Here is a 1111609-nt window from a genome sequence, read left to right as displayed (position 1 = left end):
ATTACTTCTAATGTAGGTAATATACAAATCCAACTTACGTACCTAACAATTTTTAAACAAAAATATATAAAGGTAGTTAAGTATTTTGTCCATTTTTTGGAAGTCACGTTTACATAAGTGCGTTAGCTACTCATACTCAGGTACCAATGAAAAAGAAACGCTTTATCAAGATCATGACGAGGTATTTACTTATGTAATTAACAATCCCGAATTTATCCGATTCTCGTGACCAACTCTTGAATTGGAAGATTCAAAATCATGTTCAATACCAGCACGGTTACATTCGATAGTATATTCGTGTGCTGTTCGAAATGTCAATTTCCATATAAATCCAACCGGCCACACAGTAGATACCCGATGATATTGATAAAGTACCTATATATAAAATGTTGAGAAGTTTTAAGCAAAGGCAGCAATGACATACCTAATTAAGCAATTATCTAGTAAAAGGTTGCAATCCGGAAATACACATTAGTTACATATACATATGCAGATAAAATGTTGCATGTATAAGAAAATGAAAGACTCGCATTCCTTCAAAAAATCCTATCAAATGAGAGTTGTACTTTTTATGTACATAAATATATTTCTTGTAAATATCGTTATCACTATTCATTATTGCTAGGTTTCCATAACATCTTATTAATCTGATAAATACGATAACTGAAAAACTTCAACAAGTCATTATTTTACTTAGGTAGGTAGGTAGGTAAGTAAGTAGGTTAGTAAGTAGGTTAGTAGGTAGGTAGGTTAGGACTAGTACCTGAAATAAAACCCGACACTTAGGTAGTCAACTTAATATCTAGGTTTTATTTCTGGTGGCTTTTCTTTAATTGTAAGCATTTAAGGAAGACATTAAATATTTAAGTACATATTGTATAGAAAGTAGGGATACATATTCAGAAAAACATTTCGACTTGACAAACAACACTACAGTACTAAATAGTCGTTGTTAAAATCTATATAAAATAATTATAAATGTAACAAACTCCTAATTAGGTAAATATTTAGATTGTAGTAAACAATCAGCTTTTGAACAAATAATTCACTTTCGCCACGTGTCGATTACTCGCCTTATAACAAATTCGTTATGAAACACATTAGTTCTGTAAAATTCAATTTGTTGAAAATATTCTAAGTCTATTATATAAAAAAAAACAAATAGGTAATGCTTTTAAGGGCAGCAAGCCCTCATAAACGAATATCCTAAATATATCGTTATAAGGTTATTATTCCTGTTAATGCCACATAACATTAGTAGTAAGAATCCCTAAGGAATTCATGAACCTACTTACAATAAAGTGGAATTAATTTTCCTAAGTCACTTCAATTTTGTAAAGAATGTGTTGTAAGTTTTAAGTAACACCACGTAAGTCTTGACGTACAGCGGCATGGTTTGTTGCAGAGAAGATTAAATACATTTGGTATATAAACATGGCTGGATCAAAATATCTACAAAGAAATTAATTTAAACAATGAAATCTTCGGAACATTGCTAATTGGTTCACTATAGTTTAAATAAAACTAATTATTGATGGGTACTACAACAAATTATCTACAAAAACCAGTAACAACTAACAATTTTTAAACAAATAATGATTCAGAACAATTGAACCATGCCATGAGATGTCTTCATGAAAATATAAATAAAGCACATGTTTACACAACCTACATAGTATATTCTATTATATTATTCGACGGTAAAACAATGTTATTAATAATCCATTCATTATGTTAGTAACTTTGAACATTTTCTAAATCTGCAAAATAGTCTATGGTGACAAAAGTCATAACGTAACCGCTATAAAATATACAGATACATTATATTATAATTTGTTATTTTTTTGTATATTTTCAACATCTCCGTTATAGGTATATATTCAATTACTATTTATTTCTATATATATATATATATCTAGTACTTAATTAGGTAATAATTGAGTCTAACCCATCAAGTAAGTAAGTACCAAACAATGATCACTATCTAGGTAAGTACCTAAGTATATTAGTGATTTACTATTTGGTACATACCTTACATTTGCCATACTCATTTCCGAATTGTGGGTACATTTGTAGACGGAGCGCAAGCGACTGCAAGCTTCTGGGTACGTATTCTCACTATGTATGCATGTATGTGGGTAGATAGGTTATCACTCCACCTTAATATTGGTCAGGCCATTCTTCAACCCTAACTACACATGTAACACATGATGTCTTGTTTTGTTTATACACATTTTTATTGTATTACATATTAATTAAGTACGTTTTTTATACAATAATCTCTTATTCTGTGCAACATTAAGCGCTCCGTTAAGATTTTGAGGGTTTACAAATACAAAATTAATGAAGTAATAAAATAATTTCATCATTAATTACATATTTTAATTATAAGTAACAATATTACACATAGTAGGTACTTAACTGTTGACAGCAATGCGTTTAAGCTGCAATAATAAGTACCTACCTACATTTGGTGAAAAGTAATTTAGTCATGAGGTGTTAAATGGGCACCAATATGGAATTACGTTTTATTTAGTTGTAGGTAGATTATTTACCTTACAAACCGAATGCAAAATTATAGGGAGTGTCACCTATAAATATGCCCAGCAATCACTGATATCTCGCCAGCTACTTAAGTAGCTAAGTACAATGCAATACTACATAAATCATATATTATTATGATCAATCAACAGCAGTATCTTATAGAATTTGTTAGGTAACAACATCCGATTTAATAAAACCTTTAACCTTTCCACAACTAAGACACCTTTGCGTTTGCTTGACTATTCATACACGTAGGTAGGTAGGTACCCACATAGGTAGGCGACAAGTTATAATAATACTAAGTAATGTTTTAAGTTTTATACAACATGCCAACAATTGTATATCTAGATAACTATTATGATACTCTGTGACTAAACAATTTATAAAAATATGAAATATCTCTATGTTTAATAAAAATATAAAGGGGATGGAACTTTGTGACTTAATCACATAACCCGTTGTTACTTATTTTAAAGTTACGGCGCTTTGGCAAATTCGTAGGTAGTATAGATATACATTGATATACTTGACAAACAAAATTACTAAGTAGATACATAATTATGTTGTACCTAATGTAGTAAGAATGTAGTGCTCCGAAAACACTATAAGGCTGTAGGTATTGAGGTAGACCATGTATTTGTGACCTCAGCCCATTAATTATTTGCATACCAATTCGACATTACGCCGTTACTTAAATAAAATAAGAAGTTATTTGACCAATAACCACTTCCGACCCCTTTTAGCTTTTGTAACCGTAGGTAACCGTCGACGGGTTGGAGCGGCGTTAGGTGATGAGTAAGTAGTATCCATAGGTTCATAACAATTGCCCATAATATATATACCATTCCTACACGGCATCCGCGCCTCGTCATCCCGTCAATGACTACCACACGGTTTTGGGCAGATCATCACATACTATCATTTTACCGGTAAGCCAGGGCAATGACTTCATTGAACGAACGCCTTTCGGTAAATGAACCAATTACGTACATTTGCTAGTAATAATACAAATTTGTTGATTTACAATGTTTGATCACAAAGGTATCTTCTGCACAAGCTGCGCTAGTTATTCCACGATTTCCTGATAACCATTGCAATTATAAAATAAAAAGGTGACCGATGTAAATCGTTTACAAAAATGGTCACAAATTAAAAGTACCTCGTGGACTTGTCGTTAATATTATCGTTTCGTTTAGACTGTGTAGAATGTTATGGATATAAAAACGTCTAGGATATATCAAATAACTCTATTACCTATGTACCTTATTAGATACCTACAACAATGTACGATGAATTCGTTCATTTACTAAAGAGATTTCACGTTGATTTAGACTTTTTGTTTATATTTATTGCTTTCATATTATATAAGTATGTTAAAGATTGTCAAAGTGAGTCCTTATTCGTTCCGTCATTGAAACCTTTACCCTAGAATGTAGTCATCTTCATACATTTTTCTAAAGAAATTGACGAAACATTCTATACTTTAATGTGTTTACCAAATTATTTCCCTTTACTTTTATAACACTAATGAAACAATTATGATCGCCTGAGCAAATTCCGGCCTTCGGGTATATAAGTTACTAAATTATCCTACATCACCCTACTTAAGTAGAATTTTCAAAATCTGCAGCATATAAAATACTCTAGCATTGTTATTTGCAAGGTGTAGGAACATGACAACCTATCAGAACCTAATAAGGTTCAATAGCAAATATACCTACATATCTCATGACGACATTATTTGAGGTACTTAGTCACAGAATAATACATTCGTCAGCTTCTATGGCTATTTAAATATATTTGGTCATATTTATTGCTTTATCGTTGTATTTTTTTTCTATGGCGCTATAACCATTTCTAAGACGCTTTGTCAGTGACATAATTCACGCCATGATACATGACATCTCGTCACTTAATGAAATTAGAATTTATAATTACATATTATTTACATTTTAACAGGCCAGTACTTAGGCAAGACAAAAACATTTACATTGTTACCAACTCATCATAAAATAGATTCACAGCTTGTTCAGCAGCCTGCGCAGACGTCGCTCCAGGATGCTATCCGCTGCAACTTTATTAATGTACTGACGAAGGTATTCTTACCGTGACCTTACATGTCGGTACTTGCAGCCAGCAATCGGCAAAGCTAACCAGAATCAGGCGCTTCAATAAATAAAATGTTAATGTTAGTATAACCTAGTTCATTTTAGTCTAGTTAGAACACCATCATAACGCACATATGGATACGGGCAAGACAAGTCATTAGTTTCTATGTGAAAGAGAATTTTCTAGTGATTGAATATAAATGTTAAGTAATCGGTCACTTAGTTATACATACGTGGATTATTATATTAATATTTAAACCCGCAGTTATCTAAAAGTAACAATAAAATGGTGATGGATAGATTTTATTAACACAACAGTATGGTTAAATGGGTTACAACAACACAAGTTCTGTGCTTAGCTTAATAAAAATCTCACAATTAGTATTAAGTCTCTTATGAATTTTCCATTATTGCAACTTAGGACGATATGTTTTAGGATTAAACAATAACAATTGAAAATAATTATCATACTATAGATCTACATTGTAGCACATTTCAAATTTCACAACAAAAATAAAAAGCGAAACAACACGACACGGACGAAAGTATGTATGGATAATAATATAATATTTCGTTAAACATATAAACATACGTATTCCCTTAACAAAATATGGAGTGATGGGAAACTAAACATTGGGTTAGGTTAGCCCAACCTGCTGTAACAATAGCGCTCATCATATTAGAATGCTATCTTTTTCTAGCAGGCAGAACGAGAAAGAGAAAAGGATTGGCAGTGATCTGTAACTTTATCGCAATACGTAACGCCAGACGCTACGTTACTTGCGACATTTGTAATCTTGATAAATAATATCCTACTATTTTTTTTATATTTGGATTGAGTTTCAGTCTTTCTTATTTTATTTGCTAGGTAAAGATAGCTGCCTCATCTATTATAACATATGACAGCAACGGAACAGGCTTTTGCACAACACATAATATATAAAATATTTTTTAAATTATTGAAATACTGTATATTATTTACTAAAATATGCAACTTTTGTAGATTGGTGTTATTCACCACCATGGGTAACCTTCATGTTATGGGTTTATATTTTAAATTAAATTCCTTCCAATATATAGGTATGTATATCTATTATATAAAAATAAGTCGGGTTTTCCTTCCTGACGCTATAACTCCAGATCGCACGAACCGATTTCCACGGTTTTGCATTCGATGGAAAGGTAACGGGTTCCGTGATGTTTATAGCAAAGAAAATAAAATAAAAAAAAAAAACAAGAAAAGAGCAGGTGGCGAAACGAAGTTCGCTGGGTTTGCTAGTATATTTATAAAATTGTAAATATTTTCTTGTATATTTAGTACATTACCACTATGTTATGTTGAAGTTCAGATATATTAAATGAGTTATTGCTTTTGTTTTACTCTGTGGTGTTCTTTTGTAGGAATACTCAGTAAAGATTAGCTTTTTTTTAAAAGTTTATTTACATAACATACATAGTAACTGACAAGAGTAGCTAATAAGTAATAAAAAAACTCAGCAGCGGAGACAGTTAAGTGAACGTTACTATAAAGGACGGAGAGCGGAGCGTGCCATCCAAGACAAAGGCGAACGAATCGCTTTCGCCCGCACTACTCGCTGCGCAACTCGGACCAAACCAACTGAATTCACGAAAATTTGAGACAAATACCACTGCTTACTGAGTCACAGCTAACTATTTAAATTAAAACTAAATAAAAATATCCATTAAATCAAAAGTCACATGGTATAAGAAAGTATAATGTAACTTGCAGTTTTGAAAAATAATATTTAAAACATAATTAAGAAATTAAAACTTACTGAATATTAATAAAGGAAATAAAATAAATGAAATTGAAAATAATTAAAATCAGAGAAATCATGCACGTAAAGAAACTGTTACTCTTCTCAATTTACAATAAGGCAAATTTAATAATGCATCTTTAATGAAACTTTGAACTGATTCAAGTGAAATCAAATTCCTAATAATGTAAATAGCCATGATTCTAAGTATCGGGTAAGGGTTAAATCATTATGTATTTATTAACGATAATTGAGTTGGAATCAACGTTGTATTGTGAACAAATCTAGAATCTGTTTGCAGCGGCGGATTCCACCAGAGAACCAAATACCCAAAGGCCTTTATGTTCAACAAGACACTAACAATGTGACTGGGGATCCGGCGCCGGCGCTGTAATACTCCGTTACTGCGCCTGACATCTGTGCAAGCACAACGCTTAACTTTATCTATACAAGTATTTACCAAGCTTTGTTAATACAACAGTATTAACGACATAATAAGTACTTTTTATACAAGATAAGTGTGGTGCTCACACTAAATTATCATATTACCTACATTTACCTATCTGTTTGCAGTGACGGATCATACGGCAGACTATAACAACCCACATGTCATAAATTGATTTACAAAAATAAAGTTACTTTTTAACAGAACACCAACAACCTGGCGTTTGGGAATCGTTCATTATAAATCCGCTACTGCATTCAGCCTTTTCAACGCCAAAAACAAACAATTATTAACTATAGAATTATATGATTTAAGTAAATAATTAGATTCATATATTAACTATTAGGTTCATTGTCAAAAACAGTTAACAGTTAACTTATAAACAGGAGTACGTGTACATATTTCTCTAAACAGTGACTTCACTAATACGACTAAGCTATAACCCAAAGAAAGCATGCAAAAGTAACTAAGTATAGTAGACCAGAATATACAGTTAATTTAGTAAAATGGTGAAGCATTCAGACGAGTCAAGAATAAAAGTAGGCGAGTATCGCAAAAAATTCATAACATGCGGACTGTTGATTGCGTCAGAGATAATATTCTCTGTTGTCAAGATTGACATTATACAATAGATTTAAAAAATAAAATAATATAATCAGAGTAGGATAAAAGTTTACGACGTCAATTGTAATCTATAAATATATTAAAATCAGTAAAAACATTTAAATAAAATATTAATGAATATTAAAGATATTGCAATCTTGAGAACAGAGAAATGCACACAGAATGCTAAGATCATGAAAATAAAAACATTGAAAATCTGACAATTATGAACATAATTAAAATATTTCAATAGTAAAATAATGATTACATTGTACCATGGAAATTACACCCATAGAAAATAAACCTGAAAAAATTTCCTAAATTTATATTAGGTACAATACCGAATCATGCATAAAATTTTGAAGCAAATTTAATTTAAAATCTTGATAAATAACTATTCGCGTTAAAAAATATTATACAACTTTTTTCTAGCTTCTGTTAGGTTAAGCGTTATCATTAGAATAATAATATAATCTATGAGTTCCATTTAGGATGATTCTAATATATAAAAATATAGAAGACGTTGAATGGAGACGATGCCTCGGGCGTTGCCGCGATCAGCACGGGTGCGATCACCGGCGCGAACAACGGCGGCATCGCAACCGCCGGGTAGGGCGCTCGTCAGTCCTCGCTGCATGAGTCCTCGTTGTCGGCCTCCTTGATGTTCGTAAAGAACGAGGTCAACGCCTTCATCATTACACCTGAAAACCCCAACAAATACGTTAAATAGTTCTGTCTAAATAATATTTTGTACAAGACAAAATATTTTAACAGTTATTACCTTTTCCTTCTGGTTCCTTTTCAGATTCTTCCCACGCAATAAACCCATCTAGTGAAATTATATATTGTTCATGTAGATATTGGAATATCTCTAAAGTTAAGCCTGCAAAAAAGGTTAGGTTGTAAAACGCTATTAAATCTATTATTTAAAAAAAATACATGTGAAGTTATTAGGTCAGATGTAAGTCAAGGAAACAAATTGAATTACCTAAAAGGTACTTAGGGAAAAGATTAAGGTCTACAAATTCATTCCTTAAATAAGGATACACAATTTTTGTTACCAACTGTAAATGTACTGATGCCTAACATTGTGACTTTTGGAAATATCTAGTTTTATTAGTTTATTATTACCTTGTGGGTGTTCTAGCCTTCTAATAAGCTGCTGTATACCAAATAAACAGCTTGCTTCTCTTGACTGTTTTGTTTCACCGAAGTCATGTATCAGACTTGCATATTTATTCATGCGATCTTGGTTGAAGTGTGGTACATCGCGTCCTTCAGCACCGAAAAGTGCATGTTCACATATTGCTTGGATCAATGCTCGCATAAACCAATCTTCATTAGTATTACTGCTGAGTTTATCCTGCAGAATTAAAACTGGTTAATTATAGTATTTGCTCTGTAGCATGGTGCGGGTGACAGTTGCCTGTATGACGTTGACGTCTCTCAGTACCACATGATTAGGCATGGACATTAGATAACACTTTTTTTTATCGCTGTCAATACTCACAGCTTACATTTAATTCTCTTTAATTTTTTAATTAAATGTGTGTGTTATTTAGTAGTGCAATGTATGTAACTACGTGTATACTTGTCAATATACAGATACAGATTCAGATGAACCTGACTTAGATTTGAGTTCTGACGAATAAAATGTAAATATCTTTCCATACCAACTTTTAAAAAAATCTTATTATGTTGCATTGTTTCATCAATATAAATAAGTTTTTTAAAAATTAAAATTGAACCACGCACGATATTATCGTACGATATTTACGCTATCCATCGCAGCAGTACATCTCATCACTAAACACGTCTATGGCGTTACGTTATAGGCATAACACTTTACTTTATTTTCCATTCCATTCGATTTTATTTGAAGACTACAACATTCTGGTTGGTTTTAATTTAATTTATTACAGTTACGAATGATTTAACATAATACGAATGTGGTACAGCTAAAATACTAAAGCATAATTTTTAAATCGCAGCAACTTTCAAGAGTGATACGAAATGTTATAGAAACTGTCACCTGCACCATGCTACAGTGCAAAGAGTATAGATACATTACTGGCTACAATAGTTGCATTTGTAAGTACATGATACTTTCATTTATTTTTATAAATGACGTGAGTTTTATTTTTTACCTGAATCCATCCTTTTATACATTCACAACTCTCATCAGCATTCATGAGTTGTATCAATTTGGCTTGAGTCTGAGCTGGTGTCATGATATTTTTCGCTTCTTCGCTAACCTTCGTGTCTCCTTCCAAAAATTCGAATTTATTATCTTCCAACCACTTCGTCACCTGAACATAACAACAAATTTAAAAAACACACTCACGAAACCTTGTTCAATTTTATTGTTATGTAATAATCATAATATATATTTTTTTTAATTTATACGGACCTGTTTTTCATCCATCCATTGTTTTACTTGAAGTCCTGATTCATGCCATTTGCTTTTAACAAAGGAAGGTCCCATACTTTCTATGAGCTCTCTAAGGACTGCTTTCAAAAATAGAGGCCCATGATTAGCAGAAATGATCACTTCACAAAACCTAAATATCTGTACAAATGTGATATGCTGAAAATAAATATGTAATGTTATTACCACAATTTTTTATTCAAAGCTATGAACTAATATTCCATCAAATGTCGGTGTAACCACATCTGTAACTTACCTTCTTTTCGATTTGTGGCGCAATGATTCTTCCTAAATTCTCATACAACATTGGAATATCTATGAACAAATCAGGCGCAAATTCTAGTATTTCTTTGAGGCCAGCCACAAAATTATCAGCAGTTATCGTATTTGAAGTCACCAAATTGAGCAATGCTTTTGATATAAGTGCAATCTCCTTTGCTGGCCTGAAAGAAGAATAGTATTATTAATATATTTATTGATGGTTCCAAATGTGCATCTGTTAATTAAAATAAATAATAAACGTTTATTTACTTTTCTACAGCGATTTGGAGTATTTCGTTAACCACAGCAGCGTGATATTTAGGTTCGTAAAGCTGCTTGACATCAGCAACCATTTCAACTTCATCAGAATTAATGATACAAAGATCTATCATAGATTTGATAGATTTTTTCTTAGCCTCAGGCAGAGGCTCTTGAGGAATTGGAGCTGGAGCGGGCGCTGGAGCTGGCGTATCGTTTACTACTGGCGGAGTGGTTGGTGCGGCACTCGTACTTCGAGTGCCAGAGTTAGAGCGTGCGACGCCCACCGACCCAGAACGGCTGCTACTTCCACTCGCTGCTTTAAAATACATTTTTATTGAATCATTCACGCATATAAGTAATACATATAAATCAATAATATTAGTTACAACACTTACTGAAGTCACCTCTGGAGTTAAATGTAGACCTTTCGATAGAGGCCCCTTTGGAGAAATTAGGAGTCATATCCCGATTACCTAAAAAATATACAAATATGTACATATTCCATTATGTAGATTACCTTTAAATTTTTAAAATAATAACCGCCTAATTGTTTCTTGCCATTGATCATAAGTCGATATTCTATCCTGCTCCTAACATAAAACAACAGTTTTAAATATGGGCTTGATCTACAAAGATAAAATTAGTTTAGGATTAATACTCTATACTCAGCAAAAAAAGAAACATTACTTTGCTAAATAGTGTTAATTTAAAATAATAATTGTATGTAGCATTACATAATTTTGACATTATTTGACGCAGAACTGATGACCACTGGCCAACCACCTAATATGGTTAAATTGGTAAATTTAGTTTTGAGCCATTTTCGATTGCCATTAAGGGGCCGATTCATCGTACTTCGATAAGTAAAAGACAACAACATCATAACTAGTACATACCTCTCAATGATGTAGGATCAGTTTGTACATTTTCTAGAACGCTGTACATATTTTTGCTTATACTGATCATTGGAGTACTACTCGCCTGGGCAGTATTCTTTGTACCTGATCCATGATGCCAAGCTGAATTTTGCGGAGCTAATTTAATATTATGCAAATTCTAAAACAAAACATAAACATTATTGTACATACATACTCCAATCTTTCGAATTATGTTTTATTAATCACATGGGACATAACACAAAAGAGAGTTAAAAGCAGTATAAAACTAAATAAAAGAATGATGTGCAATTTGTATGGAGCATTAAATCAAAACCGGAGTTTGTACATATTGTTTTTCCAAATAATACTTTGAGTAATTCATTCTGTATCTGTAAATTTTCAGGTGATTCATAACATAAAGTTTAATTCCAGTTACTGAAAGGTATACATGTCAGGTATGGTCCATACAGAAGCTTTTAATCCAAGCATTTATTTAAATTATGAATCCTTAAATATGTACTTTTAAAATTTTATTTTTGTAAGTTGAATTGTCCATTCTTATAGGTCAGTGCTCATAAAACAAAATTACATTTTTATTCATTGATATTATGATATATGCAATATTCCTATTTTTTTTTAAGATTAATAAATAGTGTTGATACACAATATGGTCTTAATTTCTTCAATACAAGCATTGAGATTTAATTTCAACTAGAATTTAGTGATAGGCCAACTAAAACTGCAATGCCATAATGACATACATCATTATTTGCTTGAATACTAATATTTAAATATATTAGGTAAATATAACTCACCTTTTGTGTCACAGCTTTAAGTTTACTGGTGTCAACAGTGTAAGTATTTCTAGTTTTCCAATTATTATCTATGAATGAATTATTGGAGTTCTGTCTACGGCTGTCGCCTCGCTTGCCACGGCCACCTTCGTCACGTCGGAATCCACCAATAGGGCTAGCATTCATTAGCTAAAAACAAAGGCACATTTTTAATTTCAATACAATATATTATGAATAATGTAGAATTGCTGTATCCCATAGAACATAACTTGTTGAAGTAAAATTAAAAGAGTATTAAGGTACAATGACACACTATTCCATTATACAAAATATACCGGTGATATTACCTATATAGTTATCATGTGATAGAATTTAAACACTAACTTAAAACTCCAATCGACACCCCTCCTGGTGTGAAATTGACAATAACATCTAATTATTAAGTTTTGAGAAAAATTACAGTATTGATCATCAGCACAATAATCACATTCTAGAAAGTGATTGAGCATAATCAACATGAATATTCTATTCTTCTTTAAATTATAATATACTAGCGGACCCGACAGCCGTTGTCCTGACAACACGTCTTTAATTTGAACATTTGTCGGATCCAATGTAAAACATTCCAAAATCAACAACTACTAATAAATTAGAAACTAATCAAAAAGACATTGTCCAGCGGACAAAATTGTGAATCTAAACCATTCTCAGATCCCCTTGAACACACAAAAAATTTCGTCAAAATCGGTCCAGTCGTTTAAGAGAAGTTTAGTGACATACACACTTACAGAAGAATTATATATATGTTACGGTAAGAGTGAATAATTGAAAATTATTAATAATTATGTACTATTATTAATAATTACCGAAACTCGAGGTTAAAGTGATAAATTAATCACATTTGTCGGTTACTATTAATAATTTTACCCTAGTAGTGATAAATGTAATAAGTGGCCAAGATGTTATTTTTATTTCAATTTAATCGGCAATATATTGTACATGCACAACAAATATTTGTTGAATTCTATGATAATACTTTTAAAATATTTATTTGTTGAATTTATAGGTGTTACAGAAGATTTACAGGCAAACCAAATATGATTGTCGATGATTGCTTCTAGGATTCATGTTGATTTTGTTATTGAAAAAAAAAAATATTTTTGTTACAATTTTATGTACTACGAAAGACTTTCTTGCATAAGTTTGATGGTAGATTTGATTTTTAAGGAATTTTATTGTTAATTTTGTGATAAATGTGCCTTTTTTGGCGAGGCGAGAAGGAGTGTCAGTCTCTTACTGACTAAAACTACGTAGTTGGTAGGTAAACCCCCGGTAAAACTGCCTACTCCGGTTCTCGAATCCGAAGTTTTGTTTAATCTTCGGCCGTAGATTTTATTGATTTACTTACTAATAGAAATACTTGAAATTACGTTTTATTTTTAATTTCATGTCAAAACTTGTTTATTTATCTTCATTTCATTCGTTTATTTTTGTTCACGAAAAATCTCAATAAATAGAATTGTAGTATGCAATCTGCGAAGTTTCGAACGAAACTTCGTTTTTCGTTGAATTAGAGTAGGCCCCCAGACATCAGCCCTACTGGGCCCCATCTTGGTCAAAAAACAATGGGTTTATATTTATTTTATTACTTTCACCAATATGTATCGTGAATTATTAATAATCACTACAAAAAGTAATAAATTTCGACCGATTATTCACATTTACCAAATCATGTGATTATTATTAATAATTATGTAAAATTATTAATAATTTTCAATTAATCAGATTTACCGTAACATATACAACGTGTAACAAAAAGGGGGTATACATATCAAGTGCACGGTTTCTAGATAACATAACAAACGATACGGGAAGGGTTTTTTAAACTCATGTTTTCACGGTTAGTCCAGTCATTTGGTAGTTTTACCTGGAAAGTTTTCCGGGAGTTTTGAAAATTGGTGAATTTATAGATTTGGGTATGCTCTTTTCGAATTTCAACTTTGCCACCTTGTACAACCGCCGCTCGCGCCGCCATATTGAAAAAATGGCGGCTAAAAATGGTTTTTTATTAATATCTCCGTTCCGACGCATTTTACGAAAAAATATTTATCTACAAAATTAAACTAGAAAAAATTTCCTACAATTTATGTATTGATAACTTTTTCATAAAATCAATAGTTTTTGGCGTACGAGCGCCGCAAAGTATTATTCATCTGCAACACCACGCGTACAAACTATGTGTGTTGTGCAGCAATGACTGTCGCAACCGAGGGCTGGGCTCGCTGTCATTGCAGAGGTAAGTCCCCTGTTTGAGGAGTGGCTAGAGAGGCGCCATGGCGTCCTCACCTACCGCCTGACGCAGGTGCTTACCGGACACAGGAGTTTCGGTAGGATCCTGTTTTTGATTGGGCGGGAGGAAACGCCCGGGTGTCATCACTGCGAAGACCGCCCGGAGGACACAGTGGAACATATAACATAACACATATAACATCAGAAGCAGGAACCTACCGAAACTCTCGTGTTTGTACAACACACATTGTTTGTGCACGGTTTTTTATTAATATCTCCGTTCCGACGCATTTTACGAAAAAATATTTATTTACAAAATTAAACTAGAAAAAATTTCCTACAATTTATGTATTGATAACTTTTTCATAAAATCAATAGTTTTTGGCGTACGAGTGCCGCAAAGTATTATTCATCTGCACCACCACGTGTACAAACAATGTGTTTTTTTTAAATGTATCAATTCTTAAAAACTAATTATGATATCTCGTTCAAACCAATTTTCTTTGAAAGTTTCCATTAAAATCTACAGCATATATTTTTTTTTAGTTTTCTTACTCACTTATTTTAAAAGTTAGAGGGCAGGACACATTCGATAGACCTCATTTTTCCACTTTGGAAGTGTCTATCTTTCAAACAATTGATTTTGACGAAAAATGGTTTTAGGAACCATGACGTATTTTTAATGGCCTATCCATAGACAACAATCACGGATAGGTTAGACGAAAAAAAAATTTTTTTAAGAGGTGCAGTGACCGCGCGCTCTCCGCCCTCTATCTCGGAAACGGTGCACCGTATAAAAAAAAGTTTAGACAAAAGTTGTAGAGAATTTTGTATTCTACAATATTGGTATTAAATGCAAATACCAAAAACCTATAGGAAATGAGATATTTCCAAAAAAGCGCAAAAAAACGTTTTTTGGGACCTTTGGACCTTAAAATTTAATAGTTGCTTACACCCTACCATATGTAGGTTTTGAGGCAATTTTCAGGCAGTCAATATACAAGTATATACAAAATTACAGCTGGGTATCTCAAATTCCGAGGTGAAATCCTAATTTGACTGGACTAATAATACTTTGCGGCACTCGTACGCCAAAAACTATTGATTTTATGAAAAAGTTATCAATACATAAATTGTAGGAAATTTTTCTAGTTTAATTTTGTAGATAAATATTTTTTCGTGAAATGCGTCGGAACGGAGATATTAATAAAAAACCGTTTTTAGGCGCCATTTTTTCAATATGGCGGCGCAAGCGGCGGGTGTACGAGGTGGCAAAGTTGAAATTCGAAAAGAGCATACCCAAATCTATAAATTCACCAATTTTCAAAACTCCCGGAAAACATTCCAGGTAACCCCCTTTTTATCTACCAAATGACTGGACTAGGTACCAAGTTATGAAGTTTTGAAATCGCGCCGGCGCGTTATACAAAATTAGGTAGACAGGTACTAGGCCATTAGATTGACAGAAGAAATGTTTCGTAATATTAGCGAGTGAACCCTGTAGTGTTTTGACACGTTTGTATGATTTGCAACCACGAACTATGCGATACCAAGTATTTGGTACTAATTTTTTTTAAACGTATTTTAAGCTGAAACTTTGTGTAGAGATTCTATTCAACCTTTATTCATCAGGGCTTCTTGATGTATATGGGTGTTTTGTTACACGTTGTATACTAGCGGACCCGACAGACGTTGTCCTGTCTACACATCTTTAATTTGAAAATTTTAAACTTTTTTTAATAAGCTAATACATTCTGGACCATTTTGATGAAAATGATTATTCAAATGTTATGACAATATCTAACGTCATAATATTTGACACTGCGATGGTAGCGCCGTCTGTCGGATCCAATGTAAAACATTCCAAAATCAACAACTACTAATAAATTAAAAATTAATTATAAACATTGTCCAGCGGACAAAATTTTGAATCTAAACCATTCTCATATCCCCTTGAACACACACAAAAAATTTCATCAAAATCGGTCCAGTCGTTTAATAGAAGTTCAGTGACATACACACTCACAGAAGAATTATATATATAAAGATAAAGAAAAGATGTATTGTTTTCGTTAGCAATATCACAATAGCAAATCAAATTATATTTTACACATATTATGCGAATCTCACAGTAACGGCAGCATGCGTATCTAATTACATGCGTGCCAGCAACTAGTGCTCGTCATGGAAGTGCATGGTGTAAGCAAAACATGCATGAAGAAATGTACGAGTATTCTACAATACATAGGTATGATTATAATTTCATGCGACAAACGCATTGTGATGGAAAAATTAATACAATGTTATTGATCTATGTTAAATTTATGTCAATTGTGCTGGCCTGGAGATTAGGACCTTCTAGCATTAGAGTGCATGTTCGAAATCTTCCAAGTATTAATATCACATGGTGATCCATCATAAGGAAACGAAAAGTGTAATATTATAAAACAGTTTTAACTGCACACTTGGCACAGTGCAACATGTGGAGGGATCCATCCCTGCACACAAATTGTTGTCCCAGGTCTAAGTGTCATCGTTTTTGTGAAATTGAATGTTTGTACTTTGAAAATGCACCGACTGGAGAAAATCCTATAGTATGAAGCAATTTTTTTATAAAATCAGAGAATTATAAGTTTGACCTTATCCACTTTGAGCGAGTTTGGTAATTATTGATTATTCTTTATCCGTTATGTGATTCGTGCCTAACAGTAGGACAGTTACAGTTGATGATGATAATTTTCATTTATTTATAAACTTATGTATAATTAAATATTTTTTTAATTACCTCAATGTGACGTTGTTGTTGTTCAGCTTCTTTTTGAATTTGATCCATCATTTTGGGCTGTGAATCAATAACTGTCTTGGCTACCCATTTACGGTCTCTCAGTTCAATAACATCTTGAAGCATAAACCTGATACAAAACAATTGTTTAGTAAAAATAAGATCACAATGTCTTCTGCCCTGTTCTGTCCTATCTTATCATTTTCTGTACTGACAATTCATTTATATAAAGGAAGTCAGAACAATGACCTTTTTAACTTACCTGACACGGCTGCTTATTTTGTTGGACTTGCGATCGACAATCTCCTTCATTTTCTTGAAAATGTTATCAAGTTGAGTGTTAGGTTCACTCTCTACTTGTTCCCCGATAGTAGTAAGCAGTTTACAGAGACATTCAAGCTTCTCTTCTTCAACTTTATCAATTAAATATTTCATACAATAGTCCATAATTTTTGATGTCAACATTTTCAATTTGTATAATTCACCTGCAACAAACAATAATAGGGATTGTAGTTCTGATAATTGAACACTTATTTTTAACTTTGGTTTTATATCATTTATTTAATTGCACAATATTTAATTTCGCAGTCATAAATTAAAAGTAAACAATAAGTAAAGTGTCGCATTCGCTAAATTCATTAGCAATTTTTCACATTATGTATAATTTTATTTAATTTAACAAATTGTTACTGAGGCAGGTATGTCATTCGCTAAACATATTTCACACGCTACACTACGCAACTCGACGCACGCGTGTTTGTTACCCAACAAATTATGTAGCTCGGCCAATCACGTCATTACATCTTAAAAATTGTTAGCAAGACGCGCGACGGTTCGTCGGGTGGCGCTGCATTGCAGTAGTGTTTCCAGTTTAAAATTAGCTGTGCTACTTTCCTTATTACTTCAAGTTTTAAAGCTTATTTACATCTTATATATAAAAATGCAGTAGAATGTCGCTTTGTCAAACATTTTATTATGGATATAATATAATTTACAAACGGTTATCAGATATATTCTTCCACAAGAGGATTATTCGTTTTTGAAATTCTCAGTAATATGCTACACATATGGAAATTTTTATTCTTTAAGCCAAAATGTAAGTGTATGGTTACATAATAAAAAAAATAAACAAGTTTTATTTTGTACCAGATATTGCCTGACACATTAAAATTTAAAGTAAAAAAATATATTCGCAGTCATAGAAATGAATTACTTAAAATTCCTTGGAATATCATAAAATAATGACAAACAAAATTAAAATAAGTCCTTCAAATTCGCCTATTGCAATCCCGCGAAGCTTGTACTTTACTAACTACTATAAATGTTTATCTAAATCTAATAAATAATAAGAAAAAAGCACACTTACCAATAAATCTTACATTTCCCACAGACCTCATCCTTACGCGTCTATTTTCTTCATCAATCATAAGTTGCAATTCCTTTTTCTTGAGCTAAAATCAAACAAATATTATAAGCATACTGCAACACAAGAAAATATATAAGCTAACCTAATAATTATGAACTTACAGGATCAGAACAAGCAGCAAGTTCACTTTCCAGTTTCAAGATCTGCTCATCAACTTTATGGGTCTCAAATTGATTTTGACATTTATTGATAATGAGAGCTCTGAAATTGACACACTTGTTGTCAGGCATTGTGGGATTATCTGCAGGAACCTATAAAATAATAAGAAATAAATTAATTAACTGACTTCATAGCAGAACTTTTAAATAGTCATTACTGCTATATTATACCTTCAAAACAGACAACTTGTGACACATGGCAGCGTATGCCTCAGAAAAGTTAGGCTCATCAATGGCTTTCTCAAAGACCAAGTCAATCACACCTTCCAAACGCTTCTGGTTGTTAATTTCCAATGTTTTGACTCTCTCCAAAAGAGTGTCAAACTTCTGTGGTGTCAATTTGTTCAATATGCCCCTGAATTTTTTGTACAGTTCCTGAAATAAGAATAAATTTATAAAGAAACCTTTAGTAGTTTAAAACATGTAGCAGATTCCAAATTTATGTGGTAAAGTTTAGCTACATTCATAACAACTTGAATGAGAAAAGAGTGTGGTAGCACTACCACACTCTAAACTTAATAACAGATAATAAACCTTATATTATCTGTTATTAAGTTTATTAAAAATTGTTTCAAAAAATGAGAATCGGCAATTCTTATATCTATGAATTAGAAAAATGTGTTTACTTGTGTTCTGTACTCTTCTTCATTTATCTGATCTTTACGGAATCTAGTAGGTTTCCACGCAGAGTCTACTTCATTAAGCTTCACCTCCTCTCGTAACGACAGTGAGACATGAATAACAGGTTTATGGGAGCTGTTGCTGTTTGGATTTGGAGGAAGTTTGACACTTCCTTTACCTGCATAAAATTAAAAAGATTAATATTTCTGAGCTAAGAGTGTTCATAATTATGTTTTAATTAATCATGCTTAATGTTACCAGATGGAGTAGCATTCCTGGAATCTTTCTTAGTTTCCCGAGGAGCATTACTCCTGGAACCCATACCAGAATTCTTGGCAAATGGAGGAAATAGAGAATCATTCATAGGCCTTGACATCGGTGTAAATGGTTGTGGTTCTTGCATTGGAGTGGTCTAAAAAAGAGCAAGATTGATAAATCTTAAGTCAACACGAATTTAGCAAGTTATTACATAATAAATAAACATAATCAAGAAATTACCCTGATGACATTACAATGTTCCAATAAAGGAACATTCGGCTTATTCTTTGAAAGTGGATCATCTTTTATTTGCTTCAGCAAATCAATGTCATAGCACTTTTTGCCAGCTGTGTTAAGTGGAGACCATTGATCTGAAAAAGATAAACAGAATTATAGATACCTATAGTAAAATACGAAAAAGATGTCTAAATTTAATAAACTTGACAAACCTTCATTATATTTGTATTTAGGCACAAAAATTTGTGGTGCCGGTGGTTCATCCTTTGTAGGTTCTTCTGGCACAGGTGTGGGCTCAGCCACTTCTTCATCAGGCTGGATATTATCTTTTTCTACATTAACTACTTTATCAGTCTCATTTTTACCATTTTCATATGACTCGACTTCTTTAACATTTGACTCATTATTCGCCATTTTATTGTTAGATTTCTTATTGTTGTTCTTGGTATTCTTCAATCCCTTCTCATTTTTGTTTATATCCTCTCTAACAGTTTCAGCTTTAGTTGTCTCTGTTGTGTTTCCATTGGCAGTATCTGGATCTAACACAAAGAAAAACATATTAAGTAACAGGTGAAATTATGAATGCCACGATGATTATTATCAAAAAATTATATAATTATTAAGATTCTTAAATACACATACATATAATTGCATAAAAATACATAAATATAATACTGGGGATAGCTCAGGATTATAATAATGGTAAAAAATAACTATTTTGTGCCAGACTTTTAAAGACATTGAAAAAAAAACAGGTTCCTTATGATAATGATGAAATGAAGTCAAACCAATCAAGCTACTCTGGAAATACCATAACATGAAGTTAAACTACTGATGATGCTTAATTTTTTAGAACTGAGTATTATCAGATAAAAAAACACTTCCGTTTATCTCACTTATCTCTTGAATACTGAACAATTGCAAGATAAAATATAAAAAAATCACATTGTCTATTACATATTGATGCCTTCTGGCCAAAAGAGGGTAACATTTTTGCGAAATTGTGTAGTACACATCAATTGATGGAAAAAAATCACTGATTCCAAATATGTATACAACTCAAAATCGTAAAAAATGTTGCTTAGCATATATTGGCCGGAAGGCATCGATATCTTTCACGTTTGACAAAGAAATTTGAATATGGTAATAATACTGCAATTTGCATTTTAAATATAGATTGATGAAATCAAATGCAACTACTTAAATCAGATGCTGATGACACAAAGATATAAATGAACAAACCTGTAGTCTTATTATTAAGGTTAATATCTTTCATTTTAAAATCAGATTGATTAGTGCGCAGAACACTAGATATACTCTGTGTTAATTTAGCTTGAGCTTCTATCGCACTTGATCCTTCTTTAAGTTCCGGTGCCTTTGAAAACTGTTCTTTAGCAACTTTTTCTATACTAGCAGATAACAATTGTGTGGCAGTAGGAGGACTTTCAACAATAGGTTCACTCTTGACAAGTTCAACATTTGATGCTATGGCAGCAGTAGTTTCAGCCTCAAGGGCTGGTGAAATCTGCTTTATTGCTAGTTTCTTTGCAGCCTCCACACCTAATCCTTGATTACTTTGACTAGTTGGAAGAATGATAGCTTCTGCCAAGCTATCAACTGAACTAATCACTGTAAAAAATAAAAGTAGAATGCATTAATATTAAAGTAATTCCACACTAACTTAGCAGGTTAGGAACCTAAACTTCTGCTACAGGAATGTTACATATTGCAGCATTTGTCATTTGACTAATATGTTAATTGCTCTCTTTAGGATTTAAGTGTAATTTTCTAAGCATTCAAAAATAATTATCTGTTGCTTTTGAACCAGTTTCGTAAATCAAGGCTACCTATTTCCGAGAAGTTGAGCACCAGACAAGACGTTGTACGGTAAAATTACAGATAGAAGGATGTAACGAACACGGTACACATCACATAAAATATGGAGTGACAATCGAATTTGTCCGGTTGCTAATATGTCGGAAAGCAGTAATTTTTAAGACTTTCGACTGTACGGTTGATATAAACCATAATTAACAGCAACACGTATTTAATACAGCACTTTAGAAGTTGATTTTTAATCTATCCTATCACTTTTTATGAACCAAGTTCGTGGTCTATAAATAGAGACGTGAGATATTTCCACGTGGGAGTTCTTGCATAGTACCTGAATATCAGACTTTATGTGGCACTGATACCTAAATTATATCACAGCATAATAATCCGATAAATGTACTAATTATTCTTCACACAATTAAAATAAGATACGATAATGTAACAATATGGTAAAAGAAAGTCTATTCAAAAGGTCACTCAAGGATCTAGAGTATTGTCCGACTTTTAAACACTTTGCACAACACTTTACTTATGGTTAAAACTTAAATAAATTATTATTAAAATTAAATATGTCAAATTGTTAAAATTGATTGGTAAAAAGATATGAATAAAAAAGTCAAAAATATTTAAAACGCTGCCATGCTCAAAGTGACTGTAAGGTAAAAGCCGCCATCTTGGATCGTTCCATGCGGACAGGCGGTCCCGATGTTGCTAGTGCTGTGCGCAAGTACTCGATTAATCGACTCAAAAACTTTTAACGCAAATATTACTAAAAATTTACTTCACACGAAAAAAATATTGTAATAAAAATAATTGTTTTTATTAATTAGTTTATCGATTAACTATGCTTTTATATTGCTATTTAAAATTTACTTTTCCACATATTTTAAGTTTTTGTCTAATTAAAATGAAATAAATCTCGTATCATTCAATAAAAATTGCTCAAGCTGTGCAAAATAGATTTGGATAATCTACTTTTGTATTTAGTCGATTATGTTACGACATATACATTTTGACTAAAGTATACTTGTCACACTGTCGTGACAGTGTGCCCAGTATACAAGGTAATGAAAATTTCAATTAAGGTATCGACTTTATTGAATATATTATATTCGACTCTTAAAATATATATTAATATTAATATTATTAAGAGTTCATTGTGTTTATCTATAAAACACATAAAAATGTTAACGTAACTTTAAAGGACGCTCTCCAATAATTTATTAGAACTAGAGAAAACCTGGGGGTACCTGCCCAGCATTAAAGATCACAAAGAAATATGCCAAAGCAAAAAGATTCACAGATTTAGGTCATATTTGGGCCAAATAGTTTTCATAGTGTTAGTTTCCTAATTACGTTTCGGTATCGCATTATGGGGAAACTAAATGTGTCGCCTGTGCACGAATTTACATTGACCAACAAAATATTTAGTATAAATATCACAAATCTATATTACTTAGAAAAAAATCACCAAAGATACGTGAAAAATGAAATTTCGAAATTCCTAACACTCAAAAAATATCGCAATTTTTACTATACACTCACTCACTCATCAAAAACCTAGACCACTTCCAATGGTCGTATTGACTTGAAATTTGGCATGGAGGTAGGTCTTTAGGTCAAGGTAAAAGAAAAAATCTGAAAATGGCCAAGTGTGAGTCGGTTTAAAAAATAATGAAGGTGTAAATTCATACCCCTAATGAACAAAAATTTATCTATATCTTCCAATGGTCGTACCGACCTAAAATTCGTTACGAAGGTTTGTATTTAGTCAAAGTAAAGTAAAATAAGAAAAAAAGAAAATAAACCTTACTAAAATAAGTTTAGTAGGTTTATAACAAAGTGTGTGAAAACTTGCCAAGTTTGTTTTACTTTCTATGTACAAGTTTTCACACACTTTTGTCACCAAGTTTTCACGCAATGAGTCAAGTATATAATTTTCTATTAAAACTTGCCAAGTTTTATCATTTTTAACTGACGTCTGTGTATGGAACTTGGTACTTATTAAGATCTCACTTCTTTTATAGGCGAAGCATTCCAATATTATCGAACTTGGCAGCCTTTCACATTTATGTTTTGGGTGGGATACCTATATACCTACAGATACCGAAAAAAAATCTAGTGCAAGCGGAAGAAGATAAGAGATAAAGCCCACTAACAACATTAGCTCATGAGATTGTCGCTAATGGCTGGCACACACGTAACGATATATCGTAGCGATTTCAGACTGTGCAGATAAATCGAACGTCCCTAGTGTCTCCACACGCCTCCGATATCGGTGTCGATGGGCAGTTCTCCGCAGAATCTCACGGAAGAAACACGCATTATGGAAGATGATGACGCGCTCGCAATATTAGGCCTGGTTATGTGTTTAAAGAAAAAAAAAGGCGCGGAGTGTGTGGTTTAAAGACTGGCTCATGAAAAGGAAGCGATTTTCTCATACCAACTTATTAAAGGAGTTGAAATTTGCTCCGAAAGATCGGCATAATTACTTGAGGATGAATGAAGAAACATACTTTAATCTACTGGCTTTAGTTACTCCACTAATAAAGAAATTTTTAATTTTTTTTTTTTGTTGCGATCGTGGTAATCCTTAGATTAGGTCATCCAAAGGCAAGTTTCGCTTCTGTAGCTCTCTATAAACTCTTGAAGTTGTTCGCGGGGACCTCTTTCTTCTTCCGACATGTTTCCCAAGAGCGCCGCACGTACGTGCGCACACAAGCGAGTTCCGCGAAGTACTGCCGAAATCGCATCGATCGCCATCCACACGCGGCAATAAAACTGCGCAAACGCAATCGACAACGATTTATTTAATGAAAATTGCAACTACCCCCGATCAACGATAATCTGCAACGATTTGTCATACACACGATCGATAAATCTGCGCAAATCGGTCTGCACAGATTAATCGCTACGATATATCGTTACGTGTGTACGAGCCATAAGTGGGATGTAGACTCAGTTATCACCGACCATCGACACGACATCCGACTAGCGATGATGATGACTGGATACCTACTGTTATTTTTAGGTAGGTATTTAAAAATATAATTACACAAATTAATAGAAAATTACTACAGAAATCAATAACAATAAAAGCTATTCTTTTTCTTACCCACATTTTGGCATACGTTACGTCACATAGGAAAAAAATATACTCCACAAGTACACGGCTGATAATTGATAAATACATTTAATATTACTGCAGTACAATGTACCATGGGTTAAGATGAGAGGTTGCTCTTATTATAAAAAAAAAAATGTGACGGCCAAGGAATTAATTATCAAGAAAATTAATCAGTTTACTATAGTTTTCTTTGTAGCTCGTATTAATAAAATTATTAGGTGTCGTGGTCAAGGTTATGGCGTTTACTCCTCAAGTGTGAGAATGTGGGTTGAAAACCCGGCTTGGAAGTAACAATGTGATTTTCTGAGTGATTATAGATCTACTAACTACTGACTATCTAAGTGATTACAAATAATTTCTAGTAACTTGTGGTAATTAAATTAATTCTCATTCTTTCTCCATGTAAGAACAGATTTTTTCTCCACAGTGAGACAATTACAGGCTGTTGGTTATGAAACTAATCAAATCATGGTAATTCAATACCATTAAAATAACTAACCACAGAAATAGTTTTACTAAATATCATAACTAGTAGTCTGCCCCAGCTTCGGTCGGGTGCTATTTATCGATGTTTCCGAAGCTGTGATCCATTTTTATTTATATGGATGGACAGAAGATAGATACATAATAAAGTAGTATTTGGTAAGTGGCAAGTTTTGTACACGATTGTGACAGAGGAAGTCGCATTTTCCACGTGAAATACTTAGTACATTTAAAAAAATCGCGTGTATAAATTGAGTACATCATCAAATCATTGAAAGGGTGAGTATTTGATAAAGGGGACTCAATTTATTTTTTAATGAGGATATTACCCAGTTTCCATTCAAAATGTCAAACATTAAACAATGAGGATGGATCATCTATATTCTATAGTTTATGTTTTATTTAGGAAACTGTAACTACTGGTTCGATTTGAAATTTATTATTGGATTTTGGTATTGGATAGTTCATTTTTTCGAATTTTAGTATTGGATAGTTTATTTTTTCGAAAAAGCTATAAGATAAAATATCTCGCTAAGATCAATAGGAACTGAGCAGCGGGTGTAGCCGCGCCGGGGTAGATGATCAAGTAGATAAGGAGAGAAATCAAATTTGGATAAACGATTTAATCAAATTCAATACTTTTTCAAAATGTTAAGAAGGACTAATATATTATGTTAAGTTTGTATTGAGATAACCAGTTGTGAAGTGAAATTTAAGCATCAATAGCATACTTATTTCTTTTAAATCAGCTAGAAAAATATCAAAAATAAGCATGGACGTAATATAGCATCAGCATTACCAATGAATGTGTAATTATCTTTCTAAATATTTGTATATCTATATAAAGGTGGAAAAAAAAAATTTTTTTTTGACCAAATACTAGACCTAGTACTGGCACTTAATTGCAAATTTTCGGCATAGCATTTTAATTATACAATAAAATAGATCATTATAATATTATTACATAAAATATTACATATGTTACATAATTAATATATATAAAAAATAAATAATCCAAAGGAGTTACAATGACGTGAAAATGTTTTTTCTTGCTATATGGAATATTCTAGTTCAGACCACAAAATACCATAAAAGCATTGGCCTTGAACAAAGTTATTACTAACCGGCGATGAAAGTGCCGGGAGTACTAGGTCTTATTAACGAAATGGATATATATTAATAATTTAGATTAGATTTAGAGGTCATGCATGTAAAAAATAATTTCACTTACCTAAAGGTGGTGTCGGACCATTCAGCTTATTAGATGCAGACGCAGCCTCTTTTTCTTGAGACTCCCGCTCTTTCACTTTTTCTTTGTCTTCAGATTTGACTCTTTCCCTGGGTTCTCTTATTCTTTGAGGCTGTGGAGCGGGTGTAGAAATAGGAACGGGCGTTGGTGGTTCACTAGCAGTTGCGGTTTGCGTTGAAGCAGGCACGGGTGTGACGGTAGACGTAATCACTGTCGAGCTCGAAATTGGTGCTACTGTTGCAATTGGTACTTGAATAATGTTTTCTTGTGGCTTTTCATGATCTTCATGTTGAGGCACATTTTTGCTTGGTTTAAATGGTTTACTTGGTGGTAAATTCTTATTCGTATCTAGAACTACAGGTTGAACTAAGGGTTCACTATTCTTTTGTAGTTGCTTAATATTCATAGGCATTTTAGGCACTATAACAGGACTGTCTGATATTGCTGATACTATTGGAGTATCATTGGATTCTCCGGCAACATCAGGTCCTAAATGTTTATTTTCGTTAACAGTTAATGTTTCAGACTTTACAATGTTATTATTTAATGAATTTACTGCAATTGGCTGGCTTTGGACAGAACTTGGTGTAGATGCGGCAGGTACATCCACATTATTTGTTACATAAGTCGATTTAATAGAGTTATCACAAGAAGGTTGATTGGCCACTTCCTTGACCATTCTATTAAATTCTTCGGGGATACTGTGTGTTGGCTCCTGGACAAAAAAAAATGTTGTTTACAAACAAATGAAATTACAAATGTTCTGTTCAACATTTGTAACATATTATGTGACTGAAGTAGATTTCATTTCATACCATATTAATAAAGATAAATTGTGTACTATTAGACAACGATTAATTAAGATTAAAGTTTTTACTTGTGATATCTTTTGACAAGTGAGATTGATGATGACAATATAATCTACCTACCCATTGTATACTGTTATAAAAGTAAAATCTGCGTTCATTCAAAGTAAATACGAAAATCCTCAAAGGAATGTAAAACTTTTCTGCTTACGCACTCCTACCAAAATACATACATATATAACCTAAATTTTATTTATTTATAGCCTTTTTATTCTGACATGACCAAATCCATTTGAAGCTATCACTGTGTTCTTTCTTGACTTCTGCTTTTGCTTAGGTTTAATTATTTAATTGGTTATAAGTTCACAATGATCGTGTTCTATTATGAGTAGCATTATCTTACCTAATCTAGGAGACAAACCTAGACCATTTAGAATCTACAATGTGTTAGGGGTGGGACTTCTAACCCGTTAAGGCTGAGTATTACATCTAATTTTATCGACAAAAAATAAATAATACGCTGTGTTGAACCCCCAATTGAAAATATTGAAATATATCGATTTTTTCGGTAAAAAATATTCAGAAATGATTTTTTTTCTCACCAAAACATTATCAAACATATGAAAAAAGGAATGAATTAGTTAGCCAAGGTTATTAGCTACCGTTTGTCTTTTTTTTTTGTTGCTACGACGCATACAATCTTTGATATCACAAAAAGTAAATAGCCATAATTTTTAGGGGGAGGGGGTTCAAACCCCATATTATATTTTTCGGCGATAAAATTAGATGTAATACTCAGCCTTAACGGGTTAGAAGTCTCACCCCTGTCACATTGTATATTGACAAGTAGTCAGCGAATTAAATAATATTTATAATGACAGCTACAGATTTATACTTACGGGTTGAGGGGTGTGGCGATCGTTAGCTTCGTTGCTTATATAATTACTGTCGTTAGTATACAAATCAGAGAATATATCTTGTTCTGAAAATAAAATTATAATAAGTAGATATACGATGTTTGATCAAGCACTGAAAGTCGGAAACTGTCAATCCTACTTACTTGTTTTGGGGTCTATGATTGGAACCCTATGACTTCTTTTTGGAGCAGATGAGCGTATACCTAAGAGAAAGGTAGAAATTAAGTACAAGGCCAGTATAATATATTTTCGTGTCTAAATGTAACAGTTAGTCAAGTAATTTGAAAAGATTAGTAATTACTATCTATGCAAAAGAGGTATTGTATGTGGTTATTTGGAATCACCTACATCAGACAACTCAATTTAACTACTTATTGAGTTAATTAAATACATAGATTAGTTTAACACAAAATATTATTAAAGTATAACATGACTTGAAGATTTAAAGATTTACCAGAATAAATAGATATGGGCGATTGGGTGCATGTAATAAATACATGTTTAATGATTTTTTGGTAATGCACTCTTTACATTTTAACTATAAATATAATGCCCAAAAATGTATGGTATGCCGCAAAAGCCAGAATCGATTAAAATAATTTATTTAAGGCAAGGTAGCATATACACAGTATATCACAAATGAAATCTTTGTTTTTCATGAAGCCATCACCAAGTAATAAAAAAACGTGACCAGTTAATCATGGCCGCGCTTCGTATATTTCCGTAGATTTCAACAGTTTATATGCCAGTCAGTTTATATATATAGTATTTTGACAAAATCACATCATAATATGATGATGTATGTACAATGGAACATTTTAAAGATTTAGGGGTTCGCTAATAACTTTCTTAAATGTAATTCCTTATCTGTAATCTTCATCTCTTTCATTAGTATCACACACAGTAACAAAACAATAAGTTAGTTATTCACGCAACCTGCTATACAAAACAGTATGATTTTTTAATCGACTCTGGGTATTTTTGGACATTCTCCTTTGCGTGGAAGTGAAATTCAGTGAGTAAATCTTTTGTGATGTTATTTAACATAGGTAGTACTAATAATATTATAACTAAGTACTTTTTTAACTTTCATGAAATCCAATTAGTTAACATTGTCTACAATTAGTTTCATCCCTGCAGATAATACGGGACGCCCACGTGGGAGGAAAAATTACAAATTACTACATGAAAAAGCAGTTAGTTGTACATTGTAGGGACGTCGCTGTATTTCAAATTCATTGTTTTTTGTTTCGATATTAATTATATTCATGCAACAGTCTTACCGTAAAAGTACGATATAATAGTAAAACTTATTTAGAACTTTTCAAAAAATTATCTGTCTCAAGTATTTCATGCAGAACAAACGTCGGAGACGATTAATAACAGGGGTTAATGGTATTTAATCATGCTCAATTCTTGTTGCTTTAAAACTATGAATGTTAGTGTTAAATAATAGTGTATAAATGAAATAGGTTAACCTAATTTGAAATTTGAATCGTAACTTCAACTACAACATTCGGTATTTTTAATTTGATTGCTTCTTAAAATATATGATATGAATTTTAAATTATCTAAAATCGAAATATTATATTATAAAGTGCGAGTAACCTTTATCGAGTATATTTCTTGTAATTGATCGTGTTTCTAGAGGACCAAGACGACACAATTACTTAAAACTTGAAATGTGTTTTTCTAGACTAGAGCAGTGAATAATTAAGAGTTCTTAGGGCGATACAAAATAAGACGGCACATATATTATGATAAAGCTAGATGGTAAATTTAACACGTTATGACAAAAGCGAGTGTTATAGTCATAAATGAACCTTAATCAGTTCGCCCTTAAACCCATAGTCGTCGAAATAAATGTTATTAATAATAGAAGTCAATGATTACCAGGCATAGTTTGGTGCATGAGTGTAGAAGCTTGTGGGTGAGGAAGCGTGGCAGTGGGCGCAGTGGGGGTTGCAGGTGTACCCTGTGGTCCCACCAAAGTTGTGGGATTACTTCTACCACCTGGAGCACTCGCTTGTAAATTTGGCGTTGGCAGCTGCGGATTGTTCGACGTATAAAAATCTGTGGGTATAAACAAAAACAAATATTAATATTTTAAAAATAAAAAAAAGTTATCAGAAAATATGTTCTTAGTCAATTTACTCAGTATTTAATAGTATAAAGTTTCTTTGTCATACAAGATAGCAGGAAAATGAATTTGTATTGAACAAGATAATTATGAATGTACGTGTTTGTGGGAAGAGTAGGGGTTTGCATGCAAACACCAACTAATTTATTAAATCAAGCTCCTGGTCTTATCGGAGTTTTGGAAGAAAGCATCAACATAATTTAAGAACTTTAATCTATTGACAAAAATGATGTGTAATATCTACGAGGTGAGTCCTCGTTACACACAGTAGTAGTATTTTAAACTCAACGATAAGTGTGCAAGTTACATCAAATTAGTTTCTCGATATTATCATACTTTAGAATAAAACTTATCAAAAGTATTGCTTGATATGTATCGGTTACTTCATTAGATGTTTTCTGAATTTATGCAAATACATCACAAAACTGTAAAATCAGTAAGGGCATGCAAATTGGAGATAGAAATGGCGATACAAAATAAACTAGCTGGTTTTTCAATATCAAAGTATGTTAAGCAAGCAATGGCATGGTGTTAATATCATACTCTTTTAATGAAATTAATGACTAGTTTACTGCCATTCTTTCGTGCATAGTAGTTTTACCCTTACCCATAATATTGCAATTCCAAACACGCACTAAACAGTACACGTTGTGTGTACAAGATACTACATAAAATAAAAACATTTAAACTGATCTACATACATGGAGGAGTGTGACTCGGTGGTGTATTATAGTTAATATATCCCATATACGGGTAGTACCTGTAAACAAAAAAAGGGCATTAAGCATCATTATAGGTCACGTCATAGTGGCCCAGAGGTCATAGTGTCATAGCCTAAGGACTATGAGAGCGAAACGAGAACGCATTTGGCGCTCTCATTGGCCGACTCCAATAAATCAAACAATCAGAGCGGCGAACTAGCTTTCGTTTCGATCTCACTAAACGTAAAACAAACTCATACTAAGCCCTCTGATAAGTATTTTTCCAAGTTTGTTGTTATTTACTTTCCATGCTTATTTGTATAAGCTTTATTAGAAAAATTAAGTCCTCAGTAAACTTGTTATTATAAATTTAGTTATAATTGAGAACTAAATTCGATTACAAATAAAAGTTGATTGTAAATTATGGCATTTATTATACTTATATTAGCCCTTTTTGACAACTGTTAGTAACGCTAGCAATTTAATATGCATATAAAATAGTATGTGGTATATAAATAAAATATGGGATAAGATACCTGCAGTTAAACATTAGGCCTTCCCCAATGACTTCCCAAATTGACTGGTTGGATACTATCTATAAAACTCTTAACTCTATAAAACTGTAGGACACTTACCCCGGTGTACTCGATCTAGGCTGCTGGAAAGTTTGCATTCCCATTGGCGAAGGTTGAAATAATAACGTTGGATACATAACAGGCGGTGATGCAGTGGCAGCAGCGTTAGGGATGTAGGGCTGTTGTTGTCTGTTGAAACAAATACAATTTTCCTTATTATAGAACATTAGAATTCAGTAGTATTTAGCTTTATGTACTATAATTTTGCACAGCACGTCGGAAACAAAAAAGGTGTTGGGTTCGATATAAGTTATTATGCAGTGCAAACTGGTACATGTGAAATTACTAATTCAAGCAAAGGTCGCCGTTATCAATGATTATACTTATCGTTAAGCCTTAAGAAAAACTAATTACGACAACTAGAAAAACTAATAGGGTAGATGACTAATTTGTGTTTCTGTCCGTCTTGTAGATTATTTTAAAACATTAGAGACGTATTTTTTATTTTCTTACGGAAACAAATACTTTTGAGGATACGTGTCTTATATGTTTTAATTACCTACATGATGGACCAGACTTTTTAATTTTCATACCACGTCATCATCTCTATTAGGTGCTTAAATACACTCAATTATCGTTAATTTCACAATTTTTTAATGAAGTATTCAAATAAGAACCTAACCTAGAGCAAGATCATTTATGCTTGATTTAACTATGGGACTCGCTTCCGAAACATTAGTTTCGTAAAGTACCATCTACTATCCCATGATTTTGTTTTTCGGCCTAATATCTCTATTTATGTGTAGCGTGATGATTTATGACCTTCCTCAATAAATGGATTATGCAACATAAAAAATATCCCAATATGAACCAGTAACTACGGGAGATTTTATCGTGTTTAACTAAACCAATATTAGTACAGATAACACAGTGTTTAGGTACCTCGTTGTTGTTTATTATAATATTACTAGCGACCCGCCCCAGCTTCGCATGGGTGCAATGGTGATATATTATACCTGTATTATACATAAAAACCTTCCTCATGAGTTACTCTATCTATTAAAAAAAACCGCATCAAAATCCGTTGCGTAGTTTTAAAGATTTAAGCGTTCATAGGGACATACAACATGACAGAAAAAGCGACTTTGTTTTATACTATGTAGTGAAGGTTCAAACATTTTAAATAGGCAGTGCGAGTTTAGGATGCTAAACGGTACGACGCAAGTAAGCAATGATTGATTATCTACTCGTTTACGGAATAATACATCAGCTGAGACTGTTTCCCTTCTTGCTTCTAGCAGCGAGCTTTAATGGCTTGGGATTTATTATTTTGGTTTTAGCGATCTAAAGAATTTAAACTGTTTGATAGTGTTTATTACGGAAGTGGAATTCTTTTGGGTATTTTTCATAGAAGCAAAATCGTAAGAAAGTCACGTTTTGTATGATTTTCGTAAGAAAGTCATACAAAATGAATTAAATAAGAACAAATTGTCTAACGTAACCTAAATATTTACTCTGCTCTAACGTAACCTACATAATTATGATTTGCATCTTAAGTTGAGATTGTAGACCGAAATGGTCGCGTTATCCTCGCGTTATGGGCGATAGTTAGTTAGTGCCTGAGGAGGGTCGTTCTCTCACACGCTCTGTACCCATAGTGAAATCAGTCAGAAATTATTAATATTAGAGTGCGATGTAGGAAGACGGTTGATTATGGATCTTCCAAAAGTCATTGAAATCTAAACAGATTTTTTTGTTATATCTGTTTTATAGTTATTTCATATTTATGATCGCCTTTCATATAGGTTACGAATTTTAATACTAATATTTCATTTTATCAGCATCTCTCTAATTCAGAACGGACCATGTGACCAGTACATAAACACCTATTTTTGTTAATAGTATAACTTACTGTATTACAATAGAAATAGACAAAGGTTATTAGCGATTAATATAATTATTGACGGCGTTGGTCCTTCTAGTATCAATATCTCGATGAACTTGTGGAAAGGTATAGCATACCTGTCATAAATATATTACAAATAAAATAAATCAACGAATATACCAAAAATACTTATAAGTTATAAATATGACTCGTTTAATATGCAATTCAACTTGTCGTAACAACTTCATTTGTATCGGAGTAAAATACAGTAAAAACATAAGTACCTTGGATGGGTGTTGGGCCTCGTGCCATGTTGCGCTGTTCTATACGGGTAGTTGGCAAACGACGGTCGAGTCGGCGTTGTTTGATTCTGTGAAACGTAACTATGGCCAGCCTGAAAATAAATTTAAAGAAAAGTTACAAGAAATATTTATGTGAACCACATGCATAAATAAAGAATCGGTATAACGGAACTAGCTAAGCATTCACCCACTGTAAGGTCAGAGGTAGTTAGATTGCTCTCCCAACGTAACGCGATCAAGAGACGCACGTTACGCCAATTGATCTCCGTAAAGTGTAGTGTAGGCACACATTTGAATTCTACATAATCTGTTGACAGTCAATGCACTCCACTGTCAGGGGATCGTCTGTTAAATGAATTAAACTGCATCTTTGACAATAAATTTCCTGTTTGTAACACCGCTGTTGATTGTGATGTACCAAAATAACAAATTCCGGGCCATCCGGGTCTAAGTAGTTAATAAAAGGATAGCAATTATTTACCATGGTTGTTTTAGACATGTCCTGCTGTGGTGCCGGCGGTGCCGATGGCTGCGGTGTTGGCTGGACTCTCAGCGAAGCCTGCGCCGAGGGCTGCGCGCCACCGGATGAGCTCGGCATATAACCGGCTCCGGCGGCGCCTGATGGGTGGTAACATTCCACCGGTCCTGTAAATATAATATTCGTTTAAAATTAAACAGTTAATAATTAATTATTTTTTTTTAAGTTTCGGTATTTTATTGTTCCTTCTTCTATCTAACTCACTGTGTGGTGTTGACGCCCGTGGATAACTGTACAGCGCTAAGGAATTATTGTAATTGCTTCTGACTTATTTTGTAACTCAATTTAAAAATGAATTAAAGGGCCTGTTATCCCTACATATAATATGCGAAAGACTGAATCTTATTTAAAAAATGCACCTAGTGAAGTAAAAAAAAATTATGATCGCCAACGAAACAATAGCTCAATAGCTCATAAAATAGATCGATACTAGAGATTAACTAAACAATAAAATTTCGTCTAGAAATGGAAAAAGTGCTTGAAACAAATATTAAAGTTAAAATTCCGGATTAAAAACAGAACTATTTTATAAGTACAAGGGTTGTTAGTATTCACTTACTGGTTTGAGTTAACAGTCGGTAATGATGCGAAGGCAGCATGCAATTAGAGTTGGAATACCGAGAAGACGATTGTTCATGTTTGTTAGAGTTAGAGTTAGTATGCTGCGGTACAAACTGCAGTGAAACATTGTTCAAGGGTTGCAAATTGATTTGATTCGCATTGATGTGCTGTGCCACTGCCGATTGTGGCATATTCAATGATGTTTGTAAACTTTGCGCCACATCAATCGCACTCTGTTGTGACTGATTTCCATGGTTAACACACGCATGTGACAATGTATTTAGAGAACTATTTGTTCCTCTTAGTGCAACCATTTTAATTTCATGATATAAATCTTTTAGAAATTGAATAAGCCAAATGTTGAACCATTCCCAAAACAATGGAGACACAATCATCGGCATAAGGCAATCTATACTTAATTAAAGTACCATGTCGTAATACGCCGACACGAGGTGTCAGTTCGATGTATTAATGCATGTAAGACAACCGCGTTCTGTCGGTGTTGTTATGATAACTTATAAATTACGCCAGCTTTTGCCACAACAATATTAATCACTGCACCAATTTCGAGGAATTTTTATTAGTTATATAGGCACAACGCATATTAAAATATTATTCAATGCAGTCCGCATTCACAATTTAAATAGTAATTTAATGCAGCATAGAGAAAATCGATAAGCAAACGGCGCGCTACATGCTACATCGCTTTACACTAGCACTTAAATATGCGTCAACGTGACACTTTCATGTTAAATTCTATGATTTTCACGTAATTTGTATAATCGAAAATATGATTTAACTTATTTAAACGTCTTTACTAATATGTGTAGTATTCAATGTCGCAAAATCGTCTGATGCGATATGCCACCAATGAACATTTTTATTAAGTGTATCACGAAACAGCGAAAGAAAGAGACAGTCTCTACATCCACTGCTAAAAATTTTGGGGCGTTCCCTAGCGCCCCTAGTTACCCCCGTAATATGTACTGTGTCAAGTTAGCGACAAAATGGATCAGACGACGTCCATTGCAGCTCATATTAATAGCGCGACGACGGCCCGCGCGTTTGTAAAAGGTCTACAGCAGTAATGGACTACAAACTAAAATATCGTATATATTTCTGCTTGTGTGTGAAAGAGACGTCACAGTCGTGTAGGGGAGTGATTGTATTTTAGGGTGGCAGGGTTGCTACTCCAAAAATGTTCGAACTAGTGAGGTGCTTTCGAGAATCGCCAAACATCTAAAGCGAGTAATCTTTGAAAAGTCGAATGCTAGTCTAATATTAAGATTGTGTAGTAAGATGTAGTTTAAGGTGTGATCTTAGTAAGAACTTAGAATAGTATTTTTAGTAAGTGATATAATTAATACAAAGCAATCGATTATTTATTGCTTTCCAGAAATAATTTTAAGCCAATTTAGTAGCTAGGTGTCCTACCCTAAGTACATACTTACCGACGACGTACACATACCTTACCTCTATTGAAGATTTAGGTGATTCTGCCTTACTCTGTATGGTTATGTTTTGCACGACTTATCTATGTGTAGTTATTTGTCAGAGTCTGCCTCCAACAAATACCTAGATGTAGTTAAATGAAAACATGATGAGAGTGACGGTAATGGTGAACGATGAAAAACGTAATCTATCTAGGATCTAGGACGTATTTAATAGAATCATGGAATAATTAAACATGCACTAATTATGAAACTTTGGTAAATACTATACTACCCTGTTGCCAACGTTTGAAACTTTGCAACACTTTGTAACCACTTAGCCAATCCGCATAACCATTCGACTGTCATACATTTTTGTAACTAACTTTCTTTATGAAATAGGGGGAAAACGAGCAATATCCCATTTCAATCGTGAGAAGTATAAAATTTTCGATTTAGGAATTCATGATAGTATTATGGTATATACCTGGGATAATGCACGTTGTAAAGCAAGTGGGTTTCAACACTATATTTAGGGGCCACTTGTATCTACCGAAAAGTGGGGTTAGAAATCGACCTACTCTACTAATAATTTCCATGCGAATCCTTATAGAAATTGATGATACAAACTATAAGACGTTTCTCGTTTTATTTCCAGACCTACACTTTGGTATCAGAAATATCTCACAATACTTATGCAACACAGTTACTAAGGGATCGATGCCTAATGTCAGATCAGAATCAGAACAGTGCCTTTTACAGTAAATTTTGACGATACATAATGAATAATGTGACAATTTATTTAAGTGTGGTTGTAAGAGACGTTTATTTTTCACATATTTTTGGTGATAAGAGAATAAAGGATGTCTTTTTTAAGGGGGTAAAATCATCTAATGACTTCTCCCGCCCCGTTCCTACTACTGCCTTTCGAGCCGGAGCCTTGATAACCTGTTAGGTCGTCCACAGCTCCGGGTCGGACATCAGTCCAACTGGGACCTATATGTGGTGGTCTGATGGCTCTTGGAGGTGAGCGCAGAACAGGACTCGCTGTGAGCTACCCGTGCTAGCCGTTTGCAGACTCGTTCTTATGGTGGCCGAAAATCATCTCGCATTCGTGCCTGGAGTGTTTCTCGAGACGGCTGAGGCGTGAGAACGTAATTAGATCACGCGCCCCCTCTACTCCTTATCTAGCGTGAATGCTTCGTAGAAGGAGGAGACGGCATCCCAATCTCCATCGTTCGGCATAATGGGCCGGGCGCGAGGGGTCGCCGTCACCGATCACATCCCTGAGGACACGTCGTATACTGTGTCCTCCGGATGGTCCTCGTTGTGACGACCCGAGCGTTTCGCTCCAGCGACGTGTCACTGATATAGCGATGAGGCTATTTATACCCCGAAGTTGCAGGGCGTAAGCCCTCTTGTATAAGGGGTAGTGCGATAACTCCTGATATCTTTCACGGCCATCTCCTTTTGCGACATATATAATATACTCTTAATAGGCGAAATTCGGTCAATATTTCAAACGATAATATTAATAGTACTAGAATGAAATTCATTAAAAAGGAAGAGAATCCAAAGGTCAGGACAATAGAAAGCGAAAAAATATTAGGTACCTTCTACATTTTTTACAGTTTGTAAGGTACTATATGATAATTAGGGTTGAAATGGATGAGCACTAAAACAAATGCTATTTTACAAACAAATTAAACTTGATTTCGCATTTCACAAATCGCCAGGCTGATTTTGCGGATATGAAAATGAAAATTGTTCACAATACTCGTCGAGGGAAACGCTATCATACTAATATAGTGACTTGTCATTAAAGCATAATTTTGCAGGGGTTTGTAGCACAAGTAATTTTGTCTAAGAAACTATAAGTGGATATTAATATAGTTATTGAAATATGTATTTGTAAAACATATTTTACTTCGCGCTATGTATTTTGAAACAGTCCTGTAGGTATCTCAAAATAAATTATCAACATTAAACTGTTAATCAGTCAATCAATTTCATATGATTAATAAAAGTGCCCATACTTTACCTAAATCGTGAAATCTTAAGGGAATGATGAAAATTCGTTTACTATTTCGCTACCTAGCTGCATTGTGTCTAGGGAAATCTGCGTCATCTAGATTTAATTCTTGAAATGCACAAGGCCTCTTATCGATACTTTTGTGTTAAAGAATCATAATGGCATTGTTTCTAAAATAACATTATAATTGTATGATTATGTAGATTTTGTAAGTCAGCATGATTTCGCAAGTCATTTTTCTAAGAACCACCTACTTCTTAGTCTCTATAGCAATAATTTTGGAAATGAGTACAACAACCCAGAGCAAATGGGGATGGATTAGCCACACATTCCGAAGGGATTCCGTCCTTATACACGAGCAAGCCTTTGGACCAAAGGTAGGTATTGCTAAAGGATCTGGAATGGAAACCATAGCCGTTCTCGGTAAACCAAACGTCGTACCATACTGGCAGAAATTACGGGTACCCATCGGTGTGACGTGAAGCGAGACGATAGGGTAAGCTCAAGACCGGTCGAGATTGAACACGTTGCAAACCACACTGTACTACGTACTTAGTTACCATAATTTTGTTAGATATATAGCACTATTCTATACTGAACTATTAGTGACAATATTTAGGACAGTCCCCAACGACACATTTCATGTTAACTATTGAATATTACTATAATAATGAGTGAAAAGAAATTAGAAAAGTATTTCATTTAACTTTTTAAGTTTTTACCGACTTCAAAAAAGGATGAGGTTAAACGACTTCTAACCTATCAGTGGGTGGATCTGGATAACCTATTAGTACTAATAATAGTAAATTTTTATGTTTCTACCCTTCGTTTTGTTTTTAGTTTTTGATTTTTTTGAAGTCGGTATTTTATACGCATTTTTTTTATAATCTAACAATGATATAATTTGTACACAAGAATCATGATTTTTCAATACTGCTAGTCATATACCAGTCGTATTTTAATGGTTTCAACTCAGTTATACCTAATCAGCTCTGACATTTCTTCCCAGGATGTATAAAAATACAATAGTATTTCTTTACAGTTTTCGAGTCTCTGAAGACTGTGACGGTATATTGTTTTACTTACCTGCTGTAAGAATTCAACTCGCCGCTGGGGCTAGTAAATAAAAAATATACCGCATTTGACTTAGCTGTTGCCAATGTTTCAGCTGTTAAGGAATTCATCACAAGAATACTACTTATTTTTAAAATAATGGCATTATTATGATGTTCCTTTAAGTCTTTCAAACCAAATAAATATTCTCCAATAATAATTTTGTGTTTTAAAATTACAATTTTGAAAATAAAAATAAATTCAAATTAATGGGGAGTTGTATAACCGTGCCAATTGTGCCCTAATTGATGCCAAAATCTAACTACTAGAAAAAAAATTAAAAGTGATGTTGATTAAAAAACGCAGAATGGCGTAATTTAATAAGTGTATTGCAAAATTCATCACATTACAATCCCAATGTTGTGCAAAGAAATCGCATTGTTCGATAACACAAGCATCTTTCATTGTATACATTTTAATAATGATTGTTTTAAGTATAATACAATTTTAATACATTGTATAATGGACTATGACTACATAATATCTTGTTAAAGTAACAAAATTTAAATTTCTTACTTAGCCAAACTTAAATTCCATAAATCCCTAAGAGTAAAATCTTATCATTATTGAACAGCATAAATTTTATTTTAACACATAGCTGTTATACATATTCTAGTAGTTAGTAGACATTTATAAATGGCTTCTTTATTTGGCACGTAACTTTATCGGTGTACATTTTTATCTAATTTGAACAAATTCTAACAAATTAATACAAACATGAATATGTATAAAATACATCTGAATATAACGAGTTATTATTATCTACTAATAACTATACAGATGCAACCAAAATTGATGTCTAATACACTATTAAGAAAAATGAATGTAGCGTCCTGAACATTTATTACTGTGTAAGTCGAGTATTTTTGTAATTAAAAAAAAACGTAAGAAGTTCATTTGTTAATTTCAAGACTTTAATCTTTAAAGTAAAAAATATCCAGGACCTATTTACACATTGTAAATTGTAATATTATTTTACTAGATACACCAACATTATTTTCAATGCATATGAATTTCAAAGAGTGGTATCTTAAAAGTTCAGCTTAAAAAACTATTTCTAAAAATGTTATATACTAAGACTTAATAATGAATAATATAATTAATGACGCTTGGATACATTATTTGATATACAATACACAATACATTTGCATGGAATTCTAACTAAACAGTAAAAATATCACAATCAACAGGCTTGGCCGTGTAATGAAACAAACATTACTTTATAATATTAATTAGGGAAATATCTGCAGCAGTTATACAATACAGTTGATATTTACAATACATATTATATAACTCAGCTATTTACTCCTTTTGACAGTTAATATTTATTAAATGTTAAATATCTTGTCGACCCAAGACTCCTTGCTTACGCTTGCACCAATTTCATCAACAAGAGTTGTCAGTGATAATAACCAGATATTGACGAGACAGAACTATTATAGGTAGTCAATGTTGGTTCTTATTTATTAAAATTGAATCTTATTATAATACACCTCTACAATATAATATAGTTGTAGTACAAAGTGTAAAGATATTTGGGTAAGGCATTGTGAATTAATTTCTTATGACTGTAGACAATATTTTGATAAATGTTTAGAGATAAGTCAATACGAAACCTATTTTGTATCTAAAGTCGCTGTCAGTATAAAATAGGTCGGTCCTGCGCTGTGGATCCGGACAGCAGTCCACCATTATTGACCTATGAATCGGACCCCGTTCAGATACAACCAGGGATTTACTTCTTATAGATAGAGAAAATTATTTTTACATAATACTAACAATTTACAATAATTATTAGTAACACCGTCACGTTTAGAATTAAGACGTTTTAATAGTGCCAATTCGCCAGAACAGCAGTCTATTGATACGACTATTAATGCAAAAGAGAGACTTTTCACAAGTTTAGATTAAGCAAATCTATTTCTTGTTAGAAATTTTATCAATTTGTTTACAAATTTTACTCAGTGTTGGTTGTATTTACTTGATGAAAATGTATAAAAATGCATGTTTACTTTACGTACGTTGGTAGGTAGGTGTAGGTACGGTACGTTTACGTCAAAAACTAAAAAAACAAATCTTTATCCCAATTTCTTATCAATCTTAATTACAATGAAATAAAAAATTCAGAAGAATCTTCCAACAGAAAGGATTATTTATGGATATGTTATTTATTTAAGGAGTATTACCCATTGTATACCAAAGGAACACAATGTATACGGCATTTTTTTTTATTTGGCAAATTATATTAGACGAGAGATATCCCTATGATGTTTGACTCTCATTAATTTACAAAAAGTATTCCGCCATGCGCATGTAGTATTTTGCGTTAGCTGGAATTGTTTAAAATAAAAATACTTTGTAGAGAACTAAGTAGGTACTTTGTAGCTACAGTCAGTGGTACCATGCCACAATGATAAGAGAAAAGAGAGCGGTTGTGAATAAAAAAAAATAAAAAATAATAAACAAACAAACGCCAGCAAGTACAAACAGTCTAAGCTCTTTTAGTATTTTGCATTCCATATAAAATATCGTAGGCGGTATTCAGCTAAAGGAAAATATAAATAAGCGAATAGTGAAACATCTGCACGTTATCGAGTTTTTATCATAAGGAAATCTCTCGTATTTGCTGCTGTTTGGAATGTGATAAACGGTACTAATTTTATGAGCTCGCAAATGCAATTTTAGAGCGTCCGTAGAAAGCTATCAATATAATACTAATCAATAAGTAAGAAAATGAACTAAAAGGGCATCTGCCAAAAATGTTCGAAACCTGACGCAAGAAGAAAAGTACCTATCTAAGACTTTAGGAATGTGGCATCTCTTATTACCATCTCGCATTTGGTGGTTAACATTTTAGATGAAGTAATTTTGATTTTGTGCTGAATTATTATTTTTTTCCCTAAGAGGAACTGGGCTGAACATGTCTGCCGCATGTCGGACGGTGGGCAAAACTCACTACTGAGTGGAGTCCTGTGGCCAGTGAGTGGAGTGGAGCGGCTGGCCCAGAAGGAAGGCCTTTGTCCTGCAGTGGGACGACCATGGCTGACAATAAATAATATTTTTTTTTGTTGCTTATTTTAATGTTTTTTAGGGGATCGATAAACAAATACATTTCCACTGCGTCGGTTTGGAGTCCCTTTTCTTGGAGATTTGACATACGTCTTTTGGTAATAACTTGTTACTAAAACGATATGGTTGATATTAAAATAAGATGCACTATTATTTCGTAACAGCTATTATTCAATCAATGAAATCAAGGTATTTGCTACCTCACTTCAATATGAAGTTATCTACATCTATAATTAATGTTCTAATCAGCTAACTATGGACGCCCTTATCGAATCATTTCGTAGACGCGCATCAGCACTCTAAGATAGTATAAATAAACAAGCTTTCCGTTTTTGGTGCCCAATATTTGATGTGCATTTCTACAGCTACATACTTTAAATAAAGCATGTTGAATAGTGTTACGACCAGTATCTACTAAAATGTACGTATATAAATATAATATGCATTAAAAAAAGGAAAAACATAAGCGATACTACATACTAATCGAACAATTACATAGTTTTAATAATGTTTGAAAATGATAAAGTAATTAAGTTAACCTATTTAAGCCATTATGTAATTGTTTTCGTGATTAAATCAACTATTAGACTTTTCGTAGCTATAAACAATAAAAATAATAACTAAAAATTCAGCCAAATAAGAACTAGAAAAATCGTCTTAATTACAGAATAAAGTAATATAACGTTAAGTAATTGTAACTTTCTAGTATACAATGGCTAAGCTTTACTAAATACCCATGCAGGTTTTTTTGCCGACCGGGAATTGTCAATGGCAACGGTACTGTAACGTATTTTGGGGACTACCTGCGTCCGGTCGCTGCAGCGTTATTGTACGTTAAACTACCTACCGTAGCGATATGCATCGTGGAACCAAGCTTTTGAAAAAGTAATTGCCTATTTCCGATTCTATGCGGAATGCAGCGGTCTAAAGCAGCAACAAAGTGCTTCTTAAAAGCAAGCCCATTGTTCGTTACCGATGTCAAAAGTTGTTTGACATCGAGTTTTAATAAAAAAATATAATTAACATGTTTTATTGCCTATTCAATTTTATAATTGGATGTAGGTAAACTCAGTGTCACGTGCTACATGCATCAGTGGTGCCAAAAATACGTATTCCAAGTAAACAAAGCATGCAACATGAAACTAAGGTTATAGTATTAAATGTAAAAAATACCACGTGGATGCCAGTTGCTCATGATATGGCTATTACACAAACAGACACAATTAACCGACCACTTACATTTTTCGTTGCCTTGTTTATTTACTTAGTTATTACTTACTTATTGTTCATTTCGAACAGTCTTTTTTACCAATATTATCCACTATCTTTTGGGATTTAGTCATTAATTATTTTCTGTTCTGTTTTATTAGTTATTGAGTATGGCGTATTTAGAGTTCCTAGAATTATTTAATTGTTTTTAATCATGAAAATAGCGGCAGCTAATATTAGAATTCTGGATTGATTAAAGCCGACAGACTGGGATACTTAGTATTTCTGAAAAGTACAATGAGTAGTACTTAGCATTTCATACGGTATGCTATCTGTATCCTATGGTGGAAATGGGTTTACTACTTTGTTGCTAGCGACACATGGAAATCGCATCTACAGCGTTTTTGAAACTTAATCGAGTTTTAATGTGAGAAACTTATGAATGGCTGTCCATAAAACTACGAAAAAAAAGTAGCTTTAGGGTTTTACATCCCCAGTTCGTCTCCAATAAATACTTCGAGTACACTGTAAAACTAAAGTTAACTTTACTAGAGAAATCATGGACTATAGAGAAAAAGATCCTATTGTTATTAGCTGAGAGCACAATAGCGTCAACAGGTTTAGATAAATGTTAACATGTTTCCAGGTGCAATTTATCAGATTATTATAGATCTCAACAGTGAGATACTGAAGAGGGAATGATTTTGCGAAAAAAATAAGTGTCGTGAAGAACGTACGGATTTCTCCAACAATTCGTTAAAAAGTCAAAGGGATAATATTATACCTATTAAATCAACAGCAACAAAAAACAGGGTACACGGTTAATTGTGCCTGGGGCAGCAGTTATTGTGACGTTAGTTATTCCACTCATTAGCCCTTTAAAAGTGTGACTGGCACACTACTGGATTCTGAAAACAAAAAAGAACAAGTTCTGCATTTTTGATAACACAACAGAACATCATGCCTTTCATTTTCCAAAGGTCAAAGCTGAGTATAAGATGAACACCTGTATATCACAAATACATTTTCTTCTGTGATTGATTTAGATAATTTATAAATGACCTTCACTTACATATTATCCTGACTCCTGACCCAGAACAACAATTTGTGGGACATACAAAATATTGTTTTGTGTGGCAAATCCGCGACATGTAGGTTGCAGTCGATCTGCCAGACACTGCGCCTTATGAGCAGTTTATTGCATCCGTTATAAGTCCCATGTAATTTACGACAAACCAACTGATTTACATCAGGTTCTTGCATCCACTCGAAAAGTTAATCATTTCTGATAACAGAAACAATAACAATATGAATGAACTTTATACCAAAAAAAAATTACTTGTCAATGGACAACACATGTCAAGAAATAGAGAACTTTAAGAGTATAACTAAAACATTCATGTATTTCTTTTCATCTCTGATTTCTTTTATAAACACATATCAACTCATACAAACATGCTGGTTAAAAAACCCTACTTCTGGGCCAGGAGTACAAAAATTAAATTAAAAAGTAGAATTTCAGACATTTTCAATCAATCCCTGCAAATACTTCATATCTTTAACAATTAACAATAACAATTTACCAAATTCAGTACATTAAAAAATATAAAGTAGAATGGTAACTATTAATAACAATGAAGCCAAAATGAAGCAAAATAAAGTACATCAACCATCATTATAATAAAAGGGAAAATATTGTTAATGTAAAAGTTTATGTTTCTTACTCAATCATGTCAAAACATATGAAACGAACAGGACGAAATTTCGAATAGAGGTAGATAAATTCTTCTATTCATAATCTCAAATAACACATAGGCTTTATCCCACTGAAATGGGGTGAAGTCACTGGCAGAAGCTAGTAAAATTATTTTGAAACTACTTTATTTCTTTTCAAAACTATAAAAATGAGTCCTCATTCCACCTATCTGCCTTGTCAATATGTTATAAATTTAAGAATTATCAACTTGACTTATAGACTGCTTAATGACCATAATACATGTTACCTATAACAAATAGATCTTGGGATCACTTAGTAACAAAAATGATTGGGACAGTAACAATAAGGTAGGCACTAGCAGTCAGTATCTCTAATGTACTGTTTTGGATTAAGATTGGTTATAAATTTTGGCAGAGATGTTGTGGCAATAATAATAACAGAAAATCTAACTTGTGAATATAATGTAGGGCCTAATGTCAATTGTGACCTAATTATGAGGAAGTAAGGGAGCCATAGAAGTATTATAAAAAGTAACCTTATATAATATTTAAGATAAGGCACAACAAGCAATACATAATAGCAAATGAAAAGATAAAACCTAAATGAAAGAAAAATTATGCACAACATTTACCAAAACAAAAATGCTTATTAAAACCTCCAATAATACATAGCATAAAATTAACAACTAAATACATTTAGTTTTGTTACATTAATTACTTACGTTTTATAAACATTTTTGTGTTGAAAATGTTACCTCCACCGCAATTTTGAAAACTATGGATGCCAGATAATGAATAGGATAGTTCAGGTGTTATTTTTGTTAATAGTGAAATGATTCTTGCTTCGCAAATTTGAATTAACTGTAAATATATAAAGTATTAAAACAAGTTATAAATTTTATTGAAGAACAAAAAAACAAAACAAGCTGCTGATTGGTAAGTCATGAAAGTATCACAAATACTTGTATTTACAAACATCATAAACTGAGAATTAAATTGTGATTATATGTTTACAAATATCAACATTATCAACACACTTTCAGTTGAATTACAGAATCCAGTTTTTGTATATTCTTGGAGAAGAAAAATCTTAACTTCCAAATGAAGAAAGCAGTTCAAATCTCCATTCAACAGCTTTATTTTGTAACCATTATAAACATGAGCAAAGTGACTACTTTAAACAAGTTTTAGAACACAGAAAGTAGTCTCACTTCGCATAAAGATAAATAAATACATTCGCTTTGCTACAAATTAGTTATGAAAGAGGTTTAAAAGTTACTTTTCAAAAAGTTAAACAAATTTTGAACTGCAGCTGACTTGTAATCTTCACTTACATGTGACTCTATTGTCCACTGATGTTTTAAGAATATGCATGTAAAGAATAAAAAATAATTATAACACAATTGCTCAAGTGTCACAAACAATGGTTACTACAAGTCATGTTGCAGCAAAACAAATAAAGCTTGCCTGAATGCAATATAAACTACCTGTAAGTTGTTTCTTCTCTAGATTGGACATGACTGCTGCCACAACAATATTCAACTCACAGGAAATTTACATGGGTGGCAATAATAACAACATTTGTAATTATTCGCAATTGCGGCTCTTCTGACTGCTGAAGTGGCATTTATTACGTAAATAAAATGATACAAACTTTATTAAACACGTTTTAAAAAAAGGATACGATCCGGGTCCTCGCTGACTCGGCGCCAACGGCACCTGATTCCCGTTGCTACTCATATTCTTGGCAGCATAGGTATCGGGACACGTACACCACTCAAGGTGGCACGTAAAATCGCCCTAACCGATTGTAGGACACATCCGGCACATAGGTAGAGTATTATAGACGTCAGTTGACAAGTCACACGTTTTAATTTATACCCTTTGAAACTAACGTTTCTTGAATATACATTGTACACCACTTGTAAAATCACAAAATGTTCCTGGTTAATGCTATTGGCATCACTAGGATAGATAGAGCCCCAGTCACTAAACAAACGACAGTACAAAATGGCGGATGTTAACCAATAAACAAACGTGACTGTCACTGATGTACTAAAAAATATTGCTAATCACTTAATTTCAGCGTTGGTACCGAATTTTAATTCGTTTAAATAAAGATAAAAAATGTAAAAATATTTCTTTTCAATATGAATATTAACACGTATTTTTTTAAATCTTGAAAACTGTCATCCGATCGTTCACGTCTACTCACGTCACGCATGCAATATTTCGTTAGCATGTCATTTTTTTTCAATCTAGTGATGACAATAACTAGGCATCAACATAGCATAGTGTTGGACAAATGTACAAATGATATATTTAGTAGATTAATTGGTCACGAGACTTGCAAAAATATCTACAAACTTATTTCACAAGAGTAGGACATCAGTATTTACACCTTTTTATTATAATTATTTAATAAGATAATTATTTAATCTACATAATAATATATTTTTTTATGTACTTATAATTAAAGAATGTTACTAAAGAGCATGCATTTTTTTTCTTACGACCATAAATCACTTTAGTATAGTTGATAAATACATTGATTGGTGATTGGGAAAGTTACCTATTATTAACTATAAATAATTTGTAAGTATAAGAAAAAATTTTATTTATTTCACGCACAAGGGCGTATAATTGAAATTACAGATGGCAGCACTTCCTGCTTCTTTAGGCCAGGTTGAAGCTTATTTCACACGATCGTATAAGTTTAACCAAATTCTACGAGATTGTAAAAAAAATAGGAAAGATATTATGTACGGTACTGATATTATTTTTCTTTCTAAAGTATTTAACTAAATAACGGTTAGAAGCATACTCGCAGGTCGTGGCGCATCGCCTCACGTGCGTCGCCAAATGCTTGCATTCGATTGGTTACCACAGCGCCACGACACGCCATGGTATTATATTTCTGCTTTAATACTTCCTAACTCGAGCAACAGTTGGAGGAGTCATATGCGATTACAATGTCCCCGTACGATTTAAGTACCGACCTACGTTTAGCACGTAGGTACTTAGGCACTTACGTATGTATACTTATTATTATCAGCAGTCACCTGTGTTGTGACATTTTTTCTGTCCTTGCCTTTTAAGTTATACTAATTAGCAGAAGATAGTTGGCTGTCAGCGACTTCGCCCGTGTTTCTGTGCGAGACAAAGTAGCCTATGTTATTCCAGATTTTATTCTACCAATGTTCCAAACGTGCCGATTCGTTCAACTATTTTGACGTGATCATTTTTTTGGAACGTCTATGAAATCTCCATCTTAGGAGGTTGGGGCAGTACTGGGTAATCAGTACGAGATACATTATTTCGCGTTACGGATTGAATAAATGTGGATTTTTCATTAGCACTAGCAAACGCGGTATGGGCCCATTGTCCACATAGCTGACAGGCGGTGTGATTGTTTATTGTAAGTAGGTAATTGTTTTGCTTATTTGCATGTTTCAGTTTAGTTTCTACAGACTAATTACTGCCCCTCAATCTTTTCTTTTATGTTGAAACGATTTATTGTATCTAAAACTAAATAGAATCATTGATAAATGAACAGATAATTTCAAAACAAACAAGAATACCTATCCCAACGTGGCCCATGGATATTCTATCGTAGATTTTTAATAGTGAACAAAAAAAGTATACGAACTGTATCGTTAGCATGAGCGATTCTGTTTAAACTAGATCAACAAGTACATATCTAATGTTGCTAGGAAAACATTAGAAAACTATGTTGTATATAATTGTATCTAAACATTCATATTTTTTACTAGCAACCCGCCCCGGCTTCGCACGGGTGCAATGCTCATATTAAAATAAATACACTACAGAAAAGCTGTGAACGTTGTATATAAAACATAGCGGCCCGCTCTGGCTTGGCACGGATATAACATAATAATTATAGGCTATGTCACGCACTGAAAAAAAATATTAAAATCGATCCAGTAGTTTTGATTTACTGGCCGTAGCCGAGCCCATGGCCCGCACGCGTTAAATTTGAGTAAAACAACTCCCATTTCTCTATACCTACCATGAAGAGATATTATATAGTTACTTATTATTTATTTATTTATCTTACTTGTTTATTATATTTTTAAATATTTAATTAGAAAAAAAAAACATTTAAAAATATAAAAAGCAGTAGCCCACCAGTAACGATAGAAATCCAAGTTACCGTAGATCAGGGCTCAAGAGAGAGGAATTTCCGGACAAAACGCGCCGTGTCTAGAAGTACTACTTTCTGCATCAGGCTCTTGGCTCAACCATCTAACGTTAGCCTAGTCAGGTGTTGGTCGAGGCTTTTGGCTATGAGGCCATTGGCAGATACGACTATCGGCACAATGATTGCTGAATCTACATCCCACAAGTCGACAACCTCATGAGCTAAATGAACTAAATCAAGATATATACTGGCTTTATCTTTTTTAGCTTTCACGAGTTTCTCGTCCCTCGAACCCTTCAGCAAAGTGCTTAGAGGATTCAGCGCTAAGCAAAACCACAATGGACTCAAACTAGTCACCTGTAATCACCCTGGAATATACCACGCTCTATCCTAATGGGTTCATCGTTCTCACAAATTTGTTGACATCCTGGACAGCGACGAACTGTTCTCCAATGTCTCATACATGACACCAGGAAGGCACGCAGAGCTGTATCAACTTTGTACAGCTCCAGTACCTTAATGAGCCATGTATCTATGTGCCACGGAGTCGTAGGCCTTCTTATAATCTATCCAGCATGTGGACAAATTCTTGTGAGATCTACGAACCTATTGGCAAATGGACATGTCAATGAGGAGAAGCTCCTTAGTACCACACCCATTCCTACTATTATTACCTGTACTAATATTATAAAGAGGTTTGATTTTTTTGTTTGTTTGAAGCGAATAGGCTCCGAAACTACTGGACCGATTTAAAAAATGTTTTACCATTGGCAAGCTACACTATTCCCGAGTAACATAAGCTACAATTTATTAAAAAAAAATTTGGGATACTCACTATAACTTGAATAATCTAACCCAAGGTGTAAAAAACTAAACAAAAAACTTCCTTCAATCGCGTGCGCTGCGAAAACTATTAACGATTTAACAAAGTGACAAAGTGACCTAAAATTTTTCAGGACACATCACTATCTATAAAAATGTCGCGACAGCCTGTCTCTGTCTCTTAAGTATAGTTATTTCACAATAAGTGTCCTTTTATTAAAAAAATATATATATTTAAATACCATCGCTAGAAAAGGCCCTTTATTCGTACCTGGCTATTGATCCTAATCAAAATAAATAAATAAGTATTTAAGACTTCTTCAATAGGTACCTTCTTATCACCTTTTAAATGATTCGATTCGGATATTTCATTCAAATGATATCACGAGTTTAAATACTTAATAGGAAAAACTTCGCTCGGCGAAGTGGTACGGGAAAGCAAAAGTAAACATAAACAATTTACTTATATAAAAAAAAAATAAGAAAAAATATTCACTAAAAGAAATATTATCTTACATTTTTGTTTGCAATTAATGTTTTTTTTCATGTAATGGGATATCAACCGGCGATTATCCCTGTATGCACTATGGAAGTACACCAAAGGACAATCACCGGTTGATGCAGGATTATTGTGCAATATGGAAAAAGCTAATGGACTGGTAAATATGATAACTATGGAATACTATGGCCCCTGCCCCTGACCAATATTGAAACACAGGCAGGGGGTGACTAGCAAACTCAATTAATGGGCCCCCGGAAACGGCCGCTAGCATGTAGCGACAAAGGGGCAACATTCGTACATACAACATACCTACATACGAGGAAGGAGAGGCATCCTACGGGCCATGGTTATTAGAGCAATCCCGGAAGTACGGTCAAGACCCCTACCTGCTTCTTACTGGGATATATGCTTCCTCCGAGTGGAGTTAAAGGCAGCTCCACTCTCGCGAATCTCCACTCAATCCAACCGATTAAGGCAAGAATGAGGTAGGAGAGGCCACTCCGGTTAGTCGCAGGTACTAACCGGAGTTAAAAAATAGGGCCTCTCCCAGGAGTCAGGTCCGTCGGGTCGCCTTGCAGACATATTTTCTTTTATTATAATATTTTATCATTAAGTATGCCCGTCGTCAGCCTGTGCGAAGCCGGGATGGGCTGCTAGTTGATTAATTGAATTTACTTAGATACCTACATGACATCTCATTAATTTGTTTCTTATACATTAATATAAATTTCTTTAAAAAAATACATAACTATATAAGATATGTTTAGTAGTAAGTGTTACTCTGAAGTGTTATTTTAGATTATTTGTTGCTTAATTTAGTCTAAGGTTAAAAAAATGTCAATACACTATTGCATTAGGTAGGTGTTCCTGTAATGATAGTAGTATTTTGTAGTAATAAATAAATATCGGTAATAATTTAAAGTTGTTTAATGGAATAATATGAACAAAATACATAGCTATTTTGAAAATCACAAACCGTTCAAGCTTTTAAAACAAAAAGTAGTATTTTTATGTACTTTACTCAAAAATTTAAGATTGTATGTTATCCATAGAATCATAAATATCCGCCTAATCAATGCATACACATAGGTCATAAAAATTAATTACCTGTAACCCATATTGAGAACTGTTTCTTTAAGTATGTATGTAGGTATATGATACCTAAGTACCTAGTTATAGCTTCGTCAACTTATACGTCATAGGTATGTAAAGTATGTAATGTACCTATATAATTTTTATGTGTTTAGGTGTTTATCACTTTCTGTACGGTAAAGATGGCTAAAGATACTCAATTTAGAACCAATTTCTTTCGACTCATGGTGGTATTTTAAAGAATCATGGAGGGATAAACTGAAATCTCTCCTTGTATCGCTAAAAAATAACAATGTTAACAATTCATGATTCGAATTAATGAATATTAGTAAGATTAATGAAAAATAAAATTGTATAAGACTTACCTTTTTGCCAGAGAGACACCATTGCCGGGATTATCGTCGGGTCATACGTGGGACAGTACAGCAAATATTCAGATAACAATTGATTCTGTACGATATCTTCATTATACGAGTCGTTAGAGACTGAGAGACTGGACAAACTAAATGAGAGATCAACATCAACTTGCGGGCTAGGACTCTGCCTACTAAAGTCTGAATAAAAGGCTAACGTGGGACTCGACACTGAACTTTGCACAGGACTGTAACCCGAATCATCGTTTCCCGTTTCGAAGTTTGAATTGGTGTAAAACGATTTATCCATATTTAATAATTAAGTAAATAAAATTTTAAACAGAAATGTTAATAAATTTTGGTCAAATCTTTCAAAACCACTACAGTCACTGACTGATCCAACACTAAAGAAAATAAAAGGTAGACGAATGAAAGATGTTTTACAAAATGTATGCTCAAAAATTATGTTCCGAATGAAAAGTAACACAAATCAACCCAATTAAGGTATTCAGAAATTAACTAGTACCGCCATAATCACTAAGAAATTATGGTATCAATCTTATTTGTAAGTAATTTATTTTTCATTTCTTAATAATGATTAAATATTTCATTACTGTAAATCCATTTTTATATTAAAGCTAATATATAAGTACATATAAAGAAATATCCCACAAAAATTACTCGTAATATTTTGAATCGGACTCAAATAACAAACTAATCGCCATCTATTATCATATCACAGCACTAAGTAGATATTTAAGCACATACTGAAGAAACAATATTAATCAATAGGTATCTGTTTATGTACCTGCATAAGTAATTTATTTATCTTTGACACTCTTTGATTGCCAAATTATTTAGATATACAATTAATTTTAAATGTAACTAGGTAGGTACCTACCTAAAGCAAATTAAAATTACAACGTATCATCTATTTTTTACGAACTATCCTAGGTGAATATTTTATAAAATATTTGTATCATCTACAGTTAGGAATGTCATACCCGACATGGCGGTAGGTATCCAAATCGGATAGGCTATATAATTTGTGGTATCTCAAACGAAACATCGCCGGTGTTTACAACAAGAGCATTGCTGGCTATTTGGGGGTTTGGAATTTAGTGATGGTTGGGGAATCGGGGATTTAGAAGATTGGGAAGGTAATTGGGTCTCTGGTAAACTCACTCACACAACGAAACAACGCAAACGTTGTTCCACGTCGGTTTTCTGTGAGACCGTAGTACCTATCACCCCGGTCTATTCATTTATGCCGAAGCATGGCTTTCCTATACTTACTTAAATATAGTTCTCTACTATTAGTTCTACTAGTTACCACACTTAATTATAGACCGCCAAATGACATGATCCTGGCTTACCTATCTGTAATCTGTAGTAAGTAGATACTCTTTCGCTTTATCAGCAATCTCTTCATTGTCCATCTATGCTGGTCGATAAAACAAAACTCAATAAAACAACCAAAAAATTATTTAAACACTAAATTATTTATTTTATGTAATTATTAAAATATAAGTAAAGGGAACACATTAGATAGGTATTAGAATATCTATAGATTATTTAATTAATTCAAACGGTTTAAAATACTTAAATATTATTATCATTGATCACAGATATTTAGATGTGGGATAATCCTCACTCATTTCATTTCGCACTGGTAAAACTAAAAATAGGAATGTTTAAATTTAAATCATCAAAACTTATATCGATTCGGTAATTAACTTTAGTTTGGACACTTCATTTATGAGATGCTTAAGTAATTAGTTTATACTTAGTAAATATCTACAACATTCCTACAATCGTAAATATAAACTATGGTAAAAGTAGTCACATTGTACAATTAGTAGGGATTTTTGTACAAATACTAGATATACTATAATTTTGAAGTATCATCCTCGAATGTTGGATTCGTAGCACCTTTCATTTCACGCATTTTAGACACATCTTGCGAGGCTTTCCTCTGCAAAGAAATAATAAATAAATTATAATAAAACTTCAAAGAAAATACAAGAAATTACAAGTTTAAAGAAGTTGTAGATACTCCGTACCCATGTATTATTTGATATCATATTAAGCATTGCTTTACTAACGATACCTGATGAGAAAATAAAGATTTTCTATTTATTTCACGTGATATGATTTTCACAAAATACGTTAAAACTTAGAAATAGGTAAGCAATGCCTTTTTGTCGCACCTTCTTTGTCAATGCCATTAGTATCGAAAGTTAAAGTCAAATAATTGATTTCAACTAATATACCTATGGCACTTTTAAAACGTAAAAATCGAATGAATCTAATGGAAGACGACGTAAATTAAAAAAAGTGGACTGAATGATATTTACCCGAGATCGATAAACTTGATTATTAAGTTTGGATCTCCCAGCGTAATGGTTTTCAATGTCATTTAACTTTTTACCCTCAGTCTCAGGTAAAATGAAGTAGAACACGATGACTCCAACAAAACTGAAATTAGAATACGTCAAATCAAAACTATATACATTTGTCTACATATAATAAAACTGTAGAAGTGTTAATTGTGTGTATAGAAAATAAAAAAAATAATATGAGTTGTTGTGTGGGTGTGGGTATAATTTTCCCTGGGTTCCCGTACTCATACCCGAATACCTGGACTAGAATGCTACCAGAAGTCATCCCTCCACGCAGACGCAGTTGCAGGCAAAAGCAAGTAGGTAACATAAGATTCATATATTCTTTTCTGTGGGTGGACTTCATTAAACCTACCAGTTTGTTTGACACAACCTACAGATACCTATGTAATTATTATTAACGTCGTATTAGTGTGACGATAAGCTAAATATTTTTACTTTAACATTAATGAACACACTAGTACTAGAGCTCAACTGTTTATCTTCTAACACCCATCAACTAAACAAAATAGATAGACAAAAACGAGGGCGTAACAAGTTTTATAAGAGTTAAGAGTCCTTACCATACGATTCCGTAAAAGCCGTAAGTGCCCCATATTGATAAAGTGTCCACCATGCTAATGTATAACTTGTTTGTTAAGAAGCCGAACAAATAGCCAATAGCGCTGGATACTCCAGCACCACCCGAACGTGTTTTGGCACTGAAAACCTAAAGAAAACACAATGTTAGCATAGTTTTTATCAATATTATATACACACTTACCTTATGATTTCGTAACTTATATCCTATAAAATGACATCGCACTTTTTTCCGCACGATATAGTTCCTAAGAAACAAAGCCGTTTATAAGTGTTTAAAGAAACTATACTAAATTTCCTGTAAAGGGAAACTAGAGATGAACATTACATCTAATTCCTACTGCCCAAACATCGGAAAGGATTTCAAACCCATTTTTTGATTAAGAATATCGGAAACAAAACGAAAAGCCTAAGCCTAAATCTAATGTATGAATAAATCTGGGCGAGCTCATTCAAAAAAATATTTAGTAGGAGTACATTATCAGGACTTACTTCTCCAATTAGAATCCAAGGGAGCAACCTTAAGCCAGTATGTGCAAGAAGAGCCAATAACATCAGCAGCGTCATAGGTATCCAAGAGTACGGGTTCCTCTGAAATCATATAATATTTGATTGTTGAGACGATGACAACCGACGGTTATATATAATCGAACATTATAACCACAAGTTGAATTAAGGGTAGGTTAAATCTCAGTTACACAATGCCACAAATAATCAGTGGACTTTTTTTCAATATGGTGACTGTGACTTTTATCGTACAGATATCGTGTTCAGAAGAATTTCATGTCAGTTTCACCCCAAACTAGAAGATTACAAAAGGTATCTTGACTTCAAGTCATCTGACAGACAGTACTGACGTTGAACATCTGAAAATAGATTTTAATTGAAACAAATAATTACCGGTTCTTCTAGCATTTCATTTGACGTATTGTTAATCGCAGTCAAAGTAGCATTACTTGATTGCAATGCTTCTGTAAAACCATTCTGGAAAAACATACAGTTAACTTAGTCAAACATAAAGTAATATACCAAAAAAAGATTAAAGTCAGTCTCGATTAAAATTCAAATAAATTTCTCCATGCATTGTTTAGTTTTTTTTTTAATATTTCAGGACAGAAAACTTTTTCACCGTGGTCCCGTATTAATATAATTTTAACTATGTAGTCAAACATGGTAGGTAGTATGTACATTTTGTTAACCGAGCAGAAATAGTATTAGGCAAGTTTCATAACCCACTTAAGATGTTTAGATATAAGTTAGTTACACATCGTTCCTTACAGTTTTGATGTATATGTCGTAGATAGCAACCAGTATGCAACAAATTCCTGCTCCACTAGTGGAGAAAAGTGTGAGAGGTCGCTTGCCGGTGTAGTGTACCAACAAGACACAGGTTCCTGCCCCCACTATCTGCAGCACTCCAAGGATCAACGTTGCGTAGTACTTGTCAATAGGCGCCTTCAGCATTTGGAATATTGACACTGCGTATGTCTGTAATACAGTAAAATTCCTTTTTAGTATTTTGTTGTTAGTCTTTTCTGTCGCTTTATACGAATGACTATATGTATAGAAGTCAATTAATAATAGGCAGGTAAGTTGTGGAAAATGGGAAAATGGTATATGTCTATGATGGAAAATATACAAAATATCGCGTATTAGTTGACCAAGCATGTGACCACTCGACTGATAGGATTAAAAAAAAATATGTTACCTGCAATGTGGTCATGCCACTAAAGTTACCAACGAAGAACGTGAAAGAAACAAGGAAAAACGGCAACATAAAACTCTTTCTCATATAATAGGACATTTTTTCGGACATTGTTTCTTCCACATCAGTTAAATCTGAAAAACAAAACAAAATACACATGAACAATATTACGTAACATTATGTACTAAAGAATTACTTGATAGAGAGATAAAAATGCTTGTAAATATTAGAAAAAGAAGAGTATGATAACCTTTTTTCTCCCTTTTGAACAACACCTGTATGTCACGGAGTTCGTTTTCCACTGCAGCAGGAGTCGTCCAACCACGGAGCCATTGTAAGCTCTGAAATACCAATAAAATTATCTAGACCAACTAAATTTCGCAATTAGAATGTTTTGGGTCTTTGGTATTTGTAGGTCCCAAATGGTTTACCAAGGTGAACCTTTTAATGCCCCCGTCATTAAATTGTCTTTTGTAATGGCATACAAACATTTTACTAAGTAATAAAAACAGGTAAGAATTTCGAATGAATATATTATGTTCTTGCAATATTAAATGTACCAATCAGGTCTAATGCAAAAAGGGAACTATGTATCTTCAGTGCCGGCGTTAGGGGGGGCGACATGGGCCGATGGCCCAGGGCGACAAAGTCTGGGGGGCGCCAATAAAATGGAAAACTACTACTAACACTTGATATTGCTTCCCTCAAGTGGGCGCCACAATATTTTCGCCCAGGGTGGCCCTTACGCCGGCACTGTGTATCTTTAAAATTATGAAAATGTTATGTGATTGGTACGAGTATAATAGTACCCACCTTCCTAGCATCATCGTGACGCTTCTTAGACACCAGCCAATGCGGAGACTCCGGCACGAAACAAAGGGCAATAATTGCCGTTACCTGGAAATAAAATTAAAAATAATTATATTGTTAAAAGCATATTATATTATAGGTCCGCTGTTACGATAAAACTGAGGTTCGGTAACGTTCACACAGAAGTTAATTTATTGTATTGTATAACAAGTGTACCATTAAATATCATTTGTTTCTGAAAAAAACACTTACTTAGTCTCGAATATATGTACCTATAAAATAGTATAAGGACTATTTATGATCATGGGCATTTCTTGGGAGTTTTTTAATCGAAACCTCGTTATAGGTTACAAAAAAATCACAGAGGAATGAACAGAATTATACTTTTTTAGGGACAAGCCCGCCTCAACCTCCCGATACGCTACAGCTCCTGTAAGCCAGGATCTGCAGTAGATACAACCATGAAAACACCGGAACACTAAAATTCGTCGCGTTTCAGGAGCATGAATTCTCTTCATCCGAGTCTTGGAGTCCGCAACGAAATAAATCAGAGGGAATATATGAGGAAATCATTTTAAAAAATATATAGTATAAACAGTATAACACTATACACAATGAACATTTCAATTATGTATTTCCTTACTCCTTGCGCACACCGTCTTCTCTGCTGATGCAAGCATAGGTATCACCCAAAGGTCAGCCTGGTAGATAATGCCTACGGAATGCCGTATGTATCCATCCATAGCCATATACATACATGAAGCTTAAGTAAGTAATATGTATGTATGTAGGTAGCATAATAAAAAACCAGTATTGGCTAACCATTGGTTTGAAACCTGGTTTCAAGAAGGAATAAAACCTGCAGATACGTCTTAATTTTTAGGCCCTTATAAATCATTAGCTTTTGTAAATCATAAGGACTTACTTAATAATTTAAGTACGTCTCACATCTGTAGATACAATGATATAATATTGTATTTAGATACAAATACATTTACGCTTCGGTCAAATGCTGTCGTAGTAGATCCGGAGCATCAATGAGTAAATAGTTTTAATTAATAGTGCTTAACTAAACGAAGGTTACTATGTGAAATCTTACTAATATTATACATGTTTGTGAGTTTGTGTATATGTTTGTTACTCAATCACGACAAAACGCTAGACGTCAAATGGACCCTCTTTTGCAGACAGAGGTAGATCTGGAATAACACATTTCGTACTTTTTAGTTTACAGAACCGCGGGCTCAACCGCTGACAGAAACTGGTAAACAAATAGAATCCAATCTGTTTTTTAACGACAAATGAAATAATTGAGATATTAGAAAAATGCTAAAGATTACAAATTGTAATTTGACTAGTCACTGTATATCTAACAACTCAATGAAGGGTTTTATACCTAAAACCCTTACCTGTACCTTACCAGGTACAATACTTTCAACTCGCATAAATAGAGAAAGCTTTAGAAAGTTGTTTGCATATAAATGTATTGGTTCTTTTCCATTAAATTGAGACCGTGTTTGGCTGTAGGTAGTGACATATTGATGATGTTGACATGTTTAATGTAATCGTTCATCTGTTTTGTACCTTTGTACATGCAATAATGTGTAAACTAGCTATTACTCGTATGTGATGATTGATGATGATGATGATGTGATGATTATCTGTAAACTAGCTAATCTATACTAATATTATAAAGCTGAAGAGTTTGTTTGTTTGATTGTTTGTTTGAACGCGCTAATCTCAGGAACTACGGGTCCGATTTGAATAATTCTTTTTGTGTTGGATAGCGCATTTATCGAGGAAGGCTATAAATCATTACGCTACGATCAATAGGAACCGAGCAGAGCGGGTGAAACCGCGCGGAAGTAGCTAGTGTTATTATGTGTTTGCTAGAGCATAGCTGTTTAGCTCTCCTGCTTTGCTTGGTGATAGATACATCCAATTCAGCAGAGAATATGCTCATGAAGCAGTGATGACGTAGGAATATCTACCACGTGATAATAGTGTGTGATCGTTGTGAGTCCTATGAGTAAACCCTCATTTAGACTTTATTCATTCGCGATTCCATAGTCAGTTTTGAGTAAATAGACGTCTTCTAGTAAGATAGGTTAATCTTGCATCTTTTAATATATGTGTTATATACGTATCTCAATGGGTTGGTGTACAGCCCTATTAATATTGTGCCTATATGATTACTTTAGCATGAGGTAGAAAAGTACATACAAAGTAATTTCCTAGTCTAGTGTTAACCTCGCGGTGCAATGGCATGGAAGTCACGGATGCGGAACGATTCATTCATTGAATACCCACGCTATTTGGAAAATTATTAATGTATGACCATTGCCATAACATTGTTCTAAGTATTGTAACGTTGTTATTATTGCTACACACTGTGGGAATCCATAATTTATTGCTTTTCAATGTTAAGTTATTATTATCTTAACTGTCAGTAACACAATCTTCGATAGACTTCATTTGTAAATGTGGTACCTAAACGTAAAGGTATTTACTACAAAACAGGGCTTGATATTATTAATTTATTCTTATAAATAAAGAAAATCTACTTAGTGAAACTCTATATCTTTTTCACAAATAAGACCTACTTTGATTATGATTAGGTATAATTTAATGACTCTTGTGTGAGTCTTAATGAATATTCCACATAAATTATTATCCGTGATGATCACGAAGGAACTCGTTAAAAAATATCATATATTCTTTACAAACAGTCAAGTTTATATAAATATAATTAAATCCATTTTATCTAAGAAGACATGGTATTTATTTAAACGTACCGTGAATGCGATGTTGACTAAAGCCACAGTTCTCCAGTACATGAATATGCCGAAGAGGAACTGTGTGAAGACTCCCAGGATGATGCACAGAGAGCTGGTGGCCGTGAGGGCGCCGCGGAGGTGCGGCTGTGTGATCTCTGCTACATACGTCAGCACCTGGAAATAGACAGCATTTTAGTGATTAATTGTAATTTACGGCTGGACATGGTGGCCAGTCTTTGATTTCTGGTAAGTATTGCTGAGATTTTTCAGTAACGAAGCCTAAAATGCCGCAGGTATATGAATAGGTATGTTACTTTAGTTTTGAGACATATGGGACTCATAAATTTACTAGTGAAAAGTCGATTTCAGATACTTTTAATACAATTATTGTTCCATACCTGAGCTATTAACCGTGTCTACCATATCAGGCTGATTGCGTTTAATTAATTGGAATGACGTAAATTAAATAATTCAATATATTGCAATTGCAATATATCGCCATAAAGTGAAATTTACATGATCCAAGAATACTTTAGTCTCCATATATGCTGTTTATCTAGTTTCGTTTGGCTAATTTTAACGGTTAATTTTACCTTTTACTTGGCAATCTATGAAACTCGCGCGTAACGATGTTATTCTTATCAGGAGACGGTGAAATTAAAAACACTATTGGTAATGATTATTAAAACATGTGTAGTTTGATAATAACGGAAAAATTGGTTCGAAATTGTTACTGGGCCAGTTACGGAAGGTTTTCAGAAACATACAATACTCTACGACTAGATAGTATTAGTTAATAAAGAAGAGTTAAACAGACTGCTGTCTAACTGGCAGAGCAGAATACATTTTACAACATTCCGACACCTTCCGTGGGCCGATAGATTTTTCCATATGATGGGCAGAAGTAGCCTTTCATAACTATGAACCTTGTAAACAGTGACCTTCGACACGCTGTTATCTTTTGTAAGAAATACCCATAGTCTGAACTATGACATCATATAGTTATATAAGAGATTTAACGTGTATAACAGTTACATTATAACCTATTTGCAAAAATAAATATCATTTATGAAACTGCTGGCAGTGCAACGTCATGCAATTACGTGCAATTCATTTCCGGACCGATTTTGATCAGCACTTAGTATGTTTTACTACGTAGTGCAATTACCGACCCTTTATACGTAAACAAGACCATTAATTACCTATATTAAGTTCTGCTCTTCACAAGTTCAAGCTTACAGGAAGACAATGCCGACACTGAGATAAAGTTGTTCGAGATGTTACATTTACTACGTCATTACATGCATTCCAGTAATCAGTTTGTACTGTTTAATTAATATATTTGATAAACGTCGCGAGAGAGCGCCTCATAATAATTATAATTACAAGAAATATTTTAAGTACATCGACCCTATTGTTTTTACATGATTAATTAATCATCACAGACAGCTCTACAAAGAAGAGTGGAAGGAGGATAGGAAGGACTTTACTCTGCAGTGGGACGACCATGGCTGAAAATAAATAAATAATGAATTAATACTTACTGGTGCTTCAAGTAAGCCTCCCGCTAGACCGGTAATGAAGAGGGCACCGTATAAATGTCCTGTACTTGTTGCAAAATGAAACATTAGCCAAGCTATGCAGAAGGGCACGTTGACCATCTGCATAGCCTTCCGACGCCCGATTGGTGACGTCACTACACCCGATAGTGCACATCCTAAAGGCACTATGATAAGATTAATGGAACCTGCAAGAAAAGAATTCCGTATAAACAAACACAGTAAATGACATAACTTTTCTCACTGCCAATGCCTTACGAGGGGGGGAAAGCATCCAATGACTTCTCCCACCTTTGTATGCCAGGAATTTGTCTTGCAACACATTTTTCAGCTCCTTGTACGTCCAAAATACGAGCAAACTGCTATTAGTAGGCTTGTAGGTTGTACAAATTAATATAGTCTAAATCGTTACATAAATATTATTATGCCAGTCACCGCGTCAACTACTCGCCTCTTATCTCATGTGCAAACAAACCGAGTTATAAATTAACTTTCGTTTTAAGTGTTTGATTACCTTTATCAGGTTTTCTTTTATGCATACTTTTGTTTAAGACATTTAAGGCTATTCAGGTCCACATTTCTATTTATTTACCTTAACGACTTTACTGTCTGCTATAAGCCTGATACAAACGAATATAAACCTTGATTTTAGGTGTCCTCGCTATAAACATAATTTACCGTGTAACAACAACAAAACCAATGTTTCGTCGAAATGATGATCTCAGAGACAGATTTGATGATCTTCAGAGACGTAGGTACAATCAAACGTTTATCAAACATACTATATGACGTTCATACACGCAGAACATACCACGTTAAAACTAAACAAAAATAGCCACAAGTACAAGACTACCATATTTTAGTAACTCTTCTTCGCACACTTCGGTTAAGTGTAATGGCAACATAGAACAAGGCTTTTGTTAGGCTTGACAAACTCATTATTATGCAATAAACCCCATGAATAGTGATGATGTCAATGTTCTTGCTTAATTGGTCGAGAGAAGTGTGTAATATATTCATTGTATGTACATAACTTTACTTCAAATGCTACATATTATACTTACTGATCCATGAAATTTCTGACTTATTCAAATGTAGAACTTCGCCTTCTTTGGGATCCAGAACGGCTGGCATGAGAATAGTGGAGAATCCGAGCGTCATTCCATATCCTAGAATAATTGATGAATTTTAGATTTGTATTTAGAAGGGGACTTTCATGTGCTGTTATTAATGATAATAGGACTTTTTTGTTATCTGCCAACTGTTGTGTGAGCCATATTCAGATTGCTTGGAACTGACTAGGCATTTGTTGAAGCATTCCATCGAATACATAGCTCCTGCTTTAATAACAGCATTAATTATTTTCTCTCATTCTGTTGCAATATTTGACACCGCAGGTAATGTCATCATCCGATTTTAATAGGAAAAAATAAGTACACGGAATAGCAGAAACAAAGAAAAGGGGAAAATAAATTACTCCATGAAGGGTCAGAGGAATTTCATCTTACGTAGATCCAAACAAAAAGTGGTATTACCTCTTCATTTACATGATCGACAACTTGTGATAACACCTCCGGTTTTGCAGACTGCCAGAAAGAATTACTTTCAAGCTGGCAATCAGGCAGATGATTTATAAATATTGAATTACAGATACTCAATTCATTACCTGACGAAATCCTTGAACGTCACCTGCTCACAAGGTTAAATCGTTACGCCAAATACAATTGGTTTGATAAAAACACTTGTTAAATGGTGTTTGGTGGTTATCTCGCATAAAAATTATGAGCAGCAATGAAATGTAATTCTAAGAACTGTATTGACTTCATGTTAATATAGATGTGCGATGGATATGTTTCCCAAATCCACTATAAAGTTATATTTATGGTTATATTATTCGGATAAAAATCAAATCTATAATATAAAAAAGAATCGCTGAATGTTGTTGCTAAGCACAAATCTCTAGAACAGCTGAATCTATTTCGCTAATTCTTTTTTGTTAGGTTTTTTCTTGTTGGAAGGTTGTTACGTAAGACAAAAATTAACAAATATGCGTATAAAAGTTCGCGGGCTCAGCTAGTTTATAATGAAAATAATAATTTCTATGAAATGCCATGCAATAAAATTAAAAAATTGCATTTAATTTTAATGCCTTTTGAATCAACTTAGTTTCTTATTCATGTCAATGAATATTTGTGCTGATAAATAAATACTTGTAATGGGTTTTCAAAGATAGATTGATATATTGCGTAGCTGTTCCGCATAAGTACCTACCTAAAAGTACCAAGTTCTTCGCGCTGACGGCCAAGAACTGTGGCAAGGCAGTCCGAAAGTTTTTGCTGTACGAGTAGTCGTCTGGCGTCAGACCTCCATCGCCAAACACCATGGCTTTGTCACCCGACATCTGAAACAGAGAACACATTGAAATATGATGACAGAAGTCATTTGAAATGTCATAAGTTCGGAACAAAATTATTTTCAGCGTAGAGCAGTATATATCACTGATATATACTGCTCTACGCTGAAAATAATTTTATAGACTGGTATATCATTTATCACAAATAATTTTCTGCGGGGACATAAACATAAACTAGTTAAATTATCATGATAAATTTGTAATATCTTACGAAAATCTATTATCTGAACATGGATTCGTAAAATGCATTAATGATATCATACAATTTCCTCCTTGTGATGACAAGAGAGGAAATTGTATCTGGAAAGTTAGTTCAATCTTGTCTAGATCATATTTATATTCGAGCAAATAACGCCGTCTTGCATTCAGCAGTAATAAAGTAAAAAAGTGGAGACGCGCGCCGTCGGCAAGCGATGCTCAATCGCCATCGTCACCGCGGCCAGGCGTGACCTCTAAGGCCAGCCGTACACGGACTGCTTCAAGCAGTGCGGCTGCGCGATGAACTATAGCCATTCATTCGCTGCCGTACAAACGACTGCTCGAGCAGTCGTGACCGCTTCAAGCCGTCAACTGCATGATGAAATTCCATCGTGCCGTCGACCGCTCGCGAGCAGCTGCGTGGCATACACCGACTGCTCGAGCCGTTGACTGCGCTAGAGCAGTCGACAGCTCTCCGACTTCCCTCCCCCCGCACTTTGCGGCCTCGCGGCGTCTGCTGAAAAAATCAAAAGAAAATCAACTGCTCGAGCAGTTGAGTACACGCTATCCAACTGCTCGAGCAGTCAACAACGGACGGCTCAAGCAGTCGACGCTGACCGCTCGAGCGGTCCGTGTATGTTGCTCAGCCGCTAACTGCTCGAGCAGTCCGTGTACGGCCGCTCTAAGCGGGTCCTCGATAATAATAAAGTTCGCGAGAAATTATTAAGTACTGATTTTGACCATCTTATGACGTTAGAATGTCCTATTGCACTGTATAAAGCATTTAAACAAATATTTGTGGATATATATAATGACTGCTACGTAAATAAACGTATATCAAACAGTCAAAGGAATAACAAAAAATGGATTGATAACAAATTGAAGTGTATGATAAAAGAAAAGGACAGGTTATTTGAGATATGGAGCAATGAGCCTAAGAATATGTTAAAGAGACTTTAATTATACCAAATTTAGAAATAAGTGTCAAAAAGCTATTCTAAAAAGAAAAAATATTTACGATAAAAATAGTATATTAGAGTGTAATAAAACATAAAAAAATATGGGAAAGGATAAATACCATGATAGGAAACAGCAAACCATCGGTCGATGAATTAATTTTATCACACATGAACGGACAAAGCAGCATTATAGATATAAGTAATAATTTTGCGTCTACCTTCAATAGAGAAATAGATGATATAAAACATAAGTGTCATGAGATTTGGTTAGACAGGCAAACTTATGTAAAAGCTACGGACTTGTCCATGAGGTGGCAACCAGTAAGCCCTAAATACGTCAAATACATAATTACAAACATGAATTCAAATAAATCACCAGGAAGCGATCTTGTGCGAATCTTGTGTGTGAGCCCCATTCTAGCTAAACTAATAAACCTAACTGTCAAGAACTACAAATTTCATAACAAGCTTAAAGAGGCAATAGTCCGCCCAATTCATAAAAAAGGTGATCGCAAAAATGTTTCAAATTACAGACCTATTTCCATCTTATCTAGTATAGATAAAATCACCGAAAAGTGTATGTCAATCAATTAAGTTTAACATATTAACATTGAGACTCAGCGACCCCACAGTCAAACCATTACAACGGTTTAGTATATTAAAATGTAATCTGTATGGAAATGGAATAAATAAATAATAATAAAATAATATGCCACATCTCACTACAGTCGTCGTCGCTACAGCAGGTCTACATACATGTGTAAGAAAGTAGAATAAGTATTATAGCCTAATTATTAAGGGGTGCATCCGTGCATGCCTATACATATAAACACTATAAAAATAGTCTTACAAAATTAAATATCATAAGCAGCTCATAAAATGAAATGAATTCCTACAAAACATATTTTTTATACTTCACATTATTAACAAGTAATCAGATGTCATATTAAACCAAATTTATAAAACTACGTACTTAGCCCTAATTTAGACTAAGATACGGTGAAATACTACAGTCGTAGTTCGTAACGTGGTGCATGTAGAGCCTAGCGCGTAGAGCCTAGCTCGTAGAGCATAGCGCGTAGAGCGTAGCACGTAGGGCGTAGCGCGTAGAGCGTAGCGCGTAGAGCGTAGCGCGTAGAGCGTAGCGCGTAGAGCGTAGCGCGTAGCGCGTAGAGCGTAGCGCGTAGAGCGTAAAGCGTAGGGCGTAGAGCGTACCACGTAGAGAATAGCGCGTAGGGCGTAGCGCGTAGAGTATAGTGCGTAGCGCATAGTTTGTAATTTGGTGTGCGTATTTCGTAGTGTTTCGAAACTAGTAGAGCTTTTCTCTATTAAAATACGTGAATAAACAGTGATTTTTAGTTAATTTTGCCGTTATTTACATCATAAGTGTGCAAATCATGAACTCAACTGGCGAGTCAGTTGCACAATTGGTGGGAGTTTACTTTAATAGTGATTAATAGCGGGAACATATTGGTATATATATATATGTATAAGATACGTTATTTAAGGGCAGGCGTGCTCCATCATAGGCCACATCATAGCTTACCACCCGTATTGTCCATAGGTAGGGTTAGAAACTTTTAAACGTTAGTTTTTCATAATGCAAGCTATATTTACGAATTGAAAACATTCTATAAAAACATATTCTTTGGGTTTTATAATTCAGATTTGGATTCACCGCACCCGGCAGGTTTCGACCTACCCCTACGTTTGTGGTAGGTCTGACCACGTCAACGGCCCTGGGAGGCTGCTTCCCTTCATCAAGTGGCGCGCGTGGAACATTACGTTAACGCCTACAGACCAGAAGCCTTCTAATGTAACCTATCCGAATCAGAATGGTTTTGTAATAACGGTAATAAGGTACTTCCGAAATTCACGGGTGTCTAGATTTTTTTACATTTGACACAAAATGTTATCTAATGGTGTATTTCTTGCAATATGTTCAGTTTGCGTGGTCTTAGGAGTGAAACATGGTTTTCTCCTTCTTTACCGTCCGATTGAAGTTACTTATGACTGCGCCTTCTCTGGACGGCTGCGATATGATCTATCATACGGCATGGGAATGTCAGACACTATTACTTTGGTACGTCGAACACACTTATTAAAACTTCCTTACCAGTTCTACCTTTACCAGTTCGCCTTCTATATGTTACTTCCTCATTGGCTGACCGTTATCTGATGCAAGGCATGTAATATGCGAGTTGCACAATTTGACAAGCTTTTTAATTTATTTTTGCAATGAACTTTTTGTAATGTTTATTTGAAATTAAGTAATATGTAAATCCATATTGAAGAGATCTAGCTTCAATATTCAAGCGAAACAACACTATTCGAAGGCTCTTTTGTTTCAAACTAATTAATGCTCTTCTATAGTTCTGTCACAACAAACAATATTCTGGTGACTAGTATCAGACAATTAAAAGAAAAACTTCTTTTGTCTGTTCGGTCACATAAAGTATTTCTTCTAAACAGTTGACTCGAATAAATATGCGCATGACTATAATAACTAGGTATTACATAATATTAGGTATAGGAGTATATACACTAGCCCATTATCAATGCCAATGATTGAGTACATTATGAAATTATGTCAGTAGAATAATTATTGACAACGACTTGTAGGTAATAAATAAATATTATTATATTAACTGTAAAGTGGCGATAAAAACAATATTTATGGTTCATTATTTGCATTCTTCTCAACTTCTTTTAATAAAACTTTCCCCTTTGTTGTAAGTTATTATGCAAGAGATAATAAAATGGGAATATAAAATAAATAATGCTCTGCATCTTGATAGAACAATTTAAAGAATTGTGACACATAAGAATCGCCAAAATTGATAACTACAATTATTGAGGTAAAACCCACAAACCATAGTTTATCAATGATTGTTTTGTAATCATGGACAAGCGCAGAGCAAAAGGTGTAGGTACACCGGGCACAACAAAATTCTAAAATACTTCTCGTCACTTTTGGTTGTAAAAGCGTCAAATATATTTTCGTTGTTGTATTCAAATGGGTTTGTACGCGTATCCAATCGTCCATTACCATTTATCCATTTTCATTACCATTTTACCACATTGTACGATAGGTACTTGAACTATACATGGTTTTAGAATTTTACCGATATCGATCGATCGTAACTCGATCGTACTCTAAATTTTATAATTTTAAAATTATGTTAAAGTTCTGAATATCAACCATTATTATTATTATTATTTATATTGATACCTACAAACACAATACAACTGGTTCTTGCGTAACTATTACATAACTAGATTGAATAAATTTCTCAAATTTTATCCCGTTGTCAAATAGAATTCTCAATTATTAATAGCACAGAATAAGAAAAAGTTCTGGTGGTAAAAGCCATCATACGATAGGTATCAGCACATGTCATACTCAACTAACGAAATAGAGGATTAGTGGACCAATACTTTGAAGCTTATATCATTGTACATATTTACATGATACAAATCCACATGAGGAGCCATCAGCCTTATCAGACAATAGTGTACAATTAATCATCTTATTTGCAGGTGTTTCGCACACTGTATGAGACCGACTACGCGTGCAACATAGACATTGTGGTGGAAGGATACGATGACACATTCCTCGTGGTGGTGATCAAGTTCCCTACAAGCATCGCCCTCAACTGCCGTGCTAACACAGACGCCTTTCATGTTATGAAAAAAAATAAATGCTTTCGCCTCTGTGATTTAGTTGCCACCAACGATTTACTCTCTGAATATTTCGTTATTACAGTTAAAGGAAGGATTCGTTTTAAATTTCGAAGTAATAGCAGCATCAACTCCGATATAAATGTAAGTTATATTCTTTGTTATAGGTATACCCAATTGGTAAACTGAACTGGTAGATTAGATAGACCTTCTTCGTTTGAACCTACGGGTGTTTTTCTACCAGAGATGTCCTATGTATGTAGCTATGCTACGAAGATGCAATAGCTAAGCTATGCAACTAATTGAACGTTGCTACTCACAGTAAGCTGTGTAGCTGTACGAGGAAGATGCGCAGCATAAGTAAGCAAAAAACTTAGCGGAAAAGCACCGTAATTCTTAAGCCAGTTTTAGACTACCGACTATTATCACATAGACTTATAGTTAAAACTCGGCTGTTTGTATAATAGTGATATAAAGCATAGCTAATGTTAGTGGAGTGCTTCTTCGGTAATATTCTTTGTAACAGGATTCTTTCTATCCCACTTTGGCCACGTTATACCTAAATAAACGTAAAATCTTAATCTTAAAATCTCAGCGACATCAAAGAACAAGTTTATGTTGTTGTATCTTGTTGCGCCACCTTCATATAAACCCGATAAACTTATATGACAGATAGTGCATACAAATTACGTTCTTGATTCAAAGTTATCTGATACATAGCGGTAATCCAGACATTGTGAAATAAATCCTTAGTCTGACAAGTGACAAAACTTAGTAAACACGATATCGACCTAAACCTAATCGTGTAAGCAATGACCTCAAATATCAAAACCGGATTTGAGAAGATGCTACTTGATTTCCTAAGAAACTACGTAAAAAAAACTCAATAACATGTAGGTACTTCAATATCAAAAAACTAAACAGTAAAAAAATTGTAATGGTAATTAATCATATAATGCAAGTACATAAGTATTATTAATTGGTAGGTTGGAAGAAGTAAATAATGTAAGGAGGTCTTTAATTACCTATCTATGTACCTATACTAAGGTCTGTGATTAGATAAACCGTTTACAAACAAATTGTCATTAAGTTATGGTTTGTAATGTACTGGTGCACCGATTTTCGCCCATTAATTGATCCAGTAATCCACCTATTAAAAGTTTAGACTGTGAACTTCAAACTAAAGTTTAGAGTTACTAAACTATACGAGAACTAAAGTTATGGTAACCGCTTCGAATTGACCACCCCTTGTTACATTATAATCTATATACCTAATCGAAATTATTTCTTGTATGTAAAACAAAATATTAACCAGTTTATTTCTACGTTGCTTTAAATATTGCACAACGGTTCCTAAAAATACGCCTAAACTGGTTTTAAACGGCCATTATCACGAACAACTAAAATTATTGCATAATCAAAGTAGGTAGGTATACCTACTAAGTTATCTATTAGGAATAAAGAAAGTGATGATAACGACTAATCGTTTAGAAACTGAGATGTTAAGTTGTTATGTTGTGATGTTATCTTAATTTGAATTGTTTAAAATGCTTCAACGCCTAATGTTTAAGTAAAAGTTAAGTGTTTAGTACACTTAACTTTAAATAAATAAATCAAATTATTATTTGTCGAAAATCAAACGAAGAAAGGAGGTTAAAGTTACGTAGTTAAAGTTCATTTATACTTAACGCGGAAGCGTGATATATATGTAAGTTAAATTATTTACTAAAACCCATTCACTACCAGCTATATGAATAGACATACGAGTTCTAAAACTTATACTCACACAGTAAACATCAAAATGTCAGACAGTTGTAAAAAGGTCGTATAATAATTTTCTGATTTAGTTTATGTAAGAAATCTGTGATATTTTTTTTAAAGACTGCATTCTTGGCATTGCTTGATTTTGGCAAGCCCACCTCCACCTCCCATACCGCTGCAACTCCTGTAAGTCAGGATCTACAGTAGATACTATCATGAAAACACGTTGTAGTCAAACATTGTAACAAGATATTATTAGAGAAAAAGAAATGGAAAACGATAGTTTCCATTCCCTCGGTAAATTTAATGCGGGAGACAGAATGATTTAAAGCGTCGGCATAGCTTATTTATCAATGGGTTAAACGCATGCAGCATGTGCAAACGTCATCTCTATCATTAGCACGCTTCGTGCGTAGCCTAACTGTTGCATCCTACTTCAACACACTATTGCAATTTAACTGCGATCAGATAAAACAGGTTTTTCTCACGATAAAGTAGTCAATCATGTAGTGATTATGTTTAAATACCAATAAACAATGTAAGGATTCTTATCCGCCAGAGATGTGTTATGTAGTTATGCTACGAAAATATAATAGCTTAGCTGTGAAAATATGTGACCGTTTTCACTGATATTAAACTATGTAGCTGTGCGAGTAAGATGTACTTTAAAGATGCGCCGCCGCAATTTAGGTGTGCGAGGAAGACGCGCAGCTCGATCTCGATTTTTATTATACCCTGGTAGGTAGGTAGGTAGGTACCCTGGATTATTTTAACATAAACCTCTTTCTTTTTAGCACATAATAAAACCGGTTTATTTTCTTAACGCTGGTTAGTTACTCATATGAAAGTGATATAAGTCTTTCCCACCATTTTTTATACCAAAGGTTGTACATAATAATCTAAATTACAAAAAATATGTCTATAATAAAAAAGAAATTAGGAACGATATACAGTTATGCTTAAAGAACCAGTCCTGTTCTAGTTACTGTAGGTATATAACTACATAATATGTAAAATATAAACACTGTATTAAACTTTAGCTTTGGTGTTTTGTATTTTTATTCTAAGGCACATACGTAGATATTACAAGAAAATTACATATAACGTGTTAATACACATAACGAAGCACTTTTCTGAAATACCTAGTAGGGGAGGTAGGGGAGGGATGGGCAGTCGGGAGACATGGGCACCCCCCTTTTATTCTGATCCTGTCATAGGTTTTTCTTTTTTCTTAATTTGGTAGTTTACTTTACCGTCTGGCAAAACTGTTCATCCATAGAATATCTGTTATTTCCGTCAGTTGTCAAATACAAACACATTTGAAGATTATGCGCTCGTAAAAGTAAATATTTTGTTGTGGATTCGGATCGTAATACAGAAAAATGTAACGAAAGGTATGTGTATTTTTTATTATATATCTATTGTATATTTACTAACTAATAAATTAAACTAAAATTTACGTTTCAATTCCTATACAAAAAAAAAATGCCGGTAAATTGTGTTGAAAATGTGTACAGAGGGAGCAATGGGCAGTCGGATGTGAGGGAGGTTTGGGCATGTCCAATGCTCTCTTCTTTATATTGCGTACAGGAGGTCTTTTGAAAATTATAATTACCTGGTTTAATTACACTATTTGAACTATTTTTAATTACAGAAAGATGCCGTTTTAATTCAAAAAGAAAGGTTTGCGACCAGAAATTCCGAAAGATTTGATATTACGAGCCATAGAAGGGTATTAAAAGGATCATTAATTTCCCTTTAAAAAGTAAAAAATAATAAAAGAAACTTAATCTTAAAGTACCTAAGAATGTACTAATAATTCTAAAAAAATACGTCGCGTTGGAGGGGGACCGCTCCTAATTATTTCTTACTTCTCTACAATTTTTTCATAAGTATCATATGCTTGGTGTTAACAGTTAAAGTAAATTGATGTTTAAGTACTTAACTATAACGCAGAAAATAGAAATATACTATGGAAATATAGCAGCGCGGGCGGCGGTGTGCAGTCCGTATTCATGCGGTCCCCCAACGCGACGTATTTTTTTAGAATTATTAGTACATTCTTAGGTACTTTAAGATTAAGTTTCTTTTATTATTTTTTACTTTTTAAAGGGAAATTAAGTTTTTGTGTCGGGGGTTTTTTAAATTTTTAATTTAATTTTTTATTTCATACTTTTTATAGGTAGGTTAGGTTAAGTTAGGCTTAGTATGTTACATATACTTACTATAATTTCAATTCTTGTTAAGGTAAAGATTACATTCAAGGTCAAGCTCGTTCGCTTTGATTTTTTTTTACTTATTAATTACTAGTTTTTGTTTCTATAAGTAGGCTAAAGATTACATTGGTGCAGGTTTTATATTTTGGTATTTTATAAAAAAATTAATTTTATTTTTAATATTTTAATTTTTTTATTTAATTTTTTATTTTTGTTAATACGATAAAATGATATCTTTCAATATTTTCTATCAGTGCGGTTTCATTTGAGACCCCATCCCAGTATATTTGCAGACCTTCGGTGAATCTCCCGCGTACGTTACTTTCACCGCCCATAACTTTAAAACGGCTCAACCGATTTTCATCAAACATGTCTAAGAACACTCGCACATAAGTCCCCTTTAATAGGAAAAAAACTAAATTGAAATCACTGCATCCGTTCGACAGTTACGATGCCACAGACAGACAGACAGACAGACAGACAGACAGACAGACAGACACGTCAAACTTATAACACCCCTCTTTTTGCGTCGGGGGTTAAAAAATAATAACGACAGATGATAAATATAAATATAAGCCTTTATGGGTTATAACTAATTTAAGATAAGTCGTGATATATTTTTTGTTGTTATTACGTTTATTTTTGGAGTCTATTATAAATGTTAAGTGTTTTACAGGCCATGCCCGAGCCTCCCACAGGGTGTGCCCATGTCTCCCTACCATAGGGAGCCTTGGGCACTTTTGACTTAATTTTTTAATTACCTCCTAATTAGGAGACTGATTATTATTATAAGAAAGTTCTTTATAAGATATCTAGCCAAAAGTATGGAACAATAGGAAGTGGCAATAAATGTAGATTATCTACAAAATGTGATGTTTTATGCATTAAATTGTGAAAAAGTGCCCATCCCTCCCCTACCTCCCTTATGTTTTACATTAGAAACTATTATACAATATGTTTACTAGTAAAGTTGTTGTTTTAATAGATATTTTATTACAACTGTCTATTCACAATTTCATACACGTAACGTGTTATTCAACTTATTACGAAAACCTCGTCAATGTATCGAGAGAGACAGTCATGAGTCAAAAAAAGTATTCATTATTGGCCAATAGTACCGAAAGTTATTGTGTAAAGAAAAAAAATAAACTTGCTTTTTGCAAACCATACCAATAAAAAAAAATTAAGTCATCTACTATACACAGAGATGTGGTCAATTGAATAAGCACAATTAGGTACCGAGTGCAATGTCTCATGTTCAATCGACGAGCAGAGTTGTAGTACTTTATATTTTTTTTGTATAAAATGTTATCCTATACAATACGTATGTACATTGTACGTACATTCTATACATTACACTTGCAATAACTTCGCCACTTATGTTTACGAACTTAGGTACATAATTCGATATTATGTGGTCAACTTCTGTCAGTAAGTCTCCTCAGTAAAACTTAAATTGTAAGAAATTGTAATGACCCACATCATTCAAAGTGATATCATCAATCGTATTACAAAAAATAATAATTATGTATTAGTAACATACAGGGTGTAAGCGGAACGCTCCCAAACGTCGCAAACAGGTGATGGTAAAAAACGTGTATTATTTTAAAAAATAAAGAAATCAATGTTTATTTTAAGTAATAATAGTTGTAATCTAATGCTGAATGTTAATATAGCATGAATAATACTAACACAAAAACGATTAAAATTATAAAAACATAAACAATTTGTGGCGTTTTTCGGGAGCGTTCCGCTTACACCCTGTATAAGGGATAGAAGAAACCCTTAATAATGTTACTGATTGCAGGCTGATCTATACCAAGTGACGGCAACCTCTGCCCGCGCGCAGCCTCCAACTAAATGCAGCCCACGGAACGAAACACTCTGCGTAATAGACACACAGGAGTTCTGCTTCACTAACGGTGTTGTTTGCGATGGCATTAAAAACTGCGGCGTTTCTGATTGGTAACAATGTGTCTCATCTCATCTATTACCTAACATAAAACGACATTGGAACTCGCAATGTCCCTCAGTGATCTGACACCTGACACCATTTCCCGATGTTTGCGTACTAGATACCTTTATGCACACCAATTGGGCTATTATTCAATCTTGTCTTGAACTGTGTCAAAGCTATTACGCTTTGTAATAGCGTTCTTTCGGAAAGTACATATATCGCTAGCCGTCGAGAGTACCAAAGCAGACAGGGCCCGGTGTTAAAATTAGGGTCATCTTTGATGATGGATTTATTATTTGTCTTAGAGCTATAAATATCACTAAGTCACAGGCTCAGTAATAAACCTTTAATTAGTGGCAAAGAAAATAATATCATAACATGCGTAGGAGACATTGCGTAGTTGCTACGTAAATGACGCGTAGAAAAGTACGAAAACGTTCAGTAGTCGCTACGCAATCCATGATGATTACTCGCTTTTCATAAGTACACACATACTTCTTAGTAGAAAAGCTGCCTTTTTTCTTCGCTCTTTGTTGGCCACGCATGTCTGTTGCCCGATTACGGGGCATTTCATTTGTAAATTAATTTATAAAACACTTTATTTGCTAGGTTTGATGAACGTAAATCTGAATGTAGTCTACCAGTTGAATACCTGGGCCATGCGCCTGTCATTGCTGTGATTGGGGCGATAGTCTGCGCGCTCCTGGCTGGTGGGCACATCCTTATAAGATGCCTTCCACCCCTTGCCAATTCCTTCTTCATATTTAATGCGAATGAGGACAACCGACTTTGCATCGACCCTGTGTTCGTAAGTCCAGAGAAGGCATCATTTGAAGTGGGTCGAAACAGGAGAGCGTCCCTAATTCCGGTACGATTGCTTTGATAAAATATCATTTTAACTCCATAGTACATATAAACATTATTAATATTGTGTTACAATATGAAGCCGTAATTCTTTTGAAAAACACACTCAATCCAATCAAAGTGTCGGTTGGCGTAATGATTTGGCAACCGACGGCTTAGTAACCCAAACACTAATCGTTGGTTTAATTCCCACCAGTTGTCTGATTAACTGCTAATGTCTGGACAAAGACACTCAGTATCTTTTCTTTATTACAGACGTTCTCCAGTTCATCATCCAGCTCCCAATCGGAAATATTAGATGTTCAGGATAGTTCTCTTACCAGACAGCAAGGGGCTCCTGATCAAAATAAAACGCATTTATACCCGTCGGTCTCATCGATAAAAGTGAGTCAAATTATTAGGGAATTTTGTAAGACGATTTTTAATTCATTACTGCCGTACCTTCAAACTATTGGTTCATAATAATAATTGTCTAAAATACTATACTGGCACATGTATTGACTAGCTTTCCTTTAAGGTAAGCGTCCACAGGCCCGCATCGTACGCATGGCATACATTCTGTATGATATCATCAGTACGCATCGCATGTAGGCATTGCTGATGATGCGGTGCGTCCGATGCGAATTAGTGAACGCAGTTGTATGAGTTTCTATACAAGACAAACTAAAATCCGTTGCGTGCGATGCGGGCTTGTGGACGCTTACCTTTATAGTTCACTTCAGTCCCCACAAGTATGTGTATCTACTATGGTATCATAATAAAATGATTGCCCATCACTTATCGAATCCCTAACTAAGAATCGATTCAAGGATGAAATAAGTATTTTATGACAAAGCACTCTACGTAATTTATAACAGTACTTGCATCAAATTCATTACTATCTTAGCATGTAATGTATTTGATCTACTTGCTTACCTTATTCCAATTGTAAACGGTAACTATATTGCCATGAAGTTATATTAAAAGAAAAAGACTTGTATTAAAGGAAAAATATGGTTACTTTTTGTAGTTCTGTTTTGTAGGGACTGCTTACTTAATTACCACAATCAATATCATTGCTATAATCTTTAAATCAATAGCTAGAACGGTTGGTTGAGCCTGACATCGGATACCTGTTACATGTTACATTTTACATCAATACATTAACGACATAGGTACACTATGTAGCTATATAATAAGTAGTTAAAATTTACAACAAAACACACTGATCTTTTTCTGAAATAAACTTTATTCTTATTCAATTAAAGATGAAAGTGCGAAAAACATGGATTTGTAAAAATGATTTATTATTTTTAGAATCTGACCAAATATATCGCCTAAGTTGTCTGATTATCTGTACAATTTATCTAATAACTTAATTATCTAAAATGAAACTTGATCTGTAGGTATACTCGTATTATAAATAGGTTGGTAAGTAAACCCCTACGCCCCTACCAATCCTTTCATGCCGCACAAAGATGTTACATTGTTTAGCAGACGCATAACAAATTACCAGCCTTTTGTTAGTGGTGGCAAATAAGACCATACAATAACCTACATACATATTTATCTCCCTATATATTCCTTTGTTTAATTATAAAACAAACGTATCTTTTATGACGTCCCTACATACGGTTGCTAGCAGCACTTCACCTGGTCATAGTATGATGGCTTTATTATTTTATGATTTTCAAATATACTTTCAGTTAATATAACGTTTACATTGTATTAAATGAAGCTGTCTCTTATTAAAACGTTTTATTGTTCAGTTAGAACTCACGTGTTGATTATTTTACACATTTTCATGCTATTTGACATTAACACACGTGCATCGAAGAAAGAATTTTAAAATCGAGATATAGAATATTTATTCAAAGATTTTATCTATTTGAATTAGATAAGGTTCAACCAAAAAATAAAGCATTAAATTTTGCTCCTACAATGTCTGAAATTCGTCCTTTTTAACGCGTTTTCATTAGATCAATCTGCGACCCGCAATGCACTATGAATTAAAATCTAAGAATCTGAATTACACACATTTCTGATTGTTGTATTACTATGACACTTGTTACGAGTATACACAAGCTGATTAGATGACCATACAACATTGTACTTTGATGAAGAAATAAGCAGGTGACAGTTAGAAACTTAGAACCTTAGGCTACCTATTGAATTTGGGCCCATTAGATTGATATTGAGAAATCAATATAATATGTACTGATGATGAAGTAAATTTATGTATTTACAGGAACCAAAACTACATGCTAGTCGGTCGAGTACAATGAAATCGATGACTGCAAGGCTTCAAAAAACGATACGTTCTGTTACTGGCCGAAGGAAGATCATAAGAGCTTCGTTAACCGGACCAGAGGCTGGAAATGAAAATGCATGAAATTTGTCATTACCTACGACTAATAAACTCATTTCATTATTAAGACTAGGTATATTTGTTTTATATCATTTATGCACGAAAGTTTAACATACATGCTATTTTCGTAAACTTTAACTGGGTGACTCAATTGTTCAAAAAATTACTCAGTTTTCCTAACCTTACTTAAAATAAGAATAACTCTGCTTATTTTTTTTTCACCTATGTTCACTTTTAACCTTTGCTGTCCTATTGGAACTTAGGAGTCGTCTTTTGTTTCATATCTAAACATGTTTACGTCTCATCTACATTCTAATAATAATGGTTAGACACAATAATATTAGTGTAAAAATTACTTACAAGGGTATTAAATTACCTAGTGGTTAATGTTTGGGTTACGTAGGCGATGGTGGCGGGTAGGCCATGTTAGAACTTTGGAAGTTCTATGTTCTCCGTGCTGAGACTTTACAAAAATCGGAAAATAATTTCTGGGAATCATAGCGAAAGCCCAGTGCTGAACAGTCGCACTCGCAACTATTCAAATGCCTCATAGTAAAGATGCTGTAAAAGTATATCAATTTGTCCGTAAGTTAAAGAGAACCTAATGTTTTCTTTCCTGCTCTGCTTTCCTTTTAGGGTACGACGAGGCTGGCAGGATCATGTTTGATTAAAAGCCTCGAAATTTAAGATAAAAAAAAACTATTACACTACACCTGTCTATGATTCAGGTCATTGACTCAACCACTGTCTTCTTCTTATCATACCATAGCAATTTTTTTTAGATAATAACGCAGACTATTTTATCTTCCTATTGCTTTAGGATTGGGACAAAATTACTATACCGTACTTATGTTTTAAGCAGCCGCTAATAATGGCTGTACCTATTTAACTGAAATTCAGTACAAATATGGTTTAGATCCGGAAACTGACATAGTTTTTTTGGCTAAAACCTTATACAATGTGATAGGGGTGGGACTTCTAACCCGTTAAGGCTGGGTACTACATCTAATTTTATCGACAAAAAAAATAATATGGGGGCTTGAACCCCTAATTGAAAATATTGAAAATTAGTGATTTTTTCGGTAAAAATAATTCACAAATGATTTTTTTCTCACCAAAACATTATCAAACATATGAAAAAAGTAATTAATTAGTTAGCCAAGGTTATTAGCTACCGTTTGTCGTTTTTTTTGTTTCTACGACGCATACAACCTCTGATATCAAAAAAAGTAAAAAAAATATTAATATAGCCATAATTTTTAGAGGGAGGGGATTCGACCCCTTCGACCCCCGACTTTTGTCGATAAAATTAGATATAGAACTCAGCCCTAACGGGTTAGAAGTCTCACCTCTATCACATTGTATATTGGAACGGACACTAGGCGTAGAAGATCTATTGTATTGTTAGCCCTGTGAGACTGTTTCCCACAGGGACTGTTTTTTGTTTATTTTTTTTTTGTTTGTTTAATGTTTTACTTTTTTTCCACGGTACTAAACCACGGAAATAAATTAAATTCAACTTGGCTACTGAATTGATTTTGCTACAGCTAGCTGTGGAATATAACTTGGAAAAACTAATTCAAAAACCTAAATTCATTACTCCATGCGGACGTAGTCGCGGGGAAACCTAGTGTAATTTATTAACTGCCAATAATTTTATAAATCAAGTTAAACGACATTCCAATTGTCTGAGGATTGTCACTACTGTTAGGTTCTTTTAAGAATTAAAAGTACATTGTAATTATAATATTACAGAGCGACAGGGCTCCATCACGTTCAGAGCGACAACTGTATACCAAGGTAGCCAGAGGTTCTATTCTACTAATATCATAAGAGTGTAAAACATTAAATTAATCGAGAAGTAATAAAATATATACATTATTTTATGATATTAGGTATTACTTATTAATTTTACTTAATTAAATATTTATTAAAGAAAAATGGGCGCACCAGTTCTTATTCCAATTGTAGGCACTTATTATACTTATATTTTTTCCGTAAAACATAAGCAAGGACGTAGGCCGTTTCTTCATTTTAGTTACTGGGAACCTTAAGGAAAACAGATGTGACATTCTACGATGTTCAAATCAATGTTTCTATGACCATGACCTTGTTCATTATGTACCGTAGTCTTAATTTTATAACAAACGAACACCAAACGAAGCTAATTACGACGCGCATGAATGAAATTCCTGTCGATAACACGTTAAATTGCAATACATTGGAACCTTTCTTAACTCTTCTAAGTGATTCAAACTAATAAGCGATAACATTCAATGAAATGGCACTTAATGATTGTTAGAAATTAATTTCTAATCCCACATAGGAATCGAAAGATTGACACGAATAATGTGGGACATTACAAAATTCGCTATATCCGTTTCTAGTTTTGTTCATTAACCTCTACTGCTGATTAAAAAAATACTTAGACATATTTTCCTAAAAATTGCTAAAAATGTAATCATTAAGTTTAGTTACATACATAGGTATTTATTAATTATCTGTAGTGTGTTTACAAACACCTTTATGATGTTCGCGGACCGCTTGCCGTTTGAAATAAAAACATAACGACTTCTAAGACTCAAGTACCTGCTCAATAATAAACTCGCATTAAATACAAGATTAATAAAATCGAAATTCTACGAAACTACAGAGGTCGACAAGGTAAGTGTACTCCGTTTTTTAACATAAATGTCATGTGTGCCAGGCGTGCTAGCCATCGATATAGAAAACCATGAATGGTGCAGAAATTTAAGGTATCTACATAATAATTTGAACGACCGAAACAACTGATACTTGCATAATTATGTAGTATCTATAACAGGTATTGATTATTTCAAAAACTATTTCTGTTTGAAGGCTTTGAAAGGAGACAAAGTTCGCAATATGTGCAAAGCAGCGAGGGCGCAAAGCAGGAAATACAAATATAAACATTGTTTCTAAGAGGTTGACACTTACTTGTACGATTGATTGTTGACGTTTGCCGTACTGAGGAGCCTTTTACAATTGGCAGCGGAGTGCGCTGCAACACTCGCGAGTTGTTGACACTATACTGAGCTTGTGTCCGCGTGGAGCGGCAGCTACTTACCACCACTATCGTGTCAAGGCACCTCTCGCTGCACTCCAGTGAGAGGCACCAGTACGTGTACTTTGCGTACTCAAGCCCATCTCAACAGCCATATTTTTTCTGACCTCATATCATATAGGTGAGATGGTGGTCAAGCGTGAACCTATAGTTAATAAAAAAAATATAGGTACTGATAACAAAAATGTTGGATGCGGATATTGTAACATCACGTGGAATCAATTGAGGTCGCTATTTATTAATACCCGCTTTTGCAAGGTGTTAAACTGACGTCCACTTTAAAGATAGGCCTCCACCCGATTCCCCACGGTCAACTACTTGCATCCAGCATCAATTATAATAAAGTACCTAGATATTTAAAATAATGTGTATTATTAAATATGTGTAGTAACTTCACTAGGATACTTAAGAAAGAGATTGAACTTAACTTAATAAATTATTACTTAAATACTTACTTATGCTGATAATGCATCACAATTTTATCATATTTAAGTTGAACTGATACATACTTAGGTACGTTCTATACCAAATTCTTATACAATCAATTATTGTAATCAAGCTAAACCTGTTTGTAAATAATATAAAATTGAGCTACTAGAGATATTTTTTTACACATGGGGCTTAGGTATGTTACATCCACATCACCGTTCGTTATATTCGGCTGATAGTCGCAGTGACAGGCAGTGGACCGTGGACAGGATACCCCATTTTACCAGTTATATTACGTGTTCCAAGTTAACAATACACAACCTTCTATCTATAAATATTTACTAACTGTTCATAGTTTTTATAAAAGTTAACTTTCTTTGACTTTGAATTCATTATACCTACCTATGTATTACCGTGGTATTACCTTTAATGTGATGAATAAAAGATTTAACGTCATCGCTACTTTGTTTTTTTATGGAAAACGCGGAAACGAGCAGTCGTAGGTATCACCTGATAGTAAGCAATTGCCGTAGCCCATGGACACTTGAAATAGAGGCGTTACAAGTGCGTTGCCGGCCTTTTGGGGGTTAGGAATTTAAGGGTTGTTGGGGAATCGGGGATTGGAACGATTGGGAAGGGGGGAATTGGGCCTCCGGTAACCTCACTCACACAACGAAACACAACGCAAGCGTTGTTTCACGTCGGGTTTCGGTGAAGTCGCGGTATCACTCCGGTCGAGCTAGCAGCTAGCCCATTCGTGCCGAAGCATGGCTCTCCCACACTTGTTGTTCTTGTTTAAAGAAACAAATGCGTCTAATAAAATCTTATGTAACAAAGTCAACTACTTAGGTACCTAAATCCATATGCTTATTAACATAACGCCTGCTAAACCAAATGGGAAGACGAAGTCATAGCGCAGCTACATTTCAACAGTCGACAGTTATGTACATGTTTATGTAAAAACCAAAAACCTAAATAATTTTATGAAACAGTCACACTTACTACTAATGACTGAATAGTTCGATAAAAATGATGAATATATTTAGTCATCAATTAGTTAACGTTTTAATTTTCCGTAATTCGTAATCGGAAAATTGCAAATGCTGGTAAATACCTATAAATACCTAGACCACAGAATATTTCCTACACTCTAGAGCTCGATAATTTACCTATACCGACTTTTAACCTTCAAAAAGAAGCAAAGTGCCATATACTGGGCACAATTCCAGACTCCGTGCTATACTACGAAATTTTCGAAAAGCCCAGTAATATTCTGCCCGACCCGGGAATCTAACCCCAGACCCCTTGGCGACCACTCGACCAACGACGCAGAAAGAGGCATTTTTAGAGTGAATATTTTTTAGTAAGAAGTTTTTTTTTTCAAATATCTTCTATACTTATAATAAATCTGTAGAGAGGTCAATTCTGTACATGAAACATATTTCCAAAATAACTATCAGCGGGTGATTAGTGATCGATACTGACGCCAAAAATGCAATCAGAAAATTTTTTGTCTGTCTGTCTGTCTGTATGTTCTTTATAGAAACAAAAACCACTCGACAGATTTCAACGAAACTTGGTACAATTGTTCTTCATACTCCTGGGCAGGTTATAGTATACTTTTCATCACGCTACGATCAATGGGAGCAGAGCAGTGAAGGGAAATGTTGGGAAAACAGGAGAACTTACTCCATTTTTTAAGCTTCCGTCGCGTGTACAGCCTTAATGGTTAAAGCAACACAGAATTCATGTACGACGAAAATGTTCTCCTTAAAATTGTTTAAAAAATATTCCACAACAGCAAATGTCTATCTTTTATGGTTGACTCACAATAACACGTATAACTCCCGATAGCTTAGCAGTCTGGAGCTTTCTGATTATATTTGTCTACTCTTACGTTTATAACACTCTCATTCATTTATTCATTCATTCATTCATTCATATTATAAGAAATCTGTAGAAGGGTCAATTCTGGACATTGAAAATATTGAAAGAATAAATAGCAGGGGGTGTTACTGGATCCATACCAAACCCAAATTTGTGATTAAAAAATTTTTTGTCTGTCTGTCTGTATGTTCAGGCATCACGTGAAAACTAACAGTTTGATTTCGATAAAACTTGGTATAATTATTCAATAATCTCCAAAATTATTATTTTATTTAAACTATTCTTTGTATTTGAAATTATAAAAATAATTTTTTCTTTAATATTAATAATAAATTCATTATTTATATTATTTATTAATAATCCAATATCAATAGGATTATTAATTTTAATACACCTTATTATCCTAGGCATAAAATATAATACTCTTTATTCTGGAAAAATACGTAGAAAAAAAACTTTATTTTTCAGTTTTATTCTACAGAACGCAACTCAACAGCAGTAACTCAATCGAGGGATCTCCTTAATTATTATGGGCCTAGCCGTATTTGGGTCTAATAGATATTTATAAGATGTCTTTGTCAGAGTTATTTAAAATGGAGTAATAAAACTTCCACGCGAAAACCGACCTCCGCGCGGACGGAGTCGCGGGCGGATGCTAGTTATTAATATTTATGTAACCACATACACGTGCTAGTCACCTTAGAGATAACTTTCTTGAGATTAAAATGATGAAATGCATATCTATCTACTTATGTCTTTTGAAGTCGACGTATTTGGCTGATAGCCCAACTGGCATTGCTTAAAACACATTGCATATTGATATAAGTGGATACGCACTTATAGATATAAAGTGTAATCTTTAAAGCTATGGACTAAATAGATTCGTAAATTCATGGGCACCCGTCCATCAAACCATATCAATGAAATTGTAAATGAAGTGCCATTGTATGTACCTAAGTACACATGTACAAATTGTACAATAGCCTACGCGTGTTGAAAAGAATCTTTGAAAAGTCTGTTTTTTCTGTTATCAAATTATTGGATTAATTGACTGCGTACCTTACTATAGTTTTTAACGTTGACTTCTCATCTGATTAGTAACCTCTGCAAATACCTATAGGTATACTAAAATGCTGGATTCATACACGTTTCCGGGATAAAAATTGGCTATGTTATTCTCGATGATTTATAAGTAGGTATCTATATGTGACCTAGATATTTGTAGCTCCAATTCCAATCCGTTCAGTAGATAGCTACTTACTTACTTTTTGTGCTAAAGAGTAACCAACTTCGGTAACATCCATACCAATATTTGCAAAATTAAATTATATATTTTGTTGGAAGGTACCTACACCGGCTGTAGAGAGTATGCACTAGGTAATGTGTAATGTCCTGTGAAACGTCTGTATTTTAATTAGAGGAAGATAGATTGCGCTGACAGTACCCACTTATAGTTTTCAGTTTATCATTAGACTTTCCTACTGCTACTGCTACTACTAAGCATTTAATAATACAAGAACTTGCTTGATCCGAGGACGCTCGATCTTCGCGAGCAAACCACTCAACTAGGCTGCAGTTGCAGAAAATTCAAAAAATCAGAATTTCATAAAGTGTATACTTAAACTTCTATTCTGTGATGACACCCTAACAGAGGTTCTTTCTACAAGGGGTGACATTATCTGCATCTATTAAATAGCTATCGAGTAACAAACTAATCCAATAAAATTGATTATTTTTACTTAAAGGTAATTAGGTAGTCATTTCGTTATATTATTAGGTAAGTACCGACATACCCAGTTTAATATTAAAATAGTAGAATATAGGCACTTAGGTAGGTGTAGACTTACCCTGCTCTTATGTAGGTCGTATGTCGTGTAGATGATCTGATGACTTCCAGATGGACCATTTGGAAATAACCCGTACCTACCTAGCGGGTCTCTGTGATCTTAACCCTTCAACTATCTCCACTACACACAATTGACGTGATTTGTTAAATCACGTTAATTCGTCTTGGAATTACGTTGTCAATATAATCGGTCGAAAAATTCACATTATCTACTAGTTACCTAGGTATATTTTACAGATTTCTTCTCTTTGCACTTAGAGACGCACTTTGTTCAACGCCTAAAAGGACGAATAGTTTAAACTATAAGTAGGTACCTATCTACGTATTCCTCTGTAACATGATAGCCAGTTGACCGCAGCTTGAAGCCATATCGGTACCTACAGCTCCAAAGTAAAGCATTGTCTCATAGAATCGCTCATAGCAATTTGAGCAACATTGTCTGTCTACTCATGATTTCGCTTGCAGCTTTCGTCGCTGATTTTCAACATGATCTTCGCTGATTTTCAACATGATGATAACAAATAGCGTGCAAAGTGCTGTCTAGTGCATACAAGGTTATAACGTATGATTTGAGTACACTAGAAGAATTTTTAGTAAGTACAAATAAATTCATCGAAACGGAGTTTCGTTGAAAAATCTTTTTTTGTGTCGAATTTAAGAAATAATTTGCAAAGTGCTATACCATTTTATAATCCTTATTAAATGCGTCAACTTTGGTGAAATTTGCCACTACTAGCGCCATACATAATTTATTCAATACAGTCACTTAAAGTAAGATGAACATTTTATTCAGAGTACATAAACGTAAACATTGTTAGTTTTAGAGTAACCAATTACACTAAAACTAACAATGTTTTCCAATCTAAAGCAGTTGGCTAAGAATTTATGATTCCATATTACTGGAGCACTATTCAGGATAATGTAAGTTAGACTGCAGACGAAAAAATAAAGATTTGTAGCAACAAGAGTCAAAAGACTGGCACAGGGTGTACTTTTTCGTGGATAACACATAAGTCACTGTAATTTAAAAACTGTAGGACTTAGATTTTTTTTTATATTTTTCTGATAACATTTGAAACCTTGCCGATCATCTGGTGCCTGTTGGACATCGACTTCAGGGACACCCTGTATATATAAGTACTTATAGCCTATAATATAGGCTATAGCCTATAGGCATATATAGGCACTATAGGCTATAAGTACCTATAAGTATAGGCTATAAGCGCAGTGATCAATACCTAGGTATATATCACTGCGCTCCGTAATAATTTAACAACATCTTTTATTTATTATAAATAGATACTTAGCAAAAGCATATAACAAACATATTATATAATTACGTTATAAACCAGGGTGGAAATTTTGTCCGATGTGAGCACAAAATGGCTCAATGTCAAAAATCTTATTTTCGTCTAGTTACACGTGACGCCATCTAGCGACCGAACTAGTAATTATTATGTCTTGTGGTCAATACGGCAACTTCCTTTATCTCTGTTTAGCAGATGTTTTATATATTCTTGTGGATTAAATATACAAGAAATAATCCTGAGGCTTAAAAAAATTGGTAATGTTAAGTATAATATCTAGTTTGTTAGACATAATCAGATGGAGTTAGACATAGATTTAATTGGCTCTGTGTTACCTTTTTTGCAACCCCTCTCCCTTGATGAAGTACTTAATCTACATACTCCTAGGGATATTACTAATAATGTTAAGAAAATAAAATCTAGATTAACTTTTTGTAGTGTTCTGTGTTTGTTCTGGCATTATTAAATCAAATCAAACAGACATCTAATTAATTCAAAGAATATTTCAGTATCTTAATAAACAGTATTGTATTTCGATTAGACCAACTAAGACAGAACAGGCTAAGGAACTAAGGCAGCTTAAACTAAAACTGATACCACTTGCTGAGCTGGTGCTGTTAATAAATAAATATTATTGGACATCCTCAGCATCCCCTTTCCTGAAAAATATAATTTGATAGTGAATACTGGTGAGAAACATGATGATTATGTCTCAAGGATAACAATAAAAGGTACTCGCGCAAATATACTGCTGCATTTAGAAGACTTGCTTCTGTGCCCTAGACAATATCAAATGCAATTGGGAGTACTCATGATAATTTATTTGATGAAATCCCTACCCTTAAGGATACTGATTAACCAGGACAATAAATAAGAAGGCAATGGAATGGAAGCATGAATAACAAGGTCCATTGCAAATTACAATATGTTGCTATCAATGATAGGAGATAAAAAAGATTTGTGATAGGCTATATCTATCTTTTTAACTGTTGATTTTCAACAGACTAATAAGAGCAAAAGGTTTTTCAACTGACTATATTTTTATTACACCTTTTTTATGAATTAAGCCGATAATCGAGCAGACGTATTACCTGATGGTAAGCAATCGCCGCTGCCCATAGACACTTGAAACACCAGAGGCATTACAAGTGCATTGCCAGCTTTTTGGGAGTTAGGAATTTAAGGGTTGTTGTTTGGGAATCGGGGATGGGGAAGATTGGGAAGGGGGGAATTGGGCCTCCGGTAACCTCACTCACACAACGAAACACAACGCAAGCGTTGTTTCACGTCGGTTTTCTGTGAGGCCGTGGTATCACTCCGGTCGAACCGGCCCATTCATGCCGAAGCATGGCTCTCCCACACTTTTTGTAATACCTCTTATAGTAAACAATTGAAGAAGTTAATTGGAAAACATTATCATCATAAGAATAAGTAATTTCATTAATATTATATGTATTCTTCTTTAACCACAGGTCCACAGACACATTACAGTATGGATGCATTGAGTGGGGCTCTGGATGACCCAGTGGACTGGGCTGTTAGTGGTTTCAGAGAAGACAATAGCACAGTGACTACATGCTGCAATGCAACTTGCACAGTGAGGGAGATGCATGTCTTCCTAAGGATGTGCCATACCAAGTGTCACACCATGGGTTCAGGGCAGGTCTAGTAGAGGACCCGGTGCCCTTTACAGACGCAGGGGGTGGCCGCCAGATTGATTTAGTGAAGTAAAAATTGCACACCCTTTGTCTAGTCTAGTCCAGAAAGCTAGGCGAATTTAGAAGGTTTCCAACCATAGTCAAAAACAAAGTCCAAGACACATAATGATTTGTAAATAGACCACCCACCATTGATTGCTAATAGTTGTATTTTCAATTCATATATGCAGTTATAAAAGTGTTATTTTAATAAAGGAACAACAATAAACTTCTGTGTTTTCTTCCCTATGCTTCAACTACATAGGTTGTCCTAATATTGTGGATATGCAGAACCATACTTGTAGGTAGCATCGAAATCTGCAAGAAAAACAATTTATTAACACTCACATTTTTGGTATTGTTAGGTAATAGCTACATTGCAACAAACTTTTAAACAAAATTATATAAAACATTATCTTTTAGTGTAAATATTCAACTAAATATTATAAACACCTCTGACAGAGGTGTAAATCAGAAGATATTATAAGAGGAAAACAAAAAAACTATAGTTCCCACTTCCGTCGGTGAATTTAATGCGGGAGACAGAATGAAGGCACAGAAGAGATGTCAAGCAAGCACTACGGAATGTTGAATCAGAACTGTGTCCGATTCCTATGTGTGAGCTGTTATACTTGCTTCGAATAGGTAATAGGTTTGGCAAAACACGGACAGATTTGCTATAGATTCATGTTCACCGGTTATGATGGTAGATCTCTAGGTTTAATTATAAGAATTCATACTTGAGATGGAACTGGTGGAGATAGTGAGCTATGTACCTACCAGTAAATACACATTCATAAGCCATTATATTTACATCATACTTTAATGCAATAAGTTTAAAAAAGAAATATTACTCAGAAAATAATAAGAAAAGACACTCAAGTGTCGATTCTATTGATGTTGTTGATGTTGACAGCTTGACAGATGACAGTCAAAACATAACTTGACGTAATCACGTAACGCTTCACATAAATGTATCGAATAGAAATCGATCTGAAATCTATAACCCAAAATACATTTCTAACAAATACAAAATGAAATATTGTGAATTGCCATTAAAAGTTCAATAAAATTTTATCGATTTGTTGCGTCTCCTTACTTACCTTGAAATAACAAAAAAATGTTGGAATATTATTTTATTTATTTATATAAGACTGCTATTATACTATTAAAAAAGTCGATATCTATAATAGTGCTGCCACCTCCTACACAGCTTAACAACAAAACCGAAAGAGGACTGTTTTTATAGTTTCGCCCGTAAGATGACGCTAGTTTAGCATTTTCAGTCACTCGGATTAGTGGCAAAGCCTCTATAGTTAGATTAGTCCATTACGCAGACAATTTTATGCACAGAAATTATGGGTACCTACATACACCTTTTTTTCCTCAGGAAGGCAAATTTGCTTTCCGAGGCACGGGAGACTAATAATATTCATTTAACATAAAATCCATTTACATCCACTTTTTGCTCGTCGTTGCTTGGGTGGCCTCTCAAGATGCATGTTTGAAACCTAGCAAGTACCAATATGACTTTTTCAGAGTTAGATAGGTGCACCTACCTATTTTCTAAGCACATTTAGAGTACAATGAAGGAAAATACTGTGAAGAACCCAGGGCTTAACTATAATTATTACTAGGTAATCTAACTATCTTGAAATCGCCAACGGTGGGTGTTCAAGGGTGATGATAAATGATCAAACATTGGGTGACAACAGAGACCTTTGTTCAACAGTTGACACCTTAAAAGCTGTTGATGATTGATCCGCGAAACGTTAAACATCAGCCAGTCACCCAGCTACTGTGTCAACCGTACCTGCAGTTTACAGTCCGTCAATAGCATATTTTGATGTACCTACTACATTAGACCCGGTCTCCACTTCCTACTGAAGACAAGAGTAAAGTTTTTGAGGTTTAATAGAACCTACTGCTTTAACTTTAATACCTATTTTAAATCTAGAAACATCATTATTGAAGGAAAATATTACGTTCTCGATTTCTCGTAGACTTCATTACATACTGCAGTTGAGCTGGTACTGGCTAGCAACAAAATTACTATCTATATAGCATTGGCATTATTCGAGTAGGTAGGTAGTTGCGATATAGTTAAAGTTGTATTGAGCGAAACGTAATCAAGTATGTGTAAGGCCCGACGCTCATTATCGGCATCGGCACGACTGAGGATTTTAGGTGGCAAATAGCAATAGGTATACATTAACATAATGACAATAAAGTTGAAATTTCCATTATATAAATGGTCGTAATAACAAAAATACCGCTTCGGTATGCTTGAAGCTGCTGTATCGGCGGCCTTAATAATGCTTGGGATGCTTCGGCATCCTTCGGTACGCCACCGCGAGGAGACGCCGAGGACGGTGCGGCATGCAAAAGGGCGCCTCGTCATCCCTAAGAACTTTGCAGCATGCCAAAGCATAGTTTCCGACAGTGTGCGTTTGCATGTAGGATGCCGAAGGATCCTGTGCCGATGCCAATAAATGGGCGCCGACCCTAAAGGAATCTACAAATGTTATTTCTGAAAATCAAAACTGTATCGTACGACACTTACGATATTACCTTATTAAGGAAATGAAAAAAAGATAATTTATGTTAATAAATAAAAATAATTAATTACGATTAAAATATAGACATGTTTAACATAGTATACCTACACAAGACAGATAGATAGCTACCTACCTAATAAATATTACCGCGTCCTCATCTACCGCCTGATGCAGGTGCTTGCCGGACATAGGAGCTTTGGTAGGTTCCTGTTTCTGATAGGGCAGGAGGAAGCACCCGTGTGTCATCACTGCGAGGACCGCCAGGACACGCGTCCGTCTCTGGTTCAGGCCATGGTGCAGAGCGAGAGGCACTGGGATGCCATTCGCGTCCATGCGTGCCTCAAAGAGCCACCAAACCACCACCGATGAGGCCCAGTAGCCGTAGTAGGCTGATGCCTGATCTGACTACCTTACCTGGCACTAGCTACCGGGACTCCGGCTCAAAGAGCAGGAGTGGGAACGGGGGTGTTTTATTCAGTAAGAGTCTGACACTTCCTCTCGCCGCACCCTAGCCAGCCAGAAAATCTACATGGGAGTCACATAGTCACATCACCAAATACCTCCATTGTATCTACATAATAACTGAGTACCTATCACATTTTACGAGAGCATTAAGGTTTATTACGGAATTGATCACCTTCAGGTAAGTAGGCAAGTACCTGAATATGTATGTGGAGGCAGCAAATGCAACGGGCTCCGCGCCCAACATCTGCGCCCAAATTAACAAAACACCGACTTCAAAACCCATAAACTAAAAATAAAACCTTAACAAAAAAAGAACTGTTATTCATTATAGGTACCCACCAGCGCTGTGACTTGCAACCTTAATCAGATCATCTGATTATAATTTGCTATTGGACAACATTTTTGGATTAATACCTATCAAAATAAATTTTTTTTTTTAAATCCTGGTGGCCTGGAAACTACTTACACCGGCGATGCAATGGTGCTGAACATCTGAACCTTTAAATAGAACACAAATTGGTGTCATCCCGTCAGTGAGTGGAACAATTTATTCAATTGGATGCACTTTGTTATTGCCTTGAATTGAATCAACCAGGCCTCTTGCAATGTGAATCAGTGTTCTAAAAACTTCTCATGTTCCAGTACAGTATCTGCTCGAAAATGTCTGTCTGCCTTTAGAATACTTCCACCGACTGCCGAGACGACGAGACGTTACAGCACGATTTTTTCAACATTTACAGTGTGCTTTTGATGTAAACCCTAAGATTTATCAAGTTAATGGTGGTAAAACTTGAAATCTCATAATTCCTCGGCATTTAACCGATAAGAGATAGGAAATCTTAGGTTTCACTGGAAATCCTTAGAATTTACCGTAATTCGTGCTTTTACAGCAACATATATGTATCTAGATGGACTAGGTCATCAGGTCACGCAAAACCTTAAAAAAAGCAGTGAACTTATTACTACAATGCACTTTCCGTCAATTAGTGTCCTTCAAAATAAAAGGACGTAGGTAAACAAAAAAGGACATTGTAAAAACGGTAACATTCATCATAAAATTATACCGAAATTATAAAAAAAATTTAAATAGTAATAAACATATCACTTATCTATCGAGAAGTAATTACTTAATTTTATTGGTTTTCAACCAAACAAATTGCCGCCATATTTTAAGTGTTAACACAGTGCGAACTCTTTTTTCTTTTCCTATTCTTACTAAAGTACTACAATCTTTTAGACGAAAAAAAAATGAAAAAAATATTGACAACCCTATTTGCCCCACCCCCAGTCGAACATAGAAAAAAAATTAGGTCAGTCAGCTTCTAAACTTCTAATGCTTGAAGAAATACGTTCTTTAGGTCAGAAGGTATCGATTTATTGAACGCAAAGTGTCTGCTTGGAAAGTTACTAACACATAAGTAGGTAGATACTTCATAAAGCTACCTTGAACACAAGGCAATGATAAATCAATAAGTGTAATTTATTAAAGCACATTGACGTTATATTTATTCTAAAGTAGAACAGCTCATAGTTTATCGATTTAATAAATCTTATTTTATTATAAGTATTTCCTATAGATAATTTGGTAGGTACAGACACATAGGGTGCTACCAATGCACGAAAATATTGATGTTTCCCTACCATTGTAGTGACACTTTGACGAGATCCTATGATCTCCATCTCTTGATATAAGATCAACGGATGAATTATAAGCAGTTGTTATTTTTATTGTTTTAATTTTAAAATCGATCAAACGAAAAATTATGAATCAGTCAGTCATGAAAAAAGAATTAGCGAAATTGGTTCAGATATTCGAGATTTGCGCTTTGCAACACATTTAGCGATTCACTTTCATATTATAGCAAGATGGTATAATATTTTGAACCACATTTTGTGAACACAAATTATTACATTGGATAAAAGGTATAAGCAAGAAAAAAAAAATATTCACACTGGTAAAAAGAAGTTTTTATTTCTGAGAGTGTTGTTTACAGTACCTACTAGAAATTTAATTACAAATTAATAATTAAAACATACATTCATATAAATTTATAGTAAAATAATCATCATTCTTTTAAAATACACAAATTAATTGGGGCGTAGGAACCTGCATATTATTAATTTTTTTTAAACCATAAATTGCACAATTAAAATCTTGGATATCCAAAACTTGTATAAGTTATTAGTTAAAAAATACAATTCACATTCATTTTGTAGGAACAACCAATAAAACTCATAAAACAATACATTATTTAGAATAATCAAAATATCACATTTTTGATCTATGATACTATGCAGTTCCATTTAAATCCTCCCCTAACATTACATATCAATCAATGAAGATGACAAAAGTGCAGACTTTCTTAAGTTGTAAATAGCTTCTGCAACAACAATAAAACAAAACACTCTTCAGTTGTACAGACAAGACAAAGTTGTGATGGATATGTGGCACAGCTAGAATTAATATGCACTACTAAGGGGTGTGCCACACTGTGCAGCTGCCGGGTGTTTAGGCCTGGCTCTCATTGGTAGTGGTCTCAATGGTAGTACCAGCAGGCTTGGTGGTAGATTTCGGCTTGGCCTGTTGCTGTTGCGTTGGCGACGCAGCGGTGGCTGGGGCCTCTGCCTCCTGACCATTTTGACGTGGTGCTTGGTTAGGCTGACCACCAGCTTGGGGCTGGCCCTGTCCTTGGCCCGGTTGGAAGTTGCGTGGACGAGCGCGACGGTATCCTCCGCGATTCATGGGCCCTGGACCGCCACCACGGCGTCCACCACGGAAGTTGCGGCGGAAGTAGCTGTAAAATTGTTTCATTGTAATAAATCGCAAATTAAATACATATGTACTTACATGTCCAGTTTACATCAACAATTTTGCTATTAATTTACTCATTGCTTGTTCTGCCACTAACCTGCGCTGTGGTGGTGCTCCGCCTCCCTCCTGACCTTCATCCCCCTGTGCACCCCCCTGGTTGGTCGGGGGCCCACGACGTCCCATTCCACCTCTACGTGGAGCGCCTTCCCCGCCACGTCCGCCACCTTGACGGGGGTAATATCTGAAAATTGTCTTTACTTAAAAAAGCAATTCTTTAAAGTAGGTAATAGATGTGCAAATTAATAATAATCATTGACTTACTGGCGATGGAAGCCGCGGCGTTTGTCAGCTGCATAGGGCGAGCCCTTTACCGGCTCACCACCGGGACCAGTTACTCCGGCTGCTTCATAGCCTTTCTCCCCGGCAACCACGGCAAACTCCACCGCCTCCCCGTCGCCGACCGAGCGCACAGCCTTGCGAGGGTTGTTCCGGGCGATTGCAGTTTGATGCACAAACACATCCTCCTTGGTGTCATTCCTAACAAAAAATAACATACCAGTTTCAGAAATCAAGCTAAAAGAAACATTTTTAATTTCAAAGCCTAGATTTGGAGTAACACAAACCTGTTGATGAAACCATATCCACTCTTGACATTAAACCATTTGACGGTTCCCGAAACTTTCTCAGCTGAAAAAAAAAGAGCATTTCATTTCAACAATTATTATTATGATCTATGCAACTACATCTCTATTACTTATTGTAAAGGGAGACTCATCGGCGTATGTCCACTCTATAGGTGTATAACTTTGTAAATTAATTGATAAGATGCATTGGCATAATATCAAGCACCAATGTAAGTTAAATATTTCTTTCTTCAGCAGATTCTGTTACAACAACAAGAGGAATAACACTCAATAAAATGTTGTTGTTTATTTCTTGTATTTTAGTACATATTAGAATGAACCAAACTTCAATGGCTTCCAACTATGACGTTTATAAATTGAATTGCTTTTTAATTTAAAATTAATTATCCCAAAGCACCCTATGATAACATATAATGCATTATGATCATTATTGTACCATTGTCAACTAACATGTAATGATACTAAGTTATAAATTGTATAACTATCTAATATAGACAAAGTTCCGATTACAAAATAGATTTCGGAGTGAAAATAAAAATAATTCAGCAACTCTCTCTATATTACATATAAGAAATTAAAGCTGTTTTGTTAGATTACTCTAATGCAAGTGATATTTTTTTGTATATGTACCTGTATTATCTACTTGCATTACTAAGATGCATTAGAAGACTAATTCATATCTTTGTCCCATAGGTAAAGGTCAGTGTTTCTGGTTACAGACAACACTGCCTTATTTAGTTAGTTTAGTAGTGTTACTATTTAGGTAATGAGACAAACGTGCGCTTTGTAATGTGCACCGTTGGACGCAATAAGAAATATTTATATAGACATATGAATAAGTAAATACTCTTCAAAACTACCTTATAAATGCACGGTAGACTAATTCGTACTAATTACTTTATCAATCAATGGTGATTTGATGAAGTACATTTATTTAATCATTACGCACATTCGCAACTAAATGATATGAAAAGAAAATACTAGAGCAAAGCATAAATGGTTACATAGAAACAACAACCAGACAAAAAAAGCGTGGTTGAAACATTAATTCCATACAAAATGGCTCCGGCCCGGTCCAGGACGCCACGCCGCCCTCCATTCCGTGGCGAAGGCGATATTATTGATTCGTTGATCGTAACTCAGATAGGTAGGTATACCGTACTAGCGGGGTCAACACACGATCAATAACGCCGCCGACTAGAATGTCTATTTACGTTTACCTACAGAAAATCCTCCCAAAAATGTTTATTTATAGCGCTCCAGTTTCATATTTAGGCATAATGCATAGGTAATTTCCTTAAAATATACAAGATTCAACAATTTATTAAACATGTGCTTTTGGTGAATTTGATGCCGGGGCACGCAAAAACTAAGATGGCGTAGCGACACTTACCAATGACCTGCTTTTGTTTAGCCGCTTTAGCTTGTTGCGGTTGCTGTGGGGGTTGTTGCTCTTGTTGCTGCTGCTGTTGGGGCTGCGGCTGCGGCGCCTTTTCGGTATCAGCCATGGTGTAATTGGCGAACGGCGATGGTGGCTAGATGGTAAATTCCTCCACGACCTCTCCTCGATGTTCACCGGTCTTAGTCGTCGTTACAATTGACTATCTGTGAAGTCAGGTTAGAGTTGAGAAAACATATTTTTTATCGATAATGTCAATAGGTTTTATGTTACACTATGCAAAGCTCATAGATAAAAAATGTATACAAATAATAATTAATTTTTTATAGTAATAAAATAAGTTGCAAAAAATAATAATAACGGGAAATACGAACAAACTGTTTTTACAAGCGTTTTTAATGATAAACAAAAATTGTAGTGCGTGATATTGCAACATTATTATTAAATATCATCACCATTATTACTGCGAGTTTGCTCATTTTTTTCAATAACCGTGTATAAATGTAGATATTCGTATTGTAGGATTGGCATTTCTGATGGAAACTGTATAGATGGATGTATAGATTGGATAATACAATATTATAAAATTACTACGATTTTGTTGTAGGACGATTATAATTCTAGTTTCTTATTAATTGATGTTAATTCGTCATTTTGAATAGAATTTTCAACTAAGGTGAATTTGAAACATAAATAAATGCTCAATGAAGTTCTTTTATTATTAATATATAATCATTCAATCATAATTAAAATAGAAAATGCGTATTGTGTGATTGTATAAAAATAAAAGAAAAAATGTTTATCGACATGTCTCTCTTATCGATATGTTATCCGCTCTAATACCATTATTGCCAGCTTACAAAACTGTTGAAAAATATTACCATAAAAATGCTACGAACACCATAGACAAGTTAAGTACTTGGCCTACAAGGTGTAAATATTTTCATTAAATTTTAAAATTCATAATTATTAAGGGTATATTTGGTGGTATTTAAATATTATACATTATTTTGTGCTAATAGCTATGATAAATATGCTTCAATGATCCTCATTCTATGTAAGGTGTTAGGTTAGGTTATATATAGATTGACAAAAAATGTTTTTATTAGATTCAATAATGTTTGTATAATAATGCAAAATAATATTTTTTTAATGTGAAGAATAGTTAAAATAACGTCATGAAGCTTATGAAATTGTGGATTGAAATTTTATGAATTGTAGTGTGGCCAGGAGATAATTACTGTCTATGGTAGGCTATGGCTAATACAAGGCACTTGTATTTTTTGACAGATAGATACTAAGTATTTATTCGTTTTAATCTAGCATTTATAAAAAACCGGATAAATATCCAGTATTTCGCCAAATCGTCTCGCCTATCTCTAGATACAAGTCATGCTGTTCAGTTTCAACTTTTCAAGGGCAATGGTGGCAATATTCGCACGCACCTCGATTCGATATTCAGCTAAATATTTTATTAAAAGAGAAAAACCTATTCTATCTATACCTACTTATATTTATACTTATACTAGCTGTTACCCGCGACATCTATAAAGCGATAATTAGGTACTTGTGGTGGAAATTGGGCTTTTTGAATTAGTCTTTTCCTAGGATTATGAGTATTGTTTGTTTGGACACGCTAATTTTCGGAACTAATGATCGTAAGAAAAAAATGCATAGAAATTTTGCCAAGGCAAAACAATAACAAGCTTTATTGTGGTCGAATGTTAATGTAGATAGGTTACTTAATTAGAGTTTTTGCTATATGAATAATACTTATTAGTTTGTTCTTTTAACCATTATTTATTAAGTCAAGGCCAGTATAACCAAGTAATACATGCATCCGTAGGTCGATTGTAGATAGTTTATTAAACATAAGTATATGAGTATAAAATGTCTACATAATAGAATTTTATGAGACGCCTGACATTTTTGTATCCGCAACGTTACACAGAACAACACAATGTCACTATTATCCAGGCTGTACTAGACGCTAGAGTCACTAGACTGTAATAAATGTAGAGTAACATATTAGTTAGACCATAAATAACTAGCTTCTGCCCGCGACTTCGTACGTGCAATCCTGTTTAACCCATAGGATTTTTGGGAAATCCTTGAATAAAAAGTACCTATCCTGTATCCGTCTCCTGGTTCTAAGCTGCCTCCTCACTAATTTTCAGCCAAATCTATTGACCTGTGATATGGTGCGAAACACAGATCTACTTAAGACACAATGTGTTTTCTATTGTTTTATATAGATACTTATGCAATAAGAGGTTAAGTCGTTCTTGAGTTGTACCTAAATAGCGTAACTAACGCGACATTCTTTTTATATAATTAAGCACTTATACCAGACAGTGTAAGTAGATAGAGATAAACCAGGGGCTCCGGCTCAAAGGGCAGGAGTCGGAATGGGGTGTTTGTAGTCAGTAAGAGTCTGACACTCCCTCTCGCCTCAACCAAAGCGGAAGAAGCCATTGGATGTTTTTTCCGCCTTAAAAAAGCAAGATTATTTAATGATTAGGTGCTAGGTCTATGGTCCTCATAATACAATCAAACAAAATAAGTTAGGTAACAGTTTACTCACCCACCCTTTTTTAAAATCACTGAGCTTAGGTATTTGGCAATCAGTACAGACATATATAGTTTAAAACTTGAAAAATTACATAGGTATACAATCCCACGGGGCAGAAACAATGCGGGTAAAACCTCGGGACTCTTTCTTGTTTAAAATGTTTTCTTTTTGTAAAATATGTTTCATTAAATAATCATCTCAGTGAAGATCGTTCCGTATACCGAGATCTTAGGCTATCACATAAATATAATTTAACATGAATATACTATTTAACTATTTACTACCCAAATTCTATCAAAAGTAATTATAAAATGCGAATGAAGTCGTGGGCAAAAGCAAGTATTTGTCTGTAGATAAACCATTATACACTGCGTGGCTCTAGTCACTAGATAATTTGATTCTGGAAGTAAATAGGCAATCAATTAGTAGGTACCAACAAGGAGTGAAACACATTTTCTCCCTTAGATTGAATGAACACATTCGTTTTATTTTAAATGATATTTTCAAATATACTACATCTATCACTTAGGACTTAAACAATCATAAACATTCAGAAGCGAAAATGATTAATTGAAATTCTGAAGTTTAATAGATTTGCATAAAAGATTCATAAAGTTTGACGAATTTTCCTCTACCATTTGATTGCACATTGAAAGTGCATCAATAGCGACATTCAATTCTCCATCAGAGTGTTGAATGAAACGAGCAGGAATTTGTATACTTCCAAACGAAAAATAAAGGCGTCCATGTAATTCAAATAGACCCGACTGTACTATTTTATCATCAACGTTTGAATCAATAAAGATAGGTTTCGATGTAGATACTTTCATTTCTGGTTTTATTTCCATTGTCGTACTATCAGTAGTGGTTGTAAAGTCAGAGTTAGTTATTATATCTTCGAATCCATCCACAGCACTAAATAAGGTACCATTTGATAGTTCTTTGGTTAATATTCTTGGTATTTTCATCTCTTCATCTGTAATTTTCGTGCGATTCGTTTCAATTTCTGTAATCATCTTTTCAGTATCGTTTTTCAGCACATGTACTACATTGATATTCTCGGTTAGGTTCGAGGTATAACCTATATCTGTGCTAGTGTTTATTGTTTCAGTTGAGTTTTTGTAGATAGTTTCAGTTGAGTTTTCGGAGATAGTTTCAGTATAATGGGTTATGGTGTACACATCAGTTGTATTTATAGTATCCATATAGCTTGTATGGGCCATATCATCATTCATATTAAAGCCATAACTGTCATCCTCATACGTTTGCAGAAAATCTTGTGAAAGAGGTTGTTTTATCTCATAAATGCTTTCTTTTATAAGGCTAGCAGTGTGATTACATTTATTCTGAATCTCCGTGAGTTGTTGGTAATCAACTTTGCTATTGATATCAATACTTTTTGAAAATATATAAATATATAGATTTATACATTCTGATAAGTTTTTTTCTGCAGCATGAAAGTTCATGAACATTGTCTTCAGGTTTTCTAATTGCAAAATGTTGCTGATTCCTGTGGTGTTCAGATCTAAGTCTAGATATACATACAGAGGGAGTTCTCTTGCCTTTTCAATGTCATATTCAGCTGTTCTTTGATTCTCATAACTTTCTGTGGCATTATGCGTACTTGGTTTTGAGTGAAAGTTGATGTTGAAGCTTAACATGCTTAATGTCTGATCATCAAAATGTGTCTTCGGAAAAGAATTTGGTTCCATCGGCTCGTAGTATATTCCACTATCTTTGATAGGCGTCGTTAATGTCGTTGGAAGACTACTAGGCGTATTGTAGAGAGAACAATCGCAGTTAGATATACCGCCGGTTTTGTTATGTGATCTGAAATGAAAATTTTAAGGTTTATTACGATGATGTACGACGATACACTTTTCTTATAAACATCTGAAGTATTGTAACAGCAAATACCTATCTAATTATAAACAATACAAACAGTTTAGATTGAATTAAAATAAGCTATGAAACAATTATTTGGCACATTTTACTGATTTTATAGATTGGGATTAGGGAAAAGAAGTTTAATAAGTATATTATAATATGCAAACTAGGTAGAGCACACTTACGATTTACAGTATTGAAGACAATCTTGCGGTAGTCCTAAAACGATTGTTATTAGTGTTACTACGATGATCATGTTCGCCGTGGTCATCATGATTATGGAAACTACAGGTGTGAAGTTCCACAAACTCATTAAATGTGTTAACCACGGCAGTTGTCGAACCGTGCCCGTGGCTACGCGATCCGTCACGACATTAACCAGACATTACAACGATATTTTTAATTAAAAGCATAAATCATGGCTCAGCACTCCACACTGTCTTCAGTCAGTGTCGCAAGATATGCTCCACAATTAGGTTCGAGGAACTCTTTGTTGCAATCGAAAAGTCATTGTAATGTTACTTATTGTTTTAATTAAGTATCTACTTAGCTATAATACTTACAAGTATGTTTTGCCCATAACCTCGCTCGCGTGAATAGATATTTTTAAGGTTCTAAAAAAAAATGGCTTCAGATGCTTATCAGCTATGCAACAAAACCAACTATTCAAATCCGTCTATTACTTCCAGAGATTAACGTGTGCAAACAGACAAACTTTCAACAATTTTTTTTCTAATATTTTCTCTCTTTTTCCTTATCAGATAAACTTATTACTGTTTTATTATTATGTATAGAAGATAGATTAGGTCCTTGTATAGAGAAGAGGCCTTTGGTTATGGTTAGCAGTGTGCAAGCTTAGATTGGCGGAAAAATCATACCTAAAAAAGTTATCCTGATAATTACGCAGATCACAAAAACGTCATCTGATTGCCCACTTTATTATACAAGGTTTTTTATGGAATAGGTGGCAAACGAGCAGACGAGTCAGTCACCTGATAGTAAGCGATCAGCGCCGCCCACTGACACCCGGTTACAACTTTAAGAGATGACTTTTTATCTTTTTTTGCTTATTCTGCGTGACGTAATACAACGTCATTTTTATAGAAGTAATTCAAAGGCCGATAACTTGAGGGTCAATTTTGGGTATGGGGTAGATATGGGGTTCCTTAGTCAAATAGGTAAGAAATTATGAAAACTATCATATCTTAAAGGATTTAGATTCGCTTAACCTGTACCTAACCCTGTATACATTGAATAATGTCGGCGATACTATAAGCAATTCATTATTACATATCACAACTAGGAATTTCGGGTACGTGGTACCAGTTTAATTCTTAAATATACAATATAATATGTATATGTAGGTGTAGGTAAGGAAGTCGTTGAAGTCAGGGAAGACGGTGGTACAGAGGTCACGTGCTGCTGTGCAACTTGCACAATGAGGCTCACGGAAGATAGACGTCTCCTTTGGGATGTGCCGAAACAGACGTTGCACCGTGACAGCTCCAGAGCACGTTTATTAAGTTTACTGAGGGTGGCCACCGGGGTGGTTTTAGTGAGGTAAAAATCCCATACTCCTTAGCCTTTATCCCAAAAAACTAGTAGAAAGGTAGGCGCCTTTTGAAGGTTTCTCCCGTCATCAGTGATCAAAAACAAAGGTAAGTAAATCGTAAATGATTAACTGAAATAATTAAGTTTATTTTTACGACTTGTGACGGCTATAGTTGGAGTCTAAATTACTTATTTTAAAATAATTTATTAATGCCTAAATAATCAATTATCCTCACATGGGTAGAGTTGCCAGTGTAAGTACTTAAACAGCGACATGATATTGCTTAGCTGAAGGCTGAAAACAATGTTTTCTGCCATTTTAACGTAAACTTATCTATATGTCTACATCGAGCAGTTGTGATAGTGGAACCCAACGAGAGTCTAGAGGTATTTATTTGTTTATACTTCCTTCTTACTTACCAATATTATAAATGGGAAAGTTTGTGTGTATGTTTGGTACTCAATCACATCAAAACGGCTGAACAGGAGTGAAATGGAATGACACATAGACTTTTTGTCCCATTGTAGGTAATGCTGCGAAACTGCTGCGCTGCCAGAAGCTATATAGTACTTATACAAAGCTGAAGCGTTGATTTGTTTCAAACGGCTAATCCCCAAAACTCCTGGTTCGAATGGGATAATTATTTTTGTGTTAGATAGTACCTAATTTATAACTTTTAAGTAATCTGAGAAAGTTTGCTCCATTCATACCATGATTTTGCTGTCACAACAGCTAAAGTAGTTGAATACAAATCATGGAAGAATGAAATGAAACATAAGGTAAGTAGGTACTTATTAATTGGAACTCTTGCCATCATTTGGTATTGCAATAAATGTATAAAAAATAAGATTTATTGCAAATTCACAATTCGGTAAGCTCTTCATTGAACTATGGCCCCGTTATCGCAAGATAATAAGATTAAAAAATATACAAACGAGTTAATTACGCAAATTACCTGATAAGTCAATAATTTTAAGGTCCGTATAATGTAAGTACATTAGTTACGGCTGATCATACAAAAATAGGTAAATTTGCCTGGCCTGGCCTTGGTGGGATACTCCAGCGCTCGTTATTTCCGCTGTAAGTAATTACATAAATGTATGATATTTCAAATTTGCCACTGATAACATGGGCCATACTTGGAACGAAAAAGCCGAGCGGTTTGTCATAGGTACTTAGCGCCAAATCTTTTTGACATTATAATGTGGTCCTGGTCTGTTCCCATTGATCTTAGAGTGGTGTTTTCTAGCTTTTATCTCTGTTTGAAAGACATAGAAATGTTGATACCTTCGCCACTGAACGAACATAGTCAGACAACTTTCAGGTTTCTACAGTGTGTCTAGACTATTTTATCCATTTTGGTTTGTAGTCAACAATGAGCCGCTACTACAACTGGAAGGAAGTTACCTTTAGGTTCAAATCCATGGCTCGGCTCGACCTTTATAATATCAGGATTATTTTCCAATCATTAGAGTAATCTGGCTGTATTAAAGCTACGTGCCTCATTCTTGACACTTTCAGGAATTAGATGATCAATCCTGTACAATGTCATGTAGGTATGATGCAATTGTTTTTTAAACCATTATCATGATTATGAAAGAAGCACAAATTAGTGTCATCGAAATTAAGTGTAGATGTCCATGCTACAGGCTACATGTCTATTGTACATATGTTTGAAAACGTTAAATGTGTGTAATGAATCATTACATAAATACAAGTGATTCATTTTACAAGTACCTACTTACATTCCAAAAAATTCTAGAAATGACTTGCAAATAATCCAGTTAAACTATTGTTAGTTTTTAAATAAGTGTTTTATTTTACTTACACAGCAATACATTATTTATTAGGTAAATCCAATTAAATCTGATAAATCGAGAATTTACGAAGTCGTTTTAAATGTAAAGGGGTTTTTAACCTCTTGAACTGCAAATAAAGGACCATCTAATAAAATAAAGGGTAACGTTGGATAGGTTGTATTATGATTATGGAATTGTGTAAGTAAAAGGAGCTGTGACAGGTTAGACTGTTAGAGTCTGTTTTTTTCCTTATAATAATAATATAGCAACTACCTACTATTAACATACCTATACATAAGTACTTAAGAATTTGTGAAAGAAAATAAATTTATTTTAAATGTAATTATGTATCACGGTAGCATCTATGTGCCTCAACTACAAGAAAAAAATTATGTACTCTAGTTGTACCTATGGGTGTAGATACAATGTACATGTATATATACAACCTATGTATAGTTAGGTGTCTGCCTATTTATGCATACTTTATATGCGTAAAATAATTGTTTTGTAAACGACAGAGTCTACTTACTATTCCAGTTTTATGTATTTGCCATTTTGTAAGAACGAGTTTCGTATTTGTAAAGAAAAAAAAAATGAGAAGTGCTAAGTTGGTGTAGAAAAATAACTATGTAATACCTAAATAGGTAGGTATATAGTTAGTTGACATTATTCACAGAACAGTGCATAAACAACTACTTTAATATTAGGTTAAAGGAGCCTCCATTCACAAGTTTATGGCGCAAATAAAATCATACTGACAAAATTGTTTTGTAAAAAAGGAATGTTACTGCGAATACTTTCTCGAAAGGTCGACACAATAGCTAGGTAAGCAGGTAGGTATCTATTATAATTTAAAATAGATTACGTATTAAAATTTATGCAACAACACAAGCACAGACCAACGCACTCAACCTTGTTGAAGGTCATTGCCAATTTACTCACGATATGAGTACCTATCGTACCTATCGTACATATATTCTAGTATATTATGTAACATCGGTATGATAGTATTTTTAGTGCTTATTGCAACAGGTAAAAGTGGTTAACGTTCATTGGAAGGTACTTACAGAGACTATACCTGATAATTGTTTATCAATCATAATTTGTTGCCCTCATAGGTTACTAGGCAGCTAGGTATCAACTGATTATTTGAATTTAAAATGTCAATCCAATTTATGACATTCTAGATAAGTAGAGCAGACACATATTTTTCTTGTATGTACTCGTACGCATATTAATTTTCCATTAATCTGCAGGGTTAGAATGTCCTTGTTCTTAATTATAAACGTCATGACATGAATCAGACATGATGATCTGAGTATTCTGTTTTTTTTTTTAAGTTGTGCAATTCACATAGAATACTCTCGGCTTCCGATGGCCATTATATCGCAATCAGGCCATAAAATATCGCAGTTCAATGGTTAAAACAATAAAAATTAGCTCTTTTTGGTTAGATAACAATGTCAATGTTAGGTTAAAATATTGCCACCAAATAATAATAAATGTTATTGTATACTCGTTTAATGAATGTAAAACATAGTAATTAACAGTGACATTAGGGTAATTAATCGACTTTTATCTATAAACTACTAACATTTTCTGACATCGCACCACTTCTTCGCTTGGAACAAACAGACTTTAGCATGCCACGTTTATAAAATTATATTATAGCTTACCATACCGTATGTACATTTTCTTTATCGTAAGTATCTCTTAGCAAAGTGATTGCAGCAGGCATGGTCAGGAGAAGATGCAAGCTCATAATCGGCTGCTTTCTATAGATTTTACTTATTTTGAATGGTATTTTGATTGGAAAAGTCCAAGGTAATGTTGACCTACCGACTGCCTCTGATGCTGCTTTTATATACCATCAACTTCCTCCTGTTATAGCATTGAAATATCTTCTCGACTTGTTATACATACATACTAAATTGAGTGAGAATTCTTAATACAGCGTAGGGCGAAATGGACGGTTGGAAACGTGCAGGTTTTTGAAGCCTGAATCAAGGTTTTCGCATCTCCAAAGTCAGGAATCTGACAGTTTTTCATTTAATCCTGAAAGAAATTGTTGAAAATTAAAAAATAAACACCTGTAATGTCTGTATCGTGTGATCTATCTCAGTATCTGAGGTTGTTTCATCTTATTTTCTTTAGCCTACCGTGATTCTTATGGCGATAAGCATCGCTCACACAATTGTTTTAGATAATTATGAATAAATATACCTAAGTACTAGCTTCTGTGTACCGGCTTAAAATCTATCCCATGTATAATTTTATTTCAATCTATTTTTTTTTTTTTTTTTTTAAACTTTGCCCCACACTAGGATTTTCTCCTGTGTCGTGGGTGCGTTTACAAACATACAAGTTCACATACACATGACACCCAGACCCGAAACAACAATTTGTGGATCACACAAAGAGTTGCTCCGTGCGGGAATCGAACCCGCTACCCGTTGCACGGCAGCCAGGTGCCCAGCCACCACACTAACCGTGCAGTCCATCTGTCCTATACAGTGCCGGTGTAAGGACCACTGATACCCCGGGCGAAAATATTGTGGCGCCCTCTTGAGGGAAGCAATATCAAGTGTTAGTTTTATGCGGATCCCATCGGTGGCGGCATCGGCGCCCCCCAGAATTTGTCGCCCTGGGCCATCGGCCCATCACGCCCCTCCCCCTAACGCCGGCACTGGTCCTATAGTTTTAATGTCCAGTAGTTTTACATAAAAACAGTAGACAACATAAAACAGGTACCTAGGAACCAGGAACATCGCAATTAAAAGTGTATTTAAATAATTGTTAAGAATTTTATGACAAAAAACTTACGTTACACAATAAATAAATGACGAATGTCATAATGACTGTGTGAATTAATTTCTTGATTGTGATGAAGTTACCAGATGTTGTGGGCTCTAACTACAGTATCTACACATACGCACCTACCTATTATGCTATTACGCACTTGGTTTATTGCAGGTACACCTCATTGTACCTAGACACAACACACATACAGAATTTATGTATTTAGGAGGAATATCGGTCGTGTGACGGATAAGAAAAGTCGAGATCGACAGGTACAACATACCTAGTTACTTTTTTAAAAAAGTCTCGCCTCACGCCAGAATTTTAGTCTGTTTTGTCGATTTTTGTAATCAAGGTTAGGTAAGGTAGGTTGGACCTAGACACATTTTCGGAACTGCGGACTACCTAGCGGGTTTATCGAGGCTTCGGCTCAAAAAGCAGGAGTAGGAACGGGGTGGTTTTCACCCAAGGCGGGAGAAGCCATTGGATGATTTTCCCCCTTAAAAAACCTAGACACGCTACACAATAGCGCTTTTTCTAATAACTTCAAGACTTTTATCGAATCAATCTTATGAACTTGCGATCACTCAACAAACAGCCAACATGACGGCACTTTGACTACCTGAATCATTAGTCTAATTAAGTATTTAGCAATTAAGAGAGTTCGTAGTTTATTATTTAGAGAGTACGATGGTGACTGTTGCCCATAATATCGCGGTGGTTTTAATTAACTTAATGGATGTATAGTGACGTAAATAACTAGTTAGTTCATAAATAATAGTCAATGCTAGACATCAGCAACTGGTACTTATATTGATTAAGTAACTAGTTATTCTACTGTATTGTTTTAATAAATACTAGCTCGTGTTCTATCTAGAACTAACTTAACCTACCTACTGCCGATACCTAATTCAATAATTTGATAGCACTGCTTTTCAGTGTCCGACCATTAGCTATTCATCTATCGGTCATCATCACCCTGGTATCGGTCACCATCACTTGTAATTAAAATTGTAGTAAAGGTGAAGGGTTGTAGATGCAGGTCGCATCTAACCAGCCGAACTGGGACGAAGAGCTGCGACTCCTGTAAGCCAGGATCTACAGTAGCTACTACCATGAAAACCGGAACACTCAAGTCCGCCACGTCCCAGGGATATGTATGATACCTACGTATCTAATAGATGTCAGATGCATACATTTTTAGTGGGGATTTTTTAATAGATATCGCATTTAAATCTTGCTTTCATTGCTAGATCGTAGCCTACCCGCCACCTGGAACCTGGTATTAAGTATTGTATTATTTTATGTGCGGAAACATAACTATGATTGCTTTGTTGTGTGAGTGATTGCTTGAATTGTGTAGCTTACTGCGAAATATTGCATCTATACAGGTAGATTTCTCTTATAAAAAATATGAAGGCCTTTGGTTTGTTATGATCCTCTCATAAGACTGAGGAACCAAATAATATGTAATTCATTACCTGTACACGATGACCACATGTCTCGAACGTAGTTGGCGGCAAACCTACTTGTGCCAGTCACTCGTAATCTAACCGATTAAGAGAACATTATTATTATTTTTAGTATAGAGCACTGTAGTCACCATCTGGCTTGGTGTCTATATTACGATGTCTACTTATCATTAATTTGTAGGCACCAAAACTTGTCTGTAGACTTGCAACTGCGTATAAAAATATTTGGGCCTAGAGCAACGGTTCGAAAACCCCTGGCGGTAACACACACACACACACACACACAACTTCACGCCTTTTATCCCCGAAGGGGTAGGCAGAGGTGCACATTACGGCACGTAATGCCGCTATACAATGTACACCCACTTTTCACCATTTTGTGTTAAAGTCCCATGTAATAGGTGGTGAGCCTAATGCCATATCCTGGACACAATTCCAATTTTTTTCGAAAATCTGAAAAATTCTCTCGGCCAACGAGGCAGTCAATTAAAATTTGAAAATCCAATTCCAATCCGTATTTAATGACGTTGAATATTGTAGATTGTAGTAAAGAGGAGTAATTAAACAAGTCAGACCGGTTAAACGCAGTTGTGGAAGTTAGCCATACTTATTATAAATAGGAGCAACTAATTTTTCGTATTTCTGTGGGACCAAATACTTTTATACTTTATGAAGTTTATAATGGAACAACTTCCTTCTAAGAATATGTCTGGTAGTAACGATAATTAGAGTGCCCGGTGGTCGATCTTAATAAAGCATCATTAAAGGAGTTCATGTTCAATTATCGATTGATATATCAGACTAAGAGGTCGGTCACGTTCCTTGCCCACTAGCAATCTTTATTACCACTGAAAGGACCAATATAAGAAAGTACTGACGGGAAAACAGTTTTTTACAAAGTTATATCATCTTACAGATTGCAAGTAAAACTACAAACTGTAAATTACCTACAGGTTCGTGTGGCAAAAATGTGACGAATCTAATGCAAATATTGTCAAAATATTGTACCTAAGTTTCGAATCGTCTTGTCCGTGTGGAAAAAACACGATATACATTTTTCACGATGTGGTAAAGTGATGTCATCGTTTAGTATTCATTTAGTATTAATAACCGACGTTTTTTTGTGTTGTTTTGATCCAGTCTCGAGTAATAAGGTTTTGTCAATGGATAACGCTCTGTAGTTCTAGCAATGGCATTGAAACTGCATAAAAAATAAAGTTATCAAGTTAAATGCCGTATATTTCTGTAAAAGTAGGGCATTGCAAATACACAAGTATGTATGTATGTGTGTGTGTAAGTGTGTATGGTGTCATGAGCCATTACCAATACTAAGGTCAGTGACTTTATTAGCTGGTTTGTCCACCTGACCAACTCACAGTCCGCTTACTGCTTACAACTTCGTGGTGTAGTTAGTTGCTCGTTATTCATACGCTTGTGTTGTGTCAATTAATTATGTTTAAAAAGGAAGCTCTGACGAAATGTACATTTTAATTAATATGAACAGTTCTATGATGGCTGGAATTATTTTATACTACTTATGGTAATTGATTTCTTGTAGAAGTTTCGCTCATCCGAAATGCAGCAGATAGTAAAATTATAATATATAGTGACTCCACTGTTAATGAGTTGCCTTGCTCGTGTGTTTGGAGCCCGTGTTTGATAGCGGTTTTAGAACCATAAAATGAAAGGTCTGCATTTATTTCTCCTCTCTTTCTAAGTTGATTTCTTGCACTTTTGCTCACTTATCTAACAATGTTATATTTATATTCGTACAATAATATCTTAAGTGTGGGAGAGCCATGCTCCCTCACACAAAACTTCATAGAAAACCGACTTGAAACAACATTAGCGTTGTTTCGCTGTGTTTGTGAGGTTACTGGAGGCCCAATACCAAACCCCTGCCACTCTTACCAATCCCCGATTCCCCAACAACCCTTAAATTAACCCCCAAAAGGGCAGAATTTATAACGCCTCTGGTAAGTGTCCATTTGCGGCGGCGATTGCTTACCATCCGTCTGATAGTTTACCGGCTTATAGGTACATACCATAAAAAACTAACTTACTCTTTCCTTCCTTTTGAAAAACTAAAACATTTTAAATATTCTGACATCAGTACCGGGGGCACGCCGGCGTCGGGGTCTATTTGCATAATAAGCAGACAATACTTGATCGTATGATACCTACACTTGACTTATTACTTAACCTTGTAAAGCGATGGAATTGCGTCTGCGCAATACTGCTCAGTTCAGAGCCTGAACTGCACCCTCCTAATAAGACAATATTGACAAGAAACTGATATTAGAAAAAAAGCAAAACTTACTAAAATAAAGTGAACCAAGTAGGTATCATATTAAATCTTAAGATACTATTTTCAAGGTTAAAAAGTGCATCTTGTAGCAAAGTAGCGCCACGCTTCGCTTATGTATTTATTTATATTTTACTCATTTAGGTGACTACGTATATATTTTGATACGTAGTATGTTGGTTCATAATTATGTACTCGCTACGTTATCGCTAGTCATTTACAATGAACAATGTACTTAATTATCAGACTTCAACAGTCGACTGTGCCTGTTACTTGTTTTAGATTCATTCAAAAATGCAAGTTTAGATACTACTATCTAACTACCGCGCGGTTTTAACCGCTCTGCTCAGCTCCATTTAATCGTAGCGTGACGTTTTATATAGCCTAAAACCTTCCTCACTAAATGCACTATTCGAAACAAAAATATGTAAGCAATACAGTAGTTTAGGCATAAAGTAGAGACAGAGACGTGAGTTACTTTTCGTATTCATATATTTTTTCACCCACTGCTCAACTCCTAGTAGTCATAGCATGGTGTTTTATGGCCCAGAGTCTTCCTCCATAAATGCCCTATCCAACACATAAAGAATTATTCAAATCGGACCACCGGTTCCGGATTTTAGCGTGTTGACACAAACAAACTTTTCAGCTTTATATATTACTAGCAACCCGTGCAATGGTGATATACAATGTGATAGGTGTGGGACTTCTAACCCGTTAAGGCTGAGTACTACATCTAATTTTATCGACAAAAAATATAATATGGGGGGTTGAACATCTAATTGAAAATACATATTGAAAAATAGTGATTTTTTCGGTAAAAATAATTCACAAATGATTTTTTTTCTCACCAAAACATTATCAAACATATGAAAAAAGTAATTAATTAGTTAGCCAAGGTTATTAGCTACCGTTTGTCGTTTTTTTTTTGTTTCTACGACGCATACAACCTTTGATATCAAGAAAAGTAAAAAAAATATTAAAATAGCCATAACTTTTAGGGGGAGGGGATTCGACCCCTTCGACCCCCGACTTTTGTCGATAAAATTAGATGTAGAACTCAGCCTTAACGGGTTAGAAGTCTCGCCCCTTTTTTTTTTTTTTTTTTTTTTTTTTTTTTTTTTTTTTTTTTTTTGATGACGGGGGAAACCTTCAAAAGGCGCCTAGCTTTTTGGGGAGAAAGACTAGGGAGTGTGGGATTTTTACCTCACTAAAACCACCCCGGTGGCCACCCTCAACACCTGTATGGGGCACCGGGTCCTCTTAATAGACTTGCTCCGGAGCCCCATGGTGCAACGCCTGTTACGGCACATCCCTAGGGAGAAGTCTCGCCCCTATCACATTGTATATTATGCATGTATTATACATATAACCAAACAAACTTGAATCACTCTTTCTATTATAAAAACTGCATCAAAATTCGTTGCGTAGTTTTAAAGAATTAAGAATACAAAGGGACATAGGGACAGAGAAAGCGACTGGGAAGTCAAAATAAGTAGGCAGTTATCTAAAATCATTAGGTAGATATAGGTATCCACCTAGTTAATAAAGGTCTGGACCACCAATAAAAAAATACCTTAAAAGGCAAATAAATTTTACTCCTAAGTAATAATAACAATAAAAGTTACATTTGTGAAAAAGTATCTTTGCATGCCTGGCCTAACTTTATCATTGAGATAAAACTCGCCCAGTGGTACCACATGTTGTATGTGGTACCAAGTAAAGTATCTGAGTAAGTAGGTACCCACTTTATCAATTGTTGCAACTCACACATATAGATGTCAATAATTCGTATTTACTGCGTTGATAGGTGACGGTCTGTCTGTGTGCGTACCTACTTACTTGCAGTCGTATCGAGAATCCAGAATGTCAGTATCTTTTTATTAAGTGACAATATGTAATGTTTGATATTTATCTTGGGGGTTAAACTCTACGAGATACTATGTAATATTTGTCTTGTCTTTATCCTTTTTCATTCAGAAAACATTTTAATTTTACAGCTCTTTCAAAAACTTTTTTCTTTCTGTATAACGTTTTCTGGTTTCTTTTTCCGGTGCCTCATTGTTAAATACTCAAACGTCACTCAATTTTATGACGCGCTCAAGAATAGTACTATCGCTACAAATTCTTTGAAAATTACAGAGATAGCACGATATTTAAGCACAACTTCATTATTTCTAACTAACTAATTTACGAACTTGCATCCTTAAAATCTTGAATTTATTTGTTCATGGTCGTCACGTGGAACTATCTTGTTATTTAAACAGTATCTTAATTCCACTGGCAACAAAGTAATAAGAATATTTTAGCAACGCACATAAGCTCAGTTTCGTTATCACATCGGACGATTATAGCGAATGTATTTCTGTTACAAGTTACAACTGACAATATCAAATGTATTGTTTTTAAACATGAAAAGCCAATTACTGAAGCTAGATTAAATTATTATATAATTGATTCGCAGTTCATTCGCAGTATATCGTTTAAAGCCATGGATTTTCCTTTATTATGTTACTGAGATAGATTAACTTAGTTCAATACAAGGCGCTGAAGATAAACCTTTACTTTTTTACGAAAGAATGAACTGATATACAGCTCTTGAGGCTCTAACGTCCTTTTAACATCATTATCACATTTGCGAGAAGCCGGTAGGGCCGCCTGCACTCGTCTAAATATCGAGTTAACTGATGTGCTAACACTGCTAACTGATATGACAACAAGCTCTACTAACCGACATGTCTCAAACCATACCATTCATGTAACTTCCTGTAATTAGAGGAACAGGTACGAAGTTAAGAAACTGGAAAAATACACTTTCCTGGCTCGTAGGGCGTAGCAATAACGCCATACCAAACTAGTCAGCCAAAACTTTGCTGTTATGAAAGTAGGTATACCTTGATTTAGTAAAATGTTATGCCATCTACAACGCATTAGTCCTCAATCCACAATAAAAATAACCAACTTTATTAGTAGATAATAGTAGATAGATACTCACAATCATATCAAAGCCATTTACTTTATTAAGTATCATAATCAATGCTCATGTGAAGAATGTACCTACTGGTAGATAGCCTAATGATAAAAATTATGTTTTTTCTTACGTCTGAAGATAAAAAAGATAACTTTTTGACTTAATAAAAATAGTTTATAGATATATGAAGGTCGTCGTTCATTCATTTGCTGAAGAAAATCACCATAATAACAATGCACGGTACACTGAAATTATTGGCTTGCACGCACAGTAATGCTTGCACACGGTACAGGTGTGCCGAGTGAGTGCGCACGACTCGCGCGCAGCATGGACGTCGTGTCATTTCCATCAAAACTGCGTTCATACGTAATCAGTTTCATGTTTGTAATTTGTAGCGACCACGCCCACCATACTGCGTGAGATTTGGTCTAATCAAACAAATAAATATAAAGCGGTTACAAGTAGATTATTTTTGTTAATAATTATTTGTAGTTCTTATGCCCTTGGATTTTATCTTCCAGGGCCAGGGGGGCAATTTAATGAAGTTGCTATTGGTGCTGTATATTTATTTGTTATAGGTGTTTTAGCGGATACCGGGATACTAAACTTACCTTAATACAGTTAATAGATTTTATACAATTTACTTGCATAAAGGGTCAATTTAACGTAAAAAGTGAAAGAGATCTCTGATTTAGAAATATGTACAATGTTTATCTCAGAGTTCAATAATAAACTGAATTTTAAAGTTTTAATGTAGGTATCTATAAACAACTCGGAGAGAATAGACAGTTGGCACCTAATAACCAAGTAGACAGGTACACTCTGAACGTCATTTCTTCTGTGGAAAAAGCGTAATGCCATATTGAATAATGTAGGTACCTACCCACAAACATTTTTAATTTCAATGTTAAATAAGTTAAAATATAAACAATCATATTTGTTATCGTTATTTCGCGTGATTTCGTCTCATTTTATTACTGACGTCAATGATACTTTGGCATTATTGTTTAGAAAGACTGGCGTTATTATTATTAATTATGACATATGGGAGTGATACATGAGCTCTACCGAACACACTAACAAATAAGCTCCCTGTATGTCAACAAGCCTTGAAAAGGAGTATGACTGGGATCAAAAGAAAGGTCAAAGTAAGGAGTACCAGCACCTATCATGAGGTGAACTAATCTCAGGACATCACTCTCAAAGTGAGGTGACAAAAATGGAAACTGCAGGCCACATGATCAGGGGAAGGGATAAGTGGAGTAAAATGGTTATACAATGGTACCCTTGGAATGGAAAGAGAAAGAAAGACGGACCACAAAAAAGGTGGAGTGACGACCTCAGACAAGTCGCGGGTATTACTTGGGGTAGAGTGACCATAGAGAGGCTAAAATGGAGAGAAGTGGAGAAAGAGCGCCGTGATAGCTTAAAATAGATTTTTTCAGGTCCGAATAAAAAAGGCCATAAATAAATGAAATAAACATATATCATATATAATATATATATAGAGAACCGCACGGTCAATCATCAAGCACAGCTTCGAAACCAGTGCAAGTGACGAGAATTTCGAATTTCACTATAATACTCTCAAGTACATATATAATATTTTGTTTTACCCGTAGGACTGCGCTGGCCAACCCCAGCTGCCCAGCACGGACTCAATTCTTTGTTGCGTTTGCGAATTTTGCGATCACACTAAAAATCTGCATAACTGGCAAAACAAATACCTACCGTAACGTAACTTATCAACTTAATAATTATATTTCGTTTTGTAACAATAACTCATTAAAGTGGACTTGTATTGTTCTAGCCAAAGATAAATTTTCTAATAGATTTCGATCATGGCGGTCAATCTGTCTAACTAGACTAGCCAACTACGTAGGAGATATTATAATGCACAAGTGTGTGCGCAAACACAGGTATGTACATACACTCACCGTTCCCTTACTCTATAAACCCGATGGGACGGCAGACCGACACGACCGGAGAGAAGTCAGGCGCAGGACCAATGGCTTTACGTGTTTTCCGAGCCGAACCACGGGGTTGAAACACCGCCGATCTTCCTGACTCCGGGCAGTCGGGAGTCAGGAAGTCAGTCAGGACCATTACTAAATGATCATCATACTCAGAAAATGCATTATTTCTTTTTTTTACCGGGAGCCGAACCCTCAACACAATGCACAGTAGCAGGTCACTCAACCCTTGCCCCAACCCTGCAGTCAAAGATAGTACATTATACAGGCTACAATGTTTATAAAGTGTGACAATATTATTAGTGAAGGAATAGAAAGGAAGGCTAGGAATGCTGAAGTGGCTGACCATGCTTCCGTGAAAGATAGGTGAAGGTTTTTAAAGGTGGGGGGGGGACTGTTCTATGACTTCTCCCGCCTTCTTCGAGGCGAGAGGGAGTATCAGTCTCTTACTCATTTCGTCTCTCTGGCTCCGCAGAGCCCCGACTACCTGTCAGATCTTCGGCGGCTCCGTATCGGGCATCAGCCCTATTGGACCCCAAAAGTTACGCAGGTAACAGTACCTACCGGTGAGTAGGTACATGTACTCCACCAAAAGATTCCCTAGTCGAATAAATATGATATTTTAAAATAGTACCTACTCCCAAACCAAAAAAACTAGCCAAGTCACGATGAAGCTGCTTGTTTAACTCTAAAAAATAATAAAATCTAGTCAGTGTTGTGTCAAGTCAAAGGTTCCTCACATATATTTTATTATTTCAGTTCATCTTATAAGACTGGCATTTGAACACTATTTAGATTTAACAGCCAAGTCACACAATATTAATTAATTATAATAATAAAGAAATCGCAATAAGGAACCTTTAACTTGGCACAGCTTTGTCTAGATTTCATTACATTACTAGACTAGAGGGTTCTTCATCAGACAGATAGACAGACCTTCGATTTTTGACATCAAATGAAACCACCCAAAATGGCCCACCAAGTTGAATATTTTTTGTAAAGGCGGTAGGTATGTCGATATCTCTAATAGTTTAATGGGCTCTTGTGTTTTCTAACCAGGGTCACCAAAACGCGAATCCTGATCTTCGATTACGCTAGTTTTTTATAGTTTCTCCTTTATGAAGCCATTAACGATTTCTATTAATTATTAGTTACTACTTTTATTTTGATGGCCATTAAAAAGGTTAATTTCGGAACTAAATGGCCTACATACTCGAACATTTTGGATTTTATGTATGTGATTATGGCTTACTGAATGACGAAAATTTCTGCGTCTTATCTGAAGCTTCTTAAATAGGGGCCTGAAAATGCGGCGAAATGGTTCTAGTAAAGGACGGTACGGCAGTGTTTGCTTCGCGCTCGTCTTGGCAGTGGCACTACCGTGCTCCCAGAAATAGACAAATGGTACATTGTATGCACTTACCAATATAATTATCTATTATTATCTATATATATAAAAATCTATTGCTGTTCCTTTGTCTCGCTAAAACTCGAGAACGGCTGGACCGATTTGGCAAATTTTGGTCTTGAATTATTTGTAGAAGTCCAGGGAAGGTTTAAAAGGTGAGAAAATATCAAATAATTGACGGAAACACCCTAAAAACTGCCCTTTCATTTATCCCATACAAACGTTTTCTAACTAATACGTAGAGTCAATTTGAGCTTTATTGCTATTGGATAAAGTTCATTGTTGGATAAATGCTATTCGATACTAAAAAACAAATGCTATTGAATAAGTGTGCGTTGGAGACTTGGAGCACAGAATCCCTACTAATATTATAAATGCGAAAGTAACTCTGTCTGTCTGTAATTACGCTTTCAAGCCTAAACCGGTGAACCGATTTTGATGGAATTTAGTACTGAGATAGAATAAACCTTGATACTTTTTATTGCAAAAAAATAGCGGAGAATGGGTAAAAATAAGGGATAAATGGTCATATGGAAATTCGTCATTTTAAAAGCTGTAACAGTAAAACTTTGTATTTAGATACTTAATGAGGAACGAAAGAACATGGGCTACTTTTTATTGCAAAAAAATAGGGGAGAGTGGGTAAAAATAGGGGATGAATGGTCATATGGAAATTCGTCATTTTTAAAGCTGTAACAGTGAAATTTTGTATTTAGACACTTAATGAGGAGCGAAAGAACATAGGCTACTTTTTAATAAAAAGGGTAGAAGGCGTAGTATGTTTGATAGAGGAGATTAATGTTTGCTTGAAAATTCGTCATTTTCGTTAATACGTTGCCTGTGGCTTCACTTGCGTTCGATTCTTATTTAAATACACATATACTTATTTAAATTGCCAATATCCCTACTACCATACTAATGTTATGAATGCGAAAGTAATCCTGTTTGTGTTGAGGTTACGCTTGCACGTATGTTTTTTTTTTGGAATATAACAACGAACCAATGTATTTTTTATTGATAGGCAAAATATAGGAAATTAAAGGATAATAATATAGATAACCTTGGCTTTTCATCATGATTATAAAATGATGAATGGCGGTCGTGGTTTCTTTGGAATACATATCTTTAAAAATGCTAACAGTAACATATTCTCAAGTAATTCACATTTTAGATGACATACGGCAGCATTTTGACCACTAACACCACTACGCGGACGAAGTCGCGGGCAAAAGCTAAATTCGATAAATTTTCATTTGTACATGTCAAATATTTGTTGTTTCTAAATTCAAATTCTGTAAATAATGATTGACATTTATGCATAAACTATGAAAAGGGTGAATAAACCTTTTCTCTGTATTTTTTTAATCTATTGAAAATGTTGAAAAGTGCATTAAGCATTAATAGAAATTCCTCAAATATTAATTATGCGTGTGTTCAGAAATAATGACAAATTATCAACAGTTACGCGTGTGTTCAGAAATTTATTTTGTGTAAATTAAAGTTTCTATTTACGTTTTCGAACAAACGATGCTCTTTCAATATAGTCTATTGGTGTGAATGACATTGACATTCGTATTGCGCGTTTTTTAAAATATGCAAAATTAAATGTATATTTTTCAATATTTCTGAGAGATTATCTTAATATTTCTTCGAATTTTAAAGACTAAGAAGATTTTTATTTGCTAATAAGTGTTTGTTAATCAAGGTAAGTTCACATCTTCATTATTGATTTTTAGTAACTTTTGGTGACTACACAATACTACAATTTGGTATACAGAAAATGTATGAGAGCTTTTTATTTTCAGTTGGAATTTCGTTTTTAACAATGCTACCAACCAGACGTACAAGCTTAGGCCGCAGAACTCGAAATACGGCAAGTCAAAGAAATATAAAAGCAAATCAAACTGATGAGCATCGCGAAGCGCGAAATGAACTTAAACTGAATCGATATCAAGATAGAAATGTTGTGTTTAATCCCCACAAAGCTGCATTCAGTTATAATGTGGCAATTGATTACAGTTCAGAGCAAATTGTTGCTATTGGACTAATGAACATTGTGTGTCCACATTGGGATTGAAATTAAAAAATTAAGCCTCTGGATTGTGTTGCGCCAGCGGCCAAGTCAAATTGACGCCATTGGTACCGCCACCAGATCCACTACATTCATTGGTTCATTTTTTGACTCATATCCAGCAGTACAATAATTGCTTTCAAATGACATCATTTGGGGCAACAAAAGTTATACGAGACAATTTTTTGCCTACTTTTAGCAAGTAAGTATAATGGCAAACGTTTTTTTTTTAGTTTAGTTTTTTTTTTGTAGCTGGTGCAAAATATGTCGAGTCAGTGATGTGTTTATTTTGTAAACAATAAATCAAATTACTAATAATAGTCTATAATCCGAAGACTTAATCAGCAACATTTATAACATGTTGTATTTTATAGTGGCATGAGCAAGATGTTCTTGGTAAAGCCTGCTACCTAAAGCTGCCGTGGAAGGCTGTTTAATGTCGAGGTTAAAAGTAGTTTTAATTTGAAATGATGTAAAGTATTGTGGCAGTATTTTGCGAGCTACATGGTGGTACAATTTGCTATACAATTGCCTGTATACATATTTATATTCTTGCAGATTCAGGGATTCAAATATATCATCAAACAGGTTCCTTATTGCCAGTGCCTGTTGAAGACTATACATTTTTGCAAATATATTTTATGGACAATTCAGCAAGAGAAGTCGATCAGCGTTGCGCACACAACAACTCAGTAAAGAGATCCATTGTGATAAACAAGTTCAAACATTTTTCCTTCAACACAATGAATTAGTTGCATTAGACCGATGCATTAGACATTCACAAATGCATTAGACCGCATGCCATCAGATAATCACAAAATTGTCATCAGAGCCGATAAGGCGCCTGCAGGACAGTGAAATGATTGAATCCTATGAAATAAACACTATTATGAAAATATATTTTGATTTTTTTTTTAATTAGTAAATTCCTTTTCAGGTATAGTGAGATCAGGAAATTATGGATTCATTTTTATATGGAGGATATTTATAGATTCCAATTCAAATTGAATAGGGACTCATACATAACTCAGCTATACAAAATAAAGTAGAGCATCATTGCTACGCGAAAGCGGTACGAAGTTCGCTGGGTCAGCTAGTTCCTAATAATAATAAACAATCCATGGCGAGTTCCTTCGTTCCAATCAATTTAAGTAACAGGAGGCAGCTGGTTATCGAATATTTATATAGGTATTTTATTATAATTAAAATAATAAAATTTCCTTAATAGTTATCTACCTACCTACTCTATTGTGTAATGTGGATAATTATAACTTGGCAAATATTTTTGGTGTTTTTTATTTAATTTTATTATCTGTGGCTAAAAAAGTACAACACTTTCCTTCAATCCTTCAGTCACTGCCTAAATCAGATTCAGTCATCATGACATTTGTGAATGAGAAATGAATGCTTTTCTTACATTTTTTAATTTGAGCCTTGTAGTTTTCTTCGTGTAATATAATTTTACTTTGCAAGTATTGTTATATAATCACAAATTCCTCGGACACGAAAACTAAATCTTGCGTATAAGAATAAATCGTACAATAAGAAGAAAGTTCTAATTCCAAGGACAAAGACTTATCATTTTTCTTTTGTTTTTATTAGATCAATAATTAAGTGCTTAGGAGTTGGGAGATAATAATCCACATGCTGATAGTTACATACCTACGTATATGATACATCGGTCACCGGTCGCACTTGTTTGGCATGATAGTTGTTTATCGCTGGAAATTCTATATAAGAGGAACGTAAGTTGCCCAAGCGGTATTTGTGTTCACGGTACGCGTCCAGTGCGCCGCTCCGCTTTGTTGACAACACACGCCTAAAACCTAACCAAAATGGCTTCAAGAGACCCCGCTTCTGACCAGCTTGTAAACTACAAGAAGAACCTTAAAGTAAGTTCACATTATTACTTCTAAAAAGTGACGAAATTAGTTTTAGTGATTTGATTCATATCAAGTAATGTGTTTCGTATACGCGGTATGTGTTTATTCTTGGCAACTTGTGAGCAAAATCGACGAATGTACCTACTTTAAAATAATGAATATTAACTAAGTTTGAGTTTGTATATAAGTATAGCTATTTGCATTTAACATTTCACTGTGTAATGCTGAGCATTGTGTGTTTATTAGTGATTACTTTAGTCCACGTCATTATTAATTTGATCTTTGTACTTGCCTTGACTTGATATGACATAAGTATCAAGTTTTGTGTTACATTATTTAAGTTTAAACTTATCAAAACTCTACTGAGATGCATGAACCAGTAATTATCATACTTAGTTTTTACTGATATATATTTTATACATTCTTGTTGTTTACTGAAGTGCTGGGTGTCAAAAATCTAGTTATACTTTTACTTAATGAATGAATTTGTGGCAATGACTTTATCTAGAACATGTTAATGTAATCTCAATATATAAACCTCTTGGTCACCTTGCAATGCAATGGCCAATGCGAATTAACATATTACTTAATACTCAGTACATGTATGACAATTTATTCTAGTAATATAAGGATTGAGTGTATAAATGTTGTTCTTATTGTGTTCTTAAAGAATTTTATCTTTAATGTTTCAGGATTCACCTGGCTACATAACCACCAAAGCTGGAGCACCTGTTGGAGTCAAAACTGCCGTTCAAACTGTTGGAAAGAATGGACCTACTCTCCTACAGGATGTCAACTTCCTGGATGAGATTTCTGCCTTCGACAGGGAACGCATTCCAGAGCGTGTTGTGCATGCTAAGGGAGCTGGTGCATTTGGATACTTTGAAGTAACCCATGACATCACAAAGTACTGTGCTGCTAAAATCTTCGAATCAGTTGGAAAGACAACTCCCATGGCTGTTAGATTCTCCACTGTTGGTGGTGAAAGTGGCTCTGCTGATACTGTCCGTGATCCCCGTGGATTTGCTGTTAAATTCTACACAGATGATGGTAACTGGGACCTTGTTGGCAACAACACTCCTATTTTCTTCATAAGAGATGCTTCTTTGTTCCCTAGTTTCATCCATACCCAGAAGAGGAACCCTGCCACTCACTTAAAGGATCCTGACATGTTTTGGGATTTCATCACTTTGAGGCCAGAAACTACACACCAAGTGCTCTATTTGTTCGGTGACCGTGGTATTCCAGATGGTTACAGGCACATGAACGGCTATGGTTCCCACACCTTCAAGATGGTTAATGCTCAAGGAGTGGCACACTGGGTGAAATTCCATTACAAGACCAACCAGGGCATTAAGAACTTGCCTGTTGAGAAGGCAGCAGAACTGGCATCTTCAGACCCTGATTACTCTATCAGAGACTTATACAATGCCATTGCTAAAGGTGAATTCCCATCCTGGACTATGTACATTCAGGTCATGACCATGGCTCAAGCAGAAAGCTGCAAATTCAATCCATTTGACATGACTAAGATCTGGCCCCACTCTGAGTACCCATTGATTCCTGTTGGCAAAATGGTCTTGAACAGGAACCCTAAGAACTATTTTGCTGAAGTTGAACAGATTGCATTCAGTCCTGCCAATATGGTTCCTGGTATTGAGCCATCTCCTGACAAGATGTTGCAGGGTCGTTTATTCTCATACAGTGACACTCACCGCCATCGTCTGGGAGCTAACTTTTTACAAATCCCTGTCAACTGCCCCTTCCGTGTGTCTGTCTCCAACTACCAGCGTGATGGACCCCAAAGCATCAACAACCAGGAAGGTTGCCCCAACTATTTCCCCAATTCATTCTCGGGTCCACAAGAGTGCCCCAGAGCGCAGCGTCTGCAGCCTAGATACAATGTTAGTGGTGATGTTGACAGATACGACAGTGGTCAGACCGAGGACAACTTCTCTCAAGCCACAATTCTGTACAAGCAGGTGTTCGACGATGCCCAGAAGCAACGCGCGGTCGACAACATTGTTGGCAATTTGAAGGATGCTGCAGGCTTCATTCAAGAGAGAGCCATCAAGATCTTTACTCAGGTTCATCCTGATTTGGGAAGCAAAATCGCTGCTGGTTTGGCTCCATTCAAGAAATACCATGCTAATTTGTAATTAAATATGTGGTACTAATGGGTGCTATTTTATATTAGGTGCCTATGACAAGATCACTTTATTGTCTTGTGGGTCAACTTGGGTCATAATATAATATATACAATTACATTTTATATTACTATATAAGATGATTTACATTGAAACTGCATAATAAAATTGTTGTACTGATTACATAATATTGTTATATTGTTATTAATAAACCATTTTTTTTTTGTAAATATTAAAGTCACGTTTGTTTTATTTTATCTGTCATAATTTAGTCAACCAAACTCGTGACCCCGGATTGTGAATAATGATAATCTTATCACTTGGGGGTTATCTGTTGAAAATTTACGATTAAGAAGTTTTGTGTTCATGTTACAAGTTAGGCATTTTTTATTATGAAGTTTATAATAATTTGCTCATACAGACTGCTGATGTTTATGGTATGGTAAACTGATGAAGTAAAGGCAAAGCACCTAAAATCTATTGAAATTGGAGAAAAGCTCAGTTGATACTTTAATGAACTACAGTTTCCTAATTACTTAGCATTTTGGGTTATGGCTTATCATTATTGTTATATCTATATAGGTACATATAATATTATCTAATCTAAATAATTACAGGTATATAGTTACCTCCTATCTATCATATATGATTATTTGTGGACTAGTGATATAGTGACAGGCTCAGAAGGTTGTTAGCTAAAAACATGTCAATAATTTTGACATGTGTAATTTTAACAAAGTAATGTGGTATATTATGTAGATATACGAACGCTCGTACCTACGAGCCTAGTCGTATCTACATAGTAGAAATGAACATCTGCCCTCATAGACACGACTACAGGAGAGTATTAGTAGTAGTAACTTAGTACCTACTTACTATTACTTACCTACATATTATTGAGGAACAAAATATATATAAACAGTCCTACCTACTTGCTTAATACCTACAAACTTACGTTCAATGAAAACATATGCTAATTTACTTAACCTTTGCTGGAGCTCGTGAAACAGCTATTATTTGTAGATAACGAGTTTCATAATCTTACTAATAGGTACCTAATATATAACATATACAAAAGTAGCGACTAGTGATAAAATTTATCGTTACTGTTACTACTTAGCTAATACCTATCTGTTATCTACCTCCTCCTCATGAAGATACCTACCTATATGAAAGAAAGTCAAAAATAACAAATACCTAGCAGTTAACCGCTACTCATCAATTTATTACTGTATTTTGTATTATATTATGTACATTCGGTAATCTCAAGTTTTACCTTAGAATTAGTTGCAGTATATCTGTTATCAACGAATCAAAGTAGTAGTAACGAGATTATATTAGAAATTATAAGTAAAATCTAATGTGGAAATAAAACTAGCTAACCTTTAGTGAGCCTACCTCTGTAAGTCTACAATATAAGTCCTAATTTTATACTTAAGTTCCGGCGAAACACTAGCACGTAGCAGCGTTTTCCTGCAGTTAACCATGGACTCAACTACACCTTATTTAAAATGCACGGTTTAGACGTTTTATTATGAGCCATAATAGACTTGAACTCAAAAATCTATTCAATGTTTTAATTACTTTTTTGTTACACTTACTCACGCATTACTCTTTGTACGCACGCATGTTCCATTGTTGACCAAGGTGTGGTTTGTTAAATACCTATTGGAAGACTCGTTAGTACAGTCCACGGTTTGCTTACCTTATTTTGAGTGAGGGGACAAAACATCCAATGGTGGAGGGAGCGTCATACTCTTAGTAACTAAAAACCACCCTATTTTTTCCCCTGCTTCTAGCCGGAGCCCCGGCTGATGCGCATAGCGTGTCGCCGTACGCAAGTGTCTAGTTCTAGTCGAGGAGCGAGCTACCCTTGCTCGCTGTCCACAAATTCTGTGGACAGCGAGCATTCTGGTGCCGTGCGTGCTCATATCCCCGAGGACACGGCTGTGGTCAATCCATGCATTGCACACCGCCACTGTGTCTTTCTTCGCAGTGACGATGCCTGGGAGTTTCCTCCTTCCAAATTCGAATCCTTCCGTGTCCGGTAAGGGTTTGCAAGCCTACGAGATTAATCAAGAGGTGTGGCTAAATGGCTGCTACGCGCTACGTACTATCGGCTACGGTGTACAGGCTACGAAATACACGCTGCATACTACTGGCTACGTGCTACAAACATCGAGCTACGGGCTTCGCCCTACGTCCTACCGGTTACGATTTACGCTCAGGTACTACGGGCTACGTGTTACAAATTACGAGCGCATTGTATGTGTTAAAATTAGGGGATGGGCTAGGCCATACGCTCCGCAGGGATCCCGGCTCCCGATCATATTCTCAAGCTTCAGATGGGAAACCCCAGGGGAAAAGAAAGTGCGGCCGGCCGCAAAAACCTATCCTTGTAACCTACCTAACCACCAATAGTGATGGTAGAAGCGGCGAACTTTGGAATGACGTGGAGCGAGGTGCGTATGTGGAACAAGCGATCGAGATAGATGGCATCTGTGAACGTTCCCTGCGCTATCTATAGAACAGCCGTACATGAGAGCTCTTAGTCCCAAAGGTCGTCTTGTCAACACTTTCCTGGAAAATGTTTTTTTTAAATGTATTTTACTCGCAATATAGTGTCTTTTAATATCTTCAAAAGAGTAAGTAAAGGACCATGTAATTTTTCGCCTGTTCTGTGATAATTTAAATTTTTATATGTACGAGTATAGATATGATAGGGGTAACCAAAACGGATCATCTAATGGTAAGAGCGCCTGCAGCAGAAGAAGAATTGCGAATGCGTAGCCTCTAATAAACTTAAGTCATTACCATACAATAGGCACAGTTCTTGTATGATTTTTACGAGAAATTAAGTAGATGATACATTGTGAGGGTTTCAGGCTCGCTCACAAACCCACAATACGAGACCACTTTTTTGACAAGTTGGATTTATAGTCATTCGAACCTGGCAATTTATAGTACTACAATCTACGTAGGTAGACATTCTACATGATGTCTTAGTGTAGGCTATAAGCAAGTTTTCACAATCGGCTCAGACTCGGTACGTTTTACATTACAATTGAAAAAAAGAAACACAGAGCAGTAAAACGTTACGCCTATTGTTTCATGTATGTAGCCAATTCCTACCTAGCTACATATAATATTATGTTACCTAGGTACAGGTAGGACGACGTGTACAAAACTATAGTATTCTAACTTTCCATATAGGTACTAATGTTCCGAATTTCAGGTATTTACCAAAGTGGAGGGAGAGACCAAATAGGTTTAATATTTACTACATACCTGTTACAAAAACGTTGAACTAACGACCTATAATATCTAATGAGGCGATGGAAACCACTCTTAAATGAGGTAATAATGTTAATGGCACTCAGTCGGCTCAAAATGTAGCTACACTTCTTTATAGCGTTCTGCCCGATTGTAACCGAAGCAAATCCTTTCTATTTAAGACGAATGGTTTCGAAAAATATACCTTTATTCAGCATACCACTGCTCCGGTGCGGAACAGGAGTTGGAATGGGGTTCACTCCATCTCGCTTAATCAAGGGTAGGAGGATTTATTACATTTAAAAGCTAGGACTTAATCTTTTGAAAAAAGGGTTTCTCTTTAGTCTTCCATACGACAACCTACGACTTGCATCCAAATATCCATAAATATATGAATTTACTTTAATTCCTTTTTCGTTCAAGTATGTTAATAAATTGAAGCTGAAAGGACCTAGCATTCGCGTAAACGGTGAGTCTATCTCTCATTTCCTGGTTCGTCGACGAAATTGGAGTCATGGTAGAATGGCTGGAAGAGATCTGGCGTTTAAGTTCCGAATGATCATGAAAAAGGTGAAAGTCATGTAGAAATCCCCTACCCGATATTAAGTTGTAGGCATCCTCGAAATTGTCAACGAATATGTGTAACAGGTAGTGTTCTAGCATGCTAGGTCTAATTTTTAGTATGAGGTCGAATAGGTATATACATTATTTTCCATTATTTGCAATTTGCGGTTACGGAGCTATAATATAAATATCTAAAGAGCCATCTAGAGAGTCATCACATATGTATTGTCTCTTGGCAGATACGATTGATAACTTCAGAACAGATTGTGACCATCTTTCCGCTTGCCGAGCATGACTATTATTACAAAATCACATTAGATTGTTCTAGATATTACTTTCTACTACTGTTAGTGTATCAAAGAAGTTTTCTTTTATTTTTAGTGGTTTGGAGATTGTAAACTTGAAGGATCAAGATCGATGTACACGAGCATTAATTTCTCGTTTTAAACATGAAAAAGTATTCAGTGTTCGGTAATTTTTACACAGGAATTGGATGAGTCTTATTTCTTAAACTTTTGTCTATGGACGTTCTTTCTGAAAATAAATGACTTGAAATGACTTTTGTGTACGTTGACGGTACATAATTACGATGTTTTGAGCTAATTTTTATAGATTTTTTTAATTATTTTTAATTTAATTTATAATGCTCTACAATTTTGTATACATTGTTTTTATGTATACTTCTAACTGTATTATCTGAAACCAATGTGATTTGTTTAAAAATTATATTCAGTATCGGGATACGTCATTGTCGGCTCCGGGGCCTGAACAAGCCTACTGAAGTAAAGGTATTATTTAATTTTAATTCAATTTGATATTTCACAGAGTCTAGGTTTTAAGTGTTTGCTGTATTTGCAGTCTTAAATAATAACGGTAATAGACTAATTCGGATCCACTCTCACACGTAGGTACCTTTCTTGCTGACATTGCCTCCATGTCACTGTACCTGTAATGATTTTAAAGATTAAATAAAGCAGGGCTAGAATATACCTAAACACAGTATAAGTTAGTGAAGAATGCGTGTATCTATTTGTGCATTTTGTATCGCCTGTAGGTACAAAACATGGAGAGTGCGCTGAAGAATCGTTTGGACTAATTCCTGCCGCATCTGATCGACATCGTCCCGTACGATAGCTGTTCCATCTCTATTATTTAAATGGATATAGCAGTCCACAAATGTCTACTTAGCTACTTACCACAACAGAACTGTGGAACGATCTTCAAATCGTGAAGAAAAAAAGTTTACCTACCCCTTTTTAGAGGTCTTTGAAACATACCATTAACTTATAAATGCACTACTTTCAGTAAAAAAGATTTATAATGCAAGTTTGTTGAAACACACGTCACGAAATAAATTGGTTCGTAGAATCGTGGCCTAAATTGTTTATCATCAGTTTATTATGGTCATAAATTTTGTTATTTTAAATTAATTGACAAATTAATTATCCTATTGATTAGTCACGCCAGTACCTATAAGGTACTTATTCGAATATTTATATTCTCCCCTTCCAATTCGTTTTATTCACCTACTTATTTAAGGTCATTTAAGAGCAAACAGCACGCAAATCTCAAGTTTGATTTTCGGTAAAAACAACTCATATTTTGTACCAACATTTAAAATACTTCTTCAGATTATTTATGCCCATTTTCACCAACTTCTCATAAAGAAACCCTTAAGATAGATACCCTTAAGATAGAGATTACTTAACCACATTTTTGTTTTCACCAACCTATAAGGGACACTTAACAGTACAAGTAAGGGGTTAGTTTAGGAGCTAGGTACCTAAGTCACGTCATGTGACTCTTACTGAAGTGACAGATTAGGGGTGATTGTTCTGCGGATTGCCTTGCGGGTTACCGGGGCTTCAGCTCAAAAAGCAGGAGTAGGAAAGGTTCTTAGTCAATAAGACTCTGACTCTCCCTACCACCTCACCCAAGATGAGAGAAGTCATTGAATGATTTTCCATCCTTAAAAATGGTGATTGGTTAAATCGGCCATCTTTGTGAAAAATCCTTTATGTCTTGATTAAAGTTGATTTTATGTAGATGAGGTTCATATTCACTTATTTGCACTTTTATTAAACATGTACACTGTAGACTCTTGAGTCTAATGAAGCTGCCGAGGCAAATAACTAATAACCAGTAAGCTGACCAGCAAACGACTTGTAGGTCGTTCTGACCTAAAGGTGAATGTTATCTTGGTTTCAGGATGATATGTAGACGCTGTCAGCGGTCTCTCAGGAGCGGCGAAGGTCTCAAATGTGGGATTTGTGAATCTTGTTTCCATATGAGATGTGTCAGTGATTCTGTGAAAGACCATCGCGAGAGCGGAGATAGAGGTTACCAATGGAAGTGTTCTCTCTGTCAGAACTACGTGAGCACACATGCCAGCGGCTCAGATTTAAGCAGTAAAGAGAAGGATCACGCTGGGTTAATGGCGGCTGTTAGTGCCATAAGCGAAAAGTTTGAACTTGTGAATAAAATTCAACTGCCGAAATTAAACAGCGAACTAGCACAGATTAAAAGTGTCGCAGATCGGATTGTCCAACAGAATGACGACATACTACGGAAAATAAATGAAATTGAAGAGAAAAGAAAGAACGAAAAACATTATTGTACGACGAATACAAGATACAGAAGAAGGAATATTAGCCTAACACCTAAACCTAGTCCACAAGCGGAAACTAAGGAAGAAATACCACTATCAATCACAGAAAAAAATGTGAGGTATAGAACGCGGAGACGGTCGTATCTGTTGCACAGAATATTTATCATATTAAACAGAAAAATGAAGAGAACTCAGCCTTCTAAAAAGTAACAGGTTCAGTGAGCGTTCCAATAAAAATATCTTCCGATTCTCTGTTTTTATTTAAATAAGAAAATAGGCAGGTTATATTATAGGGCTTATATTATTTGTAGCAGAAGTATTAGATTCTTTGTTACACATAATTTATACAGATAACACAAAAGAAAACAAACAACATAATTATGTTGTACCATGAGCGGCCTTATTGCCTAGAGCAATCTTTTCTAGGCAACCTTTACTTGATAGATATCGATCTTAAACCAAACTTTGGATTAAGATCGGTTATTGATTTCGGCCGTTAGAATAATTATACGTAAAGGTCTAAGTTTTGATCTCTGATTAACACAGATTTGAGCCTTATGTATCAGTAAACACGCCTGGGGTAGAGCCTAGTTAAGCTCCATTTTCTATCTGATTAGTAACTTTTATAAGAATCAGGTAAAGTTATAAATTATAATAAGTATTAGGTACAGACATGAATACGAAACCAATTGCGATCGTCTTATTGACCTAAACTGAGAGTGAAACCTTAGCGTGTACCTATTGTGTTGTGATTATACTCCATTGTGGGAACCGATACTTTCAATAAGTACTTAATATTCACTTGATTTTACCTACCTACCTTTATTTTGCATGATGTATTCTATCTTCAGATATTTTCTGTTTGAATTGGTTTCCTCATTAGCAATTCCGTCATTAGAAATATTAACTGCATTAGGTAATTCAGGGGTTACTTTGATTTTGTATTATTTTATGAATAAGATGCCATGCACTTACGCAAACCCATTGGACCATTTTGGATAATTATTGGGGCAGTGGGGCTGTGAACCAACCTGTGAACCAACCTTTGTTTTCAAGGGCTAAGTCTAAGGTCATCATTATTGGATTACAAACTCGCTGAAGGTAAGCACAGCGTGGAGATTAATACCTAATGTTATTTCATATTAACTTGAGCTGGCGCAAACATAATTAGTTCCTGAAGGATTATTGCGTCCATAAATATTTATGTTATTTATTTTAATATGGTCCATCGATTGATTAACAAAAGATTCTTGATTTACCGATGTCGATAAAATCTGTAGACCTGGGGCCTTAGTCTGCTATTACAATCGTGTCAGAATGATCGATCATTGGTTTCAAAATTGTCGATTTTGACAAGTTTGGTAGTCTACTAATATAATGGCGTCATTATGACTTTCCAATGATCTGCCACTGACACTCCATTGAAAGAAGTGGCATAGAATGGTAATCTTGTACACAATGACAGATGATAGGCTGACTTATGCGGTAATCTGCTAAAATTTTGACAGATCTTTTTATCAGTGACCTACCATTGGAACACCATTGTGCAGACATTGGTTAATTAACGGTTAATTAGGTATCTCGGTATCAAAAACTTTGCTTTAAATCGTTTAACTTTAACTTTACTTTTTAATTTTACTTTTATACAGGGTGTCCCTGAAATCGACGTCCAACAGGCACCAGACAATCGGCAAGGATCCAACTGTTATTAGAAAAATATAAAAAAAATTCTAAGTCCTTTAGTTTTTAAATTACAGTGACTTATTTATTATCCACGAAAAAGTACACCCTGTGCCAGTCTTTTGACTCTTGTTGCCACAAATCTTTATTTTTTCGTCTGTAGTCTTCCTTACATTATCCTGAGTAGTGCTCCAGTATTATGGAATCATAAATTCTTAGTCAACTGCTTTAGATTGGAAAACATTGTCAGTTTTAGAGTAACCAAATACTCTGAATAAAATTTTCACCTTACTTTAAGTGACTGTACTGAATAATTTATGTATGGCGCTAGTAGTGGCAAATTTCACCAAAGTTGGCGCATTTAATAAGGATTATAAAATGGTATAGCACTTTGCACATTATTTTTTAAATTCGGCACAAAAAAAGATTTTTCAAGGAAACTCCGTTTCGATGAATTTATTTGACCTTACTAAAATTTCTTCCTGTGTACTCAAATCATACGTTACAACCTCGTATGCACTAGACAAAACTTTGCACGCGATTTGTTATCATCATGTTGAAAATCAGCGAGGATCTCTTGTCAAACAACACTGTCTGTCTACTCATGATTTCGCTTGCAGCATTCGTCGGCAAAATTATCGCTAGAGGAACTAATGTTGTGTAGTTTGTTTCACTAAATAATATTGAATGATTGCAATATGATGTTCAAAGTACATCAAACACATTATCAAATGTGTAGTAAAATCAAAAGGACCGGACGCGGCAGATTCATGTACACTATCGACGCGGTAGTGGTATGGTGTACGTACATGAGCCCTTAGGCACAATTGCGCGACATATCCCCATCAAAAAAAAAAAAAAAGAAATGGGTGAATCCTCCGATTAAGTTACGCGTCATGCCTTGTAATCAAATGCGGTATGAAGCATCAAATATTATTACGAGAAAGAAATAAATAGTTTATTTGCACCATTACAAGAAATTTCAGGTAAAGCAAAAAATTATTTAAAAATTAAATAATCAACACGGTGTAAAAAAGCCAGTGCTCAGCTAAAATGCCGTAGCCCGAGTACGATGGCTCCAGATGCACAACACCAGTTCGTCTAGCCATAATTTTGCCGACTAATGCAAGCGAAATCACGGGTAGACAGACAATGTTGTTTGACAAGAGATCTTCGCTGATTTTCAACACGATGATAACAAATCGCGTGCAAAGTTTTGTCTAGTGCATACGAGGTTATAACGTATGCTTTGAGTAAACTAGAAGAAATTTTAGTAAGTTCAAATAAATTCATCGAAACGGAGTTTCGTTGAAAAATCTTTTTTTGTGCCGAATTTAAGAAATAATGTGCAAAGTGCTATACCATTTTATAATCCTTATTAAATGCGCCAACTTTGGTGAAATTTGCCACTACTAGCGCCATACATAAATTATTCAGTACAGTCACTTAAAGTAAGGTGAAAATTTTATTCAGAGTATTTGGTTACTCTAAAACTGACAATGTTTTCCAATCTAAAGCAGTTGGCTAAGAATTTATGATTCCATAATACTGGAGCACTACTCAGGATAATGTAAGGAAGACTACAGACGAAAAAATAAAGATTTGTGGCAACAAGAGTCAAAAGACTGGCACAGGGTGTACTTTTTCGTGGAGAACACATAAGTCACTGTAATTTAAAAACTGTAGGACTTAGATTTTTTTTTATATTTTTCTTATAACAGTTGGAACCTAGCCGATCATCTGGTGCCTGTTGGACGTCGACTTCAGGGACACCCTGTATACATTGTAGAACTAAAAAAAAATCAAAAATTATAATAATGATACAATTATCATTTTATAACACACACACAACTTCACGCCTTTTATCCCCGAAGGGGTAGGCAGAGGTGCACATTACGGCACCTAATGCCGCTATACAATGTACACCATTCCACCATCATTTTATAATGCATCCCTAATTATACGAGAAATCTGAATTTTAAGTAAGTATTTTGAGGTTGTGTCGCCTTTGGTTATATATGTATTTACGATACTACTATCGTTCAATCCTTGATACTGAACTCTTTAATTTCATTAGCTACTCTCTGTTACCCACGCAATTAGTTAACTGCTTCGACCCCCTTTTCCCTAAGATTGTTTTACGTAATAAATAAACGGCTCCATACCATCATCGTCATACTCATCATGAATCATATCAGCCGCATAAGACGTTCACTGCTGAACATAGGCCTCCCTTAAGTATTTTCATACCATGCTCGGGAAATAGGTGTATTAATAGCCGTACATAGCTTGTTCTTTATATAGACTAGGTAAATACTAAATAGGTGTTAAATATTAATTAGTTATTTTTAAGATTAAAGAAAAAGACTGATCTTGTTTTAAATTAATTTATTTTATTATAATTATATTTATTTTACTAAAATACCAAGCCACCGTCATTACATGGGGGCAATTCGTACTTCCTCCGTGGGCGCAATATTATCCCATTCTTTGGTTAATTCTCTGCTTAAAAAGTTAATACAAGGACGTTGTATACGGCTTGAATCAGCTCGTGTGCACCAGATACCATGTTAATGAATGATGCTGAAAATTCTTTCAACAAAAGGTAAACAACAATCTAGGAGTCCGATTCTCAATTAATCACAACAATAACAAACACCTGAAAGCTACGTTAAATCTTCTCTCTTACAAACACTGTTACGATACCAATGAAAGATAATTCAACACCACATTAAAGCATTTGATAATATTTTTATCGCAAAAAATTAAGTATTTTTCCTAAATACTGAGATGACAGAAATGCTCATGATGACAATATTGACAACTAGAGCTAGGATCTTCTTCCAGCGAACCAAAAAGGTTGATACTTATTTTAAATCGGAATATACAATTGATATACATAATATTGGTATATACGAACTTTTTACTACTTCAGATTACTCATAACACTAATTATATAACATGTAAAATAAAATATATGTAAAATCTGGCATGAATAAATTTTCAAATATAGTGGTAGTTTTTCGAAAATAATTTCTACCACACTGGTTTTATATAATGGCAATACGACAATGTCATTCTACTACAATTCAATTACGAGACCATTGACTGATCAATGATCGACCATTGTGAATTAACAGATTACGAACTTTCAGCAAAATGACAATGGGATCGTGTCGGAATGACACAATTTTTGAAAATAGCAGACTTGAGGCCCTGTCGATCGAAAGAATGTGAGCAATGAGCATAACGTAAAATTAATTCTAAAGTATTCTAAAAGAGATTGAGGATTAAACCAAAGAACAGACCAACAGATCAGTTTCTAAATTTTAGTACAAAATAAGCTGATGTGAGTAAGGTAGAATGTATGATGAAAGTAAGCAAGCCAATATTTGTAATATTTTTTTTTAAGGATTTCATTTGACTCCTACTCATACAGTGCAGCAGTATAATATCATTAGATTTTTTGCTATGTATAAGTAACAGGCGCTTCAACATTCAGTAAACGTAGACCGGTACTAAATATTACCAACTAAACTAAGTATTACTTTCTTATGCATATTCTATGGTACATGGTGCATCAACTGATTTACGGTTTATGTACCAGTGCACGTATCTGTTATTTGGATTGTGTTATATTGTGAAACCCCACACGATCATCGTCATCGAGCGAAGACGTGCACTGCTGGACAAAGACCTCGTGCTTTTTGACCTCAAATTCGATAACAAATATGTTTATTAATTTTGGGCGTTCACTTTTGGACTCAGTTTTATCAGAAGCATTTAACTACGTTGGACGCAAGCGTCTTGCTAGGTTTCTTGCTTTGAGTTCGACTTCACTAACCAACATGTCAGAATTGATCCAATTGTCTCTGTTTATTCCTAAGATCAGGATTGTACCTCATTGTGAGTTGAGAGCTCTTAAGAGTTCTCTAACCTAATTTGTAATATTTAATTACAAAGCGTAAAGTTTCCAGCGGTTTGTGGACCTATTAATCATCAAGACAACACATCAAGATTTATAAACTAAATGTTCCGATTGAAGACCTTGCACAAAATGATAATTTAGTCCCTGGTGAGGTATTTTCTTGAATAATATTTTTTCTAAATACTTACCTAGTTATTAAACTCATCATATCTGTAGATATTGCGCATAGATCATAAAATTTACGTTAGGGACGTCATATATTCCGCAGAATGCAATAACATCTTAGTAATAAACCTTTACCGTAGGTAGAGTTTATCAGGAAAACATTGAGTTCATTTATGTTGGTTGGCTGTATTGAACTACATAAACAACGACAGAGTAGGACCTATAACAGAACCTATAGAGTAAGTAGGAAAAACCACATTGTAACATAATCCAGTGTAAGTGTAAGTTCATTTGCTTAGAATCATAAGAAACGCTATTGGTACAATAAAAACCTGAGGCTCACCGTCGTTTGTTATCATTTCGTGTTTGCTTTCGAAGCGGCACGATCATCTGCATGCGGTCACGTCAAACCGGTTTCATTTATTAGACTACTTTAGAAAAATGTTTAAGCCTATTGTGATATTCGTTGCTTTAAATTTTCTCCTTACCATTTATGTAAGTGATGTGAAGAGCGAGAAACAGCCAGTTGTACGGACCCCGCTAGGTGAAGTAGCTGGGTACTACATGCAAACTAGGGGAGGGAGGCAAATAGCAGCATTTACAGCTATCCCCTTCGCAGCCCCTCCTGTCGGAGACTTAAGATTTAAGGTAAGTACATAAATAGTAATACAGTTACTTAAATTTATTATTTCATATTTTAATGATATTTGCAAAATGCAAAGGTATATCTGATAACCTATTATTTACTTTATAATAAGTATTACCTACGTTTTATTATTATCTGATAAATGTGTTAGCACAGATGAATGTTGATAAAGCCTATTTATTATGATTTGTTATTTTCATGGTGGTAATTACATAATTTTCTTCAGAGACCTATTTTTCGTTATTAGTTAGATTAAGGTCTCAATATCGCAAAGACTGTTTAAGTTTTGGTTAACCTGAAAGTATTTTGTATCGTGGAAACGTCAAATTATCCGTTAGTTTTTGTAACTTTTTCTAGACATTTACACTTTGCTGCGCCACACAGTTTTTGCTCCCTGACCTCTAAGTAGTAAAGTTTCCTTAGTTTGGTATCCTAAAGAAGTTTTAGAAATTTCAGTTAGCTACGCCTTGAGGCGTCTAAATATTGTTCCAGTTTAGGTACTCAAAGATATTACATGCAAACAATCGTATCATTCATTTTGTAGTCATCATTATTAAATTAGGTACTAATTGACGATCCTAATATGTATTTGTCAACATAATATTATTATATTCATTAGTAATGTATTTTTAAATACTATGTTTCTACATTGTTTATTTGGAACTATTCCCACCAAGAAGAATAAATGATGAAATTCTTATTTCTTCTTTGTATATTTTTCTATGTGCATAATGTAAAAATAATGACATGTAGTTATAGTACCAACTAGATAAGATTCATTATGTTATTTTAATCGGATTAGAACTTTTAATTTGTTTGTCGTATGTTTCGTAACAATCTTTTCAAGTTGATATCACTTGGTAGAGATACCATGATTAAAAAACTATGTGCCTATGTGGGAAGGTACTTCGAAAACCTGTTTTACATATAAAAACGCAACAAACAATCAGTCAAAGGATTATTCAAGCATACTGTTGCCGATTTTTAGATATTATTTGAATTATTAATCAAGGTAACTCATTGGAATTAGCATTAACATAAGTATAAGTATCTACTTATTACTATTACTATACATATTAATATGGCAATGTAAAGAGAAATAGTATTTTATACGTTACCCCCTACAATTTCTCATACACATGATATCCAAACTCAAACTTGGAACTACAATTTGAGGATCACACAAAGACTTGTTGCGGGAATTGAACCCACGACACGTTGTACGGCAGCCAGTGCCAGCCATACAAGCAAATATAAAAGGTAATTATAAAATTATAAATAATATAATATGTAATACTTTACAGATTCATGAAGTAGCAACAGGAAATGTACCTATTATTTATATTCGTTATAAGTTAGTATAATTATCTATATATTAATACGTGATGCAAAAACTTTGGACCGCTTTTTACGAAAATTGCACGGACGTAGGAGCATAAAATTTGGTACACTTATAGTTTATGTGTAGGAGAAGTGCAGTATGCTAATATTTTTCAAAAATAATGCTTATAAAGTACATTAAATCAATAAATAAAACATTACACACACATGCATAGTATCTGATCGTATTTGACAAAACGTCAAAATCGATAGACATTGCGATGATATTGACGTCTCATATGAATAGAGTTTTATAAAAGAGTTTGTTTGAGTTTGAGTTAAATAAAAATTATCCTTGAACGTATGTTAAGTGGTATTGTAAATTAAATCGTAGGTATATGGTTGAATTTCAACCACTAGGCGACCACTAGTATTTTTAGATATGTTTATAACATATGACACTTAAAGTCAGTGGCGTGGCATGGCCTAATATTTTAGACGTGGGCAGGTTGCATCACCGTGGCCCCGTCGCATTCTTTAAAAAAAAACGCCGCTGCTTAGCTGTCGAGGCCCTGTTTTCGTGGGGGCTCCTCTTTAAGCGCGAAGCAGTAGGTTAAGGCTCCGCCGTTATTATAATTATATTAACATAACATTTTAATAGACAAAAAAAAAACCGGTATTTATCTAAATTTTTTGCATCAACAATATGTTTCAATTTCAAAATGAGACTATATTTGGTCATGTTTTAAAGTTGTACCTATCTATATGTTTTTAAACAAAAAAATATTACGAAATGTCGGAGACTCGCTAAACGTGAGAATAGATGTGTTCAGGAGTAGGTAGTTCTAAGTACGGCTCTACTGGAGTTATACCACGGCCTCACAGAAAACCGTGAAACAACGCTTGCGTTGTGTTTCGTAGTGTTACTGAGGTTACTGGAGGCCCACTTACCACTTACTAGCTAGATGCAGTGTCAGTCCGCAGGGTGTCAGAGGGTACGAAGAGTGACACGAAAAGTTGAAGATGCTGTGATTGAAAGCGATAAGATATTAATTGCTTTTAATTCTAACATGTTAATAGCGGCAAAGAAGAAATTAAAGAAAGACATTTCTTTGGTTTTCCACTCATGGGAAATGCTTAATTGTGGGAAAACGCTTTGTTCTCTCGTTACTTATAATATGTGTTTCTTACACATAAACAGCTTTAGATACAAGATACAATTATATGATAAAGTAAGCACATGTTTTTCGAGGATACGTACTTACCTATTTGTAAGGACAAGTAACAAAAAAAATATAAAAAAAAAAAACGATACGGAATGAGATTGAGATCTGTTTTGAGATATTACGTACCTATCGATAAAGAATTTTATATTAGGTAGTAAAATTAAGAATTTCAGTTAGTAAGTGAAATTCTTGCTACAACATCATGCCTTTTACCCTCGAAGGGGTAGGTAGAGGTGCACAATAAGGCACGTAGGTAATGCTATTGTACAATGTACTCCCACTTTTCACCATTTGTGTTATTAGTCCCGTGTCATAGGGGGTGAGCCTAGCCTATTGCTTATATTATACCGGGTACAATTCCAGACTCCGTTCTACTACTAAGAAATTTACGAAAAGCCGAAAAAAAGCCCAGTAATACTTTGCCCGACACGGAAATCAAATTCGACACCCCTTGCCCGGCTATCATAATTGGGACCACTCTACTAACGAGGCAGTCATGAAATTCTTAATTACCGTTAGAAATTAAGAAATTCAGTATACCTTCGTTACTACCGATAGTTAACTTGATAGAAAACAATTTATTACTTAACGCATGCAATGTACAACTTGAGTGGTTGAATATAAGAGCATGCTATGTCATGAGAATACCAAGAAAGTGGGAGACTAAGCACCTGAGCAGACGAGGAAGTTTTGTCCGACTGACTAGTGCCAACTGCATCATGCCTATTCACAAAATTAATAACCTAACCTAATCCAAAACATCTGGGTGATGGGTCAATCAAAGTTTTGAACATACATAACTTCGTATAACTTTAACTTAAACACATATTTTTTTAGATTAGCTAACAATTTCAAACAATGCTTGCGGAGTTAGCCCATAATTGTAATACTTTCCTGGCTTTATAATCGTTTTGTTTTTAAATGTATTAGCATATACAATTGTTGGTTGGCCAGCAATAATAAATAACTATTACCTACGTCAAAAAATTATTATATGTATAAACACATATACCATGTTAAGCAGTAGACCCTTCGATGGCATTTCTAACAATCTTACAATTGTGACAACAGGTTTTGAACTGTGATGAGTCGTGTGCTTAGTAACTAACTATTGCAAGAATTTGTTAAGTAACCTACGAATAATAATTTTATTGAGTGGTTTACCACTAGGTCTATACGATACTCTTTTATGTTTGTTTACGAGAATGTTGTTTAACCATACCTATTGTGGGCAAGTTTCTTAATCTAAGGTATTATGTCTTTGTTATCGGGGCTTTGGCTCAAAACAGGAGAAGGAATGGGGTGGTTTTTAGTCAGTAAGAGTCTGATACTAACTCAAGGCGAGAGAAGTCATTGGAAGATTTACCCCTTTCATAAAAAAAGTTCATTAAATACAACCAACATTGGAAAGGGGGTTTCATTGATAATTTTTAATTCTTTAAACAGGCCCCAGTTCCTGTAGAACCATGGCAAGGAACCTTAGATGCGACCAAAGAGAGCCCTGTCTGCGTTCAGAGGAACCCGTACACCCGGCAGGAAGAAATCGTCGGCCAAGAGGATTGTTTGTATCTTAACATCTATACACCAATAACGGACAATGTACGTATAAATTGTACCTAGCTTTTTTTTCTAATCTTACATATGTGAGGTGGTATGTAGAGGATTATCCTTCTACCGAAATAAAACGAAGTTTTACTACACTGACATTTCTTTGCCATTCATATTTTGGTTAAGCCAGTTAGTCTAGTCAAATCGTAGTCGCTAACTTAGCGACTATGGTTTTAAATAGTGATGAGTTGACTGATCCCACCGTCATTTCAAACGTTGGCAGGATGTGGGCGAGAAAAAGAAATTGTTACCAGTCATGGTGTTCTTACACGGAGGTGGGTGGATGTGTGGAAGCGGCACCACTGAAATGTACGGACCGCAGTTTCTTCTGGATAGAGATGTCGTATTTGTCGCGACCAACTACAGATTGGGTTAGTAGGAAGTGTATTTATATCGCAAAATAAAATTCTTCTAATATTTCGTATAATTCACACAAGTAAGTACAAGTGATTTCAATTTAAGTAAACTTTCAGGTCCACTAGGGTTTCTCTCTACTCAAGACGAGCACTGTCCTGGCAATAATGGCCTTAAGGATCAGCAAGAGGCTTTGAGGTTTTTGCAAAAGACTGTAGAGAGTTTTGGTGGTGACCCGAACTCCGTCACAATCTTCGGAGAGAGTGCTGGAGGGGCGAGCGTGCACTACCATATGATATCAGAGACCAGTGCAGGTAAATATTTTACTGTGATCACCGAGTATAATGAGGCATTACTTCGTACAGGCCATAAATCCCTAATTAGGGGGTAATTTTAATTGGAATAAATCATTGCTGATTTGGTGAAGTAAATTACAAATGTTACAGATAAACCATAAATCTAAACGTAATATGTGCTTATTACGTTATATTACTTATATTTACTTGGTCTTTCAGAGATTGTGTTATTGTATGCAATTGTCACATGCACAGAGAATCATATTCGTTATCAAGTATCTAATCTATAATTTATGTTCAGAGTTACTACTTACAGGATAATGTTTGTTGAACAGATTACGTATGTAGTCTAAGGGCCTGTTTCACGATGTCTTGATAGCAGCTACGCCCCAGATAAATTTGAATTAAGAAAGCAATTTGTATGAACTATCTGTCATAATTTATGTATAAGTGTGTGTGTAGGTTCTTACATATATAGAGGTGGTGAAACAGGCGCTAAGTCTTTCTCAGTCAGTATACTACTTATGTACATAAGCTTGGATTGCTGATATCGACAGAGGTCAAAGAACTTAACACTATTGTGGTTAAATGGAAAGTTCGAATTGAAAGTGTTTCCAATAGAGGGGACAACATGCAGTAAGATTGTTACTATGTATTACTAATGTGATAATAAGTGAACCCTGTAACTCATGACATGGCCCTTTAACCTAAATTTTAGTAAAACCAACAAAATTAAAATACAAATATTTTGGAATGAAGTAGAAAGCTTTTTACTTAATTTTTTTTTATATTGTTCAGTATACAGAATTGGAATTAATATTTTATGATATGTAGGTGCATGTATAGGTAACCTCAAATTACTACAGTATTTCTCTAATTTGTGGTCTCAAATACCAATGTATTCAAATATTTTTTTGTTTCAGGACTATTTCATAAAGGAATATCAGAGTCAGGTACGGCTCTAGTGCCGTGGGCCGAAGCCCCGCCTGGAGAGGCCCTCCGAAACGCATTCCTCCTGGCAAAGTTTCTGGACTGTCCTCAGGCACCTTCTGCTAAAATGATCGAATGTCTTCGAACTAAGGACAGCTATGATATCATCGGCACGGAATTCAGTTTTTACGTACGTCCCAGTATTAAATGAAACTAAAACATTAACTACTTATATGACTAATAAAAAACGATTTTACATTTCTTAAGTTAATAATATTATGCAAATGAATATTGGCAAAATAATTTTGTATCGTTACTACTACGCTCTTAGTTCAATTCAATTAATTCTGCAATCAACTTATACTTTAATGAAGCAGTTTACCCTGGGCTGATGCAAACACATTTTAATGTAATATGTAACCTATATTTCAGAAATGGGATTATGAACCAATGACTCCATTCAAAGCTGTGGTGGAACCAAACCTTCCTGGGGCATTCTTGACGAGGAGCCCTCGTAAGATACCAAACGTGCCTGCAGTTCCTTGGATGACTGGCCTTACCAAAGACGAAGGCTGCTTGAAATCAGTTTGTAAGATTTCCTATGATCTTCTAATTCTATTTGTAAACATTAAAAAAACAAAGTAATGTTTGATACTATTTTAATGAACCATGCTAAACATTACGCTTCAAGTTGTTTATTGTGTTGTAAGTAGGTAAATTTTGAAGTGGATATTATAAAGAAAGTATTGTGCTTTAAGGGATAACAGCGTTTGAGAGCAGATATCAGGAGTTTATGTCGGGTTTCGAGACCATTGCTCCAGTCACATTTTACTACGAAAACTCGCCGTATGCCGAAGAAATAACTCAGGAAATCCGCAATAAATATTTTAAGGAAAATGATTTACAGGCTACGCAACAAGGAATTCTTAATGTAAGTAATCTCCCTGTAAAACTCAAGCACTAGTTACTTTCCAGGATGACACATCTTACGAATAACTTAGTTTAACGATAGTGCTTATTTCAATCATTTGTTCATTGTCGTCGACACACAATCCTTGCACTTAATAAAACCTGTCAATTGATCTCGTTTTTGAGTGTCAAATGATATACAGTCCTCCTCGAATGCCAAAACTTGCTTCGACGTTGTTTTCGCCAGTCGCGTCATAAGTCTATTGCCATTGAAATAAATGATAAGAGACTATTATGCCCTCATCAGGCACAATGCAGACTGAAAGTTTCCGAAAAACTACAAATAGTTTTGAATGAAATCCCTTGTTCTGTGGACAATGTTGCAACCACATACACATCTCCTGAAATTCTAATGTACTTGATAAGTACTTTTTATGTAGTATGTACGTACTTGTCACAACCTGTTGTTAGTTAGTATTGATTGATACGCACGTCATGGCCTGTGTCTTCCGTAATTGATATAAATATTTTATAAGGTTAGAATACAAATATGCAATAGGCATGCATTATTAATAGCCATCTTCATATTTAAGCCACTTTTTCCACAAGAAATTTTATGGAAGTAACATTTTATTTTCAGATTTATACAGATTCATATTTCGCTTACCCAGCCATAGAAGCTATAGAGTTAGTATTCAACTACACAAAGAATCCTGTGTACCTTTACGAACTGACATACCGAAGTGCCAACAGCTTCTCACAAATATTTGGTGACCCGAAAGGAAATTATGGTAAGTTGTTATCCCTACGATACTTTAGATTTGATTAGTCTCCTTTTTTATTATTTGTTATTATTAAACATGTCTTTTATTTCATTAGGTGTATGCCACGCTGATGATCTAATGCATCTGTTCCCTATCGGGTTCCTTACAAATCCCATTTCACCTGAAGATCTTAAGATGAGTGAAACCATCGTGACTCTATGGACCAATTTTGCAACCACGGGGTAAGTTGATCAGCATTTGACTTGTTTTGTAAAATAGTACAATTCTATACAAATTATTTGTTAAATAGTGACTGTCACAGAATGAACAATTGCGGATTGAAACTCCAAAAAAAATATTTTTTGTTTAAAGTTTCATAACATAAAACTTTCAGAAATCCTAACAAACCTGTACCCGTGCCATTCAAGTGGGAAACTGCTACTTCTGGAAGTAAAATGGAGTACCTTGAACTGGGACTCAAGCCTCAGATGAAGAAAGATCTGGCGCCCCGATCACGCTTCTGGGGCACGTTACCATTGTGGCAAAATATGCGCAGTCGCAGATATAAGGATGAGCTGTAAATATAAATAATAAAATGAATGTAAAGTAAGTAGTAAGTATACTTTGTACCTAATTGTTTAAATAAATCTTACTTACAAGTAATAATCCAACGATATTTACATTCCTCACAAAAGCTTGTTTTTATTCTGATTTATTTCCTAAGTGTCTGGATGTATGTCAATTCGATACGTTCTGGGTCTGAGTTTATTTCCGCATTGAAGTAGAGTTATTTCCGAAGTTACATATTTTCGCGTTCCACCAAGAACTGAAGTTATGATAAATTTTTGTTTCTTTCATAAGATTTTCATCGTTGGCCATGGCACAGAATTTGCAATATTCGTTAGAGTCTGGATTTTCAAATCTCCGACCAAAACTGTAGTATTTCCGCCATCTGAAGAATCTATAATAGATTTCGCGGTTTTCTATAATATCGAACATTTCTTTGGCTAAATTATAGGGTCCTAATTGTTTGGCATTTAAATACGAACCCGGTGGTAAAAATCTGAAATGAAACAGGAATTATTACACCTACTTGTTTTTACAACTACGTGTAGTATGTGTTCGTACAATAAAAAAAGGACTCTACATAAATACTCACCTCGAATAATCAGCTCCACCATAAACAATGGGCACGGCGTAGTGGTTAAGGGCGAGTAAAACTTTTTCCGTGACATAATCCTCACTTATAGCATTTTCAAAAGCTAAAAAGAAATAGTACTTTTTTTCCACTTCGTCTAAACATTTATTCATGATCTCTTTCGGACACTGAAAAGTTCCACAAGCTCCGTATACATCAATTTTTAAATTAAAGTCACCCAAATATGTTTGAAGTACATTCACATACTCTTCTCTTTCACTTATTGTATTACAATTAGACACGAACCAAGCAGCCGCTTTGCTTTTAGTCGCTAGTTTTTGTTTCAAGTCCATGTCAATGGGGGCCATATCGTCCAAACTCATCCAATCCACTTCCAGACTTGGTCCAACAATGTGGTTACTTGAATTCGTTACCACAATGTATCCCCAAATAGCGTCAGAATTTAGTTTATAAGTCCAAGTCCAATTAAAAAAGTGATTCCAATCGTCTGTGCAAATGGGATAATTATCAGCTGCTTCAATATTAGCGTATACATATTTTTGATGAAATGATCGTACTCTCGGCAAGTCTCCAATATCTAGTTGTGGCCCATTGAAAGCGACAATGTCATATTCAGTTAAATCCCGCAGTAGCTCCTTGTTACTTGTTACATAGCAGTTAGTATAACCACATTTTCCTTTAGTAAAAATGCTGTTTCCTTCCCCGAAATAAACGAAGGGATGTAAACTAGGATCTGTCCAAAGCAAAATATATTTGGTTGTTGTTTTCGGTGCGACATTTTTGAAAGTTTCTGTTGTTTCGTTGGGAGGACGTATGGTTGTAACTCGTGGTATTTCTACTTCTGTTTTCTTGAGATAACTAGTATTATATAAATATAATAACGCGAATATTAACGTCACAGTTATTAAACAGTATACTGTTCTAATTTTGATGCACTTGTGATTGACGTGCATTCTGAAAATCTGCGAAAATACAAATGCTACTCGTTGTTTGTGTGTAGGTATATTGAACGTCGCGCTGCTGTCTTGTTTACATTTTTGTGGTTATTTTACTACAGGAATGCAAACATACAGGGCAGTATCGCGCAAACATGGTCATTTTCTAAACGGTTTTTAAACTGAAATAACCATCTCACATTCTTGACATTATCCCGTATTCGTTTTAACACGCGAATAAAATTGTTTTCTTGTTTGGTGTCATTTTTAGAGGGTAGTAAAAACGATGAACTTGAAAATTCATGCAGCGGCCATCTCGGATTTACCTGATGACAGCACCATCGATTTTACCACCCTCGAAAACCACGAAAACAACACCCATGACGACTATGTTGATAATTTTTTGTAGTCGCCATCTAGGCGTAATATTTTATTTAATATAATTCATTATTCTAGATCATTCATTGTAAATTAGAGAGAGAGAATTAGATTCCAAAGAGGCTAAACATGGCCTGTCATAATATTGTAGAACGTTTCGCATTGTCAATCCGGCTAATCGTTCAACCGCCGTATACCAAACCAGCCCTGCTTTTCTAAATGGCGAGCCGTAACCGTAATGTAATACGGCGGAGTATACAATCGGCCTAGCAATGATTATCAACACTATGATGATGGTGTTAATGAACTTATACATTCCTATACATACATACTTAGTATAAATTAATATTTTTACGTAGGTAGATATTTATCATAATACTCCTGCGAGGACGAATACAATACACATAAGACAAATGTTAATCTTCTAATAAATATTTCATTGATTTAAATCCCGGCACGGAATTATCTATTGTTTAAGCACCAGTGCCGGTGCGGCGCCGAGGCGTCAACGTGCCCAAAAATATAAATTATTTTGTGCCCAAATTCATCAAATGAGCACTTTATAACTTGATCACGTACTTTGTGATACTATTGGCCTCAATGCCGTTTATTTACGTATAACTTGTGGACAACTTAGTCCTCACTCTCCTTAATTTAAATAGGTGTATAACCATGGAATACAAGGTTCTGTATTACATGTATATAACTAACGTTAGTGGTCAATCAGATAAGAATAATAAAATTAATACCCAATCACAACATTTAAAATACGAATAAGTAAGTATTGATTTTAAGACTTTTACCAATAGGCTTTCACCTATTAGGTGATCTTTCGATTTAGGTATATTATGTCAATTTGTAATTCTCAAGTCTACAGAATGATTCACCACTTCTTTCACTACCTTCCTGTAAGTTCCTAACACTGCCTGATAAGCTTTTTTGGCTGATAGTTCACACAAATTAATTTCTATAATCAAAATCTGGTATAGGTACACAGAAATTGCGTCCTTAGAAAATTGCATTGGGCTTGACTTTAGCTTGACTTTAACATACAGAATGGCTGCCGCGATATACCCGTTTTCTTATATCCTCCGGGTTTCAATCTATTAGTAGGTATGACAAATTCCTTATTCTTTACGTACAGTTTATTTATATTTTCTTGGGTCTTCCTCTTCCTTCCCATCCATCTACGTTTAAACTCAGAACTCGTGTCATACATTATATTTTTTACATGACAGAGTAAATTAAATGTCAAGGATTTCTTATTCTGAGAGTCACCATCATATAACATACATAGGTATGTGTACGTTAGGATGTTTTTATATTTGATGATTTTAACAATCTATTCTACCAACCAAACCCTTTTGTTTCATATCTATAACAGAGTTAGGGGTAAAAATTAAATTAAGAATATTGAATGGTGTTGAAAATTAAGAGTTGGCTAAATAAAATCTTAATAACGTTCCGATTCTTGGTACTTACCAATTGGATAGAGGTCATTATTATTTTACATTTTATTTTCCTATTTAGGAAATGTTTTCTAAGTTTCCTATTTAGGAAATGTTCCTTGATTTTCTTATAAATATCTGTAATATGATTTATTTGAGACGTTTCTACGATTATAGTACTTTCGTACCTTTTTCCTAGGAATTGAATAACAATGATGGATTATTACTCACATTTCTGTTAACATATACAAATTAATAACTTTATATCAAACCATAGATTGATAAGCCAAGCAAATATAATTTAAAGTAATCATGTCCTAAGGTAGATATTAAGCCATATTTTGGTATCGTCGTTAGAGGAAATGAAACGGATAAAACCTGTTATGTTTTTACTTAAACCTTAATTTATTTTTAGACATTTTTTAATTCGTGTATCGCCAAGGTCAAATCGGTATCGTGCACGTCATTCAGATTTGATAAGTGTACATAATTATGTGTTTGTATGATCACCATTGTTAAGGTTAACCACTTTGGTACTCTGCTGATGCTTTGATATTGAAGTTCTGACAACATTCTAGCCGAATAAAATGTAGCCTATGTGTTATTTCAGATCATAATCTACCTTTGTTCCTTTATCCCGATGCCTTCAGTCATTTTGACTGCACGGTTGGTGTACTACCTTGTAACACTATTAGTATTTTTACGCGTCACCACTGCCCAACAGCTCGCCATTAGCTGCCTTGCAGACCTGGGGCCTTAGTCTGCTATTACAATTGTGTCAGAATGGTCGATCACTGAGCAGTGCGAGAGGGATGGAGCTATACAACCTACATAGCTATAGCAGACTAAGGCCCCTGTTAGTATTATTTTTAATAAATCATAAATGTACCGAATTAACACTTCTACAGCTTTATTATATGTATAGATATACACATATAGATATAGATAGTTACTGTATTATTGGGGTTCTCAATAACGACTGTAAACATAAAGTAAGTTATAGTTATCGTAATCGTTGGTTGGGTAGTTACGGTCTCTCGGTAGGCATATTAAATTTTTATTGTTAATTTTTAATGGCCATGTCAAATGCATTCTTGTTCTATCTTGATTAAATTATTCTTTGAAATCCTACTAATAATATAAATGTGAAAGTTTGTGTATTTGTTTGTTACTCGGTCACGTCAAAACGGCTGAGGGGATCGAGATAAAATTTGGAATAAGTTTGATTATGCATTGGAATAACACATAGGTCACTTTTTTATCTCACAATAACGCGTGCTAAGCCGCGGGCAGAAGCTAGTCCATTTTGGATTAGTCATAAAGTTAAGTTACATTATGACTAATCATAATACATTATGACATACCATATTATTAATGCTAATTTGCTAAATATTTTAACAACTCAGCGCATTGCCGGTTAATTCGGCTTTGGCCACATAACATACGTCCTTATTATCAGCAGTCAGGGAACTATTAAGGAATGGAATTCAGACTGACTATTTTATACCTATTGGGAGTATTGGGACCACCTGTTGGTGAACAGAGTTTACCATTAAGATGTATATGTCTCTAAACAACGACCACCCACTGACGGATTTTGGTAATGTTATAATTTGCTTTGCATTATTAATATTGTTTTCCATATTATTATAAAACATCAATTATAAAACATCAGCCGCAGATAGATTTGTTAACCGGGGATAACGGTGCTTTTGACGTTCATCCCCTCATCAGTTCAGTTCAAAGGCTACTAAGTAGCCTTTTGCAGCAAGCAGGCAGGTCGAGTAGGGTTTTCACCAAGTAGCTGCTACTTGGTGAAAATCCCACTCGACCTGCTGTCCCGGTATCAGTTGTTCTTCCCGACTGGAGTTGGAGTTCTGAACTGGAGTTGGGAAAAACGGTACGCCTAACGTGGCTTTGTCTTCTTGTAGCCTTTTGTTCATCCATGATGAGTCTTGTATGGGCAAACTCTTTCATTAGTTGCTTACCTTACTAATCATCCAACGACATAATAAAACAAAGTTATAATAGTAAAGCTTTAATTGCAAGGAAATGGCAGCATATTAAATAGGGTGTAAATGCTAAAACCACGATAATTTGATTCCACAACTCAAAAAAGAGATATATAAGGGGAGCCTAAGGTGGTTGGTGTGATTGGTGGTAGGTTTCACCCCCACACTCTGACGGAATTGTCCCAGGAGCAACTAGCCAGTGCCACTCCGTTGGGCGACATCGAGATGGAAGTGACACGGTTCTCGTGGCCATGGAGAGTGCCTGAAATAAAGATATTTGAGATTTGAGAATATATTTTATATAAGTACTGATATGATCTATACGTAAAACACGGCTTTTGATACAAGATGGTAAGTAAATAATTATAAAATCGGGTCTGCTCCTTACAATTAGCAATTTGATATTTATCGATTTACTTTTTATTGTATCTAATAGTTTATAATTACCAGTGTGATTAACTTTTAGGGTGTCCCAGGAATGCACGTCGTTGTCGTCAGAGCCGGCGAGCAAGTATCTGCCGCTAAGCGATAAACCTGAAATGAGTATGGAGATTTATCAACAAATCATGACTAAAAAAAACTAACATTTATGAGTACTTGTTATTCGAAATAACTTGTGAGATTGAAAACCTTGTAGGTGGTTAGGAGCCCAGATGTCTATTTAAAAAAGGTATAACCAAGAATGTATCATTATCATTACACAATTTTAATAATTATAATATGTATATACTTTTATATAAATAAATTATACTTTTAAGTGTGGGAGAGCCATGCTTTCAAAACGAATGTGGGCCGGCTTGACCACGGCCTCACTGAAAACCGACGTGAAACAACGCTTGCGTTGTGTTTTGTTGTGTAGGTGAGGTTACCGGAAGCCCAATTACCCCTTCCCAATCCCCGATGCCCTAACAACCCTTAAATTCCTTACTCCTAAAAGGCCGGCAACGCACTTGTAACGCTTCTGGTGTTTCGGATGTCCATGGGCGGCGGCGATTGTTTACCAACAGGTGATACGTTTGCTCGTTTACAGGCTTATAAGTATCACAAAGTAAACTTCTGTGTGGAAGAAGTATTAGTTAATTTTCTTATACGAATGCCCCTATAATGAAATATTTTAAATTATGTAATTAGCATGTGTTGTACAATTATCCTAGCTTCTTAAGTGTGTTCTAATGCTTTGCCACGATACACCTATGCGATTGTAATTATTTTACCTATTTATACATTGACTGTGAAATTACCTTCTATAGGTATGAATCAACGATAAGCTTCTTCATATTTTTTAAATTTACCCCGCCTAAGCGCTTCTGCTAATCGTATAATGATGTTATTCATAACCTTTTGATGAACCTAATAAGGAATCTCTTAGTCCTACTTATAAAAGTCTGTTGCATATTTATAAATTAGATTTTTGTTATGTAATTTCTGTGTACCGACACGTGAGAGAGCGTACCTATTTTTGTTAATAACTTTTTGCCCTTTCCTAATTACTATACCTACCTACAATAGTAAGTAATAAAAAAGCCTGAAAAATCATCAAAGTCAGTAGAGAAGTAAAAAAAATAGTTTGTAATTATCTAGGTTTCTTCTACAGAAGTAAAGATGTCTTACTTTTTAAACCGTCAAAGGTGGTCTACCGTTAACATTACGTTTCTAGAAGAACCAGAGATAAATGAACTTGGAAGTAGGGCTAGGAAAGGAACAGCATTATAGCAGTAGAGACAAATGTACCACAGCTGGTAAATCCGCTGGCGCCTGGCGGGGTGTAGTGTCCGAGCTGCTGGTCACTGCGAATATCAAACAGCCGAGCTGTCTTGTCTTCCGATGCCGTTGCGAACGCGTGCCCGCTGTTGTGGTACTGCGAACATTATATGCACAGATTATAAGTAATATTATCCTCATCATCATCAGCGGCGATACATTGATGGCATAAGTATCCACACAATTATGAAGCTGCTGTAGGTTGATTTTCGGTATAAATGATACTTATTAATTTAAATTAAACCTATTCTACACAACAGCTATTATAACATTAATTGGGTCCTTGTACTCACACACACGCTGTTGACATCTGCATCATGGCCGAAGAAAGTTTGTTTCGCTTTCTCGTCTCGAATGTCCCACAGTTTGCAGGTCTTGTCAACGGAACCAGTCACATATGTCTTCATGTCTGTTCCAAATAATAATTTTATTATCAACTAATTATTACTCACTGTTTCGTTTGTGTGAAATAGGTTAAGTATGTCCTTTTCCATCCATGTATGTACAAGCAAGCAAAATTTCAAGCAGTCTTCTTCTTTAAAGGTAGTAATAACACATATTTAAAGAAGTAGGTAACAAAGTTTCTATATAGTTTAAAATATTGATTGGAATAAGTAGCAATAAACTGTTTAATTGCTTCATCTAATTTAATAACATGACACAATGATACGTTAGTTTAATGTAATAAACAAAATAAAAATAAATAAGGATTTGCCCACCTGGTGCTAGTGAAATAGTGACGACGTCACCTGCGTGGGCATCGAATTCCATCTCGCGCTTACCGACTTCCAAATCCCAAACGCATCTGTAATTACAGTAGATACTTATGTAGGTACTTCGAGATGAGTAAAGGTAATTCTAGGGTTACATTGATTTTTGAATTACTGAAGAAAGTATATAAATAAGTGAAGAATAATACTTTACATCTTCATATCTCCGGAGCCGGTAAGAATGTGGGTATCATCCAGGAAGCGGCAGCTGCTGAGGAAGCCTTCATAGCCGGCCAGCTCACGCACCATCTTCGCTGCACCGGTGGAGTCGCGGTTGTTCACATCGTACACCGTACACATATTGTCCATTCCCCCGCATGCTGGAACATAATACGCATTATCATAATCATCATCACTATCAGTGAAAGCCTCAGAGGACAGTATCACACTTATCTTAAAGATCAAAGGAAAGCATAAATCGATATCTTAGATTACCTGCAGAACCGCACCGTTATTTTTACATACCACTCCACAATCAATAACTCCCTAAGTCAAGTGTGTATTTGCTTTTACTTCAAAAAGCGACTAATAAAGACATAAAGTAACTTTTTTGAATTTAATAGGTACCGTACGTTAGCGAATCCGCGCTGCTAGATCTTTAAGCATTTAGAAAATGGCGTTGGATCCTATGCAATGCCTAGAGTATAGGTGATGACAGTAGAATACTCGTATATACCAACTATGACCAATTGACCAACCCACCTTGAGCAAGCGTGGTCATTAATGCAAACCAAACCGAACCCTTTTTTATGACAAGAGGCATTTGTTCAGTAATGGTCACTTATTGGAGTGATTACCTCGTGGAGAGGCGTATGGCTGCAGAAAATAAACAACCGTGGGAGGCATTAGAATCCGTTTTCACCGGCCTTCATACTCGTCGTTGCTGTCATGGTGATTATAGGTTTTTTTCGTTTCAATCTTCAAATGACTGAGTTGCCAACGCATCGTCGCACCCAGGTTCTAGCTGTAGGCGCGTGATACGGAGCAAGGGTGCGAAAGGCATTCGCTGGGAGATGACAAACTGGACAAAGCTGACATGTATAGTTTTTGTTGTGCCACACTTGCCCAGGACCAACAACAGCGGAGAAGAATGGAAGAGGTCTACGTCTAAATGTGGATATAGAAAAGTTAGTTTATAGATGAATGTATGGAAGCAAATTCACAAAACTACTATATTTATGATAGGCTAATTACAGAGTGACTGTTTAAATTATGCGCTGATCATGAAGAGTATATTGTAGATACATAGGATAGATTATGTTTTTATATACTTTCTTGAACATCGGAATCGAACCCAGAATCTACTCTGTTCACAGCAGCTTTATTACACTTATGAGCTCTCGTTGAACAAAATAGTAGCCACCACAGAATAAAGAAATTGGTGGTTCGGTAAAAAGTATCGGAACATTTCTCAACCGATGTGGCAGCCACTAATTAGGTCGTGCATACCAATGTATTAAATCTTTTTTGATACGGTTGTGCCTTACCGACAAAGTTTCCAGACGGGGCAAAAGCGACGCTCATGACCCAAGCTGAACGCAGTGGTATCACTTGCACCTTGTTGCCACTCCAGGTGTCCCAAATGATCAGTTTCCCGTCGAGCGAACCAGTGACGCAGTGCCTGTGCGTGACAGTTCGATCAGTATCCTCGCAAACTAAACGTTGTATCTTCGAAATATAGTAGGTAGATATAATATATCTGTAGCATATTTCTTAATCTTTGCAGAATAAAATAGCTACACTTTTACGTTTATAGTATTGCTAACGTAATACCATAAACTAGGCCTGGATGTGTCAATGATATTTTGAGTGACTAGTGTATACGACGAAAGGACGACGTAATTATTAGCTAACGATATTAATAATAGCTTGAAAATAAGTCGGAATTTTGTCAGGGGGTTCGCAAAAGACTCATCCTAATAGCAATAGAATCAACAATAGTATGTGATGTGTAGATATCTAATGTGACGAGTATGCAAGTGTAGCAATATCCTCCATTTTATTCCTGCTTGTACATATGTTTTTTTAAAAGAAAAACGTTGCTTTTCTGTAGCCTTTTCTTCTGTGTCTAACATACAATTTCATATGAAAATGACACCCAGACTCAAAATGACAATTTGGGGATACAGTAAAGAGTTGCTAAAACATGAAAATGTCACCAACGAAAACATCAGACAGTCAGTTGCAGAAAACTGTCTTTAAAATCGACATTAGTTAATCCGTCATTATCGCTAATATTCCATTAAATTTAAAGACGTTGCACAAAACTGTTGCGGGTCCCTTTAATGGGACTTTCAGTCAGTTGCAGGAACGATCATTAAATTTTTAAAGTGACTTTAAATATTAATGAAGCTTTAAAGTGTTGCACAAAGAAGTATTTCTATCTCATTTTAATGCCGGATTAACTTTAATTAAAGAAACGTCAAATCGGGACTTTAGCCTATTTTTTACGTTGCACAAAACGTCATTAGCGCTAAAGGAGCATTAAATTGACAGTTTGGGGTTATAATTTTTAATGCCTAGTAAAACATCCATTAAACTTGTTATTAAACTCTGAATTCTTTTGTAAATAGTGCTAGTAATATTTTTTTACTTTATTACAGTATTATTTTGTCCCTTTCATCTTTATCCGCTCCTTCCACGACGACGTCGTGTAATTCCAGATAGGATAAATTTATTTGAAAAACATGACAGAGAAGAGTTTCGTGTGAGATACAGGATTTCTAAAGCTTTACACATTTGCGAGATACTCAATTTACAAACAAACTCGAAGAAATAGAGCCATCGATGGCCTCACATAGTTATTGATATGTTTGAGATTCTTCGCTACTGGATCTGCCGAAGATCAGCTTCCTGCCAAACATAGGCCTTCCTTAGTGTTAACAACCACTAGCAACACCAGACAGATATAATGTAGGATGTAATTATAATATAATAGTATTTAATTACTGAGTACTATTCATAGGAATAAATATATTAAACCTTTTTCGTCATTTCATATTAAACCTTTTTCGTCATTTCATAGACTACATAAACTGTTTAAAATAAATGTTAGCTGACATGGAACGTCAAATGATATATTTAAAAACCGGCCAAGTGCGAGTCGGACTCGCCCATGAAGGGTTCCGTAACAGCAAGTAGATGACATATTATAAAAGTTACAAAATAACTTGGTTTTACATAGTGTTTGTATGAACGACAAAATTATATTTACGGTTTTTGATATCTCGTTCAAACCAATTTTCGTTGTTAGTTTCTATTGAAATCTACACCATATATTTTTTTTTGTTTTTTCACTCTCTTATTTTAAAAGTTGGGGGGGGGGGCACTCATTTTTCCTCTTTGGAAGCGTCTAACTTTCAAACGGTTGATTTTGACGAAAAATGGTTTTGGGAACCTTTTGGATGGATAAAGTAATGTCTTTAAAAAAGACATATCCATAGACACCCATCACGGGTATGTTAGCTGAAAAAAAATTTTTTTGAATCAGTTCCATGTATGGATGTAAAAACCCTTTAATTTTTAAATTTAATAATTTTTATTCAAAATTCGAATAGCGGTTATCGAAATACATCAACCTACAGAGTTTCAACTATGTAGGCCCAACAGTTTCGGAAATAAATGGCTGTGACATACGGACGGACAGACAGACAGACAAACATGACGAATCTATAAGGGTTCCGTTTTTTGCCATTGGCTACGGAACCCTAAAAATGGCGGAAAATAATTAATTCGAATATTGGTCGATGAGACGGATTATTGGTTTATAATAGTTCTGTAAAAATAAATTGTAATTCCTGAAATGTTATGAATTTCATTTAATCTTCTCGCATCTTGAAATAACATTCGGTATTTCCATATCATGCTAGGGGAATAGGTGTATTAATAGATGTATATACCTTGTATATTTTTAAGAATAAATAAAACGACTAATCTTGTTTTAAATTAATTTATTTTATTAGATATTTATTTTACTAAAATACCATACCGTCATTACATGGGGGCAATTCGTACTTCCTCTGTGGGTGCAATATTATACCATTCTTTGGTTAATTCTTTGCTTAAAAAGTTAGTACAAGGGCGATGCATACTGCCTGAACCAGCCTGTATTGCACCAGATACCATGGTTAATGAATAATGCTGAAAATTCTTTCTACAAAAGGAAAACTCGAGACGAGTCCAATTCTCAATTAATCACAACAATAACAAACACCTGGAAGCTACGTTAAATCTTCTCTCTTACAAACGCTGTTACGATAAAAATGAAAGATAATTCAACACCACATTAAAGCAATTGATAATATGTATTTTTATCGTAAAAAATTGGATTTTTCCTAAATACAGAGATGACAGAAACGCTCATGATGTCAATATTGACAACTAGGGCTGGCGATCTAGGAATTTCTTCCCGCGAACCAAAAAGGTTGATACCTATTTTAAATCGGAACACATAATTGAATCGGTCAGTGAATTAGAATAAGATTTGATATTTATATGTATTCCACTATTAAGATACTACAAAAAACATTTAATAGTAGCTAATTAAAATAACACATATACCTAATCTATTAAATATAGAGATATTTAATCAAATACAAAATATAGATATAGGTATTACGTAAAAAATGTGATTAGCTCTGGAAAAACTCATAACTAAGTCTTAGTTTACAAGTAACTAAGTAGTAACAAATGGTATTGTATTGATTTTTATAGTGTCCTTTAACTACATGAAATAAATCGAGTCACGATCGATAAATCGTTATTTTAAAAAATCGGTTTCTTTCGAAGCGGGATTCGCATCCTTCCATCCTTAATGACAATTTACATTCAATCAGTTCCACAGAGTATACAAATACTACGTAATCAGTTCATTCAAAATATGTGTTTTAAATTGCAACACTTTTTAATGTCGTCTTTAGTTAAAGTCCCATTAAAGGGACCCGCAACAGTTTTGTGCAACGTCTTTAAATTTAATGGAATATTAGCGATAATGACGGATTAACTAATGTCGATTTTAAAGACAGTTTTCTGCAACTGACTGTTTAACTAAAGATGACATTAAAAAGTGTTGCAAGTTAAAACACATATTTTGAATGAACTGATTACGTAGTATTTGTATACTCTGTGGAACTGATTGAATGCAAATTGTCATTAAGGATGGAAGGATGCGAATCCCGCTTCGAAAGAAACCGATTTTTTAAAATAACGATTTATCGATCGTGACTCGATTTATTTCATGTAGTTAAAGGACGCTATAAAAATCAATACAATACCATTTGTTACTACTTAGTTACTTGTAAACTAAGACTTAGTTATGAGTTTTTCCAGAGCTAATCACATTTTTTACGTAATACCTATCTATATTTTGTATTTGATTAAATATCTCTATATTTAATAGATTAGGCATATGTGTTATTTTAATTAGCTACTATTTAATGTATTTTGTAGTGTCTTAATAGTGAAATACATATAAATATCTAATTTTCTTCTAATTCCCTGAACCGATTCAATTATGTGTTCCGATTTAAAATAGGTATCAACCTTTTTGGTTCGCGGAAATAAAATCCTAGATGACCATTGACCAGCCCTAGTTGTCAATAATGTCATCATGAGCATTTCTGTCATCTCTGTATTTAGGAAAAATCCTATTTTTTTACGATAAAAATATTATTAATTGCTTTAATGTGGTGTTGAATTATCTTTCATTGGTATCGTAACAGCGTTTGTAAGAGAGAAGAATTAACGTGGCTTCCAGGTGTTTGTTATTGTTGTGATTAATTGAGAATTGGACTCGTCTCGAGTTTTCCTTTTGTAGAAAGAATTTTCAGTATTATTCATTAACCATGGTATCTGATGCAACACAGGCTGGTTCAGGCAGTATGCATCGCCCTTTTACTAACTTTTTAAGCAAAGAATTAACCAAAGAATGGTATAATATTGCACCCACAGAGGCTTGGTATTTTAGTAAAATAAATATATAATAAAATAAATTAATTTAAAACAAGATAAGTCGTTTTATTTATTCTTAAAAATAACTACTTAATAGTTAACACTTCTTTAGCATTTACCCAGTCTCTATAAAGAACAAGGTATATACATCTATTAATACACCTATTCTCCGAGCATGATATGGAAATACCTAAGGAAGGCCTATGTTTGGCAGGAAGCTGATCTTCGGTAGATCCAGTAGCGAAGAATCACAAACATCTATATGACGAAAATTGCGCGGACGTAAGAGCATAAAATTTGGTACACTTATAGTTTATGTGTAGGAGAAGTGCAGAACGCTAATATTTTTCATAAATAATGCTTATAAAGTACATTCATAATCAATAAATAAATAAATCAATAAATAAAACATTACACACACTACCATGCATAGTAGGGGAAGGTAGGGTAATTGAGAACGGCGGGTAATTGGGAACACGTTGATAAGTCCCACTTCCCCTCCCCGTATCCCGTCTCGCGGCCATTCGAGGTATGCTTCCCCTGCCCCTAAGTGCGCAAGCGACAGTGGAAACTGGAGGATGCACGCATCTTGACACGGTGAGTAAAAATGTTTTTATTGCATTTTTGTTATAAATTTTGTGTTTTCATACATTAGATGCAAATGTCATATTTTTGAGTACAATGACACCATATTTCGTAAGTTTATTTCATGGATAATCCGTTTTAAAATTTTACGTGAATCCTATAGGATTCACTTTTAATGCTATCGAAGGTCGCGACCATTTTTATTCAAATTATCGACTGCCGGTAATTAGGAACGGTGGGTGGCGGGTAATTGGGAACGTTCATATTTACAATTTGTTTTTATATTTTTATTACAATACTTACAATTTTTTTTAGATGAGGCGAGACGTTGATGCAGCCAGACTGAACCAGACACCATCAGTTCAAATATCAGATTCACATGACCACGATAAAGCTTTGGGCACATGTGCAATGTACTTCCAGAGAGACCAGCAAAAGTTACGTGTGTGATTTAATATATGATAATAATATGTGATTTAATATATAATATGTGATATGTGTCATGAAATGAAAAAATATTTTTTCCGTTATAAGCAGACAGATAAATAATGTTTTTAAGTTTTAATAAAAGTTGATTCCTTTTTTAAGAGAAAATACTGTTTTTTGCCTTTTAAGTTAAGTGTTCCTAATTCCCCCACCTTCCCCTATCGTATTTGACAAAACGTCAAATTGACAGACATTGCGATGATATTCTTTTTCTTATGTCTCATATGAAAAGAGGTTTCTCATTGAAGGAGGTTAATATAATGAAGAGGTTTGGTTATTCATGATGCGCCGGAATATATTCATTTGAATTTTACAAAACGAATAGCAATTCGTTAAATAAAAATTATCCTTGAACGTATGTTAAATGGTATTGTAAATTAAATCGTATATGGTCGAATTTCGACCACTAGGCGGCCACTAGTATCAATAACTATGTGAGGCCATCAATAGCTTTATTTCTTCGAGTTTCAGTTTCTAAATTGAGTATCTCGCAAATGCGTAAAGCTTTAGAAATCCTGTATCTCACACGAAACTCTTCTCCGTCATGTTTTTCAAATAAATTTATCCTATCTGGTACACGACGTCGTCGTGGAAGTAGCGAATAAAGATGATAGGCTTGAAAGGGACATTATAAATAATACTGTAATAAAGTAAAAAAATATTACTAGCACTATTTACAAAAGAATTGAGAGTTTAATAACAAGTTTAATGGATGTTTGACTAGGCATTAAAAATTATAACCCCAAACTGTCAATTTAATGCTCCTTTAGCGCTAATGACGTTTTGTGCAACGTAAAAAATAGGCTAAAGTCCCGATTTGACGTTTCTTTAATTAAAGTTAATCCGGCATTAAAATGAGATAGAAATACTTCTTTGTGCAACACTTTAAAGCTTCATTAATATTTAAAGTCACTTTAAAAATTTAATGATCGTTCCTGCAACTGACTGAGAATCGTGTTAACCTAGTACAAGAATACTAACCGACGAGTAACTCACGTCTATATGCGTATATTTTCGGAGAAACACTATAAATGCGACTATGCGTCAAAGTTTCCCATAGCAAGCCGAGGGATACAATCGCGGCGTATATTTATGTTTTCGCTTAGCTCCAGAACGAGACGAAACATTTTGTAAATTGGAGAAAATAGCGTTAAATATAAAATAATACTTACCTAAAATAAAGTCATAATAATTACAGGCAATTTTTACCGACAACTTATATATTTTTGAGGAATTAATTGAACTTAAATGAAGAAATAAAGTACACCCAGCTAATAAAATTGTGTTATCTTATTATAGGAGTTTGAAACATATTTTTGAATTAAACTCACCTCGAGTCGCCGCTGTAGTGCACCGAATTGACCTTATTGATATGTCCTTTCAGAACTTTTTTCGTCACAAACCTTATCTTGCTCACATCCCCTAGGTCCCCGCATTTTTCAGCAAGTTTTGCGTCAGCTAATTTTTCTTGTTCAGCCTGCAAATAAACTTTAACTTTATAATAACAATCTTTCCAAAATAGAATATGATTACAAAATGTATAAGTAAGTACTCGAAACCGAATATTTTGTTTATACCACTATTTATTTACCATTAGAAACCAATACCTTAACTTTGGCGATCAAGTCAGTTAGCTCCTTCTTCAGGGCTGTGGTCTCCGGGTCTTCCTTCGGCATGGTTTCCGCTGTGCACAACTAAGAAACAGTGACACCACCGCGTACTCCCACGACTGGTATGAGCCGCAAACAGTACCGTGCTCCTATCTTTAATCTCATTTGCGTAAATTGGATTTCAATTTACTACTCCACCGAAGCTTTATATGTGCTAGCTAATGTGCTGCTTACCACAATTTATTATGTCAGGTACTGTTTAAATAAATAGGGCGATAACAATTAATAGTTTTAAAGACGTAAGTATAAAGGGATGAAAATCTACACGTAAGAAATAATATTCACCAATTTCATTTGTATACCTACTTAAACAATAAATCTATTTATCTTCTTATTATATCTACCTCAAGGACTTACATAGTGACCTATCAATGCACAACCCAAACCACTGGACGGATCAGGCTGAAATTTGGTATGCAGGTAGACATTATGACGTAGGCAACTAGGCATCCGCCTGGAAAGTATATGAATAGGGGATGAAAGTTTGTATGAAACTGACAATATTACACCGGCTGTAAATTGTATAAAACAAAATCGCTTAACACGTTCTGTACTTTATGTATGCTGTCTTTTAAACTACGCAACGGATTTTGATGACGTTTTTTCCATAGATTGAGTTATTCAAGAGGAAGGTTTTAACATACCTACTTATGTATCATTAACGCGTGTGAATCCACTGACAAAGGCTAGTATTAGTAAGTACCTATATCATATTCGCAAATCTACGCGGACTGACCTGGACCGGGATTGTAAGTACCTACTCTATGAAAGGCGTACATTTAGAAATCAATATCGTACAGTACACTGGGGAGCAAAAAAAAACCACTAGCGTTTTTATCATTTTAAAGAACCGTCTATAACCTGTTAAAAGTTGTTCGATTTGTAACAACATTTTAAAATTGACTTTCATACGACATACCAACCAATTTATAAAATACATCTATCAGAAAACATTAATCAAGAAATGAAAAAGAAAAAGCGCTCCGATTCTTTACTCCCAAGTGTATAAGTATATAACATAGGAACTAAACACATATAAAAGCAATTTGCTTCAGATAATTTGTTGCTATTTCGCTATGTAAGGCGTAATTTGATGCTGTTAGGTCGCGTTTACTTAATATTATAACGGCATTTTTTTCATCTAGTGCAAATGTGAAAAAACGTGCTAAAGGACAAGTAATAGACAATAGACATGTACAAAACATAGTCCAAATCTTTATAATATTTTAGGCCAGTAAGACTACCTAAGTACCTATTATAATGTGAGAAAATTACAAAGACAACATAACCCTAGGTATACTACTAATTTCAGAAAAAAACAATTCGATCCAATTGTTTTATTTTTCATTTATATTTTAGCCGTGGTGGTCCCACTGCAGGGCAAAGGCCTACCTACCCTCCTTCCACTCCTCTCTGTGCAGAACTTGTGGCCAATCCTTTTCATAAGCATCGAGTTCATCCCGTCATCTTCTACTGGGCCTGTCACGACGTCTATTGACGTTGAGTGGGCTCCACTCGAGAGTTTTGCCCACCAATCGTCCAACATGTGACCAGCCCAGTTCCACTTTAGGCTTTTTGACCAAAGTCAGCGATTTTTTTTTGTACCTACTTATAAAAGATTTTCTTATTTACAATAGAAATTAATAACCTAATTAAACCCCAAATCTGTAAACAGCTAAAATTCAAATATAAAAGGATAAAGATTAAGGAAACTAAAACGATTTAGGCGTCAAAAGAACCCTCCTCTTCACCGTCATCAAAAAACATTGCCGAAAGTTTGGCCTTATTAACCTTCTGGCCGAAGAAATAAACAAAACAAACATTAATAACACATTAGATAGTTTTATTGAGATTCAGTTCAAAAATGTTGAGTGGCAATGCGGCCAGTCTTCTGAGAACGTTCCCCAGTGACAGCGATGCGGACGAGTACTTCGACGCCTAACGAGAATTTTTAGTTTTATTTTTTTCTTTATTTTAGTTTTAAGTTAGTTTTTATTCCTTTTTTTAGATATTTTTAGTTCAAAACTTACCTATATCCATTACATATATTAATTACTCTGATTGCGCTGTTACTCGGAACGGAAGGTTCCATCAAAATGTCATCAAAATGTCTATCAATATTATTTCAAGTTTCGAATGGAATAGGTAAGTTCATAGACCTACAAAGTAAAGATCAAACAATTTCTTAAAATGTTGTGATTCTATTATATTATTTAAACATGATCTGTTACTTGATGCAAGTGAAGCGAGACGCTATTCCAGTACAGTTAACTTTCACTTCATTGTTCCGCTTCTTTTTTGGTCAAATTTTAACTTTGATACAACCACTAAGCGTCAAAAAATGGACACTTCGGCACGATTTACAGTAATGTAACGAAGTAGGTAGATAGTTGTACCTACGTGTCTCCAATCCACGATTTCAACTGATATACAAGATTAAGAACAAGGTATTCTTTAGCAATTTACCGATCCCGGAATCAAGGTAAGACGTAAGTGGAGCCACCGGGTTCCAGGCCAGCTCGAAGCAGTAGTAGGAACGGGGTGGTTTCTAGTCAGTAAGACCCTTCTCGCCTCACCCTAAGCGGAAGATGTCATAAGTCATTGGGTGATTTACAACTGTAACAAAAGACGTACCTATATACTGTAGGTAGCTTCTTCTCCTGGAGCTGTGGTTACCTAGCAAACCTGCTAGCCATAGCCAAGGAACCACTTGGCTATGGCTCGAAGAGCAGGAGTAGAAGGCGTAGATAAAGGGTAGTTTTTAGTCAGTAACTGCCGTACTCAGAGTCATTTAATGGTTACTTAACCTAGTCCTTAGCAATTGTTTTCGATACAAAATCGCTACTAAGGAATAGTTTAAGTAATCATTAAATGTCTCTGAGTGCGGCACTAAGAGTTTGATACTCTCTTTTGTCAATTACTTAATTGGATGATTTTCCCCCTTAAAAAATATAGGTAGGTACTACTAAGTCAAAGTCAAAGTCAAAGCATTTATTTCAATTAATCCTAAATAAGGCACTTTTGAAACGTCAAATTGAATTGTCCGTCAGTCTGTCTGTCAGTGAAGCTAGGCGCTCGTTCCAAAGTGTACCTACTACCTACAGTCTATAGTGTACAATGTACATTCAGTTCCATTTACTGAAAACAAATACAAATACTTAGGTATGTTTAACTACTGCTTACCAAAGTTACTAATCTATCTACAATAATCTAAGTAGGGCAAGTGACCCGGTTGTGGCCACCGACCCCTTTGTGGCCATTTGGACCTTCAAATATTTATAACTAAGGCATGGACAAATAAATTACTCTGTTATGTATATTTTATACAGTATTTAAAATATTGAATATTGGAGACACTGATACCGTTGGCAGCTTTGATGTGTCAAACTTCACTTCGATGCAACAAGTCATTCTTTTTAGTTGAGGGTGAAATTGTTAAGATCTTAACAAAAAAGCTAAGGCGAGCGGGTGAGGATTTGGTTTTTATTTTTTAAATCTTTGCTTATTGTCTAAGTGAAACTAAAGTTATTTTGTCGCCATATGTTTCTGAAGTGCGGTTATTAGAAGGTGGCCACTAATGGAGACAAAATTATGAATTTCTCCATCTTTGGCCACATGGCTGGCCAAAACTAATGTACATAGACACCCGACTTCTTCCCCTTTATTTTATCGTGGCTTTTTTTCCTTGGCTTTACATATCAACAAATACATATTTTTCATTTTCAGAGATGCAATAAATTGCCTTCACACAAAGGGGAGGTCAGTTTACTTTGCAGCTTTTACCAACGTCATATAAATGTTGATATTCTTATTTGTAAGTTAAATTCAAGTGAAGTAATATTATTTCATATTTTCTAAATAAAAACCATTGTTTGTAAAATGTCAAATTTAATAAATAAATTTTGATTACTTTTATTGTATTTTTTGATGGCCAGAACTGGCACACGACCGTGGCCACAAATGGCACGAATCTGGCCAAAAATGGCACAAACTCCCTTTTTTTTTCTTTCTTATACAGTTATTTTTCTATTGGACGTTCTTTAAAAAAAGGGTTTTCTTAGGCAAGGTTAATACATGTTAAATGACTTTTTACAAGAAATATGTTCGTGATAACTAAAACTATAAGTTAAGAAAGCCTCAAAGTCGACAAAATTCTTAAAGTGGCCACAACCGGGTCACTTACGATACACCGACATTCTTAATGTTTAGCAAACTGCGTCTTCTCTTCCCTTAACTAAAAAAGAGATTCGATCGTACGATTAAATCAGTAAATAAGAAATGAAACTAAAAAAATAACCAAACAATTTAAAAACATACGAGTATCACCTATACGGCCTTATATTTAGACCGACTTATTTTTATTTTAATGTACGTCTTGTAGATTATTAAAAAAACATTAAACACAAATACATTCTACAATACGATATATTGTTTTTGAAATATCGCGTGACGTCACATTTAGAAATATTTTATACGTAGACGAGACGCAATGACGTTATGTAGGTAGTAACTTAGTAAGTATTGTTTTCTTAATTTTCTTATACCACATAATAATAAAATACGTGTCCAATATTTTTCATTACCTAATTGACGGGCTAAGTTGATTTTTAATTTTCATACCCCGTCTTCAACCCTACTGTATTGTATTGTATAGGTTATGCATAGGTATATACCTAAACATTAATTTAAAGTTGGGGTCAACACGGCGATCATCACCATACTTACCTCCATGTAGCTATGCACGAAATAAGATTAGCTTCCTTAATAATAAAAATCTTGAATTGGAACAGGCTTTTTTGAACGTGAAACCATTTTATATGATCTTATTTAAATCGTTGTGACTATGCCGGTTCGAAGTATCTGCTTAGTACCTAATGTTGCGGTGATACAGTTACTTTATGTTTTCTTTTCGACGTGGTCCGCCACTTTCATTTCACGGTTTAATAAGTTTTTCTGAAAGCAATAAAAATAGAAGACAGCTCTCACCTTCCCGTTGTAATCAATTTGATAGGTTCCATTGGCGATGTGATTGCAGTCGCTCGTTGGGAGCTTTAAGGAAAACATGGTTCACAAACGTCGCAGTTTTCCTTTTAAATGTTGCTGGTTTTTAGCAATATTCATTGCTCTCAGACAGGGAACTTTATCGCAAGAATTTTGCGAAAAAAATTCACAAGACGAAAACTGCAAAGAACACTTCCTGTATTCTAAAGGTACTTATAATTAACATTTTATATTTCTTTTTTTTTGTTCTCATTTTATTGAAACATTCTGCCTTGCGATGATATTAACATGTGTGTAATTTGTGCAGTACTTCCATAAACCGGTATTATATAAATGTTGCATCATTTTGAGTTTTGGTTTTGTGATCACTCAGATCACTGATGAATGTCCGTACGAGTATTAAATTAATTAATGGGAATGCAAGGGCTTGAATCGAACCAAAACTCAAAGCTGACCTTATATTTCTTTATTACCATCGATATTATAATAATTACCCAATACAATACTTTATTAATAATAAAATATTGTATTGAGTAATAGTGTTACGATGACTTTCTTGTTTTAAGGTTTTTTCATTTTCATATTAGGTATAAAGAAACGCAGTCGGGTTTTTTAGTTTTTTTAATTAAGTACCTTTTTTATTTATCATTTTCTTTTTTTTAATCCCGTGCGAATAATTATATTTCTAAGTATTATCGCCTAATCTAGGTATTTATTTTGTAATATAATAATTACCTATGTAATCGGTGTATGGATGTATAATTGTAGACTGATGCTATCTACCTACTGCTCTCTCTACCCCCGTGATTACTTGCACAAATATTGCAATGTTTGTATATTGATAATCAAATAAATATTACTTACAAGTTACAAGTAATCTAAGTACTAATGTAAATCCCCGCACCTACCGAAGTTTACTCAATCTACCAGACCAGACCAAACTAACAAGAAATTATCAAGGTGTGACTCAGCGGCAGCGGTTAGTCCCCTTGATTTCTGCGATGTTTTGAAAAACACTGACCGAGAATAAATATATCTGATTTGCCTTATAATATCATAGCTATTATTGTAAGGTCAATGTAATAAAACTGGGGTAAAAATATATCTAGCGGCTAGCAGTACCTAAGTAAAGTACGTAGGTACCTATTTCCCCATAATCTCTGACGCCACTCACAATACATCAGATACCTACCTACATAGGTAAATGTCTACCTAGGTAGGTATAATTTGTACCTTTTATCAATCTTTATTATTTGCATTTGAAATAATGTTTCTATAAAAATTAATTCAAAGAGCAAAAATTTTATGTGAGTAATTTTTTTTATTAAAATCCGGTAGTTAGTTTGTCAAAAATAAATTATTTCAATTTTTCAGTACAATTTATTACTTATAAAATAATAAGCACTTCAGAAATAAAAATTATGTCACAGCTCTTTCGTTACTTAGGGGCACGGTAGTGCCCCCGCCAAGTCATGCGCGAAGCAAACACTGCCATACTATCCATTACCATTTTGTCACATTTTCAGGCCTCAGGAAGGTATATATTTTGAGAACCTCTGGATAAGAACGCAGACATTTTCGTCATCCAGTAAACCGTAATCACATACTTAAATCTCATTTAGTTCCAAGACGTAAACAAAGTTTCGCATTCATGACACATTCTCACTCATGAGCATTAAAATAGAACTAGTAGGTACTTCCCATAAACCGTGAGTTGAAAATTAGATAAAGGGAAAACTATAAAAACTAGTTTGACTAGGATAATCGAAGGGCCCAATAAACTATTTATTAGAGATATCGACGTATCTACCACTTTTACAAAAAATATTTAACTTGATGGGCCAGTCATATAATATTACTATCATGATAAAGTTTTGATTATAAATATGTCTATATAGAGCTTCATTATAATATATATGGAACTAGCAAACCTGGCGAACTCCGTTTCGCCACCATGTCTTTTTTCCTAATTTTTTTTTGCTATAAACCTCACGGAACTCGAGACCTTTCCAACAAATGCAAAACCATGGAAATCGGTTCGTGCGTTCTGGAGTTATAGCGTCAGGAAGGAAAACCCGACTTATTTTTATATAATAAAGAATAAAAACAATTACAAAAATGGCGTTTCAAAATTTCTTGCATGTGTGCGTACGACTTGTGGTTTACACCAGAAACAACGTAAATTTTTCTATTACATTTATTTCTCCCATAAATATTTGCATGTTACATGTTCCACACCACTGAAATAAAGTAAAAAAAAAGTAAAAAAACAATCACTTTGCATTTGTTTTAAAAATATTTTTTATTGGACACTGCATTGATATTTATATTTTTGCATGAACTAATTTATTTTCAACATCAAAACAACAATTAACGTTATTGACATTATTTCTAATTAAATATTTCAACCCTTTCCATCAAAAATATAACTATCAAAGTAACTTTCGAATTTCGAAAATCATTTTATTTATTTATTTATTCTTATGGCACTCCAACGACTCATTCACAATTCATCTTTTTTAAAACATTGTATCTTATTATCCAGCCAGAGTGAGCTTGTCACTTACAGGTATACACAGCACTTACATGTTTCAAGTTTACAAGTTAAATTTTATTATAATAGGTACAAAAAATTAAATTAAAAATTTAAAAAACCCCCGACACAAAAACTTAATTTCCCTTTAAAAAGTAAAAAATAATAAAAGAAAACTAATCTTAAAGTACCTAAGAATGTACTAATAATTCTAAAAAAAAAATACATCGCGTTGGGGGACCGCTCCTAATTATTTCTTACTTATCTACGATTTTTTCATAAGTATCACATGCTTGGTGTTAACATTAAAGTAAATTGATGTTTAAGTACTTAACTATAAGGCAGAAATTAGAAATATAGCGACGGGGGCGGGGGCGGCGGTGTACAGTCCGTATTCATGCGGTCCCCCAACGCGACGTATTTTTTTTTTAGAATTATTAGTACATTCTTAGGTACTTTAAGATTAGTTTTCTTTTATTATTTTTTACTTTTTAAAGGGAAATTAAGTTTTTGTGTCGGGGGTTTTTTAAATTTTTAATTTAATTTTTTATTTTATACTTTTTATAGGTAGGTTAGGTTAAGTTAGGCTTAGTATATTAATATACTTACTATAATTTCAATTCTTGTCAAGGTAAAGATTACAATCAAGGTCAAGTTCGTTGATTTTTTTTTTTTACTTATTAATTACTAGTTTTTATTTCTATAAGTAGCCTAAAGATTACATTGGTGCAGGTTTTATAGTTTTGTATTTTATAAAATATTTAATTTAATTTTAAATTTTTTTATTATTTTTTTTTAATTTTTAATTTATTTTTTTATTTTTCTTAATACGAAAAAATGATATCTTTCAATATTTTCTTTCAATGCGGTTTCATTTGAGACCCCATCCCAGTATATTTGCAGACCTTCGGTTAATCTCCCGCTTACGTTACTTTCACCACCCATAACTTTAAAACGGCTTAACCGATTTTCATCAAACATGTCTAAGAACACTCGCAGATAAGTCCCCTTTAATACGAAAAAAACCAAATTGAAATCACTGCATCCGTTCGGGAGTTATGGTGCCACAGACAGACAGACAGACAGACAGACAGACAGACAGACAGACACGTCAAACTTATAACACCCCTCTTTTTGCGTCGGGGGTTAAAAAAAGATAAAAAGCAAAGACAAAAAAAAATATTATGTGTGAAAATCGAATATTTTATTCAGGTCAGTTAGAATAAATAATACCTACATTTAAAGCGTAGGTAAGTGTAAATCCAATAAATAATAAAAATATTTTTTTTCCTCATAAAATAGCGATGCTAAAAGGGTAAAATGAAAAAAAAATTGGCAACATTGATAATAAAATATGGCGGCAATTTCTTTGGTCAAAATAAAATGATTACCTATACCTACATAATTTTTAATTCTTCTCGAAAGATAAGTAAGTGACATGTTTGTTTACTACTTTTCATCATTATTTTTATGAAGCATGTTAGTTAAGTACTATTTTTATAAGTACTTTTTTTGTTTACGTATTTATTTTGTACTGTATGTAATAATTTTATTAACGGGTACTCAACTAATTGACGGGAAGGTGCATTGCAGTGAACAGCTTACTGCAAATCCACATAAACAAGCAGCCCCAATATCGAGACTTGGCAAATATTTTACATAATGTTTTTGGTACGAAATAACTTTTTAGCATTTGATTATTTGTCTATAATATATGGAACCTCACCATACAATTACAACTTATAGAAATAACAAAAATGGCGTTGCCAAATTTCATGCATGTGTGTAACTCAACGCGCCGAGCGTGCCCCCCGCTCGCCTCTGGCTTCACTCTCCAGAACGAACGACGGGGTATCTAAGACACAATAAAAAGAATATTTACACAATACAGAGGTTGTGTATTTTTTATTCTTTAAATAATTAATTTAAAATCTTACTATCAATATTATTTAAACTTGAAATCAAGTGTGACTCTATAAGAACGAACACACGACACGAACCACGATTCTCACGAAGTTCAAGTTGGTTATTGTTATTGTCGTCAACTGGACTAGGTACTTGTCGGTCGTCGTAGTTCTGTCATTGATCATTGTCCGTAGTTCAGTGCATGTGTAATATGAATTTGATGTACTCGCTTGGTGTGCAAATTGTTATGTATGATATTTAGATAATAAACTGATAGCATCATTGTAATATAAAACCATATGCTTGTGTCAAATGATCTCATACGAGGGCCGAGCGTCGTGAGCTCGGGACGGTCGGTGTAGTGCAAGTTATCTCAGTTTCAATAGTAGGTACCTACTAAAGCTTATCGCTTCGGAACCGGGAACTCATATCTGGAACAAGAGGAACGTTAAACGAGTGTTTATTTAGCCGCATTTTGTTTTACGACTAGTATTTTAGGCGCATGTCGACGGAAGCAGTGAACTCACACTAGTCGTCATGCACCGAACTGAGAGACTAGTAATGTTCTTGCAAGCTTTAAGTTTTCTATTACTTCTTAATTGCCTGGTTGAAGGACGAGGTAAGCAAGAGATAATTAAATTAATCGAAGTGTTAGTAGAATAAGGCTAGCGAATTTAATGGCTGAGCTTTTTCGGGAATTAAGATTTTGCTATTTCTCGATTGTTACTACTTTTATCTAATTCTAATTAGGTATATTTGCTCTGCGTTTATTTCTAATTGATAATGATTTGTCTTTGGCTGAGTTGGTAAATGTTACTGTTCTGGAAATGTTCCAGAATAATATGTGACTCACACTTGGAAGTAATTAAATAATTCCAGAAACCTAATAAATTTTGAGTTTTATTATGCCTCGCAGATTTTGATATAAGATAAATATCAGGTTATTGTTTAAATTAAAACCCACCAATTTCCTGTTATTGTACATTTAATTTATGTTATTGCAGGTTTTGTTACATTATTACGCATTGTGTCACCTACAGAAAATAATTCTTTTTATCCTTGTTGCAGATGATGTACAAGTTTTAACTGTTGCCACTGATGAAAATCATGGGTTGGAGAGATTCCTCAGGTCAGCTAAAGTGTATGGAATTGATGTTGAAGTGCTTGGCAAAGGTACAAAATGGACTGGAGGTGACATGAATCTACCTGGAGGAGGGCAAAAGATTAATTTGCTCAAAGAAAAGTTGACGGAGTTATCAAAGTCAGGAAAAAAAGAAAAAATTATACTATTCACTGACAGGTCAGTGCATTCAAAATTAGGTATTACATTACTTGAATGTGTAATTTCATGAGTTACATTTCTAACTGTCTTCATTTTATTTCAGCTATGATGTGTTATTCTTAGCAAGTATTGACGATATACTGAAAAAGTTCCAGTCATTCCCTGACACGCGGGTATTATTTGCTGCAGAACAATTTTGCTGGCCAGATACTAAACTGGCATCACAATATCCAAACATAGAGGTTGCAAATCCTTACCTAAACTCTGGTGGATTTATAGGTAATATAGTGGCTAAAGATATAAGTTTTTTTTTTCCATTCCAGGATTACAGATAAGTTGTACAATGATGAAATTAGAGCAAATAACTATGTAAAATGTGTTGTTTTGAGATTGTTAGTCATTATAGTTTTATTTTAATTCCATCTCATTAAATAATAATAATAAATATTATACAATTTTTGAGGCTTGGTTAAAAACTAATCTGTGTAGCAACAATGGCTGTATAATGTTCTTTTGTTAATATTTAACACAATGCTCTTCTCATAATAATGGTTGTGTACAAGAGGTTATCAAAATATTTATATGCATTCTTAATTCTCTGCAGGTTACTTGCCTGAGATACTTGAAATAGTGAATTATAAACCGGTCAGTGACAAAGATGATGACCAGCTGTATTACACAAAAATTTATTTGGACAAGAATTTAAGGGAATCTCTCAAGATAAAGTTGGACCACAATTCTGCTATATTTCAAAATTTGAATGGAGCTTTGTGTAAGTATAATATTTACAGAATAATTAGCATCCACCACCAGCAAGTACGCCCACATTCCCATTGGATAAAAAGTAGCCTATGTGCCATTCCAGACCATAACATACCCATGCTCCAAATCTCATTCCATTGTGTTGTAATTGAGTAACAAACAGACACAAATTCACAAGCTTTTACATTTCCAATATTACAATGAAACATGTTAGGAATTTAGAAGTTCCACAAACAAGTGACAAGCGGTCTTCAACCAATGAACTTTAATTTGTATTATAATAATTTTACAAACATGCAAACTTTTACTCTTTTATTGATATTAAATTTATTCTTTCACTTTCAGCTGATGTTCAATTGAAATCCAATACAAGTACAGAAATATGGCCATACATAGAGAATGTTGTTACCAAACAGCGACCACTTATAGTTCATGGAAATGGTCCATCTAAGCTGACTTTAAATCATTTTGGTAACTATTTAGCCAAAGCGTGGTCTTCTACAGAGGGCTGTGCTATGTGTAATGAAAAAAGAATAGAACTCAAGGTAAAAATAACATAACTATAACCTATTTATCATTGGTATATAAGTATAAGTTTTAGTTATATAAAAATTACATTTATTTACCAAATTATAATTTGATTTAGGACGATAAGCTGCCTACAGTGATGATGGCAGTATTTATAGAACAAGCAACACCATTTCTGGAAGAATTCTTAGATCAAGTTCTGACGACTGATTATCCAAAGGACAAAATTCATTTATTGCTGAGAAATAATGTGGAATATCATGAGACTGAAGTTGATGATTTCTTCCAAGCTCATGCCAAGGAGTATGCTACTGCTAAACGTATCAAACCCAGTGATTTCATCTCTGAATCAGAAGCTAGGAATATTGCCAAGTAAGTGTCTGGTACTTTGCTAGCTTTATATTTGTTATGATCACCCATACACAATATTGATTAAGAAAGAAATATGACAGACCAACCACACAGTTTCCTGTGCATGGTTGGCCTGTCATAGTGACTTGGCAATCTCGTTATTAGTATGGAGTACTGATTAGTGTTATGTGGAGGTCAATATCACTGCTCCTTAGGCCATGGAATTTACACATTATGTAAACTTTGTTTTCTAATATGTACTCTGTTTACTCCATTCAGGGAATAAGAAGTCTGATAATATGATATGTAAAAAAATTGCGAGAGAGATTTTGTGTGAGGTGAAAGTGTTAGGTTTAAATTGGTATCTCGAAGATATTTGTTTTATTTCAGTTTGTTTGTATTCACAGGGACCGTTGCATAAACAGTGCATGCGACTATTTGTTCTCAATAGACAGTTTGTCCCGTTTGGAAGCAAACACGTTGCGTCATCTATTATCTTCGGGTTATGACGTCATCGCCCCGTTGCTAGTGCGGCCTGGACTCGCGTGGTCCAACTTTTGGGGTGCTGTGAACTCCGCTGGGTTCTACGCTAGATCTTCCGACTACATGGACATTGTCTACCAAAACATCAAGTAAGTATTCCAAGCGCTCGCTAATTACTAACAGAGTTTAAAATTAAAACATCTGCCTTATTGGTCAATAGGTTATCCACGACACCCTAGTAAGGGGGTCGGAGTTCATTGTTCCATTCCTGAGTTGGGCAAATTGATTTTCGGAAATTCTTAATAACCTGGGATCTGGAGTAAGTCCAATCAATCATCGCCTTTCTATTAGGCTACTTATAATTAAACTGGTGAAAACTGAGTTATATTTGATAACGACATGTCCATACCTTTGCTTACCTCTTTAGGGCTTAAAAGGCTTGAAGGTATAATATGTTTTGTGATAATATGGACAAATAAAAATCATCTGTGTTAAAGTTTATTAGACAAAAACTTTAAATACTTACATAAATATAATGGTAGAATAAATAGTTACCTGTCTTTAGTATAGGTTTGTGAATGTAAAAGTAATATAATAACTTAAATTACGCCTATAATAGTCATAAAATAAATTTAAAACACCTTGAAATAAAGAACATTAAATTTATACAAATTAAAATGTCAATTTTATGTTAACCTATTTAGGGCCAGTTTAAGTATGTTTGGATAGCTGTAATTTTCCAGAAAAATATGAATTAAGTAATGTAATTTATATGAACTTTTGACACATTTATAAATTGATCGACTACTTATAATATGGAGATGGTGAAACAAGCTTTTAATCTTACAAAAAGTGGTTTAATGAATTATGGTTAATAGAATAATAACTCAGTCGAAGGCAATGGAAAAGTCTGTCTTGAAGGAGCGCCTATCAATGGAGTACATGTTGTCTGCTGTACACTCGTACACGCCCGCATCCATTTGAGTGGCAGGGTCAATTTCAATCTTCGATTTCACACGGTCATCACCAATAGGCCACTCGTGGATCTAGACAATGATATAAACGAACACTTATTAATTTAGTAGCAACACCTTTACGTAAGGCACGTTTAGTAATCGCCAGAAACTCTACGCAATTGCTGCAAATGCTTTTTCTTGTTCCAAAAACTCCGATGAAAGCAATAAATCCACTAATATCTCTTAATTTAAACAGTGTAAAATTGTACCTACTCAATCAATATTGTCAGTACATGACTATAAAATTGAACTCAATGCGACCTATATAACGAATCCATTACATTCTCCAATTGAACGTTTTTGCCTCGTGTCTCAAATAAATTTTAATGCTCTAAATAGGACAATGGCCAGTGTATGAGATTTAATCAACACGGTACAGCGTTACCAAGCGGTTCATTTGTTATAGAAATTATATTTGTTGCTGTCACGTAGACCTCAATAAACTATCTATGCGGAAAAAAACAAGGCGCGTTGCGATAAACTTTTATCTAAGTAGGTACAATGAGCCTTTGTTTTTTTGTTGCAGAGTAGTGTACGATAATTAAACATTCTTTGAAATATTTTTTTAAAGTAACAGCTATAAATTCGCCAGGATTTATACTGAAATTAACTGGCTTGCAATCGAAATTAGAGTATCTAATCATTACCATCAAGCTCGAAGTAAGTCGTGCATAGCGAAATATATTAATTTTACACTCAATATAATATTATTAGAAATATAGCAGTCGCTTTGCTGATTAGAATTGTGTAGTTTGTGTACTCACATGTAAGTAATGATGGGCAAATATTTCCACTCCATCTTTAAACCATGTAATATGCGGTCGAGGTGAACCTTTGGCGATACACAGGAATGCAATTTTGTGTCCCAATACATACTCAAGGTCAAAATGTGACGCAAGTAAAATTTTGGCACCCTGAAAAATTTGGTAATTGAATATTATATTCATTAAAGTTCATATTTTGTATTATTTTGTAATTACAAGCTTAAAACTCACGTCGTTATTATTATAATATTGATCGGATTCGGGGTCCCTGTACTTTCCGGTGATGGGTAATCCGATTTGCACCTGGAAAATTAATTTGTATTTAAAAGCGCGTAGATATTGCGGCGGAGCATTACCGTAGCTTGAACTTTTTAGAAAAATGTGTAATTGAAATTATAAATTAAAGTTCGCACATCTTCGTTTCGCCGTCCTGGCAGTAAGCGGGTTGGTGGCCAAACGCAAACTTAACGACGTTAAAAAAAGTTTCCGTGTAGTATGTTTGTAGCTTCTTGCTCCATTTTTATTTTGAGAGCTTGCAAATTGTAGGTGCCTGATTTACCTTGGATTTTGTTCTGCTTCTGGTGCGCCCACGTCGCGCGTCGGTCGAACATATCCAAAATGAGTATAGTAGGAGTAAGCACAAATAGAAATTAGCTTTCATGACTAACATTTGCGCGGTCAGGTGTAAATGACACAGTTAAAATAAAGTTGAAAGACACGTGAGTATCCTAGTATGTCTTGCGCGGGACTCTGAGTGCAACTGGTGGTGTCGGTGATTCCTGTTGCGCCAATCTTTCAATTGGCTAATGACGAGGTGCTAGCAGGAGGGCCCTTGTCTCCCCTATGTGACATACGGTACTCGTCACTTCCTTTCGCATTTCGTACGACGATACTTTAAATGATATTAATAAATTCAAACATAGGTCACGATAAGGCGTGCCCTCAAAATTTCATACATCTAAGAGATGTTTTTTATAACTTGTCAATATGTTAAAATAGCAATCATTATAGGCACTTCTTTAATACAATCAAATCGGGTTATCGTAACGAGTTCAACTTTATGGAATTATGTTATTTAACTATTAAATGTATACTGTTTTATCAATGTAGACTTATGTAGATAAATGACAAGTATCCGTTAATTGATTACAGAGGCGTGTGGAACGTGCCATTCATCACGAACTGTTACCTAGCCAAGATGTCGCTGTTCAGACTGCCTGCTACGAAGACTGTTACTTACACTAGAGAAGGAATTGATCCCGATATGGCATTTTGCGCTAGTCTAAGAGAAGTTGTAAGTGAAATTATCCATTGCGAAATGTCAATACCCAAAATATACCTGGGGCCTATAAAAGTGATATACTCAACACAGAGTTTTATTTTCAGGGTGTGTACATGTACGTTAGCAATGAATTAGATTTTGGACATTTGGTTAACCCAGAGACGTACGATATAAGCCGCACCAACCCAGATATGTATCAGCTTTTTGATAATAAAATGGAATGGACTACACGCTATTTACACGAAGAATATCATCTCAACTTCGATGAAGAAAGAAAGCATTTAATGGTTTGTATTGTTATAGTTATAAATGATATTAATTGCTTTCCTTTATGTATTTCTTAAACACCTAAAAATTTTGTTGTGATAACTTAATGAAACATGTATACTTCTACGTAAATCGTGTTGGTTACAGCCGTGTCCCGACGTTTACTGGTTCCCACTGATGTCCAAAAGGTTCTGTTCAGAATGGATTGAAATTATGGAGGCATTTGGGCAATGGAGTGATGGATCCAACAATGTAAATAAATTGTGTTTCATACATAGTTACAATGAGTTACAGTATTTTGTACCTTTTTTGATACGTTAGAACCACTATTGATTTATAATTTCTCTTCCATGCAGGATAAACGTCTTGAGAGTGGATATGAAGCAGTACCCACTCGCGACATCCATATGAATCAAGTTGGCTTGGAGAGACACTGGCTTCACATTCTGAAGGAATATGTGCGGCCACTTCAAGAGATGGTCTTTACCGGATATTATCACAATGTAATTTTTTTTTAATATTTTCTATAGTTATATAAGTTTTTAAACTGACATGGTTACTAACACTAGTATTATTACCATGTTTATTTGTGTTTATGAGTTTCTCATATGTTTTAACTATATTTTGATGTTTTGCAGCCCCCGGTATCGGTAATGAACTTCGTCGTGCGCTACAGACCAGATGAGCAGCCTTCTCTTCGTCCACACCACGACTCCTCTACATACACTATCAATTTAGCACTTAACACACCCAGTAAGTTTGTTTATTATGTGCGCATTTAAATTATACAATTCAATTAGATGTAACTAATGAAGAATCAGATATTGTCTCGTTGATTGAGTAGGTATTTGCTAGTGCCAGTATTGAGCTTATCAGGATCGTTTCTGTTTCAGAATAGTGTGGTATTTTGTCCTATATAAAGCAACCAGCTCTCTTTTCTTACCATTGATCACTGTTACATTGCTGGAAATTGGGGAATAAAATATTTTTTACAGATTTGTAGTCAGTGTGTCCTTTTTGTATTTCCTGACAAAGGCGTGAGTTAATGTATGTATGTGAATTTTCAGATGTTGACTTCGAAGGTGGCGGCTGCCGTTTCATTCGGTACAACTGTTCGGTGCGCGACACTAAACTTGGATGGCTGTTGATGCACCCTGGCCGCCTGACGCATTACCACGAGGGCTTGCTCGTTACCAAGGGCACAAGATACATTATGATTTCTTTTGTTGACCCGTGAACTACAGCTAGGAATTCATTGAATTTGAATAAATAATCAACTGTCAACGATTCGAGTTAATAGTATCTAAGTTAAAAGTAGTATGTTACTTCGGAAGATGTATTCAGATAATTTACTTACTCTAATATTTTTGTGAGATTAATTCGTACAAATACATTAAAGAAAACATATAAAATGCATTACTTATATGCATAGAATCTCATAATGTAAATACGATTTCCTTTTTTTACTGGTTGTCTTTTTTATGATTTTATTGATTTTGTATACTAATGTTTATTTTTTATATTGTATTGTTATGTATCATGCAAATAGAATTTTGCCGATAGTATTAATGCAACAACAAACAATATAAACCAAAGATTCATAGTGTAAGTGCAAATATTAACGTCAAACTATGAATGATACAAAATGCAAGTAAATTTATATACTTATATTTTGGGTAATTTTATTAATCAAGCCATTAACGTAACCAACCCAAAAGGCTGGTAAAGTCCTTGTGTTGCGGATATCCATGTGCGCCGTCGATAGGTTACCATCAGGTGATCCGTGTGCTCGTTTGCTGCTCTATATCACATATAAAATAATAAAAAAATCTAATTCAAAATAACTACATACGGTTAATACGGTACCTATTATAAAAAAGAAAAAAATATTGGATCTGGTTGCAAACATGGAGTAAGAAGGTATAGTCTTTACGCATAGAATTCTAGACGAGGCTGGTTTGATTGTAAACTTTAAGGTTTTTTTTTGAAGTTGAATCTATGATTTCAAAATGTCATCAATATGTCATTCGTAGGTACAGCGTAAATATTTTATAGTTTTTAAATATTTATCTTATCATCTAAAAAGTTAAGAAAAGTCGTGAAAGTATAATATGTGATGGCCAATATAAACTGCAGATCCGTATGACGCTGATGTGGTACTTCTGCCAGATCTCTGGGCAGTTTCAGTTGAAATATATCCATCCAAGGGCATCTTTATATTCTTGTATTGTATGTGTATTATTTGTGTACTTATCTATTTATTCATATTAAAATGAGTCTTTGTTTGCTTGGTCATAGCAAATACGTGCGAATATTAAATAAGATTTAGCTAATTCCTATTATTTTTGTTGTTTGGTTATGGCTACAGCTCGTATACAACTCGCTGGTCATATACTCGTATACAACAAGATTAATCGATCTGGTGGCAGCAACGGTTGAACTATGAAGTAGTACTGTTTTACCAGGTGTTGTTTTAAGTCTTGCTTATATTATAACATATATTATACGTAAATATAAAAATAATATTATATATATATATTTGAAAAAAACAATCTATACTGTGGTGGCCCTTATTGTCGTTATACAGAAAAAAAATGGCCGTGATGGCTGTGCAGGAATACACTAATAATAATAACCATGTACATACTCGGAACGTGTTCCTAACAGGGAATGGCGTAGACAAAAAGCACGACAAAGGTTCTCTCGATTCATTTGATTACGATAGAGTGGATTAATCGTATAATTATGATAATCATATACTCTGAGACTCAATTCGTCGACACTCATACAAGACATGATGCACATCCTCTAAAACACCACACATAGTTGGGCGATTCGATCCTGCGCATCAAGAATCTGTAACTATTAAGCGGCATATGTCCGGATCTGAGCCTTAAAGTTGTGACAATTTGGTGTCTATTCATTCCGCCCTCACTTAACCAGAGAGCACGAGGAAGCGTCGATTGTATTGATATTTTTAATCTTTACTTTGTTTAGTTAGAGTACGTTAGTATTCCTTAGCTTCGCCAAGGGATACATAGTTTAATCTCCTTCACACATTTTTCTAAAATTTCTAAATATTAATTAATACCAATTAAAAAGTAGAATATTTAAAAAAGAATTCTACTGCTAACAATTTTCATTAATTATTTGTGCCAGTGTTTTCCCGGTATTACTTATTATTATTTTTTTATATGTGTTCAAAGAAAGTTTGTCAATTAGACGTGTCCTGTGTCCGCTAAAGCAGGGTACTGAAACAACCTGATTGTAAACTCCACACAAGAGGCCGGTGTGATTCGCGCACGACATCATTGAGTATTATTTAATTATGGGTAGTATCACTCTAGTACTATAATTATATTATCTTTCCCTGATTGACGGAAACAATTACCTACGTCTTTTCTAGTGAACCAATTTGCGACGTATTTTATTACTTGTGATAAAATGGACAAATCCTCTTTATATGTAAGTGTAAAGAAGTTCTTTAAATTAGGCACGTTTTCTTTAATATCATAATAAGTATATTGAATTGAAAATAAAAATTGACGCGCTGCGCCTATAGATAAGAATGGCCAACATCCCCACCATCCCATCCCTTAAAAAACTATCTGTGAAGCCATTTCCTCTTGCATCTCTCCACACTGTACTGAAAAATTCACAGTATCTCTTTGCATCATCGTGGTTTCTCCAAACACTGTCGAAGATTGTGAGTAGGAAGAATATCCTACACATTGGTCGTACTCGTATCGGTAAAATCCGTTTTGATATCTTATCTAAACTTGTTTGTTGTTCATGAGCGTTTAGTCCACTTTCGGACCCTCGGGCCCCTAAAAATAGATTTGCTCATTGGTGTCAACTCGGACCCTAAACATAGTCCACTCTTGGCCCCCGGGGGCTGAAAGTGGATTTTCATAGAACAGACATAGAAACCGTGTCCACTCTCGTCCCTTAGTTAGATAACAAAAATGTGGTACAGTCGACTACAAAAGTTTTCAAGTCACTTTTGGCACTATTACTTGGGTATAAATACACAGTAGATTTTATTATTTTACTTTCCCTCTCTAATATCGTCACAGTTCTATTGCATATAACTCTGTTAACACAGCGCCAATATGATGTCCCGTTTTTAAACTTTTTCTTGATATGATATTGGGAGATGTCGGAATGAACTCGATGCCTATGAAAAGGCTCTTGGCCACAGAAAGCTCTACGGAGAGACGAGTGGAAGGAGGGAGGGAGGCTTTTGCCCTAAATGCTGGTTGTCGTTTATATTTCTAACATTATGCTATTTTCTCTTCGTTTAATTTGGTTTGGATGGCTAAGGTTTGGTTGATTAGCAACTTAGGACCGGCACCCACTGCCGGCATGGCACGGTAGGGCATCCCGCGGTGTGCTGAGGCATTCCGTGGCATCCCGTGGCGTGCCGTGGCATGCTGTGGCATCCTACTGAAAGCCCAGCCACTCTGGCATCGATCAGATTTGCTTTCCGCGTATTCGAAGTTGGTTGTGTCGCATACAGGACATTTGTTGTGTCGTTATAGTTGACTGGGATTTAGTATTAATAGCACTTCTAGTGTTTGGACTAAGGCTTTGCAAGCCGCAGTCATGTGTAGGATGGTCTCCGATGTTCATTGGCAGCGTCTGCAGGAGTCGTTATAGAATTTCTGACAGTTGGCTGTATCAATGACCTCGTCATTTCTCTCACGTGATTTTAATTTTCAATCAATGACATTAGACGTTATTTCACTAAAGTTGTAAAGATTATCGGCCTTACTTATAAAAATCCACTAATCAACAGCTAAGCAACTAATTAACTAATAACTCATTAACTCCTTAATTATCAATTAACTATTTCTTACTAATAAACACTGCTTATACGTCACTTAACTAAGCAATGGTTAATTAACGTTTTAGTCTCTTCTCTTAAATTTGAAGGCATTTTAATATAAATGGAACTTTTCGAAGCCAATGCAATAGCAACTCTTTTAGCAGTTCTTGATAAAGTCTTTTGGCTCATGCCATGAATTTCCGCACAGTCTTCTTGAATCTCATGGCGGCCCCAGTATCTTATAGCTGCCATTACTTGCAACTCCACAGGTATACTGCCGCCCCGGCTATCCATGGACAAGTCGTTTCTTAAGATATTTATAATTTTTACCATATTTCCTTTACTGAATCTGTAGCGATGCTTGAAGTCGCTTTCACTCAATTCCTCCATTGGATTCGATCTTGAATTATATATTTTTACTCTTCTTCTTGAACCAATTAATAAATTTCTTATTTCTTCTATCTCGTCACGGTATGTGCGTAATTCATTATCGTCGTCAAATATATCCATTTTTTAATATTCATCTACTTCACTTTCCTAAGTAGCGGAACAAAGCCCAGCAAACAGAACACAATTCAATGCGAAGTTTGCATGTGGTGTTATTGTTGAGATATTATACCACAGCTGTGACTTTTACGAATTTCGGACGCCATTTTGGTAATTAAGGTATTTAAACAAGGGTCCGACACTGATTAAATTGACAGCTATTTAAGCAGTCGCTAAGACATTAGTTAGCGCTAATCATCGTTTATGAGTTAAAATATTTTTTAATAGGTAGTTTAACTGTGTCTTAACTTTAGTGATCGTTTATAAGTAAGGCCGTATGTTTTTTAACTTTGCCTTTCATGATTTTTTATTGTAAAAAAGAGTTCTGAAATATATATTATTTTAAATTAATTCTTCTTCTCATTCGTATCAATCTTGACAGAGTGGTTGTGGTCAATATGTAGTGTCTGTGGGTTGTGTGGCAGATGTTGCTCGCTTCACGAAGTCCCGCCATCGCTCCCTGTTGGTGGTCAATCTGGTGCAGTCGTGCACGTGCACGTTCAATTTATTAGATGGTCTAAAAAGCTTAAATCATAAACCCTTTCGTTTAAGAAAGAGTTCACCTCACCGCAGCCACGCGTTCGACGTTTTAATGTTTATATGAGGTTGCTACAGGTCAAGGCAACGGATGTCTCTCTTTCGTGAAGAGATTTATGTACCCAAGCTGCGATCTTTTCTGCTTTACTAGTTATTAACTCGTTTGCTTGTGAGTTAGTGGAGTGTGCATTTCATCAATGTGTGATACTGATTACTCTTATCTCTAATGAGGTGTGGTCTCCGCTTGTAATTTGAGTGGCTATTTATTTTAGGGACGCCTGGACAGGGGGCTTCTTCTTCGTCTTAGCCAGAGTAGGATGTCAGGATGCGACGCCTGGATGTGGATGAAATCGGATACGTCAGTCGTGACAGTTTGGCTTTCTTCAGCGAGTTCCCCAAAATCTGCCGATGCCATTTTTCTGATGTATTTCTCTATCGTCATAGTGTGTGATGACGCAAAATACGATTGGGGAAAGTGTGTGTGATTAAGATGGATGATTAGGATAGCTGTTGGGACCATGCAATAGCTATACGCCAGGTTGGGGTCAGTGCTCTTAGCAGCTTCCCATCTATCGTAAAGAGCCACAGCCTGGTCAAGCACCGCGGGTATCTCGAGAGCCCTGCAATGCGATTATATAAACAAGACAGTGACGGGTATTCCCACACTACTTTAATTTGGGATATTTTCGCACCCTTTGCCCCTGTCATGTCCGGGAATTTTCATGCTTACCGGACATGGGAGTATAGGTGGACGGTAGGTGTGGACGCCGTCGCGTCTCTTAAGCCTCTTCTCAAAGAGTTCTTGAGAATTCTTCTTCATAATTTGAATCACTCGTAGAATGGTTGAATACTCAAAATGTTGCATGCTTCTCCATTGAAGTTTGCCTTGAGGGGATGTAATTTCAGTACCAATGAAATGTTTTAATTATTATATATTAACTCCTCAAAACTCTCATAATTTCCTTCGGTAAAATAATGGTCCGAGATCCCAGAGCTGTCAGACATATCTTATTTTTACAAGCATTTAACCTTCGGCTTACAGTAGTCTTGTATGTACTTTTTAATGCCTTAATGTTTGTAAAGCTTGCCGAGTGACACCTGCGCAGGTACAGGTGAGAAAGGTAACTAAAAATTAGACTCACTTAACGTAAATTTTTATGTCTGATTTTTATATATGTTTTGTAGAATATAATTACTTTGAAATCATATTAAAAAAATCAGACACTTTCCATGGACCAAAACTTTTATCAGACGGCTTAAAGCCTTAAAAAATAGTGCGCCTTACAAAATTGTAATAGCAATATATGGTGCCCCTGTAATGCAAAACAGTAGTACAAATCATCATAGTTTTACCAGATAATTTGCACGAACGTGATTACCATCGTGAATGTTACAAATGTGCTACTGCTTTGCCGAAAAGATATTTCTCTCCAACCTCACATATATTGCTATTACAATTTTGTAAGGCACACTATTTTTTAGAGCTTTAAAGCGTCTGATAAAAGTTTTGGTCCATGGAAAATGTCAGATTTTTTTTAATATGATTTCAGGGTAATATTCTACAAAACATATATAAAAATCAGACATAAAAAATTAAGTTAAGTGAGTCTAATTTTTAGTTACCTTTCTCACCTGGTACCTGCGCAGGTGTCACTCGGCAAGCTTTACAAACATTAAGGCATTAAAAAGTATATACAAGACTACTGTAAGCCGAAGGTTAAATGCTTGTAAAAATAAGATATGTCTGACAGCTCTGGGATCTCGCTCTATAAGGTTCTTTACCTCCTTGTGCTCTGTCCTTAAAATCTTGAAATAATTACTCTAACAACTGCAATCTCGTTTCTATATACTGTCGTTTAATTCGTTCTTTTGGCGTTTTTTTTATAATTATTTTGCGCTTTAATCAAATTATCGAACAATAAGTTGTTCGTTAATTTGATTTATCTTGTAATGTTCAAGTTCCTTCATTGTCAGTAACAAATCGCACCACGCTCCCAACAAACTTGTTTTAGGTGACGACTTCTCATAAAATAAATATTTTATTATATTCAACATATATTCAACATATATTAAAACTACAAATGTATGTACGTGGCGTAATCAATTTCATTTAGTTATTTATCTAAAACATTACATTTATATTTACAGGCACACCTAATACGATAAATGCAGTATAAAACTTAAAAAAAACCATAACATTTACAATTACTAGGACTCATTATTTACCACAATATGTTACCCTTGTGAACTCGTTGAGTGGACATTAAAATAGATCTATTCTGTCTGCTATTACATTTAATGTGCGCAACACACGCGTCAGTGGTGCCTTCTGCAAGAGTTTCGCGCATGCACACGGTACCACCAACAGCCGCGGCTACTTCCTATTCCACACGTACTCGTCGGGAAGACTCAGCCTTAATTCTTCCAGTAGCGACGGATTGTGCGTTTTACCTCTCAACACCTTAAAAAGATAAGTAAGTAGCTAGAGCTACTTCACCCCTCACCTCCAGTTTGTAACATCCTACTATTCCCGGTACAAATAGCATTGGGAATATTAGTGGATACCCTGGGTATACACCATACAACTTTAAAAATACAAATCTAGCTAACTTATTCGGTATACGTTCTATCATTAGTTTATTTTTGTTCTCATGGACTCCAGCGTTGCACTCCAGGTGGTTATATTTTGACGATTACAACTTTTACTATTTTTAAGATCGTAATATCACAAAAATGGTGGGTCGTATCGTATGAAAAAAATATTAATCGGTTTTTGTAGATAAATTTATGATCTACAATTTTGTCCTGAAAACCTATTTTTTTTACCTTTGACTTGAGTAATTTTTTTCATGCAATGCAATGATTGGTAACTTCTAAATTATATTTATAATTGTATTTTGAACAACTTAACTGATTTTCAGCTTGTAATGACTTTGTTGTATCACGCAGATTGACCGAACTACATAAATAATATACAACAGTATATTATACTGTTGTAAATTGTTTTGTCAGTGATAATTGTTATGTTCCAGTACAGTTTGAAATTTTCGTTCTCTAACGCTGGTTGTAATTTGTATTTCTAATATGCTGTTTTCTCTTTGATTAATTTGGTTTGGTGGATTATTGCAGTATGTTATTAAGTACCTACGGTGTGTAACTGCTCCCAAGCCGCGAAAGAGTTCTGTCGAGTTACAAAACGAACACAATTCCATAAATTAAGAACTTTTCACTACTTCTATACTATCTTTAATAGAAAAGATAATATAAACTATCTTTTCAGAAAACTGGTGTTGATTTTTTAAATTTGGATATGGTTTCCCATAAAGCCTGCTAAGGACACGAAAAAGAATTTTGTAGTGGAGTAGTGTTAAAGGGGGATAAGGATACACTATGGGATTTGTGATATCATTTGTCGTATTCATAATCCACGTTCACCTTAAAAAAACATGGTCGAGAGCATATAGAATATCTTACCAGGCTCCCTAGAGATTGATAGGCACGCCCAGCATTTCCTGACTTGACGGCTGCATCATCGGAATGCATGTATATATAAAGTCCCAAAAAATACTATCGTGGAGAGGTCTCTCCTTCTCGGGTTTGACCCGGTGAAAATGAGCATCGCGTCCCGCGACCCGCAGGAAAAACGGTGCTCATTGCCCCCTACTAATTATTACCCGACTGCGCCAGAAGGAGGGTTATGTTTTTCGAGTGTATGTATGTATGTATGTATGTATGTATGTATGTATGTATGTATGTATAATTGTTTGGCACGCTCTGCAGCCTAAACGGCTTGATGGATTTTGACTTGAGAGGTGTCGTTAGATTTGTATTTACTGTGAGAGTGACACTGGATATATCAAAATAATAAAAAAACAAAATGGCGGATTTTTGGCGCCAAATTCGAATATTTCTCACTCTCTAACCTAAACTACTTGATGGATTTTGACTTGAGAGGTGTCGTCAGATTCGTATTTACTGTGAGAGTGACACTGGATATATCAAAATAATAAAAAAACAAAATGGCGGATTTTTGGCGCTGGCGTTCATTTTAATATTATAAAGAAACGCAGTCGGGTTTTTTAGTTTTTTAAATTACCTTTTTTTATTATCATAGATTGTTCAAGGCAAAATGACTGTTTAAAAACAGGCCCGGTAGATGTAAGGTTGGAATTTGAATGTTCGGCACGCTCCAGGCGCGCCAGCGACGCCACACGTACACTAGTCCCGCTATTCCCACGGTGCCGACGACGATGTATATCAGCGTGTAGTGGTGTATATCATGAACAGAAATGCCTTCAGCTATAGCAGCATTTTCTTTCAAGAAGTTAATTTGCTGACCAAGTTCTGCCAAATCCATTCGATCCTGGTCAGATATTGACTCATCCATGGATCTCATATGCGGGATCGTAATGTTGATAATATGATTTATCGGTGGTATTAGTGGAGTGTAAACATTAGATTTAATTTTCATTTGGCTAAACTGTTGTCTGTGCGCAATCAAAGTAAATGCTTGCGTTTTAATCATACACCCATTGTCTATAGCAACAAGACCGGCACCGGTCAGCTGATGACTGGCAACTTGATCCTCGCACATTATACGTAGAGAGCATTGATTGCAACAAAAATAAATGTAGTTGTTGATTGTGTTACTTTCAAACCAACGATCTTTGCAGGGCGAGATCCTTGTCTCACACTCAAGCTCTTCGGTCTGACAGAAATCTAAATCGCCATTTAGATGATAAATAGGTGTCTGAATATGACACAAATAAGCATCTAGTATCAGACATGATGTCAATGTTTTCTCTGTCATAATAAAGTAGGTATCCTTCTTCAAATTTATGGCCACATAGTCTGATATTGGTTGAATGCTAACCATGTCAGTTCCTTTGACTTGAGGTATAGAAAATATCTTGAATATCTCGAAGGTGTCTCTGCTGATAAGAGGAAGCCTGATTTCAAAGATGAGGTACTCTTCCAGCATCCTGGCCTTTACTTTGAGAAGCTTATATATTTTCTTTAAATCCATTTGTACATTATCTACAGGCAATGACACGTCTTTAGGGAGCTGACTAGCTATGGTACTCAGCTGATCTTGCAATTGAATGGGAGTCAAAAGGTGTGGATTAAACTGACCATGAAAAATGTCAGTGATAGTATCCAACAGTGTGCTTTGTAATGACTTCAAGGTATGTAGCATGTTGCTTGCTATAATAGCTCCGACAGTTAGCTCGTTTACGATAGACATGTTTTGTGTTTCAGATTGAAGTTGGTTTAACGCCTTATCGATTGAAAATATATGTTGGGAAACCATTTTATGTTGCTTCATCATAGTTTGCTCTGTTCGTTTGAGAAGATTATATTCAACCTCAATAATTGATGTTTGGTTTTTCCAGTAGGAGGCAATATGACGTTGGTTGTCGCGTAGTAACATTATGTCCTTGCGATATTGATCGGCGAATCTCGCATCTAATACCCCGAAGAGGCTATTCGCAAGATATCCGACACCGTCGATAAGACCGCGCCGCTGTCTAGCGCGCTGGTCGTTCACGTGCTGACCGAGCAACATCTGGTTGTAGTACTCAAGTTCACTGAAGCCTTGAACCAGCTGTAGTAATATGATATCACAGTTCATCCTATTACGTATTGTTTTGCATGGTTGTTCTAAGGACTTCGTGTATTTGTTGAGAGCTGTTATGCCTTCCCAATACGGTTGCATATCGTAATAGATAATGAGCTTCCATTCATCCCGTATGATTTTCAAGTTAGATAATTTATCGAAATAAAGACTCTGATTAGATCTAAATCTTGTTGATTGGAAATCGCAGTGTCCACCTGTTACGATTGCCATAAAAAATAATAAAGACGTAAATAATGTAGTTATTCTAACTCTTTTCGATTTCCTTTGAAGGTTTGTTTTTTCGCTGTTGGTTTTTAATTCGTCCTGGGCGTTTTCAGACGAGTTTGATAGAGTTTCGTTTACCGGTAACATTGATATTTTGGTAATTGGTCTTTTAAGAATTCCGTTCTTCGTTTTTAAGCTAACAACGCGAACGAATCCATCTGCTCCGGGATGTAGATCGACGACTCTACCCATCGACCATTTTCCAGGAGGTAAATTGTCATCGTGCAAAATGACCACGTCATTTAAGTTTATATTTTCACGAGACTGTCTCCATTTGCTTCTTGTTGTTAGTTGTGTTAGGTAATCAGAGCGCCATCTTTTCCAGATATCAGCGAAAATTCTCTGAGTTAGCTGCCACCTAGTCCTCAAGTCCCTTTCTGTCTCAACTAGGGTAAGTACTGAACCGCCAGTCAAAAAGTGAGATGGAGTGAGGTAATCTAAGCTCTCCGGATCTTCAGTGAGAGGACATAAAGGTCTAGAGTTGAGGCATGCTTCGATTTGCGCGAGGACTGTTGACATCTCTTCAAAAGTCAACTTTTGCTCTCCGACAACTCTTCTAAAATGATGTTTAAAACTTTTGACGGCGGATTCCCAGAGGCCGCCTGCGGAGGGCCAGATAGGTGCATTAAAATGCCACTTGATCTCCATATCTGTTAGTTCAGCCAAAAGTTCCTTGTTAAATAATTGTAGCAGTTCCTGGTATTCCTGTTGGATTTGTTTGTTGGCTCCGATAAAGTTTCGTCCATTGTCACTATAAATGTGACTCGGAGTACCTCTACGTGCTGCCATTCTCCTTAATGCTGCGATGAACGACGAGGTGCTTAAATCGGAAGCTAGCTCTAAATGTACTGCTTTGGTAGACATGCAGACGAAAACAGCCACGTTTCTGGGGCAAAAATGGGCATGGTTCTTTATGAATGAAAATGAAATAGTCAATTTCAATGTCATGAATGTGTAGTGTGTGGGTGTGCTCGTGAGTGCAGGGAGACAAGTGAAACGACCAGTAGTTGGAAGCCGACTGGCTATCGTATATTACAACTCTATATCATGCATACATGTTACACTAGGTATATAAAACGTACTGACGTAACTGTATAGACCCCACAGTATTCCCCCCTTTTTTTAAATTTTATTCGCAACTTTTAATTACAATTCAAATACGGTTGTTTTACTCGCTCACTATTAGAGAGAAAGTTTAACATTGTAGTCCTTCTAGCCTCAGCTGGTGTCGGGGTGGACTCTAGATTGACTGCCTCTGGGTTCATGAACAATAAGGAGTAATTTTTGTAATCTGATAGGAATGGACTAGAGATACGTGCAATTATCTTGTTAACTGTCATGTCGGCTGACTTCAGGAATAATTTTAGGGATGCTATATCAAACGACAATTGATCGGGAGCTCCTTTAATTAAAACAGAAGGATAAAGGACTACCGGGTATCCTCCTAGAGTTCTGGGGGTTAGACATAAGCCTAATAGAACCTCAGTAGGTTGTAGTTGGTTGGGAGGGGACAAGATGGCAGGTGCATGAAGTTTTTTCTTCTGATTATTTGCGGCTGCAACAGTGAAAGTCCTATTTCTATCCAAAGACTGGTGGAATGGGTTCTTCTGAAGGTAAGGTCTTCTAATATTACATTGAAACAAACCTATCAACTCAAATAGGTAAAGAAAGAACAAAATTTGCGTGAAATTATCTGCAGCTACTGCAGAATATAGATTCGCGGCTAGTGAGGACAGACTAGATTCTATTGTTGGGTAATCCTCATTACAACATCTAAACATCCTACATGACTTCTTCCAGGATGTGGTAAGTGAAACTCCTCCTTTAATGGGGTATTTTCCGTATAGGTAAAAATCCTTAGAAATCCATGTTTCCTCTAATTTCAATGGAGGGCCAATTAAGGATAATTTATCCTTCAGTGATTGGAGAAAGTCATTCACTTGTTTGAGGGCGTATTCCTCTGGAATGTTGGGGTCAAATGTTAATAATAACATCTGGTTATCCCCTTGCCCCATTATGGACATATTAAAGATATACTTCTCAGCAACTAATCTGATTAATATTACGGTCCATAGGGTCCATCCTTTTTGCCTCAAACCCTCTATCCCTCCTAGGTGATGTCTCCAACACCCGATGTCTGTCTTGAATCCATCATTAACAATTGTAGGAAGATAAGATCCATCTATTAGATACAGGAAGGAATTATAGAACATCTCATGAGTTCGAGCGAAACAATTATCCAGACCAAACATTGTGTCAATTGTATGATAGAATGGCTGGGTATCGGGGGCTCTCATGTTAGTATTCCATTTAGAGAAGTCCAAACTTACCATGAACTTATTCTTCCTCTCTGTATTAAATGCATATCTCTTCTTCTCCAACACCAATTCATCGTCAGTCATAGTAATCTCCGGGAAGTACGGAAAAAGGTGCTCAGCTAGAAGTTTCTCAGTAATTACCACGTATGACCGTTTCACTAAAGTTAATAACCCAAATAGTCTTGCTTTTAACTTCCCTTCTCTCTCCTTCTCATGAACACCTACACAAATTTCTTCTGGGGGAAACCCAGAGACATCTATATCTTTTAGAAATTCTTGTGGATCAGAGATATCTGAGGAGAGAAAATTGAGTAACAAGGACCTAGCTAAAGAATTTCCAATACTCTTGTTCCTGTAAATCTCATTTAAGAGATCGGGGAAACCGAGTGATATTGATTTGTCATCGATGAATTCTATCAGGTCAAACTTAGGGTCTATGGGAAAGATGTTTTTAAACTCTATTAAAGATAAGTGGGATCTTCTATACTGTTTAGACTTAAAGGGGAACTGTAACCTTTTCTCATAATGCACTCTGATTATGTTGTGTTTTGGTAACCGTGACACGTCCAGCTCAGGCCACTCCTTGTGCCTGTTCAGGTACCTTTTTATAAATTCCTCTTTGAATTTATTATTTATTTCTTGGGCCTGATGTGATAAATAAAGTCTAGGAGTTGTTCCCAGTTCCTTAAGTGCAATTGTTCCTAACAGAGGGTCCAGGGTGGGGTGACCCCAGATACGGTATAGTCCGTATAATTGGGTAAATGCATTTAGATTGCGATCAAAGACAGAATCCAATAACTGTTCTCGGACCCTAAGCTGAGGATGCAATTTCAAGTCAGAGGCCTTCTTTTCCAGATCTTTGACAATCTCCTGTCGAAATTTTGAATTTCTCCATGACCCCCCCTCGTAATTTCCCACCAACCGGGATGTGCACGAAGACTCTAAAGTATAAACCAAGTCGTATCCCTGATTTCCAGATCAGAAGGTTGCGTGTTCAGATCACGTCGGGGTCACCACTGTAGTGTGTGGGTGTGCTCGTGAGTGCAGGGAGACAAGTGAAACGACCAGTAGTTGGAAGCCGACTGGCTATCGTATATTACAACTCTATATCATGCATACATGTTACACTAGGTATATAAAACGTGCTGACGTAACTGTATAGACCCCACAGTATTCCCCCCTTTTTTTAAATTTTATTCGCAACTTTTAATTACAATTCAAATACGGTTGTTTTACTCGCTCACTATTAGAGAGAAAGTTTAACATTGTAGTCCTTCTAGCCTCAGCTGGTGTCGGGGTGGACTCTAGATTGACTGCCTCTGGGTTCATGAACAATAAGGAGTAATTTTTGTAATCTGATAGGAATGGACTAGAGATACGTGCAATTATCTTGTTAACTGTCATGTCGGCTGACTTCAGGAATAATTTTAGGGATGCTATATCAAACGACAATTGATCGGGAGCTCCTTTAATTAAAACAGAAGGATAAAGGACTACCGGGTATCCTCCTAGAGTTCTGGGGGTTAGACATAAGCCTAATAGAACCTCAGTAGGTTGTAGTTGGTTGGGAGGGGACAAGATGGCAGGTGCATGAAGTTTTTTCTTCTGATTATTTGCGGCTGCAACAGTGAAAGTCCTATTTCTATCCAAAGACTGGTGGAATGGGTTCTTCTGAAGGTAAGGTCTTCTAATATTACATTGAAACAAACCTATCAACTCAAATAGGTAAAGAAAGAACAAAATTTGCGTGAAATTATCTGCAGCTACTGCAGAATATAGATTCGCGGCTAGTGAGGACAGACTAGATTCTATTGTTGGGTAATCCTCATTACAACATCTAAACATCCTACATGACTTCTTCCAGGATGTGGTAAGTGAAACTCCTCCTTTAATGGGGTATTTTCCGTATAGGTAAAAATCCTTAGAAATCCATGTTTCCTCTAATTTCAATGGAGGGCCAATTAAGGATAATTTATCCTTCAGTGATTGGAGAAAGTCATTCACTTGTTTGAGGGCGTATTCCTCTGGAATGTTGGGGTCAAATGTTAATAATAACATCTGGTTATCCCCTTGCCCCATTATGGACATATTAAAGATATACTTCTCAGCAACTAATCTGATTAATATTACGGTCCATAGGGTCCATCCTTTTTGCCTCAAACCCTCTATCCCTCCTAGGTGATGTCTCCAACACCCGATGTCTGTCTTGAATCCATCATTAACAATTGTAGGAAGATAAGATCCATCTATTAGATACAGGAAGGAATTATAGAACATCTCATGAGTTCGAGCGAAACAATTATCCAGACCAAACATTGTGTCAATTGTATGATAGAATGGCTGGGTATCGGGGGCTCTCATGTTAGTATTCCATTTAGAGAAGTCCAAACTTACCATGAACTTATTCTTCCTCTCTGTATTAAATGCATATCTCTTCTTCTCCAACACCAATTCATCGTCAGTCATAGTAATCTCCGGGAAGTACGGAAAAAGGTGCTCAGCTAGAAGTTTCTCAGTAATTACCACGTATGACCGTTTCACTAAAGTTAATAACCCAAATAGTCTTGCTTTTAACTTCCCTTCTCTCTCCTTCTCATGAACACCTACACAAATTTCTTCTGGGGGAAACCCAGAGACATCTATATCTTTTAGAAATTCTTGTGGATCAGAGATATCTGAGGAGAGAAAATTGAGTAACAAGGACCTAGCTAAAGAATTTCCAATACTCTTGTTCCTGTAAATCTCATTTAAGAGATCGGGGAAACCGAGTGATATTGATTTGTCATCGATGAATTCTATCAGGTCAAACTTAGGGTCTATGGGAAAGATGTTTTTAAACTCTATTAAAGATAAGTGGGATCTTCTATACTGTTTAGACTTAAAGGGGAACTGTAACCTTTTCTCATAATGCACTCTGATTATGTTGTGTTTTGGTAACCGTGACACGTCCAGCTCAGGCCACTCCTTGTGCCTGTTCAGGTACCTTTTTATAAATTCCTCTTTGAATTTATTATTTATTTCTTGGGCCTGATGTGATAAATAAAGTCTAGGAGTTGTTCCCAGTTCCTTAAGTGCAATTGTTCCTAACAGAGGGTCCAGGGTGGGGTGACCCCAGATACGGTATAGTCCGTATAATTGGGTAAATGCATTTAGATTGCGATCAAAGACAGAATCCAATAACTGTTCTCGGACCCTAAGCTGAGGATGCAATTTCAAGTCAGAGGCCTTCTTTTCCAGATCTTTGACAATCTCCTGTCGAAATTTTGAATTTCTCCATGACCCCCCCTCGTAATTTCCCACCAACCGGGATGTGCACGAAGACTCTAAAGTATAAACCAAGTCGTATCCCTGATTTCCAGATCAGAAGGTTGCGTGTTCAGATCACGTCGGGGTCACCACTGTAGTGTGTGGGTGTGCTCGTGAGTGCAGGGAGACAAGTGAAACGACCAGTAGTTGGAAGCCGACTGGCTATCGTATATTACAACTCTATATCATGCATACATGTTACACTAGGTATATAAAACGTGCTGACGTAACTGTATAGACCCCACAGTATTCCCCCCTTTTTTTAAATTTTATTCGCAACTTTTAATTACAATTCAAATACGGTTGTTTTACTCGCTCACTATTAGAGAGAAAGTTTAACATTGTAGTCCTTCTAGACTCAGCTGGTGTCGGGGTGGACTCTAGATTGACTGCCTCTGGGTTCATGAACAATAAGGAGTAATTTTTGTAATCTGATAGGAATGGACTAGAGATACGTGCAATTATCTTGTTAACTGTCATGTCGGCTGACTTCAGGAATAATTTTAGGGATGCTATATCAAACGACAATTGATCGGGAGCTCCTTTAATTAAAACAGAAGGATAAAGGACTACCGGGTATCCTCCTAGAGTTCTGGGGGTTAGACATAAGCCTAATAGAACCTCAGTAGGTTGTAGTTGGTTGGGAGGGGACAAGATGGCAGGTGCATGAAGTTTTTTCTTCTGATTATTTGCGGCTGCAACAGTGAAAGTCCTATTTCTATCCAAAGACTGGTGGAATGGGTTCTTCTGAAGGTAAGGTCTTCTAATATTACATTGAAACAAACCTATCAACTCAAATAGGTAAAGAAAGAACAAAATTTGCGTGAAATTATCTGCAGCTACTGCAGAATATAGATTCGCGGCTAGTGAGGACAGACTAGATTCTATTGTTGGGTAATCCTCATTACAACATCTAAACATCCTACATGACTTCTTCCAGGATGTGGTAAGTGAAACTCCTCCTTTAATGGGGTATTTTCCGTATAGGTAAAAATCCTTAGAAATCCATGTTTCCTCTAATTTCAATGGAGGGCCAATTAAGGATAATTTATCCTTCAGTGATTGGAGAAAGTCATTCACTTGTTTGAGGGCGTATTCCTCTGGAATGTTGGGGTCAAATGTTAATAATAACATCTGGTTATCCCCTTGCCCCATTATGGACATATTAAAGATATACTTCTCAGCAACTAATCTGATTAATATTACGGTCCATAGGGTCCATCCTTTTTGCCTCAAACCCTCTATCCCTCCTAGGTGATGTCTCCAACACCCGATGTCTGTCTTGAATCCATCATTAACAATTGTAGGAAGATAAGATCCATCTATTAGATACAGGAAGGAATTATAGAACATCTCATGAGTTCGAGCGAAACAATTATCCAGACCAAACATTGTGTCAATTGTATGATAGAATGGCTGGGTATCGGGGGCTCTCATGTTAGTATTCCATTTAGAGAAGTCCAAACTTACCATGAACTTATTCTTCCTCTCTGTATTAAATGCATATCTCTTCTTCTCCAACACCAATTCATCGTCAGTCATAGTAATCTCCGGGAAGTACGGAAAAAGGTGCTCAGCTAGAAGTTTCTCAGTAATTACCACGTATGACCGTTTCACTAAAGTTAATAACCCAAATAGTCTTGCTTTTAACTTCCCTTCTCTCTCCTTCTCATGAACACCTACACAAATTTCTTCTGGGGGAAACCCAGAGACATCTATATCTTTTAGAAATTCTTGTGGATCAGAGATATCTGAGGAGAGAAAATTGAGTAACAAGGACCTAGCTAAAGAATTTCCAATACTCTTGTTCCTGTAAATCTCATTTAAGAGATCGGGGAAACCGAGTGATATTGATTTGTCATCGATGAATTCTATCAGGTCAAACTTAGGGTCTATGGGAAAGATGTTTTTAAACTCTATTAAAGATAAGTGGGATCTTCTATACTGTTTAGACTTAAAGGGGAACTGTAACCTTTTCTCATAATGCACTCTGATTATGTTGTGTTTTGGTAACCGTGACACGTCCAGCTCAGGCCACTCCTTGTGCCTGTTCAGGTACCTTTTTATAAATTCCTCTTTGAATTTATTATTTATTTCTTGGGCCTGATGTGATAAATAAAGTCTAGGAGTTGTTCCCAGTTCCTTAAGTGCAATTGTTCCTAACAGAGGGTCCAGGGTGGGGTGACCCCAGATACGGTATAGTCCGTATAATTGGGTAAATGCATTTAGATTGCGATCAAAGACAGAATCCAATAACTGTTCTCGGACCCTAAGCTGAGGATGCAATTTCAAGTCAGAGGCCTTCTTTTCCAGATCTTTGACAATCTCCTGTCGAAATTTTGAATTTCTCCATGACCCCCCCTCGTAATTTCCCACCAACCGGGATGTGCACGAAGACTCTAAAGTATAAACCAAGTCGTATCCCTGATTTCCAGATCAGAAGGTTGCGTGTTCAGATCACGTCGGGGTCACCACTGTAGTGTGTGGGTGTGCTCGTGAGTGCAGGGAGACAAGTGAAACGACCAGTAGTTGGAAGCCGACTGGCTATCGTATATTACAACTCTATATCATGCATACATGTTACACTAGGTATATAAAACGTGCTGACGTAACTGTATAGACCCCACAGTATTCCCCCCTTTTTTTAAATTTTATTCGCAACTTTTAATTACAATTCAAATACGGTTGTTTTACTCGCTCACTATTAGAGAGAAAGTTTAACATTGTAGTCCTTCTAGACTCAGCTGGTGTCGGGGTGGACTCTAGATTGACTGCCTCTGGGTTCATGAACAATAAGGAGTAATTTTTGTAATCTGATAGGAATGGACTAGAGATACGTGCAATTATCTTGTTAACTGTCATGTCGGCTGACTTCAGGAATAATTTTAGGGATGCTATATCAAACGACAATTGATCGGGAGCTCCTTTAATTAAAACAGAAGGATAAAGGACTACCGGGTATCCTCCTAGAGTTCTGGGGGTTAGACATAAGCCTAATAGAACCTCAGTAGGTTGTAGTTGGTTGGGAGGGGACAAGATGGCAGGTGCATGAAGTTTTTTCTTCTGATTATTTGCGGCTGCAACAGTGAAAGTCCTATTTCTATCCAAAGACTGGTGGAATGGGTTCTTCTGAAGGTAAGGTCTTCTAATATTACATTGAAACAAACCTATCAACTCAAATAGGTAAAGAAAGAACAAAATTTGCGTGAAATTATCTGCAGCTACTGCAGAATATAGATTCGCGGCTAGTGAGGACAGACTAGATTCTATTGTTGGGTAATCCTCATTACAACATCTAAACATCCTACATGACTTCTTCCAGGATGTGGTAAGTGAAACTCCTCCTTTAATGGGGTATTTTCCGTATAGGTAAAAATCCTTAGAAATCCATGTTTCCTCTAATTTCAATGGAGGGCCAATTAAGGATAATTTATCCTTCAGTGATTGGAGAAAGTCATTCACTTGTTTGAGGGCGTATTCCTCTGGAATGTTGGGGTCAAATGTTAATAATAACATCTGGTTATCCCCTTGCCCCATTATGGACATATTAAAGATATACTTCTCAGCAACTAATCTGATTAATATTACGGTCCATAGGGTCCATCCTTTTTGCCTCAAACCCTCTATCCCTCCTAGGTGATGTCTCCAACACCCGATGTCTGTCTTGAATCCATCATTAACAATTGTAGGAAGATAAGATCCATCTATTAGATACAGGAAGGAATTATAGAACATCTCATGAGTTCGAGCGAAACAATTATCCAGACCAAACATTGTGTCAATTGTATGATAGAATGGCTGGGTATCGGGGGCTCTCATGTTAGTATTCCATTTAGAGAAGTCCAAACTTACCATGAACTTATTCTTCCTCTCTGTATTAAATGCATATCTCTTCTTCTCCAACACCAATTCATCGTCAGTCATAGTAATCTCCGGGAAGTACGGAAAAAGGTGCTCAGCTAGAAGTTTCTCAGTAATTACCACGTATGACCGTTTCACTAAAGTTAATAACCCAAATAGTCTTGCTTTTAACTTCCCTTCTCTCTCCTTCTCATGAACACCTACACAAATTTCTTCTGGGGGAAACCCAGAGACATCTATATCTTTTAGAAATTCTTGTGGATCAGAGATATCTGAGGAGAGAAAATTGAGTAACAAGGACCTAGCTAAAGAATTTCCAATACTCTTGTTCCTGTAAATCTCATTTAAGAGATCGGGGAAACCGAGTGATATTGATTTGTCATCGATGAATTCTATCAGGTCAAACTTAGGGTCTATGGGAAAGATGTTTTTAAACTCTATTAAAGATAAGTGGGATCTTCTATACTGTTTAGACTTAAAGGGGAACTGTAACCTTTTCTCATAATGCACTCTGATTATGTTGTGTTTTGGTAACCGTGACACGTCCAGCTCAGGCCACTCCTTGTGCCTGTTCAGGTACCTTTTTATAAATTCCTCTTTGAATTTATTATTTATTTCTTGGGCCTGATGTGATAAATAAAGTCTAGGAGTTGTTCCCAGTTCCTTAAGTGCAATTGTTCCTAACAGAGGGTCCAGGGTGGGGTGACCCCAGATACGGTATAGTCCGTATAATTGGGTAAATGCATTTAGATTGCGATCAAAGACAGAATCCAATAACTGTTCTCGGACCCTAAGCTGAGGATGCAATTTCAAGTCAGAGGCCTTCTTTTCCAGATCTTTGACAATCTCCTGTCGAAATTTTGAATTTCTCCATGACCCCCCCTCGTAATTTCCCACCAACCGGGATGTGCACGAAGACTCTAAAGTATAAACCAAGTCGTATCCCTGATTTCCAGATCAGAAGGTTGCGTGTTCAGATCACGTCGGGGTCACCACTGTAGTGTGTGGGTGTGCTCGTGAGTGCAGGGAGACAAGTGAAACGACCAGTAGTTGGAAGCCGACTGGCTATCGTATATTACAACTCTATATCATGCATACATGTTACACTAGGTATATAAAACGTGCTGACGTAACTGTATAGACCCCACAGTATTCCCCCCTTTTTTTAAATTTTATTCGCAACTTTTAATTACAATTCAAATACGGTTGTTTTACTCGCTCACTATTAGAGAGAAAGTTTAACATTGTAGTCCTTCTAGACTCAGCTGGTGTCGGGGTGGACTCTAGATTGACTGCCTCTGGGTTCATGAACAATAAGGAGTAATTTTTGTAATCTGATAGGAATGGACTAGAGATACGTGCAATTATCTTGTTAACTGTCATGTCGGCTGACTTCAGGAATAATTTTAGGGATGCTATATCAAACGACAATTGATCGGGAGCTCCTTTAATTAAAACAGAAGGATAAAGGACTACCGGGTATCCTCCTAGAGTTCTGGGGGTTAGACATAAGCCTAATAGAACCTCAGTAGGTTGTAGTTGGTTGGGAGGGGACAAGATGGCAGGTGCATGAAGTTTTTTCTTCTGATTATTTGCGGCTGCAACAGTGAAAGTCCTATTTCTATCCAAAGACTGGTGGAATGGGTTCTTCTGAAGGTAAGGTCTTCTAATATTACATTGAAACAAACCTATCAACTCAAATAGGTAAAGAAAGAACAAAATTTGCGTGAAATTATCTGCAGCTACTGCAGAATATAGATTCGCGGCTAGTGAGGACAGACTAGATTCTATTGTTGGGTAATCCTCATTACAACATCTAAACATCCTACATGACTTCTTCCAGGATGTGGTAAGTGAAACTCCTCCTTTAATGGGGTATTTTCCGTATAGGTAAAAATCCTTAGAAATCCATGTTTCCTCTAATTTCAATGGAGGGCCAATTAAGGATAATTTATCCTTCAGTGATTGGAGAAAGTCATTCACTTGTTTGAGGGCGTATTCCTCTGGAATGTTGGGGTCAAATGTTAATAATAACATCTGGTTATCCCCTTGCCCCATTATGGACATATTAAAGATATACTTCTCAGCAACTAATCTGATTAATATTACGGTCCATAGGGTCCATCCTTTTTGCCTCAAACCCTCTATCCCTCCTAGGTGATGTCTCCAACACCCGATGTCTGTCTTGAATCCATCATTAACAATTGTAGGAAGATAAGATCCATCTATTAGATACAGGAAGGAATTATAGAACATCTCATGAGTTCGAGCGAAACAATTATCCAGACCAAACATTGTGTCAATTGTATGATAGAATGGCTGGGTATCGGGGGCTCTCATGTTAGTATTCCATTTAGAGAAGTCCAAACTTACCATGAACTTATTCTTCCTCTCTGTATTAAATGCATATCTCTTCTTCTCCAACACCAATTCATCGTCAGTCATAGTAATCTCCGGGAAGTACGGAAAAAGGTGCTCAGCTAGAAGTTTCTCAGTAATTACCACGTATGACCGTTTCACTAAAGTTAATAACCCAAATAGTCTTGCTTTTAACTTCCCTTCTCTCTCCTTCTCATGAACACCTACACAAATTTCTTCTGGGGGAAACCCAGAGACATCTATATCTTTTAGAAATTCTTGTGGATCAGAGATATCTGAGGAGAGAAAATTGAGTAACAAGGACCTAGCTAAAGAATTTCCAATACTCTTGTTCCTGTAAATCTCATTTAAGAGATCGGGGAAACCGAGTGATATTGATTTGTCATCGATGAATTCTATCAGGTCAAACTTAGGGTCTATGGGAAAGATGTTTTTAAACTCTATTAAAGATAAGTGGGATCTTCTATACTGTTTAGACTTAAAGGGGAACTGTAACCTTTTCTCATAATGCACTCTGATTATGTTGTGTTTTGGTAACCGTGACACGTCCAGCTCAGGCCACTCCTTGTGCCTGTTCAGGTACCTTTTTATAAATTCCTCTTTGAATTTATTATTTATTTCTTGGGCCTGATGTGATAAATAAAGTCTAGGAGTTGTTCCCAGTTCCTTAAGTGCAATTGTTCCTAACAGAGGGTCCAGGGTGGGGTGACCCCAGATACGGTATAGTCCGTATAATTGGGTAAATGCATTTAGATTGCGATCAAAGACAGAATCCAATAACTGTTCTCGGACCCTAAGCTGAGGATGCAATTTCAAGTCAGAGGCCTTCTTTTCCAGATCTTTGACAATCTCCTGTCGAAATTTTGAATTTCTCCATGACCCCCCCTCGTAATTTCCCACCAACCGGGATGTGCACGAAGACTCTAAAGTATAAACCAAGTCGTATCCCTGATTTCCAGATCAGAAGGTTGCGTGTTCAGATCACGTCGGGGTCACCACTGTAGTGTGTGGGTGTGCTCGTGAGTGCAGGGAGACAAGTGAAACGACCAGTAGTTGGAAGCCGACTGGCTATCGTATATTACAACTCTATATCATGCATACATGTTACACTAGGTATATAAAACGTGCTGACGTAACTGTATAGACCCCACAGTATTCCCCCCTTTTTTTAAATTTTATTCGCAACTTTTAATTACAATTCAAATACGGTTGTTTTACTCGCTCACTATTAGAGAGAAAGTTTAACATTGTAGTCCTTCTAGACTCAGCTGGTGTCGGGGTGGACTCTAGATTGACTGCCTCTGGGTTCATGAACAATAAGGAGTAATTTTTGTAATCTGATAGGAATGGACTAGAGATACGTGCAATTATCTTGTTAACTGTCATGTCGGCTGACTTCAGGAATAATTTTAGGGATGCTATATCAAACGACAATTGATCGGGAGCTCCTTTAATTAAAACAGAAGGATAAAGGACTACCGGGTATCCTCCTAGAGTTCTGGGGGTTAGACATAAGCCTAATAGAACCTCAGTAGGTTGTAGTTGGTTGGGAGGGGACAAGATGGCAGGTGCATGAAGTTTTTTCTTCTGATTATTTGCGGCTGCAACAGTGAAAGTCCTATTTCTATCCAAAGACTGGTGGAATGGGTTCTTCTGAAGGTAAGGTCTTCTAATATTACATTGAAACAAACCTATCAACTCAAATAGGTAAAGAAAGAACAAAATTTGCGTGAAATTATCTGCAGCTACTGCAGAATATAGATTCGCGGCTAGTGAGGACAGACTAGATTCTATTGTTGGGTAATCCTCATTACAACATCTAAACATCCTACATGACTTCTTCCAGGATGTGGTAAGTGAAACTCCTCCTTTAATGGGGTATTTTCCGTATAGGTAAAAATCCTTAGAAATCCATGTTTCCTCTAATTTCAATGGAGGGCCAATTAAGGATAATTTATCCTTCAGTGATTGGAGAAAGTCATTCACTTGTTTGAGGGCGTATTCCTCTGGAATGTTGGGGTCAAATGTTAATAATAACATCTGGTTATCCCCTTGCCCCATTATGGACATATTAAAGATATACTTCTCAGCAACTAATCTGATTAATATTACGGTCCATAGGGTCCATCCTTTTTGCCTCAAACCCTCTATCCCTCCTAGGTGATGTCTCCAACACCCGATGTCTGTCTTGAATCCATCATTAACAATTGTAGGAAGATAAGATCCATCTATTAGATACAGGAAGGAATTATAGAACATCTCATGAGTTCGAGCGAAACAATTATCCAGACCAAACATTGTGTCAATTGTATGATAGAATGGCTGGGTATCGGGGGCTCTCATGTTAGTATTCCATTTAGAGAAGTCCAAACTTACCATGAACTTATTCTTCCTCTCTGTATTAAATGCATATCTCTTCTTCTCCAACACCAATTCATCGTCAGTCATAGTAATCTCCGGGAAGTACGGAAAAAGGTGCTCAGCTAGAAGTTTCTCAGTAATTACCACGTATGACCGTTTCACTAAAGTTAATAACCCAAATAGTCTTGCTTTTAACTTCCCTTCTCTCTCCTTCTCATGAACACCTACACAAATTTCTTCTGGGGGAAACCCAGAGACATCTATATCTTTTAGAAATTCTTGTGGATCAGAGATATCTGAGGAGAGAAAATTGAGTAACAAGGACCTAGCTAAAGAATTTCCAATACTCTTGTTCCTGTAAATCTCATTTAAGAGATCGGGGAAACCGAGTGATATTGATTTGTCATCGATGAATTCTATCAGGTCAAACTTAGGGTCTATGGGAAAGATGTTTTTAAACTCTATTAAAGATAAGTGGGATCTTCTATACTGTTTAGACTTAAAGGGGAACTGTAACCTTTTCTCATAATGCACTCTGATTATGTTGTGTTTTGGTAACCGTGACACGTCCAGCTCAGGCCACTCCTTGTGCCTGTTCAGGTACCTTTTTATAAATTCCTCTTTGAATTTATTATTTATTTCTTGGGCCTGATGTGATAAATAAAGTCTAGGAGTTGTTCCCAGTTCCTTAAGTGCAATTGTTCCTAACAGAGGGTCCAGGGTGGGGTGACCCCAGATACGGTATAGTCCGTATAATTGGGTAAATGCATTTAGATTGCGATCAAAGACAGAATCCAATAACTGTTCTCGGACCCTAAGCTGAGGATGCAATTTCAAGTCAGAGGCCTTCTTTTCCAGATCTTTGACAATCTCCTGTCGAAATTTTGAATTTCTCCATGACCCCCCCTCGTAATTTCCCACCAACCGGGATGTGCACGAAGACTCTAAAGTATAAACCAAGTCGTATCCCTGATTTCCAGATCAGAAGGTTGCGTGTTCAGATCACGTCGGGGTCACCACTGTAGTGTGTGGGTGTGCTCGTGAGTGCAGGGAGACAAGTGAAACGACCAGTAGTTGGAAGCCGACTGGCTATCGTATATTACAACTCTATATCATGCATACATGTTACACTAGGTATATAAAACGTGCTGACGTAACTGTATAGACCCCACAGTATTCCCCCCTTTTTTTAAATTTTATTCGCAACTTTTAATTACAATTCAAATACGGTTGTTTTACTCGCTCACTATTAGAGAGAAAGTTTAACATTGTAGTCCTTCTAGACTCAGCTGGTGTCGGGGTGGACTCTAGATTGACTGCCTCTGGGTTCATGAACAATAAGGAGTAATTTTTGTAATCTGATAGGAATGGACTAGAGATACGTGCAATTATCTTGTTAACTGTCATGTCGGCTGACTTCAGGAATAATTTTAGGGATGCTATATCAAACGACAATTGATCGGGAGCTCCTTTAATTAAAACAGAAGGATAAAGGACTACCGGGTATCCTCCTAGAGTTCTGGGGGTTAGACATAAGCCTAATAGAACCTCAGTAGGTTGTAGTTGGTTGGGAGGGGACAAGATGGCAGGTGCATGAAGTTTTTTCTTCTGATTATTTGCGGCTGCAACAGTGAAAGTCCTATTTCTATCCAAAGACTGGTGGAATGGGTTCTTCTGAAGGTAAGGTCTTCTAATATTACATTGAAACAAACCTATCAACTCAAATAGGTAAAGAAAGAACAAAATTTGCGTGAAATTATCTGCAGCTACTGCAGAATATAGATTCGCGGCTAGTGAGGACAGACTAGATTCTATTGTTGGGTAATCCTCATTACAACATCTAAACATCCTACATGACTTCTTCCAGGATGTGGTAAGTGAAACTCCTCCTTTAATGGGGTATTTTCCGTATAGGTAAAAATCCTTAGAAATCCATGTTTCCTCTAATTTCAATGGAGGGCCAATTAAGGATAATTTATCCTTCAGTGATTGGAGAAAGTCATTCACTTGTTTGAGGGCGTATTCCTCTGGAATGTTGGGGTCAAATGTTAATAATAACATCTGGTTATCCCCTTGCCCCATTATGGACATATTAAAGATATACTTCTCAGCAACTAATCTGATTAATATTACGGTCCATAGGGTCCATCCTTTTTGCCTCAAACCCTCTATCCCTCCTAGGTGATGTCTCCAACACCCGATGTCTGTCTTGAATCCATCATTAACAATTGTAGGAAGATAAGATCCATCTATTAGATACAGGAAGGAATTATAGAACATCTCATGAGTTCGAGCGAAACAATTATCCAGACCAAACATTGTGTCAATTGTATGATAGAATGGCTGGGTATCGGGGGCTCTCATGTTAGTATTCCATTTAGAGAAGTCCAAACTTACCATGAACTTATTCTTCCTCTCTGTATTAAATGCATATCTCTTCTTCTCCAACACCAATTCATCGTCAGTCATAGTAATCTCCGGGAAGTACGGAAAAAGGTGCTCAGCTAGAAGTTTCTCAGTAATTACCACGTATGACCGTTTCACTAAAGTTAATAACCCAAATAGTCTTGCTTTTAACTTCCCTTCTCTCTCCTTCTCATGAACACCTACACAAATTTCTTCTGGGGAAACCCAGAGACATCTATATCTTTTAGAAATTCTTGTGGATCAGAGATATCTGAGGAGAGAAAATTGAGTAACAAGGACCTAGCTAAAGAATTTCCAATACTCTTGTTCCTGTAAATCTCATTTAAGAGATCGGGGAAACCGAGTGATATTGATTTGTCATCGATGAATTCTATCAGGTCAAACTTAGGGTCTATGGGAAAGATGTTTTTAAACTCTATTAAAGATAAGTGGGATCTTCTATACTGTTTAGACTTAAAGGGGAACTGTAACCTTTTCTCATAATGCACTCTGATTATGTTGTGTTTTGGTAACCGTGACACGTCCAGCTCAGGCCACTCCTTGTGCCTGTTCAGGTACCTTTTTATAAATTCCTCTTTGAATTTATTATTTATTTCTTGGGCCTGATGTGATAAATAAAGTCTAGGAGTTGTTCCCAGTTCCTTAAGTGCAATTGTTCCTAACAGAGGGTCCAGGGTGGGGTGACCCCAGATACGGTATAGTCCGTATAATTGGGTAAATGCATTTAGATTGCGATCAAAGACAGAATCCAATAACTGTTCTCGGACCCTAAGCTGAGGATGCAATTTCAAGTCAGAGGCCTTCTTTTCCAGATCTTTGACAATCTCCTGTCGAAATTTTGAATTTCTCCATGACCCCCCCTCGTAATTTCCCACCAACCGGGATGTGCACGAAGACTCTAAAGTATAAACCAAGTCGTATCCCTGATTTCCAGATCAGAAGGTTGCGTGTTCAGATCACGTCGGGGTCACCACTGTAGTGTGTGGGTGTGCTCGTGAGTGCAGGGAGACAAGTGAAACGACCAGTAGTTGGAAGCCGACTGGCTATCGTATATTACAACTCTATATCATGCATACATGTTACACTAGGTATATAAAACGTGCTGACGTAACTGTATAGACCCCACAGTATTCCCCCCTTTTTTTAAATTTTATTCGCAACTTTTAATTACAATTCAAATACGGTTGTTTTACTCGCTCACTATTAGAGAGAAAGTTTAACATTGTAGTCCTTCTAGACTCAGCTGGTGTCGGGGTGGACTCTAGATTGACTGCCTCTGGGTTCATGAACAATAAGGAGTAATTTTTGTAATCTGATAGGAATGGACTAGAGATACGTGCAATTATCTTGTTAACTGTCATGTCGGCTGACTTCAGGAATAATTTTAGGGATGCTATATCAAACGACAATTGATCGGGAGCTCCTTTAATTAAAACAGAAGGATAAAGGACTACCGGGTATCCTCCTAGAGTTCTGGGGGTTAGACATAAGCCTAATAGAACCTCAGTAGGTTGTAGTTGGTTGGGAGGGGACAAGATGGCAGGTGCATGAAGTTTTTTCTTCTGATTATTTGCGGCTGCAACAGTGAAAGTCCTATTTCTATCCAAAGACTGGTGGAATGGGTTCTTCTGAAGGTAAGGTCTTCTAATATTACATTGAAACAAACCTATCAACTCAAATAGGTAAAGAAAGAACAAAATTTGCGTGAAATTATCTGCAGCTACTGCAGAATATAGATTCGCGGCTAGTGAGGACAGACTAGATTCTATTGTTGGGTAATCCTCATTACAACATCTAAACATCCTACATGACTTCTTCCAGGATGTGGTAAGTGAAACTCCTCCTTTAATGGGGTATTTTCCGTATAGGTAAAAATCCTTAGAAATCCATGTTTCCTCTAATTTCAATGGAGGGCCAATTAAGGATAATTTATCCTTCAGTGATTGGAGAAAGTCATTCACTTGTTTGAGGGCGTATTCCTCTGGAATGTTGGGGTCAAATGTTAATAATAACATCTGGTTATCCCCTTGCCCCATTATGGACATATTAAAGATATACTTCTCAGCAACTAATCTGATTAATATTACGGTCCATAGGGTCCATCCTTTTTGCCTCAAACCCTCTATCCCTCCTAGGTGATGTCTCCAACACCCGATGTCTGTCTTGAATCCATCATTAACAATTGTAGGAAGATAAGATCCATCTATTAGATACAGGAAGGAATTATAGAACATCTCATGAGTTCGAGCGAAACAATTATCCAGACCAAACATTGTGTCAATTGTATGATAGAATGGCTGGGTATCGGGGGCTCTCATGTTAGTATTCCATTTAGAGAAGTCCAAACTTACCATGAACTTATTCTTCCTCTCTGTATTAAATGCATATCTCTTCTTCTCCAACACCAATTCATCGTCAGTCATAGTAATCTCCGGGAAGTACGGAAAAAGGTGCTCAGCTAGAAGTTTCTCAGTAATTACCACGTATGACCGTTTCACTAAAGTTAATAACCCAAATAGTCTTGCTTTTAACTTCCCTTCTCTCTCCTTCTCATGAACACCTACACAAATTTCTTCTGGGGAAACCCAGAGACATCTATATCTTTTAGAAATTCTTGTGGATCAGAGATATCTGAGGAGAGAAAATTGAGTAACAAGGACCTAGCTAAAGAATTTCCAATACTCTTGTTCCTGTAAATCTCATTTAAGAGATCGGGGAAACCGAGTGATATTGATTTGTCATCGATGAATTCTATCAGGTCAAACTTAGGGTCTATGGGAAAGATGTTTTTAAACTCTATTAAAGATAAGTGGGATCTTCTATACTGTTTAGACTTAAAGGGGAACTGTAACCTTTTCTCATAATGCACTCTGATTATGTTGTGTTTTGGTAACCGTGACACGTCCAGCTCAGGCCACTCCTTGTGCCTGTTCAGGTACCTTTTTATAAATTCCTCTTTGAATTTATTATTTATTTCTTGGGCCTGATGTGATAAATAAAGTCTAGGAGTTGTTCCCAGTTCCTTAAGTGCAATTGTTCCTAACAGAGGGTCCAGGGTGGGGTGACCCCAGATACGGTATAGTCCGTATAATTGGGTAAATGCATTTAGATTGCGATCAAAGACAGAATCCAATAACTGTTCTCGGACCCTAAGCTGAGGATGCAATTTCAAGTCAGAGGCCTTCTTTTCCAGATCTTTGACAATCTCCTGTCGAAATTTTGAATTTCTCCATGACCCCCCCTCGTAATTTCCCACCAACCGGGATGTGCACGAAGACTCTAAAGTATAAACCAAGTCGTATCCCTGATTTCCAGATCAGAAGGTTGCGTGTTCAGATCACGTCGGGGTCACCACTGTAGTGTGTGGGTGTGCTCGTGAGTGCAGGGAGACAAGTGAAACGACCAGTAGTTGGAAGCCGACTGGCTATCGTATATTACAACTCTATATCATGCATACATGTTACACTAGGTATATAAAACGTGCTGACGTAACTGTATAGACCCCACAGTATTCCCCCCTTTTTTTAAATTTTATTCGCAACTTTTAATTACAATTCAAATACGGTTGTTTTACTCGCTCACTATTAGAGAGAAAGTTTAACATTGTAGTCCTTCTAGCCTCAGCTGGTGTCGGGGTGGACTCTAGATTGACTGCCTCTGGGTTCATGAACAATAAGGAGTAATTTTTGTAATCTGATAGGAATGGACTAGAGATACGTGCAATTATCTTGTTAACTGTCATGTCGGCTGACTTCAGGAATAATTTTAGGGATGCTATATCAAACGACAATTGATCGGGAGCTCCTTTAATTAAAACAGAAGGATAAAGGACTACCGGGTATCCTCCTAGAGTTCTGGGGGTTAGACATAAGCCTAATAGAACCTCAGTAGGTTGTAGTTGGTTGGGAGGGGACAAGATGGCAGGTGCATGAAGTTTTTCTTCTGATTATTTGCGGCTGCAACAGTGAAAGTCCTATTTCTATCCAAAGACTGGTGGAATGGGTTCTTCTGAAGGTAAGGTCTTCTAATATTACATTGAAACAAACCTATCAACTCAAATAGGTAAAGAAAGAACAAAATTTGCGTGAAATTATCTGCAGCTACTGCAGAATATAGATTCGCGGCTAGTGAGGACAGACTAGATTCTATTGTTGGGTAATCCTCATTACAACATCTAAACATCCTACATGACTTCTTCCAGGATGTGGTAAGTGAAACTCCTCCTTTAATGGGGTATTTTCCGTATAGGTAAAAATCCTTAGAAATCCATGTTTCCTCTAATTTCAATGGAGGGCCAATTAAGGATAATTTATCCTTCAGTGATTGGAGAAAGTCATTCACTTGTTTGAGGGCGTATTCCTCTGGAATGTTGGGGTCAAATGTTAATAATAACATCTGGTTATCCCCTTGCCCCATTATGGACATATTAAAGATATACTTCTCAGCAACTAATCTGATTAATATTACGGTCCATAGGGTCCATCCTTTTTGCCTCAAACCCTCTATCCCTCCTAGGTGATGTCTCCAACACCCGATGTCTGTCTTGAATCCATCATTAACAATTGTAGGAAGATAAGATCCATCTCCTGGAAGAAGTCATGTAGGATGTTTAGATGTTGTAATGAGGATTACCCAACAATAGAATCTAGTCTGTCCTCACTAGCCGCGAATCTATATTCTGCAGTAGCTGCAGATAATTTCACGCAAATTTTGTTCTTTCTTTACCTATTTGAGTTGATAGGTTTGTTTCAATGTAATATTAGAAGACCTTACCTTCAGAAGAACCCATTCCACCAGTCTTTGGATAGAAATAGGACTTTCACTGTTGCAGCCGCAAATAATCAGAAGAAAAAACTTCATGCACCTGCCATCTTGTCCCCTCCCAACCAACTACAACCTACTGAGGTTCTATTAGGCTTATGTCTAACCCCCAGAACTCTAGGAGGATACCCGGTAGTCCTTTATCCTTCTGTTTTAATTAAAGGAGCTCCCGATCAATTGTCGTTTGATATAGCATCCCTAAAATTATTCCTGAAGTCAGCCGACATGACAGTTAACAAGATAATTGCACGTATCTCTAGTCCATTCCTATCAGATTACAAAAATTACTCCTTATTGTTCATGAACCCAGAGGCAGTCAATCTAGAGTCCACCCCGACACCAGCTGAGGCTAGAAGGACTACAATGTTAAACTTTCTCTCTAATAGTGAGCGAGTAAAACAACCGTATTTGAATTGTAATTAAAAGTTGCGAATAAAATTTAAAAAAAGGGGGGAATACTGTGGGGTCTATACAGTTACGTCAGCACGTTTTATATACCTAGTGTAACATGTATGCATGATATAGAGTTGTAATATACGATAGCCAGTCGGCTTCCAACTACTGGTCGTTTCACTTGTCTCCCTGCACTCACGAGCACACCCACACACTACAGTGGTGACCCCGACGTGATCTGAACACGCAACCTTCTGATCTGGAAATCAGGGATACGACTTGGTTTATACTTTAGAGTCTTCGTGCACATCCCGGTTGGTGGGAAATTACGAGGGGGGGTCATGGAGAAATTCAAAATTTCGACAGGAGATTGTCAAAGATCTGGAAAAGAAGGCCTCTGACTTGAAATTGCATCCTCAGCTTAGGGTCCGAGAACAGTTATTGGATTCTGTCTTTGATCGCAATCTAAATGCATTTACCCAATTATACGGACTATACCGTATCTGGGGTCACCCCACCCTGGACCCTCTGTTAGGAACAATTGCACTTAAGGAACTGGGAACAACTCCTAGACTTTATTTATCACATCAGGCCCAAGAAATAAATAATAAATTCAAAGAGGAATTTATAAAAAGGTACCTGAACAGGCACAAGGAGTGGCCTGAGCTGGACGTGTCACGGTTACCAAAACACAACATAATCAGAGTGCATTATGAGAAAAGGTTACAGTTCCCCTTTAAGTCTAAACAGTATAGAAGATCCCACTTATCTTTAATAGAGTTTAAAAACATCTTTCCCATAGACCCTAAGTTTGACCTGATAGAATTCATCGATGACAAATCAATATCACTCGGTTTCCCCGATCTCTTAAATGAGATTTACAGGAACAAGAGTATTGGAAATTCTTTAGCTAGGTCCTTGTTACTCAATTTTCTCTCCTCAGATATCTCTGATCCACAAGAATTTCTAAAAGATATAGATGTCTCTGGGTTTCCCCAGAAGAAATTTGTGTAGGTGTTCATGAGAAGGAGAGAGAAGGGAAGTTAAAAGCAAGACTATTTGGGTTATTAACTTTAGTGAAACGGTCATACGTGGTAATTACTGAGAAACTTCTAGCTGAGCACCTTTTTCCGTACTTCCCGGAGATTACTATGACTGACGATGAATTGGTGTTGGAGAAGAAGAGATATGCATTTAATACAGAGAGGAAGAATAAGTTCATGGTAAGTTTAGACTTCTCTAAATGGAATACTAACATGAGAGCCCCCGATACCCAGCCATTCTATCATACAATTGACACAATGTTTGGTCTGGATAATTGTTTCGCTCGAACTCATGAGATGTTCTATAATTCCTTCCTGTATCTGACACTGTACCAGGAATTAATTGCAGTGAAAATAATAATGCTCGTGTAAGTGTTCAGTACCTAGTGAAAGACTATTGTGATGATATTATGGATGAAATTGTATATGTGATAGGTAAAATAGTAAAAAAAATTAGCTTGTCTAATCAACAGTGAATCTTATTTCGACAGGAGTGTTAAGCTGCTTATTACTTATTGTTGAATATAATATGTTGCAAAATTTCAAATCTCCTTTTATTTACCTTTCAGTAAACAATATATTTATATGGTATATTTTTAATTAATTTATAAATAAAAACAACAAAGTACTTTATAATATTTATTTGGCATACAAGTATACATGTTATCAAAACAGTGTGTGTACATTCACATAATAGTAGATTATGATATACATAATAATTAAATACGAATTCTTATTAAAGTATTGTGCCATAGTGCCCCCAAGGCACAGTTTCAAAACTATTTTTTATCATTTGTCTTTTATTGTCATCTCTGTTAAGAATTAACTTATTCAATTTTTGCGTAAAAATGCAATGATTTTTTGATCGTATAATATACATATCATCTCTTAAATTTTCATTATATTTTAAAGCTCTTTTATATTTTTCAATATCCAATTTTTTTGTTACCGGCTTTGTAACCCCTTTTGCCTTTTTAACGGTTTTTTTCTCTGACTGTATACAATATAATTTAGCACGTAAACCAACAAATTCTGAGATCACATCTCCTCCCATTTCGTCTTTGAAATAACCCGGTAATTGCATGTTAGCGTTTGGCATACTATATATATTATTTTCTACGAAATTGCTTGTATCAAAATACATAATATTATTTTTCATGTCAGCGTAAAAGTCATCAGTTTTTATGTGATAAAGAAGACTATCAGTGTCCGTATAACACAGTTTTATGTTATCTTCATAGATCTTTTTCATAACAGAATAATGAAAATTATATAAATGTGTTTTAGATATTTCGAGTATAGAAAATCCAATATAAATGGGACGATCTAAAATTACTTTTGTTTTATTTAACTGAATAGCCACCAAATTTTTGTCTAAAATTGTCAAGTCTTTAAAGTTTGGGGCACTTATATATTTTTCCGCCCCATGTAATTTGTTAGTTGTATTTAATTTATCTTTCCATAACTGAACTAGTCGAACATCAAGTTGTTTGCGCTTGTTTTCAATCGTTTTCCCAAAAATAGAGTTGTTTTGTTTTTTGAAAAAGTCTCTTTCAAAATCTGACTTAGCTTTTTGTCTTAGAGATGTATTTAATGAAATATATGGCTCTAAAAAATTATCTTGGAAGAATGTTAGTATTCTGTGTATTTTAAGTAATATTAAACCATTTTTTAAACACTCTTGTAAATGTAAATAATGGATTACAAAACGATGTTTGTTATGCAGATTTGCTATTAATTTTTTACATTGACTTTGTAAAGGCGAAAACTTTTCAGCTGCAAAAGGCAAATCTGAATGGGAATTATGAATGCTAGGTGGATAATATAAGTCTACTTCAAGAATATAACCTTGTTTGCTCTTTTTAGATACATTTGTGGGGTCTATGTGTGTAAAAATGATATAACTTGGCAAGTTTTAACAGAAAATTATATACTTGACTCATTGCGTTTAGTAGGTTTATAACAAAGTGTGTGAAAACTTGCCAACTTGTTATATCATTTTTAACTGAGGTCTGTGTATGGAACTTGGTACTTATTTAGATCTCACTTCTTTTATAGGCGAAGCATTCCAATATTATCGAACTTGGCAGCCTTTCACATTTATGTTTTGGGTGGGATATTATTTACCCCTTTCCCCTAGGGCGAGCGCGTGTGCGAGGGAGATAGGGAATAATTTTATGACCTCAGTCATACTTCGTACTGCCGGCTAGGTACCACGCACATATTATATCGTAATGTAAGTGCTAGTATATCTGTGTGTATAATTTGATCTATTACAAACAAAATGTCGGCTCACGGCTTATAACACCCCGTGTGCCGCCATTTTGTTTCCGCTTTAACACGCATCTTATGTCTTACATGGAATGAGTAAATTACATTATACAATGTGTTTGGAGAACGGTGTCGACGCATCGTCATCAATTTTATTGAACATAAAGCATAAACAAAACTCCTTTCATGAAAAAAAAATCCTGTCTGTCAAAATAGATGGACTTGAATTCACGCGCAATTCAAATTTCGAACGCTTGCAAATTACGTCGACTGCTCGACACGTAACTCGACACGTAACACAAAATTAGCTTATAATATGTAATTGAATAATTGATAAATAATTGTAAACTAATAATTGATACTTATTACTATTACTACGTACTTACGATACTTATTACTATTACTACGTCTTATTATTATCGAAGAAGATTTTACTTCATCTCCAAACATAAGTTGGACCTTCAACGCCGGATGCAATAGAAGAAATCGTTGCGACCAGCATAAATCGGACGCACGAACGACGCCATCAGCGAGGACATCTACGGAGCCACGGCACCAGCATAAAAAGGTCTGGCCAATAATTCTTCTCAATCCTTAGCTCTTTCCTTTATAGAGTGCTTCATTTGTGTTAATATTGTGTGACATCTTAGTGTGTTATTCTCGTTAAATAATTAAAAATGCGTAAATTTCTTTTGTTCGTCGCTACTCTCAACTTACAAATATAACATTATCCTTTGTTAATCTTAACTATAAAATAACCGTTTCCACTGCCTTCCACAAACTACAAAATGACCACAAAATAAAGTCGTATCAGTAGTGAGGCGTTAATTAAAGATTTGAATAAAGGAAGAGGTGTTGTTCGCGGTAAATTTAAACTATTCATGAAATATAATATAATAATACTTAGTAGAAATAACGACTATTACTGAAACCGTAAAAATTGAATTTCAAACGCGTTTACAAAAGGTAGATTTATTACTAGAGCAATTTACAGAAATTCAGGACGAAATAGACTTAAAAATACCTGATAGTCAAGCAGAAAAGGAACTATCTGAGAGGGAATATTTATTATACTCATACCTATGAGTTTATAAGCACAGTTAGGTGACACATTTATATTATCTACGTATTTATTAATCTTTTTTAACTTTATAGGGTCAACATGTCATAGTCAGATCCTACAACTTCACATGGCCAAGTTGGATTTAATTATATTTCATCCAAAAGAGGTAGAACGCTGCTTATGCGTGGCGGCTACAAATACGACAAAAAAAGGAACAATAAAGATGGTTCAGTAGTTTGGCGGTGTGTACGAAGACTTACATGTAAGGCATTGTTAATTATTACTAGTGCCAGTGTCATAAAAAGGGAAGACAGACATGATTGTGAGCCAGACTTTGTTTCAAGAGAATTCGAGACACATTTTGACAACTGTCAAAAAAGAATTGTGTCTGATGTGACGACGCCTATACCATGCATATTTAGAGATACTGTTGGAGTTCTTAACCCGGCGTCATTGAGGTTGGGTCAAAATTACCCGTCCTATTTAAAATTTCAAATATTTTTGTAAGTGCGCGTGCGACGCTGCCGTTTCGTACAGTAGCTGGAGTCAATGGTGTGTTCTAAACGTTTTTGATGAGAAATCAGTACGGCGGCGAGCGAGCTGGGAGTTAGACGCGTTACATTTTCAAAAAGGTAATTTTGACCCATCCTCACAGCTAATGTTACTATTTTGTGTCATTTTCAATTAATCATTTTTGGTCACTAAATCACTTTTTTCTTTGCATTTTGCTTTATATGCTTTATATTTGTCATAAGGTAATTATTTTAAGTTGAAATGGATCGAGAGGAGATAGAAAACCGGCGCATTATGTAAATTTTAGAGGAATCGGACTCGGAGGAAGACTTTTTAGGTGATGAGGAAGAAGGTGAAGAAAGCGATCATGTTAGTCTTCACAAAAACCTCCTGCAAAAGTACCCAATGTTCGCAAACGGTGTCAAGTCTGTCCTGCCAAAAAAGATAGAAAAACGAATCACACATGTCAAGCTTGCCTCAAATATATTTGTCCTGAACACATCATATCTTTTTGCAGTGACTGCATCTATAAAGAACATTCTAATTAGTTTTTTTTTTTAAGTTTAATAGAAAGATATGAGGCTGCGGCTTATAAAAATACCATTAGTAACCAAAAAGAGTGATTATTATAATAAGAATAAGAATAAACATTGGAGATCTCATTTTTGTTCCTTTTTTTGATAGTTTATGTAAAAGTTGATTAAACCTTATTAAACATTTCTTAAATATTATTTTCTCTTTTTATTTTCAATAACTAAATAGCCTTATGATTGGATAATAACATAGTTTTTGAATGTACTCCATAACTATGGCAATATCCCAATTTTAATATACGGGTCATGTTGACCCACCTCAACGCTCATGTATCTTTTTCCTACCACAATGACGCCGGGTTAAAGACTCTGGATTAAATTTAGTTAAGGGAATACCGATGTTTAAAAATGTTAAAGACAAATTTTATAGAAAAATAAATAGGGTAAATCAGGCAATCGTGCCCCACAATTCGGAGAATTCAAATAACAGACAGTATTATGTAAAATATCTTTATTAAAGTAATTAGTCTTATTCTTTGGCTCAATTTGCACAACAAAAACTAAAAAAATCTTCTTAAACGTAATTAAAACCACTGTGATCAACATTTATTTAAAGTCTAGGGTGGGGCACATTACCCTGATACATCAGTCATTCGTGCCCCAGTAAAACCTCTTATTTTCTTGTCTTTTTCCTTTCCTTTTTCCTTTATTTTTTCCTCCACACTTGTTACATTTCTTCGAAAGGTTTGAACGGTCTTCATGAAACCATCCAAAACACTGCAGACACTGAATCCAGTCAGTTTTCTTCTTAATATGGTAGTAAGACTCGAGACACTACACAAGTGTTATCGTTTTTACTGGAACATTCTTCACTAGGTTCACTGAGCCGTAATTCTTCACTTTCTAATAAGGAAGATGAGAATAACACATTCTTCTTAGGTTTTGATGGTCAATGTCAAGTTATTCTTCTGGGTCTTCTTTTTTTAAAAAAAAGTTAAGGCTCGTCGCTCACTTTAAACATTCGAGACGTTTAATTTGAGCGACGAGCCTCAATTCATTTTCGTAACCTAATTCAGATGGTCCTGGACCTATGTTCTGCTTGCATATCCAGCCTTTTATGATGTGTCTACGTAAGGTTCGTGAAGGAATTTCGTACGTAAAAAAAAACGGCTAGCCTCATTCACTACCATTTTCTTGCTGGTGACATCTTCTATTGCCCTAATCATGTTTTCTTCCGTCCATTTTCTTGAATCTGCAGCCTATTCTTCTCCCATTTCCTGATATATATATAAAAAAATATTAGAAGTACCTTAAAAAATACAAAATAAATAAAAAAAAATGATACACATAGGGCACATTATCCGGCACAAATCAGGGCACATTAGCCAAAATGTCGGGTAATGTGCCCCACTTGTTATTGATTCAAAGTTTTGCCTAAAACGGAACGTAATTGTAGGTATACAAAACTTCAATGTGGTTAGCTATAGGATAAAACTTTAAAAACGGAAGAAAATGCGAAACAAATACTTTGACTTAATGTTAGAACAGATACAAAATAAATTCAAACTGTCATACTTACTTTTTAGTCACTTTTTCCCACTTAAAACTAAAAAAAACTAGCACTGTGTTGTTTACATCGCCGCCATTCTATTGTCACGGAACAGTTCGGGTCGAATTAGCGCCAAATTCAAAATGCATTTATGAGTTTTACGACTGGGGCGCGTTACCGACTGGGGCACGTTTGCCTGGTTTACCCTAAATCATTAGGAGTTACAAAAGTGTGTTTTAAAAATCTGAAAGAAGTTATAGTCCCAGAAAAATTTAACCTTTTTAATTGCCGATTACAAATCAAATAACGACAGAATTTTAATATTTGCTAACCAAGCTTGCAGGGGCATATTGGAAAACAATAGTTTTGACATATTATGTGATGGAACATTTAAATTTTGCGTTAAGCCTTTTTATCAACTATACTCTTTGCACGTAGATTTTGGAAGTACAAATAAATATACTAATATTGCACCGGTAATTTTTGCATTACTGCCAAATAAAACAAGAAAAACTTATGAGATCATGTTTCAATTAATAAAAAGCCAATTACCGAACTGGAACCCTAAATCATTTATATTGGATTATGAAGTGGCTGCAATGCAAGCAATAACAAACATCTTATCGCGAAAATGAGCATCGCGTCCCGCGACCCGCAGGAAAAACGGTGCTCATTGCCCCCTACTAATTATTAATTTATAACTCTTCTCCTTCCTCTTCTACTGACTTCTTGAGTATTGATACTGTTTGTGTGTTGTTCTGAATTTTGTGTGGATGTAGATTGAATGCCAGGTGTGGAATGTGAGTTTTGTGTGATAGTTGATTGAGTGGTGTGTGGTGTCTGTGTTTGGGATGACTGTAGTTGATCGGTTTCTGGAATGTTTGTGACGAAGACTGTGTCCCCTAGTACTTTGCTAAGAATGATTGTTGTGTGAATGGCGGCTTGTTTTTGTAGTATTGTAGTGTCTATTGATGATTCTAGTTTGTCTGTGTATCTGCTGAGACTTTTGGCTACTACTCCTGTGGCTCCAATAACTATTGGAATAACGTGCGTTTCCGTATTCCAAAGGCGTCTAATCTCAGTCTTTAAAAGGTGGTATTTACTCAATTTCTCTATTTCTTTTGCTCCTATGTTGTAGTCGGTTGGTACTGTAATGTCAATGAGATATGTGGTGTTGGTTGTTTTATTTGTGTATATATACTATGTCCGGTCTATTGTGTGCTACTGTGACGTCTGTGTGAATTGGGATTTCCCACATTATTTTGGCTGTTCCGTTTTCAACTACTTTGGGTTGGGTGAGAGTCTCTTTCCACCAAAGTTTATTAACGTCCATGCCATGCTTTCGAGCGAGACACCAGTAGACGTACTGGACAAGATTATTATGTCGTTTGACATAATAGGTTCCTGCCAGTTTTTCGCAGCCAGATATTATATGCTGCGCGGTTTCGTCCTTGACAGCGCACAGTCGGCACTTGCCGTCTACTGGCTCTTTGAGGATGTCGCGTTGGTGTTGTCGCGTCATTACCGCTTGGTCCTGTATCGCAAACACGGACGATTCTATTGATGGAGAGACCTGCTGTTTTTTAATCCACCTAAATGACTGAACTATATCTATATTCTCTTGTCCTAAAACTTTTTTTGCAAACTGTCCGTGAAGTGGTTTATTGTGCCATCTGCTAATCTGTTTTCCAATTATTGCATCTTTAATTTCCTTATCTGTATGTCTTTCGTCTGTTGCTAACTCTAGTTCCGATTCTATTTCTTCTGCTTCTTTAATTATTGAGTATTTATCTTTATTTACATCATGTTGAACTATTGTTTTTATTAAGTGATCCTGCTCTATTCTAAGATATTGTTTATACTTTAATATTTGTGTTTTATATATATTTTCTACATTTAGTAACCCCCTACCTCCATACATAACCGGTAAGTATAGTCGCTCTACATCTGCTTTTTGTTGGTGTGCTTTATTCATTGCAAGTAGCTTTCTGGTTTTTGTATCTATTTTCTTAAGATCACTTAGTTTGTAATTAATAATACCAATTGAATATAAAAGAATCGGAATAGCGTAAGTATTTATACCCTTTATAATATTGCGTGAATTCAAGTGCGAGTTCAGTAGTTTTTTAACTCTTTTGAAATATTCTTTGGAAACCTGTTGTCTGATGGTACTATGATCTATCTTTCCTGATTCGCTTACACCTAAATACTTGTATGTACTTCCTTGTCCTAGTTCGCTGAATTGCTCACCGCTAAGCAGAACGTGTCCCTCCCCAGTAGTGCTACTCCGATGTCCTAAATTTAAATGTAGTACGTTGCATTTATTTAGTCCAAATTTCATACCTACGTCTATTGTAAATATTTCCAAGCTATCTAACAAAATCTTTAAATTACTTCTATTGTTTGCATATATTTTTAGGTCATCCATGTACAGCAGATGGTTAATGTTATATAACTGTCTCTAAGCTTGTAACCTTTAAATCTGTAACTTGTTTAATATATGGAAAACTGGATTGATGGCAAGGCAGAACAGCAGAGGTGACAAAGAGTCACCCTGAAATATACCGCGTTTGATGGAAATCGGCTCAGTAGTGAGTGACTCGTGGGTACCTTTGGCTGTCATGATGACTCTCCAAGATGGCATAGTCATCTCTAAGAAACGCTTGATCATGGGCGGGCACTTATAGATATCAAGGATTTTAAGAAGCCATTCGTGGGACACACTGTCGAAGGCTTTTTGATAATCTATCCACGCCATGCTCAAGTTTTTCTGCGATGGATGTGCATCCTCCAATATGGCCTTATTGACCATGATATGGTCCTTACAGCCTCGGGCACCACGTCTGCATCCCCGCTGTTCTGCTGCCATTATGTTGTTGCTGCTGCAGTGGTTGTATAAAACGTTAGCCAAAACGGAAGTTAATAATTTGTACATACTGGGCAAACACGCAATTGGTCTCCAGTTTTTCGGGTTTTCGGTGTCAGCATTTTTGGGAATAAGTATTACCTGACCTGTTGTAAACCATTCCTCTAGATTTTCAAATCCCTGAACTATATTTGTGAACAATTTGGCAATGTATTTATGTGTGCTTGTTAAATATTTCAAGTAATAGTTTTGAATTTTATCTATTCCCGGTGTTTTCCAGTTGTGTAGTTTTTTAATTGCAAATTTAATTTCGTCTATTGTTATCTCTTCCGGTTCTATTGTATTCACTTCTGACATTGATTCTTCTATTTCTTTTATCCAAATAGCATCTGTGTTATATTTAATAGGGTTTGATAAGATGGATTTCCAAAACTACTCTACGTTTTCTTTACTAGGTATTTTAATTTCCTGCGTTTCTTTTTGGTTTCCTAAGCTACTATATAGTTTATGTTCATTTTCTTTAAATAGTTTGTTTTGTTCTCTCTTACTATTTGCATCTTCGTACCTTTTAATTCTACCTGCTAATGCTTTTATTTTCTGCTTTAACATTTCTGCTATATTTTTATGATCGTTTTCGCTTTGTATATTGTATTTATTTTACAAGTACTCCCTACTTCTGTCCATTCTACGTGACCTAACTCCTCTTTCGATTTCTATTAATCTAGCTAACTCTTTCCTAAACTTGTCTATCTTTTTTTGAATTCGTATTTTCCAGTTTGGGTCCCTTTTCGGTTTTATTGTATTACTTGGTTTATATGCTGCTTGGTTATTATTGATTATTAGGGTTTTAGCGGCTGCATAAATTATATCGTTTATTTCTCTTAGTGTAGTGTTAATCTCTAAAAGGTTCGGTAAGTATTTATTTATTTTGTGGCAGTTTTCAAAGAAATATTTGTTAAAATTCGCTTTAGGTAGTAGTTTTCTGTCTGCTATAGGTGTTTCTCTTACCTCGGATAGTGTGTTTAAAAAACTTAATATTATTGGGTCCCTGTTTTCACTGTCTAATATGTTTTGTGTGGCCTGGATTATTGTTTGAACTTCATCTGGTGTGTATGGTTGCGCGTGAGTGTCTTGTGTGTTATGTAGTGTGTCTGAGTTAAAGTTATTAATTGATTCAGTGTTTTCAGCCACCTCTACTATTCCTTCTGCTGATTGCTTTATTCGGTTGAGTAGTTCTTGTGAAAGCATATTGTTTTTTATTATTGTGCGTGCTTGTGTAGATAGTGAGTAACCATTAAATCTATTAACTTTAGGGTTGTGCGGGTTTCTCTCAATGTATATACGCTGCAATCTATTGATATATCCTGATCCTGCTGAACGCGCTTTATAGTAACAAAACATAAGTTCTTTCATTTCCTCATCACTCCATCGTCTTCTTCTGTCATCGCTTACTATCTCCAAGTTATTCGGTTGTGGGTCAGGTGTGTGGTGTTGTTGTATGTTAATATCAGTGTGTTCCGTGTGCTGTGAAGTATGTGTAGAGTGAGTAATACTGGGTGAATTATGGGTGCTGTGAGTTTCTTCTGGGTGTAGTGTGGGTTCTTCTGCTCTACTTTTTATTGCATTAAGTATTTCTGTGGGTATTGTTTTCCGGGCTATTATACTCCTTGCCTGTGTTGATAAAGTGTTCCCAGTAAATGTGAATGCTTTGGGGTTATTGGGGTTTCTACTTCTGAACAACGTTTCTAATCGTTTGATGTATTCGGATCCTAACGCTCTTGCGCGATAGAAACAAAATATGAGTTCTTCAAGTTTGCGTTTGACCACTTTCTGCGGGTATCTTCATTTAATGTTAACGTGGTCGAGTGGGATGTACCGGCAGAGCTAGTTGGAGATACTTCTCCGCTCCGCAAAGCATCATCCTCAGAATGGTCGGCTGTAACATTTGGGGCGCCCCTTCCTACTCCCACCCCGACTCCCGCCCGCCTGCTCAGCGGAGAGTCGCTGGCTAGCCCTACTACACGCCCGTCACCAGCACCAGACGTGTCCCGGCGATAGCCCCCGGGAAGCGGCCTTAAACGTTTATTCCTTTTTTGACTCTCCATTTTTGTTTGGGTTGCCAGAGCCCCGTTGGTCACCCGCAAAAGTTATTTCGTTTGCGAATGTCCGCCACTCACGTGAGCGTAGATGGTCAGCTCGGACGTGGGGTTGAAAAATATATATAAAAAATTGTTATTATAATATTTTATTTACACCGACTTACAAATAAAACAAAGAATAAGTGTGTGTAAGTGAGGGACGACTATTTCTCGTCGGCCGGGGAGAGGCCGTCCACTGACGGACTAGCCAGGGGCCAAAAGGCTTTGGGACGACCGAGTTAATCGAGTATCTGTGTAAACAGTTGCATGTACCCTGACCACAGAAGAACTGTAGTGTTGTAGATTGCCTAGGAATGTTACGGATATGCGGGGTGGCTGTTGCAATGCCCTATTTGTAACGAGTATTCTATTTACCTATAAGATAAAAATGTGCTTTTTGGTTTAACTACTATTCTATATATCTTCCTATTTCGCTCATTTTTCGTACATTGTCAGCCATGATGATAGCCATATGTGATTTAAATTAAGTCATATGTTTTTGCTCCATACGGTATTTCCATCTGTTAAATAAGTCAGATATTTTTTTTGATACGGGAAATTTAGGCCCTGCTTCTCACACCTTGGGTGGGGCAAGAGTGTCAGATATTTTCTGACTTAATACTGACCTTATTATATATTTCTTTTATTACAATACTATTTTATTATAATGGCAATAACATCGGGAAAATTAATTAGACTTAAAATACAATGCTGAAATTAACTACCACAAGGGTACTGAAGTTTGAAAATAATTTATTAAAGAATATATTGAAATCAAATGATGCTACATCAATTAATATTTATCTATCCACAGAAATGTTGGTAAACCCACCTCCTTCCGTCTCCAAATTTTAATATACTATTTTATACCATAATAATAATCAATATTTATATGTGGATTCGGCTATCGTTGTGCCGATAGTCGTGTCGGCCACCGGATTAATACCCAACAGGCTCTATAACCACCTTAGGGGGCTGGGGTTGGGCGGATGGATCAAGGGCCTGATGCAGTAGGCAGTACACCTCGAAACGGAACGTATTGTGAGGAAGTTTCTGCCTCTGGAGCCCTAACCACCGGTAGCTTGAACCATGCTCCCGCTACTGGTCGGCTCCTATTTTAATATTTTTAAATATTTTATTATGTATTTTGTAAGAAGTATTTAAAAATGTAATTTTTGAGGATTTTAAATAAATATATGTAATCAATATTTTAATTATCTCCAAAAATCTCTAAACTCTTTAGTATATGTGTATTACTTTTATGCTATAAACTAATATATGAGAGAATTCAAAATTTTTACTACTTATTTGCTTTTGTTTTTTAAATCTATGTATTTGCACACAATTTATTACTATCTCCACTACGAAAGGCCGCAAGTCCACACGTTCTGATTATTAAATCGATGTCGCGGCCCGGCAGCTTGAATTAATTATTAACTTACTTTTTTATGGGCTAGAGCCGCAGCGATTCGATGAATCACTTCATGGTAAGCTTTCGGCGCCGCTTTAAATACGCTTACAACTAGAGGATTTGAAAGTATGTTGACGGTCTTTGGAGAGAGGAAATAATAGTTGCAGTCATAAGGCGAAACAACGCAAGAACACCGGAGTCCGAGTCTTCCATGGCATGATGTTATCTTAACAAAATGTACATTATACTGTGTGCAGTTAGTAAATAAAAGGTTTTACTGCCATCTATTGGTAACCTCGCAAACGACAATGAAAACAAGCAGTTTTAAAAGTGTACAGGAAAATTTATCAGTGACAGAATTTGACGAATTACATAAGTCTGAAGACACAATTGCATGATGTGAATTATGTTATTGTTAAACAATTTACAAAAAAATATTATTTTATGTGGTGCAAATAATTAGTACCTATATGTTAATTTTAAAAGTATAATAGTCAATAAAAAATTTTTGATTCGTGAAATAACGTGATTAGTATATTCAGTGTTAATTTACGTAATGGAGTAATATCTGATTCAAATGACTAATAATATAATGAGTATTATTATTTATGAGTTACACACTTTACACAATAGCGCTGCGGCGGTGGCAACTCGTACTATAAGAGGGGCGACGTGGTGGCGGAATCGATCCGCCCCGCCCGACTACCTCTAGGGCGCACTTCACTCCAATAGTTCCAAACCTTGCTCACTTCATGGCAACCACCTTATGTATGAAACGTAGTATCTATACGCTTTTATTGTTTAGCCACCCCCATTAACAAAACCTGATATCTACCGCTTGGCGGCATTAAAGGTCACTAGTCGAAAAGCATAGGCAACGTTGTATTCAGGCCATGTTTTAGTAGATGTTAATCAATTCATTTTCCTGAATTGAAACTTAGTGTTACATATAAGTTAAATGTCAAGAAGCGCGCTACGAGACATTATAAGTGCGAATCGTGAACGTTTGTTGTGATCGACTGGATGGTTGCGGTAAATTTAAATTTGTTTCTGGATGATTTGGAACGATTTGTGGTAGAGCCTGCAAAGATAAGACGCCGTCTTTCTTAGTTGAGTGCTTCTGTGGAATGACATACTGTAGTGCAAGATATACGTACCTAAAACAAAACTAACATAGTGCATTAACTTTTATTATTATTCGTTTGGTTGGCGGAATAAAGCTTCATCACGTTTCGACACAGCAAATTACGTTATTCTAACCATTTTCCTTCGCGTGGCTCGCCATTAAATATCAGAGGACAGTCAGTAAAGGCAGCGTCATTGAGTCGAATCGAAGCTTCCCCGAGGCTGGCTGCAGGATCGGAGTGCGTCCGAAACGTGGGCGGCGCACCCGGCGGCGCCGCCGGTGGCGTCCGCCCTGGGTACGGGTATGAGGCGCTTTCGGCGGCGAGTGACGGCAGTGAAGGTGAACTCGACGAAGCACCCGAGTACGCCGCTTTTGAAATGGAACTCTCAGGTGGTGGCGAGTCTGTAGAAGGACCATCTTCCCGGGGTTCAACCAAAGTCAATTTTCCACCTGAAGTCGAGCTAGAGAGGCGGCCTACGGTCTCGGCAGTGGCAACCGCAGCCTATCATAGGAGTCGCGGAAGATCTATGAGTGCCTGGAGCGATATTAGCCGATCCAGTATACGCTTTGAGGAAAGGTCAGTGCAAACAGTTTAGTATTTCCCATGCTTTACACGGCAGTAAAACTGATTATTTGATTTTAACAATATTCAATTAGTATTCTAGGAATGTAAGTTAGGAGTAGGTTGCACAAAATGCTATGCTGTCATCTATTCACCTATTTGTTTTAACATGCGACAGAGGGAAGTGCGGGAACTGAAGGGCTGTATAGAGAGTAGTAATAGATAGGTTCACATGCTTCTTGAAATTAAAATTTATTATCGTTGGGACAAGTTACTCTACATTCACTCACCAAATTTTACATATTAAACAAAATCAGAGAAGCACCTTTAGCATCATTCTTGACGCATTAAGTTTCGGGCCCATTTTGACATGCGCGAAGCAGGCCCTACTTTTAACTGTGAATTCAGATCGAAAAGAGCTTTCGTGCAATAAATGGCTCCTTGACTTTGATACTTGTATACAAATTAAAATCATCGTGAGATAAACTTTTAAAAGCCTACTTAAAATATTCGACTTTTAGTTAATTATATAAATATGACGATCACGAACCTTCTAATTCAATTATTCATACGTTTCAATAAAAAATAGTCCATATTATGATAAGTAGTTAAAAGAAAATTACAGGATACATTATAAAATGGAAAATACATACGGCACACAAAATGTATGCCTTTATGAGAGTAAATAATCACAATTATACATAACACATACATAATACTTTTATAAATAATTATAATACCAGATATTAAAGTACTTAAATACCTTCGAATTTGAATATCTACCTAAATACATAAAGACATACACACATAAAGAAACCGCAACGCTGAGTTCGGGCGCTGAAACGAGAAGAATAGGTCAAGGTCAACCACGACAATTCTATCGTCAATTTTGGGATGCGCAGTGAGATCTCTCTTCGATATACATACATACCGACATACTTCCTTATACATTAGCACATACAGCCCTGTACATTTGGCGGACAGTGTTTAGGAATTCAAGTAGTGCGTTGTGCTTGGAACTGGTGGAGGATGAAAAAGATGAATAGGCAATTAATTTCTAATTACCAATAACCATTATTTACCATTGACCCACGTTCCAATTAATTGTTGACTCAGGCGATTGTTTGATCCTAATAGATCAGGTCGGTAATATCGGTCAGGTTATAACACTCCTAGAGGCGTGAAACTTTCTTGCTCGTCCTCAAAGTTGTCGGACGGCTCGATAGCATAACATTTTTGCGGTGATGGCTATACTTAGAGTTAACACGTTGGGGGACTTCACTTTATCCTCGTACAGGCGTGATTCTTCTCGCCTTGTTAAAAAAAGACAATGATTTGGTTTTTGGATGTCTAGTCACCTGCCTAACAAAATTGGTTGTCGGTTTTTTAACCTGTCTTGGTGATGTTGGAGAAGCGGACGTGAGTCGGGTGTTTCAGTTTCAGTATAATTTATACTACATATTATTTACGCTAAAGCTTATTTGGTGATCATCTGTTCAACATTAAAATGTTTTAAACATTTAGTTCCTATCTTACCAACTCAATTAAGTTTCTGTGCAGTTTCTACTGAAACATTTTGACACATTTCAAATGGGAGAAACTGGGCGAAACTTAATCGGCGGTGGTGAAGCAGCAAAGAGTGAGGGTTATCTAGCAAAACTTTAAAGATTTGTATTTACTTTTCAAGTAACATTTGATTTATATTATGGAATTTTGCAGAGACGTGTCCTGTTGTCTGACTAATAACTGTTTTTTGTTTCCACTTTGTGCTTTAGGACTTTCTGCTGTCCTGGGTGCATAAGAACACAGCTTTTATATACACACACCGCAAACAAACCCGGAATAAATAATAATAAAAAAATAGCAAAATACACAGACACAGATTATCAATAGAGATCAAAACTCAGTGGAACGTTACCCACACCAAAACTGTCCCAATAATTTTATCTACCACGGGAGTAATCCCTAAAACCCTCCACAATAGTCTGAACCAGTTAAATATTAGTCCGTCAACCTACCTTCTTCTTCAAAAAGCAGTAATCCTAAATACTTGTCGTCTAACCCGAAAATTCCTCAATACATAGAAAAACATTATATTTCATTTACAGCACTTGGCTTTGGCCCGTGCTTTTTAGAACCCCACAAGATGGGAGAAAACATAAAAGTTTAAAGAAATAATAATAAAAATAAACCACTTATACTGTATTAGAATTAGAACGCAGTAATTATAAAAATAACTAAAAGCGCTCTTCGCAAATGATATTTACAAGTAGGTACCTGGGTATGTCAGAAGGATTAGGCATTAATGGACCGGACATGAAGCAATCGTTACAGGAACGCTACTTTGGCCGCCTGAATAAGGTACTGAAAAGTTCATTATCAGGCGGAAATAAGATACGAGCCTTTAACGGTTCGGTCATGCCGGTCCTTGTGTATTCTTTTGGCATACTCAAGTGGACTCAGACTGAACTTGATACCCTGGATAGGCGAGTCCGGACACTGCTGCCTTTCACACTGTAAAGTGTGCAACCTTAGGGAATATTTCCTGAAAGTAAACGAGGAAATGCATCAAAAAGTAGCAGCAGTGGACAATGGACTCACTCCACTATCCTTAGCAAAAGAGATCTGGCGCAACCCTGTGGTATTGAGTGTCAATGACCAAGAAGTAAGGAGGTATGGCATAGCAAGGAGCTCCACCGACGCTTCTTCCGTGCCCTTGCTGGGCCTAGTGTAGATTTCCTGGCGTCCGTATCTTGGCTACGATTCAGTAATCTCTTTGGAGAAACTGAAGGATTTGTTTGTGTAATTATGGACGAATAAGGATAACCCTTACGAATAACTACCGGAAATATATTATTAAGGATAGGACTGTTAACATATTTTGGGTATGTCATAGTCCTGGTGAATCCATAAGACATATAATTTCTGGTTGTGGTCGTTTGGCTAATAGTCAATATTTGCATTGACATAATCAGATGGCCAAGATTATCTATCAGCCACTTGCTTTGTACTATCGACTTGTCATACTACAAGTATGTGCCCAGTTCTTGAAAACGGCCATATCACATTGTACTGGGATCGGTCGATCATCACTGACAGGACTATTGTAGCCAATAAACCTCATATAGTGGTTGTAGACCGACAAGCGCACCGCACGATGATAGTCCGTCATACCTCATTACGAGAACCTCGTGAAAGCTGAGAAAGATAAACAAATAAAATATCTTGATTTGGCTCACGAGGTTGTCGACATGTGGAATCTGGATTCGGCTATCATTGAGCCGATAGACGTTTCGGCCAAGGGGTTGATCCCTAAAAGCTTCGACATCCATCTTAGGAGGCTGGCGTTAGGCGGGTGGATCAAGAGCCTGATACAGAAGGCAGTTCTCCTGGGAACGGCACGTATTGTGTGTAGGTTCTGTCTCTGAAGCCCTAATCACCGGTAGCTTGGACAATGCTCCCGCTACTGGTCGGCTTCTATTTTTAAATATTATTTTATTTTGAAATTTATAAGTAATATTTAATAATGTTTTTTTATAGATTTTTTTTATGTTAGGAATAATAATAATATAACTATTACTAGTCGATTACTATTTTAAAATATTTTTTTATTTTAAATCCATTTGCGATGTTTTTATGGAGAGGACCAAGAAAGAAAGATTTAAATGAGGTCAAATTTATAATTTTATCCGGATTTACGAATGGCACTGCAAATATTTACCTTGATTCAAATTCAAAAGCTGGAAATAAATTATCGGTGGAAGTGTAACACAGAAAACTGTTCATGCTTGCAACTGGACTGATATATCAGACATTTTATGCTGACATTTGTGAATGTGTAGTAAAATCAAGTAGTGCTCTCGTGGTTTAAAAAAACTGAGCTCAGTGTTTGATAAATATTTTCTACTATTCGTATTTCATTAATTGGTAACGTATACCATATAAATTACAATTTAATTGCCTTTAAATTGAGGGTATTTGTCAAAAAAATTATATCTTTTATTAAAGTTGCAGACCACAACACTAGACCGACCGACTAATAGACCTTTATACAACTTTTATTTATTTAGATCTGTCGGTTTATGTTGCTTTTTGCACAATCGATGGCTATCCCTGTATGTACAATGGAAATGAACCCAAGGACCTGGTTAGTGCAGATTATTGTAGATGATAGAAAAAAGGTAGGATTATGGATGGGTAGCTATGGACTAGTTACTTCACTACGGTTTTCAGAAAAGTATTTGTTATACTTGGTGCTTCCAAGTTTTTAGTCTATTAAGCGACTGAAAAAGAAATATTTGAAGTATTTTTTAACGTAATTTATTGAAAGTTTTATAGAACCATGTTTTAAGCTATTGTGCGCACTACGAGACCCACAATGGACAGTCGTACCTAATATAGATTCTCTTGCAAAGATTTTAATTTTTGATCTTTGTTGTATTAGGTCCTGTAACTTTCTCATTAAAATTAGCTTTTATTGATTTAGTTAGGTGATTTGTGACATTTGATTTGTATAATTAAAGACACGTAACTGAAAACCCAGTTTTACAATCCTGAAATAAATGAAATGTATGTATTTTTGCCCGGCGTCTTAAGATAATGTGGCGATTTCGTCACGCACCCGGGTTAACTGCGCAAACGAAGCGAATAAATTCACGCCATGTTAAACATTGCTGAAAAGCATTTTTATTGTAGATGTTTAGCTTATTATTCAATGTCAAAACTTTACAACCCCTATCTTAACTGTTCAAGAAGGATTCAGACTACGGAATATAAAGCCAACCTCACCATTCAATATCCACGCAATATGGATGCAATGGACGCTAGTGTTGCAACTCAAGAGTACGAAATTTCACAATATATATGTAGATCGATCGGCATTGGATTCAAGAGCAAAAAACCCCAGAATCGATTCAGTAGTAACTTTTCTTTATTGTGTGATCGTACTGAAGACCTTATAGCAATCACTGTGTTGTCAATGGATAGGTCTCTTAATTAGGACAAAACTATGGCGGCTGGTCCGAAATCCACGAAAAGCTTTCAATGTGTTCCTTCGAATACTGGACTGGAGCCTTGGTCCCGGTCTGTCGCTTGTCTGATATTCTTTGTATTAAACTTCTAAATGCCTTGTCGCGGGGATTTCTAATGATACGAAGATAACGCCAGTTTGTCAAACCGTACTCAATTTCTAGTTCAACCTATGTATGTATGTAGTAAAGCGCGCCCATGTAAGACTGCAGCTGGGTTTGACTGCCGGGTTGAACAATGTACCCATAGTTTGACTTTTGGGAATTCGCAGTTGCCCCGAGTGGAGTGTGATGTGTAGTGTATAAGTAAATGGCGATACCTGGTTTATACATATTATATGTGCACCCCTTTCTATCAACCCTTTTGGGAAATATACATGAAGCTTGAAGATATATTGTTATGAACGTGTAATGTACCTTATAACCCAAATCCGTGGTATGAAAACTATTTTATTTCTAAAAGATTGTGTGCAGTTTAATTTTGTTGTAGGTACATTTATATACTTGTCAAAAAGGGGATAAGTATACCTAAAACTATTTTTAGCCGCCCATTTCTCCTAGATCGCGGCACGTACGAGGTGGCAAAATGTAAATTTGAAAAGAGCACATCAATATCTATAAAAGTAATAATTTTCAACACTACAGGCAAACATTCCGACCAAACTATCAAATAACTGAACATATTCTATATAAAAATTATATACATATTAACTAAATTCGAATAGTAATATCATCATTTATCACATTTAGACATTGATTTCGATGATGCTCTCAATGCAGTATTTATTTATACATACTATAGCCTATAAATACGTTATATGGTCGCTTGAATGTCCAAGACATTCGGTTCACTGAATATTACCCAATTATTATCAGAGAAGCAATCTAAGGCATTTATCAACACTTGAAGTAGTTTGATTCAGGAACTTCAAATTATGGAAGGGTAAATAATTTACACTAAATAATGTAGGATACTAGATGTCGTCCGTGACTATGCTCGCGTGGAAGTTCATTATCTTTTTACTCCCAAAATTTCTGAAACACATATTTATTTGTTTTATATATGTAATTACAAACGTACTTTTTTACAGTTATTTTATTTTTCACAACTCGAAAATCGACTCCATTGCTAGGACGTCAAAAGTTATACTTTGACTCACTTGTTTTAATTACTAGAAGATTCCATTATCGACTATGACGACAGCCTATGTCACACAAAGTCGACGGTGTGTAGAAATAGATCCGTCACCTTGAGGTCGTGCACAACGAGATAATATAATTATATAAGCCTGAACGAAAGTTTCTTCTTAATAGCTCTCTCCTACATCTCTTCTACAGAGTCATCCGTGTGTTACTTGTCCTGTACTGAGGCGATATGATATATGTACAAGGTGCAGATTTGGAATTTAATCCAAATTCTGGAGTGTGTTGTAGAATATTTAGTGTCTGAGACTTGACTGTCTTTTCACGATTTTTCTTAGTATTTTGTTTTCTTTTCTTTAGTCCTGTTCTGACAAAAACGAACAACAGAAGTAGTTACCCATTTTGTTGCAACAGTTGCCAAGTTTGGCGTGTCCATATATTTTGGTGAAACATTTTTATTTATATTCCTACATAGATAACAATTTGAATTGTACCAACGATCAGTTGCGAGTCAAATGTATACGGAAATTAATTTTCTTCTAGTGACAATAAATTTATGGTGGCTGTTATTGAAAGTTAGACAGATTTATGTGAAGCACCTACACTTTACCTTGCTTTTTGATAAGCCTCGTGCAAAAATAGGTATGTTTTACATTGCGTGATATTTCAAACCCTCTGTAAAATTAACACGAAAAGACCGATAATATACTGCTCGGGCAGTATTCACTCTTGAAAGCATGGTCACTAAACCTATTATTTTTAATTCAAATTAAATTTTATTAAATACAAAAGGAGCTCTCGGCAGCCTGTGGAGAAACATATCTATCCCGGCAATCATCTTCAGGTAATTAATGTCGGTCAACCAGTTTCCTACTAGAGCAATGAGTGCATCAGGCTTGGGGATGTCCTCCAAGATACCAACAGCCTGGGGCATGATCCTGTAGGATACCTGGCCTTGGTAATTGGTGTCGAAAATACAACCCATTCTGTAGATACTACAAAACATGACCAGCAGCCCGACATCTGAGTCGAATTTTTCACCCCCCTTTGTAGCAGATGTTCTCTGACTGTCACTGTGAAAAGGTCCCACACTGTTACATCCTCATCCGTGTTTGCTATGTGGACCTCGAATGACCTCCAGACTGCCTGGTTGGTCATCTTTATATCCTTCAGATATAAATAAGCAAACTCTTTCCCTGCATCCAAGTCTGGTACGGAAGCCCTAAAACTGTTTACAAATGCTTCTCGTGCTGCCTCTAAGGACTTGTAAATGGATTTTATTATCAGCTGAGGCTTCTCTTTCTTTACTTGGTGAAGAACATAGATGGATATTAATACTCTAAGCCTGAGGAAGCGGCTTGAACTGTAATGCCCTGTTTATTCTTGATGAACTTGAGGTAAGACATCTTGATGATTTAATGATTGCTTTTTCAGTATCAAATTTCCTTCAGTTTCAACTGTAAAAATCGGCCAAGTGCGAGTCGGACTCGCCCATGAAGGGTTCCGTAACAGCAAATAAATGACATAATATAAAAGTTGTAAAATAACTTGACTATGAACGACAAAGTTATATTTGCGGATTTTGAAAATGTTTTATTTCTTAAAAACTAATAATGATATTCTTGGTCAAACCAATTTTCGTTGATAGTTTCCATTGAAATCTACAGCATATATTTTTTTCAGTTTTCTCACTCTCTTATTTTAAAAGTTAGAGGGGGGGGGACACTCATTTTTCCACTTTGGAAGCGTCTACTTTCAAACGATTTGCTTTTGACGAAAAGTGGTTTTAGAAACCTTAATGTCTTTTTTAAAGACCTATCCATAGACACCCATCACGGATATGTTAGCAGAAAAAAAAATTTTTTAATCACTTCTATGTATGGAGTGTCCCCTTTAATTTTTTAATTTATATTTTTTTTATTCAAAATTCCAATAGCGGTTACCGAAATTCATCATCCTACAAAGTTTCAACTATATAGGCCCAACAGTTTCGGAAATAAATAGCTGTGACATACGGACGAACAGACAGACAGACATAACGAATCTATAAGTGTTCCGTTTTTTGCCATTTGGCTACGGAACCTTAAAAATCACTAATCAATTATTCGGGATTGACATAAAAGCCATTTGGTCCGTCTGTTGTGTGGCAAATCAGTCACCCTAAATTGTCGTGTACAAACTTCATGTTCACTTTATTGGTATCCGCGGTGATTTGTTGTTTAAAGAAAGTAAGAGCCCTTAAGTCAAGTCAACAAATGTTTACCGTGCTATATATACGTACTGTAGCGTAGCTTTATATATTAAGTAATAATTTACATTGTAAAACATTTTAATTACCGTAAAATGGGGTGAATAGGGATTTAGAGGTGAATAGGGACAGAAGAGGGGTGAATAGGTATAGGGAAATTCTTCATAGTGTCTATTCACCCCTCTTCTGTTCCTATTCACCTCTCGAACCCTATTCACCCCATTTTTTTGTAATCAAAGTCAAAGTCAAAGCATTTTTTTCAATTAATCCTAAATAAGGCACTTTTGAAACGTCAAATCAGACTCATTAGTCGATGTCTTATACTAAATTCCGCTCCTGGCCACGACATGTCAATGCTGGCCACTCGTTTCAGTGTGTCAAATTCGAATTTATGAATGTATAGGTATTTGAAAATTCCTAGCATGCTGCAGCTGCAGTACAATAATATATTCTATACACATACGTATAACAAATCTATAGAAGTGGAAATGTTCTACATTGAAAATAAAACGGTAGAGAGTGTTACTAGATACACTGAACCCAGTACCGTATATTGTCTGCCTGTGTGTTTTTTATGGCATAATCCGGTAAACGAGCAGGCAGATCACCTGATGGTAAGCAATCGCTGCCGCCCCTTTGCATCCAAAACATCAGAGACGATACAATGGCGTTGCCGGTTTTTTGGGGGTTAGGAATTACCTAAATCGTTGTTGGGGAATCGATGATTAGGAAGATTAGGAATTGTGCTCTCGGTAATCTCACTCACATGAAATGTTCAAGTATCACGCAAACACTGCTGATCCGATTACCAAGAAACTTAGGATAATTATTGTTTAATATCCTGGACATCACACTAGATACTTTTTATTCCAAAAAAGTATATATATAAGTATACACTAAGGAACAAACTAAATCGTGCGGCTTGATCCCTAAACGCGATTACTGCACCAAACGCAAATAATATATTTGTCGAATGTTAGGTTACCCGCAGTGGATCTTACGCCGTAACTGTAGGGCTGATGGTTGAAATTAGCGTGAACCGCTCGCGGTACACGCATGGCGCGGGACGCAGAGCTGGGATCTTACTAGTATTATAACTGCGAATGTTTGTACCTATGTCTTAATCATGTCAAAATAGCTAAACGACGAAGGGATGAAATTTGATTAGAGGTAGATTATGGTCTGTAATAACACATAGGATACTTTTTATCTAACGGGACTGCGGTCGAAGCCGCTGGCAGAGGCTAGTATATTATAAAATTACTAATACAAAACTACCTTCGTAAACAAGATTATGAATATATTGCTTGATTAATTCACGTAACCAGTTATACTTCAGGCAGTGAAATACCGAATATATATTGCAAAGGATCCGAGAGGATCAGAGTACGTATAGGTTAGCTGGCATGGTCGCGGGGGTGCGCGTAGAGAGCGCGGAGCGGGAGGTAGTCGTGCAGAGGGCGGCCGGCCAGTATCTCGCTGGCGACGCCGACTCAAATCACATTTAGTGTTATAAGCAGAGTGATACGCGCGGCGGCCACGTCAAGTTCGCGTGCTCGTGCCGTGTCGTAGACGCGTGTAAACATTGTGCGCGTTTCGCGTTACCTTGTTTTATCCTGTATAACAGCAGTGAATATTTTTACAATTAAACAAAAATGAAACGTTGTTAGCCTGTCTCGGAAATTTAGCTATTTACCTTTATTTTATATTTATAAACTATTCGCTTCCTTATTTCACTCTTATTCCTAAATTAATTTTCGAAGGTAGCATTGACCCAATCACTTAAACATTTCGATTAGTTCGTTGGAGAGTAGCGGTAATGGAATTAGGAGACGATATATTTTATATATATGGACGCAGCGGGTTTGTATTTTTCTATTTCGTCGCACAGATAGATAACAGCAACTTTCAACAAAGAACGAATTTAACTCAAACATTTGGTATTTAAACGTAGCTTTCATATATCTTACAAACAATCACGACATAACGCATGATGAATATAATAATGTTAATTTCTCATATGCGCTTGGAAATTTTATTTTACTTTGGAAGTCAACTAGAACAGCTCGCTACCGGCAAAAATAGACAATTGTGAAGGGACAAAACACCCAAGACACTAGCACTCATATCTCTTCACTTTTCATTTCTGTTCGCTCCACAGTCTGAAATACAGTCTTGTATATACACTCATATATTATAATGTTAGGCTTTGTTGTAAAGTACCTATACAGATATAGAAATTTAGCATTACGCATTTTTATAATATTAGTCATTTGCGTCACATTACCTGTAATAACACTTTATTTCAATTTTTTCATATTGTAAAGCAATCGCATGTAGTGCTTTCTTATAAGAATATAATTATAAAGTAATATTCTTAATTTTAACGATTTCCTAAAAATTTATTTACTATAATTTTAATCTAGTCTAGTAAGATAGGAGCGATTGTTTAGCAATAATGATAATGGATTTTTCCATGTTGCATGACAGATTATTAATTTATAATATTTATAATAATTAAATAAAAGTTTATCAATTCTTTACGGTCTAAACATTTTTCTTCAGTTTCTAGTTTTCAATTATTACAAAGTACAAATTTTGAGGTTTACGGAAATTTGATATTAAGACACATTTACAAACAATCAAAAGAAAAATTACGTTTTTAACATAAATTGATTCATGATTATTTTGTAAATGCGGCATACTAGCAATTCAATGAAAGTTTGTTTTCTGGTTTTGGCACCAAGAAATACCAGATACCATATATGCATCAACTACTTCTGCCAGTTTAGAGTAGTGTGGAAACTTGAGAAATTGATATACTACACGATTGATTAAAAAAGTGGTAAATATCAAAGATATCAATATCTTAGCTATATTGTTTTGATTGTTGTTTAAATATTTTGCACGTTGGTTTATTGAATTGGGATCCTTTTGACGACATTCGCTTTTACCTTTGAATATCGACTTCCTAATCAGTTGAAACTTTTAAAATAATATTATTACCACATATACTAAGAGTCTAATGGGATCTAACGGTGTACTTGATTACTACTGGTTGATCTAAGTGGCAATGTCTAGCTCTAACTGTAAGCATATTTCAATGTGGTCTTACTTTACTAAAAGAAACTACCGAACATGATTCATTTTTAATGAAAGCCTTAATAGAAATCTCCTAACTTTGGAGGAACAGCAAAGTAGATCCTGCAAGTTCGTACTCGTATAAATGTGTCACCAACAGTGTGATTATTTTGCCAATCAGTAAAAGCTCTTCTGTCGAGCGAATACCACTAATACGCTTGACAGAAGTACTTAGTTTGCACTTGTTTCCTAGTATTTGTTGAGTAGTTGATATTAACTTTTTGCTAATGATAGTTGTTTCTAAGTTATGAGTGTCTGTTGTACAAGCTTATACAGGATGCCTGGAGCATGGACCGACAATTTTTCTAGGGCTTTGAGAGGTTGGAGTTGGAGAGTTGTTAGTTATATAACGTCATAATTGATACGGTTTGTTGCATATGGTTTTTTATTGAAATTAAAAATATACCTAAAATGTTTACTCAACAGAGCTTTTTTGTTTGAAGGTGTTACCGCCATACACAGAGTCATTATTTTAATGTTTACTTAACCTAGTCCTTAGCAATTGTTTTCCATACAAAATCGTTATCAAGGAATAGTTTAAGTAATCATTAAATGTCTATGAGTGCGGCAGTAAGAGTTCCAAAATTAAATTTGAATTCTGAATGAAATCTATTGAAATACAAATGGAATCATCTTGAGTATATTTTTAATTGCAATAAAAAAATCAGGTGTAACCAATCGTGACATTTGGGACGTTAGGTTTATGGGTAAAAGGTAGATAATGACGTCCCAAATCTCTGTAAAAATATGTCAGTCCATGCGCCAAACACCCTGTATTTAGCTTGCAGGTGGAAGTCTGGCACCACAAACATAACGTATTTTATTTAACTTCAAATTTCAGACGAAATCTGATGAGTATTTACTAAAGAGGATTGATGATCGATGTTGCCAAGTTTTACTTTCGGTCTGAAAGCAATTTTCAGTTGTGAGATTGAAAGTTTTATTAACTTAATTTTTATTTGCTTTAACAGATGTACCCACGTAAAAAAACATTTCGTGTAGTTAAAAAAGTAAATAAAGGGACAATAATAAATTTATTCATTTTTACTTAAAAGTTTTCTATATCTAGGAAGTCTAGAAAACTTGAATGTAAATAATATTTCATCGTGCGAATAATTCCCAAATTCCCCCGATGTCTGTCATTTATTTTGAGATTCAGGAATCCATTAGGAAACAAGTTTATATTAGCACACATATTTCTTTTTCAAAGCAAATTATACTTATTGTGAGATTATAATGTATCAAACATTATAATCTCACAATAAGTATAATTTAGGCGAGGGGGGGGGGGATCAATGAAAATTTTCCGCCTTGCGATAAAAAAGGTATAAAATCGATTCTGCTATTTGATATGAAGTTGAGACCGTGGGATTAAAAACGCCCAAACAAGGACTACAAATTGCTCAAGCAATATCAAAAACTTAACGAGGCATATACATACCGTCGGTGAAGAAAATTCTTAAGGAGAAGAAGATTTGTTATAATAATCTTATTGTTGATTAAGTGTTCTGTGAAACAATAAACCGTAAGCAGCTTACATATGAACTACAAATAAATATTTCTACCTCGTCTTCAAAAGAAAGTAAAGATACAGAACGCTGCACGACTTGACGCTAATGAGAGATAAGGTCGAGAGCTGTCGTCCACTGTCTTAGCTGGAATATCTAGCTAGACGCGTGTAGCCCGTGACAACAATTTTTGTAGAACAAAAAAAATCTGCTAGTCTGTAACGCCATTTCAAAATCTACGAGAAATTAATAGTGCGATCATTTGGTCGAAAAAATCGGGGTTACTCGGAATGATTCCCGGGAGTCTTATATATTGTTATGTGCTCTTTCCGCATTTCTATTTTATGGCCTCGTATGTGCGAAGCGTATCTTGGAAATATAAAATTAAATTAGACACAATTTCCTACATTTTCTGTTCAGACAACTTTTTTTGTATAAAACGTATGGTAGAGCAAATCACGTCAGCTGTAGGCATAGCGCATATGTGATGCGATACATACTTTTGTACTGCATATTGTAAAATTGACAATGAGACGTCACAGCCGTTATTTAAATACGAAAAGATTTATGATCAGTCATCACAAGCCGTTTGGTTTGCGCACGTTATAATTTTTATATTTAATTTTAGACTATTGAGTCTTCATGGTTTAACTTCATGGTGAAATCCATTAACATTATATCTGAACATTGTTATTGCCATTACCCAGACCGAGTAAATCTTGCCGACCAGTTTCGTCTAAGAAAAGATCAGGAATTAGGATTCATAAATTATGTACCTTCAAACTGCTACGCCATTTCCAAATGAAATGTAAAATAAAACCACCCTGCGGTTGGCTGGTAGAGAATGCCATTCGGCATTAAGCCCGCCTATGTTTCTTCTTGTACATAAAGTGTTATAAATAAATAAATGTAGGTCATGAACACCGAAAATATTCAACACCAAACATTGCATTAACTGATATAAACCTAAGCCGCACTATGATATAAACCGTGGTAAAAAATTGATGTAAAACAAAGTTAAACTCACGTGTTGAAAAACTTGCGGTTAAAATATCATATCATGGATATTTTTTTTGTGAAATACACGAAAGAAACTGTTTCAAGATTTGTATTTTATAAAGAACTTGGTAGGTAGACGCAGGGTTAAAGCCGTGGTGCGCGTGTCTTGAGCGGTTCGCGGTTACAGTGTTTTCAGAAAAATCGTGCTGCGGCCTGGGTGGCAATCATAATTTGATCTCCATTGTCACTGAGATTTACTGCGGCAAACAAAATCATATTAAATAAATATTAGGTATGACCATTACGCTAAAGCGATTAACCTGAAGCCAGATGACAAGTGAAGTTTTGTTTAAAACGATAGCAGTGTCTGTTATGCGGTTCAGAGACTTGAGGTAGAGCGACACATCTCACTGAAATATAATGTCGATTTTCTTCTTCCGATTCCACAATCTACAACGTGCCGAGGAAAACCGAAAGAAGCACTACAGAAACACGAAAACTAGACGAAACATGAACTCAGACGTGCTTACAGCCCCATCACGACTGCTTGAGCGACCACTCAGCGAACCGGTCGACAGCCTCGATGAAATCGCCCTACAGATACCCAGGTTTATAGCTATTGTTATAATTTCGTTTTAGCTTTGTGTATATGGGCCCCAGTGTGCTTATTCCTTGTTCTTACTGCCCCAGTTTTAAACGTTTGTTTCAATATAACTATTATGGACATATATTCCAATTTGACTCTTATTTAGTATTAAACGAAGTTTTAAAGTGTTATTTTATATACTTATTGTTGTTATTTTATGTATTTTACTTGTTTTAGACCAAAAAATAGGGCAAACCCAAGCCTGTTTTTAACCACGTGTCGCGTTTAATTGAGAACGAGACACCCTGTAGATATAACAATACTATTTGTAAGCAGACCAAAAAATACATCGTACTACTACATAATATACTTCTGTTACCTTGTTACTAATATAATGAATGCAGGACTTTTAAAGTCACACGCAAAACTTAATGTGCATATCGGAACTTATAGTATTATAACTTTCTATATTTTGAAACAAAACCTATAATTGTAATGTTTTTTTTTTAATTATGTTTAAAAAAATGGCCGCATCATCGCTTACCACCAAACGAAATAGTGGCCAAAATCGACCTATCTAGTATAAAACAAATACTTCTAATATCTTTATTAATACTCGTACGCTATCACATTTATTCATTGAATCGGTTTAATTACTATTAATTAGTAATTTACAATTATCAATCAGTAAATAGTGCTATCAAAATTGTAATTGTCCAAGTATCCAGTACTTTACTTGTGTTTTCAATAATCGGATCCGAATAAACGATCCTACATAAGATTTTCAATTGTATTTGTATTTGCTTAAACAAATTAAGCCTTACCAATTACTTCTTTGTCGATGAAATTGGATTCTCAAAATATATTATTATATGATAACATTCTAGATACGTTCAGTTTATAGGTATTAAAAAGCCCACCACGCATTTGATTTAAATTATCCTTAGGTTTCTCATTTTCAAGAATGTTAAAGTAGGTATTACAATAATATATAAAACTTAAGCGTTCTTTAAGTAGCACCTAACACTAAGTGCATGTTTTACCTAGCTGTTTAAGATATGGGGTCTTTGGCACATGGATCGACATTGTTTTTTCAGGGATTTGGGAGGTAACTAGCTAACTTTTACTCATAAACCTCATTTGTTGAATTAAAGAACATCTTTAGCGATTTTTTATTTTTAGAAAATAAAAACATATGTTATCAAGCCTGGCTTTTGGGAATAAGATAGCTAATAATCTCCCAAATCCCTGAAAAAATTGTGTCAGTCTATGCGCCAAAGACCCTGTATCCAATGTAATACACAAAATGTCCCGGCAAAATGCCAGCGGAGGTCTGTAGTTAGTAGATACTAATAAACCGTCTCTTCTCTATATTTTCTCAAGAACTGCATAATATCGCTTAACATATTTAGAGATCAATCGATAAGTATCAGTGTACTACAAGCCTTCGCTGGTGCTTTTTACTTAGAACACATTGTAAACTAGCATAAAATTAACGTGTAAAGCCTATACCAGGTTCCTCTTCAGTGTAACTTCCCTCCATGTTGCTTGATAGTATTACTATTTTAATAGCAAATTAGATATGTACGTACATAAGCATGATTATTGAAATACCAATGTTACCTCCACGGCAAATAGTAATCATATTTTTTTAAGGATTTTTGGTAACATATATTTACATTACATGTGTTGCAGAACAATTTATATAACGAAAACTCAAAAACATACCGCCAGCAAGGAATAATTATAATACTTCCAAAAATAGGTGCGGTGACGCTCTTTTATCTGATAGTGCCCAATCGCTTATTTCAACATGTGCCGAACATACTGACATTTTACTGGTATTTTCGCTAGAAAATACCTAAATCAAAATGTGTCATTTTGGACAAAGTCTGGCTATTACCGGCCACTTTTGATAATTTTCACTTATTCGAACAAGATGATAACATTACGGCTTTTAATCCCAGAAGGTGTAGGCAGAAATACGTCAATGTTGACACCCACGTTTCACATTTCAAGACACGAGTTCTAAGAACCTAATATTTGAACACTTCCTTGGCTCCTAAGATGAAACGAACGGGACGCTATACTAAAGCGGCTCCTACCAAACCAAAGGGGGTCAAACGCCTTTTGGTGGAGGTTGTATTCGAGGATCGTGCGGACCATGGCTCTCTACGAAGCCACGACCACTCTACAAGGTGTAGGCACTGAATACATCCCAGAGTGTCATGACCATACGGATGTTCTGTGGGTATCGCACGATCTCCGGGGAGGCAGTGAACCTCCTCACCGGATTACCGCCGTGGGATGTAACGCCGGAAACTGTACACGTTTTATGTACCACATCATATTACACAGAGTTGCAAAGGAAGATATTAATAAAAATGTTGGTGTTGCTACAACTAATACTACTATTGATATTTATAATATGCCCCGTGTCCCATAAACACTATCTATATATTAATACGTGATGCAAAAACTTTGGACCGCTTTTTACGAAAATTGCGCGGACGTAGGAGCATAAAATTTGGTACACTTATAGTTTATGTGTAGGAGAAGTGCAGGACGCTAATATTTTTCAAAAATAATGCTTATAAAGTACATTAAATCAATAAATAAAACATTACACACACATGCATAGTATCTGATCGTATTTGACAAAACGTCAAAATCTATAGACATTGCGATGATATTCTAACGTCTCATATGAAAAGAGTTTTATAAAAGAGTTTGTTTGAGTTAAATAAAAATTATCCTTGAACGTATGTTAAGTGGTATTGTAAATTAAATCGTATATGGTTGAATTTCGACCACTAGGCGACCACTAGTATATATAAACAATTGCTAGTCCATCACAATTTATAATTAAGCTGTTAACAACTTTATTGGCACGTACTTAGTAAATATTTCATACATTCCTTAAACGAAGCTTCCAAATGGAATATTTTTATTTATAAAATATGAAGCGTTTCTGCGGGAATATGGATGAACCCGAGGGAACTAGTTCGTACGTTGGCTACGTGTCGATCAATTATAATAGCATTGGATTAGCGTCGCTTCTGCTATATTGAAGAAAACATATCCTTAGACATAGGTAATACCTCAATAATAATATTAATACATAAGTTAACGTCACATCTTTCAATCCCCGAAAAACCAAAGATTTCAATGTTGTTCATTGCTTGAATGAATAAATCAAAGAACGAAATGGAACCGTTTGTGCTCGAATCTGACTTGCAATTAGCCTCTTTTTATACTCTTACTCATACTGACTGACTGTAGTGTTCAGATTACAGTTTATCAAAGTACCGTATTTAATATGTTAGAAATTTGTATTCTTTGGACATCTGTCAGATACGCGCGGTCAGTTATAGATAGTATAAGGGAACTTTTATTTTTTGCCGGAGACAATATTCGATATTCAAGAGTGAATATTTAAAGATGACCACACCGATGTCCCGCATCCCTAATAGATAAGGACGTTTGGGTGAAATATCTTCGTACTTGTACATACCTCTACTTAAATTATTTTATCTCAGGATCTCAACGTTCCAAGAAAGGTGTAAGGCAATTGGACCGAGTAATTAAATCATAATCGATCTCTTTTTTGTTAGGAATGTGCCCCATCCCAAGAGAATGTGAAGACTGCCGTCCATAACATTCATTCATTCTAAAAGGGGAGTTTATAATGTCATACTTATGTTCTGGCATTACTTTAAATTATGATTATTAAAATGTAATAAAAAAAAATCGTAATTAAATACTCCATTAACTTTAAGAAGCCATTGAACATCTATCTAACGGATTTTATTAATTATACGGAATCGATTTAGTTCCATATGCATAACGATAGCAAGTCAAGCAACAAAAGTCGACTATGTCCTACAAAATCAAAGGAGCGCACAATAAAAAGCATACGTCAATTATATTTATTAAAAACGAAATCCAGGAAAGAAATCTATGCATGGACGAATTGCCCCAGGCCATTGTGATTTCCTTTTCATCGTTTTACGTTTCGAATACTCAGTAAAAATATTTTACTATCTTTATTTCCAAACGTTTGAAATGGCAAATAACGCACGAAAAATAAGAATGAAGCGCTCGGGATGCCTTTTGTATTAAAAAATGCTCCACCTATCATCTAAAAGTTAATGAATACCTTAGTTTCTGGAACCGTCTAAAGTTTATTTATTTTTATGTATGGATGTATACATGCACTTTATTTAAAAAAAGAATGGTTACTAACAGCAACTTTGTCATGCTTGCATTAACAAAAACATATAAATTCATTAAGTGCCATCTACCAACCATACCCGGAACAACGTGGAGGAGGACTAAGGGGGGAGGCCTTTGTTCAACAATGGATATCTTCCGGCTGATGATATGATACCTAGAACAAAAAATTATAAATCGCATAAAGATTTGTACAGTAGCTAACCAACCATCTACCGCGTATATGAAAAGGAATACCGGTAGATTTTTTTTGTTGAAGTAGAAATTTATAGAATGGAAGGTTTACAAGATTCTGTCAAGGTGTAAAAACCGCACAGTACAGACAGAGAACATACATCGTTTCGTCTCTCAGATCGTTTTTGTGTAGAGGGCGTGTCGTAAATAGTGAACCAGACTTATGGGATTGTTATAACAGGTATTTGAGATGTAACATATCGATATTTTATCCCAGGACTGGTCCTGAATGCACCAAAATGTTATGCCAATGTTTGTGACATATTTTTTGATAACACACATCAATAATGTCATGCCGATCACTTGTTTGTCAGAAGTCGAGTAACCTATCATTAAATGTCAACAAGGTCGTTTCACAAGTTTGTAGTAGTTAAGTACACAGCTTAACATACACAACACTCTGATCTTTGATAATACTTACAAGCACTTTCTAATTATGAATAAATTAGACGATCTACAGTTTTACAGGACCAATTAGAATATGTGCAGTGTTGTATTTTGTGTGAAATAGTAATCAGAAAAACAATAGATTTATACATTGGTTTGACTTACGTAAAATATTTATTTTTCAAGTCAAAGAAACTGAAACAGGTTTCTAGAAGTAAATAATATTATTGATACACAATAGTAAGACAGAGGCAAGTCTTTGTTTATTTGCCGTCGTTACGTAGGTTATTGTATAGTTGATGGCTAGTGGTTGTGGGGGTGCATTGGTCGGTGGTCGGGTACGAGTGTGACGCGGTGGTGGACAGTGGTTGGCGGGCTAAGGCGTACCGCCCGCCGCCACCTCGCGCCGCTCGCCAGCCCGGCAGTCTGTCGAGCGCGGTCCCGCGTTGCGGTGCCTTCTGCCGCCCAACAAACTCACATTCACTCTTCTCCAACAACAAAGTAAACTTGCACGCACTTTACACTTCATTAATCATCACAGACGACATTACATACATACATACGTATATTCCGGTCTTCGTAATCATATCAAACAAACATTTCGTTCAATATGAGAATTTAAAATATTAATAACGTGTTACTTTCAAACTAAATGAACTTTGGCTGTAGTTAAGCTCTGTGAAAATAATTTATGTGTGCTGTTTTGCGAAATATGATTAACCGAATTTAGTTTTTATATATAACTTAAAGTACTATTTAACTACTATTTCGATCCTTATTCAATTATTCGAAATAATTAAAAAAATCTTATTCTAAATAATTTAATACTATGTCAAATGTACACCGTGTTTAAAATGTTAGCATTTTGTTGTTTTCATAGAGGTGTCGTGTATATTTACTTTGAAGCTTTTAAGTAAATTAGCATCTAATTGAATATAACTAAATTACAGCGTCGCGAAACATGCGATCAAATGTGGGTTAATTTCATAATTATGTTGCATGTTTACAAGTGTAGAATTTGGGGAGAATAATTGTTAAAATTGTTGTATGAAAATTCAATTGAATTGAAAAAGTAAAAAAGGGTTTTGAAATCATTTTAGAAACAAATATTTTTCTTTTTGTTTTGTTTACTCAATAGAACTTCAGACAACTCTCTAATTATTTTGGGTTCATTACCCACAACTACTTATCATAAAGTAGTCGGTGTTAAACGAACTTATTACTTCTAACAGTGACAGTAAAACAACCGAGTTGCTATGACAACCGCAGAGCAATAAGCATTTTTATTTGTTGTTAATCGTGAGAACTTCAACGATGGCAGCCGTCAGCAGATATAGCTCATACAACTGCTTGACTGGCTGGGATAGCTATGATAAGATTCCGAGGTAATTATTTATATCAATTAATATTATATTTCGCTTTTATATGATAATTTTATAAAAATGTAAGTATCTATAATAAGAATCGCTTAATGCAAATCTCGGGAATAGCTGAACCGATTTCGTTGCTTCCTTTTTGTTGGTTTTGTTATTGTTAGAAGGTTCTTATATAGAAAAGAAACAATTTCAAGGCGAAACAAAGTTCGCGGGGTCCGCTAGTAATTAATAAACTTACAATACATTGTACATTATTCTAGTCAGCGTGACAGTAATAACGAGCATACAATATATTATAAAAACAAAGCACGCATTGATTGACTATTATCAGGACCGTAGTTAGCTATATTAATATTATTAGGTATCAAATGTGGGAGGTAGATTGGTCTGGCTACTTCTGGTATGATCTATGGCGGTACCACCGTGCACTGGAACTAAGCGTTATACTAGCCTGTCTGGGGTTATATTGGCACTTAACGGTACTAAACCAATGCACTATTTTCATTGTCACTAACTTATTGTCGCCATTTGAGTTTAAATAGCAAAGAACAAGGTAAGGCAAATCATTTATTCAAATAAGAAATAAAAATGGGTCGAGAATCGATCCCTGCGCCAACATCCATCTTAACAATAGACTCGGCAGAAATCTTTCTGTTCACCTCAATTTTCTGAACCCTGTTACCCAAGTACGAGGTAAGAAGTTCCAGAGAGGCTCCTTGCATTCCATAATGGTATACCCACTTAACTTCGGAGGACTGTCAAAGTGCATGTTTGTGTAAGTTTATGACAAGATGACACCTATACATGCAATGTCAATATTTGGTAGACCGTGTACGCGACTGAACTAAGCCTGAACTTTATCGAACAAAATGGCACATGTGCGATACGATTCATAATTGAATGCATTACATTTGTCTAGACAACAAATACTTTTGGTTTTAAATGATATCGTTTGTTGTTTGACAGATAGTCGTAAAACGACTTATAGAAAAGGAAAAAAGTATAGGAAAGTAGTATGGACCCAATGGAAAGCAAAGAAAACAAAAATATATGGTTTTAAATAAAGTACCCGCTTGACGTAGCGGAATAATTAGTGTAAATTATGCAATTTATTTGTATACCTGTCAAAGTAATTACATTTTTATGTAAATGTTGTTCCAATTACCAGGTAATCTCTCGCGTAGGATAACCGTATTTTATTAGAATTGTAATGTATATCACATGTTTCCGTCAACCGACATTGCGTGCGAAATACGCGACAATTCGGCGTCCTGCCATCAGACCACCACAGATGAGGCCCAGTAGAACTGATGCTTGATCTGGAGCTATGGTTTATTGGGGTTGTTGTAAGAGTCTGAAACTCCCTCTGAGAGAAGTCATTGGATGATATTCCCCTCTTAAACTTCTTTTTCGGCGTTTAATAATCAAATTTTATTAAAATTAAAAGTTTTAGACTTATAGAATAAGTCTAAAGATATCGCCTAAGTATTTAGGTTCATGGCTACCGGACAAGCAGCCTGCTTGTTTTGGCTGGTCTTAGAAAATCTTGCGTGCTTGTTATGATAATTCTATCTGGTTTCATGCGACAGAACCAAATTGTATAAAAGTGAATCAAGAACATTGCGACTGCTTTTTAGAAAATGATTACTTAAAACCAGTAGGATTTATAGGTGGCTTGGAAGATTACCGATCTTTCCATCCTTTCTTTGTTGAGTAAGTATTCAGAAAACTGCCAATTCCTTGTATCTCTCGAAACCATTTGTAAAAATGACATGCGTATTCTCTTCTGTTTAACGAACGCATCCGCGCAGCTGCTATTTTTTTGTCGTTTATTTTCAGACTTTGGTATGACTTTGCTTTACTCCGTCCTTCTATATTACACCAAATAAGACATTCGGATTTCACTCTTGCATCACTTTACTTGCTCCGATTTTCTAATTTTGAAATCCAGCAATACTTTTTTATGAACGGATTATTGCAAGCAATACTGTATTATCGTGTTTATTATTAAATATAGTGATATATATTTTGATTGGTTAACAGATCAGTGCACTCTGTATTTTCACTCTATTTACTTACCTGTTTATACCTGCTTGCTTGGTAGCTATGGAAGTAAATACGTAGGCCGTACCTTATAGACCTATTGTATATGTTTTAAAGTTTTATTTGTAGTAACATTATCATTTGATTGATTAAAAAATGAGTGAAATATGGTAAATATTTTTTTAATTAATTTAAGAAATCTATGAACAAAATTTGATAGACAATACATGCTTAGACATGTTTGTGTATGTATATAATTTTATATAAATTTGTTTTATTCGGTTATCACATGGGTGAAGGTCGATCTTAATTCAGATCTCGTTCCAAAACGTATGTGGGCCCAAACAATATGACGGATGATCCTTTAATATCAGAAATACAACACTATTTATGTAACATTATTTTTAATAATATAATATATATCTTAAGCTGAAGGCTACGAATTAATCCGAAAATTGTTGTTCAAATGGAATCGATAATTACGAATCAACAAACAGCATATTTAACGCTGTTTTTGAGAATTCTGAGTGCTTTATTAACGTTGTATCAATCAATACAGTAATAAAATCGTCAGTATTTTCTACGCCTTTTTAATTAATTAACTCGATATTCGACAGAATTACGGAAAACAGAGAAAGGACTGTAAACATGTTTGTACACTGTAAACATGTATTTTTATTATACTACTATTCCTTTATTGTCTTTTATAGTAAGGTGAACGAATCTGTATTTAGTTAGGAATATTTGTGTACTAAAGTATTATACAGGATAACGTAAGAAAAAATACAAATATACAAGTAAATGTTACTAAGAAAAGGAGCTAAAAAGCTGTCACGGTTTTACTTTTTGCGAATAATACACAAATCAATGTAATCTGTAAACTACATGACTTCATTTTTTATATATTTTTGATAATTTTTCTTGACGACGTCAACTACAGGGACACTCTATGTAGACTATGATTATTTTTTGAAGGGTAAGCACTCCACACCTTCCGCTTCTTCGTTGCGTTGTTTTGCCGTTTGTCAGATAAATTAATGGTGCATGTCATAAAAAAAATATGGACAATGACGTTGCGACGACGCAACGGACAAGTGTGGCCGAGTCCTAACATAAGACATTCCGCGTTAAATAGAATAAATGACAAATATGAACATGAAAAATAAAAAAAATAATCTGTAAATTATGAAAATAAATTACTTCGGCGCATCGGTCACCTGTGGTATTCCCATTTGAATCACAAATGAGGTCAGGCTTGGTCTAAAAGCATGTACACATCGATCCCAACGAATTATTAAATACTCGCCGTACACAACCAGTGTAACCTGGACGTGCAATTTAAGAACTCAGCATTACTTTAGCTCGCAATTTTGGAGCTTTCGAGTGTTCAAGTGAACAAAATTACACGATTTCGCTAACTATGTAATGCAGCCTATGTAATATGATGGGAGCAAGAGAATTGTTCATGTTTTTTTCTTTTGTTACGCCAACAATACCAATAGAAATATACATGGTTACAAATTAAGTCGACCTTAGATCCTTTTGAGTTATATCTTTTATTCATTTTATTCGTAATACTTCTACAATGCTACGCCAGCCTCATCGTCACTCTATTACATATAAAATATTCAATCTGTATATATAAAACTCTTCCTTTAATAAGTGACTGACTGACTGTCAGACAACACACAGCCAAAACTACTGGACCTAGTGGGTGGAATTCCACCATTATTTGGCATCGTAAATCCAAAATTAAACATGATATTATTATAGTTTTGTTTCATCATTAGCTTTGTCGGTACGGTTTTAGATTTGTAAAATAATAAACCACTAAAAAATTCTAAGCCGTCAAAGCCTTCGTTTACTTGGCAATTTTAGCGCAAATTAGAGTGCAAATAAATTACAAAACAACCGTAAAATCTCCAAAACAAAATCCGTACCGACAGAGTTCGATTACTAATGAGTTTAATTAACTTTATTTATAGGTAATTGAAGCAGTAGTTTGAGCGCTAAAAGCGCGGTTTGCCAGCGTTCGTATGTACCATGTATCATTTTATTGTATTACCGAGACCAAACCATTTTACTTCGAGATAAAAACAATATAAATTTTGGTTGTTTCTACATTGTCCGACTAACAATGCCAACCAAAAAACATATGGGTAGGTTGCACGAATTCCCAAACTGTCAGAATATAAATAAATAATTATTAGTCGAAAGGCGAAACAAAGCCTGTCATGAACTTTACACTAAAAAGGACTTTTATCCCTTTAATAATGTTATGTAAAAAACCTAGTAAGAAGTTTAAGGATAACTATTTATACACTATGCGGCTGCAAGGGGCAGTTCCTAATAGAATACAATCTCAATATAGGTTTACAAAGAAAGTACAATAGGGGACAGTTTGATCAGATATTTAACTTATTTATGACAACGATTACTACGGGGTCGATAGGTCACGGCAGTATGAGCATTAAGCGATATGAGGAGAAATCCCTCGACTCGCAGCAAAAAATATGTTTAGAAACACTTGGTTTTCAATTAAGAAAGGTCGGTGAAGACGGATCAGTTTCTCATTATTAATATAACATAGCAATAGCTCAAAGTAACATTCAGCGCATCAAGCAGCAGATCCACCGTGTGCTTTGTTATGATTTAAGTATTGCATTATTGATGTATAAGTAATGTAAATGGTAATGATAATACCTATGATATGCTTAAGTCTTCATACTATGAATAGTTAATAATCTAATTTATTAAATAAATTGTAACAGCATGCATTACTTCAAGACATAAAATGATTAAAAACATGTATTTAAATTTGTTTCAGAGTCCGAGTGGAGTATTACGTAAACGAGAACACTTTCAAAGAAAGACTGCAACTATATTTTATAAAAAATCAACGATCGAGTAAGTATGTCAAGGCGTTAATAAATTGCTGTCATTACTGTGAGGTTTCTTCGAATAGATTACTAGGCATCATTTCCTTTAATATACCTACATTAAACTTTTAAACTCTTCATAAATTATTATGAGCGGATTGATTGATTTACCGCCATAAATTAGGTATTTATTTTAGATTACATTTTTTAAAGATGAAAAAGGAGTGTACGATTGCACAATACATATTATATACGCAAGTATCATATTTTTTGTGGGAAGACGATATGTTTATTGATTTTGTGTATATTATTGAAAAAAATATTGAATATTGCAACACTTTTGAAATGGTAAGACACTTCACATCCGTGAAATGTATATTGTCAGAAAATATTTACACAAAATGAAATCAGAATGAACTAGAATAGTGTAGAAAAGACACCTGCTATCGTTCTCGGTGATCAAAGAATAAATATGCTTCAATGTCGACCATAACTACATATAAAAAGAAAGTGGTATTAAATTGGCATACATTACCATGTTGGATTAAATGAATAGCTGTTAATATTTAGTTTTGTTTTAGTCAAAGGAGATAAAGTTAAGCTGGCATTCAGTTTAGTAACATGAACAACAAATAATTATTTTGGTTATTGACTCTATAACATAAATAAATGTAGACACTCTTATTGGAACACAATAAATAAAACTCGTGAAACTGAACATATGGCTGTAGCAGAGTCATATTAACTGATTTTTAAATGAAAGTTTCTCGGAAATTGTCAGAAGCTATTAAGGGTACCTGAGTAATCGTGGTAGCACTACTATAATATTTATGCGAACCCTGAACATATTTAGCCACAATGATAGAGAAGGCTAGAAACTGTCCTGCTTTATTTTAGACTTGATTATTGTATACTTGATCGATTTTACTTAATGCTCAATCTTTGCATCAATAATCCAGCTTAATAATGCAGTAAGGCTTTCGTCAAACCAAGATATAGTCGATATTTAATTTCGGTTTTCATTGATTGGTGCCATCGTTCTGCTAAACCATTACTCAAGGATGGTAAGGGGTATTTTAGCTATTACAAAGTTCTAAATCAAATTGACGTCCCAAATTAGTTTATTTTCGGCCATCCTAGTTCTAGGTGCATCATCGTCGTCCTCATCGGATTCCAGTACTGGATAAGCTTACCAGGTAACCTAGTGCAGTTAATTTTGTTCTGGTCGGATTTACCCCAGCTCTGCAGTAGCCATCTTTTTTATATCTATCACAGTTACAGAAATATCAGATGCTGACAGGCAAATCTGGAAATTTTCACTTATCTAAAATATTATATTTGGCGTATCTTGTTACCGCAAAGTCAATCAATCAAATCAATATAATAAGACTGACTCAATTCCTAATGACTGTTGGGGTTTCTACTGTACATTAATTGTTGGTTCATCAAGAACTACTGCACTTTATGAAAATAGGACAAAATAGGACTTTATGAAAGCAACTATGAACTGCACAGCATTCAAAGAAGAAAATTCCTGCATTAATTTGATCCGTCCCTGTCTTGTGCACATTCAGCAACCTGTCCATGATTTTCACTAGTAGATCGCTCCTACTATTATTATCCTGTGGAATAATCCTATTGCTAGGCTGGGATGGGTCTCCAAAATTGGCCACAATACCCATCAGGTTTTGGCATGTTAATGCAGCTTGACAGCGCTTTGTGAACGCAGCAATGTCTTGTCCGCATGTTGATGCCAGTATTGTTCATGTGAAACAACAAGAGTCTTTTTGTGATCTCGGTCTAGTTTTAGAAAAGAAAATCTTTTAATTTTGTTGAGACAGTTAAAGTTATCTGTGAGAGAGCACAAAAAGAGCTGGACTGGTAGGGCTATATTAAGCGCAGTACAGCAGAAGTTTCTTTAAGATCAACGTATAGCTTTAATCTTCTTGTGAAAATGGTCCCGGGGTTACTTCCAATTCGCCTTTAGGTGCAGCGACAAATTACGTACGACTGTTACGTACTATGCGAGGTCTAAAATTTCCGCAAGCTTTGTAGCACAACGTGATCGAAGCAAAATTGCTAGATTATTTAAGCCACAAACGGACATTTGGAACGAACCTCTGAATGGTAATGTTGAGAGCAAACTTATATCAAACCGACAGTTATGTGTTGGTATCGGTATACTCTCGCTATAGCTTTTTTATATTTATAAATTTGAGACATTTTGTAGTTTAAACCAATTCGTTCCTTAGATATCCATTCTGAAACATGGAGGGACGGTACCCAAGCGCCGGCTACTGAATAAAAAAAAAGTTATTTTAAAACCTCTATTTCGAACATAGATAGTTGATAGATTTCATTCTAGTATAGTGATAAATGTTTAAATACTTTATTTTAAACATGATTATGATTTTGATTTTTTTACGTTTTTATACCACGTATTCTTAAAAATGTTATTCTTGTTATGTTATCTAATATCACTTTCTTAATGCAGTTTTTTCAAAAAAGCAATACCATTTATCTTAATGATGTATGTACTGTTGTGAAAATAGTCTTAACTTTTTAGACTTTGATATATTGCGTATAAGCATTAAGATTTATTAAAATCAGTAGTTTCCATGATTCTTGATTTAAAAGTGTGTATGAAAACATGTGCCACGTAAAAGCAATTATTTAAATGAATGTAGAAATATTAGTACAGAACAACATAGAGATTTAGTCTATAAATAAATCTATATGAAAAGAAAGTCATGTTAGTTACACTATTTATAACTCACGAACTAAGTACTAAATCAATTTGGCTGAAAATTGGTGGGGAGGTAGCTTAGAATCAGGAAAGGGACATAGGATTCCTTTTTACCAAGTAGTAGGATTACTTTTTGTCCAAGGATAAAAAGTATCCATATACATATATATTCGTTCAGGAACGGGAAAAACGGGTTTGCGCGTACTAAGTCAGTAGCTAATATTGTAATAAAGATTATTTTTTTAAATTAGACCGTAATAATTATTTTGGTAAACATAAATTATAATTTATCACGTTTCCTGCTCTGTCAGAGCAATGGACATTGCTATTTTCCATTTCTTTGTTTCAGGTTTACGCATTAGAATAGCTAACTTATTTTTCAAACTTTTGACCTGCGTGTTGTATATATGCCGAGTTTGCGCTGATGGCGATCCCATTACCGCTTCCTGGTAAGTACATTTTATAAGTTAAGGGGAAACTTTACCGTGTATCATTGAAAATAATTAGTTTGAAACTAAGTTGCCGACATTAACAGAATAAAAAGTACATTGGATATACGAGTCCAAGCTGAAACCTCTTGAATAACTTTACTTGCACTTTTTGTTTGTTAGTTCAGTGGCCGTTGATGTATGTATAATTATGAGCTCGAACGTTTCTTAATTCCTTTTTTCAAAAATTAAATGTGTTACTGATTTGACCATCTGTTAAGACGGCCTAGCTGAACTTCATATAGACTGTTTTCAGTACATTCACATGTGTAGTAAATATTATTACATATGCACACAAATCTTTTAAGCTTTTCCACTGCCAATACCATAATCGGATTGCATGTGCATATTTAATACTTGTAAACCTCATGAAGGTAACCTACATTGAAAATGTAAGATAATGAATTATTCAGTCGCTGTGTTCGCTGAGAGTAGTTTGTGAATTTTAGGAACAACATTTAATACATTTATTAATTAATAAAGAACCTGATAAATATGGCTTGATTACTAAATTTAATAGTATCATAATGCAGGTTTGAAACGAAGTCAAAGTAAAATGGCATTAAAAATTACTAATGACTTACTACAGATATCTAATCTAATCTGAAACAAACGCCACTCGCAAGTGTTCACGTTCGTGCACTATGTAGACATTTAATATAATTATCTTCTTTACAGTTACGGCTGCAGGCCTGGGAATAAGACTGAATTCGAATATTCGGCTAACTTGACGGAAGAGGAATTTCAGGAGCACCCGATTATTAATTGGGACGGAATAATATGGGTCAATAGGCCCCTGTATTTGTGGGTTGTGCAAGTCATATTAGCTATGATATCTTTTACCGAAGCCATACTACTCGCTTATTTAGGCTACAAGGTAAATTAATTGTGTCATCAACTAAATTGAAATTACCTTATGGGACCATCTATCAATGACGTCACACCTTTAGGGAGACTTGACTGGAAAGTTGGGTCGTGCTTCCGTCTCTTGTAAATGAGAAACTCATAATTCTAAATAACTTTGTGTATAAATGAATTTCGTTTTTATATTATCTGTTTGTCATAATGCCGGCAATTATTAAGCTTTCGCTCTTCATATAAATAAAATTTTCTTGTTTTCAGGGTAATATCTGGCAACAAGTCCTGTCGTTTCACTTCATCTTAGAAATGGTGAATACGATACCATTTGCATTAACGGTAAGATTCATCGAGTCACTTACCAATTTTTTTTTATAACGACGGCTACTGTACAATACTTTCTACCAATTAGAAGTTTCATATGGTATACGGCGTGAGCCATGGTGTTGCCGTATACCGGGCATACATCCAGATCCTGGTCTATTACTGATAATATTCAAAACCGAAAAATACCCTGTAATCTGTAAATCCTTTGTCCGAATCGGAAATCAAACCCAAAACCCCTTGCCCAGAATTCATACTTGCGACCACTCTAGCAACGAGGCAGTTTTTAATAGCAATAAACATTAAAAGTGAAACACTGAAAACAAACGAACATTAAAAACACATTATTGAATGAACACAATAAAATGCATTCGTTCATGAAAAAATAAACGCGAGAAGGATTATGTTATTATTTTGTCATCTGACTGGTACACTACCTATAGTTAATAAACAATGAAAAAGTTTGTAAATATATTTCTTCGGGAAGTACTTACTGTCCTACCAAGGCTGTACAGAATTTACGTATCGCTTTTAAAACTACTCGGACATTTTATGGTGTAGTAAATAATGAACAATAACTTAAGTTGGACACTGTTGCATGTTACGGCTTTATGAGCATACATAATGTTTGCATATTTTTAATTATTAGGACTATTTTAACATTTTCGCTGTAATCTTCACTGTACAGACGGCGACCATTAAAGTCGCGTTATCACTTCCATCAAATCGTACATTCAAAAGCATGTTTATCCAGTTAACGTTATATCAATGAAAAATATGGGTTTGAAAACTAATTAGAACAAAGACAAACTGGTTGTAATTAAGTGACCTATTACGCTTATCTTGATCGTCTTTCCAGATTCTACAACTGAGTTGTGTAATTTAAGCATGGGAGCACTTAAAAAGCTCAGATGAACCCTATAGTTTTTGTATCCAAAATTGCCTTACCATTAAGAGAGGCATATATGTTTTCTGTGTGGACCTGGCAGGTGCCAGAAGGAGTATATCACTTGATTCCCCAATTGAGTATCCTCGCTACTGAACCTGGTGTTCTCATATCTTTCAAGCAATTTACTATTTCCTTAACCATTGGTAGCATCTGTTAAATATTCAGCAGAGCGGTGGATAATTTTGTATGACATTTATGTTCCATGACTAAGAGTAATGCTTGTGTCAATAGACTTTTTACTACCTTTGTTCTTTCTGGAGCCAAAGTGATCATTGTAATAGAGGGATATGAAGATTTATTAAACCATACTGTAAAATGCTTTGAGCGGAATCGCGAGTGTTGCCTTTCCAAGATACAGCTTTACCAGTGACACAAACATAATTATGTCACGTAATCCTTAACGCTGTAAACGCGTTACGTAATCTAACTAGGTGTAGAACACTTTAAGTTCAAATCGATTTTACGCAATTTGTCACTATCTAAAACCAATTTGCTGTTATGATTATGTACATCTGATTCCAAAGGAGAAATGCTATTGGACCCGCAACGAAAGGGGAATACTTTATATGTGCCAAAGAAGTAACAGGCTTCCAATAGGAAAATGGGACACTTCTATTTGTAAATTTGTTATCTATAACGATCTAACTCTAGTCTAAGAAAAACAATTTCCCAGAAAAACAAGTTTAAGACTAGCTAACTCATCCAGTCAATGTAAACGGGGATTCAGGCCATTCTATGTTTCATTTCTGAAGGTCGTAGAAGAAATTTTCTATTTCATGGGCTGGGTTATCATGTAAAAGGTCTTTCGTTAATTACGCACCGTTCATGTAGGCATCTATATATGTGTTGGTGTTAATGACAAGCACACGAATCTTTTTACGTGAAGGTGACGTTGGATCTTTTACATTTACATAGAAACGGTTTTAGCCAGAAACTTGCACTATTTCGGTTGTCCAACCCCGTGACAAAAATAAATTAATCTGTTTTCAGTTGCCGTTTCCACCGCTCAGAAATCTGTTCATACCAGTATTTTTAAACTGCTGGCTGGCAAAAAGATCTCTCGAGAACATGTTTGTAAGTACATAGTTGTTTACTATTTGTATTACTGCTTTGTATCAATGCTTGGTATTATTGTTGATTTAGTCATCAGGAGCCTTTAACAAGAAGTGAATCATAACCAATATTATTTATAGTCCATTGCATAACTCAATTATGCTGCTGTCACGATCGGCGTGATCGAGAATAAAATTGGGTTCGTTTCACAATAACATCACACCTTTTAATCCCTGCCGGATTACGTTGCGGTGCACATACGCAATGTAGGATTACGTAGTCAAAAAACTGAAAAAGCTCCAATAGTTTGCACATATAGGCATTTGAAACCACTCGACAGTATCCTTTCATATACTTGAATAAGTATTCAAGGACGTTCAAAAAAGGCGGACGTTTTGTCACTTAGAAATAGTTAAAGCACCAAAATGGCGGCGGGGTATTTGTTTACGCGTGCAAAACGGGTTACAATACATAAGACAATTGCCGTTTTAAAATAATCTATATATTAATACGTGATGCAAAAACTTTGGACCGCTTTTTACGAAAATTGCGCGGACGTAGGAGCATAAAATTTGGTACACTTATAGTTTATGTGTAGGAAAAGTGCAAAACGCTAATATTTTTCAAAAATAATGCTTATAAAGTACATTAAATCAATAAATAAAACATTACACACACATGCATAGTATCTGATCGTATTTGACAAAACGTCAAAATCGATAGACATTGCGATGATATTGACGTCTCATATGAATAGAGTTTTATAAAAGAGTTTGTTTGAGTTTGAGTTAAATAAAAATTATCCTGGAACGTATGTTAAGTGGTATTGTAAATTAAATCGTATATGGTTGAATTTCAACCACTAGGCGACCACTAGTAGGAATAAATACACCAAATTCAAAAATGAAAAAGATAGTTTTGCATTGTTATGTGATTTGTACAAATAAATTTGTTATTAGTTTATTTCCCTTAAATCTGTCCAATATGAGCAAAAATTAGAAATAAGCTTGATCTTAATAAATTGACACATTTTATTTGGTGATAGTCTTGCAAATATGTATATGATACGGTAAATTTAATACATTTTACAACGTATTTAGTTTTTCTTTTTATATAATTTTTTTCCATACCCTGGTGGCTCTTGTTATCTTTTATTGTACGATTTAGCTTCAATTGCTCTTTTGTTCGACATCGTAAATTCAGCTTACATTGTTCTCTCATAATATTGTTCCGCGGCTACTACGTTTGCCTATTAACTATTTAAAATACAAATATTGTATGACAAGGGCACAGACCACGAATGCGTGGAGTGCTAATATGAGTATTTAAAAAACACTTCTCCGTCGTTTTTCGCAATAAATAGTTGCCTATGTTCTTCCTCAAGGTCAATTCTATCTCTATATAATTTCATTAAAATTGGTTCAATGAATTAGACATGAGAGGGTAACAGACTGAACAAACAAACAGAGTTACTTTCACATTTATATTATTAGAAGCGATGTATATTCCTACTACAAAATATTTAACCAAATTCAGGGTTAATGAAAATGTTTTCCTTGCAACACCGATCATATGAAGGGTAATGATAGGCGACTTTGTGTTAGTCTTGTAAGTCTGGCGTACTACGAGAGCTTCAGTCGTGTTCTAAGAGACTTCGCCCGCATTTTTCAACGGCATTGTACTTACTACAAAATTGCGTAAAAACTTTGTTCTTTTGTTACAGAACGACCTCCACAGAGCTATGCAAAAGTCCCAATCCGCGTTATCACAACAATTAATGATATTATGCGTCACATTATTATGTCTGGTCTTTACAAGGTAAGTAAAAAATACTAAGCATTTTTTGTCTTACAGGTAAGAAATATAGTAGGCACGATTTATTTTACTGGTGCGATAATTAGATACATTTTCAGTTTCAGTACGTCATTATTGTTACACAGGACTATTTTAGAAACGCTGTCAGACCCGGGTTTTCGTAGTACGAGATCACGGACCGAGTGTACTCGTACATGTCACCTCTTTATGAATTTACACGGATCCGGAACTACATACAGTAGTATTCCTATTGTGTGTAAGCTAATACATGCTTACGTAACTAATTATGTTAGACCTTAGGCTAAACCAAAGAAGACACCTTCTCTCATTCTACAGGATACTTAAATCTGAAATTAACCACTTGATAGACGGTAATCTAGGCACTATAGAAAATATATTATCGTACCAAGCAACGATTAAATAATTTTCGAGTTATTGAATATTGTGTTAATTTAAACTGAATGTAAAATATTGTAGGTATATTTGTACATCTTAGTACCTGTATTGTTTACTGCAGTTTGTTGTTTTGTTTTGTGTATAATTTATTTCACATTTAATTCTTTTGTTTTTAATGTATTTATGTACACTATTTTTGTCATATAGGTAATTACATCTGATCACACAGCTGTGGCTATGACGGGTTTTAAACTACTATAATATAGAGACAAATCCCTAAGGAGAGCAAAAGAGATGGGCAATCCAATTTCATGCCTATTGTTAAATTCCTGAGATTTTATTCGATTTCATATACCTACGTCCTTTTTGTAGGGTTATATTGTTTCTTACAGTTTTAATAGATGAAAACAGATTTATAACTTTTCATTGCTTAAAATACAAACATGTCGTATTTATAGACTGGGGTAATATCATTGAAATATTACTTGTTTAATAAGTTTGTAGTAAACCTAACAATTAGCTAACTCAATTTAATCGGATATATAGGTACCTATATCTATTCAGGATCAGGAACAATGTATATATCGCAGGATTTTTTGAGATCCCGCCGCAAACATACGGCAGTTAAAAAAGTTATATTTTATATAACTATATCGAAGGCAAAATAGTTAATGTTATCTTTGCCACACTTGAAGTCATAGATTAGGCTAGGTTAGGTTAGTTTTTGATTTGGCTAGGTTAGTTTTTGACCTTCTAAAACGCCGCGGTCTTGGCAAAGAATGCATTCGCCAATGACGCATTGTGGACAGTACGCCTTTTTTGAAGATTTACCAAATTGTTTCTTCCACTTATAAATTTCTTATTTGTTAACTTTTCAGTGTCTGCGGGATCCAACATTTTCAACGAGCCGGGCATCGTCACCTCAATCTGTTTCAAGCCACGTACTTCGTAGTAGTTACCTTTTCGACGGTGGGCTACGGCGACTTCGTGCCTGATATATGGCCCTCACAACTTTTTATGGTTATCATGATCGGAGTGGCGCTTGTTGTGCTACCTACACAGGTAAAAAAAAAATACCGTGTGGCACTCGGAGACTGCCGCGGTAAAGCTAATGCATAGCATTTTTTATCAACTTATGCAATTACAATTATATATTTATTTTATTTATGCAGTATTTTTATTCTTTGTTTTTTTTTTCTTTGATATTAATTCAAGTTACACTTTGAGCGTGGTGACCGACAAAAAATCTTTTTTTTTTCTTTTATTAAATACATGAAATGTTAATATTGTTCAAAATATTTTTATTATCTTTCAATACATGTCGGTTCTTTAGGAATATTTAGCATTGAAACTATAGGTTTATGGTAACTGAAATAAGAAATATAAGTATGAGACTTGATATCTTCTAACTATCTAGAAAATACCGCGTCCATGGTGGTTCATGTTTTGTTGTGAATTCTTGTTTATTCATTTACAAATTTAATTTTTCGAAAGAAAACTTGTCAACCGCTATTATTTTTTATCAGCCAAGTTGATGTTGAAATCGCCAACCAAGATAAGTGGAAATTTATTATCATTTGTACCTTGTACCATTTGTATTTTCGACCCTCTCTTTAGTGTACTCCAGTAAAAGGCGATAAATAAAATGCTCAACCTCGACTAATTTTGGATTTGGAGAAATGTAAATTGCTATTTTAACATTTTAATTCGGCAACATTATATACAGGAATACATGTATTTAGGTTTTAATTTTGTTTACATAGGTTTTTCGATTTTATAATGGACTTTATTACAAGTTAGTATTACTAAGGTATCTGGAACATGTGGGTTGATCAATTGGATTGGTGCCTGAAATAGTATTTCATGTACCTTGATGATGTCTCTTATGCCTATAAGATTCACACGGAACCTGGGCAGGTTCCGTGTGAATCTCGGGTCTACAATTTCAGGCAGTAGGTGAGTTAGGTAAAATGATTGTAATTTTTGTTTCACTTTCTGTTCCCAAAGGTCATCTTTTTCTATTAAATCTATCTTTAATTTAACTTTTTCTCCAGACCGTACTGCAAACAAGCATTCTTTCCGTCTTGTATATGGAGTTGGCCCTGGATTTGTGTTGTGATTCGTGTTTATTTTTAGGCACCCTTTTTTGTCTTTTTCCCAAAAATTTACAGTTTTTAGAGTTTCGTAGCCAAATGGCAAAAAACGGAACCCTTATAGATTCGTCATGTCTGTCTGTCTGTCTGTCTGTCTGTCCGTCCGTCCGAATGTCACAGCCATTTATTTCCGAAACTGTTGGGCCTACGTAGTTGAAACTTTGTATTTGTTTACAATCTTTTTGTATCGAGAAAACTTTTTAAAAACGTGTTTTGAATATAACAGGGTTCCTAGAAATATGTTCAAGATGAACATATAGTTTTTCCGCCTTCAAAAACTGTATAGATTTAGCAAAAAAAAAAAATGTTTGAGACAAGCCAATTTTGCCTTTGTCAGCGTCTTAATACTAAACACTAATCTTGAAATGATTATTTTTAATTCATTAGTAAAACGATTGAAAATCAAGTAGAGTAATTTAACATAATTACGAAATAACTAAAGTTAATCAAACAAAACGGAAACCTGTATATAAAATAAACTCGTATTAGTTACACTATTTATTCAAATACGGCTAATTCGATTTGGCTGAAAATTATTATTGTAGGTTATAACGATAGGAAGACGGGCATAGGAGACTCTTTGTCCAAAACTATCCCGAAAATCCTACGCGACTTTTTAGTGGTAGCTAAGAAGTGGTAAATTAGATGGATTTTATATTTTTAGCCATTATTAATCCATTTCGGAGAAAACTAGAAATCTAGAGAAGGCACCTCATCACTTTTGTTTAAGTTAAAACTGTGACTTTCAATCTCTTTTAGCCGCATGTGTAAAAGAAATCAGAATTTTATCTTTAGTCTGTACATTAATGTATTAAAATAAGATACTTACCGAACCTATTGTTTGTATGAACTATGTTAGGAGCACAATAATAAGCTTTTGAAGGGATCCCTAAATGTTAAAACGTCATTACTTGACTGATCTCATAATCCTCATTCATTTCTATTTTCAGTTTGAGCAGCTGGCATTCACGTGGATGGAAAGGCAAAAACTTGGTGGCTCATATTCATCACATCGTGCACAATCGGAAAAACACGTCGTCGTATGCTCTACTACTTTGCATGCCGATACTATAATGGATTTCCTGAACGAATTCTATGCTCATCCCTTATTACAAGACTACTATGTAGTACTGTTATCTCCTATGGAGTTAGACACTACTATGAGAATGATATTACAGGTAAAGTTATTATTTTGAAAATGGTATATCATATCTATAATTTAAAAATACTCGTAACTTAATGAAATAAACATTTTTATTACCATTGTAAACAAAATTCCTACACGAAACGGCCTTGGTTTTTTTTGTATACGTCGCTGTCTGTACATGGTAAATATATTTAAAAATTCAATATGGCGAGGGCTTGCTTGTACCCAAGAGATCACATAACAATGCTATTATATTTCGATGTTTATCTGTATGTTGGATTTTTTCACTTGCATGTTTATAGGCTTTTTTGTTGAAAGTAGATGTTCGAATTCCCTGTCTCCAAACAAGTCATCAAAAAAGTTCATGACAATTCACGTGTAAATTTCTGTTTTGTAAACTGTTGATTCTTTTAATCTTTCTCGAAGTTCAATTATGTTTTCCGCAGGTTTAAATTAAATGTTTCTTTAACAACTTTCTAATAAAAAAACAACTTATGGATTTAAATCCGATGAGCTAGCTGGCCACGAGATAGTACCAGACCACCCTATCCATCTGCCTGAAATTCTCTTACTGAGCAGCTATAATGTGCTGGGCAGCCATTCTGCTAAAACCACATCTCGCTCAAAAGACTCAGTGGCACGTTTTCTAATAAATTAACCTCTCGCCTGTTGGTATATAAGACACATTAGAAAACACATTGTGTCTCGCGTAGGTCTACATATCAAGGATTAAGCATATGATGTTGTAAAAATCTAAGCAAACAATATTGCAACTTCTAGCAACTTAAAAGCCCAATAACCCTTGAAAATTCCTGTCCTCATTTTAATCTTAAAACGATATTAAGATCGATTTTTTGATACTTAGTTCAGCAACATTGCTATAAGTGGTGCAACTGATTTTAATGCGGTTATCAGAAAAGTAGAGATTTTTATACTTTAATAATAAATATTATTCCTTCCACTTTAGTTATTATAAAATTACAATTTCAACTGAAGTTCAACGTGGATATCTTTTTATATTACAGGTACCAATTTGGGCACAAAGAGTTATTTATATCCAGGGATCGTGCTTAAAAGATACAGATTTAATAAGAGCTCGTATGAATGAGGCTGAAGCATGTTTTATTCTCGCTGCTAGAAATTATGCCGACAAAACAGCGGCAGATGAACACACTATTTTAAGGTACAACTATATCATTAAATATTATATTAATTTTTCTCTTTAAACACACTTTTAGTGGTTTACCAATGTAGTACGTAGTACACGCGTGTGCTGTGTTAATTTATCTACCATTGGTTTGCATCAGGGGTAAAAAGAACATGACGCTGATTACAGATCATGGGCTGTTAAAGATTTTGCTCCAGCTGTGCCGCAATATGTGCAGATCTTCAGACCTGAAAATAAATTGCACGTCAAGTTTGCTGAATTTGTGGTTTGTGAAGATGAATTTAAATATGCTCTGTTAGCAAACAATTGCACCTGTCCAGGAGCTTCGACACTAGTAACCCTTTTACTTCATACCAGTCGCGGGCAGTAAGTGTTACGTGTTACTATTCAAATAAAATATGAAACAATATGTCATTAAGCTATATAAATATTTAAAATACTACTAAATTTTTTTTTAATTTTAGCCAAACATTATTTTATTACATAAACCTTGAATTACAGGGAAGGTCAGCAGTCGCCTGAAGAATGGCATCGATTATACGGAAAATGCTCTGGAAACGAAATTTACCATATTGTTTTGGGTGATAGCCGGTTTTTTGGCGAGTACGAAGGAAAAAGTTTTACCTACGCTAGTTTTCACTCGCACAGAAAGTATGCTCATACTAATTACTTAAAGCATTTTTCAAGATTCACAAGTACTAATGTGGTTTGTATTGTTTGTAAAGGTACGGAGTTGCTCTAGTTGGAGTACGTCCAGCAGAACTACCTGAATTCTATGAAGAAACGATTCTGTTGAATCCTGGTCCTCGTCATATTATGAAGAATAGTGACACCTGTTATTACATGAGCATCACAAAAGAAGAAAATTCTGCTTTTGTCGTTGCTGATAAACAATCAGAACAGAAACCGACAATACCAAAAGACCAAACCGCATGTAGTCTACTTTCTAATGAGAAGAAACCAGGTGACGCAGAGGAGGTTTCTGACCAGCAGAAAAAACCAGACGGTAGTAGCGTCGCTCAATACGACCTTCCACAAGTGATTCTCCAAGCTCCCGCGAGTTCCACACCAAAAGCATCGCCATCACGCATCAACCAAGCTAATACTGTATCATCCGCTAATTTTACTGTCACTGGCTGTGAGTGTCACAGTTGGTAAAACACAGAAGTAGGCCGAATGCATACATTCCTCCTTGTCATCTAACAAAAATGCATTCGTCCTACTTAATTGTTTGATTTGCTTATTGCTCGTTGTCTTTATCAATAAGTTATTAGTTCAGATAAATAGATCTGTTTATTTCGTTAAAGACAAATAGCAAACTCACTCATTCCGAAAGTACTATGATAACGAGGCAAATAGTAGGTTCCTAATTAAGTTAAACTTGTATTAAAATCATAGAACCTAAATACATAACATCCTTGTTATCTTGTGTACGGATTCACAATATGAACAATGTAGGATATCCACAAAAGAGTCTGTGGCTTGAGTGTGCTTCGTGTAAAGTTAAAATACTTCGTGAATACAATAAGTAGTTTTGAATTTGGATTTATGAAAAACTTTAAAAAACTATTTTAAAATGCATGTCTGTTTTTGTGGTAATATTATGTTCAGTAGTTGGTTGGGTACACAAGTGGGTTTTGGATTTTATTCAACTACTACACTGTCACCGGGTGCATGTTTGTTGGTTTCAAATAACATATTTTAAAATGTGGTGTCTTAAACAGTGTGACTGCTATTTCATCAAATAAACAATTATGGGGTCTACAAGTCAGAATAAAAGAGATTATATGGAAAAAAATAAGATATTTTCGTGACTGTATATCCCGTCGACGCAGAACATAACCAATTTCACACTAAAATACAGTCCCAGGTCGTACTATTTCATGAACTTGTGTTGATTCGAGTTCCGTATCTGGAAAGGAAAAACTGAACCTTTACAGGGGATATCTTTGTTGTCCATTCGTCCGTCTGTAAAGACCTTTTTTTCAAGGAACGCGTAGAACGTCAAGCTGAAGTTATATAAAATCGGGTCTGCTATCCCTAGGAGCTTTGAAAAGTTAATCTTCTGACTTCTAGAATCTTGAGTCTTATAGAATAAATTCTAAAAATCTTTTTGGTTACGTCACATATTTTTATTTGTTTCTACGGAACCCTCGGTGCACGAGTCCGATTCGTACTTGGCCGATTTTAGTGTATGTATTTTTCAAATCTTGGAAAGAAATATAATGCCTAATTAAAATGAATATAGTGAAATATTAATATTTTGCTGAGTAATTGAAATAAATTGATATTTTACTTTTCAAATGAACAAAAATTAGAGTTGAATAATCAAATTTTTTAGAGTTGTTATATCTATAAATTCGTTCTGCAGTTCCCTAAAAACTATTTAGATGTTTTGCAGAAAATGACAACCTTTATATTAGTTTATTTGCTGTTGATTGCGTATTTAAGTTTTATTAAGACTCCGCCTTAGGGCTTACATTTACGACGACAGCAGCCGGCGTTGTGAGAGCGCAGTGTGCTGCGTACATGTAAAGTTGCAGTTTACATCTTATTTTTTGTCCACAATAAATTAAACTTGAAGCAGGAATTAAACACGATATCATTGTTGATATTTCATCGATTTTTAAGCTAACATTTTTGTCATAATCAAGACCAATGGCTTAATTAAAATATTCTTTGTGCCACAGAGGTAAAACACCACCACCACATTGCTCAACTCCGGATTATTAATAGATTTATTAGCTAACATAGATACTTCAAATGTTACTGATTTTTATAAGTAGCTATTACATAAAAGTAAAAGGTTATACTACCAAATACAAAAATTAAAATGCTAGAAACAGTGGACTCACGTTTCCATTTATTATATCAATCAATAAATATTTTTTATTTCGTCATCTGCTGATATTCATTCACTGTTGAACAAAGGCCCTTTGATCGACCACTAACGAATATTTTCCCCGTTAAATGATATAAACCTAAGGTATGCCATTAGTGTGGGGATGCTTGGTACTATACTTAGCTATCGTTTATTAATTTCTATATCATTTCATTTTATGGAATACAATCAAGCACGGTCTTTAATGGCAAACTTGGAAGGAAACTACATGCTAATGTATAAACACATTCTATACATAGACAAAGCCCGCAAACTTAATCTTGCACTATCACATCACTACACTGCCCACTACGAACATTCATGCATCTGGTATATTTATTTATCGATGTTTTATTTTCTGTTATATTTGAAACTAGAAGATTCAATGTGTAATATTTACGATGTACACAAATTGTAGATTCAATTAATTAAATAAAAATAATATTGAAGAATAATATCCGGGAGCTTCATAAAACAAAACAGCTAATTTCTCTTTTGAATTAAATTGTAAATATACTATTAAAACTAACATCATACATGTTGAATGTTCTTTATCTATGCAGCGAAGTATGGCGAAGGCACGTCGGCGGGTGATTCCAGAACTTGCTCAAAAGATTCTCCTGGAACAGACAGTGCCACAGACAGTCATCTGTTGTTGCCTAAGCCTGACAACAACTTCCTAAGCCCCGACGCCTTAAATTATCGAAGAGGTGAGAATACACTCAACGATCGTTCACTAAAAAAATAAAATAAAAATGCAATTCAATTTTTATAAAATGATAAAAATATCATTTAGTTATGTCTTAATTATTTATTGTCATTTATTAACTGTATTATGGTTGTGATGTAATAATCTACATAATATAATACATTTATGCATGTATGTTTTCTCTTCCAGGAAGTCGACGGCCATCAATATTACCTGTACCTGATATGGTAACCAGCAACTTAAATATTGCCTCTGATAATCAAGACGAAGAAGTTGAGGCTGATGAAAGTGAAGATGAATTGGAGGATGATGTACCGTGGCGATCGCCATCAGAAAAGATAGCGTACGCATATATAATTATTAATCGCCATAATTTGCATCCACATGCACGCAAGATCAATTTAAATAAAATCACAATCTAGTTACAATTAAAATACTTTTTTAATTTTAATTACTTAGCAAGATTGTTTACTTATTTTTATTACATTTGTATTGTATTTTTTAATTTTTCAATGTCGTTGACTGGATCATGTTCCTGTTAACGACGACATTGTATTATTTTTTCATTGTTTTAGCGTTTACATTCACTCCTGTAGATAGCCGATCTGGATCACTCAAGCTGCATGAGTACTAACCGCACAGTACGTACCATCATAGTCTCATATACATACACGTCAGCTTTGTTTTTTATTATCCTTAATAGATTCGTCTTTCTAAACATATTTTTGCTTATTAGCAGCCTCAATATAGCCCAAAAAGAAACGATGCATATGAAATAACATTTTGAATCGTATTTTAATAATATGTCATTACTATGTAGATACGGACGTTTGACTGTTTGAATAAATATAATGTCTATAAATATGTACATATAATAAAACTTACGACCAATAAACCCACCAGTCATACATGCAAAGTTAAGTACTTCAAGTAAAACATTATATTAAAAAAAGTGTTTTTTCATTTGCATCATTGTGAGAATGAATGAATTAGTTGACACCATATTTTATTTTCTTATTTATCTGCTCTAACCACAAGCACCATCAGCCTTAATAATAAAATGATTAAATTAGCTATCTGTTTTAAATATACAGATATTTTTAAAATTATTCTTGTTGCAATTGTGTGCATTGTGTATCTGTATAATCCCTGAGCGTAAAAACCCAACCGCACGGCCCGTACCCCTGTCTCCAGTGATGACGTCACCACCAGCAGCTTCTCTTCATTGGCAGCCAGTGACATCGCGCACAGCGCCTGGCGCAACGACTATATGAGGTACGTTTATAGTAAGTTATGATTAATCAGTCGCAAACGAAGCATACAAAAACAAATCCTGTGTCAAAGTACGAGCGCAATGGTAAAGTCTAACCATCTTTAAATGACTTATTTGAGTACAATGCCTGAATATAACTTTTTACAACGTATGCCTGAAACAGTGCAGTGTTAAATTTGTATCCTATGTCAAGACACTATGGTCTTAATAACGACATTGAGTAACGTTCATTCAATCTACGTTCGGCCTAGTCATTCAATCAAATAGCAGATTTTTCTACAAGACTTCGACGCGCTATGGAAAGGGCCAACTTTGGAGTTTCTTTGTGAGTTCGATTAAAAAAAGAGGCGATCCAGAAATGAACAAAAGTCAACAACATATCCCAGTGGATAAGCTACTTTTCATTTATAGTGTATTATCGAGACATACTGGTATTGTAATTGTAACATCGAATATAATCCAATACAAATTTAAGAAAACATCCTAGCCGGTAGGTTTTTTGAATATCTTGGATATGTAAATAGAAAACACTGTTACTAACAAAACACACTCGATTAAACAAAATTGAGTTTAACTGTAAAAGAAATATCCTAAGAAAGGCCTTTTAAAAATTACTCCTTTGTCAATGGTCAGTTTTGATCTGAACTTTTTTTAGAAAGAGAACTAAAAGGTGTTCGACTAAAGGTAGGTTCATTAATTAGAAATGTGCCGATTATGTGTGATTATTGTGTGATTTCGGAATTATAAATAGTTGTTTTAAATTGCTGTCGCTGAGAGACAAATAAAAAAATACATGTATAATTTATTGATATATACAGGAAGATCTTCTAGTACTGGTAATTTTTTTCAAGTCAGGTTAGCTTATTCATTAAGTTCGTTTTTGAAAGAAAGAAGTATTTAATTGTGATATTTATTAATTTTCTCGATTATATATCCGCTCTACGTAGTATTTTTTTTTAAAATTTTGTTTGTGTTTGTTTTAAATGAGTTGCGGCGGAAGCGACGCGACGGCCGACGTCGTTACCATAGCATGCGCCTACACACGGCGCAGTGGAGTACAGTAGTGTCAACTTTTTATAGATAATATTTTGACGTAGGATATCTCAATATTTCTGTACTCAGCGACACTAAAAGATAAAACACGTATACATATATTAAAATTATTTTCGCCAAAGATGACAACATTAATATACATAAAACAACTAATTTAGTACTATTTACCATCTTATTAGCTTAATAGGCTAATCGGCACACGTCTAAAATAAAATAAAATTGTTTATTTCTTAATTTTTTTTTTTAATTTTTTTCGTCCTTAATATATCACATATGAATATTTTGAATATAAGATAAACGTTGAGTCCAATAAATACTTGTGATCTTAAAAACTATCTTTCACATACTGTTTGGCGAAAGAACAATACAAATCACATATCTTTAGTAGTAGTACCTGTTTGTCCAAACGAACAAGAAGAATCTTCTTAGAAATTGAGCCTGACACGACTGACTGAATGACATCAAATGGCACAAGTTACAAAAGAGCAATGGTGATGTTGGTAACAGTTGCCCTAAAGGACCACGTACCACCATAAAATAGGCAACATGTCCAGACTGACGGACTGACTGATTTATCATCGCTGAGTCCAAATATCAGGTTAAAATTTAGTGTTCCGGTTATTGACGTATAAAACTATTAAATACGTCTTTTATGACTTTTTTATTTTGTTTCTTAAGTAGGTGTGAAAGGAGATTTTAAAGTTTCATTGTTTTTGATATGCACAACACTAGACATAATGTTTAGGCTAATGATTTCAAATAAATAAACACGTTTTTCAGTTTTGGCAATTTTATTCAACAAGAGATCAAATACGGTTCAAAACTTTGTAGGATTTGCATTATCTTTGGGGTAAAATGTCTAGAAACGCAAAGTGCTAAAAAAGGAGTTGACCATTTGTAGGTTAGTCATAAAGTCTGTAAATCACGCGAGCGAAGCCGCGGGCATCAGTTAATTTAAAATAAAGATAGAAATGTGATATTATAAGAACGAAGTTGATTTAAATTTCATCACACTTGCGTTTTGTCAGGTACTACAAAGATGCTGTCATAGGCCACTGGTTTAAGTATCTTATAATACCCTATGTTATCCTTAGAATATTCATATTTTATCATGGACTAATAAATACATTCTCAAGTCTAATCTAAAAGTGATAATATTCACAAAACACTCGTTCCGAAAGAAGGACTTTTAGAAAACAAACCTTAGGACTTTTTAAGGTAGAAAACAATTCCTTCTCTCGGAATGAGTGTTTATTTTGTCTTTTATACTAAATGCATGTGTGATGTCAGACCTAGATACTTTCCAATTCTCCAGTGACATACAAATTAGTAAATTTCGGCACATGTCCCTATACTATAACTCTGAGCATGTTAATTTCGTGAATTTGATGTTTAATGTTAGATTTAATAACACTTATATATAGAATTAAACACAGTCCAGTTATGATAATATGATATAAAAATATGTATAATATTTTTATTAGATGTGATGTACCTTTAATTTGTAAGTATACATAACAACTTTAACTTTCACAACTTTTAGTAATTTTTAATATTATATTTCTTAAAAGCTTTGCTTCGCCTTATTGAATGATAAAAACTTTATTCTTAAATTAAAATAGATGCTAATGTAGCCGCAAATAACCACAATGATATGAGATATTTCAGAATTGTGAAAGGATTCCCGCCAGTATCACCATTCATTGGAGTGAGCCCAACTTTATGTTATCTACTGAAGGAGAAGAAGTCATTATGCTGTCTACAATTAGCACAAGTCTGTGAACATTGTGCTTACAGAAATGCTAAAGAGTACCAATGGCAGAATAAAACAATCATCCTTGCTGCTGATTACGCATCAAATGGAATATACAACTTCATTATACCCCTGCGGGCCCACTTTAGGTCTAAGACCTCTCTAAACCCTATTATTTTACTGTTAGAACGCAGACCAGACATAGCATTTTTAGATGCAATATCTTACTTCCCGTTAGTATATTGGATGTTGGGTAGCATTGATTGGTAAGTGCGGGTGATACTTATTTTATTACTATTTTGTATCTTAATAACTGTGAGAGTTATTTATTCATTTTGTTCGATTTTAGCTTGGATGACCTGTTGCGTGCTGGCATCACATTGGCTGAAAACGTAGTCGTTGTCAATAAAGAATTATCCAATTCCGCGGAAGAAGATAGTCTGGCAGACTGTAATACAATAGTTGCTGTACAAACTATGTTCAAGTAATGGTTTTCAATAATTTAATGACGCTACGCCCTTGCGAATTCTGTCAGAACGGTGTCTATATTTCTATTAGCCATTAGCTTAATTTAAAATATAGTCTTGATCGTGAACTGTTTTGCGCTGCGAATTAATTCACTACTTTATAATTCTGTGAGAGAAAATTTGGTGGCAATTAGCAATATGCTTTCTTTTTTTTCAGGTTTTTTCCATCAATAAAGTCAATCACAGAACTATCACAATCGTCAAATATGAGATTTATGCAATTTCGTGCACATGATAAATATGCTTTACATCTTTCGAAAATGGAAAAGGTAAATACTAGGATCATATTTTTGTCGTAACTGCGAAAATTTTGGACATTTTTGATCTTATAAATATTTTATTATAAACTAAATACTCAGTAGTTTAAAATCCTTTCATAGATATTATTAGCTAAAACTACTACATTCGCATTCAATGGTTTTTCAATATTTTTTGTTGCTTGCTCCTTTTCGTGGACCATCAAAAGTTATTATAAAATGAAATAAACTCTTAATTAATAATCACAATTTATTACTCTGTTTCAGCGAGAGAAGGAGCGTGGTTCGCATATATCTTACATGTTCCGTCTGCCGTTTGCCGCAGGCTCTGTGTTCTCGGCATCAATGCTAGACACGTTACTGTATCAAGCATTTGTAAAGGATTATGTGATTACCTTTGTGCGATTATTATTGGGAGTAGATCAAGCTCCAGGATCAGGATTTCTCACTTCAGTAAGTCTTGAAAAATTCTCTACACCGATATGGCTGTGCTCCATATACTAACGGGCTTGCGATTTTCTTAATTGTTGTTAACTCCGTGTGTTGTTTCACTGAAACGGCGAATATTGCGACAAGCCAATAGCACTTTAATTGATTCTGTTACATTACTAATTGAAATCGCTCAGGCTTTTATATATTTAACTTGGACTTCTAACAGATGAAAATCTCAAAAGAAGACATGTGGATACGAACATATGGTCGGTTATATCAAAAATTATGTTCAACTACATGCGAAATTCCGATTGGAATATATCGCACTCAGGATACGACATTAGCCGATGCATCTCACCACGTGAGTATGTCGCCAAGGACCCCATCAAAGTGGTTTTGGTCACGCCTCGCGAGAATGCGACCATCGCGTGCATCGGTGAGTCGGTTAACTCCCTACTCTCAAATATTTATCTCCTTAAATACAGTCCTTTACTGCAGTTTACGCCTGAACGCTATTAATCCATCACACACCATTTCAAAACTTACAAATATCTAATAATAATAATAGTACATCACAAAATTGCATCTCAGTAGTCCGAGTCTATGGACTGTATTTCGGGTATATTTTTTAAATCTTATTTTTCTTTTTAACGCGTCAACGCTACACTTTTTTTCCATTTTTGTAACCTATCTACATATACATTCTGAGCCTTACACTTGTGGAGTGTCTGTAATTAGTAGCAATTTTTATATAACTTCTACCTTTCACGCGATACTTGTACCTATTGTCTAATGGACTACACGTGCTTCAATTTTATGATTTTTACGCAAACTGCTACGGCCGGATGGGTTAGGTTGTCTCAGTTTGGCTTATTGGACACAGTATAATGAAATGCATCATGTGTCACATGACAAGCAACCTGAAGGGTACTAGCAAACTAAAACAATATCACTATGGAACTCGATGATCGCAATCCCGCCTATATGTTATACTTGTAGTTTGTGTTTTGCATGATACTATAGAATACTAGAACTTGTGAGGAAGATAAGTAAATCAATATAGTTTTCCTAGACTGGTACATATTAAATATAGCTAATATTGGTGTAATTTTATTGAATAGTGCGTATTTTAAGCAACAAGTCGATCGCTGCATGTCCTCACTAACATTACCAGTAAATAGGCTCTAATCCCATAATTATCTTCTTAAAGCAGTGATAACGAAGGAAACACTAGCGCAATTGCTTAGCTTAATGCATGCTTCTAGTTTAAAGGAGTAGATACCATACTATAGGTAATTCATGTCTCATTATTTCAAAATACTAGCTAGGACAGTAAAACAGTTCATAACAATGCTTAGTGCAGTCACGAAAACGATAACAGAGGAATAAAACTTATGAAAAATTAATGTCGATTGGAAAAAATTAACGATGTGTTGTTAAGCTAGAAAAAGTATTGGAAAACAGTGACACGATAGTTGCAGCAGGAGGAAGGCGAAGGCGGTGGATTTTCTACTTGTGGGCGCCGGGAGGCAGCAAGCTGCCTCAGTGGCTGCTACGGGGAACGCACGCCGGCGGTAAGGTCAATACCAGAGACCTTTCACATGGACCTTTTAAATGAATTTGCTAAATAGGAGACCCGGTCGAAATCGTTACACAAAAGACGTAACGAGGGCTTCTAATAATATATTGTACCTAATAATGTCACTAAAGATACATCAACGACAAAATTATTATTATAAGTTTAGATATAACTACATATTTTTAACATTCAAGGAAAGTACTTAATCTTAATGATGTAGGTACCTTAACGATTTCAAATCGTATTTATAACTGAACATGTGTACACTGTGATATTACACGGAGTTAAAATATACAGGGTGTCCCTGAAATCGACGTCCAACGGGTACCAGATGATCGGTAAGGTTCCAAATGTTATCAGAAAAATATAAAAAAAATTCTAAGTCCTACAGTTTTTAAATTACAGTGACTTATGTGTTATCCACGAAAAAGTACACCCTGTGCCAGTCTTTTGACTCTTGTTGCTACAAATCTTTATTTTTTCGTCTGCAGTCTTCCTTACATTATCCTGAATAGTGCTCCAGTAATACGGAATCATAAATTCTTAGCCAACTGCTTTAGATTGGAAAACATTGTTAGTTTTAGAGGAACCAAATACTCTGAATAAAATTTTCACCTTACTTTAAGTGACTGTACTGAATAAATTATGTATGGCGCTAATAGTGGCAAATTTCACCAAAGTTGGCGCATTTAATAAGGATTCTAAAATGGTATAGCACTTTGCACATTATTTCTTAAATTTGACACAAAAAAAGATTTTTCAACGAAACTCGGTTTCGATGAATTTATTTGAACTTACTAATATTTCTTCTAGTGTACTCAAATCATACGTTATAACCTCGTATGCACTAGACAACACTTTGCACGCGATTTGTTATCATCATGTTGATAATCAGCGAGGATCTCTTGTCAAACAATATTGTCTATCTACTCATGATTTCGCTTGCAGCTTTCGTTAGCAATATTAATAGACTTACTAGAGGAACTGATGTTGTGTATCATGTTTCACTAAATAATATTCAATGATTGCAATATGATGTTCATAGTGCATCAAACACATTATCAAATGTGTAGTAAAATCAAAAGGAACGGACGCGGCAGATTCATGTACACAGCATATCGACGCGGTAGTGGTATGGTGTACATGAGCCCTTATGCACAATTAAACGTCATATCCCCATCAAAAAAAAAAAAAAAGAAATGGGTGAATCCTCCGATTAAGTTACGTGTCCATGCCTTGTGATCAAATGCGGGATGAAGCATCAAATATTCTTTAGTTTGTCGAGAAAGAGTTATTTGCACCGTTGCAAGGAATTGCAGGTAAAGCAAAAAACAATTTAAAAAATAAATAATCACCACGGCGCAAAAAAGCCAGTGCTCAGCTAAAATGCCGAAGCCCGGGTACGATGGCTCGAGATGCACAACACCAGTTCTTCTAGCGAAAATATTGCCGACGAATGCTGCACGCGAAATCACGGGTAAACAGACAATGTTGTTTGACAAGAGATCCTCGCTGATTTTCAACATGATGATAACAAATAGCGTGCAAAGTGTTGTCTAGTGCATACGAGGTTATAACGTATGATTTGAGTACACTAGAAGAATTTTTAGTAAGTTCAAATAAATTCATCGAAACGGAGTTTCGTTGAAAAATCTTTTTTTGTGTCGAATTTAAGAAATAATGTGCAAAGTGCTATACCATTTTAGAATCCTTATTAAATGCGCCAACTTTGGTGAAATTTGCCACTATTAGCGCCATACATAATTTATTCAGTACAGTCACTTAAAGTAAGGTGAAAATTTTATTCAGAGTATTTGGTTCCTCTAAAACTAACAATGTTTTCCAATCTAAAGCAGTTGGCTAAGAATTTATGATTCCGTATTACTGGAGCACTATTCAGGATAATGTAAGGAAGACTGCAGACGAAAAAATAAAGATTTGTAGCAACAAGAGTCAAAAGACTGGCACAGGGTGTACTTTTTCGTGGATAACACATAAGTCACTGTAATGTAAAAACTGTAGGACTTAGAATTTTTTTTATATCTTTCTGATAACATTTGGAACCTTGCCGATCATCTGGTGCCTGTTGGACGTCGACTTCAGGGACACCCTGTATAGTAATTTCACATGAGGTACAACTTCACTGACACCTCTACCATCTAGTTATACTTAATTTTTCGTGGTGTCTACTGTAGTATTACTACAGACAGAACTTACGCAAAATGATGAGAAACAAATTCCCGAAAATACTCTGACATTTGGGACGCGGATAGTTAAGTATTTTTTTGATATATAGAAGTTTTTATCTTTTATTCTATGTGAAAGGACTCTGTTCTGAAATTGGTTTGCTGAAATTCAATTTTATAAACGGCCAAATTAAAGGATGGTGGACATGATACAAATGGCGTCGTGATTCCTGGTTTTAAGCAAAAAATTATTAGGATTTTTTATCGAATTTTCATATTTATCTTCTATATAAAATCAATCGCTAAACGAAAATCTCGAGAACAGTTATACCGATTTCGATAAATCTATTTGATAATAAATGAGTTTGTTATTGTTGGGAGAAGGAACGGTTCTTATGTAAGAAAACTTAATAAAGATGCGCAGTAAAATTTTCTAGGCGAAACTAAATTTGCGGGATATGCTAGTTTCGTATATAAATAATATGCTGTAACCTGAACACATAATAGGTATTATTATATTAATTGAATTGTCTTATTATGATAACTAACGACCATATTGTCTTAAAATTAAAACTAATTATTGGGTTTGCACAAGAGTTAATAATTATAATATTGGCGTTATAATTATCTAATAAAGAAACAACGCCACTTGGGCCGTAGTCCATTATAAAATGCGATTCGATCACTTTAATTAACACGTTTTTATTAGATTGACCAACACCGTGAAATTTACGTCGTTTACTTCCCGCGGCAAAACAACTGCCACAAGGAGTACTTTCGATGCATAAAGTAAAATAAAAAAAACAACTAACTTTTTTTAATTAAAAAAATATCCGGCTTATGCACTTGAAACACTACTTATATGTAACAGCTCTGAAGGTACGATTGGCATCGCACGTGCCGTCTAGCGAGAGATATGTGCCTCTTCAAGAATTACAAGGTGTGGTGTTTTGATAATGTACTATGAGTTCATAGGGTGTGTAACAATTGATATAATAACACAATGTTTAACGTTTACTTGACATAATTTCATTTAGTATTGTGGCCATCTTGCGAATCTAGAAATAAAAATAAACTTAAATATTAACTCATTTTTACGTAAGCTGGATATGTCTGACTAGAACAGAAGATTAGGTATATCGACCTACAGATATGCCACGCTGTGAAAGGATCAAATAAAAAAAATGTTCATAACTTTTGAATCGTTGCTAATAATATTTACAGGACTTAAAAGGTTGGAAATGAATTTAAGTACGTTCCTTGATTTGACCGTCACAGGGTCATTCGCTTTAGGTAAATATAGGTGTGACTGTTGAGTATAAAATAATCTCTGCATTAGATTACATAACATTATGGAATAATTAAGACAAATCAGTCAAAGCATGCAAATTAATTAAAATTCACCGTCATTGATCAATAGACTTTTAGATAAATCATTCCTAGAATCATGACCCGCGTAGCCATACTGCTTGCACTTATAAAAATAATAATTTAATTTTTAATAGTTTAAAATAGAAATAGTATGAGAAGAAATATCTTCTGCAGTTTTTAAGTATTTAGTCGGTCATCTAAGTCAAGCTTTCTGTTCACGTCAGCCATATACCTACATAACAAATAAAAGCGATGTTTTAAACGAAATAGTAAATAGTGACTTTTAGTATTTCACTTAATATTAATAATCACAATAGTTATATTTAGTGTTAGTTGTAATTATCTCGAGTGTATCTCTCGAAGAATATTTTAATATGATAGTCACAGAGAATATAAATGTCTTCTATTGTTATAAGTGAATAAGAATATAAATATCTTCTATTCTTAATCAATAAAATATATAATAATAGTGTAAAAAATAAATAAAGAAAGTGTGTATGTAATAAATAAATGATTTCTATAGAATTTGTTTTAAACAACTGCGGTGGGTCATAATTCTAAAATTATGTAAGATAATACTTGAGAGTATACCATCATCAATCAGCTAAACTATGAGGCCATATTAGGTCAGACTAATATTATATATTAGTGCATCAAATTAGAGCTTACTACTTTTACGTGATTAGTATGTGTTATCGGATCCGTACTTCGTGTATTGGACCCCAATATATTATACTTGATTGTAATTTTACAAGGTTCTCGAAAGCATAAATATTTTTTGTCTTAATAGAATTTCTTTTTTACCCAACACAAATGTTATGAAGCTTAAACTAAGAACGCAAACATTATTTGGTTGTCATGTCTAGTAATTAAATTAATTATAATTAAATACAATAATATATTGAACGTCTTAAGAAAGATAATATCGATATCCTTTATTTTAACACATTAAATTGCCTGCGCATACATTTTACTTATTTTAAGCCTGACTCCAAGTAGTTGGAGCAACAGTGTAGAAATAATTATTTACATGCTGATTACTACTGATTTCAATCGTATTCTTATCACTATACCCGAAGTATTGTTTCACCCATAGAGCGTGCAAAACAAAAGCAGTTCATGCATGTTTGTCTTTACGCACAGGCACCAACAATAATGTGTATGTTATTGTATATAAACCCAACGATACTCTCACGTAACATGGAATGTATGAAATTTCTATTGAAATCATATTATATTATTGTTGATGACGATTTATTGAGATAATGTCTAAAAAGGTAAATGAGCGCTATATAATATGTTTTGCTTTCACAGTATTCTACAAGCCTAGCGGATGAAGCACGAGACAATCATGCTCAACAAATCGAAAGGGCTGAAATAGCCAATCTAGTAAGATCTAGAATGGAGTCGTTGAACTTAACAGGTATCGACTATGATGATGTTAGTGAAAAGAGGAACAGTCTATCCTACGTTATTATAAATCCAAGCTGTGATCTCAACTTGCAAGAGGGCGACATTATGTACGTAAATTCACACATGAAACCAAGGACCTTGAAAAATGGTGGACTTAGTCTCTTGATACATTGCGGACAACCTAGCGGGTTTATCGGGGATCCAGCTCAAAGGGCAGAAGTAGGAACAGGGTAGTTTTTTATCAGTAACAGTCTGACACCTTGGGATCAGTCATTGGATGATTACGAAAAGTCACAACCACTGAGCCACCCAGAAGACGTCACACTTACAAGCAGACAACACATATTGACACAATAAGATACCAGTTATAGTCAGTCGTCTGTCATTACACTTCTTACATAGTGTTGCAAGTTTATAAATTCGAATGAATTGGGTAAATACTTCGTAGTAGGTACAGATTTAAATTAATGTATAATAATTTTCCGCTGCAAATAGCAATGTCGCTCAGCCTAGTCGCTGTGCGTAACCCATTACACCCGCACACGTAAACACATCACAGTCATTTTTGTACTTCAATCATTTCTAATTGACATTATGTCCGCCTTTTTTCAACGTCCTTGCATGAAACTAACTTTCTACATATTAAAAATTGCTTTTTAACAATAAATATTTTCTTCTCTTTTAGATACTTAGTCCGCCCGTCACCTTTCTCTGCACAAAAGACGTTTGAACGCCACAATAGCCGCCGCAAGTCAAATATCAGCTTTTGTTCACAAGCATTAATCCAAGCTCAGGGAGTTTCGAGCAGAAGAGGATCAACTATCGGGGCAAGCTTTGTACCACCACGAGCGCCTCCGCTATCAACTACTAAAGCCAATTCATTATCCCTGCCCGATAGCCCCACAATTATCACAGATTTTCGTGGCAGATCTAACTCACTTCGGGTCGTTGATGATATACTGTTAAGAAGATCTAACTCACTACGGCAAGGGTTGAGTGGCGTAGGATCTCGCCGCCGCAAGAGTAGTCTCGAAGAAATTGGTATATCTCATTTCAATTCATTATTGCAACACCAACAACAACAGCAGCAACAGAATGCCTTCAAAATAGCTTTAAATGGCAGTATTGGTCTAGAAGTAACGCCACCAGAAGAACATCCGCTAGAGCGTCTGCCCGGTCCCAGTATACCACTCGGTGGATACCAAGAGGTGGCAGCTGCTTTACCGTCTTCATCTCTGGGTCCCTCGCTCCCAAGTGTCACTCCTACCCCAGATCCCCAACATTTGCAAGGGACTATTGTATGATACCACCTAATGTGGGGACGACGACTGAGTTCCGTTATTAGAAACAAGTGGACGTAGATATATTAGCCCGGTAAAATAAAATGGTATTTCTCCTGTAGCTGATACCGGCTTAGTAATAAAGTTCACTGTGCGGGACTAAACTCGTTCCGTAGCGTCCCTACCTTCTAAATAATTATCACTTGTGTACATGTTTAAGTACAGACTTAGTGATTAGACTGGTGGTGAAAGAGCTGTGTAATTTAAGCGGGATCAATTAGTTACTAGGTACTGGGGATTTATTATGTCAGCACATCGCTGCCGGTGTATATCAGAAGTTGTAGTGTTTTATTTGAAATTGTAAATTAAACTTAAAATAAACTTTACAAAATGTTAATTATTGTAAATATATTTATATAGAAATCTATTTAACTTAAATAATGAATATAATCACATAGGGTTCATTTTTCTAGATTTATTGACCAAATTAATATAAACTTGGGTTTGAAAATAGATTCCGTACTTTAATTATGCATAATCTGCAGATTAGATTTATCTAAATAGATTTCAAATATCACCCTAAACAGAATCAGATAATAAAGAACTTACATGTATTCATTTGTCTTGTTATTTATCTATATCTACTATACTATAATTAACTAGTGGTCGCCTAGTGGTTGAAATTCAACCATATACAATACCATTTAACATACGTTCAAGGATATTTTTTATTTAACTCAAACTCAAACAAACTCTTTTATAAAACTCTATTCATATGAGACGTCAATATCATCGCAATGTCTATCGATTTTGACGTTTTGTCAAATACGATCAGATACTATGCATGTGTGTGTAATGTTTTATTTATTGATTTAATGTACTTTATAAGCATTATTTTTGAAAAATATTAGCGTTTCGCACTTCTCCTACACATAAACTATAAGTGTACCAAATTTTATGCTCCTACGTCCGCGCAATTTTCGTAAAAAGCGGTCCAAAGTTTTTGCATCACGTATTAATATATAGATTATGTATTTTTAACTAATCCTATATCCTACTACTAATATTATAAATGTTTGCCTGGCTGAAGGGATCGGGATAAAATTTGGAATGCGGACGAAGCCGCAGGTAGAAGCTAGTAATACTATTAGGATGAAAAGTTTGTTTGATCGGATATACTCACTTCCAGAACCTGTGTTAGATACTTAACATAGGTTCGAAGAAAGGTATAGATAGACTATAAAACATCAAGCTACTTACGACCAAGAGGCATTAAGCAGCGGGTCAAATTGCGCGGGCGCAGTTGCAGTCATCATAAATGGAATAAAACTATGGAATTCTAATGTTCTTGTTAGCTTTTTTTAGATCCTGTTTTCGTTGTAGTTTTTTTAATAAGAGGTTGTATTTGCGTTTGTAATTTGGTTTTATCTTTTATGGAAAAGAAATATAACGAGCACAGCACAAATTATCTGATATGCGTTCAGCGCCGCATGTTAATGTTATTGATCTTAAACCCTGACAAGCCTGATATTTATTATATTTCTAAATGCAACACAAAGAAGTCTACTCAGCCATAATTCACAATCTATTTCCTAACCTTCTATAGCCAAGGAAGTCGGCTTAAAAAGCATTATCTGTAGACATTGAGCCAAAGTAGGTAAATTTCAGTGGGCCCAATCTTTACCTATATATATTCCGTTTTGTGTTCTGGATGTGCATACCTATGTACATATTACAATACTGTTGGTATTTTTTTATCAAATCTTTCTAACCACGTGTATCATCCAAATTATTTAGATTATAATTTAATTTGGCTATGGGCTACGTAGTTGTTATATTTGTTACTGAACTGTTTATGGTTGGAAGGATTCTACGGGGATGAGGTAATATTTTAATACTATGAAGTGTTAAAATTTATATTAATTATCGAAGGGATAGACAGAGGAGTACATAAAAAATGCAATGTTATACCTAGTCTTTTCGCCAGTTATGTTATGAGTGCCATGTTATTGGGGACAAGTCTTTACCATAATTTTATTTTTTGGGTGGTGCCACTCAAATTTTGTATGATCTACGACACGTTACACCCGTGATCTAATTCTGTGTACATTAGCCTCATAATTTTATAATTATCGTCTTCAGTTATGTACTATGAAGAAAGCTACCGTACGAATAAGAATAGAAATTAATGAGCGAAGTTAAGTAGTTAACCGCCACGAATAATTTGGTAGAGATTCAAGCTGGGTATATACTACCTAGGTACTGAGATTTCAAGAATGGAACGCAAATCCTGCTACCAACGAAGTAGTTTCAAGTAAAAATTCCTAAACGTTGACTAGGTAACTGATTACTAAAATTGTTAGCACACATTTGAGAATGTCTAACACCAAATACGTTTAGTGTTTTCAAAACAATTTCCTTCAGCCGGAATTTGTTTTCTTCATAACAATATTGGGTAGATCAAGGTATCATTTCACAACTGAAGCGGACTCAGAATTGAAACCATCATCGTCGAAAATGGATTATTCGTTTTTCAAGAAACACCAAGTGAAAATGATGTTCATTTACGTAACGCTCATAAATATACCAATAGCACAAGTAAGTATTTTCACAACAATAATTTCCATCATCTTAGTTTATATTTTAGTCAATCTCGTCCAAAATTTTTCGAATTTGTAATTTTTACTAGCTAATAGTAATCGTACATTTTTCTTGGGATTTTTGTTCTTGAACATTGACACCTTTGTTAATTTTGAAACCAAACGAACTTTTAATGGTCAAACACAGGTATTGCCTTAAATAGCGTGGATCAAACTGGGCACGGGAGATCGTTCCCAAATCTTTTTTGCCTCGAAGAACTTATGATCATTTTGTTTATTCAGCGTGTTTCGAAAGTGTTCAAAGGAGGCTCATAAACAAGAAACTGGGGATTATCAATTCTATTTTTAGATGTTGTTTAAGAGTACCTAGAAGTAGCGGCGGCAGTGCTGTGGTGGCGTCGTATACACAGTATTGTACTAAGGAGTATATTATCACAAATTCTAGATTTGCTCACAAGTATCACATGAAATGGTTCATGGTTTGATCAATCAATTAAATCTGATCATTAGATCGTCTATATTTCATAATTTAGTAATGGACGTTTAGCCAAATCGTAAAAATATGTTTATTTCACTTTTCTGGTTGTAAAATAATCAAGGAAGACTTTTTGGTGTCCTCATTTCCCCTAGGGATTATTATTTATGTAGGCACTCGACTGGTTGGGATAAGTTAGAACTGTGACCTTAAACGTCGAAAATGCTACATTAATTATGGCTGTTTTAAATCCCTTAACTATGAGTTACTTAACTAACACTTTACTTCCTAGGTTCACTCATAGGTTGGTGAAATTTAAAAGGTCGTTAAGCGTCACCAATATCTGATTAGAGGTTCTTTAAAATTTATAAAAGATTAATATTTATTTATTTAGTATAAAAATAGCTTATAAATATGCGGTTAAAAAAAATTAGAACCACCACTTAAATTGCATCACAGTAAATAAAAAATATTTAAATCTTGGTGGGAAAGATGTTGACTTGAAGTAGGTGGGATATAATTTGTGTCAAGATAAAATAAAATCAAAACTCGAAAAAAAAGAGTGAGATATTTTTGTAATAACTATCCCACAAAAACATTTCATGTTAAATGTTGCCAAGACGAGAACGGAAAGAGTTTAAAAGATTGAATAGACTTTAAAGCTCAAGCAAAAAGTCCGTGCGGCCGACTCGCCAGTTACGTCCACGGTTTGGACACCTACGAGATTATAGCGGGAAATCTCTGCTACGCACTACGAACTACGCAGTACGAGCTATGGCTGTAGTATTTCCCCGTAACTTGAGTGTAAAATTAGGGCTTATCGATTTAGGGCTGGGCATGTAGTGTTACATACTTGGCTCCACACTAGATCTGATTATTACTTTTTGACAGTGCGAGCTATATGGTCTCGTCTTGGCAACATTTAACATAAAACGTTTTTATGGGATTTCATTCTTTTTGTAGGTTGCTTATGATAGAAAGAAAAAACGAGCGGCAAATACGAGTAATTTTTTGTCGCTCAATTTTTCTTTTTCTCCCATTTTTTTGGGTATATTTCTTGTGCATCTGAGATGCCTTTTTTATGGTCCATTCTCTATCTTTGCCTTTACTTTTCGTTGGCTTACTGTTTACAATAAGCGATAGTTCAGGGCGATACTTGGCTCTTAGACGATATTCAACTATCGCAGTCTGTTGTGCCTTATTACTACTGAAATCTATATTTATAAGGTGAACACCTTGTAAACTAGTCACTCTAGAGAGAGCTACATAAGCCTGCCCACAAGAGAATGTGGATGACCCGATATCAATGAGAGCATTATTTAAACTTAGCCCTTGACTTTTATGAATCGTGATAGCATACGCGACACATATTGGGAACTGTTCTCGGTGAACGAATGCTCTATTGATAATTTCAAATTTAGATTTTACAGGTGCTAGTTCGTGTCTTAAACCGTTATTAAAAATTATAATAACTCTTCTTGCTTTATTTTTGTCGTTCAAATAACATTCTACTTTATCAACAATTTCTATAGCACCATTTACAAGACCCAAAGAAACATCTATATTTCGTTTCAACATTACTTTCACTCCTCTTTTAATAACTATAGCTTTTTCTAAACCTGCTGTCATAGAAGCATCTTCCTCATACTTTTCTATCGACTCGCGAGCCTTTTTACATCTCAGAGATCGACATATCGACACTATCTGTGGTTTTAAGTGTAATTTCCGGATTAGGATTAGCTTGCAGCATGGCATCATTTAGTTGCTGAGCCATATTTCTAGTTGGCAGCAAACAAACTGTATCTGCAGAAAGGTGACTAAGAAAGTTGTAGTACTAAGAAATTCAGCTATTTCGTGTAGGTAATCTACATTCGTTAGAACCTGATTTTAGTGTAATTAAACGTTGTGATAATATGCGGCGGTCTTCTTCGGTAATGATTCCTATTCTAATCCTTAGAAGCATTTCAACGAATTTCATATCATTTAACTGCCGCATGTTTGTGTTAACTCCTGTTATTATTGTGCACTCTATTATGAAAATTTTCAGTGATTTTACCAGCAAACGCGTGCCATGGGTCAGATTTCTTAATAAAATAACAGGACAAAAACCTACTTTCAACACCATTTTGTATGGAGGGAGTCCAGACGAGTTCAAAGAGCTTAGAAATTCTGTCGAAAAATGAACAGGTCCTTCCAAATCGAGAACAGTATCGTATCAGTATCAGTATATTTTCGTCAGCGCATCAATCTTTGAAAAAAACAATTTATTTACCTTATCTACTTGTTTGTGTGTGACAGAATCGCTTTTTCTTTAAACCAAGATATTTTCTTACAATTTATGCTATCAATGTCAGGATAGACATTGTTAACTAACTCTTGGATGTTGTTTATCAAAACACAAAGGTTTTCCAGGTTAATCCTTCCCTCACTTTGTGTTAACTCTCCATTGCCAAGTTTTTCAGCATCTCTGGAAATCGTCATCAACAGGCAATTGTTCTCACGTGAACATAACGAAACCCTCATATTAATTTTAAGCTCTAATTTATTGACATTCGATTTTTATTGAATCTTATCTTATCTTACTTTATGTACTTATAATTACTATAAACCCGATTTAAAAAATGTTTTATACGTATTAAAAATAACATTAGAATAGATCATCAACATTAGAATAATATCATTTATATTTTAAAACTGTCATACAATTATTTATCGTAACTTATAATTACTGATACGATGTCGCGCTGAAAAGCATGTTTTTATTAAGTACATATGTTATTTCCGTCGCTAGAGAGCTCCGATAATAAACGCGTTCGATCGCTGTAAAATTCAAAGTGCTACAGGGAAAATCGCGGTGTCTGTCGCGCTATTTATAGGCCGCGGACGTAGAGCGCTTGCGCGGTACTGGCCGACCGCCGCACCAGTGTTTCGTCCTGAACATGCTAGCTAGACAAAATTATTTATTGATGTTTTTTATCATACGGCTTCAATGTGACGTTTTATTGCGTAATTCGTCCAAAACACTCAAATAAAAGGCGATTAGTAGGTAACTAGGGGCAGGGGTACGATTTTTAAGAAAACGAAGATTACCAGACAAGTTGTGTAATTAAGACACGTAAATATAAATGCAATGGTATAAAACAACACATAATATGATTCAATTACTGATATCATAGCTACTAATTGCACAGTGGGACCTCATTAGGTACCTAATTTGCTCCAGTTAAAATTGTAATTAGTAAATAGTAATTAAGAAAATCAGTATAATAATAACCTACAACAGTCTAAGATGGGATATAATAAATTCTAAGACTTAAACATTTAAACCTGTAATATCCAGGTTTTGGTTTATATGTTACAGCCAAAGTAATAAATCTTGATATTATAAATACTGTCTAGCAATTATATATAACATCTACTCAATTTAGATAAAGTGATAAATGTCACAAAATTAATCACATTAACTAGCAATTTTATATACCATCTTCGAAGACTTGGATAATGTAATAAAACGAGCAGCATGCAAGCATAGATGAAGCATGCAGCAGGCAGGGTTTCTGTTTTAGGGAACAGAGAGTAAAGTTCCCTAAGAAAAGGAGGATCCTCCGACCAGGCGAGGTGATCAGCCTGGCGGGCTTTCTGCCCAGCTGTTGTTCGTTGAGATTTTCTATCTGTGTTAATTCGCATGTAAACTTCATATGTGCGATGCAGGATATTTGTGACGTCATCCGTTGGTTTGCTCGTCGATAGTCTATGTGCGATTTCTGTCATCTGTCACTTGTTACTTGTCAATGTGTCGCCACATCACTCCCCCCCAAGACCGGAGGTCGATCCTGTTGAGACGGCTGTCGATGCTTGAGATGAGCGGTGCCAGAGCCAGTGAAGAATGTCCCTAGTTCCAGTGAGTCGGAACTGTGCCGCTGAATGCCCAGTGAGTCGGGTGAGCGGTGCAGGGTCCCACGGTGAGTCGGGGAATAGATGCTGCGAGGGTAGGTGCGTAGTGGCTGGCGTCTGCGTTGACGGGAGGAAGACGCGAAGATGCGCAGGCGATTTCTGTCATCTGTCACTTGTTACTTGTCAATGTGTCGCCACACTGTCATGGCTCCGGCGCTGCGGGCTTCCGGCGGCCCCACGCATACTAATCGTCGCAGACGGCTTTCGCTCACCACCGCGGCTTCGGCTTGTTGGCCGGCTTCGCCGGCCAGGCTCAGCCACGGTGGCTCGCTAGAAGCCTCCTGCTCCTCAGCCCGCGGGCCGCCTCGCTCCTACGCGCCTACGCGATTTTAAATTACACTCTAGGGGTAGGACAAACAAGACTACGTGGAGTCGCTTTTGTAGCAATTCGGTTCTGTCACTGAGTTCTGTTGCACAGCATACAATTTTTTTAACCGACATTATTATTTAATTGTTACAGAAACTATAGCAAATAAGTTTGATCGGAATTATGTATAGGGCACTACTAGTTCACCACCACCATTTCCTACATAAGTCATTAGGTCTACTAACGTTATACGAATCAAATTTATGCCAAAACAAATTAGTCTTTGATCTTAAAGATAAATTTTTATTCTTACAAGTTATTCTTACAAGTAAGGGTCTTGTGAACTTTAAGTTACACATGCATTATTACTTTGACTAATTTGGACTCCCTATTATTAATAATGTCCAGATAAAGTGATTAATTTATTACATTGTCTAGTGAATTTGGCGCTTTTTTATAATGACCAGTCATTATGAATAATTGCTATTTAATCACTATGACTGTAACATATACACTATTAAACCCATTTCCAACTTAAACCTATCTTGGAAGTGAAGTAATCATTCAGGTCTTCAATAGTTTTAGTAGGACGACCCGGAGTAGATGTTGAGGGTTTGGGGTGGTGGACAATCACGTTACACTTGAAATCTTCTGCCCAGTAAGTAGAATGATTTACCAAGAAGGGTTCATGATTGCCTCCGGAACTTTTCTTTTTTTCAGCAAAGGAGGATGCAAATTCTGGCCCCACCTTCCAATAACTATGTTTGTTATATATCATTGGATAGATAATTTTGAGCTGAATAAAAGTAATAATGGCGCCAAATTCCAAATCTTAATCCGTTCAGAGTAATTCTTTTTAAAACATGGTAGTTTTATCAGTAGGCAATATTGCAATATCAAAATTTTGCAACGTTTTGTAAATAGTGGGGAAAACCTATAATCAAAATAAAAAGTACATACCTTCAGCTACAAAATCCATCACAGTTTTTTTTTCACAAGCATAAAACTTACTAGCATATTATAATGTTTCTCGTTAGAAGCGAAATTGCAACTAATTAACCCTTTACACCTTATTTGTATAACAGCCCGAATTAGCTCATCAGTTATTGAAATGTGTGCAAAACAATTCTTAGAACCGGGATAGTGGAGATTGGCTACGTATTTAGATAGTTCTGGAAATTTGTTAGTTACTTTTGCCTAGCTAGCATGTTCCGGATGAAACACTGTGCGCCCCGGCCGGCCAGCACCGCGCATGCGCTCTACGTCCAGCAATTTTAAATCTGTCATATCTTGGAAATTATTCATTTAAATCTTGTGCTGTAAACCACCATACAAATCTATATTAAATCAACAATGTATTTAAGCTATTATTTATATAATTAGATAAGGATAAAATGCTGTATCTATTGGTTAAAACAGCTTCGAAAATTAGCCGTCTAAGAATAATCTAATAATGTTATTGTGGGATATCTATAAGAGATAGACATAATATACCATAGCGGAGTTTTCTGTAGACCTTTTCAATGTGTACAAATAATGAGTACATTATTTTATGATTGTGATTGATAAATCTCGTAGGGTTCGTAGGTTTCATTGTTCAGCCTGCGTGTTCAATGTAAGCGGAAAACATTGACAATTGACGACATCACATTAGAAACCTCAAAAATAACAATATTTCTCCATTATGTAATATTACTATACTATAGTTATTATATATATAAACCTTCTTCTTGAATCCCTCTATCTAATAAAACCCCGCATCAAAATCAGTTGCGTAGTTTTAGTGTGTGATGCCTTCGCCAAAAATCCCCGGTTTAAAACTTTTTCATTTGATGTGGTCCAAATTCGTAGAATTAGAAGACTTCAATGTAATGCTGGAATGTTTTAAATTATCGAAATCAAATAAAATTTTATCATTTTTATCATTTTAGTGCACAATTCCTGGCACGTTTTTCTGGAAGCCGAGGTTGGGTCTCGACTTAGCTATGCCTACAACCGGTAAGATAATGTGGTTAAATTTTTACTAATATGCTGTTAAATATAAATCCCTCTCATTTCTATTATACATGATTTCATACCGCAAAAGTTTTGATGAAACGAAAGAGATATGCGAGAATCATATCATTTTGTTTGTTTGTCTCTGGTTACCCGTAGACGTAAGCAAGATAATGATAATAAATTATAATATGTTTATGCGTAGTATTATTTCACACCTTCCTACACATTGTTACTAGTAAAGTATATTTAAATCCAAAGTAATAAACTTGAAGGAACTTTTGATAACTGGACAATTTCTTATCTTTTTCAGAAAGCAGTGTCGAAATAAACTGGCCTTCGAAAGATAACATAGAAAAAGGTCTTGTAACGCTAGTTGACGGGTATCAAGCTGGGCTTTCTGTGATCAGTGTAGCTGCTGGTGCATCCAGTTCAAGTTCAGATTCACAAATGGATATGAAGTCTTCGTATTTCCACACAAACATGTATAGATGGGCGTTAAGATATATCAGTCTGTAAGTATATACTTATATTAAAATGTATCATAAATTCATAAATTGATATTTAGTTTCCAACTAATCGGTTAAACTAACAACAAATTATACTTATTATATTTATTAGAGCACAATTTATTTACAGTATTAATTTACCTTTTTGTTACCCAAACATATTTTTTTTTATTCCATATTCGGATTTTCGTATCTTATACAAGATATAATTCTCTTGTTTATTCTCAATTTCAAATGAATTCGGGCACTAAATAAAATAAAACCATTTTTCTTTATTTAGAATTCCTTTTTGGCTCGGGGGTAACGAGGAGAACTTCTGTAAGACTCACCAAGTGTGGCACCGGCGATTTCACTTTATGGACGAATTTATACCAACTTGGTTGAAATCTGTTTTTTTCTACGTGAAGGCAGAAGATTGGAAACAAGAAGAGATAGATTACAAAAGATTCAAAAAATACGCTGAGCCAGCATTTGGCAAACATTACAGATATCCATCGAAAAGTTTTAGAGATTTCAAATCACAATATACTGTCGAAACTGTCGACAAAGGGGTTTCCAGATCGGCCTCAGTATAATGTTGATACTACATTTCGCGATACAAGACGACAACTATCGTACTTTTTATCTATAAGTACTGAAAAGTTGTTTGTTTGTTTAAACACGCTAATATCCGGAACTAGTGTGTCTAATTTGAATACTTCTTTTTGTATTGGCAAATACACTAAATTATTGAGGAAGACATTGGCTATAAAACATCAGGCACTCACGCGTGCATAGTGGCAGAGCAGCGGGTGAAACTGCGCGGGAGTAGCTAGTCTTCGATAAAACTGGCCAACGTTGTATTACACTTAAAATATTAAAGTAAATGTAAATTAACCACTCATTTTTTATTCTCGCCATTTACCAGTAGAGACAGTAATCAAAACAGAAAATATTTTGCTGTGAATGCCAAAAGGTTGAAAAAAACATAATTTCAAACATTCTACAAAATCGAACCAATTATTAAAATCCCTACGCTAAGCATTCATCAGTTAAGTAACTTGAAAAAAAATATATATATATAAGGGTGTGTATAATATTGTAGTTTTATACATTTACTTCGATTTCTTATATTACAATATAGCAAAATTGTAACTTTTGTTTTGTGTTCTTGAGTATGTCATTAATTTTATGAATTTACCGACGAATTATATTGTTTACCAATATAAAATGTTAATTTAATTTCAATCATTTCGTCTACCATACTTACCACTCACCAAACTGGTGACCCCCTGAAGATCAAGAATGGATACGGATATCGGATGATGGCTACGGATAATGGATACGGATATCTCCTCTACGGTCTCGCAGACTTAGACTTAGCCTTCCCAGGTCTGCCCCGGATGTTCTAATCAGAGAAATTGCCGAGATTCGGATTAAAATTCGAGAGCTTAGGGCGCGCAGGACCCGGAGGACACGGTGGAACATACGCTTGCGGTCTGCCCTGCGTGGGCTGAGCACCGCCGTGTCCTCAGGGATGTGGTCGGCGACGGCGCCCTCTCGCGTCCGGCACTGATACAAGCCATGGTGCGGAGCGAGGGGGACTGGGGTGCCGTCTCCTCCTTCTGCGAAGCAGTCATGCTAGCTAAGGAGGAGGCGGGGCGCGTGAGAGAACGAACCTCTTCACGCCCCAGCCGTCGCGAGAGACACTCCGGGCGTCGGGGATTGCGCGACGATCTCCGGCCACCGTAAGTGCGGGTCTGCGGACGACGAGCAAGGGTAGCTCGCCGCCCGACCAGAACCAGACCCGTGCGTGCGGCGCGTCGCGTTCTGCGCGCGCCTCAAAGAGCCATCAGACCACCACAGATGGGGCCCAGTAGGGCTGATGCCTAATCCGGAGCTGCGGACAACCTAGGGGGTTTACCGGGGCTCCGGCTCGACGGGCAGGAGTAGGAACGGGGTGGTTTTTAGTCAGTAAGAGTCTGACACTCCCTCTCGCCTCGCCCAAGGCGGGAGAAGTCATTGGATGATTTTCCACCCTAAAAAAAAAAAAAAAAAAAAAAAGGGCGCGCAGGAATAGCTATGAAGTCCGATTCACGTTTGACACAAGGAAGTTCTCGCTTTAGTACCATGGCAAATTTGGAATAAGAATATGAAAAGCATAATAAAATTATAATCAGAAACCTGTCAACCCCGAGGACATTCCTAAAACCGTCACCGCAACAACATTTGGCCTATTTAAATTTGGTCTTAGGAATGCGGGCCAAACCTTTGTAAGGTTCGTAGACGAAATAACGAGGGGATGATTTTGTATATTGTTACATGGACGATTTATTCTCGTATTTTCTAGAAATCCTGAAGTACATGAGGATCACTTAATACAAGTTTTCAATAGGCTGAAGGAACATGGCATGTTGTTGAACACTTCAAACTGCGTCTGCTAAGAAAGCCTGGCCAACGCTGCTCTTCTAGTTCATACGGACTGCTCAGCTCAAAGCTTGCGTTTCGACAGATTCCTGCGATACAGCTATCGGCGCAGTCTTACAATAATACAATAATGAAGCATGGCAGCTCTTAGGTTTGTTTTCAAGGAAATTGAGTCCGTCACAGGTGAAATACTCACTATCCCATCAAAAACATCCTGTAAAAAACCCAAGTCTCGCAGCTCAGTCTTTCTACCGTCAAAAGTTGTGAGATCCATGTAATACCAAGTCGGTTAATCTATTTAGTGTCTACTTGAAGGACCTTCTGTCTTAAGTTATTACATAAGTTATTATCATGCCAATATTAAAAATATTTAACGTTTTAAACAAATAGATCGACTTGGACATCGCTTGATTTGATTATTAGTATGTATCACACTACACAGCACGACGGGCCAGCGACCAACAGGAACGAGAGTTTCAATCGCGTGAGGCGCGAGAGACTAAAGAATCTAATATAATATTGTAATATTCATTTTGTTTTCATGCGATGTCCAAGTCGATCTATTTGTTTAAAACGTTAAATATTTTTAATATTGGCATGATAATAACTTATGTAATAACTTAAGACAGAAGGTCCTTCAAGTAGACACTAAATAGATTAACCGACTTGGTATTACATGGATCTCACAACTTTTGACGGTAGAAAGACTGAGCTGCGAGACTTGGGTTTTTACAGGATGTTTTTGATGGGATCTCACTTCTTTTTGTAGAGCCTTTCTTTTTGATACCATCTACTTCTAACGAATTTTGTTAAAGGTTTTATATATAACAGATTTAAATTATAATATATTGTTTTATTAGATTTTCGTACTTCAAGACATGTCCAATCATGTGTTTTTCATTACGTCGACCATTTTACAAGTAATAATGTTGTTCAGTTTCATGGGCTAAACACACCCTTACCCACCCTATACCCCCTCCCTTGCCTCATATGGTAGGTACCTATCTACACCTATTAAATTTATAACCACCACCAACCACCAACTGCATAAATAACTTTGTAATCCCATATATTTATATGGGATTACAAAGTTATTGATGCAGTTGGTGTATTTGGAAAACTGGACCGAAATTACAAAATATTTAAGTTTTCCCATGATTAAGACACTAAACTCTATATGTATTCCAAATATGAAGCTTCTAAGTCTGCTAGAAGTGCCTTGGACTTTTGATGATCGGTGAGTCAGTGAGTGACAAAATGTAGAAACTTTAACAAGTTGTCATTCTTAAACTACTGGTTCAAATTGACTGAAATTTTAAATATTCCGTGTTTATACAATGCCGGATTAGTTACTGAAGATTCAGGTTTCTTGCTTTATCCACAACCGAATTATAGGGGGTCGAAAAAGGCCCGAATTGCTTCGAGAAAAGGATGGTACGGCCGTGCCGCTTTTTTTTTGCTCGACTTGGCGGGGGCACTGCCGTGCCCCCAGATATTATAGGAAACTTCGAGCGATTTACGAGACCATTAATTTATTATTTTAAGCACATGCTAGAAGCTCTTCATTTTATAGTTTATACAAGTTAAAACCTTTTAAAAATAAATTCTTAACAGCTTAATGAAAATTACGTAAAAAGTAGCCACTTCTCACACCATTTCATTTCAAGTAAAATGTAAAAATGTCTGTAATACGTTTCCATCGCTTTCATTAATCTTTAAAATATTTGTTCTACAGTATATAATGTAGTCCACTTGGCAACCTTAATCTTATGGTACTATTACTATTTTTCTATCTGTAATTGAATTTCAAACATGGATTTTTGAGCAGCTAGATGGACTAAACACCGGTACGTGGCAACGTGCTGATCATCGTTAGTATAGCAAATCGATTGTATTACTGTATCTTCTATTGGACGGAAATGTAATAAGACCCAACTAACAATTATCCACATTTGAGTGGGTCACTTCGAAACTAATTAATTCGTTTTGGTTAGCAGACACGCATTTCCAAGATTGGGTGATCGTGTTCAATAATGAATTATCGTGTTGTTTGTGTATTGATACTAGAATATTTATATTTGGTAAATAATAGTATCCTCAATAAAAACGTGAATTTGTTTTAAATATTGATAATAATTTATGGTTTCTCAAATTTTAGATTACTGTTCTCTTTGGTGAAAATCCTCCTGGCACCAAAGTGCAAGTGAGTTTCTTGCTTTAATTCTTTCATTAATAAATACGTCTTCGGATGCTTGAATCCTTCTAACGCTGACATCGCACAAAGTCCTACTTGTAGAATACTGCACTGTGACCGATGCTTGCGGCGCCAACGCCGACGTATAGTTCCCACTTTCGCTCGGCTCAGTTCTAGTTCAAGTCGACTTAAATAAGAGATAGTTTTCATCATTCCTGGCTGATTCAAATCAGCCTTGGTACCGTGGTCAGTCCTTTAGTCAACTAAAGGACTGACCACGGTACTGGTCCACCTCTTCTGATCCATTTATTAGGATAAGTATCGAATCATTCTCTGGCAATTCTTCTGAACTACGTGGGTCACCCACCGTGTTGAAACCACATGTCACGAATGCTGAGAAGACAAGTACCTAAGACAATTTTTTTTTTTCAGTATGCTTCAATAAACTGTACAGCCAAGGTAGTATTTTCAAATATTAAAAAGATTTAAAATGAATGCTGTAAAGTGATTTTCCTTTGTAAAGGAATAAACTGATATAATAATTCTAAGATGTAATATCCTATTCTTTCTGTACCTACTTATTACTTAAGTTATATTCTCTATTATTTATTTTATATTAGTTTGTTTGGTTTTATATGTTATTTTTGTTTTCTATACGTGCATTGTTTAAGTCTAATAGGGTAGTAAATTCTTGTCTTCGTGTACCTATAACGTTCGGGAAATAATGCATGCTGTGTTTAACTTTAAAAGTTGTACAATAATTTAAGACAAACTTATCATAATTGAATAAATTATATGTTTAGAAACATTGTAACCCCTACTGATGGACTTAGGTAAATAAATATAACATTCCAAAAAAAAAACATTAATTATAAAGGTTTTTTTTTATATTGGCGTAACGCCGAGAAGTATGTATATTTATTTCCTTTTTTTATATTTGTTTTAGTGCAAAGGAACTAAGTGTCATGCAAACGTAAGCTCTAAGAACCTTTTGCTAATATTAGGAGAAGCATACTGTACTCATAAGATTTTATTTTGTATTTTCACATGTAGCTTACTCACATCAATAACACTTTAAACATATTATAGGTTTTGAGTATTATGTAATCAAACTAAAGATTTTTCAGAAGTTTTCAGACAACTGTATATGGCAATAGGCTAACCCCTAATATATGGGACAACACAAATGGTGAAGAGTGGGAACGCTGTACATTGTACAGTGGCATTAAGTGCCGTAAAGTGCAGGTGCACCTCAGCCCACCCCTTCGGCGATAAAAGGCGTGACGTTTGGTTGTTGAGACGACTATCTCACATTCCAAAATCCTTGCCTAATTACCCTTATTTTTTCAGCCTATTTATTAGAAAAAAAACATAGAATCAGATATCACAGAAACTCAGAAGTCTTTATAATTTTTGAGTACTAAGACTGTTTTAAGTAAATAAGCTGATTTTTAGATAAAAATGACGCTTTTATTCTAGTGTTCGGGTATGATGGCATCTGCTGCGGTAAGAATAATTATTTTTAATAATAAATAAGTACCTGGTTGACCGAGCTTCGCTCCGTAGCGATTTTTGAAAATTATATTTAGTATGAATTGCATACTGAAGAAATATGTAATTTATACGATTAGAAACGCGTTCCTCAGGGAAATGCAATGCACCACAATGAATACACAAAATTTCGAATGGTTCTAAGGCGTGATATTGCACAGCTGTAGAAACAGCACATTTGTATGTCGGTAAATTATTATTAAGCGCTAAAGCCCTACGACGTCTTTCGTCTCGATGTCGTTCTTCTAATCGGTGGTCCCGTTGTTCATCGTTTTCAGCGGCCAAACGTTGTGAGGCACGCTACCGTAAATCTTGTAGACGTTGTTCCCGTTGTTCGTCAATTTCAGCAGCTAAACGCTATGAGGCACGCTCTCGTGAATACTCTAAATCATAAGATCTTTTTGCTCGTATAATATTAGTCAAGTTTGCAAACATCTTACTTTAGCAGCACGTGTGGGACAAGCGGAATCCTGATTATTTTCATAATTGTTTTCTTGAAATAATTCAACACTGTATGAAGTTTGAGAAACACCTATGGGACAAGCGAATATTTGATTATTTTCATGAACGTTTTCTAGAAATGAGTCCGAAGATACTATGCGCGAAGTTTGAGAAATCTTACCCGTTTGTTGAGACGCGTCTCCTTCAAGGTGTTCTTGAGACGAGTCGCGATGTGAAGTTAGATTGTTTAAAAGCGTTCTTTTCAAAGACCTTTTAGGCATTTTCAAGTAAACGCGTGAGTTAAAACGACACATTTGTTATAAATAATCAATAATTGAAGTAAACAATTGATTTTTTTGGTCTAGCCTCAAATCAAACACTTCTTCTTTCCTTTCTTTCTTTTCTTCTATTCATGGTTATGAAGAAAATGTATTATTAACTTATCTTAGGAACCGAGCTTTTCTTGGACCTGGAACCTAAATAAATCGATTTTTTGACCCGAAAAACCCCTAATCTGTAACTTTCAAGAAAATCGTTGGAGCCGTTTCCGAGATCTTGATTCTATATATACATATATACATACAAGAATTGCTCGTTTAAAGGTATTAGATAATATAATATTTATTTGCTCAAAAACATGGTATACAAGGATCTTCCTCCTCCCTCCCAATTTAAATGGGATTTACATGTTATGCTTAATCTATAAGCATGCAAATATTTAATATTGCCACAGAAATGTGAGTTTGTATCTATGTTATAATACCAAATACTGGCTAATTAAAAAACTAAAACTTATAATCCTAAGGACTATAAAAATTATATTGATTGAGCCATTTATATATTTCTTTTTTAATAGACATGCTTTAAGGCACTTAAGCTCAGTAGGTAGTTTATTATAGTGTGTTCAAGGGGATCTGAGAATGGTTTAGATCTACAATGTTTTGTTAATTATTTTTTAATTTATTAGTAGTTGTTCAATTTGTACTTTTACCACGGATCCCAATGATTCCTTCAGATTCGACTATACCATTCAAACGTTTACAATTTCCAATCCGCTTAACATATGCTATGACTTTAAATAAGTCACAAGGCCAAACAATGACAATTTGTGGCTTAGATTTAGAAAACCCATGTTTTTCTCACGGCCAATTACATGTTGCGTGTTCCAGAGTTGGAAAACCATCGAATTTATTTATTTATTAGCTTCCGCACGCGACTCCGTCCGCGCGGATGTCGGTCTTTGCGTGGATGGTTTATTTCTCCATTTCGAGTAACTCTGACAATGACATCTTATAAATATCTATTGGACCCAAATACGGTTAGGCCAATAATAATTAAGGATAATTAGATAATCTTAACTATTGAGCTACTGTTGTTGAGCTCGCGTTCTGTAGTAAGTATATTTTTCATAATCATTCCGACCTTGCTAAGTAGCATATAGCAGTAAATTACTGACAGTGACGAAAAGTTTGCAAAAAGTGATCGTGACAATGCGACAGAAAGTTAATTGAGAGCTTCAGCATACACAACATTGTTAGTGAGCTCGTCCGGAATATGAACATGAAGGTTTCTTGGACTGCTCACACGGGAAAGAGCTACGTAAAGTTGGCCGTGTGAGAAACAACTCGCGGTAAGATCTACGCCAGCAACTGCTAGGGTCTGACCTTGAGCCTTATTTATTGTCATGCCGTAACATAAAGCTACAGGAAACTGTATTCTCTTAAATTGAAATGGAAAATTGTCGGGAATCAATGGTATTCGAGGGATTAAAACACTTTCCCCGGCACCACAACCCGTTAAAATTTTAGCTTCAATTACGTTAGGTTGTAAATTAACGACCTTCAATCGAGTGCCGTTGCAAAGTTTCGGAGGACTTAAATTACGAAGAAGAATAATAGGAACGCAGATTTTTAACTTAATTATATGTGAAGGAAGTCCAGAAACATTTAACGAATTTAACAATTCTTTGAGGTAATTAGTGGGCTCTTCTTGATCCATCATTCTATTAATAGAGATATACTATCGACTTTCTCCTTGAATATGTGACAGTATTTCATTATTTATTACAGATGCTTGGTCATTGCGAGGAGTTAGAATGGATCTTTTGCATAACCAAGTATTGTGCTGATGCGCAACGCTGCTTAAGTCTCCGTACACCGCAAATATTAGCTGTTGCACCGACGAAACAGTACAACACAAGTCATCATTTAAACATTTGGATAAGTTGTTCGATCCCTCGCCTATTTTTAATAATAAATTTGAAAATTGTTGTGCATGTGGGTCATCTCTGAGACTTACCCGCATATTTGTTGTTAAATGCAGGGATATAATATATAATATGTTCATCAGCTCGTGTTCCTCGTGGTATCACCGGTAGAATTTGTATTAAGTCGCCACAAAAAAGAACAGTTATACCAGCCATGGGTTGGTCTATGTGCCTGATGTCCCTCAGAGTCCTGTCCACTGCTTCTATGGCTTTTTTGTGAGCCATAGTGCACTCGTCCCAGATGATTAAACTACACTCCCGAATAACCTGCACTTTGTCACTGTTTCTAGTAATACCACATACTGGATTTTCCGTGCGGTCAAGGTCTATTGGTATTTTCAACATCGTATGTGCTGTTTTGCCTCCTGGTAATAAAGTCGCTGCTATACCCGAGGAATCAACGGCAAGTGCAATTTTGTTTTGATTCCTTAAGTCGGCTAATATTAATTTAGTGAGAAACGTCTTCCCAGTTCCACCAGGTGCATAGAGAAATAAAATTTGTCCCAAATTATTGTTTACACTATGGCAGACACGGTCAAATACCTGTTTTTGTTCAGGTGTCATACTTGGTACTCCGTTTTCTAAGGTTTCCAATGGTTCTGCAGCATTATAATTAAGTTCTGCAGCGTATTCTCTGTTAATTCGTTCGTTAGCTATAGTAGGAGTAGGCAAACCATATTCTGATAAAGTATTATCTCCGACAGCAATTAATTCATTTTTTTGAATAGCTAACAAACACTGATTTATAGCTAAATCACGGCAATTATCATTTATTTCAGTATCTTGATCACGTGAGATGTTCCTGAAAAAGTCCTCACAGAGTTGCTCTTTATATTTTTCCCATAACTGCGCAGCGTTAGACAAAGCACAAAAAGTCAAAAAAACAACTAACAGATTTCGCAAACGATGTGGATTATTACTGACGCATAATTCTGCTAAAGCATCGTCCCAATGCTGATCATTTTCGAGTAAGTGTCGAGCTTGGCAAGCTGCTTGGTAAGAAGGATATAAAATATCATCAACTTTTCGTAAGTCAGTAAATGATGTTGGTCCACACACTGTATGTAATAATAGGCGCAAATAAAAACATTCAAAATTGTTTGGATGTACAGTGTAAACTCTTCCTATTACATGTTCCTTGTAAACTCCAGGTGTGCCATCTACTGGGGAGCCTCGACGACGACGGTTAAATATTCCACGTTGTTTATCGTATGTGTAATATGCGGGAATCTCATCATAGAGTAAAGTTTTGGCAAAGCTATCAGTGCCACACAATTCAAAAAATGCTAGAAGAGTTGTCCGATTTCTGTTTAACCTATTTTTATATCGACTTAGTGAACTAGTAGCTTTATTTCTTTTAATTTTACCAATAACAGCTTCATCGAAGTTTAGCCAAATCCGTAACGGCCGTTTTTCAGTAGTTTTTTTGTTAATAGCAAAATCAATAGCTGTCAATACTCCAGTAGAACTGTTAGTTAGACCATCAGCAGTATCTATGTTAATTGTTAACATATATTTTGCCCCTACCTTCAATATTAAACTTTTAGGAAGTCCATATGTTTGTTGAGTTGACAACCTAGAAACAGTTTCTAAGGGCGGCCGTACACAGTACATAGTCTGCAAGCCCTCTCGCCTCACACAAAGCGGGAGAAGACATTGAATAATATTCCCCCTTAAAAAAAAGGATTCTATTAAATAATCCTTTTGTAATAACTATCGTTAGTAGGCATTTTCTGATTTTCAACTTTAAATACAAAAACATATATATTATACTAGCTGACTCCTTACTCCACTTTAAGGCATTACAAAAAGTACATCCTACGCCCATATCGCCTATCACAGAAGACGATCTATAATCAATGGTGAGGTTATAAGCAAACCCACTTTTATATTTGTCGGACCACGCCACCGAATTAGTAGATGGATCTTCTATGAGAACATCTAAGTCATTAAGACTATGTCGAAATCTGTCTGCAGTAAGACGGGCCGCTGTTCATCCGTTTCAAGAGACCGAATATTTTCAATTCTTAATCTTTCATTAGACAAAGTTATTAATCGTTCCTGTCTCAAAAAATTGTAATATTCGCGTCCCAACTCTAGTCGTTGTTCATGCTTATATTCATCTTGAAGAGATCGAATAATATGATGGTGCACCCTATCATTTGTCAAATGGTTTTCATATTGTAAAAGTTTCAGATTCTCGAGATAAAATATGCCGTTCGCGATCAGCTGTAAGCCGTAATTCCCTCTCAGTAAAGGTTTCGGACTCGCGAGATAAAATATGCCGTTCGCGATCAGCTGTAAGCCGTAATTCCCTCTCAGTGAAGGTTTCGGACTCGCGAGATAAAATATGCCGTTCGCGATCAGCTGTAAGCCGTAATTCCCTCTCAGTGAAGGATTCGGACTCGCGAGATAATGTATGCCGTACGCGGTCAGCTGTGAGCCGCAATCCTCGTTGTGAAGCAGTTTCAGCTTCGCGGGATAACATATGTTGTTCTCGGTCAATGGTAAGGCTCAGCTCTCTTTTAGCTGCTAATCGCATTTCTCTCTCTGGAGAGGTTTCATTGGCTCGAGAAGTTGAGGCACTAACTCTCATAGAGTTTAATCGATGTGCTCTTTCTTCTGCCGATTTGCCGAAAACTAACGACTATAATTAATAATACCTATACCTATAATTAATAAAAGTACCTACGCTTTTACCTACTTAATATAAACTACTAACTAACTAACTACTACTAACCTATTACTACTTCACCTAAAAAGAAATAAAATTTAAACTAATAATAATTTGCAATTTTAACGAATATAATACACTACTAAAATAACTAATACCTACTTTATAAAATAACAACAAAAGAAAACTAAATAAACTAAATTTATTTAAAGACTATGTCGCGCTGATACACAATATTGTTTGTCAATAAGGTCGAATGCTCGGGACGTCTACTCGCATCAACAGCCAAATATTGTATGAAGTTCGTATTTGGATCCGCCGCCTTTTTATACCTACCGGGGCTAGCCGCGCCGAGCGCGGTGACTGTTACACAAAAATAATCCTTATTGCATGATTCAGTATTCACGCACGATGGCTTTTTAGCGTAATTCATGTATATCTTTTGTGTTTCTGTACCGATTTTTATGTTTTTTTTTTTTTATTTAATATGTAATAATATTAACATTTTTTTAATTAGGGATGAATTAGATTGTTATAACTTATAACAATGTCTACTCTTACTTATAACTTATAAGTAAGAGTAGACAAATATAATCAGAAAGCTCCGAACTGCTAAGCTATCGGGAGTTATACGTGTTATTGTGAGTCAACCATAAGAGCTATCTCTTATGGTTGACTCACATTTGCTGTCGTGGAATATTTTTTAAACAATTTTAAGGAGAACATTTCCGTCATACATGATTTCTGTGTAGCTTAAACCATTAAGGCTGCACACGCGACGGAAGCTTAAAAAATGGAGTAAGTTCTCCTGTTTTCCCAACATTTCCCTTCACTGCTCTGCTCCTATTGATCGTAGCGTGATGAAAAGTATACAATATCCTGCCCAGGAGTATGAAGAACAATTGTACCAAGTTTCGTTGAAATCTGTCGAGTGGTTTTTGTTTCTATAAAGAACATACAGACAGACAAGACAGACAAAAAATTTTCTGATTGCATTTTTGGCGTCAGTATCGATCACTAATCACCCGCTGATAGTTATTTTGGAAATATATTTCATGTACAGAATTGACCTCTCTACAGATTTACGAGGGTCGTTTGAAAAGTCCGTGCAAAAATTAAAACTACTTATTTTTTTGGGGTAAACCGTTTTTAGTTTTTAAGATAGTCTCCTTTTAGGCTTATACACTTCGTCCAACGCTGCTCTAGTTTGTTGATCTCTTCCGAATACTAGGATTTGTACAAGTCTGAAAAATAGCCGTTTGTTTCTGCAATCACCTCCTCGTTTGGATAAAATCTTTTACCCGCCAGCCATTTCTTCATATTGGGGAACAAACAGTAGTCCGAGGAAGCCAAGTCTACAAAATAGGGGGAATAAGAAACGAGTTGGAACCCTATCTATATATAAATACGTGATGCAAAAACTTTGAACCGCTTTTTACGAAAATTGCGCCAACGTAGGAGCATAAAATTTGGTACACTTATAGTTTATGTGTAGGAGAAGTACAGAACGCTAATATTTTTCAAAAATAATGCTTATAAAGTACATTAAATCAATAAATAAAACATTACACACATATGCATAGTATCTGATCGTATTTGACAAAACGTCAAAATCGATAGACATTGCGATGATATTCTCACGTCTCATATGAAAAGAGTTTTATAAAAGAGTTTGTTTAAGTTTGAGTTAAATAAAAATTATCCTTGAACGTATGTTAAGTGGTATTGTAAATTAAATCGTATATGGTTGAATTTCGACCACTAGACGACCACTAGTTTCCATTAATTTTGCGACCACAACTGCTGAGGTGTGAGTGGGTGCGTTGTCGTGATGGAAAAGGACTTTTTGTGGGCCAATCGTGTGCGTTTTTCTTGCAGCTCGGTTTCCAAACGGTCCAATAACGATGAATAATATGCACCTGTAATAGTTTTACCCTTTTTCAGATAGTCGATGAGGATTATGCCTTGCGAATCCCAAAACACAGTCGCCATAACTTTTCGGCCGAAGGACCGGTTTACACCTCTTTTGGCGCAGATTCCCCCTTGCTAACCCATTGTTTAGATTGTTTTTTGGTCTCAGGAGTGTAGTATGTAACATCTACAGTGACGAAACGACGCCTAAAGTCCTGCGGTTTCTTCTAGAACAGTTGCAAACTGTCCTTGCAACACTTCACACGATTTCGTTTTTGGTTAAGCGTGAGCAATCGCGGCACCCATCTTGCGGATAGCTTTTTCATATCCAAATGTTGATGCAAAATATTATGTACCCGTTCATTCGAGATGCCCACAGCACTAGCAATCTCACGCACCTTCACTCTTCTGTCATCCATCACCATATCATGGATTTTATCAATGATTTCTGAAGCGGTAACCTCAACAGGGCGTCCAGAACGTTCAGCGTCATTTGTACCCATATGGCCACTCCGAAAATTTTTAAACCACTTATAAACTGTTCTAATCGAAGGTGCAGAGTCACCATAATGTTTATCAAGCTTTTCTTTAGCCTCCTGTGCGTTTTGTCTTTAAAAAAATAGTGTTTAGTCGAACGAATTTTCCTTGGTCTTGCTTTACGTCTTATAAATCCTAGATTGTCTTGCAATGGCCACCAGTTACCAATCATTTCATCTATGTGGTTTTGAGAACAGTTACTATCTGGACTGTTATTTGGTTCTGTTGCTGATATACTTGTACGACGTTTAGAATAATAAAAATAGGCTGCAAAATAAGCTAAACTAATGTTTTCTAAAGCGACAGGTCGTTTGGCGTAATAATCGATGAAACTATTTTGGAAAATGTCAGATGAATCTTTATTCATAATTCTAATTTCTTGCATACTCTTTAAAATATGTACTCTTTCTTGGGGTAAACTAGTGTTTAAATATATTTCTGCTTCACTAGCTCGTGACAATGGCAGACCTGATATACAATATATCGCTTCCTGTGCAGAAATTTCACTGGCGTTTAGAAATACGTTAGAAATACTACGCAAAGACTCCTTTACACTATTTTTTCCTTTTTTAACCTCTTCTACAGCATCTCGAAGCAAACGTGACATTCCTTTGTCCGCTTTATTTATATAATCTACAATATACACTGCACAAGAAATGGATCTAAGATGTACTGACATCCATGTTTGCCTGATGTAACTCTAAGATTTTCTTGGAAAATGAATTAATATAAACATCTTTTGGAGACCGCTTCAAAAATACTTTCGGCCTTTTCAAAGTACTTCTAATAGCTAAAATGTAATCGTCATATGTAACATTACAAACGTGTAAAAACTCTTCAAATGTTTTTATTTCTTTGTAGGATTAATTGTATATTCTTAGCAAAATCTTTAACTCTTTTATAACAAGCGTCATCTTTTGGGAGTTCCACTAATTCTACGGTACAATCCATAGAAAAAAATGGAATATCGAAGCGACATGGTCTGTCAGGTTTAGATCTGCACGTGTGGGTGTGTTTGTGTGTCTGAAGTTGAAGAAGGTCATCTATTATCTCGCTACTATCACAGGATACAATTTCATCTACAAATTTAACTACATTTTGAACAGTATCTGAATTTCCTGGTACAAAAATCGGAGCATTTTCAAGCCATAACATTATGTGTGCATGGGGCGAACCTCTGTGTTGAAATTCTATTCTATAATAAAAATGGCTAATTCTGTATTTACCAAAAGGTCCTTCAGGACAAGACCAGGTTTTGCGAATTTCTCTCAATTTGGTTTCAAAATATGATGCACATATAAACAGATCAGATTGAATTAAGCGCGCCTTCGTTTCATATGTGATTCTTTTAGCATCGGATTCAGTAATTTTTTCACCATCGACAATTTCTTTTATTATTATTAAAAGTTCAGTCCACTTGGTCTCTGCAGCAGATAGAGTCACAAAAAACAAAGGCACTCCGAATTGTCATTCCTAAGACTTTCTTTTTCTCGGCTTCCCAATGAGATGGGGAATTTCTTACACCCCGAAGAACACGATATCCGTCGTCGTGTTGGACTAAATTATCTATATAATTAGCTTCCAAAATATTACACGCCAGAACAGGTGCGCCTTTGACAGTTTTTTTTCGTAGGCATGTGGATATACTATTCTTTACTGTAATCATTTGTTGTTTTTTAGAGCAGTAAACAGGTAGTCTGGTCGCACTGCTCGACGGTTATATCGAGATATTTCCGATTTTATTACTTCTGCATGAGTCAACTTAATTTTAAAGTCACGTTTAATCCCACAATGGACTTTAATTAACGCTAATTCCTTTAAATTTTTATCAAATAGTAACGATATGGGGACGTGACCTTCGCCAGGAGCCATTACTATTACGTCTTGGTTGTCATCTAATAGAGTCTCGGTACCTCCCGGATTAACTGTTTGTTCTTCCTCTCCGTCTGCAACACCTCCATCACACGTACAGTCTATATTATCGTCAACGTCTTCAACATCCCAAGATTCATTTAAGTTTATTGCATTTTCCTTAAACAAGTCACAATTCACCAAGTACTGTGCGGCTCGACGAACGTATTCAGGTCGAATTTGTTCTTTGCGCCCATGCCTATAGTATAATTTTCGTCGTAATTCTATAGTAATTACATTATCATCATTTGTTGATCGAGGTAGTGAACTAACGATATTATTGATTTGTACGGGCACTTTTATAACGTTTCCTACAAGTCCGTATTGGAAACCTAACACTTGACCTTTTCGAACAATTTTAAAAACACATGACGAGGGCTTACTAGCCTCTCTTCCATTGGCGTTAGTTGTTTTAGTACGTCAGGAATATCTGGAAAATCTAGGCCATTCACAATAGCAAATCGTGGAACACCGCCTTGAGTGATATATTTTGCACAGGTACCACAGAATTCTCCAAATATTTTACTGGTTAAGTTTGGTAACTTGAATGTACTCGTAGCGAATTCCTCCCCAAACTTATTAGTAATGACTTGTTTGGAAAATTTTCTAATTGAATTTATATGCCACAATCTTCCACAACAAATACAGGGATGAGTAAAACCTTCTTTGATGTTTTTGTAATATTTTGTAGCAGTTTTTTTTCCCAGGATGCCTTATTATATGCCCGAATTTCCTGTCGTGATAAGGTATCACGAGCTTGCTCAATTAGTCTGTATTGTACAGTTTCTCGAACACTTCACCGAGCCTGAGTGTCACGCTCTTGCTCCACCTGCCTGTACTCAGGATCGAGTCGCGCAAGTTGGTGGGCTTGAGTGTCACGCTCTTGCTCCTTGCAATGAAGGTGTAAATTCATACCCCTAAGGAGGTCAAAGTAAAGTAAAAATCTGAAATCGGCCAAGTGTGAGTCACTTTCGAAAATAAAATAATAAAATTGTTTTCGGAAATGCCTGAAAACACTGTTTGTTTGTTCGCGACTAAAAACATGTGCAATCAATTTAACGATGCAATGTTAAGAAGTATACCTACAACAACCAGAAATAAAATTAAATGCCATAGATGAAATAGACTGCCCGCGTTACCTAAACAAGCGAGCTAGGGAAGCCTTGAAGAAAAATGAAGATGATTCTTCATTAACAGCCGGGGTAGAACATGTCATCACTATCAAGATAGGGGCGCGTATAATGCTACGTAAGAATATAGACGTCAGCAAAGGCCTCGTCAACGGATCGATTGGAGTAATTGAAAAAATACTTTGCGACGTCGAGAGCGACAATAAGGCAAGAAAAATTCGAATTAAATTCAACCATAATTTAACTTACGAACTAGAGCGTGTAAATACTAAGTTTTAGATATTGAATAATGCATATGTACGCAGGGAACAATTCCCTATTTGTCTAGCATACGCAATCACTATCCACAAATCTCAAGGCCTTAGTCTTGACAGCGCCTTGCTTGATATAGGATCATCAATATATTCAGCAAAGGACAGGCCTATGTAGCCCTGTCCCGAGTGAAAACTATTAATGGGTTACATCTTATAAACCTAGATCCTAGCCAAATTAAAGCTCAAGAAAGTTCTATTATAGAATATAACCGGCTACGTACATTATACCGCCCTGACTTGGCAAGCTTATCAGTAAATAGAAAACGTGTAAAAAAAAACAAGATATTGAATGGGAAATGCGCTCTAGCGTGTCAGTCGTACAAGACAGCATACAAAATGACAAAACAAAAAATTTCCTTTGCCACGCAAACGTAGAAAAATTTAATAAAAAAAACTAGTCCATTTCTTTGTAAGAAGCATAGTCCATATTCAAAAATCTGAACATTAGTATAAATGAGACATTTTCTTAACTAACTTAATCATAAGAAAAAAGAAAATAAACCTTACAAAAATAAATGAAATCCCACCCAAAACATAAATGTGAAAGGCTGCCAAGTTCGAAAATATTGGAATGCTTCGCCTATAAAAGAAGTGAGATCTAAATAAGTATAAACAAATGATGGAATTGTCCATGTTGTTCTCTTAATTGCAAAATTGGATGAACCCAAAATTTTCTCTTTTGACGTCGTCGCCGTTGTTTCCGCCTGAGCAGAAGCAGCAAAAGCAGTGCTTCCTCGTCAGAATCCATGACTCGACTGTGGTAGAAAATCAACTGCTCGAGCAGTTGGGTAGCATAGCTCGAGCGGTCAACAACCGACATCGACAGCTCAAGCAGTCGACACCGACCGCTCGAGCGGTCCGTGTATTTCGCTCAGCCGCTAACTGCTCGAGCTGTCCGTGTACGGCCGCCCTTAGTGTTGTTACATTTCTTTAACTTAACTCTTTTATATTTGTTTTTAATTTTAACGACTCTTTACCTTTATGCTTCACTATACACCATGTTCGCAGTAGTATTTGTAGAAGCCATTAAAACATATTGGTTTTTAGGAGATTCTACTCGAGAAAGGGGTTGCCCTTTATGTTGTTTTTGACATGAGAAAAGCACTCTTTTCTGAGATCGATGCCTACCATTGAAAAAGTTTGACCCTGGGATTTATTTATTTTAAGGGCAAACGATACCTAATGGGAAACTGAAATATTTTAAAGGAAATAGGTAAATCTGTCGGTATCATCGGGATCCGCGGAATGTGAGCGAGCTGTCCAGCCGCCGGGCCGCTGATGATAACAGGGCCGATGATGATGACAGGGCCGGTGCTCGTAACGGTTTGTCTCTATTTCCAGCAAGGCGCTGTGAACTTTCGGCGCTAGATTGTCGTTGCGACGATCTTACACACTTTTATTATGGTGGTACACACCTTTATTATCTATACTTCTATACTAATAATATACCCCACCCGGAGACATATCTGAGAATCTGATAGATAAGGACTGTGCCCTGATTTCTGTCAAGCTGTTTGTAATACTGATAATCTATCAGGTGTATCTTAAACCAAACAGTCCTTAAAAGGGGACAATTGAAAATCAGACTTCTAAACAGGGTTTCTGATAACGTGTTATACATATACAATCAAGTTAAGTTATGGTATGGCGTGACAAAAACTCGCCAATCGTACCCAACTAAGTTCTGACATGACCAAATCGTTCTGCATCTCCCTGATGGTCTTTTTCATGAAGTCAGTGAAAACCCAGTCTCTTGCCGCCATGAATTTGGTCAATCCATCCTTTTCAGTGTCAGAACTTTGGCCCGCAATGACAATTGGATCCCCTGTCGGGGTAAACTGCAGTTGTTGGGTGTAGTTTCTCTAATGGATGTCGGCAACTAAGAACACATTAGCTACATTTCCTGCTATCCCGTATTCAAGTGTCATTCTAGCATTCCTTGACCTCTCTAAGCCCATGATGGCCCCAAATGCTTGTACAAAAAACTTAATTTCCCTTTAAAAAGTAAAAAATAATAAAAGAAACTTAATCTTAAAGTACCTAAGAATGTACTAATAATTCTAAAAAAAAAATACGTCGCGTTGGGGGACCGCTCCTAATTATTTCTTACTTATCTACGATTTGTTCATAAGTATCACATGCTTGGTGTTAACATTAAAGTAAATTGATGTTTAAGTACTTAACTATAACGCAGAAAATAGAAATATAGCGCGGGCGGCGCGGCGGTGTGCAGTCCGTAAGAATGCGGTCCCCCAACGTGACGTATTTTTTTTAAGAATTATTAGTACATTCTTAGGTACTTTAAGATTAAGTTTCTTTTATTATTTTTTAAGGGAAATTAAGTTTTCATGTCGGGGGTTTTTTAAATTTTATTTTTTTTTTTATTTTATACTTTTTATAGGTAGGTTAGGTTAAATTAGGCTTAGTATATTACATATACTTACTATAATTTCGATTCTTGTTAAGGTAAAAATTACATCTAAGGTCAAGCTCGTTCGCTTTTTATTTTTTGACTTATTAATTACTAGTTTTTGTTTCTATAAGTAGGCTAAAGATTACATTGGTGCAAGATGTTTTGTTTATAATAAAACGTTAAATTAAAAATTTTTTGAGACCCCATCCCAGTATATTTGCAGACCTTCGGCTGATTTCCCCACTTTCACCGCCCATAACTTTAAAACGGCTCAACCGATTTTCATCAAACATGTCTAACAACACTCGCACATAAGTCCCCTTTCATACGAAAAAAACTAAATTGAAATCACTGCATCCGTTCGGGAGTTATGATGCCACAGACAGACAGACAGACAGACAGACAGACAGACAGACACGCCAAACTTATAACACCCTTCTTTTTGCGTCGGGGGTTAAAAAGAAATATGAAGAATTTATCATAGTCGAGTATGCTGACTTTTTTACGAGACCCATGTCGGATTGATATGGGAAATAGGAACTACTTTCTCCGGCTACTTCCCCGACTTTAGACATCCGGATTAAATCATCGGCTATGGGGGCGATGGGCCTACTAAGGCTGCTAATGTATCCGGGCGGGGTATATTATTATAACCTCTCTATTATATGACGTGTACAAGTAGTCCAAGTACATCAAGATATATTTTTAAACTTGTATTAATATTACTTTTGCATAATAGGCTAGTATCGACTTGTGAGTGCGACATGCTTCAGAGGGAGTGCACAGAGTAACCTGAAAATTTATGGGGGGGAAGCTTAGAATCAGAACACTGACACAAGATACTTTTTATCCAAAGAATCTTGACTGAGTTGTATTCTGTATACACATTTAGTTATACACATTTAATTTGTTTTATTTGAAATGAGTAAACAACTGCAGTTTATACATTTCAGGCCGTTGGCTTCAATTCAACTTCAATTGTAAGTATAAACTACATAAACCTCGTATGGTTCAAAATATGGTAGTAGTAAAACGGCCAAACCATGCATTTCGCGAAAGCAATAGACCAGGAACTTAGACTTGGTGCTGTGGCGATTATATTCGGATTTACTATTTAGACACGGAGCTATGTAGGTTGTATAGCTCCTTCCCTCTTGCACTGCTCAATGATCGACCATTTTGCAGCAATTATAATAGCAGACTAAGGCCCCTGATAGTACGCGCCGCCATACCTTATTCAGTACAGGTGGCCATAATGTAATAGTGTCAGTCAGTTCAAGTTAAAAAATATATTTTTTCAGACGGTTGGGGATTTGTCCACAGTGGAGGTAAGCGTAAACAACGCAGTTAATTCGATTAGACCAAAAAAAGATTGTTTAAAATCTGATAGCAATGTACTAGATTAAAAAGGCCCAAGAGGAAAAGCCAGACACCAAAAATTCGTCATCATCATGCCTATAACTGGCCCTCTAATGAGCATAGGCGTCTTCTCACATGAAACAGGAGTGAGCATCAGCTACTAAACTTGCAGAGTGATTGATTTCAATATTATAATGTAAACTTAGTCTATATTTGATTATAATTATCGTGATAGGAAAAACGTACATTTTGATTATTGTTTTTTTTTTTCATCATAGTGCTATGGACCATTCTGCACAGCTGCCGTATGTTATATTAAATGTCTGTCTATCTGTATGTGTTCATAAAACAAATGTTATTTTCATTCTAAAATCGTAGCACCCCGAGAATTTTTTAAGTTTTTGAAATATTCATATTTTCGACAAACTTTTATCACTAATACTCGTAAATGTCATACCGAATATGTTTATCTGTTATGGAGTAAAATGGAATTCAATCCAAATGGCGCTACATATTAACAGTCTTACTAATAAAAATATATTAAACAATTGTTTAACGTATAATTACTTATTCAATAGGTAAGATGCGAATAGCTACATATACAGTACTTTACTAATAAACAGTGTATAGGCCTAGTATAAATATTTAATTAATATGTCACTAACTACTGGTAACATTTTGGGAAGTGTTTCGAAACCTTATCTATATATTAATACGTGATGCAAAAACTTTGGACCTCTTTTTACGATAATTGCGTGGACGTAGGAGCATAAAATTTGGTACACTTATAGTTTATGTGTAGGAAAAGTGCAGAACGCTAATATTTTTCAAAAATAATGCTTATAAAGTACATTAAATCAATAAATAAAACATTACACACACATGCATAGTATCTGATCGTATTTGACAAAACGTCAAAATCTATAGACATTGCGATGATATTCTCACGTCTCATATGAAAAGAGTTTTATAAAAGGGTTTGAGTTAAATAAAAATTATCCTTCAACGTACGTTAAGTGGCATTGTAAATTAAATCATATCTGGTGGAATTTCGGCCTCTAGGCGACCACTAGTAACGTTAAATGCGCCACACATTTCTATTTTTCTTTCATATTTACATGATTTTATCTACCAATGACTAGAAAATGAGCTTCGTCTAAGAAATTTAGAACAACAAAATATTTTACTAGAAACTCAAATAAACTCTCAGTAAAAACTTGGTCTTCTATTTTAAGGAAATATTTGTTAAAAATGTGTTCTTATAAATAATGCCTTGCTATTTGTCCAGTAGTATTGTCTGCCGCCTGTCTCTGATGTTGATGAAGTGGGGGTTGATTGCCAGGTTCTAACATTTGAAGAATTTCCGCATTTTCTCCCATTTTCATTGCAATATTGTGCAGTACAGCAACAACAACTAAGTAAGTTTTTGCATCCTCCAAAGAGACACAAAATCCTTGCAACAAAACCGGAACTGATGCTTCCGTACTCCGAAGCACCTTTCTAAGGGTTCCTGGTAAGGATATGGGCTTTGTTATATTTTTCTTCCTTCACATTATTGGGATTTTGTACAGGTGTAAAACCTCTGTCGCATACGTGATTCTCTAAATATTCATGAGTCACAGACAACTTGCACATTAATTGAGGATACTCCCTTTCTATTGGTATAATATTGTGTATTGTCTCGCACTTTTTTGTACTGAGTCCTGTAAAGGACGCACTTTTTTGTACTGAGCCAGTACAATGTCCCACTTCTAATGAGGCGAGCTGTACCGACACGCCGAGCTTCAGTACCTACAGTAAATGTTCCTCGAGATATTTATCTACTTCGATAATACCCCTGCAGTCTGATTTGTGTTTTTCATTATTATTAATACCCACTTGTTCATCAAATTCATCCCAAATGCTTCGTTTGAGCTTTGATTTGGTGTGGTAACGAACATGACGGCTCTGCAAGATCTGTGTGACCCCTAATAATTTCAATTCGTCCGACCATGGCTTTTAAATTAGTGCACGCTCTTTCATAAGCATACTTATTCTTAAATCCGTATTTTTTGAACCAAGGATCTTAAATTGTGCTCTTGGCAAAAATACGATTTTCCCCAATAACTGAAAGTTGAAAATGTTTACGCGGTAAGTTGTGGAGTTGTTAACATCAACCGGTAATACTATACAATTCAATACAATCCCTGAAAATCTTGAGGTAATTTCATAAAAGCATTTGAGTCTTTCGCAGAACACAGTCTGGATATGATGAAGATAAAAATTTAAGGCAATTCTTCTTAAGTGCGTTTGATATGCGTATAACTTGGAATAAAAAAAATCACAATAAAAATAGGATATTACAACTAAAATATAATAAATATTTACAATATTATTATACCTCTGAAATTGTTACAATCTTTTCGGAGCTCATCTCTTCAGTAACGTCTTTGAAGAGGCTAAGAATGTGTATTACAGATTCTAGGACCTCGATGTCTTCGGGTATCATGTTCTCAGTTTCCGGATAGTCTATCGCAATTGTGGACATAACGCTGCTTCTAACATTGTGCAGTACAACAATAGCAACTAAGTTTTTGCATTCCTCAAAGAGACACTAAATCCTTGCAACAAACACCGGAACCGCTGCTTCCATATTCCGAAGCACCTTTCTAAGGGTTCCTGGTAAGGATATGGGCTTTGTTATATCTTTCTTCCTTCACATTGTTGGGATTTTGTACAGGTGTAAACAAATAGCTAGTTAGCCCATAACCTGCCTTCGAGTTTGTATATAGCTCGCAGCTATACAAACTTGAAGTTCTGCAGAGAAGTCGCCACCCTTCTTTGTTATATGTCTTCTCGGATCAAATCCACTACTTCTCTGACATAGGTACCTCTTAGTACCACCACTGAATTAAAATACGAGATGAGACACGACAAGAAGCAGTTATTATTATTTGTTGATTATATAAACTCTAAACAAGCTCATCCGACTGGATTGTATAAAATGGCATACACTTATGCAACTGTTATAATAGGTCTGAAAATCCCTATACATCGTTTATTAGTAATGAATAAGCTATAACGCGTATATAGGATGCATACTTAATGTTTATTAGTAAGACTGTTCATATGTAGTGGTGTAGTGAAATGTCTAATTATTTTTCATACACAACTAAGAGATTTAGCAGATATTTGTTCAAAATACAGGCAATTTTTCACTAATGCTAAGAAAAACTATTTTTAGTGCGACGGTATGACAAACGTCTGTATGTCAAAAGTAAGTAATAAAGTACATAATATATTAAAAAGAAAAAGAAAATATTTTTCTGTAGAATGGGACTAAAATCTAGACTGTATATACACTCAACGGCACGGAATCTTGGCCAAGCGCGTATTCTGTTTTTAATTGTTTCCAATGAATGTTTCTATTCATAATAGAGGTATAAATGTTTAGCAATTGTTCAAAAGGGTAATTTATTATGTTTGAGTTACACCACGTATTACCAAAATAACAACTTTATTGATTTTAGTGTATCGGACGCAGTTGTGAAACACTTGTAAGTACTTTATTATTCTCCTCAGCATGAGCTCTAGATTTTTCTTACAGATAACGTTTACAACTGTTCAAAATATTGTTTGCAGTGTCGTTCTACTGCCTGCCTCACATTTGTAAGTATGTACCTACAAATGTATATATGTATGTATACTAATACAAATCATTGCCTATCTGTCTGAAATTCAACCTGCATATTTGCTGCATATTCTCTTTATTGTGCAAGCAGGCACTAAGAAAGAACTTTAAAAATTGCATCCTTCAAGAGTCAAAATGAGGGATGATAATATGTATGAAATTTCATCATTTTAAAAGTTAAATAAATACGCGTTTCAAGAACTTTGCATGTATTTTCTTAATTATCCCTCGTTCTAATACATATATCCCTCATAAAGCGTTGATTTGAACCCATGTTTGTTAACCCAATTAATTATATTAACATAGAAAAAAAGTCCCTTGTTTCAAGTGTTCTACAATTGTAACCCTGAACCAATCTCCAATTTCCATCCAATATTTGAGTGCTTATGCGGTCAAGTTCAGAAATGCTTAACGCCTTGTCGACAACCATCTCCCCCGAAGTGTTGAAACTAGCAAATAAAGCATTTAGATTAAAGGCATAATATGAGATGACCATTTTGTTCATAGCTGTTTTCTCAACATTTAGGATTTTTACTTTTTTATCTGTATTACTTGGTTCCATGTTTGGAGATGGTTGTAGATCTCTACTGGAGATGAAATATGCCATCCATTTGTGGAATCCAATCATAAATTGAGTTTTGCAGAAAACTGAATTAACTATATTCTCTTCCCCGTGAATCTGGTGATCCCTATCCCTAACTCTCGCATCACTTGACACCTGGATAATATGAAATATGTCATTTTGTCCTATTTCTGTTCCTTTAACTGCCGAGGGAAGTATTTAATCTTTCCTGTTGAAGGATTAACAACGTTGTAACTTTGACCTCAATAAAAAATTTTTTTTCAATCTCAATGATATCCAAATTACTATTTACGTTTTCTATTCCATGTTTCATTTTCTATTCCAATTATTCTAAACCTCAGTTTGGTTTGGGATTCCTTCTATCATGATAAATCCATAAACTAAACACCTCAACAGACATTCGCTCTTGCTCAATAAGATGTCTTCTTCCACCACAATAGCTAATGATATCATAATTATCATCATCTGAACAAATCCAGGAATCCAGATATCCAGGACTAGCAAAATTTCTAGTAGGTATTGGTAGTCCTGGAAAATTGGAATTTTATCCTGTCATATTTTCTTTCAAAGTGTGTTCAATAATAAATATTTACTATCATTTTAGGGAATGGGGACCGTTGCAACCTCCAGTGTAAGTACCCCAACATGAATTTTAAGTCAAAATATATAAATCAATCTATTATCTCAAAAAAGTTGTGTAAACAACGTACTGAAGTTTTGGTTGTGATTCATTGTTATGTTAAATCTTTTAACAACACATTTTGGCTCCTTACACGGCGAAAATAAAGAAATTATGGTAAAGTACTTTGTATCTGGTAAACACGAGTACGACATACTGCGAAAGATGATAGACAACGTAGAATACATAAAATTTTCAACAAAATTGTACGGTTTCAAAGTTACACCACGTTTCCGGAAATATCTAAATCACTCTGGAAATAAATAGCACAATCTGAGATTAAATAAAATTGATGTCGTAGTAACGTTTTTACTTCGAATTATTCATAACTTATATTTGCCTTCACCGTATGCCATTGCAGGAAACTCATTAGCACTAGACTCACTCAACTCAATCTTACCTTAATAGGGTGCCTCGACAAGTAGGAGACTCGGGGAAAGATACTGGTCTACAAGCTTTTAACCTTTTGAATGCCAGAGCAAAAACGCATGAACTTGCCCTCAACGCCAGGCCACAAATTCACCGCAAATACCTACGAAAAAAATAGGGATTCCAAAACTTCATCGATAATCAATTTTATTTTCATTTTCGTCTTTAATTTCGAAATATAATGTCCTTATAACATTGAAATTTAATTCAACATTACATTTCTTTCTATTAAAGTAATAGTTATACACTATTTACAGACTTGTATAATACCGTAATAACAGATATGAGACTACAATATATTTAAATATAATAACTGTAGGTACAACACTATTCTTGATCTGCTGTCTTCATATTATAGTGACCATGGCGTGGACGGCCCGCCATTTTAATAACTACTTCGCTTCCGAAATAAGGATGTGGCAACGTAATATCTCGTTTATCGATGTTCTAGTACAATATTATTTTATAATAAATGAAACACGTTTTTTAAATCAGATTTATAATTCCGAATGTAACAGGTACTTAAAAATATATGATTGAAATAGGTTAAGAAGGTTAATAAAAACTATGAAAAAATAGAAAATTTTAATAAAATGTTATACAGTATGCTTAATATTTATATATAAACCTGGCATAAAAAGTAACAAATCAAAACAATTAACGATTATATTAGGTATCACAATTACCAATCAGTCTTATACTAATAAATCTTTTGAATAATAGAACAAAATGATACAAAATCTACAATGCAACCTGCATTCTGATCATCTAATAGTAAGCCATGTGTTATCAGGCATAAAAAAGTAACAAATTAAAACAATTAACCATTATATATAATTATCACAGTTACCAATCAGTCCTATACTAATAAATCTTTAGAATAATAGAACAACATTTTACAAAATCTGCATTGTATTATCTTATCATCTAATAGTAAGCCATATGTAAATAAAATCTAATAAAAAAATTCAAGTTACAATAGAAAAATCAGTATCACAGAGACATTAAAATCAATATAAATCTAAATATATTACACAGAGTGGTACTTTTGGAAACACGGCGCAGCACATAAATATACGTTACAAACGTTACATTTAAAACGTGTATTTTTTCTTTGTTTTAAAAGTGCGCATTGCCTGCATCTTTGATATTTTCCCATACGACTCGGCATATGATCCTTTGCATTACTGGGTAATATACGAAGAGGATTACTACTGCTAGTTGTAGCTAACATGGAGCCTTCTATAATACTACCACTGTGGTACCTCTCAATCAATTGCCGAATCACGCTCAATTGAAAATCGGCAAATTTCAATTTTGGCATATCTTTTAAATGCCGGTAACAATAAAATGCATTTAATAGATGCATATCTAATAAATGGAAAAATAACTTTTTATACCATTTGACTGTTTTGCGGATACACTGCATTGATGATAATAGCATATCTGCGGTATCAACACTGCCCATGTTTTTTGAGTAGTCCACTACAGCTTTTGGCTTTATTACAGGCAATCCCGTATTTCGATGTATTCGCGATGATAATTCCATAGAATTATCATGGATGGTGGATAACATAAAAATATATTTTTTGTCTTTAAATTTAACGGCCATCAGTGGACCAGAATATTGCACTTCCATTTCATTCAATTCTAGAGGAAAGTTATTAGTTAGTGAATTATTCGCTTGTTTTCTGTGAAAAATGCGAATCTGCAGAAATGAGAAACATCTCATTTCTGCAGATTCGCATTTTTTCGGATTCGCATTTCTTCAGATTCGCATCTCTTCAATTTCTCATTTCTTCTGTATCTCAATCAATCAGAATACAGTTACAATAAAAAAACAAATAGATATGGTAAAAACAAAACATTTAAATATTACAGAAGACGTATCAGTACACCTCTACCTGCGTTTTCAGGGAATACAAAACAATAACAGAAAACATAAGATATTTTACAACCGAGATAATAATGTTATACACTCAGGAATGGCTATGTCACCTGATACACATTTCTGAATAATTTCTTTTTGCTCCTGATCTTTTTTAGAAGGCTTTGTAGGTTTAGATTGGTTCCTTTTTATTATTCTAAAATCTTGGAATTAAAGTTAGTTATTCTATATTCCAGAGGAAAGTTTCGAATAGATATTTGATTTGAAATAATGATATTATCCAACATGCGCTACATCACTGGCGGTCACGCAGTTATGACTCTGGCGTGTGAGGACATTCTTTTTTCAGAGTTTATTTCTTTCTTTTTAACGTAAAATTTCTCAATATTTATAATGCAATTTAATTAGTTTTATGGAAATAAATAAATTTTGGACCTTTTATTTTACAGGTATATAAATAAATAGGCATTAAAGTAATGTTTAAATAGTTTATTTCGTGTTTTAATGTACCGCTGTTTTTGTCACATATTTGTGTCGTTGGCGCTCAGGGACAGTTTTCGCTTGTCACGTATTTGTGACCCTGGCGCTCAAAAGGTTAAAGCTTTAGCAAGGCAAAGACCAGTATCTTTAACTTAAATTTCATTTGCATCGCGTCTGCATTGCTACACACGCGCGTCTGTGTCGCTACAAACGCGCGTCGCCGGTGCGTTTTTCTCCTGCAGAGCAATTTGTTATCGTTTGTATCGATACAAACGCGCGGCACTAGCGCGTGTCTATCGAAACACGCGCGTTTGCATCGCGTCTGTTTCGCTACACAAGCGCGTCAGGTGTCTACAGGGTGCGTCTAACTTGCGTGCGTATCGCATCTGTAACGCTACAAATGCGAGTCGACGGCGCGTTTAAAAAACGTGGTGTGCATAGGCCCTAAGTCGTACGTCGAAAATCGAAATCAATGTGTCGTTCTGTCCGGTTTTAAGTCCGAGCAAAAAAATGTAACTTCAGGAGTCCCACAAGGATCCCATTTAGGTCCTTTGTTATTTACATTATATATTAATGATTTAAATAAATATATTTCACACTCTGACATTCTGTTGTACGCAGATGATACAAAAATATTTAGGGTTATTCGTGAGGACAGGGACTGTGAGTTGTTACAGCAAGATTTAAATCATTTTGAAAAGTTCTGCGATGATAATAATCTGTTTTTGAATCTTGATAAATGTTACCTTATAACATTTTCTAGAAAACGTAACGTTCATAGAGCTTTTTTCTACAATTTTAACTAAAAGGCATAGGAATTGTTTCGGTTAACCTAAATACATTTTTTGTTTTTTAGAAATGATGTCTAACATTGGGCAAGTTCAGTGTTTCGTCCCACGACCGTTTCGTCCCAATGGGACAAAACGCAGAATTTAAAAAATGATTTTATTTTCGTTCAGTGATTCGTCCCATTGATTATTTTTTTACGAAAACCAATATTTTTGTACAGTCGACAACACAATCTTAGTTACATAAATAATCAAGGACTCAATAAAACTAAATCTAGTTGTGTAATAATTATATATTATTCGGAATAAAATCAACTAAGATGGCTTATAAAAGTTTAATATTCATACATATACAATGTGATAGGGGCGAGACTTCTAACCCGTTAAGGCTGAATTCTACATCAAATTTTATCGACAAAAGTCGGGGGTCGAAGGGGTCGAATCCCCTCCCCCTAAAAGTTATGGCTATTTTAATATTTTTTTTACTTTTTTTGATATCAAAGGTTGTATGCGTCGTAGAAACAAAAAAAAATACGACAAACGGTAGCTAATAACCTTGGCTAACTAATTCATTACTTTTTTCATAAGTTTGATAATGTTTTGGTGAGAAAAAAAATCATTTGTGAATTATTTCGTCCGAAAAAATCACTATTTTTCAATATTTTCAATTAGGGGTTCAACCCCTATATTATTTTTTTTGTCGATAAAATTAGATGTAGTACTCAGCCTTAACGGGTTAGAAGTCCCACGCCTATCACATTGTATACTATTTTACTGAACAATTAAACATTTTTATATCCTACTTGGCATGAAATCACAGTTATAATTACATATTGAAATCAGGTAATTTTTAATATGCTTTCTATTTAAAGTCAATTTAGTTATACCTAAATCCTTGGCTTTACTCCATAAACTTTTGGAAAAATGGAAATAACATCCATTGATTGGGGTTTCAGGAAAGATGTTTGTTATTGCTTTAGTGGAGTGCCTGGAGCATTCAAAACCGTAAAACCTCGGATTAGAGTTACAGTGAATGAATTAATATGATCGATGTGGGATATTGTTTTTTAAACTATAAATTGCAATGTTTACCCAAAATTTTTTTGTGCACTCCATTTTTTTATTGTTTAAACAAATTATTATAAAAAATTTTTGTTTGACCATATATTTTCACTTTAAACAGTATTTTTTTTTATTTATATGTTAAATCTTACCTGAGTAGACATATAGGAACATTTTTCAAAGATACCTGTGTATAAAAATAGCAGTATCTCGAACAGGTAGAAATACGTGGAGGGGAGAGCGGAGCGACAGCTGCTATGTACAATGGAATTTCTTGGCCAGTTTAATTATAAATGAAACGCACTTTATTGTGTACATTGAAAAAAATACGGTAATTAATTATGACTAATAATAAGAAAAAAAAATATTTGTACAAAATCTGTTTATTTAAATATATTACATGGTTGTCGACATCAAATATTTTCTTCTACTTCATCTATCTGTATAATAGGTGAAGTATTGGAACAACTATTTCCGCTGCACTGTAAACATGATACACTGCAGTATAAACTACACTCGCGCGCAACCAAATCGACTCAACCTACATGTGCGCATTCGAAGATGTTTTCTTAAAAATATACTGAATTGCTTTTAAAAACCGATATACCATTAGAAAGCTTACAACTTCAGCTTTATATTGGTACCATTATTATAAAAATTGTATCAGTACTTTTTAAAATATTTAACTTAATTCAGCGGACTAGAGTATTTGCTCACTACGACTCCAACAAGTTATAACACTAACTATCCCTATAAAACCTCCACATTAAGGTTAACTTTATCTGAGGCTTATCGAAAGTTGATCGTACAGATCTCCGCAAAAACGCTTCATTTTATTTCCAAAAATTTTGGATACGACACCAGAAGAAGCCGCTCAAGTCGTTGCTCTACTGGAACAAGGACTAAGTCAGCGAAGAGTTGCTGCTCATCTGAGTTTGAGCCAATCTGCAGTATCAAGAGGGTACAGGTAGTATCAAGATACTAGTGCCTTCAATCGAAGACCAAGAATAAGCCGCCACCGGTCCACCTCGGAGAGAGACGACAGTTTTATTATTTCAACTTCACTACGAAATCGTCACTTAACCGGTGTCGATGTTCAACAGGAACTCAGAAGAGTTCGAAGAGTGGCTGTCAGCGAGTGGACAGTACGGAGATGGTTGAAGGAAGCCAACCTCACCCCTAAACGGCCTACCACAGGCCCGAAATTGACGACCCGCCATCGGCAAGCGCGCATTCAATTTGCCCGAGAACACCTGGCCAGTTCGCCCGGCGTTCCGTACGACTACCGTGCAGACACATTCTGCATTCGGCAGTTAATAAGACTGGCCTCCATTGTTCTATGCTCCAATCGAGGTGTTCTCGGGCAAATTGAATGCACGCTTGCCGATGGCGGGTCGTCAATTTCGGGCCTGTGGTAGGCCGTTTAGGGGTGAGGTTGGCTTCCTTCAACCATCTCCGTACTGTCCACTCGCTGACAGCCACTCTTCGAACTCTTCTGAGTTCCTGTTGAACATCGACACCGGTTAAGTGACGATTTCGTAGTGAAGTTGAAATAATAAAACTGTCGTCTCTCTCCGAGGTGGACCGGTGGCGGCTTATTCTTGGTCTCCGATTGAAGGCACTAGTATCTAGACACACGGCAGTGTGTCCGCCAAGTTCGAGCAAAAAACCGACACACCGGCCGTGGGTTATATTACACGAACCATTTCGGGCCAAGTTCGACCCACCTATAACTCAAAATCTATTTTATCTACGCATATGAAATTTCTAGTATCTGTCGAGATCTACTTACTTATCTAAAATACAAAATTTCATTGATGTACCTATTGTGGGTCTTGAGATATTGACGTCAGAAAATCGCTATTTTTACTATACACTCACTGACTGACTGACTCACTCACTCACTCACTCACTCATCAAAAACCTATACCACTTCCAATGGTCGTATTGACTTGAAATTTGGCATGGAGGTAGGTCTTTAGGTCAAGATAAAAGAAAAAATCTGAAAATGGCCAAGTGTGAGTCGGTTTTAAAAATATTGAAGGTGTAAATTCATACCCCTAAGGAACTAAAACAAAAAATTTATCTATATCTTCCAATGGTCGTACCGACCTAAAATTCGTTACGAAGGTTTGTATTTAGTCAAAGTAAAGTAAAATAAGAAAAAAGAAAATAAACCTTACAAAAATAAATGAAATCCCACCCAAAACATAAATGTGAAAGGCTGCCAAGTTCGATAGTATTGGAATGCTTCGCCTATAAAAGAAGTGAGATCTAAATAAGTACCAAGTTCCATACACAGACCTCAGTTAAAAATGATATAACTTGGCAAGTTTTAGTAGAAAATTATATACTTGACTCATTGCGTTTAGTAGGTTTATAAAAAAGTGTGTGAAAACTTGCCAACTTGTTATATCATTTTTAACTGAGGTCTGTGTATGGAACTTGGTACTTATTTAGATCTCACTTCTTTTATAGGCGAAGCATTCCAATACTATCGAACTTGGCAGCCTTTCACATTTATGTTTTGGGTGGGATCTTGATACTACCTGTACCCTCTTGATACTGCAGATTGGCTCAAACTCAGATGAGCAGCAACTCTTCGCTGACTTAGTCCTTGTTCCAGTAGAGCAACGACTTGAGCGGCTTCTTCTGGTGTCGTATAAAAAAATTTTTGGAAATAAAATGAAGCGTTTTTGCGGAGATCTGTACGATCAACTTTCGATAAGCCACAGATAAAGTTAACCTTAAGGTGGAGGTTTTATAGGGGTAGTTTGTGTTATAACTTGTTGGAGTCGTAGTGAGCAAATACTCTAGTCCGCTGAATTAAGTTAAATATTTTAAAAAGTACTGATACAGTTTTTATAATAATGGTACCAATATGTATAAAGCTGAAGTTGTAAGCTTTCTAATGGTATATCGGTTTTTAAAAGCAATTCAGTATATTTTTAAGAAAACATCTTCGAATGCGCACATGTAGGTTGAGTCGATTTGGTTGCGCGCGAGTGTAGTTTATACTGCAGTGTATCATGTTTACAGTGCAGCGGAAATAGTTGTTCCAATACTTCACCTATTATACAGATAGATGAAGTAGAAGAAAATATTTGACGTAGACAACCATGTAATATATTTAAATAAACAGATTTTGTACAAATATTTTTTTTTCTTTTCATTAGTCATAATTAATTACCGTATTTTTTTCAATGTACACAATAAAGTGCGTTTCATTTATAATTAAACTGGCCAAGAAGTTCCATTGTACATAGCAGCTGTCGCTCCGCTCTCCCCTCCACGTATTTCTACCTGTTCGAGATACTGCTATTTTTATACACAGGTATCTTTGAAAAATGTTCCTATATGTCTACTCAGGTAAGATATAACATATAAATAAAAAAAAATACTGTTTAAAGTGAAAATATATGGTCAAACAAAAATCTTTTATAATAATTTGTTTAAACAATAAAAAAATGGAGTGCACAAAAAAATTTTGGGTAAACATTGCAAATTATAGTTTAAAAAACAATATCCCACATCGATCATATTAATTCATTCACTGTAACTCTAGTCCGAGGTGAAAACCCCCAGGCGCTCCACTACTTGCATTGCAGCCACTTCATAATCCAATATAAATGATTTAGGGTTCCAGTTCGTTAATTGGCTTTTTAATAATTGAAACATGATCTCATAAGTTTTTCTTGTTTTATTTGGCAGTAATGCAAAAATTACCGGTGCAATATTTGTATATTTATTTGTACTTCCAAAATCTACGTGCAAAGAGTTATAGTTGATAAAAAGGGTTAACGCAAAATTTAAATGTTCCATCACATAATATGTCAAAACTATTGTTTTCCAATATGCCCCTGCAAGCTTGGTTAGCAAATATTAAAATTCTGTCGTTATTTGATCTGTAATCGGCAATTAAAAAGGTGTTAAATTTTTCTGGGACTATAACTTCTTTCAGATTTTTAAAACACACTTTTGTAATTAATAATTTATCTCCTAATGATTTATTTCTTTTTCTATAAAATTTGTCTTTAACATTTTTAAACATCGGTATTCCCTTAACTAAATTTAATCCAGAGTCTTTAAGAACTCCAACAGTATCTCTAAATATGCATGGTACCTGCGTCGTCACATCAGACACAATTCTTTTTTGACAGTTGTAAAAATGTGTGTCGAATTCTCTTGAAACAAAGTCTGGCTCACAATCATGTCTGTCTTTCCTCTTTATGACACTGGCACTAGTAATAATTAACAATGCCTTACATGTAAGTCTTCGTACACACCGCCAAACTACTGAACCATCTTTATTGTTCCTTTTTTTGTCGTATTTGTAGCCGCCACGCATAAGCAGCGTTTTACCTCTTTTGGATGAAATATAATTAAATCCAACTTGGCCATGTGAAGTTGTAGGATCTGACTGTGACATGTTGACCCTATCAAGTTAAAAAAGATTAATAAATACGCAGATAATATAAATGTCTTGCACCTAACTGTGCTTATAAACTCATAGGTATGAGTATAATAAATATTCCCTCTCAGATAGTTCCTTTTCTGCTTGACTATCAGGTATTTTTAAGTCTATTTCGTCCTGAATTTCTGTAAATTGTTCTAGTAATAAATCTACCTTTTGTAAACGCGTTTGAAATTCAATTTTTACGGTTTCAGTAATGGTCGTTATTTCTACCAAATATTATTATATTATATAACACAATATTAACACAAATGAAGCACTCTATAAAGGAAAGGGCTAAGGATTGAGAAGAATGATTGGCCAGACCTTTTTATACTGGTGCCGTGGCTCCGTAGATGTCCTCGCTGATGGCGTCGTTCGTGCGTCCGATTTATGCTGGTCGCAACGATTTCTTCTATTGCATCCGGCGTTGAAGGTCCAACTTATGTTTGGAGATGAATAAAAATCTTCTTCGATAGTAATAAGACGTAGTAATAGTAACTAGTGGTCGCCTAGTGGTCGAAATTCAACCATATACGATTTAATTTATTTAACTCAAACTCAAACAAACTCTTTTATAAAACTCTTTTCATATGAGACGTGAGAATATCATCGCAATGTCTATCGATTTTGACGTTTTGTCAAATAAGATCAGATACTATGCATGTGTGTGTAATGTTTTATTTATTGATTTAATGTACTTTATAAGCATTATTTTTGAAAAATATTAGCGTTCTGCACTTTTCCTACACATAAACTATAAGTGTACCAAATTTTATGTTCCTACGTCCGCGCAATTTTCGTAAAAAGCGGTCCAAAGTTTTTGCATCACGTATTAATTTATAGATAAGTATCGTAAGTACGTAGTAATAGTAATAAGTATCAATTATTAGTTTACAATTATTTATCAATTATTCAATTACATATTATTAGCTAATTTTGACAATATAATATCGTGTGTACGCGTGTCGAGCAGTCGATCTAATTTGCAAGCGTTCGAAATTTGAATTGCGCGTGAATTCAAGTCCATCTATTTTGACAGCCAGGATTTTTTTTTCATGAAAGGAGTTTTGTTTATGCTTTATGTTCAATAAAATTGATGACGATGCGTCGACACCGTTCTCCAAACACATTGTATAATGTAATTTACTCATTCCATGTAAGACATAAGATGCGTGTTAAAGCGGAAACAAAATGACGGCTCACGGGGTGTTATAAGCCGTGAGCCGACATTTGATTCGTTTGTTTGTAATAGATCAAATTATACACACAGATATGCTAGCACTTACATTACGATGAAATATGTGCGTGGTACCTAGCCGGCAGTACGAAGTATGACTGAGGTCATAAAATTATTCCCTATCTCCCTCGCACACGCGCTCGCCCTAGGGGAGAGGGGTAAATGATATAAGGTAAGCTAACCAAATAAGGCCTACCTTATTTTTATTACCGCCTAGCTCGTAGGTTTAAAATTACAATGGGCTGATAATTTCAAAATCTTATATGTATTTATTAAACTTTGTAATAATGGAATCAAAATGGCTTTAGAAACAAAAATTACAATTTTGTAAACACAAATAACTAAAGTGTCACTTTGGCCTTATTGGGAACCCTATGTCTTATTAAGGCCTCAATAAAAACTAGTAAGTATTCAACTTCTTAATTATAACAAAACTTTGTCAATGCTTATAATAAATGTAATGAGATCTTATTAATTAATTTTGGTCATTATACACCAGGCTAAACGAGTTTCTCATCATGTAATACCCAAGTAACATCTTTGAAGTCATCGGTACCCCAGCATCAGTCAAACGAATGAGAATAACTTCTTGTTCTGTAGCCAATTTAGCGATCGACCTAGCTTTCGTGTAAGTGGAAACCACTCTTTAGATGGTGCGTACTTCTTTGGAAGTTATATGTGGCTGCAGCAGCCTACCGGGTAAAACAGGGTGCATAAAATTCGAAGGGTGAATAGATACTATGAAGAATTTCCCGATATCCATTCACCCCTTTTCTGTATCTATTCACCCCGTTTACCCCTTTCTACCATTTTAACAGCGTTTTCCATCTTTTGCAAAATCCATTGGCTTTCTTTTTGACAGAAGCTGGTGATCCGTTTTCTATGAAATTACTGAAAAACAACTATGCCGTAATAAGGCCTACACGTTTTTTTTGTAGGCTTTATTAGGGCATGGCACATAGGTAAACAAAACAACGATTATATGAAATACACCGATATTATAGCTATTTCACTAATGTGAGGAGATGGCTAAATGTATAATTGTCATACAGACAAAACACGGTACGTCCTATACTGATAAATATAAAAATACTAACAGTTTACGCTACTCGAATTTTATAAAAACTAAAGTGCGCTTCACGTCGTGATTGTTTTCGTCTGTAGGTTCCAACATAATCGCGGCACGGGTTGCTTGTTGTGCTCAAATTAGTTAAGTAATGTGCATGCACACTTCTACAAACTTTGGCGACCATTTGACATCGGGAAGAGGGAAATTTTCAAAATAGGCTTTATTGAGGCATAGGCCTTATTTGGTTAGGTTACTATATATTTTTTACAAAACTAGATTTAGTTTTATCGAGTCTTTAATTATTTATGTAACTAAGATTGTGTTATCGACTGTAAAATATTGGTTTTCGTAAAAAAATAATCAATGGGAGGAATCACTGAACGAAAATAAAATCATTTTTTAAATTCTGCGTTTTGTCCCATTGGGACGAAACGGTCGTGGGACGAAACACTGAACTTGCCTAACATTGCTTATCTATGATGAAACTCCAATTTGGTTAATCCAGACACAGTTGATTCTTCTGATTCCGATGTACACCCAAATAGAGATGGTGTATCCATAGAAGTTTCTTGTAAAGATTGTACTTCCAGAGTCACAACACTTGTAGTTTTTCTTGCTTTATAATTAGTGCTCTTGTCTATCATCCTAACTTCACACTGGGTTGAAACATCAATCTAAAGGAGAGCAAATAAATTTAATGTTTCTTTTTTGCTACTTAATATGTACATTTAAATTGTACATTTAAAACCGAAACAAACTGACATGACATTTATATTTGACAGTTGTAGGATCTACTCAAAACTTTAAAAAAATTATGAACAATTTATTAAGCATTTAATTCAATTTATTTAGCAGATAGGCTATAACTTATTTTCGAAAATGGAACACCTGATGCAGAACCGCAACAGACCAGCTAAACTATAACAGATATAAAAATGGTGTCATAGCAAAAATTGTTCCACGTTATGAGCATTTTCTGCTGACCAAATCGAATATCTGGAACACCTGATGTAGAACTCCAAGAGCCTAGCTAAACTATTCCGACATCCACGTGGGCGAAGCCCCTAGCCGTATATAGCCGCTAGCCGCTAGTATATTACTAAAATACACACCGTATAAATTCCTAATTTTTTTTTCAAGGAATTGATGCTGGTGAATGAAAGCCATCTGATTTGAATACATATTTGGCGCTGTGTCTGAATTATTGCTCATTATATCAATTTCATTTATTGTATCTTGATACGTTTTTATATTCCGCCTTTCTACCGCACAGTTTATTGGTTTCCAAGTATCATAAGAACTGACTTTGTTTTCTTGGCCAATACAAAACTCCACTATTCTCCCATTGATGCAGTACACATGTCAATACAATGTCACCATTTTCAATTGTCTGAACAATTTTGAAAGGCATTTTTTATTCTTATAATTTGAAAATCCGGCATCGATACGACTTTTAGTTTTGCCAAAAAAAAATATCGAAAGTCTCCCTATATCCGGGTCCGAAAAATCACAAGTATGTAAATATAAAATAAAATATACAATTATTTAAAAAAATAAAAATAAAGTTAAGTTGGCACTCAAAACAAGAAACATTCTGTCCATTTTTGGAATATGTAATGTTAATAGATTATGAAATAATCATTGTTTTTTTTGTATTTCTTTTGTATTTTTTATTTCAAGTTTAACGCCATATTAGATTGAGATATTTATATAGTATACTCTTCATATGTTAATCTATCAACATACAAAAAAAATCACAATCTAATTCCGCGTTATTCAAAAGTTATTGGATTTTTTTTATTTTGTTTAGGGTTGTCACCTCCGAATATCCGAATTTATATTTCTTTTTATCGGCGGTTAAGACGCATGTCAGTAAAAGTATTATGGTTCTTCGCTTACATTCGGAACAACTAAATTTTCGTCATCTTCATAGTATGGAGTATTGTCTACACTGACATTCACAGGTTTCAGTAAACTAATCGCTAATGCCGGCAGTGGATTTTTTTTTGCTTGTTGTTTTCGTTTATTTAATGTATAGTCGGAAATGACCGGGTCTGACGATTCTAATGCTCTGTGAAACAAATCGGATATTGTGGCTTCACGACTGATTTTCCGAGTATGATGCTCTCTATCAAATCACCAGAACTTATTCCGTGATTCTGATGCCTGTTCAGATAACATTCCGACGGGTAGTACTGACGACTCAATAATTTTAGCACCATGAACTAAAATCTTATGTACCGTGACTGTCATAGGATGCCACGCATATTTCTCTACGTATTTATATGCAAATTTTTTACAGTATGAGGAGAGAATAACCCCGTAAACTAATAAACTGTCATCTACAACTGGTGTCGAAAATGCCATGTCAATGTTGTTGAATTGCTTGGAAGTCAAATGACAATATAGGCAGCGAAGCTGAGATGTTGTATTTAAAAGCGTATTTATATCTTGCCGTCTATAGCAGCACAAACCAATTGACAATTTATCTTTATTTTGTGGCCTTTAGATGTTTCCAAATGAAAGGGAGTGAGGTTATCTATTTGTTCCTGTATGGTTTGTTTTTCGTATACAACCAATTCGCTGGATTCCTTTTTATACTGAATATGAATTGGTCTACAGAAACGATATGACTGTGGCGAAGGGTTCATCCATAATATATCCAGTTGTATGCAGATGATACAAAAATATTTAGGGTTATTCGTGAAAGTGGGGACTGTGAGCTGCTACAGCAAGATTTAAATAATTTTGAAATGTTCTGCAATGATAAGATTTTGTTTTTAAATCTTGATAAATGTTACGTTATAACGTTTTCTAGAAAACGTAACGTTCATAGAGCTTTTTTCCACAATTTCATCTAAAAGCCATAGGAATTGTTTCGGTAAACCTAAATACATTTTTGGTTTTTTAGCAATGATGTCTAACATTGCTTTTCTATGATGGAACTCTAATTTGGTTAATTCAGACACAGTTGATTCTTCTGTTTCCGATGTACACCCAAATAGAGATGGTGTATCCACAGAAGTTTCTTGTAAAGATTGTACTTCCAGTGTCACAACACTAGCAGTTTTTCTTGCTTTATAATTAGTGCTCTTGTCTATCATCCTAACTTCACACTGGGTTGAAACATCAATCTAAAAGGAGAGCAAATGAATATAATGTTTATTTTTTGCTACTTAATATGTACATTTAAAACCGAAACAAACTGACATGACATTTATATTTGACAGTTGTAGGATCTACTCAAAACTTTAAAAATTTATGAACAATTTATTAAGCATTTAATTCAATTTATTTAGCAGATAGGCTATAACTTATTTTCGAAAATGGAACACCTGATGCAGAACCGCAACAGACCAGCTAAACTATAACAGATATAAAAATGGTGTCATAGCAAAAATTGTTCCACGTTATGAGCATTTTCTGCTGACCAAATCGAATATCTGGAACACCTGATGTAGAACTCCAAGAGCCTAGCTAAACTATTCCGACATCCACGTGGGCGAAGCCCCTAGCCGTATATAGCCGCTAGCCGCTAGTATATTACTAAAATACACACCGTATAAATTCCTAATTTTTTTTTCAAGGAATTGATGCTGGTGAGTGAAAGCCATCTGATTTGAATACATATTTGGCGCTGTGTCTGAATTATTGCTCATTATATCAATTTCATTTATTGTATCTTGATACGTTTTTATATTCCGCCTTTCTACCGCACAGTTTATTGGTTTCCAAGTATCATAAGAACTGACTTTGTTTCCTTGGCCAATACAAAACTCCACTATTCTCCCATTGATGTGGTACACATGTCAATACAATGTTACCGTTTTCAATTGTCTGAACAATTTTGAAAGGCATTTTTTTACTCTTATAAACTGTATAAAAATGGTATTAGCTTAACATTGCGTAACATGTGGTGTTACTGTCCTGAAAGCAGCTTCAATGCGCTCTCTCATTTGCACCACTGTATCACACGGCGTTGTATACAAAATGATTTTTATGTACCCCCACAAAAAAAACCTAGAGGCGTTCGGTCTGGGGATCGCAGAGACCAAGCTACGTGTCTGCTACTACACCCGATCCACTGACGAAAGCGCATATCGAGGTGATCCTGAACATCTCGTGCGTAGTGTGCTAGTGCGCTGTCGTGTTGGAATATCGGATTATTATCCATTACAAGATTGGCGTAACCTTTAACGGATAACTCTGTGAGCGCATCATCCAAACCATTTCTTAGAAAGTTCAAATAATTTTGACCGTTTAAACTATGCGGCAAAAAATTGGTCCTCTGACAACATCTCCCACGATACCAGCCCACACGTTTAATCGCCATTGGTGTTGAAATGACAATTTCGTCGAAGCATGAGGGTTAGCGTGAGACCAAGTATGGTCATTGTGGATGTTGCTGATCCCCGCCCTCGTGAATGATGCTTCATCTGTCCACAGCACCCGTGAGCCAAAATCTGGCGAAGCTTCTACCTGATCGCAGTGCCACTCGCAAAAGGTCATGCGAAAAAGAAGAAAAAAATCTGCAGGTGTCAGCTCCTGAGTACGGCGGAAGTGGTACGGGTGCTGACCGTCATTATGCAACACTGTTGTAAGATGTCACTGTTGTCTATCTTTTATGGTTGACTCACAATAACACGTATAACTCCCTATAGCTTAGCAGTTCGAAGCTTTCTGATTATATTTGTCTACTCTTACGTCACTCTCATTGATCCCTAATTAAAAAATGTTAGCATTATTACCTATTTAATAAAAATCTAATAAGCCATCGTGCGTGAATACTGAATCATGCAATAAGGATTATTTTTGTGTAACAGTCGCCGCGCTCGGTGCGGCTAGCGGTGGTTCATATATATATATATATAACGAGATATATGTTATATATGTTATTAAAATGTTCTTGGGATTGCACTTTACAACATTATTCAGTAGTCAGAATAAGTTTTCCTTTGGTGTAGTCGTGGATTGGTATCTTCACCAATCTTTATTAATGTATCGGAAAATTGACGATCATCCGGGTTATTTCCAGTTCTCACTCGCATGTTTATAGTCAAATACACCGATTGTATATCACGCCACAAATAAGAGCTTTTCAGGCAAGCTCTAACCTCATCAGCTCGGGTTCCGGTACCGGTAAGGTTTGTCGGAAATCACCTCAAAATAAAACCGTGATACCGCCCATTGGTTGATCATTTTGTCTTATATCCCTTAAAGTCTACCGCTTCTACTCCTTTTCGTTGGGCATCGTACATTCATCCCATATGATTAAATTACAGTCACGTAATACCTTAGCTTTGTCGCTATTTCTTGAAATACTACAGGTTGGACTTTCCGTGCGATCTAAATCAATTGGTATTTTAAACATAGTGTGAGCAAATTTACCTCCTGGTAACAATGTTACAGCTATACCTGATGAAGCCACGGCAAGAGCAATTTTACGCTGATTTCGATCATATACCCTCTCAACATAACGTGATCGTGACAATGCGACAGAAAGTTAATTGAGATTAAAGCATACACAACATTGTTAGTAAGCTCGTCCGGAATATGAACATGAAGATTTCTTGGACTGCTCACACGTAAAACAGCTACGAGGGTGGGTCAAAAAGTTCGCGGAATATAGGGGAAAAATTAAGAATTTAAACACAAAATATTTTTTCCTATTCAATATTCTCCTTTTATTCTAATACATTTATCTGATCGGTGAATTAATTTATTAATACCCTCGAAAAAAATAATTTGTCTTCGTCGTCAAAATATGTCGAAATTGCGGTTTTCACGTCTTCATCGCTGGAAAATTTCTTCCCTCAAAGCTTTTTCAATTTTGTAAACAGATAATAATAGCACGGGGCTAAATGTGGGCTATAGGGAGGATGTTCTAAGGTTTCAAAGTCCACTCTTTGTACAGCAGCCATCACAACTTGTGCCTTGTGCACGGGTGCATTGTCGTGCAAAAGGAGCACCCCTTTGAACAATTTTTCCCTCCTTTTTTCCCTCATAGCATGTCGCAGTCGATCCAGCAATGTAACGTAGTAGGCTCCAGTTATGTTGACACCCTTTTCCTTGTAGTCAATAAGAAGGATTCTCTCTGTATCCCAGAAAGTAGTGGCCATTAGTTTTCCAGCCGATGAAAATACTTTGAATTTCTTAGGGGATGGTGTGCCCTTTTTGTACCACTGCATCGAGTCGTGTTTGGACTCAAGCTCATAATGATGAACCCAAGTTTTATCTCCAGTCATAATCCGGCCTAAAACTTCGTCCTTGTTTTCACCACACGTAGCCAAAAACTCGCGACAACACTCAACTCGCCGCTGCTTTTGGTGTGCCGTGAGCATTCTCGGCACCCAGCTTGCGCATACCTTTCACATGCCAATATGGTCATGTAGAATGTTCAAAATGGTTATAGCTGATAGTCCGATCATTTTTGCAACCTGTCTCGTCTTCAAACGAGCTTTTCGTTATCTTCCAATATATTTATATTTTCTTTATCTTCCAATATATTTTTTTCTAGATTTTCGACAATTTCCACCGTGGTCAACTCGACAGGGCGTCCTGGCCTGGGATCGTCTACAATCGGATCCCTGACTTGCTTGAAGACGTTGTGCCAGTTGTAAATCATGGTTTTACAAGGGCAAGCCTGTCCCCATAAACAGAAAACATCTCTTTCCAAAAGTTTGATGTTTTTTAAAAACGAGCAAAGGTTGATGAATTATCTGACCAACTCGCCTTTCTTATAACTTCAATGTTGATCCCTCTCTCCGAGGCTTTTGAAGTAGATGCATGTCTAGTGCTATGAGGTGTGAATTTATTAATATCTATTCCACTATTACATAGTATTTGTTTTATCCACCTGCTATAGTAGTTGTGGAGGCAGCATGATAAGGTTTTCTTAAAGAAATAATTAATGACTTACAGTCTTTTAAAAAAGAAAAAAGAAGAAGAAAGAAAGTCTTTCCTTATGTTTTAGTCATATCTAAATATTCTAAGAGAGTAGTCCCAGAGCAAATATACTTATTTTCTCTAAAAAATGGTATTATTAAATAAGGTTGAGGTCTGTTGGGAGCAGATGTTTTAATTAACTCCGGAATCTTTATATTAATGTTATCCTCATTTTTATCTATGTTATCTATGTTGATGAGAGATAAGGTTTGGATCCTGTGTGCGAGCCAACAGCCAACAGAGTGACTAACTTCTTGGTCAATAGTTCTAAACTGAGAGTATTATTGGAGTGTAAATTAGATAATAAGTATTTTAATACAACACTGGGATCCCACATATCATCATATTTAGGTTTCTTTGGTCTTAATTTAAATATGCCCCTAAAAAACTATATACTAATTCTAGTTCGGCTTCAATATTTTGAGAAATGATCAAATAGCCTTTATAATTTCCGTTATTTCTAATTAAAGCGGTTGTTTTGTGATTCTCTAAGATTTTAGTGTAAAGCCAGCCATATTCTATGCCTTGACATGCCGACACAAGGAGGCCAAGTTGGGCAAAATCATAAATCCTGCACTGCATATATGTTTAATTCTTAAGGTATCAATTTTATCTTTAATGAAATCTACCTTTTTATATAGTAGTGATACTGAGAATTGTCTAAAATTTAGAATAAATCGTAAATGTTGTAAGCACTGTGAAGGGTAAAGATTGCTTTTCTTAATGTTAACAATAAATCCCAAGTTTTCAAGAAAATTTCTTGTAACAGTAATGTTGTGTAGACATTTTTCATATGTGCAAGACAAATAATATCATCCAAATAGATTGTGGATAACAAGCCTAAAGATCTCAAATAACCAACAACTGGCTTCATGATCTTTGTAAAGACATAACCTATCCTTTTTCTTAACTGAAATCAAATAATATGCATTCTTTAGGTCGATTCTACTCATGAAGCAACAAGGGTGCATGAGATTAATAGCAGTTCTTAGATCTTCTAGTTTTAAATGACAAGTATTAACATAATTATTAAGCTCTTTGACGTTAAGTATGAATCTCCAAGTACCACCTGACTTGGGATGTAAAAATATACTAGAAATGAACTGGTCTTTTACAGGAATGCATGGTACAACTGCACCTAATTGTAGTAATTTCTCAATTTCCCCCTCTCTGCCAATTAACTCTTCAATATCCGCTGAAAGAGCATTGTTATCAGTTATGTAATCAGTCTCAAAATTATACTCTTGTAGGAGCCTTGAAGGCGCCATTTGATGTAGCCTAGGTACCTATTACGGAAAACTTACCCGAGTGGCGTCAGCAATTGCGTTTTCTCGCCCGGTCCTCCAACTCGCCCGTTCCATCCTGCTTCAGGGAGGGTAATACGCGTCCTATTCTTCTTCTTATTTATTATTATATTTATTCTTCTAATCTTTTACGGCTCTTCTTGCCCATATTGGTAGACAATTCTCCAAAATATGCGAGAAAATTCTTGAGCTAGTGTAACGGTTCGTGAACAAAAAAGTACAATGAATTTGCTAGCGGAAGAAACAGCGACCATAGAGTAAAAATATTATTATTTTCCTTTTTCATAGATTTGTTCATCTTTAAACATTTAGATGGTACGATGTACGAAAGTAGTACGACTACATAGTATAATTGAGCGAGGATGATGCTACCTATACAATAATCATCATTGCTTTAATCGGTTTCTTCATCGGTTTCTTGAACTAATTTTATTTTTCTATTACAAGCTAAAGGCATGTGAAACATTTCTGCAGAGGTAGATGGTACTGGATTATTATAATCAATAGATGATTCTGGGCTCATTTCAAGTTTTTTGTCATTACACGGATTAAGCGATAAATCGTGAGTCTATTTTGTACAATTTAAAATATTATAGGGAACTATATCGTCGGCCTAATTCGCTAACCTGCCAAATCCATTTTGGCGTAGTTTACAAGAGAGAGTAAAAACTGTATAATATTTTATTCTTTTTATAAAACAAGATTCTGAAAATCCCGGTTTCTGTAATGATTCTAGACATTTTCAGGGGCCGAAACAAGTTCTATGGTCGAAAATACTGATTTTACTGACCAAAAATTCAAAAATACTGACCAAATACTGACCATTTCCAAACCGTTTTTCGGGTGAATGGTGTGAAATAAAAAGCTTATTTTCAGTTATTGGCCTCCACCATCCCCATAGCCAACCAGCACCGCCTTTTTATTGTGTTAAAAAGCTTTTTTTATTGTTAGTAATTGTTATTGTATTACAAGTGAGTCATGCGCATTCGTGCAAAATTATACATATAGTGAACACTAAAATCAAATGACTATGAGAAAGAAAAAAAGTACAGAGAAGTTCCATTAAAATAAACATAACATTTAAAATTAAGTTTTCTTAAAGAAGTTTGTTATAAGTGCTTTTTTCTTCTTATCTACAATTTTTTGTATTTTTTCTTCCTCTTGTATTTGTTCTTCTTCTTCTTTTCTCTCCTTTACTACAGTTTCTAGCAGAGATTTTGCCATATTTACGGAAACCATGTCTTTTTCTTTGATTCCGCCCTTCAACATGGCATTTGCATTTTTAATTAATCTGGAAATAATAATTAATTACATTGCGAAATCGTGCATAGAAATAAACACAAACAAACCAATTAGAAACAATCACAAAGCGTGCTATATCTACCTGTCAATTGTCTCCCTCTTAATTTTTTCTTCTTCTCTTATTTTTTTTAGCGTTGTCTCACCTTCTTCAATAATCGTCTTAGTTTCTTCGTACTTTCTCTTAAGTTCTTTTTTTTCTCTATCAAGTTCCTCATTTCTTTTCTTTTCGAGCTTCTTTATTTCTTCTTTTTGCTTCTGTTCTTCACAATATGTTTTATATCTTATATATGCCGTTCTGGCTAATTTCATCAATTCAGGTGTTAAAGGGACTAAATGAATCTTGTTTTCGTACATGTTTTTTAGTGCCGATTTAACTGTCAAATGCGCATCAAGGGTCCTCTGACACATGTTAGCCCTTTCTGGTGTTAAAATTCTACCCGAACATGAAAAGCCCCTTTCCACATCTGCATTGCCATGCGACAGTGCTAATGCGGCCTTTACAATGTGCTCCAGGTTGGGGAACATTTTTTCTCCGTTATCAAAGGTCCTTTTAAAAATATTGCCCCAGTAAGTTTCAATCCTTTGTTCTTCTTGATTTCCTTTTTGATGTTGCATCAACAAAAGACATTCGTTTGTTAGTGCCGTTTCTTCAAACGCAACCGGCAAAGTGTTTGCAATTTTTAAAAAGTCTTTATGACACGTTTCTGAATTTTGTTTTTTAGGGTTCAATATTGCCAAGTATTTTATTAAAGAATAATCCATTGACGTTTTTGTTAGCAGATGTTTGCAAGCGGCGACGTAATGATTTTTTACTTTGTGTAAAAATGTTACTCTATCACGTTCTTGAGCGGTCTCCAATAATTCTCTGATTGAATCTTCTAGCACAATATCTTGAAGAGGAACGTAATATTTTTCATTTAGACCTTCAACTGACGTAGGCGCGCTTTTTACACAAAACCGATTAAAAATGGTTCTCACGAGTTTCTTTAATTCTTCATGAATCATGTGAACCAATGGCTCTTCACGCTGGAAGAAACCAGTGACTTTCACGAACATCTTTACACTGGACACTACAAACATTATTTCTGCTTTTGCTAGCTTTTGATTGATGAAGTTATAGATGTTTTTAAAGTTTTGGGATGTATTAGTCTGTTTTTTAGGTAGATGTTTAGTGAAATACTCAATTATTGCAGGCCATTGCTCTAAAACGCGTTCAGCAGCAGGCCCCATAGTGAGCCAACGTGAAGAAACGTGCTTAATGAAGCGATGGTTTGGCAAATTTAACTTGTCTTGAATAATTTCATATTCTTCCCAGCGAGCAGGCCAACCATCGAAAAAGTTGTGAATTTGAAATATAAAGTCAGATACGCTTTCACCAAACTCCATCAAAGCCTTAAGAAAGGCATTGTGTACAGTGTGAATGTTACATGTTCCTATATCAGCTAATTTCCGTCTGCCTAACAGAATTAAAGAATCGTTCATCAATCTTGTAACCGCTTTATTCACATTGGGCCCGTCACAGCCTAGCATCAGAAGCCTTTTGCGGGATAGTTGAGCGTTGTCCATTGCTTCATTCAGCTTAGAATAGTTTCTAAATGTGTCGTTATTATCATTTCTTTAATCGGAGACCAATATTTTATGGCCACCTGAAGCTCCTTTTTTGATGCTGCATTGCAGGTTTCATCGAAACATAGCGAAAAATAGGAGTCTTTGTAGTCCTTCATCATTTCTTGCCTAAAATATGGAGCTATAGCATCACAAATTAAATATCTTGCTTTGGTAGTAGACATAGAAAAATCTGATGGTAGTGAATTTGGAAACATAGCTGAAAATAGTTCCTTTATAGAATCGCAAGAGGGCTCTATTGGAAAATCAGAGACCACCATTTTCATAGCCCACAAAATTTCTGCTCTTGTGGCCCCATCTTTGACACTATATAATTGTACACAACTTCTTTGGCTATTTTCAGGTTTAGAAGTACTTGGTTGTTCTTCGATGGGTTTTTCATTGGGTCGCAAACTTGTCATATGCAATTGAGATGCTGTCAACTTTACTTTACACTGTTCCTTGTGTTTTTGTGTTGATGCGTGTTGTTCGATAGCTTCAAAGCCCCAAGCAATCGAAAACTTTTTAAGACACACAAAACAAAAATAACCTGTATCACTGTCCTCTTTTTTTCCCCACTCACACACAATATGTCCATTTTTATCTTTTTTTTAAGCCAGTCTTCATTAAATTTGCACTTACCCATAATTACTTGTTTTGATATGTATAGAGATAGAGTCTATTATTTTGTTAGTGATAAATTAAAGCACAAACACAGGCAAGGTACACACATTAACAAATCACCAGTATGAAGCTGTAACAAACATGCATGAGTTAAATTACACAAAATTAGAACAAAGAAATACTGATTTAAAAAAAATTTTTTTTTTTTAAGTCAGCTGCAATATATACTATGTAGATCATCCACATACACTTGGAACAAAAAAATTTGTGCCCAGTGTATATAGAGCATGCAAAGTGCAAAGCAGCCCTCAGATATCATCAGTCATCACTGGGCAAATCGAAAAATACTGACAATACTGACCGATTTTCAAAAATACTGACTTTTACTGACCAGGTCCAAAAATACTGACTTTTACTGACTTTACTGACCTGTTTCGGCCCCTGCATTTTGTTAATTTTAATTGCAGAATAACTAAGACACAGTTCAGAAAAACAATAAAAATAATTACTTAGCAGGTTTTCGTTGCATAGTTTTATAGGAGTTGAGGAGCATAGTTTGAGGATATAGCAGTTTTACTCTTATATGAACATGAAATGAGAGTATTTTTTGTTGAGGTTTATAAAATATAATCAAATAAATTTAATCAATTTGTATCAAAATTTTTATTAATATACCAAATAACAGTACAATCGGTCTTGAAACAATCTAGAACAAGGATTAGACTTTTTAAACTATAGATTTGTTTATAAAAAATATGATCGCACAAACACCATTTCAAATGTTGTAAGTATTCTTAACTAATTAAATTACACACTCGTATTATAATAACAGTCTTCAATTATCTTACCATTAAAGTCACAGTCATATAAATCAGTCTTAAATTTAGGAACAGCTTAGTAATTTCAAATTATTCTTAAAACAAAACAATCACATTCTTTAAACAAAAAATAAACTTCTAAAATAAAATCTTAATCAAAAATAATCTTCTAAACTCTTTAACTCGAGTATGGGACAACAAAGAATAATTAATAAAAATAACCTACTCATGAGGCAAATCATCATAATATTTATGATAGTCAGAAGGAAGAATCTTTTTAATTTCCTGCAAATCCTCAAACTTTCGCAGAGTAATTTTACGTCGATTTTGATGCAATTGGGTTAAATCAATACTCTCACAAGGATGACATCGTGCAGACTTTCTCTGTGGCAAAGGTTGCCATTCATCTTGATACGAAGTTTTATAGAGAATGGATCCATTGCTTTCATAACGTAGAGCTCGAATGTCAGTCACTTTGGGGTCCCCTTTGGATCTTCCTGGTCTAATATTTTTGTAAAATTGTATTTTGTCAAATTTTTTTAAGTAGGTATGATCCAAATATTTGACAATGTAAGGGGCTGGTGATCTTCGGGCATGTTTTGCAATAGATATGTATTCAGCTAGTACGTTTATGATTTTATCTTTAAGGTGACGTTCTATAGTGGAGTGCATAGAATCCACCTCCATCTGGGTGTGACCCACTTCTAAAAATTTTTGTTCAATTGTTAAATTTTTGTGCCGTGTGTCGTGAACGACAATATTTAAAAGAGCATTGGATAAAATGCTGTTCCTGTTTTGATAAGTGCACCCATCACTGTAAATCTTCCCTCGCTTGTTTCACTTTCTTAATATGTTCTTGGTGCTCTTCTTCTGTAACTTTTCCTACTTTGTAACTAGCGCATTTTTCGCACTGATCTTTTTTCGGTCTAAACAATGCAAAGTTTTTGGCTTCAAATTCATTTGAAAACGAAGTTATGGAAAGTGATTTTATATTTCTTTCTTTACATCAATCGTTGACGTAAAATTGATAAAGGCTTTCTTTCGATTCCCATTCTGGCAACAAATACAACTTCTGAGATGTTGCTCGACAATAGTGAGATTCCATTACAGGAAGAGCATCCAGAAATTGAGTAAGTAATTGTTTCGACTGTGAAACCACCGGTTCAGATGATTCTTTGAGACGTCTTAACATACTAGGAGGCCGCATTAAGAAGTCCTTCTTCCAATGTTGCACGGTCCACCTTCCTAGATCTAAAGTGTTCAAGAACATCGTTCGACACACTTTCACCCTTTCGTTTTTAACTTTTAAATGATAAACAAATGTATTAGCTCTCTTTGTTATTTCTTTGGTTTTTCGGTTTCGTGGTCGCCCTGTCGCAATAGTGGTTACCCATTCGTTGACGAAAGCTTTTTTTTCACCCCAAGTATAATTCCAAAACTGTTTAAAAATATCCTTTCTTGCATCTTCGTCTATGCTTTCACATTTTAAAGTACTGTACTTTTTAATTTTGCAGTTGCATCTTGGTTTGATTGAACGAGGGTCTTTTGGTTTCATATAATTGTAGCAGTCTTCTTTTTTCTCTCTTCCAAAGTAACTTTTACCACATTCTTCACATTCCATTTTATTAACTTGAAAACGTTTCTTACGTGTATTACTTTTTTTTATTTCAACAAGTGAGTCTGTGTAAGATTCAGAGTAACTTTCGGAAAATTAAAAAATGTCTTCAAGTGTATAGTATTAACATACGCTCGAGCTCGACGTAACTACTGTCACCGTAAGTTCTTCGTGGTTGGGTTCCGGTGACGGCGAGGCGGAGCTGAGCGGTAAGTCCGGGGATGGTGGGTGTGCGTTCCGTCTTCTTGCTCGCGTCAACATTGATTTGTATAAATTTTCACTTGTATAATATATTCATCAAAAAAATTTTTGGTTTCTTCTGTCAAACTGGTTGTCATTGTGTAGATTTTTATTTCTTCTCAAATTGTATATATTTTTATTGTAAAAGGTTTTGATATGATTTGATTTTTCACTATTTTCATTTTTTGAGGATTTACTGTAAATATGGATGTACAAATCGGCTTCAACAAAATATTATAAAAACAGTGTAAAATTTATATGTTGACATTTTTGGTGTTGCAAGCTAAGTTAAAAAAAGTTAAATAATCATTTATTATTAATTTTCTAAAAAAAGCAGATTGGTGACTTTACCGTGGTCATATTAGATTTTAGTAATCTATTCTTGCGATTTAAAGTAGCCTACATGGTAATTAGTCTAGTTTACCATAGGTATGATTTACTATACAGGGTGTCCCTGAAGTCGACGTCCAACGGGTACTAGATGATCAGCAAGGTTCCAAATGATATCAGAAAAATATAAAAAAAATTCTATGTCCTACAGTTTTTAAATTACAGTGACTTATGTGTTATCCACGAAAAAGTACACCTGTGCCAGTCTTTTGACTCTTGTTGCTACAAATCTTTATTTTTTCGTCTGCAGTCTTCCTTACATTATCCTGAATAGTGATCCAGTAATATGGAATCATAAATTCTTAGCCAACTGCTTTAGATTGGAAAACATTGTTAGTTTTAGAGGAACCAAATACTCTGAATAAAATTTTCACCTTACTTTAAGTGACTGTACTGAATAAATTATGTATGGCGCTAGTAGTGGCAAATTTCACCAAAGTTGGCGCATTTAATAAGGATTATAAAATGGTATAGCACTTTGCACATTATTTCTTAAATTCGACACATAAAAAGATTTTTCAACGAAACTCCGTTTCGATGAATTTATTTGAACTTACTAAAAATTCTTCTAGTGTACTCAAATCATATGTTATAACCTCGTATGCACTAGACAACACTTTGCACGCGATTTTTTATCATCATGTTGAAAATCAGTGAGGATCTCTTGTCAAACAACATTGTCTGTCTACTCATGATTTCGCTTGCAGCATTCGTCGGCAATATTACTAGACTTACTAGAGGAACTGATGTTGTGTATCATGTTTCACTAAATAATATTGAATGATTGCAATATGATATTCATAGTGCATCAAACACATTATCAAATGTGTAGTAAAATCAAAAGGAACGGACGCGGCAGATTCATGTACACAGCATATCGACGCGGTAGTGGTATGGTGTACATGAGTCCTTAAGCACAATTACTCGTCATATCCCCATAAAATAAAAAAAAAAAATCTAAAGCAGTTGGCTAAGAATTTATGATGCCATATTACTGGAGCACTATTCAGGATAATGTAAGGAAGACTGCAGACGAAAAAATAAAGATTTGTAGCAACAAGAGTCAAAAGACTGGCACAGGGTGTACTTTTTCGTGGATAACACATAAGTCACTGTAATTTAAAAACTGTAGGACTTAGAATTTTTTTTATATTTTTCTGATAACATTTGGAACCTTGCCGCTCATCTGGTGCCTGTTGGACGTCGACTTCAGGGACACCCTGTATAAAATGAGCTGGATGATGGTAAACTGCACTACAATAGTAACAATATTCATGATAATTACAGGTAATTGTAGAATTACTTAGGATGGTATTTTTGGAAAGTAAGTGTTAATTGTAAGACACAGAAAGTAAAATAAAAGCATTTGTAAATAAATATTTGTTTAAGTTTGAAATGGAGAAACAATAAAAAACAAAATGTTATTCGAAATACTTTTATTGAAAAACTATACTAAATTGTATGTATTCTGTATTTTTATATTCTTATTACTAGAACCGGGTTATTCACTGTCTTATTCATCAGGTTTCGGAAGAGCGTCTCTTGTAGTTTCCGAATAAGGAAGATTAGCATAAAAGCTATGGTACATTTTTGGTATCTGTAGGTCTGTGCATAGCTCCATTAGATTTTGTTTCCTTATTAAAGATATTTTAAACCTTTCTGTATATGCAGGTATCGGGTAGGCAATAAATTTGCCTCTTCTTTTTTTTAATAATCTATAAATTATTCATTTTTATCGAAACTTTTTTTCATAAATATAGTACTAGGCATTTCTTTACGATAATGTAACGGCACGGCATCATTTATTCCACATTTATCTGTTGGCTTGCTAGCTTGCTATTAAATTGGTTAGTCATACCAATATCTTTAAAATGGGTCTACCTTTATTAGTAGAATTTTTTTGGTCATAATTTTATTTTGCATAACAACGCATGGCAGAAACTTCATTTCGCAGAAAATCATTTGGTATACCATCATTTGCAATACATTAAAAACGCATAATTTTGTAAGTCAAAATCATCTTTAGGCATAAATTGATACGCATAATAATTGAAAGGTAGAACCATCATATTGCAGAATGTTCACTGTCAGAATCGTCTTTTGGCATAAATTTCATAACCATAATAATTAAAAAGTAGAACCATCATATCTCAGAATGTTCACAGTTAGAATCGTCTTTTGGCATACTTTTAATATCCATAATAATTGAAAGACTCATCTATCACGCAAGCATGCAGCATGCAAGCAGGCTTGCAACAAGCAAGCAAACAAGCAAGCAAACAAGCAAGCAAGCAAGCAGCAAGCAAGCAAGCATGCAAGCAAGCATGCAGCATGCAGCATGCAAGCAAACATGCAGCATGCAAGCAAGCATGCAGCATGCAAGCAAGCATGCAGCATGCAACCAAGCATGCAGCAAGCAAACAGCATGCAAGCAAGCATGGTTTCCGTCACGGCTCCGGCGCTGCGGGGCTCCGGCGGCCCCACGCGCGCTAATCGTCGCAGACGGCTTTCGCTCACCACCGCAGCTTCGGCTTGTTGGCCGGCTTGGCCGGCCAGCCTCAGCCGCGGCGGCTCGCTCATAGCCGCCTGCTCCTCAGCCCGCGGGCCGCCTCGCCCCTCCGCGCCTACGCGATTTTAAATTGCACTCTAGGGGTAGGGCAGACAAGACTACGTGCAGTCGGTTTTGCAGCGATTCGGTTCTGTCACTTTACTAACTTTTATTCTACCATCTTCATAATATGCCAAGTGAAATTATACCAAACAATCGTCGCTCTAAATAAACGTTATGTGAAACAAAATTATGCAAAATTAAACTTTGCCAAACGTAATTATGCCAAATAAAATTCTACCATATAAACATTCGGCAAAACAATAATTATATTAAACAATTTTTATGCCATATGCATATTCGTTTAAAGAAGATTCTGCCAGGTGTGTTATGCCAAACAAATTTCGGAGCATTAAAATTCTGCCAGATAGAGGGAACCCCTTTAAAATGGTTGTGCTGTAGTGACGTAACGGAATATGGTCGCGGTTTAGATCTAGCCAGCCGAAAACTGTTTGAGTCCAACCATCTGTTATTTAAATTTTGGACTGGATAGAGCCAACACTCCATGTGCGTATGGCCGCTTTCAAAAAACTTATGATCAATAAATAACCTGCAAACTAGCATGTTCATTAATTTAGTATGTCTCACGAAAGTTACAATAAAACTAGCATGTTGTTGAAGATTTAATAAGCACATGGAGCTTAATGATATTTTTTTGCTTACCTCCACAATTATCCGACATCATTCTAACGTGTTTTTATGTTATGATGTGCCATAAATATACGTATGAATGCAGGTTGATATTTCAATACTACCACGCTTCCCTTCCGTCTCATCCCACATATGTATAACATTCTACATTTGGATTGCCCAAATTGTAGACGGTTAAATAGTACACCGCTAACTTACGCACATAAAAAAGCCCAGCTGCTCCCTTGGGTGTATTGTGTACAACTTCCAAATCAAAATTAAAGGATGTGGTATCGGAGAAGGTGTGTTGATTTTCCGAATCCCTCCCATCGCTTTGGAAGGGTTAATCCCATCGGATTAACCCTTCCAATTATTTATTTATAAGATATAGCGACCCGCCCCGGCTTCGCACGGGTGCAATGCTGATATACTAAATACGCTACAGAAAAACTGTGAACGTTGTTTATAAAAAAACATAGCGGTCCGCTCCGGCTTTGCACGGGTTTAAAATATGTAACTCACTGAAAAAATGATAAAATCAATCCAGTAGATTTGATTTATTCATTTACTGCCCGTAGCCCGCACGCGTTTTTGGAGTACTTAAAACAATTCCCCTTTCCTTATCTTTGGAATATCTTTTATACACAATATTTTCACTTTTTTTTACATTTTTACTTTTTTTTACATTTTTACAATTTTTTAACATTTTTACTTTTTTTTACATTTTTACCTATTTATTTTACAACAATAATTAATATATTACAGAATATCTTTATATACAACGTTCACAGCTTTCTTTCCGCAATTTTTAAATCTGTACATCTTCAAAAATATTGATTTAAATCAGATGCTGTAAAAGGCCAAATAGATCTATATTAAATCAACAATGTATTTAAGGTATTTAATTGGATAAGGATTAATGCTGTATTGGTTAAAATCGCTTCGAATATTAGTCATTATTTGTCGTAAAAAGTAAATGACAAAAAAATGTTATTGTGGGATATCCATAAGAGATAGACATATACCATCGCGGAGTTTTCTGTAGACCTTTTCATTGTGTACAATACTTAGTACATTATTTTGATAAATCTCGTAGGATTCAGCCTGCGTTTGCAATGTAAGCGGAAAAAATGTAATTATTTGCGACATCACATTAGAAACCTCAAAAATAACAGTATTTGTCCACTATTTAATGGATGATATTATACATAAAAACCTTCCTCATGAGTTACTCTATCTATTAAAAAAAACCGCATCAAAATCCGTTGCGTAGTTTTAAAGATTTAAGCGTTCATAGGGACATACAACATGACACATGACAGAAAAAGCGACTTTGTTTTATACTATGTAGTGAAGTTATTGGAGGAGTGAGTTCCAAGATACATGCTTTTATAGATGTAGGAGGAATCCCATCAATGCCACAACTGTGTTTGTTAGGAAGGTATTGAATAATTTCAATTATCTTACTTTCTGTTACTGATTCTAGAAACATATAATAATCAATAGGTATAATCACTGCATGGTCGTTATTCAGTTATATGGTGTTGTCTTGCCCCTTTCGCGAGCCTACGGAAGCAAAATATTACAAACCCGTTTACGATAGTGTAGGGGCAGTCTGTAATATTGTAGTTTATGTTTATTTTTAGATTTTCCATTAGAGATTATAATATAAGCCTGGCAGTGACAAACGGTGAAGGAAAATACTGTGAGGAAATCTGTCAAACTTAAGGTCAAAAAATAGTAGTGAGAAGCAAGTCTATTCAGGTATAGGCTGTTGATGTAACGTTAACCGTAACATTACTCGTTCTTTCTTTTTGCAGTCATCAAGTTAACTACAACCTTATTATGTCTCTACAACGAAATTCTATGAGTTGTGGAACAATACTCAAATATATTTATGAAATTACTGTGTACTTTTAGGGATTTAGTTATATGGGAGTATTGTTCCACAGTTGCCATTTTATGAAATAGGATTTAATCACGCCCTTTTTTTTAGTGTGTAGGCCATAGATGTTTTGCAAATGTAAGTAATTTAATTTTACTTAAGAAAATTAAATGTAAACAAGGAAATTATTTTAAAATAAAATATTTAGGTTACTCTTTAACTGGACTGTATTTATACAAAAGTTAATGTAATGGGTTAGGAATAGTTTTAAGACAAACATTTATTAATATAAGTGTTACAGTGTACAGGTGAAGGTTGCATATCGCTGGTAAGTAGACACTATTTTTTGTAGTAACATGTAGTTTGTCAGCATAAAGTGCCTAAAAAATTGAAAATCGCTAAACAAGTAGTGAAAAAACATATTTTCGGTGAATTTTTCGGCGCAATACTATAATATGTATAAGGAACGAAAATATTTGCTGAAGCTTCAGTTAACAAATAAAGTGGACAGCGTTATGTAATAACGAATTAAGCGACAAAATTGAAAAATATGAGTTTTGAATGCAGATCGATTCCAAACATTATTAGCTATGTATTTAGCTAATTTTGATTTCAAAATTCAATCCTAGTGCCTTGTAATAAGGGGTGAATTAAGCGACATGTCAAAATTTGTTAGAAGTTTTGCACACATTAGTTACGTAATAAAGTATTATGCGCCTAAGTTACTATTACAGAATACACAAACAGGATTATAAAAATGCATAAACGAATTATATCCACAAAAGTTGGAGATAATCCGTTTCAATTTATTTATTAAAATCGCAATATCGAACTAACCGCCTAAAGTGGCAGTTAATTCGTTAATACATATTATTATTTTCGCGCTGTTTCACTCGATTAAGAATTAAGCGCCAACTTTTGGCTTTTGATTCGTTATTACAATTTACAAAACGGTCAACGTAATTTGGCGAGTCTGAACACCAAATATTGCTTGTCTCGCTCGCACTCGCCCAGTCTTTATGTTTCTAACAATTATTGTAATGAATGTAACTATTATTAAGATCCGACCTACCCACCTATTTGTTGAAAATAATCTTGGAATACCTTCTGTAGATATTAAATTAAATACTACAATAAAATTGTACAGCAATTTTAAAAAAATGTAATAATTGCTACCAATTCAATGTACTACTTGAAATCTTATTCGTATTAACTATAAAACTTATGTCATCTAATTAGTGAAGATTGCATGTAGATCATAGTTATAAGTATATTGTTAAATTGTCAGACGTGACACAACTTAAACCCATAAGGGTTTCAGTGTCTTATTAAGTGTTTTTATATGTATGCTTATATTTAAATAAAAATAAAAAAAAAAAAAAACATAGGCTTTGCGAACTTTAGCGCAGGTACATTCGTGAAGAAAACTATTACTGCATTTTTTTTATAAATGTAATGTAATAATAAAAATTCACTAATACAGTGACGAAATACAAATAAAACAAAACAACAAAACAATACAAACTGAAAACTAAACAAAAAACCTAAACAAAAACTTAACAATAAAAATTAACAACCGTAATAACGAAATACGAAAAGTTTTGCATTCGACTGCACTCAAGACAGAGATAGCGACACGAACACCACACCGATGCTAATTTGTGACAGAGACATACTACCTAGTATTGCCGAATAAGCATGAAGCTTGCCGAAGTAACCAAAAAGGGATGTCCAGTAGGCGCGCATGAGGGTGTTGTATAATCGATTTTCTTAAAATCAATTGAAATCATCATATCACACCAAAATATATTAATTTTCAATGTTATATTGATTATTTAAATTTTCTTAAACAGTTATTACTCAAATAGTCGTTAATGATAATTATTGATATTCAAGTAAATCATAATTTTCAATTGAGTAAATACTTTCTTTTAATTTTATTGTCGAAATATCGTTTATTAATGACAAAATTAAATATATTTGTAAATCTTATTTAGTTTAATATATCATATAAAAAAAACAATAAACCCTAAATAAAAATATCGATTGCGATATTTGATCGATAAAGGGTCTATTGTATTTAGACATGGTCAATCTCTAGTCTAGTTCGCTGCCCCCCGCACGTCGCCTCATGCCACCATTTGGTTCTAAATAAGACTTACTGCGCAGCCTTCTGCGCAAGTTCAAACTCGCCGAGGTAGTCGAGGGGTCAGAAAGTCGGGTCCGCTCTGCGCAAACATATTTTATCTTCAAATCTAGACATAAAAGTCAAAAAGCTAGTCCTTTGGTCAGATTCATGTGGAGGCCAAAACCGCAAGTTGACCTTATTACTATTTGCAATACTCGAAGATAGATTTATGGTTCCTGGTCATAGCTTCTTAGAAAATGACAGTGATTTTAGTGATATAGAATCAGCCTTAAAATCCCGCACACGACTTTATGCTCCACAAGACTACATGGACGTAATGACTAATTGTCGCAAGAGAAACAAGTTGACAGCCATTAAAATGGAAAAAAATGGTTTTGTCGGAGTTTCTAAAATATTGAAGCAAATTGTAAACAGAAAAAAAGATGTAAATGGAAAAAATGTGAGCTGGTTAAAAACTAAAGAAATAAACATTTAAAAGGATAAACCTGGTCGGATATTTCTTTCAACCACTCATGGTGGTTCACCTCAGGAAGTCGATCTTAACAAAAGACCAAAAAGAGGTACACAAAATACCTTATTAAATTTTTCAAATCTTTATGAGCAACTTTGGCCAGAAGGAAAGCTAATTTCACAAGCCAAGTTGGATGATATAAAATCTCTACTTCACCTTATTCCATTTGATGCCAGAGAATACTACGAAAATTTAATAGGATCTCAAGATTTAGAAGATGTTGAAGGTTTTAACAGATCTATCGTACTCATTTTGAGAGTAAGTAGTCAACTCGGACCACATGCCTACGGCCCATTTGGGACGAGTTGGGGAAATTAAAAATAAATTAAGTTTTTAGTGGTCAACTCGTCCCACTATATTTTTTGTATGGATTTTCAAACTTTATCAATGTTTGGTACAGTTAGCAACACAAGATTAAAAACATTTTTTTATAGTTTTTTTCTTTACTTTCGTTTTGTTCATAGAATATTTTATATTAAAAAATCCTGAAGAAGTAAGAACCTCTTTTTTTTAGTGTCGGTTAAATAATTTATTACCAAAATTTTTTTTAGCAATCATGTGTTAACCAAAATTACTAAGAATAGTAAACATGTGTGGCTTAAACTATGGTCATGGCGGTCACTTATGAAGTAAATGATAACATAGATAGAATGAAGTTCCTAGAAAATCTTTTGTTTTCAACAAAGTAATAGAACTTTAACTAACCCTTTTGCTACTGACTGTACCTTATCTCATTGTGGTAGTGACGTGGGACGAGTTGACCACTAAAAAAATATTTTATTTTTAATTTCCCCAACTCGTCCCAAATGGGCCGTAGGTATGTGGTCCGAGTTGACTACTTACTCGATTTTGATATAGAAGACGAAGATTCGTTTTTAGATTTTTTTTATGTTGAAAAGGGGTCTTTTTAAGTTTTGAAACTGACATGTTTAGGGACCACGTGAGTTTCCGATATTTCGGCACTGTTGCAAGCGCTATGATTACGGATGAACTGAAATAGAAAAACATGGTAAATATCCCGTTTCGAGTTCTAATACTTGGGTCTTTTTAGTTTATTACAAGATGTTCTTTAGTTTCTTACAAGATGTTTATTTTGAACTCTATCAAGAAGTTGAATGATTACGAGATATCACCTATTATTATTAGTTTTATTTTAAATAGAGATTGAAAACCGATTGTAAGAGTTTTAGTTTTGATGTTTGATAAAGAATAACGAGACAAGAACATATGTTGTTGTTTATAGTATTTGACCAAATTTTTATAACTTTTGTTTAATTTGAGAAATTTGCATTAAAGTATTTGGATTTAATCTTATACTGCACTTTATTTTACCCGAAATAAATCGTAATAAAAATCAAACGACAATAATGTCGTATATTACGTTATTGAGAAATTTAATTAACTTGATATATAGCTATAATACATTAACGAATTAAGCGGGAAAATGGCTCAAAAATATATTATATTCTGCACTGTAATATATTTTGCATTAATCTAAACGTTATATACATCTCCATTTACAGTAATAAAATCATACACATAAAATAAATAATGAGCTTACAGCGACAATTTTAACTTTAAAATCTTTGAAGCTCACTTTCTCAAATTCGCTCTAGTGTCGCTTAATCTATTATTACATAACACTCTTCAAGTAAAAAGCACCTTTTAAAGTGATTAGGCGTGGTGTTATTGATTTAGATATTATTTTATTAATATTTGTTGTGTTGTTACAATCATTCTTTTTTAATACATATACGAAAAAATACCGAATTTAATTTTAATTAAAATATTTTTTACTTTAGTGTGAAGGGACAAGCTGTGCGTCTGAGGTAAAAACAATCACAAACACAAGCTATTCTTTTAGACCTGCCAACGTTTCCAAATATTTTTAGTGATAGCCAGGCAAAACCCAATTCTCACTGACAGAGCGTAGCACGTCTGGAATATGTATAGTAAAATCTGCATACAATCACACCGAACGTAATTGACAAACACGTCATAATAAGCGGACGACATACATGGCATGTCACTACAACGTAACAAGAGAAGTCTGTGATCCAACTTTTGAACAAAGAAACGTTATATGAAAACTTAGTTGTGTAATTGCTCTTATATTAGGCGGTTAGTCAGTAATTCAGTATAAACGGAGTCATAGTAAAGGGAATACACTGTAATAATAGCTAACTGATTACCTTGCAGTGTCATGCAATAAGGTGCCAAGCTCATGTAAGTATGTTAACATTATAGTACCACATACACAACAGCGGAGACAGTTTTATCTCGTAAAGAACGTCTCAATGCTGTCCACATAAAATGAGCGCAACAGTCGATTGTCCGCTAATTTCAAGTAGTCTCGCATCGGTCCCGTCAGCGAATTGTATAAATATTATCACGCCAAGAACGTGAAAAAAGAATGGAAAGATTTTATTAATTAAATTACTTTTTGTTTATTTCATGACTGAATAAAGAAAATTTTAGTCTTAATACTTCACGTAACTGTCAAAATATATTACGGCATTTATTAGCTCCTTAAAGTTCTTTCTTATTTTAGTCGCACAACAAAATTACTCTTTTTCTGTTATAATGGTGTCGATATCGGGCAACTTCGTGACGTACTTAATTGTCGTGTACTATGTGTCTCTCCGATGTCTTCAACTGTAGAGGAATTCATTTGCCGATATACTGGATTCAAGTAGAATTGAGATGAGAAGCCTATGGAAAGTTCTGTTGATCCACGGATTATCAAAGAACAACAATTAAGACACACTTCGCACCAAAAGCAACATATTTTTGAGCAACAAAAGACCTTGGGGGCAGCTATTACCGGTATAGACAAAACACTCAGCAAAATTATTAAGGAAGACAGTAACAATATTGAATTCGTTACGACACTTAGCGATACGGCTAGATTATAGTGTCATCATTTTCATGATAATTTTATAATACGCCGCTCTCTTATTTTACTAAGTCTCAATAAGGATATGAAAGACTTATTAGAACAAACACAAATCTCGGAATACTTATTTGGAGACAAACTTCAAGACAAGGTAAATGCTATTAAAGCAGTTAAGAAATGCAGACATTAATTAAAAACCACTCAGTCTGCTATACCATCTAAGAAGTATTTATACTACCGGGGCCTACCAAGTCAACAAACTCCAAGTGTGAGTGTGCAGAAACCCAAGCTGAAACCGACCACACAAGCGAGAGCAACCACACGTACAAGGTGAAGAAGAACCAACGATACTCACGTCGCCAAGACCAGGATTGTCACTAATACAGGTACTAACTAGTACAATACTTTGTGTTTAGTTCTAAATTGTATTACTACACCATGTTTTGTTGTTTTGTCGGTAGAGACGCTATTATACTCGTAACTATAGACTATTAAATTCTCTTTATTTACTAACTATATCAATGTTCTACGTTTATGATATCAGCGAAATTTATCTGGAGGCACGGCAGTGCCCCCGCCAGGTCGAGCAAAAAAAAGCTGCACGGCCGTACCATCTTTTTCTCGAAGCCATTCAGGCCAATTTCGACCGCCGGAAATCTTAAATTAAATGAAAATTGAAGAGATTAATGGAAAGGAGTTCAAACAATGGAAGGGCTCAGTCGTATAATGTACCTTTCGCAAAACGCACCTCCAACGTAAAACGTACCTTTCTCATATTGTACCTTTCTCACAATGCACTTTCTCACAATGCACCCTTCTCACAATGTCACCTTTTTCTACAGTCTCTTCGACAGTCAGTGGTCTCTTTTTCTTAAAAAAAAAGGAACGTCAAGCAGAAGTCGTATTGAGCGGAAAAGATGACATTAAATATAGTGATGTGTTTGTTTTCTATGCTTAATTGAATTACAAAGTGGATTAATAAATTAAAACAATGGAAATCAATCAGTTTTACTACATATCAGAAAGGAAAATGTACATTTATTTGTGGTATGCACAGATATAATAAACATAAAACTAATAAATCTGGAGTACCCTGTGGCGGTGTGTGAGTAGACAAAATTGTCTTGCTTCGATATCACTCGACCAAAAGAGGACAATTATTATGACTAAGAAAACTAAACATACATGTGAAACGAATGATATTAAAAATACGATTTATGAACATGTTGCATATTTATGTGTATAAGTTACGTTAATAAATTGTTCCCTGGTGGGTTAAATCATCTGTGATTTGACTAATGGCATCGTTTCCTAGTTTCGACAAAACCAAGTCAAACTTTGAAGCGTCTCCTAATTCCTGAGGTGCCAATACCGCTTCAGTCCCACTCCACGTGCCAAAAATGTTTCAAATTACAGACCTATTTCCATCTTATCTAGTATAGATAAAATCACAGAAAAGTGTATAGTCAATCAATTAAGTAACTACCTACAAATAAATAACATTATTAACGAGTGTCAACACGGTTTTTTAAAAGGGAAAAGTACAAATACATTGCTAACAAAATGCACTCATACCGTGTGAAGGTGGAGGATACATTTAGTGACAGAGTTGAGGTGCCGAGTGGAGTGGCACATGGCTCTGGATGTGGACCAATCTGTTACCTTATGCATGTTAACAGCTTGTACCGAGTGCTACAGCATTATTCAGCTTATATGTTTGAAGATGACCTGTGCATACTTCGCTCTGGAACTAACATAGATGATACTTGCCAGCTAGTTCAACAAGATATTGACGCTGTTGTTAAATGGTCGCATGACAATGGCATAAATTAAAACGCCAGTAAAACTAAATTAATGCTAATTCATTCGCCATACTTGCCACCTCATGGTATGATTCCACCATTATTTACCCATGATTATACATGTCATCATAATAAGTTACTGGACTGTAAATGTACACCTATTGAAAGAATAGACTGTGTAACCTACCTGGGCATGAAAATAGATGAAAACTTTTCCTGGTCACAACATGTAGACTATATTTCTGGTAAATTAAAAATATTATTAAGTAAAATGTACCACCTAATCTTTAAAGTTCCTATTAATATTTTAAGATGTATTTATATGTCGTTAGTTGATTCTATTATGGGCTATGCTTTTGGGAGCTAACATTCAAAACTAACTTAGATAAATTGGAAGCTCTTGAAATTAGATTTTTAAAACTACTTGTCACTAAAAAAACTAAAAGCCACTGTAAAGGAGATTACAAAAAAATATTTAAAATATGTAAAATTTTGCCGATTACTTTAAAAGATAAATATCTTTTATTAGTTAACCACCATGGAACCCAAGAGCATACCCTAACTTATGTGAACAACACTAATAACTAAAGATCTATGGCTGCTGGTAGATTAAATGTACCCAGAGTCACCAATTACTTTGGACTTATTCGTCAACTCGGCCGCAATAAACTCGACCGCGCGGTCGAGTTGGGAAGATTTAAATCTACCTATTATTTCATTGTGCATCTCGACCATAGGAACATTCACTATGCGGTCGAGTCTACCCGGCTAATTTTTGTGATTTTTTTTTTATTCGTCATCTCGACCGAGTACGAAATGTACATTTGAGTAGAAAATGTTTAAGGCATATCATGGAAAGATTTATTTTGTTAGGCCGATTAAAATTCGTGCTGTGCTAACACAAACATCGTAGATGTTTCATTAGAACTACCCTTTAGTTTTGTAAAATGTAGCATTTTAATCATGACCTTACATATATCCTGAATAGTTAAAATAGTTTTGTCTCTCTGTGGAAAGAAATGAACCTAATACTCAACTGAGCAATGCCTGATTAAAAAACATCTTTTTATCTGTCCTTAATTCTAATTTTAAGTTATTTTATATTAAATAATATACCCAGAAGAACAAAAATTTAATTAGAAACGAAACACTTTTGTATGCCACTGTACAATAATGCCTCATATTTTCAATGTCGGTCGAGTTGACGAATAAAAGATACGAATAAATAGCTTCATCAACTCGACCACGTGGTTCGGCCGAGATGCATAATAAAAAAATTATTTATTTTTGAATTTCCCGACTCGACCTCGCGGCCGAGTTGACGAATAAGTCTTACTTTGGTGACAGGACACTAAACAAGAGAATACCTTACCTATTGAACAATCTGCCGGCAAACATAAGGAGTGAAACAAAAACAAATAGATTTAAACGCAAATTAAAATTATATTACTTGGACACGTTAAGTTTTTAGAAATGTTTAACATAGTTACATAAGTTAAACCTAAGCAAGTGTGTTACAACATTTAAAGTTTTGTACTTAAATACCTATATTTATTTAGAAACTTAAGAGATTCAGCAACCCCACAGTCAAACCATTACAACGGTTATGTGGGGCTTAGTCTATAATAATGTTACCTGTGTGGAAATGAAATAAATAAAACTCTCGGCTAATGTGTGCAAAATTCAGAAATTCGCGAAGCCACGGTAATCGACGCAATCGCTATATTGCAAAGTGTATAAGTTTGAGGGACATTGTATTTATCTTTTAAAAATTTGCAAAATTTAAAAAATAAGAGAGGAATATTGTAGCTTCACTTATGGTGTTATCTTCAAACTCTTTGGTTGTTACGGCACTAGCCACTCGAGTGTTGACACGTTTGTCAGTTTTCTCCTTTTGTTTTTTCTAATAATTTTGTCCTAATCTGAAATAGTTAGTAAATTGTGTATTTTTTTTTTCAATGAACAATATATCACTAATTTTACAGTACTGTCAACGGATCTTGGCAGGTCTGAAGTTAGGCTTTGCGAACTTTCGCGCAGGTATGTTCGTGAAGAAAAGTATTACTGCAATATAATTTTTTATAAACCTAATGTACTAATAAAAATTCCCTAACATAAAATCGTCGACCCCTTGGGTACCATGTGAGGTACTTGGCATAGGTTCATCATCGCTATAATCGTCGCTCTCACTTTCAGACTTACTTTCCGAATCTGAAGCTATATTGATGATTATTTGTTCTGTCCATTCGTCAATAATGTGATCACTCTTTCTATATTCGTCTTCGATCTCTTGTACTTTTCTGCACAAAACTTTCCATTCTTCCGGACCCATTAAATTAACTTTTTCTTGTATGAGCTCCATTGTCCGGGTCACATTCCAGTCGACGTTTTTAGAGGCCACATGCCCTGTAATTGCAGCCCACGCCATCTCAATGGGGCTTAAATCGGGATGATACGGGGGTAAACGCAGGACATCATGGTTGTGTTTTTTAAACATTTCATCTATAATACATTTTCGATGTACGTCTTTGTTTTTTTTTTTATTAAGTCATAAAGTTGAGGTTTACTCATTTCTTTTTCATAAGGTATACCCTTGTCTTCTAACCACGATTGCATTTTTGCGTTCTTGTCATTGGATGTAGGGGCATGATTCATGAGTTTGTTATGGTACGGAGCATTATCGATGACCACCACCGAGTTAGGACTCAAATTTGGAATCAGTTGGGTCCGTAACCATGTCTCATAATTTTCGAAATTCATATCATCGTGGTAGTCTTCAGTTTTAGTTCCCGATTTAAAGATGAGTAGGGCGTTCGGAATAAACCCTGCTTCCGATCCAGCGTGCACCATAACTATCCGCTGACCTTTGGATATCCGGCGCTTTAGTCCTTGAGCGGAACCATCTGACCACGCCTTACTTTTTGTATGCGACGAGTGAACATATGATCCATCGGTAAAAACAATTGGTCGCCCTTCATCCCTGAATTTTATTATTGACAAGCTGTGCCCGCGACTTCAAGGCTTCTCTATACACTATGTTAGCGGTGGAATTACCCGGAGCATATACAAAAAGGTTGTTTGGGTTGCTAACACGTGATAGAGAAACATGTAATTGGCCGTGTGAGAAACAATCAAAAGTAAGGTCTACACCCGCAACGGATGTCTGGCCTTGGGCTTTATTAATAGTCATAGCGTATCAGAGGTTTACAGGAAACTGCACACGTTTGAAAGTAAATGGAAAATTATTGGGGATAAAAGGTATCCTGGGAATGAAAACAACATCACCGGAGCCGCAACCTGTTAAGATTTCGGCTTCAATGACATTTCGTTGGAGATTTGTCACTCTCAACCGAGTTCCGTTACATAGTTTAGGTGGGCTTAAATTTCTGAGTAGAATGATTGGTACTCCAACTTTTAAATAAATTTTGTGTGCTGGAAGACCTGGTGTATTTAGAGAGTCTAAAAATTCTACTAGATAGTGAGTGGCATCTCCTTCTTCCAAAGCCGTGTTAATTGATAAATATTCCCTACTTTCTCCAGAAACATGTACTAATATTTGAGAATTTATTGCTGCTGCTTGGTCTTTGCGAGGTGCCAAAATAGCTCGTTGGCATAGCCAAGCAGCGTCATGGTTCGAGATCTCTGATGGATCTCCGTATACAGAGGAAATGAGTTCCTGCTGTGAGGCAACAGGAGAACACAGGCTTTCGACTAAAGTTACTTTACCTCCTTCTTGAGTCGGGTATGTGCCGTTACCAATTTGAAGTAGTACATTTGAGAAAACCTGCGCGTTTGCGACACCTCCCAAATATGCTCGCATATTAAAGCTCAAATTAGTTATTATGACACTACGCCATAAAATAGAGCTCTTTAAACAGGCACCTATTTCATCGGCCCTCGTTCCTCTGGGTATTATAGGGAGTGTCTGCCTGAAGTCTCCACAGAATAGCACCGTTAAACCTCCCATCGGTCGGTCATTTTGTCTTATGTCTCGCAACGTTCTATCTACAGCTTCCACAGCTTTACGATTTGCCATCGTACACTCGTCCCAAACGATAAGGGCGCAATCGCGTAAAACCTTTGCTTTATCACTATTGCGAGACACGTTGCAAACAGGGTTTTCTGTGCGGTCCAAGTCGATTGGTATTTTAAATGTTGTATGTGCAGTTTTTCCTCCTGGTAATAAAGTGGCAGCTATTCCTGAGGAGGCGACGGCAAGGGCAATTTTGTTTTGGCTCCTTATTTGAGCCAAGATAACTTTAGTGAGGAAAGTTTTACCTGTTCCACCAGGTGCATCTAAAAACAGCATTTCTCTTAATGAATGTTCTACACTACAGCATACTCTATCAAAGATTTGACGTTGTTCTGACGTCAAATTTGAACAGCCATTTCGCAATATTTCTGCTAACTCTTCGGGGTTGTCATTTATTTCAGATGTATACTCCCTATTAATTCGTTCCCCACCAACTGTCGGAGTCGGCAAGCCGTATTGACTGAGGGGGTTCCCTCCTATACTTGTAACTATATCTTGTATAGCCAGCAAAGACCTATTATGGCAGCTTTCACGTACTTGGTCAGAAGTTTCACTATTTATATTTTGCTGTCTCAAAAAATCTTCGGCAAACGCGTCTTTATATTTTTGCCACAACTGCCCAGCGTCCGATTGGCCACAAAATGTCAACAAAATGGCAAATAAATGGCGCAAACGATGTGGACTATCACTGACGCATGCTTCGGCTAAAGCATCATCCCAATGCTGATAGCCATCTAATAAATGCCGTGCGCGGCAAGCAGCTTGAAATGTGGGATTTTCCAAATCGTCCACTTTGCGGAGCTCAGCAAAAGAAGTAGGTCCTCGCACTGTGTGAAGAAGAAGGCGTAAATAATAACACTCTGCATTATTTGGGTGCACCGTGTATAATCTTCCAATCACGTGTTCTTTAAAAATTCCGCTCTCGCCTTCTACAGCAGTTCCACATCTCCTGCGATTAAAAACACCTTGCTGCTTGTTATAAGTATAATAATGTGGCACTTCATTGTACAACAGAGACTTAGCGAAATTGTCTCTTTCGCAAAGGCGAAAGAATGCTAGCAAGGTGGTTTGTCTTGGGCTGTTCATTCTTTCTGCCACATTTTTTGGCTGAAAGTAAACACGCTGCCCGCCTTCCAGGTGCACGTCAAGATGGATGACTGGCGGATACCTTTCATGAATAGGGAAACTCAAAATGTGCCAAACTGCCTCCGAAGAGCTTATGTATCGGCCAGATTGATACCTTGTCACTTCATCAAATTGGTTGTTATTTCTCAGTGCTATCATAGCTTGATCACTACCTTTATTAACATATTTACATATATATTTTATATATTCGACGCTATTACAAATTTCAACATTTTTGTGTGCTTGAAAAGCTTTTGACAAAACTGGAGAATACGGTACCACCCAACTATTATCTAGAATTATTTCTTGTCCACGGAATCTGATAGTAGCCGTGAAACCACCTTGTGACGGTGATCTTCGCCGGTATTGCGGATACCCATTTTCCCCAGCCATAGTTAGTTCTTTAAGTGCTCTGGGGTATTTTTTTGAGCATTGACCATCTTTCATGCACGGTGATTCCCTGTTTAAGACACCACATGGCCCGTGAACCATATGTGTTTTTATTATATCATGCAAAATCGGATCTGCATTATAGTCCGGAAATTCTGCACTTATGACACTGTCTATAGCATCGGGACGGATTTTTTCTTCCAGCCACAGAAGAATGTGCGCGTGGGGTAAACCACGCTTTTGCCACTCGACGCTATACATAAAACAAAGAGTTGAACCGAAAACTTTCTCCTTTGTAAGTAGATTAATCAAGACTTTGAGTTTTAAATGAAAAATCCTAGCAATAATGTCATGTCTGTCGTATGATGCCTGTCCTGTGAGAAGTGTCTGGCAAATCTCCGTCCACTTTGGATTTGTTGTAAATGTTATAAAAAGGTCCGGCCGGCCGTATTTACGGACGTAACAAAAAGCATCTTGCGTTCGTTCGTGCATATACCGCGGACCGCCTCACAGTGATTCATCCTGAACATGCTAGCTAGACAAAAGTCACTTCCAAATTTCCAAGAACTTACTATTGAAATATGAAGCCAATATCCCCAGTATCCCAGATCTAAGAATTGTTTTGCACACATTTCAATCACTAATGAGCTAATAAGGGCTGTTATACAAATAAGGTGTAAGTAAAGTGTTAACTAGTGGCAATTTCGCTTCTAACGAGAAACATCATATCGTAGTGAATTTTATACTTGTGAAAAAAAACTGTGATGGATTTTGTAGCTGAAGGTATGTACTTTTTATTTTGATACTTAAAGTACCTATAGTTTTTCTCTGCTATTTACAAAACGTGCAATGTTGCAAAATTTTGATATTTTTTCGTCGTTTTTAAAGTTTAATGGACCAGAAACTATCTCTCCCCTTTTTCCCCCGGGTTGATTTTCTATATATCATAGCTATATCTATTAGCTTTTGATTTTTAGTAGTCATAAAATTCACAAAAAATTACAACTATGTTTTTTATTGGATTTTCTAGACATCGAAGTAACAATTCCAAACATTGAGTTTTTGGAAGAATGGTGTAAACACCCAAAATAATATCGTACCAGTGCATTATATCAATATATAAGGGACAGACACGGACCATAGAGTATCAGCGATGATTCTATGAAAGAGTTAAGGAACCATATCAGCAGAAATTCTTCAAAATTTGCTGAAAAATGGAAGAGTTCTGGAGGCAATCATGAACGCTTCTTGTTCAACCATTCTACTTATTTGGCAGAAGATTTCTAGCGTAAAGTGACTGCCCACCCCAAACCATGAACATCCACTCCGGGTCATCCTACTAAAACCTTTGATGACCTGAGTGATTACTTCACATAAGCTTGAAGTTAAAAAATGAAACCTTTGAGATGAAAATGACAAAGCAAATGTAAAACAGCGTTCAGCTCCTATCCAAGATAGGTTTAAGTCGGAAATGGGTTTAATAGTCGATAAACCAAAACCTGGATTCGGGAATACTAATGATGGAAATACTTCTGATCGTTTTCTTGGGTATCCTGAACTAGCTTCAGATATTTTTTAGGTTTAAATGTTTTTCTAATGTTTAAGTTTTAGAATTAATTATAATTATTAGGGATATAATTAAATATTATATATAGACATATTTTTTATAGATATAAGTAAACATGAGTAGTTCTAGTCTGAATGGTAGTTCTGTCTATAATATTGAAGATACTTCTTCAGAACAATATAGTGCTGTAGTATAAGGAAAAGGACTGTGAAATGTAAAATGTACTTTAAATATTATTTACTAATTACAATTTTAAGAATGTAAGTACTTTAACCCTTTAACGGTTATAAGGATCTAGATGAGATAGAAAGATTTGGTTTCAGGTCGAAAAATAAAATTGCAAATAGAAATTTTGTTCCTTTTTTATTGGTTTTTATTGGTGGGAAAAATATTCCCTCTAACTGCAAAAGGGTTAAGGCAATTTGATACAACTTAGGTATCTAATGAGGCCCCATTGTGCAATTAGTAGCTATGATATTAGTAATTGAACCATAATATATGTTGTTACCCCTTTTATATTATTGAATTTATATTTACGTGTCCTAATTACACACTTTATTTGGTAATCTTTGTATTCTTAAAAATCGTACCCCTACCCCCTACCCCTAGTTACCTACCTATCCCCTTTTATTTGGGTGTTTTGCACAAATTATGCAATAAAACGTCAAATGAAAGCCGTATAAGACAAAAAACATCAATAAATAATTTTGTCCAGCTAGCATGTTCTGGATGAATCACTGTGCGCCTGTGAAACTGGATGGCAAAATAACCAATCGACCCAAGTCTTCGACGTTATTATCTGATTGCATGGCGTCCCGCAAGTGCACGTATTCTTCAGCGCGTAACCGTCGCTGGTTAGTGCGAATATACACTAAACGTTCAGTTTCATTTTTTGCGTACATGTCCACAATAAATTGGCTGAACAAACCACGAAAACGTTGCAAATATACAAAACTGTTTTGCCTTATTTGTAAAAGGTAAGAATAGTACTGTTGAGCAGATATTTTTTTTGATAATTAGTGACTCTCGTAGTAGGATTCACTTGGTACAGCCCAAAATTGTACCCATCTTCACCATGACAATAAATTAGTGGATATTGCAGGGCGTCGTAAGCTCGGTGGGTTTCCAAAATGCGTTGAAGGCGATCGTCGCGTGTACGCAACACGATATCACGCCTCTCACACTCCTGGTCGACTAAAACAACTGCAACTTCATCTGCGACGGGTGCATTGTGTCTTCCACGGTGTTCACCCACAGGACGTCTATCGGCACTTATAACAATTTTGAAATCATTGCTGCCTTGTGGAATTGACTCCAATGCAGCTTTGAATTCACGAACGTACTGGTTAACGTGATGCAGCAATTCTTGAAGTTGAGCCAAAAGCTGAGCATTGAGCTGGGGAAAATTGTGATTTCTAACATTAAGCTGTTGCGTGTAATCGGATACAAAATAAATTTGGGCTCATTTTCTGGCAGCAAAGATCCAATAAGGTGATAAACTTGACCTTGTACTTTGAAGGTTGGCATGAACGGTCCTTCCGTTATTTGTTTTGCCCCAAAGGAAGTCATTTGGAAAACACAGTTATATAAATGAATATTATCCAAAAAATGTTTCGACTGGGGATGATCGCCATTAAGGAGACTTTTAAGTAAGTGTGGTGGATCTTGGAAATTTGGAAGAACAATTTTTCCATTTGAGCAGCACATTCCGTCTGTCTCTTTCCTCCATTTCAAAGCATGACAAAAATTACAAATTTCTCTCATGTCACCCACGGAAGTAAAGCCAGCATAATTAATTCTAGACGAATAAGTGAACCCTGATTTTTCCCTATTGTCCCAAGGTAATAAAATATTTGCATCGTCATATTCCATGGACTCATCAGCTTCGCTATTTGTTTCTCTATTCATATGGTATCGAGCTCGTTCCATTTCTAGGCGAGATTGACGTTGTTCTGCTGTTTCTGCTCGTCTTAGTTCATCTATTCTTTCCCTTTCAGATGCAAGATAACTTTCATTGTTTCTTTGTACACCTGCATAGTTATGTCTAGCTATTTGTAATCGTTCTTCTCTTTGGGAGAGAGATTCAGACTCGCGCGAGAGAGCGTGATGCTCTCGATCAGATAACAGACGTGCTTGGCGTTCCTCGATACTCTCTTGAGAACGCAAAGTCGCGGTCCGAGTTCTTTGCGAACTTAAGCGAGACCCTCCGCTATACAACGATTAAACACGGTCAGGATCGAATTTCCATATTTCGGATTTTGTCGCGCAAAGATACTCAGAGCATAGCTCTCTCCATCGCGCGCTGGGCGACTCTGAGCCTTTCTAAAAGGCCAGCAGTTAGGGACCATGTCTCGGTATCGTATGTCATCACTGGCAACACACACTGGTTGTACATCCTGGTCTTCAGACACTGCGGAATTTTTGACGAGAATACTTCATGTAACTTCCCAAACGCTGCCCATCCGAGTTGGATTCTTCGGGCGACCTCTTTCTCGAAGTTGGACCTACCTAGCTGGATGATCTGACCCAGGTATGTATAGTGGTCTACAACTTCGAGTATATCGTTCCCAACGATAACAGGTATAGGTGCAACATGGACATTTGACATGATTTTCGTCTTGTCCATGTTCATTTTAAGACCCACCTGTTGGAAAACGGTATTGAGGTCGCTGACCATGGTGTTCTTCTTAGGTCTTCCAGCGACTCTGCCATTACGACTATAAGCTGTGGAAAAATCAAGGATTTATTTCAAAGAGAACATAAGAAAGCATACTAAAGGAAAAAAATAATAATAGCAGTTTGCGAGAGTTCATTGCTAATGAAATTAGCCTCGGACATTGTATAGAGAAATTATCGTATTAGTGATACGCATAGTTTACAAAATTTCGAAAAGTTTGATTTTTTGGTTATAAATCGTTTATTTTTACCTTATTGCTGAGATTTAAGTTATTTGGATTTTTCGTTATTAATAAATATTTTCTCCATAAATATATAATTCTTAATAACAATATATTTGAATGTACTCATATTTTATAACAACACTAATTTTTCACAGTAAAACAGTAACTACTTGTAATTAATTTAGGTAAATTGCTTATTATTCTAATTTACCAGTATAAAAAACGATTCTTATACATAGAAGTATTTTTGTTCGATTTAACCACGATATTATTACATATAGCTGCTAGCGAAACCGGCGAAACCAAAGAACAGACAATGTTCCTATACACAAATATTTGTTTGTCTATTTGGCCGAAATGACCACATTAATATTAACTATGCGACGACTCATCCGAACTTGCGGATGATTCTATGTCATTATGACGTAGCATATGTGAAAAAAAAAATTTTTTTTAAATGTCTTACTCAAACACATAATTAAAATTAAACTTTACTAGAGAAAGTTTATTTTACCCCCTAAACTGTGCAACATTCGATTCACCTGGCAGATGCTTCTGCTTACCCAAACCGCCTGTATTTTTTTATTCCATAATTATCAATAAATAAACTAAGTTATACATTAAATTTTTGAGCTTACAGAAATAAGTTTATTTACCTTATTTATTTTACATTTTAAAACACAAAAGGGCTGATGACGTGCAGGACTGATGCCTGCCAGGTCATTATAATTGGCCTTGGTGTATCATCACTCCACAAATTTCTAGCCTTACAGAAAGACCGTTAGTCGCGGTGGTTCAGTAGCTCTCCACCTATAAGAAATCAACAATGGCCAGTCTGCCTAGTAATACACGTACATATTAGTCGCATACAATCTACCTACAACTGATATTATTTTAATTTCAAGTGTGCTGGTGCTGATTGCGATTCAAGGGTAAGTACAACAAAGTATAGCCGTCTATTTATTTATGAAAAGATCTAATAACATTCAAAACCATTGCAACACTAAATTCCTTAGGTTTTTTCACAAATAGCAATCAAAAATATATTTTTATCAAACATTATCATATTCTCTCCACTTTACCACACCATAAAACAAAAGTATGAAAAGACCTATGAGACTTTATAAGCCAGAGGTGATATATTTACCACCTACAAAAAAGTTGTTTGTCTTTCGAGTTATCAAAAAATTTAAAGATTAGTCTGTGAATCTCGAGAAGTAAAAGTTGCGGTTGCGGATATTCTACTTCTTGGTGGACGCAAGTTTGGCAAACTCTTTCATTTTATATTCCCTAACATCGAAAGTAGAAAAGCTTACCAACTTAGAATTTTGGTTGGCTATTTCAAGAGGTTTGATTGGTGACTATAGCAGCAGAAAAAGATCAAGCTTGCCTACATACTCTGCAAGAAATCACGCATAGCATGCCCATAGGTTTATCAAAAAAGTTTAAATGCTGTACCTGAAGAACTGCAAAAGTAAACGTAGGTGATCATATGCCGGCAGAATCCAACTCTGCTTACTTACCGACGCTGTAAATTGCAGCACAAAGGCACAAAAGATAAGCGCAGCAAATTAAAATGCAGTAAGCGTAATGCCCCTTTTTTCTCTATTGTCCTCTTACGCTTGTTTTGCACAATTTCACAGATATTAATGTCACCAATTTGACTTGCATGTTTATGGGCAGTGGGAATAGTTTTACCACACACACACACACACAACGTCGCGCCTTTTATCCCCAAAGGGGTAGGCAGAGGTGCACATTACGGCACGTAATGCCACTATGCAATGTACACCCACTTTTCACCATTTGTGTTATAAGTCCCATGTAATAGGGGGTGAGCCTATTGCCATATCCCGGGCACGATTCCGGACTCCGTGCTACTACCGAGAAATTTTCGAATTCGTTTGCCCGACCCGGGAATCGAACCCGAGACCCCTAGTTCGGCAGTCGCACTTGCAACCACTCGACCAACGAGGCAGTTTTACCACTTATTTTCCAAAACTTTCAAATTAAATAATGTTTTTCTTTTAAGTTTTTTTTTTTTTTGTTATTTAGATAATAACATGCCAAAAGTATATTTTTCCTCTGAATACTTCTGCCTTATAAAGGGTAAAGAAATTTGGGCATATAACCAATTTTTTTCTAAACTTCAAATTTTTTCTAAATAAGTACTCAATTTCACTCCTGGTCTATCATATGGTCAAGTCATCGTCGAGATTTAGAACACCCTGGTATATAAATGGCAGGCAGTGCCGCCGTTAAGACATCTAGGTTTTTACCTGTCCACTTCATCCAGTTCCAAAAATGTATGTTGAAAACAGTTAGTACACTTGGATCCAAGCATCTTGGAGATAGACGACAGTACTAACCCAACTTGTGTTTTTCAGTGTACTGGACGACTTTGTAAACAAACCTCGTCATGAATGGAAAATAATGATGAAGAATAGCCTTAATGAAATGAATTAATGAAATGATTTATGCATTTGACGTATTTTTTATTTTATATTAATGGTTTTTTTTACAATATATAATAATAATGAATATAAATAAAATACAGATATTCCTTATCTATAAACATTATTTCCCAGGCATTATTATTAAAGTCCTGGGGTCGCAGGGGCCGAAATCGCTCTTGAAAGAAAACATATTTTATTAAATTAATATATATCATAATTTAGCATATTTATTTGTTAAAATATTTTTTTTCTTATCTCACACTATGTCCAATAGTAAGCAATGTGTGAAAAATAATATTATAAATACGAGAGTAACTCACGTCTGTCTCTTCTCTACGCCAAAACTACTGTACCGGTTTGGATACATATATAATTGACTACCCCGTAAATCCCCCAGTAACAGAAACAACGACGTTAAAATCCCGGGACTATTCTTGAAGTAACGAATTTACGCTTAGGAATGGTAGCGACGGTGACGACACGCGCCCGGCTCTGGTTTAAGTTATGGTGCGAAGGGAAATTGGATGCCGTCTCCCCTTTCTGCGAAGCAGTCGTGCTAGCTAAGGAGGAAGCGGAGCGCGCGAGGGAACGATCCTTCTCACGCCCCAGCCACCGCAGGAGATACTCCGAGCGTCGGGGATCGCACCACTATCTCCGGCCACCGTTAGTGTAAGGGTAGTTTACCACCCGGAGCTGGACCAGAACCAGACCCGTGTGTGCGACGCGTGACCCAAAGAGCCACCAGAACACCATATGTGGGGCGTAGTAAAGCTGATGTCCGATCCGGAACTGCAGACAACGTAACGGGTTACCAGGGCCCTGGTTAAAAGCAGAACCTACGAACCTAGTTCTTACGAACGGGGTGGTTTTTAGTCAGTACGATTTTGACACTCCCTCTCGCCTCATCCAAAGCGAGAGAGGTTATTGAATGAATTCATCCTTCAAAAAAAAACTTCGTACGCTTCGCGCCCGTCCTTTTTTATGGAATAAGCCCTTAAACGAGCAGAGGGATCACCTGATGGTAAGCAATCGCCGCCACGCATGGACACTTGAAACACCAGAGGCGTTACAATTAATCCTAAATTAATCACTTTTGGGAAGATTGGGAAGGGGGTAATTGGGCCTCCGGTAACCTCACTCACACAACGAAACACAACGCAAGCATTGTTCCACGTCGGTTTTCTGTGAGGCCGGCGGTAAAAAACGCACTTATAACGGAAATCCAGCTGGCCAAGAACCAGGCCCGCGGAGGTTATGCTGGAGACTCTGGACAGATACCCGTGGGGACATAACGACGATGCCGACGCACCGGAAATGACCGAAGCAGAACTGAGTGGCGACGCGCCGCATGGGCGCCAAGGACACCGCCGTGGGTCCTGGCCTCGGAGATTTTCAGGCCTCGACTAATTGTTCTATTCAGCGCATGTTTGCAGAGGGTCAGTTCCCACTATCATGGAAGACGGTCCTTGCGAAGAAGCCGGGTCGCCCTGTAGACTCTTCGTACGCGTACCGGGCCATTGTGCTGCTCGACAAGTTGGGAAAACTATTCGGAAGAATAATTTCGACCCGCCTTGTCGCGTACTTGATGGGAAGGGAAGGGCCGGACCTCGCAGATGGCCAGTTCAGCTTTCGGAGGGACCTCACGATATGGACTGTGTCCAGGGCCAAGGGGTAAGTTCGTCGTGGCGGTCTCAAGTCATCATCGTCTTAGAAGATCATGGCCATTCAAATCGGATATCGCACGATCTCGAGGTAGGCAGCCAACCTCCTTGCCGGATTACCACCGTGGGATTTGTACGCGGACAAATACTCTAAAAGTATTGGTATGGAAGTTAGGTCAATAGTGTTAGATGGGCTGATGCTGTCTATGCAGTATGGGATGGAGTGCAGGGTGAGGCAAGGAGGGTTGTGTTCGCCTATTTATATCTTATTCGACCTATATGGATGATCTGATTGGCACGCTTAGCAGAATGCGTGTCGGATGTCATATTGATGGCGTTTGCGTTTGCGTTAATAACGTAAAGCTACGCAGATGACAAGGTGTCGCTGACCGCGTCAGTCTGTTGGCATATCATCATTGAAATCTGTAAACAATAAACGAAAGAACATGGTCTTGCATACAATGTGAAGAAAATCGTGGTCTTTGCGGCCAGGGGTAAGTAACTATACCGGCAGTACGGTTGTAAGGAGTGTGCCTTGTAAGGGTGGAACAACTTAAATATTTTGATTACCTATCAAATACTGGCCTCAGGGATGATGAAGATATTGACCAGTATAATAAGTGACTGCGCTAGTAGTGGCAAATTTCATCAAAATTGGCCCTTTTAATGAGGATTCTAAAATGGTATATGTACCACTTTATTTCTTAAATTCGACACAAAAAATATTTTTTCCAACAAAACTATTTTTGGGTTGACTAAAATTTATTCTAGTACACCCCTCGCCGACCAGCAGCCCGAGAAACCGCGCGAGGGTAGCTATTTAAAATATAGGTACATAAGCAATGAAATGAATACTGCATTTTTTTAATAGATTTAATGTCACTACTATTAATGATACAGATAATACTTTATAGATAGATAATATTATGTAGTGTACTAGTTACATAATATTTCATATATTATAATGATTATTTTCAGCTGAAGAAGGCATAGTGTAGACAAATTTAAAACTTGTGAAAACAGTACTTAGGAATAAAAATACATAATTCATAATTAATAATATACATATTTTTTATAAATATGGCAACAGAGCAGAGAGGATTGGTACATTTTAATAAAATTAGTTATAAAATCATCAACCATCCGTTGGAGTACGCCTCGCCAAAGTTAATGAAGTGACTTATAGATGACAACAACAAACATAAAAAATAATAATGGTAAACGTAGTACGTGTAGTACAACAAGTCACATATTATTTCATAATACTTATGATAATTAATAAAATATAGCTTCAATTTCATTATAGATAAATAAATAAAAAATATATAAATACAAAAACGACTATATTCAGTTATCCTGTTTCGATTTTCCTGCAACGAAAAGATTTATAAATACTTCAGTTATAATATTAAAATTGAAACCACGCGTCGTCACCGAGGATCAGCGAGGTAAATAAAATATAATGCGTTTATTTACAACAAGAGTTTCTTATTTCATGTGCAATTCAGTAGTAATTATTGTGTGAGTATGCAATTTTACGAGATACATAATTATGATTACTTCCATTTTACATCAGTACATTGATAGACATAAAAGACAAATGGATACAGAACTTCAAATGTTCGGTTTTACTTATTACATAAAATCTTACCCTTTATTTACACAGATTGAATTAGACAAAGGTGCACTTAAATTTTACGTGACATTTATTCTGTACCTGTTGTATATAAGAATCCAGTGTCCTAAGGTGCGATACAGTGCCATGTGTGAGCTCTATTACCATTCAGCGGTATCTGACTCCATAATAAAAAAAAATTAAAGAATAGCTCAAAATCTTTGTCCCTCTCGGGAACCCCAACCCCAGGAGATTTCCTTGACAGTCACGTCGATTGTTCCCCTTACATATATTTTTATGCAGATGCATATTTTTCAAACAGCTAACAGACGTTGCAAATTTCTTTCATGCCTCTATCAGATAAGTGATGAGATCACAACAATATTATGATCTTGAAATCACCAATTAAAGTAGTTTAAATAACTATAAATTATCAATTATTGATTAGTTTTGTATTATTGCGAATTCATACATACATAAACCATATGGTTATTGGCGCATAGCAGTCGTGGAATCCCGAGCATTACCTACCCACTTCGTTCAAGGCGTCTTTAGTTTCCTTCACAAAATATACTTCATACATCTGGGGACAAGCGAAGCAGATAATAGTACGCCGACCCTTCTCCCGAGAATATCTCAAATATGTACTGGCATTATGTACTTCTCTTAAGATAGTGCAAGCCTGCTTTACTTCTCAGATCCTTTTTACAAACCTTTCCATTCTCTCGACATTTCCAAACCACCTGCTAAGCATAGCTTTCTTGATTTTCATCACGACACCATCTTTTATACCGAAAGTTTTCTTATCAAGTCTATCAAACAAGGTGTTCGCCTTGTATCCCGTATTTACTTCTCAAAAAAAGTACTCTCATATAAATTAGTGTTGGCACTAGAATACCTTTGTCTTGAAAAACTATTCTCAGACGCACCTTATCTTGACCAAATAAGAAAACCGATACTTCCATTTTTTTACATAACTTTCATTCCATTCACCTTGTACAATCCATTTACAATCTGTTCCTCAGATGATATGAATAAAACTTGATCATCTGGATACAGAAATCAGATATAGGAAACCCATTCAACATCAGCCTACCTACATTATCTTTAATATCTGTCCATTTACAGATTGAACAGCCATGCCACTGACAATTATTGTTATAATACATATGGTGACAGAACTACATTTATTGAGTATTAGGATTTATAGCCTGAACTGTGTAAGCCAAAGACTGTACATTAGATGGTGTTTCAGCAGGGGGCGCAGGAAAGTGACCATGAGCTCGTCTGTGGTTTTGTAATGCTGTACCCTGCAAAGAAAGAGGTTCTTGTTCATGTTTTCAATTACGTATGTGGTGTAAACAAGTCTACTATGGCAATAGCAAAAATTGACGACTGTTAAACAATGATGCATGATACATCTAAGAAACATTCAGAAATAAATAAAGTGTTTTTATCAGGTGTCTTAAGTTATTTTAGTCACTTTCATTTAATTATGCAATAGATCCTACTCTTAAAAATTAAGAGATAAGTATTAAGAAAATATGTAAGAATAGGGATGATGAAAATAAACTTATAAAGTCCTTGTTACGATACAATATTTGATTTGAAATATCGTATGACTTGACGTCATCGTTGAGTATAAACCACATTAGTTTAGCTCATTTATTTTAATCTAACTAATGGTTAAATATATAATTTTATAAACAGATATTCTATTCATCGTCCCTATTTTTACCGTTTATTTCTCAATTGCTGTAATATGAATGAACGATACGAAACCTGAATGAATCTGTCACCGCAGACTTCGCAGATGTAGGGTCGATCTCCCGTGTGTCGACGTATGTGCAAGTTGAGATCGTTACTCTGTGAGAATGCCTTTTCGCAATAAGTGCATTTGTATGGCCTTTGGCCAGTATGCACACGCATGTGACGAGACAACTTGTTGCTGCGCGAAAAACCTTAAAACATAATTAAACCTTAATTAGTTTATTAATGTGACAGAAAAATATAAATAATGTTATAATTAATATTTATTATAAACAATCTATGAGGTCAACACTATGAGACACATACAGGGTGTCCCTGAAATCGACGTCCAACGGGCACTAGATGATCAGCAAGGTTCCAACTGTTATCAGAAAAATATAAAAAAAACAATCTAAGTCCTACAGTTTTTAAATTACAGTGACTTATGTGTTATCCACGAAAAAGTACACCCTGCACATTATTTCTTAATGTTGAAAATCAGCGAGGATCTCAAGCGAAATCACGGGTAAACAGACAATGTTGTTTGACAAGAGATCCTCGCTGATTTTCAACATGATGATAACAAATAGCGTGCAAAGTGCTGTCTAGTGCATACGAGGTTATAACGTATGATTTGAGTACACTAGAAGAATTTTTAGTAAGTTCAGATAAATTCATCGAAACGGAGTTTCATTGAAAAATCTTTTTTTGTGTCGAATTTAAGAAATAATGTGCAAAGTGCTATACCATTTTATAATAAGTGCTATACCTTATTAAATGCGCCAACTTTGGTGAAATTTGCCACTACTAGCGCCATACATAATTTATTCAGTACACTCACTTAAAGTAAGGTGAACATTTTATTCAGAGTATTTGGTTCCTCTAAAACTAACAATGTTTTCCAATCTAAAGCAGTTGGCTAAGAATTTATGATTCCATATTACTGGAGCACTATTCAACATAATGTAAGGAAGACTGCAGGCGAAAAAATAAAGATTTGTAGCAACAAGAGTCAAAAGACTGGCACAGGGTGTACTTTTTCGTGGATAACACATAAGCCACTGTAATTTAAAAACTGTAGGACTTAGATTTTTTTATATTTTTCTGATAACATTTGGAACCTTGCCGATCATCTGGTGCCTGTTGGACGTCGATTTCAGGGACATCCTGTATATGATGACATGATACAATCTATGAGGTCAGCTGCCATGTACGGAAAGGTAAATAAGATCGGTTGTTGTTTATAACCGATTCCTAAACCGAGTTAACCCTTTTTTCCTTTAGCTTTCACTAAGGGTCCAAAAATGTATGGAGCCGTAATGATGTTAACGTAGTAATGAAATAATATTATAAGTACACTCGATTTTTTTATTTTTTACGTGATCTTCCCAGGGCCTTTATTACAGGTTATAGCGGTACATCGACTGTCACATGTCAAACTTAAACTCTTAGATTGTGTTGACTATAATATAATGTAATATTATAAAGCTAAAGATTTTGTTTGTGTAATTGAGCGCGCTAATATTCGGAACTACTACATACATAACACCCACTTTCACCAGGTATGTCGCGAGTTCCCTTTATAGGGAATCCATTGCCATATTTACAGTACTGTACCTCTACTACGAGTCTGCAATACATTTATCGAAAACGAAACGGAGCGCGTTCGGCGTTTCGATTTGATTGTTCATTCGAGCCGACCAATCAAAGCGCCAAACGCGCTTCCGTTTCGTTTTCATTAAACATAAAGCAATCTCGTACTAAGGGAGTACCCTTATTCAGTAAAATACAACATCACACTTCTTGTTATTACCAAAAATTAATTTAAGCATTACAAAACGTAACTAAACATGAAACCAATATTAAAATTTTCACGTAGCGTTCAAAAAAAGCGACGCAATAATGCACGTCAAATAAATATATTTACCTTTGCCACAAACACGACAGACACAAGGTTTCTCTCCCGTATGAGACCTTCTATGGCATTGAAGATCAGAAGATCTTGGAAATCCTGTAAATTATTTATAAAATATAACTAAGAACATTTCTATTTTACTCAAATACACAGAGGTATACAGTTATTTATTGAAAGCTAACCTTTGCCACAGAAATCACATTTGTAGGGCTTCTCTCCGGTATGTCGTCGCATATGCACAATTAAATTTGAAGAATTCGAGAAACTGCGGCCACAGTAAAGGCATAAACAGTTATTTGTTGATTTCTTATCACGGTGCAGGTCATGCACTCGTTTGTGAGAGCTGAAATATGAAAACAAGTTGTGTCAAAAATAAAATTTCAATACCAAATTTCCTCCAAAGTGCCTCTTTGATACAATCTGTACGAAGGTGAGAATCAATTAGAGTTATTTTATCAACTGCTGTATGTGTGTGATATGTCATTTATATACCATATAAGAATAAACAGACTTACCGTAAGTTGTCTCTCCGGTGGAACTTCTTTTCACAGACATCACATTCAAAGTAGTTTTCAATTGGCATGTGTATTTTAGTATGCTTTACAAGTAATTCTCTCCTAAAACAAACGTAATTGAAATCAATGTTTTTTTAAATCATATCCATATTAATTTTCCATTTAAAGTTAAGGGCATCGAATAAAACAAAAAAAAAAATATAAAATCTCAGAAACTTACTTGGTAAAGCTTCTTTTGCAGGTATCACATTGATATTGGCTTTCATCGCGTTTGGTTTTTGAGTCTATAAATTTCACTGACACACTTTGGCCCTCATGATATCTTAGTATATGTTTATTTAAAGATATTTGATACGCAAACTTCAAGCCACACGTGGTACACTTATGTTTTCTTTCAATTTGTTTACAAATGCTTCTATGTCGCGCAGCAGAGCGTAACGTTGCAAATACCTGAAAATATAATATTACTCGTATATACTTTTTACATGAAACTGACAAAAATATCAGGGTTAACCTCTTATTTTGTGACAACTGTAATAGAGATAAAGATTGTAGAGATTTCTGGAAAAACTTCGCCCCCCATTTACCTTTCAAATATAGAATACTACACAGGGAAAAATAGAAAAAATATTTACCTTGGTACACAGATTGCAGCGATGGGATAGTTCAGGGTGTTCAGCATCGCGATGGTTAATGAGATCCGCTTCTGATTGCAGTATGCAGTTGCACGCACTACATACTAGAAGTAAGTTGAAATTCTCCTGAAAATCACTCGCTCGTTAATAACCAAATCTCCAAATGTTGTTACATTAATGAAATTAAAGAATTTTTCGGTTTTTTAAAAACCCGACAAGTTAAAAATAGCATATTAATGGAATGCTGAAGATTGGTAACATGCCATGGGGCATGCATGGTAAACTCGCACACTAACTTACTGGAGCAGACTAAGTTTTCTCCTCTAAAGAGAGCTCATTACCTTACACTGGTAACAATTTCAAATCCCATGTTTTACAGTTCACTACTACCTGCTACATTTTTATTGACTCACATAATATAAGAATACTACAGTTGACACAATCTAAGAGGTCAAGTCTGACATTTGCCAAGTCAAGCTTGTTCGCTTTTATTTTTTTTACTTATTAATTACTAGTTAATTAAGTATAAAAAGATTACATTGGTGCAGGTCTTTTTGTTAATTCTTTTTGTAGTAATAATTTTAAACATTAGGTAATTTCATAATTACCACGTAGGCAGTAGTATACTCGTACATAGAAGATTTTTCATTGCAATAATTACTTGGTAATATTGATTGAGTTTTTATTTAAAGGTCAAATATTTGTTTTTTGTCTTATTTAAAATCTTGTTTACGCTTCAAAATGGGTCTGGGAAGAAAAACTAAAAAAGCTGAAAATGAAAGCAAAAGGCGCAAACTACCTCAGCCTGAGGAGAATACTCCTGAAAGGAATGATTTTTTGCTGTCACAAGCTGCGCGAAAGGCGCAATTACGCGCTGAAGAAAGTCCAACACAGAGACAGCGCCGATTACATAGAGATGCAGAGAGTAAGGCTTTTCATAGATCAAGAGAAACTAAGACTGCACGTAGTATCCGTCAAACAAAGGATGCCATTTATAGCAGTACTTCACGATCTAATGAGTCTCAAGAGCAACGTGCCTCCAGATTATTCAGAGATGCGCAGTCTACTGCTGAGTCACGTGCAAATGAGACTCCAGACCAACGTGCCTCCAGATTATTCAGAGATGCGCAGTCTACTGCTGAGTCACGTGCAAATGATACTCCAGACCAACGTGCCTCCAGATTAGCCAGAGATGCGCAGTCTACTGCTGAGTCACGTGCAAATGAGACTCCAGACCAACGTGCTTCCAGATTATTCAGAGATGCGCAGTCTACTGCTGAGTCACGTGCAAATGAGACTCCAGACCAACGTGCCTCCAGATTATTCAGAGATGCGCAGTCTACTGCTGAGTCACGTGCAAATGAGACTCCAGACCAACGTGCCTCCAGATTATTCAGAGATGCGCAGTCTACTGCTGAGTCACGTGCAAATGATACTCCAGACCAACGTGCCTCCAGATTATTCAGAGATGCGCAGTCTACTGCTGAGTCACGTGCAAATGATACTCCAGACCAACGTGCCTCCAGATTATTCAGAGATGCGCAGTCTACTGCTGAGTCACGTGCAAATGAGACTCCAGACCAACGTGCCTCCAGATTATTCAGAGATGCGCAGTCTACTGCTGAGTCACGTGCAAATGAGACTCCAGACCAACGTGCCTCCAGATTATTCAGAGATGCGCAGTCTACTGCTGAGTCACGTGCAAATGAGACTCCAGACCAACGTGCCTCCAGATTAGCCAGAGATGCGCAGTCTACTGCTGAGTCACGTGCAAATGAGACTCCAGACCAACGTGCCTCCAGATTATTCAGAGATGCGCAGTCTACTGCTGAGTCACGTGCAAATGAGACTCCAGACCAACGTGCCTCCAGATTAGCCAGAGATGCGCAGTCTGCTGCTGAGTCACGTGCAAATGAGACTCCAGACCAACGTGCCTCCAGATTATTCAGAGATGCGCAGTCTACTGCTGAGTCACGTGCAAATGAGACTCCAGACCAACGTGCCTCCAGATTAGCCAGAGATGCGCAGTCTACTGCTGAGTCACGTGCAAATGAGACTCCAGACCAACGTGCCTCCAGATTATTCAGAGATGCGCAGTCTACTGCTGAGTCACGTGCAAATGAGACTCCAGACCAACGTGCTTCCAGGCTCTCTAAAGATGCAGCAGCTACAGCTCAATCTAGGGCCAAACTTAGACTTGATTTTAATGACTCAATTCAGACATTTGCCGATAAAATTTGTTTCGTATGTAAAAAAAAATGTTATCCTAAGCAAGTCCAAACAGTTACGTTAAGTAATTTACCAGAAAACATACTGCCAGATGAGTTACTAACTAATAACGACGTTATAGTTAGCTGTCACCGATGTGCCACAATGCTTCGCAGGGGAAGAACACCTACGCAAGCTTACTGGAATGGCATGTCATTAGACGAAATTCCCCCTGAAATAAAGATTTTGTCCGATGTGGAAATACGTTTATTAAATAGGAAACTTAGTGGTCGATATGGACAGCATGGTTTTCATGGGCAAGCTGTACTTTTCGGTCAGGATATTGAAGAAATTGCTGAGCAACTTCCACTTCGAATGAGTAGTGCTGGCCTAGTAATTGTTTGTGAGCAATTAGAGTCAGTTCAAAGATTACGTCGCTTTTCTGTGAATATTCAGAGCGAGCTGCACTAGATTGGCTTATTTCAAATAATCCTTTATACGGAAATGTCACGGTAAACTTTAATGATGATAATTACGATATTCATGTTCACCATAACGACATAGCACTAGAAGAAAACGCGAATGAAACTAATAGCGATTGTTTCCAAGATATAGGCAATGAACGACGTATATTACGAGGTTCATTTCATCAAAGCCATAGTAAATTTAACGATTATTCTAGAGGAAAGCAGTGTACCGCAAACGCAGCTGTAGCTATTGCCGTTTCAAAAATTAAACGAACTGACACTTGGACTTCAGATATGATTGATTCAATCCTGATTTCCGGTGATCATTTATACACAAGTAGTATACGATCTCGGAGGGCACCACTTTGGCCGAAGCTAATATAGAATATTTACGTGTACATGAGTTACAGGTAAATTTTGAAATATTAAATCATTCATGTTTATTACAAATACACGATGAAACTTTTTCTATTTGCGGGCATTTAAATATAAATATTGACGGTTTTCCAAATCTAAAGAATGGCTTAATGGATTTCTTCACGGAATCTTGTGATGGTCACGGAGCTATTATTACTTGTAATGGCATATCGGTCGCAATTTGGAAACATGATAATTTATATTACTTGTTTGACTCCCATTCAAGGGGGCCAAAAGGTCGTGTAGCTCAGAATGGAGCGGCTTGCCTAATATCTTTTACCGATATAACGGCCTTGTGGACGGTTTTAAAATCAAATATACCTAAATCACAGGGAAATAGAGTGGAGAGTGACCAATATAATATTAAAAAAATTACCCCTGATGTACATTCATTGATTCAAAATGTAAATGTGATGATGGCTATAAGAAATACTCACCATACAACACAATCACCCAATGACTTGAACAATGACAATATTGTTATTACCTCGTCAGTTTTACGTGTCATAGATGTACTTATTCCTGAATTATCTACTGTAATTGCTAACGATAATTGTAGTCAACTACCAGTTCATCAGCTACGAAGAAAACCCGAGCCGCCCTTACAAATAACAAGAGAAAGAAGAGCAGAAGAACTATCTTGGTTCCACTTATTTCCTTATGGTAGAAATGGGTTACAGGAAAATCGACCTCATCCGATTACACCCTTGGACTACTGTCAAGCTAGGATAATGGCAGCTGATACACGATTTCAAAGAAATGACTATCTTTTTACGCATTATCGGTAATGGAGTTCTATAGAGCTAAGCAAAACGTTGGAGTCGTTTTAAGAATGCGCCAGGGAGAAAATCGACCAGACAATTTAGTAGAAAATATTCATCTAAATATGCGGAATATGCGGGGCTCAAATGCTTATTGGCAAAGTGCATGTTTAAATCTCATTGCAATGGTAAAAAACTTGGGTGCTCCTACATGGTTCCTTACACTGAGTTGCAACGACCTTAATTGGGACGATATACTGAGATCACTACTAATTGCTGCGGGAAGACCCGATGAAAATCCTAATGATTTAAGTTTCAATGACAAACAAAAGTTGGTAGATGAACATCCCGTGACTTTAAGTCGTCAATTTATGATTCGTGTGAATGCTTTTATGAGATTGTTAAAGAACGACGATCAAATGGTAGGAAAGCTAACAGATTTCTGGTGGAGGATTGAGTTTCAAAACCGTGGAAGTCCCCATTTGCACATGCTGTGTTGAATAGAAAATGCACCTTTTGATACTCGTGAAGGTAGATCTCTGATCAATGAGATCGTATCATGTTCTTTAAGTAATGAAGATGATGAATTAAATGAAATTGTTAAACGGGTGCAAATACACTCGCATTCATCAACCTGCTACAAAAATAGACAAGACCATCACTGTAGATTTAACTTTCCAAGACCAGTTAGCGATCAGACAGTTTTATTAGGACCTGATGAGACTTTGCAAAATAATGGACGATTCTGCATTTTGCGACGAAATTCTGATGAACAGTATATAAATAATTATAATGCGCAGATATTAAAACTATGGAAAGGTAATATGAACATCCAACCCTGTGGAAATGTAACAGCTGTATCTTACTATATAGCCAAATACACATCAAAGCCTCAGGATGTAGGTCAAGCTGTGAAAGACGCCGTTAATAAAGTCAGAGCCTGTCATGGAGACATCGGTCGCCAATTGTTTGCTGTTTCTATGGCATTATTAAATCATCGCAGAGTGTCGGCATGTGAATGTGCATATAGATTATGCCATTTGAAATTGAGAGATAGTTCTCGAAAAGTTATTTTTGTCAACACATGTCGACCTCACGAGCGTTACCGAATTTTGAGATATGACAGTAATGAAGGTCAAACATATCAAAATATATTCGACAGGTATATTCAAAGGCCGACTAATCGGGAGAATTTTAGTTTGGCGGAATTTGCTATAAATTACGAACCTACAAGTCGAGCTGTTAACGACGAAGAAGATGGTGATTTGGAAGCGTATGCAGGAATAGAAGACGACGAAATCTCTCGAACGACTATCCGACTTTTAAATGGAAATGTTATGAAAAAACGAAGAAAGCCTGCTATTCTTAGGACTCGACATTACACGCAAATGGGAGACAGAGAAGGCTATTTATATAACTATCTGGTTGCCCATGTACCTTTTAGAGATGAATCTGATTTGTTAACAGGTTACGAAACATGTGAAGAAGCTTTTATGGCCCAACGACATAGGTTAAGTCCATTTCACGGAGATACTGTTGAGCAATTTCAACACATTGAACGTGAGCTCCAGCAAGTTATCGGCCAAGTATTAGCATTAGCCGAACCTCATTCCAATGACGAAGAATTCGGTCCAGTAAATCACGACGTAGGAGCGGTCGTTGATGGATATGATCCAAGAATGGCTGACGTTGATATCGAAGTGGAAGAAGTTGAAGATACATGTCAATATAACAGATGAAGAGTTTCACTCCATGGTAGCCAGCATGAACGTAGAACAAAAAAAAATATTCGACGAAGTTACAAAACGTATTCGCATGGAAGTAACTGATCAACCAACCACAAATGCTCCCTTAAAATTATTTGTGACGGGAGGAGCTGGCAGCGGCAAATCGTTTGTACTTAAAACTTTAGTTCAACATATCCGCCGCTGTTATGCTCCCACAGTAGATCAATTGTTGCATGCAAGTTTTGTTGAAATTACCGCACCTACTGGTGTGGCAGCACGGCTTGTCAACGGGAAAACTCTCCATAGTGCGTTTTCTTTGGGAATCGAGAAAGGTCGAGCCACAGTATACAGACAATTGACAGGACAGCGTCTGGAGGATATGCGGAGAAAATGGCGTCATATCCGATGGCTTGTGATAGACGAAATATCGATGGTGTCTTATGAAGTTTTACGAAGTATTCATCTACGTTTACAAGAATTAAAAAAATCTCAAGAAATTTTTGGTGGACTTAATATTTTAGTTTTTGGAGATATTATGCAATTGCCACCTGTTAAGGGCAGCTGGTGCTTTAAGCAACCAAGTATCAATTACTAGACCTCAGTTTTGCAATTCTGCTAAAGATGATTTGTCATGTGGGTTATTAAAAAGTTTTCTTTGGTCGAGGTCACAAATTGCTACACCATCCAAGGTTTTCACTCTACTTAAGGCTACATAGGCTCGCATACATAAGTCCCCTTTAATACGAAAAAAACTAAATTGAAATCACTGCATCCGTTCGGGAGTTATGATGCCACAGACAGACAGACAGAAACGTTAAACTTATAACACCCCTCTTTTTGCGTCGGGGGTTAAAAATCTAATCCATAATAATAATTCATTGTAATCAAAAAATGTAATCAGCAAGTAAGGTAAATAAATAAATGAAAGATTCATTGTAATAGAATTTGTACAGTTGTATTATGAAATATATAATGATAAAATATCAAAATCGATCGATTTTTAATATAGTGGATAATGGTTTGGATCTTTGAAAAACCTTTTTGTCTTCATGTCATTGATTCTTCAATGTTCTAAGCAAACTCACGCTATTTCGGTAGTTTTTGAGATGGTAATAAACAACAACCGATGTTATTTACCTCTCCCCATGTGGCAGCTATCAGAGTTGACCTCTTAGATTGTATCGACTATAATAACAATAATCTACTTATCAATTCAATACATACCACATCGACGTTTGGTTCCAAAATTTGTCGTAGTGTCATTTCTAATGGTACTTTTTCCTTAATTTCATTCTGCTCGCCTTTGTTACTTTCCTGAAAAATAATTGGTTAGATATTAATACCAAGATTCAAGTAGGTGTTATAAATATGCATAATATTTCCAACCACTGGTCCGGTAGAACCACAATCCTATTAGTATTTTCCTCGAATCGGCAATCGAACCCGAAACACCTTACTCGGCAGCAGCGGCACTTGCGATTACTCAACCAACAAACATTGTTGACGACCTTATACATAATATATTAAGGTCATACTCAAAAAGTGAACATTTAAAAATATAAATAATAAAACTGCACAAATTGGTACGGTTATATTTACTTAAAGTTAAATAATAATACTCTTACAATAATATCACTAGAGATCATTCTTGGATTTGTCGACCCCATTATTTACATTTATTTTATAAAACCTTGTAGGAACTTACATTTTCGCTGTCTTCTTTTTCATCAACACAAACATGAAGATCAAAGTTTTCCTTATTAAGGTATGTTTTCTTGCATAGTCCACAACGCAAAACTTTTGTATCTATAACAATCATATCACAAAGGATTAAAACATTACTTTCCTGCGCAATCGCAATCACTTGCGAACGTTATGTATTAATCTATACTGATATAATAATATAAAGCTAAAGTGTTCGTTTGTTCGTTTGAACATGCTAATCTCAGGAACTACTAGTTCGATTTGAGAAATTCGTGTTGGATAGTCCATTTATCGAAGAAGAACAATATTGGGAGATGTGATGTTGCTAACTACGAGTCAGACTTTGAGTATGTTATCATACGTAGTTGAGGCAATTGGAGCATCAGTGACTAGAACCTTATTGAATATTAACCACTACCCGCGAAAATAAAATTAACATTTGACAGTTTTTAATATGGAACAATAGTCAAATATCAACATTTTTCCTCATTATTTACATGGTTCCTTATTCTTTTAGTCTCTCATTCTCTAATTCTCTTACTATCTTGCTATCTGAAGTGTCACGTCATTTTAGCACGGCACTAAACTACAACTACTACACTAACAATTAACCACTGCGATCCAGTTTGAGAAATCACTATTTAGTGGAGCGCCTGGGGGTTTTCACCTCGGATTAGAGTTACAGTGAATGAATTAATATGATCGATGTGGGATATTGTTTTTTAAACTATAAATTGCAATGTTTACCCAAAAATTTTTTGTGCACTCCATTTTTTTATTGTTTAAACAAATTATTATAAAAAATTAATGTTTGACCATATATTTTCACTTTAAACAGTATTTTTTTATTTATATGTTAAATATTACCTGAGTAGACATATAGGAACATTTTTCAAAGATACCTGTGTATAAAAATAGCAGTATCTCGAACAGGTAGAAAAACGTGGAGGGGAGAGCGGAGCGACAGCTGCTATGTACAATGGAACTTCTTGGCCAGTTTAATTATAAATGAAACGCACTCTATTGTGTACATTGAAAAAAATACGGTAATTAATTATGACTAATGAAAAGAAAAAAAAATATTTGTACAAAATCTGTCTATTTAAATATATTACACGGTTGTCTACATCAAATTTTTTCTTCTACTTCATCTATCTGTATAATAGGTGAAGTATTGGAACAACTATTTCCGCTGCACTGTAAACATGATATACTGCGGTATAAACTACACTCGCGAGCAACCAAATCGACTCAACCTACATGTGCGCATTCGAAGATGTTTTCTTAAAAATATACTGAATTGTTTTTAAAAACCGATATACCATTAGAAAGCTTACAACTTCAGCTTTATATTGGTACCATTATTATAAAAATTGTATCAGTACTTTTTAAAATATTTAACTTAATTCAGCGGATTAGAGTATTTGCTCACTACGACTCCAACAAGTTATAACACAAACTACCCCTATAAAACCTCCACATTAAGGTTAACTTTATCTGTGGCTTATCAAAGTTGATCGTACACATCTCCGCAAAAACGCTTCATTTTATTTCCAAAAATTTTGGATACGACACACCAGAAGAAGCCGCTCAAGTCGTTGCTCTACTGGAACAAGGACTAAATCAGCGAAGAGTTGCTGCTCATCTGAGTTTGAGCCAATCTGCAGTATCAAGAGGGTACAGGTAGTATCAAGATACTAGTGCCTTCAATCGAAGACCAAGAATAAGCCGCCATCGGTCCACCTCGGAGAGTTCTCGGGCAAATTGAATGCGCGCTTGCCGATGGCGGGTCGTCAATTTCGGGCCTGTGGTAGGCCGTTTAGGGGTGAGATTGGCTTCCTTCAACCATCTCCGTACTGTCCACTCGCTGACAGCCACTCTTCGAACTCTTCTGAGTTCCTGTTGAACATCGACACCGGTTAAGTGACGATTTCGTAGTGAAGTTGAAATAATAAAACGGTCGTCTCTCTCCGAGGTGGACCGATGGCGGCTTATTCTTGGTCTTCGATTGAAGGCACTAGTATCTTGATACTACCTGTACCCTCTTGATACTGCAGATTGGCTCAAACTCAGATGAGCAGCAACTCTTCGCTGATTTAGTCCTTGTTCCAGTAGAGCAACGACTTGAGCGGCTTCTTCTGGTGTGTCGTATCCAAAATTTTTGGAAATAAAATGAAGCGTTTTTGCGGAGATGTGTACGATCAACTTTGATAAGCCTCAGATAAAGTTAACCTTAATGTGGAGGTTTTATAGGGGTAGTTTGTGTTATAACTTGTTGGAGTCGTAGTGAGCAAATACTCTAATCCGCTGAATTAAGTTAAATATTTTAAAAAGTACTGATACAATTTATATAATAATGGTACCAATATAAAGCTGAAGTTGTAAGCTTTCTAATGGTATATCGGTTTTTAAAAACAATTCAGTATATTTTTAAGAAAACATCTTCGAATGCGCACATGTAGGTTGAGTCGATTTGGTTGCTCGCGAGTGTAGTTTATACCGCAGTGTATCATGTTTACAGTGCAGCGGAAATAGTTGTTCCAATACTTCACCTATTATACAGATAGATGAAGTAGAAGAAAAAATTTGATGTAGACAACCGTGTAATATATTTAAATAGACAGATTTTGTACAAATATATTTTTTTTTTCATTAGTCATAATTAATTACCGTATTTTTTTCAATGTACACAATAGAGTGCGTTTCATTTATAATTAAACTGGCCAAGAAGTTCCATTGTACATAGCAGCTGTCGCTCCGCTCTCCCCTCCACGTTTTTCTACCTGTTCGAGATACTGCTATTTTTATACACAGGTATCTTTGAAAAATGTTCCTATATGTCTACTCAGGTAATATTTAACATATAAATAAAAAAAATACCGTTCAAAGTGAAAATATATGGTCAAACATTAATTTTTTATAATAATTTGTTTAAACAATGAAAAAATGGAGTGCACAAAAAAATGTTGGGTAAACATTGCAATTTATAGTTTAAAAAACAATATCCCACATCGATCATATTAATTCATTCACTGTAACTCTAATCCGAGGTTTTACGGTTTTGAATGCTCCAGGCACTCCACTAATTGGAATAGTCTTGAAATAATAAAACGAAATAATTGATTAGATTAAAGTGTATTGTCACACAGTTTGGCAAAAGGAATCTAGTTCTTATATAATAAAACATCACACTATGTTCAATAGGAGCCGAGCAGCGGGTGAAACTGGGAAAGAGTAGCTAGTTTATAATTAAACTCAATGATAATGTCTCATTACCAACTGATTGGCTAATGCTGGTGTTAAATATAGGTACTAAACTACTAACCTTTATGAGATATTACGTGAGATCCTAATTCTTCTTTGGTTTCAAAATGCTCTTTGCAGAATGCACATTCAATTTTTTTCGCAGGCATTGATGTTATACAAAATCCATTTTCAGATAATTTGTTAAGAATAGTCTGAAATACAACAATAAAACTATATTGATTACATGTTGTATGAGGGCACATTACATTGTGTTTGTGTAGTGACAGTCTGAATAATGTTTTTGAAATGTTCAAGTAATGTATGACTAACACTTTGGTTTTATATATTATCTTGTCTCTTTTAAGCTTTCCAACTGGCTGAATTTACGTTTTCGAAAGGCCAAAATCAATTTTACACAGACAGATTAGAAATGATTCTAGGATTTAGACATGGATTACTTATTTACTTCACACATTGCCTGAACGCCTTTACTGGTAACAAATATAACATACCAAACGCTACACATTCTAGTTAAAATAAAATATGATTGTTGCAACAATAAAAAATATTCTGGACATTTTACTAATATTGTAGGTATACCTATGTATGCTTACAGAATCGTACAACTTGTACATACAGTTTTTTTTTTAACTCACGGTTGTTTTTGAAAGTAGCCCAGTTTTAAACAATTAGTAACATTTTTATGAAAATGAGGTTAAGGAACAATATACCCCAGTTGTGACAAAAATCGAAAAGACATGTACGATGGCTTAGTCATGATCTTACGAGGATTACCTTATTAGAAAAATAATGTTGTAATTTTAGCATCGTAGTATGCTAGAACGTAGAGTAATTATATGTTCAACTTGGTTACAATCATCATAATTATTTTACTGATTAAGCAGAGAAAGACCATGTTGCCTACGAAAGTAATCAAACAATAAGTTTTACGTATGAAACTATTTTAAAAAGGTATTAATTGTGTTTTTCAAATAGTATTCCAAAATTATTGCGAAAATTTGGCTTTACTAAACGATATGCTTAAGGCATTAGAAGTAAATAGAAACTTACACTTGTCAATACCTTCTTTGGCCGGCCTCTCTTTTTTGGTCCCATTAGATCAGCATGACTTTCCCACATGTGTTTTGTTAAGTTTCCAGCGCCATTATAGCATGTACCACAGAGAGGGCAGTAGGTCCGATTAGTCTCATCACACTCCACTAAAATGACAGAACATTAATAGATAAACAAATTAAATCAAATAGTCCATTGAAATGTTACAATTTGAGGGCCGAATAATGCATTTCTTAGAGGACGCAATTTTATTTTTTGATCATGTAGGGGGGGTCAATAGAAGCTTAACTTGAAGTTTGTGGGGTCGTCACCCTTGTCCCCCGGCCACCATCTTGGAAAAAGGGATGGAAACACTTTTTTTGCTATATCTCGGAAACTATGCATCGTAATAAAATTTTTAAAATCATAATTTGTAGAAAATTATTTTGCCTACAAATATGTGTATATACCTTTTTGCCCTAAATTAACAATTAAAGAAGTTATAAGTAAAAAAGTAAAAAATTTTTAATAAAATTTTCTTTTATGCTCTATAACTTTTTTTTACATTTTATAAATAAATGACTTCAGACCAATCTTGTAGAATATTTTTCGAGAAAAATTTTTCCCTACAACTGTTTTCAATTTCATTCATTAGAAACTCAGTTACAGCGCTCCGAAGTTAACCGGGTTCGTCAAATTAGTCCAGTCAAACAAGCTTAAATTAGGTAAGAATCTCGGAATGCGAGATGACCAGCTGTAAGTTTGTATATACTTGTATATTGATCCCCTAAAACTTGTCTCCAAACCATGGTATATATGGTAGGGTGTAAGCAACTCTTAAAATTCAGGGTCAAAGGTCCCAAAAATCGTTTTTTTGCGGTTTTTTGGAAATAACTCATTTCCTATGAGTTTTTGGTATTTGTATTCATTATCAATATTGTAGAATACAAAATTCTCTACAACTTTTGTCTAAATTTTTTTTTATTTGGTGAACTGTTGTCTAGTTAGAGGGCGGAGAACGCACGGTCAATTTTCCACTTTGGAAGCGTCTATCTTTCAAACAATTGAATTTGACGAAAAATGGTTTGAGAAACTATAACGTCTTTTTTAATGTCCTATCCATAACCAACCATCACGGATAGGTTAGCTGAAAAAAAAAAATGTCTGATGTGATTCAGTGACCGCGCGTTCTTCGCCCTCTATCTCGAAAACGGTTCACCGTATAAAAAAAAACTTAGTCAAATTTGTAGAGGATTTTGTATTCTACAATATTAATAATGAATACAAATACCAAAAACCCAAAGGAAATGAGATATTTCCAAAAAACCGCAAAAAGACGATTTTTGGGACCATTGACCCTGAATTTTAAGAGTTGCTTACACCCTACCATATATACCATGGTTTGGAGACAAGTTTTAGGGGATCAATATACAAGTATATACAAACTTACAGCTGGTCATCTCGCATTCCGAGATTCTTACCTAATTTAAGCTTGTTTGACTGGACTAATTTGACGAACCCGGTTAACTTCGGAGCGCTGTAACTGAGTTTCTAATGAATGAAATTGAAAACAGTTGTAGGGAAAAATTTTTCTCGAAAAATATTCTACAAGATTGGTCTGAAGCCATTTATTTATAAAGTGTTTAAAAAAAGTTATAGAGCAAAAGAGAAAATTTTATTAAAAAAATTTCACTTTTTTACTTATAACTTCTTTAATTGTTAATTTAGGGCAAAAAGGTATATAAACATATTTGTAGGCAAAATAATTTTCTACAAATTATGATTTTAAAAATTTTATTACGATGCATAGTTTCCGAGATATAGCAAAAAAAGTGTTTCCATCCCTTTTTCCAAGATGGCGGCCGGGGGACAAGGGTGGCGACCCCACAAACTTCAAGTTAAGCTTCTATTGACACCCCCTACATGATCAAAAAATAAAATTGCGTCCTCTAAAAAATGTAAAGCTCATGTAACATTTCAATGGACTAAAACCTTTGTAAACTCATCTTAAACGAATATGACCCACCATCATCAATGGCAATTGTTTGCAATAGTATCAGTGTTTTAGTGTACTAACTTAAATTGCTAAAATATACAAAATATATACATATATTCACCTTTGATACAGATTTTTTCATGATCTTTTAATTTGTCAAGTGAGTCGAAGTCAGCCAGGCAACTTTTGCAAACAAAGCGTAATTTTAGATCAGGAACTTCAATTTCTGTTTTAACAGTATCTGAAAAAAGATAAAGAAGCAACTTGGCAAAATATTTCTTGACCATATACCTCGTCTTTACGGGATTTCGTCGAGTTTCCAGTTTCGATAAAATAAAAAGTCATCCAGTATAACATATAAAACTAATAAAGAGCTGTAATAGCTAGTCTACAGTAATAACGCACCAAGCTCACATAAATCCGGACCACTATCAAGAGTGTTGAAATTATTATCATCAAAATCATCAACCTCATGTAAATCATGTGACAAATCTTCAGTTTTCACCCCTGACATATCAGTCTGTAAGAAAAAAGTTATATTATATTTACAACCAAGAGGAGTATTTATTGCTTAGGAAAGTAATGGCCCTATGAGCTGAGTCAGTAGGGGTAAAGAAGGCTACTATTTTCGGTGAACATAATTATGATGATATGATTAAAGAAACTGAAAAAATTCAGGTGCATTATTAACCAACATACTAGTCTCACTACATGAATCAATGTGTCTTATCACATTCACATCTCAAGCTGGACAGTATACATAATTCCCAGATTAATTCATTACTTTGGCCATATCTTTGCAGTTTCTAGTTTTTAATCGAGGAATGGCAATAAGAAATATCAATCATTCTTATCTTGCATCTCTAATTGTGTTGGACTAGTACAAAATTTTAATGAAAAATACTTACATGGTTTGTTTTTTTGGTTACTGTGTAGGTCTCTTTCTTTTCTTTCTTAATAAATCCTCTAAGAGACAAATTAGACTCTTCAGACTTTTTCTTAAAATCAAATGCAATTGTAGCCTTTTCTTTGCACTCCAAGCATATTGTTGAAGGTAAACCATCATTTCTGCTTATCTAGTTGTTAAAATGAAAATATATGAGCCATTATAAAACCATGATTCAGCATTTTCAATGTAATGTGACATACCAAGCCTCAGGTTACATTCTACCAATCACATTACATTACAAGTACATATGCTTTAGCAGATACAATATCTGTTCAGCTAATTTAATCTATACTAATATTATAAAGCTGAAGAGTTTGTTTGTTTGTTTGTTTGTTTGAACACGCTAATCTCCGGAACTACTGGTCCGAATTGGATAATTCTTTTTGTGTTGGATAGTGCATTTATCGAGGAAGGCTATAGGCTATAAAACATCACGCTATGACCAATAGGAGCCAAGCAGAGCGGGTGAAACCGCGCGGAAGTAGCTAGTATCTAATAATAATCATTGTACATATAACATAGCTGATGGCTCCATATAATTTCTCACCCATTATGTATCAAGGATTGGGTTTCTATATATTTGATAGTAGCAAAAGCAGATTTCAAGAAGAGATACATATACATAGCTAAGTCATCATTTGATAAGAGATACACCATAATTTGGAAAATATATCTTACAAAAAATATATATATCATTTGTTGGAGAAAAATCACTGATTGGTAATATGTATTTAACCCAATAAGCCAAAAAAAATCGCTCTGCTCAATTAGGCTTTCAACTGTTTAAATATATAACTATCAATTAATGATATTTTATTAATTAACTTTATAATAATTGATCAGCAGTGGCATTATGTTTAAATAATATTTACGCTAGCACATGAAGTGGCCCGTTGAAGCAATCTTGGACTACTATCAATGTATTGAAGTGGCTAGGCAAAACACTAAATGTAATACTAGTCAGAAAATTATGCATTCAGGTCTCCCCATATTTAGGAAAATATTACAATGGAAATGTAACAACTGTTTGTAATTTACATTTAGGTACCTACGAGTGAAACACTAACCATGTTACCAAAAAGGTAAACAGATAGTTGGGGTTAGGGGCCCCTACACATATTTGTGTTTTTCGGTTTACTAGCAATACCTATAGGAGAAAACAGATGGATTATCATATCCTCCCGTTTAGTTTACACGTACCAAGAACATTATTTTATGCATACATAAGTATATAGAAGACCTACATTGGTTTGTGAATACAGCAGCACTTTTATACCTTTCTCTGTAAATATGAAAGTAGCGATAGTACTATCTAAATATACCTCGCACGAGCAGGTTTAGCATATCGATTTATACGCAATTTGCAATTGCAGTGAGTATTTTATAGTAAAATTTACCTTAAGTCCAGTTGTTGTAGTAACTATGTAATCTAAAGTTGTAGTAGTTCCAGTAAGTTCATCAAATAGCGACAATAATTGATTATCCTTAGACAAACATGTTCTACACAATTCTTCTTGTTTTATTTCTGTTCTATGATTATTAAAGGAAGCCATTTTCAAATAACTTCAATTCAAACAATAAAGCCATCGAGCGATTGCGAATTTAGTGGAGTCCTGTAGACCAAAGAGAAAACAGAAAAGTAAACTGATGTTCTGTCTGTTCTGGCTGACTGACCACAGAATACAAATATCCCGTTTTGCCGCCTACAATGATCATAGACATTTTTAGTAGGTATGTAGTTGTCAACCATTCTGCCAAAACGTCAAATTACAGCTTGCTTAAAATTATTAAAAAGACAGGTTCATGAAAATAATTGCGGGCACCACAGTAGTTCACATAGCCTCTACAGTGCGACAAGAGAAACATTGATACTAGTGAAATATTTGAATGAATGAACATGAATTACCGATAGCATTTTTATATAGAGAATCTTAAATCAAGAAAACATAGAGTTTTATTAGATCTTCATTATATAACTTGCCAAATTGATGTCGATCCAACCGAACCCAAGTTAGATGTCGTTCAAATAAATGTAGATGTTCTTACAAAATAATTATATTTATTAATAATTATTGCTAACACCGGTAAAATCATATCAAAATCAAATCATTGATTTTAATTAGACCAATATTAGGCACTTTTGAACATCAAACAAATTATTAAGCGACCACTTGAAGTTATCTCAAAATTGGAAACTCCGTTTTCTTTTTAATCTATATTTAAAGACGAAATGCACAATGTCGAAACATTCTATTATTTTTCAAACTTTAAACCATTTTAAATAACAGATATCAAAATTTTCCAGATTACGAGTGAATCTAACAAGTATCAAAAGCGCGTGGTCGCATTAAATGTGCAATGTAAATTTTGTAAACAATCTTTATTTTAAGAATTAAAGTTATTTATTAGGTCCTTAAAAAAGTTGTAGTTCTATCTATCCTGTTGCCCAAATGGTCTTCGGGAAGCAGCATCGGCACAGCCTAATGATTAAGTACCCTCTATGTAGTATTCTGTACTATGTGCCTAATGGATGACATCTGTCTACGAATGACATTTGTCGAAATGACATTATTGACAAATTGTCAAATGATATCGTGAAAGCGAATCCGCCCGCCACAAATATTTTTATAACTATAATACAGTGATGGACCGTCTGTGTTAGAGAAGCGTAGTCGTTATCTTTCAATAAACAAAATATTGTTTAATTTACCTGCGATACAATAATTTTATGATCTCATAAGCATTCAATTGTAGCATCAGTGCGTAATTAATATTTTAAATCGTTTTGCTGCTGTATCGATAAGTTACAACCATGTAAGTAGTAAACAAGAAGAAATGTTATGTATATTATAAAATTATTGATTTGTATGAACATTGAGTGAAAGCTTTTTGATAATGATTTATGTGTAATCAATATTTTAAACATCATTGTAACATTTTAACAGTTAATGTTTTTGTAATTATTTAATTCTATAAATTAATTGCCTCGCGAAATATGCGTAATCTCGCAAAAATATATTTTCTCTGACAATGCTGGTCCAAATTATAATGCCCTATTGCGAAATATATAAATAATTGGTATGGATATGCATTTTAGTTCAACTATTCATCCACAATGTTCCATTGCTAAGTGGTCCATCTAGAATTACAAACTTAAATTTATACCTCACAATAAAAATATAAAATAAAAGTTTGTATTTTGATTTGTCTTGCTAGCTTACTAAGTCTTGAACACTAGTACATTACTGAATACTGAACATCACCCACTTTTATGATAATTGTACTCCTAATCCTATACAACAGTTATGGTGTCAGGGTAAATATATCAAAAGAGGTGGAAATCAAAAGATTACCTTAAAATTATTCACTGCATTTTAACTATAAGTAAACAATTCTTCACAATGACACCAAAAATTGTAATGGAGGAGAATTTAAATAAATAATTTATGCTTCGAGAAGAGGCTTCCCAGAGGTCTGTGGCAGATTAATTGGCAGCAGATTAATAGTCTGTTGATGTGAAATAAGTTTCAAAACAGGGCATTGACATATCTATATTATGGACTTTTCTAGATTTGAACAGATTTGGTTGCTAAGAATATGCAGAGTAAAAATTACCTTATGTCATGCAGCATTAGTGCAACTGGGTTTAATGCCCATGGTTAAGTCTAGTTAATACCAAGACAATTGGCGAAGAGCCACAGCTTCATAGATATCCTACCTACTTGCATGAAGTGTTTTGCTTTAAGCTTCCTTGTGCAAACTGCTAAGGAATAGAATTCTTTGCCAGGGTTTGTGTTACCTAAAGGGCATATATAATGTGGGTATCTTCAAGAACCGAATGAATAAGTTGCTTATGGGCAGACATGCTGTATCATTTATCAAATTTCATCAAATTAGTTTCAGAGTGATTGACGGAAAAAATCTTTCACATTTTATAATATTAGTGTGATACCTGTTACTTGTTCCATTTTAATGAAGTTGGTAGGAACCACCAGGATGTGAGGGGTAAAGATAGTTGGTAAATTTTACCTCTAGTGTGTTTAAAAAATGTCTTTTAAAAATATTTTAATGCTTTTCCACTGGAACTCAGGGAATCTCTTGTCTAAATATAAATCTGTCTGCTTCTGTCTGTCTGCTTGTGGGTTCTATGCTATTAAGCATAGTTAACTAAGGAACTAATTACTCTTCTTAGTGTTAATGTGACATTTACTACCTACAAATTAACCTATAACTTGCACTTCTTGAGTCAAATATATTAAGATTCTGAAGTTAAATTAGATCAGAAGTCAGAGTTAGGTTAAGTCAGAAGTATTAGGGTTCTTTTGCAATGTTTCAGAAGCGATAATAGGTCGTTATGTGTAATAATTAGGGATGAGTATGAGCAAAGATGCTTGTAGTAGGTAGTCGTCGCGAGACACTCTATTCGTCGGTGATCGCGAGACGATCTCCGGCCAAGTGCCGCCGTCGGCGAGACGGTCTCCGTGCGGGTCTGCGGAAGGCGAGCAACGATTGCTCGCTGCCCAACCTGAACCAGACCCGTGCGTGCATCGCGTCGCGTTTCGCTAACCAGTCCGCAGGTTACCGCGGCTCCGACTCGAAAAGCAGCAGTAGGGAAGCCGGCGAAGGTGGAAGAAGTCATTGGATAATTTTCACCCCTCAAAAAAAAGATGTAGGTAGAAATGAGTACTGGTGCCAATACACTACAATGGGGCTCTCCTGCTTTAATAGATAATATAGATATTGTGTTTATTAAAATAGGTATCCCTTCCTTCAATATCCGCTACAAAATGACGCTAGCATAGGAAATATATCTGCGCTTGAATAGGAATGCTAGAAGATAGATTATTTCGATACATGAAGATTCTAATTCTATTAACGATGTCAAGAAGTAGTAAAGTTTTCTCTGAAAACTAGAAAATCTTAATCTGCTCGAAAAAACCCTTCAAAACCTTCTCATTCAAGTCACACTCTTATAAATCACGTTCTGAACGGCAGATTTTTTAGATATACTCCATTTATTGCCTCCCGTATGTAATCAACCTTTCTCTTAAACTGACGAAACTGAGTAGATTTTGTTTCCCTTCCTTACCTAGATCACGTACTTGGTCAATCATTCAATAAGTAGGATATAACATAATGCTTATACATATTTCGTCGATCTCACACCCTCTGCAGAAATCCTTTCCTGGGCTCACACAAGCACAACTGACAATCATGTCCATAAATTCTTGAGATACAGATACAAAAGAATATTATCCCTATCCGTGATCCCCATCATGTGCTACTCAAAGTTTCCCTCGAATATGTTTAACATTAGCTGTTTTCGCGAAATCTTTCAGATGGAAACACGATCCTTTGGTAAAACTGTAAAATAAAAATATTTGAACATTATTTGTTACAGTACCTGCGTAAGATAATTACTGTAATAATTTGAGTATAAAAATAATCTACCAAAAGTAAATAATTTTGCATAAAAAGTCCCGAGTCTGGTCAAAATAGACATTTCAATTAACCAAACGTCTGACGGAACTGAATTTAAACAGTTTTTTTTGTCGTGTACATCAATGATAACAACCTGTGAAAAAGCCCCCATAAATCCCATGTGCTTCAAAAAGAACTTAATAATTTTAGGTTTTTTAAATTCATTTTCAAAATGGCAAATTTTGTAAAAAAAAGGATCGAGCCATCGCACGCATTATTTAAAAATTATTCCATTAAAATCCGTCGCGAAGTTTTAAATATCTAAGGTCAGACAGCGAAAGGCGGCATTGTGTCAAAAAAAGATGATATAGCACACAAAAAATATCTCAAATATGTTTTTAAATTATATTTATTTTCTAATTCATATTTCTTTTCACCATTCCTAAGATATTGCTATCCTCAAAGCAGACAAGTTCTACGTGATATGCACGCGAATACGACTTTACCCACGTGTCGTTACGACAAACTCCATCGTTAATAAAACCCCAGAAAGACGGATGGCACTCCTTGCCCCTGAATGAAATTCTTTAAAAACAAACCTTCTAATCCTAAAACAATACATAGGTACCTATAAATAGCATTTGTTGGCATAATTATCACGTGAAAGTTTCACATCTTCAATTTTGAGTATGTAGGTACAGCGATATCTCGGGAAAGATGAATCTTAAGGTGTTAAAATGTAACGTTTTACATTTGACCTTGAATAATTTTTTTGGGACTTTTCACGTGTAGTTTCTATTAGTGTACCTATTAAGCAAAACTCTCTCAAACTTTATGGAATGATATACAGGGTGACTTTGAATTCGACGTATTCCTCTCGGGAGGTGATAATACAACTAATTTCCTACAAAATTAGCCCTGAGGTCCTTTGGCGGAAAGTGGCTAGTTTCTGAGATATTCAACATTTTTGATTTTGGTAAAAAAAACCCAAATTGAGTACAAAAACATCAATAAATAAAAAAATACTGGTTGGATTTTTGTAGTTTTAGTTTTAATCAGTTGCCAATACATCAGTTATCATTTATAAATACTAACAATGGTAGAAATATCATTCATTTTAAAATAGCAAGTAATTATTTAACCAAATTTTGTTTTGTGTCACTAATTTGGTCGATAGAAAACTGGATTTATTTCAAAAAAAATATATGACACTAAGCGTATAAACTATTAGAAAAACTTCCTTGGTTTATTAGCTACCCAGAAACGTAAAAGTATTTACAAAATTTTCAAAAACAAATGAATTAATTGATGATAAATTAAAAAAAAAAAAAACTTCATGTAAAAATCAACCAGCGTTGATTTTTACATGAAGTCCCTTGTTTATACAGACGGAATTGGCCGTGTATCGAAATTCTTCACCGAAACATATTTGATGATAATGACAAAAAAAGCCGCATATTCAGTCCAAGAGTGACCGTCCTAGAGATAAAGAAGCGTGTTCGGGCATGTATTCGTTATAGGGGAGATCACTTTGAAAATAAATTTTGCAAATTAAGATGTTTTTGAAATTGCCCTTTTCTCTTTACACTCTACTTTATCATCAATTAATTCATTTGTTTTTGAAAATTTTGTAAATATTTTTACGTTTCTGGGTAGCTAATAAACCAAGGAAGTTTTTCTAATAGTTTATACGCTTAGTGTCATATACTTTTTTTGGAATAAATCCAGTTTTCTATCGACCAAATTAGTGACACAAAACAAAATTTGGTAAGAAATTACTTGCTATTTTAAAATGAATGATATTTCTACCATTGTTAGTATTTATAAATGATAACTGATGTATTGGCAACTGATTAAAACTAAAACTACAAAAATCCAACCAGTATTTTTTTATTTATTGATGTTTTTGTACTCAATTCGGGATTTTTTTACTAAAATCAAAAATGTTGAATATCTCAGAAACTAGCCACTTTCCGCCAAAGGACCTCAGGGCTAATTTTGTAGGAAATTAGTTGTATTATCACCTCCCGAGAGGAATACGTCGAATTCAAAGTCACCCTGTATAACCCGTTTTAATGATTTGTCTAATTTGACTGGGCTATACGTCGTAGGTATAATACGATGTTGTGTAAGTATTAAATTAGTGCAGAACCGTCGCGTCGATGCTTGTGATGTTTTTGTATTATAAAACAACCTCCCATCTCAACCATATCACTCATAACAGGCCCAGGTTACTGAGACGGTAAAGAGTGAAAGTGAGGTAGACACCCGTTGCTGTCAACTTTCACTAGAAGTTTGAATCAACGAATAATACACGTACCTATATGTATAAACATATTCGTATTCGTAAGACTTGAACGTATTAATGTTTTTGTTGTTTTTGTATACTAATAGGTATTCCTATTTACTAAAACTGTGCTGGTAAAATATTTACATACGAGGTTGCAATCTTTCGTGGTTTGCTTTGTTTACTGTACTTATTAATAATTTTTCCCAGACTTTGGAGATGACTCTGCGCCAAGAGTCCCCACCACCACTGGCATCGCCTCTGCTACACGATGCAGTGCCTGGAGAGAGTTCGCCGCCCCTTGCTGACGAACACTTCGATGTTAGTTACGCCATTCCTTAAAACTTTTATAATTTCTAACACAAAAATATGTGAAATATATAACACATCACGGAATATTACACAATTAAATTAAATTGAAATCTCATGATCGTGTGACCAAGTGCTTCGTTTGGAAACATTAAATTTAAAATATATAATTTATTTCTATTTCTTTTAAGAAAATATTTTAATTTATTTTCAACAACGTTTTGAACTGTTTCAGGATGAATTTGAAGATGCAACAGACGAATTACCAGAAAAGTACGTACTTATTTCTTTTTATTTGCTGTAAACATTAAATGCTCATGTAATTTCAAAAATTCTATAATACTATAATTGTATCTAAACGTCTTATTGTTGCAGCACTACCCCGGACTTGCACACAGCATTTAATGACTGTGAGGTGGCGATACGCAAATTCTTTAATAACGACTTAACCGGTGCCATGACTATTATGAAGCCATGGTGAGTGAAACAAACACACCCACATAACAAATGTTCACGACTGTCTTCTATTGAGGTAGACAGACACAATGGTATACCAAACGGCACGATTCTGGCGTACTTACGTCTTTCACAAATGATAATCTTTTCGTGTTTTCGTGCATGCTCCTCAGTTAATATCTTAGCGATACTTAATTACTAATGTACTTTATGCTTGGTGAGACAAGTTAGGTCTTTTAGGTTACATTATCAACCTGTGAATGGTAATGGTAAAAATCTCAATTTATTAGTTCTCGCTGAGTCTGATCGTGCCGTCTGGCCTATTACCATATCCACAAGACACAAGTATTTTACTCTTTCCTCTCTGTACAAGTCAAAACACCAGTGTCTTTTTTGTGTCCAGGCAACGCACCTCTGTGTACCACAGCCTTGGTGCCGCTATATTCGAATTCATACCTGCTATGTTGACGTTCGACTCATCACAAATCAACAATGCTTTATCGGCACTCAAAATAGCGATTGCCATCTGTCACGAACAAAGGAAAAACTACACCTTTGTAGAAAGCATCGGCACGATCATTAAAAAGGTAGGTCAATGTTTATTATTATTATACTACATCCCCTTCATGTGACGTCATGGTAGTAGGAGTTGGTACTACAGGTCAATTGCAATATTTGTGCTGTGGAGTCCTTTAATAAGGTAATTTCTTTGCAAAGTACCTAGTTATAAATATAAAAAGCAGGTGACCTGTTAATCTTATACCTATGACTGGACAAGAGTCATAATAATATCGATTAAATCATTTGGTATACTTACCAAATTGGTTGTAAAGGTTGTCCTGTTCCTTTTATACTTACAAGCTAATTTATGTTGAAACCTTAACCTGTATGCCCGGGTCCACACTTTACTAATACAATTAACGGTAATACTTACACCAAGTAATTAGATTAGGGATATTTTACGTATCTAATGTTACAAACATTATTATTAGTGATTTAATTGAATATTTGATGTTGTTATATGTTCAACTTAATAACTTGGAAAGTTTAATCTATACAAAGCTGAAGACTTGGTTTGTTTGAACGCTCTTATCTCCGGAACTACTAACTGGTCCGATTTGAATAATTCTTAAACAACACACTATCACCAATAAGAGCTGAGCAGAGCGGGTGAGCGCGGGAGTAGCTAGTATTATATAAGTACTAAGCAGATACCTATTATACAGAATAACCAATGATTAAAGTATAATAATTATAGTAGTTATTCTATGCAAAGACACAGACGTTTATGTCAATGACCTGCAATAAAGTAAGCATGCTTATAGAATGTAAACCGCATTTTTTTGCAGCCTAATTACGCAACATACACCGATATGGAAGCTCATGCTGAACTGTGTTATGCAGAAACGTTAATGCTTCAGGCAGCCATGACTATAATGGAAGGAGAAGATCTTACAGGATTTATTAAAGGAACCATCAAGATTAAAAATTGTTACAACAGCTATCGGTAATTTTCTTCCCTAACGTATTATCATCAGATTCAAAAACTCACATATAGGTAATAAGAGATCGTCTTTTGATGTACATTAATACTTAATAGGTACGTTTTCTTAAGTTTGATCCAATTATAAGATCCCATGGCCTATACAATTTTCGTGTGTTACAGGGAATGCTCTAAGATATTGGAGAAGAAGCAATGGGAGACCGAGGAATCGAAGATCCAGTTCCAAAGTGGTGTGCGGCTGGGAGTCGCCACGTTTAACGTGATGATCTCCTTGCTGCCACCAAAAATAATAAGCGTGTTGGAGTTCGTGGGCTTCTCTGGAAATAAGGTGAGATATCTTGAGTCACTACGTGTTGTACTTCTCTGGTGATACATTAGCAAAACGTGATTTAAGTCTACTTTTATTGGTCGATATTAATATTACACACGTGCTATAATACCGTGGCTAAAATATTTCACTATGTGTGTAGGTAGGTAATCTATCGATATCTAACATTGATGTCCTTGTGAGTCGCAGCTTTTTTTTAACGACATTCTATTCTGATTTGAATACAAGTTCAGAGCCAACCAATATGTTAGTGCCGAAAGATAAATTATTTTGCATTAAATTAAATTGCAGATACAACCAAGTGGTCATTTGTATACAACCTTGTTGTATATTTCTAAATTATGTATATTGTTTTGTTTTACCGATATCTTCCACTAGAGGTTTTCTGATATAATATTTACATACATTCATTTTAATTGTTTCGAACTATGAATGTTATAGGTACGCGTACGCTACCAGATAGACCCCGAAATGAAGGATTTCTAAACAAGCACAGTTTCATATTTACCTAAAAATAATCATCCTATTTAAATCCACATTATAGGTAAAGTAATATGGTATGTGAAAAAAATTATGGAACCACATATCAAAGAAAAGATGTCTATTTGTCAGTACAGTCAGTGTATGAAAAAATCTAATAATTGTAAATTGTAATTCACTGCATGGTTCGCGCGGTGTTTGGGCTACCGGCAAAGTGCGGGAGAGCTTCGGCATAGCTGGCTTTGTTTCGCCATGTGAGTGAGGTTACCGGAGACCCAATCGGAGGAGGGTGTCCTCCTAAATCCTCAAATTCCTAACCCCCAACACACTTCTAATTCACACCTTCAATTCACACCTCTGGTGTCCATGGGTGGCGCCGATTGCTTATCATTATATTGGTGATCCGCCATCACCAGCTCCTTTTCTGGTGACTTTGCCTATCGGTAAGATCGGGTTTCTTTAACCCTAGGGGCTAGCTTTGACCCAAATAATTCTATAACTAGAATAAAGCTTAAATTACTTTTAGACCATTGAGGTCTAAAAGTTTGGGTCAAAGTAGGGTCAATGAAACCCGATCTTACGGTATCTACATGACTAGTTTGTACCGAACACAATCTATTTTACTTTGTATTTTTAACTGCGACGAAACACAAATGTTTTGACAATTGAGATGGCTAGGTCAACGCGCCAGATAACTAACCACATACTTCGGAATTTCACAAAATATACTTATTTGGACTCCACTTTCAAAATATATATTTAATGCTAATAGTAATAAAAACTTTCTTACTACGTAACAATCTATTCTTAATTAAACGACTGACTTCTTAATTGGCTATTTTTCTTGTAAAGGAATATATAGAAGCGGTTTGAAGAGATGTTAGACAGTTTAGACTGTAGGTACCTACTAGAACAAAATGTGTGATTAATAATAATTCTGCTAAGTACGTCATTCGGTACCTCGTTTGCAACTACGGGCAGAATTATATGATTAGCTGTAATCCGTATGTATTTAGCCTCTGACAGCAAGTAATGATTTCCTATATGATTAAAGGCAACAGGGTATTATGAATCAGTACCTACTAGCTCAGTTACGTAAATGCATGTATAATGTTCCAAGTCGCATGGCCTCGACAAATAGCGTCTCGCGTTGCAGTCGAATTACCAAAAAAAAAAACATAATGAGTTCTAAAACTTGTGGATATGAATAGATTTTTAAACCTTATATTTTCGTAAATTTTATTTCTTCTGACTTATTTAGTCTACCTTCTGATTTTCAATTGACTATTGTTAAGAATAAGGCCCTCTATAATTTGATTGGTAAGCATTTTCATGCCAAGTCCTAAAGTATGCCCGTATTGTTCCCAGCAAAGTGCGTGTGAAAAAAAACCACACATTATTCAAATATTGCCAGTAACATTTAGAAACTTGGCATTTGACATAATTAGTATTCAGAAACAAACAGGATCAGTGATACATCTACACAATATTATAATATAAATAAAATATGCGTGTATAAAGTGGTAGGTGAATGAAACTGGTTTGTAACGTTTCAGAGTCTTGGGCTTGCTGAGCTCGAGGCTGGCTCGCGCGCCCCGGGAATGCGATCGGTGTTGTGCGACCTGACGCTGCTTGGGTACCACTTGGTGATTTGCCACTTCATTGGTGCCATCGGGGACCTGCCCGTCTGTGAGCGAATACTACACAAGCAGTTAAAGGTTATTACTTTTGATCTAAGATTACACGTCCCATAAATTAATTAACCCGTAACCCATTTAATTTATCAAAGCAAAGTTTTGATATTATATTAAAATCTTAATCAGATTTCTCTTGTCTGTTCTTTGTTGGAAGTTTTTAATACATATTTGCTTAGTACTTAAAAAAAAAAAAATAATCGGAATATAGGTGAAATCATGTGTCACTATCTGTAGTATGTAGCATTTTATTGGAGAAGAACGTGAAACCATAATATTAATCAAAAACTTTAATTTTAGGTGTTCCCGGAGAGCGTGTGGTTCCTCATGTTCAAAGGTCGTATCGAGCTGATACGCGGACAATTCGATACTGCGATTGACACTTACAATCGCGCTATCACTAGTCAAAGGGATTGGAGACAATTCCACCATGTCTGCTTCTGGGAGATCATGTGGGTGAACAGGTGAGCTACAGAAATTATTACTGTCACTATGTAATTAGAAGTAATAACCGACTCGGTATCTATTGTAGGTAGGTACCACATAAATAAGAGCTAGGCGAGTTCGAAACCAAAGGTTTAATGTTAATGTAGTGGTATAAGAAATAAGTCATTTGATTTAAACTGTTCATCTTATGCACATGGATGACTTATTTTGGTAGCTGTCGGCATTAGTGTTTGGTGACGTGTTGGTAATGTGTTTTTAATTGATTAGTTTGAAGATGGAGTGGCGCGAGTCGGCACTGTACGCCAGCAGGCTGTTAGAAGAGAGTACTTGGTCAAGGACTATATATTCATACTCAAAGGCAGCCATGTTGCTGCAATTAGATGACATCACTGTCGCCGAGAAGAAGCAGTGTGCTGAACTGATGCGGTAAGTAAACCGGACCCAGTTTAAAAATGTTAGTTTTTAATCTTACTTTAATCCACAATTGACTGCATCGTTGGTCGAGTTACCGCAATAGTCATTTTCTTTTTTGATAAATTATTGTTGGGTGTTTCGACTTTCAAGGATTAGTAGCACAGAGTCTAAAATTATAAAACAAGCAGGTACGTAATGTATACGCTAATAGTGGGCAGACAGCTTCCAACCGGCCAATCTGAAACTCATTTGGGGGGGGCATATTGTACCACTGTAGGCTTGCTATTTGTGGCAATGTGCTAACGTACATTCGAACTCAATGCTGCGTTTTACTTCACTTAATGGAGCTAATTTAGCGTGAGGTCTGTTTGTCTAATCATTGTAGCTGTCAAAAATTGTATGTATCAAACAGGACTATCATATTAGGACAAACAGGAATTCAACTTAGATTAGCGCAATCTGATGAGTAGAAAACCGGTAGCATTCAATGTTTGCCAAGCCAAGGTTAATAGAAATTTTCCCACAATTATTTAAACATTAGTAAATATTCGCGTTGAGTTAGGTTTTGTGTTTCTATGCAGGTCTGCGAGTTACTACAAACAACGTATCGCGGGCAAGTCCCTGCCGATGGAGAAGTTTGTAATAAAGCGAGGCGCGCGCTTCCAGGCGCAAGGCGGCCGCCTCCTGCTGCCCGCCATCGAGCTGCTCTGTCTCTGGAACATGTTCCAGATCCTCGCCAAGAACGAGAGAGATGCACAGAACGTCCTCAAGGTATGTCACGGCCATACTTGTTGAAACTCGTTACTCTTTATCTTCAGTGAGTACATAGAGACGATTCCTCGCTCAAAAATTTATGATTTCCACTTGATACCGTTAATTGGTGTATTTTAAAACAAGTTATCATAATTCTTCTAGCTAAATAAAATAAGTTTGATTATAATATGAACACTATAGCGTCGCAGTTTGATCATTTTTCACAAGAAATTAGACTATTTTTGAAGAGCACTCATTTTGTAAGAAATATTTGATGTTAATGCAAAATGTATTGTGTTTCACAGTTAATAGAGTCTACTATCGAGCGCGTTGAGAACGAGAATCGCGAGTGGATGGCTGGCTATGAAGCGGATAACCGTGCGTTGCTGCGCTTCCTGAAAGGATGTTGCCTGGCCGCCATGAACCTGCCACGCTTAGCTCTCGACACCTTCGACGCAGTCTTCCAGTTAGTACTCATTACATATACCATTTACTACCCCATGTAAACTCCCATACTTCTTACCTTAATAAACTTAGTCTTGATCCTTGAATCTCCAACCTGCTTGCCAAGCCTAGAGATTATGACATAACTCCTCATTTGAAGAGGAGACCTGTAGTCCACCAGAGGACTCGCACACGGCTTGTTAAGAATGTTGTTGATGTGCACATTGAACCCCAGATCTACCCCATATTTCTGCAAGGCACACAAAAGCTCAACAATTCTACTCCAGTACAACATTATAGGGATCGCAAAAAAGTTATTAGGCTGATTTTTAAAAAGACTGTATGAAATTAGTGTATGTACATGAATAACTCTACCTAATTCCGACCTCTGGTCATAACAGGTAATATCAAGTAAAATTAATACATTCATGATTCTATTAGCTTCCTTCCTCTATCCTGATATTCCTATTCCTTCATACTCTTCCTTATTCATACAAGACGGATAAAAACTACGGCGACAGCTTTTTTCTTCTATTACGTAATACGTAGTTAATTTAATTGTATTTTATTACTACAGCTTCAAGAATGACATAAAGGAAGATACCTTCTTGCTCCCTTACACCTTGTCTGAGATGGCCATGTGTCACTACCAGCTCGGAGATAGAGACCGCGCTCTACAAATGTTACAGGAAACCAGGTTTGTTATTCTCCTTCAACTATTGTCTTCATAAAATAAGAGGTCAACTCGGACATTTGTCAGTCTATGTACCGCCATAGCTTGTGGGAAACGTCCTGGATAAATCAATACTACGTTATTCATACACTTTCATAAAGAATATAACTTTATAAGCATTAGATTGATCTTTATGCGAGATGCATTTAAATAGACGAATTATTCAGCAAATAAAATTCTAAAAGGCCGTCATTATATTTTTAAATTTGCAGCTGTCAGATTTTATATTGAAACCGTAAATAGGGAAAAAAATACTGCCTCTTTGGTCGAATGGCCGCAAGTGCGACTGCCGGACAAGGGGTCTCGGGTTTAATTCTCGGGGTGGGCTAAGTATCAGTGGGCGTTTTCGGGTTTTCGAAAAAATTCTCAGTAGTAGCACGGAGTCTGCAATTGTGCATTAAATGGGACTTACAACACAAATGGTGAAAAGTGAGTGTATCTTGTATAACGGAATTTCGTGCCGTAATGTGCACCTATGCCTACTGCTTCGGGGATAAAAAGGCGTGATATTGACGTTGACGTAGAGAAAAATAAATAAATTAACAAACTAACAGTCACGTACCTTGTCAGACGTAGAGTCATTAAGTCCTAATTGCTAATCAAATTATGATGTGACTAAAGTACATAATTATGTACAGAGTTAGTAACTAACTACTTTATGTTCCGTGACAAAAGTACAAAAGTTAAATTACGACAAAAACTAATAGAAAATACAAATAATGTTTCAAGTAGTTGTCGTTTCTATTACCTTGTTGTGAAGCGGGAAAACGGTTAATGGCGTCTGAGATTCTTACTTCACTGAAACCAACTTTGCAGTCAGCGCCCATTTAGTACTTATTAGTAGCTGCGGACTACCTAACGGGTTTACCGGGGCTCCGGCTCGAAAAGCTGGAGTTGGAACGGAGTAGTTTTTAGTCGGTAGAGTCTGACACGCCCTTTCGCCTCGCCCAAGGCGGGAGAAGTAATCGGATGATGTTCACCCCTCAAAAAAAATTGTACTTATTTGTATAATATTTATCTGTTGCTTAATCTACATTCATATTTTTTTATGTTTACTTGCAGAAAAAAGTACTCGGGCTATTCGTTGGAATCTCGTCTACATTTCCGCCTGCATTCGAAACTAGATTATATAAAAAATGGCAGCCATGGAGCGAGTACCGCTCGGAGTGGAAGTTCTTCCTAAACCACCCAGGATTGGATCACCCATATATTATTGTAGCATAATTACTGCTTTCGTATAAAACCATATGAATCTCTTGCATCCGTCTACAACTTATTATTGTCTTTGTTTGTTATATACTCCATTTAATATTTACTAAGTAATTTATACCATAGAATGCATATTCGTATTCATATTAAATCTGATCTGTATAATCTATTATATAAAAATAAGTCGGGTTTTCCTTCCTGACGCTATAACTCCAGAACGCAAGAACCGATTTCCATGGTTTTGCATTCATTGGAAAGGTCTCGGGCTCCGTAAGGTTTATAGCAAAGAAAATTCTGGAAAAATTCCAAGAGAAAAGCGGGAACACTGGGAAAATTATTGGTGGCGAAACGGAGTTCGCCGGGTTTGCTAGTTATGCATATAATTCTATTGTTTTTATATAAAATGTAAATTATTTTCTCATTTATGATAGTTACTTTGTCTTCTCGACGTATATTGATGTGTTTATTTATTAAGTATACATTTTAAGGACTAACCGGTGGAATTATACACTATACAATATAGTAGAAAGCATTTAGATAGTAGTAAATTACTTCCATAAGTCTAGTCTCAAAGTACAAGCTTAAATAACAATTGTATGGAAACTATTTGCATATCAAGGACAGAACTCAATAATCGCTGACACATGTAAAATCTCATTTATTCATTAGTTAATTAATCACATTGTGTTAAAAACGGATATGATTTTTTCATAACGTTTTAGTTGATTAAAATTTTAATATTAATAAATTAGCTAAATCTCTAAGAGTAAATTTAAAATCTAAAATGTAACCACGGGGTTATGGTTTCTCTTTCTTGATAACGTCTATAAAAAGGAAACCTACCTACCCACATTTGAAAAATGTCGTAGAATTGCAAGATATGTTTTGTGGTACAATTTAATTGGCCACACGATGACAGTCTGAATAGTCATTCAATTTTTTATAACCAAGTATAGTATAGTAGTGTTTTTGTTACTTATATATTGTGTTTTATTTTATTGTTTTATTTGTGTTTTGTTATTATTTATTGACTGCATCGTTAGTCGCGTTTCAACACCGGATCGGTAATTATATTGAGTAGTAAAATATTCCACTACTTATTATGTTATTATTTGTAACTGACATAAGCGACTGAACTGTATCCACATCTCTATTGCAATCATGTTGTGTAATCGTAGAGAGCTAATTAATTTGTCACGACATTAAATAAAATACGCTCTCTATTATATTAGTGATAATTATTTTGCATAGTACAAAGGTGATTTGTTCAAAACTTTGAATCTGCAATCTCATTATAATCTCGTGTCCTTCACAGGGAACACCTTTCCGGTGAGAAGATTATGTTAAGTTATAAATTAATTAATTGGCAGCTAAATATTTTTTGTAATTGATTTTGCTAAGTAACGTTAATTCTCACATTCATGTACTTAATGAAGCCTTCATATCGTTTTCCATGGTAAAAGTATGTGACAATGTGACGAATAGCGTTGAAACAGCCAGTTTTAGGAACAATTGAAATAAATGTTTGTATGGGCTGTGAACTGTGATCGACATTAATGCAAACTGGTACTAAAAATAACCACGAGATTCGACATACAATGGAGGTACAAATACTCCCTAAGCACGATAAGCATCATTGGTATTCGATAGGTATATGACGTATAGTTGTATGCCAGGTCATACATAGGTCAGGATCGCGTTATGTATTTGCGCTTTATTTTTGTTGTTTATTAATGTTTTTTGTTGAATTAAAGGTGTGATAATATTAAAGTGGTGATAGTAAATAAGTGTTACAATTTAATTATGTATTTAAGGTATATATTTTTTATAAAACTAACTATTAAAAAATCTTAAACACATGAAGTCTTCGTGCTTCTTGTTACCACGAAATATAAATCGTGCTGGTACGGTGAAATATTGACGTGTAGTTCTTGCCTTGATTAATGACAAATTGTATCAAACACCATGCTCAATCGCACTGTCTTAGGGCCTATTTCACAATGTCTGGATAGCCGCTATGTCCTACATATATTTGAATTAAGGACATATTTTGTATGAACTATCTGCCACAGGTTTTTGGGTACTTATATGATGGTGGTGAAACAGGCGCTTAATCTGCTTTACACGCTTGTAATCTGTTAGATATGCCTAACTAAATATTTTATTATATCAACAATTTCCATGTAATTTATGTATGTAAACAAAATAGTAATCAAAATGTTACCATTATTTTAATCATCATAGTAATGTGACATATCCACAGAAACGGTATGTTGTGTGTTTAATTACCTACAATAAAATACTATTAAACCGACTTCGAAAAAATAAGAAGTCTTTAAACTAAATCTAAACAATAATCGAATTAATCGTAATTTAATATTTTCCTTAAAATAAATACAAAAATAGTAGTAACTGTAAACTTAGTACAAATCAATACAAAATATTGTTTTATTCAAAGTGCTTCTAAACAGGCAATATTACCTATTATGCTATATTTGACTTCAACGCAGTAACCATTGCAGATAATTATATCCTGTATATCCAAACAATAATATTTATTTTTATAAAATTTAACTAATATTTGCGTTACCCATTTATGGGCAAAGTGCGCCATAATGAAACAGCAATTATTGTAGAAAATTAGTACCTGTATAGAAGCATATTACAGTATACCATTTTATCTATTGATGTCTGTGAAATTAGATTAGTTTAGATTTCTACATAGTAATTTAAATTATTCAACCGCACAGCAATCACATAAAAATACAACCGTGATTGAAAACTAATACCAACTTGTACCAATAGATGGCGTTACTGAGTCAAATTTAACTAACCAAGAAAGACGCCGCGCCAGCAAGATGTCGCATGTGACATTACTCGTACTTTTATAAGTATTTGGTAATTTAAATCATTATTCGGAGACCGTAATATTTCTATCTAAAGGTTCCAAAATCGATATTGTATAATCTGTCTTTTTGAAAATATTAATGTCAATAAAGATTTGAAATAATTTGATGTTGTTTCTTTTTTTTTTTGAAATGCTTGCGTTTCGGTAACTTTGAACCTACTTCTTAATCCCAAAATTACTTACGAGTCCACGCAATATGTCTTCTACTTCCCCTATACATAATTACCTACACGTTCTTAACGCGCGAAAAAACTCCAAAGTACTTACTTATTCTATCCTAACCTATCCGCCTACCATGTCGGGCTGTCATAATTATCTTCTGCGTTTTCAACTTAGGTACCGTGTCTCGTTAATCAAGCAGCCTAATAATCAAATGATTTACAAAGTCAATCCTACGCTACGTTTTACTTTGCACACTATTCTTATATTTGGCTCAAAAAATTCAACGAAACTCCGTTTTAATCAATTTATTTGTACTTACCAAAATTTCTTCTAACCTATCCAAAGCATACCTACCTTATAACCTCGTATCCACTAGGCAACACTTCGCACGCGACATGTTATCATCATATTGTTAGCCAGAACTACGTTATAAATCAGCGAGGATCTCTTGTTAAACAACATCGTCTGAATACGCATAAGTTCGCTCGCAGCATTCGTCGGCAATATTGTCGCAAGAGGAACAAGTGTTGTGCTTCATGTCTCACTGAAGCCATTTGATGCTCAATACCATGTTGCATGGCAATGTGTAGTAAAATCAGTAGTAAATAATGTGTAAAGTGGTGTAACATTTTAGAATCCTTAAAGGCATTAAATAATGCGTCAACTTTTGTGAAAGTTGCCACTACTAGCACAGTATTTTTTTTTTTTTTCAGTAGGGTCATTAATATATTAATATAAATGAAATTGCCAAACTAGACAATTTCATTCAGAGTACCTACTTGGTTCGTCAATAAATTACATCCTTTACCAAACTAAAACCGTTGGCTCATAATTTATCATTCCATATTACTGAAGCACTATTCAGGATAACGTAAGCAAAAATGTAGACGAAAAAATAAATATTTGTAGCAGCAGGAGTCAAAAGACTGTCCCTGCGACAGTCTTTGGACAGTCTTTTGACTCTTGCTGTGTGTTTCGTGGATAACACAAATCACTGTAATTTAAAAAATATTATTAAGAATGTTTTATTTTATATTTTCCTGATAGCTGTTGGAACTAGCTGTTTACCTGGTGTCACTTGGAGGTCGACTTCAGAGACACCTGTATATCTATTATAAATAAATTAAATGGTGTGTCGAAATACTTACAAGAAATTTTCTGGTAGTAGTTCAGTTGGTTCAATAACGACAGAGATAATTATTATTAAACTCTTTGAGCCAGCGCCAGAAAATAAATTGCCACGTAGCAAAATTTGAAACCAAATTCATCTCCCATCTTATTTTTTTTTTTTTTTGGTAATTTTACATTGGACTCATTAGCAAAAAGCCGGCCTGCAGGCCGCACACTTGATTAATCCACCGCTGAAGCACTGAATGAACGTAGCAAGCAGTACCTTACCTGCTTAGTGGTAATCAAAATGATGTGCCTACCCTGGAATAAAACATACTTGTGTTTAGTACTAGTTTACTTAGTGTTTTCTGGTTGGCCGGCTCGAATAAACCAAACAATCAGAGCGCCGACCACGCTCTCGTTTCGATTACTTTAAACGTAAAACAAACTCGTGGTAAGGCTACAGATCTATTAATTTGGTACAGTTACTTGCAGATGTAGTGCTTAAATAATAAAGCAACTACTCTACTACACCAAAATAGTCAAAACAAATCAAAATTCAGACACAAAACGTCAGAAAAGGAGACAATTGGCAAAAAAAACAAGTAGTATGCAAGCTATAGTCACAGTAGGCTATAAAAAAGAAAAACAAATCTTCAAAAAGCTATAAGTACCTTCCCGTCAAACTAATGAAAAGTGTTCGTTTTGAAAGTGGAAATCTCAGTTAACAGTCGGAGACTGATTTTCAGCTCGCTTGTTTTCTTCATCTCGGGTACCCCAGGTATAATTTAGCCGACATTGTTCTGAAAAATATTGTTTCACCTCTTTTCGAATGACCTTTGTAACGAAATGCATGGCCGTCGTGTTAAAAAGCTAAAATGATTTTAGTTCGAATTTTATATTGACGTCAATCAGATTTGTACATTACAAATGAAGACAAAAGAAAACCGACTAGCCGTTGGTGTCGGACGTGACTGTCGTAATATTGCGACTTGTGATCGGATTCGTAAAATAATTCCTTAGAATACCAATTACAAAAAGAAAAATGAGTGAGCCAATGAAATCCGTTTCTGCTATGAACAAATTGTACATAGGAAACTTGCCAATAGAAGCCGATGAAGCTGCTGTAAGACAGCTATTCGCTGAGCAAAATCTGACTGTTGCCGATATCTCTGTGAAGAGAGGTGGTTATGCCTTTGTCAACTTTCCTGATCAATCAGCTGCTGATCGGGCCATAGATAAGCTGCAAGGTAATTGAATACGTACCTTACCGAAGTTAAACTCTTATATTACCACAAATCTTAGTTAACAGCCAATTTTTGTATTGGTGGGGCATACATTATATTTGTTTTCTAACTAGTCAGATTGTAATATAGTAATCAATCAATTAATGAATAAATATATAACTATATTACATACCTACTTACCAGTCCCATAGTTTGGTATGTAGTGCGTACTAAGTATGTGCGTAGTTAAACTGCTTCAAACATTTTTTTTCTTTCAATCGCATCACCTAATTGTATACTTTTCTTATTTCAGGTTACTCGTATTGTGGTGTGTCACTGATCGTGGAACCGTCGGTGGCTAATAAGAAACTGTAAGTAGTGCACTTTCACATAAAACCATATGGTTGTTAATTTAGAACCAAACCAAGCAATAATCTATTTTCCACATAAGCAAGTCAAATCTACTGAAAGTAGCTTTCTCGAATGATCTTTCCCGAATGATCTTTCCCCCGTAAAGTATAGCGCCGTTGTTTACATGATACTGGATCCTCGACGCATTGTTCACTCGGAAACAATGGTTAATAAATTCGAGACAAATCAAACTTTCTAATATTTTCCAGATTTGTCAAGGACGGTTTTTTGATATCGATCACAGGTAGATTATGAGCGTAGCGTATCTATGTGTAGTATTTGTCAAATACCTACACAGTTGGCATAGGGATGGCGAAACATTTTTAATTACATAATAATTAAAAAAACTGTAGGATATACTCGTTTTCTTTTTTACCCCATCAATATCTTCACGAAGGTATATTGTTTTCAGTTAGCGTGACGTTATTTTATCTATATGTTACGGTAAGAGTGAATAATTGAAAATTATTAATAATTATCTATTATTAATAATTACCAGAACTCGAGGTTAAAGTGATAAATTAATCACATTTGTCGGTTATTATTAATAATTTTACCCCAGTAGTGATAAATGTAATAAGTGGCCATTTTTATTTCAATTTAAACGGCAATATATTTTACTTGCATAACAAATATTTGTTGAATTCTATGATAATACTTTAAAATTTTTAATTTGTTGCATTTATAGGTGCTACGGAAGATAACAGGCAAACCAAATATGATTGTTGATGATTGCTTTAAGGATTCATGTTGATTTTGTTAATGAAACAATAATAGGGATGATGACTGGGTCAAAAATGTTTGTTTGTTTTGTTATCTTTTTAAAAAACTTTGCCCCACATCAGGATTTTCTCCTGTGTCGTGGGAGCGTTTACAAACATACAATTTCACATGCACATGACACCCAAAATTATACTTTTCAATACAATAAAATATTGAAAAATATTCACACTCTGACTCATAAATTTGATGAACTACTTAATTTTCGATTTTTTCTAGCTACATTTCTAGAAATAGGTCTGCTATTTGACGTAAAAATCTGATGACGTCATAATAGAGTATTTCATACAAAGTTCATAGAAAATATCGTTTTTGACGTTTCGAAAAAAGTATTGAATTTGACTAGTAGGAATCTAACCTATTTTTTACCACGAAAGACTTTCTTGCATAAGTTTGGTGGTAGATTTGATTTTTAAAAGGATTTTATTGTTAATTTTGTTATAAATGTTACGGTAATAGTGAATAATTGAAAATTATTAATAATTATCTATGATTATTAATAATTACCGAAACTCGAGGTAAAAGTGATAAATTAATCACATTTGTCGGTTATTATTAATAATTTTACCCCAGTAGTGATAAATGTAATAAGTGGCCAAGATGTTATTTATATTTCAATTTAAACGGCAATATATTGTACTTGCACAACAAATATTTGTTGAATTCTATGATAATACTTTTAAAATTTTAATTTGTTACATTAATAGGTGCTACAGAAGATTTAAAGGCAAACCAAATATGATTGTTGGTGATTTAAGATTCGTGTTGATTTTGTTAATGAAACAATAATTGTTTAATTTATTTTTTGTTATAATTTTATGTCCCACGTAAGATTTTCATGCATAAGTTTGATGGTAGATTAAATTTTTAAAAGAATTTTATCTTTAGTTTTGTGATAAATGTTTTTGGCGAGGCGAGAGGGTGTGTCAGAATTTTACTGACTAAAAACCATCCCGTTCCTACTCCTGCTTTTCGAGCCTTGCCTTGGTAAATCCGCTAGGTAGTCCGCATTCCGCAACTTTTCGATTTAAGCTACTTATTATTTTCTAATTTTAGCACTATTTGTGCACTATTTTAGTACTACGTACTCATGCTGAAATCTTTAAATTACAAAACTTAAGGGTATAATTTTCATAGTTCAGAATGAGTGAATTTGTTGTCCTTTCGTTTTAAAGCAAGTACAAGTAACCTTGTTTGTGTGATTTCTAATTAATATAATCGTGTTACTGTGTTTAATATTATAAATAAATACCGTCTGATCAAAAAACATTGGGTTTATGTTTATTTTATTACTTTCACCAATATGTGTCGTGAATTATTAATAATTACCACTAAAAGTAATAAATTTCGATCGATTATTCACATTTACCAAAACGTGTGATTATTATTAATAATTTTGTAAAATTATTAATAATTTTCAATTAATCAGATTTACCGTAACATATGTACATAGAAATTCTTACCCATACCTATACCTGAATAACAAAATCTAGACGACGATTTGCAGAGATGTATTTTTAATTATAAATGGAACCTGTCAGGTGTACTCAATCCTCTTGCATTTTTTAGAGTCGTACCCACTCTCCAGAGCGCGAGTACCACTCAACTGAAGGAAAGCAATATTGACGCTCTCCCTGGCGTTTGGAGGTAAGTGAACTTTCATATTTCTGCGGTAAAACCCATTAAATACAGGTCGTAGAAAAAGAAACTACAATATGTCTTCTTTTGATGCAACAAGGGGTAGCCCTGTGCCGTATACCGGTTCGCGAGAAGCGAGAACATTAGGGCGTTCCTTAGGTACTTGTTTTGGTGATGTCGTTATTATGCGATATACATATCAAAGACTACGAACTCTCATACATATCATACAATAGCATAAAACTGTTTAATATCAATTCAAATAATTTTATATTAATATTACATGCAAACCGTGAAACTCATATGAGTAACTGTATGCAAAAACGTATAAATTAAAAATCCATTATATTATTTGGATATTATAGAATTACTTAGTACCAATATTTTTCTAAACTTGAATAATATTATGAGTTCATATTTTCCACTTATACTGCTACATAGGTAGAGGTTCGTATTGAAAATAAAATTGTTTCATAATCCCGACTATCTGTTTGACTTCAGAAGAGCACTGTACTAGCATCGTGATAGCTACTGACTGGTACTTCAGCGTAAACTTATTGCAAGCAATAAATTGAATGTTATTGCACTTTGAAGTGAATGTTGAACTGTTGACTCAATGAAAATGTAGTAAGCAAACGATTACATGAAACAAACACCATAGTCATTTTCTTACTAATCGTTTGTATAAGTATCGAAGTCCGAGTTTAGACTGTTAAGCCGATATATCAGTGTCACCCCACATTGTTTTGTTTGGTAGTTTTAAGTCGGTCCCAGACTTGGGTTGCCACCGTAATGATATAAACAGTATTACAGTTTTGTTGACTTTAAAATACTCTTGTGCAGCTATAGCGACATAGTTGTACATTATTGGTGCGCCCGTCATGCAGGCGGAGTATAGGGAGACCGTAGCACCCGAGGGCCCTTTTAATGCTTGAAAAGAATAAGTGTATTTATATCTAGTTCGATTTTTTTCTCTTCGTAGTATCGATTCATGCGAATGCCATCCAACCAGCACCAACTGGCACTACCAGAGTGGTACCACGATCGCACAGAAAACGAGCGTGAAACGTTCGCCTTGTGAACAGTAGGAAGGGATTGTTCACCTGAGTGATATCACCCCGGTGAACAAAATGGAATACCGGAGGGAACTGATGTATGAAACTAAACAGTTTCGGCCACTTATTTTATTATATATTCTACTATACAGACGTATCTACTGAAATTGCTTATTACTGTATATTTTACCGGCCCAACTCGATTTCAGGACAAACTAGTTTGGCCTAGGCTAAACTAGTCCAAGGGGACGGAAACTATTTCTGCCCGCAGGGTATAAAGTATTGAAGCAACCTAATAAATGACATAACGGTTGTAACTATACTTCGCTCACTATAGCTTCCGTCACACCGTTCTACCCTATCCGTCTACTACCATGTAGGGTTATCCCTATCTTCTGCTTTGAACTACTTTTACTCGTACTTAGGCTAAACTAGTTTATCGTGAACGCGATAACTTTTGTTTCCTACTGTCTAAAATGCTATTTTTTAAATTTCTGCCAAAATATCAGTGAAAATATATTAAAATTGAAATATTTACATTTCGGATAAAGTGCGGTCTAAATTTTGTCCAATGACAGACTGGTGATAAACCAGGTGCTCCATGTGGTCGTCTGCCTAAAAAAATATCAATGGGACAGCATTGGCCAAAAGCTACAGAACGATTAGATATTTAATTATTTATCACTGGATGTGGAATTATAATTAGATATGGTAGTACTTCAGCGTTCACGTTCACATTTATATTTCATACAAGGAGGTATGGGAGCTAGCAGGTGTTCTGTGTATTTAAGCAGCTGGTCTCAATCAGCCCACCAATTTAGAACTTCTGGATAAAGAATTAAAGAGGTACATCGATTTTGTTTAATTTTGAAAGCTTATTTTGTAATTTATTCTTACGGACGTGGCCTAGTTAGGAAATAATGTTAGTTGTAGTCAGCTTTTCAGAGTAGAAATCAGCAGTGTTCCTTATATCCATTATCCCTTATAATTTATTAAGGCACTGCGTGAAAATTAGAGTTCGCAAGTCCAGTTGCCGAAAATATTAAATTAGATCGATTGAAATTTTATCTGTCTTGAGAATAAAATGTATTGAATCGATAATCGGGTCCCCGTAGCAGCATGCGATGATGTGATTTAGTGCTCAGGTAACGAGTAGGAGTAGTATTACAACATTTGAAACATTTTGCACTTGATCTTGGTCCACTCATATCGACATCTCAGGTGTCGGTTCCCACTAAAACGTACATAAAGAAATTACTTAATTTATAAGTACATTACAGTTGTACCTTTACAAAAACATTAAGTTACATATGTTTTATAAAATGTTAAGGGATTATAACTTTCTCACAGACTCACATTCTCAAATATCTGTGTGTTTTATTATTTCGTCCTGTTTCATTTGCCAACTCACAAGTATCAAATTCTAAGCAAATGTCGCTCGCCCTTATTCACGGGACTCTTCTCAGCACTCCCCTATAAAATTCGTTAAACATCAAAGAACAAGCAACCAGTTCTGTATGAACGTTAGCGTTATATAATATAATATCCTATTTTAATATAATTCTATTGGAGTAAGCTTAGCGTTTTATATCTGAACCGGTCAAAACTCGACGGATTTAAGTGATTTGTTTTTTTTTTAGCCGGGCCCTTAGTTTGGTAGACATAACCGTCATTCTACAAAACATGGTTTCGCCTTTAGATCGGTAGAAACATGTTCGTCTATATATCTTGTTAAACATGGAGGTACTTAGGTTGGTGTCTTTGTTTGGATCTCCGAGTAACACGAGCCGGTGGACACACCCACGCCTGTGTTGTTTCCAGGCACATTTTATCAGCCTTGTTAGACCTTCTGCCGACATTTGAACAGATAATTTTCTCCCGGTAACAAACAACTGGGAAACAATTATATTCATCTACTTTAGCGCCTACTGATCACATAAAACACGTCCAAGGTGTCCAAACGTTCATTTAAGGCGATAATTAAAAACAATTTAGTCTATGGGGGCAATCTGTGCAATAACCATCCTGCATTGAGACTCTTGAGAGTTTCGAAGGGGGTACCAAGGCCATATTATTCCTATCGGAGTTGAGGTTAATTTTATATTTATTTGCATGAGTAATCTTATTTTGAGTTGCGTGCTCAACGATTGTACGTATGAAATTGTCATATTACTACTACTCAATTCCAATTTATAGCACATTTATTTTATGTACTTACGTGATTTTAGTTGGGTATTGACTATTTAATCTTATATGACTCTAACCTAGACTTTTTCCAATTCCTCAAGTTTATAATTTACTTTATAGTAATAATCTCTGGATCGGTCTATTTTTAGACTATAAATTTTTAGATTATGGATTGAAATTAGTTACTTGAAGCATTAACAGATAACTGTTCTACGTAATCTGAATAACTTTATAGAATGTAGGGTTTAATGTCAATTTATTACTTAGTTGATTTACAACGTTTATTTGTAAACTGCCAAAAATAACTTGGTAAAACAAATCCACACTGAATTAAAATTAAATTGATGTAGGTAGAGTATAATAAGAAGCGGGCTTCTGTGTCGGCAGTTCGGCACGCATGAGGTAGTAGAATTGTCGCCCTTATCTCAATACGTGATCGGCAATCTTAGTGAAAGTGGGCTTTTATTGCGCCGAGTTGAATCAATCAAATGATATGTAAAGAGGCAAGGAAGGCAACCGGTATAAAAGCTCGAGTACCTACCCACAATACATTCCACAGCTACTGCTTATCACTTGATATGGGGCTTTGTGCTCGATTATGATTTTATGGCTCTTACTGTACAATTGCACGTGCCAGCCACAAGCTTTTTTTTTAATCTGTGCCATTATTTAATTTAATGTAAACAGTATCGAAGTAAAGACAAGTAGGGACAGCGTAAGTCTGTTCAAGTAATATTCGACCACATGTCATCACACGGCCCACTGCCCCGACAGCCCGCATTATTGTTCTGTCGAAGCTTTGGCTTTACTATGCGTAGCTGTACGTAGGTTACCCCAGCTTGGACGCGGAGGTAGGAAACGCTCAACAAGTAGTGTTCACTTTATGAACGATGATGGCATGACGATAGTCGCAATTGTCATTGTGGAATAAAAAAGTTATTTTTGCTGGATACAATGTTACAATACGAACTTAAATACAACAGTTCGTCAATTTGTACTTTATAGAAGTTAGCCGGCGATGTAGGGACTTACTTATCTAGGTATGTAGGTTACTATTTCTGTTCTAAGTTGGCATGAAGCAAGCGAGGGGACGAAAACAATGAAAGTGACAGGGTAGTGAAGGAAAAAGCGGAAAAAGTGTAGGTGTAGGACGTAGGTAGCCCGGCGCGGCGCGGCACGTGTCCGCCGGGTGTGACCCTCCGAGGAGCGCCCACGTGCCTCCGCGCGGATCGATAAAGATTCGCGCACGCGCCGACTCTCCCGCCATTCAGCCGCCAACCGGCCAGGACCTACCGAAACGTCCCCTGAAATACAGCATCCATAAATTACGCACATTTCTAGAGAAACACCTCTGATATCATTACTAAATATACCTACGTACTTACCTAGTATCAGAGAACGGTCATAGTTGTTACTAATTTCATTCCTTTGAAGTTTACTGTTTCAATGAACTTCCCAGGTCACGAATACTTAGCTCGCATGACAACGGGGTTAACGTTAGAAAAATAGGTGCTACCCCCAGGCGATGTTGGGGATGTTCTACTTTATGGAAAGAATTACAGATACTAATAGGTTAATGGATCTTGTTAAGCTCTATTTTATTTTAATGAAAATGATTGATCTTTGCTAACTTACTAAGTAACGACTAAGTGGCTTCTAAGTTTTACTTAGCTCCTATAGTTTTACTTAGCTCCTGTAGTTTTAGGTAGGACACCATATTTTTAATTAGTGCGTAAATCAATGTCGGGTCGGTACCCAATTACTTCTTTATGACAATCAAATAACTAATTAAATCTGTAGAGCTTCTGGCTATTTACCTTTACCCGCTTACAAAGATGTGATGGGCAGTTTGGGCGCCTACCTGTGTATGAAGGCTACATATTTTTATACCAGATTTTATTATTATTTTACAAGTAGGGAGTACCATGCTCCGTCACAAAAGGGCCGGCTCAATCGGAGTGATACCACGGCCTCACCGAAAATCGGCTTGAAACAACGCTTGCGTTATGTTTCGTCTAGTGAGTGAGGATACCGGTCCTATCCTTAGATCCCCTGTCCCCAATTCCCAAATACCCAATCACATGCAATTGATGACGGGTGTGGGTAAATAGCGGGCTATGTAGCGATGGCGCGCGGTGATGTCAAACGCATAGAGACGCGGTTGGACGTGTCAATGTTGATCTAGCGGTAGAGCGCGCGATTCAAGCGCTTCGCCAGGTAAGTTGAAACGGTTTAAACTTTTAGCCTAGACTAACGCCTGGCCTGGGGCCTGGCGGGCAGCGTGTACACAAACCCGCGAGGTCCGCCGCCCACCGGGCCCGCACCCGCGACCTCAGCCTGAACAAGCACAAAGTGCTCGTACACGCTAACATACGAGTATGACATATATTATGACAAATAACAAACATACGCATGTATGTCTAGAGTAGGGAATGCAATTGCTAGATTGGGGCTCAAACGAGATCTCGCGAGATTATGAAATAGTTACAATCTAAAATGCAATCGCATGATTGGCAGTTTGGTATCTTCTTTATTGCAAATTATCATATAAATTATTTATATGACTTTAAAAAAAAAGGAATAATATATTTTTCCTAAAGTTATCCGGATGTACTTAAAATGTATATAATAATATATACATTTTAAGTACTTTATTACTTCTATTTTGACGAACACAAATAAATAAATATAAATTAATTACAAATGAAAGAAACAACAGAACTAGTCTTGTCTTCTAATATCAAACAAAAATCTTATTAAAGCAATCGAGATCAGAAATCCTTATAAAACGAAACTTCTAGGTACTTCTACGGAAAACAATTTTATGAAAAACTTTGTCAATAATTGTTTGAAGATAACGTCGTTTTTTTAATTACGTTATTGTCAATTGTTGCGAGGACAACGTACTTTTTTTAATTTTTAGTTTTTTGATGGTGTTCTCAATTCATATAGCTACTTAAATTCCAACCACATAAACTGGAAGTAAGTGATTTCGCCTCTGTTTTACTAGAGGCCACTAATGAATCGCATAAAGTCTAGTCCCATCCGTCTATTGCCTGATCCCATTCATAATCTACTTAAAATATGACAGCCTCTGTGGAACCACAGCTTATACCACGTCCCCAGATGTAAGTACCTATCGCTCTGAGGTTTTAACATTTTAGGACTAGCCCCTACCCCGCCTTCTCATACATTGTTTCTGGTGAGGTGGAGTGCTAAAATTCACCAAAATTCTCCATCCACTAACAAACTAAATAATAGTAATCTAGAGTTATAATTAAGTATGTTCTACAAATTAATACGTATCATTCTAAAGTTCGTCAAAGTTTTCAGACTCAATCCTAGCGGTGTTTAACTAATCTTTTCGAGGTTGACCTATGATAGGTCAATAACATCTCAATCGTTTCTCAGAAATGAACTGATTAAGAATATCATACGGAATTTGGAAATCCCCCAATTTTTCCCTGCTGTATATCACAGAATTAGTACGTAGGCAACAGCAGGTAGTGTAGAATAGGGATAAACATGATTGATCTAGTTTACGTCCTTGTATCTCGGGGTCATATTTGTAGGACAAGGAAAGCTACAGCAAAGCACAAAAGAATAATTCTCTACTTGATGGAAACAATGTATGAGAAGGTGGGGTAGGGGCTAGTCCTGAAAGGTTAACACATCTGAGAGCGATATAGGGGCGTTGCTCACAGAAGTAGGTTACCTAGATGTCGAAGCGACTCTATGTATATTTACGTAGTGTTCAAGGAATACTTAAAGACTAGGAAAGAAAAGCGTAGATGCGACGACTCGTTCATCAGACATCTAAAAATTACAAATTTACATTATAAGCTCTTTGTTTTGTAGTGTACTCTCTTAGAAAGCACTTGCATTTTAATATTAGTTTCTTATGACGAACGATCTCCAGAAATGTAGCCTTTGTAGGCACGTCTCTGTCTCTGTCTCCTAACGGTCGTCGATGCCTGTCATGTCGGTTATATTCGATAATACCAATTTTTTGTACTGTTCCTAGGATGTTCTATAGCACATGAAATTTTAGCATTCTTCACCCATTAATTTTCGACTGCCCGTACACTATCAATCACTCATACTCCACTATTGGAGGAGTTGTAGGTACATTGATGAGCAGAGTAATTTTTTCACGTGGTTATAAGAAAATTGGAAGTCCCTATATCATAATTTAATTCAAATAAGTTGGTTGAGTGGCAGCAGCGTTACAGGCGTGCCTACCGACCGCGGGGCTAACAGTCTAGCCACATACACGCGCAATATCCGTGCTCAGTTAGAAACTTCAGGACGTGTTCTAGTGTAAAATAACTTCGGCGTTACCATCCACTGAATGTATGAGACATTGTTGAATAATGTTTGTACATAATGGCAACAAAATATTTTTCTAGTGGTATCGCAAAATTTCGATTAATCAAAATACAAGTACGAGTAGGTAACAATTGATCTATACATTATGAAGTGTAGTAAGCGAAGTACCTGAAATGTAACGTTAATTAAACATAAGTACATGAACATTGCAAGTTAAGAGTATACATAATTAAGTTTTTTATATGTACCTACTATTGTTACCTGTATCTCTAAGGGCCCGAATTCCAACCCTTAACTAACAAGTTTGCATAAGTAAGTACATACAAGTTTTAACTTAATGCGTTAAATATTTACAAGTAATAAGTCCGACCTCGAAATAGATATGACAGGTGAATGCTGGAGTAATGATGCATCCAACAGTAAAGTTTGTATGGCAACATTTAGAATACAGTAACACGAAACCAGAACCACATTGTGCAAGTTTTGCGGCCACTTGTTGCTGTTCATCGCGTTTGTACGCCGACAATTACACAAATGAACTGTACGGAACTTCGGCCAACAACGTGAATGCGTGCAGCAATGAATTTCGGAATAACAAAGGGTGGGTAACTTTTTGTTGTTCAGGGTGGCTCAGGTAATAGCGGAGGACATCTGTGACAATTGCAGTCGGTTTAGTTATTATGTTAACTACTTTTCAAAGTTACTCAAATTTGAAATGGCAACTTTACGGTCCAACTATCTTTGTTACCCCGACCCGGTTAACTGGAAAATTGTTTTGAATGCCCATTGTTTTTGGCATGAATATGAAGTTGATTAATAAAACTGAAAGAGGGCCGAGATCGTGTCAATTCTACGTATTATTACTTATTTTATGGTACAATCAATACTCAATCAAGATTGTTTACAAGCGAGGGAGTAGTTCCTGGAATAACAAGGCTTCTTGACGAGCTGAGCGAGGGCGTTACAGACCACCCCCCCTTCCCTGCTAGTGCCTACATCTAACAACCATATCGATTTATTGCGATTGCTACTAGTAATGCTTCTTATATATTTCTACTAAACTATGCAGTTTTACTTTAGTCAAGTTGCAGTATCCATATTCCACGGAATAGCATTAGAAGATAACCTAATTTCGGGAGTCTATGAGACTCGGACAATCGGAAGCGATCGGGACATATGCGAACATTTTTATACGTGCTGTAGATGTGAGATGTTTTAGCGGGAGCTTTGTAAACTGTTTTTTGGAAATGTTATCGTTATTAAATGGAATGCCGTTCCAGTTAGTTAAACCTATTTATTATGAATTCTATGAAAGCACGATGTCTACAATGCTTTAATGTTTAATTAAAATAAAAGTAGCACGAGCTTTTTAATAAAGAAAGCACTACAAAATAAATTCATCTAAAAGTTGTGTACTCCCGGCACTTCTGTAATAGAGGCGAAAATTTGTTTCATGTCGAATAACTCAATAAGTGTGTTTGAAATCGTTCGCGAAATTTCTTTGACTACGTGGAGGGTAAATAACAAAATAAGGAAAATTGAATGACGAAAACAATATTATCAAACAAATTCTAATTTTATTTTAAGATCCATACTCGCTCTCTTGGAATATCTTCACTTGAGCCGATATAATTTTACTAATTTTGGCTACTATAAAAATAATGAAACAGCCTTTTTAATGTAAGCCTTTTTAATGGGACCCATCAATGGACTTAAAAAAGAAATTCTCGAGATTCATTCATAGCATCGATCATTAATAAGTATTTGTTAATGATCGAAGACTCATAGACGGAAAGCTTGGATATTTAATTTTAACTTTGGTAAAATATTACGTAGTCGTCGTATTGGTATCGCGCATGGAATACAGAACAAGTTTCTGTGTTTCGTGGAATCACGTATATTATTATCTGTCTAATAGTTGAAGTGGTCTAAACCACATATCACACTTGTCGCAAGGTACGGAGCCGCAGTAGGTCAACCAAAACATTATTGGGATTTTCCTTGCTATGTTTATGCCTTTTACGTTCTATCGCTGAGAACGATTCTGTAACAATGTAGGATGAGAACTGGGTAGCTATGTTCTTACAAAGTATAACAAATCAATAAATATAGTAAACGTTCAACACAATACGACATTTTAGCAACTAATCATAAAGATGAAACGCAGCTTTGTGTTGTGAAATAACAATAATGCCAAGATGGCAACATATGGCCTACCGTCATAAAGGTGTACGATCGGTACTTAATAGAAATTGAAAAATGTAAACACGCTCAAAATACAGGAAAGATTTTCATTAACTACACTCGCGAGCAACCAAATCGACTCAACCTACATGTGCGCATTCGTAGATGTTTTCTTAAAAAAATACTGAATTGTTTTTAAAAACCGATATACCATTAGAAAGCTTACAACTTCAGCTTTATATTGGTACCATTATTATAAAAATTGTATCAGCACTTTTTAAAATATTTAACTTAATTCAGCGGACAAGAGTATTTGCTCACTACGACACCAACAAGTTATAATACAAACTACCCCTCTAAAACGTCCACATTAAGGTTAACTTTATCTGTGGCTTATCGAAAGTTGATCGTACACATCTCCGCAACAACGCTTCATTTTATTTCCAAAAATTATGGATACGACACCAGAAGAAGCCGCTCAAGTCGTTGCTCTACTGGAACAAGGACTTAGTCAGCGAAGAGTTGCTGCTCCGCTGAGTTTGAGCCGATCTGCAGTATCAAGAGTGCACAGAAGGTATCAAGATACTGGTGCCTTCAATCGAGGACCAAGAATAAGCCGCCACCGGTCCACCTCGGAGAGAGACGACCGTTTTATTATTTCAATTTCACTACGAAATCGTCACTTGACCGGTGTCGATGTTCAACAGGAACTCAGAAGAGTTCGAAGAGTGGCTGTCAGCGAGTGGACAGTACGAAGACGGTTGAAGGAAGCCAACCTCACCCCTAAACGGCCTGCCACAGGCCTGAAATTGACGACACGCCACCGGCAAGCGCGCCTTCAATTTGCCCGAGAACAACTCGATTGGAGCATGGACCAATGGAGGCCAGTCTTATTTACTGACGAATGCAGAATGTGTCTACACGGTAGTCGTCCCACAAGTGTTCAATTGGATTCATGTCCGGGTTATGCGCTGGCCAGTCCATTGTCCGAATTCCGCTGGCCAGTTCATTGTTACATCGAGTTGTTCTCGGGCAAATTGAAGGCGCGTTTGCCGGTGGCGTGTCGTCAATTTCAGGCCTGTGGCAGGCCGTTTAGAGGTGAGGTTGGCTTCCTTCAACCGTCTTCGTACTGTCCACTCGCTGACAGCCACTTTTCGAACTCTTCTGAGTTCCTATTGAACATCGACACCGGTCAAGTGACGATTTCGTAGTGAAATTGAAATAATAAAACGGTCGTCTCTCCCCGTGGTGGACCGGTGGCGGCTTATTCTTGGTCTTCGATTGAAGGCACCAGTATCTTGATACCTTCTGTGCACTCTTGATACTGCAGATCGGCTCAAACTCAGCGGAGCAGCAACTCTTCGCTGACTAAGTCCTTGTTCCAGTAGAGCAACGACTTGAGCGGCTTCTTCTGGTGTCGTATCCATAATTTTTGGAAATAAAATGAAGCGTTGTTGCGGAGATGTGTACGATCAACTTTCGATAAGCCACAGATAAAGTTAACCTTAATGTGGACGTTTTAGAGGGGTAGTTTGTATTATAACTTGTTGGTGTCGTAGTGAGCAAATACTCTTGTCCGCTGAATTAAGTTAAATATTTTAAAAAGTGCTGATACAATTTTTATAATAATGGTACCAATATAAAGCTGAAGTTGTAAGCTTTCTAATGGTATTATCGGTTTTTAAAAACAATTCAGTATTTTTTTAAGAAAACATCTACGAATGCGCACATGTAGGTTGAGTCGATTTGGTTGCTCGCGAGTGTATAAGAAGAAAGCCGCATTTAGCTAACGTGGGACGCAATAGTTGGTCGAAGGCATAAAATATTTGCTTAGGACATCACAAGTTAGTCCAGTTATGCAGACACGTGGTCTCGTGGTTATGACCACCCGCGCCTGCAACGAAAAGCCGTAGTCAAACAAAGAGGCAACATGTATTAATTTGTTACTGTTAGGGCTGATTATTCCAACGCCATTCTTCGATATTAAAACCTGTCAAATGTTATTCCGTTAATTGAAAAATCTGCCTTTAAATCGGGGGTGTATTTCACTATTTCTATTGATGTATTATCTAAATATTGGGCCTTGATTCAAAGTCAAAGTATTTCTGGGGGGGGGGGGGCGCACACATTATTTCTCACATTTTTTTTTATACTTGTGTGTACTAAGCGAGACAAAGACCTACGAGTTTGTTTCGGCGTTTCTTCCCAGTCCGTTAGGAAATGCCGGCCTCATCTAGACTTTTATGAAAAATCTTGACGTGTAAAAATATTATGCTTTGTAGCCTTTTTGCAAAAATTAATTGTTTTTCAGATTTGGCTAGGCTATGCAGAGCTTTTTGGAGTTGGACGGTAGAGTTGCAAACTCTCTAAATACCAATGGAGACAATTCGATTATTTTCTAAAACTAATGTATAGTTTTAGAAAAGAATCGAATTGTCTCCATTTTTGTATTTTTTATAAAATGATGCTATACGTAATTCTTCGCCCGCCCGGCTTGTGATTCCCGTTTAAGATTTTATAATTGACTAGCTACTCCCGCTCGGTTTCACCCGATGCTCGGCTCCTATTGATCGTAACCAGATGTTTTATAGCCTAGGTAAGTATAGCCTTCGTTGGTAAATGCTCTATCCAATAGAAAAATAATTATTCAAATCGGACCGTAGTTCCGGATCCGGAGCGCGTTCAAACAATCAAACTCTTCAGCTTGAAGTATTAGTATAGATGTTACGGTAAGAGTGAATAATTGAAAATTATTAATAATTAGCTAACCCGGCGAACTCCGTTTCGCCATCAATGGTTTTCCCTGTTTTCTGGCTTTTTTTCAAAAAACCTGAATATTCTTTGCTATAAACCTCATGGAGCCCGAGACCTTTCCAATGAAAGCAAAACCATGGAAATCGGTTCGTTCGTTCTGGAGTTATAGCGTCAGGAAGGAAAACCCGACTTATTTTTATATAATAGATTATCTTAATAACTAGCTTCCGCCCGCGACTCGGTCCGCGCAGATGTCGGTCTTCGCGTGGAAATTTTATTTCTTCATTTTGAGTAACTCTGACAATGACATTTTATAAAATATCTATTGGACCCAAATACGGCCAGACCCATAATAGTTAAGGAGATCCCTCTATTGAGCTACTGCTGTTGAGCTCGCGTTCTGTAGAATAAAACTGAAAAATAAAGATTTTTTTCTACGTATTTTTCAAGGATAAAACGTATCCTATTTTATGCCCAGGATAGTAAGGTATAATTACCTATACCAAGTTTCATCGAAATCGAACCGTGTCGTACAGACAGCCAGACAAAAAAAAATCTCATATTTGGGTTTAGTATCGATCCAGTAACACCCCCTGCTATTTATTCTTTCAATATTTTCAATGTACAGAATTGACCCTTCTACAGATTTATTCTAATATGAATGAATGAATGAATGAATGTGTTATAAACGTAAGAGTATAGACAAATATAATCAGAAAGCTCCGAACTGCTAAGCTATCGCGAGTTATACATGTTATTGTGAGTCAACCATAAGAGATAGACATTTGCTGTCGTGGAATATTTTTTAAACAATTTTAAGGAGAACATTTCCGTCATACATTATTTCTGTGCAACCATTAAGGCTGCACACACGACGGAAGCTTAATAAATGGAGTAAGTTCTCCTGTTTTTCCAACATTTCCCCTCACTGCTCGGCTCACATTGATCGTAGCGTGATGAAAAGTATTCTATTTTATCCCCAGGATAATAAGGTATAATTATACCAAGTTTCATCGAAATCGAACCGTTAGTTTTCACGTGATGCCTGAACATACAGACAGACAGAGAGACAGACAAAAATTTTTTTAATCACATATTTGGGATTGGTATCGATCCAGTGACAACCCCTGCTATTTATTTTTTCATTATTTTCAATGTACCTACAGAATTGACCCTTCTACAGATTTATTATATGTATAGATTACTCGAGGTAAAAGTAATAAATTAATCACATTTGTCGGTTATTATTAATAATTTTACCATAGTAGTGATAAATGTAATAAGTGGCCAAGATGTGTTATTTTTATTTCAATTTAAACGGCAATATATTGTACTTGCACACAAATATTTGTTGAATTCTATGATAATACTTTTAAAATTTCAATTTGTTGCATTTATAGGTGCTACAGAAGATTTACAGGCAAACCAAATATGATTGTTGATGATTGTAAAATCAACACGAATTTTAGGATTCGTATTGATTTTATTAATAAAACAATAATTGTTTGATTTTATTTTTGTTTCATATTTATGTACCACAAAAGACTTTTTTGCATAAGTTTGATGGTAGATTTGATTTTTAAAATAATTTTTACGTTAATTTTTGGCGAGGCGAGAGGGAGTGTCAGACTTTTACTGACTAAAAACCACCTCGTTCCTACTCTTGCTTTTCGAGCTGAAGCCCCGGTAAACCCGCTAGGTAGTCCGCAGCTCCGGATCAGGCATCAGCCCTAGTGGCCCCATCTGTGGCGGTCTGATGGCTCTTTGAAGCGCGCGCAGAACGCGACGCGCCGCACGCGCACGGGTCTGGTTCTGGTCGGGCGGCGAGCTACCCTTGCTCGCCGTCCGCAGACCCGCACTTACAATAGTCGAAGTACGTCCCGCGATCCCCGACGCCCGGAGAGCCCATATAAATGTGCCCTGGATGAGCACTATTCAATATTCTAATTCAGAATATGTGAATTTGTTGTCCTTTCGTTTTAAAGCAAGTACAAGTAGCCTTGTTTGTGTGATTTCTAATTAATATAATCGTAAGACTGTGTTTAATATTATAAATAAATACCTGCTGGTCAGAAAACATTGGGTTTATATTTATTTTATTACTTTCACCAATATGTGTCGTGAATTATTAATAATTACTAGTAAAAGTAATAAATTTCGATCGATTATTCACATTTACCAAAACAAGCGATTATTATTAACAATTTTGTATAATTTTAAGTAATAGTTTTCAATTAATCAGATTTACCGTAACATAGATATAGATTAGACTGTTCATTTGAGTACTTCGGTAAGTTCGAGAAACGTCGAGAAACTTGGCCCCAGCAGCTCAAGTTAAGTCTTGTACATTACCTACCCAGTAACCTACCTTTGAATAGAGTATTGCGTTGCATTCATATTTTTGTTATCTTTCTTGTTTGAGTACATAGTGTATTGTATTCTGTGACTGAACAATTTATAATCTCAATTCTCAACCCTTGGCATCCTTGGTCGGATGGACCTATACTTGATAGTTTTGAAAAATGTCTTTTAAAAGCCTAAGTTTTGTCTTATCGAGTTTTCTTTAAATTATAAAAAAAAACTATTTTGGTAGATCGATTTAGGTGCTGTGCTCTTCCTAACTAATTAGGTAGGTAGTAGGTAAACCAAATGACTATATTATTGTGTAGGTACCTAGGTATATACCTCTTTTCGTATAGCTGTTCTGCTATCACTCTCATATATAGTTCAACTGATTTGAAACAATTTAGGTAAAGGTATGACGTAGGTATGGACAGCATCTGAAACCTAGTAAGTACCTACCTAGGTGTCTATTTCATACACAACATCGGTAGGTACCTACCAAACTAATATTGCTTGCTGTGTTACTTAGTGCAGACGCCGCGCCCCACACTTTAGTTTTGTCTTGTTGCATAGTTTAAATAGGTAAAGTATGGAACGCATGGCGGCGGCGGTACCCGGGTACCGGTATAATACCCATAGTCCAAACAGCTCACCACGTGCGCCTTGGCGGCAACGACGTTGCCGTGGAGACGCGCAGGCGGGGCGCGGGCGTCGGAGCCCCTCTGTCTCCGCCCGCTAGCGGTGGCCCCTCACCTCACCGCGCCCGTTCCGATCGCCCGCCCGTCGAACGCACCGACCGGCGACCGACCGAACGAACGGAACTCCGCTCAGTACTCGCTACACGCGCGCACCGGTTTATTCCGTGTGCCCATTTTTCATACCGTAAACGCCGCTCGCTCGAGGCCCGAATTCCCATCGCCGATACCGAACTATTTAACATCGCAACATGGACGGTGACATGTCCCAAGATGCTTCCGGTGACACTTCACCGATTTATGAAGATAGGTAAGATTTAGTTTAAGATGTTATTCTTATTGGCGAAATATGGATACTTATAGGTACGCTGCTGGCCCTGTTCTGATGCATACCCATCAACAGGTAGGTAGACTCAGTAGGTATTTATACTTTCGACCTTAGAAAGTATTCAAGATGCCTTAGTACTGAAATAACTACCTTAAGCTGCTATTTATTTGACTATTATGATAAAAACCCACGTACCTATCTAATTGATTAATCTCGTCCTAATCTGATTAGAATCTTAAAAGATTCGTAAGTAAGTATTAGATCTATCTTTCGCCAATTTTAAAACTCTTGCATAAAATTAATACCTAATAAGTACGTTATTATAATAACTAGTAATAAGTTCATGATAATCCTTAAGTTAGTATGCGATACTTTGGTATTTTCAATATTATTAAACTAAGCACCTATAACAACTTGTTGTAGAGCATTTAATATTAAGTAGGTAAATACTTTGGTAGGTAACTAACTTACTAAGAGACAAATCTCAAGTTCTCAACAATTTCTCTGCTGAGTAGGCAAATAAGTATCCCTTATTAAGTAGGCACCTACGTCATCGGTGGATTCGGTAGCGCGGTACTTTACTAATTACTACTACTAACAGTATTCTGTGCTACTACTTACTAGTAAAGTATTTGAAAGTAAATAAATGTCTACTTTAGGATGGTCTTAGGTGGGCCGGTCGTAGCTAATTAGCGCGGTATTCGTAGACTATAGGTACTACTTATTTAAAAAAATAATAATAATGGCACTAGGCGATCTTGTCTCTAAAAGACAGTCATTGAGATTGGTCATTATTAAGTACTCAAACTTATATTTTATTGAAACCATAACTAGGATTGTTAACTGCCGCAGTCTGGCCCCAAATAAAGTAATATAATAAACTTCCAAAAAGCGACTTCAACCGCTTTGGAGTCGGTTAATAATAAAGTTGGGTAGTAAACTAAAACCTAAGCTCCCAACGAGAGCGCGTCCGGCACTCTCATTGGTTGATTCGTTCGCGCCAGCCAACCAGAGCGCCGAACGCGCTCTTTTAGTTTTTGTTCAACGTAAAGCAAACTCGAACTAACTGCCACACTCAGAGACATTTAATGATTACCTAAACTATTCCTTAGTAACGATTTTGTATCGAAAAGAATTGCTAAGGACTGGGTTAAGTAACCATTAAATGATTCTGAGTGCGGCGGTAAGACTTTCTGTATGTATAGGTAAAGTATATTTAATTTTGCCGTGTCTCGCTATTAGCTGTACCGATTTTGATGAGGTTATCAGAAAAGCGTTTCTTACACTTAGGAGCTGTACACCCAATTACTGTTGCTGACCATAGACCTATTATAATTAGGTAGGGTAGGGTACAGTGAGACGGGATAAAGGCTAAGTTTGTCAAATCTATACAATTTAATTGTAGTTTTTAATTTTTATAGGTTTTATATTATTTTATTGTCCTCCTCCCCACCCTCCAAGTTTTGTCATCAAACAAAGCTAAGAGCACTCGATAGTCGATAGTCTCGATATGCTCTAGTCTCTCAATGTGCTCTTTCAGCGTGCTTTTAATTTAAAACCCCATTTGAGCATATTTCCAGACATTCAGTTATTTTTTCGAACTAAACGAATCGTAAGGTGTGTAGGCTCTATAGACCTACGATTTAACTGTCTACAGTTAAATTCTATTTTCAGTTTTGACTGCACAGTTAAAATTGAAGCTATGTAACCTGCATTATATTTAATTAAGAATTTTGTGTTTTGGTCAACCAACTATTAGGTTATTAATTTTTGAAACTCTCTGACAAAGAGTTCATTCACGGACACTAAAAGGTACCTTACTTTACTTACCTTAGTTAGCGAAAAAAGTCATGAGATGTCTAATAAAAATGCGTAATATGTTGTTTCCCTTGTAAGCTCGGTTTCGATTTAGCAATACTTTTCAGCCGTATCACTCTTGATAGCAGCTCCGCCATCTTTCCCAACTAGCCAAGTGCTATCGTTAATCACGCGTTATCAAAACTATACAATAATAGTCTCGTATTATTCTATTATAGATCCCGTCCCCATCGATTGTAGCATTTTAAGACCTCAACATTTTATTGTATGGCAGTAAAACCGAAATTTGTCAGAAGTTAGAAGAAATTTATCAACTTGAATAGAATTCGTTATAATTGTATCCCACAAAAACATTTCATGTTAAATGTTACCAAGACGAGACCATATAGCTCGCACTGTCAAAAAGTAATCAGATCTAGTGTGGAGCCAAGTTTGTATGCATGCAAACCGTGGACATAAATAGCGAGTCGGCCGCATTCAATTTCATTTCTTTTTGTAGGTTATAATTATGTTTCCCTATTTCAGATTCTACTTTTTTTAGCCCCCTCAACTCAACATGATCCCGTAATAAACAGAATTCTTCAACGTACTGTTATTTGTGAGATACAGGGGTGAGGGAGGGAAAGTTGGGAGAGGAGGGGGGTTTTCTGATTTTTTTCGTATACACTGCAGCACTTTTTATACGACGTTATCAAAAGATGTACCTCTCCGCCGCCGCATTAAGACCTCTACCGTCAAAATTTGCGGAAGTCTGAAACAAACTTTCACCCCCTAGTTTAAGGGGTTGGGGGGTAATAGTTCCAAGTTTTAGGATTTTTTTGTTGTTAGGGTACTAATACTAGCTTACATACCAAATTTCAGCTTTCTAGGACTTCAGGAAGTACCTTAAGAATTTTGTTGATCATCAGTGAGTGAGTGAGTGAGTGAGTGAGTGACGAAATCGGGGTATTTTAGATATCAATAAAATCTAAAGTATAAGAGCTATGCAATTGAAACTTTAGAGGTTTATTAAGTCTACCACTGACATCACATCCCGAAAATTTTGTTTATCTGGTATTACCCAATCTCAAGTTATGAAGGTTCAAAAATACGATGAACCGCTTCGAGAAAAGGTAGGTAGTGCCCTTGCGCTTCGCTTGGCTCGTCTTGGCGGGGGCACTCCCGTGCCCCCAGATTGCCAGTAATCTTTTTAGCATCGTGCGGTGTCCCACAGGGTTCGGTATTAGGACCTAGCTTGTAAAACATCAAGTACGATTTGACGCTGAGGATGTACCTCTCGCCTACCTACCAACACTCTGGCCACGAGACATGTCCTCCGAATATTTTTGTTAAAACCCAACATTACTTTTATTTAGGTATAATTTTTTCCGATCTAAGAACCCCAGACCTCTTACTCAGTAGTTGCATTTGTCGACATTAAATCCACGAGATAACTCTAATATTTTAAAATAATGCTAAACGGTAATTGATTTTAAAAAATGCCCAATTCCGGTATCATTAAGTCAATTTAATGTAATATACATATATATCTTTGTATATTATTTATAATTCTTCTGTAAGTGTGTATGTCACTGAACTTCTAAACGACTGGACCGATTTTGATGAATTTTTTTGTGTGTGTTCAAGGGGATCTGAGAATGGTTTAGATTCACAATTTTGTCTGCTGGACAATGTTTTTTTAATTAATCAGACGTATAGACTGGACAACGTCTGTCGGGTCCGCTAGTTATAATATAAATTTCAGTTTTGCTGTCACACAATAACATTATAAAATCATCCGATTGGGAAATGTCACACCCACGGTGTGTAATTCCAAACCTTAATCTACCCCTATTCCAAAATTCATCCCAATCTCTTCAGCCGTTTTGACGTGTTTACGTAACAAACATACACAGAAACTTACAATCTATCGCATTTATAATAGCGGTTCAATCTAATTTCGACTATCGGCCCTACAATTACAGTGCAAAGTCCACTGCGGATAACCTAACATTCGAGAAACATAATTTGCGTTTGGTAGAGTATCCAGTGTGATGCCCAGAATATTAAATTATAGGTACCAAGTTTTAACGAAATCGGACCGTTATTTTTTGCGTGATGCGTGAACATACAGACAGACAGACAAAAACATTTTGATTCATATTTTTGGTTTCTTTTCGCTTCTACCTAGTAACACACCTTACTATTTATTGTTTTAATATTTTCAACGTGCAGAATTAACATTTCTACAGTTTTATTATACGGTGTAGATGGAATGGATGTACGAATGTATTTGTTTTTTGCAAGGGATCTACCACGTGGCAGGTCATGAGATGAGCGAAAATCACGTACGAAGTTTTGTATAAACAACAAATCTGGGAATATGATTGCAGTAGGTACCTACTGTTTATCGGATAATTTCATAACAATATTAGCTTTAACATTTTTTTTCCTATTTGTCACATACAATATGATACTAAATGAGCGTGAACCGCCACGCACTTGACCAGTTTCAAATTCTTTGGTAAAAAAAACATGATCAGTGGACACTGATCAGTCAGTTGAAGCAGTTTTATTCATTTACACGCCATGCTGTTGTTACTATAAGACAGGTTTGTAAAGCACGGGAGGCGACAGTTCGCTGACGGCACGTGCTTTACATTCTTAATGTTATACGATTCTTTCCTTACGAAGTCATATTATTTCCAAAAAGTCCAAGACGGAAATAAAAAATATGCATGCGACAAATTGAATTGAATTTCAATTCGCAACAGTATTATAAAGGTAAATTGTCTACAACGACGTATTATCGTTTCCTATGCGTTATGAGTGTAAGGACATTGCCCTCGGTGGGAGCGAGCAATAGGTGCGGGACGTAATCCAGCCAGTGAGCACTATTCGTGTTGGTTTTGTGCCCGGCCACATCAAGTCACATTCCTCCTTCAATTATTTCGCCCCTTTGACATAATAATATAATGATGTGAACTTTTGAACATAAAATCACTTGGGCTACTTGTAGTGCCTCACGAAATTTGAAAAAAAAACTCTTCCTTTTTTAATTCGGTTAAAAACTATTTAATTAGGTAAGTCTACTAATCAACTGCGCCAAAAACGTTTGTTGGAATCGTAAACAACTTGAAACTTTGCCAAATAAGTACGCAGATAGTATACAGGCTGTAGGTCTGGGTAGGTAGGTCAGACACAAGCTACCAAAAAAAACACTTTAGTAACTTTGTTTTAAAGGTCATAAACACACACTAAACAGGATTAAAATTTTATTTTATCATGATTTAATCGTTTATATGACCTATTTTATTTAGGTATTATGTTAGTTATATTCCATAATTTATTAGGACACTGGGAACCGCTTAAAACTCTATCAGCGTCACTTGATATAGTAATCCAAGTGCAACTTAAGCTAAATAAAGCAAGGTAAAGACTTAGGTTGCACTTTTTACGACCTTATATAAGAGGGCTTTTCGAGAATTTTCTTCAAATAAAACAGGAAAGATTTTTTGTACTGATCAGGTATCCTAACCGTATATCTACTTAAAATAGGTATGCTATTTAATATGTCCTTTCTCTCAAACAATAACATTGTTTATGTGGAGAATTTTTTGTCAATCGGTAACCATCTGCCCTATGGGTCCAAGTCCAGACTTACCGAACGGCCTGGTTTTAGTCAGAAATGTCTAACACACCCGGGAGCAATTATGGGATGATTGACCCCCTTAAAAAATAAATAGACAAGCGACTGGTTCTATTTGCGACCGCAGTAGAGTCAATAGTGCATCGTGAGGATGGGCCACGATGACCTAGTTAATAACAGGGCTACAAATCGATATTATCAGTTAAGGGAAATTAATTAATACATCTTATTGAGTAAATTAGCAGCTGACCCAGCGAAGTCTTGACCGTCTCAGAAATTAAAAGTTCAATAAATGAGCGTCTCTCATCTTATTTGTCCCTAGTCAATTATCTTATAATAATAACTAGCAAACCTGGCAATCCCCGTCTTGCCACCAATGATTTTCCCTGTTTTCTGGCATTTTTCTTCAATTTTTCCTGTTTTTTTTTTGCTATAAACCTCATGGAGCCCGAGACCTTTCCAACGAATGCAAAACCGTGGAAATCGGTTCGTGCATTCTGGAGTTATAGCGTCAGGAAGGAAAACCCGACTTATTTTTATATAATAGACTAGCAAACCCGACGAACTCCGTTTCGCCACCAATGATTTTCCCTTTTTTCTGGCTTTTCTCTTCAATTTTTCCTGTTTTTTTTTTTGCTATAAACCTCATGGAGCCCGAGACCTTTCCAACGACTGCAAAACCTTGGAAATCGGTTAGTGCGTTCTGGAGTTATAGCGTCAGGAAGGAAAACCCGACTTATTTTTATATAATAGATAATAATTAATCAATATAGTTGAATTGAGTTAAATCATAGAACCTGAAAAAAGACACGAAAGCGTGCGCGTGAGCTTGATAGAATTTAAATAAGGTAAAACTAAAAACAAAACGAGGTACGGGGTGGTGGAATGAGGAAAATATCAGCTAAAGGAATGGCTGATAAACGTAGGGGGTATAAAAGATAATAGGAAAAATGTTGTAGCGCCGAGTCCATGTAACTTTGGACAAGAGCAGGCCGATGAAGAAGGACGATATCCGCTTTGCGGTACTATAGTTGTCCGGAAACGAGATGTTACGCGGGGATACTATCATCAAGTAGAACACGTAATATTATTATAGTAATCTGCATTTCCTGATGAAATGTGATTCGCAATATTGTTTGCCAGAATCTTGCACCGTGTATATTTATTGTATCACATAGGTTTGCTAGTACTATGGAACCTGGGAAAATTACCCGTAGCACCCATCCGGTAGCCCGTAGTACCACGGCAACGAACGTCCTTGGTGCTCCGCTGTCCTGCCACGACATTCTCAAAGTTTAATGTAATGTTAGATTGCAACGCAAAAAATATTGTTTGTTTTAGTTCATAATTCAAACAGGATGCTGGACCTACCCTACTACGGCTCAGATTGATTTTTGAATAAAACATACGAATCATGGCATGTCTACTTTGCATTTTGTTGTGATGCTAACTGAATTTTGAAAAACAGGGATCGGCGAATTAGTGTAAATGTATGCACATAGTTGAACATGATCGTTTAAGGAAGATGTAGTTTGTTGACCTATTTTCGTAGGCACCTACCAAGTGAGTCGTTTTAGCATTTCTAATCAGATTTGTGTAGGTACGGTTTCTCAATGACCAACACGGAAACCAATCCTTTATCCCATTCTATTCATGTGCTGCTTGCAAAATAATATTTATGATGTAAATATGTGAGGTATTCTAAGTAGGTATGGCAGTCATTGAACTATTATACTACTGTTTATAAGATTATGTTCAGCGTCATTGTATCTATCACATCACAAGAGAATCGATCAGTTTTTTACAACCATGTGGAATTTTCAACTTTAGTAAGTTGATTTTTCGACAATTGCCCGCAAAAGATCGTAAAATATTACGAGATCTACATTCTATGCACATAATATAAGATCTCTAGCAATGGCAACAGGTATCACGTACTTTTTTGACCAAGTCGGTTTATTAAGGTTTTACTTGAATGGAAAAATGAAAAAATATGCGTAGAAATAAACTGCGTTATAAACACATTGCAACAGAGCATGTTCTCGGTGAGTGCCGAGTGGGGGATCCGTTAACAAGCATCACATGGGGTCAGTAAATGGAGATAATATTGTTTGATTGCATCACAACTGGCATGTTGAACAAAAATGGATGTGTTCAGAGGACCACACATTCTTCGCCTGTGTAATTTTAATTATATTAAATTGTCAGCGACAATAATGTTAATTTTACTAAACAAATATTCGGTATCTTTAATACCGATGTACTTACTTACATAGATACTAGCACACCCTACGAAATTTGTTTCGCTTTGAACAATTTTCTGCGCATATAATATGATATTTTTTTTAATAACAACCTTCTACTAACACTATAACACACCCAACAAAATTAGCGAAATCAGTTCAATTGGTTTTTATATCATAGAATACATACTTAGGTATTACTAGCATTGCAATTTTTAGACAAGTTGCATCTCTACATTTACTGCTACAATTCTGCATATTTGAACAGGCGCATATGCATCCTTTCTATTTCCGCATAATCTGCCAGTTTCATCTCCGCTCGAATTCTGACCGATCCAACACGTCATTGCTTCAATTGAAAACACTTGCTGCGTTTTTATTAAGTAGCAAACACATTATTGTGTTTCCTACAATATGATTTTATTCAACCCGACGTAAAGTACATAACTTGAAATGTTGTAAAGTACATAAGTCTGATTTGCCATCGTATTTACATATATTATATTGTGTAAACCCAAATAGTCCTAAGTATCATTGATTTTAGCAAATAATATGCATATTGGGCTTTAATGGCATTAAAAAGGGGAAGGGAGGGCTATTTGTGAGGGGAGACACCCCAAATATTTAACAACTGTTGCGCAGGGTAAATCTTTTTGAATTCAAGATGAAAATTATATATCAGCTAGATCGATACATCAGGCATAACAGGTTATAACTATTCATGAAAACAATTTTATTGAAATAACGGTTGGTCTTTTCTTTATACGGTTCTTCTATACCTAAATGGTAATCAATTACCTTTATTTTCTTCCAGAGGCTTATTTTACATACATACGATTACATAACTTCCCATGGGGGTAGGCAATGGACATCCAATTTCTACGACTTTTACATACCTCCTTGGCTTCTTTAACAGTCTTTTCACGCATGCTCGTCGTTTAATTTCGGGTCAAATCTTATATTGTGGTTGTTTTTAACGAGCTTCGCTGTACATTTTTCCTGGGTTGTTTATTTAAAAATATTTCATGACTCGTTTCTCCTATTAGGTAAATTATGGTCAGCATTTCTAAACAATTACCTAATCATTATTTTGTAGTTACTTACTACTAAGCTAAGCTATAGTAAGTAGTAACTAAGTAGTATACTAGTAGTATACTTGTAGTAGTATACTTGGTATGAGTACCCTTTCTAGTTTCTTGAGGGGTGAAAATCATCCAATGTTTTCTCTCACCTTGGGAGAGGCGTGAAAAAATCCTGCTTCGAGTCAGAGCCCCGGTAACCTGCTAGTCGCCGTGTCATCAGGGAAGTGATTACCTGAAGAGTGAAGACACGGCGGTGCTTAGCCCATGCAGAGCGCACCGTCCGTCATCGAATGCTCACCATTTCCTCCGGGTGGTCCTCGTAACGATGCAACAAGTACTTGCCGAAACTTCCGTGTCTGAACCCAAACCTATACGTGTCTGTTTATAACATGGAACAAACCACATTGTAGGACCTTACATATAAATTAGTTCAAAACTGAAACTGAAATTAATAGGTAACTAAATTAAAGTAATTAAGTAATTAATTTCAATTAAAGTACACGCCCAATAACATGTTCAAATAGGTGCGCAATAAATGGGAGCTGTGTATGACTCGTGTACTTGTAGTACAAAGTTGTACGTTTTTGTGCGGTTCCCATAAATCACACTCTTACAAATAAAGGGTTCAACGAGTTTATAAAATGCATCGTCGAGAAAGTTGAAGCTCGCTTGCAGAAAGTCGCTCGCTGCGAAGAAAGGGGCTGTGTGGCGCATGGCGCGTGTTGGGCGCGTGGACTTGTCCGAGTTATGAATCAACCAAGACACTACACCTGCTGCCTCACTGATTTGCCTATTTTCATATCTTTACTGGAAATCTGACACCAGACTTCACCATAAATCCACTTTTTTGACTGTCAATATAAAGTTATTGCCATTATGCGGAAGTCATGCGCATTATGTATATATTATTATAGATACGCGAATAACATTTTTTTAGTTAAACCTAATAATACAAAAAAAATAATCATTACTAAAATTAATAATTTAATTTGGTTAGGTTATTATATGCGCATAAGTGCATGCTGTGCTTTTCTTTAAGTGATGAGACGCTTAGACGTAAGTTATTAATGTACAAATTATAATGTAATAGCGTACTTATTGTTGAAAAGCCTAAAATAAATAAATACAGTAGGTGTGGGTATCGTCTAAAACAAGGCGTCACTTTACTAAAATAAATCCCTATATTACTAATGATTGCGCTCTAATTGATTGCTGTGATAATTGACTAGATAAAGGCTCAGATAGATGTCCTTCGAAAAAGAATGGCAACCCATTGGTTTTTATTGTTTTTATGGTAATTTTATCAAATACTGGTTTAGTTGAAACCGGAAGGAAGACCCGAACTGAATAAGCTCAACGGTCGTGAAAAGAACTTTTTATGGAACTCGGACTACACTAACGACGGGGGTAGTCCGTTGTGAACTTGTAGTGTGTTTGCAGCACTGGTTTGATAAAATATTTAATACGAAATTTACGTAACTTCATAGGTGAACCATTACAACAATATGTGAACTATTACTTAAAAATAGGGACAAAATAAACATGTCAATAATATAGTAGTCGCTCACGCAATCCATCAAGACCTATGGTCTTGGCCCATTCTAAACCCTAAACGTATTTGGCTTGTCCCTACATATCGTACAATATAGTTACCAAATCAGTGCACTGTCCAACCGTTCTCAAGTTTTTGCAAGAGAAACAAACAGCAAGTCGTTTTTATTTAATGATATTATAGTAATAATGAACATACTCGCATTGAAATGGTTATGGAGACAGGAGTGTACCTAATATTACTTATACATAGTATGGAATGGGGCGCCTGTCGCGGTAGCCATAACTCGGTTCGTGTGCGGGCGCGCCGGCTCAGGTGTCGGCAATCGTTGTGATTGGCTTCATGACTCTTGTGTTACCAACTAAATTATCCATACATACTTACCAACTGCTTCTTGAAACTAATTCGTCATCAACTATATCTGTGGAAAACGAGATGACCAATTTGTATTCCCTTAGCTAATATTTTTGTACTGTACCTGACTACCTATTTGATTATTCGAGCATAATGTTTAAGTACTTTCAATTTAAAAACTAGCGTAACAAGTCCTATACAATCCAAATTTGTTTTGATAAATCTATCCATTAGATAGTTTAAAACAAAATTTGGATAGCATTTAACTAAAAACTTAGTTTAAAATCATCACCGCTGATTTATTGGCAATATGTAAATTTGGCGAGCATAATTATTGGCCATTAACTAAAATAGCAGCAACTACATTCGGCCTGCACTAGCAATTTTTGCTTGGTTACATTTTCAGGTTTTCAGAGATTTGAAGAGCTGAAAATTAAGCTCCCAAGATAATATTTAACGAATGTAATCTTCGCCAGGCGCGTCCGGCTCGCCCTTGGCCGGATTAAAATTTCTTCTAGCTGTCTTTCGATCAGTTGGTTGGTGGATTGCAATGATCACTGAAACCGTAGCACGGCACCCATAGACTAGCATAAAGTGATATAAAGGATATTTCATAAGCTTCGAAGTTCTTTAGTGATTCGAAGTTTCTCCAGAGCGTTACCACCACTGTAATTTGTAGTTCATATGGCGTTACGATATAACTGAACTTTAAATTAATTGAAGTACGTAGTCTAGACGCTCATTTCCTTTCCACGTTCGTTGACTCTTTCGACAAATGTAGGTATCGTAAACTAGCATTTAGCGCGCTGTGCTCAGTTTGCTTTCTTTTGTTAAGGTTTTTGTTAAGGTTTTGATAGCAAGCGCGACTTGCCGTATTGACTTTATATTTCTATGAAAAAATCTGAGAAGCAATCGTTAATCGCGCATCATTACTCCGGAATGCAACCATTGAGAGCAGGCCATAGATATAATTTTAATATTTCTGTAGAGCAGGCAAACTTGTTTCAGCTGCGCCAAACTTTGAATATGTACGCTGGTCATTTCTAAACTCATTATTCCATAAACTCTGTAACTCAGTGTCCCTACGAGCAGACAGACCGCGGCCAGTAAATTCATTGAATACTTACCAAACTACAAAAAAGAAAAGTACATCTACAAATTACCAGATTTTGCGATCTTTTTGAAAAAGGCTGTAACGTCCAGTAATGGCCAGAATTAAGTACCAATCTCAATCCAAATTTTGTAATCTCGGCCAGTAGTCTGTCCCTTATAGACCCTACACCGGATAAAAATTTAAATAACATCAGGATATGACAACGGAGATGTGACATATCATAAACCATGAGTATGCTGCATCACTGGTTCGCCCGCCTCTTTAAAACCTTTCGAACAGAAACATAAACTTGACTCCATGACTTCATTCTTTAGAAGGCCTGCACGCGGGTCACCTTTTCTTCGTTATGGTCCATTCCAGCCACCCATTTAGCTTAGTTACTCATCACTCTTATTGCTATTCAGCCGCTGCTCGGCTCTTTTTTTTTGATGGGGGAAAGTCATCCAGTGTCTTCTCTCGCCTTAGGTGAGGCGAGAGGGAGTGTCAGACTCTTACTGACTAAAAACGACCCCGTTCCTACTCCTGTCTTTCGAACCGGAGCTCCGGTAAACCCGCTAGGTAGTCCGCAACTCCGGATCAGGCATCACCCCTACTGGGCCCCATCTGTGGTGGTCTGATGACTCTTTGAGGCGCGCGACGGAACGCGACGCGCCGCAAGCACGGGTCTGGTTCTGGTCAGGCGGCGAGCTACCCTTGCTCGCCGTCCGCAGGCCAGCACTTACGGTGGCCGGAGATCGTCGCGCTATCCCCGACGCCCTGAGTGTCTCTCGCGACGGCTGGGGCGTGAGGAGGTTTGTTCTCTCACGCGCCCCGCCTCCTCCTTAGCAAGCATGACTGCTTCGCAAAAGGAGGAGACGGCATCCCCCTCGATCCGCACCATGGTATGAACCAATGCCGGACGCGAGAGGTCACCGTCGCCGACCACATCCCTGAGGACACGGCGGTGCTCAGCCCACGCAGGGCAAACCGCCACCGTATGCTCCACCGTGTCCTCCGGGCGCTGCTCGGCTCTAGCGTGATGTTACAATGTAGTGCAATGTTGTCCAACACAATTTGAACCAAAGTTCCGGAGATTATTGTACTCATACAAACAGCTTCAGCTTTACATTAGTATACACGAAACAGGCGCTTCATCATAATTAAATCGATAAAAAATACAAATGCTTTCTAGTAAAAGTATATATTAGGTACTAATATTACTTTGTTTAACATAATTATTTGTCGTGTACTTACGATTTTTTTTTTTGTATTTCGATGTTTAAAAATAAATATACTTCTTAAATCAGCTCGCTGATGGTTGTGAATGAAAAAAAAAACTTCGTACATATGTCATGGAAAATAATTATTATGCATAGTGACTATGGTCGTATCGTGACCTATTTTCATCCACAATGAGTAATTTATATAAAAGCTTAATATAAAAGTTATACCTACTTTATATAACACATCAGATATACTAGGCATATTGACAATAAAAATCGGATAATTTAAATCATCAACGTTGTTGAGAGGGTAGGGTGCGTTTATCTATATTTGCCCACAGTGGCAACTATCTAGTAAGTAGTAGTAAGCAGGCACTAATCACATGCAGTATCATTCAAACACCTTTTTCAAAATATTTTTGTAAAGATGTGCAGCGGGACTCCAACATTAAAAACTTCGTATCCATCATGGCAACATTTGACGCGCGACACGCAGCACATGGCGCCAAATACGCGCAACCTGCAGCGTTGTCTGACCACAGAACCCACCAGTAGTAGTGTAATTTGTCTTTGTTTCCGGTAGTTGTTTCGCCTTTTAGAAGAATTGCAATGCATCATATTATACAAACCATGCAGTTCTAATAATATCTTCAGTGCCATTTACGTTTCTTTTTTCAAGACATCTGTTACGTTCCTTCCCGTGTAAATTATTGTCGGAGGTTTATGCTCATCTTTCGCAAGTATGCCTTATTTTATCAATTGAACTCCTTACATTTCGGAGACGAGCACGACGAATAATTTAGTTATTAGTCATTAATAAAAGCGTAGGTATCGAGTTAAGCCGCCTGGTCGCCCGCATGGTTATATGATAGATGTGATATTCAGGGCCTTTGACAAATTTACCAAAATGATGAAAGAAAACACGCGCAAAAACTGCGATGCGACACGGAAGGTGGTAGATAAATCAGATTCCCATGCATCATGCACAGCAAAAAGGCGAGCGAGCTAAGGACTTGAGTATCACGAGTCTAGTGAAAAAGAGCTTACAGAGCGGCATTTGTATCACCGAAAACTAAAACCAAAAGCACTAGTGACTAGAACTACAAAATGTTGTACAATTTAGATTTAAACGGAAAGTTTGAATCCTTTACTCGTGTAGAGATACAATGTGCAACAGTCTATTAACTTCACTTTAGTTTAGAATGTCACACAGATAATTGTTATCGTTCACAAAACTTATCAAGTTTGTTTGCTAACAAGTTTAGCCATTATCGTTTAAATCATTTCAAATTAGGAAATAGTCCGGTTATAGATAAGTTTACTTTCGCCCCTTCCCATAGAACTAAATTGAACTAGATTCCCATCAATCAATCGATTTGAAAATAAACTATGATAAGTGTATAATTATCACTTGTTTCGTGTCTCGGACATCAGTTTCTGCATTTGAATTTTCTGCAGATGAATGAACACTTTTCAACATACAATTTTAATGATAGGCACTAATAGACAGTGATCTTCTTAACATTCCTATTTGCTACCAATTTTCAGCTTAGCAAAATTATTAACATTTTTGTCCAAATTGACTGAACTAAAAAAAGCAGGATGAATTAAACTAAATTAAACAAACATTAATTAATTAATAGCAACATTAATTTAACTAAACATTTCTAGAGAGTAAGTAAGTAAACATACATACAAAGTAATTAGCTACTTTTCTAATGAGGTTCATAGGAAAGTTGAAGTTTGAAAAGAGTACGGTACCTACGTGCATCCTGCTAATTAATTAATAAACCTTGTTACGTAATATTTTTTTTCAAAGTGAAACCTCCCTTTCAAAGGACATGGCTTCCAGGAAATATATTAATTTAATTTTCTCGTTTGCTGGGCTTTTTTAGTACGTAATATGTTCTATGTAATGAAGTAGTGCTTTATGAAATAAGTTTTCAATTTATAATAAACTCTAAGCTGCCCATGTTACGAGAAAAACGTATGTAATATCCGTTCAGCGCGGAGATTGACCTAATTATTATTATTATTGATTATTATAGACGGTAACAAGTTGAATTTATCTAGATCTCAACATTCTGCCACATTTTCCCGCTACGGTTCCTACCTAGTTAGCGTTTCCTAAACACAACATTAACTTGATATAATTATGAGCACTGTTAAAAGCTTTAAATATTTTTAGGTTGGTATTTATCTAGGTGCATATTATTTCATTCTCTTTAAGGCCTATGCAGATCACGACATGGTACGGAATTGTGCCGTTAGTCAGTGCATACTAGTCGCTAAGATTCCGTGGCATTCCAGCGCCTTGTCGTGGCATGCCGCGCCACTCAGGAGCTGCAGGCGTACTGCCTGCTGCCTGCAGCTCCTGCTGCACCTTAGTCTTCATTTGACTTCCTTCGCCGCTTCTCTATCCCGGCCGCCTCTCCCCGTGCTATGTATCAACAAGCGCCGAAGTCCTTGGCATGCCGTTGCCTACCACGATGGCATGCCGTTGCCTACCACGAGCAAAAAGGACAGTTGGACCCACCTCTCAATAAGATTAATTTACAAGACAAACATTCCAAAAGTCATTGTTCACTTATTCCATTAAGGCAGTTCAAAAACTAACCTCGGCATGCATACACATTTAGGGCACTAACCATGGAAATCTACTCGTATGCGTGATTCGTATTCCAATACTAAATAGAAAGAGCATCTATAAAAAGATAATATAAAAATCTTACAAAATATTCAAAGATAATGAATACCTTAGACATAACTTTAGGACATCGTATCTCCGAAAGTACATTTGTACATACTTATTATATGAGTAACAATGCATGTAATGTATGAGTATGTAATGCATTACTAACTACATAGTATATTACTAACTATTATTACAAAAACCCCGTTCTATATGGTATATCACACGTTACTTTTGAGGGGTGGGCCCAGACTCCATACATTTGTTACGCACTTCTCTTTACATCTTCTCCTCCCGTTCTGCGTAGGTCTTTAAACCTTTTCTCTACCTACTGCATTGCTGCCAGTTGATCGGTTGAAGTTCTCAGCAAAATATTATTGTGCAATTGTAGGAGCCCTCGGGACACAATGGCTCGGATCTGTTAATAAACGCAATTGAAGAGCTGCGAAGGATCTGAATTGAAAAGGATCCATATGAAACCAAATGGAGCCAAGTGTCCATGGACCATTATCGTACATGAACTGGAGAACTGCACAAATATAATTCAGAGAGTGATAGTAGGAATATCGTGAGCACAATTCAAACGCAATCATTGAAGTTTTTTTCTATTTTACAGTAGCAGGGCTTCTCTTTCTATTTTAATATAATCACATTAGACATTATAAATTATTCAACGGCATTCTTTTATTATCGAATTCTAATTGATTATTTCATTATGATAGTGATAACATTTCGGAAATATGGGAAGATTTTTATATTGCAATAGTCCCTATTTTATTTAATATTAACGATATCCTCTGAGAGTACTAAGCGTTCTATACAACATCTACACATTGAGTAACCTTAAACCAAAATGGTTATAGGGTTGGTCCCCGCACTTTTAATTTAGACATGAGCTTCTCTTCTAGTCCGTTAATCTAGATAATCTACCTGTAGCCTGTAGCGTCCTTTCTTTGGCCTCTCGCCCACTTTTTGTACCAATGCAGTAGCGATTTGCGATTCTCTCGCGCATTTGCATAGGTACAGTCAAGTGCAGATAAAAGTTACAAGGGTTGGCAGAGATGCTATGGCGATTTAGTGAATGCGCGACAGCATCGCTACAAGTTGTAGTGGGTCTTATTCTTCATGCGCCTCAAAGGGTGGTAGATTATCGTTGCAAGACATTTATTAGTTCAGTATATCTTCTCTACAGGAATCCAGAATCTTTACTTGATCTTACTTCCCATTTAATTGAATTATTGTAATCTCAAAATGAATTTGGTACCTATTCCAACTTGGTACTAATTCTGACAGGTTTTTAGAAGAATGGACTCCACAGTGATATTTATTCACTTTTTTTGGTAAGGTTTTAGTGTATTACCATTACCTCGTAACTTTATAACAATGAACAGTTCGTTTTAGTCACTAGTACAGCGCTAAGAGGCGGGGTGGTTGCATATGCAGCGTAGGGGCGAGGGGTGTGGCCGGCGTGCTATTGGTTCGAGCCCGCTGATTGTTGCATAACGTACAAGGGTATAACCTGTATAGATCATCAAGGTCGACTATTGAGGAACGATAGTTTGCTCTAGCTAACATTCATGTTGTTCCTTAGAACCAGATCCGGTTTCAAGACACCTAAGTTCAAGGTGCTCCAATCAGTTTCTTGAAATATTAATAGGCGCGAAACATTATCAAGTGCAAAATATTTACGATTTTTACCCAGGTAACAAACCGGGTACCTAACCTATCTATCTGTAAATTTACTTACTTGGCTAGATTTCGACTGTCCCAACTTTCGATTTCACCGACATAAATACTTGGGTATATTCTCGTTTTGCTAATTCAAGGTCATTTTTGACGACGATTGGACTGACTAGACTGTCAAGCGAGAAAAAGCAACTTTATATTAGGTAATTTTTCGTGATGTTTTGCGCTTCTAAACCTAGACTGGACATGGTCATGGTTTTGCGGACCTTTGCGTGTGTTTACGCAATTTGGTATGCAGAACAAGCAAGAGCTCCGTAATGAAAAATATACATATTCTCCTTTGAGATTAAAGAAACAAGGTATCGCCCTACCCATAAGGACTATATTTCACCAGGACACCACGGTAGCGCGACCGGTCCCGCTACCAAAAAAATGTATTTAACTCTATATAGAGTTACTCACCTGGTGTCCGCTCGGTTGAGCAACCAAACTGGCGGCGTGATCACATCGGATGCCAGTACTTAGAGGTCGCAGTGTGGTGTTGGTAGCTTACGGACACAATGGTGTCCTGGTGATAAATAAATATCGGAAACGCACTTGCACGAACGCACGATGCTCCGAGTGTTCATGGGCGGCGGCGATTGCTTACCTTCAGTTTATCCGTCTCGTCGTTGTACCGGCTTATCTCCATAAAAAAAAACATAATGCTGCTTAGGGTTAGAGCCAGTTAAGGCAAACAACCGTTGGTAGCGAGATACAATGAACTTGCCTAAAACCCGATACCCGATCGTCAATTAATTCGTAATTCAGAGGGGTCTACACTGAATGCCATCTTTAACGTTCTTAACGATCATTTGGTATTATTACTTGGCATGTTTCAAATGTGTCAATACAATATCTGATAAATAATAAAGAAATGTTAGTGGGTAATGATTTAACGTAAACGTCATATATACTAGTTAATTGTTTATTTAGTTAAATGATTTTAAATGAACTTTAAATTACCTAGTTCTTTTGTTCTTCCTAAACTGAAAGTTTTGGTACCTCTCCTCTCCCCCACCCGTCACCCTCTCTCCTGTTCTCTCTATCTCTGGAATATAATATGCCATTTTAATATTATTTGGATAAGTACTAATTACTACAAGTAGAACAGTCGTGGTACATAATGTATATTGTGTATGAGTATCCTGAATCGTGGATGTTGGAGGTCAAATTAACGCCCGCGGCCTAAGCAGCTGGTGTAGTCCCGAGCCGACACAATGGGAACGTCAAGAGTATGTTGTAATGTGTATTTTGGACATGAGGGGTTGTCTCCCCAAACGAACGCCGACGCGACGGGGCGCACAGCTGCCGTCAACGTTAGAACAGCGTTAGATCCCCAATGGTAACACGCTTGAAATATTAATTGTACCTATATTGAAAATGCTCTTGGATGGTAACTCAATGGATTAAAATTCGATCACAATTTTGCAGATTTTGTTATCTGCTCAATCTTTGTTCGAAGAATTAAAATAGAAATATAACATTAGCTATTATTTAGTAAAACATTCTACTAAAACTTAAGTACACTAGACCTCCAGATATTCCTCTCGTTTAGCAGCTAGCACATGCACTTAAGTCACTGGACGTGAGGATTGATGGACCAGTTTAAATCATCGCTATCTTCGGCATGCTTCGATATATTTTTGGCTCCCATTTCTTTTATACTAAATATTTTGAGACTTTTACTTTTACTTCGTATGAGGAAATAAAAACCATTTTATTTATTTTATTTAGTAAGTAATATTCAATAAAATATAAACCTTTGTTGTGAGGATTGAGGGACCACATTTAATATTTTTTATCTTAAATGCTTTGTGGTCCCGTTATTTAGGAATTATTTTTACAAATTCTTTACTAAATATCTGTATTCACAAAACCTTCTTTCCGAGATCTGGCTGATCGGGTGTGAGAACTGCGTCACACATTTCATGGGTCGTACTTTTGAATACTCACTTAATATATTTTTTTGACATAGGTATTCCCAGATTCATTCTACAGTTGTTTTTATACTAGGTACCTAGTACTAAATCCTTGGATCTTAATTGTAAGAATAGGTACCGAGTTTGGTCCCTCAGTTCACGTACACATTATTATTATAACCTCTAGGTGCTTAGGTACTTACCTAGATACTACGTTGGCTCGGCGACCACCAGCGACATCCAAACAAATGTATGTTGGCGTTCAATACGACTTACGAAATAGGTTTTAGGTATCGCCATTTTTACGGTTTTTTGCAATTCTCGCCATTAAGGTAGGTAGGTACTGGCTGGAAGCTTCCTCAAGTCAAGCCTACCTCTACAATATCTTTATAGCGGTGCCTTGATCGACCCAATGGACGGCGTCCGTCCGGCTGTCCAGCAGGATGAATTGTATGAAATGAAATGATTTTTTTACAGAAAAAAAAACATTTCATTTCATTTATAATGCTATTTCAATTCATCAACGAGGAACCTAGGTCTCTGTAGGCAGGTAGTAAATAGTATAAATATGTGAAAGACTCAAAATGCATGAGTCTGTAATGACAATTAAGCATCTACCTAATTAGGTACATATAATTTCTTAAAATAACGTATCAGGTAGAAAGGAAGGTACTTACACACCGTAACCTATAACCTATTTGCTTACTTACCTAGCATCTTACCTACTTAAATCTAAAATTACTTACATATTAAATACTTAGAGACTTAAATATATGTACCTATAAGTATTGTATATAAGTACCCTAAGCTTCTCCGTGTAGCGTTAAATAATAATCGTCGTGAGTATTAAGGTAGGTACGTTAGTAAGTAAAATAATGATTCATACAATGACGTACCTATATATAGTAGGTATTGTATGTATAGGTAGGTATAGCGTCGGTTTAGTGCAAGCGTTCTGGATTGAGCTCGTTGTGTTGTTTAGTGGGCTCGTTCTCGTCGCTCGTACGCACGCATCGGGTATACAACGTCGTCCCACATAAAAAATCGGTCGATACGTTGTTAAAATTTCAAAACCGAAGTTAACTTTATAATCAAGTTTCATTATTAATTTGATTCATCGTTATAGCGGTCTGCTGAATTTTTACTTACATTATCGATTTTTTTTAATATACAGATGTAAATAATAGATTTGGCTACTCAATCAATCGTTGATTTGGTAGGTACGCGTTGTGGAGTATCACTTGGGGCTTACTTTAGCAACTCAGTGCCTTAACCCTCGTATAAGGGCAGGGTAAGCTATTTGAAGGGCGTTTTCTCCTTGGAGCTACGTCTCGTCTACTTGTAATTTTAAGGTGAAGCGGGACACGAGGCGGGCGACGCCTGTACCAGACGAAGTAGGCGGTGTCGGGCGACCGCCCTCCGCGGGCCCCGGCCGAGCGCTGTGGAAAACGCATGGGCGCGGGGCGCCGTCACACGGACCCAGTAACAAATATACTTCACGAACCTGTTATCGCTCTTAGTGATTGACCATCAATTTCATGTTGTCGATATTATTCAAAATAAATTTACGTAAAATGTAGACACCACCCTGTTATTCATAATTTCCAAAAGAAGAATGATACGTAAAAGCACAAATCAATTAACTAAATACCAAATTAGGTATTATTTAAAAAAAATAACTTTGGACTTTAATACTAATAACCTACGTCTTTTTATCGTTTTTAAAATATGAATTCGTGAAAAAGAGAATTGAATGGTTTCGTATTATTCACAATAACATAGTTTATTATAATTTTTAAGTTTGATCTTAATGCTTATAATAATTGTTGTACCTGCTGACATATTTTGCTGACTTATTTAGAATTGAATGGTTTCGTATTATTCACAATAACATAGTTTATTATAATACTTAAGTTTGATCTTAATGCTTATAATTGTTGTACCTGCTGACATATTTTGTTATTAATTAATATTTTTTACTTTGTTTTCCTTTTCTCTTGACCTATGCGTGTAGCAGGTTTGATGAAACTTTAAATCCTTTTTGAGACAGTATAATTTATGCATACCAATAATTTTGATTTTATATTTACTTGTAATTAATTTAATAAATAAATTTATTAATTGCATTTAATAAATAAAAATAACAATTTCAAATACCTAAGCAACATTATTAGTTGCTGTTACACTCGATATAACTTTAAGATCGATACTTGCGCTTCACTAAGGTGTGGCGTTCTCTCCCCGCGGGCCCCGGGCTCAGCCACGCCCAGCGCGCGCATTCTCAAACAAAATCCGCAGAAAATGTTGTGCGAAGAATCGAGTAGAGTCTGCGTCGTTCGTTTCGTTCAGTCACGCACGTCACATCAGTTAGGCAGCTCAGTTGAGTAGTGATCTCGATAGCCGACGAACCGTACGCACGGCGCACACGTGCCACTCGCGCCCATCCCTTCTCCGCACCGCACTTCCCGAGCGATTTCGCCGCTCGCTCGGTGACGCCACCGTACGTCGCTACTCCACCGACACCGCTTGTGCTCGGTGTCGTTCCGTACGGAGCTTTGCTATATCATACTATATTATGTAATACGAAAATAAACAGCTCAAAGCAACCACGTGTGCGCGCCGGCCGGCTTACATACAAATTCGTTAAAAAAATATCGTCATTCACGCTTCGAAATAAGCCACCAGTCTTAAAAGACCATTCCAATTTTAACCAGTATTTAAAAATCGTTATTACCGCGGTAAAGGAAACCATAAAAAAGTGAAAATGTCTAATTCTGTGGAACAACAATTTAGCGAGCTTAGTTTGTCACAAGAGGACCATGATCAATATGAACCAGAAGATCACCAAGACCAAAGGTTAGTACAAGTGTTTTCACAAAATATTTAATATCGAAATGTAAGCCATTTTAATTGTTTAAAGACGCAAATATAAAATTCGAAATAAGTATATTTTAAATAGTGAATAGATTTTTGAAATAAACTTAAAATAAGTTAGCATTACTTAATACTGTTTATCACTATGCTTCACAAAGAGAAAACAGCAATACCCGCCTCGTTACATGTCTGTCTATCCTACTGTGAAGAATAAATGAAGGTTAATACCTAATCTAGGTAATTTATTTGTTATGGATGCGGTCTTACTGGTTTATTTTTTGCATAGGACAAAAATATGTATCAAACTGAAAGTACTCAATAATTATATTATTGTACGTTATCAATTTGTTAAATTAAATAAATACTTACTTATTTTATCTTTACTTAATTATATACAAATTATTATTTCCATGAATTTGCGATTTAAATCTTCTTCGAACAATATAAGTTGGTACCTACCTAGTTACATAAAAGAAAAAACCAAGAATTAAGATGTGACGCGAAGCAAAGTATTTTTTCGTAATACGTAGATAGTTAGATACCTACCAAATTCTACAGAGCGGACTGGTTGATTCGTAAGCGGGAGACGTAAGTTCGCGGGTCGACTAGTTTTCAATTTATATATTACCTTGTAAATAGGTATATTGACGCACGTTTATTGTACAACAGTATACTTACATACTTAGGTAGGCAGATGTGCGCGTCTGCGCGTCTTCACCTCGCTTGATTTTTGTTCAACTTAACACTTCACTAAAAGTACCGTAGTAGTATTACCTACCTATATTGATTACGTAGGAACCTTAATACAACAATTAAAATTCGTTATCTGTTGACTCTAATGCGTTACAATCCAAACACATAATTATTATTTATTTTAGAGGTATTTGTCATAGTTGTAATAAGTTGAACAGCATAAATAAATAGGTAATTTATAAAATATTACATATCTGAATATTGTACATAATATAGTCGAGCATATTTCATATTATGTACTTATATTTTGTAAGATAAGAAAATTATTGTTACCTACTGCAAGGTTTTATTAAAGACAAGTTGACAAATCTTAATGACGCTATACTTGTCTACATAGGTATTTCATACCTTATTGTTATCATAGAACTACCTACCTAGGTAGAAAAAAGAGAAACTATGTATCTAAAAAATTCTAAATGTAAAAAAGGCGTTGGTCTTGCATTAGCGTTGTCACTGATCTTGGTCAATGGGTCGTTATAGGGGCAGATTTTAAATAGTCGGTTAACGCATTGTACAAATACTCTATAACGCTTTGTACTATCCAACATTCTAAGAGAGGCCACCACAAGTAGTTAATTTAATTGAATCCGTCCGCCCCTAGTCACTAACCGAATTTAGTCATTAATCACTGAGAGGCAAATATGTATGTAAAAAGGTTTTTGTGTGCCCAACTCCACAAGGATGTTAGGGAATAAAAAGCTTTTTAGGACTAGGAGATAGGAGAAATTAAGAATTTTTAGGGTTCTGTACCCCATGCGTTAAATTGATACACGTTTTTATCTATATTCAATACACAAGGATTTACACGTCTAAGCTTGGCTGTCGTATAGACAATAATTGTGTGGTATCTACACCAATTCCTCAGCCCGGTTAAAATAGACTAAAAAACAGGGATTACAATCATTTCCAAGTGGTAGGATTATTCAAAACGCCATCATAAGCGATATGTAAAACGTCGTTATCGATCTGACCTAAGGAAAAACGTTACTCAAAGGTCACTAAAACGGGATTTTGTGTTTAGTTAGTTAGTTAGGTAGGAGTACTTCCAAAGTTTCTTTTACTTTCCTTAAAAAGGAATTCATGGCAACTACTGAACCTATTTTATTACCACTATATGCGCATGAGTACCAAGTTGGTACTCATCTTCATGGTCTTAAATGCTAGTTAACGTTAAGTTAACTTTCGTTAACGCTATCGTACCGGATTTCACTTAAATAGTGAGTTCCAGTATTTTAAGGCATAGTCCCTGCTCCTGTTAGGTTTGCAGGATTAAAACTATTGTCCTCTTTTAAGCCTCATACTACAGTCATCTTGACTCCTCATCCTAACGGCGCTATACTATAGCTCCAAATACTTAGTTCATGTGATATGTTACAATTTTTTTATTGACTTTACTTTCATAAATCTGCCGGAGCCGGATAATTTATTAGAATATTAACTATTTGTTGAGGCTTTCAATCCGTGAACAAAGCTACGGAAACGTAAAAAACTGAACTTAATAGTGGTTCTGTTATATCTGATTGCCCTGCTTCCATAACCAACCAATCAGAGGGCTGAACGCAGTAACGTTAACGTATCTTGTTAACGGTAAACGTAAAACAAACTCTTGCTAAGCCCTCTAAGCACCGAATGCAGTAACGTTTCGATCTAGTTAAACGTAAAACAAACCCGTCAAAGCCCTCTGCTCATACGAGCACGGAAATGAGTACCCCTAGACTTAGCTTTTCGACAGTAAGTAAGGTCGGGCAATAAATAGTATGTATGCCTTCATCCTCACAAAATGTCCGGAACCACTAACTTAAAATACTTAAGGTTAGTGTAATGACTTGTAATGTTTGTTTTTTGTTCGTAACACGACCATTGGTTAGAAAAGTTTATCTATCATTATTATTCACTTATTCAGAAAACAAACAAACTAAAGATCTACTGTTTACTCAAAAAAAAATAAGATAGAACCCTATTACTCGTGCTAAAGAGACTCCATGAAGACATCCCCAAAAGTTCACATTACACACTGGCGGCAGCGACCAAGCGCGCGGCTAGCCAAACCGAACCAAACCGTAGTTGGCCGCATTTTCAATTTAATATGCAACCGCGATCCAACCGCTATGGCAACCAAGTCAGGCGATAGGCACTGCCTTGGCGGTCGACCGCTAGTACGCAAGAGAGCTTTGTCTATCTGTCACCAGAACACATCTCATGAATCATAATACCTTTTCGTTTCTGTTGCCGAAATTAATTAACTAATAATTAATTAATTGTTAATTAATTATTAATTACTAAAATCAATACGATAAATATTTCAGGACACTCATGAAACAAACGTGATTTTAGTTCTCGACATTAATAACTGCAACAGGTTGTCGCGGTCATTTGAAATATTCAGTAGACTTTGTTTTGAAAAATCTAAATCTTTAAGTCTGTGACGTGGTAATTTACGTTGGCCAACGTGAAAATGCACGTCACGACGCCGCAATGTGTCATGTCACCGTGCTTGTAAAATAACCGACTAACACGTAAGTCCCGTATTAATTGGGTGGAAATGCCCAAAAACGAAAAACAATTCCGTGGAATAGCATATAACCGCACCGTTCCACGTTGATGACGTCCGCGTTGTCGTGACGTGACGTGACGTAAAGTGAAGATGTAGACAGGCCTATCATGATTGTGCCGCACCGAACTGCCGCACAAACATTAGTCGGCTTTTGTCGCGCATGTTTGGAGACACCTTAAGAATAAGAAAAGGAATTGTTAATGAGAAATACTTCCAAAATGTGTGAACTTGGGCACACAGTATATCTTGCTATGTTACATGCCGAGTACTCTCTCAGTTCTTTACTCTCTAGGAGTAACAAAGCCATGTTGGGCAGAAATGGAACTGCTCGACCGGAGTAATACCACAGCCTTACAGGAAACCGGCGTGAAATATTTCAGCAGTAGTCACGGACCGTTGACGATATATTCAAGAGGGGGATTACCATTATAACCAACTGGTACAGAGCCTCTGGTGATCGTCTGATTCGTACTTGCTGATTCTCAGGGTTTTACCCAAAAAGTGAAACGAGATTCTTTAACTAAGACTTTGTCATATCTGTAGAAACTTGTCAAAGAGCCGTTTACCTTCCTGAGAGCTTATACTCGGAATTTGTTTAGCAAGGATAGGTAATAACGAATGAAGAATGAGACCATCATTCCCAGATCAAAAAGTTAGGTAACCTACTCTATGCCTTTGTTCGATTTTATCCATACTTCTAGGGACACCTGTGTTACCTGTATGTATGGCCTATTCCATGGCACTCGTAACATGGTGCTTTAACATGCTCGTGGTAGAAATTGCACATGTGTGTAGTGTAGTGTACCTCTGACTTCCTCTTCGGGTTTGGGGATTAAAAACACGTGAATTTCTAATCAAATTTTTAAGCAAATTGAGAATAAAACAAATACTTAAACAACAACTTTTACAACTTTTTAAACATAATAGATACATTATAGACCTAGTGGTATCTATGTACCACCACAGATGGGACCGAGTAGGGCTGATGCTTGATCCGGAGCTGCGGACTACCTAGCGGGTTTACCGGGGCTCCGGCTCGAAAAGCAGGAGAAAAGAGTCTGACACTCCCTCTCGCCTCGCCCAAGGTGGGAGAAGTCATTGGATGATTTCCCCCTCAAAAAAAAGTGGTATCTATGTAAGGAATGTAATCAATAGACCAAGAAGTAGAAATGAGTAACACTTAAAAAAAAAAATAAACCAATTATACTTAAAACGGAGAAATGCTTTGTTTTCTTTGAGCTTAACCTCTGAAACTTTAATGTGGGTTGGTCGTGCTTAATACGAGTAGGTATGCTATGTATGCACAAGTCGGCGCAGTTGTTGCGGTGGACTTTGCACCTGCCGGCAGGTGGTTCAGCCCTTTCCAGCGCCACGTGCCGCTGCCGCACTGTTCAGATTACCTACCAACTGTTCGTTTTTACGAAATTTTTGTTTGAAATAAAATACTGATTGTTTTCGTTTATTTTCCTACTATTCCTACATTATTCGGTAAATATTTATGTACCTAGTTTTTTTAATATATTACAATAGTTTACCACTCTAATTTTTTAAAATAATCGGATTAAGGTACCTAGATTAGTAAATAGTATGTCTGGAAATGGGATATGGGATAGTAAGCCTCGTGGACAAAACTAGTTAGTTCTTACCCACCTAGGTATTAAATAAATTATTCATTTTGAGTTGATATTTGTTACAATAATTAGGCAGTGTGTTTACTTGTTTAGTTGGAAATCAGTTGCCATTATTGAGCCAAGTCTGGTGGATGACCTGCTGCCTTGCCTCTGCTATCTTGATCATATTAGTGCTTGGTCATGATCTGCTGAGGGTCGAAGAAGAAACAATTGAAATGTCCTTGCAAAGTAACTTCTGCATATTCCTAATATGCAAAGAATGCAATTTTAAGAAAGTAATTTGTGTAGTGGTGTAGGTGTTTTGATGGACTGATATAAGGATAGGAGTTTTACTAGTGTTGTTTTTTATTCACAGTTTGTTGTCATAGTAACTTCCATTTCATTAAAATTAAATGATAATTATAAAGTTATCATTTGAGTTAATTGAAGTATGAATTTTAAGTTTAAATGATAGTGGATTAGTGAATGGCATAGATTGTTTTTATCAGAATGCGGGCGGGTGGAGGGCGGTACGGCATTCAGTCGTTTTGCATTGCAAGTCCGTCCTGAGCCCGCGTCGCGTCCGTCCGCTATACTGTCGCTACTCAGCCCGGTTCGAGTCGGTTCACTCATTCTTCAGTCACACGGCAACACTCGCAGTTGCGCCACAGTTCATGTACGAATTGGCTTGGTTCATCACTCCTTCCGGTCGTTTTGTACATTAAATATACTTCATGTACTAGAAATTGTAGTACACTTTGTTGTTTTAAATTTGATTTGTAATCGTGGTGGAAGTAGTGAAATTGAAAGCGTTGGTACGCAACCACTTCAAGCGCGGTGCTGTGTTAAGTTTGACATCTTTCCTATGGAATACAGAATGGCGAAATATCGCAGGTATGTTAAGTTTTGTAGAATATCTTGTCCAAAGGAATACGCCCACATTAACACAAGAACGCTGCTGGAGTCGTTTTGTTGCGATAGCTAATGTAAGAGACAGAATTTTGGAATTCCTTTATTACTTACTGACATAGATTTCCAAAATGCAGTAAAAGCTTTATGATGCATCAATAAATTCGATGCACATGAACACGTGGTGCGTAAAGAAAATGGCGGCGCGCAGAGCTGCCGCCCCGCCGGTATTACGGCTTGTCGCGGCGCGTTCATGAATCACTGATACCGAACGTGCCGGCATCGCCAGCCTTCGTCATGCTATGATATGGGTTTATTGATAGGAACTTGCATATGTATAATACATGATTTCAACAATCTATTAAAAACCAACCAGTGGGTGTTTGGTTAAAATTAGTATTTAACGGTAAAATGGGGTGAATAGAAAATCAGGGGGTAAAATAGAAAAAAAAAATTATTAGGATTATTAGTTTGTTTTCATGTTTTTGGTTTTAATAGAGCAATTTTGGTTTTAATAATGAATTAATAAAAAATATTAAAATGGTGTAAACAGTTCTAAATTGAACACTAAACACAACAAAATGTTGTTCCTATTCACCCCTGATTTGTTTCTATTCACCCCGTTTTACGGTATTGTTACTATACAATACAACAATTATACAATCACTACGTTACATATGTCTGGTAGTAAAATAGTAATGAAGTGTGAGCGAAGGATTTTCCATAACGTACGGCATATTATATTATAGGTACATAATTTATATTATAACCCAGCCAGTATTCATATACCGAGAAGTATATCTGTGGCTTAGATCATACAATGATAAGTGCATATTATTGCTCAATTCGACTTTTTTAATACAGGTACTACAGGTTGTAGTGCTGTACTATAAAAAAAACAATAAGAATAAATAGGTCAAGTTAACAACTAAGTACTTGATAGGGACCAGGTTTACACTTAGTAATAATTGCAAAAGAAACATCGTAAGCCGTTATAAGACAATTACAAATACATGCAATATACAATATACAATATATTGTAACAAATATAACCTGTATTTATAGTATATTCTAACCTGAATAGACAAATAGCTATGTGAATAAATAGTATACCAAGTTTATGCAAACTTGTAGGTATACATACATACTCGGTAATGCGCTTATGCAGCAGCAGATGCAACAATCCTATTAAATATTGTGGTTACTACATAAATACATGAGATATTCAAGTGAATTTGAACCAATTACGTGCTATCAAACAGGTTTAGACGACACCCCAGAATATTGAGCCGCCTTTTTGGACGAACGACTGAACTTGCTAAGAAACTAGTTAGACTGCTCTGAAATTGTTGACTCGTTCTGGTTACGCCTGTTAAAATTGCAATGCATTGATTTGGTTAATTCGAGGTGGCTAATGCTATTGTTGTACGCTATTTCCTGTTGAAATACTCTCCGTACGGACAACTACGATATGAATATTTTATCTTAAAATATTTTTTTAATAACCAGAATTTATGTAGTCATTAATATCTGGCCCTAAATTGTGTTATCTAATAATTACATGCATTTTAAAACGGGCCGTCTCGACCGGAGTACACGGTCTTACCGAAACTCGGCGTGAAACCACGCTATTATGTTGTATTTCATCGTGTGAGGTTGGCTTGTAAAAGTGTAGATGTATGTCATGAACATCACTTACCCAAAACCTTACCGTTATTGTTAAGTTATTCTTAAGTTATTGAACTATTTTTTATCTATGAAATTGAAGTCCATAAAATAACGAAATATCTACAAAGCTAAATAAAATGGGTTACCTACAGTCTTAGAAGATTCGCAATAAGTATACATTATAGTGGGGCTACACACGTGTGTCGAACAGTTGTAACTGTATTAAAAGAATACATTTTTCGATTGAAAAAGGGTTTCGTTTTTTAGAATTTGATCAAAACAAAGGGGAAACATATTCAATTTAAAAAGTAGAGTATTCGAGAAATTCTTCTTCCCTTAAAAAATGTAAAAAATTAAGAGGAACAAAGGTGTGTACACTAAAGTGTTTTAGTTTTATTTAGTATCTATAGCTTTACCTATTCTATACTTCACATAGTACATAGGATACCATATTATATTATTTATTACACCTTTTCCTTTCATGGAACCGCAGGTCCCGGGCTTCCTTAAAATTTAGTCGAAATTGGTATGGAGCCTTCCCCAATTTTCAAGGTAGAAAGCTACAAATCGCTATGCGGACTACTTGTGACTAACAAAATAATCGTGTGTATTTTTTCTGTAATCTTCTCAATCTCATTTGCACACTACACACATTACGATTTAGCTATGCAGTGTAAAGGTACAAACGAATACTTTTAATATGAATATTTTAATTTACTCTGCCATTGACTTTTTTTTCCAAAAGACTTTTCCTAAATCGCGATAAACGCATTTATTGACTTAAAACTAGTACGTAATAATAAAAAATGCATCGTTTTCCTATCTTCAGATCGCCCGAAATATATTTTTTCATGTATTTTGGGCATACATATTTTATTCTTTCCAGGAAGTTTCATTCGATATTTTAGCTTTTGCTAGCGGCTGCGCCCGAGTTCCCATCGAATAAAAAGTAGGAACCTGTAACCCAAGTGAGCTTACACCCTGTCTGTATACCAAATTTCATCAAAATCCGTTGAGTAGTTTCAGCGTGATTGACGGATAAACATCCAAACAAATAAACAAACTTTCACGTTTATAATATTAAATGTCACGCATTGCATAACATTCTTCTCACAGTTTTGCACTCTTTTAAAGTTGTGTAATTATGTTATATGTTATGAGGAATTAGGAGTGTTATTGAAATACGTTATTATTAAATTAAACCTTATAATGCGTCTAACTGCCACACACTTTATGATTACTTTAGACATTTTATGATTACTTGAAACTATTATTCCTTAGTAACGATTTTGTATCGAAAGCAATTGCTAAGTACTAGGTTAAGTATTCATTAAATGACAGAATAATAAATAATAAAATAATAATAAAGAATCAGTCATTAGTCATCATAGCCTCAAGGTTTAGGTTCTGAGATCCAAAATTTTGGAAGTACCGATGTAGCTTTTCCAATAGTTTCGCGTCGCGTTCGCTTAAGAACTGAATGCTAAAACTGTAAGCGTGGTGATTACTGGTCATTTCAAGTTTGATGTGAGCATTGTTGAGAAGACGTCTTTACCCAGCACTAAAATCTCTGACCTCTTAAAATTGCATGCTTGCATTGTATAATCTTATTCGAGTACATCTTTTGTATGATATTTTCGATTTGGTACTCATTAGTTATGCTGTTGAGACGAGTATAGTCTATTTAAGGTGCACTTCTCAGCTGAAAGCGTACTTCTTATGGTTGTAATAAGAAAGATTACTTCAAAAGAATTTTTACCCACCTATGATGGTATAAGGATGATTTTTCTTTGCACACGGCAACTTGTCCGCAAAAACATAAATAAATGGTACGTATTCTCATACCCAGTAGTGACTAATTACGCGAGCCTAGAGTTACTAGGTACGAAAAGCTCACGGCTCATGTCGCCCTGTCATGTCCCATGCAAATTCCGAAATGGCAGGAATCATAAAAGGTAATCATCAATGTCATAATATAAAATCATAAACCAATTACACACATCCGCAGTAAAATGTAAAAATGAATTCAACTAGCAGTAGTACCAATATTGTTGTGACATTCGATGACGTACAGTGATAAATAATATATGTACTGTAATCTGTTGTCAATAGGTTGTTGACCCCGAGTGTGGTAACGTGCGAGACGGAGAAGTTGAGACGAGTGAGATATAATATAATTTCGTTATAAGGATATTCACAGTTACATTATACATTAAATATATATCGAAACTAATAATCTATGATATATTCTATGTACACCATTATTACCTCACTTTAGGTAGTATGTACTGAAGAGGAAATAGATGCGCGGAGATATTGATTTACGAGAGTGCAATGACCCTAAGAAAACCAATATGGACGTGTCTTACTAAACACAGAAACGAATAGATATTACTCATCTTTGTTTTCTTTTAAATAATTTAAAATATAATATTTATACCGTTTTATACATATTATTAATACGTAGGTAATTATAAAAATAGTACTCATTGGTAATTAAATTAATAAATTACTGCATTTGTTAAAACACTAATTGCATCTACTTTGTATTTTATGCATTGCAAATAATGTATTTGTTTATCTGGTAAAGCAACGACCGCTTTATTTCTGTTGATCAATAATGAAACTATAACAAAGCAAATCACAAATCGTCAGTTGTGGGCTCTGTGGTATTTATATTTATAGGTGTATTTAAGTGTGGTTAGTAGGTAGGTATAGGTAGGTACGTTCAGTATGAGGGGTCATGCATTGAGCGAGTGCAATGGAACGGAGTTGTGAATGGCTTGCGGGTAGTGGGGAGATTCGGGGAGAGGTCGCGCGGGGGGCACCGGGCGGCTGCCGGCGTCGGGCCGCTGCGCCGCGGGCGTAGTGACGAGGGCGCGGATGATGTCATCTCCGGAGCTCCGCCATTTTGTAGCCAATGATATCCGATCTAATGAAATGTTTGCAAATTGTATTTTACTATTTATTTGGATGCTATTCTGCCACTAACATTTGTACCCACCAATATTTCCAACATCGAACTTGAATGTGTTGGTGTATGCTGTAATCTCTGCATCCTTTTTTGTTTTATCTCAACCTGTAGCATGAGATTACTTTTGGTAGGGCTTAGTGCAATAATTCTGTAATCGTCAGATCGGTAACGGACAGAGTGCGTTGAGTCAGACTGAAAACGTGAAACACCTGTCGTGGGACGGTTATGAGTCGTACGTAGTGGCGTAGCGTTCCATTACGTACCCTGTCGACCTTTTCCTGCTCGGCCTCTTGCGATGAACTACATGAACAATATGACATACTCGTAATGCTTCCTTGTCAGCATTGTTATTGACTTACGAAAGCGGATAAATTGACTTATTTGTTCTGTTCTGTTTTTAAAAACGTTGCCCCACATTAGGATTTTCTCCTGTGTCGTGGGTGCGTTTACAAACATACAATTTCACATGCACGTGACACCCAGATCCGAAACAACAATTTGTGGATCACACAAAGAGTTGCTCGGTGCGGGAATCGAACCCGCTACACGTGGCACGGCAGCCAGTTGCCCAGCCACCGCGCCAACCGTGCAGTCAAAAAATTTTTTTTGTAAATATGTCAAGCCTAATATTTTGTACTTTAAGATCTACTCTATTCCTAAGTTATTGTATCGCAATTGTACTAGCGTCATGATAATTTTACTATTGGAAAAAACATAACCCTTCCTTGGCAGTCGGGTAAAAAGTAAACCAGTGAGATTGAAACTTTTCAGATGATAGCGATAAAACATTAAAACGTGTGAAACTCTATCATGCGAAATTAATCGATTTGAATTTGAAGTATTTATAGGTGCTAGTTAATAATAGATATACTTAAACATAAAATAAATAAAACATTGTTGTATACAATGTGATAGGGGTGAGACTTCTAACCCGTTAAGGGTGAGTACTACATCTAATTGTATCGACAAAAAAAAATATAGGGGGGTGAACCCCCTCCCCCTAAAAATTATGGCTATTTTAATATTTTTTTCAGTTTATGTGATATCAAAGGTTGTATGCGTCGTAGAAACAAAAGAAAAACGACAAACGGTAGCTAATAACCTTGGCTAACTAATTCATTGCTTTTTTCATATGTTTGATAATATTTTTGTGAGAAAAAAAATCATTTCTGAATATTATTACCGAAAACTCGCTATTTTTCAATATTTTTAATTGGGGTTTCAACCCCCCATATTATTTTTTTCGTCGATAAAATTAGATGTAGTACTCAGCCTTAACGGGTAGAAGTCCCACCCCTATCACATTGTATAAGTGGTTAAGTGAATATATCGCTTCTCGCAGCCGGTCATCAAAAGTTCTCATCAGTGGGCTACCTCTACATATCCGCTTCGACAACATCGAACCGCTGCTCTCACAGTATGGCAACGTACAACACTGCGACAAAGCCAACTCGCGCGATGCCAACACCCAAGCGGTGTTCATCACTTTCGAGACTCCGGAGCAGGCGCAGCAGTGAGTATTGTCCTTGACGGTTGAGCTGCGTTGTGTGCACCGTCTGCTTCGATTACTACATTCTTCTTCGCATAACTTTCGACGTTCGCATGTCTTGTATCTATTGCGTTAACATTCTGCTTTATTGCTGTCCACCTTTCCTCGGTAGATTAGAAGTACATAATAATAATTAGAACGCGACAGCGTGTGTAAAATCACAAAGGGCACTGCTTATGGTTTGTGTTTTCATTTTACAATTTGTTTTTAAAGACACTGGGCATAAATGTTGGTCTAAACGTAGCCAAAGATGTACCGAGGGGTCGTATGCCTAGTAATTTCCTGTGTGCGCGTACGTGTACCTTGTGAGTACATAGAGTGCAGCATATTTATGTACTGACCATAATGATGTTTATAAAGATAAAGCAATGATTTATTTATAAATATCGAAAAATATTAAACCTATAATCACGCTGTACCATTATAGAAAAACTAAATCTCGGACAGTATTTGATGCCCGTCTTGTTTGAATTGTACCATTTCCTAAGTTACTGTTAAATACCTTGGTCATTATTTGTTCCTTTTTTACTTATGGTTTTAAAAAAAAGATGTCTTAGAACACGCGTGGGTTGGTTGTGAGTGTTTTTGTGTTTTGCTTGTTCTCTGGTGGGCGTAAAGTATTTTTTTGACGTGTTTGTAAAAATTGTTTCAGAGCCATCAATGGTTTGAATGGATGCGAGTTAGAGGGCAGTCGGATGAAGGTAGAGGCAGCTGAGCAAAACACCCGTGGCGTCAGGCGCGGACGCCCTGGTGGCGGCCGCGGCGGCGGCGGTGCCACCGGTGGCGGCTCGCGACCCACCGACTTCCCATTGCGGCTCCTCGTCCAGAGCGACATGGTCGGCGCCATCATCGGCCGCCAGGGCAGCACCATCCGCCTCATTACACAACAGAGCCGTGCACGCGTTGATGTCCACCGCAAGGACAACGTTGGTTCTCTTGAGAAAGCTATTACCATATATGGTAATCCTGAGAACTGCACTAATGCATGCAAAAGAATATTGGAAGTCATGCAACAGGAAGCCAACAACACCAACAAGGGGTAAGATATTATTAGCAAAAATTACTACACATCTAATTATTGCTTACTAGGGGTTTGCTCCTACTAGCACCACAAAACAACATTCGCACAACTACATCATAAAAGATTTAATTGATGATGAAATTAAATTAAATTTGTGGATATAATAATTTGATTTATGACGATAATAATAAAATATTTTTTTTTTTCAGTGAGATTAGCCTCAAAATTTTGGCTCACAATAACCTAATCGGCCGTATTATTGGCAAAGGCGGTAACACTATTAAAAGAATCATGCAAGAAACTGATACGAAGATTACCGTCTCCTCCATCAATGATATCAACAGTTTCAATTTGGAGCGCATCATCACAGTTAAGGGCACTATTGAAAATATGGCTAAAGCGGAATCGCAGATTTCAGCCAAGCTTCGCCAGAGCTACGAAAGTGATTTGCAGGTATTTACTACATCATAATCGTCATAATAACACAATAGTCCACCGAAAATGTCTGTGACTGTTTCGAAGTCGAACCTTATTAAATAGCTTATCATAAGAATATGTATGTAATTTGTTAATAGTTAATTTAATTAATCTTCACATTTTCGTTTTAGATGCTGGCACCGCAAAGCATTATGTTCCCAGGGCTGCACCCCATGGCCATGATGTCCACCGGACGTGGATTCTGCGGCGCTCCTCCACCATTCCCGCCTCCAATATACGCTCCTCTGCCGGGCCAGGGCGGGGCACAGCAGGGAGCTGGCGACTCACAGGTACTACACTTGATCATTGATCGACTTATAACAATCTCGATTCACTTGTTTAACTGATTTTAACTATTATAGACAAAATAAAATGATATAGTAATAGTAACATTGTGTTTAAGATCGGGACATTACTATAAAAATTTAATAAACTGGATTATTACATCGACGTTTTTGTTTAACAGGAAACAACTTACTTGTACATCCCAAACAATGCCGTGGGCGCCATCATCGGTACGAAGGGCCTGCACATTCGTAACATCATAAGATTCAGCAACGCATCTGTGAAGATAGCTCCTCTGGAGCAAGACAAGCAAGGCGAGAACCAAAGCAATCCCCAACAGGAGCGTAAGGTCACCATTGTTGGCAGCCCTGAGGCTCAATGGAAGGTGTGTACATTAACCCTTGAATATTTATTTTTAAGTGATGTTTTCAGACCCCAGAGGTCCACTGTCTACCATGTTTGGCATTATTTTTACAGGCTCAGTATCTCATCTTCGAGAAGATGCGAGAAGAAGGTTTCATGTCAGGCTCTGATGACGTGCGGCTTACAGTGGAGATAGTGGTGGCTTCATCCCAGGTCGGCCGTATCATCGGCAAAGGCGGGCAAAACGTACGGGAGCTGCAACGCGTAACAGGATCGCTAATTAAGCTTCCCGAACAACCACAGCAGCAGCAGGGCGGCGGGCAGCAACAGGATCACGATACAACAGTGCATATCGTCGGCCCCTTCTACAGCGTGCAGGTACGAATACAAAATAAGCCACGACGACACGGCACAATAGTGTTAAAATGCTGCATAATTTAGCCGTTTACGAGATGCTCGTGTGATAACATCATTCTATTATTTGGTGCTACAATAGTCAAAAACGATAACGGAAATGTTAGTTATTACTTCGATACATTTTTGAATGACTTAATAAAACACCAAAAAAGCAATGGGAGTCACAGTGTCAGGAAAACACAAATGCAAGCAGTGATATGGTTTCAAATGAGATTGCTGTCATAGTGAGGATTCAGGGGACGTTTTTGTATTACATTTTATTATTCTATTATTATACGTTACCGCCTCGAACACATGTTACCGCCATCGTAATAAAGAACTCTTCATAAATACTAGCTGAGAAGTAATTATTAAATGTTTTTGAGTACGGCTGTTAGATTCGCTTCGAGTAGGTGAAGGAAATTACTTTTATTTAATTCAGTTTTCGGCACATGTGTTGTACTCGTTTAAACAGTAAAACTATCCGATAAGGTACAAGAACGGAATTGTCTCACCAATCTAATAAATTAATCCGGACATTATTCCTAGTAGCTTATTACATACTAGTATAATATTTGGTCAAGAAGTTAATACTAAAATTTTAATAAAGCCAAATAGTATTTTAAACAATTAAATGACCAGCTTCACATCCAAGATTTATATTGGGATGAAATCATAAAAAATACTACATAGTAAAATAATTTTCAGATTATTTATTCAATTCACTATATCACAGAAACGTATTTGCGCACTATAAGTAGCTGTATACTATTACTATAGTGGCCTTATCTAATTTGGAAAACATTAATCTTAACTAGAGTATGATGACATCAAGTTACTAGAGAAGTCTTTACAGTAAAATAGTTGTTAAATAATATAGATTAAATATTTAAATAAAATTATGTATAAAACAGCTTCATTATTTTTTGTTGCTGTATTGAACAATTCAATTCGTTAAATTCGTCGCTCTTATGAAATAATAAATTATTTATTAAATACAAAACAATAATCGCAGCCCAAAGTCATCAATTTGTGAATTACCAAATAGAGATCGATTTAAAAAATATATTTATTTGAAATAATCGATTTTAAATTTATAATCTTACAATGACATAATTACTATGAAGATACACCAAACATTGCAGCATTCTAACACTAATTTCTACATTGTTCTTGCATTATGTAATTTTACGGCATTATTAATTGTTAATTCTGTTGTTTTGTTCATAAGTTTGATCATTGTTATGAATTGCCTCTGCGAAATTGTAAATCGGTGGTATAAAATGTGTGGTGCTATAAATTAACTGTATACATGTAGTTACAAGTCCAAAGAAAATCGTTCCTATTCGTTACGTAATATTTATTTATGAAGACATAAGGTGACGCGAAACATGCATTGAAAATGTCAATAAGATAAGTATAATGTTTTACTAAATTGCTGGCGCCATGCGAACTAGTTCACAATGCATTTGAATTTAATTACACAACTCACTGTGGCATAATAAGATATTTACGTTTTGTAGCGGTCACCTGACGCGGGATGAGAGTCATAATCGAGTCACTGCCTGTATAAGGATACAATCCTCAGTGTGAGCCTATGAAATGGCACCACACCAGCCATGGCAAGTTATTTTATGCCTTTGATGCTAAAACATAGGTGAGTTATCCCAGTATTCACGTAAATAAACAGAGTATACTTAATTATTTTATAAGCGAATGTTGTGAGTGACAATAAAATTTATTATAATATATTAAAAACTCTTTAATTTATTGCTACGCCTAATTCATATTGGACTATGTAACTACATGTATAGTTTATTAACATTTTAAACTATATTGCACCAGGTACGATTTATTTTATAAAAAATGTATCATGTTACGTAATGTAAGGAACATGTACAGGTACCACATCATCATCATTGATAATAAAAAATAGTAAACTGTACCAATAACTAAAAGGTTTTTTAAATCAATTATGTATGATTTTTATCTGTTCTGTATGTAATTGCGTGGGATTTATAATTAAGAAAAGAAAGAAAGTTGGTGAAAGCTCTGCGATAATTGTTTTGCAATGCCAATTTTGCTAAGGTTACCGTGTTATTTAATTGACTATTGTGATTTGTTAAATATTGTAATATGGTAAATATTGTAATAGGTACATGTATTTTGAAATTGTATGCTTAATGCTTGCTTGTGTATGTTATCAGTCGGCGCAGCGACGCATTCGTGCAATGGTTGCGCAGGCGAGCGCACCGGGCCGCCGCCGCGCTGCCCAACCGCCGCCTCCCGTGCAGCAGTAAACTGCCTCCCACATGTTCGAGATCCCCGCGCGCCCTCAAGCACCTCTTCACCCTCAAGCCCTCGCAACACCCCGTCAGCTCGGGCAGCCTAGGCCGCCTGCGGTCGCAGTCACCCAATGCTAGCGTCGTCGCAATGATGCGCTCCATCCACTAAACTGGCTTCATATATGCACATAAGTGTTACACAAAGGATAGACGCTGTCGTAAGTAACGCTTCACTTGAATTTAGTGCAGGCAGGCTGTCGAGTTGACAATATAGTGTCCAAATGTTGTTGTTGACATAATTCTATTATTGTAGTGTAAATCTATTGATAAATCCATATTTTATTCCGGGAATTATCTATGTTGATGATTGAATTTGAATATATATTATACATATATAATATTATTCATATACACTATTTTTTAAATAATAATGTGATTGTTATGTTTTCATACCATGTTATTCTGCTACATTGTAAAGAGTTGTCATAGATTGCAATAGTTAGATTATGTTCTGTATACTGTTTACAAATGTTAATAACAATATCTATAATAATAATAATATCACGCCGTTCTCTATACAAACTTGAAGTGCAAATAATGTTTTTGTTATAAAATAATAGTCTAATCTGTTAATCACCGTACTATACTGTTAAATGTAATTTTTAAAGGGTGTGTGGGAAAACCTAACTATGAACGGAAATTACACGACGTTGCTTTAAAGAGGAGGCTCATTGGATAAACGGCTTTGCAAAGTATATTGTAAGAATATTTCTTGAAACGATACACGGAGTTTCTGCATGCTGCTGAGATTGTGTCGTACAATGGTTTCTATTGAACTGATGTGAGTGTTGGGTGATAAGTAACTAATCCAAAGAGTGAACGCCGATCGTGTGTCGAATCGGTCTGACGTAGTAACGAGCCTTGACTTGACTAAGCGCGGCATGGCCGGGAAACGCCCCGCGATTCGCTAGCGTCCCGCGCCTGGCGTCTGCGCCACCGCTCCTATCGTCTATGATATGGAGGCGATGATCTACCTAATATGATGGACAAATATTTTTGATATAATAGTAATTGTTGGAGAGTAAGGAGTAAACTTATGAGTTTTAATTTGTAAGTAACATTTGTTGATCGTTTTCTTTGTAATTTTGTCTTTGTTAGCTTTATAGTGTTTTCTTGTATTGAAAATGTAATACAGAGGTTTGGACATTGAACGATACCGTAGCGTTTAATGGTGCGAGTGTTAACGTCGCGTCCGTCGTATTGTTCGGTTCTATCGTGATATGTTTTATTATTCAATTGTACGATTTGCGTTATCATTGTGCCAAGTGAGATAATTTAAACTATGAGAGATTAAGATTAAGTGAATAATATCAAAATTAATGAAAAGCTTAGATATTTATATGTATAATGTGATAATATATGGAAGTTTTGGCAAAAATGTCACTAAGAATGTACTACATTCTTATTTCCATTTTCTCATTTTTTAGGTTAGATTATAATAAATTATAAATTGTAAGTCGTGAGGAGTTGGTGTAGGCTGAGCCACGATCGGTTGTCGCGTGTGCTCCTCACCTACTCCACTCCTCGCCAGCTGATGTCCCGATACTTCAACACTTGTCTCTAAAAACATCTGGTTACGTCTATTCCGTGTCCCAAATGCATCAAAATAATTTTCAATTCATTAATGTTGGATGGCGTAATAATATTCTTGTTTGCACTTATTGTTTTAGTGCTGAATGTAAAGGGTACAATATGCATGCTTACTTCATACTTATGTTACCCCAGACGGATTACCTAATAATTGAAATGTGATACTTAAATAAAGTTAAAGGTACTGGTTTGTAACGACGACGATCTAATTCATGTCTTACCTTCTCCTATTCCATTATAATTAAAATCAGTTACTATTATTAGGTAATTAATCTAGTAACATATGTATTTTACTGTCAGAATTTAGCTGAATTGTTTTCAGCTATTTCATCTTCCGATAGTATATTGACAATCCATTCATATTTACATTGATTTGATGATTATAGTAACTGTAACTACATATACATACCGGTAAATTCATATTGCGTAGATTAGTCAGTTCGCTATCGGAAGATAAGTCTTTTTTTATTTGTCTTCATATCAGTAATGGTTTTGTACTGATGATTACGTGATTGTGATCAACTGTTTTGCGAATCAGTACAACCTTATTATAATGTAGTAATTTAGTAATCTTGATTTGTTTGATGTTTGAATTGAATAAATTTTTTGTGGTAAATATTAAAATTTTCTGACAAGACCCTGCTACACATTTGGTGATAGTAAAACATATTTCTTTGCAATTTTGTATTGCTTCCACATATTATTATTAAAAAAATAATCTCACATTTGGCAAATAACTCCTTATATAGACAGACGAAAAACAACGTGCTATAGGTGCTTAATATTCAACGATAAACTTAAGATACCAGTTTAAAGGTACGAGCCGTGAGCCGTGAATAAAAACAATTGTCGCCGTTATAATTTTATGATTTACGTACTTGATATAATAAATAGTTCACAAAGCTATAGTTAATCTATGTAGAAGAATGATATATGCTGCCATGTTACATAAATGTAAATAAGCCTCCATAAATAAGTCACTGTTAATTATTGAAGCAGAGTTTGTTGTTATATTTCACTTATACACATTATATTTACAATACATATTTAAGAAAAAGTAAACTAATCGTAAATTTATAACGGCTTATTTTTAATATGACAAATCCGTCTATTATGATTAACGGTACACTATGTAGTACGAGAATAGTACCCGCAAGAGTTTTAAGTACGTGAGTTCCTTTACACGCTACGGATAAGTAATGTTTGTTCTGTGGAGAACAAACGTTAAACAATATGTAAATAACTTATGACATAGAAAACGGACTTCATTTTTACAAACATATCAGGAAGAATAACTGCCTATGATCAGAGAGCAGTGAGAGTCCACTTACTGACATACATGCCGAGACTTACTATTGGTGTTGCGGAACGCGATTGCGACGCAACCAATGCGAATGGTTTATTGTTCGGCCATAATTTAACAAAATGAATGGTTTAGTGATTAAATGTCGTGCGATGGGCAGCTTACTCGTCGCTAACTTTGTTACTCTCCACAATACCTGTATCACTTAAACTTAATGCCAGGAATTAGTGTGTAAAGTACCAATTGATACTATTATTACAATACCTTATGAGTTTTCTAGGGCTCTGAATTTATAAAAACTGAATATGAATGTTTGATACTAGAAGTGAACGATTTTTACGCTATGGCGTATCGTCAGGATGATAAGTCCTTAATATAATCGGCAAATAATTTTACATTCCATATTTCACGAAATAACACCTATTGCTGAAAGATCGACCACCTGCAATTGCGTATTTTAGAGAATTTACTAAATTATAATATAATTTCGCATTGAATGTTATTACTTATATACGGTACGAGTGAAAAATATATGTGTAGATGTATGCAAGCTAATTATTGTTTCGCTAAAGAAAATTGTATGCATTATCGATATTTGAATGTCTTGAATTAATGTTAGAATTCATATTGGTGTAACATTTCCACTCGTTAGTAGATTAACAATATTTTTTCTTGACAAGAAAGAAATTGGCTTGTATTATGTGTTCAATATCGGTCGACTACCTGAGTATTTGGTCGATCGACTATTGTTCGACACACAGACAGCCAGATTCCGCTTGCATCGGCTATCAGAATGGAATATAATATACGGTTACTTTCACTGCGACAGGAAGAGTGTACATATAGGCATGTTGTTTATTCCTTCCAAATGAAAGCAAGAGAGGGTACATTATGATTTGTAATGTTAGGATGCAGAAATAGTTTTAGTTGATTATTATTGTATCGTTGCGAAGTAGTTTAAGTTGATGTAGGCGCGGGTGGCGCGCGGCCACGAGACTGAACTACACCCCTGCCGTCGCGCCCTCGCGCCCATTACTTACATATTGTCATTGTCGCTATTATCATTCTTGTTTGATGGTTCTACTGTTATTTACATTACATTATAATTCTTTCTCGTGTGTGTAACAACTATTTTGTGTATTTACGTGTGAAAGGATCGATTTCATTTTATGGAAACCTCGAGCGCACATTGCATTTTTTTTTTCAATTACTTGTTAATTTTATTTAGTGGGGAAATGGAGCACTCCTTCTGTTGTTCGTATGTTACATCCCCTCCAGTGTATGCTATTGAAGTTTACCGAGTCTATAGTAATAGTGTTTATGTATGTCGTATGTATTTATGTACCTTGCTGGAGCATGTATATCAGTGTGTAGTGTGGTCGCGTGGCGGCCGGGCGGGTGTAGGAACACGTCGTACCGGGCTGGTGGCGGTACCGCCCGGCCAGACTCGTTTCGTGTCGTCGCGTCTCGTCCCGCCCGCCATGTGATAAATATTATTATTATAAAATAAAATAACGGGCGTACATACGCGATCTCATGAGGCGGGACCCACAGCATGCGATATTTTTGTTTAGAATAGGGAAGCTGTTGTTGTTGCTTCTCAAATGAATGTATCAAGGTCCAATATTCATTGATTGATATATTGTTTTTTTTTTTCACTACTCTTGCAGGATAAATTGACATACATAGTCCAACCGCATTTTCTTTAAATTACTGTTATTTTTAGAACCATTTTATAATTGGTATAAGTTCTGAAACTAATAACTACCTCAATATTACTAAATGAATATGATAATTATCTTTGTGCATGTTTTTGGGAACTGAATTTAAAAGAAATACGAAAATTCAATATAGTATAAGATTGCTATTTTAAACATAGTAACAGAAAGTTGTCAAAATTAGGTTTCTTAACGTAATAAAACTGGTGAAATTTGAAATTGTTTTTCTTTCAATTTTAGTTTTTAGTACCTATCCTAAAATCCAATCCCCAGAGACGTTTAGTCGTAGCGGCGCAGCTCTTACTCTTATGGTGCTCCCACACAGCGGTTATATAACGTTATACAACAATGTGTAACAATAACATTTGTGTTTAAACAAATTATAACCGTGGTTGTAGAGTATGTTATATGCTGTTATAAATGTTACACAATGTTGTATAACGTTATATAACTGCTGTGTGGGAGCACCAGTACGCAGCATTTACATGAAATGGATTAACGGCGCATTCCAATAAACTACCGATCGGTAAATTTGCTTACGAGCCGTAGAATTTTGACACATTTTGTATGGAGCTTATGTCAAAATTCTACGGCTCGTAAGCAAATTTACCGATCGGTAGTTTATTGGAATGCGCCGTTAGCAAAGAAACGAAAGCATATCGAAGCCCCATACGTCCTCTATATATTAATACGTGATGAAAAAACTTTGGACCCCTTTTTACGAAAATTGCGCGGACGTAGGAGCATAAAATTTGGTACACTTATAGTTTATGAGTAGGAGAAGTGCAGAACGCTAATATTTTTCAAAAATAATGCTTATAAAGTACATTACACACACTACCATGCATTGACATTGCGATGATATTCTCACGTCTCATATGAATAGTTTTCCTGTTCATGATGCGCCGGAATATAATGATTTGAATTTTACAAAACTAATAGCAATTCGTTATATAAAAATTATCCTTGAACGTATTGTAGTATTGTAAATTCAGTCGTATATGGTCGAATTTCCCTACCACCACTAACTACCACTAATCCTAATAAATACACTACAGAGTACCTAGGTACATATCTATCGTAGAATGCGCGGGGCAGTGAATGCGAAGTTTGTATGTGTTTGTTAGTTATATACATCTTGGCATGTCATTGGCTGAAGGAGGCTGGATGAAATTTGGAACAGGAATACCGTAAAACGGGTCGAATAGATACAGAAGTGGGGTTCACCCCATTCCTGTCTATTCACCCCGTTTACACTATGGTATGGAATAATGCATGCATGAAACTGTGCTGGCGCAAGTATTGTGAACTTTTCAAGTTACGTGTACCATTTAATATTTCGGACTCCATCACACCAGTGACGTGAAGGATAACATCATGAGAAAACCTGAGCTTATAATTTCTTATTTTTTTATTTATTTAATGTAATCTCCAATCCGCGTAGCGCCTTGAGACTGGTCTTATAGCTACGCTGTTAGACACGTCGTTGAGCAGCGCCGCTGTTAGCAGCGCGCGTTTTGCTGTAAAACGAGATTAGTATCGCGCGTTTGCTTCTGTATACAACAGCGCGCGTTTACTCAACAGCACTGCTCAAGCGTGTGATTATAAAACGCAACTACTACCCCAAACAAATCCTAACGCGCGCGTTTCAGCCGCGCTGTCGAAAACGTAGGTAGGTACGTAGCTATAAAACCAGCCTGAAAAAGCGTGCCTTGAACAACTTTCTTCGTGTAAGCCTATACTGCTGAATAGAGGCAAGAGGCCCATATAGGCTGTTGGTGTGATGATAACGTGAAGGACCCTCTCCCATGCCTCACCTAGGGCGAGAGGAGTTACTACGCTCGCGTCTGTTTCTGGTTGAGTGCGGCGAGTTGCCTTTCTCCCATGAATTTCAGTTATTGACGATGATGTATCTCATGGTTTATGATAATCCTGTATAGATGACAGGTTTATAGCTTTAGACTTAAATTAGATATCCTCATAATGTTGTATCAATTAAAATATGTAAAAACTGAAAATAACATTTATTTAACATATAGGGTTAGTCGGGTAAAAATGACAAAATGCGTTGTTTTCTGAGAGAGGTATAGGAAGCCTAGAGCTATGTGGTAAAAATATTTTCAAGGAAGATCGAAACATATTTGTAGTTTGTTTTTCAGACCTAAGTTGCGAGCTTTCTTTGTTAGTTATTCCTTTACTTTTTGTTAGATCTGGCGGATCAGTTGCTCCTGCTCTTAAATAACTTCTTGATTCGACTTGATTGTATTTTATGTCTTCTGGAACATTTTTTGCTTCCTCGCCATTTTTTGATTTGACTTGATATGTTTTTGATTCGGTTTGTGTTTCAGTTGCTGTGTTATTTAAGTTTTTGCTATTTTTTGATTTGACTGGATTATTTTTTGCTTTGAGTCTTGTTTCAGTTGATGTGCTATTTAAGATTTTGCCATTTTTTGATTTAACTTTATCGCTTTTTGCTTCGTGGCGTGTTTCAGTTGTAACATCATTTAAGTGTTTGCCATTTTTTGGGTCGTGTCTTGTTTCACTTGTATTATTAAAGTTCTTGCCATTTTTTGATTTGACTTGATCATTTTTTGTTTCGTTTCGTGTTACAGTTTTTGTTTTATTTAAGATTCCGCCTTGTCTTCGACTATTTTCTAAAAAATATTATAACAACTTATATTGATAATATTTATTAATTTCAGTAGGTATAATTACCTAATTACCGACCATTTATGATACAAAAGAAATAAGGCTTAGGTTATACCTCTATATAAGAAGGGAATAAAATATAAAGATAATAATAAATTAGGCACCTAGTTAATTTACGAGAAACTAGGTTTGGGAAATCAATGATGAGTGTTACAAAGGCAAGAGAATTGCAATTTATGTCTAACCACATTTTTGTTTTATAAAATAAGCAGGTTTGTAGTAGGTAGTAGTTTTGGCGCAAGAGGACTGCAAAGTACATTTCAATGAGCATTTAAAAAAAAAATTGTTATGGGCTTGTGGCACCGACCTCTAAACTCTCAGTGGGTAGAATAAATGAATAATAGATACCTACCTATTTTTGTGGTTTAGGTATAGTTCTTTATTTTTTTTTAACTTGGTCTACAATTAGTTACCTAACGTAAGTAGGCACTTAAATAATATTGCCATTGTTGTTGAAAAAGTAAAAACACTGTCTGTTTATTCCTAACAGACGAAACACTTACCAAATGCAGGCATCATTCGTCGGTTGAATCCTGAAACATTATTGTAAAAATCTGCTAAAATTTGCTGTTTGTGGCAAAATAGATTATTTTTAAACGCACTGATATTATTATCGCGCCCACATCTGACAAATGAACCTTTACATTTATTTGGGACTTGAACCTGGCACTCGAATTCTTAGCACTTGGTATACAGGGTATCTCTGAAGTCGACGTCCAAATGGCACCAGGTGATCGGCGAGGTTGCGTGAAGTGATACGAGGACTTGATACCTTTGGGTATACTAGAATAAATATTATTGAGTCCAAATAAATTGTTCGAAACCCTGTTTTGTTGAAAATATATTTTTGGTATATCGTTCTGTAAATGCGCCAACTTGCGCCAAAATGCGTGTTTGCAATTTATTTTCAATAAGTACAGCCACTTCAAGAACAGTGAAAATTTTATCGACAATACTTAGTTTGTCATAAAATAGAATTCTTATCCAAACAATAGTAGTTGCCTCAGAATTTATTATTCTATATTCCTGAAGCACTATTCAGGCTTAGTAGCGTAAGCAAAAATACGGATAATAAAGATTTGTAGCAACTAGTCATTTTCGAGGATAAAACAAATCCTTGTAATATAAAAACTAATGATTTAATAATTTTTTATACTTCTCTGATAACTGTTGAAACCTTGCCTATCACATTGTGACATTGGCCATGGTGATATTTGGACGTCGACTTCTGGGACATACTGTGTTAATATTTGTGCACATCATTACATTGTACCTAATATGCACTCTGCCCCAAAAGTCTGCATGCTGGTCGGTACATAGGCGTAGCCAGGGGGGGTTTTGGGGATTCAAACCCTCCCCCCCGCGAAAAATGCGTAGGTACCTAAACATTACAGAGCGTTATTTTTCTAGTTAGCATAGTACATCCCCTGTTTGGCAAAGGTGTCTATGACTACCTATGAATCTGTTTATTACATATTACATAAATTGTTTTTTTTCTCATGTATGAAGGAAGCTTTGGTATTTTGTATTTTTACATTTAATGGGTCGACTTTCTTGAAGCCCCGATACTAAAACCTGGCTACGCCTATGTGTCGGCATATCAGGCAACGAAATCGGTTACCATTTCGCAATCCCACTCATCAACCCTCTTTTGAGACATTACAGTCTCACAAACGCATTGCACAAATTATTGGAAATATTGGAAATATGTGTAATAAGTTATTGTTTTCTATTATTTGTCCACTGCTTAATAAAGGCCTCTTCCTTAGCCCTCCACGCCTGACGACATTTACTGTATTTCAATGGCGTCCCGCGCCAATCGTCAAGCTACTAGCAGTAGGTACTGGCAGTAAGCGGGTTGGTGGCCAAACGTTAAAAAAGGGTACCTACATTTAGGTGTATACCTACCTACCTTTATACGGAGAAATTCATCAAATGACTGCTCCCGCTTTGACTAAGACGGGAGAGAGAGTATAATGGCTATGACTGGTTTAAAACCGCCCATTTCTTACTCCTGCTTTGCCCCGGTAACCCATCAGGTTGTCCGCAGCTCTGGGTATGCAGATGTATCTACCACAGATTTTTTGTCACTTAGGCAAAGCAGGGACCTTTAGTTTTTAATTATGAATATACGTATACGTATAACGATATAAATTAAAAAAAGCAGATGCGGAGAAACCTACCCATTACTGGAGCGCTGACTGGCGGCGTGCTAGTGGCGGTCGTGGAGTTGCTATCGTCGGAGCGCAGGCCACACGTACTGTTAGCATCGTCGATATAATTTGGGGTAACTTCATCTTGGCCGATACCGGTCGTCCGCAAAATTTTCCCAAAATCTTTTTATTACAAAACATTTAAAACAATAATTACATACCTAATAACTAATTCAATATAAAGTTTACAGAAAGTATAACATAGAAAGGTAAGCACCTGATTTAAGCAGTTTTATTAAAAACAAAGCTTGCTTGATACTAGCTTCGTCATCTTCAACGTTTTCGTTACTTCCAGCGATCTTCTCTATATTAAAACTTATTACTATAACCAAAATATCTAATAAACACAGTAATTTTATACTCAACAACATTATATGATCATTTCTTTACCCGCCCTAAAAATTAGAACGATGTTTATAAAGGTAGAATTGCTTTATAATAAAATTTTGCGATATGATTTTCGTAAGACCATTTCAATTTTGCAAGTGAACGTGTGCATTAAAAGCGAAATAGTATAAAAATAAATTATTCTAACGAAAATACATAAAAACGTTTTATTTTGTGTCGTTTCAAGGATGTAGACGTAATAAGTAATATTAAAAACAAAATTGAAATCAGATATACCGTAGCCGAAGCTGATATAATGTTTACAAGAATCACAAGTATTCATAAATGCCTTCACGAAGTTGGTGAATTTAAAATGTTTCTTTACGAATGATGAGACATAATTTTTGAGATAGAATCATTGAACAATTTTCTGTGATGTGATACTTTTGTGTAAAAAGTAATCTCAGCTCGCTCGCTGCTTCTTATGACTTAATACTTATGGTTCTAATTGGCCGTCTTGCCAAAAGTTACTGATTACGTTAAACGGTGACTGCAGTTCCGCTACTTCTGACGATTTACCGTTGACACCCTGTCGAAGAGAACAAGAAAAGTTCAGCCAAAGCATTCCAATCATACAGTGGAGAACCAATGTAAATATACATAGGTAATGCTTAAAATCGAAGCTTAAAATAAGTATTCATATAGCATTAGCTAACCAGACAAGAATAATAGGGTAGAAGATAGGGTTTGAAAATAAAAAATCTAAATAGTCGGTCAGTTCGATAATTAAAATAATAGACACTCAATCGTTTTTATTTCGTTATACTTATAAGGTTATGAAACGGAGTTAAATACCCTACAAAATTAAGTAAATCATGATGTATAAGATATTTGAAATGAATGTATCATTGAAAGTATTTAATTTTGTAGGAAAACAAAGAAAATATATGTGTCTAATGTTTTAAAAAATCCGCCAGAGCGTCATTAACCTTTCGTGTGCCCGTATATAAGACAACAATAGAAAACACATTGTGTCTCGCGTGGATCCACGTTCTAAACATACGAAGGGTTAAACAGAATTATGATACTTATTATAATTATCATGTCCTATTGTTATCTTGTGTCAGTGAGCACTGTCAGTGATAGGAACATATTAGGTATAGTTAATAGTTAATTTTACTTATTAAAAGGACCTCCCTCAAAAACCCTTAATATGCTGTTGAAACCTTGATGACGTCAAATCCTAGGCACATACAAAAGATGCCGTTCTTCCTAGGTGGACATGACCGATGCACTACATAAATGCGGAAGACCTCGGCAACAACCGAAAAGCGTTATAATATGTAGTTACATCTGCACGCATATCTTATAAGAACCGTTGAAATTTTTAAAAACTACACATTAAAACAATTCGTGAATGTTGAATTTTAAGTTACAATAGGGTAGATGACTATTTTTCATTTTAATGTCCGTCTTGTAAATTAATACAAAATATTAGTCACGTATTTTTATTTTTTTGCGGAAATAAATACTTTTATCGATTTGAAATACCGTGTGACGTCACTTCTAGGTACCTTTTGTACGTAGAAAAGACGTATTTGCTCCCACTCCTAAACTTTGATTCGTTTTATCTACTGTTACCTTACGTGACAAAATAAAAAAAATACATATCTAACATTTTTTCATTACCTAACTGACGGACTAAAATAGATCTTTAATATTTGTAGCCCGTCCTCATCATTATTGAACAGGTAATAGTTCGAATTTATCTATACATAATGAATCCTAAACTTAACGCGTCGATTTCATAAGCAAGTCATACTACAACACTCCTGACGGTAGACGTACAATATTAGTTGGGTGACATTTACCGAGCTGAGTGGCACAACTGGCACCTCACTTCGTCCTGGAAATGGGTCATGGAATCAGTGACCTGTTTGCTATAAGGGGAGTGTTAGAGTGCGATGGAGTGTGAAATACGCAATACTTAGATACTTAGGTACATGGTAAACTTCCATATATCTCAGAATTTAATAAGCAATACGAGAGAGAAGGATTTATCTACATACTTATATCAACTGGTACACGTACTATATACATACACGTTAGGTTTTGCACGACGGTTTTGCCGTTACATGCAAAACCGTGCAGGCATAACTGACTTACATTGTGCTGACAACTGTACCGTTTTTTCCCTCATACACGCAAGGATTTGCATGCACAGTTTTACATGAAAGGACATATCAGACCCACGTCATTGTCATAACCCTGGCTACGATAACTATGAATGTGTAAATTTTAGTATGTTTTTAAAATAAGGAAAGAAGAAAAGAAGGTAGACAGAAAAAATCGATTAGAAGCTACTATAATTACGTTAAATTAGATAAGTGGGTACATTTTTAATACTCAGATATCCAGTTAAGTAGGTGTCTACTCACTTTGATTTGGCGTCTTGTAGCAAATCCGTTTTTCCGAAAAGCCACTAGTGTTACTGGTCTTGGTCGTCTTTCAAATGGTTCGAAGTAATCCTATAAGAAAAAATATCCCGGTGTAAAACCGAATGAAAATAATCTTAACCTCTTGTATGCTGGTATATGAGACACAATAAAAAACTCATTGTGTCTGGCGTCGATCTGCGTCCCCGGCATACTACGGGTTGCAGCAAGCTAAAAGTCCCACATCGCTTGAACTAGCATGAATCAAAACAGATTTTTTGTATGAAAACCTGACGACGGTATCGGAGACGTACCTTACTAAATGAAGGGTCAAACCCTAGTGACAGTGTTTTAGCAAGTTTCGTCAGCGAATGTGGTGACTTGAGTAATATCTTATATCTTGCGTTGTTGTCCACCAATTCGTGTGGTGCCTGAAAAATCATAAAATGAAATCTCGTTTTCAATATTGCCCAGTCCTGTAGAAGATTTACTTGCTAAGTAACAAGATATCCTGTTGTTGGGTACTTGTGACGCTTAGCTCGTTACGTCTTCTGCATCGTCGGTGTCATTCACTTAGCCTACTTTTCTCGGTGACGTAAGGCTAGGTACTTAGTTCGCAGCTTCCTGTTATAAATGTAGTTCACATGCGAAAGAATATCTTAAAATCAAACGATTGTCAACCATAAACTATTTGTAACAAAAATTAAAATGTAATACGTGTGTTTTCGTCGCTGTGTGTAGCAACTTGTATGCTACTGATTACCGCTGAAGTTACTAAGGGAGTAGGTAGGTACATACTCTACTTATATGTGTCATTGGCTGATTGGTCCACAGAGATCTATGCTTCGACGTGTCCGCCGTCGTCAACACCTCACTAATCGGTGTTTTAAACGTAGTCTTTGTTTGCATGTCTTTTGGCGGTTCTTGTGTAGCTGAGGAAAAATAAACTTCTTCAGAAGTGTTTTGTTTTGCTACTGATTAGGTAGGTAAGTTAAGTACCTACACGTGTGGTGTGGCCGGCCTGGTTAATAAATTGCTCTCACAACACATTATACAGTCCACTGCTGGATTATAAGCCTAGGCTTCCTTTACAAAAGAAGTTGTTATAATCTCACCGCCTCGCAGGGGGGTTTGAATTGCTATCTCCATTCAAGTTCAAAGTGTCGGGTTTTCTAGTTCCAGAGAGAACAGTTGCCAGTTCTCTGTTAAACATGTGGTCGATATTCAATACTCGCGAGAAGAATAAAGGTGATAAGTTGACGATAGTAACTGCTCTGCCGTTCTCACGAATTAGATGAAAAATCCTTACTTTGTATTTTCTATACTATACTACACTATACTTACCTACTTTGCAATTCAATAAAGTCAACGGGTTTCCATTCGACCGCCCACCAAATACCTACCTTGATAAACATAAGTAGTAGTTTGAGAAGTTCTCAATCTAGTATTAAATAAATACTTTGACAAGATAAACACAGTGTTAGAGGGTTGATATAGTAAAGAAGTAATATTTCTGTGCGGTCATTTTTCCAGTATTTATTTATAGCTATGTAAGAAAACTCTGTCATGCGCATTTAACTTCATTAGCTGTCCCCCGATGTCATATCATCCGGGTATCCTCTTTCTATCACAGTGTAATATGGGCTCAGCCCTATGGGACTGCCTGACGCCTGACCTATATTCCACAATTCTTTAATCTCGATTTTAATATCGTGCTCTCATAACGTTGTAAACTTCAGCATAGTCATCGCTAAACTGTTGGTACCTAAGAAGACGAGAACGCCTATAAAACACTGCGGTTAAAATGGAATGTTCTAGACACAGCCAGGCAACTAACTAGGTACTTAATTTAATGGACAATGTACCTACTTCATTTCTCATACCCACATAGGGGATAGGGTGGACTACAAGGATTTTTGGAAATGATTTCTAAATATAACAAATTCTAGTTATGCAGCTAAGTACTTACATTCACATGCTGTAAAATGTGCCAAAATAAGCGGAACAGACAACGTTATTAAAATGTACATTTTATTAAGTAACTGTTAATAATTATGTTCTAGAACAACCATGCTAACCTCACTGAATTACGGATGGTACTGACAATGAGCCGTCATATCTCTTTCTGGTTGGAATTCCATGAAAAATATGTTTACTTCAGCTTGTAAACATTCGATGTTACGCTGGAACGCGCGGCGTATAAAGACTATTCCTCGAACACACATTGTCCCTTTGTTATTATCTGAACATACAGATCATGTTGATCAAGAAGCAAAACATGATCGCTTACCATCAGGTATAATTCTTCAGCTCGTTTGCCCCATATTCCATAAAAAATAACATACTTAGTGTATTTTATATTAACAACAATGAAAACTAAAGATATAAGAATAGGTAAGTAGTTTAGTCGACCTCACGCAGGTCGTCTGTCATATTGTAGAAAGCGACATGACAAGGGGCGCGTGCACAGGGCCTCCGCTGCTCTTCTCGTTCTCCGGGCGCGCACCGGCCCGCCACGCACAGCCGGTACCGCGTGATGGTGCCAGGGCCACACGTCACTGAACAGTCTCCCCATTTACTCCATCGACTCCAAATTTTCCGATTCATTAATGTTTTATCGTCTTCACACGAAACTGTTTGGACCAAAATATCTCAGTCAAACCGGGCACTACTTAAATACACAAGTTTCCTCGATGGGCGGAACGTTAGGGGTGGTTTCCGATATGAATATGCAAGGGGTGGGTCACTACTGCATAGAGCGCACCCCGCTACCCCCGAAATGGTCAATACCTACTCGCCTCCTCCATTTGCAACAAAACTGACGTGATTGGTTGCCAGGAATCATCGAATCATCGCTCACGTATTGGCAAATACACAGCTACCTACATTCGAATATAGGTAGCTCAGATACATGATGATACTATCTATTGGGCGAAAGGCGAGGACACTTGTAATTATAATTTACATACATAATTACAAGTTGAGCAGTAAAAAACCAAAAGATACAGAAAATAGTGCGTAATATTTTTTTTAGTAAGTACGTACAAAATTAAAGCAATCCTACCCGACATGATATGAAGCGATACTGATTGGTATGATACCACACGGTCTCATAAAAAACATGTTTTGCGGCGGCATCGTCGTTTGTGAATAAAGTTACTAGTTAGAATCGACAATAAACCTAATGGGTTGATACAAAAAAAATATATATTTATGTAGGTACTTACACATGACACTTTTTTTTTTTTTTTTGAGGGGGGAAAATCATCCAATGACTTTTCTCGCCTTGGGTGAGGCGAGAGGGAGTGTCAGACTCTTACTGACTAAAAACCACCCCGTTCCTTCTCCTGCTTTTCGAGCCGGAGCCCCGGTAAACCCGCTAGGTAGTCCGCAGCTCCGGGTCAGGCATCAGCCCTATTGGGCCCCATCTGTGGTGGTCTGATGGCTCTTTGAGGCGCGCGCGGAACGCGACGCGCCGCACGCACGGGTCTGGTTCTGTTCGGGCGGTGAGCTACCCTTGCTCGCCGTCCGCAGGCCCGCACTTACGGTGGCCGGAGATCGTCTCGGGATCCCCTACGCCCGGAGTGTCTTTCGCGACGGCTGGGGCGTGAGGAGGTTTGTTCTCTCACGCGCCCCGCCTCCTCCTTAGCTAGCATGACTGCTTCACAGAAGGAGGAGACGGCATCCCAGTCCCTCTCGCTCCGCACCATGGCCTGGACCAGTGCCGGGCGCGAGAGGTCGCCGTCGCCGACCACATCCCTGAGGACTTGGCGGTGCTCAGCCCACGCAGGGCACACCGCCACTGTATGTTCTACTGTGTCCTCCGGGCGGTCCTCGCAGTGATGACACCCGGGCGTTTCCTCCCGCCCAATAAGGAACAGGAACCTACCGAAACTCCCATGTCCGGTAAGCACCTGCGTTAGGCGGTAGGTGAGGACGCCGTGGCGCCTCTCTAGCCACTCCTCAAAGAGGGGACTTACCGCTGCGATGACAGCGAGCCCAGCCCTCGGTTGCGACAGTCATTGCTGCCATTCCGCCATGAGATCGCGCCGGAGCTCGTCCCGCCACGCACTGATCTGGCGCGGCAGTGGAGTTTCGCTCCGGCGACACGCGTCGGCGCGCAAACTGAAGACGCGCGCAAGCACCTTCGCCTCCAAATCCCACGGCGGTAATCCGGCAAGGAGGTTCGCCGCCTCTCCGGAGATCGTGCGATATCCACGAATCACCCGGATGGCCATGACCCTCTGAGACGTGAGCAGCGCCCGAGCTGGCCGCCGCATCAGGTTCGGCGCCCACACAGGGGCGCCGTAGAGGGCCATGGACCGCACGATCCCCGCGTACAACCTCCGGCAGGAGGCATTTGGCCCCCCGAGGTTTGGCAGGAGCCGCTTAAGCGCAGCCCCCGTCCGCTCCAACTTAGGAGCCAAACGTCGGAAGTGTTCCACGAAGTTCCATCGACTGTCGAGGACGAGTCCTAGATACTTCATCGTCGTCTCGACGCCGATGGAAACTCCTCCCGCCGTTATTTGGGACCCACCTGGAGGTGGCGCGTTCCCGCGGCCATGAAAGCACATGGCTTGGACTTGTGGAGCGCCACCTCGAGTCCCAATTGCCGGATCCTGTCAACAACTGTTGCAACCGCTCTCGCCATTAAGTTGGCCGCCGCCTGGTGCGACCTCCCGTGCGCTAATACAAGCGTATCGTCGGCGTAACATATTACGCCGACGCCGTTCGGGAGGTCGGTGCGCAGCACCCAGTCGTAACCGATATCCCACAGGAGCGGTCCCAAAACCGAACCCTGTGGAACACCGCGCGACATCTCTCGCCGTTTCCATTCGCCCTGGTGACCGGGGTATATGACATACCTGTCTGTCAGGTAGGCCTCGATTATATACACATGACACTTAGATCCTGAACAACAGAAAGAGTTCTTCCGTGCGGGCATCGAACCCGCAACACGTTACACAGCAACCAGTAGCTGCGTCAACCGTGACTAATACCACCTTATACCTACCTTGTACAGGGGTGATAAGATAATTTAGATAACAACAATAAATATTATTTAGGTATATCGATATTCCGTTTTGCTTTTCCCCAAAAATATTGATTCTGAGCGACAATAAAATCCTTGACGTGAAGGTATCAGCCAAATTAGTTATATAAGAGGTACCTAAAATTTTTACATAGTATGTAAAAATACATATTATTTAGGTAGGTATTACCTAAATGATATTATGTTAATGCCTTAGTGGGAGTTACATTGTATAGTTTGTACACTTACGTCTACCTCTTCAGAGATTAAAAAACTTCATATTAGATGTTTTAAACAGGGCAGTTAGTTATAATGCTATGTTTAAAACATCCTACCTACATTTCTTTATAAAAAACTAGCAGTTACCCGCGGCTTCGTCCGCGGGTAACTGCTGCGTCAATAATAACTTGTGGCAGAATTTGGGCTTTTGAAATTATTAGTTTTTTTTTGCTAAGTATAAACCTCACGTAGCCCGATACCTTTCCAACGAATGCAAAACCGTGAAAATCGGTTCTTGCGTTCTGGAGTTATAGCGTCAGGATGGAAAACCCGATTTATTGTTATATTATAGAATAAAGATTAAAACCTACCTAAATACAACAAAGAAATAAGAAACGCGATGGGATGCCAACCTGAATCATACTCCGAATCGTCAGGTTCCAACACTTGTTTGTTAACTTTCTGCGAATACTGGACAGTCACCGGAGTTTGTTTTATTTGCATAGCTTTATTTTTATGTTGTTCTTCTCTAACCAGATCAATTAGTTCAACAGGACTCAACAACAGTTTGTCTTCCTTTCTTATTCTATGAGCATATACAACACTGATGGCAATAGTTATCAAAAACAATATTTTCATTGTATATGCGAATAAACTGAAACAAGGAACCTGCACAAGCCATGTACAACAAAACGACATTGTTTGACATTTTATGACAACTACCAGTCTCGTGTGATCGAGGCACAGAGTACATTATACATACTGAGGCAAAGAGTATCTATACAATATAATAAATCTGTAGAAGGGTCAATTCTGTACATTGAAGATATTGAAAAAATAAATAGCAGGGGGTGTTACTGGATCGATACCAAACCCAAATAAGTGATTAAAAAATTTTTTGTCTGTCTGTCTGTATGTTCAGGCATCACGTGAAAACTAACGGTTCGATTTCGATGAAACTTGGCATAAAATAGGATACATTTTATCCTAGAAAAATACGTAAAAAAAAATCTATGTTTCAGTTTTATTCTACAGAATGCGAGCTCAACAGCAGTAGCTCAATAGAGGAATCTCCTTAATTATTATGGGCCGTATTTGTCAGAGTTACTCAAAATGGAGAAATAAAATTTCCACGCGAAGACCGACATCCGCGCGGACGGAGTCGCGGGCGGAAGCTAGTAATAAATATAGGAGAAAAATCATCACGGAACTCATACGTTGGTACATACGGAGAAGACAATTTATACCCGGCGCGGCGCGAACCATGGCATGATTTATCGTAAGTTCGCGCAATGTGAATTGTCTCATTTTTTACTCATTTTTACTTAATCCTAAAACTTCCTTGAAATGTGGACATTTTTACAAACATGATTTAAAGATTACCACTACTAAATGAAGGAAATAACCATAAAATAATGTCTTCTTTTAGGGTAGATGAATATTTATTTTAATGTCTGTCTTGCAGGTTACCGTACTTTAAAACATTAGACACGTATTGTATATTTTTTTACAGAAACAAATACTTTCGAACATAAGTACATCGATTTGAAAAATATCGCATAATGTCACTTCTAGGTTCATTTTTTATGACGTATCACTCTTTATACGTTGATTCGTTTTATCTAAGTGTTGTTGTACCTTATATGATAAAATAAAAAAATACATCTAATATTTTTTCATTACCTTACGGACGTACTAAATAGGTTTTGAATTTTCATACTCCGTCATCATCCCTATTAGAGTTGTGTGGCAATAGGCTAGTTTCCTACTAGTCAAATTCAATACTTTTTTCGAAACGTCAAAAACGATATTTTCTATGAATTTTGTATGAAATAGTGCGTTATGACGTCATAAGTTTTTACGTCGAATAGCAACTTATTTCTAGAAATTTAGCTAGAAAAAATCGAAAATTAAGTAGTTCATCAAATTTATGAACGAGAGTGTGGTTATTTTTCAGTATTTTATTGTATTGAAAAGTTGTAATAATTTATTTTTGACCGAGGATACTACCCATTTGCATATGATGTTTAGGGTTACGTATTAACCTACCTACAAGGCTAGGAGTCAACACGGGGCTCTCGCACATGAAGTGTGCTATTACCTATCAACTACAATTTTAGTGAGTACCTGACTCGTTAGGTCAGTACATGTAGGTATATTGAAATAAAAGACAAATTATTTTCGTATCATTTATTCGAGATATTTCTTTGGTTACACCTTATACATTATCTTTACTACAGATACTGAATCTTAAAAAAATATATACATATGAATTGAGATCTATTCTCCTTATTAAAGATATTTAAACAGATTTAAAAATGATCAACTCATTGTATATTTTAATACGTTGGATTATAAACAGTAAAAATAAGTGCTTGTGAACATTTATTTTGTTGACATTCATGGGTAGGTTTCACGCATACACTCGTAGAATTACTTAGACTAAGGTACGCAAGGTAATGACAGGTACGATATTAAGGGACCAATGGGTGAGAAAATAATTTATTTCGACAACATTTAGATATCACTTTATCATTAAGATGAGGTACCTTTTAATTAGGTTTCGTGAACACATAATTATAAATACAAGAAAGGTTTCATATCCACACACACGCAACAATAAACTTCTCTCGTGCCACAACTAGTTGCTGGTATAGCAATAATCAAAAATGTATAATTACAGCTAGGTAATACATGGACAAATACAACACAATGGAACTCCACGCGACTAATGTCGATATAACTTTACTATCGATCTCTATCATTGACTACCTATCCTCCATCTATATGTCTATTGCTATCTATTGTTCTCTTTATATGAGTAAATGAGGTTTACTTGCCTTTGTGGTTTTGTAACGAATTTAAATATTACAAACTATATATTATATTGTATATATCTTCATAAATCTTATCACAATCGGTTATGTATGACGATTATCACCTATTTGTAAACCGCGTAGCAGGGGGCGTTTGATATTGCATTTATTTTATTGTCAATGCTTTTAGTAATTTAATGCTTATTGTAAGTATTCCATTTATTGCGAGGCCGCATTTTTACAGTACAATGTCTTGGCTCGTTATTGGCGAAAATACACAATTAATGGAATAATTACAACCACCTCAAAGAACGGTAAGTATAGCAGACAGATTTAGTATAAACGTGAAGGGACACTAATAACAAACTGTAACCTTGTCTTATAATAATTTTTACATGTATTAGGCCCAGATGTGAGTTTTAATATTACCGAAGTGTTGAGTCCAGATAGACCGTCTACGCAAGCGAGAGAAGTATTTTAGCTCATCAGAGATCATATTAAAATGTAGTTTAGTGTATAATTTTCGTTTGTGCAAGATGAAGAGTGCAGATATAGTGAATGTTAATAATTACATTGTATGCTTTGAAAGCACGATAGATAAACGTTGACGATATTGGTACATACAAATTTTAAATTATTAACTACGTTAGCCATCATTACAATTATTTACATAGGGCATGTTATCCCATTTTGTATATTCAGACTTTTGAGTAACGTCTTTTAATTTTGTTGGTATTGATTAGAATATTTAACAATTTTACTATCCAAAATTTTGTTTTACATTAGCATTAACATTGAGAAATTAGGTAATAAGCATAAGCATGACATTTAATGTTACCTATGGTGTATTACGCCAAATTGAATGCCAAAGAATCAAATATGAATTGATTAAACACCACGTAATTTATAGATATTCGATTTTTAAGTTAATACTAGTGTTCGATTAATTTATATTTTATTGTGTGGCATTTGATTTTGCTTATTTTAATATACACCAACGAATAAGGTAAGGTAAAGTTAGAGGTCGATTTGATTTGGTTTACTTATAAACTATTGAAGTGCACAATAGATAGTGTCAAGAAAGTTATAAATTACATTTACTAGATAGCATTTAGCCATATAACATAAGAATCTTTCAGTCTATCTAAATCCACTAGCACTAGAAATCACGTGACTAGATTTGGTTAACAGATTTATGTGTGATGAAGTCTAAGATTTTTTATATAACTATCGACTACTCAGGTCACAGTGGTAACTAACTAAACTACATAATACAAAACCTAAGGATTCTCATTAATACGGGACCGGACAAAGTAACCAGTTAACACGTTAATGTAGCCATATTTATTTAGCTCTCATCTTAAAACGGTACCACACCCATTGTTTGACTAGAAAACCGTATTCATCGTTACTGCTTACTGCCCGATCCCCTATTATATAAAACGAACTACAAAACGTGAAATCATTAGCTACATAAAACAACAATTAATGTATAAGTTAATTTAGTACATTTACTTTATCTGATTCATTTGTTTACTTATATTAACGAACACTATACTTGAGTTAGCTAAGACATAACAAAATATTTACGCTTATAAAATATAGTAAGACAATAACAATTGTTATATTATGTAATGTACATATATTAACGAATTAATAAAAACGTGCTTACATATTACACATTGATAAAGGATGTTTAAGTGGGTACGGTAGTTATTTAAGGCAACCTATTGGGTAGGGAAGTTATCAGTCAAACTGTTATTGCAGGTTAGTAAATACTACTTACTTAAGGCGAAAAACTTCGTACTGATTCCTATGTTGTGACTGTCGATACAACATACTAAGTGACCAGTTAGTACCGACCAATGTGAACCCATGCCAGGTTTGATGGGCTCATATTCACTAATATTCCATTTTTATAAAGATCAAATTTTCTGAAAAAGTTAAGTTGAAATAGTAAGAAACTACTAAGTATATTTAATTTGTAGTAACTTTAAATGGTTAAATAAGAGGGTGTTGAACAGGATTGTGTTTCTGTTCTTGACTATTATTATTTTATCCTAACCTAGTAAAAATATTGTATGTGTTTCATTCGTCCTGTTATTACAAAATAGGTATATTTGTTTGAATTAATAATAATAATAAAAAAGCCTCATCTTAAGTTCGGCTGATAAAATGCGAGTGTTCTATGTAAATGTGTAGTAAACGTTGGTCTTAACTATCAATTGGCCGTATGTAATATTGCGATACTTAGTAACATATTATGTATCTTATAAATATAGTAAATAAATCGTCTTCTAAAGCGTATAATTTGCAAGTACATCTATTAAATATACGTGAGTAAAGTCGAGTAGTTTGTGACCTGTTTCTAGCGCTTACATTAACACTAGACCCCCTATTTCTTATAAATATCTCTTTTATTACTTCCATATGCCTTCTCTTTTTCACAAATATCCCTTGTATTGTTATAAATAGATATTTCTTGTGAAGTACATCGGTACTAGTTGCAACATCTTTCCTTCATGTAGTACATAGTACCATGTTATACCTGCATTGGACAAAATTAGTAACATCAAGATTTTATATCAATCCTAATAGAATATTTCGAGAGATATAATAATATATATCAGGTAACTAGTGCATAATATGAAACGGGTCACTCTACATCAGACCGTAAACACGTCATTATTTAAATAATGGTGTTGAATATTCCTTATGTTCCCTTACATTAGGAGCGTTGCCGATAAATAACTTCTAACTGGTATTTGTATATTGTCTTTGTATAATAATATATTAATATCTATAAAATAACTTTGCTAAGCGACTTTGTTTTATTGCTATCTTATTGAACTATGTAATTGTATTTTAGAATGTGTTCTAACTAGCCATAACTAAATACAGGCAGTCATGTCCATGTTTGTTACGTGTATTTTTATGTCTACCCTTGGTTTTTATTTAATTATTTAATTAATGCGTATACCCACACGAAAATGATATTTAGTAGTTTATGCGTAATGAAACATGTTTTATGCACATTACTATAAAATTACCCACGCATGTATATTGTAGAAAGTGTATATGAGATGTGTCGATGTGTTGTCTGTATACCAATTAATGTTGCTCCGTGCAAAACATTGTATTTTGGGCGAGATTTATTTATAATGCCATCATACCAATATTTTTTATTTTTCATAGGTAGGTTTCAGAAAGCGCCTAAAACCTAATTTTCATCACACATAATATGTTTGTGAAGATCACACTTACAAGCAAAATTAACTATATCTTCACAGGTATACACAGAATATAATTCACGGGTTTGTCAACCAAGACACAATCGCTACATTATTTCAATACAAACTGTATTTTGTAAAATGTACAGACTGCCTGTATTTTCCTTTCAAAACAACCTGACCTACGCAAACTATAGCATGTACCTACACATCCCAGAGGAAACCTTCACTACAATCACATCTATTTAGCTATAATAGGTCATAGAACTTATGTTTTCAAGCCCTACAGGTCCCATATTAGTAGCTACAGATCATTGTAGGCAGACACCACGACTGAAAGTTCTCTCGTGCAAAACACTATCTCATTGCCTTAGTCGCGTAATCTTGTTACAACATATATTGTACCTTCCGTTTCTAGTTACAAATAAATTAATGAGATCAAACATGTAGGTAGGTACATATCAGTGCTATAATTCTGTAGTACCTACCTTATATTAGTATTATCTAAAGACATGTATTATGTCAATAATTCACCGCGTTCATCTCATTTTAAAGGCGACAAACGAAACTAATTTAAACAGAAATTTGAACCAAGCGAAGTAAACCTATTAAATAATATTAATAAGTTTGCTAATGTTCATAATGAACAAATTCAATAATTTACATATTTAAAACTGAATATTTGAACTAAATTTTATTAAGATTTTAGAATAATTTTAATTCGACAATTAAGTAGATTTCGTTTTAAGGCAATAACAATGTTATTGGAGTAATTTTACTCGACTAAGACAAGTTGAATGCATCATGTAACAGTGTGTATCGCCAGCATTTCAAATTACGCTTTTCTTCACCGTCTGTCGAATAATATGCAACGCAAGCACACAAACACTAACAGCTGCTCGGGTACATAAATTTAACGCTCAAAACAACCCTACGATATGCGTTTAACATCTCTTTTTCTAATAAAATCACATAATAAAATATCTTAATCTATTTGCGAAGCCCTGTTCGTAATAATATTCTATTAAGCAAAAATATATGTAATTATTTAATTTAAGGCTTTTCGTCTTTATCAAGGAACCACTCAATGTTCGAACCAAATTAATCTAGACATTATTTTCTTTTAACAAAAATATACATAATATTACACTTTACTGGGAAAATACTGCTCTTCTCTACAATAAACAAAATTTCGTTACTTGTACGTAGGTGCTACATTGTTTTATAGATTTTTGCAGCGGTTTTATGAACGATTCCATGGATAAACGATTAAAAGTAACAAGAGTATATGAATATTAAAGTTACTGGACCCAGGAGGCAGGCACCCACAGCGGCTCGGACTGCACCCGCCAGGCTGTCTTCAGGAGTTGCGAGAGAGCGCTGGCCAGGTCCTCGTTCACGATCTCCTCGTCGAACATGTAGCCGTACAGGAAGTTGATGCGGTTGGACGACCGCGCGATGTCTGAGAACTCTTCTTCCTGTGGAACCAAAATTGACCATCTCAAACTTCAATATTTGTGTATTATTAGGTATACCCTCCATTTTCTTTTTACATGTTTAATATCCCACGTCGCTAACAGAAATAATACGTGACTTACAGTGAAAGCACGGGAGCATTCCTTGTCGAAAGTGGAGCGTGCATTAGCTGCTGTCCTGGTCTCGATTAGGCGTTCATGCGTAGGTGGTCTGATGAACACGATATAAGGCCGCAATCGAGGGGTACGAAGCATCTTCAGAGCTTGCCAGTGAGGGCTCAACACGCACACACGACCTTAAAATAATGTCTTTCCATTAAAAAATAATAAGACAATCTACCCCTGTTCTAAATTTCCTCCCAACCCTTAGGGCCGTTTTGAACTGATTAACTAACAAACATATACTTATACACAAACGTTTGCATTTAAAATAAAATTAATAACACAATATGAACTTAGCGACAATCAGCTTTAGAAAAAGCCCCAAGGCGAGGACATTGCGTAATTCTATAATGTCACATCATACAATATAGTATATAAGTGTATATAGGTAACATTTCGTTAGTAGTCAGTAAGCACTCACCCGAATTTATGATGGTCTCGACGCTCTCCGCCGTCGTCCCGTATAAATTACCCTTATATTCACCGTGCTCGATAAATTTCCCGTCTGCTATATCCTGTTCCATTTTGTCACGACTGACGAACATGTAATCTTTACCATTCTGTTCACTCGATTTTTGGACACGGGAAGTGACTGAAAGTGTTAATACAATTTAAGATAGTATAAGGTAACATATACTAATATGAAGACTGTATGTAACGTGTGTCAAATTGAACTTACATGGTATTGGTGTCACATATTTCTCAGGATCGGTAGCAATCAGTCTCCTGCGCAACTCATTCCTACCGACACCAGGCGCACCTACCAACACAATGGGTCTGACCATCCCCGGGCGCGGGTATAACCGCGCCACCTCCTCGTATGTCGGTATCATTTCACGGTCAAAATCATCATTTTCTGTAATATCATATATAACCTTTTTCACTTTAGGTGTAGACTTGCAGGGGAGGAGAGCTGTGGCCGACGGCGTTGGTGAACATGGAGTTTTTGGAGCACAGTCCGAGTTTGAATTGGAGACACTGCAAAGGGCCGGCTTGCCTGCGCCGAGCATGCAAAATGGGTAAATGATAATGGTTTGTGAAATGACAGTGGCAGGATATGACATGCAACATATAATGAGTTAGTAAGTTTTGGAAACTTTGGATTTACATCTTAACGGATCAATCATAATTATACCAGCATTACTACATCAATCGCGATTGCCTGTAGCCAATACTAATCAATTTGTTAACGTAATCAATAAAACGCACCGTCCAATGTTTGTGGGTCTGTTTGTCTTTCATGAATAATGCGACCTTCTTGCAGAGCTCTTGACGGTATCAAACCTGCTCTCATTACTCTATCACCTTCCCTTCGAGCTTGCCACCTGAATACAAAGGCAACAGTAAAAACTTTCGCTTTTTGTAAGTTTCCAAATGACATTAGGTAATAATACTTGCCAGTAAGCATCATCCTGAGACACGATGTGTAAAACATCTCCTTTTTTGAAGTCAAGACCAGCCTCCTTGCAGGGTATGTAAGGGTCTTCTGAGGAGTTGTAATCGAAGAGTGCGCGAACTCTCACTTTACTCTCTCTTGAACCTCCTTTTCCAAATGACGGCACTAATTTAAAGGTGATTGTGCCTTCAGAACTTTGCTGTGAAATTGATTGGAATTATTAAGTTTTCTTGGTGGTATCAATAACGAACATGTCGGTATGGTAAATGTTTACATACCAGTATCGATAACACATCAGCAGGTGTTTTGTTTTCCACGCTGATGCCGTTGACTTCGATCACCTCATCGCCAGCGTGGATCAAGCCAGATCTGTCGGCGGCTCCGCCGTGCATTACCCGTGCTATCACGATTTTCCCCGTTTCTTCATCTGTCTTAATCGTGGCTCCCTGTCGTACGAAACATGTCTAAATATTGACACATTCAGATCGACTTTGAATGCCTTCTTTATGTTCTAATGAATCTTGATATTGGAATGTAGTAGTGTTGAATCACATTAAAGGTACTAATTGGAAATAAATTATAATAAGACGACACTATGCATAAAATCAAACACATGTAGGTTAAATTGATAATAAAATAATAAGCAAGATGTATTGTGTGGGGAAAAAGTGTAGGAAATAAAATATTTTAAGAGTGTCATAACAGCACAATACAAATTGCATCAGCATCTAGAGATAGCAGCTAATAATTCTTGAATTTTAAGACATAGTGGCGATGAAGAATAACAAATACAGAAGAACATCAACAAGATAAATTAAAAAATAGGTGAATGCGTGTACATACACTATGTGGGTAGGATTGAAAATGATGTTGGAAGCATTCAGATGAGTAGCATGAGTACTTAACAGACACAAATACTTACCACTATTGGTTCTGCACTCTGTGCTCCACCCTTTTGACCAAAAACAAATAATTTCATTACACCCTAAATGATGACATGGTGTTCACTCAGTAATTTTCCAGAATGTTTATAACTGCATTTTATATCATAATGATACATGCACCTGCTTCAGATTTGTTATAGAAAATACATTCTTTACATTTATGATATTAGCAAACACTTTCACCTATATAATACTTGAATATAACTTGTTTGACATTGCTATCATACTTAGCTGCTATTTCTAAATGAATTTACTGATTCCTTAAATCTGTTTATAGATAATGAGAAATGTTAATATCTTACCAAAGGCTCGTCACTCTTAACTAATTGAACAATTTTTACAGTTTCTTCTTCATCATCTAGTTCAGGTGGAACATCAGGGAGATGTGGGTAGTAATCTTTTTGAGCAACGGCATCATGAGTGCAAAGTATTGCCTGAAGAACATAGTAATGTTTATACATTTCCTTTCTTATTAATACTAACTGTAAAGCTATGCTTATTAGTAAATGAAAAAGCAAAATTAAAGCCCAGAAAAATTTTAAGTCTATATATAATGCAAACTGAAGGTATTCACTAATTAGGGACTTACTTGGAAATGTGGTTTCTGCAATAAGTTAAGCAGTTCTCTATATTCCTTTGAAACGGACACTACATCGTGGAGGAGCTCAAATACTTCTAAGGTTACTTGCATGGCGTTCGACAAGAGAGGATAGAACTTATCATCTTTGCCTTTGGCCACTATCTTGTTATGTACTTGGACAAGAGCATGGAGTTGTTTGGACTGCAGCAGTTCACTTAGGAATGCAACATCTTCTCCACCTGATTGTACTTCTTTTAATGATGCAAGGAGACGGGTGAGAGCTATGGAGATGCAAATATAGTTTATTTGTAAGTGCTTTTTAATCAATGTTTAATAAAATAAAAGCAACTATGTAATTTTTATGTACATATGAGTTTAATAAAGGATTTGAGTTGGAGTTTGAACTACATAGTTAGTTTAATATTAAAACAAAAAATGTAGGTAGTATTCTATTAACAGTGTAAACAATAACTCTATAATTCAGTAGATGATGCAGAAATTGCAGGTTTGCTGAACATGGAAACATGTTCCTACTGGAACATGTGAATAAGGATAAACTATACAGATAAAGGCATAAGGCCTTCAAAGAAGCTGATTAAGTATATTTTTCCTCCTATAATAAAAACATGTAGGTACCTATATCTATTCAATAGTTTAAATTATTTACCTTATTTTAATCTAGTCGGAGAAATAAATGTAAAGGTAAATTTAATTAGGTACTTCATGTTCAAAAAAGAGATAAGTGCTAAATAATAGTGTTTTCAACACTTATCTGGGGTAATATGATCAAGACAAGTGTAGACCTGGTTGAGTATAACGAGGGACAGGAGCCATAGAAGAATAAAGTGAAATTACATAACATTACTTATGCCATTACTAAGTACCCTCACCTGGATCCCAGTGTTCAGTGGTTGAGTCCATATTCACAATATTCAACATCAATTAACCTTTGGAAACATTCAGCTACTGTCATTCCACTTGGGAACACAATTTACATAGGCATTAAATTATTATAAATATAACCGCGCCCTAAGCACCTCTGACTACAAATCATACTGATGACAAATGTTTAATTTTCACGTTTTTTCCACTCCTTAATATATTCCGTTTTGGTTAGTCTGTTAGGATTACTATGTTATTTACAAAGGTTTGTTACTCGTTAATTTTACATGTTTTTTTTATAGTTCAATAATACCGACAGAGGTAATGAAAACTTAGTAACGATACTATTTTAACCCCGAAAGTGTTGATGTTGGACAGCTTTTAATTTACAATTCAACATTATTAATTTATCTACTTGTTACTAGTTATTTGTACACTAATATTTAGAGCAGAGTTAGATTTTTAAGCCATTTAAAATAAAAAGCTACACAATCAGAATCAATGGAAATGGCGTTTACGGTTTAATGTTAAGTAAATGTCAAACGTAGAAAATCAATACTTTAATATGCGTTCATAGCTTCTATTTTCTAGGCAAAGGTTTTGTGTATTTTGTTTAACTAATTTCTTTCAATAAATGAGATTATAATATTAAGTTGATACTATACTGAAAGTAAACATCAATCAAAAGTAGGTACCTAGGTAAATAAAAACACGACTTACAGAATGTGTCTATAGACAATCAATAAAAATAGTGCGATCATGCGAGTTTAGGGTGTCCATACACTGCATTGAACTAAAATATCTTTCATCTTACAAAATTATACCGTAAAACGAGATGCAATATCAACCTATATGAAAATGGTATAGGTTAAAACCATGTTAGGTACAAAAACTTGGTTGTTTTTCCAAAATACAAACAATGCAAGCAAGAATTTTGGATTTGTGATTGTGACCCTATGACCTGTCATTGTGTTTGACATTGCTGTTAGTAGCTGAAAGGCTCGGTATCCAAATCTGATTAAATTTATTAAAAACAAAAGTATAGATTGTTTTCGGCGTTCATCTTGAGTTACTATATAAACCAACCTAATTTTTTACTCTGGTAGTAGTAATGTAATTTTTGACTGTACAAGCAAGTGAGTGAGTGATAAAAAAAATTAATAGCTGAAAGGGTGAGTATTGTATTTTTAATAAATCTTCTGTATTTGCGAACTAATATTATGCCGCTAGTGTGATATCTGGAATAAACTGCTTGAAGTTTGGTGATCTTAGCGTACAAATTCATATACCTAATATGCGTATGCCTATCGTCAACTGGGTACCTGCTGTGTAAAGAAATCGATTGACCTTTAGTGAAACGCCGATTGTTTACTTACTATTAGCGTTTGGTATCAAAATTGTGATAGTTTAATTCTAAATCTTGTCTGATAAATATTTATTTCGAAAGATCCCATCAAAATACCTTTTCCATGTACCCTCAATATATGGAATAAGAAAGATCTCTGGCTGGCCAGAGATTGCCAGTACAGTGCCGTAAATAGGCTAATAAGCGCCCGATATGAGATTCTACAACTGCGCCCTTGGATTCTTCTGTAATTTTGTTCCTGGCTCTTATCACTCCCAGGTAATTTAGCAAAATATATTTTATATTGGATACCCTCATTTTCAGTTTACTAAAACTTTTCTTGTTAATTACAAGAAAAAATGTTCTAATCTTGTTGATTACAATACAACTGTTGCCGGAATTCTGTTAGCCGTTGTTGGATACTTATGATATGGTGTATTTAAATCTATTAGTTAATTTTTTATCAGCCCTGGGTTTTAAGGCTCAGCTATGTACTTTAGAAACAGAAAAATCACCAGTATTTGCCAAATAATTGTTATTAAAAACAAGTACAATTACCTAAAAAGATTTTGTATTTGAAACAGTTTTACCTAATTTACCAATCAAGCCCTTTTCATCTAATACCCATAATAGACGTAGTTGTAAAAAAAATTGATGAAATATTGTATGGTCACTAATTATTATTGTATGGCTTAAATTATACTTATATCAAAGGACACAATTGATTTCTATAATGCAATAGTCAGTATTTTTATGATTGAATGCAAAGTTCAGAGTGTAGGTACATGAAAAAGTAAAAGTAATAGTGCTCCCTAACTTATAAAAGTGATGCTTGACCAGAGGTTAAGAACCCCAGTTCTAAATAAAGAAAAGTTGCATATTAAATAACATTATTTCATTAAAAAAATATAAATTTCTTAGTTGTTTTAAAGTTCTTCTCTCGTGTAGACTTAGGGTAGTGCCATATCGGACACCAGTAATAGTAAGAAATCATACTTTTCCCTGAAACACTATCTCTTCGCTTAAAATCTCTTACTCCTAATTTTATAACTAGTATAAAAGTGAGTCTTTATTCTTGATGGTGTTAACATTAGTAGGATTTCTCTGCTTATCCCTCTTAATAGGAATAAAAGACGTGATATTATATTTCGTAAAATTTAGTAAAAAAACTAAACACATAGCAAAAAGAGGGTATAAATATTATACACTACAATAAATTAATCTAAAAATAGAATTGACATCACTATGATGATTACCATATTCATAGGTCATAAGAACCTGCATCATGCTGTCATCGGGCCTATGGCACCTGTTATTACTTAGATATCTATGATTTGATCTTGAGTTTTTATATTAATAATATTTTATAACTTTTAGTTTTGTTCAGGAACTTGTAGTAAAAGCCAAGTTCAAATATTTTGAACAAGGATAATGTGTTCTTCTCAGAGGATGAAGGGATATGGGGATTAAGATAAAATAATAAAAGTTATTTAGTTTGAGTGATAGAAAGTTTTCTTTATATCCTGATACCCTCTTCCTGACAATAGATCAATCTGATATTTAGCACAAACTCTTAACTATTGAAAATCCAGCAATAAACAGGGTTAGGTTATAAGGTAAAGAAATCTGACTTCTGCAGCTCCTTGTTCTTTCCCATTAGGAGACACTGCTTCAATATCACCACCATCCAGTAACAGTCCACTTTTGGTTTATAATAAATAATAAAGCCTACAATGTAGGTGCACAACAGTGGTCACCGGTGACTTTTTCCACAGCTACCTCCATTATGGATATCAAATGAAAAGACTTGATCGGTAGAACAGAGCTTATTAAAACTGTTTAACATAAAATATATTTTTTACATTGTGTGCTTGATATTATAATCTAATTTTTTCCACAACTACCTCCACTATGGCTATCAACCGAAAGGAGTTGATTGGTAGAATACAGCTTTTTAAAACTGTTTAACATAAAATATATTTTTTATGTGTTACTTATGATAATTGTTTAACATGAACCAATTGTGCTCCCATAATGAAATGTTTTTGATGTCACTGTCAAACACAGAACATCTGTTCCGCAACACAGTTTGAAATAGAACTGAGATTTTTAAATGTAGTTGTAAAACATGGAATAGGATATTATTAAGATTTATATTTATAATTTATGATAATATATAATGATTCAAATCTTGAATATATTTTTACAACTAATAAAAGAAAATAAATCTATGATATCTCTTTGTGCATTCTATTAATTTAGTGATTGTTTAGTTAGAGCAAAATAAACAAAACAAATAATAGGAAATATGTAAATAGCTTATTATATTATTTGCCCTGCCCTATGGAGATAGCATAATGTATCTAATTTTTTTTATTGATATGGTAGGGAATTAAGCTATGCGAGACACAATGTGTATTATATTGTTGTCTCATATACCCGCAGACGAAAGGTTAATATTCAAATACAGAAGCAGATGGATATAATAATAATGATTTTTTGAAGATACCTACAACATATTTTTTTGTGGTTGATAATGTGACTTCTCCAGTCTTGGTTGAGGCGAAGGGGAATGTCAAACTCATTGACTAAAAACCACCCTGTTCCTAATCCTGTTTCAAACCGGAGCCCTCGTAACCCGGGACCTACTTACAACACCTAAATTCAATATTTCAAAAAGCATGAACGTGAATGAGCCGTTTATCGCGACATTTTAATACTAACAGATTACAATACAATGAGCACACTAGCACATGATGAGCATTCTGTCATTACATATTCCTTTTATAGCATCGTATGTATGTGATTGAGTTATCAAATTAGCAACCCTATTTCATAAAGATTTTATTTTAATGTTACGTAGGACATTCAAACGACGTAACGTTGGTTTGCTATTGCATAGTTTATTCATATAAATACACTCACAGGCACATTTAACCGCCCACCTTAGAAATACGTCACCGCGTTAGTTTGCGATAAGGAATGTTTATCCCGATGGCTGTTATGTTTCAAGTGGGTACTTTGGCAATAAATTAAACACTTTGACCCTTATTTTTTTAGAAGTTCGTGCATTCAGATGCATTTTTGTAATTTAGTCGAAATTTGACATTCCTAGCGATTGGATTAGTGTGATCTTTATCCTGGTTATACCGCGCTTTTTGGTGTGATTGCCATTTTGTTAAATTTCTGCATCCATTTGATTATTGTAATCGAATAAAAATGCCACTGGATGCAACTGGAGCTGCAAGAGCCGTAGCTCTTGCCGAAGCAGGGTACAGTCAACGTCGCATTGCTCGGATGCTTGGTGTACCTCGAACCACTGTACGGGATGCAATCAGACGCTTTCGGGAAACGGGTTCCTACACGCGGAGACCGGGACAAGGCCGTCATCGGTGCACATCGGCTCGGGACGATCGTTTCATAGTGAACAATGTGTTAAGAAATCGTTTTACCAGTGCTTCCGAGGTTAGAACTCGCTTATTTGAAGTGAGAAATGTCAGTGTAAGTGAACGGACAGTGAGAAGAAGGTTGGCAGAGAGGAACCTAACTGCTTTTCGTCCAGCACGCGCCCCAGAATTGCTCACACAGCACCGTAGAGCGCGACTTCAATTTGCGCGAGAATACGCTAACTGGTCTACAGCCCAATGGAAGGACGTTCTGTTTTCAGACGAAAGCAGAATAGCCCTAAGAGGTCCAGATGGGCGTCAGCGAGTGTATAGACGACCAAATGAGAGGTTTGCCCCGTATACGTTACTGGAAACTGTGGGTTATCAAGGAGGTTCAGTGATGATTTGGGGTGGCATCAGTTATGAGGCTCGTACCGATCTCGTAGTGTTTGATAGGGGTAGTGTTACTTCACAAAGGTATCTGGAGGAGATTCTTCAAGACCATGTCGTGACATTTGCACCATATATTGGTGAAAATTTTCAATTAATGCACGACAATGCACGATGTCATGTCGCTAGAATAGTGACCCAGTACCTGGACGAGGTCGGTATACGAACATTACCGTGGCCAGCACGCAGTCCTGACCTTAATCCAATTGAACACATCTGGGACAACCTTAAAAGACGAGTTCGAGCAAGGGTTCCCGCACCAACGACGATTGGGGAGCTCAAAATTGCTGCAGTAGAAGAGTGGCACAACATCCCTCAATCTGACATCCAAGATGTCATTGATGGCCTTCCAAACCGCCTGCAAGAAGTCATTAGAGCCCGAGGGGGTAATACACAGTACTAAAAAGCAACAAATGAGCCGAGAAACTGAAAAATATCAAATATTGTAAAACCAAAGTTTACTACAAAAACTTCTAAAAATGCTTTTTTTAAATTTAAGTGATGAATAAATGCAGTTTTTATCATTATTATATAGTGTTTAAATAACAAATTATGTCTACTTTTAAAACGAAATATCAAACTTTCCCAAATTTAGGTAGTGTTTGAGAAAATCAAGAAAATCAAGGTGGGCGGTTAAATGTGCCTGTGAGTGTAGCAGCCATTGTTTTTGTCTAACATAACTCAGTGCATTAACTGGTCCTGTGTGCTGTTGACGTAAATAAACAGGGGCAATGGAAGTCTTTGTAAAAGAACTAAAGCTAACGCAAATAAGCCACAGATGGTCCAAAGGATCGCAATAAATTTTTGAATACATAGTGCAGTAGCGGTAGATGTCATTTGGGAAAAGCCAGTAACTTATAAAAAAATATGTATCGATTTTTATGAAAGAATTCACGTATACGATATTTCGGCATGTATTCAATTAGCTAATGAAATTGGTAACGCCACTCGAGGCAGGGTCAAGGTCTTTCAAGTACCTGGTACAGAGAATAGACCCTTGCTATTGTTGTTTGACTATTGTCTTCTATATCTCTAAATCAATGTCATTATTTAACAAGCTTTCCAATGAGTTTGCAGTGAACACGGAATGAAAAATAGCAATGAATTATATTGGTTACAAGTTCATGAGGCCGCTTATCATTGGCTGATTTGTAATTTATTTCAATCCACCTAAAGATACGCTGACATAGTTATATTAGTGCACTATGCAACTGGGTGTGACTTATTATCGGAATTAGATTAGCCAGTTGACGATACCGACGTTAAAAAAAAACATTACCCAAATTTTCTTTAAAAAAAGAACAATATATTTTCTGCGTTTACAAAACAATAACATTACCCACATCTTCTGCGTTTACAAAACAATAACATTACCCACATCTTCTGCGTTTACAAAACAATAACATTACCCACATCTTCTGCGTTTACAAAAATATTACGTTACCCACAGGTTCTACGTTTAAAAAAAATAACTTAACCCACATTTTCTGCGTTTACAAAAGTAGGAGTCACAAGCGTATTTGAAAAAGGAATACGTGTTTGGTCTCTTTTTCTGTCGGTTCCTTCTAAGTTGTTTTTGACCCATTTGTGGCGAACTTCACTACATATATCTAATTTTAAACAATTTTGTATTACTTGTTTCAGCCGGAAGAGATGCTTAATGCCGGACACTCAACCCAACAATAAGCCGGGGCCGGCAGAATCGACTAACGAGTCACAAGTAGCGTTAGAATATCACCTCCAGAGGCAGCTGGAGGATGATATTGCGAGGTAACCTGATACTGGACTATATTATGTGTATTTATTAGTGGTGGTACACCACTGCTAACAATAATAAACTTTGACTAAAGCTTATTGATTCGTCAGTAAGTCATCGAAACCTTAAGTTCATCTTCATCATGTAATTGCTATTAGTAAAGCGAATTAAAAAAAGGCTAGTATATTTTTTTTGTTGTTTTGTCTTAATTACCAGCAATGGACAACTCGGATGCAAAGAGGAAAGTGATTTTCAAACTATTTTCACTTCTTTTAAAAGAAAATATTAAATTTGTTTTTCTTATTTTAATATTTTATCTCACAGTGGACGGAGGAAGACAGGAATAAAGTGATGGTTGTTGCCCAGATGCGTCAATAGCGACTTTTGCTTGGTATACATCTTTAATTTTTTGTGTTTGTTTTGTTCCTTTTTTATTTTTTTATATAACATATAGGTGATCATAGCATACATCCGCCGCCTGTGTTGGGAACTAACCTCTTACCTCTGTCTTAGTAATCAATCTGAATTCGCATAATGTGATCTCCTGTGTGTCCCTGGTATAGGTATTAGGTTTAGGTACTACTAATATAATGTTAACTAGGGATGTTACGGAGCTTCGGCTCTAGTTCCGACAGGCAAAATTTTCCAATTTGTTAATACAACACCTGCGAATCCAGTTTCGGTTTCGATACAAACAAAGCAACGTAACATTCCTAATGTAAACTAAAACTGCTGTATCTACCGCTCATGCTGTATCACTGTCACAGTACTGACAGATCCATTTTTAATTTAATTTTATGTGATTAATTGTATATCCGTTTTTTTATTGACTGTACAATGGTTAAAGTTAGGTGATAATGTTATAGTTCATTGTAAATCTGGTCGTAATGACGTAGGATGTACGTGCGGTACACGTACAATGCAACCCTCATGGCTGCTGTTGTCTTGTGTGCCCGACTGGATCGGCTACTAAGACAGGGGAGCCGGTAGTCACATGCAATTTTGTTGATTCTACCTATCCATCCTTTTATATTATGCCTGTTTTTATAAAATTCCACGCTTTCGTCTTATGAATTAAAATTAATTAACTCAGTCAACTAAAATTACCTACTAAGTATATAAGTAGTGTCAAAAACCTGTAAAATCCTTAACAAAATTGTGCTAACCCCATAAAACAGTGTTATTTAGCTTACCCTGTTTGTTTTACTAATTCTGAAGGTGGTGGGTCTAGGAATTGTTAGTTACTAACTATGCTTCATAAAATTTAATTGTTACAGAATCTTTGATGAATCTATTTACTCTGATCTTGAAGTGGTGTGTGGGAAATTAAAGATACTAACTCATTCTTGCATTTTAAAAGCACGCACTGATCAATTTTATCACCAACTACATACTTTTTTGCATGTGAACATTGAGCGCAATACTTTCGATGAAATATATTCTTTCATAAGGTATGGACAGTTGGTTAATATTTTAATGTTCTAATTATGCTAGGTTTTATGTGATGTGAATATTAAATACAGTTGCTGTATATAAAAATTCCTATACATCTTCTTCCAGCTTTATTTTTGTCTATGCTTACTTTTGCAATGCCACGCTTTACTCCGTAACTACTAAATGCTTGTAGTTTCTGGCTAAAATTTCCGTACCTTTACTACGGTATTGCAATAAAAATATAATAATAGAAATACTTTTTGAGACTTACATTTTTGACAATCATTATAAATAACTATAGAAGGTGGTAATGCACCGTTAGTAAAGTAAAATAAAAAGTATTGTGTAACTATTATAGCTTTCTTGACTTAAATTCTTCCGTCTGTCTGAAAATGTTTAACAGTGTACAGCTGTACATAATCGGCACTGCAATCTTTACACTATTCATACTTTAAAAGTATTTAGAATTTAGGCGAGCAACCTGTGTACTTCCCAGGGTCGATCAGGCGTCAAAGAGTAACCCGTATATACATATATGTTATAAAAAGGAATAGACTAGATAATAATAAGTTTAACATTAAATATGTAGGATGTTGGATGTAATGACATTTATCAGTTTGTCTTACAAACAATAACAATTATATGTATTTATGCCTATACCTGTTTGTCATGTTTTTAACTGTCAATGTTATCGTTTAGTTTTCATAAAGATTGCTTAGTTAATTTTCCTATTTGTTTTAGCGATGTTTATACTGAATGTAACATACAACATGAAGAAAAAGAAATAATAAAGTTTCTACAACGAAATTTGAATGCACTAAAACCCGTTTCAGTCAAGTCCAGTAAAACAAAAGAAGAAAGCGAGGAACCCGAAGTTTTCTCAACTCCCAAGTGTATTACCCCATACGTAGATAGTGACACCCACAAAGTTATACAATCTAGTCCCAGCACGGAATTAACAAAAGAATATTATGCCCTAGTTCCAATAGAAGGCAATTTATTTGAGAAGGAGCTTATTGAGCAAGACGAGCTCTCTAATGCCTTTCACTCTATAATAAAAGGCCAAACAGTAGATAAAAATAAAACAAAATTACAACTCAACAAACCTACTTCGCTACGCTTAAATTCTAGTCATACTTCCAAAACAGTTAAGCATTTCAGTAGCTATAACGTTATAAATAATATTGGTCTAAAAGATAAAACCTCTCCAAAACCTGAACACAGCCTAAGTACAGCGGCTGATAAAGATTTTAAAACTAATCAGGTGTTGCCGCCAAGTGATACAGCAGGACGTAACACTAATACTAAAAACAAATCTAATTCATTGGATGCTGCCTATTCACCGGATAGTTTAATCACGGATGAGCCCAGTTCTTCTTCTGATTGTTTGTCTGCAGCGGACACTTTTTCTCCAGACGTTAATACGTCTGGTTTTCAACACCAAGTAAATGTTGAAGAAATTAATTCCAAGATGGAAAACGTGTATACTTGGTCAGATTCGGGACTGGAGGACCCTGCAATGTTGGGTAGCGTCAATAGTCAAAAGGACGTTACTTTAACAAACGTGTCTTTATCAGAGAGCACAGTTCATGACTTAGTTGCTGACGATGCAAGCATCTCGGCAATATCTGTTCCTAGCTCGATACCAGAAAATCATCTACAAAAATCGAAGCAGAGCGGCTCTTTAGACCAAGATTGTAATGGCCAAAGTAGTATTCCAGAACTCTGTGGAAAGTCATTAAAGGAAGAAAAACAAAGGCAAAACGAAGAGATTGTCATACTAGAATCGTCTTCACTATCTTCTGAAACAGGTTCCTGGGAGTCTGTGTACCCACCTAAATTAGTCCAAAAGGAAATTTGCGAAAGGTTTTTACTCAATGAACGCCAGAATTATTTCAACTCTTCTGGTTTAGTCCAAAAATCACCATTCAAATCTACAACCTGTTTTATAGATGCTTCTAGCTTAGTAGATGAAGACGAGTGTCTTGAATTAGAAACTACCACCAACGCATCTTCCACAAACATTAAGTTGGAAATTTTACCTACACCAAGTAAGCCGGTTCCCTGCTCGACTATTAAACCGGACAGCAGTCCAGTTGATTGGTCAGAAAGTAATGACAATGATGATTCATTAGAACAGGGTGAAAAAAAGGATCCAGATTCAATAATAAAAGACTTATCTCCTACTATTTTTGAAATGACTCCAATTACAGAAGACTCTCTGTGCACAAATGCTTTTGAAAATGCAGCTCAATCTGATGTAGGTGCAGATGTGGAAGATAATACTAAATATTTATCAGATAAAGAGAAATTGCATAGTGCAGTCTACATGCCATGTTATTCTACATCCACACCAAACAACTCAATATTGTCAGTAAAGATATTTAAACCTTACGAGTCAGAAGATAGTGAAAGTAACACCATCATCGATTCAGACAGTTCTTCTATGAATGTCAGGAAAGGTAGCCGTTCTCCTCCAATTCTTTCCGGAGGCGTGTCAGTAGAAGATCATTTACCTCAGGTAGGAAGTAGTCATGAAGCTAATCCATCACTAAAATCTAAGCAGAATGAAATATGTACCGTAACAGGAAAACAAAGTTCTTCTTCGGCTTGGGTAGTAGACATGTCTAGTAATCCGGAAGCGGACGACACTCTGAAAGGTAAATCATCCGATGAATCAGCAAATGAAAAAAAGAATATATTTTCTATGTACATAGATCTAGGTGACAATTCGATCTTGAGAGATATGCCTTCTAGACTTTCCGCGTCCATGAAAAAGAGTACTGCTAATGTCGAAAATAAGTTGACTCCGCAAAAACTTAAATCTACAGAAAGAAGCCCGAGAGATAAAGATAGTACATTTGAGAAATATGAAGCTTTGTGCGAAGATCCAAACATCAGCATTTCCGAAATAATAGCCATCCCCGCAAAAAATAAAAACGTAAAGAACGGTGAAGATTCTTGTACAGAACAGGAGCGAAAAGTAAACCAGCCACAAGCACAGGAAGAAGCCGAAAAAATATCCTCCCCCAAAGAACTTTCAGCAACTTCCCAAGACAGTAGCTTTGTAAAACTCTCAGACTTGGATAAACCGACACAAAAAACTGATATGTTGGTTTCTATTGAAAGTAAAGGAGTCGATGTACGGATGACAAGATCCATTCCTGACTGGGGTGAACAAGGTTTTTCTACGAACTCAAGATCAATAGAAGTTATTACTTCTTTTCATTCCGAGAATGCGCTCAGCTTGAACAGACTATTTCCTCACCTAAAAAATGAATTTAGTAGAAGCATGCCAGGTTCTCTATCGAGCAGGACGCGGTCACCATTAAGACTAGGGACATCCAGTACTCTTGGTGATGGTGATGAGCATGGGTCCGACATGTCGGAAATAAGTAGTATGCAGAGCAGCAACTGTCGCTCAGGATTTGGTAAGTTTAAAATAACGTTTTTTTAGGTGGATTGGTGGTGGTTTTTAGGTGGATTGAAGAATTGTAATTAATGCCTTTGATTTCATTTTAGGGAACAGTACTACAGACAGTCAGACATCAAATTTAATAGAAAATTGTACTTCGCGTCTTGGTCAAGACTTACTAAGAATGTTTCTCGAAGAAATCGCACCCGATGTAATCGTGGAAGTGTCAGGAAAAAGATTCAAGGCACATAAATGCATTTTGTCATCTAGGTAAAGGAATATTTCTATTTATAAAGAAGTATTGATAACTAACTGCCGTACTCAGATTCATTTAACTTACTTAACTCAGTCCTTATAGCAATTGTTTCCATAAAAAAAATCGTTGCTAAGGAATAGTTTAAGTAATTATATTATTAAATGTCTCTGTTGCAATAATTAAGTTTTAGAGTGTTTCTCATTCGGAGTATAGTGGAATAATCAAGTTATCGATCAAGAGCAGCAGGTCACCAGAGTTTTCTTTTTCAGGTGCCAATACTTTGCTGGTATATTGAGTGGGGGCTGGGTGGAAAGCCTGGGCAACGTGATCGTGCTCCCACCGTGAGTATAGTATTTCTTAAATACTTTTCTTAATTATTGTGAACTAGCGACCCGCCCCAGCTTCGCATGGGTGCAATGGTGATATATTATACATAAAAACCTTCCTCATGAGTTACTCTATCTATTAAAAAAACCGCATCAAAATCCGTTGCGTAGTTTTAAATATTTAAGCGTTCATAGGGACATACAACATGACAGAAAAAGCGACTTTGTTTTATACTATGTAGTGAAGGGCAAAGGCGTATCTGGAAACTGTAGGCACCGTACCCAAATCTTTACCTACTTACGAGTATAGCACAGGATTATCGGAATTGGTTTCAAAGTAATGATTTTGCTACATTTTTACCTTATGTAGTCGTTAGTAGATTAACTAGATCGTTTATTTTTGAACGTTTATTTCAACTTTATTGTTTTAGGTTTTCTTACAATGTGGTATATTTCGCATTGTGCCACATATATTCTGGTCTAGCAACAATTCCGGATTCGGTAAGCATCGTCGAATTGGCAACTATCGCCGATATGTTGGGCTTAGAGGGACTCAAGGAGGCCATAATGTTTACGTTAAAGGCTAAATATTGCCATCATTTTCATAAGGTGAGTGTATAGTATACAAGTTTAGCGAATATTGTATTTTTCACGTTAATATATTTTGAATTATTACTTATAATACAATTTTTTTACGTTTCAGCCGTGTGCTGTTTGCATAGTTGGTGTGTTGGAATGCTTCCCATTGTCGGCTGTTTATGGTTTAGATGATTTATATCACAAATGTGTCAAATGGATAACGAAACACTTTACAAAAGTTTGGCCAACAAAAGCGTTCGCGACGCTACCTACTGACCTCTTAGATAAGTGCTTCCAGCATCACACCGTCAACCTAACCGTGGACAATGTGGTGGACACTGTGTACGGCTGCGGCATCACTACTGCATCTTTACAAAACTCCAAATGGGCCGAGTCCGTAGCAAGGATGTGCCGAAGGCTCATAAGCGTAGCAGCTCACTTCGCGGGCCCAAGGCTTCTCGCTGTTTACCAAGCTATCCCTCCATTACCAAATGAGGCGCCACAGGCCGCCAAGCAAGCTCTTGACGATTTTCTCGCAGCTGCTATCGAATGGGCACCTCCGGACGAAGTATGTCGTGCGTATGGTTTTCTTTCTGCGCTCCTCAAAGAGATGCGCAATAGTCAGTACTCGAAACCTGATTTGATTAGTAACGGCACGGAAAACCGGAAATGTTTTGGCCAAAATACCTTGGTGTACTCACAAGCCGGCAACTGGCGTATGCAGTGTGAGGGTGCACTGGTGCGAGCGTCGCCCAGAGTTGTCACTACACAGGCATTTAAGGAGTTGCCATCGGAATTACGTAAAAGGCTGCGAGAGCTCGGTTGCATTAAATACGGAGCGCATGCTTTACCAATATCCTCTCCTACACATCAGCCAGAGAGAAAAATTAAAACAACGACTGTTGTGAAGAACAAGTCATTCACATCATCTCCTCGTAATATTGACATTGCCCACGTGCGTGCCCTCTTTGTGCCTTACTCGCCTAAACCGATGTACCCGGTCGGGTCTGTGGATACTCTTAAGAGTAACAACGACATTCGTGATAGCAAGAAGTCGATTGTCTCCACTAATCCACCAAAGGTGAGGACGACGAAGGCACAGGAGGAGCGCGCCAAATATAATAAAATAAAGAACACTAAATCACAAGACAAATTAAATACTAAAGCTAGCTCAGCGCGGGCTCCATCCTTCGAGAGAACTAAACCAAGATATTTAGACATTAAACAGAAAGATAAGAAAACTTCGGTTGTGAACAAACACTTGCCAAAAATTGAGTCATCAAGTGAATCGTCTCGTAACTCAAGCCCTATACATTTAAGAAACTTGCGGTCGAGTCCCCATAAGGGGCGGCGGGGAGAGATGGTTCCGCAGACCATGTCGCAGGACAGCCTGGCTACCAGCTCACGGCCACGCACCGCGGAGCCGTCCACGGACTCTCTCAGCGAATCACAAACCAGCAACAGATATGCCACCTACACGAAGACAAAGCACACCAAAGGCGCACCAAAGCCCGACTGTAAGTATTACTTTACATATTTTCCTATATGTCCATTCCAGTATACTTCGTTCTGGCAACTATTTCTACTACAACCTAGTTTCAATTCTTCGGTCTTTAGGTTTCGATGGTTCTAACCTCGGTCTACCAATATTTTTTTCAATAACTACCTGGAGATCGTACTAAGTTACAAATATTAAGATATTTCGAATTTTCTTACAGCAAGTAAAGTATTAAAAAGTGTGGAACCAACTGCTTCTGCTACATCTAATAAAATTAAAACGAAGATACCGGTATATTTGAACCACTCAGCAAAATCCAAGGGACTAGAGAATCGGTTCTCCAGAGATCAACCAAAGTTCAATAAGCAGGTTCCCACTACTAGGAGTAACAACGTGGCTCCCACTAGAACCCAAGAGCGTAAAGTGCCTGGTTCTTTGATGAACGCCACAAAGTCAAGCTCCGCGAAGGTTGTGCCCAAGGTACGTAATGCAATTGTAATAACGAAACATATTTTTTCAGTGTTTGTGTGTGTTTTTTTTATGGAATAAACCGGTAAACGAGCAGACGGATCACCTAATGGCAATCAATCAACGCCGCCTATGGACACTTGAAACGCCAGATGAATTACAACTGCGTTGCCGGCCTTTTGGGGGTTAGGAATTTAAGGGTTGTTGCGGAATCGGGGATTGGGATGATTGGGAAGGGGGTAATTGGGCCTCCAGTAACCTTAAACACAACGCAAGCTTTGTTTCACGTCGGTTTTTGGTAAGGCCGTGGTATCACTCCATCCGAGCCGGCCCGTTCGTGCCGAAGCATGGCATATATGGTGCATGGCATGACATATATTTTTACAAATACTTGACTTTAAATAAAAGCACCTTTAAAACTGTTTATTGCAGGTTGTAAAAGAGAGAGAGCTACCGAAAAATATGTCCAGAAGCCAGAGGTGTGGGCAGACGAGTCGGCACCAGCAGCAACATGAGGAGAGGGAACCTCCCGTCAGGGACATTCCAGTCATGGAGCGCTCGGGCACATTCTTAAAGGATGAACCCACTTTCGGAGACAAACTAACTAATTTAGATATATCTCAATGAGCATACATCGTAGTTAATTAGCTGCCAGCTGATTAGAGAAATCTACTTCATAAAACTTCCAAAACTACGTTCTATTCATAAATAATTCAGCAAGCTCACTCCACGAATGCTTTATCAACTTATATCAAACACGAATAAGTAGACAAAATATTCTGTAGCGACAATAGGTTTGCAACTTTTTATGAATAAGACAGTTTGTAGTGGTTTTTATTTCAAACTCCAGCTTCTTCTTACACTTTTCGTTGAGCTTTAAATGTATTATCTTTGTGGGTGCAACTGAGGTATAATGTACATACATTCTCAAACTGGACTTGACGGAGTATCCACATTTTTTATCTGATATTGGGTAAGCAAATCATATTTGATTTTTTATTTTATGATAACTATACACTATTCATATTTGTATCCATTTATAATTCCATGACATTACAAGACGTAACAGCCACACAGGCCACTCACTCTCAATAAATCCATTGGTTGGTTTGGTAACAAGACATAAAAAGTTAAACCTACATTATACATGTGTGGAGTTTATGTCAGAATCTTATCTCTAAAAGTCAAATCTACCGACAAATAGGTTAATAAAACTGATTGTAACACCTCATGCAATATTATTTCGATTGCTTTTAATAGCATTAAAATTTGATATCTGTTTCTAACCAGAATATGAATTTGCGCCAATTTTTCTAAACATATTCAATGTATTATACATTTTCAGGAATGTGCATACAAATTGCTTCGGTAAATAGTTTTCTATACCTACAAATTATTAGGCTATCCTCACTATATCTTCGAAAGTATTTGTTTCTGTAAGAAAATAAAAAAATACATGTTTGTCTTAAAAAAAAATGACGGACATTGTAGTGAAAATTAGCCATGTATCCTATTCGTTCTAATCTATATCGGAAACACGATATTTTCGGTATCTCATTAATATATATAGTCAGGAACTGGGTCCTTTATTCTATACACAACAAAATTACTAATGTTTATAATTTCAGGTAGCATTTCGGAAATTAAAAAAAACACAAACTTGATTCGCATTGCATATAAATAAATGGATACATGATATGGAGGCTGGCATTGCACCAAATATAACTACTACTACATACTACCTACTTAAAAATGTGGAGATGTTTATGTAATACATCACAAAAGATAATTTGATGTTCAGTCAATTTTCCCAATAAGTACTGTAGGTAAGTCCTGATTTCAATTTATAACCTTATCAAATCAACTGAGTATAACTATATTACCAAATAATGATCTATTGTTTATTTTTTCCAGAGATTAATTATATTACTGATGTCTGAGAGTCAACTGGGAGACGAGTCGGTACATCAGCAACAGAACCGATCTCCTTATTTAAACATTGTAAGTAACATTTAAATTTCTAGTATCTGTGCAAATGTGTGCAATGTGTTACATTCACAAAATCATATAACACAAGCAACAAAAATGTAGGCTTTAATAGTCTTCTGTGAATGATTATGAACTGTAAATTAAAATAATAATATATTGTTTTACATAGATAAGAATTTTCTAAACAGTCTCAAGTTCTGTGTAGCGAAAGAAGCCATACGGAATAATGTACAGAATAATGCGTCCTATAGTTGGAAAATATTTAATTTTAGTCTATTTAGCTAATAATCGTAAACTTATGAGAACTTATCATTGCTGTTAATTGTATTGTCTTTATAAGTTAAGCTGTTTGTGTTTTTTCAACAGGAAAAAGAGCTGCCAAGTTCAAAACTGAAAATAAGCGAAATTGTCAGTCTTCGTCATGCGTCCACTCGGCTTATTCAATAGAGTAAGATCCCAGTGTCGTAATACACAACTTATTTTCTAAAGCATGTAACAGTCGGTTCTCAGTGGTCTCTTGTGTACTTTTTAATACCTGAATGTTTGTGAAACTTGCCTGGTGACACCTGCGCATGTACCAGATGAGAAAGTTAACCAAATTCCAGTTACTAAACTACTACATTATTATGACTGATTTTTACATAATATGTTTTGTAGAATATTAGTTTGAACCCATATAAAAAATTCGGACGCTCGCCGTGGGCCAAAGGTTATACACATTAAAGCTCTAAAAAAATACAAAATTCTAATAGCAAAACGTAACGTTTTGGCTCAGTGCAAGGGTCTGACTTTTGACTGCTAAAACATTTGTAAAAATCAGTCATAAAAATGTAACTTAAGTAACTCTGATTTGTCACCGGGCAAGTTCAACAAACATTCAGAATTTAAAAAGTATACAAGAGGCTACTGAGAACCGACGGTTATATGCTTGATAAAATAAGTTGTGTCTTACGGCTCTAGGATCCTTGAACTATAATATATTATAGACAAAATAGAACTAGGACCTCGTGCTGTAGGTATTCAACCTTTTAATGTATTACGGTAAAGGTGTATTATTTTTATTAGAAACAAATGTACTGGATTCCTTCGTCTACTCGTATATCTACTCTGTGATAGTATTCGCGCAAGGTGCTGCCTTACCTGCGCGAACACCACAATCAGAACATAAGAAATAGATTGCATGCAAAAATAAATCTGTGTTTAGATAGTAGTTGTATAAATAATGAATAAAAATCAAAGTATCTTTACAAAAATGAAATTTTAACAATAAAATATCTCGATGTTAATATTTTAGAACCATACATTCCATATTTTAATTAGCGGTGATATTATGTAAATGTAGAGGCCTATAAATATTTTTCGCCCAATTTGAATGCGATGTTGAGACGATCATACGATGATCATAATGTACGATTTCTAGTCTGCTTCTAAAAGTCTTTCAGTAATTTGTATTTTATGTGGGAGTATGTTTCGATTCACATTTGTAAGTTTAGTTAAGAATAATTTTATGACGTTATGGAAGTTCGTGTAACTCTCATGTACATGGACTTCTAAAACGGGGAGATTGAACGGACATATTGTGCGGTAGCAAAGTTGCGGGTACAACTGGTAAGTCATTTAATGATGGCACGATATTTAATACTAAACATGTGTTTTCTTTCATCTCTTTAACCTCTTGTTCCAAGTCACTTGGAAAGTTGAGATTCATTACAATTTTAATTAATTTTGTATTTTCTTCACACAAATTTCTTTCATCGATTGTCGTACCTTCGTCTCCACGTTGTAAGTAATAAAATTAAATGATATAATCACTGCTTTGCTACCTATTTCGTATAAACGATCTGATGCCTAGCTGGTTCTAGAATAACATAAAGAAAGTAGCGATTACTAACATTTAAATTTCGTTGCCATTTAAATTATTAATTTATTATATAGATGTAAGTTTTATTACGTATTACTACATTTATAGCATGTAACAATTTTAATTTTGGGCTAGGTAATTGTATATTATGCATGTAAAATATTTTTCAAATTTCCATGTAGTACTTACTTGACGTGTTTCGTACTTATGTCGTATCCGTATGACGTACCTAAGTCACTATTAAATTTTCAACGTGTCCAGCCTAGCTAAGGAAAAGTATTTTTTTAAAACGTATTATAAATCGTGTCACTTATTGTTCGTTTATTTTAAAATACTCTAATATTGTGTTAACGAGCCTTCGTAGATGAGAGACATCTATTTATTAAATTTTGAAAGTGACAAAATAGTCTGGTCGTTGTTTGACCTTTTTATAACTTATTTAATATTTTATGACAGTAACTATATTGACCGTACCTTGGTTTTAATGTTTTTGATTAGTAAATGAAATAGTGGACTCTGGGACGTTTTCTTACTCAAAATGTACTTTTAACTTATAATACGGATAAGTTAATTCATTACTACTACCTTCTTGTGTATGTTTAATTTTTAATGAATTCTTGACTTACTATTTTAATTAATATGAATTTAAATGATTATTATATTTTTTTATAATTGTGATAAGTTATTGTTGTGGTCATTTCACTTGTTTTTATGATAAGTTATGATTGCAGTGGTCTCGTTTAAGATAGAATATTACATATTTTGTATTGTTATATATAATAATATATATATAACAAGTGAATAGCAATTTAGTTTATATTTTAGATTCAGTATGAAATGTGTGTAATTTTTTGACGTAAACAATTACGCAGTTTGAGTTACCGACGCTTTCCTTAAGTAGACATTTGTTGATATGACATGACATAAAATATTCTTATAATAATGACTACTTTTGCAGTTTTACTATGTGAACGTCTTTCGACCTATGTACTTTATTATAATAAAAAAAGGAGACGGGACCACTATATATGGATGGACGCATGCAAGGAAAGGATGTGGTTAATGACAAGTAATCTGACTAACGTATTATTTAACTAGTAAGCTATACATAACATTAATTAATTTGTTTCACTCTCAAAATGATCTCAATGATGCACAGTATTCAATATTAATTTTGTTGGTTTCCATCAGCCGGTTTATTTTTAAGAAATATTGTATCGTATTTAATATTTAAGATTCTATATTCTTACTTAAGGCCTAATTCAGTGTCCAGATATTGTTTCATTGTTATAATTTATTGTAAATATTTTTGATCTAGTTTTTGTTTTTATAGAGTAATATTTCTATCACAAAGTGCACCGTTTGTATAAATTCTAAGTCTGTAAACTTTTATATTTTAATCAGCAAATATATATATTTATTACTGTAACAGTTGGTAAAACAATAACTTATTTTAAAAAAATACGTTAATAAACTTGTGCAATACCAATATTTCTGTTTTTTATTTACCTTTCTTGATCTTGAATAAACAAAAAACCTTTATAAATAATTATTTATAAAGGTTTTTTGTTAGTTTTTTTGAAGTATTTAGATTTTTTATTATATGTCTGATATTAAACTATTATAATAGTTTATATAATAAATAATTATATAATAAAAAATCTAAATACTTCGCTTACTTTGGCAGGTGACATTTGGCAGAATTCAGGTCACCCTAATAGTCTAAAATATTAAAAAAAGAATAAAATATCTATCCAACATGTGGACCTTTGTACCTTCCATCATCAGTTCATCCATGTGAGGTAACTGATCATCAGAAAAAGATAAGTAGGTACTTGAGCAATGAACAAAAAGTAAGAACACACTTATGGGTTATACATACATACAGTTGCCCTGGTTTTCCTTAGGTTTCCATTCCCTGGACCCAATTTGATACAATGATAAACGTCATTGTCCACCCTTGATTTTCGACATGTAATCAACCAAAAAAAGAATCGTCATCAGTTCAAATATTCAAATAATTAGCAGAAGTCGGTTACTGTTATACTACCAAACATAATTAATATTTTGATTACTAGTGAAAGCTGCTGAAAATAATAGGGATGATGACGGGGTATGGAAATTAAAAATCTAATTAGTCCGTCAGTTAGGTAATGAAAAAATATTTTTAATTTGTTATATAAGATAACAATACTTAGATAAAACAAATCAAAGTTTAGGAGTGGGAGCTAACTACGTCACTATTCAGTATAAAACGTTCTCAAAAATGACGTCACGCAATATTTCAAATTGATATATCTTCGAAAGTATTTGTTTCCGTAAGAAAATAAAAAATACGTGTCTAATCTACAAGACGGACATTAAAAAAAAATTAGTCATTTACCCTATTTTAGCAGCCCAATTAATTTCTTCTAGGTATTACAGTAGTACGAAGCCCCGTATTACGAGCGTATCGTGAACGATAGGAATTGGAGCGTATCATTTCAATTACATGGTAGACTGCCTCGCTAATCAAATGGTCACAGCATTGGGTGTAAGAAAATACCTTTTTTTTGAGGGTGGAAAATCATCCAATGACTTTTCTCGCTTTGGCCGAGGCGAGAGGGAGTGTCCGACTCTTACTGACTAAAAACCACCCCGTTCCTTCTCCTGCTTTTCGAGCCGGAGCCCCGGTAAACCCGCTAGGTAGTCCGCAGCTCCGGAATGAAAATACCCCTAATAGAGGTATTATAAAATAATACTTACTTATAATAAGGATAGGATAAGTTAGGACTATTGTCGTCTGAAATCTCAAAATCTAGAAGTCGGAACTAATAAGACTGCCTCGTTGATCGCAAGTGTAACTGCTGAACCAGAGGTCTCGGGTTCGATTCCCGGGTCGGGCAAAGTATTGCTGGGCCTTTTTCGAAAATTTCTCAATAGTAGCACGGAGTCTGGAATTGTGCCCAGTATATGCCAATAGGCTCGCCCCTATTACATGGGACTTATAACACAAATGGTGAAATGTAGGTGAACATTGTATAGCGGCATTAAGTGCCGTAATGTGCATTCTGCCTACCCCTTCGGGGATAAAAGGCGTGACGTGGTACTGTACTGAATTGGAAGTAATAATAATGAATTTTCATTACCCTACATTGTGTTACACGATACACCCCCGTACACATTTACCTGATGGAGGAACAGGGCGGGACTCCCACACTGGGAGCCTATTGGCAGATTGTTGGTACTTGGAACCAGAGAACGGAATTTTCTTTATACGAGATATATAAATATAATAATATAATTACTGTAATAATTAGCTGTTGACTATTATCACAATAACTTATTAGAGTTAACTAACCTAACCAAATCGAGAATTTATTACTTGCAGGTAGGTATTCAAGTTTCTATTTTGTTATGGTGCAAAATAAGTTTGTAGATCACACAAATAAATAATCATTATTTCTTCTGGGAATCGAACCCGAGAAACGTTGCGTAGCAATCAGTTCCTTGTTCCAAACGAAATATTAAGTACCTGTGTTAAAAAAAATATAATTTAACAAGAATACAAGAAAAATTTAAGCAGTCGGGACCCATTCTAAATATTATGAATTATGGCTTTCTAGAATGGGTCCCGACTGCTTAAATTTTTCTTGTATTCTTGTTTTAGGGTTTTTTCATTTTCATGTTATAAAGAAACGCAGTCGGGTTTCTTAAATTACCATTTTTTATTTTATTTTCTTTTAGTTTTATTATTTATTATATTTTGATATATCTAGTGTCACTCTCACAGTAAATACGAATCAAACGACCCCTATCAAGCTGAAATCCATCGAGTCGTTCAGGCTAGAGAGTGGGCAATATTCGAATTTGGCGCCAAAAATCTGCCATTTTGTTTTATAAAAGATTTTGATATATCCAGTGTCACTCTCACAGTAAATACGAATCCAACGACACCTCTCAAGTCAAAATCCATCAAGCCGTTTAGGCTGCAGAGCGTGCCAAAGAATTATACATACATACATACATACTCTCGAAAAACATAACCCTCCTTCTGGCGCAGTCGGGTAAAAAGAAAACAACAAATTCATAAATTAAGTCTTTTATTTCAGAAAACGATACAATATAGCATAATAGTACAATATAACAACAATACCATACGGAAATTTAATTTAAATGTTCACTATTGATATAATTTAAAAGAAAACTACGCATCGATGCTTAATGGTTTTATACCAGTACATCATCTCACAAAATAATTACGAGAAGATTTAAGTATATGACATGGATGTAAAAATTTCAATAGGCTGTTACAGAGGACCGACTAAAACGTCGGTATCTTTGAAGAGCCATTTAAAAAATTGATATTTTCAGAGTTACTTGCAGTTGCATATTTGGATGGTTTGAAATCTACAAGTCAACCTACTCATGTACTAAATATGAGTGTTGAATTAATTCACAGCCCACTGTTTGCAAAACCACACCAGCGCACTTTCATTAGGTAGCCTTAGCATGGCGTTTTTACATTATATCAATTACAATTTTAATGAACTGTTGCCATCACTTCCACAGTAAATGCTAAGTTTAGCGTTATGTAAGTAAAATTCGGGTGGAAATCCGTATATTGCCGACCAATGTTTATGTGACGTAATATTTCGGCGGATAATAATAGCGTACCTAAGTATAGGCCTATTGAAACTTTTGTTGTATCCAAGCAGTTAGTATGTAATTTAGTATTATTAGTCTTTATAAAATGCTCATGTTTATATTTTATTATTTATTTATGTTCGTTTTAGAGCTCTTTGCTGATATTAACAATATTTTTAAAGATCTCTCGTTATATTGTGTGCCTTTATGTTGTTAAGACCCGTCATCGTTAGCTACTCGAGATCTCTCGTTATATTGTGTGCCTTTATGTTGTTTTAAAGACCCGTCATCGTTTGTTACTCGTCAGCTGTCTGTACAGTTAGTTCGATCTTATCTAGATGATGTAGAGATACATGTCATACACAAATTAAACATTCTTTCCATCCGCATTAATTATAAAAAAAACCACCACAAATGAAAATTAAAAATGCCATAAACAAGAGTGAAAATCCTCTAATTATACTGACACAAAACTACGATTAAATGTGCTATGAAACATGACATGTTGATGCCTAGTTTATTATCGAATAGTAGCCGTGGAGTTTGCACAACAGAGCCACGGTTGTACTATCAATTTTACTCACACGATCCTCAATTCACACTTCGTATCAGTTCGACACTAGCTGAGCTTCGGTACATTCAATTGTAAGATATAACCACAACATGGAACATGATCAGTTCTTAGCATACAGAAACAAATACTTACGCGAATATCATGTTTTAACAATTAAACTGTTGCATATTAGATTAAAATGCAAAGCTCAGCTAAGGCCAGACCAGGCCGTAAATAAACCAAATGGTTTTATATAAGCGAATTCCTATCCTCACTGTTTGTTACTCCCGCTGTGCACTTAAATAAATAAACTTAGTATTCGTTGTAATAAAAATAATTTTACAGTCCACAGAATGCGGCTACCAAATTATATATGACGGCACGTGAATATTGCTATCGAACATGCAACTAATATGCTCCCCAAACCCACAGGGGCTAAATACTGTGTAAGAAATGAAAGATAATTATCGTAAGAATACTCGCACTGTATCGTTATCATATATTTATCTAGGGTATTAGTTTTCAATTAAGTAAGCATATAAATATCAATATAATTTCAAGAATTCATAAAATTTAAACAAATACTTTTGCACTTACGATAAGAACATTTCAAAAGCTAAAATTGTACACAAGTTGAAAAAAACGACGAGACAATTTCACTCAATTCTTACATCAAAATACACAATAAGTATATGAACCTGATTTATATTTACTATATTTCCCACTTAACACGTCATAACATTAAACCCTAAATATTGAAGGCTGTTTCTTCAGGTATGGTAAGTAGTCTACGAAAATACATGACTTAATGTTCTATATAATATTTCGGCGTATGCAGCACAAATACACAGTTCGAAACGTACGCTATACGGACGCACTGCTAGATGCGTAGTGTGTGCATTGCCTGCCAGCGCCGACGATCGTCGTGTGTACTTGACTGCACTTTCAGCTACTATAAATAAATAGATCTCATCTTCTGAAGGCTCCGAGCTCTATCTAGACTACTCGGGGAACGCACAGTGTGTCGTCACGAACAGTAACATACGCTAAATATTTTAGTATTTGTAAATAATAGTAACAATACATAGTACTAACATTTATATTTCGCACAGCGCAATTGTTATTTAGAATACGATTGATTCACTCTGATTGACACAGAAGCCAATAATATAATTTAAGACAACACTGTATAATTTATTTATGATATTTAATTTACTTATGCACGACGACACGAGGCATAAATTAACTGGAACTAACGATTACCCTAAGTAAATATGATGTTTTTAATTATTTTACTTTACTCTTATTGCCTGCACTTTTAACAAATAAATATTTGCTTCAGACGCTATTGCTATTTACTAAGTACGACTCACTTTTACAGGAATTTAGTTTTAACGTAATATTCGGTATTGAGTCAGTTTCCTAAATTGAAGAAATACTTAAGATCCAATACCAAACGCATCCAATAATATTTGTCGCCAGTAGATGGCGGGCCACATAGTATTTATTGCTATATAAAGCCTGGCAATTTGTTCCTAATTTAAGTGTGCATATGTGATACACAAACTATAATGTTGGTGGGCAATAATAAATTTATGAATTCATAACATTCAAATCTTAGTTCAAACAAACACCTAACATAGATTTTAAAAGAAATAACTTTCCAAAAATATGCTTAACATAATTAATATTATAAAAACAATTTATTTAAATACAATGGAATAAATGTTAATAGTTTATGGTATTTATTACATATAGTTTTTTACACATAATCTGATTTTCATCTAAATCCAGACTGTTTATTAAAAGTAAAGAAAAAAATGCATAAGATACAGTATTATGTAGCATGTTCGGTAAATACTGGTAGCAGCATTGCCAGTTAATTTATTGTGTGGCCCGTTAATTTAAATACAATATTAAGCAACACATTACGCAACCTGTTTCTTCAATTTAGTTCTAGACTCTGTATTAGAGGCACCAAACTACAGTTTAAAAACCCTTAAAAACTTCTGAATACTGTAAAAAATATGTTCTACGTTAAATCTATGTGCCCAAGGCAATGCAGGTAGCTGACACAAGTACAATGGAAGAAATGATGGCACTTCAAGTACTTCACGTAAGTCACGTCTCTAGTCTATGGCTTCGCAGGTAATACGAGAAACATTGCTACCTCTAGCACTACCACCGACCGACCGACGTCCAATCCGACTTTGTCAACTTTATCCAACATCACCTTGCTATTTGTATACATAAGCTGGAAGTTATTGCTGTCATCATGTGTACTACACTAGTTTTATATCCATATCATCAATTTAGTAAATGCCGACAAGCACACTTGGCAAGCCGCATTTAGTACCCCGCTCTTCTTGATAATTCTTGGTGTTTTGCCAAAACAATTATTTTTAATGGCAATTAATATTAACTATGTTCACATTGAACTAGGTTTGGTGTCTCGGAGAGTATTTGTTAACACCAAAGTTTATCAAGGAAACACGGTTACAACTTTATCATTACTCAATAAACTAGGCAAAAAATATTTTATAATAGATAAATATAATATCTATTGACCGATCTACTGCCCTGACATCTTACCACTGTTTATAAAAATGCTTTATTATGTAAATATGAATATGATTTGTTAACACTACTCATTGCATTTTTTATATCACATTATTGATTGTAGGTGTTACCTTAATACATTAGAATCAAGAGTTTCGCGGGAAAATCTCACCAAGCTTGCAAATTCCAAACATTGACATCAAGTAGACTACTAGCTTCTATCACCAACAATTATTTTATATCTATATATCAGAAGAGCACAGATACAACATGTTAAAATTTGTTTTCTCGCTCTCTAATATATTATGTAGCTGTAAATATATGTAATGTATAGTAGACAATAATAACACAAGTGCTCACTATAGTTCCACACCTTTGGTGTATCATCTGAACTTACATATTATTATTTAATCTGGTACAACTAATAATTTGTCAGCTCGGTGATCTTAACCCTATTATTGCTTTTCATACAGATGACGATTGTAATAATGTTTTGTATAACATAAAAAGTAGTGATACTTATAATAAATTAACATGTGAATATGCTAGATTCTATGTAAGTTGCAACATTAAAATACAATAAATGTGAATGAACAACATCTAAAATATTTAGTATTACCGTGGGCATGGCTGGGATATAAACAATATAGAACTCAGGGACTCGAAAGGTGGATTATGGACTGATTCACAAATAAAACTGACTTGACGCATAATTCTGGCTCTATCAACTTTAAACAGCTGATATAGACAGAATAAAGTCTCAAGTTCTGAGTATAATAAACTAGCCGTAATAAGCGATCTTTCGGCAAGCAACCTTAAGCACCTATCTCACATTTACACACAGGACAACTGGATGTAGAAATATGACAACAATTTTCTTGAAAAGGGTTAATATTTCAAGTTTAGGGCGATTTATAGCTTCGGAAGAATGGCTTGGCATAAATACTAGAAGTATTTCAAAGAGGTAATATTAAGAAGGTACTTATATCAACTTGTGAATATATACAAAATTCAATCATTTATTTTAAAGGGATTTGCTACATTTTTTCATAAAATTAACAAACAACTAACAGGAACACATTGTTTGCCTTGAAATTGGAAAAGCACTCTATCAAGAATATAGTAATAACTCGTTTACCTAATTATTTTGAAAGTAACAGAACATTAGTTGGAATTTTATGTTGACAACTTGACACTAAAAGGTACAGGTAGTTAGTTTTGGCGAGTTTCGTGGATAAACAACAATAAGCGTGATTGCATAAACAAAACAAATATTCGTGTAACGGAGAATTACACTAACTTAGATATTAAACTCTTAGAGGAACACAAGAACGGCACGATGGAAGCTTTGGAGAGGTTGCTACAAAAATTATAAGCTGCCTTGTGCGAGAGGGATGCATCGGGAGCGGTGTAACAGCGGTATCTGTGAGGCGATGTCAAGGTCACCGCGGGGTTGAGGGGACCATTCACATAAGGAACTTGCCGATGATAATGCCGAGGAGCGCCATGCCGACGGCGGTCAGGACCCAAGGCATCAGTGCAATCTGTGCGTTCTTTTCGGGTCCGTACGAGTGAGGGCGCGCCATGCGACCGTCACCGCCCGCGGACTGGCGCAAGCGCATCAGCTCCTCCTGCAACATACATACATCGTATTAGATCCTTCCCCGGTGTGCTAACTTTCACACAATATTTACACACAAAATGTAGGTAGCCAAAGTTATTGCAAACGCGATCTAACTGTACTGTACTTGAGTACACAATCGCAATTGCACAAAATTAACTTGTTTAGTTTTCGCAAATAAATGTTGATAAAAAGCATGATTTCTTCTTATTGTTGTTATATTATATTAAAGTGGTGTTTTCGTGTTGCAGGTTGTGGCCACTATTATTTCCGCTATACAATAATCCTTGTGTACTTTTTGGCTTTCTTGATACACCACTATCAATCTAACGTACTACTTCAACTACTTAATCAAGTAGGCATCATTTTCGCTAAGCAAAACAATATTTATAAAAAACCGTACCTTATTAAAAATTGAGAACAATATAATTGTTCAATAAACTACTATTACAATAGCAAACTCGATTGTTTAAAGTTACGGCGACGCCTACAACCGCACATGTTGTAAGCGCCGCCGTAACTTTGGCTATGGCCGAATCGGCTGTATGTGCCACCCTAACTGGCCACCTGCAGGAAAAAAATACGAAACAGCAAAAAAGCCCGTGTTTTGAGGAACTTACGCTATAAGGTCAATGATCGCTAGTATGACAACTTTTTAAACTGAATTTTACCTTCTTGATATAAATATGTTTTTACATTTATTATACTCTTACATATACTGTTCACAAGCCTTTTACTTTCACTTTTTACATACACAACTATCAGATCTAAAAAAACAATTTGTTGATAACACGAAGAATTATTCCGAATGGGTATCGAACCCACGCCACGTTGTTCAATGTTCAGTCACTGCCAATCGTGAAGTTAAATATAATAAGACTAATAACATAATTGGCAAACGTAATGAAAATTTATTTCCCAGTGACTATTGCAGTTACTAAAAACATCGATATTGTAATAAACTAGTTGTCTGTTACGCTGTCAGGGCCTACTTACAAAATGTATTGTTCTATCACACTATACAAGTATACGCAGTTGAATGACATACAGACAATCATATTACAAAGTACTGCAGGTTCATCAGTTGAGTGAAGAGCTAAAAGAACACAAGTTGAAAGAATGTGTACTGAAACAACATAGCAAATGTTTATTACACAAAGTCGCGAGTGCAACAAGGACACCAAACAAAAAACAATCGCTTAAACAGTACACTTATGAATCGGTCGACTTGAATATCACAAAATTGTTTTTAAACAGTTACATATTTTAGTATTCCAATTGACATATTTTTCCTGTAAGACTACGTATGTTATATTTGACCTTGATAGGATCGTATCACGTCGGTAACTGTTGAGGGTGACTTAGCCGTAATGCAAGTCTCAACGGAATGTGGTGACTTGCTGGTACTGTACCTACACAAAGTACAAACAACTTTCATATTTATAAGATCGTGTGATCTCATGTACTGTAGCTGCTTTGATTGACATGCTTCTACCTAGAGACCTATTGTCATCCACTTTGAATAGCTTTTGCCATTTATTAAGTCTATTTCAATGGAATCTTGCAAATGGTTAACGTCAAAGCATTTATTTCAATTAATCCACTTACATTTCAAATTGGTCTGTTCATTTTCAGTGTAATTGCGCTAAGCATATAATATACCGGATACATGCTTAAACTAACGCTACGTTCATTATGAGAACCACGCGAATTTCAATTCCCATGTCGATGCAGTACCAATTACTGTGATATTTATTTCAAAATTATTAAATTCTCGAAAATGTTTATCCTTTAATGGCGTGTTCCCTATTACAATGGGATTAAAACACAACTGGTGCCAACTGCCAAGTGGGCAAGGTTTTCCTGGAAAATCCACACCTATGTAGTTACTTAAGGTTTCTTACAATTGTAGATTTGGTAATGTATATCGTTCGCACAATACATTTTAGGTACTTTCGCTAATAGCATTTACAAAAGTTAATATTTGGTTGTCAAAATTGGACGAAATAGACCTTGCATTTGTATGACTGTAGAGACATCATGAAACATTCAAAACTGATATATAGAAAAATGTAAACGACAAACTTACTTTTAGTTGCAGATTTTCATGTCTTAATTTGCTTTCTTCCTCCCTCAAAAGAATAACTTCTAAGGTCGCCTTTTGCAAATCAGTGTCTGCGTTCTCAGGCTTGGGGAAAATCAAAGTCTGAAAGAATGATAACATACAAATATAGAACTAAATAAATACAATTTTATTACACTTTTTTAATTAAACATAAACATATTTGTACACAATTATTTGCAAATGAATAATAATCATGCAGTTAAAGGAAAAGAAGTAAATACACAGTGTGTTGGTGTGGATAATGTGATGTCGGAAGTATTTATACACAAGATACGCTAAGCTAATGGACTCAGCTAATCTATTTTAATTATATAGCAACAAATCTTTGCAGTGCTAATGCTTACTAGATTGTTCTTGAAAACTTATTTTCATATAAAAAAAATACTATTATTTTTTACCTTGAGTATCAGTGACGTGCGCTTTGTATATTTATAGATTTTCAGCGCAAACTAAGCGAAATTATTAATGTTATAAGAATTACAAAGATATTATACAAGATCTTGAGATCCCATGGGATCTGACTTTAAAAAAAAAAGATAGTCAGGTACCGTTTTCGCGCCAGTAGTGTGATCATCATCCTTCCGCTTTGCTTCATTCTGGATAAGACCTTCTACGGCATCCTGTAAGATAATTTAAATAACATGCCAAGCTTGGACTAATTTTATCCAATGTTGATACAGTAAATACATATTCCAAATATCTAACTGTATGATATGACTGTCTTAATGTCTACAAGTAATGCAGTAACTACAGTGAGCGTTAGTCGCAACACTACGTGGCTGATTGGCGAAAGGGCAAATAAAAATTTAAAAAGCTCACAAACACAACAAAACGTAAAAGGTAACATACATTAGTCTCGTGCGCAGATCCCGTACTACGAGATAGATGTAGACGGGACACTGGCAAACAAAAACTTCATAAAGTGGCAAGTACAAGTGGAACATTACCTTTGTCGACGACTTTGCCTCATCCGCCACCGCGACACGCTTCTTGGTCACTTCGTTCTGAGCGACATTATCACCAGCATCCTGCAAAAATATTACAATTAAATATTCATTCAATGGCAATACTAATCTTCTGCAACATAAGCATTAAATCAATATTTAATTAAAATTCAACTTACATTCAAGTTAGTTCCACGAGGAGATTCAAAGACGCACTTCAACTTGCAGTCCATCAACTGATCTGGGCTGATTTCCTTCCACTAAAATAATATACATAACATTACAACATGTCCTAAACTAACTGCAATTATGTAAAAATACTCTAAGAATTGTAACAATAATATGTTTTGAGTTATACTTACCACTTGATCAATATTGGTCTTTCCCTCTGGAGCAACCACGCTTTGGACCATAAACTTATGTTTATGTTTCTCATTGGGGTCCACATACACAGGCTGTGGAGTAACTGAAAGTAAGCAATACATTACTGTCGATCTAACATTATACAAACCATTTTTGTAAGCAAAGAAGAAGAGATTGCTTTAACAGGTGTGTATATATTTATTTTACGTATGAAAGGAAAAGGTACTTACTCGCTATTTCCACTTTAGAGTTTGGCTCAAGCACGCCAGAATTAGGACGTACACAGTACTTCTTTGGTGCAGTAGTTTTTATCTTGAAGAGTACCGTATCATTTGAGGGATTTGTCAATCGCATGTACGTGGTGCATCCTGACTCGAAGAGTCCTGAATAATCAACTAAAATAATCAATAATAATGACTATATCCTTCAGGGCATATACAGATGGCAATAGTTATGCCAATGGCATAACATGTGCCCGAATATGTCTAAAAATATGAACAATCTTACTTCTAACTTAAACAGAACATAATTTCAAACAAAATTCTGAAAACCATACAATCTTATTGAAGAATGACCAAGATGATTTCATAAAGTGCATCGCCATAAAGTTTTAACTTAGGTTGAAAATTTTAGGAACAATGTAAGATGAGTTAGCATGATATCAAAACAATAGAGAAATTTCATTGTGTAGTGTTAGTAGTTACAGTAGTACAAATTGTCCAAGTTTAGTTTAACACAAAAGTAGTTGGCAGGAAGTCTGCTCTGAGGTCAGTAAAACTGTTCTACTAAATTATGTCACACAGATGTTTCATAACAAAAGACAGAAACCATGAATTACTCAAGCATTGAGGTTAAGCTACGATTTTACCTCTTAAATAGGAATAAATAAATACCAGTCCAACCATGGGTAGAATTAAAAAAAATGATCTAATATACAGGTAACTAATAATCAAACTCATTAAAATCGAGTAGGTATTTTAAATTCTGTGTAGGAATATGGCGATACACATTTATGACGTCATAGTTTATCGAGTCAAAGCTTCGATAACTATATGATCAAACAAACAATATACTCTAATAGCATATTGAAAATGTTGAATAAAGTGCTATTAATTTTATAGAATCGGTTTTGCTACTTCATTAAGCGAAAACAATTTAGCTTTTATATCTCATTTTAAGTGAATGATAAATGCATTATTAGTTTTACTACTAGGTGTTATAATAATGTAACGATAACTTTCGCGTTGACACGGTCACGAAATATTGTTGCATGATTCGCGGCGTGCCGCCTCGTCGATGTACAATCGGTGGCACGGGCGTCGCGGGTTCGAATCTCGCACGTGCACTTCCTGTGTATGTTACCGGTAATGAACGATACTGTATACAATGCCTTATTAAATTATAGAATACAGATTTAGAGTAACATAACATTTTAATTATCGTATTACTTACTGTGACATAGCCAGTAGCCAGCATACTAGCCCCCACTTCTAAAGTTACCTTGTTCTTTTTTACAAAGTCAAAACAAACAATAGAAAATTTAATAATGTGCCTGATATTTTGTGTTATCAAACTAAACTATTTCCTTTACATATCCTGTCAACATCCCTTTTATATTCAATGTATTCTTTTCCTATGCTGAAATTGACATTTTGATTTTGATTTTATTCATTTTTTTTTATTTATATTTTTATAAGTAATGTCCCGGTGTTTAGATAGACACGATTTGATCATTTTATTTAATGTCTTACCAACATCTCCATAAGGATGTCATGACAAAGAAAGGTATGTGGTATAAGTACTTTACAATAAATTATTGTGATATTGAAGATATTTGTACTCCTGTCCTTCTGTAGTCATTAAACCTAGTTATGTTTTAAGTGAAAAATATCATTAGTATTTATTTGATATTTCATACAACTAACCTAAATTATAAATAATAACTATAACTGTCATGCTCAAAATTATCAAGCATTAGTTAATATAATAAATGAATGAGAAACCATTGCTAAGTTTTGTATGTTTCAAAACTAGTATACAAAAAAAAATTACAGCCACTTTGTAACAGAAACATTTATAAAAATGCAACAACATGGTAATTTATGTGTTACAATAACAATACTTTATACCTGCTAGTTATGCTGTGTAGTTTAAACATAGACATGTAAGTAATTCTATGCACATAATTGAATTAAATTATACCTACATCTTTGGCTTTAGACTTAAGGTATAGGCACAAACAAACTAAAACAAGAAAATAATTATGTTATAATATATTTGTAACGAAGGAGCATTACTGTTGATGCCACACTGTATGGTAGTACTTGCATTTTCTGTATCCTATATAAATAATTAAAATGTCTATGTATACTTAAATTCACTAAAAAATACCAGTGGTTATATATATATTTTTTTTATATTAAAGCATGTGTGCATGATAATCATTTTAAAATAACAATGGTTGTTCTATTGAAACATCTCTAGGCTTAAATTACTATGAAACTTAAACCTGATGAGTCATTTATTATCATCATCAACATATTAATATTAACAGACAAAATACATTAATACATTTTTAATTCAGTATCACCATTAGATTAAGTAATTGTACTTAAAATGTTTATTGTTAAGAAAGCAATTTGTCTTTCAATGAGATATTTTAACCCAAATTGTATAGATGTCTAGTGAAGCTTGTTTGTTCTATAAAAATATATGTGAAGAATGTGGCAAATGATGTTATTGTTATTTATAACAATGTAGGTACTATATTATAATCTATATTCAATGATGTGTTATTGTTACTTAATATCCTATAACTATGTACTTTGATAATATTGGTACCATTGCATGTTATTTAGACTTATCAATCAACAACATAGAATGTACTGTTTGGTTTTTTGATGGATGGTCAGTTGCTAAGAAAATTCATTTATGATTATTTATAATGATGAGTTCTATTATTGAACTATATTTTATTTTTTCTTGGAATCACATTAAAATATAGGATTTAACAAATTATCAAAACTAGAGCACTATAAACATTAAAAAGCAATAAAACTAACTACATATTAATTTGAATAGATAGGCACTTATATTCAAGAAATATGCTTTGCCTATGTAAGAACAATAAGTATCACATCATTTACATTAGTGACAAAAATAACAAGATACTTTTACAAAATCTCAGTAGCAATGTGTCATTTCATGATGCAGACTGGTACTCGACATTTAGGTAGTTAGGCTTTTGCAATTGCGACTTTGCCGATGTAGACATATGCGATGGATGTCTTGCAATAATAAGTATAATCAGGGACCCATACTAATTAAATGCATACTCTAACAAAATAACGATTTAAGTTACGTGAACCGAACCTTACAACTGGTTAGTACACATAAGTTTCTTTGCGACTCCGACCATATCCATGTCTAGGTAACATTTACGTATGAAAACCGATTTTCCTAATGATCACTCTAAGAACACAACCTAATACAGGTAATTAAAAGTTTATTTATGTGATTTGTATCTAATTATAAGGAAAATGTAAAAAACCGCACCCTGACAAAACGCCGATATCTGGAAATAGAAACTCCATTTGTCAGCAGCTAGCTCGCGACCTATGTATGCTACCCAAGTTTCAATGCGGCGGTTAATAGTTTGCGCAAAATAAAGAGATTGAGTACTCACCCTTAAATTTTAGTTCGTTTTGAGGCTCTATAGTTAACACCTGGTTAGGCATTTTGTTTTATTATAAGTTTAGTATCTCGTTGGCAAAAAAATGCAGATCACGAAAAAATGACCGTTCCGCGATGTCGGCCAAAGCGAACGAACGATGAATGACGAATTCGACATGCGCATTGCGCATGCGTTCTCTTTCTTTTTTCTCAGTGTCTATTCTTCAATCTACTCGTAAAGTTGCAAATTAATGATTTTTATTTTATCTTATAATAAATAATGCTATTTTTGTATAACTAAAAATATAATAATTTTATATGTATATAAAACGTAAAAATATTCAAATATTTTTTCACCATCAGACGTTAGAGAATAGCCTCTTTTATGGATTTATGAATACCTTTTGTACCTACCTAACTATACTAACTATGATATTTTGTGACATCATCATTGGTACATTTACATTTACCTATCTACTATGTGATGTGATGCGCGCGCATTTTTCTATTCGTTGTTTGATAAATCTGTACGTGTACAGGTATAATTAACTTAATAGTAACTTTTAGGAACGTCTTGCGACATAAACAATATAAAAGATTTAAAATATTGTGAATTTATTATGAATTCAGTTTATAATATTTAGTAATCATTCTACATTTATCTATATAATATAGATAAATATCTATAAATACCTATTATCATTTTATAAAATTTCGATTATCAGTGACATTTTTTTTGGCCATGAACACGATGCTTTGTAAATAATAATATTTAATTTTCTAGTTGTGACGTACTGTGATCATGAATAGGAGAGAGAGTTTGGTACATTATTATAATTGTAATATTATTTGTTTAACTTCATGAACTATTAGTGTTTTTGTAATATTTAAGACAATGTATGTAAAATTTTTACTGGAGAATTTGAAATTCCGTGTAGGATATACCTAGGTTGACGACTAGAGCAAACATTTTGCATAAGCATAATATAATCTATCATTCCTGCAGACGCAGCTAAAATTAGTAACCTTAAGTCATTTCGCAGCCCTATCCTAGTAACAACACCACCTACCAATTATCTAACGTTGACAACTGACATTGACATTTGATTGACATTGAATGTCAACGTTATGAAAGCCATAGAAACATGGATTATATTAAGTCAGAGTGTATGAATGATAATTGACGGTGTCCGTATTAATATTAAATCCTCTTTGTCCGTAATATGTTGTAATATGGGGATAAAAAATAACACTATTCACACTAGCAGTCGCCACAAATGGGCAAGTGTTGTGTCAACAAGCATTATAGGCTACCATATTGTGAGAGTGAAAATTTATAATTAGTTTTGTATAATAAATTTTGGTAATATCATTTAAATATAAACGCTTTATACTGGATTGCTTGCATCAAAATGTCAGTCTATTAATCAGGTTGGCAAGTGAAAGCTAAATCCAAATGGCGCGAGTATTACTAGTCAAGAACGTTTCCTAATATTTTGGTACAAAATCGTTATTCGTTATCGTACGTAATCGTTATTTATTATAGTAGTAAAAAATAATTATCGGCACAGAGTCGGTTATGGGTCCATCGACCACTAGCGCCACTTGACAGTTACACACTCCATTCTTTTAATTTTTTATCAAATATAAAAAAAGGGATGCGTAGTTTGTACTCTAAAACTTTATACTCCTTATATTGAGACTGATAATAGTGACAGTTTATGTTGAGTTTACAGCTGGTTTTAACGATTACGTACAAATAGTTTTATTATTAAACGGATAGCGATAGGTCTGAAATTAGTCGATTCTAAAATTTTAATACTTACTTTTCAGAACTCGTATCTATAGTCTACTATGGTCACCCACCAACTTACCATAAAGGCTAGAATTAGTAAGTTTTATTTTTTATATTGCGGATGGATTTAACTGCGATTTTTTGAGGTTTGAGCCTTTGAGGAGTTTGAGGACTTTGAGGTTGATTGTTGAAATGTCAGTGTAGTTTATTTATTTCAAATATTTTTTATTCCTTTACCTTATATTAATAGGTACTGAAAATGCGCAGTGAATATACTCAGAACAATATAATTATTGTATGAGTATGTTTTTGAATATATACGTGCAATAATAGGTTGTAATAATAATATGGTAATTAAATGTTAGAATTGGTAATGCTTGCATAACATGATCGTGATCCCCGGCTACTTTGGTTTGTCATTTTTGCGTAAATATGAATAGTTTGTATGCAAAGTTTTTGTTAAATACGTGTATGAAATTAGATCTGAACATTAAACGTAAATTATTGTTGAGTAACCTTCATCTGAATCAAAGTAAACCTGCCTGTCAGCAACGAAACTTTAGAACTACATGCTATCGCTATTTTAGCGCAACTGACACTGAATATGCACATAGAGATGGCATGACACTCATCCCTTCGCCGCAAGAAGTAAGTGAATTAATATTTTAATTGTTTTCTAAATGTTATTAACTAAATATTTCGATTCTCAAATCAGAAGTAATATTTTGATTACAATAAGTCAATCTGAAGAGGTGACTCGTGGCTTCACCGCCATTCAAATGACTAGCGCCCACAACAACCCACTGACCCAGACAGGCTTTAAATGTTCAAATCAAAATTGCTATAATGAGATTGAGTAATTTTATTCAGAGTATTTATAGTATTAGTTTCACAAAACTCATTCTGTAGCTATAAATGTTTTTTCGTTTAAAAGAGAATTTACTTCTTAACAAATTTAAACATTTCTTTAATAATATTACTGCTTGCATTCTTTATAGAGATGGATATCCATTAGATGCTCAATTAAATGCATCTAGCCTACCCCAGTTAGATAACTTATATTAATTGTTTTTGAATGTTTCAGGTCACACTTATCCTGCGGAAAAATGAATTTAATAAAGAATTCACACAAGGTTCAATCAAGTCGTACGACTCCAACCAACTTGCTTCAAATGACCCTATTGAAGATACCAGAGCTGAAGGAGTCTGCACAATGTCTTCGGGTAAATATAAATTACATATAATTCTATCATTCAACATCACTATAATGTATTCAGTAATGTATATTAAATGTTCACCAATTTTTGTAAAAATTATTGAACATTTAATAGGACATCAGACACATGGTGACTATTCTCTAAAGAAATTCGTATGCCTATTATCTCTTGTTATTGTTTTAGTGAATCTGTTAATATAGTCCTAGAATTTCAATTGTCTTGAATATTCTGTAACTTGGGTATTTCATGTTGTACCATAGTGTATTTATGTATTAATATTCCTATATTATTTGCACCAGGGATGCTCCTTGGTATATTTGATGGCCATGGTGGGCCACAATGCGCCCAGGTGGTGTCAAAGCGACTGTTCAACTACATAGCAGCTGCCCTCCTACCAGCGGATGTTCTTATCAAGTTTCGAGATGGTGACATGTCACCGGAGAAATTGGTGGAAACTTTTAACAATAAGGTACAACATTTATGTTATATCTATTGTTTGGTTCTTTGCTTCTCAATTATTTTCTTGTCAAGCTATTTCTGTTCAAGAGCTAATGCGATCATTTTACGCATTTTGTCATCCATTGCGAAATTCTTGTGTCATGCAAGCTCTAGCTAAGGCACCATTAAAATTTCCTATTATTTGTTAAAATTAGATCACTGAATGTATTACTTTGTTTAGAAAATGTAATTTATCAATGTCACTAGTGTTTTGTTTAATTTGATTATCATGAGAACTTTGAACTTCCAATTTGTCATGAATTTCAGATGCAAATGGTGGAAGATTTAAGGAATATACATCTTCATAGTTTCAAACAATATTTGTCGGATCTTGTAGCTGAGCCTAGGGAAACAAATGTTCAAGCTTCTTTAGAAAAGGCAATAATGAGATTGGATAGTGATTTGTCAAAAGAAGTAATTAATGCTTACAAGTTGAATGGTGAAGTGAATTACAAAAGCTTATCTGTTGCCCTATCTGGGGCCGTGGCATGTGTCGCACATATTGATGGTCCGCATCTCTACGTAGCTAATGTGGGGGACTGCAATGCTGTGCTGGGCACTATGACAGACGATAATGAATGGATAGCCAAAAAGATAACCAAAGAGCACAATGCAGAAAACTTTGATGAACTAAAACGAATTTGGAATGAACATCCTGATAGCGAAAGAAAGACTGTGATAAGAAGGGACAGGTTGCTCGGCGAGTTAGCGCCTCTTCGTAGCATAGGTGACTACAGATACAAGTGGCCGGCCGAGCTACTCGAAAAGCTAGCTACGCCATTCATGGGGCCCAGGGCGGTACCTGTAAACTATTATACTCCGCCGTATCTTACAGCAAAGCCTGATATTTACTATCATCGATTGTCACCTAAAGATAACTTTTTAATAATCGCTTCAGATGGTCTTTGGGACATGATGACTCCTTTGCAAGCTGTCAAATTGGTTGGTGAACACATGAAAGGAAAAGTGTTTTTTAATCCTTTGAATTTGCCGAAAAAGAATATTCAACTAGGAGCTATTGATGAACTGTTGACGCACAGAAAAGAAAGTTTGAAAAGCAAACCCAAAGATAAAAATGCTGCGACACATCTCATCCGCCACGCCATCGGAGGCACAGAGTATGGAGTGGACCACTCGAGGCTGGCGCACCTGCTCACGCTGTCCCCCGACATCTGTCGCACGTTCCGGGACGACATGACGGTCACCGTCGCTTACTTTGATCCTGAATATCTCAGACAATGTCCATCATAACGTTAAATCGAAGTTTTGTGCCTTTCTTCGGTTGTATTTTATCGAGACGCCTCATTAGCGTGACTTATAGCAGTTTTCACCAGACACCACTGATCTATCACTTAACTAAAAATTACTGAACGTGACTTAGCACCTAAACTAACCCCTTACTTGTACTGTTAAGTGTCACTTATAGGTTGGTGAAAATAATAATAACGTTAAATGTCACCCATCTTAAAAGATTACTTTAAATTTAGGAGAGGTTGATCCAAACAAGCAATATTGCTTCAGAACAAGCAAAAAATATTAGTCAATTTAGAATGTTGGTGGTGTAGCTATATAGAAAATACATATGGATGGAGTTTCTTAAAATTTTTGTGTGTTCGTACAAGTATACAATTTGGAGCGAGCTGGTATGAAAGGTAGACTGACGGATAGTATGCGGGTTTATTGAAACAAATGATTTGATTTTGAGTTTAAGAGGCCATGACCCAACACAGCGAGTGCCTTCTTTACGCGCTTTCGCGGCGTCTCGGTGACATGTTAACCAAAATGCAATGTTTTTTGCCTTTTTACATTAAATCTAAGATTATTTTAGTATAAAAATTATATTTGTGTGTGTGTTTGTGTATTTATGATCAGTACTTTACGTTATTAAAGTATAATTATTGTCGCTGGCGCCTATAAATTTAAGTAATTTATTGAATTTTACAATAATAGTTTGTATTTGAAGTAGTCAATATAAATTGGTGCATTTATATTAAAAGATATTCTAATGTATATTTTAAAGTTTCATGTAAACTGTATATGAAGTTGCTTTTATGTAACTTATCCATAGGTTGTCCCGATTTGTCTACCATCCAATTGTAGAGGTCTCTTGTCAAGTGACCTATACAATATATTGTTTAGATTCAATTGTAGGGTCTGCGCACACAACGTTTTTTTTATTAGTGATCAGTGGTTTTGTTTCAACATGGGGTTGAACAAATTATTATATAAGCACATTATACCAATAGTAATATTTGCGTATTTAAGCGAAACGCCACTGAATATGTAGGAGACAGAATAACAGGGCTCACTGTTATAAAAGTTAAAATGTAAAATAATATTTTCGACGTATGAAGGAATCCAAGAAGAGGCTAGATTTATAATTTCATTGAAATGTCTTTTACAATAATTATTACAATTTAATCAGCACATGTTGAGGATCCTTTGTCGTCGATTGTATTCAGTAACGTAACAAAATTACCGATCCGATATCAAAAGTAAAGCAATTCGTACTGTAGATGGAAAGTAATACAAAATATCTCACAAAAAATAAATACGGGTCGTTTTGAACTTATCTCAATTACTTGTGGTTTAGTCAAAACTTATAAATTTTGTAAATACATACACAATTAGGTACTTATTAAATTAGAAATACTCAATACATGTGATAAATTATCGCAGATTGTAAAAGTAATACAATACATAGCAATAAAATAGCAATTTCTAAATATTCTAAAACACATTATTGTAATGTAAAAAAATCATGAAAGAATGTATAACTTTCTGAGGTTAATGTTAAATTGGAGCGAGTTGAATATACTTAAAATGGCTTACCTTTTGTACCTATATTCTAAATTAGAGATATACAGGCTGTTTGGAAGGTTGAACATTTTTTAACAAATTTTTATGTAGTTCAATAAGGTAATAAACCAATCTTGTTTAATCTTCCAAACACCTTGTATTATTATTAAGTACTTAAATATGGAAATGTCATTTATATATCAATAATTCCTAAGTGTAGCAAATTCATTTGATAAGTAGAAAGTCCATGAGACGGATCATGAATTTGTGACTGCCACGCTATATTAGTAAGATTTTTCTGGAATTTGATGATAGTTATTTGTGTATTAGGTGACAATTATGATTACAAAGGGCCATGGAAATAAAATGGTGTTGTAAAAGGAAAATATTGTTGGCTTCACTATTGCCGTTTTACCACCGATTTCCTTACGTAATTTTTGCTTTGTTAGTGTCTTACAAAAAGTCTAGTCTGCCTTTTGTGTTAGTTAATTATGTTGTCCTAAACGACTGTCCTTTATAGGTACGAGATATCTAGTGGAACGGACGTGGATTGATTTCCTATAATATTATACTATTTTATTAGTGATATCAACAAACTATTAGTAGGTAGTTTTACTACATATATGCACGAACTTCACATAATATATATCTTACTCTTTTATTCTTACCCATTGAAGTGAAATAGACGCTTTAAATCATTTTGTTGTCTTGCCAAATTTCTGAACCTAATTATTTACATGATTACCTGTAGCTACTTACATATTTTATTTAATTAACAGTTGAGTTGAAAAATAACAATGTTAGTATTTGGACAAAAAGGAGTCTCTCGCAATTAATTAAAAAAAACAATTGGGTAAATTAAATATATTTTTTAAATTAAGTAGTAACACTTTGAGGTTTATTTAGGTATACGGCATTCACCAAACAAAGTACATAACTCTTCACAGACATAATATCTGTCTATACTTACATATAATAATTAAGTTCATTTTTGTGTCCAATCCAGAGGTTCCGAACTTATTTTGTCTAACGCCCGCTTTTAGAACCAGTTATGGCGCCCCCATTTATTATCCGGGTAGCAAGATTATTTATTTGTATTCATTTACATAATCCATATTATTTCGATACTGGTCTCCAAACGCTGGGCTCTGGTTCTAGTCGGGCGGTGAGCTACCCTTGTTCGCCGTCTGCAGCCCCATGCTTACTTTAATTCGCCAAGTTTTATTTAGTGAGCTATAAAACGTAAATGTTAAATTATTGAGACCAACTTAGTTTATTATTGTGCCACTAGACGGCGCAAATATAGCAAGAGGTTTTTGTCCACTCACTGCAGCTGTTTTAAACGTCGAATGGTGTGACACTAGCTAATTCCCTATTGGACGAAGAATGAGAGGTTCATACTACCGCCATCTGGTGAGAAAAAAACAATAGTTCTCATTTCTACAAATGAACAACTATTTTTGAATAGTTAGTTTGTTTTTTAAGTCGTACTGACTTTAATTTCTCTAAGTTTTCGCCAGGGGCTGACTTATAAATGAGAATAAACGTACAAAACCAAAACACTTTAGTTCCCAGTTAATATTAAAACTGGAACTAAGCTTACGGATGTTTACGAAGTGGTGCTATGAGCCAAAAGGCATTTTAGGGTTGGCAGTCACTGCTGGCAAATAACGATATGGCACAGCAGTGGGTGTCGGCTGTAGGTGCTCTTCTCCTAAGAGAATAGAAAACTTAATAAATTGGGGGGATTGACAAATACGTCAAAATTTACGTCAACGCACAGCACACACAGCACTATTTGCAAAATAAAGGAATTATGCGAATCGGGATGGAATGTAAATGAAATCTCGTGAAGAATAATGATGATGTGATGTTCTAATAATCTGATTTCAAATTAGTTTATGTGGCTTGTAAGGTATGAATTATTTTGTTATTATATTATTTCAATGCAGATATTTTGATTTTGTTAAAAAGAAATTAAATTGGAAAGAAGCATACGCCTATCTGTTATTTTGGCGCCTATTGTATTAATTCTTGTTGTATGTTTAATAAAATTGTTATGTTTATTGACAAGACAAATAAATTGAAAATATACATTTACTCGGTTTTTATTTATCCCACCCAAAATCAGCAATATATTAATCTTAAGTGTATCACGTTTAATTAATATGGTAATTAGTATAGGTTCCTTATATATTTATTTAAAATATTCCAAAATTATATTTTTAAACATTACTTTTAAACAGCCCCGGATCTTCATTATTTTGTTGGCGGGGCAATAATTTAAAAATGCCGCCCCGCCTACTTATGTTTATTTTCACCTTTATCATCCATATAATTTCAGCAATCAGATGTCCACAAATTGTTTGAAATCTGGATGAAACCTACATACTAACCTACCTTCCGGAAATAATACATATACTCAGGCCTACATTTTCTTTTTCACGAAAAGTGATTCAAGTTTAATAGGTCTCCTATAGTAAATGGGGCTGTGCTGATCATGAATCTGTGCTTAGTTTTTTTCTAGCACGTCAGCTTTTTGGAAAAGTGTGTTTCAAATTTTTCGTAGAAACTGCCAAAAAATACTTAGAAAATATTTATTGAAGATATATTGTTTTTGTCCCATGGTGAATAAGTGATATTATAAAGAAATTAAGTGTGGGAGAGCCATGCTTCGGCACGAATGGGCCGGCTCGACCGGAGTGATACCACGGCCTCACAGAAAACCGACGTGAAACAACGCTTGCGTTGTGTTTCGTTGTGTGAGTGAGGTTACCGGAGGCCCAATTCCCCCCTTCCCAATCTTCCCTATCCCCGATTCCCGAACAACAACCCTTAAATTCCTAACTCCCAAAAAGCCGGCAACGCACTTGTAGCGCCTCTGGTGTTTCAAGTGTCCATGGGCGGCGGCGATTGCTTACCATCAGGTAATACGTCTGCTCGATTGCCGGCTTGTTCCATAAAAAAAAAAAAAAAAAAATTACTCTGCGAAATTTAGCTGGTCATAATAAAAATAACCTACGTAAGACAGATGTTGGTATTTTTTAATGAAATCGTTCTCTATTTCCCTGAAAAATGCGTTTTGTGGTTTTCTTTTTGTAAATTTTTGTGACTGAGTCCCTCTTAAATGCCCAGCAGTAGTCAGCCATCATTCTAAAAATATAGTCAACATGGGAATCCAGAAAATGAAGTTTAACACTCATATTGTATCCCAGTTTTTTATAATTGTGGAGCATCTTAGCTACAATTTCTTTGTAATTTGGAGACTTGTTATTTCCAAGGAAATCATCTATGATTTCTACGAATGAACTCCATACTTCAGATTCATCCTGGGTCATTGTATTCTGGAACAATCTATCCGATTTTAAATTTCGAATTTGAGGGCCTACAAAAATTAATTCCTTCTTTAAGTTTAGCTTGAGAAAGTGCAGTTACCTTGTTTATTTGAAGCTATGACAAATTGCTTCATCAATCCTAACTTCGTGTGAAGAGGAGGTAAAAAAAACTGAATTTGGGTCAACTAATGCATCACGCTGCACATTTTTTTTGTCCCGGTACAAGTCTTTCTCTGAGTGGCCATTCTTTCTTAATGTAATGTAAATTTCGTGCTCGACTGTCCCACTCGCACAAAAAACATGGATACTTTGTAAATCCAGACTGCTGACCCAAAAGCATAGATATTATTTTAGGTCTCCACAGAGTTGCCAACAATATTCGCTATACTTTATTTTATTTAGCAACAGCTCAAGATTCTCGTACGTTCCTTTGAGATGCACGGAGTGAGCAACAGGCACAGAGCCATAGGCATTACCATTGTACAACAAGACATCCTTCAGACTTCACTTAGAAGAATCAATAACCTCCATGATGTGGAATCGTAAGCTCGGCTCCCAGTTTCATGACTACTTCAGGAATATTATTACAAAACACCAGTGAACCCTCTTGAGAGAAATATTTCGCGAACTCTTTTTCACGATGCCTATATCACGAAAATGTGGTTCCTGGATCCAATAGATTTTTTTGGCTTCCAGTCGTGATCCTAGGATTTGTGCAGCATTCTTTGATAGACCCAAATCTCTCACTAAGTCATTTAATTCAACTTGGATAAACTGTTGAAGTTGGCCTCTATCAGGAGTGAATTCATCTTCATCGGTCCTTCCGTTTGAACTTTCATCTGATGATTGCATCGGATGGTGGGAAGAAAAGGTGGAGGAATCGGAATTCCTGGTCCATGAGGTACAGGTGGTTTAGCAGACGGTTTATTATTAATTAGGATACTGAATTGTATGTTTGTTTTTCGAATTGAAACCCTTTACATCACAAGAGTAAAAGTAACAATCGACAAGTACTAAATAGTAAACATACAAATAACGCACATTTTTAAAACAAAACGCTGTCGTGGAGACAGATCGACGAGGAGATTTTCGAATATAGCTTAATCTCTTTCGTACTCAAGGTAACCAAACGCGTGCTGCCCCGATTCCTGCAAGCGAGCAAGAGCCGGGCGCGTATTTTGTACTATGCCTACGCGTCTAGCGAATAATAAAAGGTTCGTGCAGCACGTCTCACTCCGCGCTCAGGGTATCGGTCAAGTTGATATAACCATGGAATTCCTGTACTTGTACTATATTTATTCCGTGGTCAAAATTAAATAAATGATGAGTTGTCCACTAGTCTGTGTAGTGTGAATTTGACCGCCCCCTGAATTTGCCGCCCGGGGCATGGGTTTACTTATTATTCTGTGGCATGGGCCCCGGCTTGCCCCCCTCTAGATCCGGGGCTGCTTTTAAAATACAAAAGACAAAATAACATTTAAAAATAGGATTCGACCAGTAGCCGGGCATCGTCCGAGCTACCCGTGGTTAGGGCTCCAGAGACAGAAACCTTCTCACAATACTTGCCGTTTCGAGGAGTACTGCCTTCTGCATCAGGCTTTTGATCCAACCTTGATAGTTTCCTCTATTGTTATAGTATTCATGGGTAGTTTGGTAGGAGAAGGATGTTCAGGTAAATAAAATACGAATTTAATTTCAATTCGTTTATTATTAATCATTATTATTAAAAGTGAATATTATTATAATATCTATGAAAGTAGGCGAATAATAAATTACTATTTACAGATAAAGAGAATAAGTAGGTATTATCAGGTATAAGTAGGTATGATTACAAATCGGTGGATGACGACTGCTCTGCTGAATTTCAGATTAAGTAAGTACATACAAATTTCTTGAAACTTGTTGAATATAACATGTTATATAACATTCTTAGAGATCTTAACTTCATAATTTCAGTCAGCTCGTCGCCATTAAGAAATCAAATAAACAATTTCACGTTTGTTATTCGAACTAAAAGGTTAGATTTACAAGATAGAGAGAAATGTTTAGTAACCATTATTAAATTATATTAAAATTCGTATTCAGAATCGTTATAGCCTGCCAACAATTTTAATGTTCCAGAAAATACATCTGATGGTTCCCTTTAAATACGAAGAAACGATTACATTTTCAACATGGCACTAGGTTTTAAATACGTTACAAACGATAGATGAGGTGTTTGGGTACCAAAATGTGTACCTAAGCTCCTCTGTGATAGAATAGTGATCTATAATGCCTAGGTACTTTTATTTAATTACTTCTCTCTTAGCCAGGCACAAGTAATTTCAATTAGGCGCCTTCGTTATAAAAATAAATTTTACATAGGTACCTAGGTTCTAGATGTAAATGAAAACGAATATAGGTAAATAAAATAGATTTTTGGAGTATTATAATATAGTCAAAAGATTTGTTAAACATTTCTAATTATGTGATACAGTTACCGTGCTCGATCTAAATGTAAATAGGTTTTGCTCGACTTTATACGTTATACATCAATACATGTCGTAAGGGTAAAGACCTAACTTGATGTTATCTCTATGATTTATCCCTATGATTGTTGGTAAAAGCTTTACTTAAGTTAGTATTAGTTATTGAGAGTCGGCGACCTAGTTCCACCTAGTTCATGCAAGGCGTATACCTACCTGTTCCCCAAGAAGCCAGTACAGAAGATTGAAGTATCAAGCAGTAAAAAAGTTATGCAATCGGAGCAGAAAATAGCTACAGAAAAATACTATTTCTATATAACGTACAGATATTATTATGTCATAGTAATGTATGAATATTTAATACGATTATTAAAATTTTAGCTTAGGTACCTACCTATAGGATAGTCATATTTTACCATAGGTAATGGAAAGTTTATAGATACAGGTTTATACGCACAGGCCCGGTCAGTCCAAAGGTCTCGAGTTTTAATGTGAGAAGGTAAGTAGGTACCTGTATGATTATTCCAATAAGTGAGATGCACAGATTTATCTGTGAGGAAATTATTATCATTCTGCTTGTCCTTGTCTCGCTTACAGCTTTAAGTTAACCAAATCAATAAGTAAAATTGATAACAAGAAAGAAACTTTAGATACTATGGATCAAATTTTAGCCAAATTTCAGCCTCAGTGGTATCTCAGAAGGTAACTCTATTAAAGGTAAGTGACAAATACAAGATAGGATACCACTTAGGAATTTCTTTAATATTGGAGAAAGAAACTAGTAAAACAAATACAAATTATTATTAAATTAACAAAATGAGTGTTGCAGTAGTAAGATACATTTTCAACAGTCCAACTTGAGATCGCTACTTAACCTATACGAAATGCACAGCCCGCGACAATGTCCCTACACTAATTCGTTTGAAAAACGCATCTTAACGTCTACAAACACTGTTGAAAGACACAAATTGACACGTGATCCAAAACTACCAATTTAACCTTACCGTACCACCTAATGTTTCAAACGTTAAACGGACAACGCCATCCCATATATAGCAGAAAGGTTACGAAACGCGAAAGTCCAAACCTTCATATTAGTCGTAATATAGAAATCCATTACATATATCATAAGAAGTTTAGTTTATTTTATAAGCAAAAGATAACAATTTACTTCGTATAAAGCTGTAGGTAAGTTACTTACACGATAAATAGACTCTTAACAACTACGTTATGTTGAGAATCGCTAAACGGAAATATCCAAAAGTTCTCCAAAAAATATGTGTCGGTCCAGTCACGTGGGCAAATATGTTTACAGTTATATAGTAAGATTTCAGTAGCTGGCTTACACCAGTACAATACATACGAGAGATGTTATGTGAAACTATGTCCAGTTGCTTACCGTAACATTTTAGCGTCATGTAGTTGTTGGAGACAATATTTTGCATAAGCTTTGCTGAATGTATCCATATTTATGCATGTGACAGTACCTCATAATATTATGAGAAACAGGATGGATAGTGTGAGACATGTAAGTATCCCCTGTCGTAGGGAGAGTATAGATATAGGTAGAAACTATATAAGTATTTGGCAATGATTAACACGTAAAGATAAGTGCTCTCCAAGGTAAGTGCATTACGCGCCGCCGAGGCGACTCCGGGCGACTGAAAACGTTATAATCGTGCTATAATTTCAAAGTTAAAATGTATTACACAAACTACATCATCTACTACTGCACTAACACATGGATAACTTGTCGTAAACATAGACGTGAAGTAAATAGATTACATGTCCTCCTGATAAAACTCGCCGAAAGATTTACGTTGTAGTAACGCGCTGCGCTCGTCTCAACAATCATCATATTTTAACATCATATTTTAACTTACACTATTTTAATCTTTTTATTACAATTTCACACACCTCTCCATGACCGAAATTGTCATTTACTCCTAACGAATTGCTTTTCCAATTTACTACGTATTTAAAATAAATCAACGCCTAATTCTTAATTTTAATCAATTAATTTACGATTTTCATAAGTTTAAAAATGTTGAATCTCGTTTTCAATGTAGTTTCCAAAAATTTTTAGACGAGCAAAATTTTTTGATAAAAAATGTTACAATTCGTTTTATGGCTTTGCCACGTCTGCGTTCAAATTTTATGAGAATATTTTATATTATAAGTAAATATGGGGCAGTAAAACACGCCAAAAATTTTATATTGTCTTATTATGCAAATTTAACGTTAATGGGGCGCAACACTTAAAAAACTAACAATTTATCAACAACAACAGTAAAGGGTTAACGTTAGGTTCAGACGAAACCATAAATGACCAAAGTTCCTGCGTGGGGCGCGCCGTGCCCCGACACTGCGGCACTGCGGCCCGGTGGAGTCCGTGCTGTGTCTGCATTGACACCATTTCCATCTCATACTGTAAGTTTAGCTGATGACGTTAAGATTAGGCGATTGTTTGACAATGAATCATCGTTTTATCGAAAATTATCGTGTATCTACCTAGTGCACTAACAACGATTTTTACGATAACCGGCTGAGTTATCTCCGGTCATTCTCTCGCACGGATGGAGGAGCAAAAGCTCAGATTCAGGGATGAATTTAGTTCTACCACATGAGTTAATTTTAAAAACTGTATATGGTTACGATGCCTAGTAGGTTTCAGCTTCTGCAAGGTAAAGATAGTTATTGTTATATTCATCATTTACTTCAGATAGAGCTCTACTAAATTTGCCAACACGAAACGGATGGCGAGGATTAATTACCGTAGTTATTACATTTATGTAGAAATAGAAAGCAGTTTTTAATACATACTTAATGTTCTTCGACATTAAAATTAATAAATTAAACCTTCACATTCCAAATACGTACGATAAGCCAGAAACGATCGAACGATTATGAATTGTCGGTGAATTCTTTATTTCCCTTCCCTAAAGCGCTGATTGTGTTCAAGATGGTCAACTTTCCTAATCCAAAACAATGTACCAGTTCTTGGTTTGTGACTGTACTTCGTTGGAAAATCGTTCAAAGGAATTTACGCCTTTTCTTTAAGGCCACAACAATATTTTGTCACATCAAGAAACGTTGTAGAGTTACATTGCATCATTCATTCACGCGCAAACCATGACGACTATTGTTTTGTTACAAGTCAGAATGTTCAGAAGTAGGCGGATCCTCAAATAATTTTAGTTACAAATATAAGAAATACAAAAATATTTTTGAGATAGTTATTTTTTGTAAATTATACCAAATTTTGAGTGAAACCAACGAGGTATGTTTCGTTAATTCTAAAAACGTTGACTTTTGTATCGCACAGAAAAAGTAATGATTGGTTTTGATTTATAATAGGTACGTAGTAGTACCGAACGATTAATAAATAAAGCCTCGCTCCTGGCCTGGTGTTCATATTGGCAAATATTTCTAAAAAACAACAATCAATTAATATGCATCCGTCGCCTATGTTACATCAGATTAATATGTTATAATACATTCATTAAAATATAGCACATAATTATACCTACGTTAAAAAATGAATACACCTTTTAGATATATAAATTGATCTTATTAGATCACCGTACACGAAAAATAAGTCCACGAAACTAACACCGTAAATAGGTACATATTGAAATTACATAGAGATTATGCCTAACACAAAGAACGGGTTACATAAGACATTTAAATAATCTTTTACGATACACATGGGTATTATATATATACATAGAGACATGTAGTACACAAATTATTACACAGACACAAGCGGCGGAATGATATTAGCTCTTTAAGTAAATGTGAAGTCCGGCGAGAGGATGACCGTCGATTAATCGCCTCCAAGTGAGAGAGCCTGGACAATGCGAGGGTCGGCCTTACTGCCCTCACGGAACTCCTCCAAAGTCAAGCGATCGTCATGGTTCTTGTCCATCTGGTCGAAGATCTTGTCGACGCGCTTCTGAGGAGTGTTGTCGTCCTCTGGTTGTGGTGTTTGGCCCTGAAACAGTACACGAGCTTATTAGACTTTCAGTTTAGCCATGTGAGTATTTTCAGTTCATAGGACTTCAAAGAAGCCTTTGTGAACTTCGAAAGTTATTTACGTCTGTAGTCATACATCCATACTAATTTTATAAATGCGAAAGTAACTGTCTGTTTGTCTGTTACTCAATCACGCTTAAACTACTGAGCCAATTTACATAAAATTTGGTATGGAGATATTTTGAGAAAAACCCGAGAAAGGACATAGGCTACTTTTTACTGCGAGAAAATTACGCATTCCCATGGAAAATACAGGAGGGCCGATCGCTTCTACGCCTAAACTACTGAACAGCTTTAAATGAAATTTGGTAAGGAGATAGTTTGAGTTTTGACTGGTTAAGATTAAAAAGTAAAATGCTAAAGATTTAAGGTAAGTATCAATGCAATACATACCACCATCTGATAGATCGCGTCCACTATGTTATACATCTCGTCACGTGTTATGTACCCGTCGTTATCAACATCGTAGAGTCGGAAGGCCCCTGAAAAGTAAACCACCAATCTGCATAAATTTGCACTAAATACTTTACCGATATCGAAGTCTAATAATTAAATTATTGGAAGCTGCAACATCCAATATTTGAGCATGGTTATTTGATTTTTAGCTTCATAAATGGACCACTAGTTTTTGCTGGCTCTAAACTGAAAATGGGGTTAAAAAGAAGAGGTCTACCTTTTGTGGGGGGAATATAAAAGCTACCAATGATTATTATAATGGCGGTTTTGACTTTCAATTTAATATTAGAGAACCATAGTAAAGAATTGAAAATTGTGAATGTTTCTGAAGCAAGGAGATACGTACAGTGTAGCTTTTCGTCGAGATTTCCCCGTGACGTCACCGATAGTGCTCTAATGAACTCCTCAAACTCGATGGAGCCATCCTGGAACGAAGGAGACATCTGGTTACTTTCCCTGGTCGAATATTGCAGTGCTGACATTAAATTAACAAGAAATCAAAGGATTATTAAAAGGTATTGTATTCTTGCAAAGGATTTTTCTCATTTTAATTTAATACTCATTATTAGAGAAATAATAAACCAATTCAGTTTTCCTATATGAATACTAATGTATTAAATAATACCTACGTGTCTTAAATTTAGCTGATTTCAACGTCCTCGATAGGCATAATGGCTATGAATATTAAATAGTTTTAAGTTATCTAATATTAATTAAGGGCCATATATTCTGGTCATAATCACGCAGAAAGTGGGCCGATCTTTTTGTGGTCAGGTATCACTTTATCGTGTTTTTGGATGACATAATTTAGTGGGGAAATTGTTTCAATTATAAATGTCCAACTGCGAAAATACATATGGATTTTATTCGGTTGAAAAAGTATATGTATGTATGTTTGATTTTTATTATTTACGCCAACCAAAACATGAGTTAAATATGTGGTTAAAATAGCCCTATCATTGCACCATAAAGGTTAGGAGTATGAGTAGTAATAGTACGAGAGTAAACTGTTATATAGTTTGGCGATTTTTGATGTAAAAGTTAATACATGTATATTTTGGTGAATAAATTTAAAAAAAAGTAATAAGAAGGTCCACTTACGTTGTTTTCATCGAACACTCGAAAGACGAGCGATGCAAACTTACTGGGGTCACCTTGCGGGAAGAACTGCTTATAGATCTTAATGAACCCCTGGAAATTTGGAAGAATAAGTTAGTATCAGACACAAACAACTTGTTACCACGAAATACCAATTATCATTTTCTACAGAAACCTAGTTGAAGTTTATGGATCATAATGGATAATTATTCCGTGCGGGACTTGAACCAGCGACATGTTTTACGACAGCCGGCCGATGCGGTAACTAAACAACAATGTGGGGAATTTAACACGTGACTTATTACTCGGTAGTTGCGATTGTGGTCATTCGACTGAGGGTGCTTTTCTACCTGAGATATGCTACGCTACGTTGCTGTGGATGCGTTTGGCTTTATTGGTGCACAATTGCACATAGCTTAGTATCGGTGAAAACGGTCACATAATTTCACATCTTCGTAGCACAAACATAACACATCTCTGGCGGATAAGCACCCTTGCGAGGCTGGCTCTTGATAAACATTTTACTAAAATACTAATGTTATTGGAAATGATGTAAAGGTACCGGTGATATTACCTGTTCAGTCAGGAGTCCATTTGGACAGTCCTTCAGGAATCCTTTGTGCCTAGAAAAGAAATATAATACAAACAATAAATAATTTTGAAACTATTTTTCTTTTTGATAATTTTCACCAATTAGGTATATGAATTTTTTTAAACGTTCGAGCCGAATAAATAAAAAATATATTTTAAAAATAGACCAAGATATCAAATACTGTCTGACTGGATAACTAAAAGACCTGGTGGTCTCAGGGTATTTTTAGCTGGTGGCTAAAGAAAAAGATAATTTTGATCAGTACCTTTAGTATAAGTTTGCTTTATGTTTAAAGAAATTGAATTGAGAGCGCGTTAGGCGCACTGATTGGTTGGTTTATTCGAGTTGGCCAATCAGAGCGCCGAACACATTCTCGTTTCGTTTTCGTTCAATGTAAAGCGAGATTGCTTTATTTTGTACCAAGGGTACAGATACTTAGTAGAATTCTGTTACTAATGCTATTAACAAATAAGGACAGTTTTTCTTGTAATTATACGCACCACAGCCGGATTTCCTTCTCCGTAACTGAAACAAAAGAAAGTATAAATTAATCACATGAGTCTATTGAGAAAACTAATGGGAAATTACATTGGCTATTTGGTATTATTAGTAAATTACTGATTAGCATAATAGTAGCGGTAACTAACAATGTTTTTTAGGGCGCAATCGTTTGATACCTAATATAATATGTATTGTCCAAGTTGCAATGGAAAATGTGGAATTTATCGGTATTTTGAAGGAGTATTTTGTGTCATTAAACGCTGTCGTCGTATATTATTAAGTTCTTCAGAATAAGTATGTGGCGACACATGACATGACAGACAGATGACAGAAGCCGTACATGACGATCGACGACTAAATTAACGAATGACGTCTTAAATCCTATATCTCACATATGAAGTTTACATAGGAATAAACATGGATAGAAAATCCCAACGAACAACAATTTGTCAGAAAGCTCGCCAGGCACGATCACCGAACAGGTGCTTAGGGAACTTTACTCACCCTAAAAATACAAGTAAATAATTTCCGTTTTCAGCGTCATAAACAGGAAATTCGACTTTATAAAAGAATATAATATAATTGTAATGGCAAACAGGCGTACCTAACACAATTTCGAAAATGCTAATTAAATTGTCTTTTCACTTGTTATTTTTTTTTATTTAATCAAAATTTCCATTCATAATTGGGCTGTGACCCTCTTAATCTTGGGATTTAGTCAACGAGAGAGGCTCAGTTATGTTTTACCCGAAAATCCTAGCTATTATGGAAAAATACATATTAGAAATAATGTAGGCATAGGCACATTGTTACAAAATTACATTAACATTGTAAGAACACTGAAACTGTGAACACGGTGTCAGTATTTCTGTTAAGAGAAAAAATGTTATGAAATTCTGCGAACTGGATTTAATAACACCACCAGGTAACATTTTGTTTCGTAACATTTGCATTAATTTTCTACTAGGTCTCTGTTAGAAATTTTAGGACAGTATGAAATGAAGTAAAGTAAAAAATCCTTATTTTGTTAGGAAAACCAATCTATTTAACCGACACACACTTGAGATGGTATAAAATATAAGTATTATGGGAGTGTGTATGGTTTTGTTTTGCCCACAGGTGAGTAATATTTACGACATAAACAAAATCAACTTTCAAAGACCGTGCAACTTTTAATAATTCGGCACGATGATGTTAGTTTACATAATTACGTAGTAGGCCTATTCACCTAAATTTTCCACATTCGAGGGTTTCTATCATCGTCGATCCGTGTGAAAATGTCGTGTTATCGTTCGGTTTTGAATATTTATATATCTCACAGTATCTCACGTGAATATAAAGTTTGAATTATAATATCTAAAGGCGAGATTACACTATGAAGAGGAGCGGCTAGCGGGAAATTTGATTAAATCATATGTTAGATATAACCTACCATTTTCAATGGTTTTTTATGGCATGGTTCTATATAAATTATAAATTTTATAGATCCATATTCTGTTTCTTTTTATGATAAAATGCGCAGATTGCTGAGAAACAATAAAAAACAATGACTGAAGTGCTAGTGATTCCTCACTTTTTAAATGTGCATTAGTACGATGTTATGACATGGAAATTATACTGAACCAAAACAATTCCTATTTGGAGGATAGGAAAGGTATCAAAACCAAGTCGAATAAAATGTAAATAATATGTGAACTTATTAAAGTCGCTACCGCACGCTGCGCTACTATTCGCACACAAAGCGCCGCCTTAGTGACTCCGGAAATGTGATCGACTCAAACTCATCATTTATACAAAATTAGCAAACCTAAGACACATTTTGTCAAAGGGAAAGCGTTTATAAATATTGCCTTTGGGCCGATGACCATCATTTGATGTGTGTATGGGAAAACGAAGATGTCACTCGTGTTGGTCAGTCCCTTCTGTTACTAAAATAATAGTTTAAAATTGTGTTAGTGCAGTTTATAAGTTGTGTTGTGCGGTGTGATATTAATAAGTTGTGTTTTTTTAGGTTTTATCTGTGGTCAGCCTGGCACTAGCAGATGCAGGCTACCAATACAACTCGCCGGGTGTACCATTCGGTCTGCCAGGCAATCAACCTGCGAATTTTCTCCCTCACGGCTCTCATCATCACAGTGCATTGCCAAATGAACAGGACAACTTGTCACATTCGGTATCCTACAAGGACTATGTATATTTAAAGAACGATGTTCACCAAAATAAGGGAGATCATCGGGGCTTTATAAATCACTCAGCTGGCAACGGAGCATATGTAGCTCCGCAAACGAACCATGGTGGCGTGAACTCTGGCTACCAGCAGAGCATTGCATCGGTAGCGTCCAGTGCGAACCTGAACGGTAACTCCGCGCAGAACTTTGGACAAGTTGGTTACAATTACAACAGTGGTCACAATCATAACTTTGTACCATCATCTAATGGTAATGTAAATGGCTATTCTCAGATTCCAGCACCTGCTGTCATTAATACAAACAATGGCTATCAATCTAACAACCAAGTCTTAAATTCTGGTTACTCAGCAGCCACATCCAGTAGTGCGGCAAGTTCTAGTTTTTCTCAACCTTTACCACAGTCTGGAGCTGTCGGTCCCTATAATGGTTATGCCCAACCTTCTAGTGAAAATGTATTTAATAGCTATTCTCAACCAAGCGGCGGTGCTAGCCATGCTCTCAGCCATGGCTACTCACAAACCTCGTTATCATCAGCTAATGAAAATTCAAATAACGGGTATTCGCAAGTACTAGTCCCATATTCCACCAGTTCCATTTCAAATAATAATTACGTTCAGAATCCTTTACCAATTGCCAGTAGTAATGTCAATACGGCATACTCTCAATCTTACCCACCAATTGGCAGTGCGAATCCAATAAGCAATGGTTATGCTCAAGCATCGTCTTCATCTGCGGATGCAAATTACAATTCTGGCTACTCCTATTTCCCACCGAACTTTCCCACTAGCTCTGCTGGCTCAAGTAACTCTCATGTCCAAACCAGTTTCTCATCAGCGGGAAGCTCGTTTAATGGAGGATACTCACAGCAAAATTCTAATATAAATTCTGGTTACTCTCAAAATTATCAAATTGGCCAAAGTCTAGGCAACGGTTACAGCCAACCAATCCAATCAACAGTACAGCATGGACAAGCTAACTCAAATAACGATTGGAAACCGTTGATTTCCCAAACCAGTTCATCATTGAATACAGGTACCGTCCAAGCATCTGATGCATTATTCAATGGAAACTTGAATTCCATATCACAATCTTCTGCTACCATACAATCAGGGTCTGGAAATGGGGTTTTAAACACTGGTTCTACTCAATCAGCTTCAGCTAACATCGTTGGAAGTTCTAGTTCATTTTCTAGCAGTGCACCAATAACTCCCACTGTGTACAAACACATATATTTCCACGTGCCACCTCCAGAAGTCGAAGAGCCCCAAACAACACCACCCCCTCCGCCGCCGAAAAAGAACTACAAAATTATATTTATTAAGGTGCCTTCGCAACAATCTAAGTCGAACTTGGCACGTTTACAGCAAATTGCCGAAATGAGTAACGCTTCAGTTGAACATAAAACCCTCATATACGTTTTGGTGAAAAACCCGGAGACACAACAACCGGTGGTATTACCAAAATCTAAACCTTCGGAGCACGAGGTGTTCTTTGTGAAGTATAATGGCGACCCATTGGAAATAGCGGAGCAAGTCAACAAAGAGCTGGATAATACAGGTTCAGTACAAAGCATAGTCCCCTTAGAGCCAGGTCTAGTGAATGGAAAGAAGTGAGACTGTAAGGGTATGTAGGTCTCGTGTAGATTGCGGGCGACAGTGGTTACCGAGGGTGGAAGAGAGGCTGTAGGCGTTAAGTGTTCACAGATATCATATTTGAAAACTGTTTCATCATCATTCGTTAAAGTGTTTAATAATTGCATGTAAAATAATTTTTTTTAGTAAAATGTTTGTTCGTTGAAATAACTGTTTATTATAAGGCAGTAATTTGTGTATTGTATGCTTAATTTTTTTTGTATCCGAATGCTAAGCGAATTTTATAAATTAACGTGTATATTTTTCAAATGTTTAGTTTTTAATACAAAACAGCTCAATGGATAGACCTAGCCAAAGTTTGTGTAAGTTAATTAGGTTATTTATTAGTTAATGTAAAAATAACTTGTATTCTGCTGTGAAAGCGGTAACATTGTAGTTGTTGTTGGTACGAGTATTATCTGTAGATTTCCCGGACATCCGTTGGTTCATCCTAGTCGGGCGAACAAACGCATTGTTGTATAACTTAGTTGAAGGTTAATATGTAAACAATAGTGGAGCAGAAGCTTCTACCTTGATCTACTTGTTACATTAAAGGCAACAATTAATTCAGTAACATTTGTAAACTACACATGTTTTAATACTCGGAGGTGCCATAACAATGTTAATAAAATGTTATATAACAAAACTATGTTTATTTTCTGTTTGTAACTGCCCAAACTAGTTCGTACACTACATGTATCAATGGACAGCATCATATTATGTAAATTGCCTACATTCCATTTCACTACTTAATTATGTAATAGTGAAATCCAGTCATCTCAATAATGAAGCAAACATGTCATTAAAACTAATTAATTGATTAGTTTCAAATATTTGTACTAGTGTGTTTTTAGAGCGGTTCAGTGTCATTACACATGCAAATAAATTAAAAATTATTCCCTTTTGGTGATTTTTATACTCTAGTAGAGATACTTTTGTGGAGTTATACGTCATTGATCGAGATTATTCTACCTACCAGCTCCCGGTATCATCTTCGAAGTGAAGAGTGAATCTGACTAATCAGTCTGCAGCGTTTACATGCGATATAATACTGCCAAAGCGAAAGTCGCGTCCCTTTCTCATCATTCTATGTCTTTCTGGTTCCTCTTTATTCGGTTACCTTACCAAGATTAAAGCTACTTTCGAATTGATTAGGAATTTTACTGCGTTTGTTTATGCCGATGTTGACATTATGTAGCGATTTATCTGACATAACGGGGCTTTACTGTTTCCTTAATTGAAGTTGTTTTGCGTGACTCCCAAGTTCGTTATGTTGTTGCCATCATAAAATGAAGTTGTTGAATGTTTCTGACGTGGCGTGGTGTTAGTAATGTGTGTAGTTGGTATGGAACTAAAATAGTAGTACTGGGCTCAGTTAACAAGATAAATATTGAATGTCTAAGTTAATGTTCGCAGTTATCTGTCTAGTGCACCTACCTTGTCCTAATATGAACTCTGCACAAATACTTGACTTTGACTGCACGGGTGGCGCGATAGCTTGTTTCGGGTCTGGGTGTAATGTGCATGTGAAATTATGTTTGTTACAGTACCCACGACACAGGAGAAAATCCTAGTGTGGGATAACGTTAAAAAAAAGAAGGACTTGTTAGCTAAAATAAAATCCAATTTTGAAATCCAGTTCAGGTCGTTGTAAGTGTCTACTGAACGACTGTCTTATATTCGATTTTTATGTTGGCTATAGTACTTTGAATACGAATGTTGTTGACGAAACTTGTCTACAATTATAATGACCCAAATAACATACTAAGCCACCCTCCTGCTTAATACTTCGAGATTAACAGTCGTAATATAGGAAACTTAGAAAAGTAGCAAGTTGTAACAAAACTCTTACCGAATGTAGATAAAATGGGATAAAAGTTAAAGCCCTTGGCTTGAAAGCAAGAAATCGATTTTTATAGTGGTCGCCGTTTCGAGTGCGTCCAATGACAAAACAAATAAAATTCGTTTTTTTTTTTTGTAGCACCCGAGGTTGCTTTATGTGGCAGAGTGTTTTCTATTTATAAGTAATTATTTACAAGTGTATGTAAGTTATATATTATTGTAGTAATTACATAGTTCTTCCATAGTTATTTTGTGCAGTAGTCAAATGCATATCCAAATGGGAGGGCTATCCCTCCGCGTGACAATATGATTTGATTTTAATTTTTTTTTAAGTTGCCCCATATTAGGCTTTTCTCCTGTGTCGTGGGTGCGTTTACAAACATACAAGTTCACATCCACATGACACCTAACCCGAAACAACAATTTGTGGATCACACAAAGAGTTGCTCCGTGCGGGAATCGAACCCGTTACCCGTTGCGCGGCGGTCAGTTGCCCAGCCACCGCACCAACCTTGCAGTCAAACCTGATACATGTATACCTGAGTAAAACCCTGATTCTAGGTAGAGTACGGTCATGAAGTGCGTTTTTCGGTTTTCCGATTCATAATTTACCTTGTATACAACGTGTAACAAAAAGGGGGTATACATATCAATTGCACTGTTTCTAGATAACATAACAAATGATAAGGGAAGGGTTTTTTAAACTCATGTTGTCATGGTACCAAGTTATGAATTTTTCAAATCGCGCCGGTGCGCGAATCAAAATTAGGTAGACAGGTACTAGGCGGTCAGATTGACAGAAGAAATGTTTCGTAATATTAGCGAGTCATCCCTGTAGTGTTGTGACACGTTTGTATGATTTGAAATCAAGAACTAAGCGATACCAAGTATTTGGTACTAATTTTTTTTAATCGTATTTTAAGCTGAAACTTTGTGTAGAGATTCTATTCAACCTGTATTCATCAGGGCTTCTTGATGTATGTATATGGGTATTTTGTTACTCGTTGTATAGGTATATTTGCGCACAGTAGCAATCACAAGGCGGTCGTAAACAAATTAGATTTAGTGGCCGCCGGCGGACTGACCTTTGCCAAACAAACGGAAATTACATCCTTATCACTTTCATCTGGACCTATTAATTCGACGTATACTTGCCATTAAACATGGTCTGCCGTGTGCCCTTCGCATTGTGAAAATGGCATTGAATGCCATTGTTTCGTTGACTGATTTCTATAATTCTAGATTTACTTTACAATAGTGTTTACGTACCTTTTTATTTGAGACCTTTCTTTTTCTAAGTATTTGAACATTAATTATATTAATTAACACATTGAACCGTGGTGGTCACCGGTGACCCACGTTAGCGGAGGATTTGCCTTCAACAGTTTTCTATTGGCAGTCAAAGAGTTACCGCACTCAGAGTCATTTAATGGATACTTAACCCAGTCCTTAGCAATTGTTTTCTATACAAAATCGTGACTAAGGAATAGTTTAAGTAATCATTAAATGTCTATAAATGCAGTCAATTAATCAAAATATGAGTGGCTTTATCAATGAAAAATTACATAATTCTTTATAAAAAGTTCTGTGGCGTGAAACCTTTATCTTGAAGTAGCACGAGTAGGTAGGGAAAGGGATTGGCTGTCGCTCAATATTTGACACCATAAAACTAGGACAGCGCCCACGGGGGTGACACAAGCAGTACGGGTACCTACCCAAACATTTCGGTATCTATACCGTATTCTTATGAATAAAGAAAGTTGTCTTTATATAGCTTTGGTTAAAGATTTTTTTTCTTGAATACATTTGCTTATTTTTTTTTTAAGTAAAGCTTATACATATTTATACCTAATTAATGACAACGTTTGTGTGGATGTATGTATGTATAGGGTACAGTCGCCAATAATGGCCCGGTTCCTAAGATTGCCCAATTTCACGTTTTAAAAAAGAATTTATATTATATTTGTAGAACTATTAAATATCAAAAACTTATTTTATTTTATATTCATATCTTGATTTTTTTGAATAAATATATTATAACTTCCAATATGTTATTTCTCTACTCTTTTTATCTGCAAAATTTTACGAGGGTTTGAAATAAGGTGGGCCTTATTAGGCGCCCTTACCTTATATATTTTTCTTTCGAAAAAAAAAAAACGATTTAACGAGTTGGTACCAACAATATTTTTGCTACAAATACATACACATAATTTTGTCTGGGCAAACACATCGGGTAAGTAGGTAACTGAAAGTAGTTTCAGTACCTATTTTTGAACAGTTTATGATGAAAATCAGTGTAATTATGATTAACATCTTTGTCTTTACTTTAGGTAAACTTATTTACTTTGTAAATGTGAAAGGGTAGGAGTGTCGTCTCACAGGTCGTGAGGTGAGACTATCTTAGTACCTCCCTGTTTACGGTGCAAAGAGAATACTCAACCAACGTGTCTATACTACGTCCTGTCAAGAGTAAATTATCTTTGTTGGGTTACACAAGGTTAGAATAAAATATGTAGATTTATATAATCTTCATAAAATATGTACAAAGCATTGTGTGTTCAGATTTAACCTGAAATTGTTGTCTCGTTTAGGTAATACGCTTTTAATACGTGTTTTTTTTAACCACAGCTGCATCGTAGCTAAAATTGTAATGTGGCTGAGGTTCGCCATAAAATATAGCCATTGTTCCTTTGTTTTTGTCTTCCATTTATCATTTTTCTAGAAACCTTTATTTTGTGGTTAGAATTTGTGCTTTAAAGTCTCCCATGTGTTACATTTAGTTTGATTATAAAGTTTTTGAGACAACTAACGAATTCAATATTATTTGACAGCTTTTCTCTCAACAAAATCTACACAAATATATAAAGCTGAACAGTTTGTTTGTTTAAAAGGGACAGAAGATTTCGTTCTATTTAATAACCTATCGTTCGTGTAATTCATTTGCATATGAATCCGTCAATCAAAACATCTGAAAATATAAAATACAATGATAAAATGGCGCACATTTTTTTGTATCTACATTATTTTTAAAAATAGCTTATATGAATTTGAACGCTTGCCAACCGTGGAGTGGAGTTTATGGCCAACCAATCCATACTAATATTATAAAATGGGAAAGTTTGTTTGTCTATTTATTTGTCCGTCGTTCACGATAAAACGGGACGAATTGACATGATTTTTTTAGTGGATTTTGTTACGCATACTCGAGCTACGTATCTTTCTCGCACAGCTACATAGCTTAGTATCGGAGAAAACGGTCACATAGTATCACAGCTTAGCTATAATAATGTCATCTTCGTAGCATAGCTACATAATACATCTCTGGTAGAAAAGCACCCTTAAGGGCCCTCGCTCACGGCGACTTTTTGTAGCGTTGCTGTCGCGCGTTTAGTGAATCCGCGACAGTATTTTTACTAATGCATGTTACTTTTATTTGCACTTTGCGACTGTATCCATGCAGAAGTGCGACAGCATCACTACAAAAAGTCGCCGTGGGCGAGGACCCTAAGATCAGTTATTAATTTCGGACAATAAAACTTGCCTGCTAATCCGATTAGTTTGTTGACAAAACCTACCTAGAATACAAGAATTAAGACCATTCTTGTATTCAGGATCCTGAGAGAACATTTGAATACAAAATTACTTCAGCTGCGATTCCCAGAAAACCTTTGAAATGTAAAAGAAAAAAGTAATTTGAAGTATTTGACAGTTCAGTGAGTTTTTCTTAACTGTTGTTTTGCTAGCTCATCGGCTTTCACTGTTTGTTAGATGTTCGAGCTAAATGGTCCGTCGTTTAAAGTTACAAACGTAAGCTGTTACATCAAACCAAGGTGAGGTTAAATTCAAAGTAAAGGGTTATTATTTCGTCCTATGTAATTATTAGACTTCTGGAGGTATTATCTAGATTTAGAATAGATGCATTGTCGTATAGTTCACTCAATCATATGTAGAGTCACTTATTTTTAATAATATTTCGTTTTAAAGATGCCAATAAATGGAGTTTACGTTAATCTTCGTGACTGGCTGGCGGTCAAAGTCAAAGCATTTATTTCAATTTATCTTAAATTAGGCACTTTTGATAAGTCAAATTGAATTGTCTGTCAGTCTGTCTGTCAGTGAAGCTAGGTGCTTCACTACGGGTTGAAGGTTGCAGTTTCAAAGGCATTCTACTCTGTCGCCACTACCCGAGTACAATAAAATTATTCAGCACTATCTAATGTACAGTCAACTGCACATCACATGAAATAGAAAAGAAATAGAAATAGAAATCATTTATTTGCAAAAAATGTAGGTACAGATAAGATGTTATGTAGGTATGTATATATGAACAGCCTATTAGTAGCCACTGCTGACCAAAGCCTTTTCTACCATGGGGAAGGTTTGAGCATTAATCACCAGGCTTGCTCAAAGCGGGTTGGCAACAATAGTCAACTGCCCGTCGATCGATCACAGGTGTGACCGTTGATACCAGTTCCAGGGCTTGGTTTCCGTGCCAGACTAGGTATTAAGCCATGCCGAAATCACGTTTCGGTTTAACAGTATAGAGTTTAGATTTGTTTGACTAGATGTTTATATTGAACTATATTGTGGTGTGTAGATATTTAGCTATATGTTTGGGGAATAGCTACAACGCTTATTCGCATTTTTTTTGGGTTTGAATATATCCAGTCTCTGCGTGCACTATTCTAGTGTTCTGAACGGAGTTTGTGGAAACTAAAAATAACTTCGCATATAATTCAAAACAGCTACTATTTATTATAATAACTTCATCCTGTATAGAAAATCCAATAGTATTATACTATTTCAATTCGGGAATTGGATCCACATGTTTGGCCAGAGGTACATAGCATGGTTATAAAACTTATAAAAGTCCGTTTTTATCTAAATTCAATGGCTCAACTCGTTGACTGAAATGTACTTCATGTTTTATAACCCATAAAAGCGTTAGTGGACCCTGGGCGAGACATGGCATCCGATCGAAGTAAATAAAGCCCGTGACAGTTTAAATGCAGCTTATAGAAAGCTTTTAAAAATGTTTTTCAAAAACTCTGTACATGACATACAAGTAAAAATGTTTCAAGGGTTGTAAGAATTTTATATATAAAAATATATTATTATGTTACAAATATAAAAAAAAAACAATTCTGTCGTTGTTTTAATTATAGTAACTCATTTAATTATGTATCTCTACTATTGACGATGACAATGTCAAATTAAAGAAAGTATTTCAAAAGATAAATAAAGAGAATAAGGCATCTCCTTCTGTTACCAAAAAGTATTGCTGGAAATTTCAATTACATAGATAATTAAAACAAATGTTCCAGAATTGCAAGTCAAGCTCAAAACTTTGATTTCAATTTAACTTTAGAAAACTATTTTGAAAGTCAACAATCTAAAAAAGATTTTGTCTGTCGGCGACTCACGGAGAGATAGTCATGTAGTATTGTGATGGTCTTTGTCGAAACTACAGAGGACTATTTTAATAGTAACAATCTATAATCTTAGTCCGAGGCACTCTCTTAGGGAACTATTTAAAGAAATTAACATATTGACTGTTCCCTCTCAATACATTTATGAAAATGTAGTGTATGCTCACAAAAACATTAATTTATTCAAAAAGTATTGTGATATACATAATATAAACACTAGAAGTAAAAATAAATTTATTGTTCCCACTACTAGACTTAAGAAAATAAGTGGTTCGTTCAGATGTCAATGCATATGTTTTTACAATAAAATTCCCAGCCATATTCAAAGTTTGAGCCTGAATAAATATAAGAATGTTATTAAAGAAAAACTGTACAGTAAAGCTTTTTATAAAATTAAAGACTACTTAGATGATAGTCAGGCTTGGGAATGAACTGCTATAATGTCCACACAGGTCTTGTTGACATGTTTGTAACATATAGTTAAATTATTTATACAATTTGACATTAACATAACTTGACATTGTTTTATATTTTATATTTCCTTTTAAAATTGTTAGTTTGAGGACCGTGTGAAATTTTTGCATCATTTTATTTTTTTTAGTAAATTATGTTCTGACAGTTTGAGCATTTGTGTGGCTTACCCAAATGTTCTTTTGGTTGGTATTGTTCGTCGGATCATTCAGCAACAGCCGTCAGCTGAGCTAATTGTAAACTGACACATGCGTGCTGCCATCTGAACAGGTCCGCTCAAACTGCTGTGGTTCTTTCCTCAAAAGACCACTACAGAATAAACTTGCACGGTTCTCCGAGATCTTTAATTGATTTTGTCCGGATTTTAAAAGAGACTATGACCTCTGAGTTTGTTTCGGCATTTCTTCTCAGAGTAGTCCGATAGGAAATGCCGGCCTCATCTAGTTATTTAAGAGATTGACGTGTAAAAGTGTTATTTTATAACCTATTTGCAAAATAAATATCATTTATCATTTAACAAATAATACTTCAGAAATCACATTTCATTAGTATTGAGTTAAAGTATTTATGTATTTATTCTTTGACTAACACCATAACTATAATTGATGACTAATTCCATTATACCGTCTCTAAATAAGTGAATTCCTTTTCATAAAAAAGACACTATAATTTTAATACAAATGATCCTAGGGAGAGAAGGTATAAAATATTTGATGCAACGTGAGTTATTCAACGAACACGTGCTTCACATATAAATCTTCGCTCAGATAGAAAAATAGCAATGCTTTTGCAATAAATCCGGCTTGCGGCTTGCAGACCGAACCACTTTTAACTGGCTCCCTAGTCTCTCGCCCACGCTATCAACCTTCAGAATTCCCTCCCTTATTTCAATAGACTTTATGCCTTAATTCGTGTTACGTTACGGCTATTGGCCACGAAGGTTCAAATTAGAAAACTTTTGATTGGAATCGAGAGTTCGGACTGTTTGTTTTTTATCACAAGTATTCGCATTTGTCATCATTTCGTGAAGTACCGTTTACATGTACCGACAGAGGCTCGTACCTAGTATCTGTACGTGGTAATTAATTATCTCAAACAAGAATATTGGTTATCACAAAGTTTTCCGTGTACCGTTGTTATATTTCAAACATGTTTTGTGTTTGTGTTTTCACAACACGGTTCAACGAATTTTGATGGTTGATGGAAACAACAGCACACAGACAGAGCACAATGCACGTGGGGGACAGATTGAAAACATATTTTTCAACTGGAGTGCACTAGCAGTTAGTGAAGTATGCTACTGTGTGTACCTGTGGACACGAGTGCAGTCATTTTTATGAAGCGAATTAAGTCCTTCGTGACACTGTTTCGATACATCAAATATGAGAGATATATTGTAACATTTCGTGAATTTCGCCCACACTTTGACAAAATTACATTGTTTTGATCGACATTACGTAATATAAATTAAAAAAGGTTATTTATAAAGTCGAGTATATTACCGACACTAACACGATAAGTCACAGTTACAGTGCTAAGTGTTCATTAATGATTATCTTACATTTACGGATGTTAATGGCCACTTTACAATTAAACATAGTTGATGAGATTAGCTACGCATACTATGTGTACGCAACTTTGGCTTCCGGGAATAATGTCGGCGCCAAAGTCATGTATCTACTTGTGTACCCGCTATTGTAGTCTGACGGGAGCCCCGTCATCTCGGGCTTTGGGATTCGGAAAGTTTTCCCCCGTTGTTAAAGTAAAGCCTTCGGCTGTGAACATTTTGTTATTCAAAAAGAAATGCATTGTGATAAAAGCGAAATGTCGTTTTATATGACAGTACTTTTGGAGGTAACGTATTGTAATGGATGGCCAGAATGTTCCACGAAACGATATTTACTTTTTGTTGGTATTAGGTACAACAGGTGCGACGTGCGTATGAGAAGGAAGAGATAGGTAATTATTGTTACGTTTGTGCCGATCTATCACTGTGTAGGAAACAACTAAGGTGTAAATGTTAGTAATCGGACGCTGGCCGCTCGCAGCCGTTTCATGTAGATTTTCAGTTTAGCCTTTAGGCGATACTGTGTTTGATTCACACTTTACACTGTATGCTCAAAGCCAAATCCACGTTTCTAAAATCGTCGGGGTTTAAGCTTGCTGCCCCATGCCTAGTGTGTATGACGGGAATTTTGAGACGGTTTCAAAGCTCGTGATTACTCCGAGGACTGTCCATTGTACTCTTGGCATCAGTGAGATGAGCTCGATAGAAGTAGGCTGTGATTACAGCCAACCGCGAGTTCGTTGAACTTTACGAGAGGTAATTTGTATGCATTTTCCCACTGAGGGAGTCTTAACTTAGGTTAAGTTAACATTTATTTTAACTTCGCTAACTAGCGAAGAGTTTTAAAAGTAAATGAAAGATAACAAACAGGAAACTATTAAAGTTTTGTTTGAGTTCCGTTCTTAGGCACGTGTCCTCGAATATCGATGAGAGCGGGTGAAGTTACTGTATTACGGACTGGATCGGACCTTAACTGACCTCCAAAGAAGAACAGTGAGACAATTTGAATGAATTTTTCTATTGAATAATTTCTCTACTTGTGGGAATTAATGAACGTGTATTGTTAGGTTTCAAACAATGGAGGCTAACATATCTACTTTAAATCAATTGAGTATGTTTTACTTCACAGAGAGAAAATAAATGAACAGCTATAAGAATGTTTGAATTGATTACATTATCATCAATCCTATGTTTGAAAGATCTACCAGGTTTGCCTTTATCTATCTATGTATGAATCTACCAATAATAAAAACAATTAGCAAAATCATCTTTGTGTATTCATAGTCAAGTTAACTGCACGTCATTTAGGAATAATCACAGAACAGCAATAATTAGTGATTATAATAGATCTATAATAAATTAGTGTTTGAATTGGTTTAAATTGTCATTATTACATTTGAAATGCGCGAATCAGTCGGCTGGAGAACGGGCTTTAGGATATTATCCACAAGGCCAGAGCAAGGAGCTCTGACATTATAGTCATTTATCTTCGGTTCGGGCTTCAAGAACATTTAGGTGACACGTTATATACCATGCTATGATGATATATGTATATGTACGCTGTACGCACTGCGCTACTTCCATTCGTTCCGTTTTGAAGTATTACCTATTACGCACGTAATTTTGTGTGTCTACGGCGCTGTCAAATAACATTCAACGTAATGTAATACTTGATAGTTCTTTTAAAAGATATAGGGAGATTAAATGTATGATTATTTAAAACAATTTGCAATCAACTAATCAAAAACACCAGACTTTACCTTCTTAAAAACATCATAGATGTTTGAACGACACATGACACGGATAAAGACGTAACCTGTACATAGAAAGAGTCTAAATATTCATTGTTCTACATATTCTCTAAGATAGGTTAACCCTAGACCTGCTTTCCGTACGTCAAAACTTAATCACGGGCTCTTCAATAAGATATGGTATAAGAATACGAAGCAAACAGTGTAAAATATTGGTTGCTTCCACAATTCATCCAGGCGGTTTCACGACAAATTTATTCAAACGGTCCTTTTCCTTTTTATTTATTGAAAACCTTATTTTGAGTTGTTCGTGTTACTGTCGTTCTGAGTGGAAGTTGATGCTCCATCCGAATGCTAGACACCAGTCTGTGGGTTCCTCTTGGGAAATTATTCGAAGGTGGCTGTGGAAAGGGGCTGGTGGCTCCCCAACTCCAGATTCTTTAATGAATTATTTTATAATAGCGAAGTCAGAAACATTTTACAATTACACACGTCTATAGATTGTTATAGTTAAGAATGCAGGGAAAAGATGGGACCATTGGATTTTTCTCTGAATAAAATGTTGTGGGTTCAAACAAAATAGTTTGAATATTTTTTAGGGATTATACTAGTAGGGCTGTTAACCTACTTTATGGCAGTCAGTTTTTTAGCTACCCAAAATAAAATACAGAATTCTGTTTCCATTTTAAAAATACTGGACAAACAAGACAGGTAACCAAGAATGACAGGGTAAATATAAAAATAGACCGACATTCAGACATATCTAGGCCCAGGTTACAGCTAGCAGCACACCGGTCAGGAAAATAATATGAAAAGTCAGAATTTTATTTGTAAGTTTTTTTTTTTACTAAAAAAATAACCGTTGTTTATGTGGCTGCCACATCCTAAACATAAATATCAGGAACAAAGATGTTGGCTCCAGCATTTTATGCTTAAACTACGCTATAAAGTAGATCTTTACAAAGCTGCCGGGGAACATGTGAAACATCCTTTATATTTATTAGAATAAAATGTTACAAAACTTTAATATTACTAACACGAATAAGATAAAATACTTTAACATTTTTTTTTATTGAAATATAGGTATCTAGTTATTTTTCAATATTATTCACAATTCATAAAAAAGATAGATAGAGACAAAAGAAAATAAAAAAAAAAATGATCCTCATTGAAGTAAATACCAAGATTGTATAGTTCCGTTGTAAGCTAAACTGCAGTTAAAGAAGAGGAATGGAGTATCCCAGTTAAGCCCTGGATAAAGCTGGGGCTAAATTAATTAAGTCAGTCTTAAAATAGTTATAGAAGCTGTCCTAGGACAACGTAGGCCATTTAACAAAACTTCTAGACGTTTATTTGTGACACACTAACATTATCTACATAAAACTCGTTCCAGTCGACATAGCTCAACAACATGCGGTGTTACAGTAAACATGTTATTATATTATTGACGATATATGTACATCTACCGCTCCCTGTCGGATCCAGGAACCGTTAAATGTCAAGATTTATAGAAATCCGATATCCTTAATTTGGTTTCAGAATTCATAAGATGAACGGAGACGTTAATGTCGTTGTTGAAACCGCACGATCATATAAAACGTATAAAGGCAAAAAGGAATTACTTGTTTGGCGACGTCAAATTATAATTGTTTTATAAGTACTTAGAATTTTATATGTTTCACAGTTCACAAGTATTGGTGCAATAACTCAGAACGTTCAATACGTATGTATGTATAATAAAACATACCTGGTGGCTCCACAGCTGCGATCAGAAACCTCACTGTTACCGAAAACCATTACGCTAACTGACATAACATTGAAAGGTGTGATGATAGCTTAGTCGAAAACTCTCACAGCAACGTACGTTTTGTTATTCAAACATTTTCAAACAATCAATATTAGATGTAAGTGCACTTGAATTTTTCCTTCGTCATTTCATTGCTAGCAGTGTCCTAAACCTGACCACCCGTTGTCAATATTCGAAGTTAATCTTAAAACAATTTGTTTAATATCAAACAGAAATCGTGTTAGTTAGAAGACGCAGTAGGAATATCTCGGCGGGATAACTCCGACTATCACAACTGTCATGATGTAAGCAAGTTGTTAATTGCTGACATAAATCGTGGGTTAACATTAAACGCAGTTTCAGCGCCGTCTGTGATTACAATTCTTGTTATTACGACGCTTGTTAAATCATGACCCTTAAACAAACCGTAATGTGATAGTGAATGATAATAAGATCCATGGTTTACCTTTCTGCGTCTGTACCACTTGAAAACATCCTGAGGCAGTGTGTTGTTTTTAAAAAACAACAACGACATTCGCATCTTTTACCTGAACGCTTTCAGTGTATCTTTGTCTCCGGAAAGTGATGGTTTTGAAGATTTACTTCTTATGGAGCGTGTAAGTAGATTGTATAAGCGAATTGATGATTTGTTCTTATCGGTACAGTGCTGTGTATAAAGACAGGTAAAATACGTATAACGTTTTCTTTGCAGATAGTCGCATTTCTGGTAATATTTTCGACAAATTTTGCCATTCAAAGTTATCCTATAGAGAATGGATTTTCGGTGAAGTTTAATCCCATTTCTCCGAAAGAGGAGCTCAGACCGAGAAAGTTCGGCGCATTATTTGTAAAAATTCCGCAAGAGTTTAAGCAGCAAGAGGATGAACGGCGAGATACGCTCATCAAGGCTCATTTCCCCCAGCAGGACACGACTGCTGGATATTCGAATCAAGTGGCAAAATTATTGTTTCCTAGAAGAGTAATTTATACTACTGATAACAATAATTCTTCAAAACAGTGGGCGAGTGATGTAAATTTCTTGAACCTGCCTGTGCTCAGGCAGCCCTACGACAACTACAAGATTATAGTGGCTGCCGCGCCGCCGAACATGCGCCTTACAGGTGACAAGCGGACGATTATATACGTGGTGTTCCCGGACGACGGGTCCTCCGAGTCGGGCGAGTACAGCATACCCACTGTTTACTTCGTGAACGAACGAAGGGGCAAGAGTCCACGGGAAAAGAAGGAGACCCCGGAGCCGATAATTATAATAGACAGCAACCGCACAGTCACGGGGATAAAGAGTAAGGAAATTTCAAAATATGTGAAATTCAATAACAAATGGACGAGCCACAATAGCTACAAGGTAGTTCGTTAGTTTTTAAACACTTACAGCATTTATACATAAGATATGTTTACAAAGGCTTTATGTACAGTTTTGTAATTTATTATCAGTATGTATATATTTTTTTTATAAATTATATTAATATATTTTGATATAAATCTGCGATTGTTTTATTTATACAACGTTACGCCTTTTATCCCCAAAGGGGTAGGCAGAGGTGCACATTACGGCACGTAATGTCATTGTACAATGTACATCCACTATTCACCATTTGTGTTGTAAATCCCATGTAATAGGGGGTAAGCCTATTACCATAAACCGGACCCAATTCCAGACTCCGTGCTACTACTGAGAAAGCCACTCGAGGCAGTGTAATATGTAATTATTATGTAGACACTCTTTATAATTGAAAGAGTAAACGTCGTAAGTGACTTTGTGCCAAATATTTATGTCAGAATTCAACCTGTTTCAGCTGTCCGGCAAAATAATTTTTTTACTTCTATCTATCAATAGAATCAGAAATTAACAAGTACAAACATATTTTCTTGTTAAATATTGTTTTCATTAACTAACAGACAGACAGACTGTATTATTATTAGTATCATATCTACAGATGACATGCACTGTGTCATTTCATAAGACGGATATTATTTTCTTCGAACTGTCACTTTATTTATGTTATTACGTACCAGCGGTAAATAATTTGGCAGCAAAATGGCATCCGCTTTAACTTTCAATGTTGTTGATTCTGATGTCAGCACATTAAAAAATAATAAATAATATTATTGAAATTTTTACTCAAAGATTTATAGACATTTGAACTAAGTAACTTGTAAGATTGTTGCAAAAATACCATCTCATTGATATTATATTATTGTATGATTTGTTTGAAGTGATTGTCTTGAAAAATGTTGTGATAACTACCTATACATTCCAATTTGTGTATTTATACATATTCGTCTTAATTCCCACGCACGCACTAGTAATGCCGAAGGTATACCCGAAGGTATGCCATTGTGAGGTGACTCTTTAAAAATATTTAATAAAAACTGACGACGTCATCAATATCAATCAAAAGTTAATTGAAATAAATGATGATTTTGAAAAATAACATTAAAATGAATATGAATAGTTGATGTATTAAGTTAGAATTACTAGGAAGCTTTACAACCCGGGAGGATAAGGATTAAGGAGTGGTAAAATAAAATGTAAATGTTATTTTGTTTTTTTTTTTTTTTTTTTTTTTTTATGGGACATCGATGTAATCGAGCAGACGTATTACTTGATGGTAAGCAATCGCCGCCGCCCATGGACACTTGAAACACCAGAGGCTTTACAAGTGCGTTACCGGCTTTTTGGGAGTTAGGAATTTAAGGGTTGTTGTTCGGGAATGGGGATGGGGAAGATTGGGAAGGGGGGAATTGGGCCTCCGGTAACCTCACTCACACAACGAAACACAACGCAAGCGTTGTTTCACGTCGGTTTTCTGTGAGGCCGTGGTATTATTCCGGTCGACCCGGCCCATTCGTGCCGAAGCATGGCTCTCCCACACTTAAAATGTTAATGTTAATGTTTTAAAAAAATCACCCTGTGTTGACTGTATACATACATTGTTGTACCGGCTGCTATTGCAACACCGTCGAAGCAAGCAAGAAGATATCGATAACTTAGTAAAGGTATCGGTTAGTGGTACTGGTGGTGGCCTTAATCTAAGTTTAAACAAGAAAGTTAAATTGTCATTCAAGGTGTCAGTGTAAACTTGGATACAGTTTCGAGTTGGAGTTGGTCCAGATGGGAGAGATGCGTCAGCTGAAGTTTACAAAGGTGTGGGGTTAGGAAACTGGGTCGATATTAGCCTCATTGCTATCCAACTATTGTTAGCTTGCTACGTTCTTAAATAATGTTTGTCGTTTTTCAAAGATTATCGATTCAGTTAAACATTTTAGTGTTTGGGTGCTATGTGGCTATGTTACGAGGATGTAATAGCTAAGCTGTGAAATTCTTTGAACGTTTCCACTGCCAGTAAGCTATGTATTAGTGCGAGTAAGATGTGCCATGAAGATGTGCCACCGCAAAGTAGCACGAGGAAGATGCCCTGGTCTAAGTATGCGATGTATCGATTGTGGGGAAACCATCCATAGCAAGCATTCATAGCACGCATCTTTCGATATAAAAACATATCTTAGTTGAACCAGTTTCCACCAGTGCTAAGCTATGTATACCAATATACATGAATGGTGGAAGCCAAACGTAGCATAGCACATCTCTGGTAGAAAAGTCCCCTTAAAGGATGATGCAATAGTAATTTGTATCATTGTACATGGCTTAAGTAATATCTACATCTACATAAACCAAAACAAAATTTCACCATAACATCATACATAGGTAAGTGTATTAGAGAAGTAAGAAAAGCTTTGTCTTGCTTACAGGAATATTCAGGTAGTCAATGTTTATCAGCAATGTTTTGTCACTTTCTATCTTCTGAAGCTAGAAAGGGATAAAAACTTGAGGGCTACTATCATCTGGAGTACCCTTTCTTGCGTATTTGCACCCCATTTTGCGTATAATGCGCGCACAGAGGGAGATTTGGCGTAAGTAGTTGAAGTTTGAATGCAAAATGTTGTAACTTTATGTGTGTTATGTGTACTTATAAGATAAGTAACGGGTAACTGTCCTTCATATAATCTAGTTTTCGTTTATAAGGGAGATTGTGTTTATTAACACATTAATACTGTTATAATAATCGTTGTTATTACGTCATTGACGCGTTATTTTTTTTTATTTGCACTAGCTAAGCTAGCTGATAGCTTAAACGAACTTGAATCGATAAGAAATAAGTCTGTATCGTAGTAGATGGTCAAAACCCGGAGCTGCGGACTACCTAGCAGGTTTACCGGGGTTCCGGTTCGAAAAGCAGGAGTAGGAACGGGGTGGTTTTAAGTCATTAAGAGTCTGACACTCCCTCTCGCCTCGCCCAAGGCGAGAGAATACATTGGATGATTTTCCCCCCTCAAAAAAAAGATGGATTAATTAGTTTAACGATGAACAGTTCCGTTATTTCATCTTTAATTTGTCAGAATATCCTACCTTTCTTACCTGAGGATCTGTCAAGGAAAAATATGATAATGGTTCGACAAGGGTCATGTTATGTCATAACCGTTCATGTTCTTAGTTTGTCCACAACGCTTATCGTCTCAATCATTTTCACCATCAGGGTACTTTCACAATATCAATATATTGCTTATCAAAATATTCATTGGGTGAGAAATCACTACATAGTATAAAACAAAGTCGCTTTCTTTAGTCTCTATCTCCCTTTATTTAGGCTTAAATCTTTAAAACTACGCAACGCATTTTAGTGCGGTTTTTTAATAGATAGAGTGATTCTAGAGGAACGTTTATATGTACATATATCACCATTGTACCTATGCGAAGGTGGGGCGGGTCGCTAGTGTATAATAAAAAAATATTAAATAACCTTTTTAATGCGCTTTCTTCAGATTAGACAATGTTATAAGTTCTTTCCATTAGTCTACTGGAGCCACCTATGATGTTTCCAACCGCAGTTTAATGTAGGTGTCCGATCGACATACGAGTAAAAGTTGTCGGCCTCTATAAATTCGAAACTTGATTAAAATATCTGTCAGCAGTTTCGATACATTTCGTATAGATGGCGCAGGTGAATAAAATTAATAACGTATTCTAGTCGCGGTATCGCTTCATAGAATTTTTCGATAAGCAAAATGATATCTGAAGGTGTGGCATGGTGTGGGTAAACGAGAAAATGTTTCATGATTTCCAATCTTACTTCGGATGGATTTATTGGTTTAACTTTGTGTAAAGGTTTTGTGTTCCAAGTTTTAATGGTAGCTAATATGCCATTAAAAGTTGTAACAAACATCAAAATAACAAATGTCGAATAATATTGTCCATTAATTTGCTGTCAGTCCAGTCAACAAGTGCTTTTTATTTTTGGTCGACTTTTATTCAGTAGTTTTGTCAAGGTTATATGATAATTATGAAGATGACTTTTAAAAATGAATTTAATGTAATATTAGAATATTCTATTGCATAACAAATAATACGATTTTTGAATATAATAAATAACTTTTAGTGTCAAAATAGTAGCACCAATATTTTAAATTTTGCCCAGAAAGTTGACAACGTCGCGTCCTCGTACATTTTCAAAAATGCTGAAAATACTGAGAAATAAGAACAAGTGGTTATTGTCTCCAAGTTAGTTTTGGTTGACATATCTACATGCCAACCAAAACAACCATGCAAGTACAAATCAATTTTAGATACTATCTCAAGTTGACACACACACACAACGTCACGCCTTTTATCCCCGAAGGGGTAGGCAGAGGTGCACATTACGGCACGTAATGTCGCTATGCAATGTACACCCACTTTTCACCATTTGTGTTATAAGTCCCATGTAATAGGGGGTGAGCCTATTGCCATATCCCGGGCACGATTCCAGACTCCGTGCTACTACCGAGAAATTTTCGAAAATCCGAAAAAAGCCCTGTAATACTTTGCCCGACTCGGGAATCGAACCCGAGACCCCTTGTTCGGCAGTCGCACTTGCAACCACTCGACCAACGAGGCAGTATCTCAAGTTGAATCTCCATTTATCATGAATCTACATGCAATAGTTCCTGGTAGTTCCACTTTAAACTGTCTCCTGAACCATCACTTTAAAGAACTTTCTTCCCACATTAGTTCTTGAAAGCTAACGTATTCCAAGTGTGATCCCAGCGGTGCTTATGTAAATGGTCAGTCCGTCACGCAAATACGACGTCAGAGAGGCACGTGCTTAGTTCATACTGCCGGGAGATCGTCCCGCACAGACCAGATCGCAAGCTTGTTTGATCCATCTGTTAGCACAACACTACTGAACCGTTCCCGCCACAACATTAAAGTGATTACCACAGGATCAATTTGTGTACATTGCCTGGACCTTTGGACACTTGTTTTGGGTTTCGACACGTTTTGTTTTATTTTTACTTAAACCACTACGGTACATGTTGTGGTTCAGTACCCGTAGTACAAGTTTGATTTATTTTGAAAGTAACATAAACGAGAACGCGTTTGGCGCCGTGGTTGGCCGGCGCGAATTACCCAACCAATCAGAGTGCCGAACGCGCTCTCGTTTCATTTTCTTTCAACGTAAAATAAACTCGTACTGAGGCCTATACGAAGGGCATTGACGATCGAAACCATTACACGTATACTTATGTACACATAGATGTAAAGGTACGTATATAAGAGAAAGCACGTATACACATTAACGTCTTCTCACTCTCATTAATAAAATAATATTATGACAACGCTTTCAGATGACTGATCGCACTGATAATATATTGGGCACACATATGTATGTTGACATTTCTATTATCCATTTAACAACAATGTCGATTGTTTCTCTGGCACAGATGGTAAGAAGCGTGACGCTTATAATATAAGAGTAACGTTGACGTCTCAGGTTGTATGCTTAATAAAGGTTGCTAAAATATCTAGCTTTTTATCTAATTCACATCTACTAGTTTCCCATAACATGTCGTATTAGTCATTGGTCAATCATAACAAAAAGAACTTAAGATTGATCTCAAAATATATATATATATTATATTCTAAAAATAGACGCCCCATAGGCACTTTAACAATGACAAATCACAGATGTCGATCCGGAAAGTGTCAAAATTACTTGGCGAATCATCCAATTTTAGTAACTGGGATTTTTTCCCCTTATTTGTCAAATTTTTATTATCCACGAAGAAAAATGTCCGCTATAAAAGACTTCGGTAGTAAAATTCAGTTCCTATAGGCGTTTCGTACTTCGTAACGACAGTGCGACCAAATTATATTATTTCAAACTTTGACTATTCAAATTGCGTTGTCGTAAAACCTAATGGGTAAATGCTTCGACAGACTGAACACAGTTACTTCATTGATGTACTTTCTACACGGGTTTAAGGCTCGATACGTATAAATTGTCTAGTCTACTAAAATCTAAATTCTTTATTGGGTCCTAAAAAGCTGATATTTTTGGAATTTACTTATTTAAATTTAAATTTTATTCTAATTTAAATTCTTATTCGCTGGCTAAAGGGGTCGGACGAGCGTGACGAAAAATCCTCACGACACTTTTTAAAATTTTTAAATTCGAAACGTGGCTATGATGATCATATTTACAATCAACCATCCGTAATTTAAACCTCCGATAATTCGAACCCCATAAGTCCCTAGAAAATCTCGAAAAAATGTATTTCGAATTAAATCAATACATTTTTGTGCATTCGGTTATTCGAACAAAAAAGTTTTGCTACGTAAGCAAATGACTCATTAATTAGAAGTCATCGGCTTCAAACTCGGTAATTCGAAGTTGCAGAGAGAAAGGGACAGAAAACTCACAGCTTGTAGAGTTAAGCATCTAAATTTTGAGGCAAGTTCAAATTTAAGATGCTTCGATAATTCGAACATTCGGTAAATCTAAATAGTTTAAGAGTCCCTCCAATTTCGAATTAACGAGAGTAATACAGTCGGTATTAGCTTTTTAGAGAGGTGGAAGATGATAATGTGATCCGATAATTCTGTTTATATTCATAACTTTCAAAAACATTGCTTACAATTTTATTAGCATTCCTTCACATTTATTTCATTAAATTTTACCTCCTATAATATTTATTTCAAAACGAAAGGAAATTCTTTCCAATCGGGTTTGCCACATGTAACACCACACTTTATTTTTTATTATGAAATCTGCAGTTACTAAATAGAGTTCAATGTCTTCACTATTCATCTGAAAAAAAAATTTGTCAAGACTAAAATTCACCTGTGAAAAGTGAGTGTACAAATAATGCATATCTGCCTGCAGTGTCGGGGCAGAGCCGGCGTCATCTCATGCAATATTAACTACTGTCTAACTAGACACGAAAGTGAGGAAGAATTTTCAAGAAATTTATTATTTCTAGTGGAAACTGCCAGATTTTACAGTTCACGACACTTTGAAGTTTAGCTGATGCAAAGTTCATTTCAGTTGGGCAGGAGAGAAGAAGTTTTGTGCCAACCGCCACGTATATTTAATATTGGTCTTTAAGTTTCTACAAGCCTGAAGTGAACTTCGATGGTCACCTATATAATGCATCGGTTCAACAAATCGTTGCTGCATTTTTAAGTGTCCTACTTCTATAAGTTTCTTTAGAGGCCACTTCGTGGCTCTATCAGTTTAAAAAAAGAGAACACCTATGAGTATTATCTAGGTCAATTAAAGTGATATACAGAATGTTACTTTTATTATCACTCAAATATTTCCTTAAATGCCAAATCCGTCTCTGTGCATTTCGCGTGAAGTGTGAACAAACAAATAAATGTATGTCAAAGTCACAAGCAAAGTGCGCTTATTAGAATGTTTCTAAAGCATATTAACAAGTTTTGCGCTTTCTTGTTGCGTTGTGATTCAAAGTTTATGCTGAAGTAACTCTGCTTATTACAGTTTTTACATGTCAGTGAGGTGCAAGTTTGTTTCCTTGGATAGTTGCAAATGATCAGTTACTGAGCGCTGTAACAAATTGTATTTATAAAAGTATGCTGAGTCTCGTTAAAAGTTTCGATCTCGTAGATGTCTGGTCTGATATTATTTGAAATTTATTATTTGCGCCGCTCTTGGTGACCCAATTGATTGTAGGTATATAACGTGCTAAATAGCAGGAGAACATATTTTATCTTAAACTCTTTTACTTTCATCTTTTGATTATTGTGACTGCATGGGTCAATATGTGTATCATTACTATAGTGATAAAGTTAGTCAACACATATTGTACATGTAATGTATTGTACACATGGAATTTTACTATCGAATTAACACAATCTATTATTTATTTACTTTGCATGAATCTCATCTTTTAAGAACGATAACTGTTCCGTACCTATTCTAGATTTATTAAACCGGTTTCTTAAAAGGAGTCGGACTAAAAGACACCTCTACTTCAGCCAGATTTGAAAGCAAAAGGGGAATGAGAGGACGTTTTCGAATTCATTTCCATGAAAATACGTTGGTTTAATGGACTAGAAGCGTTTCAGCTCTTTCTCCATTATTGTGTTTAATCCCTATAAATGAGAACTGAGAAGTTAATAACTTCTAATGCCATGGGATTATGTACCTTATTGTATATACGAGTATAATAAGCGATTTCTCAATATGTATGAAAGTAACCCATTTTGGAAGATTAAACAGTCAGATTTTATTAGATGACCATATATTATGGAGCAATCGGTCTAGGTTGATGATGAAATTGGAAGGTGGCTGATGGAATCCTGGTCTACCTACTAGAAGACATATCGAGTTCGGGTTCATTGGATTTGTCCTTTTCTCTTGATGATGAAGGCATAAAAAATGTAATATTATAAATGCGAAAGTTTGTGTTTGTTTGTTACTCAATCACGTCACGACTGAAAGGATGAGGATGAAATTTTGAACAGGGACAGATTTTGGTCTGGAATAACACGTAGACTACTTTTTATCCTACGAGAACGCGAGCGAGGCCGCGGGCAAAGGCTTGTTATAAATAACTACTCTTTGCTTTCTGTCACATTTTTGTAGTTTTGCTTTTGCAAATGGATGTCGTATATCACGCTGACGAAAATTAATTGATTGATGCCAAGCTCAAAAAAATATAAAGGTTATTGTTATTGTGTCTAGAGACCTAAAGAATAAAATATTATTGTTGAATACTATTGCACTTTAAACGACAATTATATTAATAATTGTACTGAGTTCATTGGCGATCGTAGTAGATATTAATTAATTTCCACAAAAAATAATTTCCACATTGGTACGTTTAGTCAGTGAGAATGGTTGATGTTGTCAATTGATTGGTGGTTACACTAATTATTGTATATGTAAGGTTATTTTGTAAACTGGGCTACCACCAAATTAGTGGCTGTATTCGATACAAAGTAAGTTAAAAGCAATTTATCAATCAAACATGTTTATCCATGGTTATTAACAAATATGGTAAAAAGTTTGGTGAACCAGAAAATTATTGTGGTAAGTTTGTTTGTTTGTTGTAATAAAAGTTTAGTTGCAGTAGTATTACCCCTGAGAATCTGCGAGCAGAAACTTGTTTTAGAACCGCGAGAGGTGCCGCATAAACAAACATCAGCATCGGATACACTGGGAAATCAATACTTTTAGAAAGGTATTGTTACAATACAACTGTAATGATACTACAAAAACTAGATTAGTTTTATCGATATTTCTACCATCTATTCTCATGTTTAATTCCAATTGGAATTGAAGTTAGTAGATACTAATATCGCTCAGTCCTCCCGAGTCTCGTTTTAAATCAGAATTCGGAATGCATATTCGATCGCTTCGCTCTTAATGCAACTTTGCTGAATATTTTATTGGTGTCACTTTTGATATATAGCTGAATATACCTGCATTTGGCGTTGGATGGTTATTTTCGGTGACTAGACGTAGGGCTGCTCTACAAAATTAATAATTTGTTTCAGCCACAATGTTGACGCTTTTAGATTTAGATTCCAAGTACTATTAATAATTAATAAGTTAGGGATAGGATTTATATATTGTTGCCAATCTATATTTAGTCCCAAGTACACTTATTTTGTAAGTCCTTTTTTTTGAGGGGGTAAATCATCCCATGACTTCTCCCGCCTTGGGCGAGTCGAGAGGGAGTGTCAGACTCTTACTGAATAAAAGCCACCCAGTTCCTAGTCGTGCTTTTCGACCCGGAGCCCCAACAACCAACTAGGCAGTCCGAAGCTAGAGTAAGAGTCTGACACTCCCTTTCGCCTCAATCAAAGGCGGAAAGACATTGGATGATTTTTACCCTTTAAAAAAAGGGTCGAACAGTTTTCGGTAATTTTCATGATTATAAAGAAAGTATATTGTCAATTAAATTTAATTTAAATATATTTAAATGTGCAAGAAAGCTGGAGATTTTATAAGGACAGTACTTTAATACACGGTTATTTTCTTGTCAGCTAGAGACAGTTGCAGTTTTTCTACGATCTTTTTATCTCAAGCGAAGTTGTTGCAAAGATGTTGTTTCTTGTTAGAGCACTCCAACGGTCAACTTAGATGGTGTAGAGTGAAAAACCAGTTGAGCACGAGTTGAACAGCGCACGAAAGGTTCTGTATATGATGTATTATGTTCCTGTACAAAATAATGGCGAAAAATCATGTTTGTGGTGACATTACGTTTTTAGTAGGTATATATGTTGTTGTTTATATTTTGCAAGAAAAATACATTACCTCTTATAAAAAATTTGCTGTGTAGTTATCAAGCTTTATGCACACAGGCCTGTTTAAAAACAAATAGATATCGGACAGTGGAGTTTCAGTAAAAAGATACTCTTTTTACCCATTCGATGCGGAACCCTAAAAATAACTTGGAACTTAAAAGTACTTGGAACATACGCGTCGAAAACGTGCTCTCGTAGGACTTTAGAACATTATTTATACAGCTGGTGCACTATGAGTACCTATTGCTTTTTTGACCAAATAGTTATGTGCGAATACTCATTGGTCTATGTTTTGTTAAGACCAAGATTCTACCATCGGAGTACTTATTTTCCGATTGCGTGGTTAAATGGTTACGTTTTATTAAAGGACTGCCTGAGTGGCGGCAAATTGTGCTTGTTGAGCTAGGGGTGTCCGTTTCGGGTCTATTTTGTATATCACTATTTACTCTTTCTAGGTTTATGGGAATATTTCTTCTGACTACCGAAATTGACCGCGGAGAATCGCAATATGCGATTACTTTGCTAATAATTTCTGGATACGAATAGTAAGTACCTTTTTTGGCTTTCACCCAAATCGGTGGGTTGGCGCCCAGATTTAACGAGATTCAACTAATGTTATTGATTTTATGAGTACACGAATGTCTGAGTGACGGTTTTTCTAATAAATATTTTCAAAGAAATCGTCTCATTACATGATTAATGAAGATATAGATCTTCATAAGACTAGACTTCTAAGACTAGGTTTGACATTTAAACACTAGATTAAATACGATACCGATTTTTTCTGTAAATAGGCTACATAATAGCACTTTTATGATAAAAATATTTTTTAAGCATTTGAAATAAAATCTTTTAGTAATATAATATTACTTTATACATAGATATGTAGGTATATTAAATAATTAGATGATGATGGCATATAATTACAAATAATTACAGCTATATTACATATAATACATACTATCCGATCGCAATTTGAACGGATAATTATTGTTAGTTAGTCAATTGGCTTGTTAGTCAAGTGGTCACAAGCGCGGCAGTCAACGGACGAATTCCGAGATCGATTCACGATGCGATTTATCACAAAAATGGTGAAAAGTGGGTGTACATTGTAGAGTGGCATTACGTGCTGTAATGTGCACCTCTGCCTCAACAACCCTTCAGGGATAAAAGGCGTGACGATACCCACAGATAGAAATCAGGTCGATGGACTGCCAGCTAGTCGTTTTATACTTCTCTTGAGAAGTCGGTTGAGTAAGAAAATATCTACCATAAAGTATTTCGGCCGTAAACTGTTCATCGTTAATTGGTTATTAAAATTGTTGCTCCAGTGGTTACAATGTCGTTCTCAACGCTGATTGGTAGATTTAGAGTCTCATTATTAATTACTAGCTTTTATTCATGGTTTTACTTGTTTAATGACTTGTATTGTAACTACAAATTCCGTATTCAGAGTAATTTAATAATTACTTAAACAGTAAACTATATTCCTTTGTAACAATTTTGTTCCGAAAACAATTGCTAAGAACTGGGTTAAGTAGGTATGAAATTACTCTGAGTGCGGCGGTAAGAGATTTGTATAGGTATCTTAATGAGAATAGTGGTATGTAAACTCTACAACAGTTACTTTATTCGACTGGGGAATCAATTCAAAAAGCTTTTTTAGTCTTAATTTTTGTAAAAGGGGGATTTTCAATAAAGAAACTGAACATTTAACCTTAACATTTAACATTTATTTAACATAAACCCGCGAACATTTAAAACAAAATTATCTAAAAGATAAATAAAATCTACCATACCTCGACTTCAAGCTTGATAAAATAAATTCAGAGACCTGTTACCCAACAGTCCACAAATGTGCCTATTGGACCAACGAAGCAGTCAAAAGTCAAAAAAGATTTTAATAATTTACTTTCATTTCTAAATAAATTTATAATAGATATAAGTACTATCACGCATTGTCTACTTTATCGGCAAAATTATAGTTACAAAATAGGAATTATGATTCATAAATATGGAAATATTATTTAATCACTGTTATCAATTTGGGAATTAATTGAGTCAGGCGAGGGCGAGACGTAGGCGCGGTTTGCTAAAATACTGAAATAACGCGTATTTTGTGTTTTATGCATTATTTTGAAAACATGGTAAGTAATAAGCTTAGGTTCACCCCCTATTCCATGAGACTTATAATGTAACTCATCAAATATGACTGTTACGTTGTATATCTGCGTCAAAGTCAAAGTCAAAATTGTTTATTTCAAATAGACTTTTTTCTGGGGGGAAAATCATCCAATGACTTCTCTCGCCAGGGCAAGGCGAGAGGGAATGTCACCCGCTAGGTAGTCCGCAGCTCATTTCAAATAGACTGGGAAGACACTTTTGTACGTTAAAGCAAATATTAAAATATTATATAAAAAACAAAATGTCTGTCTATCTGTCAGTTCTCTAGTGAAGCTATTTGCTCGTACCTGTCTTTATTTGCAGCGGATAAAAAGGCTTGAAATCTTGTGGGTGTATGTTAAAACATTGACAATAGATACTGTAAGTAGATTAAGGCATATCGTGCATACAATGACTGAGAATCGTGTTTTGGCTAACTATATTTCTTCAGTGTGCATTCAGATGGATACTGATAACTAAATGATTGATGTTCTACACATTTCATAACTTTCAACATTTGCAAACACATTTTATATCTTAGTACAATATCTTTGAAACGACTATGCTAACTGAGTTACTATGTACCTAACATACATTTACGTAATAAATGTTCTAAATCAATGTCCTACTTATTGTAGAAGGATGATAGGTAACTTTAATTAAAAAACAGTTATGTAGATGTAATATTAATAGCCTCCTAAACCTATTTCATAGTTTTACCCCACGCTCGACAGATGACGTTGGGATCGAACACGTATGCGGATACGTAACATGAGTTTAATAGGGTATTTAACCAACTACAAAATAAATCGGCCATTTTTGAACCAGCATATAGTTGTTATATTTTGAACCCTATAAGTACTCCCCCTAGACCACTTTTTGCTAAGCCAGGCACTAATCAGTTGGTTTACCGGGGATCCGACTCGAAGGACAGAAGTAGGAACGTGGTGGTTTTTAGTCAGTAAGAGTCTAACATTTCCTCCTGCCTCGCCCAAGGCGGGAGAAGTCATTGGATGATTTCCCCCCTCAAAAAAGGCAATAATCAGTTAGAAATTGTAATTTAAAAAGTTTAGGCTATTTTGAAAGCGCTACTGCACTATGTTTAATCTATAACCTAATATCAACCATTCGATAATAAACCGGGAAACTAGGAAAATGCAGGTTCATTTCTGAATGACATCGGCAACAATAGTCACCACTATCTATAGTCATGGTACTCAACTCCAGTCTTTGATGTGGGGATTAAAAGCGATAGTAGCTCTGCTGGGATGTCCCTAATCCGGTCTATTATTGGGAGATTTTACTATACCCGGCTACAGCTTACCCTGATTATCTACCCCGTCCGCGTAGTTATGCAGCTTCTCATTTCTTATAAAGAATATTACGTTATTATGTTAAGTTGTAAGTTTTCCAATCTTTATAAGTTCGTCATTGTGTATGGAGGTACACCATAGGAACTTGGCGGAATATAATGAAGCGTAGGTAATTATGTTCTGAAGATGTTGTTTGTAGCTTGTTCATGCCGTGGTGTTTATTATTATAAACTTGGTGATTATACAGGTAATTAGTGATTTATTACATAAAATAAACGTAATGCAATGTTACGTCATTTAATCTCCGATTGTGGGTGACGGTGTATTTGCAATATCACACTCACTTTTAGCAGTTATCTTATGATGTTTTACGTAATTGGGGATTAGTCTATTGCTATACATCACAAGTAAAATTCCAGACTCCATGCCAAGACTGCTAATTTAACAAAAGCTAAAAATAAATCAACTGTACTTTGTTCGACCCAGGAATTGATCCCGACCGACTTTACTTTTAACGTTGATTTTTTTTGCAACGTCACCCCTTTTTTCTCGATTTGATAGGCGGAGGTGCACTTTACGGCACGTAATGCCGCTACACAATGTACACCCACTTTTCATCATTTGTGTTACAAGTCCCATGTAATAGGGGGTGAGCTTGTAGCCATATACTGAGTACAATTCCAGACTCTATGCAACCACTTAGAAATTCTCTAAAAACCGAAAAAAAGTTCGACTCGGGAATCGAAGCCGAGAACCCTTGTTCGGCAGTCGCACTAGCGAGTACTCGACTAAAGAGACAATCGTAACGTTGATGCTTTTATTCAAACCATGTTTGTTAGAATTAACTCCTTAATCTAGAACAGGTAGATTGAGTTCTCAGAATTGGTATCGTATAAGTAAATTCAATTTGCCAGGATTTAGTTTTAATGAGCACAAAATAAGGCTTAATTTAAAGCCAAGCCAAGCCTTTAATTAGAAAAAATCCTTTAAGCCTACTGATTATAATCTGACTATAATGTATTTAATGCTCAACTCCGCCGATCGAGTTTGGACGCGTTAATTCTGTTGCAGAAGTTACTTTGTTATAATTACAGGTACTTTATACTTACTATAATTTAATACCGTGTTGTGTAAAAGTGCTGTAATATCAGCTGTTAAATTTAACAGCTGATCAACTGAAAATTCCACCGTTATTATATCAAAGGTGTCTGTATGTATTGATTACATAAATTGTGTACTTTAATTGAACTTACTTTACTTCACTTGAGGTAAATGCTTTGAATTTATTATCATAACCACGAATGCTTTTGCTAATGAAAGTATACCGAAGACTACCTAATAATATAGAATCCTTGACAATACGATTATCTACTTAAAATACTACGTATTATGTTGATTTAATTGTCGAGACAGATTTGCCAGATAAAGGGTGCGAAAGTTATTGTTGAAGAGGAAAGCTTTTGAGATTGCTGAGCAATTAAGATGTCGATCTATATTGATAGCTGTATTTTTCATTATGGTATAAGCCGGTTAACGAGCCGACGGATAACCTGATGGTAAGCAATCGTTGCCGCCCATGGACACTCGAAACATCAGAGATGTTACAAGAGCGTTGCCGGCCTTTTGGGGATTAGGGATTTATGGTTTATTGGGTAATCAGGGATTGAGAAAATTGAAGAAGAGGGTAATTGGGCCTCCGGTAACCTCAGTTACACAACGAAATACAACACAAGCGTCGTTTCACGTCGGTTTTCTGTGAGGCCGTGGTATCACTCACACACGGTTAGCCGGCTGAGCCAGAGCAAGGCTCTTCCACATTTAAATATAGGGGATGAGGTAAAATTAAACTTAATATTTATAAAATCTGTGCAAACATATATTAAAATCTCATAAAATGAAAAATAGTACTAGCAAATACTTTCGCATGAGGAGAAAAATATCACGTTATTATCGTATCCTATTAAACTAAATTGAAATCTGAACCCTCTTGGAGCCCTGGTTTACTGGAGTCAAGAATTTTTAAATTTCTTTTTCTAGTCGTATTTAAATTGTGAACATTGTTATTTGTGTGACATAAGTCATTAATGCACTTAGCAACAATATAACAATATTACGTGTACATAATTCCATTAAATAATAGTTTAAACAATACATCGTACAGTTTGTCACTCAACTGAGCAACTCGCAGTTTGTCGCCTTGTTGTAATCACGTCAGTCACATATTTCGACGACACACGTAATACAATTGAAATGCACTGGCATTTGTAAAGACAAATGTTGCGTTTGAAGCTAGGATTTCATTGTTGCATTCTGTTTATTTTATAGATTGTCTTAGATATAACGATTATGAATATATTGCTTAAACAGCAAGTCAGTATATCGATATTGACTTGCTGTTTAAGCCAAATCGTGAATACAAAAAGGAGGTCCGAAATTCTGTGCCGGAATTGAAAAAATCATGTTGACATTAGCATTTTAGAAATTTACGTTAGTAGGCAATTGGATTGAAGACTGGCGCTAAAAATAGGTGTTATATAACCACGCTTCTACCTACCCTTCGGAGAATAACAGATGAGGCATTATGTACATTTTATATTCCGCGAACTAGGAGGTCAAATTACCAAATATTTTGTAATTTTAAGTGAAAATGCGGCCAATAGGTACTTAATGGTACCATCTAAATAGATATATATTCATAAATATTCAGAATAACGCAATAATGGCTCTGTATTAGGTCATATATGTTTCTAAAGTACCTTCGTGCGGTACATTGCAAGATTGGTAACAGTTGAAGGTGCATCTAACGTCATGTTACGATGTTCTCATGTCACGGTCACTATTCTATAAAGAACCGGTTTTTTAAACAAATTAATTAAAATTACACGATCTCAGTTGTGTAAACTATTTTGTTATAAAATTCACGTAACTGTTATGTAAGGTATTTTTATTAGGTTTTTACGATTTCATTCATTTCTAGAATTATGTCATAATAACCTTGACTATAAAGTTTGGTAAACAACTAAAAGGGAGCATGCAAAATTAAACTTAAGAGCCGAGAATTATCGGTGTCCAATTTAGAAAGTCATGCAAATCATGATATGAGATTAAATCTAAAGAAACTAAGGTCAAAAAAAAATTTAAAACAACAATATAACATTGAGCCCAGAATAGGGCTCAAATATAATTTACACATTGTCATATATATCATTATTTACGTCATTACTTTAACAGTAATTACATTGCATTGCGAAATACAGCAATTTATCCATTAATATTTTAATAAGCAATGTGCAATACTAAAGTAAAACTAAAGAAAGTCAGAAAATATCAACGCCACACGTAAATTAGTATCGCCTTATCAATCTAGTTTATCGCTTCAATCCACATTAACATATTACTTAAGGCATTCAGCTAGCGACATTGATAAATTGGTTATTTAGCACATATTCGACAACTATAAATACTGCTCTATTAGGCAATGTAATTTTGGAAATTAAAATGGTTTTACTCAAGATATAATATGCTCATTGAATTTTTCCTTTGTGTGTATGTATGTATAGCGCGTACTGTTTAAGTTATGGGAGGACCATGCTTCGGTACGAATTGGCCGGCTCGATCGCTTGCGTTGTGTTTCGTTGCGTGAGTGAGGTCTTTCAATCTTTCCAATCCCTGATTCCCCAACAACCCTTAAATTCTTACTTCCAAAAGGCCGGCAACGAACTTGTAACGCCTCTGGTGTTTCAAATGACCATGGGCGGCGGCAATTGCTTACCATTAGGTGATCCGTCTGTTTGTTTACCCGTTTGTTCCATAGAAAAGATCCGTCTACAGAATCTAAGTACTAATGTTAAAGTAATACCAAGTTTTAAACATACAAATCCTTTTGTCCCTTGAAGATTAGTGGAAACCACAAAACGCTCGCTGGTAGTTGCAGGTACGATCCTTACACCAGGTTTAATATGCTTTTATGTATTTGTAAGGTATCATTTTAAAGCGGCAGCGTTTACAATAATGAATTTAATTTATTATCCTCTAGTAGATATTAGATACTGCAAACTATAGAACAACGGACTTTTTAATTCATTGCACATATTTATCTCATTTTGAGGTAAAAGCCCTAATTGTAGTCTTTTTCTAAAATGTTATTACAGACCTCTATTTTTTGCCATCACGTTTCGCTTTCAAGTGCAGGAGTGCCATGCTTCGGCACGAATGGCGGCTTCGGCTCGACCGGAGTGATACCACGGTCTCACAGAAAACCGACGTGAAACAACGCTTGCATTGTGTTAGGTCGTGTGAGTGAGGTTACCGGAGGCCCTGTCAATGGGCTACGGCGCTTACTTACCATCAGGTGATTCGACTGCTCGTTTATTGGCTTATATATGCTTTATACATAACATAGCTATCGCAGTTTAGCTGTATACTATATTCTTTGACCATTGCGTTAAGATTCCAGAAGTTGGAGCCAAAGTCTTGTCAGTGTCTTCCGACTACAGATTTATTTGCCTTTCGCAAGCTAATATATTGTTTGCAAGATAAATGCTTTTGTTCTTGTTTACATTTCATGGCGTTAACATCTTATGTTTTAGTAAAATGCATCTTGGTACTTTGTGTCTTTTCATGTCCTTAAGTGACCCTATTGTGTGTTGTTCTCAAAATTCTCCTTTAACTCCTTAATGATCATGATTTCTTAAAAGCCAGTTATCATCCTATTCTTCTAATATGAGAGTAACCTATGGAGTTTCTTGCTCGTTCTTTTCCATAGGAGTCTACACTTTGGAACGAGCAAATAGCTTCACTAGAAGACTGACCGACAGACAGACATTTTGTTTTCTTTATATTGTAATATTTGCTTTTGACGTTCAAAAGTGCCTTTCCGGTCTATTTGAAATAAATTAATTTTGATTTACACTATAGACAAGCCTTTTTTAAACACAGTTCCCCTGTTTCTAATATCCGTTCCCCAACCATCATCATCTTCTAATCGTGATGATAAAGTATTAAGATTAATTGGCAGATCTTTGATATGACATTGTATATTGTATTATTTATATATGTATATTGTATAGCGGCATTATGTACATACCGTAATGTGTACCTCTGCCTTACCCTTCGGGGATAAAAGGCGTAATGTTGCGATCTTAGATATGATTTTTCGAATCACCTTTACGTTTGGAAAACACTAAGTTTAGTACCTAAGGCTTCACATAAGCAATTTCAAGATATTAAAACTGGTCACTTGCTCTCAGAACGGTCTCGAGTAAGGCTACTAATCCCCCTATTTCCCCTCACATTGAATTTGAATTAACCTAATTATTAGGATCACATTTTCCACGCCATTTAGTGTTAGCTTAACGGATAATTAAACTGAAAGTGGATGTAGGCGAGGAGACAAAGGTACATAACATGGAGCTAATTTATCTCAATAGTCGATTTTGGCGAGCCACATAATTGAATCGTTTAATTAACGTTATATAATAATAGATATAACCAATGGACTCATAGCCAAAACCCTCGACCAACACCTGAGTAGGCTAACGTTAGACGGTTGGATCAAAAGCCTGATACAGAAGGAATTACTTCTGGACACGGCGCGTATTGTCCGGAAATTCCTCTCTCTTGAGCCCTGACCGCCGGTTATTTGGATATATCCCGTTACTGGTGGGCTACTGCTTTTTATGATTTTGAATGTTTTCTTTCTTTTCTAATTAAATATTTAAAAATGTAATTAACAAGTAAGATAAATAAATAAATGAAATGATATAATCGTATAATTCATGACACAATACTATGACTCATTCCTTACGAAATCTTTCGGAATTCTAATACATTCTAATTCATAGGCAAATAGTCGAGAATTTACATTTCATTTCATTAATTCACAGTACCTTGACAAAATTAATCTTGAGGATAATTAATTGACATTGAAGGTAAACAATCTGCCGTCCTTAATATACTTTGAAATAGGAATGTCAATTTTATACAAAAATAATGTAAGCGTGTCTCAAGTCTCAAGGCTCTGAAATCGATACACTTTTTAAATATTCCGGACTAATTCATCTAGTAAATATTTCTTTATTAATTTATATTTATTATATCCATTTAATTAATAATATCGAGTGATGGAAATTATAATCATTGTATAAGAAAAGTATAGAGGGAGTTCTCTTGCAGCTTGAGTCAAGTCAAGCGTTGTACTTTAGTCAACTAGTTTATTTTAACAAGCATAGTTTGATCGGCCGGAGACGATAAGCATTACGCTAGGGAACTAAGTGACATTTTTATATCGTTCAAGATAGTAGACTTATCAACCTGATTTTAAATCATTTTATTTTAGCTTTAGGCAATAAAAGAATTCGTCTAAGGCCTACTACTAAACCCTAAATAAATCTAAATGAAATAATATAGCAGGTGAAGCAGAAAATGATGCATTATATTCACTTTTAACAAAATAATCTAAAGAATAACGTTTTGATGGCGTGGGTTGTAAATGTAATTTTGTATAAAACAGATATTAGCATAATAAGTGCTCGTCATTTACATGATATGAAATCTTATTCAAGCACATTTTAATATGAATGTTGATGTGAGATGAAGCCACAGGCTCCATCGAAAGTGAAGACTTCACGTTGATGATTGATGTGATATTGTTTAACTGGTACAACACTGGTTTAACAACTATTAATTTTTATCGGCCAAGGTGTCTCTCATTTTATTTTAGAAGTCTAGAATGAAAGTAGCCTAGATCTGCTCAGCCTCGGTATCCTTTCGCCGTCTGCTTTGTTTCATAATTACGATTCCACGATTTGAAGACATTTGTTATTTTGTTACAGAACAATTCATTTAAAAGTGTGTTTATTTAACTAATTGGAATAAACTAAACTAATAGTATTTTGAAATGATATCGACTGACCACAGTTACATGTACTTATAAAAAAACAAATAGACAATATCGGCTTACGTTGACCGCAAGCAATAAGTTGCATTAATATAGGAAGCAATGTTGCTAAATAATATACTTTTAATTTTGAGTTTCTAGGTTTTTAGGTGGTAATCTGGTGAAACGGCTGGTCTAGTTAGTTAAAAAATTAGGTGTTTGTACAAAGTAATATGAAAAAAAAAAGATATTTTGTTGAAAGAATTGATTAAAATCTGACGTTATGCCAGGGCGCGAAGGAGCTGTTATTGAGCTGAATTCGTTTTGATCGTAAGAACTAACTTAGCCTTTTCTGTGGAATGCCTTTACAAGAAGTAAATAATGATAATGTATACGCAGTCTACTCCACACAGAGCTAGACAAGACACTGAGGCGTCATGACTTGATCCGTGTACAATAAATAGCCATCGCTGCAGGAGTCAAGGCGAACACTACGAAATAAATGCACAACTTTCGGTCCAATAACCTTTCAGGCAGGTTCGGCACTCCGTTCAGTCATCCTTTCAGATTTCTTAATGATACCAAACTTAGATCATTTTATTACTTAACATTTATCAAAATGGTATCATTCGTTTTGATATTTCAATGACACGCCTAATTTTTGAATTAAAATAACGGAGATGAAGTGAATGGAAGGTCAAATTAACATCAGAAGAGGGAGGCATTAGCGATCACGTTGCGTAATCAGGATGCACGCCAACTTTTACTTCGCTTTGTTATGGTTATACATATTTACAACAAAAGCAGACGCAATATATTATATATATGTTAAACAGAAAATAAGCTGAATCGCATACATATTATAATTTCAAAACGAACTTTTTATGTAAATTGTTATGCAAAAATATACTTAAATCTTAACTGTTCTTGTATAATGTAACAAATTGTAGAAAATACTTTGTGGTGCATATTTTTTTATGAAGTTTGCGTCGCTGACTGTGTGTCAGAATAAAATATACAATTTTGTTTTTATGTCTTTTGTTTGTTCCCGGTAAGCGTGTTTCGTTGCGCGACACCTGTTGTTGCTATAATTTCACATACTAATGCCGGAAAAGGTACAAGATATCGGTTCCATTTTCCTTTTTCTCATGTCCTGAGTGCGTGGGATTATAGCCACAACCACGACCCGCTTAAAAAGGTGTGAAGTAGTATTGGTATGTTATTGCAGTAACAGGATAGTCGAAATAGCATTTCGGGGAATAGTTTGGCCTTGTAGCGACCTTCACAGTGTTGTGTTGTTATCATAGGAGAATATATTCCGTATTAATAGCGGAATAGAAACGTTTAGTCGAGTGTGGATTTTGTTACATGGTGGGCTATATTGAACACTTAATTTGCACCTTCTTACTAGGAGTTCGAAGTACACTAAGTATTCGATAACTCTCATATTATTTTGCCATTATTTGAAAGAAATACTATATTTTTTGTATTATTAATCCTTTTGGATACAGTCAAAAACCTAATCAATGTTTAATATCGTCAAAAAACAGCTTATATTTTCAATAAAGGCGATGTTGACAAAGACACCTGAATTATTCGAGACCCTTCAACGTGGATAACATCTCACAAATCTGTCGTAAAGACACAAACTTATACTATTATCATCTGTCTTTAAAACATAGTGCGTCGTAAAAATTAAACGATAACCTACTTCCATCGCGAGGGGAGTTTATTGGTTGGAATTCTAGTTTAAAGAGGAGATATGCTCAGGGAATGACGGTGATTGGCTGACGGCTGACACTGGCTGTTCAGCACAACGCAAGAGTAAAAAGTTTACACTTGAATAGCCTCGTGATTGATTACAAACTCCACAATTGTGCGAAGTGGAAAAGAATGAAGTGGTCATGGATTTATACTTATTGTGAAATCAACCTTATTGACATTGTTTATCATCAGTCTGTTATCATCACATTGTTAATTCAAATCGTAAAACTTTAAGAGTGTTTTTGCATTGAGTGTGTCCTTTTGAACAATTACGATCGCTTCTGTAAGACACATTGTAGTGTCTAGTCCTAGTAATTCTGAACCAACCGTTGTCCTAGAGATGAGATGAGATGAGATGAGATGATGATGATCCTTAATATGAGTTTTGATTTACGTTGAACGAAAACGAAACTACAGCGCGTTCGGCGTTTTGATTGGTTGGTTCATTCGCGCCCGCCAATCAGAAATCAAGGGTACAAATGTTGCAGCACAAAAACTTATCTCCGTTAACTGAATACAAATTAAAAATTTACAATTCTATTTTAGTATTATCAAATTCTTAAAAGTAAAAGTTTTAGTATTTTTTTTGTCTCTAAAATATCTTTTTCTTACGTTACAAATGGTTCTGAGGTGAAATCTTCTTTGGTTGCATTTGTAATTTATTACAATTAGTAGATTTTTGGAAAGTTTCAAAACCGATTGGTTATTATCTACTGAGAATAGATTATATTCCAAATAAATGTAGTTGGCACAGTTTTATTTTTGTATTTTATTTCGTAGGTGTACAGTTCTGGGTTAATTAAAGCGACTGTTTTAATAATTGACTGCACTTTTGGCGCAGTGGTTAGGCGACCGGCTACTACGCAACATGTTGTGGGTTCGATTCGAACTCAAATTATACCTAGGTAGAGTGAGTTAATGCTTCTAATAGCACCAACAATACAGTTACCTAGCTATTAAAAAATATGGTTCATTCTGATTGTCGAATGCTACTTGGCTCATAAACATGCGATCTCATTATATTTATTCCCCACATAACAACATACATTAGCATATTACCTCACTTACGTAGCTATTCTAAGTTAGCGCTAACTATAGCTATTGGTTAGGTGTATAGGGCAACACAAGTTTTACAGGGTAGGTATACATTTGTTGGTCAAATTAGGGCAACCCTTTATTTTCATCCAGCCGGAGAGGAAACCGACGGATTACGGTTAGCCGGGGCTACCTATGTATTCGTAGATCATGATAACTACTTTTACTAAGTTGAGTGTGTTCGTACAACTCGTTTTGTTTTTGAAAGTATAAATAGAAATGCGGTTTTCTAGTGCACTCGTATGTAGGCTCTCAGCTCAGTTACCCAGTCAAGAGAGATTCCATATTTTGTTTTTCTAAGAACAACATCCTCCACTCGGAATAATATACAAATGTTTGCAGTTACTTTACTGTGCACCCACAAAATGTAAGAACACATTTTCGCGTATCTGCTATCGCTACGAAAATGATTAATGGCATCGTGCAACCATAATGAACACTTTATTACAAGTAGTTGTAGCCTGCCAGCCGGTCCCGCTGCGAGTGATAATTAAGTTGCAGTATCTGCACGCCGCCTAAACTAAAACCTAATTGCTATTTCATTAGAAGATACATATTAGACAAAGGCTATGTATTGACATTGACAATCCTCGAATGCCGCCGACACTTTACTGGCTATACACGTTTGGAATAAGGTAACGTAACAGCGTCAATTGGCAAACCGTATTGCACCAATTTTGAGAATTCATAATGATAAAAAGTGATGGTATAAACAAAAGGATTGTTTCACAACTTCCTCGCTTCGATGTAGCCGTAGGTATACCATGTGGTTGTATCAAGTATTCTTATGCAATCATTTTACGAGTGCTCGGGTTGCTCTCACACAGACGTTGCCGGTTGCCTACCGCATCGACGGCCGCCTCAGTTATGCTAACTCAACCGGATGTACGTAGCATTAGGGCGCATACAATTTAACTATCAAACAGGTTAAATTCACTCCAATAAAAAAGCTGGCTCGTGTTATTGAACCGGCGTAAATATGTCTGCGGCTGCATCATGGCGGCCATGAGAACAGAGTTACGTAACATCATTCAGTCCGCCGTACCGCACGTACCAATTAATTAAAACAGCTAATTAAGTGATAATTTGTTAAATCTACACAGCCGCCGTGTGCAGGGAAGTGAACGGCTAGATGCAAATGGCATTATGCCACTGTAATACAATCTTGCCGCTCTGTTAACAACAATGACCAACGCGACTGATGAAACACCTGTTTTTAAACAACTCATGTGACTTCATCTTAACTCAAATAAACTTCATTATTGAATGTTACATTAATGTATTTGAACTGAATTGCTATTTAGTTTTGTTCGTTGAGATTAAGTGAAAGGAAACGCCGCATCTTCGTATGATCGTTACTGTCGCGGTAAACGCTCCAACCGCTATAAAGTGTTCCGTCACTCGAAGATCTTGTATTTTATTAGCTGGTTAAATTGTTCTTATATAGTATTAAGAAATATTGTCTCGACAAAACGTCTATTGTGATAAATATTTTTTATTTGTGACCTGGGGCGAACAATGAGCGTGATTAAGATTAGGTGGCCAGACGACTAAATCTGGCACGAGATCTACAGCTTTCAGTTTAACCCATTAACAATACAAAGTTCGGTTATTGCGATTGCAATTGATTTCAAAATTCAGCAATTTCAAAATCGTAAATAAGTTCTAGGTAATCGGAATAGGTTTGTGAGTGCCACTCACTAGGTCTGTGTGTTACATTATAGTAACAGTGGGGACGTGTTCCTTTATAAAGATCTGAAGAACATTCTCTAGTCTTAAATGAATCATCACTTAGTGAGAGTGCTCTTAACTTGCCTTGAATTATAAATGAGATACTATCACACACGTAATAAGGCCTTCACACTTCTCGCTCCCCATGTTCACTCACTGCAGCTGCATTAGTTGGCTTTACATTTGTTGTGCATCTTAAGAATTCTTTTGTTTTATCACTTCACACCTTCTATTTAAAGATAAGATGTTGAAGTTTTTGGCAAATTCATACGAAAAGTAGGTTTTTCTATATGTTGTACTCTTCTGGTAGCACAAATCTACATACTATTGTAATTTTATTTTTAATGTGTACGAGATTGATGGCAGTTTATAATAAGAGGTTATGCACATATGACACACAAGGAAGAGGACGACGTATTTTAATGAATTAGATAAAGTATTAATTAAACAATACATTAATTTAAAAAAAGGCTTTCGAACCTCACCACGGCCTGCTGTACAACAAATTTTCGTAGGATAACGGCGTAACTTTCTTGTACTTACATTCAAAAGGTAAATAATCGTCTTAATCCCGGTAATACGCTTCAGTAATTCAGGGGCTAAATTATTTAGTAGCCCAGTCGCAATCTAGAATGGGTTACTTACCGCGTTACCGCCGGATCGTAGCTTAATCGCCCAAAATAACAGCTCAATGATGAATGCTGTCCGACTCTGTTTATTTGCTTGGTATTAACGAAGTAATATATCTCAGTTTATGAATAGTAGGATCAAGTACACTTAGACAGTTTCGTAGCAGCAAGATCACAAGACAACCTGCTGCTCTATATTTCATCTATGTCTATGTCTTTGTGGTGAGTTATAATCATGGTACATATGTATGTATTACATGTGTTTCTAAACAAATTAATGTAGGTATGTGGATATCTATAATCTTGAGAAGTTAAGGCTAAATCTAAACCAAAATAATCAATCCTGAAAGGGATCAGAATTAAATTACGTTTCAATCTTAATACTTAACATGACTTGTCGATAAATCTTAACATGTACTTCGCCAAAGTTGAGATGGATCGCTGACCGAACTTTCCAAACAATCCAAATATATATTTAGCCAAGAAAATGCTACATACAACATTTGTGTTAAGGAGCACAGATAAATTACTGATTGACATTATTTTTGTGTAAAAAGTAAGAAGTAAATTAAACACCAAATGAGGCGAAATTCCTTAAGAAACAATGCCTATATAAGCATAAGTTCAGTAAACAGGACGGACGATAAATTTAGAAGATAATTTATTAGAGCATGATCGAATTGCTCAGACTCCACGATAATATTGTGTACTTGTCTCAGAATAATGTAACTTTACGGAAACCATTTCACTGCTCAGCTTTTGGGAAGCTTCCAAACATCGTCTTGTTTGACTTACGTCTACATGATTATATCAGTGGATCAATCACGACGTTCTTTTGCTTTTAAAAGCAAATAAAATTTCAGGCAGCGGCGACGTGTTTCAGAGGATCCGTTTTTTGTTGCCTTTATTTGTGTGATCGGAGGCAGTAACGGCGTAACGTGTTCGCGCCGTCGGCCGGCCGGTCCGATAGAATGGCCACCGTCTACGTGGGTACCACGTTAAATAAATTATTCAGCAGCAGCAGAAGCTTTGCAGATTGTTCCGTCCCTATTTCTCGTTATTTTTTCCACAAGGTGCAAGGGAGACGCGTGTCTGTTACGTAAACGTGTGAAAGAACCGATGACGAGTATACAAAGGATTCCATTTATCATTCGCTCCGAACACTGTCATTTGTGAAGTGTTTAACGGGAATCGTGCGCGTCGATAGCTCGCATGTTAATGGTGCTTACCTTCGAAACATATTAATATTGCCGTTTTTACAGAAAACCTTGACGAGGTCGTGAAATGCTAAAAATAGCTCTTCTATTTTATGAGCTAGTCAGGTCGAGTTTACAGTAACTCTCTTGATTCTGAGTCATTAATCAACCTACGTCAGAAACGTCACCACTTGCGACGCCAGCGACGAAACGTGGGGAATATTTCTAGGGTAAAGCGAAATGGTATTTTATACGTCGGCGTCGGGTTCACAAGTTTAAAGCTGTTTTAATCTGTCTAGTAGCCCTTCATTATAAAAATAATTGTAAAAAGGTTCGCGAAGATCTGTATAAGCTATGCACTCTCGGGTAATGAAAGGTGTTAGACCAATTTATTTATTGTAAAAAGAATAATGGAATAACATTATCTTCGTATTAATAAAATCAGTAGTCGAAATAAAGGTTGAGTATATTTTGATTTTTGTGAACATTCAACTTAAGTAGGTATAACTTTATCGGACGGTCGAGAAATCGTGGTTGAGCGTACCTATCTCTCCGATTTCCCAAGACACGTCAGGTGCAGTCCGGCAGTCAACTTCACTAGCACTCCTTGCTCTGAATAATCTTCATGACCTGACCTAAGTTAGCTTTTACCCGAATTTGTTGGTGAAACGACTACTTCAGATACTTATACAATTCAAACCGTAACTATTATCTTGTGATGACGCACCACATTTTGGTATTTGCGAACACCGTACGTCTTTTGCAAACCACATGCTATACATAAAATTGTATGCGTTGACTTTCCTTTAATTTATTTACAATTCATGTCGCACGTTCTTGTGGTGGTTCGAGTTGGCCGATGTCTGCTTGTTACCTAACTTTTGTCTGTCAAATTGTATAATAATGATAAGTAAACGCCATTGTTTCGTAGTTGTTAATTAATGTCAAAACTTGTTCTGAAGAGCCACGATTTAATAGGATTGAATAGTCAATGGCCGCTAAGTAATTTCGAATTTGGATTATCTTACAATTATCACAGTATGTGGTCGGATGTAACCAGTAGTGTGGTATGTCGACCACTCACTGGTGACGTCATGGAGTGAACGTCGGCTATCATTCTTGAGAAGCATTTATGGTGTAACAACTGGTTAGGGATAGTGATGAACCAATTTATGGCTTTATACAGTCGAGTAGGATTATTTAGACGAAAGTCTTATCACGCAATGTTCGAAGAAGCATCGCACCGAGTTCGAGGCGACCTTCCAAGGTCACATTTGAATCGAATGCTGCGTCTCGCAATGTTTTGAAAATTGTCTAAAACTAGCAATTAAGATGTAATTGTAGTAGGTATTGGAATGAGGTCAAATGTGAGTGAGTACCCGTGGCGTGTGGCGTCCAGCACGTCGTTATATAAACAATTAGCCGTTCCGAGAGCGTTCATATTGTACATTTCGTCTTCTTTATTTCGCGTACGGCGCTCATTAAGGAGCACTATACAGTGGGATGTAATAGCGACCTTATTTCACGCAGTGCGAGAGTATGTGTCTCACGTTTCGCACTAAGTGAAATGTAGTTATACTCTGCATATGGCCGGCCCCGTCCAGTTCAGAAGTGAGCGAAAGTGGATTTGCCACCTGGTTTTTGAATTTGCGTCTGCTGGCTTATAAGATAACAACAGGTCAAGACTACTTCACATATTATAATTATTAATTAAGTCAGATATAATGACGGCATACCTACCGAGGAACGATTTCAATCAAGAACAATGCGCCTTTTATTCTGAAATGTGCATTAAAGTTACTGAACAAAGCATGACTGAAGAAGTCATTAAAGTAAATTGTAATAATTGTAATCACATTAGCCATTGAAACGTTTTGAACCGGGGGCACGTTAATGTGTGCTTCTGTAAGCGCACGCGCAGATTACTGCTAAGATAAATTGATCACGGCGCGCCACTTTGTTGTTCTAATGAAAGTTACGAAACTTGCTCGGTACAGACACTACATACCGATTACTCTTATCGATGGCTAAGTTTGAGTGACTGTGATTACATAATGTTTGCCAAAACTGGAGAGCAGCTTCGTTCTACAGAGAGTGTGGTTTATAAGGCAAATCTGGAAAATTACCTTATACGTATCAGTCGATTTGAATGCATACATAACTATTTAAGCAGTTAGTACTGGCTAAGTTACGTTAGCGCTTTCTTAGAGTAGAGTTCTGCGTTGCTATTGGTTAAGAATTGGCGTAATCAACATCCTCTTGTGTGCTTAGTAGGTATGATTTTCTTAATTCGCACACGTTCAGGGTCACGAAAGATTTGCGACACTGAGTACTGACCTAATCAAAGGAAGAGCAGATTTCTAAACTAAGTTGATTACTTAATCGACAAAATTTTATAATCAGCATGCCACTCACGGGCGTCGGCGGTACGCGGCCACATCTATGCGCAGTTATTTTGAAAGGGGACTACAAAACTTGCTACCCACTATGTGATATATGTAAATTCGTATGCAGTATTACAAGAGTTAAGGCAACACTTAGTGGTCGTATGTGCTTCGAGTTCATAACGATATATCCTAATAATGCTTCTATTTGTTTTTCTTTCATTGATTTATTTCCTTGACATTCGTCATTCTTAAGTACCAATTTATCCAACCTTAGCCCAGGCCAGTCGCCGTAACCTTTATAAGGTAAATGTGACATGCGATGTCATGCATAAGCGTATAGTAGTTACGCTGAAACAGGGAAATTGCAGGCGGTTTGAAATTATACAAATCACATTCAAGTTTTCTAAAATAACAGCAATTTGCGTGCACCGCGAACTGTCGGAGAATTCATTCTTTGATAATACGGATAAAGCTATATTGCATAAAAACGAGTCGAGGCGAGAAAATGTTTAAAGTGAAATTGCCCGTCTTGCTTGACAGTATTGAGTTTTAGCGTTAAATATGCGTACGGACGTGAATTTTCCCTTTTTACTGGCGTCCCATCACTGGCGGTACGTTACGTGCTACAAGCTGCCAAAGAATGGTTCATTACTTTTTATTGGATGGCGATTATTTAATAAAATTTTCTTTTAGTTTTTCCGATACCAACAAAAAGAGGACGGTACCAACCACGCCTGGGGACTTTGAGGTCCAGTGAAGCAAAAAGTGTAATTGGGTTGCAAAATTCCCTGTTAGAAGGCTGATATTGGAATTGTGCACGATAAATGGGTATAGGCTCGTTATATCGGCTGCCATCGGGCCGGCATTGCCTAAACTTTAATAAAAAGAACTTCCATTATATTCGTATGTGTTTTAAAGCCGAGGTTTTGGCTCCGAAACTTTGCATATTACACCTCATCATCGGTAGCCTATATCATCATGGTTTAAGGTTGTGAATGAGTAGGTCGCTTCTAAAATTAATGCTCTCGAAATGGTTGATGTAAATATTATCAAGTTACACGATTATAGTGATTAAGAGTATCAATATAGGTTATATAGGTACTTGACTATCTGGTAATGTTATTTACAAGTGAAATATTTAGTCGTTTCACAGAAAGTATACGACAAAAGATGGGACTGTTTTATTTATTCACGTTTTATTGCACTAGTGAAATATCGTATAAACTGCCTCATCCCAGCGGATGTCTGCTGGCAACCGATCAAGTATTGGGCTAAGCAAAAACACGACGAATATTTGTACAATAAACTTATATTAGGCTGCCCTTACTCCCAGATACCTACGACGACATAAAACAGACATCACGGACTAAAATTAATGTTTCTTTACAATAGAAAACTTTCTGTTAAACAACGACTATGAATTTTGCAGTGAGCGTAATAGTGGTAGGTTGCAAATATTAGATGAAGAGCCAAATATTAGGTTAAATCATGAATGTTTGAATAAGGGTCCACGCTAGTAGGCCTTACATTACTTATGTCATTCGTGGTTTGCGGTCACTGACCGCTAACAACTTATGTAAAATCGGATTGTCCGGTGCCGAGATCAAGAGAAGATTATATCCGTTCACAGGAATTATTTCATTATTTCCCTTCTCGGAAAAGGTACTAGAGTATATACATTTATAGATACAGACGTAACCTTGAACATTCTGAATCTCATTTACCGAGAAAGTGCTACGAATCACTTTCGTGTTTCAAATATCTGTGTACTTAAATAAAATTTTAGTCCACAAATACGCATTTAATTCTAATTCTAAATGTTTAGCTACCTACTTTGTCTGCTCACAATATTTTTTTTGTATAACCACTACTTAAGTATTGCTAGAAAGTTACCACATTAAAGAAGGATTAAATAAATTAAAGTGATGACAAACACCGAATTTTGTTGAAAACTGTCTTTAAAAATATTCTTCCTTTGTAACTATATTTGTAGATTTTGAAATACGTAAAAAGCCGATGTATACCTAGAATTTATATGTATTTGTGCGATCGTGATACGTATGTATGTTCCTACTGGTAATACATCATATCACGCGTAGGGAGATTCGAGTCCGAGTCAACTAAACAGCAGTACAAGGTAATGTGGTCGAAGAAATTAAGTAACACGTACTCAAAAAGAACAATTTCTTATCTTAAAGTTAGAATCATCAATCATCATTAACTCTTGACTAATTGTAGTGGAATTTTAATTGTTTAGGAAGCCCTGTTGTATTCTTCTAGCAAGCTGTTGTTAGAGAATTCGCTAACGCTGCGTTTGGCAATAGTGAAACCACACACTGTTAAATATATTTCATGACCATTTTCAGAAGAATAAGTTTGTAAACCTTAATGCATAAGCACACAGTTGTTTTTTTATTGGCACGACATATAGAGGTACATTAAATGGAGCAATCGCAAAAAGCAATGATTAGGTGAACCAAAAAAGTAAAATTTAAATGCAAACGGCCGCACATAATGACTGCCCACGTGACGATAAAGATTGTAAAGCAAATGGCACGTAAGTATAATTGATTACACAATAACCCAAGGATTACGAAAGTAAACAATTTCAGTTCACAGAATATATAACCTGACTTCAACAATTTGTTCCGAGATTAATTTAAACTGTAAAAAGGTTTTGTTTGTCTAATTTCAAAATCATTTTATAATCCGATTAGTCTGGATTTAATTTGGCGCTTAATGAAATAATTTAAACCCTTGGCAGTCAGCCTGATAGGCGAAAAAGCTCAATGGCTTCTAGTACACTGGTTGTGCACAGCATTGAAATAGAAAGAAATGATTAATGAGAGTAGGAAGCGAACACTAGAGAATTGACCGGTGAAGTATTCGTGGACAAAGAAGGAATATGAAAAATGGGTCTCGTTATAATAAGTGGGCGCTGCATAATAAATGGAGTTCGATATTAATAGTTTGTACTACTTGAGCCCCTGGAGTAATGGCTGTCTGCACTTTTTTATGGCCGCTGCAAACTGATGAAGAAAATGACTTGGCTATATACATATACTGTCCCTTCTATTTTATACTGGATCTGCACCGCGATTGCAGACGTCGAGCTCCGTGCACAGAAATTACTTTAGATGCATTCACTTTTGAACAGGGAGGTACGCTAAATTCGTTTTCGTTTTATAGCAGCATCATCTTCGAACAACTCATTTTATTTTGATGAAAGTTATAGAAAGGACTGAGGAAGTCACGTATTGGGTGAGAGAAGATTATTGTAATCAGGCACAGATTTTATCAATACGTTTTTTGTTAGTTGATTAGTAGGTGAATGTGTTGGGTCATTACGAGGTTCGCGGCCGGCCATCATCTCAACTTAATTTTACATACATAGCGTATAGACCGCGGTGGTTGGGCAATGCGACCTCCAACCGATAATGAGACCCGTGCAAGGAGAAAAACATCTAAATCATTACCTACCGACATTGCTCGCTGACCCCTGTGAGCAGTCATAGTTCAAGGTGTCTGTCGTTTTACTAATTGGTCAAACGGTTAACGGGTGCGGTTATGACAGGTTTAAGTTCAGCGTTAAATGTAACAGTGTGCACGTAATGGTCTTTTGACTGAGCTTGTTACAATGTAGCACTGGAACTTGCCGACACTGTCTCCGTTTGATTAATCTCGTTAAGAGATTTGATTAAATTATCGTTTGTTCCAGTTGCAAACTTGAGGTCATTTGGTAATCTTTTAAGCGCCTTAGAACTAAGGTTTGCACACAAGGCTAGCGCGAAGCAATTTTGAGATTAAAGGAGACTTAATAGGAACTTGACAAGACTGTTATGCAAACTATTATAATCTCCGTTCCGTGAAATAGCTTCAATATTTTATAGTGCCGCTTTGTATGTATTTTATTACGTCCAATATAATTTGTTTTTGTAAAGTCTTTTAACAGATGAGTGTTCCATTCTGATGATTAGAAAATAATCCTAAACCGATTGACCTATAAAATGATTTGATTTCATGAATCGCAGTTTCCTACATAACGTTAAAAACGAAAAAGGAAACATGTTTTATGTTATGGCTTATATTTTTTATGGCTTTAATAAAATAATACCTACATAATACTATAGTAAAAGTGCATCATTATGAACCGATCCTTATGCATTATACTTTGTCTAGAATTTAATATTCACGTACCTACTTATACATAGTTATCATTATAATGGATTTACGTGTCATAATCCGAGTGCTGTCTCTTGTATTATTTGCATACATTAAGAATAGTCGGCGGTAACGGCGGTCGAAGAAAGAAACTTATTTTATATAACATCGGAAAAGGAGAGAAAATACTGTTTAATTCTACACGTCTAGGAAATAATAAATATTGTAAAGCTAAAAATACACTATGCTAACATAGACTTAATAGAATGTTAAGGGAAATGAAGATTACGCGAACGGACGACAGAGGGCGGTAGTAAAAGTTTTGAGAAGAAGATAATTCTATTACTGATCATGAAAGTGAGTTTTATTAGGTCGTTATCTTGAAATTATTGATCCTTGAGTGTGGTGGTTGAAAGATAGGAGGCGATATACATATATTGCGATATATATTGAGGCACCCTTTTAAAACTAGGTAGGTACCTATATTACAAATTATCAACAGAACCACTTTCAAGTAAATGTATAGTAGATTTAAAGCGTGGACAGCGATAGAGTTTACAGATAGTTTATAGACTAACTAGAGATTTTTTTTGAATAATGTAGCTATTATGGTACCTCGGACCTTAACAAGATAACCAAATATTGCCAACTAAAGAGTACAATAGTGACAAGATGTAAAACAAAAGTTTTAGTTATCCACATTTGGGAAGGGCTGCCATGCCTAGTTGAGTACGGCCCCGAAGGACATAGTTGCCCCTCTGTCATCCCCTATTCACGCTACATATTAAATATACACGGAAATATAACGATACAATCTTGCATCATGTCCACACAAACTTTTGGTTTAACGTAGCAAATGCCATTTTCTTGACATACGCTTTTCTTTTTAATAAAACGTAACTTCACTTTTGGATTTTTCCCCTGTCGTGGGTGCATTTACATTCACATCACACCCGATTCCGTGCAGGAATCGAATACGCAACTCATTGAATAGCAGCCAGCCGTCAAAAAGTCCTTTTGGTACTTTGTTTTATATTCCTTTCATGAAAATTTTATTGTCGAGACATTTTAACGTACGGTACGTTCGTACCGGTTTGTATTCGAAATGCTATCGTGAAAAAAGGCATGCAAATTTGAGAGGACCCGGCCGTGTTCCGGCAATCGGCGTGAGTGTCGATCTTCATTTAGCTCAGTTTATAGAGAGCTTCACGATCGAAATTGATAACAGTGCTTTGTTCGTGTTTTGTGTTAGCCGAACTATTTTAAAATCAACATGCAAAAGTTTGTTCCATCTCTCAAAGATTACTTGTTGAACCCTTTTAATTTTAAAGGAAGTTTTCTAACTGGAACATCACTGTGGAGGCAGACAAAACAAGACCATATAATTACTAATTTTATTTTCAAATATCTGCCTCGTTGGTCGAGTGGTCGCAAATGCGACTGACAAGGGGCCTCGGGTTCAATTCCCGGGTCGGGCTAAGAATTACTCGGCTTTCATCTGCGTTGAATTACTTTCAAATTATTTCTTAAGGGGCTGTTTCTCAATGTCTCGATAGCCACTATGTTCCAGATAAATTTGAAATAAGAACGTAAATGATAATTAATGATATTTATTTTTCTGCAAATTATGTATTACAAAATGACACTTTTACACGTCAATCTTTGAAATAACTAGATGAGGCGGTAATTTGTATCTATCACATAAATTTATCGGGTACTTATATGGAGGCGGTGAAACAGAGGCTGAATATCTTAAACCTTATTCTAACCTCGTGTCTGATTAACTACATAAATATGACTAGTATTTTTATTTACCTTGATAACAAGCTACTCTTGATCAGACACTGATTTGTTTCGATAGGCCATCACGTGTTTATTTGTTGCAACTCCTATAATTGGCTACGGCTGCGTCAATTGATACAGCCTAACACTTCTCCAATCAAGTATCATTGGCTTCTTCAATAATGAAGTGAATATGAGCGAAGCCATAAATATCGGATAGTGTATAAACTTGGTAATTGAATGTCGAAATCAATAAAAACTTAAATCCTATATATTTTAAGGTCTAACGAAATTGTTTTGAACTTAAATAAATTGAAACGTGTCTTCGTTATAACTGTGTCTTAGATCGTTGGTATTATATTGGTCTTAGTATACATAAAATGTGACCTTTATTTTAACGTCACGCCTTTGAATCATACAAGGGTAGGCAGAGATGCTCATAATATAGTTCATATATGCATACATATCGTCACGCCTTTAATCGCGGTAGGCAGAGGTGCACATTATGGCACGTAATGCCACTGTGTACACCCACTTTTCACAATTTATGTTGTAAGTCCCATGTAATAGGTGGTGAGCCTATTGCCATATACCGGGCACATTTCCAGACTCTATTCTCTAATTGAGAAATTTTCGAAAAACCGTAAATCACATTAATACTTCGCCCGACCCGGGAATCGAACCCGAGACCCCTTGCCCGGCAGTCGCACTTGCAACCACTCGGCCAATGAGGCAGTCATAATATAGTGTAACCTCGGTTTTTGTATACGAGTACTATGAATCCCTGTCGTAATAGTTTGGGAGCCCATACACACAGTGGTTACTTCACTTAAATATGAGATATCTGGGAAGAAAGGAATTAAATTATTCTTATGGGATAAGCCGGTAAACAGGACACCTGATGGTAAGCAATCGGCGCCGCGGTTGGGAATTTGAAGATTGCTTGACTCACTCGCACGATGAAACACAACAAAAGCATTGTTTCAAGTCGATTTTCTGTGAGACCGTGGTGTGGAATATTTAATTTACTTCACATCCTTTTAATATTTTAACAGAAATTAATCTTGCGTCTGTCCCTATATTGGTTATAATGTTTTCAAACAATGATGTTATTTACACTAATACTAGCTTTTTTGTTAGCAAAATGTATTTGGATTTAGTAGTTAAAATAAAATGCATTGTTTTAAAATAATTGCAAAATTTTAATGCCTTTGTAAGCATTAACACGTGTCAATGTTATTCTGTTTGAAAAAGAGAGCAGTGACAACACAATGTCAAAGCTTTTATTGTGAAACAATATTTTAATTAGTTAAATGTATGAAACATTGAAACACTAGTCCGAATGAAGGTCACGGCCAAAAACGACTGATCGATAATTTTAATTTTTGCAACTGTTCAAGTATTTTGTACAGTTTTTGAGTAAGATACTTGACGCGTATTTCGTGTGTAACGTGTGTTTCGAACTGCTTCTGCTTAGAACTTACTTGTCTACTTACTTCCACTGCCTAAGCATCAATTTTGTTCTCAGTTTTAGCTTTAAAATATATACATGTCAGCAGTTCATGGGTCTTCTCTACATAAGATGGTGTGTCGGGTGGTGTGATGGTGGTCCGGAAGTCTAACACGCCCGCAAGTACCAATGTGACTTTTTGCGAGTTATTTGTACTTTCAAAGATCATATGAACATCACTGTCAGACGGTAAAGAAAAAACATCGTGAGTCAACCTGGGCTGATTTGATTGATGGCTGGGATGATTTCTAATTATAAGTTTGAAATCGCCAACCCGCAATGAGCAATCGTGGTGATTAATGCTCGAGCCTTCTGCGTCCAAGAAGAGGCCTTTGGTCAGCAGTGGCTACTTATAGGCTGTTCATGTGAACAGGGTTTGCCATAAGTGCAAGTAACATCCCGGTCTCTGCTAAAATAACAGTCTCTTAAACACCTTTAAGAAAGAATTGCAGAGTTGGTAAACATAATATGCATAAAATATAAAATGCTTATATAGCTTTAGAATTAGCCACTTTTGTTAATTAGAAAGATAATACTTTCATGTCATTATGCGGGTGCAATGAGTTTGCAGTTCGCAGTAACTTTGTGTGGTCGCAAGAAATTCAAAACCGACGCGAGTTGAACGCGCGTACAAAGTTGTAGCAGCCATTTATTACCGCATTGTTTTTGTATTGTTTGTTTGTGTGAGTGTACTGTCATGCTGAGTGGAATGGATTGGTGGATACAATGGACTAAACTTTACATCATGGTCCAGATGCCATAAGTCACTGGACTGTTTTATAGGAATGAAGTATGATACTACTAATACCTTGGCTTTTTAGCCTTGACTTTTTCGAAGGTTTCCACATAATATCTTTATAGCACAACTGTAGTTTTTTACCGATTTTTATCAGGGTCATCATTACTAAATTAATACTTGTATTTTAATTGCAATATCTTATCCACCTACAATTGAATCACTCTTTATATACATACATACATTGAACAGTAATTTTGAAGTACAGTGATGTCAGTAATATATTCAGACAAGCGTTTTTATAATAATAATATAGACTTGATGTCTGTTTGTTGCGTGAGAATTCAAAAGTCCGTGAATGAATATGGCGATGAAATAATTACATGTTTGCCAAATTCATCCGCAGCTAGCGACAAGGTAATCGATTTAGCCGAATTTCTAAATTCCATCTTAAGCACATCCACAATTACGTAAATGTAATTAAGTACAGTCATATAAACACATTCTAAAATCCTTAACACGCAAATACCTACACGAAATAAAAAGATAATAAGTATTAATGATATGAGAAGTTTGATTTATTAAAAGAGTTTTTTAGTATCTCTGTTTTATTTCTAGGACTAGGATTTTCGGAATTAGAAACTGGATTTTTACTAATTTGTGTAGATATACATTGGAAAATAAGGATCAGGATTTTTGCGCTTACCATCAGTCCAGAGTCTAAATAACCTGGCGAAAATGTCCGGCAATAAAATATTTTTTTATTACACGGACCCGGATTATACGGATACGTCCGTAGATATTGTAATGAAACAATTACGTTGGTATTAGCAAATGTTTGCTCCGAGTATTTTTAATTAACAATTTTATATTAGAATCGAAAGAAAAGTTATGTAAAGGACGAGTTTGCATTTCGTACGGAATTTCAAGAAAAACGTGCTTAGCTCGCAATATTGCCCGCAATTTTCATACCCGTGTGAATATTTCTGAAAATGCATAAGTTTTTTTTATATTGAAATCAAGTGGAAAATATCATATCCATTGAATATGCAGTCCAGACTTTTGTTATTTTGATGAAAACAGCTCTGTATTTGCATATCCCGAACTCGCGTTAATGATGAATGCAGAGACGAATGCAGAGCGCAGACTAATTTAATTTATGTATTCCTTGATAGCGGTGCCGCGGCGTGGATGAAAATAATATCCATTATAATGTACCTCGCTCGTTAGACGGTGGTCACTGCACATAAGACCTGCACAATGCTAGCATCCATTCATAACCGGAATACTTTTAAAAACAGGTTTTATTTTTACAAGATGTGGCAGCGGCACTCACTTTTTTAACGCTCTCCTTTCTCTGTGGCTAATAAATTAAATTGAACATTAAAAGATGATTCCGTAACGTTAAATAAAATAAGAACATGCCTAAACATAATAATGCATTAGACTATTGAAGACAGTTTTTTTAGAAAGGATTTTGTGTCTAGTTAAGATGTCGATAGTTCGAATTTTATTGCTCAAGTGCTTCGCATTGTGGCATCTGTGTTTGGAAATACGTACGTAGGTGCTAACGATCAGCTGCTAATATGGATACCGAAGATGTCTCGGTCGGGTTACGTTCATTGCCAATAATTGTAAGGCATTATGCACATCGCAAATTAATGCGTTCGCTGGTGTTGACATCTCACTCATGGCTGACAGTGTAGTAATTAATTGTTGAGTCAATTTAATTATCTCACTACTAGTCCCTACAAAGGAGACGGGTTTATATTACGATGAGGGTCTAATATTATCGTTTATTATATTACGCATATAATGGGAAACTGTTCAACATACATCAATACGTCACTATAGATTAACGATAAGAGCACGTCATATAAGATTATGCGTATGAATTACATTTAGAATCATCAGATCATTATGATCAATGGCATTTTTAGTAGTAGTACGATTGATAAATGTAGATAGATATGACTATTGCAGACGAGATCAATATTATTCGGTCAGATTAAAAAGTTTATCATGGCAGGCAGAAGTCTTCTCACCAGAATTGCTCAGTGCAACATGTAAAACTTCAAAAAAATATCAGATCAAACAGTATTCGTACTAGTTCTCCTATACCTTTATATTCGCTGTAAAAAGATATACGAGACTTTGATTAAAAGGATCGCACGTCCTGATTCCTGTAGCTTTTGCAGTTTTGATGCCTAGTACCTATGCAGTTTACCAATCAAGTATTTTAGTATTTTTTGTTAGCCCGTTGCGTTGGCAGCTGGCTAACAGGCATTCGCTGTTCTTTGATTCGACGGACGGATCGCGTCGGCCGTGGCGTGCGTACGGACACCTGAATCAGATTTCCATTTTTTCCAGTGTCCATTTTCCTATTTTGACATTTCATTTTTCGCCTTTGCCTAGGCATTTAAGTGAGTACCACGGATTCCACGTCGAGAGTATTTTCATGTTTGTTTTTGATTAAAAGGTAGGTAATGTAAAACGGGCTGCTCGCTGTGGTATTTTTAATTGCAAGTTACAATATTATAGCCTGAAAACATGGTGAAACATGCTCTTTCTGCGGTTTTTTAACTGAATATATATTTGCAATATTCGATTTTGTATTTACCAGAATATGGTAGGATGTGAAATTGAGAACCTCTTTTTGTTTAATGAATGTGATTTTTGCGGGAGACATTTTGTTTAATATATGTAGTTTGGGTAAAGTTTACATATCTAATGACTAACTAATGTAATTTGAGTACAACTTGACTTGATATGATATGATATTAGATTAGACAACAGACACATTCAGTTAATTAGTGTGATTAGATCGTGAATAATTAAATGGACAATGTAAACGTAATTTATATGCAAGTGGCGTGAATTTCGCGAGTTGATATTTACTTAGTTAACATCTAACATCCTATTTATATTTAGGTTGGATGATGTTGTATGTGTACGATAACTAAATATTTCATTTATTTCTTCCCTCGGTACAGGCGGACAGATAACATTTTTTATTGAAGTAGCTTTTAGCCAGCCTCCATCTCATGAATGACCGTGCGTTTTCTGGGATAATATAATAATGTCTACGAACCGATTTAGATAGTGGCATCTCGCTTGTTTTTCTCAGAAAAAGTTAACAGCAGTATATAAGTCCACATGAAGTGTATGTGCACAGAATTTTCAGTACATAGATAATACCTATATAAGATTTTGTCTCATGTTCCACAAAACTAATTTAGAGTAAGTTGAGGGTGAATGAACTATGTAGATGTGTTTAGTTTAGCTACCTAGATATATGTATGACAGGTACGTCAGCGCCCTCATATTGTAGTGGGATGAAAATTGCAAAAACTAGGTGTAGGTAGGTATATCAGCAGTCATAGTTTGATATTTTACTGAGAAAAGTTCTCATTACTTTTTTAGATTTTTCGTTTTTCAGAATCGTAATCGTCATTAGGATAAAAGGATTATTAATTGTTCTTATTAGCTATATATACATATATGAAAAAATAGAAAGTAAAACATCAAAGTATTTAAGTTCAAGTAATAACAATGTATATTTATTTGTACTTTAATTTCTATATGACTAAAATGAAGTGATATTTGTAATATTTCATTTATTTTCTCTGAAAAACAAAATCAAATGGGTCAACTTATGTATCTATGTACTGGTAAGAGAGTCTGATAGATGTTATATGTTAATATAACATAGCACTAAGTGCATTCTCCTATGTGGTAATTACGACGGTAATAACAATTAATTATGTGTTGCCATTACCTGTCATAGTAAAATATATAACCGCTTCTAGAATCTGGAAATTCTTTTAAAATGCGGATATGCATTTTCTCTTACGGACGTAACGGAATTAAAAGGGTTTTAGGTATACATATATGTATAAAGAGAAATAAATATGTTGCTTGTATCGGGAAACTAAACAATGAGACTAAATTTAAGAATATTTTCATCTTCTCCACTATATCTATTGAATCAGGACTAACTCTACAAGTCTTCAAATTTCCTTTAATATCTGTACACCAGAGGAACCACAGATGGGGCCCAGTAGGGCTGATGCCTGATCCGGAGCTGCGGACTACCTAGCGGGTTTTCCAGCGCTCCGGCTTGAAAAGCAGGAGGAAGAACAAGGGTGGTTTTTAGTCAGTAAGCATCTAACACTCCTTTTCGCCTTGCCTAAGGCGGGAGAAGCCTAGCCAGAAGATTGGGTGATTGTCCTACCTTAAAAAAAAACACCAGAGGAAAATTTATAAAATTAATGTAGGTAATTTATCTGTTTGTTCGTTTTCATTAATAAATGCTACAAACAACAGAAGTTGTTGAAGAAAAACTTAGTTGTAAAGTTTTATTTATTCAACGCTGAACAACAAACAGTTGTAGGTATATAAAAGTTTCAGCAATTCTGAAACTGAAACCAAATTCCGCGGGACCCGTGTTTCTAGTACGGTGTCGAAAACTTCTAGTATTAATTAATTGTACAATATATTCAGTCTTTTGGGGAAACTAGTGTTTATTTTAGTTTGTTATTATTGTGTTGTTCATTTACATATTTACTATAAGACTAGCTTTAGCCCGCGACTTCGTACGCACAATCCTGTCTCTCCCATTCCCGTAGGATTTACGAAAATCCTTAATGCTTTAATGTATAGAAATTCATTTCTACTGTTTTATTATTTGTGTAGATATAGAATAATCTCTCCTTTTATTATGTCCTTATCTCGCCCTTTATTCTGTGAATGGTTGGGTAGAGAATCATAATAATTGTAACCAAAATTTCATAATTTATCAGTGGCTTGTAGTAGGGCAAAAATCCCAAAGTACATTCTGTGCTTCTATCTCAACTAGTTTCAAGCCAAACTGGGGCTCATAAGTACGAAAGAGCATCATCATTACTACATCAACTAAATATCCGTCTTAAACTAGCACAAATAGACTAGATACACTAAGCGACAGTGCACAGAATTAGCACTGTATTTCTCTCAAAGCGGGGTTAATATCTCATGAGCACAAAGACGGTTAGACAAATAGGGTAACTAAATAGACAGCTGCCAGCTACTATCGGTGTTTGCTCTATTGCAATCAACTAATATTACAATGGGTTAAGTTATTGATTACATTTGTTTACTTGTCAGATATTAAAAGGGATTTCTGATAACCTAACTGCCTCCATTTTTTTAAGTCAGGTTATATAACTAAAATCTTCTCCAAAGTCTGAAAGATTTACAGAAACCTGTATCATAAACGGTTCAGCCAAACGCGAGAAAATTGCGGTCATACATACATACAGGTCAAACTACAACAGGTACAAACTGAGAACCTCATTTTTTCAAGTCAGTTAAAAAATTTATATAGATGTACAAGATTTAAGTTCTAATAGGAGAAAATTCATGTTTATAGATACCCACAGTTCAACCTTTTATACTCTTTTAACCAAAACGTTACAAAATACTTTTTCCAAAAAAAACAATTTTACTTAACTAACAAAACAGTTATAGAAACGGCAAAACTATAATCATATGAGTCTATGCTAATAAGCAACATAGTTCATTCTGCGATTTATATAATCTTATTATGTACATACATATATACATACATATTTATTATAATTTATTTAATATATGTACGACACTAATTTAATTACCAAGACTGTTAGTAAAATGTTAATTCAGAAATCGTAACAGCGATTTTAATATGCATATTTTGGAAAACTAAATATTTGGTCTAAAAATAGTATATTATGTATGACATAGGCACCATAGCATAACTGTTATGCCGATTATTTTTTTAGAATGGAATGGTACACAGTCTTTAAGGCAACTAAATCTAGATGTGTACGGTACCTAAAGTATTTCTTGCCGTTTTTTAAGACCCAACTGACAATCCATAAAAGTTAAATCACGCCTTTTAAACCTCAAATTTTAATATAAGACCGAGTTTTCACTGTTTATACAGATTTTGGGTCAGGTTTTCGAGAAATACCGAAAAAATACTTTACTCGACTCGGAAATCGAACCCGAGACGCAATGCTTGGTAGTGACACTTCTAACTGCTTGACCAACGAAGCAGTCAGATACATTTTGATGCGAGAGAAACCACGTCTTGTATCTAGTTACCTATAAACAGATTGCAGTATAGATTGCTTCATACTGAGACCTCATAAATAAAAGACGGTAATTAAAATAACATCTTTCTGCCCATCAGTTTGTTTACTATGTTTTAAATAAGATAAATTAATAGCTTAACCTTCGATAAATGTTTCGTAGTTCCTTTTATGGAATGTTTGCAATATATTAAATTACTTAATTTATATTGAATCGTAGGTGTTTGCAAGACAAACAAACCCGTGTATTATTTATTAGGTATTTGAAAAATAAAATATTGCTGTCTCGTTGAACGTGTGCTCGCAAGTGCGACTGCCGGACAAGGTGTCTCGTGTTCGATTCCCGGGTCCGGCTACTATTACTGAGCTTTTTGAAAGTTTGGTGAAAAGTAGCTATACATTTACTGCCTAGATACATATGTAGCTGCCTACCCTTTCTGCGATAAAAGGGGTGACGTGGCGTGTGTGAAAAATAAAATAAATTCAGATGAAGTTATTTTAAACCGCTTCATAATTTGAACAATTACTTTTGACTTAGACTGGTTTAATGAGTCTGGATGCTTTCTTATATTTGCTGTTCACGCGTAATTCAATACAAGACATACATCGTGGCAGACACACATTAAAAACCGGTATCTGGTAGAGTGGGAATAGGGTCCTAATTTCAGTAATTGTGGTATACGATACTACAGGGTTCTAATGAAGCTTATGTTCTGTTAAAGTAACTCGAGGATAATGTAATTAGCAGACGGTTTATTTCTGGCACAAGAACATTTAATGAAACGTACCTATGTAAGGGTTTCTAATATTCATATATGTATCGTTATTTAACGCAATGAAATCTTATGACCTGCCAAGGAATTGATTTCTCCGAAAGTATAGGAAATAGGCGCCTCTTTTGAATTAAATATTCAGCATTATAATGTAGTCACTAGTATTTGAATAAAAACTTAATTGCGATTATACAAAAACAGTACAATTTACATCGGTAGGCAAAAGTTACATCACCTTTTAGAGAGAGAATCGATATTAATGGAAATAGTTTTGAATCGAACTCAGTGTATAGCAATGATTTCAATCCCTTGGTGAAAAGTGTCACATAGTAATACCACGTGACATACGAAGGGGTAGGTAGATGCTACCCCTACGGGGATTAGAAGGCGTGACTAAACTGCAACTAGCAAGTGACCCACACAGGCTTCCTTCGGCCACTGCGAAAGTATTTCGACTTCGACCTGCTTTTATTTAGAAGCCGAGTGATCGGTCTGCGTCATTTCTTAGGATGGACATCGGAATATCATTGCAGTAACAATATATTTCAATCAGAACACGTGGGAGAGCTGGAGAGAAAATACTGGTTAGACCGGCGTGATACTGAAGCCTCATGAAGAATCGGCGTAAAATAACGCTTGCATCTGCTCTATATAAATCTATAAAAATGTCGTATAAAAATAACAATGTATATGGGTGTAGGCATGAAAGAAAAGAGAAAGGTGTTACATTAATTCTTTATTAATCCTTACGGAATGAGAAATTCTTAATCAAGAAAGTAAATCATGTTTTGACTGACTACTTACGTCTTTTAAATAAGCTCTCGTGTTAGTAGTCGACGTGTATCCTGTACAATCTGAACATAACCATTAAATCGCCATTTTATGTTTATGAGTGAAAATAAATACCGCGAAATCTATAACTCAGTTTAGGAGTTTGACGCTCAAGAAATTTAAAACGAAGTAATTTTCTAAGATTATTCAAAACTAGCTTTTGCCCGCGACTTCGTTCGCGTGGAATAGTGACTTCCGGCAAATTTTTGGTTTTAACCACATAGTTACCGATCTCGCGGGATCTCTTCAAAAATGAGATGTGGAAGATATTCCAGTGAACTCTTCAAAAATCAACATAATGAGCTCTGCGTTTGAATTTAATAGATGTATACTCACTTAGGGCATTGAAAAAATAGTTTAAAAACGGACTTAAACTAACTTAAAACTAAAGAAAGCTACGAATTACGAATTTATAACAATTAAAAAAGAAACTATATTACAACCTATCCTCTATGCTATAATAACCAAGCTTAAACTAAATAATTTAAAAGAAACGGCTTAAATCTAATCTAATTAATTTATAAATTAGACTTACAATTTTATTAAAAAAACTAACTACAGTAACTACTAATAATCGATATCAAACTAAACCTACGTTAAATAGTTTAACCAGAAAACCAGGAAAACCCAACAAATAAACTTATTAATTGACAAATACAACGAAACCAATCTTTACTAATATTATAAAGCTGAAGAGTTTGTTTGTTTGATTGTTTGTTTTTTGTTTGTTTGTTTGAACGCGCTAATCTCCGAAACTACTGGTCCGATTTGAATAATTCTTTTCGTGTTAGATAGTGCATTTATCGAGGAAGGTTATAGGCTATAAAACATCACGCTTTGACCAATAGGAGCCGAGCAGAGCGGGTGAAACCGCGCGGAAGTGGCTAGTTTAGAATATACGAAACAGCAGGACCACTACAGACAAATAATCATACGACTGATAATACACTTTTTCTACGATAGTACCGAAGCGCTCGGCCGATACCCAACCAAATGAATGTAACGAAACCATAGCGCAATCTATTTCGATCCCAACGCCATCTATCGAGGATAAAGACAACTTGGATTATTTATTTATACTCCGTTCGGGCATTTTCTTTGTACTAAAAGTTTAATTATATTGATATTATTTTTTTCATACCTTTTTACTATTTATTTACTTTTTTTCGATGAATTAAAACAATAACATGAACCGAAGTCGTGTAACGATCGACATAGAATTATCTATACTCCGTTAGAGCATTTTCTTTGTACTAAATGTTTTATTATATTGATATTATTTTTTTTATACCTTTTTACTATTTATTTACTTTTTTTCGATGAATTAAAACAATAACATAAACCGAAGTCGTGTAACGATCGACATAGAATTATTTATAAATAATTTATTTCTTATTTTTTGATTTTTGAAATAAAAATATATCTATGTCCTTTCTAAGGTCCTAAACTATATCTGTACCAAATTTCAACCAAATCCGTAAAATAGTTGCGGAGATTAATGGTATAAGCATAGAATGTTCGACGTGATTCTTTAATTTGACATAACTTTTTTATTTATGAACCGATTGACATGAAACAAACACTAAATGTAAATTTAAGCATCCCACAATATATTCGTGAAAACCGCATCCAACTCGGATCAGCCGTTTCTGAGATTAGCGCGCACAGACAAACAGACAAACAGACAAAAAAAAAGTTAATTACATTTTTGGGTTCGACATCGACATAACAATAACCCCTGCTATTTTTTTTATTTTTATTTTCAATGTACAGACAGCACTTTTCTACGATTTTATTATATGTATAGATGAAACATGCCTGTCTTGACACCGTTTGTCAAATAACAAGGATCTTTTGTTCATAAAAGATATTCTTGCCTTTGATTTTGTCCTTTCTTTGACTAAAACCAAAGTACCTAATTTATTTTAACATACGTACCTACACACAAGTTGTGTTTGTTTCTTGTTACAGAAAGTTATATAAGTTTCTGATTTTAAAATCCATCTTTTACATAAATATTGAATTTATTATATTGAATTTATTATAGCAATAAAAGTTAAAAATAGCAATCGCTGCTCAAAAACGTAATACGATTGTATACTGAATGAACGGATACCTACTGCAATGTTTATTCAGATACTAGGTATATTCCATTTTAAACGAATTTTGATTTCGAAATAAAAATGGCGTGTACATATTTTTTTTTATAAAAGTTTTTAATAGTGTCCATTTGAATTTCGAACTTTTTGTGTGTCAATATTTAGTGTCAACACTTTTATAATTACCTCTATCGGAATGTAAATATAATCCCCGTAAATGTTTACTTGGAAAATAATTTATTGCTTTAAATTTTAAATATGGAATGCCGTTGCCATGTTCAATCCTTATTCTTGCCCCCCAAAAGTTACAATATCCACCGAATCGTTCAAACCCTTTACTAATTTTCTTAAAATAAAATGTATTTTTCAAATAATAACTAATGTACTTCGAAAATTGCAAGTCATTGAACCAAAGCAAAACAGTATTTTAATTCATATAAAATACTCGTAATTCCTTTATTTATTCCTTTACTCCAAACTTAATGATCAGTTGCTAAAAAAAGGTTCTCATGAATAAGCAAATTATATAATGACTATACGTGATGCCATTGTACATAGTTTACATACAAAATTATAAGCAACACGTAGGACTTATTTATGATTCAAAATAAATTTAATCATATATTTTGATACGAGAAAAATATTCAAGTAAGGATAGGTACCTAGCTAAGCTTTCTAAGGAAATCTGCGGTACGTGTTTTCACAATTTAAGATTAGTTTTGGGATATAGTGTTTTATATAACATCTTCAAAATACAAGCCCCTGTTTACACAATAAGTACGTTACATAACTAAGTCTAAGACAGACTTAGGCTTTACATTAACAACATGTCGCTTGCAGACTTTATATTTCACTATAATATCACCCGCTGGGACACGTGCCATAATACAGAACACTCATAATCACGCTTCTAATACAATTTGGTAGCAGCAACAATAAAAAAATTCACACACTAAGTGGTTACTTTGTAGAGAACAATTATTATTTTGTACACGCAAACAGCAAGCTCACTACAGACAGCTACTCTGTCTAGTTACAATTTTACACCGCAGATATGTAATTACAATTACATTTGAAACTGGAAAAATAAAAAAGAAATTCTTTTTCAACAGTTGAAACTATTCCGATGACAATATTTTTTTTTACATTGGCATTGAACTTCGTTTCTCGTTGGCGGTTATTTTTAGTTTGAAATTGGAACATGTTCCGATGTTTGATTTAATTTTTATTCGCACTGCTACCGATTCAATGTCAACGTCTCTGGAAATTAAAATTGTAGAAATTTTTATATTTTTCATTTCATCATAGGGAACGTAACACGTGTTGTCGTTTATTCGAAGTATTTTTTTATAAATTATATTATAAATGTAGGTGACATATTAATTTCTTACAAAATAAATAGCAAAAACACTGTTTAATAAGGCTGCCCAATAAGGGTTGTTCCTAAGACCCTGCTCTTAGGACCTGCACTCTTACAACTGTACCTTAGCAGTAAATGAACAGTCCTTCTATTTTATTAATAAAATTTTGTTGCTTAAAATATTTTCAATAACCACTCTAAGATTTTTGTTAAGAATTAAAATGATTCGTAATTTGTGCAGTCATAATAATGCAGTTCTAGGGTCGTGGTATCGATAAGAAAGCTTCTAATCCGATAATTGCCGCGCTGCAAAGGGTGTGTAAGTTTTAAATATTATGCGCTATAAAACTCATTGTTTTATGAGTAACAAGTACCTTCTGTAACTCAATAATCTTGTTCTTAGGTATTTATTAGAATGTGTTTATGTTTTCAAACCACACTTGAATGATAAACTTTCCTTTAAATCCAATCAACACATGCAAAAGCATTCAACTAACACAACTCCCGGTTAAAATGTAGCACATTCCGGAACAATGATGGGACCGCCAGTATTCACAGTTGAAACTATACAGTGTCCAGTTTACGAAAATCTGTGTCAACTTTGCGTACGTACAAAATAGTGACAAAGCAAGTGTTACCTACGTTTCCCGGCTCTCACGTCGGATATTGTTTCAATTTAATACTTGTAGTTTAACAGTTGCAGTTCGAAACTCTGAAGCTGGATCAACTACAAAGTTACGGTGAGTACGGCCAAACAAAGTAATTCACCGAAGGCTTTTCCTTAACCGCTTACAGGAAAATCTGTTTGTTCTCAAATTATATTATCAACAAACAAGTTTTATGATTCAATTTCGTTATTCGTACGCTCCAGCAGTCGCCGACCAAAAGAAAAACAAGTCGCGTCCACATTGTATCCAGCCACATCTTCAACGTATTTCCTCTAACGCTGATTAAAATCTTTGTGTGGAACTTAAATTCCCACTGAGTTACACAATCAACCGGGCGAGATAGAATTTCAGACAGCTGATGCATTATACGGAAACTGGAATATGTAGATATTGATTACAAAAAAAAAAACAGATCGATCCAGATGTATGGGCGACGCGACCGCAAGCCGGCCGAGCTAAAGTGGGCTGTAGTGGCAGTGGACGGCGAGCAAGCCGGTGCGTGCAGGCGAGCGGTGGTCGCTAAGGCAGCGTATCGAATGCGCCCGCGCCGGCCGTGGACCTCGGCGAAAAGAAAGGACCGTATAGTTGTTAAATAATGACGATAGTTGCATGTTACCGAGTGAAATGCTCGTAGGGATGGAGTGTTCTGACGAGATGAGCACCTTACTATTTAAGAGCGGGTCGGCATGGCGAATGTCATCAGTTAACACAAGCTCACAGCCACAGGAACATCTCCGAAAAGTGGAGTTGTTCTAATCGGTTGCACCACTCGCCTTTCAAGTAAAGGTCTTTAACACACGGAGTCGTCTCACCCAAGCTCAATATGCGTGCATTCATGGTAAGCAGCTCGCGGGATAACTTAATTAACTAATTAATATCATTTACTGTTTGGCACATGCGATTGATAATTAATTTATATATTATATTAGTGTTCCTAATGTGATATTTTATACAGAGGACAATCAGCATTTCAGGAATTATGGAACTGAAGTGAAGTGTTCAGTGATTGGACTATCGTAGTGTGCCAAATAGTGAAAAATGTATACTTCAGTGACGTTGAAGTAGTGCATCCACGACATAATCAGTGATTGTGACTTATTAAATCCATAATAAGTTATTTTTCGAAAAAAAAATAAGTGTTTCAAATTCAAAAATATACAGCCTCCAAAATAAAACATATAATTATAACTGGAGTTCTGTAACGTGAAGGGTTTTCGAAAAAAAAATAGTGATTAATATTCAAATAATGGGATATCCATAAATCGATACCTTACTCAGTGATTTTTGTGCATTATTAGTTTTTTAATTTAAACTCGGAAGGGATTAGATGGGGCTAAAGTATAATGGTTCGATGGTTTCCCCTTGCACATGTGAACTTGAATTAATCGGGAATCGGTTGATCGCATTTGTTACTCAACTTCATAAACGCCGGTCGATTACTATTCAATTCGGGTTCGATCTTCATTTCACTGGTTACATGTGCACATGATGTGACACTTTACATGCGCACAATAAGCGGTGCGTGCATCTGTATTCTAACAAGTAAACGCATAAAGTGCGAACCGTGTACCGCCAAAATTCCGCGTATCCGTGCCCATTACATAATATAAATTATTTCACCTTGTTTACGACTACCGCATACGAGCCGTCCTTACGTCACTCCCATTCTACACAGTTTCAAATTTCAATAGATTCACTTTCGTATTTGTTATATTTCTTGCAAAACTTACTTGGCCCAACAAATATATGGGATAATTGTGCTTTGCGAATTGATAATGCTACGCGCTTCTCTGTGCCGTGTCAGTTAACTAGTCACTTCAATCTGTTATGAGCGGTACCTACTTGGATATCTTTTTCTCCGACTCGGCTAATGTGATGTGGTTAGCTAATGTGGTCATATTAACTGTCTTAAGCAACTGACGGTTTCATTTGGGTTAAGGGTTACACATAAACCTCAAAGTAAGATTCAATCTGTTTTCGTTTCCGTCGATTTTCGTTATCGTTACAAATCAAATTAGTTGGGTATACCAATGACATAGTCGGGTCATACAGTGTACCCACTTTTCCACCAGAACCATTATACATAGCTCCAAACTAAATCCTACAATCATTATGACAGTAAATTCAATCATAACATGTTTTGTGCAATCTGTAATTAAGTATGCATTGTCCCTTGTTACAGGTACTCGCCTGCGTGGCGCTGGCTTACGGCCGCCCCGAGCCCCCAGTAGGCTACAGCTACTCAGCCCCCAGCTCTGGAGGATTCTCTGGTGGCCATAGAGGAGGCTCTGGTGGACACTCCGGTGGCATCTCCCTAGGCGGCGGCCACTCTGGTGGCGGTCTTTCCTTCGGCGGTGGTCACTCTGGCGGTGGACTCTCATTCGGAGGCGGACACTCCTCTGGAGGACTTTCTTTCGGAAGCGGTGGCATTGGAGGAGGTAGCATTGGAGGAGGTAGCATTGGCGGAGGAAGCATCGGCGGTGGATTCGGAGGTGATGATGGCGGATATGCTGGTGGATACTCCGGTGGCGCTCTTGTCCAGAAACACATCTACGTTCACGTGCCACCCCCAGAACCCGTAGAACAGAGACAGCCCCGCATTCCTGAAGTTGCTCCTCCCCAGAAGCACTACAAGATCATCTTCATCAAGGCCCCGACTCCTCCTACCCCTACTGCCCCCATCATCCCTGTTCAGCCCCAGAACGAAGAGAAGACCCTCGTCTACGTCTTGGTCAAGAAACCCGAAGAGCAGCCCGACATCGTCATCCCCACTCCCGCGCCTACTCAGCCCTCCAAACCCGAAGTTTACTTCATCAAGTACCAGACCCAGAAGGAAGGCGGTATCGGTGGTGGTGATGCTGGTGGTATCGGCGGTGGTATCGGAGGTGGTATCGGCGGTGGTATCGGCGGTGGTGCTATCGGCGGCGGTATCGGCGGTGGTGTCAGCGGTGGTGACTTGGGCGCTATCTCCATCAGCAGCGGATCTGGCTCTGGTATCGGCGGTGGTATCGGCGGTGGTGCCGGCGGTCACGGTGGAATCGAAATCAGCGGTGACTTCGGTGCCAGCGGTGGTGACGACAGCGGATCTGACGGCCACAGCGGAGCCACCAGCTCCCAGTACGGACCCCCCGGACACGTGGCGGGACCCCTCCACTAAACGAATATTAGCATGGGTGGTAGGATACTAAGAGGAGTTATTTATTGCTAAGCGAAAATTATGCCAGTCTTCAGCGTAACAAATGGTCGCGGCTCGTACCCGCGACCTGGGAAGACGGACCGATCCTACCACCGCGCCACGCAGCGCGCGGCCGAACGCCCTGTACATAGTCACCTGCACCGCGTTCGCCTGCGAGCTACTCTACGACATAACACGACTCATCGATTATCTCATCATCGCCACTCATCTACTTGTTATTAGTGCACAGTGTTAATGTTGTTCGAAAAGAGGCATTTTACTGCGACTGTTATGTTATGTATTATAATATAGCTTTTTTATTTTTTATAATAAAACCAAATGTGATGCTTAATCTGTTTGTTGGTACCTAATGGGGAGCGGGCACACGAAATGGACGATTGCGTCACTTCCGAAAGTAGTCGTGAAAGGTAGCCCCGTAAGTGAGGGCGTCGGCGGTGGCGAGTTCGGGCTCGATCGGATCCTTTCTCGACTCGCTACGATTAGTTTCAACATAAAATCGAAATTTGAACAATCAGAGAGAAGTTACGCAAGATGTAACGAGTTCGGGCCAGCCGGCAGCTGGGCAGGCGGGCAGTGTGCTGCTCGGCACTCACGTGAGCTCAGCCCGACTCGCTCTCATTAATGACCGCCTTAATGGATCATACGTGTAATTACACTTTCATATAATTTAGTGGATGTCGGAACGGTTACGTAAACTATTCGTTTCTTCACACCGCCGCTTGAGCCATTAATATTTTTATGGATTAGGGTATTCCTACTCTTATAATTTTGTAACCTATAAAGTGTATGAAACGGGTTAAGTCTTTCGTAACAATTTTGAAAACAACCGGTTGCTTACTTTTTAATGATTACTTTTAATTTTTATAAGGCCTGCACCTAAGTTCATCAATCATTGGGCCGGGTTTGGCAACAGGTACTGATGTCGATTATGCTCTTTATGAGGGCTTATATTCTTCACAATTTAATTAGGCTATTACAAAAAAAATATTTAATGAATACTCACGGTTACATTTATAAAATTTTAGACACAACAGTTATTTGATCTCTTTGGCTTTCTACATTTTTATAAAAACCACAATCTTTAATAGAACCTTCACCCTCGAACTGTAACAATTACAAAAACGTTTTTGAAAAGATCATTGTCCTACTGTTATATTATAAAAAAGAAGAGTCATCCTAGCTTGTAACACTCGGAGATTAACTGGAGCATAATAATTTGTCTGTATATTGTATTACACCATCAATACCCACGAATTATCCGAGCCCACACAGGGCGAACTAAGCGTAAACTAGGGGGAAAACAAATAAATTGGGTAAAACAATACAACCTACGCACATAATGTGTATTGAGAATTCCTTTACTTCTTTATTCCCCTCTGCGATTTTGCGAAGATAGTATTCACCGGCGTTTGAACGGCTTGAGGGGCCTTGGATACTCGGAACAATAGTCGATATTTACGTGGAGATCGCAATAAACTTCTAGCTACCTTTCCCTGGCCGGCAAGAAATGACATTTTGTATTGGCAACCTGCCCAAAAAGTTACGTCCGGGCATATCATTGGATGTGGACTGTGGTTTGCTAAGTCGCTCGATACTCGCCTCCGGGACGCCGACGGACCACTGACATGGTCTACCAGCCAACGGCAATTGATCTTATTCAATACTTTCATTCAATAAACCCCATGTAAGTATGATTTACGCATGAAATGTAAGTAAGTATAAGCTTTATGGAGAGATTTTTGGAGACACAAACAATTTTCCTATGTAGTAGTGAACCTAAATAGTAAGAGAAAGAAGTAAAGCGATAGCAAAATGAAAACATGAATATTTTGCTTAACTATTTCAACTATTTCTTAGTATAAATTTATTGAAAAGGTGGAGGGAATAAGTTGCTGACGCAAGACTGGCCAGTTAATGAAGGCTGCACCTAACAAGCTTGTTACTCCGTCTATATTAGTGATTTATCCGGGACTACAGTCCACTTCTCAGATTTACTTTAAAAGCTGAGTCTGCTCATGTTGCTCGCCCAGAGGTGACATTGATAAATGGCAGTTTTTACAACGCTTAATCTTGCACTTATTCAGGGCGGTGGATTAAATGACATTGGAAAACATAGTGTTATGTTTACAAAAGGAAGCAGTAAGTCGCAAGTAGGTATTGTATATTTTTTGGATAGTGTAAAAAACAACTACGAATTCGAAAATAAAAGACAGTCAATTTTTTTATAACATGGCCAGACTGAATTGATTGGGCTTAATAAGTAGTCGAACATGGGTTTACTTTTACTTAGTCTGGCCATAAAAATACTGTTACACTTAAAAATATATTTTTTTCCTTTATTACAATAATATATGGCAAGACTATACAAATCAGATTAATAGTTAGATTTATTTCAAAAGTGTAAGTATTGGGATTTCATATATATTTCTAAAATAATTTTGCATTATACTTTATAAAAGTATAAAGAGTACGTATATTACCTGCTTATATAGAAATAATACTGTAATAATTTCAGGCATGCTTAAGTGGATTCCTGTGCGACTACTCGGGCTTAATCCCTCGGACTGGCATTGTAATTATTATTGGGTTTTCTGGAATTATGCCCGGTCTCAATAAACTCGCCATCCCAATGTCAAAAGTACTTATAACATAATTACCAGCCAGTAAGATTTAAATAAATGTTAACCATTGAGGGAATATACTCAGTAACTTATTTTTTTAGATACATTTGACACCATTTTTTTTAAACGTTGCCCCACACTGGGATTTTCTCCTGTGTCGTGGGTATGTTTACAAACATACAATTTCACATGCACATGACACGAAACAACAATTCATGGATCACACAAAGAGTTGCTCCGTGCGGGAATCGAACCCGCTACTCGTTGCACGGCAGCCAGTTGCCTAGTCACCGCGCCAACCGTGCAGTCAAAGACCATGCCTTCTCTTCTTGCGATTTCTCTTTTCTAGAGCAGGTTCATAGCCCAACAGTGGAGTTTTACGGACTGTTGATACATATATGTGTATGACGTAAGTTTTGATTTTTGAGGTTATTACCTAACAAGAGGCTCCATGTACGTATAACTGCGAGGTCGATCCAATTTTGAATTTTTGGCACGATTGCTGAGCACATTTCAATCACTGCCAAGATTTTTGGGGAAATGATACTTATATATTTTTTCGAATAATTTTAATTCTCTATATTACTGTTGTATGTGCAAGATGTAATGCAGTTGCACTCGCTTTCAATTAGCTCAGTTTAATCTACTTTCGAAATTAAATGCGAGGTAAGTCGATATTTCTTTTTTAAGTGTTGTATTATTTATATTTGTTTTTAAATGTTGCTCCACACTTGGGTGCTCTCTTGTGTGTCGTGGGTGCGTTTACAAACGTACATGTTCACATTAACAGGTTACACCTAACCCCGAAACAAACATTCGTGGAACACACAAAGAGTTGCTTCGTGCGGGAAACGAAACTGAATATTGATAATCTACGACTATCATTTTTAGATAATGCTTGAATGCATATTTTTGAGAATAGCCGTTAAACCCTTAGACAAGTCACATAAAGTGTTATTCGATTGAATAGAAAAGTATAATAATAGACTTGTAAATAGCTTTAACATAATTTTGTTGAATATTAGCGTCATCCCATACATACATAAAGTTTCGTATCCACTTATTGGATTAGCTTATATTTAGGTATATGTTATTTATCTAGAGGAGGTTTTCTTGTAAATATTCTTGTAAATAACTTTCCGTTGAAAATACTTCCTATAATATATTATTCTAGAATCGAACTTATAAGTAGTTACTCGGTATATTATCGACAGTAAATCTTTGAGTCTTACAGGCTACATGTATTGTTGAGTAACACGTAATCAATGTATATCGTAATTTACTTATTATTGTGACAATAACGGGCCATTCCCTTTCCATGTGTGGGCAGATATTACTTAACACGTTTATAAAGTGACTTGTAATATAGTAACACATAATATAACCTTTTAATCGAAATGGCAGACACGTGTGATAAGTGCAATGTTATATTCAGTTCCCATTTCAATAGAGGTAGGTAATGTTAGTGAGGTCAATGTACTGTAGGTAGAACTTATCTATACTAATATTCTAAAGAGGAAAACATTTGTATATCTACAGATGTTTGTAATGTGATCATTCAAACTACTGTCCCGATTTTTTTTTAAATCTCATTGACCAGTACGAAGTTACATTTTTACTGAACAACAGACCTTATTATGATATCAAGAAATAAACTGTCAAGTCACTAATTCAAAACGAAGTGGCGTGCTAAAAGAGCAAGTATCCTATAAGTATAGAACGTCAAAGTCAAAATCAAAATTATTTATTTCAAATAGATCGAGTAGATACTTTTGAAAGTCGAAGCAAATGTGACAATATTAAAAACAATATTAATAAAAATTTTCTAAATACTAAAAATACTCCTACAATACCTAATAATAACTTTTTACTGTCAGCCATTATGACAATAGAAGCAGACAGAATGGTATCAGTTATACCATTGGAGCAGCCTCTGGCTTGTACCCAACTAGGTTAGGGTCGGTATTGAGCTGGTTTGAGCTAAATGTCAATTTTTTCTCGAAATGTTTGGCCTTCAGACCTTTAAATTTACACATTGTTCGTGTTATGGTTCCTTAACAATGAGACCCTACTACTAATCAACTTTTTTATATACATATATCTAGTTTCTTTTTGTACCAAATAAGCATTTCAAATTAAATTCCTCATATTTTTTGTTATTATTAAAATTAAGATAAGAATTTCCTTGTTTTTAAAATTCCGTACCCAAAGACTAAAAACAGGGTTGACATAAAACGAACGTATTTTTTTTTGTTCTTTTTTTAATGTCTGTTTTTGCTATAACAAACAAGACATCATAATATTTTGCGGTGATAAAGTTAAGAAATTTCTTCATCTTTAATAACAGGTATAGTAATATCGGTGGTGTTAACGCTATTTTATCTCAAAACGAATTATATCATCACAACTATACAGTCCACTTTTCATTCATCTGAGCCTATCTAAGTAGGTATAACTTATTACTTGTTTCGAAACCAACTTTTCCCTTTGAACTTGGTCCAAAGTAACCAAAACTATAATTGCTTGAAACATAAATATTAATAAAATTGACAGAAGACTGTCCGTCTTTGTTATCAAGTGATTAATGCCTAATTTTGAGGATCATCTTAATTATATTTAATGAACTAGCGTTTGGTCTTGTTGAAGGATGAAATACTTTATATAGTTTTACATTAGGTCCATTGGTTTTTAAGGCATCTAATTCGTAAAATGTGGTCCTTGGCTTTAGCTTAGATTATTTATTTTAATCTATCTTTGTCAAGAGTGGGTACTTAGTCATGCAGGTACTAAAAATTCGATTGAATTTCAACCACTTAGTTAGGTTCAATCGTTTCGCCTTCACTAAGAGATTACGGGTCTATATTAGGATTTCGGAATTAAATAAAAGAGAGATAGAGAATTAGCTAACAAGTGCTTTGAGCTTGAGCTTCTTTTTGTATGACCTTTAATTCCTAGCACAAAGGAAAAGCAGAAAAGGAAATAAATAAATGCGGTGAGCTTTTATAAAAGCTTTACTTCTGACCATGAGTAACAACTATTGTTGTCAGAAAGTCCATCGCGTTTAAAGTGAAATGGAGCTTTAAAGTGCGTTGTATGTTCTTAACTGGAAAATTTTAACTGTATTTTATTATACTTATATATCCTTTAGGTCCACTGGCTAACTTGATTTGCCGAGGCGCAAAACAAATAAATTATTCGGACAGTTTCAATTTCGGTATTTTTCGTAGTCTATTTTGCGAGCTGCAGTTTGAATTTGGATTGCTCAGATTGTGTGAGACGGAAAACTAAATTAGCCTACAAAATGACGCCCAATAACTGATTGAACTGGACTTCAGTTGATATTAACTAGGATTTTGACTGTACATGAATAATCGTGCAACTCAAGAGTTAGAATTGCACTCCACATTTTTGAACCCCAACATAAATATTCTCGTCATTTTCATATCTGCCGCTGAAAAAGCCAATAAAGTAAATCCTATCTTTATGATTATTACCCTTTTATTATTTCAAATGTATAATCCTGCTTCAATCCTTTTGTCAGTGTCGTCGGCAGGTACACCTATAACTTTTATTTCAATGAAGTTTTAGTATACCATGGTAAGTTTTCCTTATCGCTGTCACACTCCCGGAAATAATACATTTACCCCAATTTCGTTCGCTTGCCGACTCGGTTTTTCTTTACATTTGTAAACAAGGACTCCTTTGTAAACGGTAATTCAGTTACATTATATATTAACAGATTTTTCTCGCTTGCTTCTTTATTTACGCAGTCATTTGTAACTCTCGGAACATTGTTAGCATTTATCCTGGTTTAAAGCCGCGTGTGCTGGCCGTGAAACGATATAACTGCTTCTATTTGAGAGAATGAATAATCAACCAGATGTGAAAAGTAATTGTAACAGTTGTGTCACTTTTTGACACCTTTTTTACGGCAGCAAAAGGATGTCAGGGTAACTGATACAAGCAAAGATATGATAATTTAAAGTTAATATGTATTTTTTGACCGTGTACCTTATTTTAATATCTTAAAACAATATCTTATTTTTCAGAAAGGCGACTTCTAAGAAGGCTTGTTCTATTGATATTTCCAATAAAGAAATCAGCCCACGAGTATAACTACGCTGTAGATTGTAAGAAAATCAAACTAGCACTATCTTTGAAGCTAGATTGTTGAAGTTGACGGAGGTCACCTTATTCTTCTGTTTGTCAAAGCGGCACCATCTGCGATGTTAAAAGACCGTGTTAAAAAGGTTTTATTCTGAAAGCTACTTCACCTGCCGCGCTATTGTTGGTCCAGTGCCATTCGCGGACAATGTATGTTGAACGTTCTATATATATGCTACTCTTACGTCACTAATAGGCTTTCAAATCTCACCGAAGCCCCATTCAAATACTTGAACCATCTGCCATTGGCTTCGTCTCATTCCGAAGTCAATAAGTTCCTAAGTACTGTTAAAGTACTTTCTTTTCCGCGTTTACAGTCTACGGATAAGTTAAACTTAACTCGCTTAATAGCTGTGATCGGGAATATCGAATGTAATTCAATTGACCAACAAATACGAGACTCACTGATGTAAATAAGACGCATCTTCGCTTGACTTACTAGACTTTAGACGTAACTGAATTTATCCACTAAAAGGACCAGAATTTTGAGACAGAAGGTAGAACTTGGGACTAGTTTGACAACTCTAAAATGTAGCTGTCCTATTCTGTCGCAATGTATTTAAAGATAGAAATACTCTAATTTTAGTTCAGTTGTACAAGAACATTAACACAAATGGCTCCCGTATCGCAACACTAAATAATGTCAATTAATTCGTCGCTGTAAAGCTCTTTTTATCTCTACGGCTCGGCATGATTCGCTTTACGTAATTAGATTTGTGCTAATTTGCTTTATATATATTTTGTTCTTACTAAACGCGCAGAATGCTATTCTAAAGTGAATTGAAAACTTTATTCTAGGCGCTAGTATTTAATAAGTAGCGCTTTATTTGTTAGCTTAAGTTTTTGTAGTCAGAAAATTAAGCATGTTTTGGCGTACGTCTTGACTTGTATAAATTGAGATAGATCTGGTGGGTGGGTGAACAAGTTTAACGACGTGAACCGCCACTCCGCACGCTACCCCCGGGGGAGCAGAAATATAGTAAAATAAATAAACAGAGCCGCCATATCTGCGTGTAGACACCCGGCATGCGGCACGCGGAACGAGCAATGTGTTAGTGCGTGTTGCTAAATTTGTTTTCTCTACAATTCAATACATTTTGAGTGGAACATTATTTACATACATGAGAAGTCGTGCAACTTCACGTGACAACAATATAGATGATTGGCGTGACGTGAACGCAAATCGTGGGAGGAAATCGAAAGTGGCGACGTCATGTTCACCAAAATTAGTTACATATTGCGGCAATACTTAAATGTGTTGTATATTTGCAGAAATAAATGCTAAATATAAGTGATGATTATGCAAATTTGTCACTGCGCTGCGTACGACCTGTAGACTGCTATAACTCATCTAGATATGTTTCATTTAAAGCCGACCGTTCATTTATCACATTTTATTTGTTTTGACAGTATATATTATCTATTGGTGAAATGTAATGTTTTATATCGCTGTGTATGGTTTTGTTGTGTTGTGCAAGAGTTATGATGAATCGTTATAGGTTTTATTAAGCTGTTATATCGCTCCACTTATATTAACTTAGATATTTATTGTTATCTATCTGTATTTCCTTATCTATTTCACTAGAACAAAGTTTATAAGCTGAACTAAACACAAGTAGCTTTCTAGTCCTTTAAGTAATATAACACGGAATAAATGTTTGGCATCAAATGCAAACAAATTTGTTGGCAGTTTTAATGAAACAGGCATCAAATAGAGCATGAAATGTTTCAACAAGAACTTTCAAAGAGTTTGTTTTGAGATCGTCAGTCGCCCTTCACGGAATCGCGGCTCGTTTGAAATTGTAACCTTGCTACATAAAAATACTTTGTATAATATTTTACGACTTTAATACTTCGACTACTTAGGTATTTCTCAAAGAAACGTTATAATTAGACGACCTGTTTGATTAATTCACATTTCGTTGTAATCTTTATTTGAATTCCTCGGGAGAATCATAAAATACTTTTAACCCGGCGTCATTGTGGTAGGAAAAAGATACATGAGCGTTGAGGTGGGTCAACATGACCAGTATATTAAAATTGGGATATTGCCATAGTTATGGAGTATATTCAAAATCTATGTTATTATCCAATCATAAGGCTATTTAGTTATTGAAAATAAAAAAAGAAAATAATATTTAAGAAATGTTTAATAAGGTTTAATCAACTTTTACATAAACTATCAAAAAAAGGAACAAAAATGAGATCTCTAATGTTTATAGCATATTCTTATTATAATTATCACTCTTTTTTGTTACTAATGGTATTTTTATAAGCCGCAGCCTCATATCTTTCTACTAAACATAAAAAAAACTAATTAGAATGTTCTTTATAGATGCAATCACTGCAAAAAGATATGTGTTCAGGACATATATATTTGAGGCAAGCTATCTATATATCTAAGCTATATATCTATCTTTTTGGCAGGGCAGACTTGACACCGTTTGCGAACATTGGGTACTTTTGCAGGAGGTTCTTGTGAAGACTAACATGATCGCTTTCTTCACCCTCTTTCTCATCACCTAAAAAGTCTTCCTCCGAGTCCGATTCCTCTAAAATTGACATAATGTGCCGGTTTTCTATCTCCTCTCGATTCATTTCAACTTAAAATAAGTATCTTATGACAAATATAAAGCAAAATGCAAAGAAAAAAGTGATGTAGTGACCAAAAATGTTAACACAAATGATTAATTGAAAATGTATAATAGTAACATTAGCTGTGAGGATGGGTCAAAATTACCTTTTTAAAAATGTAACGCGTCTAACTCCCAGTTGACTCGCCGCCGCACTGATTTCTCATCAAAAACGTTTAGAACACACCATTGACTCCAGCTACTGCACAGAACAGCAGCGTCGCACGAGCACTTACAAAAATATTTGAAATTTCAAATAGGCCGGGTAATTTTGACCCAACCTCAATGACGCCGGGTTAAGATTCTGTTTGGTTATTGAAAATAAATATAGATTTTTTAACCAGCCTATAGATAAGTGGCTTAGTCCTGTTTACTTAGGGAATTTTATTTTATCTATTCTATTTCACTTGATGTAGTATGATAGGTATCATCTAATTTGGTATTTGGAAATTTGGGTTAACATATAAGATTTCTACAGACAAAATTTTAACTTCCTGTCGTTAAAACTATTTTTAAAAAGACTTAAACGAGGACTTCAGGCTTAAACGACGAAGCAGTTCTTCAAGGCAAGTTGCATTCATCTGTTATCACAATGCACTCGCTCAACTAACAGATTTATCATGCATATTGTGTTACAAGTAACTGCAGCCTCCTAGCAACATGGACATTGACATATATATCAGCTGAATAATGCACATCGTTTGACAATACTCCATTGAGGCCATAGGAGAGGTGTACCATTGAAACTGATTGAATATAGGCACTCGATCAACTCCTGGCAGTTGCCTGGCATAATGTTCTAGCAACTTGAGAGAGATTAATATTACAATAGGTCAAAATACACTGATTTATGGGTCTAATAATAATTAACAATACGTATGTTTTCGTAGCAGTGACGTCTAATGTAATTTGGAAAAACTAGGTAAGAAGATACTAGTCAAAAGGATTTTTTAAAAACAAAAAGAAAATATTGCTTTTGTATGTGATCTAAATGAAAAGTTTGCATATAAAGAATATTTGAAATAAAATCCGTATAAAGACAAAGAGATCGAGAAGTTCAAAAAGAAAATATCAAAACAACAGCTAACCGGAATTGATATTTCAGACAGACCCAAGCAAAAAGGGATCATAATCCCGTTCTAAAAAGATCGAGTTTCCTTCAATCAACTTGATACGGTAACGAAATCAATTATTATTTTGCTACTAGAATTATTTTTTAGAGATTGGAAGTTTTATAATGTAGGTATACAATGTGATAGGCGTGGGACTTCTAACCCGTTAAGGCTGAGTACTACATCTAATTTTATCGACAAAAATAATAATATGGGGGGTTGAACCCCTAATTGAAAATATTGAAAAATAGTGATTTTTTCGGTAAAAATTATTCACAAATGATTTTTTTCTCACCAAAACATTATCAAACATATGAAAAAAGTAATGAATTAGTTAGCCAAGGTTATTAGCTACCGTCTGTCGTTTTTTTTTTGTTTCTACGACGCATACAACCTTTGATATCAAAAAAAAGTAAAAAGAATATTAAAATAGCCATAACTTTTAGGGGAGGGGATTCGACCACTTCGACCCCTGACTTTTGTCGATAAAATTAGGTGTAGAACTCAGCCTTAACGGGTTAGAAGTCTCGCCCCTATCACATTGTATATATGACGTTTGGTTGCATAGTTAAAAAATTTGGGAAACATATACTTTTAAATTGTTTATCAAATGATGATAATATAGGGAAACTAAGAATATACGTACGCGTAAGCATAATAAAGATTAAAATTCTGGAAAGACAAAAAGTGACTTTGTACGAAATTACTCATGTCTATTTGAACACGTTTGGTAATAAAACTTCAGTTTACCAAGTAAAATTAATATGTTTATGATAGATGTCTACTTTAGTGAATTTGTCACTGAGCAATATTATTTGATGGGGATTTCTCTGGGATTTTGGGAGTAAGACCGTTCAAAGATCCCATAACCATACCACGCTGGAGGATCAAATGATGGAAATCAATGAGAGTGCAAACTAGAATGATTCGTAACACCAGCCGGTTGGGTCTATATTTATTTGTACAGATAGTATTTACGATCAGTGACTTGGGATCCAAGATTAAGATTGCTATTACTTGAACGTTCGTCTATTAAAGTGATGGCTCTTACGAATCAAACATTCTGATTAGGTGTTGGTATTATTAATGTCATAAATCATGACGTTATTTTCTTTAAATTAGTGTCTATTTTTCTTTACGTCCAAAAGCAAAAGAATATTGTCACATCATCACCCCCTTTAGCCCCGAAGGGGTAGGGTCCCAGAGATGCATATTATACACCCACTTTTCACAATTTATGTCGTAAGTCCCAATAGGTGGTGAGCCTATTGTCATATACTGAGCACAATTCCAGGCTCCGTGTTACTACTGAGAAATTTTCGAAAAACCGAAAAAAGCCCATCGTCGTCATTCGTCCTACCCGGGAATCGAATCGTAGCTAATCAAAAATAACGTAAGAATATATTGTATAAAATATTATATTTTTCCTGAAAGTGCTACCGCAGCTCATCGATCAACTTACATAAAACGTGATGGAAAATGCACTTTAGTATTTGCAATTTCTAGCGAATATTCTAAGAAAACTTAGATGAAAGCGACATCAAGTGGTTTCATTAAATTATGTAGACATGAATAAGGTTCCCTTTGAGAAACTGTATTAGTTTAAAATTCATTAATTTACCTTTAGAGTAGGTGTAGTAAGGAACATAAGTGCGTTTCTATGTAAGATTCGATTACCTACTTACTTGTAAATAATTTTCAAGTATGATTAAACAAGTTAAACAGAAATGTAGGTATATTAATCTAATTGGTTGCTTATATAATACTGACTGTCAACAGTCTGTATTATAGCAATTGACATTTTAATGGAAAATTTTCTTAGAAAATGTAATGTAATAAACATTTGACAAGGTCGCTTTTGTTTTTGAAATCAACAAAACAATCAAATAAACAAACATTATTTGTTTGTTTTTGAAGTAAATATTTAAGGGTCCTTCGTAAATTCTGTCTCCAACAATGTGTCTCATGGAAATTACAAAATATACTTAATTGGAATCGGATATAATTAGAATTTTGTATAAAATACAGCTGTAATTTGTTATTTTACGAAACATTAAATTAGTTTCAACATTATTGTAATAGCAATCTTGTTTTTTCCAATTCCTATAGGATTTTCGGGAATTCCTTGGACGAAAAGACAAAATGGCCGATTTTCAGCAAAATCGATTTAGCTGTTCTTGAAATATTAATAGTGTCAGTAACTAACACACAACTAACACGACTTTCTTTTATGTATAGTTGTATATGTGTATAGATGTGCCATAATGTTACACTTGCGTATCCATTATTTTCCATTGTAGACACAATAAAAAAAATGGGTCAATATTTTAAAGTGTAACGATATCTATCAGTTTATTCTTTATTTAATGATGTTACGATATTAAAGTTCTGAATACATTTAACTAATGGCTACACAAAATGCTTTTATTTACACCACTGTTAGAAACATATATCTATTTCATAAAACTAACAATAAATTGGTACGTTGTTGTTAAATTTTACGTAGTTTTGATAAGAAATTCGCTTTTATTGTTCCCTGAATGGTCGTTGTTATGTAGTAGACGGCGAAGCTATTGCTATCAACTACTAAAATTAGTTTTTTTTCTGAACACATTTCTATTGCGAGCTAAGCCATATGGCTTATGAGACACACATTTATAGTCGAGTCTAATTACTATCTTGTAGCACTTTCATATCATTATGTAGAAGTTATAATTATGTATTTTAAATTGGACTCTAATTAAAACTTGTACCTACTAAAAGGGCACCAACTAAATCCATCTAAGGTCACTATGACATTTGATAATCCAAACTTTTTGGCTAACGAACTATTAATAATAGAGGGCGAAGTTGCGGGAAGCAAGATACCGTAACAAAACGATCCAGCCTTTGCTTAATTAGCACTGAAAATAACTGTTTAGTTAGCTTCGGATAACTTTCCTACAATAACTTTCCGTTTTGTACCTTCCATCGGTTTACATGATCTGTACCCTTAGTATGAGTTAGCTTTACGTTTAAAATAATCAAAATGATAGTGCGTTCGGCTCTCTGATTTGCCGGCCCGAATAAACCAACCAATCAGAGTGCCGAACGCGTTCACGTTTCAATTACTTTAAACGTATAGGAAACTCGTACTAAGGGTACTGCTGTAAAGGCAGAAAAGTTGATCCTAACATGTAGATACTTTATCGACGAGAAAACTAGATGAATTTAAGTTTAAATTTGGAGTTTTACAGTTACGTAATATGAAAAGTTTTACATGGAAACCGCTGTTCACTTTTTAGTGAGAATATTCGATATTGGTTAGTTAAAAAAGAGTATTAGTTGGATTCATTGTTTGTTACATTGTACTTTATATGTATGTATTGTAAGTAGCTGTTACAGGATTATTAAACGTTGGTTTATTAGGAATAACGTGGGGTCATATTCGGGATCATATGGGATATTCGGTTGATTTCAAAGTTCATATGTGTAGAGTGATTGGATATATGTAGTTACTATAGTATTGTGGCGTGTTTGCTTAGTTTAAGGATAAAATACATTTGTGAAGTTGCGGAATATCCATATTTTAGTCACACTTCAAAATAATTTCAAGTTAGTATAGTATTAAAATTAACATGTCTTGTATCTAGCTTACAATCTGCAATAAAATTCCCCAAGCGTTATAATATATTAAGCCCCACTTTAAGTTGGGATTAAATTAAACGCTTAACCTCACTAAAGAAATTATAATCTATTATGTACGTGTTAATTCTTGAACGTTTGCGCATTAAATATTTTTCTAGTTAATATAAATATCAGTTAACGTGGCACGATCAGACACTAATTAAATTTTATTCGCTGTTAAGATGGCTCGAGGAAATACCGGCGGAAAGAGCAGTGTAATTAATTAAAATTAAAAATGGACGGTTATTATCTACGGTGGCAAAATAATTGATTTCAATATACTGATATTAAAACTTGTTTTGTGTTAGATTTACCTTATTATAGCTCGTTTTAGAAGTGTGTGATTGAGTTTACGGTTTTAAAATTTCGGTGGCGATTTATTACCTACAGAGATAAATACTATACAAAATTACTAGATATATTTTTTTAAACAAAACATTGAACATGGAAAAATTCTTAACGTGGGGACATTAGGAATTTTTCCTGTGTCGGTGGGGGGTTTACAAACATACAATTTCACATACACATGACACCCAGATCCGGAACAACAATCTGTGGATAACACAAAGGATTGTTCCGAGCGGGAATCAAACCCGCGACGCGTTGCACGGTAGCTAGTTGCTCAGCCACCGCGCTAACTGTGCAGTCAAAGGTTTACTTATTTGAGTTTTGTCTGTATTGTTACAATAAAATAGAAAAAAAATATTAGATAATATTTGGAATTCTAATTCGGTAATATATTTTTCATTGTATCACGAACGAAACATAGCAACAGATTAATAATTTTAAATGACAAAGTTAATAAAATAATATTCAAATGCATTATTTTCAAAGCTAATAATTTTCTTTACCTATTCGTAGGAGCGCCCTTTGAATTAAAAAAGGTAAATATTATGAGTGTACTTATATTTTGTTTAGCTGACCCTTTTTCGGTGTGCGGTAACGAATCGATATTGGTACGTGGGTATCTGTGCCCTCGGGAGAAAATTGTTACTGAACGGATTCTGTAAAATACGGTGTCACGACTTTTCTAACGGTTACAATTTACTCTTATTGGGATATCAGATTGTGTTTATCTGTTTATGGTTTATTTATCTGTAAAGATTCATTTAAAATATGGAACTATTGTATGTTTTCTGAACAAATAGGTATGAAAATTGACGGGGTATGAAAATTACAAGTCTATTTAGTCCGTCAGTTAGGCAATGAAAAATACTAGACACGTTTTTTTTTTATTTTGTCATATAAGATAACAATCAAACTTTAGGAGTGGGAGCAAATACGTCATTGTTACGTATTAAACGTATCTAGAAGTGACGTCACGCGATATTTTAAATCAAAATATCTTCAAAAGTTTTTGTTTGCTTAAGAAAATAAAAAATACTTGTCTAATGTGTTAAAATAATCTACAAGACGGATATTAAAATAAAAAACAGTCATCTTATTAAGTATTGTCACTTAGTAAACACAAAATAAAAATAATACCTAAGCACTTGGTTGCTGGTTAAAATTGTTACGCTAATCTCATAAAAAGATCATAGTCGAGGTATGATGCAGTTTCCCTACTATGAAAACCTATTTAGTTGAAAACAATTTTCGTTTAAAATGTCCATTATGTATTTTATTTTCGGATGACGCAGCTGGAAAGTTATAGGAGGTCGGGGACATTGTTAACGACTCTTGAACCTCATGTCATATTTTCACCACGCGCAAAGAGGAGGGAATTTATTTTTTCCATCCGTCAGTTTCATGTATGGAGCCCTTAAATTATATATTTTCTCCATAAATTCTGTTATATTTTACGCACCATAGGAGATGATAACTTTGGGGTGTTTGTGTATGAATTGTTTATGTTTAATGGTGTTGCAGTATTGGTCGTGTAAGTAGCCTTATGGTGTTTTTAATTTTAGTCAATTTAATGTTTATGAATTACGAAACAAAAAGTGGGTTGCGTTAGGAAGAAAGTTGCGTTAGGTATTGATCAGTTTGAGTTTGGTACGGTACTTAATTTGTATGAAACTCGCCTCGTATTAAAATGAATGTCAATTTCCTTGGCCATCGCATTACCAGTGGCCGGCACGAACTGTTTCCCTAATTCGCTTTTTGCTTTGTTTCGTTGCATGAAATGAAAATTAACGAATTCTCCTGCAAAATCTAGAAATTGTCGTTCAACTAAGCTGAGCGTCTACTTTTTAATACCTTTAGGCATACGTTTAAACCTACCACTGAGATTTATATGTAATCTTGTTTAAAATTGAAAATGAAATCGATTGATAATAATTTTATTATAATAAATGCATGAAGTGACTTCAAAGTAAAATTTGGTAGTTAGATAAATAGGTCGGGCGGCATGTTAGGCCTGGCCTAATTCCAGAGAGCCAAGCTTATCTGTTTGTTTGTGATGACCGTGTTGACTATGTTACAACATCGAGAGGAACCGACTATTGGCTAGCGACTAGAGCTCGGTCAACAGTCGCCAGCACTGCTATAGTTGACTCGAAAAACATTTTCTTGATTGCGCTGTTAGTTTAGTGCTATTGAGGTACTACGGACTTGATTCCTCGTTTAAGGAACAGACGGCTTTTAACATTTAATTGCACGAAGAATAGAATCGTTGTTTTTCTTCTGAAATAAACGTATCACTAATCTTTTACAATTGTTTGTATAAAAACCGTTTATTTTGTGCACAACCGAGTCCCGTATCCTCTTTGCAGATACTTTAACGCTCGCTGCAAATAAAAAAAACTAAACTATTATCCTCCGAACTGATTGCAACCGCCTTCTGTGCTGCGGCAATTTATTTTTTTCACTTTATACCACACGTGAACGCTTGTAAAATGTTCAGTCCTTCGGTCTATGCGTTCCGTGGGGACCTGATACAGGCGCCCCATTTCGTTTTTAATCCCGCTCACAAAGCTCGTGAAACAGGTGGGTTAGGTTCGCGGCGAACGCAGAGCCATATATCAAGAATTGTCTACGTACCAATTTTTCCTCCGGCTTGTACCAACTGGATCCTTATGAAAACGACGAGACGTATCACATAAAAAACTTTTATGTTGAATAGTAAGGAGGTATGCCATGTTTTAGGGCGAGGAGCGTCGTAAACTTTGTTTCTTCCATGGAGTTTGTTGAGATAGAGACGCGACCTTCGCCTAACTAGATAAATATCTTTATGAGATTTATAGTTTATTCTCTCGTTGATACGACGGTACACTAAAGCAATTATTTGCTACGATCCTTTGTATAACAAAATATAAACAAGTAAAAATAGAACAAGAGAAAAGTGAATCAGCTTGCAATTCCCTTTACTCCCACTATGGCTAAGGAATATTATTCCTTTAAGGTCAAGCTAGCTGAAAGTAGATAACACGGGAGTACCTAAGCCATTTTAATGCATTTAACTTTATTGTATTACGTGGGAGGCGGAATATTTTAGTTCTTGAAGGTATAAATAAAGTACCTGACATTTTTCTAACGAGATGACTCGTTTATAACATTTTTAGGGAGCGAAGGGTTAATCGATGCTATCTATTTTGAGATGCGAGGACCCGTGCATAGAGAGCGGTGGTTTCGTCCCTCGGATGAGCGTACGGACCTAATTACATAAAACGGTAGTGTTAGGGTCTGGCGGGGACATAAAGAAGGTGCAACGTCTGCAGGGTTACTTCTAACCGACTTCTTTATTCGCTATCGGTCTGCAGTTTTATTGTTCTTCGGCGCCGGCAGAATGGAACGGGGCTCCAACAAAACCGTTCATTTCTTTTACTCTAATAAAATGAGTTTCCGTTTGAGTTTTTGCGTAAATAATAGGGGTTTGTGTTACCTTTTTTTATTTGTTTTGTCATCGAGCCGTGTGTGGAGAATATTGTGATTGTTTTCTTTTGTACGAGTAGTATCTTTGTTTATTGTGTGTTCTTAAAAGATTGGCTATAATTGTGTAGACCGTAATAATTATATGTTGCTTTGAAAGAACTCGGCAGAAGGAAGGAAAAAAGCAGCTTTTAAGGTAAAATTGCACACTTATTATAGACAATGTTTTGCTCTAAAACAGGTCAATATTTCAACTCCTGAATTGAGGGCAGGCGATGATAATAATTTACAATTACAAAACGATATAATTACGAGAAAAGTTTGAAGTTTTATCTGTATTTTTGGAGTCAAAGTTTCATTTGAACTAAAGCGTTTTAGCTAATTGTTCCCGTTGAATGTACGGCTGACAGCGGTACAATTTATCGTCTTATTCAGGAGCAATCTCTAATAGGGAAACTGTGATATCGTACCGGGGTCAATGAACTAAGTTTTTAGAGGTCTGCACCCATTACCGGGACCTTCTGGCTAAGGCTTCACTGTCTTGAAGGGGTTTAGAAATGTCTTAAGGATAGGCTCCAAGACGAGATGTATTCGACTACAAACGCCTTTTTGACCCGGATCGATTCCTAGTTCGAGTAAAGTTTTCGCCCTTACTTTGTAGGGTAAATTGGGTTTGGGAAGGGCGTGGCGTCATTGAACGTTTTTGGGATATAATATATTTTACAACATATGCCTATATTAATTATACACATGGAAATCACACTTTTTTACAATCAAACATATAAATTTAGTAGTCCTTCAGAACAGTCTATGATTATTCGATACGGAGACAAATCGAACGAATCAAAGATCGTAAAAATCGATCTAGCCGTTCTTGAGTTATAAACCACGAAGCTAACGTCTTTGTTCATTGAAAAACCGATATCGTACTCGGATTTATTTAGTACGGAATTACTTTTTATGTATTTTGATAACCCTTTCACTCACATTAAGTATTCTAATTTGTAATATTTGTAATTTGGCTACATTAAACCTCCTATGTAGAGACTGGCCAAGGTCCAGTAATAGCTTGTCACAGTCACAGATAAACCAGCTTGCTATCTATCTCCACATGGAAACCACAATGTGTATACATAACAACAAATACAAGGCCCCAAAGATCAACATAATAGTTTAACCACTATCCTTTAATTATAACTTTGACATGCATATAAATGGCACTAGAAGAGACACCAACTGCCGTTCTCAGAGACACTTAATGATTACCTACCTAAGCTATTCCTTAGTAACGATTTTGTATCGAAAAGAATTACTAAGGACTGGGTTAAGTAACCATTAAATCACTCTGAGTGCGGCGGTGTCAAAACAGTACCCTTAGTACGAGTTTGCATTACGTTGAATGCAAACGAGATGAGAGCGCGTTCGGCATTCTGATTGGTTGGTTCATTCGAGCCCGCCAATCGAACTGTTTTAAACCTCCGGGCCACAACGACACAGCTGTATAAATAAACGTATTTATTATTTATTAATCCCTTTGAACTGGGTGAGAGAATTGATGTTTAGAGACTATAAATACGTATAGTCGAATGTTAATTGAACTGACTTTTGGAAAAATATAACTAGGTAAACTGTTTGTCGAAACTGTTTCTTGTCGCACGGTCAACGATGTCGATGTCTCTGGGGACACATACCGCTTGACAAATGTTCCTAGTGGAGACGAGGCTTAATGGTGTGATAATAAACCATGGTGTGTAATCTTTCCACTTCTAGTAGATAAGCCACAGAGATATACGAAACAAGTTGAGTGAGAACAATCCTGGTACAAACTGTGGTGGGAACTCAAACACGGACAAAATTAATTGTTGATTTAATCTCTGTGTTAATTTTAGTTTACACCTATATATACTACATAAGTACATGTACAAAGGGATCGCCAACCAACTAATAGCCAGGTACGGTAATTGTAATTTGATCGTCCTAAGAAATGATGTAAGCCTTGTCTTAATTGGAGGACCGTTTAGTGGTTAGATATGAAACGCTTTTGGACCTTTGATGGCTAGTTAAAGCATAAGCTTTACGTACCATACATATATAACTAAAATATATGTACTAACTATAGCAGTACCAACGACCATTATTAAAAACGATATTTTTATATACTTATTAAGTTGCTTTTTATTAATACTGTTTTCGCTAGATAAAGATGGCGCTAGTATCGTAAATGGCAGCACACAAATGGTTTGTTAAATATTCGTTCGATACACATTTGTTTGCTATTGAAAGAAATATAATTTTAAACAGATATCTGATTTACTGCGTGGGATGTAACGCGCTAATGCTTCTGGGAATGTTTCTGGATGAGAGTGATGCGGAGGTGTACGTACGAGTGCCTTCTAGGTATCTATTTATAGTCATCTATTAATAGTTTTTCATTTGCATTGTATATCCTTAAATCACGACAATTTTCAGCGAAGCAAGTTATAAATAAAACCTTGATAATCCGTTATTATGGACACTTTATTCCACTTCGCTCTCACTACTGCAAATTCAAGTTCCTCTGAAGTAAAACGTACCTAACATCTACTCAAGGAAATATTGAACTCTTAAAGCCTACGACCTCTCACTTAAGTCCAGGTCAAGAAGCTGTTACTTTATTAAAAAATTCTGATATTAAAATCGAACCCGTTTGAACTGGAAACGACCGCAATCAAGGGCTACTTGTAACATTTTGAAAGATTTTAAAACTTACTGTGGTACAAGAGTGATTGATGTCGAGAAAGGCTACGTTGGCCATTGTTCCCTCGACCCTCGATGTTGGAACATTCTAAAGCCTTTTAAAACCCTGATCGATGATAATCATAGTTCACAGTTCCCTGATCAATATTCGTCGATTAAACCCAGTCTATTGCTCATTTGTCCAGATCTGCTATTGTTGTGAAGCCAATTATATTCATTAACTTGGATTGCTAATTCACACCCGCTAACTGGCGAGTGACGAGCTACTATAATTAAAATGGCTAAAAGTGTTTAAGTACTATATACTTGGTGTCATGTTCAATTGTTCAACTTAGTCGAAATCACAATTATTCTCAATATCAAAGTCGTGTATAGTATCATGATTTGTTTAACCTGTTTTATTAACGAACTAAACTAAAAAGTTAAACTAGCAATGTATGATTGTCGCAGGTGAACTAAAATCTAGTAAGAACGCAACTACGCGGCTTTGGTCCTCATTAGATCGTAGTGCGGGTCCTGAGTGTAGTGAAGTCACTCTTTGCCTCTTTGCACACTCATGCGCCGCTCGACCGACGACCTCTCTATAAATAGACCAGTACCTCTACCTATGCTACACCGCCTTTTGCAATACCGACTGAAAAGGGCTTCGAAGACTGTTAAAGTCTTTTGACAATATTTTTTACTTTACAATGTTTTTAAACAAACAAACTTTACAAAGTTCTGAAGTCATACACCTGTAGAGAAATACTATGAGTACAAATTAACTTGGTTTTAGAATAAACAGAGAATGAGTCCAGCGGCACACCGCACCGAGTCGCTACAAAGCCAATAAAATGTACCTATGTATAACATAAGTACCCACTTCTACGGTGTGGAATCTAAAAATAAAAGAAAAGAGAGGAATAATTGATGCCAGGTCCTCAAATTTTTATTTTCACCACATTCAGGTCAGTATTCGAATCGTAAAAATTAAATACAAAACAAGATGTTTCGAAATTAATTCACTTAAAAGTAGTTTTATATGGTTTTTTGTTTATTTAATCTTTAATGTACACAATACAATTAAATAATGGTACGTAAGGCGAACTTAATTCCATATGGCATTCTCTGCCAGTCCACCTTAGGGTTGAAAGAGAAATTCTGCGAAAATAAGGTACGGAGAATAAAATGAATAGCAGTTTTTCCTATGATCCCAAAAATACATTCCACATTTCTGGATAACTTCATATGCAAGTGACGTAAAGTTAATGAAATAACTCGGTGAGATTAAATACCGTGTGGGAGGAATTAATAAATCTGCAATTAAAGTGCCAATGTGGATTTTTGCCCCAAGAATTTGCATTACAAGAAAATGGTATTTCGTTACAGAGCGACAGGCTTCACGGCAAATATTTATACAGAATTTTGCGTAATAAGGTAATACAGAAAGTATTCTTTTTATTCGATTGGTTTAGTCTTAGTAAATGGTGTACCTTTGTACATCATCTTGTAGTAGTAGAAATTACTTTTAACAGGTTTGTTTTTCAATTGCATAACATTTAAAATAAATGCAAGAAGTAAGCATAAGTATATACTGTATGTACCTTTTACACCTACTCACAAACTTTACAGAAAAACATTATCATAATTATTTAATTAAAAGTTCTCACAGTCTCAAAGTAATGAAGTTGAAGTATAACTTGCATTTTATGCGAGCAATTATACGGTGGATGAGCGAACACTGTCGCAAAACAAACGAGGGTGTCAGGAATGGGAAATGCCGACACCTTTCCGAGTGAAAGTGGCCACAGGCACGCGAGGGCCGACCTCCGAGCTACCCTCGCAGGGAGGGCAATTGTCAGTACCTCCGCGAACAGTCAAGTAAGAGACCCTGCAGATTTACAATTTCAAGTTGGCCGACTAAATCGCAGAGTATACGAATAGGTATAGTGACATATGCTAGCCCGCACATCTTGTCCAACTAAATCGTCCAACTAATTAATTGGACACCGATCGTATCACAATCGATTAATTAATTAATTAATTATTAATTAAGCGATTAGAGCGTTTTTTTTCCGCATTTTCACGCACACGCACCACGCTAGCAATACTGTCACTGACTAAATCGAATAAGTCAGCGGCTGGTAACCAATAAAATAAAGTCGGTTGATTTAATCATAAAAGTACACAATTTAGTCGTTCGATAGTTGGCCAACTTACAATTGTATGTCTGCGGGGTCTCTAAGCCTTCACCGTCTAATACACCGTCTAACGCTTTGGTTAGTCCTTAATTATTATAAATTAAATACAGGATCTAACCCTAGCCAAGACGGCTTGCAAGATAAATAACTCCCGAGATTATTTGTTCCCTCTCAAGTTGATCCTACTATATTCTATGTTACAAGAAAGATTCAAAGTAAACAATAGTAATTTAGCGAATGTTCAGGTAAGTGAGATGTGATAGTGAGCAGACAGGGGGCGCACCTTCACAGAATTTCTCAGCTCATTCCGTGTACGTACCTAAAACTATTTGACATTATAATTGTAAACGACCAAGGTAAACTTTTGTACAGGTAGGTAGTTCGAAACGTTTTTCTTCCTTGAATATTTTATCGTGTTTTGTTATGTAGGTACCATGTAGGTACCTACGATAGTCCGTAAATTCGAAGTTTAAGGTTAATTTACTTACTACAATGTAATGTGGAACGTAATATTATATTTGTTTTTGCTAGAGACTTAAGTACAAGTAAGTGAGTAGGGCAACATTACAGTGTATTACTATATAACGCAGTTATGTACATACATATGTATGAGAGGACGGTGTTATCGCGCGCGTAGTGGCGAGTAGCGGCGCGCACTGGCAGTCTCCCGAGGCAGCCGGGCCGGCGCCGCCGACAAACTTCCTCACTTAACTTCGCCATAAAGCTAAGTTCGCCACTTATTTGGGAAAACTCCGCAATTACTACACAGCTAAGATCCGGCTACTTGTGACTTAACACTGTTATTTATAGACAAATAAACTTCAATTAAGATCTTTTATATAATAGCGGAAATCGTATCTTGATTACGGATTAGTCTGGATATGAAGGCGTGTGAACTAATTTGCTAATAAGCTTAACTACTGGCTGTCCGTATAGCTTGGAGCTATTATTAGCATAAATTCATGCGACTACTGTTGTGGTTACAACGGCACGGCGGCGCCGGATTTCCATATGTTTGTCAATCCACGTGGTTAAACGGATTACACCTTCAATAAATTAATTTATTATGCATGAAATTTACACTTGAGTCTTATGAAATGATGGAGCCATGGACACCATTTCTGTAGATTATATAGGGAAGGATTACACTAAAGTTGGCAGGCGTTATTTATCCTGGTAATCTGTTTTCATTGAGAGGACACGTCTGCAGTGTTACCAGGCTCAAAAGGGGATTTATCTGTTTTTGATCTATTCGTAGATTAACGCAGCGGCCATCGCCCACACTGTCTTAATGATAATTCGTACAGTGATTAAGAAGTTACGAGCGGCACCGCGCGTCGGAGGCGTGGCGGGAGGTTCACGACAGCGCGGCACGCACCAACTTTTCATGAATCATGATCATGCCAGTGTCGCATTCACTTCACTTAACCATTAATACCTATTTAGGCGCCAGTCGATATGACGACACGAAACCGAATCGCTTCGTCGCGTTTTTGTAGCCTACGCATAGGGTACTTTTATTTTTATACCCGATAAAAATAGAGCATAACGTTTCAAAGTAATAGGTTCGAAGTTTCTCATACATTAACCGCGCCGAAAGTAACATAACAGAGTTAGTACAAAACAGAGAAAACTTTGGCTAAAGTTGTTATAATTTACTGGGTATTGATTCCACGTACCTGTTCGGATTAAAAATATTTTCCGAAGCTTGCTTTATGTAGTACTATGTAGTTATATGTATATACTTCTAATACATTTACAAAAGTTACTTCAAGGTTTCTGTCAGTTCAATGGCTATTATCCTGTCTAACTTACCTATTAAATTGCCATAGAAATTCCAAATGGACAATATTTAATTAATTCATCGAGATCGAAAGACATGAGAATGTTGTTTTTAAAAATAACTTGAAGTTTTTGTATTTGACCTCATTTACTATAATGTCACAGAATTAAAGCTCACAAACCGAATTCATTACGGTACCGAGTTTAGTTATCAGATCGTTCTGGAGTTATTGATTACTGAATATTTGCATTCCTATTATAAAGTGTAATAAGATTAAATATTTACATTGAATGGGATTCAAAATTACGGCCTTACGGAGGCCCAATTACCCCCCTTCCCAATACCCGATTCCTCAACAACTCTTAAATTCCGAACCCCCAATACGCGCAACGCATTTGTAACGCCTCTGGTGTTTTGCGTGTCCATGGGCGGCGGCTATTGCTTATCATCAGTTGATTCGCCTGTTCTGGCTTATACCATAAAAAATACGGACTTCGTTTTTTACGGAGTAGTAAGATTTACCCCAATATTTTTATAGGATCCTTTTCTTCAAGAGCTAAGTATCTTTTTAAGCTGGTGAAGACATATTACTTAAGGTTACGATTGAAATGTATTGCCAGACACAGGTTAAATTTTTTCACCGAATATTTATTATTGTATGAAACGTTATGATAAAGCATCCTCATAGGAATAAAAATGTCAATTTTACGGCCGCGATGCAAGACACAGCTTTATTCCCTTGCCAATACCGAATGGAATAATAAAACAATTTATTTAAATTACATTTTTCTTTACATGAAAATTGAATGTCACGAAATCTTTAGTCTAGTTAAACTTATTTCAATTTCTTATAAGATTTTGAAGTAGATAATTTATTATCTTGTAAAACATTCGAGATCAGACATTATTTATTACAACTTATACATTATTACAATAATAAAAATAAAAATGAAAGAAAGAGATTTAAATATTAATAATGTTTTGGCACACGTACTTTTGTTCGGTGAGCACGCACCTTATGTATTTAATATGCAACGTAACAGGTGGAGTAGCTAATTTCAGAATATCTGAATACTCCCATTAGATAGCAGATAAGAAACGGCCGAAGTTTGTTATAACGCAAACGTAATAAATATACGCGTAGACTCTACTTTCGTTCGTAGCAATAGCTATATCTGCGTCTCATATAATAATCAGACAGAATGTTGTATTTAAGTATACTATACTATCAATAATTTTTCTAAACCATATTTTTGTTAAATATCTCCGATATACGTTTTACTCCATTTTCATATTGTTAACAGCCAACCATTCCCACCAATTCGTGAATGATTAATCTTCAGCAGTTAATTCAGTTGTAACAACAAAACGTTAATTTAGAGACCTTTATCGGTCCAATTGTACACTTGCACAATAAAATCATCCCGGAACGATTGTTCGCGGTGGCTTTAATTACAATTCGCACGGTTGCGACCCCTGATGAATCGATTTTCACTTATGGTGGCACTCGGCACCACGGGACCTTATTGAATCGAGTGGATGCGCAACTTAGGAAACCTTACCCCGTACTGGATTCAAATACCACTTCAGCAAGATCACTGTGGCCACACAATTACTGAGTCAGTTAGTCTCCACGAGAACTTTAAAGGTTCAATTCCATTAGCTCTATCAAAGTTTGTATACAATATAAGCACTGAACAAGAACATGTCCCGAAAATCGAATGACCTAAATCACGGACAGTAATCGATTAAATCATCGATGTTCATCATGAGTCCGTTAATTAACTGGCTTGGAAAACATAGAAAGGGTGTGGTTGCGCCTCAAATGAAAACGTTGCGTGGTATAAGGCACGTTCACACAAAATGACTCCGCCGCGCTTTTGTGCCCCGTCTGCATAGCTAATAACCAAGATTCAAACCCAATTGCTCCGCCACAGAAAAGTTTCATTCCTATGAAATTATGCAAATGATTCTCGTTTGATCCATTCAAATTCAATTGAGTTGTTGGGAACAACATGTTTACAAAATATGTTTTTGTTAGGCTTGCGAATCTCTGTTGCTATCTATCCAGTGTACATATCATGGTGCACATTAAAACAATTGCAATATTATTGACAATGAACTTGATTATGAAAGGCCAATATATTGATTTGTGTGACACAATTCAACTGGATGAACATAAAAGCTTATTAATACGCGTATTCATTGAATATAGAAATAGTAAAATCTCGTTTTGAAAACGTTATTTCGTTTAGAAATGTTATTTGAGTTAAGTTTTATGTTTATTTCATTTAGTATATTGGTATCCGAAGAGGACGAGAAACGTTCAAATCAGAGTCGGTGTTGGTGCTAGTATTAGCGATAAGACCCGCACTAAACCATGCAGCTGGGACGTCTAGAGGCTATTCGTCTTGACAGCGAAGCATTGTACCGCCTCAGTAATGGAACAACGCCACTCTCCTCTAAGCAAGTATCGATGAGCTTCCCGAATGAGATTGGATTGGCATTTGCCTCTTTCAAGGGTCGTCGAATTTCTGAGAACGCTTGTTTAAAAAGATTTGTCAAGCTTTTTTCCTAAGCAAGTAATGTATAATGGTACTCACAGTAAGTTGCACTCGTCAGCCGGTCGATCGTATCTTGTTTTAGTTTCGAGTTCTTCTTGCCCATCTTCGCTGCGACGACTCTACTGCACCAATTAACACACACGCACTAGGTAAAGTCGGTGTTCGTCACTCGGCGTGACGTATTACATATTATTCAACCTGCGCCCGATTCACTCCACCTGTGAACAGGAAACTTAGGTTAGAACGACCTTCAAAATAATGTAGTCTCGGGGTCCCTAAGCAGAATAGTCTGGAGGAATTATAGTTTTTATTATACACCGTGACATAATATGGTCACGTAGTGTCACAATTTGTACGAAGCTGCGTCAACAAGGTCCCTTACTCTTCTACCTCTCTCTGTCTAACACAAATACTCCAATATATCCGTCTCGCTCTGTATAAATTATAGCTGTTTTCCTTCTCCTGAATATTGTAGGGTGAGTAGCGAACGGCGGCGAGACGTAAACGAAATACTTATTTTGGCGTATCTTCGGCAAAAACAAGCCATTTATAAGATGGCGATAAATCAAGTGTTCGCATGGTACTGTGCGTTATATCATTATATCTAGTTCATATGGAAGGTCTAAATAATAAAGGGTTAGTGTTTCGAAGGCGACAACATCGTGTGCTGGCTAAAACGTTTGCGGTATTATTAAGTGTTTAGAAGTTAAGTACTTCAAGTTTTTAGACATTCAGCTGGTAACATGAAAGTGCTTTTGTGTACTCTGTACAGTGGAGTAGTCGTATGTCGCCGCCATTAGCTTGAATTTTGAAAGCGGCGAGATATAATTAGTCTCGTAAGTTTGTTTGTGGAGTGCGTAGTATCAACTGTGTGTGTTGTGCGTATATAGTGAGCGGCACACTTTGCTATCAACGCTTACTGTTATATGTAATAATACAATAGCTGTAAGCTGTATACTTTCTGTAAATACCAACTCGAAATAGATTATCGATAAATTGTGTTTACAGTAACAAATCCATATTCAGTAGCTACGAAGTTAAGTTGAGAGTAACACAATACTCAACTTTTTATGTAAAATAAAGGAAAAAGTAAAAAAAAACAACAATTATTAAGAATCGAGAAATTAATTTCAGCTGCGGAACGTAATAAATGGGTCCCCGGCGTTCGTTCTACTGAAAACATTAGGATAAAATATAGGGTACCTTTCTGTAAGATTTTTATTACCTTTTAGTGAAACTGTTTTGTATTTATCCTCCAGGAAAACAGAGCATTTTGGTACTTCATCACACTCTCTGTCTACCGGTAACCGGATTATACACTATTTATATTTCAAAGTTTCACGATTCTCAAGTATTCGGAACGATATCTGAAAGGAGGGAGAAGATCTCTCGTTACTATTGTAAGTGGTTTACATTAACAAAGCTAAATATTCGCGGAGCATTTTCGCTTTTTCATTAACGCTGGAAGCAAAGTTTTCTTGGCTAACTCTATTACTTTAAACTTTCTTCTGTAGGTAACAATCCTTCTATTTTAATACTGTTTTCAACAAAAATGATTTATGAGAGAAAGATGTGTAATAATATAAGGCACGGGTATAATTTAGAATGGATTTTTATTATTGGAATGGCACCGCGTGTGAGGCGAGAGAGCACTTTACTAAATGATCTTTACACGTGAATATATGCTTGGAAAAACGCATTTGGAGTGCACTCCTCGTCTTTATGTATTACAAAAGGACGGGGCCGTGTGTAGAGTATTACATCCTACTCTAAAAGGTCTCTGTTCCGGCGATAGCGTGCCTGTATAATGCACCGTTGGTGTTCTAACCCTTGAAAAATATGAGTAATTTTTTCAGCTTTAACATAATAGGTTTTGTGAGAGCCACAGGTTATGTTAGGCGGCAGGGAAGGAGAACATATAAAGTGAGAAGTAATTTTGTTAGACTTATGTACTCGTATCTTATTATGCAAAGAGTTTTGTAATAAGTACATAGATATATTGGTTTTCTAAATTAATCTTGACTTCACAGTTAAAACATAGCCTTACACAAGGCTTCTCCTCGAGTAAGTTGCAGGAGACAGTGCACAGGAACTACTTAATTACTTAATGAAGCCATGGTGAGTTGGTGAGCCAAGGTTTCCTAACTTGCATACTAACTTACGTGGAAGAAAACCCCTAAGTGAAATAAGTCCTCCTTACAAAACGATTTATATTTTTATAGCGAAATAACAATGAGTATCAGGTAATATGTTGAAAAGTCGATAAGAAGTGCCTTAATTGAAGTTTCGGTGATTTTATATTTGGTATTTTATGATCGAGTTTAAAAAGTAAGTCGTCCGTGTATCTGAACAATTTACAAGTTGGACAGTTAGTCGATATCAGTCGGGGAAAAATCTGTGTGGATGGTGACACGTCAGGAACTCAGGAGTCTGAAGTTAAATTGTTTTGAGAGGTCCTCGGCGTGATAGTTCGGAGCTAGAGCTAAAACAATAACAAAACGTTGGGAGCTAGAAAATCTTTTGTCTTTTCTCTCTGGCAGATTTGTCTTTCTTTTGTTTCATGCACTGCGCTAACGATTTGAGAGAACAACTCTATGAAATCGTACACTTTATATTTTTGTTGCATGAAAGCGTTCGCGTTCTGACACTGGAAACGTCTGTTATTTTTTTATATGTATTGTTCGTTCATAAGTGCATACGTACATTTATGTATCATCTACAAATGGTATGAAATATAATTTGTTACGGTGCAATTTATATGTGATGGTGAATATGGTCTTGAATTAGCTCTCGAAATAAAATTTTCTGTTTTCAGACAATGTCTAGTGCTTTTTTTGTTTATTTACCAGTATTGTCTGCTTAATATTAATTTAATAAAGGATCTGTTACCTAATTGAATGAAGTTGAATGCAGAACTATGTGGTCGCAAAGCTGTAGGTATAACTATGTTTTTAATGATGATAAGATTTTTATTTTGAATTTCTGTTAATATCTGATGTAAGTAAAATAATCATACAATTAAGTATATTGATGTGTGTGTGGTGTAAAATATTATTTATTTTTAAACTTTGCCCTACACTAGGATTTTTTGCTGTGTCGTGGGTGCGTTTACAAACATTCAAGTTCACATATATATGACACCCTGACCCGAAGCAACTATTTGTGGATCACACAAAAAGTTGCTTCGTGCGGGAATCGAACCCGGTACACGTTACGCGGCAGCCGGTTGCCCAGCCACCGGTTCAATCGTGCAGTCAGATAAGTAATCCGGCGACTGAACACTGAATAATTAATAATAATTAATTTTAACAGGAAAACCATAATTGTTTGTCTCAAACTAGCAAGTTAATCAAGTAAATAAAAAGAAGTAACAATATCCTAACACAATTTTACACAGAAAGGCTATTATTTACGGGTCCAAAGAACATTGTGTCATTTTCAATTTATCCTAAACAAAAAGTGAACAAGAATGTTCATTAATCATTGTCATTATTATTAATTGACCCGTTTCTGTATTAAAATAGAAGGAATTTAAAACTCCTGTACCTCCTACGCTAGGAACTTTTATGATTTGCGTACCATGATTGTTATGTCACCGTTAATATACATAGAAGTTAAGTAAGTAAGTAATATTTTTTCACACTATAGACAACGCAAATGAGAAAACTAAATCAATATTCTAGACTTTAATTTTACACATGAAAAGTTAATTTCGCATTGACATTAAATTTCAAACGTTTACCAATATCAGTGAAATGTAAACCAAAGCTATCTAAAAATAAGGTACTTACATTTTTTCACAATATAATATAACGTTTTTTTTTTCAATAGTAGGGATGGTAAGAGGATACAAAAACGTTATAGTGATACTTATTCCGTGATAACCCTACGGTTATGACTACGATCGTAGTAAACAGCTGAGATCCGCTACGCGCTACGATATCCGCGCTACGAGATCCGCACGAAGCTAGCGCTTTCCGCTACGCTAGATCCGATACCGGTTCCCACCGAACTACTTATCTACATACACAGATCAGCATTATCTATAGTGTGAATTAATGCTTAGGGTAAATTCGCATAGCAATTTCGCTTAGCCTATTTTAATGCCGATTTAACACGAATAACAAAATGAATTTATTTCATGATTATTTCAAGAACAGCCGCAAAGTATTGTGTTGTGCTCGTAAACATTGTTTAACTAATTTTGCTGCAAATACACAAATAAATAAACAAGCTAAATGTTGCAATTAAAATATTTGTTTCGTTCGTTACGAATAATGCAACAATAATGTAGTTTCAATACAGCGCCAATAAATAGTTGCAAGCAATTTAGTTAAACAACGTGAGTCTGTGGAGTGAATTAAATCGCAAGCGGTTAGTTGGAGCCAGTCAGGCGTTAGTCTAGTATTCGTAGACCTAAACGCAAATATGTATCAACTCAATGAAGTGTTAACTCACAAATAACATTACAAACTGACATAAACACTTATAGCCTATTCGCAACCGGCCGAAGATACACAATTTGAGAATATCGAATAACAACTTTATGTATTTTAGTTTAGACATAAATAAAACCTTTTTGGGGTTATTATGCAGGAGATATAAGTTTGTGTATGAATTTATAGTTTGTGTGTAGAGGTTAAATAGAAGTCGGCACGGTTTCATATCGTGTGTGTGTGGGCGTGTGGCGGATCACGTACGTCCTGCCCAACTCCACTAAATTACGAGTGTCCGTCGTTAGGATGCCGAGCGGTTCCACACGCCACGGATTATGGACCCCTTGAATTATACATAACTCATATCGAAAAGTCGTGTAAGTTTAAAGTAAAAGCGCAAGCTGTGCACTTTGCATAGTCCTATGTAAGTAAGAGCGACCACTTCTGCGGCCGTTTAAATCGGAGCCGACAAAAAATATACAATTGATTTTTTCCAAGAGGTGAAACGTCGGTTAAAGCCGGGGATTCGAACGGTGCCCGGCGTGCCGATAATCTCGCCCTATATAACAGGGGGTCAGAGAAACCTAATATAGACGATTTGCGGCGTTTGCCTGTGTACACCGGACTAAACTTAGAGAGACGTGACCATTAACTATGTAGGGTACTCCAAAGTTATTTGTTACTGCAGAATGTCTTTGTGTCCCGAATAGAAATTTGTGTCGTAATTGGGACTCGGTTTCGAGGACATGTACAACAACAATAATGCTTCAACTGCATATTATTTTATATTAGTTCACAAACAACACCGGAAGGGACTATTGGTACGTACTTGTTTTCGGTACGATTACTCTCTGAAGCTTTATAAAGAGTTTTTCGAAAGTAAAATATCCTTTCCGTTGTTCACAGAAAGTTCAAAATTAGTTAATAATTTCAATTTCACGCTACTACAATCATAGCTCATAATATTTTAATGAGAATTCGTGAAAACAAAAGTCGTTTGCGTTTTTTTCATTGGAAAACATTCAACTATAAAGACTGAGGGTTTACGGTTCGTGAACAGAGTGCCTACGTCTAACAAATCTAGCAAGCTGAATCGGCAAAGGGACTAATGACCATGACTGTCAAAGGACCGATGACTGTGGGAGCAAACGTTCGTTGAGTAGTGACCGGAGACCACAAATCGATAAAAAGTGGAGGATACGAGCTGAACGAGAACGTCCGCCCGCTCCGCCCCGGATGCTTTTAAATTGTAGGTACTAGTTAGCAGCAGACCACTATCTTTTGTGATCCCTGTACTAATTAAACGTCTTTGTCACTATAGCTTAACGATTTTATCATTAGAATTTTACTCAGCCTTCTATTTACCGGTATTAAACTTTGAATTGTGTTTTTTTATATCGAAATTAAACATCTTTCACATTAATTATTATGTTATTGGCTTACTCGACGGCTAACTCGACTAGTTTCAAGTCATGCTAGAGACTCATATTCATGAGCAGTATTCAACGATAATAACCGCGTCGTGAGTTCCTCGTCAAACATTTACGTGCGTAAGCCGATAACATAATAATTAATTTTGTATGCCTCACGAAAGTTATAATAAAATCTTTCCCATTATTGCGCTCATTTCCTTAAAAATTTGAACACAAGTTCAATATGACCACATAATTAACCTAAGAGTTGATTTTATTTACCCTGCAATGCAAAATAAAATACCCACAGTATTGCGATGCTCCGACATTTATTTACTTGATAGTTGTAAAATTTTAAAATACGAGAATATTTCCGAGCCTATCCATTAGCGGAGTTGTTTTTAAAATGCAACGTTTCTGATTTTAAAATCTTTTTGTGAGTGACTTTTAGCTGCGGCCTGTCATAATATAGGTGAGTTTAATTGAAGTGGCTGGTGATAAAATATGAAATAAAATCAACAAAACAGTACATTTTTAGTATCTTTTTTAACGATGAATGACAGTTGGAAATTTAATGCACTTAGTGTCTGTCATCTGGACTGTACGCAACAGTCTTTCACTAAAATAATTACCAATTTTATAATAAGTTAATTCGATAATTAGGATTGACATGTACCCAAGAAAATATGGATGACCTCAACAGTATAGACTAAGTAAAATAGCATTATTTCTATTCTCCGTACTCTTTCAGTCTAGTTATTCTTAATAGAATAACTTTTGATATTTGCAAATGTATCTTGTAGAATTTTGTTCTTGAAGAGTTTCGATACTTTATTTACATATAGGTATCATAATGTATTTTACTTTATCTATATTATTTAGAAAAGTATTTTGTGTGACCGAACCGTTAATCGTTCGGCTGATATCAGTAAAGGAGAAGGAAAGATTAGCCAAAGGAAACAATCAGAGTCGGTCGAGAAAACCTTCACGACCTTTGTCAGATAAGTAATGGATTAAAAAAAAAACAATCTACTCTGGAGTGCTTTAGAGTCATGCGTATGTATTTGCCCTCAAAAGCCAGATTATTTCGTATTCGTGGCAGTAACATTTCGCAGCTTCATCAAATATGTATTTTGTATTATTTTATTCTATCACAATTAGGTATAAGGAGTTTTGATGAAATTTGTTTGTGTCGTTTTTTACTGAGGACCTTGTTGAAGGGTATACAAAATTTGGCTTTAGAGGATTTTTAGTGGTACAGAATCTGAGTTGAGTTGTACACACTTTTTCGTTTAAGTATATATAAAAAAAAAACTATTTGTCTTGTTAAGTGACATCCTGTAGGTACGTTGTAAAACACGAGTTAGCATTTTTGCGTGGTTTCGTGTTCAAAAAACGAGGCTGTACGGTATTTTCTAAATTAAATTCGACTTCAAAATAAATGTAATCAAACGTGGGCGCCAAAAACCCGCAACGGTAACGAAATGTCGAACTAAAAACTCAACTATTTCAAAACGGCCGCTTCACACTTTTCAATAACCAAAAAAGTCCGCAAAACTTCGCGTTAGTTTCATTAAAGCAAACGCGAGTAACCGAGTTTAAACTACTTGAATAAACAAATTATTTAGAGCAATCGCATTTTGTTAGTTCACACAAACTAACTGAAGTCAAGTTGCCGCTTTGTATTTGTATAGTTACAAGTAGTGTTGCCCAGCAAGAGTCTTGCAAGTATCGTATTTACCAATTAACCAACTTGAATTTTTATACGATTATGATTTAACTGTAGTATTAACTGTATTGTGCAGATTTAACTATACAGTTATATTGTAAGGTGTGGCCGCTATGAAACAACCTCAAAATATAGTATACTAGCTGCTCTGTTTCGTCATCGTAAGATCAAAAGCACCTAACATATAAAAAATAGCAGTTAAATCATAATCGTATAAAAAATTTAAGTTGATAGTTGGCTAATTGGTAAATGCGAGACTTGCAACTTGCAAGACTCTAGCTGGGCAACACTAGTTACAAGTACGGCGACTCACACCACATGCAGTTTAAAGGAGAGATGGAAACTTAGTTTAAGAAAATCCATGTTTGTGTAGATAGTACGATATTACTTTCATGTTTATTTAGTTGAATGTAGTGGGTTCCGAATGAGTTGGCGGCTCCTCCAATCATTTTATCATTCCGTCCGTCTATGTTGGGAGCAACCTTCAATTTAATCAGATGCGGCAGCTACTTTACATGGATTCGCAGACATCTGACCTTCATTTGCTTTGCTTGCAAATACTTAGATTATTATCTAACGTAGTTTATGCCTTTATATGTTTACTTTTACCATAAAATTCTGGTTTTTTCCTTTATTTACAGAGCAAGAACTATAAACGTAGTTCGTTGTTCTACATACTTTTAATAACAGAGATATAAAGTGTACGTCGAAACGAGAGAGTTTCGTTACTAAAATTGTTGCTAGAATTTTAAAAACTTTTTGTATAGTCGAGAAAATAGTTTTAGTTTAATTTCAAAATGAGATAATAATAATTTAAATTCAAATGTGAGCGTAGGAGTGAAACATATGGTAATGTTGGACGGCTGCAGTATTCCAGTGTCCCGCCTTACATTATAATTGCACTTACATCTTAAAGAATGGCTCTTTGTTCATGAGATTTCGCAGGTTTAGTCCTCTGGTTCCAAGATATATGGGCGTTATCTAAGAAAATAACGTTGTTCTTATTTTATCCTTTATCGCAACCTACTTTTACATTTGTTTTAGATCAGGATTTAGTTCCAACATCGGCGTTACAATAACAATGCTCGTATTTATCTGTTGCTTATATAAAAAATACATATTATGTTATATCTCGGTTCAGAATTGGCTGTAACTAAAATGAAACGTTTAGTGTCAGTTTATATGTATTATAGGAAATTAACTCGGCTTTCAAGCAAAATTAGTATAATTAATGTAATAATTAATTCACAAATATTGCTGGATAATTGCGCTATTAACAAGTTGTGAGCATTATTTAACCTACAATAATGTCGATTTAACCACACATTTAAGAGACACGTAATGTACCATTTCGACCAATAATAATTCACTATCTATCCAAACTTTAACCAACATAAAACGGTCTGCCTTTTAAAACGATAACTTCGGATTTGACTTCAAAACATTTTCAGCTTAATGACTGTGACTATCGTTAAACTTGGGGCAGCGTCGAAGCCTTCTTTACCGACTTCAAGCCAAACAAACCGGGACTGCGCTCAGATATTTCTTTTAAAAGGATTCTATCGTTCTCCTTGCTTTATTTAACTTGGTTGAACGCTACCAATTTGTCTGCAGTTTAGAACTGAATTGGTTTAGTATGAAAGATCAACTTAAGTTTATTTTGCACCCGTAGATAAAGTAGTAGTAGAGTAGTCGACTAAAATGTGTTTATGTTTCTTTTTGACCGACCGATCTTTCTTTCATCTTTAATTTGATAGAAATAATATCATTAAACTTAGTATTACTTTCAAATAAAAGCCATTAATCTGTTGCTATCATGATTTGTATGAAACAAGGAATAATATACAAGGAATGTTGGAAAAATGCTGCAGCTATGAGTTGCCGCTCCCTCGACATTCTTTCAGAGAATGCGGCATAGCTCAATCCCTCAAGACACATTCTTCGCAATAAAATCACAGATCAACCCCGCTGATATTTAAAAAATGTAAGACAATCACGACAGATTTTTTATAAATATTTTTACTTATGTTTTCGGATTTAAGAGTTACACTTAGAAAAAGATTTATCTTAACATAAAAAGTATGAGTTATGTAACTAAAACAATAAATTGCGAAAGTGTGATTATTTTTATGTTTACACTTCAGAATCTCTGGTTCAATTGAAGATTTTTTTTTTAGAATAATGTTTTCTGTAGCCAAACGTACCTACGTACATGATCTTAATAAAAATGTTATTATGGAATATAGCTTACAAAAACAATAACAGTTATTGACATACCATTGTGGCAGCAAACAGTAGTATCATTGTTTTGTCTTCTACGTCTGAGTTACTGAGATACTGGTACCTATGCAAAGCTTGCCTCAGACTCAAGTACTTAATTCAGTGTATTCAAACGAAACCGACGAGGCGACGCTTCTTCATTTCAAACGACGGCTTGTTAACTCCAATTGCTATTTGAAACAGGCTTTGAAGAATGAACCACGAGTCTTACTGCTCAAATTGGAGGATTAGATACACGTTTTCTCAATGAAAACATTATTGGTTACAGACACTCGTACAACAGACCGTTATAGCTTTTTGGCCGGTTATTTGTTATTAGAATTTGAATTTAAATTAGATACACAGAAAAGTTAGAATTGATTTTTGTTGGCAAACGGTCTCTTTCTACATAAAAGCCTTCTTCGTGTCCTAGAATTGTCGCGAAGGTACTTAAAGCCAGCGAAACGTTTTGTAGATTTGTTTTTAAATATAAAAAATAATGTGTATATGTGTAGGTATTTCATAGCTCGAGGTCCTTACGGGACACAGGGGACCCTCGGCTAGGCGAGGCCTTTTAAGTAATGTGTACAAATTATTTTAGGTGTGTTGTATCCTAATTATTGTGTGCTTAGATAATAATATATAACGAGCCGCACTGACTGCCCAGGGAGCGCCGGTCGGACAATTGAGTATGGTCATTAGCACAGGCCCTTTTTACGCTTTCATAGAATTTCCAACTGAGCAAAATGTTTACTAAGCGAAGTACAGAAATTTTCCGCATCAAAAGGTATCGAAAAAAGGCACTAGAAAAGTTTTAACGAAAAAGAGACACAAAAGCGGATCCTTTAACTTGAAGGGCAAACATTGTAATAATACTGAATGTAAGGTAAGTGTGCTTGGAGAGGACAAGTTTAACCAAACCAATAGTGTAATTCTGTGCAATATAATTCCGCTGAAAGGGTTATTGGGCCTCACTTCAACCCGTCAAGTGTATAAATTTCCTCGGTGTGCCGAGTGCCGCTAAATTACATTTCGTGAATTGCCATGCATTTATTATTTAAAACCGAACGCTTTTGAAACACGTATCCACGAACATTTTCCATAGAATCATATTTATTTTCTGAACCATGTGCTTTAAGTACCGAAGATATGATGAATGTACACATCGAGGTCTGCGTTAAGGTCGCTTTATATACGTCGTAAAAATGAATTGGCGCAGTGTGATATCTTCAATAAAATTTTATCTTACTTTAATGGTGTCAAATTTTAAACGACATAGGTTAAGTCAAGATTGTAATAAAGTTTTCATAAAATTGATAATTTTGTGGGGCTTTATGGAGTAGTGAAGCCGAAAATAAATGAACGTATAAATATTTAGGCGAGCGAGCGGGCGCGGCCGCCTTAAGACGAAGGCGACAACGGGCGGGAGTCTCGACGCCAATAACACGGGAATCAGAACCGTATCACACACTACTGGGGATCACGTACAGCCGACATCGATAAACTACCCACAGCGGATATATTATATAAAATATACGCTCGCAATTTACACAACTGTCCCTTGACATAGCACCCCAAGGATTAAGTATTTAGTTTATCAAATCTATTTAATAGTATCTGACCAAAGACAGTATAAAATCAACCTGAAAGAAGCGTATCGTATGTCAACCAGAGAAAGAATTAATGTACAACTGACACAGCTAAAACCAAGATAACATATCACCCAGAGATGAATGTAACAAAAGTCCTGTGTATACAGATTAAACGTATCGTTAATAGGCAAAGTTTTAAACAGGGACATAAAGGTCACAATGTACGAGTAGAACAATAACGCGAGTGTCATCTTCATCTTCAAACTTTACCCTTACGAGGCAAAGATATGAAAATATGAATGGAAAAATCGAGCGGCCATCTTAAATTGAATAAGCATTTTAAAGGAATTCGCCTTTAGAATTTGTCTTAATAATATAATCTTTCAGATTTGTCAAACGAGTTTATCAATTCTATATAGATATTGCTGCAACTGTTCGAGTAGCAAGAAATTCCAATTAAGTGATCTAAGCGATAATTTATAATGGAATTCTGTTCATGAAAATAAGAGATAGAGATATTCCAGTACTGTGATTTGCTTTTTGTCTAATTTTCTTAGACTTGAATGTTGTAAATGCGAAAGTGTGTTTTTACGTCTCATCCGAGCGTCTTTAGGTAGGTATGATTTTTGTGGCTCAAGATAGTTCTAGATTCACAATTATTTAAATAAAAGAAAGGTAAGTTAATGTTGAGTGCCAGTGTGTACATAGGTATGTTTGTAAAAGATATAAAACAGTGCTCTCACAGTTTATAACTGAAGTTGACAGAGTAGAAACAGTGATTAGTCTTATCAGATCTGAATGTCTGTCTCGATCAAAAACGGTTCAGACAGCTCCAAAGAGCTTTTTCAACTCGTTGCCAATAGGGTAACATCCTTGAAAGGTTACCCAAGTTCGTTCTTAGGTTATTTTTTACGGATTATTAAACATTATGGTTAGGTTTTATAAAAAATCAATTCACACGTTTTAATTGACATGCTGCGTAATTTGTTACGAAAATCCTTTTGATTTGTTAAATATCAGAGTTAGACCTGTATTTTTTTGAAGGATTAAACTTTCTTTACATTTTTTAAATCAGTTTACTTATATATCTCTAAAACCTTCTCCTAAGTCTGAAAAATGCTTTGCTGAAAACCGCATCAAAATCGGTTCAGTTAATCGCTAGATACACACAAACATACATATTATGTTATAGCTTCTGCCCGCGACTCCGTCCGCGCGGATGTCGGTCTTCGCGTGGAAGTTTTATTTCTCCATTTTGAGTAACTCTGACAATGACATCTTATAAATATCTATTGGACCCAAATACGGCGAGGCCCATAATAATTAAGGAGATCCCTCTATTGAGCTACTGCTGTTGAGCAGAATAAAACTGAAAAATAAAGATTTTTTTCTACGTATTTTTCCAGGATAAAAAGTAACCTATTTTATGTCAAGGAATTATACCAAGTTTCATCGAAATCAAACCGTTAGTTTTCACGTGATGCCTGAACATATATAGACAGACAGACAAAAAAATTATAATCACATATTTGGGTTTGGTATCGATCCAGTAACACCCTGCTATTTATTTTTTCTATATTTTTAATGAGCAGAATTGACCCTTCTACAGATTTATTATTGCTCGCGACTTCGTTCGCGTGGAATAGTGACTTCCGGCAAATTTTTGGTTTTAACCACATAGTTCCCGATCTCGCGGGATCTCTTCAAAAATGAGATGTGGAAGATATTCCAGGGAACTCTTCAAAAATCAACATAATGAGCTCTGCGTTTGAATTTAATAGATGTATACTCACTTAGGGCATTGAAAAAATAGTTTAAAAACGGACTTAAACTAACTTAAAACTAAAGAAAGCTACGAATTACGAATTTATAACAATTAAAAAAGAAACTATATTACAACCTATCCTCTATGCTATAATAACCAAGCTTAAACTAAATAATTTAAAAGAAACGACTTAAATCTAATCTAATTAATTTATAAATTAGACTTACAATTTTATTAAAAAAACTAACTACAGTAACTACTAATAATCGATATCAAACTAAACCTACGTTAAATAGTTTGACCAAAAAACCAGGAAAACCCAACAAATAAACTTATTAATTGACAAATACAACGAAACCAATTTAGAATATACGAAACAGCAGGACCACTACAGACAAATAATCATACGACTGATAATACACTTTTTCTACGATAGTACCGAAGCGCTCGGCCGATACCCAACCAAATGAATGTAACGAAACCATAGCGCGATCTATTTCGATCTATCGAGGATAAAGACAACTTGGATTATTTATTTATACTCCGTTCGGGCATTTTCTTTGTACTAAAAGTTTAATTATATTTATATTATTTTTTTCATACCTTTTTACTATTTATTTACTTTTTTTCGATGAATTAAAACAATAACATGAACCGAAGTCGTGTAACGATCGACAAAGAATTATTTATAAATAATTTATTTCTTATTTTTATTTTTTGATTTTTGAAATAAAAATATATCTATGTCCTTTCTAAGGTTCTAAACTATATCTGTACCAAATTTCAACCAAATCCGTCAAATAGTTGCGGAGATTAATGGTATAAGCATAGAATGTTCGACGTGATTCTTTAATTTGACATAACTTTTTTATTTATGAACCGATTGACATGAAACAAACACTAAATGTAAATTTAAGCATCCCACAATATATTCGTGAAAACCGCATCCAACTCGGATCAGCCGTTTCTGAGATTAGCGCGCACAGACGAACAGACAAACAGACAAACAGACAAACAGACAAACAGACAAACAGACAAACAGACAAACAGACAAACAGACAAAAAAAAGTTAATTACATTTTTGGGTTCGACATCGACATAACAATAACCCCTGCTATTTTTTTTATTTTTATTTTCAATGTACAGACAGCACTTTTCTACGATTTTATTATATGTATAGATAAATGTAGTATACAGAATTAGCTTAAAATTAAATTAGATTTTATTATCTATCCTTCAATGAGGAATCAAACAAATCCATCTTAAAAAATCGTAATTGAAACTTGATATTTGTCCATCTATACATATAATAAAATAGTAGAAAAGTGCTGTCTGTACATTGAAAATAAAAATAAAAAAAATAGCAGGGGTTATTGTTATGTCGATGTCGAACCCAAAAATGTAATTAACTTTTTTTTTGTCTGTTTGTCTGTTTGTCTGTTTGTCTATTTGTCTGTTTGTCTGTTTGTCTGTTTGTCTGTTCGTCTGTGCGCGCTAATCTCAGAAACGGCTGATCCGAGTTGGATGCGGTTTTCACGAATATATTGTGGGATGCTTAAATTTACATTTAGTGTTTGTTTCATGTCAATCGGTTCATAAATAAAAAAGTTATGTCAAATTAAAGAATCACGTCGAACATTCTATGCTTATACCATTAATCTCCGCAACTATTTGACGGATTTGGTTGAAATTTGGTACAGACATAGTTTAGAACCTTAGAAAGGACATAGGATAGTTTCTATTTAAAAAAAATAAAAATAAAAAATAAATTTATTTCGGACATACAGCCCGACATTGTTCATTTCGTACTTATAGTACTATCGTAGAAGAAGTGTATTATCAGTCGTATGATTATTTGTCTGTAGTGGTCCTGCTGTTTCGTATATTCTAAATAAATTGGTTTCGTTGTATTTGTCAATTAATAAGTTTATTTGTTGGGATTTCCTGGTTTTCTGGTTAAATTATTTAACGTAGGTTTAGTTTGATATCGATATCGATTATTAGTAGTTACTGTAGTTAGTTTTTTTAATAAAATTGTAAGTCTAATTTATCAATTAATTAGATAGATTAGTTTTATTATTTAAGTCGTTTCTTTTAAATTATTTAGTTTAAGCTTGGTTATTATAGCATAGAGGATAGGTTGTAATATAATTTCTTTTTTAATAGTATTAATAATATAATACTATTAACAATATAATATAATAATTATAAATTCGTAATTCGTAGCTTTCTTTAGTTTTAAGTTAGTTTTCATCTTAAGTTCGGAAAGATTATAATTTATCTTTAGTTTAACTATTTTTTTCAATGCCCTAAGTAAGTATACATCTATTAAATTCAAACGCAGAGCTCATTTTGTTGATTTTTGAAGAGTTCCCTGGAATATCTTCTACATCTCATTTTTGAAGAGATTCCGCGAGATCGGGAACTATGTGGTTAAAACCAAAAATTTGCCGGAAGTCACTATTCCACGCGAACGAAGTCGCGGGCAAAAGCTAGTCGCAAATAAATATTTAGCAAAAAGATTACCCTATGAACAAAAGTTGGGAAAAGTCTATCTAATATAGTCATCTATGCAAACAAGGGTCCCCAAATTCCATAGTTACTTCCTAAGTTCCTACCATAGTTTCTGGCGTTCAGGCTAATTCGCTCCTGTTGCCGTCTTGTTAGCTAAATGTCAGGCCAAGTGTGACAACCCTTCCAATTTGCTAGTTTAATTCTGATTCCAGTTCCCAAGCACTCAACTTATTGAAACGTTTTAATAAGGTCTAGTTTACCTATTGCTAATACCAAAACTTTTGTTTAGTGAATGTCCTACTTGGTATTGTAATTTCATCGCATCGTATCGTCAAGCCTCTGTACACAGTATACATTGTACAGTGCACACCTACTTTTCACCATTTATGTTATAAGTCCCGTGTAATAGTGGGTGTGAATGTAGGGTGTAATTACATGCAACTATTTATTTATTTTACTAACGGTAAAGTATTGTTATTATATCGATATCGATGTTGTCTATTTCATATAATATTAACGATGTACATACTTTTAATTGTTGCACAAAAATAAATTATTTTGTATATGAGAATAACAAGGAATACTACAGTTTATTCTTCATGCAGTACTATTGTTAGCTATTGCACAGAACACCTAAATTACTTGATTTTTTCATACCCACAGACTATCGTTATTTATACAAAATTTCAGAATCCTGAAACAAGTGGTTTTTGGAATTTGGAGGACATAAAATTATGATTATTAGTGTGTAATATATGACTTGAGTAATTTTTTTTTAAAGGGCAAAACCATCCATTTACTTTTCCCGCCTTCGGCGAGGCGAGTGGGAGTGTAAGACTCTGACTGACTAAAAACCACCCCGTTCCTACTCCTGCTTTTCGAGCCGGAGCTCCGATAAGCCCGCTAGGTAGTCCGCAGCTGCGAATAGTTGAGTAACTTAGGTCAATGATTAGTTTTTAGATTAATCTACACAACAATAATTAAAGCGAAGTAAAATGGCTGACGGTGGTCTATGTAACGTAATTTAATTCTGTGAGCGAACGATAATGTAATAAAATGTGTGGCCATCGGCTTTATAGAACACGGCTAGTTAATAAGTAAACCGTTGTTACATTAAGGTGGGCTTAAACGTTCATATTAATACTTAATCACGGGGCAGCCGCAAAATAGTGGCGGGATAAAGAGAGCTATGACTCAGGTGTGGTGAATTTAGTATTATTTACTTTTAAGAAGTTAGTATTATTAAATATTAGTATCTTTATTGTGCCCGTCACATCTGATAGTGAATAGATATCTATCCTTTTATTTACATCGTTGTTTGGTAAGTAATTTCGGAATTTTTCGTCTTTGGTGTCCGAAATTGTATTCGATGGAAGAATTTTGCAATTTCTTAGATAGATTAAGTTTTAATAGAACCTACCTAACAGAAGATTGCGTAATAGTGACTTTAAGTTATTACTTAGTTAGTCACTATTGTGACTTTGACCTATAGTACCTAATAGTGAATAGTGAGTAACTCTGACAGTCCTTCATTTTTCCTGGAGTTTATATAATATGTGAAGCTCAAATAGAGCTAAACTTAGAAATGGTCATTCGTCCATTACTTACTGCCACACTTAGAGACATACAATGATTACTTAAACTTCTCCTTACAATTACTAACTTTAAACCAAAAGTACTTAACTACAAAACAGCACGGATTACACAAACACTTCAATGTTCCACTAAAAGCGATCGCCTCATATCAAAAACATCATAAACAATTTAGCAAGCTACTCCCTATAATTTAGCAACGTAAAGATGTATAAAACTATGTTAATATGAACTAGCTAAAGTATTGAAGTGGGTGTTATTACGTCGAGTCGATAACTCTGCTTGGTGGCTTGCAATACTTGGGAACTTGGTACATTAGTTAGTGCTCACTACCGCCGTTATATTATATGTGTTTAGTTACGTAGAGAGACTACTAATTTGAACCTAGTACAGTATGAGAAAGAACTTTTCTATTAGGCTGAACATATATCGTGGTAGCCCAGAGGTTTAAGATACCTTAAATTCTAATGCATGAGAGAGCGGGTTCGAAACCTACCAATGGCGAGTACCGATGCGACTTTTTCCGAGTTATATGTACTATCTAAGATTATTTAAACACCACTAACAAACACTGATAAAGAAAACATCGCGAGGAAACCAGGGTTTATAATTTCTAATTATAAGTTTGTAATCTTTTTTTTTTTTTTTTTTTTTTTTTTTTTTTTTTTTTTTCTAGCAGTGGCCACTTATAAGCTGATAATGATGATCTTCCTCACGAGATTAATCTGATATTTGGTCCACACTCTTAATCTTGATGACCATACAATGTTCTAAACAATTTTTTTCCACACCTATCTTTATTAATTCACTTAACATATACAATGTGATAGGGGTGGGACTTCTAACCCGTTAAGGCTGAGTACTACATCTAATTTTATGGACAAAAAAGTAATATGGGGGGTTGAACCCCTAATTGAAAATATTGAAAAATTTTTCGGTAAAAATAATGATTTTTTTCTCACCAAAACATTATCAAACGTATGAAAAAAGTAATGATTTAGTTAGCCAAGGTTATTAGCTACCGTTTGTCGTTTTTTTTTGTTTCTATCACGCATACAACCTTTGATATCAAAAAAAGTAATAAAATAGTCATAATTTTTAGGGGGAGGGGATTCGACCCCTTCGACCCCCGACTTTTGTCGATAAAATTAGATGTAGTACTCAGTTTTAACGGGTTAGAAGTCTCAACCCTATCACATGGTATATATTTTTATATACTACTTGTTTTCTTATCTACACAAAATGTCATAGTTTCAGGTATTATTCTTAAAGAAGATAAAGCTAGTTACTACTGAACAATGAGTCACTGTTTTACGTACCTACTACGTAAACATAAAGCAATACTGTTCAATAACAAGTCCTAGTTGGCTTGCAACGTTATTGCTCTTGTCTATAAATATCAAGAATGGTTTATAGCATTGCATATTGAAACTTTTGCTGTAGTTTATCAATGTGGGAGTCACAATACAATTTCATTATTGAACGCTCATATGAGTTTATTGGAATAGGTGATATTTTATATTATACTAGGTAATCCCGCACGGTTTCACCTACTCTACTCGGCTCTTATTGTTTGTAGCGTAATGTCTTATGGCATACGAGTATAGCCTTACTCGATAAATGTTCTATTCAACGCAAAAATAATGTTTCAATTCGGACCAGTAGTTCTGGAGATTAGCGCGTTCATCAAAAAACTCTACAGCTTTATAATATTAGTATAGATTAAAAGTAAGTGGAATCACTCTCAGTCTGTGGGCAGGTACAGCATCCTGGATAATGAAAAAGAAAGTAAGTATTTTAATAGTACAGTCAATATCAACACTAGCTTATAATAGTCCACTATTAGATTATGTGGATCCTATAAATAAGAGGGTTGAGTATTATCTCCACGATGGGTATCTGTGGAATGAACGGTACAGATTCATTAGAAAGCACTGCAGTGCCTGATTGGCAAAAGACAAGTTTATACTCCTGCAAGAACTATACGTTCTGTTCATCCTACCCTCGAAAACTGATATCACGTTTAACACAAGAGTTATTTAAATAAAAAGGGTGACATTGACAAACAATGAAGAGCAAGACACTGCATTAACATTCCAATTACACAGAGGTTTCTACTAATCAACAGCTGACGATGTTAAGTGCTAACAAATTATCGCCTCCGTTCGCTAAAGGGGAATTGTGCAGTCTGAATGCGTCCAGACGTTCCCACATTTGCATGGAAAAGTGGTGAACGCGACTGAAACGCAGATGAGGAATGAAAATCGTAATAAGTAAGTCAATTCAGTATTGTTGTAGGAATAAAGGACTTTACTGCCTCTTTTCTTCTCTGATAGGTTGGCATGTGATTGGTAGGATACTCACTTACGACATATTAGTATGTTATATCTAAACCTCATGAAACAGATGGGGCCCAGTAGGGCTGATGCCTGATCCAGAGCTGCAGACTACCTAGTGGGTTTATTCGGGCTCCGGCTCGAAAACCAGGAGTAGGAACTGGGTGGTTTTTAGTCAGTAAGAGACAGACATTTCCAAAAGGCATTGGATGATTTCCTCCCTTAAAAATAACCCATGTAATAAAACTTAAATATTATCAATTATTGCTTAGTACCTTTCGTGATTACAAGCTACTATTTAACGTTTTCTGAACCAATTGAAATCTTCATAAACAAAATAAAATGCAGTCGAGTACCGTTGAGTTGTGGATCAATTAATCGGATGCCTTGCAGCCGTTAATTAATCATTAAAAACTTGGGCGAAAGTCCCTCATTAACTGATCTTTATATCTCGGAATAAGAGTCATATGGTTACGTTATCTACTACTAATTAAAAATGGATTTAACACAAATTGTTTTTGTGTTGAATTTAGAATGCCTGCAACGTAAGTCAGTCAATTTTTATTGGACCTTTTTGGTATAGTTACAAGAAATTCTGCACTATCATCTTATATTCTTTTAGGAAACAGAGAGTAAAATTTCCTAAGAAAAAGAGGATCCTCCGATAGGCGAGGTGATAGTGGCTGGCGGGCTTTCTGCCCAACTGTTGTTCGTTGGAAATTTCTGTCCAAGTTTATTCGCATGTAAATTTCATATGTGCGACTTCTGTCATCTTTCATTAGTTGTCAAGTATCGCCACGTCCTTGATGATGAAGGGCAAGAACCCGGTAAATTCCAGAAAAAAGTTCCTTTTAACAATTCCAAACCTTTACGCGTCGAGTATCCGATCATGACTAGCCACAATCAACTCGAATCAATACCGTTCGCCGCATTGCATTACAAAAGCGTTTTGATTAAGTACTCAATTTATTTTTATTGAATTTACTAATATCATTTACGTTTCTTCTGACATTCGCTTTGATTGTGAAGAACGGTAATTTACTTATTAATTTTAGCTATTAATTCAAAAACTTTGCTTTATAATTGTATACTAATGGTTTTTGTTATTTCTTACTGCACTGTTACCGTTGAGGGCCACAAAACGCTTTATGAGACATAATTTATCAATGGAATGAATGTATTAAATTGAATGAGCGGCCTGATCGCGGGTTAGCATGATATTGTAACGATATAGATGGTAGAATTAATGGGCGACGTTGTTTATGTTGCCGCGCACGCAAACCTTACAGTATCACACCTCTATTTAGCAATTACTGACAGGCTCATATTGACAGTTGGAAAAACAATTGTTACCGCACCCGACACACAGGCACGTTTCATTGTTTTTTACTATAAATCAATTTCCTCTGTACATTGTCTGTTTTTGTTTAAAACGATTTGAATACCAGTGAAAATGTTATTGTTTTCGATTTTTATTATTTTAAACTTCTGATTCTGAATCGAGTCGCTCTTCTATCTTTAAGTTAATTAAAACAGCGTTAATTTTGTTATTTATAATACTTTACAAATGCATATATGAATACTGTGTATCTATACTAATAATATTATAAAGCTGAAGAGTTTGTTTGTTTGATTGTTTGTTTGAACGCGCTAATCTCCGGAACTACTAGTCCGATTTGAATAATTCTTTTTGTGTTGAATAGTGCATTTATCGAGGAAGGCTATAGTCTATAAAACATCAAGCTATGACCAATAAACCAAAAAACCGCGCGGAAGTAGCTAGTATGTAATAATGATATAAGTATTATTTCATTTTCAATAACTCACATAAAGACCATTCACATAAAGACACGATCCTGATTCATGAAACGACCTTTAAAGACATATTTTAAATCAAATCTTCGCTGCAAAAGAAACGAGGATTTAAAATAGATTTTCAATAAAGAATAAAATAGATAAAACCGCAACTAGTTTTATGGCAGAAGACAAGAGGAAATGAAAGTCTATATTGAAACGGTTCGGGTGAGTCAACAACAGATTATTAAAAGTAAGTGCTCTTCCGATCAAAGACAATAAAGGATAAATGGTGAACTTTGAGAGGAGCTTAGACCTCGTTTGTTTTATTATATGATAAATGTTATGGCTGCTTGTGACATATAATTATATAAAAACATTTTACTTAGGCCCAATTTCGCCGGACCGAAATACGTTCATAATAAATGTATGTGATAATCACTGCGTAGTACAAAACAAAGTCGCTTTCTCTGTCCCTTTGTATGCTTAAATCTTTATAACTATGTGTATAAAAGTTCCTAAATAAATAAAGAATAAAAAAATCTTTAAAACTTCGCAACGGATTTTGATGCGGATATTTTAATAAATAGAGTGATTCAAGAAGAACACACCCATGTAAAGCTAGGGTGGGTCGCTAGTTTTATGTAAATTATATTTGGAGTTGGATGTCTCTATCTGTCAACAAAAATTTGGCACATATTTTATGGAACTGAAAACTAAATTCTATCTACAGTAGCTAAAGCTGACGAAAGATACTAATTGAGACTGACCGTTGGTAGCCCCCTGTTTATTTATTTATTTATTTATTTATTTTATTTATTATTGGAAACTCAACAGCTTATTATTAAAGTGACATTATTAGTGAATTTTTCACCCCACTATCAATGACCAGCGCAATGCAGTTGCAACAAAGCAATAGAATCTTACGTATACGCTGAACATTGATAGCGAGATGATGACAATAATCTCTTAAGCCAATAACAGAGTTTCACGGCATTTATAAAGCTAGGTTAACTAAAAAGTGGCCAAAAGGAAAAGGAAACAAAACTGTTACATTTGTTTTGTATTTTTTCAAAATGACTTAGTGTTGGCACTGAGTCTAAACTAGATATGGCTCCTCGAATATGGCATGACTGTTTTTCCGAGGCTACTGACTGATTCAATTTTTGACCAGCCGTGTTGATGATAGCACGTTGGCTTAAAAATGGCTTCCAATGCATAGAACTGTGTTGACAAGCTGTAATTCTGTCTGACAGCTCTTACTTAACAACGGGAAACAGTCACAAACAGGTCACGTTGATGGGTTTTAAGAGCTTTAAATGAAAGGGGTTTTAGCAAAAATATATTTTTCGTAGTATTTTCACTAAAATTGTATTTAACTGTCAGAGTGAGTGTTTACGTATAGGTTAAACAGTGGACAGTTAACAAAAATTCCATTGTTGACAGCTAGAACTCAGAACACAAATACTATTTATTTATTTATTAAAGGTATACCAACAGCTACTGTATAGATAGAGGATATTAAGTATAGTAAATACATGCCAGTTTTAGGCCTATACAGTCTATTATAATTTTTTATACTAATTAAAGACTCTACCAACTTTTGGCTACCAAAAATTCAAACTGCTTTGTCAAATACATGAAACAAACAAACAACGGGGAACACAGCTTAAAACTGTTTTCTCAGTGGCCAACAGTGGATACAGCTCCCACAATTACAAGTCACAGTTAGCAGTTCCTTCTGTTGATTAGATTAGCGAACTGTCTAACACAGTATTGGGTACAAATTGCGAGTTCTTATTCCCCCAGGATACATGAGACATGCGCGTTCGCCAGCAGCTGCGGATTTGTCTAACGGTTCCGTCTAATCCCAAAGATGTGGTTCCCTCAAACTTGAGACATGCTTGTTCTACCAGATACGAACTAATACTTCCTTGACTGCTTCCAAGAGATCTGTTTCTATAGCCAATAGAGATATGACATTTTGTGACTTTAAATAACTACTTTGAATGTATATTCTGTCAAAAATGTATAAATTCCTATGCAGAATGTAAGTGAATAACTAGGAAATAAAATTTCAAGGTTGTACAGATTTAACCGAAAATGTAAATAGATCTGTTACCCTTTATCTCATTCAAAAACACTGCGTTGAATACTTGTATTGTCAAACGCTCGGGTGTTCGGGCGTCGCATAAATTGAAAATGCAAAAACTAAAACGGTAAACTACACCTACAGCCATTCTATAAATGGACAGTGGTGTCAAAATATACTGCAATCACATCAGGAATTCGCCTGAAAAAATACACGCAGATTTAAAGTTTGATACCTACAGACTTTAATCGTATTTGTTACAGGTCACTATTTAAGTCCTACTTCAATGAAGAAAACTAATATACCTTCTCGCTCTAACTAGTGCAATTATCATATTGCCGTTTCAGTTTTTAACCGATTCTTAGCGCTCGGCTGCAGTCGGCGATCCGCCTTCACTACGTGCAGACTGTAGCACTTTGGCAGCCGATGCACGTTAAACTGATCGTAAAAATGAATAACTTTGAAACTAGGGAAATTCTCTCATGTAACTGCAGAGATGGTTTTAAAAGAAATTATAGGATAATGACTAAGTTAATTTTCCACGAAAAGAAAGTGGAATTAATGTAAAATTTTGTTTTTCTCTGGTAATATAAATTAACTATTATTAAAAATATAATGGCTATAAACTCTGCAGAAAAATGAATAGCAATGGGTAGCCTACATCTTTGGGAGTCCTGACGGCTATTGCGTTCATAAACTGTTAAATAAAAGAAGGACTACGTCTGGTCATGGCGTAGGCTGGGCTTAATCATCAGAGTCGTGGGAAGCCAATGAAAAATAGCTGTTAATCATCGTTGAGTAGGTAAGATGGAAAGGCCTTTCTCCTTTCTCCAGCAATAGATTTTTTCAGTTTCATTTCCAAAGATCTTTTAAACTTGGTGTGTGACACATGGTCTATTTACCTATATACATATGTAAGTAAATTGTATACACAGTTACATAACAGGTCTGTCATTTAGTGGTTAACTTGTTCTGGACTAAGTCGTGGTAAGCTAATAGCAGCAAACGTGGAACTAAACACAGGCAGGGCTAAATTAAATGTTGTGGTTGCACGCCAGGGCATCCAGCAAAGCTTCAATCCATGATTATCGGAGACCAAGTTTCAAGTAAACTGCTAGTTGTTATTGCGTTGCTTCATAGTTGTAAAACTACTCTTGATGTAATTCTGTTTTAATAAGTATGGGTAGAGAAAACTACTTTTTTATACTGTTACGTGTTTGGCTGTTGTGACGAAATGTTTTTAGACATTTTATAAACATTTTTTCATTCCAACATTAAATTCAATTCGAGTACTTATGATATCTATCTAAATAGTTAACAAAAACAATACTTACGCTACAGGTTACCTAGAAACTTTAAATAAATCTTAGATCTGCTAAGAAAAATGAGCACTTTACGAAGAATTCTGAACGTCACACCCACGGAGTTGAGGAAAAGACGCTTATTTAATATGATTCCAGCACCTCCATAGATTTCCTCCGTGCCTTGAATGTGAAGGAAGCATTCATCAAAATTCTATGCAAAACCGTTGGCGAACCACTAATTGTTTTAAAAATACTCTCATTAGAAATGAATGCTAGACTAGTGAATGTCACTGAGTTCCTTTGCCTCATATTCCAACTTCATTATCGTGGTATAGGAGACGGGGAAATTAAAAATTCTTTTAGAATCTTGAGGTAGCGTCGTTACTTAGGTTTTCTTAGTAGGAGTAAATAATGAGCGGCAGATACTAACTATGTTTAGATAAAAAGTAGACCAGTGAAACATAATATTCAAGCTTTTTATACACCAAAGGTTCTTACGGAAAGGTATGAAGTAAAACTCAGGGTAATGTATCCAAAAAGGGGGGAATTAACAACCATTAAATTCGAATTATATTACATACATAATTGCAATTAAACATCCTATAAAACGCTCATTCTCTTGTTTGATGTTCTTTTATCACATTAAATATGATACAAATTAGATAATTAATCTGGTATGTAACAATTATTGGAGATGCATTGAAAATGGTTACGGTAAATAGGCAAAAAATGTCAACCTGGAGAATGACCGACAAAGTCAAAGCATTTATTTCAATTAATCCTTTATTATGGTAAACGTCCATAGATCCGCATCGTACGCAACGGATTTTAGTTTGTCTTCTATAGAAACTCATACATTGCCGATGATGCGGTCCGTACGATGCAGTGGACGCAGTTGTATGAGTTTCTATAGAAGAGCAACTAAAATCCGTTGCGTACGATGCGTACGATGCGGACCTGTGGAGCCTTACCTTTAGGCACTTTTAAAACGTCAAAATAATGCGAATAGTGTGAGTAGAACGACCTACTCGCTCTAAGATATTAATTTGTTATTTATTAAATTTATTTGCATCCTCTTTAAAAGCCTATAAAGAAGAGTGACTCTGTTTATTTTTTCTTTGCCACGTCACTCTTCCGATTGAGGCTGAGCCAGTTTGATACTAATAGGGTTTTATCTCGACAACGACGTGAGTTCCCAGCCATATTTAACAGTATTATAATAAAGCATATTTTCGTATAACATAAGTTACATACGAGAAACAATATTTATTTTTTATTAAATATTTTAATGATGCACAATGCTCGTTAAGTAAATAATGCCGGACTTATCATTTTGCTCGATAAAATTGTAATGAAGATTATTTCGATGTTGTTGTTCAACTGAGTTATTTTGCTCTTTATAAAATGTATATTTTGAATAATTCAATTGAATGCACCTTTATGATTTAATGATTCCCTAGAAATACGCTTCCAATTTGTATTATTAATTCGTTTCAGTAACAGTAGCTAGTGATGGTGCTTTCAACATTTTTTTGTCTGCAGTCAAAATACAAAAAAGTAATCTGGGGGCACGGCAGTGCCCCCGCCAAGTCGAGCAAAAAAAAAGCGGCACGGCCGTACCATCCTTTTCTCGAAGCAATTCGGGCCTTTTTCGACCCCCTATAATTCGGTTGTGGATAAAGCAAGAAACCTGAATCTTCAGTAACTAATCCGGCATTGTATAAACACGGAATATTTAAAATTTCAGTCAATTTGAACCAGTAGTTTAAGAATGACAACTTGTTAAAGTTTCTAAATTTTGTCACTCACTGACTCACCGATCATCAAAAGTCCAAGGCACTTCTAGCAGACTTAGAAGCTTCATATTTGGAATACATATAGAGTTTAGTGTCTTAATCATGGGAAAACTTAAATATTTTGTAATTTCGGTCCAGTTTTCCAAATACACCAACTGCATCAATAACTTTGTAATCCCATATAAATATATGGGATTACAAAGTTATTTATGCAGTTGGTGGTTGGTGGTGGTTATAAATTTAATAGGTGTAGATAGGTACCTACATAGAGACAGGGAGTGGGCTTTGAGAAAAACTGTGACTGAAGCTCAAGAAGTAGTACCGGAAAAGAAAAAGAGGAAGACTACATATAAAAATAAGAAAATATCATAAGACCTTTAACAAAATTCGTTAGAAGTAGATGGTATCAAAAAGAAAGGCTCTACAAAAAGAAGTGAGATCCCATCAAAAACATCCTGTAAAAAACCCAAGTCTCGCAGCTCAGTCTTTCTACCGTCAAAAGTTGTGAGATCCATGTAATACCAAGTCGGTTAATCTATTTAGTGTCTACTTGAAGGACCTTCTGTCTTAAGTTATTACATAAGTTATTATCATGCCAATATTAAAAATATTTAACGTTTTAAACAAATAGATCGACTTGGACATCGCATGAAAACAAAATGAATATTACAATATTATATTAGATTCTTTAGTCTCTCGCGCCTCACGCGATTGAAACTCTCGTTCCTGGTGGTCGCTGGCCCGTCGTGCTGTGTAGTGTGATACATACTAATAATCAAATCAAGCGATGTCCAAGTCGATCTATTTGTTTAAAACGTTATATATTTTTAATATTGGCATGATAATAACTTATGTAATAACTTAAGACAGAAGGTCCTTCAAGTAGACACTAAATAGATTAACCGACTTGGTATTACATGGATCTCACAACTTTTGACGGTAGAAAGACTGAGCTGCGAGACTTGGGTTTTTTACAGGATGTTTTTGATGGGATCTTCTTTTCTCTTCTGGTTATGAAATTCTTAATCCTCATCTCCTTTGCAATGCATCAATTGTTTTATCAGGCTTCTTTATCAAAGAAATGACTGTACCTTCCATTTATACAGTAAAATTTACAGTTATAATGCTTCATTGTCCCATTATTTTATATTAATTATAATTAAGTGGGGATTCGTTGTTGACGAAGACTTCTGAGATATTGCTTTTAATTTAACTTATAGACGAAAAATTGAATATTTTTTTTTGTTGACGCTATACAGAAAGTTTTCTTTTAATAATCCCCATTGGGGGGAGCGCGGGGTGCGGTCCTTTGTACCCGCGCCGCAAGTTTGGTTGCTTGGCGGCTCTGGGACAAATAAGTACCTATTTTATGGTATTCTTATTGGTTTCAAACTTGATTTTGCTCTTTGCAAGTTTAATTTTACGGTGTCTGCGCGATAAAATATTGGGTATCGACGACAAAAAATTTAATGTTCAACTTTTTTTTTAATATTGAAGTAGGTACTTACAGTACATTTTACTTTTAGCATTCGAATGGTATAAAATAATATTTGACTAATATTTTCCAACGACGCTTGCCTAGATTTCGATACAGATTTAAGACGTTCCGATGCATTCAATAGATATCCATCGTGAACAAAAATTACGCACAATGGCGAGTTTCGAAATTAAAAAACACAAGGTTTCATTTCGAAGCCATTACAAAAGCCTATAAACCCAAGCAGTTGCACAAAATAACGATCCGCCTACATAACTTACGAGTCAACTATAGCTAGCTACATAGTGCTCCCATCTTCTGAATCCTAGCTATTGGCTTGCTGCCAGGAGTCACTTGCGTTACCTAACGAAGCTGGGTTTGGTATCCCAAATGTAGAATATATACTACCTGACCATAAATACATCGCCTTTCGTTTCTCCGTACAGACATGCATGACATTACAGACGTCGAGAAAAAATCTTACAATCAGCTAATGAATACTTTGTTCGATATTAGTTTCGGATCCAAAATCAATTTCTCAAAAGTTGTGCTGATAGCCACGTGTCCCTTCGGCCAGATCTATCCACGGTCCATGATAGATTCAATTTTCAACCATCATAGTTTTGGATTCAACTAGATCATAACCAACCAACGGAAGGCCGGCACAGATATCAGCCCAACCCTGTAGAGAAATACCGGCGAGATGACATGTAAAGCAACGCTCTTCCTTTGAAAATACCCACAAATGCAGACACTACGGAAATTACATTTCTCTATCACACATAGAAATCCTAGTCCTTTCTAGTATTTACACAATATTGAATTCTGAATAGAATAACATAGAAAAATTGCAACTTGCATATCCGAAGAGGTTAAACATAAAAGACTGCTCCCTGAGATACAATTTTTCAACAAACAACGTGTGTGACTTGAAGACAAACCTGAGGAACTGCATTAACGAGTCACAGAAAGAGTAGCAACAAGACCTGTACCGTAATCCGATCGAATATTGAACTTCAAAGGACTTCAATACTTTGTAATGTGGTGCACGCAACACAAAGACCTTTGTCGTCGGACTCCAAACAAATGCAGATACCTATTGATAAAATAATCTTCAAAAGGTTACTACAATAGTATTTCCCATAAAGACTGAAAGTATCTACTGGATGGACTTTGTAGCTAGTCCAAAAGTCACATTTAAAGCCACAAAGAGCCTATTAAGGTTTGTTATTCAACAGGGCTTAAGGTATTACGCATCACATGCAATGTTAACTTAGTGACGGCCTGCGCGTGGGCGGAGCGTGGGCGCCTTCAGGGGACTTGATAATGATACCGAACTCTCACCACCTACATCCTACATTTCATTAGAGCATTCAAAGTTTAGTTTACCTAAAAATGCAAAAGGAGTTAATTCATGTCTTTTCCCACGCATGACAAAGGAATAAAGTATGGTACAGTGTAAAATTGTGACTAAATGCGTGTAACATTAAATGTAGTTTCTTCCTACAGTATACTGAAACACCTCAAAAGAGTAGGCTATTTGGAACACTCGTGTTTTATAAAGGGGGGATTTTTTGCTCAACACCCAAAACTTCTCTTATGTTCTAAAAAACAAATAAATATTACCTCAAAGATAAGGTTTATGAATCTTGAAAGCTTTATCTTAAACGAGAAAACTGAAGATGTATAACAAAAAACGCGTTATTTTCTGGAAACATAAAACCGGGTTGGAAATATGGCGCATAGATAAATAAGCTCTCTACGTCAACATGATCAGGGAATATTGCGACGTCGTGAAAACGACTAGGCGACACATACACGGCTCATTCACCGGTCCGTATTTTTGCACTAAAGTGTATTTGAAAAGATGAACGTCAACAGCGCCACGTTTATGAAACAATTTTCACTATTTGACTTCTTTTGAACAGGAAAATGAGACTACGGCGTGTTTGCTCTGCAAAACGGAGTCTGATTAATTAACTAAACACATTCGGGTATCCACTTTCTAATGAACCGGCTTACATTAAATCTGGGGATACATTTTATCCCTTGCCAGTGGGGGACATTTGGCCGTGGCCGTAGGTACAATTGGGAGATAAAATTGTCGACACTCCTCTCTAACTTGTCGTTTATATGTTAATTCCGAACGTTTTATTGTTTTCCCGGTACCGACGTGGAAATAAAATGAGAAGCATGCAAGCATTCTGATTTCAGAGGGAATTCAATGGTCATTACGTGAATTTTTTGGTCATATCTGGAGAGTTGAATTATATTGGCGTAACATCTGTCCTAAAATGCCGAGGGTGGACTTTGCTACATCTTAAAGATTTAATATAAACAAGAGCAAGATAGAAACAGATGACCGTCCAAGAAGAGAGGGTTATTGATTCAAGGTCTCAAAAAGTTATAAAACCAGTTTTCTTGTACGTTGGAAACTTAGAAAATAATAATAACATGGAAACAATAAATATTTTTTGACAGAATGAGTTATGCTTAGTATCAGAATATACCGACCAATAACCATAAAAAATTAAGCTTTCAAAAATATGTGGAGATATAACTTAAAATAAATAAGATTATTACTAGGTACTATTTTAGTTTCAATCGGAGATAAGTGTTTGTAAAGTATTTAGTTATACCAATTCTACTTTACTACTCTTTATGTATTTCAAATTCTCTCAGGAGGTATCTAAAGGACCACTTGCGTATTAGATTCATGTCCCCGCGTAGGATCGTAAACCTTTCTATCAATGACGCTCTCCTCGTGTTTGTGGCGTTAGACGAACCTATACTTACCTACAGTAGTTTTATAGGTGACAATAAAAAGATTTATAGAGCATCTTAAAACTATTTGAAATACAGTAAAACGTCTTAAACTACGAGTATTTCCATCTTAGGGAACATATTTTAAAGTAATTCTTTCTTCAAAGACGAATCGTTTGGATCAAAGAGTCTTATTCCCGGCTGCTTTGGCTTTTAGGGATGCAGACTTTCTTTCAATATCACATGACCTTTCGAGATTACACCACAGAGCTCCCGTGAATGCAAATGTAGATGAAATTGACTGGATGATTTTAAATGGGAATTTTTATCAGGCATATTTATTAGGGTTTGAACTTTTAGGGGTAAAATAGCACTATTTATTCTAACTAATATGATAAATGCTGAAGTAAGTTTGTTTTTGAAGGTTTATCTACTCCACCAATGCTATTGTAATTTTGCATAGACATAGTTTTGAACTATATTAATTCTTTATTTGATTTGTCTGGACTTTAAAAGAGACTACGACCTCTGAGTTTGTTTCAGAGTAGTCCAATAGGAAATGCCGACCTCATCTAGTTATTTTAAAGATTGACGTGTAAAAGTGTTATCTATATCATTTATCATTTGACAGAAAAGAACATAGAGTAATTCACGTTGAAAAACTCATGGATAAAAGCTATTACGATACTAATACATATGATCAATATTAAATATTCATATTTGAAAACCTTTTCTTCGCTACCTTCTCTCGGGTAACCGAACACAATTAACAGAGGCTTAAAGTAATAATAACGCGATCGTCGGTAATCTGAATTCTAATTAAAACGTTTCGTAAGTGTTTTATCTTCTTAAACATTTCAACAAGCATGAACATTAACATTATTGGATCTTATTGATGGATACTTGTTTTAAATACAGCAGCCATTTTCCTTCTTGGCTGTTTTTTATATATTACTGGTTGGTATGCGCGGTGTTGTACAATGTGTCACGGATTCATTACCGCGTTGACCAACAAGTGCAAATTGATTTATCCATGGGCGGATGATAGTTGCTCCATTATAATACTAACAGCAAAATCTACGTTTAGGTTCAGTGCCGACTCTAAAACATATTACGAAAAGAAGAAAGAAGGAAAGACGAGTAAAACTTTTACTAAAAATTAAAGGTCCAGAATTAGAAAACAAATTATAATAAGTCGTTTAAGTATTCAGTTTCCATTACTCTGAATAATACAGGCATCCTAAAGATTAAACCATTGAACATTAACACACCGATCTAGCCATAAATTGCAGTAATTTCCATGTAATCTGAAATTCAGATTTCAGTGAATTTTCCCCATCATTCGGTAAATCTACAAAAGGTGTTCGGAATTCGGAAAACCCGATAGAAGCTCGAATGAGGTAGGAATAGGAGCTATTCATGATTTCTAGCTGGATCAAATTCATTCGATATTGTTTGTCATTGCAGATGTGTGAGTTTTAGAATAAAGATGTATATGTGTGAGTGTTGTTGCTGTACGTGTGTATTAAGCAATAAGGTGCAATATGTAGTTTCTGCTGCATAATCTTATTCAAATAAGTAGTGTAGTGTTCCATTTTAGAGTGTAACGTAATTTAAGTATGACTTATAAATCTACAAAAACTGACTGTCGACAAGCTTACAGTCATTCTTCATCCGTACATATTTAAAATACTTAGTTAAAAAAATATCCTCCACCGTTTTTGGAAGTCGGTCATACATAACTAAATAAAATTTTTACCCGACCAATATTTCTTTAAATTTATATTAAATTTCGAAATGGCGTAGTACCGAAGGTGTCTTAAAATTTAATACAGGAGGAGTTCATGGTTGACTGCAAGGGAATTTTCCGCCTCAGGTCACGAGAAAAACGCCCTTTCACCCCTTCAGCCCCCACCACGGGGTAATGGGACATTTTACGGTTTTGCACTGTAATCAGCAGGAAGAATGAATGTATCTATTACGGGAAAGTGTACACACACAATGCGTATGTTTCCCGATTTTCCTCTTCGTTGTATCTTCGATGGCCATTGATTTCTTTCTTTCCCATTTTGCTCATTCTCGTCTGTGTACGAGGTCTCATCTCACTCCGATGTTGCCTAACGTCCGAATGTTTATATTTCCCTTCAGCAGTAAACGTTTATAGTTTGAAGCAAACGTTGGTATTGTTGATTGAAGGTTTGAAGTGTCATTCCGGCTCAAGTCACTGATTATATTCCGTTCATTTTATTCACATTGACATTTCCGGATATTTTAAATTTCCCAGAGAGGCAAGGTTTTATGTATATTTTGTAAGTTTATCGACGTCAGTAGAGGTGTGCCGTATGTAAGTACACTTTTAAAAAAGTTTAAACTAAACATAAAGGATTTATCCTCCCGAACTGAGGGTTTTTTAAAGGTTAATAAAAATCTCTGAATTAAGTAGATAAGTGCGAAAATATTATTTCGACCCCGGTGTTGCAATAACAATATATTTAGCTTTATAGTGCGTAAAAATGCGCGAATTTTAACAAAATAGGTAATATATTCTTTTTATAAGATAATATTTTTGCTTTACCTGCGTGTGAAAGAGGCGCGGGTCGTGTCTAAGAATCTCCAAGCGTCTATTTAGGGGTAAAAAATTACACGAACATAAAGGTTTTAAGTTTGATGTATATTTTATGAATTTTATTAAAATGTAAAACGTCATGACGCTTTGTGGCTGAAAGCAATGTTACGGGTTGTAATATTTTTATTCTAAGTGCCGGAATCACAAGCGTGGTACGCAAATAACATTATAACATTTTTAAAACGAGATTAATCAAGTTGGTTTGTTTTACAATCATCAAGTGTTTTCGTTTCGCATTTTTGTAACACTTTATAAAGTTATCACACAAGTTGATGTACATAATCATAATCATAAGTACATAAGACATGTGGTCACACCGTAAAAAATAATTAATGCTGACGAAAAACTTAGCAATTTACCGAGTAGATCGTAAAACCTGAAGTTTTGCGTCGCACCACTGAGTGCTACACAACTTTGGACAATTCCAGTGTTACGTCGACGCGTCAAATGACGCCGAGGGAATGACGCCGGCCTAATGGAATATCCTACATTAAACGAACATTTCTAGCTACAATACTTCGACGCTGTTACTAAATTACCATGTTGAAGCTGTGAGCCGAATTTTCCATTAATTGCGGTGCTGGTTATACGTACGACACAATTATTATACAACGATGACCTTTCTTTCATCTTTTATCTAGTGATAAATAAAGAAAAGTTTCCAGAGAAAACAAATTGATTGAACACGTTACGTAAATGTGACTTTAAACGTCTACCATTGTAATAAATCTAGCGTGGTTCGTTATAAAAACTCTTGAACTAAGTTTACATGGATAGCAAGTTTGACGCGACGCTCTGCCGCCGCTGGGTTGAAACCCTCGGGGAAATACGTGTGTGTTTTTGGCCAATTTACGACTGTGTTTTTATCTGACTCCAGTTACCAACACGACTTTCATTATTCCCATTACTTAACCATTTAAAAAATATACGAGTCGAGTAAATGTTTTAAGTGAGCATGGCTTTATAAGGCAAATCAAAAGGTCACGGATCTTTAAGTTATAAAGGTGTAAAGAGGTAAGTGAATAATGAACATCGTTGATAATAACTTGAATGATAAGCGGGACGCGTGACGAAATTGAGGCTTTGCCCGTAATCTTCTTATCGAGTCAAAGTCAGGGAGAGTGGGAGGGGAGCCACACGTCTCTTCATAAGTCGTCAGCAAAATCAAACTGCCTCATAACTCCGCCATGATTTCGTTTGAAAACTATCGTCTTTTCTCTTCGAATGACGTAACAAAGAAAAAAAGAGGAATATTTTGTGATGAAGGTCATATAATTGCGTAACAGTAAAACTGGTGAGTGAGCAGCGTTGTCTGTTTTGTGGATTTATCAAACGTTTGGCAAAGACACCGGTAGCGCTTGAATCGATACGTAGTTATTGTGAAATCCGACCATAATTTAGTGTCACGTGGAGAATACGAATTTTGTTTTGTTTTGAATAAATGATGAGATAATGTAACCTGAGAAAAACAATTTGTATGTTATTTATGTACCTAGTAGAAACCTGATTGTTTTCTACGAAATAGGGTAAGTGAGCCATGGCTTGGTAATACTTATACCTACCTATTATGTATTAGTGACAGAAATCTTAATAAAAATAAACCAAATTGTATTTGATAGTCCATTTACAATTTCCATTCAGGCGTGTATAAAACAAAATGTAATAAAGAAAAAGTTTTAACGTCATCGCATTTTCAACTCTATCGCCAAGGAATACGGAAGTGGTACCCATAATAATAATTATGTAACTTTTCTTTGTTTTCGACAATACAATTTTTTTGTGAGGGGTTCGTAAATTCCCCCCAATTTTATATTATCGGATTATAACAAATGAATACGGTGAGTTTTGTTTCAAAAGAAAATGAAATCATAGAAATGGTGTTAGGGTGCATTTTTATTTGGAGTAAAGAATTGTGAGGTTGTGGCGATTGAGAACTTAAGGCGTCGGGTCATGGGCAGGATAGATTTGCGTCAGGTCACGTAGCGTAGGTATTCAGAAACCGGGTGCAGTGGCCACGGAATCACTGCGATTTGTCTGCACTCATGCACAATACTACTAACATACTAACGCAACCCAAAAACTTATCCACGTATGTATATTTTAACATCGCTTACATTTTCATCAGTTTATCGTATTTGTCTCTGCCTTACATTTTCACGGACAATTTAATTACGTACCTAAATACTAGATTTCCCACAAAATACCAACATAGGAGAAATTATACATAAGTGTATGAAGACTATTCGTCCGTTCGAAGGACAGAAAAAGTAGTTCGCATTACAAATGGAAAAAGAAAAACAAATGACACATCTGTGACGTCATGCTCAAAATGACGAGGATAGAAACATGTATTGTTCTTTTTCTCTTGGAATGAAAATGTCCAATCACAATGCAGTCATTGTGGTCGCTATCGCGACTTGTTCTTTAACTAGCGAGTGTCAAACTGGCGAGTGGTTATTATAGTCTAATATAACTGCAAAATTAAAAGAAATCTGCACTATTGATGAACACGCGAGTTTGACACTCGCCAGTTGACATAAAGGTCGCTTTCGCTAGACAAATTAAAAAAAATACACTTCAGGGACCTCAAACTCATAATGACAACCGCAGCAAGATAATCTATTCCTAAATTTAGGACAAAATTTCTACAAGAAAATTCCAACAACTTGTCGAAGAGCTATGTCAGATTTCTAGTTCTAAAATATTAACATATGCCTAGTCTAAGACAATTTCGAGAAATATTCCCTTAAAATATATGCTGGCAGCAAATAATTGAGTAATAACTATACGATTAAGTAATTTGCGGGTATCTCGGCTGCCACGGCCCACTTACCGCTCTCCCGAATTTTAATTAACAGTTTATTACAATAGACATTTCGGCTAAGCATGAGATATATGTAGGGTTAGATACACTAGACACCATCCATAAATAACATGCATGTCCCCTAAATGTAGTGTCGGAATGACCTGGAATTTTACCCCATCTTGCCATAGACAACATTTGACTTACATAGTAATATTTTTCTTAGGATAGGTATACATCTAGAGACTTAACTGACAAACTTAGGCTATCTTTCGTAATTCTTCATTCATATACCACAACTGTTTTCACGTCTACCAAGGCATCAATCAAGCTTTTAATAAAGAATGTCTTATTCGGTTTTCAGTCATAATTAAGGAATTAAACACATTTTTTCGTATACCATTCACCTAGTATATAACATCAGACATTACTGACATTACTAAGAATGAGAATATAAAATAATACTTTGTCTGGAAACTGAACCCAGAATACCTTGCAGTCACGTCTACGGCCAACCTAAAAGGTACATATGCATTCAGTCAGCCTTCACTCAATCCATGTTGAAGGAAATTGAGAAGTGAAATCTTCGAGAACAGCAAAATTATTAATGCTTGTCGCGATCAACCGGCAAGCTCCCGCGACGTGCGATGAATGAAAGCTAATGGCTCGCACAGGCCATGACTCCTGGCCCCTCTGTTTAATTGCCTTATACACTTAATCAGAAAATGAGAAACTCATTGCTAATAAACATGATCGATTGCTATTTTCATCAGCACCGCCATTTCGTGATCTAATGACTATTTTGTAGGACTTCCTCACGAATTGGAATCAGGTTAAATTCTGAATTGGAGATACACACAGACATATATATAATTATCTTTTGCTCTGTATTTCTAGTATCTTCCTCCCGATGTCACAACCTCATGACGTAATTTCATGAACAAATAACTAACAGACCTACAAACTTCAAGTGACAGTTTCTAAAGTTGAGTACAAGTTCGTCATTTTAATTAATGATTTTACAAGTACTAAACATTAATTAAGTTTCGTTTTTTATCTGAGGCCTATTAATAGAATCTCATCTACTACAAACATAATAGAAATATTCAGTCAAACACTTTAATAACCACTGCTAACCACACCATAGGCCTCTTCTCACATGGAGGTTTGAGTATTAATCACCATGCTTGCTCAATGCAGGTCGGAGATTTCAAACTTATAAATTGTAATTATAAACCCAGATTTCCTCACGATATTTTCCCTAGCAGTTTGTCAGTGGTGACCTTATAATCTTAGAAAGTACATATAACTCAAAAAAATTACATTGGTACTTGCTTTTGGTAGGTTTCGAACCCTTACTCATGAGAAGCAGGCGTCTAAAACCCCCGGAGACCAACCAACTCGATTTTAAATATTCTTAAACTCCATCTTAATTAGATTTTCATTTGTACGCTTTTAGACTAGTAATTCTGTTATTCGATATATTAAATGAACAAACTGAATGGTAATATTGACCGCGGTGTCGCGACGTAATGAACCTACATGCTCAATAAATGAACGACCGAATAAATTCCACACAAAACTTCACAATACCAAAACCATTGCTCTGTAATAAATTATAATTATAAATCTCAATTTTGCATATTATTATTTGGAGTTATTATATTCGATCTATGCAAATGCAAATGACGATTGAAAATATGATTGGAATTTAATTAACGAACAAGTACCACAATTGGTGTACCTGCCAAATGAATGTTTCAAATTTGACCAATATTATATAGTGCTTACGTAGAGTACATTTACTCAATTCCCCTAATAATGCCCATTATAAAAACTGGTTCTTTTATAAGAGTGTAGAGGTGACATAAAAATACAAAAGCAATGTGCACTCTAACCGACGAAGCAAGAAAGTAGTGGACAAAATAGGTTTGTTTACCCCACTCGCGACCCAGCCTTAACCAATAACAGTAATACAATCACGCGATAACGAAAGCAAAACGCACGAAACACAAAAAAGTTTGGCTCTGACCAAACTCAAAGTGATCAACAAACACCTAACGGCCACCATCAATCATTCCTGAAGCCACATAGCTCAACTACACAAAGGAAACGCAATAAAAAAAGACTAAGATTACTCCTTTTCGTGTTAGGGGTTAAGGGCCATTTTGTTAGCACACTTAAATAAAACAGCCGCGTTAAACATATTTACAGCGAGCAATAAAGCTATATAACTAGTTCACCGGAGCCAGATCTCGTCATAATACTATTACCGCTCTGCAAAGGAGGTTGAAATTTTTAAGGAAATCCCATCTACAAAGATTCCCAAGTTTTAATTTTGCACGGAGAACAAAATATCTATGCGCATGTAATGTGTAATTGCAAATAATGTTTGAGTATAGTTTCAACTGTTACCTATTCTTTTAATAAGAAAATTTCAAAATATGTACATCACAGCATAAAAAGTTTATAAACACGACTATAAGAAAGTGGAAATGAGAAATGGAAAAGAAAAAAAAATAAAGATTGTACAACGTCCTTACTGCAGAAATAAAGAAAACTTGGGAATCTACGCAGCGTCCGCAGCCCAGTGACAGATGCCACCCACACTGTTCCACCAGAGCAATTGTATTTATCAAGCCTAGCATTAATTTCCTGGACAATTCCACGCAAACACAGCTGTAATCGCTATATTGTGTCAGGTATCTATTTGAACCAAAGTAACCATAAACAGGGTTATTGTTAGGGTTAAATAGCTCCGTACGTGTATCACTATTACAGGCTCGTAAAAATAAAAAATAAAATCTGAAGCTTCATAGTCCTAACCTTGACCGAGTGTTTCGTGTTAAAGTCGGTCAAAGTTAAAAAGCCTTTTCGGAGGTTGCGTAAGAAGGGCGCGGGAGCGCGCCGACAGATAAGCTTCAGTGACTAGATGCTGCCCGCGGCTTCCTACATTACTTTTAATCCCCTTTGAGCGTTTGAGGAAAATGAAGGAAAACTCGCTCCACATAATACTATTTACAATAACAAACCGCTTTCTACAACTAGTCGTTAAATAGAAAATAGTAGTAGTTAAAGGAAAATAATTAAAATCGGTTCGTATTAATTTGCGATACGATTTCCTACCTTGCGATCAAACGATTCGTTCATAATGGACTATAATAATTGTAATGCAATTGTCCTTGGGCATAAACTTCACATTTATCAAGGTTCTACCGTGTCATTTGTTGCACCACGCGTGAGAAACTGCAGCTGCATTAGAAATACGCAGTTTTATAAAACATTTTTGTTCTTCGTTGTCGGACAGGGCAATTACGGCACCCCCCGGCATTGTACACTTGTACAGTCAGCGACGTATGTCACTCTTCAGTTTACAAAAAAGTCAACCGTAAAAAATACTCGATTATAGAATAAAGATTTATATATTACTTTAATAATCACTAAATAATCTCTGTAAACTGCTTTGTAATAAAACAGTCCCTACATTTGTGTTGCAGCTGTCGGTGGCTCGTTAAATCATGCTATGCATGTTACAGCTGCTTTAATGACATTTGTTTGTGTTCAATAATGCATTGTTCACCGACGACGTGTTCTCCTCCCTAGCTATTAAACTCCCCGCCTCCGCGGTTGCACCTATAATTTTCCGATGCGTTAAACTAACTAGCTATTACGAAATACTCGGGAAGTCTAGTTTAAGTTATAACCTTGAATTAGCATTGAATTATAAGCTGCGTATTTCGCAAGGGTATCATTTACCTGTACCACTTATGTATTGATAATGGAGTTCGCAAATTGGTGGGTGGATTCCTTCCTGGTACTTTAATGTCCTTCGTGGTATACACAAACATGGTTCAAAGAGAATTCACATTAGTTATAATAAAATTCAAATGAGTCATATGACAATGCCTACGCCGCTAGAACATCATAAAATTAACAACACATATTCCCTTGTTTATAATTTGTACATTTACAACAAGCAATGCTGGGTCTAGTTAATTTGTTATGTATTCAACCTTTTGACCGCCGGCTGTCGAGGAAACAAAACAAGAGACGCTCCCTGAACTAGTATCCAGCCGTGCTGATGACATCTTTGGCGCTAACTTGCCTAGTAATTTGTGCGCCAACTCGGCATTCGGACCGCCACCGCTCCAGCCGACATCATTCTGGTATCTACATAACTACAGCCGCACAAGTGCAACACGCAGATAGCAGCCGCTCCGAACTTGCCATGCTCTGTTATTGACAATTATTAATTTTACATTTACCAAGTAAGGACATCGTGGTACAGTATTTGACATCACAATATTCTCCTTAATCTATTGTGAACAAAGACGGGGAAAGTACACGGCTTTTCTTATGTTAATGTTGTTCTTAAATGTTTACGATGGCTTGGTCACGTTAAAAATATAATGTCGGCGAGGCGTGGCGTGTCACAGCCGTTTGCCCTCATAATTTGGGGTCGAACGTAGCTCCTCAGCTATTGCAAAACTAAATATAAGTTTGTCCAACATTATCTCATAAAACTTTATTACAGGTCGTGAAGGATAACTGTATTTTATTTATTTTGATTTATGACAATTTTAGAAGTGACCTCTCGTCCACGCATTCTCGAGCACCATTGAACGTTGAAATGGATTACCAACACTTTGATCTGCTTATTTGGCGCGTTTACAGCGTGTGTGGGGAACTTCGCCTCGTCAAACATCTCTCTGGAAATAGGACGACCAACACGATAGCATCGAATATTGACTCGCACCAAAAACAACTTTGTCTAATGGAATTATACGAACTAGCTTAAGCTTAGCGTAAGCTATGTGATTTGGATGAAAGTAGAACATGTTGTGTTTAACCAAAAATATTCCGAGCGCTCTTGTGTTTCGGTAATACTGTTCCTATATTGCACCTCGGTAAAATATGGGCACCGAGAGCGTGCAGGTGCTACTTACTTATTAAGGGTTGTCATAATTTTCAACACTGTGGCGCTCGCCCAACCGTGGCTTGCGCGCATAATATCGACTTGTAATTTACGGGATAGCTACGCACGTCTTCAGTCACGCAGCCCGAAATTTCTGGAAACAGGAGAATTACGTAACAAATCCAAATCATTCATTCTACGACAAAGTTGTATTAAATTTGTTTTAAAGAGATTTTGCCGGATCATCCGAACAAAATGTCTGTAATATTTTTAATTTGAAATTTGGTGCCCTTTATGTAACATCAGTACAATAAGGATTGTTCACGCCGGCCGGTGTGTTTAGACGTTTTTAATTATTTTTTCTCTACATTGTTGGCTAGAATAGAGATGAAAATGCGATAAAGTGACAAAACAATGAAGGTTTTGATTTAAGTGCGACCGCGATATTGCGGTACAAAGAGGTGTCTGTGTACCCTGTACGTACAGGGTGTATCGTCACAGATGTTTGTGCGCCGAGTGACTCGACGCGACGTTTATTTGGACCTTTGTCCCAGTTCATTGGAATTACAGCTTGACTGTTGTTGTTTGTTGGTATGGCTTTAGTTACAATCTACGCAAAATATACTCTAGAGAATGCACATCTCCCCGACATGGTCCGGGAAACGTTTGACATGGACGAACTTCTTGCACTGTAATGTACAGTTGAGAACTTTTGGATTTCGAGATCCACATCCAACTAACAATTGTTTTGAGGTCCGGTTTCACAATATTTATAACAATAAATTAGTTTCTTTGTAAGTTCCTTTTCTTTGAGTAAATTATATTAAAATGATTACCATGCGTACAAAACCTTTGAAAGAAATTCCTTTGCCATTGAATAAAACACACGAGGAAATTAGTTTCTTTGTGTAAAAACATAGGTTTCTATAAGAAAACTTAACATTTTAATGTAATAAGATTTTTCCTTACAACTTAATAATTTATTTCCAAGCTAGGTTACTCTGTGCATTTTATTTTACAAAATTATGAAAAGATATAAATCTACCGTTCTTTCCCTTGTATTTAGGGTCGGTGGGGAAAACAAAGGGAAGGAAATAAAGATAATAATACATTTTAATAGAAATGCGCAAGTTGTGGTGGGTTGGTCGGCGTCCCCTTCCATAATTATGTGTGTTAATATATATGAACATAGTAAGTGATATAAAACTTTGTGGTGTCTATCCTTGCAGTTATAAAAGTCTATTCTAGCTTCAATATCCAGTCTAGGTCAAGTACCTAAACTGTTTCAAATAAAAAAACTTGGTTTTGAAATTCACCGAAAATCATATTACGTTAATTTTATACAAATAGCTTTGCACTGCATACCGTATTAATAAACACAGTTTAACATGGACATTAACAAAAACCGAAGCCAACATCCATTCATTTTGTTGAATCAACAATAAATTACGCTTGTCGTATAAATATTAACAAAATTATTATCTGTACAGAACAATAAATCTGTTAATTACTTTAAATGGAATTCCAATGAGTATTTGTCATGTGCAGTTGCCGAATAATTTTCGATATTTTCGCCAAGAATATTGCTCTCACTACCTGGTATTAATCGAAGCGGTGATGGCTCAATTTGTCGATCCCAAATAATATTAAACGAACAGGTAGTTTATCGGGATATTACGAAACTAATCGTTTTTGATTAATGCCTAAATTACTGTTAATACTTTTGCGAATATTGGATATTGAAGGACAATGGATAAATGTTAATAAATAGTAAGTACCTAATATGCTTTTTACGTGTATTATCTTGCGCGTGAAATTCCAATAAATTAATGCGATTGAGTTGATAAAAGAAAATGAAAACAAGAAAAGGTGACTGCGCTCAGTCGTGCAAATTAACGGAGAGAAGCGACGAGTAAAAAGTATAGCTATGTGAGAAGAATAAATAAAGCAGCTTTCGTGTCCAATATCTTGTGTTATTGGAAACCATTTAGCCTATAAACTTAAGACCACATCTCTAGTTTCGTGCATTGACGGATAAAATACGGAAATGTATTATTTTCCCAGACGCGTTTGCAATATACCGATACATTCCGGTTTTTTACGACGCCAACCTACGTTCGATTATGGACGACAATTTGAATTTATACGTATTATAGCCGATGAAATATTATAAGAAGTATCGTGCATAATTTGGCAGTAAACCCTGTATTGGATGTAGAAATGGGCATGTCGTTTGATGCTAGTTCTGGTAGAGTGACAATTTCTAATAGAAGAGTATATAGGGTGACTGGTAATTAGTGACCGATATTACAACACGTGATAGTACTCATGATTACAAACAACTTTCGCAAATAAACTCCTTTTGTATACTCATTAGTTAAATTTTTAACACAATAACAAAACAACACTCGCGCGAAAAATTCCAAAATACCTTCTAGTCTTCCGATAATGCAGGCGCAGGCGCCTTGCTGCTAACAGCTGATCATGCGAAAGCACGCCCGCGCGATTAGTTGTAGTTTTGTTATTGTGTAAAAATAAAACTAATGAATATAGAAAAAAATAATATATATATACTTTGGCAAAGTTATTTGTAATCATGAGTACAGTCACGTTTTTAAATATCGGTCACTAATTATTTCCAACCACCCTTAAGTAGTGCGTTAAATATCTTAACTAATCTATACTTAATATTATAAAGCTGAAGAGTTTGTTTGTTTGTTTGTTTGAACGCGCTAATCTCCGGAACTACGGGTCCGATTTGAATAATTCTTTTTGTGTTGAATAGTGCATTTATCGACGAAGGCTATAGACTATAAAACATCACGCTATGACCAATAGGAGCCAAGCAGAGCGGGTGAAACCGCGCGGAAGTAGCTAGTATAGTATAAAATGGTTTCTGAGTTATAAAAATGCTTACTTTCTTCACGGCCAGTACGTTTCTGCAGCCTTGTAGATTCAACACTGCATAAAGCTTTCGAAGTTTTCATTGAAAATGTATTTCGTTGGCGGCAGAGGTGTGAAAATGTGTCATGAAAATCCAATAGGATTACAATATTTTCTGTCCGTTTCTACGCGAGTAAGTTATTGGTTGTTATATCAAAAATTGAGGAGATAATATGTATAGCGTGGTCAGTCTACTGCAAGCCAATCGCTTATCTTCTAGCTTAAACTATACTAATGGCGGACCCTGGTTTTGCGCGAATGCTTTCGTCAATTTTAGCTGTTCATTTGTCAATGCATTGTATTACGCAAACCCTGTTCTGACTCTGACAAAAAAATAATTATCCTAATTCGGTCCGGTTCAATGAACCGATTTTATTTAGAAAAGTGGGAGATAATAACGTTTAATGTTGGCATGGAATGGCATCACGCTTTTTATTACCTGTAAAATGAGATGTAAACTAATATTATTATTTGTCATGTTACAAAACTCATTTAGGTAATAAGGGAGCACCTATTGTCATACACCGGGCACAACTCCAGCTTCTGTCATTACTAAGAATTTTGTAAGTTACTAATTGGAAGAAACTACAGAGCAATATTATCTAAGACCCACAGACTCCTTGCTCGCGTCAGTCATTCAGGCCACTCGACCAAGGAGTAGTGGTCTGGCACAATTTCACACTATATTAAACATAGTTGACTAGATACCAAGACCGCTTGCAGATGGGACGTGATTTATCTGAGGACAACGGGAGATAGGAAATTTGGGATTTCGATTACTAAAGCACTTATCTGATACGACGCCTATGTTCACTGTAAACGGTTCAGATTAATTAAAGTTTGAAAGTTACTTTATCATTATGTACGTAAAGTTAATTTTTATCGTCATGGGATACAAGGCTTTTTTAGCCCTTAAGGAGGACTGTACCTATAGTACGAGTTTGCCTTACGTTAAACGAAAACAAAACGAGACCGCGTTCGGCGTCGTGATTGGCTGTTGCGAATGAACCAACCAATCAGAGTGCTGAACGCACTCTCGTTTCGTGTTCGTTCAACGTAAAGCAAACTCGTACTAAGGTCTCGGGCACAATGAATGCAGGTAACCTTGTTTACTGTGTAAACCAGTCCAATAAATTAAAAAATTAGACAAGTTGGAATTAATTATGATACGTATGATATATTTAGTGACATAGGTCATGCAACACCCACGCTTTGTCCAAATCTCGTTAGTGACGAAGAGTGGGAATCTCCACCTATAGATATGTATATCAAATGCAAATCTCAAACTGCGCTCTGCTAAGTTGTTAAATCCACTAAAATATGCACTTTGTGACCACAGTTCCGCTACCGACTGAAGGGATTAAATAAATACCATATTATCGACTATGCGAACATCTCCGAAGCAGATTTGGAGGTACTTAGTGTACAATGTACATATTATACAATGTGATAGGGGTGGGACTTCTAACCCGTTAAGGCTGAGTACTACATCTAATTTTATCGACAAAAACAATAATATGGGTGGTTGAACCCCGTCCCCCTAAAAATTATGGCTATTTTTTTACTTTATGTGATTTCAAAGGTTGTATGCGTTGTAGAAACAAAAAAACATCATCGACAAACGGTAGCTAATAACGTTGGCTAACTAATTCATTACTTTTTTCATATGTTTGATAATGTTTTGGTGAGAAAAAAAAATCATTTCTGAATTATTTTTACCGAAAAAATCGCTATTTTTCAATATTTTCAATTGGGGTTTCAACCCCCCATATTATTTTTTTTGTCGATAAAATTAGATGTAGTACTCAGCCTTAACGGGTTAGAAGTCCCACCCATATCACATTGTAGAATAAGTTCCCTGTTTCAATTATACACGGATCCTAATGAAAACTATATTAAATAAAACCTTATTCTTATCTGATTATCTTGAATATTTCGATCTATATTTATATTTATGTTTTTCATCTGGAATTTATATTTTAAATAGTAACCGATGATTTTCTTACTTTTTATACAGAACTTAAGAGCAGACGAATTTACAACACCGGACAGTGAGAAAAAACGCCTTAAAAGTAAGCCTTAAAAGCTTTGGTTTTATACAGCACAGCTATTACTTTTTCTTTCCGTTTAGAAAAAAAAAGCCTTTCAAAGATTATAAGTTCTTTTGATTTACTATCTTGCTTCAAGGCAGAACTAAATGCTGGGAACAAAGTCCGATCAAAGAACGTTCTGATATCGGTACAAGCCGACATTCACGACCAGATAAGATGTAGAACCAAAACTTTATTCCACAAGTTTTGATTAATTTTTCAAATAGTTTATACACGTCTAGTATGTTTGTTTATTTATTTCAAAGAAAACGAGTTTCTAGTTCTAGTTAAATGGAGTTAAATCTCTTGGATGTTAGGTACGTTTCTAGTTATCTTCGTTTCTTCAGAAACAGGTTTTTGTTCACGTGGTTCGTGATTTCAATTGTACGAGAAGAAACAAAAAATCTTTTCGATTTATTGTTTGTTTATTTGCTTTATACTTGTTTGTTTCAAACATATTTGTCTATTGGTTTAATGTTGCGATAGGAAAGATAAATACAATATATATTACATGCCGCGAACCGTTAAAACATCGCTCATATTCTGGCAAATACTTGGAGAATATCTTGCAAAATCTACTAAAGTAAATAGTTTCGTGAAATATTTACATGAACAGCTATTTTAGACAAATACCTACGTCGTCGGTTAAAGCTGACGCTCGTAAAGGAATATTGAGACAATTATGATCACAAAATAGTGGTGGGCTTGTGTTACTGCGCTAGGTTTACTGACTATTGTTCCCGACGCGGCCTACACAAAGTCACCGATTATAGATTCCACACACAGATTGCCAACTGAGCAGCTAATACAGGGATGATACCCAAAGACATCGAGCAGCATCCATTTATCATAAATAATAAGAACTCAGCTACCGCATAATGCGACTCCAAACTAAGAGAATTCACAGCGGCCGCCTCCGAACTTTCAAGTACTTATTGCACGAGCATTTCGTCCGTCGTGTAAAATCCACAAAGCTTCGTAACTACAGCTTTTAACGACACCTTAAACTTTTTGTAATCTCTTTCATTATTTGAATATTAATATTTTAATATTGCTGACTTTTATTATGACCCCCGATTTAGCGGCTATTTCGAGTAACGTAAAAAGAGATTTAATTTGAGATTTGCATGTTACGACTTATCCTTGATTAAAAACATAAGAATCGTCGCGGTTCGGCCAGGTACTGTCTCGGGTTTACATATCAGATGTGGCTTACTGCTGTATTTTATTAACATACGTAGGTAAGCATTATGCATGTAACGTCGTACTCGGGGTTTTTGTCCGTAATATCTGTATGTTTAGCTTAATGGCACGAACATGCACAGAAAGAGGTTTTAAATGAAACGACTCCCATTGTAAATAAGCATACTGTATGTAGATTTTGAACCATTCCATACTAGAGTTTCGACTTATGGTACTTCTGCATACTAATAAAAATACAAAAATGAATTCTATCTGTTTATGCTATACATAAAACATTTGCATTTTCCAGTTAAATATCCGTTGAAAAAAAATACATTGTTAAAGTATGTAAGTCACTTTAAAATATTTTCTCTTATTTCTTGGTGAAAACAGCAACGGTAATATAAACGGCTGAGTTTGCATGAACCCTCACAATAAGAGGTATAACTGCAGGCAGAGAATGTTTTACCATTGAAAAGAGTTTCACAGAAATCACTACAATGGAGCCTAAGTACATTGTGTTAGATGGAAGAGCGAAGTTGCATTTAAATAAAGGCCAAGACAAGAGGAAAATTGTAAAATGGTACGGCGGTAATAATAAATGAGAGAGGAAAATATTTAATAGTTATGGTTATACTGTCATTTCATTCACGACTAGGCTTTATTCAGTTTACCATTAAGTTCTTTTTCCTGTGTCGTTGTTGCTTCTCATTACCAACTTGTATCAACATTTTACATAAGTCGGTTTGCCATAATCACCTTTAGCTGCGTTTCTTAAACACGAATTAATGCTGTTTCTTATTTAGTGTCAGATTGATCAAATAATTTTTCCGTGGGCTCTTAGTAAACTCTTAGTAGCCAGCACCAGAAGCCAATCTTGCATTTTTAAATGAATCACGAAATGTATAGAAACTTCTTATGATAAGCAGAACTTGTTGCAATCAAACTATATTTAGAACTAATGTTGAAATCCACTGTAAAAAATCACAGATTTTTTCTGATTGGGGAAAAGAGGGTTATGCAAGAGGGAGTGTCAGACTCCTACTGACTGAACACCACCCGTTTCTACATCTGCCCTTCGAGCCGGATCCCCGGTAAACCCGCTAGGTAGTCCGCAATACCATCTCCCATCTTGGGCGAGGCAAGAAAGAGTGTCTGAATCTTACTGACTAAAAACCACGTCGTTCCTTCTCCAGCTCTGAGCCGGAGCCCCGATAAGCAATCAATCCCGGACTGTTACACAACCGTTTACAGTTCGTTACAGTTACATAGTTAGTCAGTCCAATATTGCAACAACAGGTTTAACAAGATCATTCTATCAGCTGTATTGGATTACGTAAGGCAGATAACAGCCGTTCCCTGTACAACAAACCGACGAATTTGGTCTAGAACCGTGACCGATTCTAAGGAACTGAGCTCTATGTATGTATATTTGTAAGATACATTTAAATATCACTTCATTAACAATTGATAAATACAAAAGCCTATGCCAGAAACACTAAAGTCTAGGTAGGGCTTAGATTCTAAACAAAACTATTTATTATTATTATATATTTTTTTTTTACTTTATTTATTATTCACACAAAACAATAATACAATAAATAACAAATAGCAACCAAAAAACCACTAAGGTTTAACCGTGTTATGGAATCTGCCTTAGATGTTTGAGAAAAGCTCTACTAGTTTCGAGTCACAGAGGGAGTCTTCATCATAAGCAGCGAGTGCAGATGCGATGACGTCGCGCAACCTACTACAATTTAGTATGTTTCACAATTTTTAAATTTCGTTATTATAATATACCGTTATAAAAATACTAGGTATTACTACTAGCTATTTCATTAGACTTCAAGACCAAGCTGTTAACCATTATATCTGTATTTTGTTATGTTCTTGTTTAACCTTTTGTTGTAAACGGGAAGTGAACCTGTGACACAGTTTGGATTGCAGTCGTGCAGCTAAATATACTAATGTTTTATTATTTACAGGTATTCGATGATTGGGTTCGTAAAACCGCAGCGCTGCTTGTTACATTTTACAATTTAATAGAATTGTAAATGTGTGTGTGGTAGAGATTTACACGCGCGCTGTACATATTTTTCATGTAATTTAATTTTACATTATTTAAAATAAAAATGTCTGTTATTTTCACCGCGACATAAAGTCATTTATTTATTACCTACAACAATTTGCTTCCTGTACAGCACAACGTAAAATATTATCCGTAAAATTAAATGTTGACATAATTCGAATATAAAATAATGTCGTTTACCACATAAAATAATTTTCCGCAAAATTAAATGTTTATATCGAATATAAAATAATAAGATTATGTAGTTTACCAAAACATTTTTATTTTCAACGTTGACCATAACGTAGTAAAACAAAAACTAAAGAAATTACCAAAATTGGAGCGTTATGTTATTAACCAAACATCTCTTAAGACAAAGGACTCAAAATGTTTTTAAATGAGTAATTAATTATCTTTTGGACCAAAGACCCGAACTCATTAGAGATTAAGTTTTTAAGTTGCTTAGCCAGTTATTACTCAAAGAAATCTAATTCACAAGAACTACCAAAGACTTTCTCGACGAGTAACAAAATCTACAATAGAAAGTAACTAGTTTCTAAATATAATGGAAATGCACGATTTTGCTAACAGAAGAATACAAAGCGAATTGTAGGAATCAATTTCATCCATTTATGTATACATGCTGAGCAAATATTGGACAAACGATTCATACAATCTTTTCGTGTTAGTACAGTCAACCAAATTTTTTTATGGAATAGGTGGCAAACGAGCATACGAGTCACCTGATGGTAAGCGATCAGCGCCGCCTATGGACACCCGCAACTCCAGAGGAGTCACAGGTGCGTTGCCGGCCTTTTAAAAAGGATTATGCTCTTTTTTGAAGGTTTGAATGTCGTATCGGTTCGGAAATACCGCCGGCGATGTTATTTAAATGTGAAATCATTTGATGTGCACAATACAAAGTTGCATTTAACAATGATTCAGCGAACAGATACAAGTAGCATTGGTATTGACTATTACTATTGAGCCGTCGATCTGAAGTGGTTGTTGCAATATATGTATGCATGTATATATGTATGTTCACCTCAGCTTACCTCGGGGATTAAGGGAGCTTTTCCACTAGAATTGTGCTACGTAGCTATGCTACGAAAATGTTATAGCTAAGCTGTGAAACTATGTGTCCGTTTCTACCGATACTAAGCTATGTAGGATGTTCGAGTGAGATGTGCTTTCAAGATGCGCCGCCGCAAATTAGATGTGCGAGGAAGATGCTCAGCTCGAGTATGAGATGTATCTATAGTAGCCGTCCATAGCAGACATCCAGAACACGCATCCATTACACGCATCTTTCCATATAAAAACATGACTAAGTCGAATCAGTTTCCACCAGTGTTAAGCTATGTGTACCAATGAATATGATTGGTGAAAGCCAAACGCATCCACAGAAACGTAGCATAGCACATCTCTGACGGAAAAACACCGTAAAAGGTGTAACGAGTTATAAAAACTTTCACATTGTTTTTATGGGACAAGCTGGTAAACGAGCAGGCGGTTTGCCTGATACGTGGTAGCAACATGGACACGAGCAACACCAGAAGAGTTACGAAAGTGAAGGACTTACAGACGGAGAGTTCCACAGTTACATATTATTCAATTAATCACCAATTATCCTACAACTAGGTACATAGGTATTATTATATAGATGAAAACACTTTATGTCTCAAGTAAGTTCCCATTAACAAGTTGTACAAATCGAATTACATGAAACAATACAATTTTCGTACGCTCATGTATTCACGCACGGACAGACAAACAGATGTACACACGCTATTACACACCAGTATAAACTGAACTTCGAATGTTTAGAAAGATCATACGAAGCGAGACCATTGTAAACTAGTATATGTAGCTTGATGCGCAGCCGTGTGTGTTAGGTAATCTAGGATTACCAGTGTTCTGTGAATTAGTGATTATATTATCTAATAGCTTACCAACTATACAGCGTCGAATGCAAATCTAAATATTGCAGTAAGAACAAAAGCTGATCACTGAATGAAATTGATACGAAACTTCCTTCAAAGTCAAATTCAAAGTCAAAATTATTTATGTCAAATAGACCGGGAAGGCACTTTTGAACGTCAAAGCAAATATTACAATATCTAAAAAAGTCAGTCAGTCTTCTAGTGAAGCTATTTGCTCGTTCCCAAATGTAGATTCCTATGAAGAGCAAGAAACTTCATAGGTACTTTCTGTTATTGGCTCTAAATCCTATATAAATGTTATTCGTATTAAAAGAAACATTTGTTGATAACTTGAGTTTTCACTTAAGTAAAGTGATAACTCAATTTTGTACCAATGTGTGTAATAAATAAAAAACAATAATGTCTTGTAAACAAATAATAATGACAACAAAGCTTTTAGTTATTTCACAAGTAAGTAACTGAATTTATATTGAAAATGTAAAAAAACATATATAACTTATTTACGTAAAAAAATAATCTTATACATAATCATGTACGAGTGGTCTGCACAAAATTTGAATAATATTTTCCATTGCAACAATGTTGAAAACTTCAATAATGGAATCAATTTTGGCTTGCATAAAGGTCACTGCACTAACGAAAATGGATTCCATTCAACATAGACACATAAATCTTGTCCGGAACGTCGGACGGCTTTGTTAATCACAATACACATGGACTAGGATTAGCTAACTGTTCAATAACTGTCCACACCAACACTTGTACAAGAAATATAAAGATAAATTATTGCCGTGAAAAGAATATAAGTCCACATAAAAACGATCACGTTAAACCTTTTTTTCGTGTAACGTAAAGACGTAAAAGTTGCTAAGCTTAAACTATAAAGCTACGAAGTCTACGCCGTAGCGCTACGTCGGTTACGAAAAGCGTCTAAGTGGCGTAGCGCTACGAGAGCAAATTCTTGGAAGATTTGAGTGCTACTGAAGTTTGCCATCTAATGAAGGAAATCGATGTCCAGGTACACAAATACTTAATGTACTTAAATATTTGCTAACAAACTGTCGCTACTTAGCAAACACGTTATACACTTGAGTCACCAGTCAAAGCGTTCCGTGAAAATTAATAACTAAAAAAAGTATTACGTCGTAGCTAAAATTACATTCCACGAAACAATGACGTTCCTATTAACTTAATAGCCACACTTAATCACCAAAGAATTCCCATTAAAAAAGTTCATTTGCCTAAACTGTGCGCCTAAAATAACTTTTTAATAAAATAATAATTTTATGACAATGATAATTGAAATCTAATAATGAACGATTCAACTGGTCGTTTGTTATTGTATGTGTTTGTGTCTGTTACTTCCATGTAGGTATGACCTAAACAATTAACCAAGAATCTAGATAAATCTACATTTGCAATGTTCCTTGGATCTTTAAACCTATCTCTATTTTTTCCTACTTATTATTCTTAGGAAAAAATGGAGCTAAGGGCAGCGGAATCATGACTGGCAGACCAAGGGCAGTAAGTAGTGGCGACGGAGCGTCGTGGACGGAGGCGGCCATGTTTACACAGAGCAGCTCGATACATTCATAGTACTTGCAAATGAGCACCATAACCTCCGTGGACTTAATATGTCACTCACATTACAAAATGCGCCTCATTGCACCGGTGTTTTGACGTGTTCGCTCAGGTGTAAAACCCACTATCATTCCTTTCAACTCTCATTAAAAACAGCTGAGCCAGAAATAACACCCGATTATTATACAAATTCAAGTGAATTGTTCACAGAAGTACGTGAGAACTTCATAAAATAAATTGGAAACATACTAAGATATGCGCAGGGCACGTTTTAACAAAAAAACTTCTCGCTCCCGGGTACCGTGTTCCTAAATAGGTCTTCTAAAAACTTTTGCTTGTTCATTACAAGTGAACCGGAGTGAATTGTTTTTGTCATACATAAAGAATGAGGGTCTTACACCTCAAACACCTATTTATCTTTTACTCTGTTAAGTGATTCCTACGTTGTATCATTCAATTTGTTGTCAGTAGTAAAAGCTATCTCATCGTTCCATTGCACATGTGATAATGTTATCGGGAAATTAATTCTGAGCTGCGATAAGACAAGCTCACAAAATTATGCAACCATTCTGTATGGTTGAGTAGGTACGTAACGTTGCGCCATTCATATTTGAAAAATGAGCAGCCTGAGTGATGAGGTGTGGTCTGATCCCACAGATAAGTTGTACCCGCCGCTATTATAGTCTGGGAGCCCGATTGTCAATAACTTTTGTTCTTCAACTACCCTTTTACGGCGAAAACATGTCAGGCACCGCTCAGATTGGGAGCGGCGGCCACCAGCAAAATAAAAGAGATGACATATCTATTCTTTCATCTCGTATACTACGTTTCTGTGGTAAGCTAAATACATTATTTCGAATACGTCAGTAAGTGCACAGAACATTGATGTAAGTACAATATTTTATGTATAAAACTATGCGGAACTCGTGGCTCGCGGATTGTTATTTGTTTTCTTTGTTTCGATCTTGAGATGCTTAGAAATTATTACAAAATCTTTTTCAAAATGCGATTTAAAGCGAAAATTGTATTTCATAAAGTACTACGATTAATCTTTCAATTCTATAAAACATCTTTTTTAATTAATTTTGCCTTAGGTTTTCCTGTGAATAATGCAACGTTGGCTACAAACAACTCTGATAGGTATCATGTTAAAACGCAAAATGGTTGTAAAAAATTTGAACGAACCGCTGCAAACATTTTACAGAAAAAAAAATCGTTTTGAATGATTTCTCTGAAACTTACCTACACTTGAACGATAAAGTGTCACTTGAACGATACACATTTCCCGATGATGAATGCAAACTAGGGTTTGCTTTTGTGAAAAAAATGCGGGGTTCGCTGTAAAAGAGAGAGGAGAGAAGTACATAACTCAGGGAAACATCAGACATGGGAATAGAATGACATAAATAAGAATACTCATGAATACTGGTTCAATCTGGTATCACGCAGCTAGCCTATTGTAGTGGAGAGCTCAGCCTGTCGCCAGTCCGTGATTGACGACACTACTGACTGACCCTCGCTTACGTAATAAATGTAGAAAAACTATATTTCATTGGACTTGTCGTAACTTTGTTAGCGAAGATATTTAGAGGGAAATTTTATAGTCACTTCACTCTCGTAAAGTCGAACTTGGTTTTATAGCCGACATAAATACAAAGAAATGAAGCTTAATTATTATAATTAAATAAAATAGTCGTTAAGTGTCCTTGGCCTACATGGGCGTATTGTAATATTTTAGTTAATAATTGAATACGTCGTGATAAACGGCGTGAAAATTTGGTTTGACTGAGTACTTAGTTTATAATTTTCAGGGCACAGTCATAAAAATATATCAGAGATTTACTATACTATCTGTCATATGTCTGTAGCTAAATGCTTTAAAAAAAGTTACTTGGTAGCCACACGTACTTAGTTTGTGTATCAACGCGGCCTCATTAAAAATGTATGCTCTGGCTACATAATGACGTTCGTATTTTATTAAAATCATATCGTGACAGAAATATTGTGGAAAACATATTCTATTATTTTATTCCAGTGCAGAGTACTAGTTATTGGTGTGAAGTGAGAAACGAGTTGCAGGTCACGCAAGCGGATTACTTCTACAAGTATACAGTTTTCTCGCCACAATATTTTGTAAAATGTGTTATCCTGCTACTACACCACATATATTTCTTCCTTTGAGAGAAAAACTTAACTAAATCCTATTAAGAAAAGCTCTTGCACGTGCAGCTTAACTACACTTGAAATACCGTCGTTTAGAAAAATAACAGATAACAAATGTAACCATAAAACCGTAAGTAACAAGAAATTATTGAAATTTTTCGGCACTTCGGGACTAATCCTCTAAAATAGTCTTAAGTACTTTTATACGACGCGTCATTTGTCGATACAGCTAATAATATTTTTATGTGGTAATAGAAGCTCATTTTCGGAGAGACACCTACAAACGAGGGATATGGAAACCACATTGCCATTTCGAGTAATGACCACTCATAACCGGGACGACACTTTTATTGTTATTTATTTATTTAATGAAGACATTAACCTACAGATATAAACCATCGTTTAGTCAAACATATCATCCTTTTCTGCATTTGTGGCAAACATTGTCAAATCAACTGAATCATGTATAGATAAATCTCCAATCTTCGTACCGTGTCTATGCACGCTCGGCGTTGTTATTGCAAAATTATTCTCCCTTATAATATTAAAAGGCTCGTAGCGTAGCTAACCGGTTAGCATAATAAAAATAAATATATTCCACTTATGAATTATACTTAATACAATTGCTGGTTAAATTCCCATGAAACCGTCGTAAACACGTATCGATGGAACCGTCCGTATCCAATTTACGATGCACGGTACGTACTAGTAATATAATAAAACACGAGCTATAATAAGTTGGAATGGATGTACGTTTGTACGTGTTACTGGAGTAAGTAAACAGAAGGCACTCGCTGAATGTGTCAAGACGTAAATGGCATAGTAAGGGCACCGCCGAACTGGGACGGCTAGCGCCAGCGCCGGTACATGAGCAAACATTGCGAATCAACGTACCTACTAGGAGCCTCGCCTAACTGCATTTGTCTAGTTGGCTCGCTTTCAGGTCATTACGCGACTCAAATCGATTTTTCAGACGTTAAAAGATATGAATGTTCTAAGCGAGTCATCCCATCCTAGAGTTCTTAATGCCAAGTCGTCATTTTTCTTACAACTTTAACTTTATACTTAGGAATACGCCACCTGCTCTCAGAATGGAAGGTTGGCAAAGGTCGTTGAGACGCTCTCTGTGCCCTGCTATTGGATTAATGTTCGTTGTTTCTACTGTATCTATAAATGGTCCACTCACCTAAGGATGTTATTACAAAAGCAACTTTGTAACTTCAATTTCCAGTACTATCGTGATGGCATTTTCCCTCAAACAAAACAGTTTAAAATCATCGTGTTAAAAGTTCACCTGAATTCAATTGTTTTGAAAATGAAATCCTTTACATTCAATATCGCTGCATCCGATACATTGTTAAAGCAATCGAAATCACAAACATGGCTACTAAAGTTGGATTGAAATGTTTTTATTCAATATCCTAGTCATACAATTAAAAATACCGTTGTTGGGAAAATGTTTGCGCAGTTGTAACAGTTTGTATTGAAATATCTGGCGTATCTGCCGGGCTGTTAAGTGCGCGCTTTGTATTGTGGTTATCGATAAGCAGGGTAATGCTTCGCGTTGATTGCTCTCCTCTTACACTGCTCATGTTTTGTTTGCGAGGTCATGTGGCTATTAATATTCTTACGGTACATAGGCCCCTGTGTGGTTTCTGCAACAGAAGCAAACTGTACCACATCACAGTTAATATTAGATAATGTCAATATGTCGTTTGTGTGACGAGCAATGGCCTCCATCCGCCCAGTAGAGCAGATGCCTGATCCGGAGTTGCGGACTACCTAGCGGGTTTACCGGAGGTCAGGTTTGAAAAGCAGGAGTAGGAACGGGGTGGATTTTAGTCAGTAAGAGTTTGACACTCTAGGAGTGTCATTTCTCAATCATTGGATGATGTTCACCACTCAAAAAAAAAGATTAAAAAAGAAACAGTAACAAAACTATTATGACCACATCGAATTAATCTACCTTACTAATTAAAAATATTTGTATGATAGAAGATTGGGGTTCGATACAAATATTCGCTGATTCGTCAATTTTTACAAGCTGTTGTTTTATTTCGTTCTGTTGAACTGGATTTAAGCACGGTTCGGATTGTTTGTTGATTTAATTGATCCCGTGCTTGTGTTGTCTGCGCTGATGGGAGCCGGTCACTTAATCTGGTAACCGCAAGAGCGACTACTAATTAATAGGTCATCAGTTTTATAAGCTGTTTGTTTAATGTTGTAATGTGAATGGGAAAAATTACATAAACTTGTTACACGTTTTTGTCCACAAAGGAGTCGGCAGAGGAACATCCACTTTTCACCAAATTTAAGTCCCACGAAACAGAAATGAAGTAATAATATTTTTTTATGATACGCTAGGCTTCACGTGATTGCTGATATTTTTGAAAACACAAAAAAGCAGTCACTTTTCGCCCGACCCGTTAATAGATATACGACTTTTGCTTGGCAGTCGTACATTGAACTACTTCACCAATAATGTAGTCCATAAAGATGGGTATAAGATCAGTTTCGAATATGTTCTTTAAAATGTAGTACGAATGGTGGTGAGTCAAACATCATAAAGGCGATATCTATTTCTTAAAGTTGTTACAATTTTTCTCGTAAGAATATCATGTGTCATGATAATAAAATATATGAAACGTAACTTTACTTTTAACTTTAAAATGTTACCTCCTCTGAACGAATGTGCCGTACGTATGACAAGCTCGAAACGTTAAAAGTCGGAAACATATCAATTGCAAGATCTCAGAACAGTTTCAAATAAAGTTCTTTTGAGAGATAAATCACTCAGATTTTGCTTCGACGCAAAAATGTTTGTCTATCTAAACTAAAAATGCAACATATTTTTAAAGAAACTAAAACAATTGTTAAATATTCATGTATTTCCATTTTCTATTGACTTCAAAGAATAGTAAAGCCAACTGTTACTTTTAGAGTCAAAAGGAGAATGGAAAATACTTACAACTAAAATAAGGGCTTTCAAATGTGGAATTCTCGGTAACATTCAATATTAGATATCAGTGGCCAGTTGCTCCCGATAGATCAGGCTTCGTGAGGCTTAAACTGCACAGAAAGTGGCTATGTACCAACCTACTTACTGGTGCTCTCGACTCAAGTAACAAAGTTAATATTACACTACGTGAGTACTAGTCGGAATAATTTTGAAGCTTTGATCACTGCGTAGTTCGGACATTGTTACAGTCTTTCAATTGGTCGCACTACAAAGCTCTTTGCAACAAAGCTAATATTGACAAACATAACACTGCTCCGCTAGAATGCCTGAGTGGCCAGTCGGAATCCTTCAAAGCTACTGCGCTTCACTAATTAGTCAGAACACGCTGCTGTCCACTGAAACAATACAAACCTACTATTTGTGAGCTAAACCAACAATTTGTCAGCCGGCTTTAGTTTTATTTTCCCTACACAAATTAAACGCGCATTGCCCTCATAAATAGTGCTAATAAACAAACACATTACACGTTTGTTTTTTCAATGATTAATGCATGAGTTTCCAGCTTAGTTAAAACCAAAACTTAGAACTACTAAACTGTATCAAGTTCACATAATTGGCATTACCACAAACCGTAAGTATACGGCTCATATAAAGAAAGTAGACATAAAATAAAACATAGAGGACGTGCTAACAGATCCATTTCACGTTTTGGAGTAGTGCACGAGCTAATAACTCAACCAGCCGGGTCAACGTGCATGACTGCCGCCTTTGTGTCGCTAAGATGAGAAAAAAGCCGGCGTTGCGGCTAAAAGGCTTCGGAACGAGATTGCAATTAGACATGATTACAAGTTCCTCCGCTTCACTACAGATTTAAAACAACGACTAGCTCTCATGCGCTTTGATGCTATTCATGAAGAATCGCCCACACAATAATTAAAAGCAATTTGCACACACTTCATACTTGGCTACGTGACACGCTGTAGTATACTATATTGCTTATTATAAGCATGATTACTCAAAGACAGAAAGTTTAGAACTCGGTCTACGTGGCGCCGTCAAGGAATGCTCGTTTCCTCGGTTCTGGCTTGAGCGGTTATCGTCTTCACTCTCCGTCGCCTTCGAGACCAAAATAAAAGGAAATGCGTCCTGGCTTCAAGAATGCACATTTGAAGATTCGTGCAGGCAAGCGAAGCGGCGGCTGCACGGATGAGTAACAACGTATTGTGATGCCGTACATTATGCATCGACCGAGAGATTTTGACTATTCGACTGCGTTTTACCTGCCGTGAACGATGAACGTTTTAGTAAAAAGTGTACAATTTGTAACTTTAGGTACATTATATAGAAACGATAAACGTTTCAAAGTCACTAGTAATTCCATATCAAAGCGTAGTTTATTGACGTCTATAGATATATTAAAGTTACCCCACTCTTAAAGTTTTCTGCTTCTCAATAAATATACTGTCCCATAATAGATCAATTTTAAAGCCCAGCAAAAACCAATTAAACTCAATCCAATAAATAAGCTATAAGTATTGTTATATAAGTTTGAACATTTCCCCATGTTATACAACAGTCAACAATGTGAACGACGATATTAAATTGTTCGCTATTTGCCACGACTTATGAAGTAAACAGACGTTTTTATTAACGAACATCAATGTAATTAGTGCTGCTGTTCACTGTTCAGCTGTGCTATAAACAAAGATAAGTATCTACTTCTTTACTTGACTGCCTCCGTGGCCGAATGGTTGCAAGTGCGACTGCCAGGCAAGAGGTCTCGGGTGTCGAGCCCGGGCCGGGGAAAGTTTTTCTTGGGCTTTTTTTTGGGAACTGGACTTTTTTCGGTCTTTCGAAAATCATCTCAGTAGTAGAACGGAATCAGGTAATGTGCCTAGTATATAGCAATAGGCTCACCACCTATTATTACATGAGACTTACAGCATAAATTATGAAAAGTGGTTGTACATTGTACAGTGGCATTACGTGCCAGAATGTGCACCTTTGCCTACCCCTTCGGGGACAAAGGCGTGACGACAAGTAAGTAACTACCTACTACATTTTTACTAATTGTATTCTCCACTGAGTTCGTATTGAACGTAGTTTTGAGCATTCGAGGATTTAAGGAGTTAAAGTTTGTAATTCCATTTTCCCCGTGGCGCACCTTATCTACCACTCCTATAGAGAACCTAAAAATACCTGTCTGTCTGGCTCATTGGTAAGAACCCTACCTAATCTAAGCAGCTAAAGTCGCCAAGGTTGCCTGAAGTATTTTATTCTCATTGTTTTTAATTCAACACTTTTTATGGTAATAAGGTTTCCAGTTAAATACATTTTAAACGAATATAATGTGCACAGCATCACAAATATATTTCTGCTGCACAAATATAAAAGTTTGAAGCTAAAATACTAAATGAATCTACAGCGACCTCCATCGTCACTTTTACTTCGGTACACGTTATATAAAATTTTATTCAAGTTCAAAAATACATTTCGTTCATAAATTCGAGAAATGAAAAATGTTACGTCGAAACTTTTCAGTTCGATTCCTAATATGACTCGTTTGCAAGTTTTTATACGCTTCTACTGTCAGCTTTTCGATAAAAGTATTATGGAGTTGGCAGTTCAAGTACACATGTGTCCAAGAAACAGCTCTATCTAAGAGATTCTCTAGCATAGTATTACAAACCCGAGGTTTGCAACCCAGATGTGTATTTGTTCAAAGAGAACAAGCTGGGGCAACATAACTTCATTATTTCCTCGTGAATAAGTCCTTGCAGTTGAATCACAGATTGTATGCAAAGGGGAAGACAATAGTACAATAAACTTATCTTGAATATACTATTAAACTATTTAGAAACAACTTAAATATATATAGATTTTATGTCACACGTTAAAATAATAAACGTAGGTATAAAGTTCACATGTAAAAAATACAATGAACATTAAAAATCTCAAACGACTTGGCACGTCGATGTAGTCAAGTCGTTATGGCATAAATAAAATTGTGAGACATATAAACGCGCTGTCATTTCAAAGAAGATAATACAATAGAAAGAAGGGACAGGCCGCCATGACACCTACATATCACATTGCATCGTTAGATCTTTTAAAGTGTATTTATGAAGTGAATTTTCCATTCAATTTCTATCAGACAGCATGCAGTCTTAAGTATCTGTCTCAGTGTATTGTTACCGTGGAAATGTTATAGAATATTTTTAGTTACAGATAATATTATGTCACGAAACTTTAAAATGTTTATTATTGTAAGTGTTATACAAATCAGACTGTACATACATGAAGTACGTATTACAAATATTGTCTACTTATAAATATAGAGTCATAAATAGCCTCTTGTATTTAGAGAAATTTTCCTAAGCACTGTTTATGTAATATTTAATGTAATGTTATTAATTACGTAAAGCACGTTAACTTTGTTCATTGGCTTAAAATTATTGTTCAAAGAGCGCAGACAAACCCTGTGAACTGTATTTGTATACCAAAGAATTAATACAAATTCACAATTCCGTGCTGTAATCACGACACAAGCTGAGATCAAACCAACAACCACGTTCAAAGAGAACTTCGCCGTTAATTATTTAATTTGAGCAAAAAATATTTAAACGGTGTAAATCTTGGAAGAAAATTCCCTTGTTGATGCTATCTCTAGTTATTATACAGTTTACACAAACACAACGGGCTTTAAACAAAATACGAATGTTACGCGCACTCATGAAGAGTACATTGAGGCTTTTAAAAAGGTACCACGTCTGCGTGCTGGTACTCGTATAACGTCGCGTGAGAAAATTAAACTAACACCAGGTTTATCTCCGAGTTTATTGTATGTTGTGCTAATAAATAATTCGTGTAATTCAATTACTTTCTTGAATTTGTTCATTCATTTTTATTTTACAACTTAGTCAGACAAGTGGAGCTTAACGTAGTATAAAGGTGTAAGGTGTAAGGTGAGTAACCAGCCGGTGTCAGGTAGGGGGCATTTGTATGCTATTTGTCCCGACAGTAAGCTGGTGCAAGCCGTCTCGCGAGCAAAAGGGATTGTTGCTCTAATTGGTGTCTGTCCTTAACTGCGCCTCTGTGCGACTAACGAGTCGCTCTCTCTTCAGACGTCTTTTTACTGTCAGCGAAAGCAGCTTTTAGAGCACTAGTAGCCAATAAGCAGTACGTCTCAAACGTAAGATACTCGTACTCTTTGTTAAATTAATAACAATGCTCGTAAATACTGCAGTGAGTGGAACTGTTGAATTTTCAACAATTGAATGTGTATTCTCATGAACATGCATACGAATATTTACATTTGTCAACCGAAACGACTGCGACGATTCCACTGATATGCATAAGCCATTTTAGACTGGCCATTCATTTTTAAACCATTTTATCTGATGTCGGCACGCATAGATAAAAATATATATTAAAGAGTAGTAAAAAATAAATAGTTTTACATTTGAGAACGTCAAAGTTTTAATTCAGTTAAAATTAATTTAATAGGGCTTAGGTTGGCACGATTAGTTTTTTAAAATAATTATAAAACTGGCATTAGGTGTGTCTGGAGTGTTTTAAAAACGAGTTTCTTAAATTGTAGGCTTACGATTTGAATAGACTTTTTCTAAATTAGATAAATTCCCGTAGGGACGATGAATAAGCTTACTAAAAGTATGTAGATATTAGGTATGTAAAGGAACGCCCCCGCAATGTAGGAGGTTATGTAATTTTTCTTAACATTTCATGGCTTCGTAAGATACACACCATAACCCATTCCCATCGCACTCGCACGTTATTCCTTTTTTATGGGTTAACAATAAAATATTTTGATCCGTGATGGTTATTCTCGAAGGGGAAAGGGAACAAAATTTATGTATCTTGGTTATAAATGTTTCCTCGACAGTAACAATTATAGGGGATGTCTCTGGATGGATTTTAAGATCAGACATGCTTAGGAATTAGTACAATTATTACAAGTGGATCCTAGAAGGCAAAGTATTCAGTTTCTTTTTTTTAGCAAAAGTCTGTTTTTCTCGTTAGTCGCAAATAATGGAGTTTAAATGTAAGAGACTTAACAGATATATTTATATTTATGGTCGGTTCATATGTTACGTAAAATACGACGAGCGTATCATCGGTCGTACTGACGTATCATCGGTCAGTTGTTTATCTATAGATCCATTTGTCTGCTCTGGCGTTACGTGACCGATACGGACGCACGTTCCGTCAGAAATGAACCGACCCTTAATTTCCCACTGATTTTCTGATTAATTGAAATTTATTTTTAAATGGTAAATATAACATCGTGTCTGCTTAACACACGACTTAATCACAAAATTAGTTAGAATACTCTTCGTGAAACCATCTAGATTCTAGAAGATCTCAAATGAAAATGTTTTACTGAAGTATCGATCAAGTTTCCTCTGCCGAATGGGTAACAGTAGATATATTTATATTTCTGCCACGTGCCTCATTCGTATTTATACATACTTATTACTTATATTACATATATGAGATAGTGAGTGTCTGTTTGTCCGTCTTTCACAGCAAAATGACGTGATTTTTTAAATGAAGATATTTTAGGCGATGAAAAGCGACATTCCTTTTTTTCTGATTCTAACCGCCCATTTCCCCAAAAATTGGCGGTGATTTATGAAGCATTTTGCAATTTTTAAAGTAGAATGCTAAAAACTGGTATGCGGACAATAAGTGGATAACGAAAAATCGTGCATCATTTGTTTTTTTAAATCTCTCTTAAATGAGAGCGTGCGAAATCGCGGGCAAAAGTTAGCTTTACTTATATATCTACAAAATGATATTCCATTTGACATAGTGAACTTTGAATGAATACTGTCTGCTTACTTATTACAGATTTTATCGTTTAATTGTAAACTTATGTCGTTAAAAGGAGTTTGTGATCTGTCAAAATTGAATTCATATTTATCTTTGCTTTATTGAACGGAAATTAAAACAAAATACATAGAGGTCAGTGACCGTACACTGGTCATATCATCTCATCATGCGAGTGTCGTAATATCCGTATAAGGTTCTAAACACTTAACACCATAATAAAATATGCAACTACCTAAAAAATTCAATTATGTATAAAAAATTATAGCATAATTGTTCTTTGATGTATGAATAGGTATAATCAGTTTGACCACTAATGAGTGTCGAGAAAATAATATCAATCAGTAATTGATATTTGTATAATTTGACGATACGCGATATTACCATTAACCATAATATAATATACTCTGTGATATTTTACGTGGACTAAAATTTCTTATACGAGGTACAATGCATTTTATGTTCTGGATTGCAACATACCTTTCTATTAGATTTTCTACTACTAAGTATAACTTACCCTTTTAGAAAAGAAAATTATAACATCCATATGTTCCATAAAATATAATGAGATAAGTAGTTCAGCCGAATAGTTCATGTTCAAACAAATTTAAAATGTAACGGTTTCTTCGAACCAATAAATGGTTCGAGCACGATACCTGTCACTCAAACCTATTCAAACTGGATTACTGAACTGAATATATACTAAGCAAATTATACATACTTTAGTACGTATAAAATCAAGTGCCTTCTAAGTATCACCTCTTCCCTGCCAAAACCAGAACAATGGGTAATCTTTCAAATTTCCGCTCCCACGAAAACCACAATACAAGTCGATGTCTCCTCCAAATGTTGCCAAGTTAAACAAAATCCCGCGACCTACATGCCATTATTGTAAACCGACGCTTTTGCTTCGATAAAATAAAACAATACTGTTTTTAAAAAGCACTTAGTTTGTTTGTATATTTTTGATACAGAACAATTTCTCTGTTTGTTACACAATACTGGGAAGAACACTTGATTAGTGTATACAGATTAACATTTGTACGATTGTTTCTCTCTGCAGAGATGTATCAGTAAAATATTAATTAAAATTCTGAAAAATTGAAACGGGAATATAACATTTTGTAGACGACGTTACACGTAGCATTTGCTACGAACTGCTACGCCGTAGGCGATATCCGAAGCTTACCGCATAGCAGTCAGCAAGGAGCTTTTTCAAACAAAAAATTAACCTACATCTATCCCGTAAAACCGACAACACAATAAAATTGATCCGTATACTTGGTGATTTAATACTTAATTACTGTAAAACTGAGCCAATTAATTATAATCATTATAATTATGGTACACAAGTTAATTAACTGGATCATGGTACTGACAGGTTGACGTTAAAAATTAACTCTAGCGGTTTTAAGTAATCTACGCTCATTAGCTGTGTTAAGATCCGGCTTTAGGTGTAACTATTTTCATGAAATTGTAACATTCAAGGTACTCATTTTGCTCTTACATTTCTTAACGATGTAATAACAAATTGATCTACGCGAGATAGTGTTTGAGTGGAATGAGAATATGAATTCTAGAAATGGTATGAATTTTGAAACAGCAATAAATTGTGATATACTTCAGAATACAATCCAGTGTTTCGTTAGACGAATGCTATTTGAACTTAATCGTCTTTGTAGAGACCTTGGGAGCCTTAAATAGACGTTATTCGAAATACTAAGAGATTCTCAGCTAGTTGATAACGTCTTAAAGAGTAAGCTTTAATTAAAATTACAAAAGCAACAGTTTTATTTCAGTTCATTTCGTAAGTAGAAACGACATAACATTTATTTTTACATTTAAGACTAATTGGACGTAATATTTTTTAACATTCATCATTTCGTTAAGTTTACAGAAACCATGGTTTGTTTTAAAATTTAAAACATTATATTTACCATTTTATATTTCGCACACAGATTTTCATGAAAAATGAAAAGAGCGACGAAATATTGTAAAGAGCAGTTTAAAATAAATGCTGTTTTTTTGAGAAATGTTTTGCAATACATAGAGCAGGTATATTACTAATGCACCTGTTTTCCCTGAAGCCTTCAGTGGTCTAACGGGGTGTGATCATTAGAAGCCGAGCCTTTGAGTGAAACGGATATGGCCACTAGAGTGGAAATCACTCGGGATCCAGAACATTCCGTTTTTTTCCAAAAAAATAGAAATGGATGTTTGGAAAATTATTTTCCAGGTTTTGTTTGTGTATTTGTGCAGACCTCAGATTGTTTTGTAATGGTTCACCTATTAGGGTGGGTTTCAAATTAGATATGTGCTCAAAATTGTGTATTTATGACTAGTTGGATTGCTGTTTGCTAGCGAGTATATTACCAAACATGATTTATCATTTGTATTTACAGGTTTCTATATTTAGAATTCCTGTATTAAGAAATTTGACTGATTTTGAAATGCATATTGCATTATTGCAGTAGCAAAAAGGTTATTTAACCAGAAGTGCCATTAAAAACAACATAAACTGATAATCTTTTTATTAATTCTGTATTAAATTATATTTTTTTCCAACAAACCTTTTATTTAATTATAATAAAAGAGCTGTAATTCCCATTTACAGTGTAAGAGCGTTAGGATAAAATTAACACGTCACAAGTATTTCAAAGAGTAGGGACGGACTCTCGACTCAAATACGTAGAAACCAGCTGACCATAGACAGTTATTTGCAGTGTGGACAAAAGTTGAATTCTCCAAAAAAGGTTTTATCATTAAAAGAGTCCGTGTGAAATAAAAATAAATTAAAAGAATATTTTACTCGCTGCTCCGCTCTCTGGACTCTGGACTGCATACTTCAAATTAACTTTATGCTTTTATCCCCAAAAGATTTTGATGGCGGTTTACGTTACGTTACGTTAAAGTTTTATTAAAATTAAACGAGTAAAATAGTGTGGAAAATAGCATTTCGCTGTTTTCATATACCTATGTCATACGCTGACCACATTTCTAGACTCAGTGCAAATATAAAAACTGCAACATTTGAAAATTTTAAAACTGTAGTAATATTCTCTACAACTTTGGAGCGGCTCGATCCTTGTGTGTAGTAAAACGTGAGAGGTAAAGTTTAAAGGAACCAGACATCAAATTTTGTAGTGCCCCCTTTCAAACTCCTATGACAGGTGAAAGCAGGTTTTATATATAACTCTGCCTATTCTTTTGCAGAGTAATATACGTATGAAAGAAACTAAAGGTATACGGTATGTATTAAAAGCGGATTTTGATTGGATTTGTTCTTTGTCCAATCACGGGAATCGAGTTACGAGAACTGTAACTGGCAATCAATTTTAATAGAAACGAATATAAATTGAACTGAAAACGAACATATATCTCTATACCTCTTTTTGAGAGGGGAAAATCATCCGATGACTTCTCCCGCCTCGGGCGAGACAAGAGGGAATAAAACCACCCCGTTCCTGCTCCTGCTTTTCGACCCGTAGCTCCGGTAACCCGCAGCTCTGGATCGGCATCAGCAGCCCTACTGGGTCCTATATGTGGTGGTCTGACCCTTGGACTCGAACACACGGGTTATCTTTTGTTTTTCAATATATATCTATATTTCCTCATATATTTACCTCTATCTCTTTCATACGTTAGATACAGATATAAATTCTGACCCAAAAATTATGCGTCTATTATGTTTTGTTCAAAACATTCAGAAATACATATTTTCATGGGAAAGTTAGTAGTAAAGTACCCATAAGCTGGAATCCTGATCTTTATTAAGAAAAACGTTATGGGAAATTATGGAGGGGTTTGTCAGAGGGGTGGACCCCAAAAAAGGGTCTCGTAGCAATACATTTATGGAGATATGTAGGTACGTACATACAAATGCTAGTTATGGTAGTGTTTATATGTCGCGTTTCGCCCAGTGAAGATATTTCATCTAGATGTATAGTGGCTTACTAAGGGATTTTAGAAATTGAGAACAATGTTTAAGTTCTTTTTTTTTGTGTCACAAAATGTGGTACTCTAACCTATCTGATAAAATAACATGCCACAATACCAAATTGCAAAATCCTATAACGACGCCAACTTGAATTCCCTTTATCGACAATCAGAAATATACGTCCATTCGAATCACCTTTGAAAAACATAACAAGATAATAAATTCATACCTATCTGTTTAATAGGCTCCATTTAAATGAAGCTGTAAAAATGGAACGAAAGAGGAAGCGGATATAACCGATCATCCATCAATTCATATGACAAATAAATTTTCATTTATGTTAGTAGAACATTTGATATATGTAGCTTTATATGAAAGAGGCGAACACGCGTACTAAAACCTCCTAAAATAGAAAGGGATTGCTCGTATTGAATTTTATACTTGCTTCGACGTAACATGTCTTTTAGGGCCTGATATTGGTTCACAAATATAGAATGTGAGCTCAATTTAAATGAAGGCATTCAATGTAACCCTGTGTCGATATCCCACAAAAATTTATTATCCGCACACAACTTCTGAGAAATGAATCTGCAATAAATAAATCTTCCGGGCTCAATTCAATATCTTTTCATTTGAAATTTCAAATCAATTGCAGATCCAAAACCAAATCGCGGTATCGTATACAATTGGTTTTATCAATAAATCTTTGAGAGCCACGTAGGAAGTATAAAAATCTGATAAAAAAACGAGGTCGAACCTTCGAGGCTTCGTCACGATTCCATTCAAATAACAACCCTTTTTTGATTTGCACTAAACTGAGAGCTATGTGACCCTCGGACGATATTCTCCCTTGTATTATCAATTTGCATGTGCCGGAACAGATCACATCAATTGACATGTACCTACTATATCTCATTGGCACCATATTATATTTTCCTACGATACTACGACAAAATAAATTTGGTATTTTTCAGCCTGTTCTCTCTCGCGTATTCATTTAACAATTAGCAAGTTAAGTTTAGTATTAAATTCTATTCGATACTTAATCTATATATTAATACGTGAAGCCAAAACTTTGTAACTGTTTTTACGAAAATTGCGCGGACGTTGGAGCATAAAATTTGGTACACTTATAGTTTATGTGTAGGAGAATTGCGGAACGTTAATATTTTTCAAAAATAATGCTTATAAAATACATTAAATCAATAAATAAAACATTACACACACTACCATGCATAGTATCGTATTTGACAAAACGTCAAAATTGACAGACATTGCGATGATATTCTCACGTCTCATATGAAAAGAGGTTTCTAATTGAAGGAGGTTTGGTTATTCATGATGCGCCGGAATATATTAATTTGAATTTTACAAAACTAATAGCAATTCGTTAAATACAAATTATCCTTGAACGTATGTTAAGTGGTATTGTAAATTAAATCGTATATGGTCGAATTTCGACCACTAGTAATACTAATAATACTAATTCGATATAAATAAAAACACGTATGAACCGCAGAATACGTAATTGGAATTACTTCACGCTTGAACTTGAGCATTCCAAAACATATTTCCTGCTCCGTTTGAAATATTTTGTTTACATTGAGAGGATTTCATGCATAAGATATATATTACCAGCGAAGAAAAGGTACTTAAGCACACATGGGTGAAGTGCGCGTCTGTACATATTGTGTACGTGTGTGGGTTTCGGAGCCTTATCGAATTGCTGACGTTCCACACGCGAATTCGATGAGATTCTTACACACCATTTACAATGCGTCCAAACGGTTAATACGTAGACATGTTCAGATTATTTTCGATTTACGTACATTTCTCCAATCTTGTACGTATTTTTGTATACAGACAGAGTTTGTTACTGCATTCGTACTGTCGAATGACACTTTAAACTCATTCGTTTTTTAATTCCCCACGACGTAAAACATTCATTATAAAATCAGTATTTCAGATGTAGTGTTGTGCTCGGAAAATTCGATGGAAGTTAATTATCAATTGTCAACACAAGTGACTGGAACTGAAGCGTGAAAAGTCGGATCGAAACAGCGAACAATGATATAATTTTCAAATTAATTGAATTGCCGTACAGACAGTAAAAATAAGAGCTCATTAAAAGCAGAAAGGGTCTTGATCCTCGCTTTTTCCTTTTCCAGAGGATGGCATATAAAGATAAGAGATGACGCTTTCGTACGGTTTTAGAAGATCTAATTATTGCATTACAATGCACCTATGTGAATTCAAAGGAGGTTAACGCAGCTTGAATTCAGCGTTTACCTAAGCGGACCGCGATATAAAAAAGAAAAATAGTATAAGCCATTTGCTTTCTGTTTGTTCCGCGGAAGTAGAAGATTGTTGCATGAGACAATGTTATGCTGTGGCTTTGTTTGGAAAACAAAAGCATGGCCTTGAGACAGAAAGGGCCGTGAGCACGGGAAACGCTAACTCAGGTCATTTCCGATCAATCTCCGCCGTCGAAGTGTCACTACAATGATCATTCCATCTGAGAATAAGCTGAATTAACTGCCTGTTCACAAACGTGATTTAATAAATACAAATCAATTTATGTAAATGTCACCTCGACTTCTGTCTGGTAGCGAAGGACTTTTCCCTTGAAATTACTGTTCACTTTAAAACGTGTATTGTTTTCGATTAAACTGTGTTAAGAGGTCGGAAGTTAGACGAGGAAAAGAGAATGTAGTTAGATTTTGAATTTGAAATGAGATAGATAAGGGAAAAGTACTTTAAAAGAGTCCTAATTATCTAGCTGTGCAAGAATGTTTAGCGTGTGTTTTGTACCAAGTTTCAAGTTATCAATGAAAGAACCGTACAGCGTTCTGTCTTTATTCAACGTTTGCACATTCACACTTAAGCACAATATATCATTTCTATTTTTAAATTCTCCCGCGGGTATCCATTGTAGTGGGTCTTCGATGATGCTCACACTTTCCTTCACATTTTTCAAGCCATATTCTCAATGTATATTATAATATATTTCTCAGCTTCCCCACTCTCAATTGGCCTCTCCACCACAGTTAAGGGTTGTAAGTGGGAGCTTAAGAATTATATCAAGTGGATGTGAAGTATTCGCTGATATTTCTACAGTCCGCCTACTCGCATGCTTGACATTATTCTTAAGAGATTTTTATCGGTTAAAACAGATGTTTATTTTTCGACCAATCTAGAATTAGAAAACAAATCTATTTATAAGCGTCCATCGTCAGTATCGAAGTAGATCTTTGAAATTAATTTACAAATAATGTAAAAATCTTCTCGTTTCTATCGTAATGTTATACGATTCGTTAGTATTTATTAAGGTAAATTGTGCTTCAATAATGATTCTAATTCGACAAATCTTAGTTCAATATTTCTTAATGCTCAAAGGTACTCTACATTGAGATACCACTCCACGAAGTAAGCGTAGGTACCCACTTTAATGAATAAAAGAAAGAGACAAGCAAATTAATTCGGTCCCCAGAGGCTTTTTTGCGACCTAAATTATCAGCTATTGAAACTGGAACCGTGAAAGGTGGATTAATACCACAATTTACTGATGAAAAAATCGACAATCTGTGATATTGATGGGAACACTGATATAATGCCAGATTTATTGCGGACTTGTAGCTTACACGGCCGGGGACCCTTGTCACAAGTTCGCTACAACAATGCTAAGTTAGCAGTGATTCCGAAACTATGCCGTATCACATATTAACTATTAACTGACGCGACAAATCGCACAGGAAACAAATACTTGAGTACAGATCGGGGCGCGATCAAATATGCGGAGACACCGATTTGTCGCCAAGGCCAGAGCATGCTAACATTGTACAAAATAATCAAATATTTTGATCAAACGAACATTTTGACCCTAAAAATATTACGGACAGCTCTTGACGATAAATGGTCTCACAAATATTTGTAATGGAGATTTATATAAAAAATGTAGGCGAAAAACGCCCGTATTTATTGGGCTCTGCGAACTGTAGCCGAGTAACCGTGGCACTCAGCGTGATTGTGTTAATAAAACGGTTTCCCTATGAAAATACGTTGGCAAAATTACATAATCCATATCAACACAATTGTTCCCATAGAGTTTATGCCTACAAGACTTTGTGACTAATACTCGTTCCGTTTTATTCATATTTCCTTTTATTCCACAACATTCTGTGTGCTCTAAAATAAAAACAACAATGTAAAAGCAAGTCTTTTGAAACTAGCTTCCTAACCCTAACTCGCGTCCTTGTTGTAAAATATGAAACGCATTTAAAAATGTACATTTCACCGCGATGCAGTAAAAACGTCAACCCTCACGCGGCGTTGAGCACCGCGAGCTGAAGCTCAATGTCAAGCTACTTTAAAAACGATGTTTTTATTCGTTAAGCTTCGTTATTTAAAAATGTAAAAACGTAGGCCTCGCCAGATAATGAGGAGTGCAACCTTCAACCTTTGCTAAACAAACACGTCTTAATCATGTTTCTTAATTAAACGCTGATTTGAGTTATGTCGCGGATGCTTTTGTTTTGTGAATTCTCTAAGGAATGGTCCCTTTAATTTGGAAACGTAGAGTCACACTTATCTGGCAGCAGTTTCGTGTTATGTTTCTAGTAAAATATAAATAGAAATAAATTGTTTTAGATCTGGTACAAAGGGGTATGATAAAAGCATAGAAGATTTAGATAACGATAGGGTAGGCCTTCGGGGATATACAGGGAACAAGGGAGCATCGGAGGCGTCATGGTCCGTGTAATTAGGCCGTGACTCGGCCGACCTTTCGCCCATCTGCGCAGCCGGGCCCTTATTCTACTTTTATTTCAACTTTCAATCTCTTTTCATCATTCACCCTTTCCCTGCAAGAAACCTTATGACTTCCAAATTGAATGGGCTATATTTCAGCCATATTTAAATAAGAACGGTTAGCCTTTCAAAGTTTTGCTACGAACTTTGTTTCTTCTGCTAAGTGTGAACTACAAAAAGCACTTTAAGTCATCTGTAGTATTTATAAAACTATTAACTTTGCTGGAGCTTTAAACGTGCCTATTTGTGGGCGCGATTTCTATAATATGAATTGAGTGATGCTATTTAATTTTTAGTACAAAAAGTCAACTTTCAATTCTTGTCTAGTTATCCACGACAAACAATAAAATAATAATCTTTCTATATACCAAAATTAATACGAGTCAATGGCATTAAAGAAAACTTTGTAAAGATAAATGGAAAAGTTACACATACATTACCAATAATAATGAACCTTTACCTTTTGCCGCCGTCTTTTGGAAGTCACGCAAACCAGAACTCAGCAATAAACTTGTTAAATATAACGCGCAATTTTTCAATATTGTGTCTGGAGCACAGAATACTAAATATATACCTATGTATTTTAACATCGCGTACGTTTAATGGGAAATGGTAGCTTTAGGATGTTTGGAATTTTATGGCAGTCGGGCATGTGATTTACTCGCAGGTAATTGTGAACGAGGTATGCAGCCAGTTTGAAATTGGACGGCTCTCGACACCAAAGCAAATCAGCGCCATTAACTGATTTGAGCCGTTTGCATTCATGACGAGCCGAACGTTTATTTGTCATGCTACCTATACGACATATAAAACATCTCTTTCCTATCAGAGAAGTTAATGCCGAAATAACATCAATTCTCGCCCCTAGCAGCTCGTTAAATATAAACTAAAAATGCAATTTATATTTCAAACAAAAATAGATGAAAATATTTACTTTACCTCAAGATTAAATTAAAACTGGATGTGAAACTTAAAACATTCCTTGGGCAACTTTTCATCAACATTTCAACCTCAAGTTTTAAACTTAAAATTGAATAACTATTTTGCTATATGAAATTCGCATGTATTTGCTTCACTAAATTTGTAAAGTTACTCTTTTGATGGGAATAACCGATGTCGGACATATTTCACGTGTGACTTTGTCAGGAAAAACTTGTAGTTATTACTGTCTAACATTTTGTTAGAATGTTTGAATTTATGGGATATTTGTTCGGTGTCTCACTGTCAACACGATATTATATACGGTTATTTGGTTCCTTAGTTATATCATCAATACTAAAGTAAAGTTGAATATTCCTTTAAACATGGAATAGTATTTTTTGCAGGGTTTAACAAGGTTCGCAGGAGTAGGAACGGGGTGCATTAAGTCAGTAAGTTTCTAATACTCCTCGCCTTAACTAAGGCGGGAGAAGTCATTGGACACTTTAAAAAACATAATAAAAACAAACAACGAATAGAATTTACCAAATTCTATATCTAATACAAACCAATACATTCTGTATTACGAAGTTCATCTCATCTCTTTAGAAACAAAATTCGGAACTTACACTTAACATAAAAATAAGAAAACGAACGTAACTATGTATTTGTGTAAGACATTCGAACAATAAAATTGTCCATTAACTATAGACTGTTATTCGTTCAAGAAACTAGATCTTTTGTTACCGTCTAGATATATTTAGAGCTCCTTTACTTATGAATGTCTGTAAAAGCGTACATGTGGATATTGTTCGGGGAATCGATCTGAATTCTCTTTGTGAGTTGACAGTAACATAGAACATTTGGTTTCACAATAATTGTCTCATTGTTTCTGTGGCGTGTGGGTGACGTGACATTCAAAGATAATTTCTGTTGATTGTAAATTTATGGGATTATTCGTGGCTGGAATTCGTGAACGGTCTATGTGGAATACGGAACTAATAACAGGAATATAGTGGGATGCATGTGTACTTTATGTAGCCTCCCACTTCCTAATATAGATCATCTGCATGATGATTAAAAGCCCGTGATAGGACACTAAAATATCTTCTCTTCACAAAAGAGTTGAGGTTTTTTATGGTATAAGCTGGTAAACGAGCAGAAGGATCACCTGATGGTAAGCATTCGCCGCTGCCCATGGACATCCGAAACACAAGAGGCGCTACAAGTGTGTTACCGGCCTTTTGGGAGTTAGGAATTTAAGGGGTATTGGGGAATCGAGGAGGCCAATTACCCCCCTCTCCAATCTTCCCAAGATTGGTAACCTCCGGTAACCTCACTCACACAATGCAAGCGTTGTTCATGTCAATTTTCTGTGAGGTACGATCACTTTCAGAAAAATCTGAGAGTTCCATTACTCTGTCTCTGTACTGTATAGAAATGTGTGTGGCCGGCATTAGTTTAGAGCCTTAGTCGGCTCAAATGACACCCACGAGAATACTAGGGATGGTGACTAATGTTTTCTCCAGTCTCCACAAACCTTCCCAATGACTGACAGACATGTTCAAACAACCTATTTATGAAATTTCCAATTATAATTAATTGTGTACAACATAGTTATGTTAAGTGATAACTTCCCACGTGTCTACGAAATGCCATTAACGTTAATTAATATACCATCTCATTTTGGACTAGGTATACTTGTATGCATGTAGGTCTTCCATTGTTCCCTGTAATGTCCAACTTTAATGGGATCCATTATTGAGAAATACATCTGCTTCTGACTATTAATTGCTAAGAACAATTTAATTGAGTTATAGTTAAGTGAAATTGCTATTAAATCGATTATTATACAACCCTAGCAGAATTTCCTCAGACCCTATTCCTAATCAGATCGTACTAGCTATATGCGTACTTTCAGGGTAAAATGGACTGCAATATCAAACAGGCTCTATAAAGGAATGCTCATAGACTGAAATCCTAGTGGGAACAAACAAAACGCTCCATTTAGATGTAGCTAGTTCACAAAAAATACGCGTGTTGTCGACAGGTCGGCTTCAATACGCGTCGGGAGCGCACACGGACCGCTCTAATGCGGTGATTTGTATGCAAGTCTGTTTGTTTTGTTACATCCCCCCTCTAGGCCACCCCTGCAGAATCCTCCTTCCCCATAGAGCCGCACAAGAAACAGCGACTTACTTCGTAATAATTTCATTTGAAAAGGTTAAGAATGTTGTCGTAGCGGCATATATTTCCATTATTCTCTAGACACTATACTTTTTCCACACCAACGAACTTTATCATAAGATTAAGAAATAACTTAGTAGCCGCTCCTCGACCGTAACGCTACCATTATTTATGGTTAATTCCCGATTCGAAAGAAAATAACTTTCTTTTGTTTCTATTTCAAAGACTATATAGAAATTCGGTGTCAATTTTCGTAAAACACTTTTCGATGTTAGTTTCTGAACTACCTATGTACTTAAACTTGTATAGGTACTTATCTTGCTAGCTTATATGTAATACTTCGGAAACCGATTCTTGACTTCCAGACTTAGCTGTTCTTTTAAAGAAATAAAACTTTAAAGTCAGTTGGGGCAGCAAGATTCAGTTTCGTGAGAACACAGGTAGGCGCTGCTGTACTCATACTTAGATAGAGTACATTAGTTACGTTCCAAATATCCTGACAGTACATTATGAATATTAATACAATATGATTAGTCATCATGCATATTGATGCAGGAATATCGGATGTCGAATTATCAAGCGTAAGGCGCGAGGGATTCAGATCTCTAGGGAGACTGATTTTGTCATCTTATTAAACAGTTCATATTTATGTAATGTGCCTTGCCGACGAAACACACTAAAGCAGACCACATGAACCCAGACGCTTCAGATTCTGTGACGAAAATTGTATCAGGTAAAATATTTTTGATTAACTAAAAAGCAAATTGTGCCAGAATCCATATCCCAATAAATTACAGGTACCGGAACCCTAGTTCCTGTATTCCGGGGATCCTCTTAGACCTATATCTTGGTTGATTTACTGTTTCTAATTCTCAAGGGCGTCGGCAATAATTCATAGGGGCAATAAATGTCATTGGTGACCATCGACTTCCCCCATAAACGGGCACAGCCGTTCATGAAGGGATTATGCCTTAATCAGGAAGAAGTGGGGACATGACGTCATATCAATGTAATTACTTATATACTTCATGTCAACGTAAACTAACCTTTATGTAGAGTGTAGAAATCATGTCAAACTAACACAAAGTAGACTATTAACTTCTACGCGACGTCTCGAGTAATATCCTCTATATTAGGTACTATAAATATAACACAAGAACGTTGAAATGTATTTAAAGCAAATCACGTCTGTATTTAATGTCTCAAAATAAATAAAGAGCCGCAAGTTACATTACGCGGTAAATGGACGAAACGAAATATAATTTGAAAAAGAAAATACGTTTTTTTTTAAATCAGCCATTCTGTTTTATATTTTCATTTTTACTTGAGTTGTATTTGGAAAGTAATGTTATGTTATGGGTACTACCATGTGTTTAATGGTTATGAGTGGAAGGGTACTTCGTTACAGGCTTGTGGACGTTATCCATTTTTAGAGGGAAATTACTGTGATTATGATAACTTAACATGTTATTGATCTTGTTATCCAAGTCACTCTACGCTCCACTCCTGTGAAGCTGCAACCTAAACCAGCTACAAACCAGAAAACCGATGAACAATGACGCTCGAGGAGAACCTCATGTATTTTTCAACTATTTCAGAACCAGCAACGAAAACCAAGAAAAGATATCGGCGAAGCGAGACACTAATAAGTGTATTTGAAAACCACAATTCTAGTTTGGAGATCGCCAGTTTCGTAGCCAAAGCACTGAATTGCACTTAAGTTAGAGACACTCTGAGAATATTTATCACGATAAAAATATATTAGACCACAAAACATGGTAATATACTTAGTGCTATCAATAATAAGTATTTTATTGTAAAATCTAATATACATTTCCATGTCACCGATTATTACCAAATTTTATATCCGTATTCAGTAGATCTGAGAATCGGCTACTCTATGTTCATACCACTAAGTGATAAGATTTGTTCATCATATTTTTTTAATATTAGGCGATTTTTTTTTTGTTTTATATGTGGCAAAGAATGGCAAATCTATTTTTGCCGACTCAGCTTCTAATTATATATATTATATTCGGCATAGTTTGCATTAACTATTGAATATAAAAATAAACTATTGAGCCTAAAACATAGATACAAAACCGCATTGTTTCCGGCAGTACGGTGACAGCTCGGTCCGTGATTAATGGATAATATGAGCACCCCGCTAGTTATTCATTAGTTGCTTCATTATTTATGAAGGCACCTTCCTAAAAATATCTAAAGCTACATTCCTTGTATTTTAGCAAGTTATCCAGTGACAGTTCTCTTACATTTTGATAAATTGCGGTTTGCAAGTTATTGCTGAAAATTAGGCCATCGGAATATTAGGTATGAAACTATGAAGGTCGCTGCCGAAGCTTAAATTCCGATCAGCACTGTCAATGTCAAAGATATTTTAGCGGGTAAGATACCGAAACATCGTTTAGTAGAAACAGTATAAGTAGCATAGAACTATTCTTCTTATCTTATATTTAAATTATAGGTTTAGGAACATAAGGCGTGATTTATTTATCTACGTTCTTTTTTATGGAATAAGCCAGTAAACGAGCAGACGGTTCACCTGATGGTAAGCAATCGCCGCCGCCCATGGACACTTGAAACACCAGAGGCGATACAAGTGCGTTGCCGGCCTTTTGAGGGCTAGGAATTTAAGGGCTGTTGGGGAATCGGGGATTGGGAAGATTGGGAATGGGGGTAATTGGGCCTCCGGTAACCTCACTCACGCAACGAAACACAACGCAAGCGTTGTTTCACGTCGGTTTTCTGTGAGGCCGTGGTATCACTCCGATCGAGCCGGCCCATTGAATGTACATATATCTAATCATCAAATACTTTTATATTAGACCACATTTATTAATATCTACATATAGAATAAATTGTCCTGACTTAAGTATTGTTTTAAGTACCTCTCGCCTGTTATACAGGATTTATCTTAGTATAGGCAAATAACTTTGTAAGAGTTACTAATCTATTTATAATCATTATTGAATTTTTGAATAAAGATTACACATACATGAATCGTTATTTAATACTATACAATATTGACAATACCGTATATTCAAAGCGTAGGTACACGAACAAAATGTAACTAAAAGTCATATCAAGGTTGACAAGCAGATTACATGTGGCACAATTTGAACAGGGCCGCCAATTAATTAGACACGATAAGTCATGTGTCACCACCGAGAACGTTTGAAGTCACCAGCAGCTCCTAACAAGCCCAGGGTACAAGAACCTCTCCTAATTGATAGTATATCTCCTGTAGACATATATCACACGTGGTAATGATACTTCACTATGATATAAGGTAGAAAATATTAATAAGGTTAGAAGATACATAAAATAGATATGTATAATATAAGATTCCTGGGTTATAATATTTATTAAACTAATCCCTTTCATATTTATTTTTTGGAACGAATATCTAAATAAGTATTTCTATTTAAAAAGTAACCTTTTTTTAAAAAACGGGGCCAAATTATCCAATGACTTTTCCCGCCTTAGGCGATGCGAGCGGGAGTATCAGACTCTTACTGACTCCTGCACTTCGAGCCGGATCCCCGGTAAACCCGCTAGGTAGTCCGCAGCTCCAGCTAACCTTATTTAAAAACCTAATGTTAGCTTCTCGTAATACATAAACTACATGTATATAACTTCATCAATATTAAGGCACCAAACGTTTTTTAAATTACCTACACGTAAAATTGCTATTTGGTAGCCTATTTATAGAAGTATAATTTCATTTCGTCTAGTACCTAAATAGCTACCATCTAACACAAAATACTAATCACATATACAAAAATATAAAATAAGTTACATTAAAAGGGAAAATAAAATAGCGTATTTTAAACCAAGAGGCATTACATTTTGAACGAATGTTGCGATATTCAATAGCAGTGAGCTCAATCTTAGGCTCATTCGACGAAAATACAGAATCCGTCCACATTTGACTACATAAGACGGTAAAACGAAATCTCATGCTCGATTACATAGCCTGCGAACCGTTCAAGTATGATTTTGATGCCTTCAAATTATCTACACACTTAACAATATATACTATGTACCTATATGTAGTTAATAAGCCCGTAGTATTATGTTATATCCTCAGGGTAGGCACATTACGGCACGTAATGCCGCTATACAGTGGTCATCCACTTTTCACCATTTGTGTTATAAGTCCTATGTAATAGGGGGTGAGCCTATTCCCATATACTGGACACAATTCCAGACTCCATGCCACTCATGAGAAATTTTCGAAAAACCGAAAAAAGCAGAGTAATTCTTTGCCATATATCGAATCCGAGACTCCTTGTCGCACTTGTGACCACTAGACAAACGCGGCAGTCTGCACTGATTTTACCTATTCATTCAATAATACATAGCACAGCTTATTAAAAATACCTAATCATACTAAAGAAAATAAGCATTTCTACGTTAAAAGATTTTAGTAAAAAGAATTAATAAACTCCCAAGTCAGAGTGAATTTTAAATATGCATCTAGTGAATACCGGCCAGCATTACATTCATTAAAATTTATGCGATATAAAGTTTCGATAAAATAAAGTTAAATTCGAATAAATGTCAAACAAATATTTACTATAATTTATTTGCTGAAATTAATTGATGGTCAACCCGAGGATTGTATCAATGCTTTTAATTATAATTATTATCATCATTAAATATCACTTGATATTTATTATTCGGTTTTATTTACCGAGAATTTAACATTTTAACTGCAAGTAAATATTATAGGTATATAAAATTAAAGAAATGGCTTTTATAGGGTTTCGATTGGTTTCTGACTTATCATTTCAATTTTTAAACACGTGTCAGTTCCCATGTATGTTAGGCATGTTAGCCTGTCATACACCCTCGCACTTATCGTCAATTAACCTCCCACACAATCCACAATGCACTTTTCCATTATATGGATTGACAGAGAAATATCAAGCGGCATTTAGGTGGAAAACTATAGCAATCAGCCTGTCAACAAGCCTTTTGTACCTCTACTGTATTTGTCGATAGTCGATTGCGATGACGTAATATTTTTTTAATCTTTATTAAATTAATTAGAGGGTTTAATCACACAATGATTATGTCACCCTCATAGGAACATTAACATAACACACACATTAACATTAACATAAAAGAACTTAATGTCTATTAACAATTGTATTTTTTTTATAAGGTACAACTTTCTTGCTTTGTCCGATAATGGGAGAGACAAAACACTATTACATCTACTAAATGTATTTTTGTATATGACACACTTAACAGCGCCTCTAGTGGCATATTAAAGAACTAAAATCTTCCACAAAATAATTAAGTGTTCGCTATCAAGTGTCGACAAAATACTATTGATTTAAGAATTTCTTCTTATTAGAGGTACAGATGAATGCCAGCTTACGTCAAATTCCTATAAGACTATTCACAGAGAATAAGTTATTCCTAGTACACTTATGGATTTAGTTCTAAAATCGACTATATATATTATCGGATAAGGAATGTTTATATAATTCTAGGATTCTTGGTAGTTGCTTTTAAACTGGCTTATGGTTAAGTGCAAGGTGCCTTTTAATCCCCGAAGGCGAAGCACATTATAATGTTAACACCCACTTTACCTATAAAGCCAGTTTAAAAATATATCACTTTTAACCTGATGGAGGAGGAAGGAGGAAGCTCAATATTGTTAAAAATCAGTTTAAAAATAGAATATTTTATAAAAAATATTTTTTAAAAATTACGCGCTGAAAATATATGCGCTAAAATTTTGTTCTAACGTCCTAATTGAATTTACTTCCATATTTAACGTAGCTTGTTTATAATATAATTTACATAGCACACATACCTACCTACATTAATGCCATTATATTATGTATGTATAGACAATAGTGTGACTATACGAGTACTTACTACATTCCAATCAATTGCATCGAATTAATAATCTAGTGTAGAGCAGTTGACTAAACAATTAAGTAATTGTTACTCCGAAATAATTAATTTACTAGTTAATCACTACCAAGTATCCGATTCGGAAGTCGTTGAGGGAGGCCTGTGTTCAGCAGTGATTTGACTGACATGATGATGATGATATCGGTAGTCGGTTACTACTGGTGTTATGAAACACTAGATTTACAACCTTATTAGAAAACGATAAAGTCTGAAATGTATTGAGCAAGGAAATTTAATTCTATTGAAATCTGATTATCGATCGTCCTTCGCTTTTTATCTTTCTCTCTCTTTCTAATCTTAGATGCAAAGAACTGAATAATACTCTGCATCTGACACGCCAATTTCTTCATATATTATCTCACAGCTCTTTACTTGTTGGGTATGGGATCCAGTGCATATTCAAAGGTAATTAAGCTCATAAACTAAAGTCAATTTAAAATGAAAACGTGCAATGTGCTTGAGAGTTCATTGTTTGTTATGGGATAGGGCAAAAAGTAAAAAAAGAGTAGATGGATCACCTGATGGTATATAATCGGCTCCACCTATAGACAGCTACACAAGGAGAATTACAAGCCCATTGCTAGTTTTTCGGAGGAAGAAGGAGTTGAAGCCTACATTCGACCAATCAAGGAAACAATCCGCTGAAAACCGGGGTTGAAAATAAAAAAAAGACTTGCAGGATTTTTTTCTATGCATTTTAAATGTTATACAAAGTTCTTTATTGACAGCATAGAAATGATTCCTAGATCGAACTTAGGATCAAATGCGAATAGGTCGGTCAGAGATAACCAGTCGTACGTAACAAGTAGTTGAATTAATTACAGTGTAAACCAAGTGCAGTGTAAACAAGCCATTTGTTGACTATGTGCATGGTACATTACACGACGTAATATCGTCACTTACGTCACAAGTTATACTTAGCCCACTAATAATCACGACTGTTACTTAATCTGCGCACCATAAATGTGCACTTTCCTTCATCAGGATATGCAAAAAAGAAAATGTTTATATAGAAAACTTTTGAAAATGTGGTTTAAAGATGTTCAACAGAACCCCATAGTTGCAAAATATAGCTTGATTCACTTATTCCATTATAATGTACTTGCAACCTAGCCAATTCGACCAACTAAATACCAAAACATTAAAGTCACATCACTCCCCGTGTGTCTATAGACAGTAAACTACAAAACTAAGTCCTCCAAATTAAAATAATGAATTTGTACATGCGGTACAACGTACATACTAACAAATAATTAGCTAAAAGGATTTCTGTATCGTATAACAATGTTTAATTAGGATTTTGTTAACTTTAAGTTACAAAGCTGCATGCGAGCTCAACTCGAAAATAAACATTGAGAAGTTGGTATGCATGTGATTTGTTCCCGCGTTGGTAAACCAACTCCAAATAATGTTTGCTGTGTACCTACACTCAGGTACTAAGTACTTATTAAAACATACTAGCTTGTATTTTACAACTGCATTCATAAATAAACTTTTGTTTTGATGTAAGTAAATACGAAACAAGACCGCGCCATGTTGAACGGTTCGCACATTCATCGCCGACAATCAAATCCTAAATTGAATGTAATCTTAATGAATCTTGTTTGATACCTACACTGTACGAATATACGTAAGAAAATAAGCAAAAAAAATCAACCAATGTAGCCCAAGAAATACGTAACGAAGCTATAACTAGTGAAATAGGTCCTGTGGTTAAGCCTGTGCGTCGATAAGTCAATCACTATCCCGTTTAATAGCTTTCTTGTAGATATGGGTTATTCCCAGTAACCTAAATTATATAACTGCGGGCCTACGTCACCACATTCTGGATAGAAGCCAAAATAGGCACTTATCAGGATAATCAAAATGAACTCGAGCAGAAACGGTTTTTTCTTTACCCAAACTTCATTAGAACATAGAACATCATAGTAACATTAAAATACGTAACATTCCCACACAACTACCGTATGGTTGAGTGGTTGAAAACAGACAGGCAATTCTTCACTGACAAAGTATGGTTCGATCGGCAACCGAATAGAAACGAAATGCCTGTGAAAACAAATCGAATCCAACCAACGTCAATTCAGGAGAACGACAACGTTATTTTTGTTTTCTATTGTAAATTCGACAGTCTGGAAGTTTGCTAAATATTTTATTGAATGTATTTTTAAAACACGAGTGACTTTCGAAAGTCCCTCTCCGCGTTTGACCCCCGCCCTACCCTTTGTTTGTCGTCATTTGCATAATCAATATGCAAAAACAAGCTATCTAAAGATTTATGACATCCTGAACAGTGTTACCCGCTATAAATTAGATGCTATTCATATCGAACAGCCATTATCACGATGGATGGCTGCCGGACAACATAAGCCATAAAAATCCCCGAGACATGTCGCTTACAAATACATCGTAATGTAAAATGACGTGGTTAACAAAATTCTACAACCAAACGTACCTACAGCTCCGACTTAACATCTCATTTAAAAGAGCTCTCTAACTGTCAAAACTCCATAATTTCTGGCGCACGGCATTTGACAAATTAAAATATCACCTTGAAAGTCAGCATCACAGGAGATAAAACTCTACTTCGTACTTATTCGAAGGTGAACTCAAACGCAAGTGATTTATTAGGTAGTAATACATTTCTCTATGCTTAAATAACACTAGTTCCTAAGTACTTCAACACTCAAGGTCAAATGAGTTCCCGGACCCACGCACGGCTCCGAATAAGTGCGAAAAACAAACGAAATTCTATTCCCGCTAGTCAAAATACCAAGGTCACGCTGATCGATAGAGATATTATGTTTGTTTAGATGTAGCCCTAAGTTATTACGAGCCTGCATTATTTCATCCGCTAAGCCTTTCTCCATCACGTAATTACATTTGTTTAGCTCAAAGATTGAACGACATCACGACTTTACGATAATCCAAAACAGTGCGAATATTCGCAAAATAGTATGTATTCTATAAACCCACCCCATTTGTTAAGTAAAGTCCTTGAGAAGTTACATCTTAGATAATTACGATCCGCGTTGTGGCAAACGCGGCATGTCTGTGCGTCGTGCTAGTTAACATTCCTGATAGTTAAAAAGCATTCCTTCCATTATACGAGTAGTGAACTACATTTTACACTTGACATCAACATCACTTCGTTAACATAAAATCTACATAGAACAAAATATTGTGCCACTCGAAATCAGTGCAGTAAAAATCTCACAAAATATTAATAAAAGAAATGATCGAAACCGACATCTCTAATTGTAAAGTGTTGCGGTTCAGAGCGCACCGGTCAAGGTTATCTGTCCAATTAATATCGAATAGGAAGACAATTTATCCGATCGATTAACGATGCATTCTTGATCGTTAGCTCTCTCAATATGCAGACAGCTTCAAAAACTTAACTCGCTTCAAATTCAATTTATTCCAAATTCAATCGCTTCCATGCTCCGAATTCAGTTTAGCTGATGTTTAAACCGAGTTCGTGTGTGGTTTTTTGTTTAATCAGACGTAAGTGTGAATTTGAAATGAACACAAAACCAACCACTCGCCAATGTAATAAAAACATTTACGTAACATATATCGGCTTATTGAAATAATATGGATACGTCCATTTCCAATTTAAATAAAAAATACATCGTTCAGACTGATACTCACTGTTTAGAGATTTAATATTTTGTGAAACGGAGCACGAAAATCACATTATCTTGTAAACACTGTACAGAACATCAGTGGAATATTAATTGGAGATTGCACGGGAATCAATTGATATAATAGTATTTATAGGCGGCACTCGTAGAGTAAACAATCATCACAAGAGACCTAAACTAACAGACCGGGGCGCAGCGGGCACGGGCACAGTGGGCGCGCGAGCGATACTTCCACGCGAGTAAGCTTTAAGTGATCCCAGCCCAGACCTCTCCTGACAACCCACATTAACCAATCCGCACGATTTAATTTCACTCCATACAAGAGTATCGTATTATACAACTTTAACCTTATTCTCAGAGGTTATCGGATCGCCAAATCACAACACGTTATCACTAACACATAATAACAACATTATCTAATACGGGAGCGCTGGTTAGTTTGAATTTATGTTATATCTGCGCGCAGTATTCGGATAACAGCAAAGGGGATGCAATTTACTGCCCTCAGTGGTACGCGCTGAACTTCTTGCAGTAAATATTCATTAGTGTACTTTCCTATGTGATGTTATTCACGCACACGACCGTGTTCCTCTGTCGCCACTAAACGTCCGGCTCAGTTTGCAGGCTCGTAAACTGTTTATATTCATGCCAACGACTTCAAGAACACGGTCCACATCAGACGATTACAAAATTATGACGCAGACCCTAAGCATAACATTTATTTTGCACGAGGGCTCCGAACTATTTACGAATTAATTATAGCCTTACATAATACAATATTAATCTTCAACAAAATTTCACACTCATTCAATGTTCTGTAACTTTTATTGGTAGGTAAATTTTCTTATGGCCACTTTCCAATTTAGAAAGTCGTGTAGCGCGTAATTACTTTGAGCGAATATGCTGTAATGCCGAAATTCAGAATCCAATTCGATTAACATTGATTCAGGGCCGTTCGAAAAATACAATTTATTTAATGAAGTGTCGACGTGACGTCAGAGATTGACTTAGGCGCGGAAAGTCCGCAACAGATCGCCATAAACGGAACATAACAGAGTTTTAACTGCTTGAATATAAAACTTGGAAAAAGCCAAGTTCTTCCGTATAAAAGTGGCTGTTATAAAGTTTTGAGTGGGCTGCAGTGGCCTGTCCTGTGGTTTCCAGCGATCCAAAGCCGTATGTAGCTGTTCGTTGCCCCGAAATCTCTTTAAGCTCATTGTGGTCTACAATGATACTATTAGTTTGACACAAAATTGTGTACGGCAATAAGCAGACATCAGATGTATTGCGGTTCGGAAGCGGTGCGTTGGAGTCGAGCCTAAATTCAAATGGTGCTTGACAAAACGGAATGGAACCGGAAGCCTCGAGAAATATATCAACAATGTATACCTCATTGTGGTACAAAGATAAAATATAAAAATATTTCTTTGAAATGAGACCTATTTGAGACGGTAAATGTTTCCGTGCGTTTTAATAAATGACCCACAACTGCTGGTAATTCAAGAAGTATTTTATTTTGAATGTTTATTTAAATTATTCATACTTTCTTTTTAGATAATGCTCCACGAAAAAAGCAACGTAGCACTTAATGGTGACTTCTGCTAAACAAAATGTTTATCTCGAGTGGAAATGTTAAGCCAAGAATAAAAGTTGAGGTGCTTTACATAAAGTGCAGTCGTCGGGGACTGGAGCACATAACGGGCACTCGGCGTCGCGCGCTGTCTCACACTTTCCGATTTTGCACACACAAATAACAAAGAAATGTTAATTCAATAAACCTTTAATCCTGAAAGTGAAGGGACGCGGTCTATCTGATAACCAAGCAAGCGCTGCACTCAGCGTTCACGGCCGCGCACTCGGATCTGATATGATTCGATAACTAAAAGCATGGTTATCAGAATAGCTCCAATACTTTATGAAGCTATTCGTATATGTGTAAACAAAATCACATACATATATGCATCCTTATGTTACTGACATTGTTGATGGATTGAAAACCCGTGGTTTCGTAAGCCTGCGCGATATAATAACAATCAGATTAAAATCCGTTTTCTTTGAAAAGGGTTTTGTTCTGTCACGAACAAAGCTTAAAACATACTTTGCTATAACAATAAAGATATAAAGCTTAGGCGCAATACTACTCTGGTATCTAGACGAGCCGAGGGTGAAGTGCTCTGTGTGCCTAGATTAACCAATTTAGTTCTTATTTAATTTAGTATTGAAACGACAGTCGGTTGTAAATGTGACTCTTTTGGGTCGGTATAGAATGTAAAGGTAGCATTGTTCTGCCAGAGTGTAGTATGGAGGAACGCAGCGTGTCTCGCGTGTCCGCTGAACGTATGCAGCGGGTATGCGGGCCTCCAGTATTACTAGCTGCTTCCTCCCCATAAGAGAACATCGTGGCCAGAATTAAAATTCTTCGCCTATGGCAAATAAAACGCGGCACAGTTGGATTGTTTCAAAGTTTACAATCAACTTTTGCAAAATGGAGAACTGGGTACGCACGCAGAATACGATTACTTCAATTGTATTACGGAGCCAAAATACTAAATATCTTTATAAGTAAACAAATACATAGCTATTTATTTCGTTCACATTTATATTTTAGCCGGCGGACCACCGAAATATGAGGCATTTTTCTTTTGGGTTTTTATTTTGTAGGTGTCGTTTTTTCCCTAAAGAATTCCTTGATAGCCGCGTAAATGTTAAAAGACTTTCATGAAAAACATTTTTCCTCCCACTAAAATTCATTGGGAAGGAAGGGCTCGTTGTTTTTTGTGTAGCCACTTATCCTTGTTTGTACAGATATTTTGTCACTATTTGATGTAAATGATTAATTTCCTCGGACAGCAGGACAACAGTGCTCGTAACGCCCACATAGCTACACGCTTATAAAATGAGAGCTGCGTATGGCACAAACAATAACTGTTGCCTTTACGAGATAATATGTGGTAGATAGATCAGTGAGCAGCCGACAGCCTGGTGGCGGAACATTAATCACGAGCCGCCTCCACAGCGGAGCCACGCAAAAATGATAGCCGCTTTATTAGACCTCTACGAATTTACTACGGAGCTACGAAACTTCGTAGGCCCGCGAAATTCATCAACTTTTAAACATTTTGCGAAATTAATTAATTTTTTCCACTCCACAAAATGTGATTGTTGAACCATTGTTTCACAAAGTTTTTTAACTGTTTTATTAATAAAGGGGGTTGTTTCTTATTGGTATTAAATTGTTTGCAGTAAATAAACACAGGATCGAGGCGAAAGTCGAAGGCGCCAAAATGTTATCGCCAGGCTTTCATTTTTATATTTTCACTTTTGAAATGTTGATTTTATTTTTTTAAACACGTATTTGAACTGGTTTTGTATGATAAATAATAATTTAATTCAAAAACATTTCTTGTAAATTTTATAACAAGACACGTAAAAAGTTTTTGAGCGTTTAAGGATCTTCAACACATATTACATAAAAATTGCAGTCGAGTATAAATTTGCCGCTTAGCTGCCAATTTTAAATAAAAAAAAAAAACAAGGGTGAGAGCAACAAAAGCGATGTCCTATTGTTATATAACATGGGATGATGCAGAGCTGATGAGAAAACAAAACAAGTAACAAATGATTGTAAGTAAACAAATGGCTTACCGCCTTCGCTGGGAAGTTTGAAGCCAACAACTGAGTATCAAAGTTTAGGATCTAGACTTGGAAAGTGTTGAGAACAAAGATTGCGAAGTCGGAGGAGGTCGGTAGCGCGGGAGGTATCGGCCGGCCGTACTACGCGGCACGCGCTCGCTCGGGGTGAGTGCGAATGCGGCGAGGGTGCGAGTTTGTGTGAGGCGCGCGACCCACGACAGGTCCGCACTCCAGGGCGGCTCTACTTGGAATCGGCGTCGCCCTCCGCCACGGTTATGTAACACGCGCGGCGTAGCGCAGCGCGGCCCGGACCCCGCTCACCCCGCTTTTAGGGAAAAGATGAATGAGTAAAGTTTCCTAACGGACGTTAGTCCATGGATCGCGCTCGGTTTCAGATCGGCCCGCGGTTACATAAAAGTCCTCGACACATGCGCGCTGCCTGCTCAGCGGGATCAGCGTCGTATCATGAGCTAGATCAAGATCGCGCGCGCCGCTTCAGGGGCCACGCACGCAGCACGCGCCCGCGCTCGTCAGTACGTGTCCCATACGTCGGGCGCACACTTCTGTGAACAATGTTGTAACGTACTACGATCGGACCGTCATATTTCTCGACGGTAGCGTAACTATGACAGCTCACTCGAATTTGTACGTAACGATATTTTATGGGCGCTAGGAGGCACCCAGAGCGGCGGACCCTTTACCCGCAGCGTCATAATAAAAGTATTATTAATTAATGTTCTTTACCAGGAAAGCTTACCTTTATTCGGGTTTGAATGGTTCCCATAGGTCCGTGCTTTATGAGACTTATGTAAATCTGCTCGACTAACCTGGTTGTTACTATCATTGCGTTACAGGGTGTCCGTCTAAATTTTGTAGTTTAAATAAATAAACGTTACTAACTATAGGTATACCTTGAGAACAACACAGCGGTTTTCACACGTGATACTTAATAAGTTCGATTCTTAAATACAATATTGTTAATATTCATCAGTATTATAGGGAACTTCGGCAGTTTGTTTGGAAAAGCTGAAACATCGTGCGGGACATATATAATAATACATAACAAGCAGTCACGTTAGCCGCCACTACAGCGCGGCTCAGACGGAGCAACTTAGGAAATACAAAGTGCATCTGTTCAGTTACACAGTTGCCTAACAACCCTCGTGTACTTGATTAGTCTCATTGAAATTCCCGGCGTTAATTGCAATCAGTCAGATATTATTCAAGGAGCGGGGGCGGTGCCTATGGGACTGTACCACTGTACCTACTGCGCGTACGAGCTTGAAACTCGAGAGGTTGAACATTTTCTTTTCACTTTAGACTGACTAAATAATTATATTCTTCTAAAAGAGTATAGGTGAAGTGAAAGTACTTCTTAGCAAACTTTACGCATAATGTCTAAAACGCTAGTAAAGACTGGGTAATCGACGGCTACGCAACTTATCACGGGTTCGATTTCCGCAGGGAAACCTCTTTGTGTGAGCCAAGTGTGAACCACAAATTGTTGTTCCGGGTCTGGTTGTGATGTATGTGTGAATTCGTATGTTTTTTTAATACACCCACGACATAGAAATTCCTAGTGTTGGAGTAACATTTTAATTATGATAAAAGAAGACTAACTTCGTTCTTGTTCTTACCGACTTTAACAGTCTTAAGTTTGATCGTGAGGTGATCACAATATTATTGAGTAGTCTCTTAGATATAAAGTATTGAGTTTGCAATAAAATCCTCGCCTCAGGTCAAGCAAAGTTGCATGTTGTAGCTGTCGGGTCTGGGTGCGATATGCATGTAAAATTACATACATACGTGTTTGTAAACGCTACGAGTCACAACATACTTAGGAGGAAATCTTAGAACTTAGCCTCGGCCTTAGTTCTGTTGCAGACGTATTCTACATGATGATAGTAATAGGGGGGCTTTTCCAGCAGAAATGTGCTATGTAGCTATGCTACTAAGTGCGAGGAAGATGCGCAGCTCAAGTATGTGATGTATCGATAGTAGGGAAGCCATCCATAGCACGCCTCTTTCCATATAAAAATTCCTATCCTGAGTGCGTTTCGACCAGTGCTAAGCTATATGTATGTACCAATGAATATGATTGGTGGAAGACAAACGCACACAAACATAGCCACAGCAACGTAGCATAGCACATCTCTGGTGGAAAAGCACCTAGATAAATATTATATAATTATTTTTATACTTTTCCTGTTTTACTTTATTTTAAAGAAACCTGATGTGAAAGGACGGAGGAGTCTCTTCATCCAAATACTTTGTTAATCCGTGTCCGCTTTGCCCCGAGATCACCGAACCGTGTTTTATGTATAGTTCTCGAGCTGTAATTTACACGAACTGAGTTTTAATACAGGAATAAGAGAAAATAAAACTCCTTAATCCTTTGAAATCTTATACAGAAGTGGTGTTAAAAGTGTAGTAGGGCTAGATACAACAAGTGGTCTCAGATTCTGTTCTTGGATTAGTAAAGTAAATTAGATATTTTTATTTTTTTGCTATAGTCTGTTTGTTGGTCAAGCTGTGGTTGAAGCGACTGTTAAACTATGGCATTAAGCCCATTGTACATTAAGTTGCAAAAAGTTAAATAAATAAACTGGTCGTTCTTTTCGATCCTAATCAAATGTTACAAGATCGATTCTCCGGTTGAGAAATCTTATCTTATCCAATGAGAGTTTTCTAACTAAGGTCCTTTTACTCTGAGATAGTAAATATATCACTTCTATAGAAGATGGCTAAGTAGCCCTTGAGGGAAGGTCCAGTAGGGCTAATGCCTGATCCGGAGCTGCGGACTACCTAGCGGATTAACCAGGGCTCCGGCTCGACAAGCATGAGTAGGAACGGGGTGGTTTTTAGTCAGTAAGAGTCTGAAACACTCTCTCGCCTGATTTTCCCCTCTTAAAAAAGCCCTTAAGGGAATAATAGAAATATTTATTTATTATTATCTTTAACAATAACTTAATAAAACTATGTTTACAAAAAATTAACATGAACAATGAATAATTAAAAACATTAAATATGTAAATAACTTGACTCTAATAAATTTACGTTGCCCAACGGAGTTTAAGATTTCATGAAAAAAAAGTAAAGAAAAAAAAATACTAAGAATTTTAACAACAAACTTAACAATTTACTGTCTTATACTCGGTCCACTTTAAAATACCCTGAAGAAACCTCGTTCCATTCTGTATACAAAATTAATTACATTAATTAAGTTTAGCTGAGCGCACCCTTGGCATCTAGATGCTGTTTCATCAAAGACCACTTAGATGTTAAAAAACTAATGAAAAACGACAACGAGGACACTTTTATGCACAAAAATTTCAAAGTCACAAGAAATATACATAAAGACGTAAAAAGTATGTTTTATTTTAATAAAGTTTTGTCTTTAACGGGTCACCGGTGTCGCACGTGGACACCCAAAACAGCGAAGGAGTTACAAAAGCTTTGCCGACCTTTTTTGAAGGGGTAATTGAGAAACACTACGCAAGCGTTTTAAGATTTTTTTCTGTGAGACAATGGTACCGTATCAATCAAATCTACTCATTCCATGACGAAAGTTTAACTACATGACAGAGCAACCGGCTGCCGCGCAACACGAAGCAGGTTCGATTCCCGTACTGAGCTACTCTTTATGCTATCGACAAATTGTGGTTTTGGTTCTAGGTGTCAGTTGTAAGGTGTAATGCACCTACAACACTGAAGAAAATATTGGGAACAACGTCTTAACAAAAAACAAAAATTATGGTTCTCCCACGACTCTCCCTAGAAAATATAATCATGTTTCATAATAATTATAATAAATAAAATAAAAAGGGTTAAAACATTTGCAAATAGCAAATACTATAATAAAAGTAGTTTTTTATCTCGGATAGAGGAAATGTAAAATTAAAGCTAATAACTACTAAGTACCGTCCATAATCCCCCACTAAGCACATCCTATGTTTAATTTAAAAAAATCAGGAAAACAGAAAATCAACTCGAGCAATTAATCCGATTAAATGTGACCAGCAGTTACATAGAGAAAGGAAATTCCTGCTATATATCGATTTTGTGTTAAATGGATTTGCGTGACTTTTCCAAATCCAAACAGTAAAGTATCATTTACACTATGCTTTAGTGGGGGTAGACATGTACTGCGTTATATTTAGTATTAGCATACTTTTTTAAGGGAGGGAGGGGGGGGGAATCATAAAATACCTTCTCCCGGCGTAGGCGAGGCGAGATGGAGTGTCAGACTCTTATTAACTGAGGGAGTCACCTAGTATTAACATACATGTAAAGCTCCATCATCAGTATGGCGAGTCGCTTTCCGCGCGCTCCTCAAACAACCATCAGTCCACCACAGATAGGGCCCAATAAGGCGCTCATGGCTGATCCGGAGCTGCGGACTACCTAGCGGGTTTACCGGGGCTTTAGTCAGTAAGAGTCTGACACTCCCTCTCGCCTCGCGCAGCATGTGCAGTGTCTTACACCCACGTAAAGAATAAGGTTATAATGAGCCAATTTTATTCAGACTGTTGTCATACGACACTAACTAATAGGTAAACCATCCATAGTTTTGGAAACAAACACAGCAAAAGTAATAATATATGAACAAGAACATGAAACACGTAACGCCATACTTAATCAATGGAAACCTTTCACATCGTGATGAAGGAGTGTAGTTTGATTTGCCCTATACGTCTCTGTTCGCCAAATTGATTATACACGTTTTATCATTCTCTTTTCTATACCATTTACTGATAACATACATACCTACCTATTATATGTATACGAGGAAATAAAAGAAGTTATTTTCGGTACCCACCTATTATATGTATACGAGGAAATAAAAGAAGTTATTTTCTGTGTGTATTTGGTAACCTTATCATACACGCCATACTGATGCATTATTGTGTGCAATGTTACGCCTTTTATCCTCGAAGGGGTAGACAGAGGTGCATATTACGTAAAGCCATTGTACATGCCAATACACCCAGTTTTTACCATTTATGTTATAAGGCCTATGTGATAGGGGGTGAGCCTATTGCCATATACCGGTCGCAATTCTAGACTCCGTGCTACTACTGACAAATTTTTGAAAAATAGAAAAAAACCCAGTAATACTTTACCCGACTCGAGGAACGAACCCGAGACCCGGCGCAATTGCAACCACTCGACCAATGAGGCAGTCCATTATGCATTATAATGCATTATTATAACTCAATAATACTTTATGCGACCCGAAAATCATTGTTGTAATCAAAAAAATGTCAGACACGTAGAATCATTATAATAATTCTTAGCTTAAGCTATGCTGTAGTTACGCGCATTGATGTTAATGGATGATTGTTATCACCAAGCATCGCTTAGCCTCCCTTGTCTTATCTACAACACGATAATCGTTACTGGAAGCCTAGAGCTAAAAACATCTTATATATATTATTTTTTTATGGAACACGAGCAGACGTATAACCTGATGGTAGGCAATCGCCGCCGCCCATGGACACTTTTGGGATTTAGGAATTTAAAGGAATCGGGAATTGGGAAGGGAGGAATTGGGCCTCCGATAACCTCACTCAAACAACGCAAGCGTTGGGTCACGTCGGTTTTTGGTGGTATAACTCCAGTCGAGCCGGCCCATTCGTGCCTCACCAAGAATATTTTATCGCCACTCCGATCCGAAGATTATTATTATTCAAGTAAAATGTTTTTTAAAATTGGTCCAAATCTCATCAAGACTCAAAGTCGACACAAAGTTGTTTAATAAGCTCCGAAACTCGTACTTAGTAATGGCATTACTGCGCCGATCAACGTCAACAGCCCGCGACAATCGACTAGGTAGGTACAAGAACATAAGCCTCATCTATATTTGAAGGTTTTCCACAATTTCCATGATTAAGAGAAGACCGCAGTTTGAAAAGTTAGACATTTTTCCTTTGATCCGTGGTAATGATGGATGAAATCAGAGCAAAAGTACAGGGTGTATAAATAAAGTACTGCACTCAACCTACATGACTTATGTACGCATTCCACAGAACTCAATGAAGCCAAAGAACAATTTATTTATAAATAAGGATGGTCGTAGGCGGCAAACTGGCAAAGGAGTGAACTTACGTGTACAAATGTATTATACCTGTACCAGTTCTCTACGGGCACCTAAATATAGAAAGTAGGCACATGCATAGCTTCAAGTTCATGTAAGTTCTAACGAGTAATGTTGTGCGGAGGCGTTGGTGCGATATAAGGGTATATAAAGTGAAGTATAGTGTAATTGGCGCTTTGCAGAAATATGTTAGGACCGTTAGGACGGCGCGTGCCACTCACCTGCGTGTCACCTAGCTACGTAGGTGAGAGTATGCAATCCGGTATTTATAGATTTACTGAGAAATTGTTAAGGGGCATTTAATAAATCAAGACTGGCTTTAAGGTGATGCGAGCCCTGTTTGGACTTATTTGACTTTGTATTACATTTAGGGAGGTATATCATTCAAAGCACCCTTCTCTTTTGCCTATTATTGATTCTGAACAAAACAGAAATATCATCTTGGCATCCACGACAAAGATAAAATATCAAGATATGCAAGATGCAGGAATTAATCACGGCTTATCTGGAGACCGATCCGCAGTACCTCGCTCCGCTTCAGCTACAGACATTAAAATATAATTTACGAAATATAATATTCAAAGCCAAACAAATATAGGCTGACTATTTAATTGATGGTAATTCGTGTTTCATAATGTGTTTACGTTACAAAAAGTTTTACGAAGTTCGCAATTAGATTAGATACAGTTGTTATGACATTAGTCTGGTCTAGACCGGAGTTAGGTCACTATTTTACGTACTAACATGAATTTTATTGCGCACACTTAATGATACATTTGTGGGTAATTGTGTTTCTTAGATGTAATTGGAATTGAGAGTAAACAATTAGCTACTTACTGGTTAATGCAGCGAGTGGAGTGGTGCCGGCGCTGGAGTGGCGATTACGGTAATGGCCTCTGAGAGCCGCTGGATGCAGGATGCAGCGATTTCAGAAGTCAGAAGATATTCTAGAATAGTCGATCTGTAAAACATTACTGGGTTAATAACAATGTGTACTTGTAACTCACGTTAGAGCTTTTGTAGCACTTATGAATAAGTATAGGAAAATCGTAGGCATACCATGAGTATAGAATTTTGCGTTAACTGACATTTTGTCCCGCATGGTATATATACCAGTTCTTTTAAAATAGTCTTTAAATTGCATTCAATAAGATTTTACTGTTAAAATGCGTTTCATTCTTCTTCCAATAAGAATTTCAGAGTTTGAATTACAAAAGGTATACCTAGGTACTTATAAAACATAAAATGATTTCCACGAAAAAATTGAAATAAAATAAAATGAGCGCATTTCATGACTTATTACCGTTGTTACTTACGTATTGTTTCCACAATGCAGACAAGAGGATCCTAGGAATTCATTAAATCTCCAATACAAAAACCCACATTAAACAGAACAATGTAGACATGAACAATGAGAAGAAAAATAAAATAAAAATGCATTACGAGATATCAACATACACTGAAACAACAAAGACGGATCGTATATCGATCGAATGTGTGGATCTATTTTAAAGAGTATTGAAAATGTTTATCATAAGAATTTACTTAAGAATAAGAATTTATTAATGAACTTCACAATCATTGTCTTATACTATATCCCAATTTGTTTAAATTTGGTGTTGTCATCAAGTGTATCGGTAGCCCCCAAACTAGGATAATCCTGTATCTTGGGGACTTGAGTTGAGACTTACATATTCTAAACAAAAAAATGCATCCGAAATGTATCGTCTGATTGTTTAACCACAAATAATGTGTAACAAATCTATATAAGAAAGATGAAGGAGTTTATACGAAAGCCTAAGCGGTGTTACGATAGTCTTTTGTTTACTATGGGCACCAGTAAATTGTAGTTTTGTCAACACGAGACTTTAACGGCTTCGTGAGCTACGTGGTCGCAAACACGACTGCTTTACAAGAGGCAGGAAAATAGAGGAAAGCAGGTAATATTGTGATTTTTTTATATTTTCATTCTCACTCAACACTGAGTGTGACCTGATGCTCTGCGAATGGCAAAAGTATAACCATATTGATACGCCTCCATGTCTTTTTTTTGAGGGGGACAATTTTTTCTCCTCCTTGGGCGACGCGGGAGGGAGTGTAAGGCTCTTACTGACTAAAAACCACCACGTTCCTGCTCCTGCTTTTCGAGCCGGAACCCCGGTAAACCCTCTAGGTAGCCGGCAGCTCCGGATGCCTTTATGTCTACATTAATTTTTTTTGACTCATAGAGGAATACCATCGCTGAATCACAATTGCGTTGTCTAATCTTAGGCTAAGCTACGGAATCTACGAGTGGAACTGTTCCCATGTGTTATCACATCGAAAGCTTCTCTTTGCTTCAGTTAGCACGTAACTTGGTCGCTGTATGGCACACACTATCATGTGCCTACGAGAATAAGTGTCAAAATGTAAATATCAACGTCCACAGAGGCCTGTTTAAATGAAACACCTATTTCTGTATCGAATACATTCGAATTACAGCACCATATTATGATTAAATATGAACGTATTTAATACCTATTTAAAGGTTTACTTATTGAGTTTGGTTCTTGCAAGTTTGTGTAAAAAAACAAGCAAATTCTTTGGCAAAGTCTAAGAAGCGAACAAGCTGGTCGCTAGAAAATTTAAAAATTCAACGGAATCTGATAAAAGTGTGGTGACACTAAGCTGATTGAGCTGAAAGGCTAGGAAAAACTATCTTTTTAAGGCTATTACTTAATTAAAAAGGTGAATGAAAGTTTCAACAGTTTTCTTCGAAGAAATTTTATTTTTAATAGTGAAAGTAGTCTCTCTCTCTCTCGTGTTTCAAGGGGAAAGGTGTTCAAGGGATAGTGCCTAAGCACATAATAATATGTCAGTTACTATCATAATAGATTTTACTAAATATTCACACAGCAAGCAATGTAAGTTGTGCGGCGGTATCACGTCCAATATCTTGACGAATATTTGACGAATATTTTCTTCTAGCCTTAACAATTAGTGGAAACTTATGTTCATTTCAGTTGACTCTTTATTTTCAGGATCTTAATGTATAAAGCGGGGTTATTGAGAGTTTAATTTTGACCACCACCCCTTCCGCAGGAATCTAAGCAATTTCATAAATTTGACAGAAACCGGACAGTGATACTTTCTGATAAACCAGAGGCTTTCACTCCCACTCCCTATTTCTCATAAAGTAAGTGGTTACACCTCAATTTACCCAATCGGCGCTAAAGGCGTTATGTTTTGTTTGTAATACAAATCTTCAAACATAGCACGCATTAGTTTAGTGGCAGTAGGCTAGTCCCTCGTACGTTGTTCTACTTACCTACCTAGCGTAACATACTTCCACCAAATTGATGATTACTAAATTGGTGACCGTTTCGTTCAAACAATAGTGTCCTTTGTTTACGAATGCCGATCGGTAATGGTTGTTTATTGATTTCTAGATAATAATGTTTGCGTGACCGAGTTCTGATCGTGGTCAATCTGAAGTAAACTATGAACGTGACGTCGGTGACATGTGTATGCCAACATCGTGCACTTAATACATGCCGAAGGGAAAATCTAAGCCCGAGCGTATGACGCGACGCGTCGCGTTCCGCGCGCGCTTCAAAGAGCCATGAGCCCATCACAGATAGAGCCTAGTAGAAATAATGCCTGACCCGGACTGCAGACTAACTAGTTGGTCCTAGACTGGGACTAGGAACGGGTTGGTTTTTTGGTCAGTAAGGGTCTGACACTCTCTCACCACACCCATGGCGGAAGATGAAATGAGAGGATTTTCCTCCATCAAAAAAAAAGGTTATATTCGTTTGTTGTTTACTTTCCTAAGGCGAACGATTATAGATAACCAACTTGTGTACTGCCCTTGCATTTCAGTCCATATATCACGATATCTCCGTTGTGGTCTTGAATACGCGATGTAGCCTTGCCTCAGTAGTCAGTAGCATTCTATTAGCAACCGCACCAGTGCGCAGTGGTTACTGACTGGCTACTATTTGACCTTTACTGTCCGTATCAGAATGGCTTTTACTTTGTAAGCACTTACTATGTATGATTAATTTTAATGGATAATCCAGTCGATTAGGTAATTGGGACATTGATATCAATTAAGCTTTTGCTAAATTAATTCAATTAATTTAAGGTACCTTTACCTATGTGGTAATTAATTTTAAGTAAACATAAATACCTGTTACTTTAGGTACTATAATGTAAGTATTGTACATGCTATCTTTTAAGAGAATCGACGCCTTTGAAATGTGGTGTTGGCGCCGCATGCTGAGAATACCATGGACAGCCCACCGTACAAACGTCTCGATACTGAAACAGCTGAAGCTGGAGAAGACACAGCGTCTGTCTGCGACCTGCCTGCGACGCATAATGCAATACTTTGGCCACGTTGCACGCAGGGATGGTAACAATCTAGAGCGTCTGATAGTGACAGGGAAGGTGGAGGGAAAAAGGCCTAGAGGAAGAAGCCCCAATCGGTGGTCAGACCAAATCTTCAAACAGCTTGAGATGCCTATCAACGCTGCTCTTCACCAAGCAACGGAACGCAACGGATGGAGGCAGCTAGTCGAAAAAATCAAACGGAGTCACGATCCTCAGCAGTGAGGGAATTCGACTAGAGAGAGAGAGAGATCTTTTAGTCCACACTTCTTCAACCTGTGCTTAAGCATAGATATATTATTTTAATTATAGTAGAGTTTAAACTCTTATCCGATTTTTGGAGGATTCCTTCACTTGTCTTGATCCTTTTTGATCTACCTAAAGATTTGAATTGAACTGACGGCTTAGCACGAGTTTGTTTTACGTTTAAAGACATCGTAACGTGAGAGCGTTCGGCAGTCAATCAGTGCATCGAACGCGCTCTCGTTTCGTTTTTGTTTACCGTAAAACAAATTCGTACTAAGCCCTCAAACTAAAAATAATCGAAAATTTGGCTACGTGAACAGCAGTCGAATAAACCATAGTTTAGAGTAATTACCTACAGTCCCACACGCGTAGATCATAGGTAGTTAAAGGAGAATGCCCAAAAAACCCAGAGTCGATTAAAATCTATGATTAAAATCATTCATAAACTAACCTAATAGACCATAAGTTAGAGGTCACAAATACGCTATTAATTTTATATAGCAGGGCGCGAGAATAATTGACTGTTTTTGTTTCTATGTTTGTTACTAATGTAAAGGATGAAGAATTTAGGTATTTACATTTATAGAATTGCAAGCAAACCCCCAAACTTATAAGATTTCTTAAATTACCTATCATACCACAATATGATTTTGTTAGGTAGTATAAACTGACTGTTAAATCTGAGGAAAGATCATAGAAAAGGAGACCATGAAAAACTGGGAATTGTTTTTTTTATAAATCGTGGTAATGGTTTAATCGAAAACAATTATTGAATTTGGAATAGTAGGTATACCTTGCCACATAAAAATTATTTTAACTAATTCTGGATTTTTGGCCCATATATTTAGGGCATTCTCCTTGGCTTCTTTTGAGATAGTAAAATTATCTAACGAATTCTTCCGCCTTGTTTGAGGCGAGAGGAAGTTTCAGACTAAATACTGAATTAACTAAAAACCACCCCTTTGCAACTCCTGCTTCAAGACGTCTGGGGACCTTGGCTGGAGATCATCCCACGATCCCCGACATTCGCCGCGTGCCTTTAGCTAGTAACTTACATCAGTATCCGATTGAAATCTGCTCTACAACAGCATTAGTTTAAATCAAGTCAGTCAATTTCTGAAAATGTTAATTTTTTACAAAGCTGTACGATATAGTGCCATAAACGTTACGTAAAAAAAGGATACCATCAGGATAATAAAAACAAAAAATATAAGAAATCAAGTACAGAACCATTAGCCGATTCATCTATCTTCGACTCTTTACAAGTTGCGAATCGTGCAATATGAATATTTCACGTTAGTACTACTTACGCCACCTAGCGTAGATGAACGAAGAATCGGTCACCCTTCTAACTTGAAGCCTGAAACACGCTATCTTGGTCGTATAACCTTATACTACAAGGTGTCGCTACCAACAAGAAATCGTTATGATACACCATTAGTGTAGGAACTACTTAATAGAAAAAATATACCTAACACCATCTTCTGTATAATCCACACTAGTTTACTAGTGGGTTAAACAGAGCCTAGCACTTTGCCGTTCCAAGCAAGGATATAGGGAAATATAAATTCTACCTACGGCTACCTAGTACCTACCTCCTTCTTAGTCACTAAGTATTAGATTAAGTGGGACTACTGGGACTTCTAATTAAATGAAACATGAATGAGAAAGACATGAGGTACGTCAATGCCTACATAATTTATACGTACGTTGTACGTATTACACTTGGAAAGACACCATTACCAAACTTATTGATTTCATAAAACATCAGCCTATATAAACGATTCAATATTAAACAAGTGTGGGACAGCTATGATTCACCACGAATGGGCCGGCTCGACCTAGTGTTGCCCAAATTCAGTCTTGGTCTTGCAGTCTTCGTCTTGTTCTTGCGTTTTTGCAAGACCAAGACCAAGAACAAGACCGCGTATTTTTAGCAAGACCGAGACCAAGACTGACCGTGCAAGACTTGAGCAAGAACAAGACATAGCCTGCAAGACTCTTGCGTCTTGCAGCTAGGACTTCGCGCTATTTCATTGAGTAGTTAGGTGTAACAGTTCGGTGTATAGGTGGGTACGCTTAGGAATTCTATGAGGCGCAAAAAACTGTATCAAAGAATATGAAATACTGGACCTATGCGCATTACGACTAATACTATAAACATAGCAAATAAAAAAATATCTATTAAAATCAAACTGAGTGCATGCATAGTTATGTTTTAACCATCGGCACTTTGATAATGCGGCATCAAAGGTTTTGTACTTACTTCTCAAAGAAATTTGCCGCTTTTCGGAAGTACATGGTTATGTTACACGCGCCGGCTGCTTCTTTTGAAATCTAAAACAATCGTTGCCGCCACGCCGAAATCATAACATTTGACACTATTTGATTGCCGCCATAGGGCGTAGGTATACTCATGCAAAATAATTTCGAATTTTAAGAGTAGGTACCTACAGGTGTTTCAAAGAATAAATAAGTTTCAGAGTGCTTAGAATGTAAAAGAATACATTATACTGCTCACGCAAGTAGTATTATGATTAGGATAAAATGGTAAGGATAGGTAGTAGATGTCAAATTAATCCATTCTAGTAAGTATATATTATAATATTGATTACTTATATGGTTTTTTTTACATGTTTTAGCAAATGTAAGCTTATAAAATCATAAATGTTTATTAAGAAACAGTTACTTCCATGAAAAACGACATATAGGTCAGTTGATTTTTCGAATTTCTTATCAAATCTTCAGTTATTTATTAATCTGCTTGATCTTTACTATGGCTATGTTAATTTAAGCTCACAATGTTCCAAATTCTAATACGTTTTTCTAAGATTTAAAGTAAACTTTAATAAATAGTAATAGACTAATAGGTAATTGCAAGACTTGCAAGACTCTTGCTGCAAGACCAAGACCAAGACCAAGACTGGGAGCGCAAGACCAAGACCAAGACCAAGACCAGGTGTATTGGCGCAAGACCAAGACCAAGACTGGCTAAGTCTCGTCTTGTTCTTGCATTTGGGCAACACTAGCTCGACCGGGTTGATACCACGGCCTCACAGAAAACCTACGTGAAACAACGCTTCTGTTGTTTCGTTGCGTAAATGAGATTACCGAAGCCCAATTACTCCCCTTCCCAATCCCCGATTCCCCAACAACCCTTAAATTCCTAACCCCCAAAAGGCCGGCAACGCACTTGAAACGTCTCTGGTGTTTTAAGTGTCCATGGGCGGCAGCGATTGCTTACCATCAGGTGATCCGACTGCTCGTTTACCGGCTTATTCCATAAAAAAAAAATCGACCAAGATAAAACGGTAGGTAACCAAAAGCAAGCTACGGGAAACAGTTGCGGATTTTTTCTACCGAATCGTAATTTGCGTGTCCACTAATAAAAGGTAGCACACCAGCACACCACCCGCAATGTAGAACAATGCTCGGCTTGGGATCGCAGTGATCACAAACATGACGCGAACGGGGCCAAGGGAGCGCTTATTTGTTTTTGTACCGATACGATCTGAATAATTCGGACGTTTTAATTAAAACCGCTGTGATCTAACGCGGGCTAACATAGCTTCTCTTGGTTCTGTTCTCATTACACGATTATTTTCTCTTGGGGAGTAATGTTTCGACATGCTATTGGTACCTACCTACACTAGTGTAGGTCAACTAGGAGTTGATTTGTACGCAAACAAACGTAAAATAAAATCATAAATTTGCTAACGGCAACACCTTTCTTTCTAGGTCTTGTATGTGCCTACCTAGCTAAATATTAAAAGCCTTACTGCAAAATTGCAAATCCTAATATCATTATTGAAAAATTATATTGCATAACAAAACATCATACAGTACCTATATACTTTAATTTATTACACGTACCTTGACCGTTTTAGAAACCAGATTGCACCGCTCAGCGCCCGTGCAACTATACACATCACTTGAAACTAATCACTGGCGTTACGGACCAATTACTAAAGAATTGATATCGCTGCCGCGTAAACGTAACTTCCATTCAAATATTAGTGCTGGACTAAGTACTGAATAACTCATTGATTAGTCCATATAACTTAGTGGTATATAACGTATAAGTGGTATATAAATATAGTCGTGTCATAGGCCTGTCCGAGTGCGAACATCGTTTTTGTCGCTCCTAATAAACAAGTGTTTCTCAAAGTTCTTCAGTCATTACCTCAAAAATGGAAAATCAAAAATGTGGTTCCTGTGATGACAATGTCTTAGAGGGTGTACAGTGTACAGTCTGCTGTCAATTTCTGCACTTCCAATGTAGTGGCGTAACTGAAGCTGGATACCGTAAACTGGGTGATAGGAAGCTCACATGGCGTTGCTTCAAATGTAAGCAGTCTAATACGCCACAACCACCTAGCTCACCGAGGCCTGAGAATGAATCAGCTATCCTGCTTGAAATTCGTGCTTTAAGTGCAAAGATGGCGCCACTAGAGAATCTAAAGGATGAATTTTCGGCCTTAAGAACCGAATTCGCTGAGTTCAAATCGTCGTTTTACACTCAATTCACAGGAATTATTGATGACCTTAATAAAAAAATTAACGGCATGGAATCTCGAGTTTCTCAGGCGGTGAAGGTTAAAGAACAAATAGATTCAGTGATGGTGAGATTGGAGAGACTGGAGGAAGACTCCGACCAGAAAGAACAATGGTCGCGTATGAGTAACGTGGAAGTAAAGGGTATAGAGCAAACCAAACATGAAAATTTGTTTGATATTATGCGGAAGAAAAAACTACTAAAATACTACTAAAGTACTAAAATAAATTATCCAATAAACAAAAGTCAAATTAATTTTGTAACCAGGGTTCCAACAAGGGAACCTGAAAGTATCAAGCCCATCACAGTCTGTTTCTCAAGCCGATACATAAAGGAAGACTTTATAGCAGCGGCAAGAAGCGAGTTTAAGACCACTCCTTTAACAGCTGATCAATTACAATTAAAGGGGAAACATAGAATTTATATAAATGATCACCTAACAACTAAAAACTAGAATCTTCTCTCTAAGATCAAAAAGGCGGCGAATGAAGCAAATTTCCGCTACGTGTGGGTCAAGCATGCCAAAATACATATTCGGAAAACAGACACATCACCAGTCATAATAATAAAATCGGAGAAAGATCTTGTAAAAATTTTATAAGTGATTTACTACAATCTCGTTTTCTGCTGATATTTCGCATAGATTTAGGTTTCATATTGACCTACACAACAACATTAACAAATATTCTAAACTCAAAGTTTGAGCATTGCTGTCCGGTGAGTGAATCCTTTGTTTTCCAGAAGCTACTGTGTCAAGCAGTTGTGTGTCGTTGCAAATACTTAAAGTATTCGCTACCTGCTGTGATCGCATCTCAATGCAATCTTAACCATATTTTAATTTGCATAAGGCATGTTTTTGAATGTATCAAATTGATATCTATATTTTTTTGTAATGGACCGCCTTTTGTTCCTATTCATCGGTCATTATATGGTCGCCTTTTGATGGTGTGTTGTTTTGTTAACTGTGTTCTGCCGTGTTTTACATCTTATACTAAATATTTAACTTATACCCGCACAAAATATATTAATTGTAACAATTTTATTTCTATTAAGTGGAGTTTTATGACTGTATGTATGCTTATTTATTTAACGACATGGTCTTTTATATACATTATTTATATTGTTATTGCTAATATTTACTGTGTCTTCGATTAATATTTATTACCAAAATGTACGCGGACTACGTACGAAGACTATTAATTTATATCGTAATATTTGCCTTAGCGCCTATGATGTTATTGTTTTTACGGAAACGTGGCTAGTAGATGATATTTTTAGTAGTGAACTATTTGACGATCGATACCTTGTGTGGAGACGCGATCGCGACTATGGCCGTACTGTCCAGAAATGTGGTGGTGGCTTGTTAATTGCGGTCAAAAAGGAACTCACAGTTAGCCAAAGACCCGAGTGGCGCAGTTTTGCCAAAGATATATGAGTAACCATTATCCTAAAAAAGTCTAGGCCTTCATTAAAATATAAGCTACACCTATATGCCCTCTATTTATGTAAGGAAAACGTTGGCAACTCTTATAACTCACAATTACTTAATTTTTTACTAATAAACTAAACGACCTAATACTAAATAATCCGTTAGATAAATATATTTTACTAGGTGATTTTAACTTCGGTAACTCTGTTGAATGGTCTGACACATCCCACAATGGTGAATTGAGCCCTTTTAATATTACATATCCGACGGTAAAGGACATTTTTTAACGCGGTATACACTTATAGTCTCGCCCAGTACAACAGTGTGCGTAATATAAATAATAGACTTTTAGACCTTATCTTTTGCAATGACAATGTAGTTGTAAATAAATGCGTAAATCCACTTGCTTTACCTATAGACTTGCATCATAACCCTTTAATAATACAAGCAGATTTTGCTGAACATGATAAACTTACGGACAATGTAACAAACAAATTTATTTTTTCTAAAGGTGACTATATTTCTATTATAAATGAACTTGAAAAAACTAATTGGACTGAATTTCTACACACTGGTTCCCTGGAAGATGCAGTTGCATTTTTCTATAAAAAATTGTACGAGCTTAGGGATAAATTTATTCCACTAAAATTATCAAAAAATACTGCGTATCCTTCATGGTATAACACGGCACTAATAAAAATCTTAAAAGAAAAATATAAGTACCATCGCAAATATAAAACATATAAGAACTTATCTGACTATCATTCTTTCTCTGTGTTACGGACCAGAGCTATTGAAGTAGAAAAAAGCTGCTTTAATACGTACATGGCTAAAATTGAATCTGCTATAAAAAACAATCCGAGATCATTCTGGTCATATGTAAAAAGCAAAAGGACGGTTAATGTATTTCCTAATGTGATGCATTACCGTGACACCATCGCTGAAACAGGTGATGAAATAAGTAATTTATTTTCAAATTGGTTTCATTCCACTTTCCAAAGCCCGGATTCTATTAATTCCTTACCTTCTAGAGAAAATAATAATACCGTAACTAACATAAGCTCTATTGAAATTTGTAGGGACGAGGTATTGAAATTGATGAAATCCCTGGATTTGACAAAAGGGGGCGGTCCTGATTCTATACCACCTATTTTCATAGTTAAATGTGCGGTTAGTCTGGTGGATCCGGTGTGCATTTTATTTGAGCGATCGGTATCAGAAGGGACTGTACCAAGGGTTTGGAAATCTGCATTTATCACCCCTGTATTTAAAAAGGGAGATCGGTCAAATGTAGAGAATTACCGGCCCATTTCTAAGATGTCTCTTTTCTAAACTTCTGGAAAGAATAATATATAAACAAGTTTATGAAGCAGTGAGAATCAATTTCGGTGATGAACAGCATGATTTCCTTAGAAAGCGATCCACAACTTCTAATCTCATACTCTCCCATGAATTCATATTGGAAGGCATGGACCAGCGTGCACAAGTGGATGTTATATATACAGATTATTCCAAATGTTTTGACCGAATAAAACATTCTGTGCTACTGGATAAATTATTGTCAATAGGTATTCATGGAGACCTTTACCGTTGGTTTTCATCATATATTGAGAATCGCACTCAGGCGGTAGTACTAAAAGGGTACATCTCTGGCTGGAATTATGTGCCTTCTGGAGTACCCCAAGGCTCAATCTTAGGACCTCTGTTATTTACATTGTTTATCTCCGACATACAAAATTGTTTCAGACATAGTTATATCTTATTTTATGCCGATGATATGAAGATACATAAAAAAGTTAAAAATATATCAGATGTTGATCAACTTCAAAATGATCTTGCAAGGTTCGAGGAATATTGTGTTCATAATAAACTCCAACTAAACGTTGCCAAATCACGTACTCCCGACAAAAAACGGTTATTAATTTTGAATATAAATTAAACAATAAAGTACTTAATAAAGTCACCACAATGAAAGATCTAGTGGTAATAATGGACCATAAACTTTTATTTGCTCAACACATCGATTACATTGTTAATCGAGCATCAAAGGCGCTGGGATTTATTATGAGAGTTTCAGCTGATTTTCGTTCTTTAAAAACTATAAAAATTCTATATTGTGCTTTCGTTCGTAGTCACTTGGAATACGCGTTTCAAGTTTGGAACCCTCGATACGGTGAAGCTGTACAAAAGAAATTTCTTAGATACTTAGATTACAAAGCACGGCAGTCTTCAGATGATTACAACCACCGCTGTAAAAGATATCACTTTCTACCGTTACACTACAGGCGTGATATTAATGATGTTTCTTTTTCCGTTAATATAGCTAATGGGTCGATTGATTGCCCCGAACTATTATCTAAGTTACACCTACGCACTAACCTTCTAGGGCTCAGACGCAGACCACTTATGCAGATTGCTTCTGTTTCGACCAATTACAGAAAAAATACCTTTCTCTTGCGTGCAGTGCAGCACATGCATTCAATAACATGCCAGAAGACTTAGATGTAGATCTCTTTTGTATGAAAGCTATCACAGTAAAACGTCTATTAGCAAATAAATACTTTAAAGATAACTCCCGTAAATGATGTCGAACTTTATAGTATAACGCATTACCAAAAATTACATATATTATTTTTATTTTTATATACATATATATGTTGTTGTGTATGGTCTGTATCATTTCCGAGGATACAAATAATATTTGGTCTCTTTACTTTATTTATACTAATTTATGTTGAAACTAAAATTAATGTTTAACTTGTGTACTCAGTTAAGAGGAAAGAGCAGTGTTTTTTATGGGTCAGTCTGTGACACTAAAATTATTTTTATATAGTCATTTAACGGTGGAAGCTTGTTGTTAGCAAATTAGATATAAATTAAGTTATTAAAATTGTTATTAGTCTGTAAGCTTTCCTAAGAATAAATAAAAAAAAAAAAAAATAAAAAATAACGTCGTAGGCACACTAACTACTCAGAAGTAGGCTACTGTTATTTACCTACTGACTAGACTACTTTTTAAGTAAATGTCAAGAGTTATAAATTCTAACTACACTATACATAAGTGTGGGAGAGCCATGCTTCGGCACAAATGGGCCGGCTCGACCAGTGTATGCCACGGTCTCACAGAAAACCGACGTGAAACAAAGCTTGCGTTGCGTTTCCTTGACAGTGAGGTTACCGGAGCCTCAATTACCCCCCTTCCCAATCCCCGATTCCCCAACAACCCCTAAATTCCTAACCCCAAGACGCCGGTAACATTCGTGTAACACCTCTGGTGTTTCGGGTGTCCATGGCACTATCCATGGGCAGCGGTGATTGCTTACCATCAGCTCCATATGCTCGTTTACATAAAAATAAAATATTTAATAATATTGTAATAACCATTAAAAAAAAAACTAACTTCAGTAGTTCGGTAACACTCGTTTTTCAACACATATACCTACTCAAGGCTAGTGAGGGTATGCAGACGCGCAGTTGTTGAGAAGTATGAGTCAGTTGCATAACTAGTGGAAATTGCCCGCGGTCAACTACGGTGATGCTCTTTGACTTCCTGGTGCAAACTACTCCCAAGTAGCGTTCACATTCTTACTAGGTACCAGATACTACCTACCAGATAACACCACCAAAAATAAAGTATGTTACCAACAATTAAATAAACGGTTAATATTCGTTAGATGAGTTCATTAAGTGCCACTGCTGAGCATCAGGATTACTGACAGAAATTTTGCGAGTGACATGACATTCCAATACAATTCAACCCTGCGCTAGTATTAATTCATCCTCAAGGGTCCGATTGACATGAGAACTGGGATTCAACTTGCGTGACCAAGAGATGGAGTTAAATAGCTATCCCAGGCTGGTGGTCATATACAAAAACTATTCACGTTTTCGAACGAATCCGTGACAAGAAATGAGAACACACGATATTGCTGTTAAATGCCGGTCACTCAGACACTACTTGACAATTTTAATTATGAGCATAATAATATCGTTGCCCCTATTACTATGGGTTCAAAAAATAATACAAAGTCATATTTCACGTACACATTTATTTGCATCTACATTGTGTAAGGAAAGCAAATAATTTATAATCTAAAACAAATCCTTAGAATAATTAACCATAAAGTAATAAAGTATAATTAAATTGTAACCTAATTTGAAAATAATGTGAGCCATTTAATATTTTGTACATAAAGGTAAAAAGCACGAAATAATTATACATATAAAACAATATTAACAAACATTTCATCGTAAAATACAAAGACAAGCAACCATGTGCTTTAATTATAACGTTCTTTTGGTATCAAGTAACAGAATTAGATAACATTGTGATTTCTAATAAATGTGATTGAACCGTACTTTGGTTTCAGTGGGAATATTATCTAAAACAAGTACCTGAATATAATACGTACTGCGATAAGAACGGGGATGTCACCCAATATAATATTGCCTTCAATATGTCAAAATACACAATCCTTCATTAAATTCCGAGAATCATAAAACAAACATTAGATAACATCAAAAATTGCATTTAAAACATCTTACATCATTATGTACAACACTGTCAAACTTTTTTAACCACCATTGGATTTGGGTCATTTTTGAAGGCTATTTTCTATACAAAACGTCAATATTCTCACTGGTTCTACCCCAATAGTCAATTCAAAGTCTAAAGAACAATAAAAAATAATACGTATAACTGTGCAAGCATATAACAACATCAAGAAAGATTAAAACTTTGTCTACTACATCAAGAAATATATCGATCATTCATTGATAATTCATTGATCTGAATAACGTATAGTGTGATTATTCATAAAAACTATATACAGGTACATACATAAATACATATTATATACTAATAAATATGTATATAAAGGCTTTCTAATCATTCTTTTGTCCCAACAGGCTTAAGACACCTTGTGAAAGTGTAAAATAGGCGCCAGACTTAGGCGTATAAAGAGGAATGATGATAAATTAATGGTTGTCTATTTCCTCCAAGTTATTTAACTGGGGGAAATAAGGTTTAGGGTAAATAATTGAAAAGAGAGGTATGTAAGGGACGGTTAAAAGGTAGGGCAAGTCAGTAAAAAGAACTGTCGCCTTTTCTAAAAAGTCAACAGGAAGAGAACCCGTCATACGCATTACTTGGACCCTCGCGTTTCATTGAAAAAATATGCTTTATGCCTATCTATTCCTCAATAGAGACCAAACTATCGCAACAGTCGACGTCTGAGAGTAGACGATAAACATTACATGTTTAATATACATTCCAAAAGCTACAATATACCGACAATTATGTTCCGAACCGTTTGGAAGGTGTACGGGGGTAATAAACATACTTGTATATAAATAACCATAAATATATAAAGGGTTAAGAAGTTACTCCTATAAACGAAGGATTCAACAGTCAACAAGTATATAATTTACAATATTATATATATAATTATGATATACAAGAGTCCATAACCTTTCCTACGGAGGCCACTCGAACAGTCCATCATTGTCCTTATACTTACGAAATTTACCGACGCATCGTCTCAAATTGGTTTTCCACGACAAGGGGGCACGAAAGAAGGTAAGAAAACGTAGCTATTTTTAACTATGTACCCTTTGGGAACCATCCTACACTACTTTACAGCTATAGACGTAATGCATTGTTTATTTAAAATAATAAGTACTATGGTGTACCGCAATTCATAGCAATTTCTGCACAAAAGTACAAGAATTTGCGACGGAAATTATCATGCCGCCTCGTCAATGGAAAACCACTTTCTATGTCTGTTGTTTTGGGGGTTAGGTTTGTTTAAATTTAAACATGTTGACAAAAACGAGAATGGCCTCGAGTTTATAACATTTAGAGTGAATGAGATCAGCCCCATGACAGACAGACAACGTTAATGTCCGGCTCCTTATTCTTTCAGAATAGGCCCTCTAGACATAATAACATTAAAATACATAAAGGTAATGACACCACCACAACATAGAACACATATGATATAAATTACCTTTACTTAGATTGACAAAGACATACAGGAAAGGTACATAAGCTCTAAGTACACACACTCACGCAATCCCTGCGAAATCTTAATTCCAAACGCTCTTTTACAGAAAAGTAAACTACCTATAAGAGGATAGCTTCATAATTTAGATTCATTTCCAATTCTTGTATTTGTCATGGCAAATAGAGATAAAACGCGATACGACCGCGTTAGGGAGAAAACAGTCCATAGAACTGTGTCAACAATACGTGAAGCACGTGCCACGCTATCCTGTAAGAGGTATAGTCCGCGCAATACATTCATCACAGTGTACCTACATATAGACAGCGTCACGTCAAAAATAGAGCCAACAAATTTAACACCTATTTTAATACTGTTACATCTTCATAATTGTCTTCTTGTGCGTTCGAAGATATATCTTATCATTCAGTAAAATCCCTTACAATATTAAATTTGATATTTAATAGTTACACACATTATTACACATATATTATAATGTTGCTATTATAGAATATTATTTTAAGTAAGTCATCAGCAAGATAGATACTTGCTTGAATGAAGAGGCCGAAAAGACTTCGATATTGTGAACCGAAAGTCCAAAATGTAATACGTTACTACATTTAAATACTAAATCCTAACACATCAAAGTTCAGACGATATTTACCTATAATAATGTCCCGGTGAATGATTACGTCATTTTACACATGATGGGCCGTGACACTAACTACTATCAATACTCAGATATTTGCTTTCAATATTTTTCTAAACATTTCATATTATAAACTAATGTTTTCTATGTAGATATGAAATCTAATCAACGTATTTATTTAGTAATTACACGGAATCCCGTGTATTGTCCATCATTTGCAACTACGTGCAAGAAAGAGACGTATGACTAGTTTTTCCCCTTACGTAAGAAGGTAAAAAGTCCTTTAAAACGCACGAGAGCAATATTTAGGATCATCCTTTTTACTTTTTTTGTCAATTCTTGAATAGTAGAGCACAAATTTATACGTCAGCACATTCTTACTGACGATGACTCTTTTCTTAAGCCCTAAATACAACATTTTAATAGCATATAATGTATGCTCAACATTAATTTACTAATTATACATTGGTAACATCAAATATACTGTCTTATCCGCTAAGGAAAAAGCCGTGTCATGCATAAAGCGAAAGGTATCGCATTTAACGCTATTAAGTACATTAAAATACTTATTTAAATAAACTGTGTGTAATAAATATTTAAATATTGAGATGTATACAAAACCAATGCGCTTGTCGTCCTAATTATAAATGCTGATGTTGAGAAAAATATGCCAGAACTAAAATAGTGTTTACACCACAATATCTACGTGACGCAAAAATGTACAAAAACAAATTGAAGCTTACATAAAGTACCTACTTGAAATGCCAGCGGTGATGTGCTTTACAGACAGGTGTACAAGAATACTGTTCTTATTGCTATATATAATATTTTTTATAATACTATGACCGTGGCCGTCGTTGGCAGCAGGGTATGAATGCTGTCCACAACGGCCAGTAACAAACCTACACAATCGTTTACCTTTTAAAGCTTTTCAAAGTCGGTTAAAGCTTTTTAAAAAGTCTTTTTCTTCAAATTTCATAAATGCTTACTTTACGTTTTCACTGGACACCGAACACGTCACTAATTGAAAAAACTGAGCCGTTTTTCACTGTTGTTCATTTGTTATAGTGTCTATTTTCCCCAACACAAGCATTGTTGCCAGACTGACTTCGATGCTTTTGGAGAAGGCGGATGCTAGTATTGGAAGCTTCTCGAAGCCTCGGCGTCCTGGCGGGTGATGTTGAATGCTTCAGTCTTCAAAAAGTCTACGGTTTTGTAGGCGTCCGTATCCACCGTGGTCATTGAGCGTCCGTGTGCAATCTCGGCCCGTTTGCGTGGCTCCGTTTTCTCCTAGAATTTACAGAAAATTCATTGACATAAATAATAAATTAAATTCACTGTATCTTCAATAGAAATCATTATCTTAAAAAACATAAATAATAAATTAAATTCACCACATCTTCAATAGAAATTGTTATCTTAAAAACACAACTTATTGAATTCTTTAAGCAATTTTTTTATTTAATTATTTATTATTAAAGTGAGTTATCTCTCTAACCTTACATAGCGTCCACTAGTTGTCATTACGAAATATCGAGTAAAAAATCTGTGATAGTTATCACGGTTTATGTCACGTAGCCTGATGAATGACAGACTGAATGACAACAGAATCCTAACAATAGGGTTGCTTTTACCCATCAGGGTACAGAACCTTAACAAGTACCTATTAATTAATAAATTACCGTTGTTTGTGCCGGTTTCGCAGGGTGGAGGTCCAGGTCCAAGTATTGTAAGGCGTCTTGCTTGATATCATCTACATTACCGATTCTCAAAGTGCCCTGTAAAACGGAAAATACTCAATAAAAACACACACACACTTACTACTACTTATACAACACCAAATATAGTAAAAATGGCCCGTACATAGGGGCTCGACAACATACAGCACAATACACCATAAGCAAACAGAATGACAATTACGACATTGCTCTGAAGTAACGCTGGGATACAAATGGATAAAATACACATATTAAACTACTTACAATAATATAATATCGCAAAAAAAATACTTCAAATAATAAATAAATACAAATAAGTGCACCTACAAGGAATGATATGCCTCGACAATACAAAGTATAGCTTTAGCTAGTTACGTTCTGTTCACCATTCATTCACAGCCAAAACAGATAAAAAATGGCGGAAAAGTATTGTAAAAACGAACTACATGGTTTTACAATCCAATTTCATGCAGACTGGAACATTATCAGTTCATACTACGTGTAAAACGTGGTTTTACAAAATATATCACGTTTCTGTATTGCAGAAACTCTTCTGTTTAACGAGAAGAGATACATTGCAACGTAGATTTTCTTAGTCTCATTTTTCTCACCCAATAAACCTGGGTTTTAGCAATTTCAATTATTTTACACGTTGTATTATCATTTTAACTATTGTAACACCAACATACTCAACGTTTTTTGCACAGTAAGATATCCAAATGTTTATAATTATATTGTTTTATTTTACTGTAAGAATACGTATTTCGAATGTTGAAGTTAAGTTTCGTTTCGTTTTGGCTATGTTACTGTGAAACCATGGTGGGTGAATTATTTACCGTTTCACGTGGTACAACCACTATGTTCGATAAAAGATTTGTTGGTATTGTTATGATCCCAACGCTGCGAGATGGTACTTTAATTTCAAGGAAATTTGCCGGCGGTATCTCTAGCGCGTCCACTTTACTTGACAGTCTGCCTAATCTGACGCTGCGTTTGAAATACCGTCTCGTGTCTCCTAATGTCGTTGTGCCGGATGGTGGCGGGTCATCGGGAAGTACGATTGACTCAATAGTACTCGGCGGTTTGGGTAAGGGGTCTGGCAGTCTTGGAGCTCTTGGTCGAAAGCTAAATAAACTCCAAAATGATACGAATAGTTTTTTAAGTCCAACTAGAAAATTGGATCGACGTATTGAGGGTCTGTATGGTTTTATAGTTTCGTAACAATGTACTTCGTTAAGAAGTCCATCTTCCTAAAATGGAAATAAACACAACACTGTTATTTTCTTTTTATCGTGTAAATTTTATAACACATTGAATTGAAAATATATTACAAATTAAAAGTATAAATATATATATTGTAATAAATAAACAATAATAATAATATAGAGTATAGAATAGATACAGCGTGAACTTGTAGTTAACAATTGATATGAGTATGTTTCGCACATATATTTATAAAGCCTTTAAAGTCAAATAATTCTATTGTATTGCAGTATGCAATGTTAAACAGATGTTATCTAACAAACAAATGTTTGTGAGGCATGTGATGCTTTTTAAATAGTGCATAGCTGTTAGCTGCAGAGGTTATGATCTTCACCATTATAAGCAACTATTTCAAAGAGATTTTAAAGAGAGATATAAGTGATTGTATTCAGTTCTATGCATCCAAAAATATATCGCAACAATGCATTGCTTTGTTGCACTGGGTATTATTGTAGAGAGACAAGATCACACTGGATTTATTTAGTAAAATTTGAATAAGTATAACTAATATATACACGGTATTCAGCTAAACATGTATGTACATAATATTATATTTAGTGTAGTCAACATACCTGGGCCATGAAGGCGTTATATTGTCCTATACTAACGCTTGAGTGGCGCGGCTTCAGCGCTCGGTCTACTGCCGGTGGTAGGCTTGGGAGATTGCAGTACTGTAAAGCCTGTAGCAAACATATATTGATTATAGTTTACATTACAACTACACAATGTTAGATTTATCAGTAAAATGATGGAGTTTCTTGAAACGAGTATCCACCTCACTTTAGTGGTGAATGTCCATTTTGTTTATGTTACGCAATATTGATTAATTGAGCGCGTGATATTAAATTATACATAGATATATCGCTCACCTAGTAATATATTGGCACATCTGCAAAAAATTGCGAAATTGACTTTATATGGTTTACGTGTTTAAAAGTGCATATTAATCTATTTATTTCCATATTCATCGAGAGAGTTCGTAAGTGTAATAAAAAAGGTAATTTAAAAAACTAAAAAACCCGACTGCGTTTCTTTATAACATGAAAATGAAAAAACCCTAAAACAAGAATAAAAGAAAAATTTAAGCAGTCGGGACCCATTCTAAATATTATGTTTTCTAGAATTATGGGTTTCTAGAATGGGTCCCGACTGCTTAAATTTTTCTTTTATTCTTGTTTTAGGGTTTTTTCATTTTCATGTTATAAAGAAACGCAGTCGGGTTTTTTAGTTTTTTAAATTACCTTTTTTATTTTATTTTCTTTTAGTTTTATTATTTATTATATTTTGATATATCTAGTGTCACTCTCACAGTAAATACGAATCAAACCACACCTCTCAAGCCAAAATCCATCGAGTCGTTCAGGCTAGAGAGTGGGCAATATTCGAATTTGGCGCCAAAAATCCGCCATTTTGATTTTTTTTTTATTTTTATATATCCAGTGTCACTCTCACAGTAAATACGAATCAAACCACACCTCTCAAGCCAAAATCCATTGAATCGTTTAGCCTAGAGAGTGAGCAATATTCGAATTTGGCGCCAAAAATCCGCCATTTTGTTTTTTTTTTATTTTGATATATCCAGTGTCACTCTCACAGTTAATACGAATCTAACGACACCTCTCAAGTCAAAATCCATCAAGCCGTTTAGGCTGCAGAGCGTGCCAAACAATTATACATACATATATACATACATACTCTCGAAAAACATAACCCTCCTTCTGGCGCAGTCGGGTAATTATACCATTATTGTAGTTTCCCCCCTCACGCACGTAAAACAACGGTTCATTGGTCAGTAAACTAAAAACTAAACAAGTCAGATAAACTATGAAAACCGTAGATGTACCAATATATTACTTGGTATGCGATATATTGTTCTAGATATATTATGTGAGTGCCCTTACAGACTGCGAAGGGGAGAAATCTTCCTCCTCTTCAGGGCAGCGGGCGTTCAGCAGAGAACGCGGGGAGGACGGGGCGCCCTGAGACATGCGGCGCGGTACCCGCAGCCGCTGGTGACTGTGCTGCGGCTGCCATACGATAAACACATAAATATAACATGTTATACCCATTACCTTATAGTGAAATTCAGACCTAGCTTCGTCTATTGTTTATTTCTTTCTTTGTTGACGTATGAAAAGTACCTAAGTATATGGTTTAATTGGAATAAATCAGGGGTGGCCAACAGGTCGCGATCGACCCGTTGATGTACACACACATATTTTGTATAAAAGGTCGATCGCGAGGAACTTTAGAAAAAAATGTTGATCGCGAGGAACTTTAGAAAAAAATGTTGATCGCGAGGAACTTTAGAAAAAAATGTCGATCGCGAGTACATATAAGTTGGCCACCCCTGGAATAAATGATTTGACTTTGAGAGAACAATGTTTTCTCAAAAGTACACAGGAGCTGTATGGTATATAGGTATACCAATAGAATAATACATACAAACAGACCGGTATAGGGGTAAGGCCACTCCTGCATTCAATGATCGACGTATTCGATTAAAAGTATTTCATCACTAATTGACTTCATGGAATTTGCTAGAAGACATTAGTGGTATGTAAACGGACATTTATCAGTTTGACGCCATGTAATACATAGACATATACGTAAATGACCTTCCAAGGAAATGTGCAATATTATTCCCCTAACAACTTTACTAATTCAATAACTACAATCTAGTGTTCTAAATAGAAACCTATATGTATAAGTTTCTTATATTTTCTTGATCTTATTCTTTAAAACTGATACAACGTAACGCATTGCTTTTTAAACAGACACCTTCATTCGAACAACAACTACCATACCATGACCCTTACATACACCTTTATGAATAAAAACATTAAAAATCAAAATTTTGCACCAAGTCGGCAATTTTAATTTTAAATGAATAACAACAGGACACTTTGACGTCATAGAATTGATTAAAAACATAACGAACCTTTAGGGCATGAGGCGGTTATTTTCGTAAAGTGATATGCAAACGATTTACATTTTTTCGAAATACACGCAGTTCTATAAACTTTGTGTTTTTCACATCAAGTCCCTCTTTGAGCCTGTTTACACGATCCGTTCTTTTTAGATTTCCTTTTTAGATTCGGTACGAATGGGCCGGTGCGGAGTGATGCCACGGCCTCACCGAAAACCGACGTGAAACAACGCTTGCGTTGTGTTTCGTTGTATGAGTTCCCTATTTCCTAATCCCCGATTCCCCAACAACCCTTAAATACGTAACCCCGAAAATGTCGGCAACGCACTTGTAACGACTCTATTGTTTCAGTGTCCATGGGCAGCGGCGTTTGCTTACCATCAGATGATACGTCTGGTCGCTTTTAACGGCGCGTACTATAAAAAAATACAATACATGGGTGATTCTTCAAAAAAAGTCACAAAAAGTTAACGGCGTCATTATCCTCACCCAAAAGTTAACAATTCTGGCGATTGAAACACAAAATTTGGTTTCAATAAATTAAGCTGTGACACTGCTCTCAACCAATCAAATATAAATAAGGATGACAATAAGCTACCATGATGCTTAATAACGCGGGAGAATAATGATTTGTTAAATAAAAGTTAAAGTTTTTTGAAGAATCACCCACATATCAAAGTACTTACCGGTTCCTGCACTACCTCGGTGGGTTCCTGTATTTTCGGGCCCTGGAAGGGGTCCTTGGTTAGGGTATCCCGGCTTCTGCCAGCAAAGGTCTTTGGTGGTCGTGGTGGAACGGGTGGTCCTGGAATTGTTGTATAACATTAGTTTTGACGACTGGCTCCTTGATGCGGAGATCCCTTATTCAAGGTATTATCATTTGGTCTGAGAGACTTCAGAAATTCTCAGCACGAAGCCTTAAACTATATTGAAAAGAGAAGTTTGAAATAACTTTACCACACTATTATAACAAAATTAAATCAACTACGATGGACTAAAGTTAATATACAGATATGAAAATAAAATGCATTCCAGTCACTAGAACTAAAATAAGTCAGGACAAAGGATCGATAATTAAGTAAGCCTTTATAATTATCTTGGAGAAACAATACAACATAATTTATCATGAAATTATTATCAATATAAAAAAAGATATTGATATCACTATGGAACTTGACTCACCTTCCTCAGGCCCATTCTTTTTCGGTGCTAAGGACAATTTTGTAAACGTTTTCGTCACAGACCAGTCTGCTAAAAGAAAAATAATATGACATTATAGAGCCCTTACTTAACATATCGTAACATCTGTTTCATTTAGTCTTTTCCCAAGAATATTGACATTAGTATACTAGTATGCTATTGACAGACTATAATCTGTCAGAAGGTCGTTATAGAACTGGTTCAGTTCTATAAGGGTCAATTCACACGTACCACAACCACACCACGTCGCAGCGACATAATGTGGTCAAGCTGTGGTTACGTGTGAATAGTGCCGCAGCGGCTTTTTGCAGTTGCGTTGTGGTACCGACAAAATGTCGATGTGGTTGCGTTGTCGCTGTTGTTGCGACGTGGTAACCACACGTGGTCATCTGCAGTTATACTCCAACTTTAGTAGAGGTAACACGGCTTGACTGAACGTAGTCATGGAGGAAAGATTGTTGTTCCTATCCTTCGCGAAAGCGAAGCGTGGCGATGTGGCCGCGGTGCAGCTGCTGCGCGGCGGCGTTGCCGCCACGATGTGTTTGTATTACACAGGTGGTCGATGACAACGTCTAATGTGGTACGTGTAAAATGTAATATTCATTTTCAATACAAAATATACGCCCGACCACATGGCGTGGTTGTGGTGTGGTTGTGGCTGTGGTGTGGTTGTGGTACGTGTGAATTGACCCTTACGACCTTCATGTTTAGACCTCTACTTGCAACTTGCCACTTAGCAACTCTATCGTATTTTGTATACATTGTCTATAAATTATGTTTAAAAACAAATGCCATAACTATTTAGGCTCGGAAGTAAAGGCTCGAATAATGTATTAAAAATAAAGATTACTACTGGACTAAATAATATAAATCAAGAAAGGGATGATACACAACTTAGTTAAGAACTAACATGTAAGCCTGGGTACAAAGTACAAACTCTAAAAAATAGGTAAAATGAGCTACCGTAACATACAGGGTATAAACAAAACGCTCCCGAAAAGCTCAACATTTTTTTTATGTTCTTATAAATTTAATCGTTTAAGTTTCCGTTGTTATTCATGCAACATCACTCTTAAGCAGTTGATTACATCTATAAATACATAAAATAAACATCATACCTTATTTTTTTCAAAAGTCAAAGTCAAAATTATTTATTTCAGGAAGACACTTTTGAACGTCAAACCAAATATAATAATATTAATAACGTCTGTCTGTCGGTCAGTCCTCTAGTGAAGCTATTTGATAATAAAACTCGCTATATTTATCATCATCTGTTTAGTGCGTTCAGTTTACACTCTGTATTATTAACTCTAGAAGTCCATCTAGACTTCTAGAGTCATCTGACTAGGATAACAAAAAACAACTTACGTAAATTCTGATGACTGGCATGCAAGGAGCCGTCATCGTCTTCACTCAGATTGCTGTCGTTCTCGGAGAGCTCAGCATTCACCCTGATTTGAGGGTGACTGGTGTACTGGTGACCGTCGCCTCGGGTGTTAACTATTATGTTCCGCTCCTCAAATGTAAAGTGACGTTGTTCATCCTGTAACGTCACAATATAAACTTACGACTGGTAACGCGCTGAAGTTTTTATTTGCACATGAAGGTATGTTCATCTACGGCCATGTGCAAATATAATAGAATTTGAATCATCTGTGATAAAAATATTTATAAGTATAACCGCCCAAATGTACTTGTCTCTGAAAATTTACCGAAGAACTCCCAGTAAAGAGTATACAACTCAGAAAAGCTCTGTTTGAAAAACAATGTCTCTAATCAATCACGATAATATTCAACATCACGCCTTTTATCTCCGAAGAGGTAGGCAGAAGTGCACCCGCACACTGAGTCACGTTACGTGCCATGCCAGCTCAATGTACACCCACCTTTCACCATTTGTGTTATAAGTCCCATGTAATAGGGGGTGAGCTTATTGCTATATACTAAGCACAATTCCAAACACCGTGCTTCTACTAAAACATTTTCGAAAAACCGATAGAAGATAGAAGCCCAATAATGCTTTGCCCGATTCGGTAATCCAACCCCTTTGCCGGCAATCGCACTTGCGACCACTCGGCCAACGAAGCAACAATGACGATAAGTACGAACATTATAGATGTATTAGTAACAACAGATTTAAAATCAACTTATAAAGCTTAAAATAGTTGAACTGCACCTAACGAACCTAGATAATACCTAGATAGAGATCTACCTATATCTATAAATAAATAAATATCTCTTACCAACCCAACCCATGATATTTACGTAAAAATCATGATATATAGTCACATTCTCAAAACATCCACCTACACACAGTATTACATTTACTGACAATTGATATGGTCAACTATTAATACAATTCCATGTAAAACCCTCGACAATTATTATTTTCGTTCGGCAATTAGAAATGTTTATTTGATTTTTACCTTCAAATACATAATATCTATACCATACCCGAGGCAAAACCGATAAAACAAGATCATGTATCAATATACAATCTTAATAACGTTCTAATTAGTTACCAAGGTGACCATATACCTGTTTACCACTCATATCTTACATTGTAATATTAATTACAAAATGATTAACTACCTACGCCGTAGATATCAAGGAGATGGATAATGCTAGAACACACAAAAATCTGAAAGCATAACAAGGAAAAATATAACACTAGAAATACTCCATGTCATGATGTCGATCCCATACAAAACACTTGAAATAATAGTATTGGCATTTACGTATAGAACAAAAATCTATTTAATTTGCAATTTCTTGCACTCATTTGCAATAGTTTGAACCTTGAAGCACATCTCTCAGCAATAAGCTACTCAACTTACTCGTTCGTTAAGTTCAATAAACATAAGATACTTCTCATAAGTACATTTTAAAAGGTATTGCATATCATTAAGAACTAACGAGGAGTGCCACCTTTCGTTCTCAGAGCAATTTATTTGCAATAATAATTGCAGAGGCAATCTCTTATTGACTAAAAACCACCCCGGTCCTACTCCTGCTCTTCCCAGCAACACGTTAGATCTTTCGCGGCTCCATATCGATCGGGCATCAGTCCTACTTTGCCCTATATATGATGACCTGATGACTGTTTGAGGCGATCGCGGACCGCGACGCTCGGGTCTGGTTCTGGTTGGGCGGCGAGCTACCCTTGCTCGCCGCCGGAGGCCCCTGCTTACGGAGGCCGGAGATCGTCTCGCGAGCCCCGACGCCCAAAGTGTCTTGTCGTGTCTCTAAGATTCGTTCCCTCCCGCACCCCGTCTCCCCTTTAACTAGCATGACTGCTTCGCAGAAGGAGAAGACGGCATCCTAGTACCCCTCACTCCGCAACATGTCCTGAACAGAATGCCGGATGCGAGAGGTAGCCGTCGCCGACCACATCCCTGAGGACACGGCAGTGCTCAGCCCATGCAGGACACACTGACTTAATGTTGATTCACAAGCCAAAAGAAGCCTACAGTCCACTAGTAAACATAGGCCTCACGAATTAGTCCCAAATTATACAGTGAAAAGTTACCTGACATAAATCTCTATAGGTACAGTTAATGCACGTAATGCCCAAAACAGTGTAAAACCAATAACGTTTATAAATTCAATATAACAGTGCCAATAAAATCCCTAAGGGATTAGTTTCAAATACCGACATAAACTCAATCATTGAAACGCTGCGGTCGTGCATATTAGGGATTTGATATAATTGATTGGACGTGCAGCTACCATTTCCGAGAATTTACTGTAAGTAGACCTTGTATTGTAATGCAACAATAAGCTAATGGAAGCTTTAATAAGGGCACTCTATACTTATTACTTATTCCGAGAAGATTGTCAAAGGGTCTATAAAAATAGTTTAAGTAGTCTGTAGTGCATGGAAAAATTCCTATAATGATCAAAACTGAATTTTATGCAAACCAAGGTAAAACACATTTTAATGAAGCGAGAGTGCTATTGATACATATCATACTACTTTATATGAAAAATTAATCAGAATAAAGGACATTCAATGTCAAGGCATAAAATGTCTCCATCTTCTATGGCATATTCGTGTGTTGATCGCTTTTTGGCATTTTATTAGAACCTCGAGGATTGAGGACAACCCTTTCATTGCATACCTACAAATACCAATACACCTATAATTAACGGTAACAAACAATGTCGAGACTTAAACAGGAGTAGTTAACGCAAAGTTAGATTGCGTGGTAAACGGACAAGCCAACAGATGCAGGTACGAAGTTAAATTGTGAGGCTAGGGAAAAATATGTACTGTAAAATGTATTTAAATATTATAAAAGTGTAAGGAAAGTGGAGCTAAGCTTTAGTTACCGTCCAACCTGTCCGTCGGAGCACTTACAAAGTTACAGCTTACGCAAAGTTCCGATGAAAACACGTCTGAACAATGCAAGCTTTATTTTACCGCGCACTCTTATTTCTCGTACTTAGTTAAATACTACGAAATATAAAATGTTAAGGTAAGTTTTTATTTACAAGGAATTGCATTGTACAATAGAGACATTTGTTAGGTCAGGCCGCATCTCTCAGAAAATTGTGTTAGGAAAATACGATACGTAGAATTCCCGCACTACCTGAGATTGTCTCAAAATCAAATTAATATTCCATTGTTGCACAACTATATTCAACTAATGATGAAAACCGACAAATTAATAAAAAGCAGAAAAATCCTACGTATGTATTTCTACTATGTAAATTAAAAAAAAAATGATTCCGACAAATTGAAAACTTCAACCTTTCGTTTACAGAAACATGATAAAATGCCTGTCTATTTTCATCATTCTCTGCTGAAATTTTACCATTCATTTTCATCGTTTATTTGTATGGGTGCACAGCTCACTCTTGTACTGGATGCAAATCGATAGTCATTGAAAAGTACCTACCGCCTACATATAAACATTTCCAATCGAGTGTCGATCTACGAACTTATAATTGTAAAAATTCATCGTCTTAGTAAGTTCCTAATGTACTGTTACTCTAAGCTTTCCTCTAATGTCCACCTTAAAAGTGAAAAAAAAACTTTACAACACATATAATTCTCCCAAGAGTGTGAAGTTGAATTAAATATTTATATGCACAAACATCAATACTAATTTGTATAACTGAAGGACGGCTTAGCCGATAGCTAGCACTTTATTTTCTTTTGCTGCATTCGTAATCAGGTCAAGGAGAGTACAACATGAGGCCGGACAGCACAGATGAAAATAAAATGCCTTTTTATTAAGGATAAATATGTATATCGGAATCACTACATCGATAGTATCGATAGTGAAATTTGATATACGCATCCAGGATATTTTATCTTTTCAATTTACTATAACATTCGATCCAATTTTTTCGATCGAAATATTGAATCCAATTTTAGATTTTAACATACAAACAAAGAGCAGTCTATATTGACCAAAGTCGTTTAAGTTGTTTGATGTAAATGGATGTAGTGACGTAGGTAACTTAAGTTGCAGATCATCAATAAATCAGTTTACCTTGAAATTAATCAAAGTGCCTACCCCTAAAACATTTTTTAACGAAAATTTACTTATAGCGCGATGCACCACCTAAACTAACCCTTTCTTTTTTTAGGTGTCACATAAGCCGGTACTGAGAGCTACGCTAAGTTAATTTAACTTAGTTCGCAAAGCCAATGCAGTTTTCTATACTCACATAGCTTAATTCGCATAATTTGCCGTCCGCACATAAGTACGGAAAACTGCGTCGGCTACGACTTGACTAAGCTAAAGTAATATACCGTACGGGGAAAAGTCATATGACTTAATTTTAACTACAGATTTGTTATCATCTTACCTTACAATATACCTACAAATAACAATAAATAATAGGTACAATGAGCGAAATAGGCCGAGTAGTTGAGCCAAAAAGTGCATTATTCCTTTCGAGCTAATTTGAATAAGTACTCTTTATAAATACGACATTATAACAGCCGCGCCGCATGTCCGCAACTGCGGTCTAGAAACATAAAACTGATCCCACAGAATTTAATATTTGATTAATATCATTACTTAAATTTTGTTCGAAAACTAAATTTTTTTATATTTCGATTTTCATTGAAATATTTCGTTGTAATTATGCTTCTGTGGACGAATACTACATATAATTTTATTTAAATGATATGAGTGATCTCTATACATACTGTAAAAGCAAAAGACGACTATTTATTACCATCGGATAGAAATGACGTATTTCTCTTAAATCAACGATACGAAAAATCTACTTCGCAATTCAGAAACGTTTTATCATTAAGCCTCACCAAGTGTACCATTTATTGTTTCGTGTCTGACCTCTAAGGTCAAGTTTGTTGTCGTCTTTGAAAATAAAAAATGCAGGAGCAGGGAGTGCATCGATATTGCGCATATACACTCGATTATAAAGGACTACGCAGTTGACAAGGTTCCGAGATTGGTTGTCACGGTCATAAGCCGTTTAGAGTCCTGATTGGTTAATCTCGTAATTTCTTGGGTCACACATACGAAGGTGGCATCTTATGATTTCAGTATTTTTCCACATCCATTATCAATTTGTACCTACTGTTACATAATATTGTAACTTAAAACATAACATTCACCCTTTTGGGATTGGAGTGAACATGCATCAGGCTTATTTCTAGACTCAATAGATTTGAGGCCGGCTTAGAAATATCCCCCTGCACGGAATCGAAATCCCTTAATTTGGGAAATTGAAACTAGGATCAAACAGGATCGGCTGAAGCCTTATAGTACCTAGTATTTAAAGCTGCACAGAAAGTTCTAGAAGTTTGTTTAACAACCATGACATTTCTTTAAAGTAAAAATGTTTACGCCTCATTTCTTTGCACCGGCGCTGGTAGAAAACTCGAGAACATTAATAATATAATAGTCCGTCATCGTCATCATCGATCGGTTTGGCCTGCGCGGTTCTAACTTGACACCCTTCTCTCACGTGCAATATTAAACTTGCAATTACTGCAACTACGAAACCTTCCAACGATTAATATGTAGGTCAAAATAAAATTCCCGATTTTTCCATTACGTAGGTATAACGAATCTAGCTGCAGCCTTGTTTAACTTTTATTTTGTTCAGAAATCGTACAAACGATGAAAAAGCAAAACATCTGTCCTATTTCGTACAAGCGCTTAACTATTTCAATTTGAAAAACGCGTACAAACCATTGCACAGACGAGTTTAGGCAGCGCACAGCTACATTCACAATCATAACTTTTAATTACACGTCCATTTCAAAAATTGAAAATTAATTGTTCTCAATTTTACGTTTTCAGAACTTCCGTGCATTTTCCGCGCGACTTGGTGACAATGTTGCCAATTTTGCATCGGTGGGAGGGGGGAGCCGGTGCAACTCGACAATGTTTTATTATCTGACTATGGAGGGCTGATAATTGTCGACGTATGTGACCGTAATAATATTCAGCCAAGTAGACTTAGACTTTGAGTCAACGCTTACGTAGTCAGAAAAAGATGAGTAACAAACAAAATTCACATATGACGTAAAACAGCGTAAATAAGATAACTTAGCATTCGATTAAAATCGTGTCATGTACATTTGGGATTTTAAATAGCCACTTTGTGGCCATATTTATTTAATGTTATTAATATCGAAATCTAAACAAATTATTTAGTAAGCAATATAACGACTGATTTATCCACGGTCACTGCATATCTTGGTTCCACGAAGCAACACCCGCTCTCGCCCGTCTCAAACCACATTTCTCTGGTACTTCTAGCAAACGGTAACCAATACGACGCGACGCTGAAGTAATCCAACGTACAAATAATTGTCACCGACATTTACCTGACAACAGCTATACGGAGTGACGGGTTAACTACGGAAACGGAAACTATGTCAAGGACTCATGTCTAAAATCTAAGGCTTGTAAAATCTAGAGTCAGCTCTGTTAGTGCTTGTTACCTAAAATCTAGCAATTTTGTATAGAATGTCAGAAACTATTAAGGAAATGTATAAAAACATTGCTGTCTGTAAGAAATGGCGTAGTTCAAAAGAGAAGATTTTTTTTATTAGGGCATGAGTTGAAACAATCATTACCCTTAGTACGAGTTTGCTTTACATTTAAAGTAACCGAAACAAGAGCGCCAACCAATCAGAGAGCCGTACAGGTAACAAAAATCTCGCTCTCCCTCTTACCACTCCCAAGACTAGGTAAGTTACCACTTACTAACTTACTTTTCGAAAACGAATACATTTCCTTTAACACATTATGTACAGTACATATACACAACCTCACCCCTGACATTCGCATGATTACAAATTGAAATGTTATGAAAATGTACAGTTACTTCATTGCATCAACATCCTTTTGAACTGTGTGCATGACGCGTGCATTATTCAAAAAGATACAGATCTTACATGTAAACATCGTAAACTACAATACGCAGATCAAATCTCGAGATTCAAGTGGGGAAGATGCAATAGGTACCCGATAGTAGGTAAACGATAAACGAGTGTAACAATTGCAGCGCAAATAGGGCGCTGGTGTTCTGTGCCTCGGTCTATTTTCAGACACATTTTCTCGATTAACTCGAAGGGGACCTGGACACAATACCAGCACGTTTCACATTCAGCATACGTCAAAGTCAAAGCAATTATTGAACTTACCTGAGCACGAACGCCCGTGATACACTCGGAGATGGGGATGTAGGGGCCCGTGCCGTCGGGGCACTCGCTATTGTCGCTCATGTTGGTGGTGTGGACGCTGCTAGGATCTGTAAAGCGATATTTCAATTATTATTTCATAATGACATATCGCACATTCAATAAATCTGAAATCAAAAGAAAAAAAACTATAAAACTTTTAATCTAAGTAGTCTAAAAGCAAACCATAATACCATACGTGAAAACACGCAAACGCAAAATATTTAGGTATAAAAATAGTAACCGTGTACCTACAAACTTTTGTGAACCTGTTAATCACCCTTATAAATAAACCCTTTAAACATTGACGGTTAGTAAGATCAAGTTTAAATGTTCGAAGACAGAAAAAGACGTTTTATTGTGTCGATGTCAAGATGTCGACTGAGATGGTGGTCACCTCATCAGAAAATATGTACGAAGTCAAAACAAAACTGATATCCTTAGAAATAATAAACCGGCCATGACGACAATAAATCTTAGGTAAAAGTCAAAACAAATAATGTATTAGATATCATAATTCTCAGAGCAATTAGGTGGGTTGTTAATGTGTGGGAGGGAGTCCTTGGTTTACCAGGATTAAAAACATTAGCAGCTTATAGCCTTTGGTAAATACCTACGTATGATATTCAATATTAATTTATAAATGCAGCGGCAAAGTGATTTTAAACTAATTAATTAATGTGGTGCGTTTTTACATCGACTGTAACCGAGCAAGGGGTGGTGGGCGTTTGGACGAAGCCTTTATAAATGCATCATACAGATCTACCCTTGGTCCCCCCAGCTTTTGAAGCGTCGTGTTACATTCCTTTTGTACCTATTTGCAATACCTTAAAACTGAACTATGTATTGAATATGTAGATAGATATTAAGCTTACCAAAATACGTCTGACAATAAAAAAATTACAACCTATTTGCAAAATTAGGCTAAGATACTCTCAGAATAAAGTCCGGTAGCGAATATTTAACGTATAAATGTATAAGTAACTTTTTATTCACTTTTCTACAACTGTTTGGAAGTCAATTAAAACAAATAAGTAAACATAAAAAAACGTGTTTCTATAAAACTTTAACTCTAATAGGGTTTCTTGAAGAAGTTTTCATTGAATGCAGGTTACAAGTTAATCGACCTAGATCTTTTAAGAGGAACCCTTTAAAGTATCGAGGTCGGCTTGCCCTGTAACTGTTACCAAGTATATTTTTAAATGTACCTATTTCTTTAATCAACTGTACCTACGTCATGAATAAAATAATGTACCTAACTGCGGCTATACAGAATGTTGCGTGAAGTCCGGATAGACTATTTGAACCGGGACTTAAGAAAAGTCATTTCGAACAGATTCACCCCAGAGAATATCAGTGCTAATTTTACGATTCTTCCTTTGAGCAACATACCTACACATCATCATATCCTCTTAAGGAGAAGGTTTGAGCATTAATAACCACGCTAGTACAATGCGAGTTGGCGATTTCAAACTTACAAAAGTAGAAATTATAAGTCTAGGTTTCCTCACGATGTTTTCCTTCACCGTTTGTCAGATATGCTTAGAGAGTACATATAACTCGGAAAAAGTCACATTGGTACTTGCCGTCGGTAAGTTTCGAACCTGCACTCTCATGCATTAGAAGCGGGCGTCTTAACCTCCGAGCCAATACGACATACACGAGCAATATAGATTAGGATTAAACTATATTACCAAAAAAATATGGCTTTTAACTGTCAAAAATAGCCAGCTGGCGTTCTCACGGCTAGAAACGTTGAAAATGACCCTATGCCCCAGTTTGATGCAGATTTTCAGTGTCATCTGAATATTTCAGTAACATAAGAAACTACTTTGATCCGCACACCTTTTTGCTTTAAAATTTTTAAATAGAGATTTAGTTAAACTTATTCCTTTGTAGAATATAATATCCCATCAAAAACATCCTGTAAAAAACCCAAGTCTCGCAGCTTTCTACCGTCAAAAGTTGTGAGATCCATGTAATACCAAGTCGGTTAATCTATTTAGTGTCTACTTGAAGGACCTTCTGTCTTAAGTTATTACATAAGTTATTATCATGCCAATATTAAAAATATTTAACGTTTTAAACAAATAGATCGACTTGGACATCGCTTGATTTGATTATTAGTATGTATCACACTACACAGCACGACGGGCCAGCGACCAACAGGAACGAGAGTTTCAATCGCGTGAGGCGCGAGAGACTAAAGAATCTAATATAATATTGTAATATTCATTTTGTTTTCATGCGATGTCCAAGTCGATCTATTTGTTTAAAACGTTAAATATTTTTAATATTGGCATGATAATAACTTATGTAATAACTTAAGACAGAAGGTCCTTCAAGTAGACACTAAATAGATTAACCGACTTGGTATTACATGGATCTCACAACTTTTGACGGTAGAAAGGCTGCGAGACTTGGGTTTTTTACAGGATGTTTTTGATGGGATCTCACTTCTTTTTGTAGAGCCTTTCTTTTTGATACCATCTACTTCTAACGAATTTTGTTAAAGGTCTTATGATATTTTCTTATTTTTATATGTAGTCTTCCTCTCCCTTGCCTCATATGGTAGGTACCTATCTACACCTATTAAATTTATAACCACCACCAACCACCAACTACATAAATAACTTTGTAATCCCATATATTTATATGGGATTACAAAGTTATTGATGCAGTTGGTGTATTTGGAAAACTGGACCGAAATTACAGAATATTTAAGTTTTCCCATGATTAAGACACTAAACTCTATATGTATTCCAAATATGAAGCTTCTAAGTCTGCTAGAAGTGCCTTGGACTTTTGATGATCGGTGAGTCAGTGAGTGACAAAATTTAGAAACTTTAACAAGTTGTCATTCTTAAACTACTGGTTCAAATTGACTGAAATTTTAAATATTCCGTGTTTATACAATGCCGGATTAGTTACTGAAGATTCAGGTTTCTTGCTTTATCCACAACCGAATTATAGGGGGTCGAAAAAGGCCCGAATTGCTTCGAGAAAAGGATGGTACGGCCGTGCCGCTTTTTTTTGCTCGACTTGGCGGGGGCACTGCCGTGCCCCCAGATATGCAATTAGTTCAATAAACGGAAATACAGATTTTAGAGTATTTGTTAAGATTTTTTATTCATCAATTTTATGGACACTGTTCTCGTTGTGTCATTTGACGAATATATGCATCCTTCATAAACAATAATGGTTCAACGTTGCCGCTTCGTTGACAGTTTTCATTGTTTCTAAGTAAGATGCAAGCATTTGTCATTTGTAGGCCGCGTATTGTTTGTGAAGGATGCTTGCATGCGTCAAGTGACCCTACGTGGGCAGTGTCCCTTACATTAATTGTGTAACATAAGTAACACAATCGCTGATGGCCGAATAATTGAAGTAGTCTGAAAATAAATAAAAATCAGCTCATTCGCTTAAAGTATTTGCGCAATAACCATTTAGAATGCATCAGCTTAAAGCAGAACAAAACAGAATAAGATCGCAATTTAGCAATTTTCTCAATTAATTAACCACTTCAGCATATTCGGCCATCAGTTTTTTTTTATAAGAAACATCGAAAGCTGTTTTTTCACATTGCATTATTTTTACCCGACTGCGCCAGAAGGAGGGTTATGTTTTTCGAGAGTATGTATGTATGTATGTATGTATGTATGTATGTATGTATGTATGTATAATTGTTTGGCACGCTCTGCAGCCTAAACGGCTTGATGGATTTTGACTTGAGAGGTGTCGTTAGATTCGTATTAACTGTGAGAGTGACACTGGATATATCAAAATGTTTAAAAAAACAAAATGGCGGATTTTTGGCGCCAAATTCGAATATTGCTCACTCTCTAGCCTAAACGACTAGATGGATTTTGACTTGAGAGGTGTCGTTAGATTTGTATTTACTGTGAGAGTGACACTGGATATATCAAAATGTGTAAAAAAACAAAATGGCGGATTTTTGGCGCCAAATTCGAATATTGCTCACTCTCTAGCCTGAACGACTCGATGGATTTTGGCTTGAGAGGTGTGGTTTGATTCGTATTTACTGTGAGAGTGACACTAGATATATCAAAATATAATAAATAATAAAACTAAAAGAAAATAAAATAAAAAAAGGTAATTTAAAAAACTAAAAAACCCGACTGCGTTTCTTTATAACATGAAAATGAAAAAACCCTAAAACAAGAATACAAGAAAAATTTAAGCAGTCGGGACCCATTCTAGAAAGCCATAATTCTAGAAAACATAATATTTAGAATGGGTCCCGACTGCTTAAATTTTTCTTGTATTCTTGTTTTAGGGTTTTTTCATTTTCATGTTATAAAGAAACGCAGTCGGGTTTTTTAGTTTTTTAAATTATTTGAACCATTCTTTATTAACAGTTGTAAATTAAAAACAAAATATTGAAATATTTCATAACTTGCATTACATAAAAAAACTAACTACTACACGAGACATGATTTAACTAGAACTAACATTCCCAAACTCGGACTGATATTCTTCTATTAAACATTACTTGTTACCTTCTTTTACGACCTGACTTGTCGTTCCTTTCAGAAAACATGTGGTCTGAGACAAAATAAATGTTCCATTAATCAAGAGTCTTGATTTAAAGGCAATAGCGAGTACAGGAGTTGAATTAAAAGTTGTAATAGAATAAATTCATTCGCGGTGATGTTTGATAGTTTGAATGTCGCTTAGCACACGGGTGGCCAACCGATCGATCACGATCGACTTGTCATAGCCCGCTTTAGTTTATTCAATAGTGGCAAAGCAAAGCAATGATTGCTAGTACCTGCATTCATAGCTCAGATATTTCTTTCAGGCAGTTAGTTACAAAGAACATTTACTATTTTTTTTATTAGTGTATTTAAATATAATTGATATTTTGACTGTGGGTCACTTCTGGTTTAGATATATTGATTATTTGACTTATTTTGCAAAAGGTAAGTAATAGAAATGTATCTTACAGTTGCTGAAACAAGCCTTACTAAGTTACATAGTCGCATTTAAAACTTAATGAGTAGGTAGTTAAGTTTGTGGGATAGTTGGCCACCCCTGCGCCAGCGCATTATCTTTGAATAGTTTCTACTATTATGAAATATAAGTTTTTTTTTTAAACCATTTGCTCTACAAGATCCCGTCACTATTATTCTTTTTAACATAATACTTTTAATAGACATTAGTAAATTCTTATTCCCTTTTAAGCGTATTATACTGATGAATATTATTCTGCACAGCAGAAATCTCACCAACGAATTAGTCAATGATATCAAATAATGGCAAGTTAGTCAAGAATTTGTTAATCACATTGCAATATCAAGTATTATGCTTATAAGTTACACCACAACCATGAGATGATGAACAAATGATAAATGACATACCAATGACATTATTATGTCTGGAAGCACCAGCGGGAACATCAAGTGTAGCACGAAGACCACAGACTCGGCAAATGGCATCCACCCACTTCTCCATCTCTGCTTCACAATCAGCTTCTAAGTGATATGTTCTTCGCTGAGTTTGTATTGTGAAGACAGATCCTCGGATACTAGGGTTGAACGGAGCCTGTCCGTGCCGTTCCATATGAAGACCAGCATCAACCTATTATTACAAATTACATTTAACTACAATCCTACCTTGCCCAGTTAGCCTGTGTTATTGGCGGGATAGGGACTATCTGAAAAAGAATCTAACAATCTAAAATTGTACTAAAAGAATCTACAATTGATATCCGTTACAGCTCACACGGAAGCAATTTTACAATTACACTAAGGAAAAATAAATAAAAATAACATTTTATACCAACCTTGTCCTAACTAACAAGCTGTTATGTAGCACTAATACAGTATGTAATAATTTATATGTAGTATGTAGTCAGAATAATAATAGTAATACACCACAATACCTAATGTGTAGTTTCATCATAAATTATTAGATTTTTGCAATAATTGAACATTGGGATATGTTATAAAGGTCCCTATAAATAATAAATAAGCTTGAAAATGTCTCTCGACCTATTACTATTACGGAAATGTCTCTTCTCATAAACTAAAGTCTTAAGACTAGTACATATAACCATCATAACTGTGTAAATAGACTTTTACATACATGCAACTTATGATTGAGAACTGAGTGTCCAAACGGCCAAAACTACACTAACATGTTTGGTGTAATCTTTTTCTTTTAATCTATACTTATAATAAATCTGTAGAGAGGTCAATTCTGTACATGAAATATATTTCCAAAATAACTATCAGCGGGTGATTAGTGATCGATACTGATGCCAAAAATGCAATCAGAAAATTTTTTGTCTGTCTGTCTGTCTGTCTGTCTGTCTGTCTGTCTGTCTGTCTGTATGTTCTTTATAGAAACAAAAACCACTCGACAGATTTCAACGAAACTTGGTACAATTGTTCTTCATACTCCTGGGCAGGTTATAGTATACTTTTCATCACGCTACGATCAATAGGAGCAGAGCAGTGAAGGGAAATGTTGGGAAAACAGGAGAACTTACTCCATTTTTTAAGCTTCCGTCGCGTGTGCAGCCTTAATGGTTAAAGCTACACAGAAATAATGTATGACGGAAATGTTCTCCTTAAAATTGTTTAAAAAATATTCCACGACAGCAAATGTCTATCTTTTATGGTTGACTCACAATAACACATATAACTCCCGATAGCTTAGCATTTCGGAGCTTTCTGATTATATTTGTCTACTCTTACGTTTATAACACTCTCATTCATCCCTATTAAAAAAATGTTAACATTATTACCTACCTATTTAATAAAAAAAATCATAGAAATCGGTACAGAAACACCAAAGATATACATGAATTACGCTAATAAGCCATCGTGCGTGAATACTGAATCATGCAATAAGGATTATTTTTGTGTAAAGACGGCGGATCCAAATGCGAACTGCATACAATATTTGGCTGTTGGTGCGAGTAGACGTTAGAAATAAAACATCCACGCGAAGACCGACATCCGCGCGGACGGAGTCGCTGGCGAAAGCTAGTACCAAATATGTATGTAATTGATATATGCCACATTTATTTCTTCAGAACTGATACAAATAACAGGCGAAACTATTTTTATTCAGTTACTTAATTTTTTTTACTACTTTAACTTTTTAAATGCACAGTTTAGTATTAGACAGGGATTCTAAAAACACTGTGTGTTGGTACCTACATAACACAGGCATAACTCATGAGGTAAAGGAAAAGTTTTAATATTAAGGGGAAACTAAATGTCAATTGAACACAAAAGGATATTATTTGAAACAAACACTGTTTTAAATTAAGGTGTTAATGAGTCATAAGCGAGAAAAATGTTACAAGTATTATTAGCAAAAATCTAAATAAAATAATTATGTATTAATATATTTACCAATCACCAATACGAGTACAACAGTTCTGCACCAAATTCAGTTATTTTATGAAGCAAGAGATTAGTTGAATATAGCTTTAGAATGATAAATTTATTGCCTACTTGAAAATTATTATTAATTTTGCTCTCGAAACAGAAATAGTATGACTAACCTAGTTACTGATAACTGCCTATTTGGACACTTGCAGTGGTACATGTACTGACTTGCATGTTTTGAGAGACATCAGCAAAATGATTATCAAGAACATTAACAATAACATATTATGCTGCAATGCAAGCTTAGCATAATTACAAAGGAGAGGGTGCTGAATCATTCTTAGCACTGTGGGAACTCATCTCTAGGTTATCCCATCCCGTTGAAGACTATCCATATCATCAAATTAAGCAGAAAGCATATTCAAGTTTTTATCAGCAAACTGATATCTTTGTGGGAAATAGTTATCTTTTATTTATTTATTTATTGAATATAAGATTCTAATTTCAGTCATTATATTTGTGACAGACCTTAATATTCATCAAGATACCTAAATTAAAAAAATTGAAGGTAGATATTACAAAAAAAAAAAAAATTTAAAATTATTTTAGTCTCTCATTGCATTGTTTTATGAATTTTTTTAGGGTAAACAAACATTTTTTTTTTCTTATTAGATTATGATGAGATTGTAATTATAAATGGTTCATTGTTATGGTACCCAGGTTATGGTTAATTTATACTTTATTTCCCAAGCATTTACTACTGTATTTTGTAATTTAGAACTACAACTAATATCACCAGTGACTAAACAAGGCCTCTGAGTCTGTTTTAGTGTGTTTTCTAAGCGTTGGTTAGGTAATGCCGAACTCATCCACTTTTATTTCAAAGTTGACATGTCTAACTACTATAATGCAGCCTATTAGCAAACTAAACATTATTTACCATTAGTTTCTACATTCCAAATGTATCTCATACAGCCACAAGTAACCAAACACACTTCAATCTTATTCACTGACAGTTTGGTTACTTTTTCACAACACAAAATATTATGATTTTAAGCACATTACTACTGTGTTTTTTTCATCTTACTGAACTTTCATACATTAGGCACTGATTAGTTAGTAAAAACAAAGCCAGTTAGTACAATTTCTATCAGTTATAAACCTCTAAATCCACTTGTGACTTTCTACTGTAATACTTTGTTAAAGATAACAATATAAATAGATATTTACATTCACTTTTATGCACTTACTTGTTCACAAAGGTCCAGATCGATTGTGCCCTTGAGTCGACGGCAGTTCCGATCCGCATAGTAATCTAAAAAATACTGGCCAGGGAGCTCGCCAGACTGCCGCAAGGCAAACCAGCGTCTGCGCCATCTCTGTAGTACAAAAACTAAACTAAACAAATTGCTCAGGTTACCTCTTGCAAATAGCTACTTATACAAATCTCCAGCTGGGAGTTTATCTCAGCGTGTTTAGTCCAACTCGATATTCACTTACTCTGTCAACAAAAGCAAAATGCCAAGCTAAAGTTGAGCTCACCGTTCGCCAAATACGCCTGTTTGGTGGAGACTTTGTTAACCACCCCTCAAAAACTATATTTCTTGACATTATTTTTAATATTGATAGCTTGACAATGAAACTATAATGAGTCACATATTAGCAATGTTTTGAGATTGTGAAGTTTGTACATTCAGAAACGATAAACGTTTACCATACCACGGGCACTATTATTTTTCTATTTTTTTCGATAGGACCTTAGTGTTGCAAGCACACTTTTTCCACAGAAAGAGAATGTTTTGTTCTTTTTAATCGCCTAAAATTAAACATTTTGTTAAAGCTAAAGCTTTTTTGTCAGAAACGTGTAAGATTTTTATTATTTAATTTAGCCAAGATTGCTAAACAATTTTTACAATTTCTCTGCTTATCGAAAGTACCCAAAAAGGCAGCATAGTGTTTAGTTGGTGTTTAGATCAGTGGTTCGCAAAGTTGTCTGGACTACGACATATCTAAATCAAATTACCAAACTCAGGATCCACTATTAGAAAATAAATAGGTTACCAAAATGTAAAGTAAGATTCAGAACGGTTGGTTAGTGTGCCGTTCTATAGACAAGGCAAACAAAAAATTTGGAAACCCTGGTTTAGATATTTCAAGCATTAAAATTCTAACCATTTTATTAATACCTACGACTGAAAAATTTCTGTCCTAGAGTGGTGTTGCTTTAAACTACTTTATAAATAAATAATAATAACAACAACGCATAGCAAATTAAATTTTGATTAACACCTCACTGACGAGGCTGAATGCATGAGAAATAGGTGGGGGCTGGTGTTGCTCGTTTCTAAATTATCTGTAAATAAAGAAATGTAGGGTGCGTCACTACTGTCTGTGTTCTTAGCATTTACCTTACCTATGTAGCCACGATGTCACGGAATTCCCCGACATGTCACAATTATATTGTATTTTGTAGAAATTAATAGAGTTTACTTACATCCAAATCTTCGCAATTTTCACACGCATTATTGTCACCGTAATTCACCAAAAAGCGGTCACCAAAAATTCGTATGTAATCAAAATAATTTTGAATCAAAGAGTAGATAACAGTTTTATCGTGAACTAACTTCCAAAAGCGGCTTCGCCCGCGTTCCCGTGGAGTACGAAGTATTCTATGTGTTATTCCAAACTATAATCTACCCCTTTTCCAAATTTCAACCCAATCCCTTTTTTAGTCGTATTGACATGATTGAGTAACAAACCAATGTTTATTTTATTAAATCCTCATATAAAACCGTCTCATCAACCCGCTCATCGCAATAACTGCTGTCCCCATTAGGGCACCTTACCATCTACGTTAACGCTGTTTTGGTAAAAATAGTTTGTTATAATATGCTGCTAAGGTAAGCGTTCACAGGCCCGCATCGTACACATCGGCCCGCATCGTACGCATCGGACGCATCGGCCCGCATCGTTCACATCGGATGCATCGCACGCAACAGATAATAGTTTGCCTTGTATAGAAAGTCATACAACTGCGTTCGCTAATCCGCATCGATCGGATCAATCACTGGCAATGCCTAAATGCGATGCGTACCGATGACGTCATAAGGAATGCCGATACCAAAATCCGAGTAAACGAGACATTGGTAATCCGATTGCTCCAATACTCGCGTCGGCTATCCGAACCCTGCCAAACAGCGGACGCAGTCAATCCTGATGGGATCCGTCCGATACGTGCAATGTATACGATGCGGGCCTGTGGACGCTTACCATATAGAGGTGGCCACATAAGAGCGTATCCGTCACCACTCTTGACAGAATAATCACAATCACCAACACTATTTTTAGTAGAATTCCAGGATATCAGGATCAGCAAATACAAAACTAATTATTGAAAGGAGGGATTACTCAATATCCGACACACTCTCTATTTGGGTGTGGCAATGGATGTCCGGAACATTCTAACCACGCCTGCGCAGTACCCGAAACGATGGGGTGTGGCATCGGGTGCCTGCTGAAATTCCTAAATGCATAGACTGACTCCATTTCGTTCCACTACAAGATCATTCTCATTTAGGGGATTATCCCTCATCACATCATTACCAAAGATAGGCTATTAATGTAAAAAATAATCTTAATTATGGAATTCTGATTTTTCTGGCCAGATCAAGGCAAGCGTCTACGCCGTTTAACAGGTTTCTTGAATAATTCAGGAACTGATTTAACCAACCCTTTACATTATGTGATTCGCCTTGTGATGGTGTCAATGCCAAGGGTGATAATCTTTTTCGTCAAAGAGGAGCTCAAGGTCAAGCGGTCTCACGGGCTATTATCAATTATTGATACAATTTATCATATAAATTTTGTAACTGAGGATAAAATAAATAAACAGGCCACTCCATCACGAATCTTTTGAGTTCCAGATCCTCCATTTAATGAAGATCTACCTACCATTTCAAATAAATATTCCCGAGACTATAAATAGAATATAAGAAAGTTTAAAAATCACTCAGTAAGAAAATTATTTACTGCGCATTAAAGTACTCTGAAAAAAAATCACGCGTATATTAAATCATTGCGTTAAAAATAAAAAAAGCATATTTTATCAAACTCACAACAAAGCAACTCCCCTTTTTTTTCCTCAGCCAACCGCTTTTTATTATCTTTCTTCTCATGTTCCTTCCTCTGCTTCATCATCTTTCTAACACACTTTAATAATATTTCCAAATTATATCAATATTCACAGGGTTGCAACAAGATACCGCAAGTCGCACTGCCGCTGCAAAAACTGTTTTTAAACTGATACTACCGTTTCGTTTCTCGATAGGAAGATAAGTCTGTGTTGTAAGCAAAAAAAAATATTATTAAGTATCGATGTTTTAGTCGATTATTTGTTTTCTGTTACATCAATTTGAAAGTTACTATTTATAAAGGTTTGACACCTTATCTTCGTTTCGTCAGTATTGATTCATAATAATCATTCTTATCAATTTAGAATAAACGTAGAATAATCACAAAAGTTTAACAAATGATCCTTCGACTCTAAAATTATTTTTATTATTTTTGTTGAAATTAGTAATTACAAACCCAAGACGTTATTATACCTATTTCTCTATAAATAATTACAGCAAAATTACTCGGATTGGATGATAAAATCGATTAATGTAATTTAGTTAATTAGTTATAACATAAACAAGTTTTGAGTTTTATACAGATGTTTGTCTTAATTTCTTGTTATAAGCCGACAAAATTATCTAATTTAAATTATATGATTATTTTTAAGTAATCTTTAAATCATTTATGATAAATACAATATTTCATTAATTTATTTACAAGTTTAGTAACAATCTTATTTTTAAGCTCACTCCAGGTCACTCAAAATAAATTAAATGATACAATACATCTAAACTCATACGTTAATGTACAGTAACAGTTTTATTCTGCTTGAATAAGTTAATTTAAATATATTTCAAAATAGAATCGAAATTTCTCGCACTAAAATCGACTATTTGTAATTTTATGTTATGGTAACATTTAGTACAAAGCGAAAATCAATAGCCCGCGATGGGAATAACGCCGCAAACATACAGTTCAGCGTGGCGCTAGTAGTAGGGATTTCTGTTCATTTTATATGGGCTTTCCTTAGTTCCAATTTTCCTCACCAGCACATATAAGTTTGTAGTCGCTATAAGGGCTATTTTTGTATCGCTTCCTCGAAATGTCACAACATGAAGGTGAAAACTAACTCTATCGGTACTAACTTAAATGCGCTTATATGTACATTGTTACTTTCAGTTTACAGGAGCATTACTTATAAATCCCAACATACAACTTCGGAACTCCTAAATTTTTTATATTATTGTCTTTTTACTTACTTCTTTTCTAAAATGCCGTCTACCTTCTTTTGGCGTATAGAGGGTAAGCTGACATTGAGCCGATAAAGTTTGTTCAGTGGGTAAAGTAACACTAACATCACGGTTATTTTTCTCTAGAGGGGTGGACAGTCTTTGACGAATTAAAATTGCCGAAAGTTGCACTTAGCAGAATATGTAGGGAGAAACAAAAACAAAAATACTTAATTAAAAAATAGTGCAATTTTTTACCTACCTACCTATGAGGTTTTACTCCAGATTCATAAAAAAATAAACACCTCAGTGGCGCAACAAGAAAAAAAACTTTAAAATGTCAAAATCAAAACAACAATTTGTTTACTTATTTTAACCTTTAAAATAGAAAATTATCCAGCGATAATGAGCACCTATCCTCAACATGGAGACATTGGGAAGACTGGCCATCCGACCGACCCGAAAAGTAATGTCGCTAAATTCGGCGGATACGACCCTGACAAGTAAAAGTGAACTTTATGATATGAACATTATGGACTATTTATTGTTTTCCAATGGCACTTGGCAGTAAGCTGTTAGAATAGCGAGAGAGGTACTTTACATTTGAGAAGAAGAAGATTAATATCTGATGCACTTATAGTTTATGGGTTACTCAAAATATTAGATAATAATGCACTTTTATAACACACTGTATGACAGCTTTCCACAACTCCATCAGACGTGCCATAAAGTTCAATAGAATGTTTCCCGCCTAAAAATGAAAGATTGAGGTCTCCGATCATCGTTGCGTTGCCGGCCTTTTGGGGATTAGGAATTTAAGGGTTGGGGTTGGGGAATCGGAGATTGTGAAAGGGTAATTCGGCCTCTGGTAACCTCACACACACAACGAAACAATGCAAGCGTTGTTTCACGTCGGTTTTTACAAGGCCGTGATATCACTCCGGTCGAGCCGACCCATTCGTGCCGAAGCATGGCTCTCCCACACTTGGTCCCACACGTATGACGCTTCTGCTCAGCATTGCAACAATTACCTACCAGCTGATGAAAATAATGACTTTAGTTCGCACCTAGCCCTCTGATGAAAGGCGGGAGAAATCAATGGATGATTTCGCCCCTTGAAAAAATCCTCTTAAATGAATAACCTCTAAAAACTACAGCGTTCAATCTTTGACTTATTTGGTAAATTCCAGATATGCTATAGCCAATGTATCCAGAACCATTGCGACGAACGAGTGCTTGACACCAGGACGTCCACCTCAGTTGACCCAGTGTTGCATTGGAAAATATTTGGTACCACTTACAAAAAGTCTAACGGAAGTGCCAGCAAGGTAAGCAAGCAATCTGGAGCTGCGGACGGCCTAGCAGGTTGCCGGGGGTCCAGCTCAAAGTTTTGAGTGGTTTTAGTCACTAAGAGTTAGTCACTGACATTAGTCAGTTAGTCACTGTCTCTCGTCACACCCAAGGGGCGGGAGAAGTCATTGGATTATGTTCCCCTTCAAAAAAAGAAAGCAAGCAATCTTCTTTGGGTATTGTAAGTAATTACTTACCGTGGCATCTCGTAAACAAAACATTTTGCTTACAAATACTATGAATCTATCTACAAGTACTAATATTATAAAAAATACAAAGTGCTTTTGTATGTAATTGTATATTTATGTTTTCGGGCATAAAACTGCTGAACCGATAAAAAAATCCTTTAACATTTTAAAGCTGTATCTTTACTATCTAACATTGGCTATAATTATAACGTTTTTAAAAAAGCGTGTCTAATAGACGTGGGTGAAAAAAACAGTCCGTTCGTACTTCGTAGTTACGATCCTTGGTACGTTCATAAAATATAATTATGTATATATTCAAATGTGATATTTTTTTATTAGGCCGACAATTAGCGAACTTCCGGATGCAGTGATAGATCAGATGGTGAAAAAAGACAAGGCATTCTGGGTGGATAAGCCAGGCATCAATGACTACACCATACATGATTCTTACGTTGAGTACGGGATAGTTACAGAAGTGGTGCAACCAAGTAAGATTTAATAGATACTATTAATTTATTTTGTCCATTACATACCAAACTATTGCAACAGAACTTATTTTTTGATGGAATAGGGCTGCAAATAGGGCTTGATGAAGCGAAAGAGGTGTGTAAGATTCGTAGCAATTGTCGTTCCATTGTCTCTGCCTACGGCCTGGGACTACCCCCATGGGAGACAGGCGTGAGGTTATGTATGTATGTATAAATAGGACTGCAAATGAGCAGACGTTTCACCTGATGGTAAGCAATCGGCGCTGCCCGCAACACCATAGGAGTTACAAATGCGATGTCAACATTTTGGGGATTTGATATACCATTTACATGGTAAAACACAACGTTATTGTTGTTGTTTTATGCCGGTTTTATAATTCAAGATATCACTCCAGTTGATTTGTGCCACACAAGTGCTATAAAATATTGAATTTCAAATAATTATTAATCTTAATGTTTACAGCCCCTCAGAATGTATTTCCTCGTTCGTACCAATACGACCTGGACTGCGTCAAGTACCGCAGAACGCGTGCTTGTGATGCCCTCAAAGAAAAAGATGGAAAAGTAAGTTTGTTTATATTTATTGTCACTTTTCGCTTAGTGGCGAGACTGCCGACTATCGGAGTTACGGCAATGAAATAATATGGAAATTATGATTTGTTTCACTACTTCTATTATAAACGAGTAAACATAGGAATATAAGGAACACTTACCAATAATAGCCTCTGGCATATTAGCGTAAAGCTTTGAGTGTCACCTTCGGTAAAAATGTATACCCTAAGAGTCTACTAATTTACTTTTTAAAAGACGCCTAAAATGTTATTGGAAGACAAAAATCTACAGCCGGAAATGGTTTTCGGTCTTTAGCACTAGACACAGTAACACAATATATAAGTTAAAAAATTAAAAAGCTTCGACTTGTTTTAAGAATTTTCTTCAGATGATCTTTCAGTGAGGAGGGTGTGAACTTAACTGAGCTGTGCTCCCACATCTAATCCTTTATAAACATTCTTGAAAAATAAAAACCTTCTATATAAGTAATTAACTGTGAATCATGCTCTAATAATAAATATAAAGATGTGAAAAACATGTTACTTAGGTTACAAAAGGGCTTTTCTTTGTTGTGCCTAACAGACACGTGTCAAACTGTAAAGCTTTTACGCATTGTTGTACAGAAACCTCTTAGCGCCCACTGTCGCGACTGTGGCAAACTGCACATACCGCCCTTGACGCCATTCCAACTGGCGTGGGCCAAGGATCCAGGACAAAAGAGATGGAGAGATTATCCAGACTTGACTGCCACCCTGACGCGCCAAGAAATTCGAGCCTCGATGGATAAGTAATGCACCTGTCAAATATCCCATCACCTTTTATATAAAGCCTTATTATTTTCTATTTATTTTGTAAAAGGTCGCGTGTACCCTTTGTTGCTTGTCTGTATGGTGAAAGGGGAATAACGCGGTGTTGAATTTCTATGTGAAATATTTTTCTATAAAATCAACAACATCTACGCCGTTCGTATACAGGGTTAAAGGGTAAGTCGACCTAAATCCTTTAAGGCGTGATAGTTTACATCATTCCTGACTGATTTGACCCTGGGACCCCATATCCCAAACTTAACCGTTTTCAAATTATCGGCATTTTAACTTTTTTGATAAATTTTCCCATTTTTTTGGCTATTTCTCCCTTGTTTTGTCTTTGGTGGCTAAATTTTGTTTTGTTTTTGCTTTTTTGTGTAGTAGATTAGTTGCTTTATTATTTAGAAAACTAAAACTGTAAATAACTGTACCAACTGAGTCGTAGCAGACGATCGAATGTTAAAAAAAGTAAATAAATTTGTGATAAGTTGTTTTTCTTTGTAAGATATTTAAAAAAAAGTCTATGACAACTGTTCTGCAAATGTGCGTTAAAATATCTACAATTCTTCAGCTTTCTGATAAGGTATAACATGATAGGGAATAATTTGAATTCTTTGCCAAAACATCGATGAAGTACTACAAGGTAGTAATAAGAATATCGATACTTATTTAAGCTTCAAATTTAACTTGAGTCAGATAACAAAATAAAACAAACTGGTTCACTTCACTTCAGAATCAGTGTCAGGGAGTGGCTTTTTTTTGAGTGGAGCTGGAGATGGAGCCCAGTAGGGCTGATGCCTGATCCGGAGCTGCGGACTACCTAGCGGGTTTACCGGGGCTCCGGCTCGAAAAGCAGGAGAAGGAACGGGGTGGTTTTTAGTCAGTAAGCGTCTGACACTCCCTCTCGCCTCGCCCAAGGTGGGAGAAGTCATTGGATGATTTTCTCCACTCAAAAAAAAGCCACTCCCTGACACTCCTTCTGAAGTGAAGTGAACCAGTTTGTTTTATTTTGTTATCTGACTCAAGTTAAATTTGAAGCTTAAATATCGATATTCTTATTACTACCTTGTAGTACTTCATCGATGTTTTGGCAAAGAATTCAAATTATTCCCTATCATGTTATACCTTATCAGAAAGCTGAAGAATTGTAGATATTTTAACGCACATTTGCAGAACAGTTGTCATAGACTTTTTTTTAAATATCTTACAAAGAAAAACAACTTATCACAAATTTATTTACTTTTTTTAACATTCGATCGTCTGCTACGACTCAGTTGGTACAGTTATTTACAGTTTTAGTTTTCTAAATAATAAAGCAACTAATCTACTACACAAAAAAGCAAAAACAAAACAAAATTTAGCCACCAAAGACAAAACAAGGGAGAAATAGCCAAAAAAATGGGAAAATTTATCAAAAAAGTTAAAATGCCGATAATTTGAAAACGGTTAAGTTTGGGATATGGGGTCCCATGGTAGAATCAGTCAGGAATGATGTAAACTATCACGTCTTAAAGAATTTAGGTCGACTTACCCTTTAACCCTGTATAGTTTCGTACTAGCAAGAACTAACTACACTATCATTATCAAGCATTTTAAGTTAATTTTACCACGATTGCATAGGTAAGCAATAACCATGATGAAATATCTGACATAAACAGAAACAAACTTCCGTAAATTCAATCTTAATTATGATCACTACTAATAACTAGACGCAGATATAGAATGCAGTTAACTTATTAATCGCCTTCTACACAATCTTCCTATTCAGATCTTTACTATCTTGCATGTGCAGGATCATGCAGTCATTCGTTTAGGGTCCAAAAATTGGCGGATAAATAGATAATTTAAAGTTGCACTTGGCCAATAGACATCTTGCAAGTGGCTGAACAAATACGGAATTTAGTTGTCAAATTTCACAAATGGGTTGTGTCATCAACCTGCCGTTTTATCCGCCACGAATGCCACGATCGATGATCACCAATCCAATAAAAAATAAAAATCATTTTTTGAAATGTTCCAGTGTTGGACGTCCATTTCAAAACGAAGCATGCAACTGGTACTACAAGAACTACCCTCCGTTTAAGTACGAATGTATAGTCCGCAAATTCTCTAGTTAATTGATTTTTGTACAATTTTTTTATATTAATAACATTTAGCTGGATAAAGAAAAAAAATGTAATAAACTTATAAATAAAGAGCTGTAATAAACTTATAAAAAAAGAGTGTTTTAATGTTATGGTAGCCACACACGTAGCGATATACTTGCACACGTGTAGGTACACTGTGTAATGATTAATACTGTAATGTATCGGCGGTATTTCCGAACCGAAACGAATACGACCTTCAAACCTTAAAGAAAAATGCGTAATCCTTTTTTGGAAGTACGCTCTTTTCGTGTTGCGTGATTTTTGTGATGTCCATGGGCGGCGCTTACCATCAGGTGACCCCCCGGACCCGTCTGATTTTTGCCTATTATTCCATAAAAAATTACATACAAGTTAGAAATGTGCAAGTATCTTCCACTTCCAACATCTGTTATTCGTAATGTGTCAGCCAGCTTTAGTTATCCGTTTAATCATCTTATATTATGTCCTTCGTGCTATATTTTCTACTATTGCACTTGATTTTGATTGAGATTAATATTTTTTATTATTTGGGTGAATTTCAACAAATGCCATTTTTTTTATCATATCGGTGCTTTTTTTGTTTATGTACATATTTTGCTTATTTTTTAGGTTTTATGTAATCTTTAGGATAGTATATATTCCCAAATTTAACATCATCAACATATCATGTAAAACTTAGAAGAAAAATCAGTTTGAATTCTGGTTTCCACCGATATGATAAACCGTCACCGATTTTTTTATGTACACCGATATGAAAAGGTTATCCACCGATATGATAAATTTATCCACCGAAATGATAAACTTATCCACCGAAATGATAACATATCCAGCGATATGATAATCTATCTATCTTTGAAATATAGTTAGTATAGGTGCCTATATATTTTTACAAGGGTGAACGAACTGAAGACCTGAACTGTCTGGTCTCATGAAAGAAGAATACATCCAACGAGAATTGATTTAAAAATAAATTATACCTATTTTATTATATTTACTTTCTACTTTTTCTTTTTAATTATTTTACTATAGGTTCTTAGAGTTTTAATAAAGAATATACATTTGTATTACCAATGTCTTTATTAAAATGAAGCACAAAGATAAATAAAAAATCTCTTAAGGGATAAAATTGCAAAATACACATTTATTACTGTGGACGATCCAGCTAATTGTTTTACAATAATAACAATAAAAATAACTGTAAGTCTAAATACCTAATTAATCAGACTTTATATATATATATATATATATATATATATATATATATATATATATATATATACAGGGTTATTAGTAAAAAACTAACAACCTCTCAGGACTATATTACTGAAACCATAAACATCAACTTTTGTTTTACGACTTTTAATCATTTATCAGATTTTAATTCATCAAACTTTTATACAGTACACTAAGAATACATACCGAGTGACAGTGAACGGGAGTTGTAGGTACGACAAAACAAATTTAAAATGTGTTAGATAGAACAACGAAAACTTCAAATTTACTTTTTGTTATATTATTATGTATTAACGTTTTGTAAAAAGTCATAAAACAAAAGTTGTTGTTTATGGTGTCACTAATATAGTCCTGAGAGGTTGTTAGTGTTTTACCAATAACCCAATACTAATAAATCATTATTAGTATTATATAGTAAGTTTTTATAATAACCGCAGCCACATCAACATCGCTCCGGCGCTGGCGCCGCGACCGCACCGCACGAAATTACACAGGATCTACCGATATGATAAAAGGACACCGAGATGATAAAACAATCCACCGTTATGATAAAGCAATCCACCGACATGATAAAACAATCCACCGATATGATAAAGCATACACCGATGTGAAAGAAACTGTACGTCCATAACACCGATATGATAACCTAGGACACCGATTGAATTTTCTTATCATTTCGGTGTAAATTATCATATCGGTGGTAAAAAATGCCACCGATTACACCGATATGAGAACACCGACGTGAGAAAAAACACACGTTTTAGAAGATTAAAGAAAATGTATTATATTTAGGATAAATTGAGTAACAGCCAATGTAGTTAATTCACTTGCTGATGCTGTTAGAACCAAACAATAATAATAAAACTACTCATTACACTGAAAAAATGGAACCACCGATAACATAAAATAATTGTCCGGGAGCAACTGAAATGGCATACTTACGTTATTGGCGGGAAAATGCAGCGACTTGACACGCGTCCGTCTTCACTGCGCGCTAGCGCACACTAACGAGGGAAATAATATTGGGGTGGGGACGCTGTCGGACCCGCCGATGTAAAGTTAGGTTTAAATTACTTTTGGCCACCGATATGAGAGCATTTTTCGAGACAAGTATGTTTGTGCCTCTCAGTAATTATAAACGTCGGTTATGTATTAAAATATGCTCTATGTTAATAATAAAACTAATAGTCTATTAAATAAAATTAGTTATATACTTAACTTACTTATTTTTACAAGTGTATAAGCATTTTTGTCAGTAAAAAAAGTAGAGGGACAGCCACCGATATGAGAAAAATTGAGGTTTATGTATTTTTTTCTACCCTTATATATAGTCCTAGGCAAATTATATTTTTGCCACAACCCAATAACTGCCTATTGAATACAAAAAAAAATAATCCAGAACAATATTTCTTTTTTCAAATACGAATTTCACTAAAGACAAAAAAAAAAGTCATTTGGGAAATTCACCCATTTCATAAATATTTGAAAAAATGGTTAACTAAATAAAGTGAAGAACGGTACCATGATAGATCATAACATTTTCAATAAAAGTAAAATAATTATGCTATACCATGCATCCAATCAGTGGTCAAGTTTTAGGATTTTGTGGTACACAAGTTCAGCAAAGGTTCATCATGATAATGAATCCATTTTTGTCCACTATAAATTGAACTCCACCGTTACAACGCTAGATCATCATCTTACCAAACAAAACACCTTGTCATTTATCAATGGTCTGACGCGTCCCAACATAAATAATTTCTGTTTCATTCCAGTTGAGGAGACGGAGATTCGTAAGATCATCCTTTCCATTAAATCAAGGGCTGTGGGTTGCGACTCTATATCCCGAGATATGATCCTACATATCCTTGACCACATCCTATCACCGATTACTCATATAATGAACTTCTCCATGTTCTCCGGTGTTTTTCCAGCAGTGTGGCGCAGGGCCTTTGTCCGACCGTTACATAAGGTTAGTAATCCCACCCTACCAACCCATTTCCGTCCTATCTCAATCCTTCCCTTCCTATCCAAGGTGCTGGAGGCCTGTGTCCATAAACAACTATCCCATTTTGTTTATAAGCACAGTCTAATAAGCCCGTTGCAATCTGGTTTTCGACCGGGCCACAGCACTGTAACCTCCCTCCTTAAAGTGACTGGCGATATTAGGGCTGCCATGGAGGATACCAAAGTGACAGTCTTGGTATTGGTAGATTTTTCCAACGCTTTTAATATGGTCAGTCACGATATCCTTTCGGCAATCCTGTCCCAATCTTGCGATCTCCGGTGAATCACTGGAATGGTTCTCTTCATATCTTCGGGGGCGTCAGCAGTCGGTCCAGCATGATGATAATTTCTCTGGCTGGTGTGATCTGACGGCAGGCGTTCCTCAGGACGGCATTCTTTCCCCACTTCTTTTCTCTATTTTTATTAACTTCATTACTCCTGAACTTCAGTGTGCGTACCATTTGTATGCGGACGACTTGCATCTGTATCATCAATCTGGGGTGGACGATCTACCTGATGCTATCAGCAGACTTAATGGTGACTTAGCAGCTGTTCGAAGTTGGTCAAACAGGTTCGGTATAGCTGTCAATACAAACAAGTGCCAAGCCATAATTATAGGTAGCTCTTGGAGCCTCAGATCGATTGACGGTGCGACACTGCCTCCCATCTCCTATAATGGTGTGAATCCCATTCAGTCAGGACGTCAAGGACTTGGGCTTAATTATTGAGCTGGCGTGCACAGGTTGCTAGTGTTTGCCAGAAAGTTACTGGGTCATTGAGGGCGCTGTATCGTTTGAGGAATTCCCTTCCATCCACCGTAAAGGTACAGCTGGTGCAGGGCTTGATTTTCCCTATTATTGATTACGCTGATGTCTGTTACTACGACCTGAATGCAGATCTGCTTAACAAACTGGACCGACTTCTAAATAACTGCATTCGATTCGTTTTCAACTTACGTAAATATGATCATGTTTCTGCACATAGACTGCAACTAAAGTGGCTGCCCATACGCTTGCGCAGGCAGCAGAGGGCATTAACCACTTTATGTTCTTACCTTGACTCTCCTTCTTCGCCTAATTACCTTGCTTCTTACTTCCAATATTCTTGCGCTAACCACACTTTTCTTCGTTCGTCTCAAAATCGACACCTTCAGTGTGTTTCTCATCGCACTGACTTCCTTCACTCTTCTTTTTTCATTCAAGCTGTTCTTCTGTGGAATGCGCTCCCCAAGGAGATCAGTGTGGCAAAAATCGCAGTTCCTTTAAATTTAAAGTCCGCGAGCATGTATTTAAGGATTGGCAGACTCAAAACAATTGAGGAAACTTATTTCTCCATTATGTGTATTTTATTATTTATGCAGTATATGTAGTCGTTTAGCAGTAGATATATATTGTATTATGTGTATGTATATGTATATAATATGTATTATATATGTATATGTATTGTATATATTGTATTCTTATATAATTATTTTGTGTGTTTTTGCTTCGCATCAATCCGCTTCATTTCTCTGCACTACCCTATGGTTGACTGTTAGAGAATGCCTTAAGGCATTAAGTCCGCCATTCACTGTTTTTTTGTGATGAAGAATAAAATAAATAAAAAATTGAAGGTCAGTGGTTCCTAACTGGTGGTCCGTGGACTACTAGTGGTCCGCAGACGAATTTCAATAATCCAAAAGTCACAATTTTTATGAATGAATGAGAACATCAGAGTGTGGAACCATATGAAAAAAGTAATAGGTAGTTAGTAATAGTGGTCTCTAACATAACAAGAATTATAAAAGTAGTCCTTGACCAGAAAAATGTTGAGAACTCCTGGTTTAAACTGTGTAATACCCAGCACGCCACTGAGCTCAAAACAAATCCTATTCACCACAAGGAAAATAAAACCTCTCTTCTCTTTTTGTGACTTCCAGCTGTGTAAAAACGTGATTTAGTAATTTTAAAGTTACCTATTCAGACGAATTTCAGATTTCGGTTACCAAGTATATTCAAAAGCTCTTTCATCTTTTTTGCTAATCAAGTGATTGCAAACGGGATTGCCGAGTGAATGGGTAAAAATATCGATTTCTGGGTCGTGCCCAGCATTTAACAATTTGCTCATCCTTAGGTACATAGGGTTCATAAAATAACTGCTGCCCAAGAACTAAAAGCAACTGATATAGATTCGAAAATTGACTCTGGAAGCTACCTTCCACTTGAGTGCTACCACTCAACTGCTTTTATTCAATCAGTATTCAATTCGTAATAATATCGCTATACTAAGACCATTATAATATCTGTCAATTGTGGGCTAGGTGAACAATCCTCAAGGAATTCACTGGCATGGGGAGGACGAAAGGGCTAAAGGGCTTATCAAACTATTACTAACTAGTGACTAAAAATCACTCTCAGTGCGCCTGCTGCAGCAAGGTAAAAGAGTTTTGATTTCTCTTTCTGTCTTTCACAACCTTTCTTCAGCGACATGACATATTCGCAGAAGGATACAACTTAAATACTAGCAGTTGTATCATATAACTGCTAGTATCACTGCCATTGGTCATAAAATTATTGACAGCTAGAGATTGGACAAAAACCCTCTTCCTACATTTGCTCCATCTAAAGAGCAAAAACGCAAAAGCCCCCATTACAACCTGCGCTATGCCAGCATAGAGCAAAGTCTAGAAGAAAACATGTTATTGTAAGTGACATAATTACATATTCTTTTGTTTGTACGAAATGTCAAAATTATAAATATGATAAAACATTTTTGAAAAAAAAAATTAAACTTTAAAATTCCCATCCCCATTCAAAACGATGGCGAAGCAGGATGATGGCCTCTTTCTCCTGGAAGTACTTATCGACAAGATAGTATTTGTCAAGAGTCCTTGTTTCTCTGACAAGGACTTCAGGACCTGTGTGACAATAGAAGCTCCATCAGTTCAAGCTTTGGAAATATGTGACGACGATCCTGGATCATGTGTAGCTAAAAGCGGAGGACCATTTGTGAAAACCTTTAACAGCGGCAAATCTTGCCTGTTTTCACTTCTAGAAGCAGACATTAACAAAGCCATGAGTAGCTTTCCTATAAAAATATCAGTATTCAAATCACTTCCATGCGGTTGCCTCCCCACGAAAATCATAATGGGAGAAGCTACTATAGATATGACAAAGGAATTTGTACAATCTCGTAAAAAGTTTTTAGAAGATCCAACGAATGTTAGCTACCAAGCTTTGAAAGATTCATTTCGTATCGTAGGTCCAGATGGAAGCGAAACCGGTGAAGTAGTCATGTTTTTACGCATCTCTTGCTTTGGAAAATTAATTATTACACGATTCCAAGGTGTGAGTGCACCTCCCAGGCTAGGAGGCGCCCGCGATCCTTCTTTTGTAGACAGGTCATGTAATCCAAAGAGAGAATTCCAAACGACTCAAGATCCTTGTGTTTGTGGCGCCGCACAAGGGGCAGCGAGTTCAGTACCTTGTACCGCTCCCTGCAGGACACCTGGTGGGGGCGGCCGCGGGGTTTGTCCAATAGGTATGACTTTTGTTTTAAATAATTAAATTATCAGATAAACTGGTGTTCTTTTGAAATTAAAGTTATACTCGTTTTTTCAGCTCAAGACCCATATAGTAGTATGCCATGTGAAGATCCAGATGACCCTTGCTACTGTTCAGGCGCCAAGCCTCCTCCTAAACCACCAATGGTTTGCAGAAACACTGAACAGTACTGTTTGCATATTCCCAAAGGTGAGGACTAAAACAATGATACTGGTTAATTGTTGGATCAAAGTTTTGCAATCTTTTATCTTTTTAAATTTTGATCTAATAATTTCTATATTAATTTAGATCACATCACCTTTATATACCCCTCAATTACGATTAGGATATTAAGTAATGTTCTGGACAAGATGTTGTATAATAGGTATATTAAGCCAGTTAATTATACAATATCTGAATGCATGAGAAACAATTTGTTGATGGCCAGGTCGCAGTAAACAATATGAAGAGATAGGATCGAATTTGGGTGGCAACGAACTAAAGATTAAAGTACCAGCCAGCGCAGCTATCATCAAGAAGATCAGTCAAACTCATTGTGCTATGCAATGCCCGTATTCGAAAAACACAACAGGGCAGGGTCCTTGCGTACAACCTTGTGGAAAAAATAAAATCAGTTTAGCGCTGCCCTCCGAGCCTATATGTTGTTCAGGCATGCGACCGCAAGAAACACAATTCACTTGCACCACAGAAGGATGTATCCAGACATCAAAGCATGGCCAGCCATACAGTCGGGGCGACGCGAAAAATGAACTTACTAACAAAGATGTTTTTGTATTAAAAGTGGCAAAAACAGCTATGCAGGGTGATACAAAATGTAAATTAGAACTAGAACTTGTTACACCTAAGGGTCCAGATAAGAAAGAACCAGTCCGCAAAACAAATATGAGAATCGCTACCGACCCGGAATGTGAATGTTGTTGTCGAAGAATGAGAAATTGCAAAGCATGCAGAAAGAAACGATAACTTAGATTATAAACGCAAACCTATACAATATATGTATAGGTACTGACTATTATTACCTATTTATTGTTTCAAAATTTATAATTTCTTTGACTAATTCATAATTTATGTTCTGTATTAATATTATTTAAATTTTATATCGTACATACCCCTGATAAATCAACAAATTGTGCAGATTGCTGTCCGCCGGGAAACAAGGTCGTATTCCAAATGCCTTCGGACACCTGCGGTATGAACCACAAGCAACGAGCTCACTTTAACTTCACATCTGACGGAGTGGGAGATGTAGCCCGGGACGACCCGCAACAGCTCGTGCCAACTACCGCTGAGGAATACCCCGGGGTCGTGTATGACTTTCCACCACAAGTGATTAAACTTCGCATTGGAAAGATTATAGAGATGCCAGGGCGAAAATCTAAACTGGAATACCAATTCATTACACCTGTTGCTAACAATGAAAAAGTCATACCTACCATAGAAACTCGAACTGCGCAATGTTTACCCACGTGTCCAGACTGTTGTCCCAATTCCAAATCTCCAAAACGTTAACTATAATGTATATCAAATTACGTTATGTAACAATATATTGGATTAAATGTTTATTCAAGTTAACATGTTGTTTTTATTATTTTTGTAGAAGATCTTTTTATTCAATAGGTACTGAATACCTATATTGAAACAAGTGCCAGAATGATTAGTTACTTAATTGATTTATAACATGAATAAAATGTCGTCAACTCGTCCTAGGTGCCCTGCCGAGCTTGCCGATATACCAAGATTTGACGGAAGATGAAATAACGAAAATTAAATCGACAAAGGAATTGAAACTGCTTCATATAGAAGATCACTTCTTCAATGAATTCAATATCGGATCATCGACACCGTGTTCTGAAACAACAACTGTAGTCGAAGACTATTCCCAATCATTTCCCGAGAAAATAAAGTTCTCAGATGAGTCATTTGTAACAAAGTTAGATCATTCACTAACTTCATTGTGTACCATCAGGTCAAAGAGGCGCAGCGTATCTTTTTCCGACAAGGTAGATTATGTTTCCAAGTCTTACAGGGATTTCTGGCACCACCGGAAGACGTGCCATCGCTCTGAGACACCTAAGAGCATATTTGGTAAAAAGGAAACTACCGTTTATATGACGCTGTTTAATGAGTTCTGCCGCCGTCACACATCAGGAACACAAGCCACAGCTTCTGTTAACAAATGTTTCCAAGCGTCCTACACTAGTGCCTCCAGCCAAAATAGCACCTGTTGTTATGACCAAAATGCCAGTGACAGTTTAACTGTTAATTCTTCGATATTACCATTTGAAAGTCGAAGGCAGTCAATGCAGGATAACCGCGTAAGATATTCAGATATTTATTATTTCGGAAAAAAGAATGATAGTAAGGGGATGGGATCTAAAAAAAAACCACAACAAACTGTAAACACTGCTACTGCTGCGAGTGGACCAGCAGCATCAAGTGCCGCCTCCGTACAAGCAAAGGCGCAAAAAAACAGTGCAGCTGCACAAACTAAGAAAATCACTGGTGGGTCCACTAGTGGAAAAACGGTTTCAATTAAGGTACAACCTTGCCCAGGTACTGTTGGTACCACCAAGGGAGATATGGTTGCTACCATCTCTCATATAAGAATTGCACCCCGAGAACCATGTCCAATTCACGGTAAAGAGCCATGCCAAGGGCCAAAGTGTATGGTTGCTGCATCAGGTCAGGATGATCAGGTACCTGTTAAAGTTTCCACAGTGACAAATCCACGTCGAGGTGTTTTTGAGTTAGTAATTCGCAGGATGAATGGAGCTCCACTAGCAAAGAATGAACTAATGCTAGAATGGACTCCACCGCCAACCCGCCCGCCTAGTTGCTTGTCACCGTGTATCATGACCTGCCCTCCCAGCCCTGTTTGTCGACCGTCAAGATGTCGGATACCTTGCAGCTCGCCTTGTAGGCCACCAAGATGCTGTAAAAAACCTTGTAAGAGGCCATGTGGGCCGCCATGCCGGATACCTTGTAGAATACCTTGTAGGACACCTTGTAGAACACCATGTAGAACACCTTGCAAATCGCCTTGTCGTACTCCTTGTAGCAAGCCTTGCAAAATACCATGCAGAACATCATGCATAACGCCTTGCCGGACCCTATGCGTAACGCCATGCACAACCATATGCCGAACGCCATGCCGAACGCCATGCCGAACGCCATGCCGACCGCGATGCCGAACGCCTTGCCGAACCCCATGTCGTCCGCCGCCATGTAAGAAGTTCTGCAAACCCCCTAAACCTTGTAAGCCTTGCGGCCCTTGTATACCAGCTTGTGTACCGCGATGTGGCAGATGCGCGTCACCTCCCGCATGCAGGCCATGCGTGCCTCCGCCAAAGTGCCAGCCGTGCCCTCCGACACCTTGTGCGCCGCCGCCATGCGGGCCGTGTGCCGCGCCCTGCAACAAAAATTGCTGTAGCACACCCTGCACTACATCTTGCAAAAGTTCACCTTGTTTAAGGCCGTGTCCTGTTGGATATAAGAGACCTCGTGGAATTCGCAGCCATCCTAAAATAAGAGCTCATCGAAAATTAATATCGCCGTGCCAGAATCGCGCGAAAGGATGTCCAGTGGTGCGGTGTCGCAGCGTGCCCGATCCGTGTTCAGGTTGTTGCACTCCTTCTCCCTGCCCACCTAGAAAATGTTGCTCAGCCTCTCGGCCCCGCAAGTGTTACCCAATGTTTCCATGCTCTCCTCGAAAATGCTACGTGACACCCTGCCCGCCTCGGAGATGCTGCGCGTCCCCATGCCCGCCACCATTCCCGTTACCATGCGTGATTCCGCGCCCGCCTCGTTGCCCGCCTCCAAACTGTTGCGTTTTAACACCATGTCCTCCGCAAAAGTGTTGCTCGACATCGCGCTACAAGCTAAGCCCTAATTGTTGCAAGAGTAACTGCACAAACTGCTGTTCATGAAAACAACAAAGAAGACATATATTATACAGTCACAATAATAAAACATTAATAGGGAAGATGGTGGTAATTTTAAAAAGTGATTAGAGAAGTAACGGTTCTCCTCTTATACCTGGGAGCAGTGAGCGTCATGTCAGCTGCTCAACAGTTGCTGCAGTCAAAAGCTCCACAACGTGACAGTCACCTAAAAAAATATTTTTACTATTTTACGTAGAATTTAGTGAGATGATTTCAAAGCTTTAGATGATTCTTAACTAAAAAGTATATCAGCCACTTTCTGCGTGTTGTAATATAGGTATGTCAGTCACGTGCTGACAAAGATAGTATTTTTTCTAAAAGTACAAAAGTGATTTTACACCTCTTGAAATTTGTACACTTGAATGATAATGGAATAACATGCAATTAATACTTGCAGACTTAAATAAAAATGAGAATTTTCAAATCTTTAGGAGCGTGCAAAATATCTATTTTATTTTTGTTTAAAATCATCTAAAGAAAACGAAATTGTAGTTTACAATTTTTTATAGTGTCCATCAAATTTTGTAAGCAAAGCATTTAAAGTCAAATTATTTTTGGCAACTTTCACGAGCTGGAACTCCAGACTGCACCGCGCGCACGGCGACTGACGCTCATTTTACTACTGTCTGACTTTATACCTACGATTTTTATTTATTAAAAATGTTCAAGAGTACCTGGGTAATATTTTAAGCAACATGAAATATATGTACAAATAAACTAGCACGGACGACATACAAGTAGGAGGTGCGTTATAAACCAATGACTGGTCCACAGTTCCATAGATGGCTAAAAATTTCATATACCGACTATAAACTCAGTATCGATGAGATGTTTAACAATTAATTTCTTTGACATTAGACAAATAAAATCAATTTCCAACAGAGTGTTATTTGTAATGCTAATATTTGTATACGTTTAATAGAATTAGTGGTGTGTCCACATCTTGTGCGAAGACTGTCTGAGTTAATTTTACGAAATGTGGTTGCACCATTAGATATACCTTCCTACTAAACTTAAAAAAATGAAAATAATCTTACAACCGAAATAAATAATTGATCTTTAAATCCAAAATTTGTAGAAAAAAAAACCATTTTTTACTTCAGTTAGTTCTATGGGAGTTTTACAAGAATTTTAGTCAAAAAAAGGGACGATCGATTTTGGATCACGATCAGTTATTATTTTCGGGTGTAAGTCGTGCAGTAGTCAGACCATCACAGATGGGGCCCAGTAGGGCTGATGCCGCATCTGGAGCTGCTAGTCCGCAGCTCAACGGATTACTAGCGTTTCCGGTTTAAATCAGTAGTAGGAACAGGGTGGTTTTTAGTAAGAGTCTAACACTCTCGCCTTACCCAAGGCGAGAGAAGTCATTAGATATGATCATCATCATCTCCATTAGTTCTTAATGGTTGTGTGTGAGATGGATGAGCAGAAACCCGTCCTGTCCCTACCACCAGTTCTACCAAATGACTCCTTCCAGCCTCACTCATTATCATTATTATATGAGGCACGATATGTCCACTGCAGCGTATAGGCCTCCTCAATGATTTCCATATAGGCTGGTTGGAAGCAATCTGCCTTACTCATAGAAAATAGCTCGGAGGCAATTGTATGTTGTATCGTAACGTCATCTGCTATTGCTGACGATATCCAAAAGTCGAAAAAGTTTTAGCTCAAAGAGAAAAGAAAATGCATTCTTGAAAAGTTGAAAACAGCTACATCTAACAATGAGATAACACAACACAATAATACACAACGGAGCTCCTACTTTGCAGTTAGTTGCTGCTAAAAAAAACAGATGGCGTTAAGTAGGTAGTATTTCAATCAATACGTTATACGTTATAGTAAAACATTTATAGAAATAAAAGTACCATAGCTATCGATCAAGAAACCGAAATGTAGGTAGGTATATCATAATACGGATTACTAGCTTTCCCTAGCGGCTTCACTCGCGTTTCCGGGATAAAAGAATTCGTAAGTCTTTGCCATTCAACGTGGCAATGCGGCCAGTCTTCTAGGAACGTTCCCCAGTGACAGCGATGCGGACGAGTACTTCGACGCCTAACCACGCCTAACGCCTAATTTTAGTTTTAAGTTAGTTTTTATTCAAATCAAGTGTCCTTTCGTAAAACGTTACAAACATACAAATGTTACCTTTAGATAATACTAGCTTCTGCCCGCGACTTCGTCCGCGGAAAATTAAAATATTTAGGGTTGTACTACCCCTAACATTTAGGGGTATGAAAAGTAGATGTTGGCCGATTCTCATATATACCGAATAAGCACAAAAAAATTCATCAAAATCGGTCAAGCCGTTTCGGAGGAGTATAGCAACGAAAACTGTGACACGAGAATTCTATATATTAGATAAGTATAGAGGTATAAAAAAAGAATTAGTTAGACTGTTTGTGTTTAATGGGGTTTATTTCAAATAAACTGCTAGAAAACATGTCACGAACGGTTATTTGTTATACTATTGATGTAGTTACTATCATAATTTTGCAAAGAGAAGTTTTTTTTTATTTTCGAGGTGTCTTCTTCATCTTCCTCTCTTCTTCGACCTCGACCTCATACAACATGTACATGGTGGTGGATCTGGTTCGCATTGAGTTTCTCTGGTGTCTATACGACATGGGGGTCTCTTTTCGGGTCCCTTCGGCGTCACTAATTCAAGTTCCATTTTACAACGCCGATCTCCGGTTGGCCCAACTTTAGCTACCTGAAATGAAAAAAAATAATATTATAAAATCATTCCATGTAAGGATTTTTACTATTTTGAGGGGTAAATCATCCAATGGCTTCTGCCACCTTGGGCGAGGCGAGAGGGAGTGTACTGGACTCTTACTGACTAAAAACGACCCGTTTCTACTCTTGCATTTTGAGCCGGAACCCCGGTAACCCGCTAGGCAGTCCGCAGCTCCGGATCGGCATCAGCCTTACTGAGCCCCATCTATGGCGGTCTGATGGCTCTTTGAGGCTGGGACGAGACAAGGATTGTCCCTCACGCGCCCAGCCTTCTCCTTAGCTAGCATGACCACTTCGCAGAAGGAGGAAACGGTATCCCAATTCTATATAAGGATAGAGATTGTTCTGGAGTCTTTATACTTATAATAAATACTTAATACTCGATAATCTTCACCAACACCCGATAGTAAATCAGCAATATTATAAAGACTGCATAAAAGTTTATTTCTGGTAAACTTATTATACCCATCCATTAAAGGTCAAGTTTAACTGTAAAATAATGTATTATAATTATTACTGCAAGAACGAAAACCTAAACCTTAGACACAATATTATGATATTGTGTAGAAGAAATTATGATATATCTATTTACCCTATACACATACATATCATAATTTCTTCTGGGTACCTGGGTAAAGTTCGTCACGAGGAACGAACTGATAAATCCTTAGACGACAGCAAAGTTACTATGTTGATGATGATTAGAAGATCTTTTGGTCAGTGGGTAGCCTTAGGGGCGGTTAACCGAAAACCGACTTCCCTATATTAAGGTTTTCAATTCATCTGTTTGTTTTCTTTGGGTTAGGTAAGGTCATAATCAAGGTTAAAGTTAGGTACCGTAAAACATGGCAACTTTACCATATTTTGGAACAAAAATCGAAATATATTTTTAACCATAAGACGCATAGAAACCAAAACTATATATTTAGAATTGTAGTCTATCTGGCTCACTTTACCGTAATCGTCATTATATACAAACGCTTACTTTAGCCGTAGTAAAGAAAAAACAACATGGGTAAAGATACCAAATTTTTGGCAACTTTACCTACGCGCCGTATTCATCGTGTATTGCATATTAAAGAGTTGTTGAGGTACAGAGGGCTTCATCTAGGACCTCTTCGTATTATAATGCAAACAATATGAGGAAATCTATAAAGATAACGGCTACACAGACAGTCGGGAAAGTTGCCACGGGTTTCATCGTAATTTACATACAAATAATTTGTTACGCTCGGGGTTGTCAAAAAATGAGAATTTTTTTTTATGACATGTATATTTAAAAAAAATAAAATAAAACTTAAACCTAAACTAAAAAAAAAGCATAAATATCTGACATAAATATTGTTCCCTTTTAAACTAAATTAAGTTCTAAAATTTTAAGTATTTATGTATAAAATTGTAAAAAAGGCTACTAAATAATGTTTAATCTTTCGACTTTTTCATTTTTTGACTTCACTATCTCCATAACTAATTTTAACATTACTTTCGTATACTTTTTATATTGTCTAGCACCGAGTTTTCTGCGGTTTTGTTTCATGTGAGCCATTTTGGCTGTAAAACAAGAGGTATTATTAAATACATTATATCTTATCATCCAGGATATGATATATATGATGATATATATATGGATATGCTGGGAAATTTAGGTATTCGAAAATGGTTACATACACACAAACAAGAAAAAAACATTTATTGCCAACCCTAACTGTAGGTAAAGTTGCCACAAAGCAGGCCGTGGCAACTTTACCTAACCTGTGTCAACATTACCGAAGCGATTATTTATTAATAAATTAAAGAAAAAGCAATTGCTGACATTACAACAGTAATCCCAACTATATTATACATACAAGATCAAAATTTCACTCACCTGTGACAAATAATTAAGGCTCTGTGAGCACAATTTAGGAACTACTAACTTTTAGCACATTTTCACGCATACATTGTGACGGCCATTACTGGCATAATAGCAGTCTTACGTCTACGCAAAATATAGTAAATATTTCCTTTTAATGTCTAAAAAATACTACCATTACAAAACAGAATTCTAGTGGGTAGATTTTTAGATAAATGAGATTATACCGAATACCTATAGTATGGTAAAGTTGCCAAGGGCCCGGTAAAGTTGCCATAGTTTACCGGTACTTATAAAGAGTCCTTACTGCTGTGCTTAAGAAAATGTCGTAAAACAAACCTTCAGAACAAAGACGTCCTTTCGAGGGTGTAAGACAGTTTGGGCGCGTCCAGGCGGTGGAAGATTCGCAGGGACCAATTCACATAGCCAAGGGCAGGGTCCTTTCTTTTTAGATGTACTGCGTGTATCCTTAGGACTTGCTGCCATTATTCTGTAAGCATACACAAACACAAAAATTTTGTCAAAATTTTGAGAGCGCCATCAAAGCACCTGTTTTAATAAAAGTCACAATGACGTCTGAGCAAAGAGTAAGCCTTCTGGAAAAGAAACCAAAAAGTCTTTGAAGAAACCTTCTTTATTTTACCTTATTCTACAACCTAAAAATAACTGACATGGCCCTATTATATTGGTGAGTTAATGGGTGCAAGATTAGCAAATATTTTCGAAAAAGAATGTACCTACGCAGTAAAGTAACAAACTACGGTTCTCCCTAAATCACTGTTGTGCTACAGCAAGTCTGTTTACGTCAAATAGATAATATAAAATACTCTTCTTTATTTATTAACACCTATAAATAATTAATTATTATCTATATTCATCATCACATTCAAAGTCTTTGACAATAAGTGTGCGTTAAGTCCAAAAACGAACTTTGACCACAGCATGCACCAGAAACAACTGCACCAATCTAAATAACAATTGCATACGCGTCTCCAAATACATCAAGCAAAAGTTCAAATTGATCAAGACATCGATTGTGCGCTTATACTTATCTAAATAATAGCTAACAATCAATCTTTCTGGCCATCGAAAACCGCAACTCGTTGAATAACTTACCAATTGACATCGATCGATGAGCATCGGTCGATAGTCAATTGTCATCGATTGCTTTGCATATTAACTGCTGCTGGTGCATCTAATGCATTTACTTTTGTCATCGTTACGTTATATGACCGCAATTACTTGTTGATCTATCGAAGGCAAAATCAATGTGTAATAATTGAAGTCTTTAGGTACATTGTTTTCAACATAATACAAACTATGAAGAAGTATAACTACTCATAAAAAAGTCACTTAGTTTTAAGTCTAATTTCCATTGTGCTTGGCCACTGGGCTTATCCCAGTTGTGCAGTCTCTTTTGTGTCCTTGGGCTTAAGTCATTCTGTCCCCTGCATTAAATTAATCGAGGGACGTGGAAACTATCGTTTTATTTTTATTTTCCTCTAATAATATCTTCTGATTTATTTCATTACGGGATCCAAGTCATTCATGTCCCTGGAACGCGCTATCTGCTGTAAATCCTGGCTTACAGGAATTGCAGCGTAAGGAAGGTTTTGGTGGGTTGTCCCATTAAAAAATCCACGGTGTCTATATTTGGTGCCGATGTACGGCTAGTAGTAGACTAGACTTGTAACCCTATAACATTAGAATTACGAGTCCCTACGGTATTTTTAGTTACTAAGTAATTCTACGCACGTCTATGTACGTCTTGTAAGCAACTTAGCTCATTGGATAATCTTTTAATTAGTACGTTAGCCGTTAATCTTATTGGGTTCGATGCTTGAGACTTCTATAAAGGGACCGATTTGCATCAAATTGAACTAAACATGCGCTATTGTAAAACAATCTAAAGATTTAACTTTTGTAGGTAGGTAGTTTGTTATGAAATATAACTACAGTCGAATTGTACTACAGATGACGGTTCAGTAAACCATAGAACGCCGTGGCTTTGGGAATCAGATTATTGGACAAAATAAGAAACATCATCTCTCCCCACAATCCAAATCCCCCTCCCTATTAATTTCCACTCCCTTCTTACTTATTTTTCACCTAAACTAATTAAGTTAATATCTAAATTTATTAATGAAAATAATTATTAAAATATGTCATTTACCAAAAACTACCACAAAGTTATTCGATGGTTCACAATCTGCCGTCACCACTCGACACTGGCAGAATAGTCGACATTTTTGTATTGGAGACTCGGTTGCCATCAAAAGAAAAAAAAAGAAACATGCATTGCGCTTTTTCCATATTATTATTAAACTGTGCGAAGTACTTCGTCTAACTAAAGTTTAAAATGCGAAACAATCAGTACAATCTGAGCAACCTACTCCCAATAATAAATATTGCCTTGATTCTCAATGGAAAGGCATTTCTGTATTTATGAAATGTATGTCACATAGTAATAAGCACTAGTTAATGTTAACGTATCTATGTATGTATGTTTATTGTCTACATTTCCTGTTAAGCCCGCGTTCCTTTGATCTGTAACGTCTAATCTGTCTGATCTCTCGGTGTCGCGTGACGAAGTCTTAACAACGAAATCTAAACCAACAGTTATAGATCTTAAGTTATCTTTTACTGTAACTGCCTTTGTATCATATTTTTCATAATCACCGTCTGAAATAGTTGAAGTTTTGTTCGGGATGGATCTGCTTTCTGTCAGATGGTGTGCACACTAAAAACATGTATGTGCTTCCCGAGGGGAACATTACATTGATATAGACTTTGTAGTACATTTAAGCACACGGCCCACCTGATGGTAAGTGATTGCCGTGGTCTATGCAAGCTTGCAACAATTGCGGCATCACCTACATGCGCTTTGCCGACGTTTCAGAAACGTATTTACTCCCTTCTTGAAGCATCCCATATTGCATAAGTATAAAAAATCGATTTTCCCATTAAAAGGTATATATCATCTCATAGTCATAACATAAATATACCTCTGAAAAAGATGAGCTTTTTCTTATCCTTCTCATCATACCAAGGTACGAGTACTTGTAAGCGGCGCTATCAGATATCAAAAATCATCAAGAAAAAACGACAAACTAGCAATTATTTGATTCCTCAGTTCAATCTCCGACGAGGAATGTGCATGCGCCTTGTTGCTGACAGCGAACCACTGGCATCTTCTGAGAAACGACTCCAAAAGGAGACGGGCGTATTAATTTATTGTAAACAAAAATACTTAAGTAGCGTTTAAATTCACAATCTTTCTCGGAATTCATTGATTCTTTATTAAATAATGGATTGTTTTAAAGGTCGTTGTTCGGTATGCTATGAAAATTATGAACTTACTTATACGACATACATCACACCTGATTTTTTCGTAGGGCAAGTACTTACACTACACGATAGGGATTTTCTTTATGGGATAAACATATAGGCAAATGTGCAGACGCATCCTAAACAAACATTGCTACTCATGGACACCTCTGCAACTCTAAAAAAGTAACAAGGGTTTTATACCTTTGGGGAGAGAACCAGTTTTCTGTTAACCCTTAGTATCATTTTGGTCAAGCCGGCCACTTTCGTGCCCAAGCATGGCAACAAACACCAAATAAGTAGGTAGGTCCTGCATTTCCTAAAGATAAATTGCCTATTGCCTTATGCACTATGTCTATTTTTCGCCAGTGAGGTTCGCTACGTGTGCTATTGTAATAACATATATTACAAAGATCTATGTCAACTAATATACTATTGTGTCTACTCGTAAAACAATAAAGTGGTTATAGGTATAATAACACATTTGTAATATCAATATTGGAGACATAATGTCTATCGTAGACATTTTATAATTTTAGACTAGGATACGTATCTAACTCTTCAGTTAAGTTGTCTTTTTAGTTCCGATTTTCACCACTAAATGGAATAAGTTCGGATGGTACACTCGGCTATATCTCAAGCTATATCCAGTTATCCAATTTATCAAGGTGTCGCTTTGTATGGTCATGAGGCGACACATGACAAGTGAATGATGATAGGAGTCGCACATAGACGCTTGGCGAACATAGCAACGGATGACGTCATAAATCCTTTATCGCAAGATTACATGCGATGCTGGTGGTCGGGCTTTTATTTCGTCACGCTTAGCATCTAGCTTTGAAAGCTGATGATGAACATTTGTAAACAAAGGTGGATTTGCCAGCCACATGAGAGCCCATGATAGACGCCAGTAGTCCAGAAACGGTCGCCGTAGCCGAAACCGGCATGGAAGGATTATTATTATTACATGCGATGCGAATATGCGATACATACATGAATAGGACATCCCAACGAACAACTGTTGGGCAGAAAGCCCGCCAGACACGATCACCTCTCGGTCTGGGGCCTTAGTCTCCTATTACAATTGTGTCAAAATGGTCAGCTATGTAGTTTGTATAGCTCCGTTCCTCTCGCACTGTTCAGTGATCGACAATTCTGCCACAATTGTAATAGCAGACTAAGGCCCCTGGTCGGAGGTTTCTCCTTTTCTTAGGGAACTTTACTCTCTATTTCCTAAACTCTTTCCGCATGTTCAATGGTCGGTTTGTAATGATTTTGCAGAGGTCCATGTGTAACTGTGTGTGTCACCATAATAACTCTTTTAAGGTAAGCGTCTACAGGCCCGCATTGTACGCAACTAAAATTCGTTGCATGCGGTGCGGGCGATGCGTACGATGCGAGCCGGTGGACGCTTACCTTTATTGCTCTCAGTTGTGAATAGGATGATATCGAAAGTCTCCGTATCGTCTCTTCACGGTCAATTACTTAATAATTTATGTGGAACTCGTTCCAATATACAAATGTCTAACGCAATCTAAAATTAGATTTGTAATTCTTTCATTTTTTCTTGTTCTATAAAGAGTTGCTTCCTTGTTCCTAACTTGTTTTGTTCATTCACGTGGAATCTTGATTTTTTGCACCGTCAGCGAATTGATAAACTCTTATCTTTCATAGAGCATGGATTTCTAAAGAAACCTGATAATAGGACTATAATTCTGACAAGAATCTGAGGACTGGTGTATCAAAATGAAACGATGTTTTATTATCTATAATATAAAAATAAGTCGGATTTTCCTTCCTGACGCTATAACTCCAGAACGCACGAACCGATTTGCACGGTTTTGCATTCGTTGGAAAGGTCTCGGGCTCTGTGAGGTTTGTAGCAAAGAAAATTCAGAAAAAAAATAAAAACAAAAGCAGGAAAACGGAAAATCATTGGTGGCGAAACGGAGTTCGCCGGGTTTGCTAGTTGCATATAATAAAAAGAACTTTAACGTTTACCTACCGCTTTACATGCAACAGAAGACTCCTCAACTCTCAAGAAGTTGTTGACATTTGTTAAAGCCAAAAGAAAAGAAGAAAACAAAATGACAGCTTTCAAATGTGATCTTACAAAATTCCCAATGAATTGAACTGGTTCCAAATTTTCGTTGATAATTTAAATAATATCCTATAATAACCATCGAATATGGCTACTACTGTTGCGGATCCACCTCCAAAACCAAAAAAACCTTATGAAGAAATTAGTGCTATATTTAATGGAAATGAGGTAAGTCAGTTGACTTAAAACACACACACAACGTCGCGCCTTTTATCTCCGTAGCGGTAGTCAGAGGTGCACACATTAAGGCACGTAGTGCCACTATACAATGTACACCCACTTTTCACAATTTGTATTATAAGTCTAATGTAATAGGGGGTGAGCCTATTGCCATATACCGGGCACAATTCCAGACTCCGTCCTACTACTGAGAAATTTTCGAAAAACCGAAAAAGCCCAGCAATACTTTGCCCGACCCAGGAATCGAACCCGAGACCCCTTGTTCGGCAGTCGCACTTTTGACCACTCGACCAACGAGGCAGCCACTTAAAACACGAACTGCATAAAGCAGCCAGGATCAGCTAGCATAGTGAACGACAGAATCTTACGTACGTCCATACACGAAATGCTCCAGCACTTGCAACTATTTCAAGTAGACATGTCAACCGACATTTCATCATGCGGTTAAACAGTCGTCAGGCATACACCTACTGTTTGAGCTGAAGACTGCTGTACAGCTCAAACAGTCGGTGTACGGAGCCCAGCCCCAACCGCGCTCACACGCTCTTGAAATTGCTAACTGCTCGAGCAGTAATCAAAGGCAGCTTCAGACTGTTGACTCTGTCTGCAAGAGCGGCCCCTGTATGTCAGGCTTAAGGACACCAATCATTAAGAAAGAAAGTAATTACACACACTGCACCAACATAAAATTCACAAAACTTCACTAAAGTTTCTTCAAAATTGAAACGTGTTGTTTGAAATATTAGCAAAAGAGGAACGCAAATACCTATATTCTATTTCTGCCAGGTAAAAATACGAGTACCAAAAAGTACGTCGAAGCCGCCCAAGTTGACTCCATCGCAGCTGAAGCTACAACAGAGCTGTACTTGTGAAGATGACGAGTCCGTCTGCTCGGAGACCTGCGGCATGGTGTGCGGAGATGACCAGTGTCCAGGAAACAGGTTGGATTTCCAAGTAAGTGCCTACTTTCGATAAATTGAGACTATTTGAGACTATTTGCCAGTTTGGATAAAAAACTGCTTAGATGCATTAAGCTATAGATCGCAAATATTAATTTGTCATTTATTTAACTTAGGTATCTGTTTGTCTTCTTAGGGTTAAATCGGTGTTGTGGTCGTCAATCATGAGTCCATCGTAAGGGGACAAGCTTATTACGAGAGATTATTCCAATCTCTGTTCTGCTGTTTATAGGTTACGAAAATAGACAATTTTATTTTTGCGCTACCAAGGCAATCAAACCCAAGAGCATTTTTTGAGCAGTAAACCTAAATACGTATTATATTTTACAAATTTCAGATTCCTGACGATATTTGCGAGTCACTCACGCACAGGACGAATCTGAATTCAGAGCTTGTTTACTCCAAGACCACTGGCAACGACACGATGTGCAATATATGCAATGTGACGCCAAAGGACGCGCCGAAAGGAGTGCAAGCGCAGAAAGTACTACACCCAGACAAAGACGTATTCATACTCAAGATTGGGAAGCAAACTGATGAACCAAACCGTACGGGGAACATTGAGGTTAGAACTTTTTCTCTTTTAAAAACCGTTCTCACACTAGGATTTTCTCCTATGTCGTGGGTGCTTTTACACAAGGCACCCAGAAGTGTCACAAACAGACACAGAATTGTAAGCAACAATTTGTGGATCACACAAAATGTTGCTCCATACGGGAATCGAACCCACTATTCGTTGCACGGCAGCCATTTGCCCAGCCAACTATTTCAATTTCACCTTTCTTCGGCTCAAGCACATTTAAATCTTTTATTTTTAGTAAACTGCAAGCATAGGTCCTAATTTCGATATATATATTATGAATTTTAAACAAACGAAGTTATTTTTATACATTTCTCATTAGGTAATTCTTTTTCCCATTTAATTTACAACATTAGCTTATAGATGATACCTTTGGATCACCTATCTATGTTTTGAATGTTTCATCGAAATCAGTTCAGCGGTTAACGGAGAAAGCACACCATACAAACTCCCATACTCTTACATCATTACAAAGAAAAATCCTCCCATGGTTTTTCGTGACGTTTGCAATCTGCAACTTGCCACCGTGCTGTCAAACTGGTTGTACCTGTCAGCGTGTGCAATTACTGATCCCTGGTTCCTAATGATTGGTATGCATATTCTGCCCAAAACTGTACACAATAATGTGGCTGATGTAATTTCATTCCCGCTTGGCAACTGGATACAACGAGCACGTATTATTACAGTAAAAGTATGTTAAGTATTCCACATGTTTGTATAGACTAAGGAGGTCCAACTCCACTGCATGATGTTAATGGAACAAAGTTTTCAGACGATTATTTTGTGTTTTTATTACGATCTATAGGAAAATATATAACAATTGTACTATGAGGTCAAGAAGGGTTGTTGGGAAGATTGGGAAGGGGGGTAATTGGGCCTCTGGTAACCTCACTCACACACTCAAGCGGTGTTTCGTCGGTTTTCTGTGACGTCGTGGTATCACTTAGGTCAAGCCGGCCCATTCGTGCCGAAGCTTGGCTCTCCCACCCTGAAGGGAATTAAACGCCATACGTATCATATTTTAGGAAGATAAGTAGTTGTCCTCACGTAAAAATGCAAATACTTAATAATTCTTTTCTGAAAGGTGGAACTGGTGACACCTCGTGCACCAGCCAAGGCGCAGCCAGCGACCCACCACTGCATGCAGATCCAGTGCGAGGAGGAAGACATTCCTTACTGTCTCCCTTGCAGAACCTGTCGAGGTATACCCGCGCCTAGGAAGCGAAAGACCAGAAGACCCAGATGTTGCCCTTACTGACTCTGCCACTATCTAAAGTTTCACTTGGTTTTTATATCGCAAATATTTCTTTTTCTAGGTTTATTTTTCATATTAAGCTATACCAAAATAATTTCAACTATAAAGAATCAAATATATTTAACATTTTCTAAGGAGATTTTAATTTTGAAATTGTGTTTTCTTTGTATTTCATTTTGGATTTTCTTTAAACTCTAGATACAATATGCGACAGATTGTCGTGATCCTCTGTTCCCTGACTGTATCTTGTTATCCTTTCTCACCAATACATACAGTGAACTTAAAATTGTAACTAATAGTAATTGGTTCCTACTGTCCAGTTAATTTAAACGAGCGGAATCATTGGTCTCGGACCCAGTTACTGCACGATCTAGGACATAGATTGCATTCATCAGGTCAATTTGGTTCCTATTGTAATTGTCTGGTGGGCATTATTTTACGACTAAACAATAGTTCTCATAAACCGATAGATATTTAAGACAAGTCCATAAAAACCTTGTAAAAATGTTGCTGTTGATTTTTAGATGTAGATACTAATCGTTAAATGAAAATGGGCTGCGGACAACCTAATGGGTTACCGGGGCTCCGGTTCAAAAAGCAGGAGTGGGAACGGGGTGGTTTTTAGTCAGTAAGAGTCTGACACTCCCTTTCGCCTCACCCAAGGCCAACCCATTGGATGATTTTCCCCCCTAAAAAAACTTGATCATATTGTCTACCTACATATTTTTAAATACTGCTGATGCCAACATATCATTCTATCTCTAAAACTCGGAGGGGTATATGAAGGACGTAGTGACTATACTTGCAAAACGCAAAATCTCGAACGTAATGTCGTTAAAATCGATACTATTGGCACATTCAAACACATACCGTCTAGCAATAATTCTAACCCAAGTAAAAGTGCATGTAATCCGCGTTTCGATAATGTACTTCGTGCTCTGTGATTTGTAAGAGCGCAGGCTCCAACTGCCAACAGCTTGCGAATGTTGCATCAGACGGCAGACGGCCTTACAAATGGCAGTGAACTTGCCCAAACGTGGCCTTAACACTCGACCCACTCTCTCACATCATACCCCACACCTCTTGTAGCTGGCCGTGATATTAGAACCAAGAGACCAGTTTTAGAAGCTTTGAAGACCGGTGTAACAACCTTCGATGTTAGTCTGGTAATGGTGGACACTCCCCAATGTTAATACATTTTGAAATGTAACTATCTACTTAGAATCATTGCAATTGGTTTGCATTAAAATACCATTTGCTTTTCAAAATTTTTCATTAATAATTTTTATTATTATAACTTTCGTGAGACTTACTAAATTAATTATTATGTTATCGGCTTACTCACGTAACTGTTTGACGAGGAACTCGACTAGTTTCAAGTCATCCTAGAGGGCTCATATTTAGGCCGCGTCGTATGTCGCGAACTGCTGTTCATGAATATGAGCTTCATTACTTTTTGTCTAGTTATCGGTCTATTCAGTCAACGGGTAATTTGTCGATGTGTATCTATTTTTAAACCATAATAAGTACTTAGTGTTGCATGTTTTAAACAAACTGCTGATTAATACATAAATTAGCTGAATGCCTGGCTCGGCAGATATTTACATTGGACGAACACGTTCGTTGTGTGTTCCGACTAAATAAATAAACTTGCAGGCTCCACTGACTTCTTTGTAGTCATTATAAATTTGTTTACATAAATATGCAGTGCGGTCTAGTATTATGTAGGAATCAAGGCTTTAATCCTTTTTTAATATACAATGTGATAGGGGTGAGACTTCTAACCCGTTAAGGCTGAGTACTACATCTAATTTTATCGACAAAAGTCATCGAAGGGGTCGAATAAAAATTATGGCTATTTTAATATTTTTTTTTACTTTTTTGATATCAAAGGTTGTATGCGTCGTAGAAACAAAAAAAAAGACAAACGGTAACTAATAACTTTGTCTAACTAATTCATTACTTTTTTCATATGTTTGATAATGTTTTGGTGAGAAAAAAAATCATTTGTGAATTATTTTTACCGAAAAAATCACTATTTTCCAATATTTTCAATTAGGGGTTCAACCCCCTATTATTTTTTTTGTTGATAAAATTAGATGTAGTACTCAGCCTTAACGGGTTAGAAGTCCCACCCCTATCACATTGTATATGCATCTTTAATTGTAATTTTAGATCCTAGTCGTTATCATGCCAAAAACAAAAATACGGCAGCGCCACCTAGTCTCATAACTCAGATTTAATGAGTTTTGACCGTCCAGAGCCAAAAATAAATACACGAGAATCAACTTAAATCGGCATCTGATTTGAACCGAATCATAGTCGGGGTTTAGCTCACCACGGGATTTATCGAAGCTTTTGAATTTACTAAAGAAAGTGCTAAAGGTATACAGTTCAACCCTCCACGTACCAAGCCTATCACGGCATGTTGTGTGGAGACTATTAAATAGTAAATATCGTCTACACATTTTCCCATTATTCCTGCAATAAAACATACAAGGTTTAGAGAAACTTACAGAGACTATTTTAGTAGGTGTCACATCACCTTCATTCAATACCTTCTGCATGACATAAACGCAAGAAATAGTAACTATGTATTATACCTACCATAATATATAGTCATTCAAACACACTTATTTATACCTAGCAGTCATTGTTATATTTATTTTTTAAATAATACTTTCAAAGAGGTATTTTGCCGTAATAATGGAATTACCAACAGTTTTAAATAAATTTATATGTATAATAACTTTTTCCTGTTAATTAAAGACATGAATAGGTGTCGGAGTTTGTTCATCCTAGGAGTTGGTGTTTGTTGCGGTTTTAGATGTTGTTTTACGTTCTTTTTTATTAAAAAAATATTAAAAATACTTTTCATTTGAAAGCAAACAATAAACAATTGAAAAATAAATGAAGTTACTTAAAAAGACTTGTCGACTGTCGAGTGTCAAACTCGCGTGTTCATCAATAGTGCAGGTTTCTTTTCATTTTGCAGTTATATTAGACCATAATAAGAATAATAACCACTCGCCAGTTAACGAAAAATCCTTAAAAAACTCGAGTTTTTTAAGGATTTTTCGTTACATTTCATCGAGAAAATCTGACTCAAAAACTAACTTGACTTTCAGATGAGACCCATGGTCATTGGTATTTTAAAGTTAATGGCAAAGTGGGTGATATAATATGTAATTAGACAGTTTCTCCGTAGCTAAAAATTTAGACTTGTACGATATTTTTCATTTTATTTGAAAAAAGCTTTTTAATTTAGGTACTGAATATAAAATGATACTCTCAACACCAATATCCTACTTACAGTAGGACAAAGAAATGTCCATTAAACACACATTAAGCTTTACAAGTTTTTTTAGGCAGGGATATCTTGTCTTGTCTCATTTGTGTTTTTTTTATATAGAGGCCGCAGAAAATAATAACATTTATTTATTTGCGTAATACATACCTTTACCTACATAAGGGCAGATGTATAATATGTATGCTGCCTATTTAAAAAATGTATGCTTCTTCACACGTACAATTTTAAAGTTTTATATGGACAGCCGAACTCCCGTCCAGCTGTCTTTTCAAAAATTGCCTAATTTGCATTTGATTTCCAGCTTACCTGAAAGCATCCCATTAATGTCAGAGTTATCCTACCTACCCTAGTCAAGTCGATGTAACGAAACCATAGCGCGATTCAGGATTTGTAGGGTTTCGGTCAACGCCATCTATCGAGGCACTAGGAATCAGAGGGTTGGTAAATTATTTTTTATTTGAAACACGTAAAATAGTATAAAGGCAATGGATTTTCGTGTTCTAGACGTAAATTTTATTTTCAGCTACCTTTTTGTAGTAGGTAAGTGTATAAGATAGGTTAACTTTAGTTTATTACGCCTCTGCGTCCAATATTTTGGTTAAAAATCGAAGGAATATATTTTTTTAACATGCTGGTTTATATTAATAGAATTTATTATTAGTTTATTTTTTGTACTACCCAGTGAGATATAGCAATGTATCTAATTACATGGAAAGTAATATATCTAGTAAAGCTGATAGCCGCGTCGCCAGCACCACCAGCACCCAGGGAGTATTGAACTCAGATAAAAATATTTTTAAGAGCAAATCTAAAAATCGGTTTAATACAATTAGCAGAGTTTATATAGTTTTATTTGTGGAAACAATGTGTTTACATGTTTTTGTCTTTGTATGAAAGTTAATTGTTATTTTGATAGCCTGACGCCTATTCCTGTTTATTTTATACTTCTGGCTGAGTCAATTGACAAACAACGTCACGTCTTTTTATGCCAGAAGAGGTAGAGGCAGTGGTGCACATTGTCACGTAATGCCGCTATACAATGTACACCCACTTTTCACCAATTGTGTTATAAGTCCCATGTAATTAGGGGTGAATCTATTGCCGATTGTCATATACTGGACACAATTCCAGATTCCGTGCTACTACTGAGAAATTTTCGGAAATCCGAAAAAAGCTCAGTAATACTTTGCCCGACTGGGGAATCGAACTCGAGACCCCTTGTCCGGCAGTCGCACTTGCGACCAGTCGACCAACGAGGCAGTCAATTTACCGTTGTCATCTTTCCAACCGCAGCTTCAATGGGGCAAGTTTATCAAAGACCGCTGCCACCCGGCCCCCTTAGTTGACACGTACGACACCCGTGGGAAGAGTGGTGAAATGGTTGGTGTGTGTTTGTGAATGTCTACCACCATCTATCCATCCATTCATCATATATCCATCCGAAGTTTCCACTACCATCATTAAACGGTTAATAAATTATACTATAGACGCATCAGTAACAAGCCAGACCGATAGTTAGTGCCCAACCCAACAAGAGATGCCCTACCTACAAGCTGGTCACCATCCCGGTGGAATGGTATATCGCGGTAGATTTACCTGACCTAATACATGCAAAATTTTAATGTTTCTACCTAACCCATGGAAGAAACGCCCATAGTACAATGTACATATAGTAGGCATAATCTTCAACAACGTTCTTACAATCACTAGTACCTTTAATTAATTCTCCAGCAATCACTCGATTTGCTTTGAGTACGTTAACTCTAGCGTGGAGTACTTCATTCACAATAGTTTTACATAAGAATGTCGAGCCAAGTACTTCTAGTACGGCTGCCACTGTATTTCTTTAAATATTTAAATAAGAATTAGGTGAATGCGTTTAGCTTGTACATCGTACTCTGACCTAAATACTTGACATTTTTTGTGTTAAAAATTTACCCTTGAGCCTTATAGCTAACTTAGCCATACGAATTAAAGTAAATCGTTTACGTTCATAATTCCTGAATGATTGGAACAGGTTGAGTGGTCACTGTTATGAACGTCATCATCACACGGAGTTCCTCTAAACACCATGCTTGGCCTTGATTCCCAAGATCATGGTTAGATCACCAAAAGTCAAGAAGATGTTGCTATCCATCTATCGAAGCAGAGCCTGGTGGCAGATTTAGGACTTTCTGTAGGCTGCAATTATACAACATAAGTAGGTACGAGTGTTTTTCTCAAATGGTTGGAGAGAGATAACAAATTTAACAGCAATAAAAACAATTAACTCATTTAACGATTTTATTTGTAACAAAATAACAATAATAATGTCTCCATCTAAACACAACATATTGTGGGTTATACACACTTCATTAATAACATATAAATATAGGTTGGAAATAGGAGGAAACGGTGACAAAATTATGCGATCGTCGCTTATTTAAAGTTATGATTCATACAAACAGACCTGTAGGCGCATACATTCCTATATGACTATTCAACTAATCCATCTGGCCTAGGCGGTACAAAATAAGTGTTTAAATTAAATAATTATAAGAAATCAGAACTTCTGAATGAAAAAGAAGACGCCGATCAAAGAAAAGATGGAGGGACTGCAAGGATATGATGAGAAAAGGGCGAAGTTATGAATGACGCATTTTAAGAGCAGGTGGTAGATGATGTACAAAGATGACTCAAAATAACTTGAAAAGCTAAGGACAGGCAGAAATAGAAATGAAATGAGGAACTTTGGAATTATAAATCTATCATCATTGCTTTTTTATTCTCTGCTTCCCCATAGACATAGGCTTCCCCAAAGTTACAACACACCATGCCCGATTTTCAGCTCACTTTGTGGATATGGACCCATCAACGTCTTGCAAATAATCTGTTATTCTTTCTTTCTTCTTTCTTTCTTTATAGGGTGAGATGTAGATGGATCACTCCTAGTCTACGATTGCTTCTTAATTGATCTCCACTCCAGAAAACATCTCATTAACATCGGTTTATCCACCGATCTTACTCGCCGCACTGCCTCCTCAGCTTGCTAACCCTTCTTTATGTGTATGTGGTCGAATTTTGAGCACCATATACATGACACTGATTCCTTAACTTGACATATCAATTCAAGATTTTTATGAAAAAATACACGTGTTACTGTTTCTACTACTGGAACTATTTTAAGTAAGTTCTGAGTACTGTCGACTTCTGTCTCAGTACTCACTCATTTGGCCTTTTTCCAACTAGGTTGGGATTGTCGCTGTATTTACCGGTTTTGGCAAAATGACAGTATTTTACATCGAGGGATCACCTGACTGCTGTTGTCTAAGATTTATGTATGTACAGTAATGTACATATTTCAGATAACTTTGATTGAGCTCTAGCTACCCATCTACTATCTATTTTATATTATATTTATGTATTCTATTTTTTATAGCGGTCACAATTTTGACTTTCTTTGACACTGGAAATAAACAGATCCGATTCGTAGTTACTTTTATTAACTTCCTATAAAACATATCATTCATTTAATTCAGGGACCTGTGACACTTATGCCTTCTTTATTTGGGAATTCAGCGCACGATGGCACAACCTAAGTACTTTCGTGTACATTTAGGAATGTTAATGGCTAACCATCGGTTCACGGCGTGGCCACACGCTACAATTGCAAACACCACTCCCTGTTGCATCATGCCGTATGTTCATACCGACGTAATATACCATAAAGTCATAAACCATAAACGAAATACAAGACATCTTTATAAGTAATATTACAGCTGGTATGTACGAGTACAACGTATCCCTTTAGAGTAGATCATTAGATATTTTATTGAAAATGGAAAGCTGCTTTGGCTATGTTTTCGTTTCTTAATGTTTCTGGAAAAAGCTTAAAAAGAAATTAGCCATACTGTTGCAGACTCTTGATTTATAAAATGGAACCTGGCTTCCATTAATATTAGTACTTATAACTCGCTTAATTAACTAAAAGAAGACGGTTAACACACGTACAATAATTGTGAAAAGCTCTGCTAGACTCGAGTCACAGAGGGACTCTTCATCATAACCAACGTGCACAGATACAGTGATATCCCGCAGCCTACTCAGAGCTGTGAACTATTTAATTTAATGTATCTCATGTATTTAAAAGAGCCATTTATAGTTTACCCAATCTTTAGTTTTTATAATGTTTGTAAATTTCTAATTTCATTGCTATTGCCCTTATTTCTTAATTTTTTTAAATTGTTTTTTTTATACTTATTGCTTGAACGATCTAAAAATAATGTTGAGCCTACCTTTAATTTAAGAGCATACACTACATATTTTTAAGATTGTCTGTATTATCTTAGTTGGTAGTATAAATAAATAAATAAAATAAATAAATAAATAAATAAATAGTTATTATAAAAAATAACCAGCTTATTACGAGGTACATACATCCACATACGCAACATTACACACGTAAAACCATTTCATTTTCTCAAATTCTAAAACAATACAGAACGTCATAGTCCTTGAAACACGCGTCAAGCAAATTATGTATGAAATGGACAATTTGTCACACTCTCCGCATCAAAAGTAACGCTGCACTAAACTTGAAGCAACACACACTATTATATCAGTTTAATTTAAAGATTATTTCATTAAAAGTAAGTATTTTTAAGCTACCGAGTAAATTATAGCGCCACCATCTCTTATCTTCCCACAGGTATCGTAAGAGCTTTTTTAAGGGGAGATAATCATTTAATGACTTCTGCCGCCTTGGGCGAAGCGAGAGGGAGTGTCAGACTCTTACTGACTAAAACCACACCGTTCTTACTCCTGCATTTCGAGTCGGAGCCCTGGTAAAATTCGCTAGGTAGTCCGCAGCTCCGGTGTCGTAACAGCCGACTGGGACCGAACATAACAACGCTCTCTGTCTCTGTTTAACCTGAACTTATAAACTGCAATCTCTTTGAAGATTATGGTAAATCCTTTTGTGTAGACCCAACAGTACAGCCGATTGCCATGCTGATGATTTGTTGTTGTATATACCATTTTTTTAGATATGTGTTGGTATTATAATACCCAACCAACTCGATAATCGAATCCGAGATCTCTTGCTCGGTTTTTTACTTGTGACCACTCAAGGCCCAAGCAAGGAGGCAGATATCATTACTAAAATTGACCTACCAAATAAGATGTTTAAAACTATAAACTAATAACAATTAACTTATAGTGGATTTATACGACATAACTTAACTCGTGAGGACATTTATTGAACTGCGAATCGATAAATGTCTTGCAATTAACACAGAATTGTGCTTGGTTGGTGCATGGCACGGTAAGAAAATTTTGCCCATAGATATAATATTTATTTATGGCCCTCTACGGCGCCCCTGTGTGGGCGCCGAACCTGATGCGGCGGCCAGCTCGGGCGCTGCTCACATCTCAGAGGGTCATGGCCATCCGGGTGATCCGTGGATATCGCACGATCTCCGGGGAGGCGGCGAACCTCCTTGCCGGATTACCGCCGTGGGATTTGGAGGCGAAGGTGCTCGCGCACGTGTTCAGTTTGCGCGCCGACGCGTGCCGCCGGGGCGAAACTCCACTGCCGCGCCAGATCAGTGCGTGGCGGGACGAGCTCCGGCGCGATCTCATGGCGGAATGGCAGCAACGACTGTCGCAACCGAGGGCTGGGCTCGCTGTCATCGCAGCGGTAAGTCCCCTCTTTGAGGAGTGGCTAGAGAGGCGCCACGGCGTCCTCACCTACCGCCTGACGCAGGTGCTTACCGGACATGGGAGTTTCGGTAGGTTCCTGTTCCTTATTGGGCGGGAGGAAACGCCCGGGTGTCATCACTGCGAGGACCGCCCGGAGGACACGGTAGAACATACGGTGGCGGTGTGCCCTGCGTGGGCTGAGTACCGCCAAGTCCTCAGGGATGTGGTCGGCGACGGCGACCTCTCGCGCCCGGCACTGGTTCAGGCCATGGTGCGGAGCGAGAGGGACTGGGATGCCGTCTCCTCTTTCTGCGAAGCAGTCATGCTAGCTAAGGAGGAGGCGGGGCGCGTGAGAGAACAAACCTCCTCACGCCCCAGCCGTCGCGAGAGACACTCCGGGCGTCGGGGATCGCGGGACGATCTCCGGCCACCGTAAGTGCGGGCCTGCGGGCGGCGAGTAAGGGTAGCTCACCGCCCGAACAGAACCAGACCCGTGCGTACGGCGCGTAGCGTTCCAAAGAGCCATCAGACCACCACAGATGGGGCCCAGTAGGGCTGATGCCTGATCCGGAGCTGCGGACTACCTAGCGGGTTTACCGGGGCTCCGGCTCGAAAAGCAGGAGAAGGAACGGGGTGGTTTTTAGTCAGTAAGAGTCTGACACTCCCTCTCGCCTCGCCCAAGGTGGGAGAAGTCATTGGATGATTTTCCCCCCTGAAAAAAAAAAAAAAAAAAAAAAAAAGATATAATATTGCTGTAATTTTGCCCGCATACTATTTATCGGTTCTACACCCCTGTCTGGGGTGAAGTGAGAGGCTCTTACTGATTAAAACCATTCAGTCCTAATTCTGCTTCAAGTTGGAGCCTCGGTAACCCCAAGGTCATTACCGATATACCTTGAGCTACCACCACTTGTAAGCTATAACCCACGCAACAAGCGCTTGTAACTCAGTACATTTGTAATTATAATCAATCTTACTATGTAGATTCAGTCAATTTCTAAGATGATAACATGAATTGGTTACAGTGGAGTGGGGGAGAAGTGATGCACTGGGTGAAATCGAATGAACTAGTACTAAGCGGTTTTGGTTTATTTTAGAAGTCTAAATATTTACGTCTGTTACTCAGTTCTAAATAAAGCATCTGCCTATGAATATCTAGAAGGTAATATAGGAGAATCCAGTAGAATATTATGAAAAAAGGAGAATTAATAGATGCATAATAGGTATGTACGTTACCTATGCAATGCAAAATGCAAAGCGTACTATGCATTTTATTACATAGCATTTAATTGGTTCTCGTGATAAAAGGAATCAATATTAATTACTTCAATTCCAATATGAATCGCAAAACAAACATTTTCTAAAGCAATAATGCTCCGTACTTCCGATAATGACCTTGTTATCTTTCAATATTTTTGTGAGAACATGACCATCACCTCTCCCGTTTTAAAACAAGGAGGATTGTCGCTAATACCTCAGTGTCCCGTTTAAGCTGATGCAACACTAGTCGCGGATTTCAAGGTTTATTTCTCGGCATTCAAAGCAGTTCGTGCATTTAGATTTATTTTACATTGCACTAAAACAATGCCGATAGTGTAGGCCGTAAACCTATACATTCTAATGCCAACTTTTAAATCTACAGTTCGATAAATAAATGCAGTTGTATTTTTGATTATTGTTAGTGTAGAAATATTTTATGAGTAGGTTTTATAGTATAAAATCTTTTATAAGTTTAGAACTAAGGTCATCCTAATTAAAATGTGTAAATGATCAAAGATAACTATCCTTGCGCACTTAGTACTCGTAGTTATTTTAATTATAACGGGTCTTTGAATAGCGCTGCGGGATTTTTTTGTACCGACGTTAAAAATGTGCCAGCGAAATTAGCACTCGTGAATCATAAGCCAAAACTGAATGGTTCCTATAACAACGAGGCGTCAACAAACAAAACGTTCTTCAACAAAAACTGTACTATAGTTACATCATTGACGTTAAGACTAACAACAATTTGACGTGGGTATAGTAAAGCAGCTTCTTCTAGCAATACGTCACGCTGGAACTGTAAACATTGAAACTAGTTACAACATTTCTACGTAAATGTTGAATACGCGTGTTACACGCAAACGAATTAAAAGACGATAGTGTTAGAGGGCGCCACGCGACAGAGCAAGGCGCCGGCTTTCGGCTGGGTTGGCGCGGCTGGTCCGTGGGCGCCGAGGCTCACATTATTCGAGCAAGAAGAGCCGACGTTCCCCGGTGCGCTATGACGCAACAATCGGTCTCGCTTGCCTGTGCGGCACGCCATGCGTACGTTTGGTCTGGCATCGTTCTTCGGTTCATTCTGATTTTAACTCGCGAGTCGGTCGGTCGCGTTCCGCTCGCTAAATATAAGCACGTGGCCCAGTGCTTCAGATATTCCGCTATAACCTATAACCCGTTGCTCGGCAGCCGGCGGTAGCTGATATACAGAGGTAAGTGTCGACTGCTTCACACCTTGTATTATTCAGTTAAATGTAACGCGACGCTTTGGTGTATTCACGCAATTTTTATTAACTTAGGATTGTAGTAAAATATACTAGAGCTTTTCTACCGTCACATATGGATGTTCAGACATTTATTAGTAGTTTACTACAACAGTTTTAAATTTAGTTTTTCTTTTAATAAATCGGAATTTAGTGTACGAGCTGGTTGCACGTTGCACCGAATATTTTTACTCTAAAATTGTTGTAACTATTAATGAACAAGTATCAACAAATATTGCGATAATTTACTCACTACACGTCAAAATGTAAATAAATGGATACGTCAAAAACGCTGTGTTCACAACGTTATCTGCACTAAATTCTTATCTGCTAAATCATTTTGTCAATATTCGGGACAATGTTTCACAAAAGGCGGGAACGTGGATTGTTGGTAGGATAGAACTTCATTGACGCTTGACGCTAACTTGACATTCGGAGTGTGGAAGTGCAGACAACCGGTTGACAACGTGTGGAGCCCGGCCGGCCGGCGCGCGCGCCGCTACATCTGTCTGCAGTTCCGCGGCCCACCGCCGTCACTACATAAATATATGCACGTTTACGAGCTTACTTGCAGCTGCCTGCTCCTTGACATTAATACTATAAACCTATTTATTTTACATAACTCTATCCCCCACCTTGCAAAATCTAGACAGAGAATTTTAAACTATAAATCATCACCTTCATTGTAAATTCTGTACAGTATTATTCGAAACGATCGATGCAATTGCACTGAATTTTTATATGCAAAATATAAGATATTCTGAAGTACGGCATCGTATTTGCATTTGCTTAACACACCACGTTGGGTAAAGACGTCAGCAGTCGTAATAATTAAAATGTCACCTAATGTCGCGCAGCAGTCGAAACCAGTCGTTTGAACAGCTGTGCACATCGACTTACTATTCCACTCTTGCTTTCAAATAATATCACAACCTTTGCCATATTTATTTTGTTATATTTCATAAAATAAAAACACGTGTGCGTGCGTATTTTAAATATTCGGCCATATTTTCACTAATGAGTGAGTAAGTTTTACATAAAAATTCATTGTTTGGTGTATCCCTATCATGCTACCTTCAAACATTAAAAGTTGTAATTGAACAGATGATTACTCAAGTACTATAATTCTATAAATATTTAAAGGCAACAATAGTATTTGTTTCTATAATAAAATAGCCACGTAGCAAGAAATGTTTATCGGTGAACGACGACGTTGTAATATTTACTTTGTACCTACAGCACTAGGTTACTCTTAACTTTTTAAATACGGTACACATCGCGTCACTATAAGACAAATGTGAACGTATAGATCAGCAGGTCAACCTATACCAATCTGTTAATTTACTATTAGCAGACTTAATTATCCTGTGTTAAAGTCGAAAATCAATTAATGTGAGACAGATTAGAGTATGGTGACGTGATGTCTGTACCAAGAACGCAGAGTTTTGCACATACATACTCGTAGTACAGGCTTGCCGAGGTCATTGCTTCTTGGCACAATACCTACTCGGTCAGTGATTACCTGTCATGGCGTATATACTTTCATTTCTCTACTTTTCAGCCGAGCTAACAAAACCAGATTGCGCCGGATAGAAGTGGTTATCAAAAATAAACTATTGTATGTAGGTGTAACGGTGTTACTCACACCACGTTAAGTTTTTATACAAAGCAATTAATTCACGTCGAGTTACTTGTCTATACTGTTACATATACGTACTTAACTTACTATTAACGGTTGATTTTATTACTTACGAACATGTATTTTTAATGCATACTCCATTTTTTTTTTCAAGCATACACATAATTGTTGCACGATATTATTCGCAATAAGTATAATATATCTAATATTGGTAATTATAATTAATTTTATGTCCGTTTAGAAATAATTATAAATTACGTCTGTCTCGCAAGCTATACTGTTATTAATTAATGTGATTATTTGCTTGAAATAGACGATCTGGAAATTAATTATATTAGATACTGGTTACATTTATCATTTGGTTGAATCCGGTCTGAATGTGGTTAATAACAATATACTCGTTCGTACAACTGTAACGCACGCAAATCAATTAAACAAAATGTGCAGTGTTGCTAAAAATGTGTGCAATGTGAGAATAGATCCTCCTTTGTACACTAACTGGTAAAATATTAAATCGATTAACCATTTTGTTTTACGAAATACACAAAATTAACTTGCATTAATGCGTCTCACGCGCTTTTTAAGAGGTTGGTGGCAAATTTTTTTTGTTAGTCACACAATAGTCCAATTCATAGCTTTCTATCTTGAAAATCGCGGAATGTTTTCATACAAATCTCCAACCTCTATTTCATAAAATCGGAGTGTTAGAAAGAGATCAAAATTAAACTATGTCATTCTCCAGCCCCCTAACTAACTTCACACAAAAACCATATATAAATTAGCTCCTATGCGATGTGAAGAACGGACAAATTGAAAAACACACTTTCCCATTTATACATTACCTATACAATATTTATACATAAAATATTAAAGTAAGTAAGTATAAGTACGGATACACTTTCCTCTATATGCATAACTATTTATTATAAGCACATCTACTACCAAAGAGGTTAATACCTAATCCAGACTGAATAGTTTGTGGCCATAAACATTAGTCACAAATCCTAAAATAAATATTGTTTGTACCTTTGCGTGAAGTCATCACATTACTAAGAAGACTAACTGCTTAAGCACTTTCAGTAACTCTTTACTGAAACTGAAAGTCTGTGAAGTTAAATCGATTTTTAGAAGTGCGATTTTCTCTGAGAGACATTTAATGATTACGTTATACTATTCCTTAGTAATGATTTTATTCTGAAAGCAATTGCTACGGACTGGGTTAAGTAAACATTAAATGACTTTTAGTACGGCAGTCAGTCTTGAACACGGAGTTTGGAATTGAGACCAGTAAATGGCAATGAGAGAAAGACAGGATATAGGATTAGGTAATAACCTAATCCTATATCCTGTCTTTCGTAAGGAAAGTTCTTATTATATTGTTCTCTAACGATATCGTAATCGAATAAAGTATATAGGTACTTACATAGTGTAACCATGACGCCCACTTAGAGCTAGGTCTGTGATGTAGACTTAAAAGTGGGCGTCCCACCCACTTGTAGTGTTGACATTTACTGACTATATCGCATAACAATTTTTAAAAAACACGTAACAGAATAAAAATTTATTTATTGTACGTACCACTACCAACTACATTTACCTAGGTACAGCTGGAATTAATAAGTTTTAATAACTAGCTGACCTGGCAAACATCGTACCGCCTGTTTAAATGATATACAAAATTGTTTTTGTTTTATCTAGAACAGCAATAGATTTTTACATAGTTATAGAAAGGAAAATTACTACTATGGTTGTCTAGTAACTTTGGCTTTTAGTCTGCGTAGACCATGTCCAAAAACAGATGGAATGTGTTCAAATAAATCTCGAAGTTGTTGGTAAAATGGTTCACCTAATATGGTCGGAGACCACCCACCCGTTTTGGAACATGAGATCAAGTGTGTAAACTGAGTTGTGACCAGTTGTGACTAAACGGAATGTTGGCACGGTAATATACTTGCAATCGTCTGGCCTTTTAGAAAACATAATTTTGAGCTATGTATTATGTATCTCTGCATTACATATTTGCATCTTTGCCTAAACCCATTTAGCTTGGATAGGAACTAAACTAGGCAACACTTAATTTTTAGCACATTAATTAAATTATTATAAATCTAAATGGCCCAGCAAACTTCGTTTTTAAACCGTCTCTGGATTTCCAGAAATAATTTAAGACCAACATTTTTCGAATCGATCGAGCCGTTCTCGAGTTTTAGCGAGACTAACGAACAGTATTAGTCTAACTGAAAAAGGATTGTTAAGTTTTTTTCATACCAAACGATATAAAATATGTATGTTTCTGTTAACATTTAAATTTTTAACGTTGTGACGCATTTACTACTAAAAGACCCCTAAAAAGAATCTAGACTTAGAAAAAAAAATGATATTTGTTCTAAAAGTCTCAATATAACAGTAAAATCAAGCTATATAACTACGGTACCTAAGTAGTAGTATAATATAAGTGAGTAGGACAAAATGCCTACCATATTAACCATCGAATCAATATCAATACAAACCAATATGATTGATTGATATGTGCCCAATACGGTTCGATGCACGTGCAAGTCCAACTGCAGTAAGTACTAAGTACTAGGGTACCTAGTACCAGGCTATCAGGGGTATGAGGAAGTGCAATGTAATCATATGCAAACAAAAACTCGATATGATATGATAATCGACAGGTTGATGTCATCGTGCATACGTAGCGTAGGTAATCTTTTTTATTGATTTCAAAACTTAATATCGGTGATGACATTGATTTTTTTTTAATGCACATGTTTTTTATTAAAGCGTGACATTTTTCCGCAATATCACGGTTGTTTGTAAGTTTACCTTATTATTGAAGTACTTACACATTATCGAAAAAGCAGGCCAAGTTCAAGTCCTTATCTTTTTTTTATAAGAAAATTGTTATTGAATTCTTTCCTGGTTCCGACATGCCCTTTAAGTGGATTGTAGTACTCGTATAAATCACATTTTACACGCTATCTCCGCACTGAATAAAAAATCTTAAATATAAATTCATTGGCGTGGTAATATTTTACTATTAACACAAGCTATGGTATTTTAGTTTACAATAACCGTTAAATATGCTTACAGGAACGAATTATACGAACGTTATGTTAAAAAAGAAAGGGGCCGCCAAAAGCTCAACCCTAAATTTGACCCTACGCTGCTACCTGCATTCTTTACAATAAAAAATACATTGACTGCAGCGTTGTAACTTGTAAGCAAGTACATTGCAGGTTCCAAGAAAGGTTGGCCAACAAAAAGTACTGTTTACTGACACTGCGGGGCAGTGCAGGGTATGGTTAACCAGTAAATGCGTTTGCAAATATTATTGGACAAAAATTAAGATATTTGTTGTAAAAATGATCTCAGTCTTTCGGATTTTCAGTCTTTCATTGAATCCTACTAAATTAACTAAAAATCATGGTTTAATGTAGGTTAAAGTGACGTCGCCGCGTCTTGCGCGGATGCTGCTGTTCATAATGGAGAGTCCCTCTGTAACTCGAAACTAGTAGAGCTTTTCTCTAATGTACGTAAGTAATCCTTGATTTTTAGATAATTTGATATGTCTCTCGATAGTTATTTTTAAAATATTCTGCTAATATTATAAATGCGAAAGATTTTGAGTGTGTATGTGTGTTTGTTACTCTTTCACGTCAAAACTGTTGAAGGAACCGGTATGAAATTTGCTTAAAACACATAGCTTACTTTTATTACACGGGAACGAAGAACGGCGGGATAATTTGTTATGAATATAGGAAGAATTTTCACTTAGTTTAGTATGTTAGATTCATCTATAAGTTATAACATATTAGTGTGCATTAAAGGTAAGTTAGCCGTGACCAATCGTTCACCCACATTATCACAATTTCTTGCGTTACTGACTATGAGATATGCTGAGCGTTGTGAAACCGAGGAGTAACTATTTCCAATCTACTAGGTATCCTATACAATGAACTATTTAAATAAACACCGGTAAGATTTTAGATAAAATATCCCTGTTTTACACCATCCTTTAAAAGTATAGGTCCCTAAAAAAACATTATTTTTAGTATCTACATGGATATCGCACAGTCGCACACCAATTAATGAATACACAAGACACTGATTTAAAAATATTAAGGGTAAACCCCTTATTATAGAACCCCTTATTAATTAAAAGAAAAAACAATAGTCACTTCGGTTTAGCATATACATTCAGTGTATACATATGTACTATGAACATCAATACCTCGAACATATGGTTTTAATAACGTAATGAGCAAAAACTACACACGAGACACTCACACAGACACAGGTATTACGCCACTGACATAATTCCATTATTATAATAAGTACATAGAAAAAAAGTAAACGACCCGTTTGCACATATGTGTGTACAATGTATCCATAATAAGTAAATAATTCTATCTGAACGAACGATTAATAAAGTTTCAATAAAGGTATTTACTGATATGATAACAATAGATACATAAAGTAATTGATTGTATGTGTTGGCGAAAGCATCTACTCGTATTTTAACCTCAAAACGTTACATAGATACATACATACATAGGTTTATTTAATAACTTTCTCCTGTCAGCGCCTTTGCCCATATCTCCGACATAAAAATTGTCGCATCATGTTATTCCAGGCAAACTCTAATTACTACAAGACGATAGTCTTCTTCCTCAATTTGCATCAAAATATTACTTTACCTGTACCAAATTTCATCCAAATCTGTCTTTCGTAAAAAAATAGCAAACTCATCTAATTTACTAGTAGGATAATCAAACAGAAACTCAAGTAAGATACCTTTCTTAAAGCCGTCTTCAAAAAAGCGACACCCTGGCGAATGATATTGAAAAATGTCCCTTTGCTAATTGCTCGTGACATGCCGCGACTCGCGACAGACAGACTGACCCACATTACGAATCGTAGGCAGATATGACGGATTTCAAATATATTTGCCGAGCTAAAATACTTACTCAATAATAACACAGTCTTTAGACGCCAAATTTCTAGTGCTCTTGCAATTTTTTTCTAGATTTTTTCTACCAAAGTCAGATAGAAAGTCGTTGATAAGTTACATTGTCCTAGGCTCATTGTTGGCATAGTAGACCTACAGTTTGAAACAATAATTTACATTTCTATGGAACAAAATAAAAGCTTGGTGCTGTCAAACACGTGGAATTTTCAGAATTCTGTCCGATCGATCCACAAATTGCAGTACAAACGAACACTTGCCATTAGTTAACTACAGTGGACTCATAAATTGCTTGCAGTGACCTAATAAGAGTACACTCTTACCTGCAGTGCCATGAATATCAAATAAAGCAGAGAAATTATGAGACAATTGTTTCGTAGAACAACTTTTGTTTCAGGAAAACAAAAGCAATTTTGTCTGAAATAGATCGGTATTGTAGGTGTAGGGCGTATACAACCCTACACCTACAATATACAACACAGTTTTCTTACAAAACAGTTACACAAGAACACAGTTTTCTTTAGAAACAAGTATTGGGGAATTTAACATCCATAAAGCAGATTATGACAGAAATTTTTAAACATAAGGTCATACTACTATTTTGATACAAAAGAAGGCTAAGTAAGGTGAAGTTCTAACAATGCCTAGAGCATTTTCTGTGAGCAAAGGGATTGCCCTTTAGATTGCTAATCAATAGTCCTCCACGACTCGCACCCAACACCAATTGCTCAAAAACTAGGGTTGCCTTCTTTGACATAATCTACAAGAACTTACACTAGATTAAACTCTCGATGTTGTTACTGGATCCATTCACCCCTAAACGTTTACTATTAATTACTATTTACTAATTCTTCAAGTGTAAACACTTAATTAGATAAGACTATTGTGGTGAAGTGCATTGAAGTGGTCTCTTAGTTTGATCCTGTCTCAACAATAGGCTTTTAACACGGTCAATGCCTTTGGACAATACAAACAGTCGTTATCGCTTTATTTAAGTTTATAATAACGTGGACTGTAAATGTCTATACACATCAAAATATTTGTACGAAGATACGTAGGAGAATAATACTTTTGAAGTGAAAACAATATGTTTAAGGTGTGTAACTAATGCCACTGTGGTTAAGGAGAAGAGAAACTTTCTTTTAACGTTTAATTTACCCTTAAGGTAAGCGTCCAGAGACCCGCATCGTAGGCATCGCACGCATTCCGTATGACGTCATCAGTACGCGTCGCATGTAGGCATTGCCGATGATGCGGTCCGTACGATGCGGATCAGTGAACACAGTTGTATGAGTTTCTATAGAAGACAAACTAAAATCCGTTGCGTGCGGTGCGTACGATGCGGGCTTGTAGACCTTACCTTAATCCGGATATGAAAGTTCGGCAACAATCTCCATTTATGAGAAATATCAAATTGGGTGGTTTGTTTATTGATTGATAGATAGGCTAATGAGGATGTCAAGAAATAGCTGCCATTAACAATTATTCTATAATAAGCATAAATTAAAGCAACCAGTTCAGTACGGAAGTCAACAATAGACCATCGAATAGGTAGCAAACTCACGTGTTTAACATCTGGGGACATTTAGAAACGAATAATTATTATCGATTTACAAGTCATCGATTATAATCATTCGAATCATGCAAGGACTTTACAACCTTCAAATGTGTGAAATTTTGGAGGTTAATTATAAAAGGAATAGATTACAAATGTTTTTGGAATATTTATATAAACGTTTGCCTTTCCATCTTTCTGTGTTTCTTTGTTTGTTCAAGGGCTTTTTTTTAATTCAAATTGGTAAATTTTTTCGTCTATACTTATCAATCAAACTTATTAATTTTCGTCGTATCGTGTAATTAGGTACAATTAATTTAATGGGAATAATAATTGATAATAGTTTTTAACCACTAGTTAGTTACTAAAGAAGATAAAAAATACTTCTACTTACATAATTATTTCACTGTTTGTATGTAAGTAAACGTCTTCAGGGCAAAACACTTAAGAATTCTTGTTTATTTAAAATGTTAATCAATTATAAACATTACTGTATCGGGTTCGTTTACTTTTTTATTTGCATTTACACGTGTCGAAACGTCATTGAAAAACAACTTATATCTGGCACTTCTTGGTTTTTCAATAGTCAATTAAGAAAAATGTCAATCTGCTTTTTGTTGGTGTATAAAAGTAAGCGTCTACAGATCCGCATCGTACGCATCGCATGCATCGTACGCATTCCGTATGACGTTATCGGTACGCATCGCACGTAGGCATTGCCGATGAAGCGGTCCGTACGATGCGGATGTATGATTTTCTATACAAGACAAACTAAAATCCGTTGCGGGCGATACGTACGATGCTTGCACATGCTTATCTACCTTATACAAACTGCTGTTTAATTCTTCACTGTTGTATTATTCTAATTTAATATGCGGAGAAACAGCGAAAATATGTTGGTATGTTACATAGATTAGCAGATTATGACACTTGGAGCTCAGATAATTAGATAACCAACAGCTCTGTCATGCTAGCGTGATGACTTGCAAAAAATGTTAAATGTCATCACAAAACAAGTACAGTACCGTATCGTTCCTAAATTAATAAATATCTGGTTAGGTCCTGTTTGAATGTCATACAGTTTTATCAAACTATGATAAAGAGAATAGCTCAGCAATATCGGTACTATTTCAGTCTACATGAAACACTATGTATTAGAAAATGATCCGGAGCTGCGGACTACCTAGCGGCTTTACTGGGGCTCCGGCTCGAAAACCAGGAGTAGGAAAAGGGATGGTTTTTAGTCAGTAAGAGTCTGACACTCCCTCTCGCCTCGCCCAAGGCGGTAGAAGACATCGGATGATTTTCCCCCCTCAAAAAAAAATGTATTAGAAAATATTATTACTTATCACACGTACCTATATTTAGCGTTCACGTGATCACATAACCGGTTTACTAAACTATTAGTTATGTAAATAACTGCGAGACGTTTGTACATAGACTGAGATCAATAGAACTCACGTGTTTCAGTATATAAGACATACTTACGTACATGCTACATACATTTTTCTTTTTACACATTTTCATCCTTAGTCACCATGGTAATCACCTGGGAACCTGAAATGCATCGATAGTACGGAAGCCATCCATAGTACGCATCTTTCCATATAAAAAAAACATAGCTTAGATGAGTCCGTTTCCACTAGTACTAAGCTAATTATGTCCCTATGAATATGTTTGGTGGAAGCCAAACGCATCCACAGCAACGCAACATCTCTGGTGCATAAAAAAACACTTATAGGTAGTCCTGGGTTAAAAACTTTTGTTATAATTTTGATATGAGCAATATGTTTTAATATTAACATTATGTAATAAGTAATGACAAACTTGCATTGCATAATATATTATGTACTACTCGCTTTATAGTTTATACCAACGGTTAGTATTTAATTGAAAACAATAGATTAGCTCATTGTATCATTGGCCATTGACCTAGTACCAAATAGGTAATGTTTACGGACCAAAAATGTCCTATTATACTTGTTTCACTTACATAACAATATTTGATATATTAAAGAAAGGCCAAATTAAAAATACCCTTAACACGTTAACAGCCACGTCAGTCACTGGTGACCGATACTTAGTGGAGGATTTGCCTTCAACAGTTTTCTTTCGGCAGTGAATACTTTAATTGACGAGCTTGCAATAATAGACTGATGACTGCCGATGAAGCAAAATAGGCATATGGAAATCATAGCAATTGGCGTTCCATAGTCTCTTGCTACCCCCCATAGGAGACAGGTGTGAAGTTATGTATGTTAAAAAAGATCATACGAGAATCTTTGTATAGCAAGTAAATCCATTTATTAGGTTAGACTTGAAACAATAAAAAAACCCACGTTTACGTTGAAATTAGAATAAAACAAAATTCCTCTATTCTCACTTGTGACTCAGTGACTGTGTTGCTGAATTATTATTATTATGTGTATATTATATACACATATATAGGTACACAGGCATGATAAGATAGCACATGAAAGTGGCAAGTGTGATTTTTTTTAATAAAAATAACGAAAGGTACAATAAAAGTTCTGGGGGCACGGCAGTGCCCCCGCCAAGTCGAGCAAAAAAAAGCGGCACGGCCGTACCATCCTTTTCTCGAAGCAATTCGGGCCTTTTTCGACCCCCTATAATTCGGTTGTGGATAAAGCAAGAAACCTGAATCTTCAGTAACTAATCCGGCATTGTATAAACACGGAATATTTAAAATTTCAGTCAATTTGAACCAGTAGTTTAAGAATGACAACTTGTTAAAGTTTCTAAATTTTGTCACTCACTGACTCACCGATCATCAAAAGTCCAAGGCACTTCTAGCAGACTTAGAAGCTTCATATTTGGAATACATATAGAGTTTAGTGTCTTAATCATGGGAAAACTTAAATATTTTGTAATTTCGGTCCAGTTTTCCAAATACACCAACTGCATCAATAACTTTGTAATCCCATATAAATATATGGGATTACAAAGTTATTTATGCAGTTGGTGGTTGGTGGTGGTTATAAATTTAATAGGTGTAGATAGCATCAAAGCCTCCGAGAAAAGCCCATAGAGACAGGGAGTGGGCTTTGAGAAAAAGTACCGGAAAAGAAAAAGAGGAAGACTACATATAAAAATAAGAAAATATCATAAGACCTTTAACAAAATTCGTTAGAAGTAGATGGTATCAAAAAGAAAGGCTCTACAAAAAGAAGTGAGATCCCATCAAAAACATCCTGTAAAAAACCCAAGTCTCGCAGCTCAGTCTTTCTACCGTCAAAAGTTGTGAGATCCATGTAATACCAAGTCGGTTAATCTATTTAGTGTCTACTTGAAGGACCTTCTGTCTTAAGTTATTACATAAGTTATTATCATGCCAATATTAAAAATATTTAACGTTTTAAACAAATAGATCGACTTGGACATCGCATGAAAACAAAATGAATATTACAATATTATATTAGATTCTTTAGTCTCTCGCGCCTCACGCGATTGAAACTCTCGTTCCTGTTGGTCGCTGGCCCGTCGTGCTGTGTAGTGTGATACATACTAATAATCAAATCAAGCGATGTCCAAGTCGATCTATTTGTTTAAAACGTTAAATATTTTTAATATTGGCATGATAATAACTTATGTAATAACTTAAGACAGAAGGTCCTTCAAGTAGACACTAAATAGATTAACCGACTTGGTATTACATGGATCTCACAACTTTTGACGGTAGAAAGACTGAGCTGCGAGACTTGGGTTTTTTACAGGATGTTTTTGATGGGATAGTATTATTGCGATATCTCTAATGATATACGATCAAATGATCGCAGCTCTAGATTATTTATTTTGTCTCATTGATAACGCGATTTCGGTAATGTTTTGTGGACAGTATTGAGTGTGGAAACTATATTTACGTTCATTTATTTTGAAATTTTCCTCCATATTCAAATTGAATAGGAAATTAGAGGCAAATTATGATACAATGTGATTAATAAAAAAATGGGCGAAAGCGAAATGGAAGTCTATACGCTTGTCTCTGCTTACCGCCTTACAGAGATTCAAAAAACAGCGGTTTCTTAAATTCAATTTAAAGTTTTTGTTACGAAATTAAAAGAACATTAATACGTTTCTCCTTGTTGCTTATTTAGGGGTCATAAAGACTCTAGACGTGTTTGTTGACGTAATGTACTTACCGGCTTAACTTAAATGCAATATTATACTAGGTACCTATGTTACGCAGTAAGAGACTTAACTGTTTTTAAAAATAAACTTTATTTATTACAATGAATATTATGAGTTTTTGACTACACTAAGGATATATGACACGGTTGAATTGTGGAGATGAACTGACTATCTTTCTCTTATGAGCTAGTTTATATATTGTTATAATCGTGAGATTGACAAATAGTACATTAGTAACTATCTAATGAATGTAAACAAAGTAAATTAGTAACTATCTAATAAGTGTGGACAAAGTAAATTAGTAAATATCTAATGACTGTAGACAAAGTAATTGGTAACTATCTAATGAGTGTAGACAAAGTAAATTAGTGACTATCTAATGAGTGTAAACATAGTAGATTAATATGTTATCTAAAGTAACTAAAGTAATGGGTTATTTATCTAAAGTAACTAATATGGCTAAAGTACTGAGGAAGGGTTACAACGTAACACCTCCCCCCTTAGAATAAAGATTGGGCGCTAGCGCCTGATCTTTGAGTATGAGGCGACGATGGGGCTTCGTTGTCTTCGTCGTCGGTGACGCATGCTGTGGTGTAGTCCAAGTCTCTCATCGGGATGGCTACTTGCGTAGTTCGGCGTCTTGAAGAGTTGTCGAAGCAGTTATTGAAGATTTGAATGCAGGCGTTTCCATCGTTGGGACTTCTACGGCGTATGAAACCATTCGGACATCGGTTGCAGATCTTGATGGTGAAATATATGAGCATAGTCATGCCAATGGAGAGGAAAAACCATGAAAAGTTAGATTGATGTTTACTTATAAAAGATTGGTTTCTTGAAGTTCTGATCTTTTGTAGGTCGTCGGAATATTTTTCAAGATGCGACTTTATAGTTTTTAGGTTATCAAGTGGCATTTCGTTGATGCTAACTGGAATGAGTTGGGGATATTTAGCACCGTTTAGATTCATCTCTTCAAAACAGTCTTCGTTCCTGATATCGGGGATGATGATTGGAGAAGTGATGTTGTCTTCTGTAGAGTGCGAGGCTGACAGGGTACTGTAACTAGTATGTAACTTGCATGATTCAGGCAGGGTAAGTATTCCTGTGCCTTCTAATTTGTAGCTGGAAACTTCACTGTTACACTGGAGAACGCAGCTCGTTTTATTGTTGAGGATATAGAGCCAACTGTTCTGGCCTAGTGGCTGGAATGTGTTAATTTCGGCTGGAAACGTCGTTGTTGTACAAGTCGCTGGGATCTTAGTTGATTGGCTCGACAGTAGATCCATCTCACAGATAGGTCGTGCTGAAGAATCGTAGATCACCAAGTCTTTGCAGACGCTTTTTCTTGAGGCGAAAGCGTTGCATTTGTCCAGTGAACTCGTCGACGCATAGTATTGCCCACTATGTTCGGTGGCCAGGTATGTATGCTCTGGGAGGATAGTGGTATGGATAGAGGAATTGGAATGTCGTATAGGTATAGAGTATAGATGGTACAAGGTTAACGGATTACTTTGAACTAAGGGGAATTCTAATATATATATCAATCGATTAGCATAAACATATGCTGAGAGAGAAGAGGATTCTAATAAGGTGTGAATATTCTCTAAGGATACAGGAGTTACTAGGTGCTTGTTAGTTCTAAGTTTATTGGACTTCAATAATTCTTCGTATAGTCTATTAAGGGTTATAATTGAGGGATGTACAATGTTGGATTTAGCGAATAGAATGCTCGTTAGGCAATCATTAATGTCATTCTCTAGGTTGGTAACTAGTTCTAAAATTTGAAGGGCAAGAGAAGAGATTTGTTCACTAATTTTTAAATCGAAAATGAGATTATTTGTTTTGTTCATGAAATTATTAAGACGATCTATATTTTCGTTTATTACTTGTTCGTCAAAAGAGATCTTGAAAATGGTATCATTGAAATTTTTCACAGTTGAAGAGGTAATTTGGATTTGTTTTTGCATTAGGTCGGTTAGATCTATTTCCTGCTTTTCAAGTTTTTCGATACATTCGTCGTAACGTTTTGCGTCTCTAGCGTCGGGAGTTCCGATCAGCCATTTCAATACAGAACCAAAACCATCGAGCAATTCTCTTTTAGAACGTGAGTTTTTGCCTAAGTACAACTTTAGCTCTGATAATTGATTCTCGATTTTGCGGAGATTTATATTAAGAAAAGATTTCGTCGACTGTGTAATTGGGAGTTTTACAGTCTGAGAAGAAATTGACTGAAATTTGTCCGATAATCTAAGCAGAGATTCGTGGGAAATGAAAAGCGGTCTTAGGTCTTTATAGATTATAAGTTTCCAAGAGTCATCGGAAACAAAGATTTCACCTTCCTCCTTATAAAAGATACCTGCATGTGAAGGCAAGGGTTTGGTTATTATAGTTTGAGTGGCTAGGGCTCCTGTAGTTGCCCTGCAACAAGAGGATTATTTCGGTTAAGAAACCTACTTTTTATATGATCTCTAATTAGGATATATACTTTATATAGAAGTATGCAGAAAACTACTTTAATTATAGAACAAATGATGTAGTTATAAATATAGTTAGGATCACTAAATATTTGAGTAAAGGATAGGGTAGCATTTTGGGCTGTTGTATAACGACAGGCCCTGTAAATATAAGAGGTAAAATAAATTTTAAAATGGCAATTTACATCATAAAATAAAGTTAATATATTAAACATTAATACTATTAATCTACATTAAAAGGTCTTAAACGATTAGCATGTACTAACTGATTCTTACCCGATTTCCGAATCAAGTAGTTTTCATTAACCTTCAAGCGGGCGCGCGTAGTCGAAACGACCGCGCTTAGTGCATTTATGTTCATATTTCTATTACTACCTATTACATTTATTTGTCACTCCTAGTAGCCTGTCGCTATATCATTGGGAGTAAAACCATCGCTCGGGGCGCTCCCCACTTGGGGTCTAAATTATTGGGTGTAGGAACTCGAAGCATAACTTTATCACCTAAAGAGAAATCTGCTATGTTCTTTATCTGTGCGTCATAACGTTCTTTCGCCTTTTCTTTCATTACTTCGACGTTTCGTATAGCAGAATCTCTAGCTACTCTAAGGCGTTCATTTAAGTCTTTTAAATAGTCTGATGCCGTATAGTCAGGAATGACTCTCAGTGAGTAGAATGGACGTGGTTTAAAACCGAAAAGTAGTTCGTGAGGTGTGTATCCGGTGGAATTATTAACAGACGTGTTATGGCACATAATCGCGAATGGGATTATTCGATCCCAATTTTTCGGGTTACGACTCTTGTACATACGAATGTGATCACGAAGAGTGGCGTGGAAACGTTCGAGGGCACCGTTTGTCTGTGGGTGATATGCTGTGTTGAATGTCTGGGTAGAACCCAAAAACTTCATTAATTGCTTCATAACACCGTTCATAAATTCTCCACCTTGATCAGAGTGAAACCTTTTAGGCACACCAAAATGTTGGCAAAACTGAATTAGTTGTGATGCGACTGTCACAGCTTCTTTGTCGGGAATGGCATATGCTTGAACAAACCTAGTTAATTCGTCTTGTAATGTTAGGACGTACTTGTTGTTATTATTACTAACTTCTGAATAAGAAACTAGATCGATCGAAACTCGCTCAAAAGGCTCAGTTGACTGAGAGGTTATGACCATAGGGGCTTGAAAAGTTTTTCTCTGAATTTTATTACGCTGGCATATAAGACAAGAGTCAATGTAGTTTTTAATATCATTAGTCATTCCTTTCCAAAAATACTCTTCCCGAATTTTACGTTGCGTTTCAACTATGCCACGATGTCCAGAGAGCGGTTCGTCATGATAGGTTTTTAATATACTTGGGATTTCCTCTGCAGTAGGATATTTTACTTTATTCTCACAAATATGAATTTCGCAATTGTAGATTTCAGCTAGGTACGATGTAATACGCTGTTGTTCGTTGGGCAATAATTTACAAGTATGGTCATTTTTAAGGTCGGGGACATAGAGTATGGTTATGTTATGTTTCTGAAGGCAAGATAGGAGGGATTTAAAATAACTTTCACTGTCCCATGGGTCAAAGTGATTTGGTCTGGTATAGCAAAAATATAAGTTTTGTTTTTTGTCTGAAATTAATTGGTCTACGTCGTAAAGCGTCTTTGATTTCGTTAAATAGGAATCTACTTGTGAACATGATGATATAGCCTCATTGAACAGATTATTGTGATCATAATGATTGCAAGATGTTGGGATATATATATTTTTATGTCGCTGATCTAGTAGTTGATCAGATGAAATTTTTACACGGGAATTATTTATGCTTAGATGTTCGGATGAATTGAGGTATGAGTAGTGTTCATAATTTAGTTGAAGGTAATCATCGGATCCTATGGGGGTAGAGTCGTCTTGTGTAAGATCAACTATATTAGAATTCATTATAGGTGGACGAGAAAGAGCGTCCGCATTAGTGTTAGCTTTGCCTGCTTTGTAGACTATGTCGTAGTCGTATTCTTCTAGCTTTAGTCTCCAACGTACTAAACGACTGCCGGGATCTTTAATGGAAAATAACCATGTTAAGGGCTTGTGATCAGTAACGATCTTGAATTTTCGTCCAAATAGATAGGGTCGGAAGTGTTTTACTGCCCATACGATTGCAAGTAATTCACGTTCTATTGTGGAGTAATTTGATTCTGCCTTGTTTAGAGTTCGCGAGGCATAAGCTATCGGCAAATCTTTACCAATCGGACCTTGGGAAAGGATTGCTCCTATTGCGTGAATGGAAGCGTCGGTGGTTAAGACGAATTCTTTACTAAAATCTGGATATTGTAAGAGTGGAGTTGAGGTCAAGATATTTTTACAGGTTTCGAAGGCTTCTTGCTGCTTGGTGCCCCATATAAAGGGAACATCCTTTTTTAAGAGACTTGTTAAAGGTTTTGTGATTTTACTGAAGTTTGCTATGAATCTTCGATAATATCCTGCTAGACCCAAAAATGACTTGATGTCTCTGCATGATTTAGGAACGGGAAATTCTTTGACTGCCTTGACTTTATCGGGATTTGGCTTAACACCTTCGCTAGATATTATATGACCTAAGTATGTTACTTCTTTTCTCAGGAACTCGCACTTATCAGGTTGTACTTTGAGGCCATGTTGTTTCAAACGGTTAAAAACCTCCCTAAGTTTTTGTTCGTGCTCTTGTAAGCTGGACGCGAATATTACGATATCATCAAGGTAAACAAAACATCGTTCACCTTGTAGCCCGTAAAGGACGCTGTCCATCGCTCGTTGGAAAGTAGCGGGTGCGTTTTTGAGTCCAAAAGGCATCCTAAGAAACTCATAATGACCGTAAGGAGTGCTGAAGGCGGTTTTTGGGATATCTTTGGGTTCGAGTTCTATTTGATGGAACCCAGATGCAAGATCTAGAGTTGTGAAATAGATTGAATGTCCTAATTTATCAAGAATATCCGTGATGTTCGGCAAGGGGTAACTATCTCCAATAGTGATATCATTTAGTTTACGGTAGTCTATGACGATTCTCCATTTTTGTTTTCCGGAGGCGTCTAACTTTTTGGGGACTACCCAAATTGGGCTGCTCCATGGTGAAGCACTTGGACGAATAATATTTTGGTTTAACATTTTGTCGATTTGTGATTTGACTTCCTGTTGGTGAATATAAGGGAAACGGTAAGTTTTTGTGTTTATTGGTGTATCTGATGTTGTTGGAATTGGATGTTTGGTATGATCTGTGAATGTTAGTGGTTCACCATCGGTATAAAAGATATCGGAGAATTCTTGAATGATTTTGTCTAGAGATTCGCATTCTTCCTTGTTTAGGTGGTCACGTCTTATGAGTTCGCTTATTTTGTCAGATGATTGGTGAGGGCGATTGGATTCATTTATGGAGTTTATCGCGTAGCTGATTTGTTCATCAAATGGAGTTACGTTAAGTATAGGAGTTGTAATGTATTTGTCCTGGTTACTAGAATTTATACAAGTTATTATGAATTTGCTGTCTTTAATATTAACAAGAGCGCTAGGGATTGTAATGTCTTCGTGGATGATCTGTTTTTCGATAATTGCCGTTCCGTTTTTCATTGTGTTTGAGTAGCAACATATTACAGTTTCGGATCTTTGGCTTACATATTGTTTGCTATCGTTAGACTCTATGGTGTCTTCGTTGAGATAAAAGAGTTTGTATGTCCGATCACCGATTCGCATTGTTTTCGACTGAACGTAGATATTAACATTGAATTTCGTCATGAAGTCGTTACCTAAAATACCATCCGCTTTGATGTTAAGATTGGCAACTTGAAATTTAAATTTAGGAAAATGGTCTAGAGATATTTGAGCTGTGCCAAAGGTTTGAATAGAAGAGTGATTCCCTGATATACCTACTATCGATACGATACTCGATTGATCTAGAGGTGCGCTACCTATCTTTTCTTTATTAATCACAGATATGGCTGCTCCTGTATCGATGAGTAAGGTTACAGGTTCACCTTCGATATGGAATTTGGAATGTAGTAGATTTTCTGGAGGCACATTTAGTGCGGAAATAGTAACAGATTTCGAGGATTGATGGTGTGATGTAGATTTAGATTTAGAGTTAGATTTATGATTTGATTTAGAATTAGAGTTAGGTATTGATTTAGTATTAGATTTAGGATTTGATTTAGAAATAGAGTTAGATTTAGATTTAGAAATAGAGTTAGGTTTTGATTTAGTAATAGGTTCTATAACTTGTTCATAGGTTTGAGTGCAAGCGTCGCGGAATTGTCCCCGATGGACTGGTGAGCTTCGCACTTGTTCCTGTTGAACTAAGTTATTGGAACTATGTTTCTTGGAGTTAGTAGAGATAGGACTTACATTTCTAATCTCTTTAGTATCTATATGCTTGGGGTTACATCGGATTTCGTTGCGAATGTTTGGGCATTCGAGACGTGCGCTAGAGCGGTTTCCGAAGACATGCCCATCACTTCGGCCGCTTCTAAGTTTAAATTGTTGACTTTTGCTACAGGCGGCGGATGTGATTGTCTGAGGTTATTATTATATGCCCGTTTACGGCATTCCGTGATTACGTGTCCCGGTTTTTTGCAATAATTGCAATGTTTAACGTTGGGTTTGGTTGCGTTTTCGGATGGGACGTTTTCCCGAGGGGAAATTCTAGGATTTTGTGGGGCCCTTTTAATGAATCCTGTTGGGGTCACATTATTGAATAACATCTGTCTGGAGCTGTTCATATTCCTAACCTTTTCTTCCTGAATGGCAAAATTACCTGCTTCGGATAGTGTTTTAAATTCACGAACACGAAGCATCACACCTATATCAGAACTCAACCCATTTACGAATACACTATGGGCTGTTTCTTCAGTGGTAGCTATTCGACCTTCCAGGGTGGAATCAGTTATTTCGGCCGTTAATTTTTCTATTATTTTACTTCTACATAGGTCAACTCTATGGAAGTATTCAGTGATGCTTTCTCTGGGCTTTTGGAATAGAGATTGCAACTCCAAATTTAAATGCGTTAGGGTTTTCGTTTGAGAGTATTTTAATATTAAAAACGATTTGAGATCGGTCCATTTGAAAAATTGTTTAGAGTGGATGTCAGAAGATCCTGGTCCCGTAATTTTGTTTAGTGCGTACGTTAATAAAACTATTTGTTGAGACGTAGAAGCAAGTTGGAACGCGGAGTCGCATGACCGAATAAATCGATAAACTTGAGCAGATTGTAGTGTATCGAAATCGGGAATTAATTTTAACAGCGTGTTGAGATCGAGTCCGGCAGATGCTTTGAGGTCGGATTGAGACATGTTTAAAGGTAAAATTATTTGGAATTTGATGGAAGAAGAGAAAAATAATATGAGTAGAGTAGTAGAATTAGGATGTCGATTTAGGACGATTTAGGATTTTGTAAAGATATACGTATATAATTATGAGTTAGTAGAGTATTTAAGGATTTTGGAATGGAATTAGAGCAACAGTTTTGGGCCACTTACCACAGTAACACAACAAATATGCGGATAGACATCGCTGGTTCGGCAGGGAACTTTAAAACCCTTCGGGTACCGCACTTGTTCACAACCTAACAGGTACGTTATCCCTGTCTGACTGCCCTAGGCTATCCTACCGACTGCGCCAAATTTGTTACGCAGTAAGAGACTTAACTGTTTTTAAAAATAAACTTTATTTATTACAATGAATATTATGAGTTTTTGACTACACTAAGGATATATGACACGGTTGAATTGTGGATATGAACTGACTATCTTTCTCTTATGAGCTAGTTTATATATTGTTATAATCGTGAGATTGACAAATAGTACATTAGTAACTATCTAGTGAATGTAAACAAAGTAAATTAGTAACTATCTAATAAGTGTGGACAAAGTAAATTAGTAAATATCTAATGACTGTAGACAAAGTAATTGGTAACTATCTAATGAGTGTAGACAAAGTAAATTAGTGACTATCTAATGAGTGTAAACATAGTAGATTAATATGTTATCTAAAGTAACTAAAGTAATGGGTTATTTATCTAAAGTAACTAATATGGCTAAAGTACTGAGGAAGGGTTACAACGTAACACCTACAGCTTGGTAGAGTGACGATATCCGTATGGTGGCTGGTAGTAGTTGGATGCGTAGAACTGAAGATTGAGATCAGTGGCGTCCCACTTGAAAGGCCTATTTCCGACTGTGGACGAGAACAAGCTGATGATGATAGTCGATGATAGTCACCAGTCGTAATTTCTGATCACTACACTTGTGAACATTAATACGTAGGTATGTGTGCAAAAGACATTCATAATGACATTGAAAACGGTAACTTCTTAATGTGCAGAGCGAAATTTGAATCAGTATCGTATACGTTGAAACACATGAATTGACGATGAGTCAGACTGTGAACTATACACCTCGTATTGTGTGATGTCTACTACTGCGGTAGTTGTAATTGTGTGTCCGTACAACCGTACACTATGCATTCGGTTGTTTTGGCGGACTGCCCGCCACGATATAAACTTCTAAAACAAACTTTCTTTGTCTCATATCCACCTATTACAATGTCCTTTAAATATTAAACCTTGCGTTTTAAATACCAACTTGACGTATTACTAAGTAAATTATGAAAATAATCAGGAATTGGTAAACACGTGCCTTTTCCGCGGCCATATTTAAAAGCGTAGTTCGTGCGCATTAATGTATTTTTTCGCATTTAATTTGGCAACAACAGAGTTCTTTATTCTGTGCTAATATCTGAATTGATCGTTTTTGATGACATATGCAAATATTTATTGTGTTTCTTACGTATATTTACGAGGCAATCACGTTTAAAAACATCAATTGCGGCAAAGGATTAATTTTAAACCCACACAAAGACCTCCCGTTTAATTTTATTCTTTGTTAGAGGTGCTTAACATCTGAAGTTATTTTTGTGGAACAAAATAAACGTCTGAAATTATATTTCTGATTAAAGATACTTGCAATTAAAGGAGAAGGGGACTTTTGGGCCCAGCAGTTAACTAGTTGAAATGTATATTAAAAAAACCGTCATATTTTTCTAAGGGAAATCACAAAATATGGTACCTTGTTTCTATCTAGGAGGCGAGAAAACTTAAATTAAGTTGTGTAATAATGTATGTAAAATAATGTATGTATAACGTACTCTGTGATTTAAACTTCTTAAAACACTTCTGTCTGACTTCAGTCAGTCACCGATTGACAGATGACACTTTCCCTATACTCTTTGGATGACACTCGTTCGTTGTGTTTCGTTCTGAGTGCGCATGTATTTTCCATGTTTTATTATTGTTTAATAACCTCACGACCTCGGCTTTATAAAGGACTTTTGACGGATCTTGAATCTTTAAATTACCTGACTCTCTATTTTGGACAACTGCAACAAGCCTATCAATCGGATATTGACGACATGGATCGCTGTGTAAATTGTACGATTGCGACTGGTCGCAGTAACTCTATTGGCAGAGGAGTCTTGGAAGATGAGGCGATTTTATCAGTTATTCGTCAGTGGCGTGCATCTTAGCCTGTATAATATGGTATCTCATATTGGTTTGAGTTTTGGGAAAGATACCAAGAAAATATACGTACCCCCTACACAATTCTAAGATGACATTCTCGTAATTATTGAAGATGAATAATACATATATTATACAAATATTGGTGTTTTATTTATATATCCTCCTGTCCCTTTTTTTAAGGTTAGTGCCTACTGCTTCTAAGGGCCTATGCACAACACGTTTTTTAAACGCGCCGGTGCCGTGCATTTGTATCGATACAAACGACAACAAACTGCTCTGCAGGAGAAAAACGCACCGTCGACGCGCGTTTGTAGCGATACAGACACGCGTGTGTAGCGGATGCGGAAGTGCGCGCGTTTAAAAAACGTGGTGTGCATAGGCGCTAAGTACAGAATATTGAATGTAAAAACTTGTCTTCGACTGTTCGGGGCGCTGGAGAGCCAAACGTGTCAGATCTTCGAACCGTCACACGCGCTCCTTGCTTAAAACCATAACACAACCAAAACTATTCAAAAGTATTTCATAAAAAACACAAAAACTACAATGTTATAATATAACCTCACTTTTACTACATTAGGTACATATAACTTGATTCCTGGATAGCCAAATTTCACCAAATTTTCAGTGAGGGCTTGTTATTATATCCTCTAACAAATAAGGCTAGTTTGATTCAGTTAACACCTGGGCCCAGAAATGTATGGAGAAGTCCCCTTCTCCTTTAAGTATCAACTGTACATCTTCCTAGGACCATCTTACCCTAACTAGAGACGCAGATAAGGCTTAAATTAACAAAAATACTAAATACAAACATTATCCTATTCTGATCATCCCTAGACAAAACAGTCCACCTACAGTCTGTTCCAATTCATAATATCACATTACATGACCTAACAACGCAACGTCATGATCCAATGAAAACATTAAACTGTAGAAAACACCGTGTATATGAAGTAGGTACCAGTAACTACTGGCTACTGGTCAAGGTTAAGTACTACACGAGCTGAGGGTTGGGACACGGCGAAATCAGTTATTTGTGTACAGAAAGTAAACTGTATTTATTTACACTTAGGTAGGTGCTATCATTATCTTTACTGCTATATTCTTGTGTTTATTGCAGATATAAATACAATAATGCTAGTAGCGCATGTCATGTTTACAAATAATTGGCCTTACTTTATACATGAACAAGATAATGCGAACAAATAGGTACCTTCCGTAAACAAATCGGACTTTCACCTAAACATATCGTTTTTGTCTGCCTTTTTCTTCTTGTCTGTCTTAGGCCTTTGTTTTGCCTTAGGTTTTCTTGTAAGCATTTCAATGCCTACCTATCCTCATATTATAAAGTCAAATCATTTATTCCAATTAAACCATACCTATATTTAGATACTTTTGAAACGTCAACAAAGAAAAATATAAACAATAGTCTGTCCGTCAGTGAAGCTAGCTATAATTCGTCAATCCCTTAAAACTTTGACTAATGAGTTTAACCTTATCAAAAAATGAGGATCTTTCAATGCAAAAATCTTTGCAACAAAACATGTGTGTGTTTTGATACATCCGTCATATTTATCACAGTGTACCTAAACGTCGTATCAAAGCATTTCTTTGAAGAACGACCCCGCCTCCTTTTTAATTAACCTTGTAACAAATTATTTTATCACCTTAATCAAATATTGGTCTTTTTAATACAATATTATCATCGTCAATATTATGGCCACTTCTTTTTTTGGTTTTTGCGATAATTTTAATTGATCGCGCTCTATAATTTATGGAGAAATTGAAAGCTATGTAAGTACATGCGTCCGCACGGTTTCGATGACAATTAACTACGTAAAAGGGGGAGACTAATTGGTTCAAGTTGAGAAAATTCTCTTGTATTCCTTTTATTATAGCGCCACGAAAGACGTAAACAGTTGTGTTATGAATAGTGAATGACATTGACGTAAAGATAAGCGTCATTGTAAATAGGCGGTCCTGATACAATACACACAATTAAGTATATTGTAATCATGTTGGTTATCGCTACATTATCATTCATTGCCCACTATTTTCTGGACTCACTCGTATTTATCAACACTGTGAAAGACGTCGCGTGCGCGCTAATGAATGAATGATAACAACCAAAGGTTTAGTTACAACTGTTACAAGTACAAGTAGTCTTTATTGTATTTATAATGTACCTCATACGTAGTAACGTCCGCTGTTAATAGGTTGAGGTCCGAGTAAACGGTACTACAGCCCATTTGGAGTGTACGAGCACGTGCAAAAATCACGATCTCGTCCGCAATCTAGTGAACGATATTTTTTATTGAGTTCAATCAACTTTAGGCTGAATGTTGAATAGGAATAGTGATTGGTATGCCTCGCATGGTTTGTTGGGCCGCACAAGTTACGTGTCATGCGGTGTAGTAAGTAGCGGTATCTCGCCTTATATTAGCGTTAGTTGCATGGCTTCCCTACGGTGCAGGCCGTGCAGGGCATGGCCAACGTGTAGCGTGTAGTTACGGTAACCTAGTATCGGATTTCGCTGTATCGGTAAATGAATGGTGGCACGTCACTAGCGTGAAATTCGACACTTATTTCGTCGATACGTATTGATTAACGCATGAGACAACAAAGCCAATCTTTCTAATTCTGTTTTTTGTAGGCGTACCTTTTCATGTTTGTTAATTAGAAAACATATCGTGTTTCTGTTACAGATTGATACAGATTGTTTATCTTTACCATTTAGCCAAGGGGCAAAGATTAATAAGTGGGTGTTTGAAGAGGGTAATCTCTGTTGGGTTTTTTGTGCAGATCACGTTCTAAGTTGAGTATAAATGGATTTTGTGTAGGTAATGTGTGGATGGGTAGATATCGGTATCACTTTTGTCTTTCTGGGAACGCCTAAAATGATGATAAAGTTGGTAAAAATCATGTACAATGTTGATTATTAGTCAGGCAGTCCTATGTATGATATAATGAGTTTCAATTTCTCACTAAACACCAGGTAAATAAGACTATTCATTTTTTGTCTGTGTGCTTCCATTCACGGGACCAGACACAGAGTCCCGGACCTTCGAAAGGCGTACGAGGAGACGAATCCAACTCGCAGATGCCCGTTGATTGAACAATTTTAATCTAAGTGAAATGTCCATAATTATTACTGATGCTACGTCGACGGATACTAGAGATACCATATCAATTGATTGGTTGATAATAAAAGAAAACACGAAAAGGGTATTAAAGGACGTATCCACATTATAATATTGGATATTATATAACAAGAACAAACAATATTGATAGCATCTTGGACAAACCATCTAGTAAGTGAATAATGCTGTATCTGCCTTTGATACATACATGAGATAAATCTATAATTCTGTAGCGATAAAAAGCTAAAATTAGGTAGGTTGGGTATCCACAAACTGAATTTAAGTAATGTTATTGTTTTGTTATAATCCATCCAAAAAAATATGTTTAATGTGTTCAATTTCGTCTCACTATTTGGTAATAGCGATGTGGTGTTGTATTACATACTTTCATCCATATTCGTCCAGCCGTTTCGACGTAATGAGTTAACAAACATTCAAACAAACAGAGAACCCAGGTCATGGAGGATAAAATACTTTATATAGGTAGGTAACCTATGTCCATATTAGCATGTAGTGACACAAATTGATACAACAATGACACAAATACTAAAATAAGGAAATATAATGGAGCAACAGTACGCATGTGTTGTTCTATAAAACGTGACAGACTAACGAGGACTGTCGACATCATTCACATTCACACTACTGCTGAAATAAATACAAGATTAGTCCGCACGATTACCTCCTGACACTTTGACATGCATCGATACAAAAACTTATCCTTATTGTAATGATAATAAGTGCTACGTTAGCAAAACAACATACAATCTGACTGAGCATCTGCTATTATAACATATAATTCACCTTTTCAAAGGTGTAACTAACTCTATTTAATGGATAGACAATGAAACTGTACGGTCGATGGCTCCAATTAAACCATTTCAAATTGCTAAGCATTACCTAGAATAATTTTTCATGATAACTATAATAAGATCTGACACCAGGTCTCCTTGGTCTAACCCGTGTAACTGAACGATACGTATTCCAAAAATTCCCAAATACATTACAATTATGAAGTGGATTTTTTTTGTGAATTTGTATGGCTTAAGGCGAGGAAAGTTCGGTAAAAACATTTACAAAACATTTCTGGAAGCCAAACATTCCGAAATGTTTTTCCAAAAAAACAAGAAAAAAATATTAGCAGAACTTTTTGTAATTAAAATATCAATTAAAGTACTCTAAAATTTCATCACGTTATGTTAATCACGTTTTCTACCTCCATTGTTACCTACATCCCAAACGTGGTAAACAAAACTCCAAATTTTTGAACCAGGAACCAGGAAAATATTATTGAAACAATATTTACAAACATTTGTATAGAAAACTTTCACAAGATTTGGACAAAAGGCCCACGTTTCAGGAAAAAAATGTTAGATTACATTCACTTCCGCGGTACCACAACGGTATTTTTCTCTGAATGTCGAAACATGGCGTTTTGAAATGAACTCCCTAGTCTCTAATCAATAAATTATTCATTTCCGATTGCAACTGGAATGTAAGACCATAAAACTTGAACTATGTAAAGTAAGTTTAAATAAATAAACCTACAATTTACACATTCTTCGCATCGGTATACTTAGCCATTCCTATTATAATTATGTTGCCTATATGTTTAAAAGAACTATTCGGTAAAAAGACGATTCAGCTGCAGCGTGTTCAGAACGAAGTAAAGCGTTCGATAGCTTCATTATATTTTGAAGTACTTACTTACCGTTACAGTACACAGGACTAAGTAGTCAGTGACAATACAGGTATTTACCATCTTGAAAAAAACAATAAATAGTATAATTTATTCGTAATTTACACGCGTAATCATAACTAGAGGAATGCCACAGGGCAGTGTTATTGGCACATCCTAATTTATGAGTATTTTATTTTGTAAAATGCGATTTAGATTTATGTTAATTTGCATAATTAAGCTTAAAGAGAAAGAATCACAGAGTTATATTGCATACAAATCATACAGCAAGTATAAGTACTAGTCCAAAAATCACTAGTAATTGTTATCATGTTAAAAATAGATATGGTTCTACAAAGGAAACCGCAGACCACCGTATAGAAATCAAACTGTCAATATCCCTGTTAATAGAATAGCTAATACAATTGCTTCGACAAAGAGACTTAAATAAGTAATAGCTGAGTGACAGTGGGTGGTACCTAGTTAGTGTTGTTAGTGTGTGATACTGTGGTGATAGTTCACAGTTAAATGTCTAATCAATATAACACGTTTTATTGCTGACACAATTAAAACGTGCACAAAGGGCAAATGTCGAGAACTATTATAATATTATTATGTACTAGTTGCTCGTCCCAGCTTTGCCCGTGCGCTATTGCCCAACAGAATTGTTTCTTTCATATTATAACTAACGGATACGAAAAACAAATTCGGTACAATCATTACATTTTTATCTAAACTATTACGTACATGTATAAATATACCCCGTCAAAGTGCAGTGAGTGACCACCAGAGCTAGATGGTCTATAAACCTATAGGGTCAAATCACTAAAACCATTCTATTGCTTTGCAGTCATACTAAGTAATTTGTCATTGGTGAGAAATAAACTATGTTTTTTTCATATTATTAGGTCAAGTCGCTATATTATAAATTGGCATTGGGAGCGAATAAATAATGATAAAAAAGGCCTTGTACCTACTGACAGTTGCATACAAAATGCAGCTAATAAAATCTAACTATTGGTAGGAGAAGACACAAAATTAATAAGTTCTTACATTTTACACTATTTCAACGTTAATCATGATCATACAGTAAACATGACAATGAGGGAACTTATTAGCAATCAAACCGATTACTTCACACGATTTGTACTGCTGTACTGCAAAATTTAATATCAACATAGTACTTTATCATGAAATAACTGCCTGATTAAGCAGTCCCGCTGCATTATGCATAGCTTGTGTGCATCTACAATCTGCATCATTAACGGGCACTAGGCATGCAGTCAGCGGACACCCATTAATCAACAAACTAAACAATCATGTAACGTCTTTGTTAACTCAAATCACTTTAGCATTTATCGCTAGAAATAGAAATGAGACTACAAAAATAGCTGTAGGTATCTTAGTTTAAATCCGTTGCCTAAAATCACTTTACTATTATGATAGTATTTATCAAGTAGTGTGAGATGTTCATCTACTTCTTCTTCCTCAAGAATCAGTCTAACCCCTAGTAAAAAAAGCCGAAAAAAATATGCACAGTAATTTTCCAGTTTAAGAACCCTTAAAGCCCTTACTTGTTTTAACCCTAACTTGTTTTATGATACTTCTCATTATTAAAATACTCTTTTGAATTATTTTTGAGTTCCGTAAGTGTGATATTATAAAAAGTCTAGCTCACTGTCTGATATTCCCTCTCGCCTCACTCAAAGCGGTAGAAGATACTGGATGACTTTTCCCCCTCAAAAAATTATCTTCGTTCTACTTATTCGTGTTTATATTTCTGGTAACCCTAATCCACGTCCATATCAAGTGTTGCCAAGAACTAATTGTTTCCGTTGTTTACATTAGTTGAGACAGACCGTCCTATGGAGTTACAAGGGCAGTGATCAACTCAACAATTACTTTCTCATACATAACGATAAGTTGGTTTTAAATCAGCCATTGAAGTATCAAACAATTGCGGTTTGTACTCATTTCCTTTGCAATCGCTGATAATGTTAGCCTTATCAAGCATAATGAGTATTGTGCATAATAATATACGAGTACTATACTAACTATCCGCCCGCGACTTCGTCTACCTCGAATATTTTTTCCGTTTCTGCAGTATGTATTATTTTTGCTCCGTCTCTGATAAGTCCTGATAGTTATAGCATGTTATTATATTATGTATAGCCTTTTTATTTTTTAAGGGCAGAAAATCATCCAATTACTTCTCTCTCCTTGGGCGAGGCAAGAGGGAGTGTCAGACTATTACTGACTAAAGACCACTCCGTTCCTACTCCTGTTTTCGAGCCGGAGTCCCGGTAAACCCGCTAGTTAGTCCACAGCTCCGGATTAGATGTTATTATACAGCCTGTACTTCGCCTTGACAAATAGAATATCCAACCAAAAATAATTTGTATTTTGACTGTAGTTCCTGAAATAAGTGCGTTTATTTAAACAAACAACTCTTAATAATCTCTTAACTTAATAATATCAGTCATCAGCATAAACTAAGATAGAGAGATGACCTAATTCCCCACGACTTTAATCCAGGCAATAAAGTCAAAGACTATATACATATACATAAAAGTGGTATACTAGTCACCTAGGTACAATTAGGCTTAGCTCTTAATACAGTGAAGCCTACTAACCGCTCTAATTGTTATTGTTTGAATACTTATTAGGTACTAAGCCGTAATACCTGTTAATACTATGATATAACAGTATTGTGGCACCATTGTGACTTGATTCAATCGCATTCATTCACACATTACGATCACTTCAGTATATAAGTACCTACCTACTTATTTATTGATTCAAATTGATTGAAATCTAATTATATTGTACCTAATGTATTTTTAACGATCAATATAAAATTAGATACTGTTCTGAAATTGGTGTAGGTACCTATGTAATTTTAAAGTATATAATACTGGTTTACTAAAAGTGCACGCTGTTTAACATGATATTTGCATGAAAGCCAATACTTAAGTCTAAAAGGTTCGTGACTGTGTTTAGAAACTTTTACTTAGATATATATTTTTATTTCAATCGAAAAGAATCGATACAATTAGGAGCTTCTATGGGTTTTTTTGAGACCATTACACCATCACAAAGTCACCAACATTTCATCACGAACCCACAATCTCTAAACTAGTCAAGTTTTCGCGTCAAAATGTCAACGCGTCCGAAATCGTGTATCAGAGCGTAAAATCTTTTGTGAAAATAATATACTACTTCGTGTAACACTGTAAAAACTGTCCATTATTACAAAATGACTGTCTCGCTAAAACTTTTTACCATAAACCAATCATAAATGTCTATCGAAATTACCTTTTTTTTCCTATTCTGAAATATTCATGTTTTCTATTGATACGAAGATCTCAATATACCTATATAGATAATAATCAGCAATACTTTACTTTTTTAATTAACATAAGTAAAGGAAACCGACTCAACAAGTTTCATCGTAATTAAACCTCATAACACCACTTACGCGGATCCATTGAAGGTGATTTCAGTTTTCCTTTATTCCAAATAGGTATTAAACATAAATAACACATTTAAATCGAAAATTGACTATGAGGAAAATATACAAAAATAGCTGCCTACCAACACACAAATTTAGGAACGTAAAAAACTGATTTATACTTAATTTTGATCTTGTTCAGTGGTAGTAGGTATTCCAACCAACCTTGACTAGAAGATGAGGAAAGATCGGTGGTTTTTTATAGAAGCATTTCAATCCAGACTTCCAAATGTATTCTACCTCACTTCTGGGTAAATTATATATGTGTACAAAGAGTACAACAAAAGCAGTGCAAAGTTCTGAACGCTGTGACCCGAGTTATATATAGTTCCAGGAAAGTTTTCGAGAAAGATGAGACTGCTTTGTCGTCTGGCTCATTAGCCATTTAGCTATATTCGGGGAGACTGTATTTTAGCACGTGTGCGTCGATTCAATGGCCCAACAATCGCAGCAGACGATCGACAACAGCGTGTTTTGAATAACAAAACAACGGTTCAATCGAGGTGAAAATTCACGCAATTCGCGATAATCGATCAACTTCACTGTATGTATGTGTATATACATATGTATGTATGTATGTTACGGTTGTTTGTGCTGACGTGTTAGCCTTGTCGCTTGTCGCCAGGTTGCATTCAGATACGCTATTACGTATCGTTTTCGAGATAACTTATTAAAATGTTAAAAACATAGACTGTACTTATGATATCGATTTAATATTTTGAGACCAACATAATAAAATGTTTTAGCATTCATAAAGCAGTCGACGATAGCTTGCTGTTTTGACTGAAACGTAAATATAAATTAAATGAAATTAAATGCTGTAATTTTAACGTGTTTAAGTAGGAGGTAATCAACAAAGGAAGAACAAATTATGAAATGTTTATTGTTAAGTTAAAATTTCAGTCTTCAGAGGTTTCAAGTCAAATTAATAATTTCTAAAAATTATGGACTAATAATTAGGAATAGATACTAATTATGTATTTAAAGCAAACTAGTGGTCGCCTAGTGGCCGAAATTCGACCATATATGATTTAATTTACAATACCACTTAACGTACGTTGAAGGATAATTTTTATTTAACTCAAACTCTTTTATAAAACTCTTTTCATATGAGACGTGAAATATCATCGCAATATTATTCGATTTTGACGTTTTGTCAATCGATCAGAAATATGCATGTGTGTGTAATGTTTTATTTATTGATTTAATGTACTTTATAAGCATGATTTTTGAAAAATATTAGCGTTAGGCACTTCTCCTACACATAAACTATAAGTGTACCGGTAAACTATGGCAACTTTACCGGACCCTTGGCAACTTTACCATACTATAGGTATTCAGTATAAACTCATTTATCTAAAAATCTACCCACTAGAATTCTGTTTTGTAATAGTAGTATTTTTTAGACATTAAAAGGAAATATTTACTATATTTTGCGTAGTCGCAAGACTGTTATTATACCAGTAATGGCCGTCACAGTGTAGTGCGTGAAAATGTGCTAAAAGTTAATAGTTCCTAAATTGTGCTCACAGAGCCTTAATTATATGTCACAGGTGAGTGAAATTTTGATCTTGAATGTATAATATAGTTGGGAACTGTTGTAATGTCAGCAATTGCTTTTTCTTTAATTTATTGATAAATAATCGCTTCGGTAATGTTACACAGGTTAGGTAAAGTTGCCACGGCCTGCTTTGTGGCAACTTTACCTACAGTTAGGGTTGGCAATAAATGTTTTTTTCTTGTTTGTGTGTATTCCATTTTCGAATACCTAAATTTCCCAGCATAATAGTGAATATCCTGGATGATAAGTTATAATGTATTTAATAATACCTTTTGTTTTAGAGCCAAAATGGCTCACATGAAACAAAACCGCAGATAACTCGGAGTTAGACAATATAAAAAGTATACGAAAGTAATGTTAAAATTAGCTATGGAGATAGTGAAGTCAAAAAATTAAAAAGTCAAAAGATTAAACATTATTTTGTAGCCTTTTTTACAATTTTAAACATAAATACTTAAAATTTTAGAACTTAATTTAGTTTAAAAGGGAACAATATTTATGTCAGATATTTATGCTTTTTTTTACTTTAGGTTTAAGGTTTATATATTTTTTTTTAAATATACATGTCATAAAAATTATTCTTATTTTTTGACAACCCCGAGCGTAACAAATTATTTGTATGTAAATTACGATGAAACCCGTGGCAACTTTCCCGAACGTCTGTGTAGCCGTTATCTTTATAGATTTCCTCATATTGTTTGCATTATAATACGAAGAGGTCCTAGATGAAGCCCTCTGTACCTCAACAACTCTTTAATATGCAATACACGATGAATACGGCGCGTAGGTAAAGTTGCCAAAAATTTGGTATCTTTACCCATGTTGTTTTTTCTTTACTACGGCTAAAGTAAGCGTTTGTAATAATGACGATTACGGTAAAGTGAGCCAGATAGACTACAATTCTAAATATATAGTTTTGGTTTCTATGCGTCTTATGGTTAAAAATATATTTCGATTTTTGTTCCAAAATATGGTAAAGTTGCCATGTTTTACGGTACCAAATTTTATGCTCCTACGTCCGCGCAATTTTCGTAAAAAGAATTACAAAGTTTTTGCTTCACGTATTAATATATAGATTATGTCAAATATTATTAAGACATTTTGGTCAATCTTCAATTGCAAATTGACCCAAGATACTAGGAAATGAGCAAAAGATTCGAGAAAGGTCCACGTGGACATTTTGGGAACAGTCTCCGTCTTATTTATTAGTAAAAAACCTAAATAAAAACTTCATTTTTATTCGAACAAAATCCAAGTCTTTCCGCCTATCGCAGAAATATTGCTTTTTAATGATGGAACACTGGCTTTAATTTAAATTGAAAATGTACATCTGTGAGACTGGCGGGCGATAAAATATTCGTCTGTGGCTCGATACATAGACAATAATAGACAGACGATATCTCGAATCGCGCCATTTTCGCATTCGGCATACGAGTTGGTACAACGAATTGATAAAAGGCCAATTAAAAAAGAAGTAAAATTAACAAGTCCTTTTTAGTGGCAACGACCGGTCTTAAATGTAGTAATTATTCAAACAATCAAACGTAATTATTCAGTAAGGTATACTGCGTTACTTTGTCGTGAATATTTTCATAACATTATTGATATGTTTAACTTACAACGCGTGGATTAAAAATGTATTTCATACAAAATTGTGTCAATGGGTAACTGTACTGATTATACCTAATTATTGCTAAAGGTAAATTAAATAGTTAAATGCTGTAATCATTAGAACTGTTACATTAGATTTGTTTATAAAACATGAAAAGATAACGAAGTTATAATAAGAAGCATGTTAGGAGGTCGACCTCGCCTATTTAAATAAAATAGCCAAATTAGGTATTTTATTTATTGTTCTGGTGCGAACTTCCTACTTTGTAAAAGAGAAAAATCAAGCAACCATTTTTCAGTTAGGTATGTAAACATATTTCTTACAATTTCATTACAGGACATAAAAGGTTTATATCGGTTTAGTAATTCCAAACACGTGGTATTAAATGTGTATCTATAAATGTGTTTATGGGATTATCTGAGTCTTTGTACAGAATAACAACATGACTGGAATAAAGTTTATAAAGAACTATATAATAATTCATTTCGTTGCTAAAATACAAAATTACTGATGGTATTGAATTCTAATAAAAAATATAAATGAAATAAATTAACCACGTGCACGCTACTCGACAGTATTCATAACAAATATACCAATTTTTCCCTGAACTGATAGCTAGTTTACTGGTTAGCTACGTGCAATACATTTAATATTGTGCCACCGTGCTTTATTTTCCTGTTTCCAGCAAAAAATATAAGTTTTATCCAATTAAAAATACCTAAGTACCTAAGAACATAAAATGTCATCTAAAAAATCATCATTTTAAATTTATAATATCAGCACATTACTTATTATCTATCTCATAATAATTAGTAAATAAAAACAAAATTAGTAACGTTTGAGTTATACAAAAAAAACACACATTTGAGTGTTATTAACGATTAAGATGGGCACTACATATAATATAAGTGTTGTGTAATTAGTGTACAAAAAAAGAAAGCACACGCTCCTATACTTGACATATAACCTTATAAACATACATACGGCACTAAACTGCACACGAGGTGTCGTGAATTCGTTTACTGATGGCCGCGAGATTTTTGCTGATATCAGTCGATATTATGGAGGCAAGACTGTTTGCGTTATCAGTCGTGACCGAACTATTGGCGAGGCAACACGTATTGACAGCCTGCGTAGCACTGCCAAGCGCGTGAGACCGTGAGTAAGTAAGCCATCAATCTTAAAATGCTTCCTTAATCTTAAATATATAGTGCTAAAATGTCGTCTACGTAATAAAACTCGTTTTTAATGTAAATCATTGTCGTGTTTAATAGCTATTTAACAGTATTTTTATTCGATTATTCGACTTCGAAATAACTTGCTCTGTCATCTGTGAACATTAATTTTTTTGTGTTATTTTTTTTTCTATAATATTTTCTTCGTCGTGTGTACGTAAAATTATATAGACGCTGAGCTCTTGTAATAACTAAATCCACAACAATTTTAGTAAAAGTTATAAAATAAATATTTTAAATTGACATGGAATTAAAATTTTAGTGTGAATTATCTACGAGGAAATTAAAAACAAATGTTTAGTTTATAAAACAGCTTTGCTAGCTACAGTCTAAAAATACAGAAAAATATAATAACATTTCAATGAATGGATATAAAATTGATGTCACTGTGTTAGCGTGTAACGATAAGGGGGCCTACAATAACGTAGTGTAAATTGCTATTAAACTTTTACATAAGACTATTTTATAGGCATTTCTCTCGGCAGGTAAATAGCATAACTATTGCCTTGTACATCGCTATAGTGAACAAATCGTTTACCTTATTTCCAACGCCTATAAAAAATAATTTCTAATTTTATAAAAAACAAATAGAATTTTTACTACACGTTACAATTTCTTTAATATGTAAAAACATTTGTAGATATTTTATTTATATCGGATAATTTTGCTAGTTCTTCCTAGTGTAGCACATTTGAGCTGCCCACGCGCAGAGGCCAACCTTGATCTTCGAGCATGACTCGAGATAATTCTCACACAGATTTATCCGCTAAGTTACGCAATTTATCGGCAAATACACACATAACAGACGGTCATTCTGACGTATAAAAAAAAATATTTATAAATACACTGAAAATAATGAAATATATAAAACGTAATAGATAAGATTTCTTGCATTATAATCTTGTTATTTTTATTCTATTCTGACGTCTATCTACTGTTGTTATCATTGAGTGTACATAACGACTGTCAATTGTTATTCTTAGTCGATGACAATGTGCACGAAACTAACAAATATTACTAACATAATATATGTCAGGCTCAGAGTCGCCCAGCGCGCGATGGAGAGAGCTATGCTCGGAGTATCTTTGCGCGACAAAATCCGAAATATGGAAATTCGCCAAAGAACAAGAGTTACAGACATAGCTCTCAAAATATGCAGGCTGAAGTGGCAATGGGCAGGCCACGTCGCTCGGAGGACTGATGGCCGCTGGGCCAGGAAGGTGACTGAGTGGCGACCGCGGACCGGAAGACGCAGCGTGGGCAGACCTCCCACTAGGTGGACCGACGACATCATCAGAGTGGCGGGGAGCCAGTGGATGCAGGTGGCGGCTTGTCGTTCTACGTGGAGGACCAAGGGGAGGCCTTTGTTCAGCAGTGGACGTCTCTCGGCTGATGATGATGATGATGATGAATATATGTCAGAAGTAAATGAGCATAATTATGTTACTTGCTCATCTTAATTAAGCTTTAACGAAGGGAATTTAGCTAAGCATAGCTAAGAAGGACATTACACTTGGGAGCGAAAAAACGGTGAAGAAAGTGGTGTGCTTATTAGTTTTTAATGAACCCTCTATATCTTTAAAAAAAAAATGTGTGTAACAACAAAATACTCTCATTTTATAGGCAATAGAAGTACTTTTCATACAGCATTGCATCTTTGCCACCAAGTATAGTACGGATTTTAAAATAACATGCTGTACGTACGAGTAGGTACGTATTAAGACAATAATTCTACCAATACTTAGATGAATTGCATTTTAAAACTAATAATATAAGTTAATTCATTACAAATTTACGTATAATAAGCTATTTATCCAGCGAACAATAAAACTATATTAAATTAATATACGTACATAGGTGTATATGGCGACTAAGCTTATATTTACATCACATAGGTAGGTGACATACTCATAAAAATTACATGAATCTATCTTGCATCGTAAATCGTTCTACTAAACAGAACTACGACACTTTTTTCAATAAAAATATAACTTCTATGAATTTATTACACTTCGGTTATTCTCTGCCATTACTATAATTAATTGCATGCACTTCACACGTGTTTGTCGCTTATTTATCTATATTTTTTTTAAATTAATATAGTTACGGTCTATATAGTAACAATTTAATTCAATAATCGTAATATCTACATTATATTATACTACCTCTGAGCAGGTACTTCTTTATATTGTAAATATTATGTTTAAGGAAGTATACATTTTATATTTAGTAATATTATGTTATATTAGATGGCAGCGTATCGTACTCAGGAACGATAGCAATTCTCCACACGGCCCTTTTGACAAAAACTGCACTCTCGCGCATCTGTTGATGCGAAATACATAGTTATCGCACTTTATATTCTAAAATATTAAGCTATTCCTTTTCGTATCATAAAGATCTTTAGAATTAAAGCCAAATATGTCGTAAATACCGACTTACACTAATAATTTCCACATATTTACTCAAAAATCACATACTTAAAAGAAAATTAACTAACGATTATGTAAACATAATTAGAAATCTCAATTTTAAGTATAGACGACAATAAAGCATAATAATATAATCGTTAATCAAGATTTATCGAGCGTTTAGTAAATAAATAAATTAGTTAATTACCTAAGCATTGTGTGCTGTGTGATAATAGCTATGTATAACTAACGCTGTTTGTTTTGTTGTCAGGTATCAACAAGGGGACCTTATCGCTATCACAGACTAGCAACACGTCAAAATGGTGAATGTAAGTAATACATGCTATATTTATTTCATACATTAGATATCACATACTTACTTGATTTTTGCCCCCCAGCGGTACATAGGTAAAGGTGAACATACATTTACATCAGTACTGTAGCCTTAGTATGAGGTACATAAAGATGAAATTATACTTATTACATCAGTAGATACTAAATATGAGATTGCTTTACTCGGTTGGTTTATTCGAGTATAACGAGCTCTCGTTTCGATTACTTTAAACGTAAAACAAACTCGTACTAAGGGCACAAAACTTCTAATTTCTATCGGTAATATTGTTACTTACGACGTCATTCTCTTGTCCCGTGTATGGGGTCAAACAAAAATTGATAGATTTACATATTATCTAGACTTCTTTAGCTTCCAAACATACCTATGAGTGGGAGGGAACCATGCTTCCGCACGAAAGGGCCGACTCGACAGTAGTAATACCACGGCCTCACGTAAACCGACGTGAAACAACGCTTGCGTTGTGTTTCGTTGTATAAGTGAAACCTCCTTCCCAATCATCCCAATCCCCGTTTCCCCAACAAACTTTAAATTCCTAACCCCCAAAAGCCTGGCAATGCACTTGTAGCGCTTGTAGTGTTTCGGGTATATAATATGGTCATAAAAAATGATCTACGTGGATCTGATCGTAGAGAATATAAAAATTTTGATTTTGATCTACTTAATTTTCTATTTTCTAATTCCGTAAAGCTTATGTTCACTATACATATATGTTTCTACCTACATAGTACTTGTGCAATGTAAATAGATAGTAGGTACGTAAGTTGGTATCAGATTTGGTGTCGAGTGAACATTTTTACACACGACGCGACTGTAGAACAAGATCCTAGTGCATAAGTACTACGATTATGTTAATTTCACACGACTCTACATACACTACGTAAATGCTTAGTCAGTTCGCATTATTAAATCAACTAACTAAACAAATCTTTCTCAAGGCCACTTCATAATTCTATTCAATACATACGTGAAAAGGTTTAAATTACTATTTAAGTTGGATTTTCCTTATATAGCCGCTGCTGTTAGCACCTAAATAGGCGCCAATCTTGACATTGAGAAAATTATGGATAGATTTTGACGTTACTAACTCAATCAAACCAGCAGTTTTTATTTATTGTTATTTTTGTAGTTTGGGATTTTTTTTGACCAAAACCAAAAGTGTTGAATATCTCAGAAACAAGCCACTATCAGACCACGGACCTCAGGGTTAATTTTGGAGGAAATTAGTTGTATCATCACCTCCCGAGATTTACGTCGAAATACAAGTAATTCTGTATATATTTTGCATGTCCAGACATTACAGATAAAAGTTGAACTTGTTGCGAGTTGATAACTAATTGTTTTTTATTTTGTTTATTTTTTTACGTGTTATGTATGATATGGCATTCCATGTAAGTTGCCTAGTCATTCCCGTGTAGCATAATGGCTATTTTCGTATCTACATTTTATTTTAGTTTGGGTGTCGTAATATGGTGCAATAATCTTCGCTCCTAATTAAAATTCGATATTAAAAAGATTTCGTTCTTTTTCAAGTATCATTTACAAACAAAAAAAAAAATATTTTTATACATTAGATCACCTCTCGATTTTATAATCAAAGTTTTGATTGATTACTTTCGATAGCCAATGGTTTGCTTCAAACATACTTATCTACATGCTATCTCCCATATAATATGTAGATAGATTTACCAGGATCTCTTATCTCCAGGTACTTCTATAGGCACAATGTGAGACTTAGGTAGATAACTTTTTTAATATGCGCTAACTACATACTGTTGTCTGAAGCCGAAACTCGTTTTTTTAAGCCTTACGTGTATCAGGTAGATAGATAAGCATTTAAGCAGCTACATACATATATTCACAAAATGCTAGCATTATGAATAAAAGTCAAAATTTTTATCACTTTCAACATCAGACACTTTCACCCGTAAAATAAGTAGTTTCCGAAAAACTAAATCCAACTTTAGTACATTCGTATTTTAAGTAATAAATCCTTTAACTCTGTCATAAAGTCGATTGCGTTTGACATGAATGTCGAACGCTTTGTACGTGTCGTGTCGTATCTAAAAATAATGTTGTTCTAGGAATCAAATGGCAATGCGCCTGCGCCGCAGGAACTGGAGACATTCCTGTCCCCGGATGAGAAGAAAAAGGAGAAAGTCGTCAATAAGTAAGTATTTTTACCTGTATTTATAAAATTAAGGATCAGTTTGTTTGTTTGTTGGCATTGAGTGCCCAATAAGGCCCATAGTTGGAACATATTACTGTAGATCACACTGTACACTATCGAAACTACTGAACCAATCTGAAATACTCTTACACCATTGAAAAACTTACTTTTCATAGAGTACCTAAGGCTACTTTTTATCCTGATATTTAACTGCAAGTTTGAAAAATCGATAATTAAATGATTCATTAAATAATGAAAGTCATGTTAATTAGACACATAATTCTTTATCAATAAAATAGTACTTATATAAATTTAAATGATCATGTTTAGATAGGTTTCTCGGCAATCGAAATAGTAGAAAACAATATGGAAAAATGAAAGCAAAATAAATTTTAATTTTGTCGCAGTTCATTCATAGAGGCTATGAGAAGTTTGCCAGGTGGTTTACAAAGACACTACCAGCAGGTATAAATAAAGCTAGATTACAGACTTACCAAAACTGGCAATGACAAAGTCGTGTCAGTTCATAATGACCACTTTGTTCAGCAATCGATATTGCCTTAGGACGAAACGTTATTGATTTTCCTTTTTACATTTTTTACTTTTGATACGGTACTGAAAAAGCTAAATATAGATATATTTTATGGCTATTATATCTGACTGCGCGGTTGGTATAGAGTGACTGAGCTAGCTAGTTGCTCCACAAACGTGTGGTGGGTTCGATTCCTGTATGGAATAACTGCTTGTCTATTCCGGGTTTAGGCGTGATACCTAGGAATTTAAAACACGTTTTTAAATGCACCTAAGATGCAAGAGAAAATTCAGTGGGCCCAGGCTTATTATGTTAATTTTCAATGAGTCATTCTAATTGTTATTTATTTTTTACAGGTACAACATGACGAAAGATGTGGAGTCGGCCGATTTCGATCCGTTCACCGAACGAAAGTTGGAGAATCCTACTTCGTAAGTATATTGACTTTTTACCACGCCTTAGCTACTATTTGACTTAAATGTTCGACAGAGCAGAAAGTTTTAACAAGATTTCCCTTTAAGAAATTATATTGTATACGTTTCATCATATTTTATATTGAAAACAATTTTACAAGATTAGATATTTCGTTGAATTTGAAGCTGATTGGGATTAACCCAATATTTAGCAACCATGTCTAGATACGGCATTGGGACTAACCTTAGACCACCGCCAAAAACAAAAAAAAAGGTGGTAAAATAGATACTTTGTTTATATATGTGCAAGCTGCACCGAATTTTGACTTCGCGGGTCTATATGCGGAGCATGTGGTGGGTGCCTCTAGACGCTAGCCAGTATAACCTGCGCCTAAATCCGGCACTGGGTGCAAGCAATCTCGAAACGAAATGCGCTATATTCCATAACAATCTGCATATAAAAAAAAGCAGACGACACTAGGTTGAGATTAGAAAAAATGATAAAGAGTACTAGAATACCTGCGTAGTGACCTGAAAACCTAGAAAAACGTGGTCCGTATATGTGTTACTACACTTTATAGTAAATAAATTTACGCTTAGACATAAAGTGTTTAGGTATAAAATAGATGTTTAATGTTGCCACGCGATTTACTTACTAGTGTATATTTAACTGCTTCTGCGAATTGCTAATAACTAAGCATTTTAGGAATTTATAGAATAAGTATAGCTGCATTATTTAGATAACATAACAAGTTATTTTTACTGACTACCCGACTTCTTTCTTTACTTTTAATTTACTAAAATAAATAGATAAGCAGGTTAAACTTAACTGTCTTAGGTATATTTTAATTGAATAATTTAGATTACTTAAAGGTCAATTCATGAAGTCAATTAATCACAAATAAGTATGTCGACTTTTTGCTTTTTGAATATCTTATCAATTATTTTATTACGGGTGATTGCAGGGCATATCTACCCTGCTTATTTTATTTCTTAGGACAAACTTCTTTAGAAGAAATGATAATTTAACTAACTAAAATTTTCTTTAATAAATTATTAGGTACATATTATATTATTAGGTAGTTCATAGTATTTCTGTCTTGTTAGATCAGGACCCATTTATACCATTATTTATTTGGCTCTTATAGCGTTCATTGTATACCTACAATGCAGTGCAAGCAGTAAATGCCTACATTACCTAATAGTAGATATATACCATACTATTAGGTAATGTAGGCATTTACTGCTAGTTATGTTATCTACAAAACTATTATTATTGCCCACGCAATCAACTGTAATAACCCGTGAATTACGGGGTTATAGTAAACTTACACATTATAAAATTCAATGTGTAATAATATTTTCGAATAACTTTGTCCAAAAACGATTTAGTCTTATTACGCTGTTTACAAATATTGATCCGAATGTTTGCCGCGATCTGTTGTTTAGTTTATCACCCTTATTTTGTTAAGTAATACTTAAGTATACCTAGTTATTTCTGTTTGATCGTAAAAGTTTTTCATTACAATCTAGGTTTGTCAAGTAAACACTTGTAAATGGCTTATAATGTGTATGATGGAAACGAAATCGAGGGCTCTTTATCCATAGTTTCGTACGTACCAGTACCCATGGGATATAAACGTGATTTAATTTATTTGAGTACGCACCAAGGTTTATAGGTCTAGAATTCTAGATACCTACATTCTTAGGCACTCGTATTCCAAGACCTATAAGGAGAGATCAGGTCTCCAAACCATATCGCGTTCGCATAAAGCAAATCCGACGATTTTCCCTAGACGTTGCACAATTAGATACGGCTCCTATTATATTTACTAGACGTAATAGACATAATGTTTATGTATAATATTACGTAGTACCTACAATACACGATGTACTTGCTGAAATTGAATATGATATGTTTAATAATTCTAAGGCTAGGACAGAAGAGGTAGATACCTAAATGCTAAGTAGTAGCTAGATCAAATATGTAAACTTCTAAAAACACTGTCCTTGTTGTGTCATCAATAGTCTTTTATTATATCCACGTTTTTGTAACATGAATTCATTTTACTGTGTAAAAAATTAAATAAGATTCCAGGTAACCTAGACATACCTACCTACTTAAAAACAACTTTTTTTTTCAAATCAACAATTCCAATGTAAGAATCGATTTGCGTCAAAAGGGGGATACATTTGTCTCTTACATATGTAACATGAATAATGGTGACAGAAATAACGCGTTTTTTATTGAATTCTATTAACCTCAGGACTAAATTTGCCTTGGGTAATTCAAGGTGAAACTGGAATCTTGTTTCAGATCTTACTTTTACGTTAAAGCCTTGCTTGTGTGTTTTTGAATTCGATTAAGTCTGTCTGCGAATGAAAACTGTATTAACTAACCCCTTATAATAATGTTCTACATTCCCTACTATTTGGGATTTACCCGTTTATGTAACGTGGAAACTATTGACTCGAAGTCACCGAGGATTTGTGTAATGTTTCAGAAACATGGACACGCTTACTCATCTGCTGAAGGCGTCTCTCGGTACCGGTATCCTGGCCATGCCCAAAGCGTTTAAATGCGCTGGGCTCGTCTCCGGCATTTTCTTCACGATGCTGGTCGCTCTCATCTGCACCCACTGCTCCTACATTCTCGTAAGTATACTCCGAAGCCTAAGCTATGCGTTCAAGTCACACTGTTAAAACAGTTCTTTGCATATTTTTATCAGGTACCAGTTGCAGCTTTGCGAAGTTTCGCCATAAACCATTTCCTTTGCGAATTAGCACCAGCTCATATTTAGACAAATCATACTAATTTAAAATAGGACTGAAATTCCTAAGATACTAACAGACTTGCGAAACAAAACGTTGCATGAAACCATTTTTAACAACATCCTGTTTATTCACAGATTAAGTGTGCCCATGTGCTGTATAAGAAGACCAGGAGAACGCAGATGACGTTCCCTGAAGTGGGACAGGCCGCCTTGGAGAATGGACCACAAGCACTGCGACCTTGGGGAAATGTGTTCAGAATCTTCATCCTTGTCAGTCTGTTCCTGACTTACTTCGGTACCTGTTCTGTGTACACTGTGATCGTCGCCAAGAATATTGTGCAGGTAACTATATACTAAGTACATAAAAACCTTAACTACACTACAACATTCATTCAGTTTCACTACTTAAACATTTTTACTACGGTACTTGTTGAATAAAACGATCATGTTGGTTCACAATTTTTCTCCATCTTAAATATTTTATTCTATTTCAGGTCGTAGCACACTACATGAACCAAAAAGAGGAAGATGTAGAAATAAGAATCTTCATCATTGCTCTTCTCCTGCCACTCATCTTCATGGCATGGATCCGCAACCTCAAGTACCTAGCGCCAGTGTCCATGATCGCCAATGTGTTCATGGCGCTCGGTCTTGGAATCACTTTCTACTACCTCGTCGGAACTGGCAAACTCATGACGGACAACATTAAGTCCATGCTCTTCAAAGCACCGGTAGAATGGCCCGAATTCTTCTCACTAAGTATCTTTGCCATGGAAGCCATCGGTGTTGTGATGCCCCTGGAGAACGCCATGAAGACCCCTCGCTCCATGCTCGGCACCTGTGGCGTCCTGAACAAGGGCATGAGCGGTGTCACCCTCGTGTACATTCTTCTTGGTTTCCTCGGCTACCTCCGCTACGGAGAAGGCGTTGCAGACTCCATCACTCTGAATTTGGAAAGCACTGAAATGTGAGTATGCTCCATGTAACCATTGTTTGTGAAAAACTTTTATTTAACTTTAAAAAAATAAACTTTTATATAGATTTAAAAGAGTTTATTTACACAATCTCATCTCACTAAAGTGTTGAACAATTTTAATAGAACTAAATAGGTAGCTTAATAATATATTTCTTGTTGTTTACAGTCCTGCCCAAATTGTCAAGATCTCCATCGCCATCGCCGTATACTGCACATACGGACTGCAGTTCTTTGTGTGCGTCGAAATCATGTGGAACAGCATCAAGGACAAGTTCACGAAGAGACCCGACCTTGCTGACTACATCATGAGGACCATCATGGTGACCGCCTGCGTGCTGCTAGCTGTCGCTGTGCCCACCATCGGACCTTTCATGGGCGTCATTGGAGCGTTCTGCTTCTCTATCCTCGGTCTCATTGCTCCCGCCTTCATTGAAGTCGTCACCTACTGGGACATCGGCTTCGGACCTGGCAAATATCTTATCTGGAAGAACATAGTTGTGCTCATCTTCGGTATGTTCGCCCTCATTTTCGGTACTAAGGATGCCATTAAAGAAATTATACGCGTGTATAGTATATAAGGCAACACTTTAGTGCACAGCCTTTTATTCAAAGATTCTGTGTTAATGTGTGATAGATATTAGCGTACAGCTTAGTATTTAGTATAGATTATTTTTACCAGTTTTACGCGTGACACTTTGGGAGTTCGAAGTAGTCGAGGTGTCTAGGTCGTAGTCGATGTTATTTTGTTTCGTCACCCTGGCACTTGGAAAACTATTTCGACCAAAAGTCTCCTGTGAAACGGACCTGAATTCTGTTGTATTGGTAACCGCGAAACACGCTGCTAAACGTATGGTGCTACTTATTGCATGTAGTCAATATTTGCTCCACGTTGTGCATGAATTCGAAATAGTTACGATATGTATACTAGAAAAATTGATGTTGCCTTTTATTATGCGTATTTTATAAAATATATTTTATATGTACAATTATATGGGGCATGTAAAATTATAAAATCGCTATTACATTCCCAAATCAGAACTGAATACTGTTGGATGGTGTACTTAGAAATATGTAAGTATTTGAGTCAACATGTATTTCGATTGTGTGGTGTAGGCGCGTTAATGTTGTATTCAATGATTTGTTGGTCCCAAACAAAATGAGCTACCATGTACACGATAGATAAGTATTTTGTAAAATAAACAAAGACCAAAAAGCTATCGAACATAACTGTCATCTATTCATATCGTCATCGGTACTTAATAGCATTACTCTGATGTCGTATTCAGTATAAACGAACAAATGCTTTCGTTAGTGTAATTTGTTTCCATTAAAAAAGAACATTTTATCTTAAATTGGTGACTGGGATCTTTGCATTTAGTGTTTGTAAGCTTAATGTTTTATACATAATTGTAACTTAATTTATAGAATTGTTTGTGTGTATTTATAAGTGCATTATACGAATTTCGATGTCATGAAACTGCACTTAACTGTAAGTTGTAAAGATTAATACCGAAGAACTGAAATAACAATAAGTACACGCAGTCGCATGTGATAAATAGATGAGAAATATCAGGATGAGGCCTTTCTTAGTAAGATTAGAAACTATAAGGTCAGCGATCGAAGTTAGACGTTTCATAAGTCTTAGACTCTTTACAATTCAACACTAAGAAGTTTACAACGACCATTTGATAAAGTATTTTTAAAATAAATTTTATTATTATCTAATATAAATGGAATTCTCTTATTATATAATATATTAATTAATAATATATTAAAATTCAATTTTAATGTTATATGTATATCTATTATCTACATTTTTTACAAAATTTATAGGCGTAATTTCGCAAACAAACCCAATAAAGTTCCTATTTGTTCTTAAATTATGTAGAAAATTATTTTTAGTAGTACTTAAATTTTGTTTTGTTCATAACCACAGCGCACCAAACATTGATAACAATTTGTTTGAAATATTATCAGTTATATGATATTATTTTGTAATTTAATTATAATCATAAATTACGTTAATAAACCGTTTATAAGCTCTGTATGTTTATAATTATTATTTCCCCCATACTTACCCTAATGTGATAGGTCTACTCTACGAGTACCTACTTGAGTACCGACTAGACCACTAGTAGGTATATCTGAAGGGTTGACATTATCATTGAGAATTTTTAAAATCGTCAACCTTTTGTCTTTTGAGGGTAGGCAGAGGTGCACATTACGGAACGTAATGCCACTGTAGGTACAATGTACACCCACTTCTCAATATTTATGCTATAAGTCCCATGTAATAGGGGTGAGCCTAGTGCCATATATACTGGCACAAATCCAGATCCATAAATTTTTGAAAAACCGAAAAAAGCCCTGTAGTACTTTACCCGACCCGGGAATCAAACCCGAGACCCCTTGTCGGGCAGTTGCACTTGCGACTCGACCAGCGGAGCAGAAATTTTAAAAATCCTTCCTGCTGTATCCATCCGTCCATCCTCCTGCTGTAAATTGATATATCTCCTGATTGGTTGAATTAATTTCTGCTGCATTGGATGGGGCGAGGAGAAGTGTCTATCTGTTACTGACTGAAAACCACCCGGTTCAAACTCCTACTTCGAGCCGGACCCCCGGTACCCCGCAAGGTTTTCCGCAGCACCAAATACCAATTGTTTTAACACGTTCAATGCCGCCGACACGCCAAGCGTGTTCTTGCGAATTTCTATAACTACGCCTCGAACACGCCAGGCGTGTCCGCGTGGCGTAGTATTAGTATAGGGCGGCATCGCAATGAACTTAAAAAAACCCGTAATGGTGGCAGTGAACGTTAAGGGACGTGCACCTATAATTATTAACATGACTGTAGTTATTTAGGCCTCTATACCTACCAGCCCAAATAAATTCCTCATTGCTTGACATTCATTTCGTAACACTTTAAGTACCAATCTAGATAATTGGAATCCATTTTCACACTTTTAAGATTAGATGAGAGCTTCCAGGTTCTACTTCGAAGTTGGAAGACTTTTTAAAAGGACAACCTCGTTGGCGAATTATCTAGTCACAAGCACAACTACCAAGTACTGAGACTCGGGGTTGATTCCCAGATTGAGAAAAGTCGGAACGTAGGTACTATATCCAGGTAAGTATTATAGGGCTTCTTCGATCTCCAAAAAATGTCTCCATGTGTTTTGGAATAGCGCCGGTACTGCCGGTGTACCCAGGTGTATGACAATAACATAACTGGTCAAAAAGTTTGTGTTACACTTAAAGCATAGGTGTGTGCCCTTGAAACTTTACAAGTAATCCTGGTACGTGCCTATTTGGATCTACCTGACATTACCTGTTTAACATTTTGAGTTTTCATTTAATTTACTTATACAATATAGCATCAGCATGCTATGTACAAATAGCATCCTATTTTTATATAATTGTGCCATTTGCAGCCCCTGATACTGGTGTATCATATAGTCTTCGGGATACACAACTCCTCAGCGACTTACAGAAGAGGTATCTTGTTTGAGCTCATTTTGGTGGCCTCAGCAAACGGGATAAAGGTACATAGTAATTATTTGGACATGGTACTGCAGAAGATAACGAGGTTCTGTGTAAAAATAAAACAACAATATCGAAAATTATTATATTTATTATGAACAGTGTCTATTCTCGCTAATATTTTAAGAGAGCTCACTGCTAGCTTAACAATAAAATTACGTAATAATTTTATAGACGTTTTCCAAGTCAGCTTTTATAGCGATCAACTAAAACTTCCGTGAACGACGAACATGCGCGAAGTCCTGAACAAATAACATTATATTACAATAAGTTACAAACTTTTGGAGGCGGTAACCTTGTGTGTGTACAGATTATTTGTCAAAACATGCACAAAACTGTAGAACACAATCCAACAATGGTTTCACAATTATTGGTTATTAACTATTAATATAATTTCACTTGATATTTCAATGATCATAAAAACAATGGTCTTTTACTAGATCTATCCAAGACTTTAGGTTTGTACCTAATGACTTAACTTTTTTAATGTTTCTGAGAGTGTTGCAAGTTTCACACAGAATATTACACCTGTTGCACCAGATTACGTATCTATAGAGTATTGATCGATTTACTAGCACTTTTTTCTGACTATAATCTAGAAAATAGCAAGTGAAATCACATTATACAGTAAAAACACATATTGTATCAACATAATTTTCAGAACACAAGTGCACCGACGTTACCGAAGAACGTTACCACAAACTTATATCAAACATTGCTCTCTACGCGTGCCACACATTTCCTAACACGGCCCGAATTCGTTTACCCAACAGCATTGACATACTGACACACTGCGTCACAAACTTCTGACATAGTGCGTCACAAACTTCTGACATAATACGTCACAAACTTCTGACACAGTACGTCACTAAGTTATGACATAAGCGTCACAAAGTACTGACGTACTGCATCATAAAATACTTCTGATATACCGCATCATACAAGTTATACCACACTGTGTCACAGGAGTACTGACTCTCTACGTAATACACTTCTGACACACTGCCTCACAAAAGTTCACACTCAACGAGTTACAAAGTAATTTTCAGACTGTGCCACCAAATTTCTGAATGTTCTGGCACTACCTCACAAAATTAGTCAGTGGGTGATATTAGGGCAGATTTAAGTTTTGATACAATACATCACGCAAAAGTTCTGACGCACTGCGTCATACAGTGTGTCATTCAAGTTCTGACTCTGACATACTGCGTCACAAAAGTTCTGACACATGAACAATACATCTACTCAAGGTGCAACTTTTACAACGCGTCAAACTTTAGTTTTCTCTGTCCATAGATCAAACCAACTGATGATGCCTCGTAGCACTTTCTAATTAGCAAAATATTAGCATTTATTTTAGGTTGTTATGTTACCTCGTCCTTATACGTTTGTACGCAGTTTGGACAGAAAACTGATGTTAGTTACAATTTCACACATGAAAATGCCACGTAGGAACATCAAAGGGGCTTAACCTATCCCTTTAGTGCTGTGACAACCACACTATCAAACACCTTGTACATCAACTCTGTGACATCATATTCCCAAACAATTACATAATAAATGCACATACATAAACAACACTCATTTTATAGACCATTGCATAGTCCCAAATTCAATCTAATCTAGCTTCAAACTTTCACGGCGCTACCAAACGTACACTTTCGATCGAGAGCTCCCAGCACCTCAGATAGATAAAATTATACAGGCCCTCTATTCCAATCACGAATAATTTGACACTACACCAGTGTTACAATCGAATACCTTAAATACTAAAGCAAAAAAATACAGTAAGAAATAAATACGATACGAAAATAATACTTTACAAGTTTCGACGTTACACATTATAAGTATATTGCAAATGCTGACCATATAATTAAGTCTATAAACTAATTTTAAACAGTATTCAGGTAAATGTTAACAATTTTACGAATATTTTTTTTATTATTATGAACTAAGTATGTAGAGTAACAACGAAATTCGTGCAGGCACTATTCTCACTGTGTTTCTAATAACAGATATAGACGAATAAAACCCTGCTCATATCTCCTGACATTACCAGTTCAAATGGTGATGGAATGTAAATTAATACATAGATATTTCCCATTTGCTTCTCAAAGACTCAGTACTGGACTGGAACCATCACATTTAATGAGTATTCCACTAAATATGTACGGTAGTGATAACATCTTCCAATTCTTAACATCTAAAGACATGAACAGAGCTTTTAAGAAGTTGCCACGTTAGAAATTCTGTAATCAACGTTGTTAATCGAGTCCACTTCTAAAAAAGCACCTTCGTACTAAGAGAATAGCATACATATTAGCAAAACAGCTATTTCAAACGTAACAACTTCTTATATAAACGACTTGTTTAATTTATCGAACGATAGTGAAACTTGACCGACTAAATATTTTAATATTAATTTCTTAGATTTAAAACAATTCCTGATTCCTTATTAACTTACATACAGATAATTTCGATGGGTGAGTTTTACTATATTTTTGTTCTATACGACAGCTATACTATAATTGCGATCTTAGCTAAACAGTAGTTATTGAATATAGAGGTACACACAAATAATTAATTTTAACGTATTTATGTTTCTCTAGCTAACACATGAACTAATGGTAAATATATTTAAATCGCTTTCCATTCAATAGGGGTAAAAAAATAACTTTATTTATTTCTCTTCAAACTGAACGTTTATCTATAGGAAGATTCTAGTGGATTATTACATCATTTGGAATAATTTATTTTATATGTTTTTATCAGAATTAGCAGTATTGAGCACCTTAGGTTTACATAAAAGGGTAAGTTATTGCAGATATTCCTGAACAAGGGTATATAGTAAGTAATTATCGAAAATGTATTACTATTCTCTACTACCCGCGTAACTATTGACTCTCGATGGAATGGCCATGTTGTAGTGACAGCTATTTATTACAATGTTTCGGAACATGTACCAGAAGCAAGCTTAAGCTTCAAAACTTTCGGTAGACATGCGAGTATCTCAATCCTTTACAGTACTAGGTAATTAATGTACAAATGATATCATACTACCGTAATTATATCGAATTATTCCATAACAAACAGCTGTTACTTACCCACCCTTACTACGCGTCATGTATTCCACATACACATTAATAAATTTACTTAATTTCCCTTGCGACTAAAACGTCTACTCTAACCGCCATAATTAACGCTCTAACTGCACAATATTCACATCAAATATATTTAAAATAATGACTTTCTTTATATTTCAATACAGCTATTCATTAACCTATGGAAATAAATTAGAATTTACTAAACGTCGACGTGCTAAATCATTTAATTCTCAAATAAAACAAAATGTTCATGTTCTTATGTACCGAATAAATTGCTTCCAGTCTAGAAAATAATTGGACGGACATCTAATTTGAGGTTTCCAATTTTCACGCACCAAAAACAATTAAAATATTATAATAGAACTGAGCACGAAGTGTAATTAATGCGTATATATAGGTACCTCCTCCGGGCATTGAGTAACATTTATTCATTCACGTTCTAAAAGTTTAGCAGTAAACAAATACGAAGATATGAGTAATTTGCGTTAAAAAATAAAAAGTATGGAGTCAACCCACCACGCAACAAGAATGTAGGTACAAGGCAGCATGTACAACAATTTATATTCGCTGTCTATTGTCTTAAATATTTCTATCAAAATAAATCTTAAGCAAATAATGCCGATTCTATGCTAAAATACCGCGCATTAAAAAAATATTCAAGAATTATAAAATACAAAATACGTAAGTGACTAATAAAAGGAATAATCGTAAATATATAAAATGGCACAAGATTTGTTGATCCTTAATTTGGACGCCTATTACCAATTGCATTGAAATATCATGAGAATCGTAATTCTTTTTCTAACTACATAATGAGTGCCAGATAATATCGTTTATCACAGGATACCCAAGATCTGATCAAGATAAAGAACTGTCTTATCCAAACTTATCATTTGAGAACCAAAAAAATATTAAAATCTTGAGATTCTTCTCTGAATATTTCCTGACAAGGAGAATAGCTAAACGATTCTAGTTCGACATAACCTAAGTAACTGTCCATGGAAGATCCTTAATATCAGTTATTGCGTATAAATATATTAATATTCAAGTAGAAGTATGGAATAAATAAGGTAATAATGTACCTATACAAGGCTGGCGCGAACACGTCTTTATAATAAAAATGTTATTGCATGTGCAGATTTTCATTTCAATTTACTTATTAGCATAAACACACCAAAAATGTAATAGTACACGAAATCTGCGCAAGCCTTACATGAACATTAAAAATAACTTAAACTAAATTAAAATACAGATGTAATCTAAGTATTAATCATAAACTAAATTATTGAGAACATGTAAATTTTAAAACATGTAACGTGTTTTATCGAAAGCGTGTACGTTAATCCTAATATACATCACATATATGTATATTGACCGAAAACTTTGTATATTACACGGACATAATTCACCTTACGACTAACAATTTAACTGACATTATTGCGTTTCTCACTGTAGGTTAGTATTTGAATGGAATTTTATATCTATCGTATTCTTACATCTGTCTATAATACACCTAAAGTTTTAGATTATGGGGTTTTAAAAGGAAAGTATGAAGAGACATAGTACGAAATATTTACATCTAAAAGACCAGTCCTAGCTTTGGGGACCTTTAAACAAGAAGACATCCAATTAGAGTATAGCAATTATAATTATAAGAGTTGAAATCAAGTGTCATTAACTATATCTGATCTAGCGAACATTGGCTACAAACGACACTTAGGATATTCAAGTATGTATAATTAGTGGGACCATAACATTCAAGAGGCCTAAGCCGACTCAATCTATGTAATTTTCACTAACATCTTTTGAACCACTCAAGAATAGCTTACACAATCTAAATATCTCCAATCTATGATCTCATTTTCAAAAATACTTGTACATATAACATTTATATGGCGGTATACATTATGTATACACTATTTGTATTAATATAATATATTATTTTAAACTTGCACAACATGGCTATTGAAAACGTGTTAACAGGCTTATTCGAACAATATAAAAATGCTTACTAAGTATAAGTACATAAAGGCAGCAGCATATACTTGTATGAAAGAACAATGTAATATCTATATGGCTTGTCAAAATATATAACTCTTCTGTGGTGAGAACGTGTTAACGTATGGCTTGTATGTATTGTCAACGTTTATTGTTATGTGCTCGAAAACTACTACAAGCTAAAGCGTGACAGCTTAATATTGCTGTGATTTATTGCAATTTGTACAACATTCACGGGGAACCAACATTGAACACAATTATTTAAATACTAGGACTAAATACTGAGTGCGTTAGGTTATATTCCTAGTGTTTGTTATAGGCATCTGTTATTGCTTTTGTCTTCTCTCTTATATGAATATTTATATATTTTCTTTCTTTAGGACTATTTGTGGCTCAAGCTACACTATCATATAATTAACAAGAAACAGAGCCAATTATTGTCTTATGGATTCTGCTTGAATAAACTGTAGTTTGCTATCAACTTCCCTAACCTAAAACTTTAAGTCGAAGTAATCTACACTATCAGTTATACTCAAATTAAAATGCGAAGATACTGCAGTAGTTAAGCAAGATAATACACTAGCAAATATGTTATTGCTTCTGTCTTTTAATAATAATTAAATAAACATAATCCCTAAAATGGAACCCTACTTTGTACAACAGTTTGTGTTAAATAATAGCGAGAATTACTGACTTCGAGAGACGAATAAAATATAATTACAGTTTGTAAACTGGCCATTACGTGAAAAATAGAAGTAAAATAAGAAATTGAAATTCAATTTAAGATCCGTACATTTCGGTATGAGATTCAATGAACCGAGGTGTGATATTATTCCCTGCGTCAACAACCGGCGTGAGGAGTTCTTCAGATTCAGATGGCACTTGGATACGAATTCTATTGTCCGAGGGCAAGTTGGTGGAGCCGTTGCTGTAGAAGCCGAGAGAGACGGGTTTGTGGTGTTCCTCGTTGTTATAGGCTTTGTACTTGGAGGGGCTGATGGGGTGCAGGTGCGGGCTGCCGGCGCGAGGGTTGTACGTCACGTGGATGCGCACCACGTCGTCGGACATGGGCGACACGGACGGCGGGTGCGGCGTCGCGCGCGGGGTCGAGTGCGCCGTCGACGGAGCCCGCTGTATACTCAACCCGCAAATGCCCGAACTGAAATGTTATATTCACAATCCTAAGTATGGTCACTACTAATACAATTGCTGTTAAACATTACTAAAACAGAAAACATTTAATTTAAATACCATATATGTGCGAACTAAATGCAATTCATAGCATAGCCTATCTCAATATATTATGTATTGTAACATATTTACAACTAAACGCTTGACTACAGCGCCAGCGGCTCTGTAATCAAGCTAAGCAGAAATACAAGAGATCATAGAATAGTTTTTAGCTTTAAAACCGATACGACCAACTAGAAAACTTAGAACATCTTTCAGCCGCAACAGACAACAAACCAAGCTTATATATTATGATCATTAATATTTCATGTAATGATTTGCTCTTGGAATGTATGAATGGCCAAAGCAAGCACTTTTACTAATATGCCTAAATATACAGACTAACATAGACATAGTAGAAAAAATTAAAAGTTACATAACATTTGTTTAGTTCCCGGAGTCACTGTCTGTGACTGCAGCCAATGAGCAATATATCTGTTGAGATTTTAAGATTATTAAAAACGGTTGGTCATAAATCATTTTGCTTAAAACATTAAAATTGCTGAACTGCATAGGTGCTTTATGTCTAACAGGCAAAACCACCGAAACATGTTTGGATAGGGTAGTGATTGAGGAGAGAACCAAAGAAATTGCACATACAGGAGGCTTAAACAAAAGTGTAATGAGTGCATTCTACATCTACAAAACATCTCACCCATCTGACCCAGTGGCATCGTCGCTGACGTTGGAGTGCGTGTCCAGCGAGTTGTCCATGGCGTGGGAGCGGCCGCTCGAGAACACGCTCAGGTCGGCCGTGCTCGTCACGCTCGTGTCGGCGAGCGAGCGCCGCGACCCGAGCGCTGACACCGAGTCGTCGCAGCGGATCCCACCCGCCACGCCGCTGTGCTCTGTGCAACAACACACCCGCCGTACAATAACATTACATCAACCAACGTGTAATACAGTCATACGCCGCTATTCGCGAAATGCTCAGCTTTCTGTCCCCTTTGTTTGCTAACCAGTCAGATCACCATCGATCGTGTATTCCCTTGTGTAACGTATGTCTCTCTGCCAAATCTTTCATTAGCCACACTAGCTTTATATGCATAGCACACAAAACAAAAAGCAACACTTCCATGCAAAATATTTTATACAATTCTTACCTTACTTATGGCACAACGTCAAGCAAATTCAATGTATGTAGGAACACAAAACGCACATGCAATATTTTCGAGCTTCAAATAATCTCTGCTCGTAGCTCAGTCAAATTAAATAATAAGTACAACACGAATGTTTCTTATTTATTCAATACATACATACATATTTACATCAAAATAAGGAAAAGGAAGGAACAACAATAATCAAAGTCTTCGTCTTCGCAATTTCTTATATCTCTCACTCTTTAGGAGGTAGCTGTACTTGAAAGACTGATTTTGTTGCACATGCACCGAAGTGAGGACAGGAGAATCTAGGTGAATGTTCATTGAAGCATGGGACGTACGAAGTGGAACACCGATTGGAGATTTATTATCTGAAGAAAAACGCTGAATTGTGTTATCTCGCTAGTGACAAAGTAAGCCCGGGCTTACATCTGCTATCTCGGTGGAGGAGCACTTGGTACTATACGCTTCAAAATATTTACTGTAGAAACAAGATAAGTTTCGCTATTTCGACTATCTAGGCTATTGGCATTCCGAAGAAACATTGTCACTGTGACCTAGTTACATTTTACGGGGGTCAAAACATGGTGAAAGCTAAAACATAAGGTAGTAAGTAGCGTGTCGATATGCGGCAGCCAAATTTAAAAGATGTTCTCTCCGAGGGAGAAAGCTTTGACAATGTGTACATTACGTCATTCAGCGTACCACAAAAAAAAATCGAAATGGTGTTTTTAATTCACTGTGAATTGCAAACTCTATAAAAGTATAAAATATTTTGCTACGTTAACTAATGATATAATTTATTGATCATCGAAAGTTAACGTTTAAACAAATTACATCACCATTTAGCGTCGATGGTATTGCGTTTGCTGCTTTATCTACTAACAATGTACTGAGGAAAAAATCATTTTAAACGTGATAATTAGAAAAACAACTAAAAGCGACATTGATAAGATATGTATAATGTGTGCTGTGTCTACGTAATGCACTGTATGTGATGTCTAATTTAAACGACTAAAACATACCATCCATTACAGTTTTATGTGTTTTGATTGTTTTTATAATTTATTGGCGTTCCTCATACCACCACGGGCGGCAATACTAAAAATAAAATTATATAGTTATGTTTCCTAGGGATATTCAATGCACTCGTATACGGCTTAATTTAGGTATTACTAAACTCCAATCATAAACTTACAATACCTTATCCATAGAGGAAAGTTGACCCGAAAACTATGACTCAGTTATTAATAAGGGAATAGCGAGCTCCCACGTTAGGGTCTGTTCATAGCAAATCGTTCAACTAAAATGCGCAGTTATTTTCAATAGTTTTATTAGTTAATTAAACGTTTTGTTCCCATGGGTTAAAATTTAGGTCGTACTATGGAGGTTTCTCGATCTTAACTTAACACTAAGAGACAATTAAATAAGTTTACTAAGTTATCCAGTAATCGAATGAAAATATCATATGATAGGGGTGGGTTTATGTAACAACATTCACTATGAATGATATACAAATAGACAGACACTATCGAGCAGAGATTCGTTTGAAGCAGACGTCATAAAGGGGGCGGAAGTATTGAAATTCAGAAATCAGAATTGAAGACACGAAAATTGTTGCATCAAGTGCGTTTTGGGCAGAAACGCAAGCCCAGATGTTAAGTGCTATAATAGAATAAATGTTAATAAGTTTGTGAGTAGTATTAAACAGATTACGTAGTGGGCGTAGCGTTATCTTATGAGAAATAGCACAAACAATGCAGGAAGCCGGGAATAGGACTTAAGATCTGAGGAGTTAGTAGCCTTATTCTATAGAAATATTCTTTAATGCGAATGGAATCATTGTAAGGGATTCAGTTCAAGGATAAAAGACGAACACTCCTCAAATCTTAAGTAATGCCATGTTAAATGCATGTCGTTTTAATCGTGTTAATCATGACATAAACCCACCTCCATACCACCAATTAACATGCTAGTGCACAAGTTCAAATAACGTCTAAATCTAAAACAAAATATGGGTAATGGCTGCAATGCCATCATTGTTGATAGACTTCAAGTGAAATACATACAAAACTGCAAGCCAGTGCAGTGTCAAACTCGTCTGCGGACACTTGTAAAAGTAGTCATCATTGAACCAAACATTATGACGAAAAATTGAATAAAACATTAACCGAACTCAATATAGCTGGAGTTGGACATCGTGAAGTAATGACGAGTCCCACACGCACGACAGCAGTTGATGCAATAAGGATTTATAAGACATGACATAACAGAAAAACTAAAAAATATAAAAATAATTCGTGTCTAAAGATCTAACGGTCTCAAAACATGGCAAACTAAATGTATTCGAAACTGCATTAAAACAATGATAGGTGAAGCAAAAAAAAACGAATACTACAGAATGTATAAATAAGTAAATTAAATCATAAAAATGTGGCTTCTACAATATACGTCAAACTTTTTGGCTAATGTCTTCCAACTTACTATTACAAATCAGTTACACTACAAATTACTACATAATAATAGGACACTCCCACAGGACAATATAATATAAGTACCTTGCCTTCACAAATACTTATCACATTCTTCAAAAAGAGCGATGGACTAAATAATAGATAGTTTCGTTACTAATTTAGGTAAAAATCAAACTTTGAAGGATTCCATTACTAAATAAAAAAAATGGTACACTATAACATTTGTTGTCTGTCTCTTGTTTCACCTATACTTGCCATAAGCTCACAGAACACGCAATTATTGAATATAATTATGTTTCATAATTTAATTGAAAAATAATCTCAACAACTTCAAGTCTAATAATTAAAATTATATAATTTAATAGAATTATACCCTACTTGTGTAACAAAGTAGCAATTATTTATCCATTGCCCTTTCACTGTGTTTGCCAGTATAAGGGTCACTAAACTCCTATCGGAAATAAATTAAAAAGTTAATCTAAAATCATAAAATTAAATTAGGACATACGCTACATTACTTTTCATTCCTGATTCATCGAACATTTTTGCTTGAGAAACATAAAAGAACCAAGTCAACCAGTACATGGTCGCTTTTACTTTGGAATAAAACAACTAGGGCAGTTTAAACACATAAGGTGACAAGTTTAATAATAATACTAAAAAGTTTAACTGAACCGTTTACATTACAACTCTGTTTGCGAAATGTGCGGTTCTTATCAAATATGATGATTCAGTTACAACTCGCGTATCTGTCAGTCTTCACCACCTACCTACGTTGTGTATTCATGATTACGATTAGGGTATATTTTAAATAATTTGTACTTATTAGGTCAAAATACTACATCATGATTTACCGAAAAAATCTAAGAGTAGTAGCTCTAACCTAAATCTATTTCAAATACATACTTGCTAATGTAAGAAGCATTTTGTCGGCCTGTCTAAGTCAGGATACCAGACTTCTATGGAGAGACACCAGAGAGCCGGTATCGAACCGACCACGGCAGTGTGACTATACTACAGTTTGTGACATGAGATGCGGCATCCACGTTGCCGGCATTTCGAGACTTTCCGACAAAAATGCCATTGTAATCTTACTCTACTGGCAAATTTGACTAAATAAAAATATTTTTTCTTAAACTATTTTGCCTTTTGCCGTGTATACAGATATCGGACAGTCGCGGTTAACGACATTTCTGAATTGTGCAAAATCAGTTAAGAACATGCATGGATTTAACAGTAATATAACGTGAATATCATGCAAATGTGTTTAACGACAGGCATCCAGATGCATGCCAAAAATTTACAGCTACCGTCCAGTACATCTAAAGATGATCTAATTCAAGAACTCTCGATGAAAGCGAATGAAACAACGAATATCAATTTAACTAGCCCAAAATGCTATTTTACACTTGCCGCTCTTATATTGGCACATGTTGTTATATACAGTTTGTGGCCGAAAAGTAACGTTACAAGATAACATCTTAACATCTCAATTATTCATGAATGCACTTCAACAAAGTGTGCCAATGTAAATGAGCAAGTTTTATAAATGCGTAAAGTGGTCGGAGCCAAGGCTCTCGTCGGAGGTGGTACGCGAAGTGGGTAGAGATGCTTCCAAATTACCTGACACTGTGTCACTCTGTGAGACTCGAAGCTCCTGCAATTCTATTGCAGCCTTTTCGCGTCTGTAACAACGGAGAACACATTAAAAAAACACTTCTAGTTAAACATTACATTTTAATGTGGCTTTGGTGGGATATTTATTTTATGTATGTAATGTAGTAGTGGTGAAATTAAATGCCTAAAAAAATTAAATTAAAAATTTAAAAAACCCCCGACACTAAAACTTAATATCCCTTTAAAAAGTAAAAAATAATAAAAGAAACTTAATCTTAAAGTACCTAAGAATGTACTAATAATTCTAAAAAAAATACGTCGCGTTGGGGGACCGCTCCTAATTATTTCTTAATTATCTACGATTTGTTCATAAGTACAGTACGGTGTGCAGTCCGTATTCATGCGGTCCCCCAACGAGACGTATATTTTTTAGAATTATTAGTACATTCTTAGGTACTTTAAGATTAAGTTTCTTTTATTATTTTTTACTTTTTAAAGGGATATTAAGTTTTAGTGTCGGGGGTTTTTTAAATTTTTAATTTAATTTTTTATTTTATACTTTTTATAGGTAGATTAGGTTAAGTTAGGCTTAGTATATTACATATACTTACTACTCAAGCTTGTTCGCTTAAATTTTTTTTTTACTTATTAATTACTAGTTTTGTTTCTATAAGTAGGCGAAAGATTACATTGGTGCCAGATTTTTTGTTCATAATAAAACGTTAAATTAAAAATTTTTGTTATTAAATTTTTAATTTATTATTTATTTATTTTTTATTTTTTTATTTTTTTTAATACGAAAAAATAATATATTTCAATATATATTCTTTGAGTGCGGTTTAATTTGAGACCCCATCCCAGTATATTTGCAGACCTTCGGTTAATCTCCCGCTTACGTTACTTTCACCGCCCATAACTTTAAAACGGCTCAACCGATTTTCATCAAACATGTCTAAGAACACTTGCACATAAGTCCCCTTTCATACGAAAAAAACTAAATTGAAATCACTGCATCCGTTCGGGAGTTATGATGCCACAGACAGACAGACAGACAGACAGACAGACAGACAGACAGACACGTCAAACTTATAACACCCCTCTTTTTGCGTCGGGGGTTAAAAAACCTCTTCACCACATACTAATAAACTCACGCCTTTGCCCCATGGTGATAAGCACTCTTCTGTAACAGTACTAGGTAATAGAAATAGAAATTTCCCTTACCTCAATATCACAGTAGCTCTAGCCTGTTTCTCAGTCTCTGAAAAATTCTCTGCCCGTTGTCCAATCTTCGATTTTTTGTCGGGCTCCACAAATAAACCAAGCTGTCGTTTAGGCAGCTCGTTGGGCGGCGGCGGGCCTGGATAGTCGAGCTTCGCTCGTTTCAACTCTTCCATTGATCGCTCCAAGTGATAGATTACAATATCATCTTCAAACCCAAAGTCTTTATGTAGCTTAACCTAAAAATTTAATACCTCATTCACTTACAACATACAATCTTGTATTAATATCCGACGTGGATATTAATACAAGATTGTAAATAATAACATATAGTTTGCATAGAAAAGCAGCACACCTGAATATAATTTACAATAAGATCCATATCATTTAACTTCATGATTGCTTTTTTATGAAGCTTGAGTATTGTGTAAGCCATTGCAGTGACCACTCTCTCTCCATCCAAGAGATAAATATCCCAAACCCTGAGACATAAGCTAAATGGCACTCTCTCCACGAAGCAAACAAAGAACCATTTCAGGGAATACAGGATGGCATCCAAGCCAAACTTGTCAAAATGATGTTTCAATTTTGGCATAAATTTTGTGAGTATTTTATCATGATGTTCCAGAAATCTTGTTAACTTCGGAAATCCTTCTATGTACAGTCCATGCATGGCATACTTCTTATCTGAGAGGAGCACAGCCAATGCCCAGAATGCATCTTCTTCATCCATATACATGAGCAGCACCCCCGCCAGACCAGACATTCCTTGACAGTAACCTACTTCTGAGTTATACATGCTATAAGCACAAAGAACATTGAATAATGAGCATTGTTTTTCTGAATATCGTTCTCTATAAAACTGATGTTCCCGGAACTGTCTGTTTACATCTGAATCTATTTGCCTTACATCTGTCGACCACAGCTTAGCTAGTTTTAACATTTCTTGGAACTTCCCAGGATTAGCAGACTTAATTTTGTTAACATCCATCAACTTGCACCATACTTTTATTCGAAGTGAATTTGGAATGCCTTTGTATATTCTTCTATGGAGTTTTTCTTTGGTGGCTGGTGAGTCCCAATTAGTAAGCATTTTGACCCATTTTTTCTCCCTCTCCACTTCAATGTTGACCTTCTGGGGCCCTGTTTTCTGAGGCAAGCGTTCATCATGTATGAATCCATATCTGTAAGTAAGAGCATCCTTGTATGATAATGAACAATATCAGAAACTAAGTCCATAATATGTATGAGATAACAATGTTAAATAAAATTACTGCTCAAGAAAAAGTAAATAAAAAGATCTGCTGTGCCATTTATCTTAATATAATTTTGCAGAGCAAGATTATCATATCATCATAAATAAAATTCGCAGTCATAGGAAACATATATCTTTTGTGAAATAAAAACATTCCTCAATCACAAATTAATAATGCATTGATAACTACTTAAAATATACTAGTATTAATAAAGAAGTACTTTCTATTTCTTATCTATTTAATAATATATTTAGAATCAAGTCATTAGCAACTTAGTATGTTAAACATAAAGAAAACAGTTTTTAAAAGATTTGAACTGTTATTGAAACACTATTTATTATTAACGCTGATATGAAGTTGTCACACTTTTCAGATCTTCAGTATTAACATGATTTATAATTTACAGTAAGTATTCTTAAAAATGGGGATGTTTTACGTTACTTATATTCAAGTATAGCTCTTGTTTAATATTCCAGATAGTTTTAATTTAACAATAGTATAATGTTTATACTTTTAAAAGACTTGCATTGTGTCCTCAGTGACAATTTGAAAAATAGTCTACCCAAAGTGTTAATTAGGATTAAACAGTTGAGATTTAAATAATTAAAAGTTAATTACAACCATAAGCACAGCCATATTAAAATTTAAGAGGAAAATGTTGAAAAAATTCTTAATAAGGAAGAAAGCTGCAGCACAATCAGTTATAAACATGATCCATTCAAGCAATAGAATCACATAATGCATTATTTTCCTCGTATGTGATGATAATTGTGGCAATTGTGTCATTGTTCCTAAGTACCTTAGTCTCTTGCCTAATGTTGGATCGCCAGCTACTGCCAAAAAGCATAGAAATTCTAACCATAAGTAAGGAAAAGGTTAAAATTGAAACCTCAGTATAACGGGTTTGAAACCATACAAAATACATTGGTTTGTTTTAAGAAAGTTATAATTTACCTCACAATTACAATAAAATATATACATTATCTCTTGCTTAGGTCTGCATTCCAGTTAACCAGTAAACACTATGTTAGACGGACCTAATAATGCTTACAACTAAATCAATATTTAACAATAATAAAACTCAATTTACTAAATTATAGCTCAGAATTGAACCAAAATCTGATAATTGTAATTAAGGCCAACTTTCATGTTGCACTCTTTAATCTTTCCAACAACAAGATTTATTTACATAAACAAACATAGGTAATTATAATATTTGAATAAAATGATAGAAAGTATGATTTGATTTTAGATTTGCATTTTTTTCCTAATAATAGATGTACATAGCTACCACCATATAGAATGTAAATATGAATTGCTAGCAATAAAATAAAACCTACTTAAAACTGAACCCTTTGCAAGGAAATTAATTATTCAATTGAATAACATTGATTCATAACAATTTGCCAGAATCAAACCAAGTTATGTGTGGCCAGTAGGCCATCTAACATGGCAATTTTTACATACAACACTTATTATATTCTGATGTATAATGCTATTTATGTGATACAATCAGTAGCTTGACATATGTTCCACTACTAATTATAGTACAAGGACATAAATAACAATATTTATGTGATTCTCACAAAATAAATGGCACTCACACAATCTGTATTAGTTTAACAATCTTCAATATTAATTGAAAGAATTAAAGAACATGAATTGGTTTACACAATTTACATTAAAACAAAGAAATATTAAAAGCATAGCTAAACAAAGAATTAACTTAATGAGATTGCATCTGGCTAATTAGAATTCAATAAAATACAGCTCTACTGACAAGCAAAGGCCATTCAATAAGTGATTGGGTAAACATTAAGTCATCAAACAATATACAAATTCGCGAGACTTGGTAAAATAAAGGCATACCGATCGGTTTTGTGATAATCCTCGAACTCTGGATCCTCCCAGGGGTCTATTTGTCCGATGAGGTTCTCTCGACCCCTCTCGTATCGCTGGAAGATACGCTCCCGCTCCTCGGAAGCCCGTGCCAACAGTGCCTCCTCATTCATAACACAGCCTGGTCGTACCACATACCGAAACACCTACACGACGTACGATCTTTTCACCGGACCGACCTACAAAATACTTTGCTCACTTATAAGTATGACTGACCCGTTTACAGGGCAGTCCTGGAAACGTAAACTACTATCGAAATCATCACGCCCATTTCAATTGAAAATTCTTGGACGCTTGATGATTTGACGTGCTGTCATGTCATAATTGCTACCAAAGACCCAAGTTATCGGCTGGAGACTAACACAATTCACAAGGAGAAAATAACACTATTAAGCAGCAAAATAAATCCAACCGTAGGTACATAACATAAGATTTGTTTAATTATAGGGGTTGTCTAATTTCAATTAGAGAAATACGCCCTCTTTTTTAATTACAACAGGAAAATTACGAAACGAAACTACTACTAACAGAGATTCCTACTCGTATAGTTTTTACTCTCTCTCTCTCTCTCTCTTTTCAATCCTTATCTACCACAAGTCAATGAAACAAAACCTAATGTGGAAGCAAAAACTAAACGTATCTCTTTTCATTACTCCATTACACGAAATGATATTTTTTATTTTTATTTTATTATTTAAATAGTTTTTAGGGCCTGAAATTCTTATTTACATTCAAATTACTAAGCAAAACAATAATCAGTTTATATTTTTGTACTATCTATTATATAAAAATAAGTCGGGTTTTCCTTCCTGACGCTATAACTCCAGAACGTACGAACCGATTTCAAGGGTTTTGCATTTGTTGGAAAGGTCTCGGGCTCCGTGAGGTTTATAGCAAAGAAAATTCAGGCAAAAATTAGGAGAAAAGCAATAAAACAGGGTAAATCATTGGTGGCGAAACGGAGTTCGCCGGGTTTGCTAGTAGTTTATATAATCTCAACAATTTTTATAATAAATTGACAATTATTTAGTCAGACATTTTATGTAACTATTATTATTTTACTATGAAGGTTGAATATAATTAAGAACATTATTAGATATGATTTTTACTTAAATAATTTTATTGACATTCAAAACTTTTGGTTAGAGAAACATTATGAGACAAAATCTTTAAAAAAGTTGCCAACCATCGTCATTCCAGGTCATAATCTATCTACCCCTGTTCCAAAATTAATTGATTTTTTTCAGGAGAAGGAAGATCATTTATTTGACAAAAAATTGAGGTATTTTTTCGAGTTTAGTCAGTTTAGTTTAACAATAAAACTAATGATTAGTTGACAGACGTGTAGAATTCAAACAGGTAAATAAAAGTAATTCAAAACTTCTGTTATTCGTAAAATATTTAATTGTTTAATATAGACAAAATATCTTCATCTACCTACGTATTATCATTATTATGATCTAAGTAAATAAGTAGTTTTTTTTTGGTTAGGATTAAGTTTTCCGTCATTCTTCATCTTTATTGCCAACGTTATTTGAAACTTTTGTCATTGACATAATGTTCAAAACGGAATGCTTTAGATCTTGACTTGGAAATATTTTGTTTGTCCATAGACGTCACAGATAGACGTTAAGTTTGTAAGTACCTATCAGTTTAATAATCATTCGAAATTCGAATTGTAAATTAACAACGATTACATAAACAAGTGACTGTAGTATGATTTTGAGATTTTGAATAATCTCATTATTGGTGGTCGTTGGTGATAGCAGGCAGTGTTGATAGAGTCCACAGTTGACTGATAAGAATATAACCTAAAACATAACATTTCAATTTAAAAATGTTTAAAGTAAGTTTTTTATATAGAAATGTGATTCATATATTTAAATAAAATAAAATACTATATTAGAGTATTGTAAATATTTTGTCTAACTTCGCCTAATATATTTATAATCGTGCGATAAACCGATGCCGCCATGGTCGAATTGGGCGACTCGTTTATATTTATTTCAGAAATAATTTATCTAACAGAAATAGTGGCTATTACTTTGATATTTTATTGGTTCTATAAATGTTTCTACCCCGTATAGTTCGAGAATAAGTTTTTCCAGTAATTAATTTATGTAACCTTTGTACCATGTCTTAAAATTGTTTATTTGTATTAGGGTCTAGTTGGATTAGTGACTGGAGGAGCGTCCGGCCTTGGGCGTGCCACTGTCGAGCAGCTGCTCAAGCAAGGTGGAAGAGTAGTCATTTGCGACCTGCCTTCAAGTCCTGGACAGGAGACAGCGAAGCAGCTTAAAGAAAATGTTGCATTTGTGCCTGTTGATGTAAGTATCAGAGTCCAAAGGTCAAGGTAAATTACAATATGTAATACTTATTTACACAGATATAAGAAGTCCTTATTTTGGATAGTCCTACATTATATTTTTACTTTACTACATTATATCTTATAAAACCTTTTTCCAAATAGGTTACATCAGAAAAGGATGTTAAGAATGCACTACAAACCACCGTAGACAAGTTTGGGCGCTTGGATGTGGTTGTGAACTGTGCTGGTATAGCCACAGCATCTAGAATCTATAACTTCAAGAAAGAACAGCCATTTGATTTGAAATCTTTCCAGAAAACTATTGAGGTTTGTATAATTAATCTATTTACGTTTTATTTACTTAGAGTAGGAACAGTGGTTTTTAGTCAAAGTCTGACAATCTCTATCCGCTTAAACGAGGCAGCAGACGTCATTGGATGATTATTCCCCTTAAAAAAGGGTATGTCGCAGTATATTGTAACAATCTTACCATTTTAGTATGTATTTATGAAATATTCGCTCTATCATATCATTCTCATTTTATTAGTCTCATAGATAATAATAGAAATATTAAAGGGTAAATGTCACTATACTACTTTCAAATTCCAAATTATAATAAAATATATGAAGTTTAAAGGATACTTTAAGTATTAAAGTATTTTTTTTTCTTTAGTTATTAAAGTATTAAAATAATATTTTGTTATGTAAAGCAAAATGAGCTGTTTATCTCTGTTTTTAACAACATGATATTATCAAAATACATACATGGGTGTGCGTGAGATAACAAAGATATACTGTTGTTATGCCAATTTTTTAAATATACTAATAGCTGTTAGATACTCTTAAGTTGGTTTCACATGACATGACACATACAATGAGTAAGTAAATCATAAAAAGTATATTTTATGTTTAATGGTTTTAATGAGCTCTACTCTACAATCAAGCTCATACCCACAATGGATTTAGTCGTAGAAAAAGAAAGATTATATTGTATGATCATTAATTAAGAATGTGGACCAAATATCAGATTGGTCTGTCGTCAGAATGGAGTTAGTTATATTCTAAATACCGGATATGAGAGGAAATAGCAGATTTTATTTTTTCATAACTCTAATACATATTTGATTTTTACATGCAAATGAAAACCCACAATATTTTGCCTTTAAGACAATTTACCAAAGAAATATATTTATGTTACAGGTTAACTTAATAGGAACTTTCAATGTGATCCGGCTGTCCGCTGGTTTGATTGGCAAGAATGCTCCTGATGCTGATGGCCAGCGGGGAGTCATTGTCAACACTGCTAGTGTTGCTGCTTTCGATGGACAGGTAATCTATACAAACACTATTGTAATCTTACATTTTTTTATGTGTTTAAACTTTGGATTGCCTGTAACAGTTTTATTCAGTTTGTTCTGACCACAAAGATTTGTAAAAGGTGAATGAAAATAATGAATAACAAACAAAAAAAATTTTATTTATAGATTGGTCAAGCTGCTTACTCCGCATCAAAAGCAGGAGTAGTGGGCATGACTTTGCCCATTGCCAGAGACCTTGCAAAGCAGGGCATTCGAGTAGTCACCATTGCACCAGGTATGTATTATTTTGTTACTCATATGCCATATTATCAATTGAATAATATGCCTGCCATATTATTCAAGTAAAAACTATGACATGGTCAAATATTTTCTGTTTATGTAGATACATATTATTACTGTGCAAAGAAAATTTCCCAGTAGTACAATTTATAAACAGCGTATAACATTGCAATAACTGCAAGCTATTCTAAACGCGCGACATGTGGTGGTATGGCTTGAAACTAATTTTACTAGTTGAGTTCCTCAAGTTATAATACCATTGTGCTTTAACTGTAATAATTTAGTATGTCTCGCGAAAGTTATAACACAATTAACAATCATTGCGCTTTTGTTTAAAGGTTTGTTCCGAACACCAATGATGGAGCAGCTACCGGAACCGGCAATAAAGAGTCTTGAAGCCACCGTGCCATTCCCTCCTCGGCTGGGACACCCTCAGGAGTTTGCATTGCTGGTACAAAGCATCATACAGAATCCCATGCTCAATGGTGAAACCATCCGTCTTGACGGCTCACTTCGGATGCAGCCTTAGGTATTGTACAAAGAGACTTCATATGTAGATAAAGTATGGTACAATTATCCTGCGTTTACTTAGTTATATCTAAGTATATATTACTATTATTGTATTTTATACATTTGGTATATAAATAAATTTATTTTACAAGTTAAATATGAGTATTATTTAGAAATATCTTACTTAGTAATAAGTTTTATTTGGTAGTATAGTGTAGTTATTATAAATATATTATGTAAACAAGGCGTTAAGCAGGAAATATTGTTTATTTATTTACCTAATTATTAATACATAATTAGAATCAGTAGTGTCATTCTAGTTAAAATACCAAAATGTATGAGACAAGTATGGTAAAAAACTTTTAGTAACCTCTCTGAGTAAGTATATTAAAGGTAAAGTATATTATATTAGGTAAAGTATATTAAAGGCTTATTTCAAAATGTCTATAAATATTGCTGTCAGCTGACAACTAACAATTATTTTATTTATCTGTTGGTTACAATATCAGAAACAAATTAGTTCAAAGTATTTTCTAAATATGTAGACAAAGGAAATACAATTAAAGCACTAAATATATTTCTAATAGCTGAACTAGTAAGTTGGATCATTTTATAAATTTTCTTATTATGACTTCATAAAAAAGAAAAATTAGATTTGGTATGAGGTAAAAGAGCCCTTAAAAAAGTATCTGTAAGTACCAAGTATTAAATAAGCATTTTACTAGATTAACGCGTTTAGCAACTAAATTATTAGCAAAGTAAACTTTACCTAAAAAACAAAATACGTACGGTACCAAAGTTGAATCATGTTGTCATTTAGTTCTGTATGAACAGTAGAGATGGCGCTTATCTTCAAGTTGTATTTGTTTTTACCCGACTGCGCCAGAAGGAGGGTTATGTTTTTCGAGAGTATGTATGTTTGTATAATTGTTTGGCACGCTCTGCAGCCTAAACGGCTTAAAGGATTTTGGCTTGAGAGGTGTCGTTGGATTCGTATTTAATGTGAACGTGACACTGGATATATCAAAATTATAAAAAATAAAATAGCGGATTTTTGGCGCCAAGTTCGAATATCGCTCACTCTCTAGCCTAAATGACTTGATGGATTTCAGCTTGATAGGGGTTGTTGGGACCCCTTCTAAATATAAAGACTTAGTGAGGGCACATACGGCTTGCTTTCTAGAATGGGTCCCGACTGCTTAAATTTTACGATGACTTTCTAGTTTTAAGGTTTCTCATTTTCATATTATGCAGAAACGCAGTCGGGTTTTTTAGTTTTTTAAATTACCTTATTTTTTAGTTAGAACTATTTCTTACGAACTTTGAGTTCTAATCCCGGATTCGGCAAACTATGTATTATGAATTTTCGAAATCAATCCTCTGCTGTAGTATGGAGTCAGAAATGGAGATCGCCAAATGGGGAATTAGGTCGAACCTTATTATATTACTTGGGACCCTTTTTACAGCAGTCGAAAAGTGTTACAATAACATATACAGGGTGTCCCTGAAATCGACGTCCAACAGGCACCAGATCATCAGCAAGGTTCCAACTGTTATCAGAAAAATATAAAAAAAATTCTAAGTCCTACAGTTTTTAAATTACAGTGACTTATGTGTTATCCACAAAAAAGTACACCCTGTGCCAGTCTTTTGACTCTTGTTTCTACAAATCTTTATTTTTTCGTCTGCAGTCTTCCTTACATTATCCTGAATAGTGCTCCAGTAATATGAAATCATAAATTCTTAGCCAACTGCTTTAGATTGGAAAGCATTGTTAGTTTTAGAGGAACCAAATACTCTGAATAAAATTTTCACCTTACTTTAAGTGACTGTACTGAATAAATTATGTATGGCGCTAGTAGTGGCAAATTTCACCAAAGTTGGCGCATTTAATAAAGATTATAAAATGGTATAGCACTTTGCAAATTATTTCTTAAATTCGCCACAAAAAAAAAGATTTTTCAACGAAACTCCGTTTCGATGAATTTATTTGAACTTACTAATATTTCTTCTAGTGTACTCAAATCATACGTTATAACCTCGTATGCACTAGACAACACTTTGCACGCGATTTGTTATCATCATGTTGATAATCAGCGAGGATCTCTTGTCAAAAAATATTGTCTGTCTACTCATGATTTCGCTTGCAGCTTTCGTTGGCAATATTACTAGACTTACTAGAGGAACTGATGTTGTGTAACATGTTTCACTAAATAATATTGAATGATTGCAATATGATGTTCATAGTGCATCAAACACATTATCAAATGTGTAGTAAAATCAAAAGGAACGGACGCGGCAGATTCATGTTCACAGCATATCGACGCGGTAGTGGTATGGTGTACATGAGCCCATACGCACAATTACTCGTCATATCCTCACCAAAAAAAAAAGAAATAGGTGAATCCTCCGATTAAGTTACGTGTTCGTGCCTTGTGATCAAATACGGGATGAAGCATCAAATATTCTTTAGTTTGTCGAGAAAGATTTATTTGCACCGTTACAAGGAATTGCAGGTAAAGCAAAAAATTATTTAAAAAATAAATAATCAACACGGCGCAAAAAAACCAGTGCTCAGCTAAAATGCCGAAGCCCGGGTACGATGGCTCGAGATGCACAACACCAGTTCGTCTAGCGATAATATTGCCGACGAATGCTGCAAGCGAAATCACGGGTAAACAGACAATGTAGTTTGACAAGAGATCCTCGCTGATTTTCAACATGATGATAACAAATAGCGTGCAAAGTGTTGTCTAGTGTATACGAGGTTATAACGTATGATTATGTACACATTATGGCATGCAATAAAGTATTGAGTATTGAGTATTGAGTATTGATTTGAGTACACTAGAAGAATTTTTAGTAAGTTCAAATAAATTCATCGAAACGGAGTTTCGTTGAAAAATCTTTTTTTGTGTCGAATTTAAGAAATAATGTGCAAAGTGCTATACCATTTTATAATCCTTATTAAATGCGCCAACTTTGGTGAAATTTGCCACTACTAGCGCCATACATAATTTATTCAGTACAGTCACTTAAAGTAAGGTAAAAATTTTATTCAGAGTATTTGGTTCCTCTAAAACTAACAATGCTTTCCAATCTAAAGCAGTTGGCTAAGAATTTATGATTCCATATTACTGGAGCACTATTCAGGATAATGTAAGGAAGACTGCAGACGAAAAAATTAAGATTTGTAGCAACAACAGTCAAAAGACTGGCACAGGGTGTACTTTTTCGAGGATAACACATAAGTCACTGTAATTTAAAAACGTAGGACTTAGAATTTTTTTATATTTTTCTGATAACAGTTGGAACCTTGCCGATCATCTGGTGCCTGTTGGACGTCGACTTCAGGGACACCCTGTATGATTTACTCCTCATTTGCATAGCTACCTGTTTACACCAGTCGAAGAGTGTCACATTAAGTATGATTTCCTCCTGACTTGCTATATATAGCTACAAACAAGAGCTACAGCTCTATTTACCTTCAAGAAACAAAAGGCGATATGTTTTGTATCTATGTTCCTTCCACGCATTTACCACATGCCTAATCTATGATTACTTATATTGTGAAATCAGTAGATACCGATTTTTGTGGGACAAATTATCAGGCTTATTTATAAAGATTTTGTAACGGAAATCTCACGGGAACGGGAACTACGCGTTAAAATCCCGGGAAGATTTATTTATGTACTATCAACACGTCTCATCTTGCCTAGGGCCGGAGAAGACTTAGGATGATTTGACCCCCTAAAAAAATCATCTACATGCCTATTAAATATGTTCTGTCCCGGATAAATTCGTCTTAGTTATTCGTTAATACTTGGAAAAGTGGTCGTGATTTTATGATGATGTATCTTCTCTGGGTAATACGATCTTCTCAATGTATCATAACTGATACATATTTCTTCCCTGAATAATCCAGTCTTCTCGATGTAGCCTCATTTTTTGTCAAAAAACGATCACAGGTGTTTTGGCTTTGTATACCATCCCTTTCATTTTGCGGTCTTTATCTTAATTTGATAACTAGTTAAATCGTCGTAATAGGTATATAGGTCGATGTTCAATTTTCCCAATTAGTATTAGTATACCTAGCTTAATTAGTAAACAAAGAAGGTTAATTGCTATTCAAGTATTTACCATACAAATCTCATGAGAATGTGTTTTTGTAGATCGGAAATCCCAATGGTTCTGTGCCCAAAAGAAACACAAGTCGTTTAAAATGACTTTACCGTATGATCTAGTTAGTAATGATCGTTTAAAAAGAAGGATAATCGATTAAATTACCGGGCCATGTTTGTTATTGGCTTGATAATGCCTGCTGCGCATTTGGATTCGATAAGGATGAGGCATGACCCAGTTTCGTATGATTACAAAACATTTAGATTGCCCAAACAGTTCTTTGTGCTGTAAATACCAAACTGATATGAATAATTTATATCTACCACTATTTATGTTCCTATTTTATTTTCAAATTCATGTTAAATTGTTTCTTAAGAATTTTGATAAGTATGCAAAATAATTTTTGTTCATATTTCCTTTGTGGAGTCAATATCGTAGGTATAACATTAAAATGCAGCCACGTCAAACCTATATTTTTCCTTTGTTGGCTTTGTTGCAAAACGTATATGATTAACACATTTACATCAATTCTCAAAAAAGGTCATGCCAGATGAAATCTGAAACTACGTTTCGCCACCGTCGAATGAAAATCAGCTAAAGTGGTATTTCAGTCACTTTACTTTTTGTTACTGATATGTATTGGGTTACCACTGTAATTTGAGTAGGTATGACGTGAACGGTTCACATTTGCAGTCTTCATCAATTTTGTGGCAAATTATTTATACCTACTTTACATGTACCTACTAGAATAGAACTTCGCTATCCTACAATCTCTTCAAACCTATGCTTTGAGTTAACTCAACTCATAATTCTACATCGTTCAGTACTGCCTGAACTGAAAACAGTTGTGTTCGATTTCAGATCAATTCAATTTTTCGATGTTAGAAAGTGCCGTGGTAGGCCGGAGGTTTTGGACGCCCGCCTCTTATGCACGAGAGTGCAGGTTAGAAACCTACCAACGGCAAGTACTAAATATGACTTTATTCATATGTACTTCCTAAGATTATTTAGACACTACTGACAAATGGTGAAGGAAAACATCGTGAGGAAACCTGGGCTTATAATTTCTAAGTATAAGTTTGAAATGGTCAACCTGTATTACGTAAACGTGGTGATTAATGGTCAAACGTTCTCCGTATGAGATGAGGGTTTTGGTCAGCAGTAGCAGTGGCTCATTTATAAGTTGTTGATGTGTTTTGAAATTCTCAATTTGTATATGTCTGCTATACCTACTTTTGGGAACACAGGATGGAAGAACCGATTATTCTCCCGACAGGCTTCGACCTACCGCTACGCTTGCTGCAGGTCTCACCACATAAGCGGCCCTGGGAAGCTGCACCCTTCTTCGAGTGGCGCGCGTAGAACACTACGCTAACGCCTACTCCCGCATATACAGCAGACGTCTGACTCCCCAGGCAGTCGCCCGCAGTCTTCTTACGGAGGTCGTGGATCGGCTGACTGCCTCGTTGGCCGAGTGGTTGCAAGTGCGACAGGCGGGCAATGGGTCTCTGGTTCGATTCCCGGGTCGGGCATCGAGCGGGCTGGGCTATTTTCGGTTTTTCTAAAATTCTCAGTAGTAGTACAGAGTCTGGAACAGTGCCCGGTATATGGCAATAGGCTCACCACCTATTACATGGGACTTACAACATAAATTATGAAAAGTGGGTGTACATTGTAAAGTGGCATTATGTGCCATAATGTGCACCTCTGCCTACCCTTTCGGGGATAAAAGCCGTGAAGATATAGATCGGCTGCCGTCACACGGCGCTGACGGCGGACACGTCTACGTCGGTAGGAAGGAGAACTTGTCTCCCTCTCTCTTTCAGCCGCTTCCTTTGTCAACATAACTTGTTCACAGAAGGAAGCAACTCCGACCCATGTACTCTCACTGTTGACCGTAGCTTGTATAATGGTCAACAGAAAGAGGTCTCTCCCGCCGAGTACTGCAATGAGTTCACGGCGAGGCTCATATAACTGCCCATACAGAATAGTGATGACTTATTAGCAATTCTTCCCTATCCCAAGACTTTTCGGTTCATCAATGGCACCCAATATAGTGCACCACACTCGTCCCCTATTACATGGGACTCATAACATAACTGGCCAAAAGTGGGTGTTACATTTAATATGTGTAAACATCAGGGTCTAGGAAGCAGTCTTTATACCCCTTAGGCGGTTATAAGTGTGCTTTAATGTCCAACACATGCTCTTAAAATAAAGGAGTGAATAAGTAAGGGAAGTAAATAATTGAAATTAGAATTATTTAAACGAAAATATCATTTATTTCTACAATAACGGGCGGCGGCGCGAGCGCGCGCCCATCGCCGCCGGCGCGTACGTGCGTCTCACAATATTTATTAATCACCATGAAAATAAATACATTGAAGATGCTCGGGCGACATCTCACACCGCCTTACATATCATCTATGTTGCCATCTAAAAATAGATCATTGTGTTTTAAACTTAATGACACCTCTAAACAATAATGATAATAAAAATAAGTTTAAAGATTTAGCGACAACAATAACTATTATATTGTATAAAAGACGCAAATGTGAGGTAATGACACGGTACAATTATGTGGCTGTGGTAGCTAGTGCCGGTTGCTCCACTCTAACTGAACTGTGCCCGCGCTCATTGATTTACGTATCAATGTTAAATCCTTACAAGGCAATGTGTAATTAAATTATTCGTGCCGTGACAAATTCACATTTTATACATCTATGAAAAAATATTGTTTACTATCATTAAGTGATGTCAGCAGTGATGTGGTGTTTAAACGTAGAACGTTTAAATAGAGCTAAGTAAAATTGCGAACAGTTCAGTTAAAATGGTAGCAGCCTCACAATAAGCCTTCGTGGCTGAACATTACTGGGTGTACTTATGTTATTACAATAATAACTATCAGAACGGTCACTGGACCAAGTTGCGAGGGTCGTGTTCCACTCGTGGCGTGGACGGAGCCGCGAGCCACTCTTAGGGTCGGGGCTCGTTGTGCGTCTTCGTACTCGTATACCATACACACTATAGCTAGGTAGATGACCCGCAACCGTAATCCCTGCCCTCGACTCGTGACCTCACCACTTCTTTAACAGTAACACATAAATAGCCATACATCTAGGATGGTATCACTTTAAGATTTACTTTATTTTATCAACAGCAAATGCGGTATTGCATTGGTATTTGCCAGCCCCATATTTTCAGATACAACAATTAACCATTTAAGATGAATGCAAACTGTATACCTCGCCCTATCTATATGTACAATTGATAAAGTAGAACTAACACGGCGCGCGAAATAAAGTTAGGTGCAACAGAAATTATCGCTTAGGTACTTAAGATTTACAGCTAGTATGAACCCTTCAGGCTGAGGCCTGTCGATTCGCTCAAATTCACATCCTCACATATAAACTTATCCACGAGAATACTATACACAGACTAAAGTTAAACAACATCGACTGAGATTAATCCTAACTTATCGTTAATGAACAACAAAGTGGTAAACTTACAAATTGCAACGCTTGTCTATGCGCGTCATTTAGCGTTACGTTAGCGATATTTTGGAATGTGTGCGACGCGTACATAGTCATCTGCAACCGATCGCCTAACACAGTTAGTATCGAGCAAAGCACGTGATGACGAAACGAATTCATGCGAGAGACGCGGACGTCGTCGCCGCGATACTGAATGCGAGACCGGCTACGGATACGTTACGCTGCGCGAGCGAATCTGAGCGAAATAACAGTGCCCGACGTTGGACGAGCATCCCGCTCCCGTGGGCAGCGAGCCGCAGTACCACGGGAACGCGATGATCCCCGCTGCGCAGTTTGTTTACTATCTATCACTTACACCTAGTTGAACTCAAAATTTACATTTACATAGAACACTCATCGTGTACCTTATCATTAAAAATACTTATAATTTTAAGTCATAAATATAGATATTACTTACATAACATACACTAAATAACAACTTTACGTTGTACGTTACAACCTAATCTTATGTCTAAATAGTAGGTTTAGATTTATATATTCAAACGAATTAAATATTTAAAGGTAAAATTAAAGTCGATTAAATCAAATGTGAAGCGAATGACAAAAGATGTAATAGCAAATTAATGGACTAACAAAAACTACTCATTATGAACACTGGCACCTTATTGTTGAACCGTTTACTATCGAGAATGTAACCTTTGTAGTTCGTGTTGTAGTATTGTACTTAACAAGTCGATCGCGTACGGTCTACCATTCAGGTCTCAGCAAGACAACCTGCTTAGGGCTTTCGACAACTGTCTGTGCCACAGAGGTTGCCATTGATGGAGTGTGTGGATGGCATACATCTCCGAGACCTATTCTGCGGCCAATTACTTCGACTGACTACATCACTATGCATACACTTATAAATTTAATAATTCTAAAATCGATACATACATAATGTTAGCTAAATAAACCGGACAAATCAAAATATAGTAACAATTAATTTACAGATAAATTATTAATACCACACGCTATATTCTATTGAAAACTCATCTACTTTGTATTAGGTATAATGCGATAATATAATCAGTGGTGTTACTTTATAATTATAAGGTTTACAAACGTGGAAAGTAAGTACTTGTACTTTAGTGCAAATAAACTATTTTTAGATTTGAATTTAAAGAAAGTTTAGAATTATCAACGCAATTTATTTAGATAAGCATCTCAAAAGATTAATATACACAAATATATCATCTAATGCTAATAAGCCTCGCGATGTATAAATACATAAATATAGTATACTAGTAGTAAAATGTATGCATGTAGTCGTTTGCCCCGAGGCAATATGAAGCGACCCCTTAAATTAGAAACGTGAATGTTGCTTGAATAATATATCTATCAAAATAATACTGTAAATCTAAGCAAAATATCCATGTGACTGATGATTAAATATAAATATTTAAAATGGTAACATGTTTGGTAATAAATTCACAGATCTAATTAAAGGAATCGAACATTGAGGTATAAACGGCTTCCGAACTAGTGGTGCTAATGTTTTGTAACTTGTCTAACACGATAGTATTAAGATTTCTTAGTTCACCGACTTCAAACATGAACCCTGTCGATAAACGAGGTCTATTTTAAAGCTGCACTGGACAAACGGGTGTTTTGATTAAAATTGGTCACAATTACTCGCTGCGCTCGCGCAAACACGAGCAGAATAATGACCCACGCCGTCTTATGTACTTAACTATGTCATACCATCACAGATCAGCTTTGCCTTTAATAAAGCCCTAAATTTGAGAAGCTGCGAGTTACTTCAATTCTATATATTTGCTTACACCGCTAGCGATGTAGAATCGAAGTGACGTGAGTGAAGAATGCTTTGGACTAAGGACGATCAAGAACATTGAGAGGGAAACGTGCGCGTTAAACCAATGATCGATTGTGAAAACATTTCCAAGTAAATGAATAATACAATCAGTACGTGCTTATTCCAAACAGATTCTTCCTTTACCGAAGCTTCTTTTTGTACCTATTTTAGTTAAACATTATTCTTTAAGTTATAACAAGACGTACACATACGTGGAGATTTTGATTAATAACTGTTAACTATTTACATAGAAACTGTGGTCTTTGATTATAAAAAGTGTAGACGAAATGCTATTATGAAAATGTATTAAATACGGCAAATAACTAAAAATGTTACAGTCGTAAATAAATTTTTATAAAACTTTCAACAGTGCTCTTTAAAGAAATTCAAGAAATGTGTATATATTAAAAATTGTACCACAACAACGTTTCAAGGAACTTTTTTAAAGTTGTTTGTTTACAGGTACCACACCGTTCGTATGCTACCTTGCTGTATGCCAACTAGTATCACGTCTATAGAAAGTTAATTCGTGAATTTGAAACATGATAATAATTATATTACAGTGTATTCTGCGTGTTCACTGGACGGTTTGTAGATATAATACGGTGCCATAGATTTGTACATTTTACGTGAGCCTACATGAAACATACTAAGCCAAAATGAACAAACCACCATTATCAATAACCGTAATCTACTCGTTGACGCAACCTACTAGCTAAACATTCGCACTTGGTGCATTGGTATTACGTAAAAACAATTTGAATAATAACATTCAGTTTAAACACAAACCGTGAAATCACAATGTATAGTTACTTAAATGATTCGTTAGATTACGTAGACTGTGGAGTACCCTCATGCAGTGCCCAGCGTTAGCGTCTACCGCTCGCCGCTCGCCGCTCGGTTACCAAACTATTACAAGTGTCGTCCACTTGCTTTCATCACGTTTCATGCTCAAATGTCGAAACAAACAAACTGTTGTCTAATGGGCAGTTTCCTTTCATCCAATTGACACCGTTGTTAAAGGAAAACGTTTTCAAATTAAATTTGTAACGTCGTTATGACAGATTTACATAGATTTTTTATGATACACTTTATATTCAATATTATGTATAATCACTTCCACTTTAAAAGTAGATCTTTTTACTTGATTACGTACGCTACTATATTATTTGTTAGAAAAATACGAAATCATGTACTTTCAGTTAACATATTATATATGTTAATAAAGAACAATATGTTTTATATAAAAATACATCGCCTTCCTCGGCCATCAGCCGATAGACGCTAGTACCCATATATTTTTAAAAATCTATGATTTTTAAGGCTTCTTGCACGTACGTTGAGAATATTTTACATAGTTACACAATCATAAGTAGATTAAATCACTGCAAATGTGCTTATGTTATTTACAAGGATTATATTTGATTTTGTACTGGTATGGCCGATAGAAACAATATTTGATTAACTTTATACAACATTCAGATAAACATTTTAAGGAACAACTGTAAAATTTTAAACTTTATTTAATTCGCGATTAACTCTATTCTTTATACGTTATATAATACACATAGACCAATATCAACATTCGATAAACTTTATTTTCAATCAAGCCCAATATACCTACCTACACTTATAAACCTGTCGCTCTTTGCAACAATCGACATCCATCAACAATCACTCACGCCGCGAGACATGTAAGCTATAGAACACAACGTTTTATACGATATTAGTGAAGACAGTATTATACATTCAAATGTAAAGTGCTTGATACTCATAAAAAGAAAGGTAATCTATAAATTTAATAAGTAACATGAAAGAAATAAACTCAGGCGTCGCTAGTTGCGCTGCGCAACCACAACATAAAATGTATGTACGTATGTACGTATGGTACTGAATACAACTAACATCTACAGTTATATTACACATAATGATCATTTCAACTAACATTAAAAACGGTTTTCATCAAATTTCTTCGTTTATAATCACAGACACTTTCCTAAAATATGTATTGTAATATTTCCCTTTGCTTACGCACCGGTGTAAAAGAGAACCTAGTTATATAATGTACTTACTCAATTTTGAAGTAACACGATATAGACTGCTAAATAAATTAACCATAGCTACACAAGACTGGTGTATAATATTTGTATATTATTTTACAGACAATAGGTAGATAAATATTTGTTTTATCTGTATCGGACTAGGCACGCGCGGCACCACCGGCCGGCGCTCGGCGCAATAACTTAAATTTGAAAATCACACACCAAGTTATAAACTAAAACTAACTAATAAGTAAAGTTTGTTGCATATTCTATTCTGATGCGGTGTCGGGAGCGCTTTGCGCTTTTGTGGTCTGTTTCTCTTCTCTGAGACTTCAAGATCTGAAAACAGAAATTATCATAAGTATGTTTTAGATTGTATAAACAGTTACAATATATACCGAACCAAAGAGTAACTAAGTCACCGAACAATGACATACAAACAGATGTTAAAATTGAATAACACATTATGCATGTAAATACGACTTGAAATAAACATAGGGTACGTCACAGTTCGGTATTCTCAGTAGATTGAAGCCTTGCTCTCAAACAGCTAAAACCCAAAGTAAAATAACATAAAAGAATAAAATAATAAGGTGAATGATAAGGCAATATTAGTGAAAATAAAAAGTATTACGATGCTTATCGATTCGGAATAAAATTTTGATCTGTATATGTCTTCAAGGTGGAATTGGATGAACTGTGAAATGTGGAACAAGGTAACTTGAAGTCGAGCACGAGTTATTGGGAAGATAACGAGAATTGCTAGTTATATTCGTAAAACCGTTACACAACATTAATCATTATAACAGGTAACATGGTTGATAACTATTTAGACATTTAACTAAACAATTAAAGCTAATCGACACACACGTAGTTCCAAATTTCACCCTGAAGTACAAATACAATTTATGCGACATATTTCCATGTTATGAAATGCGCCTGCGATTAGTACCGATTACGTTATTTCTTATCTGTTTAATGAATTGTCCACATCCAAAAATCCTGTTAATTAGTTAATTAACCCACATTCTCTTTAGTTACAATTTTATGTACCTCTTCCCTTTTATGTTATTATAGCAGTTATTTGCTGATGGGCATTATATTTTAATTAAGTATGTGGCAAAAGTGTTGACTGTGCAACCTCAAGCTGCTTCTGCGTACTTCACCATTTGGTAAAACCATGTGACATGCTATTGAGAAACTACAAATTTTTTAACAAAGTTAAACATCTTTCAATGTATAAAAATCTTTATAAATTTATTCTGTAGTATGGTAACTAAAACAATTGTTTTAATTTTTTTCCCAAAACGCTGTTTTATTGTTAGTTGAAACATAATCGCGTGCGCATTGGATAACAGTGTTTTCATTAATTTGATATACTCTCGTATAACCGAAATAATTTTATCGTACACTCGTTGTTTTTGTAGAAGTATGCCAATTCGCGTCAATATAACCAAACAAATGTGAAATAAATATTTTTTTTGCATATATGAGAATATTTTAACCATAAAATATATAGAAATAAAATTATAACTTGCAGTGAAAAAGTGCCAAAATTATAAAGTTGATTATCGTCTTAAAATGTGCAAGTAGGAAGTGCGAGGATGGTCTCGGTGTGTACGTTTATTGCGAGAATGCTTACTCTATATTGGCGATTGTTGCTCAATCGCGTCGCTAGGCAGGAATCCGCACCTGATACACACAGAGCAATTTCTTATAGTGTACACATGTCTCCGCTACAAAGCTTTACGAGGCCTAACTATGCCTGTGCGCAAGCCTTCTTCAACTAGTGACTATAAGAATAATTCCTGTGTTCATTTGATAACTAGCAAGAAATTAACTAATTATTACTTGTGAAAACTTTTATTTTCCATGAAGCTATGGCCATGTAAAACAGATCGGTGTCTATTTAGAGACCATCCTCATTTTGACCCTCCTATTTTAGTCGGCACAGTCTCGTACGTACATAATAATGTTTTAGTAGAATTACAAAAAAGTTGACGAGATGGCATACTGCGCTCTACGGTAATATTACACTGCTAGGTTTTTAATATTCGTGTAAATTAACCATTTTTGCAGCAGATATTGCCATTTTGTGTAAATAACAATACGTTAATGAATATTGTTATTTATGTAGTATGTAATTATTTTTTTAAAGCAGATACGAAGCAGTCTTTTAAAATACACAATCACAAATATATATATATATATATGAATGCTTCATTACACCCGTCTATGGCCAATATAATTGGGTGTCTTCGAATTCGAGCATACAAATGATACAGTTTTAAGTGGTTGTTGATTGGTTTCATATGCTATAAGTGGCAGATAGAGTCGCAGATAGAATATCCAATTTGTTCAAATGAAGAGGCTTGCTTCATGAACATTCTGATACATTATTCAATAGTCGCGACTTTTAGACCATCCGAATATCGGTCATATTGTTGTAATACAGTTTGCAACAGACTGTTTTTGTTTACATATCAGATGTCTGATGCAAAGTTTATTCTATTTTGAAACAAAATTTTGTCACAAACAGGTTAGGGTTCATTATGGATTGTATTAATTACAAACGAAAACCAAAAAACGGGCCGACTAACGAGTGAATGTTATTATTTATATCCTGTTAATTTAATAAGGCCATTTACGTATACTCTAGCGCTTTATTAAATTAGTGATGCTAGGTACCTTATACGTAGCTAGCCTTGGTCTTCATTATGTACGATATTGGTACAATTCATTGTTTGTGTAGTAAATCTGTGTATTGTTGTTAATATAAAAATGAGGCCAATATACATATTCAAATCATTAATTATAATATTTGTTTATAATATAAATGTCTGTTTTCCTAAGCTTTGGACACTTCATGAAAAATACATTTAGGGGTACAAATTGATATAATATATCTACTAAGACTTAAAGAATGGGTCGTACTGTATACGTAAATACTTAATATATTAAAATGTATGACCATTATACCATGATTTTATATTTTACTGTGATATACTACAAAGCATGGTGCGAATGATGGACCAAAATTGCCAAATATAATTGGTTAATATTACTAAAACAATACATGTGTTGCTGTATGACATAATTTGTTAAAATTTGGCAACTCTCATCCAAAATTACTGTATAGATATTATATACAAATTATGTGGTTTTGATGGCTAATATTGTTGGAACCCTTTTCATTTATATTAATTTTGAAAGTTACACAAATACAAAGTATTGTGTTGGTTAATACAAGTTTGTGTGCTTTAAATTACGAAATATTGAGTCTCTAGAAAATTTTGTTGAGGCTTTATAAATTTATACTTCGAAATAGTAGAGAGGAATCTCTTTAAGTGGTGATATTTGGACCAGAAAATATTTTATATTATTTTTGGAAGTTGTAGTTATTCAAATAAATATTTTGTATTCGGTTATTAAATAACCGAGAAATGAATACGTGTCTTTATCTGATTTAATTAAAAACTTTCGTTGTATTGTATTAAAACGGTGTCATTTTTAATACTGATATAAGTAGAGACATAGAGACTCGATATTTGAAAAATAAAGAGGCTGCCAACATTATTAGCTAATTCTATTATGAGGCGCTATTGCATAAATGGTATATAAATATATTAAAATATGATATGGTATAGAATAACATACAATCGGTCAAGTGTCGACGTGTGCTCGGCATTCCGGTTAACCATTTCACCTCCGTTCGGCCTAGAACGAGATTATATGCTGCATTTCTCATCTGACTAGAATACTGCCCGATTGAATATGGAATGGAGTCCCATTTCAAAATATAACCGAAAATCTTTCAATGACGGCCAAAACGATATGTAAGGTTAGGATCTAACCAGTAATAAGATGGGAATTGTATGTAAACAATCTCATCACGGTCGAGAATTGGACGAATACAATAAGAAAGTAATTGAAAGAGACACTCACTTGCGCTTTGCGTGCAGCATTTCCATGAGGAGAGTCTGTGTAGGTGCCTGTCCAGCGCAGTGTCGCTGGTATAGGTGCTCCTCTCCACGTGCGGCTAGCGCATGGATTTCGGGAACTACCATTACTAGTTTCCCGAATTTGTCCTGAAATATTACAGTCATTACTTAATTGGCGGTACGCTTCAAGTAATAAACAATATCGATACCATCCATCTTTTAGTGACAACACTATGATCGTATGGGTTAGCGCCAAAGAACTTTTAACTTGGATGCTATCTTCAAGCTATTTACCTGTATCGTTGGATAACAGGACAGCGTATAGTCGAGGAGAGCAGCTTGAACTGTCTGATAGCCATCTCGGACGCACTTCACATTAACGATGCCTCTTACTTCTGAAATGTCAAGAAAATCCTTCAAGAAAAAAAAAACAATACTGTGTAGTGTTTGGAGGACAGGACATGGTTACTTAAAAATTACCAGTTAGTCTAACTTACATATTACATAAACAAAATAAACAAATCATTCGCACTATGGGCATTTATAAAATTCACTGTTTACACAGCCAAATAAAAGTAACACAAAATAAAAATGTAAATGATATTTGTAAAATACTAACCAGGATTTAATAGAAGTAAAAATTTAACGCAAATGTAGTCAGGGACATCGAATTTCAGCTCTGCTAGTTTGTTCTGGAGCTCATTGAAGTGGTCAGCCAACGATGGTACGCCCAGGAGACCGAGGCACAGGAGGTCAAACTTCTGACCATTATGAAGTGTAGTCTCATCAGGCAAGCCATTGTGCATTCGCTGGTGAAGGTGATCTAACACCAACATGTCAGACCATGAGTGCTGCAAGAGCTTCATCTGATCATCGACCTGCAACAAATCAACACCGCATTGCTACACATGCAGGGCAAAATATCCAACTTTTCGCAATAGATTGCGAGGTAGGACTGGAGATGAAAGTCGTCGTCACTAATAATGTATTACACTCATCAGTAGATTCCAAAGTATTTATTTATCAAAGAGCAAATGAATACAGAAGTAGTTCTAATAATTCGCTGACATTTTGGTTAGTAATTGATATGATTTTCGCTTAGCATTTTAATAGAACTGCCTCTGTATTATAGTTAGATCAAGTAATACCTAAGTGTAAAAGTGTTGTAACAGCATATTAGTGACGGTAATACTTGGACTGAGATAGTCGTTACGATGTGTTGGTGGTAAAGGTTAAAACCTTGGTCCAAACGTGTATCAAATTTTTATACGATGTTGATTTCATAAAGTAAATTTTTAATATCTATAACTACGCTTTTATCAATGTTTTTCTATGCGTCATTTTAATACAGAACTAATTCAGGTGTTGAGTGTAATCAAAATATTATCTGACAGTCGCAACCAACGACGTCGTTCCGTGACCTACATTTTATTGAGTTGCATTAGAAAACACGGGGCGGAGCTCGAGCGCGTTAAATTTGCCGTTTACGAAATGTTACAACTGAATTTTAGAGCTCGAAGGCATTGCCACACCGCATGCTGCTTGCTCAACACGATGGATCGAGATTGAAACGATAAAATTCAACTCGCACCGAACAAATTATTTCGGTCGAATACTTAATAGTCAATACCATTGCCATTATAACACTTATAAAAATTACGACTGTTTTTAAATAAAGCACGTAACTCTACAATAAACTTTTTTATAATATGTTTTAGCTTTAGTTATTTTAACTGTTATCAAGCATTATGAACCATATGAATACGACATAATGCGCCAACGATCTCAGGACCACGCGAATATTTTAATTTAAGCTTTTATTTTCACGACTTAGAGTAGAGAATTGCGGAGAGCAGTTGTGAGTCATTTGCTGTTTCGGTTCTAGCACAGCTGGCACTCCCTTTGGGCGGCCATCTTGAACAGAGTTGTTGGTAATCGGTAGTGCGCGCGAAGTAGGTCAAAGTCGTCTTGAATTGCCGCGTGCCCAAAACTTCAGATACCAATGTCGTGATGAGAATCTTATTGAGATTAAAAACATTTTTATGCATAACTAGGATCGTAAGTGAATACAAGAGTAGTCCATAATAAACTAGTTGCTAAACATTGTTGACGAACTTTTCTTGACAAGCTAAACACTTGTGGGATTTCATTCAAGTGTCAATTAATATACGAAGCCAGTATATGGGTCAGACGTTAGTGTCTAGGCGCGATCGTTATTCGTTACGTATACTGTACTTATGACATAAATATACTAACAGTTTTTTCGGGTGCAATTCTATTAACTACCAATAATCCCAAATTGATCCAAAACTATTATTTTTCTCCGCTACGCTATTAACATTTAAAAAAATTGGATTATGGACTAAACTTATGCCGTAATATTTGACTAAATATGTTACAAATCCCTATTTTCGGTAATCTAAATTAATATAAGCAACCTAATTTAATAAAGCTTCACAGAAGCCTGCTAAGTGTGGTGTATCAAGTCTGTTATTTTTAATAAATGAGTAGATATGCTAATAAACCGATAACCTAAAAATATCTACGAGTTCGATATCACTATGAAAATACGCGGCGGCTCAAGTTCATCGTGCTGTTATGTGACTAATCGCAATTAGTATTACGTAAGAGAAAGCGAAGAAAGGCCGCAGAACTTGTTACGTCTCCGTTACCGGCGGTTACGCGTCGCGGTAAAAAGTGCTTTCTCGCGGCAACTCGGCCACGGGCAGTGTGTCAAGTGCGCCGGCGAAAGTGCAGCGTTGCCGCCCCGCGTGCCCGCACCGTTACATCACATCCGTCTGGGGAAAGTTTAGGTCATCAACATCTCGCGCCCTCTACCCCCGCAGCCCGCCCTTAGCGCTTTAGCAGCTACACATCGTTTTTTTTTCGACGTTTCGAAACGAGTTGTCAATTTTGTGTCGACCTATATTCAAGCCAAAATTGTGTAACATGTAAAGCACTTCCAAATACTATTATTTCCGTAAACAGTCTCTATATACAGTGATATAATATATCTTCGTTCACCATCGTCCTAATTCCGAGAATGGGTCGTAAATATGTCGCGTCATTTTAGCACAAACAAAAATTGCTAGTTGTGAAGTGGAGGCTGTCTGTGGGAGTGAGACGGAACGACGAGCGCAGAGTGGCAACGTCGCTCGCCCACATGACCGACTGCGGCTCTTGCGTAAGCGTACGACGACCACGGTGCGGCGGCCACCGCCGCTACCACCGACTTGCTCCCGCTTCTCGCCGATTGACTCCTGTTGATTGATTAACTCCCGCCCGACACGCGTGTACACATGCTAGTATTTTTCATTTATCAACAAGCGCATATAATCGGTAAGCTCCGCCAGTGAACTAAAAGTGAACTTTGTGGTTTTCTCTTACTTTTATGATTGATTACCGACAGAATTAACCCTATTAAATAATTATTTATTAGTATCGTACCGAGCAATGTATTACAAACCTAAACTTTACACAACATTTTTCCAATAATAATGACTTGTCTGTAGTTTTGTATATGGAATTGAAGTGCGACCGCAGTGGCTGGCGGCACGCTTGTCGTGGGAACTTGACCCAGTTGGTGGCGCGGCGCGGGCGGCGCGGCGTATCGATTGCGAGAGGCACCGCGTCGCCCGCTGCGTCACACGCGCCCCTTACACGCACACAAACACATCGTAACTAGTCACTATCTGTTAGTACGCAAATCACTATAACCATTCGCAATGCCTTACAATTGACTGTAAAGAATAGTAAACAATGCAGTAGCGCAATGGCGTAAAATTCGCAAGCAAATTTGGTGTACACCAGGACAGGGGTTCAGGGATTTGGGACAGGATATTCATACTTATCTATAAATTCACCTTTAAATACTTAAAGAACACGGTGTTTCTCGCCCAATCCACTTGTGAAAATAAGTTTTGGTCCAATACTTTGCACATTAACTCGAAGAGATCGACCTCACACTGATTGTACGTCTGACTCTGCAAGAGCCCAAATAGCGAATTCTGCCACTCGCGGTCATCAATAGTTTGTACGAATTCGCGTATCATGGGTGAGACTCGTAGGGATTCAGTGCTTGTGGGTTCGGCGGTGCTCGACGGCGTTGCGGCTGCTGTGGCTGGTGCGTCAAACGCAAATGCGTCTGGAGAGGCGGAGTGCGGCGAATGCGCTTCCCACTTGTCGTGAGCGGGTGGCGGCGGAGGCTGGGGCGGCTGCGGCTGCGCACCCAGCAAAGCTGGGCCTGGTGAAGACTCTGGCGATGATGTGAGAGATGACACTTGTGGGATCTGTATCTCTTGCTTGACTGGAACCGCTGCGTAAGGTGGCCCAAAGCCAAGCACTAGACCACTATCTCCCAAAGAGCCACGTAAAGTCTGCACTGCGATTTGCCTCTGTCGCATCATTTGCAGTTTGCGGGCACGATCTCTTTTGTACATAGGACCGAACTTGTTACGACCTCCTCGCATGCGATCAGCTCGAACAGCTGAAACAAAAGAAAACATATTTAAATAAGACGTAAATGTTGAAACTCAAAGAATATTTTTTTTTTTTAGTTTTAAATATGTAATTGTGATATAATTCAAACAATATTTAGGTCATTTTTGGTGGTTATTATAGGCAGTATGATGTTCTAATTTGGGTGCGTCGACGGCATAAAAACAGCTACGGATCAGCTCAGTATCTTTTGTAAGTATTAAATACGGACTTTACAGGTGGCTGTATTAAGTCTGCTTTGTGTTACCCACTATTCTAAAGAGGAATCCATTTTTTACTTAAATAAAGCAGCAAATTTGAATTTCTTCATTAATTAAATTTAATGGCGAAAAACCATTGTTATGCTAATATTTTTAGTGATTCACATAATGATGAGTGATAAATACTTATTGATCAAAGATAAATTGTACTTATTTAGGTTATATTATCAGAGATTATACCTAGAATATTTATGTTTAGCGCTTTGATATTCTTACGTCACGGTTTAGTGCTGTAAGTAATTGTTTGCCATTCAATAAATATTTAATAACTTGAAATTTAGGACGGTGGCCTCATAACACACGCAGAGTCGACCGCTCTTTATGATTCTGGCTGAATTCCAAATTCCGAACGCCGGGCGCTCCTTGCGAATCGCGATACCAGCAATTTATGTTTGTTCCGATTCTTTGTACACGAAACTGACTGACATCTTTGTAATCAATGCTCATTTAACTACAACTTATTTATTATTTAAGTTATTCCATAAAACTCTACAACATTTATATAAAACGTGTTCAAGTATTTTAGGTAAATTGCATTCAAGTATAAAACGTGATAATTCAGCTGTTTAGTTGTAACTTTGAAACACACCGCAGGTTTTATTTACATTATGCAGATTGTGCTTATATGCAACGTGATTGTTATGCATATACTTTTTAATTACTTGAATCGCAACATTATTTGTCATGTCTAATAGGTACCGTAAAATTGTTGTAGTTCGATGTTTGAGTTTTTTATAAATTAGACCACAAAGACGCATAAAAGTAACAAAAACCCAGCAGTGTGTTTAATTAAATGTAAAACTCAATCAATTTTTTACTTTTATTGATTGAATAGATGTGTTTTGTATTGTCATTTTTACCAATCTTAATTTAAAAATAATTTGCGTTCATAGACCATAGAATAACTATTATATGAACGCAAATTATTAGATAGAAATAACCCGCGAAATGCAACCTTTAAAATTTTGCATTAATTTGAATAATTAAAATGATTGTATCGTATTATATTGCCGCTTCAAATGTCTCAAGTCTAACAAATTACGCAAAACTAATCAATTGAAATGCAAAAGCAGCATTTTAGCGAGTAGCACATTCAGTGTGCGCTGCAATCTATTTTTTATGGACAAAATGGCTTACTTTTAGGAATTATCAGACTAATTTATAAAAACTAGTAAAGTGAAGTACTTTAGGACATTTAATGCTTTCGATTTTGGTACATTGCATAGGCAATAGACATAGTATAGTTAAACACTAAACCTGGAACGGAAAGGGGCTTTCAGTAAGTCGGCGGTCCGCCCAACTCACGAGTTAAAAATAACAACCAGTTTTTATTGTAGCCAACGCGGCACTGCGCGATAAAGACAGACTTACAGGGTTTCTTAAAGGGTTTAACAGAGACGGCGAGCGTAACGGATTTAAGCATTGCTGTGTGCAATTCCATCAGTTTCGTATTGCAGACCGGGTCGTTTCACGAAAGGTTTGTATGCGCTCTTTTACATCCAGTGAGACATAAGTCTATATATAAATAATATTAGTGAATTTCATTATCATGTGTTCTTTTAATATGCATAGAAGTTATATATTTTTAATTTACATATAATTTCTTGATTGTTGAGTACATCTTGTTTGGTTTTAGTAAAAGTATTTATTAAAAGAAGTTCATTTTTCTATCGTCTCCAATATTACTTAATTGCAGAAAAATAAAATGGAGTTGTGTAACAAAGTTACTTTATGTGAGTAAGTGTCAGTAAAATACTGCACTACCACAATAACAAACATGAGAGTGAGAGTACGTCATCGATAATGTTTTGTAACATTGATGACGCAGACTGCGTTAGTTTTAGTGACTTGAATGATGTAGTCAAGTATCTAATCGCGCTTTTTTGTTTAATTTCTCTCATTCTTCTCTACTTTTTAATTAAAATTAATGCAAAATAGTTTTAAACAATACTTAGTGCTGATTTTGGCTACCTGAACATGCAGTTTAGTTTTTACGTGTTTCGGAAAGACTTCATAATTATTTATCGATACTTTTTACACATAGCAATAACAGAAAAATTCAGTATAAAGAATAAAATCGATTGATCGACTCGATGTTATCAAGCCCATCAGTCACGAGTAGCCTCTTTGACTATTCTTACTGCGAAGCAAAACGTCGAGTATTCGACGAAGATATTATGCTTGCTGAATGTCATGCACATTAACATGATTATGTCAACATGTCGTAATAGAAAACGTAGCTCGAAAAGTATGTACCATATTGACACATACTAAAAGTTATTGAGACCTCTAGTAAAGTGTTTTTGTCTTAAGATCTGGACACCGCTGGTCCGTGAGCCTCCTCTGTAGTGAGAGATCACAGTTTTAAAGGTTTCGTAGGTTACGATGCGATTACTGCAGTATTGCTGCTCGGTCTCTGTCAAATTTGGAAATCTCTTGGTTGGCTCTTACATCACCCGTTGGCTTCAAAATAAAAATTTGGCTCTTAGCCTCTTTATCTTGTCTACTTCTATTTATTCTGTATATGATTGCCAAATTGGTTACACAAATATTCATTCTGTTTCACTAGTTTTTAAAATTTAGCATAAGAACGAAGACATATTTCGTTAAGTACTAAAAGCTAAGTTCGTCCGTCATAAACAGGACAAAACGTGATAACAAACCTATCAGATTAGCCCGATAACAAATGAATTTCTTTGTTTTATTATCAAAAAATATCTTAGAATTAATTGAGGTTATCACCAAATTCTAAGTTGGAGCATGTAACGGATCAGAAACTTTAAGTTTACAAAGTGATTATACAATAACTAATCATCTAGGACGAGGCTGTGAGGGATTCTTCTTTAAAATATTTTTACCTCTGGCTTTTAGTTTAGCTTGAATATATTTTGTGTTGTCTTTTTGGTCACAACCTCAACTGCCGAGCAAGGGTCTTTGAGATCGATTGTAGAGGCCGGAAATGTGTCAAAAAACGAAATAGGCTTGATTTTTTTATGTTTTGTATTGGCATGGTCTGGAATAGTGCTCCGTAAATTGATGAAAAGTGGTTGTTTCGTCTAATTTGTGTATGTCAGACATTATATATGTACTATGCGAGTAGAAACCAATGGGAAATTTATTTATGATGAATGAATATTATAACACCGTCTACTTTACATTGTGGTGATTTATAGTTTTTGTTTCATTGTACGTCAGTAATATTTTACGGTGGTAAATACAATTTATTGTTATTTAAGCTGAATTCGATTTCAATAAAATGTGATGAAAGGTGGACAAGGGGACAAGTAGACGTTTTAGGAATAGTGGCATATGAATGGATAACTTCAGTGTTTTGATTTAAACTTCTAATGTGAAATATAATGAGCACATAGCGTATAGCAGCCGATAATGCGGTAAACGAGGTCAGTCGTTTATAACAAGACTAAACTAGATCAAGGTCAAGGTCATTTTTACAAATCAAAAACATACGTCGCTGTGACAAACAGCCGGTGTGCAGAAATAGATACATACGTCTGAGTTCACCTCGGATTCTCAAGTTATTTGTAGATCTGCCCCAGTTGTAGATGGGTCAAGGTCGACCTTGGAAAAGAGGTCATGGAAACGCATCATGTCTAGGTAATACCATCCGAATGTGGGAACGTTTAGGCAGAAACTAAGACCCCCTGCATCACTATTAAAAATCTAGCTTCATACCTGTCACTACCTAAGTATCGACCTTGGCATACGCGTCAGGGCCGTCAAATGAAGTAATCGTGTCAACGAGATAAAAAATAGTATGTACCGAAAGGACGGGAAGAGGTGGGGATCGCTCCTTGTACCGACGACTCGGTGAAACTTGGTCAAGGCTGGCAATGCCCCTCCTCTCCCCGTCAGTCCCCTCCGGTCCGAGTACCGGCGGAACTGGCCGATCGCATCCGAACGCCCGCACGCACTCGATCGCGCGCCCAGATAGCGGCAGCGACGATCGTTACACAACCTAGATAAATCACCCGCGATGATCCGCCTAACTATGTCAAGATCTCATCAATACCTAGTGTAATTTAGTCCTAGTAAGAATCCAACCAGATTTGAAAATTGAACAACTTCTTACGCCAGACAGTCGCAATCTAACTATAGGATCTAGTAATAGCAGTAGAACCAATTTTTAACACAAGATGTTCGATGCAAGTAAAATAAAAAAAAGTACTGTTGTGATGTTGTCACAGTGGAAACTACCTATTATGCGCATACTTTTGTAACATGATTTTACGCACCGAAACCGGTTTTTGCGCCACGGAGGCGTGCTTGAAGCGCCTGCGCACCAAAATCCTACCAAGATGGCGGCGTTGGTAGAACTGTCGTAATAATACGACAGGTAATGCCTAAAAAATAGAAAGGCCCGGTGTACGAGGCCGCTCTGTCGAAACACTCGATTCGGGTCAAGGCAGCGCGCCGAAATAGTCGGCTGGCGCGCGAGTTTTTATTATTGTGATCTAACATCTGTCGCTGTCCGCGGCCGTCCAACCCTCTGAGTTTCAGCGTTCTGCAACTTTTAAATATGTGGCCAGCTTTCTGTGATGATTCTTATTAGCCTAGTATGCTCCAATAGAAGAAAAATATCTATTGGAAATGTAATTATGTATTCTAATTTGATTAACTAGGTACTAGTAGTTGGATCCAACTAGAGTTAATGTTCCAAATTGAATCGAAATAGCGAGTTAATGTTGTTATGCAGTAAAAAGTAGTATATGACTCATTTTGTGGTACACAGAGCTTTTCGTTAGTCCGTAACCAGCAAGCAATCTTTGGTTGTAGAAATATTACATTTGGAAAATATTGAGTGTGGATGTGTGTGTCCATCGTTCTATCTTCCATGTAACGGAAAGGTATTATATCGCCAAAGACTGCCGCATCATTTATTTCTTCTGGTGGTGCTTAGTTCTCGTTACTATCAGCGTCAAAAGATTTGTTTATTTTTTATAATTTTACTTTTCTAACTATGGTATTAACGGTTTTTGACTACTATAACCAAGCAAAAGTTGTTAAGGCTTGGGCATATAGTTGTATACAAAATGTTCGAGACTAAGTTTAAGTTGTCTTGTTAAAAAAGTTTGTCTGAATTGTGTAATTTCGTGAGGATAATAAAAAATAATCCTACATTTTCAGTAATATTATTACGTACTGCCCATTGGAAACTTCGCAGTGTTCTTTGATAAATTGTATTAGTCCTGCGCACAAGAACCTTTATTACGTAAAAGAGTGAATAATAAAAGCAGCAGGCCGTGTAACAACTATCATTATTCGTCGACCGTGGTCCGTTGCACCGTGCTACCGGTCGCGGCCGCATCACTATTGTGGAGGAACTAATTACTGCATGAAGATATTTTAAGAATGTAAATGTTGTTGAGTCAAATTGGTAACTTGTTCGCAAGGCTTACTAACGATACTGTTGCTGTAACTGCTGAGTAAGCTCAGATCGAGTTGCTTTCTCAAATAATATGATTGAAATCATAGTCGTATACTGAATGCTAATTATGTAGAGTATGCACATTCTAAACCCACGTTCTATACAAAAACAAAATTTATAAAATTAAGACATCAAAATCTCTAAAACACTGAAATTACCATATGTAGGTAATGCGGATCGTCATGTTGTGTCATAAGCGTCGCGTCGTACAAAACCATGATGCAAACTCATTCGATTCGTTGTTACACGGGTCTAATTTCATACGAATTTCATTTTGAAACATGTTTTCAATATTATTTTACTATTTAACATACTGTGAGCTGAGATATACATAAATGTGTATTTTGCAATTGCATTTGATTTTAACAAAAGTACCTAATTGAATATTTCGGTTAGGATTTATTCCCGATATTCGGCGTATGTATATGTACACGAATAAGTAACGTGATACGTGTCCAGGTCACATTTGGGTAGCCCATTGCGACAGGTCGACCGAACGTCTTGTGAAACGACGCTTGCGCAGCGTACCCCACCGACGACGGTCGATTGTGTCGAAACGCACGATACAGTCGCCGGCGCACGCCCGATCCGCAACCCCCACTAAACTTACTACACAAATCAGATATAATGTAATTTTATGATAAAGTATTAGACTAGACATCAATCGGTTTTGATGCTAATTAGCATAAATTAAAGATTGGAAAGAAATTTTAACATTTTAGCAGCAAGCTATTACCGCAACTTTACTTACACATGTTGGGGCTGCTTACGTAAGCCATGGGTAATTTCACTGGGCCGTTTTAACTGTTTTAAGTTAGCAACATTTTTATTTTTTCTTATAACTGATTTAATAAATTGAAAACGAACAATCCACTAATTTGTGGATTGTTATTACTTTAATTAAATAATCCTAAATACTACTATTTTTTAATACTGTGACTGTTCACAAAGGAATGTATCCAACTCATTTTTCAGATCTTTAACTCCCTAAAAATGAAGCTGTATGTAGTAAAACTAGCATTTAAGAGTCCATTGGTTTAATACCGTAGCGTTGGCATTGCACAAGGCTTGCTGCAGGTCGGGCAGGCGGTGCGAGGCTCTCGCAACAGCCATTATTCGGGTCAGGCAACTATTTGTGTGAATTGTGTCATCTGACATATTACTCTTGCGATAAATATTCTTTGTTTAAGGTGTGTTTTAAATGATTGAAACAAGTATTTGTATGTTTTTAAATGTATATAACGTAAAAATAGATTTGGTATTTTTATTAGTCATTTGGTTATTGGATTAACATAAATAGTGTAAGTTCCTGTGGTTAAACATAACTGAGATTCATAATTTTGGTTTTTATCCTATAACAGTATAAAAACATAAAACGCTTCCATGTTGTCGTCCTATCCGTAAGACATCCTTGTAATGCTATGTGGGTTCTTGAAAATCTAGTGTTACATGTTAGGCCAAGATGTGCCCTATGAGCTGAAATGGGATTTGTCTAAAAAATTAGACTACATTTTAGATGTTGCAAACATCACAGCATCTGGCGAAACGCGCAATGGCGAATGTCTCACACACACATCGGCGCATTAACGTGTACGCACTAACACAGTCAGCGCGCGCGCCGCATCGCGGCCCCGCTCGCAAGTAGGTCAGGGCGCTCTGCGGCCGCGCGCGTTTTAAATTTAGAACGATCCGCACTTCAAGCTCCGCCCCACACGATCGCCTAACTACAAGTTAATGTATAAATTACCTTCAAAACATCCACCTGTAACCGCACCCTTGGACAGTATAGATAACTTAAGTCAGTTATTCATATAAAATTATCATAATAATTATATGAAATTGAACGATAAATGATTAAATTATGAATATCCTGTAGGTTTCAATGATCGTGTAATGTGTAATGATCGTGTAATATTTATGAATGAAAAAATACACATACGTCAAAAGATTGAGCACATTTTTAAAGGATATTTTAATACATTGATATACATTGATATAATATCACAATAGACTGGTAAAAGACAATGTGAATTAATAATAATTATATTATGCATTATATTGCGTAGCAATTAGTAAGTACGTTTAATTTGATACCATATGTAATTATTGCTAGTATCGGCACAATTTTCCAGAAATGATTCAACAGTTAATAGAAGACTTAATGCCTGTCTATAGAAAATTAAAATTATTGTGCAGTGATTGATTGCGTTAGAAACGATCATTAAATAAATAAGGTGCATCTGTTACGTTATGATATCGTTGAAAATATAAATTATTATTGTGGTGGCTAAAACGAATTTGCTCTCATTAGATTAAGTCTAGTCTTTACCACCGTCTGTTTCAGACACCCTGCAGCGTCTCAGGGTCGACCTCTACTACTAAGTGGGTGAAGGTCGGCGGGGGAATCGCCGCCGTAGTCGTTACTTCAACATTATAGCACAAACGAAGTAGCAAGTTTACAGGACTTGTTGTATTAATTTGTATTAAATGATGTAATCTTATTTAGATCAATCAGCTGTGATCTATCGAATACACTTGAATTGCTGTGGACGCACCCTGTAATGACTATGTGAATTGATGACAAAAAAACTTACATTGAATGGAAGATATATTTCGCTAATGAATGAAAATATATTTTTAGATGATAAGACAAATAAAAAGTAGTTACTCACCTTCGAGTTTCATGCCAACGTCGAGGCACTTTTGGAAGCGGCAAAATGGGCAGCGCTTCCGCTGTGTTTTGTCTATGTGGCAGGCTCGCTCAGCGACACACGTGTACACCTTCTTATTTTGAACGGTCCTCTTGAAGAATCCCTTACAAGACTCGCACGTTAGCAGCCCGTAGTGGTAACCGCTGACTTTGTCTCCGCAAACGGGACAAAGTTCTTCAATCACATCCTTAGTGTCGGTTTGGTCGCATACTGTGCCGGCTGCTGGCAAATAAGCGCCTGGTTCGCCACCAGCGCCTGTTGGAAATAGATAGGATGTGTCCAAGTTTGCATATCCGAAAGATTGCTGTTCAGGAGGGCACTGATACGCGGCGCCTTGCGGCACGTATTGCTGCGAGGCACCTGAGGGACCCCCACCTGAACCAGACCCTTCAGGCCCTGGGCTCAGATCAAACGGGGACATATTGAGGGACATGAGGCCTGTTTGCTGGTCCATCGTCATACTCGGCCGCGTGGTGCGGCTGTTTATTAAGAATCCCTACAGCGGCGTTCAACCGCAACAACGTTCACACAGTCACCGAGTTCACTAGCGGTCTGGCCGCAACACTAGCTACCGCTCGTGGGTTGCACCTGTTCAAGCACTATAGTAGGAAGCACATAAATCCAACACATTTTGTTCAATACGAGCGGTTTAAGAATTTAACAAGCGTTAAGCGTCTGTGTCAGTCACCGAAGTAATTATTACTACTGTTCGTAAAGTGTTGACAGCGCGTGGTATGTTACGATCGCAATGAGTATTTTTTAACATCAAGCGGCACGCGTGCCGCTCGGTAGACGTACCGCGATCGACTGGCGGGTAGCCGGCCGGCGACAACGGCGCGCGTGCCGGCGCCTCCCGCATGCGCGCCCCGCCGCCACCCGCAGGCCCCTGCCCGCTCGCACAATGGAAAACGATTAGGAGCCCATGTAATAAGTGAAAGTGAGTCGGTGACCCACTTTCCCGCGATCCAGGTCTATGTTAGTGCGCGTTCGCGCGGTTGCGCCACCGAGCGGGCGGAGGACGGCGCGGGGGGCGGCCCACTGACCCAGTTGCGCGCAGTGCCGCAGCAGGGCAGGGTTGCCGCGAACACCGAGCTAATGTTTACGTTCGCACTGCATTCGATTATGAGTTGTGTTCACCGTACGTAATTGCAGCAATAAGTATATGACAACCCACCGTCAATAATAATTGCCTACCAGAGTTTCAAAACACAAACTACCATACGATGCTCCAATCAAATACCGATGATTTACATAATTTTTTTCTATTATAATTAGGATTTATTTTAACCATGTATTTGAAAATTTCGTTATTTTCGGAGACACCAACTTTACTTATTTTGCTAATTTTCTTATTGTTATAACATAACTCGTTTCTTGTAATTGGTGGCCACCATAACCTTTTAAAGTGTGTTATGCATTATATTTTTCAGAATAAAACTTTTAGTCTGCTTGTCCCTATAACCATCCAAACTTCCCTGAAATCCCCTAAAAAAATCAGAATTCATGGATTTATGTGTAATGAACACTCATCCCATTATTTCTAAAAAAATATTTGTTCTCATTAGTTCACAATATTTTTAATAATTTACTACTTAGTACTTAACCAAGTTATGAAAGAGCAAAACTAACTTGTTTACATAAAATTATTATTAATTATGTTTCCATGATGAATTCGAGGCACCCGTCTACCTACTAAAAGCAAGAATATTTGTGAATAAGCAATTACGTATTCGAAATTTACGTAGGTAATTTTAAGTCATAACGAGAGCCATTCAATATCAAAAGCGAAATAAAGATCTTGACCTGGATTTTGTTAAAATCAGTCAACAGGTCACGAACGAGTGACTGTCTGTGACAGCCTTGTATTCGCAATGTAATTCGATTCGACGTGTTCTACAGCACTAAACACATCGCCAACGGACGAGGATTGACTTCAATACGATCTCAATGTAAGAAGGTACACATACACTAGTCTAAGTATACATATCTAGTATCTGTGGCTACGTAGTGTCCTTAAGGTTATGCTATAATAAACTAGATGTAGTCTAAGTCCAGATCTATCCTACATTGACCTATCAAAGGGCCTGCGTACGTAAAACATGGCCAAATAACGAAACTGCTGTCTTTACAAACACAGAACAACATGGAACTACATATCGTGCATAATAAGCCACAATGACTCAATAGTTTCGATTTCATAATCAAGACCTGAATACCGGATGAAAAGCGTCGGCAAGGTAGGTATACCCGAAGTATGCCGTTTTCGCTATCGCACAGACGCCACGACCTCAGACGAAAGCAAGAGTGAGCCTCGCCGAGTCGCACGCGCAATGCTTTCTTCATGCGCAACTGACGTCACACTTTCTCTGTTCGATGACGCATATTGATGTAACGCATCGTAATATTGCGGTAATAACATCGCTTTACAAAGTATCAGTGTGTCATCAAGATGTACGAGTATTTACTTATTGCAGCTTTAGACTATATTTTTATTGACTCACTTTTCTTTGTTTTCTTACTTCTAGAGGCAGTTTTTGTTATGTATGTCAATGGTATTAACAATGTAAACACCTAATAAAAGTACATAGAATGCCTGCACGACTGGTGCAGTGGCTTGGCGACCGGCTACTACGCAATGTGTCACGTGTTCTGTTCCCCCTCGGAGTAATTCTTGTGTGATGCGCAAATTGTCTTTCCGGGACTAGTGTGATGAACGTGTGAAATTGCGTTTGTAAATGCTGCACCCACGATACAGGATTTCTTGTTGGAATATTTTTTTAATTAAAAAGCTATTTAACAATTTTTTAAATAAAAAGAATATTATGTAGAATGCATTAAAAGCGGTTATACACAAAATCCCATTCCCAAAAAAAACTTTTTTTAGATATCAAAAAGCCGGACTAAAGGTGGATGTTTTTTGTTACTGTAATTTTTTTCTAAATAGATAATAAATAAATTTAACCTAATAATAATCCAAAATGATTTATGAACCTACTTTCAACAACTCTTCGCTTTTAATTAAAGAGTAAATAAAGGTATCAAGCTTGATAACCCTATGGACTTTGGTATCCCGAGTTTAAAAAACAACTTTTAAGTATACTCGATTTTACAGGTTTGTAGGCAGATGGGTGACTTCTTGGGTAATTGTGACTACATAAGAATTGAAGATAACTTAATGACAATAATTTGCAGATCGGTATGCCCCTGTGCATTTGTGCATGCAATTACGCCAATGAGATCACTCAAAGAACGCGACATATGGATTGCATGGTATGAGTAATTTATTTACTATTTTTCAGCGTATTTACGGTATTTACGTTTACTGTACTGATTGTAAAGGTAGTAAGAGAATTTAAAGTGGGCGCCGGGTGGCATTTGGTGAGTACGGGGTGGGGTTGGGGAGCTATGAAATGGGAGCAACATTTTAGGTTTCGGAGCCAAGTGCATTGGGTCACTGGGTCAATGATAACGTTTCGTTCCTGGAATTACGTACGTACAGGCTTTACGCTATGAACTACATAGTACGTCTACGGCCGTGTTTACATTATGAATGCTGGATTTATTTGTAAACTCGCATACGTTTCTAGGAATTTTACAAATATATACATTTTATATTGAATGTTCTGTTTATTGACGTGCTTTAGAACTTGACATACATTCTCGGCATGGTTTACCTGTTTGGTTTGTAAAAAGCCCAAAATACTTTTCAGTTACTACATCAGGAAAACTTTGTGAGGGTTTTAAAAATGAGTAAGTTTCTATATTTAAGGTGTTCTTTTTTCGTGAATTTTCCTCATTTACAGGATTCCCTAAAATTTTGAAGTTATAAAATAGTGTTTATTTCATTCTCAACTTTCTTGCGCTGAAGATGCAACTAACTCAGGCTGATAAACATGTGGAAATTGGATACCACTGACAAACTGTTTTTGTAAAACCTTGCGGTTAACTATTTTTTGGTAATATTAACTTTGGTTCAATTCACATTTGGTTCACTGGTTATCTCTGGTAGATACGCAATTACATCACAGTGTCTTATACCTAAAAGGAATTAACCAACCTCTAAGGCAATCTTCATTTAAAAAGTCAAAGAAGATCATTTGAGGTGGAAAATGTGATACGAGCAACTTAAAATTTCGGCATGTACGGTGTTATAAACGCAGTAAAAAAAAAACGGAGATAAAAAAATTGCACATGCATAACACCACGCCTCTTTTTATGAAGGGGCAGGAGCAGTACAGGTACTTACTAACAGTATAACAGTACACCCAATTTTCGACAGTTACGTGTTATTTATATAGCCATTGTATAATATTAGGGGAGCCTATTGTCAAATACTGGGATCAAAGAATGCCGCGACCATCACCAACGGACTGCACTTGCATTTGTAAACACTGTCACAGATGCAGTTTGCACCCGATTCTGTTTTCTAATTTATTTTATTTTGATGACGTTTGGTGAGTGAAGCTTAGGGGGAGTTCCTTTGTATAGGGGTTATAGGGGTGTGTCGTCGTTCCAATGTGCTCTGTAAATACGTAACACATTGATGTTTGTGTTTGTCTTTTTTTTTTAATTAAGGCGTGAGACGGGTAAAATAATTTACATATTATTATTATTTTCAGTATCTCTATTCTATGTTTTTAATATATTTGGGTTTGTAGACCGCGATGTTTTACTTTATTAACATAGGTAATATGTAATTAGGTAATAAGTAATCAATGGAACTTATATCTAATAATTTTCATAAACAACGTTAAAAAATTCCGTCTTCTGAAAACCCCATCAAAGTCAGTTCAACCAATTAGGAGATAATAAGGTATATGACTAAGTTATATTTTAATGTCCATTTTAAAGATTATTTTAATAACATTAGACTCGTATTTTTTTGTTACGGAAATACTTTCGACGATGTATTGATTTCAAATGACGTCACTTCTCGGTACATTTTACACCCAAAAATGACGTAGGGAGCTGGCTACCACTCCTATACTTTGATTCATTTTATCTAAGTAATGTTTTCTTACACAACTAAATAATCAATAGGATTGTAATAACATTACCTCACGGACTACAGATTTTTAACGGGATATTTACCATGTTTATTATTTTTGATGAGTTTCCGATATTTCGGCACTGTTTCAAGCGCCATGATCACGGATTAACTGTATCGATAATATCGGAAACTCATCGAAATAAATAAACATGGTAAATATCCCGTCATAAGTTCTGATAATAGTGTTAGTGACCAAGTCAGTTTAAAAACTTAATACAGATTTTTAATTTTCATACGCGGTCAACGTCCCTATTAAGGAAAATTTACGTGCATACAGGTCAAACTGAAAACCACTTCCTTTTTTAACCGACTTAAAAAAGGAGGTTCTCAGTTTGATCTGGAGCCTCGAAAAGCAGGAGTAGGGGCGGGGTAGTTTTAAGTCAGGATGAGTCTGACACTCCTTCTTGCCTCGCTCAAGGCGAGAGAAGTCATCGAGTGAATCTAATGAGTCATCCCAGCATTGCAAAGATACTCTAAATATCAACATTTATTTATAGACGAAAGGATCAAATTCTTGTTTATGCTTAAATTATAGTATTTTTTATACGCAAAACTACAATTCGAATTAAACATTGATAATTTGAATAATCTGCAAAAACGCTTCTCCATGCATGTGATGGCGCCGCGCTAGCTTGTGACGTCACATCTTTATCAACATTTAAACCTACATCAAGTTTTCTTGTCGAGAAATATATCAATCTACGGTTTAAGTCAAGTAATAATTGTCTTATTATTAACGTATAAAAAGCAGATCCCGATGAAAAATATAAATAAAACTGTAATCAGATTATGACACGATACAACATATTGCGTTACGTCACAATAGGTCGAACTATCCACACCGTTTTGAACCACGTCGTTAGAGTAGAAAAATAAGGTACATATTTGAGTTTTGGAAACAGGAAAATTTATTAAATATTTTAAAGAGTTTTTTCTCCGTAATGCTTTAATAGTAATCATATTTTACGCAAGCACGCATTTTTTTCATACAGTCAAATATTATGTAATATACCTAATGGGTATTTTCATCAATAGAACGTAAGCTTATATATAGAGAGTACTCTCAATGTCTATCAATACTACCTATACAGATTTCCAAGGGTCGCAACACTCATTGAACCGAAAAGAATAAGTTCAAAGAATAAATGTTTATTTATTAAACGTTCAAAGTTATTGTACCTTCAAGTATCAACACCATTTACGTATACTGTCAAGTATTTAAATAAAGTTACCGTTTATTGTCCTGTAAACACATAGAGGCAAGTATATTACTTATGTGTTCCAATTTACAGATGTTTGGAATAACAAATTAGGTTACTCAACCCAATAGTTGCAAAGAAACGGGCGACCTGATTCTGAGATGAGACGATTTCACTTCATTTCAGATACATTCCGCAATCATTTAACTTTAAGATATACAAAAAGGCTGAATGTTGATTGACAGTAATATATTTCATCGATTAAGATATTCTGCATTTGATAATGCTAATGCTATGTTGTCATGTAGGTACTCAATACTCAAGTACTTACTCAAACTGATCATACGAAGATATATGCATTTATGCAATGCAGGCACTATTTGTCTAGTGTGAGTGTTAAGAAACAGTTCATAATGGATTTTGGTTTATTATGCGAGTTCTTAACTCATATGAGATTAAGAAATGAGCGGGCACTTTTAGAAAAGGAAATGTAGATAGGCTAAGTCCGAGGTAGTTGGCCATAGTTTTTCCTGCACTCTGCCAGAAATAAAAATAAAATTCAAGACCAAACACGGAGTCATCGCTGTAGGTAAATTCTCGAGGAGTTCCCTCAACTGTTTTTTAGATTCATCAGTCAGAGAGTCATCCTATCGTCAGATCTATAGGTACCAACATAATATACCGATTGCAATAAAATTGGCCATCTGTCCTTTTCAAGAAGAAATTACCACAGCGAAACTAAAATAAATCCTGACAAGAAATAAATAATTTTGATGTACTTACCTAATATCCTACTATTGTTCGTATGTCCTTTACTTTGCCACAAATACAATAATATCACCATTATTAAAAAAAAACTGACAATAAAACATTGAACATCAATAAAATTTGCACAGTAGTTGAAACAAAAGACTAAGAATTTATTTATGTACTTTTTTACACCACCACCACATTCACACACCGCGCAGTGGATTAAATTTAAATTCAAATCTGTGGCATCTAATGAAAGAATTCTTAAAACATTTCGATTGACCATCTACCTCGGACTTACCGTATTTGTCGTACTCAAAGACATTTATTGATTACTTAAACTATTTCTTAGTAACAATTTCGTTCCGAAAACAATTGCAGGGTTGTAACCATTCAATGACTCAGAGTGCGGCGGTAAGTATATCTAAGTCAAGTAGATACGTTTGTCTCTTTGTAAAACCTTTTAATTGTTTATCGTTAGTTTTCTTTTTGGTTGGTACCTAGCTAACTCCTGATTTTATATACAACTTAAAAAATGAAGTAAGTAATGAAAATAGGTTATTGTTTATTATTGGGCGTCTAGGAATTATTTCATCATTATATACCTAAATAGAAAGAAAGGCTAAAACGAAAATTTTCCTTTTGGCCCAAAAGGAAAATTTTCGTTTAAAGAATATTTCAATTTCGAGTTAAATATTTAGCCCCCGTTGTTTTCAAACTTAACAATTAGTCCAGTCATTTGGTAGATAAAAAGGGGGTTACCTGGAATGTTTTCCGGGAGTTTTGAAAATTGGTGAATTTATAGATTTGGGTATGCTCTTTTCAAATTTCAACTTTGCCACCTCGTACACCCGCCGCTCGCGCCGCCATATTGAAAAAATGGCGCCTAAAAACGGTTTTTTATTAATATCTCCGTTCCGACGCATTTTACCAAAAAATATTTATCTACAAAATTAAACTAGAAAAAATTTCCTACAATTTATGTATTGATAACTTTTTCATAAAATCAATAGTTTTTGGCGTACGAGCGCCGCGAAGTATTATTAGTCCAGTCAAATTAGGATTTCACCTCGGAATTTGAGATACCCAGCTGTAATTTTGTATATACTTGTATATTGACTGCCTGAAACTTGTCTCAAAACCTACATATGGTAGGGTGTAAGCAACTATTAAATTTTAAGGTCCAAAGATCCCAAAAAACGTTTTTTTGCGCTTTTTTGGAAATAACTCATTTCCTATGGGTTTTTGGTATTTGCATTTAATACCAATATTGTAGAATACAAAATTCTCTACAACTTTTGTCTAAACTTTTTTTTATACGGTGCACCGTTTCCGAGATAGAGGGGGAGAGCGCGCGGTCACTGCACCTCTTCAAAAATTTTTTTTTCGTCTAACCTATCCGTGATGGTTGTCTATGGATAGGCCATTAAAAATACGTCATGGTTCCTAAAACCATTTTTCGTCAAAATCAATTGTTTGAAAGATAGACACTTCCAAAGTGGAAAAATGAGGTCTATCGAATGTGTCCTGCCCTCTAACTTTTAAAATAAGTGAGTAAGAAAACTAAAAAAAATATATGCTGTAGATTTTAATGGAAACTTTCAAAGAAAATTGGTTTGAACGAGATATCATAATTAGTTTTTAAGAATTGATACATTAAAAAAAAACACATTGTTTGTACACGTGGTGGTGCAGATGAATAATACTTTGCGGCGCTCGTACGCCAAAAACTATTGATTTTATGAAAAAGTTATCAATACATAAATTGTAGGAAATTTTTTCTAGTTTAATTTTGTAGATAAATATTTTTTCGTAAAATGCGTCGGAACAGAGATATTAATAAAAAACCGTTTACAAACAATGTGTGTTGTAAAAACAGGTTAGTTTCGGTAGGTTCCTGTTTCTGATGTTATATGTGTTATGTTATATGTTCCACCGTGTCCTCCGGGCGGTCTTCGCAGTGATGACACCCGGGCGTTTCCTCCCGCCCAATCAAAAACAGGATCCTACCGAAATTCCTGTGTCCGGTAGGCACCTGCGTCAGGCGGTAGGTGAGGACGTCATGGCGCCTCTCTAGCCACTCCTCAAACAGGGGACTTACCTCTGCAATGATAGCGAGCCCAGCCCTCGGTTGCGACAGTCGTTGCTACACAACACACATTTTTTGTACACGTGGTGGTGCAGATAAATAATACTTTGCGGCGCTCGTACGCCAAAAACTATTGATTTTATGAAAAAGTTATCAATACATAAATTGTAGGAAATTTTTTCTAGTTTAATTTTGTAGATAAATATTTTTTCGTAAAATGCGTCGGAACGGAGATATTAATAAAAAACCGTTTTTAGGCGCCATTTTTTCAATATGGCGGCGCGAGCGGCGGTTGTACGAGGTGGCAAAGTTGAAATTCGAAAAGAGCATACCCAAATCTATAAATTCACCAATTTTCAAAACTCCCGGAAAACTTTCCAGGTAAAACTACCAAATGACTGGACTAAATGCCTAAACTAGAAAGTTGTAAGCTGTTTGTAACTATGCCAAATATCCCAAAATTCTTACCTTTTCTGCAAATTTTGCATGAATGAGTAACACTTTCATCCTTTCATTTGCCATATTTGTTAGGATTAAGTGCAAAAAATGACATATTTTTGTGAGAGAGTATTGTATCCAAAACAAATATTAGTCGGTAGGTACGTTTGAAACTCAGGAGGAAACAATAGACCCTAAATTAAGCTTACAATTATAGGTAGTACTCAATATAAACCGTTACGCCTTTAGTTGGAGCATCAACAAAGCTTTTTATACTTTAACAATCATTCAGGTACTTTTATATTTACAGTTGAAGGTAAATTCGGACTCTTTCATTAAAAAAAGTGCTCTGACACGTGAGGTTGACGTCAACGTGTAACCAATATAACTTGTACCAAAAATAAGTACAGCCATATAAGTATACGGAAAACATAAATACAAACTTGTATACTTCTGAAAACTTATGTTTTCTGTTTAAAAAAAGTTTTCTATGGCTTTAAAATAACATTACTTGTTCATTTTCGTCTATAATCCTCTATTTATTTCATGGTATTATTCCCTTTATTAAGAGGAAAGAAATACTAACTTTTTAGCTCCGTTTCAGATGTAATTGTCTGTTTATTTTCTTGAAAGAACAACAATAACATTACAATACAACGCAAAAACTGCTGAACGAAAATGAGGTCGTCACAGATATAATGATGCAACACTAAAAACCTGAAGTTACCGTGAGAAACCGAATGTCCTACCCATCTTTAAGTCAATTTTGGAGTTGAAACATTTTCGAATATTCCATTAAAGTGTAATTTTCTATAGGAAAGTATCTCATCATATGGTACAACACAGTTGTCAGGGGAATAATAACCGCGGCGCGGCTGGCATTACACCATCCCGGAGGTGGCAGCTGGCTCCATTGATATTACGTTATCAAGAAATATGATTACTTGAAGGATAGGCCCGTAAGTGAGATTATAGTGGACCATTTTTAATTCTAAGATACTTAAATAATATTTAATACTATGTATTTATACGGTGAATTAAAATAAGGTTTCATTAATCCTGATAGAAATCTAAAAATCCAAGAATCTTTAAACTAGACACAACAATAAAGACCAATAAGACAATTTGTTTCATATTGTTCGCATATACGAACAAAGAAATTTCCATAAAATAACAGATACTAAAGATAATGCAAACTAGATGCTGACATGTTTTACAACGTGCGCCTGTCGTATTAAGTTAAACACAATGAAGAAAGCGTTGAAACTTGCATGTAAAATATAGGACAGTGTTCATAAGGAATATTCGATGGGACCGTTAGATATGAATAACTAACGAGATGTCAAACGGGATTTATGTAGTTGCGCATTTTCACTTACGTCGCATGATGTCATCTGACTTGCTAATATATAGGGCAACACGTAAACAGGTAACGATCATTTGGACTTTAAAATTACTATTTGTAATGCTGAAGACCTACTTACAAGTACATTTCAGTTTTGCAATAACACAATACGAGGAAAATCTATGTAGCATATTGATGCTCCGAGATAAATAAGATAAAATTATCTTCAGTATTTCAGATTTATCTAGGTAGGTACTTGAATTTCGTAGACTTCTAAATTGTAGTAATTACTTTCTGTGTGGGTTGTACTTTGGGTGGATCTAATACAAACAATATTATTTTTTATTAATATATTATATCCATAAGATCTACTGTATAAATCTAAAAAATCTGTTATTATATTATGTTTATTGATATTTTTTGAATAAATTTGTTATATTTGTTATTGGTAGTTCAAAGCTGCTTAACTATATAACCTACACAAACCAACGTTGTGAACAACTTGGTACATTAACGATACTACATATAACCCTTGGGTACTTTAGTATAATTTAATTTAGTATGCGGTTCGCCCTTCTGCCTGCAACTCTTCCATTAATTATATTGATTGTTACATAACAATTAACTATATCACCAGTTAATTAATGATAAATTTATTAAAAACACAGCAACAATTTAAATTGCTTTTCATTTGCGGTGTTAGAATAATTTCTTTTGTTTTTCTCGTAGGATGAAAAGCACTGAAGCGGGATTCTATTCAGAGAATTTTAGATACGTCAATATCTGAAGTATATTTGATTTTTGGTCTTACGTAAATAGAAAAGTGACAATTTATCCAGGTGCTGTTTAAAGAGGCTTTATCGATTGTACTACAATTAAGTACGAGTTCATTTATGAACATCATCAATATTTAACGCATAATTATTTTGAGCAAACAATCAGGACATGACAGGAAAAGATTTCAGAATTTTATGTTTTTTTAAAGAATGTTAGGAAAACTAAACAACATTTTGCAAATACCTAATTTAGAAATATAAAGTGCATTTTCTGATTAGTGCTACTTAAAATATACGTTAGCACTGTGTGGGTAGGTACCTACTGTTAAAAAGGTTTCAAGCAGTCTAGACAGCTTTATTACCAAATTGAATGTACCTACGTACGTACGTTTTAGCAGTTAAAAGATTTCCAATAGATTAATGATTTGACTGCCATGCGGGACAAATTGACTGTGGTAGCACAAGATCAAGTATTTAATTATTTCTTTACATTTGGCATGGGTTTGCTACACATAATGTGGACAAAACTAGTAAAAAAAAATATTACAGGTAAACTGAATACTTCTCAACTAGTTTCTAGTCATAGAGGGGCTCTTCATCATGTGCAGCGTGCGCAGACGCGGCGACGTGCCCATAATGTACGTGTGTAAACCGTGTTTTTTTTTAGTTTTACTGTATACTCAAAGATAAACGCGTAAATTAAAAAAGGTCCACACAATGCGGACACGGTGCAAATGTTTCATGAGTCAAACTCAAACCAGTTTTACTACACTCTATGACTTTACACCAGCATCAACTTATATGTATCTCTACTTTTGATATTTTATTAATGGTTAATGTTACATTACTGATTATCCTGAATATTTTATTAACGGTTTCAATACAAATATTTAGGTAAGGTAATGCTACAAAGTCGAGCTTTATGTCCAATCGTACATTAGGTGAACCTAATGCCGTAGCAGATGCAGAGAAGAGTAAGTATACAGTGAGTGCTGGCAATGACATTAAATTAAAAAAAGAAAATTAAATCACGTAGGTACACATTGCAGACACGGTATTACCTACTGTATTGTATACAAATATGAATGGGTACTGATAATTAAACAAAAATCTAAGGAGTTAGTATTAAATGAAGACTATTAATACTACAGGTTTACGTGAGTTTTCAAACGTAACCTTTTCTACTTTCCATTACATATTGAAAAGTAGTTCTATTTTTACACGTGTGGTTACTTTTTAATTTCCTTGTATCGACTTTTAACGTATAGGTGCATAAAGTATGTCCTATATAAGTCAAACTTTTCATTCTCTCTACCTGCTTCACAAGGCCAACGAGTAATGCGGTTTGTACACGGAACAATTATTATTCCATTGGTTGTTCTTATACACGGTGTGTGTTTTTAATACTCCTTGTTTTTTCTTTTAACTTAAGTAGCAAAGCGAGTGTAGTCACCTCAGTTTAACCAGCTAACAGAAATAGCACACATCGATAACTAAGTTCTTGTTAAAGACTACAAAAGTAGAGCTTTTTGCTGTAAAGTCCATCTAAAATAGGTGGTATAGGCAACTTACGTGCATGGAAATGGCTATGTTAATCTTAATTATTTAAAAATTGGGAAATTCGTAAGTATTTATATTGTGGTTAGAAAGGTACATAGGTAATATATTAAAAGCTCGACTCTACGTATTCCTCAAGGAAGAAACTATATTTTGGTTTCAATAGTTTTTTTTTTTTTTTTTTCGTAATATTTGTGCCTGCTTTATCAGTTTATTATAAATTTGTTTTCATTCGCCTGTTATAGTCATTCCGAAGATATTGGGACTACACATTCAAAATGTTGAATTGTTACCTAACATTTGTGAATTATATTTCTGGCTTTGATAATATCTATTTATCTGTTTCTGATTTCACTTATTTGACACATATTCCTATGGTATTGGTATTCCCAAATCATGAGAGCCTGAGCATGAGTGTGTCCGATTCACACATAAGCCACATTTTAAATAGCATTTTAAATATCCTTTAAAAAATAAGAGCTTTCAATTCGTGGGCTTACTTTAATATCATAGTTTGAATTAATAACAAGAGAATAGGCAATTAGAGTTCCTCTATCATTGATGATGTCAACCTCGGAAGAAGAATAGTAAAAATGACCAGTAAATGGGATTGAATATCACGGAAGATCGTAAATCGATGTCGGAAGTCTACAGATTTTAGATTTTAGTACTCGATTTTAGCACCATTAATAAAATTATGGGAAAATCAACCATAAACTTAATAGGCTCTATATTTATAAAAGTAATTAAAATAAGGCAGCTATGTGTTATAAAAATATTCTATTTGCGACCATTGAAGGTTTAACAATTTATACTTAGCCCCTAGCATTTTTCCTTCCCTCTTAGAAAACATTACCCTACTTGCTTATCCTATTATCTCTGTGCTTTCTATATAAAATTGAGCATCACATTTAGTTTAACTACATTTATTGGCAAGTTGCTTCCGCATATGAAGGTATGTGCAGTTTTACATTCAGCCACTCCTTCATAAATAACTTTACTCATGTCATTAGTATTGTGAATCGTAAGCGTTGTATGCACTGCTGGAATACAATCACCCAACAGCATGCATTAGCATAAATGCATCAGAAGCGATACGCATAACTTGGCACGACATTAAGCATAATTAGGCGGTGACCTACTTTTTTATCAAAGCTCGCGTCGGCGATACGCGGCGCGAGCGCATGTGGCACACACGCGCATCCTGAGCACCAATACAAGGCACGCGCAATACACACCTACAATACAGCGGCAGCGTTAAGATAAACATTTATTTATATACATTGTTTGTAATCAAACTAAAGATAACGAGCGATAACCGCATACCTACTAGGTATTTTGGCTATATCTTTGCGATATTGATACAAATAAAAAAAAACGCTTATGTTGCAAAAAGAGGCCTCGCGGGTAGGTGTAGGTATACATAATGAATGATTACTTTTTAATCATTGAAGCTTTTAACATTTAATAAATAATTTATGCACTTATAGTACCGTATCTAAGATTAATATAATTTTGTATTGCACTCTATTTTTTCGAGGTTATTTATTAATCGCTGATCAAGTTATCAGTTAAAATCATGTAAATTGTATTCACCACTTGTATTATTTTCAATTAAGTAAATTACAAAAAGTAGGTAGGTAGGTACATATTATTACAGTTTTGTAATCTGATTCAAAATATACATTTATTCTATACCTACCTACATGCTATATGATTATATGAATAGTGAGAACGCTATTTCTCACATACATGTAAATAAGCGGAGCCTTGGCCTGGTTACCACGATTTTAGCGTTATTACAAAATACTCAAGTGATGCGGCGCCCGCGCACCAGAGTGGGGACTACGCACACACAGAATTCACCAACTGCCACGGTTCTAAACAAAGATATTTCAACGTTTTTCATAATTGATTTAATATTCTAAGATAAATAAATCAATTTTCTACATTTCTAACATCTATTTGCATCACTGTAGTGACTAAAGAGTAGATGGGTCTTTCGTAACGAAAATGAAAGATGATTATTGCAAGTTTAACGTGATCTGACTGTTTTATATAAACATGTAAAAAAAGGTAATTTAAAAAACTAAATAACCCGACTGCGTTTCTTTACAACATGAAAATGAAAAAACTAAAGAATACAAGAAAAATTTAAGCAGTCGGGACCCATTCCAAATATTATGAAGACTTAGGACACATACGGCTGGCTTTCTAGAATGGGTCCCGACTGCTTAAATTTTTCTTGTATTCTTGTTTTAGGGTTTTTTCATTTTCATGTTGTAAAGAAACGCAGTCGGGTTTTTTAGTTTTTTAAATTACCTTTTTTATTTTATTTTCTTTTAGTTTTATTATATTTTGATATATCTAGTGTCACTCTCACAGTAAATACGAATCAAAGGACACCTCTCAAGCCAAAATCCATCAAGTCGTTCAGGCTAGAGAGTGAGCAATATTCGAATTTGGCGCCAAAAATCCGCCATTTTGTTTTTTTAACATTTTGATATATCCAGTGTCACTCTCACAGTAAATACGAATCTAACGACACCTCTCAAGTCAAAATCCATCAAGCCGTTTAGGCTGCAGAGCGTGCCAAACAATTATACATACATACATACATACATACTCTCGAAAAACATAACCCTCCTTCTGGCGCAGTCGGGTAAATATAACGTCAACTATCTACATAAAATGGTTTTCAAAATATAAAGTCATAATCACTGCAGTAGTACAACATCTATGTCGACATAGGTAGTAGAATAGTTTAAAATATGACGCCATCCAGGTGGCAAGATTAAAATTAGAACCGACACAAAGGCATTTTTAATTTTAAAATATACTTCTGCAGATTTCAGCATGATATGTGGAATTTATGTTCAACAGGAATTTAAGTCTGCGAAGAACTATGACAGATGGAGAAATTCTCATATAACCTGTGCTTAGGTTAGAACCTAATATTAAACATTAGTGTAGCAGGGCTTAGAAAAAGACTCAAATTATAAGGCCTACACTTTACTTATGAATTATTAACGAGTCGCAATACAAGGAATCGTATTTCGAGGAATGTAAACAAGGCATAAACAGGACATGGTATAAATTTATGAACGTTTTCCCAGAAGATAACATCTACTTTCATCAGATATGTTGTTGCCTACATGACGGGCATATTGCCACAAATCGGGCCACTTCAAATTCGGTTCTGTAGATACTATTTTCACAAGAAAAATATCTCTACCAAAGTAACAAAACAATAGCAATCACTTGATCCACCAAGCAATGAAATTAATGGTAAACTTAATTGTAATGCTGAAACTTCTACTAGTTAACTTTCAAAGAAATATTTTGAAATTAAAGGTTCTATACTTGGTTTGTTACCGAAACCTATAAAGTTTCTAAGGATTTGTAGCCAGGGGCAGGCACCTGCGTACCTGTACCTCAGTTGCCATCCAATTTTCATAAAGAATATTATTTTGTGTAATTACTCTGAAGCGTACCGATTATTGGATCAATACAGAACAATTAATATAAAATGTGCAAGCAGACATTCATAATTATAAATGTGCAGCATATGTGGAAGTGGCACAAGGCTGTCTGTAGAAACGGTTGCGCGGGTTGTAAGGAAACAACGGATACCGATAATTTGCCTGAAAGCATCAATTTTGATAAATAATGTTATTTTAGTAGACTACAGTCACCTGCGATGCTACCTGGACATCCATTATGTTTATTTGTAGGTATACTATACATATTTCAACTTATATATATTAGGTACCTAAGACCTAGCTCAAATTGAATACTACCAACCGACTTGTGATTTGAACCACCTAGGTATTTAATGTTTTTCACCCATAAGCATAAACTGTATTGTAATTTGATTTTGCAACAATAAAATAATTTACACGAGGTCCTCACTCATACACATGTGTGTATTATATTCCATATTTGTAATATTGATATTGTGCTCATGTTCGGACGAGTTACAAGTAATATGTAGGGTTGCCTAACTTGGCAAGGTCATAATGGAGTGGTTGGGTAAAGAACGTCGGTCACAAATCGCTTTGATGTTCTAAATAATATAGAAATTTTGTATAATTGTACATAATATTAATTCTATTGACATACTACTAACAAGTCAAATCTTTAATGTTTATTGATTGTGTTGATTGTTACCTACTTAATATGTAATTTTGCTGCATTTTTACCAGCTCTTTTTACACCTACTAAGTTAAAACTTGTATAATTTTCATAAAACATGTAACTTAACGTTGAATTTAAATAAAATGAGTGACAAAAGTGTTGCTTTGAAGCAAGACAACAGTGACGTCCCCGCAGAACATTCATTGGTACGCGTATTGCAACATGCGCGAGCGCCGTGTCCCACTTATCAAGATAAATTGAAATTCAATTTCGCCAAAGGGCAACAGTTGTAAGCAGAGAGGTAGAATATTAAATATTATCAACATATCTACTAAGAAAGCGTTAGAAATTAAATTTTGATAGAAGAATATCAATTATAGACAACGACTTAAGCGATGAAACCTAAGCGAAAAGTAGATAAAATTATATTTAAATAATGATTTACAATTTAGTAAGTAAATTATTGATGTAGTTATAACCTACGATCAAGTAAAATAGGCACATAATATGTCGTATTACCGAAATCCTTTGTTCTTTGGGTATTCTGGTTGCACATCGGAGTCAACTCTTGCACAATCGTGTAACCTTCGAAATGGAAAAGAAACGCACGCGCGGCCCACGTCGTGCCTCGCCATATTGAAACAGCGTCAAAATCGTCAGGGTTTTTATTATTGTCAAAATACAACAAGCAATCATTATGTTCGAAAGTAATATTTTTGTACATATCCCTTCTGTCAGTTAGAGAACTAAGCAAGGTTAATTAGGCATTGATGGAGGTCAAACAGTGTCTGCATTGATAATTATTATAGGACTTTCAAATCGGAACGCAGCTCTTGACTCATTTGACAATGCCAATTCAGAGAAATGGTCTGGGGTTCAATCAATTGTCGTGTTCATTGCTTTCAATATGTCTTCGTAATAATACCCGTCCCAACTGTAAATGTCGAATGGCACGCTGTACTTAGGTATAAGTATACCGAAACTTCTTCAAATTATTTTTACTTTAATAAATTTTTCATATATAGATATTAAGTGTTATTTGTTAATGAATAGAGATAATCTGTTTTATTATTTTAATTAATTGGGTATAATATTATTGTAGGTATACCTGCATTATGTAGGTAGCCCAATAATTTGTTTCTTTTTTACTTACAATCTTAGTCCTAACCTACCTTTTATTATACAACGAATTATTTATTATTAAGCGACAATCTGCGTTATTCATACAACTATATAAAGAATCTTTTCAATATTTACACCCTATTCATTCCGTTTGTGACAAAATTACTTTTTATTGAATTGACAAACATTGATTCTTTTCAAGATAGCAGACATCTGGGATGCGGTTTCAGTTTCTGAATTGCTGGTTTTCATTAAATTTGTATAGTATTAAAAAGCAATAAAATCTGGTACTTATTGATAGCCAATAAAAAACCTGTTACATCGGGTTTCTTCAATTTGTTTCAATACTATTAGAGAAAAATAAAAGGTTATTTTCAGCTTTGTTACCCAAGTTTCAAGATTGATGGTTACATTACATTTGACGATCAAACTTTATGTAAACTGATTTCGAAACGATTAAAGAAACAAGCGAACCATTTTGTCTTAGGTAAAGTCTGGTTAAATAACAAAAGTTCTGTAGTTAAGAGAATTTTGTTCAGAAATATCCACAATGAATCATAGGTACCTAGTACCTACGTCATACCTTGACTCGTATACTATTATTTTACTATTTTCAGTAAATCATGATGCACCCATTTCACTTGAACACTGGCAGCAAGGGCAGCAATTTAATCAAAAAGTCATATAGCTGAGCGACTTACATGCCCGTTGCTATGTAATCATTTCCGAAGTAAATTGAAATATGATTGAAGTTTCTATCCTACCCTATTACTTCGATAACGTAGGTCAACTGTGAATCCGTTGGCCCTAGAATTGATTCAGAATTCCTTCTATCAATCTTCGTCATGTAGTACGTAGAAAATGGTTGTGACCGGAATGATGTATGGCAATTAATAAGTTAATTATATTGATAGTACGTGTGACGTCATTCCTACACTATACATATACACTGTAGTACCTAACCTATATACTCCGCTCACCGTCTTATAATAAAATGCGATTTGAAGATATTCGCATTGGATTTTTTATTGAAAACCCTCACTTAAGAAAAATATACCTATTTGAATTGAATAGAACGTGGAATTGAAAGCAAGTTTTCCTTAAAACTTCATTTGCTTTTAACTACTTTTACCTCAATACAAATCATCTCTAGATAATCACTTGAAAAAAGACGTTTTTTGCAGTCTAGATAACGGACGGAGAGAACGATGACGTTTTTTAATGAAATATTCTTGGAAAATGGTAGTTTTCTGTTCTATCTTCCGTAAAATACTAAATCTATTAACTATCTAGCAAGTTTTTTAGAACAGTAACATCAAGATTGCTTTTAAGATAAATAAGCAAGTATTTGTGTACAAGGCATAAAAGATAGGTGTTCTCACTTGAGGACAGCACTTGTAGTTAACTAGGTACGTTCCAATAGTTCCATAATATTGTAGTTTAACACGAACTTACAAGTGTTATCCTTGCTTGAAGTTTTCAAGTACCGTTTATTGAAAATGACAATGGACGAAGTGTCCTTAGATACATACTAATTAACAATACAATCGTTTTGTCATTACATTAAGTAAGCAATAACCTACATTGTTGACTGAAAAAAATATAGTAGGTATTGTAGTTTTTTGGAAAACAGAATCTCATCTCAATCGAATTGTATACATATAAGTAAGTCAAATTTTTCATGTAAACTGAAAAATCTTAAAAATCTTCTGCTAAAAAATTGCGCGAACAGTCGCGCTACAATTTTTTGAGCACTTATACATAATGCCTATGCCTAAAAAATAGGTGCTCAGACGGGAATACATACTTCAAGAAGCGACATCGATCAGTGTTAATGTCAATGTATAAAACTTTGTTTAAGTTCTACAAGACAACAACATATATTGTGCCAAAGTTATTAAGTGTAAGTAGTTCTTTATATGTCAGTGTGCTTAAGAAAGTGGGTCATGCACGGTCCTGGGCTGGCCTTGCAACAGGTATTAAGGTAACTATTGCGACTTTATTACAACATCACTCTCATATAGTGGGATGTAAGAGAAATCTAAGCAAGGGCTTAACTTAAAATGAACGAGAACGGCGATATTAAAGTTCTACTTTCATTTCAAGGCTGATATCTTTTAAAGTTAAGATTAAATTTTCAAGATAATAAGTACTGAGTATATGTATAGTGCATAGACTCTACATTTTGGTTAAAAAACAAACATACTCGGTTAAATTTTGAACGAACATCCTTCCAATTACAAATTATTGGGTTTGTGTTCGGTCATCTTGTCTACCCTTTTTTTTTTTGAGGGGGGAAAATCATCCAATGACTTATCTCGCCTTGGGCGAGGCGAGAGGGAGTGTCAGACTCTTACTGACTAAAAACCACCCCGTTTCTACTCCTGCTTTTCGAACCAGAGCCCCGGTAAACCCGCTAGGTAGTCCGCAGCTCCGGATCAGGCATCAGCCCTACTGACCCCATCTGTGGTGGTCTGATGGCTCATTGAGGCGCGCGCGACCTGTGTCAGGCGGTAGGTGAGGACGCCGTGGTGCCTCTCAAGCCATTTCTCAAAAAGGGAACTAACCGCTGCAATGACAGTGAGCCCATCTTGTCTAACCTAGTGTTATAAAATTTAAAAAAAAATCCCAAGGTTAGTTAATCAGGTCATATTCTTTACCGTAGACACTTACAACAGAAGCACAATGTGCTTATGTCGTAGCACTGGCATATGGATTGGCATTGCTAATTCAAAATATAGGTGCTCTACTTCGTAGTTTTCCCCTGTCATTTTCAAAAACAAAGCTGGTACAACACATCCCAAGCCGGAAGGGCTGTCTGAACATGTCGTTCGACGGGCTTGTTGTGGTCATTGTATTAAACTAACTAATGTTTCAAACGGAACTGGGATTTAATGAAACTGCTAACTCTCGTGGTAGTGTGTCAAGCCAACAGGCTTGGTACGAGGTAAATCAATATTTTAATCCAATTAACCTTTTAAATATTAGTAGGAACTATAAGCCGGTTTCATAATGGACCGTTAAGTTAAAATATTCACCCCAGTACACTGGACATTCGTCAGATTAACAGCAATTTAGATATCGTAAGATAAGTCTTAAGTCTAAGCATTTTGAGTAAAGTGGAGATTCTAAAAGCCATTTTCTGCTCATGGACGTGATTAGTTGGTGTAGGTTTTATCTCATTTTTAATAACATTGCTTTGGGTAGATATTCAAATATCATGAATTAGAAAATTTTTAGGTGCGCTATTTTCCGGACAGTACATTTTAGTGTGAAAAGGAAATTGTCGTATCAAATAAAAAGCGATCTTAGTGAAAAATTGTTTCATTGTTTATATACTATGTTAATGAGTAATTCTCAGTAAAAGACTTCCCAGGAACCATATTTCCGAGATAAAGGTAGGAGGAAAATTCACGTTTACTTGGCCACCACCGAAATGAAACAGTATCAAAACAAGCAAAAACACAATCTTGTTTTCCTCTGTACTTGTTAGTGAAATGCCAGAATCTACTTAATATTATAACAATTTTTACTCGAGTTTTGTTACGTCATGCCTAACAGCGGGGATATCCCCACAATGAGGACAATCGATACACGTTTTTGAAAACTCGAGTAAGTGGGTATAATCTGCTGGTTTTCCCATTCCTTGTGGATTAAAGTAAATATTTTTTCTAGTTACTAGGTACCCAATCAGAATCGTAGTGTTGTGAGAGTAAATCTAGACAACAGAGTCGGGACCGCCCGCGCTATCATGCTCTGAGAGCATATCCGCGTCCGTGTCCGACGTATTAATCATCACTATCAGGATATTACGTTCTTAGTAATGCGCCTATTATTAACTGTCACTCATATCTATGAACGGAGACAAACGCAATTGCTACAAGTAAAGACTTCTAAATATAAATCTAGCTACAAAAATACGTATGGCCATTGTAACTTTTTGTATGTAATAATTACACGGGCAGGAATGAATCACTTTTGTACTCGCCGTGTACTGATCGTTATTGACGCCTAACACCTTTTTGAAAAAAGGATTTCTGATAGCTTTGATTGATGTTTGATGGTGATGAAAAATTACGTGTTTTATGTGTGAATTATGTGTTTCAGAAGTTAGGGTTTAGGTATTTAGAAGTACTTAGTAGATTTGTTAAATAATGTTAGCTGCAGTCTCTCAGGACCTTGGATAGCAGGAGAGGGGGCGAGCGCGCGAGGGGAGGGGGCATGGTCGCGGATGACGCGCGCCCTACTGGCACACTGACACACTTACCCAGTGACAGTGGTACTGCTTTTGGTCTGACGAGGTCGATGCGTCCTACCTACGTGTAATCTTATGTATACATATGTTCATAGAAAAACTATGTTCATAGTGGAACGTACTCCCGATTGACGCGAGCGGAACCGGTGGGAACTGCGCGACGTCGCACCTCACCGCTTATATCACAGTCACACGAACATTTTTATGTAACGAACGTAACAAGATCAGCATTAAATATATTATTTTTTATGTTGGCTATGGACGGCTCGTTAATCCATCTTAAGTTAGGTACTTCTGTCTAATCTGAATAGCTGCCAAGTTCCAAACGCAACAACTTTTCTGAATCATGAAATAGGGAGCTACCTTATACGAAACCAATACGAAATATTACAGGATTATTTATAAAATGCTATAAACAAAATTATATCCCTAAAGATACATTTAACAACTATTGATTATATTTTATGGACAACAAAAATTGGGTAGAAAAATTAGAAAAAAAATAATAACAGAAGATGCAGAGCGCACTGCAGTCATGTTTGAACTGCACACACATACTATGTACAAATGTAAAATCATTGTTATTTTGTAAAAATGACGACCTTGCAAAATTGCGTTTTTTGTATACAACCTTGAGTGTATAACTACATTCATATCTGTTATTAAACGTTAATTCAATTCACCGACCAAAATAAATCTCAATTTCTATTAATTGACGAAACATTTCTGTGTCAAGGTTCCGTGTATTGCACAGAGTTGAAAGGTAAAATCTACATAGTTACTTCAACCTTGCTGAATATGTATTTAGCAATTAATTTTAAATAAATAAATTATTACTCAATGAGCTTCACTGGAAATAGTGATGATATTAATAACAGTTACTGGAAAAAAATTAAAAGTGCTACAATACATCAATAACAAATAAATAGTTAGTTTATTTCTGGAAAATAATGACAGACTACATTTTCCATTAGATACACGTGTCATTTTTGTTTTACTGTTAGTTCCAAAAGTTCATAGTTCATGTGTATAGCGACTTGGCATGCTTTTTGCAGTTCGGAGAATACCTACACGATTGATTTCATTTTTTTTATTAGTCAACACGCCTACGTCCAATTTTTTACATGATATCAGTTACCAAGCCGCTACGAATTCAATATTATGTTAAGATAAAAAAATAAATGATGTGTTATGATTTTACTATACATATTACTAGTATTATGTCAAGACAATGACATGAAGGATTAAGGGGAACACGGGAAAACAATTTTTCCTTAATTTTCCCATTAGCAAGCATATAGTCAAGATCCCAGGAGTACAACCTTGTTAAGATCCATATTAGCCTTGAGTGGAAATAGGGAAAACTAGTAACTCGATGATTTAGCTTATATGGCCTTTTAATACAAATTGTAAAAGATAAAGAAACTGGAAAATTGTTTATAGAACTAAAAAATGGTTAGGTTAAACACTCATACAATAAAAAACTACGAATCTGATTTTTTTAATAATAAGAGAAGATAGTTAATAGATACAAAATCTATAAATCAAAAAGCTGAAACGCGATCTGCATTTTAGAACAAAGAATTAATAAAATATTCTTAGCCAAAGACTGAAGATAGAGATAGACCTAAATATCAGCTCTATATTGGTGCAAACCAATCGATTTTGTTTAATAATTCTCTTCATTAACCTACTCAGCTAGGGGCCTGTCATTAGCAGGTGGATTGCCTAACTAAACCTTCGATTGAAGTACAACAGTAGGTATACTTTTCAAATATGCATCAGGATCGATCTTTTTCTAGAAACTTTGATGTCCTCGACACAGTTTCTGCAGCAGAGTAATAAATTTTCCTCATAAGACGCTTTATATTCCGCCTAAGCAATATTCTCTGAAACGATAGGTTTTCATCTCGTTTCATGTTGCGCTGTAGCATCATCTACCCTCATGTATTCCAAGAATGGAGTACAGAGTAATATGCTTTAAAATTGAATATTCCTGCCATATATTGTTGTACTTGAGTCGAAGTAGTAAAATATTGGCTTTATATTCAACAGATTTCATATTTTATGTTGTCTATTCTGCTCTTTAGGATCGATGCCATAATAAAAAACAAGTTATTTAACAAGTTATTAATTTTCAAAATTTAATTGAAAAGTTGTCAGCTTTAGACACGTTCTCGGTTTTATTTTTATCCAATTAAAGTACTGTTTACGAGAAAATGATAAAATTAATTATACACTTCCTGAGCATTTTAGTACTAGGCGACTGTGCCAAGGATTTTCTAGTGTTGTTTTGAGACTACCCGTGAAACAAATAATTCAATACTATCAATTGATCTTAACTATTTAATTTTACTATTGTTTTAAAGTTGACCTTTGAATGTAAGGCTGCATTGTTTTTGTCATTGTTTTAGAAAAAAGAAACAATCTGGCCTTGTCACCGCCAGTACCTGAGCCGGAAAAAAGTGATTTTAATTAAATAATTAACTCAATAATGACCACATCAAAACAAGTGGTTAAAAGTAAGTTATGATCATTGAGATCATAGACTAGAAGTCCTTGTGAATTTATTATAAATCTGGTACCTATGGAAATAGTTATAAATAAGAATAATTCCATTGTCGGTACCCGATTTAACATAATATGGATTTAGGGACGTATTTTAACCAAACTAAAATGTGCGTAAATATACCAGATCTATCTTGCGGCTGCAGAAAAGATTGTTATTCGGCTTTCCTGTTTGGAAGAGGATAACGTTGATGACACAGGCATTTCTGTGGTTGACCTATTTAATTTACCCGACAGAAAATTACTTTATTTTATTGACCTACTAGGTATACAAAGAATTATTAATAATATGATTTAAATAAATATCAATTTTATGTCATCACAAACAATAGAAATAGATTGTATTGTAAGAATTTGGTGCGTAATGAACTGTAAGCTGCGGCATGTTATTTCATAACACGTACACACAAACTAGGTTATGCCTTTAAGCGCAGTTATAATAGAGGTATTTTATTATAACATCGGTATGAGCAACGTCTGGGGTCGACGTGAATATGGGCCAAGTTTATATGAAACTAGGTCAGGGGGATTTAAACAACTGGGAGTTTACGATCGTTCCTCAACGGATATTTCTGTACTCACGTTTCGAAATTGTTGTATGTCTTGTGCTCGTGGTTTTATTTATATTGATGTCTTCATCATGTAGGTAGGTAACCAAATATATCTACAATATTCAAGTATTTGAAAGTTCTATAAATCGTATCTATTTATCTATAGCACGCAGTCTATCGTAGTTACTACAATTACTGGAAACATTGAAATTATTTTATTTGTGTCGATTACGCAACGTCGGTAAAGCTATATAAATTGTTTAATAACGCTTCAGATGAATAAGCCGGACGGGTCATGATCATTTCGAGAAGTAGGTCAGAGGGAATCGCATTCATACCTCCCCGAGCGGCCGGAGGGTGGGGAGGGTGGGAGTCTGGTGCGGGGGTTAGCCCTGCCCTTGCTCTGTCATCTATCCAGCCAAGGCTTTTAAATAGAAATAGCGAGATCTCATTGACTAGACTGCATTTTAAATACTACGGTATTACTACGAGTCGCACTAAGTTTATGTTTTGACTGCGTAATTTTTGTTCACTGTTTTGATTCATTTGGGACAGTGACGTGTGACCTAAATATCGTTCACAGTAAACTGTCTATAACTATGTTAGAGGCTTTTTGGGTAAACATTTTCGACATTTTCTCACTTCACTTTTCTGACTAGCAACTTATGTTTCGGGTATGTTTGGCAGGTTTTGGTACAGTACGAGTACATACTTAATGTACCTATGTAGTACGTAGTTACTTAAATTCGGCAAATGGTGATCACCATTGTAAAATATCTGGATATTTACATTACACTAGGAGAGGTAATAATAGATGTTTAGTGCATCCACTGTTTTAAAATAACATGATGTATATCTAACGCATGGCCACTATTATGCGGCCGCGTTATCCTTGACGTAACCGTGAATGCGTCGCATGCACTAGCACTCGACTCGCACTGCATACGCATAATCGTGTTTCCAGCACTTAATAGTGCATTCATGTACACTGTTTATATCATTTAAACATCCATATATTGCTGCAAGTAGGTCAAGTTTATAAAAACCAGGACAGAGGATAACAGAAATGCAGTGGACAGTATAATGTAGGTCACACAACACTATACGTAGGTACATAGTATACATAGACACGTGGCTATGTATAATGCCATTCTTAGGTAGGTCCTTTTCTTAGGTAAATAGGTGTAATTAAAATAGGGATTGTACTGGTGGAAAATGGCTCATTGTATCATAGCTCACTTGCACAAATACACTTTACTGAAAAGTGTCTTCCATAATTTGGTTTCTTTTTTGTGAGGATAGAAAATCTTTAAATGGCCCCTCCCGCCCTGGGCGGGGCGAGCGTCGGATTCTTGATGAGTCACTAAAAACCACCCTGTTTCAACTCCTGCCTTATGCGTAATTTGGTCCTGAGTTGTATTTAAAAATAATGTTATGTTAACGCACGATTCCCAGGTTATTTAAACGCGATAATGCAGGTTACCGCCTTACCTAACAACCGACAATTGTCCTTTTTGACGTGGGATTAAATTGGTTACGCTAATTAGACAGGAAGATGTAATATACACAACTTGCTTGTTATTTTATAATAACACATTAAAAATCTATAGAGCGTGCAACCGCCATCGTTTGTCGACGGAGTCTACCATAGCATGCCTTGAAAAATGGCCGTGCGATTTGTTATAATAATTAAGGATCTTATGACATAGGGCTTGGTGACTGCACTTTAATGTCATTACAAAGCAAGTAGTTACCATTTACTGTTCGTTCGCCTGAAACATTATAATCCCTTTGTCGCTTCTTCATACCTCAGTAAATTGTGCTTGGTCTTCCCTAGTCGTAGCCACACACCATAACGTCGCTTGGTTTACTATAATTTATTAGTGAATGCGGCACTTACCCAGCAATTTCTGTTACAAAAATGTAATTACGGAGTTAGTCTCGGGTATTTTTGTCCACGTAAAATTACATATTGTAGGGTAGGTAATATCACAAATACACTGTTTCTTTGTTGCTAAAATACCTGCGCCTATTAAAGCCTAGTATTTTTACTAGTTTTCAAATTAAATACTCATAGAGTTTTGCTTAGAGCCTTAAGCAGGATTTGTAAGTAATTATGTGATATTTTTAGAACAGGATAATCCATATACGCTGCTAGGCATGTGAGTTGAACTTTGAAAGAAAATATGTAAGTTTTTCCACAAATATTTTGGGATTTTATTAACTTTTTCCTATTTGATTTCCATCGGGAATACCTTTTCTTACTTAGAACAGTTCAAGATTCATCAATCAATCTATATATGGTTTACCTACTTATGTAAATATATTGTTAACATATAAAGACATAAACACCCATTGGAGTAAATAGTACATAGGTATTGTTAATTGTATTTTGCTGCAAAGCATATGGTTCACGGTTTGGCCCTTGTGGACGGGTACACATTTTCTGCGGTTTCACTCGAAAGGGACCGATATATTACAAAGCCCTTTTTCACGAGTTTTTCTAGATTGATTACAGTTTTTGTTGCCATGGTTTCATCAATAACATTATCGAAGTGATGTAATCAAGTGCTGGTGATATTAAAAGATTTCAATTCACTCACGAAAAAAAAGAAATTAATAAATATATTGATGATCTACTAAATAAGAGTAATTTTAGAAGTATGACCCATTACCGATACTAAAAACGAAAAAATTATACTATGTCTACAACATTATGTTAAAAGATGGAAAACGAAAACAAAAAATGTTTCTACAATTAGCATCTACGGTGTACAGACTGCCTACAAAGAGCAAAGAAGTTGGTATCAAAATAATAAGTAAATCAAAAGTGTGTTTCACCCACCCACTATTAAACTTTTTCTTTTTTCATACAGTAACAAAATTTCTATTGTATATTATGGGTAAGATTATGTCAGGGCAAATAGTGAAAGAAAGAAAAACCCGTATGTATGTCTATTAAGTCGAAGAGACAAAACAATTGGTGAAGTAGTATTACACTCATATGACATGTGTTTAACTTTTCGTTGTACTATTTATTGCAAATTGCTTCGATACTATTTAGATACACGTATTAGAGACTCTTCCCTGCACAAAAAGATGAAAACAGAAGCCTCATGTAATGTCCCAGTTAAAATGCTGCCATGATTATATTTTATTCGGTGAAGTCTTTACGCAGTTAGTACTGACGCATGTAATGTAATTGTTTAATAGCGTAACTATTATAGTTTAGTATGCCACATGACTCTACATGACACTCCAAACGTAAGTACAATAATCTAACCATGAACAACATATTAAACCAAGCGTATGTGAGCATGTAGGTACATCGCCGACAATTTTGTAACACATCATGTGTAATACTTACACAGTTAAAAACTGGCTAACAGCGTGATACACTTGTATGCCTTGGTTCTGTAGTAATAATCAGGAATTGTCATTGTTTCTGCTAACTTACAAGATTTTTGTACAGGTTTAAATTTAATTCATGAACAAGCAAATACGTATTTCATCATTTTTAATAAAATTATGAAATGCAGACGCAATGTGCATGTCTTTAGAAAGTGTCCGTAATATGAATCAGAACTTTGACGATTTGTTTGGGAAATCTCCGTAGCGTTATGTCATCGTCAAATTATATTTTGTCATTTTTTGAGAGCCTTCGTTGTGTAGCCTCATTTCTTCGTTACATTTGGCAGATTTCCTCATCGTGCATAACGATAAGTATATACTTACACGTTCCCATTTTCCTCTCTGGAATTTTGATGCGGGAACGCAGTCGACATTTGATATAGGCACAGAAAAGGATTTGTTATTTACGAAGGAACCTTAAAACCGAGGAAAAGAGACAGATATAAATGTTTTGAAAAGATTCGCCCAGTGGCTCGATCCGAACGAGCGAATAAGTAGGCGAAGGTCAAACGCCATTGTAGTCGACGTGAATATGGTGACGTTACACCTTGAGACAAGAGATAAGCTAGTTGCGTGAAGCTGTTCTCTTGAACCTCTGACTGAGCTCAACGCTGCACCCATGAATATCCTTACGTCAACTAATACATAACCGAAGGCATGGCTGGCTGGCTCCACGTTTCGGACCACGACAAAATTAAAAGATTTCTATAAGAAAACACAATTTTCTAGTTTTGTGATAGTAAGTAAAGTTAAATTAATGAAGTACATTACTTAAGTCCATCATTTTTAAAGCAAACTGGGTTAGGTCGAAGTTGACCTACTCGTCTCACAATCAATGTTGTCAGGCACACGTGATATTTATTGATTTGCTTACAGTTTATATTTAAACATTGTAATTAGGTACTCTGAAGGGTTTTAGAAAAATTTCCTTTCCGCGCAATTAGTTAAATAAAAGATAATAAAGGACCAAAACCTTCCGCTTTTGTTACCAAATACAAACTAAAAATATAAGAAATACTAAGAAAGTAAAGCTCAATTTTAGGAATTTTATCTCTTTATCTTTTTGCTGACTTATTGGGTTATGTTATATGTATGTTTGTTATATGTATGGTTATGTTTTCTAAAGGGTTAAAGGAGGTAACTAATACAGACGTTTTTTCTTATGTTGTAAAGTATCAATTATTATTTGTTTTTGTAATATAAAATCAACACGATTTATTTTCATGATGAGCCTCGTGTACCTCTGTAAAAGGCTTCTGTAGATGATGGCATGTAGGCGGGAACACGAGGCCGCACTCACATGTTATAATCAATTTATTAACCGAATTACAAAATTATTTCGTTACGAAGACGATACAAAATTAATTATATGTATATAAATAAATGTGTACTGATCAGGAAACCGCGCATTTTCTGCCTTAAATATAAATATTTTTAATAATATTTTGATTGCGTTGCAATTACATTTAAATACGTTAATAAAATCATTCTACAGTGGTTTAAGTTCATACTATCAAGTATTTACTCATAAACCACGTTTGGTAGAATAGGGATAAACATAAATGGTAAAATAACATTACACATAATGTAAAATTTGATTCCTATTGACCTCAATTTTAGTGGAATACTACTAAAATTTAAATACGCAATTCGAGCTGTTTGGTAAACCCGTTGTTGTACCTATAAGTATTATTATTAGTAAACAATTTGTCCAACCAAAATTACTTTATTATCATAAAATACGGCGACACACAGTAATTAAAATAAATATGCAACTGTTATTTTTTCTGTGAAGATTACTTCTGTACCTACCTTCCTTCCTGGTGTAACGATTAATGATTATGTTATGATCCTAATAAACATCGGCTCTGGAATTTTCAGGCTTTTGTATAGACAAAACCTAGATTTTCTTCAGCGCGTGTTTTGATAGCAAAATCTAAATTGGAGTGGTATTGTTTCTGATTTTTTTTGTTTAAGCTTATCATGTTGTAGTAAAAAAAAGTACAAATCGGATTTTGTCATCGCTAACGAGGTTCGGTCTCATAATAACAGACAGTTCTACCTTGAGTCAACACGTTGGAGGTGTACGAAGGTTACGTGCAGTTGGTACTCAGATCACACACACACACTGCATTGCTTCGAGTTTCTAAAAGAAAGATGTTAATCGTTTGTCAATATTCAGACCTTACATGACCATCCATGGGTCATTAATAAATCAACGTCCACAATGTTGTGTATTTGCAATTGACAACTTACGGCCCATTCCAATAACCTATGTATCGGTAGATTTGCTTACTAGAGATAGTTTTTTGACATAAGCTCCATACAAAATGTGTCAAAATTCTACGTCTGGTAGGCAAATCTGCCGATAGGTAGGTTATTGGAATTGGCCGTTAATCATTTCTGGCGTTTCGAAATCATAACTTATTTTTCTAGTGTACACATATTTCTATTAATTTTTTTACCGGTAAAACTAACAAACACACTTTCCAAATGCGCGCATTCCAGACGTATTCCGATTCATTAGATTACCAATTCTTATTTAGAAGTTATAACGCAATATATCGCCATGTGCTGTTTTTGCAGAATTTCATTTTTGGGTGCCTCTAAATTTGACGGCCAACAACATAAACAACCAGCATGGTAGGTACTGGGTACACACCTATGCAATATACATGTTTGATAGTCTGACTACACACTGCACCAGTTACTATAGAACAGTTTTACACAAAACTGAAACGATTATTTGTAATGAATACTATTCAACCTTACTTTTACTTCTAAAAACTTCGACAAGTGACTCAGAAAGCCAGTAATGGACACGAAACTGTGGACATGCTCGTAGAGTAAATCATGACACTGACATCGTAGTCGCTCTCCTCGACCTAGTCTGCTGGTGAGCCATCTAAGGAGAATTATCGAGAGCAGGGCCATCGAGCTCTTAAGGGGGCATTGTTGACTGCCTATTTATTTTTACATTAAGCAAAATAAATATTGAACACTACTCACTTTTTATATGAAGGTACCAGAACATTTAGGTGCCAATATCAAATATTACATTACAACCTAGGAGCTTGTCTTGTCTACCAGTTATTATGTTTCTGGTAATTTTAAGAATTAGGTAAATACAGGAAATTCGCGAATTGTAGTTCGTGATTCAAGAATTAAAAATCGTCAATTTAGTAAAATAATTTTAAATTTTGTACGTAGTACAGCAACACCAATTGCTTCACCTTACAATTACAAAGTATTTAAACAATTTATTTGCGTAATTGCCGTCGTAAACCATTCACGAATGTATCTAATTGTATTTTGAAATTTTGAAACTTTTAATAAAGCTAATCTCTCAATTTAAAGACTTAACCTAGTTTACTACTGATGACTGCCCGGGCCGTAACAGGCTTCATGCTACCCATAGCGTGTCGATGCATTAAGTTAGATGCCGCTGATGTCATAATTTATATCTCTTTAGCACGCTATGACATCAAGTAGCTGAGTAATACACAGAAGTGTTGGCGAGCAAAAATACATAAATTTTATTTATAGAGTTTCAAAACTTGAAGTCTATTTTACAAAAAATTAAAAAAAATATTTTAAATACTCGAAAACTACGAGTATCGCTCGTTGCGACACTGAATCGAATTAATTACCTCGCAACCGGGCGTAGTATTAAAAAACGGTTTGCGCAAGAGTCGATCCGCACCTTGACACAGATAGCACTCAAACTGTCGTTTTGAATACACAAAAACCGGACGCTGCCTCACTATTTTAAAGTTACTTGTGTTCAGTCACACTCGCTCGATATAACACCTATGCAACTGCCAGGGTTTGGGCAAAAGAAAATATCATTTAAAGACGGGATGGTATTAGTTTTACTCCAGAACATTAGTAAAACTAATAAAAAGGCCTCTTAACTTTCCTATTTCATATTAACAACAATTTTCAAATAAAATAATTTCACTAATTATAACGCCTCAGTCCCAGTGCCTACCCCAGGTTAGGTGGAAATTATTACAGTGTCAGTTAGTAAAATCCTCGAACAAATATAGGTATATTGATTTCGTAACAAACAAGTACAATATTTTCAGTCCAACCAACTAACTATTGTTTTTTAAAGATATGCATATAGACAGACATCTTGCACAAACTTTTGTATTGGTAATTAAAGTGTATAAATTATTTGAATAATATTTTATGTAAGTAGGTACCACCCAAACAGCGTGCACATTCTACAACTATGCATTATAAAATGTTACATTAATTATAATAAGGCCATGTTTTGAAATAACAAGCCACGCCGAGTATAATACATATGTATGTAAATTAGCTTCATACCTTAGTATAAGTAGAGGTTCAGCTTCCAAAGTTTTTGATTTCCAAAACGTCAGTTCTGTACTTTTCCGTATAGAGAAATCGGTATTTTTGTCTTAGGTAGGTACTACAACCATATCTAAATATTAGAAAAGGCTTTACAAAGTAAACAAAACAATACTTTGTTGATAGAAATAGCAACGGTAGCATTACTTCCAATAAATTAATTACGACTACACAGAAAAAAGTAAAAGGTTGCTTTGTAATGAGTCATTACGGTGTGACTTGAATGGCAGCCCTATGCAATAAAAAGATGTCTGGAAATTCGTATTGAGGTTAAGACATGCTAAGTTATTGGAAAACTCAACGAGACAATGACGCTCATACAAATAAGATGCTACACGTGTGCGAGTTGCGTAAAAAGCACTCTGTTTAAATTGCTTATCTGTGTGTTGGAAGGAGTGGACATGGAACACGACAGGGAATGAGGACGATTTTAAAGATGTAAAGAGTCCAGGTGCACGTTTGGAGAATATCGAAACAAAGAAATCATCATGAAATAAAACATCAACAGCTTGAAAATTACGAAACTCGCATACATAGTAATTTCGATTCATCGATGGATCGATCTGTCTTTAAGTGTGAAAAATATCAACCAATTGGATCTCCCAAGTGACTAAACAGCTGCACATAATGTACACAGAGAATAAACGAAGTCGAATCATAAAGGATTGGTATGTTCACTGTCTGTTACGCAAATCTTTCGCCAATTGATTCATTGATTGGGACTGTAGAGGGCAATGCGCTAACGACAGAGTTCGCTAGCTTGCTCATTTCTCTTCACTGTAATCATTTACAACTGTGTTGTCAATTTATTGGCACAATTTATCCTTACATTAGGTTACAATGAGAGACTGCAATTGTTGGTGATATGATTTCATTGGGAGTCAAGTGTGTGCTGTGTGGAGACAGCGGAGTAGAATACATTGGCCGCAAAATAAGAGTACTGCTTTTATCGCAAGTGTCTTAACTTTGTTTTACGTCTTTCGGACTGCATATTTGACAGAGTGTATCTTTGTCAGGCGTGAAGCTTATAGCAATCCCTCCATTACGGGCTGTTTTCATCTAGAACAATTTATCTAGAACCTAAATAAGTATGTGGCCGTGATCTTGTCCGTTTGCTTTGTCGTAGTTACTGATAGAAATGGTTGAAATTTGTTTCATGTTAACTCCGGATGTCGCTAATAATGGCACTGCCTCCAAATACATTATGATAAGGTCAAGAAAGTCATGGAACTACATCGATGGAGACACGCGATCGCTTGGATTGGGGCTGATTCGTAATCATGCATAATATTCCATAATTCAGTTCTTGCAAATTGAAACTTGGTTTCTGCAATCGAAAAGTTATATTAAGATTTTTTGTTTAAATTAAGAATAATACCTATGTTTAAATAAAGTAAAAAACACATTTCCTCAGTTTATGCCACTAACCAGTCAATAAAAAAGCTTGAAATCACAAACCAGTTCTTTTAGTAAAAGCAAAAAAAAAATTGTACGTAGGGTCTTTCATGATTCAATTGAAAATGAGCGACATCCCGCATTTAATGTCGTTAGATGTAACTGGTGCGAGGATGGTCCATTTCACGTCAGCTAAACGGATTGCCAACACTTAACCAAGTGAATAAATCAATAAAATATTCCCTATTTCGATTCATATCTCAGTTTTAGTTTGATAAAAGTCTAAAAACCTCATGAATCGTTTATCGTATGTATCAGAGAGAATTTATGAATTGTAGGCAACGGTGTAATAGAACAACTTTTGCAATAGTGGTTCCTAAAATGTACTTACATTTCGAAAGACATCTAGTAATTACGAAGTCAAATTATAATCGACTAATAGACAAACCTGATTTGAAACTAACTGCACAAACTTAAGCGAGGACTTGAACTAGCAAACATTTTGGAAAAGGGCACTAAAACGTTAAAGAATTATCGGTGAAAATTCAATAACAAAAAGCCTAATTTCATTCATTATTAAGTAGCGTAAGTGCAATTTTTCAGAAATTGTTGCCGTAGTATTTACATGCGGAAACTAGCAGCAAAACGTTGACTATTTAAACATTTTAATTTCGATTGAGAACAAGGAGTTTTTATAACAATGTAAAATTCCAAGCCAAACAAATCGTCATCTTATCTTGTACTATCTTGTACTATCAAAGTGATCTGATCTGATAACAACGCGCACACTTCACCATAAAAAAACGTATCTTGTGAATTCGATATTTTATTCAAGAGGCAGTGAGAATGCATAATATCATGAGATTTCCGGATTTAACCTGCAACGTCCTGTAGTCATGAATGTTTCAAACACCCCACGATCCACTTGTCAATACTGTTGTTCGTGGAGTGATTACAATTTGTCCGTTACATAATACAACCCAATTTCCAGTGACTCTAAGTTCATTTTAAATTGTTTTAACAATATTTTTTATACTTTGTGTCGATGTAGGTCGTGTAGATGTTGTAAATGATATAATATAACAGAAAACAAAATAAAGAATCTTGAAAATACATTCTCTTTCTACATGTGTCACACGTGGGCGATGTGTCGAATCCACTAAGTACTACATATGGAACGCATCCAAAAGTAAAGGATTACGCAAGGGTATGGAGCAAACCAACAGAGAAAAAGCTAGTAAAGAATTCGAGACTTTACACAACAGCTCTGAAATCGAGTACACTGATGCTCAGCGTTACGTTGGAAAGAAAAAGAGCGGATAAAAAAATGGTTGAACTTTGATTTCGGCACGACTTCTGTTAGAAGTTGAGAGAGAAAATGACTGTTCAAGTACCAGGTGCGTTTAATATAAATTAATTGAAGGGAAAATGAAGTACCTGATATTAGATAACTAATATTTTCTTCGAGGATGAAACAATCGTTTACACTCCCAACTCGAATTGTAATGCAAAACGTGGATCTTGCTTGAATATAGGTTACCGTTCGATAGAATATTTTATGTAAAAATCTATCGATGCAGCGTTGTTTTTCCGTTTTGTTTTTTTAAAAGCTATTTATTAAGTTTCAACATTCTAGGTATGTTTTTACAGATGCAGGTAAATCTTAATCAATTTTGTAATTAATTTTTAAAGCAAAAGAAATTCATTAATCGATGTAGCTGATATTTCGTATACATTTTAAGTTTGGATGACAATACATGATGAGCTAGTAACGTTACTGCAAATCAACATGGCGGAACTTCAAAGATGGCTGGTTAATTATTTATTTTGATGGATAAGAGTATTATGAAAAATAAAGTGACACACTCTAAAGTCAAACGCAAAAGAAGCCGATAAAGATGGTTGTGCTTTAGTTACTAGAATACGTTTTCCTAAACTAAGCAATATGACTTTAGATGCTTTAGTTACTAGAATACGTTTTCCTAAACTAAGCAATATGACTTTAGATTATTAATAAATCTACTGTTAAAAAAACAGTTCATAATTCAACTTCGTCATGACAATTAATCATATTTTTTATAAACATGTTTTCGTAAGATTTACTTATTTACGTGGATAAACTAGTGATTTAATTGTAAATAATAAATCATGCCACAAGTTTTAGATCGTAATTATCTTGTTATAAATCTATAGATAAATAAGAATTGTGCTATGACTGTAAAGCTGTAAATTATAACAAAAATATCAAACCACAGCAAATCCTTTTTTCTTTCAACCTCTTGTTCTAACCATCCCTTTAGTTTTACACCATAAGGTATCAAAATACAACAACAAATAGGCCGGCAAATACGATTAACAAAACCAGACTGCGTGTACACGAGTCTCTGATTACGAAATATCAAGGACATGGGCTCTCCATTACACCGGGAAGCCTTACCAATTGTTACGCAAGTAACTACTAGCCAGTCCAGAGCCGTAGGGGGATGTATGTCCAACACACTATTGTCAAGAATTTAATTTGTAGCTAGGTGGCTATTTACGTTACCCCCTGTTGCTAAATTAATGTATGCAAACAAGGTTCTTAAATGGGATATTTAATTCGTTGTAAAGTGGCATTTGCAATAAAGCAATTCCTGACACTAACTATAATTTTAATAGAATCTTTTTTATCCACGTGGACACGTGGACTACATTAATTTTACTGTAGGATGGGAACACGAAACTTCAGCCGAATGAGGCAATTTTTGTTAAAGCTGGAATTGTTTTCAAAACACTACCAGGCTGATACCATGCCCAAAATTTTGCATGTGATCGCTTTCTAACTTTTAATAATCAAAGTTTTGGTGAAGCAGGTTGGAAGATTAATTATTGTGAAGGTGTATATTATCGTGTTCATCATTTCTGTTCACATTACACACGTCGTGTGTGTAATATTGAACAACAAATTTAAACCATGTGGTTAAGCAAAGAGGATTACACAATAAAGAGCTTTTACAAACAGTTTTTTCTCGCACGCACCTTTTTACGGATTACATACACTTTTTACCTCATTTCACAGGTGTCTCAAATACAACGACGTAGAGGTATTAGTTATAAGATCAGTATGTTTTTATAATATACTTACCGATTTGATACAGTATCTATTTTTCAAAATACCAAAAAAAATAAGGAATAAAAACTAACTTAAAACTAAAATAAAGGCAATAGGCGTGGTTAGGTGTGGTTAGGCGTCGAAGTACTCGTCCGCATCGCTGTCATTGGGGAACAATGAATAATAATAATAATGAATAATGTGTTAGTTTAGATTAATAATTATTCCTAGCTACTTAATTTTTCAAAAGCTATAAATAGTTTTTTCTTCAAAGACTTCTGAGAAGCTCTTAAGTATACCTACTTAAATGGCAAGTTGTTTTGAAGAAAGATACACAATGCATGATAAAACTGTTGCGAAAAAACCACATCACATGAATAAAAAAGAACCTGCGCAGAATGTCTCGTTTTCCGAGAATATAAGATATATTCACGAGACTTATAAGAGGCTAAATAAACTAAAATTAATTGATAAATCAGAGTCCGTTATTCATTTCATATTACTTTTTAAATGTAAAAGTATTGTCTACAAACTTTGCTTTGGCATACTTTGCTGGGTGTGCAAGATTGTAGGATTTTTGTTTACTACCTATCTGAGTATCGTTATTTTCTTTCCTTGTAAAAATATGTTTGGGAACTTCATTACACAAATGAGTCAGTCAACACACACAGCTACATGCGACTGCGTATCTGTTAAAATTTAGTAAGCTGTTTAATTTTATTAGCAGCTCCAAAGCAATTAAAAGCAAGATAGAAATAGTAGAATATCTTGAATTTTAATATACGTATTGCAATATTTTGTGAATAATTATTTTTTATGTTCCACCTTGAACCACTTTGAATTAAACCTGAAAAGTGTAAAGAAAGATATTGCGATTTAGCACGAAAATACTTTTAGCTGTCACTGTGCTACACTGTGAACTGCCAAAAAGTAAATCTGCACAGATTTGCAGTTTACAATAATAAAGTCAGTATCTAAGGTGTTTTGATAGCATGTTTCGGGTAAATTAGGAATTTCAGCAAGGAAAGTATGTCACAGTTGTTGGCGCCAACTGATGTATGCCAGGTCACGAGGGCTGGGCGTCATCCATATTATTTTTACTGGCCCATCAGACTGTAGCCCGCTTTAAGCGTTTATTAATTTGCTTTTACGTACCGCTCGTTTATATTTAAACATACACAGTGCATGGTTTAATAAAATTGTTTTCCCAGACGAAGCGACGTTGCAAAACATGACCTAATTATTCGTTATTATTACAAACATGAATTAATTTCAATTTATTAAGTATATTATGATATGTATTATTATCAAATATAGTCTAATCATACGAAAAATATTTGATTTGAATGTGCGTGGTTTATGTAGCAAGCCCAACCTACAAGATAATTGTAGTTAAATTCAATATGATTGTAGGTACGTGTATGTTTGTATTGCGTATTTCATTGCTCGTGTGTTTGTGTGTGTTCGTGTACAGACTAGTGGATGTTCGTTTGTGGACGATACAAACGATTGCTACTCTGACGCGTAACTAGGTCACTAGGTCACAGACGAGGTCCACTGATAGTACCGAGCTGTTGTTTCCCAAACTACTTACAGTTTTATACAATCAAAGGAAATAAATACTGCCAGTAAGGACATCGTCACTCAGCTGCCATAAATACTTTAGAAAAACCAAGTCGCTTTCATTAGCTGTTGTAGCAGCGTTTACGTAGGTACTTCGGTGGTTAATGTGGATCTGAGTTTAGTTACAAATCATTGGTTTTGTACCTAATCCTTTATTCATTTACTCAATCCTAATTTGAAACGAAGAGAAATGTTTTAGACATTATCCTACGATTACGATACCTACACCTAATATAAGTACTTATTATTTAACGTTTTCATAGAAACAACAAAGTAGGTGCGAGACCTCCACGGTATAATATAATTTATTGACAGTAAATGAAAATGAGATAAATAAATAAATTAATTAAACACTGGAGTAGTTAGCTCGAGCGCTGTGTACATTGAAGTGTGCGTGCCGTAAGTTATTTGTTCTATTTTAATGTTAGTCGAACGCACCAACCTTGCTCCACATTCAAGATTACAATTAAATAAAAAACAGCTAAGTGTGAACCGCATTTCTTGCAATTACACTATTTTTATATACAATTCCCATAGTTTTATGACAGTGCTTTAACAAATTCTACTTACAAGACGTTACAAAGCTAACTTTGAACACTTTTTGTTTACCCAGTTTAGGTACATAGTTAAAAATCTAGAGATTTTTAAAAACTTCAATGTTCAGTATAACAATTGACAAAGTTTAATGACAGTAGCTGTCAGCGTCATGTCATAGTTTCCTGATTATATCGTTGACTTCTACTTCGTCTGGCCAGTACATCAGCACTGCGTCATGAACCACTGATGGACGCAGGGACGCTACCACCTATCATTTACTTATTTGTATAATTTGCATGTGGACAACAAAATACCGACATTTAGATTGACTATTTCCTGGCAACTTTACCGTAGGATCTAGCAATTTAATGTCATTTTTGTACCAATACAAATAACCACATTGCTTCACTGAAGTCCGTCAGATGCCACTCAAGCCGTCTACCTTTCATTAAAAATATGTATAATGGAAAAGATGCTAGCCACGTATAATATATTTGGCAACACAAAAACATTTTCTCATATTCAGATTAGAAACTTTTAACAAGAAAAACAAATTGGTGGTGATAATGTGATATTGCCTCGGCGAGCAGTGCTTTGAAATAACCACTTAAAAATATTAGGCAACGTGATAGTCGCTAGTTGTGCAACTCACATTGTTATGCGAACTTTTACATGTCCAAGGACCACTAAAATTTGACGGTTCAAATGCAAAGGTGGATTATATTAGTAGCTCTGTTATGTTCTTACTAAAATTTGTATTGATTCCGAAATACATTTTATGGATAGAGATTTATTAGAATCACCAAAAAATAATATAAAGTTTTAGAGCATCTAACAGTAACATATCCTTTATATGACATACATGGACGGATTATAGGTACAAGGTAGTGATACCAACTGCCCTAACTGTTACACTCGTGTGCCAGTGAATTCTGTGCATAATTATCTTACATCGCGTGACGTAACTAGTCAGTTTCACAACTAAAAACGTCACAATTGTTTGTGAAAAGGTCACTCTATGATCGCATTGTTATTTCTAACTGAGGTTTTGTATTGTTTGTTTGTCCTCTTTTATGCTTTTAAACCTCTTATTTTATTTTAATTTATTGGTCAAACGATTTAGGGCCCACGTTTTTACGCAAAAAATATTATAGTTCTTGATTTATGAATAAATGGTATAATCAAATCAAAGAAAGTGTTACATCCTAACTAATATTTTTCACTAAAATATTTTTTTACTTACTAAAGACTTACCGACAGGAAACTTCTTAACATCTTTTAATAAAAAATTGGTACTAAAACAGCAACAATAACATACGAGTAGCTTATAAATTACATTTCTGTATTCCTATAATAATTTTACTCCTTTCAGCGCCGCATGCATGCATCATTAGAAAATTAGCAAGCTCGTGAAATTGCTCTACATTGTAAAATTCCACAGATAAGTGCATGTTCTTGCAGGATAGTTGGTTATCTATAATAAAATTCACAAATGTGTAAAAACCGGATCTTACAAAATGTAAACCGTAGCTATACGAGTATGTGTGGGTTTTTGTTTGCGGTTATAGAAACCGATTTATTTGTAATGATTACTCATTGCTTATATTACAACTTAACAAACGCGATATTTAATTTAACGTTTAACTAAGAGTTTCATAGACTCGAATTATTCCTGGAATAAATAGACAACAAAACCTCGTCAAGCGAAGGCCTATTGGTAGAAGAACTATTTAACAGTACTAGTGGTCGCCTAGTGGTCGAAATTCGACCATATACCTACGATTTAATTTACAATACCACTTAACATACGTTCAAGGATAATTTTTATTTAACGATTTGCTATTAGTTTTGTAAAATTCAAATTAATATATTCCGGCGCATCATGAATAACCAAACCTCCTTCAATGAGAAACCTCTTTTCATATGAGACATGAGAATATCATCGCAATGTCTGTCAATTTTGACGTTTTGTCAAATACGATACTATGCATAATAGTGTGTGTAATGTTTTATTTATTGATTTAATATACTTTATAAGCATTATTTTTGAAAAATATTAGCGTTCTGCACTTCGCCAACACATAAACTATAAGTGTACCAAATTTTATGCTCCTACGTCCGCGCAATTTTCGTAAAAAGGGGTCGAAAGTTTTTGCATCACGTATTAATATATAGATTCTATTTGAGCATTAATTCAGTACCTTAGTACGAGTTTGCTCCAAGTTTAAAGTAATCGAAACGATCGTGTGTTCGGCGCTCTGATGGTTTATAGTTTATTCGAGCCGACCAATCTGACCGCCGAATGCGCTCGTTTCATTTACTTTAAAGGGGTACTTGTATTCCATTGGAGTATTCATTCAGGTCATTTGTAACAATTTATAAACTTTGTTACACCTAAGTTTTTGTTACACTGTTATTGCTTTCCACCAGCCACATGCAAGTATCGATTTTCAGTCTTATCAATTCTTTTATGGTTTTCATCATGTGTGACTGTAACATAACATCAGGCTTTTCATTTTTTATAACACTGCAGGATCATACTTTCGGATTCCGTGCTTGATATCGGTTTTATAATTTAATATGAAATAGAGTTTTATATAGTTTGTCTTGTTCAATGTCTCCGGGGGCTACCCAGGCCTGGTGATCTGCAACACAGGTTTAAACCTCTAACAGACACCAGTCTTATAAGGGACTTAAAAACGGGTAATTGTAAAGAAATTTGAGAAAATATACAATTTTATTTATTTATAAGTCTCATCTTCCTCCACATCCTGCCCCAAATGAAGAAAATTGGGAACTTTCCTTCGTGAAAATAGGAATCTTCCCCCGAATTTGCGTACCAGACCATACGTGGGATATACAGACATAGGTGGTATGGTCGAAATTGAAAAATTCTTATTTTATTTTACATTTCTTTTTTGTACCAAATAATGGTACTGAATAAAGTTTCAAAATCTCAATCTTTTTGGCAGTTGTACATTCATTGGCCTTCTAGTAAAACATTTCTAGTTTGTTTACAAATACATGTTCACGTGTCTCTTCTCACCATTGAAGCACGCCAAATAATAATACCCAACATTATCTAATTAGGACACAAACCATTAGACAAAGCAACACGGCACATGCTTTTTTAAGCGAAGTGTATCGATCGACACGTTCGTACTTAGCAACATTTAGGGCGAATCGCAGTCACGTATGTTGTTTCAACACTCATTTATTCTTGAAATCAAAACTGTCACTGTTTTGTCATCGGATGGGTGACTTTAGACACGTTCCATAGCCTATGGCTTTAAGAAAGTTATTGCAATTTGAATGTGTTCGTAGACACGTACACAATATTAGTACAATTATTGAAAATAGTTTAGTACTTTTCAATTATTGTATTAGTTTCAATAATTCTCGACGTGAGACCCATAAGGTCTTATGTTTTCAATAATTGTACTTTCCAATAATTGTATTAGTTTAGTCTTATGTCCGAATTTGATGATTCGGACATATTAATAAGATCTTATGGGTCTCACGTCGAGAATTATAGTTTCCTTTTTCTTGCAATAATTTCTTCGGAACTTGCAATGTATGTAAAAACTGTTTGATATGTCCATAGTGAATATAAAATACGAACTTCATGTTTTTAGCATTTGATAGTTTGCGCTCGGTGACGACGAATCAGTTAGTCAGGACCTGTTATTGTATAAGTATGGATTGCAGGTAAGGACCAGTTGTTCGAGATCCTTTTTTGAAAATCAGAATATGTTAAGTTCAACGTCTTGTTTTTTTCACACAATTGTCAACTTTGTATGTCACGTTTGTAATATTTCTGGGATTTTTTTAAACAAAATGGAAACTATTTGCTTCCATCAGTTCGGTTACATCTGGTATCAAACACTTCACATCCTTAGATTCGTATAAATCCTTTTCCGCCAGGATAGGCTTTAACTACATCATGTGTTTGACTATGGCAAATAATATCTTGGAGAATTAAACATAGTGCTGTAACTCTTTGAGACAAACTATAAGGTCCACTGATATAAACTACAATGCCACACATTAACCAACAATTCAGCTGTATTAAATTAATCACCTGCCTACTTTTTATCTTTCGAGTTTATCTAGTAGTGTATCCCTACAGGATTTAACCACTTATCACAGTCCTTCTCGGCAATACGAAGCGGATAGCCCATCATGCATCAGTTTTATAATGCACACGTCCAATTGACTGAGGGGGACATTTGCACGTGCCTCGTGTCTAAAATATCCGGTTAACGCGAACTAGACCTAGTTATATGCTAGTCTAGCTGGCGATGATGCTACCAAGATTTTTTCAATATATCTGTTGTGAAGTGGTACTTCATAGCGTAAGTCATTAATTTGTCTGAATCAATCTAACTAATGGATTTTTAAAAGAATACAAAGAATTTTTGCCAATTATCAAAAATGTATGAAGTACTACTTACTTATTTCAATTCCAAAATATTTATTAGTTAATTGCTATTATTGCAGTTTATAAGCCTCTTATTAGTATTCTCAATAGCTAGACTACTTCAAACGAGAAAAAAATATATTTTACTTTCTTAATTGCACCCTCTCAGCCAATTGTAGACTGTTGATTTTTGCGAGTAATCTAAAAATGTATCTGGTTCCTTGAACTCAAATACTTGAGACAAGAGCAATAATAAATAATTGGTTGTTTAACTTTTTTAATTTATTACTTCTATACTGTATGCAGGTATTAAGTTGTGAATACTATTTTTTTTAATAGTATATTTTAATTTGGTTCGTTACTGAAAGTAAATCCTTATCTTATGCGAGGACGGAACCGAAAAAGGAATTGGGTAGACAGTTTAGACTACAAGGTGAAAAAAAAATGTATTACGTTTTGACACGCTTTTAAGTGATACTCGTTTACGTTTTTACGATGGTAGAGCCTTGCTGCATTGTACTGCCAATTACAAAACTCAGTTTTAATGAAGACAAATCAAATTTTCATGTGATTTCCTTTGAGAGGTGCGAGCTTGTGCAATTTTTATTTCGATCGCTTGTTCAATTTTACGTTGAATGAAGGGAGTGAACTATCGGCCTAATATATTGTATATTTCCATAGAGTTATATCTACATGTGAAGATTTTAGGGATATCAAAATTGTAGCATTTGGTCTCCTCTTGTGTATATTAAACGGCCACCCTTTGATGCATTACAAATAAGCACATAGAGTGCTGCTGGGGCAGATTGCTTGAGGGTAGTTGAATTAATACTTTGCATATTATGGGGTTGCTTGCAAAACCCATTGGTTTAGCAAGGGTTGCTATGCAGAGGGGTCGTGAATATTTTTTTACGAATAACACATACATCATGTACCTATGTATATGTGAAAGTCTACTATAATACAAATTAAGCCCAAATAAGGAATTATCCAAATCTTTACCTTAATTATTTACTGATAGGAGTTATTAATTTAAAACATATCTGACTATGATTGTCTGTCGAATAGCGGTTTTGGTTAAGTTACTTGTCATTATGGCGCATTAGCGTAATTTACGTAGGTAGTTAAATTGAATAATGTGCATCGCATTGTAAATTGGCCGTTTGAGGGTTCAAACGGCCAATTTTGGCATAATTAAGCTCTACTTATACGATTGTCAAAATTCTATTAATCTATTTACTGACAGACAATTAGGTTAATAATACTAGCTGAAAATAATAACTTTATGCCTTTTATATAAGAAAAAAGCGATTGAATAGTTAGATACAGATTAACACAACACTGCGACATTTAAGAATCTTGGAGCACGCTTATGAAACGGAGTGGTAGAGGTGGTTGTAAGTAGGTAGTACCTACCTAATGAATTTATGTTACTTGGACCGCCTTGTTACGAGTATTTTGGCTGTCGAAAGAGCTTGCATAACGTCACTGCCGAAAAGTAGATGTACCTACTTGTACAGAGTAAATAGCGCCGGGAAAACCGTACTAGCTTATTACGGATGTATTTCGATGTGAAAAATTGTAACTTTGATCCTGACTACGCTCACGTAGGTACCTATATCTAGCTACTTATATTTCCGTCTCATTAATTATTTTCGGTGTCTGAATACAGCAGGCGGGCGTCGTCGCATATTCCGTCTCTCATTTGTCAGATACCAAACAGACTTCAGTCAACCTATTTCCCAAAATAAATAGGTAGGTAGGTAGGTAGGTACCATCTTAAACATTTGCAACAGCGCATCATCTTGACAGGCCGGGCTGATCTGTACAATATCAATGTGTTTTTGTATTGCTATGAACCAAATAGTGGCTCGTAGTGTGCAGTTAGCTAAGTGTATCACGTCGAGGCTGTTATTTCATATGGTGTAATAACCGGAGTGCCATGCTCGAGCTACTGCAGCACGCTGCCGAGTAAACGTGTCCCACTGACACCAAATGAAATCAAAATGCGTCGCCGCGCCACCCATTGAATACAAAACCACATAACCGTTTGACAGGGTACTTATGTACATTTAGTCACAGTGATGTAGTTTATTATACAATCAAACTATTCTCGAAACACGTTCTATGAGCCACTATTATTCAGTAAGTCTTAAAACACTATTTCACACAGCCTGAGCCAACTCTATCGCAGGATAGCGCGAAAAAACCAATGCGGCGTTGCCACACCGTGCAGCCGAGCGTACGAGCAGGTAGACTCTACAATGCATATACATAATGTAGCTATCTAATCTATGTGCGTATTATTATACAACACTTGTCTTTTTGAATAACTAATGATATTCACTACTTGCAGGTATATTTATTTTGTAGACCTCATGTCCCCCAATTAATCATATAAGACTCTAATTTGAATAATAATATTGACACTTATAACAAAACATCAAGTGGAAACAACCGAAACAAGTTGTTATTCGATATTTAAACATTAAAATAGAAGCGGTTTAGTCATACTGGCTCTTTATTACTCAAATTAGAGTGTTTTACATGGTCGATTGCTTTGTAAGACATTTCCATGACGATTATCAAATAATATAACATCTATGAAGTGTTATTACAACATAGCATGGTGCACTTACCGCTGGAGGGGTTCACATAAGCAAGCTTTAAGTCCATTTCGATAGTTTGAGAGGGTTTTAGTTCAACAGTGTTCATTTCATAGTCCACGGGGGGGACATCAGTCACGATCTCACTCTTCGCCTGACTCGTGGAGGCGGGTAGACTTTGCGCTACACTCATTTTTGGAGCGTCTTCGTGCATTATACACAAATAATTGGACAGGGCGACAGAATAATGTCGCCCAAAGAACTTTTAAGTATTTCACCTACGCCGTATAAGGATACGCTTTATCTCAAAAATCACGCATAAAAGCGATAATACGTGTGTCAAAATGTAGGTCTCTAGGCCACTTCACTTACACTTTGATATTCCGACCGACATAACTCAGGTTCAATGGAGCTACCGTACTCATGACTGACATTGAACTAAGTCGGTAAAGGGCAGCGAGAAAATAACCCAATTAGAAAAAAACTGTGTCATGACCTATTTTATGAAAAAATAATTAAAAAAGAGTTCTTTGATCCTTAAATATAATTATTTGGTTTATGAAAATGAAATATTTGTAAACAGTTGACGAAAAAACGTTGTTAGTACTTTTTGCTCCTCTATTTTGTGTGACTCTTGTAAACTTCAAAAAAGCATATAATTGATGCAAAATGACTATGTTTGCTTATGAACATGCCGTGTTGTGTAATAAATGACCGTTTCTATTGCACAATCCTTTCACAAGGGCTCCGAATGTAGGTCAATCTTTATGAGTATGATTGCAATGTTATATCTTTATAAACAAAAGTCTCTAAATTTAAAGTGTTTGACATATAATTCACAATTATATATTTTTATTTATTTATTTTACGATTAGTTAATATTTAGTTTATCTGAATAATTAAAATTGTAACAAAATTAAAAACTGCTTCCGGCGCTCTGTAACGCCATCTGCATTGACATTAAGATTATCTCCAGAATTTTATATTAGTTACAGTAATAATCGATAGATGTCGTGATTCACAAGTAAAATTATAATTTGGGTGCTGTCACATTGTATTTTTATGAAGATATCGTCTAATTTTATTATTTACAGTGTATGTAGTATAATAATTCACTTGTAAACATTAAGGTTTAAACATAAATTAATGTAGACCACCGTGCGTAAATGTGGACTAAATTATCGGAAAGTAGCAAATGGAGGTAAAAGGATTTGTAAAACTCAACTCACAAAGTATGACTATGGTGCTCTTAGAGGCTCAACAACTGACACATTTTGTACACAATAATATACAAAGTGTAACTTGAACTCTAGGTTTCTAAAATCGTTACCCAAAATAATTATTTGATGGTTGTATTGATATGAAACCAACCAACCATGGTATTATCAACCATTAACTTCGATGTTTTGTCAAGTAAATACTAAGTATAAACTCAGTCACATACAACAAGTTACTTTGTATTATTGTTCTATATAGCAAGTTCCCAATATACGAGGTAAATACCTACCTTTTATGAAATATGAAAAAGTAAATGTGTAATCAATGCTACTTATTTTGATTACTAAAGGACATAAAACACGGGTGTACTTAGATAAATAACACATTTTATTAATATTTGGAGAATCTATTTATTTATTATATGTATAGTCTTTCATTGAGAACAGTTCTTTTCCTGTTTAACAATTTACAAACATTCACACTTTACTTACTACACTGATTTTGTTGATTTTATAAACAATCGCTTGAGTTATGTACAATAATTTGATTTACTGATCTCAAAAATGTAATTATCAAAACTTCTTTTTGTGCATAGGTAATAAATACATAATTATTTATAGTTACAAACAGTTTTGTTGTTTCTGCAAATAACAATTGTACAATTCGCATGTTTTTAACGGAAAATAAATACCAATTTATTGACATAATATCGATTGATTACATAACTTAAAAATAGAAAACATAATGGAAATCCTTTATACGCGACACAACGTTAACGTATTATTTAGTTGGACTGCATAGCGTTTGTAATGATCTCCCTGGAGATGATGAGCCTCTGGATTTGTGACGTGCCTTCGTAGATCTGGTAAATCTTGGCGTCTCTCATCAGCTTCTCTACAGGGTACTCGGTGTTGAAACCATTGCCTCCGAAGATTTGCACAGCGTCAGCGGCCGCCTTGTTGGCGATCTCGGAGGCGTGGCATTTGGCTACCGAAGCGAGCACTGTGTTCCTCACACCTGCATCAAAAAACATTATTCAAACCTCTATTCCGACACATATATCAAATAAGTTTACATGAATTAGTATCATGGACACAAATTTTCTTGACATCTGATTTAATTTTGTATATCGCTTTGTGTTGCTTTAAAAAATACAAAGAACATTGAACTATAATGTATGCTTGCACAACTTGTCAGATCATACAGAACAAAGGAGTGAGGGACATGATATCTTATGATCGACATATAAATCCAAATACATAATTCAACATCACCATATTTACACATTTTGGCTGTGGCGACAAGGCCCGTATCTGAATGTGGTTTATAAATACCTTAACCTACTTATTGCTATTTGCTACTGGACTTAAAGGTGGAAACAGTTTGTCGCAGTTGCAAATAACCGCTATTGATCAAATATCGACTCGACTCGACACAGAATAAAAATAGTAGCGGATCTGGGTTAACTGTTGCACTGTGAGCTTTGTCAATTGAACTTTAAGTAGGCTGAATGGCGTTAAGGGAATTTCGATAGTTGTCTTTGCTGATAGACGATATTTATTTTATTTAACAGTCACATCCAATTACAGTACCTGACCATAAAATGAATAAAGTTTTTTTTTTATTTGATTACTATGCTATTCATTAATATTACACTTATTGGAAATGAACTAATGGATGTTCCTGATGATGATACCATAACAGAAGAATCCAAAACACGTTACCGTGGTCAGCCATCCAAGCGGCTTTCATCCAGGCGAGACGCGCGGTCTCCACGCCGATGGCCATGTCAGCCAACATGAAGGCGACGGCCTGGTGCCGGGCAATGGGCACGCCGAATGTCTTGCGCTCCAAAGCATACTTCGTGGCCTCAGTCAGAGCACGTTGGGCCAACCCAGTCGCACCAGCTGCTACCTGTATGGCAACGCATAGAATGTTTTGTCAAAGTGGTCCTAAGTTCAGCTAGCCTTCTCTTATTGCATTTTTTTACTATTAGCCGTCTTTGTTTTCTGCCCTCTATATTACTTATATTCTGATAGGTGTATGCTTTGTTTGTAAAGCAGGTTATATCAAAACCTGTAGGACTAATAGTTACAACTGTTACAATATTAAAAAAGAATATCAAAGTAAAATTAAGTCAACAAAAACATACAATAAAGTGCAATTAAATACGACCTAAACGTCTACTGTATTTTTCGAATGAATGCAGCTTATTAAATCAAATCAATAGGTATCAACAGTCAACATGCAATTACCAGAATGACACACCGCTGACATTCCGTAATTGGAACACTTGCCGAGCGTCTGTCATTAACTTCAGTGCCACGATCGATCCTTTATTTCTAGGAAAATTATTTATTCACTACTGTGAAGTTGTTACATAGTAGGGGCGATTAAAGAGGTGAGTTACCGGCGGGCGGGTCTTGTCGAAGGCACCCATGGCAATCTTGAAGCCAGCGCCCTCTTCAATGAGAACGTTTTCCTTGGGTACGCGAACGTCTTCAAACGTGATGCCGCGGGTGTCCGAAGCACGCTGACCCATGTTTTGTTCCTGCGCATACCAAAATTGATGTCAACATACTGTTTAGTGACAATTGCTTTCTTTGAAAATGCTATTTCTCTGTAAAAACAATCAAAGCATATAGCTTTGATTGCTTTGTAGAGCCTACTTTGCTTGTTGTGTTTTGCAACTCTGTTCTGTATTCTACAATGTTATTGTAATGATAGATGGTGTTTGAAACAACCACTGGTCTGTGATAACATCAGAAAGGGTTAATTCATATACATTTTTGAAGTAGTATTTATATTTATAAATCCCTACATAAATTATACTTTATGCAGTTATTAGCATTAATTAAAGTAAGCCAAGGTTGTTACAGATAAAAATAGCAATGGCTGGTACATGAGGATGGGAAGAGTCCAGATGGTGTCACCTTGGGCGGGTTATTGGCCACCCCAAGGCAGTGTACACAGTTGCAGGTAGGTGTGAACGTGTGGGCGATAATTAGAGATGGTGGGAAACGGTGGCGAGTGGTGTGGGACCATGTGGCCTTGCGCCATCCCATCCAGCAACTAGGTCAGGTGCTGTCACTGCGGCAGCGCGGACCTTCGAGCTAGCAAACCCAGTGACCTATTGGAACTATTGCTTAACCGCGTAGGGCAGCAATTTCGACATACGTTAGATGCTACCTAAGACATACCGACTGATATGTCACATAATTAGTGATGCTGCTCTTTAAGCGAATTGCAAATCATTGTCTTCAAGAATGCTTTTTTTATGTGTCGTGGGGGCGTTTGCAAACGTACAACAAGTTCACATACACATGACACCCAGACCCGAAGCAACAATTTGTGGATCACACAAAGGTTTGTCTCGTGCGAGAATCGAACCCGCTACCCGTTACAGGACAGCCTGTTGCCCAGCCACCGCGTCAACCGTGCAGTCAGGTTGCTCATAATACGTTAAATTGCAGATTTTTCCGTTCCTTTTTAAATATTTTCTATTATTATGTATGTATTTAATTACATAAGTATTCTTATAATATGTAATTCTCAATTGATATTTAGATAAATAAATCCCTTGTAAATGTTATTAATTAACCATGGATGGAAGTTAAAAATAAAAATCACAGACATTAGGAAACCGATTAAGAAACCATAAGAATAAATTAAAATTTGTCTTTCTAGGAATTCGAAAGCGATCCCGAAGTAAGAATTTTTTTTTTTTTTTTTTTTTTTAAATTGATGAGGAATTGAGCGACAGTTTCCTTAATTGTGGTGTTATTGATGTTAAATAGAATAGATATAAAAGTTTAGTATAGACCTTGCGTCCGGGGGTGACTCCGGGCCAATCCCTCTCCACGATGAAGCCGGTGAACGCCTTGCTAGCAGGGCACTTGGGGTCGGGGTTGGTTCGTGCCAGCACGAAATACCTGAATTCGTAACGTGCCTCATTTTAAATACTGCCAATAGAAAAACTTTATTTTTTATGCATCAAATCTGCATAACCTGACCTCGTACTGTTTCTCAATAACGTCTTTTGCATTGTACGAGTATAATAAGTTGCTGTGAAAGATAACAAATCTTGAGAGCTAGACATACCAGTTGGCTACCCCTCCGTTGGTGATCCACATTTTCTGTCCATTGATGATCCACTCGTCTCCTTTCTTCTCGGCCCTAGTTTTGACACCGGCCACATCAGATCCTGCGCCCGGTTCGGTGACACAATACGCCTGAATAATGAAACAATCATCAACCCTCTATCTTAGTCTGTACACATGTCAATGTCTCCAACTGCCCAGTCCCTGTCTTATACTTGAATACTGAGTTTGTTATTGCAAGTATCAATTTGCTCTTTTTTGCTTGCTCAACTTTATATTCCCACAGGGTGTATTAATATAGAAGATCATATTTTTTCAAAATATGACAGTATTTGTGCGCAATCGATTGCAAAAGCAATGAGTGGATCGATAGCTGTCATTATTAGAATGCGGTTGGTTACACGTAATTATTAGATTTTATATTCAGAGGGCTTAGAACGAGAGTGCGTTCGGCGCTCTGATTGGCCGGCGCGAATGAACCAACCAATCAGAGCGCCGAACGCACTTTCGTTTCGTTTCGCCGTACAATCGTACAATCTCGTACTAAAGGTACAGTTGTTACTTACAGCCACAATGGGTTCTTCAACGAGTCTGCCCAGGTACTTCTTCTGTTGTTCCTTGTTACCCGCGATAATAACAGGCATTTGCTGAAACATTAACGCATCGATATACCAAACCAATATAACTTCCTTGAACTATAATACAAGCAAGTAAAAAACATTTAAAAACAACAAACACTTCTACGTAAATGAGATGCCATAACGTATAGTTAGGAGTCTTTCATGGAGAACAAGGGCGATAAAGTTAAGCTAATGTTTACACAGAGTTAATAACAACATAAAAATGGATTTTCTTTACAAAACATTGCATATTATAGAAACATTAAGTACAATTTTACTTTACAAATAAATTATGGTTACCGTTCCATCACACCCGTTAATGTGTTAGTAATTAAAAATTAACTCAAAAAATTAATTAGCTTTGTAAGCGTAGTGGTCCTTTAAATGCTTGACAGTGAATTATGATTCTATTTGAAAATCTGTTAGCTTTATCGATATCACCACTACTTGCGAGTTTTCATGGAATAAACAGTAATTTAAACGCTGGTTACATGGGAAATAGAAGATATGAAGCTACAATCACACACATGCGGTTAGCTACGTAAATATATACGAGAGCGATATTGTTATGCCACAAGTAGTCGTGCATTATGCAAGCCAAGCAGGCCGCATGAGGCACTCACTCCAAGACCACTGGCTTCCATTGCTGTCATAATGCCAGTACATCCGAACGCCAGCTCCTCAGCTACCATACACCCATCAAAAACATCCATATTCATACCACCTGGAGGAACAACACTGCTGATAAGCTTAATGGGTTATGGAGACGAGATGGTTACAGGCCGCACGATGACGGATTTGTATTCGAAGGACATTTATAAGGCACATTAAGAAATAGATACATTAAGGACTTCATCGAGTATTATACCTCATAAACACTGGAAGGCTCAGGTTACCCTTTGTGGCTTAAGAAACACAGATTAACATAGCAATAGAAACATTGACTAAGCATACGTAAACATGTAAATATTTCATTTTTAACAAACATTCAGCACATTTAGACGACACTTCAAATATTTTCCATAAACCTGAGAAAAATACATATATATATATATAAACATTATACAAAGGGTCTGTTTATTTGTCCCATACAAACTTATACTCAGATATTTAAATGTCGTAAGTACCTATAATTTTAGATTGTGTATGAATGGTCATCACATCACGATAGATTTGGTACAATGCTTTCGAAATGCAGGAACAATGTACTTTCTTTCGGAATTGTTACGTGAATATAATAGGTAAATATGTACCTTTTATGAATATCGAATTGCATTGTGAGAACTTTTACCCGTAATTTTAGTTACTAAGTGGTCACTCCTGACCTTGATATATTCATGTGTAAAAATGTCCCTTTCATTAACTTGTACAAAAGTTTATTCATTTAATAATACGATACAAGGGTCGGGTATAACGAGCTGCTCTTTGTGAAAAACCGAAGCAGATTTACTTTGAGAATTACTGGGGTACTGGCACGATGTTGTGAACAAATTCAATACTTGCTACTTTCATTGTGTTGTGAGATTTGTATATGAGTAGTATTTTATAATAACCTGATGTTGATTCTATTTGAATGGTTTCGTACATAATAATATTCCCGTCTTTGTCTCATGCGAACCAACACTAAATATAATCTTCGAAGATAAACTACGATACCTACTTGAGTAACTTTATGAAAATTTTATTCGATTTATACTTTGAATTACTTTACATCTTTATAACAATAGCAACGCACCCATTTTATGCGTATTATATTCATGCACACATAAGCATTACGATCCGAATTTGAAGACGTTTTGTTAATATTGAGCTTTCCTAAAAGACGTTAATTTAAGATACATAAATACAAATACGCATATATATAAATCATAATCGATCAATACTTTTGTTAGAAAACTTTTATAGTAATCGATAAATGACAAAAGATAGTTTACTTTTAATATCGTTAATTTAAAGTTGAATAATTTTCTTTTAAAGCAACGTTGATGGCACCTCAGGTAGTTTTAAACTAACTGTTCAAACGAGACTCACTCCTAAGTTAGTGCTGTCAAGAGCGGTGTTAATTCCAGTGCATCCGAAGGCCATCTCTTCAGTTATGATACATTCATCCATAACCCCAAAGTTGCCAACGCCCCCTGAAATGCCTTTAGAAGTTAAGATAGCCAAAAATGTGTGTTGTATCTTTTTAAATTTTGAAAATTCCTTTTAAATACACCTGAACATTTATACGTATAGTCGTACATGATATAGCAGTCTTGATTTAATCTAATTGCGTTCATGGCAGTTGTCTCAGATATTACAGTTATGTATCTTCATTTTACTGCTTTTTTTTAGATTATCAATTCAATAAAGTATAATTTTTGGTAGGTTTTTATGGACTGGTCTTTTGCACATTACAAGCTACTCTGAAGCGACATTTTTTATACTGTATAATGTATAATTGTAGCGAGTTAAATGTGTAGGCGTGTATATTAAATGAAGTTAGAAATTAGAATCCTCAATATTAATATCCTTAATATGATTTTATTATTTCCAGATAACGTTCAGTTCCTAATATTTTATTGAGCACCGATGATTCGACAAATTGTCATTCAGTTGTGTACAATGTTCCCAATTAGGTACATATTATACTTAAATATAATATGAAAATCCGTTAGGTAGATTCGGATATGTGAGTTAGACAACAAACAGATAATATGAATAGACGGACATACAGGACATAATTATAGTTTTAGATCCCTTCCCTTACTTATTACATTTAGAGTACAGAATATACCGAGTCTCTAGTGTCAATATTATTGTTATATTTTCATGCATATCTTAATAACGTTATTTTGAAGTAACGTTGATGGCACCTCAGATAGATTGAGACTAGATCTGTTTAAGTACACTCACTCCTAAGTTAGTGCCTCCAACAGCAGTGGTAATTCCTGTGCATCCGAATGCCATCTCCTCGCCTACGATACACTCATCCAGAACCCCAAAGTTTCCAACGCCCCCTGAAATTTTTCTAGAAACTTAAACCTGTGTAACATTTTAATCTCATGTATTTTATGCTCACGGCTTTATAGCAATTAAGGCCATATTGTAACAAATATAGGGTCCATTTCAATTTGTAGTTTTTTGTCGATGATCAAGAGGCTAGTTCTACCATGGTGACATTGCTCTTGTTTCCAAAGTGTACTCACGTTGCACGAGGTCAATAATACGTTGTTGTATATGTTATATGTACCTATACTACACACACATGTAAGTATAATATCACAAAAAGTAAGTGTATAAAAATTACATCTTCGTAATTAAATTGTTGTGGATGCCTACAATAATTATTGGTTAATTAATGAGTAACAAATTTGGTACTTATTATTAAACGGATATATAATACACAGTAAGACTATTTATAAATTCTTTCCTTAATTGGTAGGTAGGTAATTCGGGAAGCTTCCCAGCTTAACTTGGCACAATAATGGTAAACTAAATGAAGTAATGATTGAAATGACTACTCTAAAGTTTTGAAATGAGAAATTTTGCCCAAACCATCAAAAAGGACAGTGTGAGTCCCCATGCTATCACCGTCGCAGTAAATGATTCACACATTACAGTAATTGCTTGCTTACTCCGACATCAGTAATAGTCAACGCCGCCATTATGCCTGAGCAACCAAACGCGAACTCTTCGCAAACCAGACTTCCTTCAAATACTCCTAAACCTAAACCCCCTGCAAAACGTCGTCGATGACGTATTAATTACTTTTACCAGAATTTTATTAAGAACACGAATGTTAGAAGCAGTTAATAAATAAGATAGTTCTTAGGTAGTTGGAATAAAAGCGGTATTCCATGAAAACTTCCTGCCCTAAAGCTAGTCTGTGCAAATATTCTGCAGGGTTCTTCACTTACACCTATGGAACTGGTAGAAATAGCAGCTTTGATGCCAGCGCAGCCGAACGCCAGTTCCTCGGCTATAAGACAACTGTCGATAGATCCTAGTCCCATACCTCCTAGAAGGTTTCATTAGTTTAGAAGTAATATTAGCTTAACCTGTCGTGTTAATTAATTAAACCTTTGATTCTAGTATATAACGCATTTTTCGTCAGTTACGTTACGTGTCTAATAACTTAGAGGGCAAGCCTAACATATTTCATCAACTAAATCAGATCACAAAATCACAAAATTATCAGTATAGTTAGATTAGATTTCTATTGTATTTGATAATTCTATTGTAGACTATCTTGACTTCACGTTGCAACTGTATAGTTTCGTTTAAGTATTGTATACCTAATTGTACATTTTAACGACTTTTTAATCAATCGCACAATTCATTTATTAGCTGTTAATATCGTGCTCGATTTATTACACTGGGTGTAATTTATTACGATTTTTTTTATTAGAATGATAGGCAATCGAATTATGTTTTAAAACTTTAATATTACTTATGTCTTAAAAATCTAATTAATAAAGTAACTAGGTAATCACAAACTATACGATAGTTCACTGTGAAACTGATTGAAAAAGATTAACTATTGATTTTTGCTCGTTCTTTTTCCACAGGATAGAATTAAATGTAATCGTTCAATTAAGTCATTCAATCAAATAGCAAATTAAACGCGATACCTGGGACATACACATATAATTAAAGGACCCGAGACACTATCATCCTTAAACATTTATTATTATTGTAACTTCAATCACTACGGTACTATTACTTTCAAATTTCTTTTGTAAATTCATCATTTTAAAAAAGTTTGTCGAGATTTGATTCAGTTACACAAATAAAGCAATTTTATTAGTTGAGACTAAATTCTAACTGTCAGACACAATAACCGAATACTGTCTCAAGGTGTGGCTATCAAACATAGACATTTTGATCTAAATCCATCTTTGGATACAGGTGGACTTTTGAAATTATTGAAAAATAGAGGTACTTCTTTATTTTTTTCTTTGTATAGAGGGAAATAATAATTATTATTTATGCAACTAATGTCAGAAATACTAACATCAGTTTTTGACACTAATTCTGTAATTATATGTAGACTTAAAGTCAGACTTTTTTTGTTATTTTGTCAGTCATCTTTAGTAGCCAAATCCACGGACATGCGTCAACAAAATTACTGCATTAAGATGGGTCATAAAGTATCACTGCGTTGTACTTATACAAGGTTAAAAGAACTACGAGTAAAAATAGTTAATTTCAACAATATATTTGCACTCGTCTTTTAATAAAGGGCTTGTAGAAATAGGATTATTTCTTTTGAGGTCCTAACAAAAGATATAAGTTCGATTGAATAACACCCTTTTGCATAAATATAGAACTATATCGTATTAATAGTGTAGGTAGTACTTAGTAGTTATATTTTCATATTGTCACTTTGATCTTTAATCTTTGAACATATTTGAGACGTAATATTTTAAAGAGTATTCTAAAATAGGTTGGAGGTTTATTCTATATTGAATTGCTAGGGTGTATCTTTGTAATCTTTTAAGAATAAAAAAGGCTGCAAGATGGGTACTTATGGAGTTACCCTGGAAAATATTGTATTGAACAGTATCACACCTGTTTAAGATATTCCCTACAAATAAACTTTTGGCCTAACTACTGCAATTTTATATCACGACATCATATTACACCGCAAACTACGTTAAATGTAGCCGTTAATTATATATTATTGTTTATATTTGAAATTAGTCCTATCAAATAATCCAAACCCTATATCGATCCAGATATTCTGGCATAAGATCCGAACTCAGACGTAAGACCTCTTATGTCTTCTTTCTATTTCACTCTACCTATTTTGTAAGATATTTAATTGATATTTAGTATACACGATATCATTACCGCAGTGTTCAGGGATGTGTCCGTTCATTAGACCGACTTCCCACGCCTTCTTTACGATGGGCCATGGGTACTCCCCAGTCTTGTCGTACTGGGCAGCTACTGGCACGATTTCTTCTCTGGTAAACTTGCGAGCCAAGTCTTGTAAGGCTTTCTGCTCCTCGCTCAGCTCTGTAAAGATAGATTTCTTTTATTGATAACGCACTATTCCTAGGTATTTTTGGTACTAAACAAAGAGGTTCGAATATTAAATCTTGGCCTTTTATGTTTTAGCATTATAATGGTATGTTGCTTTTAATTCGTTATAGGGGTAGAATACACCTACTTTTGATCAGTTGTTAGGTGGTGAACTTAATGTCATATGCGTATTAAGAAGAATTCGAGAGAAAACGAAAATTTTTTTGGTCTTCTCAATAATAGAATCCTATTAGAGTCGCCTTACTTAGCGGTTGTATTTGCCACCATTTAATGAACGAGTGGCCAGCTAATAATTCAAAATTCTTTTTTTCTTTTTCTGAACAGAAAAGTTATTAGGAACACTACGAGGCAATTTGTCAAAAACACATTTCTTTGCACGTTTTACCCCTTACCTAGTAATTTGTATAAATTAGAGTGTTTACTTACTGCTGTACCAACGCCGCCGTATAAACAACAGCTACATTAGAAAGTTTACTTAAATACTGCATTAGTGCATTCTATCGATTTCCTATTACAAGCCAGGGCCTAAGTGAGCACGAGGCGGCTGAATAAAATATGAGATCGAGACTTCTTGGCACCTGACAGATGTTGTTTGGTTATTGCAATGAAAATAGATGGCTTTGAAACATCGACGTGGAAATGGTTGGTCTGAATACATGATACCTACCCAAGAATAGTATTCTGCATTGTTACTTAACCAAAGCTATTTCTAATTCGCGATATGGATCGACCATCGACGAGCTCGTTTAATTAAGAATAGTTTTACAGGTGTAGCGGAACTTAGTTACATTTATTTGGTCTATGTATCTTTCACTAGGTTGACTTTGAGTTATGCTTAATGTGTTTTTAGGGCTCCATGGAACATAGAGCATGGAACTCCATTTATGGTGGTGAAACGGAGATTGGAAGTGCCACAACAGAGCATAGTAACATAAGTAATTATGTAATTACTTGCTAGCTATTGACTTTGGGAATGCCATATAGGTTTCGGTTTTGGGATTTGACTTACAATTATTATATTTCGCGAAGAATTTCAATGCCAATGTTATCTACTGAACAGACTAGAATATTATTATAGAGAAAGCGTGCAATTAGAGGTGCACTCTGTTTCCTCAATCTCAAGAACAGGATGGCAATGAGACACGAACGGAAAACGGTCATACGCAACAGCAAACACGTATTCTCTTAACTATTATACCTTAGCAAGTCGCATTAGCGTGATTCTCCGTTATTTATCTATTGAACTTTGAAATTCTTGTCGTATAAAATAACATTGAAATATCTGATAATAATTTGTCGATAACAGGGTGAATACTAAGCCCAATGGCTTCACGTGTGGCGCTAAATCCGGATAGTAGGTACTGCGACTCTTAGATAAATAAATATAATAAAAAGTGATAACAGCTCGTTAGGCATTACGTTTTATTGCAATAAAGGGCAGAAAGGACGTACGAGGTGGGTATTTTCTATCTGCATATAGGTATAGTAAAAACGAAGTGTTTATGATAATTTTTATTCAAAACAACCTTTCGCTATGAATAATAAATAAACGTTGACGCCAAGAATGAGCATGTGTAATGGACATTTTCTTTTTATACTTAGACTACCATGTAGCTGGAAATCGCGGTACAACTAAGTTGTAAAAGGTAGTACAGGTTTGTCATAATGTATGAAGATATATCTTACCAAAGCACATTCCAGTTGTAGGCAGGGGCTTGGCAGCCGCGACCGGCGCTGTTGTCGACAGCTTTCTGTAAATCGGCCTGGTGGCACGTATCACCTGGAACATTGCAAATTATAAGAATGAGTTTTAAGACCCACGCAAAGCCTCCATTTTGAAATGGTAGTTGTAGCAATAATTATCGGAGCTCTTTTTTTTCAAGAAACAGCTATGCCTAAAGAATGATATATGATAAGCATTTTGGAAATTGTATTAATACATGCTTGCATTTTGATTGCAGGTAAATTCTGATTATGCAATAGCATATAAATAGTTATAATTTTTTACTGTTAAGTAGATATGTACTAGTAGAAAGTGTTTTTGCTTACGGCTCTTTAATAAGTTATGTAGTTAAACATCGATAGTGTAGGTGCGGAAACATATTGGCAAAGGTTAATCCATTCGAGAAATAAGGTTAATTAGAAAATAGTCTGAACCGGCTTTCCAGTGACCTTTTTATAATGTTAATGTTATCATGATGCAGTATTGTGTTTTTACTCAAGTATGACCTAAGGAATAACTGGACTTAGCTACTACGCTTTCAAGTAAGCATAAATTAACATTTATGAATACCTCTTCGTCGTATTTCTTATAAACAAACATAGCAACAGCTTTTGTGATTCAAATGATAAGATTTTCCGGATGTTATGGAGATATTTTTGAGATTTGCGCATTTATTTCCTTATCGAGATCGCGTTTTTGACTTTTGTTAATATTAAAATTGTGTGATCACAATGAGCGTCGAATAATTGAGATGTTCTTTTAAACATCGATGATAACTAAGATTAGGCCGAAATACATAAAATAAAAACATTATTTCTGTAAATAGGTTATTGATACTTATTGACATCGGGGTACGATGTAGGGCCATTATTGAAATCGATCGTTCTGACTCTAATAACTGTGCTGCAACTAACTAGAGTGACATATGAGGCCACGTGCCATGTTCATTAAAGGTCTATATAAACGAAGGACAGTTTCGTGGTATTGACACACTTTGTCTTTACAAATAGGTCAATTGTAAACCATAATTGGTGGACTAGATAATGCACCTTCCGATAATAAAGAAATTAGGTTTAGCAACTTGAAATTGCAACTAGTCTAAGAGTTGCAATTTTCAGGCGTTTTTTTTTACCTGATTCTGCAATAGTTTTTGTATACGAGTCCTTTTGTCATGTACCCTGTTCCGTTCACCCTCTTCACTGCCGTTTTAAGTGACTATCATTAACATGATCATTAAAAGCCGGATCATCTAATTACAATAATTTACTTATCGTAACTTGTTTTGGTGTTATAACAACGTGATATGAACAGTTACTTATCAGTATATGCTTATTTATTGAAACTGCACCCAAAAAGCAATTGTAAGTTCCATGAAAAAAATGCTGATGCAGTCCTTCTGTAGGACTATCATCAATAAACTAGCTTACTAGTACTTTATATTTCTAAAAACCTCTTAGTTAAAACCTAATTAAATTTTTCCTTCATAATACACCTGTTTGCTAGTCATGGCATACATTGCCAAAATTTCAAAAAGATAATACACAAGATAATGAAATAGTTGTGGTCTCACATTTATTTAACAATCATTATGATAATATCAGTTTCCTTAAGTCGTTTCGTCTTGATATCAGTTGCCAGTCTAAAGTCCGTGCAATAACCGGTGTTCGTGGACTTTGATTGTCCTTATTACAATGTTTACACATTCGCTATACAAAGTCCAGATTCATTGAAAGAGGCACAATTTTCAATCAAGTTACCAATTATTTTATTTATATTCTTCCGTCATTAATGAGGTTCTATTGTCAATTCAAACATCACTTCTTATAAAAAAGAATGAAATACCGAAGAAAATTGATAGATATAAAAAACCGTAGTTTTTAGAAGCGCCGCAGTAGCAAGTTAAGTTTTCGTTTCGCTATTCTTTTTGGCACAGCTTTAGCTCATGAATAAATGGACATTCGCCAATTCAAGTCTTATCCAGAAGATAGACAAGTAGGTAAGTGTCAGGTTGATTTCGAAATATTGTTAGGTAATCCGCTTCCAACATAACATTAATCTCGAAATTTTTTAACAAAAGTAATACTGTATTAGAGTATTATTAAATATAAAATTTGCTATAATTCCAAAATTTTAGCAATAGGGAACCAAAACTTCCAGTCATCACTGTCTATGTAATATCAATATAATGTACAGCCAGCCAAATTATTTAGTAAAGGTAAATACAGATTAATCAGTACAGAATTAATCATTAGTCGGCTGCTGAGCCAACCAATGATTGCCAAAAATTTTACACAATTTAGTATAACCATAGCTGCTGTCTCTGTATTACTCTGAACTGAATCAGTCTTTGTTTTCTTACTTGCATTCCAAATAACTTGTAAGTCTGAGTATGGTTACTTGGTAGTGTAGTAGTGGTATAAAGTAGGTACTTGTGGTATAAGCACAGCTATTCAAGGATAAAATTTAATAATCTCAAGTAGTTATTTTTTACAAACAATAAAAATATGCAGGTTTTTGTAATCAGGTATAAATAATTGTATTTTTATTCATATTTTCAAAAAATTTTAGAAAATGTTTGTGCGCACAGCAAGTTGTTTTTGAGAATGCTATGAATTCTTTATATAATGTTGACACAAATAGTAGGTAGGACTTAAGTAGTTATTAATAGTGCTGACAATTTAAAACTATCCAAATATATGATAAAGAATCAACTATGAAACATAGGTAATATTCTTAGATTGATTACAACATTTTTTATTACACTATAAAGATGATAAAGTTAAATATAGGTATTACTTATATGAATATTACGATAAATACCAATAAAAGGGATTACTACTTAAATATTCTACATGTCACATGTCACTTTTGTTATGAGCTTATTTCTGAACTATCAGATTTTATGCTAATAAATTAACATAATGTGAATTGACATCTGACGTAGAATATTTTTTACGAAAATACTAATGTATCGTCATTGGCAATTATAGACATATTTTGCCTTGATAATATACCTACTCAAATAAAGGGGTGGTCGTTAATATTATCAGAGTACAAAGCTTATAATTTTATCTCTGAACGGTGTTAACATCAAGAGATAGTATGAAGTAATAGATAAGGATAATCATATACTTATATTTTTATTTTGGACTGCTTTAATAAAACAGCAATGGTCTTATACTAAATAATATAGCATTTAAATGCTATGTGAAATGTTTAACCTCTCAAGTGCTGCTGTATGAGACACATATTTGTCTCTATATCACCTAAAGGTTTGACTGGACGAGAAGGCCCGTGGCATCAAGCCACTGTACACCAATGTACATATTTTGGTCCATGAAGAGATGATAACTATACAAATATTAGGGGCACAATGTGTCTTGCTTAGATTTGCATTTCCTAGACCAGGGGTAAATAAATTTTAAACTTATTTTGTTATACAAAAATAACCATAAAATATTGAAGATTACTTGATATTATTCCAAAATGATGCATATACCAGAATAGTGGTAAATATTTTAATTCTTACTTCTTTATTCAATCTTTTGAATTAAATTCAAGTTTGAAGCAACAGAATCTGTGATGAGATAAAAGAAACCTTTTAATTAAGTACATTATTTTGCAGAATTTAGCACAAACAAATTAAATGTCAAAACCCATTGTATTTATCGTCTATTAACATAATTCTATTTACACAGAATGAGAATAAAAAAAGAAAATATCTAATTGGTTATATTTTTTTTTTCGCCCAGCATGGAATTGTAGCCACCACCAATGTGCTCTACACTTTATTCATGTCAAACCTCATAATAGTATAGATAGACAATCTTATATTTGTTTGAATTTAGAATGAATAGTAATTTTGAAATTAGAATTTAAAACAGCCATTATTGTTTAATTACAGAAAAAAACAATAAAAAGAAAAGTATTGTGAATATTAAAGAAGCCATTTACATGTCTGCAATCTTCATTATTACATCTAATTAGATTCTACTTAATTTTAAAATTTCTGTTTATATGTAGGTATTTGTAGTGTACCATAATCATGTAAGTAAGTTTCATTAAATAACATGTTTTTAAGATAGAGTAGAAAGTTATAAATACCGATATCTAGAGTACGTAATGTGACATGGTACAATGATCTTTGGACTTTGGACTGGCAAACTAAATAAGGATGGCATATATTTAACAAAAAAATCACATATCAACCTATAAGAATGATCAATTACGCCTATATTTATAAATAAAATAAATAAATTGTACATAAAATATAAATTAAACTTGATAAAAACACGTTATAATTAGAAAATTGACTTACTTGAGTTATCGGATTCATTGCGAGTTTGTTCCTTCAAGGTACGGGCACTAAAATTTTATAATTTTCGAAAATTATTTTTAGTTAGACTTTGATCTGCAGAAATTGTACTGTGCCCTTGTTATTCGTTAAACATGAAGACAAACAAACTCCTGCGCCGAGTCGACGTATGTGACACAGAACGTATATTTATACATAACGCGGAGTGACACGAATACAGATAACAAATATTTATAAGGGGCTTTGCATTTTGAATATTGGTCTTTTACGTAAGATGTTGTTTTTGTTTTATTTATTTTTACTATAGGTAATCAATTATGTATGGATTGTGTTTTAGATTATTCTGGCTTATTTAATTTGATAAATGATTTGAGTTGATTTTGTATGGATTTTTGCTGTTATCTTAAGGAAAAGTTTGGGTTTTATATCACTTGGTGAATTGCAAAATAACTCACTTATGTTCGGTGTAGATATCTAACATGTTGACAATTTTTGTTGTTTTTGTATTTTTGCATATTTTATAAGTAGTTAGGTAATTAGAAAATTAGTTACTTAATTATTAAACAGCCAAGGTGGCTCGTAGTTTAATGTAGGTACCACTAACTCTTGAATGTGATGGGTGTGGGTTCGAAACCTGTACCGATGTTATTGTTTTCAAAAAATATGTAGCCAATGCTACAGTTATTCATTTTAGTCACTTAGTGCCTAGTTTTAAGGAAACGCACAAGTGCGTCTCATGCGTCTGATTGCTACGTGGTGCTGCTTTAAGATATTTTTATGCAACGCTACATGTTTTGTGCTATTTCGGCAGTTACAGTGCATGGCTATTAATTGCTATGACTCTTGATTACGAGTTTTAACTTGTTTATAGGTGGATATGGCTATCAGCTGTCTTGTTAGATAAAGTGATTAGTCAGCGCTTTACATCAAAATCATTTGCAACTCCTGGCTTTACCTTAGTACAGATAACGGTAACCAAGTATGGTGGTTTATTTAATTGCGGGAGCTGAGACTCTTGGGAGAGTCATGCACAAATGGGCCGTCTCGACTGGACACAGAGATATCAGGGCCTTACAGAAAACCGGTGTACCTATAACATCGCGTTGCGTTGTATTTTGCCGTGTGAAGGAGGATATTGGGAGGTTCAATTCTCCCTCTTCTATTCCTTAATCGCCAAGTCCCCAATCCTCAGATCCATAACTCCCGGCGACGCACTTGTAACTCTTATCTTGTTGTGTGTATCCATAGAAGGCGCCGATTGCTTACAATGAAAATAGGTGATCGGTATCCTATAAAATATAGCAAGCAAAATTTTGATTAAAAACATCAAACATTGCAAAATAACACCTATACGTTACTACAGATCACTTTAAATTAGCTGGGAACGTTGTCATGTCTAAATCGGAGACACTGGTCGGACAAAAATATTTTCAATACAACTTGTACCTACCTATTTCGTTTGGAAAACAAAACAAGGGTTCTTGCTGTGTAATCTAAAGGCGACCATGAGACCACACTGTCAACAAAGAAAGTAACAATGGACCAACTCTCTCTCGACTACAATCGTAATAGTACAAATTGTTTTAAAATTGTGACCATAATAAACACATATTTAGAAGTTAGCTTCGTTAACTAAAAACACGATTTAAGTACTCACGTACATTAATGGAGAAAAGCTCTACTAGTTTCGAGTCACAGAAGGACTCATCATCATGAGCAGCGTGGGCAGACGAGGCGAGTTTGCACAGCCTACCTGGCGCGACGTCGCCGCCTTAATATCTCATAATAAATAGTTATTATAAGTAAGAATAAATAAACCAAACTTTCTAATATTATCCTACGCCGGAAAACTTGCAACAGTTGAATTCACAACACACTAAGCAAGTAGGTGCATGCCTAATTACATTGAAGGTGTAATAGTTACAATACACACGATATTGTTATCTTCACAATGGATGCTGCATGTTTTATAATTAAGTCGACTTTAAGTTAAACAATCGTAACATGCAAATGGATCATTACAATTAGTACCGCACAGCGAGTCGCAGGTTCCGCATCATGTGGTCTAATTTAATTATTATTTTATCTATGTCTTGGTTCGTCATAGTTTCGGCTAGAGCGGAATTTTTGCGGGGAAGAAACCATGACGGAGCGGGTGACAACGTATTTCATACAAAGAAAAGAGTCGATAGCAACCGTCAGGCAACCACAACAAGCCGGTCTACAGTTGGGGATGCAGTCGTTGAAAAATTTGTCGAAACCTTGATGTCCAGTGAAAGATATTTGAAAATGATAGAGTCCGTGGAACGAAAAATGAATCATCTAGATACAACGTTCCATGAAAGAACTAATAGTATTCTCAAGTACTTATCCGAAATGCTAAGGATGATCAAGACTTCATCATCTGAATTGCTTGAAAAGGCTTTAAGGAACGTCAAGACTGACTTGGACAAGCTGAAGCACACGATGACTGAGAGAATAGACGACCACCCTACCATGCGAGGTAAGATTTTTCATAATTCATTGTTACGTAATAGGTACTTTTTCTTTTTTTTGCGTGGGCTAATCATCCAATTAGGTTCTTCTCCCATCTTGGGCGAGGCGAAAGGGAGACAGACTCTTACTGACTAATAACCACCCTGTTCCACCAAAATAGTAGGTACTATTTTTATTACAATTTCAAGAGACATTAATAATTTAGTTCATAAAAATCCTGCATATGTCTAGAGGAAATTTTACACTTGAAATTAGCAAGTAAATGAAATTAAAAACTTTCATAAAAAAAAGAAAATTAATGAGGAGTTTTTGATTGCAACAACAAATAAATGCAAAATTAATATGGTCATAAAACTTTGCAAGGTAGCTAGACAGGTTAGGCAACTACTTAATTAAAAAAATAAGTACAAGTAAAAAATATATGTATAGAAATTGACTGATGAATAGGTAAAATCCAGCGATAGGCTAGGTTATATGAATTTTATTGTGTTTAATAAATAAAAATGATTTTTTTGTGTTTCAAAGGAAGGTCACATGTATCTAACTTATAGGTAACTGCCGAAATCGTTACGGGAAGGTAGGTAATGTTTTTCTATTTAATCAAGACATAGTTAATAAAAAGTACTTTTGTGATCTATCTCATAGAAATCATGTAATTTTATTTTAATATTTTTTCCAGCAAAAAACATTTTGATCTCTCTCTAAAATAAAAAAAAACACTAAAGATTAAATTCTTATTTTAAAGTTAGATCCTGATCACGACCTTTCGCGATCGCGCCTTTCGACCTTTCACGACGTAGGTACAAATGTACATTCGATCTATTATGTTATTAGATAACTCCGTGGTTTCATGGAAATAGAACGAAATCCCAAAATGGCGACCAATACAATATTTCACAGTTTAATATCGTTAAAGTTTCTAGGTCCCTAGACATAGTTTTAAAATAATGGCCGACCTAGTTTTGTAAACTAAATTTGAGGGTAGCTCAGCTGCAATGAAGTTAGGTATTGCTTTAAATGGTAGGAAATTGAAAGTTCGCCTAGGGTTATGGCACTTGAATCAAGACAACATAAAAATATCTACTGGTTTAAACGTTAAAGTTTAAAGGCTCATTTCGTGGTGAATATTTGATAACTTAAGTGTGGGAGAGCCATGCTTTGGCTCACATGGGCCGGTTCGACTGGAGTGATACAACGTCCTCACAGAAAACCGACGTGGAATAACGCTTTTGTTTTGTTTCGTCGTGTGAGTGAGGTTACCGGAGGCCCACTCACTCCCTAAAATCCTCCAATTTAAATCCACAAAAGGCACTTATACCGTCCCCGGTGATGCGGGTGTTCATGTGTGTTTCAGGACATTTCAGGACATGCTAACTGCTTTAACTTTAACGTTAAGTTAAACATATAAAACAAAGGGTAATTGAACTGTCCACATTCGAAAGAAAATCGAACCTTCACGACGTTATTTAATCAGTATATTATTTTTAAAGAATGAAAAGCAATCAGAATAATCTAGTAATCTTAATTGATAAATGACACAATAACAGATCATGAAGTGGAAAGTCGCTTTATGTGGCAAAAAACAAAGTAGTAAAAATATGAGGTACTCGATCAATTTGATTAGGCTTCGTATGCTTATAATCATTGCAAACGATTTTTTAATGCGAAATATAATTCCTACTTGTATAGAAGCAACACGTGTCTAGTATTTGAAGCTGTTATTACTTATACTTATAGTCTTCAATAAAGAATATGATTCACCTAATAGCAGTTTTCAGCTTTAATAGGTCCATAATATCACCTACTATTCGTCATAAACGTATCTAGCAACTGAAAAAATATTTAAATCACAATCATTTGTATTTACAAATGATGCAGGCTATAACCACCAAAAGATAAAAATGAATAAAAAGAGCTGGGAAGGTAAGAATTCTTTCCAGAACGTAGCGAGCAAAATGTGTTGGTAGGTTATTAGATAAAATAATGATTAGACAATGTGGGATTTGTACTCTACTAACACCATCCCGATAGCCATCATTAGCATAAGAGGTGCCTATAAGCGGTACCGGGTCCTTGAATAAAACCAAACGTGGAACCACGAAGCCCTATTTTATGTTTTGAGGGGGTAAATCATTCATTGGTTATGACTCCTCCCGCCTTAGGTAAAGTGAAAGGGTGAGTCGAACTTTCTGATTAAAAACCATCCCGTTCCTACTCCTGCGTCGAGATTGTACAAAGCCTGTAATGAGCTGTATTTGTTGTTTAAAATGCATACATGCCAATCTTGTTTAAAAGGGCGCAACGTAGGTAATGCAGTATAGAGTGTACACAATATAAGAATTATTGTTTTATTTCCTATTCTATAGAGTAACATCTGAAGGGAACATTTTGAACAAATGAATGGTGAAGGTAAACAAGTTCATGTATAAATTAAATACAGCCAGTATGACAGACCAACAATGTCTGTTTATCGCCAGTGAGAAATCTTATGGAAACTTATGGCAATTGCGCCCTGTAAAATAACGCCTATTAAATTACATTTAAGTAGGAGTGAAGTGACCTACAAATCCCACAACCTAGTTGAAAAAGGCTGGAAGATATATAGCAGTCCCCGTTGCCTTTAATATTGTAGAGGATACGGGCCATCAATCCATCGGGGGGTTCCACGCTGCTATCGAATTATATGTGAAGTACACAAGTATGTGTGCTTGTGTGTAAGCCGATACTACTTTTCCACAATGGCGTCACACAACACTTGGACGATCCATTAATTTCACAAAAAATCACAAAACAAACTGCTGCACATAAGCTGGGAAATTATTTTCTTGTTTTAAATTTTGGTAGTGACTGGAATCACATGAAATTTGAAACTTTGCGGTTATTTTATACATGTAAATATACGTAGGTATATTTATTTTTTAGGTAGGTACCTATATGAGTGTTTTATCTAAACCATTGTTAGGGTTAAGCTGAAATCTTGAATTAGCATTAGCAGATAAATTACAAAATATGTGCGTAACATGGTGACTTGCTACAATAGTGGTTTCAACAGTTATTTTGTTTTAAAATCCCGTGCGTATCCTGTGGGTAATTTAATAAATTAAGGTTTTCACAGCTGACATAAAATCGTTGATGGTAAATAATCGCCGCCGCCGGTCATCGGTGGTGACCGAAGCGGCGGCGTTGAACGTGACATTATTTTTTTCACAAAGTAACTCAATTTGTTGTGGCTATTCAATTATTGGTAAACCCGCTGCTTGTGGCATCGTAATTCGAAATTCCAACTGGAAAATATACCATGTGTAGCCGTGTAGGTGTCCAAATAACTTGCTTTGTAATGATAAGTAATGAATCGAAAAGATAAGTAAATGTGTGAATGGCAATGGTACCAATTGTAGCGGCTGATAAACAGTTCAGAATCATTCAGTTACTGGCACATTTTTCTTGTGTTTTATAGACAAGTCAGATTTGCATTAGCAACTATTAAGCAGATAACAAAAAGCTAAGAATAAGTAAGACCATTTCAGACATTTCCTAAACTTACTTATTATCCAGTGAGGATATCTCATTGGTCGAGTGGTTGCAAGACTGACTGTGTTAGGGACGATAGGAAACTGACCACAGGTAACCACTTTACTAATAACGAGATGGTATCTATCTAAAAAAATGTAGCTACCTAAATAACAATAAAGGGTGCAATTTTTTAAAAATAGTCAATAATTTCGTTGCCCGTCAATCAGACTCCTACGTCATCCTACGTGCTGCCCAGAAATAAAATATTCCAAGAAATAACTTCGGTTTTGTCCAAAAACATGTAAACCTTGAGCCTTGAACAGCGTCAAATTTAGATTTTCACCTTTATGATATTAAGTCTGTAGTTTAATTATAAAGGTTTGGGCGAAAATGACGTGAAAATCCGCTGCAATATTGCTTCGAACGTGAACCCAAAAATGAAAATGTGATTTTCAATAAACGCATTACCCACGTTGCCAGAAAAATGTGATAAAACGGTAAACGAATATTCGAATATACAGAGCCATGAGGAAGTATTGAAAAAAAATTAGATTCTCGGTACATTTTTAATATGGTGTCGAGAATTTATTAAAATTCATCGCTATCTCATTAAAATATTTTCGCACGAATAGCCTTCTGTTATTAGAGACTCGTTAAAATAAATATTGTTTTCATCCGTATAGTATCCGTAGGTATAGTATATTGCTATAAATCTTTTTATACTTCTTTTTATTTTTGTGAACCGTGAAGACAGACACTCTGTCTGTCTGAAATGAATTATGATAATTGACAGTCACATTACATAAGTATTCGATTTAGAATTCTTTTTGCTCTAACTTTTCCTTGATTTTTCTTCGTTGTACATGATTTATCAAGGAATTGTTCTTTTTTATGTGAACTTTCAACGCAGTTGTTTCAGTTTTAAACGAGCAATTAGTTTCACAAACCCATAGATGGACGGACAAAACTGACATTTAACATTTCAAAAGTGTCCGTTTACAGATAAGTTGATTGCTTCAACTTTGAGGTTTTCGGCGTATTTGAACTGCTACGGAATTGAGGAAATCAATTAATATCTATTTGGTTAGAAAATATTCGTTAATGACTGCAACTCATAAATGGCAGCCAGCAACAATATTCTTATGCACACTAGTGCATAAGAATTTAAGATTACCTACAATATGTTATCATCAGGTGATAAAATGATAAATGATAAATGATAAATGATAAATGATAGTTATTTTGCAAATAGGTTATAAAATAACACTTTTACACGTCAATCTCTTAAATAACTAGATGAGGCCGGCATTTCCTATCCGACTACTCTGAGAAGAAATGCCGAAACAAACTCAGAGGTCATAGTTTCTTTTAAAGTCCAGACAAAATCAATTAAAGATGTCGGTGAACCGTGCAAGTTGATTCTGTAGTGGTCTTTTGAGGAAAGAACCACAGCAGTTTGAGCGGTCCTGTTCAGATGGCAGCACGCATGTGTCAGTTTACAATCAGCTCAGCTGACGGCTGTTGCTGAATGATCCGACGAACAACACCAACCAAAAGAACATTTGGGTAGGCCACACAAATGCTCAAACTGTCAGAATATAATTTACTAAAAATAAAATGACTAGCAAAAGTCTCACACGGTCCTCAAACTAACAATTTTAAAAGGAAATATAAAAATATAAAAGGAAAAAAAATATAAAACAATGTCAAATTAAGTTAATGTCAAATTGTATAAAAAATGTAACTATATGTTACAAACATGTGCATAGGTTTACCTCAAAAGTAATACTTAATTCGAATTTTGAGTAAGTTTCCTTTTATAGAAATAAGTACCTAGCTAGCCAATCTTTTAAGCTGAAACCATATAGTTCCCACTTCAATCGGGCACTTCTAAAATCAAAATTACCGAATGGATTTTCGTCCCAATCCAGAAAATTGCGTTCATTATCTTCATTCATTGATTCTTGTTTCAAGTTAAACTATTGGAAAGTAGAATGTGCTTCACACGTTTTACAGAAACTTAAAGCTTTTATGAGAAATATAAAATGTGTTGTCGCTGACAGCAGGATTACCAGCAACCTTACACTTAATTCTTACTTACTATTCTTGTCACGTCAACGGATGGATCGGTAACACGTGTAGTGTAACCTTCTTCTTTCATTTCGCTTCCACTTACTTTTAAATCTTTTTCAATTGGAACGATAAGTTTATGACTAAATTCTATCTTTAAGCCATAACAACCGGTGGGCAGCAACCAACATCCAATGGCTCCTTGCGAATACATTAAATCAACCACTTTGGCATCGTTTTCTGTTACGGTTCTTATACATACACGATATTTAAAAAAAATGTTATGAGAAGATTTAAATGCACCAAAATGTTATGTCGGTATATCTACTGTCTTGTATGGCACCAATGCATAAATTAAATGGTGAATAAGTATCTGAGATCTAATCGTAGTTATAACTGACGAAATGTGATTTGTAAAAGAAATGTATATAGACCCTCTTCAAAACTTAACAGGGGTTTTTCCCCTTTGGGGTAGGCAAAGACAATAGATCGCCTTGTGACATAATTCTGACAAACGGTTCGGCTTCATCTTCATTATTCAATACTCATCGATTGAGGGTAATTGTAACTTGGCCTAGTTTAAAACATGCTAACGAACGATTTGTTCAAAGCAGAATTCGTAATCTTCTTGAATTCATTCTTTTGAATATCACTTCATACTACTTACTTTTTTAATTCTTATCATTACATTCTGTTTAGTACTAGTCTTCCTAAAAACTCTATAGTATTTCCCTAAATACTTCTTATTTTTTATGTTCACTGCACTAATTTGACCTAGATACGTGCTTCTTGAGTTTCTTTTGCCGAAGTCACGTTCACTAGAGTAATGTTATATGGCAAGCCAAGAAGTAATACACTGTTTCATTACCTAATACTTTAAGTATCCTCCTTACATAATCTGAACCTACATATAATAGATGCACGGCAGCATAAATATTTTAGACTAGTTTATCAATTAGTGTCGTGGGAAGTCAAATTGTCTATATGTAATAACAACGACATCCTGCAAGAATATTTTATCTAACGACTTTGGCGACTATTTGGCTACTGATACCAATAGATAGCGGTGGAGATAAGTTGAAAAATAAATATATGGGCTCAAATACAGTGGTCTAGGTAGAGGCGGAATAATCGTAGAGTGCGGCCTAAGCGTTACGCCACTCGTAGTCTAGCGCCCTAGGAACTTGTCTAGTTTCCCTTAGGGATAATATGACCCTGATTCTACGGTTCATAGAAACCCATGGAAGTAACTCGCGTATTTAGGTAACGCTATGGAAAACGAAATATCAGGTATATTTAAGTACAGCTTGGGGATTCATTTGTTATTCTCGTGATTGGGTACTTATATTTTTATTGACGACGATAAAATAGGTGTTCCAATATTACTTAAATTACAATTAGGTTAGGTCAGGTTTTGGATTAGGTTGTTATTATTATAAAATGACCTAAATTATGCTCCAGATATGATAAAAGTAGTAGGGTGCATGTACCGGTACCAAACGTTACATAATTATGTATATGTAGGTAAATACTTAAATAAAATCGATATGTCCAAATGGTGTTTTAAGAAACTTGAAAAAGTCTTTTCACACAAAAAAACATTCCACTCGTACAATGGATATTGTTTTAAGTACTTTCTATGATTGTATCTTGTTAGGGCACGAGCCAGCAATGGTTTATTCAGTTGTACGTTTATTTATTAGGTATGATATATTAGATTTTTCATTTTGCTATGTTCATTAGCTGCTGCTTAATAATTGTAATGTCCATAGCCTGGACGGCCATGTGAGATTAATGACCAGAATGGTTTTTAGTCAGACAGTCAGACAATTTTGTCTTCCTCCAAGCGTAATGGATCTTCTTAAGTATCTTATGGCAGTTCACACCATTCCCCCCTAAACTGTCACCTAAATGTCACTTATCGCGACGTAGCACCTACACCAGAATTTGCAAAGAAAAATCTGAGCTTTGCTACTCTCGGGGCAGAAAACCTAAAAATTTGATACACATTGCAAGAAGTACCTATGAAATTACATATTATAGATACATTAGTAAACAATTGAAACTAAAAAGTTTTATTTCGTACATTTACGAATAGAATAGAGACCAGAAAGAAGAAACGTTTATTGTTAGACTACCAGAAATTATTCACGTTACTACACTGAAAAGTGAAAGGTTAGTTTGACATGATAACAATCACAAACCTTTCTATCGGCATCAATAACAATACATTTTATAACAACATCATCCGGCTACTAATGAATACTGCAATGCAGTGTACTTAGGGCATTACACATCACTGGACTCTCCAGTAGAGCAAGTCTTGTTAGACGCCAATTATAAAATCCAGCGACCCGCAAGTAGATCGGACATATACCCACACAGGTCACGTTACTTGCTTGTTTTTCGATATCCTGTCTTGTATAAACTAACGATATCCCGTGTGTTTTACCCAGTAATTCATTACCCACAGTCATAGCCTACAAGGGTACCTACACCGACAACATTTGTATACTAATTCTATTAATAAATTAATTTGTAGGGATTCATTTGAATAAAACGACGTACATTTCTGAACTAAACCATGTAGGAAGGTTATTTTTTACTTCATATTGATGTGACCCATAATAAAAGGGAAATCTGACGTTGATTTTTCCCTCGTACAAAACCCAGTGTTTACTTTGTTCGGAGCTGAACACAACGTTTACGTTCACCACTGCCAGGTAGCGCGCTCGTGGCCGAGAAATTGTATAAATTGTATTGTCGTGCACTCATGTTCAATAAATATTATCATAACATTGTGACCAATAATGTCAACATTAATAAGAAAAATCTATGCGAATCACCTCGTTTGGGGATTCACCACTGAAGCATTCAACTTTGCGATGTTTTTATTTAGCTGTCTCGTAGTTTTGTAAACTCTAGTGGGTATCGGACCGACGATGAAGTTAAACGCCAGTCGTTTCACATCACACTCGGAATACACACCGCATTATGTTCCCAAGTCTCACGGTTCTACAGATTGCACTCGTAGCTCTCACGACGATATCCTGTGAAGTGGCGAGAGACAAGAGAGGGCGCCGGAAGAACGACGAACCAGATAAATCTTTGTGGAAGAAGGAGTACGAGACGGAACTGACGGATGCGATGCTGGCTACCAGGAAGCGGGAGAACTACACCCGGGCTGCACAAGGAGGTCCCTCCAACGATAACGATCTTGTCATAGAGAAATTGATGGAAAGCATAACTTCTAGTGAGAAATATTTGAAGAAAGTAGACAGCATCGAGTTCAGATTGAACAGACTGGACATAGAAGTGCATGAGAAGACTAATGCCATACTGAAGCTATTGAATGAAATTTCAAAAGCTCTTCGCAGTGAGTCTTGCTCCCAGAAAATGGAATCCGCCTTGATTGGCTTGAAGAACGACGTGAACTCGATAAAGTTCTACGTGGAGAAGACTCCAATGCAACGCACCAATCTACCTGCAGGTACCGATATTTATTTTTAAATGATTTTGCGTCTAAGGAGAGATGTCCTTGTGGAATTACATACTTTAGAAGTTTAACTTGATGATTTATAAATCAATTATGTTTTTAAATAGAAATTTTCTTTCAAGTAAACATATTTTGTCGAAAATTTAACAATTTATGTACTTACGTACTTAACTTTTTTCTATCTTTAGTGAATACAATAGGTTGGTAATGATGATTGTTATCGTGTACAGTTGTAATCTGTTGTATTATAGTACCTACAGAAGATATCTGTTTCTTTAATCTCCAGATGAATTGTTTTACATCTTCAGTGTGTTTAATATTTTATTTCTTAGTGTAGTTAGTGTCTCTATCACGACCTACATTATTTAGACTGTTATCAAAATACATTTATCAGTGACCGACCAACGGAATTGTTTTATTGGTGATAGATTTGATTAGATCTATTGAACAAGTGTTCTTGAACTATTTGATTTTACGTAGTGCAAAATAAATGTAGCGTGATCTAATTAACAATGTCTCAAAATAGTTTTGAATAGAATGACAAATAATAAAAATAACTGTATAATAAGAAAATAACCGCTTGAAACCTATGGAAAATTCTGAAATCGTGTAGAGAAACATGTCTCACATCGTACAGTAAATTGCAGTGATTTCCAAGTCAAGCTGTGATACGGACAAATCGCTTCAATAGCTTTATCAATTGGAGAAATCAAAACAAATTATACCAGCAGGGTTCTTTAGTCCATCTAGCCTTGATGTGTATGCCCTTGATTCTAGATTATCTAGCGTTGTTAGTCTACTGACTACCTAAGACTAACCTAATGCAATTGACCTCAGACTAATTCCTTGCAAAGTCAAAGTCAAACTCAAAATTATATATTTCAAATACACCGGGATGGCATTTTTGTACGTTAAAGCAAAAAAAAAAAAACAAAATATCTGTCTATCAGGCAGTCCTCTAGTGAAGCTATTTGTTCGTTCCAAATTGTATATTCCTAAGGAGAAGAACGAGCAATAATTGCATAATAATAAATTTATAGGTAAATATCCTCGATGACTTTCAAATAATGTTTTATGGAAACCATTTTATTCTTGACAACATTTTTAAAACTTTATTGAGTTTTATTTTGTAACTTACAGAACCAATTTCGATCACACAAGATGCATTAATGTCGTGAGTAGTGTAAGAGCTTTTACAGGAAAAATGTTTAAAAAGCAACTGTCACATGTACGAACAGCTTAATGTTATTTTTGGAAGTGCCTAGGAAGTACCCCTGGAAGTGCATTTTGCACTTTTGCAGCATTAATGTGTGGCCCGCGCCTGTCGATGCAATGTTTTTAGTGGGACATGTCGTGTCAATACTATGAAGGTCAGGCTGTTTACCACGTCAAAATGCTTTTAGACTAGGCTTTATGCTTTTATTAAGCACGTCTGTAGGAAAACAAGCAAAATAAGAGTACCGATATATATTTTTTTCATGTTTACCACGATAAGTGGCTTTTAGACACAATATTATGTAACACCGCGTTATGAAAACTTAGGGATTGAATTAAGTTATCAGCAGCTTTAACACGTTGACTGCCACGTAGGTCACCGGTGACCTACGTTAGTGGAGGATTTGCCTTCAACAGTTTTCTGATGGTAGTTAAAGGCCTAAGGTACCTAGCCAAATATTTATGCGTTTATGCACCAAATTAAAATTTGTGAAGAAAATGTAAAATTGAAGTCTCTGAAATTATTTCCGGGGAAATATGTTTAGGGTGCATTTGTTTTTTTTCTAATGAATTTTCTACAGACATAATAGTTATTTAGACAGGTACTTACTGCTGTTAGAAAACGTTAGATATCTTGTAAGCCGAGTGGTCATACTGACACTGTATTACAAATCTAGCCAACCAGCGAATGCTGGTTTAAAACTTTCCACCACCTCTTTATGTAAACCTTCTCAATACCTACACTAATAGTAAAAAGTACATATATGATAAAGCCATTCGCATAAATATACATTACGGGAACTAAAATACGGAAAATTTCTTAATTAACTGCAAATACATAAGCCTTTTTAAGTATAGATTTCAAAACGAAGGGATTGAGAAAAGTATGTAGGATTTTCCATAATAACTGATACAACGTCATGCCTTTTATACCCGAAGGAGTAGGCAAAAGGCACTTTTCACCATTTCAAAATAATTACTTAAGTATTAAAAATCCATTGAAATAATCGTACCTACAGATCGCTGTAGGTAGTTGGTACCTGCCTAAGAAAATGTTGCATTGTGCGAACAAAAATGTGTTGTTATCGTTAATTGGAGAACTACCAACAATCTATATATTAATACGTGAAGCAAAAACTTTGTAACTGTTTTTACGAAAATTGCGCGGACGTAGGAGCATAAAATTTGGTACACTTATAGTTTATGTTTAGGAGAAGTGGACAACGCCAATATTTTTCAAAAATAATGCTTATAAAATACATTAAATCAATAAATAAAACATTACACACACATGCATAGTATCTGATCGTATTTGACAAAACGTCAAAATTGACAGACATTGCGATGATATTCTCACGTCTCATATAAAAAGAGGTTTCTCATTGAAGGAGGTTTGGTTATTCATGATGCACCGGAATATATTAATTTGAATTTTACAAAACTAATAGCAATTCGTTAAATAAAAATTATCCTTGGACGTATGTTAAGTGGTATTGTAAATTAAATCGTATATGGTCGAATTTCGACCACTAGGCGACCACTAGTATGATTAATTTCCCATACAATGATGGTCTACATCATCTTTGCCATACAATGATGATCTACACCATGTTTGTATACCGTGTGACCTTAGTATGTGATTACTGTGGGCCCTTTGTAATAAGGTGCGTTGGGGTAAGATCGGCGGAGGGGTAAGAACGTACAAATCAAATATCTCACTTATTTGGCTATATTTTTTAATGCTGATCACATTGCGTGGCACCTCATTAAGTCCCGCCCAACCCCGCGGTGACCACCACTCGCTCCGGTCAACACAGACGTGTATCCGCGCCGTTTTAGAAAAAAGGCAAATTTTATAAAATATTTGTTTATCCGGTCTTTCACCTACATTTTTATTTGCATATTTTAGCAAAAGTATAGCTTATTTTGACATGTTTTTGCTTAAATACTAAGTTTTGAGCAATGATAATATGATAAAACTAATCCAGATTTGTCTACTACCTCTGTAGGCTGAAATCCGGTGTTACCCATGTCGGGTAAAGATCAGACAAAAATATCCTTATTCGAAAATGGGCAGTGATTGTCAAACTTTTGTTACAAATGATTTTAATTTAATTTTAAATAATTACTTAGGGCTGATTTTCCAATCTTCAGTTGCCACGTAAATACTCCCGAACCTCTTTGCGGGCCACTTCTTATACAAAAGAAGCGCTGGAATAAGCCATGCAGCAAATAAATAATAAAGAACTCACGTATGCAGCCACTTCAAAAATGCTTGTGGATAAATCTAAACTTTGAGAAACTCAATTTCTTTGAAATTTGGTATGCGGGGTAAGATCGGACAAATTAAACGAAAAAAAATAGAATCATTTGGAACATCTATATTTGTTGTTTTAGGTAAATTTTTGTGATTTCATGTTAAAGTACAGGAAAGATCGGCTACGTTCCTTTTATACACCTTGTGCTCCTAGCACTAGAAATTATTTAAAATCGTTGTCCGAACTTACCCCATGATGGCCAAATCGTCATCACATCAAAAAAAAATTGTCCTGATTTTATAGGCTTGTAAAGCAAAAAGTATTGAGTATTTATAAATAAATTAAATTGTAAATAACACTGTGTTTAATCATTATTCGTTTCCACTATTTTTCATTAATCTACTGTGTACCAAAATTGAGATAATAAAGTTTTTGCAACATCCTTGCAACTATTCGAAAATCCGTCCGATGTTACCCCAACGCACCCTACCAACTAAATTATATTTGATCTTCTTTGCTAGGCAGACAGATAGACAGTCAGTCTAGGTCAAAATGTGCCACAGACTGTACATTTGCACGATATAATGCAGGAAAACGAATGATACTAATTTCCTACTTATTAGGTAAACTTTTAACTTCACAGACAAGAAGCTGTACTTGAAAAAAGTAAGTATATCTCTTTTAGGGCGTTCAGAGTGGTCTTTGCCAGCTTGGGGTAGTTGTAGTTACATAAGATTTTCTAAGAAAATATATGTACTTACAAAGAAAAATTTGGTTGAACCGTCACCTTTTTGTTTTGTTTCAAGAAGTTGTCGAATTATCTTGTTTCTTACAAATCTTATGTTTTGGGCTACACATTAGATAGTCTGGTCTTTTCACGCAATCACCACTATTTGTATTGCGGGTTTGTGAGTCAGGGATATAGTAAAAAAGGGCATGTAGCAAATTGTGTGTTGCTCTATGTAGGCACGGGACAATAATGACCTCCTTAGGTTTTTTTTTTATTTTCAGTAGGTATTAAGCTATTATTAGAAGTATCCTAGTTACCGGTCCTTTTCTATCTTGTATGTCGTAGTTGTATCTGTAGTATCTGTTCTGTTGTAGTCTGAAATCCTGTAACTAATCTGCCTTGCAATAATCTTATTAATACTGCATTTGTTTGAGTTTGCAACGTTTGAATTTTTATTTGGCAATCACAGCTTTGCACGCGCTGGATTGAAGTTGGATACGATATATTCCGAGTAGGACCTCTAGATGTATCTATGTATAATATATGTAGCCTAGTCAGCTTGGTGTTGCAAGCTAGAGTACACAAAGTGGATGGAATGCCAGACGCCACAAGGGAAGCACAAGCCATTTTTTCGAATTCTAATGAACATATGTTTAGTGCCTTCTAAAAATTGGTAGGTATGTAAAAACAAGACTAGCCAAGAGAATCACGTTCAAAAACTAAGTTAGATCCTATCAGGCATAAATTTTGAAAAGGGGTTGAGTTTAGCATAAAACTTCGATCTTGACAATCTTGACTTAAAACCCCTTTCACCGTAATTGAGCTTGGGGCTTTAGCTGTTCATCCTAATACTTATTATTTTCAGTAGAAGGTGGCGAGTACCGCTTAGATTCCAACCTGGATTCTCGTCTCACGTTCCTGGAGACCCACATGAAGACTATACAGGCTGGAGTGGAGTCCATAGTGTCCACCATATCCGAGGTCAAGAACCGGCAGTACTCCAGGACCTTTGCTGCCAAGTAAGTGGTTGTCCATAATAACAGTAGAAAGACCATTTTGGAAAAGGCCTTTAAAAGTAATAGATGAGAGACTTTAACGTCTTAAAGTACATTTTTTATTACATTTGTTGTACAAAAATCAAGGTATTAAAATCAAGGCCTTATCAAGGTAAATTAAACTTAATTGTCCAAATTGCATGAAGTCCTGAATTTTGTAACTTGCGAAGGTATTTAGTATGATTCATATTTTGAAAGTTCCACAATTTCTAGCCTGTCAAATATGTATAATGTTCGTGTATGATGCTAGCCTGAGAATGTAAAATGAATTACCTATATAAAAAAATCCATCACAAATTTAGGTATAACTGGATAGGTAATAAGTATCTGCAAACAGAAAAGTCTTCTCTTACCATGAATTCTGCAATTACGTCACCTTTAACGAAGGAATTTTCCACCGTTCTACGTGAACAATTTTAAAGGAAATGCAATTATTTGCTGCTTCTATCTGGGTCCTGATTTCCCGTCGAGTTTATTAATTCCATCGACCTAGTTTGTCATCCATTTTCCACGCTCCAGTGCTCGTCCCCGGCACTCATCCTTCCAGGTATTTTCATTTGACGTCACTACTTCTCTGTTCCACATTTTATTTGCAACCCTTCGCGTATTTTTATTAAATTGTGTTCCTGAGATTACATCTTTCCAGTTACTCACAGACGATTGGTTTGTTGTGCTATTTCTGTATCTAGTAGATTGTTTACCTGCATTAAAGTTGTGCAATTTTCCAACTACTACTTAAGGTAATTGCATATCTTTGCTATAAAAAATCCATTTTACTTTATCAAGATAATCTTCTATGTTAAGATAAGTCCTTGGTTTTCTATATTTTCTGCGCATTGGTTCGGACGTTGATCGAATATATTAGTAGAGGCAGGCATGGTATACGGGCAAAATGTTGATGGGAACATTAAATTTCCTGTTTACTGGAAACTATTCCTCTCAGACCAGCCAGCTCCCCTTTTATTAATATAGGTCCATTAGTGCGGCTTTTAGTGTTCGATTAATGAATTAACAGTGTAGAAACATTATTATTTTGCTTGTCAAAACATTGTATGATTAAATTGTAAGTATTAAGGACAAAGCCACGATTTTAAGCTTCTTGGTAGTCGTTTCATGAGAAAGGTTTCTATTTCTGATTCGTGGAACTTCTAAAGCGCTCACGACGATTGATTCATTTCCTCGGATGGAAGACCCACGGATGCTGCCGCTGTAACTAACTGGCGACAACTTGACCTTGTTAGTTAAGAGGGAAATATCGTAAAATTATTAGTTCGATACGGATTCTCTTTTTCTATCGCAAAGTTATTGAGTTCAATGTCCTTTGATGTAATAGCATTTTATACTTTTTACTCTTCTGTCTGTCTTTATTTATTTATTTTTATTTATTTAATTACTTGTGTATATGAGTTATTGTAAGAGGACAATGACCCATTAAAAATTATATTATGGTGCTGCATTTTGAGGAAACTAGTGAATGGCGTACTAATCAAACAGAATGACTGCTTTATCCGTCGTCGAAATTCACCTCGACTTTTAAGAGCGTTTCAAAAGTTTTGATTCGACTCTCGGACCTCGTTCCCAGTCCCAAGACGGCTTAAATTCATACACACGAAGTCATGGTAAAAACATTGTAGTCTAAAATTTCCTAATTCTCGATAGATATATTGAAATTGTACAAAGCCGCGACGAGCAATGCGTTCGCGTTCTCATAATATGTTATAATGTATGTAATACCTACGATTGTATGTTTAATGTTTAGTCTCATATTTTAACTTCCGTGAGATTTTTAGCACAGCAAACTCACATGAGATTAATATTTGTGCATCGTACTCACGGCTTTGGATCCCACAATAAACAATATTTTGCTTCATTTTAACCGTCATTGACTCTGGTGTGTATGGGTATATTCACAACTTTTGAATGATTTCACTACGTAGCTACCATTAGGTATCAACAATTTGAGTGTTGGGAGTGAGTGACTTACAGTTTGAGTATGTTCCATGGAAGTAGTATAGGTAAAGTCAGTAATGAATAATTTTTTTTTTGGTATGTTTTGTATTCTCTATTCAATATATTTCTTAAAGACATATTCAATTAATAGACGAGAGATTTGTAATTGTAAACTTATCATGTTTTTACTAGTATGTATATCATAATGTGGGATAGTGTACCCAGTAAACTATTTGTATTGTTCCCTAGACCGGAGGTTGCGACATCGTCAGACACCATGTCTATCATCAACGAGTTCAGAAAGACGCTGCGTGAACAGAAAACAAAGAAATGCGAGTGCAAGTAAGTGTTTGGTACACATAGCCGCCGTACAAAACCGCGCGTGCCATTGTTTTGTATAGCTAACTGTCAATATTTAAATCTTCCTCATGGTGTTTTTATATTATAATGCTTTCATCTCCGGATCAATGTATCGCATCGTAAGTTTGTACTTACGTTTGTAAACTAACGTTTAATTCAATCAAAATTAAACCCAACCTAAAGAAAACGCACAGCTAAAATTATTGGACCAAGAAAGCTGAAACTTGGCATGTGCCTAAGTATGTTTTATGTTCTCCGGGATCTCGGGAAGTATTTGGGAACAGGAAAAAGGGAATCATCTGGATTGATAGTAATTACCTAATTATGCATCAACAATATTTTTGAATTGAAATGAAATGCGCCGTAAACTGATCAGTTTGGCGAATGTTTTCAGTAATAAAAGTTTAAATAATCTATATTGTAATGTAAACAACGTTGTTATGCCCGTCCACTTATAAACGACGTGTTGTTTGTAGGCGGTTTCAGTTACAGCGAAAGACATCACGATATTGGCATGTGCCTTGACGAAAGATACTTATACCTATGTTTATTTATTTTTAAATTGTCTAGTGGATTAATCAGATTTATCGTAAAGCAGGAGTGGGAGGGTGGATCGCTCTGAGCGGTATCCGACAGACTGCCACGAGATCCAAGTACAAGGGTTCAACGTGTCCGGTATCTACAAGATCAGGCCTGATGATATGGAGCCCTTCTACGTGCTCTGTGACCTCACGACCGCGGGAGGTGGCTGGACGGTGAGTGCTGCTTATTCTAATGTCAGTATACCTAAGCTTTCTCCAGGTCTTCCCTATTGCGAAGATGATGAAGTGTTATTTCTCTTTGGCAGTTCACTGGATGCTATATTTGTCTGATGTTTGGTGTTCGTACCAAAGTTCTCGCACAGAAGTTGGTTTCAGCAGGACAATCCATGAAAAATTACAAACATTTGCAGGTTGAGAGATTAATAGCTAAAATAACTATGATCTAATTTTTTCTTCAGGTGTTCCAAAATCGTTTCGACGGTTCTCAAGACTTTTACAAAGGCTGGAATGATTACGAGTATGGTTTCGGTAATCTTGCTGGAGAGTTCTGGTTGGGACTGGAGAAGCTCAATTATCTGACGAATCAGAAGCTGTATGAATTGAGAATAGAAATGGAAACCCAGCACGACCAGGACGCGTATGCAGGGTACTCCGTGTTCACGGTGGGACCTGAACATGAAGGGTACAGGATCAGCACACTCGGCACCTTTTATGGAACGGCAGGTCAGTATACAAAATAGAGCTCTCGATGTAGTTGGAAATAATGAGCACGATGAATAAGCCGGTAAACGATTGACGGATCGCCTGATGGTAAGCAACCGCCGCCGCTCATGATCACTTGAAACATCAGAAGCGTTACAAGTGCGTTGCCGGCCTTTTGGGGGTTAGGTATTTAAGGGTTGTTGGGGAATCGAAGCTTGAGAAGATTGGGAAGGGGGTAATTGGGCCTCCGGTAACCTCACTCACACAACGCAAGCGTTGTGTCACGTCGGAGTATTACTCCGTTCGAGCCGGCGCATTCATGCCGAAGTATGGTTCTCCCCCACTTGCGCGATGCACGATTCACAATTTAAGATGGTCCGATGATGCGTACTGATAGTCCGATGCAATCTAGGAATGGGACTAGCCCTTCAAGAGTTTATGCAAAAATGTAAGTCCATGATCTGCATATTTCAGGCGACTCTCTCTCGTACCACGCTGGTCAGAAGTTCTCAACTTACGACGTGGATAACGATGAATGGAAGGACGGCGCCTGCGCAACCGAACACGGTGGCGCGTGGTGGTATAAGGAATGTGACAAGAGGTATACTTTATTTGTGTTTATTCTTAGCTTGAAAAAATCGATTAATGGAACATAAGATAATGATAAAAAATTACGATATTTTCCTACACTCCTGTCTGTAAACCTCCCTCCTAATAATATCCTTCCATCCTCCCATCATTGGCCTACGGTCTAATTCAACGGTAATAAAGTGAACAATTTAGGTTACCTACTCTAAATATTGAAGCTCCTATTTGCATATAATATTTAATGGGTCATGTTTAATGTCTTGGTAGCTAAACCTGAAGACAAGAGTCCTTATTAGACTTGCTTTTTTCTTACCATACTTATGTATAGAGCAGTAGCAGTGCCTGGAAGAATCCTTGCAGCACAAACATACGAATGTAGAGGCAATCCAGAACAATGAATAGGTATCATATAAAAGCATTTCTTTAACATTACAGTAATCTCAATGGAAAGTACTCGATGACTACAGAGGAAAACAGAGGACAATCGATGTACTGGATTTCGTTCAAAGGACCGAACTTCCCACTTTCTAAGACTAAGATGATGATCAGGCCGCTACCAGCTAGCAAACCGATCGACTACATGGACACAAGCAGGGTAATGTAAACCTTAAGACATTTACTTTAGAAGTCAATTTACCCTTTCAAAGGTAATTTACCCAAATAAAGCTTTAAGCAATTTGATGCAACACCCATGTACTTCTCAGTAGGGGGTATATTGTTTTCTGTTCAGTGGGAATTTTTATAGAAAACTAGGCACTATAAACACTGTAAGACATTATACAAAAGTGTATTTCTTTCTGAAGCCTCGTACATATCTAAAGGTATATATTATCTTCTGAATATATTTCATCATCTCACTCTCAGCTATCAATGCAAACATAATTTCTGAGCTTACAGGATAGAGATTGAAAACTAACCATTTATTTACATAGTGTTTTATTTATCAAGGCTCTTCCGCTATTATAGTAAGTTTAAATGTAAGTTTTATCTCCTTATTTCTTTAATATTATGTATTCTGCTTATTATTTTAAAGTATTTTTTATAATGTATGTGTATTATAAACAATATATGTGTACATTTATTAATGTATTTTTAATAGGGCCTTGGAATGAGTGGCGGATTAGTAGGTCACCAAAAGCGTGTGCTTGGCAGTTCCAGTCACCAGATGCCCTATATATCCAGAAAGGCTTGGGGTCTCTAAGTATATGCACTTACAGCTGCTTTGGAGAAACACTGTGCTTGCTTCGCTTGGTTTTTTGCACATCTGTATAAAGCACTCACACATGGACTGCAACGTAAACGCACACTCGGTGGGAAATGTTTAGCCCAAGAACGAACCGCTAATGTTGTTTTCAGAAAACTATAGAAGGTCAGCAACTGAGACCGGTGCCCGAAAAAGTTAGAGTAATACCCATAAAGTCGGGACTGCGGACACAGAACGTAAAGGGAATGTACGGCGTAATCCCCAGCCAGAATCAGTACCGATACGACGAGCCGTCGGCAGACGCTTTCTTCCCCAACTACGCGTGATCCGCGCGGGGACCCCTACTGTTACCGTACTGCACCGTATGCTAGCCTAGCGTTATGTATTTGCCAGGACTTCGTAGCTTTGTTTGTACCTGCGCCCGTATTATTGCACTCTGTCTCTCAGCCACCACACAGACCTGACTCCTGGTTCAGTCAACTGGGTTACACGTTCGAGATCCGACCACCGAGGCGTTGTAACGTAGTGCTGTGTACTAGATACACTAAGTTTAGCAAGATACTTTGATGTCCAAAATAGGCGTCATCAGCCATTTGAAATGCAAATTTTTACTTTTATACTTAGTAGGTATTTAATATTTATAAATTTTCATGAAAATTGTTTGTTTGTTTGATGAATGGAGCTTTTTGGTAGGTAACGTAGTTCGTTTCAGCCTGTCCTGTTTGAGATCCGAATATTCATGTGCAATGCATATTTGCGACGTGTCAGCGTACCTAGGAACTGTGTGCCTACAGCAAACGATGGGAAACTAACTTAATTCTTTTGTTAGCAGGAATCAGATAACACTTGAGCGTTGGTATTATGGGGCAATAAGTATAAGGTGTGTAATGTAAGCTTAGCTGTGTTTATCCGTCTGTATATTGTACAGCTGTTTGCCAATATTCTTGTACACGAAGTCGTCGAAGTTCACGCTATTATATTGCATTGAAATGGAACTAGGTTATTGTATATAAAGGTTTTATAGCGGTTTCGGTTTTAATCCTCACTTGCCTCTCGCGAGTCCTCTGGAAACTATAATTGGTAATAACTTCCGTATATAACAAACTGCTATATAAATCCAGTAACTAGTTTTATTTTGTATTGTTTTATCGAGAGATTTTATTGAACTTTATATTGTAAAGTATGCAATAAATAAAAAACATATAATATCAGTCTCATTTGCTTTATTTTCCTTAATGTCCCACCAAATTAGCTACTGCACGGTATTGAGCAGTGTTCTGTACATTAAAATTTCCTTCTAATCACTTACGAATATCGTGTAGAATCATGTAGTCACATAATCAATTAAATGTTTTTATTATATTAAAACGTTTATACATCTACTAAAATCTAATACAGCATATTCTAAGAACCGTAAGAGTATTCGTAATAATGACTACACAAATGTACATATTACATCATGGCAGTGCTCAAGCCGACTGTTCGTTATACATATACACTTACATAGTAACAAGGACATATATGAACAAAAAATATTACGACAGATGTACAACACGGGCCTACATCACTACACAAGTCTAATAATGTAAACAAACATCGAGTCACGGTGTATTGGTGTAAATAATTATTTCAAAGACATAACATTAATTAATATGCTATTATAATACAACGTAACCACTAAAATATCAATCGACATTAAAATGAATAAAAGTATAATATAAGCCAACACATGGCGACAAACATTTAAAATAAGAAAAAATTATGTATCTCGTTAAAATATGACTTAAAATAATAGTGAAAATATCTACTAGACGTGTGCCTAGGTCGCTACACATACACATATAGTATACTAATAGTAAATCCCAGTTTGAAATCACTAAACTAATTATATTATCATATATTATGATGTATACTTTACTGACCTGGATTTGGTTAGTGCCTACCTAGATAGAATTCCAATATGTACACATGAAAACGACACCAATTACAAAATATAACAGTAGCGACATAAGAATTCAACAACTAAATAATATTTACACACATTTTGCGTTACCAAATGAAACGTTACGCGATAAGCGATTAATTCCAAAATTTCCAAGTCACCTATGTAAGTAGGGACTTATACTTTCAATAATATAATACAATGTTAATTAAAATTGCTAATGTCGCTGTCTCGACGCATATATATTATATATTATAATATAAAGGGCCTATCTACTAACAATAATGAATCCTAAACAAACCGTGTAATAATAAAGCGACATAATTAAATACAACTAAGTAGCACCACGGGTGTAAAAAGCTGTTTGCTCGATAGAAGTGTTCCCACAAATATTAAATTCGCGAACAAATACATACACATACACAGACTAAAGAGAATCGTTGCAAAGCACACCAGTATCGTATCGGATTGCACGAATTTAATCGAAAAGCGAAATATCTTTTTTAGTTATTCCAACTACTAAGTTTTAATGTTAATAATTCTGAAATATTTAGACATATCGACTTAATATTACGTTAACATTATTCACTATAAACCGTGAACTAGCCTACACATGTACGTTGTATCAGCGTTGCAACAGTTATTATATTAGATATTAACATTTCTCCACGATGCTAAGGCAGGCGATCGAGGTGTAGTCGTATACCGTGTAGTAGAATCATCATTCGATTACATTCATCGATGATAACAACCTGCTGCAGCCTTATTATACTTTTTGGTGTCAATTAAACCCTACTGTCAAGTCATGCAAATAAGCTTCGATCGAGATAAAATATCGATCGCCTGCCGAAGACCACTAATTAGCTACGATATAAAGTGTATACTTAGATCTACTCCCCTAACATGTTGTTCGAAAGGCCGAATGCTGTAAAACAACATTTCTGTTCACACATCAGCCGATTTATTTTTACCCATTTACAATTCAATGCCAAATTGTTCAAATAATAAATGTGTATAAAATAAAAGTAACTTTAGAAAGCTTTTGATAGTTAACGGCGAAGGCATCGAACACATGGTCACAAAAGTGGAGAGTTCGACGACCACCCGTTGGACTATTTACGAGAATATTTACTTTAAATCATTAGTTTAGTCCATTGGATAACATCTGCATAATTATTTTTAACTTGTGAAATAAAAGCGAATGAAAACGCAGACCGCGTTATGAATAAGCCATAATAAACAAAATAAAACAACTTTCAAAGTTACAGAAACGGGGGAATGAAAGAGAGATAGAAAGAGAGACGAAACCAATTTTAAACTAAGTACGAGTTTAAATAAGTAACTTAACACTAAATAGGCGGAACTTTCGACATTTGTCCTAAGTGCACCATAACATTATCCGAATTTGCGTGGAAACGCGTCAATGTTCCTGGCCAATTATACGTAATGTTACAACGGGCGACGGCTATAGTTGACAGATATAGAGACTACCGCGTGTTACGGTGTGTGACAGGACGACAATTTTGATGTTGAACAACTGCTGGCTTATTACATATTTATTACGTATAGTATAGATATTAAAAATCAATCTTGAATTCTCATATCTAATAGCGTAATATAATTGACAGCTCTATGGCTAAATGACGTCTACTCGACTACGGACGGGGGGAGGGGGGAGCGTTAAAGTCTACAAATAGAAACTTGAAACAATGAACACAAATTTTCGACAGTTAGTCTCAGCATGAAATGAAATAAAGTTGATAAAGTTTGACAAAGTTTTTCATGCCGAGGCTAAGTTTTACCGAAGAGTGAGCCATAAACGGCGAAACGTTATTTTACTAAGACATTTATTATCGCTACATCCTCATGAGACTTACACGTAGGTAACATACATAGTAACAGAATGATAAAAACTTGAAACACACTAAGTTAGTATTATTATTTCAGCTTAGGAACGACGGAAAGTCGTGACGAATCTATTCTAAATGGAGGTTGAATGGAAAAGGTGAAATGTTATGTTATCGACACATATAAATAACCTACTAAAACGCTGCAAAAAGACATCAAGTTTTAATAGAACACTGTCTACGATAAAACATGGAATGAAATATTCCACATGCAATATATTGATACACCCAATTGAAAAGTTTGTGACTCTAGAAATGCTTACATTTAACGCACGAATATTCAAAGTTTCCATTCAAAAAGTTCCAAAGTACGCATCAAGTTATTCATAAAAACGACGAGTTAATTCTAAATGGGAAAAATGCAAAAAGGTTTGTTGCAGTGTGAAGTTATACCTACCTCTATGATTCGTGTTTTAATAGGAATACTTTGTTAATTAATTTTTAAATCTCAATTAGTTTAAAAACACACCTAACATAATTATTATTATTTCAGCTTAAGGCTGTATGAATTAACAACAGGATGTAACACGAAAATTTTCCTAAGGTGTTGGTTTAATGTAACGACGTCACTATCAAGCTAATATAGAACTAACAACCATAATAACAAGCTCTACAATTGTTTCTACAGGGTGATTTTCAATCATACGCGATCGAAGTTTGAATGCAATCCTTTGCATTGTGTTCTCCAGCTACACTTGTTGCCTTACAAGTTGTTCGCGAAGAACACGGACAGCAAATCTGGAAACAAAAGCATCATAAATGTAAAACGATGAGAATCAATAATGTAATCTAGAATATGCTTAAAGTAAATGTATTAGATAATTATTATAATGACTTTATTCATAATAGTACTATAGTATTACTATTAAATTCAATTTGATGAGTGTTGCGCCTGAGTTTGCAACTAAGACAGCTACTGTAGTACAAGGTATTTTGGTACAAGAATTTTTGCTAATAACGCCATCTATTGGCCTAAAATGTTTCGACACTGATTCAGACTCTCTATTGGATATTAGTTAGTTTAGTAAGTTAAAATTTACCTCAGTCGTGATCATGAGAGGATTGCTCGCTCTCAGGGCGGAGTGAGTCGATGCAAGCTACGATCTTGAGGGCAGGGCCCAGCTTCATGGACAGAGCCATCACAAGGTGCTCTGGTCTAATCAGGAGTAGAGCCTCGCCATCCACCTCTTGCATGAGGAACTCGTCTGCGTAGCCAGCGCAGCCCGGGATATTGCGGATAAAGTCGCACACCTCTGATACCTGTGGAACACGGTACAAAGTTAAAAACTAGTTAATATAAAACTTGTATAAATAAAACATTACTTAATATAATGGATTTTAAGTAAAGATTATTGACTTTTATCTTATATTTATTCCTTAAAATCCATGTTTTGGACTAAGTTGACTATGTATCGAATACATGGAAGTTCAAGGTTCTTTCCCTCTTCTATCACAACTTGGATAGGCATTGGATAGGATTGGTTGCATGGAAATTGACCGAAAATTTAGATGATGAGATATCGACTTATCATGACAAAATTTAAAAGGGCTGATGATAAATACATACCGTCCATTTGTTAGCATTGGGTATCTTGGGTGCCTGAGTGGTATCAGAACTAGCACTGGCGGCCTCAGCCGTGCTGCTGGCTGCAGCCTCCTCGTGTCTGGTCTTCGTGTTGGAGTGAGCCGGAGCGGAGCTATGGGAAGCAGTCTCGTTGCTCGAGCTGATACGAGCGACGCCAGAAGCATGGTGTTCTGAGAGGTGCTTCTTGCCTGAAAATATACATTTAAGTCATAAACTGACGCTAAAATGTAATACAAGACGATATTTTGATAACAACATAGCGTTTTATACAGTGAAGAGGTAGGTATACAGATACAAAATATTAGATGTGATCTTCCATACGATAGAAGACATTCTTTAACGTCGAACTCAATTCAGAATATTCGAAAATCGAAAAACTCAAGCTTTGGGACACAGATCTTCAGCACAAATGAAAGGCCTTACAGAAACAATAATTGCGTTGTGTTTCGCCGTGTTAGTACCGATGATATCAGAGGTGGCATAGGTGGCGCCGATTGCTTACTATCAGGTGATCCATCCTTATTCCATTAAAACATCAGTTATACTGCCCTTCCCAAAAAACCCATCACCATCAGTGACCAATGCAACTGCACTAAAGGCAGTTAACAAAGAACTTAAATCTAAATTATTCTAAATTAGTAACTAATCTAAATTAATAAGAGTGTTAGAAAAGAATACTAACGTAACTTACGAGGCGGTCCCTCGTCGGTCGGCAGCTTGTTTTCCTTGTCCTGTTCCTTATCGACCCAGTCGCGCAGTGGCCGGTTAACCTGCACCAGATTGCTCTACTTATCAATCATCCATCAAGCTCACTCGCCGACACAGTTATTTAACAACAGTACTATGAATCAAAACACATTTAAACGATAGTTTCACGAGAAAACAGAAATCTATTGTTGTTTGGATAAACATTTCCCCACACTAGGATTTATTTCTGAGCGTTAGTGCCTTTATAAACGTACACGTCACGTCTAGACGCAGAACAACAATTTATGTGTAACATAATTAATTTGTTCTGTGCTGGAATCATTAACACAGTAACCGTTTGCCCAATCACTGCACCAACCGTGCAGTCGATATTATATTGAGACTGATATAATTAGATTATATTTCGCTAGTGATAGAGCAAAGTGGCGAACAATTGGGGAGGCCTATGTCCAGCAGTGGACTGCTATAGGCTGATGATGATGATGATGATATAATTATGTCCAAATTTACTTAAGTCTGTTTTCTTTTCTCTCGGTACACTATCGTTAAATGCAATATTGGACCATAGCACAGAATTGAAACAAGTACACAACATTCAGAGTAATAAAAACCATTGAAGACATAGAAATCGACATAGATTAGCCGCAGTCATAATTCTAAATAGACGTGCAGAAATAATATAAAACATACATTAAATAGAGTTTATTTAAAAATATGAGTATTACAGGTATAATGTGATACCTGTAATATTAACTTGTACCCAAGGAGTCGTACCCAGAATATGAATAATGTATAGGTATACATACATGTGTGTACCTATGTATGACTAATGAATGCATGACTTATGTATGTGGTGGTTAGATATGATTATGAACACAGATCATGCGCAGTGGCAAACTCTTCAGATTTCCTTCTGATCTTAAATTACTCACGACATCAAGAAACATAATGAAATAGAATATACCTTATAGTAAAAGTCCTGATGACGTGGAATGTAAACAAACAATGAACCAACTTTAGTTATATCCTTACGCAACGATGCGTTTGTTTTAGAATCTTTTGCCAATAGAAATACGTTACTCCAATTGAGTGTATGAATATGAATATTGAAACTCTAATGGAAAATCTATGAGCCAATGGTTTTGGACGAATTACAATGAATTTGGAATGAATCAAATCGTTTGAAAATTTAGTTAGGCCGATTGTTCGCGGGGCAATATCTGAAAGACAAGGAACATGAAACTTACAGCGAATGGTTCCCCAGCTTCCTGAATGACATATCCTTCAATGACATGGGTCAATATGTTCGGTTTCACCATAGCTTTTGGCAGGCCCTTGTCTGTAACGAAATATAATTATTATTAATTATAACTAAGTGGCAAATCACGTATACATTAATTAGGAATTCATAGATGTTGTTATTATAAATTTATTAACTGGTCACTGTTATAAGTGCTATAGTCACATACTAATTAGTTTATGAACAGTAAATAATAAGTAAGATCTACTCGCTTGTTTTTCATTCCACATTATTTATTTTTTTAAGTCTTATTCCCAATAGGTTTAAAGTGTAATATCTAAAAATCGGATAAATGTTTTTAAAATCATGAAAGTGTTCATACAATACTGACCGTGAGACGCCTGTTGGCTCATGTGGCGAGGAGTACACTGCGTACTCTTGAACAAGGCCGAGGTGGTCGCGCCCGAGGTGACCGGAGCCGTGATGGCGGCGGTCATCGTTGAAGACGAGGACGTTGAAGACGCCACTGTGGTTACCACCTAGAAGAAAATTATGTAGGTTATTTTGTTGGATTTTCAAGTCTATTGCCGATTACATTAGGTCCATTATTGTAAAAGATTTTTGGTACGACGATCATCTTTTGGGTATATTTATGGAACATTATGTGATTTATTCCGGAGAATAGAAAAACCTCCAGCCAAAGGACGTCATTATGTATGGCAGATTAACTTGTGTTGTTTGTGCAAACGTCACTTGTGCGATGTAGTCATTCTGACGTTATAGACGCGCCATCTGTTAGTTTACACGCGAACTATGTGAAAGTCGCTACAATACAAAGTAAACTGAAAGTTGTATATATGTACCTGTGGTGCTACAGGAGTAGTTTGCTGAGCGCTGCTGGGTACGGGTGCAGAGCTGGACGCGACCGACGTAGACGCAGACGAGGGCTCAGCAGTGGTGCTGTGGCTCTCTGCCTTCGTTGGCGTAGACTTGTTGGTAGGCGTAGTCTCCATTGGGGTTACCGCACCTGTGTGACAACAGAAAATAATGTGTTAATGGTAATAATAGTAATCATTGTCAGTTTCTTATTAATTGGCATTTTGATTTCGATGTCAAAGTAAATAATTATTATTGTTTTTTAGGTTAATTGTAATTTTGGCACGTTAGGAAAGTTTGCTATTAAATCGAGTATCTGCTGATTTAAATAACTGATTATTTTGAGATATATTTGAGACGTAATTGACAGAGACACAGTGCCAGACATTAAACTCTTGACACTGACTTAGTTTCAAATACATAAGCAAATTACTCACCAATAGTAGCGGTGCTGGTAGAAACCGAAGCATCAGCAGTAGTTGTAACCGAAGAGCTGAACGTGGTGGACGTAGCATCGGAGGTCTCAGCAACAACCTGTTGGGTCGGCTGGATCTGCAACACGGGCGCCTGTACGCGACGACGCTGCATTTAATTGCACATAGTACAAACATACGGAGAAACATAATCATTTTACAATTTCTATAAACGTGTCTTGTATTACCGGAGTGGATGATATCTGTGGTTTCTCATCTTCGGTCTTGACGTGGGTGACTAGTGTCGCCGGAGTCTGTAGTGGGAGCACGGATCCCTGCACTGGGGCTGCGATCAGACCCACCGTGCCTTGGGCCGCCTGGAGTGTTAGCTGTTTGACGAACACATTTGGTGAGACTTGATATTACCACTTATAATGTCATATAGACGCCAACATATCAAAGAGGATTCAAATTGATGGTTTTATCAATAAAGTTGATTGCAGGCGTCTAAACAATAAGAATATCTTGCAAATAATATTATAGGTTGGAATATAATTATAGTAATTTTCGTACAGTATATTTGGACTGAATTTCAAAAGATCTAGCAGTATCTCTCAGATTAAATTTACTGAATAGTTGAGCTATAATATTTTTATATTACTAAATAGGTCTCATGCTTATATTTTGTACAATCGAAAGATAGACGTTTCACTAGAACATGCCTTAATTATGATAAATGCAACTTAACAATGAATATCTTACTCTTAATGTTATGGGGAGAGGATTCATGCATTATTATTTCATTTTAGTATCTACTTATATTCGTTAGAGTTAATTTGTAAGATCAAATTAAGTTACGTTTATACAAATTATAAATAAATATATTATTTGTTTGTTTGATTTTTATTTCTTTCGGTTTGAAAATGGTATGGCACATACATATATCTGTTGTAGTAACTATCAATGTATCCCAAATGACTAAGTTGAATAAATAGGCCATCAAACAAGCTCGCTTCGTTTGGAAACTATACGCTTTCGAATTATTTCCAAACATTTTTGGCGGCCTCTACAACTTGAAAAAATTACTTTTGATAAGGTACATACTATCTTTACTCAATATTACCGGCATTCAATCTCCATGCACAAGAACCATGCGTCAAAAGCAACATTTGTTTAGAATTCTACTAAAATATTATAAGACGGGTTTATAACTAAATACACGATCTAATAAAAATATCTATATGTACAATGGTGAGAAATTAAAAAAAAAACGACGTAATAATTACGGACCTCATAAGACGATTTTGTTCATTAATAATTTAAAGCTGCATCTTCAGAGGACATGCCACTGATTCTGGCAAACGCATTCTAGTTTATAACAAACGATAGAAAGGTTATCAGTATTGGAGAGTCAAAAATGACCAAAAAGCAAGAGCCAGAGAAGAAATCAAAATGATTTGAACATATTGCCATAAAATCTGTAAATTCAAGACCAAAATACATAATAACATTCATGAATGTTGATGAATAAATAAAAAATACGATGAAGAAATTGAAATTGATAACATTGCGAGGTTGTAGGGCTACCTCATGGTGCAATAACGCCGGGGAGACTTGGACGAGGGGCGCGGTCAGCAGTGAGGCGCCATCGATCGCGAGCCCCGGCTGCCAACGTTTTACCACCCAAATATACATATTACATATAACATACATACTATATTACATATAAGTACTATATTAGACTATATTACCAGGGTCTGTGATGCTGTTTATTAATAATATAATATAATTGTGATGTTTCTAGCAGGTCAGATTTTTGCAAAACGTCTATTGGTAAGAAGTAATAGGTAACAAACAAGTAAGTTTAGTAAGAATTTTGTTAGAGATTTTTGGTGTTATCTTACATTATGTTTGGTCACAGATAATTTACAAAAAAAGTTTAATCAAATTAAATATTCAAGAATGTTTATCTAATCAGTGTTTGAATGTAATATTAGTGGTAATTACTTATTCTTGCCTGATGAAACATCGCAATTCTCGTTTGTATTAACAATTATTACATAAATATATTAATATACATTGGTATAGTACATGGGAGGTTACTCATATACACTAAAGGTCACATCGCATCGTAAGTTGGTCTATGTGATGCATGCATCTTCAAAACAGCTAATATTCGGATCGAACTATGGTGTAACAACGTAATAATGTGATTTATTTTTCGATTAGCTTTATTGTAATCGTTATATATATCATAGTTCTTCTTCGTATGTTAATTAGTTAGTGTTCTAATTTACATTTATTAAGGAGTATTTATAAAGAGGTGAGATACTTGGAACTATGATTAAATCAAGATTTTTAATATTATCACGTAGCTTCAATCGATTATCAAAATATGTATACGTTTATATTAAATTGTTTACAAGATGTATTTAAGTATTTATTATAATAATATAGTTGTTTGTTTAGTTATCCTACTCTAAGTTCGTTTGTGTATTATGTTACCAACATACAAACCAAACAGATAGATATTTTAATTTAATGCACGAAATACTCCTAACAGATGTACTCATTTGTGAAGATTTCGAACATTAATAAGAAATAACTTATAATGTCCTTTCGTATTTATAATTGCTATTCTACTCCATCAATCGATCATCGTCAATTGATTTATTGATCTTTCGACTCATTGATTTATTCGTGTACCTCAGTGTTTCTGTTGATCAATTACATCCAATTTCTTTGATATGATGTTTTCTCATTTATAATCTTAGTAAATAAGTGTGCATTATCAACGTAAATCTGTTTATTTGTTATAATTTAATGTGTTATCGTTTCAACAAAACTTTTATGAAATTTTGCATACATAACTACTCTGGAATTTGGAAAAGGGGTTAATTGGGGTGGTCAAAATCACGTTTTAGAATTTTTACCCTTAGTATGAGTTTGATTTCCGTTTAAAGTAATCGAAACGAGTGTGCGTTCGGTGCTCTGATTGGCTGGCTCGAATAAACCAACCAATCATAGCGCCGAACACCCTCGGGATCAATTTTTTAAACGTAAAATAACTCTATTAACGACTAAAAGATGAAACTTAGAGCCCTCGAAAACTGCTCTATTTGTGGAAAATGGTCTATAAATTGTACTCACCGTCTGCATAGACGCCGAGTGATTTAAAGCCGCTTGTTGTTGAACGGTCATGCCAACGGATGTCTGGACCAACCCACTCCCTACCAGGGTCTGTAAACAGATAACGTTAATTTTATTACTACAGTTGTTAACACTGAATAATACAGAACAAATAAGTTTTAATATTACCGGTCAGCAATGATTTTAGACCTTCAATTCTTTATTTTGAAATGAGAGATTTTAAAATAAGAGAAGTGGACTGCAATTCCGATTTTAGAGAAGTGGCCTTCATCTTTAGTTTATTTGAAATTAGAAAGGTTTTAATAAAACTACAAAACAATAGTGTACTTTGTACTTCAACTGCATTGGTGTATGTTTACTAGTATAGTACAGTTTCAATGCTGCAAAAAATAAGTAGTGGCCTAATTTCACTATCTATCAGCATTATGAAAGAAATCAAACGAATAGTACCTGTGGCTGCTGCAAAGCCTGTACGCTTTGCGGCTGGGACGTGCTCAGCTGACTGACCAGAGTCCCAGGTTGGCCCATGCCACTTAACTGTAACAGAATATAAAGTCAAAACAAGCTCCGATTCTAATAAACAAATAAAAAGCCACCATCAAGACAGAATTCCATGACGTTTATGAAATATTTGTGAAAAATCTGCAGCTATTTACATAATAAGTACATTCTAAATTATAAAACGTCATGAAACTCTCGTGCAAAGCGACACAACACGTATTAGCAGCAGTTATTACCATAACCATACTCACAGGGTGAATTTGCTGGACCATAGATATGGTCTGCGGCATACCTGCCATAGGGAGAGTCTGCGCGACTGATCCTACGGGCACAGTACCTTGCTGCATGCCCAGCGACATCCCTGCGAAACCACTAGCATATTAACACAAGAACTTTCTAAATTAGGAAGGACAATCAGAGATAAAAATATAAGAAAAGTCGCTACACAGATTGGCATGCAACGAGCAATAATGCGCGTCAACGCAAGCCAGGAAAGTAGAGATAGATTCAAAAAGATTGCAATGTTTTGTATACCACATTAGATGTTATATGGCAATTGCCTCGCGCAGTAGTACCTATAACCTGTAACTCCAATCGAAGGAACTGTTTCTTATAAACTCATTAGGTAGTGAGAAATTACATAGATTATCCACTAGATTATTATGTGGAACCTGATGTACCGAATGTAATAAGAACTTGTTAGTTTACCTTGCTGTTGATAATGCACCATCTGCTGAGTTTGTTGTTGCTGGTGCAATAACTGCTGCTGCTGTTGCTGTTGTTGCTGCTGTAGACAAATACAAAGCACATTTGTTATATACTATTTCAAACGAGAGCTTGTAAAGTCAGCGACTATGTAATAAGGTACTTTTATAGTCACCTGTAAAGCTTGTTGCTGCAGCAGCGCCTGTTGTTGTATATTTTTAGCTTTATCGACGCTTGTAATCTGGGTCATCTGTCCCGTATTCATCAGGAGTAATCTGCAAAGGTCTCGAACGATTAGCACGGTGCCCAACGGGTGAGAATTAAATATTCAAGGAATATAGTGGTCATCACCTCACAGATGATGTCCTTTTAATAGTGCCGGGTTCAATAACCCGATGCCTGATAGCATGTATGAAATAAGGCATAAAGTCGAGGGTCTCGTAAATGTTAATTTATGGGTGTATGTGTAAGCGCTCATGCTAGGTAAAACATTGCTCGACACTCAACATATAGCGTTTATTAACACAGGTTTTTTTTTGTGGTAACTAGAGTTATTATTGAGAGATTAACAAGATGCGGGCGCAAAATATTTTATAAGCTAGTTCAAAAGTACTTTGCAAATTTGATATTTTTCATAATGCATCTTGTTGCTTTTTGAATTACTGCAGCCAGGAAGGTAGTTCATGACAATGTAATATGTTTCATATCCTTTCACTAACTCATAAAATATTTATACCCAGGCACTTCTGTTATTCAATAAATATACTTATTACGGGAGTGTACTACTTTATTTGGGACAGATAAATGTGTAAATTAGGGATTTCGTTTCAAAAGACTAATAGCTAAACTTTACTTTGGACATTTTAAGTTTATATTTAAGAGAGATTAATAGGGATGATGTCAACTAGTCAGATACTGTCAACGAAATGCCAATCATGTTTTTATTCCGAGGCTACATGGTAGCGACGTCCTAATTATTTGTCGTTTAGGACCCTATTGATTCGTTAGTAAACAGTGTCCGAATAAAAATAAATTTGGATGTTGACCGTGGGATCTTCCCTATTATCTGCATTGTACGTTTACAAAAAACTCTGCGTTAATAAAATAAGTTATCAATGTATGCTTAGAATGAATGATTAAACTTTGTGAATGGTAGGACCCTCATGTAACTGAACCAGCCAGTGACCGAGTCAGTATCACTGGGTTGCAGGGTGTGGTGGTGAGGTTCTGGCTTGGTCATTGGTACGGTTAGTTATAGTTAGACACAAAAGCAGGGTGGGCGAGTGTGGGGGCTTGATCAGCTACTAGTCAAATCATTATGGGCACTCACTGCTGCTTCGGCTGTTGGATCTGATGCTGCAGTTTGTTGGTTTGGTTCGCGGCATCTTGTTTGGCGGTCGGAGCTGGTGAGCGCACGCCTGGCTTACCGCGTTGCTTTGCCTAGTACAAGGATAGAATTAAATACGAATTTCATGATTTCACATTACGTAACACTGTAGGTATTATGCGAATACGTAGTTATAGAAAAATATATTAAAAGTCAACGGACCTGATTCTGAGGCTGGTTGGGGTTGGTTTGTGTGGACACGGACGAGCCAGGGCCAGGTCGGATGCCGCTGGAAGGCAGGATGTTGGAGAGAGGCCGTGGAGCCTTCGCCAACCCATCTGAAGAGGCGCGGGGCTTCGAAGTCGTCGAAGTAGCGCATGCTACACTCACACCTGGAATCATTAATTACATTATAAATTACTAAAGTGCAAAAAGCAAATGGGTTTGTACAATTATCTCACTACTAAGACTGCAATGTAAAATTGCGCGAGCATCACACACACAAACACAGCAATGGCTAAAACGTGTCAGCATTCGCATTATTGGACACAAGACAACAGCAATTTAAACACAAAACGATTACTTACAATAGAAAAACTTCAGTTAATTGTATATATAAGTAGATAGAATACTAACTGGTATGCTGTACGTTGTTTTGGGGCGAGTGTTGTATGAACATTGACGGCGGCGCGTCGGGTTGGGTCCCTCGGATGAAGATGGGGTTAGGAGCGAGCAACCCTCCGGCCGGCAGCGTCCCTGCCTGGAGCCCACCTGCCCACACCTGGGGCAAAGCGCCCGATATCTGCCACGGCGCAAACTGCATCGTCTGACCCCCCGTCTGCAGAACAGACCATTGTGTTAACACTATAGTCTATAAACTATGTCAAATATAGTATCTTAATGTATTATAGAAATCAATAGAGGTATATAAAGAAGCGTCTACGAATTAGTCGCAAATTATATAAAACATGTCGATAATGATACCTTGAGATCGTTGAATTACTTTTAGCACTGTTGATATCTGTATGTAATAGTTACGAAATTGGGTCTTATTACAAAACGTTCTTTATCCAGCTCCCATACGTCCATGAGTAGGTACTCAGGTACTAAAAGTAGCTACTTTAGAAGCATTTACGCGGCGCTAGTTTTTATAAAAACTTTTAAGACTAAATGCAAGGAAAGTACTTAACCGATTTTAATAACAAGGTGGGAAAGAACACATCCCATAAATATTGTCGTCTTAAAAAATACTTTTTTATGCTTCTATTCATAGTAACAAAGCCCAAGTACTTTTGTAGCACCAGAACTGCTACAAAACAACGCTTTTGTAAGTTGTAACAGTTCTACCTACCCCCGTGGGAGACAAGCGTGAGGTTATGTTTGTACATCTGCCTACATTGTGGAATGCAATAAAGAATTGAGTATTGAGTATATACGTATGTAAGTATTCCGAGAGAACAGTAAATTAAAAAAAATCTTAAACTTGTATCAACAGCATTATGAGCTGAAATGCAAACAACAGCATGAAAAGCATTATGTATCCAAACTAGCATTTTTTCAACAGTTATCAAAATGCAACTTTGTCATCATTTCTATTGTCCATAAGAAGTTACTAATGTATCTGTTACACTCGTGATAGTCGCATGAAGCAAGTACAGAGAGGAGATGCCATAATGTGATTGTGCACTGTGACTCAAAAAGACGGCCTGCCCAATGATGTTATGAGTAAAATGGTGTAGATGGGCTAAAAGCACTCTGAGTAGAACATTATAATGTGGACAATTCGAAACGTTTTTGTATTATGTGACTGCATATTGGAAAATACAGAGAGGCGTACTTTGTAACATCCCGCGCTCCCTGTTAAGTATCACGCATTATATTAAAGGAAAATCCAGTTATGACATCTCTTTGTATTTGCTTCATGGATACTCCACTGTTGGAGTATTGGGTCTCCTCTACATAAGAGATTTTACCCGCCATAAATACTTATATCTTGTTTGAATATTAAAATATCTGTATTACGCGCTTTGCCTATATAATGCTATCATTATCATCATCATCATCAGATCAGCCATGAGACGTCTACTGCTGAACATAGGCCTTCTGCGAGGATTTTCAGTACCCTTAGCATGAGTTTGATTTACGTTTAAAGTAATAAACCAGAAAGCGTTCGGTGCTCTGATTGGCCGGCTAGAATAAATCAACCAATCAGAGCGCCGAATGCGCTCTCGTTTCGATAGACCGGTTGAAGCGACTTGGCAATGTTCAAAATTAATCGATTATTCAATAAGTAAATGTTTGATCAATCGCGTACTTATATTTGGTTAAGTCCTTTTAAACTTTGTAACAGACATAGGAACCCAGCAGGGTTCTATGGACCCAGAGATTTCATTGACTTTCGTTTCCATAGCATATCGTTTTGCAAAATATTCTGTGCACTTTGCATACTGGTTAAAATAAGCATGGGCAGCAAAATTACCGGATTATACATACTTAATTGACACAACATGAAATAAAATGCAATTGCAGTTTACAGCAACAATAAGTTTGTGAGTTTGTGTGTTTGTATGTTACTCAATCAAGTCAAAAAGGTTGTAAGGAGCGAGATAAAATTTCGAATAGGCGTAGATTATGATTTGGAATAACACGTAGGCATTTTATCCCACAGGCACAGGCGAAGCTGTATGCTAAAGCTAGTACGTTAAAAAATATACTTTTTAGATAAAGATGTTGACAAAATGCTTTGTGACGCTCTGATAGGCCGGCTCGAATGTACCAACCAATCAGAGCGTCGAACGCGCTATCGTTTCGATTTCTTTAAACGTAAAGCAAACTTGAACTAAGGGTACAGAATATTGAATGATTCCATCTAAGTAAACGCTTTTTGTTATACCCTTTACACTAAAGTAAATTACAACCATTAAATAACTTATAGAATAATATTATTTTAATATAGATCTTGTTTTCTTTTTCTACAATGAACGTATTCTGTACATACCTGTATTGTTTGTAGGTATTATTGTAGATATACACTTTAATACAAGTTTAAATTTATAATATACCAAACAAAAAAAAAAAAATGGATAAACGAAATCAATTTGTTATTCAAATTGAAACAGCAAGTTTAAAAATGTATTTCAAAAATCCTCTTGTTCTTATATATTCACAGACACACAAATATATGCCTAGTAATAAAATGGGACAAAACATTAAGAAATGCTTTGTAACACCATGTTAAAATATTAATAATATATTCTAGTAAAATAATGCTGCAAACACAAATAAATAAAAATCGCTTTTGATTGCAATGCATTTTAAAAATCGATCGCAATTGCAAAATTGTACACGAGGAATAAATCTTAAAGTAATCTTAAATTATAATCTATCGTAATATATCTAATCATTATTAATAAATAGTACATATTCGTCAATTTCCCAAGTATACTTCAATAAACCCATCTATAACCAATTTAACAACTTGGGAAATAAACGAAATGTTTTCAAACTCTTTGATAAAGGTCTACAAACGTAAGTAAATATTAGAAATAGTGATGTACTTATAACTTGAAAAATAAAATGTAAAAGACAGTATCTCCCTACTCCAAACCAAAATGCGTAGGTGTACTAATAAGAATAATTTGTAGACCTTTATCATTAATACTATCTACAGTATATTGTACCTGCAAAGGGCTTATGATCTGCGCCTGAGTCGGCTGCTGAGTACCCAGTACTGGCTGAGAGACCTGCACGCATTGAGCTTGAACGGGTACCGTTTGGGTGACACCACTGCCACCGGCCTTACTGGAAGCACCTTTTGCCCCACACTATTGAAAAAAAAAACATGACTTAAACTATGTGTAGGTCTAAACATGCTATACAGGGTGTAAGCGGAACGCTCCCGAAAAACGCCACAAATTGTTTATGATTTTATAATTTTAATCGTTTTTGTGTTTGTATTATTCATGCTATATTAAAATTCAGCATTAGATTACAACTATTATTACTTAAAATAAACATTGAATTCTTTATTTTGTTTTAAATAATACACGTTTTTTACCATCACCTGTTTGCGACGTTTGGGAGTGTTCCGCTTACACCCTGTATGATTGTAAGCGCTCAAAAAATGGCACATTAAAATGTGGACATGGTATCGCTAGACGGAAAAGAGAGGGGAGTTGTTTGTAACGTCCCGCGCTCTCTGTAAAGTTTCACGCATTATGTTAAAGGGAAATCCAGTTATGATATTTTATCTTTTTCAGATACTCAAACGCTACTCTATTGTAATTGTAAGACGTTCTCAATAATATAGCTGTCTCTACAAATACATTACAAAATGACAGAGATAGCACGATATTAAAATACAACTTAAAATTGATTAACACAATTAGAAGATGACTGAAGAGTTTATAATAAACATTGACTAACGCAGCCAGTTTCCTTAAAGATAAACGCCAATTTTAATGTCTGAAACTCTCAATTTCCGCGCACATGCTATTAAACAATATTATACAGTGATATAGTTAGTTTGACAACTATTAAAATATATAAATTGGTAAATCAAGGTGTTCATTTTTATTATTATTACTTATTAGGTTACCGGATAACCTTTGGATTTGAAGTTCCATTCTATTGTAAGAGACGTTCAAATTGTTTCAAATCATAGTGGACAGGTTAACTATTCCTATTATACCCTTGACAGTTAAATTGCTACTACGCTGCATCTTCAGTTACGTGTAGTTGCTGTATGAAATACAGTTATATCAGCTAAAAGTAAAAATATTTTCTTAAGACATCATGCTTACACTATTCCTTTATAATACGACTTTGAGCCCAATTTATTTCTGACTTTATGCATGTACTAACTTCAATAAACCATCTAACCTATATCTACTAAATCAGAGTCATTTATGAAATATACCACCCCTGTGAAATGCTAGAGAAGGCTCTTTAGATCGCACTTAATGGCATCGAGCCCTATTAACATAAAAATGCACTTAGATGAGCTTTCCTGAAGCAACAAGCAATAATATAGATGTTTGAAAAGTAATTATACTTTATAGAATATTTTACTGATTTAGAATGTTACCTTGTGCATGTCGTTTTGTTTCTGTTGCTGTCCGATGGCGGAGACGGTGGACTGGGAGTGTGCGGGCAGGATGCTCGGCTGCGAGTTAATCACGCCCAGTGGGCTGAACACGAACGTCTGGTTCTGTGTCGTTGGGATCGCCGGGATAGTCGTGTAGCCCGGGAACGGAGCTGACGATACATAACACGAATCAATACACCCGCGCTACTTTCCACCATCAACACTGTACATCACTACTAAACGACAACACGATACAATCATCGAGAACTTTACAAATTACAAGAAAAATAAAAGATATTATTAAAAAATGTAATAAATCCTTACACCATACAATCCAACACTAACACGTAACGACTCAAGACAATAAAATGTGTGGGAAGCTAATAAAAAGCTCAACTTGCAATGTGAACAATTAAAAAGCCTACGTCTGCACTGAATACAGAAATAAATGTTGCTATAAATTGAGTAAAGCATTAAACAAATTCAAGTGGACTCGCCAATTAAAATATATTGCTAAATCAAACAAATCAATGAAATAAAACTCCTTCATGAAACAAATGTACATTTACATCTTCAACCACGAGACTCATAATAAACACTTTGAAAATTGTATAAACCTTGTTCCTGATATGTAGTTAGACCTGAAAAATTTACTGAAAAACTAAATAGTGTTGAAGTTCTGACGCTGCGACTAGCGCAAGTACATTTGAGTGGGACTTTATGTGTTTGGGGTAGGTACAAATGTGCGATAATACATAACGTTACTGGCGATCGTGGAGCTACGAGCCGAGCTGTAGGTGTAGTAGGTGTGTGTACATAGCGGTAAGTTATTTTAGCATTATTGCTGCTATTACCAGAAAAAACCAATGTTTTTTTGTAAGTTATTGAGTACAAACCTACAAAAACCGGTATGTGTTTTACGGCTTGAGTTTTAAGTGGACTAGATCGTGTGTTTCAATGATGGACCGTAGTTTGCGGCACCGTAGTGGCTTCGCCGGAGGCCAGGCTGATGCATACTCAAGGCGGGCAGAGTCAGGTATTTAGACCTTTCTTACGGGTTATCGCGGTAGTGTTGATTTACAGCGACGCATGCTCATCGGTTTGCACGGATGTGCTGACTATATGGCACGGATGTATATCATATAACTCAATACCATGAAATAATGCGCAAATAAGGTTATTATTACGTTAACATTCTATTTAAGCGCAAATTCAGGTTTAATCTGACACCGCATGCGTTGACATCAGAGGAGCAAAGTTTTAGGTGTTGTGTGTAACATATCTTTATTGATTTTAATTTTAGGTTATAGGCTTAACAAATATTCTTTATAATTGTTGATGTGTAGTGAGAATGTGTGAATAATTTTAAAGTATAGTTTGTAGCTCAAAAAATACCCCAGTGCGTTAGTACCGCGTACATTATATTTACAAGTACATATTAATAAGAAAATAAGAACACATTATGCATAAACCTACACAATATAGATAGAAGTACATATTTATTAAAGGCAAATATAGGTACTTAGATATTGGACAGTTATTTTTGGCTGTAAAACTAAATATAATTCATGCGCCCTATAATGAGGTATCTAGAACTGCTATATTATATATATTGGAATAGGTTTTAGTATAGATCTAGATTATGGAGTAACTTACCGGCCTGGCCTTGTAGGACTTGCTTTCCCTGGGTCGTCAGCATATGAGGAGTCAGTTGATTTCCCTGGAATGGCTTGCCTGCAGCTATAACCTGTGCGGACGAGTAACAAAATAAACAAAACGAAAGAAAGAAAAAGCAATTATTTAGGGAGGATCCTCTCGGGAGGACGATTGTCTTAAATTTGTGTTAAAACTGATGCTAATATCCAAACCACTTATTGAAAAATAAAAAAATTTTGGTAACACTTCTAAGACAATTACAGAACAAAAATCTAAAACACATTTTTTTAAGTAAGTAACGTATTAATTGCTTTTAATATTAATCACGGGCAAAAAATTTTTATCTGTATAAAGTTATAGTAAATATTTTAAGTTATTTTTAATAAAATATTAACAAACAACAATATTTAAATAAATATAGCACTCACTACCGTATGGTATGGTGTCAGAACTAATACTGAACAAAATAGAAGGGATAGACAGACAGACTCATACATTTTAATGTTATAACTATTTAGAGAATGTCATATACACAACTAGAGGAGACTCTTCCAGAATTTAACGTAAATATATGGTATTTATATAATTGCTAATAGTATTGAAATATTTTTATACAATACATAAGGGGGCCTACTCTAATTCAACGAACGAACGAAAAAACTTCGCAGATTGCATACAACAATTCTATTTATTGCGAACTTTCGTGAACAAATATGAACGATTGAAATGAAGATAAATAAATAAATTTTGATATAAAATTAAAAATATAAAGTTATTTCAAGTTATTATATAAAACCTACGGCCGAAGATTAAACAAAACTTCTGATTTGAGTACCAGAGTAGGCCCCGTATGCTGTGAATCTAAAATCAATTCTTACACTATTGCAATAAAGTAAGGAATCCTTAAAAAACATCACTACTACAATCAGTTTCAATAAACGGGAATAACCGCTTTACCTGTAGCTCTGCGCACCAGAGGCGGAATTTTGACACATACCGGGCAGAGCTTACGTCAAATTTCTATCTGTAGTAAGCGAATCTGCTGATAGACAATTGAAACTGAGCGTTCGTTAGCCGGGCCGATGCGATTGATCGGTTGATGGTTTAGTGCGTTGGCCTGTACTGAGATAGGATTACTGACGTACCTGTATTTGCTGTGAATTGATGCCAGGATGCAATGCGATATTGCCGGGCATGATCAACGGCCCTTGGGCGTTGTAGAGCTGTTGCAAATAGGTGCTATTTTGCAATGGCTGCTGAATCACCTGGACGCGGCTGTGGCCCCATTCAGCGCTGTAGAAAGGGTGACTGATATAGCTTATGGTCTTATTACATAAAGGACTAAGCGAGCGTGGAGACGTCATAAACGTAGTGTTGTTCCAATATCCAAGTCAAAATTATTATTATTTACGTTAATGAGACCAAAAAATACTTGTATCGCTTTATTATAATTATAACATCTATACCGGTAATACATGTGGGTCACACAAGTTATTGTTTTAAATGTAAACGTGGGTCTGAACCCACACCATGACTCTTACGATCCGAACAAGCAACTCAAACTCTAACTTCAAACTTATATCAACTTGGTATCTCCTATATTTATAAACCTCAAGGCCCTCGGCAAGCGTCATTAGCGAACACAATAGTCCTTCACTAGTTTCTTTAAAGAAATAAAGAAAAGTGGACAATTTAGCATTTAATATGCTTGTACCCCCTTGAATAGTAAAGCAGGTGGTGGATCGATGTGATTGCTACCAACGTCGGCAAGTCGCTCGGCCTACTGGCTACTACTTCTTAACTGAATAACGTAATGACAGACTGCACTATTACAATACTAAACTACTCAATTTCCTACTTCAATAAAAATGTTCCTTTTTATTTTATTAAAGCAGATAGTGTATTTATCTACTGGTTGTTTGTTTTGACTGTGCGTTTAGCTTTTCGTTTCAAAAAAATGTTGATAGTCAAAACTCCCTGCAATATTTCGACTCGTTGAACTGTAAGAAAACCTACAGGCTATTTTGTGGTAAAAAATGCTACCTACAAATAAAACAGCAATACCGTGTAAAAACCGACACGTACGTACAGGATATGTCATCGATGTTGCCGATCTCAATATTGGCAATACATACAACATTGTCAACACACTGTTCTCATACAATAAAACGTTTAAAATAAAAAAGTTTGTGAACAAGCAACAACTTCCCGACGTCCATCGAACAAAATGGAAATTGCATGACGCAACTGACAACGAGTTAGGGACAAAATAAAACAAAACATAGTTTTACACTGAAGTATAATTGCATGTACAGAGTGTCCCAAAACTCAACGACATAACCGGGAGATAGACCTTATTATGATTCATTTCAAATAAGAGAGAATGAAGGTGTGAGTTTTGGGACAGCCTGTATGTCTACGATTTTTGTCATGGAGCGCAGAAGTTTGTTACAAAAGGTTATTCATATTAGTTCAGCTTAGCGAGCGCAAAAATTCTGAGCACAAAAAACAAGGGCCAGTCCCATATGGAAACAATATTCAAACTTTTAATTACATACCATGGAGTCTCTAATTGTGCCTAGGGGTGTATGGCAATCAAGGTAGCAGGCACCATTAATTATTACTGAAGACCCGACTTGTGTGAAATCTACCACTTCTTGGTAAATAGTACTCAGCACAGATTATTATAGAACTAAAGATAGGACACATCTAATTCCGGATGTTTTTTTACAAAGTAATCAAAGTGCAGTGGATGTTCCTACGAATTAATTCATCGCTAACTTTTTAATAACAAAACAACTAAGCATAAGGTAGTACAGTAAAAGAAATTTTATACAGTGAACTGCAGGCCGGACGTACATATGCGTTTTTACATAGAGATGGCTGCGCGGACTATGTACGCACTATGTGCACAGGTATGTGCAATGTACATAGCGCGCTCGTGATCGCGGGTTTATAAACTCCACACCGAATTGTTTTTTTAATTCCCCACCCAAAAGAGAGGAGAGCTTTTACTACCTACGGCTTCATCTGCCTGATCGGTTGTCCGTCCGTACGTCCGAGCGCCGGACGGTCTGTCAAACCGATCCTTGGAAACGTAACACGAATACGTAAACAAAAAAAGTTAAAAAAAAAACGTTGTTAACGCTGCACTTTTCGAGTATTTTCGTGGCGGACGTAACTAACTAGTTTGCGCGTCGACCAAGTCGGATTAGGCATATGGTCGACGTTTCCAATTTCTCTATTCAATTCGATTGATATTGTATCTACATACATACAATTTAAAAAAATAATGATTGATAGCTTCAAATTGATGACCAACACAAATCTTCGTTTTATATCGTTATTATTTTTTACCCAAATCTGAGTTATAGAACTTTAGTTAGTTTAGTTTCTAACTTCTAACTTCCCTATTTACCGTAATGTGTTCGAAATTGTTTGTTCGTACATCAGTCCGTCCAACAATATCCTAATACCATCATATCATAATAGTTTAAAATAACAGTTACTAGGTATTCTAGAATACAACCACAAAATTAAAACTTCAATTTATTCAGGAAGGTTTCCATCATTAAAAACAGGAGATTACCGAGGTCATTCAAAAAAGATTTTTATAAATATATTAAAAAAAGAAAACCGCTACTAACTTCTTATATTTTAGTCTCTAAGCCTAAAGTATTCATGTCTGTTTTTTATACGTCAATATCACATATGTATATAACACATTATTATGTATTTAAATCGAATTGATTTGAAATTAATATTAATTTGTCTGTTTTCCTATCAGGAAACATGGAAATATGTATTAGTGTGTACATAAATACACTTGTTATGTACCTAAATACATAATAATAGGTATCACGGGAAGTGGCAATAGGGTCAATCAGGATTTTTAGAGGACGACAGAATAATCAAGGAGATTTAAATATTGTTTTTCAAACTAAAGAACTGTTGTTTTCTTGTGAGAATTAAAACAATAAGGTCGCACATTAAGTTTGAAATCATTTCATAGGAATGATGTATGAAAATGAAATATCTATTTAGTCCATCACTTTATATTCGTATTATTATTAGAAACGTATCTTTTTTATTATGTCGTAAGAATACAATACAATAACAACTACGTCATTTCTAGACATAAAACGTACCTAGAAGTGACGTCACGATTTTAAATCAATAGAATAATATCTTGGTTTCATAAGAAAATGAAAAATAAGTGGTTTTTTTTTAGAGAAGGACATTAGAATATAAGCTACAGTCATCTACCCATTGTGAATCTAAACCTACAGCGATACATTACTAACTACTACAGGGACAAAAACGACACTACGTAGAACTTAAGTACCCACAAACTGAGAATTTTAAATGAAAAGCTCCGTGGGTACCGAAGTATCTTTTGCAAAATGAACCAATACTTTGTACACGGTTGTCCGCTTGCAATCGCTAAAACAGAATAATTAATTAATAGGTATCATTAATGGAGCGACCGTCTCCTGAAGAGTGAAGACCGTAGTTTCTACCACGCGGAACAAAGGCGTAAGTTTATTTATTACTTGCAAAGACACACAAATATTTATAAAAACTAAGTACTCGATTCGTAAAGCCTAAGTCAAAATAAATTATTTCCGTTCTCTTCCCAATATTACCTACCTACAACAAAGATAAGACTCATTCTTACTCTCACGCCTGATGTGCAAAAAATATAATAAGGAATAGTAATTACCTGATTTGCTGCGGATGTTGTGTATTAGGCGGCAGGCTCTGCAGGGGCGGCATGGTGGAAATGCTACCAGCCTGCTGTTGGATACCACCCCCGGTCTGTTGCTGTTGCACCTAGGACATAGGTTACTGATTCACTGCACTTTTACAAATAAAAGCAAACAAACAACCATCCGAAATTATATTAATAACTTCCAAACATAAACTCCAATTAAAAATAAACTCCCATTTCCAACAGCCTTTTAAAAACAATTTTGAGGAAAAAAGAAATCAGTAAAAGTACAGTTTACACTCATACCTCATCGAATACAAATGGATAGGTTTCAATTACAATCATGGAACCATTTTTGTTGAAAATGAATTGAATGTTTATAGAGAATATTGCACAAAGTGAGGAGGTTGTAATCGACAGACGGACAGACGAATACATTGAACCAGACTATCCAAATAAGTTAAGCTCCCGAATACATTCAGCTTTCATATCCCAGATCTTTGTAACTGAAATATCAATCAAGCACCTCAATATTTATTTTATGAATTTTTAATAACCGGCGCCTTGGTACTTATCGGGAAGCAAATCAATAATAAACACATATTAATTCGAATACGCTACGTCCATATGTAATTTAATTAAGACTCGAAAATTACATATCAATTTCGAATAAATCCAAATTGAAACAAGCTTAATATCGCTCCTGTTTCCAGCCGATTTCATCACAATTTAGTGCTTACCGGCTACTTCATTACCGACTAGAATGTAATTTTGTTAATATTCGTTCCACATTAAAGTTTTCACCAGAAATACAGAAACCATAAACCGATTACACATTTTATGTGTAATATGGGGTTTTAATGAAATACTAGTTAATTGAATTATGGTCAATCAAGCTCGTTTTGTATATCAGTTGTCGAGTGATCAAACCTTTATTTTCATATGCGACCTACGCGTAGTTCGGGCGACGCATTTAAAGCGTCGGGATCGATTGCATACACTTTGCACGAACAGGTACTATAGATAGGTAGTGTGTGTGCAGAGGCTACTGCAAACAAAGAGTACTAACACGAACCAAATCGCTAGTCCGCCATTGGAGACTACATTATTCAATGTATCGTCAGCTTCACACGCTGCCTCTAGTGCAGGAAAACAGTAGTTAGTTAGTCGGTGTTCCAATCAACACTTGACAAGCTAAACCACCGACTCTCCAAGACGTCACAGACTGGGACCTAAGAAGCACTTATTCTATAAAAGTTTGTGCACAAGGAAGTCGACCAATCGTCCAGTACTTGAGATCTGCAAGATGCGATTGTAGAGAGGCAGAGGCACTGATATTTATAGGTACATGGGACTAGATGCGCAGTTAATAATGGGCCTTCTGTCTTTAGTAACAAGATACAGAAGTTAACCGAAACTGCCAACTATTTGTCTTCCGAAGAAAGCTAAGACGGTCCTAACCTAGATACAGGTATCTAAGTATAAACTGGCAATATTTTCGAAATTTCTGGTAAATTAAGCTGTGAAGGTGGAAAGAATAGAAGGATAAGATGACCGATATGTTTACCTGATGGGTTGCCATGCTGCTGGGCATGGAGGACACGACGGTGACCGTCTGGTGATGCTGCTGCGACGGCTCGTGCTGTGACATGCTCATCTGCTGCTGGACGACCTGGGTCTGGCCGTCCACGATCTGTGTAAACACGATCTCCATCAATTCCCATCATTCATGAAGAGAAGCTATTACGCTATTAACGCTGTATTCAGGGTTCAGAGCAAAGTTTAAAAACGGAATCCTATTACTAAGACTTTGCTGTTCGCCTATCTGACTAAACCGTGATGGCTAAACAGTAGGAATATTCAGAGATAATGTAATATCTGCTGCCTTTAAAACAACAAATTAAATATAAATATTTAAGGAGCTCCCTTACAAAGTTAAAATAAAAGAGGATTCGAAAGAGGTCCGATTCGCAATTGACTGTTTCAATTATACTTCCATACCGGACTATCCGGCCACATAGTTAAACGAAATCCAAAACACAACTCAATAATGAACTCAGTAATGAAAGCTTCAATTACTATGTTTTGACGAAACCGATCGGACGGATGGATATTACAATGTCAAATTCACAAAAGGGGCTGACAACTAGTCCACATAAGTCCATATAATTACATACGGTTCGTGTATTACACAACTGTCTACCCCACACCGCACGTCAACAGTGATAGCTCGCGGCACATCCACCTCCATTTTCCCCCGTTAATTGTATATTATTTTGCCAAAGTTAAAAGCCCCAGCTTAAAAATTTAACAACTCAATTCATTGTGAAAAATGTCGCCTATCTTTAATACTAACATCTTTTGTTACGCATAATTAAAAAGTTACACGGGTAACTTTTATATTTTATGCCGGGAAACTGTGTCTGGTATGTAAATATTTAGGATTATACTGGCAGGTATTCTAAAAATGTGTTTTATTATTCGAGGACCGAAGGGTTCCTAAAGATACATAAAATATTTTAAGTAAAATTAAAAAAATACATTAATTAGATAACCGGTTAAAATATTGATCTTAAAACAAAAGTGTTACATCAATACTCAGTAAAACCATATAAATATGAGAAAGGATAAAGTTCAGCCCCTTACCTATATTTCTCAGAAAAAATTGAACGTAATTTATTTAAAATATGAATTATCGAAACTGTCTGTCTGTAGAGATTAAAATATCATTAATTCAAAAATGTAAGTATTGAATTCGTAACTACTTTAACAAATAATACGTGTTTACGCGGTGTTATCTTCTTACATATTCAAGATTAAAATTCGCCTGTCCCTGTCCTGGATGCGGTTTCATTAAAAACAATGAAGAAATCCTCGATGTTTTTCCGAAACAACAGTATTTTGAACACAGTATTGGGACGTGCTAACCTACGTTTTAAAATTTAAATTGGCAAACGCCTAAATACATGTAATTTAAAATTTAAAATTTGATCTCGGAATAAACGTTTTTCGCAACAAAATACATCAATTATACATTCATTGATATCCAAAGGGACCTCATTAAATCACGATGAACAACAGTTTTCAATAATATTGAAGCCAAACAAACTAGTACCAACATATACCCTGGAAATAAAATATAAGATTTTCCACTGAAAAAAAAGGTATATTAAGCAAAATTTTATTCCAAGTACGAATACGCAAAAATTTTTTCTCTATCCGAAACCCTACACAACATGTTGTAAAAGAACAAAAGCATTATTAATAAAAACATTATTTTGCGTGTTCATAGCTTCCGCGAACCGACGTCCGGAATTCGTTCGGCAATTTCGATCCTTTGTATGGATGATATTCACTACAATGGACATTACTGATCATCATCACTAACCGTGTCTGTGAACTCTATCTGGCATTGCAGGTAGGTGACAATCTCGTTGGTCACGACAGTATCTAAAGACATCATCGTAAATATGTGCAGCGGCAGTTGCCGCGCTACTCGCGAACTATTAATTTATGCGGCGCAGTGAGGCACGTCCGAATTCGAGCGCGCATCGCAATGCACTGAGAGCGGTTGGGCCCTAGAATGAAACAGCGTCCGATATACCTATCTCTACGCAGCTTTACCGTGTCCGTCGAAATTACATAGGTACTTAGTTATATACGAAGCGAAGTGTTGAAACAAAAGTTGGGAGCTTAAGGGGTGAAACGGAACTATTAAACAGGTAACTGGTTGGAACGTCCGTGACATGCATTTTTGTAAAGTGTTTCCTGAAATATTTAAAACTATCATCACGGCTCTATTCATAGTAAAACAGCTTAATTACTTGAATTGGTAAAATTACTATTAAAATCGCCAATGACAGGGAAAACTTAAAAATATTATATACGAATTCTATTAGGTATAGGCAATAGAAGCAATTTCAAATGTACGTTTTTAGTAAGTATATAAAATATTACTTTCAATAACGCTGGTAGATAGCGACGGTGTCTCAAAAGTAATTCAGTTCTACCAGCCTCCGGCTCTAATCTTAAGCTCTAACGAACGGAGGGGGCGGGCGACTTGCGACACTTTGCAAAAAAAACTATCCTAGAGAAGCAGCGTTTACTCATTTTAATATTGAAACGTGCACTACTATTAAATAAATTAAAATGTAAGTAGGTATTAAAAAAAATTAAAGAAAATAATCGTGCCATTTTTACGCGTGCGAAAATAAAATTGTACATAGAGCCGCAAAACTAAACCTACTCTATTAAGATACCTACTTCAAGATATCATAGTAAAATTAAATAATAACGCACATCATATCTCCTTACAGTCCAGCTCACCGAGCGGGTGAGCATTGTGCTTGATGGAGAAAGGGACTCCCGGCGGCAGGCGCAATAAACTCCTGCTAAGCACTGGGCAATAAGGAGCCGCGCGTCGCACTGCCAATCTCCAAGTAAGTAGCTAACAATATTATCGATTCACTGGCCAGTGATGCACACGAACATTAAATTAAATTCAATTCAAGGTATATTACGACTCGTTACGCCCTTTCAATTACAGGGTTAACAGGTCACCAAGTTGAGACGACACGGGAATTAACTCGCGAGGCTATGCACCAACTGGACTCCCCGTTGACGACTGACCAATCTTATCGATGCACCAATGTAATTGGTATCATTCACGAGTAGGCCAGTAAGAGAGCCCCTCGTGCATGGACTGATATTATAATGTAGCGTTATACATTTTTAAACTATGCTGCGGCCCTAACTATTCTTAGATCCAACATCGACCGCTTTGTAAAGGTAAAATAACTGGAACAAAACCCGACTTGATTGCATTGTTGAATAAATAAAATGTTTCAATTGCCCTAGAACGGCAAATAATTACAAAGGCTTTGCTTTTTTCCATTTTATAGCAATTTCCTAGATAATGGGAAGATAGCAACCCTAAGTATATTTCCCTTGAAGCAGTTAGATTATTAAAAATACTACGTTGAAAGTGCGGGACTATTCTAGAAGTACTACAAAGAATTAAAAACGACAAAAGAAAATAAAATATTGTAAATAGAAAGGAAAACAAATGCAGCCAAGTAATCATCAAAATATCATCCACAGCTTAAAGCTACCTACTGCGTAAATTAGAAGAGTGAGCGCGAACTTAACGAGTTATTGGGTGATAAGCGTAGTAGTTGTATTATCGCCAAATGTCTAAGTCCTGTGCTGTTTTCTAGATATCGAAATTCCTACATTGTAACTAAGTTTTGCGCCTCTTACAATAATGATCACCCTCAAATCTACATATTGTTACGTTTTCTTGTAATATTTTAATTTTGAAAGCAAGAGTACAACTTCGTTTGCTGATTGGTGTGGCGCAAAACTAGTTTTGTCAATATTGACTTACTTGTTGTTTGATATCTCCGCTCATTGTCTTCTGGTTCTTGTCAAAGAGTAGATTGACGTTACTTTGCGGTGACGCCAAAAAGCTGAGGTTGATCTCGCCAATGCCCGGTAAGTTGAACTGGGTGTGCACCGGCTAATACCAAAAACAAACACACTCATAGGGATGCAGTCCGGTTCGCGTGTATTCATGGCTTTGAATAGTGTAAACTATGACGTGATACAGAATATAAGTACATTGATGCGAGTACGGTAGTCTTAGCCGTGGTAGCTTTCCTTTTGTCTCCTCGACGTATTTAACGTAACTAGCGAGGTGCGCCTTTATAAGTATCTAATCTTTGAGTCCAGATACAAAAAAAATGCTTAGCAGTCGATCTAACTGGCAGGACTCTGTTGCAACATGAGTAAGCGTAATATATGAGAACTTACAATAATAATTGCGGATGATATTAGCACAGGACCGATGAAAATGGCGTAAGCAAGGGTTGCCTAAACTTAGCGATGGGTTAGATTCAGCCTGTGGAATGATGTTGATGAGACCTGTTCGAATAAAAACTAGTTTTCTCTTGTCCCTAGGATTCCAGTGACTCGATAGCGTATACATGGTAACGAGAAGACTATCAAATACCGCGCTATACATTAGATGATGACTGACATTGTCAGATAAATATATGATAACGTAACAATCCGACCTATAATACCTGTAAGAGATAGGCATCGATAAATTATCTATGTATGAACGTGAAAAGGAAACATTACATATTATGTACGAGTTTAGAGCGTGGCTGCATAACAAACAGTAACAGCGACAGTCGAAGCCGTTCAAAGGGGTTGCCTTTACATAAATAATGTTAGGCAGTCAAGTGCTGCGACCTAGAATGACTTAGGTATACGTTGTCGTAGAATATCGTCGGCGTCGCGTGTTACAAATAGCATTAATGATCTTTTAGCTTGATGGGTAGTTGATGAGGTAATGCGGGGGTTGAAAGTTGATAAATGTCCTCTATGCTACATTTAAATACCTGCAAATACTTTTGTTGCGGCTGGTCTCCTTGCTGAGTCACTTGCAACAACTCAGGCTTTTGTTGCGACTGTTGCTGCTGCTGTTGCTGCTGCTGTTGTTGTTGCTGCTGTTGCTGCTGCTGCTGTTGCTGCTGTTGTTGTTGTTGCTGCTGCTGCTGCTGCTGCTGATGCTGTTGTTGTTGTTGTTGGAATTGCTTTTGCAGCTAAGGGGACAAAGTTTTCAGAATTACATACATTTATTTTAGCAATCAGTGACTAATGCAGGCAGTATGCATTATCACATTGAACCGCAGTGCCAGTACCAAGAATATGATTGTTAATTGTAATTACACTTCCTAGTAATATAAAAATAAAGCAACACATGTTCAAAGTGTATTTTATAAACTGGCTACATTTTTATAATAAATACTCTCATTTTGTTCAAACATCTACTGTGTGTCACTGGATTTGTTTTTATATTGGACATACCGGATTACTTTAACAAATGAATTTATACATTTAATAAAAAAATTGTTTTATATGTGCTCGAATTTACATGAGTTACCATTATTATACAACAAAAATAAAAAAATTTGTGAGTTACTACTTACCAATTCTTGTTGATCGTGTTGATTTTTGATATGCTGTTGGATAGCTTGCTGCTGTTGCCGCTGCAATGCTTGCTGCAAAGCCTGCTGTTGCTGTAACTGCTGCAGCTGCTGGTGTTGCAACTGTTGCAGCTGCTGTTGTTGCTGCTGCTGGATTATTTGCTGCTGGATCTAGACAAACCAACAACATTATCAAAACTAAGAAGAATAAATATTATTAGGCAAATAAATTCAGATGAAAGTATGTAGGGGAAGTCAGCTCAAAGCGGCCATAGGAGGCAAAGCGGCCACTCTTAATTTTTCGGTTATTTGAAATGATAGCGCAACGTTGCCTTTCTGTACGTATAACCAAACTCCCGCCCCGCGCCAGTCACTCATTTTCAAGCGGTGAGAATGAACCCGTGGTTCTAGTAACGACAAATATTTTTTTGTGCGTTTTGTTAAAATAATACGAGGTAAGTTCAACCTGTTTTGGTCAAAACTATTTATATTAAAATGCTTTTATTGCACGTTTAACGTTACTTATCTATTTTGCCTTTTTTGTGTGGTATTTGCTTCGAAATATAGTTAATAATGTGAGTGAAAATATTTTTTTTAATAAAATGGTTGAAAAAGGCAAAGCGGCTCGGGCAAAGCGGTCAACTGACCGCTTTGCCCTTACTTTCATATTATCGCTGCATAGATATAATTCTTATTTATTTTGTTTACACCACAACAGGAAGAAGGCGTCTTAGAGTACTTTTTTCATATGGACAACCTCTTTTTTGGCCTCACAAAGGAAGATTTTTTGCAGCTTGTGTTTCAATATGCTGAATCAAACCATATTCCACATCCTTTTAAAAATGAAACGGCTGGACACGATTTTTATAAAGGCTTCATCATGCGTCATCCTAATTAGACCTTGCGACAACCAGAACCCACATTCATAGCCAGAGCTCGAGGCTTCAACAAATCCCAAGTATATCGATTTTTATAAATTACTTTTATGACTGACTGTGATTAAAATAAGTAAAATGTTGTTGATTTTTTTTATGTGAATTATATGTGTTGATTTTTGATTTTGCATTTTTATTTTGTCAATCACGGTATTTTCCAACAAAAAACAATTCATTGCTTGAAAACTTATGGGGTGGCCACGTTGCCCTTACCCCCGTGGCCGCTTTGGGCGACCACTCGGGCAAAGCGGTTTTATGACAAGTTTTCGTAATCTGCAAATCATATGATTATTATTCAACTTACGCAAATTTCAATTGGCCATTACAAAAATTCGATAAATTCTCGATTAGCTAGTATAAAATTCTCTTTAAAAATCTTTCGTTCAATGGCTTTTTTTTAAGATCAAAGTTAAGGTGGCCGCTTTGAGCTGACTTCCCCTATGTAAGGAAAGTATAGTATAGACATAAGATACAATGTTACCTGTAACTTGTCATCTTCCTCTTTTTGATTCCTATATCTGTACTCCTCCTGCTGATTGTGGTTATCAGGTTCTGACTTAGGTGGCTTTAAGTCAGGAAGTCTCCTATTGGTGGAGTTCTGCTTGTCTAGAGCCAATAAAGTATTAGCAGCCTCGTATTTATCCTCAAAAGTTATACCAGCCTTCTCAGCAAGTGTCTCCAAGTACTGAAGGGGCCTTTTAGCAGGCTTGATTTGACCCTTCTTATCTCCTTGACTACTACCAGGCGACTGCTTCAAGGCAGTCTTGGTTATTGTAATACTATTCTTATTACAATCATCTTTCTTTTCATTTTTGGGCTCTAATGTGAAGTAATTTTTATAGGTATTGTCTTTGTCCTTATCTCCGTTAAGATTTCCGTTTTCTATTAAAGTTATTGTTGTTGAATTTGCAACCTTTATTGATTTGTCTTTAGGGTCTTCTTTTGCTTGCACAGACTGGCCCAAGGTGTGAGTTGGGGACAACAATTGCTGAGCAGGGACATGCTGTGTTACCGGAACATTGGCATTTGATACTTCACCAGAATGTAGGGGCTTGTCAACTGGTTTAACAAGCTGTTGTTGGTAATTAGAGATTTGTGGTTCTTTCTCCTGATCCTTTTTCTTTAAGTTTTCTAGGATTTCAGACCTAAAAAAAAGAATACACAATTTGAAACATGTACTACAGTCACGCAATCACAATATTATGTGATGTTAGCAGTATAGTTAACATACAAATAACCAGTTTAAATATGGTCACACACAGATTCCAGATAGTATCATGAGAACACAATAACGTAACACAAATTGACAAGAATAATGAACTCGTACTATTGTTTGTACAAAATTTATGTAAATCATTTGTAAGTTAGTAACTACAGTTCTGACGATAACTATAAATAAAGTTTACCAAAGTTTACAGTAATACCTGAACAGTTGAGACATTTAATTTAGAACGATTCTGATAACACAACAGTAAATATATCTGAAGTATTAGTTATCTTCAATTTAACAGTATAGGAAGGTACACTGATGTTTTATTACGATAAACATGAATATTCAACTATTCACACGTGTTATTCCTTCGTGAAGATTCAATTTAATCTAGAAGTTAATTAACCATATATTGTACAGCATTAACAGAAATTACACTTTGAATTAAAATAGAAAAATTGATTTTATTAACCAAATTATCTAAATACTTGGACAACACAAAGTCAAAACAAATTATCACACAAAAATGACAAATGAAATGAAAGGGTGTAATATGATGATGACAGTGACATAAACTATACGTGACAATGACACTGACGGTGCAATAAAGTTGCCAGTACTATAAAACTTTAATATTACTGACAAAAAAAATAAACAATAGGAAAAGTTGTCCTAACTCGTTTAGATTTTAGAATTGAATAAAATAAAGTTAACAGAATGTTCATTATGTGAACGTCGTATTTTTGCTTTATCTTTATTCCAGTTACCTATTATCAAGCGGGAACTAGTTATCGTAGGTACCCGTGCTCAGTACTCCCGGTTTCGTGGACGCGACAGTGTGAATGATTTAATTTATAATATGTAAAACTAAATCTGAAGTAGGTAGTGATCGCCGATTTTATGCAATATTTTAAATTTATATTTAAAATTGAGTTATTTTTGCTTCAATAAATTAAGAAATATTTTTCATTTCATACACACATCGCTATGATAGTAACGGTAAGGTAAGATATAACCGTTGATCAAGTTAAAACAATTATCACTACCTTATTAAAATGTATTTTGCCAAACGTTTAATATGAAGATCATTATCGCAATTTCGTAAATCAAACGCTATTTCAAATTATAAATTAGGCTTGAGAATTGCTAGGTACCTATTTTTTTTTTTTTTTTTTTTTCATGGGGGGAAAATCATCCAATAACTTCTCCCGCCCTGGGCGAGGAGAGAGGGAATGTCAGACTCTTACTGACTAAAAATCCACCCCGTTCCTTCTCCTGCTTTGAGCCGGAGCCCCGGTAACCTTTTACGTTGTCCGCAGCTCCGGATCAGGCATCAGCCCTACTGGGCCCCATCTGTGGTGGTCTGGCTCTTTGAGGCGCGCGCGGAACGCGACGCGCCGTACACACGGGTCTGGTTCTGGTCGGGCGGCGAGCTACCCTTGCTCGCCGTCCGCATACCCAGAAATCATTGATAATTGGTGGCCGGAGATCGTCACGCGATCCCCGACGCCCGGTAGTGTCTTCTGCGGCGGCTGGGGCGTGAGGAGGATCGTTCCCTCACGCGCTCCGCCTCCTCCTTAGCTAGCATGACTGCTTCGCAGAAGGAGGAGACGGCGTCCCATTCCCTCTCGCTCCGCATCATGGCCTGAACCAAAGCCGGACGCGAGAGGTCACCGTCGCCAATCACATCCCTAAGGACACGGCGGTGCTCAGCCCATGCTAGGTACCCTTGGCACACCGCTAAAATATTTTATGATTTTTCATGGTTATTACGTGTGTTATTACGGGGTAGGTACGTTGGTATCTGTGTGGCAGTTTTACAAGTCACTGCTTAGAATGTGCTCAAGTATTCTTCACCAGTGCCTATATCATTATTAGTTCGTATTATTTTAAGTAGAAAATTATTTTTCTAACGAGCTTCGGCATAGATCAACTATTTATCAGTCAGGAATAGAATAACAAGGCTTCATTTTTACATTGGGTTATCCACAATCCTTTCTGTCTTTTTCCGAGGTATATAAACTTTCTAAGACTATTTAGACATCACTGACAAACGGTGAAGGAAAACATTGTATGGAAATATGGCTTATCATTTCTAATAAGTTTGAAATCGGTAAATCGCATTGAGCAAGCGTGGTTAAAACTTTTGAAACCATCTCCGTGTGAGAGTTTGTTCAGCAGTGGCCAATTAAAAGCTGTTGATATACCTAATTTTCTCCAATCCTTAAGTTTGGAAAGTGATTTCACTTTTAGATTATCAAAAAAATTGAGAATGCTGAAGTCGAGCCCACGGTAGGTCCAAATCAGGTCCATAGTCGGGACCCAATTCGGTTTGACACCCCATCCGTGTTACCCTCCATCGCGTCAACCGAGCAGTCAACTCATCTATATAAACGTATCTTTTTCAACATAACTCCATTAAACGTTAACGCGAAGATGTGTTAACTAGTTAACTGTTAAGCGTTAGTCAAACTACTCTTCTACTGTACTATTGGTGTTAGCTTAAGGTTAAGCTTACACACCACATCTTTAAAATACTTATGTTGAAGTTCCTCTCATTTCCGTTCGTCTTCCGATCCCTACCAAAGACTTTTTTAATTAAGTGTTATAATACAAACATGTTCTAAACACCGTGAACAATTACAAGCACCGCAGTACTTGTAATTCACAAGAGCAATCCAAAATTGTTGATAACAATTGTTTTTGTAACGGCTTAATAACTGGGACCCGACGGGTTTACGCCGCGTCGAGCCGCCATCCGTCCATGGACCGACTGCGGCTAACGTTAATGATTTAAGTCAGAACGACCGTTCCGTAAAGCTCGCTACCTTGACCAAAATATTACTCCGCCACGAGCTCCGCTTAGCAACACAGATCTAGTTCAATTAATTACGAATTACCAACTTTTTAGCTAAAAATGCGTACCCTAGCCAGAATATACAGAAATTTCTTTTACGAATTGCAAGGATGTGTGTTTTAAGAATCGTAATTAGGTAATTGAAGTAAATTACAACTGCTGATGCAGAAATTATTGAGAGACCAAAATCCTGTACCTATATGCTCTTCGGAATTACGGAATTCTACGGAATTAGCTTTATTAACTATTTTCGTAAGTAAAAGTCTTGTCAAATGTCAGCCAAGTTTCAATAAAATTGATAATGGTGCAACTCATTTTTTTTATATAATATAAAGCTGTATCTTTGTATAATATACTGGTACCTTTCAGTAATTAAGACTAGGTAACTTCGTAGTTCACTATTACCGGTTTCTTTCTTGTTGAAACCACAATATAGTTGGCAAAGAGGAGTGCCAAAGGTGTGTGTGCTGGTGATAATGATAACGACAAAAAGTCAATGCAAAGTCATGCAAAAACATTGTTTGGCATTCAAAAGTACTTATTAATATCCTCAACCCACGCATAGCTTGCCACAGCTTCAACTAAAATATATTCGATATTATTATCATACATTGGCTATACTACGACCATTCATAAACAATCAATAAGACTATTAACTACAGTCTGATTTGTCAATTTCTTTTGATCAAATCGAACATCCATTAAGTTTCATTGGATCTATGCGTAGCATAAAACTAATGATAAAAGTACATCTCTACCAATTGCATTAGCTATTCGTTAATAGGAACGCAATTTTTGGATATAGTTCAGAGCCCAAGATTAATAAGCCGATAAGTTTTTTATAAACAGAACAGGAAGTAGGTAGGTTCAAGCCGTGCCAGCTGTGTTTGAAGGATATTCGTGCTCTTAAAAGAGCACATATTGTTTAACTTTCTGAGAAAAAGAGTTCTGAACCTTTAGCGCGCCCGCGTAAAAGTTATTACAACTTCATTATTTCGCTGGTAAATATTTTGTTTGGTGTTCCCGGACAGTAGGATAAAAAGATAAGGAAACAAGTACCTTTCACGTTTTGTTTCCATTGTCAAAGTTACTTTTTAAGAACTTACAAGTTCCTTTCACAGAACTCTGTTGTTATTTAAGAAATAGAAAACTTTTTGAAGTAGGTACTGTTCACTGGTACAACTTCACATAAACCCATAAACTTGCAAACGGTCGCAAATTATCCGGTTGGAAATAAAACATATTTTAGTTAGGCGTTTGTTGGATAAAACCTCGTCAGTCAAGCACAGATCGTGGCCAAATCCACTATATCCATCATTTATTGTTCAATTGATCGATTGTACCTACCAGAAATAACTTTATCTTTGAGTTACATTAAAGCATAAATCTGGATTACTGATGACAATAATATTAGATTAATTTTGAAAATACAAATCAAAAGAACGCAACTCGATAATTATCAAGTTAAAATCCAGTCCCACATAGTTATTACAGTAGGGACAAAATTATTGACATCTTTGAATTGAAATTGATAAGTCAAACAGCATCTTGAGTTGATGATATCCTTATAAAGATGCAAGAGTCAAGTGAAGAAATTGGATTATTGCAAATTGTGGGCGATACTCTGTCACTTTTAATTTAGACATTGCATTGACCAGCAGTTGAATCCTATCAATTGCACTCCGCCGAGTCTGACCTGAACAAAAGACAACTACTAAATAGTTACAGCAAATACTTGTTTAGCGATAACATTTGCAGATAGTTTTTACTAGAATAGTTCAGTTTCGCTAGTTAATTTCCTAAACGCATTTCTTCGTCGACGTTTTATTTAAAACTTAAGATTTTTATGGTATTATTTCAAAAGTCAACTTAACTAAGAAGTTCACGACTGTCAATAAAGCTAGTTACTACTTAAATGTCCTTTACTGTCATGTTCGTTTAATAATCACATCATGATCGATCGCCGAGAAACTTGTTTCACACTATTACTATAAGATCTGATATCAATTTAGTGGCAATTATTAAGTTAATGAAATGATTGGGTGACAGACTAGAAATACCAATTTGTGAGGCCCCCGGGCAGTAATTACGGATTAATTAAATTTCAATTGTCGCCAGTTCTTTTTGGGTTTGGAAAGAACTCGTATTGTTAGTTAGAAGCCGTGAACTGTGTGATATGAGCGCTACACGCTCAACATCTACTTTCTTTGGCCACTAATGCGAGTGATTGAATTCAAATTCCATGAACTCTCCGTCTGATATCACAGGCTTCATATAAGTATCAATCTTAATGTCTTGAACTTTGGTTACATCAATTGTACGTAATTTCATTTCACGTAACTCGTTGGCAATACGAGTAATCGTTCTGGATACAGGTGGGCCGTGAGAAACTCGTAAAGAATTTGCCTAGGAGCCTTACCATGACGTATTTGATTTTAGCGATCAATTATATATTCTACAAGGATAATTTACATTTAGCTGTAACTGACTAAGCCTACGCAACGACTCTATCCTAGTAGGTACCTTTATTCCATTTAGATGAGTCAAAAGAAGAAATATGAAATACTAATAATGAACAAATTCTTGAAAAAATCTTTCCATGGAGTGTGTTAAAAAAAAAGAACGCGAAATAACTACAGTATTCAAGTACCTATCATGGTACAAGAATTTTTGATAATATAACTATTATCAGTATCATCATTAATGTAATCCACACAACAGTGGATTAGCTCCATAAACTAAGATAACGGGTATAAGAAAGAAAGGTAGGTCAACCGTAAACTTAAAGTACAGTCAGAGCAATCGTTCAACTAGTCTATGAGCTTTCCTAAAATATATGAACTATTGATAGCGCTATACGTTATGACAGAGCTCATAACTACTTGTTGCATTTTCGTTCTTTTGGTGGCAACGAGCGAAACTTTTGAAAGGGGTTCGTACGCGCCATTTTGTGCGTAGTGGGACTACAATGCTTTGTGAAGGACCCATGTACAGTACGCAACTCTCAGGGTAAAAACTAAAATGTAGGGTCTATTGACAATTGTGGAGTTCTATTATTTTGGATTCGGTTCCCATTCCCATATAACAAAACTTATTGTTCTTTATTACAAAAAGTCTGCTTAGGTGCTTTTAGATAATATGAGTGGATTTTTGGTGTTAAGAGGAAATAGGAAATTTGTGATTTAGGTATCGATTAATTAAAATCTTACTAGTTTGATATGTTCCAACTTTCTGAGGAGTTGTAAGTTGGTTGGTCTGACTGATCACTTTTTACAATTCGAAGTCGGTTGTAGCATGTATTTTTGTGGAACTTTATCCTGATATTAAACATATTAAAAGTTTCTTTCTAGTTTTATACAGTGTCTGGTTGATAGAATTTGAATCATTGAATAAGTTCTTGTGATCTGAGGCGTCGAAGCTATAGAATGTGATGGTTTTTAATGTGAGTATTGTTTTCTCTAGAAAACTCAACTTAGGTAACGTTATGTGTGCAAACTTTGGTATAGCGTAGTCAAGTCACATAAAACTGTCTTGCAAGTCACTGGATTAGTCTACAGTATGTATCAAACAAATAAAACAAATCCAAAATACTATGTGTCACAATTCCACAAAGTGCAATATTAGTGTTGTTATTGACAAGTGAGCCATGCCACGTGTTTTCGTGTTACTTACCATCACTGTCAGAGGCATTAAGCTATACACCTATTTAGGGACAGACACCTAAATAAAAACGGTCCGTCTGGTATTATTTCACAAGGGGAAGCAAAAAATAATGAAAACGTGCGAGCGAGAGAGCGTTATGCGAACGCGTGTGGCATGATAAAAGAAAGAGACCATAAAAGCCCACTAGGGGAGTCAGAGCGCGAACCGGTTCTGCATGTGTGCAGACAGACGGCGCCCTCCCTCCCCTCGGCTGTCGACCCTCGAGTGCGAGAGCCTCACAATGTCGGCTTTTCCCCGAAGCGTTGCAATAATAATAACCACGAAGCTTCTCCGACAGTTTTACAACAAAGCCTTGAGATTGTTATGTATTTTCAAAACAATGTGAGATAGCTGAGTGATTGTATTAATAGTCTATAGCTAATTGAAACATATTAACACTGAACGGCACCCTTTCTCCTTCACTTGTGTAGACCGAGCCGGAGTAAACTTTGTTCGCTGATATTGGTTCAATTTATACAACTCCATTCCGCTACGATGACGAACCATGCCTAGGGCAAATCAGCTCACTATGTTTAGCCACACGCGACGCACTCACTCACAACAGATCGCAATCATAAATTAAATAAATAACAAAAAATACCTTTTGGTGTAAAAACCATAAGAACAACGTTCCATCGTTTCAAAATAAAAGATTAACTGAAACGTAAGCGCCGTCCCATGCGGCAATGATTAAAAGAAAAAACAAACGAAAAGGTGAGGATCGAGACATTCGCACGGGTGAAAGTAAACACAACACTTATTATCGACGAAAACGACATACAAACACACTTTATCGATAGTCCGGTGCCCGTGTCATTGTAACAATAACCTTCTTTTCGAATGGCGAAACACGACTGCGGCTGTGTAATGCGCGCGCTACCGGCGCGCCGCACCCATGCCCCGCGCTGCCCGTGGCTGCCCCGCTCAGCCCCAAGCTGCAACGCTCTCTATCACCCGTCACCAATGGTACGCCCGCTGCTCACCGAGCCTCCTCATTGGTCCAGCCGTTTTACGGCCGTTCCACAAACAAAACCGGTTGCCAAGAACGACTCGAAAGGGCGCGAGGGACGAAATTAGCGTATGCGCGATTATTATTATTGTTACCACTTCTTTCTCTTTCTAACACGCCTGTTTGAAGCGAGACAGAGTAAGTAAAACATTAAGTCGTCGTTGCACCGCACCTTTTTATCCTCTCACCGGTAGTTTTTTTACGAAGTTGTAGTGGTTAATTACTAACTTTAGCAGTTGTAACTAAATTATGATGACCCCAACCGTTTACTTTGTTGACCTACAGTTTGGTATTCAACATCAGATGTAATAAAAAACTTGCTACAAAGTTAAAAGTTTATTTTTGTATTTTTGAACTTAAGTAATTGTTCACATTGATTATTTATGTAAGCGTTGTCCTGTTATGTCGTGAAACGAAGACAGACATATAAACCGTCTGCCGTCTGGATAATGGTCGGGCTTCAGTTAACAACCCCAAGGGTTTCCCCACGTTCTAATCTCACCCACTCGTCATTAGGGTGCAGAGCCCCTTTCTCCACAGCTTATAATCACGGCTTCCACATATAATACATCCCTACATGTAAGACTACTCTAGCAACAGTTTTTTTGCAACTAAATCCAAACCAATTTTTTTCGGCAGTACCTACTGCAATTTTTTTTTAAAGTCGTAAATTGGTTTTTAATTTTAGCAACCGGAACCTATTCCACACAGAAGAAGAAGAGAGACTTGGTGGACAAAAAAATCAAGAAATTATTCCTTTCTCTAGTCTGATAAGTTTATTATCGTGAGACTTTATGGAAACCACTTTTTATGGGAACATTATGGACGTCAAAAATGGACACTACTACACGTGCATTATAAAAATGGTTTTAGAAATGGCGGCCCAATAATATTGTTGTCCCCTTCTCGCTCATCCGTACTTTGCGAGAACGAGATGAAGTTATTAATGAAGCTGCTCTTAATTCCGTAAATACCTACATAAATGAACAGCATCTTGTACTTTTATATTGTTAATATTGGATCCTATAGAGTGCATTCGAAAACATTAAAAATGTGTTAAATTTTTTTGAGTCTTCTAGTAAGTATGTATACTTAATTTCCTCTCCGACAACGCCATCTGGTGTAATCTATGATTCAATGTCTTGGCCCATTTACGCCATCTATGATGAGAATGTAAAAACAATAAAACATATTTTTCAATTCAGACAAAAAATGCAAAAATGAAGAGAAACAATGTTGGACCACGATCGCAATAATTTTAATAACAGTACAATTTTACTGTGGAATGGAGATCTGAACAAAGGCAAAACAGGAAAAATAAATTAAATAAAATCATGTTATTCTCAGCTGACTAATGGACAAAATAATATTATGACGAAAACAAAAACATGATATAAAAGTTAAATTTTTTGGGATAAACCACTTACTACAACTTTTTTGAAGCTCCAAACTTCTTGTAACAATTTTAAACTGTAAGCGCAAGAGGCTAGAGTCCATTTTTCAGTGAATTTGACAATATGAGTATCTAAAACCAAATTAACCTTTACGCTATTGGTCACGATAGCTGTTCTAATCAAACCTACCTAAGAAAAGGTTGATTCCAAAAAAACATTTCATAATTAAGACATGATGGAGCTTAGAAACCGCAGATACCATAGTTTTAATCCGACATCTACAGGAGGTTCAAGTAATACAAAACTCAATGCTCACAATAATAAAGTCTAAAATACTTAAGCCTAAAAATATACCCGCATTTGTGAATTAAATGTCTACCTAGGGGTGTAGGGAGAAGGCGTCGCCTGGACCCTATAATAAATTACAGGACCCTCTTCAAATGCAACGGCAGTGTAAGCTATGGTATACATATGTATGTATGATGGGAGTTATAGGGATTCTGCCAACGGTTGTTCATGGCAAGCCAGGGGACAAGTTTTTTTTTTATTTATATTCGCCATGGTTAGGTTGCAATAGTTATTACGAATCGGTTAATAAGCAGAAACGAGGGAGAGCAAAAATAAGGAGCGAAATAACATTCAAAATTAATATGAATGAACGCACCAAACAGATGTATCGAGCGAGATAGCACATGTCACATGGCACACATGTCATACTACGGGGGAAAAGGAAGCAAGATAAGTCAGCTGTTTCGCCCCTCGGAAGCTAGGTACGGGGCGAATCGGAACTTTATCGAAATTGGTATTTTCATTGTGGGCTCGCTGACGTGCTAATACAACGGACTGGTTTCGCGCCAAATGTAGCACTACCGACGTAGCGATACCAGTGCCATTTTTTTTACTTTAGTTGAAGCTGGTTTTCGGAAAATGTTACATTGTATGTAAGTGATAGGAAAATGGTATTTAAAGTTATCGAATCAGGGTTTTGGTATCAGAATTTGAGAAATAATTCATATTTTAAGGGACATTTTCAAAAATCGTTACATTAAGATCGAGTTTTGACATAAGTTCTATAGAGTTTATGTCAAAAATGAAAATCGATCCAAAGATATAAAAAATCGATTATTGAATATAGTAGTAAGTGAGCCTATAGGAATCACTATAGGCTATAGGCACTATAGGTAGAATGTGCTCCAAACATCAAGATTTAACAGCCTCCAATATCTCTGGATCCACGTAACAGCCCGTCAAACGTAACAAGAACCTGTTACACTTGAAAACTACTTACAAACAAGTGTCCTCATTGCACGAGTTCAGACAACAACACTTCAAGCTCCCATCTACATTTTTAACACATTTTCGATTTTACGCTTTTGAATTAAAGTCGAAAATTAATTGAATAACTTAAAGAGTCTGCAAGTTTAACTTAATAGGTAAAGTCTGGGATATCAAGAAAGAAATTGACTGTAAGGTAATTTCCATAAACGTAATAAGTATCTCTTTTTAATAAGAAGAGATGCTAAGCTCAGCTGTCCTGTGAATATCTCCGTGAACACCGAACCGTGAACTAATCTCCTGTCGATACTGTCATAAACGCAAAATGCGAGTATTTCCGTAAAAACTTTTTTAATTCCCCTCTTATCGCTATTTGCAGGTTACCTGTCTGTTATCCATATCCATGTCTCATAGGGATAATTCTTTGTTCGGACTATTTTTCTATATCCCAATAATTCCAGATTTTATAGAATATTTTTTTATTAATACCTTTCATCAATATACGGACTAACGCTAGGTATAGTACGGTACTTATAGTAACTTATAATTTAAGTTCACACGTTTAAGTAATATTTTTGGCGCTCAATCACCTTCGTAGTATGTAGTTTAACAAATTAGTTTCTCGGGACGATACATTAGGGCGTTCACACAAACAGGTTTTATTGAAGGTAGACACCTACAGGTGGGTACTTGGGTAGGTAGTCTCAGTTTATGATGACTCGGGGCATTAACTACTGCACGTACTTGCAGCTGCAACGTAACCAACCAATTATTTTGTGCACTTAAATGTCATTTTGGTCAACAATTTCTTTAGTAAACTGTAATCGAACGAATAAATAGTGTATAAAGTAACTCCATTAAATGACTTGATATTAAAGTACCGAAACATTGTACGACGCTTAAACTTGTTACTTACTGAATAAAATAAATATTAATATCAATAAGTAAGACAACAAGGATGTAATGACATTTGTATTTCTGACAAGCAGGTCACGATTTTATAGCATTTCAAACAAAAACAAGTGGAAGGGAATTATACGAAAAGGGTGATACGATGTATAAAAATTGTTCAGAGGAATATCTAGTTTGATTATTGGTGAAGTTAATATACAGGAGGCACTTTAACAGATACATTATTGTGAATCTGAAACCGTAGAAACCTAGAAGTGTACAAGTTAAATAGCTTTCAAAGTGATCGAAAACATCTTAAGTAGGTAATGTAAAAAAGCAGAGTCGCAGTTACAAAGTTGGCAGAGATAATTAATAGACAGTACGTATGTAAAATGCGACAATGAATTGCTCCTTACAGTCCCATGGCCCATCTGCCAACGGACACTCGTTAGTCGTTTCGCACCACATTTTCCATCCTTATCTGCCAGATCGAACACCAAGTCTGGATCAATGAGGACCGTAGCGCTAAACATTTTTATTTTTTATTTGCTGCCAGGGCTTCGAGGAAATTTACCTACGTAAAAACAGGTTTCTCCGTTATGCAATAACGACGCCGAGGAGCGGGCGGCGGCCTTAGAAATTCTACAAGGAGTCCCGCTTGCATTGCCGTTACACGAGGGCGCCAACACCCTCCCTTCTTTGTTAACCACCCCACCAATTTGAAGGTATTACTTAACATAAACTTATTCAGGGAAAATTAAATAATTCTCATGTAAACATCTTGTGTTCTCCACCACGCAAATAAGTCTTTAGAGAAATCAACAATAGGGGGAGGTGGGTATTTGTAGGTGAGTGACTTTTAATTGCAGGCAGAAGTTGGTACCTACTACCTACTATTATTAATATTCAATACAAAGAAAGACTATTTCTTGGTTTGAAGACTCGATACAATTAGGTGTATGGCACTGACTATCTAACAATTTCTTTTACCACAAGCTGAAAAAGTTTTTAGGGTTCGTACCCTAAGTAAAAGCAAATAAAGAGGGGCTCCCATACAACTGACCGCTGATGTGATTTTGTTGCTCCATATTATTAGATTTTTGTAATACATATTTAAATAGTATTCTTTCCCTTGTTCGTGTTGTTCTTTGCCGATTTTTTACTATTTCTAGCGTAGAAAATATGGGAATTTTATGAAAAAAGAGAATAAGACTTTTCAATGGTGAGCCAAGAGGAGACCCGAGACAGAATCATTAAAAAAGGCTCAAAGCCCGCAAGAAATGTAAAACTTTATGAAAGATTTAATATGAAGACTCTATTGTGTGACGCCTTGTGGTAAGACGAGAAATTTCTTTGACTATGAAGTAAGTAAATGTAGGCAAATAATTTGTCTATCAATCTTCTCTAAGTAAAAATAAATATCAATTTCCCTTGGCCAACCCATGACGCTGACCAGTGACCGTGAACGGCTGGACTAATTTAGCTAAATATTTTGTTAGTTATGAGAATTTAACCCTTTACGAATTCCTTATGTAGTAGATACAGGGCGGTAACAGGCAAAGCGATACCAATTAAAGGAAGACCCATTAAAACAAAAATACATATTAGTGCAGTTTGTTAAGTCTTGTCAGTTTTGGTGGAGAAAGACAATGGAAAGTTTACCGGCAAAGTTATGACCTTACACGTGTGAAGCATAGGTGAGGCGACAGTGTCTTACATTTTCGAGCTTTATTAAATTCTTCACTGGCCCGTTGTACTGAAAGAAAGTCAAAGCAATCACAGAGAAACAAACTCAGTCAAAGCAATTGAAAATATAAGTTTTGTAAAAAAAAAAAAATGGTATTTTTTATCTTGTTGGTGAAGTCGACTTTATGGATGCATTTGACTGTAGATAACTACACCGTCTCCACTATTGAACGATCACAAGCGCAGTTTTTGAGCGTTGCAAAATAAAAGTCGAACGAAAGACAGAATAAAATGAATGGGATCGACCCGCTCTCTGCACAGATCTAGCTGCGTTTACTTATCTACCTAAAAAAATGTCTCAGGTTCCTTTGGGTTAAATAAGTTTTTTTAAGTAGTTATTATTGTTCTAAGTGGATCACTATTTACGCCACACTCTGAATACATATAAAATAAACTAGAATACACTAAAATAACATTTTTAGCCCAAACGGCCCAGGGAAAATTTTGGGTGTAGTTAAGTAATATGTGTGGACTATCCTATCCAAACCATTTGTGGCTATTGGTAGTTAGTGAGCATTACTTGATGTTATGATTATAGTCCTCCGCGTCCGCGACAATAGGTTGACTGTTTTTGTAATCGTTTTTATAACCTGTTGCCTTCATTCACGACCAAATACTTTATTCGAGTAAAAACTTTAATATTCGCCCTTCATGACCAATAACAGGTTTGGTTTTTTAAGTTAACAAAAACATTATATAAGATGTTGAAGATAATTTGAACCTTAGTGCCGATATTAGCTAAATTTAAAATAACCAATAGCTTTGCTCTGATGAAAACGGAAAAAATCCATTCAGCAGATTTTGAGGATATCGTGGAGATATAGCTCGGATCTGCGGACGTACGGACGCCTGACCAGAACCAGAACCAGAAGTACGGCGCGTCGTGTTCCGCACGCGCCTCATAGAGCCATTAGACCACCACACCTGGGGCCTTAGTCTGCTATTACGATTGTGTCAGAATGGTCGATCACTGAGCAGTGCAAGAGGGACGGAGCTATACAACCTACATAGCTGCGTTCCTCTTGCACTGCTCAGTGATCGACCATTCTGACACATTTGTAATAGCAGACTAAGGCTCCAGGGGCTCAGTAGGGCTGATGCGGAGCTGCGGACTATCTAGCGGGTTTACTGGGGCTCCTGTTTGAAAATCAGGAGTAGGAACGAGGTGGATTTTAGTCAGTAAGAGTATGACACTCTCTCTCGCCTCGCCCATGGCGGGAGAAGCAACAGGACGATCTGCCCCCTAAAAAAAATAATAATAATTGCCTGGCAATATAAACAGAAGCGGCGGTTATTTAAGGACATAAGGATAATATGGTAATGGTTGCATTTTCTAAATGGTTGGTTTGATTTTTTTAGACTGATTTGTTTTATAAGTAGAGTCCGAGTAACCGTCGATGGACTATGGGGTTCATCTACATACGAGGGCTTGAAACAATTTCCACCACGTACCCATCTACATATTCCACCTTTACCAGGTACCTATAATGAAACTGATGAATCAACATGAACACATGTCGAAGTACTAGACTTGGCTAAATGTCACTTTATGTAAAACAGCGGCTGGACATCTGCCCTCCGTAATACATTTATCACCAATTATTTATAAATAAAAATCTATTTATTTTAACACCACATCAGCTTAGCAGTAACTCATACCGGTAACAAGCCTGAACTAAACGATACGCTATGTAATAAAAAAAGAAGTTTCTAAAATTTTGATATTCAACATTTATTTTTGAATTCTTGACTATATGAGAGAAGTTCACTATAATGACAGTAAAAAATATCAGCTGGAGGATGTTCACCGATGAATGCCTTTAGAGGGCTATTATAATCAATTGGTACCTAATTAAAAGACGCCGATGCTAGTCTCTGTGGCTAACTCTAGTTTTAGGGCGAGTCCAATTTCAATGCCATCTAATTTTTATTTTATTTTATTATAACAAAACATTAATACAAATACACAGAAGAACTTGCAAGCTCCATGCCAAGCACATGACGGAACCGAAACTACAAAGATTGTAGATGAAGGTGCATTATTACCCAAGGATTCATTATTACCCATTTAAGCAATACAATTTCTATTAAAGAAAATATTAATATCTTCAAAGAACTTTAAAGTAAACAAAAGGACAGCAATTTCCACAATCTTCTTATTGGTCGTGGGTCGTCCGATATTGAAGATCGAACTAATGAACTTTCCTATGAAGTTGCTTCCTTTGAGAATCTTGTTGATGGCGTTATGACGTTTAATAATGAAGCACTAAGCCGTGACAAAGCTCTGCCTGGCAAAGGAGCTGATCTTCGTGAAGGAAATTGGAAATATCTTGCTGTTAGCTACCTGTGCGAGGTAGTCTTCATTAAACAGACGATAATGAACTTTGTCTCTTCGATGGAGCTTTACATAATAATGTTCGTTAGATTATTTTGGGAACTGAATAATACCTTGTTAGTTAAAATCTTTAATCTATACTCTATAGCTCGTATCTTTTACCTATGACACAGGAGAGCATCTGTCTTAAAAATCCAGGATGCCATTTATAGTTTTCGCAGATTTCTTTTTTTTACTAATTAGGTATACCTAGGTACTAAATATTATTTGTGAAAATTTTAATTTGAGAAATTCAGCCTTCTGACAGATAGGTAGCCAGCAAACTCTTATTAGTATTAGGGTTCCGTTGTTTGTCCTTTAGGTGCGGAGCGCTACAAATGAACAAACTAGTAGGTTAATTATTATGTTATCGGCTTACTGACGTAATTGTTTGACGAGGTACTCGACTAGTTTCAAGCCATGCTAGAGGCTCATATTGATATTAATTTTTATTTTTAAACATTAATAATTAATTTACTATGTCTCACGAAAGTAGGTACCAAAGTGTAAGAATAAAATCATTTTTAAGATTATTAATAACTTGGCTGAAGACTTCATGCCAACCTTGTTTATAACTACTGCTTAGTATCCTGGTAACTGTGAAAAATCTGATTACACATGAGGAGATTGCTTACCACGAACAAACAAGTCAAGTAAACACGGTTCCGCCTAGCTACAATTATTTTATGGAAAGATGTGCATATATGTAGTAGCAAACGTTTTAAATCATCAAATATTATAATGTAGAACGTAGCTACATATATTGGGAGGGAAATCGATAGGAATCGGGCATTGCCCTGCTGATCCACCCCACTGCACGCTGTGCCTAGCCCCAATGATTATTTCCCGAAATTGTGACGGAAACTAGAGCATTGAATATACAACACAACTTTATCATAAATGTACAATAATGTACCTAGGTACTACGTATAAACGTATATAAACACACGACGTAAGAGGCAACCAGTCGAAATATTTGTAATTTTAATGTTACGAATACGAAGTCGAATGACAATTAATTTGCCAGCGGTGTAGTGGCGCACAGTGTCGGTACAGTGTCGGTAGTTCCCGCCAAGCCGTTGCGACTTGCGGCACAATCACGCACAACGCGACTTCCTCCTCAAGTCGGTGTTACTACGTTACTTATTGTTATTCCGCACCAAACGCAACATTTTTTGTTTCATCTACACTCCTCCAATGTTCTCCTACTGTCTCGTCCCTTCTTAGGCAGTTTTGTATTATTTGTTTCGCTCACACTACCGCGTGGGTGTAGGCCCAGCGGCCATTGAACCCGACCGACACAGCTGTTTTCGTCAAAGAATAATTATAAAGGACACTAATTGAGTAAAAGTTGCCTAATAAATGTAAGTTGACACACAGCGGGACACTACACGCTATCACTGATATTGATTGCAAACAAACACTGATACGAGACGTCATTTGTTATCTGAGTAGTACGTGACGATATTCAGCCAAAGCTTTGGTAAAAAACGTAGAGCCTAATAAAAAGTTTCCTTGTGATATATGGCTGGCATGATAGTGGGCAGTAAACAGAACTCAAGCTTTATGTTCCACACCAGATAATGGTGTTGATTGAAATTTTAGTCGTTTGTCTAAGAAACCCGATACCTTCCGGTATGTCAAAGCGTAGGATTTGTATAAAACGTAATAAATTTTACGACTTCATACAAATATCAAACTAATATTATTTATTAGAACCAGACCGTGATGCAGGAAATTGTATATCAAGTTATCAACTCGCTAACTAAGAGCTCGATAATATTACCGTATAATTTTTAAGTTAGTCAGAATACGGGAAATAAATACCACTTAGGACTTTAGAAACCTGTAATAAATGAGCTTTTGACAATTAGGATTTTACCGTATCGAATTTGAAGGACTCAAAACAAAGGGCATAAATAAACTAACCGTTGTTTTTGGTTTCATTAAGGCGTTCTCAAGAACAACTTAAGCACCCATGTAAATAAGAGTATAACTTACTAAAGGAGACATTAAATACATTTGAATAACGTTGATAAAAACCTGTAGCTAAGTAGATTGGTAGCTAGTTAGTTAATATTCCTAAAGCTGAATTATTAATATATTTGAATACAAATGTAAGTGCCTCTACAAGAACCAGGCCATGTGATTATGGGTAGAGTCTCCTAAATTTTGGAGTTTTTTTTACAGTTATCAGAAGATGGGACGGGATGCAACTCCGAAACATTCGAAATCGATCGGAGGCGAGGGTCGTGCGACCCCTCGACACAGCCCGCCGCGCCAGTTCCACGCAGTTTCGCGAATGCTAAACTTTCTGTCTTAACGCGTAAAGTGACGTAGGGACATTGACCGAGGTTATCTGACGACTTTGAAAAGTTACGCCACGCGCCACTGTCGCCTGTGACGCATCCAAAACTTTTGTGACATAATGACAGCAAGACGAACGATCCACTCGAACTTTTACGCCCGAGCCCCGGGGTTAAATGGGCGATAAGAGTCGAGAGACGACCAGTAGTAATGTTTGAAATTAAGTTGATATCAATATTGCGTCGGAATTGGAATTAATAAGTTTATTGGTGCAAGTTTTATGCATTAAGTACCTACCTATATATATTTCAAAGGCAAAAGTACGATTGCACATTAATTTATTTTTCCAATAACCTGACTTTAGCTCTTCCTAGAAATAAAATTGCAGGCAAGGCAAGACGGTAAACGATTTCTCGAGCGGCATCTTGGCGGAATAATCTAGTTTTCTACTTCAGTTGCCAACGTCATCACTGCGACTTCGATACCGATTTATGTTATTTTATTGTTTAGTTGGATCTTTAAAATTTATAGACAAGGCTAAGACAATGTACTTATATCGTACATTTGGAGTTTTCGTCATAATTATTAGCAAGAACATTAACGAAAATTAAAGAGTCCTCAGTTGTGACAATTTGGTTTTGTCTTCCAGGTAAAGTGCGACCCTTCGATCGGTCTTAGAACAGCATAAATACAACCAAAGATCCATTTCTTTGAACTTGGACAGAGAAAAATTGTTAGTCTTTTGTTATTAAGTTCTACAATACATTATGGTCATCATGTCGTTTATTGCCTCGTAAAAACTGAAAGTAAGTAGTTGTTATACTTTCTTATTTTTTTGGTTCTTCAATAAAAGGTTTCTGTTTATTTAATTGCAAATTGTTTGTTCGCAATCTTCTGGGCTCTCACCCTAGAGTTATATTGAACAAGTGTTGATTTACTTCGTTTATTCCAATAAATTTTAATCAAATAGCACTCGAAACAATCCGTTGTACCGTTCTGCAAAATTAAAAGCAATACGATAATTTATTTCTCAAGCAGCAAAAAATCCTGATCCCGTAAAATAGCAGTGAGCATTGTATTCGTAGAAAATGAATTTCCTAATGAGAATGGAAGTTAATCCGTATTATTAAGAGGAATTTTCAAATCAAAGTGCAGTGCAAAGTTTAAAAAAACAAGTTCAGAGTGATATTGCGAGGCGAGGACTTTTTATAATACGCTTTAATAGTTTCGCAACTAATTTACTTCTACATAAAAGCCTTTTGAGATGAAAAACTCCATTCAAATAGGTACTTATAACTTTTCCGTAGAAATATCTATTTAAAAACAATATAAGCTGACTGTACGCCGCTCTGGGGATATATTTTCACTTTAATGCAAACTGCATTTAACAACCAATCAAGCAACCTAGCTCTGATCGCCAATTAGCTCTTGCTGAACCTGTAGCACGGGAACGAAACGAGAACTTTATTAATACAAGTCCATTCGGTCGAATGCATAACTAGTAAATCGCAGAAGTCAAGCCAGCAATTCAATTAATTCGTCTAAAGCAACTGAAGTAGACAACTGAAGATTTCAAATTAATTAGTCACCGAGGAGCTGAGGGATGGTCCATGTACATTCCTCCCGATGGTACATACTTGATGTCGACGAGAGGGACCCACTCCAACATAATTCAATTTTGATTTCCAATCGATTTCAATTGCGAGTACACTAGAAAGCTCAGGTTGGGATTTATAAAACAAACGTAGCCAACAATGGAACGGAATAAGGCTGTGCAAATGTGACATAAAACATAAAAATGTTACGTTCGATATACAGAGTAAGAAACTAGCCACTTTTGGACTAGGGACCTTAGGGCTAATGTAGTAAATTAGTTGTATTATCACCTCCCAGAGGATTACGTCGAATTCAAAGTCATCCTGTAAATTATCTTTCAGGACGATACATATTATGCAACAGATATAGACATTTTATTCGTACCAATAAACATAGAGGCGTTTAGATAATTAAAACACAAGGATATAGAAAGGAAATAAGCTAAAAATATTAACTAAGTAATGAATATTCGAATGCATGGAACGGACATGAGAGAATATAAAAAAACAAAAACAATTATGAGACAAGAGACAGTCGATAGAAAAAGTAGCGAAGGCTCAATAAGCCAATAATGTCGATGGCAAACGGTCCTTTAAAATATTGCAGTGACATTTGCAAAGTGCTTGGCACTCTTCGTGTATGCATTCGATATTAACTATTATCGTTTTGTGTTTTATTTTAACTGTGATTGCTTATTGATTTTCAAACAGAGTTAGGTTATAAATGGAACTGGAGTTGTATAAATAGACGGGTTAAAAATGTATTTAGTCCGCCAGTTAGATAATTAAAAAATATTAGACAAGTATTTTTTATTTTGTCCTATAAGATAACAATAATTAGATTAGTGAATCAAAGTTTAGTAGTAGTAGCAAATACGTCATTTCTACGTAGCTATAAAATGTTAGAAGTGACGTCATGCGATATTTCAAATTGATATATCTTCGAAAGTATTAGTTTCCGTAAGAAAATAAAAAATACGTGTCTAATATTTTAAAATATAGACATAGAGATACAAGACAGACATTAAAATAAAAATTAGTCATATCTATCCCATTATGTACACGTAGGTAGTAGAAAAAGAAAAGGTTCTAAAGATGCTCTCACTATCTACTTGAAAACATAGTAAGCATAGTGAACAGTTAAACTTGAACCAAGTAGGTGACGTACTAAAAAGGTTGAAGCTGAAAGACCCCTCAACTGACGAGCACGCATGGAGAGATTGTTGAATGCAGATGAAGCGGAAAAGGTATGCTGGTCTCGAGTATTTTGGCGTTCCATTGTCTCACTCACTCACTCACTCACCTCGCATGGGAGACAGACGTGACAATTTGAGAGACATTTAAAAAAAAGAAGTGATTTTAAAATTGCCTACTGATTAATTAAAACATCCAGGGGCCTTAGTCTGCTATTACAATTGTGTCACAATGGTCGATCACTGAACAGTGCAAGAGGGATGGAGCTATACAACCTACATAGCTCCGTCACTCTTGCACTGCTCAGTGATCGGCCATTCTGACACAATTGTAATAGCAGACTAAGGTCCCAGGTTTTGACGTAGTGGTAAACTGGTAACAAGCGCGAACTAGATTGAGTCTTGTTCGATTAAGGGAAGCCAGCATTGACATGATAGCCAATTTATCGATGAAAGCTTCGAGAGTACGAGTTTATTACAGCGTCAGTCATTCCTGGGGACGCTAGTGCATTAGATGGAGATGAAATTAATTTTAGGTACTAGCAATTGACTTGAGTTCATCTTGTAAACTAATTCGGCGATGGAAATGTTACAGAAGTCAAATTAAAAGAATAAACAAAAAGAAATTAATGGAAGAAAAGAGAAACCGATTTCTGAAATTGACGTCGAAAGCTTGATTGAAATTATTTTTTGGAAATTTTTATCACTCACGAGTACTAATTTGGATCCAATAGATTATCAAGAAGATTTGTGAAGCTAAGGATAATGGTAATAGTTACTTGGAACGTGGATTACGTTTCCATCTAGTTACCTGACTGCTTTAACGGCTAACAGCCGACGATAATCCATTAATTAGCGGAGATTATAACCGTTAGCCTGGGAACACCGTGTGCTTGTAGGTACATATACAATAGTTACGTGATACGTTTACATATTTCATGGAAGCTTCTTACATCTAATAGATTTATAGATGTCTGGTAGATGGTAAAAGAAAAAGACAGCAAAAACCACTTTCGTACGATTAAACTTTAACCATTTTTGAAATTGAATGACAAATACCTTCAAGCAAACAGACTTCTTGACATTTCATCAAAATAACAATAAAAATGGTGTTACATCCACGCGTATTTCTTTGTTTAATATCAATTATAGAGAGATTTCAAAACAATCTGCGTGTGGGAGGAAAGAAATGGAGCAGAGGGTTTGTGTTAACGCTTTTATTTTTCTTTTCATGATATTATTTTCTCTCCTTTGTAATACAATCTGTAAACAAAATGGAAGCTTTGGTCATTTCATTTCGCCCCCATACCTCATACCTGCGGCTACGTCATGGCGACCATTGAGCTATAAATAATTATATCAGCCCCCGGCGTATTCGTTCGGGATTCGGGATACAGAGCACGCCCACAGGCTTTCATCTGTCTAGCTCATGACTGAATGACGCGTGATTTCATATAATACATTTTACCGCGAACAATGCCCACCGCACAGATAGGCTATAGATAGCATATGTAAAATGTACCCCACACTACTGCTGTTAAAAATAATAACTCAAAGAGTTTTTTCAACGATCAGTACCAAGCTACTTCAAAAGCAAAATGTGTTTTATTTCTTTCTTTATCACATTTCACCAATACACGTAGATTATCACCCTAAGCCGGTACAAAAAAACTTCTAACAATAGACGAGGCAGGTAAAAAAGGGACGCTCCGAACCAAAATCCCAAATCTAGCTACTCAGGGAATATTTTGTTCTGCGATTTGGCAACGTCGCTGTCACATGGTAGGGTGATAAGTGTGGCAACGTTGCCTGATGTTGTGCCGTTACTACAATATCTTACGTCACATTAGGATAGGACCACTGGGGTTGAAATATCGATAGTCCTCTGCGTGCTCGGTGCTCGCGTTTGTGCCGCGATTTTGAGCAATTCGGTGAACACTTTCTTAATTATATTCCGAAACAAGCTTGAATTTGTTTTGTTGTTACTAAACAAGATTAAGCCTCAACCAAGTTTATAAAAGAAGTTCTTAATATTATCTCAATACACGTGAGAACGAGAGTGGTTTGATGAGTTAATTACTGAAGTTACTTCATTACTTGGCAAGCAAATAAATATTACATTACCTTACGTTACGTTACGTTGTTAGGAGAAGGTTCTTAACATATAAGAGAAACTTAACCACGATACGAAGATTTTCGAAGGCGAAGTAAAGTTCGTGGGGTCCGCTAGTATTCCGATAGTAATTACTTAGAATCTCAACTCTGTCGCAGCGTTCGGTTACATACATTGGTTCGTGAACGTGAACATAGTTGACAAGCAAGCAAACATGATTCCAATTTATGCTGCGAAGTGGAACCTGCATTCCAAATAACACTAATTAATTAATCCTATGTGCTTTTGTGCGGGATTCGCTCGCCTCTAGCCTTTAGCATTAGTCGGCGGTCAACGGCGATATTCAGTAATGTGGTTTGACAAAATGTAATCAATGTTCATAAACTACATGAACTTACTAAGTAATATGGTTTTAATTAATCTGGAATGGCTAGTATATTCCTCTACATGTTCAATTTTGATTTGAGTATGTTTCGTGTGTTTTGATTTCTATATACATGTAAGTACCTACATATACTTCATTTTCTAAATGCCCCATTTCCAGTTTTGTATCAGTACATGCATATTGATCGTCACGTCTGTGTTTAAAATATGTAAGCAAGGGTAATGGATCGACAAATACCCCGCCTCTGGCATTAAAATCTTTCTTCTTGCTCATTTTTCATTTAATTAAGCTTTGGTCGTGGAACATTTTCATACCTTTTTTATACATCACCATCCTGTATCAAAGGAGCACTCTAACAGTGTTTGTTTTTAGGAATCGATCTTCCATACTATGCAAAAAGTCAGCTGGTTACTCGTTTAATTTGTTCATGCCATTGTATCTGCGAAAGCTTTTGCAGATCTATCATGTGGAATGTGAAAAGCCTGCAATGTAGCCATTTCATAATTTTAATCCTATCGATCATGGATATGGACATAGAATAAAAAATACAGACCTACGTCATACTCCACATTATACTTATGTTTGTCATGTATAAGGTCTACCATTTCATACATTGGCAGCTCGCTCAGTATGATAGGGTTAAAAATATTTCCTTCATCTCTTTTTCAAAATGCCATTCCTACTTTTATACTTATTATACTTTTTACGAATACCTCTGAACAAGTCCAGACTAATTGAAAAATCGTCTTTCGTATCATTTTTAAACTTTTAATGAGGAATGGAATGGAGCACCGAGTGCGACAAGCATTCATTAATGTTACAGACGAACTGAATAGTATAAATTGAGGTCACAATTAGGAACTTTTTAACCACGGGGAGCCCTGAGGTAGGCCTTATTACGGGCAATTGTCAATTTGTCCTTGATGGTGCTTTCGCGGTTTACATGCGGAGCATGTCCTGTAATTAGCACAAGGTGGAATACAACGACGAATTACTCCATTTGTATTTTACTAATTATTGGGGTATTACTACTATTAATACCAAATGAATCCTCATTAACTTCAGTCATGATATGGCATCATCAGAAACAAATTGAACAATTATGTTCAATCCTTCTTTTGTTGAGTTTGCTATTGCCGTAAAAATAGCGGAGAAGTCGGGAAATATAATAAAATTAAAGCAAAATAATAATATATTATGTTATAATTAAATGGGACTTTAAAGAACACCGTATAAGTTCAGCAAAGCGTGGCGTACGTAATTACACGTTTTATAAAACCGCTTTGATTCTCGTAATAACATACTCGTTGTTTGTTAATTATAACAACGTTTTAATCACTTACCTACGTTCTGTATTTATAGAAAATGTGTTAAAAGCTATCTGTTATTAATTATTATGAGAGTGATTTTAAAACCCGTACTTACCATAACGGTGGTTTTTAATCCATAGGAATATTTAAAATTTCGGCTGTTAAGCCAGCTCCGAAATGATTTGTAAAATATTTTATCATTGTAAAATTTATATTATTTTTTCATTGCAAAGTTTATTGTTTACATAGAATTATCGGGATTTCGGCTCAACGCAGGAGAAGGAACGGAGCCGTTTTTAACCAGTAAGAGTCTGACACTCCCTCTCGCCTCAACCGAGGTGGGAAAACTCATTAGAAAAAAAATAGTAGACATAGGATTCCGATTTTGCTACAGGATTGGGACATAGGTAATCGAGAGAAATCTAGAAACACACTAGAATGTGGGTTTCTAGCTAATGTGGAATTTGGATTTTACATGGGCAATACACATCCAAGAGTATCTTTTTTTAAATAATAATTTGATGATGCTTATTTTTGTTTACATTTGACGGGTCCACTTTTGGCCGCTATTTCCGCTGATGGTAAGTGATGATGCAGTCTACGATGAAGCTCGCCTGCCCATAAGCAACCTATTCACTCGGACTTCTAAGACACCCGTCTATACCTATCAGGAAACATAAATGCTTATAAATAAATGTTATTTCTTGCCAAACAAACGAGCAATACCACATAATGTAACAGTTAAAATTTAAGTTTCAAGTCTCAAAGACTACCCGGAGACTGGAGACGTCAACACACTCGTATCTTAGGTACTAGGTACCGCAAAAACTTTAGCGACAGACAGCGCAGTGCAGAATTTCGCTAATGTAGCTTTTACTCTGATTGATACTCGCAACTAACAATGTTACTTGGCGAACAATTACTTAGGAAGACGGGAATTGTAACGTTAAGGAACACTAGTTAGCAACGAGAATTGTAAATTGAAATGTGAAATTCCATATTACAATGATAGATATGTAGCTACGGTAGAAAGCTCCTACTTAGATGTTACTTGGTGAATACCATTTGCGGAGGCGTCAATATTGTAACATGTTAAATTTCAAATTACAGTGATAGATACGTATGGTGTATGGTAGGAAGTTCTTAAGGTAAGTAAACCAACCGAACAGAGCAGATAGATCCCAGTTCCGACCCAAACAAACAATTGCCTGTGCTCCCCAATTCACACTTGAGTGTAATGGAGTGAGTAAAGCTTTACTAGACAGACACTCGGAGCTCGGGGCAGTGCACAATGCCAGGTAGTTATAACCAGATATGTCGACGGTATCATGCAGTTCCGACATCACTTGTTGCTATATGCTATATACACTTATTTTTATACATGATCGCGTTTGATATTGATAATACGAAATTCCAAGCATAAGGACGAGATGGATCGAGAATTTCAATATGAAAATCGTTCCGGTGATCTATTTATATTTTCATTTTAAGATGTTTCGCATGTTTCCCGTCAAGTACCTACAAGAAATGAAAGCCAAAGCCAACAGTGATACCTTATTTATTCAGAATTCAGTTTATACGTAAATTAGTCGCCGCGGCGGTCGGTCGTGCATGGTAATTTAAAATTTGTGGTAGGTGGGTAACCTTTTTGGATGCGAGTCACGTTATTGCTTCATAGGTGCCTACTAATGCGTTTAAGGACATGTCCTAAAATTTAAAATGAAAAAATACGTAGCTATTGTTGAAAGAAAATTGTGAAATCTAATAAGAATGCAAACTAGCTGAATAATACTCATTCTTACAAGAAGTTCTAACAACAAGTTAGAAGGATTGCTGGGGAAACGAGAGTCACTTGATATCGTTGGGCTCTCCGTCTTTATTGGCTAGTTGGACAACAATAAAATGGAAAAGAAGCCTGTACAACGCTGAACAGGACTCCGGTATAAATCTCAAGAAGTTTTTAAACTCTGTTGTACAACAAATCTTTAGTTCCGTTGTTGGATTTGTACTTCTCGCAGCAGTAACGTAATCCAGTACTAACGCAACTTGAGAAATAAATACGAAACCTAAGAAAATCAGCTTTCAGAACTTAATTTGAAAAAGGTGGATGTAACAACGAGTTCTTATAAAATCTTATAAACTCATTAACTGTATGCAACAATATCACTTTTAATAAAAAGTTTACCCTTTACCGTCAAGTCCCCTACCAGGGCTAAAAATTCTAAAGGATATAACAATAAGTCTTTTTAAAAAAATATGGCTTCAGCTCTTTCAATGGAAAGTTAAAGAAATTTTTGAGTTAGAAAATTATATGAATTGCTAACAGTGTAACAATCAAAGTACTATATTGTTGTCGTTTATTTTGTAAAAGAAACAAACGTCATTGAGGTTTATGGTGACAGAAAACACTTATTAAATCATTGTCCTTCTAATTGTTAAGCATCAAATGGCATCAATATTTACATGGTAATTGGGTTCTAGTTTGTTCTAATACTATGCATGCAGTGGAGCCGCGAACGACGGATAACGGGTTACCTAAGAGAGCGCCAGCTCAAAACAGGAATAGGACCGGGGTGGTTTATAGTCAGTTAAAGTCTAATACTCCTTTCTTGCCTCTCAAAAAACGATTTCCCTCTTCAAAAAACGAACTGAAAAAAAAAGATTGTTTAAAATATTGATGCACAAACCGCCCGCCGAATTGCCCAATTAGGGTTATAATAAAAATAAAAAAAAGGGGCAATTGTCCACCAGAGGATGCCTTTAGACTGATGACAAAGATGATTTAATTGAAAGAAGTAACGTGATTGTGAACATTTTGACGTGACGTGACGTGAAGTCATGTTGTCTGACGTGGTAAGACCTGAAGATAACGAAGTCTTTAATTCCTGCAGAAGTTTTTCTACACACCATTTATCATAGTTTATCGTCTATTTATTTATTTTAGAACTTAAACCTAAGTTGTCTACCTATCTATAATAAGTGAACATCAAGAAAATTCTTCGTAACATCTGCTGTTATTCAAAACTTATTATAAATTTAACAGAATACTTCCTCGCTTATCTGTTAACAAGATAACTGATAGTTTTTCATAGAATTAAATTACATTATTCCTTGCCGGTTGCTTACTACAATAGGGATGATGACGGGGTATAAAAATTAAAAAATCTATTTAGTCCGTCAGTTAGGTAATGAAAAAATATTAGACACATATTTTTTTATTTTGTCATATAAGATAACAATACTTAGATAAAACCATGGATAAAAGAAAGAGACTGGATTGGCCTTGTGGGCGGGCCACGCGCGCCGAGGGTGCGAACGAACGTGCATACCGCTGTCGTAACGCTCAAATGTTCATACTTACCGGCTAGCAATCGCTGTCATGTTTTGACAGCGTACGTATCTCCGCAAAAAATATTATATTATGCCGTCTTGCGCTATTATAACGTGTCGGAAAAGAAGCCAGGTGTGTAGCATAGCACGAGAAGGAATTTCTTTTCACCGGTAAGTCCAAAAACATAAAAATTATTGTGATATTTGTAATTATAACATTAGCATTATGAAATTTATAGACAAAAACGATATAATCGCAAGCAGACTAATAGTAATACATTGCTTGCGATAGATGAGTACAATCTTGCACTACGTGAAAAATCGCGCAATGTATTACGTCCATCGCGAGAGTCCCGAGTACCGAAACAAAAGTTCATTTCCTTCAAAATCTATGACATCGATAGTGTTGGGCAAATTTGTAATCAATGTCGATTGTTACTATGATACAGTCTATTATAATCAATAGCACACTTTATAATTAAAATAATAAGTATTATTTATTACGACTAATTAGTAATATAGATTTTGAGTGAGTTTTATGTTTTTTTTTTTTTATATAGAATGTGACATATGATTTATTTTAATATTATGTTTTAGGTTTCCAACAGATCCAGGTGTAAGAAAATTGTGGATTGACACAACTGGTAGAATTAATTGGATTCCTACTAAATGTAGCATATTTCGTTATAAATATAACTATAACCATGTTATTTCAATGTGTTCTGTACTTTATTCAAATTTATTGTAAATGTGAGAGCCCTGTAATTAGCTAAAATGACAATGCCAGAATCTCTATAGAGCTTTGCCCCACCAAAAAATATATTGTACAGGCATGCCAAATGTAGCATTCAATTGCTGCTCTATTAGTGATAACTAAAAACATGATTAAAAGCCTTTAGAGCTTGCGGTTTCTATATAAATCTAAGAACAAAATATTACATTTAGGTTAAGTACCAGTTTAGATTAATTGCAGTTATAATGGTAGAAATAATTAAATTAAGTGCTTTATATTATTACAATGCTATCATAGGGGTTTAGCTATGGAAGGAAGGAATTTCATCACCAATATCACCTTTAGTAATCCTACTTTTAATTCATAGTCATAACGAAACAACAATGTAAACAGAACAGACAGAGCGAATGTCAAATAATGACTTTTTGGACGTAACTGACACACGCACGCCAATGACGTTTCGTTACATCTAATCACTAACGTTCAAACACGAAATAATAATTAGAATATGCATTCATTATAATATATATTATAAAAAAATAAATTAACTAACAGTATGTATTTATACCAAATTCATATTAAAATCCGTACACATGACATTAATAAATCCTTTTTTTATTGAATGACTCTTTGTGTTCCTTTTGCAAGCGTACTAAGAAACGCAGATGGTCGCGATATATATATATATATAATACAGGAAGCAGGCCTTGGGTTTTAAATTCTTTTTATTTCCAATTTTTATCCGCAACTTTATCAGGATAATAATTAAGTAACCAAACGTCTTATTTTCATTGCATAATATTGATTAATTTTACATTTCTTGTACATTGATGAAATTAAGTGGGGCAGGATCTGGCATTGTCATTAAATTAGACTAGTAGAATGCATTTGTGTCAGCTTAGAGTTGTCATGCTCACTCAAAGGTCTCATTGGCGGTGGCACGGGCATTGGATCGTTCGATTCCCTGCAACATGGTTGAGTTGGACGGTGCTGGTGTACGTGCCATGTTGGTGAACGAGCGCTGTCAACTGGGACTGGTCAGCTCCAGACTGTATTAATTTTGTTGTTCTTAAGGTTTTTTTTCTCTCGCTTTGACTGAATATTAGTTTTACATTGTTCTCAGATAGTTGAAGCAATCGATGCAAAGAAAAGCAATGTAATCAAGAATTGTATTGTGAATCTGATTGAAAAAGATCGAATGAACAGATCTTCGTTCTTCTCCATAGGAATCTACACTTTGGAACGAGCAAATAACTTCACTAGAGGGCTGACCGACAGACAGACGTTATTAATATTATTATATTTGCTTTGACGTTCAAAAGTGCCTATGATTTAATTTTTTTACTGATTTAAGAGTAATAAAAGTGGTTTTAAAATTCAGTTATGTATTTTTTTTTATTTTACTTTTATTACTTGGTTTCTATTTCGCATGAATACAATTTCACAATATTCAACAATACTTGTAAAACAAAAACAAGATTACTTAAATTTTATCGATATCAACAATCGACCTTTCTCTCGCCCTAGCATACATGAGTTTTTATGCGTGTTAGAGTGTACGTCAAATGCAGTCATTGCGTTTGTGTGACAACCAATAGCAAATTCGAGATTTAAATGTGTGTTATTTATTTGTGGGGGTAATCCGCTCAGACATTGGTCTCTTGCTTGTAGTGAAATTAAAGGGTGGGAGAAACGGCGACACGCGTTCTGATACAAATCAGGAACTATTTCATTTCTACTCTCTTTATATGTTCTGTGGATAAAACGCATTAAAGTTTAGGAGTGGGAGCAAATACGTCATTTCTACTCAAAAATGTTCCTAGAAGTGACATCACATGACATTTCAAATCGATGTATCGACGAAAGTTTTTGTTTCCGTAAGAAAATAAAAAAAATTAGTGTCTAATATTTTAAAATAATCTACAAGACGGACATTAAAATAAAAATTAGTCATCTACTCTATTCGAATTTCGAATAGGTAGGTAGCCTACACCAATGACTGCACGGTTGGTGCGGTAGCTGGGCAACTGGCTGCCGAGCAACGGGTAGTGGGTTCGATTCCCGCACGGAGCAACACTTTGTGTGATCCACAAATTGTTGTTTCGGGTCTGGGTGTCATGTGTATGTGAACTTGTATGTTTGTAAACGCACCCACGACACAGGAGAAAATCCTAATGTGGGGAAACGTTTTTTTAAAAAGAAAGAATTAGGTACGTGTCTTCGTAGGTAATCATTAGGAAATGTATTTCCATGGGACAGGATCAGGATCAGAACAAACTAAGGCTCTTTATAGTCTTTGTATATTAAATCCCCAAGACGCTGATACCCAATGATTGGAATTCAAAATAAAATGAATACCTAGATACCGTAGGTACCGTAACTCTTTTGATATCTGTTAAACCTTTGTTCCATAAAGGGAGATTTATCTGGTCTCAGAACTACAGAGGGCTTACGTTTTATAAGAATGTAGAAGACTTGTGTTACTGGAACGAGGCCACAATGTACCTAAAACGCTTAGCCGTTCATCACAAGGCCTTTGTGCGCTTTGCTCTTTTATCGAACCAATGGCACAAGAACCATCGGCTTAAAGATATATCTTAAGTACCTACATGTCAAAGAATCCATAATGTCCAGGGGCTATATTTTCTACTATTCCGTCATTACTAGTTTTATTCCCTACTTTGTCTAATTAATGATGGACAAATGAAGTTATGTGTCATTTTATATCTCTCGATCTCACCGTAATGAAGAACTGAAGAAGTGCATGATTATTTTTTAAAGGAAGTTGCCACTCTCTACTAAATTCTCCGTGTTGTGGATGCGTCTACAAACATACAAGTTCACATGCACATGACACCCAGACCCCAAACAACTAATTGTTGATCACACAAAGAGTTGTTCCGTGCGGGAATCAAACCCGCTACACGTTGCACTGCAGTTAATTGCTACATACAGTATATTCTGTATTGTTGTTCGTTTTAGTCTTACAGTATACTTAACTGTAAAGAAGGCTAAGGTAGAACTTTCAACACAAATAATATACTTAGTAACCGGTATTTTTATCGGAACCAAATAACAAGAGTAGCAACGAAGTGGGGCATTATTTCCACGGATATGATTACGTATAAAATCAGTTTTTTTTCTGTCCATCAAGTCAATACATAAATGCCTATATTATATGTAATAGCATAACCCATAACACGCTACAGTCTCGGACAAAGAGGTAACTGAGCAATCTCATCATCTCACATAGGTAAGCAAATGCCTATCAGCTTCACAGCACTATATATAATTGTGCATACAAGCAGAAAACCGTACGCACAGATTGCAATTAATAGATAATGGTCAATTATCATTATTGACACACTACATAATATAGGTACCTACAAGCATAAAGGACCCAACATTTCAATTGATTTAACCTATTCACGTAATCTAGCTGTATCTAATCTCCTTAAGGCAGATCGATCATAGATAGGAACCCTATCTCATGTGCTTCAACTAAGTACATCTCAAAGCATTGGGAATGTAGCCGGGATTAAGGGAACGAGCTTAATACCGAAGCCACAATTAGATACATATTAACAGAAGGTGCTTTACTTAGCCGACAGCATCAAAGAGGATTATCAATTAAGTTGAACCCTTGATGCATTTCGACGATGTGTGAGCAGTTCCGAACAGTAACTGTCTGGTGCACACTTATCGACTTAGAGCTAAGAGGTTTAACTCAGCGAAATGAATTAACTAATTCATAAACTTAACAACTGTTCTAAACTTTAATCACTGGAAATAACAAACGTATTATTTTCTGAGGAATTAACTCAATCTTTGTTAGTGATGTTAATTATTTTTGGACCGAATACGTCGGCAACACTTCATCCCAGTCCAGCCTAGGATGTATTTTGAAGTAGTCGGCTTAAAAATACGCTCGAATTAATTTACCAGGGCAGCAGTCTAGCTGTGTTGCGGCTTACAATCTGGACCGCACCAGCCGCGCAGAATGTCCGCATGACAAGTAAATGATCACGATTTTGTGCTTACTTAGGTTGAGGGGTTTATTTCACTAAGCTTGTACTTAACGAATTGTAAAATAAATTCAGTTATTAAAGCAGCCTGCATTGCTAAAGGATGGAAAATGTAATTACGGAGAGGTTAGAACCAGATTTTCTACTTGCTTTCGGATTTTCGGTTTACCTATTAAAGAGAAAACATTGAGTTGTTTTAGGGAAAACTTAAAAAGCTTTTTTTGAGCTCGGATATTTTCGTGTAGACTGTAAATTATCCACACGAAATCTTGGTCTGCTAACGTGTTAGTTACCTCAAATGGTTTAAAAACTCGTTAACGATACGTTCAAAGCATGCTTAAGTAATTTAACAGTGAGTAGTGGGAGCATTATTTAAATGTCGAGGGTCAGGTGTCACGTTGAAACGACAATACGAAATTAGAAGCCCCACGGGGCCCCACAGTACGCTATATCTGCATAAGTACACAGGCACACACCTACGGGTGCAATCTGCTGTGTTTATCCACTTGAAACACCTAAGCGAGCGATCGGAAGAGTCATAAAAGAATCAATATCGCCAGGTTCTGTTTTAATTACCTGTGTGCCCACTCTACTCGTAGCATAGATGGCGATTTTGTCGAAAAATTCAGCAGTTGTTGTGCATATTTACTTTCAAGGTAGGACAGGTAACTTTATTACTGAAAACTTAATTACAATTTTATTCGAACTATTAAGGCTCATGAATGTTTCCGTAATTTCTCTATTAGCTTACATCAATAGCACGCGACAGTGCCATACTGGAAGATGTATACGTCTCTTCTATTAGCTTTAGAACAGGTTCCTTACTTGTTAGGTCAGAGCCGCAATCAAGTTACCAGACAGGCAGTTAAGATGACAATAGTTCAACATAGCTAGCCCTTAGTTAGCAGGCACCCTGCTGAGGTTGTGCCATTGTAAGTGGATCTCCAGACGGTATCCATGGCGACATTACTACATGTTCAGTGCGGTCGCGGGTCGATTATATCCGTGGCTCAACTTTCCTCCGGTGCGAGGCAACAATTACTGTTGCTCGTGTTATCTTTGGTCTTGGCTCCCTATAAGTATGAGAGAGATAGAGAGTTTTAGAATCGTCTCGTTAAATAAACAATAGGTATACTTAGATGACAAAGGAGTAAGGCTTCTGTCAAAGGAGTATAAACAATTTTACGTCTAGTGTGGATTATCGGTTCTCAGTCATCTTAACAATCAATTTGTTAGAAAAACGGAAGTTATATCGATTTTTTACCCGACTGCGCCAGAAGGAGGGTTATGTTTTTCGAGTGTATGTATGTATGTATGTATGTATGTATGTATGTATGTATGTATGTATGTATGTATGTATGTATGTATGTATAATTGTTTGGCACGCTCTACAGCCTAAACGGCTTGATGGATTTTGACTTGAGAGGTGTCGTTAGATTCGTATTTACTGTGAGAGTGACACTGGGTATATCAAAATAATAAAAAAACAAAATGGCGGATTTTTGGCGCCAAATTCGAATATTTCTCACTCTCTAGCCTAAACGACTTGATGGATTTTGACTTGAGAGGTGTCGTTAGATTTGTATTTCCTGTGAGAGTGACACTGAATATATCAAAATAATAAAAAAACAAAATGGCGGATTTTTGGCGCCAAATTTGAATATTTCTCACTCTCTAGCCTGGATGGATTTCCGCTTGATAGGGGTCGTTTGATTCGTATTGACTGTGAGAGTGACACTAGATATATCAAAATACAAAAATAATAAAACTAAAAAAAAATTAAATAAAAAAAGGTAATTTAAAAAACTAAAAAACCCGACTGCGTTTCTTTATAATATTAAATTGAAAAAACCCTAAAACAAGAAAGTCATCGTAAAATTAAAGCAGTCGGGACCCATTCTAGAAAGCAAGCCGTATGTGTCCTCACTAAGTCTTCATATTTAGAATGGGTCCCGACTGCTTTAATTTTACGATGACTTTCTTGTTTTAGGGTTTTTTTAACATTACCAATGCAACAGGAATATAATACGTAGCAATACTTACAATTCCATAACGCATGCCGCACCCATAGATCTTTGACTAACGCAGGGAACGTGCTAATTATTGTGGGGGGGGGGGGGGGCGGCCAGGCCAATAAATACCGCTAGGATGTCTTAACATGGCAAAGCTATTGGCATATACCAACATTATTCTCGCATTCTCCCATGACTGCGGATGCAAACCCTCTAACTAGTGCACCCTGCACAACACTTCGTTATGAACAATTGAACGATAAAATTAGTCATGTAAGTATAGACAGGTTCGAGTGACGACAAGACAAGTGCTTTTAATTACCAACTACACAGTTTACTTTCGTAATGAACACTACACAATACACACACTCAAATTACTACTTTATTACTCCCTCACCGGATGTAAGGACCAAAGAAAGTCCTAATAACATTCCCTTAATGATAGCAACTTTGTGCCAATACAGAAGTAAGTAATTGGCACCGCTAGTGAGCTACCGATTCATATCACGGAACTACACGGGCAGATAGACATCTGACACGGACTTGGCCAGTATTTTTTAAATGTTATATCACGAGCACGAGTAGTGAGTACGCTACGTGAACTACTTCGAGTGGAAACTAGACAACTAAGTTGAACTAATTGCTGTGTGAAGTAATTCCAGAGGAAAGATAGCGACAAATGACAGTGCAGTAAGCCGAGTATGTCGGCGATACATTGTGAATGAGGTAGGCAGGCCCAGTGGATGGGTAATAGCAAAAAATCAATTTGCTTTCAATGCCGCGTGCGGAGCGTAGCGCGGGGGCGCACCGGTGCACAACTGTATCGTCTGCCGCTTCCGCCCTCACAGTTATCAAGGCAATCATGCCTTTATTTGTAGAAATCCAATTTGCAAAACATTTTCCTTCCACCGATCACCCTTATAAGTCTATATTCAATGAGTAAGTACTACTGTACTCTGTACTAAAGATTTGTTGTGTATTCGATATATCGCATGATTTATGATTATGCAAATATCTTTGAATGCAAGTACGTAGCAAGCTGTCATTCGGCGTAGTGGATTAAGGGGAAGACCTTTAATCAGCAGTGACGTCACCATCTTTAAAGGTAAAAAAATTCACAACTTCTATCTATCCATTCCAAACCATTACAAAAGTGTCCTCCTTTAGTTACAGTTAATGGCTAAAGTGTATAAATGCAAAACAAATCTTAAGACTCAAAAGTTATCTAGAGTTTTAGTTTGTACAACTACACCAAAAGATGGACCCCACGATAATTTGTTGGAAATATTTCTACATAATCCAATTACAAGTTTGTGAGGACAAGTTGAGTTTGGTTGGTTGTGAAATCTAGATCACAATAAGATGCTGCAGTTGGAGAGTTGTGTGTTGGTGACTCAAACCGGTCAAGTACTAGTCGACCTCGGGCCCAATGTGTTCCAAACCCTTGTCAAAACTAGTTTCTGGAGGAACTTGCTTAACTTCACAGAACAAGGTTGTCATATTCCCAATTACTTCATAAAGTAGTTGAAAGGCAGGATCAGGAACAGCAATCAAAGTAATACCAGCAAACAATGAAACCCAATGCGTTTCGAAACATGAACTATCTTGGCCCCCACAATGAAATTAGTCAGAAGATATCATTCGAGGAGAAGGGAGTATAACTCGGTTTGTTTAATTGTTACCACCTTTGCCTTTGACAATCAGTATCTAACTTGCCACGTCTCAAAGACTGTGGTCCGGGGGTGTGTCTATTGGTTTGTCCGTCTGTCACAGTAGCGTAACCGCAGTCGAACATTGCAAACCTCAAACATAGGGTTCTGTACGTCGTTGGTAGTTGTTGTGTAAGTTAATTTTGTTTCCAATTAAACTTCTGAGTTCCACATTTTTTCCAATACGTACGAGAAATTGATTCCAATTAGTTTTGCGGTTGGTACTTGACGTTGCGAGCAAGTTGCACAGTTTGTGGTTACATGCCGAATACGTAGTGTTGGAAAAGTTTGTATTTTCCCAATACCAAGAGTTCGAACTTACAGCAGCACTTTTGAATGAAATTTGTAAGGAAGTTGAAAAGTTTGGAGAAGCGCAGGTATAGATGTTTTCCAATAAAGTAAAGAAGTCTCTATATGTTTGGAGTAAACTTTGGAGTACCTACATAAGGTACTAAAAATCCTTATAGGCCGTCTAAAAAATAATGGAATGGATATAATCAATGAATATTACATGTTTCGAATAAGTAAGTGAGAAAGAGACATGAATTGATTGTGATGCAGTTGAGTCAAGTCCGTCTAATTAAAACTTGTTTGTAGGTACTAAAAAAACTAATTAGAATAGGGTAGGTACTCAAAATATTAAATACCATGGACAAGAAAGCAATAATTTGATTGCTACCACGAATAAGAATGTATGTATTAACTAAAATTGCAATTTCCTGGAAAACTTTGCAGTGTCAAGTTTGTCGACAAATTATTTTCTACCAACAGTTTCTAAATAAGAGCTTTATTATTTTATCCTTAAACAAGGCAATATCTGGACAACTAAAACTTTTGGAGTTAGATAAACAAAATAATTTTGTAATAAGTTGCGAGCTTAAAAGAAAATACTCAAGCAAATTTGGATTCCGAGCCTACAGAATCTAAAACATTATATTTTATTTGATCCAAGTGGAGCAAAATACCAAAAATACCTGTAAGTACAGGTATTTTTGAACATTAAAATGTTATTGTCCGTTAATCAGTCAATTAGTGAAGCTGAAATAGAAAATAGCTATATTGAAAAGCCTCATTCATCGAGGCAATTTTAGCTTCGAAATATTGGCCACGGGTCTAAACGAAAATATGATCCGACAGTGAAACCCTTGGTCGAAGGGTGTTGCGGGCAGGTTACACTGTACAATATTGTTAATTTGTCTTTGGTAAAGATATTCACTCTATCATAAAAATAAATTAGAAAACGGTCAAGAGAAAATATAGTTTAATATAAAGATAAGGAATAGTAAACTAGAAAAGAAAGAGCACAAGAAATATCTGTCAAATGTTTCAATCATACGTACAATTGTAACACCACAATTGAAGTATTTCTCATTGTTCGTACTCACGAAATGAATGGAGAATTGTCAAAAACGGTAAAAATCGATGTAGCCCCGAAAATCCATAACTGGGGCAGCTTTGTATGCCCTACACGTATCTGGACCAGCGATTAGCACATACAAATGTAGATGTACCAGGTACAGGCACCCTATACAGGTGCCCACGGGGAATTGAACACTCGAAATAGAACGGTTGCCTTTTCATTTTATTTTTGTAGCAGAACAAGCAAAAGGCAATAGAAAACAAAAGCCGTTTGTGAATTCTAGTGTTTGTGAATTCGTGAGTTTTTAGGCCGTTCTGTTTGAATTCCTACAATTCGTGTCTGTTCCCAATACCTAGATTATGGCACGTGTTCTTTTGATTTTTTTTTTTTATAATATGAAGCACCGAAAGTCTTTTTAATATAACGTGCGTTAATCTTACAAGTGTACCAACGTACTTATACTATATCTTTAGTCATATTGAATACATATTATACTATTTTATATGTATTTTCAGACTTAATTTAACTCACTTGCCACTATTTCTCTAGCAAATATTTCACGGAATAAAGGATCTCTGTTCTATTCCAAACTTACAAAGTTCACTCAGCTTGAACACTGTTCAAAACTACGCCCTCCAGCGTTGCATTGTTTTACCTTATTGTTTACTCGGTTGGCAAGTGGCGAACAAAAGAGCCAAAACAAAATGATAGTTTGTGAACTAATCTCTAGGGAGATAAGCTTAACAAAAACATTAGCACCATACTGAATACCTACCTAGGTGAGTTTAACAACAATTTTAGACTTGGTGGCAGTGGCTGCCATTTTGGAAGCGATGCTGTTCAGTGTAAGATCTCAGAAGGTCATTCGTTTTTAGAGTCCCAGTTAGGAAGAGTGACAAATGGTGTGATTAAGGAGAAATGCGGATTGACAGAAAATTTGGTGATTGGAGTAGAAAAAGGAAGGAGAAGTGCTCTCGTGATTTTATCAATTCTTTTGAAAATATCAAACAGTGATTGATATATAAAATGCGAAAGAGGTAATGAGAAAATGGAATAAGTATTAAAATGGGCTGAAATAGCTCAATTGATGAGGATTTGAACTTCTAGTTAATTGGAATTACACAGTCTTTTTAGTGTTTGGGAAAGTAGTCAGACAACAAATTTTCTGACATTAATTTTAAAAGTACCTAGACAAAGAAATTGTCTTCAATAAGAATTGCGTTAATAGTCCTTAGTCACTTACCTAGTACTCAGAATTAAAATCCTCACAACTCAATTGTATCCAGGAACAGTGTTGTATGAACAACTTAATTATCGTAATGGCGTAATGGCACCTCTTAATGCACGGCCCGCGAAGTGAGACGCAGGCGCCACTAATTGTCGCCACTCGTCACACGTTACACGCCGAACAGAACCGGTCAAGTAGGAGTTCAAATGAAAAGGGTTCCAAAGAATGCGCTAACAGGTAGCAAGTACCAAGCTAATAGCATTCTTTGACATGAGTTCACAATACAATACTTAATAGTAGTCATAACTAAACTAAGTTTAGGTACGTACTTATTAGATGCACCTTTGTTTTAAAGACACCCATAAGAAGACTTTATAAACCACTTTATAAAGAAAACAAAAGGAAAAGAGGTGTTGTAGTGCTTTAAATGTGTTTACAAATACAAATCTCTACCAAACCAAGAGTAATGGTCTTTATCCATAATCAATCTAGGTAATTATCCATAATCCCAAATCTTCCTAATCCCCAACAATCCTCAACTTCCTGAATTCAAAAAGGCTGGCAACGCACTTCTAACGCCTCTCGTGTTTCGGGTGTCCATGGGCGGTGCCAATTACTTACCATCGGTGACTGCTCGTTTATCAATTTAACGAACAAACTAAGATAAGCAATCTAAATTAAAAGATTTCGTACCCTCGTTGTATCAAACCAAACGCTTTCTCATCAAGTTTAGTTCCTTACAAACTATAGTTTAGTCCTGGGCATAAAATAGGTTACTTTTTATCCTGGAAAAATACGTAGAAAAAAATCTTTATTTTTCAGTTTTATTTTGCTCAACAGCAGTAGCTCAATAGAGGGATCTCCTTAATTATTATGGGCCTCGCCGTATTTGGGTCCAATAGATATTTATAAGATGTCAATGTCAGAGTTACTCAAAATGGAGAAATAAAACTTCCACGCGAAGACCGACATCCGCGCGGACGGAGTCGCGGGCGGAAGCTAGTAAACAATAAACATTTTAAAGTGGGATAGGTGACAGGAACTATTAACACGCCCACCCTAACCCCCTTTGTTTGTGTGATTTTATCAGCCAAAGGTAACGTCATAAAAGATAAGGTACGGTACTAACTAGCAAATAAAAGTTTTTAGAGACTAAAACATTGTCGACGGAAACACTGCGAATAAGTTACAAGTTGTCTCTCTCTTCCTCAAAAGAGGGTTGAAGTGTGGAAAGAACCTCTTCTTTCCACACTTCAATCTATAACAGGGAGACGAATCGAGCTGGTATCGCCTATGCACCACGCCAGCATTTATAATATCCAGTCAAACTGGACTCACTACTTTTTCCATCACCGTAACTATGCCACTGTAGCCATCAGACCACCACAGATGGGGCCCAGTAGAGCTGATGCTTGATCCGGAGCTGCGGACTACCTAGCGGGTTTACCGGGGCCCCGTTTCGAAAAGCAAGTGTAGGAACGAGTAGTTTTAGTCAGTAACAGTCTGACACTCCCTTTCGCCTCGCCCAAAGCGAAAGGACAAACTATGCCAGTGTTTTCTAAATAAACTTAGGAATAAAACTAAACCACATCCTCATGCAGCGTGCTTGTTTTAAGCCACCTCAACCTCACACCATCAGCACTAGGTGACTTCGTGTCTGGTCAAAAATAGTATAACTATCTTGGCATTTAAAACAAAAAACAATTCACGGCGACCAGCAACTATCTGTCTTCTAAATTATAATCATTAACCGTCCCTCTGCTTGTCATCATCATTACTCAAACGTAAGCATAGTAATAATAATTATAAAACAAAAAACGTACTATTAAAGTTGGGATAGGGTACTTGACTATACAAAACTTATGTCAAGAATGATCTTGTAGATTGTTTGATGATATAATTGACAATGTATGAACATTCACTATTCTATTTACTCATTAGACTGCCGTCTAAAGGTTACCGGGGCTCTGGGGTCCGGGCTCCGACAAAACTTTGTCCCAATAAACAAACAACTATACAATAAGGTAGCTTTGAATATTGGTGGAAGCAAGCACTACTTTAAGATGATTTTTCTTCGGCCATTCTGTTATTAAATAGTTTTATAGCAATAGGTTCCGAAAGGTACTAAGTAAAGACTAAAACAATTAGCCAATGTTGCAAAAGGTTTTTTGTTAATTTCATTAAAAGCACTATTTGTTTGATTTTCGTATTCAAAATTTTTAATTAATTTAAGTTAGCCATTTTATTCCGTACCTATTACTATCTATGTGGTTGGTACCCATATGCAAATTCCAATTTGATTTCCAATGTGAATTTCATTTTTTTTTTCAATCTTATTTAGACCGACATGATGGTTACGACCAGTACCTAGTCATTTTCTTATTAGAATAGGTACTTTACTATACTAATAATTTATTGGCACCTAATTATAAAAATATTGTGTTGTAATTTAATAGATATGATAAACGACATTCATTGGAAGCCTTTTACTATTTAATGATCCTATCAGTTCCTACTTTCAATTGGAACTAATCCTCAAAAACCATTCTACGGTTAAATCATTTATTTTGCTCCCTGTAAATACAATGCCCAAAATTAAAAAAGACTAATGGGTGCAAGGTGCACGAATAATGGAAACTTATGGTTGACGTAATAATATGAACGCAAACGCAGACGTTTAAGTATCGTTGTTCCACGGATATTGACGGAAACCCGACCGTGTTTTGTCGCGCTCTCGCCGGCTTAATGCAACACGACTCCCGACTGCACCCGTGCCACATCTTGCCAACACATCTTGTACAATGCTCGTCAAAGTACGGAACCAAGTATTGATCTTCCTATAATCCCAGCAATGTATATTGCAGTCAGCTGCAAGTTAGAATTAACTAAGGAATCGTTGTACGCAGGATAGCATTCCGTTCCGCTGCGTAGCGTCCCCTAAGGTAATTCCCCAACCTATAATTTGTGATGGTTTTTTTTATTGTCGAACTCGTAAAGGCTTTTTCATTGAGGTGCAGTTAAATGGTATCTTCCTATAATAAGTGAGTGTTTAATGTAGGTACAGAGAGGGCACCAATGAATGCAACGGCAGGTACCTAAATATCTAGGGAGTATAATTGCAATTGCAAATTGTAGGTGGTAATTTCCTCAACCCTCTTTTTCCATATTTACCTACACAACAGGTTGTATGGTAGGTAGTTATGGAACAATAGGTATAGTTGTTATTGTAAATGCGAAAGAAAAACCGCATGGTTTTCCTTGTACCTAGGTCCTTGAAAAGTTTTGGTCTGTCGACACAATTGTTTTGTTTGTATCAAGTTTTTTATAAATTCTATTATTGTACCTATTAGCCTTGGTATCTAACCGTGGTGAATTAGAGATTAGAGCTGCATTTTATTTTTACACGATATGAAGACGATTTCGATTTGTTTTAAAAGTTTATCAGCATTTTAACTGTGTTTACTAGGTAGGGTAAAAAGTTGACGTTGATAACATACAATAATATAACTGATAAGAAATTGATTTGTCTCCTTGTGCAGGAACTTTGCTGGAAATTCTAAGAATAGGCACATATTTTGAAGTGGTAACATTGCTCACCATCACCCTTCCTTTTCAGCTCAATCTCATAATACTCCAAAGCAAACACAACTTCCCACACAAATTGCTAACTTAAGACCCCCACTGTCGGATAGCAAGTTGAATTCACGCGCCACTTACCGAGTAATGAGTCACTTTTTGTAAGAAAACTAATAAACAACAGTGCACGCATTCTGATAAAGGTTGACACACACGATCACAATAACCTAGTCCAATGACACGAGCATTCAACGCGACACCTAACGCCATCTTTTGTCACAACATGGAAACAAAAATATTGTGGAGATTAAATACTCACGTGAACACACAATCTAGAGTTTACGTGACACGTCTACGCCGTCCGCAAAAATTGCACATGCAACGGAAAAGCACATTTGTTGACAAACAATTTCCGACACATGCAAATCGTGTCAACAACACGATCCTTCGCAAGGGCCCGGGACGGACTGTCCGGAGTCCGGGCGTCGCTGCGGTCCCTTTCGTGCTAGGGCAGCCGTGCACCGGCCGCGCACATTGGTTGCGCCGGCAACCAATCACGTCGCACTCCGCGCTCCTTTGCCACTGGCTGACATCGTCATAGCGGAAAAGGCGGTGGGGAAAACAACTGACGAATTCGTCTGCACTGACATACTCTTCTCCCGCCATTCGTTTGCACACAAATTGGTGTGCGAGGCCACACCGCTCAAGCCCAGACACCAATCGCCTGTAGCCGATTTCCAGGCGATGAGACCGTACACACTATCAGTGACCCTTAGCAGCAACCATTAGGCGGATAATCGCTATCACCAAGATAAACTCACTAATATATCTTTAAGTCACGCGTAAAAAAACATAGTTACGTAATTCAGGTTTATTTCTGGAATTTAGTAGCATCGATACTCGACACGTACGAATGAGTAACGAGCCGATTATTCATTCCAAGACCACAGCGATTCACTCAACAAGTCAACATAAACTCAATAATATTTCAACTAAATAATATTAATGAACGAAGAGTTTAAATCACTTTAGTTTCCTGGTATGTCAAGTGTCTCAAATAGCTCTTCAGTATAAATAATAAAAAAAAAACTTATAAGAAAGTAGGTCTGTAAACGTAGACACTTGGATGATTTTACGTTCACGACTTGAATACCTCACATTGTAAAAGATAGTAGATGTAATGGTTCTTTAATTAATCTTTGGGTTATAATGTTTAACATACCTAATATCTGTAATACACAAGCCTCGTTACACAATTTTCAGGAGGTAAACCAAAACTTCATCAGTTCGACTTGATGGGATATTGAGATGTTTAAAGTCATTACAAATATAAGAATCAGCAATGCTATTCAGAACTCCGTTAATTTGCCTATGTAATCAAAATACAAAATCAACATACATATGTATATATTTTTCTCTACACTCAAATCAAGGAAAAGGTTTGGTTAGCTAATACCAACATAAAATTCAAAATCATAATGCAATATTCCAATGGCGAAAAATGAGTAAGAATCTCCATAGAGTTAGGTACTATTTTTCAACTTAGTTCACAATACAATACTTATATTACCTATAATAGTTATATTGTTTCGATGGTTTAAAAGATAGGTACCAGTTTTAATAAATGATTAATCGTTTAAAAATCACAGTGCTTTAACTGGTATGCGATTTCATGTTTAGGAGTCTTTTTTTTTTTTTTGAGGGGGAAAATCATCCAATGACTTCTCCCGCCTTGGGTGAGGCGGGAGGGAGTGTCAGACTCTTACTGACTAAAAACCACCCCGTTCCTTCTCCTGCTTTGAGCCGGAGCCCCGGTAACCTTTTACGTTGTCCGCAGCTCCGGATCAGGCATCAGCCCAACTGGGCCCCATCTGTGGTGGTCTGGCTCTTTGAGGCGCGCGCGGAACGCGACGCGCCGTACGCACGGGTCTGGTTGTGGTCGGGCGGCGAGCTACCCTTACTCGCCGTCCGCAGACCCGCACTTACGGTGGCCGGAGATCGTCACGCGATCCCCGACGCCCGGAGTGTCTTCTGCGGCGGCTGGGGCGTGAGGAGGATCGTTCCCTCACGCGCTCCGCCTCCTCCTTAGCTAGCATGACTGCTTCGCAGAAGGAGGAGACGGCGTCCCATTCCCCCTCGCTCCGCACCATGGCCTGAACCAAAACCGGACGCGAGAGGTCACCGTCGCCGATCACATCCCTAAGGACACGGCGGTGCTCAGCCCATGCAGGGCACACCGCTACTGTATGCTCCACTGTGTCCTCCGGGTGGTCCTCGCAATGACGACACCCGGGCGTTTCCTCCCGCCGAATCCGAAACAGGTACCAACCGAAACTTCCGTGTCCGGTAAGCACCTGCGTCAGGCGGTAGGTGAGGACGCCGTGAATGTTTAGGAGTCTGGATCGAGTAAAACGATCACTTGTCTTAAAACTCGTGAGTGAAGTTGACAACTAACCATAGCCTGGTCTGATGAATATAGGTACTAGCGAGGAGCTAAGTTTGCTTTTCCAGAAAGTTATTTTCATTTGCTAAGCCTAGTCCTACTCCTCGCACATCAATTAGGTACGATAGGCTACCTAAAGAGGTAACGATAGAGGTAAAAAAACAACAGTTTAAAATCTTTTAATTAAATCTTTATTATCTCATATTTCAAACACATTGCTACTACTACTTGTAATTACATGGGCTGAAAAGATCTGAGCCTAAAAGTAAATAGCACTAGTTCTATTGCATTATACAAATACTCATTTTTTTTTAGTTAGTTCAAATTTTAACAAGACTGAAGAAGCTGTGGAAATTGTATGATATTATAAGTATTTTTGCACGCTATACACCTTACGATTTAACTGTACAGTTTTATCTATTCTTGATTCGATTAAATGACAATGCCAGAATCTCTATACAGCTTTGCCCCATCAAAAAATATAGTGTACAGCCATGCCAAATGTAGCATTCTTTTGCTGCTCTATTAGTGATAAGTTATCACTAAGTTGCGGTGTCTATATAAATCTAAGAAAAAATATTACATTTAGGTTAGGTACCAGTTTAGGTTAATTGCATTTATAATGGTAGAAATAAATAAAGTAAGTGCTTTATATTATTACAATACTATCATAGAGTGTTTAGCTATGAAAGGCAGGAATGTCATCACCAATATCGCCTTTAGTTATCCTACTTTTAATTCATAGTCATAACAAAACAACAATGTAAACAGAACAGACAGAGCGAATGTCAAATAGTGACTTTTTGGACATAACTGACGCACGCACGCCAATGACGTTTCGTTACATCTAATCACTAACGTTCAAACACGAAATAATAATTAGAATATGCATTCATTATAATATATATTATAAAATAAATAAATTAAGTAACTAATAGTATGTATTAAAACCAAATTCATATTAAAATCCGTACATATTACATTAATAAATCTTTTTTTATTGAATGACTCGTTTTGTTCCTTGTGCAAGCGTACTAAGAAACGCAGATGGTCGCGATAAATGCAGGAAATAGGCCTTGGGTTTTTTTTTATTTTAAATTATTTTTATTTCCTAATTTTTATCCGCAAGTTTATCAGAATAATAATTAAGTAACCAAGGGACTTATTTTGATTGCATAATTTTGATTAATTTACATTTCTTGTACATTGATGAAATTAAGTGGGGCAGGATCTGGCATTGTCATTTAAACTGCCCAGTTAATTCGTATGACGTAGTAAGTTGTAATAGAGTGCATCAGAATGACGCTACTTCTATTACTTTCATACACTCAATGACAATTAATTTCGAAGGTGAAGATTATTCTCACAACCAATGACATGGCGCACAGCAAGCTCACTTCGAATGTTTCGAGTTGACAATTACAGAATAGCCCATCAGAACTGAAACAACAATCTGTGGATCGCCAAACATTAACACTTTTGATAAAAAATAAGAATGTATTTATGATTTTAAGTAATGTTAAACGAATTTCAAATGTAATAAATCTTCTTGTGGTACTTTTCTTATTAGACCCTGGACTTATCAGCCCATGTAATACATCCGAAGACATCAGTTAGTTTAAAATAAACGATATTTAATTTAAACAAAGAATTATAAAAATATAATTTACTAAAACTAAAGCTCCTCAGAACCTACTACTAATACTTGATGTGGTATGTAAGTAATTGTAGTTATCATGTCATTCATCATCATCATCGTTGCCATTAGACACAGGTTCATATAAAGAACCAACTTTATCCCGCATTTGAAACAAACAACACTTTTTATAAGAGGAGAAATTCGTCCAATGTCTTCTCCCGCCTTGGGCGAAGCGAAAGGGAGTGTCCGACTCTTACTGACTAAAAACCACCACGTTCCTACTCCTGGTTTTCGAGCCGGAGCCCCGTTAAACCCGCTAGATAGTCTGCATCTCCGGATAAACAAACAACGCTTGGATAAAGTATAAGAGTGTGCGAAAACACAATAATTGAATATATCTTAACACAATTGCCAATAAGGATTTAGGAGAAATCTAATTAACAATGTGTATCTTCGACACAAACAAACACATTAAGTTCCTAAGCAAGTTTGACGCTCGGTGACCATTAGGGAGCTTAAATAAGGAAAATAAACAGTGAAAACTAAATCAGCACCTAATGCTTAGGAAACGGATAATTTAAACTTAAATACATCCCTACTTAATAAGAGTATCATTGCTTTCCATAGGTAAATCGTTAAGAGTCGGATAAGGGACTACATATTCAACAGAGGCTGGGCGGTAGGCTTCTGTGGGAAACTTTAAGACAGATTTTTCAATAAAATCCATAGGTACCAAAGTTTTTAGTGTGGATTTCAAAGAGTGTGCATGTCAAAAATTCTAAATTATTTCTCCGATAAAAATCTGGTAATGGAAAAATCAGCTCTTAATTGAAACTGCGAACTTCAACTCGACAGCCAAACGTAGAGATTACGCCTCAAACCCCTTTTTCTTTTATGTAGGAGACCCGTGATCTAATAATAGACTCTCACGGATTGTCGATGATGATGATGGACCTTAAGAGACTTAAAATGTCTACGTGAAGGGATTTGGAGTGTCACTGGCAGTAGCTTCGTCTTCGAGAGCACAAACACACTTCATCTTGCGTCGTTCAGCTATGCTGACTGCGTCACCGGTCGCGTTGTTCACGTCCCACCAAATGGCACCGCCAAGAACATTTTGGAAGTATGGGGGCACACTGTCTTGTCGGAGAAGGTACCTATAGAAACAAAGATTGTTATGAACTTCGTATCGTCTCGCCTTTATCCTGGGGGGCAAGGTAAAGGTGCACATTACTGCACGTAATATCAGTGCGTTGTACACCCACTTTTCACCATTTTGTGGTATAAATCCCATCTAATAAGGGGTATATGTACAGTGACTAAATTAATACTGAGAGAATGTCGGTAAGTACTTGTCCATTCTCCAAGAGGACTTTCTATTCAATCTTTCTTTTCAAATTCATTCTATATTGAGAGGAACTAAAGAATCTATTGAAAAATACGCAATTAGGAATGCCTTACCACCGAAATCAATAACGTATCTTAATCTAATTTATGCTTCTGCACGAATAGGTCGGCTCGACCGGAGTGATACTACGGCCTCACAGAAAACCGACGTGAAAGAACAACCCAATTATCCCCCTTCCCAATCTTCCAATCCCCAATACCCCAATAACCCTCAAATTCCTAACCACCAAAAGCCGGCAACGCAGTCATAACGCTTCTTGTGATTCGGGTGTCCACGAGCGGTAGCGATTGCTTACCATCAGGTGATCCGGCTACTCGCTTACCAGCTTATGCCATACAAAATATCTAAAGATTTTGGCTGCTACGCACTAACGGCGCGTTCCAATAAACTACGGATCGGTAGATGTGCCTACGAGCCGTAGAATTTTGACACATTTTGTATGGAGCTTATGTCAAAATTCTACGGCTCGTTAGCAAATTTACCGATCGGTAGTTTATTGGAATGCGCCGTTAACCGACATACCACGGTGGCATGTGTAGACAATGGCTTTCCCTATACAGGAAAAATATCATACAAAAATACTGCGAAAATATCTTGTAACTAATTACCTCCGGTCACTTGATATTGTAGGTACCTACATCTGTATCTATACAAGGGAGGCGCCATCGATTGTTATCAATTAAGATATCAGTACTATTATAAATAAGTATTTTATCACAAATTACCTCCTTGATAAGTTAAATGTGGCCTACATTTGATGTAGAATCAACTACTATTATAAAATGTGAGTTTATTTGTTTGGATGTTTGTCCATCAATTACGTCTAAACTACTGAACAGATTTTGATGAAATTTGGTATACAGATAGGGTATGAACAGACTTGGGTGATAAGATACTTTTTATGCCACGGAAACCCGGGCGAAGCCGTAGGCAGAAGCTAGTTAATAAATATATTTTGGTAAGTATTAGATAGAACAATCTCTATCGGATTGCCAATAGTTTCGCCAATTAGTTATTTACACAGAACTAACAACCAATTAGTGCCACGTCAATACAAATATTCGCTCGTATTTACTGGTAACTAATTAGTCTTAAGTTCTCAGCAAATTTGCTGATATATTTAGAACCGATTCTTATGTATTTGGTAACTTAGGTACCTACGTAATGCTCGTTTTCAACAACGTCTTTTAAAATTTATGAATGATAGATAACATGTAATGGGATTTTGGTTTTCATCAACCTAAAAGTGACACTTCACAGTACTGGTAAGAGCTATAGTAAGGGATTAGTTTAGCGACTTCTTTATACTGAGTAACTTTTTGCTAAAATATGGTTTAGAGGTGGTTGGTGTAAACAGCCATTAGACGCACATTACTCATTAGATTAAAATAAATCTATAATAGGAACTGTAATGATGTAATAAGTGGTTATAATTACACCATTATTTAGCAGGTCTACAAATTGGGAATATAAATTATTGACTTACAAATAAAATTGTTCTTCTTTGTATTCCTCGTTGCGGCGGCGCCAGTATCTTTGCAGGCAGGGACTCATGTGTTCAGCTTCATCAACCTCCCTCAGAGAGCTCTCTCGTTCCTCTTCTATGTGTCTTCCTTCATCTATATATTAGATAATACATAGGTAGATCAACTTACACCTTAATTTCATGTTGAATTTTTTTTAATAGTTGATGGTAAGCGATCTACGCCGCCCATGGACACTCTTAACACAAGAGAAGTCTCAGGTGTCGGCCTTTTAAAAAGGAGTATGCTCTTTTCTTGAAGGTTTGAAGGTCGTTGGCACATTCATACTTTAAGGGACCGTCTACGTTGAACAGTGATTGTAAACAACTCGATGCAACTGAGAAAGTGTGTGTAAACCAGGGACTCTACTGGATCAGGCGCAGATGGTAATCATCATTTTTTTTTTTTCATACAAAGCAAATATACGCGTCTGTTTGTTACGAAAAAGCTCTTTCACTGTCTCGTAACTCGTATTTACGAACCACGTTATGCAGAGTAGAGTCAACGTTTATTTAACTTCTTTATATTCTCAAATTGAATTAACTGATCCGGTGTAGGAAATTTCTGCACTATTGTAATCTTCAAACATATCGCTACCTCTCATTAAAGCCGTGGCAGATAGTTTTAGAACACCTTATGGCTATATACATTTGCATTTCAACCAGCAGGCTCAAATAAGAACAAGCAAATACTCGTGGAATAATATAACTCGTAAAATAATTACCATGATTATGGTACAGAACATTAGCTTTTGGAACCTTATTCAGTTGTTCCATAACATTACCTATCTTATTAATTATTATGTTATCGACATACTCACGTAATGTAGCAGCGCGACAATCGCCGCGTCGTGTGTCGCGGAATGCTGCTCATGAATATGAGCCTCTAGCATGGCTTGAAACTAGTCATTACGTGAGTAAGCCGATAATAATTAATTTAGTATGTCTCACGAAAGTTATAATAAAATTACCTACCTTCTTCCATTTCTTCAAGAACAGACAATTCTTCGGGTTCTGGAGCTGGTTTCGTAGTGATGGAAGGTCGAGATCGTCTCTGAATTTCGTCAGCCATTGTAACTCTTAGGTCTTCGTATATCCTAGGATATTAAAAAATTGTATTAGGTACTGACTGGATAAACAAGTCGTTGCGACAATTAACAACTCTAGATTCATTATTCCATCAACAGCTTGTGACATTTCGCTTTTGGACCACGAGCCTCGTCTACATAAGAGGTTGTCTGGCGGCATGGAGATCACAGTGAAGGGATATTTATCAGAGAATTTTCATGCCTAGCATCTGTTAATAAATGGTGCAGTCCGTTAGTCGGTTCTTACGACATCCGCGGGATGATGTTTTTTTAAACTTTGCCCCGCAATGGCATTTTCCTGTGTCTTGGGTGCGTTTACAGACATACAATTTCACACGCCCATGCCACCCAGACCAGAAACAATAATTTGTAGATCACAGAGTTGCTCCGTGGGGGAATCGGACCCGCTACACGTTGCACTGCAACCCAGCCATCGCGCCAACCGTGCAGTCAGTTTAGATTAAAGGATACAGACAAATGTTCTGTACTACTTTACCATGACCACACAATACAAACTTACTTAAATTATTATTTAACTATCTAGATTGAACTTGAAAAATGTCGAAGGACGAGATGGCAAAGACAGTCCTAGAAAAAAAATATAAAAAAGCAAAAGTAATCTGAAATAGATAAGAACTTATGTGCAAGAGCTTGTATGATGTCATCAATTTTGCGTTCGTCTTCATCTCTGGTGTCTATGATAGGGACGGTCAGGATGGTCTCGCTGTCAGCCTCCATGATACATCGGTAGCGGAGCACTGCTCTAATCAGCTCCTTCGCTCCTCCTAGCTCCTCTCTTTGTGTTTCATTCCACTCTTGTTCTAAAGTCCTGATGGATACCAAATTATATCTGGATATGTATTATTAAACTAATCTAAGGGGGAGGCCTTTGTCCAGCAATGGGCGTCTCTCGGCTGATGATGATGATGTATTATTATTGTTTTAAAAATAGATAAAGCTTCTGTATACCAAACCTTACTACAAACTTTTATGGTCATACAAACTAAACGTACCTACATAAAAACAAAACATCAGAAGATGTCTGCTCCAAAGTTCAGTTTCCACTTTAGACACAGCAGCACAGCACAAATAAAAGCATTTGAAATAAAGTTAATCTTAAGGAATATTATTATTTGAAGTTGCTTAGGTAATTTAATTAACTACCGATTACACGTAGGTAAGGATAATTATAGAGAAATCTGATACCATTAGTTTTGCCTCACATTGTCAAAAGTAATCAGACCTTATCTAATGTTAAGTTAATAACCCTACATGCGCAGTACATATATCTATAATATATTTTACAGTTACGACGAAATACTACAGCCGTAGCTAGTAGCGCATGGTTCGTAGCACGTAGTTCGTAGCAAGCAGTTTGCATCGCGCATAGCTCGTAGCGTGCAATTCATACAGTATAGAACAAAGCCAATAGTTCATAGCGCGTTATTTTTAGTACGTAATTAGTAGCACATTGTTCGTGTCACGTACCAACGATTTCCCGCTATTAAACTCGTATACGTGCTAATCGTATAAATGGCGAGTCACTCCGTTCCGATGTGAAGGAGAGATCTAGCACTGACTTTTAAACTAAATGGGACAAACCTAAGGATAAATGCTCTAGGGAGACCATCTGGCAAAACATTGCAAGGCCTTGTAGGCTCAGCGACAAATCTCTCGTAAGGTCTCATCCAGTGGTAAAACCCTTTTCCAGAATCTTTTTTCAGGTCTTTGTATTGGAGAAACTTGGGTTTGTTGGCCAATTTCGATTCCATCAACCATTTCTGTAAAAAAAGCAAAGGCAACGCAAGAATTGACTAAATACAATTAATAGAGACGTACCTAGGTTCCTCCTCATTGTTTACTTAGGTAGGGCTTGCTCAAGACTAAAATTAGTGAGGTAGTCTCTAATGACGTAATGGCCTGGAGGTAAGCGTAAGCTAAGACACCTGCTTCTCATGATGTATGAAGGTGCGGATTGAAACCTTGAGAGTACTTTTACTCTCAAGGTTTCAATAGCATCACGCAGCAACTTAAATCTTGAGCAAGCGTGGTGTTTAATGCTCATTCATCTCTGTGTGAGTAGAACCCATAGCTCGACAACGCGAAGTTTCTTGTTTATTTATTTAATTAAATAAAACGGCACAGAAATCCAATTTTACGCTACTCAATAGAGATATATATACGTGTATGTAATATACATATGTATACTGTTTGTCTTTAAACAGAAGAAATGGTAAAGCATTATTTTGGAATCTCTTGTGTATATAAAAATCCCCCATTATGTTTTTTTTAAATATATTTACCGTGCACAGATCAGTTACAGTTTTATTATATGTATACATTTGTGAACAAACCTCAGTTTCCGTTCGATGGATCGGAGTTAGAATAGATACAAGGTTCCTGTGATCTCCAAATGTATCGTAATAATTGATGGAACACCAAGGCTGCCATCGACAAGAACGCTTGTATTCATCCAGTAATGCTCTATGGAGAAGCTCTGCACAATTTAGGTCCCTAAACAAATAGAACTATTAACTTTTAATACGTACAAAATGAAACTCAATAATTATGTAAATTATTGAGTTTCCAATATTCAATTTCCTATTCTCAAATAAATACAGGTGTAACACGGTAAACGAATAGAAAAGTTCTCGCTCGTGCATGCATCATTATAAAGCTTTTTTATTTCAGGTGCTCCCACACAGCGGTTATATAACGTTATATAACAATGTGTAACAATAACATTTGTGTTTAAACAAATTATAACAGTGGTTGTAGAGTATGTTACATGCTATTATAAATGTTACACAATGTTGTATAACGTTATATGACTGCTGTGTGGGAGCACCTTTACATGAAAGATCATCTGGTCGACCTACCGTTTCAGGACAAAAAATCTGAACTTTTTAGCTAAGTACATCTCTCTGCACTTTCCATGAGAAACGACGGAACTCTCAGATTTCACATCAGGATCTTTTTCTTCGGTTTCAGTTGGGGCTTTTATCCCTTCCTCTTCATTAGGCAAATTCTCCACCCGTTCATCCTCTGAAGCTGTCGCTTCATCTGAAATGCTGATAGCACCTTCGTCATTTACTACAATTTGTACCTTAAAAGAATCAGTCATTTTCAACCAAACTGGTTTATTTTTTATTAATTCTTCATTTGTTGGATCTTCAGGTTTATCCATTACTTTAACGTTGCAGTGAGTGTAAGCGCTACATTCAGAACAGGCTTCGTAAGATATATTTAAAACATCTGCATTAAAAGTAGCCGATGTTGCATGATCTAATTTTATCTCGTAGCTGTTGTTTTTATCTACCGCTACAGTTGTTTCATTCGGTGAATCCACGGATACCTTACCAGTAACATTATTTATTGTGATAGTACTAAAATTTTGATGTTCTACTGAATATACAATATGCACCAAAATGTAACCATCTGTTCGTTCCTTATTTTTCGACTCTTCCTCATCCAGTTTTCTTGAAAACGTTGAAGCGCTGCTTCCTGCAGGGTACGGACCACCTGTATAACTTTTTTGTGAAACTGACACTTTAGACCGTACGTCTTCGACTGTATCAAGATCAAACATTTCAAAGTACTCCATTTCCACGTCTGTCCATTCTGGGTAGACTTCTTGCTCATCAATTACGTAATAGGAAATGATTCTTGTTTTGTCAGGAAATGTAACAATTTGTATACCTTCTTTGTTTAATAAAATATTTGTTCCGTCCATGCGTCTGGAAAAAACTTCTCCCACACAGTAATCAGAAGCCGTGCGAATAAGCATTTTTTCTATGTCAAAAGAATCATTATTAATGCACTTTTGTCTCAAACCCGTGGTCTCTATGATTTCGAAATCGTTAACTACAATTTCATATTCCAGTGGTTTATCTTCCACTGGTTTATCATCAGACATTTTCACCCGACTGCCCGACGATTTTGATGATGCTTTGCTTATTTTAGCCCTACTTTTTTTCTTACTCTTGTTCGAAATATTATCTTGTATTTCCTGCTGGTCGGGAGGAAGGACTATTCGTTTATAATATTTATTTAATTTTATATAAGTTCCGTCTGGCTTAAGGACTATAATTATACCAGATTCTTTAAAAATAATTACTTCACCGTTTAAACTTATACATCGCATTTCCTCATCAAGATGTGGCGTTCGAGTAGTGTGATATAGTTTGATATGTGAAAGTACAGGTGAATTTTGCAGATATACTGTTTCTGTAATCAAGCCGTTAGGCCAAGTAACATAAAGAGAGTGGTAATGTTTAGTTTCTAACGGTGGCACCGTCACAGAGCTCTCTTTATCAATTCCTGACCTTCTTTTTTCAGTAGGTTGCGTGTTTTCCGTATTATTATCTGGTATTATTGGTACACTATATATTTGCTTTTTGAAATACATCATAACTTGATCTTTACTTGTTATTCTAAACGAGTCACAAGCATCTTTGGTACTTGGTTGAACATCCTCCCCCAAAGCTTTATGTAACCAAAATTCATTGTAACTATTTCCAGGTAAAATGTTTAAGACTATGTATTCCAAATTATATGGTATAAGCAAAGTATAAAAACAGGTTACTTTAGTACCATCTTTAGAAAAAAATACAGCGTCTTTACCAAAAATTTCGACTCTTCTGTCTCCCAAGTCATAACCTAAGAAAGGTTTTTCTTCTATACTCGTGTCAGTGGACCCTTGCAATTCTACATTTTCATTCTGCGAATGTCCAACTGTTCGTTGTGATGAAGTCGTCTTAAGTTTAGTATTACTTTTTGAGAGCAAATTAACGGAAACCTGTGACTTTGATTTTTTAAGGAGAGCATCTTCTGCTGCTTCTTGAAGAAGGCGTTTTTTAAGGGTGTCTTGTTTTATAGAACCATCCATTAACAATTCTTTTTCAACATCAGTAGTTGATAAACAAGATTTTAATGCTAGAGGATCAATCACATCTTTAGATTCTGACCTAGCCTTGGATAAAAGATTTTCGTCATAAATTTTCTCTTCAGCTTGTATCCAGTCATAATGCTCGTCTAGAATAAAATCAAAAAAATCTTGCAAGCAAAGCGGCGTCGGTAAATGACATCGCCACTCTTCACGCGCTATACCTTCCTTGTCGTGACTATTGAAAAACATGAGTATGAAACAATCAGTAACCTCACAATATTTATAGTCAACACAGTTGAATTTGTTAAACGCGTCACGTAAAATTTGAAAAGCACAGGTTCCAGAAAGATCTTCAAAAAAGTCATAATCGTCAATAATATTGTGCTTGGAGATAGGTTGTTTATTTTCAATTTCAGCAGCTGTGACTAATCCACTAATATCTGGACAATCGAAAAGGTGTTTTAATCGACGGATTTCGGGATCTGGGTCTTCTTGAGAATATGCGCATTCATAATCATTTTCGCTCCTTGTCATAGACGGAAAAGATGGAGATAGATTATGGCCGCTAGCAGCTAAAGAAGGACATGCAGGCAGAGGTTCCGCAACAAGACTACGCTTTAAATAGGTTTTCTTAAACTCTGTTAGAGTGGTCGTCGGTAAATGCCGCTTCTTTAATGAACTTCGATGGTTATACAATTTGCGGCAAGCTAAAATATTTACCAATCTATTCAACTCGGCCGTTTCAATGTCCTCCCTGTCAAAACATGATAATAAAACATTCACATGAAAATTAATTTTGGCCTCGTTTTCACCGTCTGGTCGACTTTGATTGTTCCATAAATTATTTGTCGGCATACCAAGCAAGGAGGAGTAAACAATGTTATCCAAATTTATATTTCCTATTTGAAATGTGTTATATTTGACGAAATCTCCATAATCGATCACAATAGGGTCTTTTTGATTTTCATATTCTTCTCCGTACGTTAAGCGATACGTTTTTTTAGTAGCCTCCGTATTGCATAACTTGTTGAAAAGGTTGTTCACTAGATGTTCAGAAATGCTAACCTTATGTTCTTCAGTCAAATGTTTGTGATGATAGTGATGTGAGGGATTCATAGTAACAGCTGTTGATAAAGAACTTCTACTAGTCTCATCATCATTATCCTGAGGGTTGCATGCTGTTTGAAGAAGAATATCTAGAAATGTATACATGGTCACACATTCCAGAGGTAAGTCAAAAATTTGTTGTTCATATTGTCTGTTGAGACGCGCATTGCCAACGTCAACGGGTATACTAATAAGGTCCATGTTTTCTTTGTAATGAATATGTTGTCTAGATAAATCCTGAATGTCATACATTAGATAACACAGTTCGTCATATATTTTATCGGGATTTCCAGACAGATTTTCTGAATTCCAATACGGAGGAGAAAATACAATAAAAGCAGTCTCCTTAAAACAGTCAACAGTCTCTTTTCGAATTCGTAATGACTGTAACTCTTCCCAAAATTTCATAGATTTTTCAGTTAATATTTCAGTGAGACTTTGACCTCTTTTTGTGGTTCGTAATAAACTGGACGGTATTGAAGTGTTCAATGGATCTATTCTTACTTGCACTATTGCTGTCAATGGTATGTTAGCTTTAACTAACCACGATGGTAGATAAGGGTCTACAAATCCCGTTATAGCAACATAAATATTGGGTCCGTCGGTCGGATAGTCGTCAACGTATACTTTATCTCTCCATTCCTCGCCCCTAACTCTAAGTTGGGTTTTGTATTTCTTATTGTCCGGACGACTGTCGCCGTCGCCTTCCTTCAACATTCGACTCCTGCTGTGAGGGGAGGTTAAGCGTGATCTTGAAGTTGCAGTACCCTTCACTTCTCCTGGCTCGAGCATAGTGGCAGATTCTCTTTGCATGCCAAGCTTAACGTCAAGTTTTTGGCGTTGAATATAGAGATACTCGTCTTTCATTTTCATAATAAGATGTTTAATTACTAAAGATAATATATCTGATGGAATGTCTTTCTTATCTTTCAGATACGACTGAGCTTCTTCAAAAACTCTAAGATTTTCATCTTTAACTTTTTTTTCCGCACCTAATTGATTAATCATAAATATTGTCTCACTTTTACAAATGTTTTTGATGACAAATCGCTTTTCTTCAGCGGCAAATATTTCAAATTTGTTGAGATAAATCCGTTCTTGTTCACTACCAGCAGATTCGAGTACTACTACTTTAACCGCAAAAGTTTCGTCATCTATCGGTGCTTCTTGAATTACTGTTTTCCAAGCGTTTTCATCCGGTGGCTCGACAACTTTAGGTTCTTTTTTGGGCGCCATGGACGTTACGAATAAATTAACGGGTTTTATACAAGAGAATACTCAATATAATACACCAATAATGTAGGTATATAAAACAAATAATGAATTTACATCAAACATAAAAACAAATTGACATTGACAGACCAGCTGGTGTTCTTTACTTAAATGAGGATTTGTAGCAAACAGTTCTATTACAGCCATAGATAATAACAGCCCAGGCAGGTTTTTTTCACTACAACTTTTTAAATTAAGGTACCTTCATTCACGACAGGCCTTCCACCGCCTCAGCCCTATTAGTCCAGTCAAATAAGGTTAAATTAGGTAAGAATCTCGGAATGCGAGATACCCAGCTGTAATTTTGTATATACTTGTATATTGAGCTCCTAAAACTTGTCTCAAAACAGACATTTGTTAGGGTGGAAGCAACCCTTAAAATTCAGGTTTTAATTGTCCCAAAAATCGTTATTTTTTTTTGCGGTTTTTTCGAAATATCTCATATTGTATGGGTTTTTGGTATTTGTATTCAATATCTATATTGTAGAATACAAAATTCTCTACAACTTTTGTCTAATTTTTTTTTTATACGCTGAACCGTTTTCGAGATAGAGGGCGGAGAGCGCGCGGCCGCCGGTGCCTCCGGTCCAAAACGCGCCATATATAGTTGATGAACTATCGATAAATCAATGATTACAACTATTTGTCAATTTTTATTATTAACTATTATATTATATTTTATAATTTTTACCTGACGTATCCACTTTTTATTCAGTATTAATTTATTTAACAACACTTACCTGCCTATTATAAAAATAGCCATAATTTTTAGGGGGAGGGGGTTCAACCCCCCGTATTATTTTTTTTGTCGATAAAATTAGATGTAGTACTCAGCCTTAACGGGTTAGAAGTCCCACCCCTATCACATTGTATATCATCGTAATCACAATAAACACTTATTTTATTTTAAAACCGAATATTTATTTTGTTCTAATAATAAAAAAATCAGCTGCATGTATCTATTCAGAAGATTTCTGCTTCTGTCGGCACCATTAATATATTCAAATTCAAAAAATTTAATTCAGATAAACATCCATATGTGTTAGTAGTAGTACAACTTAGCCTAATGTTAGTATTAAATTATAATTATACATACATATTTAGC

At 35.6% G+C, this 1111609-nt stretch overlaps 42 protein-coding genes and 3 long non-coding RNA genes across 143 annotated transcripts; 23 read left to right on the top strand and 22 right to left on the bottom strand.

Moving 5' to 3' along the window:
• Positions 1-6069: 6069 nt before the first annotated feature.
• On the bottom strand, positions 6070-52813 carry LOC118281452 (eukaryotic translation initiation factor 4 gamma 3). Of its 6 annotated transcripts, XM_035602266.2 has the most exons (30): positions 47242-47792; positions 34632-34657; positions 34371-34534; positions 33872-33981; positions 31763-31891; positions 31128-31186; positions 30180-30359; positions 28430-28489; positions 28269-28351; positions 26546-27278; positions 21114-21500; positions 20084-20410; positions 19875-20005; positions 19635-19788; positions 19382-19554; positions 18927-19130; positions 18699-18848; positions 18538-18622; positions 17434-17656; positions 17175-17301; positions 12122-12289; positions 11325-11484; positions 10824-10901; positions 10438-10744; positions 10163-10349; positions 9889-10065; positions 9626-9787; positions 8610-8841; positions 8260-8361; positions 6070-8179 (listed from the first exon to the last, which is right to left on the bottom strand). In XM_035602266.2, exons 1-30 carry the CDS (start codon positions 47295-47297, stop codon positions 8100-8102), a joined length of 5214 nt encoding a protein of 1737 aa, XP_035458159.1. In that variant the 5' UTR covers positions 47298-47792; the 3' UTR covers positions 6070-8099. The 6 variants fall into 6 exon arrangements, with proteins under 6 accessions (XP_035458159.1, XP_035458078.1, XP_050560420.1 ...); XM_035602185.2 differs by lacking the exons at positions 34632-34657; positions 47242-47792 and adding an exon at positions 52501-52813; XM_050704463.1 differs by lacking the exon at positions 21114-21500 and having other exon boundaries at positions 10438-10741; positions 47242-47791.
• Positions 52814-53970: 1157 nt separating this feature from the next.
• On the bottom strand, positions 53971-81834 carry LOC118281930 (facilitated trehalose transporter Tret1). The gene is made up of 14 exons (XM_035602802.2): positions 81675-81834; positions 64592-64721; positions 63385-63489; positions 62306-62508; positions 60780-60935; positions 57988-58071; positions 57425-57515; positions 57178-57308; positions 56748-56957; positions 56370-56453; positions 55962-56060; positions 55454-55599; positions 54846-54966; positions 53971-54463 (listed from the first exon to the last, which is right to left on the bottom strand). The coding sequence occupies exons 2-14, from the start codon at positions 64719-64721 to the stop codon at positions 54377-54379; spliced, it is 1647 nt and encodes a 548-aa protein (XP_035458695.1). The 5' UTR covers positions 81675-81834; the 3' UTR covers positions 53971-54376.
• On the top strand, positions 67520-78788 carry LOC118282011 (uncharacterized). Its single transcript, XM_050704472.1, has 6 exons — positions 67520-67973; positions 69431-69715; positions 75356-75513; positions 76115-76373; positions 76625-76753; positions 78597-78788. Exons 1-6 carry the CDS (start codon positions 67800-67802, stop codon positions 78738-78740), a joined length of 1149 nt encoding a protein of 382 aa, XP_050560429.1. The 5' UTR covers positions 67520-67799; the 3' UTR covers positions 78741-78788.
• Positions 81835-87694: 5860 nt separating the features above from the next.
• LOC118282085 (uncharacterized) lies at positions 87695-89892 on the bottom strand. The gene is made up of 3 exons (XR_004784274.2): positions 89748-89892; positions 89118-89285; positions 87695-87929 (listed from the first exon to the last, which is right to left on the bottom strand). It is a non-coding gene; the product is annotated as an uncharacterized LOC118282085 (long non-coding RNA).
• Positions 89893-93936: 4044 nt separating this feature from the next.
• LOC118263282 (Y-box factor homolog) lies at positions 93937-97067 on the bottom strand. Its single transcript, XM_035575173.2, has 5 exons — positions 96840-97067; positions 95426-95489; positions 95124-95339; positions 94900-95043; positions 93937-94785 (listed from the first exon to the last, which is right to left on the bottom strand). Exons 1-5 carry the CDS (start codon positions 96952-96954, stop codon positions 94500-94502), a joined length of 825 nt encoding a protein of 274 aa, XP_035431066.1. The 5' UTR covers positions 96955-97067; the 3' UTR covers positions 93937-94499.
• Positions 97068-99856: 2789 nt separating this feature from the next.
• On the bottom strand, positions 99857-101699 carry LOC118264653 (uncharacterized). The gene is made up of 2 exons (XM_035577242.2): positions 101490-101699; positions 99857-101247 (listed from the first exon to the last, which is right to left on the bottom strand). Exons 1-2 carry the CDS (start codon positions 101615-101617, stop codon positions 99984-99986), a joined length of 1392 nt encoding a protein of 463 aa, XP_035433135.1. The 5' UTR covers positions 101618-101699; the 3' UTR covers positions 99857-99983.
• A 15467-nt stretch (positions 101700-117166) lies between these two features.
• Positions 117167-120552, top strand: LOC126912430 (uncharacterized). The gene is made up of 2 exons (XR_007707152.1): positions 117167-119856; positions 120213-120552. It is a non-coding gene; the product is annotated as an uncharacterized LOC126912430 (long non-coding RNA).
• A 799-nt stretch (positions 120553-121351) lies between these two features.
• On the top strand, positions 121352-123921 carry LOC118262513 (catalase). Its single transcript, XM_050704471.1, has 3 exons — positions 121352-121445; positions 121482-121546; positions 122230-123921. Exons 2-3 carry the CDS (start codon positions 121490-121492, stop codon positions 123694-123696), a joined length of 1524 nt encoding a protein of 507 aa, XP_050560428.1. The 5' UTR covers positions 121352-121445; positions 121482-121489; the 3' UTR covers positions 123697-123921.
• A 4143-nt stretch (positions 123922-128064) lies between these two features.
• Positions 128065-130374, top strand: LOC118264760 (uncharacterized). The gene is made up of 2 exons (XM_035577391.2): positions 128065-128309; positions 129730-130374. The coding sequence occupies exon 2, from the start codon at positions 129731-129733 to the stop codon at positions 130337-130339; it is 609 nt and encodes a 202-aa protein (XP_035433284.1). The 5' UTR covers positions 128065-128309; position 129730; the 3' UTR covers positions 130340-130374.
• Positions 130375-136250: 5876 nt separating this feature from the next.
• Positions 136251-144626, top strand: LOC118266157 (juvenile hormone esterase). The gene is made up of 10 exons (XM_035579548.2): positions 136251-136550; positions 140541-140693; positions 140926-141073; positions 141176-141370; positions 142276-142472; positions 142715-142871; positions 143041-143213; positions 143832-143982; positions 144071-144197; positions 144350-144626. Exons 1-10 carry the CDS (start codon positions 136344-136346, stop codon positions 144534-144536), a joined length of 1695 nt encoding a protein of 564 aa, XP_035435441.2. The 5' UTR covers positions 136251-136343; the 3' UTR covers positions 144537-144626.
• On the bottom strand, positions 144588-149745 carry LOC118266165 (alpha-(1,3)-fucosyltransferase C-like). Its single transcript, XM_035579560.2, has 2 exons — positions 145115-149745; positions 144588-145018 (listed from the first exon to the last, which is right to left on the bottom strand). The coding sequence occupies exons 1-2, from the start codon at positions 146065-146067 to the stop codon at positions 144721-144723; spliced, it is 1251 nt and encodes a 416-aa protein (XP_035435453.1). The 5' UTR covers positions 146068-149745; the 3' UTR covers positions 144588-144720.
• A 152-nt stretch (positions 149746-149897) lies between these two features.
• Positions 149898-161206, bottom strand: LOC118267076 (guanine nucleotide-binding protein subunit beta-2). The gene is made up of 9 exons (XM_035580844.2): positions 161046-161206; positions 160770-160915; positions 153906-154039; positions 152573-152738; positions 152368-152453; positions 151942-152057; positions 151619-151745; positions 150335-150421; positions 149898-150149 (listed from the first exon to the last, which is right to left on the bottom strand). Exons 1-9 carry the CDS (start codon positions 161112-161114, stop codon positions 150043-150045), a joined length of 1038 nt encoding a protein of 345 aa, XP_035436737.1. The 5' UTR covers positions 161115-161206; the 3' UTR covers positions 149898-150042.
• A 4938-nt stretch (positions 161207-166144) lies between these two features.
• LOC118276714 (procollagen-lysine,2-oxoglutarate 5-dioxygenase) lies at positions 166145-178952 on the top strand. 3 transcript variants are annotated; one of them, XM_035595254.2, is made up of 13 exons: positions 166145-166318; positions 171616-171847; positions 171933-172108; positions 172434-172601; positions 172937-173136; positions 173238-173491; positions 173878-174102; positions 176886-177027; positions 177120-177302; positions 177430-177534; positions 177639-177785; positions 177921-178035; positions 178350-178952. In XM_035595254.2, exons 1-13 carry the CDS (start codon positions 166171-166173, stop codon positions 178517-178519), a joined length of 2265 nt encoding a protein of 754 aa, XP_035451147.1. In that variant the 5' UTR covers positions 166145-166170; the 3' UTR covers positions 178520-178952. The 3 variants fall into 3 exon arrangements, with proteins under 3 accessions (XP_035451147.1, XP_035451306.1, XP_035451226.1); XM_035595413.2 differs by lacking the exon at positions 166145-166318 and adding an exon at positions 169994-170071; XM_035595333.2 differs by lacking the exon at positions 166145-166318 and adding an exon at positions 170667-171166.
• Positions 174439-176807, bottom strand: LOC118276974 (immunoglobulin domain-containing protein oig-4). Its single transcript, XM_035595649.2, has 4 exons — positions 176293-176807; positions 175965-176036; positions 175734-175883; positions 174439-174999 (listed from the first exon to the last, which is right to left on the bottom strand). The coding sequence occupies exons 1-4, from the start codon at positions 176401-176403 to the stop codon at positions 174841-174843; spliced, it is 492 nt and encodes a 163-aa protein (XP_035451542.1). The 5' UTR covers positions 176404-176807; the 3' UTR covers positions 174439-174840.
• A 46193-nt stretch (positions 178953-225145) lies between the features above and the next one.
• LOC118262398 (potassium channel subfamily T member 2) lies at positions 225146-282269 on the top strand. 17 transcript variants are annotated; one of them, XM_035573775.2, is made up of 25 exons: positions 245920-246043; positions 246775-246927; positions 251789-251868; positions 254936-255035; positions 255753-255951; positions 256197-256271; positions 258196-258279; positions 259982-260076; positions 261348-261531; positions 263573-263800; positions 264795-264952; positions 265106-265303; positions 265439-265588; positions 265663-266075; positions 268382-268528; positions 268717-268870; positions 269722-269802; positions 272522-272872; positions 272956-273090; positions 273291-273402; positions 273658-273843; positions 274049-274258; positions 275298-275396; positions 280273-280478; positions 281057-282269. In XM_035573775.2, exons 2-25 carry the CDS (start codon positions 246857-246859, stop codon positions 281673-281675), a joined length of 4335 nt encoding a protein of 1444 aa, XP_035429668.1. In that variant the 5' UTR covers positions 245920-246043; positions 246775-246856; the 3' UTR covers positions 281676-282269. The 17 variants fall into 17 exon arrangements, with proteins under 17 accessions (XP_050560423.1, XP_035429721.1, XP_035429713.1 ...); XM_035573767.2 differs by having other exon boundaries at positions 246681-246927; XM_035573705.2 differs by lacking the exons at positions 245920-246043; positions 246775-246927 and adding an exon at positions 225163-226051 and having other exon boundaries at positions 275304-275396.
• Positions 282270-283779: 1510 nt separating this feature from the next.
• Positions 283780-292535, top strand: LOC118265681 (uncharacterized). The gene is made up of 4 exons (XM_035578740.2): positions 283780-284249; positions 290919-290985; positions 291296-291497; positions 291772-292535. The coding sequence occupies exons 1-4, from the start codon at positions 284169-284171 to the stop codon at positions 292064-292066; spliced, it is 645 nt and encodes a 214-aa protein (XP_035434633.1). The 5' UTR covers positions 283780-284168; the 3' UTR covers positions 292067-292535.
• A 3298-nt stretch (positions 292536-295833) lies between these two features.
• On the top strand, positions 295834-368762 carry LOC118269137 (keratin-associated protein 9-9-like). Of its 4 annotated transcripts, XR_007707151.1 has the most exons (19): positions 295841-295978; positions 296056-296100; positions 296524-296550; positions 297038-297064; positions 297571-297597; positions 312193-312219; positions 312541-312567; positions 312877-312903; positions 315822-315854; positions 316108-316134; positions 316220-316246; positions 317456-317482; positions 349017-349043; positions 349207-349233; positions 353368-353394; positions 353765-353791; positions 366434-366463; positions 367184-367210; positions 368666-368762. XR_007707151.1 is itself a non-coding variant. In XM_035584074.2 (18 exons), the coding sequence occupies exons 1-18, from the start codon at positions 295931-295933 to the stop codon at positions 368699-368701; spliced, it is 540 nt and encodes a 179-aa protein (XP_035439967.1). In that variant the 5' UTR covers positions 295842-295930; the 3' UTR covers positions 368702-368762. The 4 variants fall into 4 exon arrangements, 3 of the variants coding, with proteins under 3 accessions (XP_050560436.1, XP_035439976.1, XP_035439967.1); XM_035584074.2 differs by lacking the exon at positions 366434-366463 and having other exon boundaries at positions 295842-295978; XM_050704479.1 differs by lacking the exons at positions 297571-297597; positions 366434-366463 and having other exon boundaries at positions 295834-295978.
• LOC118272997 (uncharacterized) lies at positions 337790-340063 on the bottom strand. The gene is made up of 2 exons (XM_035589724.2): positions 338573-340063; positions 337790-338479 (listed from the first exon to the last, which is right to left on the bottom strand). Exons 1-2 carry the CDS (start codon positions 340054-340056, stop codon positions 338275-338277), a joined length of 1689 nt encoding a protein of 562 aa, XP_035445617.2. The 5' UTR covers positions 340057-340063; the 3' UTR covers positions 337790-338274.
• A 2488-nt stretch (positions 368763-371250) lies between the features above and the next one.
• Positions 371251-393024, bottom strand: LOC118269147 (zinc finger protein 436). 2 transcript variants are annotated; one of them, XM_035584096.2, is made up of 15 exons: positions 392750-393024; positions 391312-391479; positions 390809-390923; positions 390525-390644; positions 388426-388574; positions 387434-387566; positions 384110-384210; positions 383629-383718; positions 376825-376950; positions 376410-376639; positions 376190-376291; positions 375857-376017; positions 375687-375770; positions 373793-373971; positions 371251-373320 (listed from the first exon to the last, which is right to left on the bottom strand). In XM_035584096.2, exons 1-15 carry the CDS (start codon positions 392903-392905, stop codon positions 373198-373200), a joined length of 2037 nt encoding a protein of 678 aa, XP_035439989.2. In that variant the 5' UTR covers positions 392906-393024; the 3' UTR covers positions 371251-373197. The 2 variants fall into 2 exon arrangements, with proteins under 2 accessions (XP_035439989.2, XP_035439997.2); XM_035584104.2 differs by having other exon boundaries at positions 388438-388574; positions 392750-392988.
• Positions 393025-393923: 899 nt separating this feature from the next.
• LOC118269159 (tetratricopeptide repeat protein 39B) lies at positions 393924-410843 on the top strand. 2 transcript variants are annotated; one of them, XM_035584116.2, is made up of 14 exons: positions 393924-394166; positions 399271-399381; positions 399605-399642; positions 399745-399846; positions 400229-400412; positions 401175-401332; positions 401492-401657; positions 403694-403855; positions 404132-404295; positions 404546-404704; positions 405274-405463; positions 405751-405911; positions 406467-406586; positions 407685-410843. In XM_035584116.2, exons 2-14 carry the CDS (start codon positions 399280-399282, stop codon positions 407803-407805), a joined length of 1827 nt encoding a protein of 608 aa, XP_035440009.2. In that variant the 5' UTR covers positions 393924-394166; positions 399271-399279; the 3' UTR covers positions 407806-410843. The 2 variants fall into 2 exon arrangements, with proteins under 2 accessions (XP_035440009.2, XP_050560425.1); XM_050704468.1 differs by lacking the exon at positions 393924-394166 and adding an exon at positions 399083-399194.
• Positions 410844-412954: 2111 nt separating this feature from the next.
• Positions 412955-475881, top strand: LOC118270986 (insulin-like growth factor 2 mRNA-binding protein 1). 7 transcript variants are annotated; one of them, XR_007707150.1, is made up of 10 exons: positions 412955-413261; positions 413551-413608; positions 415998-416075; positions 466817-467203; positions 467395-467638; positions 467794-467952; positions 468129-468332; positions 468425-468688; positions 470230-470363; positions 470914-475881. XR_007707150.1 is itself a non-coding variant. In XM_050704470.1 (9 exons), the coding sequence occupies exons 1-9, from the start codon at positions 413057-413059 to the stop codon at positions 471004-471006; spliced, it is 1692 nt and encodes a 563-aa protein (XP_050560427.1). In that variant the 5' UTR covers positions 412958-413056; the 3' UTR covers positions 471007-475881. The 7 variants fall into 7 exon arrangements, 6 of the variants coding, with proteins under 6 accessions (XP_050560427.1, XP_035442837.1, XP_035442999.1 ...); XM_050704470.1 differs by lacking the exon at positions 470230-470363 and having other exon boundaries at positions 412958-413261; XM_035586944.2 differs by lacking the exons at positions 412955-413261; positions 413551-413608; positions 415998-416075; positions 470230-470363 and adding exons at positions 431752-431923; positions 465958-466128.
• Positions 475882-477671: 1790 nt separating this feature from the next.
• LOC126912429 (uncharacterized) lies at positions 477672-481100 on the bottom strand. The gene is made up of 4 exons (XM_050704474.1): positions 480802-481100; positions 480555-480707; positions 478875-478904; positions 477672-478316 (listed from the first exon to the last, which is right to left on the bottom strand). Exons 1-4 carry the CDS (start codon positions 480953-480955, stop codon positions 477691-477693), a joined length of 963 nt encoding a protein of 320 aa, XP_050560431.1. The 5' UTR covers positions 480956-481100; the 3' UTR covers positions 477672-477690.
• Positions 481101-481192: 92 nt separating this feature from the next.
• LOC118271330 (uncharacterized) lies at positions 481193-489359 on the bottom strand. Of its 4 annotated transcripts, none has more exons than XM_050704475.1 (5): positions 489011-489359; positions 485759-485979; positions 483661-483777; positions 483350-483439; positions 481193-481500 (listed from the first exon to the last, which is right to left on the bottom strand). In XM_050704475.1, exons 1-5 carry the CDS (start codon positions 489294-489296, stop codon positions 481408-481410), a joined length of 807 nt encoding a protein of 268 aa, XP_050560432.1. In that variant the 5' UTR covers positions 489297-489359; the 3' UTR covers positions 481193-481407. The 4 variants fall into 4 exon arrangements, with proteins under 4 accessions (XP_050560432.1, XP_050560433.1, XP_050560434.1 ...); XM_050704476.1 differs by lacking the exon at positions 489011-489359 and adding an exon at positions 488242-488365; XM_050704477.1 differs by lacking the exon at positions 489011-489359 and adding an exon at positions 484145-484278 and having other exon boundaries at positions 485759-485884.
• A 1413-nt stretch (positions 489360-490772) lies between these two features.
• Positions 490773-500817, bottom strand: LOC118271717 (MAGUK p55 subfamily member 7). Of its 3 annotated transcripts, none has more exons than XM_035587922.2 (11): positions 500091-500817; positions 499210-499481; positions 498923-499054; positions 498599-498628; positions 497955-498122; positions 497679-497875; positions 497490-497605; positions 496960-497277; positions 496702-496872; positions 496242-496414; positions 490773-496121 (listed from the first exon to the last, which is right to left on the bottom strand). In XM_035587922.2, exons 1-11 carry the CDS (start codon positions 500137-500139, stop codon positions 495945-495947), a joined length of 1803 nt encoding a protein of 600 aa, XP_035443815.1. In that variant the 5' UTR covers positions 500140-500817; the 3' UTR covers positions 490773-495944. The 3 variants fall into 3 exon arrangements, with proteins under 3 accessions (XP_035443815.1, XP_035443978.1, XP_035443897.1); XM_035588085.2 differs by having other exon boundaries at positions 496960-497136; positions 500091-500816; XM_035588004.2 differs by lacking the exon at positions 498599-498628 and having other exon boundaries at positions 500091-500816.
• A 281-nt stretch (positions 500818-501098) lies between these two features.
• On the top strand, positions 501099-520336 carry LOC118271514 (uncharacterized). 4 transcript variants are annotated; one of them, XM_035587629.2, is made up of 13 exons: positions 501099-501254; positions 506908-507033; positions 508297-508470; positions 509195-511884; positions 511976-512138; positions 512394-512465; positions 512882-513059; positions 513154-514546; positions 514748-515007; positions 515428-515968; positions 516624-516821; positions 516910-516996; positions 517351-520336. In XM_035587629.2, exons 2-10 carry the CDS (start codon positions 506924-506926, stop codon positions 515620-515622), a joined length of 5235 nt encoding a protein of 1744 aa, XP_035443522.2. In that variant the 5' UTR covers positions 501099-501254; positions 506908-506923; the 3' UTR covers positions 515623-515968; positions 516624-516821; positions 516910-516996; positions 517351-520336. The 4 variants fall into 4 exon arrangements, with proteins under 4 accessions (XP_035443522.2, XP_035443689.2, XP_050560421.1 ...); XM_050704464.1 differs by lacking the exon at positions 508297-508470 and adding an exon at positions 507344-507410 and having other exon boundaries at positions 501218-501254; XM_035587713.2 differs by lacking the exon at positions 501099-501254 and adding an exon at positions 501479-501706.
• A 2574-nt stretch (positions 520337-522910) lies between these two features.
• Positions 522911-535500, bottom strand: LOC118265046 (vesicle-associated membrane protein-associated protein B). Of its 4 annotated transcripts, none has more exons than XM_035577743.2 (8): positions 535322-535500; positions 531867-532031; positions 531636-531739; positions 531453-531533; positions 531277-531357; positions 530878-530949; positions 530294-530410; positions 522911-528214 (listed from the first exon to the last, which is right to left on the bottom strand). In XM_035577743.2, the coding sequence occupies exons 1-8, from the start codon at positions 535371-535373 to the stop codon at positions 528050-528052; spliced, it is 837 nt and encodes a 278-aa protein (XP_035433636.1). In that variant the 5' UTR covers positions 535374-535500; the 3' UTR covers positions 522911-528049. The 4 variants fall into 4 exon arrangements, with proteins under 4 accessions (XP_035433636.1, XP_035433645.1, XP_050560279.1 ...); XM_035577752.2 differs by having other exon boundaries at positions 531867-532019; positions 535322-535494; XM_050704322.1 differs by lacking the exon at positions 530878-530949 and having other exon boundaries at positions 531867-532019; positions 535322-535497.
• Positions 535501-537208: 1708 nt separating this feature from the next.
• LOC118265062 (pyruvate dehydrogenase [acetyl-transferring]-phosphatase 1, mitochondrial) lies at positions 537209-543717 on the top strand. Its single transcript, XM_035577775.2, has 4 exons — positions 537209-537751; positions 538188-538326; positions 538620-538789; positions 539086-543717. Exons 1-4 carry the CDS (start codon positions 537536-537538, stop codon positions 540067-540069), a joined length of 1509 nt encoding a protein of 502 aa, XP_035433668.1. The 5' UTR covers positions 537209-537535; the 3' UTR covers positions 540070-543717.
• Positions 543718-546640: 2923 nt separating this feature from the next.
• LOC118269055 (frequenin-1) lies at positions 546641-741366 on the bottom strand. 4 transcript variants are annotated; one of them, XM_035583985.2, is made up of 9 exons: positions 741116-741365; positions 653261-653402; positions 652075-652253; positions 554099-554123; positions 553581-553629; positions 553010-553099; positions 552255-552333; positions 551846-551934; positions 546641-551411 (listed from the first exon to the last, which is right to left on the bottom strand). In XM_035583985.2, the coding sequence occupies exons 3-9, from the start codon at positions 652136-652138 to the stop codon at positions 551244-551246; spliced, it is 564 nt and encodes a 187-aa protein (XP_035439878.1). In that variant the 5' UTR covers positions 652139-652253; positions 653261-653402; positions 741116-741365; the 3' UTR covers positions 546641-551243. The 4 variants fall into 4 exon arrangements, with proteins under 4 accessions (XP_035439878.1, XP_035439946.1, XP_035440117.1 ...); XM_035584053.2 differs by lacking the exon at positions 741116-741365 and adding an exon at positions 737478-737723; XM_035584224.2 differs by lacking the exon at positions 653261-653402 and having other exon boundaries at positions 741116-741366.
• LOC126912405 (uncharacterized protein DDB_G0283357-like) lies at positions 555905-560448 on the top strand. The gene is made up of 2 exons (XM_050704308.1): positions 555905-556010; positions 556111-560448. Exons 1-2 carry the CDS (start codon positions 555996-555998, stop codon positions 557899-557901), a joined length of 1806 nt encoding a protein of 601 aa, XP_050560265.1. The 5' UTR covers positions 555905-555995; the 3' UTR covers positions 557902-560448.
• LOC118268980 (uncharacterized) lies at positions 570782-572217 on the top strand. Its single transcript, XM_035583875.2, has 2 exons — positions 570782-571382; positions 571478-572217. The coding sequence occupies exons 1-2, from the start codon at positions 571374-571376 to the stop codon at positions 572141-572143; spliced, it is 675 nt and encodes a 224-aa protein (XP_035439768.2). The 5' UTR covers positions 570782-571373; the 3' UTR covers positions 572144-572217.
• LOC118268908 (keratin, type I cytoskeletal 10) lies at positions 622197-625097 on the top strand. Its single transcript, XM_035583751.2, has 2 exons — positions 622197-622408; positions 623753-625097. The coding sequence occupies exons 1-2, from the start codon at positions 622394-622396 to the stop codon at positions 624725-624727; spliced, it is 990 nt and encodes a 329-aa protein (XP_035439644.1). The 5' UTR covers positions 622197-622393; the 3' UTR covers positions 624728-625097.
• Positions 741367-761833: 20467 nt separating the features above from the next.
• Positions 761834-791904, bottom strand: LOC118261739 (uncharacterized). 12 transcript variants are annotated; one of them, XM_035572713.2, is made up of 12 exons: positions 791719-791877; positions 788854-788982; positions 785621-785840; positions 780204-780310; positions 772931-773105; positions 771545-771613; positions 771049-771167; positions 769335-769460; positions 768006-768113; positions 767007-767420; positions 766135-766230; positions 761834-765742 (listed from the first exon to the last, which is right to left on the bottom strand). In XM_035572713.2, the coding sequence occupies exons 1-12, from the start codon at positions 791776-791778 to the stop codon at positions 765587-765589; spliced, it is 1779 nt and encodes a 592-aa protein (XP_035428606.2). In that variant the 5' UTR covers positions 791779-791877; the 3' UTR covers positions 761834-765586. The 12 variants fall into 12 exon arrangements, with proteins under 12 accessions (XP_035428606.2, XP_035428583.2, XP_035428591.2 ...); XM_035572690.2 differs by lacking the exon at positions 791719-791877 and adding an exon at positions 789104-790367; XM_035572698.2 differs by lacking the exon at positions 791719-791877 and adding an exon at positions 789104-790366 and having other exon boundaries at positions 771545-771610.
• Positions 791905-793260: 1356 nt separating this feature from the next.
• LOC118265356 (uncharacterized) lies at positions 793261-798546 on the top strand. Its single transcript, XM_035578191.2, has 6 exons — positions 793261-793451; positions 794139-794276; positions 794826-794974; positions 795438-795538; positions 796150-796313; positions 798353-798546. Exons 1-6 carry the CDS (start codon positions 793354-793356, stop codon positions 798447-798449), a joined length of 747 nt encoding a protein of 248 aa, XP_035434084.1. The 5' UTR covers positions 793261-793353; the 3' UTR covers positions 798450-798546.
• A 5835-nt stretch (positions 798547-804381) lies between these two features.
• Positions 804382-810062, top strand: LOC118266322 (uncharacterized). 3 transcript variants are annotated; one of them, XM_050704232.1, is made up of 4 exons: positions 804383-805217; positions 805298-805429; positions 805668-806242; positions 806376-806525. In XM_050704232.1, exons 1-3 carry the CDS (start codon positions 804497-804499, stop codon positions 806201-806203), a joined length of 1389 nt encoding a protein of 462 aa, XP_050560189.1. In that variant the 5' UTR covers positions 804383-804496; the 3' UTR covers positions 806204-806242; positions 806376-806525. The 3 variants fall into 3 exon arrangements, with proteins under 3 accessions (XP_035435625.2, XP_050560189.1, XP_050560190.1); XM_035579732.2 differs by lacking the exons at positions 805668-806242; positions 806376-806525 and adding an exon at positions 806948-810062 and having other exon boundaries at positions 804382-805217; XM_050704233.1 differs by lacking the exon at positions 805668-806242 and having other exon boundaries at positions 804384-805217; positions 806376-806812.
• A 1521-nt stretch (positions 810063-811583) lies between these two features.
• On the bottom strand, positions 811584-814351 carry LOC118266104 (uncharacterized). Its single transcript, XM_035579481.2, has 2 exons — positions 814115-814351; positions 811584-811897 (listed from the first exon to the last, which is right to left on the bottom strand). Exons 1-2 carry the CDS (start codon positions 814259-814261, stop codon positions 811718-811720), a joined length of 327 nt encoding a protein of 108 aa, XP_035435374.2. The 5' UTR covers positions 814262-814351; the 3' UTR covers positions 811584-811717.
• A 4816-nt stretch (positions 814352-819167) lies between these two features.
• On the top strand, positions 819168-822311 carry LOC118265176 (uncharacterized). Its single transcript, XM_035577930.2, has 4 exons — positions 819168-819371; positions 820170-820337; positions 820680-820907; positions 822007-822311. The coding sequence occupies exons 1-4, from the start codon at positions 819291-819293 to the stop codon at positions 822178-822180; spliced, it is 651 nt and encodes a 216-aa protein (XP_035433823.1). The 5' UTR covers positions 819168-819290; the 3' UTR covers positions 822181-822311.
• An 11149-nt stretch (positions 822312-833460) lies between these two features.
• Positions 833461-880407, top strand: LOC118264837 (proton-coupled amino acid transporter-like protein pathetic). Of its 3 annotated transcripts, none has more exons than XM_035577496.2 (8): positions 833461-833637; positions 871419-871476; positions 873584-873669; positions 874558-874632; positions 877119-877269; positions 877524-877730; positions 877883-878355; positions 878531-880407. In XM_035577496.2, the coding sequence occupies exons 2-8, from the start codon at positions 871468-871470 to the stop codon at positions 878940-878942; spliced, it is 1413 nt and encodes a 470-aa protein (XP_035433389.1). In that variant the 5' UTR covers positions 833461-833637; positions 871419-871467; the 3' UTR covers positions 878943-880407. The 3 variants fall into 3 exon arrangements, with proteins under 3 accessions (XP_035433389.1, XP_035433394.1, XP_035433399.1); XM_035577501.2 differs by lacking the exon at positions 833461-833637 and adding an exon at positions 868527-868663; XM_035577506.2 differs by lacking the exon at positions 833461-833637 and adding an exon at positions 868604-868659.
• Positions 880408-881980: 1573 nt separating this feature from the next.
• LOC118264852 (USP6 N-terminal-like protein) lies at positions 881981-898387 on the bottom strand. 3 transcript variants are annotated; one of them, XM_035577524.2, is made up of 6 exons: positions 897774-898387; positions 895004-895832; positions 894652-894881; positions 893437-893498; positions 888895-889087; positions 881981-888168 (listed from the first exon to the last, which is right to left on the bottom strand). In XM_035577524.2, exons 1-6 carry the CDS (start codon positions 897914-897916, stop codon positions 887790-887792), a joined length of 1836 nt encoding a protein of 611 aa, XP_035433417.1. In that variant the 5' UTR covers positions 897917-898387; the 3' UTR covers positions 881981-887789. The 3 variants fall into 3 exon arrangements, with proteins under 3 accessions (XP_035433417.1, XP_035433418.1, XP_035433408.1); XM_035577525.2 differs by having other exon boundaries at positions 888904-889087; positions 894652-894887; positions 897774-898386; XM_035577515.2 differs by having other exon boundaries at positions 894652-894887; positions 897774-898385.
• Positions 898388-899427: 1040 nt separating this feature from the next.
• LOC118264892 (3-hydroxyacyl-CoA dehydrogenase type-2) lies at positions 899428-902376 on the top strand. The gene is made up of 6 exons (XM_035577531.2): positions 899428-899649; positions 899966-900130; positions 900274-900438; positions 901312-901440; positions 901596-901704; positions 902048-902376. The coding sequence occupies exons 1-6, from the start codon at positions 899641-899643 to the stop codon at positions 902236-902238; spliced, it is 768 nt and encodes a 255-aa protein (XP_035433424.1). The 5' UTR covers positions 899428-899640; the 3' UTR covers positions 902239-902376.
• Positions 902377-908600: 6224 nt separating this feature from the next.
• Positions 908601-978305, bottom strand: LOC118267427 (nuclear hormone receptor FTZ-F1). The gene is given in 10 exon segments (XM_035581416.2): positions 908601-914071; positions 915375-915424; positions 917390-917449; positions 917678-917762; positions 917764-917820; positions 917968-918068; positions 918293-918551; positions 921537-922159; positions 930549-930842; positions 977918-978305. Coding segments are annotated over 10 exon segments (1806 nt in total). The 5' UTR covers positions 978099-978305; the 3' UTR covers positions 908601-913975.
• A 1182-nt stretch (positions 978306-979487) lies between these two features.
• LOC118265626 (probable medium-chain specific acyl-CoA dehydrogenase, mitochondrial) lies at positions 979488-996083 on the bottom strand. Of its 5 annotated transcripts, none has more exons than XM_035578653.2 (10): positions 995894-996083; positions 991539-991632; positions 989658-989825; positions 987722-987822; positions 983769-983849; positions 983204-983334; positions 982926-983034; positions 981513-981653; positions 980827-981016; positions 979488-980119 (listed from the first exon to the last, which is right to left on the bottom strand). In XM_035578653.2, exons 1-10 carry the CDS (start codon positions 995909-995911, stop codon positions 979887-979889), a joined length of 1266 nt encoding a protein of 421 aa, XP_035434546.2. In that variant the 5' UTR covers positions 995912-996083; the 3' UTR covers positions 979488-979886. The 5 variants fall into 5 exon arrangements, with proteins under 5 accessions (XP_035434546.2, XP_035434553.1, XP_035434532.1 ...); XM_035578660.2 differs by lacking the exon at positions 987722-987822 and adding an exon at positions 987440-987540; XM_035578639.2 differs by lacking the exon at positions 987722-987822 and adding an exon at positions 986718-986821.
• A 1815-nt stretch (positions 996084-997898) lies between these two features.
• LOC118265564 (angiopoietin-related protein 7) lies at positions 997899-1019286 on the top strand. Of its 10 annotated transcripts, none has more exons than XM_035578579.2 (8): positions 997899-998393; positions 1012534-1012687; positions 1014923-1015015; positions 1015629-1015788; positions 1016034-1016298; positions 1016752-1016878; positions 1017301-1017460; positions 1018222-1019286. In XM_035578579.2, exons 1-8 carry the CDS (start codon positions 997949-997951, stop codon positions 1018393-1018395), a joined length of 1578 nt encoding a protein of 525 aa, XP_035434472.2. In that variant the 5' UTR covers positions 997899-997948; the 3' UTR covers positions 1018396-1019286. The 10 variants fall into 10 exon arrangements, with proteins under 10 accessions (XP_035434472.2, XP_035434491.2, XP_035434481.2 ...); XM_035578598.2 differs by having other exon boundaries at positions 997901-998393; positions 1012537-1012687; XM_035578588.2 differs by having other exon boundaries at positions 997901-998393; positions 1015632-1015788.
• On the bottom strand, positions 1019276-1060451 carry LOC118265468 (polyhomeotic-proximal chromatin protein). 20 transcript variants are annotated; one of them, XM_050704505.1, is made up of 30 exons: positions 1060174-1060451; positions 1052285-1052948; positions 1050872-1051039; positions 1050281-1050484; positions 1049263-1049394; positions 1045444-1045569; positions 1043889-1043998; positions 1040311-1040458; positions 1039166-1039256; positions 1038127-1038162; positions 1037510-1037679; positions 1036104-1036247; positions 1033060-1033261; positions 1032646-1032815; positions 1032427-1032536; positions 1031272-1031371; positions 1031100-1031178; positions 1030643-1030752; positions 1030341-1030427; positions 1029891-1029980; positions 1028328-1028405; positions 1026989-1027129; positions 1026765-1026894; positions 1026315-1026478; positions 1025843-1025990; positions 1025459-1025550; positions 1024195-1024288; positions 1023486-1023691; positions 1022959-1023178; positions 1019276-1022656 (listed from the first exon to the last, which is right to left on the bottom strand). In XM_050704505.1, exons 1-29 carry the CDS (start codon positions 1060206-1060208, stop codon positions 1022960-1022962), a joined length of 4248 nt encoding a protein of 1415 aa, XP_050560462.1. In that variant the 5' UTR covers positions 1060209-1060451; the 3' UTR covers positions 1019276-1022656; position 1022959. The 20 variants fall into 20 exon arrangements, with proteins under 20 accessions (XP_050560462.1, XP_035434252.2, XP_035434284.2 ...); XM_035578359.2 differs by having other exon boundaries at positions 1024186-1024288; positions 1026765-1026909; positions 1060174-1060450; XM_035578391.2 differs by having other exon boundaries at positions 1026765-1026909; positions 1060174-1060450.
• LOC118265663 (uncharacterized) lies at positions 1046543-1049240 on the top strand. 2 transcript variants are annotated; one of them, XR_007707156.1, is made up of 4 exons: positions 1046543-1047040; positions 1047169-1047294; positions 1048193-1048315; positions 1048423-1049240. It is a non-coding gene; the product is annotated as an uncharacterized LOC118265663 (long non-coding RNA). The 2 variants fall into 2 exon arrangements; XR_004782776.2 differs by having other exon boundaries at positions 1046543-1047294.
• Positions 1060452-1099193: 38742 nt separating the features above from the next.
• LOC118267734 (uncharacterized) lies at positions 1099194-1110566 on the bottom strand. The gene is made up of 7 exons (XM_050704503.1): positions 1106117-1110566; positions 1105592-1105751; positions 1104840-1105018; positions 1103875-1104066; positions 1103125-1103246; positions 1102114-1102246; positions 1099194-1100376 (listed from the first exon to the last, which is right to left on the bottom strand). The coding sequence occupies exons 1-7, from the start codon at positions 1110466-1110468 to the stop codon at positions 1100193-1100195; spliced, it is 5322 nt and encodes a 1773-aa protein (XP_050560460.1). The 5' UTR covers positions 1110469-1110566; the 3' UTR covers positions 1099194-1100192.
• Between the last annotated feature and the right edge of the window lie 1043 nt (positions 1110567-1111609).

The sequence above is a fragment of the Spodoptera frugiperda genome, chromosome 25 (genome assembly GCF_023101765.2).
Source record: "Spodoptera frugiperda isolate SF20-4 chromosome 25, AGI-APGP_CSIRO_Sfru_2.0, whole genome shotgun sequence".
NCBI lineage: Eukaryota > Metazoa > Arthropoda > Insecta > Lepidoptera > Noctuidae > Spodoptera > Spodoptera frugiperda.
Note: the sequence above shows the minus strand (reverse complement) of the source record. Positions and strands in the feature narration are given on the sequence as shown.

Bases quoted from the DNA above. Each gene is read 5' to 3' on its own strand.
- LOC118267734 (XM_050704503.1), bottom strand. From the start codon at position 1,110,468: ATGGCGCCCAAAAAAGAACCTAAAGTTGTCGAGCCACCGGATGAAAAC. The intron at 1,103,247-1,103,874 runs GTTCTTATCTAT...TTAATATCCTAG, and splicing joins ATACAAGCTCTTGCACATAA to GATATACGAAGACCTAAGAG. The intron at 1,102,247-1,103,124 runs GTAGGTAATTTT...TCTAATATATAG, and splicing joins TCTTGAAGAAATGGAAGAAG to ATGAAGGAAGACACATAGAA.
- LOC118266157 (XM_035579548.2), top strand. From the start codon at position 136,344: ATGTTTAAGCCTATTGTGATATTCGTTGCTTTAAATTTTCTCCTTACC. The intron at 141,371-142,275 runs GTAAATATTTTA...TTTTTGTTTCAG, and splicing joins GATATCAGAGACCAGTGCAG to GACTATTTCATAAAGGAATA. The intron at 144,198-144,349 runs GTAAGTTGATCA...TAAAACTTTCAG, and splicing joins ACCAATTTTGCAACCACGGG to AAATCCTAACAAACCTGTAC.
- LOC118265468 (XM_035578359.2), bottom strand. From the start codon at position 1,060,208: ATGGAACGTTGTTCTTATGGTTTTTACACCAAAAG. The intron at 1,030,753-1,031,099 runs GTAAACTAACAA...GTGGTTTCGCAG, and splicing joins GGTGCATTATCAACAGCAAG to GGATGTCGCTGGGCATGCAG. The intron at 1,030,428-1,030,642 runs GTGAGTATGGTT...ATTCTGTTACAG, and splicing joins TGGTCCAGCAAATTCACCCT to TTAAGTGGCATGGGCCAACC.
- LOC118266104 (XM_035579481.2), bottom strand. From the start codon at position 814,261: ATGGCAGCAAGTCCTAAGGATACACGCAGTACATCTAAAAAGAAAGGA. The intron at 811,898-814,114 runs GTTTGTTTTACG...TTTTCATTTCAG, and splicing joins AGGACGTCTTTGTTCTGAAG to GTAGCTAAAGTTGGGCCAAC.
- LOC118265564 (XM_035578527.2), top strand. From the start codon at position 1,006,964: ATGTTCCCAAGTCTCACGGTTCTACAGATTGCACTCGTAGCTCTCACG. The intron at 1,015,789-1,016,033 runs GTGAGTGCTGCT...TTTTTTCTTCAG, and splicing joins CCGCGGGAGGTGGCTGGACG to GTGTTCCAAAATCGTTTCGA. The intron at 1,016,879-1,017,300 runs GTATACTTTATT...TTAACATTACAG, and splicing joins TATAAGGAATGTGACAAGAG to TAATCTCAATGGAAAGTACT.
- LOC118267076 (XM_035580844.2), bottom strand. From the start codon at position 161,114: ATGCCGAAGGAAGACCCGGAGACCACAGCCCTGAAGAAGGAGCTAACT. The intron at 160,916-161,045 runs GTATTGGTTTCT...GTTTATTTGCAG, and splicing joins ACTTGATCGCCAAAGTTAAG to GCTGAACAAGAAAAATTAGC. The intron at 151,746-151,941 runs GTGAGTACAAGG...TAATGTTCGCAG, and splicing joins CAGATGTCAACAGCGTGTGT to TACCACAACAGCGGGCACGC.
- LOC118262398 (XM_035573694.2), top strand. From the start codon at position 225,852: ATGGAACTCTCAGGTGGTGGCGAGTCTGTAGAAGGACCATCTTCCCGG. The intron at 255,952-256,196 runs GTAAATTAATTG...TCTTGTTTTCAG, and splicing joins TCGCTTATTTAGGCTACAAG to GGTAATATCTGGCAACAAGT. The intron at 273,403-273,657 runs GTAAATACTAGG...ACTCTGTTTCAG, and splicing joins ATCTTTCGAAAATGGAAAAG to CGAGAGAAGGAGCGTGGTTC.
- LOC118271717 (XM_035587922.2), bottom strand. From the start codon at position 500,139: ATGTTGAATATTGTGAATATGGACTCAACCACTGAACACTGGGATCCA. The intron at 499,055-499,209 runs GTAAGTCCCTAA...TATGTTCTTCAG, and splicing joins TGCAGAAACCACATTTCCAA to GCAATACTTTGCACTCATGA. The intron at 498,629-498,922 runs GTAAGATATTAA...TTTGGTCAAAAG, and splicing joins TTAAGAGTGACGAGCCTTTG to GGTGGAGCACAGAGTGCAGA.
- LOC118265062 (XM_035577775.2), top strand. From the start codon at position 537,536: ATGAATAGTTTGTATGCAAAGTTTTTGTTAAATACGTGTATGAAATTA. The intron at 538,327-538,619 runs GTAAATATAAAT...TATTTGCACCAG, and splicing joins AGTCTGCACAATGTCTTCGG to GGATGCTCCTTGGTATATTT. The intron at 538,790-539,085 runs GTACAACATTTA...CATGAATTTCAG, and splicing joins TGGAAACTTTTAACAATAAG to ATGCAAATGGTGGAAGATTT.
- LOC118266322 (XM_035579732.2), top strand. From the start codon at position 804,497: ATGGCGAAGCAGGATGATGGCCTCTTTCTCCTGGAAGTACTTATCGAC. The intron at 805,218-805,297 runs GTATGACTTTTG...TCGTTTTTTCAG, and splicing joins CCGCGGGGTTTGTCCAATAG to CTCAAGACCCATATAGTAGT. The intron at 805,430-806,947 runs GTGAGGACTAAA...AACTCGTCCTAG, and splicing joins CTGTTTGCATATTCCCAAAG to GTGCCCTGCCGAGCTTGCCG.
- LOC118272997 (XM_035589724.2), bottom strand. From the start codon at position 340,056: ATGGACAACGCTCAACTATCCCGCAAAAGGCTTCTGATGCTAGGCTGT. The intron at 338,480-338,572 runs GTAGATATAGCA...TATTATTTCCAG, and splicing joins AAGAGGGAGACAATTGACAG to ATTAATTAAAAATGCAAATG.
- LOC118271514 (XM_035587629.2), top strand. From the start codon at position 506,924: ATGCCGGACACTCAACCCAACAATAAGCCGGGGCCGGCAGAATCGACT. The intron at 512,466-512,881 runs GTGAGTATAGTA...TTATTGTTTTAG, and splicing joins AACGTGATCGTGCTCCCACC to GTTTTCTTACAATGTGGTAT. The intron at 514,547-514,747 runs GTAAGTATTACT...ATTTTCTTACAG, and splicing joins AGGCGCACCAAAGCCCGACT to CAAGTAAAGTATTAAAAAGT.
- LOC118265681 (XM_035578740.2), top strand. From the start codon at position 284,169: ATGGATTATTCGTTTTTCAAGAAACACCAAGTGAAAATGATGTTCATT. The intron at 284,250-290,918 runs GTAAGTATTTTC...TTATCATTTTAG, and splicing joins TAAATATACCAATAGCACAA to TGCACAATTCCTGGCACGTT. The intron at 290,986-291,295 runs GTAAGATAATGT...TATCTTTTTCAG, and splicing joins CTTAGCTATGCCTACAACCG to AAAGCAGTGTCGAAATAAAC.
- LOC118264653 (XM_035577242.2), bottom strand. From the start codon at position 101,617: ATGAGTTTGTGGAACTTCACACCTGTAGTTTCCATAATCATGATGACC. The intron at 101,248-101,489 runs GTAAGTGTGCTC...TTTTCATTTCAG, and splicing joins TGTCTTCAATACTGTAAATC to ATCACATAACAAAACCGGCG.
- LOC118265046 (XM_035577743.2), bottom strand. From the start codon at position 535,373: ATGCCTAACCAGGTGTTAACTATAGAGCCTCAAAACGAACTAAAATTT. The intron at 531,358-531,452 runs GTAAGTTGAATT...ATATTTTTGCAG, and splicing joins CTCGTGGAACTAACTTGAAT to GATGCTGGTGATAATGTCGC. The intron at 528,215-530,293 runs GTAAGTTTGTCG...TGTATGTTGCAG, and splicing joins ATGAAAATCTGCAACTAAAA to GAGGAGCTGATGCGCTTGCG.
- LOC118281452 (XM_035602050.2), bottom strand. From the start codon at position 35,389: ATGCCGATGATTGTGTCTCCATTGTTTTGGGAATGGTTCAACATTTGG. The intron at 31,187-31,762 runs GTAAGTGTCCTA...TTTTGTTTACAG, and splicing joins CCTAGATCGAGTACACCGGG to GTACTACCCGTATATGGGAT. The intron at 9,788-9,888 runs GTCCGTATAAAT...TGTTATGTTCAG, and splicing joins AATGGATGGATGAAAAACAG to GTGACGAAGTGGTTGGAAGA.
- LOC118261739 (XM_035572690.2), bottom strand. From the start codon at position 789,214: ATGTCAAGAAATATAGTTTTTGAGGGGTGGTTAACAAAGTCTCCACCA. The intron at 771,614-772,930 runs GTAAGTTGTTTT...TTTTTCTTTTAG, and splicing joins TGCCAGTCATCAGAATTTAC to CAGACTGGTCTGTGACGAAA. The intron at 768,114-769,334 runs GTAAGGGCACTC...TGTTTGCTACAG, and splicing joins ATTTCTCCCCTTCGCAGTCT to GCTTTACAGTACTGCAATCT.
- LOC118263282 (XM_035575173.2), bottom strand. From the start codon at position 96,954: ATGGCTGATACCGAAAAGGCGCCGCAGCCGCAGCCCCAACAGCAGCAG. The intron at 95,340-95,425 runs GTTTGTGTTACT...ATTTTTTGTTAG, and splicing joins GGATATGGTTTCATCAACAG to GAATGACACCAAGGAGGATG. The intron at 95,044-95,123 runs GTAAGTCAATGA...GACAATTTTCAG, and splicing joins CGCCGCGGCTTCCATCGCCA to ATATTACCCCCGTCAAGGTG.
- LOC118276714 (XM_035595254.2), top strand. From the start codon at position 166,171: ATGGTTCACAAACGTCGCAGTTTTCCTTTTAAATGTTGCTGGTTTTTA. The intron at 177,028-177,119 runs GTAAGTGAAATT...TTTTATTTTCAG, and splicing joins GCGCTAGTCTAAGAGAAGTT to GGTGTGTACATGTACGTTAG. The intron at 177,303-177,429 runs GTTTGTATTGTT...TGTTGGTTACAG, and splicing joins AAGAAAGAAAGCATTTAATG to CCGTGTCCCGACGTTTACTG.
- LOC118264892 (XM_035577531.2), top strand. The intron at 900,131-900,273 runs GTAAGTATCAGA...TTTTCCAAATAG, and splicing joins TTGCATTTGTGCCTGTTGAT to GTTACATCAGAAAAGGATGT. The intron at 901,441-901,595 runs GTAATCTATACA...TTTTATTTATAG, and splicing joins TTGCTGCTTTCGATGGACAG to ATTGGTCAAGCTGCTTACTC.
- LOC118264760 (XM_035577391.2), top strand. From the start codon at position 129,731: ATGATATGTAGACGCTGTCAGCGGTCTCTCAGGAGCGGCGAAGGTCTC.
- LOC118265626 (XM_035578639.2), bottom strand. The intron at 989,826-991,538 runs GTAAGATATATC...CTATCTTTACAG, and splicing joins TACAACTGGAATGTGCTTTG to AGCTGAGCGAGGAGCAGAAA. The intron at 983,850-986,717 runs GTGAGTGTACTT...TTAATGTTTCAG, and splicing joins TTGGAGGCACTAACTTAGGA to CAAATGCCTGTTATTATCGC.
- LOC118270986 (XM_050704470.1), top strand. From the start codon at position 413,057: ATGAGTGAGCCAATGAAATCCGTTTCTGCTATGAACAAATTGTACATA. The intron at 413,609-415,997 runs GTAAGTAGTGCA...TGCATTTTTTAG, and splicing joins TCGGTGGCTAATAAGAAACT to AGTCGTACCCACTCTCCAGA. The intron at 468,689-470,913 runs GTACGAATACAA...GTATGTTATCAG, and splicing joins GCCCCTTCTACAGCGTGCAG to TCGGCGCAGCGACGCATTCG.
- LOC118264852 (XM_035577515.2), bottom strand. From the start codon at position 897,916: ATGAATGAGGAGGCACTGTTGGCACGGGCTTCCGAGGAGCGGGAGCGT. The intron at 895,833-897,773 runs GTATGCCTTTAT...TCTTACTTACAG, and splicing joins GATTATCACAAAACCGATCG to ATATGGATTCATACATGATG. The intron at 889,088-893,436 runs GTAATTTGGAAG...GTTGTTGCACAG, and splicing joins ACAGAGTGACACAGTGTCAG to AGCACAGCGGCGTGGCGGGT.
- LOC118271330 (XM_050704475.1), bottom strand. From the start codon at position 489,296: ATGTCGTTTTGTTGTACATGGCTTGTGCAGGTTCCTTGTTTCAGTTTA. The intron at 483,778-485,758 runs GTCGACTAAACT...ATGATTTTTCAG, and splicing joins TGACAGACGACCTGCGTGAG to GCACCACACGAATTGGTGGA. The intron at 481,501-483,349 runs GTGAGTAGACAC...TCTCTTCGACAG, and splicing joins CTACAAGACGCCAAATCAAA to GGTGTCAACGGTAAATCGTC.
- LOC118269137 (XM_035584074.2), top strand. From the start codon at position 295,931: ATGAATTATCGTGTTGTTTGTGTATTGATACTAGAATATTTATATTTG. The intron at 316,247-317,455 runs GTAAGTATGTAC...CTATCATTTTAG, and splicing joins CTACTGCCTGCCTCACATTT to GGAATGGGGACCGTTGCAAC. The intron at 349,044-349,206 runs GTAAGTAATTTA...TAAGTGTTACAG, and splicing joins GCCATAGATGTTTTGCAAAT to TGTACAGGTGAAGGTTGCAT.
- LOC118269055 (XM_035584224.2), bottom strand. From the start codon at position 652,138: ATGGGCAAGAAGAACTCGAAACTAAAACAAGATACGATCGACCGGCTG. The intron at 554,124-652,074 runs GTGAGTACCATT...CTTTTGTTTCAG, and splicing joins GCTGACGAGTGCAACTTACT to TTACGGAGAAGGAAATCCGG. The intron at 553,630-554,098 runs GTGCGTATAATT...TTTCTTTTCTAG, and splicing joins GAGAAGGAAATCCGGCTGTG to GCACAAAGGATTCCTGAAGG.
- LOC118282011 (XM_050704472.1), top strand. From the start codon at position 67,800: ATGTTATCTAATGGTGTATTTCTTGCAATATGTTCAGTTTGCGTGGTC. The intron at 69,716-75,355 runs GTAAGTTATATT...TACTGATTGCAG, and splicing joins GCATCAACTCCGATATAAAT to GCTGATCTATACCAAGTGAC. The intron at 75,514-76,114 runs GTAACAATGTGT...TTTATTTGCTAG, and splicing joins AACTGCGGCGTTTCTGATTG to GTTTGATGAACGTAAATCTG.
- LOC126912429 (XM_050704474.1), bottom strand. From the start codon at position 480,955: ATGTTGTTGAGTATAAAATTACTGTGTTTATTAGATATTTTGGTTATA. The intron at 478,905-480,554 runs GTAGGTTTCTCC...ATAATGTTTCAG, and splicing joins AGTCAGCGCTCCAGTAATGG to GATTCAACCGACGAATGATG. The intron at 478,317-478,874 runs GTAAGTGTTTCG...AATATTTTTTAG, and splicing joins ACGAATGATGCCTGCATTTG to AAAATAGTCGAAGACAAGGC.
- LOC118265356 (XM_035578191.2), top strand. From the start codon at position 793,354: ATGAGCACCTATCCTCAACATGGAGACATTGGGAAGACTGGCCATCCG. The intron at 793,452-794,138 runs GTAAAAGTGAAC...GGTAAATTCCAG, and splicing joins GGCGGATACGACCCTGACAA to ATATGCTATAGCCAATGTAT. The intron at 794,975-795,437 runs GTAAGATTTAAT...TAATGTTTACAG, and splicing joins TACAGAAGTGGTGCAACCAA to CCCCTCAGAATGTATTTCCT.
- LOC118269147 (XM_035584096.2), bottom strand. From the start codon at position 392,905: ATGGCTTCCTTTAATAATCATAGAACAGAAATAAAACAAGAAGAATTG. The intron at 376,951-383,628 runs GTATGTATTGAA...AGTGATTTTCAG, and splicing joins TGGAACCAAACGTCGATGTG to GAGAATTTCAACTTACTTCT. The intron at 373,972-375,686 runs GTAAATATATTT...TTATGTTTTAAG, and splicing joins CTGTCGTGTTTGTGGCAAAG to GTTTTTCGCGCAGCAACAAG.
- LOC118276974 (XM_035595649.2), bottom strand. From the start codon at position 176,403: ATGTTAGTCATGAAAGCTAATTTCTATTTGTGCTTACTCCTACTATAC. The intron at 176,037-176,292 runs GTAAATCAGGCA...TTAATTTTCCAG, and splicing joins GAAGCAGAACAAAATCCAAG to GTGCAAATCGGATTACCCAT. The intron at 175,000-175,733 runs GTGAGTACACAA...ATCATTGTCTAG, and splicing joins TTGCCCATCATTACTTACAT to ATCCACGAGTGGCCTATTGG.
- LOC118265176 (XM_035577930.2), top strand. From the start codon at position 819,291: ATGGCTACTACTGTTGCGGATCCACCTCCAAAACCAAAAAAACCTTAT. The intron at 819,372-820,169 runs GTAAGTCAGTTG...TATTTCTGCCAG, and splicing joins CTATATTTAATGGAAATGAG to GTAAAAATACGAGTACCAAA. The intron at 820,338-820,679 runs GTAAGTGCCTAC...TACAAATTTCAG, and splicing joins GAAACAGGTTGGATTTCCAA to ATTCCTGACGATATTTGCGA.
- LOC118266165 (XM_035579560.2), bottom strand. From the start codon at position 146,067: ATGCACGTCAATCACAAGTGCATCAAAATTAGAACAGTATACTGTTTA. The intron at 145,019-145,114 runs GTGAGTATTTAT...GTTTCATTTCAG, and splicing joins GGTGGAGCTGATTATTCGAG to ATTTTTACCACCGGGTTCGT.
- LOC118262513 (XM_050704471.1), top strand. From the start codon at position 121,490: ATGGCTTCAAGAGACCCCGCTTCTGACCAGCTTGTAAACTACAAGAAG. The intron at 121,547-122,229 runs GTAAGTTCACAT...TTAATGTTTCAG, and splicing joins ACTACAAGAAGAACCTTAAA to GATTCACCTGGCTACATAAC.
- LOC118281930 (XM_035602802.2), bottom strand. From the start codon at position 64,721: ATGTCGGGTGACAAAGCCATGGTGTTTGGCGATGGAGGTCTGACGCCA. The intron at 58,072-60,779 runs GTACGTTTAAAT...TTTTATTTCCAG, and splicing joins TAGTCAACATCGCATTCACG to GTAACGGCAATTATTGCCCT. The intron at 54,967-55,453 runs GTAAGGACTCTT...TTCTAATTTCAG, and splicing joins GGCTTTTACGGAATCGTATG to TTTTGTTGGAGTCATCGTGT.
- LOC118264837 (XM_035577496.2), top strand. The intron at 877,270-877,523 runs GTAAGTATACTC...GTTTATTCACAG, and splicing joins CCCACTGCTCCTACATTCTC to ATTAAGTGTGCCCATGTGCT. The intron at 878,356-878,530 runs GTGAGTATGCTC...TGTTGTTTACAG, and splicing joins AATTTGGAAAGCACTGAAAT to TCCTGCCCAAATTGTCAAGA.
- LOC118269159 (XM_035584116.2), top strand. From the start codon at position 399,280: ATGACTCTGCGCCAAGAGTCCCCACCACCACTGGCATCGCCTCTGCTA. The intron at 400,413-401,174 runs GTAGGTCAATGT...ATTTTTTTGCAG, and splicing joins TCGGCACGATCATTAAAAAG to CCTAATTACGCAACATACAC. The intron at 403,856-404,131 runs GTTATTACTTTT...CTTTAATTTTAG, and splicing joins TACTACACAAGCAGTTAAAG to GTGTTCCCGGAGAGCGTGTG.